Here is a 1,078,539-nt window from a genome sequence, read left to right as displayed (position 1 = left end):
CCTGTTCAATAAACAGGTACAATTAACGTTTAGTCACCAAAATATACATAGTCCATGGTTTCTTCGCCGTCTTCACTCTTCGGGTCTTCTTGACAATGCGTCAGCAACACAGTTCATTGACCCTCTGACCACCTTCACTTCAAAGTCATAGTCTTGCAGGTTTAAAGCCCACCTCATAAGTTTACTATTATGGGTTTTCATTGTCTTTAACCACTGCAGTGGTGAGTGGTCAGTGCACAGAACAAAATGCCTTCCCCAGATGTAAGGTTTGGCCTTCTGAATCGCGTATACTATGGCCAGGCACTCCTTTTCCACGGTTGCCAAATGTCTCTCACCTTTCTGGAGTTTCCTACTCAGGTAGGACACTGGATGCTGGTCACCATTTTCATCCTCCTGGCAAAGAACTGCTCCTACCCCGCTGTTAGACGCATCGGTGTATATGATGAACTCCCGGTCGAAGTCGGGAGCACGCAGCACTGGATAATTGATGAGCGCCTCCTTAAACCTCCGGAATGCCTCCTCACAGTCGCTGGTCCACGGGATGCGGTCATCAGTCTTCTTCCGCGTCAGATCAGTCAGCGGAGTCGCTATCTCGCTAAACCTTGGGGTGAACTTTCTGTAGTAGCCCACCAACCCAAGAAATGATTTGACTTTTTTCTTGGTGTTGGGTCTGGGCCAATCACGAACAGCTTCTATCTTGGCCTCTAGGGGTTTGATCACTCCTCCCCCTACTATGTGACCCAAGTATTTTATTTCTGGGCTACCCAGCTGCAGTTTGTTCTCTTTGCAGGGCCTAGGCCAAAGCACTTCCTCCCCTGGGTTAAAGTGCCTCTCCCTGGCTTTCTGGTCATACCAGGTCTTCTTTCTGACCTTCTGAGCTTGCAGGTTTTCTGCTGCTAGCTCTAGGTTTCTCTTCAGGTCAGTCATTAAAGTATCTATATACGTCACAACATCTTGTGGGTCATCCTGGGTGATCTGCTCCCAATTTTGTTTGATTAAATCAAGTGGACCTTTTACTTTTTTCCCAAACAAAAGTTCAAACGGACTGAACCCGGTACTGGCTTGTGGCACTGATCGATAAGCAAACAAAAGGGATTGCAGCTTCTGGTCCCAATTGTTTGGATTCTCTGCCAAGTAAGCCCTAATCATGCGCATCAGAGTCCCATTGAACTTCTCCGTTAACCCATTACTTTCGGGGTGATAGGCAGTGGTTTCCTTGTGTTTAATTCCACAGATTTGCCATAACCGTTTCATGAGCTTTGATGTAAACGATGTGCCCAAATCTGTGATTATTTCTGAGGCAAATCCCATCCTGGACATATACCCCACCAAGGCATCTGCCACTGTGTTAGTTTCGATGTTAGTCAAGGGAATGGCTTCAGGGTACCTCGTGGCATGGTCCACAATGGTGAGAATGAACCGGTTCCCCCTCTTTGTGGCCTTGGGCAAAGGTCCCACAATATCCACTCCTATACATTTGACCGGGGTGTCAATCACAGGCAAAGGGCACAACTTCGCTTTGGTCCTGTCACGGTTATTCCCCTGCCTCTGACACACATCACATTGTTTACAGAACTCCTTGATCTGCTTCCCTATTTCAGGGCAGTAAAAATTTTGTGTGATTCTCTGCTGTGTTTTGTTCACCCCTAAGTGCGCAGCAAACATGTCAGAGTGCCCCCTTTGTAAGATCATGGGGCGATACTTTTCAGGTACCACTAGCTGACTTCTGATCCCATCTCCCCCTTTTGAGATATTCATCAGGGTCTCTCTATATAAAATTCCCTTTTTCTCGTGAAATCTCGCTGGGGTTTCAGGTGTTAACTGGGTGTCTGTCACCTTTTCAAAACACTTTCGGAGAGTGGCGTCTGCCTTTTGCTCCTGGCCAAATTTGCTGTCTGTGGTTAAGGTTTCTACCACAGCTTCGGGACTACCCTCATCTGCTTCAGCCTTGGGCTCTCCAGTACCCCCCTGAACTGTCCCCGTGGTAGCTTGTGAGCGTGTAATCACTAGCACCCGTTTCACATGTTCAGCCAGGTCATTTCCCACGAGCACGGCTGCTGGCAGAGTCGATGAAATCGCTAGCCGCCAAACTCCCCTCCAGCCTTGAAAGCTCACAGGTACCTCAGCCACTGGCAGTGAGATCACTTGCCCCTCAATCCCTGCCACCTTCAGGCTCTCATTTGGGATTATATACTTCCCAGGAATAATGTCTGGATGGCACAGGGTCACCTGGGAACAAGTATCCCTTAGCCCCCTATACTGATGGTCAAGTATTCCTACGTCCACCCCTGCGGTCTCAAACAATTGCGAATCTGTCCTAACTAGTAAGCAGCGCTTGACCTCCACAAGAGGACCATTTTCCCCAGCCTGATCAGCAGATGTAACTGTTCCAGATTGAGTAGCCATGGCAACAGGCTCCCTCAGTGGCAAGGAGCTTTGCTCTGTCTGGACACAGAACACAGCTTTTGGCTTGGTTCCACTCAAATCATGAGGCAAATTTCCCTTTAGCTGCTTTAATTTCTCACACTTTGAGATTAGATGGCCCTTTCCTTGACAGAAATAACATTTTCTGCTGTACTTGGAGTCTTTCTCATCTGGTTTTGGTTTTCCCTCCAAAATCTGAGGTCTTGGTGGTTTCATGTCTGAGGGCTTCCCTTCAACATGGGCCCCTCCCCCTTGCTGGTTTTTCCCTGGTCCCTGAGAGTACCTGCTGTAGGTTTCTTTGGGTTTACCTACAGATTTCCCCTCAGCACCGAAGGGCTTTCTTATTTGGTAAATAAAATCTGCGATCTCTGCCGCTTCTGTCACTGATTTCGGTTTCCTCTCCCTCACCTGGAACTTCAGTTCCCCATGCAGGACTGAATAAAACTGTTCCAGCGCTATCAGGTCTTTGAGCTGCTGGAACGTCTCTGTCCCCTCCTGAGACAGCCATTTCTCTAGCAACCTCACCAGTTGGGCCCCCACTTGGGTAAAAGTCTGCTCTGGTTTTTTTGTGAGTGACCTGAATCTTTGCCTCAGCTGTTCCGCATTTATCCCATGTCGGGCAAACACCAGTTTTTTAAACTCAGCGAAGTCTTTCAGCAGTTCCACTGGCATCTCTGCATAGACTTCTGCCAGGCTGCCACTGATTAAAGATCGCATAATGGTCATCTTCTCAGTTTCCCTTACTGAGAAGTCCACAAACGCTCATTCCACGAGGGAAAAGAACACCTCAGGGCAATCTCCCTTGTTGTACACAGGGAATTTCTTCAAGTCAGTTTTAGACAATTGGCCCACCTCAGAATCTCTATTGTTATTATTGTTCTGGTTCATCATTTCCAATTTTCTTAACTCAAACGCCATCCTCTCTCTCTCCAATCTTTCTTCTCTTTCCATTCTCTCTCTCTCTAATTCAAATTGTCTTTGTTTCTCCCTTTCCCTTTCCTCCATTTCAAATTGTCTTTGCCTCTCCCTTTCCTTTTCCTCCATTTCCCTCACCCTCAGTTCATGCTGTTGGGCTAGGCGCATTTTTCTGAGTTCTGAGGTCAGCTCTCCCGTGCTCTCATCCTGCACTGAGCCAAATTCCTCCTCAGAACCTTGGTCTACCTGTGGATCTCTCACTTCCCCCATTTCCGCCATTTGACTTCGAGTCAAGGGCATAATCCCCCCAGAACAGGCTGCCTTCAAAAGTCAAGCCTCAAAATAAAGCGACGACTTTTTTCCTTTTGCCTCAGAAACAGCCTTCTATAGATTGCTGCTGTTCCTTCAGCACCAACTTGCAACTGTTGCCAGGCAGAATCCACCCCCTCTGCTAGGCCTCTCAGCAGACAGGCTAGATCACTGTTACTTCACACAGCTTTGCCTCAGCCCTTTCCCGCCAAAACGGGTTGCCTCAGAGCTCCCTAATCTAGTCTCCCCAATCTGAGTTGGCACGTTCTTCCACTAGCGTACCTCCCCGTGAGGTAAGCCTAGAAGATTACCTACGCGCCCTCAGATTGTCCCTGACTAGACCCCCCTTGCTCTGGGCACACTTGCCAAGGCTTTGCTGGACCACTGGACAACTGGATCAGTCGTATCCCACACGCTGGACACCAATCAATGTGACAACCCCAGACCTACTGGAGTATGCCACCTTATAGTTATGCTGCCACCAACCATTCCCTGTAAGGAGTCACACAGACCAGGAATGGATTTTACTAAATAAAAGAACAAGGTTTATTGAAATAACAAACAGGGTACATAAAAGAATCAGGTAAATAGGATAATGTAACGTGGCATAGCCCCAAACATACACATATAACAGATTGGTTCCCACAGAACCCTTTAAGGTAACGCACAGACCCTGAACCTATCAGTTCTGGCTACCTAAATAGAAACCTGAACCTATCAGGTAGGTACTAACTGACACACAGTTGTACCCAGTCTGACGCACAGACTCCCACTCCCCACTCTCCACACAAGCTCCAAATATATATACAGTACAGCTCCTCCCCCCTGATGTCCCGCCTTCCACTCCCCATAGGATGGAACTTTCCCTCCAAACCCATGACAGACAGGTACCATCAGTGCTGTATGTGACAACCATGTCAATTGAGAAGCTTTTGAGACTGAAATGTCTGGCAAAAGGTTTTCAAATAAGGAGCTGAATTTTTTGAAATAAAAATAATTAAAGATGCACAATACAAGAGACAGAAGAGAAAATAAAGTTGAAAAAGCCCAACAGTCCAATGAATCTTGGATCAGGTAACCTGCCTCCACTCATATTGGGCTAGTTAGTTACCAGAGATATTGACAGAGAAGAATATGAAAAGACTGTTCCTGTAGTCAAAAGTGCTCAAGTCAGTATTTTGTTTTTAAAAATTGAAAATATTTCAGGATGACTAGGGACAAATATTGTGGGAGTGGGTGTTCCTGCTGTCCAAAACATCAAGCCCAACTTAGTACATCGCTAGAACACCACTCACAGTCACACAGACACACATCCTTTTGGAGAATGAAATAACCGATCACACAAGGAAAAGTCCATTTGAATTATTCTGGCTTGAAAAAAGTAGAAGGCCCCAGTGGTAGAGGAAAACAAAACTTCGTTGGGAGCAAAAAGAGACAGGCTGACTTCAATTGGCCTTTGTGTCATATGATCAGTGGGAGGAAAAGCTAATTCATCTCTTTTACAGCCACAGCAAATCCTGTATTTGACCATGTAGCCACAGCTTTATAGTACAATGCTATACATTTACTCATTGGTAAACCTCAACTATGGTACACTACCATCCCACCAACACCACTATTTCTTGACCTTGACTTCTTTCCTCAGAATAGACAGGCTCCAGTGACAGAAGGTCAAAATTGACAGAATTCCATTTTCACATCCCTATTGGGATCTACATGTAGCAAATTCATATTCTATGCCCAAAGAGTATCCCTTTCCTGCCAACCTCTTTTCCTATCAATTAGTGTCTCTTTTTTTAAACTTTCTGTTTCCTCAGCCCTTTTGCGCATATCCCACCAGTCTCTCAGGTCCAATACTGTACTCCTAATCTCAGACTTTCCTGCTTTCTCCATTTGGCTACCTTACATCAAGCTTACATGTTCTTTACTGTATCTTATTTCTTGGAAAGTCCACTCCCCCCACCCCCAATTATTAGAATGCAAACAGAACATGCAGATTTCCTCTCCACATAGAAGTTGGATAGCAAATATCCTCACAGCTTTATTTTTAGAACAGATACCTGCATAGTAATTTCCGTTTTGGCTTCTACCCTATCCTTTTTGCATCACACAGTATGATGAGGTATGAGGAACTCCATTTTCCAGCATTTTACTTTGTTTTAATAAAGATGTCACACAGCGCAAGATTCCCCACATCCAAATTTAAGCCTGTATAGGTCTAATTTAAGTTACCCCTCCAATGCTAGCAAATGTATTTAATATTCAAAACTTATTTTATACTGTCAGTGGATCAACCTTGGAGTTCATAACTATGGATCATATAATATCAGTGGGCCTCTCCCAACATGTAAATGGTTCTACTTGTGGCAGGCCATGCACTTGACCTTCATGAGAGGCTGAGGCAACAATGATCTTGGGTTAAGGATTTAACATATATTGCCCTGTCATGGACAGATCATTATTTGCTAAAGGTTGGACTTCTGAAGTCAGTAAATTAATTGCACAGCTTGCTGGGAGGGGGAGAGTGACGCCTGAATAATTAAATTGTAAACTGCACAGAGAGTGCTTTAAGTGCTATGGAGCAGCTTTGCAAGCAGTATGCTTATTGCTTTGCTTTTCTAATAATGACCCTACCCTTGTACAGAGGCTGTGCTAATGATCTGTCTCCAGAGGCTTTGTTTTTGTTTAGTCGTTTAATCCTGTCCAACTCTTCATGACCCCATGGACCAGAACACGCCAGGCCCTCCTGTCTTCCACTGCCTCCTGGAGTTTGGTCAAATTCATGCTGGTAGCTTCGATGACACTATCCAACCATCTCACCCTCTGTCGTCCCCTTCTCCTGCCTTCACACTTTTCTAACATCATTGTCTTTTCCAGGGAGTCTTCTCTTCTTATGAGATGGCCAAAGTATTGGAGTCTCAGCTTCAGGATCTGTCCTTCCAGTGAGCACTCAGGGTTGATTTCCTTTAGAATGGATAGGTTTGTTTTCCTTGCAGTCCAGGGGACTCTCAAGAGTCTCCTCCAGCACCACAATTCAAAAGCATTAATTCTTCGGCGGTCAGCCTTCTTTATGGTCCAGCTCTCACTTCCATACATCACTACTGGAAAAACCATAGCTTCGTTATTAGGTAAAGGTAAAGGTTCCCCTTGACAATTTGTCAATTCATGTCGAACTCTAGGGGGCGGTGCTCATCTCCATTTCCAACCCATAGAGCTAGCCTTTGTCCGAAGACAATCTTCCGTGGTCACATGGCCAGAGCGACTAGACATGGAATGCCGTTATTACATCTTTACAAAAGGAGTATATACTCTCTGGTATGAGAGATATAAAACTAAATTAGACCCATTCTGAAAAAGACCAATTTAATTACAGATGATTTGAATAATTATAGGCCTGTTGCTAACATCCCACTCATGGGAAAACTGATGGAGAGAGTGTTGGCAGACCAACTGCAGGTATTCTTGGAAGATATTGATAGATTCATTTCAGTCAGGGCTCAGGGCTCACTATGGGACTAAAACTGCTATGACCAGAGCACTCACCTGAATGACCTGAAAAGGGAAGCCAGGCAGGGGGATGTGACCTTGTTGATTCTTCTTGATCTCTCTTCAGCCTTTGGCAGTGTCAACCATTATATCCTCTTGGATAGGCTATCAAGTTTGGTCTCTATGGAGAAGCAAGGTTCGTTGCTAGGTCTGCCTTTTTGTTGATCCTCAGCAGGTTGCACAGTTCCAGCCTGATCTGTGCAGGAGATTTCTGACCATTTGCTCATACATTGGTAATCTCAAGGATCAATTAGTGCAATGCTATCTTCATGGGTCTGCCTTTGAAGGTGATATGGAAATTGCAGCAGGTGCAAAATCATAAAATCATAGAATAATGAAGTTAAAAGGAACTTATGAGACCATCCAGTCCAAAATGCAAGTGCTAGGCTGATTTCAGGATTTTCTAGATATGCTCATATTTCCCCAATTCTGGCAAGCCTGCATTGGCTCTCTCTCTGCCAAATTCAAAGTGCTGATTTTAACTTATAAGGCACTAAACAATGTGGGCACTTAGTATTTGCCAGTGTGTCTCTCTTTAACATCTTCTACCCAGACTACCTGATCATCTCAGGCTTCATTGTTGTGGGTGGCTACCACAAGGGAGGCCTGGAAAATGACCACTAGGAACTGGGCCTTCTCAGTAATGGCTGTGACAGTATGGAACTTGCTGCCTGCTGATGTACACCAAGCTCTGTCCCTTCTGTCCTTCATGAAGCAGGCTAAAATGGAGCTTTTCAAAGAAGCATTCAGGATCTTCCTCCCCTGTGAGAAATTTCCCAAACCATCCAGTGTAATTTTTAATTGAGCTAGCTGTCGCCATCTGCAAGGATTGTTACATTATGTTTATGGTTGCTTTGTTATTATTCATATGTGTTATTTTTGGTCAGATGTTCTAAGTATATGTTGGACTTTTGTAAGAGTAATGCTTGCTACTAGATGGTCAGGATATTAACACAATAAACAAATAGACTCATGAAGTCAGGTAGCTCTTGTTAAGGCTCTTGTTAAGGCTTGTACAAAGTTCTTTTATGGCAGTGGTTATCAACCTTGGATCCTTAGATATTCTTGGATTATAACTTCCAGAAACCTTTGCCAGCACAGAAAGTGATGAAGGCTTCTGAGAGTTTTAGTCCAAGAACATCTGGGGACCAAAGGTTGGGAACCACTGTTTTGGGCTAGATCCAGCATGGAGAACATGTGGATCTCCAGATGTTGTGGGCTGCATCTATTATCACCCCCTGCTCTGTTCTAAAGACTTTCTTTCTGGCTTGAAAACCCATGTTCTCTCTGAGAACAATGCAACACGTGTCTCAAAGGAAACTCTTCGAAGTGGGGTTAGGTGTAAAATGCCTGGAACTCACTGTTGGCCTTGGGGAATTACTTTGACCAACAGGAGGTGTCAACAAGAAGTATACTGAGTTAACATTTCAGGAAGATGGTTCAATCTCCTTTGATCTGCCAAATGAGTTAGCCCTGCTTTCTTGTGGGAAAGCTACAGATTAATCCTTGGTTTCCAACAATAATTTATGGCAGAGCCATTCAGTGCCTATGCCCTTTTGGCACATCTCTTGACAAATGGTGCAATCAATGTTATCCTATATGAAATAGTTACTACACCTCTTATCAATCAGAAGATAAAATGGCTACATATGTGCAATCTTTTAACAGGATTGTTGTTGTCTGAACTTTTACAGGCGATTTTCCTTTAAATAATCAATGTTAGTAGAAATTTAACTTGAATAAATGATTAGCTGAGATATCATGAAGAGCTAGACAAACTGCTGTGGTAACTTCCTGCAGATGTGCAGGACCAGATCTACACAGACACCCCTCAAACAGGAATCTTCTCCCTGTTGCTGAAAATAAGAAACCAGACAACCCAGTGTTTTGGCCACTGGTAAGATCTCAGTTGGGATGTCTTTTTGGAGTTTGAGTCTCATGCCATCTGATAGTACTAATCCATGTTATAAAAGCAAAACCATGGACTTCCTAAAGAAACTGCAGTCCACTGATAATCTCTAGACAACACCATCCTAAAGGTAACACCCTTCATATCTCCCTTACAAAGGGGTTCTAGGCTACCATGAATTTAATCCCTGATGGTACTATAGCATAACTAGCCACCAGACTCTGCCAATTAGTATTTACTCACAAAACATAAGCTTGGGGAAAACATACATCTTCAAATTGATGCCATTATCACGCAAACTGATGACGAAGTATGCAAACTGGGCATGGGTGCTTCATATTCATATCCAGGGAATACAAATACAAAGTGCAGCACCACAGGTGCCACAGCAGTCCATTCCCACCCACCAGAACCAGCCCAGTCCACTCACTGTGGTCCCTGCAGCATGCACGTCCATTAGAATCATTGCAGCACCAATTGTGGAAGTTGTCCAGCCGGTGCTGGCCCACCTGTCCCCACAGCCAACCGCTCAGCAGCCAAGCAGGGAGACTCATCTTCCTGCCTCCTCGCTGGATTGTTTAGCTGTGGGGAGAGGCAGCGAAGACTGGCCAGTCCATTTTTATGATTGGCATGACAACAATGCTGATGGACATGCATGCTGTGCAGAGTCCGATGAGTAGCCTGGGCTGATTCCGGGGGGGGGGGGGTCAGGAATGGACCACTGTGGCAATAGAATGGTGACTTTTGTCACTTGAAGTTCCTAATGAAAACCACTCAGCATTTGTCTATACTGCATCCTGGACAACTCTGAGAATGCCCCTCACAGAAGGGCTATGGATAGGTTTGTACCTGCTTATAGACTGGCAGTCAGCCTTGAACAACTATTTACCAGCAACAGCAGTCTATATAACAGAAGTACAGATACAGGAACCAAGCTCTGTGGCATTCCCAGATGCCAACCCCAGCTCTTATGTACTCTGCCAACAACAGAACAAGACCTAGTAACATAATCCCCAATGTCAGGGAATTGTATGCCTTCTCATCTTTCAGTACATGTATATGAATTGTGGGCAGTGCCCGACTGTGGGCCTATCTTCACACAAAAGAGGTTTTCAGTTTAGGTAAATGTAAATTATTCAGATTGTGGGATGGGTGAGTTAATATCTTTATTCCAAATATATACTGATGGATTCTGAATTGACTATGGCTAGCCATAAAAAGATTTGAAGGTCATGAATGAGCTGTTTTTTCTTCTTCTTTATTAGCCCACTGAGATACAATATTGGACAGATGCTGCCTTTTTTGCTTCCTCAAATGTCTGTTTTGAACTTTTCTAATCCATGCCAGTCCTGCTGATCTTTTAAAATCATCCATCCATCTAATCTGTGGTTTTCCCCTAGACCTTCTTCTGACTGAAAGTGGCCACTGATGTATTTGTTTATTCCATCACTCATCTCATTGGCTCATGGAGCAGCCCATCCATCTCTATTTTAATGATGCATTTTTTTCCAGAAATATTATTTTTGTCTTTTATTGAATAACCTGTTTTCATACTTTATCTATTAGTCTAGTATTTAGCATTGGCCTTTCCATTGCTCTTTGTGTTGTTGCAAGGTTTTCTCCTATGAATTTTGTTAGAATCCATGAAGGATAACAATATGTCATCAAGTCATGTTATGGTAACCTTTTCCAGTCTTTTCTAAGTAGAGAAAAACCACATCTATTTTTAAAAATTAATACCAGGTGTCAGGAAAATTATTCTTATTGAGACCACAGCCTCCTTAGAGAGGAGGTTTAACCTTCCTTCCCTAGTTGTGATCCTTATAAAAACACACAACTGCAAGTAATTAGTGTTGATGGGAGTCTCTTTTTTCTTATCTGCAACTTGTGTGATTCTGACTTGGACTACAACTCAGAAAGAGAGTGTCAAATTTTTCCATTCCTACATATAGCACTGGGCTAACTAGTTTGAACCTCAGAATGCAACAGTATTGACCTACATTGACAGCATTGAATGTCCCCTCATACAAAGAATGTCCTATGTACATAGTGCAAAGCCAGAGAGAAAGATTAGAACTCTTGATTCCTGACACATTGTTTTAAAAATCTGTAACAGCCATTTACGTGTGGAGGAGAATTCATTCATATATTGCACACACTTCTAACTGCAGTTGAAAATTTTGTTGTAATTTATTTTATTTATTTTAAATATTTATATCCTACCTTTCTCCTCAAGAGGATTCACTGTTATCCCAGTGAGAAGTGTGTAGAGCAAATAGTACAAAAGGAAGAGGAAACATCAGTGTAGAGTTCTATTGACTGATGCCAATCCTTAGACTTTTGGCATGACACCAGAAGTATTATACCATCTGTATAGTTTCATGGTACAAGAACGTACTGATTCTTTCATGAACAATTTGAGAGTATATGCCAGTTTAGTAACTTTTCATTCTTCTGCTTGTGTTTTTTTTTTAAATTCTCTTTTCTTTGGGAAGCATAAGTCTATAAATAAAATCTTTAACAAAATTAATAGACATTGATTGTAGGTGCCAGCTCCCCTGTCTCAGTTAGTTTAAGCATATGCTTTTCCAAACTGGGGAATAGCACAGCACATGTAATTTGATGTTTGGGATTCTGGCATCAAGATAAAAGGTAAAGTTGTTCAAGTCAAGGGTGACACAGTGGCTGAAATCTTATTGCTTAGTGTAGGAGGTTGCAAGTAGAGTAGGTCCATTTAATCACTGGGGATTTGGTGAGTCAACCCTACTGTAAGCTCACTGATTCAATTGTCCTAATTGAGTTGTGACTTACTGCTATAAGACAGGATTTCAGCCTTTATCTTATCTCAATATGATAACCTATGTGTATTAATCATCTTCTGTCTTTCAACCTGACTAGCTTCCACAGCTCATTATGTTAAATGCAGATACTGTAGTTGTTTTACTTATAGAACAAACCATTAGCCCCTCACGTCAACAACCCTTAAGGGTGTTGTCCCTTAATGTCTTATGACTGCGACAGAGAAGGACATTGCCCTTGCCCTGCTCCATGAGTTGTCCTAGCTTTGACACATTTCCCCTTTCTTTATCTTCTTATTCCTCCTTAAAACTGTCAATGTAAAATGGTTTTCTTTTTCCATGCTTCTTCCATTTTTGGAGTCCATTCATGTTCTTTAAAAAATTGTAACAGTTCTGAAATAACTGCAGTCATCTTAAAAACACAGATAAGCTTGGTGGTCACTTTTTCATAGCAGAAGAAAAATGATTAGCAATTTCTGAACCAATAAGAGGCCCAGCACCCCCTGTAACATTGCACACAATCCTATAATGCACTTGACTTAGGTCATGCACTTTTGCTTGGGGTATCACAATATCATCGGCTGATCCATTTTCTGCTTTTTTCTGGGAGTGACTCCATCACCAGACATATGAATACAGTACAACCACTAGCATTAGCATTAATGCTAATCCTTGCTATATAGGCTTCAAAAGGAGCTTGATAACTGCATTAATTTGTTAATTTATCTGAATATGAGCACACTGATCACAGGATCATAAACAAACATATCTTATTGCTCTAATGTATAATCCAGTAAAGAAGAAGAGCCAGAGAGGAGAATATCATAATCAAGCACCTTTTGCTATCAGCAGAAGACAAGCACAAATAAATGAAAATAGAAACTCAAAATGTAGGCTTTATCTAGTACACAGAGGAACTTCCTTATTTTACAGTCATCAAGGTTAGTGGGAAAGTTAAAGTAAATAAGCAACCATCTGTGTTATGTTTTTGCATTAATGGACTTTTTCTTTTATTTCCATTTTAACTGTTTTCCTTTTATAATGTTATTGGCCCCTCCTTTCTTTTCCCTACCCATCATCTTGTATCTCTAGCTAACAAGGTGTGGCTAATGCCCGAGTTTTACAGCCCTAACACTCTCAACAGCAAACATGAAAACAACCTTTGGCCTCTTCCCATCTCACAAGTTGTGCTGCTGTTAATTGTTCACAAGCAGAAGTACCAGCTGGGGCAGATGGGTGTGAGGGTGGAAAGGCAGCCAAAGAAGAAGAGGGAAGGTCTCATTTGAGAAAGGGGACATTTAACCAAATGGTGGGCATATGACAGGCAAGTTTGCTTCATAACAGAAAAAAAATGGCCATGTAGCACCTGTAAGAAGCATTCTTGGCAAGGCATAATGTGGCGACAAAAGCAGGACCAAACCTTCTGGGGATTGATCCTCCTGAACCACCTGCTATGGCATGCAGCTGAGACCAAGTGTGGAAATAATAACTATGTGATCAACGTTATGATACTGAATGACTCTGACTTGCCAGTGGCCTCAGAGAATATAGAACCAGCTGTAGAACTGGGCTTGGAACTGGTAAAAGCCTCCTTGAACGGTAAGTTTACTATGCCTTGGCACTCTACAAATGTTTGAGGGATAACATTCAGACCTTGTGTCTACTCAGCTGAATGTGTATGTAGACTTTGTGCTTCTGTCCCCAGATTTGCTGTTTTTGTTTTAACATAACTGTCTACCAGATAAATGTCGCAAACTAGAATTGTTTTTGTTTCTCAAGCTTACTGGGTCTTGCAAGAAAAAATAATTATAGTGATTTGAACACAGATTGGTATAGTTTCAGTGTTTTCTGAACTTATTTGGTCAGTAGTATTAAAAACAGATAAACATCTAAACCAATGAAAAAACAGCTTCAGAACACATCCTTCTTGTTGCTTCTCCTCCTGTAAAGAACACCCCAGTGTTTTTGGTCTGAGGGAGAGTTTCTGCTTACTATTATCATGGCCTAATAAAATTTGCTGAACTGCAGTGCAGAGGAGGGCTGTCTTTCTCATGGCCCTCATCATGTGAAATTATCTCCCTTCTCCTCTGAGATTAGATGGAGCTCCAGCACCGAGAGTTTCCAAGATCAACAAAATAATGAGCCTCCCCCCCCCATTTTCCTAAATATTCAACAAATACTTGCAGTTACTGTTTTTTAATAAATTATTTTAAATTAATTATTTATTGTTTTGATGATGGCAATGACTTGCAGTGACTTTTTGTTGCATTTGCTTTTACTGTACACACCTGAGCCTTTTAAAATTAAAAACAACATAAAAATCTTTAAAAATAGATAACCATGGCTTATCTAATGTAATATATGTAATATTGAGCATGCATTATATTTTATGAAATGATAGTGATCCTTAATAATTATCCTAAAAATCCAATCTGATTATCAATTTGCAGTATAACAAATGTGCAGTTGTTCAATCTTTCCTCAGACTCACACTCGCAATGTGAATGCAATTCTTGCCCTTCTTCTCTCATGGAGAGCATATATTGATATTGCAGCTCTTCTGCAAAATGTTTTCGTAAAATAATAACCGGAGAAAAACAAAGCATTTAAACGTTGTCACGTAAATTTACTTGATACTTTATTTATCTCTAAAATGCTCTTCTATAAACATCTCACATGCAAGTAAGGCTACTTGAAGAACATGCCACTGTTCCATGAGTTTTAAGTTGCAAAGATTTCTAGGGAGAGTAGCTGTGTTAATCCATCACACTAAAAATAGAACAAGCTTTCATGCAGCCCAAATAAATCTTATTAGTTTTTGAATTGTCATAGAACTCTTCATCACAGGTTTAGATCATCTTTAGTAATTTGAAAAATACTTCCCTGTTGCAAAAGAAATAAATCTCTCTACTAAACAAAACAAAAAAGTCCTACCCTACAATATGTACTCAGAATGCCTTCTGTGCATGAAAATCAAAGGATATTATCCAAAGTTTAATTTTCCATATTCCATCAACAGTTCTTTTAAACACAAAAGATCAAAGTATATATAGTATTTGATTGGTTAGTTATACAATGAAAGGAAAATCAGGTACCTTATTATTACTTATTTTGTAATTTCTATGTTTTGCTTGCTTTTTTTGATCATTCTTGCAAGGTAGCTTAGAAGATTCAAATTCCGTGAAATGTCTTATAATCAGTAAAAGCAATGCAGTTGCAGGATGAAATCCTGTTGCTCAACACAGTAACTCACAACTAGAATAAGCTCATTGAAGATGGGGATTTGCTGAGTCAATTCCTCCATACAGTCCATTGATTCAAATGGGCCTACATTAGTTGCAACTTATTTTAATGTAGTGAGGGCCTGGTCCCACTGCTGGAATAAATCAGCAGAGGGATCTTATTTTTTTTGGATTTGGGCTAAAGTCATGTGGATTTTAGTCTGACTCCAAAATGTCTGAGGCGGTTTGCAAATCTTTACCCTTCCTCTTCCTCCTCCTCAGGCTCCCTCCTGCCTTCAAAATAAACAGACCTCTAGCAGGGAAGGAGAAAAACTTGGACCCCCCCCCAAAGCAGAGTGTTCCACATGTGCATGTACGTCGTGTGCATGGTCAAATTTAAATTATGTTTTTTAAAGGATAACCTAGTAAAACAGTGGGGTTTTTGGGCAGTGGGATTGAACCCTAAATCACAGCTAGAGGATTTGTCTCACCAAATCCCCACTGATTCAGTGCTACTCTAGTGTAATTTAGGCTGCAACTACATAGGTAAATAGTATGGGATTTGCTGTGGAAATAAAACTGACACATTTGAATTTTTGTTAAAAAATTGGCACTTGTGTCACTTGATTAGTTATCAGCCCAGACTTTTTTGCATCCGAAGAGGGGTTTTTATCCCTGCCCCTTCTACTTTTTTGAAGCTGGAGTGATTTGAATGGTGTTTTTTCTGTGTGATCAATTGTTTCATTCTCCAAAAGGCAGGAAGTATGACTGTGAGTGCTATTTTGTTGACATTAAGTTTTGGACAGCAGGAACATCCACCCCCCACAATCTTTCTCCCTAGTCACCCTGATATATCATTTCTAAACAAGCTACTGTACTGAGTTTAGTGCTTGATCATTGTATCACTGTACTGATATATTCATTTTTTGTTAGATCACCTCTGCACAGATTTAAAAAATATTAAACTGATATGAATTGGAAACAATTCCAACAAGCTGCAGTACACTACTATGGCTCTACAGGGTGTGTGTATGTGTTTGCACATTGTGGAGAACTTTGGCAAACTTCCTTTTCCCTAACACCATGCAACAGTTTAAGTAGCCCACTGGCTTTGCAAAGAACCATAAAAAGAGAACCAATAGTTGGCAGAGGGCAGAATCAAAAAGAAGGTAGACTGCAGCGTGTATTAAATTGGTGCCCCTCAAATAGTACTAAAACAAACCACTGTTTCTGTGTGATCACCTAATACAAGTTGAAGTGTAAAATAGGCTGTGAATCAAGCTGCAGCAAAGCCAAATTGGTCTGATACAGCTTGCCAGTGTAGTTGCAGCCTTATTACACTAACCAATAGCATTTCAGCAGCAGTGACTAAGAAGTGTTCTTAAGTAATTCCAGCAAATATTTTTTATTGTTCTTTTATTCTTTTATTTATTATCCCAAATATATTGCATTTTCATTACAGCCAACAATCTGACTGCCAAGGTCAGTGCCACATACAATGGTTTCAACACATCTCTTTATGTCTCACAAGGCTGTCGCACTAGCACTTGTGAAGGTGTGGAAGTCATCAGGAATCTTTTTGTGAGTATTAAAGCACTACTGTAGGAACCATTTCTTTAAGCTGGCTTCCAAGCTGCAGTCCTGTTAGTGGCTGAGAGCCAGAGGAGGCACACAACTCCATTCTGGATGGCGATAAGATTGCCATAGCTTTATTGGTTAAACTACAGTACCTTGCTGCTGCACAGGGGATAGAACCAGCCATCAAATGATGTACCTGTTGCCTCACAAGCCAACTGTCTCATTTCCCTTGCTGCACAAATCATTGAGTGATAGGATCCGAAGGCCACATGATTGTTGGCCACATTATGAAATGTAAACCCACATTATTTGGGGTGTAAGCCTGAGCTGTTCTCAGGCAGAACTTCCCTGAAACTTGTTATCCCATTATCTCTTAAAAGGACCTCAAATATGATATATAGTATGCAGGTCTCGTTCCGAACAAACAGTATCTGGACCAACACCCCTTATTAACACTGACTAATCAACCTCTCCAAGACCCCCCCAGCAATCCCCTCTGACCCCCAATATTGTGACCCCCAATACTGAGTGGACAAGCAAGAAAAAGCCAATGAATGAATGACGAATGTTGGCAGGGATTTTAAATTGGAACAAAACCTTCGCCTTTAAACATCATAATGTCATAACATAGTTCAAAACTGCTACGTTCTGGTATCGTGATATATCAGGGTATATAGCATGCCACTTATATATTGCCTCATAGTGTATAAAGCACACTCTGGGTGGTTTACAAGTTAATTATGCAGGCTCCACATCCCCCCCCCCCAGCAAGCTGGGTACTCATTTCACTGACCTCGGAAGGATAGAAGGCTGAGTCAACCTTGAGCTGGCTACCTGGGATTGAGCCGTTGGTCGTGAGCACAGTTTTGGCTGCAGTGCAGCATTTTAGTCACTGCGCCACGAGACTCCTAAGCAAATTTATCTTTGCTAATACAGTAGCTGGCTGGATAACTCAGTCAGTTTGGTAGCTGGGTTGAGAGTTCAGTTCCCCACTGTGGACCCCAGAAAAGCCAGCTTATGCAGCGTTGGGCAAGTCTCAGGGTTCCCCCAGAAGAAAATGGTTAACTACTTCTGAATACTCTTTACTTATAAAGCCATGAAAAGGGTCAAAACTGACTTGATAGCACACAGTTATTATTATCTTTACTAATACTTCTGATATGTGAATCCCCCCCAAATTTTTCTCAAACAGGCACCTACATAGCTTTGACCCATGTCTGTGCTACAATACCTTTTTCCCCTTGCTCTATCATTTTTATGTGTGAGTTCTCTTCCCTTTTCTAGTAATCATCTTCCAAACAGCAGTTTCATTACAATAGTGATTCTCTGCAGAGTAGCACTCCACATTTGGATGATTTCTTTCTGTCTGCTAGCATTCCTATCTCTTGCTGATTTTGGTCTTTATTTATTACAGACAACTAATAAGCTTGGATGTACTGTCCTGGGTCCCGCATGTACTTATGCCACATACCAGATGGTCTCGTAAGTATCTGTCAATAGTATTATCTATATAAATCAAAGTAATTTTCTTTTGGTCTCTTCATTTTGTTATGTCACCAAACACAAAAATTTCAGTTGAGCCCTCCCTCCCCAACTTGGATAACAAGCTTCCCATTTCTGCTGTGCCAGGTCATTGTTTATGTTCAGGCTTACAGGAGGATGTGTTTTGTTTTGTGCCTCCATACCTGAGCCCTCTGCCAAAAATCCTCCTGGAGCACCTTGCAAAAATAAATACAGTGGTGCCTTGACTTACAAACTTAATCTGTGCCAGAAGATGTTCTTAATTCGAAATGTTCATAAGTCGAATCAGCATTTCCCATAGGAATGTACTGAAAACCGATTAATCCATTCCGGCTGTTTTTTGTTTTTATGTAGAGGCGCCATTTGTAAGTTGAAGCATTAGTTCCCATAGGAACTAATGCAAAACTGGTTAATCCATCCTTTAACGCTAGGGGGAGAATTTTTCTTTTTTTTAAACTAAGATGACTTAGGTTAAAAAAAGGGCAGGAAAGAAGGGAGGGAGGGAACAATGAGGAAAAGAGGAAAGAAAGAAAGAAGGTCATCACTGGGGCACACAGACCTCTCAGACAAAGGTTTGTGCTTTTAAGCTTAAAAAAGAGAGAAGACAGAGAAAGGGGAGACAAGGGGGGGAGAGACTTGAGTCTAAACTGCATTTTAGAGCAAACCAGCCAGCACAACCCCTCACAGAATATTTTATGATTTTAAGAAAAAAAGACTTTGAAGTCTAAACTCCATTTTACAGCCTGCCTTCATCAACAGCCAGCACAGCCACTCACAGAATATTTTCTGATCTTAAAACAGAGAGACTTTGGAGCCACATTTTAAACCCACACATTTTAAAACAAAAGAGAGGTCACAGTACACAAACCCTAGAAGCCACAGAATGCAAAAATAAATAAATAAACTTTACATTTTAAAATTACTGTACAATTTAATTTTCACATTTAATTTTAATTTAATATTACAGTCTACTTTTCACATTTTAAATCCACACTGCAAGACCCATCAGAGCACAGAACATAACCCCCACCTAGCCCTACCCCCCCAAGCTGCAAAAAAACCTGTACAGTAAATACAGTGTACTCACCCAGAACAGGCACTCTGTTTTAAAAAAGAAAGCCAAAAAATCCAAAAATAAAAAAAAGCAAAAAAAAGTACCAGGCAGTCCAAAGTCTCTCTCTGCATCCACTCACTTAACTGCTGGGACGAGCAAAGTAGCAGACAAGCAGCCTCTTCGCTGGCCAACGGTTAACTGAAAGTTCAAATTTTGCGCTTTCCCTAACCCTCCCCCTGTGTTTTTCTGTTCGTAAGTCAAAGCTCCGTTCGCAAGTCGAAGCAAAATTTTACGAGCGGAGCTGTTCGTAAGTTGAAATGTTCATAAGTAGGGACGTTCGTAAGTCGAGGCACCACTGTATTATGAACAAGTCTGCTCTGAGGCTCACCATTGAAATTTAAGACATGACACACAAGGTGGGGAGAGGGAGGGGAAGGGCCGTGGCAGTTTTTCTGGCAACCAATTGAATGGAAGTAGTTCAAGCAGCCTGCTAGACTGTTGTGGATCAAAGCAGAATGGCCCTCCTTTTCTCCTCTCTTTTTGTTCCCACGGTTGGAATGGCAGTTGCTGGGTGACAATTGAGGAAGAGCCATCTCCTAAATTATCCCCTATGTTTCCAATGTTCAGGCATGAGTTACATTGCTTATGTAGTAAAAATGACATCAGCAGGATACAAGAGGGTAGGTATCTACATACTCAAGAGAACTGTAAAGTTTGTAAAAGCACCAACCCCGACCCTTGAGGATCCCAAACCAACCACCCCCAAACATCTGAAGACTCCAAATTTATCCCATTGTGGACTGAGCTTGCTGCATGTTGGAATGCTGTCTGACAATTGTGGAGGGAGAGGAGAATAATATACTAGATGGGGGTGGGGGGATGGAACCGAGTATTGTAGAAGGCTAACTGAAACCAACAGACAAATGCCACACTTCACTTTGTTACTCGAATGTGTTTTTCAGGTTCTCTACTGCAGTTCATCGATATGTTTCCTGAACAAACTGCCCAGCAGGACTTTTGGGCTTCATATTTATTTTCAAACCATATAAAAAGTGCATAGCATATGTGATATACACAGTAGCATGACCTTGATAAAACTTCTGTAATGGTAGAAACTAGACTGGAATAATTTGATTCTGTTTTTTTCTTAGGGTAGAGACCGTGATGGGTCTCCCTCTGATTTCTGCTGGGAGTTTTGGGTTGTCTTGTGACTTTAAAGAAAACCTGTCCAGGATGCTGACACCAGCCAGGAAATTGAGTTACTTCTTGGTGGATTTCTGGAGATATTCTAGATTGCCATTCAAAAACACACATTGGGACTCGTCTTACATCTATAAGAAGAATAACAATACAGAAGACTGCTTTTGGTAGGAAACTTCCTAGTGTAAGATTTTCATTCTTTTTGAAATGCATTGTGTTTGCGTATATGAGATTTAAATCACATGTTAGTAGTATCAGTGCAAGGGACTAGTTTAAATCTTACAAGTATAGTTCATTCGAGTAGATTTCACATAAGAGCTTTCTGGTGGAGATTTTTTTAAAAAAAGTCATTTTAATTAATTCCAGTTTAATTCCAGTTTTTGCCAGAATTGTTCATTCAAACAAATAGAAATGAAAGAGCATGTGTGTATACAAGGTAGGGGTTCTAATTTATTTTTGGTTTTGGTGCAACTTCTGTGCCTTAAACACAGAGCTGGGTCAGTGTCAACAGATCCAGAACAACCAACACTAATAGGTTTGACTATTGCTAATTGAAAAGTTTTCTCAATAGCCCACTCTGGCAACTAGCTATATAGTAATGAAGATTTTATATGTTGTGAATCTTGCACTAATGGGGTGGTGCAGAAGTTGAAGTAAGAAAAAGAAGAGTGAATAAGCAGGGATGTTTTGCATGATACTAGTGGAAAAGACATGAAAAAATGAGGCTACGTCTGTTGGCTTGAGGCTGATTGACCTGTTTGGAGACTTTTAAAAATTATTATTATATAACAGACAAACAACACATACAAAGCATGCACACATGGAAGTGTTTATCATACTACAATATCTAATATGTAATCTTGACTGCATAACTGCATTACAGTACTAAAATCTTTAACTTATGTTATATTCTCTACTCATGTTTATTTTTGGGCTCAATCAAAAAACATTTTTCAGTCCCCCCCCAAACAAGGCAGGTTCTTATATTAATTTTTGCAAAAACACATTAGGTCTTATTTTCAGAGGATGTCTTATTTTTTCATGTACGGCAATCTACATTTATTCAAATACAGTCCTGTCATCATCTTCTGGTTTCTGCACAGTAGTGGAGGGTGGGGGTTCACTCAACTGGGGCTTATTTTTGGGGTAGGGCTTATATTACGAGCATCCTGAAAAATCATACTAGGGCTTATTTTCAGGTTACATCTTATTTTCAGGGAAACAGGGTAAATTATAGCCAAGATTTTGTACCCCTTCTATCATCAAAAGAAACATGTTGACGAGAACAAGGGAAGCAATCTTTGCTTTGTCAAACTTCACCTGGAATACTGACTGCACCAAGGTTTAAAGAGAATATCCAGAGGAGAGTTAAGGTGGTAAAATGTCTGGAAAACAAACTCTTATAAGGAACAGTTGAGGAGATGAGAATTTTTAGCTTGGAAAATAGATGGCAAAGACATGATATTATGAACCATTTTAAGTATCTGATGGGCCGTCACATGGAAGATGGAGCAAGCCTGTTTTCTGCAACTCCAGAGGGTAGGACCTAAATAAAGGATTCAGGTTACAACAAAGATGATTTCAGCTAAACATCAGACAAGGAGGCAGGGCAGGGAAGCCTGCAGTGCTGCCTCTTAGTGGGGGGGGTGTGCTGGAGGAGGCAGAGGAGGGAAGTGTGTGCTGTGTTTGGTGAGTAGACAATTGCACTGAGGAGGTGAGGGAGGGAAGCATGCTCAGCTGAGGAATAGGCCAGTGTGCAAAGGAGGTGGGAGAGGGGAGTGTGTGGTGCTCATGGACTACCTGTGCGAACACTGCGGTGAACTGTGCTGAAATGCTGAACTGTGGTTAATGCCCACCTCTAATTATAAACATTAGAAAGAACTTACTAAGAGCTGCTTGACAATGAAATAGATTACTTCAGAAAATGGTAGACTCTCCTTCATTGGAGAATTTCAAATAGATGTTTGGTGGCCAGGTGTCAAGAATTATATGGCTGTGAATTTCCTGCTTCATTCAGGGACTGCTTTTGATTACCCTTTGACTTCTTCCAGATCTGCAATTCTGATTTTATGAAAACATTGTATTTTTTTTTTCATGGCAAACTACAGGGGCCCTGTGCCCTTTTTAAAAGGTGAATTGCTGTTCATAGAGGCTCTTGGGAGCTGGAATTCACTTTTTTATCTAGGAGGAAACCATTTTTGGGTGAGATGGATATGTCTGATGAAGTTGAGGGCCACACATACAGCTTTGCAGGGCTGTATGGGACCCCAGGGCTGCACTTTGCACATCCCTATTATAACACCTGCTCCATTTACAGAAATTTAACCACCACTCTCAAAAGCCTCATTAACTATATCTCTGCATGTCAGGCAGCTGCTAGAGATGTAGACCCTTGCCAATAAATTCAAGTAAAAACTGAAATGTCACTGTGAAGTAAAGATAGAGATGAACGACGGGAAAGGAGGAGAACCAGTAGTGGTTTGGGAGGAGGAGAAAAGAGATGAATGAGGATCACAGATTTTCCAGTTACCCTGGAAGGAGGAGATAGGAAAAGGAGAACGCACTTAGGTCAGACAAGGAAAGAGTGAATCAGAAATAAAGACAGAATCAAAGTTATTGCCATACTTTTTAGAATGGACAGTGGTGGTCTCTCCATGCAGCCAAGATCCCTGGAAGAAGGTGGTTTATCCAGAACCTATGCCCACCAGTTGCAAGGTAGAAGGAGAATGGGCTCGCCACCCATATTGTGGGACAATCTGTGCAGTTCGGAGCGCCCCGTTGAGAAAACCAACTGACCAGGAGCGATTTGGACCAGCCCCCCGGTAACAGAAGAAAAGTTAACCCACAAATTTATGTTATCTTGGACTGAGTCCCCATTTAATGTTGGCACTGTTGGCCCTATTGAAGTAGTTGTGGACTCTCCTGTTGTTAACATTAATAAAGCATTGAATGAGAGAAATGAGACTCCGTTGGTTATTTCTGCCAAAAAGGAGCAACTGCCTGATCTTTTCAGTGAACCCAATCGCAGTCACTTACTCTTAAGTTACTTTTTTTAAAAAATAGGGGTTTTATGACCTTAAATAGGCCATGGAGAACCACATTTAAGTGACAAATCATGCTCCAAGACCATTTTTTCCAGCAGTCGGTTTTTGGGGGCTTGAAGATGGCTTGCTGAGGTCCAAGAAAGGGAGAAACGGCACTGGATTGGCCACTTGTATTGCAACCTGAGAGACTTTTTGTGAGCCAGAATGCTAGCAGCCTCACCCAAGATCTCTTGAGTAACATGTCTGTCAGAAAAGCAGAATATACATTTAATAAAGAAACATGACATTTAGCTCAAATATAGCAGATCTGTAACAAGTACTTCCTGTACCAATTCCAGGTATATGAATGCCCTAGAGGCTCCAGTTACATACTTCTCAAACAGAATGAAATTCAAGGAGATCCTGAGGAGCCCAGAACAATTGCTGAATATTGTGAGGAATCCAAATAGGAAAAGTAATGGTAAGGAGGGATGGAAAAATGCTTTCCTCTGATATCCATGTAGCTAGGCTAGGTTTGCACAATATTAATAATGAAGATCTCTGGGAGAGAATTATATTAAAGGGAGAATAATGATTTGGGTACTTGGCTGTAAAGCCAGAGGTCAGGAGTTCATTCTTAACTTTGCCTCCTGGGGGAAGAGCCAGCCTGTATAGCCTTGGGCAGGCTGCACAATCCCAGTGTATCATCAGACGAAGACAATAGAAAACCACTTCTGAGTATTATCCAACTAGATAATTCTGGAAAGAGTTCCCATAAGTTGGAATCGAACTGATGGCATGTATTATTATAGTAAGGGAAGGAGTGGGTGAAATAATTCATATGATGGTGTTTTAAAATACATCTGAAGCTCAACAGTGTTAGTGGAAGTGTTGCCTGTTCCATACCCCATGAAATGGGTATTAATACTCAAGGCACCACCATCTAGGAAAAGTTAGGGACTCTCATACTAAAGACCCCCCCACGTGTCCCCCATTTTCACAGGTTCGGCCATGTGTTCTGATTTTCTGTACTAGATTTATTGTATGAATAGCAAAGTTATAGCAAATTTAAACTTCTGTCTTACTATAACAAGGATGTATTAATAGTGCTCTTCTTGCTTATATTGGGGCTTGGCCCAATATCAGAGCAATTCTACTAAGTAAAACATGGGCTGGTTTGGCAAAATACTACCAGAAGGTCAAGAAAACTATATGTCTTCTATGCTGTACCTCCATTACAAGGTTGTATAATTATCCTCTCAATTAATGCCTTCATCATTATTAGGACTGCTGTTGCAAAGAAGCAGGATCATAAGTGCCAATGCAGGCGAGTAAGATTTGAAAAGAGGGCATTGTAATGATGGAAAAAAGAACTAGAAGCCTGAGGAAAAGGTTTATATTTCTCCACTTAAAGCCTCAGATAGCTTTCAAAAAAGATAAGTCAGATGCCATTTTTACTTTCAGGGCAGTTCTGGATCTGCCTATCTAAAGCTGCATTCATGTAGAATAACTGATACATACAAATAAAAAAGTATGAAGACCACAACTTTCTTTATATTATTTTCTATGCTTCCCTGTTGGTGGTCATAATTGTGGACAATTGTCCCTTTCCTCTGTGCCTTTTAAAACAGTTTCCCTGTTTATTTTGTTTTTGCATGTTACAAAGCAGAGATGCTTTTCTCTGGTTTGAAAAATATTTTTAAAAATAAAATGGCAAACTAAAATAGACGACACAGTCCCCTAGTAATTCTCATGCCTCTGCATGATCCAACTTAAAGCCTTCATCTACTGACATTTTTTTATTCCTCCGTGCTGCTATTACTTCTTCTGATGTTCTAAAGCTAGTATTTTCATTATTTCCTGTATTGCTTTTGTTTACAGTGATCATTGTATGTGGTACCCCAAATGATATCTACACAGCCCTAGGAAATGAAAAGGTGGATGAGGATATAGTCTTTATCCTGATAGATCTTCACGGGTAAAAAATTTGCATGATACTAGGGGAAAATCAAATTATTAAAAAGATATGTCTTTTTCCTGGAGTTAGATGTAATGTTGTCAGCTTCTAACTATTTTAATATATGGTTAATGAAGTATAATTCAATAGTATGTTGTTGTTGTTGTTGTTGTTGTTGTTGTTGTTGTTGTTGTTGTTGTTGTTGTTGTTGTTGTTGTTGTTGTTGTTAGTAATAGTAGCAGGTTAAATATACTGTACATTCTTATTTTTGACCAGAGCCTTCCAGTCAACTGTCAAAAAATAGATTCAAAAATTAGATTGGATTATAGTCTGTTGCTTTCTGTAGAACAGTATCTAAGACTAATTCGATAATATTTTGAATGAAAAAGCAGCAATAACAGCTGTTTTTTATAAATAATTGAAAGTAATTTCTTTTTAAAAAGGAAACACAGCTTTCCTTGTCATTAGACAGAGTGACCTGATTTTAGATGAAATGGCAGCAGATTATAAGATATTTAATTGATTATTGTGTATTCCCTCCCCCCGCTACAATGGAGACATTTGTGGGATTTCTTTTCTTCTGATGCCAACATATATTATGAGGCATTGGTTGTTATAGCCAATAATTTGAGGATGAACTGCCATCTCTCCTTCAGGTAGAAAAATTATTTTGACTGGTTACGTAAAATGATAAATATCAACCAGTTTTCAGTAATAATGGGTGGAATCCAGTAATAGGTCACAACTAGAGTAGGCCCATTGAATAACTACAGCTTTGATGAGTCAACAGCCTCTGTAAATTCCATAATCTTAATGAGCCTACTACTGTAGATGCAATTTAGTACTGGATTAGGCAATATCAATAACATAAAAATACATTTCACGATATAATAGCAACTTTACAATAATATTTTAGTAATAATTCACTAAAAACAGGTCAGGTGAAAACCTCTTATAAATATCTAAAGACACAAAATACAGTAAGAATTCAGAAATTGGAGTTTTCAAAAATCCATCAAAGTGGTTTAGCAAAGTATCTCATCCCCATTCTGTCTCCCCCTCACATCATCTGGTAAAATCTTACAGGCCAAAATAGGGCATTCTTAGAATCATAACCAATTTCTTAGAGTATGAACCAATTTTCTAGAAATAAATGGGATGGTACAGTCAGCATTCATTTGATTTAATACCATAAAATACAATTGTTTCATTTAAAACCTTACAGCCTTAAAAACTTGCAACATAAAAAAAACCTTAAAGAAATTGATCTCTGAAGGAAGGTATTGAGAAGCAGGGTGGAGAAGAGGACACTCACAGGCTGAATTTGAAGTAATACATAAAAACAAAACAAAACAAAACAAAACAAAACCTCATAAATGGCAGTGTTCTATTTCCCTGAACATAACTCAGCACAATACTGTAAAAATCTGTAGTCAAAAGGCTGCCTGTTTAGGTACATTATTTTCAGTCCACAGGGGCACATTCAGAAAATATATTGCTCAGTAACTATAGAAGAGGTGTGGTGTTTATCTCACAGAAAGCATCTGTCTAAACTATCAACAGGCTTGTATTCGCGAAGGCTTCTCTGTTTACAAAGCAAAATACTATTAGATGTGGCAGGAGGATACTCACTTAGTAATACTCTTTAATATATTCACGGAGGCTTTCATGGCCAGGATCTAATGGTTGTTCTGGGTTTTTTGGGCTCTTTAGCTGTGTTCTGAAGGTTGTTCTTCCTGACGTTTCGCCAGTCTCTGTGACCGGCATCTTCAGAGGACAGCAACCTGTACTCTGGTGTAGTTGGCTTGGGAGTGCCAAAGCCAACTACTCCCAAGCCAACTACACCAGAGTACAGGTTACTGTCCTCTGAAGATGCCGGCCACAGTGACTGGCGAATCGTCAGGAAGAACAACCTTCAGAACACGGCCAAAGAGCCCGAAAAACCCAGAACAACCAATACTCTTTAACATGTTGGAAAAGAAGTTCTCCTAAGTTCCTGACTGCACTATTTACTATTTTGGCTGTGCAGTTAACCATCCAACTGGTGGTTAGGGAATCTATCTGTCTACATATTGTTGAGGCCATCTTTCACTGGATAACCACACAGAAAAGTTCATTTCTTATGCAAAAACTGGGCAAAATATATTTTATGCAATAACTGGGTAAAAGATATTTTAACTGCTTCTATAAGAGCTACAGACTTTTTTGTAAATAAAAGCTAGGGGTCAGGTATGAGGCAGCATGTCTAAAACTCAGTTTAGATATGCCAAAACTTGCCAAAACTCAGTCTACCAGTTATTATGGAACCCTGAACATGTCACAAGCAGGACTCTTTATATGATTAGTGAGGAAGAAAAAGCAGAGAAGAGACATTTGTAAAGCAGAGGAGTATTTTGACCAGTGTAGATTTTACATGTGCATTACAAAACTAGTGTAAACAAGAGTGCATGTGTGAAATGAAGCCTTATGCATGAAATTATCTTCAGATTCAACCACTGTCAAGGTTTATGAGCTAGGGTAAATAAATCAGATTGGCCAGTAGCCGGTTCAACATTTACCGGTACATGAAGCAAATATTGCAGAAGTTGCTGTGTCAATTTGAGAAGGTATAGTTATGTGCCTGGTTGCATATGACCAGCACCTCATCAGATTATAACAGCAGTTTCCACAGCTGGAGCTCCACACATGTACAAAAACTGATGCCAGCCAAATGAACCAGACAACCACTCTTGAGGAAGAATGCAGATTAATAGCTAGGAAGATACAAAAAGATTGTAGCCTATTTATTCAGAAAAAGTTCACTGAGTAAGATTTACTTCTGAGCAGATATTTTAGGATTGCTACTGAGGAGCTGTCATTTTGCCACTTGTAGTTCACACTCTCTGTGCCCAAATCATTGTCCTTTGATGGTTTTTAAGTGCCCCAGGTGCTGCCTCAGCCAACAAGTTATCTGAATCCCCTTTCACCTTTTTAATTCAAACTAAACATGTTATATGTTTAGGTCTAAATCTATTAGTCCAAAGCAGAGTAAACTCAATTGCTGAATAGTGTATGACTCAATATTTATGTAACTTCCATTGATTCAAAGGGTCTGCTCTAGTTGGGTTTACTAATTAAATTTAAATTTATGAAGCCAAAGGCTACAAAAAAATGGTGGGGGTTTTAATAAGAGAAATATCCTTCTTAGTAGTAGTCCCTTGACTAAGCAGAAGTCCAATTTGTGATTCTACTTTCAGAACATTTTAATCATAATTTATTTCTTGGCTAAATAACTTGCATTTATTGCTGATCTTACTTCTTGCTATGTTTAGGGAACTTGTGCTTTCCTTTCAGCAATATGTACTATGAAAATGCCATCTCATATGAATATATGCGACATGTCCTTGTTGTGACTCTGACTCCATCGAACTACAGCTCTGTTTCAAATTATACCGGGTTTCCTGTGGATCTTGAAAAACTCTATTTGGTAACTGTTTACTTGCTTATATGTCTTTTGCCACACTGCCCTGCTTACCAAAGTCTTTTTGGAATTATAATTAATGCAGGTATCTCAATACATTTACACATAATTCTTCTAATGCAGTGGTTCTAATAGTAAAATATCACTAAACAACAGTGAAGGAATAGGGTAAAGTAGCTTTTCGTTGGCTTTTTTGCCAGATCTTGCTGAAAGATGCTTTGTACGTTTTCCTTTACAAGTTAACAAAAATGCAGACTTACAGGACAAATCACAGAAGCCTATGGGTCGTCATGGCTGACATTAGCCCAGTAAAGGGTTAATTACAGAATGAAACCAGATGATCATTGACAATACTTTCTAAAGTAATTTGGGTATCTAACTAGGTTTTATTTGTTGCAATAATACCAGGCAACTCCAAAGCTTATTAGTTTTCTATAAGAAATTTTTATTCCTACATAGCTTCTGTGTTCCATATTTCAAAAATAGCAAGTTCAAAATATATTGAAGATGATAATAAAGTTGTGAGGAAAAATTGCAGGCACATATACTTGAAATCCAAAAGCCTTCCACTTATGTAAAACTGTAGGCACATAACTTAAAATATATAAAGATGGAATTTAAGTTGTAGGTATGCACTGAGAAACATAACATCTGTTAAGAGTAAAGACTGTTTTGAAGGTAAAAAGAACAATGGGAATGTTTCAATATATTATAAAATTCTAATACCTTATAGCCTAATAATAAGGCATATTAAAACAGCAAAAGACAGAATATATTTCTCTTACAGTACTGAAGTTTTAAATTGTAAAAATATATGAAATGAAAAGCATTTCTTAGCTTTAAGCATATTAAGACACATAGAAAAACATTTCTAAACAGAGCTCACCCATGCTAGCTATTCTAAAATCCATTGTTTACTCTCTGGAGCTGTTTCCTTATCTATTTCTTTGCATAAAATACGTATCTCTTGCAGATGCTTTTTCCTCACTGCTTCTTCTGATTACAAGCATAAAAAATCACTGTTTATTTACAGTATATTCTCAGTTTCATTTTTACCTAACTCACTATGAGGCAGTGGCTATGTCCATCTGTTAGCAACAGTTGTTTACTTTATCTGCTTCTCAGCAGATAAAGTTTAACAGTTTGGTGTCACTGAATTACTAGAACACCTGGACAGGGAAAAAGAAGGAAACAAAAAAGAAACAAGGAGGAAATTGGCAATCTCTGCTTGTTTACAGCTTAATTACAGTAGCTCTTCTGAGGTTGCATCATGTGCTGGCTACAAAAAAGCTGTGTTAACAAGCTGCAAACAAAGATTTTCTATGTGGCCCATTAATTTGAATTGACCAGTGGAAACCCAAACTCTTTGGTGTGACTTCGTGCTAGTGAACGCAAGTGAATTTGTATTTCCCTAGCTGTGTAATAGCATCCTCACATAGTGATTCATATTGTTTTCTGGAAGGTTCATAATGTGTGTGATGAAGTCATTTTAATCTGTTAAAACATTTCATTTACTCATGATTTTTTAAATGGGCACAGGCTGGGAGAAGATGGCTATCACGTACATAGCTAAGTGGAATGCCTCTTTCTGCTCAGCTTCTGCACCAAGGCGTGTACTTTTAAGGTTACTAATGGATCTCTGAAGTCAGGCTGTAAAGTCTCCCCAAGCCCATACTTTTGGCTCAGTGTTCCTCTATGATGTCAAAGCAGATCAATCAAATGAAAGCTGAAAGGATTAGGATCCCACAGTGAACGTAACTTTGCACACAAACAATTTGAGTATAATCTGTTGCACTGACAAGTCCTGGTTACTTCACTGGAAAAGGTAAATCTCTATCCATTGCATAGTGGGGATCAACTGTTGTTTGGCTTGTCTTTTCCCAGAACTGTTCTATGCAATAGACATGGCCTCTGAAACAAATCTTGTTCTGTTCTAATTCCTGTTTGTATTCTATCTATTAAATGGTAAGCCTTTAATTTGAACTGTGAACATATCACAGTCATTATCAGGCAGTATATGAATGTAGAGATGGATGGATATATGATATTTGAACTGTGGAGATATCAGAAATATGTGTGGTTTGATTATGAGATTGAGCATTATTTTGTGTTCAGTTTTTAGAAGCAGGTAGATCGACATTTCTTTGAGGGACATCAAAGAGACAATATATTGTTTATTTCTTATTTGAAATAAAAGAGCCTCATGGCGCAGTGGTTAAACTGCTGTATTGCAGCCAAAACTGTGCTCACGACCTGGGGTTCAATCCCAGGTAGCCGGCTCAAAAGTTGACTCAGCCTTCTATCCTTCCGAGGTTGGTAAAATGAGTACCCAGCTTGCGGGGGGGGGGGGGCAATGTGTAGCCTGCATAATTAACTTGTAAACCACCCAGAGAGTGCTTGAAGCACTATGGGGCGGTATGTAAGCAGCACGCTTTGCTTTTGCTTTGCTTTGCTTTATTTATTTTTATCCTGCATTTCTCCCCTAGTGGGGGCCTAAGGCAGCATACAAAAATGTTAAAATCAACAATTAAAACAAACCAATTAAAATTTAAAACAATAGCATACAAATATTTTTTAAAAAAATTTAAAACGTATTTTTAAAAGATTTTGAAAGCTCTCCCATTTCATTTACCTCTTGATTTCCCAAAAGCCTCTCTAAAAAGATGAGTTTTCAGCTGCTGGTGGAAGGAAAGATGCTATCTGCACCTCTTGAGGAAGTTCTATACTCTGGAGGCCATTGCTGAAAATATGTGGTTGTTTCTATCGCCTGGACCTGAGCTGTAAAGGGCTATGTAAAAGGTTATGACTGGCACTTTGAACAGGGCCTGGGAAAAAAACAAGTGGCCAGTAAAGCAGTTGTAACAGGGAGATCCCAGTAACTAGCTCCAGTCAAGTGTCTGGCTGCAGCACTTTTCACCAGTTAAAGCTTTTTAGCAGTCTTCAGAGGCAACCCCACGTAGAGCACCTGCCAGTTATCCTAATGGGAGGTAATCAAAATGTGTGGTGTCCCTCAAGGAAAATACTGGGTGCAGTCTCCTACCATCTTTTGTGAGAACAAAGGTTTAAGACCTTAAAGAACTAGTTGAAAGAAGCAGAAATTCTTCATTCATAAATTATGTGCTGCAGTTTATGTTATTTCGCCTTACCATCTCTTCTAGTTACAAGATGACTTCATTGTTGGGTACCTAGATGCTGTCTTGCTCTTTGGTCATGCCTTGAAAAAACTTCTCTTTGATAAACAAGAAATTGAACCTCCTATGTTCATTGAACACTTCCGGAATGTCACTTTTCAAGGTAATTACTTACATACATATTTTAAATTATTAATGGAGTATATTGTAGGGATTAAAACAGAGTCCAGAGAGACCCTCACAAATAATGCATACCAACTGTCCTAGGAGAGGATTTCTCTAACATTTCATATTTTCTCTGCAACCTACATTTGAGCCCCTAAGCAAGTTCAAACATGTTTATGAGCAATCTAGCCCTTTTTTTACCAGATTACTCATAAACATGTTCAAACCCACTCATAAACTCAAACATGAGCTGCAGGGGAAAAATGATATGTCACAGAAATCCTTCCCCTAATTGATGTTCTTCCCTCTCATTTTTCTAGGGTATTGCCACCAAATGCAAAACAACAACAACAAAATAACCCACTAAGCAGTAGCATATTTTCTTAGAGAACATATAATACAGTATCAATAGGTAATCCCAAATAACAGTAGATCCACAGTATCAATGTGAATTTGGAAGTCGATAAGTTAGAGAAATTCCAGTGATTCAGTGATCTGTTCTAGGTGGGACTAACATTAGATTTTGGACAATATGTTTGATACATTGAATAGCCATACTCTGGCTGAAATTCTCAGAATAGCAAACGAAAAGTTATAAATGACAAAGGACAAAGTCAGGCCAAATTCCTTGAAGAAAGAATTCCATTGGCAGAGTGCCACTATTTCTACCCATATTATCTCAGATCATGATTTATGGGAATGGGGGACTTTGACAAAGGCCTTTATGACAATAGGAGCGATTGCCAGCCATGTTTATGCAGTTGGCCATGGTTCTTTCCTATACTCACACACCAGGCTATTCAAAGCTTTGGTAACAATCCTGTACCCATGTACCTGGGAGTAAGCCTGTGAGGGAGTTGCCTCTGGTGCCCTGAATGGGCCATCTGATTTTGCCCAGTGCCCCCTGGAAGGCCTGTCAGATGGTCAGACCACTGGTCCTCACATGGGCACCTGGACCGGTTAGCTCATCCAGGGGAAGGAGGCAGTTGGAGAGAAGGAGGTCAAGTGCCTGGGAAAGGATAAAAGGGCTGGGCTCAGTGCGCAGTTGGGGGTCATAAAGTTGAAGGGGACAGAGGGGGAGATCGAGACTGAGTCAGGGTCAGAGGAGGCAGATGCTGGATCTGGGGCAGAAAAGGGTCCTGGAGCAATGCTGTGGAACAGCCTGTCCCAGCCTAACTGATGGAGGACTTCTTTGAATATATCCCCTGGAGGGACCCCAGGGGGAATAAACTTGACAGCACTTAATTAGTATGCTGGCTAGATAGCTCAATGACTTAGGTATCTGGCTCTGAGGCCATAGGTTGGGAGTCTGATTCTCCACTCGGTCTCCTAGGAGAAGAGCCAGCTTGTATGGACTTGGGCAAGCTGCAGAGTCCTAGGATGCCCCCCAGAAGAAGGGAACGGTAAACCATTTCTGAGCACCTGAAAAGGGTCACTGTAACTCAGAATTTACTTGACAGCCTCTTGTTGTTGTTCAAGAAACTCACTGCTGCCCCCAGACACATACTCAGTCTGAGCTTTCATGAAAATCATGATCCTCACTTCAGTGGTCTCTCCAACCAGAATATTCTAATTTATCAGCCACTTCCATGCTACCTTATGCAGATTATCATGCTTGCTGTTCATATTGCTTTATTGCAGTTTTAGGGAAATGATCAGTGTGCTACCTGTGTAACCTTCTATTTTTCTGACAGGTATTCTTGGTCCTGTAACCCTGGACGAATTTGGGGACATTGATGTTACTTTTACCATGCTGTACACATCAGCAGACAGTATACCGGAAGTAAGCACACTGATGAGGCCAAACTATGTGTCTAGCATTGAAGCAAATAACATTTTTTTCTCCCAAAGTACTATTTAAAGTTTATGGTATGGAGAAAATGGCTAGATACTGTAATAGGCAGCTATTGGGTAATGACTGACATCATGGCAAAAGCCCCTCTTCCATCTAACTACACAAGTGTATAACTACCAGACACTATTAATTTCTAAAAATCATATATCCCATACTCATATTTGAAAAAATTATTTGGAATCGGTGTTACTCATCTCCAGAGATCATATGTCCACCTCTGAAACTCTGAGTTGTGCAGTAAAACAGGGATCACGTAATTCATGTAATTACTAATAGTGTGAATGATTTTTCAGAAATTATAGGCAAATACAACTTCCCGAACACAGTGTGTGTGTCTGTGTAAGGGTTGTTGTACATCGCCCCTACCATGGTTCTGAACAAAAACTGAACCTTCTGCTATAGCTAGTGCATTGAAAGTGATGCTCTCATTGTCAACTACTACAGGAGAAGACATTGAAAAGGGCTGCTATTGTCCAGGTCTAGATCACACCCCATGGCTATGATCTGCTGCTAAAAACAAATCATGCAGCTAATAATAGTGTATAAAACATCACATCTGCGTTAGTCCACAAAGTGGGATATTGCTCTTATTAGCTCCCATGAGAAATGTTAACATCAGATGAAATAATGTACTTCAGATGAACAGAAACGATGTGATAAATACTCAGATGAAAAAATAATGGATTTTCCTGGTAACTGGAAAATTTTTAGAAGGCTAAAAAACTGGAGGATCTGTGTAAGCTTGGGGAAAGGACAATGACAGTTTTCTTTCCTTTCCTTAATTTTCTCATTCCAGTTTAGGACCCTCCTGCAATATGACACGCATCTCAACAAGACAATATGGACGGCAGAGAAGCCACACTTTATCTGGGAAAAAAACATGCTGCCTAATGATACACCTAGCACTGGTGAGATTGGTTTCTTGGAAAGGGGTTTCCACAGAGTCTAGTGAGCCCCTGGGGCAGGAGTGGCCATTCCTTAGTGGTCCAGGTGCTGAACATACTCATGCATGGATCTTGAAGGGCCACATCTGGTCCTGTAAGTCTAGTCTCCCGTCAAACAATTTTCTGTTTTTCAAATGTAGAAAGTCTCCTTTTGCCTTCCAGCAGCCAGTTTTTTTTTAAATTACTTAAAACGAGTTGAGAAGCCCAGGAGTCTTGCCCCCTCCAAAACATGACAAAGTTGCACCCTCCTAGAGGATTGTAATGAAACGTTTAAAATGTATTGTTTTTGTTTTAAATACATTTTGGGTGTGTGTGGTGCTGCAGAGGGCCCAGGAAGTCCTGGGGGGGCTACACTTGGGCCCAGAGAGGCTGCACGTTGCCCACTGGGTGATGATTATGTTTGCACTAGGGTCATAGTGAAAATCCATAATTTAGTTTTATCTTAACCAAATATCCCTCCCTCTCTACCTCCCTCCCCACTAGCCTGAATGAAAGAGAAAATGTGTGCGTTCAAAGAAAGGAAAGAGACACCACGTCTGCCCTCTGTCTTATTTGATCATGAGAAGGACCAGCTTAACCGTGGCGTGCACACTCTGTGCTCAATGGTCAAAAAGGAGCAGGCTGCAACAGTCACAGCATCTGGAGGTGGGGGGGGCAATCCCATCCCCACAATGAAGAGGAAGAGGGCCTGCAAGCAGTGCCTCTGTTTCCAAAACCCCTGATTCTGAGGGTTTTTAAAGTCAGGCCTCTAGGAGGAGTGATAAAATTTTATGCTCTAGCCTTTGATCATAATGCTACAAAACAGAGTCACTGAACGAAACAGATCAGGAAAAAACCCATCACTCTTGGAGGGCACACTCTTGGTGTGTGTCCTAAGCTTGTCTTCTCTAGCTGTCTCAGTCCTCTACAGCTTTCCCCTCCTCAGACCACCTCTCACCCTCTACTCCCTAGATCTAAGTCCCCCAAATTCAATAGGATCCCCGCATCCTAGCTGACTGTTCCCCCTCTAGCCATTCCTCCTCAACACTCTTCTAAACTACAGAGCCCATTTCCTCACCATGTCCTCTCTCTTTACTTAAACGGGCTCCCTGTAAAAGAAGGCCTGATCTTCCCTCCTTTTTTGTGTCCAGGGCAACTCCTATTTTAAAAAAGAGTGGCTGGGGGAAGCTCTGGCTTTGACAATTATCTGTGGTTAGGCATTTTGAAAATAAAGCTTGAGCTGCTGCTGGTGTTGCTCCGTTGCTGGTGCTAATGGTCAGTAGATCCTCCTCCACTTCTTTAGGGGCAGGGGCAGGGCTTCTCCAGGTGCTGCCACTGGCAGCATCTCCTCCGGGCACAACGTATACATGCCACGGCCATACCAGTCCTTCTCATTACTGGCGACAGAAGATAGGCATGAAGCAATATTGTCCTCTTTTCTTTCTTTAAAAGCGTAAACGTTATTTTTCTTTGGGATGAATGGTCTGGTATTCAGTAGAATACTGTGGGGAGAGGGCACTTTCTTTCCTGCCTCAAGCCGCAGGAAACCTTCTGCAGAGCATCCCTGAAAGTGAACAGGGCTCTGAGGGGTTGCCATTCATTTTCCTAACACTCACCAGTAGGATTTCGGCACCCTCTAAATTTTTGCACCGTGGATATAGCCCCAGTGACAATGCTGATGTTAAAGATTCCATGCTTTGAAAGAGTCTTAGCATCCCCAGACTCTATTATCAGGAACTTTATGCAGGTACTTTGTCATCCATTTATCCATTTTCACCAATTCCTTCTTTATCCTCCCAGGGTCAGCAAAAAAAGAGTATAGAGCACTTACTGTATGAACAGCTGTTGTTGTGGAAACATTGTAGTTGCCTGTAGGAAGCAACTTGAGAAATATTGTTTGGAACGTTAGAGTGTTCTTATGGCCAAATATTATCCTTCCTCATAATACAGAGTTCTTTAGTCTCATTATAAAATATTAGAGGTAAATAAAATGATCATATTATTATCTCTTGGTACTGTTCTTTGGGTTTAACCATAAAAATTTGAAATCCTCAAAATAATTAAAGATGTTTGGATGGAACTGTTAGGAAGTGGCTTTGAGTTCTCCCTTTGTATGTGTAACAGCTTTTCAGAGACTTGAAATCTGTATTGTACTGTACTATATTATACTATAATGACATGACTTCCTGTGCTATACAGGCACATTTTTAGTGTCTTCCCATGGTTTCGGTTCAGATCAGTTATGTCACTTACGTATACCTATTCTGGAGCGCTAGCTGACAGTGTTGACAAATGTTGCTGGACTACAGCATGTGTTTATGGTTTGGTATGAACTACTGGTATGCTCGTACCAAACATAGTAAAACACATTGGCTTTGTCATATCTGTATAACATTTTGAATTATTTTGCTAAAGGACTCCAGGAGAATAACAACAAAAGTGAATTATGATAGAACAAGGAGCAGAAATATGATCTGGGGATGTGTGATGTGAGGCACATATCCCTGTACTCAAATCTCCCCAAATTCTTTGCAAACTTTACTGCAAAAAGGGAGTTAAATCAACCCGCCCACCCCTTCTGTCATATACTACTCAGATTTGAAACAAGAGTATCTGTTTTCCATTCATCTAGCCTCAAATATTACTGATATTTCAGGCACCTGAATGATGGAATTAAGCTGTTAATATTCCAGTCTATTTCACTCCAGAGCAGGAAGTAATTACATTACACAATTGCTACCATACAAAATTTCACTTTCAGCATAGTCTTAGTTCTGTAATTTTAAAAATTCCCATTCCTTTTCAATGAATTTGAAAGGCACTATTCTTTAATTTACCTAGATAAATTTTAATCTGTATCCAAATTAAGTTAGGAATAAGGAAATATCTTGGTTCTCTGTGTGATTGCTCTGTTTCTCGTTAGAAAAATTGTTGCACTTATCTTTAAATTATCTCTGCAAATAAAATGAACTATAAAATATAATTTAAAAAACAAGAGCAAAAGCTGACACATATTGAGGAGACAGGGTCTTATATTTCAATACCATGTGTCAAGATTATGGCTATGTCAGAGAAGCTCACGCTAACCACTGAACCACACTGCCCAAACTTTCCTGGTGTTGGTAAATTCCAGGAGTGTCAGCTATGCTGATGGCTGGGGAAACTCTTCCTGTTCTGTACCCTTCCCAACACTTTAAGTCACTCTGACTTCTCAGTGCTCCAGAAAGTTAGTATAAAATTCACCCAGTTAAGTGTTTTAGGTTATACACCAACCCTGTCAGGTAGGAATAGCAAAATACCCATAACAATGTAAAAAGTCTAGTAGGTGATCAAGGTAAGGCCTTCTTTTCTACCATCTTTTTCTAAAATAACAAAACAGCTGTAATTTTCTAAATTTGAAACTGTTGCAAAAAAGGTAAAAAAGTATAAAGTTTCAAACAGTATCAAAAGATAGTTCCAAATGTGGTTTTAAAGTTGTGGAACAAATAAGCATTCAAAAGGATCTTGAAGCAATTCCAAAACAGTTACTATAAGAAATTAAGAACGCTGACTATGTAAAGCTAATACTCACATTCAAGCAGAATTCCAGCATGCTTCCAGAGTATGCGTAAAGTACAAAGCAGCAGGTTAGCATAGCATTCTCCCCAAAGAGACTAAATAACACTAAACAAACTCTCTTTCCATTTTTATAGTTATCATTCCACTTTTTAAACCTTTTCAGGGGATGCACCATTCAGGTATCAAATCATCTTGAACCTTCTCCATAGTAACTTCGCTATTTCCCCTTCCCTTCCCTGCAGCTGAAACCAGTTCTATTAATTGGCTTGTACCAGGAGTGAATTATAGCCCTAGAAATTCCTCTTGCTGGAGATAAGACACAGAGGGCAGAGCTTCTTAGTTAATGGGCAGTTTCTTCCCCCTCCCCTGGCCTGCTCCCCTGGGCATAAGCTAAGAGGCCTGTACTATATTTTAAAGGGCAAGTGAAACCATCATCTTCCTACTTCCCAGTTTCTTGACACATATGTAATTAATTCAAAATCTATGAAATGTGTTTTTATCCATTTTATATAAAATTTAGAAATGCAATATCATTATAAACATTTGTTTTACGCACTGTGCTGCCCAGGAAGCTGAAGATTCTCCTTTAGATACACAGCTGGAGTTATGAGCAATTAAATTAATTTTGGCCCCAACCAGGCACCTGGAAAAACGTGGGTGGAACGTAAAGCAAATTGTCACTTCACGCGATCCAAGTCTTATTGCGCTTTAAAATGGCAACCACCACACCCCATTTTAAACTGCAGTAAGGCCTCCTCTGTGGACACTTGTGGGAGCAAGAGAGTCCTCCTCCGCAGGGCTTCCTTGTCTGGCAGGCAGCTGGATGGTCCCCCTGCCATTGGAAATGGATGAAAATGTATAACAGCAGCAGCTTTGAAGGCTGGGGAAGACACAACCATGTTGCTGCCAACATGCTCCTCAGCTGCTTCAGCCACCACCATCATCCAATTTGAAACATATATATTTAAGGCATGTGGAAGCAGTTTTGCTCCAATTTGCAGATAGCCCACAGTGAGCGTTTTACTGTGGGTTATCTCTAAAGGTGCACTTCCGGCCATAGCCTCTGTCCTTCATGATAGATTTATTTGTGACCACAAGATGGCAGCAGCATATCAGGAATATAAAATATGCTGTATTGTTTCTGAATTCTGTTTCTGTCAGCATGTAATTTTGTTTAAAGTGTGCTTGGAGCCATTTAGTGTTCTGTCACTCAGCTTCAGGTGCAGGGCAGGAAAGCATCATGTAACTTGCCAAAGACATTTGCTGCTAACTGATTTATTTATTGTTGACCGAATGTCCTGCCTTCCTAGAAGATGAAGGACAAAAATAAAATAGGCTCTGGATGAAGTGGTAAATAGAGATTGTGGGCATATGCCAAAGAGAGCAAAATAAAGAATGAAAAACTTTCAAAATTGATGCAAATTATTTGAAAGTACTCAACAAGAATCATTAGGATTAGCTTATCGAGTGTTCAGTTTCTTTTCTCATTTCTCTTCACAATTTTGTGGGATTCTGAAACTTTACTAAGTGACAATGATATTTGATTTGTCTTTCTGCAATTATCACAGGCTTCTTCTCTATTATTGAATTCACTGACTTATTTTGAAGAAGTTTAGTATGACCACACTTGGGCCCTGGATACCTGAAGGACCGCCTCCTTTCAGTTAAGATCTAACCAGGGGCCCCTTTTGAAAGAGCCATCCCTTAAGGAGATAAGAGGGAGGGGTTGTAGACAAAGGGCCTTTTTGGCAGCTGCCCCCAGACTATGGAATGCCCTCCTGACTGAGATTCGTCTGGCGCCGACACTGATGACATTTCAGCGCCAGGTCAAAACCTTCCTGTTTCAGAAGGCTTTTAATTGAAATAATATCAGCTGTGGGTCTCATGGAAATTTTTAGAGTATATATTTTAAATTGCATTTTAATTATTTTGCCTTTTAATTGTATTTTAAATGTTGTAAGCCACCATAAGGCTTAGTCCCAGAAAATAGTGTACAGTATAAGATTGGAACCAAAGGCTGAAAACCTACGCACATTTCCTGAGAGAAAGTACAACTTAATTCAATGGGCTTACCTCTGAGTAGACATGTATAGGATTGGACTGAATAGCTCCCACCAGCCTTTTGCATATCAGGCAAAGTGCTTAAAATTCATATTGCTGCTGCTCTTGTAATTCAGAACAGGCTCTGAAACAATCTGAAAGGGAATCTGCATATGGATAGCAAATATCTTTCTCCTTATCTATTTTCTCAATCTATGAGTACTCAGACAGGCAAAACAGGTGAAGTATGAGGTGTTTTTCTATGTGGATTCCTCATCATATGATGCAGATGTGCATTAAATCTGATGAGGTACTCTCCACTACATGCTGACCTTGAGATGCTCATTGCTTAATGCCTGTCATTTTTGTATTGTGTACTGCATTCTCCTGAAATTCAGTGCTTCTTTTAAATATTCTTAAGAGTGATTGACTGCCAATTTCTTACTTTCACAGGCCCACACATTCTGACTATAGCTGTTTTCACCCTTACTGGGACAGTGGTACTGGTTCTGATCATCGCTCTGCTGGTGCTGAGGTACAAACCCCTTCCTCTCTCCTTTCTGGGCACAGGTCCACCATCTTTTATAAAATTTGCACTTTGAAGCCTTCCTTCTTCAAAGGCTACTCAGCACAAACTGGATTACATAAGCACCAACATTCTTTGCTCTGCCAGCTGATCAAGTCTCCAAAGTTAGATTTGCTGCCTAATCTTGCCTTATGTATTTCACCTACCTGGGAGTAAGGTTACTCCTTCTGTCTTTGCTTCCTTCTAGTCCTTTCCTCCCACCCCCAACACACACATTCTGACATGTAGATTTCAGTAATGGGGCCTTTTAAGGACAAAGGTGGGGTACAAACAAACAATTATTCTCCATAGGCTTCTTTGAGAAATGCCAATTGTCAATGTGAGTCTTCATATTAGTTTCACTGGGAGTATGATTAACATTCTTTCAGGTTAATGATAATGTTGAAATGACTCCCAACAGTTTGTTTTCAGCTTTAGTCAAACTGACATATTGAAACAAAGGTTCTCCTTGTTCATTGTGTGATAGCTAAATTCTTAAGTTCTTAATCTATCCAACAGTACTCTTCCAGATGCATGTGCTCCAAGAACTGCTAGAATAACTGCTAGAATGATACATAATTTTTATGATATGCAGGAAGTACCGACGAGCTAATGAACTCCGACAGAAAAGATGGTCTCATATCCCACCTGAAAAGATACTGCCTTTGGAGACTAACGAGACAAATCACATCAGTCTGAAGGTAGAGGCAAGAGCCATCTATGTGGCCATTTCATTTCACCATATCTCTGGTGCTGAAACTCTTCTGTATACCATTCCTTGGGCTAAGATGATGGCCCCGAAGATGCCATCCATAAAACCACTGAGACTAAAAAGGAACACAGGAAGCTGTCTTTTATTATTATTATTATTTATTTTATTTATATCCCGCCTATCTAGTTGATAGACCACTCTAGGCGGCTTACAACGAGGGATGCAACAATAAAAACAACAAAATTACATAAAAGAAAACTTTCGACAGTTGGGTTAAACCTTAGGAAAGAAAAGAGGAGGGAATCAGGAATTAACTAGGGGGAAAGGCCTGCCAAAACATCAATGTTTTTAATTGCTTTTTGAAAATACCCAGCGAGGGGGCCGCGCGAATATCAGGGGGAAGGTTGTTCCAGAGTCTTACACTGATTCAGACCATTGCTCTGTCTTGGTCAGTATTGTGAACTTTGACAAGCGCCATCACTTTAGAGGTTCAGGAAGGATTCTTTCCCAGCCCTAACTGGAGACCCCCTAGTATTACCTGGTGGTCTCCTATCCAAGTATGAAATAGACCCAATCCTACTTAACATCCAAAATCAGAAAGGACCTATTGCTTTTCAGGATGGTATAGTGGATTCCAGGTTAATATACGTACATTAACAATCTATCCATGACTGTGGTGGAGAAAGCAGTGGACTCTATTTCATTCTTTTCTTCTAGGCTTCTGCATTGTGATAGCATTACTCATCAAACACCCAGGCTTAGAACTGTGTGGGAAATGTACTTTCCAATGAAAAGTAGGCCCAGTCACACAGTCTGCGAAAGCTTGCCACAATCACATTTATTTGTTCTTGATACACCCACAAGTGTCTCTAAAGTGATGGCAGCAGCACAATTTTCTATCTGCACATTATAGATTATTAGAGGTGTAGAGTAGGAAAGGAGCCTTGCTGCTGTGGCTCTCTTTTGAAAGGTAAAATCTGGTGATATTTAAGTCTTCCACCAAAACTGTACAATAGGGGAAATCTCAAACTTTTTCCTTTAACCTCTTTGTGAGTACATGCCCACTGGAGAGCTGCTCCGTCTTCAAAAAAGGGAAAATGAAACTTCAACAGCTCTAAAATATGAGTTTGTTGCATCCCACCTATATTCATTCTACACACCCAAAAGAATGTCCAAAATTTTCTCTGTCCCTGTAGCAATGGCACTCATAACTGATGTGACATTTGGGGGAAGGTTTCAACTGATTTGCTTGGAAATACAACACTCTCCCTCACAATGAAAGGGCTACCTTGAGAGAGAGCTATGGCAGCTGAGTAACAAATATGAAATGAATATGCATTTATTGTTTACATTTTCATTTCATGCACAGAGGATTACAATGACATACAGTGGTGCCTCGCTAGACAGTTACCCTGCATGACAGTTTTTTCGCTAGACATTGGCTTTTTGTGATCGCTATGGCGATTCACAAAACAGTGATTCCTATGGGGGAATTTCACTGGACAATGTTTGGTCCCTGCTTCACAAACCGATTTTCGCTAGACAACGATTTTGACAGCTCCCTCTGCACTCACAAACAGGTGTTTTCAGGACCTAAGCTTCGCAAGGCAGCGATTTAAACAGCTGATCGGCGGTTCGCAAAGTGGCTTTCCTATGGCCAATCTTCGCTAGACAATGACGATTCTTCCCCATTGGAACACATTAAACAGGTTTCAATGCATTCCAATGGGGAAATGCTTTTCGCTAGACAATGATTTCGCTAAACAGCGATTTCAGTGGAACGGATTATCATTGTCTAGCGAGGCACCACTGTACATTATGGGAGCAGAACATTGTAGTCTGGCACCTCAATGAGCTATGGAATACGTAGGCATAACATTCTGCTTTCTGACATGCACTGGGTGGTTGGGCAGGATACAGAATTGAAGTCAGCTAATGCACTTTCATTGTTTATCAGATTGATGATGACAAAAGGCGTAACACTGCCCAGAGGCTGCGTCAAGGCAAATATGACAAGAAGGTATATTTTAATCCAACATCTCAGCTTTTTTCTCTAGAAGTGTTCTTGTGTAAGACAAATCTCTTAAGTGCCAGTCATAACTGTTACCACTTCTTTGAAAGCTTTGAGTAGATTAAGGGTGGGAAATTTTATTTTCCTCACAAGCATCTTCCTTTGACACCTTCTCAATATTGAGTAATGGATACCATGAAGCAACAGAAACAGTTTGGAAGGCCAGTAAGCTAGGTGTAGGATGAAGACTGCATGCAGCTGATTAAATAGATTTTTTTCCACATACATTTAGTTACTCCTATTCCACCTGCTCATATGTTTAGAGGATTGCATTTATTTATTTTTATTATGTAACTAATATCATTACATTAATTAAAAAACCAGCGCAATGTATTTTTTTCATTATTACCTGGGCTAAATATCAAGGAATTAATTTTTATTTCTAAAATGTAATATACTTACACAAATTTTGATGGTGTTGCATATGGACTCCTGTGGATCTGCTATTGTTTACCTCTAATTGTTCTCATTTTCTAGGTGGTCATCTTGAAGGATTTCAAATCTAGTGATGGGAATTTTTCAGAAAGACAGAAAATTGATCTAAACAAGGTAAATGCTGGACCTAAAACCTGCAGCCACTTTTAAAGGGGGGGGCAGTAAGTAATTACAGAGTGCTGGCTTGATAGCACAGTGAGTTGGAAATGAAGTGTTGGGTGTCTGGTTCTCCACTGTGCCTCTGTAGGAGGAAGGCACCCTGGGTGGCCTTAGGCAAGCTGCGCTGTCCCAGAAAAGTGAAAGGTAAACCACTTCTGAGTACTTTATGCTTAGAAAATCCTGAGAAGGATCACCATAAGTTGGAATTGACTTGGCAGTACAGTATTATTAAATTAATTACAGAGTACAGGATCCTTGTGTTCTTTCTTTTAGTCATCACCATATTGCAGATTTGATGCGAGAGGCAAGCTGGTAGCAAGTTAGTCTAGTTTTTAGGAATTATCCTGTTTAACAATGCAACATTTGCTATACATCACATATATTGTGAACACTCAGAATCTTCTAAAAGAACACCAGATGCTTGAACAGAGAGGTTCCAGGCGTAAGTGTACTCCTAAAACAGCTGAGTAGAGTCCAGGTAACCCAGCCAGGCAATACCACTTATCCTTTTCCCAAGTCTGTTCTAAAGAGCAATTAATTGAGAACAAACAAAACTCAGGCTAGTAATGGACTCAAGTAGCATCTCTGTGGCCTGTCACTTAATACTTGCAGATTTGCTGTTCAAGAGACCAAACTTAGGATTTTAAGAATTATTGTTTTATTATATATATAAAAAAGAATTTAGAGATATTCAGTTTGTTGCAAAAGCATAGCATCCCAGTACATTTCCGTTAATCAAAGCAGTTAGAATCTTAGCAAATTCCAGCTACAAAAATAAAATAAAAAACTCTAAAAATAGCTTAAAAGGTAGGCTAGGCATAGCCCCCCTTTCTCTAATCTTACTCTGAACTACATCCTTGCATAACAGTAAAAACTAGCTTTTGGAACTCAAAACTCCATCCTAAAATCCATACTAAAAATTATTCTAAAATCCAAGCTCTCTCTCTGTCTCCATTTTCTTTCATGCTGGGACCACCCTTCTTCTCTACTGTTCTGTGAAGTTAACCAATCAATATAAAGGGATGTCTCTTCACACTCCACCTCCATTTCCCACGGGATGTGCAGGTTGTGACAAACCCAGACCTACTGGGATCTATCACACAGTTACTAAGCTGCCACCAACCATTCCCTATAATAAGTCACACAGACCAGGGATGGATTTTTAAACAATAAAAGAATAAGGTTTATTTTAAATACAAACAGGGTAAATAAAACAATCAGGTGAATAAAATAAAGTAACGTGGCTTATTCTCACACACACAAGCATACAGTTTGGTTCACCTAGAACCTTTAACTTAAAGCACAGACCCTGAACCCATCAGTTCTGGCTAACCAACAGACCCCTGAACCTTTCAGGCTGGTACTCTGACACACAGTAGTACCCTGTCAGACACCCAGACTCCCACAACAGCTTCTTCTTCCCCAGCTGCTGCTTCGTCCCAACCCAGTGTCTCACAGTCTGTCTCAGCATCTCCTCTTCACCACACAGGCATCACATATTTATACAGTACAGCCCCTCCTCCTGATGTCCCGCCTTCCACTCCCCATAGGATGGAACTTTCCCTCCAAACCCATGACAGACAGGTAACATCAGTGCTGTTATGTAACACCTCCCCTCTTTAAAAGTTGTTTTGTAGGGGGAAAGCTAAAAGTGCTTTTCACCAAAAAACAACCTGCATAAAATACACAACAACATTTATACATACCATATAATACTTACATATACTTACACTCCAAGTTAACCATAGCAAATATGCATTTAAACATTTTACCATATACATTACATTAATTTACCTTTATTCATACCAACCAAATTCAAAACCAGGTACATTTTAACTTTTTGTTTTCATTATATACATATAGTCCATGTTCTTTCGCCGTCTTCAGTCTTCAGGTCTTCTTGATAAGGCGTCAGCAACACAGTTCACTGACCCTCTGACCACCTTCACTTCAAAGTCATAGTCCTGTAAGTTCAAAGCCCACCTCATAAGTTTGCTATTGTGGGTTTTCATCGTCTTTAACCATTGCAATGGTGAATGGTCAGTACACAGAACAAAATGTCTTCCCCAGATGTAAGGCTTGGCCTTCTGGATCGCGTAGACTATGGCCAAACACTCCTTCTCCACGGTTGCCAAATGTCTCTCACCTTTTTGAAGTTTCCTACTCAGGTAGGACACTGGATGCTGGTCACCATTCTCATCCTCCTGGCACAGAACTGCTCCTACCCCGCTGTTAGACGCATCGGTGTAGATGATGAACTCCCGGTCGAAGTCTGGAGCACGCAGGACAGGATAGTTGATCAACGCCTCCTTCAACCTCTGGAACGCCGCCTCACAGTCGCTGGTCCACGGGATGCGGTCATCAGTCTTCTTCCTCGTCCGATCGGTCAGCGGAGCCGCAATCTCGCTAAACCTCGGGATGAACTTTCTGTAGTAGCCCACCAACCCAAGAAATGATTTGACTTTTTTCTTGGTGTTGGGTCTAGGCCAATCACGAACAGCTTCTATTTTGGCCTCCAGGGGTTTTATCATTCCTCCCCCTACCATGTGACCTAAGTATTTTATTTCTGGGCTACCCAGCTGACACTTGCTGGCCTTTACTGTTAGCCCTGCTGCACTTAACCTCTGCAGCACTACCTCCAGGTGTATCAGGTGATCTTCCCAGGTATTACTGAAGATCCCTATGTCGTCAATGTAGGCCACTGTAAAGTCACTGAGCCCTGCCAAGGTCTGGTCCATCAGCCTTTGGAATGTGGCTGGTGCATTTCTGAGACCAAAGCTCAGGACTCGAAATTCATAGAGACCAAAAGGGCTGCAAAAGGCAGTCTTTTCTTGATCCCTGGGATCAATTCTTAATTGCCAATATCCCTTTACCAGGTCCAATGATGAGATGAACCGACAACCCCCTATGGTTTCAATCAGGTTGTCTAGCCTGGGCATTGGGTAGGCATCAGGAGTGGTTACACGGTTTAATTTCCTGTAATCAACACAAAACCTAATGCTCCCATCAGGCTTGTCCACAAGGACTATCGGAGAGGACCAAGGGCTAGAAGAGGGGACGATTATGTTCTCCCTAAGCATCTCGTCCAGCTCCTTCCGCACCTTGTCCCTATAGGGTCCCGTTACTCGGTATGGGGATACTGCCTGCGGGGGTGCATCCCCTGTGTGGATCCGATGCATCACTCCCTTCACTATCCCCGGCTTGTTGGAAAACACCTGTTGATATTTGCTAAGCAGCATTTTTAGTTCTTGCTGCTGGTCTTGGGTGAGTGCAGGACTGATATTGACCTCCTCTGGGTTGTATTTTACTTCCCCTCTACCCTCCCAGAAGGGTAATTCAGCTTCCTCACTCTCAGCTGCTTTTATCGCGAATAAAACCCTCTGTTCCCCTCTGTAGTAGGGTTTTAGGGCATTCACATGAACCACCCTCCTTGCTTGGTTCTCCTCCTGCTCTATTAGGTAGTTCAGGTCTGACATCTTGGAGATGACCCTATATGGTCCTGCCCATTTGAGCTGCAGTTTATTCTCTCTGCAGGGCCTAAGCCAAAGCACTTCCTCCCCTGGGTCAAAGTGCCTCTCTCTAGCTTTGTGGTCATACCATGTTTTCTGTCTGACCTTCTGAGCTTGCAGGTTTTCTGCTGCCAGCTCTAGATTTCTCCTTAGGTCATTCATCAAGGTGTCTATGTAAGTCACAACGTCTTGTGGGTCATCCTGGGTGATCTGCTCCCAATCTTGCTTGATCAAATCAAGGGGCCCTTTCACCCCTAAGTGTGCAGCAGACATGTCAGAGTGACCCCTTTGTAAGATCATGGGGCGATACTTTTCAGGTACCACCAGCTGACTTCTGATCCCATCTCCCCCTTTTGAGATATTCCTCAGGGTTTCTCTATATAAAATCCCCTTTTTCTCCAGAAATCTCACTGGGGTCTCAGGTGTTAGCTGGGCGTCAGTCACCTGTTCAAAACACTTTTGGAGAGTGGCGTCTGCCTTCTGCTCCTGTCCAAATCTGCTGTCTGTGGTTAAGGTTTCCACCACAGCTTCTGAACTCCCCTCTGCCTCCGTCTCTGGCTCATCATTACCCCCCTGAACTGTCCCTGTGGTGGCTTGTGAGCGTGTAATCACTAGCACCCGTTTCACATGTTCAGCCAGGTCATTTCCCACGAGCACGGCTGCTGGCAGAGTCGATGAAATCGCTATCCGCCAATCTCCCCTCCAGCCTTGAAAGTTGACAGGTACCTCTGCTACTGGCAGAGAGATTACCTGCCCCTCAATACCTGCTACCTTTATGCTCTCATTTGGGATTATAAACTCCCGGGGAATAATATCTGGATGGCACAGGGTTACCTGGGAACAAGTGTCCCGCAGCCCCCTATACTGACGGTCAAGTATTCCTACGTCCACCCCGGCTGTCTCAAACAACTGAGAATCTGTTTTTACCAGCAAGCAGCGCTTTACCTCCCCAAGAGGACCATTTTCCTCAGCCTGATCAGCATAGGTAGCTGTTCCAGACTGAGTAGTCATGGCAACAGGCTCCCTCTGTGACAATGAGCTTTGCTCTTTCTGGACACAGAACACAGCTTTTGGCTTGGTCCCACTAGAATTCTGAGGCACCATTCCTTTTAGCTGCTTCAATTTCTCACATTCTGAGATCAGATGACCCTTTCCCTGACAGAAATAGCATTTTCTAGGGTATTTGGATTCTCTCTCCTCTGGTTTCGGTTTTCCCTCCAAATTCTGAGGGCTTGGTTTCATGTCTGAGGGCTTCCCTTCACCATGGGCCCCTCCCCCTTGCTGGCTTTTTCCTTTTATTCTCAAATCCAGCTCCTTTTGCTTGGCCTCAAACTCAGCCCTGATCTGTAAAATTTCTTCCTCAGCCCTTGCTTTTATCTCTTTTACTTTTTCTTCAGTCTTATCTCTGATTTCTTTTAATTTAATGTCTTTTTGCTGAGTATATTTTTCAAGATCTTGCTCACTTTGTCTGACCTGAGCCTCATACTTTTCCTTCTTTGACATTTCTTCCACTGATAAATTGTTAATAAACTTATTTAGGAACTTCAATTCCAATTGTACCAGTCTAATTTGGTGTTTCAGTTCCATCTCTTTTATCCTCATGGCCATTCCCCTTTTCTTGGCATCTGCCTCTGCCTGACAGATTTCAGCTCTTTCTTTTCTTCTGATTTCCATTTCCCTCACCCTCAGTTCATGCTGTTGGGCTAGGAGCATTTTTCTAAGTTCTGGGTTCTGCTCTCCTGTGCTGTCACCCTGCACTGAGCCAAATTCATCCTCAGAACCTTGGTCAATCTGGGGGTCTTTCACTTCACTCATTTCGGCCATCTGGCTTCGAGTCAAGGGCATAATCCCCCCTCAGAACAGGCTGCTTTAAAAAGTCAAGCCTCAAAATAAAACGACCACTTTTTTTTTTTTTTTCCTTCTTGCCTCAGAACCAGCTCTCCCCAGAGATTGCTGCTGTTCTTCAGCACTAAATTTGCAACAGTATCGAGTCAGAGCCTACCCCCCTCTGCTGGGCCTCTCAGCTGGCAAGCTAGCTCACTGTTGCTACGCAGTTTTGCCTCAGCGTTTTCCCGCCAAAATCAGGCTGCCTCAGAGCACCTTAATCTAAGTCTCCCCAGTTGGCACGTTCTTCTACTAGTGCACCTCCCCGTGAGGTACACCTAGAAGATTACCTACGCGCCTCAGACTGTCCCTGACTAGACCCCCCTTGCTCTGGGCACACTTGCCAAGGCTTTGCTGGACCGCTGGACAACTGGACCAGTCGTATCCCACACGCTGGACACCAATCAATGTGACAAACCCAGACCTACTGGGACCTGCCACACTTAACTAAGCTGCCACCAACCATTCCCTATAATAAGTCACACAGACCAGGGATGGATTTTTAAACAATAAAAGAATAAGGTTTATTTTAAATACAAACAGGGTAAATAAAACAATCAGGTGAATAAAATAAAGTAACGTGGCTTATTCTCACACACACAAGCATACAGTTTGGTTCACCTAGAACCTTTAACTTAAAGCACAGACCCTGAACCCATCAGTTCTGGCTAACCAACAGACCCCTGAACCTTTCAGGCTGGTACTCTGACACACAGTAGTACCCTGTCAGACACCCAGACTCCCACAACAGCTTCTTCTTCCCCAGCTGCTGCTTCGTCCCAACCCAGTGTCTCACAGTCTGTCTCAGCATCTCCTCTTCACCACACAGGCATCACATATTTATACAGTACAGCCCCTCCTCCTGATGTCCCGCCTTCCACTCCCCATAGGATGGAACTTTCCCTCCAAACCCATGACAGACAGGTAACATCAGTGCTGTTATGTAACACAGGTGTTGTTGTCCTTTGTCAGGATGTTGTGTCTAGGCTCCTTATCGTCTCTGGCCAAGGCAGCTTCATGGAAAATTCCACTTCGCTCGAGGAGAAACAGCTTCTCGAAGCATCCAGTCATGCTAACACAGACCAATATGGATTCCTTCTACAACATTCCATGACTACAAATCCCATTCATAAATCACATTTTAGCCTTAATAACCTAAACCATGACATATATAGCTTTGTCTCATGGTTGAACTAGGAAGTAGTCGGAGACAGTGGCTGAGCAATGTTCCCCTATCTAGTGCAGGACATAGGAGGCCCATATGGGGTAGGGGATCAGGATTTAGTAAGATTTTCTGTACTGCTTAACCTTAGCATAATTTCAAACTTCACGCATTAATGCTTTTTCTAATATATACCTTATTTTCTACCCCAGCTTCTTCAGATTGACTATTACAACCTTACTAAGTTCTACGGAACAGTCAAGATGGATACTATGATCTACGGAGTAATTGAGTACTGTGAGAGAGGGTCACTGCGGGTAATTAGCTTTGTGACTCCCTAACTGACTGATACAGAAGAATGTCATAATAACCCATCAATGACTAGTTGGGATCAAAAGGGAAAGAAGGATAGAAAGCAATTAGCTCTTACTGAATGTAGCCAAATTCTCTGAACAAGATAATTATTTTATACATATGTCAGTTTTATTTAAGAACCATGCTAAGTGATCTTTTCTGGGGTCACTAGTAAAAATGCAAAGGGTTTACTTCCCTGTGATAAGAAGGATCAGGGCGGCTGAGTTCTCACACAACGCATAGTACACAATAGAGTACATACAGAGCCAGGTGTAAGACAAGAATGCTGGTGTTAGTTCAAACCATTAAAACAAAGACAAGCAAAGAAAAGCTTTGCCACATAAGGTACCCTAGATCAGAACTGAAAAAAGTTTTGCAGTATAACTCTGTGGCCATAGTGACTGGGAAATGCTGGGAACTGTAGTCTAAAAAGTGACTTTTCAAACCTGTGCCCTACACTAACAGCTAGAGGAGGATTCAGGAACATGTGGCCATCCCAGTGTTGGGCTGCACCTCCCAACAGCCATAGTCAACACAAACAATGCTGATGTTGGGCACTGAAGTCTAACAATACCTGGAAGGCGGAATGTTGCAACATATCTGAGTAGTGACTTTGCTTCATTGATGGTTAAAGCCAAACTAAGACACATTATACCAGTGTTTCCAAGGAGACTTGTTTTGGATCACAAGCAGTAAGCCTCTGAAATTTTTAAGAGGACAGAAATCTCACCTGGACCATAAGTGCTAGTGCTTCTGTCTTCTGTGTTGGGGAGATTGGTTTGTTTTGATTCTTAAGATCAGTCTGCCATATGATTGTTGAGGGCACTAAGGGACCTAAAGGGTCTGAAGGCTTTGCTTTTAATTTTCCGTATGTATGTATGTATGTATGTATGTATGTATGTATGTATGTATGTATGTATGTATGTATGTATGTATGTATGTATGTATGTATGTATGTATGTATGTATGTATGTATGTATGTATGTATGTATGTATGTATGTATGTAGTAAAATATTTTCCCAACAACAACAAAGTATCACCTCTGAGAACTGGGGAAAAGGGGTCTTGAGTGTTTCCCAAGAGAAGACATCTAGATCTCTACAACCTCAGAGAAAGAATTGTACTCAGCATTTTACAATGTGTGGACCTGGACAAGCACTAACTGTCCTTTGGCTGTTTTTTCATTGTCTTTTCAGTGAAATTTTTGTTTAAACCAAGGTGCTGTTTTCCAATTCAAAAGGCCAAACTAGGCAAGTTGTCCTTCGTACACCTAGCTATTGTATTAATTGCTTTTTCAAAGCAAATTTCCAAGCATTGTGGGGTAGGCTGCATGCATAAGATCATGAAAATGGCAGTAGAAGGTCATTAAGTGTTTGCCCCATCTTCATTTTTATTAGCCCCCAAGAATCCTTATTATTTGTATAGGGATTTTAAAAACTCCTACTTTCTCTTTTCCCCATATCCTGTTTTGCTTAATGTGCAGTCTAATTTGGATTTTCAGAGAACCTGCAAGCTCACTCACTGTTTTGTAATGTTTTTGTTCATGCCTGGCCCATGGATTTAAGTTTTTTTTCTTATGAAACAACATACCTACCTTTGGGTTTTCAATTACTTTAATAACAATTCTTACCAGAGTGTCTTTGTCTTCTTTTCATCTCAGGATGTTTTAAATGATAAAATTTCCTACCCTGATGGCACCTTCATGGACTGGGAATTTAAGATTTCTGTCATGTATGATATTGCCAAGGTATGTAGATGGATGACAGTGATAAATTAAGAGAGAATACTCTTGCATTATAGCTATCCATTCCACTAACTTAGAATCTGTAACAAACAAAGAGGTGCTTCTTCCTATCATGTTGTTTTCCTTACCAGGCATTTCCAGATTAAGTCTTTATTATGAAATGGCCATGCCTCATTCATGGAATTTTGAATATGTTCCAGATTTTTTTTTATTTTTAATCTCCTGTTCCGCCACCGTTTTTCTTTTCTTGAAAAAACTGTTAAGGAGGAAAAAAGACACACTATCTACATAATTATTTTTAACCAGCAGTGCTAGCAACCTTCCATTTGAAAGCTCCCCCACCTTGGGATTTTCTACATCTTTTCTTCATATAAAGTGCATAGGGTCAGTCCCAGATATTTTGCAGTGTGAGGCAGAGTAGCAAGTGACAGCATTCTCCTTAAAGTCATAATGGAACACCCAAAGCCATCCCAATTATCCCCACACCTCAGAAAATTAAAAAAATAATAATTTAAAAACCCTCAAGCAAACTCTCTTCCTGGCAGCAAAAATATGATAACAGTCAATTCATAATTAATGATTTGCTTCCTTCTCGTCATACTCAATGTGCTGCCTCATGTTGCCTAATGAATGGGGTAGGACCAGGACTTGATAGAGTAAAATACTAGTACAAGTGGTGCCCCACATAATGACGTTAATCCGTTCCAGATAAATCGTCACTATCCGGAAACGTCACTATACAGGGCAAAAAACCCCATAGGAACGCATTGAAACCCCTTCAATGCGTTCCTATGGGGGATAAACTCACTGTTATGCGAAGATCTTCCATCCGGCCGCCATTTTTGCTGCCTCAGTAAGCGAGGAATCAGCGCGAAAACACTGCGGGCAGCCATTTTGTTGACCCGGCGGCCATTTTGGAACTGCCGATTAGCTGTTTTAAAACATAGCAATGCGAAGATCGGTAAGCGGAACGCTTACTGATCATTGCAATGCGATGTTTTCCCTATTTAAACATCGCAATGCGATCGCTTTTGCGATCGAAAAATCCACATCGCTATGTGGATTCGTCGTTAAACGGAGCGCTCATTATGCGAGACACCACTATAATGGAATATTCTGCCTGATCTTGTGCTGCAAGGTCTCTGGCTCCTAGCAGTATGGAACAGCATCTGTTGCTAACCTCTCATGACTGTGAGTCAGGCCTTCCATTCATTGCCTGAATTTGAGCCAAAGGTTGGGCCTGGAAGAAGCAAGCATTTCTGCCTGCACTACCTTTATTTTAGTCTCTTTCAGCGCAGCTATTTGACATCTCAGTTTGAGGTCAACCACCTGGTCTCCCAAGTTTTGCTAAAGCTTGACTATGTTGGCTGAAACAAACATCGTGAGAAACATGGCAAAAGAAGAAGAAGAAGAAGAAGAAGAAGAAGAAGCAGAAGCAGCAGCAGCAGCAGCAGCAGCAGCAGCAGCAGCAGCAGCAGCACAAAGAAGGCTTTTATTTTCCTGCCTATGGCTGGAAATTGGCTTGGGACTTTTCTTGCAGAAGAGAAGCTTCTGTAATTCAAATAGCATTCTGACCTATGCAGGTCATACTATATTTGCATTATAGAGTGATGTAAGCAAAAAACTTTAAACTTCAGGGAGGTAGGATAATCTTACTGCTTGCTCTCAGCCTAGCAAATGAGCAAAGAATCCTCCATGCCTAATCTAGAAGATGGCTTTGTTTCAAATGAACTCTTATTTTAAATGTCTTCCTGTGTGGGTGGATGATTTAATCCATGCTGTTTAGCTTTCTCAGCATGTTTCAAGTGCCAGAAGAAAAGGTGTGTCAGGAAAAACAAGAGGGTGTGAGTAATAAGTCAAAGTATTCTGCCCCTAATTTACATTTCCAACTAAATAATAGGTCTTTTGCTTTATGTTCCTATTTTCTGATCCATTGGCCTAATTTTGTTTTTCCTCTTTCACTTCTATGAAATGGAGGCCTGATTTGCTTGAGAAGAATTGCACAGCTTCTAAATAGGGTTTAGAAACAAGAAGGGAAATAAATGGAAACACTACTGATTCTGTGGTGGCCTGACTGATCAGTTGCTTTAGGTATCTTCTCTTCCCCTTTAATTTGATGGAAATTGAGAGTACTAAGAATGTTAGGTGAATCTTGTACTTTTTGTTTAACCTTGCTGTCCACAGCCTTAAATCAAGGCATCTTTACCCCAGTCTTTACTTTGGAAGACTCCCGGAGGAGCTTGCAATTCCTGACAAGAGCATTAGGAAAGAAAAGGAATTACATAAAAGGAAAGGGTGAAGGCAAACACGTAAACTCAAGGAGATTAAATAGATAGATAGATAGATAGATAGATAGGTAGATAGGTAGATAGGTAGATAGGTAAATAAGTAAATAAGTAAATAAGTAAATAAATAAAATCAAATACATCGCGGCATAGATCAGCCATAAGATGTAATAGGATATCATTCTTAAACCTTGGTATTGATCCCGAGTTTTCACAGTCCCATGCCATAAATAACCACCAAACGTTACCTCCTTGTGTGAGGTAACGTTTGGTGGTAATCCAGTGATGGTATCAGACTTTATGGGCATCGTAGAAATGCATTTCCTTCCTGATAGGGTGATAAGACTGGAGGAGCAAACTGTGTAGTAGTCTGGTTCGCTGGTTAATTTATCGAATCTAAGCTGCGGTACAGCTTTTTTAGGATCAACAAGAGGGACTATGGAAGAAGGAGGTATAATTAGCAATATTTTGATGGGAATGACAGGGATGAGGGAGCAGAATGAAAGTGGCAAGACTGAGACATTTTGTTCCATTCTGCAGTTCTCCTGGGATTGCAGGACTCATGGACAAGCTGTTTCTATAAATTGCAAAAGCAACAAAGTGAACGGAAATGCTGTTCCTACTTGCCTTTGAAATCATTTGGTTGGTTGCTTATTGTTGCCTAAGCCAAATCAAATTTTTGTAAGTTCTTAATTATAAGAATGAGTCATCTCTTGTCCTCTGAACTAATGGCCATTCCTCTTCTGATTAAATTCAAAATTGCCCCCAGATATTGATTTAGTGTTGCATTATATCCAACCAGGCCTCTCTCTGTAAAAACTCCTACAAGTTTACTTCACTAAAACTGTTCCACACTTTATGTATTTTATCTTGTTTACTTCTTTGGCTTTATGAAAAATTTTATATAATTTTTAAATTAATTCATTAAAATCTTCATACTTAGCAAATATCTTAAATCTTGGTACCTCTTGGGTAATAACAGAACAAATTATGTAACTTTGTGAGTCACATAATATTTTGCACTCGATGTGCAATTGTAAAGTTGTATGAGACTTTGTCTGATTAACTCTGGGAAACTTCATAATAGGATAGGATAGGATGTCTCCATTCTCTTTCTCTTTCTTTATTAAAAACAGGCCCTACATGGTGAATGTGACAGTGGTAATCATTTTAAAATATAATATCAGTTTAAAAATGTGTGTACGTGGCATGTCTGAATTTTGATTACACCATGTCAAAGAGCAACTGTGCTTATACAACAAAAAGCTGCAGAAGAATTGTGATAAATATTCCAGCAATATTTTCCCATCAAAATTAAATTATGTAGATATACCCTTTGTCCAAAGGGGATGCGGGTGGTGTTGCAGGTTAAACTGCTGAGCCACTGGACTGTTGATTGAAAAGTTGGCAGTTCAAATCCACGTGATGGGGTGAGCTCCCATTGCTTGTCTCAGCTCCTGCCAACCTAGCAGTTCGAAAGCATCCAAACGTGAGTAGATGATTACGGACCACCTTGGTGGGAAGGTAACAGCGTTCTGTGTCTAGTCATGCCAGCCACATGACCACAAAAAGTGTGTACGGACAAATGCCAGCTCTTTGGCTTACAAATGGCAATGAGCACCGGCCTCTAGATTTGGCTATGACTGGAGTTAATTGTCAAGGGGAACCTTTTCCTTTACCCTTTGTTCATGACAATGTGTTACAGTATACATGTTTAGGCCTCTGAAAGTATGAGAACATCTTATTTGCTGTAGGAACCTGAGCTCACTGATCTTTTAAATTGTAGTAACACAAAATGCAAAGAATCCCAGTTCAGTTTCATAAGTCTGGGAATATGACTGCAACTCATGAAGATAAACTTTGGAGGAACTTTGATGTATGTGGCATGTTGAAACAGCCAACTCTTGCCAGTGATGTTAACAATGGAATTATGAAGGCTCTTTTTTGTCATTTTCTTCATGTCATAGGGAATGTCCTACCTACATTCAAGCAAAACAGAAGTCCATGGGCGTCTAAAATCTACCAATTGTGTTGTGGACAACCGCATGGTAGTAAAGATCACTGATTTTGGTTGCATTTCTATTCTGCCACCAAAGAAAGGTACATTATATTTAGAAATGAATCTGCTCTGGAATTTCCGATCTTACTATTTGTAGGTCATTGTTATGTACCATTAACTCAGAACCAACTTATAGTGACCCTAATAGGGCTTTCAAAGCAAGGGAGTTTAAGGAGTGAGTTTACCAGTTCCACACCTCCAGTGAGTTTCCATGGCTGAGTGGGAATTCGAATCCTGATCTCCAGAGTCCTTGTCCATCATTCTGTCTACTACACCACACTAGGTATTCCAATTGCAGGCTGACTGCATCTTGTAAAAGAATAGTCCTAAGTGCAAAACTAATATTCTGTCAAGCTTCAGTTCCTTCTAGTATGGCACCATATTTGTGACATGATTATAAATAATTTTTCCAACAAACTCCATCAAGCCACACAACATCCTTATTTGAAATCAGTACTGTACTAAAGGACTATATGGTAATTTAGTGGGATTCCTGATGCCACTTGCATGAGAACCAGAAATGTGTTGACAAGAAGATACTTCCATGCTGGTGTTCCTTCTTAATGAAATATAAAATATCTCTTGTCCACTTCATATTTTTGCTAGAATTAAGTGGTTGCAGATGTAGTCCATATAGAAGTGTTGTTAGTGTTTTGTTTAACAGCCACTGCTTTTCATAACATATGGAATGTTATCTTTGGGAGAGAGTTTACTTCTCAGAACAGGGCATGGAAGCACATAGTATCTAATACAATTTGTATATTCTGTTCAAGTATTTTCTAAAAGTCGCCTACATATATAAAGCATACAATATTGGCTAGGGAAGAAAAGAATAAGAAAAGCATGAAAAGTCAAGTGGCTGCAATTTCTACAGAAAAAGAACAACCAGTAAAAAGAGTCATAGTGTTGGAGAAGTGAAATCATGGGGTGAAAACTCTGGAGAAAGAATGCAATTGATCATACAATATACTAAAGACTAACCTTTGGCAGATATTGTACTAGCATTCTACCAGACAATCTATTATGCTTCCATTAATAACCATTGAATGCTGATCTGTTAATTAAATGAGATTTTGTACTTTAATTTCTTTACTATTAATTACATTTCTGTGTCCTTCAGTTTATTTTGACTAGCTTTTTTGCCATTTGTGCTAATTAATCAGGTCTGATTCTACTTATTGCCCTTAGCTACTACCGATCAATTGCTCTCGTGAACAATAAGTGATTCTGCTATGAACAATGGGCAACTATGCAGATAGCCCGGGGCTGGGCAGACTTCAGGCATGTAGGATCTCCTTTATTTTTAATAGAACCCAGTCCACCAGTTGGCATAATTAGGGATTGACTCACATGAAGAGAACTTAATTGCTTGTTGCCAAAAATAACTCTAGGAATGACTTCTATTGGGGATCCTGTTTCCTCCTGTTTCAAGCACCAAGTCCTTCCTTCCAGAGGTCATCTCTAAACTCCACTGTATATGTTCGAAGTGAAGAACAGTCTCTAAAGTTACTTATTTATTTAATTTATACATAATCTTTCTCCCTTGCAGAACTCAAGGTGGCACACATTTCAAAAACACAATTAAAAAAATAAAGGCCAAAATCTTATTGTGTTGATTCCCCTTGTGCAGAGTAAATGATTATTATCAGCAGAAGAATTCTGCTGATTTAAAACTTCATTTTTTATTTTCAAGGCGCACATCACTTTATTGCATTTCATGTGAGCTATGGGCACTCCAAAATTAAAAAGAAATGTCTAATTTAGACATCATGATTATCACATCATTCCCATTGCACCAGCAGAGCTGTGCAACAAGATTTTAGTATCAAAACAACATTTAACAAATTATCACATTAAAACACTAAATTGATATAATAATAATAATAATAATAATAATAATAATAATAATAATAATAATAATAATAATAATAATAATAATAATAATAATAATAATAATAATAATAATAATAATAATAATAATAATAATAATAATAATAATAATAATAATAATAATAATAATAATAATAATAATATCAAGGAATATATATATTCTTTGTCTCCTCTTGAAGGGCCAGTCAGGAAACTGCCTGCAGTTGAAGACACTACCATGTATTTGACTCTGGCTAGTTTCTTGCCCAGCCTTTTAGGATGGGGCAATTCAAACAACAACAACAACAACAACAACAACAACAACAACAACAACAACAACAACAACGATGTAGCACATGAGCAATAATCAGTAGTTTTTAAAAAATCCACTCTGTCCAGTAGGGGAAGTGACTAATTTGCCAATATCCTGAGGTGGCTCACTTATAAGCCCTTCACAATGTTGGCAAATTCAACCTGGAAGGCTTGCTTTGGATCAGTTCAAGAAATCACAAGGGCAGGAACTGATCCAATCCACACCAATCCTACCAGCACCAAAAATGAAGAAGCCCATTGACAGGAGTCAGAAAAGTGCAGATAGGAATGTTCTGGTAGCAAATCTGTCATCTCAGTGATGTCTTTAAAAGTGCACCAGCTCATCCTAATGGAGCTCTAAACAATGATTTAAATGACTATGCAGACTGCTTCATATTCATACAAACATGATTTCCTTTCTGTTCCTCAGATCTCTGGACTGCTCCTGAACACCTTCGCCATGGTGGTGTATCTCAGAAAGGTGATGTCTACAGCTATGGCATTGTAGCACAAGAGATAATCCTGCGTAGAGAGACCTTCTACACTAACAATTGTCGGGACCATAAAGGTAACCACTGTGCATCAGGACTACATGAAGCCATTTATTTATTTTTTTGAAGAGATTTCACACTCCGTCCTCCAAAAGATACCAAGGGTCATTTCCAAAAAAGGTTCTGAGCAAAGTGGTTGGCAGCCAAGGGACATGTTGTGGGTGACCTGACCAAGCTTGTACCACAGCATGAGGTCTATCGCTGACTCCCAGAGCTCCTTAAATGTTTCCGTTTTCTTCTCATTCACAAGCATGCAGACCATGTTGAGGAGGAGAAGAAGGAAAAACTGGTTCCACTTGCTTTGCTTTCTCGGTAAACTGGTGTACATTAGGCCTCAGAGGAAGAGGGGAAAGGAATGGGTATTCCAGTAACAAGGAGGAGAGAGCCTATCGATCTCATCTTAGCCAGGAACCTCTCAAAAGCTGAAACAGACTCTCCTGAGCAATTTAATAATGTTCACAGTACAAAGAGCAGTGTGTTCATGCTTAGTCCTTGCCATCTGGCATGGTTTCTCATCCAGATAAGCCTTCCACTGTAATATAATTTGCATGTTGAACTTTGAGCTATATAGCTTTTCATGTAATTTAGTGTGACAAAATGTTTTACATCTATCTTGCTAGACTTTGGAAAACATGTCTAATATATGTAAAATGTTTGAGAGCAACTATTACACAATGTGAGATTTTACCCTCCAATTCTAATATGAATTACAGATTACTGCATGTCAAGAGTATAATATTATTATATACTGTACCAAAGGTGAAACCAATTATTTCTTTTTATAATGTCCTGGATGAGGGAACAAGAAAATATTATTGGGTCTATACAATAATACTTCTAAAGTATTTTGTAAATTAACACCACAATCTGAACTCACCTTCTCAGTAGGGTTGGTATTAAGTTTGAGGGGTTCCAAGTAGGATCCTCCAGCCCCCCAATGCCTGCAGATAGAACTTTATCCAAATGTCTACCTGCCAGAAAAAGACCAGGGGACCTTCCCTTTCTCTGTGTTTATGTGCACACAAATATGTCTGTGTTTCTTCCCTGCACCCCCTGTGCTCCCTTTCTCTCCTCATTCCCATCCCCCTTGCCTCACATTCTCTCTGTCCACTTTCTCCTTCTCTGTTGTCAAATGTAGTGCTGCATCCATTCAGTGCTGTTTTCCACTCTCTTCCTTTGGCCCCTGATGACTCTGGGCTAAAAACAACAACAAAAAACCATATTCCTTCTTCCTCTTCTCCCGTCCCGCTGTCCCTGATGTCTGCTTCCTAATGCACCCAAAGCCAAAATGGCATTGTTTTGTTGTGTGTGTGTTTTTTGACCCAGAGATTTGGAGTGAAAAGTAAGAAGGATATGAAACATTTTGAAGATTAGAAATTATATCCTGAGAGGAGCCTATTTGGGGCAGGGGTGGGTACCAAAATATTTTTAGAGAAGCTGCGGAGCAATACTGTATTTAATCCTATGATGAGTGGCTTGATACAGGAGGAGGAGGAAGGGATTTTGTTACAATTTGTTACAAAGCACATGATTTGGAGAGAGAAGAAGAAATAAAGTAACAATTTATTTATTTTAACAGTTTACTTATTGCTCAGGCTCTTTAAAGAAAGGCCCTGAGCAACCAGTCATGTCGTATCTTCCATTTTGTTCCAACTGAAAGGGGAAAAAAAGAGGTGGGGAGGCTCTCTTAGATTTTCTCTCTGTATCTTCTTCCTTGACCTTCCCCCCTCCCGCTCTTGCCCAAGGTCACCTTATTAGGGCTTTGTCATCTCTCTCTCTCTCTCTCTCTCTCTCTGTACACGTGTGGCTTTTCTACTCCCCCCCCCCGCCCCAATCAGTGCAGAGCTTCCATTGGTCCTGCGTTGTTAAACCCAATCACTGCAGAGCTTCCATTGGGCCTGAGTTGTTAGACCCGGATGAAAAAATAAAAAATACGTGTTGTGAACTCTTTTAAGGAGATAATTAATCATTCCCAAGTGCATGACACCAGCCATTTCAGCAGCAGAAACTGCCAGAGGCATGGTACAGAAAAGTCAGAATCAACCTGGAACCACCTTCCTGTGTAGTCAAGCCCTTGGTCAGGTTCTTACATCCTGTGGATGCCACAAAATAGGAAGAAAAGTTAACCATTTCAAAAGAGTAAGTGGTTATATGTTAAATTGCTGTGTCATTGCTTAAAACATGTTTTTACCTTTTTTCAGTTATGAAAAGGATAGGATATTTTAGCTCCAAAAGGATGCTAAGTGCTTTGTACTTGTACAAGCCAAGATATATTTATCCTAAATACCCTATGAAATCTGTAATAAGATTTCCCAACTTTTTAATTTTTTTTAAGAAATGCATCAGAGAGGCTCCAGATTTGATCAGAGAGAACAGTAGTGCTATTTTCCCAATTTGAACCATCCTCTTTCCTTATCACCATCAATTGCTGTTAAATAAATTATATAAACACAAAACATAAATTAACATGTGAACTTTAGATAAGAAAAGGAGTATCAAATACTGATGGTTTTAGTGAAATACAGAAACCATTTTTGTTACACGCACTTGAGAAAGGCAAAGGTTTCACTCCCAATGAGGACTAATTTCTGGAGAAAAACAGGGTGATATAATATTAAAAATAAGCAAGTAATATAATAATGTAAATTGTTAAGGGAAAACAATAAATTGTTCTGAGGGGAGCACAAGGTTATACTGTGTGGGGGGTTATGTTTCTGTATGATATGTCAGTTATATTTTGTTGATTTTGTTTGAAAAAAACAAGAAACACAAAGAAGCACACAAAAAAGCAGAAAACTCTTAAACAATTTGCAACAGTTCTTCACAATGTCCTCACTGAAAATGCTCCAATGCAATGTTGCGATCAAGCATCCCAATGCCATACACAACAAATGCTAATGTCTTCTCCCATCTGTCAGTCTATTAGTCTACCCCAGTGGTGTGTCTCACAAATTAAAGACAAACTCACATTGTATAGATCTTTATCACAGAATGAGCAAGTTATTCAGATCTAAGACTTAAGTGGGAGCCCAAGCCTGCTTAGAATACATTGAAACATTTAGTTTGCTTAGGAAATAGTGCATCTTGTCTGCATGTGCTGAATTGTTTGAGTTCTACCTTTCTCTCTTGCTTTAGAGAAACTTTACAGAGTAGAAAGCAGCAAAGGAACCCGACCATTCCGGCCAGATCTCTTATTGGAGGAGACAGAGGGAGAGAAAGAACAAGAAGTAAGATCTTATTGGGGAAAAAATTCATTGTCAGCAGACAGAGGTAGTATTTATGCACAGACCCAGACTAACCAGTTTGACACAGACAAGTTGAATCTACATTTGCAGCATCTGCTCTCATTAGTGAGTTTAATGCAATAAAGTGAAATGTAGTAAAATGCACTTCTGTAGTTTGTAATCTACCTTCTAATTATTGCGACAGTTTTGGGTGGGTTGTCATTTGATATCTAAGGATGGGAGGGTGTAGGAAGAGCTTCAAATGATAAAACAGCATAGAAATTAGTATTTCATTTTAATAAATAGTTTAATAAATAGCATAACATCTGTATGATCAAAATCCTTTTGCACAGTTACGCAAAAGGTGCAATGTTTAGTGGCAAATTGTCATAAGTTAAAAAATCTCTGCAGGCATTATCTATTGCATACAGATAGTGCCTATGGAGATTTCTTTACTGCAATTTTCTGCTAAAGGCACACCTTTTATGTAACAGCACAACAGAATTTTGGCCAATAAGTTTTTACAGTCATAATAAAAAAGACACTAACTTTTTATGAACAAGGTAATGAAACTATATATATATAAATAAGACACTACAAATGGATAAGAAAATTCTGGGGAAATTACTGAGCTTTTAAACAGAATTTTGGGTTTTGATTCTATTCAAACAGCTATTTTGTTGAACTACCATATTTTTCTGTGTATAAAATGACACTTTTTCCTCAAATAATTAGACGAAAAATTGAGGGTGATTTTATACACGGAAGGCAGCAGCAGGAGACTGAAGCGGAGGAACAGCCATGCTGGGCCGCCTCTCGCAGCTGCCCATTGACTTCTCCTCCGCCTCCAGCAAGGGTAAAAATTAGGGGGTCATCTTATACATTGGGGAGGGATCCGTATACATGGAAATATACACTGATCTAAATTACCCCAGCTGTCCAGATGACACAAAGGTCAAAATTATATAATCTGTGATAAAGCATGGCCCACTCTCTACTTTTCAGAGTTTCTAAAACCATCTCTTGTATGTGTTTTTGTTCCCTCCACTTTTTATCAATACTGTATCAGAGTTAAGGCAGCAAGCGCTTCTCTGGTCAGAGGTTTTTAAGTTAGGGCTGTTCCACTCTTACAGAAACAACAAAAGTGTTTAAAGAGTTTTCTGCAAGAGTTGTAAAGGACTTGATTTCCAAAGTGAGTTGATTTCCAAAGTGGATTAACAGTGAATGTCTGCTGTTTCAGAAGATTCAGTTTTGCAGTATTTCACTTACACAATCCAAAACCCTACAAAAATCCAGCAGGCAATTTGTTTCCTCCACATTTTTAGAAGCACTATTTTTGAAGACAGATTATTTCTGAGGTGAATGAGCAGCAGATATCTGTCAGTGTCAGTTGCTTTAAATGTAGTGTAGATCTATTTAAAGCAAAGGGGCGAAAGTTCCAGGGACACTCTTGTGTCACAGGGTTTTAAAGGTTTTTACAAGCATTTTCCAAGGTTTAATAATATTTTGATCTGTTTCTTAAAGATACACTGACTTCTTAGAAAAGAAATGGGATTTTAAGAATAAAAATATAGACAGAAATGCAGTCAGTTGGCAGTAAGTTACAGCATTTGCTACTCAGTGAGGAGGAACAAATGCTCCAGCTGGATGAATCCACTGTTGAACTTTAAGACTAAGGCTCTGTGTCAGGGATGAGCACCTTGTAGCACTCCAGATGTTCTGGAGCTACATTCCTATCCTCCGGTATCATTTGCTATGGTGGCTGGGCTTGCTGGACATTGCAACCCAACAATATCTGAAAGACCACAACTTGCCAAATTGTGTTCTAAAGGTACATCACAGAGTATATGCAAAATGCAGGGTATACCAGGTTGCTATGAAGAATGTGGTGGTAGAAGTATACACTACTGGTTTAGATGGACATCTAGTTCTGTACTAGTGCATTTTCCTACGTGCCCACAACCAGCAGCAACCCATCACACGCCGATAGATGGGGGCATGTATTACTGTGGATTGCAGAACTAGATTGAAAGGTAAAACCAGAAGCCCCTGAGACAGTATGACAAAAAGTGGTTTTGATGGCTTGAGAATTCATGATTTAGGTTGGATGAGTGAGGAAAGAAGATTCTGAAAATCAGGGGGAGTGTTGTTTTAATATTCCATGATGGGAAGAAAAACAGTCTGCTTTGGGATCATGCATTCTTAGGTATCTCTTCTTGTGAGGAGCTGTTGGGAAGAAGATCCAGAGAAAAGACCAGATTTTAAGAAAATAGAAACGACTCTGGCAAAGATATTTTGGTAAGAACTTGAGCTGATTGATTTATATCAAGTACTTACGCATCTTTCTGTCAAAATGGTTCTGTAATCTTTCTGGAAATTAGATGTTTTATTATCATTTGATAGGAAGAACATGCATGTCTGAGAAGAGGAGAAAATAGATTAATATAGGAGATGGAGGATATACATTACTCTGAGTTCCCTGAAAGAAAGCATTTTTTAAAAAATCATTAAGTTTTGTGATAAAGGTGAAGCAATTAAGAAAGTGAAGACACCAAAGAGTAAAGATGTATTGATATGTGTTAAGGATTCAAAAATCTGGCTGACACATAAACACTACTCTACTCCAAATTATTTTGCAGAGTTTTGGATTTCTGGTAAATTTCCCTTTTTGCTACACAACAGAAGTACAGAGATCTATAGAGGAGATCACTTCAAGTTTTCCAGAGTACACCCCTTTTTCATTAATTTGCCTTTAAAGTTTCAATTACTGACTCAGACATTTGTAGGAGAAAGAATTTTAAATATTATTTACTTAACAGTTGCTTGAAATTATGGTCTTGTGGATACTGCTTTTTTTACTGCACACAAACCAACCAACCAAACAGATCAACAGCAACAAACAACTGTCACCAACTGATGAAAGAGAGGGATAGAACACTCAGCAGAGATGTGGGGCACTCTTTGAATTCAAAAGCTAGAAGGAATTATTGGTTAGTGCTGGACAGATAGATAATCCCCTCAGTCCAGAAAAGTCCCTCTGAGTCATTAAAACTACAGACTTGTATATATAAACTAATACAAAATTATAAATAAAAATAAAAACTCCAACAAATTGTTCCATACATTCATTTATTTTTAGAATTAAGAAATCTAATATAGCATTTTAAAAACTCAAGAGCTTTCCTGTAAGGCACAACCACAACTTTTAAAACTTCCTTAACGTGTTACAGTTCCGATCAAGAAGGGTAAGTGATTTCTATTTTGGCCCTATGGCACCCTGTGGGTGAAGTCCAGTAGTTTTATGCCATGTAAGCCCTGATTTTGTCATCTGCTGCATCTGCAGTTCCTTAATAAAAAGTTTCCTATCCCCTCTCTGAGGCTCCCAGAATCACTTAGGGCCCCTTTTGGTTCTGGGGATGCTTTGGGAGAGGCAGGAGTCTTAAAGGTCTGAAAATCACAGCCACTGGGACAGTACCTGCAATTTCAGACCTTTAAGATTCCCCCCCCACCTGCCCGCTGTCCCCAAAGGTTTTCCCAGAACCAAAGGAATCCTAAGGGACCCTGGGAACCCTGAGGGGTGTAACAGTAAGGAATTTTTAACAAAATATGGTCATGGCTGATTACAGTATCAGGCTTATATGGTGTAACTTTATATTAATGGATTTCAGTCTGTGTAGAAATAATTTTCACTCACTTATCATTTGTCCTGAAAATGCATCTTGATTGCTTCTGCTTTCACAATTATTCCAGCAACTACCATAGCCAAACTAATGAAAGCTACATGGATACCTTAATCCGACGTCTGCAGATGTATTCACGGAACCTGGAGCACTTAGTAGAAGAGAGGACGAAGCTGTACAAAGCTGAACGTGACAGAGCGGACAAGCTTAATTTCATGCTTCTCCCAGGGTGAGTGCTCTTCAGGAGGGACCACTTTGCAATTGCTGTGGAATTCATGTATGAGAATTTACTGAGGAAGAGTCTAAATAAAGTTATACATCAATTTGTGTTTGTCATTAACAATATTTGTCCCTTGAGAACCTCATTGGTGGCTACAAGCAAAAAAAATCATCCATTGTCCCAAGTAACAGAGGAGAAACTACTTTATCTAAGCAACCTGTAGAACTGGGACCTGCTTAAGATTACCTTGTCACACAAAACGAGATGTACAAGCTTCCTGTATTTCCATACATAGCATTTCTGTAAAGACAGACTGTGCTCTCTCCTGACAGCATAGACGCTAGGTTTGTATTTCTGAGGCAGAAAAAATAGGAAATATTGGTATTTTCAATACCTAGACTAGTAAGACGTATTGCCTTGACTTGTTGGTTTGGACTCTGGCACTTGCGACTTGTCCTGATGTTATTAGTTCATTTGTATTGAGAATAGATTTTTCTGGAGCAGCAAATGCACTTTAGTCTTTACAGGAACACTAGCATTAGTTCTAATCCAGAATCTGTTGTGCACTGAAGTAAAAATACCATGGAAGTGCAAGGAGGAGGGCCTTCTTATAGAAACACTTATTCCCTCAAGTTTTTTTTTAAATTTCAAATTGAAGCCATTAACCTTCGTCTTATATAAGTTAAAGAATGTTAAATTTACTTGATCAAAGTTCAAGTACCTTCTGGTCTATCTGTGTTCATTCCTAAAGGATGTGTTGTTGTTTTCAATAGAAGACCACAGGTGCACATATATAAATATACACATTTTCCCCTGTTCTCTAGCAACTGTTGATTAAAACCAAATCTTGAATAGTTATTACACATGCTTCCTGCATGTGGTGTGAAGTACTGATTGAAACATTTTGCTAATATGGAGCATAAATGTATACACTTTACATCTTTGCTGAATTAATAGCTCACGACATGATGATTTAGACTGGTGTTGCATATATAGATACTAGCACAATGTTGCTGACACCTCTGCACATTTCCACCTTTTGTGACAATATGCAGTTTCTTGACCAGTCCTTTAAGACACCGGAAACATTTTTAAAAAATCTTTATGATGCAGCATATCAGCAATGGTATACCAAAGTCTGGTGTGTGTGTGTGTGTGTGTGTGTGTGTAAATCACTTCCCCTGCCTTTGTCGAGGAAAAAAGTGTTCACCTTCTGATATCCTGAAGTGGCTCTTATTAAGACACTTTGTAATATCAGAAATTCAAAATGGAAGGAGCCTTGACAGCTGCAAAACTATCACACATGCTGGAAATGGACCAAACCAGAGTTATTTTTCCCACACCAAAAAAGTAGAAGCCCCAGACAAGGTACTTTCAGAAAGGTAGAAGAAGGGACATTCTGAGGACAGTTTGGTTCACTCCAGCAATTGCACCCTGTGATTGCCAGAAAAAAGAGGGAACCAAGTCACTGCAGCAGACCAAACAGTGGGACAAATGCCCATCTGATCACCTGGGAAGTGTTGCTGTCAGATCTTCCATAAATCTGTCAGAGGTGTGACGACGCCACTTTATTTACCATTTGCAGTCTGATGTCTGATGGATACATCTAATAATCCTGTCTGAACATGTGTACTTTAAAGTCTTGATTGCACAGAACTTGTGAAATCATACAGGTGTCCGCAAGTGAAGAGCACGTGGGTGTGCTACATAAAAGTTATTCAGATATGGCCAGTGGATATGCTGGCTGTAGAATTCAGGGAATTGTAGTTCAAACTGTAACTTTTCCAAGCTCTGAAACTATCTTATCCAATGGCCATCCAAATCTGCTTCAGGTGTAGTAGCCCATACCTCTGTTTTACCATTACAGTCGTCTTATCCAAATCGATGCCAAAATGTGCAGTGGCAAAGAGTTGTATATATTTTATTTATTTATTTATTGTATTTATACCCCGCCTATCTAGTCATTTCGACCACTCTAGGCGGCTATATATACACACTCTCTGTAAGGATGCCAAAGAAAGCACACTGACTAGTTTGTGCTGGGAGTTAAGAAGAGTATTTGTACAATCATTGCTTGCAATGGACTGGATGCTATCCCATACCTTTTCACATGGATATAATGGGTCCTGGTCTAACTGTTCTGCCTTGAGTGTGGCCATTGCTTCTTGGATTGCTCAGTATGGCACACATGTTGTAACATTACTGTTTTGTTTCTGTTTATTTTGTATGTTTGCTTATACTATTATTATTTGTAATATGCACTTACTAAGTTATTAATTTCTAGCTAGTCTCCTTTTACTTTTGTTAGGGGCCTTAAGTTGTACTGTGCAAATTAATTTATGTATTTTATCTTAAGGACCTTTTTCTTTGGTCAGGAGACTAAGAGGTTTTTTGCTCTCCTTTCTCTGCTGTGGAGGGCAGGGTAAGGCCTGTCTGTTGTTGCCAGGTAGGGGAGGTGTTATTATGGTGGGGTACAATATAATTTTGATGGTGACGGGTAGGGTAGGTGTATGGTAGGGGGAAATATGGTGCTGAGGGGGAATGTAGGCTTTTACTGGCGGAACCCGTTCTTGATGGTTTGTATTGATTCCGGGCTCTAATGTTCCCTCCCTTTGACAGGTGCAAGGTAACCAGTTCAGTCCATTGCCTCCTGCTCTGACCTTCTTGTTGTTGAATGTCAGGTCAGTCCAGAATCCCACTGACTGCTGATCTGATTGTGGATGAAAGGGCTGACCTGGCATGTATAACAAGAGACCTGGGTGGGCACTGATGAGGGGGTAGTCCTTTTCCAGATTTGCCCTCCAGGTTATTCCATCCAATATCATGGCAGACTGGAAGGGTTTAGCAACATTCTCCTCACAACCCAACACTGTCCCTGCTGCAGCTGATGGACTTTGTCTCTCTCTGCTGTGTTGTTGTGGTCCCCCAGGCTTGTACTCCTGAGGACATTAACATTTATGTGGAGGCTTTAGTCACTAGTCTGGCCTTAGACTTCATGGATGCCTTGAGATCCATGGGGCTGTCCCAAGGGGTGTATAGTCCTACACATTTGGCAAGTTATATGCTTGACTTGGTATTTCTGACTGGCCAGGCAAGAAAGATTTGAGGTTTACTAGGATAAATTCACTTGCCTTGTTACGGTTGGCTCACCACCTGCTGAAATTCAGCCTTGCAATGGCAATCCACCACCCTTGTGCGGAGATGGGACCCAGTAGGATGGTCTGCCCGTGTAGAGGGGTGGCATCCTGTGCCTCAACTATATATATATCTACACATGAGCGATTCACAGCCTATTTTTGATTGAGGCCATGGTGATATTTCTTACCGAGATGTCTAACACGCCTTCTTTTCTGATTATATTGGGTCAATTTCAGCCTATAATTCTTGATGGTGCAGACGAGATGCTTGCACGATCTAGGACTTCCTTGTTAGACCCATGCCCCTTCTGGCTTTTAAAAAAGAGGATACAGTTGAATGGCCCACCCAGATCATAAACTCCTGCTCCCTGAAAAAGACAATGATCTGGTCCATTCTTTAAAAAGCCAACTTGCCGACAGATTATCTAAACAATTATCGCCCTGTCACTAATATAAAATTCATGGGTAAATTGATTGAAGATGGTAGCTCACCAGTTTCAGGAATTCTTAGAGGATACTGATAGTCTTGATCCATTTAAACTGGGGTTCAGGCCATGCCAATTCTCATCACTCTGCTAGATGGCCTGTTACAGGAGGTGAACTAGGGGAGTGTGACTCTGTTGCTTCTCTTGGATCTCTCAGTGGTCTTTGATATAGTTGACCACAGCATCCTTGATTACTAGGGCAAGATGGTCCAGCTTGAGGGTGCTGTTTTGTCCCCATGGGTCTTACAATGTGGTGCCCCACAGAGGTCAATCATCTCCCCATTGCTGTTCAATATCTATATGAAGCCGCTGGGGGAGATCTTTCAGAGATTTGGAGTGTGCTGTCATCAGTATGCCGATGACATGCAATTACCTCTCCTTTTCATCTTTGGCAGGGGAAGCTGTGCAGACCCTGGAGTGCTGCCTGGTCATGGCCATGGACTAGACAAGGGCTAATAGACTGAAGTTGAATCCTGACAAGATGGAGATGCTGTTTTTAGAAGGGGCCCCTGAAGTCCCAGAAAGTGACTTTCTTCCTGGTCTTTTTAAGGGCAAATTTCCCCTGAAGGATTAGGTTCATAATTTGGGAATGCTCCTGGACCCGGCTCTCTTGATGGGCCTAACTTTCAAGGCAGTTTGGAGGCTACAGCAAGTGCAAAATGCAAAAGCAGGGTTGGTTTCAGGAACATCAAAATATGATAAAATCTCCTGTCCTTTCCTGGTCATACCAGCTACCAGTATGATTCTAAGCCAAGTTCAACTGCTGTTAATGTTGACATACAAAACCCTGAATTGTTTAGGACCTTGCTACCTGACAGAGTGCCTCTCACTCAGATCAACCTCCCATCCCACCCACACTTTCCAGTCTCTGGTGCTACAGATGGCCACCCCAAGAGAGGCCCAGGAATCTATACCTAGGAAATAGGCCTTCTCAGTGGTGTCCGCCTTGCTGAGGAACTCTCTTCTGGTGAAAGTGTGTTAGGCCCCCACCCTCCTTGACTTTAGAAAGCAAATTCAAACATGGGATTTCACTTTGGCCTTTGAAAGCCTTACCCCTATTTAATTTAACCAATTATTTAATTATTTGACAGCTCTATGTTTATTGTTTAATTGATGATGATGATGCCACCATCCTGGGTGTTATGTAGTGTTTCTTTAGATATACAGTAATTGAGGTTAGAGAGGGTTTTATTTTCTATATGCTGTTTTTAATTTACGTTCTTTTCTATAAACTGTTTAATTTTATGTTTATATCTGTTGTAAGCCAGCCAGAGTACTAGCTTTTCACTAGAAGGGTGGGGGTAGAAATTCAGTTAATAAATAACCATCCCACTTCCCTTTGCTGTGCTACTTTGAATACTATAATACTGTGCTGTTCATAAACATCTCTAAAAGTGGAATTAGGATGATAAGAAAAGGGAAAACAAGAGGAAAATGGAATCAGAAAGCTAGTATATCTAATAAATGGTAGGTACTGTGAGAAGCTGGATAGTTGAATGGCTTAGGTATCTGGCTCCAGAACCAGAGGTTGGGAGTTAAATTCCCCATTGTGCCTCCTCTAAGTAGAGACAGCCTATTTGGCCTTGGGCAAACTGTACAATCCCAGTGCACTCCCAGAAGAAGGGAATGGTAAGCCACTTCTGAGTAGTGTCTTCCTGGAAAACCCTGAAAAGGGTCACCATACGTCAGAATTGACTTGATGATACATGATTATTGTTGTTGTTTTGTGAGAAGGATTAAAAACAAGATAGCTGTAGTCTTAGCAATGTCTAGAAAGAGGTAGACAGACAGCAGACAAATATTTACCTTGTGAAATTCAACCTTTCTCTTTAACAGCCCCCATTTCTGTGCTTCCCACACCCTGTTTTCACTTTCTGATATCTCTCCCTGTGCTTCTATTCTTTCCCATTCTGCAGTCCCAGCAGTCTTCATCACTGCCCCCTTCCCATGCCTCTACCCCCTTCTCTTCCTCCCCCCCCGATGTTCCTCCCAATGTCCCTGTATCTGTTCCCTTACTTTTTCATCCTTCGATTTCTACTGTGCTGCAGATTCCTTTGCTTCTCTCCTTAGATCAAAAGGAGTAGGTGTTTGTGTTCTAGAGAAGACGGACTGATATTTAATTTTTTCAAATTTAAATCCCAGTTTTCTGCCAAAAATGGCACTCAAGGCTACTACTAATAACAAAATACAGACATAAACAATAAAGGTTCTACAGTATTAAAACATACAAATCAAGCAATTAAGTGCACATCAACTCCCAGAAATCCTGGCCATCACAGGTAGTGGTGGAAGTTTCTGGGAGTTTTAGTCCAAGAACATGTGGAAACCCATGACAGGGAACCATTGCCCTATGGGATTAGATCAGAAGTCCATCTACGCCAGCACTCCTCTAAATAACGGCCACATACAAGAGTGGAGGGGAGCTCATGAACATGGCAGAATTGTGATGGCCCTTCCCTCTTATTTGAAAAGATTTGCTTAGCTGCCTTTAACTGTTGCTAGATATAACCTGTCTTATAAGAATTTACTGAATACTTTTTAATTACACCAGTGCTCACAGCCATAATCATATATTGCGGCAATGAGCCTCACAGGGTCTTATATTAATTTTTGTTCCAAAAATGCATTAGGGCTCATTTTCAGGGGATATTTTATTTTTTTCATGTACAACAATCTACATTTATTCAAATATAGTCATGTCTTCTTCTACGTAGTTGCTGCACAATGCTGCACAACAGTGGAGGGGAAGGTTTCACTTAACTGGGGCTTATTTTTGGGTTAGGGCTTATATTACGAGCATCCTGAAAAATCATATTAGGGCTTATTTTCAGGTTAGGTCTTATTTTCGGGGAAAGGTAGTTTTGCATCCACACTATAGATTTTTGTCTCCTCCCCTATAAACATGATAGTATCTTTGAGATATGACATCCAGAACATCATTCATTGTTCTGTATGTGAAAGAGAAATTTTGAAGGATGATGCATTATTGAGAGACTTTTACTCAGTATTATTCACGAATATGAATCTACTCAAGCTGGTTCCAGGCTTTTCATGCATTTCTTGATCTGCCTTTGATTGTGGGACTTACTATTCATAGGAGGACTAAACCTGTGAGGAGGGCCTGGGCCTGGATGATATGGGTGCAGCCATCCACATGGCTTTGGATGAAATTTTACCTGCCCTTGGTGCCATGTTGCAGCAACAGCTACAGAAAAATGAAATGTGGCAGAATACAAATAACCAAGCTGGAATTTTAGTGGAAAATGGAAGATCGTTGGCATGATAAGGGAACTGTGTACAGTACTTAAGAATATGCAGATTAATATGCAGATAAGCATTACCGACATGGTGGTGCTGCGGGCTAAACCGCAGAAGCCTGTGCTGCAGGGTCAGAAGACCAAGCAGTCATAAGATCGAATCCACGCGACGGAGTGAGCTCCCGTCGCTTGTCCCAGATCCTGCCAACCTAGCAGTTCGAAAGCATGTAAAAATGTGAGTAGATAAATAGGTAGCACTCTGGTGGGAAGGTAAGAGCGTTCTGTGTCTAAGTTGCACTGGCCATGTGACCACGGAAGATTGTCTTCGGACAAACGCTGGCTCTATGGCTTGGAAACAGGGATGAGCACCGCCCCCTAGAGTCGAACACGACTGGACAAAAATTGTCAAGGGGAACCTTTACCTAAGCATTACTGAAACTAAGCTTTCAGATTTGATTAAACAGATCAGAGTAAAACAGAAGAAAATGTATATTTTAAACTTTTATTTGAGCACTAATACATCACATGTGTACAGATGAAAGGCACAAGGTCTTTTAAAGGGGTGCTATGGGCCAAAAGATAATCTTGTCCAGTCTGCTGCTGCATAATATAATGAACTCATCAGCTTCAGTATGTTTTGAAAGATTTCCTGCCTATACCATTACTACTGTCAAAGTTTAATTAGTGATCTTGTATTTTATCTTTACAGATATTAATTAAACTGCATTTATCCTGTGCTTCCTAAATACATTCTAACCAGCATGAAAGTCACAAAGCCTTTCAGAGTACATTTTAAAATTGCATATTTTCTTACATTTTTCTTTCCTCCTTTAACAGGCCTGTGGTAAAGTCCTTGAAAGAAACTGGGTTAGTAGAACCAGAATTTTTTGAAGAAGTCACCATCTACTTCAGTGACATTGTGGGCTTCACAACCATCTGTAAATACAGCACCCCTATGGAAGTTGTGGACATGCTAAATGATATGTACAAGAACTTTGATCATATTCTTGACCATCATGATGTCTACAAGGTGACTAGATTTGAGAAGACAGCATACAAAGCTAGATAGAATTACTGTGCTGAAAGAACTAGGGAGCAGAGTATTACTACCAATCTTTTAAGAATGCAAAAGAAGGGTAAGAAGTATTTTTCTCTGATGTGTTCTCTGTTAAAACTATTGTGCAAAATATGGGAATAAATTACAGTTGTTTCTCTTAACATTTTAAATGTGGATGGCTTTTGACCAGCCATGTAGGAGAGCTCCCCCCAAATGCTGGGATGACACACTCTGCCCATCCTAGATTTTAACAGAACAGTTCTTCCTCTGTGAGAAAATCATCTAAACACACAGTTGCAAATACCTGCATAAACATGTTTCTTAACTGAAAGGTGCTTAACATTCCTTCTTGCCTAAGGAGAAATAAAATCCCATGATTATCTGATAGATTAAAAAACAAAAACAAAATACCTGTTCTGACAGGTAAAGATAGTAACTTAGAGTCATATTGGTTGTTGTGGGTTTTCTGGGCTGTTTGGCCATGTTCTGGAGGTTTTTCTTCCTAACGTTTCGCCAGTGTCTGTGGCCGGCATCTTCAGAGGACAGGAGTCAGAACTCTGTCTGTGCTCTGGGTCATGTCTCAACAGGTGGAGACCATCGGAGATGCATACATGGTAGTGAGTGGTTTACCAAAGAGGAATGGCAACTGTCACGCAGTGGACATTTCCATGATGGCACTGGATATACTCAGCTTCATTGGCTCCTTTGAACTCCAACATCTTCCAGGCCTTCCTATATGGATTCGAATAGGAATTCACTCTGGTATGGAATAACATATCAAATATACAGCAAAGAATAATCATCCAATGGATGTAAATTTCATCTTGAATTTTTCAATAAACTGACAGTAGTAGTGGGTTATAGTATGGCATTATACATATTTTTTCCCAGCCATTTTGGGTGGTTTAAAAAAAATTAATTGGAAGGTATTTTTGGAGGAAGAATATAGCTGACAAAAATAAATTATCTAGTGTGTCTGTATAATCAATACATTATACAGGAGATGAATTTTATTTAATAACATGTGCTTGAGAAATACAGTGTACCTGCAAAGGAATGAAATCTCAAGGGACAAGGTCTGAACAATGTAATCAAACAGCTGTTTTGTTACACTAAAATGCATTTCTGTAAACTTGCTAGGGAATCTACTTTAAAATTAATTAAGACAGATTTCCAGCACCACAAAGTTAAGCACTTCAGGAAAATTGATATTTTCTCTGGCACTTGTTTTAATAATTGACTGATCTCAGAACAGCTCAACAGATGGGAAACCTTGACATCTGACCGTTCAGCCTGGAAGCAGGTGGTGCATCATGGCCTCTTCCATTTTGAAGAGACACTTATTCAGCAGGCCGAGGCAAAGAAGCAGTCCCGAAGCCAGCAAAGTCAGGGAGCTGGACAGGGGACAGATTGCATTTGTCTTCAATGTGGAAGGGATTGTCACTCTTGAATTGGCCTTCTCAGCCACACTATATGCTGTTCCAAGTCCTCCATGCTGGAGGAGGCAAAGGAGGGAAGCTAGGGCACCGGCGGAAGACCTGAGAGTGCAAAGAACAATGACAAACTGCCAAATTGGCACTTTGTTGTCTTTCCTGCAACAGACTGGCATGGCTATTCGTCTAGAAGACATATTTGCAAGAGAGGGATATGGAAGAATGAATGAAGTTGAAACAGGAGGTAGAGCTGAGAATGAAATCAAAACAGAAGTAGAGCTGAGCACCATATCTGGTGCAACTGGCCAGGTGACTTAGCAAATAAATTCCTTTGGTTTGTTGCTACACAGCATCCCCACTCCTTGTGAGGGCCTACATCTTCAGTTTTAAGTCTTTGAATTTAATAGCTACAAGCCTATGCTAGGGTACAGTAGGATACCAGGAAAATCTATGTCACCGGACCGTCTTTAGAGCACATTGCAGTAATCTGTATGAGATATTACCAGTACGTGCTTACTGGAAGGGCAGATCCTGAAGCTGAGGCTCCAGTACTTTGGCCATCTCATGAGAAGAGAAGACTCCTTGGAAAAAACCTTGATGTTGGGAAAGTGTGACGGCAAGAGGAGAAGGGGACGACCGAGGATGAGATGGCTGGACAGTGTCTGCGAAGCAACCAACATGAATTTGACACAACTCCGGGAGGCAGTGGAAGATAGGAGGGCCTGGCGTGCTCTGGTCCATGGGGTCACGAAGAGTCGGACACGACTAAACGACTAAACGATGACAACGATGTGTAACTGTCATGAGACTCCGCTTGTCTGGGTAGGGCCATAGCTGGTACAATTTCCGCAGCTGAAAGAGGGTGCCCCTGGCCACCAAGTCCACCTGGGCTTCCAGAGTTAGACTGGGGTCCAGGAGCACCTCCAGGCTGTGGACTCTGTCCCTGAGGGGGAGTGTAACCCCATTCAGGGCAGGGAAGTGGCCATCCAACCTGTCCGACTGAATTGTTCAAATTTTTCTTCCTCTTCGGGGGGGGGGCAGCGTTATGAAGCCTGTTGCAGCAAAAGCAACAGTCTTATGACATTAAGTATCAAATATATTGGGATAGGATATATGGACTGCAGTCTACTTCATCAGATGTATGAAATGCCATCCTGAGTTACAGACATAAAAGCACACATGATGAATGGGGGGACAGGACAGAGGGAATCTAAAAAATGGTGTCAGTTTCTAACATGTGCTTGAGATGCTGCAGAGCTGTCTGTCCACATATGAATTCCCCATCTTTGTCTTAATTCCTTCTCTGTGTGTCTTTTCAGGTCCATGTGCTGCTGGTGTAGTTGGGATTAAAATGCCTCGTTACTGCTTGTTTGGAGATACAGTGAACACAGCTTCAAGAATGGAGTCTACAGGTTTACGTAAGAATATAGATTCATTTCTACACACTGTGATGAAATCCAATGCTTATTTTCTAGATAAAAACTATTTCACCATCATGACCTAGATTGGGTAACATCAAACGAGTTACTGTACTTTTACTGCCTCTTCTTTTTCTTAGTCATACAGGTAACTTCCTTTTTGATTCTAGATACTCAGAATTACTTCAGAATAATCAAGCTAATTGAAATCAAAAGGTCCACTCCAAGATTATTTTAAGAAGTATATTAGTTCCTATCTGTAGTGTATTGCTCTGATGTTTGAAAGATAAAAGAAGCTGAATCATACCATTTTGATTAATAGGAACTCATGAATATGAGCTGAATAACAACTGTAAAGTAGACTGGCAACACAAAAGAAAAGATAAATGTATGTAAAAAACCTTTCAAATTTCTGTTGCTTGCCTGTCTGTAGCTCTAAGAATTCATGTAAGTGGTTCCACCATTGCTATCCTCAAGAGGACAGACTGCCAATTCCAGTATGAAGAGCGAGGAGAAACATATCTGAAGGTAATATACACTCACATCACACATTCATAATTTTAAAAGGTCTCTAGAACTATTGTTTATCTGAAGAGCTCATGTGTTTTAAATTACTAATTGAAGACAAAGGTACTTGCTAAGGCCACCCTCAAGTTTCACAACTGAGTAGCGATTAAAACATGGAGGTTTTAAATTCAGGTCCAACACTCTAACAACTGTACTGCATTGTCTTGTGAAGTTTTGTTGATTTCACTGGATTTATCTATGCACAACTGTACATAGTACTATTCTAATCTCCATTTGCTAATTCTATCTTCTGAAATATTTACAGCATGTACTACTTATTTCAGTTTAGAAAACTTACTATGAACAGACAATAAGTTACTTCACATTCCTGTTATATAAATAATAGAAAGACATTTTATTTAAATTTTGTATGTCTGGGCCTTGATAATGTCAGTGGAATAGCCATTTTATAAACTCTTGAATGGGTCAATGATATAAGACCTCACAATGCTGTGATTGTGAGTGACTGTATTCGGTTGTCAGCTCTCCAAGCCAGAGGACGTGGTTGTAAGAATGTGAAAATTAATGGGATCTGGTCTGTACATCCAGAACGTAGATAAATAGGCATAACCAGTTTTGTATTTGTGGGACCTAAGCCCCTATTAAAGGCAGCAAATTAGCTGGCTGGTTTACAAAACAAGTTTTTCTGCACCCTGTTACTGGTATATTTTTACCTTTGTCTCAAAGGGAAGTTAAATACTATCTCCAATGATAAATGAAGTATGGAAGGCAAGCCTGATGCGTATCTAGAGATATTGGATGTAGAGTGGGCTTTTTCTTCTTCATTTTGTCCTGAATTAGAGGGTTTTCAAATATGTAATCCTTATGGCTAAGTTTGACTGAGTCTTTTTTGAGAAGCAGTGCCATTTGATAATTGTGTTGCTCAAAGCAATCTTTTTGCCGTTGGCAGTATGGATCTTTGTGATGCTTGTGGGGTGCAGGAGACTTGATCATCTCCTTTGGGACTGTATGTGGCACTCAGGGCTAGAGTATTTATTTATTTATGTTTGTGCGTGTCTTTTCTGAGTAGCAGGGAGTTTTAGAAATTTGGGAACGAGTCTAAATCACGTTGTGGAATCCTACATTGCTTCATGTTCTTTGTGGGATTGTGATTTAGTTAGTCAGTTGTGTGATGGTTTTAAAAATTGTTCTTCAGACATTTTTAGATGTCTGTAGGTGGTAGTAATAGGGCTTTCTGATCTTGCTTTGGCATTAAATATCATAAGACACACTGTTTATATATTACAGCATTGCTCATTTTTGTACAGGGTCAATAACAGGTACATGGAAATAAGGTATATGCATAATGGGTTTTCTAGGTTTTAATATGTACTGTACAATGTAATGTAGTGATGATCACTAGAATGTAGTCTCTATTCTAACCTCAAATTTATTATTTTGTCATTTTATGTTAGGGCAAAGGAACTGAGATTACTTACTGGTTGACAGGAGTTAAGGACCGGCAATATAATCTTCCAACACCTCCTTCTGTGTAAGAGTCTCTTTGATTAAGGGCTGGGGATTAATGTCCACATCAGTGTACAATGTCTAGAATATCTTCCATGTTTCCTTTCTGTAATATGCATGTATGTTATAAGCATAAGCATGATTATAAGCACAACAAATACTGGGCGAGGGGGTATACGTGTGTGTGTGTGTGTGTGTGTGTGTGTGTGTGTGTGTGTGTGTGTGTGTGTGTGTGTGTGTGTGTGTGTGTGTGTGTGTGTGTGTGTGTGTGTGTGTGTGTGTGTGTGTGTGTGTGTGTGTGTAAACTTGCATTTGAAAGCTAACTAAAGTACAAAAAGAAGCATACATATATATTCTCAGCAAAGAAGAATGCCAATTTAAAGTATCACATATCTTCTGCTGTACATTGTGTCTATCAAGAAAGAGTTGACAAGAATAGCACTAATGTATGTAGGGATGGTGCCAGGAAGAGAGAGGCTCTTTCAGCTGAGACATAGGAATTGCAATCTCTCTAGCACAGCAGTTCCAAACCTTGTTTCCCCAGATGTTCTTGGACTAAAACTCCTAGAAGCCTTCACCACTAGCTATGGGGGCCAGTATTTCTGGAAGTTGTAGTCCAAGAACACCTGAGGACCCAAGGTTGGCAACCTCTGCTCTAGCAAGTAGGTAAGTGCTCTCTATCTTTTTTTTGTTGTTGTTGTTGCAAAAGATCCTCCACCACCCCACCCATACTTTTGTTGTTTAGTCATTTAGTCATGTCCGACTCTTCGTGTCCCCATGGACCAGAGAACGCCAGGCCCTCCTATCTTCCACTGCCTCCCAGAGTTGGGTCAAATTTATGTTCGTCACTTCGGTGACACTGTCCAACCATCTTGTCCTCTGTCACCTCCTTCTCCTCTTGCCTTCACTCTTTCCCAACATCAGGGTCTTTTCCAGCGAAGCTTCTCTTCACATGTGGTGGCCAAAGTATTGGAGCTTCAGCTTCAGGATCTGTCCTTGCAGTGAGCACTCAGGTTTGATTTCCTTTAGAATGGATAGGTTTGTCCTCTTTGCAGTCCAGCGGACTCTCAAGAGTCTCCTCCAGCACCACAGTTCAAAAGCATAAATTATTTGGCAGTCAGCCTTCTTTATGGTCCAGCTCTCACTTCCATACATAGCTACTGGAAAAACCATAGCTTTGACTATGCGGACTTTTGTTAGCAAGGTGATGTCTCTGCTTTTTAAGATGTTGTCTAGGTTTGTCATTACTTTCCTCCCAAGAAGCAGGTGTCTTTTAATTTCGTGGCTGCTGTCCCCATCTGCAGTGATCATGGACCCCAAAAAGGTAAAATCTGTCACTGCCTCCATATCTTCCCCTTCTATTTGCCAGGAGGTGATGGGACCAGTGGACATAACATTAGTTTTTTTGATGTCGAGCTTCAGACCATTTTTGGCGCTCTCCTCTTTCACCCTCATTAAGAGGTTCTTTAATTCCTCCTCACTTTCTGCCATCATAGTGGTATCATCATTCTGGTTCAGCATTCATCCAGTCCTGACTTTCACATGATGTATTCTGCATATAAGTTAAATAAGCAGGGAGACAATATACAGCCTTGTCGTACTCCTTTCCAAATTTTGAACCAACCAGTTGTTGGAACCACCCATACTACCACTCAGTGATCTTCTGGATCAAGTGAGAAATTTATGATCCACAGAGATAGAAAGAAATGGGGAAGAAGTGGTGGTCAGAAGTCATTTTGTAAAAATACCACAGTTGTATCTTTTCTTTCTTGCAAACTGGTATGCCATGGACAATGCTATTCCAAGTAATATATTACTTGCTACCTCTTCCTCATAGCCTCTGTGACCATCTAGACTGCACTGGAACATAGAGCAGCATAAGCTGCAGCCAACAGCTGTATATGTCTGATGAGCTATGGGATATATGTTCACCTATTCAGTTTATGAGGGCTTTGCTTTATACTCTTTTCTTACTGAATCACTGGGAGAAGTCATTTTAACTAACTTTTGTTGTTGTTTTAGTGTAGGGTACTCACATTAAGATACTTTTAATATTTGGTTTCAAGTGTTTTCCCCCTGTATTTACACTGTATTTCTTTATTATGTTTGTGAACTGTCTAGAACCTTTTCTTACAAAGTAGATGCATGCATGCATGCATACATACATGCATGCATGCATACATGCATGCATGCATACATACATACATACATAAACAGTCAAACTTTTCTCTTTAATACTTCTACTGATCAGTAAGAATTGTTGAATTGTGCCCTCTTGCTACCATCTTATATACAGGACATCTAATTTTTGTCTCTGCCAGAAAATTTTCTAAACATCTACAGTTAACACATTTCACCATAAGATTCTGATCATGCTTATTTGATGCCCTCAAATCATCCTCTCTACTGTCTATTTTGCCCTGCACCCAGCTTTTTGTAGTAAGTTGCCTGCTGAAGAAATCTGGAAATCCTGAAGGCTTGCAGGGTTTTTGTGACCTCTTAGTTGATCTAAAAATATGTTTACCCCAATATGGATTTAGGAAATTGCCTGTAATTGTTCTGTCTGCTGACAGATATCAAGGTAGTGTTTTGCCTCCTTCCCCTGCTGCAGAGTTGTCAAACCGCCATCTAAATGATGGACGTGACAATTTTAGCAACTTAACTCAGTCCCTCCCAGAAGTCTATCCTGACCAAGTTCATCAATTTGATTGGAGAACATTCCCCCTTCCCTGTCCAGATCCATAGAATTATTGAGTCCAAACACTGAAGTTTGCACACTTGGTGGCATTTTGTTTGGTGCTAATAAAAATACATTTCCCAGCTATGGATTTTTTTTAAAAAAGTCCAACAGTATGCATGGAAGTACTGCCATCTTTCAGACAGCCAAACTGACTGGATTAGAAAGAAACTACTGTTCTGAGCATTAGAGGAATCAAGATATTGTTTAGATTACTAAGTGTCTAGTAAGTTACTTAAAAAGTACACAGACACACACATTTGTTTTTGGTACCACTCTGCTTGCTATGCATGATCGTATTTGCTAAGACTGCTTTTTTTAAAATGCCAGAAATGTATAGTAAAGCTGAAGAAAACAAGAACAGATTATTTTTACCTTGTACTGTCAAAGAAACTGCAGTTGACGGATGCTCCTACCCTTGTAGCTCCTGGAAGCTTGGGGATCTTCCAGGCCAGACTAAAAGGTTTATGACTAAGAATCATAGTAGACATACCATTGTAATTTAAAACTTTTTCCCTTTGCAGGGAGAATCAGCAACGTTTGCAAGTTGATTTTGCAGAGATGATAACAGAGTCACTAAAGAAGAGGGAAACTGAAGAATTCCATGTGCGAGAGATTTCACGCATAGCTAGTTATCGCAGAGGCACTCTGGAATATTTGCAACTGGTTACTACAGAAAGCCCCAGCACCTACCTGTGAAACAGGATAAACAGCAAGATTCAAGAATCCTAAAATACTACATCTAAATATAAGATAGATATTTCATACATATATCACATATTTGCAGTATTGGGCAGAGCTCAGGTTGGTTGGCTAAGGAGAGAAATTTGACCCTCCTTTCAAATATTGCTTAAAGTTAATAATTTACAGAAAGGATATTCCTTCTGTCACAAGGCAAACTCAAATAGCCCAATACAAACGTGCATCTTGACTAACTGGAAACTTCACAGTGAACTAATTGCTGGAATGGGGGCACAAAGTAACTCCCATCACATCCAGTGTGTTGTTCGTGGGACAAAACAGGAAGATATGATGAGACCAATGGAGTCGTCTTCATGATGTGGGAGTTTTGTAGTTTTCTGCCCTACTTTAAAGCATTGTAGTTGAGAAATGCTGTGCCAATCCCTTGCTTGCAATGGCCTCCACATTGCAATGGATAGCCATAGCTAGAGGGAGATCTGATGCAGCTTAGAGGTATGTGCAGACTGCTTCCCACAGAAGCCATTTTGACCCTATAAAAAGTATTTCAATAAATGAGAAGGAACATAAGCAAGCACTGAGTGTACAGTAGTTTGAAACTTTTTCTATCTGAGGTTATTTGCCCATATTATTATACTTCTTAAAGTTAAAACCATATATGTCTTTAACTGAGCCTCTAATCTTTAGGTAGTTTCTTTCTCTTTTTTAATCACAAGCACCTGTCTTTTATTACAGAAACAACTTAAAATATTTTTTCTGTTATTTAAAATGTGTTCATCTGCTATCCATTTTCATGCTTATAATTTACCATGATTTATTTTACATTTGTTTGGAAACATGAATATCACTGTATTTGAGAATAAAATAAATGCTTTTGGATAAAGTCATGGATATTTTGTTGTGTCAACTCTCACACTGCTGCAGATTTCATTTAGAAGTGCTAATCAACAAATCTAAGTTAATTTGCTACAGATGAAATTTGCAAGCATGCTAGTCAACAAATCTAATTTATATTATTTCTCTTCCTGTGCTGCCAGGAGGAATATCTAATACACTATAACCTGCAGGGTCCATCTTGCCGCTAAGTGTTTTGGCATCTGTATGAAATTCTTGGGCAGAGCTGTCAATAGATTTGCATTAAGATACCAGCAATATAGAAATGGTTCTCTACCCCCTTCCCTTTTCATTTTATTCCAAGGAAATTATAGAGGCTCGGAATACTTGTGCAGGCCAAGCAGCTGGCTCTTCACATTACCTGATATGAATCCAAAGTCTCTGCCATGCCATCTACCACCAGACAACACTCACTGGTTTGATTGGCCAGACCTATTGATTATCACCCCAGAATACCTTATCTGTAGATCATTCTGACAAATGACTGCATTGTTCATCATAACAATACTAACTATGGGCCACATGCCTTAATCTTGCCATTGCTGAATTGTCCAAAGAGTGAAGTTGCAAAATGCCTTTTTAATGGACTTTCCTATCTAGAAGCACCCACAGTCTCTGGTCCTTGAAGCACAGTATGTGTTTACAATTTAGTGACTGAAAGAGAATGCTAACATTTAGGTGATCTTCCAGTAACCTCAACCAGTCCCCTTCCCTATCTTGGGAGTAAACACTGTAGTAACTGAGGCAGTATTTATCCAACCACTGTGAGGAATTTTGGGCATGGTGGTGCTTGTTCTGTTTAATGTGGCTGAAGTGTGACTTTGCAAGGTGAAAAGTAATTTGGTTGACCAGCAGTAGCACTGACAGGAAAGGAGAAGATGGCATTAAACTCTGCTTCCTTTTCGGCAGAATAAATGATTTCTCTCCTTTCTGTTGTGTGGGGACGTACTGGCGTGCTGTTAACACAGAAAGGATTAATTATATAGACAATACATTTAGCCAGTATATAGTTTTCATGTGCTACAAACACTGATGCAGGTGGTGAAAGATAAAGATACAGATGACACTTGTGGAATGATTTGTCTCTTACCTTGCTTGCTTGTGTTTTATTCTTGCATTGCTAGTCATTGAGCTCAGGGTTATGTTGGACATTTGCATGAGCAGAATACCTGCAAGGATTCAAAGAACATATGGGTTAGCAATCTCTTCTTTGTATTTGTTCTGAGCCCAAAATGTTTGTGCAAAATGATCTCTTGCCATCTCTTGCATGGACAAATTTTGTCCTTTTCTAAGTATATGACATACCTAGAGAGATGTAACTCACATCACATGCTTTAGAATCTTAAGTACTGAAAGTGTATTTAATACTACTGAGTGGGGCTCAATAGTATTAAACAGTATATGTAAGGCATGCTTGAATTCTACTTTCCTTTGCCATGGGGTAGATAATGTTTGTCCATCTACTCAGTAGACTCTTGTGGGTTCAGTGGGAGAAATCTGACTCATTAGTCTTCTTTATTGTTATGTGGTGTAGGAGCAGAAACAAGGCCTGATGTAGTTTAGGGTGTAGACAAGCTTACTCCTCCCCACAGCCACCTATTTTTCATTCTTTCACTTGCAGCATTGTGCTGGTGGTCAATATACAATATGCACCTGTAACATTATGCTGGAGTATCCTGGTATACTCAGTTCTCATTACTTCCTTATAATCTCTAACCTTAGACTGCACCCTTAAACAGTGGGCATGGTCAAGAGTCAACATTTTAAATTGTTATACGAGTTCAGAAGAATTCTCCTTGGATTAGAAAGAAACTATGTCTCAATTGTTTCAGTTGATATGGACTGTTGCTTCAGCTACTGGGATGAAATATTGCAGCAATGTTTAACTAAGACAGCAGACAAGCAGCCTTGCTTCTTGCAAAGTCCAGTGTTCATTCTTTGTCCCCAGATAATTTTTTTTACTTTTTCTAACAGGCAGGGTAATCCTGTGTAGGTCCATGCATAGAGTGATAAAACAAATACTTTTTTTTGGTGTGGATAGCCTTGCTCTGTGTTGGATCAGTTCCAGTGCATGTGATACCTGGAACCATCCAAAGCAAGCCTTCTGGTTTGAATTTACTAATACAAAGGATCTTTGTGGTGTGGTGGATAAGCTGCAGTACTGCAGTCAACACTGCTCAGAACCTGAGTTTGATCCTGATTGGGTTAAGTAGCCAGTTCAAGGCTGACTTAGCCTTCCATTCTTCCAATGCTGGTAAACTGAGTACCCAACTCACTGGGGTGGGGTGGGGTGGAGCAATCTGCAGCCTGCATAATTAAATTTCAAATTGCCCAGATAGTGCTTTAAGTGCTATGGAGTGGTATAAAAGCAACACACTTTAATACAGTATCATGAAGTGACTTCATATGCCAGTCACTTCAGGACACTGGCAAATTAATATTTTTCTTTGCTCCTCAGCAGAGGGGCAGGGAAAGTGATTTTTTTTAAAAAAAAACACTGTATAATGTAATATAGCTGATATCCTGCATCAGTTATAAAAAAATTAAATATTTTTTCATTGCCTTATCTTAAAGGGTAGCTTGAGAAACCACCAACTGTTGAATCTGTGGCTTTGTCTGTGGGTAGTTTCTCAACAAGTCCTTTAAGAGAAGGCAAGGAAAAGTTATAAAACATTTTCTTGTAATTGATGCAGTGTATTAGTGACAGTCCACAGAGTAAAAAAAAACCAAAAACCCCACCCACTTTCCCTGACCCTCTGCAGAGGAGCAGCGGAAGTGATTAATTTGCCAATATCCTGAAGTGGCTCTCTCACTAAGCCACTTCATGAAATTGAGAAGAATGATTTCCATGTGAACTGTTGGGTTTGATTAGATTGGAATAGCTTGTCTTGATTAAGGCAAAGTGGTCCATGCCAACTCACTCCCTGTCACTAATGTAGCTGCAGCCATATTTTTTTGGGTTAAGTTATTGAATAAAAACCCCTATACTTTAGGATTGTACAAAACCTTTCATTCTAATGGTTAAGTATCTTTCTTTACATGTAGGGAACAATAATTTATGTACTGAAAAATTATAGTTTATCATACTGTTTTGTCATCAATTCAAATACCTAACTTCATTTTATACATGACTGGAAATCAACAGGGCAGACGTCTCAGTTCAAAAATTAACTCTCAGAACCAACAAGTCTTTTTGGAGATTGTAAAACAAATTTTAAATAACTCAGAGAAGGGCAATCACTACTATCGTGTAGAATTATTATTATTCAAGCCACAAACATACATGTGTTGCATTTGCATTTCCTGCTTATTTGTATAACTATAACTTCGTAATCAAGTATTTAAGTCTGTAACATATTATTAAAGTATTTATAACATAATCCTAAACACTCTTTGATATTTAATCAATACCACGGCAATACACTCTTGACATGGACTATTTGCTTCAAGGTTTCTAATCGGTGTTAAGAAACACATATTGAGAAAACAAACAATCCCTGAATTCAGAAACATCTATTACTGAGGTGGATCATACCTTTTTGAAAAGACACCCACTCTTCATTTCTATACACCAAGAGGTGGACAAAAACCCATCTAAATAATGCATTTGGCAAGCCATTTGTTCACTTATTTGATGCATTTGAAATGTAGTAACTGATTGTGTGCTTGGTTTCTCACTTTCCAATACAGTACAACCTAAGATGAAACATATATTCTTTGTTCACTTCCTCTATTTTACTTCCACTTTCTTTTGACCACAAAACTGAAGCAAATCTGTCAAAACAGCATTAAATAGTTTTTAAAAAAGAATATATTCTTACATTAAAAATAATGTTTGATCCATTTCTTGCTTGTGTCATGTGATGGCTGATAAACATCTATAAGTCCAGTTGCTTCAAATGTGATGCGTATTTTTATTTGTATTATTCTTATCTAAGTCCTACACTAATATCACAATATAACAGCTCAACTAAAAAGCTATTTCATAGACAAGAACATAAAGTCAGAGAACCACAGTATATGAACATTAATCTGTCATTTAATAAAGCAATTTATTACAGTGCAAATATGTGTTTTGGTTCATTGGAAAACAGAACATTTGTCACTACATATTGATCTAAGGGATAATATGTAGTGTATATGCTATTATTTATCTGTGGCATTTGAGTAAGAGAACACCAATGCTTCCTATGCATAATATCTGCAGTATACAAGGTTCCTTGTCTCACACATTCCATGTAAATTCAGCTTGGGGCATGTCTTGGGTCGAATATGAGTCCTGAATTAACGATCATATGGCCATCATATGAAGTTGCCAGAGGGAAATTGCAATGACAACATTGGGTTTGTGGCCATAGTGTTGCACTCATTTGTTCATGTGGCAACTCCTACTTGATGAAAATAAAACACTCCCGTTCTCTTGAGAAAGCTTATTTATTGACTATACTTTGTACTTTGTTTTTTAACTGTGGGAAACTAGGAAACCAATATCAAATGCAACCTTGGGGACAAATGAACAGTCTTGCCTCTAGCTTTAAGCTAAATCACAAGACTGCATGACATCTTTATACTGGTTTTGGAGGCCAGGTGGATCTTTGAAAGAATACTTACTCTTTTTTTTTAATTTAACAAGGGGTGACAAAAAGGAAAAGGGGAATTGAGGTGAAATGGGAAGAGGAGAAACAATAACATACTAACGTGCATTCTATACATATTGCCATATCAAAATTCCAAATTACTCTTTTTACTATTTTGTGCCTTCCAGATTTAAGTTCTCATTTCAATATATGCTCTTCATACGCTGCCTGTTGACTCAGTCCATTTGTAGAATAAGTCCCATCTTTCTGTTGCCTTTTGTAAAGGACAGTCCTTCATCACTTCTGATAAAATGTCCATTTTCACTGTTTCCCGTATCTTCTCTATAAGATCTTTTTGTTTTGGTACCATCGGACTTTTCCAATTTTTGGCATAGAGAATTCTGGCTGCAGTAACTATGTATGAAAGAACACTTACTCTTTTCATATATGACTGGGCCATTTCTTCTAGTAAATGCCAATCTTTATGTTACTCAGGCCCTTCAACATGATGCATAACAATCACGAAAAATGAACAAGCCTTTCACAACTTTATGGCAAAAAAATGATAAAGTGGTTTATACACTTCATATGGCTAACAGAATGAACTTTTGAAGAATGGTTTAGTGTCCTTGAACCTAGGAGACTGGTTTCAGGTTGCTACATAGCCATGAACTCGCTCACCTTGGTGAAGTTTGACAACAGGGGCAGGAAACCTGTGACTTTCCAAATGTTTTCATGCTTCTTAGGCATCCTTCAGTCTTGAGAGACTATGGTAATGTGCTCTGTATGTAGGACTTGGAACAGCGTCTAATGTGGCTGAAAAGGCCAATTTGAGAGTGACAATTCCTTCCACACTGAAGACAAATACAATCTGTCCCCTGTCCAGCTCCCTGATTTTGCTGCTTCCAGGACTGCTTCTTTGCCTCGGCCTGCTGGATAAGGGTCTCTTCAAATTGGGAGAGGCCGTGCTGCACCACCTGCCTCCAGGCTGAACGGTCAGATGTCAAGGTTTCCCATCTGTTGAGGTCTATTCCTAAGGCCTTCAGATCCCGCTTGCAGATGTCCTTGTATCACAGCTGTGGTCCCCTCTGGGGCGATTTCCCTGCACTAATTCTCCATACAAGAGATCTTTTGGAATCTGACCATCAGCCATTCTCACAACATGCCCAAGCCAATGTAGATGTCACTGTTTCAGTAATGTATACATGCTGAAAATTCCAGCTTGATCTAGGACTACTCTATTTGTAACTTTGTCCTGCCAGGTGATACCATAAATGTGTCAGAGACAACGCATATGGAATGTGTTCAGCTTCCTCTCCTGCCGTACACAAAGGGTCCAGGACTCACTGCAGTACAGGAGTGTGCTCAGGAGACAGGCTCTATAGACTGGGTCTTGGTATATGCCGTCAGCTTCTTATTCAGCCATACTCTCTTTGTGAGTCTAGAGAACATGGTAGCTGCTTTTCCAATGCGTTTATCCAGCTCGACATCTAGGTAGGGAGTGTCAGAGATTGTTGAGCCAAGGTACACAAAGTCATGAACAACCTCCAATTCTTGTGTGGATATGATAATAGAGGGAGGTGAGTCCATGCCCTGGCCCATGACTTGTGTTTTCTTCAGGCTGATTGTTAGTCCAAAGTCTTGGCAGGCCTTGCTAAAACAATTCATGAGTTGTTGGAGGTCTTCAGCAGAGTGGGCAACAATGGCTGCATCATCGGCGAAGAGGACGTCCCGCATGCATTTCAGTTGGACTTTGGTCTTTGCTCTCAGTCTAGAGAGATTAAAGAGCTTTCCAGAGATAGATACCTTCTGTTGCAGTTCCAAAAACGTTCTTCAGCATGACAGCAAAAATGATCCCAAACAGGGTCAGCGCGAGGACACAGCCCTGTTTCACTCTGCTTCGGATGTCAAAGGGATCTGATGTTGAGCCATCAAAAACTACGGTGCCCTTCATTCCCTCATGAAAGGACCTGATGATGCTGAGGATTCGAGGTGGACATCCAATCTTGGGAAGTACTGTAGTTTTAAAAGGCCATCCCTGCTAACCAGATCAAAGGGCTTTGTGAGATCTATGAAGGCCACAAAGAGTGGCTGTTGTTGTTCCCTACTTTTCTCCTGCAACTGTCAGAGGGAGAATACCATGTCAGTGGTGAATCTATTAGCTCGGAATCCATACTGTGATTCTGGATAGACTCTATCTGCAAGCACATGGTACAACACAGGCAAGCAGTTTCCTACAATGGTGAGAAGAGAGATGCCAGGTAGGTGCCCATCTCTTTTGTTCTTATACAATGTGACAATGTTTGCATCTTTCATGTCCTGTGGTACTCACCTTCCCTCCAGCAAAGACGAAAGACTTCATACAGTTCGGTGGTGATGATCTCTTTACAGCACTTCAGCACTTCAATACAGATGTTATCCTTCCCAAGTGCCTTGCCGGAGGCAAGGGAATCCAAGGCCACTTTTATTTCTGCTGAAGTTGGTTCGCTGTCCAACTCTTCCAAGACAGGCAGACACTCAATGTTATTCAGTGCTTCTTGGGTTACTACATCCTCTCTGGAATATAGCTCATAGTAGTGCTGCACCAAGTGGTCCATCTGCTGTGCTCGGTCCTGGATGATCACACCTGTAGCAGACTTCAGGGGAGCAGATTTCTTCTGTATAGGACCTAAAGCCTGCTTGAGACCATCATACATTCCCTTGATGTTACCTGTGTCCGCTGCTATCTGTATGTGAGAGCAGAACTAAAGTCAATAGTCATTGGAACATCTCCAGGCTGCCTGTTGGACTCGTGCTACTATTCCTACATTTCCTGGTCATTAGCTGTGCTAGCTGAAGCTGATATAAACTGGAGCTCAATGACATCTGAAGAGCTATAGATTCTTACAGAACGTAAGAATAGCCCTGCTAGATCAGGCCAAAGGCCCATTTAGTCCAGCTTCCTGTATCTCACAGTGGCCCCACCAGATGCCTCTGGGAATACACAAGACAATTAGATATCTGTCTCCTGATATCTCTCCCCTGCATCTGGCGGTTGTTGTTGTTGTTTAGTCATTAAGTTGTATCTGACTCTTCATGACCTCGTGGACCAGAGCACACCAGGCCCTCCTGTCTTCCACTACCTCCCAGAGTTTGGTCAAGTTCATGTTGGTAGCTTCAATGACACTGTCCAACCATCTCGTTCCCTGTAGTCCCCTTCTCCTCTTGCCTTCACACTTTCCCAACATCAGGGTAATTTCTGGGGAGTCTTCTCTTCTCATGAGATGGCCAAAGTATTGGAGCCTCAGCTTCAGGATCTGTCCTTCCAACCCTTCCAGGGTTGATGTCCTTCAAAATGGATAGGTTTGTTCTCTTTGCAGTCCAGGGGATTTTCAAGAGTCTCCTCCAGCACCACAATTCAAAAGCATCAATTCTTCGGCAGTCAGCCTTCTTTATGGTCCAGCTCTCACTTCCATACATCGCTACTGGAAAAACCATAGCTTTGACTATGCGGACCTTTGTCAGTAAGGTGATGTATCTCCTGCTATCTAGGTTTGCCATCACTTTCCTCCCAAGAAGCAGGTGTCTTTTAATTTAGTGGCTGCTGTCACCATCTGCAGTGATCATGGAGCCCAAGAAAGTGAAATATGTCCCTGCCTCCATATTTTCCACTTCTGTTTGCTAGGAGGTGATGGGACCAGTGGCCATGATCTTAGTTTTTTTGATGTTGAGCTTCAGACCACTTTATTTTTCACTCTCTTCTTTCACCCTCACTAAGAGGTTCTTTAATTCCTCCTCACTTTCTGCCATCAGAGTAGTATCATCTGCATATCTGAGGTTGTTGATATTTCTTCTGGCAATCTTAATTCCAGTTTGGGGTTCATACAGTCTTGCCTTTCGCATTATGTATTCTGCATATAAATTAAATAAGCAGGGAGAAAATATACAGCCTTGTCGGACTCCTTTGCCAATTTTGAACCAATCAGTTATTACATATCCAGTTCTAACTGTTGCTTCCTGTCCCACATATGGATTTCTTAGTAGACAGATAAGGTGGTCAGGCACTCCCGTTTCTTTAAGAATCTGACATAGTTTGTTGTGGTCCACACAGTCAAAGGCTTTTGCGTAGTCAATGAAGCAAATGTTTTTCTGGAACTCTCTGGCTTTCTCCATAATCCAGTGCATGTTAGCAATTTGGTCTTTGCTTGCAGACAGAGTTCCTCTGCCCCTTCAAAATCCAGCTTGTACTTCTGGGAGTTCTCGGTCCACATACTGCTGAAGCCTACCTTGTAGGATTTTGAGCATAACCTTGCTAGTGTGTGAAATGAGTGCAATTGTACAGTAGTTGGAGCATTCTTTGGCACTGCCTTTCTTTGGGATTGGGATGTAGACTGATCTTTTCCAATCCTCTGGCCACTGCTGAGTTTTCCAAACTTGCTGGCATATTGAGTGTAGCACCTAACAGTGTCATCTTTTAAGATTTTAAATAGTTCAACTGGAATGCCATCACCTTCACTGGCCTTGTTGTTAGCCATGCTTTCTAAGGCCCACTTGACTTCACTCTACAGGATGTCTGGCTCAAGGTCAGCAACCACGCATTTGGAGGTACCTTCCTTTTAAGCTTGGAGATTATTCATCCTCATCATGGTTTGTAACCTGCCATGAATTTTTCCTCCAGGAATTTGCCCAATCCCCTTTTAAAGGCATCTAGGCCAGATGCCATCACCACATCCTATAGAAAGGAGCTCCACAACTAACAACACATTGAGTAAAGAAATGTTTTCTTTTGTCTATTCTCACTTTCCAACACTCAGTTTAAGTGGATGTCCCCTGATTCTGGTATTGCGTGAGGGGGAGAGAGCTTCCCTCTATCCACCTCATCCATCCCCTGTATAATTTTATACATCTCAATCATAACCCCCCTCAGGCACCTTTTCTCTAGAATAAAGAGCCCCAAACACTGTAGCCTTTCCTCATAAGGGAGGAGCCCCAGCCCAGTCATCATTTTAGTCATTCTCTTCTGCACCTTTTCTAGTTCCACTATGTCTTTTTAAAGGTGCAGCGACCAGAACTGTACACAATATTCGAGGTGCTTCAGTCCACTTCTACTTTTTATAGCTGTAAAATATTTACAAATGGAGCTTAAAATGGACAGTACACACTATCTGTACCCTGTTATGTTATGGAACAACATGGCTACCTGCAATTTTCTTTATTTTGGAAAATACTGAATTTAGCAGTTCAAAAAGAGAATCCTAGAACTTGAGTAAGACAATGTTCTGTTATCTAATGATGGCTACTTGGGACTAGGGGGTACACACAATATACCTCTAATCACTAGATAATACTATCTGTTTGGTTCTCATTGGCTCTTTGTCTATCACACCAGCTAAACTTTATTTCTGTTAATGTTAATATATTTGTGTGTTTTTTTACAACACCAAGCAGGAGGCAGCCTGGTTAAATCTGTACAAGACCTCCTGCATTCCATGTTCAGACGTTGGGGCTTTTTCGGTCATGCTCTGAAACATCTCTTTCTCTTTCCATGCTCTTTCAGATAGGGGGAGATTTCTTTCATCATGTTATATAATCCTGAAAACAAGCATTGCTGAAAAGTGGCATATAAATCTTTAAACAAAACTTTTTTTTGTTTTTGTTTTCTTTAGTGTAACTGAAGATCTAGCTTAAAACTGAGATCTGGAGAACTAAAAAAAAAAATAGTTTTTAAACCTCAGTTTAACAATACTAATTTGTACATGTACCTCAATATATTACTGCTGTCCCTGTTACATGATTTGAGTACAACTTAACAGGTAGGGGTTTGATCAGCAACGGAGAATGTCTGAACTTACAAATGTTGTTGGCCTGCAACTTTCATTAGCCCTGTCCAGCACAGCCAGAGATGAGGGATGATGGTTCTTGTAATGAAATACGATTTGGAGGGCTGCATTTCATCATCCTTCGTTCTGTTCTTAAAATACATTTTACCCTGATTTGCTGTTATCGAAGTGACCTTAGAAAGCATTCAGGACTACCTACTTTGTGGTTAACAGAAAGTTTCAGACGTTGGGAGGATCTTTATCCACGCTGATACTATGATGATGATGACAAGAGTAGAAATAATGAGGAGGAGGATATCCACCGTCGGGGCAGAGCTTTCCTGGTTTCTAATTCCAATTCGCCGAGGCTGGGGTGGGTGTGACGCTCGCGACTGCCCCGGGCCAGCTGGGCTGGGAAAGGGCGGGCCATGCGCTGAGCGAAGAGAGCAAAGTTCCCCAAATCGCCGGGCTGCCTCCGTCAGAAACCCAACACACAGGACTCAGCTAAGCATGGCCCGGTATGAAGACGACGGCGCCGGCGCCCCCTCCTCCTCTTCCAGATGCTGCCGGTGGCGGTACTGCTTGTGGGGGCTTTTCTTTCTCTGGGCCATACCGAGAACTGGAGCAGGTGAGGGGGATCCAGACGCTGGACTGGAGAGTTACGGGAAAGAGCTCTCCCGGCTCGTGTGCGCGCCCATCCGCCAAGAGACTCACCCTGAGGTACCCCCAGGAGGGTGGGGACAGGCAGGCTGCTTTGGAAGAAAAGCAGGGGCCTCACTTGGTAGCAGAGCGCGCGGAAGGCTCCGGCGAAGCAGGACGACGTCCTCTCCTGAGGGTGTGCGCGCGCGCGCGCTTGCAAACCCAGACAGATCCTCATCTCCTCAGGCGCTCTGCATTCCCTCACGTAGCCTTATCGACTTTCTCGCGTTTCCTTCCCCCTGAACTTCTTGGGGATAACGACGTTAAACCTCGGCTCCCACCTTCTTTTTTAGACTTGTCATGGCCAAGTAAGAGATCGCCTTTTAAAAAGAAGGCGTCTAATCTTTGTTCAGAAGAGATGCGACCCATTCATTGAACGTTGAAGAGTTCTATACTTCAAAAGCAAACAGTGTTCTAGAGCAATGGAGGCGGGTTCCATCTTTCCCCATTGCCCGGGAAGCATCACGTTATGACATTCAATAGGTTGTAGGAAGCTGTTTCGTTGCAAAAGGAGGGTCACTTTGTATATGAATGATTTTTTTTTTAAATCTTAAAGTGAAACACACACACCCATAGTAACCCTGTCATAGAGTGAAAGGAGAAGTTTCCTGGGGCACTACATTAATTGAAAAACACCACAGACAGAAGAAAGATACAACCAGGAGTTAGAGTGGCCTTTGGCTAGATGGGTGGTATTGAAATCGAATAAATAAATAAATGTAAGTTTTAGGATACAGCATGAAAGCATGTCTGTACCGAATGTTGAACAAATCTTACCATCCACATCTAAGTTTGCAAAAACAAATTAGGAGCTGTTGCCTTCTGGATCATCTTTTTCATGTACAGTACTTTTGCAAAATAGTGTGTATGGAGGAAGAGTCTCTTGGTTTCATGGTTATCACCTGCTTTGAATGGAAACTGGTTTCATAGCACATTGCTAACACATGGCTTTACAAAAGTGCTTGTAGGCTTATAATATAATTTATAATTACGTACATGGCATATGTATATGGCTGGAATCAGATGATTGCACAGTCTGCAGTTCATGAATCACATGACTGCATAATCTGCAACTATGGTGAATGCTGAAAGAGAGGCGATGGCAACCATTCAAAAAGCACTTGATCATGTAAGTGTGCTTCATGTACTCCCTCATTTGTAAACATACCACGTGAGTTGGTTTGTGTGCAGAATTAGCATGCGAGCAATCAGTGGCCCAAGCAGATGTACTGTTCATGCACTAATTGTATATGTCAATAGGACAATTTCCACAGTAATTTCATTTGTATGTGATTTATACACAACCTGTTTATACAGCCAGAAACTTATTTACTAACTCCATTACAGTATGTCTGCACAACCATTCTCAACCTTTTTTGGCCACAACCATAAACACAATATGAAAGAAATACAGGCCGAATTAGGACAGTGTAAGTTGCAAAATAAACCTTATAAAGTGGTGCATGAAGAATTGTTTCCAATCTGTGGACCCCTTCAAATGTGCCAGTTTCCTCCAGAGGGCCATATGTCACCTGTTGAGAATGAATACCTAGGGCACTTACCTTAGGCGTCAGTCTTATGTATACTTGTGAATATGCCTCATTGATCTTGGTAGGATTTTCTTCCACTAGATACCAAGATGATTTTATTACTATTTTTTGTGTTTGAACTTCATATACACTTGGGATGATTTTAAGAAATGTAGTAGAACCTTTTTGTTAAGACAGTTCCCAGTCTACAACTTGAAAGTATTATATACTGTCTTAACCATTGTTTGAGTGAAAAAGCAGAATGTCTTTATGTGACCTTAAGAGCTTCCGATTTATGCTGACCCTATGAATTAATTCTCTCTGGAAGATCATATAATTAACAAGTCTGCTCAGGCCTTGCAAGTTAGATGCCCTGGCTTCTTTTATTTAGTCAAACCATTTAGTCTAAGACTTTCCTATTTTCCTGTTGTCTTCTACTTTTCATAGCATTGTTGTCTTTTCCAGTGAGTTTTCTTCTTGTGGTACTGTATATCCAAAGCCTCGGTTTAGTCATTGGAGGTTACTTGGCCCCAAAGGATTAATACAATTAAAGGACAATTTTAGCACTTTGAAATGCACATGGAAGTGAATAAACTGCCAATGCAATTCCTGCAGAATAGGCGCAATGAAATATAGATGCTTAGGCTGTTTGAGCATCCAAGCTGCTGAATTTCGCATTGGATGAAGCTTCCAAAACATCTTCAAAGACAGCCACACAAAGTGCATTACAGTAGTGGCTTTACAACAGGTTGGCTCTGTTTAAATGGGCTAATTAAAAGTTAGAATTTGCAAGCAAAGCAGAACAATTCTGCAAGTCTGCTATTCTTCCTTTTGGTTACATATGCATAAGGCTACAATCTATGACTTAAAGATGAACGCAGTTCCTGGTCAGAATTGAAGGTATAGAATTTTAAAACTAGAGCTTGTAAAAATCGATTCTTTACTGGCCAGGTGATTTTGGAAGTTGTAGCTGAAGAGCTGTTACTTGTCTTTGCTTCTGTAGAAAGCAAAGGAGAGTAAACAGGAAGGCCTCACTTGTAGCCCTAATAAAAACAGAAATATAAGCAAAATGGGCAAGAGTGTAATCATTTAAAAAATCATTATTCATTTCTCAAGACAACTAAGATCTTGAGAAAAAGTGAATTAATGTCATATTTTAATTTGGGGCTGGTATTTTTGTGGCAGAAAATGAAACAGGTAGTTTTGTGCAAGTACTGTGGTTTTGGTTACTTACTGATTTAGATATTGTTTTCATTTTAATAATAGCGGATGTGAAACCATTTAGTTCCTTTATTATCATAGCTTTTGGCTAACTATACATATGCTCCAGTGCATCTTTAGTCCTTAAATGTCATTTCCCAATTGTGTACCATTCATGAATTCATTCAGTTCTTGTTTTGGCCTCCCCAAAGGATCCTATTGAATTAGAAGGCTCCAGGTCGTACCCCATCAATATAAATATATATATTTTGATGGGGTACGACCTGGAGCCTTCTAATTCATACTATTAAGCGTAAATAGACTATTAAGATCCTTTGGCCTCTATGCATCTCTTTACCCAATTTGAATAATTTCCCCCCCAAGCTATTTGCTGACTGCTTTAGTTAATCTCCCTAAATAATCTGATGTCATCAGCAAACATGGTCATCTCACTGTTTATTAAACTCCAGAGTGATTTGTAAACAGTTTTAGAAATAGGTCTTTGAGAAACCCAATTATTTACATCCCTGCAAGAACTGATTTTTCCTACTTTATGTTCCCTAGCTATTACTAAGCAGGAGCCTTTGGTAACAGACTTTTCAAAAACCTTTTGCAAGTACAGGTAAACAACATCTACTGTTCACATAGTTATCAACTGCGGATGGACAGTTATTACAGATTGATATTCAAGCCTTCTCTAAAATCTGTTGGAATGAATTTATGAGGAACAGCAATAAGACAATTCTTTATTACTTTCTTTTCCCGGGAGCACCATTTGAAGTACAGTAGGAGAAGCTTGTCTCTCTATATAAGCACCCTTGTGAAAAGTTCGCCCCCCCCCAGCCCATACACTTCATATTATCTATTCATATCTTCTTCTGTCTTCCTCGCCATGTATTATTTCTCAGACCTTGGTTGGTCATAGCCAGGAGACATGAACATGTCATATTTTTCTCATCAAAAGTACATTGAGAAGGCACAGTGTTGGTTTGTACACCTCATTGCTGGCAATTGAGGAACAAGAGTAAGCCAAGAGTGCTGACCTTAGAAAGTCTGGCATCTGAAATTAAAAGCCATAATTACACTTGTGTATGCTTGATTTTGAAACCATCATGTACAAAAATAGGAATGGGGTGAGCGAATTGGCACTAGTGCTAAAGCAACTGCTTTATGAGAAGGCTGATCTTCAAGGCATAAATGTATCATACCCCCTCCCCCAGCATCATATTCTATCCATTTAAAGAAACTTTTAAACATTCTTAAAATACAGTGCTAGTTTATGAACACACAACTCCAAATTCTTTTAGATGACTAAAGAAAATTTTCATTTTTGTTCTGCTAGCAATGAAAGACTGAGCAACCCAAGCTTTCCAAGAGAGGAATAAGTTCTTATATAAGCTTTTGAAATACTTTGGTGATTAGACTAAATTTGTTGTAACAAAAACATTCTAGGGATCTATATATACTATTAATAGAGAATCACATTAGAGCTGTTCCTAGATTTATAGCACCATCTGGTTTGGTTATATACCCGACCTTGGGTAACCAAGGTATAATTGGACTGCAGTTCCCAGAAGCCTTCACCACCAGCTGTGCTGGCCAATGTTTCTGGGACTTACAGTGCACAAACACCTGAGTTACCCAAGGTTACCCACTTTTACAGGGGATCAGTTTCACTTGATGCTGTCTTAGGATGTAGGTGAAAGTTCATGGAGCAGTTAGTCCTTGTTCATAACTATTTACACCAAGTCAGAGATGGGTTGAATGGATGAATCTAGGAGGTGGTTAATGCTTCTTGGCCCATGGTCTCTTGCCCCTTTGAAGGAGCTGTTGGTGCAGCCATTCCTTAAACCCATTTAAAGCCAATAAATTTATGACTTAAAGTCATTCATAGCTTTCAGAAGAATTGGAAGCTGGAGTTTGTGCAGTGTCTGGTCTGTTTAAATAATGTTTTGAAAGCAAAGATTACGCTATTGTTTCTTTGCTTAAGAACATCCTTCTTACTCTTTATTTGATAATAATTGTATGAACAGATTATCTCTTTCTTGATATCCTACTATGTAATTTTCATATGTAAACAGAAAGCTGCTTCCTCCTTCTCCAGTGGTATTGCAGCCTTCTGTCTTTGAGACGTATCACCTTGAATAAAATTCACTTATCTATGTAGTCATTTAGAAGTAAGCACACAGTGGCTTGTTCCCATATAAGTATGCATAGAATTGCATTTTTATTTGTATTCCTGAAATCTCCATGCAGCTATGTATCTTTTCATTAGAATGGACCTCTAGCAACAATGTAAAAAATCCTGCGTTGTGGGAATCACTCTTACTTACAATGATAATGTTTCTCTCAGCCACATAGTGATTTGTCAGCAGCCTTTAATTCAACAAAAAGTTACATGTAATTAAAAAATTAAGGTGAAAGACAGCTTTCCTGCAATATAGTTTCTGTTTACTGAATGTGTAAATGGAGAATAATGGGTGGTGTATCCTCCTATACCTCATGAAGAACTCAGGAGAGACCTCATATAACCTGGAACTACCGTCTATTTGATAAGACTTTTGAACAAAAGTCAAAATTGGGACAACAGCTCATGAGTGGATATTTTTACAGTACTGCCCATATAACTGTGGTACAGTACTTTTTTATTTTTGCCATGATTGTACTTGTTTTTTATACCAAAATTTTAAAAGGATGTCCATAACCTTGGTAATCATAGATTGAAAAGCTGTAGAAGAGGTAACCATGTTAGTCTGTGCAAGCATATCAGGTAAAACCCAAAGAAAAATTTTAAAAAAATTCCTTTGTTTTTTGTCTGACAGATTGAAAAGCCACTGACAAAGATAGTAGAACTTTGTCATTAAAGGGTCATGCATTGTTCATTTAATTCAGGGGGAAACTTGATGGGGTTTTACACTGGCTGGTGAAAAAGGAGGACATATTAATAGGTATTTTGTTATTTTAAAAACACACTCGTCAAGCTGACATAACATCCATGCAATTCCTTGAGTAAGTGGTGGTTTTACATGCTGCAACAACCAATTATATCTGCAGTTAGAGAGGAATGTGAGTTCTTTTTCAGCGTTTTTGGAACCCAGATATCAAGTCTTCGACTGTTGCAAGTTAGCAGTGGGCATGTTTTATTTTTGTGACCAATCAGGGTATGATTTGCAGGTCCCTTAATTCTGCTGTGATTGACTGTATTTCCACTTCAGTGTTTGTATTTGCATTTCTGAAGCCACAGTAGTTCATTAAGAAAAAGTGAAAAGCAATCAGTTGTAAAAGAAAAGAGTAACATCAACATTGTCAGGCCGAAAAAGGAAAGAAAAATAAAAAATAAAGACAACAACATTATGGCACCGTAAAAGACTAACTGCAATATTTTAATGTGAGCTTTTGTGGACAAGTCCACTTCCTCAGACCTGAGTGGGACTACATGGCAAATATTTATACATCAGAGTGTTAGTTCTCTATGTGTGGTTCAAGATGTGCAATGTAGGCATCCTTCAGTCTCAAGAGACTATGGTAAGGTGCTCTGAATAGAGGTCTTGGAACAGTGTCTAGTGTGGCTGAGAAAGCAAATTTGAGAGTGACAATCCCTTCCACACTGAAGAAAAATACAGTCTGTCCCCTGTCCAGTGATCTGATGTTGAGCCGTCAAAAACTACAGTGCCCTTCATTTCCTCATGAAAGGACCTGATGATGTTAAGGAGTCGAGGTGGACTTCCAGTCTTGGGAAGTATTTTAAATATGCCGTCCCTGCTAACCAAATCAAGTGCCTTTGTAAGATCTATGAAGGCCACAAAGAATGGCTGTCGTTGTTCCCTACATTTCTCCTGCAACTGTCTGAGAAATACCATGTCAGTGGTGGATCTATTAACTCAAAATCCACATTGGGATTCTGGATAGACTCTGTCTGCAAGCAGCTGGAGCCTCTTCTGTACACGGGCAAGCAACTTCGCTACAACGCTGAGAAGAGAGATGCCACGGTAGTTATTGCAGTCGCCCCTGTAACCTTTGTTCTTGTAAAATGGGACAATGTTTGCATCCTTCATGTCCTGTGGTATTCCACTTTTCCTCCAGCAAAAACAGAAGATTTCATGCAGCTCAGTGGTGATGATCTCTTTACAACACTTCGGCACATCAGCAGGGATGGTATCCTTCCCAGGTGCCTTGCCGAAGGCAAGGGAATCCAAGGCCACTTTTATTTCTGCTAAAGCTGGTTCACTGTCCAATTCTTCCAAGACAGGCAGGCACTCAATGTTCTTTAATGCCTCTTCGGTTACTACATTCCCTCTGGAATGTAGCTCAGAGTAGTGCTGCATCCAGTGTTCCATTTGCTGTGCTCAGTCCTGGATGATCATGCCTGTAGCAGACTTCAAAGGAGCAGATTTCTTCTGAATTGGACTTAAAGCCTGCTTGCTACCATCATACATTCCCTCGATGTTATCTGTGTCTGCTACTGTCTGTATCTAAGAGAAGAGCTGAAGCCAATAATCGTTGGAACATCTCTTGGCGGCCTTTTGGACTTTGCTATGAGCAACTCAAAGAACCTGCAAGTTGTACTCACTAGGACAGGCTTTGTATACTGCTAGAGCGCTCCTCTTTTCCTTGATGGCTGCATCAACTCCTCCGAATGGGCTTCAAACCAGTCTGCCGTCTTTTTGGTCTTCTTGCCAAATGTGGACAAAGAGGCATTATAAACAACATTCTTGAAATGCTCCCATCATTCAGGTGCATTTGCAACAGCCGGGTCTGGAAGAGTTTTCTCAAGCGCTTGGACAAATTCCTCCAATTTTCTCTGATCACGAGTCTTGCTGATGTCAATACATGGTCTTCCTTCCTTTTTCGTGTGATACAATCTCCTTATTCACAGTTTGACTCTACTACACACCAGGGAGTGATCATTATATCAATCAGCAAGAGTACTTCTCTTGCTTGTCATGTATTTGTGTAATTTATTTATTTAATGAATTCAAAATATTTTCAGTACAGTATTCTAACCCTCACATTTTCTCATTGTTATCATGCAGATATTCATTATGCAACTGTGTACTGGCTGACAGCAGAAAAGTCCTTCCAGATTAAAGACGTGTTGGACAAAAATGGTGATGCTTATGGCTACTACAATGACACTGTACAGTCTACAGGATGGGGAATTCTGGAGATCAAGGCAGGCTATGGTAGCCAGACCCTAAGCAATGAGAACCTCATGTATGCTGCCGGTTTCCTGGAGGGATATCTCACTGCTTCGTAAGTGCTTTTATAAATTTAATTGAGTGAATGATGATCCACTATTAAAAATCAGTATCCATATAATTATTTTCTTTTTAGATCTTGCTACTATACAAGAGGATTATAATACTATTCATTGTTGCCTGGAAATGTCTCTGAAATGTTTTAAAGACCTTTTTCATTACCTCTTAAATAAAGGTTGTGAAAAGCGGCCAACATTACAGAATATTTGCCAATATGCAACTAAAGTTAGTTCATTGTTCAAATTAGAAGCAAATTATTTATTTATTCCATTTAATTTATATCTCTCCTTACTTCTAGTTCAGGGAGCTAAGGCAGCTTGTATAATGGTCTGTTTCAGGAAGAGAATATTACATAAATTAAAATATTTAAAGTTTTGTGAAGTCTAGGATAATGTTAAAACACTATTAAACTTAAAACATTAAAAAAAAAAACAAGAAATGAACCATACATACATCAGAAACACTTTGAAAGGAAGGAAGAAAAGAACAGGATCCCTCATCCCTCTGTAGCTAAATCATTGGCTTAAAGATTGACTGAATAGGATAGTCTTTGCTGATGGTAGGACAGGATGGAGTGGACCAGCCTAGCCTTTTGAGAAAGAGAATTCCATTATTTGGAAGCAGTGCTTAAAATGGACTTTTCTCAAATCTTCATCAGATGTGCCTCTGAAGGTGTCAGGACTGAGAGAAGGACCTGCCTTGAAGAGCTTAAACTGAAGGGAAACACATATGGGATATGCAATTAGTTAACAGATATACAAGCCCAGTTATATTCTCTCCCTAACTGCACATGGTCAACAGCCTGGATGCAACATTTTGGACCAGCCAAAGTTTCCAAATGCTCTTTAAAGGCAGTCATATGGAGAACTTGTTACAGTAGACGTTGTCTAGAGGGGCGAGGTAATAAATAAATAAATAAATAAATAAATAAATAAATAAATAAATAAATAAATAAATAAATAAATAAATAAATAAATAAATAAATAAATAAATAAATAAATAAATAAATAAATAAATAAAATGTAAGCTCAGGGTTGTATCTAGGGAGACATTCATGCTCCAAACCTGAGTTTTCAGGGTAAGCATATGAACATCCTGCACAGGTTGAATCCTTCTTTCCTGACTTGCTTTTCAACAGATAAGTAGCACCTCTGTCTTGTCTGGACTAAGATTCAGTTTGTTCACTCTCATCTAGTACATTACTGACCTCGGATACTGGTTTGGAACCAAATAAGTCTCCTTGGAGTTAGATGGAAAGGAGATGTAGTTAGTGTTATTAAAATTCTGGTAGCATTAAACCATAAAACTCTGGACAACTTCTCATAGCAGGTTCACGTATAGATTTAATAGCATACTTCTAAATCCTAAGGGATCCCATAGACCAAGACATCAAACAGGCATTCTGAGATTGTCTCTTCAAGAAGGGGGAATTAAGGCAATCTTTTATCTTTGTCTTTCATTTGAATTTTACAAATGGACTTTCAGTTTTTGAAATGTGGCTATATGTGATTTTAAAAAATCTTAAAATGTAATCTAAAGTATTACTAATGTAACTTTGGTGGAACTTATATTCCATGATGGAATAAAGTTTCTGGCAATAAATCTAAGATTCCTTAATTGAAAAGAAGACACTTTAAATTGATTATATATATATATTTCTGCCATTTTTGTAAATACTGCATAGTTTAAGTTTAAAGAAAGTTGACAGGATGGTGTGTGTAGATATCTCTGGTAAGTACTTGTTACTAATATTGTGTTTATTTTAATTAAAAAGTTTAATTATTTTAATTAAACAACTCTTGTACTCAAGAGTTGAAAGATAACAGCTAAGGATGTATTGACATTAACTGACCATTAGTTATTATACTAGAGCACAAATGCTAATCTCATTTGATCATATTTAAGTAGCATGAGTCTCAGGAGATTGGGCAAAATCCTGTTGGTGTAACTTTGTGCTATGTTACTTTGATCAGGCACTGAAAATATTTAATGTGCACTAATTAAAATTTCCTATCCCCCTGTTTTCTGAGGCTTCCTAGGGCTCCCTTTTGTCCTAGGGAAGCCTCTGGAACCTTGAAAGATGGGTGGGAACAGCCTTTAAAAGTAAAAGGTTGCTGCTGGATTGCCACAGCAAAGAACAGAACCACAAATGGCAGTCAGATGATAGGAAGCCCATTTTTTGAAAATTATGTCAACAGGATTTTCCCTTTTGATGTCTTATAATTTTTATCCAATTTGCCCAATTGCTTTTAAGTTCATAATATATGAAAAGGAAATCTTTTCCTCAAACAGCACTAGGCACTGTCAAATACGTTAGCTTCAATTTTTGTAATGTTCACATTTTTGAAGAAGAGTTTTTTCCATCCTGTTTTCCACAACAGTTTAGGCTATTTTGCTTTAAAAATCTTCATGAACATTTCTATGGATTTTTTTGGTATAGATCTCTTCCAATATGCACAAATTTGCATATAATTTTCCCTAATTTATACATTTTTACAAATAGTTTATTCTAATATGTGTTTTCCGTGTGTATTCCCACATCTATACATATTTTTGACTAGACTACACATTGTGGACAGGCATGAAAACTGAAGGGTTTTGCTTCAGGATTGTTTCAGAAGTGTTAAATTAGTTTGGTTTTTAGTTAAACTGCATATCTTTAAGAAGTACAGACACATCAGCCAGAATTTCAAAAGTGTTAAATTACATTGATTTTAATTAAACTGCATATCTTTAAAAAGTAGAGACATCGACCAGAATTGTGTTGACATTTGTATAAATTTTGTGCACCATGCTGTGGTTAATTGCAGCTATTTTACAAGATGTCAGCAGTCACCTCAGTCACATGCCTGGTCATGTGCCCAACTGTACACCAAGAGGCACCTTGCCAATTAGCCACAAGTAGCCAAGGCAATTTATGAAAATGTCAATAGAATTCTGGGATGGTGCTGGTGTCTAGATATTTTCTACCATTCCTCACTGTATAGTTTATTTTCTTCATTAAAGGACAGTTTACAGTTACTGAACAAAGCAATTTAACTATTCTTTGTTCTTTTCCTTGCACCAGAATTGCACAACTATCTGTATAATAAATCAATGACTCTAGATGACTATGCTCTCTGCCTATATTTATGATACTGAGGAGGAACAGAAAGTGAGCAAAAAAGTAACATTTGCCTCTTTTCTTCAGACATATGTGTGACCATCTTGCAAACCTTTATCCGCAGATGATTAAAAATATCCTCATTGAAAGCGAAGTAAAAAATTTTATGAGGTATGTACTCTGTAATGAAAAATGTTTCCTTTTAATTAGTCCTGGATGAATAAGCACAATGGTAGCGTACCATTCAGATATATCCAAATATATTTGCATCTTTTTACTAAACCAGCTAATATATGAAAAGTTTATGGCATTATGCCATAGCCCCCTAGCCTCTGTGGCCACTGGCTTGCTAGCTTAAAGAGTTAGGAAGCTGTAGTCTTAAAACACAACTTTTTAACCTTTGAAAGTCATACAGAGTATTTACTGGTGGAAGCCCAAGTTCTGCAATGATGTGTATGAAAAACATCCTCTAAAGTGAAATGTGTTTCTATGCAGGAAACAAGATCAGTGGACAAGACAACAAATCAGAAACAACAAGGATGACCCCTTCTGGAGACATGCTGGATACATTATTGCCCAGCTGGATGGGTTGTACATGGGAACTCTGGAGTGGGCTAAACGAGAACAGAAAACAGTAAGATTCCTTACATTGTCTTTAAATCATTTAGAGTAGAAGAGTAAGAATTCCAACCAGGAAAGACCATATGTGAATGACTGCTGTGTCACCACAGAGAAGATCCATTTACCACTCACACTACCTTTGTGCTACCTGGTGTGGTTGCTTGCCAGGCGGGTCAGTGTACTAGTGATTGGGAAAGCTTCCTGTGAGTCTTTAGAAAACTTAAAACCTACAAAAATACCCAGCAGACTTCCAAGAACATTTAAAATAAGCCACACTTATGCCTCCAATTTTACTTCCAATCTTCTCAGAGAAGAAAGATGCTGAGACAATGGAGGAAGTAAAATACTTGAGAATTATTCAGAATCAGATATGTGATGCTGCTAAACACATTTATGGGACTTGTGCATTTCTGCTAGTACATTCAGTGGATAGGCATAACAGTTTCATCAACACTCAGTCTCCAGTGTTTGGATAATGGAAATGTACAAATGCCTCTTCTCTTTAAGTGTTGCTGTTGTATGTGTTTGTACTGTAAAGTTGTATAATTGTTACATTTAACTGGAGACAGATGATTCACCTCTCCAAGAAATGTTGCAATCCTTTGTCCTGCCTCCCAGTGGCTTTTTTTTTAGCATTCTACCATTTTAGTGAATGCTTTCCCCATAATTGTATGCATGATAGTACATGTAGAGTACCTCAGACTCTTGAAGAGATCAAGAAAAATCTAAGTAATTGTATTCCTGTGAAAAAAGGGTTAAATCCTAATTAGGGATACATTTAGGCACTTTGAAATCATTATGAAAAGCTACAATGCAGTCTGTATCTTTCTACTCTGAGATAAGTCTCTTTGAGTTCAGTTGGACTTACTTGTAGGTGAATGGATATAGGAATAGGAAGTAAATGCTAGCACCAATTCCATGTGCATCCAATCCATCTTCTGGAATGTGTTTTGAAATGGAGGGGGAGGGAAGAGAAACTTAAGAATAGTGGTGCTACTTGTGTATTGCCCCATAGTGCTTAAAGCATTATCTGGACAGTTTATAAGTTTACAATGTTTACAATGCAGTTTACAATGCAGGCTACACATTGCCCCCACCCTTCAGTGAGCTGGGTACTCAGTTTACCAACCTTGGATGGATGGAAGGCTGAGTCAATCTTGAACTGGCTACCTGGGATTGAACCCTGGGTTATCAGTACAGTTTTTGGCTGCAGTACAGCAGTTTGACCATTGCACCATGAGGCTCAAGAGGTACATTTTTAAACATACTGTATCTTTGCTGTTCAAACAGTCAGATTTCCCCCATCATCTCAGTCATAGCCATCTCTTTTCTCTCCTTCATTTTTTCATCTGACGTTAACTCTGCTTGCTTTGCATCAAAATCAGAAGTGGGTTTGCTGGTGACCAGTAGCAGCAACTGGCCAAACACAGACAACAATATTTTTTTCAGAACTTTTAGCTCTGTCAGTACTAATGTACTCTTATTTTCTGCACTTTGCTTGTCAATATAGTATTTTAAAGGACTGCATGAAATGGGTAATTCATTTAGTCTCTCTAGCATTCTAGGAAGACAGAGTAAAAAAACTAATTCCATATGACATAAAGCAGAATCACGCCCAGGAGTAATATCCAGTATGTTACTTTTCCTGCCATATTCTGGGTTACTTTATATGTGGAGTGTAAATTGTATACATGTTCTGAGCTCCATCTGGAACATGTGACAGAGTCCCATAAGCTGTTTTCAATTCATTCTTTGTTTGATGTCTCACAATGTAAGCTCTGGGCAATATCACCTTTACTTGTGTTTAGGGGACCATATGCCCATAGAAACAAATGTCTATCCAATCTGTGTATTTGCCAGGTCAATTTGTGTTGCAACAATTCATGCTTGACAGATCCTATAGCTACACACAGAATGCTGTTTAGTCAAGCGACTGTTCAGATACCTACCTTTGTCTTATAAATATATTTTAATCCTCTGACAATTTTGTAAGAATTTGAAACCTTTCTTGTACATTGTCAAGAATGTACTGCTGTGTGATGACGTATGTATTTTAGGGTTTTAGCAGAATTGGATATTGAAGGAATTATTTTTTATCTTCTTTCTATTTTTGTAAGGTAATTGATTTGAATAATTAGCACCTTTAAAGTATTATATATACATGAAAAGTTGAATGTACTTGGGTTTAAAGGTATTCCTAGCTAGAAGGGGTTAGGATCTGTGGTAAGAAGTGGTTACCTGTTCAAGTCTTGGTGAAGACTTAGTTTTGGGGCATCTGAACCCAGATTTAACTGCTCAAAACAGCAGCAGCAGCAGCAGCAGCAGCAGCAGCAACAGCAACAGCAACAACAACAACAACAACAACAACAACAACAACAACAACAATACTAATACTAATACTAATACTAATACTAATACTAATACTAATACTAATACTAATAAAAAGGTTCCCCTTGACAATTTTTGTCCAGTCGTGTCCGACTCTAGGGGGCGCCACTCATCCCGCTCTTCAAGCCATAGAGCCAGCGTTTTGTCCGAAGACAAACTATCCGTGGTCACATGGCCAGTGTGATTTAGACACGGAATGCTGTTTACCTTCCCACTGAGGTGGTCCCTATTTATCTACTCGCATTTGCATGCTTTCGAACCGCTAGGTTGGCGGGAGCTGGGACAAGCGACGGGTGCTCATTCCGTTGCGTGGATTCGATCTTACGACTGCCGGATCTTCTGACCCTGCAGCACAGGCTTCTGCGGTTTAGCCCACAGCGCCACCACGTCCACTACTACTACTACTACTACTACTACTACTACTACTACTACTACTACTACTACTACTACTACTACTACTACTACTACTACTAATAATAATAATAATAATAATAATAATACTAATACTACTACTACTACTACTACTACTACTACTACTACTAATACTACTACTAATACTAATAATACTAATAATACTAATACTAATACTAATACTAATACTAATACTAATACTAATACTAATAATACTAATACTAATAATAATAATAATAATAATAATAATAATAATAATAATAATAATAATAATAATAATAATAATAATAATAATAATTCCAGTGTGGGAAATCTCTCAAAAACCAACCTAAAAAAATTTCCCAATATCGGAAGGGGGATTGAGCTTTATTCACAGATGCCTCTGGAGCAAGATAGAGATTTTGAGGCTTATAGAAAGATGATGTATTCCTGATTTGGGATTAATTCAGAGTACCTCAGAAGGAAATTTAGATCAATTTCAAAGAAACCTGAGGAGTCTTTTCCCCAACTTGGGGCATGTTTGACGTAGCATCTCAATAAATGGCTGGAACAGGAACATGTCTTTATTTTAGACCATATGAAAAATGTGTTTGGGGTAGAACAATTTTATTCAATTTTGCCAGGGGAATTGCTTTATCTGGTCAAGGACAAAGATCCTAAAAATGTGCTACAGGGCTCTGAATATGCTGATTCTATTTGTAAGATCAGAGATCCTCGATTTTCTGAGGTAAAAATTGACAGAAAAGGATGGGACAACAGCAGGAGATCATCCCAATCCAGTGAAAATTACTTCAGACAGAATCAAGCTAAGGGATGCCATTTTAAAGTGAAACCCTCATTCCCGGAGCACAGTCCCCTGAAATCAAATAGTTCTGAGGGGAAAACTACTAAATCCCCTTTCCCAGAGCATAGGATGAATAAGAAATGTTTTTCCTGTGGAAAGAGGGACATTTTTTTTGCCTAGTGTGAAATGCGAAAGAATAAAAATTACATTCAGCCTAAAAAGGTTTTTGCTTGCAGCATAATTTTGCTTTTTTAAAAATTTTATTTATATCCCGCCTATCTAGCCACTTAATGGCACTCTAGGCGGCTTACAGCTTGCGTTATAATAAGTTGCAGCAATCGGGAGTTGAAGTACCAGCAGCCAGCACTATTGCTAAGGAAACGGACTTGGCAGAGAACCCAGGAATTCCTGAAGCCAGAGTGTTACAATGTTTTTATCCAGTGCAATCAAGATTTACTGGATAACTCTGGGGGAACTATTTTTATTGACAACATAAAATATTTAGGTTTAAAATATATATGTTCCCAGATTACTATTTGTTACTCAGACCTCATTCCTAAAGAAAAAATGTTAGAGGTTATCACCCTCAAAGGCATTAGCTTAGACCCTGTGGTTCTGCCAGTGGTTAGGGTAGCAGTGAAATACCATAGGTGGTCTGGTATATGAAAAGTAGCAGTGTCAGACCAAATCCCAACTATTTGTTTGAATGGTTTAGATCTAGCCCAGCATGTGCAGAGTGTTTTAATAGTAGCCCGGTCTCAGGGCAGGCAGATTGAAAAATCTGAGGGAAGTGCTGAAACTCTTGTTGAAAGACCCACTTTAGGTGAACATCTTGAAATGAGAGAGACAGCTGATTTAGTGCTAATGAAAAATCCTAATAGTTCTTCCCTCGATAAGGAGCAGAAGGAAGATATTACCTTAAATGATTGCTTTGGAATAGTTAATGAGAATCCTTGAACACCCAGAGAGATATTGTGTGGAAATTGTTTTTATTATATAAAGAGGTTTTAATAGTTCCTCATGGGGGGAGGACCCCACTGTGACAAACCCAGACCTACTGGGATATGTCACACAGTTACACTAAGCTGCCACCAACCATTCCCTTTAAGAAGTCACACAGACCAGGGATGGATTTTTAAACAATAAAAAGAATAAGGTTTATTTTAAATACAGACAGGGTAAATAAAACAATCAGGTGAATAAATAAAGTAACGTGGCTTATTCTCACTCATACACACACACAGTTTGGTTCACACAGAACCTTAACTTAAAGCACAGACCCTGAACCTATCAGTTCTGGCTAACCAACAGACACCTGAACCTATCAGGTTGGTACTCTGACACACAGTAGTACCCTGTCTGACACACAGACTCCCACAACAGCTTCTTCTTCCCAGCTGCTGCTTCGTCACATCCCAGTGTCTCACAGTGTCTCCCTCTCACCACACAGGTTTCACATTTATATACAGTACAGCCCCTCCTCCTGATGTCCCGCCTTCCACTCCCCATAGGATGGAACTTTCCCTCCAAACCCATGACAGACAGGTAACATCAGTGCTGTATGTAACACCTCCCCTCTTTATAAGTTGTTTTGTAGGGGGAAAGCTAAGGTGCTTTTCACCAAAAAACAACCTGAATAAAATACAGAAAACAGTTATACATACCATATTATACTTACTTATACTTACATTCTAAGTTAAACATTTCAATTAGGCATTTAAACATTTACCATATACATTACATCAATTTACCTTTATTCATACAAACCAAATTCAAAAAACCCAGGTACATTTAACTTTTTGTCATCATATATACACATAGTCCATGTTTCTTTCGCCGTCTTCATTCTTCAGGTCTTCTTGATAAGGCGTCAGCAACACAGTTCACTGACCCTCTGACCACCTTCACTTCAAAGTCATAGTCCTGTAAGTTTAAAGCCCACCTCATAAGTTTGCTATTGTGGGTTCTCATTGTCTTTAACCATTGCAATGGTGAATGGTCAGTACACAGAATAAAATGTCTTCCCCAGATGTAAGGCTTGGCCTTCTGGATCGCGTAGACTATGGCCAAACACTCCTTCTCCACGGTTGCCAAATGTCTCTCACCTTTTTGAAGTTTCCTACTCAGGTAGGATACTGGATGCTGGTCACCATTCTCATCCTCCTGGCACAGAACTGCTCCTACCCCGCTGTTAGACGCATCGGTGTAGATGATGAACTCCCGGTCGAAGTCTGGAGCACGCAGGACAGGATAGTTGATTAACGCCTCCTTCAACCTCTGGAACGCCGCCTCACAGTCGCTGGTCCACGGGATGCGGTCATCAGCCGTCTTCCTCGTCAGATCGGTCAGCGGAGCCGCAATCTCGCTAAACCTCGGGATGAACTTTCTGTAGTAGCCCACCAACCCAAGAAATGATTTGACCTTTTTCTTGGTGTTGGGTCTAGGCCAATCACGAACAGCTTCTATTTTGGCCTCCAGGGGTTTTATCATTCCTCCCCCTACCATGTGACCCAAGTATTTTATTTCTGGGCTACCCAGCTGACACTTGCTGGCCTTTACTGTTAGCCCTGCTGCACTTAACCTCTGCAGCACTACCTCCAGGTGTATCAGGTGATCTTCCCAGGTATTACTGAAGATCCCTATGTCGTCAATGTAGGCCACTGTAAAGTCACTGAGCCCTGCCAAGGTCTGGTCCATCAGCCTTTGGAATGTGGCTGGTGCATTTCTGAGACCAAAGCTCAGGACTCGAAACTCATAGAGACCAAAAGGGCTGCAAAAGGCAGTCTTTTCTTGATCCCTGGGATCAATTCTTAATTGCCAATATCCCTTTACCAGGTCCAATGATGAGATGAACCGACAACCCCCTATGGTTTCAATCAGGTTATCTAGCCTGGGCATTGGGTAGGCATCAGGAGTGGTTACACGGTTTAATTTCCTGTAATCGACACAAAACCTAATGCTCCCATCATGCTTGTCCACAAGGACTATCGGAGAGGACCAAGGACTAGAAGAGGGGACGATTATGTTCTCCCTCAGCATCTCGTCCAGCTCCTTCCGCACCTTGTCCCTATAGGGTCCCGTTACTCGGTATGGGGATACTGCCTGCGGGGGTGCATCCCCTGTGTGGATCCGATGCATCACTCCCTTCACTATCCCCGGCTTGTTGGAAAACACCTGTTGATATTTACTAAGCAGCATTTTTAGTTCTTGCTGCTGGTCTTGGGTGAGTGCAGGACTGATCTTTACCTCCTCTGGGTTGTATTTTACTTCCCCTCTACCCTCCCAGAAGGGTAATTCCGCTTCCTCACTCTCAGCTGCTTTTATCGCGAATAAAACCCTCTGTTCCCCTCTGTAGTAGGGTTTTAGGGCATTCACATGAACCACCCTCCTTGCTTGGTTCTCCTCCTGCTCTATAAGGTAGTTCAGGTCTGACATCTTGGAAATGACCCTATATGGTCCTGCCCATTTGAGCTGCAGTTTATTCTCTCTGCAGGGCCTAAGCCAAAGCACTTCCTCCCCTGGGTCAAAGTGCCTCTCTCTAGCTTTGTGGTCATACCATGTTTTCTGTCTGACCTTCTGAGCTTGCAGGTTTTCGGCTGCCAGCTCTAGATTTCGCTTTAGGTCATTCATCAAGGTGTCTATGTATGTCACAACGTCTTGTGGGTCATCCTGGGTGATCTGCTCCCAATTTTGTTTGATCAAATCAAGGGGCCCTTTCACCCCTAAGTGTGCAGCAAACATGTCAGAGTGACCCCTTTGTAAGATCATGGGGCGATACTTTTCAGGTACCACCAGCTGACTTCTGATCCCATCTCCCCCTTTTGAGATATTCCTCAGGGTTTCCCTATATAAAATCCCCTTTTTCTCCAGAAATCTCACTGGGGTTTCAGGTGTTAGCTGGGCGTCAGTCACCTGTTCAAAACACTTTTGGAGAGTGGCGTCTGCCTTTTGCTCCTGTCCAAATCTGCTGTCTGTGGTTAAGGTTTCCACCACAGCTTCTGAACTCCCCTCTGCTTCCGTCTCTGGCTCATCATTACCCCCCTGAACTGTCCCTGTGGTGGCTTGTGAGCGTGTAATCACTAGCACCCGTTTCACATGTTCAGCCAGGTCATTTCCCACGAGCACGGCTGCTGGCAGAGTCGATGAAATCGCTAGCCTCCAAACTCCCCTCCAGCCTTGAAAGCTGACAGGTACCTCTGCTACTGGCAGAGAGATTACCTGCCCCTCAATCCCTGCCACCTTCATACTCTCATTTGGGATTATAAACTCCCGAGGAATAATATCTGGATGGCACAGGGTTACCTGGGAACAAGTGTCCCGCAGCCCCCTATACTGACGGTCAAGTATTCCTACGTCCACCCCTGCTGTCTCAAACAACTGAGAATCTGTTCTCACGAGCAAGCAGCGCTTTACCTCTATACGAGGACCATTTTCCTCAGCCTGATCAGCAAAGGTAGCTGTTCCAGACTGAGTAGCCATGGCAACAGGCTCCCTCAGTGACACTGAGTCTTGCTCTTTCTGGACACAGAACACAGCTTTTGGCTTGGTCCCACTAGAATTCTGAGGCACCATTCCTTTTAGCTGCTTTAATTTCTCACACTCTGAGATTAGATGACCCTTTCCCTGACAGAAATAACATTTTCTGGTGTATTTTGATTCTCTCTCATCTTGTTTTGGTTTTCCCTCCAAAATCTGAGGTCTTAGTTTCATGTCTGAGGGCTTCCCTTCACCATGGGCCCCTCCCCCTTGCTGGCTTTTCCCTGGTCCCTGAGAGTACTTGCTGTAGGTTTCTTTGGGTTTACCCACAGATTTCCCCTCACCCAAGGGCTTTCTTATTTGGGAAATAAAATCTGCGACCTCCGCGGCTTCTGCCACAGATTTCGGTTTCCTTTCCCTCACCTGGAATTTCAATTCCCCATGCAGGACTGAATAGAACTGTTCCAGTGCTATCAAGTCTTTAAGCTGTTCATAGGTCTCTGTTCCCTCCTGCGATAGCCATTTCTCAAGCAGCCTCACCAATTGGGCCCCCACTTGGGTAAAAGTTTGTTCTGGTTTCTTGGTAAGGGACCTGAATCTTTGTCTCAGCTGCTCCGCATTTATCCCATGTCTGGCAAACACCAGTTTTTTAAACTCTGCAAAATCTTTCATCAGTTCCTCAGGCATCTCGGCATAAACCTCAGCCAGGCTACCACTGATTAAAGATCGCATGATGGTCATCTTCTCAGTTTCCCTCACTGAGAAGTCCACAAACGCTCTTTCCACTAAGGAAAAGAACACCTCAGGACAATCTCCCTTGTGGTACACAGGGAATTTCTTCAGGTCAGCCTTAGACAATTGGCCTCCCTCAGAATCCCTATTGTTATTATTGTTCTGATTCATCAGTTCCAGTTTTCTTAATTCAAACGCCATCCTTTCTTTTTCCAGAGCAATTTTCTCTCTCTCCATTCTTTCTTCTCTCTCCATTCTCTCTCTCTCTCTCTCTAATTCAAATGCCATTTTCTCTCTCTCTAGTCTTTCCTCCATTTCCCTCACCCTCAGTTCATGCTGTTGGGCTAGGAGTATTTTTCTGAGTTCTGGGTTCTGCTCTCCTGTGCTGTCACCCTGCACTGAGCCAAATTCATCCTCAGAACCTTGGTCAATCTGGGGGTCTTTCACTTCACTCATGTCTGCTATCTGGCTTCGAGTCAAGGGCATAATCCCCCCTCAGAACAGGCTGCTTTAAAAGTCAAGCCTCAAAATAAAACGACCACTTTTTTCCTTCTTGCCTCAGAACCAGCTTTCCCTAGAGATTGCTGCTGTTCTTCAGCACTACTGTAACTTGCAACAGTATCGAGTCAGAGCCTACCCCCCTCTGCTGGGCCTCTCAGCTGGCAAGCTAGATCACTGTTACTACGCAGTTTTGCCTCAGCTTTTTCCCGCCAAAACTAGGCTGCCTCAGAGCACCTTAATCTAAGTCTCCCCAGTTGGCACGTTCTTCTACTAGCGCACCTCCCCGTGAGGTACACCTAGAAGATTACCTACGCGCCTCAGACTGTCCCTGACTAGACCCCCCTTGCTCTGGGCACACCTGCCAAGGCTTTGCTGGACCACTGGACAACTGGACCAGTCGTATCCCACACGCTGGACGCCAACCAATGTGACAAACCCAGACCTACTGGGATATGTCACACAGTTACACTAAGCTGCCACCAACCATTCCCTTTAAGAAGTCACACAGACCAGGGATGGATTTTTAAACAATAAAAAGAATAAGGTTTATTTTAAATACAGACAGGGTAAATAAAACAATCAGGTGAATAAATAAAGTAACGTGGCTTATTCTCACTCATACACACACACAGTTTGGTTCACACAGAACCTTAACTTAAAGCACAGACCCTGAACCTATCAGTTCTGGCTAACCAACAGACACCTGAACCTATCAGGTTGGTACTCTGACACACAGTAGTACCCTGTCTGACACACAGACTCCCACAACAGCTTCTTCTTCCCAGCTGCTGCTTCGTCACATCCCAGTGTCTCACAGTGTCTCCCTCTCACCACACAGGTTTCACATTTATATACAGTACAGCCCCTCCTCCTGATGTCCCGCCTTCCACTCCCCATAGGATGGAACTTTCCCTCCAAACCCATGACAGACAGGTAACATCAGTGCTGTATGTAACACCCACAAACAGCTAATTGTCCCTGTTAAATACAGAGAAAAGATTATAGAAAAGGCACCCAGAGATATGTTTGGGGTATGCATGGGCATCTCTCACTCCAAGCAAAGAGTGGCACAGAACTTTTGTTGGCCAGGGATGGGGAAGCAAGTTGGGCAGTATTGTCAAAGCTGTGATACTTGCCAGAGACGAGGCACTGAAAATGACAAGACAAGGGCTAAGTTATGCCCATTGCCAGTGATCTCAACCCCTTTCCAACATGTGGCTCTGCAAAAGTCCTTAGAGATAGCAGAGCAGAGCTTGGAGGGTGCTCAAGAAAAGAAGAAAAGCTGGCATGATAAAGAGGCCTGGGAAAGAACATTCTGTCCTGAGGATGAGGTACTGATGCTGAGGTCCATAAAGGGGAGTGAATTGCAGTTGGCATGGTCAGGACCTGTGGATTTGTTGCATTGGTACTGGAGGGCTGAGGAGAGTAATATTGGGAAGGCGCACTGAAGCACTGACAATCCTGCAAGGCAAGCCCCTACCTGAGAAACCAGAGATTAATGAGAGAGAACCAGATGATGAAAATCTCAATGAGTCTGAAATCAACCAGGTGACTCAGGAAAGTGGTCCCCCTCATATGAATTGCTTTGTAATAAAAGTACCTGTGGTTGAGTTATGGATGAGGGTAAAGACAAGAGCAATAATTTTCAAAGACAAATGCAGCCATAGCTGTTCTGGGGGAGTGTAAGAAACTGCCTTCACTTCCCACAGTTGAGAAAATGAAGCCACTAATAAAAAAGAAAACAGGCTTCACCCGAAAGAGGCGAGCTGAGGACAGCCAATGGATGTCAGAGTGCCAGGTAGCCTTCAATAGTCTGATGAGAGCACAGACTTCAGGACCTGTCCTTGTTGCACCGGACTTCGTGAGTTCATCATCTGCATGGATGCGTTGAACATGGGACTGGGACCCATGCTGTGCCAAGCAGACGACAGCAGGAGTCTACACCCAGTGACTTTTATCAGCAGGAGACTCTAACCTGGTGAGAAACATTTGTCTGCCATTAAGAGGGCATGCCTAGCTATCGTATGGATGTTGCAAAAGCTGAAGGCCTACATTTAGGGGAGGAAATTTGTCCTCTGGGCCGACCATTCCCCTTTAGTGTGTCTACAAACTATGAAATCCAATAACGGCAAACATGCTAGATGGATACTGATTCTGCAAGACTTTGACTCTGAAAAACGCAGCATAAAAGGGACCCAGAATGTGGTTGCTGACACCCTGTCTCGAAGGCCAAATGACTAATGGGTGGATAAAAGTTTGTAATATTGTATTAAATGTTCTGTTTGTGTAATAGCTATGGAATATAATTAAAGTGCAGAGTTGGCTTGGATGTTGATGAGAGGTATATAGTGATGGTAAAAATAATGGTGATTATCTTTATTAATGTAAAAGTAATGCAATGTAATTTGTATTAATATAAGTAATGCAAGAGGTTAATAGGTCTTTATTGATGAAAGAGTAATGTAATGTATCCTTAGTGATGTAAATAATGTAAGAGGTTAGTGTTTAGATTCTTCCCTAAACCTTTGTTTGTTTATGAGGGCAAACAATTATGTTTCCCCTCCTAAAACAAACTTTTTAAGGAGGGAGGAATGTGGCATCTGCCCAGGTCATGAATATTCATATGCTATCTGCATAGACCAATGGGAATGCTGGAGGGGTGGAGTCATGAGATATAAGAGACTCAGCAGGAGAAGGGAAAGTTAGATAGAGAGATACAGAGGGAGTTTGAGATTAGTTGAGAAAGTTTTGGGAGTTTGGGCAGGAGAGTGGTGGATGAGAATGGATAAAGGAGAATGTTTGTTTAAGAGTTAACAACATTGTTCTGTCAACATCTGTAAAAAAACAATTTCTATTTGATTCTTTTAAAATGACTTATGGCTTGGCCCTTGATCATTAATAATAGATAATGTTGATGTACTAAACTGGTGGAAGCTAAATGACACGTAGCGGGAGCTCTTAGTTTGGTGAAACAAGCAGGGGCCACATGGAATTGTGACAATCGTTTAAATGATTTTTGGAGTATTTTACTTTGCATTTTTAAATTATAAAAATATATTTTGAATAAAGATTATGCTATGCTGACAGCATTCAGGTCATTAAACAAGCTGCAAAATGTTCATAATATGATAGTGATGAATTTTATTCATTTTAATTTGTAGAAAATTTAATTTAATCTAATTCAATCACTGTATTTCTGTATATCAAAATATATAATTGCCCAACAGCATTATCCTATGAATGTTTGCTCACTGGTTATGTGTAAGTACTGTCCCCCAAATTACAGTGCAGAATCTGCTAAAATAGCAACAATTATGTTCAAGTTTTTTATTCTTTATTCTCAGGTGACCATAATAACTTACTGCAGTCTTGATAAGCAAATAGAAATGTTTTTATTTCCTGTGATATCATTTTAAGTACTGAGAAAGTCATTATGAAAGTTTAGTCCAAAAATAATACTGTAAGAAAAATGGATGAAACAGACTGATTGACTGCTGAGAAGAAAATTCAAAATTTAGTCAACTACTATTATTTGCATACTGATAATAAATGTTTAAATGTGACAACACTTGTGATGAAGTAACAAGAAAGCAGATCATCATGTTGGTCATCTCATGGCAGCCATAATGTTAAAAGGGGTTCCCCTAGATCCCTTTCAAAAACTGCTATTACACAGGCTGCACTTGAGTTCCCCAGAAAAGTGATTAATTCTGGTGATGTATATTTTTTACAGGTTGATACATTGATACAAATCCTTTAAGAGTTGTCAAATTCATTTACCCAGAACTAGTTGAGTTTTAAAATATTTTTATTTTGACTTCAGAGCAAGAACATTGTCACTTGTCACTCCTATTTTTAATGAATTCGTTTAAAAACCTTTAACTGAAAAGCTGATGAGCCGTGGGTAACTCTTGCCTATTTGCGTAATGCTTTTACTGATAAACTTTAATGTAAAGTTGTATTCTCTTTGTGTCTCAATTTCTACTTCCAGCCTCTCACTCCCTTTCAAGTTGGTTTCCTGAATGCAGTTGGAGATTTGCTTGACCTCATTCCTGTCTTATTATCAGATTCAGCAAATGCAGACTGTAATGTTATGCCAGTAGGCTCTGGGCGATATCAGTGGGATATGGGTCACTGCTCAGCTCTGATAAAGGTAAGCAAAGAGTGTTCTTGTTTCACGATTAGGACTAAAGGATCAAAGTATTCTATTCCTCATTTGACTTGTAGATCTTCACATGTAATTGTGTTTTGAGATTTGCTAAACCCTACTATTAATGTTGTTGTTTCAACTCCTATATCACCCCATAGTGCGAGAGCACTCTCTGAACAGTTTGAAGGGTAATTATGCAAAGAACATTTTGTTCCTCAATGAACTGGATACTCTTTTTACCAATATTGGAAGGATGGAAGATTGAGTCAGCTTTGAGCCAGCCAGCCTCCTGAACCCATCAGGATCAAACTCAGGTTGTGAGCAGAGGCTTGACTGAAGTACTGCAGTTTAACTACTGTGCCACTGGGCTCAGTTACTATTACTATTAATACATAATATAACCTTGCTATTAATCTCATTCAGTTGGTTATAAAATACTTTATTAATATAACAAATAGCAATATCTTTCTCTTTCCTAGGTCCTTCCTGGATATGAGAATATCTACTTTGCTCATTCTAGCTGGTTCACATATGCTGCTACTTTGAGAATATATAAGCACTGGGATTTTAGAATCGATGATCCACAAACAAGCACAGGACGTGTCTCCTTCAGTAGTTACCCAGGTAGCCTAAGTAAATGAAAGAAATGCCACTTATGTTTACTATTGTTTTGTCTTTCAGCTGACCAGAAGCACTTCTCTCTTATCTGGATTAAGCTTCATTTCTTGTCTGGATTAAGCTTCAGTTTATTTGTCCTTATCCAGTCCATTACTGACACCAGTAACTATAGTGGACCCATTTGACTGAAAGGAACAGACTCACTAAATCCCATTTGATTCAATTGACTTGTTTGGTGCAATTTATTGTGCTAGGCAATAGGATTGTGGCCATTAAGATACAGGGCACTGTGACAAACCCAGACCTACTGGGATATGTCACACAGTTACACTAAGCTGCCACCAACCATTCCCTTTAAGAAGTCACACAGACCAGGGATGGATTTTTAAACAATAAAAAGAATAAGGTTTATTTTAAATACACACAGGGAAAAATAAACAATCAGGTGAATAACATAAAGTAACGTGGCTTATTCTCACTCATACAAGCATACAGTTTGGTTCACACAGAACCCTTAACTTGAAGCACAGACCCTGAACCTATCAGTTCTGGCTAACCAACAGACACCTGAACCTATCAGGTTGGTACTCTGACACACAGTAGTACCCTGTCTGACACACAGACTCCCACAACAGCTTCTTCTTCCCAGCTGCTGCTTCGTCACAACCCAGTGTCTCACTCAGTGTCTCAGCATCTCTCACCACACAGGCATCACATATTTATACAGTACAGCCCCTCCTCCTGATGTCCCGCCTTCCACTCCCCATAGGATGGAACTTTCCCTCCAAACCCATGACAGACAGGTAACATCAGTGCTGTATGTAACACCTCCCCTCTTTATAAGTTGTTTTGTAGGGGGAAAGCTAACGTGCTTTTCACCAAAAAACAACCTGTATAAAATACACAACAACAGTTATACATACCATATTATACTTACTCATACTTACATTCTAAGTTAAACCATAGCAAATAGGCATTTAAACATTTACCATATACATTACATCAATTTACCTTTATTCATACAAACCAAATTCAAAACCAGGTACATTTAACTTTTGTCATCATTATATACACATAGTCCATGTTCTTTCGCCGTCTTCATTCTTCAGGTCTTCTTGATAAGGCGTCAGCAACACAGTTCACTGACCCTCTGACCACCTTCACTTCAAAGTCATAGTCCTGTAGGTTTAAAGCCCACCTCATAAGTTTACTATTGTGGGTTTTCATTGTCTTTAACCATTGCAATGGTGAATGGTCAGTACACAGAATAAAATGTCTTCCCCAGATGTAAGGCTTGGCCTTCTGGATCGCGTAGACTATGGCCAAACACTCCTTCTCCACGGTTGCCAAATGTCTCTCACCTTTTTGAAGTTTCCTACTCAGGTAGGACACTGGATGCTGGTCACCATTCTCATCCTCCTGGCACAGAACTGCTCCTACCCCGCTGTTAGACGCATCGGTGTAGATGATGAACTCCCGGTCGAAGTCTGGAGCACGCAGGACAGGATAGTTGATTAACGCCTCCTTCAACCTCTGGAACGCCGCCTCACAGTCGCTGGTCCACGGGATGCGGTCATCAGCCTTCTTCCTCGTCAGATCGGTCAGCGGAGCCGCAATCTCGCTAAACCTCGGGATGAACTTTCTGTAGTAGCCCACCAACCCAAGAAATGATTTGACTTTTTTCTTGGTGTTGGGTCTAGGCCAATCACGAACTGCTTCTATTTTGGCCTCCAGGGGTTTTATCACTCCTCCCCCTACCATGTGACCCAAGTATTTTATTTCTGGGCTACCCAGCTGACACTTGCTGGCCTTTACTGTTAGCCCTGCTGCACTTAACCTCTGCAGCACTAACTCCAGGTGTATCAGGTGATCTTCCCAGGTATTACTGAAGATCCCTATGTCGTCAATGTAGGCCACTGTAAAGTCACTGAGCCCTGCCAAGGTCTGGTCCATCAGCCTTTGGAATGTGGCTGGTGCATTTCTGAGACCAAAGCTCAGGACTCGAAACTCATAGAGACCAAAAGGGCTGCAAAAGGCAGTCTTTTCTTGATCCCTGGGATCAATTCTTAATTGCCAATATCCCTTTACCAGGTCCAATGATGAGATGAACCGACAACCCCCTATGGTTTCAATCAGGTTGTCTAGCCTGGGCATTGGGTAGGCATCAGGAGTGGTTACACGGTTTAATTTCCTGTAATCAACACAAAACCTAATGCTCCCATCAGGCTTGTCCACAAGGACTATCGGAGAGGACCAAGGACTAGAAGAGGGGACGATTATGTTCTCCCTCAGCATCTTGTCCAGCTCCTTCCGCACCTTGTCCCTATAGGGTCCCGTTACTCGGTATGGGGATACTGCCTGCGGGGGTGCATCCCCTGTGTGGATCCGATGCATCACTCCCTTCACTATCCCCGGCTTGTTGGAAAACACCTGTTGATATTTGCTAAGCAGCATTTTTAGTTCTTGCTGCTGGTCTTGGGTGAGTGCAGGACTGATCTTTACCTCCTCTGGGTTGTATTTTACTTCCCCTCTACCCTCCCAGAAGGGTAATTCCGCTTCCTCACTCTCAGCTGCTTTTATCGCGAATAAAACCCTCTGTTCCCCTCTGTAGTAGGGTTTTAGGGCATTCACATGAACCACCCTCCTTGCTTGGTTCTCCTCCTGCTCTATTAGGTAGTTCAGGTCTGACATCTTGGAAATGACCCTATATGGTCCTGCCCATTTGAGCTGCAGTTTATTCTCTCTGCAGGGCCTAAGCCAAAGCACTTCCTCCCCTGGGTCAAAGTGCCTCTCTCTAGCTTTGTGGTCATACCATGTTTTCTGTCTGACCTTCTGAGCTTGCAGGTTTTCTGCTGCCAGCTCTAGATTTCTCTTTAGGTCATTCATCAAGGTGTCTATGTATGTCACAACGTCTTGTGGGTCATCCTGGGTGATCTGCTCCCAATTTTGTTTGATCAAATCAAGGGGCCCTTTCACCCCTAAGTGTGCAGCAAACATGTCAGAGTGACCCCTTTGTAAGATCATGGGGCGATACTTTTCAGGTACCACCAGCTGACTTCTGATCCCATCTCCCCCTTTTGAGATATTCCTCAGGGTTTCTCTATATAAAATCCCCTTTTTCTCCAGAAATCTCACTGGGGTTTCAGGTGTTAGCTGGGCGTCCGTCACCTGTTCAAAACACTTTTGGAGAGTGGCGTCTGCCTTTTGCTCCTGTCCAAATCGGCTGTCTGTGGTCAAGGTTTCCACCACAGCTTCTGAACTCCCCTCTGCTTCCGTCTCTGGCTCATCATTACCCCCCTGAACTGTCCCCGTGGTGGCTTGTGAGCGTGTAATCACTAGCACCCGTTTCACATGTTCAGCCAGGTCATTTCCCACGAGCACGGCTGCTGGCAGAGTCGATGAAATCGCTAGCCTCCAAACTCCCCTCCAGCCTTGAAAGTTGACAGGTACCTCTGCTACTGGCAGAGAGATTACCTGCCCCTCAATCCCTGCCACCTTCATGCTCTCATTTGGGATTATAAATTCCCTAGGAATAATATCTGGATGGCACAGGGTTACCTGGGAACAAGTGTCCCGCAGCCCCCTATACTGACGGTCAAGTATTCCTACGTCCACCCCTGCTGTCTCAAACAACTGAGAATCTGTTTTCACCAGCAAGCAGCGCTTTACCTCTATAAGAGGACCATTTTCCTCAGCCTGATCAGCAGAGGTAGCTGTTCCAGACTGAGTAGTCATGGCAACAGGCTCCCTCAGTGACACTGAGCCTTGCTCTTTCTGGACACAGAACACAGCTTTTGGCTTGGTTCCACTAGACTCCTGAGGCACCATTCCTTTTAGCTGCTTCAATTTCTCACACTCTGAGATTAGATGACCCTTTCCCTGACAGAAATAACATTTTCTGGTGTATTTTGATTCTCTCTCATCTTGTTTTGGTTTTCCCTCCAAAATCTGAGGTCTTAGTTTCATGTCTGAGGGCTTCCCTTCACCATGGGCCCCTCCCCCTTGCTGGCTTTTCCCTGGTCCCTGAGAGTACTTGCTGTAGGTTTCTTTGGGTTTACCTACAGATTTCCCCTCACCCAAGGGCTTTCTTATTTGGGAAATAAAATCTGCGATCTCTGCGGCGGCTGCCACAGATTTCGGTTTCCTTTCCCTCACCTGGAATTTCAATTCCCCTTGCAGGACTGAATAGAACTGTTCCAGTGCTATCAAATCTTTAAGCTGCTCATAGGTCTCTGTTCCCTCCTGCGATAGCCATTTCTCAAGCAGCCTCACCAATTGGGCCCCCACTTGGGTAAAAGTCTGTTCTGGCTTTTTGGTGAGGGACCTGAATCTTTGTCTCAGCTGCTCCGCATTTATCCCATGTCTGGCAAACACCAGTTTTTTAAACTCTGCAAAATCTTTCATCAGTTCCTCAGGCATCTCGGCATAAACCTCAGCCAGGCTACCACTGATTAAAGATCGCATGATGGTCATCTTCTCAGTTTCCCTCACTGAGAAGTCCACAAACGCTCTTTCCACTAAGGAAAAGAACACCTCAGGACAATCTCCCTTGTGGTACACAGGGAATTTCTTCAGGTCAGCTTTAGACAGTTGGCCTCCCTCAGAATCCCTATTATTATTATTGTTCTGATTCATCAGTTCCAATTTTTTTAATTCAAACGCCATTTTCTCTCTCTGCAATTCCAATTCAATTCTCTGTCTCTCTAATCTTTCTTCTCTTTCCCTTTCCTTCATTTCAAATTGCCTCATCCTCAGTTCATGCTGTTGGACTATGAGTATTTTTCTAAGTTCTGGGTTCTGCTCTCCTGTGCTGTCACCTTGCACTGAGCCAAATTCATCCTCAGAACCTTGGTCAATCTGGGGGTCTTTCACTTCACTCATTTCGGCCATTTGGCTTCGAGTCAAGGGCATAATCCCCCCTCAGAACAGGCTGCTTTAAAAGTCAAGCCTCAAAATAAAACGACCACTTTTTTCCTTCTTGCCTCAGAACCAGCTCTCCCTAGAGATTGCTGCTGTTCTTCAGCACTAACTTGCAACAGTATCGAGTCAGAGCCTACCCCCCTCTGCTGGGCCTCTCAGCTGGCAAGCTAGCTCACTGTTACTACGCAGTTTTGCCTCAGCTTTTTCCCGCCAAAACTAGGCTGCCTCAGAGCACCTTAATCTAAGTCTCCCCAGTTGGCACGTTCTTCTACTAGCGCACCTCCCCGTGAGGTACACCTAGAAGATTACCTACGCGCCTCAGACTGTCCCTGACTAGACCCCCCTTGCTCTGGGCACACTTGCCAAGGCTTTGCTGGACCGCTGGACAACTGGACCAGTCGTATCCCACACGCTGGACACCAATCAATGTGACAAACCCAGACCTACTGGGATATGTCACACAGTTACACTAAGCTGCCACCAACCATTCCCTTTAAGAAGTCACACAGACCAGGGATGGATTTTTAAACAATAAAAAGAATAAGGTTTATTTTAAATACACACAGGGAAAAATAAACAATCAGGTGAATAACATAAAGTAACGTGGCTTATTCTCACTCATACAAGCATACAGTTTGGTTCACACAGAACCCTTAACTTGAAGCACAGACCCTGAACCTATCAGTTCTGGCTAACCAACAGACACCTGAACCTATCAGGTTGGTACTCTGACACACAGTAGTACCCTGTCTGACACACAGACTCCCACAACAGCTTCTTCTTCCCAGCTGCTGCTTCGTCACAACCCAGTGTCTCACTCAGTGTCTCAGCATCTCTCACCACACAGGCATCACATATTTATACAGTACAGCCCCTCCTCCTGATGTCCCGCCTTCCACTCCCCATAGGATGGAACTTTCCCTCCAAACCCATGACAGACAGGTAACATCAGTGCTGTATGTAACAGGCACTTCCAACTGGACTGGAAGATTTCCTTCTCTCATTCCCCTCATTGGGTTGCACAGGAGCACGAGGCTTACTTGGATTCAGACTGCAGTTTTAGAAGTCACTTTTCTGGAAACAACTTCAGCCCAAAGAAAATTTCATAAAAGCTTTCCAATCCTTTTTAAATGATTCATAAATATTTTTAAAGACCAACTCACCATCAATGCTTCTCTTTTGGAGCTTTTGTTTGTTTTAATTTTATACCAAATTAAAAGCTTATGCAATGAATGCACCTACTTCCAGTCCATTAGTTCCAAATAACATCTTGAGGACAAGATGGTTGGACAGTGGCATCGAAGCGACCAACATGAATTTAACCAAACTCCGGGAGGCAGTGGAAGACTTGGTGTGCTCTGATTCATGGGGTCACGAAGAGTTGGACACGATTTAATGACTAAACAACAACAAACAACTTGAATTATTTTTTTTAAATTATGGGGAAAACAATTCCCAGTTGACAATTCCATACTAGGACTTCTCCTCTGGAGCTGTTTATTGTTTATTTTGTTTGCACTTTAATAAATACATTGAAACCACCTGACCAGTAAACTGCCATATTGCTAACCTCTGCTACTACAACAAGATGAGACAAAAAGAACTATTCCTTGCAAGAGGGCGAAACATCATAGTGAGTTGTGGGCACATTGTCAGGTTTTTCTAAATGCTGAAATGGAGATACACCTTGTCTCATCTGGAAAATGGCAGAGGGGGATGTATAATCCCGAAACAAATCTTCTGTCAGCCACATCTTGTAACTGACTTACTTCAGTTTAACGTGGGTCAGTGGGTGGGTAGGAGACATTTCATTAAGATTCCAGTCTGGAGCTGGATTTCAGAACGTAGACAAAGTAAACTCTAGTAACTTAAATTCAAGGGCATGCAAAGCAAAGAAAGTTATGTAATCCAAATAAACTGTTGCTTTTTACTAAGAAGAGCTTGAGGAAGATTATACAAATGGTTATAGATTTGGACTGCTAGAAAGTACATGGTTCTCCAGATGGTTAATTCTGTTCTTTGCCCACTGAACCAGTGCCAAGAAGTACTCTGTCCTCCTTCTCTGAGGAAGAAGAGGAACATGTCAACTTTTCCCTAGCCTACGTAGTGTTAGCATATGATCTTGATACCAACCCAAGTGATACTCGGTATCAGAAGAAGTATTTGAGTCACAAGAAATACTGGTTTCTGTATATACTAGCCTGTTTTTTTAAATTTGTTGCACAGGTTTCAGATGCAAACCACAGTAAATCATCCATAAAGTTAATAATATTTTTGTTGGGTTCTGCCTTGTTGAGAGACAAGAGAGGTTGGGCCTATGATGAGGAAGGAGTAGGTCTCTGAACTAATGTGATCCTTAACAATTGCCAGTTGGCAATGTGTTCTTATGGTGCAGCTTAAATATGCCGCAAAAGGGGGGACATCTATCACTAAAAAATAGAGGACAAAAGGCACACTGATTGGCATAAAATTCTATATGCAAATTTATATGTATAAGTGCAAAATTAGAGAATTTTGTGTAACCTATACAGAAATATAGTGCTTTACACTATAGTGGCAATATAGTGACCAGATAACCTGTGTGCCTTCTGAGCCTGCTGTCCAGGGGCTCACTTTGGATGGGTAAATTCAAGGTCTTTGATCTTCCTTCCTATAGTTCTTTACCTTTAAATTAGATTTGGATGGCAAAGCCATATCCTCTTCAAATAGAGGATACCTTCAAAAGTAGGATTATTCTGTGGCAGTTCTCATCTGGCAGTATGGAGGGCTGAGAGACCGATTTAAACTATACAGTAGTGTGGGAAGGTGGAGCTAGGCCTTCTACTCTCTGCAGGATCAACTCTTGTAGATGCACAGAAATACTGTACAAAGGTGAGGGGAAAATGTTGCAAAGTTTTAAATTTCTGGCAATGTTTTCTTTTTGTTACATAATAGAAGTACAGTACAGAGATCCATGGAGGAGAATAGCTACAGGCCCTCCCCTTTCTCATTAACTGTCACTCAAAGTCCAGTAATTTATTTTCATAGGTGTATAGGAGAAAGAATAGAAAACATTTCTTTACTTAGAGTTGCTTGAAATTACAGGCTTGTGTATTCTGCTTTCTTTATTGTGCATATACTTCGCAACCAAGTAACCAGATCAACAGCAATAACTGCCAGCAGCTGAGGAAAGAGAGAGAGAAAAACACTTAGCAGAGAGGAAGTGCTCTCTTTGAGTTCAAAGGCTGGAAGGAATATTGGTTAGTGCTGGATTGACAATCACTTCAGTCCAGAAAAGTCTCTCCCAGTCACACAAACTATAGACAGCATGTGAGGCTGCAAATAAAATTCCAATGGGAAACACTTTCGCCCTCTCACCTTAATTAAGCTTTCTTCTTCCTCACCTTCATAAGTGTTACATACATACAGGAGCTGAACACATTAGTTTTTCTTGAATAAAAGAAATATTGTAATCTAATCCTGGGACTCTCAGAGATTGAAAGCAAATCATTGCCCTTAAAAGCAAGTTGCTTGACTAATGTTTTTAAATCTATAATGTATTCTGTTTAATCAGTTAAATAGCATTTCCCCCCTTTTGATCAAGGAAGTTTGTAATACTAAGTCTTCCCGTGGAGGTTGTGAAATTTAGCCCCAGTGCTGGGATGCTCAGCGGAGCAGGTATTCCTTTCAAAGAGGGCATGCCACTTAATCCTACAAAAAGAACTGCATAAGAGAAGTGGACATCTAGGTGCTCTGTCTTCATATACTGCTCTATCATTCTGGTTCCTATAAATCTTGGCTAGGCATCACTGAAATGTGGTTACAGAAAAGAAAGAAAAGGGAGGGATGGGATGGCCTATGATGACTCCTGATAGTAAGTAAGACATTGGCAACATTTATTTGTGCACCAGGTTGCCATTGCTAGAATTAGAACTTGACTCTCCTTGTCTGCATTATATGCCCTTGGCTTTTATCTGCATACGTCTTGGGTTATAGATTCTCATATTTGAGAGACCCTTTGTAATCTGTGAAGCATATATAAATGCTTACCCACAGAAGCCAGCTATAGTTTGTTGTCAACCCTAGATTAACCATTAAGCAAGATCGGAACATGTTTAGGGCATCAACAAAGGAAGGGGGCACATAAGAGTTTTTTTTAGTGCCAGATTTACCATGGACCATGGTGCAAATGGTGCACCCTCCTTAACAAACCACATCTAGCCATCCAAATCCCTCAGCTCCCTCCCTCCCTTCCTCAAGAGCCCCAAGAAAACCACCTCCCTATATAAAGCAACTGAGTTCTGGAGGGGTGGAGTCACGAGGTATGAGAAACTCAGCAGGAGTAGTAGTAGTTTAGAGATAGGGTTTTGAGAGAGAGAGAGAGAGATTGAGAGAGAGTGTAGGAGTTTGGGCGGGAGAGTGGTGGTTGAGAAGGATAAAGGAGAATGTTTAAGAGTTAAATGTACAGTGGTGCCTTGCTTCACGAGCGCTTCATTTAACGATGAATTTGCTTAGCGATGACTTTTACGGAGCATTTTTGCGCTCCGTTTAACGATGGTCCCTATGGGCAATTTTTGCTTAGCGATGTTCGGACCATGCTTCGCATAACAGTTAAATTTTTGGGTCCCCTGTTTTGCTTAACGATGGTTTAAACAGCCTCATGTTTGCTGTTTTTTAAATGTTATAAAGTTAAAGTTTACTGTTTAAAATGTTTTAAATCATAAAGTGCACTTAATAAACCCGTTGTAAACCAAATTTGACTTTGTTCTGACTCTTTTTTAATTTGTTGTTGAATTTTTTTCCCCCATTGAGATGGATTGAATAGGTTTCAATGCATTTCAATTGGGGAACTGCGTTTCGCTTAGCGATTTTTCCTATGGCGATTTTCGCTTAAGGACGGCAATTCATTCCTATTGGAACGGATTATCCGGTTTTCAATGCATTTCAATGGGAAACCGCGTTTCGCTTAGCGATGTTTTCATTTAGCGACAAATTTTTTGGAGCCATTTAAAATCATTAAGAGAGGCACCACTGTATTTGCAAAGGCTTTCACGGCTGGGATCTAAAGGTTGTTGTGGGTTTTTTGGGTTCTTTGGCCGTGTTCTTCCTAACGTTTCGCCAGTCTCTGTGGCCGGCATCTTCAGAGGACAGGAGTAGCATGCTGTGCTCGGGAGTTAACATTGCTTATTCTGCCAACATCTGTAATAATGAACAATTTCTATTTGGTTCTTTAGAAAATTCATGTTTTAAGTTGAATGATTAATCATCATTAGGAATGGGCATGGCTTAAGTTGTGCTGCATCATACTGCTTGTGCCATACAGCACCACAGCTGCCGCACGTTCCCTCCGACCAAATCCCCTGTCCGGCTGCCTGACTCACAAGCCTCTATGCCACCTGGGTCATCCTTTGTTGCTAGCTGCTCAGTCCAGGAAGGAGCTTGGGCTGCCTTTTCCTGCCTCCTCTGGCAGCCAACCACTCAGGCAAGGAGGAGGGACAGGGAGCCTCCCTGCACAGCCATTGAGTGGTCAGCTTGTAAGTGGAGCAGCTGGCTTGGGGGGGATCGGAGGGAACGTGTGACAGCTGCTGCACTGCACTAGCATGAGTTGTATAATGTGGCATTACTTAAGTTGTGCTCATCTCTAATCATGATCATTGCTTGGTGGTTTTTTTAAAAAATTACTTCTGTATTTTTGGAGGCTGGGTGGAGATAAGGATAAAAAGAGCTGTGGGCCTTTTAGACCCATAGCCTCTGCACTATATGTGCAAGCCAAAGAAATAACAGACACAATTACAAATGCCTGAAAAGGTGTTTAAGCTCTTGTTTGAGCTTTTCAGTTTACAGATTCTGACAAAATCAAAGCATGAAAGTGCAAGATTTAGCTGGAAGCCAGTAATTTGATTGTACATATGATTTTGCATACAATATATGGTTCTTTTTTGCCACGTGCTATACAATGAAATTACTGTATTTTCATGCATATAATGTTCATATTATATATACGAACATTATATTTCAAGCCGTTGGACCTGCCACATGTTTTATTCATAGAGGCACCATAATCTTTTCAGTCCTAAAGGTCTTAATCTGGCCCTGTTTGTTGCAAAACAACAACAAATAGTCTTGTGACACCTTAAAAAACAAGTATTATTTGCTATAATATTTCATTAACGGTAGCCCAGTTTATCAGGTCAGACATACAAGTGTATATGTTTATATGGCAGTGAAAGCTTCTAAGTTACTTCTCAGTATAGTGTAGTGGATAGAGTGACAGACTAGGACTCTGAATAACAGGGTTTGAATCCTCACTTCCACTGGGGGAGTGGAAGTGGTACTGTATAAACCACTCCTTAAATATCTCACTTACAGTGAAATCCCTATGTTAGTTGGTTCTAACTTGACGGCACAGAACACACACATTCGTACACACACGCACGCACACACAAGGTTATACGTGCACAAAATGTATTGAGTTATGTGAGATAAATTAGAGGGAAGAGCTGGTTACAATAAGAAGGAAAAAGAAACAGAAAAGGAAGGGGGGAGAAAGAGGAGAGAGGAGGGGCAGCAAAAATGTGTGTAACAAGAGATTCTATTGTTGTAGGGTTCTAACAGGACATTTTTCGTGATATTCAACTGAAATGTGGCTTCCTGTAATTTAGACACATTGTTGTGTGCCCTGCACTCTGGAATAATTTACATAAATCTGACCTTGGTCTACAGCACTACATCCTTCTTAAGAATCTTTTTTTTTCTTTCAAGGCAGCCCTTCTGAGTTTCAGTCTTCTGATATTTTTAGCTGCAGTCTCCATTCTGGTTAATCACAGAAATAGGCCTCTTCCAACTCCAGTATTCTATCAGGCCATCAAGTCCAATCCCCTTCTCAGTGCAGGATTGAATGAAACAAGTACAGAAAGATATCCTAGTTCTTTCAGTAAAAATATTGGTTCCTTCAATTAGCTAATTCATTAATGGTAATTATTTTTTGTATTTTTGTAAATAAGAATTTTATTTTTAATGCTCAATTGTAGTGTATTTATGTTTGATCAGTAATCATTTCAGATTATTTATATTTTCTGCCATGTGGTATCATCTGTATATGTTAAATATTTCCCCCCTCCAATGATCACTATTCCTTCATCTGATTCTAATCTGATTTTCTTAAAGATAATGTTGTGCATGTAAATTGAACAGGTAGGGAGATGCAGTATGCCCTTGTCTAATATCTCTGCCATTTGGAAACTATTCTGTTTCTCCTTATTCTGTACTAAATGTAGCCTCTTGTTTAGAGTATGGGCTACATGTCATACGTTGTTATGTATGTTTCCAAAGGGAACCAGTGTGCTCAGTGTGTTCCCATGGGAAAAAATCATAGGCTAGGCAAAGCATTTCTGAGAACTTCATAGAGAGGCAAAGGGGAATCAATTAAGAAAATTAACTTCTTTATTAGGGTTACTGTCTCTGTCTGCTTGGCATGGTTTGCCTCCTCCATGCCATAAAGAGCCATCCTAAGTCATAGAATGTATGGATAATTTTATTTAATCACAACTGAGAAAATGAAACATCCTATAGGAATATCCTCCTACTTCTTATTTTAACAGTGAAATAAAATAAAGAACTAGAATAAATATTAAGTATCTATTTATGAATAATAAATGTTTTTATTTTGTATTCAGGTTTTTTAGTATCCCTGGATGATTTTTATATACTTGGGAGTGGCTTGATCATGTTGCAGACCACAAATAGTGTATACAACTATTCTCTTCTCAGACAAGTGGTTCCAGAGAGTCTCTTTGCATGGCAGAGAGTCCGCATCGCCAACATGATGGCAGACTCTGGAAAGACCTGGGCACAAATCTTTGAAAAGCAAAACTCTGGTTGGTATATTTGAAATGGAAGTCTCATTGCACATGTTTCTTCTCTCATTTTCCAATATTAATTGTCTTCAATACCCCCTTAGGTACCTATAATAACCAATATATGATCCTGGATACAAAGAAAGTCAAATTGCAAAGGAGTCTTGATAATGGAACCCTTTTTGTCATTGAGCAAATTCCTAGACTTGTGGAATATTCTGATCAGACAGATGTTCTCCGAAGAGGTAGGAATGTCTATAACAGTTCTTGAGTGGGAAGAATTAAAATTGGTTTAGTAAATATCCATAGCATAGTATGGATTCCAAATTTACATTTGTGTGAAGAAGAAAATAAGAATTTTAGTACAGGAGTTGAATGCCAGATATAAACCCATTTTGGCTTGTAGTGGTGAAATATGATACCTTAAGGTATGATGTACTAATAACTAGTTTCTTGTAATTATTTCCTTTACACAGAAACTAAGACATAACCAAGTTACTCTGCAGTTTTAACTTAGAGACAACTTCACTTCTTTAGCAGAATACATTTAAGGTTTTAGATACTGTTATAGTTACAGGTATGAGACTTCGCTAAATGGTAGAAGAGGAATTTCACATAGGTGTTGTCTCATACTCTGTTGAGGACATTGAGATAACAATGAACTATACAGAAGGAGAGTGAGCTTTATACCACAGATCAGCAGGGTGAATATTAAAAAGAAAAGTAATTGCTGCATAACTTTTAGTTAGGGAAGTGGAGAGGTGCTTTAAAAATGTAACTACAGTATAACTACTTTTCAGAATGTTAGAGCTAATTACAACTTTCCACATTTTGCACTTCTTCTGTTGAATGCTGGAACTCACTTGTACTTCAGGTTGTCCAAGTGAAACTTGCCTTTAAGACTGTTGGCCGTTGTATTCCTGCCAAGCTAAGTGCTATCACATTTCCTTCATTTCTATGTGAGTGAGAGTTCTAGAAACAGTATAGCATTTCTTTCATTTCAGCTTTTGTAATCCCCATCTTTAAGGACATTCAGGCAGGGTCCAAAATCTCTAGCTAATTTCGCTCAGTAGTATTTCCTCCTTCTGCAGGATATTGGCCTTCCTATAACATCCCTTTTCATCAAAACATCTATAATATGAGTGGATATGCTGAATATGTTCAAAAATATGGCTTAGACTTTTCCTATGAGATGGCTCCAAGAGCAAAAATCTTCCGACGGGACCAGGCGAAAGTTGTAGATGTGGAGACTATGAAGTACATCATGAGATACAACAGTATGTAACTTTTAAAACTTCCTGTATTTTTTTTTAACATATTGCCTCATCGTTTCCTCCTCCACATGAAAAAGCTTTCTGGCAATCTTTAGCACAGCTATAGGCAGTACTTGCTGACATTTTCAAGCAATATTGGAGAGATCATAAGAAGAGTTCACTGCTCATTAGTATTATATTTTTGAATATAACAGTAACAAGGGAAGGAAGTTGCTGAACTTTTAAATAACTGGGCAAAGTGTTCAGAATTCTCAGAGAGAAGAAGAAAACTTCAGCTAAAATTAGTTCTCCCTGAAGAGCTTCCTGTATCTTTAACCAAAAGGTTTAGTTCATTGTGCTTCCTGTGCCAGAAAAAAAACTGCTTTTGATGGCTTCTCTGAAATTTGCCGTTGTCAAAATACATTCACGTGAGACCCAAGCTGAATTGTTGTTGAATCCCTGTCTGGAAATATCTAATCCAGCCAAGGGTGTGTGCCTTTTGCACAACTGAGATTGCACTCTCTCCCACATTTAATACATGTCATAGAACAGCCACTTGCATTTAAACGAAGCACATGATTCATCTCTTATCCTGCCCTACAGTTCTTTAGCTTAAATGATTTCTCAACTCTGAGGGCTCACTGGGTGACCCTAGGTCTCCTCTCTGTCTCTCTCTCTCTCTCTCTCTCTCTCTCATATTCCTTCCCTCAGCCCAACCTACCACACGAAGTTCTTTTGAGGTTAAAAGGCACCTGCAGGGAGAGGAATGTCCCTGAACTTTTTGAAGGAAGAGCACAATGAAAATGTAAACCAATATACAGTATATAAAAGCAGAATTTGTCCAGTGCTGGCTATGACTATCATAACTTATTTAAATACTCCTCTGACCAATTTTTTTCTGCAGACTACAAGAAAGATCCCTATGCAAGGCACAACCCCTGCAATACCATCTGCTGTAGAGCAGATTTGAACTTGAAGACTCCTGTTCCTGCTGGCTGCTATGACTCTAAGGTAAAGATTTCCAGAGAACATGGCCCACAATAGATACTTGTGAAGAGGGAGAAACATTAATTTGTTCATTCATTTGATTAGTCTGTACGTTCTCAGATGCACACTGCCTTACTTACTGGTGTGTCATTATAGGTACTTGTGATTGCTTATGCATGTAATTTCATGTGTCAGCTGCTCATCAAACTCACCAACGTATATGACTTCTGTACTGAAAAAAGAAAAGAGCTCCTCAGAAATGGACAAGGGAGTGAGAGAATCAGCCAGCCCACAAGTTGGATGTGTAGCTAAAAGTAAAGCCAGAGTTGTCGGTGGCACTTGGTTTGTCTCCATGTTGTGAAGAATGTCCATTTCAGTAGCGACTTATAAAGTATTGCAGCTTCATGCTACAGTGATTACAAACTAGTGACAATTTTAGGCTTAGCTTTCACCCCAGGGAAATTAGTAGTGACCATTCAAGTGCCAGCACAATCTTATCTATTAAACTGGATGTGAATTGCCTGGTTTCCATGAATGAGGGTGGTTGCAGAAATTGTAAAACACCTTGCTTCTGTCTTGCAGCATGGGCATTGCCCTGCCGAAGCAGTAAGGTCAGCAGAAGCAGTAAAAATAAATTAAGAACGTGCCTGCCCATGTCAGCTAATCTGCTAGCTTTGCACTGTAGAAGTATATGTGCATTAGATATCGTCTCTACTATGCAAGAATAACAGTCTGTTAAGGGAAACGCTAGCAGCGCACCTCATGCTGTGGCTTTACTGTTTCTTTCATCACTGGATAATTTTGAAAAGTTCTTCCGCCTCCCTCTTATTGCACGGAAATGCTTGAATCATTTACACAACCCATTTCCATGTGGCCTAAAGTGGAAAATTTGGACCACATTCTCTCAAATACATATATCTAATTATGTGACAACCCTCCTGACATACCATACACTAAAATCTCAAATTTATATGTTAATACTTGAAAGGTGAGGATATCTAGGCATGCGTAGAATGCCTTTCTACAATTCATGCACTGCTATTGCCACCATGTTCTGACTTTTCAAGTACAGTGGTGCCTCGCTTAATGATGTTAATTGGTTCCCAAAAAAACATCGCTAAGCAAAACACCATTTCCCATAGGAATGCATTGAAAACCGGATAATCCATTCCAATGGGAACAGATTACCGTCCTTAAGCGAAAATCGCCATAGGTAACATCGCTAAGCGAAACAATGTTTCCCCCATTGGAATGCATTGAAGCCTATTCAATGCATTTCAATGGTTTTGACAGGTCTGTTTTCGCTATTTTTAAAGTGTCTTAAAATGTTCAAAAACTGTTTTAAATGCTTGGGATCGTTAGTGCACCTTGTAAAACCTTTGCAAACTTAATTTGGCTTTGTTCTGACTCTTCGTTAATTTTTGGTGAATTCCCCCCCCCCATTGGAATGCATTGAACTGTAGGTTTGACAGCTGTGGCAGCCTTGCTCATCCTTTCAGTCACTTCTGGAGTACCACTCTCTTCCCACTCAGCTAGCCACTCCAGGCAGGAGGAGGGAGGACAAGTGGCCAGCTGAGCGGGAAAAGAGTGGCACTCTGGGAGTGATTGGAAGGATGAGCGAGGCCGCTGCCTCTGCCGCCAAATGCTTGAGTGGATGGTCTGGCCCCAGGGGCCAGACCCTTGTTAAATCCAGCTGTGCGAGGATATTCATATATGAATACGAATATCCCCATCTCTAGTCACCACCAACCATATAGTAAAGTGACCACCTCACCATGCAGGTATTTCTGTGATTAGCATTTAGACTGCCCTGTGTAATTTCTAAATGCTGTTGATATAATACAAAAAGCACATGAGGGCCAACTATTCATCTGATTTAAATATTGGTAATGCATTGACTTGCTTTGAGAGAAAGTGTCTTGCTTGGAAACACCCACCAGTCCCTTTGTTTGCTATAATGTTTTCTCCCTTATTCCATTACAGATAGCGGACCTCAATATGGCTGCAAAGTTTACAGCCTATGCTATCAGTGGTCCCCCCGTGGAGGAGGGCCTGCCTGTCTTCAGCTGGACCCGTTTCAACCAGACAAAGCACCAGGGCTTGCCAGATTCATATAACTTTGATTTTATCACCATGAAGCCAGTGCTATGAAACTGCCATCAGGATTTTTCTTTGTACATGTTTATTTCCGACCAAATAAACCAGCCTGGAATTCTACCTTTAGTTTCCTAACTGGTGTCATGTTGATTTGGCAACGATCTAACGTCACAAACATTATTTAACATTTTATTTATTTTAAATATTTTTACCATTCCTTTTTGCTTAAAAGGACCCAAGAAGGCTTACTGTATTTTTCCGTTTATAAGACCCCCCCACCTACTTTTCTAATCCCAAAATTAAGAAAACCTAACTTTGAGGATTCAGCCTCTGGGTTCAGAACGTCAGACATTTTGAGTCTCTGTTGAATCTGAACCAGAAGGCTCCACCTCCAACGAGACGTGTGTGACATATCCCAGTAGGTCTGGGTTTGTCACATTTATCAATGTGACAAACCCAGACCTACTGGGATCTATCACACAGTTACTAAGCTGCCACCAACCATTCCCTATAATAAGTCACACAGACCAGGGATGGATTTTTAAACAACAAAAAGAATAAAGTTTATTTTAAATACACACAGGGAAAAATAAGCAATCAGGTGAATAAAATAAAGTAACGTGGCTTATTTTCACACACACCAGCATACAGTTTGGTTCACCTAGAACCTTTAACTTAAAGCACAGACCCTGAACCCATCAGTTCTGGCTAACCCACAGACACCTGAACTTATCAGGTTGGTACTCTGACACACAGTAGTACCCTGTCAGACACCCAGACTCCCACAACAGCTTCTTCTTCCCCAGCTGCTGCTTCGTCCCAACCCAGTGTCTCACAGTCTGTCTCAGCATCATCCTCTCACACACCGGCATCACATATTTATACAGTACAGCCCCTCCTCCTGATGTCCCGCCTTCCACTCCCCATAGGATGGAACTTTCCCTCCAAACCCATGACAGACAGGTAACATCAGTGCTGTTATGTAACACCTCCCCTCTTTAAAAGTTGTTTTGTAGGGGGAAAGCTAAAAGTGCTTTTCACCAAAAAAACAACCTGCATAAAATACACAACAACATTTATACATACCATATAATACTTACATATACTTACACTCCAAGTTAACCATAGCAAATATGCATTTAAACATTTTACCATATACAGTACATCAATTTACCTTTATTAATACCAACCAAATTCAAAACCAGGTACATTTTAACTTTTTGTTTTCATTATATACATATAGTCCATGTTCTTTCGCCGTCTTCAGTCTTCAGGTCTTCTTGATAAGGCGTCAGCAACACAGTTCACTGACCCTCTGACCACCTTCACTTCAAAGTCATAGTCCTGTAGATTTAAAGCCCACCTCATAAGTTTACTATTGTGGGTTTTCATTGTCTTTAACCATTGCAATGGTGAATGGTCAGTACACAGAATAAAATGTCTTCCCCAGATGTAAGGCTTGGCCTTCTGGATCGCGTAGACTATGGCCAAACACTCCTTCTCCACGGTTGCCAAATGTCTCTCACCTTTTTGAAGTTTCCTACTCAGGTAGGACACTGGATGCTGGTCACCATTCTCATCCTCCTGGCACAGAACTGCTCCTACCCCGCTGTTAGACGCATCGGTGTAGATGATGAACTCCCGGTCGAAGTCTGGAGCACGCAGGACAGGATAGTTGATTAGCGCCTCCTTCAACCTCTGGAACGCCGCCTCACAGTCGCTGGTCCACGGGATGCGGTCATCAGCCGTCTTCTTCGTCAGATCGGTCAGCGGAGCCGCAATCTCGCTAAACCTCGGGATGAACTTTCTGTAGTAGCCCACCAACCCAAGAAATGATTTGACTTTTCTCTTGGTGGTGGGTCTAGGCCAATCTCGAACAGCTTCTATTTTGGCCTCCAGGGGTTTTATCATTCCTCCCCCTACCATGTGACCCAAGTATTTTATTTCTGGGCTACCCAGCTGACACTTGCTGGCCTTTACTGTTAGCCCTGCTGCACTTAACCTCTGCAGCACTAACTCCAGGTGTATCAGGTGATCTTCCCAGGTATTACTGAAGATCCCTATGTCGTCAATGTAGGCCACTGTAAAGTCATTGAGCCCTGCCAAGGTCTGGTCCATCAGCCTTTGGAATGTGGCTGGTGCATTCCTGAGACCAAAGCTCAGGACTCGAAACTCATAGAGACCAAAAGGGCTGCAAAAGGCAGTCTTTTCTTGATCCCTGGGATCAATTCTTAATTGCCAATATCCCTTTACCAGGTCCAATGATGAGATGAACCGACAACCCCCTATGGTTTCAATCAGGTTGTCTAGCCTGGGCATTGGGTAGGCATCAGGAGTGGTTACACGGTTTAACTTCCTGTAATCAACACAAAACCTAATGCTCCCATCAGGCTTGTCCACAAGGACTATTGGAGAGGACCAAGGGCTAGAAGAGGGGACGATTATGTTCTCCCTCAGCATTTCGTCCAGCTCCTTCCGCACCTTGTCCCTATAGGGTCCCGTTACTCGGTATGGGGATACTGCCTGCGGGGGTGCATCCCCTGTGTGGATCCGATGCATCACTCCCTTCACTATCCCCGGCTTGTTGGAAAATACCTGTTGATATTTATTAAGCAGCATTTTTAATTCTTGCTGCTGGTCTTGGGTGAGTGCAGGACTGATCTTTACCTCCTCTGGGTTGTATTTTACTTCCCCTCTACCCTCCCAGAAGGGTAATTCAGCTTCCTCACTCTCAGCTGCTTTTATCGCGAATAAAACCCTCTGTTCCCCTCTGTAGTAGGGTTTTAGGGCATTCACGTGAACCACCCTCCTTGCTTGGTTCTCCTCTTGCTCTATTAGGTAGTTCAGGTCTGACATCTTGGAAATGACCCTATATGGTCCTGCCCATTTGAGCTGCAGCTTATTCTCTCTGCAGGGCCTAAGCCAAAGCACCTCCTCCCCTGGGTCAAAGTGCCTCTCTCTAGCTTTGCGGTCATACCATGTTTTCTGTTTGACCTTCTGCGCTTGCAGGTTTTCTGCTGCCAGCTCTAGATTTCGCTTTAGGTCATTCATCAAGGTGTCTATGTAAGTCACAACGTCTTGTGGGTCATCCTGGGTGATCTGCTCCCAATTTTGTTTTATCAAATCAAGGGGCCCTTTCACCCTTCTCCCAAATAAAAGTTCGAATGGACTGAACCCGGTACTGGCTTGTGGCACTGATCGATAAGCAAACAAAAGGGATTGCAGCTTCTGGTCCCAATTGTTTGGATTCTCTGCCAAGTAAGCCCTAATCATGCGCATTAGAGTCCCATTGAACTTCTCAGTTAACCCATTACTTTCCGGATGATAAGCAGTGGTTTCCTTGTGCTTTATACCACAGATTTGCCATAAGCGTTTCATGAGCTTTGACGTGAACGATGTGCCCAAATCTGTGATTATCTCTGAGGCAAATCCCATCCTGGACATGTACCCCACCAAAGCATCTGCCACTGTGTTAGTTTCAATATTAGTCAAGGGTATGGCTTCAGGATACCTTGTGGCATGGTCCACAATTGTTAGGATGAACCTGTTCCCCCTCTTTGTGGCCTTGGGCAAAGGTCCCACAATATCCACCCCTATGCATTTGAACGGAGTGTCAATCACAGGCAAAGGGCACAACTTTGCTTTGGTCCTATCGCGGTTATTCCCCTGCCTTTGACACACATCGCATTGTTTACAGAACTCCCTGATCTGCTTCCCTATGTCAGGCCAGTAGAAATTCTGTGTGATTCTCTGCTGTGTTTTGTTGACTCCTAAGTGTGCAGCAAACATGTCAGAGTGCCCCCTTTGTAAGATCATGGGGCGATACTTTTCAGGTACCACCAGCTGACTTCTGATCCCATCTCCCCCTTTTGAGATATTCCTCAGGGTTTCTCTATATAAAATCCCCTTTTTCTCCAGAAATCTCACTGGGGTCTCAGGTGTTAGCTGGGCGTCAGTCACCTGTTCAAAACACTTTTGGAGAGTGGCGTCTGCCTTTTGCTCCTGTCCAAATCTGCTGTCTGTGGTTAAGGTTTCCACCACAGCTTCTGAACTTCCCCCACCTGCTTCCGTCTCTGGCTCATCATTACCCCCCTGAACTGTCCCTGTGGTGGCTTGTGAGCGTGTAATCACTAGCACCCGTTTCACATGTTCAGCCAGGTCATTTCCCACGAGCACGGCTGCTGGCAGAGTCGATGAAATCGCTATCCGCCAATCTCCCCTCCAGCCTTGAAAGTTGACAGGTACCTCTGCTACTGGCAGAGAGATTATCTGCCCCTCAATCCCTGCCACCTTCATGCTCTCATTTGGGATTATAAACTCCCTAGGAATAATATCTGGATGGCACAGGGTTACCTGGGAACAAGTGTCCCGCAGCCCCCTATACTGACGGTCAAGTATTCCTACGTCCACCCCTGCTGTCTCAAACAACTGAGAATCTGTTTTTATCAGCAAGCAGCGCTTTACCTCCAGAAGAGGACCATTTTCCTCAGCCTGATCAGCATAGGTAGCTGTTCCAGACTGAGTAGTCATGGCAACCGGCTCCCTCTGTGACAATGAGCTTTGCTCTTTCTGGACACAGAACACAGCTTTTGGCTTGGTCCCACTAGAATTCTGAGGCACCATTCCTTTTAGCTGCTTTAATTTCTCACACTCTGAGATTAGATGACCCTTTCCCTGACAGAAATAGCATTTTCTGGTATATTTTGATTCTCTCTCATCTTGTTTTGGTTTTCCCTCCAAAATCTGAGGTCTTGGTTTCATGTCTGAGGGCTTCCCTTCACCATGGGCCCCTCCCCCTTGCTGGCTTTTCCCTGGTCCCTGAGAGTACTTGCTGTAGGTTTCTTTGGGTTTACCTACAGATTTCCCCTCACCCAAGGGCTTTCTTATTTGGGAGATAAAATCTGCGATCTCTGCGGCTGCTGCCACAGATTTCGGTTTCCTTTCCCTCACCTGGAATTTCAATTCCCCCTGCAGGACTGAATAGAACTGTTCCAGGGCTATCAAGTCTTTAAGCTGCTCATAGGTCTCTATTCCCTCCTGCGATAGCCATTTCTCAAGCAGCCTCACCAATTGGGCCCCCACTTGGGTAAAAGTCTGTTCTGGTTTTTTAGTGAGGGACCTGAACCTTTGTCTCAGCTGCTCTGCATTTATCCCATGTCTTGCAAACACCAGTTTTTTAAACTCTGCAAAATCTTTCATCAATTCCTCAGGCATCTCGGCATAAACCTCAGCCAGGCTACCACTGATTAAAGATCGCATGATGGTCATCTTCTCAGTTTCCCTCACTGAGAAGTCCACAAACGCTCTTTCCACTAAGGAAAAGAACACCTCAGGACAATCTCCCTTGTGGTACACAGGGAATTTCTTCAGGTCAGCCTTAGACAGTTGGCCTCCCTCAGAATCCCTATTATTATTATTGTTCTGGTTCATCAGTTCCAGTTTTCTTAATTCAAACGCCATTCTCTCTCTCTCCATTCTTTCTTCCCTCTCCATTCTCGCTCTCTCTAACCTTTCCTCCATTTCCCTCACCCTCAGTTCATGCTGTTGGGCTAGGAGTATTTTCCTGAGTTCTGGGTCCTGCTCTCCTGTGCTGTCACCCTGCACTGAGCCAAATTCATCCTCAGAACCTTGGTCAATCTGGGGGTCTTTCACTTCACTCATGTCTGCTACTTGGCTTCGAGTCAAGGGCATAACCCCCCTCAGAACAGGCTGCTTTAAAAAGTCAAGCCTCAAAATAAAACGACCACTTTTTTCCTTTTTGCCTCAGAACCAGCTCTCCCTAGTCTGCTGTTCTTCAGCACTAAATTTGTAACAGTATCGAGTCAGAGCCTACCCCCCTCTGCTGGGCCTCTCAGCTGGCAAGCTAGCTCGCTGTTGCTACGCAGTTTTGCCTCAGCGTTTTCCCGCCAAAACTAGGCTGCCTCAGAGCACCTTAATCTAAGTCTCCCCAGTTGGCACGTTCTTCCACTAGTGCACCTCCCCGTGAGGTACACCTAGAAGATTACCTACGCGCCTCAGACTGTCCCTGACTAGACCCCCCTTGCTCTGGGCACACTTGCCAAGGCTTTGCTGGACCGCTGGACAACTGGACCAGTCGTATCCCACACGCTGGACACCAATCAATGTGACAAACCCAGACCTACTGGGATCTATCACACAGTTACTAAGCTGCCACCAACCATTCCCTATAATAAGTCACACAGACCAGGGATGGATTTTTAAACAACAAAAAGAATAAAGTTTATTTTAAATACACACAGGGAAAAATAAGCAATCAGGTGAATAAAATAAAGTAACGTGGCTTATTTTCACACACACCAGCATACAGTTTGGTTCACCTAGAACCTTTAACTTAAAGCACAGACCCTGAACCCATCAGTTCTGGCTAACCCACAGACACCTGAACTTATCAGGTTGGTACTCTGACACACAGTAGTACCCTGTCAGACACCCAGACTCCCACAACAGCTTCTTCTTCCCCAGCTGCTGCTTCGTCCCAACCCAGTGTCTCACAGTCTGTCTCAGCATCATCCTCTCACACACCGGCATCACATATTTATACAGTACAGCCCCTCCTCCTGATGTCCCGCCTTCCACTCCCCATAGGATGGAACTTTCCCTCCAAACCCATGACAGACAGGTAACATCAGTGCTGTTATGTAACAACGTGTTCCAACTGGTTTGTTCAGGATCAGTTGGTGTCACTTCCCTAAGCCTCATGTTGGGAGGAAGCTAAGTCTCCTGACTATAGGAAGCTAAGCCTCGTGATTGAAGGAAACCTGTTTACAGAGGCAAGGTATGTGCCGTTTTGTTCTCTCCTCAGCTATCTCAGCTTACTTCCGTATAAAAGATTCCCCTCACTTTTTAGAGCAGTGATTTTAGGAAAAAATAAGCATCATATACACGGAAAAATACATGGCATCATTAAAAGATAATATGAAAGCTAACAATAGTAAGTATACAAATATGAAAAAGGATAAAATACCATACTAAAAAACAAGAAACACATTCAAAGCAGTGAGGTACAACAATCCATTTACAAACCCCAGTTAGGTAGCCAGTCACTCAGTGAAAGCTTGCCTGAAGAAAAAGATCTTCACCTGGTTGTGAAAGCAAAGCAAAAATGGAGCCAGCCTAGCCTCCTGTGGGAAGGAGTTCCAGTGTCTGGGAGTAGAAACAGAGAAGACCTTCTTCTGTGTACCCATCAAACGCACCTGTGAAGGCGATGTGACTGAGAGAAAGGCCTCTTCTGATGATCTTAGCACTCAAGCAGGCTCATAAAGGGACATGTGGTCCTTTGAGATAGCTTGGGCCCAAGCCATTTAGGGCTTTATAAACCAAAACGAACACCTTGAACAGCCCGGAAACAGATTAACAGACAGCGTTGCTGATGTAAGGAAGATTATGTGATCCCTGTAACCAGCCTAGACAGTAATCTGGCTGCTGCATTTTTGACCTGCCGAAGTTTCCAGAGGCAACCCCACAAAGAGGGCATTACAATAATCCACCTTGGATGTATCTGGATTAAGTATTTGTCACTGTGGCCAGATCAGACCTCTCCAGGAAGTGGTGTAGCTGGTGCATTTGTTTTAATTGTTCAAAGGCACTTCTGGCGACTCCCAAAAACCTGGGCATCCTGGCTCAGAGACAAATCCAGTAGCACCCCCAAGCTGTCCACCTCTGTTTTCAGATGGCGTGCAACCCCATTCAGCGCAGGCTGCATCTCTGTTCCTTGATCTGCCTGACAAACTGACCTTTGTCTTGTCTGGATTACATTTCCATTTATTCATCCTCATCCAGTTCATTACTGACATTAGATACTGATCTAGAGCTGAAACAGCCTAGTTGGATTAAGATGGCAAAGAGAAAGAGAGTTGGGTGTCATCCACATACTGTTGACACCGAACCCCAAAAGTTTGGGCAACCTCTCCCAGTGGTTTCATGTAAGTGTTAAATAACATAGGAGATAAAACAGAGCCTTGAGGGGCCCTGAAAGCCAGCGGCCCAGGTGTTGAACAGGATTCTCCAAGCATCACCTGAGTTCTCTCCAGGAAGGACTGGAGCCACCGTAGAATAATACAGTGGTGCCTCGCTTAACGAGTGCCTCGCTGAGCGATGAAATCGCTTAACGAGGCACTTTGGGCCATCGCTGGAGCATTCGCTCAGCGATGGCCCCTATGGGGTTTTTTCGCTTTGCGAAGATCGCTAAGCGATTCGCTTAGCGATCTTCGCATAACGAAGCCGGGGAGAACAGCTGATCGGCGGTTCCAAAATGGCCGCCGGAAGGTCCGCGCCGCATTTTCGCGCCCTGCCCTCGCTTAACGAGGGCGCGAAAATGGCGGCGCTATGAAGAAACATCGCTGAACGGTGAGTTTTCAAGCCATAGGAACACATTGAATGAAGTTCAATGCGTTTCTATGGCTTTTTTAATTCCGTTTAGCGATGTTTCGCTATAGCGAAGGTTAATCCGGAACGGATTAACCTCGCTATGCGAGGCACCACTGTACCTCCAAGTCCCATCTTAGAGAGATGGGCTAGAAGGATATCATGGTTGACTATATTGAAATCCACTGACAGCTCCAGCAGGAACAAGAGACACACTCTCCTTGTCCAGTACCCGGCGTAGGTCATCCACTAAGGCAAACAGAGCAGTCTCTGTCTCATGACCAGGCCTGAAACCAGATTGAAATGGACCTAGATAATCCATCTCATCCAGGAACCCCTGAAGTTGAAAAGCCACAACCTGTTCTAGCACATTGTCAAGAATGCAATATTAGAGACTTTGTTGTTGTTGTTTAGTCATTAAGTCGTGTCTGACTCTTCGTGACCCCATGGACCAGAGCATGCCAGGCCCTCCTGTCTTCCACTGCCTCCTGGAGTTTGGTCAAATTCATGTTGGTAGCTTCGATGACACTGTCCAACCATCTCGTCCTCTGTCGTCCCCTTCTCCTCTTGCCTTCACACTTTCCCAACATCAGGGTCTTTTCCAGGGAGTCTTCTCTTCTCATGAGATGGCCGAAGCATTGGAGCCGCAGCTTCAAGATCTGTCCTTCCAGAGAGCACTCAGGGTTTATTTCCTCCAGAATGGATATGTTTGATCTCCTTGCAGTCCAGGGGACTCTCAAGAGTCTCCTCCAGCACCACAATTCAAAAGCATCAATTTTTCAGCAGTCAGCCTTCTTTATGGTCCAGCTCTCGCTTCCATACATCGCTACTGGAAAAAACATAGCTTTGACTATTCGGACTTTTGTTGGCAAGGTGATGTCTCTGCTTTTTCAGATGCTGTCTAGGTTTGTCATCGCTTTCCTCCCAAGAAGCAAGTAATTTTGTGGCTGCTGTCACCATCTGCAGTGATCATGGAGCCCAAGAAAGTTAAATCCATTTATTTTAAATATTATATGTATGTATTTTAATGGGTCAGAGACCATAAAATAAAGATTGATTGATGGGATATAACATTAATATAAGAAAACAATATATGGGTACTGGTAATCTATCTTATCACTTTATACTGTTTTAACTGTCTTGAAATGTTTTAATTGCTTCCACTTATTTTAAATATTACATGTATGTATTTTAATGGGTCAGAGACCAAACATAAATAAAGATTGAAGAGTAAAATCTGTCACTGCCTCCATCTCTTCCCCTTCTACTTGCCAGGAGGTGATGGGGCCAGTGGCCATGATCTTAGTTTTTTTGATGTTGAGCTTCATTGCATAATGCAATATGCATACATTGCAAGGTGCATAGATTAATGTAATACCCATCCAGATTGTATTTCCTGATCTTCCTTGACAGGTGGATGGCAGGAGCATCTTCACTGTCCATGAAGGACAGACTTGATTCCTTCTTGGGAGGGCTGCTCATGATCCCACACACCCCAAGCCCCACCTGAAGTGTAGCACACACAACAAGAAAGACCTGGGAATTTGCTGCCTCTCTCCAATGGTCTCCTGACATGCCAAGCACATCTTCAGCTAAGGGGGACTCATCCAAAGTGCTATCCATCTTTGGTGACTTGGAATGTCTTCAGGAACCCTTTTTTTTTGCATTACTTTCACTTCCTCTGTTGTGAATTACACTCCATGCTGAGGATGCTGGTGAATCTGCAATGTTTCAGAAGTCAATGCTTACTGTAGTGACACTAGCTGCTCAGTGATGTGGACCAAGGACTGTGAGATGCTCTGGAAAATGAATTCCTGGCCCCCAGAGTCTGACATGGATGCCACCTGGTCCTGAGCCACCTCAGCCAGAGCCCATGAGGCAAGGCCCTACACTTGCACACAGATGGAGCCCAAGAATTCCTTTATTGGCCCTCCTGGCTCCTTGTCCAAGGAAGGGAGGTGAGCTCAGCCACAGCGGCCCCAAGAGCAGCCGCCTTCTTAGGGGACATGGGAGATTCTCTGTACTAAAACCCCACACAGCAAAGTCAGCTCAGCCCTTAGGCAGCAGCCGTGTATATAGGCAAATAGTCCTCTGTTTGGATATGTGCGTATATACACAGTAGTTATGTAGTAGGTTACTTTCAATATATAAAGGAAGAAATACATAATTTCATGTGCAACCTAAAGTACATGAAATTGTTTCAGTTTCTCCAGATTCACTATACAGTAAATGCTCTACTAAGAAAATATTACACTTAGGAAAATACTATAAAATTAACTAGATAATACTTTTATATTATCTTTCCCATCAACAGATGGGAAAACTTGACATCTGAGCATTCAGCCTGGAGGCAGGCGGTGCATCACGGTCTCTCCTAATTTGAAGAGACCCTTGTCCAGCAGGCCGAGACAAAGAGGCAGTCCTGAAAGCAGCAAAATCAGGGAGTTGGACAGGGGACAGATTGTATCTGTCTTCAGTGTGGAAGGGATTGTCATTCTCAAATTGGATGCCTTAGCCACACTAGATGCTGTTCCAAGTCCTCCATACAAAGCACGTTACCATAGTCTCTTGAGACTGAAGGATGCCTAACTAATACTTTTATAAGAAAAACATACACAACCCTAAAGAACCAAGGCTTCTTAAGGAAAATGGGAAAATCTAAAAGAAAAATCCCAATTGAAATTTAACAGTGGATGGGCAACACATTCACAACAAATTTGAAGCATAATTATTTCAAAAGTTCTCACTGATGATACTTCATCCCTTGTAAGATATTTTTAAAAATTACCACATCGATCAGTTTGAGGTGCAGTACATCAGATGCAGATTATAATCATATTTTTGGTAGTGTGTGAAATTGAAACTATTTTGAAAGCTGTTCCTCCAAATTTCACTAATTACTAGATATAAATTACCAACATACTCATTCAGAATTCTTCTGAAGTATGTAAAAGATCTAGAAAAAGACGTTCAATGTATTCGCGAAGGCTTTCATGGCCAGGATCCAATGGTTGTTGTGGGTTTATTGGGCTCTTTGGCCGTGTTCTGAAGGTTGTTCTTCCTAACATTTCGCCAGTCTCTGTGACCGGCATCTTCAGCCGGCATCTTCAGAGGACAGCACTCTGTGCTCTGGTGTAGTTAGCTTGGGAGTGCAGTATTTATGACTGTGAGATAGGCTTTTGTCTTTTTCTGTAGATGGGTGATTAGTGTGTCTGGTTGTGGGTGTATTGTTGTGCTAAGGAGAAGAGATCTGTGTTCTCCTTAGCACAACAATACACCCACAACCAGACACACTAATCACCCATCTAGAGAAAAAGACAAAAGCCTATCTCACAGCCATACAGGCATGCCCTGCTTAACGATTACCCCGCATTACGACAAATCTGCTTTATGACGATGTTTAAACGATAGTCTAAATGGGGGAATTTTGCTTAGCGATGATCGGTTCCCTGCTTCAGGAACCGATTTTCGCTTTACGATGATCAAAAACAGCTGATCGTCGGGTTTTCAAAATGGCCACTGGGTGCTTAAAATGGCTTCCCGCTGTGCTTAGGGATGGATTCCTCACTATACAGGCACCGAAAATGGCCACCACATGGAGGATCTTCGCTGGACGGTGAGTTTTTAGCCCATTGGAACGCATTGAACGGTTTTCAATGCATTTCAATTGGCTTTTTAATTTCGCTTTACGATGTTTTCGCTTAACAGCGATTTTCCTGGAATGGATTATCGTTGTTAAGCGAGGCACCACTGTACTGCACTCCCAAGCCAACTACAACAGAGCACAGAGTGCTGTCCTCTGAAGATGCCGGCCACAGAAACTGGCGAAACGTTAGGAAGAACAACCTTCAGAACACGGCCAAAGAGCCCGAAAAACCCACAACAACCTCTAGAAAAGGACTTGGAAATAATTAATTTATTAACAATAGTAAATGTTTCAATAGCTTCTTATGAGAGAAAAAAGTGTTGCTTCTACTTTCTTTCTGGTTTATCAGAATATAGAATTTTGTTTCTATGATAAAATTGACTCAGTGTCTAAGATAAATCAGAGATATCAATGTGTAACTATCCATACGCATTGCTCTTATGCATACCTTTCTACTTGTTCATGTGTATGTAGAATTTTTGTCCTAAATCTTATTAAAAATTAGTCGTCCCCCCTACCATGGGACTTCAGACTATACACTTTGCACAGCACCAAGGTAACCATGCCTTGCTGAATGTATCTAGTACCCTAGAAGTAATCGTGCAGAGGATCTGTCCTTCCTAGTGCTAATTGCAGTGGGGGCCTGACTCTGCAAGACAAAACAAGTGTGTCTCTTTCCTGGCTCATTCAGGACTTTTCTTCTCAAAAACCAAAACTGTCATGCACAGTTTGACAAAATAACTGTATCCCATTTTTTTCAACCTTGGGTTCTAAAAGTACGTTAGACTATAACTTCTGGAATTTCCAGCCAGCATGGCCAATTGTTAGAGGGCTGGTGTACACTCAGCCACTGGATCTCATACAGGTGGGTTATATCATCTATCTCTTCCCTGGCTAACATCAGCCAATCTGCTTCTGCTTGAGTCCCAGTAGGTGCTAAGTCTGATGGCCTTCCAGGGGGCATAGGGCAAGAGCAGATGGCCCATAAGGGGCAATAAAAGCAAACCCCTCACAGTATATTGAATATTTCTAGTTGTTGGCCATTGCCTTGTTTTCTATAATTGTTGGCATGTTCTTGTTAGGATTTTGACAGATTCAGTCTCTGTAGCTTGAAATACCATATTTTTCAGTCTATAAGATGCTAGGTAAAGTTAAAGGTAAAGGTTCCCCTTAACAGTTTGTCCGGTCATGTATGACTCTAGGGGGCGGTGCTCATCTCTGTTTCCAACCCATAGAGTTAGCATTTGTCTGAAGACAATCTTCCGTGGTCACGTGGCCAGTGTGACTAGACATGGAATGCCGTTACCTTGCCACTGTGGTGGTACCTATTTATCTACTCGCATTTTGAATTTTGCATGCTTTCAAACCGCTAGGTTGGCGGGAGCTAGGACAAGCAACGGGGGCTCACCCCGATGCATGGATTTGATCTTATGACTGCAGGACTTCTGACCTTGCAGCACAGAGGCTTCTGTGGTTTAACCCACAGCGCCACCACATTTCATCTATAAGATGCTACTTTTCCTAAAATCATTACCCTAAAAATTGAGGGGCAGTTCTATCTGTACCCCATCTACTCCTGGTGATTTATTTCTTCCAAGTGCATTGAGAACAACTTTCACTTTATACAATTGCAGCTTCTTCATCACAGGTTTCTTCTTCAAGGCAGTCTATCATTCTTTCATCTCTTCTATATAGAGCTTCAGTATATTGTTTCAATGCTCTCTTTATTTTATCCTGGTCAGATAATGTTTACATGTCGGGCTTTCAGCATTCCTAATCCAAGTTTGAATGTCTCTTTGATTTCTTGGAGTTCATGGAAGAGATTTCTTGTTTTTCCTCTTTGTTCTTTGCTATTTCTTAACACTGATCATTTATAATAGTTTTGTTTATCTCTAAGTGACAGTCACTGAAAAGTTGCATTCAGGATTCTTTCCCTATTCTTTTACTTTTGATTTTGACTAGTTATTAAAAATTTGAAGTGTTCCTTCTATCACCCATCTAGGCTTATGTGATGCTTAGCCCCAGGGGTACTCTACAGAAAGATAGAGGATGAGGCGGAAACCATTGTGGGAGAATTAAAACAATTAAAGATAGAGTCAGAAACGGCCAAGGGTGTTAATTGGGTGGGAAAAGAGGAAGAGATAAAAGGAGATGACAGGAAGGAACTGGGAGGAACAGAAAAGGAGGAGGAAGCTTGTTGGGCACAGGAGGAGAAAGGAAAGAGGAGGACTTAGTGGAAATAGTGCAAGAAGATCCATGGACAGGGGAGTGGGTAGAGCTTAAGAGTATGGGAGTATGCAGAAAAGAAGTGGAGAAGACAAGTACAGTATACAGAAAGCCACCTTATTGGGGAGAGACAGAGGAAAGGAAGCAGTGTAAAGAATACAAAGCTTGGCAACAAATAGAAGCCCAGGGCAAAGACCAGAGGAGATATGTAGAGAACCTTAGGAGACCTCAGGGTTCCAGTCCCTTCTGACCACCATGGAGACAGAACAAGGGCAAGAGGGTTTGGAAGCCACAGGTGGGCTGGGTTTACTACCCTCAGCAATGATGTTAATAGAACAGACACCTGAAGTTTCAGGCGCTGTACCGAAATGGAGTTAAGAAGTTGACAGTTCTTCACCTTGTTGTTCAGAAAGGATTTATCATGTTATTCAAAAGTTAAAACTTACCTTATTTGCCGGCGTACAAGATGACTTTTTTGGCCCAAAAACATCCCTCCAAGTGGGGGGGGTCATCTTGTACACCAGGTGCACTTCATTTGAGCCAGGAAGGAGCTGCTGCCGCCGCCACCACCACCGTTCAGTGGCGCGGGGCCATGCCGGCCGGAGAGGAAGGCAGGCGGGCAGGCAGGCGGGCAGTCCAGATGGAGGGAGGGAAGCAGAGCTGGCCATGCCTGAGCGGCCAGAGCCCACCGCCCCACGCAGCTGAGCCAGCTCGCCTGCTCGCCACCGGAGAGCTGCTTCTCCTTCCCCTCCTCCTCCTCCTCCTCCTCCTCCTCCTCTGCCCGCACGCCCGCTCACTTCCCTTTCCTTCTCGCCCTCCTCGTTGCCGGCCATGAACTTCCAGGGCGGGCCCGGGCAGAGCCTTGGGCAGCTGCCACCGGCGCCACAGCAGAGCCGTCCATTCTATATTTTGAGTGGAAATGTTGGGGGGGGGGTTTCATCTAATACGCCCAGTCGCCTTGTACGCCGGCAAATACGGTATTACTTGTTGGTTAAACCAGAAATGGAAGGTGTTGACATGAAAGAAGCAGACAATTTGTTAAATAATAAACATGTTTTATTGGAAGGCTTTGGCTTTCAGCAATTTTCTTCAGGAGCAACTAAGCATAAGGAGGTACAAGATATAGGACAGGATTACTGCTTATCTTTTATTTTTACTACCAAAATAGCCTTTCTGTATACTTTCCTAATAATATTTTTAGTTTCAATCCACTGTTCTTCTTGTTTGTGGTCAAGTGAGTTTAGTAATACCAATCTGTTATTTATGTGAACTATTTTTTAACATACCTGGCACAGGAAAACTGTGTACTGCTTTTTTCTATATAGTCCCAGCATAGAGACAAGCAAGAGTGGAGAAGAACACCATCAGTTGATTAGCTTAGAAACCATTTAGGCAGCTTGTCCAGAGCAAAACAACCAGAATCTCTAGTGCATTACTCTTATTTATAAAATTGAATTATTCAAATAATCCCACCATGTATTAATATTAAAAGCAAACATATGACTGGAATCAACAAAGACGTTGTGTGAATCCAAGTTATTTTTCCTATACAGTTACAGATTTTTAACTATGTGAACTTCTAGGCTCAAACAACATCTCTGAAAGGCTGGAATTGGTTCCACGCCAGAACAATAGTTCTGAAGCTGTAAAGTATGCTTTCTGGTATAATTAGACAGCACTTTGAGGTACACAGCTGGATCTACCTACCAATTGCCTCTTTGATTTCACTTTGTATTCTTGACTGTAGGAATCATTTCTCAACACAAAATGGGAATTATCTTTTTTGACATTTGGCAGCAGCTGCTGCTTAAATTGCACATGCACATTGTGACTGAGCACCTGCTGCTCGCTCTGAATGATTTTATTTGAACTAAGGCAAAGGACAGGATATCTTTTCATATATTTCAAGGACTACTATTAGCATTTATCCTTCTGTGAGGTTCCAGGTCTTCAAAATCGCCTGCAGGTTGTAAAATGGGGGGTGGGGGAGAGTGGCAGGCACCAGGAAAGACAAAGCTCATTTCATTCTCTACTTTCCTTGATTCTTGGATTTTCTATACATGCCACCAGGTGGCAGCAGCATCTTACTGGTGCATGTGTAGTGCCCTAACATCAAATTTTATTTGTTGTGATCTGTGCAGCAAATGAGCATCACATATAGAATTCAAATCTGACAGAGGAGCCCAAACATAACCTTCCAGTTTTCCCACCATACCATAGCTAATGTAGTTTCTTCCATTCTAAACATATGAATAGTAATTATTTTTGTGGGAAATAACATACATGCAAGAACAACAAAGAACCTTAAACACCATTATATCTATTTTTATGACATAGTTAACTAGAGGCCAGTGGTGACTGTGGCTTTTTGTTTTCATTTTATTTTCTGATAACAATTAGATTTGCCTAATAACAACTTGCCATTTAACTCAAACTGTTCACACAAATACCTAGTCAAAACCCAACTTCTCAAAATAGAAATCCCCATAGCATTTTACTAAAAAAATTATCTGCTGCATGACTTTTAGTACCAACTAGAGTAGGCTGAAGAAAATGAATTGTTGAAACAATAGTCAACATTCATGTAACCCCTGTTGTTTTATCAGCTGGATTTAGGTCTCAGTCTTTAAGAAGCTACAAGATTACTATTATGACAACGGATGAGTAAAGCTAGCTGCCTGGATGAAATCAAATCTGCACATTTATAATATAACATCATTATTAAATAACATATATGTCCTCAAGATATACTTCCACACACAACAGTAAATTATAATCTGCAACAATAAATTTTGATGAGACACTTATTCCCTTCCCCTCTGAATAATTAAACTTTGTCCATATGATTTGACTAAGGGGGATTTGCAAGAAAAAGATTGCACTGTAAAAGACATTGTGGAGAAAGGGACAAGCTTCCTTTTGATTGCCGTCACTGAACTTCTCATGGCAGAACTCATGCAAAGTAACTCTAGGGATTTCTCAGTGCATTATTTGGAAACAGCACATACATAGATTTCTGATACTTAAATGTATATTTTAAGATTATAAATAAACTATAACTACAAATATAAATATAAATGAACTAATGAAAGGCTCTTGTGTCTCTGTAAATTAATTACTGAGTAACTTTAGGCCCCCCTTCATGGATTGCTGCCTTGTTGTGGCAAAGGGGCTTGAGTAATTCAGAGAAGCTATGGGCTATGCTGTGCAGGGACACCCAAGACGAACAGGGAGCTGTCTGTCTTGGGTGAGAGCTGGACCATAAAGAAGGCTGACTGCCAAAGGATGTATGCTTTTGAATTGTGGTGCTGGAGGAGACTCTTGAGAGTCCCCTGGACTGCAAAGAGAACAAACCTATCCATTTTGAAGGAAATCAATCCTGAGTGCTCACTGGAATTACAGATCCTGAAGTTGAGGCTCCAATACTTTGGCCATGTCATGAGAAGAGAAGACTCCCTGGAAAAGACCCTGATGCTGGTAAAATGTGAAGGCAAGTGAAGAAGGGGACGACGAGGATGGTTGGACAATGTCACCGAAGCTACCAACAGGAATTTGACCAAGCTCTGGGAGACAGTGGAAAACAGGAGGGCCTGGTGTGCATGAGATCATGAAGAGTCGGACATGACTTAATGACTAAACAACAGCAAAGTTTAAGCCTACCTGGAGACTGAGCTAGCTGACATACTCTCAAAGTGGAATAATTGGGGGTGTGCACACAAGAAAATTACTCAGCTTCGAAGTTATGGACAAGCTGGGTTCAATTCCAAGGTTCGAAGCCTCATAGAAAACCAATATAAATCTACAAAAAGTGCAACATGCTTGGGTTCTAACAATATAATAAGTAATGAGAGTAGATTACTCTTCTAAGACTGAAACATGTCCATGCCATCATATTAGGAGTTGTAGTCTGAGAAGTTCACAACAGAGCCCATCATCTTTTTTTACTTGATTTTTCATTTCATTCAACATTTCATAATGACTCAATTAAAAAAAAGATTTGTTTGATATAACAGGTAATGTTCTCTTTCTCCTTTAATAAAACTCAAGTCCAATACATCATTTTTAGTGTTCCATAAGTCCCTTTACACATTCTTTTCCTAATTAACTGTACGTTCAAACAACCATGGTAACTAGTAACAACATATAATTAAGAGTGGTAGAGAGGTTTCGCAAGCTCATATGAGCTTAAGGGTGAAACACTCATCCCTCGTTGGGTTCCCATACCTTTTCCCTGGTATCTCTCTGGGCTTCGGGTGGGAACAGTTATTCCATGACTGCTTCGAGGGGAGTTGAGACATCTTCTAGCCTCCCTGTTCTTTGATTCTCTTTGAAATATTTCTCTCATGCCTCCCTTTCAGCTATCTTTGCCCAGTATAGAGGTTTTAGAACTTGTCTATTCCTCAGGTCTTTCAGACAGCTCACTTTTTTCCCCTCCCTCTTCCTCCTCCCCAAACCAGGACTCACCTAGGTCACACCTCAGTTCTTCCCCTCCCTCTATACCTCTCTCATTTCCCGCCAAAACAGCACCCCCTACCGGCCATTCCTTTCCCAGGTTTTCCACCTGCAGTTTTTAAAAAACCACTTCACTTTTTTGTCCATCTCACCCCCCTAACAGTTCCTTTTTGTCTTGTGAATTGGACGCCCACCTTCAGTTGCTACTTCTTTCTTACATAGTCCAAAAATGAACTTTTTTTCAAGCTCTGAAAGGAACGGCAGGAGCCTCAAGTGGCAATGGTGGAATTTTCTGTCAGCATTTAATGTGCTCATGGCTGATGGGAGGAAAAGATAGACCACTCGACAGCCTGTGAATAATTTGCATAGCACTTTGCAGATTAAAAAAATCACTTGAATCTGTTCCAATCTGGATGCTCCAATTGATACAGTTACATTGGAGGTAATTTTTGTCTCAGCTTGTGTGGCAATACGGAGGCTAGGTTTGTCCCCTTTCTTGCCCTTCTGCCAGCAGGCAAATGTGTTTTGATTTAGGAAGGCCTTCAGCAATTAATGCCTTCAAATAATAGGAATACAATTGCTCTACTGCTTATTTGTGAATAAACTAAAAATCAGAAATATACTTTCTAATGAAATACATAGGTTTAGCTAAAATATTATAAAGCACTGCACAACTTGAGGATTACTAATAAGGGACTGTAAACAGAACGATGCATTTGCTAGATGCAAATTTCTCACAAAGTCAATCACTGTCTCAATGGGATGTATGGAGAAACTGGTTCTTCTGGCTTCACCTGTATAACCACTTGAAACACATACACAGATAATATTTATACTCTTAAATCACAGGAGTCCTTAATCAGATAAAGTTCTACTGCCAACAATTGTTATGATTTCTTAGTAGGCTGACACTCTAGGTTTAGGTGTCAAATGGAAAACAATCAGCTAAGGTAACCTGAACTATGAATGAGAAGTACTTATTGAAGGCATACCATTTTAGGGAAGGCAACATAGTTTTTGTTTTCTTAAATAAAATTGTACTTCCAAAGACTTTCATAGAAACTATTGCTCCCACAAGCCTCAATGATGTTTTATTACCTCAGCCAAATGTTCTGGTTTTTGTTGGCCAGATTCAAATTTACCCATAACTGTCAATTCAGACTTACCCCTTTCTCCACAGCTTTTGAATTGTTCTTGCCCTCCACCCTTATAACTACCTCACCACACTTCTATCTTCTCAGTTCTGTAACTGAAATCTGTAACTGTCAACTGACTGAACAGAAGTGTACCTGCTCTGGTCAAGGAATATTAGGATAACAGTGTTCAGAAGATCACTCCAGAGAGGTGTAAGGCTGTCAAAAGGTCTCATTGCTCCTCTAAGGGCATATGAAATACTTTAAAAATATCAAAAGACAAGAAAGGAGGCTGGAACACCACTTGGCTATCTCCAATGCCTAATAAGGTAAGTGACCTGCCCAGATCATGCTCAAATCCATTAAAAATTATCTTCCTCCACACCACAGCAGCAATGTTAGGCCTCTTTCACAGGGAAATGAGAACAGTGTGAATTGTTCTGAGTAACAATGCTATTTTAAAACTAAAACTATTTTGGCGAGCACCTTCCCAATTTGTATTCTAATTAATCTGCAGATGAGAATTTCAAGAGATACCTGTGTTGACTTCACTGCAGTAAACAGAAGAATCTTGTAATGCTTTCAAGACTTGAAAATGTGCTATGGCATAAACATCCGTGGAGTAGAGTCTACTGCATGACATGCATCTATTTTTGTCTATTAAGGCATTTGCCATTATAAATGTGGAAATCTTCAAGAGACACATTTCTTTGCGTCTATTGATAGGGGAAATGCTATTTATTCAGCACCAGCCACATGTGGAAAAACTAACAATACAGAACTTTGCAGGGGACAGAGCTTGGAAATGACATTTCTGGTTTACACAGTTCTCAAAATCCATCAGGTAGCACATTGAGTGGCTATGGTGCCTGGTTGATTTTGGGGTAGCAGTTCTCAAACCTATTATTTCCAAGCTTTGTTATTAGCACAATCCTTTTCTGGTTCACTTTTCTACTTGTGTGACTTCTCACTAACCGATGTTGCAACAGGTTAGATGCACTCATGCACTTCTACAGATGCCACATTCAAGTGGTGTTGTTTTGCACCTGCATCCACAGTCGCCTATTATATTTTTAATGGCAAGATTTTGGCACTGACATGCTTGTAAAAACAAAATATTGATGCACATTTTAATAATAAAAAGTAAACTGCAAAGTGTTTTTAAATTAAGAATAAAAAGAAACCCTACTTATTTTATGCCTACATTAAAAAATAAGTTCATAGATTTAGGCTTAAAATTAGAGATACTCTATGCAAAAGGGTCTGTTTATGCAAAATCTAGTCAACCAAGATCAGAGGAAACCCTCCCCCCGCCTTCAACTGTACCACATCTTGTCTGATTTACAGGATTCTCCAAACTGCTGTCCAGATGATCTGCTATGTGGAATTGCAGAGAAACATCCTATAAACCCAAACTGCTTAAACTTAAAACCTGATCCAGTCCATTCATTTTCAGTCTATACATTTTCCCCAAAGCACTGTGTCACATCTATTCTTACACAAAATGACAAAGGTGAGGACAGGCATTAAGACATTAACTCACTTGTCATAAAGTCTTTAGTTAATAATTAATAATTAATAATTAATAATTAATAATTAATAATTAATAATAATAATAATAATAATAATAATAATAATAATAATAATAATAATAATAATAATAATAATAATAATAATAATAATAATAATAATAATAATAATGAGACAAGGAAGAATGTGTGGTTTTTTTAACCAAATACTTTTTTATGATTAGAACCAAACACAGGACTCCAAAGGTTAAAAACCCAGTAGTTTATTTCAAAGTATAAATCTCAGGCTTGTCAAGACAAAACCCCACTACAATTAACACGTATACAGACACTAATCTACAATGCATACAAAAGTTAGGGAGAACTTGCCATTGCCCTGCTTAATTCTGGACTTTTTGGTATGTCCCACATTATCGTTATTTACACATTTATCTGCAGAATTAAAATGAAATCAGAGTGCAAGTTTATGTAACTCTTTTTGTAGGAGTTTTGTCAGTGCCTGATAAACTGCTGAACAAATACTCCAAGTTTTAGCTGTCTGGTTACTATTTACAAATAAAATGTCTGTGTAAGACAGCATTTAAACTATGTTTCAGACAGGTAAAGCCAGAACAATAAGGTAAGAAATCTATCCATGTGCTTTAAAATATTATTTAAACCCAATGATGAAATAACACATTTTAATGTGTATTCGTATTCACTTGTACATTTTATTTGCAACATAAAACTGGTTACAGGAATGATGGGATAAGTTGCCTTTGGCAATACTAGAAGGCCCTCCTCTGTGTTGCAAAAACACTGGCACCCAGTTTCCAAACACAAAAAAATATTCTCAATATCTGAACATCTTTGCCTTTGATTGAATGGCAATACATTAAAGGATTCTAAAGTGGCATCACCCTAACCTGGTTCTGTTTTGTGATTACAGTTCTAGCTAATACTGTAACTGGCTGTTCAGGAAACCAGCTTTAAAGTTACTGACACACTGGTTCTGTATGTAATGTGGATTTCAAGGATCACAAATCTTTAGACAAAGAAACAATTGAAAATGTAAGCCTATGTGATTTATATACAATGCATGTTCTAGTTGCAGCAGCCTTCTTCTTGCTCCCACAGATGATAACCTTGTCCTGTTTCCCCCCGCCGAGTCTTTTGCATATAAGATAAACCTGTAAGAGAAACAGCCTTGTTCCAAAGATACTGAAAATTCAGCCTACAGCTACTCTTGATGCTTTAATAACCCTTGAGTCACATAGTTTACATCTTTCTATGTGCAAAGTTCTTACAACATTTACCAATGATTCGCAATGTCCAATCTTCTATTAGGTTGTCAACATAGAAAGTATGATGTGATATGCCCCTCACAAATTATACCTTCTATTGAGGTTCTACTTGAGAAGGCTACCTAATATTAGAAAAAGAATGGAAGATACAAGCAGATTAACTAAGAGCCTCAATAGGAATTTAGTAGCAACAGCAATTATCCTGCTATTTTCTCATTTTTGAACATCAATCAAATTTTCTGTTCTTTTTTCTGAAATTGAGTTTTCAACCAACTAAAAGATGGATTATCAAATTATTAAAGACAGAGAACAGAACATTGCTGAAATATAGATGATAAAACATACTGCAATTTCATTTCTAATAAAGTAGAGAACAGATTTTTCAAGCATGGCCTAGCCATACATTACAGTCTGGATTGGAAAAAAAATACTGACACAGCACAATATGGACACTTACATTTTCCTTGCTCTCTCTTTTGTAAGATCCTCAGAAAACATTTCCTTTGCCCAGCCACTAATGTATTCAAAGTGCCAAGTGAGCTGCATAATTATCACAGATGAAAAGTCTAACAACTCTCCGGTTTGTGTTGTGCAATCTAGTTTACCTTATATTACTCTGACAGAAAGAAAATATTATTTTAAAGTATCTGTTGCAACCAGATTCTCAGACCTATAACCTATTACCTCTTCTTTGGGGCAAAAACTCAGAAATACAGCACCAAATGAACTGTGATAATGCTCCCAACTGAGAGCAATTTCTGACATCACAGTTGAAGGTCTAATTTCTGCCTTACTCTGTGTTGCACTACATAATTTGCCAGGCACATCCAGCTGTGTCTGAAAGGGAAATGGCTCCATTTGACTTTACAAATCAGAAGACAACACTATCACTTGAAGAATCCTCATTGGACTTAAAAAAGTGCACCTGTCACTTGTTTCATAGAATTCCTTTTTGATAGAAAAGAGAACACTAAGCAAAAGCATAATCCTTCTTGCTGTTATCTGCTCTATCTTTCTGATAACGGGTAAGAGGAACAGAGAATGAAGGTATAATTTTCCCAACACAGGATCCCTCTGAATATATGGAGGCAGTGTGCATCTGTTTTTGTTTCATGACAAGTTCCTGAATGTTCTGTCTTTGTTTAAAATTTATGTCCCAGGTACCCCATCCAAAAAGGTGTGCTATATACCTAAAATGCACTTCCCTTCCACCTGCACTCAGGCTTGCCTTTATTGCCCAAGTTCGATAAAATACAAGAGGAAGGACCACTTTCCCCAGCAAGACCGAATGCAGATAATAAACTACATCTTTGGCTACATACAAATGGGATCACTGGGACTAACAGCAGACTGGTGGGCCCTTAGGTTTTCATTCTTATCCTTAACTTAAATACATCTTCTAAATGAAGTACTCCTTCCACAGTTTTTGGGCACTCTTCTAACGGCAGCCTATTTCTTAGTATCAACAATTATTAAAATTAAAGGTGATATAAATAAATACATGCTCCACAAACTGAGACAAAGATCACAATAGTGGGCACCCTAGAAAACTGATGATTGATTCAAATAGTGAGTTGCAAGCAAATGGGCAGACAAAACATTCCTGTTTTTGAAAATGGCATCACCACTGCTGTACCATGTCTGATGCTTGAAACACAGGAATTCCTCTACAACAGGAGTAAAATCTATACAACTCAAAAACAATTCTTAACTAGAGCCATTAGGGAGAGAAGCCAAAATATATGGAGGAAAGTTCTATGTCACTCAAAAGGAACACAAGGTAGACAAGGACACAAGATGTACCCTATGTAGAACAGCAAGAAATTTTACTCTACTTATGTTCCCACAAGAACAGTTTAAGACCCTGTCTTCCCAAAATACACAACATCAACAAGCTTCAGGTTTTTTCCACTTTTTAATCTTACATTTCACTTTCAACGTTACTGGCTTCAAAAAAAGAAGTTATAGAAGGTGCTGGCATCTTGGCCAGGCAATTAAGTGAGAAGACCTGCTACCCACTCCACAACTGGAGCTGATAAACCAGGAAGACAACAGATGTGTGGTGCTTTCCTCTGGAAGACGGCATGGTGCAGCTTTCTTCAATGTCCATGTCAGATGTGGCTTAGATGTCTGTTGTGGGTACTAGCTGTTGGTGGAGGAAGGAGGTGGAGGCACTATACTTTTGGCTTCACTCAGCCACTGAAAGGATGAAAGATCATATGAAAAAGTATATTTGATTGCTTTCATCAGGAGGCTTTATCAGATTGGCCTTACACAGTACCCCAAGTATTTGTGTCTATGTGAGAATAAGGCCTCTTACACCACACATGTCTTTTGTGACAAGTTTCTAGTACATATCAACTAAATCCTCCAGAAGAATGTGGTGAAGCCAAATAATGTAAATATTAACCCATCATCACAGATTATTCAGAATAAGAAATTGAAATATCTACTGGAATGATTTGGTAATTAACTCAGAAGCACTGAGTAATATACTTATTGGAGAGGCTATGATATTCTGGGACCTAGCAAGAAGAACTGAAAAATGATGAAGGGCAAAAGAAGAAAGAACTGCATTTATTTTTGAAATTATTGTTTAAGGCACAAATTAAACTTTCTTTAAAAAGGGGGGGGGGACCATAAAAGGAGGATTAGGAAGCTACTGGAAATGGAGATGAAGTTTTAAACAATCTTATTTTCAGTCCAGCTTCAAAATGTTCCCTGGTCCTGGAGGATGAGCACTTTATAAGCTAGCCTGACCACTGCTATCTCCTCGCCCTGATTCCCACTTGAATGAGCAGACCCACACACTTTCCTCAAGAACTGGCCACATGTTAAGTAGATGACATTCTTTAAGATAAAACTGGTCACCATTACAAAATGAAAGAAAGCAAGATCCTGAATCCTGGCTTCCTTCTAACCTGATTACTGAATTCTTCATCCTGCTCTTGAGCCATCATTTCATATTCTTGACCTTTGAAATATATCAGTATGAAGCCAAATTCCCGACTTGGTGTATCACTACTTAACAGGTAGAGGGAAGTGATTGTGAGGGAAGGAGGAGAGCACTTCGTACTCCCAATACTTCATAAGAAATGCAGGCTCTCTTACTGCAGGTTAAGAATTTATTTTGTTTTGGGCTGTAAATTCTGTAGTGTATGACATAACTGTCCAAAATAATCCTGAAGAGGGGATTTTACAGTGGATTTCATGCATGAGAATAGACCCAAAATCAGAATAATCCACCACTATAGGACGAGAATGGAAGCGTTTGAAGTCTAAAATTTAACTGCTCTGGGAAGCAATGACATCTGTTGACTGGGGATCACAGAAGGGTCCAAAGCGTCCAAAGATGTCTTTAGCGCGAACTGCAAAATAGTATTTGCTGCCAGACACAAACTGTGTAAGTGTGCAGGCCATTGGTAGGGGGAGGGCCTTTACTTCCCCTATCTTTTTCCACTGAGAGGGCACAGTGGCACTGGGGTCCTCATGGTATGCATACAGATGATAACTATCCACACTGGCACAGCTCCGGTCCACTTCCAAAACACTCCAGGAGAGCACAATGCCATTCTGACTTTGTACACGAGCCAACTTCAGGTGTGGCTTCTGAGGCAGAGAGGTATTGGCAGCTTCAGGAGGCAAGCGTGATGGCTGTGCGGCCTCTGGTAGTGGGGCTGGATGCACAGGCCGCTGCGGCTCCTGAGGAACAGACAAGAGAAGCAATGAGGGCGGCAGAAGAAACTGCTTTGTTATCCTAGCTTAAAAGATGCACTCTATCAGCCACTTTTAGTACCTCCAAGATTGGGACCAATTTCAAGCTCTCAACAACAACTTAAGTGAGAGACTAGCAAGTCCCAAGAAATGGCTGTGTACTCCTTTGTTTCAAGAAGAGAAGTTAGTAAGCCAGAGCCTTTTCTTTAACAATGGAGGAGTGGTCTGTCCTTTAAAACAATAGTCTTGGAATGCCAATACACAAACTATGTTCCTTCACCTGCATGAAAACCGTCTTAAGAGATATTCTCCTGTAAGTATCTTTTACTGCATACAGTATGTAATAAAAGGCAACATGAAATAGGGTGCTCAGAAGGAAGAGGGTAGAAATGTCAGTTAATCTTTATTAGATAAGGTTTTTAAAATATATTTTTTTCATTGGGTCTGACTTTATACCTTTTGTAAATATTGTTTAATATCACTAATATGCTACTATTTCTAAAATGCTGCAAAAGTTATTTTATTTTATTGACTGACTGATAAATTATACTAGTGGAAAGCCACTGCTCTGGGCAGCTATAAAAGTAATATAAATGTACAGATAAAAATTAAAATAATAAGCATTCAAAAAGCAAGAACTCATCTTAAATCCCCTCTGTCTAACAAGCATTATTAAATTTCAAAATCGCAATGCTAAAAAACAACTGATTCGAGCATTAGGCAATTGACTGTCACCCTCGGGTTGTCACAAAATAACCTCAGAATTATAATTAAGGAGCAAAATTTTCAAAGGACTGGGTGAAGAGCCAGTTTTTGATTTGCTTCCTGAAGCTTAGGAGGGTGGGAGCCAGTCATATCTCCACCTGAAGGGAGTTCCAAAGCAAGGTAGCTATTACCAAGAAGACTTGGTTTCTGGCTGATGACTTCTGGGCCTTCCTGCAACAACAAAGACTGGGAGGTGTGAGCAGAACAGGAAACTGACCTGTGGGAGAGGTGCTCTGATAGACAGCAAGGTCTGAAATGAAATGAAATGGCAAAGCTTCCTTTTGCAGTTTTGGGATGTGCCTTTGCCATGTCTGTTAAAACACATCATGGCAAAGGGACATGTACCCAAAATTGCAAACCAAAGTCTTCAATTAGCAGCAATCTGTCAATGAGAATAGTGTCATTTTCGTTGTGTAGGTGACCTTGCCCAACAGGATTTCAATTGCTATCTATAAGACTGCTTCTCTCTGAGGAACCTGCCTCAGGGTATCAGTGGAAATCTTTTGAGCTTTTATTAATATCTGAGGTATAAACTGGTACTGAAAACCCTCTGACTGAACTTTATCAAGGGAAGCCCTCCTGGTCCTTCTTTAATTGTGTTTCAGTATATGACAAGGCCTTTCCTTTTAGGAAGGACCTTGGGCCATTAGATATCTTAATGCTGTTAATTGCTTTAACCACATTGCTGTTCTGCCCTCTGTTTTAATATTTTAAAGCTAAAGTACCTGAGACTATATTGTGTTTTGGCATATTAGTAGTAGTAATAAGTTTAGCTGCTTCTTCTGTTCCTTTTCTTGGTCTTTTGATACTATTTTTTGCTCGGTGTCTCTTTGTGAATGGTAGCGAGCACAAGGGGGTATCCTGTACACCATCTTGACAGCTGACATTGCTGTTGTCACCACTGAGTCTGCCTTTTCCTACATAAACTTTGTCAACATTTTTCTTGCTGGCAACATGTGCATGATACTGCATCATTCCCTGAAGTTTTGAACCATGTACAGTGGGACCTCAACTTATGAACGTCCCTACATACAAACTTTTCAACTTATGAATGGCTCAGTTCGCAAACATTGGCATCAACTTGCGAATGGAGCCTCGACCTACAAATGAAAATAAAGCCGGGGAAAAGGGCGAGAAATTCAAACTCCCCCTGCCTTTTTGCTTTCAGAGGTCGAGGCTCCGTTCGCAAGTCAATGCCATGTTTTTCCAAATGGAGCTATCGGTGCCTTCGGAGGTCTCAAACGGCTTCCTCTGATGTTGGTGGGAAAGCCCTTTGAGACCTCCGAAGGCGCTGATCACGGCGGCAGGGATCCCCAGGGAAGTCTCCCATGGTGGCGGGCAAGCCCTGGGAAACCTCCCTGAGGGCCCCCGCTGCCACAATCGGCCCTTCGGAGGTCTCAAAGGGCTTTCCCCCTGACATTGGAGGAAGCCGTTTGAGACCTCCGAAGGCAAAAAGGCAGGGAGAAAGGGTGGGGATTTCGGTACTTTTATGAAATGCTAGAATGGATTAATTCCATTCCCATGTGTTTCAATGGGAAATTGTACTTCGACTTACAAACTTTTCGATGTATGACCGCCGTTCCAAAACGTATTAAGTTCATAAGTTGAAGTACCACTGTATAGAGAAGCACAATATCCACATTCATAAACCAGAGGTTTGAAGACTTGAACATACATAATAGTCAGATATATCCTTTGCTAAACTTGTATTATTATAACTTGGCAGAAATACTCACTGAATGCACTTGAGGTGGTCGATGATGAACTGTGAGCTGAGGTCCTCCAGTTCCCAAAGTTAAACCATTGTTAACAACATATGCAGTTGTTTGAGGCACCCGCACTGTCACACCTAAACAAAAACCCACAGGAAGACAAGAATGAGTGTGTTATTGGGCAGCTGACACAAACTGTATTGTCATATATAATATACTTATTTTTAGCTGAATTGATCTGTAATTTCATTTATAGTCAAAATGCACTAATGCACAGTGACCTGAAATGTGGGAGGAAAGGGAGAAGTAAACACCTTGAATAGAAAGCTGAATCTGGAAGTAAAACTGGTCTGACTCTGGATATTATGTGACAACTATCTTTAGATGAATAATATATATTTTCAATGCATTTGTTCAGACTGAATGATGTCACTAATCTCTAGTCTAATGTACCCAGGCTATAAAAGACCACCTTTCCCAAGATCAGAAATCATTGCATTAATTCATTTTTTGCTATACTAAAGTTTTTTGGAGAGCACAGAGTGCTGTCCTCTGAAGATGCCAGCAACAGAGACTGGCAAAACGTTAGGAAGAACATATTTTCCAATCCTCTGGCCACTGCTGAGTTTTCCAAACTTGCTGGCATATTGAGTGCTCTGGTCCATGGGGTCACAAAGAGTCGGACATGACTTAACAACTAAACAACAACAACACCTGTTCCTACAGTGCACAGGGGATTGTTTTTTTTCTCCTATTTCACTGACCCAAAGAAAAATGGAAGTTTGTGACTTATCCTTTGCTTGAGCAATGTAAACAGTTACATCGTTTAGTCATTTGGTCGTGTGCGACTCTTCGTGACCCCATGGACCAGAGCACGCCAGGCCCTCCTGTCTTCCACTGTCTCCCGTAGTTGTGTCAAAATCATGTTGGTTGTTTCGCAGACACTGTCCAGCCATCTCATCCTTTGTCATCCCCTTCTCCTCTTGCCATCACACTTTCCTAACGTCAAGGTCTTTTCCAAGGAGTCTTCTCTTGTCATGAGATGACCAAAGTATTGGAGCATCAACTTCAGGATCTGTCCTTCCAGTGAGCACTCAGGGTTGATTTCCTTTAGAATTGATAGGTTTGTTCTCCTTGCAGTCCAGGGGACTCTCAAGAGCCTCCTCCAGCACCACAATTCAAAGGTGTCAACTCTTCGGCGGTCTGCTTTCTTTATGGTCCAGCTCTCACTTCCATACATCACGACAGGAAAAACCATAGCTTTGACTATTCGGACTTTTGTTGGCAAGATGATGTCTCTGCTTTTTAAGATGCTGTCAAGGTTTTTCATCGCTTTCCTCCCAAGAAGCAGGCGTCTTTTAATTTCGTGGCTACTGTCTCCATCTACAGTGATCATGGAGCCCAAGAAAGTAAAATGTGTCACTGCCTCCATATCTTCCCCTTCTAGTTGCCAGGAGGTGATGGGACCAGTGGCCATGATCTTAGTTTTTTTTTGATGTTGAGTTTCAGGACGTTTTTTGCACTCTCCTCTTTCACCCTCATTACAAGGTTCTTTAATTCCTCCTCACTTTCTGCCATCAGAGTGGTATCATCTGCATATCGGAGGTTGTTGATATTTCTTCCAGCTTGAGATTCCTCCAGTCCAGCCTTCCACATGATGTATTCTGCATATAAGTTAAATAAGCCGGGGGACAATATACAGCCTTGTCGTACTCCTTTCCCAATTTTGAACCAATCAGTTGTTCCATATTCAGTTCTAACTGTTGCTTCCTGTCCCACATATAGGTTTCTCAGGAGATAGATAAGGTGGTCAGGCACTCTCATTTCTTTAAGGACTTGCCATGGTTTGCTGTGGTCCACACAGTCAAAGGCTTTTGCACAGTCAATGAAGCAGAAGTAGATATTTTTCTGGAACTCTCTGGCTTTCTCCATAATCCAGCGCATGTTAGCAATTTGGTATCGAGTTCCTCTGCCCCTTCGGAAGCCAGCTTGTACTTCTGGGAGTTCTCGGTCCACATACTGCTGAAGCCTACCTTGTAGGATTTTGAGCATAACCTCACCAGCGTGTAAAATGAGTGCAACTGTACGATAGTTAGAGCATTCTTTGGCACTGCCTTTCTTTGGGATTGGGATGTAGACTGATCTTTTCCAATCCTCTGGCCACTGTTGAGTTTTCCAAACTCGCTGGCATATTGAATGTAGCACCTTAACAGCATCATCTCTTAAGATTTTAAATAGTTCAACTGGAATGCCATCACCTCCACTGGCCTTCTTGTTAGCCAGGCTTTCTAAGGCCCACTTGACTTCACTCTCCAGGATGTCTGGCTCAAGGTCAGCAACTACATTGTCTGGGTTGTCCGGGATATCCAAATCTTTCTGATATAATTCCTCTGTGTATTCTTGCCACCTCTTCTTGATGTCTTCTGCTTCTGTGAGGTCCCTACCATTTTTGTCCTTTATCACGTCCATCTTTGCACAAAATGTTCCTCTAATATCTCCAATTTTCCTGAACAGATCTCTGGTTTTTCCTTTTCTGTTATTTTCCTCTATTTCTTTGCATTGTTCATTTAAGAAGGCCATCTTGTCTCTGCCTGTTATTCTTTGGAAGTCTGCATTCAATTTTCTGTAGCTTTCCCTATCTCCCTTGCATTTTGTTTCCCTTCTCCTCTCTGCTATTTCTAAGGCCTCGTTGGACAGCCACTTTGCTTTCTTGCATTTCCTTTTCTTTGGGATGGTTTATGTTGCTGCCTCCTGTACAATGTTACAAGCCTCTATCAAAGACACCATTTAAGGTCTGTATTGTCTACTTTTTAAATCTTGCTGTGCAACAGGCACCTTGGTTGTGCCATTTACACTGTTACCACTTTGTTTCTGAACGTGAAGTAATAATTGTTATCTTTAAACCTCAAATAGCCTGCAACCAAAATCCTAAAGGATTGCCTTCACCCACCCTATCTGTATGTTCAGGTCGCCTGCTATGTGTCTACAAGTTAAGAGCAACTGTAAAGTCATGGAATACAGCTTTCTTAAGAGTGAGCTCTTAGTTACAAGAATTGCTTTCTACAACTTTGTACCATGTTCTTTTGGTGAAAAGGCTTTTAAAATGTATTTGTCAAAACTATTCTTTCATGAATCAGTGTGTCATAAGGTTTGGTCTCCATTCCATTTTCCTTAATTCGGACAGGGCTATTTTTGTATATTTACATGTTTCTGTATCCAGTACAGCAGTTAATTGTTCAGGTATATCTCTGAATAGTAAGATAAAAACATATTGACAGACTAGTTGAAAAAACAGTACATTGAGGTTACATTCTCAGAATGAATCTAGCTACAATAAAAGTTACTTACCTGCACCCTGGGGGTTGACCTGCCTTAAGCTAGGGCTCTGCATGACAGTGGTCCGCACCGGATTCTGTCCTGATGGTGCAGGAAGAGTAGTATATACCACCTGGTGGTTACCCGGGGCTCTTGGTACTGGAAGCCTGGCAGTCGCTTGAGCCACTGGGCGATGGGATACATTCACAGTTGTCTGGGCTAGAAAAAAGAATAAAATTGTAATTAGGAGAGTAATTTCTAGTCTAGATCAGCCACTCAATTTTTTATTTTATTTTTTTGCTATGGCCCTATTAGGAGCTCCTCTTTGGTTCCAGGGCCCCGTGTCAAACAAGGATACAACATGAAAAGATGAATAGAAAAAATAAATAGAAAAATGTTCAGTCTGTGCCCCCCACTTCAAATGTGCCAGGGCTCCCCACAGGGCGATATGGCACCCATTGAGAATGGCTGGTCTAGATAGCATACATTGCATTAAACGAAAGCATATGAACCAAGTATTCTTTTGCTTTTCTGTAAAGGGATTTACTAACAAAAATTAAAAGTAAATGAAACAGATGATATTCAAATTATTTAATACTCACAGCAAATTCTTTATGGGACTCCACTATGTACATCATGTTATATATAAATATTCTAGCTGCAAAAAAAAGAGGTTACTTACCTGTAACCATAGTTCTTTGAGTGGTCCTCTGTGAATTCACACATACCTGTATGGGTATTGTCTGCGCCTGCGCTGACTCTCTCGGAAGATTCTAGAGCTAAAAGTAACAATTTTATGGTGTGATCCTCCACGAGGTATATGCTCCTCCCACCCACCATCTTCCCCAGTTCCTGAATTTTATCCGCCGAGCATGAAGGAAGAATTAATTAATTACATAATCAACCCGTGACTGATAGAAGGGAAGGATGGGCGGGTTGTGTGAATTCACAGAGGACCACTCAAAGAACTATGGTTACAGGTAAGTAACCTCTTTTTCTTTCTCGTGGCCTCTGTGAATTCACACATATGGGTGACTAGCAAGCTGCACTTATCGGTTGGTGGGTCGTCATGGTAAGAAGGATGACAGGACAGCTCTGCCAAATGCAGCATCTTGGCGTGCTCTGATGTCCAGGTGGTAGTGCTTGACAAACATGGACGGTGTGGACCACGTAGCGGCACGACAGATGTCAGGATCCTCGGTGCCACATTGAAAGGCAGCAGAGGTGGACAGCGCCCTGGTGGAATGAGGTGTCAAATGTTCTGGAGGGGATTTCCCCAACAAGCTGTAAGCAAGGGAGATAGTCTGTACAATCCAACGTGCTATAGATTGAGAGGAGGCTGGGGCCCCTTTGTTTGGGCCATGAAAGCAAAGAAAAAGTTTATTGGACTTTCTAAAAGTTTGTGTCCATTCGACGTAGAAAGCCAGGGCACGTCTGACATCGAGATTATGGAGCATATGTTCTAGGGGCGATGAAGGAGACTTGAAGAAGCAGGGTAGTATGATGGGGTGGTTGAGGTGGAAGTTGGAGACCACCTTCAGGAGAAAAGAAACGTCAAAATAAAGAGTCACTTTATCAGGGTGAAACTGGATAAAGGGAGGATTGGCTCAAAGAGCGGCGAGCTCACTAGCCTGTTTGGCTGATGTGATTGCAACAAGGAAGGCCGATTTAAGGGTCAGGAATTTGAGGTTGATGGATGCCATGGGCTCAAACGGAGGCCGCATCAAGGCATTAAGAACCAGCTGCAGTGACCACTGGGCGGTGATACGTTGTTGAGGAGGGCGAATGTTGTTGAGCCCTTTGAGGAACTTCTTGACAGCTGGGTGAGAAAACAACTTGGAGGAGGGAGAATCATCCGGCTGGTGAGCCATAATGGCTGAAAGACTGACCTTTAATGTGGACTGGGAAAGGCCGAAACTGAAGAGATGCAGGAGATAAGCGAGCAGAGTCTTCAAAGAGACAGGTATAGCAGGTAAGTTATGGTCATGAGTATATTTTAGAAAAGACTTCCATTTATTTTTGTATAGGAGGGTAGTGGAAGGTTTTCTGGCTCGAAGAAGAACCTGCATCACATCGGGAATATCCTCCATGCCGCAAGACAGAGAGGCGACATCTGGGTGAAGAACGAGGCCGTGGTCGAGTGAGAGATCTGGGCAGAGAGGAAGGCGAAGCATATCCGACAACATTGAGACCAGGTGAGTGAACCATGGCTGGCAGGGCCAGTACGGGGCTATCAGGATCATGTTGGCTCTGTCCTGTCGGAGACGGACGATTACCCTCTGGATTAGAGGCAGAGGGGTAAATACGTAAAGGAGATCTTGAGACCAGTCCATCAGAAATGTGTCTCCCAGAGAGTTGATGTCCCGTCCCGCTCTGGGGCAGAATCGGGGACATTTCTTGTTGGCATTGACTGCAAAGAGATCTATTGAGGGCATGCCCCATCATCAGCACAGCCGCTGAAATATGACATCGTTCAGAGTCCATTCATGTGTCCTCGTTGGTAGCCGACTGAGCCGTTGTCGTCGGTGGAGATCTGGACAGCAATAGGGAAAACATGGTAGGAATAGCACCACTCCCAGAGGTTGACAGCTACCGTATTTGCCGGTCTATAAGGTGACTGGGCGTATAAGACCACCCCAACATTCCTACTCAGAATGTAGAGTTTGTTATATACTTGCTGTATAAGACTACCCCCTCTTCTGCATGCGTGATTCTGCTTTGGCTGCATCATGGGGAGAGTTCCTTTTGCCCCTTTTGGTTCCTTTTCGGAGAGAGCCAGGGTTTGATGGAAGAAGGAACAGCAGAGAGGTGGCAGCCATTTTGGAGAGGTGGCAGCCATTTTGAGAGGCAGCAGCCATGTGGTCGCATCTCAAAACGGCTGCCGCCTCTCTGCTGTTCCCCACAGTCAGCTGTTCGGCGCTAGAGTCAGGCTGTTTCCAGGCTAGGAGCGGGGCTCTCCTCGGTCTTACTACCAGGTAAGTGACTTCGCTGGGAGAGAGGGAGGGTTTGCTGGACATGCACCTGGCGTACAAGACGACCTCCCCACTTGGAGGCATGTTTTTCAGGGCCAAAAACTCATCTTGTACGCCGGCAAATACGGTAGGTAGAGCAGAGAAGGGGAGTGGGTACCTCCTTGCTTGTTGACATAAAAGAGTGCATGGGGGAGTTCCGGCATCATTTGGGGCCGCTTAGCCTGTTCATGCTGGTACCTTTCGTACAGGGTTTGCCACATGAAGGGGTCAAAATGGTATGGTACCATTGGAAAGGGGTATAAATCGCCTTGCGATGGCACAGACCTTGGTGGGGAGAGGTGCTTTCGATTCTCCTTTCTCTTCCGTGGAGGTGAAGGGGGAACCTCCAGATCGGATGCCAAGCTTTCAGTTGACCGCCCTGAGACAGGGTTGGAGTGGGCCGAGGCTGGGCTGGACTGTGGCTGTGGCGCAGCCACATTGAGTCCAATGCTCAGGGTTTGGAGCGGCATCAGGGGGGCACGACATCATGGGCTTCATCTCCATCCGAGGCCAAGTCAGGGGCTTCTCTGGATGATTCCTCAAGGATGGGGGAAGGCAGAGAAGGCTGAGGGGCTCCACTCGGGGAAGTCTGTCCTTTCTAGTCCTCTTAGGGGTAGGTTTAGGTTTTTTCTTCGAGCTTGGATCGTGCGCTCGAGACTTCTGAGAGGAGGGCAACTTGTGCTTACCAGACGATTTTGCTTTCTCAGCAGTGTCTTAGCTGGTAGCACAGAGATAGAGTTAGAAGTAGACTGGCCCGCTGGAAGTCTATCGGCTGAAAGGGCAGGAGATCTAGCTGCTTCCGAAGACGTAGTAGTAGGATTCATGGCTGTTTGCCAAAAGTAAGACCGAAGTCTTTGGAACCTCTGTTTAAGTGCCGGCTTGGTTAGGTTTTTACAAGCAGGGCACAAATGGGTTGGATGTTCCTTGCCCAAACAAAAAAGGCACTGGCTATGACCGTCAGAAAGTGCGATTTTATTCGCGCAGGTCATACAACGTTTAAAAGGAGACGGCAAGGCCATAAGCAAAGGACTGGGGGGAGGGAAAAAGGAAGGGAATAAAAAGACCGTGGGAAGCCAATTAGGCAAACAAAAGACGTGGAGGATCACTAAGTAGGTAATTAGAGTAAGGATAAACAAACAAAAGCTCAAAAGAGCCTAGAAAAATAGCCAAAAGGCAAATAGCGAAGCGCTCAATCTTTCCCGAGAACCATTCAGCTCGGCGGAAAAAAGGAACTGGAGAAGATGGTGGGTGGGAGGAGCATATACCTTGTGGAGGATCACACCATAAAATTGTTACTTTTAGCTCTAGAATCTTCTGAGAGAGTCAGCGCCAGCGCAGACAATACCCATATGTGTGCATTCACAGAGGCCACGAAAAAGAATGTCTATTTCTTTGGCAGATCTTACATGGACTAAATAGATTCTAGCCATAATTTCTGAAAAATACATATATAGTTGTACTCAGGCATAATATCTCTGCCCCATTACTTTCATAACACTGAACTTGAATAGCTCCTACTTTGTCATTAATGGATGGAGGTTCTAGAAAACTAGATATGCAGATCTATAGTAATTTCTGTCAGCTCACCAAATAAAATATTCCTCCATTATCCACCTGACACCACTCAGTCGCAGAAAACAGTATTGTACTACAGTGCTTTGAACATTTCTTTATTTCTATTACTGCGCCCAAAAACTGCATCCAGAATGCACTCTGTCCTTCTGAAATCTCTGTTTCTGCTACAGAAGTATCAGTGTCCTGGTTTATGTAAACTTATTTCCACAACTATTTGAGAGGAGGCCTACCTGGCTGGAATATAAAAATAATATTTATTGTCCTATATTTCTATCCAAAAATATTAGAACAATTACTTAAATAATAAACTTTCTTCAGCAGTACAGCTTCATAGCAAGTATTAAAAAACTGACTTGCTTTAGAAACAAAAGTACTTTACCTGTTGGCAGAACATGTATAGTGGTCTGAGACAGGCCACTTGATGATGCACCTGCTTGTTGAAGAGGGGCTGTCTGTACTGGCTGCAGGGGACGAGCTGCAGGTTGGGTTGACTGGCCCACACCAGATACACTAGACTGGCTCTGCTTCTTGCTATCTGCCAGAATTCAAACAGTATATAATCATTATTATTTATTTTATTTATTTAATTTATATCCCGCCCATATAGACCAAAGTTTACTCTGGGCAGCTAACAATACTCAAGAATAATAAATTAAAATAAAACAACACATTAATACAATAGGTAAAGGTTCCCTTTGACAATTTGGCCAGTCGTGTCCGCCGCTAGGAGGCAGTGCTCATCCCCGTTTCCAAGCCATGGAGTCAGTCTGTAGACAGTTTCCGTGGTGACGTGGACAGCGTGACTAGACACAGAACGCCGTTACCTTCCTACCGTAGTGGTACCTATTTATCTACTTGCATTTTTACATGCTTTTGAACTGCTAGGTTGGCAGGAGCTGGGACAAGCGGTGGGAGCTCACTCTGTTGCGTGGATTTGATCTTACGACTGCTGGTCTTCTGACCTTGCAGCACAGAGGCTTCTGCGGTATTACCACCACGTCCCCATACAATAGAAGATAGCAATAAAATTAGGTAATGACAGGATGGAAGGCCTGCCTAAAGAGCCAGGTCTTGAGTTGGCTCTTAAAAATACCCAGCGAGGAAGCCAAACAAATTTCTGAGGGGGGGGAATTGTTCCACAGATGAGGGGCCACTGCCGTGAAGGCCCGCTTTCTTGTTCATTCTCTTCGGGCCTCCCTTGGCGTTAGGCCCCCTCAGCCGCCAATCTTGACTAAAGCGAGTGATTCAGGTAGATATAGGTGGGAGGAGGCGTTCCACCAGATAGGTCCTAAACCATTTGGAGCTTTATATGCCATCATTAGTACTCTGAAATGAATGCAGAAACGAACAGGCAGCCAATGCAGGGCAGCCAGAGTAGGAAGATATGCTGATGTTTTCTCACACCAGTAAGAGGTCTGGCTGCCGTGTTCTGCACCATTTGAAGCTTCCACTTCAATCTTAAAGGTAGCCCCACGTAGAGCGCATTACAATAGTCTAATCGTGAGACTACAAGCTTACAGTAGTCTAATTTTCAGACTACAAGACTACCAGAGTAGTGAGGGGCCCCACATCAAGATAGAAATGCAGCTGGGCAACCCGCTGAAGATGGAAATGGGTGGTACAGACCACTGATGCTATCTGGGTCTCCATGGTAAGCACCAGGTCAAGAAGGACCCCATGGTAAGTGCCGGGTCATGAGCAACAGAGAACAAATAGTTAAAAGAAATCATTTCAAATCGTTCTGCTATTCCACTTTAAACAATTGTGTTGAAAATGCTTGCTGAAGTAGCAATCTACTTCAATATAGGTCTCTTTTTATTCTCTCAAAAATAAGCAATCTTTCTCATTTCATTTTACAAAGAATTATAGAAGTCTTGCTGCTGTAGTCACAATTCAAGAATATTACACTATGCAGGAGGGGGGTGATTAAGATGGTCCGACCCAGGAAGCTGATGCATCCAAATGGTTTCCTGATGGCTCTCCCAGAGAGTTTCCTTTTGCCTTAGCATGCAATTCTGTTGAAGCCCTGGGGAAATGGCCAACACCATTAACATGACCACTCCTAAGTGTCTCCTCCCATGAAGTAGAGTTAAACTGCTCCCCTGATTTACCAGGAGCTGGCATAGATGAAACACGTGGGAAGGAGACTAGAGCAATGATGGCAGAAAACAGAGTGAGTCCGACCAAACACAGGCTAGGGCCCTTTGGAAAGCCTACTCCATTGAAGTGGTGGTGGTAAAGTCATTCTTCTCTGCCATCACTGCATCTGCACAGAATTGTCTGGTAGAGCTCTTCCAAGTGGTCAATGGCCTGAAAATAATGCAGACTACACTGTAGCTCACTGTGAAGAATGTGCATGACATTTCACAGGCAAAATTGCTGTTATCCACTCTGTTTGGATGCTCTAGTTCAGTGGTTCTTAACCTTTTTGAAAGAAACGCCCCCTTGAGCCATTGAGGAAGTTATCATCGTCCCCCTCCCCGCGGTGATGATATCTTATTTATTTATTTATTTATTTATTTATTTATTTATTTATTTATTTATTTATTTATTTATTTATTTATTTATCAATCACACTTAAATCCAATGACCTCTGAAAACAAAATTAAATTCCAAGAAAATGAAATGCCCCCCAAAAAGTAACATTTAATGATTTAGTTGGAAGTGAATTTTAAGACGCAAAAAGAAATATAAAAAGGGCATAAAAACAAATGCAGGAACTAAAAATTTCAAGACAAAAAGTCTGAAACTAAATTAAAATTGGAGGAAAATATATATTCATGCACACTGTAAAAAGGCTGCAGCCATCTTCACAGGTTTGGCTTGCTCCAGCGCCCCCCTACTGCCCCCTTCTGCTCCAGCGCTCCCACGCCGCCCCTTTTCGTTCTACCGCCCCCCTGAAAAATGAAATCGCCCCCTGGGGGGCATTATTGCCCACGTTAAGAACCACTGCTCTAGTTGATTCAAGCCATGCATATGTAACTACAGCGTTTTCTTGTCCGGAGTTAATAAACAGGTTTCAGTTCTTGCAGCCTGATGATGTGGACAGGACTCCTGGAGAGGTGAATGTTACCACATGTCGGCTGGACCTTTATCCTTCCAGTAGATGGCTTTCTTGATTCAGTGAGGGATCACTTCAGGTTTGGCAAATTCTCCAAGCTATCAGTCTCACTTGAGGCAAGTCTAGGTGACAAACTATGCCCCTGTCTTGTGTGATTAGTTACTGGGTCAGGACTGAAATGGCCACCAAGGGCATATGCATTTGTGCTGTCTTGGGTAAATTTTACTGTGACCTTCTGTAATAGGGTTTATTGAGAAGAAGAGATAGATTATTTTCTGCAATTACTGGGCAAGAAATGAATCCCCCTGTGACCCCATTTCATGGTCCACCTGTGAAAAGAATTGCAGTGATGCCTCGCTTAACGGGCGCTGCGTTTAACGGCGAAATCGCTTAGCGATGACTTTTCCGGAGCATTTTTACGCTTTGTTTAGCGATGGTCGCCATGGGTGATTTTCGCTTAGTGATGGTGGGACCATGCTTCGCATAGCGATTACATTTTAGGTCCCTTGTTTCGCTTAGCGATGATTTAAACAGCCCAGGGGTCGTGCTTAGCTTGAATGGCGTTTTAACGGTCGCTGTTTTGCAATGCGACTGCCTCCAGGGTGTTTTTCCCTGTTGTTGTTTTCTTTCAAATTTAAAGAGGCAATACCCAGGATGCATTGTGCCTTGTGGGGGGAAGGTTTAAAAACCCTTCCCCAATGCATCCTGTGCTCTTTTACATGTGGAGTTCCAGGGCTGACTTGGTGAGGAGCAACTTTGGTCTGTTCTGGAGCACTTGGCCAGCAGAAGGTAAGTTTGCATTTGTTCTCCTGTGTGGGTGGTGGGTTTTATTGCATAAGTCTTACAGGTATTTTTATTTTCTTATTTTTGGATACAGTACATTGCAGGGGGTTTTTTTGTGCATGCCTTTTCCTTAATTTTCCTGCTGTTCTGTGCATGCATGGTTCTTGGATTTGGAATTTTAGATTTAAAACCTGAATTTAAAAATTTTACTGGCTGTTTTTCTTCTGGGTGTGGGGGGGGATGTTCCATGAGTCTCATTTTAATTTTCCTGCTCTTCTAGCGGTTCGAAAGCATGCAAATGCGAGTAGATAAATAGGTACCATCTCGGTGGGAAGGTAAACAGCGTTCCGTGTCTAAATCACACTGGCCATGTGACCACGGAAAGATTGTCTTCGGACAAACGCTAGCTCTATGGCTTGAACAGCGGGATGAGCGCCGCCCCCTAGAGTCGGACACGACTGGACAAAAATTGTCAAGGGGAACCTTTACCTTTACCTTTATCTGTGCAGGCATGGTTCTTGGATTGGGGTTTTAAATTTAAAACCTGAATTTAAAATTTTTACTGGCTGTTTTTCTTCTGGGTTGGGGGGGAAATGTTCCATGAATCTCATTTTAAATGGTTTTTCCTGGGAGAATTTGGATCTGCTATTGCATTCGTTCTGTTTGGGAGAAGCGTGCAGAAATGTGATTTAAAATTTTGGGTACCCTGCAGGGGAAACTTAGGGGCTACAGTAGCTTCTGTTGTGGGGGTTTGAATGCAAAAGTCTGATGTCAAGTTTTTTTTTTTTTACTATAGTCATTCCTTTCTGTCATGTGGTGTGGCCTTTGGTGGACTTTTCCAGAACATCTGGGACAGCAAGAGATAGGTCTGCATTTCTTCTGTGTTTTTTTTCTTAGCTTGTGATGGGGGTGTAGCTATGCTAACTCTAATTTTTCTCAAAATTTCTTTGGTCAGGGATCCTCCTGTGGCGTGGTGTGGCCTGCAGTGGAGTTTGCTGCTTCAGGGACAGCAAGAGGTAATTTCTTCTCCTGTGTTTTTTTCTTCTTACCTTGTGCTAGGGGGTGTAGTTATGCTAACTCTAATTTTTCTCAAAATTTCTTTGATCAGGGATCCTCCTGTGGCGTGGTGTGGCCTGCAGTGGAGTTCTCCATAGCTTCTGGGACATCAAAAGGTAGGTCTGAATTTGTTCTCCTGTGGGTTTTTTTTTCTTAGCTTGTGCTAGGGGGGTGTTATGCCACTTGTTTGTCCAGGGCAGTTTTGGCCAGGTGTGAGAAGGTGTGTGGGAAGGTGAAGCGGATGTAAAGCACTGACTGTTTTTTTTTTTAACGTAGCAACAGATGACATGGGTCCCAAGAAGCCTGCTTCTGCCGAGGTTGGCAAGCCGATCAGGGAGAAGATTACCCTGGAGATGAAAAAGGACATCCTCCGGAAATACGATGGAGGCAAGCGCATCGTGGACATCGCCAGGGAGTACGGCAGGAATCCATCCACCTTCGGCACCATTGTAGCGATGAGGGAGAAGATCCTTGCCATGGATGCAGCGAAGGGTGTCACCAGGATTGCAAAGAACCGGCCAGCTGTCCTGGAGGAGGTGGAGAAGCTCCTTGTCCTCTGGATGCAGGAGAAGCAGCGTGCAGGGGACACAGTGACTGAGGCTGTCATCTGTGAGAAGGCCAGAGCCATGTATGCGGACCTTGTGGAGCAGCAGCCCGGAACCTCAGCTGAGCCAGAAGAGTTCAAGGCAAGCAGAGGGTGGTTTGAATGCTTCAAAACCAGATCTGGCATCCACAGTGTGGTGAGGCACGGAGAGGCTGCCAGCTCTGGTTACTGCAGCTGAGGACTTTGCTCTGGAGTTCCTGGAGGTTGTGATGACAGAGGGGTACCGTCCAGAGCAGGTCTTCAACTGTGATGAGACTGGCCTGTTTTGGAAGAGAATGCCCAAAGGGATCTTCCTGACACAAGAGGAGAGCAAGCTGCCTGGCCACAAGCCCATGAAGGACCGTCTCACCCTCCTCTTCTGCGCCAACGCCAGCGGGGACCTGAAGATTAAGCCTTGCTTGTGTACCACTCCGAGAATCCATGGGCTTTCAAGAAGCACAAGGTGGACCAAGCCCGGCTGAGGGTGATGTGGCGATCCAATGCCAAGGCTTGGGTCACACGCGTCCTCTTTGTGGACTGGGTCAATCACACTTTTGGCCCAGCTGTCAAGAGGTACCTGCTGGACAACGACCTGCCACTGAAGGCCCTGCTCCTGATGGACAATGCTCCTGCCCATCCTCCAGGCCTTGAGGACAACTTGTTGGAGGAGTTCAACTTCATCAAGATCATGTTCCTGCTGCCTAACACCACCCCGGTACCCCAGCCGGGGATCAGCAGGTCATCGCCAACTTTAAGGTACACAAAGGAGCTTTTCCGGCGCTGCTTTGAGGTGACCGATGCCACCAGCCTCACCCTGAGTGATTTCTGGAGGGAGGAGTTCGACATCGTCATCTGTCTGAAGTTGATTGCCACACCTGGGATGGGATCAGCCAGAGGAACTTGAACTCTGCGTGGCGCACGCTCTGGCCAGACTGTGTGGCTACTGATGTTTCTGCGCCTGCACCAGAGTCCACAGTGATGCAGGACATTGTGGCCTTGGGGAGGAACATGGGCCTCAAGGTCACAGAGGAGGGCATTACTGAACTGGTGGAGGGCCATGACCAGGATCTGTCCACCCACGAGCTGGTCGAAATCCAGGCACAGGCTATGGAGGAGCAGGAAGAAGACTCAGAGGAGGAACATCTGTCCACCAGCGACCTGAAGAAGTTCTTGCACTGCTGGCAGTTTGTGCAGACTGTAGTGCAGCAGCACCACCCGGACACGGCTGTGGCACATCAATGTTTCAACACCTGTGATGAAAGGGTCATATCCCCTTTCAGAGGGATGCTCAAAAGGAGGCAGAGGCAGCTGACTATGAAGAGGTTCCTTACGAAGAGGCGAAGACAGGAAGAGGAACCTTCTCCTTCCACCAGTGGTGCCCAGTTGCCTTCTTCCTCCCCCTCGTCCTCATAGAAGACTGCTGCTTGCTGTGATGTGGGGACAGTTCTGTGTGCCTCCAGGTTCCTGCATTGAACACTGGTCCTGGTGGTTTAGAGACGTCAGCCTCACTTGTTCAGTTTTAAAATGTTAAATGTAAAAGTTTCTGTACTGTTGGTTTCTGTATGTTTATGCAGTTCCTAAAAATTTTCTGTATGTTTCTGTATGTTTCTGCACTTTATGAAGAGTTTCTGTATGTTTCTGCACTTTATGAAGTTTTGTGCGATCCATTGTTCCTGCCTCATGTTTGCTGTTTTTAAAATGTTTTTCTGTTATTTATAAAGTAAAAGTTTATAAACTTAAAGTTCCTGTCTCATGTCTGCTGTTTTTTAAATGTTTTTCTGTTATTTATAGTTAAAGTTTACTGTTTAAAATGTTTGAAATCATAATAAAGTGCACTTAATAAACCCTTTGTAAACCAAATTTGACTTTGTTCTGAGTCTTTTTTAATTTGTTGTTATATTTTTCTCCCCATTGAGATGCACTGAATAGGTTTCAATGCATTTCAATTGGGGAACCGCGTTTCGTTTAGCGATGTTTCCTATGGCAATTTTCGCTTAAGGACAGCAATTCGTTCCTATTAGAACAGATTATCCGGTTTTCAATGTATTTCAATGGGAAACCGTGTTTCGCTTAGCGATGAAATCGCTTAGCAGCAATTTTTTTGAACGAATTAACATCGCTAAGCGAGGCATCACTGTATTTGAGTTTCTGTTGCTGTGGGTTGCAAAAAGGTCCACCTCTAGAGGGCTCCAATAAAGTAAAAATGTTGCGGAAGAACCCTTGAGATAATTCCTACTCATGGGTTAGGGTCTTCTGTCCACTAAGTCAGCCTCTTGGTTTTCTTCCTGTGGCGTGTATAGAAATGAGGTGGATATGTCTGTCCTACTTTTACTCTCAACACTGGACTATCAAACTAAAGGAATATCAAGTGTTTTCCTCCCTGTTTGTTTATTTAGTACATAGTGTACAAGTAGTACACTTATACTACTTTGCCTTTGACTGATTTTTCAAAGGCCTTGAAGGCTTTTATTGCGGCAAGTGACTCCAATTTGTTTATGTGAAATCTGCGTGCAGTTTTGGATCAGCATGCACAGACTGAACAATCCTAACAGTGTACTCCCCTAGATGTAAGGCTTGCATCCATCGTTACTTGGACATACGGTTGTGGTTGCTTGAATGGCTATCTGAATGAAAGCCTGGACAAGCACATCTACCACTGGGGCTGATCCACCAAATCTTCAGTGATACACAGTCTCTTTTTGTTGCTTTCCCTCTGTCAGGATGCTAAAGGAGGCCAGGTACCAAGCCTGAAGTGACAGCATTTTCAAATGAGCATGAGGCGACACTGGTGTTGTTGACATCATGAGACTGAGAAGTTTTTGGCTGTATGTACTATAATGTACTATAACTGAGCTTTAATTTTTCTGTTAGATTAATGAGTTTGTATATCCTTTCTCCAGGTAGGAAGGCCTTTGCCTTTGTGGAATTCAGCACAGCTATATACTGAGTATCTCAATCCAGTATCAGGTGCCACTTTTCTAGGTTGACACATCACTAGGCATAGGGCGAAAGTTATGTCTTTTTCTACTTTGCTCTTCAAATCTACCACAATCAGCCAGTTGTCTATGTAGGGAAAGACAACAATACACTGCAAATGGGTGTATACAAGAACTGAAAACATATACTTTATGAAAACTCTGGGTGCTGAAGATAGACCAAAAGGGAGTACTTTAAACCTGCAGATACTGTATTGCTCAGAGCAAAAGAGAGAAAATGGCAATGATCCAGGAAAATAATGATGGGAAAGTATGTGTCCTTTAGGTCTATAACAGCAAACTTGTTCCCCTGCTTGAGGAGAGGCAATATTGTCTCCAGTGTCATCATTCTGAACTTCTTGGTGTCTATGAATTTGTGTTTCCCAAGTCCAGGACAGATGTCAAACCGCCATCCTTTTTGGGGACAGTGAAACAGAAAGAATAGAAACCCTTCTCCCTAAAATTGGAAGGGGCTGTTAGAAATAACATCTCTTCCTGAAGTACTTGGGATGGTGACGTAGCTCAGAAGTATCCTATTTGAGGGAGGCAAGTGAACTCTATGGCACAGCCCTACTGGACTATGGTTAAGAACCAAATGCTGCTGGCACGTGCAAAGCAGGTGGTAGTGCAGTATTGAGGAATTCTGCATGTGCAGATCCCAATAGGAAAAAGGAAAATTTCTTATCAGAGCATTTGGAGGTGGTAATAGCTCTGACCTCTGGTAGTTGGCAACTCTGATTATTAGAGTGGCAGTGGAGTAGATTCTTCTTCAATAGTGTCTATTTTCCTTCCCTATCTGTTATTGGAGGTTGTGCTCTGGTGGCTCGTTAACGTTGTCTGTAAGGCCTCAACTCTGACAAAATTAGGCTGAGGGAGATTAAGGAGGAATGTGATTACTTTGTTATGAATCTTGTGGATATTTTCTGCATGTCTTGATTGTGCTTCAGGGTAATTACTTCTATCAAGACTCCAGTACAAGGTCCAAGAGGAAAGGGATGCTGAAGTGAACTGGAGAAGTACTGTATTTTTCCGTTTATAACCAATGTTTATAAGAAAACACACACACACCACTTTTCTAACCCCAAAATTAAGAAACTTAACTTTGAGGATCTAGCCTCTGGACGCAGAACAGTGGACATTTTGAGTCCCTGTTCAATCTGAGCCTACAGGCTCCACCTCCAATGAGGTGTGTTCCAATTGGTTTATTCAGGATCAGCTGACATCACTTCCATAAGGCTTGTAATTGGAGGAAGCTAAGCCTTCATGGATTGCTGCCTTGTCGTGGCGAAGGGGCTTGAGTAATTCAGAGAAACTATGGGCTATGTCGTGCAGGGACACCCAAGACGGACAGGTCACAGTGGAGAGTTCTGACTAAAAGCAATCCACCTGGAGCAGAAACTGGCAAGCCACTCCAGTATCTTTGCCAAGAAAACCCCATGATCAGAAACAAAAGGCTAAAAGATATGACGCTGGAAGATAGGACCCTCAGGTCGGAAGGCGTCCAACATGCTACTGAGGAAGAGCGGAGGACAAGTACAAGTAGCTCCAGAGCTAATGAAGTGGTTTGGCCAAAGCCGAAAGGACGCTCAGCTGTGGACGTGCCTGGAAGTGAAAGGAAAGTCCGATGCTGCAAAGAAGAATACTGCATAGGAACCTGGAATGTAAGATCTATGAACCTTGGGAAGCTGGAGGTGGTCAAACAGGAGATGGCAAGAATAAACATTGACATCCTGGGCGTCAGTGAATTAAAATGGACAGGAATGGGTGAATTCAATTCAGATGATTATCACATCTACTATTGTGGGCAAGAATCCCGTAGAAGGAATGGAGTAGCTCTCATAGTCAACAAAAGAGTGGGAAAAGCTGTAATGGGATATAATCTCAAAAATGATAGAATGATGTCAATACGAATCCAAGGCAGACCCTTCAACATCACAATAATCCAAGTTTATGCACCAACCACCAATGCTGAGGAGACTGAAATTGACCAATTCTATGAAGACTTACAACACCTTCTAGAACTGACACCAAAGAAAGATGTTCTTCTCATTCTAGGGGATTGGAATGCTAAAGTAGTGAGTCGAGAGATAAAAGGAACAACAGGTAAGTTTGGCCTTGGAGTTCAAAACAAAGCAGGGCAAAGGCAGAGTTTTGTCAAGAGAACAAGCTGGTCATCACAAACACTCTTTTCCAACAACACAAGAGGTGACTCTACACATGGAAATCACCAGATGGGCAATACCGTAATCAGATTGATTATATTCTCTGCAGCCAAAGATGGAGAAGCTCTATACAGTCAGCAAAAACAAGACCTGGAGCTGATTGTGGCTCTGATCATCAGCTTCTCATAGCAAAATTCAAGCTTAAACTGAAGAGAGTCGGAAAAACCACTGGGCTAGTCAGGTATAATCTAAACCAAATCCCTTATGAATACACAGTGGAAGTGAAGAACAGATTTAAGGAACCTGATTTGGTGGACAGAGTGCCTGAAGAACTTTGGATAGAGGCTCGTAACATTGTACAGGAGGCAGCAATAAAAACCATCCCAAAGAAAAGGAAATGCAAGAAAGCAAAGTGGCTGTCCAACGAGGCCTTAGAAATAGCAGAGAAGAGAAGGGAAACAGAATGCAAGGGAGACAGGGAAAGTTACAGAAAATTAAATGCAGACTTCCAAAGAATACCAAGGAGAGATAAGAGGGCCTTCTTAAACGAACAATGCAAAGAAATAGAGGAAAAGAATAGAAAAGGAAAAACCAGAGATCTGTTCAAGAAAATTGGAGATATTAAAGGAACATTTTGTGCAAAGATGAACATGATAAAGGACAAAAATGGGAGACACCTCACAGAAGCAGAAGACATCAAGAAGAGGTGGCAAGAATACACAGAGGAACTATACCAGAAAGATTTGGATTCCCGGACAACCCAGATAGTGTGGCTGCTGACCTTGAGCCAGACATCCTGGAGAGTGAAGTCAAATGGGCCTTAGAAAGCTTGTCTAACAACAAGGCCAGTGGAGGTGATGGCATTCCAGTGGAACTATTTAAAATCTTAAAGGATGACACTATTAAGGTGCTACATTCAATATGCCAGCAAGTTTGGAAAACTCAACAGTGGCCAGAGGACTGGAAAAGATCAGTCTACATCCCAATCCCAAAGAAGGGCAGTGCCAAAGAATGCTCCAACTACCGGACAATTGCACTCATTTCCCACGCTAGCAAGGTTATGCTCAAAATCCTCCAAGGTAGGCTTCAACAGTATGTGGACCGGGAACTCCCAGAAGTGCAAGCTGGATTTCGAAGGGTCAGAGGAACTCGAGACCAAATTGCTAACATGCGCTGGATTATGGAGAAAGGCAGAGAGTTCCAGAAAAACATCTACTTCTACTTCATTGACTATGCAAAAGCCTTTGACTGTGTGGACCACAGCAAACTATGGCAAGTCCTTAAAGAAATGGGAGTGCCTGACCACCTTATCTATCTACTGAGAAATCTATACGTGGGACAGGAAGCAACAGTTAGAACTGGATACGGAAACAGATTGGTTCAAAATTGGGAAAGGAGTACGACAAGGCTGTATATTGTCTCCCTGCTTATTTAACTTATATGCTGAATACATCATGCGAAAGGCCGGACTGGAGGAATCCCAAACTGGAATTAAGATTGCCGGAAGAAATATCAACAACCTCAGATATGCAGATGATACCATTCTGATGGCAGAAAGTGAGGAGGAATTAAGGTACCTTGTAATGAGGGTGAAAGAGGAGAGCGCAAAAAATGGTCTGAAGCTGAACATTAAAAAAAAAACAAAACAAAAAAAAAACAAAAACCCTAAGATCATGGCCACTGGTCCCATCACCTCCTGGCAACTAGAAGGGGAAGATATGGAGGCAGTGACACATTTTACTTTCTTGGGCTCCATGATCACTGCAGATGGTGACAACAGCCCCGAAATTAAAAGACGCCTTCTTCTTGGGAGGAAAGCAATGACAAACCTCGACAGCATCTTAAAAAGCAGAGACATCACCTTGCCAACAAAAGTCAGAATAGTCAAAGCTATGATTTTTCCTGTAGTGATGTACGGAAGTGAGAGCTGGACCATAAAGAAAGCTGACCGCCGAAGAATTGATGCTTTTGAATTGTGGTGCTGGAGGAGACTCTTGAGAGTCCCCTGGACTGCAAGGAAAACAAACCAATCCATTCTAAAGGAAATCAAGCCTGAGTGCTCACTGGAAGGACGGATCCTGAAGCTGAGGCTCCAATACTTTGGCCATCTCATGAGAAGAGAAGACTCCCTGGAAAAGACCCTGATGTTAGGAAAGTGTGGAGGCAAGAGGAGAAGGGGACGACAGAGGATATGGTTGGACAGTGTCATTGAAGCGACCAACATGAATTTGGCTCAGCTCCGGGAGGCAGTGGAAGACAGGAGGGCCTGGCATGCTCTGGTCCGTGGGGTCACGAAGAGTCGGACACGACTAAATGACTAAACAAACAACAAGCCTTGTGACTGAAGGAAGTCTGTTTTCAGAGGCAAGGTATGTGCTGTTTTGTTCTCTCATCAGCTATCTCAGCTTACTTCCATGTAAAAGATCACTCTCGATTTTCAGTGTAATGATTTTAGGAAAAAGTAGCATACACGGAAAAATACGGTAGTTTTTGCTGATCTGATCATATACCAGAGGTTGGAATCAACTGGCATAATGATAACTGAGTTTTTTTTTCTTGTACAGAAGAATGGTGTTTGCACCTGGAGAAAGATGCTGAGATAAGTGGATCTGGCAGTTGTTTCTTGGAAACTTGTGTCAGTATGTTCGCTTCAGAGACACAACAGCAATAGTTGGTGGTATATGATTTGGAGAATTGCAGTGGAACAGTGAGGTCCTGGCTAACAACAAGGACTGACCTTGATCTCTTCAGGTTTGAGTGCTTGGGTGATTGTGGGGTCAGAGAGCACTCTGATTTTGTCTTCTATTGTGATGTATGTATGTGGAGTTGGGGATCTTGAATCTGAGAAGGTGATTTCAATGCTGGGTTCAACAGCGAGTGCAGGTTTTCTATTTGTTTCCTGCTAAGTAGATTTTGTAGTGCCTGCAGGTTGAAATAAGAGACCTGGAATATGACTATGATGGGGAACTGACCTTGGATTCCTCATCAATGCTGATGAGGAACAGTCGTTATGATTGAGGGGTGGCAGCATACTTTCCTCAAGGGTGATATAGACATGGAGCAAGAGTAACATGAAAGACATCTCTTCTTCGGTGATTTAGGTATAGAAGTCCAGTGTCATGTTCATGCAGTCAATCCTGCCAATTTGGATTGTTCGACACCGAAACTGTAAAAGTGTGCCTGGAGTCAGGTGATGTGGAAGCACGGCCCTACATGAGTGTTTTAGTAAGGATGTCTTCAAAGGCAGAAGATCTTGAGATCAATGGGTGCAGGGAACCAGAACATGCATGAAACAGGACCTCAATATCATTCATAAGACTTATTGCTCGGCATCATGCGATAGTGGTAAAACGGTGGTGGGAAAGACTACTCCACGCAGGATAATAGTAGGGCACCAGATTAAGGTAGAATTGGGGGGGGGGATATGGATTCTGCCACTAGTGATGTCACTTGGCCATCCACCTCCCTGTTGAAGGAGACTTATCCTTAGCAGTTGAGCACAAAGCTGGACAGCATTCTCAGATAATATATGATTCCTCTGGTTCAATGGGTCCTGGGCTTTTGCGAGGCAATGATAACTTGTTTAAATGGGCAAGCTGATTCCACTCACGTGAGTGGCTGAAAGCGTGCGATAATGCCCTACTATAGGACAAGTCTGCTTCTAATGCCAATCCAAGGCAGATGGGATCGCTACAGTTGTTGTCCTGGTTGCCTGGGGCTTTGGCAGGAGGCAATAAGAGTGGTGTTTAGATTGAGGTGTCTGGTCTTTCAGTTTCTCAAGCTTAGGCTTCTTGGACTGAGCATAGGGATCAACTGATTTCTTTTTTTATCTGGGTGTCGGGATTGACCAACCTCTTCTTTCTCTTTGATGCTGATGGTGTCGTTTCAGCACTTTCAAAGTCAACAGTCTGACTTCAGCTCTGGAGTCAGGGTGGGAAACAAGTAGGTCTGACTCAGGAGCCTGTTCTCTGGTAGGTTTGACAGAAGGAGGGCTTGTCTGAAGAGTCTCTACAAGTGGGGTTTTTTTTGTTGGTGCTGGTGAAACTATGGATGCCAGAGTTGGGATCTTCTTGGTGATCTTCTACTGCTTGGGATCTTCTACTGCTTTCAGAGAATTTTCCCACAAGCAAAAGTTTAAGCGAGACTGGCAGTTTTGGATGGCAAAACTGGTGAATTTCTGGCAATGCTGTGGTTGATTCCCTTCACTGAGGCAACAGAGGCACTTTGAATGTCTATCGGTGAGAGGAATTTTAGTGTTAACAGTTGCACACCAACTGTTGCACACCAATGGGGCCATAAAAAGGTAGGAACAGCTGTTAACCACCAAGTGGCAAACTAGTGACAAACTACTAAAGCACAAAACTACTGTGTTGAAGGAAGGTAATAATAAAGAGGTAAATAACTACTGTATTTTTCTGTGTATAAGACAATACTTTTACCTAAAATCTTTAGACTAAAAATTGAGGGGCGTCTTATACATGGAAAAAAAGCTGAGGGGGGAACAAAATAGCCCATACCTTGCTTCTGCAAACAAGCTTCCTTCAATCAAATGGCTTAGCTTCCTACAGTCAGCAGACTTAGCGTCCTCCAATCATGAGCCTTATGGAACTGAGGTCAATTGATGCTGAACAAACCAATTAGAACACACCTCGTTGGAGGTGGAGCCTATAGGCAGTGCTCAGATTCATGTCCGAGCATTCTGAGCCCAGAGGCTGAATGCTCAAAGTTAAGTTTAAATTTTCTAATGTAGGGTTAGAAAAGTGGGGGGGCTTATACATGGGGGCATCTTATACACAGAAAAATACGGTATATACAAATGATTTGTTAAAATGACAACTGTTGGCTCAGAAGAATTTTGAGATGTTCTTTCTGGGGTGGTGTAAAGGAACTGAGGACTATCCTTGGGGTAGCAGGTATGTACTTTTTTAAGTTCTAGAAGGTTCTGAGGACTTCATGCAGGTATGGAACAAATCTGCATTTACGATTCCAGAGACCACAAAGAAAAAATGTAGGGTACGTCGTATTACAAATCAAGTATTTCTACCTCAAAACATTATTCCACAAAGAGAAAACTTACTCTCCATCCCATTTCTAGACAGCATTAAATGATTTAAATTACTATATTCTTTTTTTTCAACCTCACATAAGCTAGATCAATGTAACCAAGGAAGAGAAACAGAATAAGGGGCAATATTACTTCACCTCTCTGTTGAACAATTGATTTCAGAATGGCAATGCCCCTTAACATCATTCAGCTTCAAGTAGAAACACTGGATATGGCTTATCCACTTGGCAGTTTAGCTTTTCTCCATTACTGTCTTCTCCGTGTAAGGAGGGGCACAGAGGAGTAAAATCAAGCAGCCACCACAATACACACTGCTAGAAATTCCTTGGAGTGCTCACTAAGAGTGGAAAAGCCATTCCTCTTTTTATCTATGGTCAGTGACTAGAAATTAGAGATACCAAAGAGTCCCTTTTCTGGCTGGTGGAAGTGAAGCTTTTAGCAGGATCAAGGAACCAGACGTTGGATGGTCTGGTGAAGGCAATGTATCCTGTCCTCTTGCACATGGCATAGACCATGAGTTCTCTGTAAATTATTTTAAAGATTTTTCCTGATCTTTCACATAGCTCTTCTAGAGGGATAACCATGCTAGTCGGCTGTTGCTGAAACAAAGCACTGTAGCACTTTAAAGAGTTAAATGACAACAGAATGTGCTGGGGAACAGCTTTGCAGATATCTTTGACTGCCAGAAACGTAACAAATAAGTCCTAGAACAAATTAATCCTGGACTATCTCTAGAGGCAAAAATGCTGGGGAAGGCTGAAGGTAGAAGGCAAAGAGGAAAAAAATACAAGATTGACTGACTCCCTAAAGGAAGCCACAGGCTTGAGCTTACAAGAGTTGAGCAGGGCTATTGAGGACAGCACACTCTGGAGATCATTCATTCATAGGGTTCCGATGGGTCGGGGACAACTTCATGGCATGTAACAACAATATAGCAAAAGCATTTATGGACTAAAATAGTGTGTTCATGCATATATTAGACAGTGAGAGGGAGTAACAATTACAGTATTTTAAACTTTAAAATTGATGTTGTGATTTCTGAGAAATTATCTTACTCCACAAGTATTTACTTTAGCAAATATAGGCCATTCATCAACTCCAGGTAGCAAAATCCTATCATATCTGGGATATCTCTTCTTACTTACCTTGAGAAGCGCCATCCTCTTCATCATCTAGCGTGAGATCTATTACTCCTGCTCCAGCACTAGCTGTGGCTTTGCCATTCTGAAAGATTAAACAACAACAAAAAATCCAAACCCTATTTATTTTTTATTCAAAAATTTCATGTAACTTTGTAACAGCATGCTAAAAAATGTCATACAATATGATAGATCCAAACTAAGTCATACTAACATCTGCTGAAATCAATGCCGTTAGAATTAGCCACAACTAACTTTTCTTAAGTTTCAATCTGTCTAAAAACTACTAGTTTTTATCTGGATTCAATTTCATAAGAGCAAAAGAAGAGGTGTGGAACTTCAGGACCTGAAACCAAATCTACCCACCCAAGGTTCCATGTAAGGTCATACCCAATGTTCCCCTCTAATTTTCCACTGGTGCTGGACAGCCCCCACCCCCATGCAGGGTTCTGACTGTGACTGAAAGCAAATGGGCAGCAACACTGGCTTGGCTGAATTCTGGAAGATGCAGCTGAAAAATCAAAGTCCACAAAGCAGCTGTCCCTACCTTCATACTGTGTTTCCACCACCATTTTGTTCATTTCAGGATGAAACAAACTGCCTGGTGGTCCTTGGGAATCACAATTCTTCATGCAAATCACAAGGACTCATGAGAGGGGTAATCCTCCTGCCTAGTAAGCTCTATGCCAGGCCCCTCCAAAGAAATTCGGTTCCATGAGTCCTTGTAATTCCCAGGAAGCATTGTGACTCCCAAAGACCCAAGGCATTGGTGTAAAAGCTGGACAGTAAAGAATGCTGACAGGAAAAAAAATACGTTTTGAGAGAAGATATCTTTATAGATTCCAAGCACCAGGAAAAAGGTAAATAAGTGTATTCTAGATCAAAAGAAGCCTAAAGTAATCTCTAGAAGCAAACATGACTAAACTGAGGCCATTGTACCCTGGGCACATCATCAGAATATAAGACTCACTAGAAAAGGTAATAACAACATCATGTTTTATAAGTCATTAATTCATAAGGTTGCCATTCAAGACCTGATGGCACATAACAACAAAGCAACTTGTTACAATTAATTCTTGAAGGACAGGAGTAGAACTCTGTCTGTGTTCTAGTGTAGTATAGTTGAGTATTTGAAGCTGTGGGATCAGCTTTTTGTCCTTTTCAGGAGACTGGTTGATAATGGCGATCAGGGTGTTTTTTTGTTATGGATGTATCGTTGTGATAAGGGGGGGATAGAGAGGTTACTTACCTGTAACTGGTTCTTTGAGTGGTCCTCTGTGAATTCACACTAACGGGTTAAGCAGAGATCTCTGGAATATTCTAGAGCTTAATGCTTTTAGGCAATGCAACACCCCCTCAGCCCACCCGCCCTCAGAGTTACCTCAGTTCTGGTAACAGCCCGCCGCTGCATCAGTAGATACAGAAGTGATGAACAGAGGGGAGGACAGGTGGGAAATGTGAATTCGCAGAGGACCACTCGAAGAAACAGAGTTACAGTGGGGTCTCTACTTAAGAACGTCCCTACTTAAGAACAATCCAACTTAAGAACAGCTCCATTTGCTAAATTTTGCTTCTACTTGAGAACAGAAATCCAAGATAAGAACAGGAAAAAAAAACTTTCCTGCTCTTTTTTTAACCTTAGGTCATATTAGGTTTAAAAAAATTCTCCCCCTAGTGGTAGAGTACGTATTAACCAGCTTTGCATTAGTTCCTATGGGAACTAATGCTTCAATGTACGAACGCACCTCTACATAACAAAAAAACAGCCAGAATGGATTAATTGGTTTTCAGTCCATTCCTATGGGAAATTTTGCTTCAACTTAAGAACGTTTCAACTTAAGAACACCATTCCAAAACGGATTAAGTTCTTAAGTAGAGGTTCCACTGTAGTTTCTATGGACGGAAAAGAGCAGATACGGATTAAATGGTTTTCAATGCATTCCTATGGGAAATGCAGATTCAACATAAGAACTTTTCAACTTGAGAACCACCTTCCAATACAGATTAAGTTCTTACGTAGAGACCCCACTGTACAGTTAAGTAACCTCTCTTTCTTCTTCGTGGTCTCTGTGAATACACACTAATGGGTGACTAGCAAGCTTAACTAGAGAAGGAGGAATGTCACTGAAGGATAGATGAGAGAACTGCCCTCCCAAAGAATGCATCTGCCTTCACTCTCAGGTCCAATCTGTAGTGTGCAGCGAAGGTACATGGTGTAGACCACGTGGCGATCTTACAAAAATCAGGAATTGGAATGCCATGTAAGAAAGCTGCAGAGGTAGCAGGGGCTCTGGCTGAGTGTGCCTTGACGTTGACAGGCAAAGGTTTCCTGGCCAGTTGGTATGGCAACTTAATTGTCAATACCGTCCACTGTGATAAAGTCTGAGAGGAGATGTGGGATCCTCTGTGAGGTGGGTGGGGGTAGATGAAGAGCCTCCTGGACCTTCGGAAGGAGGCAATCCTGGACAAATAGAATGCCAAGGCTCTCTTACTGTCCAATGTGTGAAGAGACCTTTCTAGGTCTGATGAGGGTGACGGGAAGAAAGTGGGAAGTACGATGAAAGTTAGAAACTAGCTTAGGTAAGAAGGCAACTTTGTCTTGGTGAAACTGAAGAAATGGCTTGTCAGTTTTCAGGGCAGCAAGTTCAGAAGCTCTCCGTGCGGAAGTGATTGCCACAAGGAATACAGTTTTAAGGGAAAGTAGGTGTTTGGAAGCAGTGGTGAGAGGCTCAAAAGGTGGTCTCCACAGGTAGTGGAGGATGAGGGAGAACGACCATTGTGGAGTAGGTGGTGGGGCAGGAGAGTACATGTGAGCTACGCCCCTCAAAAATTGTTTGAGTGTAGGGCGCCTGAAAATCATGGCAGCGTTGCAGTCTTGAGGTTGGTATGCAGTGATGGCAGAGAGGTAGACTTTAATGGTTGATAAAGATAGTTGTTGACCAAACAGATGTGTGAGGAACTGGAGAACAGCATCTAGGGTAGTTGGCTTTGTGGGTAAATTATGGTGTTTAAGCAAAACGGAGGAAGGTAGCCTACTTGTATGAGTACAGTTTAGTAGTGGATGGTTTGCGGGAATGTGCCAGGATATTTTCTATCGAGACCTGATCCGCCACATGGTGAGTTGCAATGTTTGAAGGTCCGGGTGATAGGTCCGTCCCTGATGTTGAGTGATAAAATCTGGTATCAAGGGCAGGCAGATTTGGCTGGTGCTGATGGAACATAGGGTAGTGAACCATGGTTGTGTCAGCCACCATGGGGCAATGAGGATCACGTTTGCCTGTTCACGCATGATCTTGGATATGGTTCTGAGTATCAGGAGAATGGGCGGGAAGAGGTACAGGAGGTTGGTGGACCAGTCCATTATCTGACCGTCTCCCTGAGATCCTTGGCCGATGCCCGCTCTGGAGCAGAAGAGATTGCACTTGACGTTTTGAGGGGTGGCGAAGATGTCGATCTTAGGTTGTCCCCAGAGGTTGCAAAAGTGTAGAAAGGTTGGTTAGTGAAGGGACCTCTTGTGAGTTTGTGTCCGTTTGCGGCTGAACTGGTCCGCTATGACATTGTTGTGTGTGGCTATGTAGACCGTCACTGGGAAGATGTGCCGCTCCATACACCACACCCAAAAGTGTACTGCGAGATACAGGACCAGGGGGGAGCGGGTGCCTCCATGTTTGTTGATATAGAACAATGCTGTCGTGTTGTCCATCGTTATTCGGACAACGTTGCCTATGATGAGTGGTTTGAACACCCTGCACACCTTGAATATGGCCAGGAGTTTCCGGTTGTTTACGTGTAGAGAGGCTTCCGTGGTGGACCTGGTATCGTGAATGGAGTGCGTGTTGTAGTGTGCGCACAAGCTGGTGGTGCTCGCATCTACGGTTATCTGGGTTGATGATTGGAGAGGAGCAAAATGAGTAGATTGGCCGGGTTGTCCCACCAAAGGAGCTGAGCAGAAAGTACGGGGGAGACCTTGAGAAGTTTCCACTGAGGATCTACCATGGGGTAGAATAGTGTGTGATACCAGGAATGGAGAGAACGTAACTTCAGTCTGGCATGTGATTTGGCTGACATTGTCGAAGCCATGAGGCCCAGCAAGCACTGTGTGGAGTGAGCCGTGACATGGGAATATGGGTGGGAATGAGTGATGAGGGAGTGAAACTTTACTACCCTTTCTTGAGTGAGGAATATTCTTCCCTTGACAGAGTCGAGAATGGCTCCTATGTAAACAATGTGTTGGGTTGGACGGAGAACTGATTTGTGTTCATTGACCCGCATGCTGAGGTTCGTAAGAAGAAAGATGGTGGTACGAACATCTGTGACTGCCTACTGTGGGGACAGCGAGACGAAGAGCCAGTTGTCTATGTAAAGATATACCAAGATGCCCAGGGTGTGGAGGTGGGCTGCCACAGGCGTCATACATTTGAACACTCTTGGAGCCATGGAGAGGCTGAATGATAGGGCTGTGAATTCGTGGACTTGGTCTCTTACGGCAAACTGGAGGAACCTCTGATGATCCTGGCAAATGGTTATATGGAAGTATGCATCGATCGCTTAAGTCTATGGAGGTGAACCAGACACCTTGTTGGAGAATAGGTAGGATTCGCTCTAGTGTCACCATACGGAAATGTTTTGTGAAGATATAATAATTTAGATCTCAAAGATCTAGAATAGGTCTTAGTCCTCCATCCCGTTTCAGGACTGTGAAGTAATGGGAAAAAATCAGTTTTGTAGATCTGTAGGGGTGACCGGACTGATGCCGTACTTTGACAGAAGGGATTTTATTTCTAGAAGAAGGGCGGTGGATGGTGGTGTTAGAACGAATCGTGGAGGTGGTATGGAAATTAACTCGATGGCGTAGCCTGTGGCAATGATGGTAAGTTCCCAAGTGTCTGTGGTGATTGATGTCCATGATCGTAGGTGGGCAGAAGGTCGTGTGGAGGGTGGTACTGGAAGAGAGTAGAGATGTGAGTCAAAGATTCTGCTTCTGTTTCTTGTCCGGCTGGGGAAAGGACTGCTTGGGACGATGATGCTGGAAAGTGGTCTTGGGTTGGTAAGAAGGACGCTTGAGTGGAGTACCTGGTATTGTCAGAGTATGGTTTAGGTTGGTAGTATGAGTGAGGGAGGCGCCATTGGGGACACTGCGATTTATAATATGGCAAGGTATTACATGAATTTGACCCAACTCCGGGAGGCAGTAGAAGATAGGAGGGCCTGGCGTGCTCTGGTCCATGGGGTCATGAAGAGTCGGACATGACTAAACGACTAAACGAAATGAAACGATTATATGATCATGCAGTTTTCTTTAATTTCTGCAGGTTTTCCAGGATGCCGCCTGTTTTATCGTCAAAGAGACCCGACCCATTGAACCGTAAGTCTTCGATGCAGAGCCGGACATCATCAGGAATCTGGGCAGACCTGAGCCAGACATACCTTCAAAAGGCTATAGCTGATACCAATTGACTGGAAGAGGAGTCAATGATATGTCTGGCAGTGATTCTTTCCTACCGTACAAGCGCCGTGGCTTCCTGATGGAAAGCCAGTCCTTGAGTCTTATACTCCCCTGAGTCTGACTGGAGAGATTGCAGAGCCTTATTCCAAAGGTAGCGGTGGTATGCTCCCATTGCTGCTATGTAATTTGCGGTGCATAAATTAAATGATGCTAGGGAGTATGCTCTGTGCCCTGCAATGTCCAGTTTTCTACTCTCCTTGTTGTTGGGGGTAGTGGAGGACCTATTACATGTCCTTGTTTGGGTGGCGTCAACGATGAGAGAATTAGGTTGGAGATGTTTGAAGAGAAATGCAGTGGCATCTCTGTGTGTCCTGTAAAAATTCTCCACCTTGTGAGACATCTGTGGTATGGAAAAGGGTTTCATCCAAGTTTGTTTAGCCAATTCTAATAGAGAAGGATTGAAGCTCATGCTGAGAGGTAGACTGTTGAGTATTAATGTCCTCGTATACTTTGTCTGACTGAGACTGTGGAGGCTATTGCACATCAAGTTTCATGGCTTTAGCTATCCGGAGGATTAACTGTGAGTAAGCTGAGAAGTCATCGGACGGAGACAGAGGATGATGAGCATTGGAGTCAGAGTCAGGTGTAAGCAGGTTAGGAGACTCCTGTACCATCAAGGAATGGGAGGAACTAGACATGGATGAATAGATGGAGAGTGCTGGAGAGGCGGTACCGTACCGTGGAGGTGTTGGTACAGAGGTGGTATGTCTCGATTTTGAAGAAGTTTGTTAAGCTGGTACTGACACGAGTTGCAGTACTGGAGAGGCAGGTTGTGGTACCGAGGCAACATGTCGTGGGAGTTGACCTGAGTGTCTACTATCCAAAAGCTGGATGTGTTCTTGTACCGAGGGAGAATGGGAACGTTGGGATGGTACCGTGGCCTGAGGGTAGGTGAGTTGGGGTGCCGTTTGCGAGACTTGCGTTTTGGTACTGGGGATGATGGTACCGAGTCAGAGCCCGAAGAAGATGAACATCGGCGATTGTCCCATTACCGATGATGGTACTGTGGGGAGAAAGATGAATCTGAAGTGTCAGAGTTGTAGTAATAGTAATGTTTACGACGACGATGGTTACGATAGTACTCAAGCTCGGCCAGACGGTACCGATGTGCTTGGTATCTAGAGCGTCAAGAAACAGGTTCAGAACACTCCGGGGAGTCATAGAGTCTGACCCTCTTAGTATGTCTATTCTTTTTGATGGCTCTTGGGAGATAAACGACCCAGAAGGTATCATGGGTCTGTTATCCTCATCATCCCGTTCCATATGATGCCAGTCTTTCCTTAGCCTCTTCCTGGGGGAAAAGGGTGGAGGAAGCGGTACAGATTCATGCTCATTGGGTGAAGCAGAGCGAGCAGTAGAGACTGGGCTGGAACGGATCGAAGTCTGTACCAAGGTAGCCTCACCTGTACCAGGCGAAGTTGGGAAGTGAGCCAAAATGGGAGACTCAGGTTGACTGGAGGGAACAATGAGTGCATCCTCTGAGGAGTAGATTTGGATGGTAGGTTGGTCTTGCACTGGCAAATCCGCCGGTGGAGGAAGGTGCGAGTCAGAGGCTTTTTTTCTTCTTTTTTGGCTTAGAATGGGTTGAAGTCATGGCAGGTTTGGCTGCAGGGGCTGTTTTAGTTGAAAATGTTATGGTAGATTTATGATTGGACCCCTGATATGCCTTAGAAGGAGTTGGAGAGGCAACATGTGCAGGTGGAACAGGAGCCTCCGTGCTAGGAAAGGGCTCCATAGTTGGAGGGGGCTGGAGAGACTGTTGCCAGAGAAAGGATCACAGGCGTTGTTCTCCAAGTTTAAGTGCCTGTTTTCCAAAACTTTTACAGATCAAGCAGGAAGCGGTCTGGTGCGATTCCCCCAGGCAAAATAGGCAGGTCTTATGGCCATCTGTAGAGGCAATCTTGTTAGAGCACTTAGCACACTTTTTGAAAGGGGGGTGCCATAAATGGCCGGGAAGGGGAAGGAAGCGAGGGGGGCAGATAAAGTCTCTTACTGTTAGATGAAAGAAAAAAAATGAAGATTAAAGGAAAATGTGTTCTTTTTAGGAGTTGGAAGTGACAGAAGAGCAGCAGCTTGAAGAGGAGACCTCATGCGATGGCAGCAAAAAAGAACTGAGGTAACTCTGGGTCAGGCTGGGGAGGGGGTTCTGCCTCAGAGCTAGACGATTGAGAGGAAAAGGAAACATCATCCTCGGACGACGAGACATGCCCCCTCTTGCGCCGTGGTGATGAAACGACTGGCAGCATAGGGGCAGGACGCTGCGGTTGGATAGATGCGCTCGACGTCGAAGGTGGAAGTGGGACGTCAAGCGAGGGTTGCGGCAGCGACGGAGGTTGTTGAGCATTGCCCTCGGCGCCCCTGCGGTGTCGACGTCGACGCCTTCTGGGCGGAGTAGATGCAGAGGAGGAGGAGACGTAGACGTATCTAACTTTACGTCGACGTCGATGGTATTCAGGGGACGTCGACGTCGAAGAAAAGGTGGAGGAGCGGTGTCTGTGGCGATGCCTACGTCGTCTGTGACGATCGGTAGAAGAGGAAGAGTCATCCGACGTCGATCTATAGCGACGTCGGGAACGTCGATGTCTCCCAGCGCCATCCCTGTGAGGGGATCGATGGCGGTCTCGGGAGCAGTGTCTCGTCTTTCTCACCCGTTTCCTCGGTGGTGACGGATGGTGAGAAGACACTGGAGACACAGAGTGAGCCGGAGAAGCCCGCCCGCTAGATACGGGGCTGATAGGGGCAGAACCCAAGCTTGCGGTGGCTCGCACAAGCTGGCTTGGCGTTGGCGATGTAATGCCAAGGGGTAAAATCGGCTCAACTTGTCGAGGGGGAAGTGGTGCGAACACCTCAGGCACCGAATCCTTGTCCCTCGAAGAGTCCTCCAGAATGGGAGAGGGGAGGTTAGGAGGTACAGAGGACGCCTGAGGAGTCGGGTCCTTGGATTTAGCCGACCCCTTTGATTTTTCCTTCTTTCCAGGTTTTGCAGCGGCGGCTGTCTTAGGAGCAGACTTCTTCTTCGGAGCGGACGATTTTTTTAAAGGTTTCTGGACAGGTATGTCCGCCGCTCTAGATGTTGATGATGATGGCACGGACCCATCGGCCTGGGCAGCAGAAGAGGAAGCAGGGAGCTCCATGGAGGCTGGTGTGGGGGCTGAAAGGGCCGCGTCCCACAAGTGTAACTTCAGCCTCTGTTGTCTAGCCCGTAATGCTGCCCTGGTAAACGCTTGACAATGCCGACAATTTTGGGGAGAATGGGATTCCCCTAAACAGAAGAGGCAGGTATCGTGCCCGTCCTGGAACGGGATCTTTCCCGAGCAAACGATACACCTGCTGAAAGGGCCGGAGGGTGGGGGAGGCATATACACCCTAGGCAAAATGGCCGGTAAAAAGGGCGGGAAAAGGGGTAACGGCCGTGAGCGAGGCGAGAAAGCCGAGAAATACCAAAACTAAGTCCACAATACTAAGAGAGGGGTCCGTAACAATCCAAAGTCAAAGTCCGAGTTAGCAATCCAGAAAAACGACGGAAAATCAGCAAGACTGGAAGAGCTCAAAGCGAGAAGAACCACTTCGCACGGCGGAGAAATGGAACTGAGGCTAGGGCGGGCGGAGCATGCGCAGTACACATACTCCTAACTATGTTTCTTTTACAGAGCTCGAGAACGTTCCGAGGGACACGCGCAGGCGCTGACTTAACCCTTTGTTGTGTGCATTCACAGAAGACCACGCTGAAGAAATGAAGATTAAAGGAAAATGTGTTCTTTTTAGGAGTTGGAAGTGACAGAAGAGCAGCAGCTTGAAGAGGAGACCTCATGCGATGGCAGCAAAAAAGAACTGAGGTAACTCTGAGGGTGGGTGGACCTCGTGGGCTGAGGGGGTGTTGCACTGCCTAACAGCATTAAGCTCTAGAATATTCCGGAGATCTCTGCACAAGCGCAGACTTAACCCATTAGTGTGCATTCACAGAGACCATGAAGAAGAAATTACAGTTCAACTTGTTACAGTTCTATGTTGGAGATGAACCAGTACATGTTTATACAAGGAATCACAGGACATCTATTGTGCAACTTGTTTTTTTCTTAGCTGCTACAGATGACAGCTAAGCATATGAAGCAAAAAAGAATAAATAACATTCACATTTAAATAATCTCAGAAGAGCATGCATTACCAGGATTTTACAAACAACTCTGAAATTTAGATAGTAAATAAAAACATTAGAGCTAGCCAGTGTAGCCCTGGGCAAGCTACACAGTCCCAGAGTCCTGCCAGAAAAGGGAAAAGTCAACCTGAGCTCTCTATAGCTAGAAAACCCGAAAAAAGATCACTGCTGCAAGTTGAAATCAACTTGATGGCATACTACTACTACTACTACTACTACTACTACTACTACTACTACTACTACTACTACTACTACTACTAGAAATTGCAAGACACAATCTTTGACTGATTTTATACATAACAGATACAAATTTTAACCAAAAACCTAAGTATTAGTTAAATATCAGTGTAGTATTTATGTTGTTCCTAATATTGTTAGGGTTCTTTGTTTGTTTTTTGTTTTTAGCTTTGATGGTGTTATTTCAGAGATCTGCAGCTGGTTATAGCATTTTATAAAATTCTGCAGCACTGTTCCCAATGCTCCAATCATTATGGGGACCACTGAAATAAATGTGTTTCATCCACAAGTTACAGTGGTGCCTCACTTAGTGAGCGCACCGTACAACGACGAACCCGTATAGCGATCCCCTTTTTCGGGATCGCTATACGGAGCACCCAATCGCCGCACCTCGCTTTGCGACGATTGGGTGTCCCACGGCCATTTTGGAGCCGCCGATCAGCTGATCGGCGGCTCCAAAATGGGCGCTGGAGGACCCGAAATGGCCCCGCGCTGTGTTTTCGCGCCCTCGGCAAGCGAGGGGAGGGCGCGAAAACGCCGCGCGGGGCCATTTCGGGTCCATTTTGAAGCCGCAAAACAGCTGTTTTGCGGCTTCAAAACGGCCGCGGACGACCCGAAATGGCCCCGCGCCGCGTTTTCGCGCCCTCCCCTCGCTTGCCAAGGGCGCGAAAACGCCGCGCGGGGCCATTTCGGGTCCGTTTTCAAAACGACCCGAAATGGCCCCCCGTGGCGTTTTCGCGCCCTCGGCAAGCGATGGGAGGGCGCGAAAATGGCTGCCCGGGGCCAGGAAACTTCTCTAAGTGGGAAGTTTAGGGCCGATTTGGAACGCATTAAATGAAGTTTAATGCGTTCCAATGGCTTTTTACTTCCCGCTTAGCGAAGATTTCGTATAGCGAAGGTTAATCCGGAACGGATTAACCTCGCTATACGGGGCACCACTGTATTTCTATTGCCACATCTCTATTTTTCCCCCCAGTTCTTTATCTTCAATTCTGGCATACCCTGGAATGGCAATGCCAATTATCCAGACATTTCTTCATCCTTTTATAATGTCTATGCATTATGCTCAAGGTTTCTGTCTGTTTGAATATGAAAGACCCACAAGATTCTGAGCTGGTCATTTTCTGACACCTTCTCTAGCTGGTGTTCCCACAAATTCTTGGATGCTATCAATTATATTTTTTAAATCATGAATTAATATTTAATATTGAAATTCTATCATGTCTAGCTTTGAAGTCTGTCTGTGCAATCTCTGAGCATTCACAGATGAGGTGTGAGTTTCATTTTTTTCCCTTTCCAGAGTTGACATTTGCTGTGTACACTAATTCCATGAATTTTAGCTTTCATGTCATTAGTTTGGAGTGATTATTCTTGTGGAGCAAAAATTAAGTCTTTGGTTTTCTTTCTTTCTTCAGTTTATTTTTTCAGCTATTTAATTTTTCAAATTGCTGTTTCTTATATTCAACCTTCATTTCTGTTATTTTTCAATGTTTTCAGTTTACACTACTTTCAATATTTTTCTCTAATGTTATTACTATAATCATTTAAGCTTCTTTTTTCTTCCTCTGCTACCCATTATATTTGTAGTAATCCAAGAAAAACATGTGCCATCAATTCTGATTTAGAGTGGTCTGCTTCAGGGTTTACTATGTAGAGAATACACAAAAGAGGTTTACCATTCCCTTCTTCGGGGGTGGGGGAGCATTGTGGAACTTTGCAGCTTGTCCTGGGCAATACATACTGGATCTTCTTTGAGACAGCACAGTGGGGAAGTAATCCATAAACTCAAATGCATGGATTATAATCTGTCCACATCACTTTTTGGATGTAGTGCATGATGCATAGTTGCTAATTTCTGTGTTTTCTATCTAAATTTTCTAATTCACTTTGGGTCTAATTTATTATTTTAGCTAGGTATTTAATTACTGGAACTGAACTGAATTGCATTTCCATCATTTAATTTTGTTTTTGGAAATTTCCACAGTTTGATGTATTCCCTTTGTGTCAAATCTTTAACTTCTGTATGCAGGAGATTATCTTTTTCTAGTATTCCAAGAAATTTATACTTGTTACTTGCTAATGATTTTAAGATATTGCCATTTTTAAACACTATTCTATCTAGTTTTTGGAACTTAGCATGTTGTATAAGAAAAATGGACATTTGTGAAGTCCAAGTATCATCTGAATATCTTTGCTAAATATTCAGTATACAGTGGGGTCTTGACTTAAGAACGGCTTGAGTTAAGAACATTTTGACTTAAGAACCACTCTCATAGGAAAATATTGACTTGACTTACATACTTAGATTTGAGTTAAGAACTGAAAAAAACCCACATGGGAGGCAGGGAAAGTGCAAAATGTGAACTTTCAGTTAACTGTTGGCCAGTGAAAAGGGTGCCTGTCTGCTTCCTCACTCCTCCCAGCATTTAGAGAGTGGATTGGGAGAAAGTCTTCAGACTGCCTGGTACTGTACTGCCTGGACTGTATTTTCCCTGCCTTCCCTGAACCTTTCTTGACCTAAGAAAAAAAGAAACAATATATCCCCCTCCAGTGGTCGAAGGCGGAATAGCAGCTTCCCATTAGTTTCAATGGACGGAAAAGAGCAGATACGGATCAAATGGTTTTCAATGCATTCCTATGGGAAATGCAGATTTGACCTGAGAACTTTTTGACTTGAGAACCGCCTTCCAATACGGATTAAGTTCTCAAGTCAAGACCCCACTGTATTTAGTAGTGATTCTACCTTGGGAGGACGTTTTGCATATACTGCAGTTCAATGCTTTCCAATGGGGGAGAAAAAAATTCACCAAAAATTAACAAAGAGTCAGATCAAAGCCAAATTAATTTTGCAAGTTTTAGAAGGTGCACTAACGATCCCAAGCATTTAAAACCGTTTTTGAACCTTTTAAGACACACTTAAAATTGCAAAAACGGACATCGCAAAACCATTGGAATGCATTGAAAAGGTTTCAATGCATTCCAATGGGGGAAACATTGTATCGCTTAGCGATGTTTCCTATGGCGATTTTCGCTTAAGAATGGCAATCCGTTCCCATTGGAACGGATTAACCGTTTTTCAATGCATTCCTATGGGAAATGGTGTTTCGCTTAGCAATGTTTTCCCATAGCGATGGTTTTTTTTGAACCAATTAACATCGTTAAGCGAGGCACCACTGTAATTTTAGGTCAGCTATATATAACAGTTGGGTTGCTTTTTCAGTTATCTCTATTATTATTTAAAAATATCAAACACAATCTACCAAGTTGTTGTGGGTTTTTCAGGCTCTTTGGCCCTGTTCTGAAGGTTATTCTTCCGGACTGCAACCATGCTAATCTATCTGGGGATGCACCATTGCTACAGACGCAACATGAGGCAAAGTTATATGGAACCTCTACTTACGAACGTTCCTACCTACGAACAATCCAGCTTACGATCAGCTCTGTTCGCAAAATTTTGCTTCTACTTGTGAATGGAGCTTCAACATGACCTTTGGCCAGTGAAGAGGGTGCTTGTCTATAACATCACTTGTCCAAACAGTTAGGGAGTAGATAGGGAGAGTCTTCAGACTGCCTGGTACTGTTTGGTATTATACAGTACTGCCTGGTACTGTACTGTATGGACTGTATTTTTTGGCTTTTTTAATTTTTAATTTTTGGATTTTTGTAAACAGAGAGACTGCCTGTTCTCGGTGAGTACACTATATTTACTGAACCGTACAGGGTTTTTTGCAGCTGGGGGGGATTGGGCTAGGTGGGAGGGTTATTTTTCTGTGCTCTGATGGGTCTTGCAGTGTAGATTTTAGTTTTAAAATGTGTGTGGTTAAAATTTGGCTCTAAAGTCTTTTTTTTAAATCAGAAAATACAGTATTCTGTGAGGGGCCAGGCAGGCAGGCAGGCTTTAAAATGGAGTTTAGACTCAATTCTCTCCCCCCCATGTTCCTCAAATTCTCTGACTTTATCTCTGACCCTAATATGGCAAATGGGAAACCAATTAGCATTGCATACCCCTGGGAGGCAGGAAAGTTTTAAGGGACGGATCATACTTCCACACTATTAGAGAGCAGGCCGGGTAGGTGGGGCTTGTCAGCCATGGAAGGCAGCCCATCTAGGAGAAGGAAAACTCCAATTTTAAACCTCCACTGCCTTGTGGCTATATCCACTCATGGAAAAGGCTTCAGGAGTTAACCTAGAGGCAAAATCCGGAGCTGGAGTCCCAAAGACAATTCGTGTCATTCTGCCAACTCCTGCGACATTGCTGGAACCAGTTGTATTGGCTCTTGCCTTTCCATTCGACCATTTCAGCAACGTGGAGAGGGGGGATTTGCTGCTTGGGTAACAGCCTATCCTCCATACTACTTTACCCAGGCTTCATGCTCTGGAAAGGACACTTCTTGATACAGAGCATGTTACCATAGTCTCTTGAAACTGAAGGATGCCTATGATGATGATGGTGAGTACCCATTTGTCTCTGATGATGGTCACCCACGATGTGAAATGAGGTGCTAGGCAAGTCAAATAAGTACAAGGGGAGTGAAGAGTAGAGAACTGGGCTGGATAAGATTCCAAAATTTTGCTTTGGTTTCTTGTCAGGTATACGAAAGGACTGACGTGGACGTTGGCACTGATTGTTCTGGCAAGGCTGGAAGGCAGAGGCAGACTGAGCTAAGTATCTCAGTCAACAAATGGTTTGTATTGTTGGTAGGGATATGGTAGACGCCATTGATAGAGTTGTGGGTTGTAGTAGGATTGTGTATTATAAGATCTTGCAGTTTTTCTCATTTTTTGCTGTTGTCAAGAATTTCATCAGTTGATATCGAAGAGGCCGACCCCGTCAAGGGGTAAGTCCTCAATACACATGCGGGAATCATCTGAAATATGAGCAGAGCGTAACCAGGCATGCTAAGGGCAACAGCAGTGGCCATGTGTCTTGAGCCAGCCTCTACGATATGTCTAGCCGTGATGCGCTCTTGGCGAGCTAAAGCCATTGCTTCCCGATGAAAGGCCAGGCCCTCTCGGCTTACATTCACCCTGAGCTGATTGGAGTGAAGGGAGCGCCTTGTTCCATAAGAACCTGTGGTACGCTCCCATGGCTGCAAGGTAGTTTGCAGCACCAAGAGTGAAAGAAGCCAGAGAGTATACCCTGCATCAAATAATATCAAGTTTCTTTCCTTCTTTATTGTTCGGTGTTGCATTAGAGCGATTTCTAGCTTTATTCTGAGTTGTGTCTACTATAACTGAATTTAGGAGTGGATGTTTGGAAAGGAAGTCTGTATTGTTACCATCAGATTTATACAGGTTCTCGACTCATCTCGTGATCTGTTGGATAGAGGATGGCTTAGCCCATGTTTGCTTAATCAACTTAAGAAGAGATGGAATAAACCACATATAAAGTGGGGGGGGGGGTTTCTGGTCTTCGTTAATGTCCTCAGAGACTTTGTCAGAATCAGACTGCACTGGTTGTTGAACATCTAAGTCCATTGCCTTAGTAATGCGTAGAACCAGTTGTAAGATGAAAAATCCTCTGACGGAGAAGGTGGATTCCTATCCGCAACATCAGAGTCTGGAGTTGGCAAATTCAGCGGTGACTCAGGGGGTAGAAAGGAATCTGAGGTATCAGTATTAGAGGATCTAGACAATGAGGTTTGAGATGGAGAGGGTTCATCATCTAATGCAGCAGTTTGTACAGGTTTTGACTTGGTAATTTTCCGTTTGGTAAGTGAGGTTTGAAGAGTGGTATGTTGAACCTTTGCACGGAGAGAATGATGGGATAGTGTAATCTGGTGTGGTATCGGGGAAAGGCCAGTATAAGTGGTAGTAGCCTATAACGATGATGTGGCCTCCTGCAGTACCGCAGGCGTTGTAGATGGTTTAGTGCGCTTTGGTATCGGTGGTTGAGGCAGGTCCTTACCAAGACCTGTTTCCTTTTGCTGGATGATGTACGGTGCTTTGGTACCGGTGGGGGGACTGGGGAGTCATCAGAAGTGGAATGCTGATATCGAGGATGGTACTGAAGTGGGTCAGAATCAGACTTGGCAGTCAGAATCAGGCGATTGGCAGCCTAATGTACTTAGCAAACTGGACTAGGCCAGACATTGTAGCAGCAGTAAGTATGTTGAGTAGACATGTGTCTAAGCCCATGGTAAAGCACTGGCAAGGACTGAAAAGAGTATTTAGGTACTTGAAGGGAACGTGAAGATGCCTGGTCATAAAACCTTCAAAAGAATTAAAATTGATGGCTTATGTAGACAGTGATTGGGCAAACGACAAAACTGATAGAAAATCATGTCTGGATTCACAGTAATATTTGCAAATGTGCTGGTAGGGTAGAAATCCAGAAAACAAAGTTCCATTGCTACTTCAACAGCTGAGGCTGAGTTTGCTGCTTTGTCAGAGTTGTGCTCAGAAATAATTTGGTATAGACAAATGATCAAAGATTTAAGGGTTAAAGTATGTAATGCAATAAAAGTGTTTGAGGATAACACAAGTTGCATCCACATGGCACTGACAGAAAAGATGAAAAACAGAAGTAAACATGTAGACATCAAATACCATAATGTCAGAGAAACAATAAACAAAAAACTGATAGTTACAGTACTGTGAATCAGAGAGAAACATTGCTGACATTATGACAAAACCCTTAAGTGCACAAAGACATATAGAGATAACCAAGGAAATGGGTATGAGTTTTGCTCAGGTGTAAATTAGGGGTGTCAGAGTATAAAATGTCCTAATGAGCTGCCATGATGTTCAGGCATGTCAAAATGCTGAGTCACTGTGACTCAGGAGGGCTGGCTCAAAGATGATGCAACATCTGTGCTGATTGGACACAGCCAGATGCATAAGCGTATATATGTGGACTGTGCAGAGAATATATATTCCTGCTATTCTGATGAATTCCTGGTGTCGCTCTGTATACTTGTAAATATCCTATAAATACACGCCTGGGAGTGGAAGACGCTTATCGTGTCTGTGTGAGGCATTTTGCCACAAGGACCTTGAAGTTACTCTGCAAAAAAAAAAAAAAAAACTTCTGCGTGTTCATGCATTAACACACTCCACCTCAAGAAAGGCTGGTAACAACTATGCAATGTCACTGCTAGCTCTGGCTTCAACAAGTCTTTCAAAATCTGTGTCACATAGTAAATAATCCTACACCATAAGGAACATTCATTTCCAATTAACACTTCAAAATAAACATTAAATCAAGAATACAACATAAATGTAACACATAATATCACAGTTTATTTACTGAATGGGAAAAATTGTTTTCTAGATGAGATTTATACTTTAGTGTATAACACTGTGTATCTGTACAAACACCGATTTACCTGTGAAGCAACCTCTGATGTTTTCTTGTTTGCTGGATTATCTGTTGTTGTTGGAGTTGGTAGCAACCTGGACATCTGATTCTCTGAGGGGATCAAGAAACAACCTTACCACATTGTTTAACTAAACAATGAATTTTAACTACATGGGTAATTTTAACAGAAATTGGCACCAGATTTTTTTTAGCGTAATGTCAATATTTTACTATAATACAGTAGAACCCCCATATCAGCAAGACCAGTATCCCCTAAGTCACTTATCCAGTCTGAAAATATTAAAAGAAAAATCCTCCAAAATATATTTTAATGATAAAGTTACCAGAACTGGCCATAGGAAGGAGCCAGAGACCATGCTATGTATAGCATTCTTTTTTATTATAGTACTCAGTATAATCTGAGTATTCCAGGAAGTGCCCAGGGGGAGGGCTTGGCACCAATACCCCACAGATATGAGAATCCTACCGTATTTGAACTAGCCACAGCAAAGCAATTCCAAATCATGTATTTGAACAAAGTTCTAGTATGAATTACTCACATTTACATATCCTTGAAATCGGTGACCAAAATTCTATTGCAAAAACCTAGATGCATAAGGGCAATCACACAACTAGTTTTCCTGATTTGCCATCATGTTTCTGGTTACATAACTGATTATGCAACCAGGTACAAATGGCCAGTCAGCAGAATAGCTACCACTACTGCATTATTCCGCTTAAGTGCCAATGTAAGGCAAAAGGAAATAACTACAGGTAAAAAGCAGTAGATGTGTAAAACTTACCAACTCTAGGTGTTGCTACAATGCTTGTTTCAGAAGGAGCTGGACTGCTGAAGGAGGACAAAGGGATCTTCATCTGTATGGCGCTCCTATTGGCGGGAGGAGTATATACTCCTGAAGTAGTCACAGTAGCTAAAGTAGTCCTTGCAGCTTGTGCAACAGGGTGTGCTGTTGAAACAGCCTGCACTGCTAGAGTTGTCCCTATTGAGCAGCCAACACTGGCTGGAGAGTTCCTTTGAATGCTAGAACTAGGTAGAGAAGTATTATTGTTTGGTTTTGCTGAATTAGCTGGTGACAGAGCCAGTGGGGTTTTGGTCAGGTTACCAACACTAGATTGGCTTTGTACAGGAATAAATTCAACGCTGCCAGATTGCTGGTTAGTAACTAAGGTACCAGTATGGCCTTGCAGGAGCTGAGGCTGGGAGGACATTGCAACAGGTACGTGCAATATTACTGGCAAAGACTGCAGTGAAACAGACATTGGCTGTGTGTTGCCACCAGGCACTTGGCCAGGGCCAACAACGGTCGCGGTGTTAGCTGCAGGAATAACGGATGTTGTCAAGGATGCAGAAGTCAATGGTGCAGAGGTGACTGGTGTCTGTGGTTTGGAATGTCCACTGTTTGGTGTCTGAGTAGTAGTAACAGTAGCAGATACTGCAAAAAAATGAAAGAGAATGGTTTCAAAATTCTGTACTAAATGAACTATTCCCATTAAGTAGTATAAAAATGAGACAACACAGCATTAAATGATTATTTTGTCACAATAATGGATATATTTACTGACACAAAAACATTTATTTCCAAAATACAATGTGTCAAACCTGAATCAGGATATAGTTTTTGTTCTATCTCAATGCTGCTTCTGGAAAGCAGACGCACAAACATAATGTGAAAATTTGGCATAGGAAGCAGAAGCTATTTTAACACATGACACAAACCACAGTAGATAAACAGCTTGTTGTTATGTGCCATCAAGTTGCATCTAACCCATGGCAACTCTATGAATGAGAACTTCAATATGCCTTGTCCTCAACAGCCTTGCTCACTTCCTGTAAGTGCAAGTCTATAGCTTCTTTTACGGAGTTAATCCATCTTGTATTTGGTGTTCCTTTTTTCCTGCTGCCTTCAGCCTTTCCCAGCGTTATTATCTATTCCAGAGAAACTGCGTATTTCTTGACTTCTCATGATGTGCGTAAGGTTATGTTAGGACAGCCTCAGTTTTGTCATTTTTGCCTCCAGAGGTAGTTCAGACTCAATTTGCTACGTGACCCACCTGTTCAACTCTCTGGCAGTTCAGGGTAACATACAAAGCTCTCTTCCAGCATGATATTTCAAATGAAGAATTTTTTTTCCTTTACAGTTTCTTTACTATACAGCTTCCACATCCCTACACAGTGATCAGGAACTGAACAGTACAGATGATCATAGTGTTGGTCTCCACTGACACATCCTTTCTCTTGATAATTTTTTTTTCCTAATTCCTTCATTGTTGCCCTTCCAGGTCACAGTTCTTCTGATTTCTTGGCTGAAGTCTCCATTTGGATTGATGACTGAACCAAGGTATACAAAATAATTTCATTATTTCAATTTCTTCATTGCCAATATCAGAGTTGTGTAATTCTTCTGTAGTTATGCTTTAGGTTTTCTTGCTATTCAACTGCAGTACTTTCTTCTTTCCCTTTGTATCAGAGGTTCTTTAAAGTCATTGCTGCTTTTTGCCAGTAAATTGGTGTCATCTGAATAGCTTAAATTATTGATGTTTCCTCCATCAATGTTCACTCCTCCCTCTTTTGAATCTAATCTGGCTTTTTGTATGATGTCCTGCATACATATGGAAGAGATAAATGCACCACTGTCTGACACTTTTGCCTATAGGAAACCGTTCTGTCTCTCCATATTCTTGTCCATAATACAGGTTACTTATCAGGACAATCAAGTGCTGAGGCACACCAATTTTGTTCAGAACAACTCATAGTTTCTCATGATCCACACAGTCAAAGGCTTTGCTTGGCATCGACTGATCTTCTGAAATTATCTGCTGTGCTCCAGTAGCCAGTGGATATTTGCCATAAGACCTTGAGTGCCTCTTCCTTTTCGGAATCTAGCTTGAGCATCAGACATTTCTTCCTTCATAAAAGGTAAAAGCATTTGTTGCAACACCTTAAGCATCACTTTGCTTGCATGGGAAATTAGAGCAAAAGTCCTATAGTTACTGCACTTCTTGGCATCTCCTCTCTTGGGGACTGGAATATATATTGATCTTTTCCAGTTTGTGGCCCGTTGTTTTATTTTCCATATTTGTTGGCACATTCTTATTACAATTTTGGCAGTTCACTGTGGCTTGAAATAGTTCTATTGGTATCTCTTCAACCCTGGTGATTTCTTTCTTCCCAGTGCTTTCAGAGCACCTTCCACTTCATTTCTACAACTGCATGTTCTTTATCACAGGATTCCTCTTCAAAGAAGCCTGCCATCCCTTTATCTCTTCCATACATGTCTATCATATAATGTTTCCACCTTCTCTTTATTTTCTCCTGGTCCAATAACAAGCTTATCTCTTGGTCATTTAGCATTCCTAATCTAGATTTAAATTTCCCTTTTGATTTTTTTCCTGATCTTCTAGAAGATATCTCGTTTTTCCCTTTTGCTGTTCTCCTCTATTTCTTTGCACTAGTTATTATAATAGATGAACTGAACACATACAGAAAGATTTCTTCATTCTAGGTCAGGAATGGGAAAAACCCTTAGTCCAGTGTGTGATACACTCTCTTCTTTGTGAGTCAGGAACTAAACAGTAGGTCAGTTCTAATGAGAGGAGACTATCTGCTGTTTTGAAAAATACAGATTTTTCTGCTGCAATAAGTGAGTGGGAGCACACCTTGCCAAAGAGAGGAGAAATATTTTGAGGGGTCCAGGAGCAGCAATTATCATTTTTAAACTCTAAACATAAGGGCCAGAGTCACAAAAAGAGGTTTGGGGGCCGCATGATTCTCACCTGTTGATACTTAAAAATGGTGCCAGGCAAGAAACATTCAAAGTATAGCTATTATGGTGTGTTGCATGTACTATTCATCTATTACTTAAAGAATAGTGGAGTGTGTGGTTTTACATATACTCCACAATTTTAACACTGCCAGATTACTTACTACCTAATTGTAACAAATAACAATAAATAACTTTAACTTCTCCCAAAACATCATTGGCTGTTCACGCCTCTCTTTGGAAGAATTGTATAAGAACAGATGTAAGAGGAAGATATCTAACATACTGAAAGACTCCTCTCAGCTCTTTAAACTATTACCATCAGGAAGGAGATTCAGGGTATTGAAAGCAAGGACAAGCAGATTCAAGAACAGTTTTTACCCAAGTGCAATATTGAGTTTAAATGCGGGGCCATAGGTTTTTGGTGGAATTTTAATTGCTGAGAGAAAACGGGGTATCTATATTTGGATGGTGAAAGTTGTGTATATTTTAACTTTTTTTTGTAGTGTTGTCCAGTTTTACCTTGGGGAAGAGCACCACATTTCGTTGCACCCACTTGTGAGCGCAATGACAAATAAATTTCTTATGTCTTATGTCTTACATGCACTGTATATAATTTCTGACAGCACATTAATTTTTCTGAGCATAGGTTCTACAGACCTATTGAGAATCTACTTTACTGACTTTTATTACATGGAGGTAGCATACAGTTTAGTACAGTGGTCGGGGAACAAGAGTAAATTGCCTCAAATGGGGTAAAAGTGAAAATCCTGGGGGTAATTAACAGAGCACTACCCCCCATCCCCCACCCTGCAGCCAAACCTCAAATTGTAAGCCACCTCTCCCTGTTACTTCCTTGGTTGTGGCAGTAAATCCGTTCTTGTAAATCCGTTCTTTCAGAGATCGGACATAAGCCTGCTTGATTGGTTACAGGTGTAGAAGACCCCCGGGCAGTCAATCAATCCGGGGCTTGTGAATGACTGCTTCCACAGGAGATGACTGCAAGCAAGCAGGAGGAGGGAAAGGCTCCAGTTAACGTGGGAAGGAAGGTGTGAGAGACTGATGGCTTCATCAAGCTTGTTTAAATGTATGTAGAAAATGGATGGATGGAGGGTGTGTGTGTGTATGAGAGAGAGAGAGATTGACTCAAAACTATGAAAAAAGGAACAGGCAAGTAAAACAGAAGACTTGAATTAAGGCAGGGAAAAAAAGTGGCTTCATTGAGCTGGTTTAAATTAATGAGCAGAAATGGACATACTGAACTGAAGTGACTAATTGTTGAAAATTGAGGAAGGATTTGTGTGTGTGTATGTGTGTGTGTGTGTGTGTGTGAGTGAGAGAGAGAGAGAGAGAGAGACTATGAAAAAAAGAACAGGCAAGCAAAACAGAAGGCTTGAATTAAGGCGGGGAAAAGGGTGGCTTTTTAAGATGCTGTCTAGGTTTGTCATCGCTTTCTTCTCAAGAAGCAGGCGTCTTTTAATTTTGTGGCTGCTGTCACCATCTGCAGTGATCATTGAGCCCAAGAAAGTAAAATTTGTCACTGCCTCCATATCTTCCCCCTTTCTTTGTCAGGAGGTGATGGGACCAGTGGCCATGATCTTAGTGTTTTTTTTATGTTGAGCTTCCTATCATTTTTTGCACTCCCCTCTTTCAACCTCATTAAGAGGTTCTTTAATTCCTCATCACTTTCTGCCATGCTTTTGCATAGTCAATGAAACAGAAGTACAGTAGACGTTTTTCTGGAACTCTCTGGCTTTCTCCAGAATCCAGTGCATTTTAGCAATTTGGTCTCTAGTTCCTCTGCCCCTTCGAAATCCAGCTTGCACTTCTGGGAGTTCTCGGTCCACATACTGCTGAAGCATAACCTTGCTAGCATGTGAAATGAGTGCAATTGTACAATAGATGAAGCATTCTTTAGCACTGCCCTTCTTTGGGATTGGGATATGGACTGATCTTTTCCAATCCTCTGGCCACTGCTGAGTTTTCCATTGATGATGATAAAAAAATAGTGCACTGGTCCTTTGATATTGGGTGGTGGCACCAGGGTGGGTGACATGACCTTTGGTTTGTTCCTTTTTGCACACCACACACAGAATGATTAAAGTTGTAGGAAAAGCACCCCCCAACTCTGCCTTGGCTGTCTCTAGCAAGCACATCAATTGCTAGCACCACTCTGACAGCCATTGATGATGGTGAAATCCTCTGTGAGTTAGCAAAAATGTAATGCAACTTGCTAGGCATGTTGGACACCTTACTACTCCCTATACCACCCCATGGCTGGTGCGCAATGTGTTCCAGCAAAAATAGTGCACATCTTTATTAAATTGGGTGCATCCTGCTAGTTCGGTAGATAGCCTGGCAGCCATTGATACTGCTGATATATCCTGCTAGTTTGGTACACAGCCTGTGTAGATTCAATACGATTTTGAATTCAAATAATGTATGATTTCCTTCCTTTCAAATCAAGGGGGTAATGTCGGCGTAGACCATGTTGCAGCATGGCAGATGTGAGGTATCTCAATTCCATGCTGCGAAGTAGTAGATGTTGACAACGCTCTAGTGGAATGTACAGTTAAATGATAAGGAGGTGGTTTGCCTGACAATTCATATGCCGAAGAGATGGTCTGGACAATCCATCTTGAAATGGATTGTGAGGAGACCAGTGCTCCTTTGTGAGGACCATGGAAACACAGGAAAAATCTGTTAGTTTTTCTGAAAGCCTTGGTCCTGTCAATGTAGAAGGCAAGAGAGCATCTTATGTCTGACAGATGGAGCATGCGCTCTAGAGGAGTTGATGGTTATGGAAAAAATGATGGTAAGATAATTGGTTGATTTAGGTGAAAATCTGATAAAATCTAGTACAATGTGATCTTATCTGGATGGAATTGGATGAAGGGTGGATCAGAGCAGAGGGAAGCAAGTTCACTGGCTCTTTTAGCAGATGTTATTGCCACTAGGAAGGATGTCTTTAGAGAAAGTAATTTAACATCTGAAGAAGCCATCGGTTCAAAGGGTGGGCACATAAGAGCATTGAGGACAAGCGGTAATGACCATTCAGGGATGATATGTTGGCGTGGTGGACGAATGTTATTGAGTCCTTTGAGAAACTTTTTTATCATTGGGTGAGACAGAAGTTTAGCTGATTTAGAGTTAGCTCGTTGATGGGCAACAATGGCGGAAATATAGACTTTTAAAGTAGAATAGGAGAGTCCAAAATCAAACAGATGAAGTAGAAAGGTAAGTAGTGTCTCCAGAAATACAGGTATTATAGGCAGGTTATTTGATTCAGTAAAGGTAAGGAATACTTTCCATTTGTTCTTGTACAGGAGTTGGGTCGACTGCTTTCGAGCTCGATAGAGAATATGCTTCAAGATGGGAGTATCCTCCAAGCTGTCAGATTCTGTGATGGAGTATCTGGATGGTAGACCACCCCACCATCCTGTGTCAAAAGATTGGGAAGTAGAGGGAGTCGGAATGAGTCCGTCGACATTGACATTGACCTGAGGTGAGTGAACCATGGCTGGCTTGGCCACAAAGGAGCTAAGAGGATCATGTTCGACTGGAAGCGTCAAATTTGGATGATTATCCTTTGAATGAGTGTCATTGGTGGGAAGAGGTGGAGCATTCCCTTTTCCCAATCTGTCATGAATACGTCCCCAATGGAGTTCTTGTCTGCTCCAGCTCGAGAACAATAGACTCGGCACTTGGTGTTCATCCTCAATGCAAACATATCAACGGTTGGTGTTCCCCATCGACGGCAAAGGTGATAGAAGATGGAATCATTCAGTGACCACTCGTGCATTCTCAATGTCAGACGACTAAGGTGATCTGTGATGTACTTCTTGTCTGTGGAAATGTGTACTGCTATCAGGAAGATGTGATGTTGGTAACACCATTCCCATAGCTCAATAGCGAGGTAGAGGAGGGATAAAGAGTGAATATAAAGTTGTGGTATTGTCCGTGGCGAGCTGTACTACTCGACCCCTGAGGACTGGTTGGAAAGCACGGAAGGCTTTGATAATAGCTAGAAGCTCGACATGATTGATATGGAGCATTCTTTCTTGATTTGTCCACAGGCCATGAATGTTGTGTTGAAGGCAATGTGCTCCCCATCCAGACAGGCTGGCATCGGTGGTAACTTGCACTGTCTGCTGGAAGAGTTGAAATGGTTGTCCTACGAGTAGATTTGATAGCAAAGTCCACCAGGTGAGTTGTTGGGATAATTCTGGTGTTACTGTGAATCACATAGATGGGTGGTCTGTCATCGGTTGAATAGTGACAGGTACTGTGACTGGAGAGACTGCATTTTGAGTCAGCCATGCTGAATCAACAAGGTTGCAGATGCCATGAGCCTGAGGCGGTGTTGGATGGTAGCCGTTCTTCAATGTCCAATTGGACTGATTTAGCTTGTCTTAAAATCAATTGTGATTAAGAAGTGAAATCTTCAGAACGAGATGGGGGGTGATTTTCGTTGCTATCAGAAGTCGGTGTGGGGAAGTTGGAAGGGGATTCTTGTGAGGATTCCCAGTCTAATTCCTGGACAGAAGACGAAGAAGTGGATGGTGATAGGTCCCTGTATCTTGATAGAGAGGTCCTGGTAGATGGAGGCTGAGGCTGAAATGAAGAGCGGGAAAGGCATCTATCTGGTTCGGGTATGGGATGGGGATCTGTATATGTAGTGGCAACTTGGATGGATGGTTGATGTTTGGAAGACTGTTCAGATCACTTGGACTGAGATGGTTGAGATGTCGGGATCGAATGCTTAAGGTTAGATTTGGTTGGGGGAGGCGGAGCTTGACTGCAACGAAGCCAGCAGCTCCCGGCAACAGCTCCCGGGAAAAGTTGGAACCGCCTGGTCTGTTGTCCCTCTAGAAAAGAGGGACCGAAGGGGAGGCCAGGAGAGGTCACCCCGAAGCAGATGGTGAGCCCAGAAGGCAGAAGATTTGGCAGCAACCGGGTCGTTCTTCCCTCTGAAAATTCACCCAAGCACAGACCGGAGACGGAAGGCCATCTTATGGCAGAAAGCTGCATGAAACTCCACCACCAAATTTCTGAGGAAGGAGAACAGAAATGCAGCCGAAAATACACAACAGCAAAGTAAGGCTTTGATTTATGAATAACCTCATTAAGATGTAAAAGAAACTAAAGGGAAAATACCTGACTGAAAGGAGAAAGAGGAAGCAGCGAGCCGTGCCTGCTAGCTTGTTTTTTTTTTCAAAGCGAACTGACTGATTAACAGCAAGTTTATAATTAGCAAGCTGGCTCAAGGTCATTGAGATATACATTTAGATGGAAAAAAATTGTGTTTCTGGAAAAAAATCCCAGAGGAAATACTACTCAACAGGGACTGAAATCTTGTCAATGCTGTGTAATCTGGATTTTCCTCACTAGTTTGAGTGGTACTTTGAAAATAAAATCTTGTCTTTGGAGCAGGAGGTATAAGCTTTTGGGAATAAAAAACAGGCAATGAATCATCAGTGTGGCAACATAGATTGAAGAGTGGGAGAAGCCACTCAAATGGGACTTTGATAACAGAAGTGACTTGGGTTTTGGAAAGAAGAATAAATCCCTGGGAGCAACGGACAGTAAATTATCAGCTCATCAGAGAGAGGAACTTAACAGAATAGATGGAGGACCTACGAAAATCAGGTCTGAAGTTATTAAAGGACTATGACGGTTTTTCCTTTTTAGGAGAGACTGGCTCCCTGTTTGATGCTTACTTTGGACTCTCTTTTGGCTGGACTGTGTGGATTCAGAGAATATTGCTATAATATCTGGGCAAGGAGGGGGAGGAAATACCTACGGGAGGCTTTTGATGATGGGTGTGGTTTGTTGGTAAAATAGTGGAATCAAAAAATATTATTTATACAAACCATATGTATTGGAAAGATGGAAATGACCTTCGAAAATGTTAAATATCAATGGTTGGGAATGTTGCCAGACAAAGAATGGCTGGTTACTATGCAAATGACAATAATAACAGGATTTCAGCAGGTAAATTAGCACCTCAACCAGGTAGAAGACCTGATGAAAGGGAAACCATCAGAGGTTAAACAACAACTGAATGAAACTATAGTAACTCTAGTACAGTTTTTATTAAGAGAGATGCCAGGTAAGATAGATAGATGAGATTAAGAGTTACCATGTGATCTACCCAGCTATAATAGTTAGAAAAGGTGATGTTAAAAATCAGACTACTGTCCTGGATTTAATTTTATCTCCCCAAAACTGGAAGAAAATAGAGGCACAGAAACGAGAGAAGGGTACTGAGAAAATATGGGAAGTGCTAGAAATGGATATCTTTCCAAATAGGCTGAATGTACGTCCAAGACAGAAGGAAAATGAAAGAGGGGATGTATTTTATAATTGGTCTCGATTTCTTGATAGAGTTGGAATAACTTAGATTTAAATTAAAATATGAATATAAGCTGATATTTAGAGGATAACCAAATAGTATAGAGATATAAAAAAAGAATACAAAGTTGTTTTTTGCATTGAAAAATAGATAGATCAGAGGCATGTATACCTAATAGGAATAGAGTGGATGATTGTATATTCTGTGTTCTCCTATCCTCAAAACCCCTTTTCCCATCCCTTACACTTCCTTTTACCTTTTGTATTCCCTACCCTATTCCTAGTAGTTTAAAAATAAAAAATTAAAAAAAAAATAAAAAGGGTAGATTTGATTGGGACCTGAGATGTAGTGTAAGTTAGTAATAACTGCTGCGATCGATGCCAGCGTGGCAGTGGAGAAGGAGATGGTGATGGTCTGGACGTCTAGGTGCCCAGAGTAGATGTTTCCTAAATGGGCGGGGAATAAATAAATAAGGAAGGAAGGAAATAAATAAACAAATAAAGGTCGCTATGGAAGTATGTATCTGACCCTTTTCAGCTCATCATAATACAGATAGTCCTGGGATTCTTCCAGTAGGTAAGGATCATAGTATTGATGTCTCTCCCTCCTTTTATCACAGTGATAATATCATGGAGACTGGGGGTAGTGGTAATATTCCTGATGTACTTCCGAGGTGATCGCCTGACAGCTGTTTTTCAATTGCCTGCCCTGATGAAGGGCTAGAATGGGCCGAGGCCTGGCTGGATGGAACATCAGCCACAGAAAGGCCAGTATGAGGTGATAGGCTACCAGTCAATGCTGGAGCCTGTGCAGAAGGTAACTGTGGCTCTTCCCTTTCCGATGTGGAGCCTGGAGCATCTCTTGAAGACTCCTCCATAATAGGCGATGGTAAAGTCGGTTGGGGAGGGTCAATGTGCACAGATTTGACCAATATATTTTTTTAAGAGTTTGATTTATCTTTTTTCTTTTTAGGTAATTCCTGGGCTTGAGCCAAAGAGTTCGATATTGACGTCGATTTTGGTTTCTACATTGACTTGGACTTATCAGACTTCTCCTTAGATCATGGAGAAACAGTCACAGAGCTGGGAGCAGGCTGAAATTGAGCTTGCCGCTCTACCAGTGGATCTGGAGATCTTGTGGACTCCATCCAAGCCACGGTGGGATTAAGGGAGTTCTCCCACAGGTAAAAACAAAGAATCTGGAGCCTGAGTTTAAGGGCTGGCTTCGTCAATTTTTTGAAGGCCACACAAGAGTGGGTAGGATGTTGTTCCCCCAGACAAAATAGGCAGTGATTGTGGCCGTCTGTCAGCAGTATCTTATTAGAGCAAGCAACGCACCGCTTAAATGGCCCTGGTGAGGCCATAAAGAGCGGGAAAGTAGAGGGGAAAAATGGCTGAGAGCGGGGAAGCAAAAATGCGGCTAGAGGAAAATTGAGAAAAACTCATGGGGGAACACCGAATCACTAATTAGAAATAAAGGTAGATGTAAGGTGTTAATTAATTGATTTCAATGCAATAGAATCTCAAGGCAATAACTAATGCTCAATTCTTCCAGAGGACATCTGAACGACATGGCAGAAAAAAGGAACTGAGGAGAAACTAAGGTGGGTGGAGCATTGCTCCACGGGGGAACATCCCACTAATCATGTATCTTTAAGCTCAAGAATCTTCTGAGACGTTCAACGCAGGTGCAGAACAACCTATATGTGTGCACTCACAGAGACCACAAAGAAGAACGATTTGGAGCATTAGATTGTTGGTCAATATTTCTCTAAAATAAAAGGGGAATGGTGTAAATGAGTAAGAATATGAATAAGATATGGCACACAGTGCTGATGGAAAAAATGACTAATAAAATTAGATGATATAGAGAAGAAATCTAAGGCACAGTCAATTCACCAAAAGCTGGAAGCCTTTATTAAAATATGCCAATAAAATAAATGTAGAGACACGTGGTTCAGAAAACAATTCGGAGCATTAGATTGTTGGTCGATATTTTTCTAAGATTAAAAATGGGAATGGTGTAAATGTGACCTTGTGAAATGTGGGAATAGCAGGTGGTCAACAGTTAAATGTAATAAGTAAGATGATAGATTATTATGTTAAACCTTATATGTATTACTTGTAACATGATGGATTGTCATGATTTATATAAAAATTTAGAAATAAAAAAGAGAGCAAGAAAACAGGCAAAGAGAAATGCTGTTCCAAATTGAGATGAAGAAATTGGAAATAGCTGCCCATTATTATTATTATTATTATTATTATTATTATTATTATTATTATTATTATTATTATTATTATTACTACTACTACTACTACTACTACTACTACTACTACTACTACTACTATCATCATCATCATCATCATCATCATCATCATCATCATCCAGTGTGGCAAATCCCTCAAATATCGATCTAACGAAATTTCCCCAATATCGGAAAGGAGATTGTCCTGAATCTTTCCCAATTCCCTTTGAGAGAGATTATTGGGACTTCAGGGTTAAAGATAATGAGAGAATGATAATTTTAAGACCACATATAGGGGGAGTTTTATCTGAGATCTATTCACAGATGCCTCTTGAACAAGCTAGAGATTTTGAGGCTTACTGAAAGATGGTGTATTCCCAATGTGGGATTAATTCAGAGCATCTCAGGAGAAAATTTCAATCTATTCAAAGAAACCTGAGAAGTCTTTTGCTCAACCTGGAGCACATTTAACTCAGTATCTTAATAAGTTGCTAGAACAGGAACGGGTCACTTCCTTAGACCAGATGAGAAATATGTTTGGATTAGAACAATTTTACAGTGGTGCCTCACTTTACGATTGCCCCGCATTACGATGAAAACGCATTATGATGATCTTTTTGCGATCTATGGCAGGTCTGTGGAATTTCCCATGTGACATCGTCTCCTTATCACCCCCAAACAAACGGGTTAGTGGAAAAATTTAAGGGAACTTTAATGAGGATGAAAAGTGCATATGTGGCAGAGAACCCAAATGATTGGAATAATAAATTACAACCACTGCTATATGCTTATCGAGATATCCCGAGACAGCACAGGTTTTAGTCCTTTTGAACTTTTGTTTTGTCATTGTCACATGCCCGCCTGTCCCTTGGGTTGTTTTACCAATCAAAGGGCACAAGCTACATGTTGTGTTGCTGCCACCAGCTGATTACATCAACATTATTAATTATTAATCACAGAGGTCCAGGTAATGTATCATTTTAAGAAGAACCAAATAGAAGTTGTTACAGGTGATCAATGTTGTTAACTCTTAACAAATCATCCTACATCATCCACTCTCAACTGCCAACCCTCTCTCTCCACTCTAAATTCTAAATTCCCCAGTCCTCCAATCTTTAATCTTCTCTGTGGAGACTCTTAGATCTCATGACTCCGCCTCTCCGGCACTCTCACTGGCTCATGCAGATAGCACATTAATATTCATGACCTGGGCAGACACCACAGTTGTAAAGTAAGAGGGCCTTTAGATTTGTTACAACAGAACTGAGAAGTTTATAAACAAAGGGACCCTGAGTCAACTGTAGAATACATGGATAATTTAATGAACACTTTACAAAGATCAGAAAAGATGGTACGACAAAAAAGCCCGAGAAAGAACATACGGCCCTGGAGAAGTAGTAATAATGTTGAGACCCATAAAAGGAAATAAGTTGTAGTTAGCGTGAATCGGACCGTACTCAGTGGTCTCCAAAATGAATGATGTCAATTATATTCTCTAAAGGGAAGATGCAGGCCGTAAAGTACTCCATGTCAACATGTTAAAACCCCATCATAGGAAAGAAAACTGGGTTCTATATAGTGTCAAGGAAGACGCAGAAAGGTACACCCTCCTAAAACAAACTAATTAAGGGGGGAGGGATGCAGCGTTTACTCCGGTGATGAATATTTATATTGAGATTTGCATGAACCAATAGGAGTTGGTTGGGGCACAGTTAAAGGGAGGAGAAGAAAAGGAGAGTCGAGGAAGAAGGTTGCTTAGTTAAGAGTTAATGACACTGATACGTGGCCCGGACCTCTGTCATTAACAGTGGATAAAGTTGATGTAATCAACTGATGGCAGCTGAAAGACATGTAGCTTGTATCTTTGCTTGGTGAAACAACAAAGGGAAAGGCGGGAACATGACAGTGCGGAAAGGGGAACTGGTTATATATTGTCATTTAGCAGATGTCTTGTCCAACAGGACCTTTTTCTTGAAGGTTTATACCTTATGTTGGACTCTTGAGGAAGGATTAGGAATCCCATTGTTGTAATCAGTTTTCCATTTACCTCATTCTATGTTTACAGATTGAAATGTGGCTTTTGGCCCTCAAACATTTTGACATCCACAGCACCACTTGCTCATTTCATGTGGCCCAGGATATCTGGCTTCCAACAGGTTGTTGGGAGATATTGGTTAGTCATTTTGGTGGTTAGTGCAACTTTGTTAGAAGGCTTTAATGACCAGCTTAAAAGAGGTAGCTGTCAATTTCATAAAAAGGGGACTTCTTTCCATCTCGGTTATCTGGGTGACTAATCATCAGTTATTAGTTCATCTTCTGGGAGCAAGATACTTGATAGAAAAGATACTTGAAAGAGTGGTTGGGGGTAAGGGCATAGTCCCCTAATCTTTATCTGTTCATTCATTGTGCTAGGAGCCAGTTTCATCGGAAACAGTTTTTGTTGGATGAAGAAGGTCCATGTGCAGTGAAATTGCCCTGGCCTAATAGGCTGCAGAACCATTCTGCTGTTCTGCCCAAGAAATTAGGTTTGCTGTCCCCATGCACTGTGCAACTCGGGCTGCAGAACACATCTACAGCTGGCATCTCAGTCAGGATAGCCTTTCATGCCCCGAGCCTTTAAAGGAGATAGTGCAGTAAAAGCGGAGCTAAAGATGATCCCCACATGTTCTGATTGTATACAGATATTTCTACAGCATACAGTCTTCAGAAGACTGCAACTCTTCATTTTCAAGTTCCAACGTTCAGTATCAAGCCTGGCATACTTGCTGCCACCACTGTATTTAACATAATAGTAGCATCTGTTACTACAGTTGCCATCTGAGAGAAATATTAAGATACTTCTTTTAAAACCTGTGTAAGAAAGTAAATTAAATACATATCTGAGATGGGGAAAAAGTTTTACCTGTATTCACAGGGGACTGAAAAGTAGCTGATGTGCTGTCTCCTACATTTCTCTTGGACTCCAACATCTGCCTCACTGTGCCAGCATTTCTATGAGACAAAGATTCATGTTAGTTATGCTAAACAGTGCAGTTTGGCAATGAACACTACAGGAGCTGAGAGACAAATATTTTAAAAATCTAAGTATTCATAATTTGATCACAAATTCCAGAGTGTCTCATTCACAACAATACTGGGTTCCTCACACTTAGTAGTAGTTAAGTCCTTAAGCAGGACTTAAATTCAATTGCTGAAAATTAAGAAACAAAAAGATTCCTAGCTCTAAGAATTCATATACTACAGAAATGAGTTACCAATTTATTTTGAAAGCTTACCGATATGCCACATTGTTGATACCACCTGTGTCACTCACTGCTTTTCCTGGAGAATGGGGTGTGCTTTGTAGATTCTACAAAGTGACAATAGTTAATGTGAGACCAATGTCTTAAAACTCATATTTCAAACATAATTCTATTCATCTGGCAGACTGCTCTACCTTCAGAAACTCCTACAGTAGTTTGTAAGTGGCTAATATACAATATCACTTCCCATCTTCCTTGTTGCCTGGTATTCAGATTATACATACAAGCACTGGTGTATCTACCTGTATCATCATAACAATCCTGCATGTTTTCACACCATAGGGAGTAAATCTGCAGGTGCAAAAAGTATTAAAGTAAGGTATCTGAATTTTCCTTCATACTTCAAAAAAGAAAAGAGGGAAAAAGACAATCAAGGGCTGTTCACTGAAATAAGTTTTCTGCTCTGGTCTGAGAGTCACATGACCAGACTAATAAATATTGGCAAGTCTCAACTATCACAAAAATGTACAGCACACCTGAAATCTACTTCATATCATGTTATGTATGCTTCAAATTAATAAGCAAACAAACTTTTGTAAGAATACATTTTGTGCAGTTTCCAAGCGATGACTCATTTTAAAGTGCCTTAATATTAATAGAAGGATTCTGACCTCCCTTTTCTATTTTCTGGAAAACATAGCAGATAAGATTGTCCAACTCTAAAATATAAGGAATAAAGGGTTTCCAACAGCTTTACCAAATTAACAAATCCCCTTCTCCACATAAATAATGCATAGCCATCTAGCAGTTTGCCTAGGAGTGCTTTTTATGCCAGAGAGATAATGTCAGATAAGTCCAAGATGGTCACCATAAAAATAATTATTTTGTGCCAAACAGTAAACCAGCAAAATAATTCAAAACTCAATCTTTACTTCTATTTTCTTCTTGGAATCTTCTCTGGCAGCTCCAAAACGTTTTGTCAATCTTGCAATTTTAGCCTGAAAGTAACATACAGAAGGCAAGGAAATCAACTACATTTGCAGTATGCATTGCACTAAGAAGCCAAAACAGCAAGATCTTTAAAAAGTAGAACAAAATTTAAAAAGTTGATTAAATTAAATATATCTTTTTATTGTTATTATGGAAAATGATTTATAGAACAAATAAAAAGAGATTACTTACCTGTAGCTCTGGTTCTTTGAGTGGTTATCTGTGAATTCACACTAATGGGTTAACCTGCGCCCGCACAGAGCAGCCTCGGAACTTTCTAGCTCAAGCACATGGTGCCGGGACCTTCCACACGCTGGCTACAAGTTTGCCCCCTGCACCAAGTGCCTCAGTTCCTTAGAACCATGTAGCACATGTGATGTGCAGTGGGGAGGAAGGGCAGGAAGTGTGAATCCACAGACGACCACTCGAAGAGCCAGAGTTACAGGTAAGTAACCTCTTTTTCTTCTTTATGGTCTCTGTGAATACACACTAATGGGTTACTAGCAAGCTCACTTACCCGGAGAAGGGACGTCACAAGAGCACTGAAGACATGACAGCACAACCCACCGCTACCTCAGTCTTGGCCCGGACGTCAAGGCGGTGGTGACAGGCAGTTGATGCTCCTCACCAAGGCAAAACAAGCAGCAGGAGTGCCCGTCAGAAAGGGGAATCTTGTTGGAACAGACCTCGCACCTCTTGAAGAGGCCTGGCGAGGCCACAGACTCAGAGCCAGTAAACACAACAGGCCAATTTTATTCTTTTAGAGCAAACTCATTGTGAAGAAGAATGGCTGACGGCCCAAACAAAGCCAGGAAGGTCCAACGTAGATTAACTAGGCAAAGGCCTGCTGTTGGTTTTTTTTAGAACACATGAAGTTCCTAACGAAGCTGCTGTAGCAGCAGTAAAAAAGGAACTAAGGCACTCGGTGCTTGGGGCAGAGCTATAGCCAGTGTGTGGGAGGTCCCAGCACCATGTGCTCGAGCTAAAAAGTTCCAAGGCTGCTCTGCGCGGGCGCAGATTGGCCCATTAGTGGGCATGCACAGAGACCAGGAAGAAGAACAGTATATTTTTAATTCATGTAACCATCTAAACATAGATGCTTTAAAAGATATTACGCAGTCCACTATTGATAAGAAACTGAAGCTTTCCTTATATGAAGATTGCCTCAAAAGAATGGAATGCTACTTACTCTTGATTCAGTAAAATCTTAGTAAACTTGAAATAGACAAGTTACTTACCTGTAACCATGGGTCTTCAAGTGGACCTCTGTGAATTCACACACTTGGGTTAAACAGCGCATGCACTGGTCTTCTCGGAGTCTTCTAGAGCTTTTCTCAAAAAGTAACAAAGTTTAGAGTTGCCCCTATCACACATGCTCCAGCCACCTCAGGCTTCAGTTCCATTTATCCGCCACAAGAGCCTGAGCTCAGTATATACATAACCAGTGATGGATAGTGGGGAGGCTGCGTGGGATGTGTGAATTCACAGAGGTCTACTTGAAGAACCATGGTTACAATTAAGTAACCTGTCTTTCTTCTTCGTGGCCTCTGTGAATGCACGCACTTGGGTGACTGACAAGCTCACTTACCGGAAGGAGGGCCGTCACTGTAGAACAGATGTTAAAACAGACCTGCCAAAACTTGTCTCCTTTTTAGCATGAAGGTCAAATCTAGTGTGTCATGAACGTGGACACAGTAGACCAAATGGCCGCCCTGCAGATGTCAGGAATGTCCACACCACGCAGCAAAGCAGTAGATGTTGCCATGGCTCTCGTAATGACCTTTTAGACCTTCGTAGGACGAAGCAATTGTGGAGACAAGCCATCTAGATATGGTCGAAGACGAAGCAGGTGAAGCCTTGTGTAGTCCATGGAAACACAGAAAAAGCCTTGGGGCTGAACGAAAGTCCCTTGTTCTAGATATATAATAGGCCAAGGCTCTTCGGAGGTCCAGGGAGTGGAGCATGCGCTCGACGTCAGAGGATGGTTCAGGAAATAACGTTGGTAACGAGAGGGGTTTACTGAGATGGAAATCAGAAACAACTTCAGGCAAAAAGGAAACATCTGGATATAACAAAACCTTGTCTTTGAAGAATTGCAGGTAAGGAGCATCTTATCTTAGAGCTGCCAACTCACTTGCTCTTCTAGCAGACTTAACAGCAACTAGAAACGTTTTAAACGATAGTAAACATATATCACATGAAGCCATGGGTTCAAAGGGACGGCGAGTCAGTGCACGTAGTACAAGAGTGAGAGACCATTCTGGTACTGGGAGGATGAATATTAGAAAGTCCTTTCAAAAACAACTTTAGTGTTGGGTTAGAAAACAAACGAGCTGATTCAGAGTCTCTGGGTTGGAAGAAAACTATGGCTGAAACGTAAACCTTGAGCGTTGATAACACAAGTCCCAAATCAAGCAGGTTGTGTAAATACATCAGCAAAGTTTGGAAGGAGACAGGGGATGATTGTAAATGTCTTGATTCAGTAAATTTAAGGAAATTGTTCCACTTATATTTGTAAAGTAAATTAGTGGATGGCTTTCTAGTTTTATCTAGCACCTCTTTGATTAATGGGAAATCCTCCATGCTGTGAGGTGAAGAGACTGCAGGTCTGGGTGTAGAATGTTGCCCGAGTCCTGAGTCAGAAGATGTGGTGACATCGGCAGTCTGAGGACATCCACATCCATCTCCTTGAGGGTGGAGAACCAGGGCTGACGTGGCAACCATGGTGCAATGAAGATGGCCTGTGCTCGTACTGGCCTCATCCTGACCAAAGCCCTTTGGATTAGTGGAACAGGTGGGAACAGGTATAGCAGATTTGCTTGCCAGGGAATCATGAATGAGTCTCCTAGGGAGCGAGCACCCATGCCTGCACGAGATGCATACCTGTTGCACTTCTTGTTCGTGACTGATGCAAACATGTCTACGCATGGTAGGCCCCACCTGTTGCAGAGCCTCTGAAAGATGTCCTCATCTAGTTCCCATTCGTGGGACTGCCCTGTCAAATGACTCAGTTCGTCCGCGAGTTGGTTCTCGGTCGTTGATATGTGATTTGCTACTGGGAAAACATGGTGAAGGTAGCACCATTCCCATAGATGCACAGTCAGGTAGAGGAGTGACATGGATCTTGTCCCTCCCAGTTTGATGATATAAAACATGGCTGTGGTGTTGTTTGTGATCACCTGCACACCATGACCCTGTATCATTAGTAGGAATACTCTGAATCCCTTTATTACTGCTATCATCTCGAGGTGATTGATGTGCAGACTTCTGTCTCTTTGCGACCACAGGGCATGGATCCTATGATGCCCACAGTGTGCTCCCCACCCTGTGGAACTGGCATCTGTAGTGACCTGGACGGAAAACTGTAGAGGACGAAAGGGACGTCCGATAAGATGATGTGGTTTGAAGGCCCACCACTGCAGTTAATGTGCTATTTCTGGGGTAACTGGTAACTTTTTCCTGGAGTCGTCTCGAAGTGGGTCGAACAGGTTTAAGAGCCATGCCTGCAGAGAACGCATCTTTAGACAAGCATGTGGCAGTGCCGACGTCGTTGAAGCCATGAGGCCCAGCAGATGCTGAGCATGATGTGCTGAAATGTAAGAGTGAGGTTGGAACTTTTGAACAGCCTTCCTCAATTTTCATATGCATTCTGGTGGTAGAAAAATCCTTGCTTCTAGGGAATTCAGTCTCGCTCCTATGTAGTTGATGACTGGAGATGGAACCAAATTTACTTTTTAAAGATTTATTGTGAGACCCAAGCTTTGTAGAACATGTAGTGCGAAGCTGGTGTCTCGTAAGGCTCTCCCGTCTGGATTTGGATACTATCAACCAACCGATGTATGGAAAGACTTTGATGCCATGAAGACACAGGAACGCAGCCACTGTTGCCATGCACTTTGCGAAGGTGCGTGGAGCTGTGGAGATCCTGAATGGAAGGGCGCAGAATTGGAAAATCTTGCTTTGGAAGATGAACTGTAGAAACTTTCTGTGATGTTGCTGTATTGATATGTGAAAGTATGCGTGCTTTAGGTCTATCACCAGAAACCAGTCTTTCCTTTTTTGTAGGTGGACAATTGCCTCTAGCGTGACCATCCTGAACCGTCATGTGTACAGATAAGTGTTCAGATCCCTCAGATCCAGAATAGGTCATATCCCTCCGTCCTTTTCTGCACTGCGAAATACCAGGAGTACAGTAAAACCCGTTGGCTATGTCCCGGTGTGGTACTTGTTGTATGGCTTGTTTTTGGAGAAGAGTGAGAACTTCTTCCAGGACTGCATTGAAGGATGTAACTTTGATGTTTCCTAGAGGAGGGAGATCTACGAACTCTAATCTGTAGCCAAATTGGATTATATTTAGTACCCAACCATCCTTTGTGACGTTTGCCCATTTGGATAAAATGGAGCCAAGCGGGTGTTTGTAGAATTTGTAGTGTGTGGAACGTAGGAGTCAAAGATACTACTTTGATTTCTTGTTGGGAGGACGATAGGACTGACACTTTTGAGATGACTGCTGATGCATATAAGACGGGGCAGACGAAGAGAATTGGGAAGATGTGCCTTGTGAGTTTTTGAAGGAAAGGTAAGTGTGGGAGGAAGACTGCTGATATTGCTATTGAGGGTATTGTTTTTGCCACTGATTTCTTTGAAATTTGGGCTGCTGATGGATGGTACAGTGGTGCCCCACATGACAACGACCCCACATGACGACAAAATCGTTTGACGAGTTTTTTTGCGATCGCTATAGCGATCACAAAACGATGGTTCCTATGGGTTTTTTCGCTTTACATTGGTTAGGTGCTTGCTTCGCGAACCATTTGTTCACAAAACAATGATGCTTCCCTTTGCAAAATGGCTTCCCTCCCTTCACAAAATGGGTGTTTTCCGGACAGAGGCTTCACAACACAGGGATTTTAAACAGCTGATCGGCAGTTCTCTATGGGTGATCTTCGCTGGACGACGAGGTATTTCCCCATTGGAACACATGAACTGGTTTTCAATGCATTCCAATTGGGACTTTTTTTGCATGACGATTTCGCTGTACAGCAATTTTGACAGAATGGATTATCGTCGTCATGCAGGGCACCACTGTATATGACTTAGCTGTCTTTTTTATTTTATGCAGGTTTTCCAATGAATCATCTGTTTTCTCATTGAAGAGGCCTTTGGCATTGAATGGTTGATCTTCAATTTGTTTCTTCGCATCTTCTATGATGCCAGAAGCACGAAACCATGCATGGCGCCTCAGTGCCACTGCTGAAAAAATTGTCTTAGCAGAAACATCAGCAGAGTGTCTGGATGCCAAACGTTGGTGTCTGGAGACTGTTAGTGCCTCTGCATAGGTATTTAGAATATCTTGAGTCTCTTCTGGAGCTGACTCTAAAGCTGGGAGGACCCTGGACCATAGCTGTTTTTGGTATGCTCCCATAGCTGCCTCATATTTAGCTACACGAAGCATAAAACTGGCGAAGGAGTATATCTTTCTCACTAAGACGTCCAACTTCCTGCCTTCCCTGTTAGTGTTACATACCGACGTCCCGAAGCTCTAGAGGAGTTGGCTTGTGCTATGATGGAGTTCGGAGCTGGGCGCTTCGCAAGGAAATTTGTATCATCTCCATGAGTACGGTATAGATTCTCAGTTGTACGAGCAACTGGTGGAGGATTAGATGGCAGGGTCCATGCTTCTTTGATAAGATGTATAAGGGCCGGTATGAAGGTTAAGCTGAGTGGATGCGATCTTTCTTGGTCGATGTCACCCAAAATAAGGTCATCTGAGGCAGGAGGGGGTTGCTGCATCTCCATCTTAAGTGTCTTAGCCATTCTTGCAACAATTTGAACAGGAAAAATCCTCAGAAGGGGAAGACGGGTGAGGGTCCCCTGCATCGGATTCAAAGGACTCTGCCTCCACGGGTGATTCTGCTTGGGCTGGAGAGAGAATTTCCCCATCTTGCTCCGAAGAAACAGATGAAAGGATTTCTCCTTGCTTGGAAAGAGGTGGTTGCTGAGAGCCTTTCCTCTTTTGTTTAACATATGTAGTTGCTCTTTGTTGAGTTACTGAGTGACGCTCACTAGATGGGGTTCCTTTCTATGTTGACCTTGACATTGTGGCATGTTTAGAGTGAGCCTTAGAACTGCCCTTTGTTCACAAGTCTTCGTCGACATCGAGGTGGTGATGGAGAAGAGGACGTCGAAGTGGATGTAGTCATAGCGCACTTTCTTATGCCTGCGGTAGTCCTCTGACTTCGAGGATGAGTTGGAGTTGGAGTCATCGCATCGACGTCGGGAGTGCTTCCTATTGACCTTGACAGACTTTATCATCTTGCTTGGATTTCTTTCGATGTCAAGAAGATTTAGTCCAGACAACCACCTCTTTGTGGGAAGATCAACGCCGGTCCGGTGAAATATGTTTCCTCTTCGCTGTCTTTTTACGAGGTGGGGAGTCTTGCCTTGAAGAAGAGGAAGGCGAAAGAGGTGTAGGTGACACCTGCCTGGTAGAAACAGGGCTGTGATGGGCAGAAGTCAGGCTAAAAAGGATAGCCCCTTGAAGTTGACTCAGGCTCAATGAACGTTCGAGCACAATAGGTGATGTTCCTTGATGTCAAGAAGGCAAAAATGGAACAGCTTCCAACAACAACTCACGACCCCGAGATGAGTCCTTGAGGATCAGAGATGGTAACAAAACCGTGACTGGCGGAATAAACTTGTGATCCTTAGGCTTGTCCTTTTTGTCCTGCGAGTCGACTTTTTCTGCTTTGAGGTCTCTTTAGCATTCAGTATTTTCGATGTCGAGGCGGAAGTCTTTTTAGTGGTTGATGAGGAAGATTTTTTTCCGATGGTTTCTTGACTGATTTAGCTACTGACGCTGAGGGAGATGAAATGTTTCTTTCTGACCGAGGAGTAGCCGAGGGATTGGACGCTGTCTCCATGTCTGATGGTTTAGAGGCAGACAGGGTTTTATCCCAAAGGTAAAGCTTGAGACGTTGGTGGTGCGCTTTTAGGGCAGCCTTAGTAAAATTCTTGCAATGGTGGCAAGATTGAGGCTGATGTGAATCTCCCAAACAAAACAGGCAGAGGTCATGACTGTCTGAGAATGGAAGTTTGCGGGAACATGACTTACACCTGCTAAATGGCCCTGACGGGGACATAAAGCAGATAGGGATAAGGTTGAAAGACTCATGGTGGTAATTGGTGATTTCCAAAGGAAAACAAATACTGATGATATAATCAGCACCCCGCAGCGCCAATCAACAAACGAAGCTTCCTCAATCATCAAATAGCGGCAGTATAAAGCCAAAGTAATCAATACAGTCCACAAAACAGAGAGCAGTCAAAGATGGGCCGAATTCAGGGGGCAACAGAAGCGTTTCATGATCGAAAAGAACAGTCCGAGTCAAGCCGAATAAACAAGAAAAAATAATTTGACAAGAGCTCTATCCGAGAAGTTCCTAGCACAAAGGCGGTAAAATGGAACTGAAGGCTGAGATGGCTGGAGCATGTGTGATAGGGGCAACTCTAAACTTTGTTACTTTTTCAGAAAAGCTCTAGAAGATTCCGAGAAGACCAGCGCAGGCGCCGTTTAACCGAAGTGCGTGCATTTACAGAGGCCACGAAGAAGATCTCAAGAATTTTTCATTGCAGCTGCCTCTTCACATATGGTTCTTCCCTATAACAAACTTCCATTTATCTTTTCAGAAGTCTGGAACTAAAAAGCCAGCTTTTAAAAAAATTACCTTGCAACTTATCCAACAAGTAATTTTTAACACCTTGATTAAAATTACAATATTAAGGCAATCAACGATTTTAAAAGACTTTCTAATATACAAAGAAAAATATTACACCTTATTATTACCTTTATGGACCTCACACAATTGATGTTATATTCTTGTAGTACCTAATAGAATCTTTGTAGACACAGTTAGGTCCAGAAATGATTGGACACTGAAAATCGTTTCATAATTCTCACTCTATATGCCACCACAATGGATTTGAAATGAAGCAACTGGGATGCAATTGAAGTACAGCCTGTCATCTTTAATTCAAGGAGCTGAACAAAAATATTGTATGAAATGTTTAGGAACTGCAACTATTTTCATACACAGTCTCCTTATTTCAGGGGCTCAAATATACTGTAATTGGACAAATTTAACAAAATCATAAATAATATCATTTTTCATACTTTGTCAAGAATCCTTTTCAGGCAATGACTGCTTGAAGTCTGGAAAGCTTGGAATCACCTAGCGGTGGGTTCCCTCCTTTGTGATGCTTTACCTGGCCTTCCTTAAAGCTGTCTTCAGTTGTTCATGGGTCTTTCTGCCTTGTGTTTGTCTTCAGCAAGTGAAATGAAAGCTTAATTGGGTTGAGATCATGTGATTGACTCTGGCATTGCAGACTGACTCTGGCATTGCCGTAAAAATTCCTGGGCTGTTTTCGCAGTATGTTTTGGGTCATTCGCCACGTAAAGTGAAGTGCTGTCCAATCAACTTTGCAGAATTTGGACAATATATTCCTATACACTTCAAAATTCATCCAGCTGCTTCTGTCTTCTGTCACACCATCAATAAACACTAGTGACCCAGTGCCATTGTAAGCCATGCATGTCCATGTCATCATACTACCTCCACTGTATTTTACAGAAGATGTGGTATGCTTCAGATCATGAGCTGTTCCAAGCGTTCTCCATACTTTTTTCTTCCCATCATTCTGGTACAGGTTGATCTTAGTTTCATCTGCCCAAAGAATGCTGTTCCAGAACTAGACTGGCTTTTAAAGATATTTTTTGGCAAAATTTAATCTGGCCTTTCTATTTTTGAGGCTTATGAATGATTTGCATCTTGTGGTGAACCCTCTGTATTTGCTTTTTGTGAAGTCGTCTCATTATGGTAGACTTGGATAATGATATACCTACCTCCTAGAGAGTGTTCTTTACTTGGCTGGATGTTGTAAAGGGGTTTTTCTTTACTATGGAAAGGATCCTACAATCATCCACAACTGTTGTCTTCTGTGGCTGTCCAGGCGTTTTTTGTGCGGCAGAGCTCACCAGTGCATCCCTTTTTTCCCTCAGAATGTACTAAACTGTTAATTTGGCCACTCCTAATGTTCCTGCTATGGATGGATGGATTTATTTATTTTGCAGCCTAAGGATAACATGTTTCATGTACATTGAGAGCTGTTTTGAACGTATGTTGTAGGTTCATGGCAACAGCTTCCAAATGTGAATGCCACACCTGGAATTAACTCCAGACCTTTTAGCTGCTTAACTGATGATGAAATAATGAAGAAATAGTCCACACGTGTCAACTGACCATTTACTTTTGGTCCTTTGAAAAAGAGAGTACTACATATTAAAGACCTATAATTCCTAAACCATTCCTCCAATTTGGATGTGAATACCCTCAAATTAAATCTGAGAGATTGCACTTTAAGCCCATATTCATGATTTAGCTGTAACTTGAATTTATTTTGGTAAATGGCCAAAATAACAAAATTTGTGTCAGTGTCCAGTTATTTCTAAACCTAACTGTAGTTATCCATACACAGTGGAAGGCCTGTTTCTGTCTCTGTGCCTGCAAATGTGAAAGCCATCCATGACATAATCACGGAGGACCGCCGAATATCAGCCAAAAGTATTGCTATATATCTGAGAATATCATGTAAGAGAGTTGGTGCCATTATCCACAATGACTTGGAAATGAGAAAGCTGGCAGCAAAGTGGATCCCCAAACTTTTGACAACCAAACAAAAGAGGAAACGTGTGGAGTCACTGGTGGCTGTTTTGGAACATTTTGCAAGAAATGAGTCAGATTTCCTGGGCAAACTGGTAACTGGTGATGAGACATGGATCTACTGTTATGATCCTGAAACAAAGGAACAGTCTAAGGAATGGAGGCACAGTGGTTCCCCCAGGCCAAAGAAGTTCTGAGTGCAAAGGTCAGTGCAGAAGCAAATGGCAACAGTTTTTTTGGGGGGGATAAGGAGTTCTGCTGGTGGACTACCTCCAACAGGGTTCAACCATCAATGCAAAATATTACTGTGCTTTATTGACGAAGATGAGGCAAAACATCAAGGAAAAACGTCAAGGAAACTTTCCAAAGGTATCATCCTGTTGCATGACTATACCTCGTCACACACTGCAGGTGAAACAATGAAAAACTGACGTCCTTAGGCTTTCAAGTGATGCCCCATCCACCCTATTCTCCTGACCTGGCTCCTTCTGACTATTATCTGTTCCCTAAACTCAAAAAACACCTAAAGGGAAAATGATTTGGGAGTGTTCTGGAGGCAATTAATGCTGCAAATGAGTGGTTACACCAGCAGTCCGAAGAATTTTATTTTCTGGGACTTAAGAAGCTGCAAGACAGATGTCACAAGTGCATTGATTTCCTGGGAGAATATGTAGAATAGTGTGGCAGTTACAGCGTCCTAGCTCAATTTTTTCTGGGAAAGGCTCAGTACTTATCAGCACCCCCTCGTAGTTAGCTCTTTGGTGGATTTAACAGAAGAAAATCAACATGGCATTTCCTCCATAAACTTGAGATTGGTATGGCTGGATGAGTAAATATTTCTCTCTCTCTCTCTCTCTCTCTCTCTCTCTGTATGTGTGTAATAATGTGCTTAGAAGCTAAATAACGTATTTTACTTTAATATATTTTTACTTTTAACATCTCTGGTATTTTTAATATGCTTTTAAAATACTATTAATGAGTACTTAATGTTACAATGCTTTTACTTTTCATTGATATATTACAGTGATGTATACTCTGCCTTTATAGGCTAAAAGCTCCTGTATTTTTAGAATATAACTTAAAACATTCTTTTAACATTCAATCATATTTTTGTTCCTGCGTATTAAGTATTGCCTATAACTTATGTTTTAACACCTTTAACATTTCAAAAGTTGCAAGGATGTATTTTTAAGTATTTGCTCCTACTGTTTTCTTCATAGCTGTTAAGACTTTTGGATGTCAGAATGATTTCAAATTAATTTTGTACATACGGAACATAGAAGCAATGTAGATAAAAATAGTTTGTAGAAATAGATGAACTGAAGTTGCCTGTCATAATTACAACAGTGAAGAGACTTATATTTTAATGCCCAGATAAATTTAGGTATGATTGTCTGTGATTGTCTGATTTCATTCTGGAATTAACCCTTTATGGGATAAATGCCAGCTGTGAAAAACAGGCTTCTGATTTTTTCATGTATGTCTACAGAATTCCTGCAGGATTCCTGGGAGGGTCAGGCACCTAATTTTTGGGTCTGACACAACCAACTGAGAAGGTCCACTACTATTACAGGCCAAATGACTGCCTATAATTTCCCCTATTATGCAGGAATGTTACAGGCAGTAAGTGATTTACTTTTAAAAATGATGAACCACCTCTTTTTGAAAAATAGTGCTACAAAGTCTGAAAAGCACATGTTTACATACCTGTAATTCAGTAAGAACAGTTTTATGTCTCTTGCTACATTCAATCTTCTCTACTCTGGTTTTGAGATCTGCTAGAGTCTTATCAAACACCGCACATTGCAAGGCACTAAACTTCTCTTCGAGAAACCGATGTATGACCTGTACAAGTATAAAAAGATTGCTAATGTTACTACTTTATATAGAATCATGTAAGTATATATATATTGTTCTTGAATGCAACAAAACATCTCAATAAAACACAGGTATCGTCATACAGTAAAGTTGGCTTCCCCTAGCTATTTCTTCAGTATGTGGAGATGCTACTGATAAATGTTATGGCATGACACAGAATTTCAGCAGCATGGCAGTTTACCATGTTTTAGAGTGCAAACAAGGCATACAAGGGTCATACATTTAAGCAGCAATTCTTTTAATATATGTCCCAGATATTTCTCTGAAACTAACCTATAAACATAGCAGTCTGAAAACAAATGTGGAGAAATCAATGATCTTTTGAGTATCCAAATAAGCAAGTGTTAAGTTGCTTGAAAAACAATTAGGCATATAGTGGTGCCTCGACTTACGACCATTTCGAGTTACGGCCAGCTCCGGCCGCAAAATTTTCTTCGATTTGTGACCGGAGTTTCCAGATGCGAACAGAAAAAGGCAGGAAAAAAAGGAGGGAAATTCAAATTACTAACTGTTGGTAAGCGAAGAGGCTGCTTCTTTGTAACTCTTTCGCCTCAACGGTTAGAATGAGTGCGACTGGAGGAGGCTTTGGACTGCCTGATAAGATAGGGTGCTGCTTTCTGCTTTTTAAAACTTGTTCTGGGTGGGTTTTGCAGCGTGATTTTGTGCTGGAGGGATTATGTTTCTGTGCTGTGATGGGTCTTGGGGGGGTTTGTTTGGGTTTTTTTTCCCCATTTGCAATGGGTCTTGGGGGGGTTGTTTACTTTTTAGAGTCCCCCCCCCCATTTCCAATGTGTCTTGCAGCAGTTGTTTGCTTTTTTGGGATTCCCCCCACTTCCAATGTGTCTTGCATGCTTCGCTTGCTTTCTGCTTTTCCCCCATTTCCAATGTGTCTTACGTGCTTTGCTTGGTTTCTGGTTTGCTTTTTCCCCATTTCCAATGTGTCTTGCATGCTTCGCTTGCTTTCTGCTTTGCTTTTTCCCCATTTCTGATATGTCTTTCATGCTTCCCTTGCTTTCTGCTTTGCTTTCCCGCCATTTCCGATGTGTCTTGCACGCTTGGCTTGTTTTTCTTTTCCCCCCCCCTTTCGGCCAGAATGGATTAATCATGTTTCCGACCAGTCTTGAAGTGTTTTTCTTTCTTTCGTGAGAACAGATTAATTACATTTCAATGGGAAATAGTGCTTCGACTTATGACCATTTCGAGTTACTACCATCTTCCGGAACGGAGTAAGTTCGTAAGTTGAGGCACCACTGTAGACTGAAAATGATGTTATAAAGTTCTGCATTCAATTTATTTACATCCAGGTTAAGAGAGATGTTACTTGAAGAAAACAATAAACTAACAAGAGGAAAATCAAGATTATCTAGCTGGTTTAGTGTTGGTTAAGGATGGGCAACTTTGTTGGGTCTGGGACCCAGGTTCAGCCTCTGGATCCTGCCACATCTTGCTACTGGAAGCAACCCAAAGTGTTACCCACTTAACTTCTACTTTCTCAAACAGCAGACTGTCTAAGGACTTGTTACAATATACTGATGATTTACAATGGCTTTTAATACAGCAACATAGTCCTATCAATGGGAAACATTACAGCTGAACTCAATGAAACTTTTATCTTAGCATAAAAGGTTGTACTACAAATGACCTGCAGTGACAACTTACTGCAGTGTTCAAACAACTTCAGATGTAAGTTAGTAAAATACACAACTTCAGTACTTGCTAATCTTACCTAACAGTCACATAATGTCATGAACTGAAATGCAATACTCTGTATACAAATATCCTCTGGACTGAAACAGATCATCAATAAATGGTGTATGTGTTGAAATGTGCAAACCCTTGGAGGCCAAATGACTGGATTCTGGCATGCTTATGTGCTGAAATTGAGACCTGTCTTTTCTGGTGGAGTGAAATTATAGAGCAAGCAGCTATCAACCCAGGCTGAAAGTTGTATGGACAAGCCATCCAAAATGCTGTACCAACATGACAGTAGGTCAAATCAACATTCTACATCAATGTTGCATCACAAATACATTAGCCATTAATGATTATCAAAAGAAACATACTAGTAACTGAATGTCAGTCATCCATTTCTACATCTTTATGAAAATAAACATCTGCACAGACCACAGGTGAGTCTGAAAAACTACAAATAAGGATAAAATTTCAGGATCTTCTTAACAACATACAGCTAGACTTTGTAACATCATCTGAAGCTTCACATGAAGCACAACGGTAAGCACAGAATTAGGCAAGTTCCACTGTGCTTGTACCACTAGTTGTGAAATTATGACTGCAAGGTTAATCCTGTACAGTGGTGCCTCGCATAGCGAAGTTAATCCGTGCAGCAAAAATCGCTGCTAAGCGATTTCATCGCTATGCGATTTTAAAAAGCCCATAGAAAAGCATTAAAACCTGTTTGATGCGTTACTATGGGCTTAAAACTCACCTTAAAGCGAAGATCATCCATACGGCGGCCATTTTCGCTGCCTCTTATGTGAGGAATCCATCCCTAAACACAGCGGGCGGCCATTTTTTAAAACCCGGTGGCCATTTTTGAACCGCCGATCAGCTGTTTAAAAATCATCGCTTTGCAATGATCAGTAAGCGAAACAGGGAACTGATCATCGCAAAGCGAAAAAAACCGCATAGGAAACATCGCAATGCAATCGCTTTTGCGATCACAAAAAGTTCATCGCTATGCGGTTTCATCGCTAAACGGAGCGCCCGTTAAGCGAGGCACCACTGTATTTATTCTTTGCAACAATTCCAAAAATAGAGACACACTAGGAGGTACAAGACATTCACAGTAATTCAGAGAAGCTGAATTCCTGTTCTTTAACTTATTGTCATCCTGGTGACCGCAAGTTTTAGTAATCTCCCATCCCATGGCAGTTACAACTTCCCAATGACAAAAGGGCCATGGGACAGAACTAGATGTTTAATGTCCAAAAAACTCCACCCTTGCCAATGAAACATAATCAGTCTTACACAGGTGCAAGTCATAGGAAAGGACTTCAACTAGTGAATGCGATCGCAGGAGAAAATATAATCACTGGGTTTACAGTCACCATAGTGAACAATATGAAATATATGAGAAGCCCAGTATTATTCTTTGAACGAACAGTAGAAACAGAGAAAAATCTGCATACAATAATTTGCTTTTGCTCATTCAGCATAATCCTGTGTAATATTTTGATCTTTAGGATAAAATATTCTTAAAATCTGATGTAGGTGGAGGAGGGAAAAACAGAAGAGGCAAATAAATGCTACCTTTTCTAGCTTCTGGTGAACATCTCCTCTAGCTGTAATTTTTACTTCAAATTCTGTTTCATATTCTTCTGCCATATATCGCCGTCGTTTAGAATGAACATTGTCCATATCCTCTGACTTGGAACGCTTTCTTCTTGATACCTCACCTAAAATTTATATGTTTCATTTAAAATATTTCTTAGGTGCCCATTCAATATTTTGATATTCACAAGTTAACATACATTAATAAAAACAACTCAGTTTGACAGTATTTGAAAGAAACAGATCGACGTAATATATTCTTCAAATGCAGTGGGCAAGAAATGCTATGGACCAACAGCATAGAGTTCATTTATGACAAATAGCTTCATTCACAGCACAACAATGTCCAACCGTATCAGGACCGAAACAGAGCAGTTAAACCCATGTTAGCTCACCAAAAAGAGAAGTAGAGACAGAATGAAAGCAGCAGTACTTATGTCAGCATACTAGGCAAGCACCAGGGGCATGGTGGCGCTGCAGTTAAACCACAGAAGCCTCTGTGCTATAAGGGCAGAAGACCAGCAGTCGTAAGATTGAATCCACGCAATGGAGTGAGCTCCTGTTGCTTGTCCCAGCTCCTGCCAACCTAGCCGTTCGAAAGCATGTAAAAATGCAAGTAGATAAATAGGTACCACCTCGGTGAGAAGGTAACAGCATTCTGTGTCTAGTCACGCTGGCCACGTGACCACGGAAACTGTCTATGGACAAACGCTGGCTCTATGTCTTGGAAACGGGGATGAGCACCGCCCCCTAGAGTAGTACACGACTGGACTAAATGTCAAGGGGAACATTTACCTTACTAGGCAAGCTGGAGGTGGAATTTAGGAAAGACACTTATCACTAGGGAAGACATGGTACATATGGCTTTAAAGCAGTAGCAACAAGAAGGCCAAATGAGTAACTTCCTGAAGTACACTACTTTCAGGTACCCTAAAATAGTACGTGGAGGAAAGGAGTAATATTTTAAATATCTACTACATTTGTTGACTCAGCTTTCTCAGGTAGGCATGGGACATCCAGATTTTTTTTTTTCACTTTGGCTTCCAGAATTCACTAGGAATTCCCCCAGTCAGAATTCTGGTAGCTATGACCAAAAAATCCAAATCCTCCAAGAAGTTTCAGAACACAAACCAGAAAAGAAAACATACTTTCAATGAATTCAAGTGAATGCTTATCCATTTTGAAGAGGCCCAATTAAAAATTAGGATAGTGTTTTCCACATACTCAGATTACTTCTTAGGTATGCAAATATATTTACATTTCGAAGTTTACTGGAAACAAAATAGTGTCACAAGGCTCTATGGAGTTCAGAAAACACAGAAAACTGAGATATCAGTGCTGAAGAAGAGGGAAGTGGCCTGCTAACATCCCTTTATAGTCAGTGGTACTAGAGGTATAGGGTGACACATATTAGAAAGTTTAATAAATTCCCCTTCATTATACAAACGAATTTTAGAAAGAAATAATTTCCTTGCATTCTCATGAACTTCTACTAGAAACAGAGGTAAAACAATGTTCACAGCTTGGTACTGCAAACCAAACCTGGGCTTTTATTTTCCAGTGCTGTATAGCAAACAAAAAGAGGGTTACTATTCTATCAGCTTCTGGGCTGGCTAGAGTCCTGAACAGACACCCTACTTACTAGGGGTAGGGATACACTGCAACATTTTGTAAGAAGTCCTATTTACTTTACTTTAATTGGATTTATACCCCGCCCCTCTAGACAAGGTCTATTTACTTCCAAATGCAATATTTTTCTCATCTTTGCCATACATACTTTTTTCTGGACGTTTTTCTTCTTCATTATTTTCACTTTCTTCCAGTTTGTCCACACCTTTTTCTTTTTCCTCCTCTTTACCTTCTGTGAGAAAAATAAACCATTTTATTTTATACAGCAAAATGTTTTCAGTATGTGTTTAAAATCTTCTTACAATATTCTGAGTTATTTTTTCTGGATATATCAGTTTACTTTCTATCTGTACTGCAGCTAGTTGTGTGCCTTAAAGTAAGAACCAACTTATATAGTGACCCTAATAGGACTTCCAAGGTAAGTGAGATATCTAAGGTATGAGTTTCCATGGCCAAGTGGGGATTTGAACAATGCTCTCCAGAGTTCAAACCCACACTCTACCCACTACACCACACTGGCTGCATACACAGAATGAATGTTATGCACAAGCCTTAAAGACACTGAGCAATCACAACTTTAACTTCAGCTCTTTCAACTAACCTGTCACAGTTTCTGAACATTTAACATTCCATTCTGTTTCAATACAGTGGGGTCTTGACTTAAGAACGGCTCGAGTTAAGAACATTTTGACTTAAGAACCACTCTCATAGGAAAATATTGACTTGACTTACATACTTAGATTTGAGTTAAGAACTGAAAAAAACCCACGTGGGAGGCAGGGAAAGTGCAAAATGTGAACTTTCAGTTAACTGTTGGCCAGTGAAAAGGGTGCCTGTCTGCTTCCTCACTCCTCCCAGCGTTTAGAGAGTGGATTGGGAGAAAGTCTTCAGACTGCCTGGTACTGTACTGCCTGGACTGTATTTTCCCTGCCTTCCCTGAACCTTTCTTGACCTAAGAAAAAAAGAAACAATATATCCCCCTCCAGTGGTCGAAGGCGGAATAGCAGCTTCCCATTAGTTTCAATGGACGGAAAAGAGCAGATACGGATCAAATGGTTTTCAATGCATTCCTATGGGAAATGCAGATTTGACCTGAGAACTTTTTGACTTGAGAACCGCCTTCCAATACGGATTAAGTTCTCAAGTCAAGACCCCACTGTATTTCAAAACTAAAATACTGGATATGACATTGAAAACAGCACTGCTGATCACTGGATTAAGCCACAATTACTTTCCATGTCCTGCAGGATCTAGTGTGCAGGATCTGTTGCATTTGTAACACCTGTGGCATGTCTGTTTTCTTGCAAATGAGGTTCCTGGCAAGAAATGCTCTAAGGGTCAGCTGGTGGTTGTCTTGGAAGACAAGGTCCTGCAGCTAGAGGCCTGTGTTCTAATCTCCACACTATCAGGGAGCAGGCCAGGTAGGTGGGGCTCATCAGCCTTGGAAGGCAGCCCATCTAGGAGAAGGAAAACTCCGATTTCAAACCTCCACTGTCTTGTAGCTATATCCACTTATGGAAAAGGCTTCAGGAGTTAACCTTGAGGCAAAATCTGGAACCGGAGTCCTGGAGGCAGTTCGTGTTGTTCTGGCAACTCTTGCGATGTCGCTGGAACCAGTTGTATTGGTTCTTGCCTTTCCATTGGACTATTTCAGCGACGTGGAGAGGGGGGATTTGCTGCTTGGGTAACAGCCTATCCTCCACATTATTTTACCCAGACTTCATGCTCTGGAGAGGACACCAGCTTTGCATACAGTGTCGAAACAACACAGGAAGTAGCAGTTACTGGTTATAACTCTTCGCTCGATTGGTGCAGAGCATGATGCCAGGAGCCACTTCCGACAGTGGGAGAGGTCACTGCATCTCACTACCGCCCGCCTTAAGCTGGGCAGTCCTCAGCCAGTAAGGTGCTAATTCGCCACAGTGTGTTAGCCTCACGGGGTGCGTGGGGTTTAGGTTGGAAGACGACAAGCAGATCGATAACCCTACACCATGCAACAATCATAAGAAAACTTCTGCCCTAAAGCTGGACACCTGGAATGTTCGGACAATGACCCCTGGCTTTTCTGACAACCTGCAGGAAATAGACAAAGTGCGCAGGACAGCAGTCATCGACATGGAACTGAGTCGACTGCAAATGGACATTGTTGTCCTGCAAGAGATGAGATTGCCAGACATGGGATCTGTCAAAGAAAAAAACTTCTCATTCTTCCACAGGGAAAACCACTGAATGAGACCAGGGAATATGGTGTTGGCTTTGCGGTCAGAAATACTCTGCTGAGATCCATTGTTCCACCTACTGTGGGGAATGAAAGAATCCTGTCTCTGCAGATCAACTCATCAGCAGGACCAGTCACTCACATTAGTGCATATGCACAAACACTGTCATCCACAACAGAAGTCAAAGACAAATTCTATGATGATCTGGCAACTACTATAAAAAAATCTATCCACTACATCACACTGTAGGAGAGACAGCCACTGTTCATTCTTGGAGACTTCAACACGAGAGTTGCACTGATCACAATTCTTGATCCAATTGTCTAGGCCATTTTGGCATTGGGAAGATGAACGAAAATGGCCAACACTTGATGGAGTTTTGCTGTTATTATGGTCTTTGTGTCAACAACACATTCTTTAATATGAAGCTTCAACACAGAGTTTCCTGGAGATATCCAAGATGTAAGCATTGGCATAAGTTCTATTTGATCCTCACTAGACGTTTTAGCCTTCCTAGTATTACGATCACACACAGTTACCAGAGTGCTGATTGTGATACTGTGTGTAGTAGAGTAAAACTGCGAACAAAGAGATAGTATCACAAGAAAAAGGAAGGAAGACCACGTATTGGCATCAGCAAGACTCGTGATCAGAGAAAATTGGAGGAGTTTGTCCAAGTGCTTGAGGAAACCCTTCCAGGCCCAGCTGATGCTAATGCACCTGAACGATGGGAACATTTCAAGAATGCTGTTTATAACATTGCCTTGTCCACATTTGGCAAGAAGAACAAAAAGATGGCAGACTGGTTCAAAGCCCATTCAGAGGAGTTGATGCCAGCCATAAGAGGAGAGCTCTAGCAGAATACAAAGCCTGTCCTAGTGAGTACAACTTGCAGGTTCTTTGAGTTGCTCATAGCAAAGGCTGCCAGGAGATGTTCCAATGATTACTGGCTTCAGCTCTGCTCTCGGATACAGATAGCACCGGACACAGTATCAAGGAGGCCTTAGGTGTAATACAGAAAAAATCTGCTCCTTTTAAGTCTGCTACAGGCGTGATCATCCAGGACCGAGCACAGCAGATGGAACGCTGGGTGCAGCGCTACTCTGAGCTATATTTCAGAGAGAATGTAGTAACAAAAAAGGCACTAAATAGCATCAAGTACCTACCTGTCTTGGAAGAGTTGGACAGCGAACCAACTTTAGCAGAAATAAAAGCAGACGTGGATTTCCTCGCCTCCGGCAAGGCACTTGGCAAGGATAACATCCATGCTGAACTGCTGTAAAGAGATAATCACCACCGACCTGTCTTTTGTCTTTGCTGGAGGGAAGGTGGAGTACCACAGGACATGAAGGATGCAAACGTTGTCACATTGTATAAGAACAAAGGAGATGGGGCAACTGCAGTAACTAATGTAGCATCTCTCTTCTCAGCATTGTAGGGAAAGCTGCTTGCCCGTGTTGTGCTGAAGAGACTCCAAGGTGCTTGCAGACAGAGTCTATCCAGAATCACAGTGTAAATTTTGAGCTAATAGATCCACCACTGACATGGCATTCTCCCTCAGACAGTTGCAGGAGAAATGTAGGGAACAACACAGCCACTCTTTGTGGCCTTCATAGATCTCACAAAGGCCTTTGATTTGATTAGCAGGGATGGACTTTTTAAAATACTTGCCATGTTTGGATGCCCACCTCGACTCCTTAACATCATCAGGTCCTTTCATGAGGAAATGAAGGGCACTGTAGTTTTTGATGGCTTAACATCAGATCCCTTTGACATCCGAAGTGGAGTGAACAGGGCTGTGCCCTCGCAGAGACCCTTTTTGGGATCTTTTTTGCTGTCATGCTGAAGCACGCCTTTGGAACTGCAACAGAAGGTGCCTATCTCCAGACTAGATCAGAAGGAAAGCTCTTTAATCTCTCTAGATTGAGAGCGAAGATCAAAGTCCAGCTGAAATGCATGCAGGACTTCCTGTTCGCCAATGATGCAGCCATTGTTGCCCATTCTGCTGAAGAGTTCCAACAACTCATGAATCATTTTAGCAAGGCTTGCCAAGACTTTGGATTAACAATCAGCCTGAAGAAAACACAAGTCATGGGCCAGGGTGTGGACTAACTTCCCTCTATTACCATCTTGTCTCAACGATCTCTGATTCTGTCTCCCTAGATGTTGAGCTGGATAAACGCATTGGCAAAGCAGCTAACATGCTCTCTAGACTCACAAACAGAGAATAAGAAGCTGAAGGCATATACCAAGCTCCAGGTCGACAGAACCTATGTCCTGAGCACAGTCCTGTACTGCAGTGAGTCCTGGACCTTTTCTGCATGGCAGTAGAGGAAGCTGAACACGTTCCACGTGCGTTGTCTCCGACGCATTTTTGGTATCACCTGGCAGGACAAAGTTTCAAATAGAGTAGTCCTAGAACAAGGTTGAATTTTTAGCATGTATACATTACTGAAACAGTGATGTCTGTGTTGGCTTGGGCATGTCATGAGAATGGCTGATGGTCGGATTCCAAAAGATCTCTTGTATGGGGAATTAGTGCAGGGAAATCGCCTCAGAAGGAGACCTGCAAGCGGGATCTGAAGGCCTTAGGAATGGACCTCAACAGATGGGAAACCCCGACATCTGAGCGTTCAGCCTGGAGGCAGGTGGTGCATCATGGCCTCTCCCAATTTGAAGAGATCCTTGTCCAGCTGGCCGAGGCAAAGAGGCAGTCACGAAAGCAGCAAAATTAGGGAACTGGACAGCGTACAGATTGTATTTGTCTTCAGCGTGTGATTGTCACTCTCGAATTGATTTCTCAGCCACACTAGACGTTGTTCCAAGTCCTCCATACAGAGCACGTTACCATAGTCTCTTGAGACTGAAGGATGCCTAATCTAATACTTTCCATGTTTCAGGTCTCTACTAGAAACTTGCATGCTTTAATAAGATCAGATTCCAATTGAATTCAAACCATGATCAAACTAATAACTTATCTTTTTATCTAAAAGACATGACAAAGATTTGTAAAAGGTTTTAATTACAGTGGTGCCTCGACTTACAACCATTTCAAGTTACAACCAGTTCTGACCGCACATTTGGCTTCTACTTGTGACTGGAGCTTCCACTTACGAACAGAAAAAGGTAGGGGAAAAAGGCGAGAAAATCAAATTGCTAATTGTAGGTGGCGACGAGGCTGCTTCTTTGTAACTATTTCACCCCATCAATTAGAGAGTGTGTGATCGGAGGAGGCTGCCTGGTAAGGTAAGGTGCTGTTTTCTGCTTTTTAAAAACTTCTGGGTGTTTTTGCAGCACGATTTTGGGCTGGAGTGGGTTATGTTTCTGTGCTGTGATGGGGAGTTTGTTTTCTGGAGTCCCCCCCCATTTCCAATGGGTCTTGGGGGGGTTTGTTTGCTTTTTGGAGTTTTCCCCCCATTTCCAATGGGTCTTGGGGGGATTGGTTGCTTTTTGGAGTTTTCCCCCCACATTTTCAATGGGTCTTGGGGGTTTGTTTGTTTGTTGGTGCTTTGCTTTTTCCCCATTTCCGATCTGTCTTTTATGCTTCACTTGCTTTTTGCTTTGCTCTTTACCCATTTCTGATATGTCTTGCATGCTTCGCTTGCTTTTTTGCATTGCTCTTTCCCCATTTCCGATCTGTCTTGCATGGTCCCCTTGCTTTGCTTTGCTTTTTTCCCCATTTCCGATATGTCTTGCATGCTCCCCTTGCTTTCTGCTTTGCTTTTTCCCCATTTCCAACGTGTCCTGCATATTTCACTTGCTTTCTGCTTTGCTTTTCCCCCCATTTCCGATGTGGCTTGCACGCTTGGCTTGCTTTTCTCCCCCTCCCCTTTGGCCAGAACTGATTAATCCCATTTCCAATCAGTCTTGCAGAGGTTGGGGGCGTGGGTTGGTGATTTTTTTTTCTTCAGCCGGAATGGATTAATTGCATTTCAATGGGAAATGGTGCTTCGACTTACAACCATTTCAACTTATGACCATCTTCCGGAATGGATTAATTCCGTAAGTTGAGACACCACTGTATAGCATTCCAAATTCAATATAAATAAGCCTTTGAAAGAACCCAGTAAGGTGAGGCAACATATGCAAAATTAGTTTACATTCTCTAAGCCAGTGGTTCTTAACCTTTGTTACTCAGATGTTTTTGAACTGCAACTCCCAGAAACCCCAGCCAGCACAGCTGGTGGTGAAGGCTTCTGGGAGTTGCAGTCCAAAACTCCTGAATAACCCACGTTAAGAACCAGTGCTCTAAGCTGCTCCACCTTTGAGCTGTCCAGTGTCTGGAAAATGAATAACGTGGAAACAGTTAATTTTCCTACTCTAAAGGGAAAAGGAAACAAAGGAGGGGGAAAAGGGGGCCGTTCAATATAGTGGACGATTGTGTTTATGTAATATGAACTATCAGGAGCTTCAAGTTTGTTAATTTTATAACCAGCACTAATTTAGTGAATCCTCTGAATGGGACCAAAATTCTACTTGCTGCTTTATTCTACAGAAGAAACAACAGTGATAGCTGGAACTGCAATCCCACCTAATACCTTTTTCATCATGGTCACCAAGGGAAAGAATATTATGCTAAAAACAAAATAATAATAAAAAGAAGACAAAAATGTTGTGGCACCTAAAAGACTAACTGCTGTATTTTAATGTGGATTTTCATGGACAAATCCAGTTACTCAGAAATGGGGAAAGGGACTCAACATACTATACTAAGGGAATCCAATTTCATTACCCAGCCTAGGTGAGGACAGCTTCTGTCTTTGCATTACGGTTTCTAGTGGAAGCAGATGGATATTCTGTCTGGCATGGCTGACATTCCTGTCGAAGCTCTACTTCACTCTATGGGTAGAGTATCTGATATGATTATTCACAAGTTCCCCATTCTGCTATGAATCACCTGCTTGGTATACAAGACAGCAAATGAGAATAGAGGCATAAAAATCAGCTAGAAAGTAAAACTTGAAGAAATGTGTCTTGGAACAACTGATCATACATAACACATATTACAGACTCTGTTCTGTTGTTGTGATGGCAGCAAAGTGCCATTTTCTCCTATTTTGCACCTCTTCATCTTTAGAATGTCGTCCAAGATGTCTTTGGAATGGTTATGGCATTTTACAACTTGACCCACAAGGGAAAATGAATAGAGTTTTCTGACACCTTGAGTCTACAATTTTTACTGCTTATGTTTTGTGGATTTTAGCCCAATTCATCAGATATATGGAGGAACCTTCAGAGGTATGAATTTGAATTTTCTGTTTCTCTTGCACCTATCTACAGTCTTAGATTCCATTCTCAACAGACTCTCTATACTGGAGATTTAAGATATTGTACTGCAACAGTTCTAAGCATATCCATGGGTTGATTTCCAGCAGATGGCTTTGGAAGATTTCTAATACACTCCATGGCATTTGCTATGGAGTCCGACAAGATTTAATCTTATTTCACATACGTTTTAACAAGTAAAAAAGCCACTGGAAGAGTTTGTGCAGGGCAGGATTCCATAGTGATCTATAATCGATTTGCTGATAGGAAATCACTTTTATTTATAGGTTCTCAACACCTGAATTAGATTATGGAGTATAAAAATTTTGCCCCGTTTTAAGGGACCTCACCCCCAATTAGAAATGGCCACTAGGGGTAGATGGGATTATTTTAATTGAACAATTTTGTAAGAAAAAAATGGATGTGAAGGTTATGGCAGCAGTCTTCCAAGTTCAGAGATGTATGGATGTGACCCTCCAACCTCTGGGGATCACCTACCCATCTTAGCAGGGTAGAGCATGTACTGTCTTATAAAAATATTTCAACATGCTTGCTATTGGCTGACTGAAATATATCCTAGTAGGTCACAGTGAATCAGAAAAGAAAGCAACTCAGACTAGGGAAGAAGAAACATGGTCCTGGGCTATGGTTGTTTCCAAAGTATTTCCATCAGTACTGGTGAGCTGGATGTGATACTGCTGGTCTTCTTAATCCTTGGCTAACTACTCAACTGCAACATAATTTGTGGGGAACACTCCCAACTTGACTGAACACTGTAGAATGGACCAGTTTTGACCAACTTGCTCACGTAGCAGCCTAAGGAAGAAAGATGGGATGCTGCTGTAATGTGTAGATATTTCACTCTTTGCTCACAATCTTCTGTGAAACATGAACAACTGTGACTGAGTGTAATTTTTCCTGGATCCAAAAAAGATTAGGATCTTGGTAGTGCCTTGATACGTAGTAAAATGTATAGGTGTATGAGAAGTGGTATTAAAATTGATACAGAATCTCTCCTATATAGATAGTTCTGAAACACCTCAGCACTGATATGCACAACGTTTAGGTTTTTAGCTCAGTATTTCCAGTTGCCATGCCAACCATGGAACTTTTCCAATATTCTCATGATAAACAGTAGAAATATGGCTAGCTTTGATGTAATTGTTTAGCGCTGGGTCTAGAATAAGATGATTTGTTGTGGTTATAGAGATGATATTGTCATCATGGACAAATTTAGTAGAAGTTAAGAATTCAATAGCACAAGGCAGATTTTCCATCCTTGAAACAACAATGAGAGCTTGCAGGCAAATGATGCAGTAACACATCTCTTGAATCCAACTGAACTGACATATGACATAATAATGATGGAAATCCATGTGCTCTTTTGTGCCCTCAACTGTGTTCACGCCACTCAGCAGACCTCTTCCAGGTAAAGCAGGCTGTGTATACTATGCCACAGGCTTACTGTTAAAATCTTTCTTAGCTATCTATCAAACTCGCCTTCACTACCTTTGAAGAGAAGGAGAATGATGACCCAAGAAAGGACAACAGAAAAGGCCCTGGTTTTAAGAATTTTCTTTCAAAACCGCTTGTAGCCTTTTCAAAGCAAGAACAATGGTGTTTTCATTTCTCTTCAATTTGGCCTGGCACAGACTTTCTTTAGGTTCCCCGGTTTCTCAAATTTTACCTTTTATTTCTTTACTGTACTTTAAATCATTGTTAATAATTCAAGGAGTCTTCTGACTAAGGATGGATTTTTAATGAATAAAATTATCTGTATGACATACAACTTTTTGCAGACAAAATTATTTGTGACAAAGTTAATAATTTGAATTAAGCCCTATTCAGTTATTAATTTAAGTATACAGAGCCTCCAATTGACTACAGAAGTCAAAGTCCATGCCTTCTTTCATAATTTTCCTCACCCACAGTAGCTCCACCTGTGGAGACTCTCTGCTTGAAAGAGAGGTTTACTTACCTGTAACTGTGGTTCTTTGAGTGGTCCACTGTGAATTCACACTAATGGGGTTAAGTCTGCGCTCGCGCAGAGATCTCTGGAATATTCTAGAGCAGTGGTTGGGGAACAGGGGTAAATTACTCCAAATTGGGTAAAAGTTAAAATCCTGGGGGTAATGAGCAGAGTGCTACCCCCTCCCTCCCTCCCTCCCCCTCCACCTGCAGTCAAACCTCAAGTTGTAAGCCACCTCTCCCTGTTACTTCCTTGGTTGCAGCAGGGCACTTCTAAATCCTCCGTTCTTTCAGAGAGATCGGAGATAAGCCTGCTTGATTGGTTACAGCTGTGGATTAGCCCAGGGCAATCAATCAATCCGGGGCTTCTGAATGACTGATTCCTCTGGAAAGGACTGCAAGCAAGCAGGAGGCAGGAAAGGATCAGGTTAACAAGGGAAGGAGGGAAAGAAGGTGTGAGAGACCAAGGGCTTCATCAAGCTTATTTAAATGTATGTAGAAAATGTATGGAGAAAGGGAGGGTGGGTGGATGTGTGTGTGAGAGAGAGTGAGCGTGAGTGAGAGATACTGACTCAAAACTATGAAAAAGAAGAGGCAAGCAAAAGAGAAAACTTGAATTAAGACAGGGGGAAGGGTTGCTTTTTAAGGTGCTGTCTAGGTTCATCATTGCTTTCCTTCAAAGAAGCAGGCATCTTTGAATTTTGTGGCTGCTGTCATCCTTTGCACTGATCATGGAGCCCAAGAAAGTAAAATCTCTCACTGCCTCCATATCTTCCCCTTCTATTTGCCAGGAGGTAATGGGACCAGTGGCCATGATCTTAGCTGTTTTGATGTTGAGCTTCAGACCATTTTTTGTGCTCTCCTCTTTCACCCTCATTAAGAGATTCTTTAACTCCTCCTCACTTTCTGCCATGCTTCTGCACAGTCAATGAAGCAGAAGTAGATGTTGTTCTGGAACTCTCTGGCTTTCTCCATAATCTAGCGCATGTTACCAATTCGATCTCTAGTTCTTCTGCCCCTTCGAAATCCAGTTTGGACTTCTGGGAGTTCTTGGTCCACATACTGCTTGAGCCTACCTTGGAGGATTTTGAGCATAACCTTGCTAGCGTGTGAAATGAGTGCAATTGTACAGTAGTTGGAGCATTCTTTTGCACTTCCCTTCTTTGGGATTGGGATGTAGACTGATCTTTTCCAATCCTCTGGCCACTGCTGAGTTTTCCATTGATGATGATAAAAAAGCACACTGGTATTTTGATATTGGGCTATGGCACCAGGGTGGGTGAAATGACCTTTAGCCTAGTTTAACCTTTTTCACACCACACACAGAATGATTAAAGTGGTAGAGAAAGCCCCCCCCCCAATTCTGCGTTGGCTGTCTCTAGCAAGCATGTCATTGCTAGCACCACTATGGCAGCAACAGATGATGATTAAATCCTCTGCGAGCTTGCTAGGCACGTTGGACACCTTAATACTTCCGATACCACATAATGGCTGGAGTGCAATGTGTTCCAGCAAAAATAGTGCACATCTTTATCAAATTTGGTGCATCCTGCTAGTTCAGTAAACAGCCTGTGTAGATGCAATAATATTTTTAATTCAAATATGTATGATTTCCTTCCTTTCAAATCAAGGGGGTAATGTCGGTGTATAGAAATTTGGGAGGGGGACGGTAAAAAAGTTCCCTGACCCCTGTTCTAGAGCTTAATGCTGTTAAACAAAGTACCGCCCCCTGAGCCCACGAGGTCCACCCGCCCTCAGAGTTACCTCAGTTCTGGTAACAGCCCGCCGCTGCATTAGTAGATACAGAAGTGATGGACAGAGGGGAGGATGGGTGGGAAGTGTGAATTCACAGAGGACCACTCGAAGAAACAGAGTTACGGGTAAATAACCTTTCTTTCTTCTTCTTGGCTAACAACTCGGTGTGCATTCACAGAGACTACTCGTGGTGAATGCACACTAATGAGTGACTGACAAGCTTACCTCAGAGGAGGAGAAACGTCACTGAAGGATGGATGACAGAACTGCCCTCCCAAAAGATGCATCTGCCTTCACTCTCAGGACTAATCTGTAGCGTGTAGCGAAGGCACATGGTGTAGACCATGTGGCGGCCTTGCAAATATCAGGAATCTGAATGCCACATAAAAAGGCTGCAGAGGTAGCAGTAGCTCTGGCCGAGTGTGCCCTGACGTTGATGGGTAAAGGTTTCCTGGCTAGTTGGTATGCCAACTTAATCATTGATACTGTCCACCGTGATAAAGTCTGAGAGGAGACGTGGGATCCTCTGTGAGGTGGGTGAGGAGACATAAAAGGCCTCTTAGACCTTCGGAAGGAGGTGGTACTGGACAAGTAGAATGCCAAGGCTCTCTTAGTGTCCAATGTGTGAAGGGACCTTTCCAGGTCTAACATGGGTGACGGGAAGAAGGTGGGAAGCACGATCAGTTGTGAGAGATGGAAGTTAGAAACTATCTTAGGTAAGAAGGAAACGTCCGGAAATGAAGTAACTTTGTCCTGGTGAAACTGAAGAAATGGCTTGTCAATTTTTAGGGCCGTGAGTTCAGATGTTCTCCGTGCAGAAGTGATGGCCACAAGGAACAGAGTTTTGAGGGAGAGCAGGTGTTCCGAAGTAGTGGCGAGGGGCACAAAAGGAGGCCTCAAAAGGTAGTGGAGAACGAGGGACAGCGACCACTGTGGAGTAGGTGGTGGGACAGGAGGGAGCATGTGGACCACACCTTTCAAAAATTGTTTGAGCATAAGGTGCCTGAAGATCATGGTAGAGTCACAGTCCCGAGGTGGGTATGCAATGACAGCAAAGAGGTAGACTTTAATGGTTGATAAAGACAGTTGTTGGCCAAACAGATCTGTGAGTAACTGGAGAACAGCATATAGGGTAGTTGGCTTTGTGGGTAAACTGTGGTGTTTAGCAAAACGGAGGAAGGTAGCCCACTTGTATGAGTACAATTTAGTGGTGGATGGTTTGCGGGAATGTGCCAGGATATTTTCTATCGAGAGCTGATCCGCCACACGGTGAGTTGCAATGTTTGAAGGTCCGGGTGATAGGTCCGTCCCTGATGTTGAGTGATAAAATCTGGTATCAAGGGCAGGCAGATTCGGCTGGTGCTGATGGAACATAGGGTAGTGAACTATGGCTGTCTCGGCCACCATGGGGCAATGAGAATCACGTTCGCCTGTTCGCGCATGATCTTGGATATGGTTCTGAGTATCAGGAGAATGGGCGGGAAGAGGTACAGGAGGTTGGTGAACAAGTCCATCAACAGACCGTTTCCATGAGATCCTTGGCAGATGCCCGCTTTGGAGCAGAAGAGATCGCATTTGGCATTTTGAGGGGTGGCGAAGATGTTGATCTTGGGTTATCCCTAGAGGTTGCAAAGGTGTAGAAAGGTTGGTTTGTGAAGGGACCACTCGTGAGTTTGTGTCCGCATGTGGCTGAGCTGGTCCGCTATGACATTGTTGTGTGTGGCTATGTAGACCGCCACTGGGAAGATGTACCGCTCCATGAACCACTCCCAAAACTGCACTGCAAGATATAGAAGCTGGGGGGAGCGGGTGCCACCCTGTTTGTTGACATACAACAATGCTGTCGTGTTGTCCGTCGTTATTTGGACAACGTTGCCTATGATGAGTGGTTCGAACACCCTGCCTACCTTGAATATGGCCAGGAGTTTCAGGTTGTTTACGTGCAGGGAGGCTTCCGTGGCGGACCAGGTGTCGTGAATGGAGTGCGTGTTGCAGTGTGCGCCCCAGCCGGTGGTGCTCGCATCTGTGGTTATCTGGATTGATGGTTGAAGAAGAGCAAAAGGACAACCGATGAGTAGATTGGTCAGGTTGTCCCACCAACAGAGCTGAGCAGAAAGTTCGGGGGAGACCTTGAGAAGTTTCCACTGAGGATCTACCATGGGGTAGAATAGCATGTGATACCAGGAATAGAGGGAACGTAACTTCAGTCTGACATGCAATATGATTGACGTTGTCGAAGCCATGAGGCCCAGGAAGCGCTGTGTGGAGTAAGCCGTGACACGGGAATTTGGGTGGGAATGAGTGATGAGGGAGTGAAACTTTACTACCCTTTCTCATGGGAGGAATATTCTTGCCTTGACAGAGTCTAGAATGGCTCCTATGTTAGCGATGCATTGGGTTGGACGGAGAACCAATCTGTGTTCGTTCATCTGTAGGCCAACTGCTTGCTGTGGGGATGGTGATATGAGGAGCCAGTCGTCTATGTAAGGGTATACCAAAAATGCCCAGGGTGCGGAGGTGGGCTGCCAGAGGCACCATACATTTCATGAACACTCCTGGAGCTGTGGAGAGGCCGAACGGTAGCGCTGTGAATTCGTTGACTTGGTCTCCTATGGCAAAACGGAGGAATCTGTGATGATCCTGGCGAACGGCTATATGGAAATATGCATCACTTAAGTCCATGGAGGCGAACCAAACACCTTGTTGGAGGATTCGCTCTAGTGTCACCATAAGGAAATGTTTTGTGAAAATGTAATACATTTAGATCCCAAAGATCCAGAATAGGTCTTAGTCCAATGTCCTGTTTCGGGACCGTGAAGTAACTAGGGAAAAAAACATTTTTGTTGAACTGCAGGGGCAACTGGAGAGACTGCGTATTTTGACAGAAGGGATTCTACTTTTTAAAAAAGGACGGTGGATGGTTGTATTAGAACGAATCATGGAGGTGGTGTGGAAATGAACTTGATGGCGTAACCTGTGGCTATAATGGCAAGTACCCAGTTGTCAGTGGTGATAGATGTCCATGATGGTAGGTGGGCAGAAAGTTGTGTGAGGGGTACTGAAAGGGGATTGATATGTGAGTCCAAGACTCTATTTCTGCTTCTTATCCAGCCGGCGAAAGGACTGCTTGGGACGCTGATGCTGGAAAGTGGCCTTAGGTTGGTAAGATGAGGACGTTTAGGCAGAGTATCTGTTTTTGTCATACTATGTTTTAGGTTGGTAGTATCAATGAGGGCGGCACCACTGGGGGCACTGGGGTTTATAATATGGCAGGGTATTACATGAGTATGCCGTTTTCTTTAATTTCTGCAGATTCTCCAGGATGTCGTCTTTTTTATCATCAAAGAGGCCTCATCCATTGAACGGTAAGTCTTCTATTCGGAGTCTGACATCATTAGGAATTTGGGCAGACCTGAACCAGGCATACCTTCACAAGGTTATAGCCACTACAAGCTGTCGGGAAGAGGAGTCAATGATATGTTTGGCAATGATTCTTTCCTGCTGTGCTAATGCCATGGCTTCCCGATGGAAGGCCAGTCCTCATGTTTTATATTCCCCTGAGGCTGACTGGAGAGATGGTAGAGCTTTATTCCAAAGGTAGCAGTGGTATGCTCCCATTGCTGCAATGTAATTTGCAGCCTGTAGGTTAAAGGATGAAAGCGAGTATGCCCTGTGACCTGCTTGGTCCAGTTTCCTACCCTCCTTGTTGTTGGGCGTAGTGGAGGACCTGTAACGGGTCCTTGATTGGGTGGCATCAACAATGAGAGAATTAGTGGTGGGTGTTTGAAGAGAAAAGCAGTGTCATCTCCATGCATCCTGTAGAAATTCTCCACCTTGCGGGACATCTGTGGGATAGAGGAGGGCTTTGTCCAAGTTTGCTTAGCCAGTACTAGCAGAGAAGGAATGAAGCTCATGCTGAGAGGTAAAGATTGTTGGGTGTTAATGTCCTCGTATACCTTGTCAGACTGAGACTCTGAGGGTTATTGGACATCAAGTTCCATGGCTTTAGCTATTCTGAGAATTAATTGCAAGTAAGCCAAGAAGTTGTCGGATGGAGACGGTGGATGATGGGCCTTGGAGTCCGAGTCAGGCGTAGACAGGTTAGGAGGAGACTCCTGTACCATAGAGGAGTGGGAGGAATTAAACATGGAGGAGGAGAGGAAGGGTGCTGGAGAGGCAGGATAGTATGGTGGAGGTGTTGGTACAGAGGTGTTATGCCTCAATCTTGAGGAGGTTTGTTGAGCCGTTACCAACGTGGATTGTGGTACCGGAGGAGTAGGTTGTGGTACTGAAGTAGCATGCATTTGAAGTTGATCCGTGTGTTTGCTGTCCAAAGGCTGGACTTCAGCAGGTTGAGTTAGAGTTCGTCCCTGTACCGAGCGAGAACGGGAACACTGTGGTAGTACCGAGGTCCGAGATTTCTTAGATGGTACTGACTGGGTATGTGAGTCAGGTTGTCGTTTACGAGACTTGTGTTTCGGTACTGGGGATGATGGTACCGAATCAGAGCCTGAGAAGGACGAACATCGGGGGTTGTCCTGGTACCAATAATGGTATCATGGAAAGAAGGACGAATCCGAAATGTCATAGTCGTCATAGTAGTGTTTATGACGGCGATGGTTCCAATAATACTCGAGCTTGGCCAGATGGTACCGATGTGCTCAGTATCGAGAGTGTCTATAAACGGGTTCAGAACACTCTGGTGAATCATAGAGTCTGACTCTCTTGGCATGTCTATGCCAAGAGGGTCTATGACGGCTCTCGAGAGACAAAGGACCCAGAAGGTGTCATGGGTCTGTCATCCTCTTCATCCCGTTCCGTATGATGTCGTTCCTTCCTCAGCCTCTTCCTGGGAGGAGAGGGTGGAGGAAGTGGTACAGAGTCATGTTCACTGGGTAAGGCAGAGTGAGCAGTATAGACTGGGTTCGAACAGATAGATGTCTGTACCAAGGTAACTTCTGCAGTGCTGGGCGAATTTGGAAAATGAGCCAGAATGGGAGACTCGGGTTGGGCAGAGGGAACAGTGAGCGCATCCTCCAAGGAATAAATCTGGATGGTAAGTTGGTCCTCTACTGGCAAATCTGCTGGAGGTGGTAGGTGCAACTCAGAAGATTTTTTCTTCTTCTTCGGTTTACAATGGGTTGAAGCCAGAGGAGGTTTAGCTGCAGGGGCTGTTTTAGTCAAAAATTTTGCAATAGATTTATGTTTGGATATCCGAGACGCCTTAGTGCAGGTGGAACGGGAGTCTCCGCGCTAGGCAAGGGCTCCATAAGTGGAGGGGGCTGGTGAGACTGTTGTCAAAGAAAGAATTGCAGGCATTGTTCTCTAAATTTAAGTGCTTGTTTGCCAAAACTTTTGCAGATTGAGCAGGAAAAGGTCTGGTGCAATTTCCGCCAGGCAAAATAGGCAAGTTTTATGGCCGTCTGTAGCGGCGATCTTGTTGGGGCATTTGGCACGCTTTTTGAAGGGGGGGCCATAAATGGCCGGGGGGGGAGGAGGGAACGGGGGCAGCGGATAAAGTCTCTTACTATAGATGAAAGGAAATAACGAAGATTAAACAAAGAGGTGTTCTTTCTCAGGAGTCGGAAATGACAGAAGAGCAGCAGCTCGAAGAGGAGACCTCCTGTGGCGGCAGCAAAAAAGAACTGAGTTAACTCTGAGGGCGGGTGGACTTCGTGGGCTCAGGGGGCGGCACTTTGTTTAGCAGCATTAAGATCTAGAATATTCCAGAGATCTCTGCACAAGCGCAGACTTAACCCATTAGTGTGCATTCACAGAGATCACGAAGAAGAACCAGAAATTGAAGAGACAAAATCTGGTATTAGTTTGTTGGCCTCAGATGTGAGGAGCTTATTATAGATGCTCAGATGCTTGTACTTTTATTTCTTGAAGACAAATGGGGAGGTACAAGTATCTTCCCTCTTGTTCTTTATTAAGTGCATGAGACCCACTTTCAGAAATAGCAGTAATTACCAATACAACTCTTTGAAAGAAGCATGTTTTATAGCCCTTTAAAAATGGTAGCAATTATTACTGATAAAGACGAAGAATACTACAGCAATGTGTACACGCTCCCAAACGTATTTTGGGGCTACAGAAAATTTAGTATGCTGATAGTTTTAGCTTCAAGACTTCTAACGTTTAATTGTAGATGTGTTTCTTTATTTTGAAATAATTTTAAATAGTACTTTTTCCTGAAATTTCAACAGGGTGAAGCATGGTATAAAAATATTTTAAAGAAATACAATAAAAGCAGCAATTCAACTTGAAGCATAATTTCAAGAAGACTGCAAACAGAGACAATTTTACTGTACAGTGGTGTCTCGCTTAACGACGATAATCCGTTCTAGGAAAATCGCCATTAAGCGAAAACATCGTAAAGCGAAATAAAAAAGCCCATTGAAACGCATTGAAACCCGTTCAATGTATTCCAAGGGGGTAAAAACTCACCGTCCAGCGAGGATCCCCCATACGGCGGGCATTTTCGCTGCCTGTATAGCAAGGAATCCGTCCCTAAACACAGCAGGGAGCCATTTTAATTACCTGGTGGCCATTTTGAAACCACCGATCAGCTGTTAGAAAAACCTCATTTTGCGAAGTATCAGTTCCCGAAGCAGGGAACCGATCATCGCAAAGCAAAATTCCCCCATTTAGACCATCGTTTAGAAGATCGTCGTAAAGTGGATTTGTCGTAATGCGGGGCAATCATAAAGTGAGGCACCACTGTACTGACAGATTCGCAAAAAGGGCCAGGTTTGGCATTTCTTCCCAAATATTTCTCTACTTCAAATTGTTGGCAGATGGATTATCCAGTGTGGCCCTATATTAGAAAACACCTTTCCCAAAGCACCTAACATAATAGGTAAGGGTGGAAATAAAACAGATCTACTATCACCAAATGACTGCATTCAAATATTCCACTTAATTTCCAAAAATATGGAATTGTCTTGTTTAAAAATGAAATATCTATTGTCCATGTCATGTAGCTATGTCTTTCTTTTGAAATTTAATCTAAACAAATAGCATGTCAAAGAATCCCCAGATTATTCTTCTTCTTCAAACTCAAGAAAAATCTTTAGAATAAAACACTTGAGACGATTAATGTTTAAAACACTGACTCATTTGTCCACCTGTTAAGGAACCTGATTAAAACCTCTGCTAAAAGTAATGATATAAACATGTGCACAACTTTCTCCAATTAAAATACAACCGGCAGAGCAGATTTTATTTAAATAAACTCATTATTTAATTTTTTTAAATCAGACTTCTTGATGATTTAAATAAAAAACCACAATTTTTAAAATTTAAATTGTGATTTAAATCAATTTGATTTTTTTTAAAAAATCACTGATTTTATGCACTGCGACTTGATTTTGACCAGCTACTAGGGGAAAAAATGATTTTTTTAAACCCGAGTTTTGAGCAGAGACAAGTTTTAGCTGGAACTGTTAAAGAACCTGTTCTGCTTAAGTGACACTAAAAGTTCTGTTACCGTTTAAGAACATAAACAGTAAACTGGTTTCTAGTGACAACAGGAAAAAAGAGAACAATGTTTCCTGTTCTCATTTGCAAGTACTGTGTGAGATGATGCACTGGTGTATGTTTTGAAAATGTCAAATGTAGAAATGCACATTTCTAGTATCAAAACTACTTGGAGAAAAATATTTTCTATTTTCAATCTCTATTTTCTTGTATTTTTCTTGTCTTTTCTTACATATTCACTTTAATGCTTTAATGCCTGCCTTTTGTTACATATACACTTTCATGCTTAAATTTACATAGAGTATATTTATGCGTTCTCAGTTGCCTACATGACAAACTAATAAAGGCAGAAAATTTGTTTAGACTGATAATTTCTGAATAATGCATATCTGCCAGTACAAGCAGGATATCAGCTATTGTGAAATTGTGTTTTTCAAGCAGATAAGACTATTTTGATTAACAGCAAGTACTGTAGAAGATTTGTTTAGAACTACTGTTAAACAGGCACTTTAGTATGATAATACCATGATGCAAGAATTGAAAAACAGGTAAGTTTCAGGTTATTGATAGAAAATAGTCATTTAATTACAGCTCATTTAAGAGAGAGAACCGAGGAGAAAAGAAGCAACATGAACAGCAAAAGGCTGGCTCATTTATTTATTTGAGTAAGAAAACTTCAGTTTAGAATAATTTTTATGTGTGTCAGTGTTAATAACTGTTTCAGGCTATGATCTACAGTGGTGACTCGCTTAACAGGCGCCCCGTTTAACGACGAAATTGCATAGCGATTAACTTTTTGCGATCGCTTTGCGATGTTCCCTATGGGGAAAACTCGCTTTGTGATGATCGGCACCCTGTTTCGCTTACCGATCATCGCAAAGCGATGATTTTTAACAGCTGATCAGCGGTTCCAAAATGGCCACCGGGTAAAAAAATGGCCGCCCACTGTTTTCTGGGACGGATTCCTTGCTTACCGGGCAGCGAAAATGGCCACCGTAGGGAGGATTTTCGCTTAAAGCTGAGTCTAAAGCCCATAGGAATGCATTGAAGGGGTTTCAATACATTCCTATGGGCTTTTTAACATCGCATAGCGACGAAATTGCTTTGCAGCGATTTTTGCTGCACCGATTAGCATCACTATGCGAGGCACCACTGTATATTCTTTAGATTTTAGAATGTGGCTAAAATACCTTCTGTCTGTATTCTTTTTTAGAAATGTTTACACTTTTGAAGTGATAGTTCTCTTGTACATGAAACACAGACTAAACAAAAGCATATTAAAATAGTATCAGCTTGACTGATTCAATTTTCCAATAGAATAATAGAATAAAAATACAAAAATCTCTGAAGTGAGAACTTCATCACTATGAATCATATATAACTTCCCTTTCTGCTTAGAAGAGGGATGAAGCATTTCAGGGTGGATCAGATTTAATAATGGATTTCTACATAAAGGCTCATATTTGCTGGTTGCTGTAACTTTAATATTTACAATCCATAAGGGTTTAATTTTTAGAATAACTTTTCAGTTGAATTTTACAGTTATCTCAAAAAAACTGATTGTCTGATTCGCACTGTTTACATTTTACATGCATATAAGCCTTAGCCACAGGTAGAGGAACTTCCATTAAAATATTCTCAAACTGGGTCTCTTTTACGACTTATTCATTATAGGTTCTCTCTTCAAGGTAGATAACATGAGAAATCTCAGGTTACACCTACAAATATCTCAAGATTTATGGATTATTCTGCTCAAAAAATATTTCATTTTCATTTGTACTGCCTGCCCCTTTCTCCTTACACTTTGCTCTTAAGATCTTTCCTTATCCAGATCTATTCCACCCCAAACAACTTTCTATTAATATTCTTGACACTTATCACTTAACAGGTAAGGGATTAATTCAACATGCAAAAGTTTGCAGAGGAACAATAAGGCTGATGTCTAGTTCTCAATGCTATTTTTATTTAAAAACATTTTTGCTGTTAAGAAGAGGCATTCTATCTCTGCAGACAAAAATTCACAGCTTTCAGAACTGTAAAACCAAGCATCTGTAATTGTATCATCTAGACAGAAAAATTACGCTAAATAATCTTACAGAAAGCTCTGGGAAAGCATGGCATTGGGTTCTTAATTAATTTGTGGAATTCATTTATAATTTTTTTACAACACTGAATGAATACACAATCTCATACTACAAAATTCAAAATGCATCCTTATTTCACAGCAAAAAACTGGAATAATATATCTTAAAAATGCCTTTTACATGAGATTTCCCCCCTCAAAAAGCATTTTATCAAATAAAATCCAATTTAAATATTAAAAATGGTATGATTTGATTTTTAAAAAACCCACTGATTTTATCCACCATGAAGCATTTATACAAGTGAACTTTCATTTTTAAGTGCTCAGAGAGAACTTTCATTTTAAAGTGCTAAGAACTATCTGAGTTCCACACAAACAATAAAACTCTTCCCTGTAAAGGGAATTATCTGCCATGGGAAGAATTTATGGGCTTTCTTCTGATCTTTCAGAGTTCACGTATCAGCAGGCCATGGGGAAGAGCTGAATGGATTAAAGCATTGGGACCCTAATCCTGACAAACAAGAGTGCAGAATTTAAGAAGTCACCAAGAAAACAGATTTACAGATGTGGTTGGAGCAGCTTTCAAACTCACTGCACTAGCTGAAGAAAGGTGTTGTTTCATAGGGAGTGTTATCTGTAAAGCTCTCAAAAGAAATAAGTCTCTGGAGTTTTGTCCATTTGTATTCCAATCATTATTAATTTTTTACAATATCTATGCCATCCTTGGCATTCCAGCATATGAACACTGGGTACATTTAACATTTATCTTAAACCTTTTATTAAATTCCTTGTTTCATTATTTCACTATTATTTTTTCTATTAGTAATATTTGCATATTGAAATCACTATTCTAATAAATAACTGTATCTTACAATTTTATGAACAATAGAGTCATGTGAATTCTATCACACCAATATTCCCAAGCATTATCTGAATACTGGCAGACTTTATTCTAATTCTGATTGGTCCAATCAACAGATGTACCTACATTCAAACAGAGTTCTGAAAAAGAAACTTTTTTTAAAGGAGAGGGAGATATACCTACCAGAAAGATTTGATTCGTTTGGCATTACTGCATCAGCTTCTTTCTCACAACAGATCTCTTCTTCATCAGAAAGCACCAAGAAAGCTTCTCTAGGCAAATTTTCACTGCTTTCATGTTTGGATGGAGAATTTATTGAGTGTTCTGCTTTATCTTCTATATCTATATCTGGATTTTCCCCTGGAAGCAAGATGGACTTGGAAAAATTGTTTATTTCATCTGCTGGGGCAAGCTTTTCTAAAATTGGAATAATTTCATCTGTTTCCATGGTGCCTGCATTCCCCAAGATGCTTTCACTTGGTCCATCCTCTATCCCTTTTTGAGCGCTAGTCTCTAAAACATCTGCAGAGTGGACATCATCTTTGGGGCTTTCATCTGCATCTAAGCTGCTAGATATTGTTTCCTCACCAATGTTCTCTTTTACAACAGCTTCCTCTGCACTCTGTTCCTCTTCCATAGGCAAATGAGGTGCAAGAGCTAACTCTTTACTTTCTAATGACTTTGCTATGCAGTCATCAGGATTACAGATTTTTTTACTTTCCTCTTCAGGCTGGTTTGGTGTGGATTTCTGATCCAAATTATTTTTCACACAAATATCTTTACGGTCTAAATCATCCTGCGTATTAACTTCCTCCTGAGTCTCATTGTCTTTCTTACAATCAAGCAACTGGATTTCAGAGCCTGAAGCAATGTTAACATCCTCGTGATCATGCCCAGAAACAATGTTCTTAGGAGAAGGAGTTTCAAGTGCGGGGGTCAGATCACTAGCTTCATTATCTTTGATGTCAGAATTCTGGGCACAAGTGATTTCTTCAGACTCCATGCTTCCTTCTTCAGAGTCAACGCCTAAATCCTCTATCCCATTTACTTCTTTATCTTCAGGACAATCAGTAGTGAGTAAAGTGGAATTGAGATCTGAATCCCCATTTTCATGTTTCCCATTTAACAGTTTGACATCAGTGGTCTTCAAAAGCTCCTCCTTGACCTTATACACACTCTCAAGTTGTTGTCGGTCACTCGCTCTCATTGTTTTGCGGGCTTTAAATACTTTTTTTTGAGGTTCTTCATTGCTTTCCATCTTGAACCTGAAAAGATATTTTAATATATAAAAGAAATATGGTAATGCATCCCTATACATGTTTTTAAAACATTTTGAATTTCTTTTCAAGATAGCTTTGGCATTACAAATATCAAGTAAGCAATTGTGTGCAATGTACAATCAAGCACCTCGCTTCCACAATCGGAGGCATAAGTAATTTTCTAGTCCAGTGGTTCCCAAACCTGGATAACCCAGGTGTTCTTGGGCTGCAATTTCCAGAAGCTATCACCGCCAGCTGTATTGGCTGGTGTTTATGAGAGCTGCAGTCCAACAACACCTGGATTACCTAAGGTTGGGAGCCACTATTCTACTCAATATAAGCATAAATACGTATATTTGAGAGTATCTGCATTTCCATGTTAATAAACCCAACATAAAGTATTACACACATTTAAAGAGTCTGGAAAGAAATGTAATATGGTTAAATGAACAGAAAACTTGTTAACATTTCAGACAAATAAATCTCTACAGTTTGTGATAGCTTCCTTTAATGTACACTTTTTTTTCATTTTCGAATGACTGGTCACATCATAGGCTGGACTCTCCTGAAGACAGGGTTTGTAACAGCATCTGGTGGAGCACTCACTTTTATATCTAGCACTTATGCCATGCAATGGATATGATCTGCATAGGGATGTACACCATAAGCAAGTGAAAGAGCACTTTTGATAGTGTACCAAAGCAACAATATAGCATGTTGATCAAAGTTCCTGCTAAATTGGGCGCGCACGACTATGCTTCCCTCTGTGCAGCTCTCTTCCTTCTCTGCAGAGTGATCGCATTAAGCTCCAGTCGCAATGGAACCCAATGCGCAGGAGGGCAATCGTGCGCACAAACAGGGGCAAAGCCATGTGCATGACAGGCAGAGCCCTGCCCAGCCGTGTGTGTGTGTGTGTGTGTGTGTGTGAAAATTAAAGGGTATGTTGATGTTGATATGTGATTTGAGGATGAAGGTTACATGGAGCCATAGTTGCCTCCTTCATCCAAGGAGTGTGCTGGAAAAGCAGGATAGTTCAAGAGGAGACAAAGCCGGTGGACAAAATAAGATCACATGCAATGATTATAACACTCAAAGAAACAAAAAGTCAATGCCAGAAATGGAGCTTTCTCTGTCCTGGCCCCTTCCTCCTGGAACAAGCTTCCTACAGAGGTTTCCCAAGCACCATCTCTCTCTGTTTTACGCTAAGACTGAATTACATAATGCTGCCTTCTACTAGTGTGAATATTGTCTTGAGATGTTCAAATGGGTTTTAATGTGTGTATTTCTATTTAAAGGTAGTTCTAGCTGAATCTGAAGACTTTAAAATATAAAGAAAAAAATATTTAAATATCAGTTTTTTAAATACACAAAATGCAGTATACAATGCTGGCTAACTGCACCCAAAGCTTCGGTATGGAGGATACAATTATAGGACCGGATTATGTTCTGCAGAGAATAGATTATTAAACCGCCCAGAGTAGACTTTGGTCCAGATGGGCGGGGTATAAATCTAATAAATAAATAAAGTAATTTGGTGAAAGAAAAAACTCTGCTCAGAATTATTTTTTAAACATATTTTTGGTTTATTAAAAACCTTATTTAAGTGTTTAGGAATAAGAAATGTGCCGTATCTTAAATCTTTCATTTCACTGTTCTATCAACTTTTTTTTAAAAATCACATTCAACTGTGTCCAATAAACATTAAAGTAATTTAAAAATGTTATTTATCCATCACCCATTAATTAGTTCAAGATAGAAAACACTCTTCACTCTAATGAATTACCAGTTTTAACACTAATGAAAATGCACACACAAAGCCACCTGAGTATATGAGAAGTGTTATCTATATTATGCTGCATGAGTTAAAAGGTCACAATTTTGGGAACAGTTTTGGTAACCTACCTCAACTATATACAATACTGTACACTTTTAATTAACAGATTTTTAAAAACTAAATACTGCAAATGCTGAAGAAGAAGCAGACACAATTAGAAAAATCATGCAAAGCACTATCCCTGCTCCCACCATGGTTTCACTGTGGAGTCTCTTTTGAAAAGCCAGAGACATAAGCCATTGTGTTCTTAACTACCTTCTTCAGAAAAATGGAAAAACATGGCAGGTTTGGACATTGCAATAAACAAACCATGGGCAGGCAAAACATGGTATGTTTATCCACTTCCCCTGAAACTAGAATTCTGATTTTTTTGAAATGTCCAAATGGGCCTTTATATATTGCAAAGAATCTAAAAAAACTCAGTGGAATGCATACATAATTTCCCCCTGTTCCCAATGTAATTTTTTTTTACTTTCCCTAAACTATGCAAGCATACAGTAAGGACTGCCTTTAAAGTACAATTTCATTCTACTGCCACAAGAGTGCATACTGTAGCCACTTAACAGATTTCTGTTGGTAGTGAAAGAAGAAACACTGAACAGTAGGGATTTGATCACAATAGAGCAGTTTAGATAATTTAGTCATATCTGTGCAAGCCAATCAATGGCTTCTGTCTTCCAATTCTAGAAAAATGGAGAAAATGTAGAATTATTTACCTACCTAAAGATAGTTTTTTTCTCTCTTTTGGTTCTAGGAAACTTGTTTATACTCCTTAGCAGTTAATCATGTCCTAAAACTTCTCAAATTAAATTTGTGGTTCTTTAAGATCAAAATCGTAAGACAATACGGCTCTTTTGTATGTCTGATTTTCAGATTACAGTGGCAGTAACATGGAAAAAGCTGACATACTCATATTATGTCTCTGTTTTGAGACCCCACAGAATTCTGGAATTTCATTTAAAGTTGTGTTTATGCTGTTTAAATTCATTTGGTGCAAATAAACACTTCTGCCTAACTCTTCTATCGTCATGTTCTTTCTGGACAGTTGCCAAATGAAAAAATAGCATTTCTTGGAATTTAGCAGCTTTGTTTCATCATATGAAGTCTTTACCAGGGATTATTCACAACTCTGCTGATTTTTCTGAGTAAAAATAAGATTCACCAAAGCATTTAGTATCAGTTATTACATGGTGAAATGAGTACCAAAAGACACTGAATTTATACCCAGAAGGATCCTTGCTCTCCCAATCAGTTAATTTTCTTTTCTTCCCTTCCCCCATGTTTGTTCCCCTTAAGAGCAATCACTGCAGCATGGCAACTAAAGTATTAGCATAGCTGCTGTGGTTTAGCCTATAATCATCAACTTATGTGAGCAGCACTTGAGTTGCTGAAAATGTTAGCCAATCAACTAACAGTTCTTTGAGTTTTGCCCGGCAACAAGGAAGAAAGAAAATGATAAAAGCTTACCCCCTACACACAAAAAAAGCGATATAAGGTAGAATACAAAACTAGCATGCAATGGTTCTCTGGACAATAAAGGTACTCTGGAACAGTATTTTCTATTACATCCACAAAAACACAAATAGCTTTTGCCCAGTACACCAATATAATATGAAAAAAAATTATGCCATCACATAGTGCTAACTGAAATCCTGCCAGTAAATCTGAGTTACGCATACTGCTATCTGCCAAGTAATTAAGAACAGTCATTGGCCGTGCCATCTTGTTCTAGATTAAAAACAAGATTGAACCCCGGGTTCAAAGAATGCAAAAATAAAAAAGTGCAGATACAAAGAAATGAATGTCTTTTTTACAGAACCCCATTAGAACATTTCCAAACAGCCTAAAAATGCAACACTGTTATTTAATAAACTCTGCTTTTTTGCATCAAGTGTCACATGAGAGAATGTATATTATACACCGGTAGGAGTGTTCTAGTCTGGGCAGCTGGACAATTTCCATTTTAGTATTTTATTTCATCTCATTTTGTGTGAACCAGTTATGTTTTTTCCTCAAAACAAAATTTTAAAATATATTTTAAAACATTATTTTGGTGCTTGTAAAAAAAGGTTTTCTATTAAATAACTTTCATGACACGTTTATGTTCTCTTCAGCACTCATTTAGAATACGTCTTTAAAATAGATAAACATGCATGTTGTCCATAAAAGACAAATTAACCAAAATAGAATAGCGCTTACAGTGTTTATTTCACTTCCTTAGGATTTAATTTAAAAGATCTGGAATGTTTATAAAGCTGTTGTAGACAGAATGCTATTTTTGCTCCTTTATACAATACTTAACACATAGAAAAGTCATGATTAAAGAAGAAAAATAAAAAAATCATAGCACTCGTCCACCCCCTTATTTCTTGAGATCTTGTAATTTCTGAAACATACCCAAGAGGGAGCCAGCTGTACCACATTCTTATTTAGTGGTAATCGTCCTACAGGAAAAAAACAAATCGGCAGCTTTGCTTCATTGTTATGGAGCCACTTCCCTGTACTGTACATTTTTGCCTTCACTGATTTGCTCAAGGAAGCTGAAACCCAACTACCAATCAGAAGTAAGCATTCTCAGTTCTGCCCAGCAACAAGAAAAAGATCACCACTGCTCAGTTAGATAGGTCCTTTTCTGAAACTAACTAAATTAACTGGTGAATATTTAATAGGCTTTGAGGGCATAATCCTCTAAAATGTTCTGAGAAACTGGAGATTAAGCATGTTGTTGTTTAACTGACTAACTGTAAGCATAAATCTTAGGTGGTTGTTGAAACTGATGTGTTAAATTGCACTGGAAACTGTGGAACTGGAAGTGTTGGCAGCAACAAATTTGAAAAAAGTGAACAAAGCAGGCAGGCTAATCCAAGCCCAAACTCAAATATTTACAACATCAATGGTATTTTAAAACTATCTTGTCCATGGAAACTTGCACATTTCCATTTGATAGAGTCTGCTTAGGACAGCACATGCATACACAAACAAAATGTATCATTTTAGGTCAGAACCATTTATTTATTTATTTATTTATTTCCACTTCTATACCACCCCATTAGTGTTATTACCTTCTTAGTGGTTCACAATATACAATAAAATCATACAGCTGAAAACACCACATATTTTATTGTGTTGTTAATGTATTCATTATAACTTACTTATGAAAAATAAAAATAATAAAGTACAATAAATCCTGTCAGTAGCTAAAACAACAAACTTACCTTTAAATATAAATATACAAATTAAAATCCATTTGAGATCTCAGATCAGTATCCACACTAGCAGAAGACAGCTTTATATAATTCTGTCTTATTAGGTTCCTAAAGATTGCGAGATGGCACCTGGCAAACATCTGTATGAATCTCATTCCGGAGAGGAGGAGCCTGGAGCAAGAAAACTCGGTTCCTAGTATTGACCTTTTCGGCCTTCCAGAGTGTTACATTTTTAACATCAAGCCCTTCAAGGAGCAGCTGGGACAGGTAGCTGTTCTGTTCTGCCAAACTGAAGGACAGTTCGGTGGATTTTGGTGTCTGGCTGCGGAGCCAGAGGTTGGGAATTCGATTCTGCACTGTGTCTCTTTAACAGGGGCTGGACTCAATGATCCATAGAGTCCCTTCCAGCTCTGCAGTTCTAAGATTATTATAAAAACTGAGGTCCTAAACTGTTAAGGGCTTTATAGGTTATGACCAGCACTTTAAATTGAGCATGGAAACTAACAGGGAGCCAAAGGTGTGCCAAGACAGCGGATATGTGCTCATATCTACTGGCAGCTGTAATCAGTCTGGCTGGCACATTTTGGACTTGCTGAAGTTTCCATACTAACTTCCATACTAACTACATAAGAGTGTTACACTAGTTTATTTTCAAGATTATCATATGATTACCATGAACCACTGTTGTTAGACATTTCTTATCCAGGTAGAGGTGCAGTTGAGCAATAAAATGGCAAAAGGCACCTTTGGACACAGCAAATATTTCTGCCTCCATAGAAAGACCGGAGTCCAAAAGTACCTCCAGGCTGCAAAACCAATCCTTCTGGGTGAGCTTAACCCATCAAGGTCCAGGCAAATATCCCTCTATCCTGTCCAATGATCCTCCCAGCCATCCTGTCTTATCTGGATTCAACTTCAGTTTATTTGCCTTCATCCTGTCCATGAATGTTATCACAGCAATTTCTGAATGAGGCACTTACCTGCTGTTAATACTAATACTAGCAACAACTAAAGGCAAGCTAGTCTAAATCTCATGTAAAACATACAATTCCAGAAAGATAAATAGACTGATGACTTAGCAAGTCAACTGGGGAGATCACTTTTAAGTATGCGTTTAGGTTGCTGCTTTTTTAGTTTGCACTGTGAGGTCACATTTATAATAAGTAGCTCTCTGGATGAGTGGGACATGGTGGCGCTGCAGGTTAAACTGCAGAAACCTCTGTGCTGCAAGGTCAGAAGACCAGCAGTTGCAAGATTGAATCCACGCAACAGAGTGAGCTCCCATCACTTGTCCCAGCTCCTGCCAACCTAGCAGTTCGAAAGCATGTAAAAATGCAAGTAGATAAATAGGTACCACCTCGGTGAGAAGGTAACAGCATTCTGTGTCTAGTCACGCTGGCCACGTGACCACGGAAACTGCCTACGGACAAACACTGGATCTATGGCTTGGAAACGGGGATAAGCACCGCCCCCTAGAGTAGGACACGACTGGACTAAATGTCAAGGGGAATCTTTACCCTTACCTTAGCTCTCTAGAAGACTAGGCCTGAGTCAAGTCTCCACTGTGCATCAACATATGCCTCTTCCTGTCTTCCAAGGCACTTTTAAAAACGTAACGATGTTGACCTTTAAATAGTCTTGTTATGATAGGGCAGTCCTATGATGTTAGGATTGCTCTTGAGTTGTCATTCTCATCTCCTGCCTTTATTACACTCCTTCACCTACATTCAACAAGGCAGGGAATGAGGACTGCAATAGTTCACATTCAAATATGTTTTAAGCTGCTGTCTTGCTGTGCAATTTCTCAAGTGATAAGTCCTGGAAGAAAATTACTGTTGAGTTAAGAAATCTGTAGATATCATCTGCTCATACCAAGTCATGTGACCAAGTTGTGACACTCAATAAAGGAATCATCAGCCCATGCCTTTTTACTATATAAGGACCACATGACTTTTTTCTTTTAAATATGCAACAGGTAGTACCTGTGGAAATTTCTTAACTTATTGTAATTTGGATTTCAAAGTTAAATTGTTTGCAATACTGTGCAACAGGTTTCAGTCACTATCACATCTTGCATCACTGGAAGCAAGGATTACATCAAGAGAAATTAGCAATGTGGTGTTGGCTGTTTTAAATTAAAATAACTCAGTATACCAGAAAACAGAGCATGTCATCCCCCTCTCTGAGTCGTTAGCTACTATATCTGAAAAAAATTATGACATTTAATTTTTTTTAGCATTTCATTAAGACATCTATTTTGATGCAGCATTTTATAATTTATTTGATATAGAATACTTTACAATGATTAGCCTTCCCATGTTCTTGCCAAACTGGGCAATGTGTGAAAAAAAGAGAAAAAAATATGCTTGCTTCTACTTCTAGGCGCTTTCTTTTGTAAGAGTATGGGAACATGTCAGTTCCCAAATTCTTTAAGTCAAGATGGCACAATTATGGCCTTCCAACATTTGTAACTGTATTTGATATTCAATTTCACAATTAAGGTCATTAAGGATAGATCTTTAGATTAGGATAGCTGTCAGAACTGGATCACTTTAATAAAGAACATCAAAATATAATGATTCTGCATTAACAAACTAATTTATAAAATAATGCAAAACAATATTAGATTAAATATTCTATTACAAAGATTTTAATATTCATTATCAAAAGGACAATTTGAAAACATACCTAAGTTGTATCCAACTGGTATCTCATAAACAACATATGTTTGGCCTACTACTTCTTCTGTCCTCGTAGGAAAATTCCTTCAAGGAAATGAAAGACATCTGCTTGCACATGGCCAGCCAGAGACAGAGGTCACTGCCAACCTCGAAATGGATCAGGCAGGCAAATATGGGCACACTACTGAGTGGGTACAGCTTTTCTTTCTATCATACAACTGTTTTACATTTATAATAAAAGCAGCATGTCCTGTATACTCTAACATGGAGCTCCTTGAAGCTATGTTGCTTTCTTTTCTGTAAGTGGAGCAACAGAAAGTATATTTGACTAGTCTTGTGTCAGAAAGTGAGTGATGATTTGCATAGTCATGCTGGTTGGCTGCTGAAGATTGGCTTGTATAATCCCTTCAATACTAGAGGCTGAGAATCAGCCGGAAGCACAGACAGATCTGCCTGGCAACAAGGCTAAAAATAGAATAGGTTAACATGCACTAGAATCTGTGCAGCAGCAGAGTACAAATCCTGGTCTTCTGCCTCTTTATGTAAAACTATACAAATAGTCATGCTCTTCACTGAAGTTTAACCCTATAGTTCTCTCTATTTAGTACTGAGAGCAGACCAAATATTCTGCACAGAAATCAATTTTTATTTTGTAAGATGTTAACAATAAACAAATCTGTATTAAATAACTTTATCATGGCGTTTTCCTTATTACAGTTATTTTTGAACAGGAAACATAGTGAAATCTTCTGAAGTGGAGCTATTCAATTCTTTATTATTTCAGAACGTTGTGACAATGTTATTCTTTTCATTTCTTACAAACCCGTACTAGAATATTTCACTCACTCACTCACTCACTCACTCACTCACTCACTCTCTCTCTCTCTCTCTCACACACACACACACACACACACACACACAGAGAGAGAGAGAGAGAGAGAGAGAGAGAGAGAGAGAGAGAGAGAGAGAGAGAGACAGATTAGGTGACCACATGTATTTAAAAAAGGATGTGATGAGAAATTACAGGTCTTGTTCCCAAAATGATATGATACGTTTGATGACCTTTTCACTCAAGAGTTTGATTATAACATTTTACACGAGAAAACCAGACACAGGTGTGAGGGGAGCTGCACAATCATGTTGGATTGGGTCAAGTCCACAGAAATCTTTTCTTCTGTTGTCACAACCATTTGAAATATGGGTGCTGACTTTGGTTGGCAATGACTTGGTAACCTGCATGGTTATGGATATGATGAAGTCTGACCCCCAGCACCTCCTCTTATGTATAAAGGATCAAGGTATTAAAAACCAGCAATGTTCCTCCTAGTTTTTTTTAATTATCATTCTACTATAACAATTAACATACAGAAATGAGGAACCAGATGCTATATAGAGAGTAGGATAAAAGACTCTCACTGACTTCTAAATAGAACTTAATTCTTTAGTAGTGCCCAAATTTTAGAATTCAATAGATCACCGGGAACACCTGAATCAGCTTTTTATTTTGTCTGGTTCAATAAACAATAGTTAGAATCCTGTTGGCATAAGTTACACCATGGATCTCTGGCCATATTGACATGGCCATATTGGAAAATTAAAAACGCAAGATAGATTTCTGCATGTTCTGGGCTGCTTGGATTATGGAGCATCTATGGGCAGCCCAGAAAAGTTTATGGTGGAATTGTACTTTAGCTGTTTTACTTGCTCAATGCAAGAATCATTAATTATCCAATTTCTAGGTGCTATAGATTGAGCAAAAACCACAATTTTGGTTTTAACAAAGTTTATAACCAATTGGTTGTTCTTACAATAGTCCATAAATGTACGGATCAGCCGTTTAAGTCCTATTTTCGATAGGGACAGAAGAACTGCATCATCTGCGTAAAGCAGTAGGGGGCATTTGGTCTCTGCCAATATAGGAGGATGGAAGTCTCTTCCAAGACACCACCCAAGCAGGTAGTTTAAATACAGGTTAAATAACGTGGGGGCTAATATACAGCCCTGTCGAACCCCTTTATTAGCCTGAATAGGCTTTGTCAGGTTTCATTCTATAAAGCTTTGAATCCCCACCCCCAACAAACACCACCACTGGTACCAGCAATTTCCCAGTTTTAAATCATTCCCTACCTCATTCTACAGCTCCTGAAAGCTTCCTAGGACAAAGGAACTCTCTAGGGATCCCTGAAACCTGATGAGGTGGGGAAACTTTCAATTTCTAAAAATGACCATGGTATGCCCTGGCTGTTGATAGTACCAGAGATCTGTGCTGCAGGTTATGACAACAAGATTTAGGCCAATATTCATAGAGAGAATCAGGGCAAGTATCTCCCAAATTACTTCAAGGTCCAACAAGTAAAAACAAATCCGGCCTCCATGACATTTTGTTTATGAAAACAATGGCACACACCACTAGGGATGGTTTCCTTGCATTGTGCCTTTGCTCTTGCTTACTGGACTTACACTGGTGGACAGGAATTTGGCCACTGTTTCACTTTAAAAATAATTATTTTTAAAAAAATCTTAATAATCAATAGGCAAGTTTACATTTATCATTTCTTAAACTTGCATTTATAAGCCTCCATCAAATATCTGATTTGAAGCCAGAGATTTTAAATATTATTATCAGGCCCTATGCTGAATGATGATGGCAATTTGTAAATATTTACAACTGCACAAGCTAGCCCCAACCTTCATTCTGAAAAGCTTTAGTTTGGGATCTCAAAAAAAGCTGCCTTGATTTACAAAAAATATTCCACCATATATTTAGGCAGTATTTTTAACAACTGACACTCCACCAATTACAGGTGGATAATTACTTTTCAAAATATACATTCTGAAAATAATTAGCCATATAACATAATTGAGGAACCAGATTAAAACCAGTCCCAGAAGACTACAGGAATTGTCACTATAGCCCAGCGATGGTGAACCTATGGCAAGCGTGTCACAGCTGGCACGCGGAGCCCTTTCTGCCGGCATGCGAGCCATAAGTCGCCGGATTGCTGCTCCCCCTGGCAGCCAAACCTGAGCAGGCGGCTGCAACCATGGTGCTGCTGCCTGGACAGGTGGCAGATCAGGATTCAGAGCAGTTTGTGGTGGTGGCGGATCCGGAGTGGGGTCTTGAGGCACCTCTGTGCCCAGGATCCTCCCTTCTGATGCCACTTCCGGTTCCGGGTGGCACAGCGCCCCCATTCCCCCCCGCAGTTTGAGCATGCAAGCCCAAAAAGGTTTGCCACCACTGCTATAGCCAATGTCAGGGGCACAGCAACGCCCCCTGGTGTTAGCAGGTCCTTAGCTGAAGTGCATGGTGGAGTACTTTGGTCAGAAACCCAGCTACAGTCCTTTACATCTTCAGTTAAAAGATTCCCTGGATTGGGAATGATTTTTCTCTGCCTCAGACCATCAGCCAGCACAGACAAAAGTGGAATAGATGTGCGAACTGGCTGAACTGGCTTAAGGCATCTACATATTATTTTCCACTCAACGTCCTGCTGGTAACACTAAACACTAATGCCTCTGTTTTTAACCTAATTTGCCAAGACTGAGTGAAGGTTTTCTCCTGATCCACTAGCTGAAATCCAGTAATAAATTGCCAATAGTGTAGGCCCTTTGAATCAATGAAACCTACAGAGATGACCTGCCAACCCTCCATTGACCCAATGGGTCTACTTCAGGTGTTACATACTACTGAGTTTCTGCTACTATTTCATAGTTTATTGCTGAAGATTTAACTCATCAGTGCTCTTTTACGTTCTTTTCCCCCTTGTATTTTTCAACTTTTCTTCCTTCCTTAGCTATGTTCCGTCAATTTCAGTTCAAGCTCATGCCAGTAAGATGTATGAAAATTGATGAATAGCAGGAACAAATTGGGATAACTAGATAATAGCAAGTACTAAATGAACATCCTCAGACTGTTTGTCCCCTACTGGTTCATGTTGTGTGCACTGTTCTGTGCTGCCAAGTCAGATCCAATTTATAGTGACCTTAATAGGGCTTTCAAGGTAAATGAGATATTTAAGGAGTGTTTTTACCAGTCCCACTCTGCCAGTGAGTTTCCATGGCTGAGCAGAAATTTAAACCCCATTCTCCAGAGTCCTAGTCCATCTATCCACTACAGCAGTGGTTCTTAACGTGGGCGATAATGCCCCCCAGGGGGCGATTTCATTTTTCAGGGGGGCGGTAGAACGAAAAGGGGCGGTGTGGGGGCGCTGGAGCAGAAGGGGGGCGGAAGGGGGGCGCTGGAGCAATCCAAACCTGTGAAGATGGCTGCAGCCTTTTTACAGTGTGCATGAATGTATATATTTTCCTCCTATTTTAATTTTGTTTCAGACTTTATGTCTTGAAATTTTTAGTTTCTGCATTTGTTTTTATGCCCTTTTTATATTTCTTTTTGCGTCTTAAAATTTACTTGCAACTAAATCATTAAATGTTACTTTTTGGGGGGCATTTCATTTTCTTGGAATTGAATTTTGTTTTCAGGGGTCATTGGATTTAAGTGTCTTAAATAAATAAATAAATAAATAAATAAATAAATAAATAAATAAATAAATAAATAAATAAATAAATAAATAAATAAGATATCATCACCGCGGGGAGGGGGACGATGATAACTTCCTCAATGGCTCAAGGGGGCGTTTCTTTCAAAAAGGTTAAGAACCACTGCACTACAGCACACTGGGAATCTCACTGGGTTCATGTGTAGAGTATCTTTATCTGCCCCTTAAGAGAAGGACCAAATTATAAATTTCTTACCAGAAGAAGTGTTCAGAGCAAGACCTACTTATAAAGTTTTAGAAAAACATGTTTTTAAACTACGGTAGCAGCCTTTAATGTGATTCTCAAACAAATCATGACAGTGAATTTTGCCCAGAGATGAAATCGCACTACAATGGGCCAACAGTAGTCATCAGTTGATTTTAATTATCTATAGTTCTTGCAATATTTTCTTGTGACTCCTTTCATCACTCTAGGCTACTGTGGCAAAATATGTTTTATGATTTTAACATTAAAAAGATACTGTAAGAAGACACAAAAGCTATAAAACCAGACAAAACAAAAATCCTCATGTATTCATATAGAAAAGTCTAATGCAAATTTTGGAAGAATAACTAGAATTTTTGTAAGTCGGTCTTTATCCCATAAAGTCACAGAAGCAGTTGGGGCAGGCACTTTGTATAGCATGAAGGGTCAAAACACAAGCGTGGTACTGTAAAAAAGGAAGAATTAAACTTCTTATATTCTTTTCAGGCAATTTCTTTTATAAGAGACAGACAGTTACTGACAAGTATTTAAAAAGCAACTTAGTCCTTAAAAACCTTGAAATACTAATCTTAGTTTTTTTGTTTGCTTTCTGATTCTTTACACATTTTGTCACCACATTTTCAAAATCTCTACGTGCCATATTGAGAACTAGAAACTTTAAGGTAGCCTCTGAAATCATAATCATAACAACTGTGTGCATTTTTAATGGCTATGGATGGATCAAAACTGGCCCGTATATTTCACCCTGACTGGATTGACAACTCATGTTTCCTAGCATTTATTTTATCTTTTTAAATAACAAAGAAAACAAGCAAAAAATTCATCAACATGTTCTGTTACTGATTTTCAGTGATACTGCAGATTTCCCACTCTCTGATAGTAATATGAGTAAAAATAATAATTAAAATTGAAGCAGAATCCTTTTTATGACAGGACCTGTGAACCTGCTGAGGTATCTCACCTCAGACCCATTACTACCAAAATAATCTGCCCACAATTAAAAAAATTGTCTAAGGCTACTCCCAACCATTCTTTGGGATCACAAATATATCCTTCTACAACATAATAAAGTATACAACTTCTAAAATTCAAGAATGAACAAATATAAACATTCACATGATTTTTTAAAACTTTGCATAGTAATTCCTGCTAAGTAGTATCTTGGCAGGGCCTGTGCAAATTTTAGGAAGAAACTAGTTTTCTTACCTGGAGACAGCTTGACACACATCAAGTGAACCTCTTTTTCAGCTCAGCTGCTTACATATCAAAACAGTAGAACACTTCTAGGTCGGCCATCTTGAGAACAAACCTTATTTGTCTTCACACAAACAAATTATACTGCGTTTTAACTGAAAACCTGAGTACTGGGTGACCTTTCCTTTAGTCATTCTGTGGAATAGCACATGCCAAAATTTTTATTCATACAACAAATGCTCCTAGGAGAATCACATTAGCTCTTTTGAAGCACATAGTCTGCAAATGCCAGCTGCAATGGAAAGTCTTTAGAATGAGACTATTCGCACTGCTTGCTGCAGTGCTATCATTTGCCTGCACAGAAGTGTATGCAGTGTGAGACCTCCCTCATGCTATGCTGGAACAGACAAACACATATAAGAACATGATAGAAGCAGAGCATAAAACCAACTACTATTTCAGTATTTACATGCAAGTCTCACAGCTGCTTCTTGAGTGTCTTTCAACCACAGGGTAACTCTTTTAAAATTAATTTTAATTTGTATTATCAATTTCCTCTAGCACAGAAAACAAGTTCTTGAACATCCCATGCATGGTAGTGTCCAAAGCATAAGCCAAACACAGAATGCAGTAACAGCTAGCTGGCGCCAGTAGTAAACTACATAAAAGGGCCTTCATTTTATATATTATATGGCTATTTCACAATATTTCTGAGCGAAAACTGCTTTTTCTCCCATGTCTACAGTTTACTGATTCTGAATATACTCTTTTAAGAGATTTCTGATCAACAGCCCCAATAGGAAGTACATTCAACATTTGCATGTATTTATAAAAGTGGAAAAATTAAGCAAACATCACATATAAATATACTTTTTTGTAAAAGAGTAGTTAACTGGGTATCTTTATCATTTAATTGTTATATGCCTATATGATTTTCCACCATATACTATTATTTTATTTTTAAAATATTTTTACCCCCAGAAGACAGCACTCTTCAGAGGACAGCACTCTGAAGATGCCGGCCACAGAGACTGGCGAAATGTTAGGAAGAACAACAGAACACGGCCAAAGAGCCCGAAAAACCCACAACAACCACTAGATCCTAGCCTTCGCAAATACAGAATAGTCCTAAATCGAGCTCAAATTTTTAGCATGTATACATTACTGAAACAGTGACGTCTATGTTGGCTTGGGCATGTTGTGAGAATGGCTGATGGACAGATTCCAAAAGATCTCTTGTATGGAGAATTAGTGCAGGGAAATCGCCCCCAGAGGGAGACCACAGCAAGGACATATGCAAGTGGGATCTGAAGGCCTTAGGAATGGACCTCCACAGAGGGGAAACCTTGACATCTGAGCGTTCAGCCTGGAGGCAGGGGGTGCATCATGACCTCTCCCATTTTGAAGAGGCACTTGTCCAGCAGGCCGAGGCAAAGAGACAGTCCTGAAAGCAGCCAAATCAGGGAGGTGGTCAGGGGACAGATTGTATTTGTCTTCACTGTGGAAGGGATTGTCACTCGAATTGGCCTTCTCAGCCACACTAGATGCTGTTCGAAGTCCTCCATACAGAGCATGTTACCATAGTCTCTCGAGACTGAAGGATGCCTACACAAAGAAGCTGCTCACGTCATAATAGTTATTCTCAGCTTCAAATACTCCATTAAAGAAATTAGGTAGTGGCAGTCACAAACAGTTCTTGGAGAAATACACCAGTAGAATGTCAAGCGTGGCTACATGCATTTCGTTATTGGTTAAAGGTGGTCTATGAACCCAATATACCTTCATGGATTGCTGCCTTGTCATGGTGGAGGGGCGTGAGTAATTCAGAGAACCTATGGGCTACGGTGTGCAGGGACACCCAAGACGGACAGGTCATAGTGGAAAGTTCCGAATAATGCAATCCACCTGGAGTAGGAATTGGCAAGCCACTCCAGTATCTTTGCCAAGAATGCCCCATGAACATAAACAAAAGGGTAAAAGATATGACACTGGAAGATGGGACCCTCAGATCAGAAGGCATCCAACATGCTACTGAGGAAGAGCGGAGGAAAAGTAACTCCAGAGCTAATGAAATGGTTGGGCCAAAGCCAAAAGGACACTCAGCTGCAGACATGCCTGGAAGTGAAAGGAAAGTCTGATGCTACAAAGAAAAATACTGCATAGGAACCTGGAATGTAAGCTCTATGAACCTCGGGAAGCTGGATGAGGTCAAACAGGAGATGGCAAGAGTAAACATTGACACCCTGGGCATCAGTGAATTAAAATGGACAGGAATGGGCGAATTCAATTCAGATGACGATCATATCTACTATTGTGGGCAAGACAGCCGTAGAAGGAATAGAGTAGCCCTCATAGTCAACAAAAGACTGCAAAAAGTTGTAATGGGATATAATATCAAAAATGATAGAATGATGTCAATATGAATCCAAGGCAGACCTTTCAACATCACAATCATTCAAATTTATACACCAACCACCAATGCTGAGGAGACTGAAATTGACCAATTCTATGAAGACTTACAACACCTTCTAGAACTGACACCAAAGAAAGATGTTCTTCTCATTCTAGGGACGGGAATGCTAAAGTAGGGAGTCAAGAGATAAAAGGAACAACAGGTAAATTTGGCCTTAGAGTTCAAAAGGAAGCAGGGCAAAGGCTAACAAGAGTTTTGTCAAGAGAACAAGCTGGTCGTCGCAAACACTCTTTTCCAACAACACAAAAGGTGACTCTACACATGGCCATCACCAGATCGGCAATATCATAATCAGACTGATTATATTCTCTGCAGCCAAAGATGGAGAAGCTCTATACAGTCGGCAAAAACAAGACCTAGAGCTGATTTTTGGCTCTGATCATCAGCTTCTCATAGAAAAATTCAAGCTGAAACTGAAGAGAGTAGGAAAATGCACTGGGCTCATCAGGTATAATCTAAACCAAATCCCTTATGAATACACAGTGGAAGTGAAAAACAGATTTAAGGAACTCGATTTGGCGGACACAGTGCCAGAAGAACTTTGGATAGAGACTGGTAACATTGTTCAGGAGGCAGCAACAAAAACCATCCCAAAGAAAAGGAAATGCAAGAAAGCAAAGCGGCTGTCCAACAAGACCTTACAAATAGTAGAGAAGAGAAGGGAAACCAAATGCGAGGGAGATGGGGAAAGTTACAGAAAATTGAATGCTGACTTCCAAAGAATAGCAAGAAGAGATAAGAGGGCCTTCTTAAATGAACAATGCAAAGAAATAGAGGAAAATAGAAAGGGAAAAACCAGAGATGTGTTCAAGAAAACTGGAGATATTAAAGGAATATTTTGTGCAAAGATGGACATGATAAAGGACAAAAATGGTAGGGACCTCACAGAAGCAGAAGACATCAAGAAGAGGTGGCAAGAATACACAGAGGAATTATACCAGAAAGATCTGGATATCCCGGACAACCCGAATCGTATGGTTGCTGACCTTGAGCCAGACATCCTGGAGAGTGAAGTCAAGTGGGCCTTGGAAAGCCTGGCTAACAACAAGGCCAGTGGAGGTGATGGCATTCCAGTTGAACTATTTAAAATCTTGAAAGATGATGCTGTTAAGGTGCTACATTCAATATGCCAGCAAGTTTGGAAAACTCAACAGTGGCCAGAGGATTGGAAAAGATCAGTTTACATCCCAATCCCAAACAAAGGTAGTGCCAAAGAATGCTCCAACTACCGTACAATTGCACTCATTTCACACGCTAGCAAGGTTATGCTCAAAATCCTGCAAGGTAGGCTTCAGCAGTATGTGGACCGAGAACTCCCAGAAGTACAAGCTGGATTCCGAAGAGGCAGAGGAACTCGAGACCAAATTGCTAACATGCGCTGGATTATGGAGAAAGGCAGAGAGTTCCAGAAAAATATCTACTTCTGCTTCATTGACTATGCAAAAGCCTTTGACTGTGTGGACCACAGCAAACTATGGCAAGTTCTTAAAGAAATGGGAGTGCCTGATCACCTTATCAATGGCCTTAGAAATCTATATGTGGGATAGGAAACAACAGTAAGAACTGGATATAGAACAAATGATTGGTTCAAAATTGGGAAAGGAGTACAACGAGGCTGTATATTGTCTCCATTCTTATTTAACTTATACAGTGGGGTCTTGACTTGAGAACTTAATCTATATTGGAAGGCGGTTCTCAAGTCAAAACGTCTGTAGGTCAAGTCTCCATTGACCTACAGTGCATTGAAAACCGATTAATCCCGTAACAGGCCGTTTTTGTTCCATTTTTTTTTCCTGGTCTGTAAGTCAATTCTCAGGCTGCAAGTCAAACCTACATTTTGCGGCCAGAGAAGTCTGTAACTTAAAAAGTCTGTAAGTCAAGCCGTCTGTAAGTCAAGGGGCCACTGTATGCAGAATACATCATGCGAAAGACAGGACTGGATGAACCCCAAGCCAGAATTAAGATTGCCGGAAGAAGTATCAACAACCTCAGATATGCAGATGATACCACTCTGATGGCAGAAAGTGAGGAGGACTTAAAGAACCTTGTAATGAGGTTGAAAGAGGAGAGCACAAAAAATGGTGAAGTACTACCCTGGCCTTCTCTTCCTGTTGTTTTGCTGAGGTAATTTTTATTAAAGGACTTCGTATTGTTGTCACAGTTTGGTCTGTTAATTTTTAACTCTGAGAATCTGGGGTTCTCGTACTCATTAATAACATCTGCCTGTTCACCTGCTTCTAGTAGATTTTTAGGATTCTTGTCCCTAACTAAATAACGCAACTCCCCAGGTAATATGGAGTAAAATTATTCTAACCCAATTAAATTCATTTGTTCTAGAAAAGAGATCACCTCCCTTTCCATCCACTTCTCAAGACATTGCAGCAATTTAGCTTCCAAGTGTGAATAAGATTCCTCCTGCTTTTTAGTAAGAGAGTGTTCAGCATTAATACAAAACCTTGAATAAACCCTCTTTTTATATGCCTCAAAATCTCTGGTGTTCTCTAAGGGGCATCTGTGAATATATCTCAGCCAAATCTCCACTTATTTGAGCGCTCAAAACAATCATCCTTTCATCATCTCGAATTTCAAAGTCCCAGTAGGCACGCTCAAAAGCAATGAGAAAAGATTCAGGACAGTCCCCTCTTTTATATTGGGGAAACTTCTCAAGATCAATTTTTGAGAGAATTCCCCCTCCAACACTGTTGTTATTGTTAAGGTTACTGTTTGGAGCAGAAATTTCTAAATGTCTCATCTGTAATTGAAAGTCCATTTCCTTTTGTCATAATTCTATTTGTCTAGCCTCAGCCTCAGCTCTGAGCTGTAGTTCCTTTGCTCTTAGCTTGAATTCCTGTTCCAGCTTCCATTTTTCAAACTCCTGGGAACTTATATAAGCAGCACGCTTTAATTCTTTTTGTTCCTCTGAGGCACTCTCATCAATTTCCTCTTGTTCTATTTGAATTAAAGGGTTACCATTTCCCTCCATTTCTTGAGGTAAAACCTCAGCCTCAGGACTCCCCCTTTTGGTACGTTTGGGTGGAATATTTACTTCTGGGATGATTAGTACAGTGTTTACTGATTTTAAAAAGACCTGTCTTTCTTCTCTTACTTCCAATCACTAATATAATTCTTTTTCAGGTAAAGGCTTTCTCCCCTCTTCCCTTAGATCTACTCTGACCCCTGGCTTCTGCTTTTCTCACAAGTGCTCTCTAAACTCCTAGAGCCTTGAGCCTTAAAAGCTAGTCCTCCGGGTCTTCAAATCATGAGGTAAAATACAAGAATTTTCTTTCATAGTCGTTTCCAAACTTAGACACCCCCCCCCCCCCAGATCTGGGTTCAGAAGCCCCCACCACTAAGCTTTTCCCAAAAGCTCTAGTGAGGAACCAAACTTCTTTGCCACAGACCTCTGTCTAAAAGGTACCCTTGACTCAAGAAAAATTCTTTTTAAAATCACTCGACTGGATTTCTTCGAGTCCAAACTCAGGCTTCACTGGATTCCTTCACCCTTGTGCCCCCCTTGCTTGACCATCAAGACTCAGAGCACACAAAAGCAAACAATCTCCTCTTAAATACTGCTGCCACCAGGTGATCACTGAATCACCATTACTTCAGGAAGATGAAGATTCAGATCCACACTTCAAAGACTTAAATATAACTTTAGTTTATTGATTACCGATTTTGATAGTGATTCATGAATATCTTCTTTAGGTAAATTTATTATTAACAACAATCTTCTATTTGATAATACACTCCTAACTCTAATCACCTCTCACATTTCCCCAAACTCTATCTCGTTCTCCAGTCTCTCACGCTACTCATACTCCCTGACTCTGACTCAGGCTCTGCTTCTTATCACATCTCTCTCGGCTCTGCCTCTCAGCAACATGAATATGCATGAACAAATTACATAACAAAAATGAACCATTGACATAATAAAGGGGAACACTACAGATGTCTTTGCCAATTCATGGCATACAGGATTTACAGAAAAACTACACCTCTTAGGCTTCTCTATGGACTTCCTACTGAGACAGCCTCAAGGCAGCATTAAGCCAATACAGTGGTGCCCCGCTTGATGATGATAATCCGTTCTGTTAAAATCGCTGTTAAGCGATATCGTCGTCAAGTGAAAGTAAAAAACCCATTGGAATGCATTAAAAACCGGTTAATGCGTTTCAATGGGCGAAATAGTTCATCATAAAGCGAAGATCCTCCATAGGGGAAGCCATTTTCGATCGCTGTCTTCCAGAAATAGGTCTGGAAAACAGCAGGAAGACATTTTGAAACCCCAACGATCAGCTGTTTTTGATCATCGTGAAGCGAAAAATCTGTTCCCAAAGCAGGGACCGATTCAACGTAAAGCGAAAACCCCATTGAATTGTCGTTTTGCGATCGCAAAAAACTAATCGTAAAGCGATTTCGTCATCTAACGGGGTTGTTGTGAAGCGGGGCACCACCGTACTTATTCAACGTATCAAAGATATAGACCTTCAATAATCTCTAGCATGTGCAGACAAGACTTGTCCACCATTGTGTTTTGGCCTAAATTTTAACTTCCCCAAGCCAACTACTTACTTATAATTACAACACCAAGATATCACTTTGACTTTTCAAGGGCTAGATTTAACTGCTTTCCCTCCGCCCTTTTAAAAAGGCATTTTAATAACACCCCATACAGTGAAAGGATTTGTCCTTGCGGGAAATAAATTAATGAGATCTTGGTGCACATCATTTTAGAACGTTGACTATACAGGATCGAACATATTCGATATCTTGGTTCAATCATGAGTAAATGTACTGGTCTACCTCCCACAGGCTATCTGAAGTTTCTGTTGTCTGGGGAGAATCAAATAATAACACAGTTAGTGGTTATGTTTTTATTTTCAGCTATGAAAACTCACAAAAGGCTATAGCAAGATTTTATACTATACTACGTATTTATTTTATCTTTGTATAATCGGGTCTATGACCGCATAATAAAACTTTACGTCAGTCACCAGATTCAAAATGAATCAAATCTAAGGAAAAATTACATCTTTGCTTGATACGAAGATGTATTAGGAAAGATAAGACCTGTTGTTCACAACTATAAGATACAGACTTTAATAGATGAAACAAATGATGTAAATAGCAGACATGTATTTATTTATTTATTTTATATCCCGCCTATCTGGTCTGACGACACTCTAGGTGGCTTCCAAACACATAAAAACAACATATAATTATAACAAGAAATTTTTACATCAGTAAGCAAGTTCTTCAAGATGGAAAGGAAGTAGCAAAAAGTAAATAAAGAAGACAATATAGCTAATATTACTGGCACTCTGAAATATGAGAAGCCTTCTAATATTTTAATCATTTTATCTTTTGTTGTATTGAATTTTAATTGTTGTAAGCCGCCCAGAGACCTCTGGGTAGAGTGGGCGGCATATAAATTAATTAAATAAATAATATGTGAAACTCTACAAAAAGTAAGTAATGGCACTATCGCGATGCTCATTGATGATTCTATAACTACTCTAGCCGGATTATGTAAAAAGCGGAAACATCCTTCTCTTTCTTTGTAACAGATGCTGCTCCATTCATTAGTTAGGCAGGTAAGAGACTTAAACTTCTTTATCAAAAAATGATCCATATCACATGCCTTGCTCACGGTCTATACAGAGTAGCTGAAGAGACTCAAAGCAACTATCTTGTTGTAGATAAGATAATTTCAAATAGGGAAAAATGTTAATTAAAGCTCCACTCAGAATCCAAAAGTTCAAAGAAATTGCTCTTACTTTGGGTCTCCCTCCCCAACCTTTGTGACACTTTTGGGGACTTGGTTAGATGTGGCTACGCATTATTCCACAAATTATGACTCCTTGCAGCAGATACAGAACTTGACTGTTCTTAATCTTCCTCCATCAAGACTGTGCAAGATTTCTTTTCTGAAGCCTTGGTTTGAAATTTGGCATATTAAAAAATCTAACCTCAGTGCATTATCAGGAACAAACACCCACCTTGAAACTGTAGAAATGGAACTTAAGTGATGTACTGAGAACTGTGAAACAAACTACTGGTGATTTAAAGTGAACAAAGGAGAAAGTGGCTGGAAAAAATAGTGATAAACTTCTAAGAGTGCTGCAATCTAATCTGGTAATTCAACACTTTGCAAAATAAGTAACGTTGTAATTGGATTTGAAGCAAAATTTTATGACTTTGAGCCAAAATTTTCTCCAGAAGAGTTGGCTTTTTTTCTCCCAAATTTGTTCCTATAGCCTCTTGTGATATCTAATGGAGTTTCTCTGCATAGAAGAATACAATGGCAAACAACAGGAGTTTTGTCCTTGATAATCTCAAAATGCACATAACCATCCAATGCAATTTTTCTGTTGACAAATACTAATCCAGGTATGACCATTATTTTAGTCTCAAAATATTCATTTGATTCCTTCCAGCCTAGCACTTCTGCACTGAAAGTGAAGAATATACTTTTAATTTTTATGTATTTATACGCGTGGCTTTTTAAAAACTGGGTGCTAATTTCAGAAAAATTATGAAGTCATATTTTTGTTTAGTTGGCCATATTTAAAAAATTGTAAGGTTATTAATGATTCACATTTCTGACATTTTTAGGTCAAAGAAATCCTCACCTTAGTAATCACATAAAAAAACCTATACCTGTATGAACAAGTGTTAGACCAAATTTGGACCAAAGAATGAATCATTAGGATGGTGGGATCTAGGAAGTCCTTCTCTGTGAGAGCACCACACCCCTGGAATTCTTGCGCTAGGAAGAGACCCCACTGCCTGCTTAAAAAACAACACCGCAGATACACTAAGTGTCTCTGTTCTGTCCCTAAAAAAATTTTAGACACTGCCAGGTGCCTATTAATTCTAATTTTATGTTAATGTCATAATGGATTTGAATGGATTTAGTACATAAATGTAACAATATTGAAAGGCACCAGTGACTTAACACCAGTTCTGACAGGATAACAATGGAAAACTTTCAGTCTCAAAGCCTTAGATGTTGCTGCTTCTGTTGTAGCTGTGCCATAAAGCTTTCAACAGCAGTGAAAAAATATCATATGCTTAGAAAACATTTCTCACACCACTGGTCTGTGTTACTAAACATTACTAAAACTTTGATTTAACTGAAGAACTGGTTTAATACTTATTTTATTCATTTAAATGACTTATATTCTGCAATTCTACCACAATAATAGCTTAAGAAAAAGAAGAGACTGCTTGAAGCAGGTAACTGAATTTTCAAATAAAAAGAAATCATGTAATTAAATCTATGTCTGCCAAGATGAGAATGGCAAGCAAGTCTCCAGAAAAAAAGTGGTGGTAATGAGAGGCAAAACCTTCTTTAGGGTATGAAAACTAAAAGGCCTATACCCTCTATTAAGTTTCAGTTTTCATACTTTACACAATAATAAACAACACACTTCTTGGCTTATTGTTTATAGCAGCCAGCCTAAAAAGTATCACATTTCATTCTTTTATTAGAAAGGCAGGCCTTAGCTCAGTGTTACTATTATAGGACCAAATGTTCAATTGTAAGACACACTACTGTATACATAAATTTTCTATTCATTACCTTCAGGTATTTTATACAACATTTTAAAGTGATAAAAATTGGTTTTAAAAAGCAGTATTTTAAATCCTTATTTTATTTATCCTAATTTATAGAAGAACAATTTATAATGATTTTTGTGCTATAATGATTAGTGCTATTTTCTGTGTTGAAACAAAACTGAACTGAAATGCAATCTTGTAAATTAAGACTTTAGGTTGTTTCCAGCAATCTTTCACCTCCCTACAGGATTGCATGAGAAAGATTACTGTGGAGCAATGTTAAATATCAAAACGAAAAAATACTGATGAATTTTGCAGGAAGGATAATACAAGGATAATTTCCTGCTAACATTCTCAAAAAACTCATACCATGCAGATTTCAAATAAAATGAAGAATAAATTTTAACTATTAAAATTGAGATAACTTCATGTGAATGAAAATTACACAAAACAACATGTTTAAGCATATTTAGAGATTATTTAGCCCATCTTATTAAGGAACCACATGAAGAAGGAGTATTTTAGACTGAAAAAATGTATATTGCCATGCTAATGCTCTCAGTGCAGTTAAGTCTCCTGGGGAATAGAGGGAAATAATGCAACCACCAGAATCAACCAATGTACAGCTGAGAAGTGACCCCAAGCTGCAATTAACCTGTAAGTTTTTTCAGAGAAAATAGTCTGACTCTGGTCGATAAAAATGTCTGTACTGTAAACCTAGATAAACAACTGGGACAGTCAACTATCAAACTGGTTGTAAACTACCATAATATTAGAATAAACTGATTCAATAAACATGTTCTCCTTAACATTTTGTAATTATCATACCTACTTCCCCTGTATGTGTAAATTCAAGACATTATAAACCTTTTAAAATGTTTAAAACACGTTTTAAAAGGTTTATAACAATGGCACCACAACTAACACATTTGGCAAAGAGATGTCAAGTAATCATGAAAGGACGCAGAATTGTGGCTAAAGTCTAGTTAACTATATTGGCCATAATCTAACCAAAGTTAAACATAATTCAGCACCATTAATCCTGGTAGGAAAGTTAAGCATCCATTGAAATTTTTCACCACTATTAATGCGACTTGCATGTTTAGATTGGGTTAAATCTTAAACTATTACAAAACATACATAATTAATATTCTTATGAAATAAATATTTAATTTGATTAATACTTCTCATGTCTTTCAGGATTTAATACAGCACAGAATAAATTTGAAACAGTAAAAATGGAATCTAGTGGAAATACTACCAGACCTGTGCACTGTCTTCATTCACCTAGAATAAGACTGATAGGCAAAAGAAAATTTACAAGTATGACGTGGAGATATATAAAAACAAAACCATTCTGACATAATTCTGGATCATTATTATCATTGTTTCCAATAGCTAGCAGTAAGCTTGGTAGGTGAGAATACATACTACTATAAAAGTTCAGTGAATATTGTACTTGAAAAATAATGGGGTATACTTCCTCCCAACTATAGAGTTCAAAGTTTTTCTAAAGATACCATTGTGACAAAATATCCAGGGAATCATAAGGGTTCTTTTATTTCATGAATATTTTCTGGGTTTCACTTCTACTACAACTACTAAATTTGGCACAGTATACCACTATTTCATTTTTTTAAAAAAATGCAAAATATGAACTAAAATCACAGAGTAATATTATGCTGAGCTATCAGATTGAAATATAAACTGTACATTTATCAATGCAGCTCATTTTAATTCCTTGGAAATCTGCCTAGACTACAATGTGGAATTTCCAACTCTTGACTTCTGAGCTAACCTTTTAATTAGCCAAGTAACAATGAGCAATATAAGCAAAAAGGCCATCAGTTTTACTGGAGGAGGGAAAGGAGATACAGTTTAGTTCCTCTGAGGTGGCAGGAAATGCCTCTTGCCCTGGAATTGCCTCCTGAAAGGAAAAGGAAGGCCCTCCTCCATTATCACTGTACCTTCATTAGTGGAGGAAAATATTTCACTGTTCAGGATTTTAAAAAAGGGGGAAGATGTTGTCCAAAATTCGGTACTCCACTCTCCACTTCTATGAACAGCAAATATTAACTTGTAGAAACTTGATCTATCTAACATACAAAGAGTAAGAATGGGCTCTCCAGAATATGGAAGGTGTGGGGATTAATTAAACTACTTCTCCGTGACTCAAGATAATTCAAGATTAGGATTTGCTATTATCAGAGCTGTTTCTGGATTAGGTCAGTATTTGAGATGGTCTTTTCAGTAATTAATAGCAGGCACTTTGAAACTAAAATGTGAAACACTTTCCATACCAACGGCAGTATATTTCTGCTATGAACTATTACATTATTTCCATTACCTAAAGAAGATTTACTTAGAGAAGACAGACTTTTTAATAGGTCCAGCTACTTTTACATGAGGACATTTTGCTGTTTCCAATCTGACAGATAAAAATTAGATTATGTCCTGAGTTCGAGAACTGCAGTGACCTTCTGTTTTAAAAAGCTCATTATAAACAGAAAAAATTAAGAACATGATTTTTGAAAACAGAAGTACCAACATTTTCTTTGTGAAAGAAAATGTGTTGTCATTCACCTTTCCTGATGAAAGAACATACTAAGATAAGAACACAGGCCAAAATTATATGTACAACTGATCTCATTTTTAGGATGACACAGGCCAAGGAGTAGACATTTTACAGGGCTTGAGTCATTTTCAATAAAGCTAAATTTAAAATGTAATTTTTTTCTGACCAAAAATACATTGTTCAATGACCATTATGGTTAGGAAAATGCTATTAATCAATATTATGCCATTATATAATCTTCTGAGACCACATTAATGCAAATACTTGACAAATCTAAGGAAAAAATATATTGGAGAATATACTCCTGCTTCATATACCTTTGTGAATATAATCAAATTTAATGCAAAGTCTGACAAAAAATTCTTAAAATTATCTGATCCCAAATTAAAAATGGTGGTTAAATACAATCAGGACACTTTTTGAAGCATATAACCTTTAGCCCTAGCAGAATTCTTCCTGCAATCCTTATGAAATAGTTAAATGTTTAATACTTACCTTCAATGAGAGCGGAAAATTAAACAAAAATTAACATTTGTTTGTCATTTGTAAGTTTCACTTCATATTTACACATATACACATCCTGAATGATCTCTTGAAAAGAAAAAGATAAAAAGTTGTTTCTTACCTCTGAATCTGTACATGTGACTCCACAAGGTTTGCTCATTAGCATAGTCAAGCTAAACTGCTTCAGAGAACATTTCGTCAGCCATTTTGAGACTGCACTGTTTCAGCTGCACTGGTAGTGTGATTAAGATGGCTGCAATGTGCATTCAGCATCAGCCAGTAACAACGTAGCAAAGTGTGAAACATTTGCCATGAAGCACCTCCCTCCTTATGGAAACACAAACACAGAGGCCAGTAGTGCACATGCTGCAGAAACACTGCTGCTTCTTACAGCACAAGTGCTACAAACACAGAAAACGCACAAGGAACAAAAGCTGCCTCTGTAAATCAGTCTGTAACACTCCATTCCAGATCTGAATCCAAGCAGCTGCAAGTCCATGTCACATATTACCAACTACAGGAAGGAGGCCAAATATCACCGGCAGGCAGGGAATGCCACTCGGGAAGCTTCTTTTGAGTTCTTTTTTTCACTCTTTTAAAGCATTAGAAAATTTCATCCAAATCATTTATACAGTAAAATATTAAAAAATGTTCTCCTCTAAAAGCTACTGTACTAAGAATGGGTGTAAGGTAACCATCTACTTACTACAAGACAATACCTACATCTATTCCAACTGAAAAAGATCTACATAACCTTCTGACCACATAGTCTGTGAAGGTGAGAATCTGCTATAAAATAACCTATTATGCATGTGTTAAATCTTTGCAGTAACAGCTGATTAGTTAAAATAGCAGAATACAAATATGATAGAACATGCTAATCTAATGAAAATTATCCTCCTTCTCTATTCGTGCAGATCTGTCTTAACAGTGAATATTAAAGGTTATCACTGTTAACGAGCTTTATAATGTGCCATCAGGTCACATCTCAATTTGATGACCCTCACAGCATTTTCACAGTACGTGAAATATTTAAGGAGTGATTTATTTGTGCCACCCACTAGTGTGCTTCCATGAGTGAAGAGATTTGAACCCACATCTCCAGAGTCCTAGTCTGGCATTCTATCCACAACTACACCACCTGGGCTCTCTAGGTTTCAGAGGTCATATATTCTATAAAGATTGACTAAATATCATCATAAGAAAGATTTCCAAGGCTTATGCTTAAGCTTGGCAACTATTTTTAAAAAGCTTTCAGTGTTCAAAAACAGATTGATAATTTTTTGAGTGTACAAAGATGTAATGATGTAAAACGTAGAATTATTCCAAAATTCAGCACTTGCCCACTGTTCCAAAGTAATATCAAAATACTATTTTGGTGATATGAAGTTTTTGAACATACCAGGGACCTTGCATATATTATCCCAGTAATCCTAATCCTTCCTTAAAAAAATTAAGGGAGCTATCTATATCAATTTATTGCAGCAAAAACAACATCTGAAGCATTCAAAGAAGTGGGCTCCAGTCCATGGAAGTATATGCCAAATACAACTTCTTAGTTTTAAAGGTGCCATTGGGTTCTTTTCTGCTAATCCTTATTATCATCCTTGCACTGTAAAGAAAGTACAGTGCAGATGTATGGTAATTTTTCTGAAGTCACCTAGTGAACCTCTGGCAGATGTAACATTCAAATTGCAACTCTGAATTACTGTGACACTTCACATTAAGTATTTAAAACTAAAACAGTTAAGAATACTGAATATGTACTAGCAATATAAATATGCACAGCACAAGCAGCTATGATCTGACAAATAGTACACACAAAAGAGGTAGACAAAAACTGTACTGTATTAGAAGTCTCCTCAGGGAGTAAAATAGAACAAGAACACAGGAGGAATTTACAGTGTTTATTGCCATCAGCATTTTCTAAAAAGAAATTCAATTGGAGAGTCACTGGACCTATTAAAGCCTACAAAACTAAGGATGAGGAGCTCAGATTTATAATCCTACAATTCTATGCAATGCAGAAGCTTGGAGACAGAGTGGGAAGAGTGCTTAATCATCTCCCTGCTTGACATTATTCTCAGTAAAAATGTCCCACTAATGTTTAAGCCCCCCTGCTGTTTGCAGTTGGGATCCAACTGAAAGAGTAAGTCCAGGTGGGTGAAAACACAGCTTCCAGAGGAGATATAGTTGAAAATTGGGATGGCTTATAAAATATACCTATTTGATACTCTGCATTTTAGACACCATCCCCATACTTCTGTTGTTTTAGCAAACAAGACATTGTGGCCCATATATTTACAGAGTCCTGTATCTCCTGATATTTAATTATTCCTCCCTAATTCGGGGAGGTTCAGAAATTCAGCAAGATAATGTAGTAGGAATTGTCTTGACTAGCACTTCAAATTTATTTTTTAAAACAAATTCTTGTTGTGAATTTTCCATGACGCAGATTTTTTCCTTTATAAAACAGAGAAACATTCAAATATAAACATCTTGTCAAAATTACTTTTGAGCTGGTGATGGCAAAAACTGATTTCAAAAGCTATTACATCAGATGTACATGTTTCTGCCCAAAGAGTCTTTGGGTGCGGGGGGGGGTTGAGAAGGCTTATAACCTAGCCATTCTGTGTTGTGAGATTACTGTGCTGCTACACACTGCTTGCTTGCACATCACAGAAACTTGAAACCAGCCCTCCACTGCAGAAATGCCCATAAAAGGCAATTCTGAAGCAGACTGCAGATAATCCAGTCTGAGGGAGGGATATCCTCTCCTCTCCAATCAGCAAGAAGTAAAATAGTCTCACCTAAGGGCTCAGTAAGGTGGAATACAGTACAACCACAAAAATTGGCAAAGAATGTGCATAAAAACTGAAGTAGTATTTAATGATATACAGTATCAAACAACTAGTACTTTAATGTATCTGTTACAAGCATTGTACTTTTGAGATCTCAGTTACAATTTTCAATAATACACATACAAATAAGTTACATGTCCACCGCTTGAGCATACTGTATCCGTTGTTGAATATTAATACTTCAATCATTAAACAAATACTGTAATGTGCTATCTAAAAATGTACTAATCATAGCAAATATTTGTTTCAAAGCTTTCCTAAAATATGTTCCTTTAATATTCTATAAGAAATTCCATATAGGCGTAGGCAACTCTTTTTGGAATACAGTGGAGGCATCACAAGAAGAGCAAACGTTGTTAAATTGTTTGTTCAGAACAGGTTAAGAAGAACAAAGCAACACCTACAAATCATACAGTTCCATTCAACATGTAAATAGGTTCCTGAAAAAGCTGCTCCGGCAATACAAGCAGTGATTAAGTTGTTGCTCTCAATCAGATCTGAAGTGACTAGCATAAGGATAAAGATTTGCCCAGATCACACCAACCCTGAAGATATAACCAAGAATGTGAATTAAGTGAATTGTCAGATATTGCCAAACATATATGTTTGTTATACTCTTGTTTACCAATCCTGGTAACTACTGAGAATGCTACTTCTGCTTTTCCCAATTAAATGATTTTACATGGTATACAAAATGGCTACCCAGTCACAAAATGGCTGACTGCACACTTCTGCAAGGATCCTCAAACAACCTGCAGCTACATATCAGTACTGCTTTGCTATGCAAATAAATGTAATGAAAAGTGGTGGGTATCAACACAGCAATTATTGGAAGGAGGGACAGTCTTAAGAAACAAAAAAAACAAAAACAGCCATGTGCGTGTCATTCTAATATGAACTTGAGGGCTGTGGGGGTGTTACTTTTTAAACTTGCTGTCAAAACAGCAAAGGGAGATGTCTGATAACTATTTCTCCTTCCCCCTTGTACTGTATCTCAGTGTGCAAAACAATGTTCATTCCATGCTACCTCACTTCTAGTATCAGATCTACATTGGACACAAAGTGAGGTATGATGGAGAGGAGTTAAAGATTTCCATCGTTTCCCACATGTATCATTTTATGAAGAATTGTAGCCATTCCCAAGCCACAGTTTGGAAAATTAGGTTTGAAAATTAATTTGCTGCTGTTAAATGTTAGAAGTCAGAGACCTCAATGCTGTTAACATTTAAAATTGAAAAAGTGTGATCAATTGAATTACTATTATTTTGTTGACTAAACTGATAGTTTTAATAGTAACTGATAATAAATAGATAATTTTTAAAAAATTTCACGATTGACCACAAGCAGCATGTTTATCACTGGCACTTTCCAAAGTACTTTTTTTTTGTCATTTTGAAATTGTAATCCCCAATCTGGCAATCTGAATTCCCACTCAAATAAGACTGCAAATACTGTAAGATAGTTATTAGATATGAATGGTGGCTGCAACATGCAAGAAAACTACTAGGTTGTAGAGTGATGTGTGTCCTAACACCGAGGATGGGACTCGAGTCATGGGACTCATTGTTAAGTCAGACTTACGTTGCACTGGTGACTCAACTCAGACTTGATTCGGGTTTTCCCCCCAATAATTTGAACTTCTCATGACTCACCAACCTCTCCCTCCTTTTTTTCTGGGGAAAAATACTTATTTTTAATAGGGAGGGATTCAAGAAAGTTACATAGCCATCTGTCAGATATACTTTAACTTGGATTCCTGCATTGAGTAACGGGTTGGATTTGATGGCCTTGCAGGCCCCTTTCAACTCCATTATTCTATGATTCAATACACAAATGTTATCTTTTCTCATGGACTCCATTTGCTACATGGCTTAACACAGTTCACCAGTATAAACAAATTATAAGATTTGTATAAGCTTATGAAAAATAAGTAACAGGTGATGCCCTGTTTTTACAAGTTTGAGAATTCACTTGAATTATTGTTTCTGTTACTAAGTCATACATTATTTTAAAAAAATATTCAGCTGGACTGTAGCGGGCACACTGAAGCCTCTACCCACTCAGGCCTCCAGGAGTGCTCACTCTTCTTCTCAGGTAGCTGCCACCAGGTATTGCTGTTTCAATACCAATAAATCACTGAATCATGTGTTTCTTCAAAACTTAAACCTGTTTATTGGTTTAACAAAATAAAGTAAGTAAATCACAAAATGTTAATAAAGTCTCTCACTCACTGACACACACAGACTCTTCCCTCACTGACTGTTTGGCTCACAGGCCCATAGACACACTCATCACTAACTCTCTCAAAATCTCTCTCTCTCCTTTCTTTACATCATACACCCCTTTATATATTCCAGCTCCTCCCCCTTCTGCACCACCTTCCGTCCCCTCATTGGCTGATGTTCCACTGCCCAGCTGTGACGGACAGGTGAGGGCAGGGCTGAATGCTACATGGACTTCATCACATTTAGGGCTAGAAAGCTCACAATTCCCGAACAGATAAATAAAATTTAGCTAAGAGCACCTAATTCATTTCCCCAACATCCTGTTATGGTCCTCTGTTTACCACTTGCATTTTTCCTGTACTTCCTTTTCAGATGTACCAAACCTACGGCAGAACATATCATATGGAAAGCTGGACTAGACTCAGATGAAGAGTGAAAATTGATGGAAAAAATCTCGATAATCTAAGATATGCAGATAACACATCTTACCGATAAAAAACCTTTACCATTTGAAATGCCTTCTGGTGACATTGTTGACATTGAAGAAAACAAAATTGTTAAAAGATCTTCTATACCTTGGGTTAATCATCAATCCAAATGGAGACTTGCAGCCAGGAAAATAGAAGGTTGAGACTTGAAAGGGCAATGAAGAAGAACTAGGGGAAAAATTTTCAAGTGTAGGGATGGGAGCCAAGATGAAGATCATCAGCATCACAGTATTCCTGAATACTATGTATATGAAAGCTGAACCAAAAAAGAAAGAAAGAAGCTGACAGAATAAAAAATTGATTCCTTTGAAATGTGGTGTTGGAGGAGCTTTGCAAATCTCATGGCCTACCAGAAACACAAATAAATTGGTTCTGGGTCAAATCAAGACAGAACTCTTCCTATAAACAAAAGTGCCTAAATGTAGGCTCTCATACTTTGGGCGCATTTTGTGAAGACAAGACTCAATGGAATAGACAATAATGCTGGGAAAATGTGAAGGTAGCACAACTAAAGGAAGAACAAATAAGAGGTGAATTGACTCAAAGGAAGCCACAGCCTTGAGTTTGCAAGAGCTGAGTAGAGCTGTTGACAATAGGACTTTTTTAAGAGGTCATTAATTCAGCAGGAATGCTATAAACTGGTAAAGAACTGATGGCACATAACAAAACACACATAAAACAGCTGCCTAAAGAATCTAAGGTCAATCTACTGTGACCTAACATCAAAAATTATCTTTGAAGATTATACTCTTTTCTCAAGAAAATACGAAGATGGTAATGCAGAAATGCTCAAAAACATTTGTAGCCAATTTCCTCACAAGATACCCAGACATGATGTGCTTTCTGGAAGTATGTGCATCTGAATATTATTTGTGACACAGAGAAAAATACAATGGCTTTACTAAGAAGAGCTGGCTAAAATCAGTAATAGGCTGGATGGTGGCTAATAAACTAAAGCTCAAGGCTGTCAAGCTTCAGTTCCTATGAATAAATGGTTCATCTGTTCAGATATATGGTTTTCAGGCTGTTGTTCCAGCTGGTACACTTCAAATAGGTCAGGTTCATAGTCTGGGATTAGTTCTGGTTTTAGTTTTGCCACCAAACTCTCAAACATCTCTGCTGTAAAGAATGCCTTTTGTCACCTCAAGCCTGTGGTCCCCATAACCCAGGTGTTCTTGGACTGCAACTCCCAGAAACCCTGGCCAGCAATGGGCTTATGAGAATTACAGTCCAAGAACATCTGTGTTACCCAAGGTTTAGAACCACCGCCTTAAACTACAGCTACTCACTCCTACACAGATTTATACTGGTCATAATTCTGCATTCCCTTTTTACATCTATAAAAATATAAAAGTTAGTCTTTAAGGTGCCACCATGTTTTTTTTTACTTTGTTTTCACCTATAATGCTTGCACAGACTAACACGGCTACCCATTCTACAACTAGAAAATCAAGAGTATACTTACTATGATTTCTGTTAAAACGCCCTCCATAAAATCAAAGATTCTTTTATGAATTATTTTTACTGGAACATTTATGAATTATTTTTACTAGAACATTTATAGGATAATTAAATGGTGTGTTCCTCCCTTTCTTTAAATTTAAAGGATGAAATGATGAAACTGAAAATTCTGAATTTAGGCATATTGAAAAAGCTATGGCTACCTACAGCACTACAAATGTTATCTTCATTTGAAAAAGGTTGGTCATAGCTTTGAAACTACCCAATATGATTGGTATTGGATTATTATGGTACTAGTTTGTTTTATTAAGTAATATATCTTTATGTAAACAAAATGTGGATAATATTAAAATACTGTACTGAAGTGATGGACGCTGAATACATACTTTAAGACCAAGGATATATCTGGCTTGTCCCACAATATCAATTGTACTTAGATTACTGTATTTATTTGAAGAAGTATAAGAAGTATATTCCATTGTTCAATCTCAGTTAAAGACAGATTTACCACATAATTAATCCCTGTTATTTTATTTGGACTGACAACACGCACGCACGCACGCACACTCACACACAGAGACTGTATCAGGTCTTTAAAAATTGATACTTGGGATTAGAGATGGTCACAAATATTTCTACTCTTAGGCTTACAAATGGGGGATGAACACTGGCTCCTAAAGTCAGATACAATTGGACTTATTTGTCAAAGGGAACCTTTACCTTTACATACTCTATTGCATACAATGTGTTTCAAGTCTTTAAAGTGGTATAAAAATTGAGTTCACAAAACACCAGAACATGTATTTCATTATACCCAATTCATACACAACAGGAAAGAAGTTTTGAATAGTTTTGTCTTAACTTTTTAATGGATGAAGCCAACAAGCACTTAAAGCCTAAAATTTTATCTGAAGATGAATTAAGACAGTTTAAAAGAGAAATCAGATCATCTGCTCAGATACTGATAATTATATTGTGCAAATTTTGGAACAGGCCCAAGTAATTCATCATGTATGATTGCGTTCCTGAACATGGTTCTCATAGATGCAATGTCACATGTGAAAACTTCTGGTGTCCATAAACCATCTGCAGTCCCCTCCTCCATTTTCCAACTTCCTTCAAAAATGGAAAAGGAAAGATGTTGTCTTCAAAATTAAAAAATAAAATGTTAGTGAAGGTTAAGACAAAAGCTAGACTATGGTTTCTTCCTTCAATACTGCATAGTTCATACTGAACTGGCACCCAGGAAACTGAGCAAAACATCCCAAAGGAGATGGAGGATAAAGAGGGATTAAAACAAAATTAAACATTTCAAATAAAAAAAGAGAAAGGAAGATATAATAGATCAGATTTGGGTTAGGTTGGGAATGGGAAGTAATGGAACTGGGAGTTGACGTAAGATGGCAATATATGTCTGCTTCCTTTCCTGCTTAGGTTTCTCTTCTTTCCTCTAGATTTGTTTCTTACTATTTTCTTCCCCGTTATCCTCCTTTACTCTTCCTCCATTTTCCTCTCTTCCTCTGCATGTTTTCCTACTCCTTTCCTGACTGTTTTTCTTCTGAATTTATGTCTGTTTAAGTTATTGAAAAGGTATAGGAGTAGGTTAGCATGCAAAAAAGGAAATATTTTCCTTCTCTCAAACTGCTATTGTATTGGAGCAAGAGACTGAGGGTTCAAAATAGTGGTTTGGGTTTTAAAATTAAGATATTGTCCTCTATCTGTGGGCAAATCAACTGTGCCTTAGTGTCATCAGTTCATCTTCTGTGAAATCAGTATTTTGTGACCGCCTATTACAACAGTTTTTCAGTGGGACACCTTCAATACCCCAAATATAGGCACTATGTCAACTCACTGAATCAAATTAATTAAAGGCCGGACAAGGAATAATCCAAGCCCTGAAACATTTTTGCATTTGTATTACAAAATTACATATTACAGATATGTTTTAATCTTTGTTCAGAATGGCTGTATTTTATCGTGTCTATAATCCTTACTGTAAGTCCTTTCAAGATCAAAATGAATAGGGATAAAATTAAAAAAAACATAGGCCACAATCCAATGGTGTATTTCTACCAGGTTCCATTGTTACCACCAAGATCATCACTCCCCTCTCCTGCCTACAGCCCCCTGCACATCATAAAAAATTGCCCCAGAGGTTTGGGCAGCCTTCCAGATCAGGTTTCTAGCTCTTCTGCTGGCATTAGATACCAGACTAGTGCTAGATTTTGGCCATGGCAAATATAAGCAAATTTATGGTGATTAAGGATGGCCTGCTTAATTACACATAGTGGATTTTAAAAGAAAACACAAGCAAACAGAGGTATATAGCGGAAGGTTAAATACGGAGTCCAAAATGGTGTTGAATCCTGAGACCATTGCCACTGTAGGAAGTGGTCAGGTGACAGGACAATGAATGGTGCACAGACTTGTCACCTTCTCATTCCACTAAGGGAGGACAAGATACCCTTCCTTCAAGTTATACTATAACATTTAAGCACAATAACTGTACATAGAGGCCTGTTGAGTTTTCCACCATGCAATTTATCATAAAAGACTGACTGACAGAACATAACCAGCAACTAAGTGTAGCAGTCTGCTCTCTTTTGATAAAATTATCAAGTAGTCTGCCATATCCTTCAAGAGATTCCATTCCCTTCGCATTAACAATCACCCAGCATACTACAACCACTGAGCATACTCAGTCTCATTGGACTTTTTAAAGTTTTCTGCTTTCTTTTTTGCAAATCTGGAGGTCTCCCTAAGTCTGGCAATGTCATCCTTTTGTTTGCAGACGTGGAATGATATAGTGTAACAAATGTATATATGTGAGGATAGTAAAAATGCATTGCACCATGTTTGAGCTTTCACCATAGATCTGTTACGTCAGTGGTCCCCAACCTTGGGCCTCCAGATGTTCTTGAACTACACCTCCCAGAATCCTTCACCACCACCTCTGCTGGCCAGGATTTCTGGGAGTTGAAGTCCAAGAACATCTGGAGGCCCAAGGTTGGGGACCACTGTGTTACGTCATCTGTACTATGATGAAACAATTTTTAGTTGGCTTTCACATCTGACATTAAAGTGCTTATGAAGATATTAGATGTTAAAAAAAACAGCAAATCTTCAGAGCACTGTCTAACGTGTTTCACAATCCTGCATTTCTGTGTTTATTACTTGTCACAATCCTGCATTTCTGTGTTTATTACTCTGGTTGCAAAGCTTATTTTTTAACTTAATATAGAGATTTTACACATTTTTACACATGTCAATAAAAAGCAGGTGCCCACAAAGTTATGGCCAACCAATACAGTTATTGAACAAATCTGAGGAGGACATATGAAATAGAAAATAGCATTTCTCATTTAGCACTAGGGATTGGAAAAATTTAAGCAGAACTATCTCATACTGGTCAAACTACCCTATTCAAACTACCACTAAGAATAGTACTACCTCAGATTACAGATGCCTTGGTTAACATAATTTTCAGTTTACAAACGGAAATCCATTTAAAATAATGCCTCAGTTCACATTTTGTTTGTTTGTTTCCATTTACGAAGAAAGTTTCCCCAGGATGAATTGTGCCTGTAGATTTACAGCGCTGCCCCTGTTCCTATGGCAATCTTCGCTTCAGTTTACAATTTTTTCACTTTACATAATATCCCGTAGAACACATTAATTTCATAAACCAAGGTACTACTGTATTTGCTATCCTCTCTGTATCCCAGAGCATTATGGAAAGGGACATTGATGTTAACTACAAATAAAAGCTGATTTGTAACTTAAATTAAAATATGCATGTTCTTGAAGAGGACATGTGAGGCAATTTACAACTTTATAAGCAAATACTACAACCTGAATCTGTTTTTTCCAATTCTATTGACATAAGAATCAGGTTTTTGCAAGGCATATGTGGGAAACATCCCCTGTATGATACTCTGTACTTTTTCAAAGGGAAGAAAACATGTGTTGCAAATATAGGAAAGATCAGCAGTCCCTAACACCTGAAAATGCACATCTTGATTTTACCTTTCTTTTGCATTACATCTTCCTTATAACAGTCTAGGTATGAAATACATATATGTACATTGCACCCTTCCTGAAAACTGATGTACAGTGGTGCCTCGCTTAATAATTACCTTGATAAACAACGGAACCGCTATACGATGACTGTTTTGTGATCGCAAAACAATGTTTTAATAGGCAAAATTCGCTTCCTGACGATCGGTTCCCTGCTTCGGGAACCGATTTTTCGCTAGAAAATGTTTTTAAAACAGCTGATCAGTGGCTTCAAAATGGCCACCCGCTGTGTAAAAATGGCTGCCCGCTGTATTTTTGGACGGATTCCTTGCTTTACAGGCACTGAAAATGGCTGCCCCATGGAGGATCTTTGCTGGATGGTGAGTTATTCAGCCCACTGGAACGCATTGAACATGTTTTCAATGCGCTTCAATGGGATTTTTTAATTTGTTTAACGAAGATTTCGCTCTGCAGCGATTTCACTGGAACGGATTATCCTCAAGCGAGGCACCACTGTATACAGTTATTAACAATATGTTACCCACGTGACAATATATTAATAAAAAGAACTGTTATGAGTTATAGCAACCCTAACAGGGCTTTCAAACTAAGTAAAATGTTTAAGGAGCAGTACACCAATTCCATCTGCATAGCAAGTTTCCATGGTGGGGAAGGGATTCAAACCCGGGTCTTCTAAATCCTAGTCTCTACCCACCACACCACAGTGTGTATCGCAAGTAATAACTAATATAGAACGATCCTAAATAAAGCTTTCCCTCTAAACAACTCAGAGAACCTAGACTAAACATTTCCTGTTGTAATGATACAACTGAAAGCTGAACTGCCATATTTACTTGAAAATTTAATTTGTAAGGCAGAATCCTATTGTGTTTTTTTTTTTTACTGTACTTAGAAGTAAAATCATGGATGCTAAGAGGGAAATGCTGGTTGCATGACTGGTCCCATGACCTGTGAACCAACGCAACACCTTCTTCTCCAATAATGGTTACAATTTTCAAGTTTACAAGAGTACTTAGTATTCTCTGGGCTGCTACTACAGGATTCTGTTCTGATCTATGGAACTCAACATTCCTTAATAGGGCTGTTTTGTGTACTTTAGAGAATGAGCACACTTTCAATTCAGTGGACTTTTAATGTAAACCTTTTTTATTCTTGTTGCTTGCAGGTGTTTCTGCTATTGCATCTATGTGTTTAGTGTGGTCCCATCACTGCCAAAAAACTGATGACAGAGAAAGAACTTCACTAGAGGCCTAATCAGAATCACGCAATGAGTCATTTTTCCCCTGCTGCAAAGTTATGGTTATTTTCAACATACAGTACTTTAATCTTTGAATGGTTGTGCTTTATTTTGTTACTACTTTTATTGTAAATGCTTTCAAGTTCATATTGAGTGGACAAACAATTCAGAAACACAGGCCAGAATCCAATGTTGAACTTGGATATTCAGATATACTTTCATTTGGATTCCTGCACTTACCACGGTGTTGGACTCAATGCCCTTGCAGGCCCCTTCCATCCCCATTATTCTGATAAACTGGATCCAAGGTCCCCTCTAAGGTGCATGTGTGCAACTCCATCCCCCCACCGCACAAGGCTCCTCCTCCTTCACCCACCAGCAGCAATTGTTTCAGTCCTTTTGGCTCTGTTTGTGACGGAACCCCACGCACACAGGGCAGAGTTGCAAGGACAGAGTTGCAAGAGGAAGAGAGAGCTCTGCCTACCAGGGCTGAAAATTAGAGGGATCATTGGCTGGGTCCCACTGTTTTGATGACAAATGATGATTCACCCTCCTTCTTGCAGCCCTCAACGCCTCATTAATTACAAACAATATTTTTTGCTGTTTTTGCTCCTGCACAGTTGGATTTTGGCCACAGAAACTGGCTGGGTGCGTAATTACAGAATAGCTTTCCTATTTGAAATCACATATCTACATATCAACAGTCAGGATCTAACGGTGTATTTCTCCTTGATCCTGTTGCTTCAGCCAAATCAGTGATGTGGCCCTCCTTTCTGCAGTCCTCTGTGCAAGTAAGCAACCTGCTTTGGAAGGCTTGGAAACTACATGGAGAAGGCTGTTCATCTCACAAGAGGTTAAAAATTATAGATTCTGTTGAGGTCGGTTACCAAAGTACACTTCATCTAGATCATTAGTTTGGCGAAGATTTAGTGGTGGGTTCTTTCCTCATACAGTTACAAGTTCAAACATATTAAAGTATCCACATAGGGTTCAGACATACCCAATTTCCTGTTCCAAGCTGATGTGTACTTCAGGCACTAGGCCTTTATGTAGAAATAAAAGGCCTGTGTGCTCATCCCAGATTTCCATTTCCTCAGTCAAGGAATGAAAGAGGGCTCAGCACATACAATTCCTTCTGTTCAACCCTATAATAATCATTGTCTACAAAGGGAGTGCTCTGTTACAACCTGTGGAGAATTCTCAAATTAGTGATACTCCACTAACAAAACAAAGAATTATATCCATAGTCTGAAGCTTCATAAGATATGTATTTTAAGTTCAACATTATATCCTACTATACAGAAACTTGTACCTGGTAACCTTATATCCACAGCTTAACTTCACCTTTATAAATATGTTTTAAAAAATTACTATTAATATGCAGATCACTGCCAAAAATACAACATAGTGGGCTTCTTTAAAGCTACAGAAAAAGATCCTACAGAATATAAAAGACACCAGAAATAGAAAACCCAACTACTGTAAACAGATTCTGTCTCTAATAAATTACTGACTGACTTATAATGCTAACTAACAGTACACCTCTCTTACGTAAAGAAAAAAGTCATAAATATAAATATAATTTTTTAATTCCCCCTTCCCTTTAATTTTGGAGCTACAGTGCTATCTCCTACAGTGAGGACAGTGAATCACTCTTCTGTAATAAACTAACTCTAAATAACACTTTCCAATGTTTGTCACATTCTGCAGCACACATTAGAGTTGACATCTTTTGGTCCTGACTATCACTCACTGAAAAGCAACAAAAATATGGTAATATATATTTAACATGAAATGCAACATGCATTATACTGATGCTATTACATCCTGCAAAAGTCCCCCCCCAATACCTAAGTATTTCAGAGAGAAAACTATATTTTCCCCTGAGCTCTAAAATGGCATTTCTGTGAAGAGCAAGATTGGGATTTTGTTTACCTTCTTAATGAACCTGCAGACACTGGCACTTCTGCCTTGGATCAATAAAGTGTGCCAAGCAATCTACATGCCATTTACTGCAAACACATAAATGGGTGCACTAGCATGTGGATACAATGAAAGGAGCAGTTTGCATAAAAATTGCATTGACAGTGTAGTTTTTGTTGGTTTATAACTTCAAATCAAAACCAACTTATAGTGACCCTAATGCAGCTTCAAAATAAATAACAAGTGGTTTTACTAGTTCCATGCCCCTAGTGACGTTCCACTAGTGGCTGAGTGGGAATTCAAACTCAGGCCTCCTGGGTCTTAGTCTGTTACGCTATCCATTACACCACACAAGGTAACTCTACACAATGCAAGAACCATTCAAATCCCTAAGACAACCACTATCCTGGTGTGCCCTGCTATCAGTCTGTTATGCTTCAACAGGAAGGAAGCTTTTCCTACTGCATTTTAGGCTGCTAAAACTTACATATAAAAAATAAAAATGTAACAGCTCACACCAGCTGAGAATCCAGACCACTATAATGTACAAACTTCAGACAGAAGAGAGGTAGTAAAAGATAAATCTAATCCTTAAAAATGTGGCTCTTAACCATAGTGTTTTACTACTAGTTTATATCAACTACTCCATCAAGTTTAAAATATGTCACAGCATTTTTAAAACAAGCAAAAAATAACCTGTTTGAGTAAAAAAAACTAACTCCATGTTTTTCTTTATTTAAAACAAATCACAGTATGTAAACTATTTTTAAAAAATCCATAGGTTCCAAGATTCGCTAGAAGCATAGCTCCTTAAATAATCTGAAAAACAATATATTTTCAATTTTATATCCTCCTTTTTTCTTTAAAAAAACTGCTGATAGTAAGTCCTTCCAAATAACAACTATAACTGCATAATAATAAACTAAAACACAGCTCAACACTAACCAGAGGAGCTCCAGGGTCCAGCTTTATTGGTCCTCGTGTGCTCAAGAGCTAATCACAAGCACGCCTCCGCAAATAGACAACGCCTCGTGGCCAAAAACAGCTATTCCCCGCGCAACACAAACTAGGAAAGCACTGCGCATGCTCCTGCACAAGTATTTCCTGCGATGATAGAGGAGTCCGCCACCTGGCCAGACTGGCGAGAAAAGGGAAGAAGCAGAAGCAGCTGCCGTCACCAGGGAGCAGCACGGACCCCGTGTGCAACAGAGACTCGGAAAAACCTTCAGTGCAGCAGAAACTCGGAAAAAGCAAGTTGGAGCGATTCGAGAGTAAGAATAAAGAAAAGCAGTTTACTGTAAAGTGCCGCCTGAGACGAACTGCTGCGGTTGCGTTGCGACTGAGCACCCGCTGACTCCGACCATATCCGACACAAAGCCTGCCTACAGATAAGGCACTGCCGTCGCTCCCGTCCGCCTTCCCTCCAGTTGAGCAGTACCTGCGTTTACGACTTCTCGGTCGCCACTGTTTCAGAGCGTTGCCCACAAGCGCTTCCGTCTGCCTCCACTGCCGCCGCCGATTCAAAAAAAAAATATACAGCCTACAGCACGCGGGGCCGTTATGCAAATGAGCATCGAACTCTCCACCCACTCACTTTTGGCCACACCTCCGAAAGCGAAGCAGGAGGAGGAGCTGGCTGTGCGAACTGCGCTTTCGCCGGCCAATCCGCATTTCTTCCATTTCGACTGTTATGCAAATAAGTCACACTTGTTTAGCATATTTTGCTCGTGGCTCCTCCCCTTCTAGGATTAAGGAAATTATTGGTCAGACCGTGAGGCGTCGGTAAAACGCTTAAGGTGGATCGGGAGTTTTTGTGTCTTAGCTTGGTGATGAGAGCGGAGTCGGGTGCAGCTGGTAGGACCTCTTATAAAGCAGAGAGGCAAATCGAGACTTTCCCTCTCCGGGCTCAGCTAACGCCGCTGGGTTACAGCTCAGGCGCTGCACTTACTGAACAACAGATTCATGTGATATTCAGCTTTGTCCTAGATTCAGCGCTAGTCCTCAGTGTTAGTTTCCAACACTAGTTGCTAGACCAAATTTATTTGGAAGGGAACACGTATTCTGTGAAGGTATGGTATTGTACAACCCCTGTTAGTTCTCTGTCATTCACTAACGGACAGTCGTTTTCTTAAAGTACAAGTCTTACTCAGCAGTAACTGCACTTGAGTGCAGTTACTAATTTAAATAGGCAGTGCTTTATTTTTAGAATTAAAATACATTAAAATTATTTATATTGCATTTAGCATTGGGTGTATGTTAGGATTTCGGCTTTAACTGATTGAGTTTAATAGATCACTATTTCAATTTATACTCTGATATTTGTTTACAACTGACACATCATCTACTACAGAAACTTCTACAGCAGAATTATAAAATATCTGAAAATCAAGCGGGAATTAATACAGTAGGGTTAGGGAGCTGTGGAAGTACACAATTTAGGAGGTTAATTTTGTGCACAGTAATTATGGTCTTGAAATTCTTGAACAGAAACACTTGTCAGGTCAGTATCACTTTAGTATTCCCAGCTAGCATGCTGTACTGTATACAAAGGAATGCTACTGAAAATGCTTTATTTTGTCAGCCATTTCACCAGTTTATCAGGGACAGGAATTCATATGATGCCCACTCTGTAGTAAGCTGGAACCACAGCAGCTTACTACAGATGTATGCTTCCTTCTATATGTCTTTATGGAGAAGACTTCTCACACAAAAATTCACAGGTTGGGTTGTCTGAGCAACATGAAAAGGGTACTCCAACTGGATGCTGTCCTTCTGGCCTCTGTAACCAGGTTGGCCTTGGATGGGTTTTGATTATGTATAATAAGTTGCATTACGGTATCATTTGTTCATTGTTTTTAAATATGTACGTTTAGTTTGCATGTTGAGAGTTCTGTTTGATTATAAGCTACTACTTGGTAATGAAAAAAATAGCATCTTGAATTTCATTTGTAGAGGTAAGACATGTGGCTTGTAATGAAAAGCCACTTTTGGCATGGGGGAAGAATGTAGCACAATTGCCTGCTGGGAAGTGACAGTTGAGAATTAGGGGAGAGCGGGAAGAAAAGAAAGATTGCTGATTAGGGTCTTATTTTTGGGAAAACAGGGTATATACATTTCACACAGAAAGGCAGAAAGGCAGATTGCAAGAGTTACATCTGTCTGGCCTCATGTTGCATCATTATTTCAGTCATCTGCACACAGTCCAAAGAAAAAATACAGTGGTGCCTCGCTTAGCGACGTTAATCCGTTCCAGGAAAAACGTCGCTAAGCGATTTAATCGCTAAGCGATTTTTAAAAGCCCATAGAAACGCATTAAAACATGTTTAATGCGTTCCTATGGGCTTAAAACCTGCCCTTATGCAAAGATCCTCCATAGGGGCGGCCATTTTCGGTGCCTCTAAAGCGAGACAAAAGAGTGGGTGGCCATTTTGGAACCGCCGATCAGCTGTTTAAAAAGGGTCGCTTTGCCATGATCGCTTCCCCGCGATCATCGCAAAGCAATTTTTTCCCATAGGGGCCATCACTAAGTGATCGCTCTGGCGATGGCCAAAACCCCATCGCTAAGCGATTTCATCGCTCAACGGAGCAATCACTAAGCGAGGCACCACTGTACTGTCATGTCCAGAACTGCATCAATTTTTCTACATGTTTTAACTCTACAAAAATTTATTAAATCTAATTATTTAGAAATATTTAGTTTCTTATTTGTGTTTTGTGTATTATTATGCTAAAATACTCTTTGGGTGGCTTACAACATAACACGGATTCAGTCCTAGGTTTCCTGTTTCCTAGTCCATCATTTTATCCACTGCAGCACACTAGGTACCTCACAATTAAAGTTATCAGCTTTCATTCTAGCATCTTGTACCTTATGTCACAGTGGGTCCATCAAATCTGTTTTTATCAATTCTCAAATAAGACAAATCGTTTTCTTACAGCAAAGATTTATCAACTGGCTGCCACTGAGAGTGATGACATAATTAAGACAAATTATGTCAGATTTAGTGCAGAGAACATATTTTGGAGCTGCTTGGGAGTTTGTAGGTTCAGAGATGCAAGAATCAGCACCCAGCCAGGAGCTCCAAAACTAACAAAGCAGAGTGACTGTCTGATACAGCTGGTTCTGAATGAAATCATACTGCTGTGTGATCATGTGGGGCCTCTGTGGAAATCACAGGATCTGGAGGCAACAAGCAGAAGTTGCAATAGTATATGAAACTCTTAGGAAAGCTTGTGCCTCAGTATTTTTCTGAATTTGAAATGCTTGCATGGACACTTCTGTTTTCACGGCTGCTTTGCAGCGTGCTTTTATTGACTGACTGAATGGATGAATGACTTTATGTACCACCCCATTAGTGCATTGCACTATTCTGGGCAGTTTACAATAAGTTAAAAACATTATAATAATCATGTATTAAATCAAAACATATAAGCCACAAAAACTCCAAGAGGCATATATTGTAAAAATAAAATATTGAGTGTGAGGCATATAAAGAAGGAAAACATAACAGGAAAAATATGTCAGGCAGGGTTGCCAAAAAGGCCTTTCTGTAAAGCGGCGTTTTAAAATGCCTTTTAATTGTGGGGAGGGAAGGAGTCAGACATATCTCTACTGGAAGTTAGTTCCAAATGGTTGGTACCACAGCAAAGAAGACCCTACTTCTGGTGGATGATTTACAGTACTGGCCTTCTTTGGAGTGGCTACTCAGAGGAGCATTACATGGAATCTTGTGGAGGGGGTAGATCACCTTGGGAAAGATGGTTCTCTCTGACCTCTGCATGTTCTGTTGATCTGCTTTTTTAATACTCTTTTGCTGCTAGTTCTAGTTGCAGTCCATGCCTTTTGCCTGATTACAGCGTATTTAACATCTGTGACTGTTCCCTGTGATTGTGTGTACAAATCGCGTCATTTAGTCATTTAGTCGTGTCCGACTCTTCGTGACCCCATGGACCAGAGCACGCCAGGCCCTCCTATCTTCTACTGCCTCCCGGAGTTGTGTCAAATTCATGTTGGTTGCTTCGCAGACACTGTCCAGCCATTTCATCCTCGGTCGTCCCCTTCTCCTCTTGCCATCACACTTTCCCAACATCAGGGTCTTTTCCAGGGAGTCTTTTCTTCTCATTAGATGGCCAAAGTACTGGAGCCTCAGCTTCAGGATCTGTCCTTCCAGTGAGCACTCAGGGTTGATTTCCTTTAGAACAGATAGGTTTGTTCTCCTTGCAGTCCAGGGGATCCTCAAGAGTCTCCTCCAGCACCACAATTCAAAGGCATCAATTCTTCGGCGGTCTGCTTTCTTTATGGTCCAGCTCTCACTTCCATACATCACGACAGGGAAAACCATAGCTTTGACTATTCGGACTTTTGTTGGCAAGGTGATGTCTCTGCTTTTTAAGATGCTGTCAAGATTTGTCATCGCTTTCCTCCCAAGAAGTAGGCGTCTTTTAATTTCGTGGCTGCTGTCTCCATCTGCAGTGATCATGGAGCCCAAGAAGGTAAAATCTGTCACTGCCTCCATATCTTCCCCTTCTATTTCCCAGGAGGTGATGGGACCAGTGGCCATGATCTTAGTTTTTTTGATGTTGAGTTTCAGACCGTTTTTTGCACTCTCCACTTTCACTCTCATTACAAGGTTCTTTAATTCCTCCTCACTTTCTGCCATCAGAGTGCTGTCATCTGCATATCGGAGGTTGTTGATATTTCTTCCGGCAATCTTAATTCCGGCTTGGGATTCCTCCAGTCCAGCCTTCCGCATGATGTATTCTGCATATAAGTTGAATAAGCTGGGGGACAATATACAGCCTTGTCGTACTCCTTCCCCAATTTTGAACCAATCAGTTGTTCTATATCCAGTTCTAACTGTTGCTTCCTGTCCCACATATAGGTTTCTCAGATAGATAAGGTGGTCAGGCACTCCCATTTCTTTAAGAACTTGCCATAGTTTGCTGTGGTCCACACAGTCAGAGGCTTTTGCATAGTCAATGAAGCAGAAGTAGATATTTTTCTGGAACTCTCTGGCTTTCTCCATAATCCAGCGCAAGTTAGCAATTTGGTCTCGAGGGCCTCTGCCTCTTTGGAATCCAGCTTGTACTTCTGGGAGTTCTCGGTCCACATACTGCTGAAGCCTACCTTGGAGGATTTTGAGCATAACCTTGCTAGCGTGTGAAATGAGTGCAATTGTGCGGTAGTTGGAGCATTCTTTGGCACTGCCTTTCTTTGGGATTGGGATGTAGACTGATCTTTTCCAATCCTCTGGCCACTGTTGGGTTTTCCAAACTTGCTGGCATATTGAATGTAGAACCTTAACAGCATCATCTTTCAAGATTTTAAATAGTTCAACTGGAATGCCATCACCTCCACTGGCCTTGTTGTTAGCCAGGCTTTCTAAGGCCCACTTGACTTCGCTCTCCAGGATGTCTGGCTCAAGGTCAGCAACTACATTGTCTGGGTTGTCCGGGATATCGACATCTTTCTGATATAATCCCTTTGTGTATTCTTGCCACCTCTTCTTGACGTCTTCTGCTTCTGTTAGGTCCCTCCCATTTTTGTCCTTTATCATGTCCATCTTTGTACGAAATGTTCCTCTAATATCTCCAATTTTCCTGAACAGATCTCTGGTTTTTCCTTTTCTGTTATTTTCCTCTATTTCTTTTCATTGTTCATTTAAGAAGGCCCTCTTGTTTCTCCTTGCTATTCTTTGGAAGTCTGCATTCAACTTTCTGTAACTTTCCCTATCTCCCTTGCATTTTGCTTCCCTTCTCCTCTCTGCTATTTCTAAGGCCTCGTTGGACAGCCATTTTGCTTTCTTGCATTTCCTTTTCTTTGGGATGGTTTTTGTTGCTGCCTCCTGGAGAATGTTACGAGCCTCTATCCAAAGTTCTTCAGGCACTCTGTCCACCAAATCTAGTTCCCTGAATCTGTTCTTTACTTCCACTGTGTACTCATAGGGGATTTGGTTTAGATTATACCTGAGTGGCCCAGTGGTTTTTCCTACTCTCTTCAGTTTAAGCTTGAATTTTGCTATGAGAAGCTGATGATCAGAGCCACAGTCAGCTCCAGGTCTTGTTTTTGCTGACTATATAGAGCTTCTCCATCTTTGGCTGCAGAGAATATAATCAATCTGATTTCGATATTGCCCATCTGGTGATTTCCATGTATAGAGTCGCCTCTTGTGTTGTTGGAAAAGAGTGTTTGTAATGACCAGCTTATTCTCTTGACAAAACTCTATTAGCCTTTGTCCTGCTTCGTTCTGAACTCCAAGGCCAAACTTCCCTGTTGTTCCTTTTATCTCTTAGCTCCCTACTTTAGCATTCCAGTCCCCTAGAATGAGAAGAACATCTTTCTTTGGTATCAGTTCTAGAAGGTGTTGTAAATCTTCATAAAACTGTTCAATTTCAGTCTCCTCAGCAGTGGTGGTTGGTGCATAAACTTGGATTATTGTGATGTTGAATGGTCTGCCTTGGATTCGTATTGACATCATTCTATCATTTTTGAGATTGTATCCCATTACAGCTTTTCCCACTCTTTTGTTGACTATGAGGGCCACTCCATTCCTTCTACGGGATTCTTGCCCACAATAGTAGATATGATAATCATCTGAGCTGAATTCGCCCATTCCTGTCCATTTTAGTTCACTGATGCCCAGGATGTCGATGTTTATTCTTGCCATCTCCTCTTTGACCACCTCCAGCTTCCCAAGGTTCATAGATCTTACATTCCAGGTTCCTATGCAGTATTTTTCTTTGCAGCATTGGATTTTCCTTTCACTTCCAGGCGCGTCCACAGCTGAGCGTCCTTTCGGCTTTGGCCCAACCACTTCATTAACTCTGGAGCTACTTGTACTTGTCCTCCACTCTTCCTCAGTAGCATGTTGGACGCCTTCCGACCTGAGGGGTCCATCTTCCAGTGTCATATCTTTTAGCCTTTTTTTTCTGATCATGGGACATTCTTGGCAAAGATACTGGAGTGGCATTGCCAGTTCCTACTCCAGGTGGATTGCGTTTAGTCGGAACTCTCCACTATGTCCTGTCCGTCTTGGGTGTCCCTGCACGGCATAGCCCATAGCTTTTCTGAGTTACTCAAGCCCCTTCGCCACAACAAGGCAGCAATCCATGAAGGGTGTGTGTGTACAAATACTGTATATGAAAATGTACTTCAGATACCCAGCCTTGTAAGGACACATTTTGAAGTGTGTCTCCAAAAAGAACCCAACAAGTCTTGGTAGCTGTGTTGAGCACTGTCAGCAAACCATTTCTAGCCATTTGCATCCCTCTGAGAATAACTTTTATCAAACTAATGGGTGTTAACTGCCCATCCAGAACCAAGGGTATGGCTCACTCCATACTCTGCAATATGACAGGGACAGCTCATAACTATTCTGAGGATTCCAGATAAACCGAGTGAATAGGGAGTCAGATGACACTATCATCTCTGTTAATAAAAAGCTGTCAAAACCCTATAAGCTCTTGGTCCACAATATCACTTTACACATTTTTTTCACACAACTAATGACATTCGCTGTGTTTTCATTACATTTTGCATTATCTCCACCATTAATCACAAGTGATTTAAAAAACTGTTTCCATCTAACATACCTAGAAATGGGTGTGACGTATTGCTGTGATCCTCTTTTCCAGAGTTAGTCTAATTTTTATACTCCCAATCTGTTCTTTAATTATTGCGCTGTGAATCCTTGTAGTGTAAATAATGTTTCCACAGTACAATCGTATATGCGTCTGCTCAGAATTATCTGTCTCATTGAACTTATTTGAACTTAACCAGTAAAGAATTGTGTGCGCCCCGTTTAACGGAAAAATCGCATAGTGATGGCTTTTTTGCCATCGCTTTTCCAATCTCACTACGATCTTGCCTGTGGGGAAAAATCGCTTTGCGATTTTTCCCCATAGGCACCATATTCCCCCAGCTGAGCAGCGGGAGCATTGAAGCCCCGCCGCTCAGCTGGGGGAAAATGTCGGCAGTGGGCTACGGCCTCAGAAGGACCCCGAAGCGACCGTCCCTTGCCGACAATTCCCTTCTGAGTTCTCAAAGGGCCCCCTCCGATATTGGAGAAAGCCCTTTGAGAGCTCGGAAGGCTCTCAGTGGCGGCGGGGGAAGGGTACAGGGGTGTCAAAGGCTTCCAGGCCTTTTCCTGGAAGCCTTCCGGACAACCCCCCACCCTGTCCCCGCCGCCGGCAGCCTCCCCGCGCCGCCTATCCCAGCCGTTCTTGGACGCCTGGAAGTCCGAGAACGGCTGGGGAAAGCGGCATGGGGAGGCTTCAAGCATTGGGGACAGGGTGGGGGTGGATCGGGAAGCTTGAAGCCTACCTGCGCCGCTTACCCAGGCCGTTCTCGGACTTATGGAAGTCCGAGAATGGCCTGGGTAAGCGGCGCGGGTAGGCTTCAAGCCTTCCCGATCCACCCCCACCCTGTCCCCGCTGCCGGCAGCCTCCCCGCGCTGCCTACCCCGGCCATTCTGGGACGCCTGGAAGTCCGAGAATGGCTGGGGAAAGCAGCGCGGGGAGGCTTCAAGCATCGGGGACAGGGTGGGGGTGGATCGGGAAGCTTGAAGCCTACCCGCGCCGCTTACCCAGGCCGTTCTCGGACTTCCAGAAGTCCGAGAACGGCCTGGGTAAGCGGCGCAGGGAGGCTTCAAGCTTCCCGATCCACCCCCCACCCTGTCTCCGATGCCGGTAGCTTCCCCGTGCCGCCTACCCAGGCCGTTCTCGGACACCTAGGTGTCCGAGAACGGCCGGGCTAGGCAGCGCAAGGAGGCTTTAAGCGGCGGGGACAGGGTGGGGGGTGGATCGGGAAGATTGAAGCCTACCCGCGCCGCTTACCCAGGCCGTTCTCGGACTTCTGGAACGGCCTGGGTAAGCGGCGCGGGTAGGCTTCAAGCTTCCCGATCCCCCCCGTCCCCGCCGCTTAAAGGGTAACCAGCGGTTGGTGGGATCCAAGCCCGGGATGCCTGAAAGGCATCCCAATCCCACCACCCTCCCCCCGCGGCTTGGATCCGAGCCACGGCGGCTACCCCAGCCATGGCCGGACTCTAGGGAGTCCAGCCATGGCTGAGGTAGCCGCCGTGGGTCAGATCCAAGCCGCGGGGGGAGGGAGACAACCGGATAATCCGTTCCAATTGGAACGGATTAACCGGTTTTCAATGCATTCCTATGGGAAACGGTGCTTCACATAACAATGTTTTCACATAATGGTGTTTTTTTTCGGAACCAATTAACATCGTTATGCGAGGCACCACTGTATAAGTGTTTGTTTTCATTAGGGTGTTTACAGCTGGAGACATGAAAACATAGTGACCTTAAGCCTTTCTCCTTCCTGTGAGAGATGGGTCAGGTCAGCCACCCAACTTGCACAGAATTAGTACCTGCTAATTGAAAAGTCTCTACCTACTGTAGATGCTGGTAATGCTGCGGCAGGCAATGTAATTTCCCTTTTGCAAGCATATGCTAGGCAAAAGGATTTCAGCCAGATTTCAGCCACTACATTCTAAATTTCAGGAGTTAAAATGGAAGCTCTGGTATAATGTCTGAAATGTTGATTCTCACTAAATTATTTTCAAGAATCTTTTACAGAGTTATGAAAAACTGACAGAGTTACAAGACTCAATTTTTAAGTTTCTGGCATGTATTGATTTGATTGGATCTCATTCTTTAACATTTAAAGTATCAATTAACAAATTATAATAAACATTTCTTTAATGCTATTCTCAGAATGTGGGTAGTTGGATTTACTGGGATGACTACAGATCCACGATGTGCAAGCTTTGATGAAAGCCTACATTGACCATAAATAGACTTTTCTCAAGGGGAGAAGTCTAGTAGGAGGGCTCTGAAACTCACCTTTGGGGTGGCTAAGATAGGGACTGGCTCTGTGGAAACCATTTCTGGAGAGAGTTACCCAAAGCAGAATCTGTGGCAGGTTGGCTAGCTTGTCCTGAGTTCAAGGGAGAGCTCTGAGGGGACAAAGCGGAGGCGAAGGGCAGATAAGCTGAGGGGACTCAAAGTCAGCTAAATCTAGGATAGGGTGAAGCTGTGATTTTAAGTGGTTTTGGTGCCTGAGGCAGGGAAAGAAACTCTGTCTTTGGTGACAGGCCTAGCTGGTTGACAGAGGCCTAGACATTGTAGCTAGCTTACCAGTGGATGAGTGCTGGGGAAGCAGCAACTTTATAACACAGACTCTCACTGACAGGAAAGAAAAAAAAGAGTACTTTTAAATTGAGACTTGAAAGTTGAATCAGAAGCCTGAGTAAAGGATCATGCCTTTAACCAGGGGAAAGAAAGCGGAGCGAGTGCCTTATGAAATGGCTGTTGGGTCAGATAAAGAAAATGGGGATTCTGGGGAAGAAATTACCTCAGATCAATAAAGGGAGACTTCCAGGGAGGAGGACTCAATTGAATTCAGAAAGTGGAAATTGGAGCTAGAAATGAAGGCCAGATCTGAGGAAAGACAACTAGAAATGAGACAGAAACAAATGGAGATAGAAAGTAGACAGAGAGAAATTGAGCTAGAAATGAAAGCCAAATCTGAGGAAAGAGAACTAGAAAAGGAGAGAATGGAATTTGAAATTAGGAGGCTAGAGCTGGCAGCTCAGGCCAATAATAACAATAACAACGATGGCAGAGCCAACTCTGAGGAGAGACATTTATCAAAGGCAGACCTGAAAAGATTCCTAGTCTTTAGAAAAGGAGATTGCCCTGAATCATTTATGATGATGTTTGAGAGAGCATGTGAAGATTTTGAAGTAAGGGAATCTCAAAGAATGATAGTGCTGAGATCTCAAATTAGTGGAGGCCTGGCCGAGATCTATGCTGAGATGCCTTTAGAATTAATTAAAAATTATGATGAGTTCAAAAAGTTAGTTTTTGCCAGGTATGGCATCAATGCAGAGCATTTGAGACAGCAGTTCAGGTCTCTGAACAAGAAACCTGACGAGTCTTATTCGCAGTTTGGGGCGATAAATGAATAAATGGATCCAACAGGAGAGAGTTGAAACAGTACAAGATCTTAAAAACATCATTGGTCTTGAACAGTTTTATTCACACCTACCTAGTGAACTGAGGTATCTAGTCAGGGACAAGAAACCCAAAAATCTGCAACAGGCGGGACAGGCTGCTGATTTTATTTCCCAGATTAGAAAACCAAGTGGTTATGAGGGAAAAGTTGTGAGGAAAGTGTGGGAGGACACAAATATCCCAGAGGACAATTTAAGAACCAGCAGAAGGTTGGGGGCCATTTTGTGGGTAAGCCCTCAGATCAGAACCAGACCATAAACCAAAATTTGGAGGGAAAAGGAGTTAAGAGCTCTGGTAGTGATCAAATGAATTTTAGGACTTGTTTATGTTGTGGAGAAAAGGGCCATATTTCAACCCAGTGTGGTAAAAATAGAGAATTTGGGCCACAAAAAGGAAATTCACCTAAGCCTAAAGCTGTATACTGTGTGCAGCAGGAACAGGTTAATACTCAGAGGGAGGAGTTAGGCGGCATGGCAATACAAGCTGAGCTCCCTACACAAGCTGAAAATAGAGAACCTGATTTTCCTATGGCAGAAATTAGGCATTGTTATTTAATTAAAATGGACCAGGAATTATTTAAAATTTCTGGAGACAATATTTATGTCTTTAACAATAAATACATGGCTCTGAAGGACTCGTGCTCACAAGTAACCCTATGTCACCCTGATATAGTCCCTCAGAAATACATTTTGAAAGGGGAAAACATGTCTGTTAAGGGGATTGGAGAAGAAGCTGTCATTCTTCCAGTGGCTGATATGTGTGTGTGTTTAGTCGTTTAGTCGTGTCCGACTCTTCGTGACCCCATGGACCAGAGCAGGCCAGGCCCTCCTATCTTCTACTGCCTCCCAGAGTTGTGTCAGGTTCATGTTGGTTGCTTCGCAGACACTGTCCAGCCATTTCATCCTCGGTCGTCCCCTTCTCCTCTTCCCGTCACACCTTCCTAACATCAGGGTTTTTTCCAAGGACTCTTTTCTTCTCATGAGATGGCCAAAGTACTGGAGCCTCAGCTTCAGGATCTGTCCTTCCAGTGAGCACTCAGGGTTGATTTCCTTTAGAACAGATAGGTTTGTTCTCCTTGCTGTCCAGGGGATCCTCAAGAGCCTCCTCCAGCACCACAATTCAAAGGCATCAATTCTTCGGCGGTCTGCTTTCTTTATGGTCCAGCTCTCACTTCCATACATCACAAGAGGAAAAACCATAGCTTTGACTATTCGGACTTTTGTTGGCAAGGTGATGTCTCTGCTTTTCAAGATGCTGTCAAGATTTGTCATCGCTTTCCTCCCAAGAAGAAGGCGTCTTTTAATTTCAGGGCTGCTGTCTCCATCTGCAGTGATCATGGAGCCCAGGAAGATAAAATTTGACACTGCCTCCATATCTTCCCCTTCTATTTCCCAGGAGGTGATGGGACCAGTGGCCATGATCTTAGTTTTTTTGATGTTGAGTTTCAGACCATTTTTTGCACTCTCCTCTTTCACTCTCATTACAAGGTTTTTTAATTACTCCTCACTTTCTGCCATCAGAGTGGTATCATCTGCATATCGGAGGTTGTTGATATTTCTTCCGGCAATCTTAATTCCGGCTTGGGTTTCTTCCAGTCCAGCCTTCTGCATGATGTATTCTGCATATAAGTTAAATAAGCTGGGGGACAGTATACAGCCTTGCCCTACTCCTTTCCCAATTTTGAACCAATCAGTTGTTCCATGACCAGTTCTGACTGTTGCTTCCTGTCCCACATATAGGTTTCTCAGGAGACAGATAAAGTGGTCAGGCACTCCCATTTCTTTAAGAACTTGCCATAGTTTGCTGTGGTCCACACAGTCAAAGGCTTTTGCATAGTCAATGAAGCAGAAGTAGATATTTTTCTGGAACTCTCTGGCTTTCTCCATAATCCAGTGCAAGTTAGCAATTTGGTCTCGAGTTCCTCTGCCTCTTCGGAATCCAGCTTGTACTTCTGGGAGTTCTCGGCCCACATACTGCTGAAGCCTACCTTGGAGGATTTTGAGCATAACCTTGCTAGCGTGTGAAATGAGTGCAATTGTGCGGTAGTTGGAGCATTCTTTGGCACTGCCTTTCTTTGGGATTGGGATGTAGACTGATCTTTTCCAATCCTCTGGCCACGGTTGAGTTTTCCAAACTTGCTGGCATATTGAATGTAGCACCTTAACAGCATCATCTTTCAAGATTTTAAATAGTTCAACTGGAATGCCATCACCTCCACTGGCCTTGTTGTTAGCCAGGCTTTCTAAGGCCCACTTGACTTCGCTCTCCAGGATGTCTGGCTCAAGGTCAGCAACTACATTGTCTGGGTTGTCTGGGATATCCAAATCTTTCTGATATAATCCCTCTGTGTATTCTTGCCACCTCTTCTTGACGTCTTCTGTTTCTGTTAGGTCCCTCCCATTTTTGTCTTTTATCATGTTCATCTTTGTGCAAAATATTCCTCTAATATCTCCAGTTTTCCCGAACAGATCTCTGGTTTTTCCTTTTCTGTTATCTTCCTCTATTTCTTTGCATTGTTCATTTAAGAAGGCCCTCTTGTCTCTCCTTGCTATTCTTTGGAAGTCTGCATTCAATTTTCTGTAACTTTCCCCATCTCCCTTGCATTTTGCTTCCCTTCTCCTCTCTGCTATTTCTAAGGCCTCGTTGGACAGCCACTTTGCTTTCTTGCATTTCCGTTTCTTTGGGATGGTTTTTGTTGCTGCCTCCTGGAGAATGTTACGAGCCTCTATCCAAAGTTCTTCAGGCACTCTGTCCACCAAATCTAGTTCCTTAAATCTGTTCTTTACTTCCACTATGTATTCATAAGCATTTGGTTTAGATTATACCTGAGTGGCCCAGTGGTTTTTCCTACTCTCTTCAGTCTAAGCTTGAATTTTGCTATGAGAAGCTGATGATCAGAACCGCAGTCAGCTCCAGGTCTTGTTTTTGCTGACTGTATAGAGCTTCTCCATCTTTGGCTGCAGAGAATATAATCAATCTGATTTCGATATTGCCCATCTGGTGATTTCCATGTATAGAGTCGCCTCTTGTGTTGTTGGAAAAGAGTGTTTGTGATGACCAGCTTATTCTCTTGACAAAACTCTATTAGCCTTTGTCCTGCTTCGTTCTGAACTCCAAGGCCAAACTTCCCTGTTGTTCCTTTTATCTCTTGGCTCCCTACTTTAGCATTCCAGTCCCCTAGAATGAAAAGAACATCTTTCTTTGGTGTCAGTTCTAGAAGGTGTTGTAAATCTTCATAAAACTGTTCAATTTCAGTCTCCTCAGCAGTGGTGGTTGGTGCATAAACTTGGATTATTGTGATGTTGAATGGTCTGCCTTGGATTCGTATTGACATCATTCTATCATTTTTGAGATTGTATCCCATTACAGCTTTTCCCACTCTTTTGTTGACTATGAGGGCTACTCCATTCCTTCTACGGGATTCTTGCCCACAGTAGTAGATATGATAATCATCTGAGCTGAATTCGCCCATTCCTGTCCATTTTAGTTCACTGATGCCCAGGATGTCGATGTTTATTCTTGCTATCTCCTGTTTGACCACCTCCAGCTTCCCAAGGTTCATAGATCTTACATTCCAGGTTCCTATGCAGTATTTTTCTTTACAGCATTGGACTTTCCTTTCACTTCCAGGCGCGTCCACAGCTGAGCGTCCTTTCGGTTTTGGCCCAACCACTTCATTAGCTCTGGAGCTACTTGTACTTGTCCTCCACTCTTCCTCAGTAGCATGTTGGACACCTTCCGACCTGAGGGGCCCATCTTCCAGCGTCATATCTTTTAGCCTTTTGTTTCTGATCATGGGGCGTTCTTGGCAAAGATACTGGAGTGGCCTGCCATTTCCTACTCCAGGTGCATTGCGTTTAGTCGGAACTCTCCACTATGTCCTGTCCGTCTTGGGTGTCCCTGCATGGCATAGCCCATAGCTTCTCTGAGTTACTCAAGCCCCTTCGCCACGACAAGGCAGGAATCCATGAAGGAGAGTGGCTGATATACCTATCAGATATCAGGGATGCGGAGAAGGAAAACTCCGATTTCAAACCTCCACTGCCTTGTGGCTATATCCATCAATGGAAAAGGCTTCAGGAGTTAACCTCGAGGCAAAATCCGGAGCTGGAGTCCCGAAGGCAGCATGTGTCATTCTGCCAACTCCTGCGACATTACTGGAACCAGTTGTATTGGCTCTTGCCTTTCCATTGGACCATTTCAGCAATGTGGAGAGGGGGGATCTGCTGCTTGGGTAACAGCCTATCCTCCATATTACCTTACCCGGGCTTCATGCTCTGGAGAGGACACTCCTAGATTCAGAGCATGTTACCATAGCCTCTCAAGACTGAAGGATGCCTATGTTGATCAGGGATGGGAAGGACATTGGAGAATTGGGATTTCTTCACAATTGCCAGCAGCGGTTTTGATTGGAACTGACCTCTCTGAGCATGTAAAGAGGGTTTTAGTTCTGACTCGTTCCCAACAAGAGAATGCAGGGACAGCTGAGGAAGGAAATGAAAGTCATATGAAGGGAATGACTGACAGTAATGACTCAGCTGAGATAATTCAACTTAATAGTCCCCAAAGCAATACATTCACTCAGGAACAAAAAGCAGATTCCACGCTGAAACGCTGCTTTGAGAACATTTCTGAAGAACAGTTAACCCCTGAAAGACCTGAAAGGTTTCTTATTGAGAAGGACTTATTGTACAGGGAGTCTTTGGTGAACCCCAGGAAAAGAGGGGAAAATCTGCAAAAACAGTTAGTGGTTCCTTTGAAATATCGCCTGAAAATAATAGAAAGGGGACACTCAGATGTATTTTCTGCTCATCTAGGCATTTCCAAAACCAAACAAAGAATATCACAGAATTTCTACTGGCCTGAGATGGGAAAGCAGATAAAAGATTTCTGTCAAAGATGTGATGTTTGTCAAAGGCAGGGGGAAAGCAATGATAAAACTAAAGCCAAGCTATGCCCTTTACCAATTATTTCTTCCCCATTCCAACACATTGGTATGGATATTATAGGACCATTGCCTAGAGTCACCCAAAGGGGAAACAGATTTATTCTGACCATTATTGATCATGCCACACGATACCCAGAGGCCATTCCTCTAAGGAATATTGAGACTCATACTGTGGCTGATGCCTTGCTGAGTTATATGAGCCGTATGGGCTTCGCGTCTGAAATAGTAACTGACTTAGGATCATCCTTTACCTCAAAGCTTATGCAGAGACTGTGGCAAATATGTGGGATCAAACATTTAACTACTACCCCATATCATCCTCCAACTAACGGCCTTACAGAGAAATTTAATGGTACTCTTATGCGCATGATTAGGGCCTATTCTGCTGAGAATTCTTATAATTGGGATCAGAAATTACAACGTCTATTATATGCATATAGGTCTGTACCCCAAGAAAGTACAGGATTTAGTCCTTTTGAGTTGCTGTTTGGGAGAAAAGTGAGAGGACCCCTTGACTTACTCAGACAAAGTTGGGAGAAAATACAAGAATCTGATCCTGAGAATGTGATATCATATTTAGACAACCTGATGAACACTTTGAAAAGAAATTTAGAGCTGGCTGCTGAAAATTTACAAGGGCAGCAAAATAAGCAAAAAGTCTGGTATGATAAGAAAGCCAAAGAAAGAAATTTCAATCCTGGAGATGAGGTACTTGTGCTAAGACCTCTCAAAGGGAACAAATTACAACTAAATTGGGCAGGACCATTCAGAATAATTGCCAAAATGAACAAAATTAATTATATCATTAAGGAAGATGGAGAACCAGGCAGGAGGGTGGTCCATGTAAATATGATCAAACCCTATTATAGGGAGGAGAACAGAGTGCTGTTTGCCATGAAGGAAGCAGACAATGAGAAACATGACTTACCATATTGGGAAGGGAGGGGGAAAGCTAGATATAACCCTGAAGATATCAGAATTAGCCGTTTACTTTCCCATGAGCAACAAAGTGAATTGAGGGCCTTGGTTATGAAGTACCAACAGGTTTTCTCTAGCAAACCAGGGTTAGCCAAGGGAGTGGTGCACAAGATTGATACCAGAGATGCACCCCCACAAGCAGTTACTCCTTATAGAGTTACTGGGCCATATGTTGATAAGGTGCGCAAGGAGCTAGATGATATGTTGAAAGAAAACATCATTGTTCCTTCATCCAGCCCTTGGGCTGCTCCTATAGTTTTGGTTGATAAGCCAGATGGCAGCATTTGATTTTGTGTGGACTATAGGAAGCTGAACCACGTAACCAAGCCAGATGCATATCCGATGCCCAGATTAGACAACCTAATAGAGACCATAGGGGGATGTCAATACATATCCTGCCTAGATCTAACAAAAGGGTTTTGGCAAGTGAGAATTGACCCCAAAGATCAGGAGAAGACAGCCTTCTGTAGCCCTTTTGGTTTATACGAGTTCCGTGTCCTGAGTTTTGGATTAAGAAACTCACCAGCAATATTCCAGAGACTTATGGAGAGAACTTTACAAGGGTTTAGCAACTTCACAGTGGCTTACATTGATGATATAGGGATCTTTAGTCACTCCTGGAAAGATCACCTTTATCACTTAGAGACAGTGCTGCAAAGAGTGAAAGCAGCTGGGCTAACAGTGAAAGTGTGCAAATGCCAGCTGGGTAGCCCTGAGCTGAAGTATTTAGGTCATGTAGTAGGGGGAGGTGGAATCAACCCCCTAGCAGCCAAAGTGGAAGCTATTAGTAACTGGCCTAAACGCACCACCAAGAAAAAGGTCAGATCTTTTCTAGGGTTAGTTGGCTATTATAGACGGTTTATTCCCAGATTCAGCGAAATAGCCGCTCCCTTATCTGACTTAACATGCAAGAAAAGTGCTGATAAGATCCAGTGGACCTGCAGCTGTGAGGAGGCGTTCAGGAAGCTGAAGGAGGTGTTGATGACCAACCCAGTCTTAAGAGCTCTGGATTTCCAGCGTGAGTTTACCATCTTCACCAATGCATCCAACACCGGGTTAGGTGCCGTGCTGTGCCAGAGTGACGACAATGGAGAACTCCATCCAGTGGCGTACCTGAGCAAAAAGCTGCAGGCAGGCGAGAGACATCTTTCTACCATCGAAAAAGAGTGTCTTGCTATCGTGTACACTGTTCAGAAACTTAAGCCATATATTTGGGGAAGACATTTTGTCTTGTGTACTGACCATTCCCCATTATTATGGTTAAAAACTATCAAAGCTAACAACAGCAAGCTGATGAGATGGGCCTTGATCCTGCAGGACTTTGATTTTGAGGTTCGAGTAATTAAAGGGACTCAGAATGGTGCTGTGGATGCCCTCTCAAGAAGACCAGAAGACTAGAGAAGAAATGAATGGACTCATATAATGGTGAAAGTAATAAAGGTTAATGTACACATTAAGAAATGTTATATGTTGTGTATTCAAAAGAAATTAGATGTAAGTATTTTTAAATGTTATAGTTTGTTATTAAGTATGCGCCTGAATAAACATTTGAAGTGTTAATGTATGTAATGGAACTGGCAAATAGAGTGTAAGGTTGAAATATAACATGCAGGTAAGATGTGTAATTAATGTTTATGTAAATGTTTGGTAAGTGTGAAGGTATTGTTGGGATAATGTAATTTTGTCAAGCTCCTCGTTGTTCATGAGGGTAAAGCACTATAGCTTTTCCCCCATGAAACAACTTGTTAAGGGGGGAGGTATGTAGCATTTAGCCCTGCCCTCACCTGTCCGTCACAGCTGGGCAGTGGAACATCAGCCAATGAGGGGACGGAAGGTGGTGCAGAAGGGGGAGGAGCTGGAATATATAAAGGGGTGTATGATGAGGGAGAAGGGAGAGAGAGATTTTGAGAGAGTTAGTGATGAGTGTGTCTATGGGCCTGTGAGCCAAATAGTCAGTGAGGGAAGAGTCTGTGTGTGTCAGTGAGTGAGAGACCTTGATTAACATCTTGTGATTTACTTACTTTATTTTGTTAAACCAATAAACAAGTTTTTGTTTTGAAACAATGATTGTCTTTTTTAAATATTGGATAAAATTGGTGGCAGCAACTGAAGAAGAAGAGTGAGCACTCCTGGAAGCCTGAGTTGGTAGAGGCTTCAGCATGCCCGCAACAATAGCCTTGGCCCAATCATAATTCCCTGGTCTATGAAATGGGAACAAAAGTCACATCATTTCAAGACTTTATCTTGGAGGGATGTAATTTTTATTCCCTCCAAGACTTCATTTCCAGAGGGGAGGATGGGCGGGATGTGTGGATTCACAGAGGACTACTCAAAGAACCATGGTTACAGGTAAGGAACCTCTCTTTCTTCTTCATAGTCTCTGTGAATGCACACAATTAGGTGACTAACAAGCTCATTTACCAGTCGGTGAGATGTCACGTCAGAATGGAAGTCAAAACAGCTCTGCCGAAAGCTGCATCATTCTTTGCCCTGATGTCCAGTGGGACACGAATATCGAAGGAGTCAACCATGTGGTGGCATGACAAATGTGAGAAATGTCAATACCCTGCTGAAAAGCGGTAGAAGTGGAGACAGCCCTGGTAGAATGGGCCTTAAGAGACTCAGGAAGTGGTTTACCTGCTAGTTCATAGGCTAGAGAAATTGTTTGTACAGTCCATCTAGAGAGAGATTCCGGTGAGGCTAAAGAGCCCTTATGAGGGCCGTGATAGCAGATGAAGAGATTATTTCCAGAAGGACTTGGTCCTGTCAGTATAGAACACCAATGAACATCTGACATCAAGCATGTGAAGCATGGGATCAGTCATAAGAGAGGAAAACAAAGAAGGAAGTATTAGAGGTTGATTCAAGTGGAATTCAGAGATGACTTTGGGAAGAAATGAGACGTCTGGATAAAGGGTGACTTTGGATGAAACTGTATATAAGGTGGGTCCGATCTAAGGGACGAGAGTTCACTAGCCCTCTTGGCTGATGTGATGGCAACTAAGAACAAGCTCTTTAACAAAAGGAGTTAAAGGTTTTTCATAGCCGTTGGCTGGAAGGGGGGTCAAGTCAGCGCATTCAACACTGGAGGGACCATTGCTGGAGTAGTGGGCGCTGTCGGGGATGTATGTTCTGAAGGCCCTTGAGGAACTTTTTCAGCGTTGGGTGAGAGAAAGATCTAGCTGAATCTGACTGTGGTGGTTTATGGGCTATGATGGCAGCAATGTAGACCTTTAATATGGAGTGTGACAGTCTCTGATGGAAAAGATGCAACAGAAAGGTAAGTAATGTCTGCAAAGAAACCAGTGTTGTAGGGAGGTTTTAGGAAACAGCAAAGGAGGTAAATATTTTCAATTTATTATTGTAAAGGAGTTGTGTGGCAGGCTTCCTAGCCTTATCAAGAACAGCTCTTCTGTCGGGAAAATCCTCCATGCTGTGAGGTTGAGGGATTTGAGGTCTGGGTGGTGAATGGTGCCATTGTTCTGGGTTAGTAGAACATATGGGAGGTGAAAATGATCTATTGACATCCTCCTGTGACGGGTGAACCACAGCTGGCTGCCTGGGCCACCACGGGACAATGAGCATTGTGTTGGAACGGGACTGGTGAAGTCATATTACAGTTCATTGGATGAGTGGAATGGGAGGGAAAAGGTATAGTAGGTCCTGGGTCCATTCGATCATGATAATGTTGCCCAAGAGCAGTATCAGGCATATTTCGAGTTTTGCCGAGTAGCAAATATATTGATGGTCAGTGTACCCCATTGGCTGCAAAGATGGATGAACACAGTAGTGTCTAGAGTCCACTCGTGCAATGATGTGGTGAGGTGGCTGAGATTATCTGCCAGCGAATTGTCCTGTGTAGCTACGTGGACCGTTACTGGGAAAACATGATAGATGTAACACCATTCCCAGAGTTGGACTGCTAGGTACCATAAGGAAAGAGAGTGTGTGCCTCCCTGTTTGCTTACATAATATAGCGGTGTTGTATTTTCTGTCACAATCTGAACCACACACCCTGCTATTAGTGGTCGAAAGGCATGAAAAGCTTTGATTATTGCCACATCCAGATGGTTGATGTGGAGGGATCTCTCATTTTGTGTCCACAGAAAGTGAATCCTGTAACCTTAACAGTGGGCCCCCCATCCCACAGGACTGGTGTGTGTTGTGACCTGTACTGTCAGCTGGAGAGGAGCAAATGGTCAGCCAACGAGGAGGTTTGGAAGGGAGGTCTACCAGGTAAGCTGGCGAGAAAGTTCTCTGGATACCAAGAGGCGGTTGGAAGGAGGCTCAGTCATGGGATTGAAGAGAGAGAGGAACCAAGACTGGAGGGACCTCATCTTGAGTCTTGCATGCTGGACTACCACTGTGGTGGAGGCCATGAGACCGAGGAGATGCTGGGGATGGTGTGCTGAAACCAAGGCTAGAGGTTGAAAGGGTCAGATTGCTGACCTTATTTTATCTATCCTTTCTTGAGGTAGCAAGGCTCTTGCTTGAAGAGAGTCAATCTGGGCTCCTATGTAGGTTGTGGTCTGTGAAGGTTCGAGATGTGATTTTGAAAAATTGACCTTGAGCCCAAGGTCCAATAAGGTATCGAGAGTGATTCAGGTGTCTTTTAATGCATTTTGGTCTGAGTTGGGGACAACTAGCCAGTCATCGATGTATGATTTACATATATTGATGGCTTTTATTTGATTGTATTTTTAATGTTTTATTCTTCTTTTGAGCTGCTCCGAGTAGACTCTGTCTAGAGGGGTGGAGTACAAATCGAATAATAAATAAATAAAGATAAAATGGGAATATGATCATTCCCCGAAGGCACAGGTATGCAGCAACTGGGGCTAGACACTTGGTGAAAGTTCTTGGTGCTGTGGAGAGACCGAATGGGAGAGCGCAGAATTGGCAAGCAGTACCGTTGAAGTGGAACCGAAGGTATTTGTGATGTCGAGGGTGGATAGAGATATGAAAGTATGTGTCTTGAAGGTCTATGACTACGAACCAGTCTTGTTGTGAAAGCAGGGGAATGACGGTGTCGAGTGAGTCATCCAAAAACATCTAGGATGGATGATGTCGTTGAGGTTTCTGAGGTCGAGTATAGGACAGAAGCTTCCGTCCTTCTTCAGTATAGTAAAATAATGGGAGTAGAAACTGTTGTGGACGTCTTGAGGGTGGAACTGGAAGAATGGCTCCCTTCTGAAGGAGAAGGAGCACTTCTTCCTGCAAGGTTAGTGAGTACGGAGTGTGTTTGAGTCGACCGGTGGGTGGTAACTGGTCAAACTTTATGAGGTAGCCTTGGCGGATGATTGAAAGTGCCCATTGGTCGTTGCTAATTTGAGTCCATAATCTGAAGAAAGGAAAAAGCTGTGTGCGGAAAGTGTGGACCTTGGGCTGAAAGAAGTCAGGGATACTGCTTGGTCTTTTTTTGCTGGTGACGGAAAGGTTGACATTGCTGTATTTGTGATTGAGGTTAGAATGTAGTAGCTGATGAAGTGGATGGTCCAGAGTATGGTCTGTCAGAGTATGGTATGTTTGATGGCTATGGTTTAAATTGTATTGTTGTTGAAAAGGTTGAAAAACCTCATAAAGTTTGACCAGTTACAAAGCGACAGTGAAGCCAGCACCTCCTGGCAACAGCTCCCGGGGAAAGCTGGAACCACCCAGTCTGGTGTCCCTCTAGAAAGGGGGGACCGAAGGGGAAGACAGGAGAGGTCACCCCAAAGCAGATGTGAGGCCAGAAGGTAGAAGATTTGGCAGCAACCAGGTCTTTCTTCCCTCTGAAAATTCACCCAAGCACAGACCGGAGACGGGAGGCCATTCTATGGCAGAAAGCTGCGTGAAACTCCACCCCCAAATTCCCGAGAAAGGAGAACAGAAATACAGCCGAAAATATACAATAACAAAGTAAGCCTTTGATTTATGATTAACCTCATTAAGATGTACTGTAAAAGAAACTAAAGTGAAAATACTTGACCGAAAGGAGAAAGAGGAGGCGGCGAGCCGTGCCTGCCAGCTTGTTTTTTCAAAGTGAACTGACTGTTAAACAGCAAGTTTATAATTAGCAAGCTCGCTCAAGGTCATTGAGATACATAGTGAGACGGAAAAATTTTGTGTTTCTGGAAAAAAATCCCAGAGGAAATACTACTCAACAGACTTAAAGGGACTGAAATCTTGTCAATGCTGTGTAGTCTGGATTTTTCTCCCTAGTTTGAGTGGGACTTTGAAAATAAAATCTTGTCTTTGGAGCAGGAGGCATAAGCTTTTGGGAATAAATAACAGGTGATGAATCATCAGTGTGGCGACACAGATTGAAGAGCGGGAGAAGCCAGGACTAGAGTCGAATGGGACTCTGACAACAGAAGCGTCTTTGATTTTGGAAGGAAGAATAAATCTCTGGGAGCAACAGACAGTAAATTATCAGCTCATCAGTGAGAGGAACTTAACAGAATAAATGGAGGACCTAAGAAAATCAGGTCTGGCGTTATTAAAGGACTACGACAGTTTTTTTTTTTTTTTTTTTTTTTTTGAGAGAGAGACTGGCTCCCTGTTTGATGTTTAGTCTGGACTCACTTTTGGTTGGACTGTGTGGATTTTGATAATACTGCTATAATATCTGGGCAAGGAGGGGAGGACATACCTAGGGGAGTTTTATGATGATGGGTTTGGTTTGTTGGTAAAATAGTGGAATCAAAAAATAATATTTATACAAACCATATGTATTGGAAAGATGGAAATGACCTCCGAAAATGTTAAATATCAATGGTTGGGAATTTTGCCAGATAAAGAATGGCAGGTTACCATGCAAATGACAATAATAACAGGATTTCAGCAGGTAAATTAGCACCTCAACTAGGTAGAAAACCTGATGAAAGGGAAACCATCAGAGGTTAAACAACAGTTAAATGAAACTGTATTAACTCCAGAACAGTTTTTATGCGGAGCAATGCCAGGTAATATACAGTAGATGAGATTAAGAGTTACCATGTGAGCTACCCAGCTATAACAGTCAGAAAAGATGATGTTAAAAATCAGACTACTGTACTGTCCCAAAACTGGGACCATGCCGACTGGGCTCTGTCTCCCATCCCCACTGCCCTCTGCCTCCTGTCCCTGCTGCCTCCGCCACATGGCAGCAGGATGGGAGACAGAGGGCAGTGGGGACGGGAGGCAGAGGGCAGCGGGGACAGGAGGCAGAAGGCAGCAGGGACGGGAGGCGGAGGCAGAGGTTCGGCATGGTTCAGCAGCTCACCTCCCGCCGGTGGCGGAGGCAACGGGGTATGGTGCTGCTTTTTGCCTTTTAAATACTGTTCTGTTTTTACATTACAGTATTTTAAATAATTTTTGTATTTTTTTAAATGTAGGAACGGATTAATCGCGTTCCCATGCATTTCAATGGGAAATGGTGATTCAATTTACGAGCATTTCAATCTATGAACACCGTTCCATTACAGATTAAGTTCATAAATTGAGGCACCACTGTATTCCACTGGGGAGAGATGTCATTTTTTAGCCCTGTGCTTATGTGGGGGCAATTTTGGAGGAGACTTGGACCTGGAAAGTTGTATAGGTACCGCCCACCCTGATAACGCTGGGCTAGAATGGGCCAAGGCCAGGCTGGATGGTATGTCAGCCAGTGAGGGGCCAACACTCGGCGACAAGCTCTCAGCCAAAGCAAGCTGGTCTAAAGGTGGATATGGTAAATCGTCTGAATCTGAGATCATCTCGGGAGCCTCACAGGAAGATTCCTTTAGGATTGGTGATGGAAGGGCCACTTGAGGTGGGTCTAGATGGTCAGACTGTAGAGACCTTTTTGATTTTTTTGTCTTGTTCTTATCTTTCTTAGCTTTAGATGATTCTTTTGATTTGGAAGAGGGTTTTGATGTTGAGGTTGGTTTTGGTTTCAAAGACTTTGGATGGTCCTTCTGCTTGGGAGAAGGTGCTGCCGGACTTGATATCGAATGAGGCAGATCCTGCGTAGGGGCCAGTGGAGAGGCAGATTCCATCTGGGCAGCAGGAGGATGGAGAGATTTCTCCCGTGAGATTGGAGTAATTGCAGATGTAATTTGAGTGCTGGTTTGGTAATTTTTTTATAGGCAATTGTGTGTTTGGTGCTACTCTCCTAGACAGAAGAGGCAGCGATCGTGCCCGTTGGAAAGCGGGATTTTATTTGTGCAGAGCACACATTGCTTAAAGAACCTGGAGGAGCATAAAAGAAGGGAAGGGTGCGGTGGGATGGGGGGACAGACTTGGAAAGGAGTGAGGAGAACAACTTGGGGAGAAGCAAAAAGGAAAGATAAACTCAGGGGGAACGTCAAATAAACAAGGGAAAGCCAATAAGGCGTGATTGAAGCAAAAACTCAAAAGTGAAACTAGTTGCTCTAGCTCATCGAAAAGTCTAACCTGAGTGGCGGCTTAAAAAAACTGAGGGGATTTCAGGCAGGCAGAGCATGTGCTCCACAAGGGGACATACTACTCATCACATGTCTTTAAGCTCTAGAAACGTCCGAGAGGTCCTGTGCAGGCGCAGAACAACCCAATTGTGTGCATTCACAGAGACCCTGAAGAAGAACAGATGTATCATCAGAAGACAATGAATAGTTCAAATGGTGATAGGAGTGGAGAAATTTCTAGAGAGCAACTGCTGGGTCCCAGTGGTAGCTGAAGGTGATGCCGGCAGAAGATCAAAGCAGAACCAAATATTGGCATAAGTGTAAGAAATGAAACAGGAGAATAATCTGTAGAACTTTTTGAAGGCAACAATCTGTTTATCACGAATACATGCTTCAAGCAACTAAAACAGATGACTGTAAGTTTGAATGTCACCAGATGGGCAATATGGAAATCAAAAAGACTATTGTAATCGGAAGCAGGAGATGGAAAACCAGTATTCTTTCTGCCAAAACAAGATCAGGAGCAGATTGTGCTACTGATCATGAACTGTTAATATCAAACATTAGAGTAAAGCTGAAAAAGAACACAACAAGAATCCTAGTGGCACAATATAGTTTAGATTAAATTTCTCATGAATTTAAAGTCCACATAAGAATATATTTGCATTACTAGGCTCAGTTGACTGTGAACCAGAAGAACTATAGATTGAATCCAGAGATGTTAGGGAAGAATGCAAAAACACCACAAAAACCTGGATGGATGACAGAAGAAACACTTAATGTTGTCACGGACAGTCTAGAAGCAAAAGTAAAAGGTGACAGAAGTAGGGCCTGAATCCTGAATGTAACTTTTCAGTATCTGTCACATAGAGACAAAGAGAAATATTTGAAAAACCAGTGCAAAGAAATAGAGGAGATCAATAAAAGAGGAAAAACAAGTTATCTCTTTCAGAAGATCCAAAAAATCAATGGAAAATTTAAACCTAGATTAGGAATTCTGAAAACCAACAAGAAAGCACACTATCTGACCAGAATAAAATAAAGGGAAGGTGGAAAGAGTATACTGAAGACCTGTAGAGAAGAGATAAAAGGATGTCAGATTCCTTTGAAGAGGAATTCTATGATGAAGAACCAGTTCCAGAAGGTGAAGTGAAAGCTGCTTTGAGAGCACTGGGAAGAAATAAATTACCAGGGGTAGATGGAATATCAGTGCAATTATTTCAAGCCACAGAGATTGAATCTGTCAAAATTTGAATATGCCAACAAATATTTGGGGAGGGACGGACGACGACAAAGAGTCCACAGACAGGAAATATCCAATATACTTTCCAGTCCCCAAGAAATGAGATGCCAAGTGCAATAATTATAGGACCATTGCTCTAATTTTCCATGCAAACAAAGTGATGTTCAAGTGTTCAAACAAAGCTTTTTATCTTATATAGAGCAAGGAATGTCTGCTGTTCAGGATGGATTATGAAAAAGAAGAGGTACTAGAGATCACATTGCAAATATTCACTGATTAATGGAGCATACCAAATAATTTCAGAAGGACACAAAGCCTTTGACTGTGTGAATGAGAAGCTATGGATTATTTTGAAATAAATGGGTTGCCTCAGGACTTGATTGTCCTAATGTGTAATCTGTATTATGAAGAAAAAGCTATACTTAGGACAGAATTTGGAGAGACAGAATGGTTTCTTATAGGAAACAACTGTTCAGTCTGCATGCAGACTATATCATATGGAAAGATGAACTAAATTCAGATAAAGGAAGAGTAATTTAAGATAAGTAGATGACAGCATTTTACTGGCAGAAAGCAGGAATGACTTGAAACAACTTCTGAAAAAGTGAAAGAAGGAAATTCCAAAGCCAGTTGGACAGTAAGAAAATCAAAATCATTACTACAGAACTACACAAGTTTAAGGTTGACAATGAAAAAAATGAAATAATATAACATCTTGTGTACGTTGATGCAGTCATTAATTGAAACTGAGCGTACAGCCAAGAATCGGGAAAAGATTGAGGCTTGGAAGAGTAACAATGAAGGAACTAGAAAAAATTATCAAGGAAAAGGATGTATCACTGGAGACCATGTCCATGATAATCTGCACTATTAAATTCCTGATCACTATGTAGGGGTGTGAAAGCTGTACAGTAAACACAGCTGACAGAAAAAAAATCATTTGAAATATGGTGTTGGAGAAGAGCTTTGCAGGTACCCTGGACTGCCAGAAAGATAAACAAGTACTGTAGTTCCTAAAGCAAATCAAACCAGAACTATCTCTGGAGGCAAAAATGGCAAAACCTAGGCTGACTAATCTTGCTGAGCCCTTCTGCTATCCTCTCTTCTTCCATCCATCCATCTTCTGCTGCCTTCCCCCCCCCCCCCCATTGGCTGTCCTTTCTTCCTCCATCTGTCCTACATGGTTTTATTCCCTCTTTTCTCTGTCTCATTCCTCAGGCATAGTATTTTTAGGCAGCATCAGAAATGAAAGAGTATCTCTTTTGATAGCAGTTGAACCTTTTTTAAATACAGTATTGTAAAACGTCAGAGCAAGATGAACATGACAACACATGGTATGTTTGGCTGGTTGCTGCTGCAGAGGGTTGCATTGATGTGGTGGTGTAGCAGCAAACAGCTGAAAGAAAGGAAATGGAGAGATGTTGCCATGGAAGCTAGCTATATGGAGAAGTGAGAGATGTTGCTTAGCAACTGTGAGGGCTTCAAGGCATGAGCATTCCACAGAGAACTAGGCAAGCAACAACTGGAATGGTTGGGGGAGGGGAAGGAATGGAGTAGAAGGACATAGAAGCTGTGCTTGGTGTGGAGGCATGGAAAAACCTCACCAAAAATCAAAAGAGTGGGAGGGAATAAAGAAGGGAAAACTGATACTCAGGGAAAAGCTAGTACTACATGTAAATATAGTGGTTGTGCTCTATGTTGTGTGTAAGTAAAACTTTTATTTATTAAGAACAATTGGAAAATGATTTGTGGCAGTCAGTTGCACAATTTTTTCTTCTCTAAGAAATAATTAGGAAAAAAGGAATAGTACAATACCCACAAACAACATGAAGAGGTATTCGGCTTCTTCATAAGCTGCTTCTTAGGGCCTTCCTGTTTGATCAAAATGTGTCAAAATCTTTTCTCTCTTTGTTATGGTAACTATTCAGGTCATGGGACTAGATTGACTGTACAGTATATGTAACTCAAAAATTGCTAGAGGTAGACATATTTTCAGGCAGTATTTCCAGAGGAGTAGCCATATTAGTCTGCTATAGCAAATACAACATTGTAACATGAAATCATGTACATGTTGAAACAAACTCTACTTCACAAAATATATCCCATAAAATTGGTTGATCATTAGGTTGCTTATTTTTTTCAGCAGCTGTAGTGTTCAGCCCACAAAAATAGCTTCAGGGACACATGTAGTACATGGGATGCATGACTCCCATTTCTGCTCTAATGGACGAGTTACCCTGGAAAATTAAAAAGGGTTGCCACGCTCTCATAGGATTTCAGCACTATTAAGTTTGGCATCATATTGGACTGGGTAGATAGGTAGGGCTTGCAATCCTTCTTTGAGGATTTGTTTCAGAAGATAGCACAGGGTACTGTTACTCACTGGCCTTTGCACAACTGCTTTGTCAGATCTAAATTAAACCATTTAAATGTCATCAATATGCAGAACTGGTGTCTGTATGACTGCAGGCGGAAAACCTGAAATTAATCTAGTAAAAAAGGAAGTATTGTGGGTAGGGGAACCAATTATTCTGGATGGAATCTTCTATGACACTTTGAAATCTTTTTGGAGATCTTTGTTTTGTTACTAGGGCACATATATATAGCTCTTACCTTACCTTAATGGATAGAGACCTTTAATGTGTGCCTGTTTTTATGACTAATTTTTAAAAAAAGCTGGATATAATGTCTGCTAGTTTAATCCACTATTAATTCTATTTCTTTATTTGTAGTTTAGGGTGCCAAATTATGTAAATTCTGTCTTAAACAGGTAGATGACCTACTTAGAATGGCTTCTGTCTCCATTTTTGGAAGAAATAAAGTGCAAGGCTAAGTGAACAGTTGATTCTATACATGGACATCAGGATATGTCCAGTGTAGAAATCAAATTGACTATTTAATTGGGAAAAGGAGATGTAGAATCTCAGTTCTCTCTGCCAAAACCAGACCAGGAGCATACTGTAGAGCAGAGCATATTAGAATAGTTTAAAAAATCAGATTAAAGCTGAACACAAAAAGAACCATAGTTCTAAAAGATAATTTAAATAGCATTTTGATTAATTTAAAGTCCATATAAAGAACATATTTACTTTACTGAATTTGCTTTACTGAATGCGAATCAGTGTAAATTAGAACAATTTTGGATATTCAGCCAGACTTTGCTTTATAGCTCCTAACTGCCTGTGTAATATCTTGCCTCAGTATTACAGTCACTCCACTTCTTTTGAGTTTGTCATTTCCAGAGTAAAACACATTATAGTTGTCTGACAGAAAATACCACATTAGTTTACTATCACCAAGTACAGCAATGTTTAAATGCTCCATTTCTTGGTTTATGGTTTCAAGTTTACCTTGATTCATACTTCTTGCATTCCATGTTCCAATTATAGAGAATTTGTGTAAATTTGTGTAAATTCAAAAGAAAGTGAAAACAGACCAAAATATTTTTACTATTAAAACACAGATTATAACATTAAAAGACAATTAGGTTAAAAGAAACCTTTAAAAGTACAGAAAGTATCCATTAGAAGTTCCTTCGCCAGCAGCTAGTAAGATAATTGCTAAATGTCCATGTGAATAAAATGGCCTTTGCCAGTCAACAGAAGGAGAATGTAGAGAAAGCCAGTTATCCATACATGATTTGCTTCCCTGGTCAGCTTTCTTTCTAAGTATCTTGTTTCAAGTGATTAATAATTTTATTGAAGAACAGGTGGTAAGCATCTGAATATATGTCTGAATATCTGAGGAAGTGGACTTATCCACAAAAGCTCACATTAAAATTATACCAATTATTCTTTAGGAAGCTACAATGTTCTTGTCTTCTTTATTTTTTACTTCTTCTTTTGTTTTGGCCTGTTGTGCTAGCACAGAATAACATGGCTGTGTCCTTTAAAACTATCAAAATACAGTTATATTTTTAAAAATTTATTTAATAGTAATAATTTATCATCAAGTCAATTCTGACTTACGACAACCATTTTCAAGATTATTTTTGTACTTTATTTTGTATTAAGAGTGAGCTAATTGAGCTAAACTGACCTACTGAGGTTGTGTTATGAATCTCTGTAGTTCCAACAGAGCTGTGGCACTTGAAATATTTAAAGCTTTAAAGAGTTTGAATCCAAGAAATTAAAAGGGCCATTTCCCCCACATTATCTTGCCTGTTCATTCAAAGGAGGCCCTTGTCTGTGAGCAATAACAAACATACAAACATGTACATGGCTACACGAGATGTGACCTTTGAGACTGTAGCACATAGTCAGTGGAACTTTCTATCTTGGGAGGAAGGTCTGCCCTTGTTCTTTTGATGCTGCAGCCCTATACCTACACTCACCTGGGAATACATATCACTGAACTCAAGTCTAGGATTTGTCTTGTTAAGACTCTTGTTTCAACAGGGCTATCTTCAATGTTTCCTATATTTTGATTCTAGGTCTTTGATGCTGTATGTATTTTTTTAATGCTGTCAATATTCCTTTACTTTTTGTTTTTAATTCCCAGTAATTTGTTGTTTATACATAGCTGTGTTTAAAATGTTATATGTCTTAGAATTCTCACTATGTGGAATGGAAATAATATAAATATTTTAATAAATAAAAACCTACCTTACACAGACATTCAATGAAAGTATGTTAACCTTAGTTTCACATTTTTACTCATTCGGATACAATAGTTTAATGTCCAAGATAACAGAATAAAAGCTTTCACAATGTTTTGTGTTTAAATAAAGCAGTAGACACTGGCTGTTATTACTTAACTGTATCTTAAAGAACAGAAATGGTCTGTTGACATCTGATACTAATTATCTCTGGTGAATAGTATAATTTGGTAAAGAACCATGCAGTCACTGCTTTTACTATATCATTTGATTGCTCATATAGACTTTTATTTTTCTGGCTAACATGTAAGATGCATATATTATTAAATGTTTTGTTAAACACCACCCTTAAGAGCCAAGCCAAGAAACATGTTTGCTTGAAGTTAGGAGACAAAATAATATCCTCTCTATTTCACAGGCAAATAGACATTTATTTCATTGTGAGTGGTGATGGGACTGAATTTTTCATGACACCTGAGGTATGTTAGCTAAAGGAGTGAGCAGACATCAACCTTGCAGGATCCATTTTTTAAAATTAATCCTTTAAATGCCCCAGCCAGAACCAGCTGCAAATACAGTGGACCCTCGACTTACGGAATTAATCTGTATTGGAACGGTGGCTGCAGGTCGAAAAGTCTGTAGATCAAGGCTCCATTGACCTACATACAATGCATTGAAAACTGATTAATCTGTAACCAGCCGTTTTTGTTCCGTTTTTGTTCCATATTGGGGTTTTTTCTGGTCTGTAGGTTGATTCTCCGGCTGCCAGTCGAACCTACATTTTGCGGCCAGAGAAGTCTTTAACTCGAAAAGTCTGTAAGTGGAGCCATCTGTAAGTCGAGGGTCCACTGTAGCTGCTCAGGCAGGTGGATATGCACTAAGAAGGGAGGAACAAGGTACTGTATTTCTGCATACATACTAAGCCTGAACTGACCTTGTATAAAGAATTCTGGCAGTCCTAAGCATGAGCTTCCAAAAGCGTCATTAGCATGAGCTAGCCTCTAGTCCTTCAACTCCTGCATTTTTCTAGTTGCAAAGAACAGAGCAGGATTGTTCCTTGCTATGACTCATCACTCAAGAACTTGCTGATTCTTCTGTTTCCACTACTAATGCGAAGGGGAGGAGGGGAAGAAGTGAAGAAAAACAAGCTACAATCTGCCCTGAGATATTGTTCCTTTCACAAAAACAGATCAGCCCTGTGAGGGCACTGCTGTATTCCTTGACAATTCATGTAATAATGGTCACATGTTGTGTAGCCCAGCCCTGATGTCACATGCCACAATTTCACCATCCCCATTAAGTATAGCTAAGACTTTAGGAGTGGAGTAACATGGTGTGCACAATGCTGGGGAAGAAGATAACCTTGCACAGAGTCCAGTGGCAGGAATAAATGTATTCAGTAACAAATAAGCTTTACTCCAAAAGACTTGCTATTCTAATCCTATATTTTATTGATTTTCCACTCTAATCTACAGTACAAATGACATTGGGGTTTTTTTTTCTCATGACACAAACAGGAAAGGAGAAAGCCACGGCACCCTGTGTTCATACAAAATTGTAGCCAATCACAGCTTACAATTTTACGATGATGAGAAATTATGCCATTTTTTTCTGTTATGGGAAGCTGAGCCAAATGGGCAGTGTCTTGACAGTACTGTCCTTGCACATGACTATTCTGAAATAAAACCATTGCGTTTATAACCCTACTGAAGTGAAAGTGATTAAGGAACATGTTGCAACACTATAGCTTGTCTTCAATCAAAATTCTCTTGAATTTTGTATTGTTGTAGAATTGGAACATAGTCGTTAGGAAACTAGCTGGATAATGCAAAAGCAACTGTACATTATCCATATTAAAAAAATGTGATGGAGGAAGATATATCTCAGATTTCTGTCCATCAATCAATTCACATAGACCTATCTTAGTTGTTTTATTTATCTAGGTATAGTTATTGATAAGCAATTTAAATAGCTGCTTATTTGCTGTTAAAATAATAGAATAATAAATTTGGAAGGGTCCTATAAAGCCATTGAGTCCAACCCCCTGCTTAATGCAGGAATCCAAATCAAAGCAGATCTAACATGGTTGTCCAATTTTCTTTTGAATGCCTCCAGTGTTCATACCAAAGTGTGTTTCTACAAAACTAAATTAGTTCCTAAATAAATTGTTACGATTAAATAATTTGGTTGATGGTCCGTGATTTCTTTCTCTGTTCCAGACACAGCCAGACGTGAAGGTGATTACATGGCTGTTTAGCCCACTGTTTGGTCTGCTGCAGGGATGAGCTGGTTCACTCCTAAATGTGGTGATCAGATGACATATTTGCTGGAGCAAATGAGCTGCCCACTGAGTGTTCCTACCTGCATTTTTCCCACCTCTGTCTGGTATTTTACTTTTTTTGGTGTGGGTGGAATCACTCTCTTTTGGATTGTTCTCAGTTTGTGTGATTGCTGAAAATGAACAAAAATGAACTCTTCTTGTCAATTGTCAATATTATGAAATAGCTAAAGAGCCGCTTCAGGATATTGGCAAACATTTAATTGGCTTAATGAAGGGGGAAATAAAGTTATTTTTTAAAGGGAACTAGGATACCACATATGTACTGCATCACTTTTTTTACAAAGCGAAATGGAGAAACTTCCTATCAGAAGCAAGAGGGGGCAATGAGAGATTTGTGTTGGTTTTTCCAGTCGAGAGCCAGTCGAGAAAAGCAAACAAGACTACCTATACTTCTTATACATGTAATCTTTTTAATATACTGTAGAGACAGCTTTTATCTACTGGCTTTATGACTGATACCAGGAAAAGTTCTGACCTGGGCATGTTCTTTGTGAGTAGTTCATTGAATCATCTATGAAAAAGAATATAGGAAAAATAGAGAACAATCTAATTTCCTGGATACTTATTATAATGTTCTGCTTACGCCAGAAATTCTGTGTCCATCTGGTCATACTGAGCGCCACTTACAAATTTCCTTATACAGTACTGAAATTGAGAATATCCTGGTGTTATATCTCCACTATCATATTTTCTCAAGGGAAAACATGTCCAATTCTTCAGTTTTTCCTCAGAGGGCTTGATTTCCCGCCCCTTGATAATTTTTGTGCCTTTCTCTGAACCTGTTCTAACTTTACTACATCACTCTTGTAGTGTACAGAACTGCACCCAGTACTTAAGCTGAGGCCTAGCCCCAGTGCAAGTAAAGGGGAATTAGTAATTTATATGATTTGAAGATGAAGTTTTTCTTCATGATCTTGTGGAGATTCAGTAATTCCCTTTTTATAATTAGCAGAGCATAAAAAATACAAACATTGCTACAGCACAGAGGAAACGTGGAAAGAGTAGCAAAAATATCCCCTCCTCCACTTGACCCTTTATTTTCAGTAGCCCTTTATACATAAAGAAAAAAATTATAAGAAATTTAGATAGAAAAGGAAAACATTTATTTGCAGTTGATTTTCAGTTACAATTAGAGATAGGATATTCGTATTTGAGATGAATATGAATATCGCCACTACAGGTGGCCAGGCCAATTGGACCCTCCCCCGAGAACTAGGCAATCCACCTACCACTTGTGGCATGGCATGTAAGGCCATCATTTGCACCACACCAATTGCAGAAGTAGCCCAATTGGGGCTTCCGCATCTCTGCACTGCTGACCACGCAGCAGCTGGGTGGGGAGATTTGTCATCCTACTTCCTCACTGGAGTGGTCAGCATTGCAGGAAGTCAGGGAAGCCCTGGCTGAACTACTACCACTATTGGCACACAGTGAACAACAACAATCATGTGCACCATGCCACAAGCGGTAAGTGGATGGCCTGGTTCTAGGGGGAGGGTCCAATTGATCCAGCCACCTATGATGGTGATATAATATCCCATCTCTAGTTACAATCAGAAGAGAAGAGGTAGAGGAATGATATTGCAGCCTCAACAATGTGAGAAGCTCACACTGTTGGCAGGGGTCAGGAACAAAGAGAAATAATGTCTGCCCTCAGCAGTGGCCAGGGATGAAGAAAACAATCAACCAGAAGCAGGAACAAACAGGAAGAGAAGGGTCAATCCTCAAGCTTAGGGAAAAAGAAAGATGTCAATTGATCAGTGCTAAAAAGTAGACACCTTAGCCCAAGAAAAGTCCCTCGTACTTGCACCCACTAACAGCATGCAAGCTTGTTAAAATTCCAGTGAAGGCAGCCTAAAATAGTATTTACTTTCTTTGCAACTGCATTGCACTCTTGGTTCATATTCAACTTGTGATCTAGAACAGTTCCAAGATTTTTCTTGAAAAATGTGGCTAAATATGATATGGAGTTCCTGCCAACCCTCCCTTTAGAAAGTACTACTTGGCTGAAGACAAAGGTTAATTTAGTTAATTTGTCTCCATCAAACTCTCTCTCAAGCAAAATACTGTACTCTGTTGCATGCAGAAGCCTCATGATCTGTTGACTGGTATATACTCAAATCTCTTTAATATATTACCGTATGTTCCTGTTTCTTGCTCTGCTAACTAAAAGAGAACTACCAACATTCTCCAAGACATACAACAAATAAAAAGGCATTATGGGAGATACAGTTCAACATCTCAAGTGCCCAGTAGCCCATGACTTATTTAAAGGAAAAAGCAAAAACCAAGAATAGAAACATTATAGGAGAACCAAATTGTGATGTTCACCTCCTTGAGGCACCTACGTTTTGTGCCCTCACAAAGGTTCCAGTCATTTTCCTTTCACTGCCACCAGTGGATTACCTCAATCCACAAAATAAATGACATTTGATCAGACACTTGTATGGTTAATGCAAACAAAACTTATTTATTAAAGTGAAGTCAATTTAATAATCACAGAAGTTCTTCAGATGTATATACTAATCTCTTGTCATATAATTTCCACCGTCTCTATTTATCTTAACCAGTCTATAACTCAATCTCTTTCTTTTCTGCCTCTGACTAACTCACTGACTCTCCCTCTTGGCTGATTCTTGACTGACTAACTCCTCCTCTCAGGCTCCGCCTTTTAACCTCTCTCTCAGCTCCGTCTCTCAACAACATCAGCATACAACATAAATAATACATGACATACCTAACAAAGGGTGAATGCTACATACCTCTCCCCTTAAATATGTTTGTTTGGGAGGGGAAACACGTTTTACATCACAAACAAACATGCATCATTGCATAAAAACTACTTACCCTCAGGCACAATTTTGCAAACAATACAACATCATATATCTCTATAACACAATATCTTCTCACTTTACACATTCCAATACAATTCAATAATATACTTCACCTTTTGATGGACACTTACGACATTTAATTTTACAATCCTACAGAACCATAACATTTTCATGAAAATTGTACATCAATAATTAAACAGTTAATCAATAGTCCATTCTAGTTATAGAAGTCCTTGAATCATTCTCCATGTTTCAGTTCATCAATTTTCATTTTTTTTTCACACTATACACAAACAAAACATAACGTTACCAATTTTGTTTATTCCCCCCCCCCCATCAGTCATTTGGCTTTCGAAGCACTCTCTGAGTCTCTTTTACTCTGTGGTTTGCAAAGTCCCAGACCTTCACCTTCCAGTTGTAGTCACGTGTGCTGTGGACTGGTCTGGTCATTATCACCTCCTTCAGCTGATCACACGACTGCTGGCACTCGGGGGTCTCTCTGATGATCTCTGACTCCTTCTTTTCCGTCGACTGGCGGTCATCAGCCACTCAGTTGTCCACTGGATGTCCTCTGCTTGTTCTTTGTTAGTGACGTCTGCTTTAAGTCTGGCTTGGGGCTTCACTTTCTCAGTTGGGGAAAGGGTAGGCAGTTCCTTCTCCTCCTCCCGAACATCTCTGGATGCATCCCTCTTTAAGAAGCCAGGGCTTAGTCCTTTCTCCTCACTCACACATTCAGCAGCAGGTTCTTTCATTGAAACATTTTCCCTATGTGGGGGACCACTATCATGGTTCACTTTAACATTCTAATGCAAGTTTCTCTTTGGTTTGTTTTAGATGCACTAAGTATGTTAGCTGATTCTATTTCTTTATTCAGTGATATGCTAGATAGGGGGGTTGTCTTGCAAGGATTTAAGGACTACTTGTTCCGTCCCTGCCAAAAGCAATTTTCTCCCCTCTGTAGTTTTCGTTCTACTACTTGGTCCTCAAGACAGAATACTCTTTCCTGGGCCTCATACAAGCCTTTCTCTTTTTCAGGAGTACTTCCCAAGCTTGGCTCTGCCACTTCTAAGGATTTTTTCTATATAAAAGCTCCTTATCCAGGCAAGACCTTTCCGGGCATTCAGGAGATAATAAAGTGGCTGTACTGGTGGCTGCTTCAAAGGAACCTACCAAACTAATTTCCTCCTTCTGCTCCTGAGCCAAACTGTTTTTATTTGGATTCTTTAGAAACATAAGATCAGCTTCTGGGCGATAATTAGGCTGACTTCCAGAGAGACTTTTTTCCTCCAGGCTTCCCTTTGCTAATGTATCCATTTCTGCTGCAGTGGGTGATTCCTGGCCCCCTTGTGAGCGTGTAAGTACAAAAGCACTCTTAACATGCTCTATCAGATGTAAATCCTCTCTATATGTCAGATCTTTATCAGTCATAGACCTCTCTGGGTGTTCAGGGGTCAGTGGAATGGGATTCTCTCTAAGGTTTGTAGTATAATCATTCAAAGTACAGTGGTGCCTTGACTTACGAACTTAATCCGTATCGGAATGGCGTTCGTAAGTCAAAATGTTTGTAAATCAAAGCAGCATTTCCCAGTGAAATACATGGGAACGGGATTAATCCATTCCAGCATTTATAAATAAATAAATAAATGAATGAATGAATGAATGAATGAATGAATGAATGAATGAATAAATGAATAAATAAATAAATAAATAAATAAATAAATAAATAAATAAATAAATAAATAAATAAATAAATAAATAAATAAGACACTGAAAGCTCCTGGGGCTGCAAAAAAACAAAAATAAATTAAACATAAACATAACCCCACCAGCCCAATCCCACCCTGCAAAAGCCACCCAAAACAGTTTTTAAAAAGCAGCACCTTACCTCACCACAAAGCCTCCTCTGAAGCCTCCCAGCCTTCTCAGCCACCTGGGCTCCACCGCCACCAAAACCACTGTCAGCGGGAGCCCTCTGGGAGCCCACCCGGCCTTTCTCCTTCGCCGCTGAAACCACCATCGGTAAGCAGGCGGAAGGCGCACGTGGCTCTCGGGGAAGGCTGGCACTCCTCTTCCTGTGGATGGCACTCTCCCGCCCCAGCCGCTTTCCCTTCCTTCTTTCAGACGGACCCAGCACGGGGAGGCCATTTGAATTTCCCAGTGTCTGCCTCCCACCGCAGGGTCGGTCAGCACTGCCCGCTTTCCAGCAAGACTCCTGGGAGGGAGAGCCTGGATGGAAAGCAGGCAGTGCTGACCAACCCCCGCAGAGACCGGGAAATTCAAATGGCCTCACCGCCGATCTCTGCCTCCCCGTGCTGGGTCCATTTGAGAGAAGAAAGGGAAAGCAGCTGGGGCGGGAGGGGAAGGGAGCGTGATAGGAGCCTTCCTCCTGAGGCGAGGAAGAGGAGTGCCAGCATTCTTCCCCAAGACCCATGGGTACCTTCTGCCTGCCTGCCTGCTGGAGTGGAGGCGGGAGCTCCCTGCGCAGGGCAAGCTGAGGCAAGTAGGTGGGCCAGCTCTTTTTGGCCAGGAGCAGAGCGTGTCGCCCTCACTGGGCTTGAGAAGAGGCAAAGACAAAGGCCAAAGGGGACGCTCGGCTGCCCGGCTCGGCTCGCCTTCTCTGGTGGAGCGTGTCATGAGTGCTTCCGAAGACCTGGACCCAGAAGGGTTAACTGTGGCTGAAGAGAATGTGGAGAGATCAGAAACACCTGAACCGCCTCCAGATTCTCCCTCCACAGCAGACAGGCTTCGGGGCAGGCTTCGGGAAAGACTCAGGACAAGAAGAGCAGAGGATCGCTCAAAGGCTTTCCACAGAGACCTATGTTCATCTAGTCCTGAGTATTAGCAGGACAGAAAGCTTTCCAGGAGCTCAAGGAGCTGTTTCATTATAAAACAGCTTCCAGTGAAGCCAGAAACTTCGTGGAAGCAAGGAGTCAAAACCTTGGCTTGTATCGTGTTCCTGTCTCTGAACTCTGGACTTTGACCCTGGACTGCGCTGGTATTGGACTCTGGACTTTGGCCCTGGACTACACTGTGTGTTGGACCCTGGACTTTGACATTGGACTTCATTCTGTAAGTTGGTTTTGGACTTTGGCTTTGCATTCTTGATATCTCTGCCCCTGGACTGGTTTATCGGACTTCAGCTATTGTAACCCCCGGGAACGTGACAGAGCGCAAGGTAAGACGCTGGGATGGCTGGCGAAAGGAGGGAGGGAGACGGTGCAGCATAGAGGCTCCTTGCCAACCTGTCTGCCTGCCCTCAGTGGGCAGGGGAAGGCATCTTGCCTTGTTTGGCCTGGCTTGGCCTGGCCTGGTACAGCCCAGGAGATCGGGATTGCTGGGTTGGGGGGGGCTTTTGTGGGGAAAGTGCTGCTCATGAGGAGCTCGGATCCTGCTTGCAGGCTGCCTGGGCAAAGCCAACCTCTCAGTGGGGAAGCCCGGGAAGCCTCCTGTCGCGGTGGCGCTGGAAGCCCAGGAGGCTGAGCCCAACCGGGATGGTCCAGCAGCTTGCCTCCTGGGGGCAGTGGCAGCAGCAGTGGAAGCCCAGGAGGCTGAGCCTCCCTTTTCCTAACCGTTCGGGTGCAAGAGCTACAAAGAAGCAGCCTCTTTGCCACCAACGGTTAGTCTGTCTGAATTTCCTGCCCCTTTTCCCTGCCTTTTTCCATTCATAAGTCAAAGCTCTGGCCACAAGTCAAACCAAATTCTGTGCCTGGAGCTATTCATAAGTCAAAATGTTCGTAGGTCAGAGTGTTCGTAAATCAAGGCACCACTGTACTATCTTCCATCTGTTCCTCAATACAGGAAGGATCATTAGTGGTTTTCAAAATAACCTCATCAGCCATTTTGGTTACTTCATGGCTCTTTTCTAACTTGGGGCATCCCTGGATAGATTCAGAGGTTAGGGAATCCATTTTTTCTTCAGGGATTTTTAACTGCTCTCTCAGGGAACCCGTTACTTCACAAACACTCTGCACATGCTTAGTGAGATCTAGCCCAATTAAACAAGGTGCAGGAATTTGATCAGAAATGGCCACATCCCACTTTCCAATCCAATCTCTATAATTTATTTTCACTTTAGCCATGGGTAAAATAACTGGAGTAGAACTTATTCCCCTGATTGTAATAGTTTGGTTTGAGAGAAGTTGTTCTTAGGAATCACATCAGGACGACACAGGATTATGTTAGAACAAGTATCAACCACTTCAACATAAGACTTTTCGTTAATAAGAATCCTCTCACCAGGGTTATGTATTAAAATATTTTCTGCCTTTACTAGAAAACAATGAATGACCTGGGCTAGTGGCAGATCAGTTTTCTGTCGTGCCAGTTGCCATGGAGACAGAACCTTGGTTAGTGCTTCTCTCAGTGGCTTCAGATGGTTTTAAAGAGTAAAATCTTCTTGGGCTGATTATCATCCTTCTCATTTTCTTATTTTTATTCTTCATGCAATTGAATTGTAAGTGCCCAAACTCCCCACAGTTATAGCACTGTCTTCTTCGCTCACTCTGAGACGATCTGTTAAACTTTTCCTCAGGTTTCATTTGGGTCTGAGAACTAGGCCGTGCTAATTTACATGAGGCACCACTCTGGTCTTCTTTTCGTTGTTTTGCTGAGGAAATTTTTATTAAAGGGTTTCTTATGGTTGTCCCAGTTTTGCCTGTTAAAATTTACCTCATAGTTCCTGTGGTTTCAAATCTCCCCAATGTAATCAGCTGTTTCCCCTGCTTCTAATAGATTTTTAGGATTTCTTATCCTTAGCTAAATAACGCAATTCCCCAGGCAAAATAAAATAAAATTGTTCCAACCCAATCACATTTTTCATCTGCTCAAGAGAAATGACATTTTCATAGTCCATCCATTTCTCCAAACATTGCAGCAGTTTAGCCCCTGGCTGAGAATAAGATTCCTCAGGCTTTTTGGTCAGGGAACGAAATTTTCACCTCAGGTGTTCTGCATTGATACCAAATCTAGAAAATACCATTTTTCTATATCTTCAAAAATCTCTAGCCTGCTCCAGAGGCATCTGAGAATACAGCTCAGCTAAATCTCCACTTATTTGGGATCTCAACGCTATCATCCTTTACTTATCTTTAATCTCAAAGTCCCAGCATGCCCTTTCAAATGATATGAGGAAAGATTCAGGGCAGTCTCCTTTTCTATATTGAGGAAATTTCTTTAAGTCGATTTTTGAGAGATTTCCCTCACTAGAGTAGTTATTGTTATTACTATTATTGTTCTGAGCAGCCAATTCTAATCTTTTCAATTGTATTTGTTTTAACTCCAGCTCCATTTGTCTATTTTCATGCTCAGCTTTTTCTCTCATCTCTATTTGTCTTTTTTCCATTTCTAATTGATTTCTCATAGCTAGCTCCTTCAATTTTAATTCCTGTTCCAGCTTCCCTCATGAGTCTCCTCCTGTTCTACAGCTAGAGGGTCTCCATTTCCCTCCACTTCCTGAGGTAAACTTTGTGCCTCTTGAGGATCAGTTACCTCCATTCTTAGCTTTCTAATTCTTTTGGTTAGCAAGTATGTGTACTTCTTTGATAAGAGCTGGTTTCTATTGCAGAGTTAATAAGGCCTCTTTTTAAAACACTTTTTTACTGTGTTTTTTTCCCCCAGTATTTTTCTGAGATACTACAGTGGTGCCTCGACTTACGAAATCAATCCGTATTGGAACGGTGGCCACAACTCGAAATTTTCCTAAGTCGAAGCACCATTTCCCATAGGAATGTGTTGAAAACCGATTAATCTGTTCTGGCTGTTTTTAGTTCTTATGTCGCGGCGCCATTCTTAAGTCGAAGCATTAGTTCCCATAGGAACTAATGCAAAGCCAGGTAATCCATAATCTACTACTAGGGGGAAACTTTTCTTCTTTTTACCTAAGATGGACTTAGGTCAAAAAAAGGGCAGGAAAGGAGGGGGAGGGAACACCATTTAAACGGAACATCTTTTAACTCAAGCACCTTAAAAACAAAACCAACCACCTTTTAGGTTAAAAAAAGGCAGGAAAGGAGGGAGGAACACTTTTAAACAGAACACCTTTTAACCCAAGCACCTTTTAAACAAAACCAAGCACCTTTTAGTTTTAAAAAAGGGCAGGAAAAGAGGGAAGGGGGAGGGAGGGAAGGAAGGAAGGAAGGAAGGAAGGAAGGAAGGAAGGAGCCAATCAATTACACACATACCCCTCAGACAAAGGTTTGTGCTGTTAAGCACAAAAAGAAAGGAAAGAGAGAGAAGACAATAGGGGAAAGAGACTTCAGTGTACAGTAAATTCCATTTTAAAGCCTGCCTGCCTGCATCAACAAGCACCACAGCCGCTCACAAAATATTTTCTAATTTTAAAAGAGACAGACCTTGGAGCCACATTTTAAACACACACATTTTAAAACTAAAGAGAGGTCACAGTACACAAACTCTAGAAGCCACAGAATCCAGCAACCATTATTCCAGCACAGAACTCATCACAAAAAGGGAGCATAGAGAGAGAGAAAGAAGACAATGGAGGGAGAGACTTGAGTCTAAACTCTGTTTTAGAGCAAACCAGCCAGACAGACCCTCACAAAATATTTTCTAATTTTAAAACAGACTTTGGAGCCACATTTTAACATACATATTTTTTTAAAAAAGAGAGGTCACAGTACACAAACCCTAGGAGCCACGGAATGCAAAAATAAATTTACATTTTAAAATTACAGTCTAATTTTCACATTTAATTTAAATTTAATATTACAGTCTAGTTTTCACATTTTAAATCCACACTGCAAGGCCCATCAGAGCACAGAAACATAACCCCCCACCTAGCCCTACCCCCCACCAAGCTGCAAATACCCCTGTACAGTACAGTAAATACAGTGTACTCACCCAGAACAGGCAGTCTCTCTGTTTTAAAAAAGAAAGTAAAAAATCAAAAATTTAAAACCCCCCCCCAATACAGTCCATACTGTACACTACCAGGCAGTACCAGGCAGTACTGTACAGTACCAGGCAATAAGAATACTCTCTCCCTGTCCATTCTCTAACCGCTGGGACAAACGACGTAACAGAGAAGCAGCCTCTTCGCTAGTTAACAGAAAGGTTAACAGAAAGTTCAAATTTCAAGCTTTCCCCGCCTCTCCCGCTTTTTTAAAATCTGTAATTTGACTCTCTCAGCTGTTCGGCGCTCTGGTCACACAGAGTCCGGCTGCTCCAGGGCTACCAAGGCACCATGAGGAACGGGGCTCAGTCTACAGTACCTGGTACTGTAAGTGACTTTGTTCAGACTTTTTTTCCTGAGTTTTTTCGCCCATTGTCGTCGTTTAGTCGTGTCTGACTCTTCGTGACCCCATGGACCAGAGCACGCCAGGCCCTCCTATCGTCCACTGCCTCCCCTAGTTGTGTCAAATTCATGTTGGTTGCTTTGATGACACAGTCCAACCATCTCATCCTCTGTCGTCCCCTTCTCCTTTTGCCATCACACTTTCCCAACATCAAGGTCTTTTCTAAGGAGTCTTCTCTTCTCATGAGATGGCCAAAGTACTGTACTCTCAGCTTCAGGATCTGTCCTTCCAGTAAGCACTCAGGTTTGATTTCCTTTAGATTTGATAGGTTGTTTTTTTCGCCCATAGGAACGCACAAATTAAATTTCAATGCATTCCTATGGGAAACTCCACCTCGCAGGACAATTTTTTTTTTTTTGCCTTGCGAGTCACCAAAAAACTCGCAAGACGCTTTCGTCTTGCAAGTTTTTCATTGCACGAGGCACTCATCTTGCGAGGCACCACTGTAACTCACTGACTCTCCCTCCTGACTGACTCTTGACTGATTAACTCCTCCTCTCAGGCTCTGCCTTTTAACCTCTCTTGGCTCCGCCTCTCAACAACAGCCACCTAGAGTGGTCATTTTGACCAGATAGGCGGGGTATTAAATAAATAAATAAATAAATAAATAAATAAATAAATAAATAAATAAATAAATAAATAAATAAATAAATAAATAAATAACAAAGGGTGAACGGTACACAAACCCTTTATTTTAAACCTAAATTCTTTAAACTCTTGCATCTCAACCATTTTGTAACAGGTAGGTATGGTGTATGGCACTCAATATGTAGATATTATCTGCAAAATTTCAGAAAGTTGGAAGAGATCTTCTGGACTTTATTAATCTACAAGAGTGGTCTAGCCGCCTAGAGTGGTCTAAGCTGACTAGATAGGTGGGATATAAATAAAATAAAATAAAATAAATAAATAAATAAGATAATAGTAGAATACAATTCAACCTTTCTGGATTAACCAGATACTTTTGTCCTTGCTTAATTTGTGTTAACATATTTATTTTTTTTTTATATTTGCAAGAGAGGGCCCATTTTAGCAAAAAAGGAGATGAACTAAAGCAATGGTAAATACTGTGCCCCACAGTGAACCTGATAAGCTCCATAAACAGCTTTACAGTGGTGCCTCGCATAGCGATTGCTCCGTATAGCGGCGAAATTGCTTTGCGATGGACTTTTTGCCATCGCAAAAGCAATCGCTTTGCGATGGTCCCTATGGGGGAAATTCGCTTTGCGATGATCACAGGGAAGCGATCATCGCAAAGCCCCCATTTTTGGCCAGCTGATTGGCGGTTTCAAAATGGCCGTCGGGGAAAAAAAATGGCCGCCTGCTGTTTTCAGGCATGGATACCTCACTTTAGAGGCACCGAAAATGGCAGCGCTATGGAGGATCTTCGCTTAAAGGTGAGTTTTTAGTCCATAGGAACGCATTAATTGCGTTTTAATGCGTTTCTATGGGCTTTTTATTTTTGCTTAGTGATGTTATCGCTTAGCAGGAATTTTTTCTGCACGGATTAACAGCGCTAAGCGAGGCACCACTATTTAAAGAAAAAAGGCAAAAAGCATTAAAAACAGAAAATATATGCAATCATATTGTGCATGTGTGCAAAATTTGTTACAGATGACAATTTGAGTGACATTTATTTTGTACAGTACCTATGAGTGGTACATGGCCAATTTATCTTTGAGAAGAAAATTCCATTACTATAACTATCCATTATAGCCTTCTGTTTTTACATATCCACATGTAGCTCTGGTTTAAAGTATTCCACTGATGCAACTAACATTGCTCCCACAGTTATAGTTTTCCATTGTTAAAGCTAAAAAGTAATGAAAGGGGAGTTCATGGGATAGTAACAAAGAATTTGATAGGGGCAGGCTGGTTGTAGTAGTAGTTTTAATCACAGTTAAGAGATAAGGAAATGTACCGGCATCAGGCTGCTTTCTTTGCAGCTTGTTCAACTGTTCCTCTAAACCGGCTCAACTGCAGATCCTGTTCTGAATGTTACTAGTTCTACAATTTAGAAGTAGTAACAAACACGTGGAAGGCACTTTCCTCTCCAGTGAGTAACAAAACATTTCCTATTACATATCTTGGAATAGAGGGCAGGATTTAGGATGCAAAGGTCAGAAGATACGTCTCCTATGTAACTCCCCATATTCTCTGAAAGTGAAGAATGTTACACAAAATGTTCTATTCCACTCTGCATCTGATCACTGAGAACAGGACGAATGCACAAGCTTACACTTTAACAAAGCAAGTTAGCACAAAGAAAAGCAAATAATCCCTGTGCTCTTGTGCTGTATTCTAGCTTTTCACTGAAGCATGGATAGAAGAATACAAATGAGGAGCAACACATCAGGGAGAAGATAAACTTGTGGCTGCATCAAACAGTTTTGCACACAGCTTTAAAACCCTAGTTTTTGCACATGGGTCTAGTAATTCTGTCAAGTGAAAAAAGAAACAGGCTTGGGTGGTGTGTCTAATGACTTGTTGTGAAATTGTTGGAGATTATTTACATTACTGGGAGTGGGGAGGTTATGAGTTGTAATGTATAGATGGGGAAATTTGAACAGTCTGGTTTGTGCTTTAAAGGTTATCTTTAATGACATCTGCTTTATCTCTCACTTGAGGCATCCTTCCATTCAAGGTATTTTCTCCCATGAGAAGGGTCCAGACAAGTCTTTGGATCACTCCAATCTACCCCATTTCAATTAATGATCCTCCCCTTCCTGCCCTCCCATTGCCTGCCCTTTCCCACAGGCATCATTCAGCAAGCGGAGTGACTTTCCTTTTCTTTTGTAAAATAAAATAAACACAGCAAAACAGCAATGCATCTACCTAGCATGGTATTCAAAAGACTGCCAATGTATATCATTTATTTAAAATAATGCTGCATCAATAGAAATAAACGTTTGTGTGTTTGTTTGTGTGTGTGCATGCAAAAATGGTAGAATAGATGAAAACAGGAGAGGGGTTTTTGTCATCCCTTTCAAATATTTCTCAGTGTTGTTGCCTGTGATGACATTACCCAAAGTTCTATTTTGGTGTGAACTAACCATCCACGTGGGTTACACTATGGGATAATGAGGAATACTCCAAATCATGCCCCAAAAATGTTTCACTTGCTGTGTACCAAAAAGGGGAAGGGCAGAATGGATCACTCAAAATCCAAATACATGCAGGCACTGAAATCTGATTCAAATCAAACATCACCCAAAGCAATCCAAATAGGGAACAATATGCTTATCTGCATGTGCTGTATGCCAGTTTGGAGAGCTGTTCCACAAAGGCATAGTCACAAGTAGCTTCAGCTACTTTGGGGTAGGGGCTTAGACTCTTAAAGAAACTTAGTTTGTTTGCAGTGGGTGAAGGAAGAGCTGAAAAGCTTTATTTATTTATATCAGAGTGCTGCAATTTAAAATTATGGATGTATGTGAAATACAGTGGTGCCCCGCATAGCGACGTTAATCCGTTCCAGGATTAATGTCGCTATCCGGATTCTTCGCTGGGGGGGGGGAACCCATAGGAACGTATTAAGCTCCGTTTAATGCGTTCCTATTGGGGAAAAACTCACTGGTAAGCGAAGAATCCCCCATCCGGCCGCCATTTTCGCCACCTCGGTAAGCGAGGGCAGGGCGTGAAAACGCTGCGGCCAGCCATTTCCCCCAGCTGGGCGGCGCTGGCTTTGGAGCGGCCGCTGGGGAAGCCTCCACCGCGGTCGCACCGAAGCCTTTTCCCCCCCCACCTGGGCAGCGCTTGCTTCGGAACGGCTGCTGGGGAAGCCTCTGCCGCAGTCGCGCCGAAGCCTTTTTCCCCCAGCTGGGCGGCGCTGGCTTCGGAGCGGCTGCCGGGGAAGCCTCCACTGCAGTCACCCCAAAGCCTTTTCCCCCCAGCTGGGCGGCGCTGGCTTTGGAGCGGCCGCCGGGGAAGCCTCCACCGCGGTCGTGGCGAAGCCTTCCCCCCCCCCAGCTGGGTAGCGCTTGCTTCGGAGCAAGGGAACATCACTTTTGCGATCGCAAAATCCGCATCACTATGCGGATTCGTTGTTAAACAGGGCATTTGTTATACGAGGCACCACTGTATAGGTAAAATAAAAATATTAAAATCTCAAGATAATTAAACTTTTTTTTTACGAGAAGCAGCCTACTTCAATAGCATTATTTCAGCCATTTGCTAGATCTCCTTTTATACATGTGATGGGGTGTAAATTGCATGCACAGAAGTGCTGCACAGTCGCCATCAGTTTGTCCTGTATCCAAGTAACCCCGTTTTACTTGATTATTATTTCCTCTTTTTTGCTTTCAAATCTATTAAGTCGGGGGTCCCCAACCCCTAGTCTGCGGCCCAGTAGAGGACCATGGCCCTGGCAGGACCAGGCCATGGAGACAGATCTACTGCCCCACAAGTGTGCCCCACACCCCACGCACATGTGCGCAAGCACACCCCACCCACCCACAAGCGCAGGGGGGTGCCTCTTGCACGTACCCTGCCTCCCAACCAGTCAGCGGTTGGGAAAAGATTGGGGACCATTGTATTAAGTGACTTCCAGATGGTCCAGCTAGAGTCTTGTCCTGGTGGGAGACACTCTTCAGCATTCATTCATTTGGCAAGGTGTGAGTGTGTTTTTCTCCATAGGTTTAGTTAGCTCCTTCTGGTTTAATATTTAGAAAATATCCAAAAAAAACCCTTTCCTCAATTTTAACCATCATCTAGGGAAGTGACGGTGAACCTTTTTGAGCATGAGTGCCCAAACTGCAACTCAAAATCAACTTATTTCAAAGTGCCAGCACTGCAATTAAAACCCAAATACTGAGGTTTTAGTTTAGAAAAAAAAAACTGCTCCTGCACTGCAAGGGTTAAATGCTTGTGGTTCCCCCCCCCCCCATGGGCAGTATTAACAAAGAAATACTTACTGGTCCTACAATCCCCCATTGGGCTAGGCTGGTAATGGGTGCCATTGCACCCCTCCGCTGGACCACTGCTCCAGCAGAGGGGGGTGGCAAAATCTGGGATCAGAGGATGAGTAAGTATTTCTCGATGGCAACTTATGGCTTGCACGCCCACAGAGAGGACTCTGTGCCAGCTGTGGCACACGTGCCATAGATTCGCAATTTCTGATCTAGGGGTTGGTGTCCATGAAGTGGATGGGTTTGATGCTGTATTACCTTATTTCCTCCATTATTTTTAGCACGTCTTTATGTATTTCTGGACAGTAATGCTGGTCTAATAATAGACTTTTTCAGTGGGGATAGTTTCAGGAAGCCAGTAATAATCCAAATAATTATGATCAATTTGTAACTTCCATTTTGGAATGTTCTTGTGCCTCCATTCCAAGAGAGTGTCAGACCAACTACATCCCAGGTCTATGGAGACATATATCCAAAACCTACATTATATTTCACACTTTGAAAAAAATCCTTTTAGTGAACACAACAGTAAAAGCTAGTAGAAATTTTATCCTAACTCTTGCAGAAACAAGAACTCACTGGATAGACAGTGTAACAGAGCTTGACACTGTAAGAAGAACCCAGAAAGCTTGGAGACTACTAAAAAGTATGAAGAAAGATCCAGACAAAAGGACATTGTATGGAAATATAACCCCAACTTAATAGCACAGCAGCTGCTCCTGGCAGAGATCAACCAACAAAATTAAATACCGAAGTAATTCAGAGTGAATTAACTACTACTTTCATTTTGGCAGAACGAGAGGAAACCATAAGAAGATGTAGGAATGGCAATGTGTCAGGACTTGATTATATCTGACTCCAGCAAATTGAACATTTCAGGCAAATCACAAAGGAATGGCTCCTACAATTCTTTAATAACTACTGGATGAGAAAACAAATTTAAAAAATATGAAGGAAGGTGAAAATAATTGCTATACTGAAACCAGGCAAAGAACCGTCAGACCCCAAAAGCTACAGAACAATCTCTCTACTATGCCACTTATACAAAGTATTTGATTGAACTATATTAAATCATCTAAACCCTAAAACTGAACCTCTTCTAAATCCAGAACAGTCAGGCTTTAGACCTGGCAAGAGTTGTATGGCTCAGATCTTAAATCTAACCCAGCATATAGAAGATGGTTTTGAAACACATAAAATAACTGGAGCAGTATTTACCAAATTTTACAGTGGCATATGATACTGTCCACCATCAACTGCTCAAAAAAAGCTCTGACTCCTTATTAAAGATCATGGACTAACAGAAATAGCTGCTGTTCTACTTTATAACTGAAGAGTTTTTATTGAATTTCAAGGGAGGCACAGTTGCTGGAGAAGTCCAAAGGGCAATGTCCTGGCACACTTGTTACTATTTACACAAATGATCATTCAACATTCTCGCACTCCAGGAGTTTAATCTGTGCTAATGATCTTGCCTTGACAGTCCAGGGGGAAATCTTAGAGGCCATTGAGTACCAGCTAACCTCTGCATTAGAAGATCTTTGATTATAAAAAACAACCAGCTGAAACAAAACCCTTTAAAAACACATGTCTGTGCCTTCCACTTAAAAAGCAGAGAAGCATTGAGGAAGCTCTGAGTTAGCTCAGAAGGCAAGATTTTGGAATATTACCATATCCCAAAGTATTTGGGCATCACTCTGGACTGAACCCTGGCCTACAAAAAACATTGTCTAAACACCAAACAGAAAGTTGCTGCCAGAAGTAACATACTTTCAAAAACTGGCTGGGTGAGACTGGAATGCATACTGTACTCACAAACAATAAGAACAACAGCTTTGTCCCTGTGTTACTCAACAGAAGAATATGCTAGTGCCATATCGTACAAATCAGCATATGCCAAACAAGTGGCTGTAGCTCTTAATGAATCATGTAGGGTTATTACTGGCTGAAAAGCTAGTATTTTACTTTCTGTGGAACAGCTTTCACTCTCAGAAATACATTTTACCCATCTGAGGAGAGTTCAGTTGATAGTGCACCGTCTCCTCTCAATAAGACGAATGTAGGTGAGGGAACGGAATGGGGAGGTGAAGACACGGAAGACAGGAGACCGACAGGGGTTAAAGCTGAAGTCTGCCTCTTGACAGGAAAGGGAGGAACAATGGGTGGAGGTCTGGGAGGAGAATGTGGAGGAGGGAACTTTTACGCGGGAATTTAGAGCGGTGACAGGAGAGAAGAAGGGGAAGAAAGAAGAGGCGGTCGTGCGCGTGATAACGTCTTTGATTGATGACTTTCCCAACTTGTCGGTAGGGGGATTGCTACCGGATCCCCCTCAGAAGCCAGAAGGTATCATAGTCCAGGAAACTTTAGAATGGACCGTAGTGGTCTTCCCACGCGGGCGAGGTCGTTGGAGGAAGGTGGTGTGCCCTGATCCGAGCTTCAGCCACCCACCAATCGAGGGGGATTGGGCCCGCCACCCTTGTGGCGGGACTATATGTGCAGTGCGAAGCACCCCATTGCGGAAACCCACCGACAGGGAACGCTTTGGGCCGGCTCCCCCCTTTTGAGGCAACGTTATACTGTTAATCCCGTTGGACTTGTTGAAAAAGTGTTTCCTCAGCCGGATACGTTCATGCCGACTGAAGTGGTTATAGACACACCTATGTTAAGTGTTAATAAATCGTTGCATTTGCAAGATACAGTACAGACTCCTTTGCCTGTTTGTGGGAGCCAACCGCCTAACGAAACCCTAGGACCTTTTGACAGTGGCGCCCAACATGGGGCGGTTGGCTTGGCGGGAAATGAAGAAATGGTACAACTGAGACAGACAGTGGAACAACAAAGGAGGCTGATAGACAGTTTGACAGAGCAGATGGCGATTACACAGAGATTCTTAAAACCTGAAGAGAAAAAAGAAGTTAGGACAAGAAATCCTTGGGTGGCGGGCCCTGCGCCCATTCGTATGCAGAAGATGGGAGCTTCAGACGACCCCGAAGCTTATCTACATACATTTGAGAGGGTGGCCACAGCTGCGGGGTGGCCGAAGGACCAGTGGACCCTAGTGCTGATCCCATGTCTTACTGGAATTTTACAAGAAGTGGTGGATACATTATCCCCCGAAGAGGCCACGCGATATGAGGACGTAAAAACCGCCATTTTGCATACGCTAAATTTGACAGAAGAAGCGTATAGAAAAAGCTTCCGCGAATTAAAAATGAAGCCGGGAGTACACCCTAGACCCCTTGCCCAGAGGATGAAGGCTAATGTAATTCGCTGGTTAAAACCTGAAGAAAAGACAAAGGAGCAACTAATCGAAGCAATTGTTATGGAACAGATGATTACTACAATGAGTCACAATATGCGAAGCTGAGTTCAAAGAAACCATCCGAAGAAGTTGGAAGAGACGATCCTCCTAGTGGAGGACTTTTGCAATGCAGAAGAGTGAGGGAAAGAAGGCTCCTCCCACAACGAACGTGGGCAGATGAGCGAAAAGATGGCTACCAGCAGCAGTCCAGGAGCGTTTCCGTGTGGCGTTACTGGCGGTGGTTTCTCGGCTCGTGGACGGGGGCACGGGTTTACACCCATGGCACCAAAGCCCATTCGTCCGATCACGTTCGAGCCTGGCTTACAAGAATTGGCAGACAAGTGGAAACGAGGAAAAGAGGGGCGGCTTGTCTGCTTCGACTGTGGAATCGAGGGCCATATGCGTCGGGACTGCCCCGGGCTAGATTGCTCGTGGGTGAGCCAAACAGGAGAGACATTGTGTGTGCAGGGGTCAGAAAGGAGTGGATGGGAGGTACTAGCTAAAGTGAATGGACAAACGAAACGGGCTTTGGTGGACACTGGATGCGGCTGAACACTACTAAGAGAACTAGAAGGAGTGGAGGGGGAAGGATCTATGACTGTGAGTTGCATCCACGGAGACTCTAAGACTTATACAACGGCCTGGGCGAACATAGAAATAGGGAACACACAGAGACGGATGCGAATAGGAGTAGTATCTGGGCTCTCAAGGGAAATGTTGCTAGGGAGAGATTGGGTTGGCGCTAAGGGGTTATTAGATTTGAAAGAGAGCTTACAAGGAGAGTGCAACGAAAAGGAAAGAGAAAGTGACTTTTTACAAGAAACGTCGCACGCGCAAGCTAGACTGTGGCAGCAAGACGATCCTTCGTTGCAGGAATATTTACAAAGGGCGAAGGAAGAAGGGAGTGTGGCTGGTGGCGAAGTGAGTTTTGAACTGATTGATGGCTTGCTATATCGTATAAATGAGGAGTGGGTTTGACAATTAGCAGTAGCTGAAAAATGGAGAAGGAATGTAATGCAATTGGCTCATGATGTGCCTATGGCTGGGCATTTAGCCACAGGCAAGATGATTCCAAGAGTGACTAGCAGGTTTTGGTGGCCTAATGTTAAAAAGGAGATAGAATACTGTAAGACATGTGAGGCTTGCCAGAAGACACAAGCAAAATCCAGACCTGGCACCCATTTGATACCTATGCCATTAGTAGATAAACCATTTGAGAGGATAGGCATGGACATAGTAGGCCCGTTAACGAGGTCTGAAGGTGGACACACGCATATTTTAGTGATTATTGACTACGCCACTCGGTATCCAGAGGCTATTCCCTTAAGGTCTACAGCTGCAAAGGTGTTGGCTAGGGAGTTGATGTCAGTCTTTTCTAGGTTAGGATTCCCTAAGGAAGTATTAACCGACCAGGGAACCAACTTCATGAGCCAAACATTTAGGGAAATGTGGAAATTACTAGAAGTACAGCCTTCACATACTTCAGTTTATCACCCGCAAATGAACAGGTTAGTGGAGAGATTCAACAAGACTCTTAAAGGCATGTTACGTAAATTAGTCATAGATAAACCCCGCAGGTGGCATTTGTTAGTAGCCCCACTCATGTTCGCCATAAGGGAGGTTCCTCATGCCTCTACAGGGTTCTCTCCCTTTGAGATGTTATATGGGTGGAACCCTAGGGGTATCTTAGACCTTGTAAAGGATAAATGGGAAAGTGGACGCGATGAAGCACAAATTGTAGTACAACAAGTTGTGGAAATGAGAGAACATCTCAAAAAGGTGGCAGAAATGGCTAGGGAGAAATTAATTCGAGCTCAGGGAGAACAAAAACGGAGACATGACAAGAATGTAAAGAAAAGAACATTTGAGATAGGTCAAAAGGTTCTCTTTTGTTGTTACCAGCAGACAATGCTAAACTGTTTGCAAGATGGGAAGGACCTTATGAAGTAATTAGACGCTTAGAGGACGTGAATTATGAGATCAAGACGCCAGAGAGGAAAAAGAAAACAGGAATATATCATGTGAACTTGTTAAAACAGTGGCATGACAGAGAAGTATTTCTAGGAGAGATAGAAGAAGAAGACTTCGGTCCCGAAGTAGAGTGGTGTTTAGCAAAAACCCCAGAATTGGACTTAGATGAGGGATTCACTTTGGAGGAAAAGGAATCCCTCAGAGCTATAGAAAGACCGTTCAGTGATGTGTTTTCAAATAAACCTGGTTACACCCGATATGTTGAACATAAGATAAACACATTACCTGATAAGATTGTGAGGTCTGGTAGTAGGAATTGGCCGTATCATCTACGTGATGCTATTAATAGAGAAGTAGAAGACATGTTGATGCTTGGGATAATAGAACCATCAAACAGTCCCTGGAGGAGTTACCCAGTGGTAGTGTCAAAGTCAGATGGGAGTGTTAGGCTGTGCATTGATTATAGGAAATTGAATGAAGTGTCACAATTTGATGTCTATCCGATGCTTAAAGTAGAAGATCTATTGGATAGGCTAGGAGAGGCACAATATCTAACCTCCCTAGATCTAACGAAAGGCTATTGGCAAATTGCCTTGAGGGATGAAGATAGGGAGAAGACTGCGTTTGTCACCCCTAAAGGGCTGTACCAATTCGTCCGCATGCCATTTGGGTTGCACGGAGCAGCTGCGACCTTCCAGCGACTTATGGACCGAGTGTTAGAACTAGTACAGTTATTCGCGGGAGCCTATATAGATGACATTTTGATTTATAGTAAAACGTGGATAGATCATCTAGAACACATTCGTAAAGTATTGGGAGAATTAAGGAAAGCTGGTCTAAAAGTAACCCCCCAAAATGTAAAATTGCTAAGAAAGGTGTCAAGTTCTTAGGAGTTCAGGTGGAACAAGGTAAAATCCAGCCAGTACATGACAAGGTGGACAGAATCATTAAATGGGAAATACCTAAAGACAAGAAAGAAGTGCAAAGATTTTTAGGGCTGGCCGGTTATTACAGACAATTTGTGCCACATTATGCCGAGATAGCAGCCCCGTTGACAGATTTAACTAGGAAGAATAATAATAAGCGTTTAAAATGATCTGAGACGGAACAGAGGGCCTTTGATACTTTAAAAAATGTCCTTAATAATTTGCCATCCCGATACACGCCAGATTTTTCTAAACCATTTGTGCTACAAACGGATGCTTCAAATCAGGGGCTCGGGGCTGTTTTGAGTTAGGTCAGGGAAGGAGTAGAATGCCCTATCATGTATTTAAGTAAAAAATTGTCCCTGAGAGAACAGAAATATTCGACGATTGAGGAGGAGGCATTAGCTGTCAAGTGGGCGATTCATGCCTTGAAATACTACTTATTAGGATCACCATTTACTTTGGTGACAGATCATGCCCCACTACAATGGCTAAACCGTATGAAGGATACCAATCCTAGATTGACAGGATGGTATCTTAGCCTCCAACCTTTTGCCTTTACAGTGCATTACCGTAATGGACACAATTATACTAAAGCCGACTATTTTTCCGACAGGAAGATGTGGCCGGGAATACTTCAGAGAAGACGGCACACTTGGAGGGGGGGCGTGTGAGGAGAGTTCAGTCGATAGTGTGCCGTCTCCTCTCAATAAGACGAATGTAGGTGAGGGAGCGGAATGGGGAGGTGAAGACAGGGAAGACAGAAGACCGAGAGGTGAAGTCTGCCTCTTGGAGGAGGGGAGACAGGAAGGGGAGGAACAATGGGTGGAGGTCTGGGAGGAGAACGTGGAGGAGGGAACTTTTACACGGGAATTTAGAGCGGTGACAGGAGAGAAGAAGGGGAAGAAAGAAGAGGCGGTTGCGCACGAGATAAAGTCTTTGATTGTTGACTTTCCCAACTTGTCGGTAGGGGGATTGCTACCGGGTCCCCCTCAGAAGCCAGAAGGTATCATAATCCAGGAGACTTTAGAATGGACCGTAGTGGTCTTCCCACGCGGGCAAGGTCGTTGGAGGAAGGTGGTGCGCCCTGATCCGCGCTTCAGGCACCCATCAATCGAGGGGGATTGGACCAGCCACCCTTGTTGCGGGACTATATGTGCAGTTCGGAGCGCCCCATTGCGGAAATCCACTGACAGGGAACGCTTTGGGCCGGCTCCCCCCTTTTGAGGCAACGTTATACTGTTAATCCTGTTGGACTTGTTGAAAAAGTGTTTCCTCAGCCGGATACGTTCATGCCGACTGAAGTGGTTATAGACACACCTATGTTAAGTGTTAATAAATCGTTGAATTTGCAAGATACAGTACAGACTCCTTTGCCTGTTTGTGGGAGCCAACCGCCTAACGAAACCCTAGGACCTTTTGACAACCCTGTATTGTTAAGATACCATTTTGCTTTTTAAAAATTAAATAATTATATCATAAACTGATTCAGAAAATTCTATTTAACATGCCTTCTCAAAACATGACCACCAGTTGAAATTCCAAGTATATACTCTTCGCACACTTCAGGAGCACAGAAGAGCAAATTTTGGGGGGCAAAACTGAACATGGCACTAAACATATCCTTAACCATTTTAAAGTGTTGTTTTTTAAATTAAATACTGGTCATGCAATTGGAGAATTTTATTCAGTGCTACAGTATGCAGGGAGGTGAGATATACATAAACATTCCTTTCCCACCTACAATGCTGAAGGAAATCACTTCTGCTACTCCATACCATGTTGCTGTTAGCATAGCACAGACAAACACCTACTAGTGCCAGGAAGTTGGGGAGGCAGAATTCTTTTGGAATCACAGCTGAAGAGGAGATGAATAAATCTCTCCCCGCATAGTGTGATTTCAATTAAAATCAGAACTATGAAATAAATTATCTTTTAAAATTCCTTCATCTACTTTACATTTAAAATTTACCAGTTACATCGAGGCTGAAATACTATTTTTAAAAAGCTACTTTCCGTCATTTTATTGCGTACTTCAGTATAAGCACTGTAAATATACCACTTGTCTCTACTAATGAAAGCACCAAGAGTAAAATGCACTAGCAACAACTAAGCATCTTTCCCAAGTCTCACTAAGTTTTTTTCAATGTGATGTAAGAACGTGATGCAATTCTGCAATTTCTGTTTGCTTTAGCCAGGATTTTGTATAGAGATGCGCCTCTGGTGTTCTATGCCTTAAATGTCTCCATAGTGCAGAAATGGGTGGCAGCTCATGCCCATCTTCTAATTGGTCATAATCTATCCTGATCACTACACAACAGATATGTAGTGGAGTAAAACAAGCACTGTTTGTCTCAGTAGCTAGGTCACATGGCGGAAGAAAGCAGTGGATCAAGTGCTCTCTGACCTATTTATATAATCTTCCTCAGAGAAGCAGTATACTCACAAGGAAGCCATAAATACCTAAATGCTACACTGAAATATGGATATTTCTGTAAGCATTTCTGTAAGTAACTGATTTTACAGTTACTTCACTGTTGAAAAAGATGTGTCATAAAAGGGTGGAGTTGGTAGAGATTTTGTTTTACACAGCTTGTTTTATGAGCTCATGAATCCTTTTGAAGCTCCTGCACAGCCAGTCTCTGTGTGAGTTGTATTTTCCTTTCAGCTAATCGTGCATGGCAGATTAGAGTCACTGAATGACTCATTATTTAAACATGCACTGGGGGAGGAGAGGAAAGAAAGCCAGCATTGTGCACGAGGAGGGTTTTCACATGTTTGAGCAATGCACATTTTGAGCACTATTTCTGTCCACAAAAAAACTTTTCTGATGTAAGCTTCAGAATTATTATGTCACAAAGTTACATTTTGTTGTAATAAAATACAAATGTGCTCTCTGACCCTCTCATTCCTAAATAAATTTGTTCACATCTCCATATGTCATTTAACTACCTATGGTCCCTTTGTCTTCTTCAATATGTGATCAGAGACCACAGTTTTATTTGTAAAATGTGTTACCATCTTACTTGGCTTTTTGTGTTACCATATCTAGATTAGTTGCAAATTGTATCATAGCAAGAAAAATGGAATCATAAAAATGGGAGTTTTTAAAATTAGCATTGCATAATTTTATTTACCTATGTCTGTATGATATCAGAAATTAGCAGTGGCACAACCACAAAAACAGGGTTTTTTTGCAGCCAAAAAAAATCTTCCGATAGCTTGAAGACTAACTAGGTTATCTTTTAGGCAGAAACTTTTGCGGACTGCTGCCCACTTAATCAGATGATCATGAACTACAATCCATAAAAGCTAATACCAGATAAAACCCATAAATCTTTAATGTGTCATAAAACCTTTTGTTATTTTTGCTATAAATAATTAGGTGCTTAATGAACAAAGAATAAGGTAGCAAAAAGGCAAAATAAGGATCTATCTATCTATCTATCTATCTATCTATCTATCTATCTATCTATCTATCTATCTATCTATCTATCTATCTATCTATCTATCTATCTGTCTATCTGTCTGTCTGTCTGTCTGTCTGTCTGTCTATCTATCTATCTATCTATCTATCTATCTATCTATCTATCTATCTATCTATCTATCTATCTATCTATCTATCTATCTATCTATCTATCTATGCCATAATTCATTTTTACGTTGAAGATCTGACTGAAATTTTACTGCAAAACAAACCCAGAGGTTGAGAAAATAGCACAAAGCCAAAGCCTCTTCTGGCATTTCCTTCCCGTCAGGGCTTCTCCTCCCCCATCCTCCTGCTGCCCATCAAGCAGTGCGCTGCAGCAGGAGGCAGAGAAGATTAGCTCTGTCTCCTTCCTAGCAGACACAATGTAAGCAGCAGCTTAGTTCCTTTCCCTCCCCCTCTTCCCAGGAGAACAGGACTTAGAGCCCCGTGTATATTCTGCTGCCTGCCAGGGTTTTTGCCTTCAAAAGTCAACACTGGGAAAATGATGTAAATAAAACTCCATTTTTACATTTTAACATGGCAGATATGAGGACAGCCATTTTGGATCAAATAATATGCATTCTGTGTGGCCAGAATGTACCTGATAACTTACTTGAGGACGGTATCCATGTTGCCCTGGCGGGGTTCCTAATTTTTCTAAAGGGCTGAGCTGCACCAACGTAGCTGCACATGCTGGCCTAGGCTGGAGAACTGCCCAAGTATTTTCCATTTAAAAGTTATTTTTTATCTAGCTGGGAATTCAGAAACAAAAATGGCTTCCACATGTGACACTTCTAGTTTTACTAGTCACTCTGTTTTGTAACATACAGTGGTGCGCCGCATAGCGACGTTAATCCATTCCAGGATTAACGTCGCTATACGGAAACATCGCTAAACGGAACAAAAAACCCCATAAGAACGCATTAAACCCTGTTTAATGCATTCCTATGGGGAAAAAACTCACCGTTCAGCGAAGATCCTCCATAGGACCACCATTTTTGCCGCCTCGGTAAGCGAGGCGCGAAACAGGTGGCCATTTTGGAACCGCCGATCAGCTGGGTGGAAGGCTCTTCGGAAGGAGAGCGGGGACCTCCACCTCCCTCCTTCGCAAGCGCCGACCGGCGTTTCTCCCCAGCTGGGCGGCGGGCTCTTGCGAAGGAGAGTGGGGACCTCCATCTCCCTCCTTCGCAAGCGCCAGCCGGCGTTTCCCCCCAGCTGGGTAGCGGGCTCTTGCGAAGGAGAGTGGGGAGCAGGGTGGGAGGGATCTGGATGCCTTTCAGGCATCCCAGGCTTGGATCCACCCCGCGCTCGGCTGAGCGCGGGGCGGATCCAAGCGGCAGCGGCAGCAGGGGGGGTGGTCCGGATGGCTTCCAGTGCTTTGCCTGGAAGCCATCCGGATCCACCCCACCCTGCCCCCGCCACCGCTGAGAGCCTTCTGAGCTCTGAAAGGGCTTTCTCCAATGTCGGAGGGGGGCCCTTTGAGAGCTCGGAAGGCAAATGTCAGCGGTGGCTTCAGGGTCCTTCTGAGGCCGCCGTCCACCGCCGACATTTCCCCCCAGCTGAGCGGCAGGGTCCTGCTCAGCTCGGGGAAAATGCCCCCTCCGAAGGGGAATGCCTGCGGTGGCCTCGGAAGGACCCTTCCGAAGGGTCCTTCTGAGGCCACCGCTGGCATTTTCCCCCAGCTGAGTGGCGGGAGCGGTCCTTCGGAGGCTCCCGCCGCTCAGCTGGGGGAAAATGGGGCCTATGGGGAAAAATCTCAAAGCGATTTTTCCCCATAGGCAACATTGTAAAGCGATCACTATGCGGATTCATCATTAAACAGGGCGCTCGTTATACGAGGCACCAGTGTATTTTTTATTGACGCCAGTGCCAAGGTGTCTATACTCGTAGAAGACTAAGCATTTTATTTGTCTGCAGTAAGTGTTCCTTAAGATAGTACTGTATAAATAATATAACTGAAGGTGCAACTCTCAGCATATTTACTCAGTAGTCCCAATCTGTTTAATGAAGCTTAATCCCTAGAAAATGTGTTTAAGGCTGTAGTTTAGGAAAAGAATTTCTGTTCACACCAAAGCAAAGAAATAAAGCTTATGTTCTGTAATCAAATATGGATGATCTCTAATATTTAGATATTAGTATAGTGCTTTTGGCTTTTAACAAAAAGGCACAATCAGATGGACTGTACAAAATGTCATGAATAATAGTCCATGAGAATATGGAGTTCACAGAAGCACCAGCAGGAAATGGCAGTTTGAAGTGATAGGTCAGTATATAAACTTAACACTAGAAAGCTGAAGTATTTGGAATAATATTTTAAGCACTGCATCAGTTACACAGAGATATTCAGTAAATAACAAAGGAAAATATATGATTAAACTGTACATTTTATGAGACAATTTTCTCTTCAGGCAGTAACTCTGGAATTAACACCAAATATTTAATTGGTCAAGACATGAGCATAGCCTATTATCTACTGAGAGATAAATATTTAAATAATGCAAATATTTTAGTGACTTTAGATTAGCTGTTGCCTTATGACAAAGATTGCGTCACATTAAATGCACTGTGATACTAATCCAGGATCAAAGTCTATTTAGTTTTGTGTTGTCTTTTATTTCTAGGAATGAGCTACTCAGATTTTTTGGACTCAGATTACTGTAATTCTCCAATCATTCTCTAGGTAAAATTTGGGAGTTCCAGGCCACAGACCCATACCTACAGATACCTACATTTCACTCACCTGGTGCAGTGCTTTCTGAGAGTTGTAGTTCACTACTTGTTAGACACTCTGTAGAAGATGTCTCAATAATTACAATAACTAGGAAGCAGCATGGCAGGTTACCTTAAATTGTATAGTATTTTAAAAGAAATCTGTGTAAGATAGTATAAAGAGCTTTCTTTATTTCTTTATGTTATTTTCATGGTATATAGTAATTCTGATTTATGGTGACTCGTTTCAGAGTTTATAGGCGGTATTAATTATAGTTATGAGCTGTCTAGTTGAGTCTAACTTAGGATAGCCATTTTCCAGAATTCTCCAGAAGTGGTATACCATTATCTTCTAGGGCACTCGGGAACTGTGTAGCTTATACAAGGCTATACAAGCAGGCGCTTTTCCCAGGAAATACAGTGGACAGTCACGCTCCTAGTCTCTGGTTCTGCAACCAGGTACTCCAACTCACTGAGATATCTAACCAACTTATTTTTTTTAATTACTCATACATACAAAACATACAGAACGACAAAATAAGACCTGACAAAAATAACGCAAATAACAAAAGACAGCAAAGCTAAATATCAATACTACATATATAGATCAGAGATTTTGCCATTGTCTGGTCATCTAATATCAAAGAGTTCTTGTGAGCCATGACTATTTCTTCCCCTAAGTTGCTATCTGTTTCTGGAGCTATCTGTAGCTATCTAACCAACTTTTGAAGATGATTAGAGATGGGCACAAACTGGTTTGGCGGTTCAGCCCTGTTCGGCGCAACACCCACACAGGTATTCAATGGGTGTTGTGCGCTTTTCTCCCCACCATCTCTGTGTGAGCACCCACACACTGGCAGCAGCACACACTTCTTTCCTCCGCCTCTTCCTGCAGTTGACCTCTCAGACAAGGAGGCGGTGCAGGGAAGCCTGTAGCAGTCCTGTGAGCAGACGATTGCACAGAGGAGATAGGAGAGGGAGGTGCGCTGCTGATGATGAATGGGCAATTGTGTATGGGAGGAAAGTGTGCATAATCCATAGAACCCATATGTGGGTGCTGTGCTGAACCATGATTCATAGCCATCTCTATAGGATATACTGTCTTCTCCATAATAATCTAGTTGTTTCTCTACCAGATGACAAAACAACATAAGGCTTACAGAAGTTTTGTTGTCAGTAAAAATTCTTCCACTCTCCTGCAGCATGGCTTTTAGTTACTACTAGTTTATGAACAAAAACGAGTCATTGTAATTTGTGAACAGGGATACCAGTGTGGTATTGTGGATAAAGTGACAGATGAGGATGCTGAACTAGCTTTGAATATCTACTCAGCAATGAAAACTCAGAGTGGGAGGAGAATACAGATAAAACCACACCTTAAATCTCTCATTCACTTTGAAAGTCCTAGTAGGGTCACTGTAATTTGGTTTGAATTGACTGCACGTAACAGAACAAGGGGCAGAATAGAGACCAAATTGTTAACATGCAGTGGATTATGGAGAAAGCCAGAGAGTTCCAGAAAAACATCTACTTCTACTTAATTGATTACGCAAAAGCCTTTGATTGTGTGGACCATAGCAAACTATGGCAAGTTCTTAAAGAAATGGGAGTGCTTGATCACCTTATCTATCTCCTGAGAAATCTATATGTGGGACAGGAAGCAACAGTTAGAACTGGATATGGAACAACATATTGGTTCAAAATTGGGAAAGGAGTACGACAAGGCTGTATATTGTCCCCCAGCTTATTTAACTTATATGCAGAATACATCATGCGAAAGGCCGGACTGGAGGAATCCCAAACCGGAATTAAGATTGCCAGGAGAAATCTCAAAAACCTCAAATATGCAGATGATACCACTCTAATGGCAGAAAGGGAGGAGGAATTAAAGAACCTCTTAATGAGGGTGAAAGGGTAGAGTGGCAAAAATGGTCTGAAGCTCAACATCAAAAAAACTAAGATCATGGCCACTCTTCCGATCACCTCTTGGCAAATAGAAGGGGAAGATATGTACGCAGTGACAGATTTTACTTTTTTGGGCTCCATGATCACTGCAGATGGTGACAGCAGCCAAGAAATTAAAAGTTGCCTGCTTCATGGGAGGAAAGCAACAAGAAGCCTCGACAGCATCTTAAAAAGCAGAGACATCACCTTGCCGCTAAGGTCCGCAAAGTCAAAGCTATGTTTTTTCCAGTATTGATGTATGGAAGTGAAAGCTGGACCATAAAGAAGGTTGACCGCCGAAGTATTGATGCTTTTGAATTGTGGTGCTGGAGGAGACTCTTGAGAGTCCCCTGGACTGCAAAGAGAACAAACCTATCCATTTTGAAGGAAATCAACCTTGAGTGCTCATTAGAAGGACATATCCTGGAGCTGAGGCTCCAATACTTTGGCCATCTCATGAGAAGAGAAGACTCCATGGAAAAGATCCTGATGTTGGGAAAGCGTGAAAGCAAGAAGAGAATGGTATGACAGAGGACAAGATGGTTGGACAGTGGTCATCAAAGCTACCAACATGAATTTGACTCAACTCTGGGAGGCAGTGGAAGACAGGAGGGCTTGGGATGCTCTGGTCCATAGGGTCACTGAAGAGTGGGACACAACTAAACGACTAAACAACAGAACAAATGAGTGAATAATTGTGATTCCTGAGCAACAAAGATGCCCATAGTGATAGCATAGTTAAACTAGCATTAAGGGGTGGGAAAAACAAAATAAACCAGTAGAACCAACAATCTGTGTTACTGCATAACACTGCAGGGAAAAATTAGTGTGGGGGCTAGGTTAAGTATTTAATCCTTCCCTTTCCTGCCAGGTCTTCTTTACATATGCTGTTGTCTCAAGTCATTCCCCCTCCCCCACTGGTCTATGAGAACAGAGTAAGACAGTTTTAGAAAACAATTGGAGGAGGTATTTGTGGAACAGAATCTGTAGGTATAGGCTGAATTAAACTAATCATCCTGATTTTCCCCATCCCTCCATTCGTTTTGTCACCTCAAAGCTAGATTTTGGAGCATGTATTTCTCTAAGTAGTACGTACTTTCTCCCTCCCTCTGGTATTAGACAGATTCCATATTTTGTAGCGTCCTGGTATGCTGCATTGTAACATTTTATTAATTTACTGTGAAAATTCTAGTTTTAGTATATTATTACTATATATGCCTGGTTTTTTAAAAATTAAACATAATTTGACCCTTACCCTCTGGTATTTAAATTAGATGCAAGTATTTAAAGGATGAATCGAAATAATATTCCCATCTTAAATGTATAGCAATTTAAACTTTATTAATTTTTAAGTTAAATGGCTATTAAAAATGCTTAGCTCTAAGTACTACAGTGCACTGAAGCATATATATTTTGTTTGTTTTTTCTCCCAGTGGTCTTACATTGCTACATGTTTCTAGTCCTAGTATTGAACACACATTTATTTTGCCTGAGGTAATATGACCTTTGTTCTGCACATGGACATTTTGTCTCCCTCACTGCTTTAACAGTTCCACCCACTTACGCTTAATCTTGTTACTCTGGTTTTATGTTTAGATTCAAGCTGTGCAGCCTCTGTGCAGGTTTGCATATATATGTGTTTTGTTTCACAAGTGCACCTGGAGCTTTCTGTGGTAAGCTCTCTGATGTTAGTACAGCACATTTCTATTGTGAATGCGTGTGAGACAAAGGGAGTTTGTTTCCCCTCCCCCATGATCTTTCCCACATTCATTCCGCGCTCAGAGACAACTTCCTCCAGGGTGGTTCCCCTCCCCCACACGTTAGTTCCACACCAGCAGCGCTCACTGAAAACCGATACTTGAGAGGCCTCTTTTCCCCCTAAACCAGTTCTATCAGGCGAGTGGAAAGATGTAAAACCCAGATTGGATCTCTCTAGAGCAGCCCGGGCTCTTCTTCTGCAAACAGAAACTCCAGATCCACATACAGTACAAAGCCTTCCAGACCTTACATTTAACTCTGCTGCTCTTGGCATTTGCTTTGAGCTCTGGCTCTAGTAGCATATTTTCGCATGGACTACATCTCCTGAATGTTTTGGGAGCAATCCAGTCCAGAGATTCCAGTCAGCCCTGGTGCGGCAGAACCTCAGCCTAAACAACAGTTCACGTCTCATTCCAGCTCAGCAACCAGTCTCAACCGGCTCAAACCGGCCTTGGCCGGATAGGCTGGGAGCTGAGTCTGAGCTGCGTCCTCTCTTCCTCACATGAATGTTCACTGCCCCACCCATAAAGAAACAACACTGACAAGTAGCTTATTTCTATTTTTATGCAAGGATGCAGTGCTGGCCTTGAACTATTTTCACCAACCCTACTTTAATAACAGAGAAAAAACAATCCTGTTGTTTTCTGAACGAAGGAGTAAAATGAACCTCTCCCCCCCCCCCGTTCTTGTGAAAGGATGCTTTTCTGACCTTCCTCTTGATTTTTCCCCCTACAAATGGGTGTGCTTCCACTTCCACAATTCTTGACCATAGAGAGAATAATGATTCTCCCTCCACCTCTTAATTACATTGAGTTTGGGAGGTGAGGCTAAGGGTGTTTTTTGGCCCCTGTATTACAGTGGTCCTGTGTACATTGTATACTCTCACACCTCTAGAGCCCCCCCCCCTTCTCTTTGCATCACTCACCTCCTGTTTCATCAGAACTTCAGAACCTAACTATTTGTTTCTGGTAGGGTTTGCTGTGCCAGATGGCAGCCTGTTGTTGACAAAGACAGCGCTGCCTATCTTGGGAATAGCTAGCTAGCTATAATTGACAAACGGCAAGCCCTTCCTGCCTTTTGTAAAATATGCATAACAAGGCGGACTACAATCCACTTCCTTTCCTCTTTGAGGATGCCACCAAGTAAAAATACTTAAGTATTCCTGCTCAATACATCCAAGAAAGATTCGTTGCGGGTTCACTGTGAGAAACTGCTGTAGGTGCTTCATTTTTCAATTACAAGGTAATATAGTTGCTTTCAAGTAATCCACAGTCGTTGAGGTGTTTTACCCCTGCATAATCTTATTATCCTGGGAAAACACTGCTTAATTTCTTTTCATTTTAGATCTCTCTTACATTATTAAACATTTTTACCAGAAACGGAAATGGGTTTAAAAGCTAAAACAGCCCTGGGTATCTTGCCTCTCTTTGTCTTCATGAAAGCAGACCTCTCTGAACCTGGATACCAGTGGGAGATGGGTAGGTAGAATTCTAACCCCACCCCGAACTGTGTTGACCATGTGTTATACTCTCTTCTTTTGTTACATCAACATGTGAGACAGCAGTCTTAGAAGGCTCAGACATTTGTTGATACAGAGAAACACTCTTGAAGTAACACCACTTGTCACAATTCACCAGCACATATTAATACAAATGATCCTGAAGTCATACTGACAACCCCCAGAGAACAAATAGGTGTGTGGGGGAGAGATTTTACTGAGTTCTGCATGGTCCAAATCCTTCCTCACACTTGCAAACAATGTATACTCACAGCACCCCTCTGAGGTAGGAACAATTTACTACATTCTCGCACTGAAACAGTGTTAACACATAGGGAACTGAATGGCGGCATGAAGTGGTGAGTTTGCAGCAACATATAGCTCCTTAAGTACACTGTAGATAATTTATGTTATTACTTAATTAGTCAGGCAGCAAAATAATCTTGTGTTCCTGCACTGCTAACACTGAATTACCGCAGGTTTAGGAACCTTTAATTGCTCATAATAAAAGCTAGTGTGGTGTAGCAAACAGAATGACAGACTAAAACTCAGGAGATCTGGTTTCAAACTGGCAACTCTCTCTTTGTGTATGTGTATGAAGGGTAATATCAATCCTTTAATGCCTCAAACATCCTTGAAAAGCTATTAGGGTCATCATAAGTTGGAAGTGGTTGGATGGCCCATTACTACAATGGTTGCTCATTATAAGCCTTGGGCATTATAAGCCTTGGCAAAAATGAAAAATAAATAGACCTCCCAAAATCTAAGCCAGTGCTTTATAACTGTATCACTGATGTTTCCTGGGGAAACTGGAGAGCTGTGATGTTATAATGAAATCTGATAAATAAATTCAGAAAGCCAGATTTAGTTAATTCCTAACTTATTTGCTCACTAAATTAGTGAGTAGTCACTGAGGCTGCAGATATAAGAACAAATAATAAAACAGGGATCTTTTGTCATTATATAGTGAAATCATTAAGAAACATAGGATTCCCAGTCTCCTCCTTCCAAAAATACATTTTTCAGTAGATTCTGCCTTGCCTGAATTAAGCTGGAAATATACAGAGCACTGTAGTTTAGAAGCTAAATGAAGGAGCAAGTTGCCTTCTGACAATATAGTTCTTAACAGAGAACTCTTCTGAGCTAAAAAGTCACTTGGCAACATATTCTCTCTCCCTACTGCAATATCTTACTTTTGTAAGAGTACACTTTTATGCTCTGGTTTACACTCTTTGTCTCTATTCCTGGACTCTAAGGACATATGACCACCCTGCTTCTGAGTTCAAAAGCACATAGATATGGATGCACTTAGAAAAAATAAGTAAAGCTGATACAGTTCCATTGGCAAGTTTACTTTGCCATGTGAAGAATTTAACATTACTATCCCATTCCTTACTGAATCATGACTGTGACTTTAGCACATGGATATTTGGTAACACAAGAATAAATATACTATACTGAGATTGGTAAGGCAATTAAATTGGTGTTCAGTGACAACAGAGAAATGGGTAAGGTTTCCTGCCTCTTATGGTGAGAAAGTTCCTGATTTTAACCCCTACTATGCTAATCTTTAGTAATATTTAGCTTTTGGCAGTCTATAATAAAGTATAATACTGTAGTTTTATGTTGCCTCCACCACCACTGTAGACAATATATGTAAATATTCGTATATCCAGTGTGTTATTTTTATACAGTTGCTCAAATTGAAAAAATAAATAAATTACATGTGTGACAATTTTGACCATTATATTATGCATCAGTTTTAAATAAAGAAAAGCCTCATGATCTTTAGAAGCCTTGATGATGTTAACCTAATTCCAGATTAGAATTTGATGTATTAGTAGGGGAAATGACGTGACCTATTGTAAACTAATACCACAGCACACATAGCCCAGACTATTTAATTTAAGAGAGGCAGCCCCCCAGAAGGAAATGGGGAACATTTTTTCTCCACCATGTCTTTGATTTAATCCTTATGAAACATTGCATTTTTCAAAAATACTGAAAGATTACTCTTAGAGATAAGTGCAATTATCTTATTTTTCCTTTTGGGACAAGCATATTCTCACTAAAGAAGAGAGCTTTGTCCTTTTCTTTTATATACACTTCTTTTTAGGGACCTAAAGATGTAATTAGGCCAGAGATTTCCAACTTTCTTGTTTATTTCCATTTCTTCATCTGTCCCCCCTCCCTCTGTCTTCCACTGCTTTTCATCTAATGAAACAACCAGAGTTTCCTGTTACTGTGTATCTGCACAACAGTGGTGGCTCTATATCTGTATAAGCACTCACTAACATTTTGCATGTCCAATAAAAACATTTTCCCTGTACAGGCATACATCAGTCCAACCTATATTATTACCTCCTCTTCCCTTTTCTTCTCCTAGAGCAGCGATGGCGAACTTATGGCATGTGTGCCACAGATGGCCTGCAGAGCCCTCCCTGTGGGCATGTGAGCCATAAGTCACTGGATCGCTCCAATCTGAGGAGGTGGCTGCAGCTGTGGTGCTATCGCCCCGACAGGCAGTGGGCCAGGATTCGGAGCAGCTGGCGGAGGCGGGCAGGCCAAACTATAGGCAGTGGTGGGGTTGGGCATGACTGGAGGAGGATCCGGAGTGGGGTCCGTGCCCAGGATTCCCCCTTCCACCGCCAATTCCGCTTCCACCGCCACCGCTGCCGCCACCTGCCGCCCACTGGGTTGGATTTTTTTCCCTCCAGTTTGGGCATTCGGGATCAAAAAGGTTTGCCACCACTGTTCTAGAGTTTCCTCTGTCCTTGTAGGGTCATTGTCCAGAAGAACAAATAGAATACATTAATTATACTTTGCTAGGGAGCTTATACTTAGGGAAATTATACTTTGCTAGGGGACGACAGAGGACGAGATGGTTGGACAGTGTCATCGAAGCTACCAACATTAATTTGACCCAACTCCGGGAGGCAGTGGAAGACAGGAGGGCCTGGCGTGCTCTGGTCCATGGGGTCACGAAGAGTCGCACACGACTTAATGACTAAACAATAACAAAAAGGGAGCTTAGCCAAATACAGTGGTGCCTCGCTTAACGATTGCCTTGTTAAACGATGAAACCACTATACGATGACTGTTTGCAAACGCTTTTGCGATAGCAAACCAATGTTTTAATAAGCAAAATTCGCTTCCCAATGATCGGTTCCCTGCTTTGGGAACTGATTTTTCGCTAGACAATGTTTTTAAAACAGCTGATCGGCGGCTTCAAAATGGCCACCCACTGTGTAAAATGGCTCCCCGCTGTGTTTTTGGATGGATTCCTCGCTTTACAGGCACCGAAAATGGCCACTCCTATGGAGGATCTTCGCTGGACGGTGAGTTTTCAGCCCATTGGAATGCATTGAATGGGTTTTCAATGCATTTCAATGGTATTTTTTATTTCGCTTAACGAGGATTTCACTCTACAGCGATTTCGCTGGAACGGATTATCCTCGTTAAGCGAGGGACCACTGTATCTTCTTCCTTCTTCTTGGCAGCTCTCTGAAGGTGCTGCTTAAGCAATAGTAGCAGCAGCTATATTTTCTGCCTGAATCTGTCACATCTTGGCAACTAGTTTCATATTACAATGTGAGAGCCAGGCATCTGCAGTTTCTTGTGATCTAATCTCAATATATAAACCTTCCTGTAGGCTCCAATAGTCATTTGCTAGCAGGATTAAAGTGAATAGTTTTAGAAGAGTATCTAGGGAAAAGGCCAGGTTTTTGCTGTTGTATATGCAGTGAAAAATAAGCAACATATTTAGGAATAATAATATTGTTGCCTTTCTTTAGCATTTTGAGTATCCAGAGCTATTTACATACAGTATGATCATAATTTTTACAATATTCCTTTAAGGTAGGCAAAAACTGTTGTCTTCTTCTCATGGGTAACAAGGGAAACAGTAGCTAATCTATGGCCCTCTAGTGTGGTTATGGTGAAATGTGAACTAGTAATTTCATGGATTGTAGCTAATTCATTTAACTATTGTACTGTGTCAGCACCGTTTATTGGAAGAGAAGTGTCACATCAGAAGTTTATTATTTTGGGCCTGACATGTTCTGTTCTTTTGGAAAAGATACAGGGAGGGCCTGTGTTTATCCTATCACATCCCATATTAATTTAATTCATTTTTTGATGTTTTCATATGTCTCCCTCTGCTGGTCAAAGCGTTTCTTTCTTTTATACAAGTTCATCCTAATATTTTGCTAACACTGACATGACATGGAATCTTCCCATTTCCCCCAGTTCAAATATGTTTCAGTTTGCCATTGTGTAGGTACATGCTGTGTGAGTGAGTGAGTGAGTGAGTGAGAGAGAGAGATTGAGAGATATGTAATTAAATATTAACTGAGTAACATTCAGAATATTTCAGTGAGATTTAAAATTTGTCATATGTCAGAATGTAATCCACAGAAAATTGTTAACTACAGTGTTAAATTTCAGACATGTATGAAACACTGGAAAGATGCTAACTATAGTAGAGGGGAACGGTGAAAACACATATTGCCTTAGATGTTGAAGGAAGGCTAGATCCTGGCAAAGAAGTAAAGTTGTCAGCTTGCGGAAGAAATCAGAGGGAGTAGACTGCATCAGGGCAACCCATCATTTAGATATAAATGCTTGTGCAAATATTTAAATTTGTCAGTGTTCTGACAAGGTAAAATCTGACAGCACACAGTGTAAACTCAATGTCATTTAAATGGATCCAAGCATCACAGGAATTTTTTTGCGGGAATCTGGACAGGGATTTCTATTTAGTTTTATTTAAAATATATATGTTTAACCTGCCTTTCTCCATATAAAGGACCCAAGGTGGCTTACAACAATTAAAAGACAATATTTAAGTTAGTAACAATGAGTATACGATATTAAACGTATCAATGAATACAATACCAAAAAACACAGGCAACACCAAAATACATTCAGTGCAGCAATGTACAACAATTCAATTTTCAAACCCCTACATTTAAAGCCACTCACTCAGGAAAACTTTCCTCAAGAGAGAGGTCTTTTTCTTTTGCATGCAGAAGAACAGTAAAGATGGTCTAGCCTCCTGTGGGATGGAGTTCCAGACGCTGAGAGCACCAATGAAGGGCTTTCTTGCATGTCCCCACTAAACACACTTGTGAAGATGGTGGGCCTTTCCAGATGATCTTAACACTCGAACAGGCTCGTAAAGGGAGATGTGGTCCTTGAAATAGCTTTGGCCCGAGCCATCAATTGGTATGTATATGTTAATATAAGAACATTTCAAGGCAAAATAAAAGACTTGGAAGGGCTTAGAGTTAAAAGAAAATATACCAGGCATATTACAAACTCAGTGGGCCAGAGCGAATCAATGGAATACAAAATTGCACAAAATTGAATATTGTTGCTTTGGTATGTCCGGTTAATTAGAGAACTCAGGTAAAATGAAGTCAACTGTAGCCAGTGCACATGGATATACCAGATCTATTCCCCTGCCCCTCAGTAATTTTGCATTGGGGATACATTGTTGCCTAGTTAAAACTCTGAAGGCAATAGAGCAACTAGCCAGATCCTGGAGCAAAATTTCAAAGTCCAACAGACCACCCTGCTTATCACCATCATAAACCAACAGACTTTGATTTCTAAACACTTTTGAAAAAAAATTATTAAAAAAACAGTGTAAACTGGGCAATCACAGGAATAGAAGGTGGGCTGGTAATCAGTTAAAGAACAGAAGACAGAAATAAAGTATAAATATTTTTCACAACCTTTTTTTTCACACAGTGACTGAAATCTTTTGACTTACAGTGGACCCTCTACTTACGGAATTAATCCGTATTGGAACAGTGGCTGCAAGTCGAAAAGTCTGTAGGTCGAATCTCCATTGACCTACAATGCATTGAAAACCGATTAATCCCATAACTGGCAGTTTTTATTCTATTTTTGTTCCATTTTGGTTTTTTTCTGGTCTGTAAGTCGATTCTCCGGCTGCAAGTCGAATCTAAATTTTGCGGCCAGTGAAGTCTGTAACTCAAAAAGTCTGTAAGTCGAGCTGTCTGTAAGTCGAGGGTCCACTGTACTATGCTAAGCAGTAGGTTTTCAGTCACTATGTAATTTTCTGCCACATATTGTGATGAACACTGGCTTTTATGGCTTTAAAAAGGTTTTGAAATGTTGAGGGACTGTTAAAGTCAACAGGTATCAGTCATAATAACACCTAAACTGAACTTTCAGTATTCTGGCAATGAGATGGTAGATTTGGTCAATGCCATTTAATATGTTCTACTGAACAAAAATCCTGAATTTCATATTTTATGTTGCTTTTAACAAGTTCTGTGATGTTTTAATTTATTATAAAGTAGATGTTTTGCTATTTTGAAATAATTTCCCTTTGGAAGAGTGAATAGATTCATAATGTGATTGCCATAATGTGACATACAATTCATCTATAATTTTCTCTACTGCTTCCGTCCCCTACCCATTTGTTTTCAGTCAGCCCCATCACAGACCATATTTTGAATAAGTTTTTTTAAAGCAGAGGTGGAAGAGAAGCAAATAAATTACTAATGCCATCTGTACCAGTTGTTGCTACTGCATAAGCTGGGAGTACATAAACTAGGTAGAACCAATTGCAGGATCTGTTCCTGGAGGTGGAGCTGCTGGACATTTTGAGTGCAAGGATCAGTAAAAGGAGCACTATCCCACTAATCATCAGTTTCTCACTTTACATGGAGCACCTAAGGCAGTTACAATGGTGTGAGAAAATTATCTGTTTGTGACGTTGTCCTTCCTGCTTGAGGAGACCCAGCACATATCCTTCATCAGAGGTTTCCCAGAATTCTGGACCTGGTATTAACCAGTTGCTCTGTGAGCAGGAAAGGGAAACTGTAAAAATTGCTACTCCACTAAATTACTGTTTGCCCATCTTCTGGTATTGCTTCCATCTTTTGCACAGCAAGCTATTTCAGGACCTTATATGGTTTTTAAAAATGAGAATTTCTACGGTGTCTGCTATCTCACTAAGATAAATCTTTTTGTCAGAGAGTGTAATAGAAGTGTAAGAATGAAAGTAGAATGAAGTGTATGTTTTGAGAGGTTTGCATTTTTTGGAAAAGGAAATTCCAGAAAAAATGATACTTGGTTAAGAATAATTGCTTGTTATTAGTTTGCCTTAACACCCCACCCCACCCCCCATTATAAACTAATATTTAGAATGCGGGAATGGAAACAAATATGGCTAATACAGTGGGGTCTTGACTTGAGAACTTAATACGTATTGGAAGGCGGTTCTCAAGTCAAAAAGTCTGTAGGTCAAGTCTCCATTGACCTACAGTGCATTGAAAACTGATTAATCCCGTAACAGGCCATTTTTGTTCCATTTTGGTTTTTTTCTGGTCTGTAAGTCAATTCTCAGGCTGCAAGTCAAACCTAAATTTTGCGGCCAGAGGAGTCTGTAACTCAAAAAGTCTGTAAGTCAAGCCGTCTGTAAGTCAAGGGTCCACTGTAATCTTCATGTCACTCAATAGTGTGATGTGTAAATAAAACAAACTAAAATATAGCTGAGTGATTTAACAGCATAGCAAACTATAAACTGTACAGACCATCAGAGCTTCAAGAATCTCAATGAAACCAGTAATTACTAGTGATTTGTGTATGAATAACAAAGCTACTTTTATAAAGTTTTAGCAATTTTTCTGTGGGATGTTTAAAATTATATCCACTCTACACAGTCAACAGCCTTTTCTCACTGTAGAATGGATTTGCAGAGTACTGCTCCAAAATGGTTCCCTGATCTGACTGTACAGTTCTAAAGATTCAAAGAAGCCCCCCTACTGTGACCTTTTGGAAAGTCCCTTGAATTGGGGTGAACTGTTTGCCAGTGTATTCATGATGGCTTCCCAGTGCTGCATGTATGTGTGTGATATGTGTCATCAAGTTGGGACCCTAATAAAGTTTTTAAGGTTAGATATTTAAGCTGTGGTTTTAAGCAGTTACACACACTCACACTTTGAATTTCTATGGTCAAGTGAGGATTCAAATCCATGTCTCCTGAGTCCTGATCCATCATTCTATTCACTACACCACATTGGGACACTCCAGTGCTGCTCAGCATCATTTTCATGCTTTTCCTCATTGTCATATAGAAGGCAGGGATTATAACATCTAATAACATTGTTATAGCATCTAACATATGATGCATCTTCCTAAAGGTGTCATGTGATTGATAATTTTTCTGTATTGGTAGTATCTCAAACATAATACAGAACAAAGACATTGTTATCATTCTATTTTGAGTTTGAAATTCCCTAGAACAAATCTGATTTCAATATTTTTTAAATTTACTGTTTTTAATTTTGAAAATTCAATATTAATTTATTGCATTTGTACATGCTGCATAATAGCATATGTGTAAAATAGAGTGTGAAACAAGAAACGGTTAAATGTTGTCCTAGGCTTAAGTGAAAGCAAGGCATTGCACCCATAATCTGAATCAATATACTGTATGTTTACTGGATCTTAAACAGCAATAATGTTTTAAAGGTTAATCAATTTATTCTGATCAATAATAATCAATAATAACAGTTAATAATAAAATATTGTTAGTTCATTATATTATGTAATGGGGGTATATCCCTCATATTTGGAGGCACTGACTCCCAGCATTCTCAAAGAATTACACAGTTAGAAATCTGGGAGTTCCTGACCCCAGAAGCACACCTAAAAACACTTACACATGCCCACCCAAAAAAGAAAACTGTCCCACTGCTTCCTGGGAGGCTGAAGTCTTCATGGGAGGTATAGTCTCACTGCCCATTAGATTTTTTTAATTTTAATTTTTATTTTTAACAAGGGGTGGCAAAAAGGGAAAAGGGAATTGAGGTTAAGACGGAAGAGGAGAAACAATAACATACTAACACTCATTCTATACATATTGCCATATCAGAATCCCAAATTACTCTTTTTACTATTTTTTGCCTTCCAGATTTAAGTTCTCGTTTCAATGTATGCTCTTCATATGCTGTCTGTTAACTCAATCCATTTATAGAATAAGTCCCATCTTTCAGTTGCCTTTTGTAAAGGACAGTCCTTCATCACTTCTGATAAAATGTCCATTTCCGCTGTTTCCCGTATCTTCTCTATGAGATCTTCTTTTTTTTGGTACTCTGCCCATTAGATTCTGTAGAGGTGTAGTACCAAAGAACTTTCTGACTCATAAAGACCTAGGCCTCCCAGGAAGTACCAGAGTAGTTTTCTTTTTGATCCAATAGCAACAGGAGACAGGCCTCAGAGGTCTCCAGGGCAGTCCAGGTGACTGAAATGTAGGTGAGTGTCTAGGTGTGTTTCTGTAGGTCAAAACTTCCCGAATTTTGCCCATGGATTTCTTGGAAAATTCTGGCAGTTGAAATCTTCCCCCACAGATGCATAGCACACCTCGTTATAAGTATGCAAAGAAAACACTTCTTATACTAATTTCAAAGTAATGCCTTAACTTCCATGGAATATAAACAGTAAGGGAAATTCGTGGCTGGAACCATGTTGTCTGGCACCTAATACACAGAAACGCATTGCCTTGAGTACTAGATGATGTGTGTATATATATGTATATGTGTGTGTGTGTATCATGACTGGTAACTATTGCCAGATTATATGTTTTCATCTACTAGTCTAACCTTTCAGTAAGATTCAAAAGAAAAAAATGACCAGTTCCAGTGATACTTCACATTCTAAAATCTTTCCTATAATAAATTTAATTTCTAGTTGCTTGGACAGAAGTCAAAGGAATTTTAAAAAATCAAAATAATTTTTTTAAATCTTGATTTAAACAACAGGGAATTCGTTTTATTTGTTTGGTTTGGTTTTCAAAGGTTTTATTGCCTTGCTTTCATTCCTTAGCCTTATTTTAGTTCCCTTTCATTTCACGGCAAATGTGTCAGTCAAAAAATCAGGCCATCATGTGTGCAGTGGAGGTTGTATCAGAACCTGTCATGATGCCCTGATTGGGACCATCCTTTTCTCCTTGGTGGGTTGAAGCATGCATTAATTCCAGAAACAATGGAAAGGAAAGCCCAGTTCAGGTATTCTGTCAATGTGGATATGGAGGAGTAGCTTGCTATACCAATTCGCTCATCATATCTGAAGAGATTTTCCACAGTACTTTCTCATATGTAAACTTACAGGTAAGCCATAGCCTCTTATTGTGAAGGTATGGAATGGTCATTTTTAAAAAGAGGAATTAGCAGTTTGAGTCAGAAATAATCATAAAAAGTAAGGCATATTAATTTAATAGCAGCCATTGTGCACATCCAAGAAAGATTTTATTGCTTCAAGGGCTTAGTAGTTGGAATTCAGTAGTAAGTAACAACTAGAGTAGGCCCATTGAATCAGTGGAACATATGGAGGACTTAACTCACCAAATCTAAGTGGAAAGTTTAGTAAGAGAAAACAATAACATTCTTCCTTATCTTCTTTTTTTTCTTACTCTAACAGACGCATTGTATATTTACACAAAATCTTTAGCTGGGAGTTGCTGCAGTTCCAGATCAAATGGACTTTTACACTGGCTTCGCTGCCTTAGAAGAATGCATGGAATTGTATGGGACGTTTGTAATTGTCCACTGATGGACATTCAGTACATTACTGCTGAAATAGTTACTTCTCAATCACAACTCATTTTCAAGGTTTTCCTGAAGTAACCTCTATCAAGCAGTTCAGTGTTGTTCAGACCTCTGTGTTATAATCAGACTTCACATTTTCAGTGTTATATTTTTATTAATCATTTACTACTTTACTTTTACAAAACATCAAACTTTCACTGTTCCCCTCCCTAGTCACATTAGCGTGGAGAAGACCTGCTTATCTGCTTTTTCTTCATATTCTGTTCTCAATAGTCCCATTTTGCAATCTTGATAGGTGTTTATAGGATTTTTCATAACAGGTGACAAAAAGGCTTTGGGTATTAAGTGCTTTGATTTGGATGAGAGATGGCCACCAGTTGCTGCTATGCTTCCAGCAGCAAATGATTTCTGTGTGGAAGGTAGTTGGACTCTACAAAGTGAACATGTTTAAATTCTTTTTTTAATAGTGCTGAAGCAAGCAAGCAAAGACTGATAGATTTGTGCATACTTAAAACTACTTAAATCCAGCTGAACTCCCTGTGATTTAAGCAATTTAGTTGTATCTATGCTGGCTCAGAAATACTGGGAGTTATAGTTGAAAAAAAGTAATGTTTCCAGTCTCTGCCCGATAGATACAAATGTGGCTCTTGATGTACATGTGTGCATATGAACTGTGTTCCCCATATTTTAACTTTAAGAGTAGCTCGCAATACTTATACAATATACTTACAGAATATATCACAAGCCATTTAAAAAACGGCTAGCTACAGCAGAGACCTGGTGTTACTTGCTTATCTGAGAAGGTGTGTTCCCTAAATGATTTGGGAGTCACATTGCCATCACTGGTTTATGCACGTTAAAATATATGCATTAATAGATGACATTGCGTGATTCAGAAATTTGTCTTTAAAGGATTCAGACAAGTTTCTTTCCTAACTATATCTGCAGATGCCCGGGATCAACCCTGGAGCCTTCTGCATGTCAAGCATGTGCTCTGCCATTGAGCAAAGTGCCAGTGTCCTGTAATGGATAGTTTGAGCTGTAGAAACTCATTGAGGAGTGGCAGTGATAAACCATTTCTTGAATATTGAACATACTTTGAAAATCCATTGGGATCATTGAAAACAACTTAATGGAATACAATAACAACAATAACAACAGCAAGAACAAGTTACAGCTTAGGGTGGACATGTTAGATCCTAATGTAGCTGTTTTAATGTCCTCTCAGGCAGGAAATCAATTTAAGGTGTCACTTTCCCCTTTGTTCTTAACCAATACTAATTCCTTCTTTCTCAGCCAGCTTCTCAGACACTTACAAAGAAGTTTCTAAATGGATTTCACATTCCATATTACTCTAATTTCTCAGTTTCTTCTCACGGTGTATTCGTAAAACACCAAAGAGCCCCCATGTCCTTGGAAAAAAAATCTCTTTACTGTGATACAATGTTAGGTCATAAAGAATCTTGTGCAGTTAAAATCCACTTACTTCACTGAGCACTAAGAACCTCAAGGGCATTGCCCCTCAGGTTTCCTTTGGAGGACAAGATACTGTGGAGATTTTATAGTGTTTAAGCAATTTTGGTTTATTTATGAATATACAGATTCAGAATACTTAAATGGAAGCACACATATCCCTAGAAGGCATTAGTTTCACTACTTCATACCAAAAATCAAAAAGTTTTCTGCACAGGATACTTCCTCCATTCCACCAACTTTTGGTAACCTTTTTTATTCTGTTTCTGAAACATTTCCTGTTCTCTTTTACCTGGAAGGATGGAGTCTATTAGGGTGTAGTTTGGTGTATCAAGGTTTAGAATGTCATTTCCCTCAATTGATCCTGGTTCTTATATTTTAAAAACTGCTCCAGAGTGATTTTCCATGGTTCCTAATAACTAACACCCATTGGGAGAGCATCAGGCAGTGCCATTAGTCAAGCCATTAATCAGCATTCTGCTTAAGGAATCAGATTTACCAGCTCTGAGATCAATATTCTGGAAACAGCTATATAATCAAACTGATAAACCTGAAATGGTAATTTATCAGCTACTTTATGCATATGAATAGCATATTACTCAACCATTGTCCATTTTATCTAGCTAGAATGTGCTTTTAGTGGATGTATTAAATATATGAAGAACATTGGTCTGATGGGGATACAAGCAATTTATCTTTTAGTTGAGAAAATAAGATTAATTTAAACTATTTATTTGCAATTATCCGGAGTATGGTAATATGAGTGAGATTGTATATTTTTTCTAGGAAGCATTTTTGGAATGTTTAAAAACTAATTAGTAAGAATGTGGGCCACAAGAATAAGAATCTGGCAAGGAGTATTTCTGTTTTAAACAAAACTATCAATTAACTAATTTCTTTTTAACTATTTGAATGATTAAGCAGTTTGTGGTATTCAGATTTGCAGATAATGATGATTCAGTGAAAATTAGATGGAATTATGAAATTTTCTTTTCAATTTCAGTTTAAAATATCTTAACAAAATATGACCTTAAGTCTCACACCTACAAATATTTAGCAGTGACCTTGGGATAGCCTCTTAGCCTTGCTCACATACTCTATCTACATTCTACAACAAAGAGTCGTAATGAGAGGTAAAGACTGTAAAACATTTGCACATGATACTGTACAGCAGTGACTGAAGTCCTTGGTTCAATGTTCCTTCTGCTATGAATGAATCTGCAGGTTTTTTAGCAAAGCCTATGTCTTAGCTACAACCCTTCTTCTGCAAAATGGGCATAATAATATTGATCTGTCTTACACAGCTGTTGAAATGATCAAACCAAACCCTCCCATTTCAGGGCTATCTTCTGCTTGGGATCTGTTCTTTGAGAGCCAGAAACCTTCTAGATATGTTACCTCATCTATTTCTTTATCCCCAAAGAATCTTGAGTTCTTTAGGGTTGTCAACAGTTAGAACTCCTCTGACATTAGCACATCGGAGTGTTCTCAACAGGGAGCATGTCTGGGGTGGAGTAGGGGGGGTTTCTTCCCAGCATCTTTGTGTTGTCCTCTTTTTCATTTCTTGCAAGATCAATGTAACACACTCTTATACCAGAAACAGAAGAAGAGCTAATGGCTTTGATCTCTTCTTCAAACTCTGCAGACTTTTCTCCATGCTAGGAAACCAATATCCCCTTCCCTCACCAAGTGCAAGCTTCCGTTACCAAAGTGAGAACAGTTGACAGTCACGGTCAAGGGAGAGAATGGGGAGGGGAAGGAGAGGGAAGAGGTGGGCGGAGGAAGGATGCAGATCTGTTATGGTGTGAAAACTCTACTCTGAACAATGTGGATGACATTGAAGGAAAACTGACTACATATATGGATGCTTGGAGTGAATGGATCTGGTTTTATGGAGAAAAGGGACTACATTAATACAAGCCACATATATTTTGTGGATTACTTCTAGGAGAGGACACTAGAACATAAGAAGCATGAATAGGATTTTTCTTCTCACTGGTTCTGTCATTTCTATTTTACTTGCCCCTTTCTGAAATAGCCCTTACAATGTCTACCTGCCTCCTAGGTTTGCAAAAAAATGAAATGAAATAGTTATATGTTTTGTTATATTACATTAAAGTTATCTCTATACTTTATAAATGCTAAATATTAAAAGCTTATATAAATAATTATGAGTGTTAGTGAATATTTTCCAATCAAATAAGTTTTATCTATTCAGTTGTTATCCTAGAACAGAACTAGGAAACAGAACACTTGTGCTGGATATATTCTGAAACACTTTTATGCCAATGCTACCATCTGCTGGTCGTTTGCTGGTACTACAATTTCAAAAACATTCCTAGAAAGGAAAAAATATTTTAGTTTAAAAAAGTGAAACAGAGTAATAAAGGGGTCGGAGGAAAGAATCAAAGAAACAACCAGTAGGAAATTCATCACTAATATTCTGAACATGATCAAATCAGAGTATTTTAACACTGAAAAGGAACTTTATTTAATGGTAATGTAATTAAAGGTAAAGGTCCCCCTTGACATTTAGTCCAGCTGTGTCTGACTCTAGGGCGTGGTGCTTATCCCTGTCTCCAAGCCATAAAGCCAGCATTTGTCTGTAGACAGTTTCTGTGGTCACATGGCCAGCACGACTAGACACGGAATGCCGTTACCTTCCCACCGTGTTGGTACCTATTTATCTGCTCACATTTTTACATGCTTTCGAACTGCTAGGTTGGCAGGAGCTGGGACAAGTGACGGGAGCTCACTCTGTTGCTTCAGTCTTACGATTGCTAGTCTTCTGACCTTGCAGCACAGAGGCTTCTGCGGTTTAACCCGCAGTGCCACCATGTCCCTAGGATTTAATTATACATAAATGTAATTAAATTAAAAATATTTTTGTATAATTAGAAAACTGTACTAGCAACAAAAACTGCAATGAAAATTCAAGTTCAAATGAAGAGGCTATAGAGACACAAAGAGGAGAGCGACTACTATGTGTACTCTTTCTTCTTCATGGTCTCTGTGAATGCACACTAAGGGGTAGCATTCTGCGCATGCATGAATCCTTGGAACATTCTAGAGCTTGAAACATAAGGAGATTGTTAGAGGCTCTGTCCTCTTGCATTGCCTGTTCACACTTTTAACAGTCCTCCCTCAGTTCCTTTTTTGCTGCTGCTTTGGACGCATCTAAGAAGCATCCTGGAGCTTACTGCCTTCAGGCGTTTTTTCTTCTCTCTTGCTTACTTGCCTCCGTCTACTGCTCTTGGCGTCCTGTGAACTTACTTTACTTACTTAAAGGACAATAGATTTTTATACCTTTATGGTTTCTGCAATTTTATATAGCTTTTCCCCTCATAGGGACCCCCTCCCCTTGTCCCTTTATATCCTCTAAGGACCCCTTCAAGAAGTGCCATACCTGCATCAATAAACTTCCTCTATCAAATGGCCATTCCCTCTGCCTTTTATGCCTTAGGAAGCAACACAAAACCAATCCTGCCATCGCTGCTGCGGTTTCACTAAAGCTGCTCTTCGCCATCGTCTGGACTGGCTAAAGGTTCACCTTTTGGGAAACATCTCTTTGAACTTACTCCTCTATGGATGCACCTCAAGTTTTGGCCCTTCAGCCTAGTCCTTCTGTCTCCACCACCCAACTATCAGCCTCTAAATATTTGGTTTCAAAACCCTCAAAACTGAAGAATTTGGCTCTGAAGGCCTCTATCTCAAAATCTAAGTCCACTTCAAAGAAGAGATAGAAGCCCACTCTGGAGGCTGGTTCTTCACCCAAAAAGCATGTCAGGGATCAGAATCAGCGACTTATGCAACCCAACCCACCTGAGGTTGTTTCGGAGACAATTTATCTGCCATCTGACAGTGAGATCTTTGAACTCAGGGACCACTCACCTTCTCCTGCCTTCAGTCTGAAACTGATGATGTCTCCTGCCTTCAGTCCGAAACCCATGATGTCTCAGTGGGTCAAGCTCAAGCTCACCCCTCTCTGGGCTTCTCTGCTTCACCATCAGCATCTCCTCAACATACCATTCTTCTGCAGCCTCCACCTACCAGATTGCTGTCAGAGGCTCAAACTCCTCCTTGGGTCCTGAGACTAGCTGACTGGACTTCATCACCCAGCCTGCCATCCTTCGGACTTCCACCAAGACCAGGACTGGTTTGAACATGAAGTTGTCAATACCTATTATCATCCTCACTACCCTAGCGAGCACACTGGTTTCTACCAAAGGATGCCTTGTGCCTCTCCCAGATGGTGTTGCACCTCTGTTTCACAGTCAGTTGCCCAGCCCCAACCCCAGAATGTTTCCCAAGGCAACTACTATCGTAAGTGTCCTGTTCATTCAGATGCTGCGTATTGACACTGGTACCCACCTGCATCTGGGTAGGTAATGCCTCTCTCCTATGAGCTCAAACCCGCACTTCCTAGGCCTGTGACCCCTCCATTGGCCCCTTTGCCAAAGTATTGAGAATTTTATAGGCCTGAACAGGTCCAGACTGTAATATTAATGAACTGCCATGATGATCACCTGTGCAAATGCTGAGTCACAGTGACTATGAAGAAGATGATGCAACTTCTGTGGATGATGCAACACCCATGTAAAGGAAGATGATACAACACATGAAGTGATTGGACAGAAGCATCAGTTCAACTGTATACAGTGGTGCCTCGCATAACGATGTTAATTGGTTCCGAAAAAAAACGTTATGTGAAAACATCGTTATGTGAAGCACCATTTCCCATAGGAATGCATTGAAAACCGGTTAATCTGTTCCAATTGGAATGGATTATCCAGTTTTCTCCCTCCCCCCGCAGCTTGGATCTGACCCACGGCAGCTATCTCAGCCATGGCTGGACTCCCTAGAGTCCGGCCATGGCTGGGGTAGCCGCCGCGGCTCGGATTCAAGCTGCGGGGGGAGGGTGGTGGGATTGGGATGCCTTTCAGGCATCCCGGGCTTGGATCCCACCAACCGCCAGTTACCCTTTAAGCGGCGGGGACAGGGTGGGGGGGGATCGGGAAGCTTGAAGCCTACCCACGCCGCTTACCCAGGCCGTTCCAGAAGTCCGAGAACGGCCTGGGTAAGCGGTGCGGGTAGGCGTCAAGCTTCCCGATCCCCCCCACCCTGTCCCCGCCGCTTAAAGCCTCCTTGTGCTGCCTAGCCCGGCTGTTCTCGGACACCTAGGTGTCCGAGAACGGCCTGGGTAGGCGGCACGGGGAGGCTACCGGCATCGGAGACAGGGTGGGGGGTGGATCGGGAAGCTTGAAGCCTCCCCGCGCCGCTTTCCCCCGCCGTTCTCGGACTTCCAGGCATCCGAGAACGGCCGGGGTAGGCGGCGCGGGGAGGCTACCGGCATCGGGGACAGGGTGGGGGTGGAACGGGAAGGCTTGAAGCCTACCCGCGCCGCTTACCCAGGCCGTTCTCGGACTTCTGGAAGTCCGAGAACGGCCGGGGTAGGTGGCGCAGGGACAGGGTAGGGGGGTGTCCGCAAGGCTTCCAGGCAAAGGCCTGGAAGCCTTCAACACCCCCGTACCCTTTCCCCGCTGCCGCTGAGAGCCTTCTGAGCTCTCAAAGGGCTTTCTCCAATATCGGAGGGGGCCCTTTGAGAGCTTGGAAGGGAATTGTCGGCAGGGGACGGTGGCTTCAGGGTCCTTCCGAGGCCGCAGCCCGCTGCCAACATTTTCCCCCAGCTGAGCAGCGGGGCTTCAAAGCTCCCGCCGCTCAGCTGGGGGAAAATGGTGCCTGTGGGAAAAAATCGCAAAGCTGACACCCTGCAAGGCTTCCTATTAAATGGCACTACTATGAACCCGACACTGCCACTGCCCTGGAGCCTAAACAGCCTTGACACCACCATTTTCATTGGATGCTGCCCCCCCAGTTGCGATGCTCCTCTTTGACACCAGAACCCAGCTCCAAGCTTAAGTGTTTGTGCCACTCATACATCAAGATTGCCCAAACCCCATTCCTTGGTTCCACCTGACACTCAGATGGCCATTCAACCCTCTCACTCCATGGAGCTAGGCCAGCAAGATCAGAGTCAGCCCTTTGAATCTGGAGATTCACCTGATTCCAATGTGGTATCTGTGTCCTCAGAAGACATCCCTTGGGTACTAATAATCACTCTGAAATCAAAAATAGTGGACAACTACCTTTCTTTTCCCTCTCTGGACCTTCAATCTTATTCAGACCCCACACTCTGCCTTGCTAAATTGCAAAAACACCAAGCCCAGAAATCACCTCCAGAACACTTGGACCCACGCTATGACCAGATCGACAAGGACTCTACCACACCAGCCCAACTGGAGATGATGCCCTGCCCTGTTAATGTTGCTAAGGGCCTCTGGGACAAGCTCTCTACAGTTTGCCCCACCTCTAGATGGGTGGAAAGCTTTTACAGTGGGGTCTTGACTTGAGAACTTAATCCGTATTGAAAGGCGGTTCTCAAGTCAAAAAGTCTGTAAGTCAAGTCTCCATTGACCTACAGTGCATTGAAAACCGATTAATCCTGTAACAGGCCGTTTTTGTTCCATTTTGGTTTTTTTCTGGTCTGTCAGTCAAATCTCAGTCTGCAAGTCAAACCTAAATTTTGCGGCCAGAGAAGTCTGTAACTCAAAAAGTCTGTAAGTCAAGCCGTCTGTAAGTCAAGGGTCCACTGTACAAGATTTTTGGCACAGATGTAAATTTCTGGCCAAGCACCTATCCCTGAACTCAGTTGTGGCGGATACTGCTCAAGGCCACCAGCCCTCTGCTCTGAACAACAGGGAAGCGTGGAAAACCGATGCCACGGGCTGGAAAATTTACTCTACCACCTCCCTAACCTTGAGAATAGCCAATTACCAGGGAGTGATGGGAGCATATAGTAGACATCTGGGCAGCAAGCTTCAGCACCTGCTGGACAAACTGCCTGACAACTGTCGTCTTCACACCATCAAACTGCATCACGAGTCCTGGCAACTGTTGCACAACAAATGAGAACAGCTTGCCATGCCACAGAGTGTGCAGCTCATCAAGTTTCAACAGCTGTCTCCCTCCATCACCATGCGAGGTTTCACTTTGCTGGTCTTCCTGACAACATGAGGGCCCACATTGAGAACCTCCCATTTGAGGGCGAGTTCGAAAGCATGTAAAAATGTGAATAGATAAATAGGTACCACCTCAAGGGGAAGGTAATGGCATTCCATGTCTAGTCATGCTGGCCACGTGACCATGGAAACTGTCTTTGGACAAACGCTGGCTTTATGACTTGGAAACAGGGATGAGCACCGCCCCCTAGAGTTGGACACGACTGGACTAAATGTCAAGGGAAACCTTTACCTTTAAGGGGTTGGTGAGGCCACCGTGGGCCTATAGGATGGGTTCATAGATGCAGGGGTACCCCGTGACCAGAGCGGAGCCTCAGGATTGGCCCCAAAGTGACGTGTCACCCCCACGGCCCTGAAGACCAATGGGGAGAGGTTGGAGAGGGTTTACTAGAAAAGGGGTGTCCGTAGGGAATGCCTTGGGCTGAAACTCCACAGCGGTTGCTGAAATGCTACAGCGGTGATTTTGGGGGCCTTCTGTACATGCTTGCCGTTCTTTGCAGAGATTGGTGCAGTTTGGAGAAGATGGAGGACAAGGAAAATCAGCTCCCCGGGACAAGCCAAAAGGCCCCAATGAAAGCCAAAAGGTGTTTGCGCCCCCAAGGTTACTGCTATGGGGCTGTGGGTTTTTCCAAGCCCCTGTGCCCCTCAGGACCCCCTACAAGGCTCAGGGGAAGGCTGCCTGAAGAACCAGAAAATCTAAGAAGAAAATGCAGGTCTGCAGAAGACATATTCATATTTACCACAAAGCCAAAGCTGAAAAGCACAAGAAAGCCGGCCTGCACCCTGATGTGGGGTGATGATGAAGATGATGAGCTTGAGTGCAATTGTGGATAATGGTCAAAAAGAGATTTACAGAAGCCAACCGGTGATGCTCTGAAATCGGCAGAGAACATGGATGGCTGTGTGCTAGCAAAACCGGGGTTTACCAGGGATGCTGATGGTCTTGAAGATCTGACCATGGAAGGGGTTTCACATGATGGCTTTGAGAGTGATGCAGAGGACCAAGTCAGACATATAAGAGCAATTTTCTAAAAGGCATAGTTATGGGGTATGTTGGGGGGGTGGTACCTAGCCTTCATCAAAATCGCTTTTAACAGGTGTGCCACCCCTGCGAGGAGGAGGGCCCTGGGTTGATTTTTGACCCTTTGTTCCACCTCGCAGGGGCGGTGCACCTGTCAAAAGCAATTTTGATGAAGGCTAGGTATTCTTACTACTTATAGCTACCTCTGATCTGTGCTTACTAACACACAAAATGATGTCTTGTGGGGTCTTCTAAATAATTGCAGAGATGCACTTTCCTTCATTTTGCAGAATGATTGTAGGTATCCTTCAGTATCGAGAGACTATGGTAACATGTTCTGAAGAGAGGTCTTGGAACAGCGTCTAGTGTGGCTGAAAAGGCCAATTTGAGAGTGACAATCCCTTCCACACTGAAGACAAATACAGTGGTGCCTCGCAAGATGAACGCTTCATGGGATGAAAAACCCGCAAGAAGAATGGTTTTTGCGATCGCTGTGGTGCCTTGCAAGATTGCTTCTTCTGTGGCCATGCTTCGCAAAATGATTTTCCCCCCAAGACCAATGCCTCGCAAGACGAAAATAATTCATTCTTCTTGCGAGGTTCTCATAGGAATGCATTGCAGTGCATTCCTATGGGAAACTGCTTTTTGCAAGACGGAAATTTCGCAAGACAGTGCTACTTGCAGAGCAAATTACTTTCGTCTTGCGAGGCACCACTGTACAATCTGTCCTCTGTCCAGCTCCTTGATTTTGCTGGTTTTAGGACTGCCTCTTTGATTACACTGAGTAGAAACTGGTATGAAGTAATGCTCAGAATCCTCTAGAGGAATACCACATGAAAAATGGAAATTGTGCAAGTGGTTTTTCACAATTTTCTGGCTGTTTGTTGTATATCCAGGAATGCAAACAAGCATGCAACCAAATATGTCACCCAAATTTGTCTGAGTGTTTGTCAGGCAGCTGGAATGATCACATACACAGTTACAGTATATGGTTTTGGGTTTATGTTGTAGAAACCCAAGAGGATTCTGCCCATCTTTTCCTTGCTATGTTTAAATGATCACTATGTTCATCATGTTACTGTTATTTTCAAGTTTTAAAAGGTTATAATTTCACTTTATTGTATCCTAGTAAGATGTTCTCTGTTGTACTGGGTCTGTTTCTGGGTGTTTGCATTTTAATTTACCCCCCTGAACTTTTCCAGGAGTTTTTCTGGACGTTCCCATTACTTATCATAGACTTAAGCCATAGGAGGTCATATTTTGTGCACGCAGTGCTACAAAGAAAAATGGGACAATATAAGCTACAAGAAAAACCACAAAACTGATACTGGTTTCTTGCACTGTTTTAGTAACCTATGGGGAATAAATCTTGTTTTTTTTTCTTAAAAAGAGATCCCTCCAGACACAATTGATTTACCTCTCTATCTGTGCATTTACCTATCTGAACTAACAGCAACATTTAAAGATGCTTATCATTTGTAAATGATCCTCATAAAGCAATCCTATAGTAAAAAGTGAAGGATTAGTGCTACAGTAGCTCCTCCAGCATCTTTAACTGGTGAATACAAGAGGACATCATGATCTTATAAAATGCTACATCAGTATTGCTGACTGTAAACAATTAAGATGCTACAGAGCAAATGCAGTGTTCTTACATAATTACATATGATATTGCAATTATCAAGCTTTGTCCTAGTTCATACTTGGGGCACTCAGGTTCTGGGACCTGGGAAGAGGGAAGCTTGTTTGTCCAAACACTCCAGAAAAAGTACACTATGTGCTCAGAGGCAGGAATTCAATAACAAAGAAGTAGCTGAGGGTCAGGAGGGCCAGAAACAGGTTGTAGCCACACCCACCCAAAAACCTCAACGATCAAACAACCATACAACTAAACAAAGGCGAGGATATAATTTTAGGTTAGCAGTAATAGGCCAGGAGATTCAAAAGTAGGTGGATAATCAGAGCCAGCCAGGAGTTAGTATCCAAAGCCACAGGTGGGAACCAGGAGCATGCCCTCATACAGAAGTGGCTCAGACTGAAGACCAAAACAGATGACAGGTAGTTTTGAAATTAGAAGGCAGGTAACATAAAGGGTAATATATGTGATTTCCCCTCCTTAAAAATGTAACTGTGGATAGCTTGCTTTTGTGTGGAAGAAACAATGTGCTTTCTTTCACGGGCAAACATGGCAGCTGGGGACAATATGCCTTGGGGAAGGAAAATGTTGCATTGCTTCCTAATCCTTCTACTTAGGAAACCGCCCATGATGTGTATTTTGGTTCTAAGAAGTAAGCTCTGAGATTAGGGTTTTATTGGACTTGGTGGACAAGGAAAGGCCCATCAGGCCCTGCCTCTTTCACGTCCGCTGAAAGTGTGCAGCCAAGATGATACAGAAGCCTAAATGGCATCCTGGAAAGACTGAACTCAATCTGCCAAGTTTATAGGAAGTCCAGAACACTAGTGATGCAGAAGGCATGGTCAGTTCATGGTCAGGGCAGAGATGGCACACCCTACCACTGTCCAAAAACTGCCCCTGCCGGGTGGTAAAGAGTGTTGCAGAGAGGAGGTCTAGCTGATATGATCTGGGAACCAGAATTCAGTGATTTACTGCAGCATCTTTGTAATACTGTTATGTTATGTGCTGTCACATCAGAACTGACATACAGCAACTCTAATAGGGCTATGAAGGTAAATAAGACATTCAAGGTGTGATTTTACCAGTTCCACCCAGGCCCCAAAGAGTTTCCATGGCTGAGTAGGGATTTGAACCCAGGCATTCTGAGTCCTAGTTCATCACTCTGTCCACTACACCACTCAGATTATCTTCTGTAATGCTAGCTCAGTGTAAACACTGTATACAGTATATACAGAGTATTACAGACATAATAGTAGTCTCCAGTGCTTCTGCTCCAGAGACAACTGACAATGTAAATGAACTTCCAACAGTTTGCAAAATGGAGTGTGTAGGCAGATTAGACTTCTCCTGTGAATCATACTGAGATGTATTCTCCCTTTCTCTAGTGTACTATCTATATGGAACAAAGATAAGTATCAATTAAAGGTGAATCTTGAATTACTTGTTATTCTTGCTAAAAAGGGGATTGTTGTCATCTGTTTCTATTTGTGCTTTAATTTTGCATTAGGTGTGCAATTCACCCATCCTCCAGTCTTTGTCCTAGAGGTTTGCTGTTGCTACCATCTTCCCTGTACTTTGAGAGTCCATATCGACTGCTTTAGAGACCTGTTCTTTTTGCCTCCATACACTTGTCTATGCAAGACTTGCTTGCTTTATATTGTCTGTACAACGCTCTACAGGATGTTGCCTTTGACCCTCTATGGTAATATCTGATAATTGTTAATGGATAAGAGAAAGTGAGGGAGAAGCATTTTTAATGCCAGTCAACATCATGGGAAACTATCATTACAAGCATGCTTGAAAAAGGATTTGTTTCAGGCCTCCTGTTGTACTCAATTTAGCAGCAGTACCTCAAGTGAATAAAACCATGACTAGACATTTACAGAGTTCATGTCCTGAAAACTGACATTGCTTAGGTCCTAACATACATTTACTTTAATAATGCTTTGAGTCCAATCTGGAACACCTGCATTGTATTAAACACAGTGCAATCATGCTGTTTAATAGCATTAGCTTTACTGCTGGGAAATACATATATTGTCATGCAATGGTGGAAAGTGCTGTGTTGAAGTGTGTGTGGTGGTGGTGGTGGGCTGCTAATAGGTAGGGACAGAATAGATCAAAATAAATTATTCTTTTGCTTGTTCTCCTGGCCTGCTGACATGCCAAGACAAAGCAGACAGCAATGGCTTTGCTCACTTTGTAATTTTGTGAACAATAGGAATTTGTTGGTGGTGTTTCCACTTTTGTATCCTTATGAAAGTATTTAAAATGTGGATTATCCTTCCATCCAGGAACTTAGCTTTGCTTCTCAAGGCACACAAAGTCACACTGATACTTCTGTTGTCTCCATGACAGTGACTTGCTCTAGATGAGGCACAATATCCCCTATTCAGCCCTGCCATATTTGTGGAAAAAGGAACCTCTGATCAACTGCCTGGAAAGCAAGAGGTGTTCAGTTTCTGCAAGGTTATTTTCAGCACAGGAACACCTACTTAGAACAGTGTATTAATCAATCTGTTGAGTTACATTCTACCTGTTGAGGATGGAGCCCCATGTGCCCTTGTCACTGAGTAGTGTTCTTTGCTTTATGTAACTGTGAAGTTGCATGCAAATTCAGCAGGACTTCTTTTGTACTGGAGTGGAATTTTTTCAGTAGGAGGACTCCTTGCAGAGCTTTCCTCCCCCCCCACATGTGGGATTCAGATTGCAAAATGAATAAGAAAATACTTGTTTAATCCATCATGATTACCTGTGAACCCTTGGCTGGGGGCTGGAAGGGCTTGCTCTGAAGTCTTTCATTAGGTAACATATAATTTGGGCTAAGTGACTGCCATAGTATTAAGTTACAGGCTCTACTAAGTATATAAAAGTTTAAATTCTTGTAATTCAGGCCAGATTCAAAACTTTGAGCCCTGTTGCTCCCATATGAATAGTCAAAGTCTCAGACAGAATCCACGTACTTGGTGTCAGAATTGCAAAGACCTCCGGAGTGAGTAATGGTGAAGAAGGCAAGCATAATGTTATTGTAAAAGTTGAATCAAAAGGTGAATTTGTTAAGCCGAGTTCAGTTAATGGAATTACTCAACTACATGGAATAGTTGATTTTTCTGCACTATCCATAAAAGGATGTTGCACAGTCTAAAGAAATTGGATTTACCCATGACAGCTTGCAAATTGTGTATTTTATTAGTGGTTCAATAAAGATATCACCTAACTTTTACATTTGTGTAATCCTGAGCCACACAGCCTTTTCCTAATTCTTTCTTGATTTGTTGAGCAATACTTATTCATAAAGAGTCTATATCTGGGAAAAGGAATCACAAACTGCTGTGTTGGGATTAACATTGCTACATTTTTTTCCAAAAATTCCTTTCTATTGAGGAGAATTCTGCCATACCCAAGGGAGAAATTTGTTGTCATGACAACTCCTCACAGTTTGTGGGTGGTTTGTGGCTATGGCCTGTAGAATTATATCTCAGTTATTATTATTATTTTTAATTTTGACAAACACCTGACCTGTGGGCAATGTTTTTAAAAAGGATATTTGAGCAGGACCTGCTTTATAAACGTGTTTTCACTAAGCCATGGGCTAATATAACCAGCCAGATCTCTTAACCTGTTGTGCATATGTATAGAAATTCTTCTCTAGACTAAGTAAGTACTTCCTCTTGAAAAAATTGTTGATCTTTTTATCTCTCTTTGTAACATATTGCTTATATTGACTCTTTCTCTCATTTCATGTGTGTGTGTGTGTGTGTGTGTGTGTGTGTGTGTGTAGGAGCATCCCAACACACTAAACAACACTCAGAACGTATTTACTAAGGAAATGATGTCTAGAATCCTATTGGTATTCATTTAAGTCTTACATAACTTGCCAAAGTGAGCTGGGGATTATTGACAATGTGCTAATTGGCAACGTGCCCTTATGATTTTGGGACAAAACCTACACTGGGAAAAAATGGGAGGGGGCTTTACAGACTCATGTGATTGTCCTTTGCCATTAACAAGATTGGTAAAGTTCTTTTCCTACCTCCCTTCTTCCTGCTTGTTTGCTTGCTTCCATTGCTTACTTTTACAAAAAGGACAAAAAAGAAGAACCAGGGAACTACACACCAGTCAGCCTGACATCAATCCCAGGCAGAATTCTGGAACAGATCTTAAAGTGGTCATTGTGCAAGCACCTAGAAAACAATGTAGTAATAACTAGAAGCCAACACAGATTTGTCAAGAACAAATCCTGCCAAACTAATTTGATCTCATTTTTTGATTACGTTACTTCCCTGATAGACAGAGGGAATGATGCTGTAGACGTAATTTATCTTGACTTCAGCAAAGCTTTTGACATAGTGCCCCACGATATCCTGATTAGCAAGCTGACTAGGTGTGGGCTGGATAGACAATTGGCTACAGAATCATACTCAGAGGGTGATGATTAATGAATCCTTCTCTGACTGGGAGGAAGTAACTGGTGGGGTACCCCAAGGCTCAGTCCTGGGCCCGGTGCTCTTCAATATTTTTATTAATGACCTGGATGAGGGAGTGTAGGGAATGCTTGTCAGATTTGCAGATGATACAAAATTGGGCGGAATAGCTAATACCCTAGAAGACAGAAACAAAATTCAAAATGTGCAATTACAAGATGGGGGATACCTGGCTCAGCACAACGATGAGCAAGAAGGATCTTGGAATTGTCGTAAATCACAAGCTAAATATGAGCCAACAGTGTGATGTGGCTACTAAAAAAGGGAAATGCTATTTTACTCTGCATTAATAGAATTATAGTTTCCACATCCCATGAGGTGCTAGTCCCCCTCTATTCAACACTGGTTAGTCCTCACCTTGAGTACTGTATCCAGTTCTGGACACCACACTTCAAGAAGGATGCTACCAAATTGGAACAAGTTCAAAAGAGGGTGACAAGGAGGATCAGGGGACTGGAAACCAAGCCTTATGAGGAAAGACTAAAAGAGTTGGTCATGTTTAGCCTTGAGAAAAGAAGACTGAGGGGTGATATGGTAGCATTTTTCAAATATTCGAAAGGCTGTCATACAGAGGAGGGGAAAGATCTGTTCTCGATCATACCTGAGTGCAGGGCACAATGGGCTCAAATTAAATGAAGTCAGATTTTAGTTGAATATCAGAAAAAAACTTCCTAACTGATAGAGCAGTATGAAGTGGAACCAATTACCTTGGGAGTTAGTGAGTGGTCCAACACTGTAGGCATTGAAAAAAATTTAGATAATCACCTGGCAGATATATTTTGATTGTATGCCTGCGTTGAGCAGGATGTTGGACTTCATGGCCTTGTAGGTCCCTTCCAACTTCACTTTTCTATGATTCTATGATTGTCTTCCATGTTGACAGCTTCCCCTCCCCTCCAAGCAGCAAAAAATATGGAGGGTCTCCCACATGTGATAGATTTCATTTTTATTTCCTTCCCTTCTGACTGTAACTACAAATGGTAATTGTAAGCAAAAATATCTTTTTCCCCTACTTTCAGTGCTTCTAGAGTGTACCTACAAAATGGTAATTGTAAGCAAAGATACTTTTTTTTCTACTTTCAATGCTTCTAGTTATTTTATAAGGCAAAGTGCTAGTTTGTGTACAAAATCCCTAGGGAGGATGTTGATGAGACTGAGCTGATCTCTTCATATTTCTGAGTTGTTGTTGTACTTCACACTTTGCTAACTAAAAGGAAGATCAAAAATTCTCCAATATATGCAAATACCAGTAGGATTCTGGCAGTTGTGTCAAGAAATATATATATGACTTTCTCTAGGCTCTAGTATAGCATACTTATTAAATCACCTTAATGACTGGCAGTTGTTAGATGCAGAACACAGTACACTCACTGGAAGAGGAGAAAATAGGCCATTCTTGAATGCAGCTAGCAGAAGAAACAGAAGTAGGCAGCTGTCAAGCTAGAAATTGCCTTTAGGGTTCCAAGGGTATGTTGTTGCTTTGAGGGAACTAATAATCTACCTGGGGTGTTTGCCTTCCCCTATTTTGTCAATGTATGTTTCTAAAGATACAGATACTAGAGTAAAAGCAAAAGTTTCCTCACGCAAACACATACACAAAAATGCCCAATTTCATAAAGGGCTCAACTCAAACTCCATGTGAAAGACTTGTGTGTTTTAAGCCCAAATCTGTTCCAGTCAGATACAATGTGAGAGATGGAACTGTCTGATTTTAAGAGTAAAAGGGATACATGACTGTGGAATGCAGAACTCTCCTCTTGACTGCTACTTACCTCACTGCAGCAAGACTTCCTTTCAGTGTTGGAACCTGACAGAAGGGGAAAATGAATTTCAGCCTATTCATAATTCTATAAGAAAGAAGATAAGTACTTTCATGTAAATAGATTACATGTAATGTGAAGGACAAGCCAGGCAGAAAACTTTAAAATAAAGATTAATGTCTATAGCTGATGATGTCATCAGCCTTTACATGCAGAGTTATTCAAAAGGATTTCAGTTATTAACTAAAATCCTACTGGGATTTTACATCAGTATAATGCATATGGTGTAATGTTTGGAAGTAAATTGTTTCAAGTTGCACAGTCAGTGTAGACATTCTTTGTTGCATGCTGAGTTGTGCGAATCATGTTAATTTCTTAGTTTCAGGCAGATCACCTCTAAATGTTATGCCATTTTGGCCATTGAATGCTCCAGGTACTTTGCAAAATTACAAAATACAACCATTCAAACTGTCACCATCAATAACCCTAGAACAAAACTGATAATATACATACATTATAATAATGAAAATATGACACATCACCATATTCTTGCTGGAATATTATAAATTTCTCTAGTTGTCTAAAGATCAATAATAAAGAAGGCAGCAAAACTTTGCTGGGAATCTTCCACAACCAAAGTACTGGTCTATAGCAGTTCTTGTCTGGAGCACCTAACTTGACCTCACTGGGAAATGGGACTTGTAACAGGTGTTGTATGATGACTGCAGGTTCTAGGCAGATTCAGAGGAGATGGTTTTACAGATACTTGTGTCCCAAGCTGCTGAACTAAGATCCTGCACCTTGAATTCAAAACATCCATTAACATGTATTATGAAGAAGCTGATGATCAGAGCCACAATCAGCTCCAGGTCTTGTTTTTGCTGACTGTACAGAGCTTCTCCATCTTTGGCTGCAGAGAACATAATCAATCTGATTTCAGTATTGGCCATCTGGTGATTTCCATGTGTAGAGTCGCCTCTTGTGTTGTTGGAAAAGAGTGTTTGTGATGACCAACTTGTTCTCTTAACAAAACTCTATTAGCCTTTGCCCTGCTTCCTTTTGAACTCCAAGGCCAAACTTTCCTGTTTTTCCTTTTATCTCTTGATTCCCTACTTTAGCATTCGAGTCCCCTATAATGAGAAGAACAGCTTTCTTTGGTATCAGTTCTAGAAGGTGTTGTAAGTCTTCATAGAACTGGTCAGTTTTAGCCTCTTCAGCATTGGTGGTTGGTGTATAAACTTGGATGACTGTGATGTTGAAAGGTCTGCCTTGCATTCATATTGTAATCATTCTGTCATTTTGAGGTTGTATCCCAGTACAACTTTTCCCACTCTTTTGTTGATTATGAGGGCTACTCCATTTCTTCTACAGGATTCTTGCCCACAATAGTAGATATCATAATAGTCTGAATTGGAATTGCCCATTCCTGTCCGTTTTAACAGTTTTGTTAGTATTTATCCATGCTCTTGTTGGGAGTATATCATTTTATTCTTTGTTTATTTATGCAATTTTATTCTGTCCTTTATGAATCTCAGGGTGAAGTACATGATGAATCTTCCATTTTATCTTTCTAATAACTCAGCTGAGATAGGTTAGTTCAGGTGATGTTAGGGGATTAAGGGGTAAGAATTTGCCTGAGTGATTTCCTAGGTGAGCAGAGATTTAAACACCGATTTCCTTGGCTAAGGCCCACAGTTTTTCACTACTTCATTATTTATTTATGCCATTTTATTCTGTCCTTTATGAATTTCAGGGTGAAGCACATAAGTACAATTCATTTTCTGAAATTTAAAACTAGTCCAACTGGCTTTTAAGCTACAAAGATCCAGTAAGTTATCAAGAAACTCAGCAAATGCTCAATACACATATGGTAGAAAGGGAAGAGGGAGACAAGGAAGGCATGTAATCATCATGGTCGGATGCTATGGAAGGAGCCCCAGGAGTTTAGGTACTGGCAGCAGATCTATTTGAATTTCCTCTCTGATGCTGATGGAAAGTTTAAATATGATTCCTAGTGACCCTAAGCAGAAGCCAAAGCATCATTTGTACCAATAAGCAAACCAGTGGGCAGTTCTGTCCATATAGTGAGAGAGATGTTGATTTCAGAAGGCTTCAGTGTTGGACTGAACCTTGTTATTCGAATGGTCAGCTTGTAGTACGAACATCACTTAATTTTAATTGTTTAGATAACTAATGAAACAAGGCTTTCAATCCAGAGATTTCTGGAAATATCTACTTTGCATCTCAATCATGTCATTTGGGTATATGCCTTGTATTTGCAGTTTAGACTAAGATGTAAATTAACCATGTTTTTAAAATGTTCCTCTGAAGCTTTTATACCCAAACTATCGAGGTGAAGCCAGCACAGTCACATTCAAGCTTGTCCTTCCCATTTCTTTTATACAGTTACATTGGCTGTTTTCAGTATATTACATGCTTGTGTTTCTCCCCCAAACCCACTAGCTCATTAGTGATATTTCTGGAAGTCTAGTTTCCACAGTAACAAGCAATTACCATTGTTCCATGTACTGTAAAAGTTACCACAAGTAACACAGAGAGCGATGCATTACCTTTCTATATTGGGATAAAATGCTTGTACACTCCGTGCTAATCAGTATGTGCCAGTTCTGACACACATTCTTCGCTCTGAGTACATTGCTCACCTCCATCGGCATCCCTCATATCATTAAGGTGCATTAATGCTACCTGTTTAAATGCCAATGACTTTGAATTTCAGTGGGAAAAGTTGATATTCCTCAAATAAATCAGAGATGTTAGCATTGACAACACCGGCTGGAGTTGATAGGAACAAAATCTAGAGGGCCACACATTCTGCAACCTTATGTAGACTCTGCTTTATATTATAAAATGAACTACTGCAGGAAGTTTACTCCCCATTTCCCATCTGCCAGAAAGAACAGTCAGCTTCAGCTGTTGGTTCCTGCAGGAGTAATAAAAGGAAGGGCACACATAGCTTCTGCTACTAACTAAAGGATCAAAGGCTGCTAGATTTGAGTCCCCCCCCCAATAGATTTATTTAATTGAAATCTGAGACCTACTTATTTCAAATGCATATATAAATAAAATAGATGGATGTTACCAGTAATTCTCTTCCTTAAAATTACCTTTCTTTTGGTTTTTTTTTTAAAAAATAATGCTTTATAACTGGTTTGTTTTTTGGAAGTTTGTTTAACACAATCAGCTATTTCTAACCTGTGTTTCCTAGTAGGGTAGTTGGCTGTTTTTGTAACTGCCTGAAAAGAAGAAACAAACAAGGGAATAATTTGCATGTGGCTTTATAAGATGTAAGTAGTGACATAGTAACTTCAATTTTTTTGGACCTCCAAACTTTTGGAAGTCATAGATGAGTTGTTGTTTGTTTTTGCTGTTATGTACTGTCAAGTTGCCTCTGCCCTATGATGACATTATGAATGAGTGACTTCCAAAATGTCCTTGTGACAAACCCAGACCTACTGGGATCTATCACACAGTTACTAAGCTGCCACCAACCATTCCCTATAATAAGTCACACAGACCAGGGATGGATTTTTAAACAACAAAAGAATAAGGTTTATTTTAAATACAAACAGGGTAAATAAAACAATCAGGTGAATAAAATAAAGTAACGTGGCTTATTCTCACACACACAAGCATACAGTTTGGTTCACCTAGAACCTTTAACTTAAAGCACAGACCCTGAACCCATCAGTTCTGGCTAACCAACAGACCCCTGAACCTTTCAGGCTGGTACTCTGACACACAGTAGTACCCTGTCAGACACCCAGACTCCCACAACAGCTTCTTCTTCCCCAGCTGCTGCTTCGTCCCAACCCAGTGTCTCACAGTCTGTCTCAGCATCTCCTCTTCACCACACAGGCATCACATATTTATACAGTACAGCCCCTCCTCCTGATGTCCCGCCTTCCACTCCCCATAGGATGGAACTTTCCCTCCAAACCCATGACAGACAGGTAACATCAGTGCTGTTATGTAACACCTCCCCTCTTTAAAAGTTGTTTTGTAGGGGGAAAGCTAAGGTGCTTTTCACCAAAAAAACAACCTGTATAAAATACACAAAAACAGTTATACATACCATATTATACTTACTCATACTTACACTCCAAGTTAACCATAGCAAATATGCATTTAAACATTTTACCATATACAGTACATCAATTTACCTTTATTAATACAAACCAATTTAAAACCAGGTACATTTTAACTTTTTGTTTTCATTATATACATATAGTCCATGTTCTTTCGCCGTCTTCAGTCTTCAGGTCTTCTTGATAAGGCGTCAGCAACACAGTTCACTGACCCTCTGACCACCTTCACTTCAAAGTCATAGTCCTGTAAGTTCAAAGCCCACCTCATAAGTTTGCTATTGTGGGTTTTCATTGTCTTTAACCATTGCAATGGTGAATGGTCAGTACACAGAATAAAATGTCTTCCCCAGATGTAAGGCTTGGCCTTCTGGATCGCGTAGACTATGGCCAAACACTCCTTCTCCACGGTTGCCAAATGTCTCTCACCTTTTTGGAGTTTCCTACTCAGGTAGGACACTGGATGCTGGTCACCATTCTCATCCTCCTGGCACAGAACTGCTCCTACCCCGCTGTTAGACGCGTCGGTGTAGATGATAAACTCCCGGTCGAAGTCTGGAGCACGCAGGACAGGATAGTTGATTAACGCCTCCTTCAACCTCTGGAACGCCGCCTCACAGTCGCTGGTCCACGGGATGCGGTCATCAGCCTTCTTCTTCGTCAGATCGGTCAGCGGAGCCGCAATCTCGCTAAACCTCGGGATGAACTTTCTGTAGTAGCCCACCAACCCAAGAAATGATTTGACTTTTCTCTTGGTGGTGGGTCTAGGCCAATCTCGAACAGCTTCTATTTTGGCCTCCAGGGGTTTTATCATTCCTCCCCCTACCATGTGACCCAAGTATTTTATTTCTGGGCTACCCAGCTGACACTTGCTGGCCTTTACTGTTAGCCCTGCTGCACTTAACCTCTGCAGCACTAACTCCAGGTGTATCAGGTGATCTTCCCAGGTATTACTGAAGATCCCTATGTCATCAATGTAGGCCACTGTAAAGTCACTGAGCCCTGCCAAGGTCTGGTCCATCAGCCTTTGGAATGTGGCTGGTGCATTTCTGAGACCAAAGCTCAGGACTCGAAATTCATAGAGACCAAAAGGGCTGCAAAAGGCAGTTTTTTCTTGATCCCTGGGATCAATTCTTAATTGCCAATATCCCTTTACCAGGTCCAATGATGAGATGAACCGACAACCCCCTATGGTTTCAATCAGGTTGTCTAGCCTGGGCATTGGGTAGGCATCAGGAGTGGTTACACGGTTTAATTTCCTGTAATCGACACAAAACCTAATGCTCCCATCAGGCTTGTCCACAAGGACTATCGGAGAGGACCAAGGACTAGAAGAGGGGACGATTATGTTCTCCCTCAGCATTTCGTCCAACTCCTTCCGCACCTTGTCCCTATAGGGTCCCGTTACTCGGTATGGGGATACTGCCTGCGGGGGTGCATCCCCTGTGTGGATCCGATGCATCACTCCCTTCACTATCCCCGGCTTGTTGGAAAACACCTGTTGATATTTTCTAAGCAGCATTTTTAGTTCTTGCTGCTGGTCTTGGGTGAGTGCAGGACTGATCTTTACCTCCTCTGGGTTGTATTTTACTTCCCCTCTACCCTCCCAGAAGGGTAATTCAGCTTCCTCACTCTCAGCTGCTTTTATCGCGAATAAAACCCTCTGTTCCCCTCTGTAGTAGGGTTTTAGGGCATTCACATGAACCACCCTCCTTGCTTGGTTCTCCTCCTGCTCTATTAGGTAGTTCAGGTCTGACATCTTGGAAATGACCCTATATGGTCCTGCCCATTTGAGCTGCAGTTTATTCTCTCTGCAGGGCCTAAGCCAAAGCACTTCCTCCCCTGGGTCAAAGTGCCTCTCTCTAGCTTTGTGGTCATACCATGTTTTCTGTCTGACCTTCTGAGCTTGCAGGTTTTCTGCTGCCAGCTCTAGATTTCTCCTTAGGTCATTCATCAAGGTGTCTATGTAAGTCACAACGTCTTGTGGGTCATCCTGGGTGATCTGCTCCCAATTTTGTTTGATCAAATCAAGGGGCCCTTTCACCCGTCTCCCAAATAGAAGTTCAAATGGACTAAACCCGGTACTGGCTTGTGGCACTGATCGATAAGCAAACAAAAGGGGTTGCAGCTTCTGGTCCCAATTGTTTGGATTCTCTGCCAAGTAAGCCCTAATCATGCGCATTAGAGTCCCATTGAACTTCTCAGTTAACCCATTACTTTCAGGATGATAGGCAGTGGTTTCCTTGTGCTTAATTCCACAGATCTGCCATAAGCGTTTCATGAGCTTTGATGTGAACGATGCTCCCAAATCTGTGATTATCTCTGAGGCAAATCCCATCCTGGACATATACCCCACCAAAGCATCGGCCACTGTGTTAGTTTCAATGTTAGTCAGGGGTATGGCTTCAGGATACCTTGTGGCATGGTCCACAATTGTTAGGATGAACCTGTTCCCCCTCTTTGTGGCCTTGGGCAAAGGTCCCACTATATCCACCCCTATGCATTTGAACGGAGTGTCAATCACAGGCAAAGGGCACAACTTTGCTTTGGTCCTGTCGCGGTTATTCCCCTGCCTTTGACACACATCACATTGTTTACAGAACTCCCTGATCTGCTTCCCTATGTCAGGCCAGTAGAAATTCTGTGTTATTCTCTGCTGTGTTTTGTTCACTCCTAAGTGTGCAGCAAACATGTCAGAGTGCCCCCTTTGTAAGATCATGGGGCGATACTTTTCAGGTACCACCAGCTGACTTCTGATCCCATCTCCCCCTTTTGAGATATTCCTCAGGGTTTCTCTATATAAAATCCCCTTTTTCTCCAGAAATCTCACTGGGGTTTCAGGTGTCAGCTGGGCGTCAGTCACCTGTTCAAAACACTTTTGGAGAGTGGCGTCTGCCTTCTGCTCCTGTCCAAATCTGCTGTCTGTGGTTAAGGTTTCCACCACAGCTTCTGAACTTCCCCCACCTGCTTCCGTCTCTGGCTCATCATTACCCCCCTGAACTGTCCCTGTGGTGGCTTGTGAGCGTGTAATCACTAGCACCCGTTTCACATGTTCAGCCAGGTCATTTCCCACGAGCACGGCTGCTGGCAGAGTCGATGAAATCGCTATCCGCCAATCTCCCCTCCAGCCTTGAAAGTTGACAGGTACCTCTGCTACTGGCAGAGAGATTATCTGCCCCTCAATCCCTGCCACCTTCATGCTCTCATTTGGGATTATAAACTCCCTAGGGATGATATCTGGATGGCATAGGGTTACTTGGGAACAAGTGTCCCGCAGCCCCCTATACTGACGGTCAAGTATTCCTACGTCCACCCCTGCTGTCTCAAACAACTGAGAATCTGTTTTTATCAGCAAGCAGCGCTTTACCTCCAGAAGAGGACCATTTTCCTCAGCCTGATCAGCAGAGGCAGCTGTCCCAGACTGAGTAGCCATGGCAACAGGCTCCCTCTGTGACACTGAGCCTTGCTCTTTCTGGACACAGAACACAGCTTTTGGCTTGGTCCCACTAGAATTCTGAGGCACCATTCCTTTTAGCTGCTTTAATTTTTCACACTCTGAGATTAGATGACCCTTTCCCTGACAGAAATAACATTTTCTAGTGTATTTGGATTCTCTCTCCTCTTGTTTCGGTTTTCCCTCCAAATTCTGAGGGCTTGGTTTCATGCCTGAGGGCTTCCCTTCACCATGGGCCCCTCCCCCTTGCTGGCTTTTCCCTGGTCCCTGAGAGTACTTGCTGTAGGTTTCTTTGGGTTTACCTACAGATTTCCCCTCACCCAAGGGCTTTCTTATTTGGGAGATAAAATCCGCGATTTCTGCGGCTGCTGCCACAGATTTCGGTTTCCTTTCCCTCACCTGGAATTTCAATTCCCCCTGCAGGACTGAATAGAACTGTTCCAGGGCTATCAAGTCTTTAAGCTGCTCATAGGTCTCTATTCCCTCCTGCGATAGCCATTTCTCAAGCAGCCTCACCAATTGGGCCCCCACTTGGGTAAAAGTCTGTTCTGGTTTCTTGGTGAGGGACCTGAATCTTTGTCTCAGCTGCTCTGCATTTATCCCATGTCTGGCAAACACCAGTTTTTTAAACTCTGCAAAATCTTTCATCAATTCCTCAGGCATCTCGGCATAAACCTCAGCCAGGCTACCACTGATTAAAGACCGCATGATGGTCATCTTCTCAGTTTCCCTTACTGAGAAGTCCACAAACGCTCTTTCCACTAAGGAAAAGAACACCTCAGGACAATCTCCCTTGTGGTACACAGGGAATTTCTTCAGGTCAGCCTTAGACAATTGGCCTCCCTCAGAATCCCTATTATTATTATTGTTCTGGTGCATCAGTTCCAGTTTTCTTAATTCAAACGCCATTTTCTCTCTCTCCAATGCCAATTCAAATTGTCTCTGTTTCTCCCTTTCCTCTCTTCTTTCTCTCTCTAATCTTTCCTCCATTTCCCTCACCCTCAGTTCATGCTGTTGGGCTAGGAGTATTTTTCTGAGTTCTGGGTCCTGCTCTCCTGTGCTGTCACCTTGCACTGAGCCAAATTCATCCTCAGAACCTTGGTCAATCTGGGGGTCTTTCACCTCACTCATGTCTGCTACTTGGCTTCGAGTCAAGGGCATACCCCCCCTCAGAACAGGCTGCTTTAAAAAGTCTAGCCTCAAAATAAAACGACCACTTTTTTCCTTTTACCTCAGAACCAGCTCTCCCTAGAGATTGCTGCTGTTCTTCAGCACTAAAGTTGCAACAGTATCGAGTCAGAGCCTACCCCCCTCTGCTGGGCCTCTCAGCTGGCAAGCTAGCTCGCTGTTGCTACGCAGTTTTTCCTCAGCTTTTCCCGCCAAAACTAGGCTGCCTCAGAGCACCTTAATCTAAGTCTCCCCAGTTGGCACGTTCTTCTACTAGCGCACCTCCCCGTGAGGTACACCTAGAAGATTACCTACGCGCCTCAGACTGTCCCTGACTAGACCCCCCTTGCTCTGGGCACACCTGCCAAGGCTTTGCTGGACCACTGGACAACTGGACCAGTCGTATCCCACACGCTGGACACCAATCAATGTGACAAACCCAGACCTACTGGGATCTATCACACAGTTACTAAGCTGCCACCAACCATTCCCTATAATAAGTCACACAGACCAGGGATGGATTTTTAAACAACAAAAGAATAAGGTTTATTTTAAATACAAACAGGGTAAATAAAACAATCAGGTGAATAAAATAAAGTAACGTGGCTTATTCTCACACACACAAGCATACAGTTTGGTTCACCTAGAACCTTTAACTTAAAGCACAGACCCTGAACCCATCAGTTCTGGCTAACCAACAGACCCCTGAACCTTTCAGGCTGGTACTCTGACACACAGTAGTACCCTGTCAGACACCCAGACTCCCACAACAGCTTCTTCTTCCCCAGCTGCTGCTTCGTCCCAACCCAGTGTCTCACAGTCTGTCTCAGCATCTCGTCTTCACCACACAGGCATCACATATTTATACAGTACAGCCCCTCCTCCTGATGTCCCGCCTTCCACTCCCCATAGGATGGAACTTTCCCTCCAAACCCATGACAGACAGGTAACATCAGTGCTGTTATGTAACAGTCCTGTCCTCAACAACCCTGCTCAGCTCAATGCTGTGGCTTCCTTTATAGAGTCAATCCATATCATATTTGCTTTTTCTCTTTTTCCTTGAGCTTTTCCCAGCATTATTATCTTTTTCCAGAGAATCTTGCTTTCTCGTGATATGTCCAAAATATATAAGCCTCAGTTTCATTATTTTTGCTGCCAGAGATAGTTCAGGCTCGATCTGTTCTAAGACTCACATGTTTGTCTTACTGGCAATCCAGGTTTTCCACAAAGGTCTCCTCCAGCACCATATTTCAAACAAGTCAATTTTTTTCACAGTCGTACATAATAATTGGGAATACAAATGTGTGGATGGTCTTGGTCTCCAGTGACACCTCCTTATACTTGATGGTTTTCTCTAATTCCTTCATTGCTGTCCTTCCAAATTTCAGTCTTCTGGCATACAGGTTAGTACTCTTTACAAGCAAAAGTGTGCTGCTTATACAGTGGTGCCTCGCTTGATGATGTTAATTCGTTCCAGCGAAATCGCTGTAGAGTGAAAACGTCGTAAAGCGAAATAAAAAAGCCCATTGAAATGCATTGAAAACCGTTGGTTTTCCAATGGGCTGAATACCTGCTTGTCCAGCGAAGATTCTCCATATGGCGGCCATTTTCAGATGCCTGTCTTACGAAAAATGCTTCCTAAAAACAGCGGGGAGCCATTTTGAGCAGCCAGTGGCCATTTTGAAAACCCGACGATCAGCTGTTTTGATCGTTGTAATGCGAAGAATCGGTACCCGAAGCAGGGAACCGATTGTCGGGAAGCGAAAAAACTCCATTAAAACATTGTTTTTGGGATTGCTATTGCTATCGCAAAAACATCGTCATGAAGCGGATTCATTGTTATATGGGGTAATCGTTAAGTGAGGCACGACTGTATACTGCCCCATAGCACTTAAAACAGCCTTCGGGTGATTTACAATTTAATTAGGCAGGCTATACACTGTACTCAGTTTACCAACCTCAAAAGGATGGAAGGCTGAATGTACCTTGAGCTGGCTATCTGGAATAGAACCTGAGTTGTGAGGAGAGTTTGGGTTGCAGTACAGCAATGTAACCACTCTGCCATGAGGCTCACAGAAGGCTTTTCCCAATTACTAGTGTACTGACCCTCCTGGGAGTCACTCAAACCAGGTAGTACAAGGGTAGTGTGACTGAATGGTGAGTGGATCCCCTTTGTGATGCCCAAAATATTTTTATGATATGAGGCTTAAATGTTCCAGTCAACTTGCATTTTTGGCCTATGTGTCTTCATGAGGGGACTGGTATTTTTTTTTTAAATCTAGCAAGCTGTTAAGGTGCAACTAAATATTATTGGTAGTTTAAAATAATTAATTGCTTAGTTTAGGGTACCTGTTTACAATTAATGGGTACCTCCATTTATCTAAGTTTCCAACTCTTAATAATAATTGGTATCCCTTATTTTAGAAAGCTGTTATCAGTGAAGAATTTCAGACAGGCATCCTCAGTCCCAGGAGCTGACCAATTAAGGGCCAAACATGATATGTTGCTTGCCATGCACTGATGCACTTCATTTTTTAAAAAGAGCCTGTTGCTTGGGACTGACATATCTAAGGAGTGTAAGAAGAAAGCGGAGGGCTTATGTCATCGTTCTGTTCTGAATCCCCTCTTTCCCAATGTCTGCTATGCCTGATAGCAAATAGGAAGAGCGTTGGGCTGGGGATCTTGGATGAGAAACTCTTGGAGCAAAGGCTTAAAGCCCCTCCCTCCTATGCCAGGATAACCATCTAGGCTGAAATCTAGAGAGCACAGCAAAGTTCCAACTGTCAGTTCGACCCAGAGCCATTCATTCTTGGAAGTCATCTGTGTCAAAAAAGAGAGTGCAATTTCTCCTCCAATTTGCCTCACATAGTGCGAACCATAAGAGTTCTGGCCGGTTACTAGTGACCTGGCATAAAATAAAATCTTCCTGCTTTTTTTAGACTGAAAGAAAAGGCTCCTTGGCCTAGTTCTGAAGCTTGAAGCATGTACCTTCCAACTAGTGTTCCGAATCAACGTACCTCCAGCCTTCTGTTTCTTGCAGCTATTCTGCTCCCTTTAGGCCGAATGTCTGGGTATGACCTTGACAGTACAATTTCTGCTGTCATTAGTCATATTTTACTATTGTATATTATAGGAAACTGTGCTCTTTTGACTTTTGCTCTTAAACGTAGTTGAACCTGAGAGTAAGAACATATACAGAAGCACCGAGATCATTTCAAAAGAGCGAAGTCAATGAAGGAGGTTCACGGCAGCTCAAATAATATAAACAGTGATAGTGTGAATTAGCTTTTATGAGTAGATTAGCTCTAGTATGAAAGTTGTGCATGCTATGTTTTGGCATTCCAAAGCAGTACATGGCACAACACAGAACTCTGGCACAGAGCAAATGGAGATCTGCAAAATTGCTCTGCAAGGATTTAAAAACATGCACACAAAGGTTACAAACAGCAGAGAAGGATACAAACAGCAGGTTACAAACAGCAGAGAAACCAATGGCACTTAAAGATTAACACATATAATTCAGCATAGGCTTTCATGGGTTGGACTTCACTTCATCCTATTGATGCATGGTGCAATACCTTAGGTATAGAATGTATCTCATGTGGCTTGAATAAATAAAATGTCTCGATTAAAGTTCACTTACGTGTTTTAGCTTGTAGGAAAATCTATATCACAATGAAAGTTTTTCTTTTTTGTTTAATGACCACAGAGTAATATAGCTAATCTTCTGGAAGTTTTTTTTAATCTTTAGACTAAGCACCTGTTATATTGGTATTTGGATCACTATTGGAACAATCTGATTTGTGTCATCCACATGCGTTTCTACTTAGATTAATCCACCCTGTCCCTTTATGAGCTGCCCTGCTCCTTTTTGGCACAGCACTAGGGATTTCTGTTTTTTAACATGATTCGGTGCATCTTAATTATCCTGTTGTGTAACCTATGCGGATGGCTAGTTGGCACCCCAATTGGAGCTGTGGGTGGTGTTAACTGAGGTGACAACTCTGTGATGTATTAGGTCAACTGTGACATTAAAAGGGAGGACAGAGGAAACCTCTCCTCTGTTTTCATCTTCTTTTTAATATTTTTCTAACTGCTTTAATGCAATTCTAATTAAATTATTAAAAAAAAAAAGAACCCAAAACAAATAAAAAACAAAACCCTGATTTATGAATGTGGGATATTGTGCTTTTGTACCATGATTCAAAAAGCCAAGAAATGGACCAGTATTTCTGTACAATACAGTGGACCCTCGACTTACAGATGGCTCGACTTACAGACTTTTTGAGTTACAGATTTCTCTGGCTGCAAAATTTAGATTTGACTTGCAGCCAGAGAATCGACTTACAGACCAGAAAAAACCCAAAATGGAATAAAAATAGAATAAAAACCACTGGTTATGGGATTAATCGGTTTTCAGTGCATTGTAGGTCAATGGAGATTCGACTTACAGACTTTTCGACTTGCAGCCACCATTCCAATACGGATTAATTCCTTAAGTAGAGGGTCCACTGTATTGTACCTGTGTTGCTAGCAGGTTGAAAAAGGATGACAAGCTTAACATAGCAAAGGCATTCTGAAAATTGACAACACCAATGGGAGTAGTCAAGATGGTCTGCAGCCTAGTTCCCACCTTGGAATGTTCTTTGACCACAACTCCCAGAAGCCTTTACCACCGGCTGTACTGGCCAGAGTTTCTGGGAGTTGTAGTCCAAGAACACCTGGGTTGGCCAAGGCTGGTTACCCCTGGTCTACAGGATGGTCTCTTCTGCTCACAGCCATTCACAAGGTGACACCACACAAGGGAAAATCACAGAAGTTGACTCCTTTTTTCATCAGTTAACCACTTCTCACCCAAATACAAAGCAATTGTCAGGTCTTTTTTTTTTCAGTAAATGTGAATGGTAGTGAATTACCCAGTGCTAGAGGATTCCAGAAGATGAGCATACGATCTGTACTATGATTACTGGGAGAAGGCAGAAGTGAAAATAGCTTGGATGTGGCTGTAGTCCCTCTGTGCCAAAACATTTTGAAGGGATGGCTTGGGTTTAATGAAATGGTGAAGCAAAAGTGTAAGTAGGTACAACACATACAACAGAGAAACATATACCCTTTACCCTCTCATTTGGAACTAATGTTGCCATGCCCACTCTACCAAATGCAGAAGTGGAAAGCTGTGTTCCAGTTTCCCGTCCCTTACTTTGAGTTAGGCAAGCTGAGAAAGAAAAGCTAAATTGGAGCAAAAGCTTTACGGACATGTTGTGTGCATGTTTTCCAAAAGATGTCCCTTTACTTCTTGAAATTAAAAAAAAAGGAGTTAGCAGAGAATGTAACTTTAAACCCACAGCAAAATCATCCATACTGTGTGAAACTAAGACAGGGACAAAATTCAACTCATTTGAAATGTAATTGGTACAGATACTAAAACAGCTAGAAAAATGGGTGCTCAGTCAAGGCAAGCCTAAATTCACACTCAAGCAAAAATGAGTAACCTGAGCCTATCCTACCATGCACATATAATGGAAATACAGAAGTGACCAGAATAGACTATCTTTCTGGGGAAAGTGGGGTGGACCAGTAGACAAAGAGGAAGATCTAATACAAGATGGCTTGATTCAATAAAGGAAACCACAGCTGTTGGTTTACAAGACCTGAGCAGAACTGAATGCAAAAAGACAATATTGGTAGGAAGGGGCAGGGGCATCAGGAAGAGAGAACAATCTAACATAAGATGCTGTTGGCTTGCAATATTTGAACAGAGCTGTTAATGATGAGATATTTTGGAAGTCAGTAACTCATAAAAGTGAGACAGGTGCGAGAAAAGGGGGAATTTACTTCCCTTCTGCCTCTCTAACTCTCACCCAATGTTCTCCCCTCACATGGCAGCTGTCTGTGGCTGCTGTTACTACTGTCTCCTTACTTGCAAGTAAATTTACTTGTTAGTAAACCAGGTAAAACTTACTTTCAGATCATCCCCAGCCGCAAAGCAAAAAAGCAGTATTTTCACAGCTTAAATGAGTCAGCTTCTGAATATTATTCTCTATTTTTAAAATATATATTTTCAATATTTTCATATGAAGGATTTAACAATTTGCAAGGTTAAAATGTTTTCTTTAACAGTCATTGAATAGGGTTCTGAGTGACAGGGTCAAACGTTCAGTCCATTTAGAATTTTGCCAATTTATAAGGAAGCCCATAAACTCATAGTTTACCTTGCTTTACGATCACTACTTTCAAAGTGTGAATTAGAGCCATGAATGACTGAATTCCTTCAGAATAAAAAAGCAGCAATATTTACAAATTTGATCTTATCAATGTATTTGATCTGTTTAAAATCCACTGGAATCAAGGTCACTTGGTTCTGCACAAGTATAGAACAGTGTTTCATAAAAAACAAAGCAAACACAACTTGAAAACCCTTTGCTCAAATGTCACAAAATTGTGACCTTGGCCTGTTGCTATTATGCTCTTTATTTGTGAGTAAACCAGGTAAACTGGATAAATTTATGTAACCCTTTAAAGTTCTGTGGGGCTATTTGCTTACTGTTTATGAATCTTGCAAACACAATTTCACAAAATGAATCTCTTATTTGCATTTATATAATAGACAACATAAGCAATTATAACAATCACAAAATGCTACAATTTGTGCATCCAAATCCTAGGCAACAGCTTGTTGAATTTGCAAAATTGAAGTGTCTTTTTGATTTTAAAGTCAGATAAAAATCCAAGCTATCTTCCCGAACTGATTGGGTATCAGTGAGAATCTTCAAAATCCTAAAATAAAACATAAATACAATTGTATGCAATTCATGAATTCACAATGTAGATTCGCCCCTTCAAAACAAGCATATAGGAATTTTACCTAAACCAAGTTGGCAAGGACTTTAACAGTTCAAGAGACACCAGCAGTTCTCACGTCTTCAGTTTTCTCACTCTTTCTGATTCAAAAATCTGTTATGCACAGCCCTGCTCTTTTTTTAGTCCCATCACTTTAGGCTGAACCAGTATTTCATAGAGGCTACAATTACTCACGAGTAAATCAAGTACACTTACATGTGACTAAACTGGCGACTTATGTGAACCATCTCACAAGATTACCGCCATCTCCAGTGTGAACAGAAGGGATCGTTCAAGGGAGAGATCAAATAGATTGTGCTGAAGAGAAGAACCTTTTAAGTGTGAACCAGGCAGCTCCAAATTCCCCTGTCAGGACAGGCCCTAAATTTTTTTCCCCAGAACTTTCTTTGGTAGTTCCAAAATCTCTTATGTCTTAGTGCTCTTCTCACACTTTGTTACTGAGTCAGTCTAGTCTGCGTTCTTCAAGTCAAGCGAAGCCAAACCATTTCCCCCGTCATAATGGTCATCTTCATTTCTTCAAGGCCTTGAGGGACAAAATGCCATTCTTTGGTTCCCCGCCATGGCTATCACAGCCAACCCCAGAGGTCAGTGCTTCTGAAGCCAAGTGCTGATGATAGGACAGCATTGGCAGTTTCCATTTTATCTGAATGGGCATTTTTTCCCCCAAATGTATTTTTGGCAAGCTTCTGTCAAAAAGGTTCCTTATGAAGCCATGAATCAGCTACCTTCCACAAGGAAACTAGTACCTCACCCAGCTATCATAGTTATGAGCAGACTGAAAATGTATGCAGGATAATTAGTTTCTGTATAAGGCCAAAAACACATTTGAACTATAAATTTAAGTTTAAAGTCTTTAATGGCTCCCAACAGCCCCTATTGGTGCCTGAGATTGCTTCAGTGGTTGTCATGGTTTATTGTTGTGAAAACTAGCAGCCACTAGGTGGAACCATTGGGCCACAATTTTACATCTATCCTGAAAGGCTAAATTTTGCAGCTGAGGAGCAGAGCATGTCCTTTCAGTTTTTGAGGTGTGTATGCATTAATGGCCACTTAACATAGACCTGTATAGAAACAGGAATCAAAGCAATAGGGGAATAGAAAAATAATCTGTGTACGTTTTTCATACATGACAAGTGTTCTTTGATAGTTTAAAAGTAATTTCAGATAGTGATTATGAGAAGGGGACTGATTTGGCTTTAGTAATTATTTGAAAAAACAAAAACCCTGTTACACTTGCAAAGAATAATAAAATGCTGCATCTTTACTTCCAGGCTTTTAGAAAAGATATTTCAGAAGGGTTTGGAGAGCTGAATGTCTTTCAAAACCATGGTTTATTATGAGAAAGCAATAGCACATCCTTAAAAGGACTTTTCTCAGCGCTTTGGAAGTTTCCAGTTTCAAAGCAGAGATGGACCAATCCATATTAGTGCTTTAGACAGAAAGTCAAAATGTCTTCCCCACCTGCCAAGCTTAGATTCTAGCAACTCCATATTAACTTCTTTTTAAGTGCACCCCAAATAAGCTGCCTCAAGTAGCCTAATCTCAGTTTGCCTGATAGTAAGGGTGGCAGCCTTGCTTCAAATCTGTTCACAAAAAATACTGAGTGGGTGAGAGAAGAATGTATCACAAAATGTCATGATTCCTGTGAGTGAATTGACGTGGGCTGGGGCTAATAGCTAGTACTAACATAATGAGATAATGTAGACTTTGTCAAAAGTATAGTTTGTTGAAGAGATTTAGATTTCTGACCCATGCCATCAAAAAGGCTGAAACAAGATATGAAATAGGTAAGTAGTAAAGGCAGTAGAATACAGTCCTTGCTAAACAGAGCATGGTGTATGCACTCTTTAAGTAGTGAAATGAGACCCTGAAAAGACTGTACTGGCAGATGTGACTCTGGAAGCTGGAGAAGTCACTGTTTTGAAATAAAAAGAAAAAAGGATTGACATTAGAAATACTGTAAGTGATGAAATAGAAATAAATTAAAACATGGACTGCTTTTCCAACGTTCTATCAGTACATGAGTAGCAGCAGAAGGTTGCAGAGGCAATACTTTTAGTCAGAATGATCATTTTTGTGAGCATAAGAGATGAAACTTTTTACAGATTTTAGTTGTATCTAATTTGTTCCTCTTAATAATTAAAAAAACACACCAACAACCCTGAAATCTAACAAGTGGAGTTCATTCAGGATTAATAATTTTAATCATTTTCCATTTATATACAGTATTCTGCTGTGTATAGTGTTGCTCTTCCCTCACCTTTATTTGCCCTTTTTTATTTTTCATACTATTCTGACTGATTTTTTAAAAATTCTGCAAACATTAAAATAAATTAAAACGGTTGCTTTCTATCCTTTCTCTAGTGATACAGATGTTTAAAGTAAAAAAAAAAACAATTTGTGCTAAAGTCATGGGTATACTAATAATATTTTGGGCATTCTATGCTATATCTGAAAGCTCAGCTCTGAGCAATATGACATGAATGACTTCCTGCAGTGGTGTAGCTGTGCCTATGGCTGAAATTGAAACTCTGTAGCCAAACCTATGCTTAGATACAAGCAACTGTGGTTGGAACTGTGAGCAGTTCATTATTTCTCAAAGTCTGTTTATTGTCATCAACTGCGTATCTAATGCTCCAAAGTCTAAAATTTCAAGAATGACTCCATAATATTAGAGTATGGAAAAGCACACAGATTTTGTGAGATGTGCATATTATATATGTATTTCAAACAACTATGGCTATTTAAAGCTGTTGTCCGGATCACTTAGTCAAAAGTTGAAGGTCCAAAATTATCTAAACCCTATTCAGTGTTTAAGCCTGAAAGCATACAGGGGTAAATGTGTGGTGAAAATGTGAACATACAGATAAGCCATGCATTGGCCACCTGAAAGTCTGGCAGACCTTTGCATGTTTACCATGAAGGTCAGTAGAGTTTTGTAAGTATGTTCAGTCAAACATGCTTATAATGTTTCCATGAAAATGAGCTCTGATAAGGTGGAAGGTCCAGATCACAAAAATGTTGTAAGTACAGTCAGCTGAATGGGCTTGCAGATGCCTTTGCAGACACTGGAGTGAACACGTAACAGTTTGCCTGATTCTCAGAAGGGGTGGAGAGATGGGAGGGATGCTTATGTGCATACCCTCTCCTTCACCAAGTACTTTCAAGAATGATTCCTAAAAAGGCTCACCATTGGCCGTTCAGGCTGCCTGTCTTGCTAACTGGGTGGAATTCCACTCGGGGCGGTGGTATCTGGTAGACCACTGATGATAGGAGTGAAGAAAAGATGTTAACAGTATTTGTACAATTGATCACTAGGGGGCAATATAGGTAGAGATGGCTAGCTACATTTTTCTACATTTTTCTCTTTCTCTTGTGTGCTCTATTGCCTCTTTATCTCACAGACTGATATTTTAGGCTATCATTGTAAGATAAACATTTCTGCATGGATAAAACAGCAAGTTCATCCAAGCATTTAACAATGGATAGTAATTATTTATCTTTCCAGCCTTCAAGAATAAAGCCTGAATCCAATTGGTAGTCCCAACTAGAGCAGACTCAGGAAATCAGTGGGATTTATATAATTGTTGACTCATCATTTTTCATGTAATTCAGGGAGTCTACTCAAAGTGGAACTCTGGTTGGACTGAGGCTGAAGTCTTCTTGCTATAGTAAGGGCATGAAGAGTCCTAATTGTGCTGATCTATCAGTAATATTCCAAGTCACAGGACTATAATTAAAAGATAGATAAAGATCTACAAATCTCAATGATTTTTCTACAACAAAATTAACACTCTGCAATACATCCAGCCAAAAATTAGTCACTGCTGGACATGCCCATCTTATATCATAAATATTACCTGTGTTACAATACCAACTTTTAGCTGAACTGGGCAATATCTTTTAAAAGAGACATTGTGGTGTTCATTTTACCTAAATATCCATTTTTGCTGGACCAGGTAAAGATTTAAATTTAAAGGAACTTTAGATACTGAGGATAGGGCAGTTTTTAATTGATTAATGTATATAAAACATCATGTAATGTTCATGGTTGGCCTGAGACCCTTTTCTATGTATTTCCCATTTCTTATTTTTCTTCCTGCCATTTTTTTGTATTTGCAAAAAACCACATTTTTAAAGTTACCTTATCTTTGAAGCATGTCAGTATGTTCAAACCAGAATTAAATGATAGCAGTTGAAATTATCATATTACCTTTAAGCAGAACACCATGGAGATTTTTAAAAGACTGTGTGCAGTAGATTCTCAAGAAAAGTGTTGTGAATCTTTTCAAGCTGTACAGAAAAATGTACCAAAGAGGAGCAACTGCATGCTTTTGTAACAGAAGAAACAATCACAACAAAAAACAAAAGACACTTCTGCTATAATATGCATGATTTTATTTTAGACTGCATTTCACGGAAAAACACACACACACACCTTAAGCCATAATCATTTTACTTAAAGTGTTTAAGATGCCACAAGATTACAAATGGCTAAAACCAGTAGTGAGTCACAACTAGAGTAGACCCACTGAATTAGTGGGGATTTGGTGAGTCAACTCCTTTGTAATTTCTCTTGATTCAATGGACCTGCTCTCGTTGCAACTAAGTGCTGGATTTCAGCCAATGATGAACTTTACTGAAGTCCTATGGTGGTTTCAGAAGTGGTCTGTTTTTGCCGCAACAAACTAATATGGCCACCCCTCTGATAACTTTTGCCATGATTTGGTACACATTCAAAAGATTATCTGAACTCTCTTTAGGAATTTAATTCCTATTATTATCCCATTAAAAACTAAACTATCCTAGATTACGGTAGGTGGGGCTCGTCAGCCATGGAAGGCAGCCCATCTAGGAGAAGGAAAACTCCGATTTCAAACCTCCACTGCCTTGTGGCTATATCCATTCATGGAAAAGGCTTCAGGAGTTAACCTCGAGGCAAAATCCGGAGCTGGAGTCCCGAAGGCAGCTCGTGTCGTTCTGCCAACTCCTGCGACATTGCTGGAACCAGTTGTATTGGCTCTTGCCTTTCCATTGGATCATTTCAGCAATGTGGAGAGGGGGGATCTGCTGCTTGGGTAACAGCCTATCCTCCATATTACCTTACCCGGGCTTCATGCTCTGGAGAGGACACTCCTCGATTCAGAGCTTGTTACCATAGTCTCTTGAGACTGAAGGATGCCTATGCCTAGATTACTCCTAACTTGTTCCTTTGGAATACATCTTTGTCATATCAGAACAGACAACACCCTGTTTATGAAGGAAAAACTCTAGTTATGGTCCAACTTGCCCTGGGTGCTTTAAGAGCCTCAAGGGTGTTACCGTAAAGTTTCCAGCTAATTTAGAAATTACCAGTTATACTGACACAGAAAGCAATGCAGGTCACAGAAGAATGTAAGCAAGCCAGTCAAGGGACAAAGAGTAAGCAGTACTCTTCCTTACATTTAAACTTCCAGTCTCTCTTTGTTTGGCTTAGTTCCTGAACTACCAGAATAGCATGGGAAGTAAATAAAGGGTGATGGGTTACATTCTGTTAAAATAATGTACAAATCAGGTGCAAAAGATAAACACTCAGTGTGTTATTATTTGTTGTGTACCATCAAGTTGAAATTGGCTTATAGCAACAGTAACAGGGTGACATAATTGGCAACAGCAGATTGCCATGGGTTAAAGACTTTCTTTCCTAATTTTTGGATGCTTGTGATTTCATTGCATTGTGTATGAGCTCTGTATACCCCAAAAGGAAGTCTTCAGTCAGCGGATTGTGATGCTGACTTGGTATGTACAGGTACACATCTACAAATTGCTATGCGGGCTCTTTTTTACTGGCAAAAAATTGAGCCAAAGTTTAAAACTTTGTTGTTACAAAACAGGATTTCAGCCATAGAATTGCAAATAATGGCAATCTGAATTAGTTATCTCTTAGTTAGTTGAGTCACATTTTGGGTTCTGGAGTATATGCAGTGTACCTTGGGAACAGTTGGAGAGAGAACATCTTTGCCTTCACTTAAATGGTATTAAGAAGGGGCCCCAGAAAATCAAGTGAGTGAACTCCTAGTTTCATGAGAATTTGAATTCAGTCAAAGCTGGATCTTTTATGGAGAATGACAGTCATCTTGTCCAAGTATATGATATCCTCCTTTTCTGACGTCCTTGTTCAGTAGGTCCACATTTTTAATTACCTTAAATGTGCATCTCTAAATTGCTGACCAAGCTGAAACCAAAAGCCTATTTCAACAGAGTCCTTAGGTTGTGATGGGGCTGTATTCAGGGACAAAGCAAAGCATGAATGTTTATTTAGACTGACTATAGAGAGTTAAATGAACCAGATATTCAATGAGACACTATTGACCAGTGCACCACTACACTATGTGTCATGCACAGAGTCTTCAGAAATGAACTTTCCCAAAGTACACACAAAATCCACAGGTCTAGTTCTGTGAAATTCTTAAATCAATTAAAGAAACAATTTAGTTTATTGTAAGACAATTTACAAGTCTACTTTGGGAGATGATTTTTTTGGGTCTAATTTCCAATACTAGTGATTGCTATATGTTCTGCAGAATATCAGTTTATTTATTTATTTATTTATTTATTTATTTATTTATTTATTTATTTATTTATTTATTTATTTATTTATTTATTTATTTATTTATTTATTTATTTATATATATCCCACCCATCTGGTCTGGTCGACCACTCTGGGCGGCTTCCAATAAGGTGTATACGATAAAACATAAGAATTTTACAAACAGTCCATAACACATACAATAATAAAACAAATAATAAATGAAAGAAAAAATAAAGAAAGAATTAAATATTGACAGGAGGGAAGGCCTGAACATACAACCATGTTTTTAGTTGACTCTTAAAAGTGCCCAGTGTAGGGGCCGCACGAATAACCAGAGGAAGGTTATTCCAGAGGTGAGGAGCCACCGCCAAGAAGGCCTGGTTTCATGTCCTTTCCTTCCGGGCCTCCCTCGGCGTTAGGCTCCTCAGCCTCACCTCCTGGATCGTGCGGGTGATCCGAGTAGATCTAGGTGGGAGCAGGCGTTCCGCCAAGTATCGGGGTCCTAAACCGTTTAGGGCCTTATATGTAAGCATTAGCACTTTGAAGTCAATGCGGAAACGGATGGGCAGCCAGTGCAGCATGGCCAGAGTAGGAGAGATATGTTGGTATTTTCTAACTCCAGTAAGGAGTCTGGCCGCCACATTCTGCACCACCTGAAGTTTCCGCATCAGCTTCAAGGGGAGCCCCATGTAGAGCGCGTTACAGTAGTCTAATCTAGAGATTACGAGCGCATGTACTAAGGTAGTGAGCGCCCCCATGTCTAGGTAAGGTCGCAGCTGGGCAATCCACCAAATGTGGAAAAAGGCGGTGCAGACTACCGACGCCACCTGCGTTTCCATGGTGAGTGTCGGGTCCAGGTGTACCCCTAGGCTGCGGACCCCACTCTTCGTGGCCAGGGCCACCCCCCCAAACATGAGGGAGTTTCCCAAGCCACCATCCACAGGGCCACCCACCCTCAGAACTTCTGTCTTGTCCGGGTTCAGCCTCAGCCCGTTCCCTTGCACCCATTGCAGTACGGCCTCCAGGCAGCGCTGGAGGGACAGGATGGCATCACCTGCAGTTGGTGAAAAGGAGATGTAGAGTTGGGTGTCATCAGCATATTGATGACACGATGCTCCACACCCCCTGATGACCCCACCCAGCGGCCTCATATAGATGTTAAACAGCTTTGGGGAAATAGTCGACCCCTGTGGAACCCCACATTTGAGACTCCACGGGGCCGAAATACTCTCCCCAAGCTGCACTCTGTGGGGGCGGCCCTCCAAGAAGGAATGGAACCAGACCAGAGCCAAGCCACCGATACCCAACTCAGAGAGCCTCCCCAGGGGGATACCGTGGTCAATGGTATCGAAGGCTGCCGAGATGTCAAGGAGGACCAATAAAGATATTTTACCCCTGTCAGCCTCCTTCAGCAAGTCATCGTACAGGGCGACCAATGCCGTCTCTGTACCGTGGCGCGGCCTGAAGCCCGACTGAAATGGATCCAGGGCATCTGTTTCATCCAGATGTGCCTGAAGCTGGTCAGCCACCACCCTCTCGACCACTTTGCTCATGAAAGAAGCATTGGCGACGGGCCTATAATTGCCAATTTCGTCCACCGCCAAATTAGATTTCTTTCTTATGGGCCTAATGAGTGTCTCCTTGAGGGCAGAGGGAAACCTGCCCTCAAGGAAAGACCCATTTATTATTGGAGTGGCCCATTCTGTTGTTACCGGCCTGGCTGCTTTGATTAGCCAGGCCGGGCAAGGGTCCAAGGAGGAGGTGGTGGCTCGACAGCGGTCAAGCACTCTGGCCACAGAATCAGGCGTGACAGGCTGAAAGGAGTCAAGGGTTACTGGTCAAGACGGAGCTCTGGACATCTCTGCTTGACTCACAGTGTTCAAAAAAGGAGAGAGGTCCCGTCAGATGGCCTCCACTTTAGATTTTAAAAAGGCCGCAAACTGGTCAGGTGAAAAATTAGGGGGAGGCCTATCATTCAGACCAGTTCCGGATAGGTCGCACACTATATGGAATAACTCCGCCTGCTGGTTGGACGCTTCACTTATCCGGTTAGTGAAGTAAGTTCGACAAGCAGCCTTTACCTTAGACAGGTAAAGGTTAGTTGCAACCCTGACAGCTATCCTATTATAATCCGTCGGGTTCTTCCTCCACCTATGCTCTAGCCTTCTCCTATGTCGCTTCAGCGCTCAAAGCTCCTGGTTAAACCAGGGCAGTGGTCGAGCTCTACGACGGAGAGGGCGTTTAGGCACGATCGTGTCTGTAGCCCTGGTTGCGAAGGTGGACCAGCTATCAACCAGAGTGCCGACAGGAGCGCTAGCCAGTTCCGTTGTAACCCCTCTCATGATGTCCTGGAATCCAACTGGATCCAGTAGTCTTCGAGGGCGGACCATAGAAATAGGTCCCTGCTCCCTGCGAGGGGGGAGAGCCACTGTGAGGTTACATTTTATTAGGTGGTGATCTGACCATGACAAGGGGACTGACATGAGGTCCGTCACCACCAGATCACTCTCGCTCCAACTGGAGGAAAAGACCAGGTCCAGTGTGTGACCACCCATGTGGGTGGGGCCATTGACATGTCGGGACATGTTCAAGGAAGCCATGGTTTCCAAGAACTCAAGAGCTGACCCAGATGCCTCTGCCCCCGCATGCACGTTGAAATCACCCAAGACCAAAAGCCTCGGGGTCCAGGTCCAGGTTTCAAAATAAGATTGGAGTGGAAACACCATGAGCTTTGTCAGGAACAAAAACATTTATCAGCGGGGAGTATCAGCAGAGCATACAATCTGAGACTAAGGAGCTTGACCAACAGTGATACAGACATAATACAAAATGCAAAATATGTGAAGCCAAAGTTACGAATTACAGATATTAAGAATGACAGTAAAGGAAACCTTTATTAATGCATCTGCATGAAGGAAGTGCCTTTCAACAATAATTTGAAGAAAGTATAGAAAAGGAGTCCTTTAAATAGGCAGTGAATACAATAAGGAAATAAGTGTCATGCATTGTCCCTTTGGACAAGAAAATTATCATACGTGCTTTTTAACAAGCAGAATGCAAGGCATGCATGATAAACAAATCTGATAACAAACTTTGTTACAAGTAAGACCACAACTATCTGAAATATTCTAATTCAGCACCCTCCACTCAAATTCTTCAGTCGTTTTACCTAGTCATGCTTATAGTTAAGCTGAATTTTTCCATCATTTACTTCTGATTCCTTCTGGTACAATGAAATGTGTGCTGACATCACATGTACACTAATTATCAGACTAAAAAGTACAGAAAATATAAAATGTAATTAGCACGTGCTATTCTGTCCCTGAGAACTGTTTTAATTCTATACTGCATATAATAGTGTTGGCCCTATGTATGTCTCTGAAAATATATCACTTGTTTCCACTAGTAGTAAACGCATTTTTGTGCCAAATGTGAAGAGGATTTTGTTTCTGTTTTCAGTTGTTAGCATAAAAGGTTATTGATCTGTGTAGCTGTTTAATAATTCAAACCTTCCATTCTTGAACTCTGAGCTTCTTAGGTTAAGATAACGAGGAACAGGTCAACAAGCTCTATTCATAATGGGTCATAAGAAAAGTTATATACTATGTGAAATAACATACACTTTAAACATTATGTTTGCAGGGTTGGGGCTATCTGTGGAAATTCTTCACAAAACCAGCTATATTCACACACCCAGAACCAGAAGAGATTAATCTTAATTTTCCATTACTGTGAAGAGATCAAATCTAGATTTCTGTAAGGGTTTCTTTAATCCCCGTCTCTTAAAATGTTTATGTCAGAACACTTTCCACATAGCCTTTTCTGTGTTGAGCAACATAGGGTTGGTTACTTTAAAAGCCTTTTCTAAACCAGGAAAACTCAGTATTTCCTCCCATTCTCATGTATGTTTGACCCAGTGTCAGAAATAAAATGAAGAAGAGAAGAGTGCATGACTTTAAAAAGAGAAAAAAATTCTTCACAAAAAGAAAAGAATTCATGTATTTCCCCCCAATATGAAACCTGTTACTGTTCCCTGAGTGGCTATCTATACAGTTAAACTAGTATGGTGAGTGACAGAGTTAATCAAACCTAATTTCTGTGTGGGATGTGATTGTAATAAATATGTTTGCTTCGACACCTACTCAGCTTGCTGTTTAAGCCACCTGTACTGCCTCACCTCAAAGTTACCAAAATACATTTGGTGGCAAGCTAGGAATGAAACAATTGGGTGACAGTTCAGTTCACTGTAATTTTGTTAGCAGAGTAATCTGCAGCTAATGTAACTTGTGAATGTAGCCCTTGAAAATAGAAATGGTTAGCAGACATACTTTGCTCTTTGGAAAGAAAGCACATCTACTTTTAGTCTAGAGAAATAAGAAGCTAATATTTATCATATAAATGCATTGAGATAGGAAAGATCTTTATTTGTATCAGTGCATTGCACGGATCAGCAAGTTTACAGCGAATCCTTCTGGAAGTGAAGGATTAGCCAGATACACGTGGTTGCCCAGGGGACACCTAAGTGTACTTGTAATGCTTTTCCACTCTTTGAGGAGGTTCTTTCTATGCTCTCCAGTAGGAAAGATAATAAGAATCATGGTTCTAGATAAATTTATTTATTGTTTATTTAAAATATTTTACCCCACCTTTATCCTTAGAAGAGGAGGACCAAGGCAGCATACAATATTGAAAGACAGCATACTATACATTGAGTATAGAAAGCTAAAAACACAAGTATAGGAATATTATAAAGGAACAAACAAATACCACTCTGAGAAGGCATGTGCTACCATGGCCAGGTCTCTCAAGGAATGGTTGCAGTTGGTGCACTACATTTAATTCTGCAAATGTACTCCAGAGAATTGTGACCAGAGGATTGGAAAAGATCAGTCTACATCCCAATCCCAAAGAAGGGCAGAGCCAAATAATGCTCCAACTACCATACAATTGCGCTCATCTCATACACTAGCAAGGTTATGCTCAAAATCCTCCAAGGCAGACTTCAGCAGTACATGGACCGAGAACTCCCACAAGTACAAGCTGGATTTTGAAGGGGCAGAGGAACTAGAGACCAAATTGCTTACATGGGCAGGACTATGGAGAAAGCCAGAGAGTTCCAGAAAAACATCTACTTCTGCTTCATTGACTACGCAGAAGCCTTTGACTGTGTGGATTACAGCAAACTATGGCAAGTTCTTAAAGAAATGGGAGTGCCTAACAACCTTATCTATCTCCTGAGAAATCTATACATGGGACAGGAAGCAACAGTTAGAACTGGATATGGAACAACTGATTGGGGAAAGGAGTACGACAAGGCTGTACAAAGCAAAAAAAAAAAAAGAAAAAAAAAGCAAAGTGTGCTGCTTATATACCACCCCGTAGTGCTTCAAGCACTCTCTGGGCAGTTTACAAGTTAATTATGCAGGCTGCACATTGCCCCCCTCCAGCAAGCTGGGTACTCATTTTACCAACCTCGGAAGGATAGAAGGTTGAGTCAAGCTTGAGCCGGCCACCTGGGATTGAACCCCTGCTTATTTAACTTATATGCAGAATACATCATGCGAAAGGTAGGACTGGAGGAATCCCAAACTGGAATTAAGATTGCCGGAATAAATATCAACAACCTCAGATATGCAGATGATACCACTCTCATGGCAGAAAGTGAGGAGGAATTAAAGAACCTCTTAATGAGGGTGAAAGGAGAACGCAAAAAATGGTCTGAAGCTCAACATCAAAAAAACTAAGATCATGACGACTGGTCCCATCACCTCCTGGCAAATAGAAGGGGAAGATATGGAGGCAGTGACAGATTTTACTTTCTTGGGCTCCATGATCACTGTAGATGGTGACAACAGCCACGAAATTAAAAGACACCTGCTTCTTGGGAGGAAAGTGATGACAAACCTTGACAGCATCTTAAAAAGCAAAGACATCACCTTGCTGACAAAGGTCCGCATAGTCAAAGTTATGTTTTTTCCAGTAGCAATATATGGAAGTGGGAGCTGGACCATAAAGAAAGCTGACCGCCGAAGGATTGATGCATTTGAATTGTGGTGCTGGAGGAGACTCTTGACAGTCCCCTGGACTGCAAGGATCTCCATTCTATCCATTCTAAAGGAAATCAACCCTGAGTGCTCACTGGAAGGAGAGATCCTGAAGCTGAGGCTCCAATATTTTGGCCATCTCATGAGAAGAGAAGACTCCCTGGAAAAGACCCTGTTATTAGGAAAGTGTGAAGGAAAGAGAAGGGGACGACAGAGGATGAGATGGTTGGACAGTTTCATCGAAGCTACCAACATGAATTTGACCAAACTTTGGGAGGCAGTGGAAGACAGGAGGGCCTGGTGTGCTCTGGTCCATGGGGTCACAAAGAGTCAGACACAACTCCAGGCCACTGCTGAAGCCTGGGCATCTAGGCTTAGAGATGAAAGCACCCTAAAAACAAAGAAATGCTAGGGAAACCTTGCGTTATGAAACATTTTCCAATTTTGCCTTCTAAAGTTTTTCACATGAGTTTAGATGCTGCTTTAGCAGTATACCATTTAGGTATTTTTAAGAACAAAAAAGCAATTTTAGAGCAGGGTGCTCCTGAAACAGAACAGAAAATGAGTCAATTTTGTTGGGTAGGCACATGTAGCCTACAAAACCTTTTGAAGTTCAAGTAATGTATTGAAAGAAACGAGAGCTTTGTGAATATTCCCAGTGATTTATATACCATGTGACTATATGTAAATATATTTTGCTATAAATGAAGTAGGAAATTGAAACAATTCAAATAACCTGTGTGATTAGTCCCTAAGTTACATCCAGTCACTTCTATCAGATTTTGTGATTATATGATCATACCCTTTTTCGGGACTTGCAAAAGGCTTTTATTTGATGCAGAAATTTAAGTTTAAGCATATAAGAAAGTGAAGTGGGAAGGGTGAAGTTAACTGATAACTACATTTCTTACATTTTTGAGAAATGGTTTCTTCTTATGGCCTGTCCAACTCAAACTCTCCACTCTCACCACTTGGAGGACTAGCAGCTCACTCATTGTGGTGGAAATGTCGCTCGTTAAGCAAAAGCGCACATTTTGTTCTGGATCAGAAGCATCTCAGCAATGGCTTTACCACTGATTCTTAATTTGCCTCTTAAAAAGTAAGATTGCGTGCATCTTTTTTAAAAGTCCAATTCTTTCATTTCAAGCTAAAAATAGGGTGACAGAGGGACCGTGGGATAAGCAGCTGGAGCGGAGCGAGTTGGTTGCCATAGTAACCAATGAGCCATTTAGCAGCACTTGCCTTGGTTGTATAGTTGCTAGGGTTATTTTCTTCTCTCAAGCTATGGGGGGAGAGGGGGAAAGAGGGGGCTGCAGAGCACCATACATGTCCAGTTTCCTATTATACAGCTCTCTAACCAAGAGCACCCCTTTCATGATGTTGGGTTCCTTGCTCTATGGGATATATATGCAAGCATCTATTTATGTATATAAACTATGTATGTAGACTTCCTTTTACATTTCTTCTATTTAAAAAGTTTATTGTTTAATCAGAGGAGGAGATGACATGCTTTTATGTGACTGTGAAGACAAACAGCAGCTTTTGAACTGAAAATGTGCGGCACAGGTTCTCAGTTACCAAAAATGCAGTTATGCATTCTTCTTCATTATCCCTTTTCATTGTGTTCTCCCCACATCAAGTAGGTCTGGTGTGAAGAATAATTTGCGGTGGTCACTTGCTGAGGCCCATGCTCCAAGTAGGGGTGTAATGCTGAACCCTGGAACTGTGTTGCTTAGGCGGTATTCTTCTTTGCTGTTTGTTGTACTTTCCTCCCTAGGGCCTGGAATGTCTTAGTCCTACCACCGAGACATTCTAACTTGGTCAGAAGTTAGAAGGAGCCGTTGGGTCTACACGGACAGCTTGGGCAGTTCTGGTCATCTGTGGCCATGACAAGTTAACCCTTGCAGTTACGTTGTCTTGTTTATTTAAAGTCAGATGCTTCCCTGTGTTTCCAGGATATTCCAACAGATAACAGATAACACTATACAGAATACATCTCTGTTCAGTGCAGTTTTCCATGTCCAGAATTATTGTTCTCTTTTTACCTTAAAGCATACTACGGGAGGAATAAGAAGAAGAAAAAGGGAACGAGGAGGAGCAATAGCAGTCAAAGCACAAGCAAATTTCCCTCTTTTCTCTTAACAGTCATAAAAACTGCCAAGAGGAAGAGTTGTAATGAGAGAAGAGGTGGTAAGAGAAGGTGAATTTCTTCAATGGCAATTTTTGTCTCAGAGTTGGCACAGTTCAGGGAGCACCCTACTTTACCTCACTATTTGAACATTGTGGCTGCCCATTCCCCTTTTGCTGTAGCCATATGGATTAAGAAATTCCTACCACATTCCATACAATGTTTTGGCTAGCCATCTTCTCTCAGCCTAATGTTTCCAGAAAGAAACATTTACCAAATTTTTGGAACACTCATGGCATTGGAATTATTTCTGAGAAATCCAACGAAAGAGAGGCCTGTTGGAAATTAGAGGTGTGATCTTCAATTTACTTCCCAGAACAGACCCACTGAAGGCAGTAACAAACAAATCAAGGGGTCAGGTGGTAGAAAGTAATTTCCTTGAGTGATGTCTGGGTGATTTCATGCTGATTTGGAAATACAGAGAATTAGTAAAAAGTGTGTCAGCAAAAAATACAGATGCAAGTTGTAGTATGCATGAGCTAGTGTCCTGTGTAAGTGCTTGATTTCATGTTATGGTTGTATAGTTTGGTTGCAAGAACTCGGCTGATTCGGTGTTTTCCCATAAATTCTGATGTATATTACCTTATGCAAGCATTGGACCAGTATAGGAACGAGGGTTATAGATTCACACAAATCCTTAGTCTAACTCTGAGACATTTATCTAGATAGTTTGACCTGTAAGAAATGCAGTGATCCACCTGTTTACCTCTTAATGCTGGTTGGACTATGACATCACTCAAGAAAAATCTTCAGTTGCTAAGAATCTGAAGAAGACTTCCATAAAATGACCTTCATTTTAAAATGTTCCCCATCCTGAGTGGCCCTGGTTGATTTTACCAGGCTGCAAGTTCTTCATCAGATTTAATACAAACTGCTTAAATCAAATGAATAATTCCAAAGCAAATAAAATATACTCTCTGGTAATGCTTTATGGCATCACTTTCGTAAGATAATTTCATGGTAGGTAGGGGGACCAACTTAAATAAGGCAAGAATCAAAGTATTGACATAAAAATGCAGATATCTTCATTTTTCAAATTTGCATAAGTGTTAGATCAGTAGATAAAGTAGGGTTTTTGTTTTTATTTTTGGTAAATGTTTATTTGTTTTATTTTTATTGTATTCTTCCCTGTTGTAAGCCGCCTAGAGTAGTCCTTTGCGACTAGATAGGCGGGATATAAATAAAATAAATAAATAAATAAATAAATAAATATTGGTCTTATAGCCTCATGGCGCAGTGGTTAAACTGCTGTACTGCAGCCAAATACTGTGCTCACGACCTGGGGTTCAATCCCAGGTAGCGGCTCAAGGTTGACTCAGCCTTCTATCCTTCCGAGGTTGGTAAAATGAGTACCCAGCTTGCGGGGGGGGGCAATGTGTAGCCTGCATAATTAACTTGTAAACCGGCCAGAGAGTGCTTTGCTTTTTTTTTTTTTAGATCATGAACATCTCTCCAATTCTTAGAATTTAATTTTATTACATGGGGAAGAGCTTGTTTTTGAGGGAATATGTGGGAATTGTTTTTGAAACAGAATATTTATAAATGTGACATGGAAGATCCACAACTGTCAAATTCCAAGCCATTTTTTGCCAGTCCTTTTGACAACCTGATATTAAACTTGTTTACTAAGAAGAAGATGGCATTGATCCTAGTGGGTCATTTCATGGTAAAGGTGATTAAGATTTCAACACTAGAATACATCTGTCATGAATTCTAGTTAATCTCCTATATATAGGATTGCACTGCCAGCTACTCACAGGACAGCAGCTACAAGCAAGCTGTGGATAGTGGAGTGGTATTTCTGTAGACAGGGACAGCTACTCTACTACAATAAACATATGAACCTCATCTGCAGAGCAAATGGTTGTATCACATCCCAAGGTACTCCTGCAGCAACCATCATGGTAATTTTGGTGCAATTGTGTCCTTGGGCTGCACAGAAGTGTCCTGTGATTACAGGTTTTCTAAAATTAAATGTGCATATGCATTCTCTTCAAAGCTTAAGACTGCAAGGATATTGCATCATGTTTGCCCTGGAAATCTTTAAAATATATAATCTATCTATCTATCTATCTATCTATCTATCTATCTATCTATCTATCTATCTATCTATCTATCTATCTATCTATCTATCTATCTATCTATCTATCTATCTATCTATCTATCTATCTATCTATCTATCTATCTATCTATCTATCTATCTATCTATCTATCTATCTATCTATCTATCTATCTATCGTCATTATGATAGTATTGTGTCAGTACTTTGCCATCTGAATAGTTGCCACTTCATTTCTGGGCCAAATTCAATGTACTGGTTTTAACTTTTACAGCATGAAACAGTTTGGTGCCTCGTTACCTGAACGAGTGTCTCCTCCAATATCGACACATCTTAAAGTGTTTGCTCCTTCATTGAGTGCCCTGGCCTCATGTTACTGTTCTTTCAATGTCAGCTGAACACCTTTTACATTTACTCAGGAACTGTTTTTGGTACATTTAGACAATAGTGCTCTTCTGTGCTGCATCTGATTTTACCTTTACTTTGGTTTTATATGCCATGGTGTTTTTATTTTTTACTGCAGGCTTTATCTTGATTTTATGTACTGTCTCAAGTTACTGACTGATCTTTTATTTTATAGCTTTAAATGGTTCTTACACCACCAAGAGGACTTTTGTTATCAAATGATTTAAGTGTGCAATGAATGAATGAATGAATACATAAATAGTGTCATGATAGATTCTAAATGTTCAAATTGCTTCTATTTTTTGGCCTATTTGTTCTCTCCTTTCTTCTCTTCTCTTATGCATGCTTAGGTTGTAGCCATTTATTGTAGAGAGAGGCATGAAACTATCATTGTCATTGTCAAAGAGGAATAGGTAGCATCCCATGCCCAGGCAAAGTGCTTATACTCTATTTTTGGTTGTGACCAAAGGAGGGTTGTGTAGGATCTCCATTATGAGACTGGGTAGAAAGTGAAACTCTTACACCTACAGTAGGTCTATGATGTGGGACTAAATGATGAGGCTGAACCTGTTGTTACCTACCACACGCTGAACTAGTACAGCTGGTTTTTCCCTTTTCCCCTCATTTTTTGTATTCTGTAGCAATAGTAATTTAAAACAGTTTTAGAAATATTACACCACATCAGGAGATGTATATGCTTAAAAGATCAAGGACCCTAGGAGTAGAGGAGGTGTGCACATGACTCTTCATACCTTCTAGCATGTGTACATCTCAGAGAAGGAAATAAGCTTCAGAATGGAGAAAAATGATTCTTGCATCACCAGCTTGTAGCTATGATGAGGAAGAAAACGATGCTGAACACATTGAATATCAACAACAGATGGATGTTCTGCAGTGATGGTACAGGAAAATTGATGGCTTTCCTAGATAAACCACCCATCTAACTTGAAGGACAAATTTTGTATAATTTATTCCCTCCCATTTTCCACCAGTAGTAGCCATACTTGCCTTAACTATTTAATGAATATATTCTATTCTCTCCAATTTTCACTGGCCTGATGGCTATCCTCATGGATGATTGTGTGTCCCCTTAGCAGACTAGGAGGCTGGTAAACTTGTCCCTGGGTGACTTTCCTACTTTTTATGCAACTGCTTTCAGTTTGATGCCAGTTCAGATTTGGTGCTAACTTGATATTCTGACATGAGCCTGCTCCTCTATGTTATTTGCTGTCCAGAGGCAGTGGTCAAGATGATCCTTAGGATATGAATTGTGTTAGAAGTGCATCCTAAAAGACAAATACTTTGGAAAGAAATCATAGCTGCTAAATCAGTCACAAGGCCCCAGGAAATTACTGCTCACTGGATCTACAAATGACAAAAAGAAGTCCTTCTGGTTCTATGAAGGATCCACTTGGTCCAAGATAATTTTAGCAGCAAGTAATATGTTTTTGTAGTATGGTCAATTATGTAACATTTTATCTGAAGAACTCTCAGGTATATGCTGTCTAAACCTAGTATCTTGTTAATGCTTAATTTGAAAATTAACCTCCCAAATGACTATTATTACTTTTATTATTTTCTCCCTCAAAAAACAAAGAACTAATGAGGGCATAGTTGGAAGATGCTGGGAAGGGTTGCTTTAAGTTGAAATCAACTTCATGGCACATAATTAATTTTTATCTGCCCAGCGTCCTCAGTATTGAAGAGAAATGTAAAGAAGTAATTTTGTTTCTCTTCATTCTCTCTATTTCCTTCATTAATCCTTTCATAGTTTTGTTGTTTAATGACTCAAATGATATCCTGCATCTCATGTATTTATAGAGAGTGTTACTGTTTATTTTTATTTTGCATACATTCATCAAATCCTTTTTTAAAATTTCTTCTTGTTGGACTACATCTGTTTCATCATAGTTTGAGCCCTTTTAATTGCCCTCAATGGGGCAAGATTTCCACCTTTTAATGAAAGCCTTCTTGCATTCTTGAACTTCCTTGCTTATCTTCCTTTTAGACTTGTTTGTTCTTCTGATACAAGTATCAGTGTGATTGTCAGCTAGTGAGGTGGTTTGCTATAACAAAAAATGCCAGTGGTGAAACTATTAACTAACTGCTTTTCTGTCCCAACTTTCCACTAAAAAAAGATACTGAAAAAAGCACTAAACTAAAAAACAAACCTGTTAAAATCAATAATTAGCAAATCTCTAAGCAAATTAAACAAAGAAGCAAATGTTAAAGCAAAGTGCCCTTAACAGTCCAATCAGCTCCTCCAGACCTTAGTAGTCTACCTAAGGCTTTAAGTAGGTTTAGGTTTTATCTTTGCTTTTTGACCAGACTTTCACTGCCCTGATCTGACTTCTTCATAAACTAGTGACGTCTCTTAGGGCCTTGCATAATGGGAAAAATATGTACAAGTACAAAAGAAAGCATATTAGATTAAAATAAACTGCAGCCTGCTTAGCTGAAGAGACCAAATTCCAGCTAAAGTGTGTGTGTGTGTGTGTGTGTGTGGAGAAATAAAAATGGGAATAGGTAATGGATAATGCATTTGACTCCTCAAATGAAATTAATTTTCTACATGGATAAAGATTCCCTTGATTGAAAACTATGTGGAACTGTCATATGTTTGTGTGAACATGCTGTGTGCTGGAAGAATTTGTCCCCTGAATTTTTCAGTTTGTGGTTACTGTGATTGCAGTGAAGTAAGTGAGAAGGTGACTACATGGGCATCTAGTCCAATGTTTGGTTGGCTGCAGAGATGGGCTGAATTGTTCCTAAAGACAGCAATCAAATGATATCTTTACTGGAGTGAAGCCTGTCCCCAGAACTATCTTACCTGGGCCTTTCTGCCCCCCTGTCAAAGGCTTCTACTTTTTATTTTTGGTGTAGGTAGGATGGCTCTGTTTTGTTTTGTTTCCAGCATAATCGATCACTGGAAATGAACCAAAAGCAAGCCTTTCTCTTTGAATTGCCAATACATGCACTCCTCACAGAACAACGTACCTGTTTAATGACTGGTCAGACTTTCGACCCCTATGACCTGCTTGCATCTTACCATGCCTCTTCTTGATGGCACATGACTTATTACTTCTGTACTTCAGACATTTAAAAAAGTACAAAAGCCGAATAGAAAACTTCATTTGAGAGCAACGTGGGGGTGTGTGGGTTGTTTACTTTCTCAACCAGCTCTTCAAGCGAAAAACAAATATCTGCCCCCCCAAGGTTGAGCGTCTCGAAGGGTAGCAAATTCTTGATTATTTACTTGCATTTTATATGTTCACCATGGGGATGAAGGGAAGAGTTTCTATCCTGTATACAACTCTCCCAATCAAAAATAGAACTACTCCTTGGCTGGTTTTGAGCACTTCTTTATTTGTTTCAGAACATTGCATAATGTAAAATTATGAACATACTGTATATGAAATATAAAGTTAAAACCAATTTAAAATGTTAAAATGATAAGACTATTTTTGACCAGAGGTTTTGACCACTATGCACCATGATTTGCCTGCAATTTCTCCTTTAATTTTCTGTCCCGCTGTGAGGGAGTCTCATCCCATGCGCACAGGGACGGGCGGGGATTCATCCAAAATGGGAAGTAAACAAACCAGCTGCCAGCTGCAGCCCCGATGGAGCTCTTGACAAGCCCATACACACGTAGCTTAAAGGGAACGTTGCTTGCATGGGTACAAGCACCATTTTTTGGTTTCCTTCAGTTGCCAAATATGTATGGTGGGCCCTGGTCTCTGTCTCTGACCCTGTCATTCTCTCTCTGAGGCAGCCCTGTTGAGAATAGATAGGGGTATCCCCATGAGTTACTAACCCCCTTGTCCATTACATGAGGACAGGATAGTTTAATGCTTCATTACTGTTCTCACAAATTTTGTCTTTCCATCCCAGTTTCATTCCCAACAACCAGACACCATTTTATGTCTAGTGATGAGCATACTCACTTCATAGTAGAGATTTCTGTTGGAGTGTCCCTCAACCCCAGTTTTCCCCCAAAGATTATATTTTGTTTGTAAACTTCTGTAATTGCTTCGGTTCCCCCAGACCTGTAGATAACTTCCCTCTCATGCAGGACTAGTAGTGTTTTAGCTATGTAAAGGTCAGCATTTAGATAACTGGGATAATAATTGGTACTTTTAAATGAAATCAATTTTAAGTATTCATTGGCTCACAACAGTACTTTTGAACAACTCTTGCCCATTTCTGAGGTCCTTGGGGTTTTTCTAGTGGATCATAGCCATGAGTCAGATCAGTCAAATGCCTTCGCTTCTACTGCCCTCCGTGATGCCCTAGTTTCTGCCACCTGAAGCATTCATCAGGCCTTCCAGCTGAGTAGATTTGTCTGGGATCCCGGCGCTAAAATGTCAAGAGTTACCAGCCCCATCATTATTAGCTACTCTCTCTGTTCTCCAGGTGAACCAAACAGTTCCATCTCTTTCCCCATCGCACTGCCGCATGTGTATCTATGTATTCATATCTATGTAATTTATCTGTCACAGTGTAGTTTGTCATCTGCTTGAAAGAGGGAGGCAGCCAGAGTCTTTCTCTTATTGTTATCTCTGTCAGTGGGAGAGGAGTCCATTGCACAGGTTTATACACATGCACAAGTTAGTGATCGAGTTAATTTGTAGGGCTGCAGAAGTGCATGGGATTATAATGTGGTGTGTGTCTCACCACCTCCCTCCCTTTTGTTTCTTTCTCAGATTTTTTTCTGTTTCCTGATTTTAATGGCTACCCAGTGATGCCTAAATCCTCTCAAAATTTTACAAATGGAGACTGCACTCTCCCTGTTGTTTCTTGCCCCCCTCCTCCTTTTCCTTCTGCCGCCATCTCTGCCATCTGAAAGCTTGCTGCCAAGTTTATTTATTTATTTACAATATTTTTTAGCCGCACCAGTGCCAGTTGGCAAACAATGGTCTGGGAAAGGGAGAATGAGGCCAGCCACTGGGATGATTTTATGATATCTGCTGTGACAATATTTTACATTTTCTGGCTTTGGGGTCATCTTAAAGAAACCACAAATGCATCAGAGTAAATGGTGTGAATTATGTGTGTAACCTGCTTTTCCTGGTATTCATTCCACTGCATTTGCAAAGAGACCAAGGGAAGTGGCATGAGGTGTGACAAAGCAGCAGTTTGGCATGGTGAGTAAAGGACTCCAGACGGCTCTAGCTGGAAGCACAGCTGCCTAAGTAGCGCAGCAGGTATTAAAAGCCAGCACCCACTTTTAACCCGCAGTAGCCAGGAAGATATTGTCAGAAGACGCTATGGAGAAAACACTAGGGAAAAGGGATTCTAGTATACATCTAGTTAAGAATAATACCACTTTTTAATAAAAATGGACTAGAGAGCTATTTATATGAGCTTGGTATGCAGGGTTGGGAAAAGAAAAGTGTATAGCAGATTCTAGTGCCAGGCTCCAGTGACATGTTTCTGATGGACTCCATCGCTTTTGTCAGCAGAAGCAGAACTTTCTTTTCTATCTGCACCTCTCTCTGGCATCAAAACCCTCCTCTGGAGGATTTAATCAGCATTTTGGATCAGATATCTGGGGAGCTGAAGGGGCTCCTTCTTGATTCTTCTGGTACAAGTGACAGAATCCAGTGGACACACACTATTAAAATCAATAGGACTTAAGTTAGACATGAATAATGATTGATTTCAGTGGGCTTACGTAAAATATGCCCAAACTTATTTATATAATTTATGGTGGTGGCAACATACCTGGTAGAATGTATATTCAGGTTTTCTCACTTGATAAATTCATGTTTTCCTTTAATAGCATGAGGTGGAAAACCATTTTTTAGCTTCATTTGTGAAAACAGCTGAAGTGCTTCTCCATGTGCTTGATTTGCTGGATGAAACATGAGCATTTTTTCATCACAATTCACACAAAAATGTATGTTGTAGGAAAATTATAGTCCAGCTACAGTGTAAAAATCATGCTGCTTATATACCACCCCATAGCACTTAAAGCACTCTCTGTGCTGTTTACAAGTTAATTATGCAGGCTCCACATTCCCCCACCCCCCAGCGAGCTGGGTATTCATTTTACTGACCTTGGAAGGATAGAAGGCTGAGTCAGCCTTGAGCTGGCTACCTGGGATGGAACCCTGGGTCTCGAGCATAGTTTTGGCTGCAGTACAGCAGTTTAACCATTGTGCCACGAGGCTGCTTTAACCAAATTATCCTGACCCTGACTCATGTACTCTTTCTGTGATAGCATACTTTCTTTGCTCTGTTGATTTTTGTGTGGAATCCTATTGTGCAGATATGGGATATGGATTTGAACATCCATGGAAACATGGGGTGGGATGGGGATTGGAGCTGGAAATTGGTAATCAAATAGATGGTTAAATACCCCTTGAATTTGTTGTTTTTCTGATCCCAGTTGCTTTTCCTTGTGGTTTCCTAACTAAAATATACTATGTTGCATAGGAGTGTGAGATCCAACTAGTAATGCTCATACAATTTCACAAGAAACTAATACAATTAGATATATATTTTATAAAGGTAAAGGTTCCCCTTGACATTTTTAGTCCAGTCTTGTCTGACTCTAGGGGGTGGTGCTCATCCGGCTTTCAAGCCGTAGTGCCAGCGCTTGTCCGAAGACAGTTTCCGTTGTCACATGGCCAGTGTGACTAGGGAATGCCGAGGTGGTACCTATTTATCTACTCGCATTTACATGCTTTCAAACTGCTAGGTTGGCGAGGAGCTGGGACAAAGCAATGGGAGCTCACTCCATTGCGTGGATTTGATCTTACGACTGCTGGTCTTCTGACCCTGCAGCACAGGCTTCTGCGGTTTAGCCCGCAACAATACCATGCTTTAAAAAATTACTGGCTTTACTCTTGTGGTGAGTTCTTTATTTAGGGTTCCTTCACATTCACATACCCAACAGCATGTAGTAATTTTCAGACTTAATAATCTTAAACAGATTCCATTCATCCAGTGCATAAACATTCAGATTCATATATGTAGATTTTTTAAATGAAGTGCACATTGTTGTTGCTGTCATTTATTTCTTAAGGTCTGTTTCTGCATCCCTAAATGAATCCAAGTGAGAAATCTTTGTTGCTTTCATATCAGTTTATGCACAGGCAACTATTTCAACGATACAAGTGAAGGAATTGAATATAGTGCATTAGAAAGTTGGTGCTTTCTAAGAAACAAGTACACTGACAATTTGTGATAGGCTTTTTTTTTAAGGAATAACCAAGAGCTCTTCAGGTAATAATGTGAAGTAGCATAAACAAAAGAGTAAAATCAGTGGCTGAATCCCATGTTGCATCAGAAGTAAAGGGTAATTGTGAATAATACAACCAGGAGGATGTGGTTCTTTTCTTCTTTCTTTAGAGGAACGCCTTCTGGTGCAAGGCACCCAGTGTTTATAGTGATATTAGGCCTATAGTAACTTCCTGTGAGGTGGAGATTTTGCATTCAGTGCATACCATATTTATTAATTAAACAGATGAAAAGAGGCCAAATGTATGATGGGGCATTAAGACACCTCTTATGGAATTTGATTAGCTTTGGTTCTAAAAGCAATGAAGTGAGGTGCCACAAAAAAGGTTTGCCTTGCAAAAATAAAATTCCATATAGAGTGCATGCCTCTTTTTCTATATTCTAGTCTTCACCTGTAACTTCTTATGCACAAGGAAGCAGCAGAAAGGCCCATTTTCATTGTACGTATGTTCCAAAAGTGTATGCAAGACAAAGAGAACGAGATCCCCTTGAGACCCTGGCTTCTGCTTTGCTTCGCAGAGGGCTGAATGTGACCCATTCCCACCCCATAGCTGCCTCTCTCTGTTGAATATAAGCAGTAAAGCTTATCTATAATGGTCCTCTCTCGTAACTAAGCAACCCAGGAAGTCTCTGCATGGTAAAATATAAATAAATTCTTAATATGGAATGAAAACTGATGGCCATGTTAACAGTTCTCTGACACCTGCAACTACCATTTGAGATCCTAAAGTGCTTTAATAGATCTATTACATTAAAGAAAGCATACGGGGAAATGCCTACATACATACCTGTTACATTGTGGTAGAAATGTTACCCCTTCTTCATAGATCCCCAGTCAGAGTTTGAAAAAGTTACATTTTTAAACTACAGCTTGAATCCCTACCAAGTGTAGCCCTTGGGGGATTTTAGGAGCTATACTCTCAAAAATTAACTTTTCTATGATCGTGGCCTTTGGAAATCTCACCTTGCCCATGTGCTTGCAAGCCACTCTCCAAAGCAGAAAGAGTTGAACACGTTTTTTAAAAAACTCCTCTAAAATGAAAGTGAAGATTCTCAAGATTCTGTTACAGAAATCCATGCCTCTCCCCCTGCTTTGGCCCTGAACAGAATTGCAATAAGCATAAGTGGGAGGAAGATGTCCCTGTGATGTTTATTTCAGGGGGTGACTACGCCCATGCAATACACGCAATTCATAGTCCCCCCAGACACCAGTCTGCATCAGTTCCTAGGACAACTGGGGGCCAGAGGATGGTTCGAGCAACCTTATCCACTTACAGTCTTGCCATGGTGTGGTTACTCTGGAGGAAGGGGTGATGGTCTTTTGGTGGTCAAGGTGAAACCTTTGAGCACAGGAACCTGCTAGACAAGCAGCAGGACCTGACATATGTGAGCTTTTCTTGCAGCCATCACATGCCCAACGCCAACCCACCCCCAGTTAGCTATAATCTTTTCTACACTGTCTTGCTGCCCTTAAAACAGACTTTGACAGTCCAATTCAGAATGCCCTCAGCTTACCTTTTGTTTCGTGCCTCCTCGAAACACCCTGCCAATCTTGTTCTCTCATCTTTCCCTTCCCATTTTCCTCCCTCCTTCCCCCCACCTTTTGCTATTTTTCCATCTTCTCCTTTCTCAACCCACTGCCTTTTGCCTTCTCTTCTGTTCCTCCTCCTATAACCAGCACATACAGAAACTGGCAGAATTGCAAAAACCGGATAATTCCAAATGGAACAGCTGGTGTGTCCTCTACTTGGGAGTGAATACTGGAGAACATGAAAAGCACTTATTGAAAATGAGGTGAAGAGCGGGGGTGGCAACAAATCAGAAGAGAAGCACATGGATTGCTTTTAGAGAAGTAATGAAGAAGAAGAGAAAGAAGAAAGAAAACTGTTGGCATGTCATGTCTGTCAATCCTTTTTCTCTTCAAGTCATGGGAGACCCAAATGCATATGTTGTGCCAGGGGGTTAAGGGACATGTGCATCCCTGGCAAATGGGTGTGGCTGACAGCAACCACAGGCAGTCCTGCTTATGGTGCTTTGCATCGCTTGTTCTGCTCTCAAGCCTGGGTAACAGTCTTTTTTACTTCTACATCAGTCTTTCTCACTTTGGCAGTTTTCAGATGTGTTGGACTACAATGCCCATCCTTCTCAGGCAACTGGCAAGGGATGCCTGGAGTGGCCATTCTAAGACAACTAGGGGAAGCTGAGTTGGGAAGGGCTAATATACATGGCCTTATTTCAGTACTGAGGAGATAGAATGCGGTTTTATGATCAGACCCTTCTTCTAGTCATTGCTGCTTATGCCTGAGCAGAAACCATGAAGTTCCAGAGAGCTATTACTGTAATGTCTTTAGCATGGAATTTTCCGTTATTCCAAAATGGCTTTGCATAGGGTTGGCCCACATGTGATTCTAGCTGAGCTAATGGTTGGGTCAGTCCTACCATTAACAGAGTAAGCTGAGTGTCTCTGGCAAGTAGTATTGATGGGTCAGAGATAGGAAATGTTTGTTGCTTGTTTTGAACTACAACTCTCAGAATCTTACTGCTTGCATGGCAGATTCTGGGAGCTGCAGTATAATAATCAAAGATATCCCATCTGTGAGGAGAAAAGTGGCAGCAATGGGTTAGAGAGTAGAACTGTGTGTGCTACATAACCTGCCCCCAGGGACCACCTGTGGATGGGTGTGTGTGCCTAACTCAAACATTTCAAGGAGGCAGCCTCTGCCACAGTCACAGGCCACCAATGCCTGCTGCACATCCACTAAACTAGGTTGCTGCCACCAAATATGGCAGGAGACCCTGTCTCATTGCCAATGTTGATGTAACATTCATTTGCTAGTCTAGCTGACATCTGGGCGATAGGAATCATGCCCTTCACCTCAGACAGAAAATTGCTTTTGGGCTGGCTCCCACCAAGGAAAAGGAAGTGAGCACTATGACTTCCATGTAGGGCTGCTCTGTCCTTCAGGTGTAGTACACACACAGTGTGCCACCAAACAGCAGAGAATCTCTCAAGCCAAACTTTCCTGGCAGTCTGTTTGGGAAAGGTTTTCCATGCAATACAAAATATTCATAGTAGATGAACCAGCTCTACAGGTTGGCTTGGATCCTACATTGGTCTTCTACTCAAGCATGCAAGCACTGATGATTTCTCCCACTTGGAAAAAGAGACAGGAAGCTGCAAAGGGAAGAGGGCAGTGGGAATACTTTGGTTCATAGAAGCACATTTTTTTCTGTTAAAGAACTGAAAGTCAGTAGAATCCAGGTCATTATGTCTCATACTGTGCAGCAATTGCCTTGCAGGAACATCATCATAGTTTCAGCCACCTTACATGTTGTGTGTGCCTTAATGAGCACCCCTTTGTATTTTGCCAATATGAATATAATATTTTCGGAGAACACTGGGAAATTTCTGATCACCACTCTGGAATTAATATCCTTCTGGAGCTCTGCCACAAATGCTTGAGCACCTTCTAGATCAGTGAACTACAAAAATTCATGCCAATCACCAGACACCATTTCCTGCAGTGATTTGTCTTCTGAGTATATTTCTCCCACAATTTCCCCTACCTCCTTTGGATTCCCTACATATCGTCAAGAACTTAGAGTACATTCAAGGACAACTACATCAGACCTGTATCAGTCACATCAACGCTCTGAATAGATACTGCACTGTAGAACAGAAGTAATTCTCTCTTGCAGCTGTTGGCATGTCATGTCAAATAGTTAAGCTGTTTGTTTATTTATTTAGTCACACTATCAGGGCATCATTCTTCCAAGATGGTTTACAAAGTTTAAACCAGCATAAAATCATTAAGTGCACAATGACAACTCCAGCTCAAACCTAAAACAAATAGTTGTACACAGATACACCATACTAAATCCAAACAAAACTATCTTCAGGGTCCTTTTAATGGCCATACCTACCTTTCACAGATGAAACACCATCTCTGAAAAGGCCATGTCTCTATTACCTGCCAGGCTCTGGGTTTTTATTTGTGAGACAGAGAACAGGGTGTCTGAGAACTGTTTTAAGGCCCAGGGAAGCTCCGATGAGGGTAAGCAGCCCTTCAGTCAGCCAGTCCTTCTGAGATTAGTACCAGCACTTTATCAACTCTCACTGAAGAAGTCTTTGTCAAGTATCGCAGGAAACCAGGTTTCCCAGGAACAGAACTGCAAGACTTCTTAGCTTGCACAGAATGTTTTAGATTAGATTTCTTCAGAAACTCATATCTGCATTACATATTAAATTTCCTTTGGTATATTGCTGGTTCATACAGCTGAACAACAACTTTGAAAAATATGCTATTTATTCCCTTATTATATCAGTTCTTCTGGGGGTTTTGCTTCACCCTGATACGGGTTTTGGGTTCAGCTGTGCTTAACACTCTCTTCTGTACAAGTTCACAAAATGTCCATGTTACTGTGTAACTTGTGGTGCACAACAGTTGAAAAGCAGATATGGGGAAACGGGTGGGTGTTGTTGTTTTGTTTTTGGCCTTTCGGGCTACTACTCCTAGAAGACCAGATCCAGCCTGGCCATTCTGGCAGATGTAATCTGATAGTGTACCTTGAGCCAACTCAAGACCTGGCACTTTAGGCAGGCCTTCCCTCCTGTCAATATCTAATTTATTTGCTATTTTCAATTGTATTAATGTTGTTGTTTTATTTTTTTTATTATTCTTGAGTGTTGTTAGCCGCCCAGAGTAGACTTTGGTAAACAAACAAACAAACAAAATTTTCTGTGCTAATGACTTAGTTGCAAGGTAAACTAATCATTGCAATACTATGATGACTTAGATTGGTGCACATGTGAACTCGCAGCTACTCTGAAACTACCTCCCACAACAGGTTGTGTGAGTTGGCCCTAACATGTGAAGATAACATTTTATTGTTGCAGCACTTTGAAATCTGCTGTAGTTGCTGATGAGCTGTGAAATAACATTGCTAATAGATATAAATGGATATAATATAAAGAAGTCCATATTTTCACAGTGCACCTGTTATATAGATATGAAAGCTGGCAATTTCAGTGTGGGAAAGATGTCAAAATCCATCAAGGTTCTTCAGTTTCTCTTGGCTACAACTGGAGGTGTCGTGATTTTCTATATTTTCTATATCTTACTATAACTACAGAAAAAATATTTTTTTAATGCAGAGGGATTTGTAGACTTTTCAACACATGTGCTTTGTGCATAGATTTATTTCATTTTTTAATTTTTAAAAATTTGCTAGTTAATCCTGTTGCAGATTGCAGAGGAATAATATTTAATTTAAGGCATGCATCAATTTTTAATCTATAAGAAGAAATTAAGCAAGATATTTGAAACATTGCGGCACTATGGGCTTGTTTGGATATCTCTTTGATACCTGGATATATCTTAGGATGAGAAAGAATTTCATTTTACTTCATTTTTTTATAATAAATTACCCCAATTCACAGATGTCTTCATATCTGGGATAGAAAAATAGGGGGGGGGGGGAAGCAAATACAGAAGAAAAGGGAACTGACGATTTCATCCGTCCGTCCGTCTGTAATTCCTTCCTTCCTTCCTTCCTTCCTTCCTTCCTTCCTTCCTTCCTTCCTTCCTTCCTTCCTTCCTTCCTGCCTGCCTGCCTGCCTGCCTGCCTGCCTGCCTGCCTTCCTGCCAGCCTTCCTGCCAGCCTGCCTGCCTGCTTGCCCGCCAGCCCGCCCGCCCGCCCGCCCGCCATGTTACGTTACGTTACGTTACACAATTTCACATTATGGACTATTACATGTCTGGGCTTGAATCTCTGTGTATTCAACCATACTAGTGGTGAATTGTGGCTGCCAACTCTTTTCTTCTGAGAGTCTCCTTATCCTTAATACTTCTATGGTTGCCAGATACAACAAGGTCCTCTGTGTGCTGAAAAAAGCAGTGCCAATTGAATTAGACTGGCAGAGATTGGTAGCATTTTGTTTCAGTTTGTTTTGGAAGAATTTATCATAATCCACAAGCTCTACATGTTTGAGATGGAAAGAACCTGAAGTTTTTAAAATGTGAATGCATGAAGGAGGAAAATAAACTTGACCATTTCCCCTATCGATGTCAGTCTAGTGTAAAATCCTGGCAGGTGGTAAGGGGAACAATTTGCTTTGTCTAATACACAGTGATTAAGTTATACATTCATAATCCCAGGATCCACTGTTGATTGCTTCAATGACAATTATGTGTAAGATCAGTAAGAGGTCTTTCACACACAGTTATAACAGTGGTTGTGCTGTGCGAAGTGCACTTATAGCATATGGACATACCTAGAATAGTTTCTCACAGACAATGCCTGGAGGAGACCTGTACTTTCACTATAAGGAAAATAACCAAGTGTCTGAACACAACAGCACAAGATATGTATTCTACTGTTGGAGGTATTCTCATCCTCAGAGGTCATCTAGTCTCATCTCAGTTTGTGCAGGAATTGCAGTACAGCGTGCGACTACAGCATTCTTAACTATCACCATCCTCCAGGAAGACAGAGCCCAACACTTCCAGGGCAGTCTGCTCCACTGTCAAACAGCTCCTACAGTTAAGATGTTTCTCCTAGCACAGAAGGCACATGGAAAACAAGAACAACAAAAGATTGCTCACATGAAACATGTTGCAGATGAATAAACTGGACGGTGAATTTGATCTCAATGCTCTTCTTGCATTGTTGCAGAGGGCGGAGAAAGTGTGGCTACCTAAAAAACCCTATGCATTCCTGATTGAAGGTCTGTCTATGCACACAGCCTATGTTTGGCAAAGTTTGAGATGTTTTTGAGGCATAATCATATGTGGTCTGTAACACTGGGCAGAAAGGCTGCCTCTGTCCCACCGAAATGGCACCCCTGCTTGCTTGGATCAAAGGCGGGGCTCGAAGGCTACAAAAGTCACCCCCTCTTGTCAGCTTGAATTCACTTAAAACAATTCTGGAAACAGAAAAGGTAAAAGGCATTCTGGAAAGCAATTCTGTAATTTCAATCCTATTTATTACCCAGTGATGTTTTCCCCTGCTGTAGGAAACTTTACAAATAAATTGGCTATAGAAGCAACACCCTGTGCAAATTACGAGGGATAAAGGAAAGAGGAGGCACAGCTGCTGCAGGGCTGTACGAAGAAAGGTAGAAAGGAACATGGAAGTGATTCATTGTACAGGTATACAATAAAACAGGGTTCTTGTCTGCTTTGGGCTATAATCAGATTTTATTTAAAATACCAAACATAAAGAAGCTTCCACAATTCTCACCATGGTTTAGGTTGCAAAATTTCTTTACCTTAAACAGCACACTACTGCCTGCATGAGCTTATCTAGGAGATGCAGCCAAAGCATGCCTGGACTGCATTTTAGCCTCATGGTATACTTCTACAAGTCTCAAGTCAAGTAGTATAGTGGTCAGTTTTGAAGTGCAGGCACTCATTGTGACAGTCCACATTTCAAGGAGAGAAAGAGAGACAAAAAGTAGGCAGCTACTATGTTGGGCCTCATCAACAAATCAGCAGCAGCAGGTTTTATCTCCAGCAGGAGCAGGTCATTTTAAAGCTAATGAGTCTTAACTGACTGTTTAAAACAGGGTGGGTAATATGCATCTGTTCCTGGACCTCAGAGGACAGTGTCCACTTTTTCCACTTCACCTCAATCCCACATGTGCCCTCTAGTGCCCAAAACTTGTATACATGTTAAAATGACATGAAAGGGTGTTGGGGTGCTGGGAGACCACACTCCCTAGAGAGCGCAAAGGGAGTTTTGATTTGTTTTCCTATTATAAAGAAGTTGTGGGTGAGGGTGTTGGGGTTTTAGAGAGGCCTGAGAGAACTGCGTGTTACCCAACTCAATTTAAAACAAAACCATCAGAGAAAATGATTCCCAGTGCAGTAGGTAGAGTGACAGACGAGGACTCTGGAGGACAGGGTTTGAATCCCCAGTTGGCCATGGAAAGTCACTGGGGCAGTGGAACTGGTAAAATTACTCATTTAATTAGGTACCTCAAAAGCCCTATTAGGGTCACTTTAAGTCAATTCTGACTTGACAGCCCAAGAGCGCACACACATACAAAAAGATTTGGTATTATACATGAGATGGTTCATAAGATATATATACTGCTGCTTGAAAAGAATCCCTCTGCCCCAGCTAATGTGAGGATTGCAGCTAACTTTAGAGAGTAGAGTGGGCCCTGATGGTGTCATTGCCCCTTTTTGACAAAAGTACCCCAGACTCTGTGAGACTTGGCTCCATTGCATTTTAGCCAGATATCTTTATCAAAAATATTGGTACAGTTAACAATGTATTCCATATTTACTGGATGGGGACAAAATGTTTTATATCACAGCTGCTTTTTTTTAGAAATAATAATGATAATCATAAATAAGACTGCTGCTTTTTTTAGAAATAATCATGATAATCATAAACAAGAGTGTATGAAATTTATTCCCACATGTGACAGTGGTGGTGGTTAGCCTTCAAAGAAGAGGTCTTAAGACAATAATTTGGCCCTTAAAAAAACCAAACTCAGCAAAAGAGCGTCTCTGAGCATAGAACCCGGGGGAGCCCTCCTCTGCTGCCTCTTTGGAAAAGATGGAAGGAAGAAGAGATGTCAAGCTGCCTCAGCTACAGAGGCAAGATGATGATGTTTTCTTAAAGAAATGTGCTAACAAAAATGACAAAGTATTAATTGTGCCCTTCCTCTTTTCCTTTCTTGCGTTACAGGGGGAAAAAAGGCAGGACAGCTGGTGCTACAGCTCTATCTGCCACAAAATAAGGAAGCAAGAAAGGCTGTCAGTCACAGATGGCTTAATTAGTCCTCAGAGGTAGTGTAATTAGACCCTTCCTTCAGATTCAAGTTTTCCCCAGTAAAGATCATTCCAAAGCTAATAACACATAAAAGAGGAAAATGAAAAGGGAACTTAGAAGATGAAGAAGAGGAGAGGGAGAGTGGGGAAAAGTAAAAGGAGAAAGCAGTTGGACAAGGATTTAGCAGTATATAATTATCTCCTGTGTGTTTCTTCTTTCTCGCAGCTCTAAACTGATTCAGAAGAATTGGTGGAGGTTGGAAGCAGAAGAAATGCAAATTGGCTTGCTCGAAATAGCAGCAAGAAATAACTTGTTCGGCAAAGTCTGCTTCAGAGGAAGAGAAGCTTCAAGGCTCAGGTCTTTTGTCCAGCAGATGGAGAAGCCCCTCTCACAGTGTTTTCTAAGCAGCATGAAATGATGATCTTACTGCACATGGAAGGCACTGTTCCAAGTCATATGTGTTGCATATTTCTCCAAAGTCCCAGTCCAGTGTGGTCGTGTTCTGGGGTGGACTTGAATGCTAGGAAAAGCTTGAACAGAAAGTGAAATTGACTGAGATTCATTTCACAGACTATGCTGATGCAAAGGCAACTTTCCCACATTCAAATGACTAAACTAAAGCCATTGCAATTTAGGCACTTCATGAGATGACAAAATTCACTGGGAAAGATAATGATGCTTGGAAACGTTGATTCTTAAATGAGTTTTGAAAGGTTATAATAATAGCACATCTTTTTAGACTGGCGTATGATGCTTTACCTGCCCTGCTGTGTTGTTTTGAAGTGCACACTAAGTTGATTGTAATGGTTTAATGCATTCAATTGATTTTGATGTTTTTTACAGTGGGATTGCTTTTTCTTTATTTTTTTATGGTTAAATTTGGTTTTCCTTGTTTTTATTATTTTATGATTGAGAAGACTCCCTGGAAAAGACCCTGATGTTGGGAAAGTATGAAGTCAAGAGGAGAAGGAGACGACAGAGGACAAGATGGTTGGACAGTGTCATCGAAGCTACCAACATGAATTTGACCCAACTCCAGGAGGCAGTGGAAGACAGGAGAGCCTGGTGTGCTCTGGTCCATGGGATCTTGAAGAGTCAGACACAACTTAACGACTAAACAACAACAACATTATTTTATGAAGACTATAGACTGTCTTGGGTGCTACTTTCTATTGAAAATGGGGCTTAAACGTTAACAACAACAACAGTAATTGAAGGCAGCAGGCAAAGAGAAAGACTGAATATGAGACAGATTGACTCAGAGAAAGAAATCACAGCTTTGAATTTACAAGAGCTGAGCAGGGTTGTTAAAAACCTTTTGGAAGTAATTAATCAGGATACTGTAAGTTGAAGGTACATGACAGCGGAGAGCTGTACATGCATCACACGCATACTGCAAACAAGTGGCAGTTACACCTGTTCTTCAAGTGTTCAGATGTCCTGTTTAAAACACTGGACATATTCAACATAAATAAGAGAGAGGTCTTGAACATGTACTGGTTGTATTGGATTTGGCTGATAGATGAGGAATGCTTCACCAGTCTCTTTCTCAAACTTACTAAAGGTATGGGAAGAGCCCCATTTTTGCAAACTGGTCCCTAGGTTGAACATTACCATGTATTCCTGGCAGTGACTGGATTCCTGAGCTTCTGCTCCCTTTGTGAAACTCTGAATCTGTCTTAAATGAAGGTAGAGGCAAAGGACAGCCCTGTGCTCCTTCAGAACACAACTTTTTAATGACCAGCAGCAATTTGTCTATCAGGATTGGGACCAACAATGACATCTACATTGCCTGAGGTGAAACCATTACTGCTTGACTCTGCAGGGCTGCAACCTCCATTCTGGAGCTTGTGTTAAAGAAGAGAGTCTGATCCTTATGACTGCTCATGGTGATTTCAGGGACTATCCCACATCTTTTGTGTTCCTTTAGCTCTTTAATACCCAGCCTGATGAAGAGTCCTGTTAGATTTGAAAGTTAGCACCAACCACTCTTCCTTTCAAATTCTATAAAACGACTACACCACTTTTTTCTTTTTAAAAAATCTATCCTAAGACAGTCTAACTCTACAAAATCGACAGCCCAACCCTTGCCTATCATATCTGATCATATTTTGAAGTTACATTTCATTCAGAGTAGTAGTGCAGCCACCCACAGTAAGAAGGTATGTGTCTACAAAAAGTCTTGATCCACTGATGGCTGAAACAGCAGATACACTGCATTATGTGGTGTCTGGCCCATTGGAGTGTTGTGCATCCTTTTACACTGGTGCCTCCACTTATGACCATACTCTGTTCCAGAAGATAGACGCAATTCGAAATGGTTGTAAGTCGAAGCACCATTTTCCATAGGAATGCACTGAAATGCAATTAACCATCCCAGCCAAAGGAAAAAATTACACACACACACACACAAATCACTGCAAGACTCACTGCAAACACATTTAATCCCTTCTGGCCGAAGGGGGGGGGGGAAGAAAGAAAAGCAATCAAGTGTGCAAGACCCATTGGAAATGCACAGAAAACAAACGGAGCAGATCGGAAATGCACAGAGATCAAAGGGACCAGGTCAGAAATGCAAAGAAAACAAAGAAAAAAGCAAGATTTATTTAAAAAGGATTGTGAGTTAAGGTCTAAAGAAGAGTTAGAGTCACAAAACATATATATAGACTGGTGGTCCAGAGCACAAGTGGAATCTAGGTACAGAAAAGATAAAATAGAGGGTTATTACCCAGAACAAATGATATTTGATGAACTTCTGCTGGGCTCAAAAGATAAAGTAATTAAGAAAATGTATGATTATTTGTTAGAAATTAAAATGCAAGACGAGATGGTCAAAGAATGTATGATTAGGTGGGCACAAAATATAGGACATTATTGATATTGATCAATGGTTGCAAATATGGCAAAATAATTTAAAGCTCACAAATCGGTTAATTTCAAGGAGAATATATACAAGTTATTTTATAGGTGGCATATGACTCCAGAAAAATTGTCAAAGATTTATACAGATGTGTCAAATGATTGTTGGAAGTATGAAGCACATAAGGGAAGCTTTTACAATATGTGGTGGACTTGCAGAGTAGCAAAACAATATTGGATAGGAGTACATACACTGCTTTGCAAGGTTCCACTAGCCCCAGAACTTTTTCTACTGCGTATTATACCAGACAATATAGATAAGACAAAGAACTACTTAGTTTTATATATAGTCACTGCAGTCAGAATTCTTTATGCCAGGAATTGGAAGAAACTGGTGATACTAAAACAAGAGGAACTTATTGAGAAGATACGGGAAGCGGCAGAAATGGATATCTTATCAGAAGCGTTGAAAGACTGTCCAGTACAAAAGGCAACTGAATGATGGGATTTATTATATAAAAGGCTTGAGTCACCAGATAGTGCTTGAATAACATGGATTTAAACTAGATGTAAATGTAAGTTAAAACCTGGAGGGCAATCAAATAGAAGAAAAGCGGAAAGTCGATCTGATATTGCAACATGAATAGATTGGATGTCAGTACATTTTGTGTTTCTCCTCCCCCTTCTTTCCCCTCCCATATCCCCTTTCCCCTCTGTATCCCTGTATCCCTTACCTTATCCCAAGTTAATAATGATGTGGTGATTGGCTCACTGGAGTGTTGTTTTGTTTGTGTTTTTTTCAGCTTTTCTTCAACCAGGTAAGGGAGGCTTAAAACATGATGAAATTATCCTGCTTCTCCCCAATAGAGAGTGTTCTTGTTGTTTCCCCCTGCAACATATTTTCAGACTGGCTCTCACCTTGTCATTAGCAGAGTGAATTCCCTAAATATGGATTGCGTGCAGTAGTTAGAGCAAGACATTTTCTCCCTTCCCATCATTAGCATATTAGCTTCCTTTGTTCTATAATTGGTTTTTAGGACATAAGCATGTTCTTCCTATATAGGTCTGATTCCTCAGGGTCAGATCACATATTATGGGGCAAGTAAACCTTCTGGTGCACCACACCTGGGACATCAGATATATCGCCAGGTGTGATGCTACACCAGGCTATCCTCTACTGATTTGCCAAATGCAGGCTGAGGAACATCATTTCAACAATCTTTTCCTTTCTAGATAAGTAATCAGCGGATTGTTTAATGGGGCCCTCAAACAGGAATGACTGCTTGAATCATGTGTTTTGAACACTAAAGTACTGTAATTTCATTTCTAATCATGGGTTTTCTGTAATGTGTACATTGGCCCTGAATTCCTTGTACTGTGCTCTGGCTCTTGCACCTCTCTTTACTTTCTGCTGCTGCTGCTGCTGCTTTGTTGGAGTGTCTCCAAATTGTTTTTCTCAAATTCACTGTTAAAGGTGAACAAACCCTGAACAGAAATATATGGTGAACTATACACTGAGGGCAAATGTCCAGATGTTTTGTTACCACATTGTCTGTTTTCTGTATGATACCACTAATACGATTGTCACTTTTTGTACTTTCTGCACAAACACCCCACTTTGATCTCACTATTTACAGTGCTGCCCAACTATGAATGAATATGGTTACTTCAAAATAGCATTTAATGCATCTGATGAAATGGAGAATAGTCCACGAAAGCTTTTGCCAAAACAAATTGAAATTTAAAAACTCTTAGACTAGTATCCTATTGCTAGCCCCCAGGTAGAGTGGACCCATTAACTCAGTGGGATATGTACAACAGTGGACTTGCTATCAGCAATTCATTCACCAGTGTCCACTCTCTAACTGAGGCTAGCAGTGGGGTACAGGCCATAACACTGTTTTGTTTTTTTGCTACAACAACTGAACCTAACTATCCCCCTTGATATAATTATACATGGAACTGGAACCATTTCATTTTAGCAAAGGATTTGACATTTAGACGTCCAAAGCTCATGATATCTAAAGAAGAGTCACTATGCCATGGCACAAGCTTTAAGCTTGATTGTTTTCTGATGTTACTTTTAAGGCAAAGTATGACTCATATGATGTCACACAAAATTACACTTGAATAGCTGAATCAAGAGCTAAAATAATATTCAATTCACTGGGAATTGGTATGATATACTTCCTTGCAGAGAAATAATCTATGGTATACAGTAGGGTATTATGATTTATGATGTCTGGCACAATACAAATGTTAAGTATAGTAGCTGTGTTTAGCAGCAGCAGCAGCAGCTGTAGTGTTAGCTAAGCCAGTCTGCATCAAAATATGAGGAACTCTGTCTCTCTCTGAGGGAGGGAGCATGACTTACTATTAGGGTGAGCTGGTATTAAATTCCCATTCTCTGAATGAACTTGCTGATTTCTTTGTGTTCCAGCTGTTGGAGTATATGCATAGCAGTGCAAGAACTATTGCAGAGCCTTTTCACATCAGCAAGTTCTACAATGAGAAACAGTGGAAAAACCTATATAGGGAGGTTGTATGAGAGATGGATGTTTAGAAAATTTGCCACTGCATTGCAGAAACCACATCACATTAGGAGATAATAATATTCCAGGTTAAAGCCTCCAAAATAAAATAAGAAATAGTTTATTGTTATAAAGTTTTAAAAGGTTTGAGTGCAGCCCAATTTTCTATTGTCATCTGCTGCTTCTGGTTGGAGATGATGGGATATATAATCTGGAAGGCACCTAGGTAGAGAAGGCTGCTTAGAAGTCATCCTGCTCAGTGTAAACTTTGGTGTCCAATACAGTATTACAGATAGAGCTAGCCATTTCTATAATAGGTCTTCTGTACAATTCAGTTCTGTGGATAAAGGAATCTTGGCAGGTGCACCTTTTCAGTGTCCTGCAGTATTACAACATGACATGACTGAACCTCCTGGCATTCCCTCTTCTGCACTGCTATTAAAATACTCAGGCTCTGATCTTGAAAAGAGGGTTGTTCGTTCAGCATGATGATTTGTAATCATGGAAGTGCATTGTGATGGGTATGTCCCATTTGCCTTGTACAGGATGCAGTGGTAACGATACCATGTCCATCTAACTGCTGGAGAGCTCAGTGGTTCAGGTCTCTGGTTACAGAGGCAGAGATTGGGGGTTTGGTTCCCCAGTGTGCCTCCTTGACAGAGGCTGGACTTGGTGATGTATAGCAGGGGTCCCCAACGCCTGGTCCGCAGCCTAGTGCCAGTCTGTGGCTTGGCCTGAACCGCGGAAACAGATCTTCCCCCCCACAAGCACTCCCCCTGCACAGCCCCTTTGTGCATGCACGTGAGTGCGCACACGCGCCCTGCAAGTGCCCATGCCCCTTTGTGCATGTGCCCACGCGAACACCCCCAAGTGCCCTGCCCCTCCGCGCATATGTGCAAGTGCCTGTGTGAGAGTGTGTGTGCCTGTGCAAGTGCCCCCTTCCCCTTTGCGCATGCCCACAAGGTGCCTGACCTTCCCCACATATGGACCATGTCCTCCCCCAACCGGTCTGTGGTGTCAAAAAGTATAGGGTCCCTTCCAGCTTTGCAGTTCTATGATGGTGATGATGATGATGATATCTGATGGACTGGAGTACTAGTTCCATCATAGTGCTTTCATGATCCCAGACACACCACTAATGGCTTAGAAATAATAAGCAACCACAGCTCTATGAGCTCTCCTTTATTGGGAGAAAGGCAGCATATAAATGAAACAAAAAAAAAAATGATATCTCTGCAAGAACTGGGCACTTCATGAGGCTCTTGAAAACACAATCATAATCAGTAATGTTCACTAGTAAAACCCACAACTAGTGTTTGGATATAGATTTCATTCTGAATAACAGGAAATAATGTTATTATCATGTACTTAGTTGCATTTTTATCTTGTCTTTCTTACAGTAAGCTCAAGGCAGACAATCTGACTCTTCCCTCCCCCTCATCACTCTCCCAAAGGTGAGGTAGGTCAGGCTCAGCAAGCATGAATTATCTGGAATGGTTCACAAGCGGAAGCTAGAATTAAACCATGGTTAGATCTTAAGACAGGCTAACTTAAGAAAGTTGCAGAAGTTTCCTATTCTAGCCTCCAAGAAAGCCCCGTCCCACATTCTTCAGGAGGACCTTCTGACTCTCGAGGGAAGCTTCTGATAGAACACAGAAGAAGGCGACAAGTGTAACTTAATTTAGGAATCAGATCCATGTCTCTTTCTGAAGCAAAGACAAGCAGTTCTCACGCATAATCCATGTGTTGAGTGTTCATGATATATCCTATGTTCAAAATTATTCCAGCTGTCCCCAAACAGCAGCTGTTCAGATGCCTTGTGCTGCAACTCCGGCCATAGTGGGTCAGCATGGCCAATGTACCCAGAGAGCATCAGGTATGGAAGGCTTGTAATCCCATGAAAATGTAAAGGAAGAAATCCAGAAATGATACGAATCTTGGTGTGTAGCATAGAAACAGTTCATCTGAGACATCCATACGAAGACAATACCAAATATACTGAATGCAGGTGTTCAACCTGGGACTTCCTGCTTTAAAAGAGTGTGTCTCAGCACCCTGGACCCTTTCCCTAGGAAGCTGGGCTGAGGGCGAAGGCCAGGTCTGTTTGCATGGATGCCTTGCTGAGTTTTTTTTTCCTGGGCTTTCTTTTTGTCTCCTGACCACATGGCCTGGGGGTGGGGCCTAGGGGTGGGACTTCCTGCTTTAAAAGAGCGTGTCTCAGGACCCTGGACCCTTTTCCCTAGGAAGCTGGGCTGAGGGCGAAGGCCAGGTCTGTTTGCATGGATGCCTTGCTGAGTTTTTTTTTTCCTGGGCTTTCTTTTTGTCTCCTGACCACATGGCCTGGGGGTGGGGCCTAGGGGTGGGACTTCCTGCTTTAAAAGAGCGTGTCCCAGGACCGTGCGCCTAACGGCGTGCAAAATTCTCAAATTTTGTATCTGGCCTTAATATGGTAAATAGGAAAGTCAATTAGATTTGCATAAGCCGGGGAGTCAGGAAAGTTTTAAGGATCAGGTCATACTTTTGCACTATTAAAGAGCAGGCCGGGTAGGTGGGGCTCGTCAGCCATGGAAGGCAACCCATCTAGGAGAAGGAAAACTCCAATTTCAAACCTCCACTGCCTTGTGGCTATATCCACTCATGGAAAAGCCTTCAGGAGTTAACCTTGAGGCAAAATCCGGAGCTGGAGTCCCGAAGGTAGCATGTGTCGTTCTGCCAACTCCTGCGACGTTGCTGGAACCAGTTGTATTGGCTCTTGCCTTTCCATTGGACCATTTCAGCAATGTGGAGAGGGGGGATCTGCTGCTTGGGTAACAGCCTATCCTCCATATTACCTTACCCGGGCTTCATGCTCTGGAGAGGACACTCCTCGATTTAGAGCATGTTACTATAGTCTCTCGAGACTGAAGGATGCCTATGATGAGGTGTTCAACTTTTCTGTGCATATGCAGCTTCTTTTACATTCTAAAAATACCATTTTATAAGGAAGGATGGATGGATGGCTGAGCATATGTTTCTATAGATATCTAGGCTCACTAGAACTACAAAGGGGAATTAAATAGACACAATGAACCCAAATAAGCAAACAAAATTATATTTGATCGTACGTATTTCAAGCACATATATGTCATTCAGACTTGTAATGCAACCATCTACTGGTTACAATCTTGAACTGCTGATTTTCAGGCCACCATTGATAGAATTCTGAGGCTCTGCTAGCCACTCTTCTTTGTAAATGCTTCCCCTAGTTGTTTCAAAATCACAAGTGTACAGTTAATACAAATGCAATATTTTATAAAGCTTAGATAAGTGTGTCAGAGATTTTTTGCTGAATAACAGGCAATATGAAGAACATTTGGAATAGCTAATGTCAGATTTTCCACATGTTGAGGGGTATAAAGTGTGAAGTTGTCTGGTCTTCTCTGCAGTTAACAGAGGGTTGTTTCAGTGCCACCCCTCCCTCATTTTCTTAGGGTTGCCTTGGTTTTGCCAACTCCAATCTGAACTGTATTACATGACTTTCTAGTAACCTGGTTCTCCAGGAGCTAAATTTTCCTGACTTCAGATAAAGGAATAACATACAGTCGTTTATATGAGGCTTCCAACACAGTTTATATGAGGTCTTGGGATGTGGTGGCTTCTGCTGTGTCTGGAACGCTGGTTTGCCATAGCATTTTTTTTTAAATATAACGTAACAATTTTTATCCAAACTCCTCACTCTCATTATTGGTGCCATCATAATTATCATCTTATAAAGTGGGTATAACATCTTAAGTAGAACAAAATCAGAAATAGGATGTATGTTCCCCCGCTCATACAAAAAGGCACACAACTGAAAAAATCAGTTACCATCCCAATCTAAATGGGCTCCATTGAATGGAAACACATAGTTAAAATAAAATATATACATTACATATTCTTGGGTGTTTCTTTAAAGAGTATGCTCATTATAAATACATTAAATTCTTGAATTTGAAAGGATTACTGTTCCTTTTTAGATCATTCTGATGGCCTAATGATTGCTACATCCTAAAATACAAATAAACACTTGAGCTTGGCACAATGGTTCTAGAAGTTGCTGTATGTAAGGAGATAAATAATCACTGATTTCCCATTCATTCCTTTGAAGCCCCAGCTGGGAATGTGGTTTCCCCAAGTAGGGAGGAAGGGAGGCTCTGGTTCCAGATAAAGTTCTCCTATTGAATTTCTGTCATGCAGCTGTTAAAGCAGACCGTCCCACCTGCACAAGACTGTGATGGAAATAATTAAGTGGGATTCTGATGATAGTCCTTTATTCAGAATAAAAGGCATTTTTAGCAGCATCTAGAGATGACAACACTTAAATTAGAATTTTAATGGAGGTTGAAATCATAAACAAGCTTATTTAGTTGTAAATTCTGTTAGATCTGTATTGTTCATAGATAAGTATGCATGTTTAGGATCAGAGCATTAATGTAAAATGTGAAAATATTTCTGCTGGGTAGCATTTAACATGCATGATAGAGATTAGAATCATATAATCATAGATTTGGAAGGAGATGTGGAGGTTGTCTGGCCCAGCCTCTTGCTTAGTACAGAGTGGCTGTCCCCTCAGAATCAGAGTCTCACATTTTTTGTCCACTTCTTTATCTCATAAAATTTTCCTTTGCTGCTGCCACAATAAGTTGCATCTACGGAGCATTGCCATAATGTTTTCACCCAGAGAGGTTTTGGGCTGACTACCACATGTGGCTTGCTGCATTATCTATACAGTCAGAATGCTAGACCACAGACTTTCAGAAAGAAAATACATCTTGTTGCAAAAGAACTGGTCAAAATGCCTAGCTCTAATTGGTAATGATTGTACATGTAACTGATAGAGCCCTTGCTGGCCTGAGACAGAATAGCAAATACGTACCTCCCTCCCAACTTACGGTACTTAACTCAAGGTGTAGAATATTCAAAACCAGCTTTATTGTTTTGATACACAGAACAGATGCATCTTTCTCTACTCCAGGAGTAAGCATACAGCTATTTGCTGCCTTTCCACCACATTCCAGATCTGCTGCCTAAGACTCAAGCTAGAAGTTCAGTTCATTCCCCGAAATTGTCTTGTTTTCCCTCCAACAATGGGTTTTCCTCAAATTAATGTGCCTCCACATTCAGTCTTGTAAATTAAGCCCATAATTACCTTCTGAGGGCCAATTGTCAAACAAAGCATGCTGAATGTAAGATGCATTATTGTTGTCATGTGCTTTCAATTCACTTTTTATTTATCGAAACCCTAATAGGATTTTCAAAGTACTGTATGTGAACTGTTTGAGAACTAGTTTATTATTGACATTCCCTGCAGTGAGCTTCCATGGCTGAGTGGGGATTTTGAACCCAAGATTCCTCATACTTAGTCTGACATTCTGTGCATTATACCATGTAAGATATATTGATGAGGAGAATCACATATTTTACTACAAGAAGTACCTCTTCTAAAAAACATGTTAAATGTATTGTACTCAGAGGTGTGCCATTCTATGTTTGCCCTTCTTATTTTGTACAGGACTCCAATTGATGGTTCTTGGAGAAGAGAAAAATGAGCTTGGGAAATTACTTTTTGGATTATAAATCCTAGACTTCCCCCAACCAGCATATATCCTGGAACATACAGCCCCCTCCCCCAATAAGGAAAAATGAAATACTAAGTTTTCCAAACTTTGTGTGTTGGGTGAGAGAGGAATATTAGTAGATCCCACAAAGTTGATGTCATTCCCCCTCTAATTTGAGATGAGCTGTCCTCAGTCACAGGTTTGTATCTGGAGAACCTCGCTGCGGAAGGGTCCTGGAGGCTGAGAATTCAAATCCTGATTATGCCACCTGGGAGAGGGCCAGCTGAATCACCCAGAAAGCATGTTGCTAATGGTATTATGTGCCTTGCTGTCTGTATGGCATCAGGTGAGCAGTATAGTCCTAGAGCACCACCAGAAGAAGGACATGGGAAACCACTTCTGAGTACTTCATAGAAAAACCTGAAGGATCATTGTATGCCGGTATTGATTTGGCAGCACATTACTATACTATTCAGTTAGCTTTCAGTGCAAATGGCAGGCAAAAGGGATACTGGAGGAATTAGTGCTTCGGCTGGAAAGTCTACATGCTTCGAAGGGATGGAGTAAATGTTTTTCCTTTGCTCAAGACATCTTTACCCACCAGAATTACATTGCTATTTAACTCATAGCTTGGAGGAGCTGCTTCTGAAAGCAGCCTTGATTTTTAATTGCTTTATTTGTTTGTTTTTATGCTGTTGTTTGAACCAGTAGAACTTTTCAAGTGATGAGGTACAGACAAAATGGGGAAATAACTGATATAAGGATAAGGATTAAGCTCTTAGAGTTAACCTCTGTAGAGATTTGAACCCACAAAATCCTCTTTCTTGTGTATGGACAATAGTTTCCTTTACGAACAAGCACAGAAATAGAGCAACAGCATATAAATCATTGCAAAACGAAATGAACAATTATTGGTAAAAGTAAAACGGTGAAAGTGGAATTGGGAAGTCAATTCTGCCTGAGTGAATAGGGCTGTGTAATAACCATGTCTAAGTATGAATTGAATTCGTTGCATTAAAGAAATGACTGAGGAAAAATGAATAGATGGTTTCTCTCTCTGAGAAAAAAGGCGAATGCATGAAAAAGGAAATGCTGCCAGACACAGCTCTTTGGGGAGAAAAAAAGAGATACAAAATGTCTCCCAAATGCATGAATCAACCTTGGTTATGAACTGACTGTCCCCATGTTTAAACTCTATTAACACCACAGCTTAGAAGCAACAGGACTGGGGGTGATAAGAGATGCATTTTGATTCCCCTTCCCATCAGACACAGGGTGTACTTTTTCCAAGTGTGAGAGGTCTTCTGTGATTATCCTGCATTCCTAATCACTTCCGACCTGCAACTTCAAAATTATTCACATGCTACTTGGGTCTCCATTTCCCTGGTGCACTTCCTAATGGATTCCAGAGCTCAGGAATGAGTGATGGACCCTGGCTTGGCATTTCCATCACTGCTTGTTTTTGCATTCATTATCCTTGAGAAGCCAACCTGCCTCATTATGATGTGACGATTCTGCAGAGGGAGAAGGGAAACTGGCAGACTCCTTAAGAGCAAAGGAAGAGGCAGGAGGGCATCTGTTTCCCATGAGATAACATTATCTTTTTATTAAAAGAGTGAATTTAGTGCTGGCAAAAGGCTGGCAGACCCTAGAGGATGAAGTCCTTTATTTAGTCCCATAACTGAATCTGCCCAGGCAATAGCAGTGTTGTTCCTATCTTTTTACCTTAGCCAGAGGGCTCAAGTGGCTTTTCTGTACTAGCATTTCCAACACAGAGATTGATGTCCATGTAAGAAAATGTGTTTACTTTGCAATGTATGAATGAGTGTATGACAGCTCTGATTCTTTTCTTTCTTATTCTTTTTCTGCTTCATGCATACACACAGAAATGTCGTGTGTGTGGCACCTTCCTCATTTTTGTACCCAGTCAAAAAATACACAATTTTGCTTTTCATATGAAGCATGGCACATTGGTAACTGACAAAAGTAACATGTAATATGTCTATGTGAAAGACCTTATTTGCTGAAGATGCAGACAAGTCAGTCTTGATGGTTGCTCAGCATCACAAACTGCTGGAAGGAGGTGGGAACAAGGAGGCTCTGTGCTGCAGGAAGTATAAAGAAGCATGTAGATGTTTCAAGAACTGAGGTCTGGCCATGTATGAAATTGCTTAAATTCTGGAATGTTCACGTCTAGTGCAATGCAAGCTGTATGTATACCTGCCTCAGAGATCACCTCTAAATAGACTTCTGCAATACATTTTTATCCAGTTAGAGGTTGTTTAAAAAACAACTGGTAGCGGATTTTTTTCCATATAAGATTTCTTCCTGGTCAACTAAGTGTCCTTCAGATTCTTTGAGTTCTATGTTATATTTTATATAGTATTTGGCTCTTATGTGCGCTTCATGCTTTAAAGGTCAAGAGAAAAGTACCATGGTGCACCCTAACTGGGACCTCTTTCCAAAGCTTTGGGGCTGCTAGTGAGAAGACCCTGCTCCTTTCTAAAGTTGTCCTTGTTCTCGTCTGGTAAAGGAGTTTTGAATTATGCTTTACCAGACAATTTTAATGAAATTGTCCTTACCATCTTAACAATTATACAGCTTATGTGCTTATGTAGCTTATGTAGGGCTTATGTAGCTTTTTAATATCCTTGCATTAATATGACACATCTCTCTACCAATTTATTTATATTGAGACTCCTTTAGGAACACGGTTAGTTAGGGTACTAGAATCCTAGTATTGGGAAGCTAACTATTGCTGGTATAAAGAGTCCTAGTACTGAAAACCTAAGCATTCTTGGTATAAAGCGCTCTGATCAGGTGAAGTCTTTGCTAATGGGACAACTTCATCAGCAGTATCACATAGAAAAACAGATAAGTATAGAAGGTAGTACTGGCAAGTGTATTTATAAATCACCTTTGATGAGGAATAAAACTGAGATAAGCCCAGGAGGCGACTGAACAGGAATTTGATGGAGTAGTAGTAGTAAGTCTAGCAGAGGAAAAGACAAAAGGAAAGGGAGAGAAAGGCAGAGAGGTGAATGATTTAGATTAACACCAGGAAGTAACCCCAGGAAATAGCCTATTCAGAAGCACTTATGTGTTCAGCTTGAGAGAAAGGGGCATGGCCTGATAACTGCTGAGAGTAATAAGTAGCAGCTGTGTGTAGTGAGAGGGCCCTTCTGTTTGCTAACAGAGCAGAGGAACAAAACTGAGATGGAGCCCATGGAGTGAGCGACCAGGGGTTTGATGGGCAAGCAGTAGTAAGGTAAGGGTCTCATGAAATAAGAGATGAAAGAAAAGGGAGACCAAGGGGGAAAAAAGCAGAGTCATATATTAGTGGATTTTCCAGGTATTCTTCAAGACAAATCAAAGGGCAGGTATAGACAAAGAGAAAAAAACAAATCATGGAGAGAAAAGAAACTTATATGGTGTTAACCGGCAAAGTTTATGCAATGTTTGTTATTGTGCCTGAGAACAAAATGGCAAACACATGTACCAAGTGTTTGCAGTGTTGGAAGAGAAAGTGGGATAACAAAAACAGTCAGTGGCCATACAGTAGTTAAGAAAATAAGAGAAGATGATGAGTACAGTGGTACCTCGACTTATGAATGTCTCCACTTGTGAACGTTTTAAGTTACGAACAGCTCCAGTTGCAAAATGTTGCTTCAACTTGCGAACGGAGCCTCGAATTATGAACGAAAAACCCCTGAAAAACTTTTCCTGTCTTTTTTTGACCTGAGTTCATCTTACGAACAGCACCTTGACATATGAACGAAAAACAGCCTGAATGGATTAAATGGTTTTCAACGCATTCCTATGGGAAATCTTGCCTCGACTTATGAACTTTTTGATGTAGGAATGCCGTTCCAATATGGGTTTAAGTTTTTAAGTCGAGGTACCACTGTACATAGATAGAATCCTTGAACAAAAGCAGCCAAGAGAGGCACTGAAGGTGGAAGAACAGATGGACCACTGGCAGATGATGGATTGGGAAGAATGTGTTAACCACAATATGAACAACTTAATCAGGATGGCTTTAAACTGAATTGGAAGTGGGAGGGAGATGCAAATAATAAAGACAGATGAAAGCTTATGCAAAGTAAGAGGAACAGAGTAAGCAGCTCTAATGGGGCTCAATAATAGTCTTTGTAAAAGTGTACAAAGGAAAACAGCCCATGGAACTGCTGAGAGTTTCATGGGCTGCGATGCTCATATACAAATGCCAGAAGTATGAGAAACAAAGAATAACTGGAAATCTTACTCCAAGAAGATAAATATGACTTGATAAGGATAACTGAAACTTGGTGGGATGACTCCTGTGACTGGTGTAGAGTGATTGAAGGATTCAAATCATTAAAAAAGAACAGGAAAAAATAGAAAGGGAGGTGGAGTTGCAGTATATGTTTAAAATACATATTCCTGCATAGAAATACAGGAGGATGAGCTTGGTTGTCCCATTGAGAGCATTTGGAGTAATATAATTGTAATGAAAAATAAAAGGAATGTTATTGTGGAGTCTACTACCAGCTGCTCAATCAAGGAGAAAGGACTGATGAAACCTTTGAAAAACAAATAGCAAAAATTTCAGAGACACAATGTAATAGTAATGGAGATTTCAGTTATTCTGATATCTGTTGAGAGGCAAATTCTGCCAATTAAGGCCCTTCTAAGAAAATTTTGACTTGTGTGGCTGATAACTCCTACAAAAAGCAGAGGAAGAAACTAGAGGGGTATCTATCCTGGACTTGACTATGTTATACTGGTGTTCTTGATTTCAGAGGAAATAAAAGCAGAGTGTAGCTGGATTCTAGCCAATTTTAAGAAACAAGCCAATTTTAAGAAACTCAGAAGAAGGATAAGTAAGATCCCATGGTAGGAGATCCTAACAAGAAAAGGAGTCCAAAATACCTGGAAGTTTCTTAAAAAGGAAATTTGAAAGGCACAACTACAAACAAGTCCAAAAATGGGGAAAAAAAGATGAAAAGGCAGAAAATACCAATGTGGCTTCACAAAAAGTCTCAGATAGAACTTGAAAACAAAGGAAGAACACATATAGAAAGTGAAAGGAAGGGTACAGACAGTTGTTGTAGGCATCCTTCAGTCTCGAGAGACTGGTAACGTGCTCTGTATGGAGGACTTGGAATAGCGTCTACTGTTTTGATGCTGTACATGAAGCTGGAGTGTCCTCTCCAGGGCACAAAGCCTGGGTAAAATAACAAGTAGCAAAGAATTGCAGGGAGGGTGTTAAGATGGCAAAAAGCTGAGAACAAGCTGAGACTACCAAGTGATGCTAAAAGCAACAAAAAAGCATTCTTCAGGTATGTCCTTAGCAAAAGACAGAGAAAAAAAACAGTGGATCAGCTACTCAATAGAGATGGAAAAATGATAACAAACAATAAAGAAAAGGCAGAAGTGCTGAATTTCTACTTCAGCTTGGTCTTTTCCCAAAATATAGTCTATTACACTCCAGGCAAATGGGAAGCACAAAAGAGGGGGAGAGGATTGCAGCTTGAGGTTGATAAACCTCAAGGAATCCTTATAACTTTGAATGAGTTCAGATCCCCAGGGCCAGATTAACTGCACCCAAGAATATTGAAAGAACTGGTTGAAGAGTTCTCAGAATCAGTATCTATTATTTTCTTGAAATCATGAAAGGTGGGTGAAGTGCCAGATGATTTGAGGAGGGCTCATGTCCCTATATTTAAAAAGGGAAAAGGGAGGAACTTTGGAACTATAGCTCATCAGTAGAGATGGGGGCTTTGTAAATGAATACAAAGCCTGCTGGCACAAGTGGCTGTCCCAATTAACACCCACCCCCAGAACCCACTGCACCACTTACCACATGGTGTGTGGTGTGCATGGTCGACATCATCTTCAGTGCCCCAATTGTAGCAGTAGCCCAGTTGCCACAGCCCTGCCTCCCTGCTTGTCTGACTACTCCATGGCTGAGCAGGGAGACTTATCCTCCTGCTACCTTGCTGGAGTGGTCTACAAATATGAAGTCCCCATCTCTATTCATCAGTCTAACATCAATCCAAGGGAAAATTCTGGAGCAGATTATACAGTGGTCACTCTACACCTTGAAAATAATGCAATAATAATCAGAAGCCAAGGTGGATTTGTCAAGAACAAATCCTGCCAAACCTTAATCTTAATCTTACCTCATTTTTTTGATTGAGTAACCTCCCCGGTAGATGGTGGGAATGCTGTAGACGTAATATATGTTGACTTTAGTAAAGTGGCAAAGTGTTCCAAGATGTTCAGATTAGCAAAATACTAGGTGTGGGATGGATAGAAAAACTGTTGTTTACAGAATCATACTCAGAGAGTGATTACCAATGGTTCCTTCTCAAACTGAGAGAAGGTAACAAGTGGTGTACCACAAGGCTCAGTCCTGGGTCAGTGCTCTTCAACGTGTTTATGAATGACTTGGATGAGGGAGTGCAGGGAATGCTTATCAAATTTGTCCATGACACAAAATTGGGTGGAATAGTTAATACTCTGGAAGAAACAAAATTCAAAAAGATCTTGATATGCTTGAGCATTGGACTGAAAACAACAGGATGAATTTAACAGGAATAAGTGCAAAGTTCTACACCTAGAGAGAAAAAGTGTACAGTTATAAGATATGGAATATTTGGCTAAGTAATAGTAAGAGCAGGAAGTACAGTATCTTGGAATTGTTATAGATCACAAGCTGAATATGAGCCAACAGTGTGGTATGATTGGGGAAAAAAAAAGGCTAATGCTATTTTAAACTGCTTTAACAGAAGTAAAGTCTCAAAATCCCATGAAATACTAGTTCTCCTCCATTTGGCAATGGTTAGATCTCACCTTTAGTACTGTTCCCAGTTCTGGACACTGCGCTTTCAGAAGGATGCCAACAAACATGTTCAGAGGAGGGCAAGAAGGGCAATCAGGGAGGGGAAACCAACCCCTCTGAGGAAAGATTGAAAGAACTGGGCATGTTTTGAGAAAAGAAGACTGAGGGGAGATAGATATGATAGCACTCTTCAAATATCTCGAAGATTGTCATGTGGAGCAGAAGCAGAATCTTTTCTCCATCATTGTAGAGCACAGGACAAATAATAATGGGCTCAAATTACAGGAAGCTAGATTTCAATAGAATATTACAAAAAAACTTCCTAACTGTTAGAGCAGTATAACAATGGAAGTAATTATCTCAGGAGATGGTGTGCACTCCAACACTGGAGGCATTCAAGAAAAAAAATGAGACAACAATCTGTCAGATATACTTCAATCTGGAGTCCTGAATTGAGCAAGGGGATATTCCCAATGGTGTTAAAGGCCTCTTCTAACTCTATTATTCTATGATTCTGTGCATTTCAATTAGGAAACCAGGTAGCAAGCTTATATGAATATAGGGCAATGGGAAACTAACACAATCTTTGATGTTAAAATTGGATTTTTTGGGGTCCATTTTCCTTATTTGTGCGCTATTCTTAAGTTGACTGTGTTATTCCTTCTATTATATATCTAATGGCTCTGCAGCATATATGGAATAAAAATTTCAAGCAGAAAGATGTGTCTCTGTACTAGATCTTACCTCTGCAGCCATGCCAGCTGCATGCATTTATATGTCTTTCAGCTTACTGTTTTTTCTCTCTCAACAAATGCAATAGGAATTCATGTGCACAGATTTTTGCCATGTGCCTCTGTTTCATTTCTAATGCAGAGTAGATATTTATGATCTTATGGATCAAGTTTTATTTCAAAATGACTCTGACAGAATTTAACAGTAATGAACCACTTCCCATCCATCTGGGTTTTAGCTGGCAGAAACCAAAGTGAATCTCATTCTTCATTTTCTAAATTAGGCAATTGCCAGTTGAGTAAGTGGCTGTGATACTGAAAGCCATGTTTTGTTTTAAAAGGCTTACAAAATTTGGCTGTTTCTGATCTTTACCATAGCTCCAGGAAGAGATATACTACAGAAAGCAATTTTGGAGGTATGATTAAAGGACAGCAAACTGTCCATTATGCATTTTATTTCCATATTATCTTTACCACCATGGGTGACAGGAATGTAGGTTTTCTGCCTCAGGCACTGAAACATTTTGAGCCATTGCTTTTAGATTTTAATGTGAAATAGTGGTAACTTTGAGACAAACAACGGATTGGGAAATGGGTCACTTGAAGAACAAACCTCTCTCTTGCATTTTCCAGGTTAATGAAATTGCTTTGTGAAAATATATGCTTTCCACACATACTTCCTTTTACAAAGCCCTTAGAATGGATGAACAAAAATGAAACAAAATGAATTCCAAATAATATTACCTGTATTTCTGTAAAATGTTTAAGATGCCACTTTATATGAACTATAGCTAGAAACAAATACAATGATTTATTCCATCTAGAAAGGAAAGCGAGCTGGATACCTCAGTGGTTTAGGTCAGGGTGCAGAGCCAGAGGTTGGGAATTCAATTCCCCACTGTGCTTCCTGCGAGTAGAGCCTTGGGCAAGCTGCACAGTTCTAGGATGCCCCCAGAAGAAGGGACTGGTAAATTACTTCTGAGTATTCTCTACCTGGAACAGTGAAAAAGAGTTGCCATAAGTCAGAATTGATGTGGTGGCATATGATTATTATTATTAGGGAGAAAACAACTCTTAGGGCAAGGAGAACGCAGTATCCCTCCATGCAGTTCAAAGCACCAAACATGTTAAATATTTCACTGGTGCTGGAGCTGTCCAATGGAACAAGAGGGGGACTGCAGGAATTGGTGTTAGAGATACTTAAATACTTAAGAGCAGGATATAATATGAATAGAAGAATCATCTTCATTAGAAAGCTAATATTTATCTGAAACAAATGCACCAGCCACATAGAACCCTTTGAAAGTAGTGCACTAAAGTACTGCACAGGACTACTTTAGTCAGACTAATGTTCTAGATTTTAAGAGAGCTGACTTTAACAAACTAAGAGATGTAATAGGAAGGACTCCATTGATGGAAACCCTAAAGGAAAAAACAGTTCAGGATGCTTGGGAAACCCTGAAAGGAGAGATAATAAAAAAGCCCAAACCAAAACAATACCACAGAGAAAGAAAAACAAGAGACGTCTGACAAGACTGGAGTGGATGCACACAGAGCTCTCTGACAAACTAAGGGACCAAAAGGATAAGTATAAAAAACTGAGAAAGGGGCTCATAACTAGAACAGAATACCAGCAAATAGCTTGAATCTGCAAGGATGGAATTAGGAAGGCTAGGCTCAGAATGAGCTAAGACTTGCAACAAATGCCAAAAAAATAACAACAAAAAATTTTCTTTCAGCATGTAAGGAACAAGAGGAAAGTCAAGGAAATAGTTGGTCCACTACTGGGAGAAGATGACAAGAAGGTGGCAGGCAACAGGGAGAAAGCAGAACTACTTAATTCTTTTCCCCCCATCTGTATTTATGCAAAAGGAAAACTTGGTCCACCCTATCAAACGCAGCACTGTGGGAGACAGGAGAGGGAAGCAGGTCAAAATAGATAAGGAAGCAGTAAAAGAACACCTAGCTGCTTTGAATGAGTTCAGGTCTCCTGGACCGGATGGTTTATATCCCAGGGTACTAAAAGAAGTGGAAGATGTGATTTTGGAACCACTGAATGACATCTTTGAGAGGTCCTGGAGAATGGGCAAACTGCCAGAGGACTGGAAAAGAGCTATTGTGTTTCCAGTCTTCAAAAAGGGGAAAAAAGTGGATCCAAGAAACTAGAGACCAATCAGCTTGACATCAATACCTGGGAAAATCCTGGGAAAAATGATCAAGCAGCAGATTTGTGAGCACCTAGAAAATAACGAGGTGATTACTTGAAGCCAGCATGGGTTTGTTAAGAACAGGTCATGCCAAACAAATCTTATTGCTGTCTTTGATAAAGTGACTAAATTAGTGGACCAAGGAAACCACAGTGAATATAGTATATTTAGACTTCAGTAAGGCATTTGATAAGGTAGACCACAACCTACTTTTGCATAAGATAGAACAGAGTGGGATAGACAGTGCAACCACCAGATGATTTGCAGCTGGCTGACCAACTGCACTCAATGGAACCACATCTGTGTGGAGGGAAGTGTGCAGTGGAGTCCCTCAAGGTTCTGTCTTAGGCCCAGTGCTCTTCAACCTCTTCATAAATGACCTGGATGAGGGGATTGAAGGAGCACTCATCAAATTTGTTGATGACACAATGCTGAGGGGAATTGCTAATATTTGGAAGAGAGACTCAACACTCAGAAAGATCTAGACAGACTTGAACATTGGGCCCTATCGAATGACTCAGTTCAGTGGCAGGCAAAGTAAGGTCCTGCACATACCAGATGCACAGGTACAGGATAGGTGGTACCTGGCTTGACAGTAGTACCTGTGAGAGGTGGCATGGTGGACCACCACCTAAGTCAGCAGTATGGTGCAGCTGCCAAGAAAGCCAACACAGTCCTAGGCTGCATCAATATAGCATCAAGATCATGGAAAGTGTTAGTACCACTCTATAATATGCTGGTGAGGCTGTTCTTGGAGTGCTGTGTCCAGTTCTGGTCACCAGAATACAAAAAAGATGCTGAGACCCTGGAAGGGGTGCAGAGAAGAGCAACAAAGATGATAAGGGGACTGGAGGCTAAAGCCTGTGAAGAACAACTAAAAAAACTAGGTATGTTTAGCTTAATGAAGAGAAGACTGAGGGGATACATGATAGCAGTCTCCCAATATCTGAAGGGTTGCCACAAGGAAGAGGGCATCGATTTATTCTCCATTGCACCTGAGGGTAGGACAAGAACCAATGGGTGGAAACTCATCAGAGGGAAATCCAACCTGGAAATAAGGAGGAATTTCCTGATGGTGAGAGCTGTTAAGCAGTGGAACAGCTTGCCTACCGATGTTGTGGTTGCTCCATCGCTGGAGGTTTTCAAGAAAAGATTGGATAACCATCTGTCTGGGATAGTATAAGGATGGTATGAGGTCTCCTCCCTTGGGCAGGGGGTTGGACTAGAAGACCTCCAAGGTCCCTTCCAGCCCTACAATGATACTATGATTCTATGATATATAATTGTAATTATTTGGTACACAGTACCTTCATAACAGGGTCAAACTAATTAAGGGGAATGTGTAATTTATTTATTATTTTATGTATTTATTATAAAAAGTAAAAGTTCCCCTTGACAATTTTTGTCCAGTCGTGTTCGACTCCAGGGGGCGGTGCTCATCCCCGTTTCCAAGCCACTGAGCCAGCGTTTTGTCCGAAGACAATCTTCCGTGGTCACATGGCCAGTGCGACTTAGACACGGAACGCTGTTACCTTCCCACCGAGGTGGTCCCTATTGATCTACTTGCATTTCCATGCTTTCGAACCACTAGGTTGGCGGGAGATGGGACAAGCGACAGGAGCGCACTCCGTCGCGTGGATTTGATCTTACGACTGCTGGTCTTCTGACCCTGCAGCACAGGCTTCTGCGGTTTAGCCCACAGCGCCACCACATCCCTTAATTTGGATGTGAAGCAATGGGGATGTTTGCAATCAATCAATCAATCAAGCAAGCAAACAAACAAGCAAGCAAACAAAAATCTTTCCCATGCTACTTACTTTTGTGCCTTTTCCCTCTTGGCAGTAATGGGGACTGGGCTCAGAGGCTGGGTGCAAGCAAGAAGGCAACTGTATGAAAGACATGATGTGCTGTTGTTGATGTGTTTCCTTGAGGACTTCTCAAAATTTGGAGTTGGGTTGATCGTAAGCAATTTATCGTGCCTGAAATTGGAAGGATTGACTTGTGACACCGTGAGAGCTAAAATCTATACATCACGTCACCTATGGAACTATCTTGCAAAGACTGTGGCAAAGAATGCGGGAAATCAATATAAATGTAGGTAATCAATATAAAATTATATCAGCAATTGTCAGCTGATTATGATAAACTTTCACTCCTTCTGGTAAATCTGTCATATTAATATTTAATACAATGGGACTCAGTGTGATGTAGTAGTTAGACTGGGACTTAAGTGATTTAAGGCATAGATTCAAGACCCCACTGAGACATGGTACTCACTGAGTGACCAATAGCCAGTCTCTCTCGTGACCTGCCTCTTAGGGTTGTTGTGAGGATAAAGTGGGTAGCTATGCGTGTACCTTGGAATGCACTGGAGAAAGGCAGGATATATATGTGACAGAATGTGGGAGTGACTGACTGAATTAATGATTCCTACTGACATCCTATTATATTCTGCCTGGGCTTCACTGATTTATTCTCAGTTAATTTATATTGTTAGGTTTCTTTCACCATAAAATCTTTGGCTTGAGACCTATACCCAACAGATGCTTAATTTACCCATCTGCGCAGAGGAAACAGTTCACAAGGGAAGGATTTTATTGCACAATTAACATAGAAGTAAATCACTACTCATTCAAAATAGTGGTTGTGTGAACACAGTCTCATGGCCAGATTGAAGGCACCCCTGGACTGTGCAGTTTGTCTACACAAGCTGGCTCGTCTTCCATGAGGCATAGAGGAGAATCAAATTTCTAACCTCTGGCCCTGCAGCCAGAAATCTAATACTTAATGTTCATCGCAAATCAGAACTATTTTTGAAATTTAAAGAATTGTGGGATGGGGTGGAAGAGTGGGATCAAGACTATGGTTTAACCCTTCTGCAGTCCTGACAAAAATCTCCCTATAGTATTCCTGCTGTAACTAGTCCTAGAAAATAGAAACCTTTGCTTTCACCACTGTTATATTGAACAAAATATCTCTCTGCTTCCTACGTCTGAGATGCCACAGAAGCAGAGAAAATGGATATGAAGCCTATTAGCAGCTGTGAGATGAGCCAATGAACTACAGATTCTCATGAGTCAGCCGTCAGTGGAACTGCCTGTTTTCAAGCAGTAAGAGACAACAAACTGCCAGCCTCATTGGTGCTTGAGGGATTTCAGTGTTCTCAAAAATCTGAGGCAAAATAGTACTTTAACCATGAGATATTTTTAAACGCTTAATCAAGCAGTTAAGTAAAGATCACCCACAAGAGTCAAAATTCTATCATGGCCAAATAACAGGCAATCCAAGAAGGGTCAAAATTCTGTGTGAGGGGGGTTGCCGGGGCAACCAAAGAATTCTCTGAGGGCAGTTAAAACTGTCAGTTGGAAATAAGCTGCACTGGGCCAGATGAGGGCAGTCACAAGGGCTGTAGTTTGGTTCCTGACAAACAAATGACTTGGTTTGGGTGTTTTCTTGCTTCTTTACACCTGTCAATACATTTGTGGAAGGTGGGAATATCTTCAGAAATATCTGTAGTGGCTCAAAGAAGAGAAGAAGTCAACAAAAATGTCATGAACTGCTGGAAGAGGCTTGACCATTGAAGGAAAAATTAGTCTAAATGTTCCTTTGCCATCAGTGGAGTCCCTCAGTTGGACTCTGGTTAGAATGGCCTTGTATCACTTTGGGTTGGCATGCTTCCTTAGCAGCTTGTGTTAATGGGAAAGGCTTTTGAGCCAGGTGAAAAAGATAGCTGGAATTAGGAGAATTCCAAGATTTTTCAGCACCTGGAGTGGCGGTAAAACACATTCTGAGTGCATACAACATAGTCTCTCTTGAAGACATATGTAATAAAAGATCTGATGGACCATAAAAGTGCTTCTAAAAGAGTTGACACCTCAAGGAACCGTTGTATGTGCCTTCACATTTGCTCTGCCTGCAGTCTACTTGAATCATTTCCTAAAGTTAAGGTAGGGTTGAGAAATTAATCAGCTTTTATTACCTTTTTTTTGTTTGGTCTGCTTTATGAAAATGAAAACAAAATTAAAACTTAAAATGTTTTAAATAATTGCATGAAAAAGAAACATGCTAGAGTTTTCTGAAGATAGCTGGAAGGAGGAGGAATGGTATGAAAATTAGAAATGTCTTGGAAAAGCTGAGACATATGGTAACCTTAAAAACATACCTCAGAAATCCTAATTGTACTGTCAAAACAAGACTTGCAAGCCTTCTGCACTGATTAATTCTTGGCTTTCTGCATAAAATTGAACTTCTATCACTTAGGTGAAAAACAATCTGAAATTATCAAATATGTTTGCCTACTTTTAGAATATCTTAATCACTCTGATTCAGAACTAATGTGATTCTGGGCTATAATCTCAGAAGTAGTCATCACAGACCTGTTTTAAAGTACAGTTTTTTTCTTCATTGGTGGCATATAGCCAGGAAACTAAAGTGTTTTGGAATAAAGGTAAGTAATATTTTGTTCTTTTATTCAAGCCTGGTTAGGTAAGGCCTTTGTGTCAGGTCCCTCTGGGTGCAAGCAGCAGCCCTCAATAGCATGAGCAGCAAACTAGATAATTGCTTTGTTGGTTCCCATCCAATAATAATTTGTTTCCTGGGAGCAACTTCAAAGCTTAATCCTAAACTTAAATCCTCCTTTTCTTGTTGGAATTTTGATTTAGTTTTCAATGCTCTGATGAAGCCTTCACAGAAGAATTCAAGGCAGTTTTGAAAAGTGGAAAAATCATTTATTGCTGATGGCTAAGTGTTATGAAATAAGAGTAAGTGAAATACAACTATCTTAGCGAGTAATATAAATAAAAGAACGCAAATATTTATCTTTCTTGAAAGCCTTCTAGTCTAATTACTGTAGTTAAGGTTGTAACTGTACCTAAACTGTCCTTGGTAAAGTAGTTCATGGGGATTCAAATACTTAAGGTTTGTAATCACTTAGACAATTTGCAGGTGTGATAGACTCCTGGACTTAATTCAATTTACAGGAAATGCAGTGGCCTTGGTAGCCAGATGGATGGTATAAAAATCAATCAATCAATCAATCAATCAAACAAACAAACACACACACAAACTACAAAACACAAAACAAACAAACAAACACTCAGCTCATATTTAGAAGCTGACAGGATGTCAGCCTTGGAGCAACACCATTTCCTCTCAGAGTAAGAGCAGTATACCTGAGTAATCAGACCTGTTTATTATTATTTATTTTATTTTATTTATTTTATTTATACCCCGCCCATCTGGCCTAAAAGGCCATTCTAAATGAAGCTCAGTTTTACCTCTCCCTGAAACAAATGCAAGACAAAACATGCTAAATGGTAACACTCAAAAGTAGAAAAAGTTTGTACTGAGACAAATACACAGCCTTTGTCACTTAAAGGAGCATAATTTGTGAATGTAGAGCTAAGCATTTTGTTATGTGATCTTTCCAAGCCCTGAATTCATATCCCTATTAAGGCATGAATCTTATGGGACAGTCTTTAGAAAAACAGTTCTTATCTATCCACCTGTCAAGATCATCTTGAATCTGAACCTGGAGCCTATAACTCCCACCTGACACTGTGATGTGGGGAAGGATCAGTACATTCCTCCACAGGCTCCTGCACAATTACAGTATCATCATCACTTTACCAGGCAAACTGTAGATTAAGCCTTCCAGAATATACTGTAGATTAATCCTTTATTTGTTCTGGCTACTTATGCTTACAGGCCAGACCTACCATGCTTCCCCGAAAATAAGATAGGGTCTTATATTAATTTTTGCTCCAAAAACACATTAGGGCTTATTTTCAGGGGATGCTTTATTTTTTTCATGTACAATCTACGTTTATTCAAATACAGTCATGCCATCTTCTTCTGGTTGTTGCACAATGGTGGAAGGCGGGCTTCACTTAACTAGGGCTTATTTTTGGGGTAAGGCTTATATTACAAGCATCCTGAAAATTCATACTACGGCTTATTTTCAGGATAGGTCTCATTTTCAGGAAAACAGGGTAGGTCTCTAGCTTGGTAACAGTCAGGTTTTTTATCCTTTCTATGTGACTCTTTGAAGTCAGCCTGATAATTCTGTGGTCTGCCTGCCTGCTAGCTCTCATCTTTATTATTCACTTGCTTGCTTGCTGTTTCCTTATATCCCTGTTTCAGTCCACTTTTAAGGACTTGATTTTGGCCTCAACTTGAAATGAACTCTGTTTGCAATAATTTCCTTGTCTTATCTTTAGTTCTGTTTCTTAAGCTTTGATTAGCTCCAACTGAACTCTGATTCTACTCTTTCTGGCATCTACTTTTTCAGCCCTCTGCTTCTTTTTCTTTTGCAGGTTGATTGGCTGTTTATGGCCCAGCATTTACATCTGCCTCCCAGGGGATGTTTCAGGTTAAAAAGGAATAGCTATCTTGAACTTTTTAGATGTTTCCCATATTCTCTCTCTCTCTCTCTCTCTCCCTCCCCCTCAAGATCTTTTGTTTGATTAAAATTAAATCAACTGTAGGTGGCAGTAATAGCACCTCTGGCCCTGCTTCGACATTAAATTTATTTTATTTTTATTTATTTATTTATTTATTTATTCTATTTATACCCCACCTATCTAGTCATTTCGACCACTCTAGATGAAGTAATCTTTAAGATGATAGGTAGACTACAAATGTGAGATACATTCAATCTGAATGCCCCTTGGGTGTATACCCTCTTCTCAGAGATATTAAATTTTAAAAATGGTTTTACTTCACTTTGTTTATGCCAACATTTTTTTTCAAACAAGAAATCTTATATACCGCCTCAGTTACTTTCTTAAAATGAGTTTCCTTCTGCATTACATGCTAAGATTCTTCAGTGCAATCCCAAACACACCCATGTAGATGTAAATTATGGAGTTCAGTGGGGCCTGTTTTCAAGAGAGTATATGTGATGTAATGGGTTTTGACTTTGCAGTTTTTCCTTGAAGGTGGGCATTTTCCTTGAAAAGTGGGCATTGAGATCCATGTACTGAATTACACTGCATCCTTCCCTGATTCAGCAAGCTGAATCTTTGGTAGATGGTTCATGATCAAACACTGCAAAATAGAATAATTATTAGAATACTGGAGATGGACATCTAGATGGAATGTAGTGAGTAACAATAGGATGAAAGAGGAACCAGTACTGCAGCTCAAAGAAAATATAATTGACAAATACAAGATGCATAATAAGCTACTTCTAAATAATGAGCTATTAGAAAATATTCTCCATCTGAGTGTTAAGTATAAAAAAAGAAAACAAGATGCTCTTTCATTGGTATAATTTTCTGTTCCTTTAAAAAACAGACAAAAATCTGTTAAAGTATGCAGATTTCAAAACAGCCATAGGACTGTACCAAAGAAATGTGTTTTCCACATATCAGTGTTTTTATACAAAAAACAAAACAAAACAAAAAGTCTTGTGGAGTTTTAATGGCTAATAGATTTCATTTGGCATAGGTTTTCATGACTGCAGCCCACTGTAGCTATTCTTGGGAACACAGCAAGTAATGCAGTTTCTCACCTAATAACGGGATCTTCAGGCAGCTCTGTAAGTCTGAAGACACTTGGTGTGTTTACAAGTGTTTCTTCAAAAAACACAAACTGATAGCTTATATAGGTGTTACCCTCCCCCCATAAAGCATGATCTTTTCTATTACAAATGTATATACATGCAAGATTTGTATTGAGAATGTATATAGTAACTTAGAAGGCCTTCTGTTCTACCTGTTGGAAAATAAATGGCAAGATCATCTTTAAGAGACTGCAAAATTTCATGATACCCTTTAAAACAATTTTTGATATGCGTGTGTCGAGAAATAATAGTTTCATATCCCTTAAAGCTTAGTCTGAGAAAGCTGACCATGGATAACATTGACCTACTGAGTTTTAAGGTCATCATGGGAGATCTTTCTCTTAGTTCCACCACTCTTACAGGTACACTTGGTAGGCACACAGGAGAGGACCTTTTCTGTCACTGCTCCTAGACTCTGGAACACAGGAGTCCAGGTGCTGTCTTTGCTCTCCTTCCATAAGCCGGTGAAGACCCTTTTCTTCAGGCAGGTTTTCCCTTAAGTGACTGACTGTCTAGAAGAAAATAAATGGGATGGTTTATATTTTGTTGCTTCTAAATCTGTTTTTCATAATGTACTTACCTAACATTTTTAATATAATGTAATTAATTCTTCTTTAATATTTGATTAATTTTCTGTTTTTGGCTTTTAAAATTGTGTTTTTAGTGATGTAAGCCGCTGTGGGTCCTTTTTTAGGAGAAACGTGGGGCAAAATATTTTAAACAAACAAATAAACAGATTAAATATTTATCTGAGACTTGATTTGCATCATTTATAATTTTAGGCCATGGTGAGTAGCAGAAGGTTATGTGGTCTTTTAAAAACTTTTATAATTTTATGCTTTATTCAGAAACAGAAAAATACACAGATTTGTACTTGGTAGTGCTGAAAAATGAAAAGGAAGCGAAACACGAATGGATTAAGTCAGTCTTTAATATTAGAATTTGGAATATGCTCTAGCACTCTGGAAAATTATCTGTATAAACCTGCTCAAGGATTTTCAGTCAGTTTTCTTATGAAAAATGAATATCTCTTGTTAGCACAGAGATGTTTCAAGATATATCATAACTTTGATTCACTATGGCAACTCTTACATAGCTATGTTTAACTTGCTGTAGTTCATTCATTGTGGGTAGTTAAATGACAATATGTTCCTTTTTTTTAAAATTAACAAGATGCTTTTTATTGGGTTGTCATATAAATAGAAAACATGACGAACAAGTAGACTCTATTGGACCAATATCCCAAACTGCTCTGTTGGCAAGTACGGATTCACGTTGGAGCACCAGCAGCACACCATAGTACTCATTTCAACTGCTTTATGCTGGTATTGTAACTCTCCTGAGCCCTATCTAGGATCCACACCTTAATGTGGTAAGGGGGTTTGAGTGTATCAGGGAAGCCAAGAGTAATGCCATCAAGAGGCTAAATTCCATTATGAAATGGAAATGACAAACTCAGAAGAAATGGAATGGCTCCAATACTGAGGCAAGATGTAGCACAGGCAGTTGAGGTTATAATGCAAAGTCTGAATAATAATATTTGCTGAAACACCAGGAAAAGTTTATGGTACTCTTAATATCCAACATTAGAATAATGCTAAAGAAGAATGCTAAAATAATCCTAGTGCCAAAGTATAATTTAAACAACATTTCTGATGAATTTAAAGTACATTTAAGAACAGATTTCCATTTTTAAACTCAATTTATCAAGAACCAGAAGAACTGTGTATTAAAACCAAAGATATTATTTGGGAAGCATGCAAAAAGACGATTCTTGTAGCAAAAAGTAAAGAAAAATCTGGATGGTTGTTATGGAAGCAAGACTTTAAACTGTTAAGGACAAATGAAAAGCAAAAAGTAAAAGATAACAGAAGTAAAGTTAGAATCCAAATACAGCTGTTCAATGACTGTCACATTGAGACCAAAAACCCTATTATAATAACCAGTGCAAAGGAATAGAATAGAAGAACAAAAGAGGAACAATAAGAGATCTGTTTCAGAAGAGACAAAAAATCAAAAGGAATTTTAAACCTAGATTAGGAATGTGGGATGACCAACAGGGAAGCACATAATTTGACCAAGAGAAAATGAAGACAGGATACTGGAAGCAGTATCCTGAATATTTATGCAGAAGAGAGAAAAGGATGTCAGATTTCTTTGAAAAGGGCTATTTCTCTACTTTCCCATAGAAACAAAGTGATGTTCAAAGTGTTGCAACAAATGCTTTTACCTTTTATGGACTGAGAAATGCCTCATGTTCAAACTGGATTTTGAAAGAGAAGACGGACTTGAGATCATGTTGGTATTATCCACTGGTTACTGGAATGCACCAAAGAGTTTAAGAAGAAGGTTAGTCTATGCAGCGGTCTCCAAACTATGGACCACAGGCCACATCTGCGCTACCTTGCTGTTTTATCCAGTTCATTCCCTTCAGCCTGTGTGTGCGTGTGCGTGTGCGTGTGCGTGTGTGTGTGCATGGAGGGGTACACGGGCATGCATCCTGGGGCGTGTGCACATGCGTGCATGCGCACACATGTTCCTTTGGCCCTAAAAATGTGGAAAATATACATTGTGGCCCTCGTGCTCAAAAGTTTGGAGACCCCTGCTTTAGAGATCTCAGCAAAATGCATGACTATATAAATCATGAGATGTATTCACGAAGGCTTTCAAAGGCAGGATCTAATGGTTGTTGTGGGTTTTTCGGGCTCTTTGGCTGTGTTCTGAAGGTTGTTCTTCCTAACGTTTCGCCAGTCTCTGTGGCCGGCATCTTCAGAGGACAGCACTCTGTGCTATGGTGTAGTTGGCTTGGGAGTGGTATATTTATGGCTGTGAGATGGGCTTTTGTCTTTTTCTGTAGATGGGTGATTAGTGTGTCTTGTTGTGGGTGTATTGTTGTGATAAGGAGAGATTATCTGTCACTCTGATTGATGGGTGTCATTAGCTGGTCTTTTGTGTGTAGTGATCCCCGGTCCTTGTGGCTGGGTAGAGTTCGTTGACCTTTTGCATGCTATATTTTTCAGATCTGGGAGCCAAGTTTTGTTGAGTTTCAAACTTTCCTCTTTTTTGTTGAAGTTCTGCTGGTGCTTGTGGATTTCAGTGGCTTCCCTGTGCAGTCTGCCGTGATGATTGCTGGTATTATCCAGTATTTCAGTATTTTGAAATAGAACTTCATGTCCAGCTTGTTTTAGGGCATGTTCAGCTACTGCAGATTTTTCTGGTTGTTTTAGTCTGCAGTGTCTCTCATGTTCTTTGATTCTGGTGTGGATACTTCATTTTGTGGTTCCAATATATACCTGGCCACAACTGCAGGGTATCCGGTATACTCCTGCAGTGGTGAGGGGGACCCTTCTGTCCTTTGCTGACTGTAGCATTTGTTGTATTTTTGTAGTGGGCTTGAATACTATTTGTAGGTTGTGTTTTTTCAAAAGTTTCCCCATGCGGTCCGTGGCCCCTTTGATGTATGGCAGAAATACTTTATTTGTGGGTGGCTGTTTTTCTTCTTCAGTTCAGTGTTGTTTTCTTGGTTTGATGGCTCTTGTGATTTCATTTTTGGAGTAACCATTTGCCTGTAGGGCCCAATTCAGATGGTTAAGTTCAGTGCTGAGAAACTGAGCTTCACAATCATGAGAACTTATGAGTAATACTGGAAGAAATGGGTGTGCCTCAGCATTTGATTGTTATGATGTGTAACATGCATTTTGCACAAGAATACAAAGAGATAAAATGGTTTCCCGTAGGTAAAGGTGTCAGACAAGGGTGCATTTTACCCTCTTATTTGTTTAATCTGTATGTGGAACATACGTACATGAAAAGGTACACTAGCTTTGGATGAAGAGTGAAAATTAGTTGAAGACATATCAATAATTTAAGATAAGCAGATAACACTATCTTACTGGCAGAAAGCAGCAACGGTGTGAACAATATTCCGAAAGAAGAGAAAAAAGAAAGTGCCAAAGGAGGACTGCAGTTGAATATTAAGGAGATAAAAATTATTACTACAGAAGAACTACACAAGTTTAAGGTTGACAATGAAGAAACTGATATAGTGAAAGATTTTGTATGTAGATTTTGTTAAACCATCAGTACCAATAGAGACCGAAGCAAAGGAATGAGAAGATTGAGACTGGGAGGGGCAACAAAGAAGGAATTAGAAAAGATCATCAAGTGTAAATGGAGACCAAGATCAAGATCATCCACCCTCTTCTACTCCTGATCACTGTGTAGGGGTGTGAAAATCTATATTATGTTGTAAGCCGCCCAGAGTGGTACAATACACCAGATGGGAGGGATATAAATCGAATAAAATAAATAAATAAATAAATAAATAAATAAATAAATAAATAAATAAATAAATAAATAAATAAATAAATAAATAAATAAATAAATAAATAAATAAATAAATAAAAAAAATTAGACGGTGCTGAAGATTGATAGGAAAAATTTGACTCATTTGAAATATAGTGCTGGAGGGGAGCTTTGTGGATATCCTGGACTGCCAGAAAGATAACAAGTGGATCCTAGAGTAAATCAAGCCTGAACTATCTCTGCAGACAAAAATGACAAAACTGAAACAATCATATTTTGGGCGCATAATGAGAAGGCAAGATTCTCTGGAAAAGACGATAATGCTAGGAAAAGTTGAAGGCAGCAAGAAAAGAGGAAGACAAAATATGAGATGGATTGACTTCTTAAAAGACCCACAAGCTTGAATTGAAGACAGGACATTTTTTAAATCACTCATTCATAGGGTTGCCATAAGTTGCAGGTGACTTTATGGCATGTAACAACACCAAAGATGATGACGACAAAACAACAACAACTCACCCTAAATACTGTGCTATAGTAGTGGCTTGCAGGCCCTATCAAAGCCTGGAAGACTTTAAAAGGGGGGGAGGCGCTAAGGAATATTCATGTAGAATAACAGTATCAGAGGCTACTAGTCATGACCGTTGTGTATAAGCTTCGCTATGGGGAACAGAATGTTTCTCACAGCTTGTTGCTGGGGAAATGGACTAAGAGGTTGCTGAGACATGTATATCTTGTTTGTGGGCTTTTCACAGGCATCTAGACAGCCACTGTATGATCAGAATAGCAGACTCTTCTCTCTTCCATGCTGAGACCTACAAATAACTAAAAGGGACCTCTTAAGTCCTTAAACTCTGTGAGTTTTCCCAGCTGCTCTATAGCTTGCCTTTTTTCAATCCAAGCTGAACTGCTGGAATCTATTGAGAATATTCAGTTCACCCTGAAATGTGACATGCCTATAACACCCGGTTTTACAGCAGTATGGCCTTACTATTTAAGTCCATAATAATTCTAACTAAAACAATATCTAGCCCAGGGGTCAGGGAACTTTTTAACCTTTTACCCCCCCCCCAAAATTTATATACGCCAACATTACCCCTTTGATTTGAAAGGAAGGAAATCATACATTATTTGAATTTAAAATCTTATTGAATCTACACAGGCTGTGTACCGAACTAGCAGGATATATCATCAGTATCAATGGCTGCCAGGCTATGTACTGAACTAGCAGGATGCACCAAATTTAATAAAGATGTGCACTATTTTTGCAGGAACACATTGCACACCAGCCATGGGGTGGAATAGGGAGTAGTAAGGTGTCCGACATGCCTAACAAGTTGCATTAATTTTTTGCTAGCTCACAGAGGATTTCATCATCATCAATGGCTGCCAGAGTGGTGCTAGCAATTGACGTGTTTGCTAGAGACAGCCAAGGCAGAGTTGGAGGGGGGGGGGCTACCACTTTAATCATTCTGTGTGTGGTATGCAAAAAGGAACAAACTAGGTGAAAGGTCATGTCACCCACCCTGGTGCCACAGCCCAACATCAAAAGACTGGTGTACTATCTTTTTTTTATCATCATCAATGGAAAACTCAACAGTGGCCAGAGGATTGGAAACAATCAGTCTACATCCCAATCCCAAAGAAGGGCAGTGCCAAAGAATCCTCCAACTACCGTACAACTGCACTCATTTCACACGCTAGCAAGGTTATGCTCAAAATCCTACAAGGTAGGCTTCAGCAGTATGTGGACTGAGAACTCCCAGAAATACAAGCTGGATTCCGAAGGGGCAGAGGAACTAGAGACCAAATTGCTAACATGCGCTGGATTATGGAGAAAGCCAGAGAGTTCCACAAAAACATCTACTTCTGCTTCATTGACTACGCAAAAGCATGGCAGAAAGTGATGAGGAATTGAAGAACCTCTTAATGAGGGTGAAAGAGGAGAGTGCAAAAAATGGTCTGAAGCTGAACATCAAAAAAACTAAGATCATGGCCACTGGTCCCATCACCTCCTGGCAAACAGAAGGGGAAGATATGAAGGCAGTGACAGATTTTACCTTCTTGGGCTCCATGATCACTGCAGATGGTGACAGCAGCCACAAAATTAAAAGATGCCTGCTTCTTGAGAGGAAAGTGATGATGGACCTAGCATGACTTGTCAGAAAGATAAGTAAAGCAAATTAAGTGTGGACTTTCACTACAAGCTAAAATAACCAAATGAAGGGTACTTGACTATAGTGGCATCATAAGAAGATGAGCTCACTGGAAAAGGCAGCAATGCAGGAAAAAGTACAATGCAGTAGGAAAAGAGGAAGACTGCACTTGAGATGGATTGACTCAATAAAGAAACCCACAGTCTTTTGTTTGGTGCTGCAGTCAAAGTAGGACCAGGAGCAGAAAGACTGGGATTCAGATTTTGGGAATAAACTATGATACTCTTGTCTGCTTCAGGGATGAGAAAAAGAGAAATGTGATTGCTACAGAATCTGCAGAGCTAAATGCAGTGGAGATTAAATTTTGCAAGGTTTCTTTTTTCATGGGTTTATGAAAGTCAAGTCTCTCTGTCTCTCTCTCTCTATCTTTCTCTCTCTCTCTCACACACACAAATTCTTCTTCCCTCTGTTTTTAACAATTAGTTGCTTCAGTTCAGTATGTACATTTCCTCTCATTACATTTAAACAAGCTTGATGAAGCCACCCTTCCCCCCTTAATTCAAGCCTTCTGCTTGCCTCTGTTCCTTTTTTCAGTTTTGAGTGAATCTCTCTCTCTCTCTCTCATACACACATACACTCACCCACCCACCAACCCTCCCTCCCTCCATTTTCTACATACATTTAAACAAGCCTGATGAAGCCACCCTCTCCCCCTCAATTCAAGCCTTCTGTCCTGTTTGCCTATTCCTTTTTTCAGTTTTGAGCCAGTCTTTCTCATATACACACACTCCCTCCCTCCATTTTCTACATATATTTAAACAAGCTGATGAAGCCACCCGTCACTCTCTTGCACCTTCCTTCCCTCCTTAATTGCAGCTTTCCCTCATCCTGCTTGCAGTCAACTCTGGTGGAAGCAGTCATTCACAAGCCGAATTGACTGACTGGGGCTGTATTACAGCTGTAACCAGTCAAGCAGCCTTATCTCCGATCTCTGAAAGAACGGATGTACAAGTGCTGCAACCAAAGAAGGTAGCAGGGAGAGGTAGCTTCCAGTTTGAGGTTCGGCTGCAGGGGGTGGGATTGGGGGTGGGGGTAGCACTCTGCTCATTACCCCCAGGATTTTCATTTTTATCCCATTTGGGGTAATTTATCCCTGTTCTCTGACTGATCTAGCCATTCCTCAATGAATTCTATAGACCCTGCCAACCTTACTGGAGCAGTTTCTCTTTTTCTGGACAGGGCTGGACTGTTGGGATTTTCTGAATGGAGTATCCCACTCTGAAATAGTACAGACTGAAAACACTTTAGGAGATGAGTGGGGATCTTGTGGCCCTCCAGATGTTGTTGTAGCCTATCATCCTAGCATGACCAACCTATAATCATGGATTATGGGAATTGTAGTTGAGTAGCACAGGAAAGACTGCATGTTCCTCACCCCTGCTCTAGCTGGAGAAAATTGAAGGGTAGTTGTCAACACATTGTGTTGTTACAAATGGCATGCTGGACTTCTTTTCAGTACAGCCTATGATAACAGCATGGGTTACATCAGCAATTAGGAACCAATGAATCATAGAAATTCTCTATCTCTTCTGTTTGGATAGCAAAATGTCCAGATTGATAGCACAAACATCTGGATCTACCCATTTTGTTTTGGTTGTATGTACTCTGCCCTTGACCAATTGTAGTGACTGTTCACTACTGGAATGCGGTCCCAAAGATCCTTCTGAAACTGGAATTTAGCCCTAGGCCAGAAAGAGACATTCACAGCCCTAGAATGTCATATAACTATACCAACTGCTGGAGAGGGTTAAAATAGTCCCTGGTTAATTTTATGTTCAGTATTTTATTGAAATTGCTTTGGGGTTCCTTCTGGATCAAAAATCAGTATTGTAAGTACAATAAATAATACATACATTCCAAGTACCACAGGCAGGGCAAAGTTACCCTAGTGCAAATGATATGGTGAATTTGCATTAATAGCTTTAGGCACTTTCGAGGCATAGTATAACAATATTGCTGCTTTGCAGTGTGTTATCCTGTCCGCAAAGTGTCTTTCTGTGCTTTGTTTCATATGTGTAGGATTATATAGGATGTATAGCCCAATCTAATGACAACCCCCCCAAACAAAATAAAACAAAACAAAATAAAACAAAACTAGATGGGACATAAATTATTCTCATGATGTTTTAGGTTTATTCATTTTAGATGTCCAGTTCACATTATAACCTGACTTTTCTGAAGGTCACTGACCTTCTGAAACCCATTACATGAAGTGTTGCCTCATGAGAAGCTCCAGAAATTATAGGTAGCTTTAGATCTCTTGCCTTTCTGTTTCTGTTAGCTGTGAAAAGACGTTTCTGACTTATAAAATTTGCATATCCTATATATTTTGATAGGGAGAAGATAGTACAGATTTAGGTGATTTGATATATAGGGCTGTGAAGAGATTTACTCCATCTGTCTTCAGTGGGCCATCTGCCTTGGACCTATGACCTGTGGCAAACTTCATGGAGCCCCAGCAACAGGATAGTCTGAAGGTGCAGAAAGCAGGAATGAGGTTCCAGGTGGGAGGATGGAGGCAAAGGGCTAATCAGCCAAACCTGAAGGGTGTGGTGGAGGATGGGCTGAATTGCTGGGACCCAGAATTGAAGGAAGAGGAGAAGAAAGATGAAAGAGAAGGTTTATCATCTTTATGGACTCAGAGGGAGAATACTGTGTGGAGGCAATGGAAGAACCTGTACCCATCTTTTGTGCCTTGGGGAGGACCATCCACTGAGGATGTGGAATCCCTGGATGAGGGATTTGGTCTGGTTCTGCCTGACAAGAGGAATATGATGTGGGGGAGGAGTGCTGCTGTTCACTCCTCCAAGGCCAATCTCATGGAGGTCAAGACACCCTTCTGCAGCTTGGGCTAAACCTTGACCCAAGAAGGTAGTGGCAGAGGAAGCGGCAGAAGGAGTGTCCATGGCAGAGCCTTTGAAGACAGGATGAAATTAGTGGATCTGAAAGTCTGTATCAGCCTGCTATTACTGACCCTTCTTGAAGGTCATCGGCTGGTTGGAGCCAATGCAGAGGACTAGACTCCAATCATGGGCTGGAGAATTTACCAACCCAGTTCATGGGTAGTGTCCAGTGACAATCAGTAATTATGATATTCAGCAGGTGATTTGGCCCTAGTAGGCTTAGTAGTTGTTTAGCAGATCTTAGCCATCAAATAAAGGCAGAGGTGCATAATCCAGATTGAGATGATCTCAGGACAAAGGATGAAATCTGTGCATACATGGACTTGTTCCAGGTTTTTGTCCTGCTTCTTATAGGGGGACAAAAGATGAACAAACTGTAATTGAAGATAGAGATAATTGTCAAATCCATTAAGTTTCAAGTATCTTTACAGGTATCTTACGTCAGATAAACGCATATCAGAAACAGGTGCATTTAAATAAAAGACAGTGTGATGTAGTGGTTAGAAGACTAGACTACAATTCTGGACACTTGGGTTCAAATTTCCACTTGGCCATGAAACTCCTTGGGTGAATTTGGGCCTGTCATATGCTGAAATTCTGTTGTGCAGCTATTCAAATTACCTAAATTTTAGAGATCAGTTGTAAGAAATCTACATAGGCCTTACCTATTGTATGCCAATTTACACAAATCAGAGGCTGACTTCAACGGCCATTTTACTTTACAATCTGCAATGAATTAGGCACAGATGAATTTGGATTAAAAGACTGTGAGTACATGATGCAAACCTTAGTGCATGGAAGGCCATTGCAGAATAATCTCTTTTTAGTGGTGAATCATCTTTTTTTTTATTCAAGCAAAAGGGTGGTTTAAACTTGCTCTGATCAGGCTGAAATTACTTTTGTCCACTTTCTGCCCAGTGTGATCATCTGATCTGAAGGCAAGGGAGTCCTCAAAGAGTGTTAGTTCGCGACAATCAAGTTCTTGTTGTCTGCGAACAATTTTTTACAAAAGGCTTTCAAGGCAGCACTCAAATAGAGTTTTGCTAAGTCACTAGGACAACTAAATTTTAAAAAAGAGATGGAAATTGCCAATAGACACCTGGTCAAAGACAGCTTATGCTGTTGGATATCCATACCTCTGTCCCTCCTGACTACTCCACTGACTGCTTTGAATGGTTGCTGCCTGGATGGCTACAGCAATTTCACATGCAGAAACCTGATTTGAAAAACTGGATCACAGCAGATCCAAGCATATTTTCCCCCATATTAAAGCAATTTGGTTTCAAAAGTTACACTGTTTGTGTAATTATATAAAAGACGTCAGGTATAATTTTTTCAGTGTGACTTACCCCACAGGATTGTTATGAAGATAGAGTTTGGGGAGGAAAGCTATTGTGCCACACTGAGCACATTGGAGAAAAAGAGGCATCTTTGCTGTCCTTCCACAAGCAGCCAAAGACCTTTTTCTTCAGGCAGGCTTTTCCTTAATGACTGATGGTCTGAGAAGGATTTCTAAATGGATTGTTGTGCTCTGTTGTTTTAAACATGTTTTAATATTGATTCTTTAAAACCACTTTTAGTATAATACTTAATTCTTTTAAAAATATTCATATATTTACTGTTTTTAGATTTAATATTGTTATTTTTAATTATGTAAGCTGCCTTGGTCCCTTTTAGGGAAAAAGTTACGTAAAAATATTTTAAATAAGAATATATAAATAAATAATGCAACAGATAAATAGTAAACAAAATTTTCTGTGGGGAGATAGTCTCCACCCTTGGACTTTTAATTGTGGAGTCCCTCAGGGGGGGATCAACCTCCCTGTTGCTGTTTAATATCTATATGAGGCCGCTGGGGGAGGTCATTTTGAGGTTTGGAATGGTGTGTTATCAATATGCTGATGACACACAGTTCTATCTCTCCTTCCATCCTTCTGCAGTAGATGCCATCTTGTCCCTTGAGCACTGTCTGGCTGTGTTACTGGAGTGGATGAAGGCAAACAGATTGAGGCTGAAGCAGGCAAAGTGGAGGTCCTTCAGGTGAGTGCTCTGGCTGTCTGTGGATTGTGTGCCTCCCTTTCCTTTGGGGGTGATACTCTCTCTGCAAAGGATTAAATCTGTTGTTTGGGTGTCTTTCTGGACCCAGTGATGTCTATGGACACTCAAATAACGTCTGTGATCTAGTATGTCTATTTTCATCTCAGGCAGATAGCTCAGCTGCGTCCCTACCTTGACACTAGGCCCCTCACCATGCTGGTCCACACACTGGTAATCTCAAGATTAGACTATTGCAACACTCTACATGGGGTTGCCCATGAGGCTGTCATGAAAACTTCAACAGGTCCAGAACATGGTGGCCAGGTTGAGTGGAGTGAATAAATATGATAATATTGCCCTAGTTCTGGCCACTTTACACTGGTTATTTACGTATTTATTTAATTTATATCCCGCCTATCTGGTCGGGTCAGGACCACTCTAGGCGGCTAACAACATTAGTGATACAATAAAAGTGATATGTAAAACAATTATTAAATAAAAAACATTACACAAAGTGAACAATAAGAGAGGGAGAAAAAGGCGTCAGGGGGGCGTCAGGGATTATCTGATGGGAAGGCCTGCCGAAACAGCCATGTTTTTAATTGATTCTTAAAGATACCCAGCGAGGGGGCCACGCGAATCTCAGGAGGTAAGTTGTTCCAGAGGCGAGGTTATCTGCCCATTTCCATGCCAGCTTCAAGGTGATGGTTCTAACCTATAAAGCCCCAAACAATTTGGGACCTCAGTACCTGGCAGAACACCTGCTTCCAACAGGATCTGCCCATCCTATAAGAGCATGTCAAGCAGGCCAGCTGAGAATGCTTAACCCCAAGAGAGACCCAGAGGGAGAGGATGAGAAACTGGGCCTTCTCAGTGCTTGCTCCTTGGCTGTGGAATGACCCCCCACTACTCACTTGGCCCCTTTACTGGCTATTTATTTATTTATTTATTTATTTTCAATGCCGCCCAATCTACCCAGAGGTCTCTGGGAGGCTCACAACAATTATTTAGGCAGGCAAAATGTTATACCTGTGAATCCAGCTTAGCCCAGTTAGCCTTCTTGATCAAGTCTGGCATTTTAAATGTTCTAAATGTTTTTTTTTTGCAAGTGTGTTTTTATGCTTTGACTGCACTATTCATTTAAATTTTATTATTTTTATTTTCTGTTTGTCAAATTCCCAGATGGGCAGTATAAAAATCAATCAATCAATCAATCAATCAATCAATCAATCAATCAATCAATCAATCAATCAATCAATCAATCAATCAATCAATCAATCAATCAATCAATCAAATCCAATGTGGAAAAACACACACCAGTTATAAAAGTGACTAACCTTTAAAACAGCAGTGGGATTCTCTAAACTTGTCTCTCCTGAAGTGGTATTTTAGATTCCAGATATCTTAGGTTCAACTCATATCAGTCCAATCTGGCATATCAAAGGGGTGCGAAATCCAGGAGTTCTAATTCAAAACATAAACAGTGCATTAGGTTTGGGGAACCCTGCTTAAAACTTTACCCTCTTAGTTACCCTGCTCATATCAACTGAGTGTCATTTGTACCTTATCAATGCCATTCCATTTTTTTTACTAAGCTATTTTCTAGTCATTTTTGTCAATTAATTTCATACATAAATTATAGATTGTACAACTAAATTTTTCCTTTAGATTTCATCACATCCCCTTTCTTCTCAGCCTACTGATCTTTTTTCTGCCTTTTATAATTGTACATATCCTTCTAATCTCATTTTCCTTTTCATCCTAAATTTTCCTGTGGCGGAGCTTACAAGCCTTACTAATGCTTTATACACTAACTCAGGGGTCTAATATTTTCATGGTAATGACAAAGGTGCAGTTGATAATTAATTTTTTAAATAAAGAAATAGCCCACACTATTTTCTTCAACCATTTTCATTTAACATATACATACACTTACAGTATTATCCCTTCTAAAATGAATTCTGACCCTGTGTATAACTATAATGACTCCTGCCTTGGGAAAGGTAACAATCAAAATGTCTTTCTGCAATTTATTTTATACAATGGCTCTCCTGCACACATGAATAAACAATGTAAACGATTTTGATTTTCTTAACTACCTTATGTGTTGAATCCAGAATAGTAATCAGAGCAGATCTATGGGGTCTAATGGCATGGAATATGGATCATAATGTCCACCCTGTGCTTTGGAGTACAGAAAACTAAATCAATCAATCATGTGACAAATACACAAGCAGTGGGAATGTGAGGGGGAGGGAAGGAACCCACATTGGTTTACCCTACCTTGAGAAATAAAAGAATAGCTTTAGGTGTGATATAGTGGTAAGAATCAATAATTATATACCTTGCTGCCTAATAAATATACTATAACAAAATATATATATATAAAGAGAGAGAATGAGAGAGACAAAGAGAACTTCACGTCCACCAATATATATATATGGCACTGATCCCTGACAATGTAGATTCCACATGTACAACTTTTCTTTCTTCTCTATAAGAATGAAATCAAAGGACCAGGTAATTTTGATATTGTGCCTCAACTGACATTCCTGCAAGTGAGTTCCTAGTATAGCTTCTTACCTTTCCTTCTTCAGTCATGATGTAACCTTCATTCAAGAGCTGTCTAGTCCACTAGAACCAGGCTGTTAGATGCAGTTACTGCCCATGTAAAGTCCTGGAATGCTTTTGTAGGCTTTTCAGGTGAGCGAAGCCAATAGTGAGTCTCAGAGGTAAAGTCACTGTGGAGACTAGGAATATTTCAGCACACAGGAACATTTCGAATTATATACCTGATAGCTCACAACATGAGCCAGCAGGACACAGATGCATAATTCAGAGTTCTAGCCCCAACAATTGGTTTCTGGTTATAGCAGAAAGATATCTCCATGAAATCAGAAGTTGTAGCTCATCTGGCTTCTTTATGAGTGGTTCCTGTGCATTCTGCTTATTTGGCACTGTTTACAATTTCTGACCACTAGCTTTACATCCCTTTCCATGAATTCCAGGTCAAGCCATGGGTGCCTGGCTGACATACATTAATTACTGTACTTCTGGACATAGGACAACAGCTGCTGCTCCTTCATCTGCATAGTTCAGTTCTGGCTTGACTCCATCCATCTCTAGGTCATATCAAAGTGTAATAGACATGGAAACCTGATACGTACTTCTTATTTATGTAGAAAATCTTTGGATGCTATCAGAAATTCTTAAGAATTACCTTAGATATATGACTGGGAGCCTCTGTGTTTGAAGTACATGCTTCATCAGAGAGTTCTAAAGCAATATTTGAAATTTCAAACATTTGGAGGATGGGTTGAGGTGAAATGTTTATGTCTTTGATCACTTGGAGGGAAAAATCCACTCTGATAGTTAAATAATCTTTAACTGCATTGCTTTACAATTAATGTTTGGGTATATGTCTGCAAGAACCTAAGTGGCATCAGTCACAGTTTTATAAAGAACATACTTTACAGGGATGTTAGACAGACTGGAGCACCTGTACATATTTCAGTGAACATCATAATGTCTGAAAGACAGCTTCACAGAACATACCGTGCATATTTGTCTGGCTACCTGTGGTTCCCTGCCTCATGTCAATAGTCAAGGATTTTCTCATCATGTTCTGTGGATAAATGTTTTCTAGGGTGCCCATGGTAGCCAGTGGCAAATAAGTGTTCTTTGATTCTGAGGACACTTATCTTTTGAAAACTGCATGGGAAAGTTGTTTAGCTGTTATTTTAAAAATATGAAGAATTGTGGATCTTTTAGGTTACATCTACATCAATGAAGAGTCAGTACCTTTCTTTTCAACACAAAATACCTCTGAATTATTCCACCACTCTCTCTGTTCCTGGTGTAACTGTTCCACAGTATAACAGAGATTCTGTGAAGGGAATTCAACCAATATGAAATGAGCTCCTGCAATGAAATGAATTGTTATGAAGTGATTCTGTTCAAAACTCCCACTACTCCAGTCCCCTAGCCCCGCTATTTTGAGTGTAGTTTTGAATATTTGTATCCAACCCCAGCAACCTTAAAATATTTGAATTCTCCAGTGATGTCTTGTCTTCTGAGGATAAGTTTTGAATAGTGAGCATTGTACCCACTAGGGATAGGTTTGTGTTTAAATGAAAGGAGAAAAGCATAAAAGATACTCTTCTGTTCATTTTTGTGTTCTTTCTGTGCTTCCTGGGAGTGACAGTTCTTCAGAAGGCAGCTATATAGAGACTACCATTCCCAGGAAGCACTATGGCAGCTTTCTTTTTTGTACATTACTTCAAAAAAGGCAAGGTTGGAGCTAAGCCATGCAACCCTTGGAGATAGGTGTTTGCAGGTGTGAGTCTTCGGTCTAGAACTCCCAAAATTCGAACTGCAGAATTCCTAGATAATTCTGGGAGTTGGAATGATAAAAAAAGATGGCACATCTCTAGCTGCTTTTTCATGTGGAATATCATGAAATCATGTACTACAAGAGTGAAAGGACTCTTCACAGTCTGGAAAATAGGCCATGGAGATGGAGCATAAACAGATCCTTCTTTCCAAGTCTGACTACACATTCTGGATTTATTAACCTGTGAAAAAACTTAGTTGCTCTTGATTCATATAGAGGTCTAGTATGTAGGACTGTATCATATATGATTTGGGAAGCTATGTTGTGGTATTCCTTTTAGTTTCTTCCACCATCCACATCTGGCATGTGTTTTGAGATTCAAGACATATGTATTTATAGAGTCTACCTCTGTAACCTCTTCATGGATTGCTGCCTTGTTGTGGCGAAGGGGCTTGAGTAACCCAGAGAAGTTGTGGGCTATGCCGTGCAGGGACACCCAAGACGGAGAGGTCATAGTGGAGAGTTCCGACTAAACGCAATCCACCTGGAGTAGGAATTGGTAAGCCACTCCAGTATCTTTGCCAAGAAAACCCCATGAACAGAAACAAAAGGCTAAAAGATATGAGGCCAGAAGATGGGCCCCTCAGGTCGGAAGGCATCCAGCATATTACTGAGGAAGAGCAGAGGACAAGTACAAGTAGCTCCAGAGCTAATGAAGTGGTTGGGCCAAAGCTGAAAGGACACTCAGCTGCGGACGTGCCTGGAAGTGAAAGGAAAGTCCGATGCTGCAAAGAAAAATATTGCATAGGAACCCGAAATGTAAGATCTATGAACCTTGGTAAGCTGGATGTGGTCAAATAGAAGATGGTAAGAATAAACATTACATCCTGGGCGTCAGTGAACTAAAATGGACAGGGATGGGTGAATTCAATTCTGATGATTATCATATCTACTATCATGGGCAAGAGGTCCGTAGAAGGAATGGAGTAGCCCTCATAGTCAACAAAAGAGTGGGAAAAGCTGTAATGAGATATAATCTCAAAAATGAAAGAATGATTTCAATACGAATCCAAGGCAGAACTTTCAACATCACAATAATCCAAGTTTACTGTATAGAGCTTCTCCATCTTTGGCTGCAGAGAAACCAATGCCTCCTCCACCAATACTGAGGAGACTGAAATTGACCAATTTTATGAAGATTTACAACACCTTCTAGAACTGACACCAACGAAAGATGTTCTTGTCATTATAGGGGACTGGAATGCTAAAGTAGGAAGTCAAGAGATAAAAGGAATAACAGGAAAGTTTGGCCTTGGAGTTCAAAACGAAGCAGGGTAAAGGCTAATAGAGTATTGTCAAGAAAACAAGCTGGTCATCACAAACACTCTTTTCCAACAACACAAGAGGTGACTCTACACATGGAAATCACCAGATGGGCAATACTGAAATCAGATTGATTATATTCTCTGCAGCCAAAGATGGAGAAGCTCTATACAGTCAGCAAAAGCAGGACCTGGACCTGATTGTGACTCTGATCATCAGCTTCTCATAGCAAAATTCAAACTTAAACTGAAGACAGTAGGAAAAACCACTGGGCTAGTTAGATATAATTTAAACCAAATCCCTTATGAATACACAGTGGAAGTGAAGAACAGAATTAAGGAGCTAGATTTGGTGAACAGAGTGCCTGAAGAACTTTGAATAGAGGCATTGAACAGGAGGCAGCAACAAAAACCATCCCAAAGCAAAGGAAATGCAAGAAAGCAAAGTGGCTGTCCAACAAGGCCTTACAAATAGAAGAGAAGAGAAGGGAAACAAAATGCAAGGGAGATAGGGAAAGTTACAGAAAATTGAATGCAGACTTCCAAAGAATAGCAAGGAGGGACAAGTGGGCCTTCTTAAATGAACAATGCATAGAAATAGAGGAAAATAATAGAAAAGGACAAACCAGAGATCTGTTCAGGAGAACTGGAGATATTAGAGGAACATTTTGTGCAAAGATGGACATGATAAAGGACAAAAATGGTAGGGGCCTCACAGAAGCAGAAGACACCAAGAAGAGGTGGCAAGAGTACAAGGAGGAATTATACCAGAAAGATCTGGATGTCCCAGATAATCAAGATAGTGTGGTTGCTGACCTTGAGCCAGACATCCTGGAGAGTGAAGTCAAATGGGCCTTAGAAAGCTTGGCTAACAAAAAGGCCGGTGGAGGTGATGGCATTCCAGTTGAACTATTTAAAATCTTAAAAGATGATGGTGTTAAGGTGCTACATTCAATATGCTAGGAAGTTTGGAAAACTCAACAGTGGCCAGAGGACTGGAAAAGATCAGTCTACATCCCAATCCCAAAGAAGGGCAGTGCCAAAGAATGCTCCAAGAACCATACAATTGCACTCATTTCACACGTTAGCAAGGTTATGCTCAGAATCCTCCAAGGTAGGCTTCAGCAGTATGTGGACCAAGAACTCCCAGAAGTCCAAGCTGGATTTCGAAGGGACAGAGGAACTAGAGACCAAATTGCTAACATGCGCTGGATTATGGAGAAAGCCAGAGAGTTCCAGAAAAACATCTACTTCTGTTTTATTGACTATGCAAAAGCTTTTGACTGTGTGGACCACAGCAAACTATGGCAAGTCCTTAAAGAAATGGGAGTGCCTGACCACCTTATCTATCTCCTGAGAAACCTATACATGGGACAGGAAGCAACAGTTAGAACTGGATATGGAAACACTGATTGATTCAAAATTGGGAGAGAAGTACGACAAGGCTGTATATTGTCCCCCAGCTTATTTAATTTATATGCAGAATACATCATGCAAAAGGCTGGACTGGAAGAATCCCAAACTGGAATTAAGATTGCCGGAAGAAATATCAACAACCTCAGATATGCAGATAATACCACTCCGATGGCAGAAAGTGAGGAGGAATTAAAGAACCTCATAATAAGGGTGAAAGCGGAGAGTGCAAAAAACGGTCTGAAACTCAACATCAAAAAACCTAAGATCATAGCCACTGGTCCCATCACCTCCTGGCAAATCGAAGAGGAAGATATGGAGGCAGTGACAGATTTTACTTTCTTGGGTTCCATGATCATTGCATATGGTGACAGCAGCCACAAAAATAAAGATGCCTGCTTCTTGGTAGGAAAGCGATGACAAACCTTGACAGCATCTTGAAAAGCAGAGACATCACCTTGCCGACAAAGGCCTGCATAGTCAAAGCTATGGTTTTTCCAGTAGCAATGTATGGAAGCGAGAGCTGGACCATAAAGAAAGCTGACTGCTGAAGGATTGATGCTTTTCAATTGTGGTGCTGGAGGAGACTCTTGAGAGTCCCCTGGACTGCAAGGAGAACAAACCTATCAGTTCTAAAGGAAATCAACCCTGAGTGCTCACTGGAAGGACAGATCCTGAAGCTGAGGCTCCAGTACTTTGGCCATCTCGTGAGAAGAGGACTCCCTGGAAAAGACCCTGATGTTAGGAAAGTGTGAAGGAAAGAGAAGGGGACGACAGAGGATGAGATGGTTGGACAGTGTCACCAAAGCTACCAACTTGAATTTGACCCAACTTCGGGAGGCAGTGGAAGACAGGAGGGCCTGGTGTGCTCTGGTCCATGGGGTCACGAAGATCTGTCCTTCTAGTGAGCACTCAGGCTTGATTTGCTCTCTTGTAGCTGGCATCAAGAGTGAATTGTAGAAGCGTAAGGCAGAAGTTACCTACTGGTAGAGGAATGAGAATGGCAAATCGATCTCTCTACCGCGAAAGGCACAGCCCCGTTTGGCCGAATCTCAGCGCGCAGAAGGCAGAGAACGGCTTCTTCCTTGCTCTTGCTCGGCTTCCCGTCATTGAGGTGCAGCGCGGCTTGCAGGAAGGCAACGAAAGGGCTGGCTGGGGCTGAATTGTGGAGCAACCGGGTGGATCGTCGCCCCTTCTCCCCCGCCTATCCCCGCAACTGCGCGTCCTAAGCCTTGTCTCACCTTCCCATTGTCTTCCCGCCGCTTGCCTCTTTCTACTCTACCGCTTTTGGGGGCAATGGGTGGATTTTAACGTGGCCGCTCGAAAAGGTAGGACTGAGGGCTGGCCAAGGATCGCACGACTGTTTCCTTGCCAATGTGAGTCGGCCTTCCCTCCAGTTCCTGACGGAGCTGAGGTTCTCCCAGTATCGAGATGAGAATGGACTGGACCGGCCTCGATTCGGATGCTCCTTAGACCCCCCCCCCCATCCTTCCCTTTCTTGCTCATCACGTTGTTCGCCGTTCTCCACTGTCGCCAGTAGGAGGCGCTGAGAGGCTGGCCTAAACCCGAGTTTCTGCCCTCCGGCTACATGACGTTGGCAGCTGCCTCAGCCAGTGGCTCAGCAGTTGGCGAGCGGGGAGGTGGGGGAGCCAAGCATTGGAGGCATTACGCCTCGGCCCCCACTTTTAATGTGAACACATGCACACGTACAAGCACTCCTCCCGCTCAGATTCATTGCGTGGAAGGGCGTGAATGCCTGTGGAAAATCAGCTCACCCCCATCCCCACCCCCACCCTTGGGTAACAAAGTAGTGCTTTTCCTTGTGCCCTCCCCCCAAACTATCCTCTACGATTGGCTCCCGAAGAGCCCTTCTTGCTCCAGTTTGAGACGTGGCTGCTTTATTGTCCCTCCCTCTCTTTCTCGACGTGATCTTCACCTTCCTTTCCTTCGCCACCACCTCCAAGGAAAGCTGTGGGTTTGGGATTTATTTATTTCTCATTTATTTATTTATTACCACACAATGAATACGGATGCCTTCGAACTTACATTGAGCAAGTATGTTCTCCCACTCTCGTGGCTTTGTCAAAGGAGGTTCTGCGGGAGTAGAAGAACTTGAGAGTGCCTGAGGTGAATTGTTAGTCTGCAGTAGAGGGGGGGGGGAACACAAAACCCAAACGAACAAAACCACATCCCCCCCCCACACGACCCCAGAAGCTCGCCCGTTGCCAGAAGAGGGTCTTGTTGGTGAGGAATGGGGTCTTCGGTATGGCACAACCGCTTTGAAAGCCCCTTGCTTGCGTGCTCGGACTCCGATGCTCAATCAACAGCCAGCTCGGGTCTAGAGCCACCTTCTCCGCACCCAGCCACGTCTATCTAACAGGTAACGGCTCAGAAAGGAGCGCTGCGGCCGGGTGTGTATGTGTTTGGGGGTGGGGAGGACCTGTCATTTCTCCCATGGACCCGTTGCAGGTGAGGAGAGTAATAACCGATCGGCTGACGCGTGTGCACGCCGAGGGTGAGTGTGCGCGTCTCCTCCTCACCCCCCGCAGCTCCCCGTCCAGAGAAGCAAAAAATGTAGCTGGGTTGACGGGTCGAGCCCCCTCCCCACCGATCCACTTCATTCATTCATTCCCCGAGGGGGGGCGGTGGGATGAGGAGGGGGAGAAGCGGGTGGGGAAGAGGCCGCCGACATGTCAGCAGCAATGCAGATGGGGTTGGGAACGGCAGTCGCTCACCAGTGAACTGCTCCTTGCGAGTGGTGGGCTGGGTTTCGTGCGCACGCGCTCGTGTGTACGTGTATGTGTGTGTGCGCGCGTGTGCGTGTGTCTCGGTCCTGTTACGGGGTTCCTAGTCTCGGTGATTTCTAGCTCGCCCGTTTCTTCCGGTTCGCCTCCTTGCTGGTCCCAGCTATGGCACAGCCAGAGTATCTTTGAAATATTCACAGAACCGTGCCAGCTGTTTGCCATTCCTCTGGTGGGGGCCGATGTTGGGAAATGCGTTTTCCTTGCCATTCTTCGAAACGTGCTAGTGTCTCGATCGGGGAGCTACTCGGTCTCTGTCATCACACCCCTCTCAGACCGATCCTTTCCCCCTTTTTCCCTTCAGGAGGGGACGCTTGGGGAATAATCATGCTTCTCAGAGGACTAGAACCGACAGCCGCGACATCCCGACCCAGCCTCTTCTGCTAAGGACTCCCAGGAATATCTTTCTGTTATCTGCAGCATTAGAACCACCGCGGGTTTTTGTTTTAAAGCAAAGGAGGAAATGGAATGATCGCTCTGGATCCTGCACGTTACGACCCTCCTTTCCACACGGTCTGATTCATCTTCGAAGCCCATCTCTCCGCATCTCGCTTGCTCTCTTCTTTTTCATTTGAACCACTTCAGGATACGAAATTACCAAAGCCGAGGCTCCACTCAAGAAAAAGATTTTTGATTTTTTTGCATCACCCCCTCCCCATTTGCTTCCCAAACCTCGTTCATCTTATGTGGATATGCAAGCAAGAAGAGGAGACTGGATACTCCCAACATGCTCACTCCCTTAATCTGTCCGCCTAGAGGTTCTGCTTCTACAAATCAAGGTAGAAAGATATACACTTTCCCTTTCTTTTTCTTTTTGCAAAGGGGGGAGGGGAAAGAAAGGTTGTGGTTTGTATTGTAGAAAAGTCACCACTCGTTTTTAGTAGCTAATTGGTAATAATGGCACGAGCCATCCACCCAGTAGCTCATAAGAGCCAGCCATGCTGTTTGGAAAGCAGGTACAATTTTAAGATGGGGGAACCCTTCAGACATGTTGATTTCTTTCCTTTCCGGCTCATCAGATGAGATGGAGCGAAGAGAGGCAAGAAATTGCCCCCCTCCCCGCGCATAATACGGTGGAGATGGATGTGGGCGATTCAAAAGGGAGGTGGGGGTGGGGCAAGAGGCAGGTGTTCAAGGGAGGACCGTAACGGACCCAGTTATTTTTACCCCTGCCCGGCCAAATCCCCTTTGCTGAGGGGTCTTGGCTAGCAGCAGCCTCCCGGGGCTCTTGCTTCGGATTTCACCCTCGCGACTTGAGGATTGGCCCCAGCCTACAAGTAATATGGTAGTGGTCTGTGAAGATGGTGCATTCTAAGGGAAGCATACCAGGCCCTGGAGCTCTGGGGAGGCCTAATGCAGCGTTTGCCATACGGACTAGGAGCTCTGGCGAGCAGTGGCCAGCCAGTCCCAAGAGAAGGGACGGGAGCAGAGGAGTCTGCTATGTGTGGCTAGCGACTGGCTGCGTGCAGGTGCAGGGCTATTTTGAGTCCATGCACGTCAGAAGGCACACTATAAACCCGTTACATGCTTTATTTCGAAGCCCCCCCCTCACCCTGCATCTGGTTTTCTTTCCCCCTTTTTTGGCTGGCGCTGGTGCTTTTCAGCTACGATGCCTACCCTGCTTGCATGAGCCATGCAGTCTCTTCCTCCTCCCCCATTTTTTCTCTCTCTCTCCTTCCCTCCCTCCCTCCCCCGCCCCGCTCTCTCTCTCTCTCACACACACACATACACACACATACCGGCTCGTGCGCGCGCGCGCATTCCTAAGCAAACTGCTACTCCCTGGATGCAAAATGGCTATCGTGCTGCTCGGCTGTGCCTACGCGACACATACCGATAAATGCAGGGTGGAAATTTGACGTGCTTGTCTGTCTGTAAGATGGTGGCAAGACAAAAGAGAACGAGTTCTCTTGCGAGTGGGTGTGGGTGGTTCTGTGCTTCTGAAGCCTTATGAAAAATGGAAGGCATCGCGTTTATTTTTAGTCATAATCAATCCGATTGGCAACCGTTTCCCACAGTTAGATTGTCAGTACAGACCCTCTCGTGTGTGTGTGCGCGCGCGTGTGTGCGCGTGTGTCCCCACTCCCCACTCCCCGCGACATCCGTATTCCGATATGATGTTGGATCTGCTCCGGGTGGGTTTTTCTATGGCCGCTCGCAGGGTAGGACTGAACTTCCAGGCAACCACTGGATCCTCGATCAGATGGTCGTCCACAGTATCCAAGGAGATTTCCTCTGATTTGGCCCTCTTGCGCTCTCCCACGTTTCTCCAAGCAGGAGCGTGCCTTCCTCTCTCCCCAAATCGGGAGGGAAAACGCTGTGGGGCCACAGGAAGGGCAACGCCTGGCAGGGCACCGGCGGCCAAGACAGTGTGGCTCCCTCCCTCCCTACCACACCCCCTTAGGCTTTGGGTGCCGCCTTTTCCGAAACAGAGGGATCATGGAGGAGCAAACGGGAGGAGGTAGTGGGGCTGTCTCGGTTCTCTCGGCAGTCGAGATGCCATGCCGGCTGAAAATCCTCGGTCTCCCCGATCCAGCCTGCAGGGGCCCTCCGGCTAGCTAGTGCCAACCAAGAGAAGGGAGCGCACCGAATCCGAGCGCCCTGGTGTTCTCTCTCTCTCTCTCACACACACACACTCTCTCTCTTTCTCTCTCTCCCCCCCACCTCCACGCGCGCTTCCACTTCCACCTCTTCCTCCTCCTCCAGTTTTCACCGCGATTATAAGAAGCCGACGACGGCCCTTGCTGGCGAGGGAGGGGCAGGTGCGAGATAGGATCCCCCCACCTCCAGCCACGTTCGCCTGGCGCTTCCATAAATAGCCAGGATCTCGGTGACATCTGCCCGCGTCCCGCTCTCCGCCAGTGGGGGATCTAAAGTTTACCTGCGGGTTCGCGAGTGTCGCGGCTGCGAAGGGGCGGGGCAGCCTGCCAGGGCGAAGAGGGCGTGGCCCGCCGGCCCGCCGCTTTCCGAAGGTCTGGGAATTGCTCGCCGCTTGCCCGGCTCGGCTCCGGAGGCCCGGTGCGCTGCGTGCCCGGAGTTGCGTCGCGTTGGTTGCGCTACTGGCGTCGCTCCTCGGCTGCCTCGGGACCCTGGCTCTGGGCACGGGGGGGCGAGATTGGCCTCGCCTTCCGCCCCTTGGACTTTCCCCTTGGAAAACGGGGCAGGGCTGGGCGTGGAACGGGGTGGAGAAGAGGGAGAGATAGGATTTCGTTCAGACCCCTCTCCGCGTTGTCGGGCGGCTCACTCCAGCCGGCGCGATTGCCTTTGAAATCCGTGGACCGCGCTATGCAGGGCTTTCAGGCGGAAGGGTAGTTTGCTCTGGGCCCGTAGGGTGGTAGGCGCCACGCTGAATGGATGCCAGCCTTTGGCGGCCGGGTAGAAAAGCCTGGCGGAGCTGGATCGCGCTGCGGAGAGCCTGGCCTCTGGGCTTCCTTTCTCACTGAGGCCGGGTCGGCAGAGCCGTGGATGCCAGCGCGCCCAGTTTTAGCAGCGCGCTTGCCTTCCTCTCGGAGAACTTTCCTTGCGGCAGCTGGGTGTTCTCCCGTTCCTCGGTGAATAACTATTAAGTCGAGTTTTGCCTTTCACATTTTAAATGCAGAGACATTTTCACGAGAGTAAAGACCACTTTTTGAGCCTCTGACCCATGATTTGTTCCAGGGATGAACACTGTTTATGTGGTTTAAGATGTGAAAAAAGAAATTGGATGTGTGTCCTCGCAAATACAGATTTAATATGCATTTCAGATTATTTAAACATACATTGATCTAAAGTTCAAAACAACTATACAGTGGCTAGAATGTGCATTTGATTTATTTAGAGGACACCTGTATTTAGATGTACAGTACTTAGAGGACACCTGTAATCTAATCCTATATGAACTTTCTTTCTCATAGATATACATCTATGGGATTATATTGTTACTAGATTCTTCCCATGCCCACAATGGTTGGAATGGACATTTTCTTTTAAATGAGGCCCTTCTTGCTTTGTATCCCACATCAGTGGTTTTTGCATTCTCAAATAGCTAGAAGAAAGTTTTGATGCGTTATATCAATTAACATCCTTTAACTGCTCCTCTCCTGCTTTGTGTTAGCAACTTTTATAAGTAATGCATTGGAAGAAATTGGACTGAAAAATCTCCTGGAACTCTATTTGTGACAACATCATCCATCTGTGACTTCTTCAGATTTAAAGCAGTCATTTGAACGGGGTAAATGCAACACATCATAACCTTAGTCATAACAATATTCAGCAGTCATTATTGATGAACAACACATACTTGTGTTTGTGTGTGTGGCAATGTATGTCTTGATCATCTAGTAGGAAAAGTGGTATGATGGGAAGGAATTAGAGCTGGAGTACAGGAGTGAGTAGCTGGATTTCTAGGTCTTCTGTGTTTAGGTGAACCTCTTCAGCTTACTTTTAAAACACTTATTACGTATATTTTCACCATCTTGTTCTTTTGAAGATTTGACTTTTTCCTTCAAATAACCACCGCCATCTCTTTATTATTATTGTCACTGTAATTATTAAAATGGTTTTAATACTTGATCTTTAGTTTCAGCAAATAGATCTGGTTAGTGCCGGAAGAAAACGGTGAGCTGCCTTGTGAAAAGCCTGATAGGTGGCAGAAAATGGGCAGGGTAATTAGGAAATATGTGCGACAATAGGGGCAAAAATGTGTGGAAGGGGTTTAAACAATGGTGAACTACTGCACTAAAAATAATAGCACAATCACAAATTAATTCACTCAGAGATATAAGCACACGCGCATATAAAGACAAAAATTGAGATGTAGATATGGAGAATAAACATACTATTTGAATTGTGATAAGTATAGTGCAAATTACAGTAATACTTATAAAACACAGCTAAATGGGTACAACCATTCCAATAGACAGATACTGCACACAATAGTAGAAAATGATGGTAGCACAAATATATGCACCCAGGCACAATCCACTCACAGGCACGTACGTACATGTATTTAGTGAATACATACAAATACAAAGAGTTAAATACAGGAAGGATAAGCTCAGAGATATAGACATATCTAAACACATGTGGTATCCATGCATGAATACAGAGATATACAGTAAAAAAATTTCAAGGTTAATCTTGGATATATTCACTACGTGGATCAAGTGATATAAAATATACCATATATAGCTTAATCATAAATCCACTCCCATATGCATAAATGAATGCACAGAAACAAATATACATTGGTATATGCACACACAGCATATATGCAAGCAAAAATAAATACAGAGCTCAGAGTGAGATATGATCCCAAGGGTAGATCTGGAATGTGTGAAGGAAAAGTCAGTAGGATTGGAAGCCAGTAGGATGCAGTTTGATGTCCTTTGTCACTGAAAGCTGCTACACACATTGCATTTGTTGTATGTTCCAAATGTATAGTTACATATACACAGTTGTGTAATTGCACCTTTTTTTTGCCATGTCTCCACATATTTAGAAGCCAGAACACAAATAGTCCCATGGCTCAGAAGAACAGCAATTGATTCACATGTAGATGATACCAGGTTGAATACGTTAGAAGGACCAAATTTCTGAGCCTGTGTAAGGCAAATTCCTTTGCTCCATTTCCCCCCAAAAAATGTAATACTGTAATGGCAAAGCGAACACTTATAAAGCATCTCTCTGTGTACATAGTTTTGTCCAAGATAGAGATTATCAGCATGTGAGAAAGATCTTGTATGTGAAGAGGCCCTCAAACAAAAGTCCAGCAAGCATGGATTAGGAATAAAGCATTTGATTTAATGGGTGCAGCTATCAAGGAAGCTTGAATCGTAGAAACTTTCATTTTAAAATTGAGTGCTACACTGTTATGCACCTTTACTTGAGAGTAAGTCACAGTGGCTTATTCCCAAGTATATATACTTATTCCCACGTATATATGCTGAGGACAGTGCTGCATACAGTAACTATCAGAACAATATACGTAAGAAGGATCTGACAGTACTGACATTTGGCAAACCACAGTCTTTTAGTCTTCCTCATTCTTTTTTAACAGGTGTACTGCAGTTTCTGGATCTATCAGAAGAAAAGTATAATGCACTACCTTAGTGTAACCATGTACTTCTGTACTATTCAGCTGCCTTAGTGACTTAAGGTATTGTCAAAGCTGAAATCACAATAACCAAATTCATACTTTTTTCTGGAAGGAAAGAATTGCCATTTTTGTTTAAAAATTAAATGCAGATTGAAATATATGATACACATACAGACACGAAGTTTTTTACATCACAGATCACCAACCAGATGGAGCTGTATAATTTTGTTACAGGTAATCTCCACTAGCAAATCCCCAGTGCTTGTACTTTCTTTGACCTGGGTGTCTTCTAATCCCTATAAATGTGCCACTTTACATATTCCACCCACAACGGGAGATAATCTGTATTTATGGAAATTATGTTACACGTTTTATACGTATTGTTGTTTAGTCATTAGGTTGTGTCCAACTCTTCATGACCCCATGTACCAGAGCACGCCAGGCCCTCCTGTCTTCCACTGTCTCCCGAAGTTTGGTCAGACTCATGTTTGTCATGCCGATGACACTGTCCAACCATCTCGTCCCCAGTCATCCCCTTCTCCTCTTGCCTTCACACTTTCCCAACATCAGGGGCTTTTCCAGGGAGTCTTTTCATCACATGAGATCGCCAAAGTATTGGAGCCTCAGCTTCGGGATCTGTCCTTTCAGTGAGCAAAACCGTAGCTTTGACCTTTGTCGGCAAGGTGACGTCTCTGCTTTTTAAGACGCTGTATAGGTTTGTCATTGCTTTCCTCCCAAGACGTAGGCATCTTTTAATTTCGTGGCTGCTGTCATGTATATTTATACATATATTTACCTGAAAAGTAGACATGCACAGCTTTCGCATGTCCTGTGCTGTTTCCAAACTATATGCTTTTTCTTCCATGCTTTCATCATCCTTCTTACAGGCACTGCGATGCAATGGCTGGCAGGTTTTGTGTGGATGTGGTTTCATACCATAACGACAAAGTTCACTGGGGCATGTAAAGTAATAAAGTCTCAGAAATAATACCTGGAGAAGGTACTATTATATTTCTGAACATGGACTGCGGCTCGATGCCCACTACTAGTACTTCTGCTGGTACTTCTGGCAAAACCCACTGAAAGGAAGCTGTATTCTTCTCCTCCTCTTCCTGACTATGACTAATAATCATCCAAAGGAGGCATAGCTAACAAGGCCACTTTGCCTTTCGTCACATTCCTTTCTTTGTTCTAACAAAAGTTAAACAATTTCCTCCTCACTTTCATCTTCTGCTTGTACAGAAGGAGCTCATGAATCTGAAGGAGCACCCAACAGAGGCTGCCTGGGCTTCGTGAGCCACGTGCCTGCCACATCCGCTTGTTGCTACCATGAGCAATTATCTGAGGGACTCTCTTTCTCTCTCTCCCCTCCCTCCCCCTCTCTGCTTCTGTCAGGCAAGCTGTGGCTGTCCAGCTTTCAGAGATGCTTCAAGAGTTCTCTCATGCCATTTTATAGCTTTCTGTACAGACTCTACTGACCACAAATCCCAAGGCCCTCTTCAGGCCTTCTGCCTCTAGTTCTCCTCTCCCCTCAGGTGTTTGCTCCTTCACAGAACAAACATCCTATGTGAGCAGGCACGCGGTGTATTTTCCCCAATTCTTCACTCTCTTTACTCCCATCCATCCCTGGCACCACACATTGCATCACAGTGTCATACACAGAAGGCTTCACAAAACAGAACTAGGGCTCATAACACACATACGTGACAACCTGCTCCCTCAGTCATAATTTTGCTTATCCGCACAAACACTTGTGTACCCCCAAAACAGCTTCCTTATGCACACACATGCATGTGCGCATGCACGTACACACACACACGCACACACACACACACACACACACACACACACACACACACACACACACACATTAATCACTCACACTTTTTTCTCTGCCTGTGTCTCTGCATATAAGAACTTAATTCAAATTACGACAAAAATAATGGATAGCTCAGAGGTTTAGGTTTCTGATTGCAGAGCCAGAGGTTGGGAGTCCAATTCCTCACTGGGCCTCCTAGATAGGGGCTGGACTTGATGGACCATATAATTCCTTCCAGCTCTGAAGTTCTAAGATGATGATGGTGGTGGGGATTATATATTAACAGCTAACAAATGTTGAGTAGTCACTAAACCATCTCCTCCACTTGCAAGTTTGTGGCTGAGGTGTTTACAAATAGTTTTTAAAAAGCCACAAACAACTGAAATTTACTTCTGTGTGCTGGTCAGCACCATACACGAGGAGAGAAATCCAGTCCCCATTACTTGTGAGTAGGAGATATTTAGCCCGGACTAAGTAATCTTAACATCAAAAAACTAAGATCATGGCCACTGGCCTCATCACCTCCTGGCAAATAGAAGGGGAAGATATGGAAGCAGTGACAGATTTTACTTTCTTGGGCTCCATGATCATTGCAGATGATGACAGCAGCCACAAAATTAAAAGACACCTGCTTCTTGGGAGGAAAGCGATGACAAACCTTGACAGCATCTTAAAAAGCAGGGACATCACCTTGCCAACAAAGGTCCACATAGTCAAAGCTATGGTTTTTCCAGTATCAATGTATAAAAGTGAGAGCTGGGCCATAAAGAAAGCTGACCGCTGAAGGATTGATGCTTTTGAATTGTGGTGCTGGAGGAGACTCTTGAGGGTCCCCTGGATTGCAAAGAGAACTAACCTATCCATTTTGAAGGAAATCAAGCCTGAGTGCTCACTGCAAGGACAGATACTGAAGCTGAGGCTCCAATACTTTGGCCATCTCATGAGAAGAGAAGACTCCCTGGAAAAGACCCTGATGTTGGGAAAGTGTGAAGGCAAGAGGAGAACGGGACGACAGAGGACGAGATGGTTGGACTGTGTCATCGAAGCTACCAACTTGAATTTGACCCAGCTCCGGAAGGCAGTGGAAGACAGGAGGGCCTGGTGTGCTCTGGTCCATGGGGACATGAAGAGTTGGACAGGACTTAATGACTAGACAACAACAACAAAAATTAATCTGAAATAGAAGGGTAGAAAATGTGCACATCATCCCAGTCCATTATTCAGCTTTATATACTTAATCCACATTCTCCTTTTCCTTCTGACTTTATCTCTCATCTGCCTGTCCTTTGACGTATCACCACAAATTAAAAGCAAAATCTCTCCACTTGGATACTCCAAGGAAGCTGGATTGTACAAAATGAGAGATGAGTTCAGTATAATAATTTCTGACAATGTGAGGGATTCTAGTATATAATTTGCTGAGTACCTCTTGCTTGGTGCCTTTAAAAATAACTCTACCTCATTTGGGTGGCTCGTACAGGTAGATTTGCCTCTCCCAGCATCAAATAGCTGTCCCAACTGCCTCAGCTAGCAGGGAAAGTGTTACCCCTTGTGCTTGTCATTGCTGAATGCTTTGTTTAGAGCTGTAAAGAGGAGGGTATCTGCCAGCTAATCTGCCTTTGCTTGGTGAGTCCTAGTAAGCTGGCTGCAGCCCAGCCCAACTGCCTCACCTTCTAACCCAGCATGAACAAGGACACCAGACAGTTGTATTCAGAGTAACACGCTGGCTGATCTCTTTGCTTGCTTTCCAGGATAGTTAGGAAAATTTAAGATCAGCCAAAGGAAGGCTGTATCACTGGCTGTCTGATCATATAGGATCTCACTGGAAAAGAAATGGCCACTCTCCTCTCACTAGTAAGTCTGAGAGCTTTTTCTTCAACTTTAACTATTTCTTCTATGGTCCACTTTCTCTTTATCTTATAATACTGATTCTGAAGACTTCCTGAAGCAGCCCAACTTTGAGGAAGTCATTTCATTTGGGATGCAAGCTATGTAGTACCTTGGCTAGTTGCACATACTTAACCTGCAAGCTGTGTTAGGGAGGGACAGGCACACAACTGACACCTGACTTGCATTCCATTCCATTCCATTCCATTCCATTTTAAACAGCTACTTTGTATTGCCACATACTGCCACTGGGATTGTGGTAACAGGGCAGTGGGGAGATGGGAGAGTAGAGATTATACACATGTTGTGCTTTTGATTCATTGAGAGTCAGACTGCAGGGAAGCATGAAGATTAGAAAAACAGTGGGCTATTTAGTGAGAACATTGTCCTATAGCAATAACAAGTAAGTTGAAGGATGAGGGATATGTGGACACAACCTCCTGTTTTTTTTTGTGATTGAATGGGTAATGGAGAAAATATTTTTCACCATTCTTGGTCCAGTGAAAACAAGAGGTAATTGTGAAAGTGATGTTGGTGATACGGAGTTTCATACTTTCCGTGGGAGAGGGCGGTGCTTTTCTCATGGCACTAGAGAATTTATATTCACTGCATTAGTTCAGTTAGTACCATATGTGTTTTCCACCTTTCTTTTAGGAGGTGTCGGGTAGGTGGATATAAAAATCAAATATAAAAAACATTTTTAAAATGTTGGTAAAAGATACAATAAAATATTGTTATTTATTTATTTGTTATATTCTACCTTTCCTTCAGTGAGTTTAAGATGGTATACATGGCTCTCCTCCTCCACTTTATTCTCAAAACAAATCAGAGGGATAGGCTAGGATGAGACAGATTCATGAAAAACTTGTGTGTCACTGTTTTCACTGTTAGAGGTAAAAACAAAATAAAATTAAAAATATAATAAAATAATGAGTTTTTTTTAAAAAAAGACAAAACTGTGGTGGTACCTTAAAGACTAACTGTTATATATTAATTTGATACAGTATCTTGTGGACAAGTCCACTTCCTCAGACATAAGAGAGAGATATAACATGGCAAATATTATACAGTACATGGCATCAGAGTAAAGTGATCATGGTTGGCTGGTTGATAGGTATTTATACTGAGGAGCAGGAAATCACTGATGAGTTCGTTACATGTGTTTTTACTCCTCTGAGAAGCTGCAAGGGGAGACCGACCTAGCCCCATCCATTGGTTATAGGAGGAACTGTTACTCCAAGGCTCACCTTTCTTTTCCCCACCTACTCTTCTTTTAGACTGCAAGCCATTAGGCTTTCAATTTGAACAGTGACAATTTTGGTTTAGCTGCATTATAAATCTTGAATGACAATAAAATAACACCCAGCAGCAACACAATAGGCATTTAATTTTCTTTGGATGAGAGAACTCCAAAGACTTACGTTTTATTACGTATTTATTCTATTCACAGACATACAAGCAGAAACTATTGGAAGCAAAAACTCATGTAAAAGTGGACAGCACTTTCAGTATTCCTACATTAGATTTTCATAGGGGAGCTGTTGACCCAAAGTGTTGCACTTTGAATCAACTTGTAGCTCCTTTGTCTTCTCCTTTCTGAAATAATTGTGATTTTTCACCAAGCTATTCCAATGCCTGTTTACAGTAACTAGGTCTGTTAGTATCCTAAAATCTGATTGTCATCATGTTTCAAAAGCGAAAGGAAGATCCCTCGCTACCAGAAAACTACATAGGTCTTATTATGCATTCCCATTGATGAAGCATCTATTAATCATCCACACATCAGCAACTTACCAGCTCTCAAAGGATGGCTACTCTATATTTGTAATAGGTAGAATTACAAAACAGAGAGGGAAGTTGGATTCCGGGCCTGAAAAGAAAACTAAAAATAATAACAACTATGGCAATTTCCTACACTCTGGCCTCAACGTTCATTAAATCTCCATTTGCTTATAAGCTACCCATGCACCATCTATGACAGATCCTGATTTCATGTAACTTGGAAAACTGATGTAGTTCAGTAGTCATGTAGCTGTGTAAACAGTGTGTGTCCATAGTCTGTATTTTATATACATTCGAAGGTTATCAACAAATGATTAAATGCTCACTGAGAAATGAAAGAAAAAGACAATGTGAGAGTAGTACATAATATGTGGTGTAAACAATTATTTCTGAAGGATATCTTTAGTAGTGGTTCCAGCTTGTTTTACATCATCATCATAATTGTATTCATAATAATATTCCTTGGGGTTTCTACATGTTTATGGAAAAAGAAAAAAATGCACACCAAATCTTAGCTGTAGTGCAGTGGATACAACACTGTATCTGAATAGGAGATATTAGTTCAGATTCTTGATCAATTATTAAGTGGCTTTAGTTGTAGCAATCTGATTGCTGCGCGTCCACCCTCTAGGATCCAGGGATTTGTCATTTGGTGACTAAAAATTATTTGCTGCAATTCAAGAGATTAGAGAAGAACTCTCTGCCAGAAAATTCTTAGTACCTCACCAAACGACAAGTCTGAGAATTCCAAATAATGGAATCACGGCACTAAAGTGACATTGAACTGTTATAGCCGTGTAGGATAAATCTACTGCCCTGAGACATGACAATTATATTTATTGCTGTTATGTGCCATCAGGTCACTTCTGACTTATGGCATCCCTATTAGTGGCTGCCAAAGGTCTTATAGTAAACAGCCCTCCTCAGTCTTGCAAACAGAAGTCCCTGGCTTCTTTTAATGAGGCAGTCCAGCTCACATTTGGTCTTCCTCTTCTCTTGCTGCCTTCAGATTTTCCCAGCATTATTGTCTTTTTTGACAGTCCTGTCTTCCTATGATATGTTCAAAGTACAATAGATTCAGTTTAGTCATTTTTGCTTCTAGAGAAATTTGAGATTTTGAAATTTGAATTTGAGTTGGCTGGACATCCTCTTACTTGTCTTTCTGGCAGTCCATGGTACCTGTAAAGATGCCCTTTCAAGTCTTAGTCTTCTGAATTTTCAGGTTTCAAAAATGAAAACATACATACATTGCACCTAAATCTATGTTGAATTTATAAAATATTTACCTTGGTTCCTATTGCCAAATGGGAATTTTAACCTGGGTCACTTGAGCCCCAGTCTAACACTCTGTAAACCACATCACAGTGACTCTCAAGAGATATAATAGAAGTATACAAAATTATGCATGGTGTGGAAGAAATGGATAAAATGTTGTTTTCCTTGCAATAGTTACACTTTTTAAAACCTTTAAAAATCAGTGGCCAGAATCCTCTTGTAGATTTACAAAGTTGTGATAGCTTACATAATGAGAACATCTTGCCTCTAATTATTGAATTGCTGCTTGTATTTGTAGTCTTGCATCTGGCATATGACTAGGAATGCAAGTAGCAACTAATTAATGAGTGGCAATTCAGTGCTGTGATTTACATCTATAATAGGATTCTGGCACAAACAAAACAAAAACAAAAAATAAAGAAAACAAAATATTGTGGCTCCTTAAAAACATAGCTGCTATATTTTAATGTGAGCTTTTGTGGACAAGTCCACTTCCTCAGACAGAAGAGTGGGACTGTAGTATGATTCTAGTCAGTGTGATAAATCTGTGGAGGAAAATGAGCTATCAGTGGCTACTATTCATGATGGATATGTTTTACCTACATAGTAGTAAGTCTCTTTATTTCCATTGCTACGGAACATGAAAGTGCTATAATTGCTTGAGTAAGGGTGCAGTTATATGTTGAATTACTCCTGGGTTTGCATCGGGTTTAGCATGCATGATGCTACTTAAAAAACATCTGTTTATATGAGATATAGCCGAGCGAATGTTTTTGAGGCAGGAAGAGGGAATTTTTTTTGGTTCAGTATGTGCCATCAAGTCACTCCTGACTATGGGCTTGTTTATTTAAATTTGATTATGAATGTGAGTTATTTTGATTTATTTTTGTATGTGTGATCACCTGTGTTGGAGTAAATTTTGATGGCTTTGTCAAGTATTGGATTGGATGCCAGGATCACAGGTTTCCAGGCTGCAGCGTAACCTTGCAGTCCAATCTGTTATATATATATATATCTGTAACACTGATGTAGCACTATCCTAGTTTGAAATATATATATTATATTGTTTTATTTATATATATAAATAAAACAAATTTAAACTTTGACCCCTTCTGACTTGCTTGTTCTTTCTCTCTTATTCCAGGGAATGGCTGGGGCAATTGGCTAATGGTTGAGGAAGGGGGGAGGAGAAGGGGGGCAGAAGTTCGATCCGTTACATTTTTTTAAAAAAATCAGTAACACAGGTCTAGCCCTATCCCCATTTACCAAAAATAAAACAAATATTAAAAATCACACCATAGCAAAAGACCGTGCCTTTTGTCCCTGCCACCCATATCACCTCAATGCAGGGACTGAGTTGGAAGCAGTGCTGGTGCTGGTGAGTGGCTGTGAGAGGCAGACAGTGTGAAGATTGGCAAAAACTTCAAAAGTGGTTCCAGGATTATGTGCTAGCAACCAGAGCATCTTCTTATTGTTATGGTGGCAGCGGGGGTGGGGTGGGAGGAGGGGTTTTTAAAAAATCTTTTTTGGTGCAGACACTTCACTCTGGGAATGCATAGCCTTGGGAGGGCAAAACACAGGAAGCTGGAGCCCCTGCAATGCCAATTTTAATTTGTTTTTTAAAAAGCTCAAGCGCCGTCAACTGATACACCACATATTTTAGACCTGGATTAAAAGTTGTCCCAAGAAGATGCACACTCTGAGCGAAAAAACACATGACTACCATATGACTTTAAACCAATTTCAAATTTCCTGATCTAGGTCCTGATTTATTTCAATAGTACAACTATACCTTACGTCACAATGGTTTTAATGAGTTTACTTGGGCTGGAACCGTCTGACCCTTGGATTTAGTCCAATTGCACAAAATACATAGAATTTAACAAGTACTGAAAAGATTCTTGTGGCATGTGAGAGATGAATATATTACTATTGCAGAAGCTTCGTTTTCATAACTCTCTCTCTGTGTGTGTATGTGTGTGTGCATATACAGAGATGCAGGGGAAAAATTGTGCAAAGGCCATGACATTCAAGAGGTGAAATCTGAAATTTCTATGCAAAGCTCAGGTGTATCCAAGCATAACTGTCTGCAAAAGCAGTAATTGACAATAACAGAATCTTCCTGGATTTGCTATGCTAATTTTAACATCTGTAGTAAGACACAAAATCTTGGTGTTGACATTGGCCTAAATGAACAAAATCTAACTCATGGATACTTTCTCATTCAGTCATTTCACAAGGCAATCTCCTTTCAACAGTCTTTCGTTGTCAGCAACAGAGTGTTTCTGAACACTGTGATTCTTGATGTCAGATTTGTGTCCATTGACCTTTGCTATGGAGACTGACCTGTCTCTAAGCAGCAGAAGGCCATTGCTGGCAGACGAAAGGATAGACTGGATTGTTGGATGAGTGGGCAAAAGCCTCTGATGGTATGTCCTGAATAGTGCCGATTAAGCCACTGTTTTGGCAATCTGGATTTGTTACAGGACAAATAGTTTTTAGTTTTTAGTTTTTGTCTGTATTAGGCTACTTGTAACTGCTGCTGAATATTCAAGATTAGAGGGACCTCTGCATGTCTTAATCATTGGAATTTAAAATGTAGTCATGTTACAAACAGCACAGCTAAAAAGATCTCATGGAAGCCCTGGGTTGCAGCAACAATTAATCCAGTTAAATTACAGTATCTACTGTCCTCTCCGAAAGCCAGCACTCGCATCTGTGCTTAATTTATTTGCATTGACACATGGTATTAAATGGAGATTTTTGGATAAAACAAGAAACCTCAGTACGTATTACCTTGGCTTTTCGTCTTTATGATTAAAATAACCTTCTTCTCACTTGTAGCCTGATACTACATAGCTTATGCAAAACTAAATGTCACTGAATTCATTGTGGCTTTCTCCCCAGTAAGAGTGGCTAGGATTGTAGTTTTAGTTTAGAATGAGATTTAGAGTTTGAAAGCTAATTGTATACTACAGTGGGGAATCTAGAATCTATTTTCTGTCTGGACCTCTCTCGGATTGGATTGGCATCAAGACTTGGTGTCCAGGTGTTAGTGTGTATGCAGTGCCATATGGAAAGTCTGCATTTCAAACTCTCATCTGCCCTCTCTCCAGGGTGCAACAGACTAAGAATATTGTAAAATTGTGGTAAAGATTAGTGTGTTTTTGTGGTGAGCTTTATTTCCTTTTTTACTTATACACTTTGCAAGACTATAATTTTTGCAACATTTAACAAGTATAATTTAATACTGACCATTGGTATCTATAAATATTAATTGTTAAGAGTGGCAGTTAATCCCTGTAATATCAAAGTTAACAACCACTCGGTCAACCCCAATTCTGCTAATTCCCCCTTGGCTCCCCAATCATTAAAATATCACAATATATAATGCACAGAATCAACTTCTGAAAATAATAGAGCTCGTAAAATAGTGTGCAAACAAAAATTCTATGCCATCCAGCAGTTCTAAATAAGTGGCCCTTATCATGTGAATGAATCACTACTTGCAAATCTTCTCACAAAAAGTTAAGAAGGCAAAGACGGAGCTCTGCAGCATCTAATAGTTAGATATTGAGAAGTAATCCAGGTGGGTCATGCCCTCCCTGAAGAGCTCTTTAGTCTTTGCCTTAGCATGTCATTCTATAGAAATCTGGGAGTAAGCCCCATTGAGTTAAATAGAAATTACTTCCGTAAACACACACATAGGACTGCTCCGTACATTTATGTTCCATTGTTTATTTCTTTCAGTGCAGTAATATACATATTAAACCCACAGAGAACTTCTAAATTGTCAAGTCACTGAACTGCAGAGGTAAACTGAGTTACTCCCAATTTACTGAGTCCAAGTTTGCAGCCTCAGACGGTTACAAAATAGGAATGCAGTCCTTTGCTCACTTCCTTAAGAATGAATAACAGTGAACTGAATAAGGTTTACCTCTGAGTAACTATGTATAGGATTGTGCTGTAAGCGCCACAGAAATAGTGTGCTCTTTTCTTCAGTAACACTGCTGCTCTTCTAACATCTGAAGCTTAGAAGCATAGGACTTCAGAGGCAAGGGAAAAAAGGAGAGAAACTTGCCCTAACAAGTAGCATTTTATCTTGAAATTCATTAGGGCAAACTTAATACAGTATGCTATTCTTAATGCTGCTCTTGGAACATATGGAGTGGGGTGGGCAACCTGCAACCCAGGAGTACATGTGCCTCCAAGGATGCAAGTGCAGCTCCCTAGCCCACCAACCCTAAATAAAGTTTTATGTTTTATTTTTGACTTCTAAAGTTCCCTTCTTCCCTCTTGGGATGACGGGGAGGCAATTTTGCCATCTCTTGAGGACTTCCAACACCATTTAGTCCCCTTTGCCCCCCATTTTTTAATAATCTTCCCCTCACTCTCTATTAGCCAATCTAAAAACCCTAGTTTTGTTTGTAAAAGTTGGGTGTAGGAATGTGGGAGTAGGATTAGTCCCCAAGGGTCAGAGATGGACATATGCTTTCACTAGGACTCCGGAGATTACCCACCCTTGATATAAAGTAAGATACCAATAAATTTTCATTGTGTTGTTAAAAACATGATATTTCAATTCCTGTTGGTGCTACCTGTAAACATTAAGACGAGTGGACTGCTTGTAACAGGAAGTACACGTTTCTAAAAGATTGGGGTGAAGTAATTTCCTTGCTCAATCCATAAGCCTCCTCTGCTGGAGTGGTACATCATATGTATTTTCACTCCCCTTCACAAATTTTTTGTCAGAAGTCCTTCGTATTTAATTAAGAGCTGATACAATGGTTCAGTGTTGGCTTGAAAGCACGTTGAAATGTGCATTCCACTTAACACTAACTAATGTTAAGATTGGTGAAAATGCTTCTCTTAACTTTACCACTTAAGTGATAGGACAGAATTTCTTTCTAAAAGGATGAGGAGGGAGTATGTGTAGTTTTTTGTTTCACCGACTACCTGTAGTTAAAAGAGAACCTGCATTACACCTGTACTGGATTTCTGCAATTGTTCCATTCTGTACTTTGTATGCATTAATAATAAAATCATAGAATAATTGAGTTGGAATAGGCATATAAGGCCACTGAGTCTAACCCACTGCTCAATGAAGGAATCCAAATCAAAACAGATCTGATAGATGGTTGTCTAAATTTCTCTTGAATGTCTCCAGTGTTGGAACATTCACCATCTCTCGAGGTAAATGATTCCATTGCTGTACTGCTCTGACAGGAAGTTTTTTATGTCATTCAACCAAAATCTGGCTTCCTGTAATCCAGACCTGGGCAAAGTGCAGCCTGCGGGCCACATATGGACCGTGAGCTACTCTTGTCTGGTCCGCCCGTCGCTCGTCGTTGCTCTTGTCCGGCCCGCCCATCGCTGCTCCTGTCCGGCCCGCCTGTTGCCGCTTCTGTTCGCCCTGCCTGTCGCCACTGAGTGAGCTGGAGCTCCGGCTCCAGTCACCCAGTATGGCAGTAAGCAAAACTTGCGAGATCTGACGCTGGGATCTTGTGAGTTTTTACTGTTACTCTTGAGCCACAGGCCGGAAGCGATCCTTGCGCAGGCGATGTGATGATGCATCACGTCGCCTGTGTGGGATAGAAGACAGTTGGAGAGCAAGGCCATAGGGGAATGGAGGACAGGTGAGTTAGCTCAGTGTCAGTTTTTTTCTCCCCCCCCCCCCACGGTGAACGAATTGCAACACTCACATAGTTAACTCCCTAAAAAGTTTAGGGAGTTAATTATGTCAGGCTTGTAGTTCGTTCACTGCATAGCCTCACCCAATGGGGCCCTATTATTACCCACAAATTGGGGGCCTATTATTACCCACCTAATGGGGCCTATTTTTAAATAAAGTTGGTTTAGCCCCTGAACTCAGTTCATATTTTTCATTTGGCCCCCTATAATTACCCACCCCTGCTGTAACTTGAGCCCCATTGTCGTGTGACCTGCACTCTGGGATGATTTTAGAAGAGATCCTGCACCTACTCAGCATGACAGCTTTTTAAGTATTTTATAAAGTGATAACATATCTCCCCTCAGTCTTCTTTTCTCAAGGCTAAACATGCCCAGGTCTTTCAGTCTTTCTTCATGAGGCTTCGTTTCTAGTCCCCTGAGCCTCCTTGTTGCCCTCTTTTGAAATTGTTCCAGTTTGCTGGTATCCTTCTTAAAGTGCGGTATCCAGAACTGGACATAGAACTCTAGATGAGATCTAACCAGTGCTGAATAGAGGGTGACAGTACCTCACATGATTTGGAGACTATACTTCTGTAAATTCAGAAATATTGCAGTAGCAGCAAGATGTGATAAAGCTGTTGGCCGTGGTAGCCTGAGCCACCTATAATAGCCAGGGAGATATGATTGGCAGAAATGCCTGGCTGCCATTGGCTGAGCTGTTCTTATTGAAGTAACTAGTATAAAAAGGGGATGGGAGTCTTGTCACTTTGAGAGTTGTGCAGAGGAATTGCGCAGCTATTTCAAGTGCAGCTTTTCTGACACCAGCATAAAAATAGCATCAACCAAAACAATAGTAAGAGCAATTTTTTATTACACCTTTCCATTAAAAAAGTGCTCAAAGCAACTAACAAACATACTTAGAAGTCAAATAGTAAAACCTTTAGAATAATTGCACTAAACAATAAACATAAGCAAGAAGTTTTACAGATCAGTTTGATCTTTCATATTTCCTAAAAGGCTTGAGAATGGCAGCTAATTCTAAGCATCCATGCCACTATGTGGAAGCAACAGAGGAGAAAGACCTCTTCCATGTACCAGTTGAGCAGGCAGGCCTGCACAGACCATGGTGCTCTCAAGAGGACTTTCTTGAAGATCTTAAGAGCCAGAGAAGTTCATTATAAAGACAGACAATCCATTAGAAAGTCAGGCTTCAAGATATTTAAGTCTTCAAAGGTTAAAACCAACACTTTGAACTGGTCTTGGAAAGCAATTTATAACCGGTGCCCATCTTTCAGTTCAAGGTACTGTAATATAATCTTGATACTGTAAAACGGTTAGCTTCTTAGCTGATGCCACACATACCTCTTCTCTACACATACCTCTTCTCTACAAATATTAAGGGTAAAGGGATTCCTTCTCTTCTTTTGCCTATTTCTTTCTTTCACCATCCAGATTGATCTTGGAAAAAGATAAAGAAAAGGCTCTAGGGAGGGTGGGTAGGAAATAGTAGGGATGCCTGGAAGGTTCTCATATTACCAGATTTTAGAGCTGCCAGCAAGTGCCTATCTGGACCATCATCTGGCCTGGATCCCAATCTTACCTTTTCAAAGAAATAATTCTTCATTTATTTGTCTTAGTATGGCTCTTTGAACTGCTTATTTAGATATATGCCCTTCTAAATTAAATGGGTGTTACATCTCATGGTGCAATCAGATGTATGTATGTATGTATGTATGTATGTATGTATGTATGTATGTATGTATGTATGTATGTATGTATGTATGTATGTATGTATGTATGTATGTATGTATGTATGTATGTATTGCTTTTTGGAGAGTTGACATCATGGTTTGGTTTGCTTTATTTGCCAGTGACAGACAATATACATTAGACTGAGGAATGAACCTGCTCTTGCTCTGTGCCCAGTCAAACCTTTTTGGTCCAGTGGCAGAACTTTTCTCTTTTTTTGGAGCAAGCTGGAACAATCGAGCATTTGAATGGAAGGGTTGCTTTAAAGGATCTTTTTAAAGATTAGATTTTTATTTATTTATTTATTTATTTATTTATTTATTTATTTATTTATTTATTTATTTATACCCCACCCATCTAGACTGAAGTCTGCAACTATACTAGATAAAATAAAAACAATATAATAAAATAAAATAAAATAAAACAACAGTAATAATATAGGTGAAGATGGGAAGAATAATCAGGTGATGACAGGAGGGAAAACCTGCCTAAAGAGCCAGGTCTTAAGACCCTCAAAGCAAGCTTTTCTGGCACAACCAAATGTGACCTTTATGTTGTAGTCTGACTACATCTTCAGTAAATGTGTATGGGAAACTAATACCTGTATTCATTAGGAAGCAGGCATTTTCAAGTTACTTTTGCAGGTTACAGCTCCAAAAATCTCTCAGTGGACATGGTCAGCAACTGTTCTGGCTGAGAGGTTTTGGATGACATACCCCAAAAAATAAATTTCCAAGTTCTGTTATGATACAGCATACCAATGGTACATAACCATAGATAATGAGGGTGGTGGTGTAGCAACCTGAAGGAATACTGTATTGGGTCTTGCTTTTATGTGTGTATGAAAAGGGAAATATGGCAAAGACAGATAAGCCAGGATATTTATAATAAGATATTTGATGAGCATCTCTGAATAAAATGACATGTTGTCCCCACCCCCTCCAGCATTTCTGCATCTCATTTTCATTCCCTTGCAATTCATCCTGCAAACTGGGTGCTAGTGTTTCATATCTGGGAGGATTTGTCTGCTGTTCTCATGGATTTACAGGGGGCTTTGCCATTAGTAAAAACTGATGGCAAAAATCAATGGCCATTTCATGAGCAAACCATGAAAATATGTGGTAAATTGTCATTGTTTATTTATTTTTCTAGCAATGTACATGGCTGCTTTGGATGGTTCCCCTTTTTCAATTTTATCCTAAAAACAACCCTTTAAGGTAGATTTGGCTGTGAAGTATGGTACCAACTGCCCAACAAATAGTAAACTGTATGAGAAAGCAGGATTTGAACTTTCATCTCCCTGTTTCCAGTCCAACACTTGAACCATTACACTATAACAGGTCCATCAGATCAGTGATTATTGTATGAATGATTCCAAGGCTAAAATATATTAGTAGAAAAACAAGGCAACAATTAATGTACACAGTATATAAAACAGACTGTCTAATTTGCATTATATGCAGATTCAGCTGACCAGATTTGAAGAACTGGAATATAGCAACTGTAGATGCTTGGGAAGGGGAAAACAGCAGGGATACCCAGTGTGGTGTGTAGTGGATAGAGTGATGGACTAGGCCTAGGCCTGGGTTTGAATCCTTGCTCAGTGAGGGAAACTTATTAGGAGACTGGAACTGGTAAAGCCACTCCATAAATATCTCACTTACTTTGAAAACCCTTTTAGGGCTGCTACAAATTGGTTATGATTTGACAGCAGATAGCAACAACAGCAAAGATGCCTGGAAAAGGGGAAAGCAGCAGAAGTGGTTGGCAAGCGAAGCCCACAAACTTTCAAGATTAAACAAACAAACAAAACAGAAGAAAATATAATGTCATATGGAAAATGAGTCTCAGGCAAAGTTCTTACAGGGAAATGTGTTCTGGATATACTGATTCAGTAATTCGAGTATATCTTTGTATTCTAACTAAATTGTTTCTTATGAGCGTAGCATGTTAGTTGTTGTAGACATAACTTAAATTCATATTATGACTTTTGGTAATTTTGTTGCCTAATGCCTCTTGAGGAAGATTCTCTTGGTGTTTCAAAATGAGGAAATAATCTAATAAAGTCTTACATCTCCACATACTGGTTGAAGTAGACATTGTCACAATGCAGTGTTTGTATTGGTTTAATTTTCATAGATGGATATTCATATACCATTTTACTGAAATGCTCAGCTGAAAATCAGCATCTTACCTTCATTGTTTCCTGGATGAAGTTCTCCCTCCCTCTCTCTCTCTTTTGAGTTTGTAAGGGAAGCCATAAACATGCTTTTAGATTTTTGATGCTGCTGTGAAATTTTTCAAAGTTTTGTAGAAATTACCATATCTGTTGATTGCTGTTATTGGGATATAAATTTATGAAGACTGAAATGACTGTTTGGACTGATTATTCCTTAAACAGGCCACTCCATTCCATGCAAAGGATTTCAATAAGGGCATTTACCAAAAGTCTTTGTTTTCTGATGTGTGATTATCGCATTGTTCTAACTGATGCAACAACGATGTTTATGGATTTTAAATGTTCTGAATCATTGTATGAAATAGGAGAAAGCTTGTAATGAATACTTCTGCAATAGGTCAATCCTTAGTAACAGTACTATTTGAATTTGTTGGAAATCATTTCCCTTCTCCAACTTTTTTGTTTGTTTTAACAGATTTATTGTACTAATAATCCTCCGATAGCTTTGCTATACAAACACAGGATTCTCACCCTTATTGTACAATTATTAAATATTTCTTCTTGGGCATTGAGTTTTGAAGATAGAGGACCAAGTCATCAGGCATCCTTAAAAGTCTGGAGAACTAGTAATGTTTAGCCTCCAGAAACTGCATCTGTGGGTGGACACACAAATGTGTTTGAATGCATTAAAAAGGTTTTTTAAAATGGCTAAATAATTATTTGTATTAGTCATGAAGAACAAACCAGGAAGTAAAAGGGCTTCAGATGAAATGGGAAGCTCACAATATTGCACTGTTTGTATCATTTGACTAACTGAATAAGTTAGTTCCTTCACATCCATTTTTGAAGTGAGCTGTTATCCAATCCAAGCTGTCCAATGTGATACATGTTAGGAAGTCAACTAGTCACAGTAGTGCAAAAGAATGGCAGGATAAGTACCTGGTTCTTAATAGTATTTGAATTGTATTGGGAGATCTGTTCACTTCTAAAGCCAGCTGGGTGAATCTAGTGCATTTGTTAACTCTCAGGCTATGGGATGACTGTCAAGGATCTCCTAGTTTTTGGACTTCAGTGAATGATACACAAGCGAGTGGAAAATCGGTGAAGTTGCATTTTCTTCCATTGCTTCCCAACACAGGAACCCCTCCCCCTTTGGTTCAGATTAATTGTTTACAACATATATTTCATAGGAATCTAGTCACTGAACTTCATTTAGAAATGCCTTTATGATGTATTGTGATGAAGGAATACATAATAGCTGTATGCATGCATAAAAATATAAGAGCTGCTGACATGCATAAAATACATGGATATGTATCTTTATTTCTATGTTTTGCCCTGATTATGTGGTATTGTTGTTTACTGCTTTGAATGAGCTAGGGCTGCCAGGGCAAATTCCCCAGTGTTAGATGTGGTTAAATGTGTATATCTGAAGCATTTGAGAAGGATAATGTCCTCAAGGGAGAACCTAATGAAAGTGACAAGATGACGCATCTGTTCTTTGTGTCTTGTACTTCACTTGCTTGTATTCTGAAGCTGAAATTAATCTGCAATTCACAGTGGCTGAAATACTGTTGCAACAGTATTAGTGAAAAGCATGGCAGGGGCAAAAGGACTATTCACAAAGGACTTCCACATGTGTGCCATGAAATGGTTGCAACAGGACACATGTGGTTGATTGCTGTGACAATCTAAATTTGCAATGCTGATTGCCTGGATGTAATGCCTGGCATGCTTACACTGGTGTAATGTTTTATGTTATGCCAGAATGCACTGGATATCAGCTGTTGACTACCAAAACCAGAGTGTATCCTTGGAGTAAGTGCAACATATTGGAACTTGGAATACTAGTGTACTACTGTAGGTAGTGTGTAATGCACACTGCAAATTACAGAACAGCAATTTTCCCAGTCTGCTTTTGGAAATGATAGATAATTTGAAAGACAATCTTCTGAGGACATTTGAGAGGGGTAAAACAGACTGTCTAATTTGCATTATATGCAAATTCAGCTGCCCAGATTTGAAGAACTGGAATACAGCAACCGTAGATGCTTGGGAAGGGGGAAAACAGCAGGGATACCCAGTGTGGTGTAGTGGATAGAGTGATGGACTAGGACTCAGGAGGCCTGGGTTTGAATCCCTGCTACAATCTTTAGTTCACCTGGGGCTGTAATGATTAGAAGGGGATTTCACGACTAGCTGTCTGAAAAAGTGGCTTTCAGTGTGGAATTTTGGAAGTCACGATTGTCCATGCTGCTATGTCTAAACCAGACTGTTAGCTTCTGAAACAACCTTGTGCTTTTTAAAAATAAGGTAGCTGTGTCAAGAAGTACAGTGTATTTTTGAAAATGTATCAGATGGAGACAAGTGAGATTTTAGAAATGAATAAAGGAGGACAACCTTGTAAAAGATGTTTTTAAAACAGTTATTAGTGTTCAGGTAAAATAAGTAATGTTGGCTAGAATCCCACTTTAATAAAGCTTTTTTCTAAGTAGGATATGATGGAAACTTATACCATTTCTAGCTCATGCACGTCTCTATGTGGTAGATAACTTTTTCTTCGCTTCCAAGCCTACACAGTAGTAAGATCACTCATTCCAAATACCTGAACTTGGTATAGTTTGTCTTTACAGAATCAGTCATGGCTCCATGTATGTAACCTAATACTGTGTTATTTAGCTATCGGGACTGCTATTGCCTAGTCTTGAAGCAACCCTCTAGGGCAGTGGTTCCCAAACTTGGGTCCGCAAATATTTTTAGAAAACTCCCAGAAGCCTTCACCATTAGCTGTGCTGGCCAGGATTTCTGGGAATTGTAGTCCCAGAACATCCAGGGACCCAAGGTTGGGAATCACCACTCAGGTCTAGACCTGCTACTCACCAGAATCTTTAACCAAAATCTTGGTCAATCTCCATACAATGTATGAGCAGGACCAATGAGCAGTAGGCCTCATAACTATAGTTATAGTGCACATTGTTTGCTTCTTTCAGTTTCAGATATGAGTTTCCAAAAAAAATTCAAATTGCCATAGTGTGGGCTCATTTTAAGAAGTTGACGAAGTTTAGAATTATAGAATTCATACTTGTCACTCCCAAATATTCAATGCTTACATATTAAATGGAAGTAGCTGAAGTTACATTTTCTGGACAACTATTAAAAGGGCAGGAGTCGTCTCTTATGTTTGATCACTGAGAAATGTTTCATTTGGAATCCTCTGCATGTCTAAATAACTCTGATTGCCGCATTATATTGGGTTTAAATGAAAGAAAAATATGCATGACCGAAAACTACAGTTAGTGACAACTATTTCTTGAACATCTCACATAACTTGAAAACTCTCTTAGAGCTGCCATAAGTTGGAAACAAGTTGACGGGACATACCAACAAAACATAGCAGCAAATTTCCATCATTGTCATTATCATCGTCTTAGAACTGCAGACCTGGAAAGAACCTGTGGATCATCGAGTCCAGCACAGTGAGGAACTGAATTCTCAACCTATGGCTCCACAGTTAGATACCTAAACCATTAAGCTGTCCAGCAGTTCCAAAGATATTGAAATTTGAGTTAGGAACTTACCTGTGACCATAGGCTAAGGCTTACACAAACTACTGTCTGTTAGTATCCCCCTTCTGCATCTGCAATGTGAATGATAACATTAATTTAATTCAGAGAGTTGTTGAAAAAAATAACAACTACATAATTCATGTAAAATGCATGAATATTTGAAAGTGCTACACAGATGCTAAGTGATTATGTGTGTATCAGTCCACTTTCAATGTGTGGAAGCTCTAGGAAGAAGTACCTTAATGATGCTGAGACTTAAATATCTGGCACAGAGATTATGGTAGAGGATTTTGTATAGTATTGTATTGAAGAACATAACACCATGGAGTCCAATCCTGAAATGTAACTTTTGAAAATATGATTTTTGATAAGATGATGCTATCTCTGTCCTGCCATAGTGAGATAGCTGAACAGAGTTGCCCCAGTCCAGGAAGGGAGCAGGACAAGGTTTGCAAGACACTGCATCACCAAGCCCTGTGTTGGGAGCCAAGGCATTAAGGCAGGACCACAGTGCCAATGTCCTTCCTCCTGCATGTTCAGCCAGAGGGAGTTTCAGTGGTTGCTTGGCGGGCTTATTAATTTTTTTAAAAAAACCTGGATTCTCTAACTGGTGTATTGAACAAAGGGACCAGGGATGTTTTTGCCTTTTCCTGACTGACTTTCCATAGAGCACATGGGGAGATCTGAGGCTGTGTTGAATTAAATAGATCACGATTTGGTGGTTAATGCTTGGAGTAGGGGTGGTAATAGTAAACCTCCGAGAGTGAAGCAACTTGGATGGATTCTGCTAATCATAGGATTCAGGGGCATAACTATGGAACATTGTCTGAGGCTGGTTTAATCTACTACTAGCCTTCAGTCATGTGACTCGGGTTGGGGATTACCTGAGAAAACCTCCCGAAGATTGGTTGGTTGAGGAAAGACTGGCAAGGAACAACAGGGCCTCAGGAGGGCCTAGATGGATCACTTGCTCTGTTACTCTTGTAATGCACTACTTTCAGGCCCCACTGCACGACAGAGGATTTACATATTTTAATTAAGTTGTGGCAGTACTGATACAGCAGTATTGCCTTTGCACTGCACAACTCAGTCATATTGATACTTTCAATATAATGCTATATGAAGAAGTTTCATTTTAAACAGCATTCGCTGAAATCCATGTATAAGTGGCTCTCCTGATCAGGTGAGCGGTCATTCCCTCCAAATTTTAGGGTGAGGCACCTGAGCGTCCTGCGAATTCTTTCCTGCCATGTCTATGTTAGCAAATGTGTAAGACCTCTTTCATGCAGAGATTCCCTTTATTTTCTTGGATCTGACCTATTCTAGCTTCTTCTCCAACTCTGTGCTTCTACTTTGCCATAATTTATATTTCTATGATTTTGCTGTTTTCTTGTATGTATGTATGTATGTATGTATGTTTGTGTGTGTGTGTGTGTGTGTGTGTGTGTTTGTTTGTTTGTTTGTTTGTTTGTTTGTCTTTGCTCTTCTCATTACAACTGGAAAAATAATCCACATTTCACTGTTTTTGCCTTTTTTCACTGAACCAGTCATGTTTGCTTTCATAAGCCTTTGCCCAGCCCAGTTAGCTAGTTAAACTCTTTTCCGTCACCTCTCAACTAGTGCCAACTAAGCATAAAACACAGGTGCTTTAAATGCCATATGCTAAAAATTGCAGAGGGACAGCTGAGCTCACCCTTCAAAGCCCATTGACTGATTTCCCACTGACTTCCAAGTGATGCGGTTGTAATCCTGAGGGCCAGCAGCCAAAATGAGTAAAACCTGGCTTTGAAGTTCAAAGTGCACCATGAAAATAAGCAAGATAAGCGTGTTAACAGCAGAGAGAGGTTTTTATTCAGAACTAACAGTTTAATGAGTCTTGATGTGTATGCAGATGAGCTAAGCTGCAGATCATATATTTGCTTTACGCCTGTTGGCTTTACATTAGGTATGCTGGAGGGTGTTTTAAAATGTATTTCCACAATATTGCATCATCATAGCTATCTTTCCTTGCTTTGCCTAGTATTTACAGCTTTCTCTGTGTCTGAAGCAGTTTGTGTCCAAGATGTTTGTGATGCCAACAATTTCAAATCTTTGAAAGACTTCTTTTAAAGAAGCAAATATTTGCTAAGAAAGGTTCTTTATAATCTTTTCTTTTTATGACAGGATGACTTGAGGCTATTTTATTATTAACACAATCTGTGCTCTGGTTTCATTATGGAAAGCATACAAATTCTGCTTGATTTGCTACTCAAAGGATGCCTCATTATTGTGGTCAAGAAGATAACTTTGACTAATTTTGAGCATGAGATAATAGGTTCACGTCCCAGCTCAGACTTTAATCAGTGGGTGATTTTGGCTCAGTTCTCATCCATAAAACAAAGTATTTAACACCCCTAATTTAGGAATAAATGCTATTTAAACCAATGGGTAATAATTCTGTGTACACAAAGAATTATGCTGCATGGGCTCACCTCACAGTGCTGTTGTGAGGATGAATAACTTTGTAAAGTCTTTTGTAATAAGTAAACAACCTTTATTATTTATGAATAACATTGCCCTAGTACAAGAGAGGCTAGTGTTCTGCTGAAAACAGGTTTGTGCTACACACACATGCATATCAGGGTTTGATTAATTTAGTTTTTTGTGGCCCACTTTTCTTCAGAAACTGTAGTCCATGAGTGTGTCTTAAAAAAAAAAAAGCAAAAGGGCATATTCAGGACCAGAGCTTGGAAAGGTCCTTTTAAAAAGTAATTTGCAGCATTTAAAATAACAACCCAAAGTTAAAAGAAGCTAGTTACTGTTATAGTTAACAATTCTAAAAAACTAAACTTTTCCTTGTTTTACCAAAATAACTGTTATTTTGAGTTTTTTTTTAAACACATGTGAATACTTTCAACCTATTGTCCTGTGATAAGAGTATCCTTTCATCTACCTTGTCATCACCTCAGACTGCAACAGGGCACTGAGTAGCACCTGAAATGTGGTATTCTTCTACTAGCATGTAGTGAGGCCTTTCACCAGAATTAGAAAAGTAACTGAAGGTTATATCCCAGAATGATTTCTCATTAAGTTACAATTGCAGCATAATGTAGTTGTATCCTTGTTACTGGGGAAAGGAATCAATTACAAGTATTACTTTAATTTCAACCTCTGCTCAGGATCTTTTAACAATTAAGGCATAATTCGAGTGGACCAATGTTCACTTTCTGTGGGCTGAAATAATTAGGAGTCATGTCACTGTTAAGGGTAGTCTTATCCTCTGTCAAAAGCCTATACCATAAACACATCAGGTTTGCCCACATAATTCTACACCAGAGTGAAATGGGAAACCATCAATTTGCATCATAGCCCCACCAGGGCAAACAGTTCTAAATATTGACAAGTTAACTTGAAATTCTTCCTCTGACACAATCCTTCTTGCCTAGGTTGCTTCATGGAAGCCCTGCAAAGCAAATACAGAAATTAGGGGAAACTGTTCTATTTAAGTTGTTGTTATGTCCTGTCAAATCACCTCTGATATATGGTGATCCTGTGAATGAGTGACCTCCTATCATTAACAGCCCTGCTCAGGTCTTACAAATGGAAAGCTTTGGACTCCTTTATTGAGTTAACCTATCTAATATTTGATCTTCCTCTTTTCCTGCTGTCTTCAGTTCTTCCTAGCAGTAGTTCTATTTATAGCTTCACATGTATTTCCTTTTCATTTGATTAATGTTAGGTTCTTAATCCAAAATCTTGGACTATGGCATGCACCCCTCCCCGCATTTAAGCCTTTCAGTATCTTTTGAATTATTTGGGTGGTTATTATGTAAAATAGTCACCATCTCCTCTCATCCACCCATGTAATAAAAAGATGGACAATGTTAAATCTATAGATACATGTAAAATTTGTAGGACAGCTGTTAGAATGGAAATAGATTCTGTCCTGGACCCTGAGGTTTTGAATATTTACTCTAATATTTGTATATGACCCTAGACAATAGAGCATGGGTTCCAAGGGGGTCATGAAGTGCTTTCTACAGGGTCATCATTGTTATTTTTAGTTGCATTTATTTTTATATTTATTTTCTTAAATGCTGCTTTATTTTAATCCTCTTGGCCCACAGATAGATCATTTAATCTGAACCAGAACTGCAAGCAACCTAGAGTTTTTCAATATTTCTGTACCCCTTTGAGTGGATTTTCCCTTTATGCATGTGCATCACCCCCCCCCCCCCTTTTGAATGAGCTGTTCGTGCTCATGTTTCTCTATTACTCTGCATCCACCTTTGGAAGATTGACACCAGCCCTTGGGATTGGAGTGTTACCCTGGCTCAAAGAGGCTTGAATTAAGTGAGCATGCGGTGCACACTGGGAACTCTGATACCCAAGATAGTGGCAGAATTGTTGCCATTGTGGCATTGATGGCTTTCTTTCCACCTGTAAAAGGTAAAGGTTCCCTTGCCATTTTCAATCTAGTCGTGTCCGACTCTAGGGGGCGGTGCTCATGCCGCTTTTCAAGCTGTAGAACCAGTGCTTGTCTGAAGACAGTTTCCATTGTCACATGGCCAGAGTGACTAGGGAACGCCGTTTTACCTTCCCACCGAGGTGGTACCTATTTATCTACTTGCATTTGTATGCTTTCGAACCGCTAGGTTGGCGAGGAGCTGGGACAAAGCGACGGGAGCTCACTCCATTGCGTAGATTCAATCTTACGACTGCTGGTCTTCTGACCCTGCAGCACAGGCTTCTGCGGTTTAGCCCACAGCACCACCACATCTTTCCATCTGAGTGTGAAGCAAAAGGCATGGCTATTTTGCTTATCTAACCAAATCCCTGTAATTACATGTGTTGTCTTGGTTAGGGTGTGGCGATGGCAGAGCAGTGAAGAGAGAGGGGACCAGGGCAGGGAGATGCCTCTGTGCCCTGCCTGAGTCATAGAGGAGGAAGGCAGGAGGGGCCAAAAGGTGAGGGAGGAAAACCAGAGAGGGAATGGGGCAGAGGGTGTGGCTATATGGAAAGTATCTGGGTTTGAGGGGGAGGAAAATTTCACTGAGGGGCTTTTTGGGGGGGGGTGGAGACATGAAAGGAGGATAAATTAAACTCAAAGTGTATTGGCATTTTTTTCCTTCTCAGATTTTATTTGGTAGAGGCAGATTTACAGCCTCTCCCATATTTATGTATTATTACATTAATAGTAATACATATATTTGGGTAGAATCATATTCTGAAAAAAAATCTATTTTAATGTTTTCTTTACCCTCTTAAAATGTCTTTTTATGAAAATGGGGTGGTGGGGGTTGCAGCTTACTTGGCCGTTATAAAAGTGGGTTGCAACTCAAAAAAGATCGGATCACTGCTGTAGAGGCACTGAAATTATAACATGGAGTGGGTTATAATCATAATTGATGTTGACACCTAGTGACCTTTCTGGGAGTCTAAAAGTAGGAATATTAATTCAATAGTTTGACAGCTACTGGTAGTTTTGATTTCTAGACATGTCAAGGCAACAAAATTTTATTGATAATAGCCTAATCCTTAATTCCTATGAGTTCGATATGTTTGGGTATTCATAATAACTGATTGAGGAAAGCATATTTTGTTTCTGCTGAAATTGGCAAAATGAGTAATTTTTTTGTTTTTGTTTTAAATTTAAGAAGCAATGGACAAGAGAAAGAAAATAAAACAGGTGGGAGATTTCTTTTCTTCTTCAGCTTGGTTAACTTTCATAGACAGTAAATTTGTTTGATATCTTAGGAAAGCCAAGTGTATAATGGAATAAAGGAAATGCTCAATAAATCTCCATGCACAAGCAGTAGAAGTGCATGGGATATGGGTTTAAATGAATTAACAGTGATTTATCTTTGCTGGGGTGAGTAGAAGAATTATGAAAAATCTGTCATGTCTCAATAGACTTTGCCTTGGGCACTACTTTGGCTTCTCTACTACTTAGTGGGACAATATAGGAAAATATTTGGGAGGGAAAAGAGCACAATCCCTTGCATGTTAATCCAGAAGCAGGTCCCACAATGCTCAGTGGGGCATATTCCCTGATGTATCTGTCCTTATTTTCCTGAAATATTGGATGTATAACTAATTCCAAATTGCCGCTTATGTTGGTTGGTAAATGAGAAACTCTGCAAAAAAGAAAAAAAGCTGCAGTTCATATAATGGTGGTGGGCTATCTTCAAAGGCATGCGTAACCAATAATAATCTTGCCTGTCGTTCCTGATACATCTCCTCAATATTAAAGTAGACAGCAGCAGATTAATAATCTATGACAGTGGTCCCCAACCTTGGGCCTCCCGATTTTCTTGATCTACAACTCCCAGAAGACTTCACCACCACCTCTGCTGGCCAGGATTTCTGGGAGTTGAAGTCCAAGAACATCTGGAGGCCCAAGGTTGGGCACCACTGATCTATGATATTCTAGGTTTAAAGAAATATCCTTCCTCACATCCCTGACAACAGAGTTCATGTTTTAAGTTCAGTAATCTGGATAACATTACAATATTTATTATGTTTCCTGGCTTACTGGGGTAAATGGAGGAGCTCACATGGAATTAGAGTGAAACAGTTACCTTGAATTGCTCTGGGCAAGATCCTGCTGGCTCTAGCTGGTGGAGACTGGTCCATTAGGGCACAGACGGTGCTGCCCCATCTTGGTGTCAGACTGTCCCTGCCCAGCCCACTCACATCTACAACTTTACCACAGGTTGAAAGATCAGAACCTCACCTGCACTCTTCTCTTGCTATGGGTATATACTTTATGAATGCCTTTGTCTGTAGAATCACTTTTACCTCTGGCTCTATTTGTCGTATCTGTTTCTGCAGATCTATATGGTGCCTGCTGTCACCCTAACCATAATGGGCACCACTCACTACTGGTTCTAGGACTGATCCTATTGACTTTTCTTGTTTCTCAGTCAGTCACACACACTATATCCCAGGCATTATGTGGAAGGAACACAGACATAAATTGAAAAATTACTATACCAATCATGTTTATTTTAATAGCATCCCATTCAGGAGAAGGGATGGAGAAATGGAAAAAGGACTTGCTGCTGTATTACTACAAACATTTTTGCAATAATAGATGGCTACCATTGGGGACTGCCAGCTGGTGAGCCACATCTGGATTACCTGTACACATTGACCAAATTTTTATTCCACCTAGCTGAGTGTTGGAGCACTTAGGTGATGGCTCTGCCATGTGGTTGACTTGCCCATCAATACAAAGGAACATGCCATGAAAAATTTTGGAGGACTTTTTGTGTGCAAGCTAAGACTTTCTTGAATGATAGCTTCAGAGAATGCCATCAAATATTCAGCTTGTATCTGCCTGCATCTAGAGGGTTGTGTAACTCAGTCACATCTTTCTATTGCCAAGCTTTTATTAGAAGAGTCACATATGATTTCTCAGCTCTCATGACAGGATGGACTGCCTAGTGTAGCTTTCAAGGGTAACATTATATGGATCAAAACTCAGAATTGGATTCAGTATCAATATCACATGTACAATTTCTAAAGGTAATACTTTGACACTGACAGGCTATTTAAAAACAGTCGTGTGAATCTGAGATACAGAAACTAGGAGCACATGAGAAGTCCAATGGGCAACTGGTGTCCCAGCGTAGTCTTTTGAAAAAATTGTCGCACAATAGGAAGGACATTTCCTATTAGATATTTCTTTCCATGGGCTAGACTAGAGTTTTGATCAAAACAATCCATGGGAGAAACCCTAACCAAGATAACACATTCAATTACAGAGTTTTGGTTGGATAAACAAAACAATAATGCAATCAGAAAGCAAAAATATTAATCACAGAGAAGAAAATAAGGCATAGCACTATCCAGGATTCTCTTCCTTACAATGGATACCAAGGGAGTTTTGTCAGTGAGTCACTGTATTTGAATTGCCTCAAACTAGAGCTCACCAATATAGTTCCATAAAAGCATATGTGATGCTCATCAGAACATAAGGGATACCTCCGTATGTTTTTGGGTCAGTCAAGGTATAGTCAGCCTTTTTTTTGTGTATCTACGTATTTGATAAACACAGAAGGTGGCTTTCATCATGTATTTTTTAACAAATCACAATATTTTCCCGAGTGTCAAAGTATAAACTTGTTCATAGCCAGTCACACCTCAGTTTAACTGGAAGTCATTTCTTATGTACAAGTTCCATTTAACTAATTTAGACTTTAAACAAACCTTCTTAAAATTTTACACACACATCTACACCCACATTCTTAATTGTTAATTATTTCAGTAGTGTGGGAAACCTGGTAGGTCCTGAACATTACATTTAGATGATGTAATCTTCAGATCATCCATTAAGGTCTGGGAAAGCATTCAAATCCTAAGTTGAATAAGAAAGTGATCCTAAGCAGGTAACTAGCTCTCAGCCCTCCTTACCTCACAAGGTGATTGTGAGAACAAAAATGAAAGGGAGAGAGGACTATATGCTATAGATCAGTGTTTCCCAATATTGGGTCCCCAAATGTTCTTAGATTTGTAATATCTGGAGACCCAAAGTTGGGAACCACTCCTATATACTGCTGAGCTTGCTCAGGTGCAGAAGAGAGTGACTAAAATGATGACTGGGCTGGGGTACCTCCCTTATGAGGAAAAGCTATAGCGTTTGAGACTTTTTAGTCTAGAGAAAAGGCACCTGAGGGGGGACATGATCGGGATGTATAAAATAATGCAGGGGATGGATAAAGTGGATAGAGGGGAGCTCTTTCCCCTCTCACTCAATACCAGAACCACTCCAATTGAGTATTGGGAGAATGAGAACAGGCAAAAAAAATATTTATTTATCCAGTGTGTTGTTAGTCTGTGGAATTCTTTGCCACAGGATGTGGCGATGGCATCTGGCCTAGATGCCTTTAAAAGGGGGTTGGACAGATTCCTGGAGGAAAAGTCTGTCGTAGGTTACAAGCCATGATGGGGATATATCCAGGCTTAAAAGGAAGGTACCTCCAAATGCCAGATGCAGGGGAGGGGTATCAGGAGACAGGTATTGTTGAGAGTCGTGGGAACTCGCTTGAATTCCACAAAAACGCACAGCAGGAAGCGCCAGCCGGTTGGGCAGAAATAGCTAGAAGTTCCCTTTTACTACCCGCCCCTCACCAAAGCCTAGCACTTCAGAAAAATAACACTCAGGAGATGATTTTTCTGTTAAAGAAAGAATTCTATATTCTACTCACATGGATAAGCATTCAGAAGGTTTCAGGTCAATACAGAAAGGGAAAAATAGCAAAAAGACAATGTCTTTCTCCTTGGCCCATGTGGCTGGAGAGATCTCCAGGCCTCAGAGAGCCAGCCTGGAGGTGTTACATCTTTCCAGGTGAAGTGTGTGTGTGTGTGTGCTAACAACAACGGAGGTTTAAAAACACCTCATGGTGAGAAGGGCCGGAAACAGGTGTGGAGCTTCCCTAGCCCGGGAACAACAAACTCCCTCTAATTGGTTAGTATGCAAACAAACAGGTAAACAGGTTAGCCTGTGCTGAGGCCCTTCCCCCTTGAAATTTACATTCTAGATTGCTTGACCATCCAACAGGTATCTAGTTGTCTCGTGTGCTCCCAGAGGCATCTGGTGGGGCCACTGTGAGAGACAGGAAGCTGGACTAGGTGGACCATTGGCATCCACCAGGGCTCTTCTTATGTTCTTATAAAATCCTGAAAAAGAGCCCTTTCTTCTTTCCAATCGCCTTCACAAGCAAATTTAGGGAGAGCAACAGAGAGGGCATTTTTTGTGACCGCTCCAAACTATGGAACTCCCTTACATACAGTGTGTATGTGCATATACATATGCACACACAACCTGTGAGTAGTTGTGCAGTGCATAAAAAGACCTGTTTTTTCTTGGTTTCTGTAGGAATATGTATCACCAGCTTGGTGGTGCAGGCATCAGTGATTTTAGTGCTCCTGGATGTAAACTTTTGTGATCTTGTGCTTTGCTATACTGTATTGTAAATCCACTTCTGCAGTGAAGCTTATGTCTCTGATGATGAACTGTTGCCTATTGTGCATGATGTGATGTGATGTTGTAACTTTGTTCTTTTCCCTTGCCTTATGCACCCCAAATCACAATTGTCATTTTTCCACTGCGAGGGATAGACTCTGCATGAAAAGTTTAACAAACCTTTTCATCCTTTCTTAGCTTCCTTTGGGTCTCCTGTTTCAGTCCTTCATTTTCATCCTGCTACTTTTGCCTCTTTCAGCAGAGACTTGATTTTAACCCTGAGATCATAGTGGGATTCTCTTGGGTGCTGTTATCACCTCAGATGCCTTCAGAGATAAGCACTTAAGAGAACACCCATGAGACTGAGGAGATGAAAAGCAGAATTGATTGAAAGGATTTGAGGTCTATCTCAATAGTAACTTGATCCTGAAGCAACAGTGGAGGAAGTTAAACACTCTGGCTGGTTTGTCAATGTTAGAAGGATTACAGCTGGGCTTCATTTGGGAATGTGCCTGCTGTTTAGGTTTTTCCTGGCTTGTAGCCAAACAGTGCAAGGAGTCCGATGATACCGTTAATACATTGTTTGAAGCCAATCTGCTTTAAGAGGTAAAAGACTGCCTGTTTATTCTAACATGAAATTGGTGATTGGGTTTCATCTCCAAGTTATTAGCTTTGAAAGATTTGCATGCCTGGATAGAAAAAGTGGAAAAAGGAGGAAAGAGGCATTTCCTTTAAAGTTTGATCTGACCCTTTCTTCCCCCCTCTCAGCACTTAATATAAGCACTCTGTCTTTTTTTGCCTCTCCTGCTTTCCAGGCAGTGGCAGAGTTAACAACTCTTGCTTGCTTTCTTTTTTAAAGGACAAGAGAGTTTGGGTCTGTTACCGATTGAAGCAGTGTTGGTGCTTGGCATTGTTGATTTCTACAGACTACCTGAAGTACTAGAGGTCTTCCAGAGAAGCAAGGATGCTAAGCACAACTGTTGCTCTCCTCGGCAGCATGTGGATCACTTTCTGTAAATTAAAAACTAGACTAAACCACCATGTGGTCACTGCCTTTGGAGCACTTTGGGCTGCAAGCCCCAGGCCAGTGCTGAATGGTCTGGCACATGTAAGCCTCCTGGTGTCCTCTTTTGAACAAACCTTCTTGTAAACTCTGCAACAGTTACAGACATGTTTTAGAAGCCAGACTAGGATTTGTGGAGGAATAAAATATCAGGCTCTACTAATTTGTTACACAGCCCCCAGATGCATAGGATCCTTTCACATTTACAGCCAGAACGCTTTGTCCCTGGGAAAAATGTAGCCATGATATTGCTGTATCTAGGATATTGTGAACCTGGCACTCCATTTGGCAGACTCTTCTGGGCACTTGGCAGAATTTGTTGCATCATGCATAATAATAACACATGGCTATATGATTCTGTGAACTCTTACCACTTTTAAAATAATCATCTTGGAGTAGTGTGTGCTGATGCTCTGTTAATAGTTAAAATGATTTAATAATAAAATACAATAAATAAAAACACAGCATAAAGTCAGAACACAAAAGTTAATATTAATCACTTTCCACCTGGAAAGTCTTCTAGAGTTAAGAAAAAGAAAAGAGGGAATAAAAAGAAAGAGGTAGATTGATGAATTTTCATAGGAAATAATTCTACTATCTTGGGATCTCATTCTATTGGTTCTGGAATGCCATGTTGTTTTCTCAGCAGCAGCAGCAGCAACAATGTGTTTCTGCTTTGGCACTCATGTACCTTTAAAAGCTGTATGGATTAGAGAATGTTAGTGTATGTGGCTTCTGAAATTGCAAGGCATTTAGGTGAGATGCAAATGGCAACCTGAGATCCCCTCTTAGACCCAGTCATAGTGATATTAAGTGATTGTCTATCCATGAAAAAGATTAAAATATATACTTAAAATCTTCTGGAAGGCTACGTCCCGACATTTCCTTGCAACGAATGAGCATTAGGTTCTCTGTGTCTCATTGTGATCCCTGTTTCTTTTTCCAGAGTCCTGGAAAAAGGCATCACTTGACAAACTGTCTTGAAAAGCTGCGAATAGTGTGTTTGTTATTTTTAGACAAGTCATTTACTCAAGGGGTGGGGGGAGGGACCCACTGCAACTTTTTGCACTTTTCTCCCAATCTATTTATGTGGGAATAACTGCCATTTGAAGTATTTCCAGCTACGTTAACACATCTGTACTAAAGCTTCATAATACTGCAAACAATGTCAGAAATCTGATATCAAAATGGATTTCTGCATTGACTAACACTACAGCACTAATTTTCATGCCCCAAGTGTGAAACAGAGTGAGAAGTAATTAGAGAAATGGGGGGAAAGAAGGCAAGGAAGTTTCTCTTTAAATCTAAAAAGGGAAACCTCAAAAACTTCAAACTCATTCAGTGATATGCCCTTTCTGAGGCATCTACTCAGTGCTGCCTTTCGCAAGTGCTTATGCATAATTCGAGTCTGATTTTTACTGAAGTGGAAGAGCAAGAGGGGTGGTGGAATCCTCTCATTGAAAGCAGCCCATGGCACAGTCCTACTTGCTAGAAGTTAATATGAAGGATACTGGGAAAGGGAAAGAAAGTCAGCCTTTGTTTTCAATAATGTTGTGAATGAGGAAGAATAAGAAAAGTGCTTTTATTAAAAAGTAAAATATCATAGGGTTGAATTGGCTTTTAAAAATCTACTTAGCTGTAACCTTCACACTTAAAACTCATCCTATCATTTAGGGTTCAAAAGTCCTTTTATGTTTACCTGATAGTTATGCATTTGATTCAGGCATTTTGAATGTTTAATTTTTTTTTAACATATACTGTAGGATGAAAATCCCACAAACCTTTCTAAACGCATACAAAAGGAATTAAACATAAGTAATCAGTTAAGTAAACTCATCTGTGACCACCTGAATACAGACTGGTGATTTACCTTTTTAGACAGTTGCTAAGTTTATTGTTGAACCTCTGTTCTCATAAATGATGAAGTCACTTTAGGCATATAAGGGATGGATCCAATTATTAGTCCCAAATGGAGTAGATCCACCGAATGAATGAGACTTGTTAAATCATTGGTTGCATAAATCCCATTGATTCAGTGGGTCTTTTCTTGTTAGGACTAACAATCAGATTTGCCCTTAAGGATTTTATCTTTTTGATTGACTGTGTTCATTAAATCCAGAATAAGTGATTGGGAAGACATAAAGGCATAAGTGGTATAAAATGTAAAAAAATAAATTGGGTAGAAAGGGGGTAGAAAGATACAAGAAGCAAAGCACAGTTAATTATATTCTCTGGCCCAACAGCAATATTAGCAAAGCAAAGCAGAACACTCATCCTAATAAATTAAAAGTATGGAGGACATCTTTACATTTGCAGTGAGGTCCAGTGTAAAGTGCCATTTCACTAATAGTATCTTATATTTGTATTGCTTAATGAGCATGATTGAATCAAAGGCAGACTAACGAGGGGCCCATCAGTACAAGGTACATTCTAAGAATTTTAATATGGATTACGTAACTAGTATTACAGTCATTTACTACATGGGATGGATGAAGGCTATTGTAATATGGGCTTTGGAGAAATAACTCCAGTATGTTAGAGATGGTATAAGGAGCTATCCTGAGATGATATTGCACCAGAGATACATAAGCCTGAGGTCAGACATCCACATCAAGTGTGTCTTGAGGAATAAAGAAATCAGGCTTTTTACAATCTAGAAAGATGAAAATGTTTCACTAATAGGTACTACTGCTTTACTAATACATGCGCTCGTAATCTCAAGATTAGACCACTGTAATGCGCTCTACGTGGGGCTTCCTTTGAGGCTGCTGCGGAAACTACAGGTGGTGCAGAATGCGGCGGCCAGATTACTTAGTGGAGTGAGAAAATTCCAACATATCTCACCCACTCTGGTCGCATTGCATTGGCTGCCCATCTGATTCCGCATCGACTTCAAAGTGCTGTCGCTTACGTATAAAGCCCTAAACGGTTTAGGGCCTCGATATCTGGCGGAACGCCTACTCCCACCAAGTTCTACCCGTGTCACTTGTGCCAGCCAGGAGGTGAGGCTGAGGAGCCTAACGCCGAGGGAGGCCCGGAAGGAGAAGACAAGAAATCGGGCCTTCTCGGCGGTGGCTCCTCGCCTCTGGAACAATTTACCTCCTGGGATTCACGGGGCTCCCTCGCTGGGTATCTTTAAGAAGCAATTAAAGACATGGTTGTTTCGGCAGGCCTTCCCTCCAGACAATCCCTGATGCTCCTTTTCTCTTCCTTTCTATTTGGTTTCTATCTCTGTAAAGTTTTATTATTGGCTGTTTCATATATTTGAATTATTTGTTGATTGTTAGCCGCCTAGAGTGGTCCTGAGTTGGCTAGATAGGCAGGATATAAATTAAATAAATAAATAAATACTAATACATAGATAATAGATTGTTGCTCATAGACATTGGCTAGAATCCTGTTGGTGCAGTTCGTTTTGCATAAAATGGATGACAACATCAGTCATGGCATTTAATCAAAAACTTCCTGTTCCCTCTCATTTAAGTTCCGAGATTCCCTAGGGATCCATTTCAACCTGGGAAACCCTTTGGGATCCTCAGGATTGGGAAGGGAGCATTAAATGTCTGAAAATTGCCACCTGTCCCACTGTATATCAGTGTAGCACAAAATTTGTTTATGCTTTGAATCAGTCATTTCACTTAAAACCCACAGTTTTTATTCATCCTTTTTTGTTATTGCAGTATGTATATTTCATGCTTCCATTGCATATAGCTCTAGATTCAATGCCTTGAAAAAAAAAGTCCAGCAAAGCTGTACAGCTGAAATAGTAAGCAATATTGTGCAAAACCTTTAAAGTTACAAACAAAGGTCATTTCATTTCATAATTTCTCAAGACATGGTTCGCCCAAATATATTGTTGTATATGTATTTAATGCTTCTATTGCATACAGCAGCTGATTCAAAGCCCTTAAAAAAGAAAAAAAATCAGTATAGTGCTCAAAGGGTTTATCAGTGAAGCAGTATTAAACAACACAGTTGCTGTCAACTGTTCTAGTGCTAGAATTGTTGTGGATTCTTTTTTAAAAAGTAAAGTTACTGTTATTTTAGTGGCAGTGCAAACTAGCAGTAGGATAGAGGCAAGTGTCCATTCTTACACCACACTTCCCTGTATGAGTCTTGATCTATGTTCTCAACACACTCCCAACAGTGTTCTGGAAGGAATGAAAAAAAAATCACACAACATAATTTTTAGCCCCCCAAAAGTGAAAAGGATGCACAAGAAAAAAGAAGCACTGAAGACTGAACAATATACTGGATTACCACACAAGATCTACTTGGGATGAGTAGTGACATTGTTCATAAGAGAAAATATTGAAATGATCAGTAAGGAGCAAAGAAAGGACAGCAGAAGAAATGCCTGTCTGGTTGTACCGTAAACTGGGTTTTGAACTTGGCAGTTCCTGTCCAATGTGCTAGTCATTACCTATACTGTTTTTCTCAGATCAGGATTCCTTATATAAATAACAAGGCTGAAACAATAATAATGAAACAATAATGAAACAATGTTTGTATAACATGCTATTTGCATATTGTAGGTATTGTATAAATTAATTACAATTATACTATGCAAATTAGGCTGCCTGGCTTTGGAGAACTATAATATGGTTATGCTAACTATGTAGTATGCAAGTACTCAGAAAGTTCTGTTTGCCAAAGAAAGTTTTGGATTTCTGTTTCTCAGAAAGCCCTTTCTGGGCTGCTTTTAACAACAATGGAGGTATTAAAAGCAGTTTGTGGTATGTCAAGGGATTGTGGTATGTCAAGGGAGCTTGTTTTTCAAAGACAAACAGCATTATTGACAATATATATCCTTGGAAAAATTTGAAACAAATTTATGGATTCAGATATCCTGCCCAACAGCCCCTCACTTTATAGTATTTTTGCCCCACAGAAGAGAAAAACAAAACTTCCCCTATTTCAATGAGAAGCAACTTTACAGTGCAATTGTATGATATTTTCTCAGGAGTGAGAGCACAATCCTAACCAACTAAAATAGCTGCATGGAAGCTAAGATGACTCTAGGGTAGCTGAAGCTATACTGAATGCAAACGTCTCTCTTGGGATGTTTGACATTATTCAGGACTGCTCTCAGTTTGGCCTAACTTTTTGCTGACAGATTGGCTGTGACTCTGGAGTGGGGGTGGTTTGGATTTTGTAGCTGAAATCCGGTTCCACAGTTAAGCAAATAGCAAAACTATTAGATGTAAATTGCCTTAAGAAATTTCCATAATCATTCTGTGGCTGAAATCAAGTAACAGAAAGTTATGCTGCATAAGTCTGATGATGTCATCAGTGTGGCCATATTTTGGTAATTAAAAGTTTGCTCTCCCTGAAAACGTTTCTGGCTCCTTTGGGATCCTTGTTATCCTGGGGAAGACTTAACAGTCAGTGGAACAGTGGGACAAGGGAGGGGGGAGTCTTAAATCTCAGAAAATCACTACTACCAGTCCTGTTGCGCCATCAAGATCTGCAATGGCAATGTTTGGACATTTAAGCCTACCCACACCTGTCCTACTGTCCCCAAATGCTTTCTCAAAACCAGAAGGATCCCAAGGATGCCCATGACCTTTTTGATGGGAAGGAGAGGAGACTTTTGATTATCACAATGTGGCCATGGCTGATCACATCATCAGGCATACAGTATGCAACATAACTTTACATTACTGAATTTCAGCTTCTGTTGTACACCAGGTCATTCAAATCAGTATGCAACAGATAACATCTACAGAAATTTCTTAACTTGTAACAATCCACTCCTAAAAGCTGCACCATTTGCTTAACTAAGGACTTGTCAGAGTGGGCTAGATTGGGCTAAAGAGGGATGCTAGGAGGTTTGGTAGGCCATTTGGTGCAGTCCTCACATCCAAAAGGCATACAGATCTCAAGTAACCCTCTTTGGTCTACAGCAGCCAGCTTTTCCTCCCCCTTGACCAGACCTTTTAGAGAAAAGGAAACAAAATCTGGGAGGAAGCTTTCTATCTTTTTACCTTTTTTTCCAAACTGATGCCGCTCATATGCACTGGACCCATACACACTTTTTTTTCACTTTCTCTGCTCCTCCTCTGAGGGCAGCCACTTCACAATACTGGCAAATTAAAAGCCAGTTCATGATATTGAAAAATTATGAGAGGAAGGTTCACTTTTGTTTTTTCTCCCAGTGATCACACGTGCTGAAAACAGAACAAACCAGAGTGATCCTGTCTGCATTAAAAAAGTGGAAGTCCTGACAGGACCCAGAAATGTGCATGCAGGAATGCTCAAGGCATGAATTTGTTCACTCCACTGATTACATCATATGATTGCTTGCAAAAGGAGTGGACCAACCCATTCCCCAGCAATCCAAACAGCAGGCTAAATGACAGATTGTACCTTGAATAACAGAATTTCAGCCATTGTAACTCAGTTCCCCCCCTCACCCCCTTCTCTCCTATTGGTGAATCTTAGCTAGTACAGCAGTTGTGTTAGCAGTTGCATCAGCACAAGGAGTTTTTGCTGATTCCCAATCAGATATAGCCAGTGCAGCTTCAAATTACTACCATTGAATTTGAACGAAAATGTCAAAATGCATATAAGAACTGTAAGTTCATTTGCCTTTTATGATGGAGTTCATCCCCTATATTGTACTATGATGGTGTACTGTGAGAAACCATCCAATGACTATATATTCTTGTTTAAGAAGGAATGGTAGTATAGGACACTGCTGCTTATTCGCAGTAACATCAGAATCACACTGGCAACTATACAGTACAAATAATGCGACTATGCAAACGCTAATATTTGCACTACTTCAGATTCCATCATTTTCTGAATATTGATAGATGTATATGTGTGATTAGTAACAAAAGTTTGACTTTCATAGATAATTCCAAACAGAAGAATTTACATTAGGATATTTTGGGATCAAAATATTTTAAGAGTAATCTTCAGATTCAGACTTTTATCTGCCATAAGAACGGTCAAGCACTGATCCTGGTAGAAAATTCCATGACATCTGGGAAATTTCCTTCTACCTCATTGTCTTCCAGTTTCTTTCACAAGTTTTCACACCTTTTAGGCTTTTCAAAATATTTATTTTATTATTATTACAATTATTATTACAATTATTACAATTATTACAATTATTACAATTATTATTATTATTATTATTATTATTATTATTATTATTATTATTATTATTATTATTATTAGTAGTAGTAGTAGTAGTAGTAGTAGTAGTAGTAGTAGTAGTACCGCTCTGTGCCAGGAAAAGGAGTTTAGCACCATGATGCTTATTGAGCATTAGTGTTAATGCAACACACATAGAATCACATCCCCAAACACACTTCTCAGTAACATTTAGCTTCTCAGTAGAATAACGTAATCATATTGTATGTTAAAAATGTTCAAAATGCATAGTTTGAAGTACTACAGGCTCCATGTACCATTGAGAAGAGTCCTCTAAGCTGAGTTGTGCTGTGCTTCCTGGGCCAAGAAGAGGAAACGTGCCACAAGAGTGAGGTGCCAAGTTATTCTACGCAGGCATTCTAAAGCTGGAGGAAAGGAGTGTGTAGGCAGGGTCATTACTGTTGGAAAAATTAATTCTGGTCATTCTTTTTTAATTAGCAGAAAAAGAAACATGGAGGTGTCAGCCTAGTCTCATCACTACCCCCCTGCAGATTAATACTTCGTTCGTATAAAATCACTCTAGAAACATTTGAAGGAGAAAGAAGATATCTGTACTTCCAGTTGCAATCTATAGTTACAATCAGAAGAATAAAAATAAATAAATAAATCAATAAAAAACAGGGAGGGGTGAATCTCACCCTTGGGAGAAATTCCATGCTGGCCACATGGTTGGAGGTCAGAATGGAAAGAGACTAACTCAGAAAGAAAGGGAAAGAAACAATCAAGAAGAGGTGAAGGCAAGCCAGAGGTGAGGGGAAAAAACTTTAGTAATAGTTTAGTGGCAAAGGACAATTAAGATAAGTTGTAAAGAGTGCCTCCCACTGATGCCCAGTGTTAGGAAATGTTAGCACTGTCTCAGCGGCAACTGCCAGTGTCCCACCTACTTTCAATGTCTCTTTGTGTGTGTGCTTAAGTATATGAGGGCAGGGATGGTGGTAGCAGACAGCATTGGTAGGTGAATTTAAGGAATTTGTCATGCAGCTGGGGAGACACCAGGAGGCGGCTTGGTGGGAAGGGCCGATGTGAGAGTCAAAAGCTGTTTTTTTTAAACTGGTTGCAGTGGAAGAATGGAAGGTGTAACCCTGGGTGTAGAAGAACATAAATCAAAGACATTTTATACAAAGCAAGAAAAAAAGGAGGCAGAAGTACTTGTGCCATCTGAATATGCACCTATGTCTTATTCTTATGGCAATTAATGGGCTAGAGATTGGGATAGGAACTGGTGGAAAAGGAAGCAAGGAATCCATACAATATGGAATCACTTTGCAGGTAACAATGGGAATTAGAGGCAACAAGCAAAGACTGAACAGGGTTAATGTAAGAGTCCTACTCACTAATCAGTGGAAAACATAACAAGGTGTTTCTTGATTTTGTAAATCTTTTAGTAAATCTTTGCTCACATATTTCCAGAAATCTTCCACATGAGAACAAGAAAACAAAATCTACTGTGCATGCAACAATATTTTAAGAGAACAGCTCTCTATGCTTGTACTATGCATGAGGATAACTAGCAAATAGTAGAAACATTCTGCAAAACTTAGATCTTGCTTGATTAAGAAAATCTGGAGATCTTGAAACATTTGTGTCATTTTGGTTGCCTTGGTAAAGTTATTGCACTACTACGGATTTTTCCCCCTTAGATATTTGTAACTATAAAGATTAGACAATGGACAGTAGGTTCTTCTAGTTAGCATTTTAGGGCTAAAAGAAATTTGCCTGTTCATTAGACGTGAAAAATCTAAACTCTAGAAGACAACTACTTCTCAGATAATTTTAAGAATACATGAATGAACCCAGGATCTGCCATCAGTGTATAGTTTTTTTTTTAAATGGCAAGGGAAATCTCATAAATTCATGATTTTTGGTATTAAGAAAGCCAGTCCCCTGCGCTATAATATGATAATGTGGAATATAACTGCTCCCCTCCCAAGTTAAGTACTTTGCTATCCTGAATAAATATTTTGGGGGGCGCATTTCCTCCCTTTCACCCTAGAATTACTGTATAGGAGCTATATTCTCCTTACCTTTAATGCTCCTTTTGCATCTCCTAGTGTCATGTCCTAAAAGAAAGCGAGCTTTGCAATCAGTGGTCACAACAGCAACAAAGCTGCAGTAGTAATTTACGGGGAAACTGGTTACTATACATACATCTCTTTCTGTTTTTCGGTATGCCAGCTAAACCGAAAGAGGAGATGTCTGTAGATTGCTGTGCAAGAAGATGAACACTAATTCCGATAAGGGGTAAATGATTCTTCTTGGTGGGTGGTGGTGATGGTATTTTCTTGGGTCATCCCATGTTAACTATGGACTTAACAATCACAATTTTAAAATAATTTAAATCATTTGCTTCTAAATATAGGGCAAAAGTCTGTGTAAACAATCTTCAGATGAGTCTAGTTAGTTAATATAAAATGACAGCAATTTGAGAAGTAATCTCTTCCTAAGGCAAAGTATCATGCCCTCTTGTGACATAAAAAAAATTGGTCACCAAATTATACAACCATAAATGATGTAACAAATGCAACCATTTATATTCATAACAAGAACTGAACACAGTCTCACCTTGTACTTCGGATTTTAAAACGTTTGCCCTTTAAGCAATTTGGAAATATATGTGTGTGGGCTGTAATAAGTATACTGAATTGATTTCTGATTATTATTAGATTTCATAATCTCTGTAAAGATATATGTTAATCTCAACTGACTCAAAAATTAAAAGTATAAACAGAATACAAATGTTTGTGTTCCTAAAGCTAAGCAGTTCTTGGGATTTGGAAAGAATAGACACAGACATTATTTATAGATAAAAGAAGGTTACAGTGTTATTGTGATGTGCTTGAACTCACTCTAGAAATGAAAATGAGAAAACTGAGGCTATCATGCTGTGGCTTGAGAAGACAAGAATTTTATGGAAAAGAGTCATTGGAAAAGGAAATCAGGCTAGGAAGAGTTGAGGGTAGTTGGGGAAGAGGAAGACTGACAATGTGATAGATTGACTGAGTAATGTTTGCAAGACCTGACCAGTTGATAATTTATTATTGACCTGCATACAGGAAGAGCAGCAATATTGGCAACTTTTTAGTTAACCTTGGGGAAACAAAAATCCCAGAAGGAACAAAAGACTAATTCAAATCCCTTCAAAAGGAACAATGAGAGGGTAACATATATAATTCTTGCATATTTAGCTGGAGGGAAATAAAATTCCTGACCCACTGTTCATTTGTTTTTCTGCTTTCATGGGGAAGTGGTTGTAACTGAGTTGATTCTGTCAAGTGTATTCCACCTTTTTTGTTCTTTACTAATTAGAAAATGAAATCACAAACAAATTCTTCATTTAATCCTCTCTCAGAAAGGAAAATAATGTGACAGACCAATTTTATCAATTTTATCACTTCACTTTACTTTTTTTTTTTTTACTTTATTTGGACTTATACCCCACCCCTCTAGACAAAGTCTACTCGGGGTGGCTTACAGGAGTAATAAAATACAATAAAATAAAATACGATACTTGAACCCCAAGTGTCATGTAAACTCATGTAAGCGGTTAGGAAGTGGTTGGTTTCCATACTTAAACTTCCAAAGCCATTTTAAAACAACTTATTATTTGTGGCTTCAACCTCCTTTTCTTGATCTTCATCTTTGAGTTGGTAATGTTCAGCTTAAAGATTGATATTTGGGTTTTGGAAGGGGGGTGATCTGATATGTAATTTGTGCAGCTGAAAAATTTGCTTTTAAAAAACCTATAGTCCACTACTGGTAGAAATTAGTACTGTATGTTACTTCCTGTACAAAAAGCAAAAACAAACAAAACTCCTACAGATGGCTGAACAAAAACGAACCACAGAGACACAGAAAAAGTTCAGCAATGATTAAGTATAAGCAAAACATTGTCTGTATGTTGTAGAAATTGACAACATGATACATGCAATACCCTTAGCTTGAAGTGGGACAAACGCCTAATCTATATGAAACCTGTTTTTAACTCTTTGCTATCAGGCTGCTCCTATGACCAAAATCCAGACCCCTTCTCACAAATGCATCATTAGATGCATGGACTCCATATCTGTCCTGTTTGCTTAAAAAATGCTTTAACAATAAGTTTCATTAGGAAAATGGCCCAACACCCTTCCCCATTCCTTTGATCAAATTTGGAGTAATTCATAGTTACTCTACTTAAAAAGAAATGTTGGGAGACATTCCATCTGTCCCCCATGTTATATGTAGGTAAAGGAAAGGATTGTATAAAGTCTATTTTAAATAATTATACTGTTGTTTTTGTTTTGTATTTTAGTAATAGCTACTCATCTACAATACTGACAGGAAGATTTCAGTTTTCTACCATGTTTTCTTAGCTGGATGTATAAGCTTACTTAAAATCATTGGACAGTTCAAGTGTTATCTGTTTGCAATCAATATCAATGGTCTTATTTATTGAATCAGTAACTCAGTCATTGCTTTAATTGAATACCCTGAATGTTTAGTTCATTATTCTTCTCCAGTGTACCAGTGCAGATTGGGATTTCAGTTACATATGGTAAATATTTTAACATACCAAGTGTTGTTCTATATTATTTATTTATTAAAACAGGAACCTACATTTCTGCAAAAAATGGCACTTCGGGTGGCTAACAAATACAAATAAAACCCCCTAGTTCTGTAGTGTTTTAACAGCCATAACCAATTAGAATTGTGCCTGAAGACAAACTAGTAGTTTGTGAAGATGTTGCAAAAAAGGAATCCGCAAAGGCTTTCACGGCCGGGATCTAATGTGCTCTCAGAGTGCTGTCCTCTGAAGATGCTGGCCACAGAGACTGGCGAAACGTTAGGAAGAACAACCTTCAGAACATGGCCAAAGAGCCCAAAAAACCTACAACAACCAAAAAAGAAATCATTTGCTTTGTGTAACAGGCCTCTGTCAAGGATCTGGCCTTCTAAACCAGCTGAACTCACTGGGTTGGCTAGCCATATTGTTATATGTTTTGTCATCTTATGGCTACATATACAACCAGTTATATGAATGAAATATTTCAATTAAAATCAATTTGCATATAACTTTACCTTTAGTGTTGTCTCAGGATCACACTCACACTTTACATTTACATTTGCATACCTAATAATGTAAATTAGGAATGCAATAAATATGTAATTGCAAACCTATGGATCATATAGGTACACTCTTAAGGCAATGTGGGCACATTCAATATTTGATTCCTCCCTTAAAAAACAGATGGAGGTTGGACTGTAGCCATTATTAGGAATGGGTTTTAAATTGTCATGGAAATTTCTGCCGATCTGAATCACTCCTCTGGTCTGTGGGGTTGCTTTTCACCACCTGTATGTTTTGAAGAAAAAGGGTAAATATTTAATTGCTGACTTTTAAGAAAAAAAGGTAACTTCCCCAGAAAACAGTGGTGGAGCCACTGTGAGATACAGGAAGCTGGACTAGATGGGCCCTTGGCCTGACCCAGCAGGGATCTTCTTATGTTCTTATTTATGGAAATGCAGTGTTACATTAAGTAAATGAATGAAATAGCAAATAAACATAAAATAAGTCAAATTAGTCAAACAGAGTATTAATCAAAGTTCTAGTGTTTTTCAGGTGGCCCATTTGTGACAGTAGTGTTAATGGTGAGAAATAGAAGATATTTCTCTCTCAGGAAACCCATGTGGTGTAGTAGAAGAACTGATATGCTAGGACTCAGGAGACCTGGCTTCAAATTCCTGCTCAGCCAGTTGAACCGGGGGATTGGAACTTGTAAAACAAATCCTTAAAATACCTCACTTAGATTGAAATACCTATTAGGATTGCTGTAAGTCAGTTCTGACTTGATGGCACATAGCAACCATAATAACAACTCTTAGGTGATCTGCTGCTGTTGAATTGCAGCCGGATGTATCCATTCTTCTGGCTGGGAACAAAAAGGTGACAACCATTTATATTCCCATTATTGCAGAGGTGAAGTCCACCTGTGAATTTTGGAGTTTCTCTGTCATTTTGTAATTTTGAAGCTCATCACATCTTTTTAGGTGGGGATCAGGCATTCACTAGACAGATCCATATTAACAAGTGTGGCAATAGTTTAGTTTCATATACTGCACTAAACAGGAAAAAGTCAAAGGAACAAATTGGATGGCATTCCTTAGCAATTAAAGTCTCAGCTTCCAACAGATGGCAGTCTGTCTCTTGACTTGTCTCTTTCACATAAAACCTCCCTATTTCACTCTTTCTATGTTACAGTTCCAGATAGTTTGATAATTTTGTTGGTGTGTTTTGTGCTATCAAGTTGGAACTGACTTATAGTGACCCTAATAGGACTTTCAAGGTAAGTGAGATATTTAAGGAGTGGTTTTATCAGTTCCACTCCTCTACGGACTTTCCATGGCCAAGTGGGGATTTTAACCCTGTTTTCCAGAATCCTAGTCCTCTGTTCCATCCATTACGCCACACTGGAGTTTTGTAATCATCCAGGTGAGGTTATCTGGACGCTGAGTCATGGCAACTGGACTTCTTTCTTATTAGGTCGAAATTTTCTGCTACTTATCCAAGTAGCTTCTTCAGTCTGAGGAGAGTTGATAGGAGACCTCTGATACATCCTCCATGTTGGTTTCACTTCCCCCTGAATAGGCTTGTTAGATTGACAGAGGGAAAAGTTCCGGGGGGGGGGGAGGGAGAGTGATAATTCCACCTCTGTAGTTCTTCTCCACCAATTTTCAGGGGTCATCAACAGTGGTCTTCTGGTGTATGGTCTTGATCGTTCTGGGGATGGATGAAAGAAAAGCATGATAAATAGGAGACAAATTGTATCTAAGGCCTTCACCACTATTGAGTGAGGGATTTTCTATATGCACATGTATGGCCTCCCTGACCCCCCTCTCAAACCACCTATCTACTCAGTCCAAAATGAGTACAACAAATGAAGAACATAATTGGTGACATAAATAACCGAAAATGATGTATCTGTGAAGATTCTCAGTCATCCAGGCAAGCATATCTGGAAGTTGAGTCATGGCAACTGGACTTCTTTCTTATTAGACTGAAACATTTCATTACTCATCTAAGTAGCTTATTCAGTCTGAAGAGAGTTGGTAAGAGATCCCTAATATAATCTCCATGTTGCTTTCACTTCCCCTGGTCTGAATAGTCTCTTTAGAAGGACAAGATGAAACATTTCAACCTAATAAGAAAGAAGTCCAGTTGCCGTGACTCAACTTCGAGATAATCAAGAATGATAATTATAATGGTTGTTGTGGGCTTTCTGGGCTTTTTGGCTGTGTTCTGAAGGTTGTTCCTCCTAGCGTTTTGCCAGTCTCTGTGGCCGGCATCTTCAGAGGACAGCACTCTGGGAAGCTGTCCTCTGAAGATGCCGGCCACAGACTGGCGAAACGTTAGGAAGAACAACCTTCAGAACACAGCCAAAGAGCCCGAAAAAACACAAAACAACCATTAGATCCCGGCCGTGAAAGCCTTCGCGAATACAATGATAATTATACATTCTAAGACACATCAGACATTTTCCATTTGGTACTAACAAACTAATTTTTATTGTTCCTTTTTATTTAGGAAATACCACTTTAGAGCTGAGTGTAGTAAGCTGCTGAAGTTGATTTTAGGTCGAACAAAGGAACCATCACTTTTATGACACACTATTTTCATTGTTCAGGTGACTAACATGGTTTCAAGAGGTGGTAGGACATTTTTTGTAATACCTGTAGAATTTGTTTTGACATTAGATGTATAAATACCTTCATGTAAATAAAGCCTGGGCTCCATAGTAATATAAAGTAATCTGTCAAAGAGGACCGGGCTTGAGATGAGTTGAAGCTTCCCTCTAAAAAGAAATGTAGCAATCTCTCCCCCTTCTCTCTCTCTCTCTCTCTCTCTCTGTATGTGTGTGTATGTGAGAGAGAGAGAGAGAGAGAGACAGAAAGACAGACAGACAGAGACAGAATATGGATGCACATTTTTGTACGTGTTTGAAGGCAGGCAGAAGGGAGTGAATAAAGTAAATACATTATTGGGAGAGATGACTGGAGCAGAGAGTATAAATGTGCTTGACAGGCCACTCAATTTCTCTCTCTGGAGAAAAAGAAGAGTCAGGGTGCTTGGCAAAAAATAAAAAAAATATCAGTAAGAGAGCATTGAGCAGCTGTTATCTCCACTTTTATCTAAGTCCATGTGGTGTATTCTGCCTCTTATTTTATTAAACTGCTGTAGTTGTTGGCTGTTGTGACTTTGTGAAAAATAAATACCATGTAGGAATTAAGTCCCAACCAAAATCTAAGCAACACAATACAAAAGCTGGGATCCACAAAAACTGGATAAAGCAAAGTACAAAGAGAGACAGAGCACAAAAATCACACTACATAATGTCTCCTCTTCTTTCCAGAAAGGTAAATCGCAGTAATATGAAATGAAAACAATCTTAGTAAAAACCAGTGTGGTATTTTTTGATACTTGTTCTGATGCTTTATCGTATATTGTTGCATATTCAGATTTTTTATTAATAATTAATTATTGTAGATACACTTGCTTACATATTGTTTGCATGCACTTATGAGTTGTTTTTACTTATTTTTAAATTTTTTTTGTCAAAATACCGTGTTTTCCCGAAAATAAGACAGGGTCTTATATTAATTTTTGCTCCAAAAACACATTAGGGCCTATTTTCAAGGGATGTTTTATTTTACAGTCATGTCATCTTCTAGTTGCTGCACAATGGTGCACAATAGTGGAGGGTGGAGTTTCACTTAACTAGGGCTTATTTTTGGGGTAGGGCTTATATTACGAGCATTCTGAAAAATCATACTACGGCTTATTTTGAGGTTACATCTTATTTTCAGGGAAACAGGGCAGTATTGTGGCCGTGTGTTTGGAGCCAAAATATTACTTTGTAACACAAGAAGGGTCAGCAAATGCCACTCCATGGTTTTGAACTTGGCTGTGTGTTCCAGCTGCTAACAACAGAAAGTCTTGAAAAGAGAGGTGGGTCTTGACTTATACAACGGTTGAGTGCTACGGTTGAGTGCACAGCCCAACTGTGTTGTGGAAGTACTTTATATACAGCAGCTTGACAAGTTACTCCTCAAGGATCCTCACAACTGAGGGACCAAGGAATGGTGAAGGAAGGAACAGATGAAAGTAAAGTGATGAGACAGAACTGAAAGATGATGGCGTGGAAGATGGAAAAAAACAACAACTATGGAGGTTGTAGAGAGGAGCTGAACATTTCTTTAAATCATTCCTCCTCCCCAAACGCTATTGGGCAAATTGCATAAAAAGAATGGTATCATAAACCACACTTTTCATGTACAGTATTCTGAAGATCCAGATCTCTGATGCATAGGCAATCTCTCTCCTTTTGCTTGCACTCATGTAGGATCGCAGAAGTTGCATTAGCAGCAATGCAAAAACTATTCAGAGAAAGAGCACTTTTTAAATATCCCAGTATGCCCTCTCTACTAGGGCCAGAACATACAGAACATTATTAATCTAGGAAATAGTACCATTATTTTAGCATTCTACAACCAGCAGCAGGACTCCAGAAACAAAAACAGAAAAATAAATGCACACTTTCAGTTGTGTAGAACTAACACCTGCAAGTGATGTGAAGCTGAGGCTTCTCCCCCCTTCCAAGTGATGTGTAGCGTGCTTTATTGAACTATATATTATTTTCCTGCCTCATCTTATATAGTTGACTGGCAGTGGGGGAAAAACATACAGTGTGAGAGATTCATGGTACATGTTGTCTTATACTACACATTACTGAGAAGATGTTAGAAAGTGGTAAAGGTAAAGGTAAAGGTAAAGGTTCCCCTTGACAATTTTTTTTTTGTCCAGTCGTGTTCGACTCTAGGGGGTGGTGCTCATCCACGTTTCCAAGCCATAGAGCCAGCGTTTTTCTCTGAAGACAATCTTCCGTGGTCACATGGCCAGTGCGACTTAGACACGGAATGCTGTTACCTTCCCACCGAAGTGGTCCCTATTTATCTACTTGCATTTGCATGCTTTCGAAACACTAGGTTGGTGGGAGTAGAAAGTGTTAGCTTTCTGTTTTTTGTAGCAAAACAGAGTCCTGTTTTTGCTGCAACTGGCTAACATGGCTATCTCCTTGAAAAATGTTCCTTGTAAGGTCATGTTTTGTCTTTGGCTTACATAACTATGGAATAATAGCTACTTTAAATGACTGCTGGAGTTAGCTGGATTTTAACAACCCCTCACCACAATGTAGCAGTAGGGAGCAGTGTTACATGAGTTAATATTTATTAAGACAAGACCTGATATATAAATAATAGTTGGATTTGGTTAGACAAAGGGACGTGGTGGCACTGTGGGCTAAACTGCAGAAGCCTGTGCTGCAGGGTCAGAAGATCAAGCAGTCGTAAGATCGAATCCACATGACGGAATGAGCTCCCGTCGCTTGTCCCAGCTCCCGCCAACCTAGCGGTTCGAAAGCCTGTAAAAGTGCAAGTAGATAAATAGGGACCACCTTGGTGGGAAGGTAACAGCGTTCCGTGTCTAAGTCGCACTGGCCATGTGACCACGGAAGATTGTCTCCGGACAAAACGCTGGCTCTATGGCTTGGAAACGGGGATGAGCACCGCCCCCTAGAGTCGAACACGACTGGACAAAAAATTGTCAAGGGGAACCTTTTTGGTTACACAAAGAAGAGAAAGAACGGACTTTCCAAGTTATGATCTCTTCATATTTATGGTCTACTGCCAAGTTATGTTACTGTGACCTGCTGTTTCATTTACTGGCTCTTTTCTCTGTATGTGTCCAGCAGGTCATCTTAGATAAGCCAGTCCATACAACATAGGCAGGATTAACCCCACCTTTAATGGGATGGTATTTACCTTAATTTTCTTTGCCTTGTCATCTTACAGAAGGAATGGAGATGATTTAGGAGAAGAGGTTTCACAAACTAATTATCTTAGAAGTGGCCAGAAGAAGTTTGTATGTAGTTTCATATGTCAGCCATTAAGAATTGTTTTTTAACAGAAGCACTAATGATGAAAAGAATTGTGTAGGCTAATCTACAGGAGCATAATTAATATAATGGAATAAATCTGAAAGCCACAAAAATTTGTCTGTGCATCATGCAACAGTTCTTAAGAGTGTGCTTTATTAGAATGCGGGATAATCTTCTAATGGCAGAACTTTCACTGCTTGAGTCATTTCACACTGTATTACTAGTGAGGCAACACTCTATGAAAAACAATCCTGAAATGACCTGGGGAAAAATTAGATTATCAAATAGATGCACTTCATTTATAATTTCTGTGACACAAGCAATGCTGTTCTCTTCAAACCCCTGGAAGCTGCTGCCAAAGCATCTATCTCCCTATATGTAAATTATGAGCATAGGGAGGGTAAGTTTGAAAGAAAGGATTAGCTTTGGTACTATTTCTAAATTATCACAAAGAAAATTTATACTTGTGACATTTGGATGTGTGGGTGTTGGTAGGATAGCAGCAAAGGAAAGCAAAACAGCAAGCTAGACATGATATGGAAGCAATGTTTTTAGGGATCATATAGTATACTATTATTTAGAGATAAAATGTTCAATGAAGCAAACAGCCAAAGGTGTTTTACTGTCTAGGACTTATAGGAGCTCTGTATGGACTAGCCATGTTATTTATAGCATCACTGATATTGTGCAAGAGCCAGCTTTAGTGAAATGGTATTAATTTTTATTAATTATTTTACTTTATTTATTTATGCTATAATTTGTATGCCTTACTTAAGGGCTCTCCTTCATGGATTGCTGCCTTGTCGTGGCGAAGGGGCTTGAGTAACTCAGAGAAGCTATGGGCTATGCCGTGCAGGGACACTCAAGACGGACAGGACATAGTGGAGAGTTCCGACTGAACGCAATCCACCTGGAGTAGGAAATGGCAAGCCACTCCAGTATCTTTGCCAAGAACGCCCCATGATCAGAAACAAAAGGCTAAAAGATATGACGCTGGAAGATGGGCCCCTCAGGTCGGAAGGCGTCCAACATGCTACTGAGGAAGTGGAGGACAAGTACAAGTAGCTCCAGAGCTAATGAAGTGGTTGGGCCAAAGCCGAAAGGACGCTCAGCTGTGGACGTGCCTGGAAGTGAAAGGAAAGTCCGATGCTGCAAAGAAGAATACTGCATAGGAACCTGGAATGTAAGATCTATGAACGTTGGGAAGCTGGAGGTGGTCAAACAGGAGATGGCAAGAATAAACATCGACATCCTGGGCATCAGTGAACTAAAATGGACAGGAATGGGCGAATTCAGCTCAGATGATTATCATACCTACTATTGTGGGCAAGAATCCCGTAGAAGGAATGGAGTAGCCCTCATAGTCAACAAAAGAGTGGGGAAAGCTGTAATGGGATACAATCTCAAAAATGATAGAATGATGTCAATGCGAATCCAAGGCAGACCATTCAACATCACAATAATCCAAGTTTATGCACCAACCAGCATTGCTGAGGAGACTGAAATTGAACAATTCTATGAAGATTTACAACACCTTCTAGAACTGACACCAAAGAAAGATGTTCTTCTCATTCTAGGGGACTGGAATGCTAAAGTAGGGAGCCAAGAGATAAAAGGAACAACAGGGAAGTTTGGCCTTGGAGTTCAGAATGAAGCAGGACAAAGGCTAATAGAGTTTTGTCAAGAGAATAAGCTGGTCATCACAAACACTCTTTTCCAACAACACAAGAGGCGACTCTATACATGGAAATCACCAGATGGGCAACATCGAAATCAGATTGATTATATTCTCTGCAGCCAAAGATGGAGAAGCTCTATACAGTCAGCAAAAACAAGACCTGGAGCTGACTGCGGTTCTGATCATCAGCTTCTCATAGCAAAATTCAAGCTTAGACTGAAGAGATTAGGAAAAACCACTGGGCCACTCAGGTATAATCTAAACCAAATCCCTTATGAATACACAGTGGAAGTAAAGAACAGATTTAAGGAACTCGATTTGGTGGACAGAGTGCCTGAAGAACTCTGGATAGAGGCTCGTAACATTGTCCAGGAGGCAGCAACGAAAACCATCCCAAAGAAAAGGAAATGCAAGAAAGCAAAGTGGCTGTCCAACGAGGCCTTAGAAACAGCAGAGAGGAGAAGGGAAGCAAAATGCAAGGGAGATAGGGAAAGTTACAGAAACTTGAATGCAGACTTCCAAAGAATAGCAAGGAGAGACAAGAGGGCCTTCTTAAATGAACAATGCAAAGAAATAGAGGAAGATAACAGAAAAGGAAAGACCAGAGATCTGTTCAGGAAAATTGGACATATTAGAGGAACATTTTGCGCAAAGATGAACATGATAAAAGACAAAAATGGGAAGGACCTAACAGAAGCAGAAGACGTCAAGACGAGGTGGCAAGAATACACAGAGGAATTATATCAGAAAGATTTGGATATCCCGGACAACCCAGACAATGTAGTTGCTGACCTTGAGCCAGACATCCTGGAGAGTGAAGTCAAGTGGGCCTTAGAAAGCCTGGCTAACAACAAGGCCAGTGGAGGTGATGGCATTCCAGTTGAACTATTTAAAATCTTGAAAGATGATGCTGTTAAGGTGCTACATTCAATATGCCAGCAAGTTTGGAAAACTCAACAGTGGCCAGAGGATTGGAAAAGATCAGTCTACATCCCAATCCCAAAGAAAGGCAGTGCCAAAGAATGCTCCAACTACCGTACAATTGCACTCATTTCGCATGCTAGCAAGGTTATGCTCAAAATCCTCCAAGGTAGGCTTCAGCAGTATGTGGACCGAGAACTCCCAGAAGTACAAGCTGGATTCCGAAGAGGCAGAGGAACTCGAGACCAAATTGCTAACTTGCACTGGATTATGGAGAAAGCCAGAGAGTTCCAGAAAAATATCTACTTCTGCTTCATTGACTATGCGAAAGCCTTTGACTGTGTGGACCACAGCAAACTATGGCAAGTTCTTAAAGAAATGGGAGTGCCTGACCACTTTATCTGTCTCCTGAGAAACCTATATGTGGGACAGGAAGCAACAGTTAGAACTGGTCATGGAACAACTGAGTGGTTCAAAATTGGGAAAGGAGTACGACAAGGCTGTATATTGTCCCCCTGCTTATTTAACTTATATGCAGAATACATCATGCGGAAGGCTGGACTGGAAGAAACCCAAGCCGGAATTAAGATTGCCGGAAGAAATATCAACAACCTCCGATATGCAGATGATACCACTCTGATGGCAGAAAGTGAGGAGGAATTAAAGAACCTTGTAATGAGAGTGAAAGAGGAGAGTGCAAAAAACGGTCTGAAACTCAACATCAAAAAAACTAAGATCATGGCCACTGGTCCCATCACCTCCTGGGAAATAGAAGGGGAAGATATGGAGGCAGTGTCAAATTTTATCTTCCTGGGCTCCATGATCACTGCAGATGGAGACAGCAGCCCTGAAATTAAAAGGCACCTTCTTCTTGGGAGGAAAGCGATGACAAATCTTGACAGCATCTTGAAAAGCAGAGACATCACCTTGCCAACAAAAGTCCGAATAGTCAAAGCTATGGTTTTTCCTGTCATGATGTATGGAAGTGAGAGCTGGACCATAAAGAAAGCAGACCGCCGAAGAATTGATGCCTTTGAATTGTGGTGCTGGAGGAGGCTCTTGAGAATCCCCTGGACTGCAAGGAGAACAAACCTATCAGTTCTAAAGGAAATCAACCCTGAATGCTCACTTGAAGGACAGATCCTGAAGCTGAGGCTCCAGTACTTTGGCCATCTCATGAGAAGAAAAGAGTCCTTGGAAAAAACCTTGATGTTAGGAAGGTGTGATGGCAAGAGGAGAAGGGGACGACCGAGGATGAGATGGCTGGACAGTGTCTGCGAAGCAACCAACATGAACCTGACACAACTCCGGGAGGCAGTAGAAGACAGGAGGGCCTGGCGTGCTCTGGTCCATGGGGTCACGAAGAGTCGGACACGACTAAACGACTAAACACACACACACTTAAGGGCTAAGTCTTCCCAAGACGCTTCCTACAAAACAAATAAAATATAAGAATTATTTACAAAATATGCAAAAGCGTCCTCCATATATAAATGACAGTAGCAGGCCAAAACAATAAAGATGCTAAACCACTAATATGGAGCTTTAGAAATGTATAAATATTCTTTCTATGAAAGGAAGAGATTAACTGATATCTTTACACTGCTCTGCACACTGAATACACTTTTTTGTGATTGGGGTTTTGCTAGAAGCTGCACTAATGGTTCCTGTGAGCAGAAACTCGTGGACAAGGAAGTAAGTATGGCTGTGTTGTGTGGTACTGGTGAAAGAGACAAAAGGGAGGAAGTTGTGTCTTTGCCTTGAGATTTGTTGTTGTCTCAGCTGTTTAGAGGTTTGTTTATCCGCTTTGGGCTCTTTCTTTGCTTGAATCTGTATGCTCTGTTCCAACCACATGGTGATAGGTGGAGGGGCTACTGTTGAGAGAAAATGAATCATTGACATGGCTGGAGATGGAGAATATTCAGGGGAATGTTGTGAATATTATCTATTTGGATTTCAGCAAGGATTTTAGTATTACCCAATGATATTATTGTGGCCAACCTGGTAATATGTAGGCTATACAGTGCTACTGTTAGATGGATTTGTAGCTGGTTAGTGGGTTTATATACCCAAAGAATACTGTTGAATGGTTCCTTATCATCCTGAAGAGAAGTGACAAATAAGGTGCTACAGTATTTCATCCTGGTCACAATTTTCAGTGCTTTTATTAGTGAAGGAATAAAGTGAATGCTAATTAGATTTGCTGATAACACCAAATTGAAGGGATAGCTATACCTTCAGAAGACAGAATCACAATTCAATATGAGTTTAACAGACTGGAGAACAGGATGAAACCAAGCAATATATGTTTCAACAGGAAATAATATAAAATTATGTATTTAAACAGGAAAAATCATGTGTACAAATATGGGATGGGAACACCTGGTTTGGCAGTAGTTAATGTGAAAAAGATCTAGAACAGGGGTGTCCAACCTTTCACCTTCCCTGGGCCACGTTATATGATGAAAATCTGGTTTGGGCCACACATACATTTGGTTTGGGCCACATGGGGGGCAGGTCTAGTCGTCCTCCGCAGCCCCGCTCCAAGCGCGCTTACCGGCAGCTGCGATCTCAGACAGCAGAGGCTGCCAGCTTCGACTCCGGTGGCTTTATGGGGCCGGGAGGGGTCCACTTATTGATGGGGATGGTGCAATGCAGTTACGCAGCCCCCCTGTCCCCTCCTACTCCTTCCTTCCTTCCCTCTCTCCCCCTCTACTGTTGTGACATGCCCCGGCCACATTCCGGCCACAAGTGCCGGCAGTGTATCTTGAAACTTTGGAATTTCTTTAAAAATAAAAAAATTGCACTGCGCCGCATTACGAGCTGACCTGGGCCACATGCAGCCCTCAGGCAGCGGGTTGGACAAGCCTGATCTAGAATATTAGTCAGCCACAAACTAAACATGAATCAACAGTGCAATGCAAGAAGAAAAGAAAGCTAATGCAATAGTAGATTACATCAACAAAATTACAGTGTACTGTATTCTGCTTTAGTCAAACTTCACCTGCAATACTATGTCCAGTTCTGGCCACTAGAATTTAAAGAAGGTCAGCAAGATGGAATGTGTCCAGAGGAGGATGACCAATATGGCCAAGAGTCTGGAAACCAAGCCAGCTGATAATACAACTAGCCACTGCCTAACATTGGAAGGCTTGCCATGTGGAAGATGGAGCAAGGTTGTGGCTCCAGATAGCAAGTCAAAAAGCAGTGCTTTCAAATTATGAAAAGATTTCAGCTTAACAGTAGGAAGAGCTTCCTGACAGTAAGAGCTGTGCAATCATGGAATGCACTAGAGCTTTTGAACAGATGTTAGATAGCCATCAGGGATGTTTTGGCTGTGGATTTCCTGCTTTGGCAGAGGGTTGGACTTGATTACCCTTGGGGTTCCTGCAGCTGTACAGTTCCATTATCCCATGAGTATGATTTAACTTCTGTATCTTTTGTGGCACAGTGATGGATTTTAATTATGGCTGTGGAGAGAGGGAATGCAACACATAGGCATGGTGTTATCCTCTGTTGTAATTCAGAAACTTCAGATACATTGTGATTCTTGAGCAGTTCCTAGAAGAATGATCAGTTACCACGTAAGCAATGAAATAAAGAAACTGTGAACCAAAGAGTTTGGTATTATGGTCTTAGAACTCTGAGTTGGCAGCGGCAATACAGCCATACACTACAGCAGCTTGCTGCTGAAAGCAAAATGTGCAGTTGGAAAAAAACACACCCTGTAATTGAAACAGATGTGCAGTTAGAGAAATACAGGAAAAATACATATGTTATATTTATATGTTTATTATGAACCAAAATGACAGGCCATGTCATGTAATATAATTCACGTAAGGGTTTGGAAGTGTTTTGTTTCCATACTTAAACCAAACTGCCCAAACCACATCCAAACAACTTCTTTTTGGCCAGATTCTCCTCTGCTTCACCTTTATCAGTACTAAAAAGCCGCAGGTCCTGTTGACTGCAGCATAACAGATGCTAAAGCAACCAGTCAGCCTGAAGTCATGTGTTTGGCATTTGCGAGGTGGTGGCAATCTGACAGGGCATTTGTGAAGTTGGAAAATCTCCTTAAAAAAAACACTGCACCAGAGACCTACTTAGTCTTTGAGCAGTTTGTTTCTGACTGAAACATTGAGTCAGATTTTGTGATCTGATAAGTTTTATTTAGTTACAGGAACTAGAGAGATAAATTAATAAATGGTGAGTATAGGTTCCAATCAAGAGCTTGTTGGTGTCATCAGAATGATTATGTGCCTGAAGACTGAGTCTAAATTGGATTATAGAATAAAGGGGGAAAAAATCAAACAAATAAGCACATACTAAACAAACTGACTCAGAAGAGAAGAATCCAACTAGATTCAGATTACTTCAGCTGGTAGTTTCTACTAAGCTACTCTATAGATATATTAAGAGTCTCTAGACATCGAACAGCGAGAGCTGAAAAGCTTGCTACTCTACCAATAAATCTGATCTAATAAAAGTTTTTATATGATATGTTCTTGAATTCTGGTTCCTTTGAGATGTGTCAATATTTGCCAGGGTTTCATTCACAAAGAATGTCAAAATGAAGGGAGGCAAGAAAGAATGTGTGTGTGTTTTTTAAACGTTCGAATTAGCTAAATTATATCAATCTTTTCCAAAAACAGGAACAGCTTATGGGAGAATGCTCCTTCATCCTCCAGAATGAATCATTTAAAGTCTTGTTCTGAAGGGTTCTTGCCCTTGCCACACTGTGTGTCAGGTTTGCTTACTTGCTTTTAGATGTCAGTAGCCTCTGCTGCCCCGGCTCCTCACTGACTGAGCATATTGTTATTCTTTGTTATTATTAGTTTTGCTTAGTAGTGCCCAAAGTGAACATGGCATTTCACAGACAAATAAAATATGTCAGGAGCTTACCCTGAATAGCATTCTCTCTAAATGAAACATTACACTCTACATGGATGGCACTGTCTTCTTGCATCTTTCATTGTGCAGAACCCATTGGAGGAGGTAGAGATGGACAGGCTGATTCTGGGTGAGCCTATGGATGATGAAGAAAATGATAACAATAACATACTATTTTTAAATGGATTGTGTGGCAAAGGCCGAATTGCTAAGGGGTAAACAAATCTGAGAAGGCAAAAATGGTAATGATTTCAGATTGTAGCATTTGAATGGAAGAACAGCAGAACAACAAAGGAGAAGACGTACATGCAAGGTCCCCAGTCTGGTCCATGGCCAAATAAAGGGAACACAATGTATTTGTGAAGGCTTTCACAGCCGGGATATAATGGTTGTTGTGGGTTTTTCGGGCTCTTTGGCCGTGTTCTGAAGGTTATTCTTACTAACGTTTTGCCAGTCCTCTGAAGATGCTGGCCACAGAGACTGGTGAAACGTTAGGAAGAACAGCCTTCAGAACATGGCCAAAGATCCTGAAAAACCCACAAAAACCAAAGGGAACACAGATTGGGCCTATAGTGGGACATGTGTCTTCTCAGGCATAGGATCCACTCATCTTTAAAGTAATTGTGTTTGGACTAAGAAAAGAAGAATGAGCTATGTTGTACCTGCCTGGCTCCCACTGTCCCTGGATTCTACATAGGCAAACTTTACCTTCAAAGGTGAACTCAGCTCCTCTTACATCCTGGGTGCTCTGTCTCTGGATTTGTGGGTGGCAAGCATGCAGAAACACAATCATGATAGTGCAATATTCTAAATGAGCTGAGAACAACAACAGATAAGAGTATTTGAATGAAAAGGCTACATAGCAACAGATCTTGCTCATGAAATGACTGGTTGAGTGGTGCAAGGAGGTATCTACTACCTGGTGACCTCAGTCTGGGCTTTTCCTTGCATCTCAGTGATTGGCCTGTCTATGGGAGATTTGGGGCTTTGTCAAGGAATTCAGTTGTCACTTGCTTTCTCCTTTGGCATAAGCATCTCAGTATACCAGTACTGTGTATAATTCTGATTTTCCATTTGCTCATTTCAAATCCTTGAGCTTTCCAACCCAGGTGGAACTAGAGGCCCTTTGTTTTGGCTAGTAGTGACCCCAGACTGAACAAATGCCCTGGTCCCATTTGTGTTTATACATTTGTCTGAAGACAGTGCACATCCCAAATAAGGAGATAATGCAGCTTTTTTGTATGAATCTGTGAGGAAATTGTGTTGTAGGAGAAAAACAGGCTAATCACAGATGGTACACTCTTTAACATCTAGTTTGACTCTGTGACCTTCCCTGAACATAGATGCTGGTTAGCTAACGTCTGTCAGGCTGACTGGCACAAAACGTTTTAGTAGTTCTAACTGTTTTTTTTTAACCAATCATAGACTCACATGGTTAGAAGGGGGAATATGAAAAGGACATTCAAAAGCAACTTCCTAGCTTCCCACTGTATTAACATATTCCTGTTGACCCACAGGATCACAGCCATAACGCTTAAATGTCATATCTGGTTAACTATGTTACATAGATTTAAAAAGACAACATTTTCTACAGGAACAGATTGTCCAGTGTAGCATCCAAATCCAAGATCAAGAGCTGTATTAATCCAGAACTGTGTTTGCAGAAATGCTACACACAATCAGTAATATGCCTGTGGGTTTTACAGTTTTATTGATATTTGCCTTAGAAGTAACCTTTATAAAAATACAATGTTGAACAAAGTTCTTGTGGCATTTTGGTTTGTTAGTCCAGCTGTCCTGGCTAAATTCCAACCTCAGTAATTCTACTTACCTGATTTCCCTTGCAGGTTTAATAGACGTTGTTGCATGTTTTCTCCCTCCTCCTGGGATACAAGTTCACAGTCACTTTAGAATGTTTCATTGCTTGTTTGCACCAGACTGCCTTATCATATAGGAAGCTGCAGAGTAGAAGGGGTGTGGCATTATGGGAAAGGGATGGGAAATAATCAAATATGTATAGAACTATAAGTCTTCAAAGGTTGAAACTGTTGCCTTGAGCAGGGAAATTTATGGTGCATCCACATTTGGAATATTCAGTACAGTTTTGGGCAGCAGTTATTAAAAAGCTTGTTGTAGAAATAGAAAAAGTGCAGAAAAAGGGAATGAAAATGAACAAGGGGATGGGGCAGCTCTATTGTGTGAAAAGGTTGCAACATTAAGAGCTATTTAATTTCGGGAAAAAAAAGAAATAAAGAAATATTACAAAGGTATCTAAAATTAGGAATGTGGGGGAGAAGGAAGATATAGCACGTTGTTCTCCCTCTCTTATAATATTCAAATGAGGGGGGATCATTCACTAAAACTGGCCGATGGATGACTGAGGTCAGTGGAAAGGAAGCATTTCTTCACACAGAATTAAATTATGGAATACATCGTCACAACTACTAATGGCTACCAACATGGATAGCTTTAAAGAGGGAGGAAACAAGTTAATGGGGCTATCAATGACTGGTAGCCAAAATGCCTATATATTACTTTTAATATCAGAGCTAGTATGCCTTTGTGTAGCAGTTTTTATTGTACTGTGTTTGGTCTGTGGGCTCCCCACAGGCATCTGGTTTTCAGTCCGAACCAGCAGGACTGTTCTTAGGTTCTCGCATTTGTCTTTGTGCTCACCCTGAGTAAATTCTTTACCACTTGGGTGTTGTGCCTATACATAAGGGGCTTCATTAGTCTCATAGTGCTGTATTTGTTTCCTATCCTATATACATATACAGCAGAGTTACCATACTGTTAATCTTAGGTCCTTGCCTTAGGCTACAGTTAGTTGCATATCTGCTAAAAATTAAGTCCTATTGAACATAATGGATGTCTGAGTAAATGTTGTGCAATGGGGGAATGATCTCATCCCAAGCAGTAGTGACAGATGCCAAACACATCTAATGTAGTTGGTACAGAGTTTCCCCTTCTCTGCTCCTTCTCTCTATGTACTCTTCATCTTGCCAACAGAACAAAAGAAAAACCTGACCTTTTCTTCTCTGCTTTACTCCACTGTTTCAAAGTGCATTCAATCCACACAGATAAACTGTGAAGAAAGAATAAAGGAAACCCTCTCACTTCAACTCTGTTACTCACTCACTTTTAACAATCAACATACATGATGTTCTGGCCATGTTTATTCTCTTATACATACTCCATGATATTTTTGAACTAATTTTAATTAATTAATTAATTAGACTTCTACCCCGCCCACCTACTCTGGGCAGCATTACAAATTTAAAGACAGTTAAACCAATAAACATGCACTATAAATCCAAGATGGTAAAATGTGAATTTAAGACACAGCAGGAGGAAAAGCCTGACCAAATAGCCAGGTCTTGCATCTGAAGACACCCAGAGAGGGAGCCAGGCGGTCTCCACGGGCAAGTTGTTCCAGAGGCAAGGGACCACTGCCAAGAAGTCCTGGTTTCTCGTTCTTTCCTTCCAGACCGTCCTCAGCGTTAGGCCCCTCAGCCACCTGGCCTGGCTGGAATGAGTGACTCTGACAGAACTGGCTGGGAGGAGGCGCTCTGGCAGATATCGAGGTTCTAAATTGTTTAGGGCTTTGTATGTCATTGTTAGCTCTTTGAAATCAACATGGAAATGAATGGGCAGCCAATGCAAGGCGGCCAGCGTGGGAGAAATATGTTGGTACCTTTTCACCCATGTAAGAAGTCTGGCTGTTGTATTCTGCACCATATGGATTTTCTGTGTCAGTCTCAAAGGCAGCCCCATGTTGAGCGCATTACAGTGGTCTAATCCCGAGACTATGAGCTCATGTGGTCAGCGCCCGCACATCAAGATAGGGATGCAGCTGGGCAGTTCACCGAAGATGGAAATGTGTGGAATGGACCACTGATGCCACCTGGGTTTGCATGGAGAGCGCCGGGTCCACATGTACACCCAAACTGCGAACCTCACTCTTGGTGGTAAGAGTTAACCCGCCAAAAGAGAGGGAGTTTCCAAACCACTGATGTCTGGGGCATTCATCTTGTAATGAAACCACTATGTAATTTTGGTAAATGCAGGCTGTGGTTATGGTCAAATGGGCATTTGTCCCACTTTTTGGTCCGCTGTAGGAATAGGCTTGTTTACTCCTTTTGCTGCTGATGAGATGATGTAATTGCTAAAGTGAACCAAATCCCCAGAGTGTTTCTATCTGTAGGCTTTTTTTGGGCCTACTGGATGATGATGATGATGATGATGATGATGATGATGATGATGATGATGATTGGTGCAGGTAAAGTGGGGTGCTCATATACCATCTCATAGCACTTAAAGCATTCTCTAGGAGGTTTACAGTTTAATTATGCAGGCTACACATTGCCCCACTTCCCTACCCCCATGAGCTGGGTACCCAGTTTACCAAGCCACAGAAGGATTGAAGGCTGAGTCAGCCTTGTGCCAGATATCTGAGCCCATCAAACTCAGGTTGTGAGCAGAGTCTTGGCCCCAGAACTACAGTTTAACTATTGTGCCACGAGGCTGTCCATTTTGGTTAATTTTCAAAACAGGTCATTGCTGGAATCAAACCAAAGCAGACCTTGTGGCTTTAAATTTACCTTCTGCTTTCAATTTCCCCAACATTGTTAAGTGGTTTAGGAAGACAGCTTAGCTATTTCACGATATTTAGAAATTGAACAATTGAACACTTCCTCTGCTCCTCTGTGGAGGGAAAGAGGAAGGAATCAAAAGATGTTTTAATATCAGGTCAGTTCTTATGTACTATAACACTTAGTTATAGTAGCTATAGTATAGACTATGTCTAGATGGGTGGCATATAAATGCAATAAAATAAATAAATAAATAAATATTAGAAAAAATAAATAAAATAAATAAATAAAAATAAATAAAATAAATAAATATTAGAGGTTTTTTTTTAATTTGGGAACTTCCTCCCAGAAGGATAAGGAGAGATAAAGAGTAAAGGTGGGAAATTTGTTGTTTTGTTTGTCATTATGTGTTCAACACTTATAGTGACCTTAATATGGCTTTCAAGGAATGTGAGATATTTTAGGAGTGGTTTTACTAGTGAGCTTCCATGGCTCAGCAGGGATTCAAACCCAGGTGTTCTGAATCCTAATCCATCACTCTATCCACTACACCACACTGGGTATCTTTCTTAAGGAACGTGAAATAGGGTCACTTGAGGTGTACATGCAATTTGGACGCAAGGATCATACCAAACGACATACTGGATCTCTACCTAACCTTAACCAATACTAATTAGTCTGCCCCAGTCCACGCCAGTTGAGCTGTATAGACAAGCCTTGTGTTGGAATTACTTTTCTGTATTTTTTGAAGAGGTGGGATGTCTTAGACCTCCCCCCTCAAATCTCTCACACAGAAGCTAGCCTTCAGTGCATGAGTGTTTTTGCTATTTTAAGTTAACAAAAATACTGAAGTAAAGGAAGTGAAATAGTTGTTTTAGATTATTTTACATAAATCAGAATTAGAGATGGGCATGAACCACGCTTCAGTGCTTTGGCCCGCTCAGATACTGTCTGCATAGCTGTTCTGACAGTGCTGCATGCTTACCTCCCCTTCCTCCTTTGCACAATTGCCCCCTCAACGACTGCAGCATGCTTCCCTCCTTTGCCTTCTCTGTGCAATTTCCCACTTACTGGAAGTGTTGTGGGCCTCCTTGCTTCACCTCCTCATCTCAGTGATAATTGCGTGGAGAAGGCAGGGGAAGGAAATGCATGGCACCTGCAGAACACCTGTGCAGGTGCTGTGCTAAACCAGGCTGAACTGCCAAAGGGTGGTTTGTGCCCATCTCTGTTAAAAGACTTTGTGCTACACATGAAACAGAACAATGAAATGTGGCCATGCACATCCCATAACTATAAAAGTAATTAAAAACATTTTCCATTACTCTGGAAAAGGAATGCAGCTGTTTCTCATTAGGTTACATTAGTTTTTGTAACAAGATCAATTCCCCACTGTGCCTCTTTGACGGGCTAGACTTGACGATCCTTTCCAGCTCTGCAGTTCTATGATTATTCTAAGATTATTATTCTAATAACAACTACTTGCACTGAGTTATTTCCAAACACTGATTTGTGAATTTGAATGCAGTAGATCTTCTACTTCATAGATTTCTTTGATTGTCTTGTATGGGAACTGTGTCAAATCCTGTAGAATTTTATATAGACCTATCTAGTGTTTGGGACTCTGGGCTAGTGCAATCTTCCTTCCTGTCTTACAGAGTACTGTAGAGGAACTGTAGTGCAAAGATTGCAATTAGCTCTTAGTTAACCAAGTGTAATGCACTAAAAAGATTCAGGGAGGTTAAACAATGACAAATTTAACATTAATCTATAAATCAAAACTTTATTTATCCGATGATGGGTTCTGAGCTGTCCATGATGGATCCGGAAGAGATCTTGGTGTGCTGGTGGACACCTCGATGAAAGTGTCAACCCAGTGTCCGGTGGCAGTGAAGAAGGTCAGTTCCATGCTAGGTATCATCAAAAGGGGGACTGAAAAGAAAACAGCCAACATTATAATGCCATTGTACAAAACACTGGTAAGGCTGCACTGGGGTATTGTGCACAGTTCTGGTTGCCACACCTCAAAAAAGACACAGTGGAACTGTAAAAGGTGCAGAAGAGAGTGACTAAAATGATAACTGGGCTGAGGCACCTCCCTTATGAGGAAAGGCTACAGTGTTTAGGGCTCTTTAGTCTAGAGAAAAGGTGCCTGAGACATATGATGGGAATGCATGATCTCCAGGCTTAAAATGCCAGATGCAGGGGAGGGGTATCAGGAGACAGGTATCTAGTTGTCAGAGGTGTCTGGTGGGGCCACTGTGAGATACAGGAAGCTGGACTAGATGGGCCCTTGGCAGGGCTCTTCTTATGCTCTTATGTGTAGAGTGTATTTAACTTAATCAGTTGTCACAGTGGGGACTGCCTTTTAAAAATGAAAACTAATGACTTGAAATGAGAAGGTTACAAGCCTGTTACAAAAGGTAGTGACCTTTGTGACATATTCTCAAAAGTTTTCTTCTCCAGAACAGTTAAAATCACCAGATATTTCATACCTTTATTCCTTTCAGCTTGGATCCTATTATGATCTGGCATGTATTTGCTAGTTTTTTTTAATGTAAAAACAGAATGTGTTCATCATGATAGAACACATGCAGAACAATAGCTTATATGTTTATGTGTGATTTTGGTACTATTTACTACTCTTTAATTGGCATAAATGATAAATAGCACTATATAAGCAGTGAGGGAGTGTCAGCACTATGCATTTTCTTTCAGACAAATGCAACATACAAAGCTGTGTTTAGCTATTTACTGTTTAAGGTCTTTGTTTTGGCAGTTATTTTATTTGAAATTTCTATCCACGTATTCTATCATCTATTGCTATGGTTATTGATATTTATTTGGAATATGGCTGTGAGCTTTAAGAATGGATCATATAAAACAACAAATTATATAAAGTGATCCTGGGTTCTTTCAGATAATGTTTGGGATACTAGAAGAAAAAAAATGGGCTAGTATGGTCTGTTGGTAGTCCTTGTACCTGGAATATCTATATGCAAATAGGTCATAGAATCACAGACTATATCAGATCATAGATTTTAAAGGTATTTTGCAGTTATTTCAGATGTTCCCAGTAACTGAATTAGTAACATTGTACCAGTGATTTGAACATAACGCCAAATAACTGCTTACACCTATTTTTTTTCTGATACACATTGCCCCTGGGCCTGCCAGGTAAACCTCAGTGCCATGATTTTTCAGACTGGAAAAACAGTGATAGCAACATGAGCCTTACAGAGGTGTTACGTGGATTAATTAATTGCTACTTGTAAAGTGCTTAGCAGATGAAAAGAGCTCAGTGTTATTAAACCAAGACACTCTAAAGTATCCTGTGGGGAGTAATCTAGCACTAGCAGGGTTGCACTGATGATCTCATAGGTCTTCCTCATCATTTGAATGCTTGGAAAAAGAAGCCATCACTTTAAGGATATGAAATTAGAACTATACCAGGCATTCTATTAGCTGGAAGAATACTGGTCTTCAGCCTAAAAAGCAAAGGCAGCCACTTAAAGCTGGTAAGAAGGAAGATAAGATGCACAACTGACCATGCCCCCTCTTGCTTTAATAGCAACAGGGGATGATTGACCCTGAGGCACTCCACAGTTGAGGGTCCAAGAGGTTGACACCATCTCCCCCAGTTGCAGACTCTGAGGACAGTCCTTGAGGAAGGACTGGAGCCAGGACAAAGCCAGGCCACTGATTCCCAATCCCGAGAGCCTCCCCAGAGGATACCATGGTTGAAGATATCAAAGGCTGCTGAGAGGTCGATGTGAACCAGCAGGGACACTTTGCCCCTGTTGGTCTCCCTCAAAAGGTTGTCCTGCAGGAAGACCAGTGCTATCTCTGTGCCATGACATGGCCTGAACCTGGACTGGAATGGGTCAAGGGCATCGGTCTCCTCCAAAAGCACCTGTACTGATCGGCCACTGCCCTCTCCACTAGCTTGCTTTTAAAAAAAGGAACATTGGTGACAAATCTATAGTTGTTCATATAATCTGCCACCAAGTTAGGTTTTTTGCCAAATGTAAACTTACTTGAAACAGTGGAATCCAGCATGGCTCTGTTGTTGTGAATGCTGCAGCTGAAATAGTAACTTGTCCAGGTAATTAATGGAGAAGCAATGAGGTCTTCGGGCTATGTAAGCAGCATTTACTGTTAAGGAGACTGCTTGGACAATGTGGTGACTGCTGGAGCCTCCCGTCCCAGACCTAGGGTTCTTTTCAACCAATGAGTTGGCCTATTTACCTAGACAACTAATAGCAAACTGGCCGGCCCTGCCACAGCTCAAGCAAAGTCCTGACTGTCTTTCTTACTGTTTCCCAGCAGCATGGCCCAAGCTGTCCTACTGCTTGAAGTGGGAAGCAGCATGCTACCCTCCCAACAGTTGTGTGCCCTGAAAGGAGAAGGAGACATTTGTCTGCCCCTGAGACAGAAGCAGAAAGTCAGCTGTTCCCCATGCAGAGTGAAAGAGAAGGTAGCAGCATATTGGACATGGATGCAGAAGGGGAATGAAATGCAGCATATTGGGAGCAAAGAAGAGCAATAGTTTGTGCAAGTGATGACAAACTGTTTTTCCCTCCCCACCCCTTTGGGCAAAGTTGAAGAGAGGATTTCGAGAAAGCAGCTTCCTCTGTTTGGGAAAAAACCCAAAACAGATAACAAGTGGTCACAGGAATAATAATGGAAGATTGGCAGCAGTAGAGGCCAACGACATTGAAACACACCACCAGCTCCTTCTACTGGAGGAGAAGGAAGTGGTGAATATCTCCTTCTGGTCATTTTTTCTCCATCAGTCTTCAAAGGGGTGTCCTCGGAGCCAAGGGACTAAGGTAGGTAATGGAGTGGAAGATCATCTGTCTGAAGAAATAGCTTTCCATGTGGCTCTTTGTGATCCAGCTGTGTGAGTGGATATTACGCTCCAGTTTGATGTCCTTGGCCTCTGCCACTGTTTGCAGTTGGTCATGACTGCTGCAGCTTAAATGATCATCTTTCCAGCCACAAAATAAGCTGCTTTCTCCAGCTGTCCGCTAATCTTTATCCTAAGGTAGGGGCTGGGTAGATTGTCATTGTTTGTCATCATTGCTGTCATGGTTTGCCTTCTACCCCCACATAAGCTGCCTTCCACACCTTTTCTTCATCTTCATTGCAAGATAGGAGCACTGCTCCATTCCCTTCAAGCCATACCTACATGATCTTTTTGGTGAGTGGGTGGAGATGGTGTGGCACGTTTGCCATCCTCAGTATTTCACTGACTGAGAGGACTGCCTCACCACTCTCTCAGCCTAATGACAGGGCCAGCCCCATTTCTCACCTGCAGTCAACTGCTGTCAGCCTCTGCCCAATGATATTAGTTCTTCCAGAGGAGTTATAGGGACTAATGGGGCAGTCAGTGCCTGAGACTGAGTTAGCAACATATGTTCCAAAGGAAGCTGAAGTTGATTGTAACTGAAAGTTTTTTAACTGTACATCTGCCTGGAGGCATGGCTGAATCCGGGCTTAGAGGATTGTTGGCTGTTCAGTGTGTGCTAATTCATCCAAGAGATCATTGACTAGACCCTCCTGGAACTCATCAGTAACCGTGGCATCATTCCTATGGAAATTTTGGCTGTACAGTTGAAACTAGTTAATACAGGCAGCAACTAACCCTATCCCTTATCTTAGCTCCTGAATATAGGTGACTTCTGGGGGCTCTTCTCAAACAAAGTGTACTTGTTTTACAGCCCCCTCTGTAGTTATGTCAGAGTGGACTTGTGTATAACAGTAAAGAGTTGGCTCACTTTGCAACAGGGCTGATAAATGATTCCCACCTGGGGAGGTTCTTTGGTTATAGCTGCATACATAGCAAACACTAGGCCAGAAAGGAAAACTTGTCTGATGAGCCATCAGACATTTCAGGGGGAAATGGAAGCAAGTACTGGGCCCCAAACTGGGAAAGTTGGTTCTACAGACCATTTATCATGGGAGTCAGATTGACCATTTGATCACCAAGGGACTGGCTTACTTGTGTCAGCAGTGCTATGCAGAATGGATAGAGACAACCTGTCTTGTTGCAGAATGGATGAAGTCCTAACAGCAAGGGGCTTGAATCACAAATATAGGAGCCAAGCAAGAAAAACTGGGAGAACAAAGCCAACGTCAAAATCGAGGTTGCAAGTCTCACCAGAGAGTAACATAAGCAAAGTGGAAAGGAATCAAAGACAAAATCTAATAATGATTCAGGATCTAACCAATTCAAGTTGTAAACTATGTGAACACTATATTTGAGCTGGGGGGAACCCTAGCTAGAGCTCAGCCATAGGCAGTGGAACAGCTGGTCTCACTGCGAAGAGGAGCTCAGCTGCTGTTAGTCAGATAGCTAGCCTCCTTGGGAGGAGAAGCTTTCCTTGAAGAACACCACCTAATCTTGAGGAAGCTTCTATTCATGAAGATGAGCTCTTTGCCTGAAGGCCTCAATCTGAGGCTGGAGAAGAATTGCCTCTATCTGGGATTAAGCTTTTTTGTAACAATGAGGGCCCAGAGTCTGCAGAGACAGCACTTCACCATCTTCTGTTTCAAGGGGTACCAACTCATTTTTGATGGAAAAGTTCTCTGGGAAGCACACTACCATGTATGCAATTCATTAAATCTTGCATTATCTGCATAAGGAACATAGTAGTAGTAGTAGCACCAGTAACAGCAGCAGCAGCAGCAGCAGTAGTAGCAGCAGCAGCAGTAGTAGTAGCAGCAGCAGCAGTAGTAGCAGCAGCAGCAGCAGCAGTAGCAGCAGCAGCAGCAGTAGTAGTAATGATCCACCAAATCAATTCAGACTTAAGGCAACCCTTTTCCCAGGTTTTCTATTTATAGAATACTCTGAAGTGGTTTATCATTCCCTCCTGTGATACTCCCAGACTGTGCAACTTGCCCAATGCTACACAGGCTAGTTTTTTTTCCTACAAGGCACAGTGGGGAATCAAACTCCCAACCTCTACCTAACTCATTGAGGTATCCAGTCAGCTAAAGAATATGTTATCACTATATACATACTGGCAGGACAAGAATACAGTGGTGCCTCGCAAGACGAACGCCTCGCGGGATGAAAAACCTGCAAGACAAATGGTTTTTGGGATCTCTGTGGTGCCTCGCAGGACGGCTTCTTCTATAGCCGTGCTTTGCAAGACAATATTTTTTCCCAAGACTGATGCCTCGCAAGACGAAAATAATTCATTCGTCTTGCGAGGTTCCCATAGGAATGCATTGCAATGCATTCCTATGGGAAACCGCTTTTCGCAAGACGAAAATTTTGCAAGATGAAAATTTCGCAAGACAGCGCTACTCGTGGAAGGAATTATTTTCATCTTATGAGGCACCACTGTACGTCAATATGGCAGATGCTAGGAGGAAGTTCTGTCTCTGCAGGTATTGTCCTTTGGATTCCTGTGGAATGGCGGATCTGGTGGCAATTTTAAAAAAGTAGTGGAATGTGAACAATGGCCTAATCTCTTAAAATAGTCTCTCTCATGTTTTCTCAATGTGTTGGACAACTCTTGGGGAAGTTGGAAGTTGGAGTCAAGTAAAACTGAAGGTCACAAGGTGGAGGGGCTGTATGAAACTGCAATAAATTCATTTCAAAAGGACTAGAAGAGAAGAATGCTTAATCACTATTGAACCTTTTTCAAACAACTAACTTGTTAGACTAATCTTATAGAAACAGAAAAAAGTCCTGCAACACAAGACTAACACAGTTATTGTGACATGGCCTTGTATATGCTCTAGCTCACTTCAATTGCTAGTCTCTAAAGAGCCATAGGATTCATTTTTGTTGTACTACCAAGTGTGTAGTTTTGAAGGATAATGTCTATAATGTAATCAGTCCATGCATGGGTTTCCTCTTTCTTATAATTGCCATTTAATTTTTTTCCTCCTCTTATTAAGCTTCTAAGAACTACATTGATTGACTGGTTTCATTTACATACCAGTTCAAGGATCCAAACTAAAGAGCTTTTTCCAGTCAGCAAAAAAGAAGCAGCAAATCAAATTAATGATGTTTAGGCTGGAACTGAAACCATAGGGGCTGTAATTCCACTGCACATTGTGTGTGCAATGTCTTGGGTTCATTCCTAGGTATCTGCAGTTGAGAGAAGCTAAGGTAGGTCTGACAGAAATTGTAGATAATGCCTCCTCCTAAGAGTACACAAGACTCTTCTACATGGACTAATAATCTTCCAGCTTCATATTGCCAGTGCTGTGATGAAAAGGAGAAGCAAATTATCTCCTGATTTGATTAAAGGTGTTCCATGTTGTCTCTGGTGCCACTTATTTTATTCTGTCAAATGATTTAATTTGCTATTGTTTATTTGTAGGTTTATTACTATACATTTTATTTATTGTTATAAACTGCTCAGAATAGTTTATCACAGTAATGGAGTGGTCAGTCAATCAATCAATCAATCAATCAATCAATCAATCAATCAATCAATCAATCAATCAATCAATCAATCAATCAATCAATCAATCAATCAATCAATCAATGTTCATTTAGGACTTAACAGATATGTTACTGAATTCTTTTAATTGTTCTGTCTTTTCAGGGAGTGCAAGAGATGAAGATGAGGCCCAGAGCAGAGTGCTGTCCTTCAAAATTCTGGTTTATGCTGGCAGTCTTAGCAACAACAGGTGGTGGAGTCTGGGCCCAAAAGAACCATCCCAGCATTGGCATTGCTGTTATCTTGGTGGGTACCTCTGACGAAGTAGCTATCACAGATGCCCACAAGAAGGATGACTTCCACCACCTCTCTCTTACGCCTCGTGTGGAACTGGTGGCCATGAATGAGACAGATCCCAAAAGTATCATCACTCGCATCTGTGATATCATGTCTGACCGGAGAGTTCAAGGTGTGGTGTTTGCTGATGACACTGACCAGGAAGCCATTGCCCAGATCCTGGACTTTATTTCTGCCCAGACCCTCACACCCATTTTAGGTATCCATGGAGGCTCTTCCATGATCATGGCAGACAAGGTAAATTATAACTTATTTCCACAAAATCCCTGAGAATGGATCATGAAATAAAATTTCCTCACCACATGGCATTATCTGTTTACTAAAGTGCCTGTAGAATTGGATGAATCAGTCAATGAAAACAATACAATCAAACCCTAATTCTATAGGTACTTAAGAGATAATTTTGCAAGAAATAGCATCTTTTGCTTGGGGAGAGGGGGAAGATTTAGCCTACTCTATTTCTGATATTTACAATCCTGTTTTGAAAGATTGCTACCATATACCAGGCATGCAGAATGGCACCTGTGTGCTTGACTTAGTGGGAGTGTCTAGAAAGTCTGTAGGCGGTAGTCCATTGTGACATTTCACTCTACAAATTTTGCACAGCAGTTTCGCATGATAGGGGTGTGACATATGTGGTAATGGCAGCCTTTACCACTGTAGACACCATAGGACTGATACTGCATTGGTGCAAAGATTATTATGTCACATCAGCCAGAAAAGAATCTTCTGTTTCAGTATAGAGTAATCGGGTAGGACAACAATGAATGACTGGTAACATTCTGTCTAACAAGTTTGGGAGAAACATTCCAATAAATACCATTAGAGGTAGAATTTGAAACTTACACCTCTGATTTGAGTGTGCAGACTCCATTTTGAAACTTACTTTAGACAAACAAACTTGTCTAAAGTTTGACATGCACATCTGGCTATGGTTTTTAGAACCTTTATGTTTTCTCTGCAACATTCATAGCCCTGTGGTGCCCAGCCTGATGAAGACTTCTACTGGGTCAAAAGCTAGGTAATGTTTGTGATTTTTTAAAAGATGTCTAATAGAGTTATCACTAGAGATGGGCATGAATCAGAAAAATGGCGATTTGTTTTGATTTGTGATTCATCAAGGTCAATGAATCATGAATTACGAATTTACAAATTCTTTCTGATGAATTGATGAATCAATTTGTTGATTCATTTTTTTTTGTTAAAACCTATAAAATGGCCTCCCAAGCACCTAGAGACACCAAATTCACAGCAATGCTTCCCTTGGCTCTTCTCTACAAGTCCTCCCAGTCTGGTGAAGATTGAGTTTCAGACATCTATGTTATAGACCCACAAAGTGTGTCACCCCAGGAATGTCCCCTATAGCAGCTGGCTTGGGGAAATCCAATCTTCACCAAATTTGGAAGGATTCTAGAGGGGAGTTAGAGGAAGCTTCCCTGAACATTTGGTGTCTCTAGGAAAGAGGCTCTAGGGGGCCATTTGATCACTAAATGAATTAATGAATAAAAAATCTCTAATAATTCATTATTCATGATTTGTCAGGGGCATTGGTTTGTTTGATTAGGAATTGACAAATTAGCAAATTTTGAATGTATTTGGTGATTCATTTTTTAATTCATGCCCATCTCTAGTTATTAACCACTCTTGCCTTCAAAATGTATCATGTCATCAACTCTTACTTGCCAGTGCAGTGATTTTAAAAAAAATTAGATCATTAAATAACTAAATTAATGCAGCTGACATAGAGACACACAGAAAAGGTTACACTGATCCTGAAATGTTGAAAACAGAGCTCAGTCAAATACAGTGGTGCCTCAATTTATGAATGTCCTGACATACGACCATTTTGAGCTACGACCAGCTCCGGCTGCAAAATTTTTCTTTCACTTGCAGCCGTAGCTTCCAGTTACAAACAAAAAAAGGCAGGGGAAAAAGGCGGGAAATTCTAATTGCTAACTGTAGGTGGCGACGAGGCTGCTTCTTTGTAGCTGTTTTGCCCCAGCAGTTAGAGAGTATGCGATTGGAAGAGGCTGCCTTGTAAGGTAAGGTGCTGCTTTATGCTTTTAAAAAACTGTTCTGGGTGGGTTTTGCAGCGTGGTTTTAGGCTGGGGGGGTTATATTTCTGTGCTCCGATGGGTCTTGGGGGGTTTGATTGCTTTTTGGAGTGTTCTTTCCCATTTCTGATGGGTCTTGGGGAGGTTGGTTGCTTTTTGGTCCCCCCCATTTCCTATGGGTCTTGGGGGGTTTGGTTGCTTTTTGGGTCCCCCCATTTCCAATGGGTCTTGCATGCTTCCCTTGCTTTTTGCTTTGTTTTCTGTGCATTTCTGACGTGCTCCGTTTGTTTTCTGTGCATTTCTGATCTGCTCCTTTTGTTTTCTGTGCATTTCTGACGTGCTCCCTTTATTTTCTGTGTATTTCTGACGTGCTCCCTTTGTTTTCTGTGCATTTCCGACATGCTCCCTTTGTTTTCTGTGCATTTCCAATGGGTCTTGCATGCTTGATTGCTTTTCTTCCCCACCCTTTTCAGATGGAATGGATTAATCTCATTTCCAATGAGTCTTGCAGTGATTTTTTTTGGTGATTTTTTTCCCTTCGGCCAGAATGGATTAATTGCATTTCAATGCATTTCAATGGGAAATGGTGCTTCGACATATGACCATTTCAAGTTACAACCATCTTCTGGAACCAATTAAGTTCGTAAGTCGAGGCACCACTGTACAGGATAAGGTCACAGCATTCACATAAGGCCTGTAACTTACATTTTTTTCTTTGTGGTATCTGTGAATGCACACTAATGGGTTTAATCTGCGGTTGCGCAGAGGTTTCTGGAATATTCTAGAGCTTCATGATACGTTTGTCAAGGACTGCCCCCAGCTCACGTGGTCCACCTACCCCGGCAATTGCCTCAGTTCTTTTTTGCCGCCACTGAGGTCTCTCCTCTCGTTGAGCTACCATTCGTCTCTATCGATATCTGAAAGAAATAACAAATATTTTATTGATTCTAAACCTTCTATAATCAAGGAAACTGTAAGAGACTTTTACAATTTCCCTGACAGCTTCCCCTTCCCCCACCATTTATGGCCCCCCTTCCCCATTTCAAGAAGTGTACCTCATGCTCCAACAAGGTTCTCCTTTCAGACAGCCACAATCTCTGCCTTTTTTTGTCTGGGAGACTCTCACCAACCTTCCACTTGTCAGTTTTGCAAGAACTTTACTAAACAAGCCCTTAAATTAAGGTAACAGTGTCTTCGGTCATTTCTCTTGGAACGCTCCCTACAACCTACTCAGATTATGGAATCATCTCAAATACCTCAGCCCCCGAGAGAATCTCTGGGTCCACCTACCGTTTCTCCGACAGCTAAATTGATCTCTAAAATTACACAAAACCCGAAGTCCAAACCTCCCAGTTCGACCAAGCCCACCTTGGTGCCAAAGTCTCCTTTGGTATCAGAACATTCTAAATCAAATAAACAAAAGAAGTCTACCACTGACTCATCCCCCTAGACATAGACTGATACCAGACCGACCACCATTACAAGATGAACCTACTATATGCGTTGATTCATCGGAGTAGACCCTTCTCCTTCCTTCTGGTCAACCTCCATCTCTGCTTCTGGTACACTCTCCATTTTCTCTGCTTGATTCCACTGAGGTCACCACCCTGTCTACATCAGCACACTTGAGCCTAGTATCCACGGTTTGCACCATCTCAATGGGTGATTCTGAGTCAGTGTATCAAGCACCCAGCGTTTCACCTCCCTGCAAGAAGTTGAGGAAGGCCCACCACACGTTCCAGATGTGTCATTTTGGTGCCAATCCCGTACGACCCATGACTCCAACTGGGTCTCTAGCATCTTGAGTGCCTTCTAATAGATACCAACACTCCAAACTGGTCATGCTGTATGAGCCTCCACAGTACTATGACCCTATACTCAAACGCTCTCAACATCGAGCATATCAGTATTATCAACCTGAGCTCGACTTCTATTCTGACCGTCGACACCCTTGACGTTGATATTATTACGAATCCAACCTCTTAGACTCTTCTCACTCTCCTCGATATCGATCACGGTTTCTACAATTCTTCATCGGACAATGATTCGATACAGCCTGTCCCGGTACCGAAACACCACAAATTTCACAAGAGACAACATCCCGAGCCTCTTCAAGATCAACCTACGGTACCGAAATGATCTTGGACCACCGTTCCAACAGCGTCATGCATCCAAAAATCCATCCCTCAACCGTTGGTACAGGCGACCACCACTTATGCTAGTCCTCAGCCTCCACCCCCAGGACCAAATATTCTCATAAGAAGCACTCTGAACTTCAACCTGCCTCTGTACCATTCCAACAGGTTCCATCAAGATCTCAGATGATGTTTGTATGGGAATAGAAGACTTGTCTTTCAATGGCTCTGGACTTTTCGACCAGAAGACTGATGACATGTTAGAAAATTTGCAAAAATTAAAAAAGACAGCACGTTCATACAACACCCAACTATACTAAAAACCACAACGATTTCAGTGGCGCTGCCCTTACTCTTACCAGCAATCTAGATCATTCTTTGACAGAAATGTATCCCTCACAATCTACTAATTCCTTCCAACCTAGACATGCAATACACCACCAGTAACCCCGGACAGTCTTTCCGTCGCCCTGATAAAAAGCAAAACCAGAGTCTTTGACATCTTCGTCCCCCAGATCTGCACAACTTACTTCTCTCCTTCTGCAGCAACTCATCTTTCAGCCCATCTTCCATCCTGGGCTTCTGTCACCACCGATTCTTGGGTGCTCACCATCATCGCTACAGGTTATGTCATAGAACTTATTTATCCACCTCCACCAAGGATTGTTCTAACCTCAAACAAGAAATTCAATCTCTTCTCCTAAAGGATGCCATATCACCTGCCACTCATCGAGAAGACGATCCAGGGTTCTTCTCCTATTATTTTACTGTCCCAAAATGGGATGGGGCTCTACAACCTATCCTCGACCTTCAAGATCTCACCTACTACATCATTCAAAGAGGCTTCCGTATGGTCACTTTAGAACAAATCTTACCCATTCTCCAACAAAACGGCTGGTTCACAGTTATAGATTTAATCGATGCATACTTCCCTATTACAATTTGCCAAGATATTGCAATTTTCTCAGATTCACCATAGGAACCCATGCCTACGAATTCAAAGCCTTCCCTTTCGGCCTCTCTACAGCACCAAGAGGATTCACAAAATGCATGGCATCTGTAGCAGCTCACTTATGTACTCTGGGAATCTCCATCTTCCCATACATAGACGACTGGCTGATAGTCTCCCCTTCACGCTCTCAGGCCTTAAGAGATATCCAGTTGACTCTTTCTCTTCTCACGGATCTGGGCCTGCAAATCAATGAAGAAAAACCAATCCTTACTCCCACTCAATGGTTCGTCTACATAGGTGCAGTCCTCAACTCTAACAGGGCGAGAGTCTTTCTTCCCTTAGAAAGGGTGATCAAACTCCATTTCCTCATCACTCATTTCCTGCCTCACACCCTTGTTACGGTGCACTCGGCTCCACGTCTCTTAGGCCTTATGGCCTCGACCACATCAACAATTCAGCATGCCAGACTAAAGATGCGCTCCCTACAATCATGGTATCTTTCCCTCTTCGACCCTTTGACAGACCCACTGTCCAAACTGCTCCAGGTCACCTCCGAGCTCTCCTCTCAGCTTCCCTGGTGGCACACTCCAGCCAACCTGTTCATGGGACGATCCTTTGCTCCCTTTCAACTATCAGTAAAAGTCACCACCGATGTGAGCCCTACCAGATGGGGGTGTGTGCGTTACAACAATCTCCATATCCATGCTACCTGGTCCTGTACATAACAAGCCCTTCACATAAACAATCTAGAACTCTTAGCCATTTTCAAAGCCTTGCAAGCTTTCAAACCAATCATTCTCAGCAACGCCGTTCAGGTCACAACTGACAACACCACAGCATTGTTTTATATAAACAAACAAGGAGGCACACGTTCCCTTCCACTCCTATATCTCACCATGAAATTCTGGGAATGATGTCTCAAATGCCACATTTTCCCCATAGCAGTACATATTGCCACTCAAGACAATCTGGTGGCAGACACCCTTAGCAGACTGCATACCCAGATGCCCAAATGGTCTCTAGATCAGTCCATATTTCTCCACCTCTGTGAAATCTGGGGTCAACCACAAATGGACATGTTTGCCACATCCCAAAACTCCAAATGCGTCCATTTCTACTCAAGAACAGGCATGGGACACGAATCCCTCGGAGATGCACTTATGGCAGACTGGACTACACACCTCGTTTACCTCTTTCCCCTGCATCCTTCTCCTTCTCAGAACGACAGCCAAAATCCATCAGGATCCCTCCAATGCAATCCTTATTGCTCCTTGGTGGCCAAGACAATCATGGTTCACCATGCTCCGCTCCATCACCACAGATTTCTTCCCCTACCTTTCATTCCTCACCTCCTCTCAAAACATCAAGGCAAAACTCACCACCCTGACCTCCACACCCTCCATCTCACAGTGTAGAATTCACCCTCAGTAAGTGCCATCCTGGCCAATGCACGAAAACCTTCCACGGTTAAACTCTATTCATATAAATGGACTATCTTCATGAAATTTGCTCTTCAACATCACCTTCCTACTAACGCGACGATATTGCAAGCTGTTCTACAGTTCCTCTCCCATCTATTTCATAAACAACTTTCCCTCTCTACTCTTAAGGTTTGCCTTTCCACTATAATAGCTCATCAACCTCAAGATTCAGATGCTGCCATGCTTTTTCGTCATCCCACACTGAAACGCTTCCTGCATGGTGTTTATAATATGTGCCCTTCTGCTCCTGCACCTACCCACGATGGTCTCTATGTCTTGTTCTCCACTGGCTTTTCCGTGCTCCATTTGAACCACTTGCTACCATCTCAGAGCACCTCCTTTCCCTCAAGATGCTCTTCCTCGTCACCATTATTTCTGCCCATAGAGCCTCAGAGCTTGCTGCCCTCAGGATTGATCTGCCACGTCTTTAATTCCACCCCGATAAAGTCACCCTCTTTCCTGATGTCTCCTTCCTACCAAAGGTTGTGTCTCACTTTCACCTATCCCAACCTATTATTATACCTACTTTCCCCCCATCACTTACAAGTGATCTGGAACAATCTCTACACACGTTGAACACGAGACGTGCACTTGTTTTCTATGTATCACAGACTTCTTCCTTCCATAAATCAAAATGACTATTTATAATGCCACACCTCCCTCTCAGAGGTTCCCATATCTCTTCTCAAACTATTTCCCGTTGGATTGTTTCCACTATAAAACTGGTGTATCAACTTGCCAAACAGCTTCTACCTGTCGGTATTAAGGCTAATTCTACTAGAGCTACAGCTACTTCTGCAGCCTTTCTTCATGGAGTACCACTCCCAAATATTTGGAAAGCTGCCACATGGGCAACGCCGTCTACTTTTGCCACCCACTATCGCCTTGATCTCAGAGCCAAGAAGGATGCATCATTTGGCAGAGCTGTACTTCTGTCCCTCCTCTGGTAAGTCAGCTTGTTAATTACTCATTAGTGTGCATTCACAGAGTCCATGGAGAAGAAAGAGAGATTACTTACCTGTAACTCTCATTCTCCAAGTGGTAGTCTGTGAATTCATACTTCTCACCCATCCTCCCCTCTTTCCGTCACTCCTGTATCATTTGATGCAATGGTGGGCTATTCTTCGGAACTGAGGCAATTGCCAGGGCGGGCGGACCATGTGACCTAGGTGGGTGGTCCTAAAGCTCTAGAATATTCTGGAGACCTCTGTCCAAGCACAGATTAAACCCATTAGTGTGAATTCACAGATGACCACTCGAAGAACCAGAGTTATAGGTAAGTAACCTCTTTATACTGCACAATCATAATCCCATAAGAAAATTTGTTTATTTGCTGTACTTTATTGTAAGACTAAGAAACCAAGATGATGACATATGAAAATATCTGGAATTATTTCGATAGGCCATGAAAGATATTGTAAGTATTTTGAACCTCCACAGAAACAGTTAGGGAGCAGTTCATAAAAACTTCCCTGCAAAGTATTTATTAATTATACATAGTGTTAATAAAAGCTAACCAAAACAACAAAAATGTATTTTGGTTAGCTTTAATTAGTTTTCAATCCCTTTTCTGCAGGGGATTTTGATTATGTTAAAGACACCTTTAAAAAAGCTACAGTATATAACCCATACTATCTACCTAATTCAGGAGATGTGAGTGGACTCATTATAGGAGTGGTATCAGCCTGGAAGCAGTTGTGTAGATGAGCATTTTGAAACATGATTCAGAGAATCATAAACCTAATCTGTTTTAGAGGTAGGTAGAGTATTCTGTGCGATTAATGAGTGCTGCCCCCATAGCCCAAATGAAGCCCCTCAGCACCACTATGTCCTCAGCCTCTCCACACTACCTTGTTTTTAGAAATACTGTAGCTGCAAAAGTCTTCTCTGCCATGTTTTAGGTCCCACACCCCTCCCACATCTCTTTACATGATTTTTAAGTTTTTTTTAAAAAAGTAATAGAAAAGGGTTGGCCACTAGAGGGCACGAGGGGGGCATTTTCAGCAAGAAGGTGGTCTTGTTCCTTGATTTTGTCAATCATCTTCAGTTGTCTTCATTGAACTATACTTCTGAGAATTTGATTTCCTTCCTTCTTGGAGGCTGTTTTTATTACTAAATGTCTCTGGGTTTGGGAGCTGTTCATGAATCAGATAATGACTGAGCAGTAATTCTGTGATGCTGCAGCTTTTGCTGCTGCTTAGTGTTGTCTTATTAAACTAAGCATCAGTGTTCTAACAGTACTGTTGTTAAATATGATTTTAAATATAATTCAAAATTACTGCATCTATGTTATTTAATGGCTGAAATCCTGTTGCTGGGTTTCACAAATAGTGTAACTTTTAGATACAAGTTGCAATACGCTAAGGAATCTCCACAACCATTATCTGCTGCACATTGAGTCACATGGCCCACTATGCAACAGATACAGTAATGTATATAAAAATTCTTAACTCACAGCAAAAAAGGAGAAGTTTCTAAAAGTTACACTATTTACATAACTGGGCAAGAGGATTTCCGCCAGAATAACTCAGGTCTTTTCTCACCTCATCTCTTCCTTCCCCCACATTTTTGCCCTTCTGTTGGCTAATCTTACCCAGTACATCAATTGTGCCAAACTTAATGACAGCACCTTGAAGCTGCACTAGCTATAGTGGGTTTAGAATGAAAAGAAGTTTCTTGTGCCTGCACAGATGCTGGCACAACTACAGTGGACCCTTGACTTACAGACGGCTTGACTTACAGAGTTCTTGAGTTACAGACTTCTCTGGCCGCAAAATTTAGGTTTGACTTGCAGACTGAGATTTGACTTACAGACCAGAAAAAACCCAAAATGGAACAAAAACAGCCTGTTACGGGATTAATCGGTTTTCAATGCACTGTAGGTCAATGGAGACTTGACTTACAGACTTTTTGACTTGAGAACCACCTTCCAATACGGATTAAGTTCTCAAGTCAAGACCCCACTGTACTGTACTGCCTAAGATCAATAGAAGAGGAGAGGTGGGGTGAGGAAGGACCTGAATTACTCTGGCTGAAATCCAATTGGTGTAACTTTTAGACATGAATTGCTGTAAGTTAAGAAATTTGTGTAGATATTTGCTGTTGTATACTACATAGTATGACTTAGTGTGCAATAGAGAATGTCTACTTATATTTCTTAATTTACAGCACTTCATGTCTAAAAGTTACACCTTTTTGCTTTATTGTGAAACAGGATTTTAACCAATGAATTTCCTTGGAGGAACAAAATTGACTTTTAGAAAATAAGTAATATTTCATGGGTTTAAAATGTTTAAAAAGTAATATATTTTATTATGTCATAATTAAGTATGTGTAGCTATGTTTGGGGTAAGGTAAAGGTAAAGATTCCCCTTGACATTTAGTCCAGTTGTGTCCGACTCTAGGGCGCGGTGCTCATCCCCATTTCCAAGCCATAGAGCCAGCATTTGTCCATAAACAGTTTTTGTGGTCACGTGGCCAGTGTGACTAGACACAGAACGGCATTACCTTCCTGCCGTGGTGGTACCTATTTATCTATTTGCATTTTTACATGCTTTCAAACTGCTAGGTTGGCAGGAGCTGGGACAAGTGACGCGAGCTCACTCCGTCACATGGATTCAATCTTAGGACTGCTGGTCTTCCGACTGTGCAGCACAGAGACTTCTGTGGTTTAACTCACAGCACCACCACGTCCCACTATGCTTGGGATAGGAAGGTCCTAATTAAGATAATGGGGGGATTTTTCTTTTGGTTCCACCTCCCTCACAGTTCCATTTGGTGGGGACACAGGAGAAGGCCTTCTCTGTTGGTGCTCCCAGACTATGAAACTCCCTCCCACAGGAGTTTTCCCTAGTGACTGACTGGCTAGGAGAAGTTTTAAAATGGAATAGTTTGTATTTTGTTGCTTCTAAATCTATTTCAGTAATGCTTTTATCTAATATTTTAATGTAGTGTTATTAATTATTTTTAAATATTTGAATAGGTTTATTTATTTTCCAGTAACCACAAAATGTACATGCCAAAACAAACAACCAAATGAATGAATGAATGAATGAATGAATGAATGATTGGATGGATGGATGGATGGATGGATGGATGGATGGATGGATGGATGGATGGATGGATGGATGGATGGATGGATGGATGGATGGATGGATGGATGGATGGAATTCCTATTTTCTGATCTAGCAAGACAATTTTGTTAAGTTTCTCAAGAGTTAACTCTTCTACATATCTATCCCTATGAATATGAAATATTACTGTAGTAGTTAATGTAGCCTTTTGTTATTGTTTTTTTGATGGGGAATACTAATAAGAAATAACCTCTGAAAGAATACACAGGTGAAATTATATACCTAGCAACATTTACCAGAAAAAAAAGTATCTTATTTTCAACTGTGAGGCAGATGTGGTGTGTTTGGTGGGGACACAGCCTTCTATGCTGCTGCTCCCAAACTCTGGAACTCCCTCCTGCAGGAGGTTAGACTGGCCCCATCTTTATTGTCCTTTCACAAGCAGGGGAAGAACTTTCTCTTCAGGCAAGCTTTCCCTGAGTGACTGGCTGCCTGGATTATTGTACCTTACTGTATTGAATGTATTTTGGTGTTTCTTATATTTTTTGGTGTTGTATTCATCAATCCTTTTAGTACGTATTGTATGCTCATGACTGCTAACTTAAATACTGTTTTTGTAATTCTTGTAAGCCACCTTGGGTCCTTTTTAAGGAGGAAGCTGGTTTAAAAATATTTTGAATACATAAAAACAAATGTAGTGTAATATTAAAAATACCCCATCCATGACAATGTAGTGTACATCCAGCAAAATTATTGATAAAGTGTGATCATTCATAATAAGAAGCAGTTGAGTAGTACCATAAAGGCTAACTATATGCATCTGTTAGCCTTTGGGGTGTGGAGAAATCTTAGTCTAATATAAATAAATTAGACTAAGATTTCTCGACACCCCAAAGGCTAACAGATTTATATATTTAGCCTTAGCCTTAGCCTTAGCCTTAGTCCTATCTATCTATCTATCTATCTATCTATCTATCTATCTATCTATCTATCTATCTATCTATCTATCTATCTATCTATCTATCTATCTATCTATCTATCTATCTATCTATCTATCTATCTATCTATCTATCTATCTATCTATCAGCTTGTGCCATAGCACATTTGCCAGTTTTCAAAGTGCTACATAAGTCTTTGTTATCTTTGCTGCAACAGACTGTTCATGTCTGAAGCCTTAAGTCATGAAAATTATTATAATGGACAACAGATAATTGAATAAGTCCAAATTGCATTGCTAATTCCATTTAGAGTAGACCAGTTGAATTGATTGCTGAATAGTGAGTCAACACTTACACACATTAAATAATTCTACTCCAGTTGGAAGTAAAGCCATTTATTATTATCGAGAAAACACATTTTTGGATTTAGAATGTAATAAATGTGAATGTTTGGCACTGTCACTTGTCAGAACAGAAATGTCAGATGCTGAAGGAGGATGCTGGGTAAGAAATAATCAAAGATTTAAAAAGAAGAATGTAGGTGTTAAGGCAATGTACAAGGTGTGCTTATTACAAACAGGAAAGCAGACAGCACTCAAAACAACTGAATAGGAAGGGGGAGGGATAAATAAGGTTTGCCACAGGAAAGATTTCTAATTAGTTTTATGTAGGTTTAAGTTATAAAACAGTGATTTTATCTTCCTTCTGTGATGTTTCAATATTCCTTTAGGTCAAGTATAATATATGTATACATTGTGTTATGTTGGACAGTATATGTTGCATTCTTGGTTATTCAGACATTTCTCACATTTTTGTAGCCCTCCTCTTCAAGCTGCTTTAATTTTAGTATTCATAATGATGGAGGGTGGTTTATAAATTCTTAAATGAGTAAGTAATTATTGTAAGTGAGTGCTCCTGCACAGGAGTGCACTTCTGATGTTGCATGACCAATCTACACAGCATTCCACAGGCCATTATTGATGGGAGGCAGCCCCCCCCCAAAGGTTATAACTTTTGAATGAGTTCTTGAATCAACACCATCTTTGGCAGAGTAATAGTAGACTGTATGGGCTTTCTGTCTGATAAAGCCTGTGTAAACACGTTCAAAATTCTAATTTTTTTTAAACGTGTCCCTCCATGGTATGAACTTGTTTTTGTACTTTTTTTGCAGCACATAATCAATTTTTGCAGTGTTCATATCTCTACTACCACTTGGTGAAAAGAAAATGCTTCCAGCTACATGCATTTTTAAAATTTTAAGTTGATCCATCCTGTTGTTTAGATGTGTGCCATTAAAATGCTCATTTTACATAGGGAATCTTCCATAAACTCTGGCTATACATGTGAATTGAAGTATTTGGAAGGAATCGGCAAAGCATCTTGTCAGTACTTGAAGAAAATAAGTACTGGAGTCTCAATAAGGAAAATAAACTTCCTTCTGAGCAACAAGATAGATTAAGACTACAATCTTACCACAATAATAAGTGCAGTTGAGTGCACAGACAATATGTTGTGGGTGGGGGAGAGGAAGAAAGAGAGCATGGAACTCGGGAAAGAGAGAGCAATAGAGAGAAGTCACAAGAGGGAGAGAAGGGGTAGCTACAAAAAGAGAGAAAAGGAGGCAAAAAGAGAACCAGTTTAAGAAAAGGAGAAAGAAACCAGAGAGAGGGAGGATGAGGGAGAAACAGGTAACAGATAACAAATACAAATTTAAAAGAGGAGCACCTGGGAAAAATGTGTATATGTGTGTGTGTGTGAGAGAGAGGGCGGGGAAGGGACAAGGCAATGTTGGACCATTTTTGTTGTTTTGAGCTGTAGACTCAGAAACAATATCCTATATTTATAAATCAATGGGTGGGGTTTTTTTTGGGGGGAGGATTGAGTATTAAGAGCTATCAAATCTATGTGTAGCTATAAATAATACTACAAATACCCATGTGAAAAAGTGTGAAAAGGAAATGAAATATTAAATATACAAAAGAGTCTTTGATATTTTAATAAGGGATCAGCAGGTCAAAGAGTTGGGAGAGAGATTCAGAGTCACCTTCAGTAACTTAAGAACCAGAGAACAGCATTAGCCAATATGATTGCAATAAATGTTCCTCTGAATAGCAGTTGCTCGGGTCCCTGGTCAGAAGGAACTCTTTCACTTATGTCCACTTTGTAGGCTTTTTGAGGAGAATCAATTGGCCGGCGTGAGAATAGAACGCTGGACTATAGGTACCTTTTTCCATGTACATTGCCAGGATACTAGCACAGTTTAGGATTCCACTTCTAAAACAGCAAGCACCTTGATAATGGAGTACAACAAAGGCTTTCCTTGGACCAGGTTAGAAAAGTGTCATGGATATGTCTTTAAAGATTTTCTCGGATAAAGAGTGAATTGCAAAAGACCATGGTTCTGTGTTCCTTGCCCCTAATAAAGTTTCATTCCCAACATATTTTGATGCTAAGGACAACTTCTCCAGAACGCTGCTCTCCTCCAGCTCTAAGATCCTGTCTTTATCATCACAGCAGAAGTAGTGAGAGATACATCAGTTCTACTGAAGTGCACATCTTAAAAGAGGGCAGCTGATCCCTACCAAGGACATTGAGTTTAATTCTGCAAGAGCATTTCTGCTCCCAGAAGAGGCTAGATTGGTGCTGGAGCGAAATGCCTGGTTGCTTGCTTTCTGCCATAGGTGTTATTGGTTAGATACAATCTTGTCTCCAGCTCCCACAGTGCATTGTCCCAGTTTCTGACACTGGGCGTACTGTGTGCACTCTGCTCTAGTGCATGCCTACTTCCCTGCTAAGCTCTGCAATCTATCAATAGTCAGGACAGCAGGTACTGGGTCTGCAGCCTATACTGTACCCTGATATTCTCCACTAGGCAGTAGCTATTATGAATGGTCATGAACACGATAACTATAAAATGACACACTGGAAATAGGATGGAACCAACAGAGGGAGAAAAAAACAACTACATTATTTCCATCGTCCCAAAGACCTACCCATTAGATGGGCCCTGTGATACTGTAAACGGAGACAATGCTCATAAAACCAGGATGTCTGCTCAGTGAAGCCTTAAACTCACTTTTAGGTTTCCAGCGGGTGATAAGAAGCAAGGAAAAATATTCTGACATTCCCCACTTAAACTTCTTATATATTTATGAAGGAGGTGATAGTATCTTTCTCTGACTCTCTGTCCTTTTATATATCTAAGTACACCCACCATATCCTGAAAGCATGAGATGGCTCTACAAGAGAGTGCTCCCTTTTTCTCTCTCCAACTCTGTGATGGCTATAATTGACTCTGGTCTACAGTAGAAACCGGGGCAAATTTCTGGTGCATCTTCAGGTTGTACAAAAAGTTCCTTCCTTTCTTCCTTCCCCTGCCTTCCCACTCCGCCCCAGAGCTGTCCTCAGGGAAAATGTGTTGGGGAGTGTGGGGAAGATCTCCCCTTTGTGTCCCAGTCAGCAACCTGGCTTATCTAACTCTGCTGAATAACTATCTAGCCCAAATCAGAGCACTTATATATTTTGCACCCACCAATTCTGGAACATAGACAAGCACACACGGGGGGGGGGGGAAGAGATCATCCCCTTGGTGTCAGTAGCACAGGAAAAGCTGCCCCATAGCAAGGAGAGAAAAGAGCAGGTAGGTACATTTAGGAAAATGTTCTTTTGTTAGCAGTTGAGATGGGAAACTGTCAACTGTATCACTCCCATGGAAAAAAACTTAAAATCCAGCATATAGAAACTTTGCTGAAAGGCTTTCAACAATGCTGGTAAAAGAATTGGGCTGAAAAACATTTGGAAAAAAATCTCTCAAAATCCAGCAAATTGAATTTTTGTTGACAGGCTCTTCTAAATGTTTATGAAAGAATTGGGGTGAAAGACATGATTTATACCCTGTGAGTATTCTTTTCCTCTCTATTTAGTCTGGGAATGTAAGCTTATTTGTTTGCTGTTGATCTTTTTGGTTGGTTGCCAAGTGTGTGTGCAATAAAAAAAGCAGCGTATACAAATCTGTAATTTCAAGCAACTATAATTAAAGAAACATTTTTATTTTTTCTGCTACTAATGTTTCAGAATGAGTTATTGACACTTTAAGTGCCAGTTAATGAGGAAGGGGTGGACCCTGGGGAATCTGTGGCTATTCTCCTTGGTGGATCTCTGTACTTTTGCTGCATAGCTAAAGTAAATTTTTCCAGAAATTCAGAACTCAGCAACATTCCCAAGGATCTGCTCAAAGGAATTTGGTGCAGGAATAGATGTTATAATTTGCCACTGGATGTAAAAGTGTGTTGGAAAGACATAATTCTGACAGACATTTGTGTTTGGGAAATCAGACTTCAAAGGAATCTCATGATTGAGTCTGAAGATCGACTTCATGATATAGCAAGGTAATTTGCAAATTACATGAGAAAAGCTCCTACTCAACACTCTGCTTTCAGCAGACAAGGAGTACCCTTCTTTAACTGTGAATTATCTGTAATCTTATTTTTGGTCTCAGTTTTAGTAGTTTGATTTTCACTGTTCACTACCTGGGAACTCATAAAGCAGGTTGAATATGCATACAGATTATGTTTCAGTTATGATAATAATCAATGATCAGATTGATTAGTGAGTCAATCTTGAGCAGAGCATAGAGTAGAGAAGACATTGCCATCATACTCAGATTTTTACTGTACACAGAAAAAAATAGGATTCCATTTTCTTTCTAGAAAGGAAGAGAATGCAAAAGAGGTAAGTGGTAGTCTGATTGGTATGATTCTGGCTGTTTCCTGTCTGATTTAAGCTTAAATTAACCATTTGTTTTGATTGGTTCAGTTTATCTACAGCTGCATTGCAGCTATAAAAATTATCTGTCAAACTCAGATGTTCTTACCCATGCGCAGAGCAGCTTATCACTAAGGAATGTTGAGACTTCCTTGTCAGGCACTTGATTCTCTGTAGAAGTTTCTTCTTCCTTACATGGCCAAACTGCTCCTTTCAGGCTGCATTATTGAAGGTGCCTTCCCTGGCTCAAATAAAAAATAATAATACTAGGACTCTTTTACAGCAGTGGCACCCTAGCTGTGGAATAAACTTTTATCAGAAATGATGAAAGACCTTTCCGACAGGTCTTTAGAAAATTAGTAAAGACAGAGCTGTTTAAGGAGGACTTTGTCAACATCTTAAGCTAATTTCTGAGACCTGTATGCTATTAATTAAATTTATTGCACTAGTATATATTTTGTTTATTATGTTATGATTTATATAATTTGGTTTGATTTATGTTATTATGTGTCAATCCCAGGTTGCCTTTTCTGTTTTTTCTCCATTTTGATTTCTCTCATTATTTTTGTTGTGTTTTGCTTAATTATGTAAACTGCCTCAGGTAGTATACTCACTAAGTTGAGCAGTCTATAAGCTTTATAAATAAATTTTAAGCCATATATGTATTGTTTAGCCCAGTGGTTCTTAACCTTTGTTACTCAGATGTTTTTGAACTGCAACTCCCAGAAACCCCAGTCAGCACAGCTGGTGGTGAAGGCTTCTGGGAGCTGCAGTCCAAAACTCCTGAGTAACCCAAGGTTAAGAACCAGTGGTTTAGCCAATAGGGCTTGTGGTTTTTTTTCCCATGCACTTTATTTTATCTTGTTTTTGGCTTGTGTGAATGCCTGTATTAGTCATTTTAGGGCATGTCCAGATGACATCTCTGATGATGCATAGTATGGGGTGTGGTGTGGGACTGAACCCTATTCCTTTTGCCTTATCAGCTTGCACTGGTAAGGATTATAACTGTAGTGCAACTTGTAAATTGTATTTTTAAATTTGATACAGCATTAATGAAAATGCTTACATGTCATGTCAACTCAGCACTATTTCACTTGCTAAATATTAAAAACAAAAAAAGGGCTTTGAATTTCATTGAAAGAAGTAGGTGAAAGGGTGGTGATTATGGTGAAGGGTGAAGGAGAACAGGCCTGCTGTAACAAGGGAGGTTGTGTGCTCCTTGCAACCATTCCCAGACAGCAATCTGGCTAGCATTTTGGATCAGCTGATGTTTCCAACTACCCTTCAAAGGCATCCCTGTGGATAGTGCTATACATATTTGGAGGACACAGAACGTCTTGATGTAACCCTTGACATATTAAACTAGAAGGAAAAATGCAGTTAAGTGGGCGTAAAATTAAACCAATGAAGATAGCTAGTGCTTTACGGTCTTTACGAAGTCTCTCTTAATGACTATTTAATTTGCATTCTGTTAGCTGAGCCATTGGCTGAGCTGCATAATCTCAGAATTATCGAGGTATATCTTCCATAATGTCTTCTTATATATTTATTTGGACATATAAATCGTCATCATCACAACACTTTGGCATACTGTTTTGTAATTTTTTTTGTTTTTAAAACATTTGTTTTGATACATGTGACACTGTAAATCTATAATTATGGCATTTCAGTAATATACAGAGTTCAGGCATGAAGACTAAATGTATTTTTAATGTTAAAATGTATGGAGTATTTTTAATGTTAAACTTAATTAAAATATGAAATATTTAAATAAAGGGGTATTACTTTTGATTAAACATGATAAAGACAGTGCTGTAAAATAAAATATTAAGTACTGTCTCCCTCCCATCAATTTAACTGTAGATACCAAAAAAACTCACTATAGTCTGGACTAAGAGAGGTTTAATAGGACAAAGGATGCCACAATTCCAGAGCTGGTATATTTTAAGGGAAGAGATGTTTCACAGTCTTTCTGCCTTTTAAAGGACATCCCTCATCTGAGGACATATATTTAGCATGTGGACCTCTATATTAATAACAACTTCTTAAGGCAAAACTGGCAGTTAGAAAGCTATTGCGCTTCCACAATCTGTGCTAGCTTTAGCTTCTACACAATTTTCATAGTAGCATCTTGAATTGTACATTGACACATAGCTGTTCAGCCCTCCCTTTACAACATGAGTCCTTTGGAGATCCTTCAGTTTCATACTTCATCAGCTTAAAAAGTCATATCTCTTCTATTAAAGGATATTTTACTTGACTTCCTGTTGTTCTGGGAGTGAATTGCCAGTGATGTCAGTAAGTACTTGGTGACTCCCAGTACTTTTTATAGGAAACAACTAGTATTGACTGTGGTCTGGAAGGACGATTTGAATTATTAGTGTATTTCTACTGGATATGAGATAACAATAATGGAATCAAATTATTTGTCTTCAAAAAGAAACTTCTTCAGTGGACAAGCAATACTTTGGAAGGGTTTAAATGGTTAGGAAGTTCTGGAAAATTATTACTAAGGAAAGAGACAAGTTTAAACGAAATCAAAATATAGGAGAGTTATCAGAAAGTATTTCTTCATGGTAAACGCCATTATCTTGTAGAAAGAACATACAGTATTTTCATGTGGAACTTAAACCTCTTTCAAAATGTCAGAGGTCAGGGTATGAGAAGCTGCCTTGAAAAGATCAAATGAGCCACAACTTGGGTGGGTAAGATGTATAGAAGGAATAAAATGCAAGATGGGTAGGATATTGAAGTATGTGGAAAGGGCAAGCTATAAAGACAGTGTGCACGATCAAAGGGGAAGAGAACAAAACTTGAGAAGGGATAAAAAGCATAACTGTACCCCATTAAAATGTCTTTTTATGCAAATATGGCTGGAGGTTTTGCAGGTTACTTGGCTATTATAAAAGGAGGTTGTGACCCAAAAAAGGTTGGGAACTACTGCTCTAGACAGAGCTAGATGGACAGAGGAATCAGGATAAATTCAGGAAAAAAGTAAAGAGGGAAAAGCGGATATGAATAATTTCATAACTTTATATATCGTATAAAATTCTGGAAATCATGGTTCAAGGACTTCGTCTGTAGTTCCAGAAATGCCTTGTTGACTGCATCATCTTCAGCAGTGCATAGCTAGATATATCCCATTGCAGGTAAGTTTATTTATTTTATGCCAACAAGATACAGGCGAAAGAAATTAGGTGATGGAATTAATGGGTCTAGTTTCTGAAAGGCTAAAAGTAATGAAAATATATAAACTGGCTATATCATAGGTCATAAGATTCAACCATTCTATTATGAAATATGAAAGAATTTTATGTCATTTGACTTACGAATTGTTTACCCTGCACAGATGTACAATAGCATGTGGTTTACTTTATGAATTGACCAATATAAATTCTATAGTTATGAAAGCACAGCTTACAATTTGGAGGTCATAGCTTTTACCTCAATCTGGACTATTTTAGCTGCAGAATAAATTGTCAGTCACAGAACCCAAACTAGTGACTGTTTCTTTGTAAGCCTAGTCTTCTTCAGTAGGATGAATGTATATTGTGTCTCTAAATGCACTGAGGTTTGAAGAAGACATTCTGAAGACACATTATTCACAAGAGTGGTGTAGTATGCTCATAATATCCATAGCTGCAAGTCTTCTGGTTGGTTCACAAAAACAATTGGAACTTTTAAGTCCAGCCATTTATCCAAACAATGTTCCAAATGTTTTCATGTGACATGCAGGGACAACAATAGCCTGTTCCTGAACAGGGCTACAACTGCATTAAAAAGAAAAATCATAGTGGCTCTTTTTGCATGGGTTCTTCATTCACATTGAACATATTCCACTTGGCTGTATACCTAAGTGCATGCTTGCTTGTAGAAAATACGTACCACTCAGCAAACACCTCTGGGGCACTGTTATAGGTCTTACAATTGGGCAAAATTCAATTTCATTTGGCATCTGATTTGGCCATTCAGATTGGACCACAATTCAGTTTGGTCCAGTATGGACTGGATTCAACCCAGGTAAAAAACTTTGAATATTCATGCCTCCCACTGAGTTGTGAAGCAAGTTGGCCACAACTTTTTTGCTCTTTATTGCAACTCCATGAAATTTAAGATATAGTGGCACCTTCAAGGGGGCCAACCCTGCCAAGCTGTAGACAGGAATGACTAGAGTGTGTACTTACTAGTACAGTTTGCTTTAATACATTTCAGGTTCAATAAAATGTCTGGTTATTTTTGCACTGTGGTAATGTTTATGATATCTACACAGTGGACCCTCGACTTACAGATAGCGCCACTTACAGACTTTTCGAGTTTCAGACTTCTCTGGCCGCAAAATTCAGGTTCGATTTGCAGCTGGAGAATCGACCTACAGACTGGAAAAAACAAACAAACGAAATGGAACAAAAACGGCCGGTTACAGATTAATTGGTTTTCAATGCATTGTAGGTCAATGGAGCCTCGACCTACAGACTTTTCGACCTGCAGCCACCGTTCCAATATGGATTGATTCTGTAAGTAGAGGGCCCACTGTATGCAGTTTGTACACTAAGAATCTCTGTGTATGACTGACACAGACAGACGGAAGAAGAAAAGTAAAGAAGGAACAAACACACAAAAGAAACAAAACAAGTTGGAGTCAAGGGGTGATGAGATGATAAGAGAAGTACCGTTGCCCTTCTAAACCGACACTGAGACATATGCACAGATTCACTCAAATAAATAGTAAGTATATAGAGTAGAGAAGAATTATACTGGATTGGGAAAGAATTAGGAAAGGAGAACTGATAGGATACTGGTAGGATAAAAGAATTCAAACCCACAAGGTACATGAAACAGAGAAGTGCCACCAAGTTCAGCCAAAGGCCTTTTGTTAGTTTTCACTGCTTCTACCAAAAGAAGTGCCATGCAGAAGCATGGAATATATATTTTTCATGATCATTCACCCAAAGCACTGTGATTGAAATACTGGTGATATTCTTGGAAGCTAGAGCTACTGATGAGCAAAGACCAGCTCGTTTGCACCCCTCTCCTTCTCTTCATCCATCCTGACACTTTCCTTTTACGGAGCTAAGCCTTCCATTTACCTCTCTATTTTGAAATGAGATAAGGAAAAGAGGGATTTGCTGATTAAGAAGTGAGATTTTGTTGGTGTCCAAACTGCACTGATTAACAAATAGCTCCTGAGATTAAACCCCTAGATTCGTTGTCAAGTTTCTGATACAGTTGTTTGACATAAGAACATAAGAAGAGCCCTGTTGGATCAGGCCAAGGACCCATCTAGTCCAGCTTCCTGTATCTCACAGTGGCCCCACACGAGACAACTAGATACCTCTCTCCTGATATCCCTCTCCTGCGTCTGGCATTTTAAGCCTGGAGATTATACATCCCCATCATGGTTTCTAATCTGCCATGAACTCCAGAAATTGACCCAATCCACTTTTAGAGGCATCTAGGCTAGATGCCCACAGACTAACAACACGTTGGGTAAAGAAATATTTTATTTTGTCTGTTCTCACTCTCCCAACACTTAATTTGAGTGGATGTCCCCTGGTTCTTGTATTGCATAAGAAGGAAAAGAGCTTCCCTCTATCCACTTTATCCACCCACTGCATCATTTTATATGTCTCAATCATGTCTTCCCTCAGGCGCCATTTCTCTAGACTCGTCGTCGTTTAGTCATTTAGTCGTGTCCGACTCTTCGTGACCCCATGGACCAGAGCACGCCAGGCCCTCCTATTTTCCACTGCCACCCGGAGTTGTGTCAAATTCATGTTGGTTGCTTCGCAGACACCGTCCAGCCATCTCATCCATGGTCATCCCCTTCTCCTCTTGCCGTCACACTTTCCTAACATCAAGGTTTTTTCCAAGGAATCTTCTCTTCTCATGAGATGGCCAAAGTACTGGAGCCTCAGCTTCAGGATCTGTCCTTCCAGTGAGCACTCAGGGTTAATTTCCTTTAGAATTGATAGGTTTGTTCTCCTTGCAGTCCAGGGGATTCTCAAGAGCCTCCTCCAGCACCACAATTCAAAGGCATCAATTCTTTGGTGGGCAGCTTTCTTTATGGTCCAGCTCTCACTTCCATACATCACTACAGGAAAAACCATAGCTTTGACTATTCGGACTTTTGTTGGCAAGGTGATGTCTCTGCTTTTTAAGATGCTGTCAAGATTTGTCATCGCTTTCCTCCCAAGAAGCAGGTGTCTTTTAATTTCGTGGCTGCTGTCTCCATCTGCAGTGATCATGGAGCCCTGGAAAATAAAATATGTCACTGCCTCCATATCTTCCCCTTCTGTTTCCCAGGAGGTGATGGGACCAGTGGCCATGATCTTAGTTTTTTTGATGTTGAGTTTCAGACCATTTTTTTTTCACTCTCCTCTTTCACTCTCATTACAAGGTTCTTTAATTCCTCCTCACTTTCTGCCATCAGAATGGTATCATCTGCATATCGGAGGTTGTTGATATTTCTTCCAGCAATCTTAATTCCGGCTTGGGATTCCTCCAGTCCAGCCTTTCGCATGATGTATTCTGCATATAAGTTAAATAAGCTGGGGGACAATATACAGCCTTGTCATACTCCTTTCCCAATTTTGAACCAGTCAGTTTCTCTAGACTAAAGAGCCTCAAATGCTGTAGCCTTTCCTCATAAGGCCCCAGCCCAGTCATCATTTTAGTTGCTCTCTTCTTCACCATTTCCTGTTCCATTACATCTTTTTTGAGGTGCAGCAACCATAACTATATGCAATACTCCAGGTGTGGCCTTACCAGTGTTTTGTACAATGGCATTATAATGTTGGTTGCTTTAGTTTCAACCTCCTTTTTAATGATACCTAGCATGGAATTGGCCTTCTTCACTGCTGCCACACACTGGGTCGACACTTTCATCGAGCTGTCCACCAGCAAACCAGTATCTCTTTTCTGATCCATCATGGACAGCTCAGAACCCATTAACTGATAACTAAAGTTTTGATTTCTTGCCCCAATGTGCATTACTTTACATTTTCTTATACTGGAACACATTTGCCTTTTTGCCGCCCATTCTCCCAGTTTGGAGAGATCCTTCTGGAGCGCTGCACAATCTTTTCTGGTCTTCACCACCTGGAAAAGATTTGTGTCATCTGCAAACTTGGTCACCTCACTGCTCTATCCCTGTTTCCAGGTCATTTATGAACAGGTTGAGAATAGTTGAGCACTGGTCCCAGGACAGATCCCTGGGGCACACTGCTCTTCACCTCTCTCCATTGTGAAAATTGTCCATCGACACCTACTCTCTGTTTTCTGATTCTCAACCAATTCTCCATCCATAAGAGGGCCTGCCCTCTCATCCCCTGACTGTGGAGTTTTCTCAGCAGCCTTTGGTAAGGGACTGTGTCAAACACCTTCTGAAAATCCAGATAGACAATATCCACTGGTTCGCCCACATCCACATTCATGTTGACCTTTTCAAAGAATTCTAAAAGGTTTGTGAAGCAAGACTTACCCTTAGAGAAGCTGTGCTGATTTTCCCTTAGCAAGGCTTGATCTTCTATGTATTTTAAGATTTTATCTTGGACGAGCCTTTCCACCATCTTCCCTGGAACAGACATTAGGATAAATAGCCTGCACTTTCCTGGGTCCCCCCTCCTTCCTTTTTTAAAATATTGGCATGACATGTACTATCCTCCAATTCTCTGGCACTGTGGCCATTTTAAGGGACAAATTGTATATTTTACTTAAGAGATCAGCAACTTCATTTCTCAGTTCCTTAACCCTTGGGTGGATGCCATCTGGGCCTGGTGACTTATTGATCTTCAATTCATCAATTAGGTCTAAAATATCCTCTCTTTTAACCTGTATCTGATTTAATTCTTTAGTCAGGAGGGGCTGTTTGGGCAGCACAACCTGCCAAAAGTCTTCTGTTGTGAAGACAGATGCAAATAACTCATTTAATTTCTCTGCAATCTCCAAGTCCCTCTTTACCTCCCCTTTACCTCCCTCACCATCCAGAGGGCCAACCGCTTCTCTGGCAGGTTTCCTGCTTCTAACATATTTAAAGAAGCTATTATTATTCCCCTTTATATTGCTGGCCATACGTTCCTCAAAGTCTTTCTTTGATTTCTGTATCATTTTCTTACATTTCTTTTGCCAGTGTTTGTGTTCCTTTTTATTTTCCTAATTTAGGAAGAATTGAATAAAATATTTAACCAACAGATGTATGGAGTACATATTAAATAATAAACTCCAACTGAATTATAGCAAATCTAAAATTATGATTTTTGACAAAACATGGAAATTATTCACTTGGCACTTCAAGGGAAATAATACTGAACAGTTTAAAAAATTTAAATATTTAGGTTTTACTACAAACACACCTGGTTTCAGCATGGTGAAACAATATTCAATTCTGCTAGGTTGACAGCACAGGACATTGCCCGTTTCCATTTTAACAGAGGCAGTTCTTATGCATCAGTGGCTCTTGAAGTGTTTAATGCCAAAATTATACTGCAAATGTTATACAGCATTTCCATTTGGATGAGTGCTATGGACTGCTCAGTAGAATTGTTCCAAGCCTCATTCTTATGGTAAATCTTACAGATGTCAAGGTGTGTCTCTTACACCACTCAGTATGTACAAGCGGGTCAACCTTTGATAGAGATGAGGGCATGGTTGAGATCAATAGAATTTTGGCTAAGAGTCTACTATAATTCGGACCAGGACAGTCTGCTTTATTGACTGCTAGAGGACATGACTGGCCCCATAGTATCACCCAATTTGGTTAAGTAAATTACATCTATGGGCATTGCAATAGACTCCTTGGGTTTGATGTCCCAATTGGAAGCATATTGAATGATAAAATGTAGGCTATTAGACATAAAAACACAGGAACTGCAGAGTACTGTGAATAAGACCTGTTCATTGATGAGTCTGCAGATTCCTATTCAAGTTGGTCAGCCAGCACAGTATTTTTGCCTGCTAAAATGCCCCCAGGAATGCAGGGCCTTTACATCTGCTAGATGTAACACTATTCCATTGGCAGTTCCATCACAGGTTACCCACCTTCATTGGGATTCCATACAGCAAAAGGTGGTGCTGCTCTGAGTCAGGGGGATGGAGTTACTCTCTCACATGATTTTGTATTGTTCATTCTATATGGATATCTGCAGAAAGTATTTAGACCAATTTTTGTTAAAGAAGAAAGACTGTTCGAATATACACTGAGGTATATTCTATCAACAGAAGAGTCAGTTATAGCAGAGAATGTGGTGGCCTTTTGAACCAGATAGTGAGGAGCCACAAACTGAGCAACAACAAATTTGCAGATTCAGTTAATTAAGTTTGTTTGTTATCTTGTGTATTTGATTTTTTGTGTATGCCAATAAAGGCTCTGACTGACTGACTGGAACAAAAACATTCCTCACATTTGAAGATGTTTCTTATTCTCAGTATATATTCCACCAGTCTTACTATTCTCTTATTTTGTTATTTTGTGCAACTATGACTCTGATTTCAAAGGCATTTAGTAGCATGAACTGAATTAGGATTTCATACAGCTGTATTCCTTTCAATTGGTGACACACAGGGTAGAATTACTGCCAAAGTATTAGCTTTGCCAGGTGGCAGTTGTGTGCATGATCAAATTTTACTTCATGCTCTCTTATTATTCATCTTTATTCTGTTTTTGAAAAAAAAAAAAGAAAGTAGCTATTTCTACTCTTTGTCCTACCCAGTTTATATCTTTGCTCTCTGGCATTCTCTCCTTTTCTTAGGATGCAACTAGACATGGAGGCTTTCCTATGGCAGTTAAATTGCTATTGCCATTCACACTGACTTTAATTATTGCAGGCAATTTTGGGGGCAAAATCCACACTGTACTTCAAATCTCTACAATTCTCATTGGGATCACAGGTCACCCACCTTCCTCTGTAATTAACACTGTCCTCTTCCCTGCCTCTTTTTTTAAAGACATGTGACATGGGGCTGAACAGATATAATAGCTTGTGAAACTGCAGTGCTTACCTGACATAGTGCTGTACTTGAAAAGCGCAATTTAAAAATTTGTTTCGAAGAGAGACAAGAGGCACTTACTTGAGGGGTATATTCCTGCTCTACTGACAAACTCTTCAGCATGGCATAGATCAGAACAGTGGCAATATCCCCCTCAAGTGAGTGCTCTCTCCTCCAAACAGTTTTTTTTTCTAAAAGATAGCTGCTATCAATATAATGCTAGGACACACCTAGCAGGACCCTTTTTTCATTTCCCAGCATGTGTGATTGTCTTTAATTCAATTCAAATGGCAATACAAGTGGAATCACTACAAACAACAACGTAAGACTCTGGTGGATGGCTGAACAAAAAGCAACAAATGCCCATTAAAAATTACTAGGCTTTCTTGTGATCAATGGTATGTTATGTAGTTGACAGAAAATGAACTGAAATTAATTGTGCCAATCACCACACAAACTGTGGGTAAATTGTAGCATATTTGCACCCTTTCAAATTATTCTTTACTTAGTACTTTGAAAATACAAAGTGATATATAAATTCTAAGCATTTTTCTTTCTGTGTTTCTATATCTTTTTGTCTCATTTGTCTCTTTGTATTCACTTCCCTTTGTGATTTCTGTAGAGAGAATTGCAAGTCCAAATTATTTATACCCTTATAAAGTAATTACAGAAATGATTTAATTAGTTAACATAGTTCTTTGCCTCACTGGCTTAACCTTGGTGCCAGCCTGCTAGCTGCAGACTGTCAGATAAAGGATGAATAGAAGAAATGGGGAGAGGAATAAAGAGAAGGGAGAAAAGAGCAACTGGACCCTTTTCTCCATTAATCAGAATTGGTTTATCTAGAATTAAAGCATGTTTAAGTTTTGTCAACCTAATCAGCTATGGTGGGATTCATCAGTTCATATAGAAAATGGCTGCTCTGTTAAACTATAGAGATTCAAAGAGAAGGTGTTGTATTTGTTCTCTGTTAACTAGCCATTATTACACAATAAAGAACAGAACTGTGAAAAAATCTTGAGACTGAAGTCCTACTTAGTTGCTCAGTCTCCAAGTGTGCTCAGCATGCAAAGAAGTAAGCTATCTGAATCTGTTGTCATCATCTTGCTAAGGAAGGGAGACTCATGAAAAGGCTGTCTGTGTAAAGCCCAACCTTGATTTCTCCATGATCTAGATCCTAGGTTCCCAACCTTTGTTACTTGGATGTTTTTGAACTGCAACTCCCAGAAACCCCAGCCAGCACAGTTGGTGGTGAAGGCTTCTGGGAGCTGCAGTCCACAACTCCTGAGTAAGCCAAGGTTGAGAACCAGTGATCTAGATCACATGCAGAGCCTTCACAGATTGACAAATCTCCTCTCTTTCGACCTGTCACTTCATATGAACAAAGTAACAATGGAGGGTATTAGGGTTCACTTACTGGGAACCAAACAACTTAATAGGGCTAGGTTGCCTCAATTTGTTGAGACATTCTGTTGAGAATTTTAAAAACTGCCACAGTACTATGAGCTTGAGACTCCAAGTACAGTACTGTTTTCCATTGTGGTTTGTGTGTGATTTGAAAAAAAGTCTTTAGTCTCTTTTCCATTTCTGAGACTGCTCCTACATACAGTTCAAGCACAAAAGGGCATGCCGACTGCTCATAAAAATAAAAACAAACCACCTGCTTTTTAAAGGTCTTTGTTTCAACAAGGCAGCAGATATACTTCTTTTAAGCTTTGTGCAAGCACAAAAAAGTTTTTTAAAAACGACTTTCTTTCTGACAGCAATTTAAAAACATTGTCCTTCTCTTGCTGCAAGGAGGAAATTTGTGAATTTTTGTTTTAAGTATGTGAGGATGAAATAAAGCATAATATTCACTGCTGCTTAACAGAGTATGAAGGAAAGAAAAACAAATTCTCTATCTAACCTTGCAATGGCATGCTGATCCAATTTCCCCTTTGTTTGGAAGTGAAGGTGTTAGAAAAGTAGATGCTTCCGAGGCCTTGGCCATTCCTTTATATCAATGTAACCGTTCAGACCCTGAGATATTTCCTAAAATACTGTTTTTAATCAGGACCCTACTTTTTATAGTAGTAATGTGCTACTCTCAGTCAGAACAATAGTCAAATCTCTGCATGGTGTGTTCAAAGCATCCGCTTTTCTGTTGTTTGTACAGTTCTGTGATATTGCTCTGAAACTGAGAGAAAAAAACTTCTTGAATTTCAAAATAATGGATGGGCAACCAATTAGAGTTTGATAGATCTGATCTTCAGCTCAAAGAAATTAAAATAAGCTTACATTAAAATATAACTTTTTAATTTTTTCCTTTGATTTTGCTTGCACAGACTAACTTGGCTGCTTTTTCTAAAACTGCTCAAAGACAGTATATTCTGTTTCTAAAGCATCCCTGAATAGGTCAAAGATTCTAAAGTTCTCCTTTGTAGTCTCTATGAATCACACATATGGGTTGTTTCTGTGCCTGTGCAACACACCTTGGGACATTCTAGAGCTTAGACAAACAGATGTTTGATGAACCTTCCCCATGCAGGCCCGTGCACCCAAGGACCATCTCTGAGTTCCCTTTGATCACTGCCAAGGAAGACAGTGGGAACTTTACTAGAGCTTTTTTTATGGAAAATAACTTACCTTTGTCTTGGAAATACCTACCACTTTTGTTGTTTCTTTGCGTGGTTTTCATTTGCTTTTCTTCGTGAGTCTTTTAAAAAAAGTAAATAATTAGTTCTTCATCTCTCCTCACAATCTGTCTCTTCTGAGTTTTCTTCCCTGTTGACACCCTTCCTTTCCAGTCTGAGTTTTTGAGTTTCCTTCTCTTTATCTGTAGAGATTCCATACCTTTTGATGGCCCCCTACAAGCCCTTTCAAGAAGTGTATTTTATGTGGAAGTAGGGTAACCCTCAGTGACATACATTCAAGCTGCCTGTTATGCCTTGGTGGGGGGAAACAGATGCAATCTTGTCCACATTGCAGAATTAACTAAGACTGCAGTCAAAAATTGCCAATTTTGTTTAAAGTCCTATCTCTGAGAGAAATCCCTTCAAGAAGTGGATTCACTCTCTCAAGGCCTTTCCTTGAGACTGCATATGGAACCTGCCCATACTGAGCCCACCATAACAGCCTGGGTTGACCAGCCACCAAAAGACCAAGAGACACTACAACCATCTGCACTTGTAGGGTTACTGACAGTTTTGATAGAGCCCTCTGCTTCAAGGTCTGTGAAAGAGTCATCAGCTTTGATATTGAGGAACAGGACCAAATCTAAGCCTTCTTGTCTGAATGTTATTCCTGCTAAGAAAACTGAACATAAGGTTAGAGGGTTTTTTAAAAAAGCAATTTTAAAAAATTCTAAGGACTATTTGGAAGAGTCTCAGGCTTTGCAAGATACCCCTGCAATTCAAACTTAGGCTGATCCTGTCTGTCTTGGTTTGGCTTTGGAAGAGCACATAGCTTGAGGTAGAACCAATTCCCCAACTTTTAGCCAGTCACCAGAATGGAGCTATACTATTCAACTTTTGTTACAAGAGCTGTCTCCTTTACACAACAGCCCTCACCAGGATCAATCTTGTCCACAGCAATGCTCACATTCACATGCATTCATCTTCCTGTTCAGTTTCTAAGGTATGGGAAAGGTGCCCTCGTAAGAGTTCACATAGGATTTGGCACCAGCAGGATGAATTTTCTTCTGAATTTAGAAGCCTCCCACTGCACTACTATAGAGCGATGCTCCCCTTTCACCAGGGGCCATATGTGTTAACTGAATGGCACTTTCCATTTCTGTTCATATACTATCCTGCTTTCTACAAAGGAAAGCATACCAGCTTGGGGGGGGGGGAAAGGGCTTGGTTCTCCGCTATGCTGTACTGGTTTGGAAACTCTGCTTTGAAATCACAGGAGCATGTTCAGAGGCAAATGCCTACATCCCCAACTACTACAGTAAGGGATCCCATGGAACTGAGGTGTCCTGCTAGGAGTCATAGGCTTTTGGAACCAAAGAAGCACTCTCACTGATACTGTTAACAGCTGGTTTCAACATCTTCAGCCTATTCTCCACCCTTGCCTGCTTCAAGTTCCCTTGTGAAAATCAGCAAGGATACCAGAATATGATCTTCTGTTGCAGCACAGAAAGCCTCCTATTGAAGGGTTTCTGGCTCACCTAAGAGACAGCCTTCAGTCCCATTGGCTTCTCCACCTCCAAGCTCTTGTTTGAAATCAGCTACTCAGGTGCAACATCCCCATCGTTCTGAAAGTTTGTATCAGTCATCAAAGTGAGTTAAGGCATCCTTGTTTGACATTGATCCAGATTCAGCATCAGCCTGTACAATCAGTCTCAACATCAAATAGTAAACATATGGGGAAGACACCTAATGCTTCACCTTCCTCCTTTTCTATGTCAGATCAACATAATGATGCTTGATACCACAGCAGGCCTTATAGACCAATACTCATCCTCCTGCTGAGATGGATGCTACTTCTAGAACTACTTAAAAAAAATAATCGGACAAAACGTCTGGGAAATATCATCTTAGTGCCTGATCTTCTGAATTCAGAAAATACTCTGCATTCTCCCACCACTCTGTGGAAAAACATCATACAGTTACTGAAGATTCTCAGTCATCTGCCTCTGATTCTGACACTCGCTCATCACTGTCTATGCTCGTTACTGCACTGGAGTGTGATGTGGGTGATATCTGTCCCCCCTCACCTTCTGAAGATTTCCATTTTATTCTGATTTCATCCTCAAACTAGCAAAATATCTTAATCTAGAAATCAAAAAACCCTCCTGCTCCCAAATCTGACCCTCTCTATGACCAAATAAACAAGGACTCTCCTACTCTGGTTTCATCAGGATCCTGCCATCTCACCAAGACCTGGCTAAGGAGGCATGAAACAAGCCCTCCAGCTCACAACCCACCTCCTGAAGTGTCTAAAATCTCTACAGTATTTCTGATAAAGATGCTTATTACAGTATCTCCTCAAGCACCTCACAGCAGAATTCAGTTATAGTTGCAGCTGCACAACTGGAACAAGTGGAGGTCAAAGCACTACACCTCAAAACAGAGAGGGGCATAAAATGAACTCGCTGGGCAGGAAAATTTATTCTATCACATCCCTAGGCATCTGTATTGCTAACTACCAGGGTGCCATGGAAACATAACAGTTTCCTCTGGAAAAAAAAATCCAACCATTCCTGGATAGCCTGCCTGAGGAGAAAAAAAACTCTTGGGACTGATGGCTGCTGTTTATCCAACATGCAAGATTAAAGATGTGTTCTATGCAAGTGCAGTATCTGGCATCCTTCCATGTCCTGGTGGAGAACCCCACAAAAATTTTAACTGCAACTCCCAAATTAGGACTATAGCTTCAGTGGTAGGCTTTGGTCCAAAATCTGTCAATAGGAAGGTTGTTTAAAGCACTGGTCAAAGCAAAGTGGTACAAGTGGTCAACAACAACCTTGTTTGAACCATTGGTACAGTGGACCTGAGGCTTCTTACTGACAAGATTGCCTTTCTTTTGGGCGTCACTTCAGCCTAAAGAGTGAACAATGCACCTTTAGGCACAACCTACCCTTTCCACAATTCTATAAGGACAAAGTTGTTGCATTTCTTGATGTCTCTTTTCTACCTAAAATAGTTTCTGAGTTTCACTGCAGCCAGCCCTTTGTGTTCCCTACCTTTTTTCCACCTCCTTCCTCAGATCTAGAGAGAACTTTACACACTCTGGATGTTGATTAAGCCTTGACCCTTTACACTTCAAGGACTCAGCATGGAAGGAAAACCAACAGATTTTATGGCAGTTATCAATCTTCATGAACAGGGACTCAGATAACTTCTAAGTGGTTATTAAAGTGGCTTGTCAATACACTCAAAGTCTGTTATCAGCTAGTAAAGAAACCAGTTCCTATGTCTCTGAAAAGTCATTCCATCAGTACTGTTGCTTCTTCCATGCCTTTCTTTAAAGGAGTCCTGATCACAGATATTTGTCGGGCTGCAAACCTGTCTCAACCCTTTATGTTCGTTAAGTATTATAAATTGAACATCAGAGCTAAATTCAAAGTTTTCTTCAGCAGAACTGTGATTTCTTCTGTAGTAGTGTGACATCCAGCCAGTTGGTAAGCAAACTTGTTGGCTGCCCATATGTATGATTAACAGAGACCACAAAGAAGAAGAATGGGTTACTTACCTGTAATTGTAGTTCTTTGAATGATCATTTGTGAATTAACATGAATTGCCCAACTTCCTTTCAGTTTGCCATGCCGCACATTTGCCTTTTATACAGTGATGGACTGAGGAACTGCCGGATCGTTTTTGGGCACATGGGCATGTGCAATTGTCTCAATAATTCAGAAGAGGCCCTCCATATCTTAGATCAGAGGTGGCAACATGCAGAACCCATAGTCCTACATGCAATCTCCAGTGCCCCTGGGCCACCAGCACTGTGAGGCACCAGCATTAAAAAAAAAAAATAGGTGGCTCAGAAATTTCTCTTATGGCCCAAAGGAGGAAGGGGCAATTTTTCCATGTTTTGAGGGGCCCTGAGTACATAAGAAATGGACCTCTAAGATCAAGGAATGGGCAAATATGGCTCTTGACCTCTGCAGATTGACTACCTCTGCCTCATATATGTTTGATCTTGACAACATGACATCCTCTGCCTCTTCCAGTATCTGATATTGGCCGCTGGCTTCTCTGTGCTTCTTTGACTAGCTTTGGTCTGAGGTAGGCTGCACATTTGCCTCTGGCCTCCCCTATCAACTGCAGGCTGACCTTGCAGGCCCTGGCAAATTTAAAAACACTTTCCATTGTAATAAACTGATGATTATGCTAATGAGAAAGAGGGGGTAGTTCTATTCCATTTTTGTTTTAACAGAGATACTCAAAGTGGCATGCAGTATATAGATGGCAATGTTATTCAGCAGTAATTAGAAGTTCAGCTAACACAATATAACTATACAGGCATAAATAATACAAATTCTACACTGACAGTAAAAGGATCTTACTCTTTTCCCCGCCCCCTTGTTGTTCGCTTTGTGATATCAGTGTGTATCCAATTCTGATCAGCTATGTAATACAGTAACAATATCATGCCACAGTGTCGTGCCCAAATTGACTGGGAAACCGGTACTAGGAAAAAAGAAATCTAGTCTGAAAAATGTAAATACGGCTGAACCAGAAAACAGTTTGGAAATAAACAGATCTGGGCAAATAGGATGAGTCCCAGGCACAGATTTTTCTTGTTCCCTCTTAATGATTTATGTAGTTCCCGAAGTTTTTGTTTAAAAAAACTTAAATAATATATCAAATAAAGTTTTTATGTTTAAGAAACATTAACTTTGGGACTCAGTCTAGGAAAGTGAGTATGTGTTTCCTTTAGCATCTCAGAAGCTTCTCTTTGTCTGTAGTCATTAAGGTGTTTCCTAGATGTTGCAACAGTCTGCCTCTGCTACAAAGAAGAACAGGAATTTAAGGTGAGAAAAATGTTCCTTTCTTCCAGGGTGCTAGCAGGACTAATATCTTCAAGCGAGCTTTTCTGAGCAAATGGCTGCTGAGTGGGGTTTTTAAAATGGATTGTTGTACCTGACTGCATTGAATGTACAGTACTTTGATGTTGCTTATGCTTTTTAGTATTCACTGATCCTTTTCGTATTGAATACTGAAATACTGTATTTTCATTGTGGTAAGCCACCTTGGGTTTTTTTTTTTAAGAAGAAAGGCAGGTTAAATTAGTTTAAATAAATAAATAAAATTAATATAATTATGTATTATGGAACAAAGTATTCAGTTCCAAGTTGAAGAGAAATATCTAATTCTGCTGAAGTATAGGAAGAAAGAGGAGGAAAATGAGGACAATTTTCGACAGATTTACCTTGCGTATATTGATGTACATGTAGATAATCTTTTCAAAACTTCCAGTTTCCTCCCTCTTAAATATTGAATGTGATTTGTTTTTTGATTAGTCATTTATTATATTTCTGATAGGCAAGCCTTGCTCACATCTGGATAGGTTCAGGTCTTTGACACAGTCTTTGCCGAGATAGAAATGGGATTTTTTTCACCCATAGTCACAAACTGATGCTTGAATTTATATTTAACAAGGCAATTTATCATCTATTAATTAAGTCTTTGTGGAAAATGGTTTATGCCAAAGCATGCTTGAAAACTTCACCATTTAAAGAATAGATGGAGGTGGCATATGTTTGTGTCACTCAACACTGGTTTCAGTAAATTTGGTAGTGAACAGACTGTGTTGCCATACTAAATATTCTCACTATTTGTATTATGGTAAAAAAATCATATCCTACAGTGGCTCTTCCTCCCCCCCTTTTTAAACATATAGTAGATCCTTCTTTCTTTCCTTTGCTTCAAACAATTTGTATATATTAAATATGCAAGCTTATAATTTTTAATCTGTAGAAAGCAGTTTAGGCTAACAGATTCCAACTGTAGGGCAAAACAATTTGGAAACCATCTGGATGTAAGCAGAATAAAGTACTAGGACCTGACACAACATTGCTGATATCAACTTGTCTGCTCTCTGGCCCTCAGATTTGTACAACAGCATTCTTAACTATCTGTATCTGTTTGTATCCATGTCTGTTTGCCTAGAGGCAGCCACTGCCCTCAAGCAGCAGATTTTGCACTACCAGTGTATTTTTGCCATCTATCCATGGCATGGATCCACATGAATTTTAATGTACGCTCATCTCCAAATCATTGCCCATCTCCATTTCCTTGGTTGTGGCATTTTCGTGAGAGGTTGGACTGTAAGCTTCTTTGAAGTGGCAATTTTTCTCCCCACTTGTACTCTGCAAGGAGCTGTCCATGGAGTGCTCATGGTGTTGTTGATGATGACGCTTGCCAGGTCTCAGAGAATGAGCTGCTGTACCAGAAAATGGCTGGATTCCCCTGAATATCCAGGACAGGCAAACAAATGTGAGGACCCATGGTGGAAGGGAAGGAGGAGCGAGTCTCATTTATTGTTACAGGGTGGCCATAGTGTTTGGGTACCCAACTCCAACCCTCTCCAAATGGTACCAGGGCTTACTGGCTTCCTGTATCTGTCCAACAGGACACATAATATACTTGCTAAGGGGCTCAGACAGGGAACCCACAATGCCTAGCTCACTCCCTCACACATGCATGGAGAAATATTATGTTCCCAATTCCTGTGACATCACAGGGCCCCACAGCATGACTTCACAAAGACCCACCCCAGGTATTGGCCCCCAGATATAATGAGGGGATGGGGAAGATAATCCCATGACAGCCCCTGACAAACAAGACAACAATTCAAAACCATTCTGGAAAAATTCTTTTATTGGTTTTGGAAAAGAGTCTAAACGGGTATCCTCAGCAGAGACAAAGGCCTGGTTCATCTCCAGCAGGATTCCTGCCTTCTGCTCTCTCGCATCCCCTTGGGGAAGTGGAAGCTTCGGGCTCTGCAAGAGAAAGAGAGAGAAAAACAACTAAGGGGCAGGCTCATCCACTGCTGTCAACCGGCTTCAACACAGGTGTATCCACCGACCAATGTTCTGGCAACTTCATCCCAAAGTTCCGCCTGCCAACATCCACCAGCTTCCACCAGGAAGCTTCCACATCCACCGTTCATCTCTTCCACTCCACTTCTAAAGCCAGCTTCCGCCAGCTCCCAAATGCTTGGGTCACACTCACGCCCCGGTGACATCCCCACGGAACGCCATCCAGCCCATTCACACACACATTGATACATACACAGGCACAAACCAGCCACTCCCCCCCAACACACACACACCTTAACTCCACCAGCCATTCACACACGCACTGGGCTTCCATCCACTGATATCCACCAAGCTTCCCCAAGCTGGTTTGAGGAGGTTAACGTCCACCACCGGCTTCATCCGCCAACCTTTGCCAGCCTCCGCCTTGCGGCCTCAGCCAGCTTCTGCAGGAAGGTTCCACCAGCTTCTGTCTGCCAATGTCCACTGATTTCCCCCCAGTCCATCACCGACATCAGCCAGCTTCAAGCCACGGATCTCCACCCGCCTCGAGCTGTTAACTTGCAAGCCCACTTAGAAAGTTCCTCTGCTTTCGGGCGAGAACTTGCCTTGGGCAAAAGGGCTGGGTCCCCTCCAGCTGCTGCTGCTCCCTCTGTTGGACTGCCCTCTGGCCACTGGCCTCCTTCTGGTCCCCTGCCCTGCCCAGCAAGCCTTTTTTTATCTGCCAACAAAGAGGTGGGGCCCCTGTGAGGTGACAAAGACCCAGGAGAAAAGGGGTTGGGTTCCCATGGCAGCAGCAGTAGCATTGGTGGAGTCCTGAAGATGATGTCAACAGCCCTCTGATCATGTCATTCACCCATAAAAACTTGAATTTTGCATGATTTTTTAAAAAACGTTTTTATTAGTGGCCTATTATCTGCTGTCACCAATCCCTCTGATTGTTAAATCTCCCCGTGTTGGCCTTCTGACAGGACTCTAGGCTAGTGCTCCAAAATGTTATCTTCCAGCATTTGCACCAAAATGAACTTTTGTGGGATTGGAGAACCAGTAATTATTTATTTTTTAATACCAGTCATAGGAAAAACAAACAAACAAACAAGCATTTAACCCTTTCAGTGGAGGAGCAGTTGCTTTTTCTAAACTAAAACCTCAGCATTTGGGTTTTAATTGCAGTATTGGCACTCTGTAATAACTAAGTTGATTTTGTGTTGTAGTTTGGGCACTCGGGCTCAGAAAGGTTCACCATCACTGGCCTAGATGTATATCTGCAATGCTTAGAGGGCAGGAAGTTGTTCCAGTGTGTCTTATGTTACCAAAATGCCAGAGGCAAGCTGATGGCTCTCCTTGTGCAGTAGCTACAAAACACAGAGGCTTTCTTGAATAATACATTGCCATTTTATTAGCTAGCAGTAGCATGAGCTTTAGTTAGATATTCCCTTTTTCTGGTCTACTAGTTCATGCTAATAGGAAAAAGACATCTTAAATTATTACTAATCACAATGAGTATTATTCTTTACTGACATGTGCACTATTAGAAAGAATGTGAAGATACAGCTGAGCTATATTCCTGATATAGCATCACTAATTGCTACCATCTTGAATATATTGATTCTGTATTTTTAAAACATACATTGGGTGTAGATGTATTGTTTTTCTAACATTAAAAGTAACTCCTGAAGTATATCTAGTCCAGATGGCTTGATGAGTATGTGTAATATGAAAGCTAGCCATTCAGTCTCTCATTAAATATCTGTAAAACAAAGTACTGCCTGGAACACAAGTCATTTTTGTTTTCCTGGAACACAAGTTGTTTTTTTAGAAGTTAACATGGCAACATTTTCATTCTTACAGAATGGTGGCTTTACAGAACATCTAAACTTCTTCAAACTCTTGGAAAAGGTAGCCATGTCAGCCCATGAAAACTCACATTAAAAGATAACACTTAGTCTTTAAGGTGCCACAGTGTTTTTGTCTTCTTTATTTTTTATTTTTCTTTTATTTTGCCTAATATTTTTCAGTATTTGAATGTCTTTCTTTGGTTGGTCACATTTCCCTTTTATAAAATGAGGACATATCTTACAGTACTAATTCTCATAACTAGAACACTGTAGTCTGCATCAAAACAATATTTTTTAAAAAATGCTTTTTCAGGATAATCCAAAATCTTAAACTTGTACACACAACAAAATGCTTTTGTTCTCCTTTTTCACACCTGTTGGAATAAAAAGGATCCATTGCAAATGCAAGAGTAGGTGATACCTTTATAGACCACTAATCTCCCTCCACCCCAATAAACTGCTAGCTTCCATAGATCAGGACTGTCCACTTTGTCAGACTTGTACTGGTGTGAACTTGAAGTCCAAAAGTTTATGACAAGATGGATTTTGCCAGGTATTTGTATTTTAACATCTCCTATCACTGGAACTCTCTTTTCTTTGCTTTCTGTATTCGGTTTTTCTTGTCTTTCTTTTAAAATGTTAGTGTTTTCTCTTGTTTCTTCTTTCTAGTTTTTTCCAATTTATTTTTATAAGTTAAGAAAAAAGGAAATGTTTATCAACTCTGAGTGTTTTACAGATTATGTATTTGCACATTTTAATTCTTTTTGAGCTCCTTGCTCTATTGTATCTTGTCATTGTTTAATTTTTAAATCTATGGGCAGGGATAGCTCTCCTTTAAATTCCTTACAGCTATGGATCTAGTCATCATATGGGGCAAAGAGAATACAGTAGCCATTTCCTCTCTCAGGGGGAAAACTGTTTTACAAATCTAAAAACCAACCAACCCTAAAGCTCCACTGAAACTTATATCTTTCCACTAAAATAATATAAATGCCACCAACTTTTATTTATACCATCAAAAAGATAATAATTCTGCATTTCATAAAAAGCTAATTTTGGGTTTTGTTTGGGGAGAGAAGTCTATGGGGCCTACTATTTTCAACAACCCAGAGTAGTACTTGGCACTAATTAAGTGGTATAAAAATAACTTCAATCAATCAATCAATCAATCAATCAATCAATCAATCAATCAATCAATCAATCAATCAATCAATCAATCAATCAATCAATCAATCAATCAGGGCAAAGGCTAATAGAGTTTTGTCAAGAGAACAAGCTGGTCATCACAAACACTTTTTTCCAACAACACAAGAGGCAACTCCACACATGGATGTCACCAGATGGGCAATACCAAAATCAGATTGATTATATTCTCTACAGCCAAAGATGAAGAAGCTCTATACAGTCAGCAAAAGCAAGACTTGGAACTGATTGTGGCTCTGATTATCAGCTTCTTATAGCAAAACTCAAGCTTAAACTGAAGAAAGTAAGAAAAACCACTGGGCTAGTCAGGTATAATTTAAATCAAATCCCTTATGAATACGCAGTGGAAGTGAAGAACAGATTTAAGGAACTAGATTTGGTGGACAGAGTGCCTGAAGAACTATGGATGGAGGCTCGTAACATTGTACAGGAGGCAGCAACAAAAAACATGCCAAAGAAAAGGAAATATAAGAAAGCAAAGTGGCTGTCTAACGAGGCCTTACAAATAGCAGAGAAGAGAAGGGAAACAAAAAGGGAGATAGGGAAAGTTACAGAAAATTGAATGCTGATTTTTAAAGAATAACAAGGAGAGACAAGAGGGCCTTCTTAAATGAACAGTGCAAAGAAATAGAGGAAAATAATAGAAAGGGAAAAATCAGAGATCTGTTCAAAAAACTTGGAGACATTAAAGGAACTTTGTGCATAGATGGACATGATAAAGGACAAAATGGCAGAGATCTCACAGAAGCAAAAGATGTCAAGAAGAGATGGCAAGAATATACAGAGGAATTATACCAGAAATATCTGGATGTCCTGGACAACCCAGATATTATGGTTGCTGACCTTGAGCCTTAGAAAGCATGGCTAACAACAAGGCCAGTGGAGGTGATGGCATTCCAGTTGAACCATTTAAAATCTTAAAAGATGACGCTGTTAAGGTGCTACACTCAATATGCCAGCACGTTTGGAAAACTCAGCAGTGGCCAGAGGATTGAAAAAGATCAGTCTATATGCCAAACCCAAAGAAGGGCAGTCATTTCACATGTTAGCAAGGTTATCTTCAAAATCCTCCAAGATAGGCTTCAGCAGTATGTGGAGAGTGTAATTGAAGCTACCAACATGAATTTGACCCAACTCTGGGAAGCAGTGGAAGACAGGAGGGCCTGGCTTGCTCTGGGCCATGGGGGTCATGAAGAGTTGAACACGACCTAATGAATAAATAACAACAACAATCTTTATAACACAGTTTTATCGCAGTATAGGAATACATATTTTGAAACTATGTGTTACAAAATTTCCTTTAAAACACATCTTTCACAGTAGGAAACAGTATTTAAATTAAATTTCATAAATGATGAAGACTATCTGAAAAAGTATATAGCAGTTTAGGTGCCACATGAGGTTGATTTTGCTTGTTTGGTGCAAATTAATATGGCTACCCACTTAAAACAAAAGATGTAAACAACACTATTCCTTCTGGATAGGCTGGCTGGGTTAGGAGTTGGGGGCACTGTTTTACGGTGGTTCCGCTCCTTCCTAGCTGACCGTATCCAGAGGGTGGTGCTGGGGGACAGTTGCTCTGCCCAATGGCAGTTATGTCATGGGGTTCCTCAGGGCTCGATACTGTCCCCCATGCTGTTTAACATCTACATGAAACCGCTGGGAGAGGTCATCAGGAGGTTTGGGCTGAGGAGTCAGCAATATGCTGACGACACTCAGCTCTACCTCTCGTTTTCCACCAATCCAGGTGAGGCGGTTTCTGTGCTGAACTCGTGTCTGGACCTGATAATGGACTGGATGAGGGTTAATAAATTGAAACTCAATCCAGACAAGACGGAAGTGCTGTTAGTGGGTGCTTCGCCGGACAGGTTGGAGGGCCACTTCCCTGTCCTGAATGGGGTTACACTCCCCCTAAGGGACAGGGTCCGCAGCTTGGGGGTGCTCCTGGACCCCAGTCTAACACTGGAAGCCCAGGTGGACTCGGTGGCCAGGGGCGCCTTCCTCCAGCTGCGGAAACTATACCAGCTACGGCCCTACCTGGACGAGCGGAGTCTCATGACAGTTACACATGCACTGGTAACATCTCGTATTGATTATTGCAACGCGCTCTACGTGGGGCTGCCTTTGAAGACGGTCTGGCGACTGCAACTGGTCCAGAATCGAGCTGCGCGGCTGGTGAGTGGTGGGGCCGCCAGAGAGCACATCAAGCCGATTCTGTATAATTTACACTGGTTACCAGTTGCTGTCCGGGCCCAATTCAAAGTGCTTGTTTTGACATATAAAGCCCTAAACGGCTTGGGCCCTGGATACTTGAAGGACCGCCTCCTTCCATATGAGCCTACCAGGCTGTTAAGATCTAGCCAGGGGGCCCTTTTGAAAGAGCCATCCCTCAAGGAGGTAAGAGGGATGGCTTGTAGACAAAGGGCCTTCTCGGCAGCTGCCCCCAAACTATGGAACGCCCTCCCAACTGAAATTCGCCTGGCGCCGACACTGATGATATTTCGACGCCAGGTCAAAACCTTCCTGTTCCAGAAGGCTTTTAATTGAAATAACATTAACTGTGGGTCTTAATGATGGCAATTTTAATTGTATTTTTAATTGTATTTTAATTGTATTTTAACTGTATTTTAATTATTTTATTTTATTGCATTGAATTTTAATTGTTGTGAGCCGCCCAGGGACCTTTGGGTAGAGTGGGCGGCATATAAATTAAATAAATAAATAAATAAATAAATAAGAATATCATCAATTGCTTGCTATAGAAGAAGTCACCAGATTAGCAGAAACAGAACTATGTACAATCTTTGATAATTTACATGGCTAAACACTCTTGAAATGCCAACAAAGATTCTTGTAGCACTTTAAATACTAGCAAGTTTTATTTGACAGATGCTTTTCTGGACTGTAGCCTACTTCTTCAGATGCTTCTTAAGCAGTGGGCACCTGTCTGTGAATAATTATATAAAACTGTTTCAACTTTAAGGTGCCACAATACTATTTGCTGTTTTTGCTGTGACAGTCTAACTCAGGTATCTCCTTGGAAGTTATTGAAATAGCTGCAGGTTACTTTGGCCAGGAATGGAGGAACAATTGCTGATGGCCATATGTGGAAGAAAGAAGAAGTTTAAGTTGTTGAAGCAGAATAAATGAAATTGCTGCAGCATGAAGTGCCAGGTAGAGTTAAGAAAGATAACCTATGTGAATGTATCAAGAACGTGGCAAAATCTATGCATGGGAGAAAATTGTTTTCTTTGTAAGGGAAGGATGTACAAGAAACCAGAATTTTATCTATGTAAGGGAGTAATAACGAAGGAAAAGGAGCATCAGACTGAAGCCTATTACAACAGACATGTTGAGGCCAGCTATTTTTGTGTTAAATGGTGTTAAGTAAATTTTGTTAATGCCACACTTGAATTTCATTTAAAATAAATTTATAGAGTTTATTGAAGCAAGGATTACAGTTACAACCTCAGGCAGGTACAGGGTAAAACTTTCAGTGTAGAAGGGAGCAAGTAACATAGGTCTGAGAAGGGAGAGCAGTATTTAGAATCATTCATAGGCTGAAGCAAACATGGATTTTCAGGCAATATTTGAATAATTAATTAATAACTTCAGGGATGAATCTTTCTCACAGAGCAGTAAAATGTGTTCTTTGAGTTTTAGTGAATAAGCTGCTCTGCTTTTTTTTCTGTTTGTCTTGTGCTCCCACTCGGACAAGATGATTGATTTGAGCACCCACACGGCTTGCTTCTAACATTGGTGCAATTGTCTGTTATGTCACTAGAGGAATGTCTGATGCTAGAAATGACTGATGCTCCGTTCACTGCTGTAGTACTGTATACAATTCTGGTGGCCTTATCTCAAAGTGAATAATGTATAACTGGAAAATGTTTGGGAAAGAAATCATTAATAATTGTGGGTATGTAACATTTCATATACAGAGAGCAGGTGATTTTGGATTGAAAAGGGCAGCCACCAAGAAATATTTGTGTTGTTTTTGGCATTATAATTCAAAAATAATAGCTGCTTCTTAGAAAGACCCTATTGAAATGAAGCAAATGAAATTAAAAACAAAAGGGGGTATTTTCATTCTATGCACTACTCACCTATATAATTTACTGATTTAGGGCCTATGTAGAATATGTAGTGGAGTTGTTTAAAGCAGTTTAAAGTCATGGGGCAGTCACCTCAAACAGATCTGGAACAGACAAATTTGAGGAGTTTTATTTACATTTTTTCTGCACTATCCATAAATATTGGTGCATAAGTCTGAAGAAGTGGAATTTTAGCCACCAAAGTTTGTTCAGTTTTTTAATGGCTTAAATTTATCACCTACATTTGTATGATCCGAGGACCATATAGCCTTCTCCTTATATTTTCCCTTCTTGTTCTTCTTTGATTTTCATGCACAGGCTCAGAGACTTGTTAAGTTGTGACAGAAAATGTATAAGGAATTTCAAGGGTGGATCTGCATAAATATCACCCATGAAAACTGGTGATAAAATGGATTACAGAACCCCAAAGAAACCACAACTTATTACTATAGTATAATCTTTCATAGTTTCCCCCATTTCCCCCTTTCTCCTAACAGTTCAGCCATTGAACACCACAAATAGCCAGTTCTAGCAACTCTGGGGTGATTCAGAGTTACCATGGCAATGAGACCTGTCTCTCCAAATTAGGACATCTTCATGCTGCCTTTTTCTATATGAGGTTTTCTCTTCTCTCATCTTTTTCCTTAGCAGTATTCTTTTATTTTGATATTGAAGCTGAGAATACTGCCTACTTTTCCTCTTTCCTTAAAAAAGACAATATGTTATTAGCTCAATTAATTCCTGAGCCTAAATGGGGTAGTTTACTTACACTGTATTAAAGATAAGTGAAAGTGGTGAACTTTGTACTCTGGGACTGCAAGAACCAATGGTTTGTCTGTAAGTAAGACCTATTAGTGATTGTGTGCAAAGACTACATTTTTTTTGTCAACCCTCATATGCTTTGTTTGATACTGTATCTGCTGAAGACATCAGAATCTGAAATAGGACAATTTTTGTACCTCCAGGTAGCCAAAGGCTTGCCCATCCTTTTAGATATCTTCCCATAGTTCTGCATATCTAATGCTCCTTTTAATTGTTACATGAAGGCATGGGCATAAGTGACACATATTGTTATCAATCATAACAGCCAAGTGTACTGTACATGTTCATAAATTCTATAGCTCTCAGTATCAATTCCTTGGATTAAAAAAAAAAGTAATGCTTTGGTTTGCCAGGTCAGCAGCATCCATTCTTTGGGATTTCAGGGTAAAACATAAGAATGGAGTGGATCCTTATGATGACATAGAAACAGGTCTTTATAATGTCACAAGGATGAAGCACACAAAAATTGAATGGAACTGCCTTTGGGCCAGCTGACTGTGGATCTGGGCAGGAAGGCATTTGGGATAAATACCCCTACAATTTGGGTAAAATCCAGATAACTAGATAACATGGCAAGGCAAAGGAGAGGTGAGGAAAGAGATAGACAAGCAGGTGGCAAAATGCACTCAGTGGTTGCCAGCCATCACATCCCATTCATTATATAACAAGCCTACTCACGTTGCAGTATTCACACACCATTCCCTACATTCCTCAGTCTAGATGGTATGATGGGCTCAGGAGCATGTACACACAGGTCTCTACCAGTCCCTTCACTTTGGTTCTGACTTTTGTTGCAGCAACACATAAAAAAACCTGCGTCTTGCTAAGCCAGTGAGCCCTGGCACGGCTGAGAACTATTGGAGATAAGTATTTAAAACAATCTTACACATGCGATCATCCAACTTTCCTCTCCTCCATCACTGCTCACCTTGAGTTTCAGTTCCCTGTTTGGAGATCTGAGGAAGCATAACAGTTCCTTGAGATCCCAACAGATGCCTGAGACAGGCAGTTCAAATGATGCTGCTGTACTTCTGCCTTGCTTGTAAATATTCCAGAAGCTTTTGGCTATCCACCATTAAAAGAGGGCTGGAATAGAAGATTGTGGTATATTCCAAGTGGTATGTTCCAAGACCACATATGAGTACAAAGCAGAGTTAGGACTCCAAATGTTCATTTGTACCATTATACAAAAGACTAATAGGGATGAGATCTGGACTGAGAGCTCCACTTTTTCTACCTCTGTTCTATCTTTGCATTTCTGTCAGCATCTCCCCAGATTCTATAAGCATCTAATTCCACAGACATTATCCCAGGAAAGAAAAAAAATTGTAAACTAACCGTGGCCCAAGCAGTAGAGTAGTGCTACTGAAAGCAGGAGTACAACAATGGTTCATAGGGCAAGAACTTCAGGTAAGGTGTTCTGTAGAGCATCTGGATATCAACAAATGTGGAATTCCAATTAAATGTTTCAAAAGCATAAATCAAAATAAAAAATAATCCAAAGGTTTAGCAGAAGACATCCCAGACTAAGAATGTGTCTATACTACATAGCTATAGTGGGTTGATTCCATTCAAATACCATGACTGCATGCTAAGAAATCCTGAAATCTGTAATTTAATGAAGTGCTTGGAATTCTCTGCTGTAATTTGGTGGAGTGCACTACTGTAAAGCTGTTTGACAAATAGCTTACTGAACTGGAAACCCCATGATTCCATAGAATGGATTCATGACACTTAAATGAAATCAAACTATGCAGTGTAGATAAACTATAATAGTATTTATAAATCATCTAATATATATATTTTTGAGCAATGCCTTCATTCAGAGAAACTGTGGAACAGAATTAAATTGAAAAGTCACATACTTAATTTTTTTTCAAAATTGCTTCAAAATCCGGTACCTATGCAACAATTTTCTTTACATGTCATTGTTTAAAATTATCAGAACTCTCCTTTTTCTAATTGTGATAAACAGGTTAACTGCTTTGTATAAAATGTTTCCATACAGTGTTCAAGTTAGCTGGCAAAGATAATACTTTTCTTTCTTTCTGTTTATAAAAGCTGTAAAACAAAAATAGCTTACCCAACCTTTCAAAGCCTCGACAAAAGACTACTCAAAAAGAGCAATTTTTTAAAACTGGCAATTTGTTAGATTCAGGGAAAGGACTCTACTTTCCACCGTTCTTTGAATCTTTCTCATTTCCCTATAGTCTTGAATCCTGTGCCTTTGCTGTATTATTCAAGGCAGATTTATTGGCTCTGGAACAAATTTGAGCTGATTTTCACACAACACATTTATCTTAGAAAAGAAGCATAGCAACATCTATGTATTGGGAGTCTGTGTATTATCTTGGGTGCAGAACCTTAGTTTTCTCATCAAAGTACTGTATCTCATCAAAGTACTATGGGAAATACAGTGAAATATTTAGTTCTCTCATGCAGATTATTGTGGTGTCAGAATCAAGGGTAATGGCCCAGTACTGTGGTTCATACTGAACCTGGTCTGTTTATTTTAGGCCAGTTTGAGGTGGGTAAATTTTTTCTAAGTGCCTGAGTGTTTTCTTTATCCCGAAATAATTGATGCCTTTTTTGCCATTTTGTTAATGTGTGTCAGTCTAGTGGCATGCCATGGCTGCTCATCCAACTGTAGTAGAATATTTTACTCTACCACAACTTCAGAGGAGTGGGGAGCACATGGCATTGCTTGGAGCAGGGCTCTTTCAGCTAGATATGGAGAAACAGCTGTGTCACAGAACAAACTACAGCATTGACCTTGAAGAATGTAAGACTAACAAATGCTGCCTGAATCCTTTTCTGATTCCCTGTCTGTGGGACGTGTGATGAGAAGGAAAGACAGACACTGTGAACTGGGTGAAAAGACAAAATCTGAGACTTCTGGTGACCGCAACAGAGGTGGAAATTCATCTATGGGGATTATTTAGTCAAAATGCTCCTATTACTGTTTGCAGTGATTGGTTAATCTCTATAATTTTGGTGTACTAACTCCAAAAGTTTAGATGCTTTAGGGTATGACTACATAGCCAGGGAAATGAGAATTGCTTTGCTATGAAGTTGCCCTGGGGAATTCGGGTTTCCCCAAGTTTGTTCTTATTAACTAGCCAAACAAGGAGGTAGGAGGAAATTGACTGATAGCCTTGTTTGCAGCTTGTTAATATAGCATTCTTGTAGTCTGCAGTAGGTATAGTTACAGGGGAACCATATAAGAAACTGTAAACAAGCGTTTTGTGACAATTTCCTTCTCCCATTTCCTCCACTCTTTTTTTGGGGTGTGGGTGGTTGTCTAGATGTCCCTACACAATAGCACTGACACAAAATGATTTTTTAAAAAAGGCATTCTTTGCAAAAATCCAGCATCTTGAGTTGTCCCCCACCCTTTGCCTCCTCAGTCACTGTGCCATGCAAATAGATCTGTTTTTTTAAAAAAAGTAGAAGCCCTGGAGGGAAATACCACAGATTTCTGAGGGGGGGAACTTTAGGCTGATTTGCATATTTTTGCATCATGTGATAATGGAAAAAAAAAGTGAATCAGCCCATCCTGGTTTTTAGGTTGTTCCACTTTTTTTTTTTTTTTTACCAATGTAGTTGCATCCTTAGGGAGGCATTTCTGATTTGAAGAGTGGCTGGAAATCAGCCAGAAAGTAACTTTTCTTACATGACTCCCAGTGCTTCATCATTAAAGTTCTGCTTGAAGCATTCTGAAAATAGCTTTTCTTCCCAATGCAGTGCTACTTTGACTTTCTGTCCCAGCTGGCATGCAGAGATGACCACGGTAATGAAGTGGTCAGGGATTCAAGAGTGACTTCTGGTATTCATTCATTCTCGTTTAATCTCTTCCTCTTCTTTTAGAGATATTTTATTTCTGACTTAGCTATTTTGTCTTGTGATCCTGTTTTCTTCATTTTGTAAGCTGGTAAACTATATAGGGATGAACATGAATGGGAGAGGCAGTAAGAGGTTAGAAATGTGGGTTTAAAAATGCTCTGTAAGTAAGAGACAGGTACAAAAGATAGAGAGGAAATGCAACAAAGAGAAAAATGATATAGCAAAGCAAACTGTGGATAATGTTGGTTCCAAGAATTTGCAGAGGATTTGACAGAATATAAGATGTTTGTTAATACTGTATACTGATTAAAATGCCAGTGTTGAGTTCCAGCCTTTAAATTGGTTTAGGTTGCAGTCCTGTATTGTACAAGCTTACCTGAGACAAAACACCATTTAGCTTTCTGTTGCATCTAAATAGATAGATGTGCATAAAATTGTTCTATTAAGCTTTAAATACAATTATGACAATGAAGACTGACTTACCTGAAGCAAAAAATAAATTGTATTGATGGGATTTGAATAACAAAAATATTTACAAATCACCTTTTTAAAATTCCCTGTGTTTCATACACATAATGTTAGGGTTCTCCAAGATGACAGTATAGTTGTGTGTTGTTTCACTTCCTATTTTTGTGACAGGGGATTGTGGGCTACATTTAGACTCACATTCTAACAGCTAATACCTGTTGTGTCAAGGTTTTTTGTTGTGTCGAGGTTACTTGTTAGCTCTACCCCTATCCTGCATCCATATCTCCTCCTTCCCTGCTTTCCAAGCCTCACTCTGTTGTGTGCTGTATTGTCATTCCCCCTTCACTATTGTATTCTATCACTTTTTAAAAAAATAAATTGTTAATTATCTAGCTAGATAAAACACTTCATTGTTGTACTTGAATTTTGATGTATGGGCGCATAAACTTTTCAGTGTCAATGTATCAATGCAGCAAGATAGCATAGAGCAATACAGTATTATCATCCTCAGTATATTATATAGAGAAAAAGGAGTTGAGGGATAGAGGCTTGTCTAAGGCTACCAAATGGCTCTATGGCTGAATGGATATTCAGATCAAAGACTTTCTAGTTTCTAGATTTTTAATCACTCTACTATGCAGTTGTTTTTAACATTTGCCTTCATGTGGCAATGTTACATATGCATTAGGCAACAGTATAGTTATTTTCCAAAGCAAATGGAATAAAAATTAAGAGAAATTTAGAAGCACATTCATAAATGTATCACAGAAATATAACAGTTCCTGTGTGCCATTCCCAAATGGAAGTGACTTCCAAATGCTTTTCAAAATCATTCTCTGAGCACAGAACATTATGTTGGAAGAGCTTCAAGTTAATCTCTATCCATCTTTCTCATCAAGCTGGTGCTGATGCAACAGTTTCCGTCATGGGAATTCTTTATTAATCCAAACAAATTAGAATTGAAAATATATGTGAATTTTTGAAGGTAAAAACCTTGCTTTTTTATTTTTATTTTTTTAGACTGTGACCTTACTGACAGACTTGGCTCTTTTTATTTTGTTTGAAAGGTGGTAGTAGTGTTAATGTGTTCTCCTACTTGCAGATCTCTCCTGATTAATTTTGCGGTTTGGAAATCTGCTTTAACATGTTCCACATATATTTAGCCACAGGAATATTTGAATGGCTGGCTGGATAGCTCAGTGAATTAGGTATCTGGTTGCAGAACCAGAGATACTTGGGAGGTTAATTCCCTACTGTGCCTGTCAGGCTGTGTGGCCTTGGGCAAGCTGCATAGTCCCGAGATGTTTCCAGAAGAAGGGAATAGTAAACTACTTTTGATGACTTTCCATCTAAAAATTCCCCAAAAAGGGTTGGCATAAGTCAGAATTGACTTGATGGCAAACAATCATTTATTAATATTTAAATATCTGAAACGGAGTTAAAAGCAGATAGCTTCAACTAACAAAATCTCTTAGGACATAGAGCAATATCAAACTTTTAAAAAAGACAACTTAGCTGAGAAAATTCCCTTTTTGCAACTAGAGCCATGCAGGTCAAGGTTTGTTCTGGCTTCTGAGGAGATGCTGTAGCCCATATCAGTTGCCTTTACCTAATGGTGAAAGGAAAAGAGAAGGCATCAAAACTGAGAGATGGCACATTGTGCTGGCAGTGTGGCCTTATGGATTTTTTTAAATGACATAGTAGACAACCAGAACAAATATTTTGATGGTTTTTGTGGTATATGTATGACACATCTTAATCTGCCTGAGAGTTTCCGAACAGTCCATCTAGGGTTGGAGCTAGATAATACAGTAGAACCCCCTTATCCATGGGATCAGTATCCATGGTTTGCCACAGCCCATGTGCCACATAGAAGAGCACCTCCTTGTGGGCTTTGTCCTGCAGCTTGAATCTAATATAAGGGGTTAACTCATATCCATGTTTTCAGGCATCCATGGTAGATCCTGGAGCAAATCTCTAACAGATACAGTGGGTCCCCCCCTATTGAGCACATAATATTTCCTTACTTAGAAGTGGTGCCCACCAGTGGTGTAATATGTCTAACCTTACAGCACAGTGCCTTTCCTTACCTTTCTGTCAACTAAAGTGTAGTTTGGGTGGGAGTGAGAATTAAGGACTACATAGCTCCAAAAGCAATAAGAATTTACAATTCTCCAGACATGGAAAGAATGAAAACTGTAACTGTAAATCTAGACTGAAAAAGTGAATCACTAAGGGATGTGAACACCCTGAATGCCAATGTCCACCCTGGATGTTTCAATCTGCATTAAAGAGAGTCGTTTATAACAACCCTTCCCCTCAAGCCAGAACTGCCCCTTCCTCCAGCAGCTTTACTGGTTGATAGTTACTGTGCGCTTCTTGCAAGATATGGTTATAAAATTTAAGCCATTCAGAGGAAAAAAACCCACTGTTGGAAAGATGTATGTCTCCAGTACTATATTTTATCAGAAACAAAACACTGAAACAGCACTTACTTCTTGCTGGTCCTAATTGTCCTATAGAAAAATATTGAAAGTGAGACCTATAGATGCTTTAGTTATATCTAACGTGTTATCACATTTGTAGTACAAAATGCTTGCCCCTGTCTCATGTTGACAGACTTCATATAGGCTCTGATGAAGATCTATGAATTTTAGGATCAAAGCCCCAAGTGTATAAAGAGAAAAAGATAGAAGAAAATGAGTATTTAATTTAATTTAGCTTTTTCTAAAGGCTTATTACATTTGGAAAGAAAAGTGCATGCTGCCAGGTAGTTCTCAATAAATTCCATTGAAATAGATGGAATTTGAACAAGAGCAGCCCAAGTACTCTGTCAAAAATACTGGATTGTTCGAGTAGGGTTGTGCATCCTTGTGGAAGTTTGACAGTGGATCAGTTGTATTTCTAACATATGATGCAGTCCATGTTTATTACTATTGTCTCACATTGGTCCCTTGCATGAGCATAAATGGCAAGACCAGTTTTGTAGTGGCAGCAAAATAATATCCTCTTAAAATAGTTTCCTGTCTTTTCCAATGACTTTTTCTCTACTTGTTATTTAACACTAAAGGACTAGCCTGATTGTGAGAAGTGTTGTCTAGTTGCACCCTGACAGTTAATTTTTTTAAAAAATCACTAAAATTATTATACAACAAATAATACCTGCTATATTGCTGCAACAGTTAATTTAGTGGTTGTTGTGGGTTTTTCGGGCTCTTTGGCCGTGTTTCGAAGGTTGTTCTTCCTAATGTTTCGCCAGTCTCTGTGGCCGGCATCTTCAGAGGACAGCACTGGCCTCTGAAGATGCCAGCCACAGAGACTGGCGAAACGTTAGGAAGAACAACCTTCAGAACATGGCCAAAGAGCCCGAAAAACCCACAACAACCATTAAATCCCTGCCATGAAAGCTTTCGCGAATACAGTTAATTTAGTATTGTCACTATTTTTCACTGCTCCATGAGTCTACAAATGATGTGTTTTTCTTTTGCTGCTTTCTAGCTAGATGACCATTAATCTAAGGACAAAAAAGTGCTAACATTTTAGAGGCTATGAAATCTACATTTAACATGTGTTTATAACATATAACTATGTATACACAGTAGTTAAAAATAAAAGTGAAAACTTTGGAAAATCTGTAATGAAGTATGATAGGATCTCATGATTTTACCCTCTTACATGATACACTGTATATCTAAATATCTATGTCTGTACACACACACACACACACACACACACACACACAGAGAGAGAGAGAGAGAGAGAGAGAGAGAGAGTGTCATGTAAGAGGTTCATGTCATCCTTATATATTTCTCTTTCTCAAGAATGGAAGCAAAACAGGTAGTTCTCATAGAGAACATCAGCTTTTCTTACTACAACATGTGCAAAAAAGCCTTCTCTACACGCTGTTTACTGAGATCAATCAGCAGCTGTTAGCGAGGCTAAATCTTGGCAAATTCTATGTTCTGAGGCAATATAATGCTGGCTGGAAATGATGGGATGTGCAATCCAGCACACCTCAGAGGGCAGCATTTTGGAAAAAGCTAATCTGACTGAGCCAGCAGGACTCATTATATGCTCACATGATGCTGCTGGTTCGGAGGCATCAAATCTATTTTTTTCACCGGCATTTTGGTTTCCTTCCTTCATTTCCTTCCTTAGTAAGTCACATTAAAAGATACTTAGTCAAAAGTTTCAATATCTGATTTACTAGGTACTCTTGATCAGTACATGCTTAGAACACTTCATGGTACTATATTTTGTTTTGATTTTTGATATTAGTTACTTATTCTACTAGTTAACTTCCTTGCATGCTTAGATTATACATGAAGAAGAGATCTTAATTAGTTTTCTTCTTTAAATGAAGCTAATGTGTGGATTAAAGAGCCATAGGATGCTACACAAACAAAATAATAAGGGGGAGCTAATTCTACATCAAGGTACAGTAGGTCTCTCAGTGTTGCAGACATTATTTGACTGAAACACACACCAGTCCTAGCCAACGGTGATGGAGCATGGGACTTGCAATCCAAAAACAAATGGAGCCCACAGTTGCCCAGCACTGCTCTACACACTGTTAACTGATTTCTGCATGCCTGTGTTTCAAGAAAGAAAAGGCGTGTTAAAAGGGCCTGTGCAGAAGGTTACTGAATCTGACACAGTGCCTGGTAAAGAAAAAACTGGGTTCATTATCAAGGCTGGAACTGAATTAGGAAAGAGATCTGTTATCTTTGGAGGATAGCTTTATTAATAGTTGGGCAATAATTAGTCCAGCCCTTTTTTTCAGAGTATATACTTTTTGATTGTTTGGCAGGTAGGGGATACATCTCATATGGAAGTGGGTGTTGGGGAAGAACAATGCTTCAGTTGCAAAGGGGCCTGAAGGCACAGATTCACAATGAGCTGTTTCCATGGCAGTGCTATAGAAACCAAGTTCTGCTACTTGCTACTTTCCAGAATGGAATTTCAATGCTTCATATAGCTTTGGTAGATACAGTACAAAAAGAAGCATATCTTCTATGCATTGTCTCACCTTTCCTTCACCTCACTACTTTTACTAAAATGCTCTGTAACAAAACACAAAACATTTCTCATATGTAGGACCATATTGCTCCTTTGAATGAATGCTAAATCTGGTTGACAGAGTGGCTGGCTGAAATCCTGTTGTATAAATTACACCAATATAAGTCATCAGGGGGAGTGATTTTTCCAAAATAAAAAAATGTCCACCTCCACACACACCCTCCAATTCTGAAGCCCCTAACAACTTCCCAAGATGAAAAAAATTTCCATGGGAGCCACAGGACCAGGTCCTTAAGGTGCTGCAAGATTCTCTTGGTTTTGCTGTAACAGAAATATGAAGTAACATGTCAACTTCTCTAGAGATTACAGAGCAGAGGCACTGTTTTTTGTGAATTACCTTGTGTTAAAAGCTATATCTGCTGACATTTCCTCTTCTAAGCATCTATTAAATGTACAGGAACCCTGTCCTTTTTAAAATCTGGTCACTCTACTGAAAAAGGAAATGAGAGACTAGAAGGAAAACAATATTTAGAAAATCTCTTTTCAGTTAATATCTGTAACTGGTATTGCTATAATACATGCCTTCTTTCTGAAATCAGTTTGAACTGCGTGCATTTTTACAACGAATGATCTTTGGGGCAATTCCTCCATTTCTATTTGTCCTTAATGTCTGCTCTGGCTAAGGAATACACAGTAAAGTTTCAGGTGACATGGGGTTGTTGGCACTGGATAGGGAAAGAATTTTTTTCTTCTGGATGTGCCAATTGGGCCTTTTCTTTCAGCAGAGGTACCTAATTGGATCTACAATATTTCAAAGGAAACTGTGTTGTCTGATTATTTGGAGACTATGCTATCTATAAAAACGATCTAAACTTATCAATTTATCCAACTTTCCCAATAAAAAGCAAATGAGGCAAAATGTTTTTTTCCCTTCACACTTCCACTTTGCAGTCCTGAGGACAAGGACTATTTGTAAGCTGCTTTAGGAGTCTTTTTGGCAAAAAGTGAAGTAATAATAATTTAAACAAACAAATAAATAAAATATAAAAAACAAGCAAAGAAACATTAGCCTGACCATTCTTGAAAGAAGTATTGTATACTCAAAAAAATGTAGGACAAATTGTTCATCATAAGAAATAAAAAAATAATTATTTGTCATGCAATTTGTAACCTGTGGCAGGACATCGTGGAAACAGTCAAACAAATCTGAGTTTTACAGAACATCCATCCATAAACTTCAAATTTTCAGAATTTGAAGAGTACAAAAACAATATGAAAAAAGTGTGATAAATATTTAGCTATCGGCAATTGAAAATAATAATGCAAAACATTTATTTTAATGAAAATGGTAATGTAAAGCAGAAAAATCAGAATTTGTGTTCCCTTTTCCGGCATATTTTTAGAACTGCCGAATATGACAATTTTAATTGAATATATGTATTTTGTCTCTTAACTTGTCTTGACAGTTTCAAGAAAATAAACTGATTTACTTTCCAAATTTAGAATCTTATGTTAAAAATAAAGAGGACAGCAAACTTATTTAAATAAAAAGAAATTGATTATTTTCCATAGCTTTTTAAAATAAGTTATCTGTTTTACTTAAGGCATGCAGTTTGGTGATCCCATTTCTTTTGGGTCATTATCTCTTGGCTCCTAGAGATAACTTGGGGTCTCCCCTTCTGCTAATAAAAATGCTCAAGATAGGTAACAGGCATAATGAATACCAATTAGCCTTGGCAGGCAAGAAAGAAAAAGAGGCCAATTCAAGTTTGTACAAAAGGACTGGAAAGCCCTAGAATTCGAGAGCAAGAGATGAATTGAAGACTTCCTCATATTTTTCATCCTGTTGAGAGCAATCAAATGATTTTTCTTCATTACATTCAGAAGATAAAGAAGTTAAAAATCTACAGGGGCAAAAACTAAGGAGTTGGAGCTTGTCCCCACTGGAGGACCTATACATTTTTGTGTCTTTGCTTTTGCAGCCTCTCACATTTCTTTTATCAAATGTAATTGAACAATGACAAGGCATTAGACTAAAAATTGTAATCTTGAAGATGATGAGGTTTCCAGCCTCAGATTGCCTCAAGGATTGTATTGATTTCTTTGATTTATATACTGTCCCATTAATGCAACGCACTATTCTGGGTAGTTCACATCATCATACAATTAACAAAACATAAGACAATGAACATATAACAAAAAAGTGGGTTATCTAATATTATGACAGGCCAAGGTCAACTGGTAAGGCCTGCTAACAGAGAACTTTATTGCACTTAGTGCCATTGTGAGAATTTGCTCATATGAACTGCTGGGTAGTTCAGTGGTTTAGGCATCTGATTGCAGAGCCAGTGGTTGGAAGTTCAATTCTCCTTCTGCCTCCTTGGCAGCGGCTGGTCTTGAAAATTCATAGGATCCCTTCTAACTCTGCAGTTCTAAGATTATTATTATATTAGAGTTCTATAAAGTGGTGGCTTTTATAGCTTGTGGCTGGCTGCTGGGTTACATCTCTGCAATGGAGGATAATTTATTTAAAAACGGTGGAGCCAATTTGTTGATTTTTTTTCATTTTCTTACATGATATTTTTAAAATCTTGTTGGTTGGTTTTGTGTCCTCTGTGTGATTGATTTGCTATTCTGTGATGTCAAAGTTCCCATTGTGTAAGTATTGTTGTTGTTATGTGTTGTCAAGTTCCTTTTGATTTAGGACAACTCTGTGAATTAATGACATCACATAGCTCTTTGACCTTGTAAACTAAAGGTTATGATTCCCTAATTGAGTCAATTCATCGCATATTAGAATTTCTTCTTTTCCTTGTTCTTTAATTCTTTCCAATATTTTTGTCTTTTCAAGTAAGTCTTGTCTTCTCATAGAATGCCCAAAGTATGATGGCCTTAGTTTAGTAACTTTAGTTTCTTGGAAAAATTCAGGGCTGATTTAATCTACAACTCATTTATTGGTCTTTTTTGTGGACTGTGGTATCTGTAATATTCTCTTCCAACATCACATTATGAATGAGTCGTTTTTTTCTGGTCAGCTTTCTCCATTGTCCAGGTTTCCAGCGCTATGACATTACATTTAAGTTTTTTTCCTAATTCCTTCACAGCTTTCTTTTGAAGGCTCAATGTCTTTCTGATTTCTTGGTTTCAATCTTCATTTGGATTGATAATTGAACCAAGATGTAAAATATATTATTTTAATTTCTTCATTGCCAGTCTTAAAGTTATGTAATTCTTGTGAAGTCATGATTTTGTTATATTGATATTGAGTCATAATCCTACTTTTGCATTTTCTTCTTTGATGTTCCTGAATGTTTTCTTCAAGTCATTGCTATTTTCTGCCAGTAATATCATGCCATCTGCATATCTTTAATTACAGATATTTCCATTGCCAATTTTCACTCCTCCTTTATCTAAATCTATTTTAGCTTTTGTATGGTCTAAATACAAAATAATTGAACAGAAAGAGAGGTAGAATGTCAGACAGGTTTGCCCATTTCTTTTACATCAATCTATAGCTTTTCCTGATCCATACTACCAAAGAGTTCGTTGTGATATATAAAGCATAAACTGATTTCCTCCTGAAATTCTTTAGTACACTCCAGTAGTCAACATATATTTGCAATGTGCCATCTAGTACCTTTTCCTTTTCTGAAAGTAGCTGGAATATTTAGTATTTCTCACAACTTGCATAGTAAGATGATACAAGTATTTTATGTATGGTAAAGGTCTTTGATAAAAGTGTAGTTTAGGAAATCAGCTGCTTCCAATCTTCTCAGGAGCTTCTCTTAACCTGTCCAAGTGCAGCAAATAAAACAACTATAGAGAAGCTTGGGTGGGCAAAAAAGTCCTTCTCTCTTCCCTTACTCATTGGAGATTCATGTATGATGGATCACCAGAGAAGTGGGCAGAACAGGAAGGAGAAGACCAGATGTGGATCCAGGGTTTTCATGTTCAGCTGATAGTTAAGGCAATCAGAGTAAGTCTTCTGAGGCTTTTGTTTTTCAGCTCAAAGTATGAAAACCTCATTCAAAATAAGAGACTAATTGATACCACAGTTCAGTTATGTGCTGCAAAAACCAAAGAAACAAGTGGAAGCTATTCCTTTATTGTATAGAGCTGAGGAGAACTGACTGTCTTTCATTTCTCTTAGCTTTTCATTCTGAAGGATAGCATTGGAATTAAGCTGGCCGGCCTTGTCCCCTGAATACTTACCCTTTCTCCTCCATGTCTGGAAAACTGCTTTCTGCTTATATTATTCCAAAAGAAGGAGGCTAATCAAAGGGCCTGTTCTGTGGAACAGGGACACTAAATGACAAGATTAATTTCTGTAATCAAGCAGTTTAATTTGGACAACCTCCATTCCTGTGTTTGCTTGCGGAAAATAAAGCAAATCACATTCTGGCAAGAAGCTTTCCCTCTGCATGCAGGAACTCATTTTTCATTGAAAAAGGGTAGGGTAGTGATCCTTAGAACAGTGATGTTGCAAGGAAAAGGAGAGTGAAGAAAAGGCTAGGCATGGCAAGAGATGAAACTTCATAAAAAGGATGCTCTAGGGAGACAGGATTGGACCAAGTTGACTGATGCTTCTGTCACAAAGGATTCAAGATAGTTTTGCCCCCTTTCATCTGAAATACAGTTAATCCAAAGAGAGTAATAGTTGCAATAGTAGGAATAAATAGCACTAATATTGCACCTTTGAAAGTATTCAAATGCATGATCTCACTCAGGCTGCGCTAAAGGACACATCAGCATTATTGTTCATAAAAACCTTAAAGATTCAGATAGATAAAGATGTTTAATGTAGCATTTCAACTAATCTGACACTTTGTCCTATGAACAATAATTGCTTATCTTCCTTTGGATGAAGGAACACTGCAGGCTTAAGATGTCTTTGCAATATTTGAATATTTATAAATAAAGCAAATAGCTTAATGATGACAACATCATTCACTTCTAGGAGACCACCCGTTTCCACAAAGAAGCTGTGGCAACCAGTTTCAAAGTGATATTCCAGTTCAGCAAAAGGTGTGGCTACATTGGCAAACTGAATTGATATGATCTGGCTTTGCTGCACCTGTAATTAGATTTGCAGCCTATGTTACATTTGAAATTGCAAACAGTGCTTGCACAGAGGCTGTGGGTTGATTTGAGAGTTCACTGCTCAGGCTGTTTGCAATACAAGTTGCATTCTAGCTCACAGCCCCCCATTCCTTCCTTCATTAATGTTCCCACCTCCGCTGATCTTGTAATGGTTTGCAGCCCGGATGAGTCCTATACTCCAGGGCAAGAGTGAAAGGAGGGGGAGGAGATGCAGCTGAGAGCCGAGGAAAATATCGCCTCTGTAGGGATCCCTGTGCAGCATGGTGAGATTTTGCCTGCAGGTCAGGGTGAAGCATCCAAAACCCCAAATAAACTGTCTCAGAAATCCCTCAGATGGTGTAGGATTATATGTGTAGCCAGGAAAAAGCCATATGTAGTTTTAAATTAGTTTATGTCACCAGAGATAAGTGATTCCTGCATGCATTACTTGAAAGTAAGGGAGGGGGTCATGGGTGAGTGGTGGGAAGACAGTGATCCTGAATGGAATCATTCTGAGTTGTGAATTATTTTATTATTATTATTATTTATTTGATTTCTATACTGCCCATTTGGCTACCAAGGCCACTCCGGGTGATTCACAACAGAAAATAAGACAATAATCAACATCAACAAGACAAAATAACATAAAGTCAAATAGTAAAGAAAAATAAACATATCCTAAACATTATAAATCACTTATAAACATTAAAATAACCCACAAAAACAACAATTAATAAAAATGGTCAAGATGACAGGATCACTGACTTAAGCATTTGTAGATTCTCTTTGTTCTGTTGCTGGTATACTCTCAAAGGCTTATCTAACCAGGTTTTAGATGGTCTCTTAAAAATAGAGAGGGATATTAGGTGGGAGTTGATTCAACAAACATGGTGCAACAAATGCTGAGAAAGCCTGATTTCTGATATTTTCTCTCTCTGGGTCAAGTTCCTCAACCAACCCATCAGGTTCCTCAACTGCCCCATCATCATATATTTTGCAAAATTATTCTTCAAACTTTTGTTGTTTTGTATTCTGAATTTATGAAGTACTTTCCCCACATTATTTTTCTATTTCGATAGGGAAAAAAAAATCAGAAATGTAGTAGTGAGAAGTTTTAAATGAGAAAGCAGCTTCACAGCAGTTTGCTTTTGCATGCTCCTCTTGTCCGGCACATCATGTGTAACCAGGTGGGAAGCTGTTTTTTTAAAGAAGTTGTTTGAGGGACGAAAAGCTTTGTGGTGAGAGGTGAATGCTGGTGCCGCAGACATGCCACCCATCTTTACAACAATGTCTGCAGAAAAAAAAATGATTGAATTCTCCCAGCCCAAAAAAGTTAAAGCCCTCTAGAGACAGAGAAAAAAAGCTGCTCTGGCAGCAAAAAGGCTGGACCAGTTTGAATCAGCCTTGTACATCATGCAGACAGTAAAAAATACTTTGAATTCACCGATTGTATAAGCGGAACAAATCCAATACTGTAGTATTTAGTTCTTACTATTTATTTATTTGATTTATATACTGCCCATCCAGCTATGAAAGTCACTCTGGGTGGTTTACAACACACACACACACACACACACACACACACACACACACACACACACACACACACACACACACACACACACACACACACACACACACACACACACACACACACACACACACACACACACACACACACACACACACCAGAATAGTCAACATCATCAAATTAAATAAAGTACACATCAAGTTAATATAAAAAACTGAACATATGCTAAACATAAATTAAGAATATTATCAACGTAAAAATACAACACAATACAAAACAATGACATTAAATGAAAATTGTCAAGATGGCGGAATCATTGGCTTAGGAATTGGTAAGACTCTGCATTCTGTTGATGGAACAGGCCTGTTTGAACAACCATATATTGACCATGTAGTTCCCCTCTAGGTTAGCTCTGCTTTTTCCTCTGCTGACTCCTGTGTTCATTCAGATTCTAAGCTGCAGTCTCAGGCTAGAATTAGACTTGTAACTCTAATCTTGTATCTATAAAGTAATACTCCTTCATGTTCCAGAATGTTCCAGAATGTCTCATTATCAAAAGCATATTAGTTCTCCTAGCAATGCATCTTGCACTTCCCTAGCTTTGTTTCACTTATGTGAGCTCAGAATCCCCCATCTCAGTTCCTCAGTGTAGATATAAATGGCAGAGTGTCAGAAAGCATTAGTATACTTAAAAGTACCATCCCATGCCTGCATTCATTGTCTTATTTAAAAAGAAAAATTCCACCATTGCTGCCCAGAAAGGCTGAAAGTGTGTTTTGCAGACAATATTGGGAAGATAAGATAGGTAAACCCAGATTCTGTCTCTCCTCTATACATTCTTGGACATATTGTTCCATATAACACAAAACATTTCTTCCTGGTAGGCAGATGACTGCTACACAGGATTTATGTGATAGCAATAGATAGGGATACAGAGAGAGGCCAGGAACAATTGAATCATGGGATACTGGGGAACTTAAGTTATCAGTGAAATTTAAACACAGACTTGCTTTGCAGACCTGAATGCACATTTGTGCATCACAAAGAGGATAAGCTGCTGGAATTACAATGTCCCAACAGCAGGAAATACGGTTTCTATGAATGTCTGTTTCCAGCCTCAGATAGTCAGTCTGCATAGCAGAGGTCTAAGAACTCCATTTCTACAAATGAATTACGTCCATCCATAACTTTTAGAAGAGAATTTGATTTTATCAAAATTCTGGGCACAGTGATCAACCTAGGCAAATTCATGGCATTATCTTTATCTAAAGTTCCTGTGAAGCTTCCTATTCTAGTTTTTTGCCTCCTCCTTTTTAGTTTGTCCCTAATCTGTTTGTCGGGAAAGTTTTCTCTGCAGGTGGCATTTTTTAGTCAACTAGACCTCCTGCCATTTTTTTAAGCTGTCCATTTATTTGCTGAAACAATCTGTGACATTATCTGCCTCTCTCTCTCCATATCTTCTTCCTTTTAATTTACTGTGTACTGTAGTTGCATGGAGATTTTTCTATAATTCCTAAATCTCTTAACAGCTGCTTTGGGAAACTTAAATATATTCATTTTGTTTTGTATTGTGAAGTGACAGTAACACCTGGGGGAAAATGGTTAGAAAAAGCAGTTCTTTTGTTGTCTTGTTGTCTTCTAGTAGGGAGAGATACAGTCTTTTGGTATTGGGAAATCATTTGAGGTCTACCTATCTCTGTCTCTTATTACTGCAGGCTTTGGGAAAGGGGGAAAAAGGCTGGACAGAATCTTCAAATATGCCTCCATGTAATCCAATGTGTATTCAATCTTTTGACAGGGGACCTGTAATTTCATTGCTTTCCAAGTGTATTTTCTGCTGTAGAAAAGCCACCTCTGGCTGGCCAGTTGAAACCCAGACTACTGGTTTATAGCAATAGCTTCAAGTTTCATGTTCTGCAAAACAGCTGCCTTGAACCATTTATCTTCATATACCTTCAACATCAATCAGAGATGTAAAAGAAAATGTCAGACATCATACCACTTCATTTTGAAGTTTTTAAGCTGACATTTTCTTTTACATCACAGTAATTTGTAAGTTACATCCAGAATAATCAGCCCTCTATTAAAATTGTATTTCTAATTGCTTTTAATTGTTTATCAACCAAGGCTTAGTTGTTCTCATTGCTTGCTGATAATCAGTAGTGAATAATGTAATTAAGTTGCACCTCACAATGTTTTGGAAAAGCATATTTGGTAGGGGACTTGCAAATCTGGTCAGGAGGGCTTTAAATTGAATTCAGCTGATGTAAGGAGCAGGATGATATTCAATAGGACAAGAATACATGAAGTACTGGGGGCAGGAGTGTCATTGATGCATCAGAAATTAGGATGGGAACATTGGAATCTTCAAATGGAGGTGAAAGAACAACAAGGAAGCAGCTTGAGGAAATGATCCATAGGTTCAAATGTCTATACCAAGGCACAGAGCATAGGAAACAAATAAGGTGAGCTAGAACTTTTAACATAGGAAGACAACTATGCATTACTGAAAGCTGGTAGGATGTGACTCATGACAGCAACATCTCTTTTGAAGGAATAACTTATTGGAAAGGAACAGACTAAACAGGAAGGGTAGAAGAACAACATTGTAAGTAAAGGATGTGTGGAGCTGTGAGGTGACACATGTCAGAACACAGAAGGCTATGTGAGAGCATTTGGGTGAAAATCAAAGGAGATATACATAATAGCAGTGGTGTAGCATGGGTTTTCAGCATCCAGGGCAAGGTGGGTCACGTGCCAGCTCTGTGATGCAATGTGTGGGTGGGGAGGGGGCAGAGGTGAGTGGGAGAAGCCCCCAGAGTGGTGCCATAAGGCCTGGTGCCCCTGACAGCTCAAACTTGGACTGCTGGTAGGTGGAAGAGAGGCAGCTGTGGGAGCAAGCCAGGCAGGGTGGCCTGCACACCCCCAAGAATTTTGTGACCAGGGTGACTGCCCCTGCAGTGCCCCCATGCTATGCCATGGATAACAGTGTTGTCACTGTGGGAGTCTGCTACAGATCCTCAAGCCAGACTGAAGATTTATTTGATGCTGTCTTAGATCAGATTGCCAAACATTCAAAGAGGAGAGACACATTAATGAGAAACTTCAGTCTTTAAAGGGGCAAATGTCTAAAGAAGCTAGAGTGTCTGCAATAAGAATTATTTATTTATTTATTTATTTATTTATTTATTTATTTATTTTATATCCCGCCTATCTGGTTGGTTAAGACCACTCTAGGCGGCTATAAGATGAGCTACAGTTTAAAAGGGACATATATAGGCAGTGGAAGGAGGGACAAAACATCAAGGAAGAGTGCAGAGCAAATATTTGTAGAGAGAAGTTTAGGAAAGCTAAAGCTCAAAATGATCTGACTTTTAAGACAGGCAGAAAGTAACAAACATGAATTTTTCAGCAATGTTCAAAGCAAAAGCAAGAGCTAGAAAATGGTAGGTCTGCTGCACGGAGGGAATGGAGAATTATGAAGGGGCAATGGAGAGAAGGCAGAATTGTTGAACTCTTGCTTTGCCTCCATTTTCCTCACAAAATAAGAACAGTGCCCAGACAGGTACAAGCAGAATAAAGTAGAAAATGAGAGGGCCATTGCCCAAGATAAAGAGATGGTATGGGAGCACCTAGCTGCTTTAAATGAATTTAAACCTCTGGAGCTAGATGAACTCTATTGAAGGTCAATAAAGAATCTTGCAGATATAATCTCAGAGCCACTGTTTATAATCTTTAAGAATTTTTGGAGAGCAGGTGAGATCCTTGAGGACTGAAGGCAAGCAAATATCCTCTCCATCTTCAAAAAGGACAAAAGAGAAAAAAAGATCTGGGTGACTACCAACTGGTCAGCTTGACATTAATAAAAAGAAAGCCTCTAGAAAAGACAGTCAGTCTTTGAGCACTTAGAAAGGACACTGTGATTTCAAAGATTCAGCATGGGTTTGTGAAAAGCAAGTAATGCCAGATTAATTTTGTCTCTTCTTCTGACAGGGTCACAAGCTTAGTAGATGAGAATGCTGTGGATTTAGTGTATCTTGATTTCAGCAAAGCTTGTGACAAGATCCCTCATTATATTCTTGTGGCCATCTAGTATGGGCTCGATGATGCTACAGGTAGGCAGATTTTTAGCTGATTGAGAGGCTAGATGCAAAGAGTATCTATGACTCATCATCATCCAGGGGGAGATTGTCAGGTGGAGGGAGCCACAGAATTCTATCCTAGGCAATGTCTTTATAAATTACTTAGATGAGGGCATAGAGAGGATGCTCATTACATTTGCAGATCATACCAAACTTGGAGGGGTGGTTATTATCTCAGAAGACACAATCAGTACTCAAAATGGCCATAAGATCTTAGAGACCTGGGTCAAACAGAATGGGTTTCAGCTGGGAAAAATGTAAAGTTTTGTACTTAGGCAGGAAAAGTCAGAGGCACAAATATAGGATGGATGAAAGTTGGTTTTGAAGTTGTATGTGTGAAAAGGATCTAGGGGTTTTAGTCTAAAGTGTAATGCAGCAATAAAAAAGCAGGGCAACAAGGATGATCAGGGGGATTGGAAACCAAGTCCTATGAGGAAAGACTGAAGAAACTAGGCATGTTTAGCCTTGAGAAAAGAAAAATGAGAGGAGATATGGTAGTACTTTTCAAATATTTGAAAGGCTGTCATATAGAGTAGGGACAGGATTTCTTCACAATCATCACAGAGTGCAGGACACACAACAGTGCACTCTATTTACAGGAAGCCAGATCCTGGTTGAATACTGTATTAGGAATTTTTTTCTGTTAGAGCAATATAGCAATGGAATTAATTACTTTGAGAGGTAGTGAGTGCTCTAATACTGGAGGCATTCAAGAGAAATTTAGACAACTACCTGGCAAGTATCCTTTGATTTGTATCCCTGCACTGAGCCAGGTGGTTGGACTCTATGGTATTATAGGTTCCTTCCAACTGAATTATTTGATGATGATGTATTCAATTTATATGACTCTATGAAAAAAGTGAGTGCTATACTGGGGTGTATCAACAGAAGTGAGAGTTCAGATCAAAAGAAGCATAGTACCACTCTTTGGTCAGACCTTACCTAGAACAGTGGTTCTCAAATAGGGGTCCCCAGATGTTCTTGGATTGCAATTCCCAGAAACCTTCACCACTTGCTGTGGTGGCCAGGATTTCTGGGAGTTGCAGTCAAAGAACATCTAGGGACCTAAGTCTGAGAACCACTGCTCTAGGTAAGGTCTAACCAATTCCTTTGCAAAGCAAATAAATCGACCGCAACATCCACACAGGCTGAAATGGTAAGGAATGAAGTGATTCATCATCAGTATAAAATAAAACAGCTCTCCCAGTGAGGGGGAAATAAGCTTGTCAGGAAAATGAGTCAATCATGGCTGTGCTTTGTATGACTGGAAATTTATGAAATGCTCCAACTGGGGTAAAACGGGGGTATATTGGCTCATGTGATCAGGCCCTTATTCTGGTCACTGCAGTTTTAGAAGGATAGCAAGGAGTTAGAATATGTGAAGAGGAGGGCGAGCAGAACATTGTGCAATTTAGAAACAAGTGCTATGAGGAAATGTTGAGGGAACTTACTGGTTTCACAGAGAAAAGAGAAGGGTAAAAGGCAATATGATAGTCACCTTCAAATATTTGAAACGCTGTCATGTGGAAGATGAAGCATGGTTGGTTTTTTTTCAGCTTAAGAAAATAGGACCAGAACTAATGGAAAAATTGAGTAATGGCATTATCTGTAACACATTAATTTCGAGGGTAATGAACGCATAACAGTGGCTATTTTGTGAAATATTGTAACAGCTGGTAATATCATTTTTAAAGTGTAATAATTAACATGTATTCTTTGTTTTCAAAAAGCTATTTTTTATGGAGAGCGGGCATTTTGGGGATTTTGGAGAGCTATTTCACAATTTATCTCTGTTTAAAATTTTAAATAATATTAATTAAAAAGTGACCTATTAATATTACATTGCTAACCTATATTTGTAAATCCATGTTTGCTGAGTAATACATTGGAATATTAAAAGAAAAAATAATTCTAATGCTGAAGTAATGCTAATCTCTTTACTTCTCAAAATAATATTCCATACTCTAGTTTAAGTGACAGGCAGTGGGTCTGTCAAAGTTTAGGCCCACTGAGACTAAATACGTAACTAGTTTTGAGGAAATCAAAGTTCATTGCTTTTAATTTGTTAGGTGCTGTCAAGTTGCTTCCAGCTTATGGCAACCTTAAGAATGAGTGATGTCCCAAATATTTTGTATGCAACAACCCTGCTCAGCTTTTATAAACTGCCTGTGCTACATCTTGCCTCAGTATTAGAGTCACTCCATTTCTTCTGAGTTTATCCTTTTCAGAGAAAAACACTTTCTAGTTGACTCACTGAAGATGTTTTATTCCAGTCCATTTTAGTTTACTGCCATCAAGCACTACAATTTTAAATGTTCCGTTTCTTCCTTTAAGGTTTCTAGTTCACTTTGATTCACGGTTCTCATGTTCCATGTTCTAATTGTGTGTATTCTGCAGCATCAGGCTTTCCTTTCATCTTTGTATATGTCAGCCACAAGATGTCCTTTAGGCTCCAATCTATTTGCATCATTAGCAACAGCACTATTGGTACTTGGTCTTTGTTCTTCCTCAGTAGCTGATCGTGTGCTTTCTGACATGAGAGTCTCATCTTCCAGCACTATATTTTATTTCATTTCAGACTGTTACATCATAGGACTTTTAGCATAAAAAAGGTTCATCAGTGGTTTACCATTGCCTTCTTTTGTACATTACTAACAAAAGCTTGAGTGTCATTGCCATGTCTGTGAAAGATCCACTGCCAGTATCACTTTCAGCTACTGCTGCTGGCCAGTGGCTGCCCTCCAGAGGTTTTTCTGCCCCCATTACCATGGGAACTATCAGTTCTCTTCCGCTGATGTGGCTGTTACACCTGAAGAGGGTGAGTGCATTTTAGTTTGTTGCCTTAGCTGTGACCATTCCTCCTTGGGTGATCCTACTAGGGTTCCAGGCTTGCAATGGAGTCTGGTGGTCTGACAGCATTGCTCTTGGCTTCTCTGACACAGTCAAAACCCCTCACCATTTCAAGGTGTGGGTCCAAGAAGGGGGATGGGTTAAGACTTAACTGATTAATCAGTATCCAACCCAGATTGTTTACAAATTTGTGCCTCTGTTCTGTTTGTGACATTAAGTGACAGACTTATTCAGGCATTCACCACAGTGGAGATGGAGGTGGTTGTAAGCTCTGTCCCCAACACTGCCATAAATCAAATATTTACAGGCTGGAATCCTGTTGCACAACTGTGCTGATGTCATAAGCCACACCTGTTTGTGGATAGTTCACTTTCTTATTCCACTTTTGAGGCAAGGGCTTAGGTGCATCACTATGGCCTCACCACAGATATAACTCTATTGCTGTGATTAGTCAAATGTCTGAATAAAGTACAGTTATCTCCATTGCCTTCTGTTGATCTGATTTTGTGAATTTTTACCAACTGGATCATTCAGCAATATTTAAACTTTAGACCTAGCTCTTAGTTATGGTCGATTGGGCATTGTGCTAATTTTGTTTGTTTGAAATGAAAAAGTGAGATAATTTTGGCTTAAATACTTCAATGCATACATTTAATTTTTGAGAGTATTCATGCATATTGTATTGAAATTTGCTTTCTACGTGAGCTAGAAGTTAAAATGCAAAATGATAATGACATAGAGAGGCAAAAGTCTGTGCCGCTTCACCAGACCAGCACTACTAAATGTTTTCCATTCTCTTCCATTGATTGTGACTGCAGCTCTTACCACATTTCTTAGAAGTAAGTCACATTTGACAGCTCCTGATAGGACATTCTGGAGGTTACCGTAAGTTTCGAAGTCACTTGATGGTATATACCACCAATAAAGTGAGGCAGACTTTTGGCATACATAGGATGCACACTGCTACACAACTCTGTTTTTATCCATTTCAAACCTTTTTTCCAGCTTCCCACACAAGCATCTCCAGTGTACATTACAGGGGACTATCGTGCGAAGAGGCTGAAGTTAAGCATAAAAAGTTTCATCAAGTTCCTCCTGCAACATATTCTGCTTGTTCTGCATAATTCTGAGTTCAAGAATTTGAACTGTTAATGCCACAAGAACTAGCAGAAGATTACATATAGCTTGGCTGTTCATGGAACTCACTTCTCAGTAAATGTGTTGAAGGCTGCATTGTATCAGAGTATAAAAGTATTTATTTACAAGTAATGAATTAATAGTAATTATTACTTTTCTGCAATAGCATATACATTAAATTAGGTTTGCAACCAACTAAGGGATGCCATAATTCCTTAATGCTTGGTAACATCATTACCATTTATGTAGCAAGTATTGCATACTTGTTACTTTCTCTTGTTACTTTGCAGAGTAAAAATATTTTTGGAGAGAATTTAAGCAGATGCCCCTCACCTCAAATTTTAAGCTTTTTTTTTTTTTTTACTTTTTAGATGATTCCCCCGCCCCAAAAGAGCTAACAAGCAATGAAAAGGCAACAGTAACACAATGAGCAATGTTTTTCACTTCATAATGAATTACACAATAAATTTATTTTTTAAAAGTAACATTCCAAAGTCTGGTAAGAACAGTGCTTGCTATACTGAAGTACTGAACAACAACTAGATCCAAATTTTGAAGTGTCACCAATGAACTAGATATATAAAATTTCTAGAAATTTTAAGCTATATAAAACGGCTTGGGAAAAAAATGAGAAAAAAATTGTTCCTTTTACCCTTCATTTTCCTGTTTTTACCCCCAGGCCTTCCCATCTCTAGGCAAGATGCAGTCCCAGCTAGAGATGTAAAATTTCCCAAAATTTTGAAGCCTTATAAAATGGCTTTGGGAAAAAAAAACCAGAAAACCCTGTTTAATATGGCTTCAAAATTACCAGAAAGTTTACATCTCTTCAATGAACTAAAAGTATCTGAAAAACAGAATTAGTCTGTATATGAGCTATGTAAAGCCACACTTTTAAAAGCAAAAGGTGGTATTTTAAGTACATTTATTTTGAAAAAGATTCACCAAAATCATTAGGTCACAAAGCCAAATAATTTATGCACCAGCTAATAGTGTGCATATACATATAAATACGGTATGTGTGGTGGGACATGAAAGCAATTCTTAGGGCTTGCAAGGATGCTCCACTCCATCAAATTACAATGTGCTCTTGGGTTGGTTCATGTGAGCATACATGTGGAGCGACACATCTTTATGAGTGTATGTCCTTTCACCTGAAATCACTTCTCTCTCTCACTCACTCACTCACTCTCTCTCTGTGTGCATATATATGTATGGCATCTTGTATTTAGTAGAAGATTAGTAAAAGATCCAGCTTTCAGAAAAAAATGCCTCAGACTTTCTTTTCTATAGGATATAAGTGATATTCCTGTGAGATGGTGATCAGAGTCTTGCAGATGACACTGACTGCCAGCCATTTGTAACAGACTATTTCTAAAAATAAGTACAAATTTAGGTTAAGGAAATGTTTTGCCTGATAAATTGGGAACACCTTTCTGCCAGTCAAAAGGTTGTATTGTATCAGTCCAACGAATCAGCTAATCAATATTGTCCTTTTAAATATAGGCACACTTTTAAAATTCCAGATATACAGAAGTAATACTTGATCCAAAGTGATGAGACTACAATTCCCTTTTTAAAATGCCATATTTGATACTATGCTGATGTAGTATTCTACCCCAGTGTATGAATACCTTTTGCTGATCTCCTGTATGGCGAATTAGTGCAGGGAAAGCACCCCAGATGGAGACCACAGCTGCAATACAAAGATATCTACAAGTGGGATCTGAAGGCCTTAGGAATGGACCTCAACAGATGGGAAATGTTGACATCTGAGTGTTCAGCCTGGAGGCAGGCGGTGCATCATGGCCTCTCCCATTTTGAAGAGACACTTGTCCAGCAGGCTGAGGCAAAGAGGCAGTCCTGAAACCAGCCAAATTAGGGAGTTGGACAGGGAACAGGTTATATTTGTCTTCAGTGTGGAAGGGATTGTCAGTCTCAAATTGGTCTTCTCAGCCATACTAGACACTGTTCCATGTACTCCATTCAGCGCACGCTACCATAGTCTCTTGAAACTGAAGGATGCCTAATCTATAGGTGGCAGGACATTTTTATCTATAAGATTCTACAAATCATTTCCATGCTTTTAGGATCAAAATGCACAGACCTAGTATGGAATAATATGGAAAATTTACAGTTAAAAGGCTTATACATAACACAGATGACTGTTCTACTGTTAGTTTTCTCATCTCCAATAGTGAAAAGTATGACAATCCCAGCTTCCACTTAATCAGTTTTTTACCATATCTTCTACTACAGAAAGGCATAGACTGAAATTCTGTTCCCATTAGGGGAAAAAATGATACAGCCCTTGGTGGAGAAGGTATACATAAAAACAGTCTGTCCTGTAACTCGGAAATGGCAATGACAGCAACCTGACTGGTGGTATGTCACTGACTGGGAAAGCAAAAAACCTAAATACATTACATGCTGAAAGCTGCAAAACATACAAACAGGCAGAGAGACAAATAACAAATGAACCACAAAAAACCCCTTCATATATAGTTCCTATTTTTTTCCTTCTTTTATGGTTAGAATGAACTCCAGCAGATCATTAAAAGAAACTAGTGGGAATGAAAACTAGTATCTTTGCAATACTCTGAGAGAGAAATTTTTGAATTATTTGAATTATTTGTGTATTTTATTTGTATGCTTTATTATCCTGCATCTATTTATTACATATTTTTCTATACTGGTAATAGAAGATTTATGTGTCTAAGCCCTCAAAATTCTGGAAGGTGCATAAATAGAATTAGCTGGAAAATGTATACCTAATGGGTCACTGGTGTGTGCCTTGAGAATGGCTGATAGCAGTTAAAGAACTGGATGATGCACTGAGAGCCTTCCGTAACTGCCCTAGAATGGACTCTGCTGCTGCACCTACCGTTGTCATAGAAACAAAGCTGGGTACCTAAATCAGGATGCACGTTCTACAGTCTTCCTTGCTTCTTCTCCTCTCTATCACCCCACGTGGCAAGAAAACACAAAGGCTCTGAGAGCAGACAGGTGAGTGAAGAACATCTGTGTATATCAGGTAATGGAGATGAGGAAACCACAGTGAATATCATGCTGATGGTGCCATTTTTACTGTGAAGGTTATATTTCAGATGAAGTAAACGGCACAGGCATTTTCTAACTGGATTGACTTACATATTGCAGCTTGCAATTCTGACTATATACTAGATATTCCTCTAATAGTAACTATAGTATGATTTTTTCTGGTGATGTTCAAGCAACATGGAGTGAAAACCTCCAACATCTCATGAATCGTTTTAGCAAGGCCTGCCAAAACTTTGGATTAACAATCAGCCTGAAGAAAACACAACTCATGGGCCAGGGAGTGGTCTCACCTCCCTCTATTACCATCTCCAGACAAGAATTGGAAGTTTTTTCATGACTTTGTGTACCTTGGCTCAAAAATCTCTGACACTCTCTCCCTTGATGTTGAGCTGGACAAACGCATTGGCAAAGCAGCTTCCACGTTCTCTAGACTCACAAAGAAAGTATGGCTTAATATGAAGCTGATGGCATATACCAAGATCAGGGTCTATAGAGCCTGTGTCCTGAGCACACTCCTATACTGCAGTGAGTCCTGGACCTTTGTGCATGGCAGGAGAGGAAGCTGCACATGTTCCATATGTGTTGTCTCTGATGCATTTTTGGTATCACCTGGCAGGACAAAGTTCAAGTAGAGTAGTTCTAGAACAAGCTGGAATTTTTAGCATATATACATTACTGAAACAGTGATGTCTACGTTGACTCGGGCATGTCATGAGAATGGTCTTTTTCTTACTTTAATCTTATCTCCTTTTTAAAAAAAAAATCCTACCAACCTTGCTGCCTATCAATTTCTTTAGGGCTGAGCAAATAGTCTGGCCCAGTTCAGGTTATCCCACATATGCCAATTCCCAACTTCTATCATGTGCCCATGTAAATGACAATGTAAATGAACAGGACTGACTTATGTTCATTATCCTTGTAATTCTGTAAGGAAAGCCCAATGTCTACATTCTCCTCTATGCACTAAACTTTCAGTGAAAGATTGTTATCATTACTTCTTAAAGTAAGTTCAGGTAGTAAACACTGAGGGTACAATTATATAGCAGGGAAAATATGCTTCGATCCTCTTGATTTGCACCCATGGAAACCAGCTTTTCTGGGTGAAATCACTGTAGTTGTCCAGACAAATTTGCAGAGTCAGCAGAAGCAGAGAGATTGGTTGCAGTGAGCTCCAATAGCAGACGCTGCTTTGACAAGGTGCTAACAAGTGCTGTTTGGCAATTTCTGCCTTGTCTCTCCTTTTTAAAATTGTTCCCCTAAATGCTATATCGAAAATCTCTTCCAGTGCTAAGTTGAAGCCTTTTATTTTTTAAAGAACCAGGTTGGAGACAAGAGGTGCTTGGCTGAGGAGAACTGACATTCCCACAAGTGCTCCTTTGTATCATATTAGGCAGTCACACTAGTAGAAAGGAGACAAAAGCAATGTCAAACCTCTCAGAACAAATTTAATTTACCCTTGCTGGCTAAACTGTTGCTAGCTCAAAAATAAAATAAAAAAATAAAAAACCCACAACAGGCTTCCTGGTATTGAGCTTTACATCTTGTAGTCATGAATTGATCAATTAATTTGAATTGTGGGGTAAATGACCAATGTAACTGTGATCTGAGAAGACTATAAACAAAATGGGACCACTGAGAAATAAAAGGGAGATGTCCACATGCTCAGGAGAACCCCAATCTTTGCAAAGGTTTTTTTTAAAAAAATCTTTTTTCCGAAAACACCAAAGGCAACCCACATTAAAAAAACCAAACCCATCCCCAGAGACCAGTGAGTATGTCAGTGGTTCTTAACCTTTGTTACTCAGGTGTTTTTGAACTGCAACTCCCAGAAACCCCAGCCAGCACAGCTGATGGTGAAGGCTTCTGGGAGTTGCAGTCCAAAAACATCTGAGTAGCAAAGGTTAAGAACCACTGTGCTAGGTACTCATGAACCTAGTTAGAAAAGGGGGAGAAGGGGGGAATATTGCAGGAATGGATGAGGAGAGTTGAATGTTAGCTTGGAAAAAATATCTGTTTATAACTCTGAAAAAAGCCATGGAGAATACATGGCAAAATTTTATTGGAGGGCCCACTTATGACTCCTCCTGAGTATACCAATCATCCCTTTGCCTATGAGATTTTCTAGTGTTTTCCTGTCTTATATATCTTTTTGACATTTTGATCATTTTGTACCAAGCTCCTTCATGTAATCTCATTAAGAAACCTCTTGTAACTCATGATCTAATCGTGTATGCGCAAAAACATTTATGTAATAAAGGCTGCAACCCCTGAAGCTGTTCAATTTTGAATGGAACAAATTTGTGTCTTGAAGACTACAGCACAAACTCATAATCCAACAAACTGTTAGCAAAACACATATGCATCAAATCATTGGAGGGAGACTTTTCTAGATATATATATAAATTATTTAATATTTTGGAAAAAAAATGCAATAGATCTAGAATTTGCTGGGATTCAAATGGATAAAATGATTTCTTGTGGATTTTTTCTCATGCTGGAAAATTAGATTTCAACATGAAATCCTTCTGTGGCTTGTATGCATCTGTATGTATGTATGTATGTATGTATGTATGTATGTATGTATGTATGTATGTATGTATGTATGTATGTATGTATGTATGTATGTATGTATGTATGTATGTATGTGCGTGCGTGCGTGCGTGCGTGCGTGCGTGCGTGCGTATGTATGTATGTGCACAAAACACAGAAGGATCCCATGTTTCAGCATGGGATCTTCCAGTGTAAGAAAAACTCCACAAGAAATCATTTTATCCATTATATATTGCTTAGAAGTGATTAGGCGTCCTACTTCCTCAAACAGTTCAGTTCAAATCATATTAATTATCTTTCTCACGATAATATCTCTCCCATTCAGGATCAAAGTCATACTTCAGTGGGCCCAGAATGGGTATTGTCAGTAAACCTCCCAGTATCTTACACAAATCTCCAAAAACTACTTAGGTCAGCTATTCTCCTGCAAGCATTATTACTGTGGCCTGTCTTCAACCTAAGGTCCTCAGACATTGTGGGTAGGCTCAACAAATCTCAGGGCACTGGCTGGAGTTTCAGGGAACTCATTTGGGGAAAATGGCTTTCCAGACTGGAAGATAAATATCACGGCAGCACTGAGGTGGAGAAAGACAGAATTTAGATAAGTTTTTCTAATGTTTTGGTGCTCATTTCCTCTCTTTCTTAGCTGGGTCATTTCCTAGCCCTAGGGTAGTTTGGCCTCCTTTGCAAATATTGCCCACCCATGACATCGCAAGGACCATACCTCTAATTATAGTTTTGGAACCTAAAAACTCAGGGAATGAGATGCTGCCAACTTGGCCAGCCTAGTTGTAGGCGCTAGTATTTGTCCCAGGAGCACTGCAACTACAAATTCCCACCTCCTTAGATAGGCTTGCATGGTGGCTGGTGTGTGGTACAGTAATACAATGGGAGCCAAGCATTTGCCACAGCCTTTAGCACATACTATCATGTTCACTGCTGTGGAAAAGAAAACGTAACAGCTGCTGAGTGCATTTGGAAGGAGCAGAATGCCTTTCCAAGCAGGAGGATGCAAAAGATATCAGTAAATCTATCCAGGGTAGGGTTTCCTGATTAGTAGTATCACATTTCCAGAGATTTCAAGGCCAAAACTTGAAACTAAGGAGCAGGATATTGTGATGTCATATAGGCTAGACAGGCAAGAGATGGGAGGAGGCTGGAACACTTGTGATTCATAATTGTGGGATAGGATGCAGAGTTAAAATTACTATCCATATAACATAGTTAAAAACAAACACAGTCTTTGGAGGCTGGACAAGTAGCAAAACGGGCCTAGCAGCTGTCATGGCTGTCACCATGCCACTTAGGGATCATTTCCTGTGTGAATTTACCTGTAGCACACATAGTATATGGGGAGGTTTTTTTCCAGGCTCTCAGGAGCAGGCATTTATGGAAGGCTCACCACTATGCTGCAAGCAGATCTTTGTCAGGTTCTACACTGCTACTGCCAAGACTAGTGCAACAAGAACATTGCCAAGATGGACACTGATGCTCCACTTCCTGCCTTGCTCCAAATGATACATATAAATGCATTAATGCTACGTTGGTAAACCCTGGTGCCAGTTGTATGTAGGTGAATATTGAGACCCAGACTTCAAAGACATAACCTTTTTTTGGGGGGGGGGGGAATCCATAGTTCATTTTTTATTTTTGCTTTTCCTGAGATTTGTCTTCCTGCCTGGAAGGAAGTGAAGCATGGCAGTTCCCTAAGATTCCAGACTCAGGGGCTAGGATTGTCTCTGAGGGATCACTTAAAGCTGTGGTGCTACCAAAGTTAGTGACAACAACTGTGCTACTGGGAGCCTCAGGTGGCAACTGACACAGTAGGCAATACTAGATGAGACTATAGCAGGCTCTCTGAGTGTTTGGAACCATGGGTGGTCTGAGTAGGCCCAATGCCAGTGCAAAGGCTTGTTTTCTACTTCCTCCACCTTGAGTATTGACAGCGTAAGCTGAGACTTATTCACAATGTCTTTGAGGTCCCATTTAGCATTTAAAACACAGGTGCTGCCTCTGCTGTATACCACAACATTCTTATCTGGTGCGGGAATAGGTTGGTGTAGCATTCAAAATACAATTCACCTCTCCACTTTCTTAAACTTCTCTTCCTGTCTCATCATGTCTGTACCTTTGCATAATCTACTTTTCAGGCCTTCTTCTAAAAATGTTTGCTTGGCTGCTCTTCACTCTAATGAAACTCTGTTGGTTGACTGCCCAGCATACTTGAGCTTCCATTGTGCGAAACTCTGGTCTTCCCCTCTTGAGCATCTCCTTTGTGGCTAATCATTTAGACAGAGGTTTGAAGTATCTGATTAATTGTTTATAAACTAGAGATTTCCTTTTGTGTATGATATCTGGCAGGTCTCATCTCAGAGGCAGGGATGTGGTAGTAAACACTGAGGTTATAGGCAATAAATGGGAAACAAAAAATAAAGAGAATGAAAATAAATGCAACTTATCATGAATCAGTGCCATTCTAAGAAATGAAAATTCGAACATTAATGAATGTTTTAAAAAGAAGTAAAGTGTTGATATGACATTACATGGTGTGCAAAGTGGAGTGAATGAACAAACTTTTTGTGGGGGATGTAATGTGAATGGAGCCATGATGGGGCAAAGGAAGTTAAAAAAAATTAAGTGCATATTAGGGCAGTGAATAATCATCACATCACTTTAAGAAAATAAAAGACAAATGGAATCAGGCAAGTTTTTGACTGTATCTTTAAAATCAAAGCAAAGCTTCTGGGAAGAAGCTTTCCATTTGTCTTTTCTTGTTATTCATTGCTCTAATACACATTACATTTTTTTTTCACTTCCCCAGCCTCTCCACAGAATGGAGGAGGTAATTAATTTGCCAGCATCCTGAAGTGGCTGTCTTATTAAGCTACTTTACGATATTGGCAAATTTAAGGAAGGCTCGCTTTTAGTCCGTTTCTAGCAATCACACCGAGGAAAATTCTTTCCAAGCCTCATCAACCAATGATGAATACAGGGCTGTGGTAAATGAATTATTGCACGTGCAGAGTTACACAACAGAATTCCTGCCTTGGAAAATAACTAGAAAACATAACTCATTTTGTTTCCCATTTGTTATGTGAACTTTGAGATGTAACCTCTTATGCGTCCTTATCAGGGAAAAAAAGTTTAATGTCTAACATGTTATTTCCAAGCTGTGCCTTTATCCAGATCATTTATAAACATTTTGAGCAGTGCAGGACCTAGGGCAAAGCTCCGTAGCACTCCGGAGAGTTCTTCCAAGATAATGAAGAGCCGTTCATGAACACTTCTTGGGTTTGGTTGCTCATGTTCAACTACATGTGGAAATGCTGAAGAGCACTTGTTTCCAACACATATAGTACCATCTTGCCAACAGGAATGGTGGAAATAAGAAACAGTTATTATTACAGGAAAAAAACTATATAAGGAAAAGGAATAATATTGAAAAAGCAGCTGTCTATTGCCTTAGAAGATATGAAATGCCAAATGGCATTTCCTTTCCTTCTCATATCCTTGTTTATCCTTCTTTGTTGAGTGCTCTAACTGAGCAGGTATTCTGTCTGAATAGCCTGTTCCTTTCCTACTAGCCGTAGCTCCTGCTGTTGCTTCTGTCTACACCCCACTTTGCCATTGTGCCAGAGTATAGTTAAGAAGGAGAGCAGACAACAGGAGATGCAAGAAAACACGATGTTTTGGATTCTTTTTTTGAGCTTGGAAAAGAGCTCTTTCAAAACCTTACAAGCATCTTCCTGGTTTTTATTCTTGTATGTCCTTCTATTGTTAATACTATTATACCAGCACTTGGCAACGGAAGGCAAATGTTCCTGCTGTTCAATGCCTGTGTCAGAAATTTTGCTCCCCATGTGCCACTGATCTATTTTTCACCTATACACACATCATTTTAAATAAGACAGCTGCACCTCAGGCTGGACACTTATAATTGAAAGGGAACTTTCTAAATCTGGAAGATAGAGAATGAGGGAAAGGACAGGATTAAAAGAAAAATGCTTTATTTTCTTTGAATCTTATTTCAAATTTGACATACTTTAATAGGGTTTTCTGTGCACAAATTACTCAGTCCTTCCTCCTAGTGGTGCTTTGGGACCATGCAGTTTGCTTAAGGCCACACAGCTGAAAGGCACTGTAACTCAGCAGTCACACACATTCTGGATAATCTTGATTTGCCCCTCTCCCAGCTGTCTTAATGGGGAATTGAACTCCTGGCTCCTCAATCAGATGCTGCAGCCCACTAAGTTATACCAGCTTTTCACTTAGTATAGTATTGTTGAATTTCAGCTACTGTAGCCCACAAAGGCTTCAGTAATCATGAATATGATGAATGTATTTGTAGTAACATACTTTTGTTTCTAGAAATCAGAAATTCTGAACAGCTGGTGTTCTTCAAGAAATCATATGTACGAGAGGCTGAGTATTGCATTAAGCAAACAAGATACATGCATTACTGACTGGTGCATATCAGATGTCAGTTTCAACAACACATTGTAGTTCCGTTGTTTGGATATCATTCGGTTTGCGAGTGCAAATATTTTGACTTAGGCAGTATGCCTAAGACAGCATCCTTGCCTATAATCAGTGATGGTAAGGAACATAGTGGCTTATTCTGGCTTGGCAGATCCTAATCATGTGAGAAGTAGAATACGTGTGGTGGTGGAAACATGAAAATAGGTGTATGCATTAAAAAAGCAGAAGCTGCATCAAATGTTATTTGCCTCAAAAAGTTCAGAAGAACAATTTTTTTGATTAGCAGAAACAGGTGAAGTTATTGACCCTTTTAATATTCTTGCAAATGACTCAATACAGTCTTACAGTCCCTTTGGTAACTAGAGAGGGAGAGAATAAATGATTGTTTAAAATGTTAAAGATCAATGAGCTGAGCAGAGAAGGTGTAACAGTAATCTGATGCATCTATTGCTTTGCTGGTCAATTAGAAAAGAAATCTAAGTAGAACAGATGGACTTTTCACTTCATCTTTTTTGCTCCTTGACATCTTAGATCCCCAAATCCTCTCTATCTCCACCACAAAGGTTGGTAAGGCATGCTACTTATATACTGAACAGATACAAAGAAGCATAAATTGAAAATGATAGTTGTGAGAAAAATCTTTGCTAACACTGATGGTTCTTGTAAGGAACTTAAATAATCACGTCCACTTCATCCATTTCCTAGCACATAAAAATACTGCAGAGACCATCCTGTTTGATGGAGAAAGCTTGATGGTCATTCCTCATTCACCTTGAGACATTTGCCTAATCTTTGTGATTAAGAATTTATAAACACTTAAAGTGGTATTTTTGATTGTTTGGATTCTTTGGTCCCTTCAAATAGCCATATTCTATATCCTAGATGTTCTTGGATAGTTCCTCTCTTCTGAAGTTCTGTTCATCTAAAAGGCTACCTAGCCCTCTAATATGTAAGATAATTCCTTCAGTTTAAGGCAGCAGAATCTAATCAACGGTCTTCTCAAATCCAGAAGGGAAAAATGAGAAATAGTGTAAGTCATACTCATGTTTTTAGACTGCAGGAAATAATGCTGAATTGGAGTCTGCTGTTGCCAGTGCTAGCTGTAATGAGCTTATGGGCAGAGACACATAATTTGTGAGTCGTTGCTAGGGAAACCACAAGATTTCAGATGGAACTAGAACTATAGGGACCATTTTGCATCCAGCCTGCTCCAATGAGAACCCTAAAATATGCAGCAAATGCTGTGTAGCATGGAACAAAGGAAATCTATATGATTTGGCAATCATTCAGTAGGTAACTGTAACTTCTATAAAGAGGATATGCTCTGAGGAAATTGCAGTGGTGAAAGGTCTGATGCTTCTTTTATTGTGGACTGCCTCTAATCTAATATCTATTTTCCTTAGATATTAAGTGGTTGGCTAGATAGCTGAGTGAGAGCATGACTATACCATCAAATACTATAGGATTTATTCTGCTTAAAATTGGTGTATTCAAAATATTTTTTTACTGATCACAAGTAGAAATCTTCCTTAAAAATAACAACTGAACTAAACTAACATACTGAAACAGTCTGGTAGACTTTGGTACTCCTAAGAGTTTTGCAGCTGCACACAGATACTACAGGTTGTGATATCCGCATCAAGATGACAGAACCATTTGAATCCATGAGGTGGAGCTTTCAGTCTGATGTTGGGCCTCAGGATTGTTAGCTATGCACACCATATGAGCAGGAACTCTTTCCAGAACAGGACTGTTCCTCAGCCTGGGCTGATGGCTCCCGGACCTTAATCCTTCTTCCTGCCACTAATCAATTTCTCAATGAAAGTGTACATTGGCACTAAAAGAAGGTTCTCACCCACTGGGTACTTGTCATCATTCACCTGAAATGGACCCACATCATAAGGAAGGCTTCGCATTTTTGTGACCCTGATGTTCTCCTGATTACTTTCTCTGTTTTGCTTTTGTCTTATGAGACAAACCTTTGGCAAGCTGAACCTACACATAGTAGAAAATGTAATTTTCTTAGAGGACACAGATGTATTTTATATCATTGCTGAACTTTGGAGGACCTCCTGGGCTTGAAGCACTCAAACTTGTCTACTTCCTGATGTGAGTCATCTTAAAATAGATTGGATATCTATATAATCTTCTGTCATATCACCTTAGAAATTATCTGCCTTCCTGTCACATTTGGTTTCATTTAATGATAAACATTATTGGGCTTGTACAACTTAAGGGTGTAATGAATGCTAACAGATTTTCTCATCCCCAGTGAAAAATATTGTCCTGAAACATTGAGGCAATCCATTGTTGTTATCTGCTGTGAGGTTTGTTTGTTTTTACTTCTTCGTGAAAATAAAAAGACCAGTGGTTCCCTTCACCCCCAACTTCTGAATACTTTATACCTACAAAACCCTGGGAGGGCTGCCATATGTCAGAACTGACTTGCTAGTGTATAATTATTACTAATTATAAGTAAAAACTATTCAGTCATTTCAACACTTCTTCATTGGTTGCCCTCTTTCTGCCCACTTGATGAAATTATTTCAGATCTATTTCTATAACCTATTTCCATTGTTCTAAATATTTTATTTTCCTTCATGAGAAGCATTTTAATGTTTATTTCATCTCTGTGTACTTCTTTTTGTTTACAAGTGTCTATATAGTCTTACTTTTCTTCAGCATTCTGTTTTCTTAATTCTTAGAGCAGTTATCACCCTTTAGTAGATTAAAGTTGCCCTCTCATTCCTTGTCTGAGCTAATTTTTCTTCCTGAAAAGCTTTAGCTCTAAGGATTAGTGAGACACTAACTCCTTCTCTTGTTCACCACTGTTATTTTCACCTTTTGATATTCTCCTCTACCTTGTTTCTGACAAAAGAAAATGAGCATTTGGGTCAAACAAGTGTTTAGATCCCAAAATACACACAGACCCTCACACATTTTTGGATCCAAAATGTCACCACTTTTTGCTACATTCTGTTCCAAGGATGCATTTCAACTAATTTTCATATTAGCTAGTTGGACATTCCTCAGGCCATCACAGGAACCATTTTAATACCTTTTCCACCTTTTAAACCTGAAACCCTAGCCATTGCTCCTTAATTCCACTAAGAAAGGTGCTAAAGTACAAGAACAGCCACCTCTACAGCTCCCTTTCAAATATTTTGAAGTTATTCCTTTTGTTCTGTCCCATCCAGAGCCTCTTTTGCTCCAGGTTGTTTTCTTAGATAGTTCTGATGCTCTATGAAAGTGCTCGTTAATTTCAATAAGACGCCATGTTCTGATGGTTGTTGTGGGTTTTTCAGGCTCTTTGGCCATGTTCTGAAGGTTGTTCTTCCTAACATTTTGCCAGTCTCTGTGGCCGGCATCTTCAGAGGACAGGAGTCAGAACTCTGTCTGTGTTCTTTAGCAAAAAGAACTCCATGTTCTTTTTGCTGCAGCTTCATGTGATGTTTGCGTATTTTCATTTGTTAATCTGTGTTCCTTATTGTTTGTTACACATAAAATAAATCACATGAAGAGAAAAGATTGGTTTAAACAATCAAACAGGACCATAGGTAATTATTTAAAATATTTTTACCCCACCTTTCTTCTTAAAAGGACCCAAGGCAGCTATTTAGAATGCAGCCATTCAATATTTTTTACATAAAAATCTCATGTAGGTAGTGATACATAAATTTATACATAAAGGCTCAAAATGGGCAGAATATCATAGACAATCTCATCTAGAATCAGTTGAATACATTTCATTCAAATGGAGTAAGCTTCTATATTGTCTGGACAGAATCTTAATTCAGCCCATCACCACACCCATTTAATAATTGATTTGTGACAGTCTGTGTCCTCACCTGTGTCTGGTGAAAGTATTTTGTTGTCATCTAAATTTTGGTGACACCTCAGATGAAACCTCCACATGACCATTCATGTAGATGTTAAGCAACATGGGAAAAAGAACAGTGGTTAGTAAATGAGAAAAAGGAGCAGGTTTGTTGTCCTCACAGTAGTCACTTCTGAACAGATTTTTCAGCAAGGAAACATATTTGAGTTGGCGAATATGTTGTATAGATTGGATCCATGGCTTGCTCAACTCCTCAGAGCTACAGAATGATGATTGTGAATTCAGAATGAGGGAGCTCTGTGGACTCTGGAGGGAGAAAATCTGGCAGCAAGACCTGCTTCAGGCTTTTGAGAATTTTGTGAAATGTTTTGCTCTCTTCTGAAGTACCTAACAGTCAGATATATGTTGCCCACAGCAGGGAGGGACAGATGAGAGATCATTGTGGAATAATAATTGTTGTTTGGACTCCTGCAGACAATGATGACATTCTCGCACTTGAAATAATAAGCACTCAGCTCTAGCCATTCTTCTCCACCTGAATAAGCTCTAGGTATAAATGATGTTATGTTAAAACCAGAGTGCGTGTCTGATACTTTAAAATTGTAATGTTAAAATCTGGATTCCATAAAGCCCTAATTCTAATTATAATGATGTGCAGATCTGGAATCATACTGTAACATTTCGTTATTGTATCATATTATTTGCTTTTTCCTTATTGAAGTTGGAATCCTGTTCAGTACCAATGGTGTGGACAGCTCCACTGCCTTTCTATCACAGGCTCTCTTTGTTTAATTATTTGGAGGTTTCGTGGCCAGATACCTGATCTTACCAGTGGGGGAAAAATATCAAACTGCTCAGCAAAGTGACTGAATGTGATCCTGGTCTTAATTATCTAAGGAAAAAAAATAAAAGGAGGGAGAGAGAGAGAGAGAGAGAGCAGATTTTATTTTAAGAATACCAGTTTGTGCCAAATAGGATATAAGCTCATAGTTCTGTCAAGCTTCTGTTCCATCCTGCAGGTCATACAACTGTCTCATTATCCTGATGGAAGAAGCACCAGAAGGGAACTGCTGGTGCTTTCTTTTGATGGATCAATTAGGAGGGGGTAAAGCATCCTATGGCAGCCAGGGTGTGATTTAGCTCTGCATATAATTTGGCTGATAATGCTTCAAAGTGCAGGTTTGGTGTAGATCAGGAGAAAATGAGGAACAGGGTATATCAATGAGCACCTGTTGTAGTTATGCACTTTTGAGTAATTTCTAACATATGTAGGTCCTAATATGGTTTTCCAGGTGTGTAAGATATTCAAGGAGAGGTTCATGATTGCCATCATCCCCTTGCCTAAGAAAGAATTTGAACCTGGGTATCTTGAGTTCTAGTCGGAACCTGTCCACTATACCACACTAGCTGTCTAGATGCATCATAATCATGAAGCGTAAGTGTCCAAACAAGCTCTCATAGTCAGTATTATCCCAAAATATTCTGTGTCTGAAGCAGAGCAACCAAGGGCATCTCTTCACACTCCCAAAGTCTCACTGAAATATTTGGGCAAATGAAAGAAAATCCTACAAATACATCTCCTGCCAGTAAAAATATTAATTGTTTGGCCACCGCACTCTGCCTAATACTCACAGTGATCAGGTATGAGAGGCAAAGAAGCAAGGCTTGGACTATGGCAGCTTCCTTCTGTCTAAGGTTGCCTAGGTTAAGTGAAGTTATGGTAGGAACTTTCCTGATGCTTCTGTGGGATACCTTTAAGGTTAAACAGGAAAAGAAAAACATGGGGTGAGTTAATGAAAGGAACATATGTTTGGTCTGCCTTCACTTTAAGGAGTCTGTTCACAACCTGTCCTCATGTTTTGTACTTCTACTTTAACTGTTTTCTCTATTGGCCATATTAACTGGAGTTGATGAGTGATGTGGACGTCAGGAGGCCATAGGTTGAGGAAAGCTGCCACAAAGATTTCCCTCCATGATCACACAAAGGTATTGCACTGGTGAATTTAAGAAAAGCTATCAGAAATGGTTCCACAACTAAAATAAAAATGGTGATGGGGAAATACTCTACTATGTTTTCATGTTAATAAAATGGATCAGAAACATAAGAAGAATTCCTGTAACTTTATTTAGCTTTAGCTCTATGCATATGTATTTATGAATGGGCTCTGTTAAACATAGTGGAACTTGCTTCTGAGTAAACATGCTTAAGGGCAGTGTGGACCAATTCAACTAAGGCCTTCTCCTAGCCTCAAAGTATTTAGTATTTGTTTCAGGTAGTGCCATAGTTTTATGGTCAAATGCATTTTCAGTTTCTAAAACCTGAGACAAACTGAAACATTAAATACTTTTTCCATGATATCACTCTGGAAATTCCATGATAAATATTGGTTTGTTTCCATTTATTACAAAATATTTTATGTACGATGCATCTCTTATAGTGATCTTGGATGTATTTATAGATGTATGTATCTCATCTTTAACCAATCTTGTAGTCCATCTTTTAAAGCTAAATTGAGTGGTGATAGACTTACAGCAGTACCAAATCAAAATTTTAAAATAATACACTACCTTGATAGTCACCATTTTCTCAGTCTAGAAACAAAGCAGAAAGAAACAATAGTAACTTACTTATTTCTATGCAAGAGACAAGTTTAAACTGTACATTACTGCTGAATTGAATAGGAGATTAAAATATGCTTGTTTGAATCATATTTTATTTATTTATTTATTTATTACATTTATATGCCGCCCATCTAGACATAGTCTACTCTGGGCGGCTCACAACATACAAGATAAAAACAATTTAAAATATACACAGTCTCTCTCATATAGGAGAGTTGAGTATTACCATCATGGGGCCACCAAAATATAATAAAAAGGGTAAGTTTCAGGAATTTTCATTGGGCTGGGTGTTACAAAACCTAGGATAGGGGAAGGTGGAAAAGTTCAAAAATCTTATTGATAAATGTTGTAGTTTGAACTGTAGTTACTTAAGTACCAAAACTCAAGTCTGTAGGCTTCAAGTACAAAAACTCAGTCTGTAGGCTTCAAGAGTCAGTTTTTGGTGTGGAGCAGTCAGCTTACACCCTGAGAGATGTAGAATTAATAGCCTATTTCCATCTGAGTGACTTGCAGGCACTTAGTAAACTATTCATTGCCTTTCAGCTGAAGCACAGGACTTATGTTCTGGGTTCGCACAGAAGCACTGAATTAAATGGGAGTCCTGCAAAACTGGATATTAAATGTATGTGGCAGACTGGGGCAAAATAGTTAACTGCAGTGGAATAATGAATATTATCTAGCAGCAGGAGGAAATGGGAGACCTCAGTGTAACACCTTCTTTCTGCTCATCTTTTTCATCTACTACGGTGGGAACAACAATAAATTGCTGTTGGATCTTTCAACAATAATTTATAGTGAACAACCATTGTTCAAGTGTCAGCTATATAGCAGTAATATAGCATCACTTCTAGCAGAAAACCACTGGTAAAGTGCCATTGTATATGTAAAAGTAAAGGTAAAGGTTCCCCTTGACAATTTTTGTCCAGTCGTGTTTGACTCTAGGGGGTGGTGCTCATCCCCGTTTCCAAGCCATAGAGCCAGTGTTTGTCCGAAGACAATCTTCCATGGTCACATGGCCAGTGCAACTTATATACGGAAAGCTGTTACCTTCCCACCAAGGTGGTCCCTATTTATCTACTCGCATTTACATGCTTTCGAACTACTAGGTTGGCGGGAGCTGGGACAAGCAACAGGTGCTCACTTCGTCACGTGTATTCGATCTTACAGCTGAAGATATACAGACCTTACAGCACAGAGACTTCTGTGGTTTAACCCGCAGCACCACCACGTCCCTCTATTGTATATGTAGCCCTTTAAAAAAACCCACACATGTTGACCTATATCACCTGAGGTAGAAATATATTTGTGAAATAGTTGCAGTATTGTAAAACTTTATTACGTGTCCAAAATAGAACTGTCATGTCAGCACTATTCATTCTCTGAGATTTCAGGTCAGAAGGTGAGATTAGGTGTGAGTCTATGTGATGTCACAAAGACAGGGCAGACAAGTGTTGTGGGAGAGGCTTTCCAGGCTTCATGCAGTTGCTGCCAAAGCTTGTCCATTTAAAAGGTTCATAATTGTGATGCTGGCTTCAAATGTCATGATGGACCCAAAGTCAGCATGCCAAAAAGCCAGGGACAAGGGACAGTGACTAGAAACATTGCTGATACACTTCATTAAGCAACTCATGCACACACACATTCATGCATTATCTTTCAGAACCATAACTTCCAAATCTGGTCTTTCTTAAAAGCTAGATTTTTGTTTGGAATTTGCTCATTATCATATCAATCCTCTTTATAATTTCTCTTTTTTCTTATCTCTCTTCAGTGGCATCTATGTGCTATAAGTTAAATTGAGGAAAGTGAAGCAGGTATGTTGCTGTAATCATCTTATGAAGATGCATCAGCAATGAATTTTATAGAAAAACACTTGGCTTAGCAACCAACCAAGTTCTTTCTAGTGTTCCAAAACACAGACTTAATTCATAAATAATGCATTTCCTTCTCTTTAATTTTGGAATTCTTTCATATTTCCATGTTCTTTATTCAGCACTGTAGCCAAAAAATGTATGAAGAAAATAATAGGGATTATAAAACAGAGAAAAATTAATTGCTAAGTAGTAAATCATCACTTCCATAAACACCATGGATTCTATGGCAGAAATTCTGTTGCCTAGTATAGTAAATTGCAACTAGAGAATCAATGGAACTTATGGAAGAACTGAATCACAAACCTCCAATGATTCAATGGGTCTACTTTAGTTGAAACTTACTATGTTAAGCATCAGGATTTCAGCCACTGGATCTATTCTGTTTGAGACTAACAATTGAATGTAAGCACTTATCATTTATCATTGTAGTTTTTAATCTGATTTAATGATTTTGGTCTTCAGTGGCTTCCTTTATATTATTTTATCCCACTCTTGTGATTGCTGATTTTGCTAATGTTGTTAAAGTTCATTTGGACAGTTGAAGTGTTATGATACAGTAATTAGACAACAAACCTGTTGTCAAGGACCAAGATGGATAGGTTTGAACAATGCTAGCCCTTCTGCTTGAACTAAAGTAGTTCCTTGCTGATTTTATGATAACAGTCAGAATTGCAGTGATTCTAGAATAGCAGCTATATGCCCTGTGGACATGTGCCTGACATTTTGTGTGGGAAACGGTTGGAAGTTGATGTAAAGAACTGTAAATTCAAAGGAGACAAAAAATGGTAGATTCTTATTTTCTCCATTTTAATATATGGATAAAGTTACAAAGTAATGTAATCTCACACTAGAATTCAGAGAGATTTCTTCTTTGGAAAGGAAGTAATTTACACAACATGCTTCCTAAAATGTTTATAGCATTGATGGAAAGAAAGAAGAAAGGTTGGGCAGAGCCCATTGAAATCAAAACCCCTTCAACAAACTGTTAAACTTATTGGGACAATTAATTTCAATAGAATTTAACTTTCTCTACATTTCATAGATTTGGTAGATATATATGTGTTTGCAAACATGTATGCTTCTTTTGATCTAGAATGAATGTTGGATGCTCAATGCCTATTTCATGCCCCTGTATTTTTTTCTCCAGTTTCTGTTTCTTGAGTCTCCTGCCAGGTCACTGACCCATTTTTGAAAATCTTGTAGGAGTTTATAATTCGTTTGTCACTTTGGTGGCAGCAGAAGTGGTGCACCTACTGAAGCAGAAACTGATGAAATGGCATGGTGTGCATACACATCAATCTTGAAAATTACATATATTGAATCCTTCCTCCACAATCCACCCCTATCCCTGCCCCAATATTAAGACTTGTGCTAATGTGTAGTATTAGACTCACTCTGAATGAAAATGAAAATTATTCTGTCTGGACAATACACCTTCCTTAATCTTAGTTTTCTAGATTAAAATGTCAGTGGAATTTAGAAAAGCATGCACTTGTATCATCCTACCTATAAACCCTTAAAAAATATTCAGGTAACAACACCTTTCAACTATTTGTTGTCAATTGAAACTGTGTTGCATTCTAACTGCAGTGGCAACACAGGGCTCTTCAAGCTAGGGAAAAAAGTTTGGATTGGGCTGGGCACAAGTCTGTATCCTTTCATATAATAAATAATAAGCATTTGCTGGTTTCAATTTGGATAAAATATCCAGAGATCTGACCATTTCGAGCAATCAGTTTGGATAGGTTCATCCAATCTAAAGTAGCATGTTTGATTATTTATACTAATTATACATTAAGACAATTTTTGCACCATTATGCTCCTGTGAATGTATCACCATCTTCTGTAATTCTAGATTCTGTAGTTATGGAACGATTGAAAAATTTCTTGTTGTTTTATTGTGTTCATATACCAAGTCTGCATATCTCTTAATGCTAGAATCTTTGTAACAAGTGAATGCGCATGCAGGGCACTACAAGTATACTTTAGTGATAAAGCAATCTCAGTATCTCATATTTCTCTGGTGGCCTGCCGGATTTAGGTAAGAAGAGCATATTTCCCCACATATGCTTTTAGTGTCATTGTTTCTTGTTCTCCCCAAAATTAGGGACCACTAGATGTCCAGTAAATGCTTTAATATAGTGAAGATCAATGAATAAATATTGCTCTTGTTCAGGGATCCACCACACAACATAATTTTTTGTTTAATATCTATTAACATTGCATTTGGCTTATACAAGGCTTCCAAGGCAGAGAGGAAGGCATTTACACCTACATCAGAAAAGGCATCATTTTGTTACTGTTTGCATCTTTGCAATTGTATCACTTGTCTTTATTGCAGCTGGTACTTTTTTCCTATAGTACCTTTTCATAGTGCACATGCTTCCTACTTATGTGAAACTGTAGTGTAGATGGCATAAAAGTAACTGTCAACATAAGCATCTTTTGCTCCTTTCGCTTTTTTGCTGCATTGTGCATATATAATTGTACATAATTATTCAAGCAAGCCAGTGTTATATGATCCCCTACCCATCTCAGTCCAGATATTTTATCACTGCCTTCCTTTGACCTTGCATTTTCTTCTTTTTTACTCTTACAGGATGAATCATCCATGTTCTTCCAGTTTGGCCCGTCAATAGAACAGCAAGCTTCTGTCATGCTCAACATCATGGAAGAATATGACTGGTACATATTCTCCATTGTCACTACCTACTTTCCTGGCTATCAGGACTTTGTTAACAAGATCCGGAGCACTATTGAGAACAGCTTTGTGGGTTGGGAGCTAGAAGAGGTACTCTTGCTGGACATGTCTCTGGATGATGGTGACTCTAAGATCCAGAATCAACTCAAAAAACTCCAGAGTCCTGTCATCCTCCTTTACTGTACAAAGGAAGAGGCCACCTACATCTTTGAGGTGGCAAACTCTGTCGGTCTGACTGGGTATGATTACACATGGATTGTGCCTAGCTTGGTGGCTGGAGATACAGACACAGTACCCTCTGAATTCCCCACTGGACTTATCTCGGTGTCATATGATGAATGGGACTATGGTCTTCGGGACAGGGTGAAAGATGGAATAGCCATAATAACCACAGCCGCCTCTGACATGCTGGCTGAGCACAGCTTCATTCCTGAGCCCAAGAGTAGTTGCTACAATACACAGGACAAGAGGATCTACCAATCCAACATGTTAAATAGGTAAGGAAAATAAATATAATGAGCTGTTGCTCACCGTCATGTTCTAACCATTTTTATATGGCTTACAGAAGGTACAGGAAGAAAGCTTCTATGCAGATTAATTTCCTTTATATTTAACTTTTTAAAAATATTGTATGTTATCCTGTTGAGTACTTTCTCAAAATCCATACACATGTCTATTAAGTGATTAAGTTTCGTATCATCTGCAAATTTAACAAGCATTCCTTCAAAGAAGTATCTATAGACATTTCCAAGGATGCAAGTATTACTTTCCAAACCTCCTGAAAATAGCCTTGAATCCAAAGATATGAACTATGGGCCATTATTAGAGTCTGACAAAGAATGGGTGATATATCAATATGACATAGATAAGAAAAGTGAATGTTTAACAGGCAGAATTGTAAATGCCATGTTCCAAGGAACAACCATTGTATTGGTAAGATAGGAGGAGTACAGGATCATTTTCACCATGATCGAAAGCTGCTAGAGTGCTCTGGTAGAGGAGGGGAATATTATACCAGGGAAGGAAAGAGAAACATGCAATTAAGGAAAGCCAAAGTGAGAGTTTGGTTTTGAAACGAGGCACGAAGATGCCATTAGCGGAAAGCATCAGGAAAAGGGGAAGTAAGGTGGAAATGTCTTAGGACAAGTATTAGAAGGCAATTAATGCAGATTGATGATCAGAATGTGTGGGACAGGAACAGAGATATGATTGGAAAAAGAGCCAAAATCTGATTTCCCCCTGACTCTGAAGCTGTAAACAAGAATCCCATTGCTTGGATGAGAGATTTATGTTTACTATTGCTTGTGGCAGAAGGATTCTAGGAAAAGGTCAGCGCAGCTAACTGCAGCTTGTTATATGGGCACAGCCATTGGCTCTGTGACTGTGGGTTAATCTACATAAGGTATGTGGCTCAAATTAATCTGGGTTGGAAAAGTGATCCCTTTCCCTCACAGATTCAGAATCATTAACTCCAAGCTTCCATCAGTTTCCCCTTTTATGTAATCTGGATACTTCTGAGTTGAACATTCACACCAAAACACTTGCCTGCTTTCTTCTCCCACTATCCTCCTCTTCTCATATCCTTTTCATTACATACCCTGTCTCTACTTTTTGGAAGGGATATTTACAAGCTCTACTCTTTTATGGACAATGGCAGAGGGAGGAATCTGTTTCAGAGCCCAAAGGGAAGAAATGGAATGAAAGGCGCAGAAACAAAACCCCAAGAAGGATCTGTGGATGCTGTACAAGAAATGGCACCAGCATAAACTAATGCTCCCCTCTCCAGAAAGTTGCCAGTACAACTTTAAAACTGTCACCACTGCTACCAGGCCGAAGGAGAAAACACACTCCTTCATTTCCCAGAGAGATTCTGGGAGAACATTCTCACAGGAGCTCTAATTGTACTTGTCCCCACAGGATGCGGGATGAAGGAACATTTGGGGATGACACATCCAGACTGAACTGGGCTGCCAAAAGACCCCAGTTCCAAAGTAAGGAAAAATAATCCAGAAGGAGAAAGGAAAAGGAACGGATTGATTCACATGTCCAGGAATCTCATATAGATCAGTTAAGCTATTCTGACTCAATGGGCAATGGACCAATATTAAAACAGGAACAAATAAAACATGTGGATGACCCTACATGGTTACCTTTTCCAATCACTTTGGGCTTCATTAAGCTGGGTTAGGGCAGACTACTTTGTGACATTTCAGCCATAGAAGACCCATTGCTTCCAGATAGAAGATCATGTGGTGTAGTTCCATGTCAGTTATGGTTCAAGATTGTGGCTGGAAAGCATAACCTAGGAATGAGAGCCTGCCTTTCTTTGCTAATAGTCAAGAGATCTATATTGCGTTGTAGTAGGAACACAAACAGTTGTATCTTAGAACCAGGTTTTAAATGGCAACCTGTAAAAAGTATGTCCTTGCTGTGATTCAGAATTCAGTGATTCAGAACCCTTTATGTGCAGGAGCTTCCCCTTTGTTCTATGAGGGGGTACATTTCTTTTTGCATGCCATTTTTATCATGTGTACTTTTGTCTTTCACAGAAAAGCCTCTGCACATGGAGAATTCAGGGTTCAGTTAAAATTCCCACTGTTTTTATACTGGATTTTGAGGATTCTGCTGCTGCTGCTAGTGCCTTCCTGATGTAAAATTATCATATCTTAAAGTCCTGGGACAGTATCTAGATTAAATATAAAACACTGTGGAAACTGAGTGGATTTTCTGTAACATTTTAAATTGGAAAGTTTCCCGTGCCTTGAATGAAACACAATATTTTAAATAATATTTATTTGATTTATATTAAGCAAACAAAATGTTCCCAACAATCTGTAAGTATTTGAACTGGCATATCTGGCATGTGAAAGCCAAATATTAGAGTGTCAGACTCCAATCAGAATTGAGGAGACATAGGTTCAAATTGTCACTTGGCTATGAGATTCGTGATGTAACGTTGGGCCAGTTGCCTTAGCCTTACTTCCCTTGCATGGATACTGACAACGTCTGCATTCTTGCCCTGTAAATCTAAAATCATTGATAAATCACTCTGAATGTTGGCTGGAACACCAGTGTAGTGTAGTGGAGTCTAGAATTATCTGAAGCTTGAGAAGGGAAATGCTGTGTATGTTAAAAGAGAAGGGAAACATAACTGTTTTATTTCTCTTTTGAACTTCAAAATCCAAAAATGAATATATTGGTTTGGATTATTATCACATATATCTGTGATTTATTTTAAATTAGCTCTCCTTCACAAATCAGTGAAACATATATGCGCCCCTTTCACACATTTTAGAATGGTTACTTGAATACCCTTAATTGCATAAGAGCAAGAACACAATTAGTTGGAGTTCTGAAGTCTTGCTTAAAAGTATGAGAATGATTTTGCTGGCTCAGACAATTTTGAAATTGCCAGGCTTACTTAATACTGTATTGAAACCCATTAATCTGGCCTGTTCTATGGAACGTTTTTAAATAAATAGAATACAGTATGTCCATGGAAAAATGGCACATGTTGATATAACTGAGAGATGTGCCTCTAAATAAGTGGTGGACAGAGTGTAGCCCATGGACAAGGGCATTTTTGTGCCCCTCAGGAGATCTCCAAAGCCCTCCATAGGAAAGAAAATGAAGAAAAACTGTCTCTTTTGTCCAAAATAAAGCTCTGGGAACAGCAGCTTTTTGTTCCTGTGTCTGGGGTGGGCCAAAGACTTCCCCACTGCCAAACCCCTCCCCAGATGAACTGCCTGTTTGTTTATTTTTAAATTGCAGGTGTTCACCATTTGTGTGGCTTGTGGGTGGGGGAATGGAGGCTGGAATTTGGACTCCAGACTATCTGATTTTGCCCATCTCTGCTTTAGATCTCGTCTCCCGTAGTAACTTGTAGGAATTCAAAACATGTGATGTGACAACATTTCTCTACAAAATTCCCTGGCTCCAGAAGCACCAGTCAACAAAGTATATCAGCAGTAAAACACACTATGCTTTGCTTTGTTCCTCAAGGGTTTTCCTCAAGGGCAGATAGTGATGACTGGGTAGCTCAGTGGGTCAGAACATGGAGCCAAGGTATCAGAGTTTGATTTCTGCTCTGTGCCTCCCAGGAGAAAAGGCATCCTGTGTAGTCTCAGGCATGTATGATCCCAGGGTGCCACGAAAAAGAGGACTAGGTATTTTATATCAAGAAAAATCTAGGATGAGTAATAAGATATAATAATCTACCTGATGGCACATCGTCATCATCCCAGTGCTGTGAAAGAGGTAGGTAGGGCTGCTGTTTTTGGTATGCTTTTTCTTTCTAGAACTAACAATTCAAGGAGATTGCAGTCAGTGTTGTAAACTTAAGTGAAAATAGGTGTGCATGAGATTGTGCCTCTGCTGCAGATAAGTGATCACAGTTGAGAACAGAACATATAAGCAGGAGGTCTTGCAGTTATAAATGAAAGAGTTACTGGCAAGATATCTCTGTCAGGGGCCCTTGTTCTTGGAAGTTGTTTCTCCTGCCCATTTTTGATAATATTGGAGACATGCTGTTAAACTTGTCTTCTTCAAGTTTATGGGGAAGAAATGAGTGAAAGGGGCTATACTCATAACTTAGTTTATGTACACAGACTTTATGCTTGCCTGGGAACCTTATATTTCTTGCATTTAAAAAATGTCAAAATAATAGGACCAACTTCAGTGTTGTCCAAAGGTGAAGAGGATGACAGACTAAGACTCTGCAGATCAGAGTTCAAATCTCCACTTGGACACGGAAACTCATGCGATGTGTGGAACTGGTAAAACTATTCCTTAAATATTTCACTCACCTTGAAAGCCCTATTAATAATACTCACCATCTGCTGTTTAGTCAATTCTGACTTATGGTGACTTTTTTCAGAGTTTTCAGAGTTGTCTAGAGGGAGACTACTCAGAAGTGGTTTACCATTCCCTTCTTCTGGAGGCATTCCGGTACTGTGCAGCTTGCCCAAAGCCACACAGTTTGCTCTTCGGGATGCATAGCGGGACACTGAACTTCCAACTTCTGGCTCCACAGCTAGATAGATACCTAACTGACTGAACTATCCAACCAGCTGAAAGCCCTGTTTGGGTCACTATATTAGGGTCAGTTCTGACTTGATGGCACATAACTAGCTAATGATTTTGATGCACCTAGTAGGATCTTTTTCTGTTGAACAACAGACCACATTCTGGTTGCAAAGCCTGTTGAAAGGGATGGGGGAACCAGGGATGCTGTTCATGTAGCACATAAAATAAGGGTTATGTCTCTCATGATTAGACCAATGGTTTGGAGTTTGACGTGTGTCACTTAATGTGAGTGTCATTTCCAGGTAACATCAGATTTCAACTTTGTGTAGCTATTAAAAATACTGTATTCTAAATGTGTGCTCTTATTACAAAGTTGTGCATCAACTATGCTGCTGTTGGTCAAAAAATTCCTTCCGAATGAAGGTGAATATACATTATGTTTCTGATTCTTCCAGTTACTAATAAATTACTGATTGGATTTTAATTATCTTTGCTTAACCACAAGAGGTACACATGACTTTACAACATATCAGCAAATGCATTGAAACTACACAGATTTTGCAAAGATGTGTACTGGGTAGATATTCCTGTTGTATATCTTAAAAATCAAATGCTATAGTTTATTTTGATTGCTTGATATCATACCAGATGGCAGGGGCATGTGTGCACAATCTTCATTGCTTGTGTCATGGAGACGATTGAAGAGACACTGGTTAACATTTGCACAACCACAAGAGTAGATTATTGTCACTTGGGTGCAGAGAAATATGCAGTCCACCCCCCCCCCCAATGCTGTCCCAAGGAAACCTCTCTCAACACATGAGTAGCAACTATGGATTTATTATATTATGAACTGATTGTCTGGAGGGAAAGCCCTAAAACAGAGCCCATATCTTCTTTGCTAGAGCAGGGATGGGCAACACAGGACTCGTGGGCTGCATGTGGCACCCCCTGGCTGTTTTTGCAATGCAGCATGGCTCTCCATTCTCCTCTCAGCTCCCTGTTCCTAGTTTCCCCTTTTGTAGAAGATGGTATCACTTTCCAAGAAGCATGATTCCACTTACAAAGAAGGGACACACTTGAACAAGTGTGTGTGTGTGTGTGTGTGTGTGTGTGTGTGTGTGTGTGTGTGTGTGTGTGTGTGCATGGAGTAGTTTTGCAGCCATCACTGTTGCTGCCCACACCAAATTGGCAGTTGAGGCAGCAAGCAAACACACCCAACACACACATACATACACACCTGTTTTTTTTCTTTTTAAAACAAAGTGCAAGAGTAGTGGTGGGTTTAAGGGGTGCTGATGTGACCAACAGACTCTGATATTTGCCCTCTCCTGAGCTAGACACTCATCATCATTATCCCCCTTCCCTGGCCAACTGTATACTATTCACATCGCATAACATGCTTTTGAGGTTTCTGCTGTATGTAAGGATTACACTATTAATCACAGCTTGCAGAACCACCCAGCCAACATGGCCAGTGAATATTCTGGCTGTGGGATTCTGGGTGGTGTGGTCTAAAAAGTAAATAGTCCTAACTTTGCTATGAATCTCTACTGTAAAGAAGAGAATTAGAAAGCGGCAATTAGGGAAATGTCGCTTTGGATTCGGACTTACTTTGCTGTGTTTGTTTCAGCAGATCAGATCACATTGTGTTGTTCGTGGTGGATCGCTGTGGTATTCTCATGGCAGCCTGTAGTGTTGGGGCTTTGCTGACAGTAAAAACTGACAACAACAACAACAAAACCCCAGCAATTTCATGAGAATATCACCACAAGTTCTTATGCATGACAAAATGGCATTTATTTCTTTATACGACATAGAAGCCTAAACTACTCTTGACACTTTTCCAGAAACAATCTTGTAAGGTAGGTTTTGCTGAAAGGTACTGATTGAGCCAGATGTACCAAGGACGTATTGCATCTAATAAGAAATTTGTATTTGGTTTTCCCAAGTCTAATACTCTTTGACAGTACATTAGGCTAGTTATCTCAAGGTGGTTGATATATAAATTATGCCAAGACTAAAACATATTGGTAGGAAGAACTAGTGCAATAATTAATGTGCTCAGTGCACATAATTTGGAAATGTGGGTGTATGCAAATAAGTCTACTTAATTTGCATAATATTTTATAATATGGATTTGGAGAACTGGAAAATGGCGACCCTAGTCTTGGTCTGTTTCAGCTGAGCTTTCACTTAGGACTGAGGTTTCTTTCATTTGTCTATGCATTTCAAATTGATTGAGCCTTTGGTTTTCAATGCCACCGGCCACTGTATATTCTGACTAAGCAGGTGAAGGTTGGAATGCACTGGATTATGTTGGTATCTTCCTATATAGAAGGCAAATTCCAGAAGGTGGTGCTGTGGGACTGCTATTCTTCTTGGCCTTTGGGTTACTGATTCCTTCAGGGTTCATCTTGTTTCCTATGCTATTTAACATTTTTATTAAGCCACTGGCAGTGGCTATGGTAATCCAAAATACAGCATCACTACTAGGGTTCCACTGTTTTTCAGTGGAGGTTCTAAAATCATTGTCTAGAGACTGTGGTAGACTGAGTGTTATCTAAAATCTAAGACTTAATCTACATGTTGTAGGTAAGTAGGAAAGTTGATGTAAGATTTTTGATGCAGTCTGCTTTTAATGGGGTGATGGGGTGAGCTACCTTTGCAGGTTGGAGGTTGCCTCTGGTAGCCTCAGTCGGGATTGTGGTTTTCTGTGTCTGAAATTATCCTTTAAAAACCATACAAACTAGGGTTAACCATATGACATATTCAGCCTCTCATGATTAGAGGTTGCAGGTTGCAAAAGGGCAATGCTACCCCGAAGATTTCTGTTGATAATTTCGTTGATAACAAAATAGAATGCTACAGGCAGAAAGATAAGTAGCTGTATACATGGATTAGGATTATAAATGAAGATGTTATCTTCTAATATAGACTTTGAAAACCTGGTGCCCTCCATCTGTATAGGGGGCACAGCTCCCGGAGTCTGGCTGTTGCAATCCAGCACAAATGGTCAAAGTTTCCAAGAAGTTTACATGCAAATGAAATGTGACAAATATCCCCTTTGGAAGGCAAAGTGCTTATGAAATCCAGCTACCTTTAAACTATTTGCTGAAGATGGATAATTGCCCTGTGACAGAAGATATAATTAAATGAAAACTGTAAACATCATTGTTACTTAAGTAACTGACTGCTGATAATGTTCACCATGTCAAAGTCCTGTAAAAGAATTAGATTAATGAAATGACATGCATGCTTGTGTTCCATTTCTTTAATTGACATCTGTCCCCTCCCCCACAATGTTCATACTATATTTCAAGTTATAAAAATAGAAACTGCTATGTTGCCATGGCTCCCTGCACAACTCCAGAGCCTCTTACAATTTCCTTTAATGCATTTTCATGTAAAAACTGGTTTGACAAGAGACCAGCTCGATGTGGCCCCTAGTGAATGTGTTCTGAGGAGAGATCCTGGCAATATTGAGGATTATTAAAAGAGCCATGCAAACAGTAGAAGTGTTAACTGTAGTGTCCAGCCTTAATATCAATTTGGCTAATCACATCTTTCTAGTTTCAACAAATCCCTTGCAGGTTCACAGTTTGACTGCATTGTTTGCTTTAATTTTCAGGCCTAGGTTGCTGAGCAGTTCCAGTGTTCTGCTTAATAGGTGGTTACAATTTACAAATATAGTAAATGTATCCTGCCTTCTGGCCCAAATTCAGTGTGTACAAACAGATGCTTAATTTTTCTGGGAGTACTTAGGGATCATGTAGTTTGCTCAAGACCACACAGACTTCTGCAAGACACAGTGGGAAATTGAATTTCTGATACCTATTCTCCAAGTCACTGAGCTATCTAGTCATTTTAGTTCCTTTGCACATAATGTGCAATACAATCTGCCTTGTCAGTTGGCAGGAAAATACAAGTGTCTGAGCTTTGTATGGATTTGTAGGATGGTTTTTAATTTTTTTTAAAACTTTAAACATAAAACCAAAATCATCTCTCAACAGCAGTTTGTTAGGACAGCCTTCTCTTACCTGAAGCCATCCATGTGTGTGTGTGGATTGTAACTCTTACCATTTGCAGCCAGCAAGATTGCCATGCTGCTAGGGATGAGGAAAGTTGGGTCTGTGTTAGCTCCCACAAATGGATGGAACAGCTTAAATTAGATTCCAGACTGCTTGTAGAATACATGTATTTAATCAATGAGAACGTGGTAAATCAGCAATATAATAAGCTTCATAAATTCAGTGGGTCTTTCTCAGTGGGGCTAACACTGAAATTAGGCCAGTGTGCTTTTTCTGTGAAGCAGCACCCACAACATTAACCACCTTACAGGAGTTCAGGGTGTATTCACTGGCATGGTTAAAATGGATGCAGTCTCAGTGTAACCGTTCAGACATAACTTCACACAAACTGGCCCTTCTGATTTTCGGTAACCTTTACTTATGCCAACTTTTCATTTGCATTCTACATAGGACAAATGAGACAACCGCTACAGAAAAGAATGAATGAACACTAATCAGACTTCAGGAATGGCAACAAACATAAATCCATTTCACATCGTTTTAATTTGCCAGGACATTTTACACACAATCTGAAAATGGCCATTCTGGAAAAAGAAACTGTGGCGGACAGCTCACCTGTCACTCCTGTCAGTCACTTTAGAGCACCAGTGCAGGAGCCTATGATAGGACAGGAGGGGTGGAGTCAAGAAAACTGGGAGTGCCAGAGAGGAAGTTAGAAGGTGACAGAGAGAGTGAGGAAAAATATGGTGAAGCGTTTAGACAGTTAGAGAGAAGACTGAGAAGTATTTAGACAAGATATTGGACAGTTGGTTAGTTAGAGAATATTAAAGAGTAAAAAGGAACTAGAAGTACAGTACTAAGACTGGCTGAATAGATTGAGATCTTGATTAAAGCAAACAAGTACAAGCAAACTTATAAGTTATCAAATACACGTTTAATGAATGAATGATAATAGAACATCCATGATTTTCCTTCTGTGATTTGCTTATTTATCCTTAAATAAATCTTATTTTATTTGGCAGTAAGGGTGTGAGATTCTTAATTGATATATTGAGGATAATATCCTCTGGTGGCAGCGAAAAAGTGGAGAAGTACAAGTCGTGTCCAAAGGTGAACTTGTGTGAGAGGCAAAACACACAGGGGGCACTGGGGGTACGTGACAGAAACTACAGGAAAATAATCCAGAGACAGACAGCTGAGATAGAATATATATACATGCTAGGCACCCATCTCAATGGACTCAGTATAAGCCAAGACTTTTTAGGACACTACCAATTATGAACAATGCAATAATTGTACTGTACTGTATCTCCTAGATATATTTTCCTCCTTAACAGAACCATCTAGAAAACTTCACAGGTAAACTAGAGAGTCTTAACCATCTTGCTGTTGTGGTCAACCATTGCCTGGGGTAATTCACACATTATTGTGATGTGTGAATTACTCCAGACAACCTCCTATAAGGAAAAGGTCTTTAGCAACTGTAAAAGGCCAATTTCCAGAGGTTCTTACATCCTTTACAGCACAAGCTTCAAAGAAATATATCTGTATATCACTGTTAAATATCTATTGACTTATTTTGATACTATGTATAAATATTTGCAATGTCAAAGGAAGTGGACTTGTCTACGAAAGCTCACATTAAATATAACCATTAGTCTCTAAGGTTCCACCACATTTTTGTCTTTTTATTTGTTCTTTAATTTTTAAATTTTTTATTTCTACCTATAAAGTTAGTGGCAGAACCCCTGTTCCTTTTTGCAGCTTACATTTAACACCCACAATCAGAATTTAGATGCAAGAATCGAAGTGCATGTACAAGGGGCAAAAGGGTTTGTAGGTTAGGCCTATTCCTGTCTCTTTCCGAAAGTGAATAACTTTCTCAATTATTTTTGCTTTATTTGGCAGCTTTCCAGCTTCTCGTGTACTTATTCAACCAGAGGCAAATGTTTTGAAAAATCTGAACAAAAATAGTTTATCCAGTTTTGAGTTATGACAGTGTGAAATAAATGTATTAGTTCTGCTCTCAAATAATTATTCAGGTATGAGATTTTTTTGTGCATAATTGTCTAAGTTTTTAAGCATTCAAATTTGATGTATTGTATGAGAGAGTCAGAGCAAGAGTCTAGGAGTGAGCCGTCCAGTCAATCGTATGGAGAAAACCAAGTGGAAAGGAAAGAAGTGATGAGAGAGGATACAATGAAAGAAGTAGATACCGAAAGGGAAATAGGGAAAGAAACAGAGTCAGGTACGCACTCGGAAGGAGAAGAGGGAGATCAGGTGGGGGGAAAGGGGGACAGAACAAATTGGGCACGAGACAAGAGAAGCATTGGAGATGTTAGACTTAACCGATGGAGGGAGAAAGAGGGAGAAACTGAAAGAGAGAAACCAAGTAGATGTTTTCTTGACCACAGAGATAAATAATAAATCAACAGAGACAGAGAAAGTAACTGTATATGAAGTAAATCAGAAAGAGAGAGAATCTGAAGAACCTAGAGTATTTACCATACTGAGAAAAAGCCAAGTAGAGAATAGTAATGGGAACATAAACAAGAGACAAGTGAAAGAAGGAATTAGACTGATTATCAAAGGATTAATGCCGGAGGAATGGAGAGTACTGGTGTCTATCCAAAGAGTGCGGGACCGGTGAGGTATGTCCATCATCTAACCATCTCCAGTTCTAGACAAGAAACCTCTGGAAGGAGAGTTGTCCCATTACCCATGCTGCGGGACCATTGGTGTGGTCCACAGCGAGTGTCTGAGACTACCAACCAAACAAGAGATGTTCGGAAAGACTTATCAGTCAAGGATGAAAACACTGAGAAACCATTAATGTTGTTCTCCCCCTCAGTTATCGTTAAATGAGTCTGTTACTTTAAATAAAAAGACAACTTCAGTTATGTTAATAAAAGTTATTTTAATAATCATAATCATAATAATCATAATCATCACCATCATCACAATCATCATCATCATCATCATCATCATCATCATCATCATCATCATCATCATCACCATCATCATCATAATCCGGTGTTATCTTTTACATTGCCAGAAGAGGAACAGCTTAAAGGTTATAACGAACCCCATTACAGGTTTATAGAATATCTGGCAAAGAATGTTCTCCTTGTGAACTCTGAGAAAATGTTTTTGGAATAAATTAACTTTGGAAGATAACATACCTTGCCTTATCATGGCAATTCCCCCTACCTCTTTTTGCATTGTACACTCTGTACATGCAGTTTGTATGAAATATTTGGATGTATGATGCTTCCAAATTCTAAGACATATTTATTATTTCAAAAACGGGGATGACTTTCAAAAATTAAAAATATGGAGAGAAAATTTATTAGATTGTATATTTCATCTTTATTCCCTGTATGATTCATTTAGGGAAAGATTAGATTGCATAGTGTATTCTGACATGAATTATGATTCTGTTCACATAGTGGAACACTTTCAAAAGGCCCTGCATTTGCCTTGATCAGTCCAGTAAAGACCATCACCTAAAAGAGAGTAAAATTAATAATATGTAGTAAATAAAACTTTATCATGAATGCATAGAACTTCTTAGAAAAGAGACACAGCTTGCTGGAAATACACAGCACAATGTAAAATGAATAGTCTAGGTCAGACTGGAAGTGGCTTTTGCTCTTGATTCAGAATCATTAAAACCAGCCATATCAAAATAATTATATTTAATTGAAATAATCAGCTTCAGTCTCCAATGATAATGTTATATATATCATGTTAATGTCATGTTAAAAATGGCTTTATTTTCTTATCCTAGTTCTTTTTAAAGCAACACAAAACAAATAACTGTTTAGCAAGCTGCTACGTCTCAAACACGAAGATTATAATACAGTTTTGTTTTAGTCATATTCCATGTTTTTTTTTTGTTCGTTTGTTTTGAAAATCTGGAATAAATGGCAGATATAGCATTTCACATTTTGAAACTATAAACCAGGAATGGGTAAGTAGAGATAGTAATAATAATAATAATAATAATAATAATAATAATAATAATAATAATAATAATAATAATAATAATAATAATAATAATAATAATAATAATAATAATAATAATTTATTGTCATTGTTAAGTATATACATCATCCAGTTGTAGCTGAAACTCCCATTAACTTTCATTGTTAGGTATGCTGGGTAAGGTTGAGGGGAACATAGTATTCCCACCCAAACTGTAAATGAAAGATTTCATTGCTGAAACACAGTCATTTACACTGTTAAATACATCATTGTTTTAGACTTCCATCCTATTTAAATGGCAAGGGATTATATGTATGTTCACAAGGTATGAGGCCAGAGGTCTGTTTACTTCTTAACAAATTGTTTTCTTTAGGATCTTCTCTTTTAATGATTACATTGGTTTTTGTCTTTCCTTTTAAAGTGTTTAAGTAGTTTATCATACATATTCTTCCAGGAACCAGCTTCAGATTTGAAGATGAAGCTCCCTCCAATGGGACTGCCCTTGTCATCAGGACCTGGTGGGTTTAGTTGGTTGCATTACCAGCATTTCATGCACCACTATGTAGCTGTGTCTATATTAGCCATCCTTTTGCATTCCCCAAGAATGATGCCAGGTCAAAGGGCCTTGTGAGACATATAAAGGTGGCTAAATCCAGCCAAGTAGTGCTGCACAGATTGCTGGATTAGTAAAGAACAACTGAGAGGGTCCTGCCAGGGTGCTTTGATTCTGCCAGCTGGACAAAGATGACAGGTGTTGATGCTGCCTTGGACATTACATCAGGTGTTCAGAATTTTTGGACAATTACTGGGTTTCAGTGCAGCTTTGCTCCAGCTGTCTCACTAAGGAGTTGATATGGTGTCAGGAATTTAGCTATGTGAGTCACAGCGTGTCATCAGATTGTATTGGCAACAAACATGGCAAAGAAATGCAACACTAGCTGTATATCACATCTGGACAGGCGAATGCAATACATAGGTATTCAGCCATTAAAAAAAAATAACTCATCTGCATGGCTTAGCAAGGGTGGGTGAGAGGGTGTGCAAGCAAGGGGGGTCAACTGGGCAGGTGGGGGCAATGGGGAGAACAAAGGGAGGAGGAGTGGAAGGGGTGGGGAGTGAGGGTGGCAAGGGGTGATTGGGCAACTGGGCGGGCAAAGGGGTGACTGGTTTTGTGCTGGCTTTTTCAGTAACTCTGATATTTTGGGGTTTTTAAAAATTCCTGCTATCTGGTAGCAGGAATTTTTTTTAAAAAAAAGCAGATGGGGCATTCATATATGAGGAACTGATTCCAATGAATCAATTCCATATCCACTCCCAAATAAACACGCCTCTGACAGGGGAGCAGAAAAAATGCTCCCCTGGTACAGTGCTCCACAGGTGCACATATCTCACGTGTATACCAAAATTTAGACAATGTTTTTAAAGGCAAACTGGGTAGATGAGTAGGGCCTTTTTGTCAGTGGGACTGAGCCCAAGACTGTTTTTTATGACTGAGCAGATTGCATATTTCCTGCTTGACTTCTCCCTGTTTTCCTCATGTCTAGAGATGGGCACGACTCACTTCATGCCGCATCATTGCAAGTTGTTGTCCACGTATTCCCTTCCCCCATCCCCAATCCAGCTCCTCTACTCACTTGGAGGCATGCACTGCTCATCTCCTGCTCTTTGCATGACCATCTGGTCGCAGCAGCAGCATGGACTTCCCTTCTCCACCTCCTCCAGCAGCTGCCCACTCAGACGAGGAGGTGGGGCAGAGATTCTTGCATTGCAGCATTTGAGTGGGCAGCTGCTGGAAGAGGCAGAGAAGGAAAGTCTGTGGTCCTGCTGTGTTGGATGGTCATGCAAAGAGCAAGAAATAAGCCATACATGCTGGCTGGTGACTGGGGGAGCTGGCAAGTGCTGTGGCAATGACTTGTGACAATGTGGCATAAAGCAAGTTGGACGTATCTCTAATCATGACTCAATCCAGCAAAGGATCTCTTTTACCTAGTTTTATAGGATCATAAGGAGGGAAGGAATGAAGCTTAACCTTTCACAGAGCACTTCTTTAGTACCTACTTGGACAAAACTCCCTTTGAGTTAATACTTGCCAGTAAGTATGTGGTTGCATTTCTAGTTCCCAGCATTTTTGACCATCACTTTATCCTTGCAAAAACAATCCAGTGCAAACAAGAACATGATGTGTATCAGAAGAGCTGGCAAAGCAAATATCACCATGTAACTAAGGCAAGGGGCTAAGCTGGAAAACCACGAGAAAGACAGGATGAGTATGATGGCATGGATTTCCTTACTAACCACAGATATGACTATCAGGTAGACTGTAGAACTGAGCTAAATCCATTCATCAACTACATGCATTGCAACAAATCTCCTATTTTCTGAATGGTTCTCTTAGTGCACAAAGAGACTGTACTACTCCAATATGGGTGATATAAATGGGGGGGGGGTGTAAATTTGCTTTTATTTTGCAGAGATGCTGGATAGACTGGCCATTCACTGTAAAGTGAAACAGTGTGCTGTACTGCTCTTGATACATGATGTACATGCATTTTGTACATGCTTTTTTGTAATTTAGTGTTATTATAGGAAAAACAAAAAATAGAAAGTGTTGTTGTTGCAGTTTCAACTTATATACTGGCCCATAGTGCTTGGAGCACTCTCTGGGTGATTTACAACACAATTATGCAAGGAACATAATTATGGAGCTACTGTACTACAATCTGCAATGGAACTATCACTGAGGCTAGAAAGAAAACTAGATGCAGAAATGAAACTTTGGGTGAAATCCTATATTTTAGTCCAATGCTAAGTAAAATTTTAAAGGCAGGCATCAGTATTGGGCCTAGGAGCAAACAGTTAGTGTAGTTGTTTGGATGTTGCATATCTGTATCTTTGTAGATTTTATACTTACTTTCCTAGGGCATATGGCTAATGCAAATAAATGATTGATTGATTGATTGATTAATGTTGCATAAACCTGGCCCAATCAGCCAAACTTTTATCTCTTTAAAAGTCTATGCTTTCTTCAAGAGCAGTCCCACTGATTGATTTACCCAAGAATTCCTAGTAGCCTAGGCTGGAGGAAGCTATGCTTACTGTTTTAGTTTTCAAGGATGATGAGTATTGGGGAAAAATGCATAAGATTTGTAAATGGTGTTTTGCAGAACTAATTAAAGTCTTGTGCATGTTGAGAGATCACCATCATCATAATAATTTTAGAGCTGGAAGAGACCCTATGGATAATCAAGTCCAGCCCTGTCAAGGTTGCACAGTGGAGAATTGAGCTTCCAACCTTTGGCATAACAGCCAGATGCCTAAACCACTAAGCTATCCAACCATTAAGCTCATATTTATTTTATGTGTACATAAATGGTTAAGTATATAGATCCTCATACCTGAGACATACATGCATAGAAGAAGCATTCTGCATTTATTTGTACACATAAGTACTGTACTTTGAATAGTTGGAGATATTGTAGCAATTTATTAATAGATAAACATGTTACAGGCCATAGAGCCCCAACGCAGAGCATTACAGTTTGGCTGCCTAGCATGCCGTATGGGGTTTTTGTCTTCAGTGTTTCTATACTATTTCCTGCATTTTGTATCCTTTCTCATTGTGATTCCAGCAGAAACATCATTTGAGAACTTGCTTACCTAAGCATGCAGAGATAGATCAATTGACTGCATGGGAAAAAAAAGAATGCAGATATACTGAAGACTAAGAATCTTCCAATATGCATACAAGAAAATGAATATATGCACAGCGTAAACTGATCATATGTGTGATTAATGTAATGTCTGAATAGGGCTGCCAAAATCTGTTCAAAGTGGACTGCTATTAATTAAACCACTCTGCTGATCAGTCAGAAATTACTGTCTTTCCTTTTTCCTCTGTCTATTAACTGATCACTTTGTTATTGTGTTGTTTATTGCTTCTGCTCAATTCAGTAATGTGATTTTGTATATTTCATCAAAGGCTTTAAAACATTAAAAGAAAAGAAGCAACAGACAGTTAATACAAAAATGTAAAACAACAACAACTGGCATTACATGAGGTTCTGCAGTAATTTTCTTTTGTGTTGTTTTATTGTAAAGCCTATTTTAGCCTGGTCGGGTAGCAAGCTAAAGTAGATATATAATATCAATATTTTCCCTTCAGTAACTTTTCGACTTAGTCATCCTATTTAAACTTTTTTCACCCTGAAAAGGAGAAGTAAATTATTTCCATGTTTTCCCTAAAATGGAAAAAGTAGACTTGAAGGATTTATTTTATTTATTTATTTAAAATATTTTTGTCCCACTTTTCTTATTTAAAAGGATCCAATATAGCTTACATCATAACAGCATAACTAAAATAGGCATAGTAAACACATTAAAAAAGCTTATATTATATTCTGTGTTTTTAAGCTGAGTAATTGGAGAAATATACGGTGCAATAATTATAATTAAAGTAGTTGAAAACAAAAGGGAGGAAGAATGTTCAAATATCATAATTATAACACTGTATAGTTCTGTCTTATTATTTGTTTCTCAGTTTTTGCTTGTTGTAGTTGTTGTATGCAATTATATGATATACAAAAAGTTTTCAAGTATCAAAATTTCCATTTTCTTTTCTGTATTCCCTATTCTTCTTGAAAAACAACAACACAATATTTAAAAATTTAAAAAGAATTAAAATCTATTATATAAAAAACAGTTAATGAAACTGACACTAAAACATTTAAAAGCAACAAAGCCCAACAATTCTTTGAAAAAGATCTTCTCAAACAGCCAGTCACCCAGGGAAAACTTGCCTGAAAGAAGATGAATTTGATTTGATGAATGTGAGGATACAGTTAAATAGCCTCTCTGTGTTTGTTCTTCCTCTCTACCAACTGACAACTTGTCCACTGCAAACCTTTTGTTGCTTATACAAGCAGACACCCAAGAGAAGAACAGTAATGTTTGTCTGAACTATTAAAATACCTTTTCAAGGATTCTTCCTGTCAGGATTATGGGCAGGTCAGAGGCCTTAACTAACCACTTAGCCACACTGCCCAGTCTTTTCTGGTATATGTAAATTCCAGGAAGGCCATGTGTGCTGAAGGCTGGGGGAAATCTTCCTGCTTGGTACCTCTCCCAACACTTTAAGTCACTCTGACTTTTCATCGCTGCAGGGTGTTACCACAAGGTTAAGTATTTTATCCTATATGCCAGACCTAAACCTGCCAGATAGGAATACCAAAACACCTCCAAAATGCAGTGTCCAGTAGGTGGTCAATGCAAGGCCCTTCAAAGTACTAATAACCCTCTCCTCCCAAAATAATTGAATTGCTGTACAATTATTTTATTGAAGATGTTACAAAAAGGGACATGGTGTCTCTGCAAGCTAAACCGCAGAAGCCTCTGTGCAACAAGGTTGGAAGACCAGCAGTCGTAAGATCGAATCCACGCAGTGGAGTGAGATCCCATCGCTTGTTCCAGCTCCTGCCAACCTAGCAGTTCAAAAACATGAAAAAATGTGAGCAGATAAATAGGTACCGCCAGGGTGGGAAGGTCACAATGTTCCATGTCTAGTCACGCTGACCACATGACCACGGAAACTGTCTACAGACAAATGCTGGCTCTACGGCTTGGAAACAGGGATGATCACTGACCCCTTGAGTCGGACACGAGTGGACTAAATATCAAGGGGAACCTTTACCTTTACCTTTCAAAAAGAAGTTAAAAAATAACATTCTAAATAGTTTCAAAAGATAGTTCCAGACATTCCAAAAAGCAGTAAAAAAAAGTAGAGCAAATAAGCATTCAAAATAATCTTGAGGCAAAGAAAATTCCAGAATAGTTCCCACAAGAAAATAAGGAAGCTAACTATCTCAATCTAATATCTGCTCTTTCAGTTACTGCAGTTTCACTTAGCTTCAGTTGACTGTGGTCTGAAATGAAGGGCATTCCTTCATTGTCTCCGTGTCTGCCTCTTCAGGCCATGGTGTCACAGTGCATCCTCCTGGTGGCTGTTTTGAAGGAGGTAGCAGAGATCTCCTCTTCATGGATTGCTGCCTTGTCATGGCAAAGGGGCTTGAGTAACTCAGAGAAGCTATGGGCTATGCCGTGCAGGGACACCCAAGAAGAACAGGTCATAGTGGAGAGTTCTGACTAAACGCGATCCACCTGGAGCAAGCAGTAGCAAGCCACTCCAGTATTGTTGTCAAGAAAACCCCATGAACAGAAACAAAAGGCTAAAAGATATGACACTGGAAGATGGGCCCCTCAGGTCAGAAGGTGTCCAACAGGTAACTGAGGAAGAGTGGAGAACAAGTACAAGTAGCACCAGAGCTAATGAAGTGGTTGGGCCAAAGCTGAAAGGATGCACAGCTGTGGAAGTGCCTGGAAGTGAAAGGAAAGTCTGATGCTGCAAGGAAAAAATACTGCATAGGAACCTGGAATGTAAGATCTATGAACCTTGGGAAGCTGGAGGTGGTTGAACACAAGATGGCAAGAATAAACATTGACATCCGGGGCGTCAGTGAACTAAAATGGACAGGAATGGGCAAATTCAATTTAGATGATTATTGTATCTACTATTGTGGGCAAGAAGCCCATAGAAGGTATGGAGTAGCCCTTTTTTAATACTTATTTTTAACTACTAGGAATGGGGCAGGGAATACAAAAGGTAAAAGGGAGTGGGGGGGGGAAAGGGAAAAGATTAGAAGATAGGAGAACACAGAGTATACAATCATCCAAGCTATTCATATTTCAATAACAAATCAACTTTCTGCTTTTTTTGACTATTTGATTACCCTCCAGCTATCAACCTACAATTATATTTTAGTTCAAATCGAAGTTACTCCAACACTATGAAGAGACTGAGACCATTTGTAAAATAAAGCAAAAAAAAGCAAAGTGTGCTGCTTATATACTGCCCCATAGTGCTTCAAGCACTCTCTCGGCAGTTTACAAGTTAATTATGCAGGCTACACACTGCTCCCCCAGCAAGCTGGGTACTCATTTTACCAACCTTGGAAGGATAGAAGGCTGAGTCAAGCTTGATCCGGCTACCTGGGATTGAACCCCAGGTTGTGAGCACAGTTTTGGCTGCAGTACAGCGGCTTAACCACTGCGCCACGAGGTTCTTATGCTCAAAATCTTCCACATTAGGCTTCAGCAGTATGTGGACCGAGAACTCGCAGAAGCACAAGCTGGATTTTGAAGGGCCAGAGGAACTAGAGACCAAATTGCTAAAATGCGCTGGATTAAGGAGAAAGCCAGAGAGTTCCAGAATATATCCCATCGTTCAATTTCCATTTGATTTGGACAGTCATTCAGCATGCCTGAAAGAGTATCCCTTTCTGTTGCTTCCCCTGTTTTCTCAGTATGCTCCTTTTGTTTCCTGTTGCTTCGTTGGCTGTCCAATGAGGCCTTACAAATAGCAGAGAAGAGAAGGGAAACTAAATGCAAGGAAGATAGGGAAAGTTACAGAAAATTCAATGCTGACTTCCAAAGAATAGCAAGGAGAGACAAGAGGGCCTTCTTAAATGAACAGTGCAAAGAAATAGAGGAAAATAATAGAAAGGGAAAAAAAACAGAGATCTGTTCAAGAAAATTGGAAATATTAAAGGAACATTTTATGCAAAGATGGACATGATAAAGGACAAAAATGGGAGGAGCCTCACAGAAGCAGAAGACATGAAGAAGAGGTGGCAAGAATACACAGAGGAACTATACCAGAAAGATCTGCATGTTCCGGACAACACAGATAGTGTGGTTGCTGACCGTGAGCCAGACATCCTGGAGAGTGAAGTCAAGTGGGCCTTAGAAAGCATGGCTAACAACAAGGCCAGTGGAGGTGATGGCATTTCAGTGGAACTATTTAAAATTTTAAAAGATGATGCTGTTAAGGTGCTACATTCTATATGCCAGCAAGATTGGAAAACTCAACAGTGGCCAGAGGACTGGAAAAGATAAGTCTACATCCCAATCCCAAAGAAGGACAGTGCCAAAGAATGCTCCAACTACCGTACAATTGCACTCATTTCACAAGGTTATGCTCCAAATCCTCTACGGTAGGCTTCAGCAGTATGTGGACCAAGAACTCCCAGAAGCACAAGCTGGATTTCGAAGGGGCAGAGGAACTAGAGGCCAAATTGCTAAAATGTGCTGGATTATGGAAAAAGCCAGAGAGTTCCAGAAAAACATCTACTTCTGCTTCATTGCCTGTGCAAAAGCCTTTGACTGTGTGGACCACAGAAAACTATGGCAAGTTCTTAAAGAAATGGGAGTGCCTCACCACCTTATCTATCTCCTGAGACACCTATACGTGGGACAGGAAGCAACAGTTAGAACTGGATATGGAACAACTGATTGGTTCAAAATTGGGAAAGGAGTACGACAAGGCTGTATATTGCCTCCCTGCTTATTTAACATATGCAGAATACATCATGCGAAAGGCCGGACTGAAGGAATCTCAAACCGGAATTAAGATTGCTGGACGAAGTATCAACAACCTCCGATATGCAGATGATAGCACTCTGATGGCAGAAAGTGAGGAGGAATTAAAGAACCTCTTAATGAGGGTGAAAGAGGAGAGTGCAAAAAATGGTTTGAAGCTCAACATAAAAAAAACTAAGATCATGGCCACTGGTCCCATTACCTCCTGGCAAATAGAAGGGGAAGATATGGACGCAGTGACAGATTTTACTTTCTTGGGCTCCATGATCACCGCAGATGGTGACAACAGCCACGAAATTAAAAGACGCCTGCTTCTTGGGAGGAAAGCAATGACAAACTTAGACAGCATCTTAAAAAGCAGAGACATCACCTTGCCAACAAAAGTCCGCAAATTCAAACTATGGTTTTTCCTGTAGTGATGTATGGAAGTGAGAGCTGGACCATGAAGAAAATTGACCACCAAAGAATTGATGCTTTTGAATTGTGCTGGAGGAGGCTCTTGAGAGTCCCCTGGACTGCAAGGAGAACAAACCTATCCATTTTGAGGGAAATCAACCCTGAGTGCTCACTGGAAGGACAGATCCTGAAGCTGAGGCTCCAATACTTTGGCCATCTCATGAGAAGACAAGTCTCCCTGGAAAAGCCCCTGATGTTGGGAAGGGGTGAAGGCAGGAGGAGAAGGGGACGACAGAGGATGAGGTGGTTGGACAATGTCACCGAAGCTACCAACATGAACTTGACCCAATTCTGGGAGGCAGTGGAAGACAGGAGGGCCTGACATGCTCTGGTCCGTGGGGTCACAAAGAGTTGGACACAACTAAATGACTAAACAACAACAAAGCAGAGACCTGGTTTCCTCCAATGGGACAGGTTGCTAGCACCTCAAGCACTCCCCAGAGCCTTGCTGTTTGCCTTCTTCTTGCTTGTCACTTGCATTTGGAAGGCCATGTTTCAGGCATCTGGGGGGTAGGGCTTGGAAACCTATCCCGTGCAGATATGGGAATCCTACTCTACTCACATTCGAGCAGAACTTCATTATGGTTCCCAAGAATATGCAGAGAATAAATCAAGTAACAAAGCAGCATATGAGCATAGTGGTCTCATTAGAAAAAGTAGTTTTAAACTAAGCAAGCTCTCTTTTTATTTTTACATGAATCTGTCCCTTTCTAGACTTTATGAGGGGATGCACTAATCAGGCCTCAAATTCAGATGAATCCTGTCAAAGAAGAGAATAACATTAAAATTAACTTTGCTCTCTCCCCCTTCCTTCTCTTCATCTGAAAGCAGTTTTTGTTAATTAGCTCATACCAGGAGTGAGTTATGGCTTGGAGATTCTTTCTCATGGAGATAAGACACAGATGGCAAGACCTCCCAGTTGATGGGCACTTTATCCCCCTCTCCTGGCCTACTCATCCCAGGCACAAGCTAACAGCCCTGTATTCCAAAGAGCAACTGAAATAATCATTCCTCTTTTTTCCACTTCCTTAACTACTTATGCTTTGCGTGAAGTCTAAAGATTTTTGAAGGACAGGCTCTAATATTAGGAACTTTATAACTGTGGGCATTTGGTTCAGCAAACCTGTCCATTTGAATTTCTCAGATATATGTGGTTTTTTTCAACATCACAATATCTTAATCATATTTATATATAAAAATGTGTATTTTGGAAATTAGTAACAAAAACCATCCAAACATTTGTATTTCCTTACTTAGGGATTACATGGAGGTCTTGAAGTTTGAATCTTAAAACCAGGTGCCCAATTGCATTTACCAGAAGTCGCCAAAATGGAGTTGAAGAGTTTTGAGACAAATGTATATGAATTTCCAAACTCATTATGTGGTAATACAATCACATCTCCACTTTAGTCTTTTGTTAAACTCTACATGCATATCCATTCAGTTCACATTCTTAGCATACCAGTTTGATTCTGTCAGTTGGATCTAAGTGGAATGTAAATCTCAATTATATAAAAATATAAGAAGCTTGCATTCACGGCACAAAAATAATTGAATGGTAAGTACTTGTTATTAATATGATTAATTGGCACTTACATTAGCATAGCCTCAAATGTCAAGTTTAATTGAGGTATTGTGCTGAGGGAAAATGAATAATAATAAGCAATAAAATATGTAACTGTTTTTAAGTATATATAAAAATTGCAACGATTGGTATAAGTTTTCCTTTGTTTGTTTGTTTGTTCAGTCGTTTAGTCGTGTCCGACTCTTCGTGACCCCATGGACCAGAGCACGCCAGGCCCTCCTATCTTCCACCGCCTCCTGGAGTTGTGTCAAATTCATGTTGGTTGCTTCGATGACACTGTCCAACCATCTCATCCTCGGTCGTCCCCTTCTCCTCTTGCCTTCACATTTTCCCAACATCAAAGTCTTTTCCAAGGAGTCTTCTCTTCTCATGAGATGGCCAAAGTTTTCCTTAGTCTTCTAATATTACGAATTAAAAATATGGACCTGATGAAAAGCACATCAAATTGAAATTTAATAAGTACAGTGCTCTCAGATTCTAGAAAAGATAGTGAATTGTTCTGGAAGTGATCACAGATGAAGGGTGGCTCCTCGATCAAATCGGGAGGTCACAGTAAATTTTTTACTATGTTGTTGAAGGAAATGTGTGGCATAAATAGATACAGTAATTGTGCAGTAAAGACTTCAGACATTACAGAGTCCAGATTTTCAGTGAAACCAGGGAAATTTTACTCTGAAAGAACAATAAGCAGATTTCCCACCTCCACAAATGACTTTTTTGCCTGCCTAACTGAATGGATAGATAGGTGAGTTAGGTTTCTAACTATGGGACCAGAGGTTGAGAGTTCAATTCCTCACTGTTCATTCCAGGAGAAGAGTCAGCCTATGTAGACCTGGGGCGGTTGCATAGACCCAGGACATCTCCAGAAGAATGGGTAACCACTTCTGAAGACTATGCATAGAAACCCAAAGAAGGATTGACTTTTAGCATGAAATTCAATGATTACTTGAGAGAGTAGTTGGAGAGGCTTTGTTACTCAAGCTGTTTTCCCGAAGATTAAAAGAATATGATAAACCAACTGTTGCCAGAATATATAATCCAGTGATGCTAGTTCTGACTAGTTTTCAGAAGTCTCGGGAGCATAGATTCGGGAGGCACATTGTGTTCTTGCTCCCCTAATAGGTTACTGTTTTCAGAGAAAACTATGTCTTGTTGGGCCACAGAAAGTGAAAGCCTGTGCTACCCCCATTAGTGAGGTTTTAAATATTCTTACAGGCTCTTTACTCCTACACTGTTTTAAAGAAATCATTCTATAAAAAGACCTTTTTGGGGGGAAAATATAAAGTACATACTCATAAAGAATTATGCACAGTAGTGCTGATATTTTAGCTCTGGGGGTGGCTTTTATGCTTCCAACATGTTGCCTGCTGCATACTGTGATCTTCCTTTCTCCTGCTCTCTTCATCACAAACATGAGTCTTTCTTTCTTCCATATGTCTCTCTCCCACTCCTTCCTCCACGTCCTTCTCTTTTTCTTTAAAAGCATACAGGAAAAGTTTGTTTAAAAACCAGAAAGTTCCCCATACCCTTTCACCCCAAAGTTTTTCTGGTATCTTTCTCCCAAACCATTATTGTAACAGTCTGTGGTCTGCTAAGTGATGTATCTTTGCTTTATGCATTACTCATGCATTCCTTCTTAATGATTTGTTCTTTTTATTATCTTTAGCTGGGGAGGGGCTTTTCAGCTATTTCCCCTTTAATTTTCATTTTTTTCTGTAAGGTTTTCACTTCATTAATATGCTAATTCCTGCCTTAAGTATTTTTCTCTGTGATTTATTAGAATTAAATGTGTGAAAGGGAAAGAAATACTGAATAGAGTGAATCATTTAAGTTAGAGCCAAACTCCTTATAAAGAGACAGCCATATTCTGCCAGGATTCACTGTACTGTTTATCCAGATGAGGGGACCCCTGCCCCCTCTGGGTGTTCGCATCTTGTGTTACCCATGGTTAGTGCTCAGAAACCACTTCCAGGGTAGCAAAACTGTTTGCTTGTGGAGGGCTGGGAAAATATCTTTCTCCAGTAGCTTTTTCCTTCAAGATGTCCAAGAGCCAGGAGCTATTGATACCATATGCCCCTTGAACCCTACAAAATCTAAACATTTCAAAAGATGCTTTAAGATGTTTCAACTGTTGCCAGCTTTACTGTGAATAAATACATGTTCATGTGTTAGCCGCATTCATGTATAGAATAGGTTGATGTACTTTTTCTGTGTTGGAACAGCATGTGTACATGAGACCTGATACTTCCCCTGCCCTGTTCACTTCTGGTGCTGCAGTTGCCACTTGAAAGAAAATATCCTGACAGGAATGGAGGGATAGGAGATGAGGGAGGAATCAGATTCTCTCACCCACCATTCCCCTTCTTCTGTCTTAAAATTTAGCTACCCTGTTTCAATCACAGTAACATGAATAAAAAATGTGGCTGCCCTATCCACATCTAGTTTAGTCAGTTGCCCAGGTGGCCTGGGCACTGGATTTAATCTAAAAAACCCCATGTTTTGTACAGTTTATCTTCTTGACTACTTTGTAAAATAAAACTAAGCTCTGCTAACATACTATAAGCTGGGTATACAACCAACTAGAAGAAGAACTACCTTCTAAAACATTTACTTTCTGACTTCTTTTGCCATGTAATTGGTTTAGAAATTTAATAGATACACAATGGTAGGTCTGCTGATGAGCTTGCTTCATCAAGAAGAGCCTCTTTGTTCTCCCTCCTGGGATAATGAGATAATCACATTCAGCTACCTGGAAGGGGAGGGGGAAAGGCACAGGTTACTTATAGCTGCTCCTTCTCGACATCAGCCTCTTCTGAAGCTTGCAAGTGCAATAGAAGGGCTTGTCTCCTTCCCAACCAGCCTTGTAGCACATTCAACCCCCCCGGTTTGATATGGATTTCTTAATTTGAGAGAAAGAGAGATAGAGGAAGAGAGAGAAAAGAAAAAGAAAAGAAAATGAAAGAGAAACAGAGAAGGTGATCTCACCAGTAGTGGGGCTTAGTGGGACATAACTATGCTAGTTCCATTGCTGTGGCAGGAAGTGTGGAATGTAGATGAATTGGTGAGTTCCCCATGGCTGGTCAGGGCCGCACTGTCTTCAGGACCACGTGACCTTGGGGCATGGGACTTGCCCATTTTCATGAAGAAGGGATTGCTGAGACCTCCGTTACAAACTTGATTCCACGCTATGGCAGGCTCCTCTTTTGGTTGGATTCTGAAATTAATAATTTGGCTAATGTTAATAAAGTGTGGCCATAGCTTACCCCACCATGAGCGTCTTACCTCATTATTCTGGGATGGGAGGGTAATGGTAGGGTGCCTTCTATACTGTATTATTCTTTGTACTTTGAGGATTAGTTTATTTTTTAAACAACTTTGGGTGTTACTTGTTTTCAATTGAAGGAACACTCCATTTTGTGTGGGTTTATATTTTTAACATATTGTCCAAAATAAGAACATTTTAGGGGGGAAACTGTAAATAAAATTAATGCATGTCTGTATAGTCTTAAGTGTTTTCAGTCAAAGCCTGTTCTAGCTACCATGCTACTAAAAATAATTGAAGTATGGCTTTTCAACTGTAGGTTAAAATGGGAATTATGTGAGTCAAAATAAAATAAGGGAGAATGCAGATAGATTTCAACTGTAAGAATGGAAAGACCTGTCAATTTTGTTCTCTCCTACATTCAAATCCTTTTGCATTTTGAGTGGGAAGAAATCTGTAGAATTTGATAAAGGGCTTGTCCAGATGGAGAATTTGGTGCTTTGTGCTTTGTGCTGGTTGGGACCTTTTAGTGTCACTGAATTTCTTTCACACATATTCATAAACTCCTACTTCTCTTCCAAGAAGTCAGCATTTCCTTATGAAATTGAGTTTTTCAAAAATATTGAAGAAATATTTGAAGAGAACATTAAAGAAGTTCCTTTGGCACAATCTTGGCTGCTATATGTTTTTCCTCTTTGCTTTGGCAGTGCAATGCCAAATTGAATGCTTCTGATGGCAGTGGACACCAGCTGCTAATACACTGTGGAAATCAACTGTATTCAAAATCAGCTGTTCTAAAAATTTGGATTAAACCTTTTCAAAGTGATATTCTCTGATGAAGGTTTTTGTTTGTTTTTTTAATAGTGGAGCAGTGGTAAACTGAAAGCTTCCAACAAGAGGTCTTGCTACAGTATTTGAACTCTGCCCTGGTACAACGTGAAACAACAGTAGTAAAAATCACGTACAACAGATGATTTTTTAAAAGCACTTAAAAGCAGTTTTTTTGGTCAAACTTTGTCATAATTAAAAACAATTTAAGCATTGTGTCATCTGGTTGGTGGGGAAAATACTGGTGTAATCAATGCACAAAATGATGAACAAATGCTCCATCTTGACAAACCCAAACTCTTCAAAAACAAACTGAGAAATTCTTCTCCATTTGCATTAGCCATATGATGAGCAGTCTAACTCTCATCATACAGATTGGACTGTATTGTGCTTGCATGTAACATTAAAAATGAAGAGGCAATCACCACTGACATGGTTTAACACATGGGTTTTCAGAAACAAACTGTTAAATTACCAAGCACCCAATGTGGCCTGAACTGACAAATGTGTCATCTTATCCTGTGTTCATTTTTAAAAAACAAGATCAAATTCTTTCCACTCTGAACATTAAGAAGTTTAAGAATTTTAGTGAATTGTTTTCAGAATGAATTTAAACAAAAATTCTGACCCATCCCTAATATCATCTGGATGCTGTGAATCTTGTTTGCTTTCATACTTTCCTCTGCAATTGCCATAAAGCAGAATCTACACATCAGCCAGGTTTCTTATTTTTGTTTTGCCTTTATTTTTTACATTTAGTATTTTTTGTGATGGCTAGTCTTCCCTCTTAAAAAAAAAAGATCTGTGGCTGCAATGGATGGTGGTGCTGATTGATGGTGATGATGATGCCAACTTCAGTGTAGTGCATGCAATTTTAGTGTCAATGTAGACTGGCAAATCTGTATTCCTTTTTAACCATGATGTTTTCTCTCTGTGTGTGTGTGTTTTGAGAAGGGAGGTATTTTGCTTTACAAAGAAATAAAGAAAAAAATAATGCATGAACACTAGTATTTACCTTTCCTCAAGAAAATGGATGCTGAATAATAAGAAATGATTAAGGGCATAGGTCACCACCAATTCTCAGGCTACATCGAACAGGGAGAAAAACAAAGCAGGGCATGGAAACAATCTGCCTTTAGCTGAATGGCAGCTATTTGTAAGTTTTATATAATGGGTATGTACAGAACTTGTGTACTTATCAGAGAAGTTAGATACCAGATACAATGTGTATTCAAGACAGTTGGTCTAGGTCAATCTTTAAGCAACTCAGATATATGATCAAAAGTATGAGTATTAATTTGTTGTAACAATTGGTCTGATGTACAGTATTACTTTTTCAACATAATTTGGTGGATTTTTTCCAACCTAATTGCATCTGGATTTTTAAAAAAAAAATTCAAAAGGTGTGTAATATGAGGATGTCTGTCTTCTTATCAGTACATGTCTGGAAGTCTAGCACCTGCTTAATACATAATATTGAAGGAAAATTGCTGTTTTATCTAACATTGGATGAGGCTTTCCTGATTCAAGTGTATACGACACTTAATAGTACATAAATTGATTGTCATGCCTTAGTGCTTTGAATTTGTATTACTCTCATTTATCTTTTTTTAGTCTGGTATTTCTTTGCTCCGTTTGAGTATTTGTATACTTACTGTTTTTAGCTTTAAATATTGTCTTTTGATAATGTAAGCCACCTTGGGTCCTTTTTAAAGAGAAAGGTGGGGTACAATATTTCAAATAAAGAATTGAACATATACACACACAAGCAGAAATATACAGATGTGAGTGAATCATTAAATCATTATGAAATTGACTGAATCAGGTGGTTTGTCAAAGTGTTTGTTTTTAACCATTGTGTGAAGATCATGAAGCCTAAAACTTGTGATTTGCTTCATGTTGTGAGCTCAGCAGGGAATCTGAGGAAGCAACAGGAGGGCAGGCAGTGCTTTAACTTCTTCAGCTCTGTGCTTTTTGGGGGAGGGGCAGGGGAAAGGAATCCATCAACAATAAGTGGGGTTTAATAAGATTTGGGTAATGACAAAAAAAAGTGTCACCTTTTTATTTTTTTCATGTCACACACTGCCAGTTTTCCTGTTGTATTTTTGCTTTCACTTAGATTTGTAATGAGTGATTCTGTTGCAGCAAAATTTTTACTTTTAAACAGGGTTAGCACATTTTTTTTTCTTTCTAAAAGATAAATGTTATGAAGTTACTGTGTGATCACTCTGAAGGAAGATAAAAGAAAAAGAAATGATTTGTTATAAAAAAGAAATGCAATGAGCTAGAAAGAGAGTTTGGAAGATAAAGTCTGTATTTAAAGGAGTAAGTATTGAGAGCTGACAGTGAAAAAATAGCATAAGAAGGGATGAAAAATGCACCTATTAGTTTTTTACTAGTAGATAAAGAGACAGCAATTTACCTGTGACTAAAAATCAAGAAAAGAGGTACTTATTTTCATATATGGTGAGAATATATTGAAATTTTAGCAGTTGGTTTTCAAGGAAACAAATTAATAATTCAGCTAAGTGTAGAGGTATGTCCTAAAATAGCGGCTTTATCAAGATTTGACAAGGAGCAATGGATTTCAGTTTTATTAACAGTAGCAAGATTAATAGTATCAAGGAATTGAAAAATTAAGTACAAATTTCAATTAAATGAATGGGTGTTGGAATATAACTAATAATAATGTTAACATATAATAATGTAAAGAAGGGTTTGATAAATAACAATATTTTATAGATATCTGGGGATAATTTATTGACTTTATATTCATAAAGGGGAAGGGCTGTGCAACATCACAAGAATCAATGCAATTTTGGAAAGGGGCTGGTATTAGTTAATGTTCATGCCCAGCATACTTCATTCCTTTTCTTAATTAGGACAGTAAGTTAGAAACTTTCTATAAACACATTGTACAACTTTAAGGTGTTATAATCTTTCTTTCAGGCAATGCTGAACTCCTGCTACCAGTTAATTGGCAGTTAGTCTGTGAGAGGTGTTTGTGACTAGCTGCTATGACCATTAAGCAAAAATGTATTTTATAGTTCATTATCTTGTATTATTTATCTTGGATAACTTTTGTTTCAATATTTTTTATTTATACTTGGTTTTTAAGAATGATTTTGGTCACTGAATGCTTAAAATCTAATGCACTTCATGCCTTGAAAATATTTAAGTGTAGGATTTGTTTTCAAAATTCTATAAATTTTTAAAATTTATAATTATTTCCAAGCATGGCAAATTGGTTTTAAGTAATCTTGTGAAAGATTTTGATAGTCAGAATGTAGCAATGAAATCTTGTTAGATAGAAACAGTTTTTTGAAAACAGTAAAATTGCCATTTGTAAATATTCTGTTTGAAAACATTATGCTAAAAACCTGTTTCCTTCAAACCACTTGTACAGTATTCTAATTCATGCTGTGCATATCCAGTTGTCCAATGTATCTTCCATTAGCTTATTGAGTTTATTAGCTTAGATGTTCCACATACTATAGGATTTTGGGACAATAAATATTCAGTTGCTACTCTTTTGAATAGATGGAATCCAGATGTCTTCAACTGAGATTGTACATCTGTTGCGGGATTTTCATAGCACTGTATGTGCTGTGCTTTGAATCCTAGACCATGATTGTTTTGCAGAGTTTTGAATTTCTAGTTTAAATCCTCTAGCTGCACAAAAGTGCAGGGATTCGCAGAGCTGAATAGTTTAAAGATTAGTCCACTCCTTTCTCTCATTAACTGGCATTTACAGTCTCAGTAACTCACTCTGAGGCATTAGCAGGAAAAAGAATAAAATATGTTGTTACTTACAATTGAACAGATCAAACAGCAAACTGAGAAACATGACTGCTTTCAACAACAGACTTCAACAGACTCAAGAGAGGGGAAAGGCGCAGAGCAGAAAAGTGGAGCTGTCTTTGAATTTAGAGGCGGGGAAGGAACAACTGATTAGTGCTGGATAGATTGACAGTCACCCCAGCCCAGAAAGTTTCCTCCCAGCCAAACCTACTAGAGGCAGCATGAGGCTGCAAAACCTCCAACCAATTGTCTGCATGTCATAGGCACTATAGGGTTATTCTATGTGTGACAGGGTAGGGAACCTGTGACCCTGCAGATGATGTTGCTTAGTTTCCATAAGCTCTGGCCAGCATGGCCAATGGACAGGGTCAAGGGTGATTAGGGCTGTAGTCTAATAGTTTCCAGAGATAATGAGGTTTCCTGCTTTTTCTCTGTGCCATGATAGTGATGATAGTGACATACCACAGATATAGCTTCTCTAGATATAGCTTCTTTTCTGAGTTTTAAGCAGTGGATGTATTGTTATTTTATGATAAATTATTAACATTTACCACAGGAGCACTTCCCCCTCCCTTGTTTTTTTTGTTTTTGAAAGTGTGAATGACAAGGCAGAATTTTTGCTACAACCATGTTCTACCATTTCCTGAAGTAGTTGCTTTTCTTTTATTTATTAGTTTATGGGCGGTGTACTCTCCTTCCTCAGCGCAAGAGTCAACATTTACACGGTCCTTTTAAAAATGGGTGAACAGCAATGCAGGAGTCCCACTTTTGCCACAGTAAGGCTATCTCTCCCCATCCATTATGTATAAACAAGATGCCACATGGTTATAGTTGACTGGGAGCATATGGAACCATTGTTCAGAGGCTACAATGAGGTGAGCTAAGACACATATTCCCTTTTCCCTGGGCAGCACCTCAATTATCTCTCTTATGCAATCTAAAGACTTTGCTTTTCTTGTCATACATCCAACTTTTCAGGCTTCCTAGTTACCATAACAGGCACTCTCTTTCTTCTCCTTTGAGTAAAACTGCACATGGATCTTTGTTGGCGTTAATTGCTTGAACACTCCTTCATGGACCCTGTCATACTCTGTTCAGCTATCCAGCAACAATGGACTTGGTAGAATTAAGACAGCACATGTAAAATGGATGAAAGGAAGGAAACACAGTGTCTAATTAGACTATAGAAATTGCTGCTGTGGAATAATGAGAAAGCAAATAGCTTAGTAAGACCCAACAAGCTTTAGTAGGCATAGTAAGCAGGAACAACATGGTAATGAAAAAACAGGTTCCTAGGCTTGCAGCGCTGGCAAGACGAGTAGCACAATGTATTATACTGTGATAGCAAAAGAAAATTCACTACCTGAAACTAACAACTTACTAGTTTTGTTCTGGTATTGTATGGCTAATTTAAGAAGGTCAATGAACATGGGTTGCCTGGGTATAAGCTCAAAGCTGAGAAACTGTGTTGTGTTGTTGAATGTGGTTCAGTTGACACCAGAGATGCCTCAAGGGTGTGAGCCTTATTCTGGCATTCATGAAAAAAGAGTTAAAACCAGCATGTATGGAGAAGAGCCATCTAGTTCAGCCCCCTCTGTTGTTGCACTCATGTGATGAATTGCTGTCTATAGTACCTTCATACCTTTGCTATATATGAAGGGTTTCCACACTACAGGAAACTCTTGAAAAGTAGCTCTAACACACAGAGGATGTTGACCTCTTTGGACTGGCACTCTTCACCTATGAGCAAAGATGGGGGGGGGAATGATGATAGCTAGTTCACTCCTCTTTTCTTGATTTGAGCCCTTTTGTAGATATCTGAATAGTACTTTGGTCTTTGCAAATTCTGGTGCGAACTTATCTGGTTTGTGCTTCTGGGATTAAGTTCAAATTGCTTCTTAAATAATTATCTGGCTTGTGTGCTTCTCAAAATTGGGAAACAGTTCTCCATCTGAAAATTGTGTCAGTTGTAGTCAAATGCACCTTTCATTAAACCTTACATTTAGAAAAAGGAATATTAAAAGGAAATACACTTAGAAATGAATATTGTACATGAAGATATTTTGTACACAATAAAATGCAACATTTTACAGAGGTTTTTAAAGTATGAAGATTACTGCAGAAAATTAATAGAATAGACTTCTGCTTAAATGCATACGAAACTGAAAAATATTAGGAAGTGGACTAAGACTGGAATCATACTCACTTACCAGAGGTAAGCTCCATTAAACACAATAGTATTTATGTATGAGTACGTAGATCTGTACAGACTTGTATTGTCAGAAGCTCATTCCTGTTCCTACATTTTTTCGGGTGAGGCATTTTATATGGTTAAAGGGAAAGGGAAGAGAGCGAGAGAGGGGATGGAGAGAGCGAGCGAGCGAGAGAGTGCAGTAGTACAAGTCAAAGAGCAGATAAAGAGGCTTGTGTGTATAAGCTAAATGTATAAACTGAATAATGGTCTTTTATTATGATTTTTATAATTTTTCAAATATAACGTTTGTAATAATTACTTACTGAAAATATTTCAAAGCTCCATTGTATCCTTACTGAAACTAGGATGATATATGCAGGCAAACAATATGACTATCAATTATCACATAGCTGCAGCTTACAATAAAATCAAAGGTGGGAAATGTCACTTTTTGGACTCGAATTTCAAGAATACTCCCAGCCACAATGGCTGGTGGTCATGTTGCTGAGGGTATTCTGGGAGTTGTAGTTTTCCCATCTTTGAATAAAGTTCAATAAAACAAGCTGGAAGTAAACACACCAAAATAAACTAATACAACTTAAAATGTTAACATCACTGGAAATATTGCAATTTTCATACCCCTTTCACTTATAATGGAAGACCTCCCATGCACAGCTAAAGGCATGAAGAGGCTGGTGGAGGGAGAGATTCTCCTTTAAATATTTCATTTCCAACTCTTAACAGGGCTTAAAAGAGAAGCATTTGTACCTAGAAACAAATAGATAACCAGTGCATCTGCTTCAGAATCAGGTATGATGTGGTTTTTTCTCACTGTAATAATTCTTACAGCAACATTCTGTATTAATTAAAGCTTCTGGTTTGTCTTCAAGAGTAGAACTGTATATTGCTGTGATCCAACACAACACAACATATCGCTGTGATCCAACTGAGAAATTAGTGGATTCTGGACTACCATGGCTAGAATATCTCTGTGCCTAAATGGTATCAAAAGAAATGCGTAGAAGGGACTTCTAGTCCCCAAGAGCCAAGACCACCTGGACTTCCAAGTGAAAAGGCTGGATGAAGGAGTATCTAAACTGACATACCTATTTTTCCAAGGGGTTTGGAATCTCATCTAAAACCAGTTGCACAACCAACTCCCAAACATGAGTGTCACTTATCCACAATGACTCCATCTTGTCAAGATTAAGCTTCATTTTACTGGCTTTTCTTCAGCCTACTCCCCCATCTAGATGCTGGTTAATTACCAGCATGGCTTCACTTGACTCTAATAACAAAGAGTAGTGAAACAGAATGTTCTTTGCACAGTGATAGTACTCAGATACCTTAATTCTTCAGGGCAGGCCATTAAATTGGTCTTCCAGCCATGGAAAAATGAAATGACAGCTATTGATCTGAACTTATTCACTTCTAGGTTTAATGGAATATTGTTATTTGTTTAGAGTAAATAATCTTCTCTCTGTCTACCCCTCCTCAAACCTGTACAGTATTTTAAAATAATATTCAGCAAGTGGTTTGCTCTTCCTTTTGGTGGGGTAATATGTTTAGTGTCACTTTCTGTAATCAGTCAATTGTGTGATGCTATCTCTTCTTTCCTTTTATAAATAAGCCCCAATTTTGGCTGATGTGTCTGCATCTACATCAACTAACAGTATCTTGTTTTTCATATTTGAACTGAAAACATTGGTTGCAAAAAACAGACATGATGTTAAGTAATGTGTAGTGTTCTGCTGTTAGTCCATACTAAGGATTCACCTCTAATGGCCTTGAGGCTTAATTGCAAAAATATAACTAATACTATTTTGCTAGAGCTGGACCTTGTTGCTCAGTTACAACAGTAGCTACTACCGTTCCTTTTAATGGATGTTTCCCTTGATCTTAGTGTTGTGTAAAATTGTCACTAACATCCATTAGATGCTGGTGCTAGAACTGAATGTAATCCCTGAGTATCAACATTCCTTGGAAAGCATAGGCCCATTTCTGAGTGGGCTTGGGGAAGGGCAGTTGACTGAGAAGAATCTGGGAGTTGGGCAACAAAAAGTAAATATCTATTCATGGAGTTTGGACATAGTCATGTTTAGAGTAGAGCCACCGCAGTAAATGGGATCTTAGTTATGCCTTACTTTCAGATTGTCTGCTTTAAGCATGACCAGCAAAACTAGATCTAGTCCTGTGTTCTTGCCTTTAAGAGTGAAGTCTATCTTCAGCTGTATTCCAGGAAAATGGCCAGCATATCAAAAATTGGAGAAAGCTTGCTTTTATACCAATAAATGCCGTAATGAACTCCAGCACTGAGTATTTCCCCTCATGAAGCTTTATCCCAGATTTGGAACTCTTCGAAAACACAGACAGGAACATTTTCAATAGTATGAAGTACAGTAATTCAATTTTCTCTAAGACATCTTAGAAAAAAGAGCCCCAAATCATATTTTAAATGATTGGCTACTTGATGTATCATAGTAATTTATCTTTTAGTGTCATTTGAAGATTTGTCAGTCATCTGATGTCCCTTTTCTGCTACTTGTCAGAGCAAGTCCTCACTGCATAAGTCTGAAATGAAAGGACATTTAACAAATTTATGGGTTTAGAGGTTTATATGGCAAGGGTATATTTCAGAGACATCCCACATGAAACAGCTACTTGGTATCCCTTCTTCAGGGCACTAGTGTTCTTTCGAGTAGTTGTCTTTTGAATGCTTCCACAGAACTGTCCATCATGGCTGATTCTTAAAGAACTTTGAATATTAATGTAAGTAAATTTTCTGAGACCAACATAACTTGTAGACCTCTTGTAGTCAACAGAAGTGGTATCTTAGGGAGAAGATCAGCTTCTGTATTTATTAGAAGCTTTTGGAAGAGTTGACTGCAAACAGATTTTCACTGCTCCAGTGAGGACTTATATCAAGCTATGCCCAATGAGAGCTGACAAGCTGACAGACTAGATCTGTCACTAGACTAGAGAGAGAGGAGGATGTCTCTTATACCCATCTTAGGGACATGCCTACAAAGTGTGAGGCCATGGGTGTACTAGGGAATGTCTTGTAAATGATACATGTCTATATTTGGATAGTCTTCTGATGTGGTGCTAAACTATATGGAAATGGAAAATGGATTAATGCTGAAACCAGTACTAGATTTTAAATCTTTCTGTCAGAAGTAGGTAACATGAAACACATTTTTCAGAAGAATATTCATTTTGGTCTTGAATATGACTGGCAAGCTTTAATACCAAGCTTTAGTTTAAAAAGTTCAATATGAGATGGCAGCAGTGGGGATGGGCTGGAAAGAATTGTCTTCAGATCTGACAGTTCAGCACTGAGTAGCCCAGAATGGGACAGAGTCAGGAGGAAGTAGATCCTTTTTTTATATCTCCAGTAAAAAAGATTATTTTGTAAATTCTGGTTCCCTTCTTGCCCCCTCCTCAACAATTTCTTTCACTAATCCTATAAACAGATACCAAAAGAAGATCAAAATGCGACTGATGCATGAAAGAATAGTTAAAAGGAGGCAAAAAGAAATAGTTAGGAAGGTCAGATCCCATCAGAAAGCTTTGAGGCTGTTTTAAACAACCATAGTAGATGCTAAAATGTAATGTATACCACAGAGCAGAAAAAAGTAGGCAGTAATCCAAAAAGACATCAGCATGATTATCAGCACTTAAAAGATGCTGTAAAAAAGGGAGATGGTTTTTTAAAAATCCTGGATGAAGAAGTTGAAAAACAACTCAAATTCTGGCAAAAATGGCCTTGATTAGGTGTGTGAAACATTAGTAAAAATGCTTCAGAGACAGATTGCTCTTTATAATTGAACTAATGAAGTTAGTATTACATGTTAACATTTCCTGTTTGGTATCAGAAGTAAACCAGTACAGTATTTTGTCCAACAAATGTATAAAGCATGGAGATAAATATACACAAACATATATTTTAAAAAATCCGTAGGCATATTCCTGTGAATGTTACTTGGCCCAAATGTGAATATATGAATATCTGAAGTTTCTGCGCACTCATCTTTAGTATAGTCTTTAACCTATGGGGAGTTTTCACATAGTGTTCCTAGCAACAAGTAAGACTGTAGGGCTGCCCTAAATTTCTTCCTCTTGAATTGTTAGTTAAGGGTCATTTTAGATTATTCATTGTTGTCGGATCATGGCTCCATGGTGAAAGGTTAACATAAACTGGTTTCACTGTGTAAAGTTGGAGAGCAGGAGACAAAGTTCTCTGTGTTTAGTCACATGAGAGTCACACGAGCGACTCACAAGATAGATGGCTGTAGAGACTTAGAACTGAATAACTGTAGATGAGCTGCTAAAAGACTGCTGCAGAGAGCAGGTAACATGACCACAACTGGACGTTTGGGTGTACATGTGGCCATTACTCTGCTACAGCAAAAACAACAGCCTTGGGGAACCTTAAAGACCAACAAATTTTGTTTGACATAAACATTCATGAACTGTAGCCCACTTCATCATATGCAAAAGATTAGATGGGCATGACAGGGCCAAGCTGTCAAGTTGTTGCAATGACTTCCGGAACCAAACAGACATTTCAAAGATATGAGTACCACAGCTGTTGACAACTGAACTTTCTCTTTTTGCCTGTGGAGGAGGAATACCTTTAAAGAATCATAGTTTCACTTGGAGTCTCCCTTCTTTTCTGTGCCTTTTGTTTTGTTAACTGTACTTTGGCAGGTCTGACATCTCAGGTGGCTTGTGAACAATTCCAGAATAACTACAGAGTGGCTAGTATACAGATTAAGTCCTCAGATTTGGAGAACTGTGATATAGCAACCTTACCCTTAAACCCATAACTGCTCTAATCTGATCTTAAGGGCTGTCTCCTCTCAAAAAAGCTGACACACTGAATGAGGTCAAGTCAAGAAATGTCCATCCAACAAAGCATTGGGCCTTTCAGTTGCGACTTCAAAACTTGGAGATATATCAGAAACATTTCAGAGACTGTTTTATGTTATCTGTTCTTGATTTCTTTCTTTCTTTCCATTTTCAGTATTATATTCATTGTTGTAAATTTCTGTGAGGTTTCAGGAAAAAGAACAAAAAGGACTGGTACATCCACTGAAGCTGTCAAGCAAGGAGAGACGGTAGTCCCAGGTTGTAAAATGGTATCAATACTGTATTCAAAGATAAGCCCAACGTGTTTCGGCTATTGCACTTTTAGCCTTCTTCAGGGGTGCTGATGTTATGCTTATGTAGAATCTGTATCTAAGGATATTTTTGTGGACAATCTCTCACTCTTTTTCAGATAAATGGTTATGTTACATATAAATATATAACACATTATTCTGAACTGCAGTCCATCACCTGCTGGTAAGCAGATGGGGATAAAGGCTCCTTAATAGTGCATGAACCTTCTGGCCTTATATATGCCGTATGAGGATGGAGATGGCTACCTAGGCACAGGGGCATGGCAGAATCCTGCTATATGCCTGTTTCTGAGGTCACTGTTTGGAGCATGATTGCATTCAGCTCACAGGAACCTTTCCCATATAGTTACAGTACATACATATGCCACATAAATTAATTGAATAAATAGAACAAGTTCTTTCTTGAGAAAAGTGCAATGTATGGAGAAATATCTCTTATTGGACTACCTGTATTGTATAAAGATAGTGGTTGCTACTGTTGTATGTGTGTGTGTGTGTGTGTGTGTGTGTGTGTGTGTGTGTGTGTGTGTGTGTGTGTGTGCGCATGCGCACACACATCAGAAACTATGGGTGCTTTTGCATATGAAGCTTAAAATATCTCTTAGGTCAATGTAGAAAGGAACTTAAATCTCTATGGAAAAAGCTGTATGAGGTGCAATGTACTAATCTGGCCACTATCCATCAAAACTTAGTAAGAACTTATTTTAATGAGACATACTCATTTACTAACTTGCTGTGTTTTGCTCTTCCTTTTTATTGCATAAACATTTGTCACAGTAGAAGTAGGCGGTCTTTTCCTGCTGGCATTCATCTGAAATTTTCAGGACAAATAAATAATCGGAAACATGTTCACATTTTCATAATGCCCAGCAAAAGCAGATCATCCAAAAATGAGTAGAAGACCATTGGTTCTGTAATAATATCACAGTGTTTTACTGAGATTTCATGCTTTCTAAGCATTCCATTTTCTCCACTTTAAGTCCAGTCCTGAAGTTCTGTTGAAGCTGTACCATCATTCCTCATCATTATTACAATTAATTTTTTCTTCTCATGGAGAGAATTCTACTGTTTCCTTCCTAGGAAAAACAAAGTCCATTGAAATTTTCGTGAAAACATTTTTGAACAACAAAAAAACTACTATGAAATATCATTTTTGTGTCAATACATTTTCTCATGTATCTTTATCTTTTTAATTTGGTTTACCAAATACTGCACTAAAAGTTGGCTCTTAGTAAAGGTAAAGGTTCCCCTTGACAATTTGTCCAGTCGTGTCTGACTCTAGGGGGCGGTGCTCATCTCTGTTTCCAACCCATAGAGCTAGCGTTTGTCGGAAGACAATCTTCCGTGGTCACGTGGCCAACGTGACTAGACATGTAACGCCATTACCTTCCCACCGTGGTGGTACCTATTTATCTACTCACATTTTTGCATTTTGCATGCTTTCGAACCACTAGGTTGGCGGTAGCTGGGACAAGCGACGAGGGCTCACTCCGTTGCGTAGATTTGATCTTACGACTGCAGGTCTTCTGACCTTGCAGCACAAGTTGTACAAGTTGCAACATTAAAGCCAATACAACTACATCATTAAACATGGTCAAAATGTATTCTCGAAGGGTTTCATGGCTGAGATCTGATGGTTGTTATAGCTATTTCAGGCTGTCTGACCATGTTCTTGAGGCCGTTTTCTTGATGGTAAAAAATATTTACCACCACAAAATTTAAATCACGTCATTTTACTATACAGAGTTTTCAGAAGCATACACTCATTCATGGCAAACAAACATCAGGTTTTGAATGCATAATAATAGTGTCTTCCTTTACATGTTCAAATGGAAGGTTTTGATAATTTTATTAAAAGTTGGGTTGAATTAGTGATATAGAAGAGAAATTGATGTTAGGAAGGATCCCTCAGAAGATGACAAAATATGACTTTTAATCTGATTTTTACCAATACAGTGACTGGCTGTAATCTACACAGTTTCCAGGGAGAAAATCAGATTGAACTCAGTGAAACATAATTCTGTACAGACACAAATAGAATTGCATTGTTAATTATATGCATAGTTTGCAGTTATGATCATTGTTGATGATTTTACTTACATAGTGGAAGACTGCAATTTTAGAAGACAGCAAAGAGCTGGGCCAGATAGATAGATTCGATTGATTAATTGATTGATTGATTGACTGATAGATTGATAGATTGATAGATTGATACATAGATAGACAGATAGATAGATAGATAGATAGATAGATAGATAGATAGAGAGAGAGAGAGAGAGAGAGAGAGAGAGAGAGAGAGACTAATTATTTTTGTATTTTTGGTCTAATTTTTAGGAAGGATTATTGATGCATATTTTGGAAATATATGGTCCATGTAGATTGAAAATAGTACGTTGGTGCTTTTAAAGATGCTTCTGCAGATGGTGATTTTTGTAACCTGTTTACTAATGATAACAAAATTATATATTGATTCTCACTGAAAATCTCAGATGGCATTGCCTTTAATATAGACTGAGACAAATGAGTGCAGATTGCAACACTACTAGGAGAGCAAAGAAGAGTTGCAGTCAGACAGATTCACTGAAAAATGAACTTCATTTTAAAGCACGGGAACAGTAAATGTCCTGGTGATATACAGCCTTACACATTATTTTCTCATTTGTAATCAATAAGAACAATTGTTTCATATAAATGTGTTTATTCTTCTACTGATACAGCGAGAAAAAGTGCTTCCTTTTTAAGAACATAGCTTTAAATGAGCTCCTAAGAGTTTAGTGTTTCTTCATTCTTAAGGAAGTAGTCTTATGCTCTCTGAGAGGGTGGCTTAGGGCTGCAGCAGAGTTGCACTGTGCTGATCCCCCCCCCCTCGTTTTCTTTCATTTGATAGAAAATAAACTGAGAATCAGTGTTAGAGACTTGCCTTAGACTTCAGGTCTTTGCTCAGCTATAGAATGTACTAGGTGTTTTTCAGTCTGATCTCCACCAGTCTCAGAGGGCCTAAACACACCTACTGAAAGAACCCCAGTTATAGCAATTCTTTCTATACCTCTGTTGTACTAATACATTTATTCACGTGGTAATATACTGTCAGGAGCATTCACATTGTTTTTAACTGTATTGATTCATTTCTTTCTACAGTGGTGCCTCACTAGACGATGATAATCCGTTCCAATGAAATCGCTTTTTAGCGAAATCATTGTCTAGCGAAAAGCATTTCCCTATTGGAATGCATTGAAACCTGTTTAATGCGTTCCAATGGGGAAGAATCATTGTTGTCTAGCGAAGATCGGCCATAGGAAAGCCGCTTTGCAAACCGCCGATCAGCTGTTTAAATAACTGTCTTGCGAAGCTTAGGTCCCGAAAACACCCATTTTGTGAGCACGGAGGGAGCTGTCAAAATCGTTGTCTAGCGAAAATTGATTTGTGAAGCAGGGACCAAACACTGTCCAGCGAAATTCCCCCATAGGAATAATTATTTTGCGAATCGCTATAGCGATCGCAAAAAGTCAATGTCTAGCGAAAAAACGGTCATGCGGGGTAACTGTCTAGCAAGGCACCACTGTATTTGAATTGTTATAGCAGGGAACACTGCTCTTTGATTTTGTATCAGTTCATTTTCCCTTTTGTTTCTTGGGACAATCAGGCCCATCATTGTCTTTTTTTTGTTTTTATTTACCAAAACTGCTCTATTGATACAGAAATACAGCAGTATGCAAATTCTTTCTCCCCCCTCTTCTCACTTCCCTCCTCCCTGTATCTCTCTCTCAGTTCTTGTTGGGGCAATGATCCTTTACCATTCAAAGCAGGAAATCAGAAGCCCTCTTTCACCTGTGGTGGGGAGTGGCTGTTTTCTGAGCAATCTATTCATTGTGTGTGTGTATGTGCCAGCAGATCCTAATACTGATTTGTCCATATAACTTTTAAAACAAACAAACAAAAGGATACAAACACAGTGGTCATGAAGTGGCCACAGCACCCAGAAACCCACCACTTTTGCAAAGGAAATAACTAAATTGACAGCAGTTTTCAAACAGGCTTAAATGGTAAGGAATGAAGCGATTCATCATTGGTACAAAATAAAACAACCCTCCCGGTGATGAGGAAATAAACCACTGGCCAGGAAAATGAGTTGATCATGGCTATGCATTGTGTGGCCGGAAATTTATAAAACAATCTAAAGAATGGCAGAAGAAGTATGACTCGGGTTATTTTGGCACATGGGATCAGGTTCTCAGATGGTGGACTGCTGGGAGCGACACGTTTGCCACCTTCACCTTAGCAAGGACCCTGCTGCTCTGGAGAACTACTATTTCTCTTCATTTCATTTTGATTCTCATTTATTTTCACTCTGGGGCTCTTTTATCTTTGTCAGTTTGTCTCCTTTTTATAAAAAAAAAATATCCACCAAAATCAAACAAACACAAAAACATTCAATAACATAAAAAACCAAAACAAAAAACAAACAAAGAAACAAACACCAATCACATTGGGCTGTTCTCCCCCCTAGGATTATGTTGACTCCTGCAAAGGTGTATATCCATTCCTTTTAATTAATAGATAATCAATAAATTCTCCTCATACATTTATAAATATGTTCTTACTTATCAACCTCTTCTTAACTTTAATATTATATTTTACCATTAATAGCTATATCCCAGTCCTCTCTATACCAGTTTTTAATTGAAATGTATGCATTGTTTCCCAGTTTCTAGCTACAATTAATCTTGCTGCTGTTAATAAATTAGAAGTTAATTATTTAGTTGTCCAATTACGTTGCTTCTGATCAAATATTGATAAAAGCTCTATTTTAGAGTACACCTCTAAATTTTTAAATTTTTAAATTGTTCCAGAAGGCTTTTAACTGAAATAATATCAGCTGTGGGTCTGATGGCAATTTTTAGAATATATATTTTAATTGCATTTTAATTATTTTGCCCTTTTATTTTAACTTTTTATTGTATTTTAAATGCTGTAAGCCGCCCAGAGACCTTCGGGTAGTGTGGGTGGCATATAAGTTAGTTAGTTAGCAAATAAATAAATAAACAAACAAACAAACAAACAAACAAACAAATAAATAAATAAATAAATAAATTTAACTTAATTATATCATTTATTTCCTTAAAGAACAATTGCCAAAATTTCAATAAATTCTTGCATTCCTGCCACATATGAAAATGTACACACTTCTTGACAACCTCTCCAACATAACTTGGACTAATTAATGAATATTTGATATAATTTCACTGGAGTTAATTACTGTCTCCAAACTAGCTTGTAAAAGTTTTCCTTTATCCTTACAGACATTGATTTCAGTATTCTTACATCTCATATATTTTGCCAAACACCAGTACTGTATTTTTTTTTTCTCCCATATCATATTCCCATAATGTTTTAAGCAAATCCTGTTGGTCATTTGCTTCCAATAATATTTTATAAATTTTATTTACTATTTCTTTCAGTGCCTTATTTTATTTGTTTGTTTCTTTAGAATATTTTTACCCTACCTTTCTCCTTAAAAAAAAAACAACCAAGGTAGCTTACATCAGTAGAAGACAATGTTTAAAAGTTAAAAACAGTATGTATACAAATACCGTATGTAAAAAGGATCACACAGATACCATACTTAAAAATGATAAACAAAACCAACACCACAATGCATTCAAATCAATAAGGCATAACAGTCCGTTTAAAAACCCCTCTCAGGCAGCCAGTCACTAAGGGAAAGTCTTACTGAAGAGAAAGGTTTTCACCTGCTTGTGGAAAGACAGCAAAGATGGGGCCCATCTGGCCTCCCATGAGAGGGAACCCCAGAGTCTGGGAGCAGAGGCAGAGAAGGCCCTCTGCTGTGTCCCAATTGAATGCATCCGTGAAAGTAGTGGGACCAAGAGAAGGGCCTGCTTGATGATCTTAACATCTGGGAGGCTCAGAAAGGAAGACATTGTCCTTGAGATAGCTTGGACCTAGGCCGTTTAGAGCAACGGTCCTCAACCTTGGGCCTCCAGATGTTCTTGGACTTCAACTCCCAGAAATCCTGGCCAGCAGAGGTAGTGGTGAAGGCTTCTGGGAGTTGTAGTCCGAGAACATCTGGAGGCCCAAGGTTGGGGACCACTGGTTTAGAGCTTATAGGTTAAAAACAGCACTTGGAAGTGTGCCCAGAAACAAATCAGCAACCAGTGGAGCTGCTGTAAAGGATATGTGTATTATGTGATCTGTAATGTAATTTCTTCAAATTTTGTTAGTTCCCTACATTTACCATTTTGTTTTTCCCAATCTTTTGCATGCTGCTGTAATTGAATATGGTTATGCCAAGATAATGTATCCTTTTCTAATACAGTGGTACCTCGACTTATGAACATCCCTACTTATGAACAGCTCCGGTCCCAACTTTTTTGCTTCAACTTGCGAGTGGAGCTTCCACTTACAAACAGAAACAGGCAGGGAAAAAAGGTGGGCAATTCAACTTTCTAACTGGCAACGAGGCTGCTTCTTTGTGCTGTAGCTCTTTCGGCAGTCATAGGGTGTGTCGCAGTTGTAGACTTGGGAGAGCCTCCTGCTTCAGAGTGAGCCTGTGTGTGTGTCTGCAGGGAGGTAAGGTGCTGTTTCTCCTTTAAAAACTGTTTTGGTGGCTCTGCTCTGGAGTGTGTGTGTGTGTGTGTGTGTGTGTATTTTTGGAGTATTTTTTTCCTTCTTAAACCTCAGCAACAGAGGTGGTGGCTCTAGTGTCTGTTTTTTGAGTTTTTTTCTTAAAGCCTCAGCAACAGAGCACCTTCCGACTGGGCTTGCTGTGCTCTTTTTATTTTTGGGGGGGTTATTTCTTTCCTCTGGGCAGCAGGGGGGAGGAAGTTGTGGCTGCTGACTGGAGCGAGAGAAGCTCCGGAGGAATAGAAGGAGGTGGGCGGGCAGGCAGGCGAGCGCTTCCCGCCCAGGTCTCTGGCCCCAGCCCCGTTCACTTTGGCTAGCCTTTGAGGCTCCCTTTCTCTCCTGTTTGGTTTTTTTTTTTTTTTTGCAGCCCCAGCGAGTTCCTATTGGGCTTGCAGTGTTTTGTTTTTTTTAATTATTTTTAGGGTATTTTTTTTCCTTCAGCTGGAATTGATTAATTGGTTTTCAATGCATTCCTATGGGAAATGGTGCTTCGACTTACGAACATTTTGAGTTATGGACACTGTTCTAATACGGATTAAGTTCGTAAATCGAGGTACCACTATACTATTATTTGCTAATTATTCCTACTTTTTTCTACCCAATCTTTTATCCTAATAACTTTCTGTCTTAATAAATTCACAGTCCTTATTTTCAAGTTACCTGGGAATTGCTGTACATCAGCCACTGGATATAGTGGAGAAATTGATGGGATAAGTATTTTTCTACACTTATTCCAAATCAAATGCATATTTAATACTGCTGCAGTATTCTCTGAATATAATTGATCTATCATACCTTTACATAATTCGCCAAACTCTAATATTTTTATTATCATTTTTGCTTTGAATCTATTAAGTGACTTCCAGATGATTCAGCCAGAGTCTTGTTCTGGTGGTAGACACTCTTTGGCATTCATCCATTCACAAGTTGTGTTGTTTTTGCTTGCCATAGGTTTAGCCTAGCCTCTTCTGGTTTAATATTTAGAGCTTAAGTTGTGTGCAGAAAACTTTTCTTGATTTTATTGTCTAGGAGGTTGCTGTCCAAGAAGTGGGTGTGTTTGGTGCTATATTACCTTATTTCATTCATTAATTGCTAGCACTCTTTATATTCAAATAATATTCCATTTTATCTAGGCCTTTTCTTATTTTATCCCCTTGTAAAGGTAAAGGTTCCCCTTGTTAAATGTTCAGTCATGTCTGACTCTAGGGGCGGCGTAGAGTCAGCATTTGTCCGTACACATGGCCAGGGTGACTAAACACAGGACACTATTACCTTCCCACCATGGTGGTATCTATTTTTCTACTTGCACTTGCATGCTTTCAAACTGCTAGGTTGGCAGGAGCTGGGACAAGTAATGGGAGCGTACTCCGTTGCATGGATTTGATCTTACGACTGCTGGTCTTCTGACCTTGCAGCACAGAGGCTTCTGCGGTTTAACCTGCAGCACACCACGTCCCTTATCCCCTTGTACCACAATTTATTTAAGTTATATGTCTTTCATATTTAAACTTTATCATACCCATGTCTACAGATTTTAGCTACTAACAGCTAAATATGTAATTAATAATTCTCTTAGGATAATCTGTTAAAATCATAACTCATTCTAACTGCCATACACCTTCTCATCCTCTTAATTGCTTAAAAAGCTTTACCTTTAAAAATACCTTTCTCTTAATTTTGATACTTTTTAACAAAAACACTCCTTTCCATTTCACTTTTCTTCTTTATCTAGTTGCCTTTTCTTTCTCCTTCCCCACAGTTTATTACTATTACATACTTATTTGTTCACAATTGATTCCTCAGGTTAATAACGCAATCATACTTATCTATTCTAATTTATAAAACCTATCACCATATTAGTTATACTGTCTTTCTTAATTCTTCTTTGTACCTGTCTCCAAATAAACTCTATTGCCCAAACTGTACAATCTTATTCACAACCTATATTACAGTGGTGCCTCGCATAGCGAGGTTAATCCGTTCCGGATTAACCTTCGCTATGGAGAAACATCGCTGAACGGGACAGAAAAGCCCATAGAAACGCATTAAACATCGTTTAATGCATTCCAAATGGGCCGAAAACTCACCGTTCAGCGATGCTTCCCGGGTCCGGCAGCCATTTTCGCGCCCTCGTTAAGCGAGGGCAGGGCATGAAAACGCTGCACGCGGCCATTTCGGGGCTTTCAGCGGCCATTTCGGAGCCACTGAACAGCTGATTGTCGGGCTTTGTTTTGCGAAGATCGGTAAGCGAAACGCTTACCAATCTTCGCAAAGCGAGTTTTGCCCATAAGGGCCATCGGTATGTGATCACATTTGCGATTGCTGAGACCCCATCGCTATGCAATTTCGTCGTTATATGGTGCGCTTGTTAAGCGAGGCACCACTGTATATCTAAAGATAAATTTAGAAACAGAAAAAGGGAAAGAAAAAAAAACTCTTTTAAATAGTTCAAAAATTAATCTTCTTTATATTTTCTTAACTTCTTGAAAGATTTAAGAATCAAATACATATCTCCCTGGACTGGCAGACTGATCCCACAACCTTCCATCAACAGTTCCTTCTTGATTCTCTTTAATCTCTCCCTCAGAAGTGGTAGATATGTCTTGCTTCTTCTGCTCAACCAGTTTTGCTCTCTCTTGTTCCCATGCTGATCATTCATCAAACCCCACTCATGAAGCATCTAATGATGTTATCCTTTAATATTTCCCAGCAAATAAAATTCTCAGATATACTTGTTGCCCTCTATTTGAATCTTATTTTATTCTTCACAAGGACAGTAGTAACTGGCTTCAATATCTTTGTTGTGAAACTGTTTGATAGCAAAGATCCTGATACAATTAGATTGGTGCATCTTTTTATACAGCAACTGTCCAGACTCTTCTCTAGCTGTTTTCCTAAAGTAGAAATTTGTAAACCAAACAATAATGACTCTGGGAGTCATTTGACCCTCCATCCTCATTCCAACTCAATGCAATCTCTAAATCATCTTGAAACCAACCCAAATTGGTGCCACCCTCTTTATCCTTCCCAGTACCACATCTTCCATTACTCCATCTTCAGCACCTCCTTCTGGAAATCCATGTAGTTTCACATTTTTCCTCTGTCCTCTGTTTTCTGAATCAGTCATTTTTCAATCAATTTCAGTAAAGTTGGCTTCATGTCAGTATAACTTCCCAGCATTAGCATTAACCATTTTATCAATAGCCTTCACCTTTGTGCCCAGTGTTTTATCTGATCTTTAACCTCTGATATTGTTTTATGTAATTCTGCTTTAATTCCACTCATTGCCTTCTGTGATTGCATTTTTCTCCATTTAATTTTGCTCCATTTATGTTTTATTATGACTCTATCTTTTAAATTTTTTCCATTTCTGGTTTTCTTTTATCCAATTTACTTTTTAGCTCTTCTGTTAACTCCAAGGAATTTTTCCCCAATTATTTTCTTAAATTCTACTAGTAATTTATCCCCTTCTCCATTTATCTGTTACTGTGAGTCTCCTCCATATTTTTAGCTCTTTGTTTCAAGCTTCCTGTAGCTCAGACTTTTAGCTGAGTCTGCCAGCAGTGCAACTTTCTCCCCTTCAAAAGGTTCACCTCTTTTGTAATCTTGATAAACTGCAATCTGGGGGGTGGAATGTGTTGTGTTTCCCCCTTAGGTCATTCCTCCCTCTTTTTGTCTGATGCCTTTGTATTCAATCAGGCAGTAAATTTATTTCTCACTAAGGTGAGATCTCAAGAGAGCACTTCAGTTTGGACTTCAGAGACCAACGGCATTATTACATTTAACATGCAGATGAGAGGGAAAAAAGTAAATAGAACCAAGTGGGAAGACTGTTAGTAATCAGGACCTCAACTGTTGAAACGGGGAAATATAACCTTTTTCTTTCTGTGCTTCTGATGGAAATGCTCCTTTGACAGTTGCTACTTGCATTAAGAGAAGACCCCCTCCCACTGATGCCAACAGGGTTCCGTCCACAGCCCTAATACCCATTTTAAAAGAGTGATTTCTCTTAGGACCTAGTAGGAGAGGAAGGGTCACATACCTGCTGCTGATGCTTATCTAATTTTGCCCATGTCTAATATGACCCTAAGTGATGTCATGCAAAGATACAGGCATCAAAATTGCATCTGATGGGGTGGAGGAGTTCAATCCCCATTTATTACAACCCCATACAATATTATGAGTTATTAGATTTGCAAGCTATTTGATGGGCTCATGGTTATCCTTGGAACAGGCTTTTAAAAATGGGAAATATCCAAGGAAAAATTAATGACCGAAGGAGTAACTAATCAGTTAAAAACCCTCTTTTTAAAAGTAGTTGATTTATGAGGAAGTAACATTTTGATATTGCTTCCTGCAATTGCAAATGACATCTTTGTTCTTGAGCCATCTGGGGTGTGAAAGTAAATGTGTCTGTGAAGGCCAAACCTGATCCAGAAAGACAGAAAGGAAACTCATTGCTGTGGGAAAAATTATCTTCCCCAGCCTCCTCCACACCCTGCCTCTCCATCCTTAGTTTTGTTGTTGTTGTTTTTGCAGGTCTGTACATACATACAGCACACACACTACTTTAATCAAATCTCATTCAATATGGTCAGGTGTGTGTAACGGCAGAAAAATCACAGTGTTGGCGTTAGGTTTCTTTATGCTCTTTGGCTCTATGAATTTGCATCTACAACAATAAAAAACAAACCAGTCTTTTGGGGAAATTGGTGGGAAAAAATAGTTGAGCTGTCTTGCCTAAGCCAGGTCTCTCACTCTTTCCAGCTTCTTTACTCCTGCCTTCTATTTCCCTCCAACCCCTTTACTGGGATCTTGACTTACTTTGGCAGTTAAGTGCGTATGTAATAGGGTTGCCATAGAAACAGTATTCAGCACACTGTGCTCTATCTTTCTGTCTTTCCTATCCCACCCTGTTCTTCTCTTTCTGAAGCCTGTTGCCATGGAAAAAGTTATCATCTACCCAAATTTATAGATCTCCCCATCCTCCCTTTTTGTTTAGATTTGGCTTTGTACATTAAGATGGTGTGACTTCAGCAAGGTTAGGGTACTACACCTTTTGGAATTGGACATAAACTGCTTTTGTTCTTGAAATTGGAGGTCTTTGGGGTGGCATGGAGGATGCTGAGGAAGCAGGAATTACCCTGCTCTAACACACACCAAATCAAGTTGTTGAGAGTAGTGGTGGGAAGGATTGAATAAGCACATGATCTTACATTCCAAGTTGTCAGGCATTGGAGGCTGAGATGTAGTTTTCTGGTAACCTGCAGTATTAGCCTGCCCTACAGACTGAGATAGCTACTTAATGGAGCAGGTTGGAATGTGATGGAAAGGAAACAAAATATTTAATTAGTTATTATTATATTTTTAGTGCCACAGTTGAAGAGAGATGCTTCTAGGATTTTCTTTTCAGTGGGGTCTCGACCTACGGAATTAATCCGTATTGGAATGGAGTCCATAGTACGAAAATTACGCTGGTCGAAAATGCATTCCCCACAGGAATGCATTGAAAACCATTTAATCCGTAACCCGCCCAAGAACGCCCCCCAAAATTAAAATTAAAATTTAAAAATAAAACCTTACCTTTCTGAAGCCTTCCAGGGGTCCCCCACCGCCACCATTGCTGCTGCTGGAGGACTTCGAGGGCTTCAGCATGGCTGCCGGAGGCCTCTTGGAGCTCCCCCCCACCAACGCAGGCTTTCCCAGGGTGGACAGGCCTACCAGGGGAGGGCTTCCCCCGGTAGGCCCTGTCTACTGCCTGGGAAAGCTTGGTAGAATTTCCGGCCCTTTCTCCCTGCCTTTTTGCTTTTGGAGGCCTCAAACGGCTTCCTCCGATGTTGGGTGGAAAGTCCTTTTAGAGCTCCGAAGACTCCCAGCAGCAGCGGGGGACGTCCGTATGCCTTCCAAGGCTTCTCTGGAAGGCATCCGGAGGTCCCCCCGGCCACCGATAGTGGCTCTGAAGCACTACTGGCAGTGGGGGGGGGCCTCCGAGATGTCTCCCATGGTGGCGGAGCAGCCCTGGAAGGCATCCTGAGGCACGACCTAGGGCCTACGGACTGGAAGGGGGAGGCAGGGAAAGCGCCAAATTTGAATTTGGCGCTTTCCCCACCTCCCCCTTCTGGTCTGTAAGTCGATTCTCTGGCGGCAAGTCAAAGTTAAACTTTGTGGCCGGAAAAGTCTGTAGGTCAAAAAGTACATAAGTGGAGCCAACCGTAAGTCGAGACTAGACTGTATGTCCTAAAGTAACATGACTGACTTAAACAAAAATGAGTTTTCTTTGACATAAGCCTTTGGTAGATTCCAGCCCACTTCCTCACATGCAAAGCTGGATTTGGGTCACTTTCGTCGTCGTTTAGTCGTTCAGTCATGTCCGACTCTTTGTGACCCCATGGACCAGAGCACGCCAGGCCCTCCTATTTTCCACTGCCTCCCGTAGTTGTGTCAAGTTCATGTTGGTTGCTTCAATGACACTGTCCAACCATCTCATTGTCTGTCGTCCCCTTCTCCTCTTGCCTTCACACTTTCCCAACATCAAGGTCTTTTCCAAGGAGTCTTCTCTTCTCATGAGATGGCCAAAGTATTGGAGCCTCAGCTTCAGGATCTGTCCTTCCAGTGAGCACTCAGGGTTGATTTCCTTTAGAATGGATAGGTTTGTTCTCCTTGCAGTCCAGGGGACTCTCAAGAGTCTTCTCCAGCACCACAATTCAAAGGCATCAATTCTTCCGCAGTCAGCTTTCTTTATGGTCCAGCTCTCACTTCCATACATCACTACAGGAAAAACCATCGCTTTGACTTTGCGGACTTTTGTTGGCAAGGTGATGTCTCTGCTTTTTAAGATGCTGTCAAGGTTTGTCATCGCTTTCCTCCCAAGAAGCAGGAGTCTTTTAATTTCGTGGCTGCTGTCCCCATCTGCAGTGATCATGAAGCCCAAGAAAGTAAAATCTGTCACTGCCTCCATATCTTCCCCTTCTATTTCCCAGGAGGTGATGGGACCAGTGGCCATGATCTTAGTTTTTTTGATGTTGAATTTCAGACTGTTTTTTGCACTCTCCTCTTTCACCCTCATTACAAGGTTCTTTAATTCCTCCTCACTTTCTGCCATCAGAGTGGTATCATCTGCATATTGGAGGTTGTTGATATTTCTTCCGGAAATCTTAATTCTGGCTTGGGATTCCTCCAGTCCAGCCTGGGTCACTTTGCTAAGCGTCAATTGAAATTGATGTTGAAACAATGTGATGTCATGTGGCATTTAATTTGCTGTTTTCCTTTACTTGCATTAATTTTTTTTATGTGTTGCTTTTTAACCGGTGAGGGAAACACACACATGCATGCACCCAATGATCAGGCAGATCGACATCTGCATGCACACACACATGCTCAGAGGTGGAGAGACAGATTTAGAGTTACATTGAGGGAGCCATGAGGGTGATACCCCCCCCCGGGACTCAGGAAAACCAAACCAAACCAAAAAGAGGAGGAGGAGGAACCAGCCTTCCCTTTGGGTTGCAATTCTTGGAGAAATTCTCCCTGTGGGAGTTTTGCCTGAGCTCCCAACTTCTTCAGCACATGGAAGATGAAGAGGGGAGGAGCAACTGCAACACCTCCTCCGGTTGCTCTGTAGTTGTGCAAAAGCATGAATCCCCACAATATTTATATGTAGGATCATTACAAACCACAAAAATATGGGTCCCAAGCATGCCTTGGATTGGTGATCGGTGCACACAGATGGAATCTATGATTTGATGGTGGCTTGGTGAGAATCCCATAGAAAAATCATTTTTTCCTTCTTGTTTCCACCCCTCCTCCTCCTCTTCTACTTCTCTTCTCCTTCCCTTCCACAATCCCAAATAAATGACTCTCTACCAAGTTGAAGCCTTGTCTGCAGCTACTGACAGACAAAAGGGGGATTCCTCATACAGGCCTTTTCTCTTCCACCAGTGGAGCAGAGACCCAGCAATACACATGAAGAACTAGGACAGAGACATAGAAATGGGAACAGTTTTCCCCAGCAAAGGAGTGCATATTGAGCAAATTGATTCATAACATATCCGCCTCAAAATAAATGGACCTCTCTTGGAGCAACAGAAAAATACACTCCCCTGTTATTTTTCTCCACATGTGCACATTTCCTGTGTAAATACCAAAATTAAAATTGATGTAAAACATGCTAATCTTGATTTAAATTGAATTTTTGGAGTAGCAGGATTGGGCTCTTAGCCTGTCTTTGAAGCTCAGTTTCAATATGTTGTGAGTTCTCTGGGCAATTTTGTTTTCTAATCCTGCTAAATTCCCCATACTTTGGGGGCTGGAAAAAAGGCAGTAGCAGGATGATGTCCTAAACAGCATTGTTAGAGATGTAATGGATTTGTTGTCACTGAAACGGGTAGTGTTTTAGATCAAAGAAAGGAAACATAAAGTGCAGTTTTGGTGAAAATGATAGCAAGGTGGCAAAAGTTATAGTAGATGAAAAAATAGCAGACCTTTAGGAACTGTTAGCCATGGTCACTAACTGCTCAAGGGAGAACAACAGCTGTTGAAATAATAATGAACAGGAGAATGACAGTGACTTATTAGGGATGTGATTGAGATGGGGAAGCAGAACCTGTTGAAAGGAAAGATCTGAGATGGTTGTGCCTGTGATTCTTCAAGATGTTGCTGTTGGCTCTTGAGGTGTATGTGTTTTCTGTTGAGACATATCCTGAAATATTTTGTCTACATATGAGGACAGATTACTTTGTTTCTTTATCTTTCCATCATGCCTCTTTAACAGTGTTATTCTCTCTCTCTCTCTCTCATGCTTTACCCTTTAGTTTGTATTGTCAGTGCTATAAAAGTGATACAAAAATCTAAAATACACATAATGTTGAAATAAGCCATTGTGATATGCAATCTCAGTTTATTACCTTTTCTATATACTATGCCCTCTTGCAACGTAACTTATGAACTTGTTGTTTCAAGACACACAAAAAAATTTGAATGAAGTTTGAAGATGTGGTTTGGCTAGGAAAGGGTAAATAGATTAAATGCAAATAATTTCACAATATTAAAGAGCATGTTTCTATGGAAACACCAGCTCACAAAGAAGGAGAGCGAGAAAGAGAGAAAATTGGGCTTTTTTTGAGAAAGGAGGAACAGCCATGTTCATACCTCTACATAAGACTGACAAACAATTATTATCTGCTGATTTTATTCTACTTCTTGTTGGCAAAAGGGGATCAAGGGCGTACTACTGCCACTACGTATTTGACCGTATTAAAGAAGGGGTTGATCACCTCTGATGAACTGAGACAAAAGCTGAAGTGGCTTAATTTGTGGATGTTTTCAGATCTAAACCATGCTGACTTTTAAGGCTGTTTACATTCTTTATCCCACACTGTATAGATATTTTAGAAGCAGAAGGTGTAGATAACAATATTTTTTATTGCATTGCTATAGTTGGATTTAGAGTTTCTTTGCCATGTTAGGATTTGTGGTGTACTGAGAAAGACATGAGCAGAAATAACTTTTTACATGAAAATTTGAGGGCTTTCTAGAATGGCTCTAGGACAGCAATATTGGCATATTCTTTTGTCTTTGGTCTGTGACAATAAGGATTATTTCAGAAATTATGTATTAAGAGAGTGTACTGAGTATAGGTAGGTGTTCGCATCTGAAACATCTGTTTCATAGTGTGTTTGGCCCTGTGGGTTAAACCACAGAAGACTCTGTGCTGCAAGGTTGGAAGACCGGCAGTCGTAATATTGAATCCATGCAACGGAGTGAGCTCCTGTTGCTTGTCCCAGCTCCTGGCAACCTAGCAGTTTGAAAGCATGTAAAAATGCAAGTACTGTACATAAATAGGTACACCACAGTGCGAAGGTAACAGCATTCTATGTCTAGGCACACTGACCATGTGACCACAGAAGCTGTCTTTGGACAACTGCTGGCTCTACGGCTTGGAAACAGGGATGAGCACCACCCCCTCGAGTTGGACATGACTGGACGAAATGCCAAGGGGAACCTTTACCTTTAGCTTAAGCCATAACTGCCTATATTTTCTAATCTATGAGTATATTTGCTCAAACAGATTCTATGTAGCTGTTTTACTGATGATGCTCTATACCAGTGGTTGGGGAACAGGGGTAAACACGTCATTGCTAGGACCACTCTGGCAGCCACTGATGATGATTAAATCCTCTGTGAGCTACAAAAATTTAATGCAACTTGCTAGGCATGTTGGACATCTTACTACTCCCTATACCATCCCATGGCTGGTGTGCAATGTGTTCTAGCAAAAATAGTACACATCTTTAATAAATTTAGTGCATCCTGCTAGTTCGGTACACAGCCTGTGTAGATTCAATAAGATTTTGAATTCAAATAATGTATGATTTCCTTCCTTTCAAATCAAGGGGGTAATGTCGGCATATGTAAAAAAAATTTTTTTTGGGGGGGAAAGGTACAAAAGTTCCCAGACTCCTGCTCTATACTCAGTTTACTTACACATTTGTTCTCTTAATCTGTAATATGTGAACAGTCCTGATTTTCCCTTTAATGGAACAGAGCTTCAAGAGATGCCACTTAACTGTTGAAGCACCAACAGATGTTTGGTTCCTCAGAATGTCTGGTAAAGAGTTATGCTTTACAGATTTAACAAACCATTGTCTACACATGTACATCAAAATCTAAATACCTTGGTGGATCATAAAGACTAGAGGTGTACACCAACTGTAAGAGTCAGTTAGATCAGCGGTCCACAACCTTTTTAGCCCCGCAGACTGGCTGGGGAAGGTGGGGTACCCCCTGCGCTCGTGCGCATGCGCAAAGGAGTGTGCATGCTCCAGCACATGCACAAAGGGCGGTGCAGCACTCGTGTGCATGCACAAAGGGCGGCGTGGCATTCAGGTGTCACTTGTGCGCATGCACAAAGGAGTGGGGGAGCATTCATGTGGGTACAGGCATGTGCACACAGGTGCAAACGGATGTGCGGGGTGGAGTGTGTGCAGGGGTGGGGGGAGCTCTGTCTTTGTGGCCTGGTCCAGCTCAGGACATGGACCGGCACCAGGCCATGGACTGAGGGTTGGGGACCTCTGAGTTAGATTATAAATTGGTGCTTTGGAAAGCATTCTGCTTCAGCTTGAATTGCACACACAGGAAATCTAAAAGCAGATGTACTTTTTTTTTTCTCTTTCAGAAGTGGAAGAAATTTTTCAGACACAGTTGCCTCTTATTAGGGATTATATTTGCCAAACTGCAGGGAAATATGTACATTTGTTTTGTGCTATGTACCTTTAAATATTGGGTTTTTTTAAAGAACCAGTAACTTCATTTTCCGGTGGAATTGAAAGACATTTTCAAGCACAGTTTCCTCTTACTAGGGAGTGAAATCTGTCTAGTTTAGATGCACACGTATAGTATATTTTCTGAAGAGCAGCATTTTCATTTCAAACATATTTTAAAAGTATTTAATGTGTCTTCAAGTCAGAACCAACATGTATCAATCTTAACAAGGTTTTCAAGGTGAGATATTTAAGGAGTGGTTTTACAAATTCCATATGCCCAGTGAGTTTCCATGGTTGAGCGGAAATGGAACCCAGGCTTCCTCAGTCCTGCTCCTAATCTCTTACTGTATCCACTACACCACACCTGTTATTGAAAATAACAAAAGCAATATACACATGTTCCACTAGGCTGCTTGTTGCCCGTTGTTCTAAAAATAAAATTGAGATGTGTGTAAGTAAAAAAGTTTCAGAAAGATAGGCATATTTGTAAAGGGATTTCTAAAATATCTGTTTGTGGGCCTTCTGTGGTCTTTGGGCAGCTGGTTTACAGTAAAAAGGTCACACATCATGGTGATACCCCCAAGGAAGACAGCTAAAACATAGCCTAGAAGGTGAATTGTCAGGCATGTTGTTCAACACTAGGCATATCTGAGAAATGAAACCTCAAAATCCAGGGTTTTTCTTCTCCTGCACCTTACCAAAGCCTACATTCCTGAAATTTCTAAATCCTCTTTTGCTGTGATTCAGATTTTTCTTTTTGGAAGGAAGCTCATTTTGCCTGGGGAAGCAACAAAACTTATTGTAAAGTGATCCAGTTTTGTTTAGGCTTAATCTGAATCTACTGTGCATTCCAAATAAAAATCCTTCTAATTTTTTAAAATCTAATCACAGCTGACATCAGATGATTTAGAAAATATATTGTTGTTGTCTACAACTTCATCTGTGTATAATAGAGAGGTGACAGAATTAACTTGGTCCCTGATGATGAAATTCATCTGCGTGTCACATTCCTAGGGGTTTCAACAGGCAAAAGTCCAATAAGCCAGTCCAATATCAGAAGTCCAGAAGATGCAAAGCAGATGCCAAAATGCCAAAACCAAAACACAAACCATAGTCAGAAGTCAGAGTCCAAAGCCAAGGGTCCAGAGAACAAGGTCCAAGATAAGCAGGATCATGGATGTGAGCCAGAGTGTTGACTTGTTGCTTCCAGAAACTTCCAAACTTCTGGGTGCAGATTTTATAGCAGCAGCAGTAATCTAAACACTTCATCCTGCTAAATCTCAGGGCTGGTGGACCTGCTGTTCCTGTGGGAAGCATTCGTGCGAGCCTCTGATCTTCGTGTCATGAGTCCTTGCCGAAGCTTATCCCTCACTCTAGCTACTGGGGGAGGAGAATCTGGTGGTGATTCAGCTGTCTCTGATTCAGATTTCCCAGCATTTTCCTCAGCTGTAATTAACCCCTCAGATTCCAGATCTTCTTCGGCTGAACTCATGACACAGTGCAGCGCCACAGCTGCCACGCATCTACTCGTGCCACCTCCTAGAATGGCTGGGCCACTTACCTTGTGTCATGTGAAACTGGAGTCCATCTTCTCTGGCAGTGCTACAATCTGGGCAGGAGCTTAGGCTGCCTATCCTCACCTCCTTTGCAACCAACAGTTCTGACAGGGAGGTGGGATGGGGAGTCTCCCTGCACAGTCAATGAGTGGCCAGCTGCTGGGGAAGGCATGGACAGGCAGCCTGAGCTCCTGCCTGGATTGGAATGCTGCCAGAGAAGGACCCCAGTGCTGTGAGACACAAGGTAAGTGGCCCAATCAGTCTGCGGGGGGGCCATGAGTGGACTCGCAGCAGCTTGGTGCTGTGCCAATGAATTTCATAGGGAATGAATTAATTTGGTCCCATCTCTACTGTATAACTGTGTCTTCCTGGAAATCAACAAAAATTAGTTTTGTAGTCATTCCAGTTAGTCTGTTTATCCAATTCTCCTAGGGCCTGTTCACACATATAGATGTGGTATATGGATCACTGAGGGCGTGGTTTGAATCAGAAAAAAAAGAGAGACCACATCTGCAAGTATTTCTACGTAGAACTATCCATTTCGTCCTATTGAAAACTGTCAAACACCTTTCCGGCCCAGTAGTAGGACATGCATTCTTTTTCATATGCTCAGTTAAGCATGATAGCAGTTTCCAGCAGTTGTAGATTCTGAGGGAGAGTTTAAAAGAGGAACTTGAGGGAGAACAAAGGAAGAGAAGCAGGGAGAGGGAAAGGGAGGAAACAGAATGACACCAACAGAGGGAGAGAAGAGTGATGTAAAATAATTCTCCTAAACCCTCTGTAGTGGAACAAGGACAGTGCTTAATTGACAGCATATTCTAACAGGTTGCTGCTGTTTTTCCTCTTCTTTAGTTAGCTTCCTTTTACCCTGGGGCATTTTTTGTTTAAGCATTTCCCCTTCTATCATTCCTGCATTGTTATCTGTTGTTAAGCAACATAAGCTCAACTCATGGTGGTACTGGGGTGGGAAAGCTTTGCTCTCAGGGGATATTACTGAAAAATTCCTCTCCATAAAGTTTTGCTAGGCTGTTATAATCTGTCATACGAAATTAATGGGAGCAAGCAGACACAATTCAGAAAGATGATAGTTAGAATAATGGTCTGTTTAAACTTTTAGGGAGGTAGCTGTATTTGTTTATTGCATAACAAAACAAGTCTGAATTCATAGAGATACATGTTAACTTTGTAATTTACACAATTGTGCTTCCTCTCTCATCCCTGCTGTTCCAATGACAGAAGTATCACATTGAATAATAATGTCTCTTGGGCATTTTGTGTGAAATTGTTTTGCCATAAATTGTAACTGACACTTCCCAGATGTTCTTTTGAAACAACCAGATGTGCCTATATCTCTCAGCTGTACAAGCCATGGAGCAGCTGATCTGGCAAAAGAGTGCTGGTGGAGCATAGAGTAGGGGTAGGGGAGAGTGATACAAGGACTGGCAGTTCAACTCTGATAAGCACCAGAAAACTAGGAGGCTTATCTGGAACTTAAATTAATTCACCTGAATGTCTTCGGTCTCCCAGATTGTCTTTCCTATCTCATAAGAGCAGGCTGTTCTGAGAATTTTCAAAGTCTGGAGCTGGTAGCGACTTCTGTTTGGCCCTAAATGATGATTCAAAGAGAAAGCTAGATGCAGTTGGAAGGAACAGCATTAAATGAGATCAGGAAAGTGGGATCAGGAAGCTTAGCCATGAAATCAGTTCCTTCCTTCCTTCCTTCCTTCCTTCCTTCCTTCCTTCCTTCCTTCCTTCCTTCCTTCCTTTTCTTTTTTCTATCTCACTTTTCCTGCTGGCATTTCTAGTTAGGGTGCTTAAAAATGCAGCGGCCACCTTGGGAATTATGATCCAAGTGGGGCAGGAACAGGAAATTCCTATGCTGATATATATATTTCAAAACTAAAAGTATGTGAGTCTTAACACTCTAAGATTTCAGCTATCATCAAACATAGCTTTTCAGACTGCATCAGTTATTTATTATAATTCAGTACTGTCTCTCTCCAACAGCTTCTGTAGGCTGCCCACTTTCATTCTACAGTTGAAGCATGTACCATCAAACAATGGTTCCTTAACTACACTTGCTCCCAATTGCCCCATTTGCAATCCCTGCCACCAAGCTTGGCAGCCTAGATGTTACATGCAATGGGGAGAGGCAGCAGGGGAACTGGGGGAGGGCAGAGAAGCTGGTGAGTCTACCTCAAATACACAAGGAAGAATATGAACAGAAATCTGGTCCATTAAGGAATTATGATGGACAACTGAGGAAGATCATCTTTCAGCCATAAGGCATAAAATTGATTGCCTAGCAGTAGAAGCTGACCACTTTTTAAAAAAAGATGTAAGGACTGAAAATAGAGTAAGCAAAGCGGATTTAAGTTCCTTTAACCAAAAACTGAGAGAATGGATTATATTCAGCACTATTAATTTATCACTGCCGGGCAGTAGTTTTTTACTCATTCAAACAGATTATTGCATGAATCCACGAACCAGAAGCTGAGGAAGGGAGCTCTGCAGAAGGATCATAGATAGTTGATCCATAACAAAAGTAGAGAAGGGTGAACTTGGTTTTATTATATTAACAAGGAAATATCTGTGGAAGATATTGAAACCTTACTACTGTATACACTTTGGAAGAAGTGGTGGGTGAAGCACAATGATCATATGCTCACTGGGCCCACCTCAGAGTTACTTGCTTGTCAGGGACAGGCACACTGTTTTCTGCACTTGTTTGGTTATGATGTGGAATTGTGCAATATTGAAGGACCAGTACAGGGTAATGGCAAGTCATACCTGTATTTGTGGCCCCTATAATTCTGAGGGAGACTCTTTTCAAGCACAAGTGGATAAATAGAAATAAATTTCTATGGTGAGAAAGATGGCATATAAATAAAATAAAGTAGATAAATAAAGATTGACAGATGTAGAAGTCAAATTGGTGGACAGGATCATGGTTAAGTAGCCACTACGAACAATCAGCACTAAAACCATTATTTATTTATTTATTTATTTATTTATTTATTTATTTATTTATTTATTTATTTCCATCCATCCATCCATCCATCCATCCATCCCTCCCTCCCTCCCTCCCTCCCTGCCTCCATCCCGCAACATCTGGCAATCAGGCCACTTTGGGCAGTTAACAACAATATGAGCAACAATATTAAACACATGATAAAACAAATTAATATATAATTAGGGAAATTAAAACAGATGGCAATAAAGGTGGTAAAAAGGGTGATGGAGAGGATGGCAAAACAGATGGTAAAAAGGGAGTATCTGGAAATTCTTTGGCAACCTTTCTTACTGAGAACTACAGCTGTATTTATCTTAGTCTAGCCCTAACCCACTCACCTACCCACCCACCCCCATACCAAAGAAAGCAGGGTATGGAAATTTCAGAAACAGGAAACCTTAGAGGAAGACAGATATAGCTAGGGGATGAGCAGAACCTGGGACATTACTCAGCATGATTGCCTGGAGCTTGTCTGCACTTATTATCAGCTTATATTCTCTCACAAAAGTCATACAGGTTGGAGACAGACTCCATGTTATTAGGAACAGTACCATTCTTTGATGCAGGAGGCAACATAAAATGACCATCAGAGCATCATAAATCATTGAGGTCAAATCCCTCCAGAAACTATGTTGAAGGTACCATCTGGGAGCCAAAACTAAAATAGACAAAATCAGAACTTTCAGTGGTTGTGGAATCAATTAAATTAAGTTAAACTAAATTAAAAATTGTAAATTGGGCTTATTACACTCAATGAAATCAGAAAGATTAAAGAACATATAATTATGTTATCTTAACACTGATGACTATATATCTCGTTGTGATGATTACAAAGTAAGTAAGTGATTAGAACCTTCTTGCAACCCTTACAGCCAACAACCTTTGACTTCATCTAGTGAACATTATTTTCCTGACATTTCCCACCCATTGCACACATGCCTTCTGTTTCCTGATGCCTTCCGCCTGACCTCAGGAATTATGCTTCTTTCCCAGTTCCTTGTTGTCACACCCTTTCTGCCTGCTCCCTCCCATTTGTAAATTGGGGAACAGCAGTTGGGAGACATCTTGGCACATCACTGCTTGGGTTTAAAATTACTAGTTTTTCAGATATTGCTGTCATTAATGCAGAGGCTATTCAAGTTTTAATGCCTTGAAGTAAATTTTAATCTAGATCAGTTGTTCCCAGCCTTGGGTACCCAGATTGTATTGCACCACAACTCCCAGAAATCCTTGCCAGTATAGCTAGTGGTGAAGACTTCTGTGAGTTTTTAATCTAAAAACATCTGGGGACATATGGTTGGGAATCACTGATGTTTGTTATGGTTGTTGTTCAGGTTTCTTTACTGCCCCATATTTCCCAGCATTTGTATAATGTGTACAGTATTTCTGTGCTTTCACATCTCCTGCCCAAGACTGCTATTCAGAGCTGTGCTTTCAAAGCTATGTTGAACAGCTTGTGAGAAATTATCCTTCTCTTCACTGTTCACCAAGCAGCCCCATTGTGAATTATAAGTATGTCTATTCTTACACTCCCTGAAGCTGCACGTTACTCCTAAATTCTTTGTGTAGAGAAGAGCCATTGAGCCAGTAAAGCAGGCTTACAATAATGGAGACTGAACTTCTCATATAGAGTTAAATAAGAATTTTCTATAAATTAATCTTCTGTGGAAAAAAATATGTTTTATTGGTTTATAGCTATATTTTAACTCAGGCTCCAGTTTGTAATATAAATCAAAGATACAAGTATGTATGTATGGAGTGTACAGTTCTCTGTATAGCAAATTCTGTTGTCAAAAGATGTTGAAGAAAATAAGGCTGTTGATTATGATGTTGGAAAATCCCAGGTTCTGCTCTTTTCTGGGAGATTGGGAGAAGTGTTTGTTATTGATGGCTTGTTGCATTGTTTTTAAATATGTTTTATTTAAATACTGTTTCCTAGACACTGAAATGGACTTGCAAACATAGTTGTTGAAATGCAAAGACTTCCCAAGTCATGATAATAAAAAATTGATGCTGTCTCTTAAATGCTTCACAGTTTCTCAGCATCACAGCCGGAGGGTGCTTGGCAAATGGCACGTAATCTGCAGCTCTCAGTTCTCTACTACCTGGATAGGCAAACAGACCATTAGGGAAGTAAAACAAAGAGTTTGGAACCTGGTTTTAGAGAGGAATAAAGAAAAATAATTTGATAGATGAGACAGAACTACAAAAGGCACAAACCCAACTTTAAAAATGGGACAACCAGTTTTCTTCCTTTTTCAACACCTAGCAACATTATGCTCGCTAGAGTTGCAGAACAGAAGTTGATCAGTATTTTGTAAGTGCCTCTTGAGCTGCTTAATTTCCCTTGTAATGCTGTTTCGTGATATATCTGAAATAGGACAGCCTATTTGCAATAATTGATTTGTTTCATGTTAGATATGCTTTCACTAGGAAAGCTGGATTCCAAACAATGGCCCCCTGGTTGACAGGTGTTTTTTTTAGCCAGCCAGTCAACTGACATCTTTGGTATGGTAGAGGCCTTCTGAGGGTATGGGGTTTATTTCCACCCTCCCCAGGGCCTCAAATCATCCTCTGATACAGCTTCCTGAAATGAAAAATTGTGACCCCTAGAAGCCTTGGGACAGTACTGTACAATTTGCAAACAAAGAACTATTTGGGGCTTCTCTGGGCCTTTGTTACGAAAACAGGAAGTAACTGCATTATCATTTCCAGTTTCTAAAGAAGCCTAATTGTCTCAGGAACAGACACCTATTGTTTTTAAAAACAGCAACTCACAATGTAAGGCTTTTATGTGCACTGTTTGATGTGGGGGATAAAATTGCATTTTGTTATGGGGGAACTGGGTATCACACGATGGGTCCTAGGGGCTGCGTCTGGCCTTCTGATCACTTTTTGCTTGCCTCTGATGCAGGCAAGTCAGGACAGACCTGAAGACCCTACCCTGACTGCTGTGTTTTGCATTGCCCTTTTATACATGTCACCCAGGATTAAGTTTCTTTTATTTTTCAGAAAGTTTCAGCAAGCCAATGACAGTACTTCAATATGAAATGTCTGGTAACAAATGTAGATGACTTTGGCACTTATGACAAGGGATTATTTTTTTTTCAGTTTAAATGTATTGTTTTTAAAATTTTGGTTGAAAGAACTGTATGGCTTTTTAAAAATACTGTAATTGTTCCTCTTTATTCATTGATACATTGTAAGAAACTCTGGGTTGGTGTGGCCTCAATGTAACAACACTGGCTTGTGTTGCTGATAATTTTCTCCTGCAAAAAGTGGAGGAATAAACTAGAGTAGTAGCTATTTTTGACTTTATTCTAACCCAGAGAGATGACTTGGTGGAAGAAGTGGCGGTAAGGGGAACTCTGGAGGAAAGTGAGCATGTTCTACTTGAGGTCTTGGTTTCCAAGGAAATAAAAGCAAAGTAGCCATATGAGTACACTGGATTTTAGGTAAACCAATTTTAATAACCCCAGAACAATGGTAAGTAAGGTCCCATGACAGGAGAACCGAACAGGAAAAGGAATCCAAGATGGATCGGAGTTTCTTAAAAAGGAAATTCTAAAGGCACAACTGCAAAAAGGTGGAAGACAGTAAAAAAGACCTGAACTTTTTGGCTTCACAAAAAGTTCAGAGAGGACCTGAAAATGAAAAAGGATACTACTTATAGGAAGTGGAAGGAAGGCCTGGCTGCAAAAGAAAAGTACAGATAGCTAGCAAAGATTTGCAGGGATGGCGTTATGGAGGCAACAGCGGAGAATGAGTTGAGTTTAGCAAGAGAAGTTAAAAGCAACAAAAGAGCTTTCATCAAGTACATGCATAGTAAAAGACAGAGAAAAGAAATAGTGAATCTGCTGCTCATTGGGGAACGGGAAAATGATAACAGGTGACAGAAGTGCTCAATTCCTACTTTAACTCAGTCTTTTCCTAAAAGACTGTCTATAATCCTCCAGACAGATGTGAAGTACAAGTGAAGGGGACAGAATTGCAGCCTGAGACTGATAAACAAATAATAACAAACAAATAACTGATAAACAAAGAATAACTTATTACTTTAAGTGAGTTCAGCTCTCCAGCAGTGGATGAAGTGCATCAAAGAGTATTGAAGTAACTGGCTGAAGAAGACTCAATACCACTGTATGTTATTATTTTTTAAATCGTGGAGGATAGGAGGAGTGCCAGATGATTGGAGGAGGGCTAATGCTGTTCCTGTTTTCAAAAAGGGTAAAAGGGATGAAAATAAAAATTAGACATCTGATGTATATACTTTGACTTTGATTCATGCATCGAGCAGGGGGTTGGAGAGGATGACCTCATAGGCCTCTTCCAACCCCATTATTCTATGGTTCTATGATTCTAATGAGGGAGAGGGCAGTTCTTGGGCCAAATAATTCCAGTATCTTGAGTGTTACAACAGGTGTTTCTTTCAAATTAGCTGTAATTGTTTGGTGAATGGTCTTCAAGACTTAAGCATAGGATTCCTTGAAATTCTGATTTTACAGCCCAGAAAAGAATTTGTTACTCTGCAACATTAATGTGCTTCAGCTCTAATTATGAGCATCTCTGACATCTGTTTCTGGCATGACCACAGACAAAATAGAAAGGAAGCAGTCCAGGAGCAGTGAAAAACAATGTTTGTGGCCTGTCATTGAGCACTGGAGTACCTTTATATCGTACTATTTGGTGTAATCTGAAAAAAAGAGAATTCTGAGAACTGTAGTCCAAAAAGTAACTTTTATAAACTCTGTTTGTACATTTTGCAAAATATGCCCAAAATTTAAAATGGATGTGCCTGGATCTCTCTTTCCCTTTTGTAGTTAGCTCAGCAAGGGATAACAGTAGGCACATGCATGGGGCAGGGTTATGTTTGATATTTCCCAGGTGTACTTGTGTATGTATCTCATGTCGGTCTGCTTACGTACTAGTGTTAATCAAAGTAAGATACTATAATCTTATTTTATTAAAAACAAATGTAGAGTGAGAGTTTCTGGTTCAGTGGTGGGAGACAAAAAGTACAGATGGGGAAAATCAAAATGATTTCTCACAAGTCAATGAATTGTGAAGCAAATATTTTCTGACAATTTCCCATATAGTTTCAAATACAATGTTCCATTTTTATAACACAACAGTTTTGTTTAGCTGAATGCTTCTTCTGATATTTTGTTGTGGTAGATATTTGAGTTTCAATGGAACAGCATACCTGATAGACAAAATCAGATTTGCAAGAGAGCTATAGAATTGTAGGAGCTGATTTCCACAGATAGCTATACTATTAAAAGGACTGTCATAGCAGTGGAGTATTTCAACATCCTTCATTATAAGTAGAATTTAGTGTATCAACCATAAACCTGTTTGACGTATTGCCAGCATAATAAATTTATTGAATATAAACTTGTGCCTCAAACTGTTATTATTGTATTTTCAAAATGTCATAGTATCCAAGTAATAAAATTCTTACTGTCTAAAATGATAGCATGGGGCATTTCATTATCAATATATTATTTATGGTTCTTGCTGAGTTGTTTTTCATAGATTTTCTTTTGACAACACCTACGATTTTTATATATGTACTCATCTTTTTGTAAACACACACACAACCATTCCTGTTGTTTGCATATTGTTCATAGGAATGAATTGCTGAGCTTTACCTTTCAATCAACATATATACAGATATATGCCCAGCATTCATATTTACTCAGAAGAAAATTCAGTTGAAATTATTTGACTTCTGAATAAGCATCACTGTGAGTCTTTCAGGGGAAATAAAATTGGATTCTCAATATATTTTACTCTCCACCCCTCGCATTTTTGCTTGGTGTTTATATGGTATGTTATTTAGAATGCATATGTCAGATACAGAGTTGTTGTTGTTGTTGTTGTTAATCATCATCATCATCATCATTCTTATATCCCACCCATCTAGTTGTTTACTACTCTGGGCAGCTTACAAGTAGAATAAAACAGTTAAAATTTAATAACAGTTTAAAGCAATAAACAATCATTCAAGATGGAAGGGGGGGAAAGAAAAGATAGATCAAGTGGACCTCAGAATGAATGCCTGCCTAAATAGCCAGGTTTTCAGTTGACTTTTAGAAATATCCAGCGAAGGGGCCATGTTGATCTCTAAGGGGTGGTTATTCCAAAGACGAGGAGCCACTGCTGAGAAGGCCCGGTTTCTTGTTTTTTCTTTCTAGGCCTCTCTCGGCGTTAGGCTTCTCAGCCTCACCTCCTGGCTCAATCACGTGATATGGGCAGATCAAATAGGGAGGAGGCGTTCCACCAGATATCAATGTCCTAAACCATTTAGGGCTGTATATGTAATCATCAAAACTTTGAAATCAACATGGAAATGAACGGGCAGGCAAAGCAATGCGGCGAGTGTGGGAGAGATACTATGATGTTTTCTGACCCCACTAAGAAGTCTGGCCGCCGCATTCTACACTATTTCAAGCTTCTGCATCAATCTCAAAGGTGGCCCCGCGTAGAGCGCATTACAGTGGTCTAATCTCGAAATTACAAGCACATGGACCAGAGTGGTGAGTGCCCCAACATCAAGATAGGGATGCAGCTGGGCAATCCACCAAAGATGGAAGTAGGTGTAGTGGACCACTGACGCCACCTGGGTTTCCATGGTGAGTGCCGGGTCCAGATGGATCCCCAAGCTGTGAACCTCACTCTTCGCGGTGAGAGTCACCCCCCCCAAATGAGAGGGAGTTTCCCAAACCACTGATGGTGGGCCCACCCACCCTCAGGACCTCCGTCTTGTCCGGGTTCAGCCTCAGCTCATTTTCCTGCATCCATTGCAGTACAGTCCCCAGACAGTGCTGAAGGGACAGCCCTTATGAGAACTGGAGTGCTCTTTCATTACTAATGGGGTCCACAACGATGTTAGCTCCCAAATTTGTATCTGGTATTGCAAGTTGTGTGTGCGCACATGTGTGCATGCATGCATGCGTATGATACATGGAGAGGTTTTAACCTCAGCCTAATCCTAACTTTGCTTCCCATTATCACATGGATGCATGATGGGGCTGAGAAAGGCTTTGCCATTAGTGGTACAGAAGCAGTGATGCTAGCTTTAGCTCCCCCCCCCCCCAGTAACCTCATATCGATTGAGTTTTGGGCTTTGCAGCAGTAATACCAACTGCTTCTAGGTCACTGGAGTAGGTAAAATTTCTCCCCATTGTGGTACCTCTGGCCGTGATCACTGCCTTTGGTCACCATAAGTGGCAGCAAAGCAGTGATCTTGCCAGTGTTTTGAGGTGGAGGTGAAACCATATTTTTTCTGCAAGTAGAAAGTGAGGTTCTTGGGAGGCCACACAATAGTAGGGAGACATCTGATTCTGAAACTTCAGGGCCATAGGTTGTGCATTCTTGAATTAGTTGTAGGGGGTTAAATCTAACAGGGGCACCCTCAGTATGTCCATGGTAATTTCCCTTACTGTTCAGAGGACCACTGACTCTCCAGAGCAGCATTTCATGGGGTGCAGGGAGCTGGAGAACCAAGAACAACACAGTAAAAATGAACTCTCTTCCTCTAGCAGGGATATCCCATGGTTGCAGTTCCACTCATGGCAATTTTGTATCCAATCCATGATTAAAATTAATAAACACAGAAATCCTATCAAGACCTTAACCATTTATTGCTTTTTGCAGCAAAAACACTCTTTATTCCACTAATAAACATGTTTCCTTTCTTTTATTCTAATATAAAATTTAACACAGCATAATCATATATTATCATGTGGTGGGATATATGTTGTTTTCCAAACAGGGACCTATTCTAGGGAGATTCACCTAGCTCACTGGTTCTTAACCTTGGGTTACTCAGGAGTTTTGGACTGCAACTCCCAGAAGCCTTCACCACCAGCTTCCTGACTGGGGTTTCTGGGAGTTGCAGTTCAAAAGCATCCGAGTAACAAAGGTTAAGAACCACTGACCTAGCACTCCAATATTAGTCAGCCATTTATGTGAAAATTTCAGAAAGGAGACAGAAACAAAATAATTTCCATGTTCTGGCAAAGTGCATTTCTGCAAATTTAACATACTTACAGTGTAAACTTACATATGTGAACCTTACGTGTTCAATAAATATGAAGGATCAGCTGACAAATAACTGTTTTTGCTCAAAGATTTATGTGAATGGTGTCATGTATTCATGATGTAACACTTATAATAACCTAAAGATGCAACTTTAGGTTATTGTAAGTCTTACATCATGAATACATATCTGTGGTTTTAAAGCAGTGTTTGAATAATTCCTTCTTCTGGTTTATTTATTCATTTAAAATGGAAATCTAATTGGAAAATAGTGTTTGCCTAAAGTTATTTAAACTAAATAATAATCTCCACTGTATCAGAATTCACTGCCTCTGAGTTTTCCCCTATACCTCTGTTGCAGTCTTTATGCATATATCTTTTCCAGGGAGAAAATAGCTTTACAGCATCATTTTGATTGGAAAAATTGTGAAGAAACCCATTCTTCATTAATAAATGTAGTCCCCTGGGTGTCATTTCCATTGAAAAAACAGTTCTTAGGACATACATAATTCCCTTAGAAATAGTATTTTTCTTAGGGCATATGCAAAGCATACTAATTTTGTTCTCTTCTTCTCCTTCCCCATTTTCTTCTTTAGGTACCTGATTAATGTGACCTTTGAAGGAAGGAATTTGTCTTTTAGTGAGGATGGCTACCAGATGCACCCAAAATTGGTTATCATCCTTTTAACCAAGTCAAGGACATGGGATCGGGTAGGTTACACCTTGCGACTCTAAAACTAGGATGGCAAGAGTATTCTTTAAAGGGTTTGTTTTCAAAAAGTAGATATTGCAGGTTGTTTATGATCAAAAAAGTTTATTTGGACAATTGGTTGCAGGTTAATTTTCAGAGCACAGAAGGCTACATCAACAGTTTCAAACCCATCCCCCAGGTGCAGTTAGTTACTCTTCTAATAAACATTTTTAAAAGTTACTTATTTTTCAAAAGTGATTAAAATAGTTACACTTCTTTAAAAAATCAAAATGCAATAAACTTCTCTGCTATGATATAAAACACATTTATGTAGTGGTGTTACACACACCTGCAAGTTAAGTAATCTTTTGTTACATTATAATCATACTGTACTTAGTAACTTCAATTACAATCATAATGAAATTTAGAAGCTTTCATGTCTGAGAAGCAGATTTTGATTCACAAAAGCTCATGCTGGATCAATTCTCCTAGTTTTTAAGGTACCACAATATTTTGTCCTTGGCTGCTGCTGTTGCTTCTCCTCCTCCTCCTCCTCCTTCTATTGATCGGTGGATCTATCAATAAAAAAATTGTAAATATTGGTCCAAAAGGCCATGAAATGCATGTTTGTATATGCACACATTCATGTGCACAGATGCACCAGTGGGGAATAATACTTCACACAACTAAAGACGTGAGAACCTGTGACACATCATATCCATTAGTCTTTAAATTGTCACAAATCTCCTTGCATTTTTGATGCTGTTGGGCATTTGGTGCTGTTTGACAGAGCAATGTCATCACCCCTCTGCAATTTGTCACTATTGCTAGATAAGAAGTTAGAGAAAGACACATAGAGCTGAGTAATGCATCATCAGCATATTAGTGACAGCTTAGACCACTTTCTTTAGTCAGTTCCATCATTTTCATACTGTTATGTGTTATTTCAAAGGCAATGATTGACAGAAGAAATGACCCTCTATAGAAACACAATATGATGCATGGATAATGAATAGTCACTAGTCAACTAGAATATCCTTCTGTTAGAAGGAAGGAAGGAAGGAAGGAAGGAAGGAAGGAAGGAAGGAAGGAAGGAAGGAAGGAGGGAAGGAGGGAGGGAGGGAGGGAGGGAGGAAGGAAGGAAGGAAGGAAGGAAGGAAGGAAGGAAGGAAGGAAGGAAGGAAGGAAGGACGGACGGACGGACGGACGGACGGACGGACGGAAGGACGGAAGGAGCCAATCAATTAGACACTATTTCTTCCAACTCTCAATGTCATACAACCCATGTGAGCCAAAATATATGTTAGATGTAACTTTTCCTTAGAACTGAAATCATATTAATGTTTCAGGGGCATGATTTGGGCAGGCATATGTGTCTGAGACTTGCCCCATCACCTCCTGGCAAATAGAAGGGGAAGATATGGGGGAAGTGACAGATTTTACTTTCTTGGGCTCCATGATCACTGCAGATGGGGACAGCAGCCACAAAATTAAAAGACAACTGCTTCTTGGGAGGAAAGCCATGACAAACCTAGACAGCATCTTAAAAAGCAGAGACATCAGCTTGCTGACAAAGGTCCGCATAGTCAAAGCTCTGGTTTTTCCAGTAGCAATGTATGGAAGTGAGAGCTGGACCATAAAGAAAGCTGACTGCCGAAGAATTGATGCTTTTGAACTGTGGTGCTGGAGGAGACTCTTGAGAGTCCCCTGGACTGCAAGGAGATAAAACCTATCCCTTCTGAAGGAAATCAACCCTGAGTGCTCACTGGAAGGACAGATCCTGAAACCGAGGCTCCAATACTTTGGCCATCTCATGAGAAGAGAAGACTCCCTGAAAGACTTCCCTGGAAGACTTCCCTTATGTTGGGAAGGTGTGAAGGCAAGAGGAGAAGGGGACGACAGAGGACGAGATGGTTGGACAGTGTCACCGAAGCAACCAGCATGAATTTCACCCAACTCCAGGAGCAGTGGAAGACAGGCGGGCCTGGTGTGCTCTGGTCCATGGGGTGACGAAGAGTTGGATATGACTTAACGACTAAACAGCAACAAATGTTTCGGAGAAATCAAAATTGAAAATTGGGACTGTGTTTATATCTTGAAGACTAGTCACACAGCAAAGCAAGCTGATTTGCACAGCAGGCAATGACAGAAGCTCCTGCTGTGACAATCACACATAAGGAATTACCTATTCGAATGACAAGGTTACCTGTAACATGTCATTTGCCTCTTAGATATGGATGGATCTAGTTTTATCATATTAGTAGAACTAATCAATAGAACACTCCCATTCATATTTATCAAGGTTTAATCAGTTTGATGAAATTATTTGACCCCTTTATGATCCTATCTGATATCGTACAGTGGTGCCTCGCATAGCGATCGCTCCGTTTTACGACGAAATCGCTTTGTGATGGACTTTTTGCCATTGCAAGAGCGATCGCTTTGCGATGGCCCCTACGGGGAAAATTCGCTTTGTGATTATTGTGGGGGAGCCCTGTGATCATCCCAAAGGCCCCATTTTCGCACAGCTGATCGGCGGGGCCTTTGCGATGATCGCGGGGAGCGCTTCCCCGCGATCATCCCAAAGGCCCTATTTTCGTACAGCTGATCGGTGGTTCCAAAATGGCCACCTGCTGTTTTGCCTCGCTTTAGAGGCACCGAAAATGGCCGCCCCATGGAGGATTTTCGCATAAGGTGAGTTTTTAAGCCCATAGGAACGCATTAAACCCGTTTTAATGCATTTCTATGGGCTTTTAAAAATCGCTTAGCGATGAAATCGCGTAGCAGTGATTTTTGCTGCACAAATTAACATCGCTAAGCGAGGCACCACTGTATTTCTCTATATCAGTGGTTCTCAGTTTGGGTCCCCAGATGTTCTTGGACTGAAACTCCCAGAAGACTTTACCACTAATTATGCTGGCCAGGATTTCTGGGAGTTCTAGTCCAAGAACATCCGAGGACCCAAAATTGGGAAGCACTGCTTTATAGCTTCCTTTTGGTGTCAGCAAAACAAAATATCATCTGAAATTCTCCCTCATTTTCCTTTTTCCATATGTTTGCTGTCAATCACTATGAAATGGTGAAGGTTATGATAATTGAAGGCTGTGTTATTGCAGAAACAAGTAATCAGGAGGATGCCTTTGCATTCATCTTTGGTTAGTTTATTGGTTTCCAGCCAGAACCCTGGAACTTCCATATTCTGTAAAATAATGCTGGGTCCAGTGAGCAATTGCACTTAAAAAAATTGTCCCAGTTTGATTATAAGCTTAATAAACAAATCTGCTCAGAGTTAATATCATAAAAATCTTAATCCAGTTACATATGGCCCAGGAGATTCCTCTAAAAGGATGTGATTAGGTTTTACTAATGAAGTTGAATAAAGCAAGTCTTTTAAGCTTCCTAGACCAGTGGGCAAAATATGTACAGTAGTTAGCTTTGAGCTACACAAAGGAGGGACAGATATGTGATACTAACAATGAAATTAATTATATTATTGATATCATTTTACAGCTGGCTGGATAGCTCAGTGGTTTAAGTATCTGGCTGTGGTGCCAGAGGTTGGGTGTTCAATTCCCCACTGTGCTTCCAGGGAGTAGATCCAGGCTATGTGGCCTTGGGCAAGTTGCACAGTCCCAGGGTGTCACCAAAAGGGCATGGTAAATCACTTCTGAATACTCTCCACCTGGAAAAAATATGAAAAGGATAAGAGCAAGTCAGAATTGACTTGACATACATGATTATTATTATCCTTTTACAACCCAAACTGGTATCCCACTGGAGATTAAACATACTCATGGGGCTTGGAATGCTGACTAACTGCCAAGTGAGATGGTGAGTGGGTGGAATGGAGTGGAATAGCTAGGAAGAAGGTGCAAGGGACTGGCTAGAACCCTCAACAGGAAGACTCCAGTCTGCAACATTTTGTTGCTGATCCTGCATTTAAATAAGTAAATGCAGAGCCTGCTGTCTTTGCTCATATGGAAATGTGAATTCATATTTTCTTGACACAGTTGCTCATGCAGATCTTTTTTCCCAATTTCGCACATTGCGCCTGGGCACTCTTACTGATACCAGACCAAATGTCATGTAGAATAAATTTCCTTATGCAGAGCACTAGCTGTACATACCTCCAGGATAACAACATCAATAAGTTTAGAAATCTGTCATGATAATCTTCTTGCCTGGCTTTTTAAACGAGCTCATAATGTAGTGGACAGTCTCCCTAGACATCGATGTTGTTGGTTTGCAGAGTGATAATGAGAATTAAATCAGGGAGACATTCCGCCATCTTGGGTCCTTTTGAGCAGAAAGGGGAAATACAAGTATTTTAAATAAATAAATAAATAAATAAATAAATAAATAAATAAATAAATAAATACAAATACAAATACTACTACTACTACTACTACTACTACTACTACTACTACTACTACTACTACTACTACTAATAATAATAATAATAATAATAATAATAATAATAATAATAATAATAATAAAGTTCAATTTATTCACCCTAAATTTCAAAAGGAATTATGTGCTGAAGCACTCTACGTATACAGAGAAGGGGAGCATGCTAGCCCCCCTTTCTGTCACAGCTTCTCTTGCAGTTTTTGCAGCCTGATGATGTGGACAGGATCCTCGGAGAGGTGAAGGATACCACATGTCTGCTCGACCCTTGCCCTTCCTGGCTTATAAAAGTTGCTGGAGAGGGATGGGCCAAGTGGGTACAAGGAGTGGTGGATGCCTCCTTGCAGCAGGGTAGGATCACAGCATGCTTAAAGGAGGCAGTAGTAAGACCATTATTGAAAATCCATCCTTATATCCTATGACATTGGATAATTACCAGCCAGTCTATAATGTTCCATTCTTGAGCAAGGTGCTGGAGTGTGTTGTGCCTTCTCAGCTTCAGGGCTTCCTGGATGAGATAGATTATCTAGTCCCTTTCAGTCTGGCTTCAGGCCTGGTTTAAGGAGAGAGACTGCTTTAGTCACCTTGGTGGATGACATACACAGGGAACTAGATAGTGGGAGTGTATCCCTGTTGGTTCTGCTAGACCTCTCAGCTGCTTTTGTTACATCAACGATGGTATCCTTCTGATCCATCTCTTTGGGATGAGACTTGGAGGCACTGTTTTACAGTGGTTTTGGTGCTTCCTGGAGGAGAGAACTCAAGAGGGTGGAGCTGGGGGACTCCTATTCAACACCCTGGCCAATGTGTGTGGTGTCCCTCAGGGTTCTGTTTTCTCCCCTGTGCTATTTAACATCTACATGAAACTTGTGGAAGAAGTTGTCCAGAGTCTGGGTGTTTGGTGTCATTAGTATGCAGAAGACACCCAACTCTATCTCTCCTTGCCATCTAAATCCAAGGAAGCTGTTTCAGTTCTAGATCAGTGCTGGTGTCAGTAGTGGACTGGATAAGGGTGAATAAACTGAAACTTAATCCAGACAAGACAGAGGTGGTGTTTGACAGCAAAAAAGACAGATCAAGGAATAGTGATGCAGTTGTGCTGGATGGGGTTACACTCTCCCTGAAAACACAGGTGCACAGCTTGGGGGGTGTTCGTAGTTTTGTCTCTGAGCCTAGATGCCCAGGTTTTGTTGGTGAGTGCCTTTGCACAATTAAAACTAGTGTGCCAGCTGTGTCCATTATTGGAGAGATCTGGTCTGGAGGACCTTCTCTGTCACTGCTCCCAGACTCTGGAATTCTGCCCCATGGGAGATCAGGCTAGCCCCATCTTTGCTGTCCTTCCACAAGCAGACAAAGACTGTTCTCTTCAGGCAGGGCTTCCTTTAAATGACTTATCGAGGGGATTTTATTCAGTTATTTTAATTGAGTTTTTAATATTGCTCTTATCTGTGAGTTTTAATATATCAGCTTAATGCTTTTTTAAAATATTGTAGTGAGTTATTTAGCTTTTCATTTTGTTTCTTTTGAAAATAAACCACCTTGGCGCATTTAGGAGAAAGCCGGCACATATGGTACATATTTTAAATTAACCAAATCAGTAATGGAAGATGACTTTCTGAACAGCTGACTTTTGTCCGTCTGTGAAGACTTTCCATGCAGTTGTAAGTCCTAATTATCATAGAGTTCTGGATTGCCTAAGAAGCACTCTGTATTGATACAGGAGGTTTGGTTCTTTGAGAATCGTCCACATTGTGAAGGGTGACAGAGCTGGCAGTGGAGGCATAGAGCTAGCATGATTCCCCCTTGTCACATGTTTATGCTGTACATACAATATTTAGTAATGTCTGAATAGGAGTATACTATGTCTCCATACTAAGAATCCAAGGAGATGTACTTTCAGCATGCAGTATGACTTTGTGTGGGCTCCAGTTCAGTTTGGAGGGGAGCTGCAGCAGTGATGCATAACCTTTGATCCAACTGCTTATCTCTTGTCATTATAAGCCTGTTGTTTAAATCAGTAGGTCTAGTTTTAAAAGAAACCTGTATGAATGAATGGCATTATAGCTGTATGCATAGATAAGAGGTTACACTGAATACAATGTATGAAGAATAAAATGGATCAGATAGACAGAAATGCAAGGAGTGTGTTCCTAGGAGAGAGAAAAGTGGAAATGATGGAAACAAATTACAAAAGGTTATTTCATTTCTCTGCACTGGAGACAGTTTGGAAATGTGGCAGAAGACACCACAAACAAAAGTATGACGAGCAGATGGATTGTTATGCTAACATCACACCTTGTATTGTGCAAACAGCCTGTGAAGATCTGCTGTCATTCTTGAGTAGTGGAGCTCACATTTCCCAGTACTGCAGGCAAATGTGGCCCTTCAAATGTTGTTGGACCACCGTTCCCAACATTATTTCCCATTGGCAAAGCTGGCTAGTGCTAATAGGAATTACAGCTCAGAGGGCCAAACTTCTCCTTAGCCAGAGTGAGGTGATCACTTTTTGGGGGGGGGGGGGGTAGGGCAGAGGTAGTGGTGGAGCTGTCACTGTCTCTCAGTCTCCACTGCAAAGTCTGATGGTAGCCTCTTCCTCTTCCTCCCACTTCTACTGTGCACTGCTTCTTGAAGAAGACCCTGGCAGGGCTTTCTCTATAGTAACTGACCCTGCCAGGGTCTCCAAGTGAGGGGGAGGCATTCCAGCATGGCTGCCTGTGTGAATTTGGAGAAAGAGTTGTGTTCCAGAGATGTTCACACATCTGAAGCAGAAAGGGGGCATGAACTGAGGAGCAGTCACTACCCGTTTGCCTCCCTTCTCCATTTTAGCCAGCCTTTCCTTGCCTTGATCACCACTTTTTGGAGCACCGTCCCTTCCTGCTAGGGCGAAGAGGCTCTGAAGTCTGGTTGCACCTTAGCTTCCCATTTGTTTTCCTAGTAGAGAGCTGGCTGAAAAGCAGCCATGGTGTGGCGGTCTTTCTCTATTCATACCAGGAGCACCATGATATAATTAACAGAATGCAGTATATATCCCCAAACTCATTCTTAATTAATATTCATTTTCTTACTCTAATTTCATATGCTGATTTATCATTAATAGCTATATTCCACACTTCTTTATACCATTGTTACTAAATTTATATTAAATTATTTCTTTGTCAACTTCCATTGTTCCCTCTCAAATATCAGTAAAAGTGCTATTTTAGATTTAAATTTAATATTTCTCTTATTTCTTTGAAATCCAATTTCCAAATTTTAATTATGTATTCACATTCCCACCACATATGGAAGTAGGTTCCTACTTCTTGCTTAAATCTACAACATATTTTGGAGTAATTTTTATTCATATAATTCAATTTCAATAGTGTTAAGTACCATCTCCAAACCAATTTATAAAAATTTTCTTTTATCCTTACATATATTTTAAAATTCCTTTATTTCATATATTCTTTCACTTCTCAGTACATATTTCCTCTCCCAAATTTGTTTCTCACAGCATCTTTAAAACATTATCTTGATCATTGATTGTTGTAGCTTTTCCAGGCTGTTCGGTTGTGTTCTTAAGTTTTTTCTTCTAACGTTTCACCAATCTCTGTGGCTGGAATCTTCAGAGGGCAGGAGTCAGAACTCTGTCTGTGCTCTGTTGTAGTTTGTTAGATAGTATCTTGATCCTCTGCTTTTTTTAATATTTTATAAATTTTAATCATCCCCTTCATTCTTTTACACCCATTTTCCTTTTCAACCATTTTTAATTACCCGTTCTCTAGTCCTGCACTCCAAAAGGATAACATTAAGACATGACAGCTCTCCCCTTCCTACAACTTCTGTTATTTGCTCTTTAGTATCCATCCTCTCAATTCAATTTTTTAGTCTAGTAACTTGTTTCCTACTTAATGTATTTTCCAAACTTCCTTTCAAATTCCCTGGGGATTTCTCTAATTCTGTTGCAGTGTGTAGTGGGGAAGTTGATGAGAAATATTTTTCTATATCTATTCCAGATTTGTATCAGGTTTTTTAAAAAGGGGGTTTTCAATCTTCTTTACAAGATAAATACTATTTGGTAGAAAAAATTATTTTCTGGGTTGTTACCAATCTCTTGAAATTCCAGAAGTGACCATATTAATTTATTGGATTGTGTTAAAATATCCACCATATTTCTCATTTGATTAGCTATATAATATAATTTTATATCAGGTAAACCTAATCCTCCTAGTTTTTGGTGTGTATACCAGTACTTTTATTAATCCTTGCTTTTTTATCACCATTACAAAACTTGTTTATTATATTTTGCCAATCTTTCAAATCTTCCTCTAATATCTTTATTGGTATCATCCTGAATAAAAAAATAATTTTGGGTAGTATTTTCATTTTGCATATTGCTATCTTTCCAAACCATAATTCTATTCTTCTTAACTCCTTTAATTTATCTTTAACCTCTTGCTTTAATTTATAAAAATGTTCTTTTTTAAAAATATATATTTAATCATATTTATACCTAAGTACTTTATACTCTTACATATTTTAATCTCAAATTTCCCACTAATTCTTTCTTCCTCATCTTTAACATAATTAAATAATATCATCTCTGGCTTCTGCCAATTTATCTGTAGACCTGTCACCTGCTCAAATTCTTTCAGAAGTACTGTAGGTTAAACTGATCCATAACCCTCAATGTGTTCCCTATTGTTAATATTGTGTCATCTGCAGATTAACTGATCTTAATTTTATCTTGACTACCTATACATTTTATTGCTTTATCCTGTCTAACAGCATTCACCATTATCTCTATACCTAATGCAAATAATATTGGGGGAAAGGGACATCCCTGTCTAGTACCTAGGAATTTTTGATCTGTTAGTCCATCATTTACAGTGGGGTCTTGACTTGAGAACTTAATCCGTATTGGAAGGCGGTTCTCAAGTCAAAAAGTTTTCAAGTCAAATCTGCATTTCCCATAGGAATGCATTGAAAACCATTTGATCCGTATCTGCTCTTTTCCGTCCATAGAAACTAATGGGAAGCTGCTATTCTGCCTTCGACCACTAGAGGGGGACATTTTGTTTCTTTTTTTCTTAGGTCAAGAAAGGTTCAGGGAAGGCAGGGAAAATACAGTCCAGGCAGTACCAGGCAGTCTGAAGACTCCCAATCCACTCTCTAAACGCTGGGAGGCGTGAGGAAGCAGACAGGCACCCTTTTCACTGGCCAACAGTTAACTGAAAGTTCAAATTTTGCACTTTACCTGCCTCCCAGGTGGGTTTTTTTCAGTTCTTAACTCAAATCTAAGTATGTAAGTCAATTCAATATTTTCCTATGAGAGCGGTTCTTAAGTCAAAATGTTCTTAAGTCAAGTCGTTCTTAAGTCAAGACCCCACTGTAGTAGTACTGTAGCAGTATTCTCTGAATATAGTTATTACATTTCTAAATCTATTCCCAAATCCTAATATATCTAGCAGCATTTTTAATGATTCATAGATGTTCTAATGTGTGTTGGCACCAATGAAAGGCTGCGGAGGTGGGGTGATGGTTTGGGGAAAGAAAATATTGTTGCCCCATTATTGTTGTGGTTGTGAGGGTGGCACTGTGACACTCAGCGGAGATGGTGACAGCACTTCGCTTCCTGTGTCAGATGGAGGGAGGCCTTGTGCAGGACCTGACAATCCAACAACAGGTACTCTGCCCTCCCACGCAGTAGCATGAGGAGTAAGGGTACACTCTTTGAGTAGTAACTCACCTGTCAACTTTCTCCTTGCCCACCAAATAAAGAGTGAAAAGCAGATTCATGGATATTGCAGAATCGTGGGAAAATACAAATAGTAGTAATAGGTAACAGGTTTTTTCTCAGTAGCTGTGACACTGGAAAAAAATCCCTACAGCCTTGTTACTTGCATTTTGGGAATCACTATCTTTTAATCACACTTTTCTATTATGTCATTATGGGATCAGTATTCTCTGATCAGTAGAATGGCCTAATTATTAAATTTCCCAGAAAAGTTTATCCAGATTGGAACTAGAACCAAACTTAGACATTTCTCTTTAGGCAATATGTCTATGGGATTTGTTTTTTGTTCAAAATGTATATACATGCCTTTCAATCGCTAATTGGAAAGAATTTGTTCTTTTTAAAGGTATACCTACAATTTTTTTTATCTAGTATAATCAAACCTTCTTAAACAAACAATGAGGAAGTAGAACATTAAAACACTATAAAATCTATCAATTAATAATATAAATCCAGTGGTTGCTAGATAGTAGTAGAATAAAACTAATTGAAAATACTCTCAGAAATACCGTATTTGCCAGCGTACAAGATGACTTTTTGGGCCCAAAAACATGCCTCCAAGTGGGGAGGTCTTCTTGTATGCTGGGTGCACTGAATGATGCGGGGCCGCGCTGGCCGAGGAGGAAGGCAGGCGGGCAGGCAGGCAGGCAGGCGGTCTGGATGGATGAAGGGAAGCACAGCCTGCCATGCCTGAGTGGCCAGAGCCCGCTGCCAGGCTGCCTGCCGACCCCCCGCGCCGCTGAGCCAACCTCGCGCTCGCTTGCCCGCCACCTGCCTGTTTCCCTCTTCCTCCTCCTCCTCCTCCTCCTGCTGCCGCCGGCTCAGCCTCTTCCACTCTTCCTCGCCCTCTCGCTGCCATGCCTGAGCCACCACTGGGCTGCCCGCCGCCCTGCGCCGCTGAGCCAGCCGTGCGCTCGCTTGCCTGCCACCCACCCGTTTCCCCTCCTCCTCCTGTTGGGGGGGGTCGTCTTATACGGCTGGTTGCCTTGTGCGCTGGCAAATACGGTATATATGTTGTGAAAAACTATATGCATATGAATATGAATATATTACATACGAATGTCCATGTGGAATTGAAGAAGAATAACACACATGCATATTGATGGAGAAATGGGATGGACCAGATTTATCACCCAGCAAGTGTGAAACTGACAATGACCAGAAAGAGCTGTATGTGATCATCCAGTTTTCAGGCAAATTCAGAGAGGACAAAGTAGTATTCAAATATTTGAAGAGTGCGATTAGATGTATGGTGGGCACAGAAGAGAAGGAAGCACTGTTGATTTCTTTACAGTAATTTGTGGTAGAAGCAGCTAGCCTATTCTGCCCTAGATAAATATATAAATTCAACGTATGGGTTGAATTTCAGTGACAACAAGGATAATTTTAGTGCCTGTAAGTGCCTTCTCACCCCTTCCCCATTCTAATAAGAAAACCTGCTTTGGTTTACCAATTAGTGTTGGATGATAAATTCCAAAAGCCCTGGAAAATTGCTGCAGAGTACAATTTTCTACCTGGATCTAGAACCTGTGAGAACACAGAGTAACCTTCAAAAAATGGAGCAATATTTCAAACCGGCAAATCTGGGATTGTGCCAAGGGTTAATGCTTTTATTTAAAAACACCAACATTCATTTATATTTGGAAGGTTTTGTAAATGAGATGAATCAATTAATTGAAATGCAATATAATTCTGAAGAATTTGGGGAGGATAGGGTTTCCAATGCATATCTTAATTTTTGCGGTAGGAAAAGAGAGGGGAGCAAACTTCCTCAGGTGGATTCTGTACACCCTTGCTAGTCACCAGCAGTCTCTTCAATATTTCAATGGGTTAACATGGTGAAAGCCCTATTGGATTTGACAGAATATATTTATGAGAAACTCTGTGTAATGTTACACCCTTAGTTTCTTAAATGCCTATTTTAGGACAAAAGTCATCTGCTCCTCCACTCCACTTCTGTTGTATAGCTGCTACTCATAACCTCTTGTATCTTTGAGTAAGCCCCATTCCATTGTTAAATCATCTGTGAAAGGTGCAAGCAAAATCCACAGACTTTCAGATTTAGCCTGTAGATCATAAAAGAGTGTGTATATTGCATAGAGATTGCAAAAGCGTGCTGTTGATGCTTCTATGTATTTGCTTCTGGTAGTTGCCAAAATAGAAAATGGCTGTTTAGAGATATGAAATACATAATAAAAGTGTCAATTTTGAAATCTTTTGCTGAAATATAAGATAGATAACTTAAAAAATGAATAAAGAAATATTCACCATACAGATGGTGTAGCTACGTGGCATTGTGGAATGCTGATCCGACAGAGCTCATGGCCAACTCTAGCAAAAGTTGCCCAAGGCTGCAGTATTTTAACTATTGCTGATAGCTTTTAATGAAATCCTGTGATAAGCATACTGCAGAATGTTGTTCTGAGAGAGGCTTTTGTTTGGAATGGAGTAGTCCAAAAATAGCTCCCAAGGTATAATGTGTGGAAGCTGACTTGCTGGTCAAGAGATGGGAAGTAGTAAAGACATGCAAGTGTTGAGGCAACTCCTTATTCAATGAAGGGGCCTCTCATATCCTATAATCCATTAGCATGTAGGAAAAGGGAGAATAGGGTAGGTTGCTATAGTGATTTATATCACTCATAATGGAGTTACACTGACAGAAAGGAATCAATGGAGTAACATGTAATCATCATAGACTGTGCTGGGATATTTTCTTTTGTTCCATATCACTTCTGTTAAACATGGATTTTTCTTCTGAACATTTTTATGATGGATGTGGTAAATTCTGGTTCTGTTTGGCCCTTACTGTGCATTGGTGTCATGATTTTTCACAGTATTTGCAAAGAGCAACTAGAGAAACAGGGGCACATACGTTGCCTTACTATCTGGAAGCACACAAAAAATTGGGAGGAAGAAAATCCTACAAGCAATATTATATTTTAGAGAGAAAGAGCAGGCTTAGCTTCTGCTTAAGGGAACTTGCAGAGAATAAAAGTGCTTTCAAAGCCTGAGGATGTGTTTTCATCTGTTCTGTTCGATTCACTTGAGACGGTATCTCATTTCAACGTCTTTTCTTGGCTGGAGTGTCCCCTGCTCTGTTTTGTTTTGTTTTCTTGCTGTGTTTCACTAACAGGAGATGATTGTTTTCTCCTCTGGAGTTTTAGAAGAGTCAGAGGAGGAGGGTGTATGACTTATTGTATGTATTCTCTGTGTCATGGGGTTTCCTGCTCCAGCTTGTGTTTTTTGTGCTTGGTTTTGCATTCACTGGGGCAAATTAAACATATTAAGCAAAAGATACTTTTAATGCATCATATGCTTTTTAAAAAATGTCATCATAGATTTCATTTACCCTGCTGAATACCCTGCTTCCCCAAAATATATGTCTCTTTAGTCAGTCACCTAGTTTGCAACCTGGACTTCTGGCTCTTCTTTTTCTTTTGGAAAACAAAACACATTGTATCTCACATTTCTTTTATTATATACTCAAAACAAAGAAGCTGCTATCGTCCACGTGTTTGTTTACATGAAAACTGAAAATTAACATTCCAGGCATTAGTGCATTTTTCCTTCCTGCTCCCACCCTTACAAATGTTTGAAAAATCAAATCTTGTATCATTTTAAAGACTGCAATTTTGCAGAATGTATTTTTATTTGCTTTTCTACAGTTTCCTGCTCCCTGATACATAAGTGTGATTACCGGTCATCATACTGGTTGCATTCACAAGTAAACTTCACAAGTTAATCTTGTGAACTCATACATGTGCTTGTTGCCATTGATTTCCAATGTGCTATATAAGTTTCTTTGTTCTTTCTATATTCAGAAAATATTTTCCCTGAGTCTAAGATTTCTAGTCTGTTTTCAGTAATTACAGACCTTGGTGTACACCTGTGTATTTAGCATAGTTTTTCTTTAATTTCAGTTTTCTTACTATTTTCCAGGGCTGCACTATTTTTCAAAGTTAGGCTTTTTACAGGATTTTAGAATTTTAATACTTACAGATTTACTTCTGTGATATCTTCTTCCATACCCGGCATGGTGCATATTCCTGTCTGCTTCACTTCTACAAAAGTTTATGGAGCATATTTCATATCCAATATAGAGGACCATAATGTACTTTTTTATTACACCATTTATTTAGAAGACTTCTAAATGTTTCACAAAAATTTATGTACAGATTTTATTTCAATATTGCTTTCTCTTGGTGTTGGAGAGTTATTCGGTGTTGCAATCTGTGCAGATATTGAGAAGAGTAAGTGGGAAACAGTGCAGTATTCAATAGCCACAATGATTTTTGAGGCAGTTGAAAAAAATTAACTGAATTGCTGTTTTACTGGCAAGCACCAATTAGTGCCATCAGCATTACGTACAATAATTGTAAAAAGTCTGCAATGACAACACACCCAGCTTTGCACTGCTTGTGAAATGCAACATAATACCTTTAGTTTGTTTTGTAGTTAAGAATTTACAACTTAGTTCAGAGAGTATATGTTTGTACTCAAAGACAATTGACTAAAGCAGTGCCTGTATCATCAGTGTTACTTCCTGCATGACCTTGGAAGTGATGATGTCCCTCATCCCCAGTCCTTTGTCCTTCTAATGAGACTATTCAGACCAGAAGGAAGTAAAACCAACATGGAAGATACATCAGGGATCTCCTTCCAACTCTCCTCAGATTGAAGAAGCTACTTGGATGAGTAGCGAAATGTTTCAACCTAATAAGGAAGAAGTCCAGTTGCCATGACTCAACTTCCAGATAACCTCACCTGAATGACTGAGAATCTTCACAGATATACTATAAGATCCAAAATTGTTTATGTAATAAAAAACCGGGAATGATTGTGCTGTCTCTAGACTGATTTATCTTTAGACTATGCTAACCTAAATTCCATTGATTCAGCAGGCCTACTCTATGTCTTACTATGTTCAGACCATATCCCAGTCCTCTTTCCATCTCAGGGTTGTCTAGAGACTGCACAGCCATTCCTGCTTTTATTACCTTTTTTCTAAGAACAACTTACATCAAAGCACATTTATCTGGGTTGCCTCATGTCATTCCTGCTTACCATAATATTCCAGGCTGTACGCTGATTTCCTCTGGATACTGCACAGATTCCTCTTTTTTGTCCAATAAAATTGTCCGCATTTTGGGCCCTAAATCTTTAACTTGTACTTTAGTGACAGGCATCATGGTTATGTTGGGTCTTATTATTAAAGACAGCTAAGAGTACATGTTACGTTGTTGCATCTGTGTTCAAAAGGCCAAACTAGACATGGCATTAACGGCATGAATGGATTTCATATGCGTCTCCCTTTTTTTGTTATGTCAGTAGCAACTGTGATTGAATCAGGCATGACTGTGGGAGGGAACTGTATCCAGAAACACTGCCATATTTTATTGTGATATGCTAACTCTGGCGTCTGGTGTGGTCATCAGAATCTGGGCCAGTAGATGTTTCCCTTGTAATTCAAAAGTGATTTCTCTGTTTTCTAAGAGTCCCACCTACAGAGAGGAATGATACTTATCTTTAAGCAGTTGTGGCAGAGAGTGAAATAAGTGAACTTCCCTACTCCATCTTCCACAGCCCTAAGACTGTTGATGTTTCACTCTGGCTCCTACTTCCCTTTTAATGCAGTTATGTTATTCTTCAGACATGGTGTTGGGAACCATTTTATCTCTGTCTCGTTGCTTTGTACCACATCAAGATAAACCTTTTGCTTATTTCAGTGTGTATTCTGCCCCTAGGCAGAATGTTGTGGAGGCATTTAACATGTTTCTACCTCAGAAATGACTCTCACATCATCTCTTCATTTCTGCTCTTCATTTTTAGTATTTGCAGCAGTGTTTAGTTTATCCCATTGCATTATTATGAATTTGTGGTGAGGTGAGTGAAAAGTGGAGATTCAGAAAAAACTAAAGGCCAATGCAGGATAGTGAAATCTATTGAAAAGCCTGAACTATAATATAAACCTGAATATAAAAAGTCACTTGCCTTGAAGAATACCCCCAGCAAACTCATCCACCAATGCTACCAAAATCTTCTGAAGGATTATGCAGTCTAATGAATTTTTACATTTATTAGGCAGCTGAGGATTCTTGGAGGCTTACACTATTACAGAAAACAGCTTTTAGCATTTGTATTAATTACATTGTTTGGAAAACAAAGACTAGGCAGCATTTTTAAAGTAATCTGTAAATATTTGAAGGGAGGCTTGTAAAAGAGAGGCTTTAGAGGGGATGGTCCATGGAGGTGTATATTTGAATTGTGAGTTGGATTAAATATAACTGAGGAAAATGTAGTCTCTATGAAAGTTTTGTATCACAATGACTGCTGCTGAGCTGTGGAGCAACTTTCAAAGAAAAGTGGTGAATTCTTGGGAGTGCCAAGGGCAAGATCCAGTGGTAGACTGAATGGCAGGCTCAATGGCGCACAACAGAGATAGGTGTGGTGAGTTCTCTTCCCCGTTGCATGTGTCCCATATGCACTCAGGTCTAGGGTGTTAGAAATTCTGTCTTCCAGAACGAGTTTTCTGGCAGCATGTAAGACTGCAAAGGGAAGTGGAAGTGAGGAAAGTTCCATTCAGACTGCCCACACACAATTGAACGTAGCCTGAATTTAGTAATACTAGTCTGCTAATCTGAGCTGACAATGACTGCCAGATTTCCACCCTCTGATTTGCTAGCCTTCATTCCAAAGATTGTCATACAGACAACAAGCAGACAGAATTGTAGGGTCTTCAGATTCCTCTTGATTCAAATTTAATTTGCTGGAAACGAAAGGAGCAAATGGTGTGTCTCATTCAAAAATTTTGTTTAAAATTGTTCTTTGGATGTCTCACCTACTAGTGACCAGTTTGCTACTTTTCATGGCACAGTAGTTTAGTTTGGGTCTGGCTTGGGTTGAGACCTGTAATTTTGGAAGTTCTTTTTGATGTATAAAAGTTTGAGCTGGAAAATTAGTTTTGAAAGCAGGTGCCAACCTATATATGCGGGAGGCAATCAGTGTACTCCAGTTCCAGAGAGGAATATGGCTCTTCTGATGCATCATTTTGTTCTGACAACTGCAATGGATTCTTAAATGCAAGAAACTGATTTGAAGCAATTATTGGAGAAAAAGGCTAAAACTGTGTTTGCCATACATGAGTTCTGTTTTACGTGTTTTGATGGCCACTTAACACAGCCATTCTGCTTGTGATAGGAACCTTTTCCGTTACCTTGATTCAATCATGCTGATGTCAAAAGGTCATTTGAATTGTTCAGTACACATGTGAGCTGCAAATTCAATTTTGCACACCACTGCCCAGCTTGCATATGGAAGATTTGCAATGACATGCGGAATTGCAGCTAATGTATATGGTAAATAATTCAGTGATGACCTCTTTGCCATGGGAATAATGAATGAATTGATGCAAAGTAATACAATGTCCAGTCCATGAACAGAGTAGTCATGAGAATAAGATGAGTCAAAAAAATTGCAGGGCTCTTCAACCTATCTCTTAATCTGTACATTGCAGGTGGGTTTTCTACAAGCAGAGAGTAAACTGATGATTAATCTGTGATCACAGCAATTCACTATGAACCTTTTCTCTTTGAAAATAGCCTTTATAACAACTCATCTCACTCCTTCCCTTCTTAAGCCTTTTTTGAAAAACTGCTTTCCCCTTTCTACAGCAACATGAATTTTGATGTATGCCCTGTTGCTTTGGAGCAAGATGTTCACTGTTGCTGCAATTGTATACCAGTTTACGATCTGCGGAGGCATATAGCTAGGGATGTTATGAGTACTCCCAAAGTTCCCCATTCTCAGATATTTTACGAGTACCATGCTACTGAAACTCTGCATTGAGAAACCCCTACTCCTGTGAAATTTCCTAGTTGCCCAAGCCCCTGACCCTGTTTCCTCTCTTTCTTTTTTTAATCTCACTTGTTTTGCTCAATGAACAGCCAAATTGTGCACAGTTTAATGCCCTTTCTGGCGAATCCTGCACATGAGTTGTAATTATCTTGCATAGCTTGGTATTTCTTTAGCTTTTTTGAGGTGAATTCTGAGTAGGAAAGATTTTGATGTACACAGGAATTATAGACATCCTCTGTGGCTTGTCATTTGCTTTAGTTTCAAATGACCATAAAACTTCCCCAAAAATTGCACAAGATTTCTCAGGGGGGAAAATCTTGTACAAAGACATATTTTTCTTTGGAAGTGAGAGGTAGCAAGATACATATACCTCTAGCTGTTGCTGTTTCAAATTTTTATTTTCAATTGAAGGAGAAAAAGTTCCCAGAAAAAAAAAACATTTCAATATAAGCAGGGCATGGACAAGGGTATTTTGATACAACCCATATGTTTTGGGAACATACATGGGAGTGGCAGTTTCAACACTATTTTCTGATCATGCTCTCTCTTGCTATAGAACTTCATCAGGTGAATGCCATCCATACTTTCCTCTTTTTAAATCAAGGGATATTGAATTTATTTGTTAAATTCTTTCAATCTGATCTTCTCAAATATTGGCCTGAGCTGCTTTACTTCTTATTTTATTTATACAATGAATTTATATGAAAAATCATAATATAAATATAAACTCTGGAGAGATGGGTTCCAATCCTCACTTTGACAAGGAAACTTACAGGGAGATGGCAAGAGCAAGTCATGACTGATTCACTCATAAATCTTAAAAACCTACCAGGGTCATCAGAAGTTGGAAGTGACGTGATTGCACATAACAATAATGGATTTATATACCACTTAGCATCTCTAAAACACTTCTATGTTATCATTTTATAAAGAACACTAGAAGAAACCAAATTCAAATATTCAGAATCAAATTATTGGGGATAAGTATGAAGCACCAATATAAGTGTGGTGCCATTTAAATGTCTTAGGCCAGTGGTTCCCAACTTTGGGTAACCCAATTGCACTTGGACTGCAACTCCCAGAAACTCCAGCCGGTGCACCGCACCTGGTGGTGAAGGCTTCTGGAAACTGCAGTCTAAGAACACCTGGGTTTTCCAAGGTTGAGAACCACAGTTTTAGATTCTAATTCCCATGTACACAGCCAGAAATGATGGGAGGCTTGGCCTGAATTATCATGAAAATGTCGGCTTGGAAAAACTAGCATAGAAGCTAATGCAAATGTGACTGGGGCTAGAACGATGGCCTTTGGTTTTTGAATGCTATGTATGATCTTTGTTAGGTTGAGCTTTGTACACAATGGCAAGAAACATCAGCATCAGTAAATTTAAAAAGATGCCCTTAAGAGATGTAATTAAAATATGTATAGTGTGAATATGTGACAAACAGAATTTCCATGGGAAATTCATTGTGGAAGAGCTATCCTCCTATCATGCTCACAGTTTGTTAAAATCGTGAGACATATTAATATTGGCACATTAGTATATAGTGATAAGTAGAACATTTTCTCTCCAGAGGTTTGTGTGTGAACATTTGCAAAGCGTTATTGAAAAATCTCATCTAGTAGGTGTAGATGGATAGTCATGTAGATTTAATCAGCTAGAAGTAGTAAAATCATTAAGGTTTTTTAGAAGTCCTGCTTGTTTTCTTTTTATGTGCAAGTAATTTGGAAATGGGCCTCCATTTTAAAGGATGAAAATGTGACTGTACCCTAAAAAACACAGAAAACATATATGAGTATCCTCTTAAAACCTCATTAATTATTTTCAAATAGTTCTTAAGGGACCTGCCAAGTGATTTTTAAAAGGAAAGTACACTGTATGGCAGTGGTGTCGAACTGTGGCCCTCCAGATGTTCTTGGACTTCAACTCCCAGAAGCCTTCACCACCACCTCTGCTGGCCAGGATTTCTGGGAGTTGAAGGCCAAGAACATCTGGAGGGCCACAGTTCGACACCACTGCTGTATGGCATGTGATTTTCCCCCAGCCTCTGCTGATCCTGCCTAGCACAGAGAACTGGGGAACACAGAGTCTTGAATTCCATTTGGACCTCATAACCACTCTAAGTTAGCACTGCAGTTTAATGCACCTGCACTTGACCACTCTGAGAGCATGTGGTATTATGATAAGAGGATGATACCATACCCTGGTAGTCCCAGTTCTTCATGCTTTCATGAAGTTCTTCAAACTTTGGACAAATAAGACAAAGTGGTCGAAATGAAACCCTTGCTTTTATGGGACCAGCAAAGCTTCCTTTAAAGACAGTATGTGGGCATTTGCAAGGAAATTAGAAGAGGAACAAAGGACATAGTGTTCAATTTCTGGGCTCTGTTCTTTTCCCTGACTCATTGTTTGGAGTGGGGGTTAGACTCAGAGAATGCTTTCTTGTTGCCAAATTTGCCTATTCCCCTCATCTGTTGATTTTCTACATGGAGGCTCTCTCCCTTTGTTGCAGAATGAAGGCAGCTAGGAAATGGACTGTGAAAGAGCATGGCAAAGGGTGGAGAAGGACTGCGTCCTTCCACTGCTAAAACAACTACTGTACCTTTAAGAGAAAACATGGCAAATGATGGGGCCCTGAGGAAGAGCTTGGGCTTCCTTAGGGTTTACTTTTTGGGGTACCGGTCAGCAAGCAACAAGAGTATGAGGAGACACATCTTAAGATCTCTCAGGATTTTGTGACAACATGTCCTGAATCATTCCATCCAGCGGTTTCTTATTTTGGCTGCCTTCTACCACCTCTTCCAGCCCTGGAGTGATGGACTCTCTGCGTGTTATGCTCTGCTGCTAAGTTTTTGGTTCCTTGAAATTTTGATTCCTTAGCAACTCAAAGGAAATGTAAATATTTGTTTAAGATGATCTGAGGTTATTTTTATGCAAATACAGACACTTTCCTTCTCTGTTCCCCTCCTCCTTCCAAGCAAACATTTAAAAATGACTGGAGATGTATAGGTAGGTAGATGAGACAGACAGATAGAAGAATGGTCATCACTGTTTTCTCCAAATGATCAGTTTGGCACTGTGACTTCTCCCTGTCCCACAACATTTGACATAATATTAAAAACATATTCAGCAATGAAGTATATTAGAAGTGTATATCCTGTTTGCATTTCTTGATTATCTTCATTATATACCTGCAGGAAAATCAAATACCACAACCACCTCTTCTATGTTAGAGTAAAAATGCATGAACATGTACAGGTTTTCAGTACATGTTCAGAATATTAGTGGGAAGAAAATGTCCCAGCATAACATTAGTGGTTGTGATTGGGTTCATTTGAAAGTTGGGACAGTTCCTCAATTTTGGTGGGAAATAACGACTGAGTCTTTTTTGGAACGTTTGAAACTTCATTTTTATTAACTTTAGGTGTCTCCACTTTTACTTCAGCCGGATCGAAGAAAGACAAATCAGGTCAATGTCCATAACGAGACAAGGTTAATTCTTCTTGTAAATTTGGATAACTCATTGGGGGGCTGGCCCAAATCGCTCTTGATCCATAGGATTCTGCAGAGGGGCACGCCTTACCGTGCATATGGTGCTGCAGCAAGGGTGCCAAGCCCAGTTCCCTTCCTTTGGACGCTTGTTGTGTGTCTGATCCGGCCGGATCACTTTCCTCCCACGTCCTTGTTCCCGCAGGAAAACAATCACCGTCCATTCTTTAGTCTTGAACATATTTTCTCCTTCTCTTTTCATCTCTGGGTCCGGTAGCAAACCTCCAACCTGTACATTAGGGAAGTCCTTCAAAAGACTTTATGTTCTCTCATACATGGAATCTATTCCTCCTTTATCTTTCTCCCCCTTCTTTAGCATCCCTTCACTCTCTAATCTACTACCGAATCTTCTCTCCCTTGATCTTTTATACCTTCTTCCCATACTGACACTTTTAGCTCCTCCTCCTTTCCTCTTTCTCCTTCCTCCACCAGACAGACTTCTATCTTTCCTTTTTCCTCTTCTGTATCTTTTCTTTTCTCTATCAATATTTCTCTCTCCTCAGTCATCTCTCCCTCTCTGGTTCCCTTTTTCTCTTTACATGTCTCTATGGGTGAGGATGGCTCACTATCCTCCTTCTGTCCTTCACAGTGGTACACAATTATATGTTCATAATTTCACCAAAGTGCAGATGCAGATGTGTATGCAATTGAAAAACAGTGTGGCATAGGTAGATTTAATCCATCTGAATGTATACAGAAGTATAATACATGAAACGGATGTAATGAGTGCTCAGCAAATATTGATGCTTAGTCCCAGTGGGAATCCCTCCAGAATACTCATGAAGACTGAGAGATTTTCCATTGCGGGAGAGGGTAGAAATGCTGAGCACTGGTTTCCCCACTATATTGCTGATTTCCAGCACAGGATTAAAGGGGTGACTATATTTGCCATTTAACCCTCAATTCACATTGGGGCACAGATACATTCAAATTAAAACCAAGTGATTACACAATATGAAACTCAATACAGGGAAGTCTATTGTGGAATTGTATCGTCTGAGTGGGGAATTTTTTTTCAGCCATCAAGTATGGTTTAAATTTGTTATAATCAGGTTGGGATTGCTTTTGTCTACTTTCTACCCAGTGTTATCACTTGATCTGGTGCAAAAAAAATTCCACTCACCACTGAAACACAGTGTTACTGGGGCATTTACAAGAATCAAAGAAGACAGAAAGATAGAGAGGTGGAAATTGCCGATGAGCATCTTGTTAGTACCTTAAATCAGCTTCGGTTATTGGAACTCCAAGCAAACCAGCCTTCTGCACCAATAAACTGCAAATCACAGCAGATCCAACTGTATTTTCCCTTCTGTGTAGTCTCACCCTATTTCTGACAGTCCTGGGTTTCCTGTAACTGAAGTACAGTATTGTTCTCTGTAGGATTTTTGTATCCTCTTCTGCTTGTTGTAATTTTTTTAGCTACTACACTTATTATTTTCAAATGGTTGTTTTGGTCAGCTCTGCAGGGGATGTTGCTCTCCTCAGTTTCAAGTTCTTATGTTGGTAAGTTTCAGATGGTTGCCTTTGTCAGTGGAGGAGCCTGAAATTAACAAAGGTTGCTGATAAGGAGTTGAGCAGAGAATGGCATCAATTCCTATATAGCATCTAAGGAGCTAACTCCAAACATCATTGGGAAGAAACTGAGGATATTTTGCTGTCCAGAAAATCCTGGGAAAGGGTGGAAAAATAAAGCAGAAAACCCTGTAAAAAACTATGAAACTGAGAAACATCTACATTCACAATGCCAGTACGTGCTACACCTGCACAGACTTCCTTCTCTGCATGGAATGCTCTTACCTAGCTTGAGTTAGAAGCTGACCAACATAGTAATAAATAGGTTGGTTTTCAACCTGATGCTCAAAGGACTTGACATTAGAACACATTGAAAATATGTTGCTAATCAGTGAAAATGATGAAAGAAATCACAAGAAAGATAACTAGCACTAAACATCTAGAGGCTTCCCTCAAGAATCTTTTCGTGAAGGTCTGTGATGTTCAATAGATTAATTCATAATGGGAGATTTTCTTGCAAGTGCAGTTTGCTTGAACTGCTTGTTTCAATTGCAGAAATGCAGATTGTTGACTAATAGCTGTGTTATAGACAGACAACTGACGGGACAAATCTTGTTGCCATTGAAAATCAGTGTAATTAAAATCAGGGAAAGATTACAAGAATCTTAATATTTAGAGTGGTCCAGAGAGAACCATAGAAATCGAGGCACATGTTGAACCATATTTGGAAAGAATTGAAGAACATTTTAATATTTGGAGAGTGGGTCCATTTTGTATTGAGTGGCATTATCTAAGTGGGCTTACTGTGAAACAGAGATTTAAGCACAAAGCAAATAAACAAGAAAATATGGAAATTAGGCCTGGAAATAAAAAGGTAAAAGGTAAAGGTTCCCCTTGACAATTTGTCCAGTCGTATCCGACTCTAGGCGGCAGTGCTCATCTCTGTTTCCAACCCACAGAGCTAGTGTTTTGTCTGCAGACAATCCTCCATTGTCACATGGGCAGCATGACTAGACACGGAACACCGTTAAGCCGCCTAGGGTAATCTTAACTGATTAGATAGGCGGGATATAAATAAAATAAATAAATAAATAAACAAATTACCTTCCCACCGAGGTGGTACCTATTTATCTACTCGCATTTGTGCATTTTGCATGCTTTCGAACTGCTAGGTTGGTGGGAGTTGGGACAAGCGACGGGGGCTGACTGTCATGTGGATTCGATCTTACGACTGCAGGTCTTCTGACCATGCAGCACAGAGGATTCTGCGGTTTAACCCACAGCATCACCACGTCCCTACCGCCTGGAAATACCACCCCTCTATATACAAAGTATAAAAGAGGAAAAAAAATGATTTCTTGTGTTTAGGAAAAATTGGTAAGGTAAAAAACTTTCTGTTCAAATTATTTTAAAAGTATTCATTACTTATTATTGGATGCAGTGGTCATGTTCATTAGTTTCCTAAAAGAAGTGGCATATAGGGCACAAGTGGAAATAGGACTACAGTTATTCTTATTGATTCGCAAAACCCTTGATCATAAAATAGAGGCTGTATGAAGAGCTCCCCTTATTTAAGGATTAGCTGTCTGAAGTGTGGAACATATTAAGGGTTTTTATATTGATTTGCTATATTTATTCTTGTAAAAGAGGAAAATGGCACTATACTATTGCCAAAATGATCTAAACTGGTTCATTTTTACAATCAATATAGGGAAACTGAAAGTTTTGCTAACTCATTCCAAAGCTCTCTTAACTGGATAAAAATGAAAAGGCATTTTTGTTGCTGTAGTTATTTTCCTATCCTGTACCTCTCCTACCCAATCCATATTTCGGTATTTACTATCCTTTTGGTAAACTTGTGCTACACATAAATTACTAGTGTTCCTTTTTGAGTTGAAAAGTAAAAGTAGAAAGTATACTCTATTAGCAGTGAGAAGAACTTCTGTCATTTGGCACACTAATGGGGATCAATTCTGCATTTGGCATTACTGAACCCAGAACCTAGAACTGGAAATGCAATTTTAAAAAGGAAACTGGTTTTCGTTACAGGGCTAGGTTTCTATTATTATTATTATTATTATTATTATTATTATTATTATTATTATTATTATTATTATTATTATTATTATTATTATTATTATTATTATTATTATTATTGATGATGATGATGATGATGATGATGATGATGATGATAGTCATCATCGTCGTCATTGCTGTGAAAGTAATGTTTCAGTGCAGCTTATTTATGTGTTTCATTATTACAAGCAGACCAAAATATGTACAGAGAAAGACTACCTCTTTGAGACACTGCACTGTCAAAATGCCTCTTGAAACGCCCTAAAATAACATTTAAAAAACATTTGAAACTATGCTACTCAGTGAAAAGTGAAAGGAGCAAGCAGAAAATAGAACATGCAGGAAAAGCATTGCTCAGAGAGTCTCTTCTTTCAGTATATTTAACTGGGTTGACAGGGCATGGCATCACACTCACGTCCATTCCAGGTGACTTTTTCAAATTAGACCTTTAAAAACTTTTGTATAAATAAAGACTGGAGGGGTCTGAGCTTTGAACAAGATGAATAAAATGAATTATGTGGAATGTGAAATTATAAGATTCTGATGTAAAGGTTTAAACAGTTTTTAAAGATCTGGTTTTAAAAAGTCGCCTGGAATGGATATGAGTGTGATGCCATGCCCTATCAACCCAGTTAAATATACTGAAAGGGGAGGCTCTCTCAGCAATTCTTTTCCTGCATGTTCTGTTTCCTGCTTGCTACTTTCACTTTTCCCTTCTCACTGGCTATGAACTGTGCTCCCCTTTCTCAAAACAGCCCAGCTGGGACTGAGGTGGAATTGCAAATCTGCCTGCTGTGCACTTTCCTAAATGCCTTTTTAAACAACCTCAATAATTGATAACCACCTAGTTCCTTCTCTGTGTGAAAGAACACAGGAGATATTTGGAACACAGAAATGCCATTTGGTCCATCAGAGCTCATCCCAGAAACAACACAATTTCCCCAGGATACCATTTAATTGTTCATTTCATGAAATCTGGTGGTTTTGTGTTTGCCTCTATGGTCTCAGTTGCTTTCATCTTCTTTGATGTGATGCTCCTTGTGCATGTTATGTTTACTTGCTCTGCTTAGAAAACAGAGTTTTTCTGGACCAAGCCAGATGGGACAGTAGCTTTGCAATTAAAAGGTGATAGAATGTCTCCCATCCAAAAATATAGTCCTGTACCACTGCTATTTATGCACATTCAACAAGCAAATGAAATCAGTGTGCTTAGCTCATGATGAACTATAATCAAACAAATAATAATAATAATAATTGCAGCTTGAAGAACTGAAAAAACTCCTGCTAGAAAAAGCAAAGGGATTTTATTATTATTATTATTATTATTATTATTATTATTATTATTATTATTATTATTATTATTATTATTATTATTATTATTATTATTATTATTATTATTATTATTAATTTATTTACTTATTTACTTATTTACTTATTTACTTATTGATTTGATTTGATTTGATTTGATTTGATTTGATTTGATTTGATTTATATCCCGCTCATCTGGTCAAATCAACCAGTCTGAGCGGCTCTTAACTTCTTGGGTGGAGGAAACTCCTCCTATATGGAGGAGTTTAGTACTCTTGTATTCTCTTTATTTTAACTCATCTTGTACTTATTAAAATCTTAATTTAATAAGTGTATGTGTGTACTTTGTTCTTCTTCAATGAGTGTACTTTTTCCACATAGGTATCATTTTGTGATAAGCAGTCTGAATAGATAGATAAGTAAATACATAAATTATATGTATTTATTTAATATAATAATAGCCTTTCTTTCAGGGTAAAACTCTCACAAGACGGCTAATTCCATTGTTTAAAAAAGTTTTAAAATCCATTGTATCAAACAATAAAACATGGAAAAGAAACAACAGATACTGCTGTATGATAGTAGTGGGAGGAAAGGGAAAGAACATTAGTAGTTGTCATTGATCGGAGGAGTAAAGGTTCCTGGGAAGAAGCATCTCCCAAACAGTATACCATGGAAAGAGCAAGACAATCTGATTGGAACCATCACCTAGAGCAGGAGTCTCCAAACTTTTCAGTATGAGGGCCACATCATATATTTTACACATTTTTGAGGGACAAAGGAAAAAACACACACACATACCTCTCGGGTTCTGTATCTTTCCTGCATCCCATCACCACCCAATAAGAAACGTCCTTTCAAGCCAGAGAGAGAGAGAGAGAAGCCTGGGGAAGGGCGGGACCTTTGTTGTTTCCCCGTGGTGTATAGGCTGAGAGAGAGAGAGCACGAATGTTAGGACAGGGGATGAGCGGGAGGCCAATCCTGTTGCCAGGCGCTGTAAGGGAAGGTGGGGAGGCGGGGGCTGGTTGGGAAAGGTCCTAGATTTGCTACTATCCATTTTAGGCAGCTGCGGACCCCTAGCATATCGGACTGGACCATATAAAAAGGCAAGGCGGGCCGGATGTGGAGGCCCCTAACCTAGAGGATAATCCAGTATGCACAATAGTGGCTGGTGCTTGTGGTGGTTAGTGTGTCAGAAGGCACAGCTCAGGTAGGTGGTGTCAAGGTAGAGGTGGGTATTCAGATGTAAGCAGGCAAGCAAGCATTCCCACATTCCCACAGCAGGAGGGGAGCACAGGCAGTGGACTGTTTCTGCCTCTTCCTCTGAAAGAAAGCAGGCAGGAGTGGGCTGCTTTGCTAGCCTGGCTATTTACCCTAACAGATGAACCTCCAAACTAGATACAGTACTATACGATGTTACCATTAGCAACCAAACCAGGATTTATCAATTATATATTCTAGGCACATGAAGGAGATTTTCATCAGGATCACGCTATAAAGTACTTGTTATATATTAATTATTGTTTATTCACAATATTTATACCCATCCTCTCTGCTCAGTAGGACACAAGGTGACTTACAATGGTAAAGCAAACAATATTGATAACTTTTTTTTTAAAGGAGCCAGCTGTGATTCCAGTAAACACTGCCCTAGACACTAGTGGGAACTTTTCCTCACTAGAGCTAGCTGCAGTGTAGGGGTCAGTATATCTAGTGAAGGAAGGGTAAAAGTCTCTCCTTCCTCTGTTCTGTGATTCCAGTGAAAGCTTCCCTTCCTATTCCAACTTCATTAAAAAGTTTTTAAAAGACTAACTTGTGTGCTCATAGCTGATTAAGTATCACTCTCAGTTTGACCACAGAAAGCTTCTAACGTCCCTCCCTGCCAAAGGAAATCTTCTCTAACTTGCCTTGTGAGAGTAGTATATCAAGTAGAAGGATATGCTAGCCTTTTCCACCAGCCAGAGAACCAAGAATTGCTGGGTTAATGTGTTCACTTCCCAGCTCCAAGCCAGACCATGAGGGGAGGGAAGTTCTGTTCCATCCCAGGGCTGTAACTAGGGCAGGGTAACTGGAATTTTGCCCCAGGGCACCAAAATGCAGTTGAAATTGGTGTGACAGCTGTGTAAGTTCCTATAGAAGACAAATCTGGTCACAGAGCATCAGAAACAGCTGTGGAGGCGAAAGGGGAGAAAAGAAAGCAGCAGAAGGCGATCAGTTTCTTTACTAATATATTTTCAGATGTTCTCTTTCTTAAGAGAAATCTATATACAGTGGTGGCTCGCTTAGCGATGTTAATGCATCCTGAAAAAATCGCTGCTAAGCGATTTCATCGCTAAGCGAAACATGGTTTCCCATTGAAATGCATTGAAAACCGGATAATCCGTTCCAATAGGAACGAATTGCCGTCCTTAAGCGGAAATAGCCATAGGAAACATCGCTAAGCGAAACGTGGTTCCCCAATTGAAATGCACTGAAACCTATTCAATGCATCTCAATGGGGGGAAAATACAACAACAAATTCAAAAAAGTCAGAACAAAGTCAAATTTGGTTAACAAAGGGTTTATTAAGTGCACTTTATGATTTCAAACATTTTAAACAGTAAACTTTAACTTTAGAAATAACAGAAAAACATTGAAAAAACAGCAAACATGAGCTGTTTAAACCATTGTTAAGTGAAACAGAGGACCCAAAATTTAATCGCTATGCGAAGCATGGTCCCAACCATCGCTAAGCAAAAATCGCCCATAGGGACCATCGCTAAACGAAGTGGGAAAACGCTCCAAAAAAGTCATCGCTAAGCGATTTCGTCGCTAAATGGAGCGCCCGTTATGCGAGGCACCACTGTATAAAAAAAAGGAAAATGCACTTTCTAAAATAATACTAAATTACATACACTAAAAAGGCCCAAGAGCAATAAATTACCATGTTTCCCTGAAAATAAGACAGGGTCTTTATTAATTTTTGCTCCAAAAACGCATAAGGGCTCATTTTCAGGGGATTTTTTTTTCATGTATGACAATCTACATTTATTCAAATACAGTCATGTCATCTTCTTCTGGTTGCTGCACATGCTACACAATGGTGGAGGGTGGAGTTTCACTTAACTGGGTCTTATTTTGGGGGTAGGGCTTATGTTACAAGCATCCTGAAAAATTATACTAGGACTTCTTTTCAGATTAGGTCTTATTTTAGGGGAAACAGGGTATAACAAAATCTAAAAAGATACATTTTTTTTAAAAAAAGTAGGATAAATTCTTCCATGTCCTCCCCGGTTAAATGAAGTTTGTTGGGTAACTGGCTGAGGAGCCAGAGGTCAGGAGTTCGATTCCCCAGTGTGCCTAACAAGGGAAGAGCTAGCTTGTGTAGCCTTGGGTGAGTGGCATTCTAGAACACCCCAGAAGAAGGCAATGTTGAACCTGAGTATCCTATATCTAGAAAACCCTGAAAAGAGTCGCCTTAAATCAACATATCAAGTTGATAACGTGTAATTATTTTATATATGTTGTATTTGTACAGTAGTATTCATTATAGGCATCTGGCTGTGGAGTCAGAGGTTGGGAGTTTGATTCCCCACTGGACCTCTTTGAGGGGAGCTGGACTTGATGATCCATAGGGTCCCTTCCAGCTCTGCAGTTCTAACATGGTGATGGTATGATGATTATATTAAGCCACACTCAGTGATGTAATTCATAAAATTTCACATTCCTGAGATGTTGGATCTATCTATTTGTGAGTACCAGCAACTCAGGATAACCGGTAAAGATAAACGTGTTGTATGCTCCAGGTCAGAGTGGACCAGCCTCAGACAGGAACCAGGTTTCTTGGGATGAATTAAGTGTTCTCTTTTTTAAAAAAATCACCTGCATCTTATACCTCCTGCTGGAACATTTGGCCAGAGGTATTTTGCTGCCAGCCAAAGGGACTTCATTCCAAGGCATTAATTCTCACTGGTATGCCAAATGCTAATTTTTGAAATATTTACTGGAAGTTGTAATCATAAGGAATTGTTGCGTATTCAAGGGAGATTATAGTATGTTTAAAAAGGGCTTGCTCTCCCCCTTTTTTCACATCTCATGGATTTATTTCTGTGTGAGAAAAAAAAGAAAAACACTTCTGCAATGCAAATAAAATAAAATATAATCATAGTGTTTCTCAAGAGTATAAGGACACTGGATTTTGCAGCTGACTCAAGTGTCTTTCCTGAAATTAACCTGATTATCAGCCTTTCTGTGGGAGAACACTGTGTTCTCAGCATTTATTGATTTAAAGACTGTATGGCTGTTGTAGTACTAATCATAAGGTACAGGGTAGATATAAAATGTATACTGTTTAGTCAGCTTTAAGGGAAACTATTTGATTTCCCTTTGGTGGTTTTGTGTGCCTCCCTTGCTTTAATGGGAATATTCCCACTCCTACTTTTCATATGAGAATAATTCTTATTGGTGTACATGCACATAATGGGGGCTTATCTGTATCTTCTTCATGTCACAGTGGTTAAACTGCTGTAATGCAGCCAAACTGTGCTCACAACCCGGGTTCAATCCCAGGTACCCGGCTCAAGGTTGACTCAGCCTTCTATCCTTCCGAGGTCGGTAAAATGAGTACCCAGCTCACGGGGGGGGGGGCGGCAATGTGTAGCCTGCATAATTAACTTATAAACCGCCCAGAGAGTGTTGAATCACTATGGGGCGGTATATAAGCAGCACACTTTGCTTTGCTTTCTTCTGTTCCTCACTTGCCACTACCAGCAGCTCCATGCATTCTGCTAGGATCAGCTTTTGCATTTCAGTGGACTGTGGAAAGAGTCCAAGACTGAGAAGGTGCAATACTAAGGCACTAGTATTCATCTAAGTTCTGTGGATAGGCTTTTTTTACGGTATCTTGCAAAATCAATAAATCACACTTTTTTGCCTGAGCTTTGGAAATACCTACTGTTCCACATTGTATGATCCCAGATAACAAGTACTGTATATCTTTCTACCTGCTTTGCGAAGGTCAGCTGGGAAAAAGGCACTGTGGTTGTTTGCAGAAGAAGCAGCAGAGCACTCTCAAGAAGATACAAAATAGCAGCACAGCATTCTTGTGGATTAATGAGCTTTTATGCGGCAACTTCAAAAGGGTGAAAAATATATCGCTATTTCTACTGCTTAATCATTACATAGTGCATTAGGTCTCTTTTGTGTTCTGTGCTCTTTGCTGTCCAACAAATTGCATGGAAAATGGGATGCAAAATATGAATGTTTTGAACTGTGTGAACATAATGGGTCTTTCTTAGTCTTAGAGACGAGCTACCGTTCCAGTCTCTCTTCTTTTTTTGTCAGTTAATACCATCCTGATTGTTTAGAGGCTGTCACTACATAGAATAGTACTTCCTGCACAAAAACATTCAGCATGGTTGGCACTAAATAAACACTGGAAAAGTAAGGGTGATGTGAATATCTTCTACAGATCCTTATTCACTGTTGTCAGGAATAGATATTTACTTTCATCTCATCTCATCTCATCTCATCTCATCTCATCTCATCTCATCTCATCTATCTATCTATCTATCTATCTATCTATCTATCTATCTATCTATCTATCTATCTATCTATCTATCTATCTATCTATCTATCTATCTATCTATCTATCTATCTATCTATCTATCTATCTATCTATCTATCCATCCATCCATCCATCCATCCATCCATCCATCCATCCATCCATCCATCCATCCATCCATCCATCCATCCATCCATCCATCCATCCATCCATCCATCCATCCATCTATCCATCTATCTATCTATCTATCTATCTATCTATCTATCTATCTATCTATCTATCTATCTATCTATCTATCTATCTATCTATCTATCTATCTATCTATCTATCTATCTATCATCACCTCCCCACCCCACTAGTGCACCACACTATTCTGGGTGGTGTACATATAAAAACAGTGCATTAACACAAACAAACCAAAATATAAATACCCAACAACAGCAACAAAAACGACATTAAGCGTAAGGTAACCCAGCACATTAAATTTTGTTTAGATCAACATGTGAAAATCAATATCCTATGTCCTTAACATCTTCTGTCCACTGACCACATGCTTCCAGTTGCTTTCTACTTCCTATTCCTGTCAACAGCACGGAGACCATTGTGTCCGAAGGCTCTGTGTGATGCCTTCTGCAGTTCTGTTTTGCTACTGCCATATGGTGAAAACGATGATGTCCACTGGTCATATGGCAGAACAAATATGAGTAAGAAAAAAATATAAGACCCAATATTAACAGTAATCAATAGGCTTTGATTACTGTTTATATTGATATTTTTATTGAGTGTGAGTCTATGTGTGTGAGTCTACTGTATTTGTCTTGAGATAAAGTGACTGAAATCCTATTTGTAGCTTAAACAAAGTTGTAACTTTCCATCCATTCCTCCCTGGTAAACAAAACATCCTTCAACACACATACACACACTCTCCCCCCAAACTGCAATACGAGCAGTAATCAAAGCCAATTGCTCATATTGAGGTTTATTTTCCCCCTCCCATTTATTTGTTCTAACTTTAGGCTACTAGCTTGTTTAAGCCTGTCCCATTAGCCCTCTCTGAATTGGTCCATTCGCTTGCATTTTGTTGTTTCAACATTCCTTTCTATTCAAACAAAAACATGCTGTGCAATCCCACTTCTGTAACTTGTACTTCAGTTCATAAAAAAATAGATCCCATGTGCATTTTAGTTTTTACTAACAAAAAGATAACTTTGTGCAGTTAGGAGGAGAATTTACCCACAGAAATCCCAACAAAAAGTTTATCAGATTCTCTTTTTTGTTCAGAATTTGAATTTCCAGTTATCAAGCTCAACGTTTTATTTATTTCTTTTTGCATTTTCTTTTTGCACAATATTTGACATGCCTAATAGAACCTAACCTTATCTGAGGCATTACTTGTTGTGATATCTGGGACTAGACTTTGGGATGCATATGTTCTGTTATCCCTATTTTTAACAATCTGTTTAATTAAATAAAATATTAGGTTCTAAATATATATTGTATAGATTTTCTATTTTCAAAACAAATTATGGACATATTCAATGTAGAAGTCATGGGAATTCACTGGATTGTTATATGTATGGGCTGTAATCCATAGAATATTAATCAGCTACCTTTATATCAATCGGACATGATAGTTGTGACTAATCTAATCCAATGATACCAGTAGGCATTATGCATATCTGATTTCTGTCTGGATTGAGCAGCAGTGTATACATTTTAGTGTTATATCAGGTGATCATGGAGCAAAAGACCACTTTCCATTTGTGTATGTATGTGTCAGCAGCTCTCACTGCTGCTTGTGTCCTCTTATTAGCAGGACAGAATGAACAAAAGAGGTAAACCATCTGGAAATCTCCTTAATTAGCTTATGCAATCCACAAGTGTCTTCAACTGGACTTTGCTCAAGTTTGTAGCTGCCGTCTATTCTGGGTGCCTTGTAGCCCCTCCAATACCATGGACAAACCTAGTCAGCAATTGTCTAATGTGGGGACACTAGAAGTGATTTTGGCAGAGGCAGAATTGATTCAATGTTATTGGCAAAGAGTTATTTTTGGGACACAATGATAAGAACGCCCTGTACTTCTGTAATTTTGGCTCTGCCTTGCAAGGTTATTATCCAGGAGTTTAATCAGAGACTGTCAAATGCTTACAGAAAGTGGCTACCATGTTAAACAGTGTCTTTCATACAATGTAAACTTTTTGAAATACAAATGGTAGTAATAAGAAAGAAAAACGATCTGCTAAATGGGTTTCTCATTTTCTGACTTTCTTTTATGACAATATATACCTTTAAATCAAAAGTTATCTTTTATCTGATCCTTGTCCTTTTGTAAATCTACAACAATGGTGCACAGTGGCAATATTACATACATTTTTAAAAAGTTGCTCTAAGCCTGCTACACCTCTTTGTCCAAGAATAAATACTTCATATGTGCATCTGCTATAATACAATGATTTTTAAACGGAAATACAATAAGTAACAAGATTGCATGCAGTGTACTTAAGGTATAGAATGCTGTTCGCAGAGCCAGTGGGAGGTCAGATGTGACAAGGAAGGCTAGATTGCTAATGGTTCGCCTGGTGCAGAGTATTTGTGGTTTTTGGTTGTTGTTGGTTTTGGTCTCTCTGCAGCCCAATCGCCAATTAAGGAGAGCTGTTTGCTACCACATCTACCTTTTGAAGGGTGGAATATGTGGTAGAACTGGCATTGGAATAAGTCTGGCTCTGGAGGCTCAAACTGGATGTTAATAGGCATATGTATGCCTGTGACTAACATGTTTTCCTGCTGAATGTGGAATTTGCTTGGAGATGTGCCTCAGTGATCAGATTTGGAAAGTAAACTAGTGTTTACATTCTAATGACCTATTGCAAATCAAAGCACACTAAATACAAATAGGCAGATGGGGAAAAGGTGTTACTATCAACAGACATATTTTGCTATTTGAGTAAGCCGATAACAACTTCAGTGAGAGGTTCTAATGCAGACAGTTGTACACTTTCTTAGTAACATGGAGCCAGTGTTGAGACTGTGTCACCAAAAGCCTGAAACCAAGTGACAAAAAGAACGTAAGGTGCTCCTGCCTATATCAGCCTGGGTCAGGACTCCTATCCTTAACTGAGCACAAATACTGTAATTAGACAATAACTTGAGGAAATTAAGTACAATCTTTTGAAATCCCCAAAGGGGAGTTATATGAAGTATACTCAGCTTTGATTGATCATTTCCCGGACAAAAAGTGAGCAGGATAAAGGAAATAGAACAAAGTGTGAATTAAATAGTAATAGACTTTGTAAATGACTTAGGGTGCAACTGCATTGGACTTTTTGATGCAGACTGGTGCTGTTCTAAATAGGCTTGCTTGAGGTTGGGAGTGGATCAACATGCCATTGGATGTGATCCTCACATCCAAAAGGCATACCAACCTCAAGTGCCCCTATTTCTGGTGTTGCAAAGTGGCTAAATGAGTCACTTAAGGATACTGGGAAATTGAATGCATCCCCTACTCTGCTGCGGATGGGCAGGAAAAATGATTTTTTTTTTTTAACCAGTGTCAGACTATTGCTGGTGCACTGAATCAATTTGATTGAATTGAAAAAAAATTTTTTCTTTGTTTTGTGTGTAGTGTCAATCAAGAAACTGCCTGCAGCTATAGTTTCTTTTTTTTAATATTTTATTTTTAAACTACTAGAAATAGGGTAGGGAATACAAAAGGTAAAAGGAAGTGGAAGGGATGGGAAAGGGTTTTAAGGATAGGAGAGCACAGAGTAGACGAGCATCCAATCTATTCATTTATCAAGAAAAAACCAACTTTCTACTTTTTTTTAAACTGTTTGATTACCCTCTAACTATCAGCTTACATTTATGTTTTAGTTACTCCAACACTATCAGGAAACTGAGACCAATTGTAAAATACATCCCCTCTTTCAATTTCATTCTGTCTTGGATATATGTTCAACATGCCTGAAAAGGTAGCCATTTCTATCACTTCCCATATTTTCTCAGTACACTTCTCTTGTTTCCATGACTCTGTTTTCTTCTAGTTTTTGGGAGATAGGGTTGAATCCAGGACAGTAATCTGATTTTAGGGGCAATTATTATTGATCTGCTCTAGCGATTACTTTGTATGATTTATGAAAAAAAGAACAATCCATCCCCAAAGCACACCAACGAGCAGGACAAATGCCCGTTTGATTGAACTCTTAGAAGGCAAAATATAGTCCTGGTTTGCAACTCCACTTTCGTACTTCTAAATTATCTCCTATGCACTTAATCAAGGAAGTATTACTTACCATAACAGGCATTAGTTCAGTGCTACTGTATGGGTATTAATGAACCCACACATTTTATTTTTTTGGCTCTCACCATTTTCTTGTCAAAGGTGGCTACAGGGAAATACTTGGTGAAGTCCTGAATTTGTGCTGTAAATTTGTGTCAGAAAAAAAATCATTTTTGAACTATGGCCCCAGAATTTCCCGCCAGTTGCTGTTCTCTTACGAAGTTCTCAAAGTTGTAGCCCCCCAAAATGAAATTTCCAGGCTCTTGGCTGTGAATAAAACACAAATATGCCTAATTTACCAAGCCTTCATTAGTACAATTTATCCTTTCCTCCATGCTTCCTTGTATCTTTTACAGACTGATACATGGTATTCAAAGGCAACCACACTCAGTACTATGCCTGACTTAGTGTGTTTTGCTTTCTGTCAGCATTGTAACGGGATTTAGTAGTTGGGCTAATAGATGCAGGATGCACACCTTTTGTAGATTCTGTAGTTGGGCTTATGCATTCAGATGTTCACAGAGCATGCAGGCATACATTCACATACACTCAAATACATACAAATCTAACCAAAATTAGATTTTCAGCATTTGCTTAATGCTTTGTTTCCCTGCAGTGAGTCTTAAACATATTTAACTTTGCTTGGATAATACACCAAATAATTTACAGCTATGTAGAATGAAGTACCAACTATTCAATAACAATTTACATTCCAATAATTAATTAGACCAGCAACTTGATTTCCCCTTTGCGTATTAGTAACATTTTGCAAACTTGAGGAAAGACAGACTGAACACCTGTCTCTATATTTCCTGCATGGAAACACTAACACTTCAGTCATACATCGTATATGAGTCTTAATGCAAGCCTTGGGGATTTAATATTCCCTGCAGCCCATGCTTCTTAATTATGCTTTGTTGTGTCTATAAATTTCAGCTCTTGAAACTATGTATATTAAATACAGTACTGTACATGCATTCTGTACAATTACTTAGAGGGATAACATGTACTGTTGATGAAAATTTAAAAGAAAGTACAATTTTCACACTTTTGACTGCTGTAAATCTGTTACTTGCTCTTTCTCCAGTTATTTGGTTTTTTCCCTGGTATGTTTGTGTGCAGGCATACAATTGGCAGAACATTTTTGCATGTTGAAATCTGCTTCTTAAAAGAAGGCAACTGTCTCTTCTTGCCCCATAACAAAATGTTGCACTGAGCTGCAGCCTCCTGGGGAGAAGTCTGTTGTTTCTTTTGCTCCCGTTCACTACCAGAATTAACCTCCCAGGCCACCCCGAGGAAATGGTCCTGAGTAAATAACATGCATTAACTGTATTAAGTCTTCTGCTGGAACCATCGGCACTAGCCAAGAAAATCTTTCCTCCTGGGGAAGGATATGTGCTGACTAGCAAAGGGAAAGGATCACTTCATTGTACAGTACTTTAGATGTCCTTGTGAAACTTGATGTTTCCACAACAACCTTGTAGTGCTTCTTTAATATTATTTGATAGTTAATTCTTTTCCATAGCAATGTTCTTTTACAATCAGTGCCTGTGGCATTCATTCATTGTCATCTATCACTTTCTATCTGGAATTACCAATTAAACATGGCATATAAACTTTTGAGTCTCCAGTTCGGTGTCAGTAGTATTTCTGTATGCTTCATAAATGATGCCAAAAGATTACGTTTTGAATGCATTGAAGCTGAATCAATGCCAAATGTTAGAATTTGGATTTTCATTCTGAAATTCAACTTCAGTCTTTGATTTAAAACCTATTCAGTTGCCATCTAATAGTATACAGTATTCTTATTATGGCTAGAAGGGAACACAAATTACAAATGCTGGGTTTATGCTGCACAAACCCAATAGGATTCTGGGTAACAGACTATAATTCAAGTAATACAGAGCACAAAAAATTGTATTGCTAAAAACAGATAATATATGCAAAAATATATGAAGTAGCATGGAGGTACTATAAATATCTGCAATGATGTATAAAATACTATTTTTAAAGAAAAAAACACTACATGTTTTGACCTTTGCCTTCCTCAGTAGTATTTCAAGAAAATCATGAAATAAGTCATAAGCCCTAGAAGAAGAAAGTTGGATGCCAAATCTGTGAGGCATAAAAATGAATTTACCAGAAGTTAGGTAACAAAAACTATGTTCACACTTACACAACCTACTCAAATTTATAAACAACTACCCCAACCCTTTTCTCAGTCCATTCTTTTGCCAACAGATATTAGCCAGCAGGGCACATCTGCTGACACATTGCTCTGTCAGCAGATCTTTGAGACTAACCATCAAAAGAGGAGTCTGCTGGCAGAAGGACATTTCTACCAGCAGAAGAGAGAACTCCATCCCAGATACTTTTGAGTTACGATCGGACTGTTAAAAATCTTTTAAAAAGACTGTTCCTCTAAAAGATTTGTAACAGTTCTATCTTAAATCAAAAGTAAAACAAATCTTTTAACTGAACAGTCTTTTAAAAATATTTACAAACTGATATGTAGGTAAGATGAAATGGAACTCAACACATGAAACTGAGGTGAATAAAAATTAAAGTGATCTGTTAAACCCTATTAGACAACAACATTGCTTTAGATTTGTATAATATTGCATACTCTATTGCAATGTGATACTGGTGTGATGCTGTTATTGATTAAGGATGAGTGCTCTGTCCAGAGAGATAGGGGCACCCTGTCCTGCCCCGTTATAGCCCCAAAGTAATGGTGATAGTTAATGGTCTCTCTAAGGCACGTCTCAAAGGACAGACTACACAAAAATATGAAGCTGCTGCATAAGAGGCTGCAGTTTCTGTGGTAGAAGCATTCACTTAAAATTGGCTGTAAAATGCTTGATCACCAACACAGAGTGCCAAAAGAAGAATTTGGGTTTGACCACAAGTCTTGACACTATTCTGGCAGAAATTAAAATGTGTTAAGTCTCTCAAAAGCATGAAATGGACTTAAATAAAGTGACTGCTTAAATCAAAGAAAATAGACTTTAAATGCACACAAGCTGCTTTCTTGATTCTGATCTATTAAGACAGACTGTGGTCACTGTTTCAAGATATATTCTCTGCAAAAGAGAGAGAAGCTAAAATTTTTTTTTAAATTAATGCTGAGTTCTTTTGACTAATATAAATAAGCAGATCTCAGCTCATTGACTTGTAGAGTATACTGACATACTATTTTTAAAAATGTTCTTTAAATGCACAGTATTTTCTTAAACCGAAAGCATTGTTAATTAGGATGTTGTTATCTGTGACACCTATTTTCATCCTTTAACATTTATAAGATTAGCCTCAATGTACTGAGAATTATTATCATTCTCAGTTTACAGATGAGGCGAATGAGTGGCAGAGGGGTTAAATGGCTTATTCAAGGTCACATTACAGTCCACCTGCATGTTTCAACCTCTGACGGAAATCAGCAAACCTTAAAATGCTTATTTTTAGCTAGTTTATGTGTAGACTGTAGTAAAACTAAGGAAAAAATGACCAGTTTCTCTCCCCTCCATGCTTCAAGCATGTTTCTTCCATCCTATTTGACTGATTTGATGCCTTTGTTAATTGTTCATATTTCTCCTGGGGCTTTCTGCTTTCCTGCCTCTATTTCTACCTTGTTGATACCTCCTTTATCATGTCTTTGATGATGCCTCAGACTAATTAATTGTTTTGTACAACTTTAGTCCCATTTATAATGTTGTACTGTAATTAGTATGAGGTATGTAGGTTTATACACACACACAAACACACACACAAACACACACATACATTTACTGTGAGCCAGTTTAGTTGCAACTGATGATGCAGTCGGGTGGGGGGCTTTTTTAAACTATAATGAAATGGTAAGGATTGGAAAGTAGAACATAAAAATTTATCTCCTCCTTCTCACTTGCTTAACACAAATATCACTCGTTAACTGGAGCTAGCTTGTCATTTTACTTAGCTTACATTTACCAAGGTTTGAAATCGATCAGGAAATGCTGCTTAAGCAGGAGCCTTGCCAAGCTTAACTAGGATTTGCTTAAGAGAGCTCAACTGTGGCCAAGTCAACAAATTAATCCAAAAATGTTTGCAGAAATTTTTCTGAAGAGACCTGCATAGTGGTGTATAAATATAAATCTCAAACATAGGCTGAAATCTTGTTGCGTGGTGTAATATGTCACAACTAGAGTAAACCCATCAAATCAATGGAATTTATGGAGGAGCTGAGTCATCAAATCTCCATAGATTCAATGACTAATCCTAGTTGGAACTTATTACACTAAGCAACAAGAATTCAGTCATAGTCTGCACTACTACAGCACACCATATATCCCTATCTACATTAAAATAATAAATACATATACAGTAAGAGTTTTGAGGGCAAGCATCTCTTCTTAACACCCTGCATCACAGACACTTATAAGTTAGCCAGTTAGACTTGACAAAGTTTATAGAAGATATACGTAGTTTCCCCCTGCCAGGGATCACAGAACTATTTCAGATGTGGTGGAAATTTCCAACCCTCTTTGTCCCAGTTCTTCATGCATGAGTGCAAGACTTACCGGGACTCTTGCTCAAATTGTCCAAATAAGTAATCAAGAGATTAAGCATGATTTGTTCTCACTTTATCTTGGAGAGAGAGCAAAAGCACAAGGTTTCAGATTTAATTCAGGAACTTCCAGCTTGGAACAACCTTTGAAAACTTAGGAAGCTGCTGTCCGTCAGAGCAGTAACGACAGTACCAGCACCTTTGCCAGCTGACTCACACTGGCCTGCATGTTCTCAACACATTTGAACTGTGTGCCCGGGGAAAAATGGCAAAAGATGGGTTGAGCTAGCTGCTTGGACTCTGAGGTGTGTAGGGGTGGGGGTGGAGGAGGAGAAAAAGGAGGGAAAACTGACAGGTGACCTTAGAATATGTTTTTTAAAAAGCCTTGCCATAGTGCTAAACATCCCTGCCCTAGAACAAACCAGCACAAAAATAAACACCGTATGCAGGAGCAGACAAAAATAACACACACAGTGATGGCTTCTGTTACTGTTTGAACTGAGGCAACATATTTCAATAGGGAAAAAATTACCTACATCATCAGAGACTGATCAGGTACATTTTGGAGAGCCACCTGTGTATACATGCAATACTATGTATATAAAATAATGTACTGTAATTGAACTAAAGCTCATGGCTTTCAAAAAATGGTACCCCCCTGCTCAGGGTATTGGACATCCCCTGATGTAAGGCAAATATAAGATGGATATTCACATATTGCTCCTCACCAGACTGTATTGCCATGCCCAGTGTAAAATTACTGGGATTTTCTCAAGCTTGGAAAAGAAAGCACAAACTCCGCAGAATTACCTTCCTGCTATTTTGTCCCATTCACAAAGGCAGCAGGTGTACTAATACCCCTACTATATATGCAATAGATGGGCAAGATCTGGTGGCACCAATTTTAGCTTTTAAGAGTTCCTTGAGCTTTTATCAGGCTTATAAGGGATCCCTGAAAGGTCATTTAGACCAGTGGTTCTTAACCTTTGTTACGCAGGTGTTTTTGAACTGCAACTCCCAGAAACCTCAGCCAGCAGAGCTGATGGTGAAGGCTTCTGGGAGTTGCAGTCCAAAAACATCTGAGTAACAAAGGTTAAGAACCAGTGATTTAGACCAGTGGTTCTTAACCTTTGTTACTCGGATGCTTTTGAACTGCAACTCCCAGAAACCCCAGCCAGCACAGTTGGTGGTGAAGGCTTCTGGGAGTTGCAGTCCAAAACTCCTGAGTAAGCCAAGGTTAAGAACCAGTGATTTAGACAGTCCTTAAATATATTACAGTGCATCTACTTATCTCTTTTTCTATTCTCTGTCTGACATAAGGATTTGGGGCAAGACTAATCTGATGTACCTACAGAATTCAAAACTTTATTCACTTCCAGCTACAGATATTGAGTGATGTCAGTCAATGCTGATCACATGGACTAATACTGACTTTTGTGCATCAGGACAAAGAGGAAAGTCTTGCCTGCATCCATTTTCTCAGTTAAGTGTACAATTAGCTCTATTCGGCTGAATCCATGGATATTTGAGTTCAAGGGGAAGACAGTATGGGTCTGCTGCACCTTCACACATTTACTCAACTTCATGGCTTCACTTGAAAGTGAAGATAGTCATGCAGTAAAGACAGATTTTATGATCACTCATTTATTTATCACACATGGCTAAATTTTCAACATTAGTGTTTTGTATAAGAATAAAGGAGGGCATGTTTTATATACAGATGAGACCTTTGGCTTTGGCTGCATGATTAATTCATTCCTTAATATAGGGTTCTATTTTTAATTAATTTGAGTACTAATGCAACATTTAATGCAAATGAATAGTGGATTATTTCAGATCTGCTGACCCTGCTATCATTGTAGTGGAGTAAACAGGCCTCAACTGGGCGATGACCTGAACAGGGAGGATTATATTCTGCCTAGTCCCCTCCACTATTTTGTAATCCTATTTGTAATTCCTGTCTTAATAATTGCTAGCCCATTAGCCACCTTTCCCCCCCCCCTGTATCTTAGCTGAATTATTGTGAAAAGCAAAACAAACAAAAATCGAACAAAAACAAACACAACAAAAACTGAAGTAAACAAAATAAAACCCCAGGGGTCAGAATGAACCTGAGTATGCTCATTCAAACTACTGTCATTTGAGAAGCCAAAACAAGAACAACACAAAAATATGTTTTAGCTGGTGGAGGAGTAATTACTCACCTCCGGACATGATGTTAAGCAATACTTGTCAATCTTTGTTTGGTCCACACCTATGGAAATCTCACATGGTTAGTGAGGTGGGTGATTTTATTTTATTTTATTTTAAATGTAGGATAGTTGTGACAAATCTCCCTTGCATTTCAACTGCTTCCAGTGTATAGGGTGTCTAGAGACACCAGATAACTTAATCAAATGATTAAGTCTCCTGTTGTAAACTGTTTGAAATGTCAAAAGCAAAGTCTGGATTTGACGGAAAAATAGTTCCATTGTGAAAACCCATCAATATAAATTTCAGCAGCAAATAGTTACAAATTAAAAAGTCAGAGTGGGCAGTGGCTATCACACAACAAATGATGGGACTAGTGTGCAACAGCGAATCCTATGCTGACTTCTCAATTAAAAGCAATTCACTTCTGTAATTTACATCAATGGACTTAATGCTGGCAAGCAAAGGTAGCAGGACTGTGGGCAATGCAATTTAGTTGAGAGTATGAACTACATGTTCAGTCCTTTCAATCCATGTCAATTAGAGAAACTAACTGACTGAAGTAAACTTTTTTTTTTGGCTATGATTTATGCAATTTTTTCCTGCTTCTTCTCTACAGTAAAATATTTTATCTGCTGGTTTTAATGCATATATCCCATGTAAGAAGCTACTTAGCCTCATTGATTGCTTTCTTAATAAAGTCTTGTTCATTTATTTAGTGGAGGGTTGGAGTCAGCCAAGGGTCTGTTAATAGTAATAACTGAAATGGCGATATTTGAACCATGTCCTTATAATAAAACTGAACCAGTTCACCTTCAAGAGCAAGTAGCTGGTGTTTCTTTTGCCTCACAAGCTGGAATTTACCAATCCCACCTTGTTCCAGGAGTCTAGTGAAACTGTGTAAGACATCAGCAGTAACAGATGTTGATGAATTGTTCTTGTAATAGATTAAATTGTTTTACAGATTCAGACTGAGTACTGTATTATATTTCCATGCAAGCACACCCAGGAGTTTAAAATACCCCTTAAAAGGGAATAGAAGATGATAAATATTGTTTCATTAAGAAACATGACACTAACTAGCCCCATGTGCATTACTGCAGTTGAAGCATCAGAGGAGCCCTGAAGAATTGGACCAAAGGTCCATCTATTCCATCATCCTGCAGAATTCTACAAGCAGGACTTAAAAACAAGTCCTTCCCCCATTTAGTTCTCTGGTATTTAGTATTCAGTGGCATGTTAGCCTGGAGGCTCCATATAGTTAGATGACTAATCAGTACAGATACTCTTATTCTATTACAAATTTGTCTCCTCCTTGTTTAAATGCAGCTGAATTTACAAGTCATCATAGTATCTTGTGCTAAGGAATTTCATTCATTCATTTATATCTTTTGAAAATTCATTGTGTGAAGAAGCACTGAATCCACTGCCCCTAAATTTAATTGACTGACTCCAAAGTCTAGTATTCTGAGGGTCTTTAATATGCATATAATGGTCTTTAGGTTTTCGATCCAGAAGACCCTACTGCAATATTGTTACAGAAGCCACTATTGCAAAAGCCATGATTGTGTAGGAACTATTATTGCAACACATGCAATATTCAAATCCATTTCTGAGGGTTTTTTTTTTTAAACAGCATGTATATATGGTGGCAGTGTTTGATCTCCTTGATCTACTGGATCAAATAATAAGGGGTGGTTTCATACAACTACTCAACACAGCAGAGAAAAGCAGTCAACAAAGTCTTTTAACCTAAGACATTTAACCTTTGTGTCTGCCCTCAGAAGATATCCTGGACAGAAAACTGTGTGGCCTGTCTTCAGGAATATTTGTGAGGTTACTTGCCAAAAGGCATCAAGATTAATTTAAGGACACACACCTATGACCTCTATAGCTGTTATTCCTTCTGTACCACTGGATCTGGTCCTCTGTGCTAAACATAGAAGCTTTTAAAGTTTACCTTTTTAACCTCTTCAGCCTAATTAGGCCACAGGGCATGGTTTTAGCTTCTGCAGAAAACATGCAAATAGAGCAATAACGAAACCCGTAATTAATGACATCTGAACAAAAATGGCAAGAATTGCATAAGTGCCACTCTGTGGTACAATGAAGAAAGCATTTTAGGGAAGTGATTATTTTGCCTAAAGAGATGAAGCATTAAAATGGAGTTTGATTCTTCCACATTCACTTTGTTAGATGTGATGCACATAGAACCAGTTATATTTGGTGCCATAACTGTCCTATTTTTGCCAAATTTAAAGCCCATAATAGTAATTTTTTCTGAAGGTGTCATGCAAAAGGTCTGGCCAGGTGCTGTTGAAATGTGAACTAGGAGCTGTCTGAAGGAGCACTTTTCATGTTAACTAATTTTGTGCACCAATATTAATTGCCTTTACCACTATGGTTAATTATTTATCCTAATTCTTTGTAAACAAATTCTTAACCTGTTCCTTCTGCAGCTGATGCGTGCCCAGCTCTTTGATGATGTCCTTTGGCAGTAAATATAAAGGCATAAACTAGTAGAGATATTACCAAGAGGGCTTTCTGTCAGAAAAAATAGTTTTCAGTTAGGGATTATAAAACAGTACTTGAATGACTGAACAATATGCTTAATATGAGTCACATGATGAATCAAATTATTTAGGGTGCATTTTAATTTTATACATATTAAGATAAATACAAATAGATCATTTAGCAGATGAGATCATTTTTGATTCAACAGTGTCTTCATACTGTTCATGTCATGAATTTTTTTCAAGAGGTTCCAAATTGTCTGGAGATTGCTGAACCATCAGAGAGAGAGAGAGAGAGAGAGAGTCTTTTGCCACCTTTAAGAATAAGACATATATTTCCATGTGACCTTCCATGTATTACAAATGATTTCTTCAAGAATGTGCTTGAAGAAGTGAATTGTAACCTGACACTAAAATAAATCTGTTAGTCTTAAAGGTGCCACAAGAGTGTTTGTATGTGTGTGTTTGCTTGTTTATAACCTGAAATAGACTGTTATTAATGACTTAGACTTATGTTTCTAAAAATATTTGTGAGAATTTACTTCAGCCCCACCTGGAATCAAATTGATCTGTATACATCCGTTGTGCAGATGCCTTTAGTGCTCTAGCAATACTATTTCTCAAGTGCAATTTCTTGAGTGCCAGAGTCCTGATATGTGCCCCCTTCCCGGAGTTTCAGAGGCAATGGAACCTGCAAAACAGATAATGGGCTACATTTCACCCTGCTTTTTTTTTCTAAAGCAGGAATGGGCAATCTTCCCTCTGACATGGTCTGCAAGCTAACACTGGGCAAAGCTGAAACAAGCAGTGACAGAATAGAGGCAAAAAGAGACGTTATTAATTGCTTTGTGATTCCATGACTCTCCCTCCAAGATATTTCCTTATTTCTTTTTACTCCCTTCTCTTCTTTGATTCTTAATAGGATAGATTCCACATTGATAACTTGCAGACGGTTTGTCTGACAATATCTTTTTTTATGAAATACAGTAGTTCAGAATTAGGCTATGATAGGATGCTGCTGTGTACCTTGGTTTATCATGAGCTCATAAAATTAGACTGGAGCTATAGGTAACTACCCAATCTAGACTATGGTTAATTTAAAGTAGATTTGGAATGAACAAAATACTCTATCAAAGAGCTGTGATAGGATGAACCGGTTATTCATTGTAGTTCTGCGGCATGTTGGAAGTACAATCAATATATTTAGGATTTTCATTGTAATGTCTGTTTAATGAAAAAAATTAGGGTATGCTGCATTTAATGCTCCCTGTAATCATGTCAGATGATTACAAAAACACATGATTAAGTTTCTACATATGAGCTGTTCTGTGCCAGTCAGTGGTTTCAGGTTTCTGGGACATTCATTTAAAATTTTTCTGCACTGTCCACAAATTACTGGTGTATGCCTGAAGAAGGGATTTTTAATCAATGAAAGTTTGAATTTATTGTTTGATTTTTCAGTGGTTTAATAAAGGTGTCTTCTATGTATTATACACATGATTGTATGTCCATGTGGGAACATCTGTACTTTACTGAACAGCAGGATGTGTGGGGGTTAGAATGAGAAACCTCCTCAAACATAGCCAGCTCTCAGAAGTGACTGGTACAGCATGAAATAATGGTTATAATAATTTCTCTCAGTTAAAAAATGTAGAGAATATCAGAAATTCCTTATTTAACCTTGTGCAGCTTTCAGGGATGTTTTTTGGAATAAAATACACATCTGAAACTATAATGGTGTTGGCAAGATAAGTATGGCTTTAAATTTGGTTTAAATATAATAGCAATATATTATCATGCATTGTTGACTGTTCTCAAGATCTATATCAAACATACTAACATTATTTAGATATTTCCTTTTTCCTTTAAAAAATTCAGGTTGCTGTCATTCCCACTAATTTGTGTTCATGCTTGTGCAAATGCATAATCGCAAAAACAAAAAAGGGTACTCTCTTCTGATCTGATTTTCAAGGTGGATGTTTTAAATAGGATATCAAAAGCTGGCATTTATGAAGTCAAATCTGCACTTCTGGGATTGCTATAAGAGCTAAAAGTATTCCAGTCAGGGACAAGTAACTTTGGTGGGTCTGGACTACAGTGGCATTTTTTTCTGACTCAATATTTTTAATGCATCCCTCAAGGTCATGCAGCTCACCAAAAGTGGAAGCTAAATAAAGAAAAACACAGATGTCCACCACCCCTCCATGAAACTGGAAGTGACTAGGAGTTAATTTCTGGCTTTAAAAATCAAGTATTTGAGGGTGTTAAATGGTCCCCAGAGGCCTGCTGACCTATTTGAAAGATGAATCACCATTCCTAGAGGCTTCCAGGAGTTTGCCAGAAAAAGGGGGGCTGAGCAAGGCTGGGGGAAGAAAACATTCAAAAAATGTATCCCGCAGATTTAAGCATTTAGTAAACCTGTTTAAGTGTATTTATTAAATTAAATGTACATATGCATCTATATTTGTATGCATGGATTTAAGTGTTTTAATGTGTTTCTATGGCATGTTTAGTCCAACAACCTCATAACCATCCCCCTTTAATTATATCTAATGATTACAGGAATATTTACTGATCCCTTTAATAGGCAGTTAAACAGATTGTAGAATGTGAGTTTCCACTCTGAGTGCTATAGTGCACTTGCTGTTATTTTTCTACAACATCTGGTATATAGTAAGGAACAGAACACCTGGCATTTTATCGTGTTCTACTATAATCCCAAGTTTGTTTACTTATGAGTAACTGATACTGTGTTTCCCTGAAAATAAGACAGGGTCTTATATTAATTCTTGCTCCAAAAATGCATTAGGGCTTATTTTCAGGAGATGTTTTATTTTTTCATGTACAACGATCAACATATATTCAAATACAGTCATGTCATCTTCTTCTGGTTGCTGCACAATGGTGGAGGGTGGGGTTTCACTTAACTGCAGCTTATTTTGCGGGTAGGTCTTATTTTCGGGGAAACAGGGTACCAACTTAAAGGTACCCCCAAGTAACTGTCTGTATTAGGATAGTCATTCTGCAGTCAGGTTCTGTACATGTTTATTTTAAGTTCCATTGCTCAATCAAATTTATTTCTTGTTTAGGGTCTATATAAATAGTAAAATTTCATCTGTTGATAGAGGACATCTAGGCGATTGATTCTTGCTTGAAAACGTTTCTGGTTCTACATGCCAAAATTCTTAAGATTTCTAAGATAGCATCTTAAGATGTCTGAGATAACAGTCAAAACGACCAGATAGGTGGGGTATAAATAAAATAATTTTTTTTAAAAATGGTTTAAATGATCATTCAGCCATGTGGGAGCTGCTTATCCTTGAATACATTTTTGGTGATTAGAAAATAGCATAACTCCACATCCAGAGCCTGTTGAGCCAGGCTTTTGCATGGAAATATGATCTTTTCCTATGAAAGATCTATGTGATTGGCTGCAATCATGTGACAGGATTTGTAGACATAGGTGCCAACTGTATGGACTCCATTCAAACAGGGTATCTTAAAATAATGCAGAATATATCTTTAATGAATCATTATTCTGGTGTTAGTGAACAGTATCAGTAGGAATCTTGATTGGATCCAGATTGTGGAGGCAACAAGCAATATTAGGCCTCTTATTTTTTTGCCATTCTTGCTAACACAGAACTTCTCTTGTGAAATTTGAAAAACAAAACCAATGTGGAGCACTTATCAGTTGCTAAGTGCTAATAGTAGCTATATAAGGCAAGCATCTGACAGTCTCCTTCCATGTCACTTTCTATAATTTTGTTTTGCAAATTATGGTCTTCTTTCTTCCCTTCATCATTTCTGTCCTTTCTCTTATAGGTTCCCAAAGTGGTCTATATGGACCCCCAGGGGTTGATTTCAACTTGCAGGGGGGTCCACGTCAGAGAGAAAAAACCTGGGGGTGCAAGTTTAGGCTTGTATCAAAGCTTTGCAGGGGTGGAGGGTCTACGGAAAACAAATAAGTTGGCAAGTGGTCTACGGGGCAAAAAAGTTTGGGAACCTAGGGCAGATTTGCATAAAATGTGGATATATTAAACTGAACAGCTGGAAAGGACCGTATGGATCATCGAGTCCAGCCCCTGTCAAGGAAGCACAATGGGGAAGTGAACTCACAGCCTCTGGCATGGCATCTGTTAGTTAGGCATCCTTCAGTCTCGAGAGACTATGGTAATGTGCTCTATATGGAGGACTTGGAACAGCATCTAGTGTGGCTGAGAAGGCCAGTTTGAGAGTGACAATCCCTTCCACAGTGAAGACAAATACAATCTGTCCCCTGACCACCTCCCTGATTTGGCTGCTTTCATGAGTGCCTCTTTGCCTCAGCCTGCTGGACAAGGGTCTCTTCAAATTGGGAGAGGCCGTGATGCAATGCCTGCCTCCAGGCTGAATGCTCAGATGTCAGGGTTTCCCATCTGTTGAGATCCATTTCTAAGGCCTTCAGATCCCACTTGCAGATGTCCTTGTATTGCAGCTATGGTCTCCCTTTGGGGTGATTTCCCTGCACTAATTCTCCGTACAGGAGATCTTTTGGAATCCGGCCATCAGCCATTTTCATTACATGCCCAAGCCAACGTAGACGTCGCTGTTTCAGTAATGTATACATGCTAAAAAATTCCAGCTTGTTCTAGGACTACTCTATTTGGAACGTTGTCCTCCCTGGTGATACCAAATATGCGTCAGAGGCAACACATATGGAAGGTGTTCAGCTTCTTCTCCTGTCATGCACAAAGGGTCCAGGACTCACTGCAGTACAGGAGTGTGCTCAGGACACAGGCTCTATAGACCTGGATCTTGGTATATGTCGTCAGCTTCTTATTGACCCATACTCTCTTTGTGAGTCTAGAGAACATGGTAGCTGCTTTGCCAATGTGTTTATCCAGCTCGACATCTAGGGAGAGAATGTCAGAGATCGTTGAGCCAAGGTACACAAGTTCATGAACAACCTCCAATTCTTGTGTGGAGATGGTAGTAGAGGGAGGCGAGTCCATGCCCTGGCCCATGACTTGTATTTTATTCAGGCTGATTGTTAATCCAAAGTCTTGGCAGGCCTTGCTAAAACAATTCATGAGTTGTTGGAGGTTTTCAGCAGAGTGGGCAACATCGGCGAAGAGGAAGTCCCGCATGCATTTCAGTTGGACTTTGGTCCTCACTCTCGATCTAGAGAGATTAAAGAGCTTTCTGTCTGATCTAGTCTGGAGATAGACACCCTCTGTTGCATTTCCAAAAGTGTGCTTCAGCATGACAGCAAAAAAGATCCCAAAAAGGGTTGGTGCAAGGACACAGCCCTGTTGCACTCCACTTTGGATGTCAAAGGGATCTGATGTTGAACCATCAAAAACTACAGTGCCTTTTATTCCCTCATGAAAGGATCTGATGATGTTAAGGAGTCGAGGTGGACATCTAATCTTGGGAAGTATTTTAAAAAGGCCATCCCTGCTAACCAAATAAAGGCCTTTGTGAGATCTATGACGGCCACAAAGAGTGGCTGTTGTTGTTCCCTGCATTCCTCCTGCAACTGTCTGAGGGAGAATACCATGTCAGTGGTGGATCTGTTAGCTTGAAATCCACACTGTGATTTTGGATAGACTCTGTCTGCAAGCACCTGGAGCCTCTTCAGCACAACACAGCCAAGCAGCTTCCCTACAACGCTGAGAAGAGAGATGTCACGGTAGTTATCACAGTCGCCCCTGTCTCCCTTGTTCTTGTACAATGTGATGATGTTTGCATCCTTCATGTCCTGTGGTACTCCACCTTCCCTCCAGCAAAGACGAAAGACTTCATACAGTTCGGTGGTGATGATCTCTTTACAACACTTCAGCACTTCAACAGAGATGTTGTCCTTTCCAGCTGCCTTGCCGAAGGTGAGGAAATCCAAGACCGCTTTTATTTCTGCAAAGGTTGGTTCACTGTCCAACTCTCCCAAGACAGGCAGGCACTCAATGTTATTTAATGCTTCTTCATTTACTACATTCTGTCTGGAATACAGCTCAGAGTAGCACTGCACCCAGCAGTCCATCTGCTGTGCTCGGATGATCACGCCTGTAGCAGACTTCAAGGGAGCAGATTTCTTCCGTATTGGACCAAAAACCTGCTTGATACCGTCATACATTCCCTTGATGTTACCTGTGGCCACTGCTATCTGTATCTGAGAGCAGAGCTGAAGCCAATAATCATTGGAACATCTCCTGGCAGCCTGTTGGACTTGGCTATGAGCAGCTCGAATAGCTTGTAAATTGTACTTGCTAGGACAGGCTTTGTATGCTGCTAGAGTTCTCCTCTTCTCCTCAATGGCTGGCATCAACACCTCCGAATGGGCTTCGAACCAGTCGGCCATCTTTTTGGTCTTCTTGCCAAATGTGGACAAAGCGGTGTTGTACACAGCGTTCTTGAAATGTTCCCATCATTCAGGTGCATTTCCATCAGCCGGACCTGGAAGTGTTTCCTCAAATGCTTGGGCAAATTCCTCCACTTTTCTTTGATTGTGAGTCTTGCTGATGTCAGTAGGTGGTCTTCCTCCCGTTTTCGTGTGATACAATCTCTTTGTTTGCAGTTTTACTCTGCTACACACCAGGGAGTGATCAGTATAGCACTCAGCACTCTGGTAACTGCGTGTGATCGTAATACTAGGGAGGCTAGAATGTCTAGTGAGGATCAAACTGAGCTGATGCCAATGCTTGGATCTTGGATGTCTCCAAGAAACTCTGTGTTGAAGCTTCGTGTTGAAGAATGAATGTGTTGCTGACACAAAGACCATAATAACAGCAAAACTCCAGCAAGCGTTGGCCATTTTCATTCATCTTTCCAATGCCAAAACGGCCTAGACAAGTGGGCCAAGAATTGTGATCAGCACCAACTCTAGTGTTAAAGTCTCCGAGAATGAACAGTGGCTCTCTTTCAGGAACTATTTTGATAGTAGCTGCCCAATCGTTGTAGAATTTCTCTTCCACTCTGTAGTGGATGAAAGTGTTGGTGCATATGCACTAATGAGGGTGACCAGTCCTGCTGATGAGTAGAGCTGCAGAGACAGGATTCTTTCACTCCTCACAGTAGGTGGAACAATGGATCTCAGAAGAGTATTTCTGACTGCAAAGCTAACACCATACAGTATTCCCTGGTCTCATTCAATGGTTTTCCCTGCCAGAAAAATGAGAAGTTTTTTTTCTTTGACAGATCCCATGTTTGGCAGTCTCGTCTCTTGCAGGGCAACAATGTCCATCTGCAGTGTACGAAGTTCCGTGTCGATGACAGCTGTCTTGCGCACATCGTCTGTTTCCTGCAGGTCGTCAGAAATAGTCAGAAAAGCCAGGGGTCGTTGTCCTACATTCCAGGTGCCCAGCTTTAGGGCAGAAGTTTTCTTACGATTATTGCATGGTGCAGGGTTATAGATCTGCTTGTCAGCTTTCACCCAGATGCCTAAGCCAGTGAGCTATCATGCTGATTTATATATTTAGCCGATAATTTAGAAATAGTGACTTTAATTCAAATGGAATTTTAATGCCTCTCAGAAGACTTGTGACCTGTGGTTGCTGTGGTAGCTGTGCACCTTTTGGTGGACAACTTTAAGGAAAAAGGCATAATTCTCACCAGCATAGCTCAGTTCTGTGCGTATCTACTGAGATGTATAACCAGTGAAATAATTTTCAGGCATGCAACACACTTTACAATTCTGCATATGTCTGCTGATAAGTATACCCCAGTGCAACAGTTTCCCAGGCTGCAAAACACAATTGAGGTTTATATTAAAGCAATAATTTTGAATATGTGTCGGTGTAAATGAAAGCGGGTTAAATCAACTCCAAGTCATGTGACAGTCATGTGTTATTTGAATCACATGAACAAATGTTGGATACTGTGTTTTTGAAGGGACACCCTAGCCAGATGCATGTGCTATCTCTCTCTAATCCAAGGATGGAATTCAGAGAAATATGCATGCATAATTGTATGAGTGTATACCCTGGATGTGTGCACTTGGAGGAGGGAAGTGCAATAGGAACCAGCTGAACAAGCTGGATCTAGAAAAGCCTTCACATGCACAGTAATGCCTTGTGAGCACTGATCTGCATTAAAACAAATGGACCTCCGGTGCCACTCACTGCTGCTCCAAAAACATGATTCCCTGTCAAATTAATCTGTACTTACACATGTGTCGTGTATTTATCCATTTTTACAATGATTCAGAACAGGCTAAACCTGATTTAAATAGTTTTTTTAAAAAAGTAATACTACTGCCTTCTCAGTTCTGTGCAACAGTTTCCTAGGCTGTAAAGCAGATCTCAGTTCCAAATAACAGTTTTCTGCAACACTCTGGAGATCAGTTCCATTATTTAGACTATTTCTAAATAGTCTCTTATGTTGGGCCATCAATCAGAGGGAGGAGGTCAACAGAAAAACCTTGGCAGCCAGATGAGGAGTCTGGTAGAGAATGAATCCAGTCTACTGCCCCAGAGTTCTCTAGTTCTTCTGCAAATGCACGAGGCTGATGTGAAATTATTTTTGACTAAGAAGAAATGAGTAGAAGGAAGGGGCTGCTAATTAAGTACATTTCCTAAATTCAGCTCTAGCGAGGCTTTGGCAACCATTGGTTTATTTAAGAAAGGAATGCTGAGTTCGCTTTCTCTTCTGAGTATCATAACTTGTAATGGTTGTTCAAGTAAAACTCAGGGCCACCTACAGCATTTTTTGTAATACCCATGGCTTTGACCCAACTGCACTGAATGTTCAAGGCCTCTGCTGGAACACAATCACACACCCTTAGGGAATGTGTAAGAAGGTCACTGATGCCTGTAAGTTACTGTTTTGTTTCTTGAAATAACTTGTTCACTGAGCCCAGGGTAGATTTTTTCTTTAAAAAACCCCACCAACAACAAAAATGTAAATTAAGTTTTTAAAGGAGCAATAAATGTTTAATGATGGTGCTGGATGCTGTTAAATTCAGAACACCAGGAAGTCCTTGATTGTACTAAAGTAACCTCTGACACCTAAAGAGACTGTAATACAGTAAGTGCTTTTGTTTAGTAATTCTGAAACATCAAATATAGTTTAAATAAGAGGGTAAATTGACAGTCAGAGGAAATGAAGCCTAAAGAGCAGGCATGGAATGCAAAATCAAAGTTCATGCTACCATTCCACCTAAATAGACCCTGCTTGCAATTTGCCCTGGCTGATTGTGGGTGAAAGGTGGAGAAACCACATGCACAAAAATGAAGAGTATTTAGCTTGCATCCTCTGGATTTATATCTATTAAATCAAAGTGGAAGTTAGTGTCAATGGTGATGAGGAACAGTGAGTACAAAGGAGTCTAACACCTGAACATCTCCCTAGGAGCCCTAAAAAACTTTATACATGTCAAGGGAAAAATCAGAAACCTATGTTATTCACAGCTGATATTTATCCCATTTAAGGTTTAATTACAGAGTGAAATCATACAATTATTTCCAACTATGTCAAAATTCTTCAAATTATCAAGGTATATTCATTGCTGCAATGATTCCAGTCAACATCAGCTTGTCTAATTCTATAAGTACACAATTAAAATCCTAAGTATTCTAAAGTCTTATACCTATGGGAAATGGTAGGCATAACCGCCTGAAAATATATGAAAACTAAATTTAAATTGCAGGTAAATACTAAAGACAGAATTCAATCCAAAATACAGGGGCATAAAATGTAAAATAAAATATCTAAAATAATGTTTTAAATTACATCCTAAAAATAAAAGCGTTTATAATCTAAAAAGTCACATTTAAAAAGCAGAGAATACTTCTTGAAAACAGCTAAGTGCTTAAGAGAATTTTTTTTTACAGAAAATGACTGAGCTTCTAACTCATATTAAGCATATTAAGAACAAACATAAAATAATTCTAAGTGCTCAACAGACAAATCAGTTTGAATCTAGGGAGGTAAATCCATGTTGATTGTTGTGTTGTTATCTGGAAATGAAGGCTGCTGCTGCTAATCATTGTTGGTACCCAGTTATTGTGACATGGTGTGGTATGTGATGCTTCTTCCCTGGCTATCTTTTTGGCCATTATTTATAACCTTATATCTCCATTATCAACTTTCAGTACTCCTTTCTGCAGGGCCTTGAGGTTCAAGGGGCCTGGTATACCAACTAAAATTTTATAATAAACGTTTCTATTGTCCCTGCATCTTCTGTAACTACAAGAGCTTATAGCTCAGACTCTGGTAGGCTGTTGCTATGACAATAAACATAATAGTTATGACCAAAATTTTGCAAAACCTGAAGCTTGTAAAGCTGTTCAAAGAGCTGTAACTTCAAAGTACTGTAGCTACATACAGAGTATGTAAGTTATAGGACTTGCAAACTCCATCTCAGGTCATATTAACACATATTCACATTTTACCAATCACAAAAAATAATTTCAGTACACTTTCAATTCTCTCTTTTGTTTAGGTGTTACCATTTTTAAAACAGGTTCGAATGTCAGGAATGTTATGGTACAGTAACCTTGCTTGGCTGGAGAGATTATTCTTTTGCAGTAATTTTTAGTAAATTGCTGTTCAAGCTTTATTTTTTAAAAGTACTTTCATTGTCAGGGCTACTTTTTTTTTCATACACCCCTTAATTATTTTAACACTATACACACAACATTTCACAACTTGATCAAGGCAAGACTTTCAAAGTTACAAAGCATTGGTAGATGGTTATTCAGGACTTTCTGATAGCTCAGAGCCTACCTTGGGGAATATAAATTCTGCTTAAATCACCTCATAAACAGGTCAAAATCAATCTCAAATGACTTTTGTTGTAGAAATATATTTAGTGTGAATCAAATTATTTATCAGATTTTTAAGCCATCGTTCCTCCAAAATACAGCCACTAACAAGCACCATTAAATACAACCAATAAAATCAGTGTAATCATAAAAATAGTTTAAAATATCAGATTGAGAAAAAGAGATATGTTTTCAGATCCTAAAGACAGGGAGGGAAAGGCCTATGAGCAGTTTTCTTCAGTTTGTTTGCCAGCAGTGGCCTTTCCTGGAGTAACTGGATCACGCCTCAGTTGTCCTCGTGCTTGAGTCACTCCCAGATTATATGACTGTAATGCACTCTACATGTGGTCACCCTCAACAATGATTCAAAGCTTCCCATTACTTTAAAATGGGGCGGCTGGAATTCTAAGTGGAATATATACCATGGATCATATTATTCTGATCTCCTGCCATCTACATTGTTAGTATATGGGTTCAGTTCACAGTGTTCGTTTTGACCTTTAAAGATTTGAGGTCAGCCAAAGCACTGAGATTACCTTGTGTGGTCTTGTTTTAACTCCCCCTGGTGTCAGTTGTATGGTGTGTGTATGAACACAAGGAACAGTTGTTTCTGTTACTGCTGAAAGAAGTTTTTCTGACTCTACCATGGGTCCCTTTTTGGTAGACAGCCAATAATTTTTGGTTTCAGTGGGCTTTTTTTGGATGCTTTTTCATCCAGATAAAGCATTTGGTCCCCTCTATGTACTGTACTGTCTGTGTGCTGACAATATTGTTATTTCCCCCACTCTCCAAATGATGCAAGGCTTAAGTTGGTACTAACTGTGAGAAAGGATTTTCTTAAGATTTTAAAATCAGGTTATCTTTAAGAGATATCTGAAATAGATTAGCAGCAGATGTGTTCTGCCAAGGGTTCCCTTTGGAAGTGTTTAATTTACAGCTGTATATCAAAACAACTGAATGAAAAATCCAACACAGAAATGTTTCCCCAGTATTTTTTAAGAGATGCTTTTAAAGACAGCAGATTTCCAAAGTGGATTAGCAGCAAATGTCCACTGCCAAGGACTCACATCAGACAATTTCAATTTAGCAAATCCAGAAAATAATTTTTACATGTTTAAAGACTCTATTTCTTGAAGAGAAGAAATTTTTTTTAAGAACAAGAGGAGATTGAAACTGCAATAAGAGTCACGGCCAGCAGTACACATTGGCACAAAAGTAGGAGGAAAAATAATGTTCCATTAATCAAGTTGTTAGGCTATTGTTTTATTGCTGAATCAGGGACAATGTTTTTACAGTAATACTGTTATAGTTTTTGATTATCAGTGATATAAACTGAGAATGCAAAGGATAATAATAAATTAATTAATTAGTGAGTTGCATCATCCTCTGGTTTTAGACATTATTTTTCTACACTTCAGCAAGGCTCAGCTGTTCCTTTAGGTTGTAATTTGATCATTTTAGCGATGATATGTTTCTGTTTTTTGTATTCTTTCAGGTGGGGTGGTGGAAGGACAAGCGCCTTAAGATGAAGTATTATGTGTGGCCACGTTCGGAGCTGTACCCTAACTGTGAGGAACGTGAGGATGACCATCTTAGCATAGTGACCCTAGAAGAAGCACCATTTGTTATTGTGGAAAATGTGGACCCGCTAAGTGGTACCTGTATGAGGAACACAGTCCCATGCCAAAAACGAATCGTGTCAGAGTAGGTGCCAACAAGATCTTTCTCCAGCTGGTTCCTATTAACATGTTTTCCTTTTATGTTTCTCACTAGCAAAGCCAGCTGGATTGTTTCAGGCTAGCCATGTTGTTACTTGTTCAAATCACACTGTTCAAATCAGCTTGGCTCGCTGTGCTACACAGCATTAACTGCATCAAGTCATCTCTTTGATGAGGGGAATATTAAGGAAGGGAAGAAGGGATGGTCAGGAAAAGAAGCAGAGGCTTAAAAGGACAGTTTTTGCTTCATTCTGGCATAGATAAAAAAAATATCTCAAGCAGATTTTTAATGGAAATTAGTAATTTATCTTTAAAATAGTAGGGAGGTGTCTCTGCTTACAGTGTTTTGTTTCTCCTGAGGATGGTAGAAAATGTTTGAGGTTAGAAAAACAAAAATTGAAAATATTTTTAAATATTGCATGGCATATCGCTGTATTTTTAAAGCAACTTTTTTGAGTGTAGCATGATGAAAAATACAGGCATGTGTTTCTGTTTTAAATTTAAACTATTTGTACTAGTTGTTCCAAATTATGTTTTCTTCTGATTTTTAGAAACAAGACAGATGAGGAGACTGCCTATATCAAGAAATGTTGCAAAGGGTTTTGCATTGATATCCTCAAGAAAATCTCCAAGTTTGTGAAGTTTACCTATGACCTTTACTTGGTAACTAATGGTAAACACGGGAAGAAGGTCAATGGGACATGGAATGGAATGATAGGCGAGGTAAGCTATGAAAGCTTAAAACCTGTAACCAAAATCTCGTACTTTTAACTACAGGCTTACCATTGAAATGAAGTGATTCTGTTTCTGTTTCCATCCTTGGTTGATTCTTGTCCCTGAGACACTAGAAACAAATTAAATTGTATAACTGAAATCTACACACAAACTTTATTTATTTATTCATTTATTTATTTATCTCTCTCTCTCTTTATTTATTTACATGAATTTTTTAGCTGCATCATTACCAATGGTCTCTGAGTGGCGTACAACAATATTGAAACTTTAGAAAACATTAAAACCATTAAAAATAGACAATATTATAATAATACCCTATATCAAAATAGTCAATATATCATTAATAAATCCTGCAGCTCATATGGCCAGCTAAAGGATACTATTTAATTAAAATGCTGGCTAAACAGAAAGGTCTTTGCCTGGCGCTGAAAAGCCGAAAGTGTTGGAGCCAGGTGGATCTCTATAGGGAGGGTGTTCCAAAGTTGGGAGGCAACAGCTGAGAAGGCCCTATTTCGGCATGCCATCCCCCTCACCTCTTTCAGTGATGGCACCTTCAGAAGGGCAGGCTCATAGGGAAGAAGGCGGTCCTTTAGGTAAACAGGTCCTAAGCCTTTGAATTTTGTTACTTGAACAAATGTTCACAGTTGAATTTTCATTAAGCAAATTTGTGAGCTTGCATCATACTTTGCACAAAGGTAAAATGTGTGAAGTAGAAATTGACATGTGAAAATTGTGCTGTGGGTGATGGTGGTTGTGAATCAGTAATAGAAACAAGTTTGTCTTCTGTTACTTTTGGTACATTTATTCCCATGATATTTCTTATGCATTTGAAATCTTCACTGGCCATAACATTTGGTCTGGATCTTAAGCTGGCAGAGTGTAGAGCATCCCAACCTGACTTGACTCCTAACTTGGATCTCATTATGGAAATCTAAATCTTGGTGCCTAGCGGTAATTATATTTGGGAACCAATAAATGACTGTAAAGATTTTGTTTGGCAAAATGGATGGCATTTGCATCATAAAACCTATTATGAGGAGATTATGCATAGAAGATTACAGATTTCTAATATTCCTGCTACTGGAAAAGTATATGAGCAAAAAAGAAAAAATGGAATACTGGATCCAACCTATATTTTGTCAACTTCCCTTCTTTTAAAGCAGTGGAATTGGAGAGTCCTGGTTAAAGTTATTTGCTGTAATTAGTAATTGTAGCTGCCAGTGGTAAAATTATATTTTGCAATGGAAGGTGAGCATGAATTGAGGGGTTGATTAGAATCTGCATTAATCATTTTTCTTTTTCTTCATCCTAGGTGGTTGCTAAACGTGCCTATATGGCAGTGGGATCCCTCACCATAAATGCAGAACGTTCTGAAGTGGTTGACTTTTCTGTACCCTTCATTGAGACAGGCATCAGTGTAATGGTATCACGAAGCAATGGCACTGTTTCACCTTCTGCCTTCTTAGGTAATGCTTCAGCTGAGACACAGTGCAGGGGGAAATATTTCTTCAAATGTGCCCAGGATGTTTATAGTTCTTTTTCAAATTCACAAGCAAGTGATCAGCATCCACATACACTGCCAAGATCCTGTTCTGTACATTATACCACATAAGATGTCACTGGCAAGGGGAGATATTTTTTTTAGCAATTAAAGATTTTGTGCTTCTGCCCTATAGCTTCTGTAATTTGCATGCAACCAGTCTCTATGTGAATCATGTGATCCCTGGGATGGCAACTCTTTAACTGCGAAAAATCTCCCTCTCCCGTCAACACCACCTGGAAGGGGGAGATTGTACTTCAGAAGGGGGTGAAATACAGAGAAGCCTCCCCGCCCAAAAAAACCAACAACACATACTCAGCAGATTTCAAATGGCACACAGGATAATCCAGAAGCAGGTGGTCTTTTGGGTATCTGGGTTTCAGCACATTTGGAATGGTAAAGACTGTAATCAGCACTTGGAATACGGACTGTGAACAAATGAGGAACCATTGGAATACAGTAGAGGAAGTGGCCTTATACTGAGCCAGTCCATTGGACTATCTAGCCCAATATTGTTAACCCCGACTGGCAGCAACTCTCCAGGGTTCCAGGCAGGATTGTTTCTTAATCCTGTTTAGAGATTCTTGGTAATTTCTGGTAGTGTTCCATCTGAGGACAACCCAAACCCAACCCTATGTAGATTCTAAAACAAGACAATATTGGACATACCATAAAAACATAAGAAGAGCCCTGCTGGATCAGGCCAAGGGTCCATCTAGTCCAGCTCCCTGTTTGTCACAGTGGCCCCACCAGATGCCTCTGGGAGCACACGAGACAACTAGATACTGTGCCTGTCTCCTGATACCACTCCCCCGAGGTACCTTCCTTTGAAGCGTGGAGATTATACATCCCCATCATGGCTTGTAACCTGCAATGGACTTTTCCTCCAGAAATCTGCTCAATCCTCTTTTAAAGGCATCTAGGCCAGATTCCATCACCACATCCTGTGGCAAGGAGTTCCACAGACTAATAACATGCTGGGTAAAGAAAGATTTTCTTTTGTCCTCACTTTCCCAACACTCAATTTAAGTGTTTGTCCCCTGGTTCTGGTACTGCGTGAGAGAGAAAAGAGCTCCCCTCTATTCACTTTATCCATCCTCTACATAATTTTATATGTCTCAGTCATGTCCCCCTTCAGGTGCCTTTTCTCTAGAATAAAGAGCCTCAAGTACTGCAGCCTTTCCTCATAAGGGAGGTGCCCCAGCCCAGTCATCATTTTAGTCGCTCTCTTCTGCACCTTTTCCAGTTCCATTATGTCTTTTTTTTTTTAGGTGTGGCGACCAGAACTGTATGCAATACTCCAGGCGCAGCCTTACCAGCGTTTTGTACAATGGCATTATAATGTTGGCTGTTTGATTTTCAATCCCCCTTTTAATGATACCTAGCATGGAATTGGCCATCTTCATTGCCTCAGCACACCTTGCTAACTGAAAATTCCTGGTTCTCTAATCCCACATCTCTAGGCTCTAGTATGCTATTGCTTAGGAGGGAGTGCCATCTAGTTCAAAACAAGCTACAACGATCCTGAATTAGCTTTCCTACTGACCAGCAGCACTTTTAGATTAAATTCCAGTGTTCTGACCCATGTCCAGCCTAGACCTCAACTCAATTCAGAAACTTTGCTTCCTCACTAGAATCAGATGCAAAACAAAGTTAGAGGTGGTTGTGTCATTCATTTACTGGTGCACTACACCAGACATTTGTGGATACCCTCTGGCAGTACTTTGGTTTAGATGTTAACCAGCATGGGGGACAAAATGGAACCATCAGAATCTCTATAGATGAAAGAGAAGAATGGTAGTCCCTGTAGCATCACCCCCATGTCTTCAATCTGCTGTAGCTTTCTGAATAATCCTTTAGAATAAAGGCAGTTTGTTACCAGAAATTGTAGATTCCCTTTCCACAAGTACACTTACCTTCCCTCTGGAGTCAAATGTCTGTTTTTATAATTTGTAAAAGGCTTCATCAGCTGTGCATAATTCTGGAGTTACTAAAAATCAAAATAAAAAGGTAACAACCCCTTGATTCAGTCAGCCATCATGTCTAATATTATCTCTTCAGAAGGATGCTTTCTACTGCCATTTCCTAGAAAGGCAGAAGAAGAGCAATATACATGGTGCTAGATGCTGATCTCAGCCTCCCATAAATTTTAGTCTTCATCTTTACAAAAGCAAATTTCCAGTTCTCACGATAATGAAGACATACTTCATAACACATAAGAAATGCCAGCTGAAATTGTAGGAGCTAAAGGTGGTGAAGTAAGAGTCTCAAAAGCCTAGAATGGGTTTCCAGATCTTCTCACAAAACCCATGGAGACTTAGAATAAATTGGAAATACTAGTAAAATTCTACAATATCAGGAAGTGATGTACTAGTAGCTCCTTAGCGACATCCAAGATGTAGACATACTGTACACACACACACATACAAGGCATGCAGACACACACGTGTGTGTGTTGTGTGTGCATTTATTGTGCAGTAGATAGAATAAGACCCACTGTATTAGGACCAACTGCATGCCATAATGAGCTATTTAGAAAGGGCAGTGTAGTAGTTAGCCTGTTTCAGGCAGAAAGAGATTAATTCACATCCCTGAAACATGACCCTGAACCAGTTGCTCTCTTTTACCCTACCTCACAGAACTATTATGAGCATAAAGTTGTGTTTCTGTAAGGAAACTGACACTCATGTATGCTACCTTGACTTCAGTGAAAGAGTAGTGGGTTGTAAATGTGAAGAACATTCAAGTATCTGGTGGTACACCATCTGCCACTCAGGATGCTAATGAGACCTGTTTTGAATGGTTTATAGGACTACTATGTTACCTTAAAACATGTCTTTAGTGGCCATATCTGGCTCCACTGCAATGCTGAAAACAATATCAGAAAAATTTTAGAACAGCGAGAAAGTTCAAAGCATAGAGACGCAACTCACCCAATGTGCTCAGGTCACAGAGTCCAGCTATTCTATAGGTTGAAGCAGTATGTGCCTCTAGACTAGGCTTTCCTGGTCTACTTATTCTGGCTTTCATTTCAAGAGGCAAAGTGAGCTGTCCATGCCTCACAGGTGGTTTGCACTTGGGTTGAGGTTGGAAAAATTCCTGTGAAATAATTATGTCTTCTCCTTTCCAGAACCATTCAGTGCTGATGTGTGGGTGATGATGTTTGTTATGCTGCTTATCATATCTGCGGTGGCTGTCTTTGTCTTTGAGTACTTCAGCCCTGTGGGATACAATCGGTGTCTTGCAGATGGCAGAGGTAAAGAAATACACCTTTTACAGTACTGTCATAAGGTTTTTCTGTGTCTGTCTTGGTTGTTCTGGCAGTGATATGTTTATTTTCCTCATGGAGACATGCCAACCATTTACATATTAGTATATGCTCTGAGTAGACAAGGAATGAAGAAGATGAATAAAATGGTTTAAAATGGTATGAATTGTAAAGAATCTGAATGAATCTCTTTGGATGATAGAATAATTGCCTGCTCATAATACAGAGAATTTCATTTCTCATTGACCTGAAACTAGCAGCCCAATTCTATGCATGTTTTCTTGGAACATCTCCAAAGTAAATGTGCTACTGTCAAGCTGAAATATTAATTCATTTGGAGAAGTGCTCACTTTTGAATTAGTACTCAGCAAATATGCAACATTTTGCAAAATTTGTCATGCATATGAATTTTAGCTCTAATTTCTAGAAAGATTATTTGCAACTCCTTGATTAGTTTTTCTGCTTTGGTTCTGCTTCCCTTGAATTCCTTGGCTGGGTAACTGGAAAGTTGTATGATGATGGCGATATTACAATGCTATCAATGTAATATTGCAGTAATCTGTCTCTCATTATCCTAATTACTTTAATAGAATTATATCCTTTCATTGATTCCCTCAAAGTACCTAATAGAAAACCTCTGCACATTAACCCCTCAGAAATTAATTCATACCCAGATTACAGTGTGTGTGAGAGAGATATTGATGAAGGAAAGGAAAAAGATAGTTAGATAATCTAAAATGGCTAACAGACTAGTTTCTGGAACCAAAAACACGAAGCAGCTAAGGTGAGCCTTATCCCTGTCATACATATCCTTCTACTTCAATTGGTTTGAGAGATATTGTACATTAAATTAAATGAAAAAAAATCTCTGTTAGTCTGTTGCAATGAAAACAGCAAGGAACTTTGTGGCACCATGAAGATTAGTACTGTATGTTGTATTGAGCATTGTAGCCTACTTCTACAGAGGCATTTTCCCTCTGAAGAAGTGGGCTACAGCCGATGAAAGCTTCTGCTGAATAAAACTTGTAAATCTTCTAGATGCCACAAGACTCATGAATTTAAAAATGTATTTTTGTGCCAATGAAAGCTGAAGTTAACATTTAAGCATTGGCATTACTTTGGTGGGGGTAAATGGAGAGAAATTGGAAGTGTTGGAGGCAGGGAGAGCAGAGTTCTGTCACTAACCAAATAATTTATGAGCAGAGGGCCAAAGGCAGACACAGGAAATGTATTATATGAACAGATCGCTTGGATGCTGATATGTTACTGGTAGTGTCTCCTAAGCTTCATTAAGCTGTGAAATGGCCCCCTACCTAAGGGCCTTCTGGCTTACCTACAGGCTGACAATGGTAAAATGCTTGAATGGAGATAATTCTGCAGAACTTTTTATCTGTTTGCCAAATTTTCCTGAGTAGATTTATGCTGTCAGGTTTCAGAGCCCTGAAGAAAAGAGATCTGTAATGGAAATTTAGTCAGAGCCTTATATATAGTTATGCCAAAGAGAGTTGCTATCCATGAGCTGTAGACAGTGCACAAGGGCTAATGCACATGTCTGAGGAGATGTATGCAGAGTTGTAAATGTTAATGTAGGTATTAATATGTAGACTGTTTACATATACACAGTGAAGTAGACATTGTGAGTATAGGTGTGATGTGAGTAGTAAGCAGCTTGAAATGGTCTGTGTGGTAGAACTTGATCCTGTGTATGAAATGACTGAGATACATGTATAACACAAAGTCACCATGAGTAACAATAGTGTGGTTTTCTCGACAGTAAATGCTACATTCAAGATTGCTTTCATATTACTTTATTATTCAACAATATACTTTTTTCTTTAACTTTCAAGATGGGGTTTGGGAAACATGGCTCAAGTTTGTCAAAATCATCTTCATTGTGTTGCATGGGGTTAGTTTTAAAAAAATAATAATTACTTGGAGATCCCATAAAATATGGGTGAACAGAAAGTAGATGCTGACCTCCTTATTCTAAGGGTGCTTGAAGAGTTTTATCTTTTAGAATTCCTATAGCAAGTGACCTTAATGGCAGCTCCTGTACCATATGCTACCTGCCAAAGTTGCTCTGTAGCACACAATTGTCTTGCAGCCCCTGTTTCTGGCAAAACAAAAAAGAAAAAGAAGTCAAATGGTGGTTTCAGAAAGTCTTTAGGAAGTTGAGATGGTGGTGCATCTTTTAAATAGGTCTCAAAGCTATCATGGATTACCTAGTGCCATAAAAATACCACATTTTCGAAAGGAGATAGTTGGATGTAGCTTGATGGCACAGAACAGCAACAGGAACAATGGTGTTCTCAGCATTTCTGACATTTTTGGCTGTCTCTACTTAGGACAGAATTCTTATTTGAGGATCAAATAATTCTTAGTTCATTCATGACTTTTCCCCCCTACTTGATTATCCTGTTGATTATAGCTCTTCCTCAGATCAAGGTCTCTTCCTCCTTCTGACCCCACTGTGTAATATTTGTAAATGTAAAGTCTGTAATGCTGTAAAGTCCTAAAGGTAATTCTAGACTGTGCACATGTGTATCATAGAACCAAACATCACAGAATTAGAAACCTCATGCCATTCAAGAAGTTTTCCTTTCAGTAGACAGTCTTTCTCCAGTGCAAAATAATTTAATTTAATGTAACAATTTATGAACATCAGAGGACTGGAAATAATCAGTGAGAAAAGCCAAAACAGGCATCCATAAATTTTGAGAACTGAGAATGTTTTCTGTTTTTGTCTATTCCTGGCCTATACAACCCTAAGAGTGTCCCAAGAATAGAAAAATGGCCCCTTTGGACTTTCTAAACTTGCTCACCTCTGCCGGGTGATAAACCAGAGATGGATGGGTCAGGGATGATGTTTGTCGTACATGGTAAGGAACTACCCAAATAAGGCTCCTTTTCCACTACTTTGTGACCACTGGTCCACTTCCAGTGGATCATCAAATCTTGGAGACTGATGTGATTCTTGGCAAGGTGGACTTTCATCTCATTGGGCAGGGCACTTAGTGTGTTTGTGAGGGCATATTCAGCAGTCTTGATTTTAAGTTCCTAAAATATCATTGGTCCATGAGAATTCTAGTAAAATAAAAAGCAAGCCATACAAATCTGAGGTAGTGTGAAATACATTTGCAGTCTATGGCCGCCAGTCTTCTGGTCATTACCACATGAAGATGGCAGCTGGAGAAGTGGATGCAACCAAGTGATGAAGTGCCATCCCCATGCCATGCATATGCTTAGCCCTTTGACTGTTAGTTATATTTGCTTTCATGACTGCTGTTCTAGGTGCAGTAACTTAAATGGGATGCTGGTCTTTAATTTTACTTATCTATTTTTATTTCTCTTTTAAAGTTCCTTGTTTCCATGTACAAAATTTTAAAATGCAAATTACAAGCATCAATGCAGAGACAAATTAATTTGCATGCAAAAATAAATGTTGATGAAATGCTTCACTATTAAATATTCAAAAAAGCCAAGAAATGCAAAATGGATGTTTCTCATAATAACTTATCTCATCTGCATTGCGTATGTAGGAGCCAGATTTGCCATCAGATACATTCATTCAATTCTTATTGAAAGTCAGCTAGATTGTGGCACATAAGGCTGCATTAATAAGCATAACTAATAGAGCCTGTAAACCCAGCTCAAGGTAGTTCTCTGTAAAAGCAGAAGGGAAAAGAGAGACTGTGTGAAAGAACTTTCTGCACATTGTAATGTGCTGCAACAATGATTCTTGTTGTTCAGATAGCAGTGACTTTGTAGAATTTGAAGGGCATGCTTTCCCCCTACTTGTGCAGGAGATTATTTACTAGAAGGACAATAGGTATGGTACCACATGCCATAATTTGTTACAAGGTTAGAGCTATTGTGAAATCCGAGGTTCACTCATGGGAGTGCTCTTCAGTGTCTCAAAACTCTAATATGAGAAAGATCTAGGTACGGTATGTTTGTGAAGGGATGCTTAAGTATGCTGGGACTTGAAAGGCAACTCTGCATGCTCCTGCCTGTTTTATAAGCAGGTATGCAAATAAATCCTTCCCCTGCTTCTAGGGTTAGTCACTTTGGAGGTCTCCCCTTGCAGATTTACGGTTAGCTGCAGGTAAAGAAATGGTGGATTCGTAAATTGATGTAGTTATCCAGCCAGGGGATATTTTGGATACGTCTAATTTTAGCTTCTAATCTAGAAATTGAAGTAGGGTGAGAGAAAGGCTTTCTTCAGGATTACTCATAGCTAAGTGAGGATTCATGCCTGATTTTACTTCATCCAAACTCACCTCTAATGGAGATTTCTCCTTTTACGCTCATTTGGTTTTCAGAATCTAGGAATCTCTCTTCAAGACTGTTCTGCTGAAGAAGGATTGCTTTTTCCTTCACTCCAGCTACAATATTTTGTGGATGGAAAATTAAGTTTGTTTTCTTCTATGATTATGAATAGTGACTGCATGTTACTGCTATGTTCAGTAACAAGTGCACCAGTACTTCCCCTTGTATACTATTTATGTCTTTATCAAAATTTAGGGTGTTTTTTTTTTAAAAAAATCTTTAAACAAAATTAGTCTTTTTACTTTTCTTTTTGGGATTACTAAAGCAAAGGAAAACTCATGTAATCCTTAAAAGGCATTGGATGAACACTAGCAATACCCTCTGTATTGCTGAATGTTTGCTTTTTTAAAAAGTTGTAAAGTTCTGTAAAGGTGTGGTGTGCTTCCTGTCTTCTTTATGTCATTATATCTGAGCTAGCATAAATATAATTTCTGCTAAAGCTAGTTAGTTTCTAAACAAGATCTCTTAATCTGCATCTAACACAGTGGGGGCTCGACTTACGAACGGCTCGACATACGAACGTTTCGACTTACGAACCGCTCTCATAGGAATATATGGACTCGACTTACGAATTTAGATTCGAGTTACGAACTCTTTTCCCCCCCCCTTTTTTAATGCTAAGTCATCTTAGGTTAAAAGGAAAAAAGGAAAAAATATCCCCCTCTAGTGGCAGAAGGTGGAATAGCAGCTTCCCATTAGTTTCTATGGACGAAAAGAGCAGATACGGATTAAATGGTTTTCAATGCATTCCTATGGGAAATGCAGATTCGACTTAAGAACTTTTCGACCTGAGAACTGCCTTCCAATACGGATTAAGTTCGTAAGTCGAGACCCCACTGTACTGGTTTTAGAAGCTAACTGTGCTGATATTAACCTTGGTCTGAAATCCCATACTGACTAGGACGTAAATTTGAAAGTGCATATAGACTGTGCTATAAGACACAATTAATATTAAATGGGAAGACATGGGGGAAAGTTCTAATTCAGTAATCAGTTGGTGGTTTGGCAGTTGGATAGCATATCAGATATGAGAGAAATGTAGTATATGTTTGACGGTTGTGTATGTTCACTCATAGCATAGAATGATTGTTCCAGTCCTTTTACTACTTGTGTTTTAATTTTGTTCATTTCAGAGCCTGGTGGTCCATCTTTCACCATTGGCAAAGCAATCTGGCTACTGTGGGGTCTGGTATTCAACAACTCTGTGCCAGTGCAGAATCCTAAGGGAACCACTAGCAAGATCATGGTGTCTGTGTGGGCCTTCTTTGCTGTCATCTTTCTGGCGAGTTACACTGCCAATTTGGCTGCCTTCATGATCCAAGAAGAGTACGTGGACCAAGTGTCTGGACTGAGTGACAAAAAGGTAAATGTGGCCACAAATTGATAGTGTCATTTTCTTGCCACAAATGCATTTTCTTTTTAGTTGACACCTCTTGAGTCTCTTTAGAAATGTTACAACCATAATTCAGTTATTGGCTGATTGTATTAGTAATAACATGTATGCTTTTGGTGAGTTTTACAGCCTGTGAGCTCATGTATTAATGATAATTTATGCCTTGCTTTCTCCAAATGTAATGTGATTCTCCTCTGAAGTTGGTTTCCTATTGAGAAGTATTTCTAGTCACCAGGAGAATGGCAAGTGGCACGATGAGACTCTTTAACAAACTCAGATTGTGTGTGCGTAAGTGCATGTGTGTAAGTGGGGACGGAATGAGGCAACTGACTGAGCCTCTTCTCTTCCAAGGATGTTGAGATGGACACCAATAAGCATGCAAACTAGTTCCTTCCCAGACCTCGGAACTCTCAATTACTTAACTTGGGTTCATTTTAATTTATATTTGTTAAATACAGATTAAATAAAAATGTCATTAAATGAACACTGCTTTATTTGAGAGTTTAGATTTTTTGTTAACAATACCTGTTAAGAAATGGAAAAAGATGTGTGGGCAATGGGGGAGCCCTTAACTCCCATTCCTTTTCTTAATATCCCCCCCCCCCTTTGCTTTCATTTCCTAAATTGTTGTTAGTGTGTGAACAGATTTGCAAACAAGATAAATTATACATGAAGATGTTTCATGGTAGGCCAGACTGCTTAGCAGCATTAAACAGAGGTCACTGGGTTGTGGGTTGCAAAGATGATAGCAAACCATTGGCTTTTCATGCTACTGCATTGTAACTATTAATGAATGTACTGCTGGAAGATCTAATTCAATGTTAGAGCAGTTGTGCTTTCTTGAGCCTTTATTCTTTTTTGAATCATGATTATTAAATATTATAATTTATCCAAATCAGGTATGTCTAGTTTTCTGGAGCAGTGATACTGTCCTGCCCCACCTTAAATGCTTTCAAGATGGGTGTTGTGCCTGCATTCTTAATATTTGCATCTTTTCCAGCATATTTCATTGCTCATTCTGTCCCTAGTTTTGACTGAGCAAACCATGAATGCTAACAGATCATGGTTCAATGATTGCTGATGAATAAATTAACACATTGAAGAGGCATAGATTTATTGCCAATAAATTCAGAGCCTGAGGCCAATGAGCTTTCTTTCTTCTGTGTTCTTTTTCTTTGAAATCTTAGATGCACAATTTACTAAAACAATGCTCTGTAGCATAATGGACTATTCTGCCCCTTTCAGGTATATTTTCCTGATTTCCAAAGCCAAACTATAGATGGTATGGGAGTTCCACTTCTGTAATTCCTGCTATCCTACACAATTTTTAAAAGGTCATTGAGTGTCTATTTTGGATTTGGGCCATATTATGAGATATAGGGAAGAGAATGCTTTGAATCCCAGCATAAATGGCATGTGTCCTGAATGAGTTGAAGGAAGGGTTTTCCTCTCATAATCAGAAGTGAGTTGTTTCCTCTGCTTGGTCTGTGAACCACCTGTGGCATCTGTGATGTAGCCCAATCCAGATCCCCCCAATATGTTGTTTGCAATGGAGGAAGAGGATAACCTGTGGGTTTAATGTATAGGATTCTAAGTGTAAACATGAAACTGTCCTCCTCTGTACCTAGTAGCAGTTTAGAAGAATAGTTCAGATTGAGACTGTGGTGTAAGGCAAAGGATTTGACCTCCACTTCTCTATGACATAATCCCCTTAGGCTTCACAGCTACTTTTTGTAATAGAAAAGGGCATCAACATGCCCATTCTATGTGCTTTGACCTGCAGACTCTCAGATTTGGATTTGCCCCCTCAGTTTCTCATGTTTTTGATACCTTCTGCTTTGAGCAGAAATATACCTTTGAGATTTCTGCTGTACATAACACAGCTGATCCAGAATAAGGCAATATTTAATTTTGGAGATGCTACATTACCTAAGTCAGTGATGGTGAACCTTTTTGAGCCCGAGTGCCCAAACTGCAACACAAATTCAACTTATTTATTTCAAACTGCCAATACTGCAATTAAAACCCGAATGCTGAGGTTTTAGTTTAGAAAAAACAACTGCTCCTGCACTGCAAGTGTTAAATGCTTGGTTGTTGTTCTTTTTTCCTATGGGCGGTATTAACAAATAAATACTTACTGGTCCTCCAATCCACCATAGGATTAGACCGGTAATGGTCGCCATTGCACTCCTCCGCTGGACCACTGCACCAGCAGAGGGGAGTGCTGAAATCCGGGATTGGAGGACAGGTAAGTATTTCTTTATGGTGACTTACGACTTGTGTGCCCACAGAGAGGGCTCTGTGTACCAGCTGTGGCACACGTGCCATAGGTTCGCCATCACTGACCTAAGCCCTATTCAGGTGTTACTGGATTGAGTGTTGTCAACGCTGTTAGAGGGGAATGTTGGGTGTTGCTCGGACACACAGTTTAAATGGAGTTTGTGTGTGTTTGTGACCAGATGTTTTTCTCCTGTTACATTATGATCTGCAATATCAGCCACCTCACGATAATGAGAAGACCAAGGAATGCTGTTTACCAGGACTCCTACTGCTACTCCAAAATGAGAATGAATGCTTCCAGCCCCACCTGTCCTGTCAAATCATGACCAGAACAACTTGTTGTGACTGCATGTAATCTAGAATTCCTTCTGACTAGTCTGTTATTTCTGCTCAACCAAAAAATGGCCTTTCTATCAGCCATGTTAGCTCAATTAATCTTGCAGGGCCAGATGCAGCATGTTCAAATGCAGTATACATCTGAACACTGGATACTATGAACAAGCAAACTAGCAACGGCTTTTGGCTTTTCATGCTATTCTTACAATGTTTCAAGAGGCTTTTGACTGCCTTGTATTGCAAACAGATGCTTGCATTAGGTGGAACACGCCAGTGACTTGCACAGAGTGAATAAGAAAAGAAGAGTCTAGGCAGGATCCCTGTGTTACTCCTTTGATCACCATCACCCCCACTTGTTGCTGCTATGTAGTGAATCTGAGACTTAACACTGACTGAGAGCACAAACTGAAAACATGGCCCAAATGCATCTCCCGTAATTTTCCCTTCTCCAAATTATCATTCTTAAGTAATGGAAATTTCTACATAATTACCATTTGGCACAAGCTCTTAATTTTTTCTCCTCCTAATTCTTCCATGTTTGTGGAAGCGAAAGTGGAAAAAGCAAATGCTACTGGGCTCACAAAGCAAATACTGCAGATACAGATTCTTCATGCAGAACAGAGTTCCAGATCACAAGTGACTCCCAGGGAACCAAATCCAGTCCTCCCAACACTCTCACCACATGCCACACTTTTTGGGCTCAACCCCCCCCCCAACAAACCCTTTCTCACCTCAGGGCTCAGGGGAAATTTTAACAAGTTTGAGGGCCCTCAGAACTCCTGGGGCCCTCATGCTCTCACTTTTAAAAATCTATTTTAAAAATACCTTTGGTCGCTATAGGGTACAAAGCAGTTCAGTAGGGAGGAAACATACCATTTGTAAAAAAAAAAAAGGAAAAAGGTGTGTGTGTGTGTGTGTGTGTGTGTGTGTGAGAGAGAGAGAGAGAGAGAGAGAGAGAGAGAGAGAGAGAGACGAGCAGGTGCAGGTATGGCACTTCAAAGTTTTGGGGATGGGTGTTTCTGGGCCCTGGATATCTGGAGGTTGCCTATCCTAACCTATCATTGACATGTGGAATTTACTGCCAGGAGATATGGTGATGGTTGTGGGCTTGTTTGTTTGTTTGTTTTTTGTTTGTTTTAAAATTCATAGGAACTAAAAACAGAAAAACTATAATTCATTGTAGTAAAGAGGAACATCAGTCTTCATGGTCAGTATACCTCTGGATACCAAATAATTCTAGAGTTAAACAACACATGATAACTATCTGATCTTTGTGTCCTGGTTTTGAGCTTTCAGAGGTACCTGGCTGCTTGCCACTGACTGTGTAAAGACAGAATTCAGGACAGTGTAAAAGTAGATCTTCTGTAGTCACCAAATGGAGATCTTCTCATATTTTAATACTGTACCTAGTATGTTCTATTGAGTGTACCTTCTCTTTTCACAAGTTAATTTCTCAGAGAGATTTTTTTCCCCAAATTAATTTCCCCTACAATTAATTGTTTCCCAGACATTCATTCCTCCTCTCTACTACCACTATAAGCAGGACAAATCCCTAGGTTTAAGTTCTGTCTTTGGGGGTTTGTGCACAATACTGGAAGTGATTTCTTTTTCAGAGTTAGAGAAGAGGGATCAATACCTATCCACTATTAACAATGAAAAAAGACATTAAAATACTGCAATAAAAATTATTTCTCACAACAGAATATCCAGGTTTCTCTTCACTTTCTTTCTATCAACTGCTTTCAGGAATAAAGTTGATTTGTCCATGCTATTGGTTTTAAACATTGTTCTTTTCAAATTTTTAATCTTAAATCATATGGCATGTGAAATCTTATTATTCAACTAGGCCTCAAGATAGAAAGCATAATCTAGCAAAACACATCCTTACCTGTAAGCAGTTGAACAACCTAGTGTGAAAATCAGTAGGATTTTACTTAAAGATAAATACATGTTCAGAGGGACTGAGTTATAGGCTGTGATTCTACTTTCTGAAAAAGTAAGCTCCTTTCAAATTATTTGTCCTTGCTTTTAAGTAAATATTTCAGGGTTGAGGTTCCAGCAACATATGCAATTTCTCAGGTTCAGTTTAATATTTGGAGCAATACAGAACAAGATAATAATCTTATTTCATGTTATTTGTCTTGTAGTTCTTAGACTTCTTACCACAGCAGTTGGATTATGCAGCCTACAGCATATTCTTTTATGGGTGGATATTTCTACCACATATAAAAATAGGAAAAATAAAATTAATGCGATTTATTGATATTTGCAGATGGCACTTGTACCAGGACAAGGAGTTGCAACACAAGCTTTATCACAAAGATGTGGCCCTTTAAGATTTTAATTTTCTTGTGCTCTCTGATAAAAGCTGCTTTGTTGGGGAAAAATTGGCTGACTCTGTCTACAGTGATGAATTTTTAAAAGACATCAGTGTGTAAAATATTTCTGCCTTTTTTGGGTCTCCCCTTAAATCTCAGCTCAGAGTGGAGCAGCTTAACACACGGGTGTGACTGTGATGTACTCTAGCTTTGACTCATTCCTCACAGGATCCTCTCTATTCCTTAATGCTGCAGGGATTAATGGTGCTAAAAACGTGTAATGGAACTCTGTAAAATTAATGGAAGTACAACTGTGCCCCCTCCCCCTTAAGAAGTTAAGGCCTAACAACATGGAAAGTATAGATATGCTGACTTCCAGTCTTTTTTTTTTTTTTTTTTTAAGGTTCGCTGGAATAAGTGGGTTGAATAAATTGATCACTAGGCTCTGTTATGCTTGTGATGAGATGGAGTGGAATAGCCAGTTCATGATTTTAGGAATGCCATTTTGGAAAGGTCTTTGTTAGTAGTTTCCTTTTGTCCCTTGCATTCTTTAAAATTACAACGTTTGCAAGCCAATGTGCAAACAGATCCCAATGTTTCCATCTAAAGACAAACACCAAACAAAAGGAAGATAATTTGCAACTTGTGAAGCTGTGGCACAATGTTGATAAACAGATATCATTTACTCTTAATGGTGGTTTCTGATTGCAAAGTTGACCATTTTGTCTGTTTCTTTCTTAAGTGAATGACTGAAGCTGGATTGCATTGCTATTCCTGTTGGTTATTCTGTAGTTTCTGTCGCTTATACAGAGCTAGTTCTTAGGCCTAGTATCAAACTCTTCCATGCTTCTGGAATTCCATTCTGGTGTTCAAGAGATCATGTAGTGCAGTGGTTCTTAACCTTTGTTACTCGGATGCTTTTGAACTGCAACTCCCAGAAAACCCAGTCAGGACAGCTGGTGGTGAAGGCTTCTGGGAGTTGCAGTCCAAAACTCCTGAGTAACCCAAGGTTAAGAACCAGTGATGTAGTGTAGCAACAAGGGCAGTGCAAAGACTGTGTAATAACTTAGTGGTGAGAGGCAGCTCTCCTCAAAGATTTGGTACCACCAGAAAAGGTGTGTAGCCCTGAATTAGAAAAGAAGAGATCCCATGGATGGTAGAAAGGGACCAGACAAACAATGCCCTTTCGTGTGCTCTTCATGGTGAATACTACATATAATGGTAGAGTTATCTACCAGTTAAGTCATTGCTGAGGTTCTGACCATTTTGCAAGAGTGGTTAGCCTGCTATTTTTAGCACATTTAATCTCAGAACTGCATGCTTATTGTGCCTAACCCCAAACCATTTCTCATCTTAGTACATTTGCAAGTCAGTGTAGCCACTACTAGAATCATCTGGTTGCTTTCTTTGTGTCATGTCTCAGAACACCACTGTATCAGTATTAGTCAAACAGTTCACAGTGAGTAGAAAGCAAATGGAGGGATTAGGGTTTGTTTTGAGCTTATGATGTTTAATATTTACAGTCAATAGGTCCGAGTGTGTGGAGAGACAAATCTGTCCATTTCACTTTATTCTACAGTCATGTTTTAAAATTTTAAATTCATTTTATGCCATTAGGAAGAAATTTGATAGTTTGGGTCTGTTCTTACAAAAAATGAACCAAATGAAATTCTCATTCCCGGGCACCAACCAAATGTAACAAATGCAGCACTTCTTGGCATGGAATACACCATGTTGTACCTGCTTGCCATGGAGATGTTAAAAATGAAGGTCTTGTCAGTGAAATGAGGCAAGAATCATAACTCAGCATCACAAACATGGTTGAGTATATTGTATCCCAAGAATGTAAGGAGGTGATCTGTGGCTCAATGGTGGAGGTAGAGTACATGGTCTACATGCAGAAATTGAACCCTTGGCATCTCTAGGTAAGGCTAGGAAAGAATCCTGCCTGAAACCCTAGGGAATATGGCCCTCCCTTGCAATTCTGAAGATTGATCTGTTCTTGCTTTAAAGCTCCGTTGTGCACCAAAATCAGATCTTTTCCTCTTCCAGCACTGCTCACTCTATGGAATGTTTCTCTGCCTGGACACCTGGAAAAAGCTTACAAATTTCCTGGAAATCTGGCCAGCATCCTGAGATTCAGCAACCCAAGTTGAGATGGGAAAAAAATCAGAATTGCAAATTCAGACACAAGTAGACTCAGGACCAGTCTCTTGGATGCAAATATATCAGGCTATTCACCTAGCTTAACAACCTGTAGTCAAAGACCAAATAGGTTGCCCTCTATCGCCTTTTGAAAATCTTAGTATACAAATGAAAGAAGAGGGCAAACAGCTAACCTCTAAGATATATCTTTATTAATCAATGCCATATATAAAAAGCACTTTGGGTGCAAAATTGGTCTGAGAAAAAAATCTCAGCTTTTCAAATGCGGGAAAAACACCTCAGCTTTTCAAATGAAAAAGATCTCAGCTTTTCAGCCTGGGTGTTCAAAAAAGAAAAGAAAAGAAAAAGTACCTCCCAGGTTTCTGTCTCTTTAGCCATCAGAAAGCATAACTTTCCATTGGTTTTTCAGTATTTAACCCCCTTAGAATTAGTTACATCAGTACACTAAAAATTTAGAAGCAAAATGTTGGGGAGGTTGTAGCATGCCTGGCTCTTTCTTAAAAATGTGGTGGATTTGCTTGCTGATTTCCCAGTTCTGTGCAGAAGTCCTTAAGCAGAGGGGGGGAAATCACTGAAGACATGTCCATCTCAGCCCTTCTCTTGGTTTTTTATCTCTCTTTTTGTGTGGGGAGGGTGGGGGAGGATAATAGTCATTTAAGCATAAATAGTTGATTATGTACTTGGCATCATGTTTAGAAATAGCTCTCTGATGGAAGAATGGCAAAAAAGTGTCACTAAAAAAATTGAGAGGACAGCCCTGGACTATAGCACTGAAAAATTAATATGTACAATAAATTAAAAAGCCAAGAAATCCTCAAGTTTATGACTCCTTCTTTTCCATATGGTCCCTCTCAATATATTTTGCAAATACCCATAGATACTTATAATTCCCATCCTCCTCCCAGGTTCTTCTAAGGAAAAGCATGCTTCCCTAACACCTTTCCTTGTATTAAGCATCAGTTTTGATATAGATTGTGTCTCTTTTAAACATAATTCTTATGTATCTTTATATTTATCAACTTATTATTTTCATATTCATTGTATATTTTTAAACTGACATAAGTTTAAAATGCCTTGTTTTACCATCATGTATTTTACATTGCTTTGTTGTATATTTATAAAAAATTTAAAAGGTCAAAAGGAAAAAGGTTAAATAAGATCATGCTTTTTCCACTTCTTAAACTTCCAGTGCAGGGATATGGGCCTGGGGTGTTGATGCAGACATTAACCAGCGTGAGGCAGCATAGTGTAGGGGGCAGCGATGAAGCTGCCATCACTACCTACTCACCATCTCCTGAACTGGCTACTATGTTCTAGTCACTGCTTACCCACCTTCATAGTATGGCCGCTTCTTGGCTGGTTCTGTGAATAGTTCCTGGCTGTGAGGATTTTGGCCTTATTCAGAAGGGGCCATGATGTGCAGTCAGGCAGACAGTGACTATGAGGGGGGAAAAGGCACAACTGCTGCCTTGTGAGCCTTGGCTCCCCAACACGACTACTCCCAAGGCATAGATTCCTTGTTCTTTGGCTTGGTAGACTGTCACTAGCTGGATGGAGTACCCCTTAGCTACAACAGAGAAGCATGAAGATTTGTTCTCTGTAAAGAGTTCTCCCATGCCACCTCTTACCCTGCACCCTTCCTTTCTAGAATCCTCAGCTGCTGCTGAGATCCACTATCATCCCCAACCCAGAACTCTATTATTTGTTTACCTGTTACCAAGTAGTTGATGAATCTCATGGACACAAGAAGCCTTTATATGTCCCTTTCTAAGGACATGCAGATGACTTACCTGAACAGAGACAGAACAGGTTTTCCTTAAAAAGCCAATATTTACATTCACATAGACACTGTGCACTCTACAATACACTGAAATACTTTTTGTGTGTGTGTGCAGTATTTGACTGTGGTCACACCAGTAAAATGTTTACCAGTTTTTCCTCATTGATTTCAATATTTTTGGTCAGCTGATTCATGGCCATTATTGAATCATTTGGTCTGCCTCCGTACTATCTCTCCATGAAATCCTGCCTGCTGGGAGGCTTCTACTGTGTGTGGAGGATTTATCATGCAACAGTCTTAACAGCAGCATCCTGTGTGCACGGCTGTACTGATACTTTTTCTGCCAAGCTGCCTTGTGTTGCTTCCGCCAGTGATGTCATTTTGCCTGTATGTCCCTTTAACTTTTTAAAAAACCTTTTTAGTGAGTGGAATGTCAATGTGTTGAAAACTTATGTCATTGGCCACTGCCCTTTACCTATTTGTGGATCCTTCCATCAGGTGGTGGTCCTTCCCCTGAGCCCTTTTATCGTTTCCTCTGAGGGACCTTGTGGTAGAGCGGCAATGAGATCAAAGCCCAACTACGAGTTTCTCTGCTTCACAAGGCACAAAGGCAGCAGAGAAACTCATACCCATCAAGGAAATGTTGCCAAAACATTTATGTAACAAATATTAAAAAAAAAAAAAAAGGAAAAAAGTGGCCCCAGGGATACAAACAACCCTGAAGGAAATATTCCGGTACTGCAATGTAGCTGGTCACATCAAATGTTGAGAAATGTTGTGGTAATTAAAAAACACATACTGTAAGAATGGACACCCCAGTATATATATCATGTGACTGCTCAGGGAGTAAAAGAGGTGAGAAAAATGGGGACATTTCACTGTTGTGACAGTGGCCTTTGTTGTTGTTTGAAGTGTAGTAATACTTTGAAACTTATTGATACATGTTGTTTTTCCCCCTGAGATTAGGGAGCATACAATAGAAAGTTAAGAATCAGACTGCACAATATCTGCCTTTATTGTGTGTGTGTGTGGTTTTTTTTTGTGTCTTAAATTGAGCAGTGCCTTGTGTTAATCCTGAGATAAATACAGTATAAACTACCTGGTGGCAATGTAGAACTGCTACAAAATAATTCAGCAGTGAATTTCAGAAAATGTTTCTTGAAATTGATCTGCCTTTTTACATATTAGAACATGCTTCAGTGTAAATACAAGGCATTATATAATCTTTGATATTTTCATCATTTAAAGCAAAATGAACAGTTTTGCTAAAACTAGTTAAAAGAGGCAACAGGTTAAAGCATAACTGGATTTTTTCCATCTCTGGGGAGAGCCACACAGTGGCCTTTGGTTCACTGAGCAATGCAATCCACTGAACAGTTCAATAACTCTGGAAATTCAATACATCTTAGACTGTATGAATTATATATAACAACATTTGGAACACTGTATCTTTCTCACATAGACTTGCATATAAAGAGGGCTGCTACCAGATGTTCTTTGGATCTCAGTTGCCAGAAGAACACTGGATTCCTTCCTTGCTGCCCAACAGCTTGAAATAGCTTACAACAAATTGCATTTGAGATCCCCAAAATGGAAGATGAACTAAGGCATATGAAACTAAAATAAGAACTGGAGTTAGATTTAAATGGAATTTCATCCTTTTAAAAGTTCTTTTGCCTTTCAGAGCCCTGTGATAAGCAGAGAACGATAGGTGCTATATTTTACTGTACAGAAATGTGCTTGTGGGGGGTGGGCGATGTCTTGAACACTGAATTTCTTTGTGTCCTATTAAAGGCATAGCAGTTCTGTTAGAAAAAAAGGTGTCAACTGTAGTGACAACAGTAAAGCTTGATTGGACAGGCATTTACCCTGCTGTTTGTTGCATTGTTCAGGCAGATTGGTTTGTCCTTTTTTCCCAGCAATCACATGATGTAATTGCTAGAGTCAACCAGTTTGCCCCTAGAGTACCCCTATCTCCACTTTTTTGAGCCCCTGTAGGGGCTTCTACTTTTTTTTGGTGCAAGTTCATCCACTCTAATTTGGTCCATTCGCAACATGTGTGCTTGCTGAAAACGGACCAAAATCAAACCTTCCAGCTGTCAAAACTGCTAAAATGCCTTCCAGTGTCAATTTCCTGTACCATGAAGTGATTTGATAAGTGAGCTCCTTCAACAGATTGGCAAATTAAACACTTCCTCTGTTCCTCTGCAGAGGGGAAGGGGGACTGAAATAATTCCCTTTTGTTGTTGTTACCTCATCTAGACCACTGGTTCTTAACCTTGGGTTACTCAGGAGTTTTGGACTGCAACTCCCAGAAGCCTTCACCACCAACTGTGCTGGCTGGGGTTTCTGGGAGTTGCAGTTCAAAAGCATCTGAGTAACAAAGGTTAAGAACCACTGATCTAGACCATCACTGATGCACTGAATCATTTAGATTATTTTTTTTTAAAATATTTTTCTTTGCATTTGTGTGAAGTGCTGATCAAAATTATAGCTGTGGGCATTTTCTCAATTGGCTTCACTTAAAAAACAAAGAAAATATTTGTAAAAATGTAATCTAAGTAATTGAGCTTACCAGCAATGGTCCAGCAGAGGCGTCAATCAATCAATCAATCAATCAATCAATCAATCAATCAATCAATCAATCAATCAATCAATCAATCAATCAATCAATCAATCAATCAATCAATCAATCAATCAATCAATCAATCAATCAATCAATCAATTTGCTAATATCTAGAAGTGGCTTATTTAGTAACTTCACAGTACTGTAAATAGTCATTTGGGGTTGTTATGTCATTTGGATGTGAGGATCGCATCAAATGGCATGTTGTTTCTGCCTTCTGACCTCAAGTGACCCTATTTACACCACAGACTCCTGCACCAAAAGAGCCAGTGCAGTCACATCCTAAATTTCTATGACAATGAAGATGCAGAAGAAAGAAATGAGGGCCAGATCAAATAAGAAGCAAACTTTTCTCAGAGGCAATGGTGTTAAGGGAGAAATGGGTGAATTTCTAAGTTTTAATTTCTCCATAATCAATATTTTAAATCTCATTTATTTTCTACCCAATTTATGAAGAACTGGACACAGTTTTGGAACACTGTGGTAAAAAATGGACCAAATGAATGTGCTCCACTAAATTCGATAGCTGCAGGTGTTCCTATGGAGATGTGTCCACCCTATAGATGTTTAAGATGAGGGCCGTGTGAGAAACAAAGAGGTGGCAGCCTTGATTCTGTACCACCATGGCACAGAATTTTAAGGTCAGATCTTTAAGAGCCGCATGTGCTCAAAGGCTTTTGCCTGAAGGATCAGTTTGTGAATTTTGCCTTTTCCCTGCATTTGCCTTTTTTAACAATTGAAATTATTTCTGCTGATTTTACAGAAAAAAATTATAGATTGTGGAACGCTCTCTTAAAAAGAATGCAAATAAAATTCTCACTCTTTTTTGAATCTTAAAGCTCCAATCCCAGTTAGTGTCAGTTAGTGAGGAATAAAGTTCACTGAACATGCTTGGATATACTTCTGAGTAACCGTGTGGAACTACTGAAAGTACTCTACTAAAATAAGGACTAAACACATTATAAACTGATATGTAACAATGCTATCATAAGGCAGGAACAAGGCACCTATCATGTCTGCTGCTAACATGTCTAAAACAGTTGTTTTTCAATCAAAAAATGTTACAAAAATGTTGCTACTGTTGCTAGGGCTTTTCAGAGAGCAGATTAGGTCTTCTCTGGAAGACGCAAGTGGTTTCTTAAAGTGACCCATGCACTAAGGAAAATAAAATTATTCTGACAATCTAGGCCAGAAGAGTCCTTTCTTGGACTTTTATGGCCTCCCTTTTCTGTTCCCCAGACAATGTATGTACCTTCCTCCCTCACCTGCCAGTCAGAGAAAGTTTGAAAGAACTGCTGGATAGCTCAGTGGTGTAAAGCTATGGAGACAGAGGTTGGAGTTGAATTCCTGCCTGTATGCAGATACCAGGGACACCACAACAAAACAGGAACAAGATCAGAAGAATTACCGTATATGCCACTGTACAAGGCAACCAGCCGTATAAGACGACCCCCCAAAATGCGGGGCCGGAAATTCATGGCCAGCAGGGAGGAGGGTGAGGAAGAGGCTGGGGGGGGGCAGCGGCAGGAGGAGGAAGAGGGCAAGCGGTGGTGGTGGGCGAGCGCGTGCGCACGCCGCTTCCCTTCCTCCATCTGCCTGCCTGCCCGCCTGCCTTCCTCCCCTGCATCATTCAGTGCACCCAGCGTACAAGACGATCCCCCACTTGGAGGCATGTTTTTTGGGCCCCAGAAGTCGTCTTGTATGCCGGCATATACGGTAGTGCCGATCTTGATGGTGCTTGTTAATGCATTGCCAAACAGAGGCCAAAACAGGATATCAATCTGCATTAAAATGTATATGCTAATTTATAGATGTATAATAGATATTGTCACTTGCAAATTGGCCTTCTCAGCCACGCTAGATGCTGTTCCAAGTCCTCCATACAGAGCATATTACCATAGTCTCTCGAGACTGAAGGATGCCTATCATCATCCGTAGATATAAATTGATAGCCATTTTGTACACCACTAAAATCGAGAACTGATTACTATAATATAATAAAAATTCATTGCAACTCACCAAAGTGGGGAAAAGTGTAACCAAATGACATGTGTTTCTGCTCAGTCAGCTGTCTAGGTTTTTGTTGCCTTTTCAGGGTCCTTGTTTGGCCAACTACATCCCTTACTGTTTAAACTGGACTGAGATTGGGCAGTTGTTCAAATACAGGATGCCTTCAAACAGAGGTCTATTGATACCCCTTCACAGAGGGGTGTGTCCTCTTGAGAAGCAAGAATATGATTACACTGTTGACTATATCAGGTGTATGCAGAGATTTAAAAAGATACCCAATGTGGTGTAATATATATAATGATAGACTAAGGGTGGTGAAACTGGTAAAATTGTTCCTTAAATATCTATCTCACTTACCTTGAAAACTCTATTTGGGTTGCTCTAAGTTGATTCCAACTTAATGGCTCATAACACATACATGCATGTGTGTCTTAAAACAAGTTAAAAACACATCCACGAATGTGATACTCTCTGTCTTCCCTTTGTAACAAACAGATGCCAGTTCTGCATCTTGTTCCTTGATGAGCCATACAGCGCAAATGTGCATGCAAACAGTTTAAATGGCGAATACTAAAGATCAGCTGATAAATCTGCCAGATAAATTAAGAATCTCCTGAATGTTTTTTTGATTAACTTACTTTAGAAAAGCTCACAAGTGTTTACATAGAGCTTTATGAATATGAAATCCTTCATTGTTAATGCCTACTAACAATCTGTTTCTTCTCAGGGCTGATAAAAAAGTGGCTGAAGTAAACCAAATTCTAAATTTCTAATCTGATTGCAAGATTATAACATTGACAATTTCATCATAATAATGATTACTCAATGCCTATGAAATGTTTACAGTGCAATCAGTACATGTTTTAAATAGGCAAAAGTCTTGTTGATTTATTATTTGTCCCACTGAGTTACCATTAATTGAACTTGCATCTGGGTGGTTACAGGATTGTCGCTCTGGGTGTCTTTTGAGGAATTATATATTTAAAACCATCACAACATTTGTTTCTGCCCTCATCACAGTGTTGCCAGTTTGGCTGTATTTAGATGTTGTTCATGGCACTAACTATACAAACAAAATGAAATTATATTTAGCTTTTTAAATCAAGCATTGCCTATTTGAAGAGTTCAGATGAGTCCTTTGGGTCCCTGTGCTTGGTTTATCTTTTTTTTTGGAAAATAAGAGTACTAATCTTGAATATTTGCATCTTATGGGCTGAAATCCTGTTGCTTAGCACAGTAAGTTGCAACTAGAATAGGCCCCTTGAAGCAGTGGGGGCTTGGTGAATGAATGCCTGTACGTTCCCTTGATTTAATGAGCCTGGTAGTTGTGATTCATGACTTACTGTGCTAAGCAACAGGATTTCAGCCAATGTAAGGTTCTTGGGGTACTGGGATTGGTAGACTGTCACTAGCCTGATGGGATACTCCTGGGATTCTTTTGATGTACAGCCCACTCTGTTGACCATCAGAAATATGATCTTGGATTTAGAGTTAGCAGCGTTCAAATTGAGTGTTCTAGGGAACCTAACCAAAGCTGTCAGATCATGAGCAGCTGAAGACTTCATGGATGCTGTGGGAGCTGCTGGGTTGTGCTAATATATAATTGATTCATAACATCTGATATATTGTAATGGTTGGATTGTTGCTTCTGAGATTTAACTTTGTTAATCTTATCCTTCTACAAGAGGGAGGGAGATTAAAATTATCCATCCTCAGCGGTTAATAGAATCTGATAGATTCCAGAAGATTCTGTTGGCTTTTTATGTTGGCATGCTTGGCACTACATTAAAGCCCTTGTCACTCTTTGGCATATGGGAGATCCCACTGAGCAGACGATATGACTGTGTTCGTTCTCTTTGGAGAAAACCTTTGCACCTTCTTGCTGTATAATTTGAACTGAGGACAATGAAGCAATAATAAAAATGGGCTAACATATAGATGGAGGAGAGCTAGTGCAGCTCCAAGTCTGACTGACTGAACATGGGTCAGAACTCATTATTGAACCAATTATGTGGTGGCAAAGGTGACCAAAAAGAAAAAGAACACCCAACTTTCTTTCCACTAACATTCTGTCTTCTTGTGTTATCCAGTAGAATTTTTACAGTGACTTCACATCCCATTGTATTGTGACTCACAGAGACACATTGTGGAACCATTGGTAGCCCAGTGTAACATAATAGTGTGGTACTTTGAAGATAAAATTGCTCACATCTGCCATGAGTTAGACTTCACAGTTACTGTAATGGAGTCCGATTAGTGATGGTGTCCAGTTCGCCATCTGATACAGTTTTGTTGAATCATCTTCAGTTACTGAGGCCAGAGAATATGGACATGGTCTTTTGCCAACTCCATCTGAGCACTTACATGCTTGACCCTTGCTCTTCCTGGCTTATTACATTTAATAGGGACAAAACGTTCAGCTGGGCCCAGATGGCTTTCAGACTTTAACTTGAGAGAGGAGGCATTAAAAGTCTCTTTGAAAGAGGACAGTAGACCACTCTTGAAAGAAACTAAATGGATGCAGAAGGGATGTACTGTGCACAGTAGGCTTGGAAGGTTGTAGAAAAAGAAGCAAACACACTTATCTGCTTTATGGGAACCTAACTGCCCTGACATGTGAAAGTGCCATGCCCTGCTACCTGCTGAGGCTCTTCTGGGAGGAGGAGGTTATTTTTTCTGACCTCCTACTAATTGACCCAGTTACAGTCTCGAAATGCATTTGTTCAAATCTCTCGTTGTAGGGGCAGAAGTATGACTCTTCTCCAGAAAAATAATTGTTCTGATGCAGAGAATAATTTTTGTGTGAGAATAACACATTTCCTTCAGTCTCTTCCTTCACTCCTCCAGGGCCCATGGGTAGGTGAGTGACAGCTGGCCATCGATTCTCTTCAGTGTTACAAACACAAAGCCTGCAGAGTGGGAATGAATATTTATGTGTGTTCCTGTCAAGCTTACGGCCAAAGATCTTGGAGTGTGGCTATCATATAGATCCTTGCATTTCATTGTCAAGGTTTCTCTGCACTAGACTGCAGAAGCAACTCTGGAGCCTTGATGGGAGATGAGTGGTCACAAGCTGCGCAATACACGATCACCATTAATTGAACAAGAACAATTCTGGCTGAATTTTGGGATGGTGTTTTAAGATTCTTTCACTCCATTCTTTCTCATTTAGATTCCATAGCACTGAAGTAGAGAGCAGTCCCCTCCTTATGGAGGAATGTGTGGTGTACAGGCTCAAGGTATTAATAAATCAACATGGAGCTTTCATCTGCTGCTGGCTGTTTCTAATATGGCCCAGCAGCTAGTGGTGAAAGCATCTTTTGCACCATTGTGGCTATGGCTGGCAACTCTGTGGCACATAATTGTTATCTGTTTCCACCGATAAAACACACCTACATCTTACTACTTTCAAATGACTTTTGAGCAGGTAATAAAAAAAATCCCTTGTTGTAGGTTTTTATTTTGCCCCTTGGAAGTTGCCTTTGCTTCCCTTATGTGTATTATTAGTTTTTTTGTGCTTAGGAAAGTTTCTTTAAAAATATTGACCAATATTACAGTAAATAGCTTTTTCCTGCATTTATTAACATCATATATATGCTCACACCAAATGCCCCTTGATATATATTTTGGCATTTTCCTGCAAGGAGAGAGGGTAGATTTTACCTATTCTCCCAGCAGATGGTATGATTACAGACAATCTACTTGCCAGTAAAGATCAATATATGTGTATCTGTTGCAGAGAGTTCCAGTTTGTGGAGTATATGTACATATTGGCAGGCTGGTATTTCTGCAGTGAGTGGCAGTTATGTATATTCTTCATATATTTGCCGTACTCATGCACCAGTTAACTGTGTGTGCCCTGCTAGGTCTGTAGTTTATCTGTTTGCCACCATACTGAGTCAGTTTGACTGTTAAGCAAATTTCAGTTCCTGCTTCATGGTGCCTGTTATTATATTGGCAAAGGGTGCTACTAAGCCATGCAAAATGCCTCTCTGCAGCACCAAGGAGGGAATTTTCCATTTACTTGAAAGGCTTTGGCATAATTTCCACATCTTAATGCTGATTTTGGGTCCCTGCCTTACATCTCAGCCTGCCTTTTCTCTACCACCTCCCAATGTATGGATTTTAAAGAGCCTTGGTAATTGTCAACGTGAAGGTTTACTGCTCATAAAACCCCAGAAAGCATTGGATGTGACTTGAATAAACTAAATGACATTTAAAATCTTCTAGCAGTTTTGGCTGAAATGAGTTTTATGAGGGGTGTTTTTATCAGAGGCAGCCAAGGGTTTGCAGGATGGCTTCCAACCCATTTTCTGCCCTCTTCCACAAAGAAAGAACAAAAGAGCCATGCTGGATTAAGTCAAAAGACTTCTTTTTCACATGGATCTGTGCGACTAGGATATCGGGGCTGTAATGTTGTCTCAGGGCTTGTTTACATTAAGGCAGTAGATCAGAATATGTGTCAGTGTAAAAGGAAATTGAGTTAAATCAACTCCAAGTCACGTGGTGTCTGAACTGTAGTTTGCGTTCCCTTGGAACAATAATTTAATCCAGTGTTTTTGAAGGGTCACTCTTGCCAGATGTCTGCACTGCCTCTCTCCACCCCAAGACTGGAATTCAGAGATGCAGGCTAGTGTGTGTGTGTGTGTGCACACCCAGAGGAGGGAAGCCCTAAATAAATATAAAGCCCTAAATGGCTGGGTTCACGCTATCTCAAATATCATGTCTCCCATTATGAGCCTGCTCAGGTGTTAAGACCAGCAGGAGAGGCCTTTCTCTTCATCCCACCACCTTCACAGATGGGTTTGTGTTTGGTAGGGACATAGGAAAGAGCCTTCTATGTCACTTCTCCCATACTATGGAATTCCCTCCCACAGGAGTCCAGGCTGCCCTCATCTTTGCTGTCCTTCCACAAGCAGGCAAGCTTTTCTCTTCAGTGGTTGTTGTGGGTTTTTCGGGCTCTTCAGGCAAGTTTTCTCTTCAGGCAAGTTTTACCTCAGTGACTGGCTGCCTGAGTGAGATTTTTAAATGGATTGTTGTGCCTTACTGCTCTGAATGCGTTTTTAATATTGCTTCCGTTTATGATTTCTCAGAGTGGTATCTGCTTGTTACTTTCCAATATTTGCATACTTATTGTTTTTAGCTTTAAATATTTTCTTCTAATGATATAAGCTTCCTTGAGTCTTTTGAAAGGAGAAAGGTGGGGTAAAATATTTTACTAAATAATATATTTATTTTATTTTTTATCTTTGCTGTCCTTCCACAAGCAGACAAAGACCTTTCTCTTCAGGCAAGCTTTTCTTGAGTGATTGGCTGCCTGAGTGGAGTTTCTTAAAGTGATTGTTGTACATTTCCTGCTTTGAATATGTTTTGGTGTTGCTTATGTTTTTATATGTTTTTATTTGATCCTTTTTTAGTATTTGTATATTCACTGTTGTTAGCTTTTATATTGTCTTTTAATTATGTAAGCCACATTGGGTCCTTTTAAGAAGAAAAGTGGGGTATGTATAAACAAACAAACAAACAAATAGGCAATAGCTGAACAAGACAGTGCTTGAAAGGCCTTTGTGCATAGCGGTGCCTTCTGAGTGCTGATGTGTGCAGGAAAACCTGGCAACAACAGGCAGTTGACACATGCTGCAAATGTGCAAACAAAACACATGCAGACACAGCTGAGGTGAAGGAAGAGACATGGGCTGAAACTGGCTGACTAGAGTGTGGAAGAGAGATATTGTGGCAGCGTTTTCCCTGCCTTCCTGCCTTTCAGCCACTAGTTCCAGGTTTGCATGTCAGCTCAATAAAGAGACACTTTGTTGGGTTGCTCGTGCCTTATTAAGATCCTCCACCACAGGATGAGGCATGAGGGGGCTACTGCAGGCTGCTTGGTGTCCAGGCATGCCCCCCCCCATTTCCTGCTTTTAACACAACAACAGCAGGTACAAGTGGCTATGAGAGTCAGCCAGCGGGAGGGCTACTTAAAAATCAATGAGAACAGAGGTGTTCACATGGGGGTGGATGGGGTGGATTTAAATGAATTTATTCCACATCCTCATTAAAATAAACAGACCTCTGGCAGAGGAGTAAAAAATGTCACTTCCATTAAAAAAAACCCCCACAACCTTGATTCCTTGTCAGATTAATCCACCCTTACACGTACATCATGTATTCAGCTGTTTTTACAGCAACTCAGAACAGATGAAACCCAGTTTAGTTTTTTAAAAAACAGTGTAACTGCCTTCTCACTTGTGTTGTCCTAGAACTGATACTTAGAAAGTTGTCACAGCTTGTAACAGCTAAAGATGGGTAAACCCATAATATGGAACATCAATGATGTATCATATTATTTGAAAATTCTCTGCCTCACCTGTGTGAAACAAGGGAAGACAAATTTATTTGCTATTTTTAAAATCTCATTGTCAATATCAGGGGATTGGAAATTTGCATAATGTAAAATGGTTTGTATATGCGGCTGCCATTGATTCAGGTTTCCAGACTATACCAACTGAACTTTTAGGGAATCAGTCAATAAGATCAGGGAAGAACTGACTGATTGACTGATAGCATGTTCATCCCACTCCTCAGCCAACAGAGCTCTCAAAATGCTCCAACATGTAAGAATAATAATCTTAGAACTTATTGGTTTTTTAAAAGTCTGTGCCTTAGAGTCCAAAAGACATCTCTTTTTCTAATTTATGTAAATTATGTTATCTGTTATGTTATATATATACATTTGTTTTTTTGTGTGTGTTGTAAGCCGCCTAGAGTGGTCGTAATTGAACAGATAGGTGGGGTATAAATGGAATGAATGAATGAATGAATGAATGAATGAATGAATGAATGAATGAATGAATGAATGAATGAATGAATGAATGAATGAATAAATAAATAAATAAATAAATAAATAAATAAATAAATAAATAAATAAATAAATAAATAAATAAAATGTACGTAGGAGAAAATTCTAAGGTGGAGTGCAGTGTGGTGTGGTCTTGCACACGTGTGGCATTCCTTACATGGAACCTCTGAACAGGAACTGAGGAGGAGGATGTTTTATCCTTACCACAAAGGTGTGCTTCAATGTAGCATGTTACTTTTCTCCATCTGAAAAAAAGCAAAAGAATGCACAAATAGATACTATTATAGTAGCGCTACTTCCTGACACTGGTGGGTCAAGACTGCTTATATTTTCAGTCTGCCTGAACCACATACTTCCACTGTAGCTAAAAATGCTATTGTGTGCAGAAAAAAAGTGGTCCTTTGGAGAGGGGGGCAGTGCTAATCATATAAATAAGTACTAGAGATTTTGTTGTTTGTTTGGGGTCAGCTTTAGAGCAAGCACTGCAATTGAAAAAACTTCTATGAGTAGCTGATGTTACATTTCTCTTACTGTATCTTTCATAGCTCAAGACATATGCTGCTTTCTTGCGTCTTTGGAAATATAAAATGCTCTAGAAAACCTATCCAGGCATGGTTTTAATCTGTGAACATATAGAGCTTCCTCAGATTATGATCAATCAGGGGTCATTATTTGGAATGTGAAACCTGATTTTAATTTGTATGGTAAATAAGATACCTTCAAAACATTTCTCCTGCCAGTGAGCCACCACAAGATGTGATTTTCAGGTTCTCTGAAAATTAGTGCATTCTTGTGAATGGGTTTTTTTTGGGCTTCTGTACAACGGTTAGTACTGGAAAATGTGATAACTGTTCCCTGATAATAAAAATAGTAGCACTGAATGGTTATTTCTTTGTGATCAGTCAGTCTCTTGTGTGTTGCTGATTGTGTATGCTATCTTCACAAAGGGATAAATTCCTTTGTGGTATTCACATAGAAACAGGAGTATTATATAAATTATATTTTGTGCAAATTGCAGACATGATGTGAGGGAAAAAATCGATGCCTCAGTCTTCAAGATACCTCGAGTAGCTCTTTTGACAGCTAGACATAATTAGAATCTTGGCAATACAGTAATGAGATTTCTTCACATTTCTAATCATTGTCCATGGTGCCAATGTGCCATTAATGTTCTTACCTACCTGCCTGCCTTGCTAACTACATTTGTGACATTTTAGGAAATCTGATACTTTTGCAAACAACCACCAAGAAACAAATACCTGAGACCTTTTCTTTCTCTTTTTTCCCCCTAGTTCCAAAACCCACATGCTTTTTCCCCACCTTTCCGCTTCGGAACCGTTCCTAATGGCAGTACAGAGAGGAATATTCGCAACAATTATGAACTGATGCATGGCTACATGGTGAAGTTCAACCAAAAATCAGTGCAAGATGCACTTGCCTCACTGAAGACAGGGTGAGACTCCCCCCCCTAAAGATTATTGCTGGTAATAGAAACCCAAGTGTGTGGGGATATCTCTTGGGGTTTTGAAGAAACGTCTGAAAAATATTCCTGCTGCCATTGAATTCTACATACTAAGTGCCATAATATTTTCTAAAAAGTTGGTTTGTGGTTTTGTGAGACACTGTCTTAAACTAAGACAGTAATAGAAAAAATCCTTTCTCCAGTCATTGTGAAATAACTATATGATATTTATTCACCCTATTTAGTACAAAAAGATTAGTTAGTTAGGAATCTGAACCAATAATAAAGGAGGGAAGATCTGTTGCAGGGAATATATATTTTGTACTAGTGTTTCCTCCAATAAACACAAAGTGAATTTTATATGAGTTGATACTGCTTAGTGGAATGGAACACCTGGCTGCAGAATGAAGGGCTGAGAGTTCAAATCCTTGGAGAGTGGCCAGCTGACATCACCTGAAGCATGTATGACTGGTGGTATTATGCACAGGTATAATATATAAACATATGTGCATGCCTGTTCATATGCATACACACCCATACATTCACTTTACAATTAATGTGTGCAGGGAAATCATGGGAGAAAGAAATAAGTGCAATAGCATATGCAAATGCTTCCCTGTGTGACCCAGGCTCTTTAGGATAGTTTCACGCCACAATTTATCTTATCCTCCTGGTAAATCAATGATATACACTGTTAAATCTATTGTAGTCTATCAAAGCTGTCCATTCCTCCTCTTTCTCTCTTAATTAGTGAGTATTAACCTGTCTTACTAGTGATGCGACTATGATAGGAATTCCCATGGATTCAATGGACCTACTTTAGTATGACTTACTACATGAAGCAACAGGATTTTGGCTATTTCATAAAATGGTTTGGGAGTGTGTAAGTAATCAAGAGATCATAAGACACTACAATCTAAAGAAAACCAGCCACTTGTAGCAGTTTAGATGAAATGCAGCTTCTATGAGTGTGTTCTTAGAGCTGATACTGCAGGCATGGGGTAAAGACCTATGCCCAGTTTGGAGCCCAGAAATGGGGGACAGTTTCACTGAATTTTCTTAAGAGGAAAGGGAAAAGGTCCAAGAGTTTTTGGAGTTGGGCTCAGCATTCTTGGTGACAATTGCAAAGCTTTCTTTTCTCTTCTTTCCTTCCTTCTTTTCTCTCCCTCTCCCTGTCTTCTTTTTCTTTTCTTTTTTCTTCCTTCCTTTCAAAAGTCAGGGAGAGGGTTTTTTTTTAAGAAGGTTGTTGTTTCTGCCACTGGCAATAGCAGCAGTTGGTTTGATAGCCTGTCCACCATTTTGTGTCTTGCACAATACTCTATACCTAGAGTTGTTCTGGGGTTTTCTTTTTCTGGGATTGGGTGGTGTGAGAGAAAGAAAAATCTCAGAAAAATATTCACAAAAATATCTTCTGCTAAATATCAGTGCAGCTCTAAGTGGTCCTGGCCAGTTTTTTCTTTCTTTCTGATGCAGCACTGATTCTGTTTCTCAGTTTGAGGTTTGTGGGCCAATCTAAAGTTGAAGTTTCTGCCCTCTTAGAGAGACACAACTTGATCTATTAACCATCTTTAATGTCATATTTAATGGTGCCTCCAAGACTTTTACAAGAGTGGGGCCCAGGGCAAATCTAATTTGAGTAATTTCATTTTGCTAAGCCTTATCTTTGAGCTGTTTGGTTTGGAAATTATCTGCTTCACTTTATAGTCTACTTAGTATAGGTATGTTGCTTAATTGTTGCACCTTATTTTTATCTACAAAAGGAAGTGTTGTTCAGTAGTGAATGCAGATGCATGATTATAGTGACTATGAATATGTCTTTGATTTTTTAGTCCTATTAATGGTGCAGATACAGTGGGGTCTTGACTTGAGAACTTAATCCGTATTGGAAGGCGGTTCTCAAGTCAAAAAGTTCTCAGGTGAAATCTGCATTTCCCATAGGAATGCATTGAAAACCATTTGATCCGTATCTGCTCTTTTCCGTCCATAGAAACGAATGGGAAGCTGCTATTCTGCCTTCGACCACTAGAGGGGGATATATTGTTTCTTTTTTTCTTAGGTCAAGAAAGGTTCAGGGAAGGCAGGGAAAATACAGTCCAGGCAAGTACAAGTACCAGGCAGTCCGAAGACTGTCTCCCAATCCACTCTCTAAACACTGGGAGGAGTGAGGAAGCAGACAGGCACCCTTTTCACTGGCCAACGGTTAACTGAAAGTTCCAATTTTGCACTTTTCCTGCCTCCCACGTGGTTTTTTTTCAGTTCTTAACTCAAATCTAAGTATGTAAGTCAAGTCAGTATTTTCCTATGAGAGTGGTTCTTAAGTCAAAATGTTCTTAACTCAAGCCGTTCTTAAGTCAAGACCCCACTGTATGTATAACGAACCCTACAGCTAGTCTGCATCCCACTCAATCCAGAAGCTGCACAAAAAGCCTATGGTTTAGCCTCCTCTGTGTTCTCTCTCCGCCAGGGACAAACTTGAATTGTGCATTTCCTTCAGTAGGCCATGATATTTTAAAGTTTGCCAAGACCCTTCTCTTGACTGTTCTGTTTCTTGCTTCTTGACACCACAGGAAGTTGGATGCTTTTATCTATGATGCAGCTGTGCTAAACTACATGGCTGGCCGAGATGAAGGTTGCAAACTAGTAACAATTGGCAGCGGAAAAGTCTTTGCTTCCACAGGCTATGGCATTGCCATCCAGAAGAATTCAGGCTGGAAACGACAAGTTGATCTTGCAATCCTACAGCTTTTTGGTGATGGTAAGTAAACTGGGTAGGTTGTTGGAGTCTTGGATCAGGAGCCAGCATTCTGTTTCATATTTGCCCCCTGCCACTTTCTATCTGTTTCTTCCTCTTGTTAGAAATGCATATTCTATTTTCCAAACATACAGACCATTAGCATATGTTACAAAGTCATGATTTTGATTACAGTTTTATTTCAGTTCATTAAGTTTTTCAGTTTATACATGCATGATTATTTGAAGCAGCATGCTTTTTCAGGATATTGAAAGTTCCTAGGATTAAACAAAAACAAAAAAACAGCAACTCTGTAACATCCAGCAAAAATCACTTACATAACATGTATTATTTGTAAACGCATAAAGCTGAAAAACAAAGTCTGTTCATTGTTTCACTTATACAAGTAGGTTGTGTAAGCTTTGAAGCAGGCAATTTTACCATTACTGCTAGATCTTTAGATTAAGACCTGAAATCTTGAGTAAGTTATAATAATACTGAGTTGATAAAGGTAGGCATTCAACAGTAGAGCACAGTGTAAGAAGCAGCCGTAAACCGATGTGTCCAACATCTGCCAGTTCATGCATGGACCAAGTCATGTATTTCAAACTGTAGTGCTCTATGTCAAGATGCATTGCACCAAGATATCTAAAATGCAAAGTAGTTTTGATGACCTAAGAGGCGACTTGCATGTTAAATTAAATTATCTGACGCACAACTTGTCACCCATTGTACAAACAAAACTAATATAACATAATTCTAGACTCATTACATTACATTTACATATAAGTGATACTCTGTGGAGTAGTATTAATTGGCTGGATAGCTCAGTGAGCTGGGTACCTGAGTAAACAGCCAGGGACAGAGAATTTGATACATCCCTGTACCTTCTGGGAGAAGAGCCAGCCTGTATAGCCTTGCTGTAATCCTAGGGCACCCCCAGAGGAAGGGCACTTCTGAGTAGCCTGTAACAAGATCCTAAAATGGTTCCCTATAAGCTGGAACCAACTTAATGGTATGCAATAGAGTACTTTTTTGCCATGGTTTTCAAATGTGTAATAGACTATATATGACAATATAGTTAAAGTAAACAGGGCCTAGTTACACTACTGATTTATATCAGTCTCAACACCACAATATCAGTTCCCAGTCATGTGGTTTATATATCGGTGTGCACATTCACTCTGGAAATGGTTTGGAATAGTTCTGATTTATATTATGGACTTTAAACAGATTGGGAGGAGGAATTTTGGTATGCATGTGTTTTTTTGCTCTTACATATACACCCCACAAATATCCCATATGGTGGAATGCCCTTTTAAAACAAATCAAGAGATGCAGCACCAAACTTTTTAATAGATTTTTTTTTTTAAAAAATGGATAGATGATACTGTCACCATCTATGAAAATATCACATAGTGGATATAATCCTACTGGGATTTTACAGTGGATTAAATTTAATTACATATATTATGGTAATTAATTTCAGCTGATTAACAAGATGTTAATTGTATGTGTAGTTGTGTATCTGCTTGTGTTACACAACTGGAACCTCATTAATTAGCAGCAATTTGCCACCATGTGTTATGTGATTTCATTAATTCTAAAGTAAAATCACAGGAGAATTATGGTGAGTTAGCTTAGTTCTTGATTTGCATACATGAGTCTAAGATTTCCATTAGCTTTGTATTCACTTTGTGGCCTTTGGCAAGTTACTACACTTCACATTTTTTAGAAAACTAGAAATAATATCTGCTTATTGCAAAAGCATTTGTAAGAGCCAACAAGATGAAAACTATAAGGAGTAGGATCTTTGTTTACATTAGGAGTGCTTAACATAAGAATTCATAGAAGCAAAATGAATTGTTCTAATCATTGCAGTTAAGTTACATTCAGTTTTCTATTGTATTCCTTCCTGCTTGACCTTCTAGGGGAGATGGAGGAGCTAGAAGCTCTCTGGCTCACAGGCATTTGCCACAATGAGAAGAATGAGGTCATGAGTAGCCAGCTGGACATAGATAACATGGCGGGAGTTTTCTATATGTTAGGAGCAGCTATGGCCCTCAGCCTTATCACCTTCATCTGTGAACATCTCTTTTATTGGCAATTCCGCCACTGCTTTATGGGTGTCTGCTCTGGCAAGCCTGGGGTTGTCTTCTCCATCAGCAGGGTGAGTACATTCAGTCTAAAGGAAGGAAGAATTATTGTCCTGATTGTTCCTTGAAGCCAGCATGGGTAGTTCCAGTAGGCCTGGATAGCATTGTCTCCCCCTTTCCCCCCCACCAGACAACATTCTCTGTATCATTCATTCTCACAGTAGTAGGTGAGGCATGTCATTGAATAGAGAGGGTACATTAAAGTACAACAATTTGGGGTGCAACCAACTCTCTTTGCCAGAAATGCCTCAAGGAATAGCATTACATCAATATGTAGCATTATCCCAAGGACATATCAGCCCACATTTTGAGGCAGATGGCATCTGTCCTTCCAATCATAGCCAAACAAACTTATTTTTTCCCTAAATGAAGAAAAAGGAAGAAAATGAAAAAAAATGTGTCTTTTTCTGCCTTACAAAAATAGGTAATCCCAGCCCAAGTGTGACAAATTCCCCACTTACCACCCTGATGTATTTTAATCTTCTGGGAAGGGTTTTGTTTTACCCCAAATATACTTTTAGGAAGCTGGACTGAATTGTGAAGCCTAGCACTACTTTTAAATACCAGGAAGGTTTTCGTCACTTCTATGTTTGTTTTTGTCATTCTTCGGTTATCTGTAATGAAAAAGCTTTTGGACATAAGAAAAAAAAAACACCAAGAGGCTTGACCCTCCAGAATTCAGCAAGCCTAACTGTCTTAGAGTTTGGTTTTCAGAATCCCTGATCATTACCCATGTTTTCTAAGGCTTCTGCATCAGAAGTGCTAAACTTCTTTTCCCTTTTATTGTTTCTTTATTCTAATTCTTCTGTAATCTGTTGTTTTATTTTATTGTATTTTATATTTGTTGTTGGCCGCCTAGAGTAGTCCATTGGACTAGATAGGCGGGATATAAATTAAATAAATAAATAAAATAAATAAATAAATAAACATCCAGCTAAAGATTATCCTCAGTCACTTCTTTCACAAAGTGTCAACAGGTGTTTCTTCTTCATGGTCTCTGTGAATGCATATGAATGGGTTAAACTGCACCTGTGCAGGACTCTTCGGAATATTCTAGAGCTAAAATAATGACAAGTAAAATGTCTCCCTGTATCGTGTATCCTCCACCTGCCGGTACCCCAGTTACCTTTTGCCGCTGCTGCAATCGGACTACTTTGAATCACTCGAGCTAATTCATATTTTAAAAATTTCTGGTATTGACTTATGGATTGTGTATTATTATCTGGCTTACTGACCCGGACTGTCCTGACCTTCTGTTCTCTCTGATTATGTACTGTTATTACCGTGATTATCGGGCTTTGAACTCTGTTCATCATGTTGTTTTTGGATTACGATTTGGACTTGTATTATTGGATTTACTTGATTCTGTTTTTCAGACTGATATTTCGGCTTGACTATGAGTGCAGTAAAACTATCTGTTAATGTCTCCCATTAGTTCTTTCGATCATTACTATCTGTCAGGTTCCCACCAAATTTTATGGCCTCTTCAGGGTGCATTGTGTGCGAAGAAAATCCTGTTTACAGACGGCCACAACCGCTGCCTGTTTTGTTTGGGAAAAAGACATCAGCCCGGCTCCTGTCAAGAGTGTAAAAAGTTCACTAAACCAACCTTAAAGCTGTGTTGTGACGACTATGCTCTTATCTGTGGGAAAAGTCATTGAGACTGTCAGGTCCAACAACTATGAAGCCTACCTTTACATCTGCTCCTCTGACTCCTCGCCCCGACCCTGCTGCTTCACCTGGCACTGGCTACCCTGTCCTCCAAGACATCTTTGAAATTTTCAAAGTCAAAGAAATCTTCTGAGCTCGATGTCGGTATCGAAGGCATCTGTCAAGAACCCTAAAAAGAGGAAAGAAGTTGTCAAACAAAAGAAGTCTAAGCATCCCAAGTTGGTCCAGCATTCCGAACCTTCTCCGGTTCAAGTAACTCTGCCCTCACCTATACTAGAGAAGCCTTCTAGGGAGATACAGGACTCGACTTCAGAGGAAGAGGGTTTTCGTCCACAACCGCAAACACAGGCATCGGTATCAGTACTGAGCCTGTCTCTGGCACAAGGTCATTCTGAGGCTGAGATTATTTCCAGCCTGGCCTCAGCCCATTCAAGCCCTATAACTATCGGGTGGGCAGCAGTTGCTCAATTGTTGGAACCGGAAGAATTGCCACAACATGCTTCCCCTCGGAAACATCTGTCAAAGCGTCGGCACATCTCTCCTGACTGACAGCTCCTTCGACATTGGGAGGTTATTGTGCTCCTGCATCCATCACAATGTCATGCTTCGGCTGAATATGAAGAGCTGCTGTATGTTGAAATGGACCTGTGTGTTGGTCGACACCCATATCGACAATACGACATTGATCCCACATATGATACCGGGGACTATATTAGACAAAAGAGGGAGCAATATGTGTATGCATCATCGGAATCATCATCATCGCCTTCATCTCCTCGGCATCGGCATCAAGCTTAACCTCCTTCCAGGTGACAACATCAGGAACAGTGTGCTTTTCAACCAGAAAAGCACCCTAGAGACCCGTTAATACAGTTACCTCCAGTATTGCATCCTAAAGAACATACTGGGTCTCATGCACCCTCCAGCTCTGTACATCCACCTGAGGTAGAAATGGCTGCACCTCTTGCATGACCTACAGCCTCCACGTCAAGACCCCCCCCCACTCACCCTCACCCCCTCTATCCTTTGATAGAGAATCAAGACCTCCAATCAGAGGTGTCCAAGGAATTGCCCTCAGTTCTACCCACTCCTGACTCGGACACTGCTGATATGCATCCTCCCTCTCCTTCTGAGGATTTCACATCATATTTGCAATTAATCAGCCGTATGGCTAAATCATTGGAATTGAATATAGATCAGCCTCTACCCCCCAAACATGACCAAGTGTTTGAGGATATTAATCAAGAGAGATCACCTCCTCTGAGCTTAGCCTTCATACTGGTGATGCTAGACCTCATTAAAGAATCTTGGGTGCAATCTCCTCCTTCTCTGCAGATCTGCAGAAGAGTGGAGAACCATTATAAAACACACAGCACTGATACACTCTTCCTCAATAAACACCCTGCACCAAACTCAGTAGTTGTACAATCAAACTAGTCCAGAGCAGGAATTTGCTCTAAGGTCACCCCTACCAACAAGGAAGGCTGCAAGGTAGATGTGCAGGGCCATCGCCTATACTCCTTGGCATCATTCGTTATGCGACTTTCCAACTATCAAGCGGTGATGGGTGCTTATCAGAGGCAGCTGTGGAATAAAATTCTTCCAGTTCTCCAAGCTGCTCCTGTGGAGTCTAGAACTACAGCATAAACACTCACCTGGAAGCGATGATGCTAGCTAAATAACAACTGCTAGTGTCATGCCACACTGCTGATGCAGCTTCAAAGGCCATGACATTGGTCATCATTATGAGGAGGCATGCCTGGTTACGCTCATCGGGTATCAACGATGATGCCAAGTCCCGAATTGAAGAACTCCCTTTTGATGGTTTCAGACTGTTTAACAAAAAAAAGATGAGGTTATGGAAAATCTACACAAAATTAGGAAAACAGCTCGGTCTTATTATCTCCAACAACCTAAATTTCAACGATAGCAATGGCGCAGACCTTTCACTTCCCATTAGTCATACTATCGTACCAACAATCTTACCAACAAACCTACCATCGGTATAAACCTCAGGACAGATCAAATATTCCTCCTTCTTCTGCTGCCATGTCTTTCTGACCTCAGCCTTCTAATCAATGTCACCAAAATTTATTTATTTTATTTATTTATTTTATTTATTTATTGTATTTATACCCCGCCTATCTAGTCATTTCGACCACTCTATTTCCATCGCCCTGCCAAGAAGGGCAAACAATATCTTTGACTGTCCTCTACTGATTCATCCATCCAATCTATCTCACTTTCCCTGGCTAGCCCCCTTTTTCAACAAGTGGGCCAATGCCATCACAGGCACTTGGTTGCCCGCCATCATACATTTTGGTTACCTGCTAGAGTTCTTAGATCTTCCTCCACTCGGTCATCTCAAGATCACTTCCTACTCACCTGCTCTAGAGGAAGAAGTCTCTGTTCTTCTTCAGAAGCACGCCATTCACTGTATTTCTTTTCAAGAGGCACTGGACAGCTTCTACTCCCAATATTTTACGGTTCCCAAAAAGGATGGAGACACTTACCATTACAGGCGATTCCGCATGGTCACATTAGAATCCATAGTGCCACTTCTTGCGCCGGGCAATTGGTTTGTTGTTATAGACTTGCAGGACGCTTACTTCCACTGCCATCCATGAACGTCATTGCAAATATCTCAGATTGATTTTCATGGAATCAGTATACCAATTCTGCGCCCTCCCATTCGGACTTGCCACTGCCCCAAGGACTTTCACGAAGTGCCTAGCTCAGTCTTGGCACTTAAATTTCAGAGCCATTACAGCGACAGATATTTGGAACTGAGGCACTGGTGGGCGGAGCATGCGCGATACAGGGAGATGTTCCCCTCGTCGTCATTTTAGCTCCAGAATATTCCGAATAGCCCTGTGCAGGCACAGTTTAACCATTCATGTGTATTCACAGAGTACCACCCAAAGGACAACGGTTACAGGTAAGTAACCTCTCTTCTTCTGTCCCTAGTCATTTAAAGGAAAACTTGGGCTGTGAGAGGCAGCGAGGTGAAGCTGCCTGCTTTAAGTGACTCCATGAGAATCTTTAGCAGCAGTGGGTGTCTGAATGCTGCAACCAGCCTTTTTTCAGCACAAGACCTAATCGTGGTAGAAGGCTTAGCACTTGGACTTTGCTTTTGAGAGCAAAATGTCTTGGTGCAGCATGACAAAAGGCTCAAAAACCATAGTGACTTTTTATGGGCATATTTTAATTGAAGGGTAAAAAGAGAGAATTTCTGTATAAATGTTTATCTCCTCTCCAATAATTCATTTTCCTTACTAAATTATTTCCCAGTCTGTTCACTTCCTTAGCTTCAATCCTACATTGAATTTCAAAATATTCTTTTTTTTCTTTTCCATCATCTCACAGTCTGAATTTTAGACATGTTCTGCCTTGTATCATGTGTAGTTTTAAAATGTAACTCATACTAGCTCCATTGAATTTTCCACACTGAAATGGAATTGGGGACATTTATTCTTTTAGAAATACATGAATAAATACATCAGAGCATCACAAACTCTAGGGGAAATGAGTTCATTACTAAAGAAATATAATATTATCATTCTCTCCCGCCCCATCTCTCTCACACTCACTTGCACACGCATACACCTTCAGAAATGTAAAGGGAGATCCTCTTGTCAGCTGTGGTAAACATGCAAGAGAGCACAATTCTGTGTCCAAGGCTACAGTACTGTTGCTTTGTGTGGTGCTGCCTGAAGAGATTTAACAGGCAGGCTCTAATGCCTCATTGGGAAATACTTTTATCAGGCCTATTCCCATATCCTAAATAATATTTGCAAAGTGAAGTATTGGTCTGTTTTGGAACATTATTGGTAACAGATGAAAATGAAGGAATGATCGTGGTAGCAGCAGGACTGTACCATGCTTTAGCTATATCAAAAAATTGAAGAGCCAGATTTGCAAGGTTTTTAGCTCCACTTCTCCAAGCACTCCCTTTTCTGGATTTCCCTTCTACTAATCTCTCTTTGCATTTTTCATTCCAGGGTATTTACAGCTGCATTCATGGAGTGGCTATTGAAGACCACCATTCTTCAATGAACTCCCCTACTGCCACCATGAACAATACCCATTCTAACATTTTGCGCCTGCTCCGAACAGCAAAGAACATGGCAAACCTTTCAGGGGTCAATGGCTCACCACAAAGTGCCCTGGATTTCATCCGCCGCGAATCATCTGTCTACGATATCTCTGAGCATCGTCGCAGTTTCACTCATTCTGACTGCAAATCTTATAACAACCCACCCTGTGAAGAGAATCTTTTCAGTGATTATATTAGTGAGGTAGAAAGGACCTTTGGCAATCTACAGCTGAAAGAAAGTAATGTTTATCAAGACCATTATCACCACCACCACCGTCCGCATAGCATAGGTAGCGCCAGCTCCATCGATGGACTGTATGACTGTGATAACCCACCCTTCTCTGCCCAGCCTCGGCCTCTTGGTAAGAAGCCATTAGATATTGGTTTGCCACCGGCCAAACATAGCCAGTTAGGAGACCTCTATGGCAAATTGTCTTTCAAGAGTGACCGGTACAGTGGTGGAGGAGCACATGATGATTTGATCCGTTCAGATGTCTCAGACATATCTACTCATACAGTGACATATGGCAACATTGAAGGCAATGCTGCAAAACGACGAAAGCAGCAGTATAAGGATAGCCTAAAGAAACGCCCAGCCTCAGCTAAGTCACGGAGAGAGTTTGATGAGATAGAACTGGCTTATCGTCGACGTCCCCGTTCCCCTGACCACAAGCGCTACTTCAGGGACAAAGAAGGGCTAAGGGATTTCTACTTGGACCAGTTTCGAGCTAAGGAGAACTCACCACACTGGGAACATGTGGATCTGACTGACATCTATAAAGAGCGGGGAGATGACTTCAAGCGTGACACGATAGGGGGAGCAGGGACGTGCACGAATCGGACCCACCTGAAACATGGGTCGGGGGAATTTGGAGCAAACAATGAGCACAAGCACAGTGTTGTGAGTGGGGTACCAGCACCATGGGAGAAAAATCTCACCAATCTGGATTGGGAAGAACGACCAGGGACTAATTATTGCCGCAGTTGCCCATCTAAGCTGCATAACTACACTCCAACTGTGGTGGGACAGAACTCCACCCGTCAGCCATGTATCCGGTGTGAAGCCTGCAAGAAGGCAGGTAACCTCTATGATATTAGTGAGGATAACTCCCTCCAAGAGCTGGATCAGCCCTCTGCCCCTGTGCCAGTGGCCACCAGCTCCTCCACTACCAAGTATCCTCAGAGCCCTTCCAACTCTGCCTCCAAAGCGCAGAAGAAGAACCGCAACAAACTCCGCCGGCAGCACTCCTATGATACGTTTGTGGATCTGCAAAAGGAAGACGCAGCCCTGGCTCCCCGTAGTGTGAGCCTGAAGGACAAGGGACGCTTTTTGGAGGGAAGCCCCTACGCCCATATGTTTGAGATGCCAGCAAGCGAGTCCACTTTTGCCAACAACAAGTCCTCAGTGCCCGCTACCAGCCACCACCACCACAACAATCCCGGCATCAGTGGTGGCTATATGCTCAGCAAGTCTCTCTACCCCGACCGGGTCACTCAAAACCCTTTTATCCCCACTTTTGGGGATGACCAGTGCTTGCTCCACGGCAGCAAATCCTATTTCTTCAGGCAGCCTGTGGTAGCAGGAGGGCCCAAGGCCAGGCCAGACTTCCGAGCCATTGTCACCACCAACAAGCCGGTGGTCTCGGCCCTTCATGGGGCTGTGCCAGCCCGTTTCCAGAAGGACATCTGTATAGGGAACCAGTCCAACCCCTGTGTGCCTAACAACAAAAACCCCAGGGCTTTCAATGGCTCCAGCAACGGGCATGTTTATGAGAAACTTTCCAGTATTGAGTCTGATGTCTGAGTGATCGGGAAAAGCATGGGAGGGGATGGTGCAGGAAATGCAAAGTGTGGGAGGGGCAGGTGGTGGGTTCAGACCTAGTTCCCATTTGCTACTCTTCTGCTACTCTTTTTTTTCTTTGTGAAATATTGGAGTTCTGCTTAAGCACCGTTGATAAGAAGTGCCACCTATTTCTTTCCCCCCTCCCTCTCCTCCATTCCAATTAGCTCTTTTCATTTCCCCACTCTCAGTTCCATTCCTGGCCATCACATGTCAGAGCTTAGTAGCTTAGCTTGTGTTTTCACCACTGGAAAGGCAGGGCATGGATCAGGTTAGGTCAACACATGAGTGTGGGCAGTGGACACAGAGTTTGGGGGTTTCTTAGCACCAAACAGTGATGGTTAGTGCCAATATGAGAAAGTGCCATAAAGTGGAGAGTAGAGGAGATGGAATCAGCATGAAGAAGCTTCAGGTCTTCTTATGTTTGCACTTTTGAACGAAATTGAAGGGATATAAATGGTGTGAGATCAACTTCATATAGTATATGTTGATTATATGCAAAGATTCACTCAGTTGTTTTACGAAAACTCAGTGGGTTAAAGGCTAAAATATGGAGTTGCATATATAGATATATATAGATATAGATATATATAGATATACTGAAAACAACATGTACTGAAATCTTGGTATATTTATGATGGGGAGAGAAGGATTGATATGTGCAAGTCTGATCAGTAATCCAGTATAGTAACCCAGTGAGGTAGCTTCTGAAAGATACGCTGGTGTTATAGACACTAATGCCAGTTAGATCAGGAAGCTCCCAGTAAAAGACTTGGGAAAATTCAAAAGTCAGGTCCCATAAGAGGAGAGAATGGCAAATGGTGGCTTTTATCCTACTCATGAACAACTGGTTGTTAATTTTAAAATCATGAACTCTTTGATGTAGGTTGGTTTACACATGATAATTGCTTAAATAATAATTCTCACAAAACATCAATGATTAAAACAATGAATTTGGCATCACTAAAATATTTAGTTGACAAACCCAGCAGAGCAAGCCTTTGCAATAAAAGGGAGAAGTGAAAGAGGCAAAAGATGAGAAGGAAAACAGAGCTGCTGGATTCCAAGATTATTGTGATGGATTGTACATGGGAGGCCGATGTCCTGCCCACTGTTTCCTCCCCTTGCTTACAATACAAAGTGGGTTTATGAGAATGTCAAAAAGGCTTTCTTTGCTCTTTGGGTTGAAGTATTTCCTTGGAACGGAAAGTGCAAAAAGACGGTGCTGCTGCTAGTGGGAATAGGGCCAGCACAACTCAGACATGTGTATATGTGTATTTATTGAATATATACTTATATTTGATAATTATAATGTTGTGGAAATACATGGCTTGTCTTCCACAGGGCAGAAGGAGATGAAACCAGATCCCACAGATGCTGTGGTGGGGGCTGGCAGGCAGAGGTGAAAAGAGGTGGGGAAGAGAGTTAAAGAAGAGACCAGTAGGTGCTAAACTGAAAATGCAGTGGTTATTATTCACCAACTTCAGAGTTGTTCTGGCCCTCTTCACAGCACATATGGGACTGGTAACCACAGTTTTGTTGTGATGGAAGACTATTATAAATGCAAGTTAAACTACATATATACATGGTAGAAGTGAGACTGCTTCATTTACAGCAGGAACCCTCAGGTAAGGACAACAAGTCCATTGTTGTTTCCTAAATATGTGGCAAAGTTTCTCACTTTTTAATGGGTCTGCTCTTCCACTTTCCTAACAGGAAAGGATGGTGAAAAGTGCTCTTGTGATATATCAGGCATATAGTAGATGAACTGGATGCGTGGAGAGATACAGGCCCTGGACTTTGGAAGCAGCCATTCTTTACTCAAGCCACATTTCCTGCAGCTGTTTCTCTTTTCATGAGCCCACTTGGCTTTATCTTAATGTTTCTTGCATTTAAGTCAATAGAAAGCCTTGCTTTTTTGGTAGATGGGTTAAGGATGCACCTGAACATTTGGTGAAACAGGAGTTCCCCTCCCCCTTCTGATTTACTGTGCAGGTTTTGGAAGGAGCAGCACCCTCTCTATGGTTGGAGGAGCCGGACACCTTGTAGGTCCTCTCTTCTTTCTCCTCTGAGGAAAAATATACTTGCTAAGCAATCTGCTGGACATAAAGTGGTGATGCTGAATCCTCTGACAAGGGCAGTTGAGAAGGCATTCATTTCATTTGTAAATATGGGTTTTTTCTATCGCATTTTGTACAAACTAGTGCTTCTATTATTGTGAATATTCAGGTTTGGAGAGGAGATGGGTTTTAAGTTGTTTTTCCCTACAACTTTCAGACTGTATGTCTGGAAGCAACTTTATGTGGGCCCAGGCCATTGAAAAATGTGTAGAATGAAAGTAAACTGCATGCATTGAATACCTCTTTCTAATCCACACCTGCCATGTTTTTTTCTTCATAGTCAGAAAAAGGCATTGTAGCACCTCAAGCTTTCTTAGTAGGGCTTTTTATGTTTCAACAGAAGTACAATATCTTCCTTGCTTGATTATAAACTCCATGCCATAATCTTCCTGTAGAATCTTAGTCCTCCTGAAATGTTGTACTGTTTTTTTCTGGCTGATGGAATGAGTTGTCATTTTGAATGTTCAGTTTAGACCATCATCCAACACTACAGGGACTTCTCCAAAGTTATGTTGGCTTGGAAACCTTGGGATTGGAAAATCTCCTCAGTTTACTAATACTTCTTAAGGATTATTAGCAGCTGGGTTTGATGCTACTGATAAGCTTGCGTCCAGCAGCCATTTCAGTATTCCCATCCCTCAGCTGAAACCAAAAATACTAGAGAATGGTACTTCAGAGAAAATTGATCTAAAATCAAACCAAAAAGATGCTAACTGAACTCTCAGAATGATTCCAGATCTGTTTTGAGACGAAGGGTTCACTATTACAACTTTTTCTTTGATCCTAACCTAGTTTGAACATTGAACAACATGTTTACATTTATAGGTTTAGGTCTGACAGTATTCAAGTGTTTTACAAATTTTAATTTGTGTGCAGAGAACACAATAAGTATCTACTTTAACACCAACTAGAAATGTTGAGGGACTTTCAGTGTCAGTCCATCTACAGGTGTCTTGTGTATAGTCTTGACATATTATTATAAAACCTCCCTCTTTTTTCCAGTTAATTATTTTTCATTTGAAATATATAAACATATATCAAGAAAGATATATCTATATATTTATATCTATATCTATCTATCTATATCTCTATATAGAGATATAGAGATATATATAGATAAATAGATATTTCTGTTGAAATATGACCAATAAGGAAACATGTGTGTTGGACTACACACATAGGTGATACTTTGAACACTGATTATGATTTTGTAATATAAGAATCTGAATTTTATTTCATTGAAGAAGAAAAAATACTTAGTGAACATGATGAGAAATTTTAACAGCTGTTATTGTCTATGTCAGAATGGAAGCAGTACTGTTGGTTGCTTAACTTGCCAAAATACATAAGACATTGTAAAAGAGGTGAATAGAATTATATGTTTATCAGCTTGGAAACTCTGTTTCTTTTTCCCTCTTAGAAAAATGAAATGTATTCCTAACATTTTGGTTATTTCATAAGATTGATTTTCCCTATGAGCTAGCTAAAGTGTATTGTTTCCTGAATGGGTGAGTAGTTACATTCCTGACAATGGATAATGTGACTGGTATGTTTTCAATCTGACATCTCCTGCCACTCATGTTCTTTAGCAGAGTATGTTGGAATACCTTCTTAATGCTTCCTCTTTTAGAACGGGACAGTATGTCTATTATAAAGGCAAGGGCACAATGGAGGAAAAGATTAGGAGGGGTTATAATGGCAGAATTTACAAGCTGTTAATGTCTGGTGCTCTAAGAATATGATGAATAAGGTGTTATGCATGACACTAAAAACATTTTTTAAAGGCTTCCCCTTGTGTCAGCACTTTAGTTTTTTAAAAAATGTATCTCATCCCTTTATGTTCACCTTGGCAAATCTGTATGTATCTCTTCTAATTGCAGACATCCAACACAACCCCAGTTTAGATTTACATATTTCAGCCATTTTCTTACAAATTCTTCCCTCTCCCTAGGAATTTACCCTCTCAAGGACCTTCATTCAAGCGCATAGTTTCCTCCATAATATTAATGTGGTAGTAACAGACTTTGTTGTAACACTGAAGAACTAATTGCACAGAACAAATATTCTGTTGTTCTCCAGGAAATTGTTCCCATAATAGCCAAGCCAGCTTTGTGTGCCTCTTGAGTTTCTCAATATATTCTTTATGTCAGAAAGGGTTCGCATACTATTCATGATTGCAATTGGTTTTGCCCAACTGCTCCAAAATGGGACTTCTGTTGGTTGCATTCTAGTACACATCCATCAAAGAGAAACCGAGAGTTTCAGTTCCTAACAACAGAAGATGGACCTAAAACTCATCTAACATACTTTTATGTCCTCTCCTGTAAGTGCTTCCCAGCTATTGAATATTGAATATACTAGGTCTGTTGAAGTGGAATATGTCCACTATACTTTTGAACACTGCTCGAACATGAAGAAAGTAATTAGTGGGACATTAGTTTTGTCCCCAAAGGGCTTATTTCCAGTTTGTAGCCAAATAGGCTTTCAAGCCATAGTTCGTTCTTAATATTCCCTACACCCTCACCACTGAAAATGTTGGTTGGGGATTATAACCGCCAGTTACAGATCCAGGCATATAGTTTCATTTCCATTATAGATGGAATATAGTTTCATCAAAACAAACTTCAGATAAAAACCAGTCATCTCATTTTCAAAAGATTAGTTTTAAATAGTTTGACACACCTTTTCAGGGTTTGAATGTTCCCAAATCCCATTTGTTTTTGAGAATAAGATGAATATGCATATCATCCTATAGGTAGTGTAGATTGTATTTTGACCAAATAAGAATATTCAAGTCCAAGGAAACACAAAAATAAAAATAATAAAAATTGGATATCAAGCCACATAATAAAACTAGCATGGCAGTAGACCAGTCACCAAGGAGAGGCATTGACAGGGATTATATTTCCTACATTAAGATATATTACAGATTATTTTTAGTGAAATTCCTTTGCCTTGGAGGCAAAGACCAAGGGTGGCATGTTGTCATTACTTGACATGACTAGATCCCCAATTGGAGTGAGCTGGATCTGGTTAAATAGCATCACTTAAGGTTGAATAGAGGTGCTGTTAAGAGCAAATCTATGCCACTAAAACAATGGCCTCAGAGCACTATAAAAGTGTGTAACACTCTTTGGTAGTTTGAGTTTCTGGTCCCTCACAGCTGATATTTATCCCTGAAGTGCCACCTTTATGATGAATCTTTAACTCCTATCCTGGTGGTGACAATGTGATATGCCATTTGTTGCGATGTGGCAGTTTCAGGTCAAGAAACCACAGTGCACCTCCTATTTGGTCCTTCCTCCCTTAAGAGAGAAAGAAAAATAGCAAAACAAAAAGAGGTCTCTTTCCTTGTTCTCTCCTATCTTCTCCTTCTTCCATGACGAATCTTTTCATTAAAGAAAAAATCTAAAAGGCATAGAGCATCAGCACTTCCTTAAAAAAACACACCTTCACTTCCCCATCCATGGAATAGTGAGAGGAAACTTCAGTTTCCCAACATTCTCAAGTGATTTAATCAGACAGCTAAAGTCATCTATTTTGATTCAGTCCCAGTGATCACACATGCTGGAACTAAATCAAAAGGGAGCGATCCTATCTGCACCAAAGAAACAGTAGCCCTTGATAGGGACCAAGAAAGGTGCAGGTAAAAATACATCAGGGATGGGCTGGTTTGCAATGGCATGTATGTTGTGTGGTCACCAGGAAGAGGAACAAACCAGCCCATGCCCAGAGGAGACCAAAAAACAGGACAAATGGCCATTTACTTGTTCCTAAATTGCAGAGCAGAAAGGCAATCATATACCCTTCCCATTATGCTCTCCATTGTTAGCCCAATTGCATGAACAATCTTGCAGCTGGTATAGAAGAGGGAACCTGCTGTTGAGAGTGGGGGACATTTACAGAAATGCCTTTCTGCTCTGCATTTAAGCAGTGGGATACTGGCTTAGCAATTTAACAAAACTGAGGAACTTTGAAATAAATTATCTTGCTTTCCTCCTTGAGGAAGTGAGTGGATCTGACTGAGATTTGCATGTGACTTAAACCTAATTACTGTATATGCCCAGTTTACATCTTAACTCACATTTGTGATGCCATCAGAGCACTAATGGAAGTGGATTGTGGGGTGTGGAAGTTTTATCATGTGCCAATCTTAGTTTAGATCCACTCAGTCAACAAAGCCAACATGTCAATTGGATTATTTGAATTGGGTCTGTGATAAAAGCAAGTATGTATTGTCAGTGATTCATTACATGTCTTAATCTATTTAACTGATAGCATGGTTGAAATGAATGCCACCTTTAAATTCTTGGAGTGTCCATTCTATTCCATACCAATTTTATTGCATTTCTTTTATAAGCACTAATGTGGGTATGGGTATACACATTCTCTTTACACACCATCCACATAAACACTACTGAAAAGGTGAATAATATAGATGTAGGTATCATATAACCTCAGCCAAAAGCCTCTGTAAGGACACATCCTGAACACCATATATTTCACCCATCATTTTTACTCTTTAATATCAGAAATGCATTTTCTCAAAGCAGAAACAATGCAACATTTCCTAATATTGTTGTTAACATTATGTATTAATGTTGTGCCATATATAATATCATCCGCTTATTTGATTGCGGTTATATGTAAATATTAGTGTACATATGTATAGGCACCAACTACAGCAGTTATATTCAGGTTGGGGAAGAGGGTAATTTTTTAATATGTACAGTATTTCCATATTAAGCAAAGGCATGGGGTAGGGGAAGGGGAATTGATTTCTGAGTTGTGGTTTTCCTTGGTCTGTGGTGTTTGAAGTTGTTTCAGTGGTTGCTTTTGCCAGTTTGGGAAGTTTATCTGGATGTTCTATGTGTGCTAAGAAAGGGACATGCTGGGGGAGGTTTGTGGGCTGGTAGTGGGTGGGAAGGAAAGGGTGTTAATAGTTTTCTTAATTAGAACATGTACTGATTGCTAGAGAATATATCTTTGAGATTACATGTTTGAAATGCCATGCTATACTCTCCTTTAGGCTATTTTTTTCAAATGTTCCTGTTCCCTTTGAACACCATCATTGTTTCTGTCTTATTCATTCTGGACTGTCAGAATCATCCCCCGCTTCAAGACCCCTGTCTTTTCCTCTACTAAATTTAGGGGGTCACCATCTTTTCTATACGTTTTTTAAAAAAGGACGTCTGATCTTTTAATCTCTCCCCCCCCATCCAAACTGGATAGGCCATCTTTTACTTAGCATCCTTGTTAAGACCTTGTTCTCCATATTCATATCCATCCACAACTCCACTGACTGGAAGTGTTCAGGTCTCTTCAGATGTTTCCTACCTCATCTTTATTTTATTTTATTTTTACCTTGCCTTTCTCCTCAAAAGAACGCAAGGCGATCATCTTGTTCTTCTAGCTGTATTGCTAGCTTGATTGTTGTGTGAGCATGTTGGGCTTCTGAAGATGGCATAACTTTTCTAAGCAGCATACGTTCACATTTTGGATTCTAGCAAAGATTGCTACTACTACTGTGTAGTGAACTGTGTGTTGGAGTCGGACTAGGACTTTTCAGTCCCATTCAGCCATGAAAATTACCAGAAGACTTGATCCTGGGCAGTTTACTATCCCACAGTCTAGCCTATATTTAATTCCCCGCCCCCATTATGTCACTCTGTCCTTTTGCTGATTGCTACATTACTGGGATTTATCATGGCTGTGCCAACCACTTTTGCTAAAAGGTGATGGTATACTTCACCTAGTTAGACAGTAGCACTGTCAAACACCAACTTTGATATTTCCTTGGTGTGTAGAAAGATTTTGTGACTTTGATAAATAGTTGACATGACTGGAAAATGGAGGCATTGTCACATAACCAAAAACCTGTTGTGGTTTTCCCTCTTTTGTATAAACTGATAATCAAGCATTTTCAGTGATTCAAAAACAATTTGGATATTTGATGTCAAAATATTCAATGCTAAAATACATAAATTCTTCCCAATTTATAGTATAATAAAACTATATTTATAGCGTAGTGAGTGTGGCTAAAGGCTTCTTTCTAAAGACCCTAAAACGCTTGAGAGGTGAAGGAACAGAACTGACAGGAAAGTCACCATCTTGTTTCATAACCCCATGCAATTAACTAATAATCTCTTCATCATTTCATTTGAACATTTGCTTTCACCATTCACATTTACTTATTCTGTCTTTTATATTCAAGAGCCTTCTATTGTATCGTGTGATCTTTCTCTCATAAGGGTGCTTTCAAGTCACATCAAAATCACTTTGTTGGTTTTATAATAATAAAAAACAAAACAAAAACCTTAGTGTATTACATTAACTTTTCTGTTACATTCAAAAAATATTTAGAAGAATTTAAATTGTTAATTGTTCATTTCTATGACCTTTCCAATTTTATTAACATTGTTGTATAAAATGAACATTAATATTAAAAAATTATGTACCATCCTGGTGCATCATTTCCCTATTTTTACTTGCAACTATTAGCGCCAAACTCAGCCATGTGAGAACCAGTATGGTGTAATGGACAGAGTGGAGGATTCTTTGTTGAGCCACAGAAACCCATTGGAGGACGGCAATAGTAAACTATTCCTTGAATAAGTCCATACCTCAAAAACTCTGTTAGGTTCACCATAAGTTAGAAATGATTTGATGTCATCCTCCACAACCCCTGGTGAAATCAGTGTGAATTTGATACTCCCTTGGTGCAGTATACTATATTTTTTTGTCAACACATCACTTCCTCGCAAAGGCATTAGAAAATGTTTCTGTGTCCAAGTCTTACATGTTATTTTAGCATTTTAGTTTTGGGCATATGCAAACTTTCTCTGCAATGAGTTCATGTTTTTTTAAAAACTAAAGATAGTAATGTAGAAAAGCAATTTAGAATGTTATCCTTTAGAAAAGAAAATGGGGAGAAAGGGCTTATGATTGCTGATCAGCAGCAGCTGCATTCTACTGCGGAAATATCCAGATCTTTCCATCACACCGATAACAATGATACTCACATTTTGTTATGTCTGTTTTCTTACATTGGATATCTTCTGAAGTAAAGTGGGGTTAGTGTTGACATCCTGTTCCAAACATTTGCCTTTGTAGTTAAAAGCATCATAATGTTTATTGTATTGTGCCTTTTTTTGTCATTGCTGCTCTAGAAAAAAAAAGCCACTTCATTTAATAATAATTCGCTAAGGAAATCTGCAGATTTAAATCTATCGATTGATCACCTCACCATCCATAATTAATGTGCTTTATTATACTAATTCTACTGTAACATTGCTTGATGCTTATCAAAGGAGTATTGTTGGTGCCTTTCATTTACTTAGCAATGTGTAGGTCATTCCTATCTGTTTGTAGCAGCATTACAAACCATGGTTTGCATTTTCCCAGCTTGAATACAATCCTAGCAATCAAAAGATCCCTGAATGCTGCCTCAGGATGGAGTAATCTTGTCATTTGTCCTTTCCGCCATCACACATTTGTCCTTGGGTGATCTGGTTGTTCTACAGTAAAAGGAGGGGAAATTACCATTATAGTAGGTAGCATCACAACTCTTGCTGCAGCAGTGATGGGGTGGTTGCCATGCCTCACTATGTTGTGTGTCTTTGTTAACTCTGTGACCCACTTAATCCTAGGGCCCTTAGTATTGGTGCAAAAAGACACAACATTTCAGCAGGTCATGATAAACTCTAGAGTCTAATTTGGTCTTACCTGGTTGAGTCCCATGAAGCAGATCCAGATCATTAATCGAAGTGGAATTTGAGGTTAAGTGCTACTAGATCAGCCCATAGGTGAAACAACATTTGAATCCAGATCTCCTGCTTCTGTGCGTTATCAATGTGACAAACCCAGACCTACTGGGATATGCCACACGTTAACTAAGCTTACTTCAGAGACCAGAATGACCTCAAGTTTAAATATATTAAATAAAGTTTGTTTCAACTCAAGTCAGCATAAGTTATTCTCCCCAAATTATCTTGGACTGGGCCGAAAGCAAATTATTTCAAGCATTGCATGCACTGAAGTGTATGAATTAAATTTCCTCCAGGAATCAGTGATTACAATGAATAAATTTAATCATGAATGTTTTGTAATTGAGACAACTTTGAAGTTTAAAAAAAGTAGCTTGGTGCCTGTTTAGCAAGATTTTTATTTACTAATCAGGCTTGAGTTGTCTTGCTTATTTGAATTAAATGGTCTACCTTCAATTGCTATTCCCAAAGTAAGTAGAATTACATGTATGCAAGACTTTGATTCAATGGGACTTCTCTTATTTGGACTATCATTGGATTTAAACTGTAATGTTTGTTTTGTGAAATAAAAAATGTAACTTTTTCTAAGTTCTGATTGTAATATAGAATTGCAGAAGCTGGAAAGCTGTGAGAATTTGGCTCGTTTTTGACATTTGTTTTAGACACAGAGCAAGGATAAACACTCAGGAAGACAACTATCCTTGTGCCCAGCATAAAGTGTTTGACTCTGGACCTATTGACAAATTGATTTTATACTCTGTATTTTTGAGTATGATTGGAGTTTGCTTGCAGCCACACTGAAGTGGGGAATGATTTGTGGCATACATATAGTTAGATGATATTTGGGAAGAAATCGGCTGGGATCATGTGGCCACTCAAATTTGCAGCTCAGATTTTCACATAGGGGTGTAGTTAAAGAGCAGTTTGCTCAAATGTGGTGGTGTTAGTTTTGATAGCAGGTGTTATCTTCTTTGTTCTTTTTCATGGTTGATTTTCTTGTTGTTACATCCAGTGGCAGGAAAAATAAGTTGTAGAGAAGAAGCAAATAATCTGCTCCCCACCCTTTGCTAAAAATAATCATCACCATGACAGTGACTCTCACCTCCACAAAACAATACCAACGCCACCCCTCTGGCATTTCAATTTGTTTCCCTTTCCAATAGGGATTGCTCAGTTTGTATGTTTATCATACTTCTGAAAGTATTGTGTTTAGGAAAGATAAAGATATGAAATATGTACTCTGTAGATTAGGTAGTAGTTAGTGGCTGAAATCAGTAATAAATTGCAACTAGAATGGGCCACTGAGTGGAACATACATAAGTGCTGACTCAACAGATCTCCACTGATTCAATGGGCATACTCTAGTTGCAATTTAACTATTAGATTTTAGCCAGTGTTTGGCTCTCTCTCCTCCCAAGAAAGACGTACAACAGACATGATGTCAGAGTTATAGGATTCCTTCCCAAAACATCTTTTTTAAGAAGAGGAGGAGGTTTCCCATCTTCAGCTTGGGTGATATGATTCTCACAATCTAGTTTACTTTCTTATGTAGTTAAGAGTAGATGATCCTGTCAGATGTAGGACTGATTTTTCCAGAATGAGGCAGCATTTCACAGATCTCTCAGATCACCACTGCTACAGAAGGTGTAATCAACTGCATTCATGTTCCATGGCACACTACAACATTGTTCCTCTGGGCACATAACATGGTTTCAGATAGACTGCATTGCTGCTGTCATCATCATGCCATTACCTTCATTTTTGCCTTGTGTTGCCTGTGGCATGTTCTTCTCTAGATAGCCAAGAGCTGCTATGTCTCAAGCAGAGCACCATGTTGTTCTCTCATGTGTTACCCTCGCCTTCACAACCTGATGCCAGACATCTTTCTCTTTTCTTTGTATTCACTGGGGTGCATACAATATTGGAAAACCTGTTGTTTGCACCTTGGGGGGAAAGAGACAGTGAGTTTGAATGCTGTTTGATACTATGGAAAACCTGTCACTTAATGCTCATGTGCCATTTGTTCAAATGGCATAGTTAATATTATTATCGACTGGAGATGGAAATTTTTCCTCCCTGTTATCATCTTTTGAGAAAGATGAAATGTAAAACCAACTTTTGCTGGTATGTCAAGTCCTGCTGTAGCCTAAAATGTGATTAGGCTTTAGGTTAGTGTGTTTCCGCACTGAGTGGTATAATTCATAAAAGGAATTTCAGTATACAAGATGGAGCCTGTTAGTGAAATCCTGATCCTAGTGGTACCATTGGCAGAATTGGGCCTATTCCTCACCTGCATACCAAATAGCTTAGTCTGGAGATGTAGAAGAAATGAAATATGAGAGGAAAGCAGTGGAGAAGGAGAAAACAAGCGGGGAGGTGATGAAGGGAAAATGGAGGGCTAAAATGGACTAAAATGCCATAACCAAATATTTAGTTCTAGATGTTTCTTTAATGGTTTTGGAAACCTGAGCCCATTATAGCACTTAGTAAGACACAGACACCACTGTGAAGTATATGCTCTTATTTGTATGCCTTTTTAGGAATGTTAAGATATGTCTGGACTGGAGGGAAAGCATTTGGGCAGGGAAAAAGTTGCTATGTTCTGCATTATGATTCTAAGATCTCAGTTCTGGGCTACAGAGTGCAAATGAGAAGGTACATACTCTGCGTTTGTAATGTGTTTGGTGGTGGGGTCATTTCTGAGCTTCCTTTGCCACTGAACAAAACGTTCTGCAGTATATCCCTTTGTTCTTTTGTGCATAAGAATACTAATCACTTGGGATGTAATGTTCAGCCTCATGCCCTCCCCAATTTTTTTTTAAAAAATAATTATTTTCCAGATGATTAGAAAAACTGAATTGTATTCCAGTGCTATGGTTGTGCTGAATTCGGCATTTCAAACTAATTGAATGGGGAAAGTTCATACTGTGGCTGACAACAATGTTTTGGTTCATGGATTTTAAACCATAATGCTGTTGAGTGTTGCTGTGATGTTTTGCACAGCTTGGAGGACTCAGTTAGCAAAAGTTTTTTAAAAAATACTTTTATAAGAGGTGACATTTTTCAGGAATTAAAGACTTCCCTCTGTCCCAGGGCCCGAACAGCTTCCCCATAAGGAAAGAGATCCCAAAGGGTCCTCGGGACCTTTTTGGGGAGAACTGGGAAAAAAATTAATTTCTGAAAAATCTCTGCAGCTGCTGGCGTTATCAGCCTTATGTGGCATTAGTGATGCAACATAATTTCAGCCACTATGTGATTTCCTTGCTGCTTGCTGCATAATTAAATCTGTTTTCTCTGCTAGTATTAAATGATTGAACCACTACTGTGGCAACGCTTTCAAGGGGAACAAAGCAAACAAGGAATGAAACCTGTACATAAATATTGCAGGTGGCAGTGGTGGTAAGATGTCATTGATCACATGTTTAACTATGATTCTTATGCAACTCAATCCATGCTGCAGTCACACAAAAAGTGTCTTGAATGCTCAAAAAAGGTGATAGTAGTGTGATAAAAGTTGAGACTGAAAACCAACAAGTAAGAGTTGAACACTTATAGCCCAATTGTATTCACAGCTATGTGCATCTAAGCCCACAGAGTTCAACGGGTTTATGCATCCTTAACTCAACACTGAATTGAACTGCTAATAAGCTTTAAAATGATTGTTTGGAAAGTTCTCTCCTTTTAAAAAGCTAACTGGGAAAATTCTAACAAATCTTTCCTACCAGAAAAAGCACTTTGCCAACATTTGGCCACTTGTAAGTGGTAATATGATTTTTTCCCAACCTGAAGTGACACTATATGGATAATTTACGAGAGTGAAATGATTGTTTTGCATATGTGAACTGAACAGTGGGACCAAGTTTGCTTTGGAAGCAAATGAGATTCTGAAAATGAATGTTAACTAATGTTAGATTTCACTTCTGTTGTCTTTATTAGAAAAGGTATTTTTCAAAGGAAAGGAATATTATCTATATACAACACTTCCAAGAATGGCAAGGAATTACAACACAAAGTATATTATTGTTTGCGCTAGGATTATTTTTGGTTTTGTTTTAAACGCCAGTGTTCTGCTTCATCACATCTCTTTTAAGAGTTTTTTCAGGTTCTCCAGCTTCATTCATAAGGAATAAAACTTCATCCTTATGGATTAAGATAGGGATGGTGGAACACCCCCCCCCCCAAAAAAAAGACACAAGGAAGCAGAATACTGTTTTTTTAATCCACCACTTTAGTTCATTCCAAATTATTTCAGTAGATTTATTTCAACCACTGAATCCTTATAGTGTATATGTATATCTACATGTGTAGGCTGATACTTTAGAGTCTTAATGTCTGATTATGTAGAATAATGTTACTAATCAGGGATACATAGGTAAGATTGATTCCTGATTTTTTAAAGGTGAACTTGATCTCATAATGGACTATAGTGCAATAGAGATGACTAGAGAAAGCAATCACATAGCTATATTTGAACTCACATAGTCAAGTAAGGTTATATGTGCTAGCTTCTCTTTCCATTACATACATTATATCCCAGCCTTGCCCTCTTCTTCATTTTCAGTGGGGAGTTTTGGCCAGTGTTTCTGATGCTTACTATTATTTATTTCTCTGAAACCTACAGTGGTTAATGGCCACATCTTTCTAATAATATTTAAATTTTAATGTAATGAAATATTTGAACAGAAGGTTAATATACATGTCATGTGCATGTAATCATTTTGCAGGCTGGTCATTTGAAACATCTTCTGCAATGAGAAGGATTTTACCACATATATACCTTTATTCAATCAGAAATTGATGAAAACTTCAGGGGAATAAAATAATCCTTGTCGTTTGATAGAACATTTTGTATGGCTGGTTTCCTAAGCTATTACATAAACACCTTGTTAAGTTACCATTGGAAGATGGCTATCTATCAGTATTCCAAGAGAGTGTGTAAACTGTGTGAGAGATGAGATGATGAAGGAGACAAGAAAGGTAGTTTAGCCACTAGCCATGTCAGTCTATTGTAGCACAAGAGAAACCAGAAGTCTTTTAGCACCTTTGAGACTAATCAGTTTCATAGTTAGTTAGTCTTAAAGACACTGCAAGAATTCTGGATTCTCTTAGACAACAACAAAAAAAGATATCCTAGACATTAATTTACACTGCACACTGCATGTGCAGAGAAGCGCACAACTGGTGTCTTGGGGAGAATAAGACTAGGCTGTAAAGAAATCTGCTCTAATTTGGTTTGATGTATATGCTATGATATTTACTTCTTGATAGGTATCTCTAACACTCAGATCAAACAGTGCCTTCCTCATTGACCAGAAGCAACAGTCTCCGAAGCACTATCAACTCCACAGCACAACAGTTTTGAATATGGCTGTTTAGGGAAATCTTCAGTCAAGAATGGTATTATAGGTTGTTTGTTTGCTTGCTTAACAATCTAGTCAGTTGATCAAGAGATTACATTATGGATTAAATACTTTTTTCCCCAGATGTTAAATGTAAATATGAAAGAACTGAGACCATTCCATGTAATTCTCCTTTGAAGGATGGGAAGCAATGCTTGGTGTTAACACCATTGAGCCTGTTGTGTGTATTATATTTTTAAATAATGTAAATTTGACCAGATAAACTCAGTGCATAAGGAGAGAAATGAATATTCCCAAAGGGAGTGAAATTCTCTTGGCTCTCTGTGACAAGCTCTTCTGGGCATCTCATCTCTGGGAAAGCCCTGGATTTTCCTAGTACTTCGCTGAGAATCAATAAACTCCTATGCTGAATCTTTGTCATCTTTTCTACCAATTTTGTAACACTGCTTTTGTCCCTTCTATATTCAGAACAGAACCGTGGAATCATGCCTAGCAGACCACCACCCAGCCCCCGAAATATGTTTAATCACTTACATAGGCAATTGTGTAAAGGGAGGTAATAGTAAGATGCTAGGAGCAGCTGGACCATATGGGACAATTTGTAATCTTAGCTGCAGTAAAAACAAAGCAAAAATCACGTTATAAGCATTTAAATAACATCTGCAGAAGAAAACCTCTTGAAATATTTTGGGAAATATTGTGAACACTTTTTATAGAAAAATTAATTTTTATGTAGCATGAAAGTTACCAAAATAAAATGATTAAAAATGGAAGGTGTGCACAGGACTTTTGTTGTTGAAAAAAGAGCAGGGTTGAGGGAGGAATGTGCAGGGGTGAAAGGAAGAGGTGTCACAATACATGATGAGTGGGGTGAATAATTGTACTCATGTTGTATAGCCCACGTTGTTTCCTAGCAGTGAAAACAATCTCTTAATGAAGGTGTTGACATACATGCAGAACATTCCATGTGGTAGCTTAGACTGGCAGTTCAGTAGGAAATGAATGCTTATTTACAGAGTTATTACACAAGCTGATTCTTCTTTTGCAGCTCCTGAAACCTGCAATCGGTGGGGCCCTTAACACAGACTTGTGGGGTGAATATGGGTTAGATTGCAGGGGTTATGTATGTATGTGAGCTAAGTGCTATTTTTACATGCTGCATTAGATGAACAGTATTCAGCTGGACTTCATTTTCTTACTCCAAAGTAAGCACACAAGGGTCTGATGTCTTGGGACATTATGTTCGGCCAGAGACAGGATACAGCTCCCCTGCCAGTTCCAGTTTCACCTTATTTTCTTTCTTTCGGTGCTGCCTTCTCTTGCAGCACTGAAATAAAGAAAAAGAAAGAAAGAAAGAAAACTTTTGTTGGTGCAGATTGCTCCATCTTTCTAATCCCCTCATAGACAAGGAACAAAGACCAGGGTGCGATGTAAGTCTGTCCTACCCATCTCCAGTATTCCTGATGCAGATCAGGCTCACTTATTTTGCAGTAAGAGACTAAGTACACATCAGCCGCACTCTGTGTATTTAATGTGATGTAGTGTAGCCTGGGTCAGATCATATGCTATTTGCTGTATGCAAACATTTCACTTTTTAAGATCTTGGGTAGAGTGCTTCCCCAGTCCTGATCTCTAATACAGTCTAATACAAAATATCTGTCGCTATTTTTACTAGCTGTTTCTTCCAGATTTGACCCCTGGCTATAGTGGATAAGTGTGTGTATATGTTGAAAAGTCAAATGGCACATACTCCTTAAGAAATAACAGAAACAGGACTCTTACCTGCCCTTCTCAAAATTGTTGTGTAGTTGCACTCATTGCAGTTTCCTGAAGTGTTGTAACTTTGTCTGCCCATTGAATTTGTTCAGTGAGCAGTGGCAGGCTCTCATGCATTCTGCTGCCATCTTGAATACAGAAATACCCTGGAGGAATACAATTGCGGTTCAGAGAGTTTGCTCCCTGCTTGTTTGTACAGATTGCTTGAGAACAGGGATACCTGGTTGTTGGTTCTCTGGCATAAACTGAGGAGATTGGCTTACTGTTGCTGCCACTTGTTGGGTGTTTGTCTACTCCTTGGCCAGCAACTTTCCTCCACACCCGAACTACAGTGCCATTGTTCTCTAGCCACTGGGAAGCTGTCTCCAGACATGCCCAATCTGCTTTGGAGGAGGTACATTGAAGGGCAGAGAGAAGTGGTAGCTTTTCACCTGTTTGCCTTGGGCAAAGTTGTGATTGTTTTGAAGAAAAATGTAGGGTCAAAGGAACTGCTTTCTTTTAGGACTCAGTCCCAATTTCTGCCTTGGTTTTGGTTTGTCACCTTAGGCAAATTGATTATCTGGCAACCTGATCACCAACCATTTTGTAGAACTGAATGACTGGATCAGTTAAAATTCTGGCTAGCTAAATGGCTATGGGAAACTTTCATTTTCTAGCTTCTGGTATTCAGAGGGAGAGGGAGGGAGAGGCACTAAGTGTTCATTTAATAACCCTTCTTTCATGGCTCCATTCCATGAGTGTGTTTTCTAAATAGTTTGCTGCATTCTCAATTTCTTGACCTTTTGGGAGGTGCTCCATACCGTATCAATCTATAACATATACATCTCATTCTGTTATTTGTTGCATGGCCCTAATTTGTGGAAGCATATGCTCTGCACATATGATTTCTGGGTGTATTCAGGTTCTATCAATCTTTGGGAGCCAGAGATTTGTACAGTATATGAGTGCTGTTGTGTGAGGCAACAGACATTGATTGGCCAGTTCATGGACTAGTAGAGGCCTCTCCCCCCAGCATAGATTTCACTTCCATACCCTATACACATTATTGTGAAATGGGAATTTGGCCACCAAAGACTAGATTTTTAAGTTAGTATCACCAGATGAAATGAAGAAATTCTGTTGAGGAAAGCCACATCTATTTCTGGAGCTGTAGCATATATTCTTCATCTCAAAGTTGTCAACTCATTAAGTAATCTCTCTGGTTAATTTAATATGGAACACTGGTTTAAGTCTGCTCTTGTGACTATCCTGAATGTCAAACTATGCATTACAGAGAACATGTATTAAAAGGGAGAATTCCTTAAGTGCTAAAATCACTTGATTGTCATAGTAGGAGCTTTTGTTAATTAGCTTGCTATGTTTTATGATTGGTGTTTTGGACATAAGCATGGCTTTCACTAGCAAGTCTGATTTCTTGGGCATGAATATTAAGAATGCACTGGAATGCAAACATAATATCTGCTAGAATGATGAGTTCTCTATAACAGTGGTCCCCAACCTTGGGCCTCCATATGTTCTTGGACTTCAACTCCCAGAAATCCTGGCCAGCAGAGGTGGTGGTGAAGGTTTCTGGGAGTTGTAGTCCAAGAACATCTGGAGGCCCAAGGTTGGGGACCACTGCTCTATAACATACCCTTTGACTCTGATATCTGTTCTCTAGAAGTCACAGCCCACAGCAGATTACCTTCTAAGTAATAGTAAACTCAGTGCTCTTGTAGTTCTTCTAGGATAGCCCAGAGATGGCAATATGTGCTAGACTAATCTTCTCTAACCAGAGCTGTTGGACTATAGCCCACATCTTCTCCAGTTATCATGACCAACAGCCAACAGATATATATGGAATGGTTTCTTCTTAACTACCATGTCCAGAGAACAACCTTCACAGTGCTTCTGTCATTCTCATGCCAGTCCATTTCCCTCCATTTCCTGCCCTAGCTTTGCCATCAAGATATGGCATCCTCTCCCTCTCTCTCTCAAGTAAAGAATGGCTTTATTGGCTTCTTTCTTATCTGAACTGTTGGGCTGAATGTCACTAAGTGCCTTCTGGGGCTCTTTGATTAGCTAGTGTTCACAGAGGAGCTGTGGAACTGAGACTTGTGCATCTAATCCTCTGGCTCAAGGTTAAGCGCGGACTTCACAATTGCCCTTCAGCTGCTTGTTCTCTTTCTATTAACTGCGGGGGACATTGTAGAATTTTAAGTAAGTTTCTGTGTGTAAGTGGAAGTCTCTGAAGATAAGCAATGTAGGAGACTGAGTACGTGCACTTGCATGCAGAGGAACCTCTGATACTTTTAAGAATGCTTTCAAGGAGAAATTTTCTTTCCCTCACTAGAAACCTAAGCAAAATGTTCCCAACACTGTGCAAACCATGTGGCTTGCCATTTCGGGATGCTCTAAAAATTCATTTCCTCCATCCTCCATGCTGCTTTTAGATGTTCTGACATTTCTTCTCTAATATCAGTCACTCTTGCTATATGGGCACCCCAAGAGAAGGTAGCTGGATGCCTATTGTGATTGCCCTGGAGGAAGGCAGGTTAATGGGGGTCATGATCACAGTTTTTCCAAACATCTTCCAACATAGTTTGGGGGAGAGAGGACAACAGTTTGACAGAACCACTGAGGGGTAGATACAGTAGAAGGCAGTGAGTAGACATTATATCACAAAGTATCAGGGAGGAAAAGTTAGTATTCCTCTGGTTAAGTAGGTTTCATGCCACCTTTACACAGTGCTTGGAAAAGTTACTTTTTTGGACTGCAACTCTCAGAATCCTGTGCCATGGTCTGACTAAGAAATTAAGAGAGTTAAGAAAAATACCTTCTGAGAATTCTTGAGAAAGAGATATATATATATATATATATCATGAGGTCTGTTTTTACTGCTATGACTTTTCCCAAAGAATAATGAAGACATTTGTCGGAGATTCCTGTCTTTTACATCTCTACAACAGAACTGTTTTCCTAAGGTTTTGTTCTGAGGGGAAGGGAAATTGTGGATAGGCATACCTATATCAAGAGCCCAAAAGGACAGTGATGAAGTCTGATGCGAGTTGGTAATTCATACTCTTTGAATGAGCTGAGAAGCAAGTAAGAGGCAAGCTATCCTTTCACAGCAAAAAAGGTAAAGGTAAAGGTTCCCCTTGACATTTTCAGTCTAGTTGTGTCCGACTCTAGGGGGCAGTGTTCATCTGGTTTTCAAGCCGTAGACCCAGCGCTTGTCCAAAGACAGTTTCCGTTGTCACATGGCCAGCATGACTAGGGAATGCCATTTTTACCTTCCCACTGAGGCGGTACCTATTTATCTACTCGCTTTTACATGCTTTCGAACTGCTAGGTTGGCGAGGAGCTGGGACAAAGTGACGGGAGCTCACTCCGTCACGTGGATTCGATCTTACTACCGCTGGTCTTCTAACCCTGCAGCACAAGCTTCTGCGGTTTAGCCCACAGTGCCACCATGTCCCTGCTTTTCACAGCAAATGTGTGCTCTGTTTACTGGAAGGACCATGAAGACAGTCGTTTCAGGTTATTACGGTGGCAAAAACAAATTAAACCACAAACAGGGAAGCACAAAACAGATTTCAACAGAAAGAAAAAACATGCTAGATTTCATTACAGTCACTTGTGATTCAATTGATAAAGGCTTATTTAAACAATGTGGTAGATTTAAAATGATTCCTCCCCATATTATTTTAAATAGTGTTGTTTACTGCTGTAGAAAAGCCGCTGGTGGCCTTCTGTGGCACTTTGCAAAGTAGCTATGCCTCATCTTAGGGAAGGGTTCTTCAGAGTACATTATGGGTGAGGCGGTTGATGGCCTTTAGCAATCCTGTGATAGCCTATGTAATTCATACAGCTGCAAAAACATTAAAAGGTAAGCAGGGAGGAAAGGAGGAGGCCATACTAAAAATGTGTTTGTGGTCTATAACAACCAGAGTTCCCTAACTAGCACAGCCACTGGCTGTATTGACTGGAGGATTCTGACAGTTGTGGTCCAACAAGGAACTTTTCCAAGCTCTGCAAATGGATCTCTTTGCACAAGCCATGCAAAAGTAGGTCACCTTGATTCTGTGCCAAACAGTATTAAGTGATACACCTTTCACATCCATTCCACCCATGTGCAGGAGCAGGCCTGCCCATTAAGTCAGTCTTGTGCCATACACCCTTGAGTTTGAAGCAGATGGGCAGCACTCCAGTTAAATGAAACTCCCTCTGTAAACTGAAGCTCACATGAGATCTGGGTTGAAGATGTACATCTGGCTGAAACCCAGGCATAACTGCTATAGATCATTTCCAAATGAATCATATTGACCCATGTAAAGATGCAGCTTTTAACATCTAAGCAGTAGACCTAAATATGTTTAAGAATTTACATAAATAGGTAAATACATTGAATTTACACAAATATATATACACATTGTGCAAATTGTTTTGTGCAGTCTTTTTTCCATTACATAGTATTTGATCAATAAATTGAGTATGTACAGAAAGCAGTCAGTCGTGGTGGCAAATTTGGCCACAGCCAAGTTTGTGGCCCATTGAGTTCAGTGGGAGAGTGAAATGCATTTTCAAACTGAGCAGGACAATATTGTGTTGAGGCCCAATTGAAATGAATGAGAGTTATGAAGGACTGTTGTCTTCCTCTCAGTAACCCTGTTTTTAAAATCCCCTTACAAGGTGTTTAGCAAGCCTATAAAAAAGCCTGGAAGATTGCAGGGGCTCACACACTTGTTCTCTGCCATCTGTTGCAAATGTTGCATTCTTTTTATTAAGCTCTGCCTATATGTTTATAAATGCAAAAGTGTGAAGCATTGACCCAAACTTCCATACTGAAGTACAACTTGATTTTTGGCTCCAAAGAATAATTTTAAGCTCCCACAGAGTACTCTTATCTCAGTGCTGAATGACCAAGGCGATGTCCTTGGACATCTCAGGGTAGCAATACTGTATGGCTTTCTGTAGCCAAGAATGATACTCTTGGATAAATCTTGAGCCTCTGCCTCTTTCAGTTTACATATACCATCTGCATCAGATGACAACCATAGAATGTTCCCCTTCCCAGCTGACAGCTTGATTGTGCAAACCAATGATCACATCTCCACTTTCACTCTCTGCCCTCGATGGATGGTAGCCTTTCAAGTGATAAAGATTCGACATTATAAACACCACCTTAGTTCCATGTATGACCCTCAACCTACATTTAGCAATCTGATATTGCCTATCTGCTCTCCATGTAGTTTAGATGAAATAATCTGATGTGCTTGCATATGTAAAATATATGCCATCAAGAGTGAGTGTTACCAACATTAGCTCAGTTTATCTTGTTTTTGTTTATGTTTCTAACAGTAACATTTTATTGATATGTTAAAGTGGGAACACCTAATTAAATCCAGGGTCTCCCTCCAAGCTGTTTCCATTGTGAGTTGCTACTCTTGTATCTACACTTGAATTTTCCTTTTAATATCCTTTTGGACTTTACTGTCTTTGAATGCACATGGGATAAAAATTTTAAAAGCAATTTCTGTTCCATGGATGCACCATCTAACTTCTCTGTATCTGGACCACAAGTATCTTGTTCTTATTTTCCATTTGTTAGATCATCTTCTCTCTCTCTCTCTCTCTCTCTCTCTCTCTCTCTCTCTCTCTCTCTCTCTCACACACACACACACACACACACACACACACACACACACACACACACACAAAAACAGAGAGAGAGGGGGGTTGTTGTGTTCACTGAATTATAGGAGTGAGTTCTAACGACATTATCTTGTGATCCTCCTATATTTTCCTGCAGCATCTTCCCCCTTCTTCACTTTCTGTCAAATTAAAAAAAATTCTGATAGAGAAAGGAACAACAGAATATCTGCAGAATATCTTTTTAGACGTCCAGCCATAAGCCATCTGTCTGGGAGCACTCCTAGACAAACAAACCCTGTTGGTTCTCAGCTGTTGACTGTGATACTCCACCATCAAAGGAAACCCTTCATTCACAGATTTTCTCATCCATCCTCTCTTGGTTGCTCATCTATTAAGGCTTCTGGGTGGGACAAGTATTTTTACTCCTTGTAGCTGCTGATCTAGGAAGCCTGTTGATATGTGGCTTCCAGACTTTCCCTTCAGCCTTGCTTTAAGTTCTGTTGCTCCTGCTGCTCTCTCCTCCATTCTGACTCAGTTTACAGCAACTCACCATTTCCCTCCAAGGGAAAAACATCTCACTTTTCATTCCTGTGTTAAGTGTTCTCTAATTCCCTGAGCAGTCAGAAGTGCAGGGCAACATGAAATGGTTTAGATTTCTTTGGAGAAAGAGTCCTGAATATCATATGTTAGTAATCTGTTCATTTAAACACCTACACCTACACACCAAGCAACCCCTTAAAAATAGGCAGCAGAACTACTGAAACATTTTTTCAGATTTTCAAAGAGCAACTTTTGGCCTCTCCATGCCCAACTTCCCCTAACTCCTGAGCCGTCTCAGATTGAAGTGTATACATGCAAGTGCACACTTACTGTCTTAAATCTGCCCTTACAGGGAAATTGCCCATTTTAAAAACAAATGTTTTTCTAGCCATTAGCCTGCCATTGAAGAGCATCAGCCCCTTTCTGCTGCCAAGAAATTCAGCTAAATTACAGTTACCTAACAAAGGAATTCCAAGCTTGAAAACGGGTTTTTTTGTTGTTGCTGTTGTTGTTGTTTTGGACAGTAGTGGCTATGCTGATTCTTGGATCTCTAGTCCAGAAAACATTTCCCAAGCTCTGCAATACTTTGAGGTATTTATATATAAAAAAGAACCAGACTGTAGCATAGTTAGGCATCCTCAAGCCCCTTCAGTTCAATGGATGCCTGCCTGCCTATGCATTGGATAACATTCAGCGTGGGCAGTTTACACACCAGTTGTTCTTTGGGAGGCCTGTTTCAAGCCACAATATGTTGGCTGGCTGATTAGCTCTGAAATCTTGAGTATGGAAATCTCAAGCACCAATAGTTATCAAATAAGTAGATGACTGAAAACATTGTTTGCTGATGTTTTAGATCCTTTGTAAGCTCCAAACATCTCACAAAGAAAGAACCATTCTCAGGAGATATATGAATCTCATATTGAATAGTTTAGATCAGTTATATTTCAGGGCCCCCTGGGATCTTAAAAACCCAGGCAATTCAATTTTCTCAGGCCAGTGGCTTGTATTATGGTCTGCCACAAGGGTAAGAAGACTTCTCTCTGAATCTTACCCTGCTGAATGTATTTCTACCTCTGTCACAAGAGAAAAGAAACATCATTAATAAAGGTATGCTTGCGGTTAGGAGACTTCATTCAACTGAGTGACCATGTGCTTCACTCTTTCATTATATTTACAGAGCTTTGCACTTGAAAATGTAGGCCTTGATAAACAAGCGGGGGAGCACTCAATCAAGGATATTATGCTTGATTTTTACTATCTACTCAAATTGTGTTTATTATTATAAGAATTGTGTTTGTATGACTGAAGCAAAGTGAAGAGAACAGATTGCTGTCATCACCATTTTTGTTGGTGCTGTTAAATGGATTCTGATTCAGCTCTTATCACAATGAGATCACAATCTGTAGGGAGGCATGGAGTCAAATTATGTGAAGGCTGAATTGAATTCAAGGTGTAATTTGTAATTGGAAGATACGCTTTTACCACGATAATATGTCCTGTTTTTAAATGATCTGTTTGCATTGTTTAAAAGGTGTATACAATGGTACAGCTGTTGCATTGAAGAGGAAAGGTGTCATCAACACAATACTTTCAAAATAAATTTCTTTCTTCCAAATTAATTTCACCTACAAACATTCATCACAAGGAATTTGGAATTCTTAGTTCCTATTCTTCCATTTGAATTGGCTCACCAGCATGAGTGAGGTGGGACAATTTTAGGTTGATTGCTCAAGGATGGTTAGTTGAAATCTAGCAAATATCCTAAATGTTAGTTTAGCTGGTGAATGTAAGAAGTCATTCAGCTGGAATAATTTATTTAGTTTCTGAATCTGTTAGTATTTGCTGAGGGGAGGGGAGGGATTGTGGTTTCAAAGCCAACATACTGCAGTTACGGGTTAATACTTCAAAACCCTAAGAGGAAATATGTATTAATATTCTCATGTGTTTCTTTTGTTTCAAAATACCAGCATCATAGATGGTATTAAAATGACAAAGCAAAGGAAAAGAAAACTAAAAAGAAATTTTAAAAAATCTCCACAAAATTATTTTACTCGGTTTTTTAGATCTCTCCTCAGCTCCCCACCCCAAATTCTCTGACAATTTTATCTAGTTTTTAGACTGGAGAATTGAATGATGCCTTTTTGTTTTCAGTACATATCTCATGCTTTTACTGAAAAGCTAAATTTTGCCTCCTTTAGCAAACTGGCAAAGAGCTTGTAAAAGTTAATTTTTTGGACTACAACTCCCAGAATCTTCTGATTGACTCTGAGAATTACTCTTAAAAAACCTTTTCCAAGTTCTGCCTCTGGTTCTGTCAGGATCATGGCATTTATTTCCGAAAACATTAGTAGCATACAGAATGTCTTTAAAAATACATTGTATATTTAAAAAGGAACATACATCGTACATTGTAGTACAAGTGCGAAGAGAAGTACAGTAACTATCCCAACGGACAAACCATTTAATGGATATTTCCACGTTATGTTTTTAAAGCTGTGAGTATGATTCCAGAGAGACGGTCTTTTCCACCATCTGTTCCACAAATTTAGTGGTTAAAATGATGAAAGTTACTACTTACATTTCAATGTTTTCATGTGAATGGAAAGTACAGTGTACAACATGGGTGTGTGGTCTAGTTTTGTGGGGTCTACTTAGATTTTTTACAAAATCCCTAAGGCCTACCAAATATAAAGCCATGGTAAGAGTAGTGGGGAATGGCCAGGCACACACACACACACACACACACACACACACACACACACACACACACACACACACACACACACCAACCTAAGGATAGGGTGCCTAGGGCACATACCCAGGAATCTGTTTATAATTCCAGAATTAAGCTCAGTTTTTTTCATACAGAGATTGATCTGAACCCTCCTCCCTTTAGTTTAATACTTTAAAATAATTTCATTGTTACTGTTATTAAACAACTGGGAATCTTAACTTTCTCCACATGTACCATGAATCACTAGTGCCTTTTTGGGCCTAAATATGCACTTCATATAGCATGTCATTAGAAATGGGTGCTGAAAAACATCTGAACATCACTGCAGGAGCTTTTTACACCTCCCATGGTTTGCAAATTAGCTTGCTTTGTTCTGTGATTGGTCATCCATCAGGAGGTAAGCTAAGACTTTGTGAGTAAGATAACTCAGTCATAAAGGTCTGGTTGAATCATGGGACATTCTGAATTTCAGCTACTCAACATGGGCTCTCTGTCCCATTTAATTTAGCCTTTAATAATAATTGTATTCTGCCAAGACAATGCTCATTTGTGCTCACCTTTACATGGTTTTCTAGATAAAGAGTGCTCAGAAATGGTTTACTCTTCCCTTCTTCTGGGGGCATCCTGGGATTGTGCAGCTTGCCCAAGGCCACACAGGCTGGCTCTTCCTTAGTTGATCTCAGTTGACTTCTGCCTGCTCCTGGTGTATATGTGCTCTGTAAAATTGACTTTAAAAAACAACAACCCAACAATAATCATGTTTTTCCTTTGGTTCCATTTACCTTGTGTTTCCAGGTTAAGAAAGTGAAAGGCGTACATGGTCACAATCATCTGCACAGTTTAATCTTATATTTCACTACATCAGTTGTCTGATATGAAGGAAGAATATTTCTGTTAGAGGAGATTGGTGAAGAAAGAGAGAGAAACAGTGTCCAGCAGAGTTTCTTAAACTGGGCAGCAGGGAGGGAGGCGAACTACATTGTGTTGTACCTGCCACAGAATCAAAGCAAACTTTGCAGGTTGCTTCTGTGAAGTATTGGGGGAAAGTGAGACAATTGGAATGTAGGGGGGTTGACATGTTGTCAAGGCTTGGGCCTGATAGCTGTGCCCCAAATAAAATCATTTTTTTCTGTTGATGCTGGCACAAGGAATGTGTTTGGGGATCCCCAGTGCAAGAGACAGGTGCCTTTAGTGGAAAAGAGCACATTACATTTTCTTTCTTCATCTCTTGCTGTTTGCTGAGCTTTTAAAATCTCATTGGAGATAAAACCATCCACCCCAGGCTATGCCTTTCCCTTTGAAACAATAATGCACCAAAACTGGGTTGCAATAATAGCAGTACCTCTGCCCCATTATTTCTCCCATCCTTTCCTTCTGCCTCCTGTCTTTAATGTAGTAGGGCAGAATTGAAGTCAAGCTTGGTATAGGTGGCAGAAGATAAAAGTGGACAAGAGGATTTGAAGAATAGTGGTACAGATAATGTATGGGTGGCATCTTTTTCGGCATTTTGTTAAAGTGGAAGGTATGGTCTCTGAGTGAATGGGCAACAACTCCAAGTGGAATGCCTGTGCTGGAGGAGATAGTGCAGTATGAGTCCGGGGCAATTTTGATTTACCTTTTTATCTCCTGGTTGGTTGCTCTGAACAAGTCAGTCCAGGCTGTGCAATTATTTTGGGGCTGGGGTAGGGAGGTTTGAGAGTTGGAAAGGGAGAGTCGGGGTAAAGGGTTTATTAGCATGGTGTCCAATCACAGCTTTGTTACCAAACAGCCGCCTTGGCCCATATTATTTTTAAAATGGCTGCTGGTGCTATTTCAGCATATCATGGGAACAATGCTATGGAACCTGGTTGGGGTAGGCTGAGACAGAAGAACAAATCATTTTGAATGCAAGCTTGATGACACAAAGGTATCCAGTGTGGGGTGGAAGCAAAGAGTTAGAAATGCAGTTTCCTCACACACCTAAATGGGGGAAGGAGACATCATTGTTACTTTCCCAGTGTAGCGTCTTCCCAAGGGAAAGCGCAGTCGAACTCAGGCTTGCCTCGTCTCTCTGAGGCCCAAATCCCACTAACCCCACCAGTCACTACTCTTCTTTCTCCCAATCCTCCTTTTCCTAACCCCCCCTCTCTGATTCTTTTTTCTGTAAATAGCTATTTCTGATTTCGGATAAGCAGGGATTGATAGATTCTGGAGGGGGGAAGGACAATTGTTTTCTTTTTCCCTTTCTCTTAAGGCTTTTGGTGTTTGGACTTGAAAAACAGTATATATAAATGTGTGTGAGAGAGAGCAGGAGAGAGTGTAGACACACACACACGCCACACACACAGAGGGAAGATCAGAAAACACACACACATATTCTGGAAAGAAGAACGTCATTGATTTCCGCCCCCCATTGATTTATCTTGTTTCTCACCGGGAGTTGTTTGGGGAGCAGATGGTTTTTTGGGGGTGGGTGGGTGGGTGATATGTATAGATTTCCAGTACAGTATTGCTCCAATGATGCAGGGGAAAAAAGAAAAAAAAAGAAAAAAAAAGAAAAAAGAAAGGGGGAGGGAAAGGAGCAACAACAAATGAAACAAAATGAGAAAACTTTGTGATGTACAGAATCTGTAAATAGTCAAAGATTCTTTCTCTTTTCTAACAGCAAATTATTTCTGTCACTTTATATTCAAAAATAAAGAAACCTACCACAAAATATCAGGGTAAAAAAAATCCACAAAACCCCAGAATCAGAGTCTTTTCTTGGTCTTTTCGATACAGGTTGATGAGTGCAAATGTGTGTTGCTTGGGGATGTTACCATGAAGAGATGACTGGAATGGGTTTAACTTGAGGCATGGGAGGGTGTGTGAGAAGACAGGTTTGTGGAGTGACACAAATGTGGGGTATTAGTGAGACACAGCCTGTATTTTGAGTTGCCCAGTGACATAGCTGGGCCAAGCTATGAGAATGTCCTAGGCGCACACATGCACATGCAGACATACACACTTGTTCATGTACTGAAGCAAACTGCAATTAAATTTTATGTCAGTACCATGTTTCCCTGAAAATAAGACAGGGTCTTATATTAATTTTTGCTTCAAAAACACATTAGGGGTTCTTTTCAGGGGATGTTTTATTTTAATGTAATGTCATCATCTTCTGATTGCTGCACAATGCTACACAACGGTGGAGAGCAGGGTTTGACTTAATTGGGGCTTATTTTGGGACTCGGGCTTATATTACAAGCATCCTGAAAAATCATACTAGGGCTTATTTTCCGGTTAGGTTTTATTTTTGGGGAAACAGGGTAGTATTGACAGCAGAACAATATCTTCCATCTCAGGACAACAGACTAGTTTAGGGAGTGGAGCCCAAGCTATACAAAATACATGGTTTTGTTTTCCCTCAGAAGGGAATGACTGAAGGTCTGAGGAGAAATGGTTCGGGGGCTGATGTTGCTGCCTCCCCAGTGTTTGATGCCTGAGTCGATTACCTCAGTCTGCCTAAAGACAGAGGTGGCCCTGCTTCTTAAATAAATATGCAAAAAGGTGAAACATCTTTTCACTCCCAAGCCAACTGCACCAGAGCACAGGTTGCTGTCCTCTGAAGATGCCGGCCACAGAGACTGGCGAAACGTTAGGAAGAACAACCTTCAAAACACGGCCAAAGAGCCCAAAAAACCCAGAACAACCATCTTTTTCACTTTGTTTCCTTCAAGATATATATATGTGGTCTTGCAGAAGTTACAGGCAGTCAGAAGAAGATAGAGGGTGGAATATATAAAGATTGTACATATTATCTCCTCATCCAACTTTGATGGCTTTAATTGTATAATTAAGTAATGGGAAAAATATTTTCAAATTCAGTCTCTAGTCACAAGGCAGGCAATGCCATATGCCCTGAAAGAATTGACATTTCCCTATAATCTAGACTAGGGTGATTAATTTCCATATTCTTGGGGACAACTTTATCTATCAGAGAATAATCAGTGGGGGGTGGGCAGAAATGTCTGTGTCTTAACATGCACCAAATGCACCATGTAGCGCCAGGGGCTGCCTGAGCTGGGGAGCACATGCTGTCAAGCACAGCTAGAGCATCATATACTAAATCCAAGGGGAGGTGTAATATTCATTCATGTATAGATTCTACTATGTATCTAGAAAGTATCCTCCCTCCCTTCTGAGTCATAATATGGGCAATCGTTTAACACACCCTGATTCAACTTTGGCAAAATCTTCAGTTGTAGCCATATTAACTTAATAGGGTTATGATAGAGGAAGTGTGATTTAGCCTATAAACCTACAGATGCTTGTCCTTGATCTAGATCACAGCATGCCAAGAGCAGAAATTGGAGCAAACCAGATTAACTGCAGAATGAATGCTTCCACATTAATAAAGAAGTAAAACTAGAAACAAAAACAGAAAACAGAAAGCTCTCTCTACTAAATCATTTCTGGTGACTTTAAAAATAAAAATAGCAGTCCCTTTCTCCTTGAAAGACTCTAGATTATGTATTTTTCAATCATAAAAATTATAACAGATCATATCAGACACTGGCTGAAATCCACTAATACTGTGAATTGCAAATAGAGTAGGCTTACTGAATCAATGGGTATTCAATGAGTCAACACTTATATAAGTTCCACTGGTTCAATAGGCATACGCTAGTACTAGTACTGAAATCTCGTACTACTAGATTTCAGCCTGTGTTTGATACCTTCTCCATTTGACTGAAGTTGCTAATTTTCAATCACCTTTCACTTGGATTAAATATCTATTGGACAACATGACTGACAAGTTCAAGACTGGGAAGAAAGGAAACAGGGAGCCCCAGTGAGACAAAACATTTCACTGAAAATGATGGGAGCCTACTTTTGTTTCATGGGCCTCTCTTTCAATGTGTGTGTGAAGTGGGGTGTTGACTTGAGTGCATCTGTGAGAGTGTGTCTGTATTTTTAAGAATGAGATAAGGTTAGTAATATATTAGTGTGTGTCAGATTTGTTTGATTGTGAAGATGAGGTACAGAGATAGAAATGTTGGGGATTATGCTGTGTGTGTGTGAAAGGTTGGATGAGCTCAAAGGGGGTTAAACAACAAACAAACAAACAAACAGCAAAATGGCTGGTTTGCAATTAGTATTTTGCTGACTTCTGTACATCCTTCTTTTCTACAAGAAAGAGTTAATGTTTTTAAGGCAATAGGATGAGTTTGGGAGTCCACCATCACTTCCTTTTCCTGCTGCTTTGGCAGCCATTTTAAAGTCATTACCTTTGTGACTGTGAGCAGAGTTATCCTTTATCTCTGCTTTAACCCCTATCATGCTTGGAAAGCATAACAGAATTTTCCCCATTTTCTAAAGAAAAAGGAAGAGTCTTGTAATAACTTTAAAACTAATAGATTTATTTTAGTCTGAGTTCTTAAGGATTATGGTCCACTTGTGCTTGATGAAGTAGATGGCAATCTCTGGAAGCATATGCTAGAATAAATCTTAAATTGCCACTAGGCTCTTTTTACACCTCTGTTTGTCTATGCTGATTAACTTTGTTTTCTCCCAGAATTTTTAAAAAAGAAGTTTCACTACTCCCCCCAAATTGATGCTGGGACGCTGACCAGGATCAAATTGATCCTGTGTGACAATTGGGGTCTACTTTAGGCCAATCCAGAGTTTAATTCCTGATGTCCCGTTGAGAGCTCTTACATGATTGTATCCACTCTCTCTCCCTCACATAAACATGTTGTGCTGAGACAATACCATGAAAGTCCTGGATAGAAGGGAAAAGGTGAAAGTACTAAGAGAGATACAAGGTACAAGAGCAACACATGTCTCTCTAATTGTGTATATGTTACATCTTTGTTCTAGAGACTCTGGGTCCAGGCAGCTCTTTAAGATTTATTTCTTCCTGCTTGATCCAGCAAATCATAGAGATCAGAATATAAAAGGCAAAGAAAGGAGAAAATAATCTACCCTTGAATGGGAATAATGGCTGGTAATTTTTCTCCTACTTTTGTGATATTTGCCCAGCAATTGCCTTCTCTTGATAAATCATCCTTTGAGATATCCAGAGATTCTTCTTTGCTTGGGCTGTTCCTTTGCAGAACTTGGAAAAGTTGCCTCTTGGACTACAATCCCCAGAATCCTTCAGCATGCTGGCTGGGGGATTCTGGAGACTGTTGTTCAAAGAAGTAAATTTCCCAAGCTGTGTTCCTTTCTTTGTTTAATTCCTGCATACTGTCTGAAAGGTGATATAATTAGAGAGCCTTATGTAGGCAACCAATAAGCAACTGTAGGCATCACCTGAATATTACCCAGATACTGTATCCCCAGAAGTCATCCCCAATGAGAAGGAGAGTGGGCACTACATCAGCAGGTGCCCAGTGAGGAGTATAATTTCTCACACGTACAAAAGACAGCAGATTTGTGCACTCAGCTTGAATGTTTTATGCACATGATAGAAATAGCATATTCAGCTCCTTGGAAGTCCTTGGAAGGGGGACAGAATAATACATGCACCAATGAAACCCTGCCAAATGATCACTGAAAATCATGCTCAGATTCTGTCTGTAACTTCAGTTTCTGAAATGTCACTATGCAATATCTGTACCATTCCAAGTCTACCTGCATACGGATAAATGCATATGGTTTAAAGATGAAAGAAAAGATTATTAATGGCTGCACCCACTATCAAATTTTTCACTTACACGGGCTGATCAGAAAAACGTAGCATATGTGGAAGATACCCTGTCTTGGAACTGCAGATCAGGAGGAGGATATCTGAAATCAAATGTGATGTGGCAATCAGCAGTTGCAAGGCATCAGGAGATAAATCTACAAGCATCGCACCTTCTTTCAAAGTTTGGCATAAGCAGGAAAGGGAAGGGGAAACATTGTTGAATGAGGTTTTATGCATGCATTCACTGGGTGCATTATAACACACTGGTTCTGAGGACTCCCAGGTTGCTATGCGTGCTGCAAAGAGATCAGCAGCCTAGGTACCACCACTGGTATGCAGGGTATGACGTAGTGCCTCATCACCATCACCATCATCATTGACTGATGTGGGAGAGGGATCCAAATGATCATGTCCTAAATATCCAACAGAAGGATATTTCACAAAGGTGTAAGGATTGTGCCTAAACACAGATGCCTGTTTCCGTTCAGAAATGTAAGACAGGCTTTCCAACCCTACAGAGTGAACAAGAACACGTCGTCCAGAATTGCTATTCAGAGAACATCAGTAAACAGCATATCATCAGCAAAAATGCTGTGCAGCTTTCCTGAAGGGAAAAGAGAGTGTTGATAGAAATGTTTTCAAGGACATGAGGGACCCTCAGAAAAGGTGACGGCTCAATAGAAGAAAGCAAAAAGGAACATGAAAGGAAATTGAAGTGCTGGTAAGTGTCCCTCCTCATTTTTGGTAGAAGACACTGCTAAATGTCATATGTTCAGATTGTGCTACTGCGGGCTTTAGCTCAGTAAATTATTTCATAGGGCACCAGCAGGAGATCTGTCTAGAAGTGACAGTAGTAGCAAATCTGCAGTACCCCCAAAGATACAACCTGATGTGAAAAATGAGGGAACTTTCAAGCAGCTAAGAGCATTCTAGTACCTGGGCCTCACCATTTGTGTTCAGAAGCCTCCTGCACCCATGTGCCCTAGATAAAATTGTGAGCATGTCAGTGCCCCACAATTCTAGCAGTCTGATAGCACTTTGAATATCATGACTGCATCCTACAAAATCAGATATGTAGTTTGGTATGAGAATGTACTGTTCTGGTGTTCTCCCTTGAACTACAGCACAAAGTTCTAAGTATCTGACTGAACTAGAAATAGTAGGATTTCTTAGAGTGGAGCCATGACTATTAAAGTGGCACCAACCTGCTGGCCCTGTGCAGCGTAGATATAAACTGTGTGTCTGTAGATGCTCAACTTGCATTATGCCTTGTATGTCTGTGTGCATATATCCCAGCTTCTGCAAGAAACCACCTTAGGGCAACTACTATGACCCAAGTGAACCAATAGCACCCGTTGATGGTTAACAATCTGCCTGGGCTTTCTATGTCATATAGTCACCTATATCAGTGGTCCCCAACCTTGGGCCTCCAGATGTTCTTGGACTACAACTCCCAGAAACCTTCACCACCACCTCTGCTGGCCAGGATTTCTGAGAGTTGAAGTCCAAGAACATCTGGAGGCCCACGGTTGGGGACCACTGACCTATATGACCCACAATTCTTACTTTCCACAACACCGAACTCAACACAGGCAAGCTCAGGACAGCTCTCAGTCACCAACACAGTTTTGCTATCACTTACAAATAAGTCTGAGGGGGGTCCATCAATGTAAGACAGCCCCAAGACAAGAGACTGCTTTGCCTAGGGTTGCCCCAAACCTAGAAGCAGCCCTGAAGGAGCTCTAGAAGGAGCACTAGAGCCACTGCAGTACCATAGATTCCTAAAGATTTGAACATTTGAACCAGTTCTTTCAGAATCCCAGACCGAAGAGGAATTGAAGTTTCAACTAGGCTGTTTATCCAAATGGATAATTCTGGCCCACCAAACCATTTTTCAGAACGAAATCAGGTGGCTATCCCAGCCGCCTGGAGTAGACTTCGGTCTAGATGGGCGGGATATAAATAAAATAAATAAATAAATACCCACGTCTCTTGCTATTACGCAGTGATTATGTATTGTCTACAAAGAAAGGAAGTGCTGTGAACCCATGGCCGACATTAGTTCCTCCCAAAATTCTTATCATATTTATTTTAAAAGTTACTCTCTGCTTTCCTGTTTCTCAAAAGTTAGCTGAAAGAATGGTTTTTGTTTACTTTATAGTATCTGAATGCTATAAGCTGCTGGCCTGAGGCACAAACACACTCTTCTCCTCTCTGCCTTATCATCATCTCAACACATCCAAAGGAGCATGAGCCAGTACCACTTGAACCAGCTGACATTTGGCCTCCACAGTTTAAGGAGTATGAAAATAACTACAAATTGCTCTTATACACAAAAGGTATGAGATTATCCCTCTTCAAGTTATAATGTAAGGTAATTATACCTTCATTATCAGGAAGAAGAAGAGCTATTTGAAGGGCTATTCAGTCTAAGTTCAATTTAAGGATAAGAAACCATGAAACAAGAGACCTAGAAGAGTCTCGAACTTGCTACCCACAAAGAGCAAAGCTTGCGCTCTGTGGATAGCAAATTGAGCAAATGTACAAGTCACCCGGTCAGTCTTTCACACGATGATGAGAATGAGATAGATTCTGCTTCCGTATAAACTACAGCAAATATTTCTAAATATGCATCACACTGATCCCCATAAATCAGCATCTGCAGATTTCATGTAAATCTGTGCTCTCTTCTGTCTTCCTTTTTTGATGATGGATATGTGGACATCTTTCCATCACCTGAATATAATAGGAATTCCTGGTTGGTGCCCAGCTCAACAAAGCATCTGTACAGTCAGTAATGGAAATGGGTTTCAGAGGGCTGGCTTGCATTCTGGTCATTAGAAAGAACCTCTGCTTCACAAACAGGCCTTCCAGGTTTACTCCCTCAGACCTCCAGGGCAGAGTCAGGAAAGACGCTTCTCTGAAACTATGGTGTTGCTGTTGTTATGTGCCATCAAGTTGCCTCCAATGTCTGGTGACCCTATGAATGAGCAGTCTCCAAAATGTTCTGTCCTCCACTGCCCTGCTCTGCTCTTGTAAAATCAAGCCTGTGGCTTCCTTTAGGAAGTCAATCCATCTCACATTTGGTCTTCCTCTTTTCCTGATGCCTTCCACTTTTTCCAGGATGATTGTCTTTTCCAGAGAATCTTGTCTTTTCATGGTGTGCCCAAAGTAGGACAGCCTCAGTTTTAACATTTTTGCCTCTGGATATTGTTCAGGCTCTAGAACTCATTTGTTTGTGTTTTTGGCAGTCCAGGGTATGTGCAAAACTCTCCTTCATGGGAAATACAAGAGTGTGGATGATCTTGGTCTTGGTCTCCAGTGACACATCCTTACACCTGACAGTCTTTTCTAGTTCCTTCACTGCTGCCTTTCTTAAACTCAGTCTTCTTTTGATTTCTCGGCTGCAGTCTCCCATTGGATTGGTGACTGAACCAAGCTATACAAAATCTTTAACCATTTCAGTTTCTTCATTGTCACTGTTAAAGTTGTGTAGTTCTTCTGTAGTCATGACTTTTGTCTTCTGCAACTATGGATGCTGTCATTTAAGGTAAGCTAGATAAACAAATATTCCTGTGTTCCCTAAGCCTCTTTCACAAGTTATACTGTATATACATTTTTTTAAATGCACAGAAAAAAGAGATCAGCAAGCTAATCAGGGACAAACTGTGACAGGGGATGTGATAAAGTGCAGCTCCTTGCGATATTTCCACTGATACTTCGCACTACAGGCAATGCCATTCACTTTCTCAGTAGCTTTCAAGGCCAGTTTCCTGGCTACATTCCAGCAAGTATAATTAAAACTACGTTATCTCAAAATGCTATCCGCATGTCGAGGTACAGAGGGTTGGTTTTGTTTAACCTTTTTGCCAACTCTGACTCCACACTGACAAATCTGATTTTGGACTGTTCCAGCATTTAACACTAAAACGCATGTTAATTTGTTGGTCTATTATAATTTGCACGCTGGAAATATAGACATTAGCATTCCAGGCATATAAATGCTGTATAATAATTTAACATTCAGAAGAGCTATTGGAGAATAATTTATTCTCACATGTTTGAAGCAGGACTAAATGATACCTTTTCCAAAGCTCTGAGTGATTAATATGGCGCATAGTGCAATATGGCAATAGAAGTGCTTTGAAATATAGTACATATTCAATACGCAACAGAAATCACAGGAGGCATTTGTTATCCAAAAGAAATACCTTGGATTTTCTTGAGAACAACAGATCACTGCTAAGGTTTTGCCAGTCATTTGCCGGAAAAGGAGCGAGTTATTTCCCACACATTTTGGAGCATACTGTGTGTTTCTTTTATACAGTTCCCAGTCCAGCTCTAATTAGGACCTACTGGTGTTGTGTAAGAACCACTGGTCCAAGTTGAAAATGAACAAATCAACCCCATGCTTCCTAAAGGTTTAAGTTTAACACACCAGACTGAGTTTTGGGAATGAAGTATGAAGTGTGATTCCCCTTCTCGATCTTTCTATTAGTCAGGTGGCTAATACTGGTCTATGAAAAGTTTTCTATTTAGTCACAGTTCCAATAGGCATGTTAAACACATTTGTTCTTCTAGATTTTTTCTCTCTCAGCTTCTTAAATGAAAAATTATAGTGCTGAATCCAAAGTTTCCTCAGTGAAAGGGATTTCCTACAGCTGTATAAGTGTTTGTCTGACAGAGAAATTTCATTCTATACCTGAGCTGAAATTTCTCTGGGCACTTTTTTCTCCCGAAAAAAAAAATCTGAATGTCACAATTTTCAAGCCTGTAGAAAAAGAAAAAAATGCAGAATTTTCTCCCAACTTTATTACTTGTTAGTGTTGGCTGCCATTTTCCTTCCATTATTCCACAGAATGATGCTAGGTTTAAGACACTCTGGAAGATGCAAAAATGGTGGCCAGGCTGCTAAATGTTAGTTTCACTTATTGGAGAATTTCTCTTTCCCCTGTAGAAATATAATGAACTTGAACAAATGGAGTGGGAGACTTTTGAGCCAAACAGGTTATTTACTTTTCAGGCTACAACTCCCAGAATGCCACTGGCCATGCTAGCTATGGCTTTTTGGGAGCTGTAATTCAAAAAAGTAATTTATCCACTCTGCTTTCAGAAAGCCTTTGGCATATAGCTCTCCACAAGCTCTTAAGGGTCCCAGTAATGGCCAACAATGTCCCTAATTTGAAAAAAACAAAAGCAACCCCCGACACATACTATGAAATGTTCAGAAGCCCACTTCTGTTTTTGATTTTTGTTGTTGTTGTTTAGGAAGGCTTTTTTGGTGTGTGTGTGTGTTATGGATGTCCCTATCATGCATGGCCCACATTGCAAAAACTACCAGAAAAGTAGTATTTTTGTTAATACCTAAGTAATAGTGGGAATCATGAGGCCTGTGGGCATTCAGCCCTTCAGAAACAGCAGCACCAAATTTCAGCACCAAAGTCTGGTTGTAGTTGGCTACCTAAACTGTGTGGAGGACAGGTAAACCCTCGTTTAATGCAAGAAGAGCTTTAAAAACAACACAGCTTACTTTAAACAGCTTCTTGTGGCCCGCTGCTATGTTTCAGAGGTAAGCTACTAAAGTGTTTGCTTTCCTTGTCTTTTTCTGTTTGCCACCAAACTGTGGCAGCTGGTGACCTGTGTCATGCCCTGAGAAGACAAAACTACCCTTGGACACACCAAAGTTGCCTTCAGCTCCCAAGTTAGAGAAAGAGAGAGCGAGAGAGACAAAGGGAGTGAGAGAGCTTGTGGACTGAAACCCAGAAAGAGAGACAGGTACAGGCAGCAGTTTTTCCTTCCTCATTTTCCCCTGTTCTCTTTGTTTCTATGAGTACAAGCTTACCAGAAATCAATCACTACCCACTGCCCAGCCATTCATGATTTGTGTGGTCCTTGTCCAAGGTACTTTCTTCAATATGGGAAGAAAGTATTTTAGAATACAGTACTAGATTTGCTGTCCCAAGCCTGTTTATTTGAAGGTAAGCACCAATGAAATCAATGTAAACATCTCAGTATACCTGTTTCTTATTGGGATGACAGCTATCTGGTATTTGGGTTTATCCAGACAAACTCCCCAAAGGGTCCCATATGCTGCTTTCCTTTCTTCTGCACCCATCATCACATAAGCTCACAAATAATTATTGATGTGAAATCTGCTTCTCAAGGGGTTCTCCTTTAAAAGCATTTAGCCTTATAAACCCTAAGAAATTGAACAAAAAAAGGGTAGTAACAACACTGTCCTTCTAAACGGATTTTCCAGCGTAACTCTGCTCTTGCCCTTCTCCGTCTCGCAGTAAAATATCCCAAGCATGTGGGCATTATGGAATTTTTGAACGACACTGACCAGGCATTTCTAACCACATCACACCCGGAGCATGTGGGAGTAGACCATGGCAATCCAATCGAGAGCTCTTTTTCTCCCGGCCCCTTGAGCAAAGGTAATACGCTAATCGGCCTTTGTGCTCTTTGTGAAGGCTGGGTGTCTGAGTTAATTCCTCACTCAGCAGCACCTGCGTAACTAACATGGCATTTTGACAGCTATCTAGCCCTCACCAGCTAAGCTGTTGCTACACTCTGTCATCATGCGTTTCCAGGTGTTTGTAAAACAAGTGGAGGTGTAGGGATACCAACAGAAGGCTGAACACAGGGAAAGAAAACAGAATAGCCTAATTAGATGGGGAGGAGGAAGAGCTGCCAGATTGCAGATGATGAGAAGAGAAGGAAGTGGCTCCCGTACTGAATAGTGAGAAAGGCTGAAAGATTTAGTTGGCAATCCTACACTCGCAGACGTGACAACTCTGGGATGAAGCCTTGCTTTGCTCACTCAATGTGAACATAGCCAAAGGGGCACTAGGACAGGAAGACAGGACCAGAGGCGATTCAGTGCTGCCAAGCTGGCGCGCGCGCGCGCGCACACACACACACACACACACACACACACACACACACACACACACAGACACACACACACACACACACACACACACACACACACAAATGTTGCAATTTTTGCTGAATAGACATGGACACGAACCACCCTGTTAGCAGTTCATAATAGTTCATCCTTCAGATGCTCAGGTGTTCCATTGGCCTCCCAGCCTCCTCTGGCAGGTGCCTGCTCAGAGGCAGTATCCCGGGCTCCTCTGAGAGGGTGCCTGCTGGAGGCATTGGGAGAGGGAAGCCAAGGTGCCCATGGAACAACTGTACATCTGAAAAACAAACCATTACAAACCAACGAGCCAGCAGTTCATGCAGTTTATTGCTGAATGACCTGCCCTGAGATACCACATGGACTTCAGCCCTGAAAGCCCAGAAAATGGGATGATCCTGACTTAGAAATATCTGAAAGGGTGGACATTATGACCTAGTTAGCCATCAGTGTTCAAAGTCCTATTGCTTAACATAATAAATCACACTTGATCAATGGGAAATTGGTGAGTTAAATTCTCTTTAGGTTCCATTGATTCAAACAAACTACTCTAGTTGTGAATTATCAGGCTAAAGTAAGTTGCAGTTAGGGTAGGCCCACTGAATCACTGGAACGTATGGGGGAGTTGACTCAATCTCCACTGATTCAGTGGGCCTGCTTTGGTGTGACTTACAACTAAGCAACAGGACTGAATTTCACTACAGCCTGCCACGAGTATAGATAGCAAGTGAGCCTCCATATACCCTTGCAACATAGGATTGCCATATTACTGTGGCGATGAACAAGTAGAACAACATGAAACTACAAGTAATAAAAGCAACAAACAGCAATATATCGTAAAAAAACACAATGTAAGAGACAAAAAGGAAGACAAAAAGGAATCATCCAGCAAAGTTCGAAAGATAGGTCTAGAATTATTCTCTCAAGGGTAGAATGTTTTTGAAGGCTTTTTTTCTTTTTGTAAAGCTCTGCCTTAGTCAGTGTTCTGAAAATACCAAGGGAAGTGGCTTGATATCCCTCCAGTGGGCGAGCATTTCACAATAAGGGGGCCACCACTGAGAAGGCCTGATTTCTAGATATTGTTTTGGCCTCTCTCAGGGTGGCTGCTTTAAGAAGCGAGGGTTGAGAGGAACAGGCGAATTGGTTAGTGACTCTTTTTTAATGCTCCCCCCCCTGCACCATCCACAATTCTGTGGTGCTCAGCCTGCTGAAGACCTGTACAGGGTCGAAAGTTAGTTTATGTTTGTGCTTCTCCAAGGGTCTAAGAAAGATATCACCCACTCTTGCCTTTGGATTCAGAACAGAAACCTGCCTTTCTTTCTCTTTTCCTTCCTGTGAATTATCATTGTAGTCCAAGCTATTGGGAAGTTGTGTTCCTCTTCCATTATTTCTGCTCTATTGCAGCAGTGCGAGAGCAAAAGACAGAGCAAAGGGAACATCTGAGCAAAAGGGAGTGACAGCCCCACTCCTCCTGCCTGCCCACTTACTTTTCCATCTACCCATCACACACAGTCTAACACTGAACCTGTGTGAAAAATAATGTGTGCTTGTCAGGGGAGGAATTGTGAAAAGGAATGTTTATTTGTGTGTTGGAGGGAGCATTAACACTTACAAACTAACACCTCCAACATATAATGGGACATTTTTGGACAATTAATACAATTTGCTTCGGTTACATGGATGAATCGTAAACTGTGACCCTAATCTCCATTAAATCTAGGCAGCACTCAGTCCGCCTGCTCTGATGGGGAAAGTAGCTGGACAGAGACTGTAAGAACATTGACATAATGACAGTTCCTAAATGTGCTTAAGAGATTCCCCCCCCCCGTTCCCCCTCTTTTGCTGCAGTGTCACAATGGCTGGGAGCAGAGGTGTTGCATTTCATCATAGTAGTTCCACAGCATCACTATCTCTCCTTCCAAGATTTTATTCTGGAAGACGTCTTTGGATGTAACTTTATAGTTTCCTTGCCGAACATGTTGATGATGATCATTCAAAAGATGGGCATATGCATGGAGCAAAGGAAAAGCAATTTCTGAATTTTGAGTTATTTTCAATTTTGAAATTCAGTAATGCCCTGCTTGAACTAGTGGCTTAGGTATCTAAGATGATGATGATGATCATCATCATCCACACTCCCCTGTTTTACATGCTTTTCACGCTCACAAGAGTCAGTCAGGCAGGCCGTTATTCTCTGGCTGGAGCAAATTACTCCCCCTTCTGTTGTTTCTCCCTCTCAGTTCCCTTTCACACACATTCTCCCAACAGAAACATACACATGTGCGTGCAAGTAGGCATGTAAGTGAGTGGTTGGTTGGTAGGGAGTTCTCTTGCAGTCCCTTCTTCTTGCCAGCCTTGAAATCGGTCCAAACCTCCATTTGTATTTTCTTTTGTCCAATAAAGTATAATATTATAATGACACCAAGCTGTATGAAACCTTTTGTCTTTGCTGGAAGGAAGGTGGAGTACCAAAGGAGATGAAGGATGCAAACATCGTCTCATTGTACAAGAACAAAGGAGATGGGGCGACTGCAATAACTACTGTGGCATCTCTTGTCTCAGTGTTGTAGGGAAGTTGTTTGCCCATGTTGTGCTGAAGAGACTCCAGGTGCTTGCAGACAGAGTCTATCCAAAATCACAGGGTGGATTTTGAGCTAAGAGATCCATCACTGATAAGGTATTCTCCCTCAGACAATTGCAGGAGAAATGTAGGGAACAGCAACAGTCACTCTTTGTGGCCTTCATAGATCTTACAAAGGCCGTTGATTTGGTTAGCAGGGACAGGCTTTTTAAAATATGTCCCAAGATTGGATGTCCACCTCAACTCCTTAACATCATCAGGTCCTTTCATGAGGCTATGAAGGGCACTGTAGTTTTTGATGACTCAACATCATATCCCTTTGACATCCAAAGTGGACTGAAACAGGGCTGTGTCCTCGCACCGACCCTCTTTGGGATCTTTTTTGCTGTTGCGCTGAAGCACACTTTTAGAACTGCAACAGAAGGTGTCTATCTCTGGGCTAGATCAGAAGGAAAGCTCTTTAATCTCTCTAGATTGAGAGTGAAGACCAAAGTCCAACTGAAATGCATGTGGGACTTCCTCTTTGCCAATGATGCAGCTGCTGTTGCCCATTCTACTGAAGACCTACAACAACTCATGAATCATTTTAGCCAAGATTTTGAATTAACAATCAGCTTAAGAAAACACAAGTCATGGGCCAGGGCGTGGACTCACCTCCCTCTACTACAATCTCCACACAAAAATTGGAGATTGTTCATGACTTTGTGTGCCTTGGCTCAATGATCTCTGACCTTCTCTCCCTAGATGTCGAACTGGATAAATGCACTGGCAAAACAGCTACTATGTTCTCTAGACTCACAAAAAGAGTATGGATTAATAAGTGGAACCTTGATTTATGAACTTAATCCATATTGGAATGGTGTTCATACATCGAAACGTTCGTAAGTTGAAGCAAAATTCCCCATAGGAATGCATTTAAAACCGTTTAATTTGTTCTGGCTGTTTTTTGTTCTCATGTAGAGGCGCCGTTTGCAAGTAGAGGCATTAGTTCCCATAGGAACTAATGCAAAGCTGGTTAATTTGTATTCTACCACTAGGGGGAAATTTTTTTTCTTTTTTCTTCTTTTGACCTAAGATGAACTTAGGCTAAAAAAAAAAGGCAGGAAAGGAGGGAGGGGGGAGGGAACACCTTCTAAACATAAGACCTTTTAACCCAACCACCTTTTAAACAAAACCAAGCACCTTTTAATTTAAAAAAGGGCAGGAGAACACCTTTTAAACAGAACACGTTTTTCCGTTTGTAAGTCGAAGCTCCGTTCGCAAGTTGAAGCAAAATTTTGCGAATGGAGTGGTTTGTAAGTAGAAATGTTCGTAGGTAGGGACTTCGTAAGTTGAGGTTCCACTGTACTAAGATCTAGGTCTAGAGATCCTGTGTCCTGAGTACATTCCTGTACTGCAGTGAGTCCTGGACCCTTTGTGCACAGCATGAGAGGAAGCTGAACATGTTCCATATGTGTGGTCTCTGACACATTTTTGGTATCACCTGGCAGGACAAAGTTCCAAATGGATTAGTCCTAGAACAAGCTGGAATTTTTAGCATGTATCCATTACTGAAACAGCAACGTCTATGTTGGCTTGGGCATGTCGTGAGAATGGCTGATGGTCGGATTCCGAAAGATCTCCTGTATGGAGAATTAATTCAGAGAAAGCACCCCAGAGAGAGACCACAGCTGCGATACAAGGATATCTGCAAGCAGGATCTGAAGGCCTTAGGAATGGACCTCAACAGAAGGGAAACCTTGACATCTGAGCGTTCAGCCTGGAGGCAGGCGGTGCATCATGGCCTCTCCCACTTTGAAGAGACCCTTGTCCAGCAGGCCAAGGCAAAGAGGCAGTCCCGGAAGCAGCAAAATCAGGGAGCTGGACAGGGGACAGATTGTATTTGTCTTCAGTGTGGAAGGGATTGTCACTCTTGAATTGGCCTTCTCAGCCACACTAGATACTGTTCCAAGTCCCCCATACAGAGCATGTTACCATAGTCTCTCGAGACTGAAGGATGCCTAATGTAATCTAATCTATAATGACACCATTTAATCTGTTTCAACAAGAACTCTATGTTCTAAGAATGCACCCTGAGTGCCACAGGGTATTACTGTATTTGTAAGTCTTATAAGGCATTTCTATCTTTGTTGCACAATCTTAGGCATGCTTACTTGCATTGAAGTCCACTTATGTTCAATGAGACGTAAGCTCAGGCCCTGTTTTTTCTTTTCAATCATGGCTTCTCATCACCTCATCAGCCTGTACCACCTTCTCTTCTGCCACTGAATAGAAGAGAACAGAAGCCTTTGGGTCAGTATCCCACTGGGAAAGCTACAGTTACAACAGTAATGTCAGCAATCACATACTAAGGCCCAACACTGCCAATTGTTGGTAAATATGTCTACCTAAAAGGGACTTCAACCCAACTCCTTCTTTTAGGAATCAGTCTGGAATGACCCTTGAGGCTCCCTACAACCATTACACTGGTTTCCACCTTTGACCCAAATGGGACAATAATTTAAGCTTCTGGGAATAATGACTCCGGGAGCATCTAGCCTATTGACTTGTTGCAGGGAGCAGACCCATGAGCTTTGGATATTTTGTACAGAGCATGTCTCCGTCTCACTTACATTGTGACTCCCTTTTTTGTCCCTCAAAAAAGTTGGGCAATTTGGACAGCAGAGCGGTACTATCTGTACAGTTTTTCTTTTTCAGCTGCAGGATTTTCCCTTGAGATAAATCTGTAAGGAATACTTACTAAAGTCTTCATCCTTGTCAATTTAAGCTGTTTTGAGTTGATGAGACACCTTGACGTTTCATGCCCCACAAGTTTTCTTGAGTTCAGATGACAGTGGAACAAAGAGCACCCTTTTTTCCTCAAGGTCTCCGTGATGGCCACAAAATGTTTCTTGTCAAGAAGCAAATGGCAAACATGTGCACATGCACTTCCCACACGCTCAAGCCCAGAACACCTAAGTGTTAAAAAGATGGAAACCACCCTTCCAATGCTTCTGATTCTTAAAAGTCCATGTGGCAAAGCTGTAGCCTCCATGATTTTGCAAAGTTTGTGTTAATTGAATTAGTTGAATTCTTGCTTTATTTGTGCATTATTTCACCTAATTTGTGCAAACAATCTCTGTCATTCTGACTTTCCTGTGCCAATTGAGAGTACCACAAAATGCCTTGCCATCCTTCAGGTGAAGAATAATGTTACGGTTCATCATCCTCACACCTGAAACTGAGACAAACGATGATTTACACCTTTACACTCTGAGCACGGAAACAAAAGGAGAAGCTTCTTCTCTGGGGATGGGAAGAGATTTCTATGATAGTCCATAGCCATGCAGCTGGTGATTCAGTGCCATGCAATTTTCTTATCCAAATACCTGCTTTTCCCAAATTTTCAGTTTTGCAGGTTTCTCCCTTCACCCCCAATATTTCATCAAATTGCTTTGAACAAGATAGTTTTAAGGCTTCAGAGTGGAAGGTAACAATATGATGGGTCCTATAACTTTTAGAATTGGATGAAGGGATGAAGATGGATGCTGACCAAGTGAAGTTCCAAAGTATCACTGCAAAAACTTGTGAAAAAAAGGGGAGGACCTGCCACATTAATGATGGGAGATGAAAAAAAACAGTATCAAAGAGGTCATACAGACCATATCAAGTGGGCTGCCCCTTCTGCATTTCAGAAGAGCTTGTTTCTCTGACAGCCTGTACAATTGTACTCTAAATTATGACAATTTTTATGTTGCAAACTCCATTCCCGAATACTTCCAAAAAAAAACCAAAACCCTTGCTTGGCCTTTCTTATAAATGTACCCGTCTTGTTTGCCAATGAAAGTGCAAGGAAAAAGAATGATCAGGAATACATTTGTGTCTTTTCTTTGCATGAGCTAAAAAGGATTACTTCCTCTAGGACACTATATTAGAATAATAAGCCATTGAACCAGTTGCCATTGCATTGAACGTGGCACATAAAGTAAACTATGTCAGATAAGGGATTTTACTCCTATCACTGATGCTGAAACACACAGATGTTTTTCTGGCTGCTGAAGGATCCAAGTCTATAGAGCTCTCCAAATCCCCCTGAACGAAAATGAAAGGTACTAAATCCCCACCTATTCAGAAGTTGGCAAATGTCACAGGATATATTAGTTGGATAAATTGTAGGAAATTTCAAAGGCCAACGTTCATTTACTGAAGTTCCTTAGGGAAATGTGTCTCAGGGTAGTCTGGGGAAAAAGGAGAGAAAAAGAATGTGTGTGTGTGCATGCGTGTGTGCACACACATGCACATGTCTGCGTGTGTGCATGCACATGCACATGCTACGTGTGTGCATGCACATACACATGTGCGTGTGTGTGCACTTTTGGATCACAACTGCCAAAATTCTCTAGGCATGGAATTCTGGGAGTTTCAGTCCAAAAACACAAACATACATCTAGAAAGAAATCAGTGGTATTCTTGATTGCTGATTACATTTTGCAAATAAGTTGTGTTTCTCTCCCACGACAGTATTGCACTGTTGACCATATATTACCTTTTTTTTTAAAAAAAAGATGTCTTTCACAATGCTCTTTCTGCTTGCTGTTTTAAAACTAGCCAGTGTTCTTTAGAAGGAAAAAGCCATACAAGCACATAGGAGAGTTCCAGCAGAAAAAAAAAATCAGTGTAAGGAGATTTGTGATGTCCTCAACCAAGAGACTTACAAGATGTGATGCAAATCCTGTATCTAGAAGCAACGGTCACAATTGGAGAAAGATGTCTGATTGTAAAAGCATCATGGAAGCAGAAGTGGGGCGTATTAACACCAACTTCCGTAGTAGGTCTGATTGAAGAGATGCCAATGATAACGGGCACCATGGTAGTGGAGGAAAAAACTGCAAGAGCAGAAATTTGAATTTTTCCGAGGATGTATTTTTGGCCTAACAGAAACCAACTTGAAAGAGAATGTGGTTGTGTTACATATCTAGTACAGTACTGCTAAAACTTGTACTTCACTGTAGTAACATTGTATTTTTTTTCTTTTTTTTCTGAGAAAATACTTTTCAAAGCAAAGCACAAAATAATTAAAACAGCAGCAAAAAGGACTTCCTCCTCATTCCTGTTTTTCCCCCAGTGGTTGCGGACAGTGATGTTCTAAAGACTGTTAGTCCACAATTTTCAACTGCCTGCACATGGAGGGTATGCAGAACTGCATCATGTTATGGTTGTTGCCTTTTTAGTGACCCATTTATGCTCATCAGCTGGCATGAATTTTGTTCAGTTAGTAATTTAAAAAGAAATCACTAAAATCCTGTTTCCCAATTTAATACACAAACCAGAACACAGTGATACTTCAGTTTTTGCATTTTTTTGGAGTTTTTAAAATAAAATTAAAATCATTTTTGTATAAGGAAATGTACATAGAAAAGTGTGTACATAAGAGAAATGTGTGCACAAAATACATATATTTGTTAATTTAAAAATGCAAGCAAATAAAATGTATGTATTAGGAGACAAAAACCCTAAAAGCATTATATAAGACAAAGCTGCTTGTAAATTAAAATCTGAGTTAAACATTTCTGGGTTAAAAATGTGGATATTAGCTAGCATCTGCACAAAAATATATGCAAATAGTTGACCAGTCATAAATAGATGCATAAAAGTTAGGTTGGCATGCTTTTCTATGGTACAAAAAAGAGAGCAGAAAAATTTCAACTCGCATATGATAAGAAGAGCCCTACTACGGACTTGGAAAAAGATCATCCAGCAGATTTACCAAAACAACCTGTGTGATATATAGTGTGATTTCTTAATATTTGCATTTGTTTAATATTTGTGATTTTTAATCATTTGTAAGCCACCTTGAGTCCCTCTGCAGTGAGAAGGGTGGGGCTAGAAAATAAGCAAACAAGCAAACCAACCAACCAACCCTTCCTCAGCTTCCAGACCATCCTGCCGTCTAATTTGAATGTTTTTTTTTAAATGACATTTTTCTAGTCAAATTCATTGAGAATTTGTGCTCCTATGTGTTTTGGTAGCTTTTTGGAATGAAAAACAATTTGCTCTGTGTGTGTGTGTGTGTGTGTGTGTGTGTGTGTGTGTGTGTGAGAGAGAGAGAGAGAGAGAGAGAGAGAGAGAGAGAGAGAGAGAGGGTGTTATTGGATCATCCATGAGTATTAAACACTTTCCCGGTTCCTTAAAAACATTTGTTTTTGTGTCCTCTTCCCTAATAAATCATGAGATTATTTTTTCCCTTCCAGTTGTACAGTTTTCTTAGATCAAAGCGTATGCAGAATGCTGTGTTCCGGTGCAGCAAACAGTTCTACACAGCAGCTGTTATTAAGTAAACACACAGTCTGCCATTGCCGCTTGGGACCACTTTGTATATATCAAAGAGTCAAAAGCTCGATTTAGCTTTTTGAAGATACGTCTAAAGATTAGGCAGATTAAGCTAAGCAGTTTAGTGGAAACATTCTTTCCAAAGATCACCTTGTCCTTGCTACTACTGTCATTTTCAGGAGCACTGCCTTTGCCAGCCAGCTTTATACTGTAAAGTGTATTCCTCTTGGAATTTCGTTGAAAGTAACCCACCAGTAAGAAGTTTGGCTGAATTGCATATTGCACAACATTTTTTAAACGGGATGGTGGCATCAAGATGGTCTTCCACGTTTATTGCAAAACACTCCAATCTGCACTGTTTGTTTACTCTTATATTGTCTTTTTATGCCTTGATATGCATTTTTAATTAGATGCGCCTCAGTTCCTTCATTGCCTACATTTGGGAAACACACTTTTCACTAACTCTGCAAATATTTGCTATTCTTTTGAGGCCAAGTCTCTTTGTTTGCAAGGAGATTGCTTCGGCCTGGTTATCTGTTATATCACACATTTGCTCTTTTTGAATGCGTCTGTGTAACTGTTCAAATGCACATGAAATTCTTTTTTTCTTTCTTCCCTTCCCCTCCTTTCTGAAAGAAAGTCAGAGAGTATATATGTAGGCTTACTGAACCTATTTCTTAATGAGGTCTTCACTGCTTCCATCACAATCTGCTGGTGTCTGCGTTCCAGACCTGGGGCATGGTTAGACCCCGAAGTGGGCAGAATTTAGTATATAGAGAGCAATACTCCACTTACTGCCCTTTTTCATTATAACACACTTCTCACTACCCTCTCAACAGTCAGTCAGTGCGTTGAGCCAATTGTCCCCTCTTCATTTCTGTTTCTCTCTTAGTCCTCAGCTCGTTTTCATGCACATTCTCCCAGACAGAAATGCACATGTGATACACACACACACACACACACACACACACACACACACACACACACACACACACACACACACACACACACACAAACACACACACACACACACACACACACACACACACACACACACACACAGAGGGAGCTATCCCACAATTCCTCCTCACTCACTGCCTCAAAGGCCCTGAGTGCATGGGGCATCTTTTCTTTCTCTTTTCTTTCCTTTTTTTGAACCCCTTTCCCCTCTCATACATAATGCACACTCCCCCCCCTTCTGTGTTTCTTCTTCTTCTCTCCTCCTCCTCTTCCTCCTCCTTCTTTACAGCCACAGACTTGGAACCTGCTTAAACTTTTATTTGCATTTTCTCCTCTCCTATAACGTGTAATGTTATAATGATGCAATTTACCCCTGTTTCAATTAGCACTCCATGTTCTAGAAATGTATCCTGGGTACTAATCAGGGTATTCATGTAATTTTAAAAATATGAGGAGAGAGGGGACCACATCGAGCCTGTTGCAGCAAAAACAACAGTCTGAACTAACTGCGAGTTTAATTCAGCATTACATTTTCAAGCACCGCAGCCCACTTCATCTGCTGGCAATGATACACACCCTGTGTGTATGTTTCAGTGTGTCAGTTACACATACTCTTTGTATGTGTAAATGCATGTACACACATAGGTGTACATGTGTGGGTGGTAAAACCAGCTGAAATGGATGGAGTTCCAAAAGAAATGATTTTGTTGTTGCTTTTTTAATAGTTTTTGAATGCTGAAAAAGATAATCCAGGACAGAGAAGCAGATTAGCATATAATGATGACAAATAGTTTTTATTCCCATCCAGATATCAGAAATAAGGTGTAACCTTTCAGCAGAGCCAGATGCAATAGAAATGCAAAGTTTCTAGGCAAAATTACAGAAAGAATGGAAACTTGTCTAAACAGTGGTCATAAACATGCAAGAGTTGGGTAGTAAGGCAAACAAACCAGTATAGGTGAACTAGATAGCATGTATTGTGAGATAGGAAGTCTTTATCCCGGTTTCAAGTCACATGTGAAGTACTTAATAAATCCTTGTTTAGCTATTTCCTGCAGGACTCTTCTCAAATTCTTCTGTTTGGTTGTGGGTACCTGAAAATCTACAGCAGAGTATTCTGGAAGATCAAAGGCTTCCCTGATTGGCTTTTGTTGCATGTTGCAATTTCTGATGTCAGATTTGTGCTCATTTACCAGTATATATATATATTTTGCACAGAGATTGGCCTGATTGTGGTATGCCAGTGCAGTAAGAAATTGCTGACAGATGACTATACTTTTCACTGTGGAGGAAAACCAGTTGAATGATGTAATTATGTTGTAATATTAGGTCCTCTAAAAGTGTTGCCAAAATAGGCACGAGGACAGAGATGACTTCTGGGCCTGCTATAGGGTCCAGATCCTGTGCCTACATCTCTTTTGTGAGATTTGTTGCTGATGGACTATCTTTAGAAATTCAGTAATTATTTGTCAGCAAGTAGAGACATATCACCTGGTGCCTGTAAAAAGTGCCATAATCCTAGACAAGAGTGTCTAGGAATGATGATATATTTTGAAGTGGGTTTTTTTTTGGGGGGGGGGACTACAAGTCACAAGTATAGTTCATTCTATCATCATCTGTTCTGGCTCTTTCCTGCAGAAGATTGGTCCTGAGTATCTCCCTGGCCCTGCTGATCGGCCAGGAACCTCAACTCATCCAACTGGCTCAATCCATTTCTATTGCAGGTAAAATCTGATGTGAGGAAGGGAAGATGCCTGTACTCATTGTTTTGGAATGAACTCCCCTCCAGTTTCCCCATTTGCTCCTCAAACAGCCAGATATTCCATTAGTCTCATTTCACAAGTCCAGTCCTACAGAGGTGGGGATGGGGTTCTTTCAAAGATCATTCAGTCCCATCTCTCTCCAAATATCTTTATTTTACACTGTTCTCTTTTGGGTCTTTTAAGAATCAACCTCACTCTGTACTGCCTGTACAGAAAAACAATGGTAGCTGCCTTCACCCAACTCTTTAGAACAGCAAAGACAGTTGTTTGGTAAACGCTCAATTTTTTTGTTCTTTTTCCTGGCAAAGCATCAGTTCGTTCCTTATTTATCCCAGCGCTTGCTCATCCCTCATGCTTAGTTATAAGACAAATGCAGCCAACCAAGACAAATGAGAGGTGAGGCATCAGCAGAGCTATTTGCCTAGTTAATCATTGTCAGTCACTCCAGCCTCAGTCCTTCCCTCCTCCTCCAGCAACAGGAACTCCAGTTCTGCAGGATTCACTGATGGTGTGGGCCTGACAGGAATTTTCTTATGGCTGGCTGCTTAACGAGCCCATTGGCCTTGATCTCATTTCTCTCTGACACAGCAAGATCAAGACTGAAGCAATGAGGGACAATCTTGGACTGCAGGATCTGTTTCACACCCCACCAATTTGATAGCGACTGTACCTCTTTTGTCATTGCAGCCTAATGGCGGGATGTCGGCCAAGTGCAAGTGTTCTGGCTGGCACACAATACTTGGGAAACAGGTCCTTCCACCTTGTGGAAAGTGTGCCTTTTGAAATTTTGGACATTTGAGTAAGTAAGGACAAAGAAAAGAGAGGCGAGCTAACAATATAAATACATCTCATAAAGTGAGCCATGGAAGATAAGATCACACATTGTAGACCAGAAGGAAATGTGTATTTATTTAGAAATGAATATTGTAGTTCTGGGCAGGGTATGCCTTGAATAGCTATGAAAGTGATTCATTCCTTTATCTTCCTCCCAATTAAATATACTCTGTATAGACTGGAAATGAAAGAATCACACATTTTTAATCTTCTCCTATTATTTCCTGCCACCCAAGTTCTGTATGATGCTCAAGCAACAGGGACCACAACTCAGCAGGATTCACTAATGGTGTGGGCCTGATAGGAATTTTCTTATGGCTGGTTGCTTAATGAGCCCATTGGCCTTGATCTCATTTCTGTCTGACACAGCAAGACACAGCAATTCCAGAGCTGGCCCAAGACACTCTGCTACCTACAGCAAAGGACAAGGTGTCACCCTCTTCCATTTTATGTACAGAAGCTGAAGGGACTATCAGTTGAAACTCCCTAACATTGGCTAATTGGTCTGCAACCACATCTGAAGGCAGTGAGCCAGGATCTGAAGGGGAGGCTATATGGAACATACCATTTTGTTTCTCAAAAGGAATGAATGGCCTAGGATCTCAGGAGAAACAGCTGGAAGAGGGAGCTTCCACTGTTGCCCCTAGCCCCTGTCACCTGAAGCAGTTGCCTCACTCTGATCAGGCCAGCCTTGACAATCCAACTTGGAAACAGGCATGTGTGCTTATGACCAAAGCCTTAGGAGTGGCCTACAGACCACCTCTGCTACACATCTGATGGATACGTTGTCCCTAGGGCCCAACAGCAGCTGCCAACCAGTGGTTGGCTGGTGTCTTTACTAAGAGGAGAGCCTGTCATTTTGGCATGTGAGTGCAGGTCTCCCTCAGCATAGCTCTGAAGGTCTCAAAATTAAGCAGGTATGAGTTTTGTCTGCTTCTGGGTGAAAGACTATGGGAGACCTCTATGCACACCCAGCATCAGCATCAGCATCAGCATCATAAAACATCCCATAGAAACATAATAACTGACTAAATGATTGTTGAACAATGGTGTATACCATTTTAGCTCATGTTCATTCACCCTCCAGCCTTAGGAGTTGGAGACAGATTAAAAAAAGAGGGAATTATCACAAGCAAAGCTGAATGAACTGCACAGGTTAGAAGTCTGCTCCATTTACTCTGATACCATATTTTGCCAATCCATGCACACAATTAGAAATCAGAGCATCCCGAGGTTTTATTTATTACTCAGAACCCTTCAATAGGCCGGACAGGGCCTATCAGAGCATGAAAGAGTCTTCAAGGCTAATTATTCCCTGTTGCATTGGTCCCAACATGTTTCTGCAGAGGAGGTATACATTGGTGCTGATTATTGATCTCTGCAAAATGACTTGGATGCCGAAATGCAAGACACCCCTTTCCCACCCCTACCCATCTACAAGAAGCACCATCCATTCTGGGCTTGCTGCAGCTGCCAGCCTGTGTTTGAAAGACTGGCTGCTCTCTCTCTCTCTCTCTCTCTCTCTCTCTCTCTCTCTCTGTGCTTAAAATGCATGTTATAATTTCAAAGCTGCTCTGAGTGACTTCTTTTTTGGAGTTATTATTTTATTAATAACTTATGAAGAATGAATTGGCAGGCTGTTCCTTTGTGGGCTAAAGCAAACATTTTGCAAACCACTGGAGATCTCCTTGGTTTGTGACTGTGGTGTGCAAAATATTACCCTCTGTTCATTTAGCACAAGCAAATCACTTCCACAGATACAAGATATGCATTAGAGCTAAAAAAATGTAATCAGTTATGGTACTCTGCCTATTGAAGAATACTGGGGTTATAGTTTCCACTGTATAGGGTGGCCACATGCCCTATTTGAAGGGCTGTCCAGTCAAAATCAATTTGGAAGACAAAGAACTATTAAGTGTGGAGGTCGGAGCTTTTGACATTGCTTATCAACACCTAGTGACTGGACAGCAGGCTGAGTAACCACATAAAACTTACTTGGTCATCTTCTTCTTCCCTACAGTCATGAGATATAATGCATTTTCATTTAAATTACAAGTATTTCTAAATTTCACCTACTTGCATCAATTAGGAACTCTGAATTTTATGCAAATCAGTGTCTTTTTTGTTTTCTTTTAAAATGATGCAATTCTTTTTTTTTCTGTGTTAAGGGGGCATCCTGACACTGTTCTGACCTGATTTGGAACCAAAATGACTACAAGCAGACCCACAACATATTCTTTCAAATTATTTGCAGAGCCCCTCCCCACACCTTTGTCAGGGCTGGCCCATAGGAACTGCATCTCAGGAACAGACAGTGGGATGGTGCTTCCTATGCTGCAGCAGCTGCCCCGTGTGCCAAGAGGCTGGACAGGGTAGGAAAAGGCAGCTCTGCAGTTACTCAGGAAATCACTCAGCCATTCCCAGCAGCTCCGACTGGAGTTTCATCCATAATTGAAGAGCTCTGGGAGGTTTGCAGGCTAGTGGTTCTTCTTCAATTAAGGCTAAAAGGCTGCATTTATTAACAACTGGCTTGTTTAAATAACAGCACTTCAATGCTCTGTGTGGCTGAGGAAGGCTCAAGGAAACTGAGAGCTGCCAGAGGAAGGTTACACATGCAATCCCACTCTGAAGTTCCTTTCCATCCTGACAGGATCTCAATAGCTGCACACTTTCTGTGGGATATGAACGCTCATGGGATATGATCTTGTCTTGCACATAAGAGCTGGCACCAGGCCTCCATGATCCCCACTGCCATGGAGCCCTACAGTTTCCACTATGAAGGATAAGCAGTTTGGGTCTGTGGAGGAAACAACAATGAGGCGGGAGTGTGTGGTGTCCCCCCTCTGGGGTGGTCAGGTTGTGCTTGTACGTTTCTGACCCAACAAGCTTTCCAACTTTCCACCTTTCAAGGTGTTTATCCTTTTAAAATCTCAGCAACCTGTCTCCCTTTCTCTGTGCACAAAAATTTGGCTGAAGCTATTAACCCTTATCAGGCCAATTAGGTTTCATGTTTGCTTCTTTGTTTTTGAAATGCAGACTATTCTTTCCGGCTTGAATGTCCACACTCCAAACAGTCTATTCTTTAGTCACTGCATCCTGAGAGTATCTGCTATCTGTTCTTTAATCCCAATAACTCATAATTCCCCTCCTGAATATTTCACAACCAGCTTCTCTTCAAACAATTTCAAACTAATTCAGGAAGGATGGTACTCCTTTTCCCTGACCATGGATGAAAACATGCTGTGATCAATCACAGGCTGTTTGCTACACACACTAACACCTCAGAACAATGACAACATTTTACTTCATTTGACAACCCTATAGATTTAATAGTCATCCATATCCCATGGTTATGTCCTTGTGGGACCATGTGGGATGTTTTTTGTCAGTTCTTCATCCCTTTTCATTTAATTTACCAATTAATATAATTCAGAAATTCCTATGGGTATGCAGAGATTATGAACTTCTTTTGGGGTGGCCCTTTGCTGCTTCCACACAGACAAGGCTCAGCCACCCACATTCACTGCTAGAGTGGATAACTGACGATGGTGGTAGCTGTAGGTTTATGGACAGAGTCCCAGATCATTAGAATAATTCCCAGTAGTTCCTTTTCAGCTGCTTTGTTGATAATAATAGTGTTAAAATGTATTATTAAAGAGAAAAAGATTTCAAAGGAATGGCAAATGAGTAGACGAGATGGAGATTAGTGGCCAAAGTCTTGGGCATTCCAATGTGAAAAACCTTCACTCTCAGTTCTGTGGTTTATCTAGATTAAACCAGCATTCCTGTCCAACCTTTGGTTCAGAACAAGTTATAATACTTTGTGTTTTGTTGTTGCAAAAGAATTCTATGCATATTGTGGCTGAAATCCTGTTGTTTTGCATAGTAAATTGCATTAGAGTAGGCCCACTGAATTAGTGGGAATTTGGTGAGTCAGCTGCTCCATAAGTTCCATTGATTCAAATGGACTTATTTTAGGTGAAACTTACTTCACTACACCAAAGTAAGCAGCAATTGGAGTAGGCCCTTTTGAATCAATGGAATTTATGGAGGAGTTGACTCACAAAATCCCCACTCATTCAGTGGGCCTACTCTAATGTGACTTACTATGCTATGCAATAGCCAATGTACAGTAATTTCAGCCAATTTACACCTTTATTTACTCACTTTTCTTAATGTCCACATTTTTGTATACATTTTGTCTTCTGACTTTTGTTCAATTTTTATGCTTTGTAGTCATGTGTACTTTACAAAGATGTGCATGATTGTGAGCATGCAAAACATATCACCAGCCTTATAAATGTGTGGATTTCTGATGCATGTGGTCTGGAAGTTAGGTTTGTGTGGTACAAATGGTTAATTTTCAGTGAGAATCTTGAAATTACTGAAACTTGTTTACAGCCCTTCTTAAGTGAAGAGTATAAGTCCCAGCACCTGTTCCATTTGCTACAAGAGAAAAATGTGCACAACCTTCATGTTTCAAATACAGAATACCTTTCCTGTTGACTATATCAAAGAAACTGTCACATAATTGTAATTACTCTTTGAAACTGGGCTGAGTTCCCAGATAATTAATTCAGAGGCAGTGTGACAGAGTGGATAAAGTGATAGACTGGAACTCAGGAGACTTTGATTCAATCCCTGCTTACCTATGGAAACTCACTGGGGTGTTGGTGTTGGCAATGGTGAAACTCTTTAAATACCATAAATACCTTCAGAACCCTATTATTGTCACGATAAGTTGGATGCGACTTGAGAGCATATAACACACACAATTAATTTTATCAGGGGCAAAAAATGAAGAATACAAAGTAGCCATATTCACAATCAATGTATGCTTACACTACATTTTCCACAATGCGCCATGCTCAGAATAGATCACAGATAGAAAGAAAATGAATATCAATTATTGCAATTGTAACATACAACAGCAATATCCCATAATGCGTACAGCGCTTCATAACATTACAATTCATGTAAAATATTTCAAAACATTAACAAATATCAATATATACTAATAGTACATATTAGTAATACTAATCAATACTAACATTAGCCAAAGTACATTGACATTATAAAGTCTATTAAATAATTTGTATTAAGAGATCTTTTTAAGAAGAGCAACAAAGGACATCACAATGTCATAACATGTAGAAAGTAGGTACTTTCCCCCTTTATTTTTTACTCTATTTGTAACTGGTAGTGACATTTTGCCACATGTGCACACAGCAAAATAGATGCATATGGGTTTCTCACGTGGTATACAGATGACCTTTCTTCACAGAAGGGAAAATTGCCCTTTAGTTGGACAGCTAAGAGTGTCCTTCTGAGCACACAATAAAGCAGTCAGTTGTATCCAGTGAATTGGAGTTCAAAGGCTGCCACCAAGCTTGCATTGCAACATTCGGGAAGATGGGATGTGGTATTCATTTTAGGTTTTTTTCATCTTACTTTTAGTTATTGCCTTCTTTCTAGGTTTTATTTTCAAACTTTTTTAGCTTGGCCTTTTTGTATCTTGACAAAAACCTTCAGGATAAAAAGGGGCAAAGAGCCTCTTTCAGTGATAAAAGTCAGGATTGTAAGCCTGGCCAGGGCTGTTGGGTCCCAGTGTGAAGACCTTGGGATTAACAGGGGTGACAACGCTTCTACTCTTTATCTTCCCTGGCCTTTCTCAGCTTAGCAACAAAACTTGACTTTTCCCAACAACCTGTTGGGAGTTGTGCCTCTTGTAATGTAGGGATTATGAAATGGCCTTGTCAGTCCACTGTTTTATGACTGTAAACTGAATAAACTAAGGTTGTGTTCACACCAGAAAAATGTTTCAGAGTTACTTCTTGTGAATTTTTACCCTTTTTCGTTCAGATTATGCAAGGCCATTATCAGTTCTTTTGATCCCCCTCCGTGCTATCTCCACCTCAAATCCAGCCTGCTGGGAGGCTGCGACTATATTTGTTGCATGTTTCAACATGCAGTACAACTGACATCCCATTGAATGAGTAGAAAGTAGGAAACCAATTCATTTCCTTTGCATTTGGCATGCAGTCCCATGTCCCTCACCCTCTGTCATTTGAATCCATCAATTTTTAAAAAACTAATTTTCAAATGGGAATGTTGGCATGTTGGTTTACTTCTGTCAAAGTCTCCCTACTGTATTTTGACTACCACTGCAGTGCACTGTGGGTTCTCCTCCATAGAGGATAACAAAACATGGAAATAGAAAGAAATGGCTCAAATCAGTATGTGGCCAGCAAGAGCCTTTTGCCAGCACAGTGATGTACCCACATCTTTCTTCTTCTTTTTTTTAAAGGGGAAATGGGGCAGGGAAAGGCACAAGAAAAGGATGTCCTGCTCAAGGAGTGTAGATTAAGTACTGCATCTAATTTACCTCCCCCAAAGCGGAATGATTAAAAAATGTATGAAACACTATCACAGAATATATGTCATGTGACTACAATATGTGACCATGCAGGAAGCAGAAGATGCGAGAAAAAAGAGGGGCATTTCTCTTGTGTGACAGCAGCCTAAGAGGTATTCTATGTACTGCTGTGTGGGGGAGTGTTAGGTTGCTGGCATAACCAAAAAGGAAAAACAAGTCTTATAGTACTTTTATGACTTACAGATTTGAATTTTCATTGATAACAATCCATTTCCTGAGATGCAACATATTGTACTTGAGGAAGTTGATTGTAATCCATGAAAGTTCATCCTAAAATCAATTTGTTAATCCTACATTTATAAGCTTTCTTTTTTCTTTCTCTTTATTATATTGAAACAGACAGCTCTGAAAATTAATTGTAAGGGCATGTGTCTCTATGATGCATGTATATGTTTGTGTGTGTACATAGACACACTTACACAGATACAGTATCTGTATACAGTGGTGCCTCGCTTAGCGATTGCCTCGTTTAACGATGTATTCGCTTAGCGATGAGGTTTTAGGAGCAATCTTGCGCTCCGTTTAGCGATGTTTCCAATGGGGGAATTTCGCATAGCGATGTTCGGGACCTTGATTCGCTTAGCGATGACAGTTTAGGTCTCCCTGTTTCGCTTAGCAATGTTTTTGACAGCTCTGTTTTCGCTATTTTTAAAAGGTGTAAAATTGTTTTAAATGGGTTCAGAGTGCTTGAAATCGTTAGTGCACTTAATAAGCCCTTTGTTAACCGAATTTGGCTTCGTTCTGACTCTTTTTGAATTTTTGGTGATTTTTTTCTCCCCCATTGAAATGCATTGAAAAGGTTTCAATGCATTCCAATGGGGGAACAGCGTTTCGCTTAGTGATGTTTCCTATGGCGATTTTCACTTAAGGAAGGCAATCCGTTCCCATTGGAATGGATTATCCAGTTTTCAATGCATCTCTATGGGAAAACGCATTTCGCTTAGTGATGTTTTCCCATAGCGATGAATTTTTTGGAACCAATTAAAATCATTAAGCGAGGCACCACTGTATATTGATAAGGAAGAACATAACTACATGTGTTTTTGGATTCTTCTTGAAGGTATGGCTATGGTAACCATCATGAGAAGCATCCACCCTTTGAAATTAATTACTGCTCAATGGGATTAAATGCATACATTTAAATGCATTGGTTTATACAAAGGAACAAAGGCTATTTTCCCTGAAAGAGGAAAGCAAAACCACCAACCTTGAAGGGTATCCAGACATAAAAGGAAGGGCAAACCCGGTATTATATGCTTGCACCTTTGATGAACTACTCATCAAAATAAATACAAAATTTACCTTTCTGACCAGGAATGTGCAAAGTGCTCATTTGTTCAGCTATTCCATTCAATCTTGCTATTAAACCCTCATTCAGTTAATAAGTCATTTGTTAAAATCAAATTTGTTTTCCCTGCTCTTATCACCTTGCATCTCCCATTGCTTTCAACTTGAGAGATGGGTTTTTTATGATGCTTATAACTCCTGTATTTTCCAACTAGTTTAAATGAATTTTTCAGAAATCATGTTACTTTCCAAGGAATTATATTCACCAGATAAATAGAGAAGAGTCTCCTCCTAATAAAAAGTAGGCACACAAATGACTTATATATGTTAAAGAACATAGAATATGCCGTGCTAATTAATCTGTCTTTCTACAAAATACACTACAAATAAGTACATACATACAAGAGGATGAAGTAAGGGAGGGGGGGAAAAGCACATAATCATTAAAGGAATGATAAAAGGTGACTGAGTGAGAAATGTTTTTGCTTAGGACAAAAAAGGCATGTGTTATAGATTGTCAAGTCATGTCCCTTTTCTAGTGATCTAATAGGGTTTCCAAGGTCTGTAAGATATTTAAAGAGTGGTTTTACCAGTGTTACACCTCCCCTGTTAGTTTCTGATCTTAGTCAATCTGTTCTGCTCTTTTAGAGACTTTCACAGGTCCATCTCTTTATTGTTGTGAATGGAATGTTCTGTGCGGAATGAACATCTGCCAGAATTTGGGATACTTTTGCAAAAAATTGAGTTGAAGACTGGGCATTTTCAAGGAGAAATCTTCAACATATGACAGCATATGACATTCAAAATTTGTGATTTTTTTAAAAAAAGGTTTGTGTTTTTCACTAGTAAGAAATCATCATCTTAGAACTGCATAGCTGGAAGGGATCATCAAGTCTAGGAATCCACACATTCCACCACTTCATGTATGAACAAATCAATGTGCTATGTTCTATCCAATTTCTCTGTGTTCTATCCAATTTCTTTTGGGGAAGTATATAAAAAAGGGCAGTCCTTTGGAATAACTGGCCCTTGGATTTTAGGAGTAGATTTAAAAAACTGACAGACCTTAAAGTCCATTCTTATCACCTACCCATGCAAATGCAGAAGGTTCCATGACCATTCATCTCCATGACTTTTATCTGTAGAGAGTCCTTTCTGTTAACTCTTAATATTGTATACCTGTGTATCTCCTTCACTTTATAACTGATAACCCTTGGGGCTAGGACTTCCTTACTTGATGGCTGGTGTGGAGGGGGCAGTAATAATATCAGCTTCCCAAGTATTCCTCTCTGTTGGAGGAGAGAGCTGTGTATTCCAAGAGACTTGCCCTGAATGCTCCAAATTCACCTGTTGCCCTCAGGTGATACGGAAGAGTCTCACCAATCAACCTTGTCAAAGTAAGAGTACAGCTGGCTTCTGTAGAAAGAGGGGGGTGTCATCTTGTCCGTAGATCTTCCCACTCTTCTTGTAACATGCTGTACTGCATTTATTCTAAGCTGCTTCATTTCAAGGACCTAGGCAGCAGAAGAAAGCTGAAGTTTATCAATGATGCCCTTAAACCACTCGTTTTTCTTTGCCTTTCCTCCTTTTTTGAGATTCAGGAGAAGAGCTAAAAAAGACAGAAAGGTCAACTTTCTTCTGTGGTTACAAGCAGCAACACTGCATTCAAGCGTGAACAAGGGCAACCTATTTAGTTTACTACGTCAATCAGTTTCTTCCTCAGATGCCTTCAGCTCAGTGCTCCCTCCCTCCTGCTTCTTCTGAGACCTATGGGACATTGTGGTGCTGCTGCTGAAGCAGAAGGAGTTCTGAACAATTACAGGAATCATCCCCATCTCAGCTTCTTCCTCTTACCATCTCTACCCCAAGTGCCAGAGTAAATCGATGGCAGAGTTGTCCTCAAAATTCTTCTGAGAACCAGCTGAGCAGCACTATCTGGCTCTTGATGACCCATCACCTGCAGTCAGTCATTGATTATATTATATTCATGGTCATTAACTATACATCATCATCATCATCATCATCATCATCATCATCATCATCATCATCATCATCATCATCAACAACAACAACTATATTGCAGCTGAAATACAGCAATCAGAAATGCATATCCATCCTGTCCCTTAGAGGAATGTTTTGCATGCAGAAGGTCCCAGGCACAGTCCCTAGCATCTCCAGATAGGGTAGAGAAGAGTCCTGCCTGGAACCCCATCAGAAACCACTGTCAGTGAGGGTTGACCATATGGGGCTAGGGGGATCAAGAGTCTGATTCAAAGCAGCCTCCTATTAAGGTGGTGGAAGAAAAAAACAGGACCTTCTATTTTTGGTTCAAGGCTTAGAGCCAAGCCAGCTTTATTAAGCTACAAGCAAACATTTGTGGGGAGAAGACGTAATCAGCAGAGAGAAAAATCTTCTTACCTGGGCACTGTGTTCTGGCAAATGGTTACAAGCCAGGCATATTTATACCCTCTGTATGTTTTTACTAACAGGGCATACTTTGGTCAACTTACCAGTATGGCTAATGACAGGTCCATTGTTGTTAATCAGTATTCCTGGTGTGTCTTGCTTTGCTGAGCAATATTTAATTGGTTATACTCAGTACCAGGTTCCCATCTATTTTACTGTCATCTTTCTTATCTCTGGTATCCCCTCTCCATGCACATTTCCTTTCTCACCACAGAGGTGAGATGAGGTCCATGCAACAAGAAAAAAAAACCCATAAAGCCCATCACATAGAACTTCTGAATGCACACAGCACAAAATGAACTATAAAATAAATTTAAATGCAAACAATATATCTCCAGACGGCCATACATAGTATTTGTTGAATGCTGAAACACTAACTGAAGATGGCCTATTTGTATGCTTTCAGGGCAGAACAAAGAGCCCAGGGTGCTTGTGGGGCAGAGTGGCACTCCTCACATATCTCTCATGTGAAATCTAGCATTTCATAGGGTTGAAAATGTTAACATTAAAAAAATGCAGTTAAATGTAGGGAAAAAGAAACCAAAAATACCTGTGACCACAATTTTCTTGCTTACACTCACTGGTCTTAAATCCATTGGTGTAAATCTCAGCAGCATGTGACTTGGTGACAAGAAATAAAAGCTTCTATTTCTTAACTGGTAGTAATTTGCCACTGAAATTTATGCCATTGGACCTAATGCCTGCATAGGGAAGTAACAGAATTCTGTCCAATATCTTATAGGGAAGTCGATGGCAGTAGAGAAGAAGATGTACAGGTTCATCCTCCAATGAAGCTCTCGGTGTCTGGTGTGTGTTTACACGTTCATGCACACATATTTGTAGATGCATACCTGCATTCTTATATGTGTTTTAAATGGTTACATCAGAACTTCACTTTATGACTTCAGGGTCTGTTTCCCTCCCACACACATTTGGTTTCTCGTTTTGTGTTTGTGCAAGGTTGTCACCACCAAAATTCACAATCAATTTTTCCTACCTTTCTTTCTCTTGTGTTCCCTGGGCAGGAGGTGGGCAAGCACTTCTGTCGGTAATAATTCTGGTCGTGTTAGGTAATTTCCTGTACTCTCAGTTATAGCCATTTGCATTTCCTCATTCGCTGGAAAATGTTGTTTCCTCTAAGATTGGATAACACACAAATACTGGCACAGAGACAAATCGGATTGGGGCATCTTTAAAAGGGTACAGTCAGATCCAAATCTGTATGACCTCCTTGGAACATAGACTGAACTGAGGAGGCAGTATGTGGCCATATTGTTCCTGTGACAGCCTTCAGGCAGACTAAATCAGCACCAAGCCTAGTGCTCCAGATTAACTGGATGGTGGCTTGGATCTGCCTCAGAACAGCAAGAGTGCTGATAGCAACACAATCTTCCCAACAGTACTGGGAAGTCATCTGCCATCTCTGTATTGGCTGTGGCTCTTCTCTCCCTCCCCCCCCCCCACGGAATACATCACCAATTAAGCAGAGGAAACAAGCACTGACTTTAATTGCCCTTTCTTGGGGCTATATGCTCCCCAGAGACAAATTCTGTTGAGGCTTTTCTGGGTCAGGTCCAGCAGGCCTTGAGGAAAATGGAAAATAGAAGGCATCAGGCTTGGCGGGAGAAAGAAGGCAGCTGTGCCTTGGCTCGGCAGCTGTTCTCAGTGAAGCTGAGAAGGGACGATGCCAGTTTGCCCAAATCCCAATAAAATGTTGGCTGCCATGAAGCCTCGGAAGCCTTTGCCATCTTGGGCAGGTTTGTGTAGCTGGAAGGCTGAGCAGTAAATGTATCTTTTTATCCTATAGTAGTTGTGGTGCCTTACAACACCTTTTGTCATCCTGGCATTGATTCTATGCCGTTGTTGTTGTTGTTGTTGTTGTTGTTGTTGTTGTTGTTGTTGTTGTTGTTGTTGTTGTTGTTGTTGTTGTTGTTGTTGTTGTTGTTGTGTGCCCTCAAGTCGTAACTGTCTTATATAAAAGTAAGTGAGGTATATAAGGAGTGTTTTTACCAGTTTGATCCCTCAGTGAGTCTTCATGGCAGAGCTGAGGAATTGAACCAAGGTCTCCTGAGTCCTAGTCCATTACTCTATCCATTACACCACACTCGGTAATATTACTCATAAAGGTAAAGGTAAAGGTTCCCCTTGACAATTTTTGTCCAGTCGTGTTCGACTCTAGGGGGCGGTGCTCATCCCCGTTTCCAAGCCATAGAGCCAGCGTTTGTCCGAAGACAATCTTCCGTGGTCACATGGCCAGTGCAACTTAGACACAGAACGCTGTTACCTTCCCACCGAAGTGGTCCCTATTGATCTACTTGCATTTGCATGCTTTCGAACCGCTAGGTTGGCAGGAGCTGGGACAAGCGACGGGCGCTCACTCCGTCACGTGGATTCGATCTTACGACTGCTTGGTCTTCTGACCCTGCAGCACAGGCTTCTGCAGTTTAGCCCACAGCGCCACCATGTCCCACCAATATTACTCATAGAAATCTATAAATCCATCATGTGACTGCCGTAATGGTAGTGCATTAATCTGACCAGTTTATTTCTCTGATTGCTGGTTGGATAGCTTGGTGAGTTAGGTATCTGTCTGGGAGTTAGATCCCCCACTGTATAACTCAGGGCAAGAGCCAGCCTATGTGTCCTTGCATAGTAGCCTGTAGCCTGTGCAGTCCCAGGGTGCCTCCAGAAGAAGAGAATAATAAATGACTTCTGAGTACTCTATACAGAGAAACCCTGCAAAGGGTCACTGTAAGTCAGAATAGACTCGATGGAACACACTGGTCCAGCCTGATGTTCTGTTCTTTCATTAAATGCCCTGCCCCAATTTTTCTAGTAAGGGATTACTGAAGCTTTCCTCACTCAATCACTATCATTTTAGACACAGTCCTTCTATTACCTGAGCAAAAATGGGCAAGAGGTTTTTGGACCATGACTCCCAGACACCCACAGCCAGGCTGCCCATACCATTCTGAGAGCTGCAGTCCCAAAAACCAGTTCCCAAGATCTGTACTGATGTAATACCTTCATTAGGCCATGCAAAAAGAGATACAAAGTGTACAAGTTTTTAAAAATACCATCTCTTCATCAGGCATGATGTTGCAAGCAGGGGAGAGGTCTTGAAGTCTGCTCATTGCCTTGAGATATAATAAGGGAGGCAGGAAAGTCAAACAAATATAAGCTCAATAGATGGTATGGTGATGTTATTTTTCACCCGGGATAATTCATTGACTCCCAGGGACTGGAACCAGGGACTGGAAATTCAGAGAATGCCAGCCCTGCATTAGAGACAAAAAAGATTTTGTTGTTTAGTCATTAAGTCATGTCTGACTCTTCGTGACCCCATGGACCAGAGCACGCCAGGCCCTCCTGTCTTCCACTGCCTCCCAGAGTTGGCTCAAATTCATGTTGGTAGCTTTGGTGACCCTGTCCAACCATCTCATCCTCTGCCATCCCTTTCTCCTCTTGCCTTCACACTTTCCCAACATAAAAGTCTTTTCCAGGGAGTCTTCTCTTCCCATGAGATGGCCAAAGTATTGGAGCCCCAGCTTCAGGATCTGTCCTTCCAGTGAGCACTCAGGGTTGATTACCTTCAGAACGGATAGGTTTGATCTCCTTGTAGTCAAGGGGACTCTCAAGAATCTCCTTCAGCACCACAATTCGAAAGCATCAGTTCCTCGGCAGTCAGCCTTCTTTATGGTCCACCTCTCACTTCCATATATCGCTATTGGAAAACACCATAGCATTGACTATGTGGACCTTTGTTGGCAAGGTGATGTCTCTGCTTTTTAAGATGTTGTCTAGGTTTCTCATCGCTTTCCTCCCAAGAAGCATGCATCTTTTAATTTCGTGGCTGCTGTCACCATCTGCAGTGATCATGGAGCCCAAGAGAATAAAATCTGTCACTGCCTCAATATCTTCCCCTTCTATTTGCCAGGAGGAGATGGGACCAGTGGCCACGATCTTAGGTTTTATGATGTAGAGCTTCAGAGCATTTTTGCGCTCTCCTCTTCCACTCTCATTAAGTGGTTCTTTAATTCCTCCTCACTTTTTGCCATCAGAGTGGTATCATCTGCATATCTAAGGTTGTTGATATTTCTTCCGGCAATCTTAATTCCAGTTTGGGATTCCTCCAGTCCAGTCTTTCGCATGATGTATTCTGCATATAAGTTAAATAAGCAGGGAGACAATATACAGCCCTGTCATACTCCTCTCTCAATTTTCAATCAGTTGTTCCATATCCAGTTCTAACTGTTGCTTCCTCTCCCACATAGATTTCTCAGGAGGTACATAAGGTGGTTGGGCACTCCCATTTCTTTAAGGACCTGCCATAGTTTGCTGTGGTCCACACAGTCAAAGGCTTTTGCATAGTCCATGAAACAGAAATAGATATTTTTCTGGAACTCTCTGGCTTTCTCCATAATCCAGCGCATGTTAGCAATTTGGTCTCGAGTTCCTCTGCCTCTTTCAATCCACCTTGTACTTCTGGGAGTGCTTGGTCCACATACTCCTTGTAGGATTTTGAGCATAACCTTGCTAGCGTGTGAAATTAGTGCAATTGTACGGTAGTTGGAGCATTCTTTGGCTCTGCCCTTCTTTGGGATTGGGATGTAGACTGATCTTTTCCAATCCTCTGGCCACTGCTGAGTTTTCCAAACTTGCTGGCATATTGAATATAGTACATTACAGCGTCATCTTTAAAGATTTTAAACAGTTCAACTGGAATGCCATCACCTCCACTGGCCTTGTTTTTAGCCATGCTTTCTAAGGCTCACCTGACTTCACTCTCCAGGATGTCTGGCTCCAGGTCAGCAACCACACTATCTGGGTTGTCCTGGACATTCAGATCTTTCTGGTATAATTCCTCTATTGTTGGTTTTTTTGCACCTCTTTTTGATGTCTTCTGCTTCTGTTAGGTCCCTACCATTTTTATCATGTCCATCTTTGCACAAAATGTTCCTTTAACGTCTCCAATTTTCTTGAACGGTTCTCTGTTTTTTCCCCTTTCTATTATTTTCCTCTATATCTTTTAAGAAGGCCCTCTTGTCTCTCTTTGCTATTCTTTGGAAGTCTGCATTCAATTTTCTGTATATTTCCCTATCTCCTTTGCATTTTGTCTCCCTTCTCTTCTCTGCTATTTGTAAGGCCTCGTTGGACAGCCACTTTGCTTTCTTGCATTTCCTTTTCTTTGGGATGGTTTTTGTTGCTGCCTCCTGTACAATGTTATGAGCCTCCATCCATAGTTCTTCAGGCACTCTGTCCACCAAATCGAATTCCTTAAATCTGTGCTTCACTTCCACTGTGTATACAAAAGCGATTTGGTTTAGATTGTACCTGACTAGCCCAGTGGTTTTTCCTACTTTCTTCAGTTTAAGATGGAATTTTGTTATAAGAAGCTGATGATCAGAGCCACAATCAGCTCCAGGTCTTGTTTTTGCTGACTATATAGAGCTTCTCCATCTTTGGCTGCAGAGAATATAATCAATCTGATTTCGGTATAGCCCATCTGGTGATCTCCATGCCTAGAGTCATCTCTTGTGTTGTTGGAAAAGAGTGTTTGTGATGACCAGCTTGTTCTCTTGACAGAACTATATTAGCCTCAGCCCTGCTTCATTTTGAACTCCAAGGCCAAACGTACCTGTTGTACCTCTTGATTCTCTACTTTAGCATTCCAATCCCCTATAATGAGAAGAACATCTTTCTTTGGTGTCAGTTCTAGAAGTTGTTGTATTTCTTCATAGAATTGCTCAATTTTAGCCTCTTCAGCATCGGTGGTTGGTGCATAAACTTTGATTACTGTAATGCTGAAAGGTCTGCCTTGGATTCATATTGAAATCATTCTATAATTTTTGAGATCGTATCCCAGTACATGTTTTCCCACTCTTTTGTTGACTATGAGGGCTTATCTCATGGTTATTGTCTGAATTGAATTCGCCCATTCCCATCCATTTTAGTTCACTGACACCCAGGATGTCAATGTTTATTCTTGCCATCTCCTGTTTGACCACATCCAGCTTACCAAGATTCATAGATCTTACATTCCAGGTTCCTATGCAGTATTTTTCTTTGCAGCATTGGACTTTCCTTTCTCTACCAGACACGTCCACAGCTGAGCGTCCTTTCGGCTTTGGCTCAACCAATTCATTAGCTCTGGAGCTACTTGTCCTTGTCCTCTGCTCTTCCTCAACCTGGAGGTCTCATCTTCCAGTTTCATATCTTTTAGCCTTTTGTTTCTGTCCATGCAAAGATACTGGAGTGGCTTGCCAGTTCCTGCTCTAGGTCGATTGCATTTAGTCAGAACTCTCCACTATGACCTATCCGTCTATGCACATCATAGCTCATAGCTTCTCTGAATTACTCAAGCCCCTTCACCACGACAAGGCAGCAATCCATGAAGGGGACAAAAAAATCCCCGTGAACGGGACAAAAAAGAGAGAGAGGTTCTTATCTATGTATTTATGTGGAAAAACTGAGAAGGTGACAGCATTCTTATTAGAAAGTTATAAAATATTATCCCTCTGGAGAAACAGTCTGCAAAACTGCCATTTTGTACTATTAACATACAAACAAAACCTGTTGTTCATTTCCCAGTTAACAAATTACAAAACAAAATCATGCTGATTTGCTATTTGTAGAGTTACAAATCCTCACCGGAGAACAGAGATGAGCATGAACGTTAAGAACACAGCTAAACAGCCTGGAAAACCCACAACAACCATCAGATCCCGGCCATGAAAGCCTTCAAGAATACATTGAACGCATCTACGGGGAGGAAACGGTCAGACAGACCGGGAAACTGGAAACACTCCGAAGCAAAACAGCATGCCTACTATGTTCCTTAACATTTCTACTACACTGCAAAGACACAAAAAACATATCATCCTTCCTCAGGACAGAAAGGATTTTTGTTTCCACATGGGCTAGCTGCATCTATGACTGCCTGGAACACCTTAAGAACACATCCTAAGAGCCCAAAAAACCCACAACAACCATCAGATCCCGGCCATGAGAGCCTTCAAGAATACAATGAGCATGAACAGTTCATGCTGGTTTGGTGGGTAGCTGAATAGGTGTTACGTGTTTTGTCACCCTGCTCCCTCCAGCGGGCACCCAGCAGGCAGAGGCAATGCCTGGAGGATGTGGGGCAGGGAAGCCAGGATGTTGCTTCGAAGTGGGTGCCTGCTGGAGGGGTGGGATGCCGAATTGTGAAACACCATGCCCATCTCTCCTGGAGAATAATAATCAAACATTCTTTACTTTGTAAATCAGTTCTGGTTCTAACTGCAAAGCTGGTACTGTCAGCACTTAAGCTTAAAGATGACCAGTATATGAACCTACCGTTTGTTTCTGTTTGGCTTCTGTCCCTTCTGTCACAAACTAGTATGTGCAAATGCTCATCATTTCTTATTCTTCCCTGCAATGATACATAGTTCTCTCATACCGCAATTGCTTTAATTTTGTAATAAAGAAACTTCCTCTCATCTTTCTGCCTATTGGCATGATGATCTCATTCAGACCAAGATCCTTCATTTAAGTTCTCTCTCAGCCTGTAGTTTTGTTCCAGATATGTAAACTCTTTCTTTTGATGTCATAAAAGTGCAGAAAAAATAGGGCCATTTGATGAAATTGACTGTCCGCAGAGTCAGTACAAATAGCAGACAGGACTTATTCAAATAATGCCTTCATGTACTTGTTAATGCCGTGGACAATTCTGTAAATGTTACATCCTGCTCTACTCACACTTTTCTTCCAAATAAAAAGGAAAAAGACAAGGTGTTCAAGCCTTTCCTCACCAAGCAGGTGCTGCAACTCTTAGATCATTCTGGTTGCCCTTTCCTGCACTTTCCCCCTCAGATCTCTGACTCGAGCAATCCCATGGAAGCAGAGACAACTGGTGCTCCATGATCATATTCTGCAGCACTGGAACAAATGCCTTTCATCAGTGCATTCTATTTCTAGTGCAACCAAGCTGACAAATAGGATTTAAAGAGATGTTTCTAGGGGAAGGGTGGGTGAGATGCTGTGAACTGAGGAGGTTTGCAAGGAGCTATGATATGACTAAAGTTAAATAAGAACAAACGTTATTGTCCTTTATAGAAATCCATACAATGTTTCCCATTGTGAAGCCTTGAAGTCTTGCAATAATTCGGCTGTTGACATATTGAATGGCTTCGGGTAAGTCAAGTGAACTCTTCTTCATTCCCTTTCACCACCTTTAAAGTGCATGTAACAATATCTACCTTCCCATCTGAGCTCCCAAGGGCATTGTAGAGATTAATTAATACTTGGCAATAGCTTTGCATGCCTTTGGAAAAGAGCATTAAATACCAGCTGTTATCAGAATGTCAGTGTGCCAGATTCTGCTCATGGTTCATGCAGGCTGACATGCTGATCTATGACAATTTCATGTGGGTTTGTTTGCTACCCTTGATTATTACTGGTGTTACGCAGGATTTGGTGATTTCTCAACACAATGGCAGATTTTCTCCTTTTCAGTTATGTCCACAGATGATCAGACCTTTCCTGTATGTCCATCTTCTTTCAGAAATCCACATCCATACCGACAACACGAAAACAGTCAATGTAAATGTGCTTTTTTTAACTACTCAGATGAACATTTAAGCATAAAACTAGGGATGTGTAAATCTCTGTCTAAGACAAACATGACACTATCATACTTTGGACACACAATGAGAAGACGGAACTCATTGGAAAAGACAATAATGCTACGGAAAGTTGAAGCTAGAAGGAAAAAGAGGAAGACTAAAGATAAGATTTAGTTTCTTGAGTTTCCAAGAGCTGAGCTAGATTAAGAACTGGACATTTTGGAGGTCACTCATTCATAGAGTCACCATAAGTCTGAGGCAGTTTGAGAGCACATAACAATAACAAATTTCTCAGTCACATTTCATTACATTTCTCCAAATCCTGCTTGCATTCATGTCCTGATCTTGGTTCATGTCAGGTCACAACCTCCCTTTTTTTCCAAGAGAATTTGTACATTTTTTCCTGCATTAAAAATTGTTTAAGTTTGCATGCATCTATAAATGTACACATTTCTACCCATGACTAATGTGTGCTTGTGCATATTTTTTTCAATTGTTTTTATTTTTAGCCATCCATATTTTTAAAATCTTCAGTTTGGTATGTATTTTATTTTACCAAAATGCATCACCAATGTATATAGATTTTGGAATCAAGTTGCACTTTGTCTCCTAACAAGTTCTTGAAAATATAAAATGGAAACCTTTGTTCAGCATTTCAAAGCCAATGACATTTCTTATTATTATCCCCTAAGTCAATACAGTATCTTTCCTGCTTAAAGCCTAACATTTAGAACTTTTTTGTTCACCTTGGTGGTTATATCCCCCCCCTTTTTTTTGGAACTTATTTTTCTTGTCTTGGTGGAAGCAAAACCATCCTACTGCCAGTTACCACCCTACAACAATTCTAGAATGCCTTGGAATGAAGCTACATGGTAAGATGATTTTGGAGGGGTCTACTTTCCCCCCACCCCTGAACACATAGTTATCTAGTTGCTGAAATTCTGTTGCCCAGCTTTGCCTGTGCAATGGCAATGATGTCATCATCATTAGTAAATTGTCACTGATTAAAGACTTACCCTGGTAATTTTGGGGTGCATGCAACTTCACTGCATTTTGTCTGAGTCATATGCACTTTGGAATTGCCTTTAATCATATCAATTTGCCTTGAGTCTACAACAATTGGTTGCTGCTGCCATAAACTCCTTTACGCATGAGGAGCTATGCAACAGGATTTCATCCCCTATTACAAATTGCCATCATGTGTTCTACATATTGTATGCAAAAGTGCATTCTTGTTTTATGGCCATGCAATTGAATGTGTTGTGGGGTTATACCGTATCTTTGCCTCACCCTAACAGTGAATGGCTTCCCCTATCCTCAAGATTCACACATTAGCAGTAGACTGTTGTAGAAGTCTACATCCAATCAGGGTCCCAGCTTCTGGGAAGCCTGCACGTGTTAGGGTTTATGTGTGTAGGCTTTTCCTGTCCAAATGTCCATGCTGAACGTGTGGACTAGCCATGTACGAGAGAGTTTCATGCTCATTGTATAACTTAGAAAAATGAAAACTAAAGTATTGTGGTACCTTCTAAGACCAACAAATTTGTTTTGGTGTAAACCTTTGTGGACTGTGCCTAAAGTACAGTATTCTGTGAACCTCACACAGGGTCCGATCTACCACCAAGGCAGAGTGAAGCAGCCACTTAAGTGGCAGATACAAATGGGATTAATGGCAGATATTGTGGTGGAAAACTGTATCCTATTGCTAGTGTTGAAGCAAGTTTAACAGTCACTCCTACCAAAATTGGAGGAGAGTTTCCTTCCATCTTTTCCTCAAGCTTCAAAATGGTTTTGGCAGGTCCTCTGACAAAATGGATGAAATAACTTTCCTTCTTTTCACAGTTTGCCAATGGATTACTGAAGACTGGAAGGAGGGGAATCTCAGCCCAGCGCTAAAAACTAGCCTTCCAAATCATGGCTGGAAACAAACAGGAAGCTGGTTGTGTCACAATGTCAGTCTGGGGTTGGGCACAAAATCAACCCATTTCTCATTTCCATTCCCCCTTAATGAGCTTGCCTCAAATATAAATTATTTCTTTGCATGAATGAACTTCCACTGCTCTGAAAAGACAACCACAGCTGTTCTGAAGGACTTGGCAGGCACCCATTCTCGATAACATACTGGTTAGATCTCTCATAATTCAGATTGCGCCTCCCAATAAATTTAGCTTCAGAGACTTTCTTCATCATCTCACCATTCTCTTCTTCTGCATTCAGCAGAAATATTGCCAGAACTTTAGTATCTCTGTTACAGGCAGGAATGGCCTTTCTTGAAACCATCATATCTTCCCTCCTTGAGCACTGGAGCAGGCAGGACATGGCCAGCCTGTGATCAGATTTTCTGCCTGGGCTACTAACTTAAAAGCAGCTACAAAAGCAGCAGGGATTGTGGTGAGTGCTCCCATTCTGAACAAAGCAGTCATACTGGGAGAAGATGTTCTTCAGCGTTTTCCTCTCTGCAATGTTTCCTCGATTTGAATGGCTCAAATTGCTTTTATTACCCATTTTGGGGGGAAATACAGGCATGCTACAGGTACCCATAGTTTGTCCTTAGCATGGCTAATATTAGCTTTGGGGTGGATTGATAAATGGGGAAATAGTTTGGGAGCTCAGCGTGAAGTCTCTTGGGTTGGCTTCTCAGTGTAAAAATAACCTCCTTACTACTGTAGGTTTCTTATAGTTAAATCTCTTAGAACGTTTCTGCTGAGGGCTTGTTCAGACTCACTGGGATTCTCCACGTGCAGCATCTGCATTGGCACAGCAACAGAGAGGAAGCAAAGTCTTACCAGAGCTTCGAAATGTTTAAGGGACTCCAAGAATTCCCAGCCAGTTCATTGGCTATAGTGCCTTAGGGGTTCTGGTTGTTGTAAACCCCCAAATAGCACTTATCAACCCTCTGCATCATCCAACATGCCTATGGTCCTATTCCTGTGTCACATGTGTGCATGACACTCGTGTAGTAAAGGAAAGAGGAGTGGAATTATGGTTATATCGCCTGATGTCATATTCTGCAGGCTGTTACGTTTGGTGTTTTTGTCTGCTTGATACGGTATCTGGTCATGCACATAGGGGCTCCCTGTAGTCAGGAAACCTGAAGTGGCGCTATACATGGATAGCTAAGATGTAGTTGCTGGGAGATGGAACTAGCTTGGGGACACAATGTTGACCTGTTCTATAGCTGCCAGTAGCTAACTGGTTGGGAAGCACATCTGGCAGCAGCGCAGTCACTCAAAGTCAACCAGCAAGGAACACCTGTATAGCCTGACTAGTTTCATGCACAACAGAGATGGAAGAAAGGAGTTCAATGCTGCAGCCAACATAATGGTCAAAGTCCAAGCAAGGCTGTGGTCTAAATCACAGCTCCACTGGGGTGATGGTTCAAACAGCCTTGCTTACACGTAGATAATGTTCCTAGTAATTTCCTCAGACTTCAACTGAACCTCTTATCTGGAGCCCACCCAGGTCTCAAATACAGGAGTTCCAACAGGAGGAAGGCCCTCCTCTCAAGGTGATCTCATATTCAAAAGAAGGCCTCTACTCTCAAGGAGGCCTCCCATGAAAACAGGCACTATATGGCTTCATGCGTTTGTTTGGTACCATTTGCTTGAACTGAGGGGGGGGGGCTTTTCCTCCCTGGACTTCAAGCTTGGGCTGCCTGTCTGAACAGCAGCAGCTTATTTATCTCTGCCATCTGGCCTCAAAGGTTCAGGATCCTTAGCTGAGGAGGATTTCTCCAGAAGAGCCATGACAAACATCAAGTGAATACCCTGCATATGAGTGAGAGGTGAGTAAGACTCTCTCTCTCTCTCTCTCTCTCTGACTTGGAGTGGTTTGGGTTGTGACTTGTGTATAGAACTGGTTAAAGTTCTCCTGCTGTTTGAAGTGGGGAGATGAGCACTGCCCCAATATCACCGCTCCCTGCTATGCCATGTCACCCCACCCCACAGGAGTACAGTGGGGTCTTGACTTGAGAACTTAATATGTATTGGAAGGCGGTTCTCAAGTCAAAAAGTTCTCAAGTCAAATCTGCATTTCCCATAGGAATGCATTGACAACCATTTGATCCGTATCTGCTCTTTTCCATCCATAGAAACTAACAGGAAGCTGCTATTCCGCCTTCGACCACTAGAGGGGGAATATTGTGTTTCTTTTTTTCTTAGGTCAAGAAAGGTTCAGGGAAGGCAGGGAAAAGACAGTCCAGGCAGTACAGTACCAGGCAGTCCGAAGACTGTCTCCCAATCCACTCTCTAAACGCTGGGAGGAGTGAGGAAGCAGACAGGCACCCTTTTCACTGGCCAACAGTTAACTGAAAGTTCACATTTTGCACTTTCCCTGCCTCCCACGTGGGTTTTTTTCAGTTCTTAACTCAAATCTAAGTACTTAAGTCAAGTCAATATTTTCCTATGAGAGCGGTTCTTAAGTCAAAATGTTCTTAACTCGAGCTGTTCTTAAGTCAAGACCCCACTGTATGTAGAGGTCCTGATGGTACCTCAGCTTCCTTCCCCACCATAGCATATGAAGGGAAAAGAGCCATCAACAACTGCAGTGGTGGCCTGGAAGGGAACTCATGAGCAATGCCTGAAGAAAGGAAGGGGCAGCTTCTCTCTGGCCTCCACCTCCATCTCTGGGAATGCTTCATTCGGAGAGGTACTTAGAGTGAGAGCAAAACAGGAGGGGTGTCCAGGGACATCCCGTGAGCTGTGCCACAGGCAATTTTTCAGGCCACCCCTCTGCTTATGTCTTGATTCCAAGAATTCTTTTGAGTGAAACAATCCTATGGATAGACAATTCTGCAAAGCTGGCAGTAGCAGCATCTCTTGAAAGCAGCAGAGGCTGTGAGGGAACAGTGAATTTGCCACCTCTGCTTTGCTGCCTGAGATAGCTGCTTCACTGCACCTAACAGTAGGGCCAGCTCTACTCGTATGTGTAAAAACAAACAAAAGGGACATCTTCTGCCAGGAAGTAACTGCTGTTCCCATAGTCATATCATGCAAATGTTACTTCCTCTATGAAGCCACATCAACAAGACATTCTGTGCTAGGGTTGCACCAATCCCAAAATGAGAGCGGGTGATACCTTTCTTAGATCATTGGAATTTCACAATGTAGAGAATCTGGCCCCTGCATCGACCATGATTTCTGGGACTTTTCCATTGCTGCTGCGCTCACCAGCTTTGAAATGCCCAATCTGATGTAGAGTCCTCCAGGACAGTTGGTGAGATTCTGGTGGTCTAACAAAGATTTTACCCACCCTTGTTTTTGGGTTTAGTTTAATATAGTTTTCTTGCAGTTTGAGGCTAATGTGCAGGAGTCAGGATCAGATCTGGATGTAACACAGATTAGTATTTTCTTGCACCCAATAAGCCATCCTTGTGTTGGCTTATGCACAAGGGTCACAAAACCTTTTTTTTTAAAAAAATGAGCACCAAGTGGCCAAGATGAGGCAAAAAGTGGCCTCACTACTGGCAAAACCTCATCCCATATAATAGCTATTGCTGGTGCAGCAATATTGATGCTTTCCATAGTCTCTGCATAGCAAAATTGCTATGATAAGGTTTTAGTGCCTGTGCTGGGGGATGGACTGAGAAATCCCCCTCCCTGCATAGCATCCTGTGATCCCTTTAATTTTTTTTGTTGAAAAAAGTAGGAGCCATAATCCACTATCACTGATCCACAGGTAAAGGAGTGAGAGAAGGACCAGGCACTTCTGCCCTTCTTGCTGAACGTAGCTGTACTGGCACACATGCTGCATCAGAAAATTTGAAAAGCCTTTCTGGGGCCAGGCTGTCACTCACCGGCATCAGCTTTTGCAGCATCTGGTTTCAGCCTAACTATTAGAGCACCTGCTTCCTCTTAATGATTCCCCCTGCTAAGTTTTGCCTGCCTTGTGGATTTATTCTGCAACACTTCCCAGCATTTATTTTCTAGTACACTTTACTATTGGCTTCAAGTTTTGGAAAGCTCTTATCAAGGATTTATGCTATCTTTAAAAATATTCTCCATTTCCGTTGCAGCTTCTGGCCTCTTTCAACAGCAACATCCTCTTGTTTTCTTTTGCTTGCTACACTTCTATCCTCTGAAGAGTGTGCAGGAATGTTCAAGGCCTCTTGCCTCCAACCCTTCCTTGCTTTGGAGATTGTTTTTATCTGCAACCATCCGATCAGGCCCAGAAAAGGGCAATGGGAGGGAAAGGCATCATGCCATCCTTTCCAACCAGGTGCAATCCAAATGAGATCGACTGCAGTATCCTTCATTACTAGCCTTTATATGGGTAGTGAGGAAGGATGCCTTTTGTGAGCTACTTTAGCTTTTGCCTGAAACTTTTGCAACCTGGCTCTTTCCCCCCTCCTGTTTGTCCAGACAGGCAACCTGCATACTTTGTTGGATTTGAGAAGCAAAACACATTTCGATGTAGACTGGATTTGACTTGCTGACCTTCACGTAGAAATCCAGGTCAGTAAAAAATGGCAGTAGAAGAGGGGATGCTTGTTTATGACTCGCAATGTTTCAGGGGCCAATCAAAATTTTCTGAGAAACACTCATATGATTTTGTCTCCAATCACTTCCTTAAAAAATTATTTTATTTATTTATTTTATTTATATCCCGCCAATCTGGTCGGGTCAGGACCACTCTAGGCAGTTAATTCTTCTCTGCAGACTGTGATTCAAATATTCTTAGGCTATTATTTGCTGGATGTCGAGATATTAAGTTAATATTTGATGTTCGGTATCAGCATCTAATGATTTTGGAATAACTGTCAACATTAAGACAGTTTCTGACATGTAGCAATCACAATTTGACAGGACTGGAGAGCTGACATGCATCGACTGTCAACATCTGACAATATTGAAAAAGTGCAGTGATTATAAGATAGTGTCAGGCAGCTGGCATGCATTAGCAGTCAATATTTCATCATATCTGAAAGAGCCATTGCAAAAGAATTTCATGCATTGTACATCTGTTTGAACCATGCAACAAATCAAAAGAAGATTCCATTTTGCATGGAATAATTTGCCATATTTTGAAATGATGCAAAATTTTGTTTTTGTAGCCAGTTTGATCATGTGATCATTTCAAGCAAAACCAGGTGTGCTAATCCAGAAATTTTGGTCCAGGCAGAACCTCTTTGATTCCTGATAAAGGCAGCTACCAAGGCACTATGAATTTCATTGTATTAACAATTGACAGGGATGTAGCAGAATGCAATGCAGCCAAATGCACTATGCAGATGCCCTCACATGCTGGGGAGCCTCCCTGAATTCAGCTCCATGAGGGAATGTGCTGCACAGATGGTACATCTTTTCCTTCCCATAATAGTCAGAGGTACATTCTGGCCCGGGCAGTAGAAGGCTCTTTGTAGCCTAACCTCCCTGTGTTAAATCTAACAGAAAGGAATGGCAGACAATCACCCTGCACAATAGGGAAACTACTATGTACTGAGTGGCAGAAACTCCTTCTCTGACCAATATTATCACCTTGACAAGATAAGCTATTGATAGAACAGTAGATTTATAAGTTCAGGATATTATGCGTGGCTTCATTCTGTGCTCGTGGCTCCCACTAATTTGGTGACACGAGACCCATGACAGAGTATATAAATGTTATTTTATGCAGCAAATTTCCCATCCAATACACCAGGGCAGTGTATCTTGGAGCCTTAATGAACTACCGGTTCAGGCAAATATCTTACGGATGCAATATGCCTAAATTATATTTGCTGTAGGGATTGCCATGCCAACTGCCCACCTTTTCATTTCCTGCCTAGAATTTTGTGATATAATGGTATTAAGTAAGATTTGTTTTATTCCGTATGAGAACTTTCACTTGCAGGGCAAATGATCCCAACAGAATTATACATTCAGGCCTGTAAAAAAAAGGAGGGAAGGTTACTCTCTCCTTCATTCAGTGAGAACATTGGTTAACTTCTCCATTGGATCCTGTGCTGGATTCTAAGCATACAGTAATTTTGATAAATAAAAACAATAACACCAACAAACCACAAGTTTGATAATGGCCAAGATTTCTCCAGTAATGATCATTCCACAAGCAAACACCATGGTGTGGTGGTTAAACTACAGTACTGCAGTCAAGCCTCTGCTTATGACCTGATGGGTTCTGGTAGCTGGCTAAAAGGATGACTCGGTCTTCCATCCTTCCAAGGTTGATAAATCGACTATCCAGCTTGCTTGGGGTCGAGAGAAAGGGCAATGTGTTGCCTGCATGAGTGAATTGTAAACTGCCCAGATATTACGCTAGCACCATGGGGTGGTATGTGAGCCAAAACAACCACAATAAAAATATTGAATCTAAAAAGACTCTCAGAGCAAATGCAAGATTCAGTTGATACTCAGGTGCTTGATGGAAAGCTTGTATTTATTAGTTCATACTTAGCATCATAAAAGGTGAATCACTTTGCAATCTCAGGCTGAATGACAATCTGGGTTGGGTTGATGAAGAAGACTGTGCAAGAGGGGTTTGTTGATTTTTAAATGTGAGACACTCATAGGGGCTGATCGAGCTCTGCTGGATCCACTACACATTCTGATTAGGAGAGCATTGTTCAGTATAATAATCGGCCCCAATGCAAATGGTGCCTTGGGGAGTCACTTCAGCCTCGGCCAGTTGTGCTGTTCTAGGAAAGGGTCTACCCTGGAGTGCTCTTTTGTTTCTGATGTACTGCTGTGCCGGTATATTTTTGTCAAATGCAATTGCTGCTCTGTGGGTACACATAAAATGAACACACTGCAGAGTATCCGCTGTGATCGAGTGCCACACATGAATGCACAGGGCTGTAATTGGGGGAGAAGTCGAGGAGTTTGAAAGGTCACATGTGTTTTATCCGTCAGAGGGGGGGGCATATTGCTAATTCAGGTTCTTTCTCCTTCTCTTTCTCCTTCTTGCCCTGTGACAAATTGTGCATGCTGTCATAACAGTGGAGCCAAGTGTGCAGGAAATACAAGTTGAAAAATAAATTGTCTGATAATTTGCACCTATAGGTGTGCATTGCAAAATGTTGTAACCACACACACACACACATACACACACACACACAGAGAGAGAGAGAGAGAGAGAGAGAGAGAGAGAGAGAGAGAGAGAGAGAGAGAGAGAGAGATTTATCTGTGAATTCTTTCTTCCATCTCTTGCTCAGGTCAGCTCAGCTCAAATCAGAGGGCTTCGCTTCCTTAAAAATTAATGTTTTGCAGGCTCAGTTCTGCTGGACAAAGAGACTGTTATTTATTTCTTCTCATATGTCGCTCTCCCCCTTTGTCCCACCTATAATATTTCTGTGTTTCACCATATGTATGTGTATTATGTTGTTGTTTAGTTGTTAAGTCATGTCCAACTCCTCATGACCCCATGGACAAGAGCATGCCAGGCCCTCCTGTCTTCCACTGCCTCCCGGAGTTTGGTCAAATTCATGTTGGTTGCTTCGATGACACTGTCCAACCATCTCATCCTCTGTCATCCGCTTCTCCTCCTGCCTTCATACTTTCCCAACATCAGGATCTTTTCCAGGGAGTCTTTTCTTCTCATGAGATGGCCAAATTATTGGAGTCTCAGCTTCAGGACCAGTGAGCACTATGGTTTAATTTAATTTAATTTAAAAATATTTTTACCCTGCCTTTCTCCTATCACCCAAAGTGACTTATATAATTAAAAGACAATAATAAAGCTAACAAGAGTGAGTATACAGCTACTAAAAAGGATCAAACAAATACCATACAAAAATGTAAGCAACACTAAAACACATTCAATGCAGTAAGGTACAATAACCCATTAAAAAACCCCACTCAGACAACCAGTTACTCATGGAAAGCCAACCTGAAGAGAAAGGTCCGTCTTCTCACCGAGGGGCAGCAAAGATGGGGCCAGTCTAGCTTTTTGTAGGAGGGAGTTCCAAAATCTGGGAGTAGCAACAGAGAAGGCCCTCTCTAGTGAACCCACCAAATGCACCTGTGAAGGTGGCGGGACAGAGAAGAAGGCCTCTCCTGGTGATCTTAACCCTGGAACAGGTTCATAAGGGATATGTGGTCCTTGAGTTGGAACTAAGCCTTTTATGGCTTTATATGGCTGAACCAGCCTGGAAACAGACAGAAGAGCTGCTGTAAGGGGAAGGTTGTGGTGGTTAAGACCCACTGATATACCACAGGCTTCTCAGTTCCACCTTATTCTGTCTTCATAACATAATTAGAAGATAAATTGGGTTGAGAGACAATAACTGATCAGGTGAAATCACCCCACAAGTTTTATGGGTGAATAGGAATTTGCGTCTGCGGCCATCAGTAGTAGAAAGGGAGACTGCACAGAATATATAATTTATAATGTATGAGATTCATAATCTTACTTCCCCAACTCTATGAATCATTTCACCTTGGGGGAAAACTTACTTAAATGCTGGCCAGACCTGCTGGTTTTGCTTTCACACCATCTGAGAGGAACAGAGCAGAGACAACATGGCTGGTGCAGGAAGAACAATTATACCTTCTGTAGATTGTTTGGCTTCTCCCCAGACAACAGCCCTTGGATTTCTGCTTAATAACGAAACGTTTTCTCCCCTCCCCAGAGTCTTCACAACAAGAGCGTCACCCACATATAAGCCAACTCATCTTCTGCAAATAAGCTTCCTATGGTTCGCTCATTTCAAGACAGTGCTCATCATATTAAGAAGAAAATTAAAATGTGTATGTGTTTTGGGGGAGGAAACAGCTAGTTACACTTGTGCTCGAGAAATTCACTTTAAACATAGGATGAGAAGCTAGCTCTTGCAGATTTATTTAAATCTTTGAGACTGAAAATTGGCTTTCTAAAGCTTTTCCATCTCTCACCCAACCGAGTATTCTTCCCAACATTTCATGGTGACACGAGATGAGGCACTTGACTTGCTTTTAAAAACAAAGCTCAGTCAAATGATGAAACACATCTTTTCTTTGTCGCACATGCTTTCCTTCACCCCTGTAGTTTGCATTCCAGGCTGCTTTGTTCTGTGACTGACTTTTGGATGGAATGCATGAGACTGATTTGCAAATCCCTCTGGGGAAACAGCATTGTGTGAGGGGAAAAAAACAGGCAAATTCCATTCTGGTTGTTGTAGGTTTTTCGGGCTCTTTGGCTGTGTTCTGAGGGTTGTCCTTTCTAATGTTTTGCCAGTCTCTGTAGCCGGCATCTTCAGTGCTGTCCTCTGAAGATGCCAGCCACAGAGACTGGTGAAACGTTAAGAAGAACAACCCTCAGAACATGCCCAAAAAGCCCGAAAAACCCACAACAACCATTAGATCCCAGCCGTGAAAGCCTTCGCAAATAAATTCCATTTTCTTAATGTCTGGTTTGACCCTTACTTCTCAGTAAATCATACACAATAATCACATAGCCAACCTCCACGATTTTGGACTTGGTTCTTAACACTCAGAGTGGGTAATTGTGCTGGTGACAGAATCAGCACAATGTGTTTGTTTTTAAATGCAAAGGTCACTTAGGTCACCGTGTGGCAAATGAAATAAATCATTTGGTGAATAGGTTGGTGAAGTAAACCAAGAAGCCAGAGTGACATCTGCAGTGCATAGAATTGGAAAGGACTAGGGGAAGTATGTGGCTTTTAAGAATGTCAGGCCAAAACCAAAAGGAAAATAAAAAAAATTAAGATAACAAAAACATTGTGGTACCTTGAAGACAAGCTGCTATATTTTAATTAAGCTTTCATGGATAAGTCCACTTTCTCAGACCATTTTTAAGATAGTTAAATGGATTTTTAAAAAGATTTTAAAATGGAAGGAAGATTACTAATTATACTGATTTATTCCAGTGCAATATCTGGGTTCTACCAATTAATATATATTTTTAAGAAAATTAAGAGCTCTTTAAATAGTCTCTCTAGGACTTACAATTTACACAATAATTTTAAGTTTGGAAAAGTGTTGACTAATAAAAGAACATTCCTAAACAGTTCCTGGATTCTTAGATTGGCCATCATGGAGAGGATGCCAGGATCCAAATGACAGCAATATGTGCTGTCCTGCAAATAACATTAATGAGGCATAATGTAATATGTTATATTATCTTCTTAGGGAATTAAAAAATATTGATTAGCTACCCACAGTTATTGATCTAGAGAACTTTTATGAAGGCCACAGTAGAAAGGAAAACATATTTCTTCAAAGAAATGGCATTAAAAGGTGCATTGCAACGCAACGTTTGTTAAACTGGAGACAGCACAAGAAAGGAAAAGGCACAGAAGAGAATAACAGCCAGTTTGGGAAAATTTGCCAAAGAGTTACATAAATTCACACAAAAACAGGGTACGTGTATTGCTGTGAATCTTTTGCTTCTCTTTGTTTGATTTAATGTTATAACCTGAAATACAAAAAAATGGTCAAATCCTGGGTACTTCTCCAACAAGATAGTGAACTTAACTCTGGTGACATGATGAAATGGGAAGTGAAATATGAACCTTATCATAAAATTCATTTGGGTTTTGCAATTATAGAGGCTGTTCATTTGTTTGTTTGTTTTATTAAATGATTCCACAAGAACGGCCAACACAATTTGGATGTATCAAGGAAGGAGGTGTAGCTTCTGTTGAGTTAGTAGATACTATGCAAGATCCTGTGACAAGAACTTTATCATATTATCTGATATTCTCAGAGCAGCTGGAATGAATACGTCATCAGGTAAGATGGGTAACAATAGAGTATTCCATTTGAAGCTATGGAGGTTGTAAAAAGAGTTCCAACTTATAGCAACTCTGATCAGGGTTTTCTAGATATAAAGCACTCAAAGGTGGTTCACCATTCTCTTCTGGGAATGGTGTGGGGCTAAGCAGCATGCCCAAGGCTATGCAGGCTGGCTGTTCTCCCAGGAGGCACAGTGGGGAATCAGATTCCCAATCTCTGACTCCACAATCAAGAACTCTAACTCACTGAGCTATTCATCCAGCTTTTAAAAAAATATAATTAACAAGCTAGTATAAATATTAAAAGAATGTCATATTAAAACAAGATTCAGTTTACAACCTTTAAAAAATTATTCTCAGTTAAAATATATATATTTTTACAAGATAGAAAACTGCATGGCACCCCTAAAAACCCATCCTTAATACACTGCTGCCTGCCTAAAGAGAGTTTTTGTGTGTCCATGGAAAGGACACAGTCTGAGGGAAGCAACTGAAAAGACACTCTTTTAATTAAATTCAACATTTTTGTGGCACTTTAAGAAGTTTTATTCCATATAAGTTGTCATAGAGTACATCCCAGTTCATAAGATGCGGTGGCAGGGGCCTATTCATTACTATGAAACCTGGTGCCAAATAAAAATCGTTGGTATCTGAGATGCTGTAAGCCTATTTATTATCATTTAGCAGTAGACTAATGTGACTAGCTTCTTGGAAATAAATAAATGAACATAACGCCCAGGCTTCAGGAAAGGTTTATCTCACTCTTGCCAATGATGATGGCAAGACTTTCAGGAAGAAATTGCCCATTGATCTATAGCACAAAATATAAACAACATGGTGAGAGGCTACCTTGAAAGATCACGGGGAAGATGCACTAACTCTGATCTAGGTTCCAAAATGATTAGACAGGCAATGACTGAGCACGCCAGCAATTTTAATGGGCAATTGAACAGTTGTCAGATTAAATCTCTACCACGAGGACTACTTGCTGTTGTGAATATGATTGTTTATTGATCATGCATCAGCCATGATGAGGTAATCTCTCAACCAACAAGCACAATATGACAGTTTCTTGTGTTCATATGTGTGTTTGGCAAATAATGTAGCAATCTAACGGGAGACACCAGTTTGATAGATAATGTCCTTGTGTCTAGTATAAAGATAATAGCTCAGTATTTTAGCTGCAGTGTGAGGTTGGGAGTTCAATTCCCCACTGTGCCTCCCTGACAAAGGTGGGACTTGATCCGCAGGGTCCCTTCTAGCTCTGTAGTTCTAAGATGATGATGATGATGATGATGATGATGATGATGATGATGATGATGATGATGATGATGATAAATTAGGGAGTGGGAAGGGAAATAGTGGAGGTTTTGCTGTACCTTGTGTAGTTATGACATTATGTAACATCATACAAAAGACCTCTGCAAGTGTGGTATGATGTAACCAGATCCTTCAGACAATAAGCTTCCTCAGACTATTACTATCCACATGAGGAGAGCAATAGCAGAAGAGATTAGTCAGCCTTATATGAACCTTCTTTTCACATACAGAGAACATCATATGCTATGATTATTGTTTCTTATCTGTGCTGTTGGCTATTTTGAGTGTATCAGCATGGATGGGATACAATATATTTGTTGTTATTGTTTCAAATCATATCACTGTTTATTAGAAAAGAAAGAAATCATAAAAGAAGACAGAGATGGACATTGATCAGGGTATACTGTAACAGGATTTACATTGATTAAATGTCTTCAGAGTTTAATTAGCACTGACATTGTATCCATTCTTATTTATTTTTTTAACTTGTATGCCTTATATGCTGCCCATACTACCCAAAGGTCTCTGGGTGGATCTTGAGCAGTTCGTCATCCATTGGTACAGTTCCACAAACAGGGGTGACTCATGGAGTGGAGCATAGCAGACGTACCCCCAGGTTTTGAGGGCTGGGCATGCTTTTGCCAAGTCCCAGCCTGCCTAAATCCACAAATAACCTTGGCAAAGTGGATAAGGTCATATACAATTTATTAAAAGAGCCCTATTCTCTCCAAAGTCTGTCCATCTGTAATTGCAACACTGAGGCAATATCAAGTTGGCTGTGTTTTGGAATATTAATGCGGATAGTTTTCATGATAACTCTCTCAATGAAAAGCAATGGTATTTGGATGGCTGATCATGGCAACCAAAGTGGCCATAAATTCTGAGAAACGGGAAGGCTTGCCATAAGCTCTTAGAAAGTGCTTGCAAATTTTAAAGGAGGACAACAAAAACCTGTAATTGGAAACAATCAAGACTGCTTTGCAGTCTGCTATGGACCATGCTTGCAAAAAATGGTCACTTAAGATCTGCATGTCCTCTTCATTTGTAAACTGTAAATATATTGCAACTTATCTTCTTCAAAGGGTTTAGACCAAACAATAGCAGAACTTAGACTTAACAGCTGATATCCTGTTTGCACAGCTAGTCTGCATAAGGTTGATGATACTCCTTAACTGTGGTGATTTTTTTTAAATAAAAAGATTTCTGATTGCCACCAGCTTTGTCCCAAGGCTCCTGTGGAATCCCTTTCATTGTGGGGAAGCTGTAGGAGGCTTCAGGATGTGGGGGAAAGTTTTTAATTCCTGAAAATCATCACCAGATGACTTTACTTGTGGTGGTAAGTCCACTAAATTAAAACTGTCCCTCTGTCTTGCAGCTCCCAGCAGCTTCCCCAGAATGAAGCAGATCTCACAGGGAACCTTGGGACCATCATTTGGGTGGGGAGATCATACACATTCTATTTCTGAAAAAGTGATGTTGCTGATGATGTCATCCGCCTTAAGTGACACAGTTAAAGCATGAGGATTTCAGCCATTATCTTATAAGTAATGCTTTTTGTGATCTTATTGAGGGGAAGCTAACAAGGACTTTACAAGATTATCTACATCCAAATGCTCATCCCACCTGGAGTAGACCAATTGAATCACTGAAATTTACATAAATGTTGACTTACCATTCCACATTTGATTAAATGGATTTAATCTAGATGAGGCTGGCAAATCAATTTAGGCCATTGTTCTTTTTCAACATAATTCATGATTAGGATCCTGTTGCATAGTTCTACCTGTGCAATGGGAGTGGTGTCATCAACACCACAGATGGCCTCTAATTAAAAAGTTACTTTTCAGGATGTGTGTGGATTACAAACAACAATATAAAGTGGTACACACCCTGAAATTAAAGTTTTTAAAGGATCAAATTAATTAGTGACAATCTGTTGCCACTGATACCATGATTCCAACCATGTACATTGAGCTACACAACTTTATACTAGGTATTAACTGGTATTGGTACCCCTCCCCCAAATATATTGACTTTTTTTGTTATTCCTTAAACTGTGCTTTTTGAAGCAGTTTCTTTGGAAGGATACTTGGCCCTTTTTTTTGGCTGTTTCTTTTCAAATTGCCATTCCGTCCCTTCAGCACTGCCTGGAGGCTGTACTGCAATGGATGCAGGAGAATGGACTGAGACTGAACCCGGACAAGACTGAGGTCCTGAGGATGGGTAGCCCTTCCATTGGTGGTTTGAGAAACTCCCTCTCTTTTGGGGCAGTGACTCTCACCGTGAAGAGTGAGGTTCACAGCTTGGGGGTCCATCTGGATTCAGCGCTCACCATGGAAACCCAGGTGGCACATTTCTGTCTCTAGTGGATTCCCCAGCTGCGTCCTATCTTGATGTTGGGGCACTCACCACTCTGGTCCATGCGCTTGTAATCTCAAGATTAGACTACTCTAAGGCACTCTACATGGGGCTACCTTTGAGATTGATGCGGAAGCTTCAAATGGTGCAGAATGTGGCGGCCAGACTTCTCAGTGGGAAGAGAAAATATCAGTATATCCCCCCCCCAATTTGGCTGTCTTGCATTGGCTGCCCATTTGTTTCCGCATTGATTTCAAAGTGTTAATGATGACATAAAGCACTAAATGGTTTAGGACCTCAATATCTAGCGGAATGCCTCCTCCCACCTAAATCTAATTGAATCACTTGTTCTAGCCAGGAGGGGCGGCTGATGGGCCTGATGCCGAGGGAGGCCCGGAGAGAAAGAACAAGAAACCGGGCCTTCTCAACAGTGGCCCCTCGCCTTTGGAACAGTCTGCCCCCAGAGATCTGTCTGGCTCCCTTGCTGGGTGTTTTTAAGAGCAAACTTAAGAACTGGCTCTTTAGGCAGCCTTTCCCTCCTGTCATCACTTGAATATTTTCCCCGCATCTTGAACTATATTGCTATTTTTGTTTTTTATTTTATTTTATTGTTTTTTTAATTGTTAGCCGCCCTCAATAGACTTTGGTCTAGATGGGTGGGGTATAAATTTAATAAATAAATAAATAAATCATTGGTATCATCACAACCATCACTGAATCATTCTATTGTTTAAAAATAACCAAAAAGTAACACATTATTTATTTTTAAAGCAAGGAATAATGGGGCTGTGTATTATTTTGGAAAATAATGAGTAGAATCGAATATGATACTTTTAAAAAATTACAGTACAATCTGAGTCATAGCTTCCAAGTCAAATGAATAATTCCACTTTATTTTGTACTAGTCAGCTCTAGAGCCCTGTGCACCTAAGGAACAATATAGCTAAACTGCAGCAGATTTAGAGAGAGGCAACAAAGATGGCAGGGAAAAGAAGTCCTGTGAGGGAAGGATGAACGCAGCTTGATCTGTATAAGATATGACAGGATAGCAGTCTCCAAATGCTTGAACGCTAAATGGCAATGACCAAATTCTTGCTGGAACATAGGTGTGGGAGGCAGCAACGAGACAGAAATGTGTTTTCCCCCACTCTTCCACAAGAAAAAGGGCTTCATAATTGGATAGAGGAAAGAGAGAGAGAGAGAGAGAGAGAGAGAGAGAGAGAGAGAGACAAATATTCAAGGAGGGGCTTGGAATAACCCTAAAGGAGAGCACATTTTGTGGGTTGGGGTCTTGCCTGCCTGCCTGCCTGTGATAGGCAGCCAGGAAGACAGATAGATGGAGTGAGTTTTCCTCACGGAAAGTCCCTGTGCCCAGCTTGGCTGGGTGGATCTTCCTCTGCCTCTAAACCACATCTCACCTCACTTGACCCTGTTGTGCCACATTTTTAGGGGGCTGGAGGGGCTGCTATTGGAAAGAGAGGGTAATCTGTCTCACATCTGCCCCAGCACAGATGTGACTGCCTAAGTGTAGCCCCGTGTGTGCATATGCGTGCTGTTGCGTAACACTTTTGATTTTCTGCTGCGTTTTGGAAGCTACTTTGGTTTTTTTGCTTCATGACTATTATTCCCCCTCCCCACCTAGCTGGCATCAGAGGATGGCCTCGTGATTTTAAATGGGAAAATCATATGCGCTCAAGGCCTTTACACATGTTAGCAGAACTGGATTACATTTTCAAGGATGGAAGCCTGGGGGTGGCAGGGAGGAAGCCTGCCAAGTTTTGAACAAATTGGCCCACGTTTTTGCTCTTGCTTGTCTTTTGTCTTTGTCGTGTGTCTGCCTAGCAACTTTAAAGTTGAAGCATTTAAGGAAAGCTTCTGCCTCACTTTGTGGTGCTGTCATTTGCATGACAATCACAGGTAATGCAGCAGTGCCCTTGGCTAAAATCCTTGTGAAATCTTGCATGAATATGCGCAGGACCGGGTGCACGCTATGTCAGGTAGGATGAAAGTTTGGAATCTCTTGAAATAAATTAATTACCACACTAGCTATAAGCCACCCAGTTGTTAGTGGTTGTTATGGTTACAGTTCTTAAAAAGTAACTCTGCATTCTCAGATTTGCATTGTGGTGTAGGCTGGGTTGGTGGTGGTTTGATTTTTTTTTTTTTTTTGCAAGCTTTTCTTAGTTCATTAATGCCATAAGCTCTTGGCCTGTGGTGCAAAACACATTCTTCTCCCTTTCACCTTGTTGTTACTTCAGTGCTCGTAACAAAGCAAGGGGCAGCACCTGAAACATATGATTGATTTCCTTCTGTGCAATGAAATGAAGCCACGGCGATTATAACTATAAAAAGGGCTGTAAAACTGCAGTTACACTACCAAAGGAATAAAATTATCTTTTGTTAGGTTATAATCATAATATGATGAAGTAATGTCTTCATTATTGGGAAAGGAAATTAGTTAAATTTAACTTGTTACTTGTAACTTTGTTGTTATGTGCTGTCAAGTCACTTCTGACTTATGGTGAACCTATGAATAAGCAATCTCAAAAATATCCTGTCCTCAGCTGCCCTGCTCAGCTCTTGTACACTCAATCCTACAGCTTCTTTTAGAGAGTCAGACCATCTCATATCTGCTCTTCCTCTTTTCCTGCTTCCTTCCAACTTTCTTAGCATTATTGCCTTTTCTAAAGAATCTTTCTCATGATGTGCCCAAAGTAGGGCAGCCTTAGTTTGTAACTAGTTACTTTCAAACTGCAGGCATTATGCTATTTGCAAACAAACCAGCCAATTATAGTGTTTGCTCAGCTTTCCTGCCCTCCACCTGTGTCTTCCTTAGAAAGAAAAGGTTCCTGAAGCCGCTGGCAATGTTTGAAATGTGGCAGAAGTTGGGGTGTAAATCCTTGTTTTTTCTTGTTCTTGCAGGCAAGGGTAAGGAATTGCTACATTCCTCTTTTCCTCGGCAAGGATAGTAAGGAATTTCCTGTGTCTTTTGAGAGCAATCTCACACTAGAAATAATTGTATTTTGCTCACAAATTCCTGTTTTTGCCTCCAATTTTTGCACAAAACTGGCCAAACGCTCTGAATTAGGAGACTGACGCTTTATTCAAGCATTTGAAGCACTAGATGGGTTGCTGGCATCTTTTGTAACATTCAGTCCTTTTGTGGTTACTGTCTCCGCATGTGTTTCTCTGCATGTGTCAAGATAGCCAATTCAAAGAGAAAGAGGAATTTTACAAATATTCTTTCCATCTCTACGCAGAAGTAAGGCAAGACGGGAGATAAAAGGAGAAATGAAAAATGCAGACAAAGCTGTTAAGCAAACGAAACTCCATCTTCCTGCTACATTCTCTCTGCTCAGTTCACCTCTCTTTTGTTTGCCTCCTCTTTGAAACTGCTCATGAAGCACCTCTTTGCCAATCCAAAGCAATGACATGGCCTTAATTTCAGGGAGCAGCAGTTTCATGCATTATTCACATGCGTCGTAGATGCACCAGTGTAGCTCTTCCTTCCCAAACTCTTCTCTCTCTCTTGATGACAAGATAAGACTTGGACAAATTCTTCTTTTGGACTGCAGCTCCCAGAACCCTCCTCCCAGCCATGGGAGCTAGAGAGGACTCCAGGGTGTTTAGCCCTCCCAAAGTGAACTTGTCCAGTCTATGGACACTGGCAAATGCACGGTTTGTGTGTATTGTGCACACCTATGCTACAAGGACAGTAAGGTTTTCTCTGAGTATCTACCAGGGTCTACGTGGTGAAAGTGGAATCACCAAGATAGCTTGTATTGTTGTGTTTCTCCTGTTCCATTCACCAGCTTTGCCACCTAGAGGAAAGACACAAAGAATCCCACAGTCTCTATATGCAGGGTCACCCATATTGTTGTTCCGGGGCAAAAGTGTGTTGCTGGGGAGATAGGGGACCAAGAAGGAAGATATAGGAGGCTTGAGTGACCTTCCCTGACCTCAAGAGCTCGCCTCCCCATTCCTCACTGTAAAGTTTGTCCTGTTACGTAAATTGTGCACTTTGCTGTAGAAGAGGGTACAGGCAGGCTGATGCTTCAGCACCCCCCTCCACCACCAAACTCTTTTCCCGGCTGGCAGCCAAATAACATATCTTGTCTCTGAGCAACACTGATGGTGTATAATTTAGGAGCTATAAATAGGTGGATGTTATTAAGGAGGAAAAAAGAAATCGGTGCACACATATTCACACAGACCCTCCTCTCCTCTGGCCTTTCCAAGTATTTGCAGAATCACTTGGGAGGGGAGACACTGTTGAAATACAAGCCCTCTCCACCACCTGGATGGTGCCTTTTCTTTCCTTCCCAGGCTCTGTTTTTCTTCTCCTCAGTCTGGATGAGGCTGGTGTGACTTCAGCTTGTGCCTTCTATGTTCTCCCAGCCATCTGTAACTCCCACTTGTTTTTACTCCTCCCCACAGCTTCCTGTCTGCCTCTTTATCTCCCACCTTCTGTCTTTTGAGAGCTTTCCTAGTTGCATGTGAAGCCACCCTGAAAAGGGGGTGGGGAGCGAGAGAGATGAACGATAAATGTGTATAGCACAGATTTGCTTTGGCAGGCAAGGGAAAAGGAAGGACTAAAGAGAAAGCCACAATACCTGACAGGGTTTTGGAAGCAGTAGGAATCCTAAAGAGATGTTAAGGGACTAAATTCCTTTTAAGAATTCCTAGGCGTTCAGGCCAGATGAAAAGGATGTCAGAGCTTTTGTCCCTTTCCATAGATGCAGAACAAGAGAGAATTTCAGAAAGTGCAACTTTTCTTGCAGTTGATTGACAAGTTGTATCTTCCAGAAATGTTCCTCCCACAATCTGCACAACTCCTCAAGGCTCAGGTGCCTGCTCTTCCCCCTCTCCTCCTATGCGATTTGTTCTCTTGTCTTTCTCTGAACCAGCAAAACAGATGTGATGCTTCCTGCAGAGAGGTTTCTGACAAAGAAGAACGACTTAAAAGAAAAACAAGTTCTGTGTCACCTTAAAAGACTAACAAGTTTTATTTGGCAAACGCTTTCAGAAAAGGCATTCCATTAGTCTGGCAAGCTTATGCTAAGTCCTATGCCACAAGATTCTGTTGTTTTTTTGTTGCAACAGACTAAGTTACTAACACAGGTACCTCTCTGGAAATGTCTCATGTTGCTAATGTAACACAAATACATCAGGTTCAGCCTAAAAGCCTTACTTTTGCAAACCAAAAAAAAAAAAAAAATTTTTAAAAAGTCCAGATCCTCAAGTTACTTTTTTGGCTCACATCTCCAAGAATACTTCATTCAGCATGGCCAGTGACCATGTAGCAAACAGTAGCCCCTCCCCCAAAGTAGTATTTCTAATCTCTGCAAAGAATGGAATGCAATAAAAGGTGACAGCATTCATTTTTACTTCATTACATGTTTTCTTAACACATGTCCTGTCATCAAACAACCAAGACAAGCTACCTGCCAATAGACATCCTGTAATGTTTTCTGGGATGTAAATTTTTCTGAATTTGAGATGACTTGTCAGATGAAGAAAAATGTTTATTTAATATGACAAAAATCACAGGCAACTGCTATAAATAAAAAGATGGCTTTTGGGGGAAAAATCACTTAAGAGTAGAATAAGCACTTGCAAAAACATTGCTTAGGAGTAAAATAAGCCCTTTTTAAAATGAGGAACATAATTAATTGCCTTACTGTTGGTTCAGAAGCACATTTTACACAGGAGAGAAAGAAACGGCTTACGCTTCCCTTATGGGATATGATGTCTCTTTTGCATCTTAAAAGTGAATACTGCTTTTCTGGTTATTTTTTCCCCCCTGAGATGTGGCAAGCACAATTAAGAAGACGACAGACGACGGAAGATCTTCGGCTCAATCAGAGAGACCATTTTGTTCCTATGTCTACAATATCATTTGCACACCTTTTTCTCCCCTCCCTCTCTCTCCTCCCTTCCCTCCACCCTTTGCACTCATCCCCTCCTTTCAAAGAAGCGTGATTGTATTTTTGGGGACAGGAAAAGCAATTGTCCCATGCAATCAAGTGTACTGTGAAGGGAAATTGTATATGTGAATAAGTGAACAAGCGGAGTGGCGTTAGTGAGATGAGAAGGGAACAGCTCAAGGTTGTGGGCAATGGTGAGGCCTTCTGAATGTTCAATGAAGCCTGCAGTGGGCCCCAGGGACCTTTTCTAGGTGAGACAAGAACTGAGAAGAGTAACTGGACCAGAATGCATGATCAACACAGCTGGGAGATTGGAACAGAATAGATAATGAAAGCAGCCACGCCAGCTTGAGGGGGAAGCTGGATCTTAAGTCCACGATCCTCTTTGAAGGCTGCATTCCACCTCTGGAGCAGACCTGCGCATACACAGGCTGAACTCAGCCACAGATCCATAGCCTGCAGATTGCAGTTAAATGCATACAGTAGGTGCAGGGGATAATGAGAGGCAGAGAAATATCAATTCAGGGCAAGGTTTATCAGTCTTTGATTTTAAGAATTCTAGCACCCTAGGGAAAGTGCCTCTGAGCATGTTCAGAATACTGTTGCCTTGAGGGAAAAAAAGGTTTTAATTTAACGAAGCAGATTGAAGAATGGGACTGAAGACTGTCATGATAACACTCAAAGGTACTAACATCATGTGTACCTGATGTTCAAAATATACTTTACACATAACACCCATTATAAGAGGGATATACTCAACCGATGAAAATGGCTGTTTGTAACAGTAGAACCTCACATAGTTTGCAAATTACCACGCCTTGTTTTGTGGTTGGTCATCATGAGGTAAACAAGTGCTTCATTTGCAAGTATGTTCATTTGCAAGTAGACACAAAATTTTTCTAGAATCACACATCTGGAACACTGATGTGTTTTCAGTTCAGGTAATGTTATGCTGGTCCCTTAATGACTACTCACAGACTATTCTCATGATCATTTCTCACTTGCATACCTTCTAAGTCTGTAGAAATATTTGTCCACTGGGCCTACACTGGGCATAGCTGAAGAAACAGGTTACAGTCCTGGTATACCATACCAGATATGGTAGTCTTTATGGTGGCAGTCTTTATGGTGGCTCAAGAATCCTTATCACTTTAGTTTGATTTCAGTTTCAGATGATGTACTACCTGTTTGACTTTCACTGTGGAAAAATGCCAAATGCTGAACTGTGTCTTCTGAAAATGCCCTTTTCCCTCCAACCAGGTCCTGTTAGAGACAAATTCTGCACCTTTCACCATTTTAGCAAAGGGAAAATGTAATGGAGATGGTGCTGAGATTTCCACATCAGTGGCCAGTGCTGGACAGAAAATCAATATTAAAGGCAGGGGTTCTATGCATGTCTATAGCAGGAGGTAGTGGCCAATGCAGGCAAAAACAAACTAATGAGAAACACACACACACACACACACACACACACACACACACACACACACACACACACACACCACACACACACACACACACACACACACACACACACACACACACACACACACAGCTGCATTTTGAACAGGACACAGGGAAAATGAGTCTTCACACACAGATGGACAGCCAAAATCTTTCACCGAAACAATGTTCTCCTCTTGCTCTGCTTTCTGTTCAGGCTCATGAAATTTATAACTATCAGCTGTGATATCTGCTTTTGCCATAGTACACACTCCTGCATACACACATTCTTCAGTACAGTTAGTGCAGCATTGTATTTTATTGCCACCAAGGGAAAGGGTATGAAATATACATTTCCCTTCTGTTCCAGCACTATGGATAAACAATATACATTTTCTTGACTCCGGAAGTTCTTTATCAATAAGTACAGAGCACATCTGGGGCCTGGGCTTTGAGTAAAGTATATGGTTGGATTCAGGGGCAAAAAAGATATTCTTTACCTTAGGAAAGTCGTGTGTTCTGTGGGTGCATCCTTCCATCTTCTGGAAAACAGAGAGAAATGTTTAATAACATTTGTTACAAAAGTACAACATATATAAATAGATATTGTTGGCGTGTTCTGGAAAGAAAGCCCCCCCCCTTGAGAAATTTCACTCATCCAATTAGAATTTCTCTAGCACTTTTCTTTAAATCCCTGTAGATGTTTTACTATCTGAATTTATTTATTTATTTATTTATTTATTTATTTATTTAACTTATATGCTGTCCCCACTGCCCAAAGGTCTCTGGGTGGCTTACAACAATTAAAATACAGTAAAAAAGATAAAACAATTAGAATACAATTAAAATATATACTCTAAAAATTGCCATCAGGACCCACAGTTGATATTATTTCAATTAAAAGCCTTCTGGAACAGGAAGGTTTTGACCGGGCACCAAAATATCATCAGCGTCAGCGCCAGACAAATCTCAACTGGGATGGCGTTCCATGGTCTGGGGGCAGCTGCCGAAAAGGCCCTTTGTCTACAAGCCATCCCTCTTACCTCTTTGAGGGATGGCTCTTTCAGGAGGGCCCCGGCTAGATCTTAACTGTCGGGTAGGTTCATATGGAAGGAGGCAGTCCTTCAGGTATCCAGGGCCCAAACCTTTTAGGGCTTTATATGTCAAAACTAGCACTTTGAATTGGGCCCGGGCAGCGACTGGTAGCCAATGTAATTTGAACAATATTGGCTTGATGTGTCCCCTAGTGGCCCCACCACTCACCAGCCACGCAGCTCGATTCTGGACCAGTTGCAGTTGCCGGACCGTCTTCAAAGACATCCCCATGTAGAGCGCATTACAGTAATCTATACAAGAGGTTACCACTGCATGTGTAACTGTCATGAGACTCCGCTCGTCCAGGTAGGGCCGTAGCTGGCATAATTTTCGCAGCTGAAGGAAGGCGCCCCTGGCCACCGAGTCCACTTGGGCTTCCAGTGTTAGACTAGGGTCCAGGAGCACCCCCAGGCTGCGGACCCTGTCCCTTAGGGGGAGTGTAACCCCATTCAGGGCAGAGAAATGGCCCTCCAACCTGTTTGGCGAAGCCCCCACTAACAGCACTTCCATCTTGTCTGGATTGAGTCTCAATTTATTAACCCTCATCCAGTCCATTATCAGGTCCAGACATGAGTTCGGCACAGAAACCGCCTCGCCTGGACTGGTGGAAAATGAGAGGTAGAGCTGAGTATCATCGGCATATTGCTGACTCCTCAGTCCGAACCTCCTGATGACCTCTCCCAGCAGTTCCATGTAGATGTCAAACAGCATGGGGGACAGTATCAAGCCCTGAGGAACTCCATGACAGAGCAACACCATGGGGCAGAGCAACTGTCCCCCAGCATCACCTTCTGGACATGGTCAGCCAGGAAGGAGTGGAACCACCGTAAAGCAGTTCCCCTGACTCCCAACCCAACCAGCTTATCCAAAAGGACACCATGGCTGCTGAGAGGTCCAGGAGTATCAACAGGGTCACACTCCAAAACCCATCCTGAAACCCAATTGAAATGGATCCAGAAAATCCGTTTCATCCAGCAGCGCCTGGAGTTGCCCAGCCACAACCCGCTCCAACACTTTGACCAAATAAATGTACCTCAATGTCACTTAAGGTGAAATTTAATGGCAATTTTCACTCTAAACAGTTTAGATCCAAGCAGCCCTCATCTTTCTTGTTCTCTGAAGAGACAGCTAGAGAACACACATAATGGCTTTACTGCACTGCTTTTAATTGTCCTGACTTTCCCCAAAGAATCCTAGGAAATGTTGCTTGACGAAGTGCTGAAAATTCTGTTAGGGTTCATTTCATTAGTCTACCTTCAGCAGAATAACAATTCCCAGAGCTTCAGGTCTTAAGGTAGGTACTGTTTAAGACTACCCCACTATTTGGCCATTATGACTATGGCTTTCCTAACATGCCAGAGAAGCCATCATGCTACCCAATCTGTGTCCCCTCTCCACTGCCACTTCCATCACACATATGCATAGATGTCTGCCTCCCTCTCTTTGGAGGCTTTACATGCCATTTTAAACCTTGGCTTTCTAATGTTCTGTACCACATGGAAAAGGCTCTATGGCTAAAGGAGGAGATTATTTTCACAAAACTGCCCTCCAAACATACAGAACAAGATGAGTATTCACAGATGGAGCAGGTTTATGTGCTTCATCCCCTATATGTTAAATAAACCCAAACCATAGCACCCAAGCACCTAAGTGTCCCGGAAAAAAAAGTATCCCAGGCTGTAGACAGCCTCTTACCAAATAACTGAACAACCTCACTACCCTTAAAAAATTAATAAAACTCTTTTACCTGTGCTGTGAGAAAAGAGGAAGTCAATAGGAAAACTCAGGCCTGGGTAGTGCAGCCACGTTCCTTGTCTGGCAGTTATTTCACAAGCTCATTTTGATTTAATGAACTCTTAAAATGCATCTACACTGCTCAATAATATCTATTTGATACCATGTTAAGTGCCATGGTTCATTCTGTGGCATCCTAGGATCTATAATTTGCTGCAGGTTCCCTCAGAATAGAGCCACAGCATTCGAAATGACATCAGGCTGCTATAACTGCATAGTGGAGAAACATCCTAAGTCCAGAGCACAGAGTGCTGTCCTTTGAAGATGCCGGGCACAGAGACTGGTGAAACGTTAGGAAGAAGAACCTTCAGAACACGGCCAAAGAGCCCCCAAACCCCACAACAATCATCCTAAGTCTGCATCAGCTCCTGCTCTCATTTCACTGATGGCAGTGCAATGCATAGACGCCTCCTATTTTTTTCTCTTAGCTACATGATAGGATCCCCTCAGTATTTTCTGAGACAGATAGAATTCTGCACAGAAGAAAAGTCAGTGTAGTTGCAATGGTCAGCGCATGGACAAGTTACTTTTTCAATGGACAAGTTACTTTTTCAGACTGCTGTATGGGCCTTTTACTGTGATGACAGGGAGATTCTCAGGGCTGTACTCTGAAAAAGTAACATTTCCAAGTTTTGAACAGTGATCTCTTTTGTTAAGGAAATGACAGGCAGACAGTTCATGATGCGAGTGTGATGCTTTCTTGTAGTAACTTATTGATTCTCTGTTGTGATTATTCCTGAATATGGGAGCCATTGGAGGAAGGGGATTCTTTTCCCTAGCACCACCACTATCGCAGCTAATAGTTGTTTAAGCTTGTGTGTCATAGAAACAGAAAACTGAAGGAGGGGGTAGTGAGTTGATGGCTGCAAATGGCAAGACGATCCCCCTAAAGATGTGATGTATAACAGTGGAACTAGAGTAACACTGAAATAGTTAAGTCTTTGGCATAGACTCCTCCAGTGAGCTCACTGAGTGGTCATGATGCCTGGAAAATTCTTGTAATCTAATCAAGTAATGTTTCCAAACTATGAGTCAGTCTATTGGCTGCTGGAAGTTGTAGTAACTGACACTACCTATGCTGCACAGATCCCTCAAGGAGGTAAGAGGGACGGCTTGTAGACAAAGGGCCTTTTCGGCAGCTGCCCCCAGACTATGGAATGCCCTCCCAACTGAGATTCATCTGGCGCCGACACAGATGACATTTCGGCGCCAGGTCAAAACCTTCCTGTTCCAGAAGGCTTTTAATTGAAATAATATTAGCTGTGGGTCCGATGGCAATTTTAATATATATTTTAATTGTATTTTAATTGTTCTGAATATTTATTGTATTTTAAATGTTGTAAGCCGCCCAGAGACCTGTGGGAGGCATATAAATTAATGAATGAATGAATGAATTAAATATTTATAAATACATTATATACAGTAGGACCATAGTATCAGCTGGGGGATGGGTTTCAAACACCCTGTACTCTGTGGATGCTGGAAATAGTGGATAAGCGAACCCTATATACAGCATAGTCTCTTGTTCCCTCTAGTGGGCAGTGCTGGTAATACACTTTAGAAACACGTATTTCTGGGTTTTTTAATTTAATATTTTCAGGCAGCAGATAAGTGAAACTGTGGGTACTGATCCTGTGTGCACAATGTTCCTAGTGTTTTATAAAACTTAGCCAGTTTCTAGTATCGCATCTTTGAAAGGAAGCCACATTCTGGTAAGCCACACTTTTCCCTTCCTCTCAATTCTATTGCCAGTGCAGGCACGGTTAGTGGGACATGAGAGAAAGCCTTCTTTGTGGCTGCTCCCAGGTTATGGAATGTTCTCCCTTTGGAGGTCAGGTCGGCCCCCACTCCCTTTTATCCTTCTGACAAAAGTTGAAGACCCACCTTTTTTAGGCAGGCTTTTAACAATCATGACGGAGTCCTTGACCACCATTTTTTAAAAGTTAAGATAGGTTTTTAATATTTTATCAGTTTTTAATTGTTCAATGTATTTTATTCATTTTAATTGTTTAATTATTTTTTAATGTATATCTTATTGTGTTTTTATTTCTATTAGTTTTAATACAGTGAGCAGCCTTGAATCAGGAAAACGGTGGCCTATAACTGACTGACTGACTGACTGACTGACTGACTGACTGACTGAGTAAATGCTGACCTTGAAGCTTCTCACGACTCAAGGGAGTCGAGAGTGGGTGCATGACTGGCACTCCTTTGCTACAGACCTCTGCAATTGCAGCCCTATATTTTCCAGCTGCTGCCATCATGGAGATTGTTGCTGACTACCACAGACTGCATCCATGCATAGTTAATAATGATAGTGCTTCATTAAGAGATTTGGCACAAGGAACCGAAAACTCATAGGTTGGATCTAGCTCATTGCGTGGTTTCATCATTACTTGTCTTCTTACCCGGGACAATTCAGCCCTTCCTTCTACAAGTCAGGCTGTGTGGTCACACCTGCAAAATGTTTCCCACTTACTCCTCATGAACTTCAAGTTTGCTTTTTGTGTTCAGATTGCACACTTTCACTACCAATTTTTTTGCTTCCCCTCCATGCTAACTTGACATCAAATCCTGCCCGCTGGGAAGCTCCTAGTATATTTATTCCATGTTTCATTGTGCACTACAAATTCCATCGTGTGTGGACTACGAAACCATTTTTCTCATTAAATCTGGCGTGCCATTTGAGTCCCTTAATTTTTTTTTTAAAAAAATAATTTTTTGAACTGGAGTGTTGGCGCATTACTATGCTTCTGTCAAAAAGCAGCTTTAGTACTCAAGGTGCGGGCTTCCTAGCCTGCCCTCCTGCTTGCATCTGCCAGGTGGTGCTAATTTTGAGGTGTTCTCCTCCCATCCCCGTGGTGGCGCTGTACCACCAGCTCCTGGATAGACAGTCCTTTATGGCTAACCGGAACTTCTCGGATTCACTCTTCCCCTCCTTTGTCCAAGCAGCACTGTTAGGGATGAACACCATGTTTTCTTAAATTTATAAAAGGGATTGGTTTGTGGAATTACAGTGGCATGTTGGTGAGGGAAAACATTAAAAACTATATGTGGGCCTTTTATGAGATATTTATGCGTTAATACACATACATAGTGCTCTGAAGTAAAAGTCACCTTGTGCAATTTTGAATAAGTGCAGTACTTATTCCAGGGACGTGGTGGCGCTGTGGGCTAAACCGCAGAAGCCTGTGCTGCAGGGTCAGAAGACCAAGCAGTCGTAAGATCGAATCCACGCGACGGAGTGAGCTCCCGTCGCTTGTCCCAGCTCCCGCCAACCTAGCGGTTCGAAAGCATGCAAAATGCAAGTAGATAAATAGGGACCACTTTGGTGGGAAGGTAACAGCGTTCTGTGTCTAAGCCGCACTGGCCATGTGACCACGGAAGATTGTCTTCGGACAAACGCTGGCTCTATGGCTTGGAAACGGGGATGAGCACCGCCCCCTAGAGTCGAACACAACTGGACAAAAATTGTCAAGGGGAGCCTTTACCTTTACCTTTATTCCATTAAGAAAACCTCCCCTAATGCCTCTGCCTATTTTAATCCTGTTGAGGAGTAAGCCGGGAGCAGACCTAACCTGTGACTTTGGATTTCTGAAACAGGCTGTGGTCACACTTGCCATCTGAATTGATTTCTGTTCAGTCTTTTAAAAAATCAGGTTTGAGTCACGTGGTATTTAAACCGCTGGCTGCATTCACATGCACTGAAAGGAAATCCATTTATTTTTAGTGATTTATACTGGTTTTGGCATTCATCCTGCTGAAATGGACTCATTTCCACAAAGCCGCATTAAACTGAATCAACTTTAGAAGCAAAGTATTTTGAAAAGCCGATGCCAGCCTTAGACCCGCAGCCTTAGAAGGATTGCCTGAGCACACTTCCCCCTTTGTAAAAGACTCATGTTCATGCTTCTTTCTATGGAAATAAGCATGGCCATGTTTAGCAGAGAAATGCACTTCTAATAGAAGAGGAGATAGAAATACTACTTCTCTCTAACTAATTTGGAGATGCCTGGAGTCATGGCTGTCCCTTTCATCTCTTCAGGACAAGGAGAAAGTATCTTGGAAGGATAGGGGGAAGGTGTAGATGGGAAGGGAGTGGCATCGTTCATTTGATTGATTGATTGATTGATTGATTGATTGATTGATTGATTGATTGATTGATTGATTGATTGATTTCCCACTCCCATTAGTGTCGTAGCACTACTCTGGTCAGGTTACAATCTCATAAAATAGAAAACACAAATGAAAATAGAAATATTAAAACTGATAACAAAAACCCTAAAAGAAAAAAGAATTACCAAAACTAAGAATAGGATCTAAGACTTAATGAAAGGTCAGCAGAGGTCAGAGCATATAAATGGCAGTTTACAAACCTGAGAACATCCTCTGTGCACTCTTCTCCATGGAAACATGCATCTTCTTGAAAATAAGCTGAGTAGCACCCAGTCACTCCCAACAGATTCTTTGTACTGTATTTGGAAGGAAGGAGTGGGCATGAGGGTGAGCATTGTATACGTCTTATTTCCAGGCCAGTATAGGAACATTTCTGTCATCCCTACCCAATCTTTCCTTGTGTCAGCGACAGAACTGATCTCAGATTTTGGCCCAGAAATCTCAGGGAATGGGATGGTGCTGACCTGACAAACCTAATATGATTTGCAATCATGTTAGTGTTCCAGAGGCATGATTTGAACACACTTTGGTGCTTGTGAAATCAGACTGAGAAATGAAGCTCCAAGACTATTCACAAAACAATCAAACTAAACCCCTGGGAAGGGTGGCCATACGTATGCTTCACAGCATACAATTACAATTTTCACAAATATATACTCAGCTGGCATATACTGATACACTCATGATTCGAAACTGATTTTTCCCTATGGTAAATTTCCTCTTAATATGAGATGGGCTTATGCCAATTTACTCCCTATAGATGCTTTCCTATTACATTTATTTTTATCCATAAGTTTGATTTTTGAACTGTAGCACAGAATTCAGAAAAGTATGAATGTTACTGATGTGTTACTGATGTGTCAATATTACTAACCATTTGGATGTTGATAGGTGCAGGGTCTGTGTGGTCATGTTCTGCTCTGTCTCCCGGAAAAAAGACTTTGATCATCCCTGTCTTAAAGTGGATGGATAACTTACCCGTCACAGTATTTTCCCCTGGAGACGATATAAATGAGTTTGTGCCTACTGTATTAATTGTGTGTGTGGGGGGGGCAACACGCGCGCGCGCACACGCACACACACACACACATGCTCATCCGTGCGAAACTGAATGCGATAGCTCATTACTACCTGCTAGTGGTAAATTTCTAAAGGGCTCTTTTGCTAGTTGCTAGAATACACAGTGGAAGTGAAGAACATATTTAAGGAACTAGGTTTGGTGGACATAATGCCTGAAGAACTATGGATGGAGGCTCATAACATTGTACAGGAGGCAGCAACAAAAACCATCCCAAAGAAAAGGAAATGCAAAGTGGTTGTCCAATGCTTACAAATAGCAGAGAAGGGAAACAAAATGCAAGGGAGATAGGGAAAGTTACAGAAAATTGAATGCAGACTTTCAAAGAATAGCAAGGAGAGACAAGAGGGTACTCTTAAATGAACAGTGCAAAGAAATAGAGGAAAAAGGGGAAAAATAGAGATCCGTTCAAGAAAATCAGAGCTATTAAAGGAACATTTTGTGCAAAGATGGACATGATAATGGACAAAAAGGGTATGGACCTTACAGAAGCAGAAGACATCAAGAAGAGTTGGCAAGAATACAAGTCAAGGGGGCCTTAGAAAGCATGGCTAACAACAAGGCCAGTGGAGGTGATGGTATTCCAGTTTAACTATTTAAAATCTTAAAAGATGACGCTGTTGAGGTGCTACACTCAAATGCCAGCAAGTTTGGAAAACTCAACAGTGGCCAGAGGATTGGAAAAGATCAGTCTACATCCCAATCCCAAAGAAGGGCAGAGCCAAAGACTGCTCCAACTACCGTACAATTGCACTAATTTCACACGCTAGAAAGGTTATGCTCAAAATCCTCCAAGGCAGGCTTCAGCAGTATGTGGACCAAGAGAAAGCCAGAGAGTTCTAGAAAAGCATCTACTTCTGCTTCATTGACTATGCAAAAGCCTTTGACTGTGTGGACCACAGAAAACAATGGCAAGTTCTTAAAGAAATGGGAGTGCCTGACCATCTTATCTATCTCCTGAGAAATCTATATGTGGGAGAGGAAGCAACAGTAAGAACTGGCTATGGAACAACTGATTGGTTCAAAATTGGGAAAGGAATACAGCAAGGCTATATATTGTCTCCCTGCTTATTTAATTTATATGCAGAATACATCATGCAAAAGGCTGGATTGGAGGAATCCCAAATCGGAATTAAGATTGCTGGAAGAAATATCAATAACCTCAAATATGCAGACAATACCACTCTGATGCTAGAAAGTGATGAAGAAATTTGTAATGAGGGTGAAAGAGGAGAGCGCGCAAAAAATGGTCTGAAGCTCAACATCAAAAAACTAAGCTCATGGCCACTGGTCCCATCACCTCATGTCAAATAGAAGCGAAAGACAGTGACAGATTTTACTTTCCTGGGCTCCATGATCACTGCAGATGGTGACAGAAATTAAAAGACCCCTGCTTCATGGGAGGAAAGTGATGACAAACCTAGACAACATCTTAAAAAGCAGAGACATCACCTTGCCGAATAGTCAAAGCTATGGTTTTTCCAGTAGCGATGTATGGAAGTGAGAGCTGGATGATAAAGAAGGCTGACCGCCGAAGAATTGATGCTTTTGAATTGTGGTGCTGGAAGAGAATCTTGAGAGTCCCCTGGATTGCAAGGAGATCAAACCTATCCGTTCTGAAGGAAATCAACTCTGAGTGCTCACTGGAAGGACAGATCCTGAAGCTGAGGCTCCAATACTTTGGCCATCTCATGAGAAGAGAAGACTCCCTGGAAAAGACCTTGATGTTGGGAAAGTGTGAGGGCAAGAGGAGAAGGGGACAACAGAGGACGAGATGGTTGGACAATGTCATCGAAGCTACTAACATGAATTTGACCCAACTCTGGGACGCAGTGGAAGACAGGAGGTCCTGCCATGCTCTGGTGCATGGGGTCACAAAGAGTCGGACACTACTTAATGACTAAACAACAACAAGGATTCTTTGGAAAAGAGTTGCTCCCATGCAACAGACCAGTAGCACTCTTAAAGTTTTATGTTTTCCCCAAAAAGCTGGAACAGAATGAAAGCGCGGGTTCTGCACAGCACAGAGATAGCGTTGCCAAATCGGCAACATTCCATTTGCTGAGATTACATGCAAAGCTATAGCTAGCGTTTCTATTGCCAAGGCCTTTGCTGCTGTATTTTTAACGCCTCAGTTATGTGAGATTGCAAAAGATGGAGGAACTGAGGGATGCCTCTGGTCTGTGTGCCCAAGAGTCGCAATAATCCCACACTGGACCCACTTGTGCTGTGGTTCTTTCTGCCCAGGGAGGAGTGGCTGGAGGAAGGTTCCTGCTCTTTCAGCCGGAATTTTTGTATGTGCTCTAAATCTGGGCTCCCTGGGTCAAGTGATCTCGCCCTTGTTACAACCAAGATTTCAGGGGCCAAATCTGAGACCAGGGTGTTGCCCCTTGCAATCTTTCAAAGTATGGCAAAGTGGGGTTGGATAAAGGTGAGAACTCCTTCTTCTCGTAGACCACCTGATTGTAGGAACAGGCAGGAGGGGAATCTAGATAAATGGGCTAGGAGTCTGAGTAAAACTCAGTAACTCAGAGCAAGATGGGGAAGAAAAGTATTTTTAGTGGTCAGGTGGAGGTAGGTGCCTAGGCTTTAAAGCCACATTAGAGACAAAAAACATCTTTCTCCACTTCATGTGCCTCTCACCTTAAGATTTGTCTCTGTTCCCAGAGGCATACAGTATATGAATTCCCACAGCTCAGTAGCTGTAGCTGTGGTACCTGCTGCTTCGTGCTGAAAGAAGACGCTCCAGACATGCCGCAGACAAGCACTCCCTCACAAAGCCTCTGGGCTCACATTGTGCCTTTCTCCTGTAGTGCTTCGGGAGTCCCTAATGGAGTACTGTGGATTCAAAACACATCCGTATGGTGTTGGGAATTTAGTCAAAAAAGAAAGAAAGAAAGAAATTACAAAACTGAATACAGCTACTGAATACTGCATTAGAAGATGATAGTGCTTGCTTGCTTGCTTGCTTGCTTGCTTGCTTTATTCATTCATTCATTCATTCATTCATTCATTCATTCATTCATATACCCCACCTTTCTCCTAGAAAGGACCAAGGCAGTGTACATCATTAAAACACAATATTAAAGCTAAAATCAGTGAATTATTCAAATATTATACAAATGAGTACCATTATATTAAGAATGATAGTTAAGCATTACTAAAACAGATTCTGAAAACAAGAAACATCTTATTTAAAAACTTTTACTGGACAGTCTGTCACTAAAGGAAAGCCTGCTAGAAAAGAAAGGAACACAGAAAAGGTAATCATAATTTCAGCACAAATCAGGGAATAGCAAGGGGTGGCCATCCAAATAGGCTGCCGTTCCCATCAGTTGTAGCGAATCAGGTGATGGGGATGCAGTTCAACAACAGCAACTGCAGGGCCATGAGGTGCCCACCTGTACCATAAACCCTTATTGATACCAGAAGGGACATCATGGAAATAGGTTCAACATAAAAGCTCACTGCTGTTCAGTCAAGAAACCACACTGAACTGAAGACAAACTACATTGAACTGAATCATATTCTCTTCCAAATATAAATGTCCATATTTTTAAATAAAAGTGTAAAAATGCATAGGAACTGACTGTACGAGTTATAAGGAAGGCAAAGAACCCTTTTACTTATACTATTCCCACTACCATCAGTCACACTTCCAATGGCTAGAAAGATGTCCAATAGACAGCCCAATGAGGGCAGTAGAAAAAGCAGTCTGATGACAACCAGGTTCCTGCTGAAAAGATTTACAAGGACTTTTGTTGAAAGAGAAAGTCCTACAAGGCCAGAATCTGTCACTAGCATAGATCTTAGGCAGTTCTCTTGGTTTCAGTTATATTATTCCCAAATTATGCCAATGGGGAGGAATCTGCTGTTTCTTCCTATTTGCTATAGAGTACAGAATGATAGATATCAGGGCTCTCTCCAGAGATGATTCTGTGGAATATTTTTGAAAGAAACAGGGCCGAGTCTGCTTAGCCTTGTCTCTGTGCCTTTGACTAAGGATGAGATTTTATGTGACTTGGCAGCGGCAGCTATGGCAGCTACCTACTCTTCTTGTGTCTCCTAGGATTCCAGCATGTTTAGTTTCCACCACCTCTGAAGATGAACAGTTGCAACCTTCCACAACAACATCTGGGGAAGGTCTTTGTGGCAGATTCTGTCTATATTTTAGGGTAAAACAAAAGGAAGGAAGGAAGGAAGGAAGGAAGGAAGGAAGGAAGGAAGGAAGGAAGGAAGGAAGGAAGGAAGGAAGGAAGGAAGGAAGGAAGGAAGGAAGGAAGGAAGGAAGGAAGGAAGGAAGGAAGGAAGGAAGGAAGGAAGGAAGGACTAAGGTACCTCTACCCCATTCCATGTAAAGAAGCCAGCCAGGTTGGCAGCTGAATCTCAGAATTTGGTGGTATGATGGTCGATTTTAAAGTGCAGCCATGCCCTCAAGGAGAGTTCAGATTTACACAATTTTGTAGCAGTTGTAGCAGTTTGATATTTCTATAACTGCCATGGCTTCATCCTATGAAATCTTGGGATTTGTAGTTTGGTGAGACATTTAGACTTCTCTGCAACATTGTACTAGGGCTATGTTTCCCAACCTTTGGTCCCCAGATGTTTTTGAACTATAACTCCCAGAAATCCTGATAATCACAGCCAGTGGTGAAGCTTCTAGGAATTTTAGTCCAAGAACATCTGGAGTCCCAATGTTTGGAACCATTGCTCCAGTGCACTTCCTTAAACTTCAGCAGAGAATCCTGAGTAGCTCACAAAATGACAGATCCCATAGTAGAACAAAGGTATCAAGCTGTAATCAGTGTGTAGTGTAAATACACTCTTAATGGCCTGTTCGGGGTCAAGGCACTCCATAATACCTTACATTATAACAAGAACAGCCCCCAACAATGAATTGTTTCTAGGAAAACCCCATTTCTAACCACAAGCTATAGCGAAGATCACAGCTTTGTTCTTATTGTTGCTAGGGGACAATATCTTCCACAGTCCATGAAGGCAGTTGGCAAGGTTAAGCAAGTGGGCAACCATCAGAGGGGGTGGGGTGCCTAACTATGGAACACTTGTTTGACCATCTGCCAAACCAGCACAAACCGTCGTACCAGTGGTTTGTGCCCATCCCTAGTGCAGATTTGTTGTTTTGGACTACAACTCCCAGAATTCTGTCAACTGCAGTCCAGAAACACAAACCTGCACAACTCTATCTTGCATCCTGTGGGCAGAGATGCTCATGAAATGTGCATTAACGGACATGGCTGGGGCACTTCCCCTCATGAAATGTGTCTGAAAAAGTGGATTACTCCACAATCATTTATATCAGAATATAGAAGTCTTGTGCTTTGTTTTTTATTCTGTTTTGGCTTTGTCTCACTATGCCCTGTCACGTTGTTTTTCAGTCAGGGCAGAGATGAAAAAATGTCACTTTTCCAGACTAGAACTCCCAGAATGATCCAGCCAGCATCGTCACTGTGCTGGCTGAGGTGTTCTGGCAGTTGTAGTCCAACAAAGAAGCTCCACTCATCTTCAAATGGGGAACTGACATACTGGGAGAGAAAATTAGTCAAGACAGCCCATAATAAGCAGCCAGGCTACCTTTCTTAGCTAACAGGAAAGAAGGAAAGTTAGGCAGCAGATTCACTCATTTCTTTAATGGTAATCAGCACAAATGTCATTCGCCTACATACACCGGAACCGGAGAATTGTAGCCCTTCAAATGTTGTTGGACTACAGCTCCCATAATTCCTCAACAACATGGATAATGGTTAGGTTTGAGGGGCATTGAAATACAACATCTGGAGGGCAAAAGCTGCCCACCCAACCCTATACAATTAAAAGAATATGCAAAGGAAGAATGAGACATCTAGATGAGAACTTCTGCTATCTGTTCCCATTTTTGCTCTCTTATGGACTAATGGTATTTTTATGGAAATGAAAATCCATGAGTTATTAAAGAAACCATATTTAATCCCTTAGTTAATTTGGACACACCACCTCCATCAATATTTATATTACAGTTAAGCCAGTATGGAAATTTTGGATATGGGAGGAAATAGAAAGTGGTGCTTGGAAAAGTTACTTTTCTAGCCAGTAACTCTCCGAAGTCGCTCGGTCAGATTGCTGTAGCCATTCTGGCTGGGGGAAGTTTCAGGAAACGTCTTGTCCAAAAAAGACACAAGGCAGACAGTCAAAGGGATTTGAGGAGACACAGAAAAAGAAATCAATTGGGAAGAGAAAGCTGGGAGAGAGAGAGAGAATGAGCGAGCGAGCCTACACGTGGACTGTGGGGTGGGGTGGGAAATGGAGGGAGGAAGAATTTATTCAAGCAATAGGGTTTTTGTGTATGTGCACTAAAACCCCCGAGGCCCTTACTCAGCATAATATAGCCAGTCAAGTGAATGCAACGCTGTTAAAAGACTCTGGCAGCTCTTTCATTAAAAGCCTGACCGCGAGGCTGGGTTATAAATAATTTGATATTAAAACACACATTTTAAGAAAGGGGGGGTTTAAGGGGGATCATTTTCAAGTCATGGGATAATTATTTAGGTGCATGATTCTAGCTCCGAGCTTTTCCAGCTCAACCAAATGTCACAAGGCAGGGAAGAATAGAAATGAAAGGGATGGATGCCGTCCTCTTAGATGCGGCCTGAGTAGCAGAGGGCCTACAGGCTGGTGATGCCTCCCCCCCCCGCCTGATTCTTTGTGATGGGATCTCCTGGGAAAATTCCAAAGTACCCATTTTTGGTTACCTTTTTTCTATCATTATATGGAAATTCTTGTCTTATAAAATACTATTGGTATTGAAGCCACAAGGGCAGCTCAATATATTTTGCCACCTGAGGCAGAGCAGAAAATAATACTCCTTGTTAGGATTTCCAGGCTCCAGAGCAGTGGTTCTTAACCTTTTTGAAAGAAGCGCTCCCTTGAGCCATTGAGGAAGTTATCATCGCCCCCTCCCCGCGGTGATGATATCTTATTTATTTATTTATTTATTTATTTATTTATTTATTTATTTATTTATTTATTTATTTATTTATTTATTTAAGACACTTAAATGCAATGACCCCTGAAAACAAAATTCAATTGCAAGAAAATGAAATGCCCCCCAAAAGTAACATTTAATGATTTAGCTGCAAGCGAATTTTAAGATGCAAAAAGAAATATAAAAAGGGCATAAAAACAAACTGCAATGCAGGAACTAAAAATTTCAAGACGAAAACTCTGAAACTAAATTAAGATTGGAGGAAAATATATATTCATGCACATTGTAAAAAGGCTGCAGCCATCTTCACAGGTTTGGCTTGCTCCAGCGCCCCCCTTCCACCCCCCTTCTGCTCCAGCGCCCCCACACTGCCCCTTTTCGTTCTACCGCCCCCCTGAAAAATGAAATCGCCCCCTGGGGGGCATTATCGCCCACGTTAAGAACCACTGCTTCAGAGCACCAGCTCAGCTCTCAGGTATTACCTGGCTTCTTAAGATATCCAAGTGGGGGGGACAGATCTCCAGATGAGCTCTGCTGAAGGAGAAGAACATTTTTTGTTTGCAAAGTGGTTTTAAAGCCTGGGCATGCATCTGAATTCATTCCAAGTTTGTATCAGGAGTTATACAAAATATGTTTATACATGTACTTGCACAACCAGCCCATCAGAAAAGGCGGAAGAAAGGACAGGGATGAAAGCCAGTGGTTTCATGCAGTTGTGCCCATCCTTAAAGCAAGATAGCAAAACAACCTGTTTTTCTTGCACAAGGCCTGCTAGCAGTGGCACAAGGACTGGACAAAACAGCAGCAACAACACTCCATTTTGGCTAATGTTGAGTCTTCTATGGGTTCCACAAACAGAGGTTGTCATGAGATTGAAGGAGAGTGGGACTTGTAGTCAGAGATTAAAGGAGAGGGGAATTGTAGTCAATGAAGAGGAGTGAAAATGGAGTATGTTAGGCTTTAAAAATGAAAAGAAGACATGGGAATGTGAGAAAGGCAGAGAAGTTGTTTTTCTTAATTTACACCCAGCCTGGTACAGTGTGAATCCTGATAAGCGTACAAGGATGAGGAGCCTCAGAGAACGCGGAGACCCAACAAATTCTTTTCTGATTGGAATGGAGATAAATCACCTGCATCTTCATGATAACTGTGGGTGGAATGGACAGTTACGCCTCTTTGAGTTGATTGGTTTATGGTCATGAAGAAGGAGGTCCTAGGAATGTAGAAAATGGATGATGGGTTATGTGGGAGAGATTCAATTCCAGTTCATGATGATGGAGAGAGAGAACTTGATGGTTTGAGTATTTAGCTTGAAAGAAAGTGAATGTAAGTAAGAGAAAGAAGGAGGAGGAGCTAGCCCACCTCAGCCCAGTTTAGTGTTTATTATATTTAATGGGAATTAGTTGTTGTATTTAACTGTGGGAATCTTTTGAACATGTTCTTTATGCTAAGCTTGAGCAAAAACAAACTGTTTCTGTGAAACTATATATTTTCTTAATAAAAATTAATTATAAAAATCTTCATTAAGGATTGTCTCTTGGATGAGCAGGGTTTGGCTAAATCCAGAGGAGTGGTAACAGCTACTAACTAGCTACCAGATAAGTCCTAATTAACTGAGCTGTTGTGAGTTCTTAGGAATTACAAAGCCATGTGTCTGTACTTACAAAGTACTGAGTAAAAGTAAAGTGTTCTTTTAAGGTCAGGCTTATTCTAGGCGCAAAGGCTACACATTGCTGGAGGTTGAGGACTTGCCCCAGCATAAAGGCGGTAGATTTGTGACTGAGGAATTCCCTAACCAAAGGACCCATGCTCCTTAGGGAGATTCGGTCCTGAAAGAGGTAGTTAGGAAAAATTCCCTATGTGTAATATGTGCTGTAGTTAAGGCCGCATGGAATGCGAGCCATGGCAGAAATGGCAGTAGGATGCTGCTGATCTGGGAATAATATTTGGTGCATAATATCCAAAAGCCAAGCAAGTTATTTTGGCACATGAGGTATAAATCTCACAAGTTCCTCTGCTTATCTCCAGCAGTAACACAATAAAAATAAAAGTAAACAAATAACTTTAATGACTATGCCTGAGGTGTCTGCTTCACTTTGGCTGTTGGTAGGACTGGGCCTGGAAGTCACTGCAAGGCTCCTCCTTTCTTCATTACAGGGTAATGCAGGAAGCCCCAGGCCAAGACATTATATACTACAGATAAATCCTGCCAATGATAGAACTATTGTAAGGAACAACATAGGAAAGCACCGAACATGTATGTAAAGTCACCCAAGAGATAGGAGGCCAACCATCACAAACATGATGGTTGGCCTCCTAGGAATCCTTCAGTCTCGAGAGACTATTGTAACGTGCTCTGTATGGAGGACTTTGACACTGTATGCAAAGCTGGAGTGTCCTCTCCAGAGCACGAGGCCTGGGTAAAATAATATGGAGGATAGGCTGTTACCCAAGCAGCAGATCTCCCCTCTCCACATCGCTGAAATAGTCCAATGGAAAAGCAAGAGCCAATACAACTGCTCCCAGCGATGTCGCAGGAGTTGCCAGAATGACACGAACTGCCTCTGGGACTCTGGATCCGGATTTTGCCTTGAGGTTAACTCCTGAAGCCTTTTCCATCAGTGGATATAGCCACAAGGCAGTGGAGGTTTGGAATCAGAGTTTTCCTTCTCCTAGATGGGCTGCCTTCCCAGGCTGACCAGTCCCACCTACCCCGCCTGCTCTCACGCCACATGGCTGATGGTGGCGCCTCCTCCTTCTCCTCACGGCATGAGGGTTTGGGATCAGAGTTTTCTTTCTCCTAGATGGGCTGCCTTCCCAGGCTGACGAGTCCCACCTGCTCCGCTAAATGACATACATAGCTAAACATGGTAGGTGGAACGTTTAAGTAATGCACATACAGTGGTGCCTCGCTTGATGAAGATAATCCGTTCCAGCAAAATCACTGTAGAACGAAATTGTTGTCAAGTGAAAGTAAAAAGCCCATTGAAATGCATTGAAAATTGTTCAATGTGTTCCAATGGGTGAAATACCTCACCGTCCAGCGAAGATCCTCCATAGGGCAGCTATTTTCTGGTGCCTGTATAGCGAGGAATCCGTCCTTAACAGAGCGGGGAGTGATTTTGCACAGTGGGGAGCCATTTTGAGAGCTGCAGATCAGCTGTTTTTAGATAATCCTTTAACGAAAAATTGGTTCCTGAAGCAGGGAACCGATCATCGTCAAGCGGATTTTCCCCATTTAAACATCGTTTTGCGATTGCAAAAGCAATCACAAAAAACTCATCATTAAGCGGATTCATCGTGGAGCGGGGTAATCGTTAAGCAGGACACCACTGTAGATTTAATCCAGTGCTATTGGAACTGTGTAGCCAGAGTCCAGCTTCAGTTTCCTGTGGCTGTGACAGAAACACAACAGTACACAAATCTTCCCTGCCCCCACCAGAAATTTGCAGGGGGCTAATTCTGTTTTTACCCCATTCTGTAACAAAGGGTCAAAGTCTAGAAAATATTTTGAAGGATGTTAGTCTGTGCAGGCAGATCAGATTAAAAACAAAAAGCAAAAGAAAATCAAGAGATATAATTGTGGTACCTTAAAAACTAACTGCTGTATTTTAATGTGCTCCTTCATGAACCAAATATAGTGGACTGCTATCCTTCCCATACTCACATTAAAATATAGCAGTTAGTCTTTAAGATGCCACACTGTTTTCTTGTTTTATTTATTTATTTTTTTTGTCTGAAAAGTCTGGAAAATTCTTTTTTGGATTACTGCTCCCAGCCTTTCCCAGCCACCATGGTCATCAGCACCCATGCTAACTGACGAATTCTGAGAGCTGTAGTCCATAAAAGTAACTTTTCTAAATTCTGCATCTGGTATGCCCATTGCACTGGTTGCTATGACATTTACATGGCAGAGTGGCAAGTTTGTGTTTTTTTTACAAATACACTGAGTTTCCTTTGAAGGATGCCTTGTGATATGCTTGTGGAGGTTGTACAAAGCCACAATGACATCAAAAAGAAAGACAAAGGCTTTTGCTGAGGTTTGAATTTGCTGGCTCTGTGGTTTTTCCACTCATTTTCCTAGGTGCTACAAACATTTGTCTGTATTTGCATTTGCATTTTCCACAGAAGACGTACAGTTTGAACGGGGCCTCTGGTATCCTTAGCTCATTATTCTGGTGGCTGCCACAGCTGTCTCAATTTGGGCTGCAGTGCTTACAGTGTTTTCCAGTCTATATGAGATCGGATTCTAGAAACAAGTGTTCTCCTCCAGGAACCATCTTTGTTTCCCCAGTAAACTCATTTGTTAACAACTCAGTTACCATATTTCCAGTGCCACATTGGACAATCTGATCCCTCAGGGTAGCAATATATTGGAGTCATATATAATCCAGCCAAAGAAGAATGGAAAGTATTTCCTGTGTTTCTATGTGGTTTCCAATGGATGTAGCTTTCCATCTAGACAATATGTCGTCTTTGAAATGGACATGGCTAATAAAATGTGAGAAATAACAGCCTAATAAATGAGCATGGTCTGATGATTTTATGGTATGTTAAATATTCAGGAAAACGACACTGATTTCATTTTCAAGTAATCCTTTAACATCCTGGGTGATTTCCATTTTTTCTATCAACTTCAAGAACTGCTCTCTTCTGCCCTGGTCTCTTTCTTTCTATGCACATAAAAGAAGAACTCCTTGGTCCATGAAAGGAATAAGGGATAAACTAATTAATTCCAGGCCAGAGAAGTGGAAAAGAAAGCAAATACTCTGCAATTAATCAGGAGTGCCTGAGCCCGTCTCTTCTATCAGATAGGGGAGGAATTGCTAATTGCAAGAGATAAGCCACACAGTGGGGAGTGCTGCATTCACCTCTGTATGAGAGAATAATGATGATGCTTCACCACTCAAGAAGGTACACTATAAGGTAGAGGTAGGCAGATCCCTGTCTCAGTCATTCTCTCCGAAACCCTTCAAAGGTGAAATGGTGAAGAACGGGAGCTTGTGGGTATAAAATTATAAAGAGATGGAGAATTTTCCTTTTTTTTACTACACTACCCCAAATATTCCAGCCAGATTTTATATTTTGTTAGGTCCCATAGAAAGGTAGCTTCTACCATCTTTGATTATGGATTAACTCCATCCTGCAGCATACACGATACATCTCAGGAATAAAACGGTAGGAAACGTTTGCTTCACTTAAAAGTTATTAACCTAACATGTCCAGTACAATGTGTGAGATATGAACTTCAACCATGAAACTGATTGGCCGCACATTGTAGATAATCAGATTGTCTTCTGCCAGTGTATACTGTAAATTGTGATTGAGGGCATTTCCACATGTGGCATTTGTACTGCCTTGTTGCGCCCCTTTTCTATCAATTGCTACTGACATAGCTCAGGATTTACTGGAGTTTGTATCCAAACTGTTGTCTACAGGACTGGAAGTAGTGCAGCACTAATTTGTTATCCGGTAAAGGTTGGGAGCTTCCATCTGGCTGGTTTGCTGTCCTACTTCCATCAGTCCCATGCCAACATCAGTGATCTTTGCAAGATTCTGACAAAACATCCACAGACATAAACTAAAAAATGGGAAGTACCATAGTGCTAAAGTCCACCCTGGAAAAAGTGGTACACAAAATAAACAGCATGTCAAAAACCTGGAAACCCATGGAGAAAGGGAATGGTACAAAGCAAGGTATGAGGAAGAGGCCTGGATGTTGGAGGTATCTTTACTATTCATGTTTGATATAGAATTTAAACAGATTTATAAAAAAAAACTCCATCTAGAAGAGTCCCAAGATGGTTGGCTATACAGTTGAGATGAGAGGCTACTGGAGAACAGATCTGCTGAGAAGGTTATGAGAATGTGGCAAGCTGCTGGCATAAGCACACAAGCAGGAAACCAGGTTTTCAGGCTCTTGCTTTTCAGCAGATCCTAAAGATCATGGAATCATAGAATAACTGAGTTGGAAGGGGCCTACAAGGCCACTGAGTCCATGAAAGGATCCAAATCAAAATGTATCTAATAGATGTTGTTCAATATTCCCTTGAATGCCTCCAGCACTGGAGCACTGAACACCTCCTGAGGTAATTTGTTCTGTTGTTATACTTTTCTAACAGGAATTTTTTCCTGATAGTCAGCCAAAATCTGGCTTCCTGTAACCTGAGCCCATTATTACATGTCCTGAATTCTGGGATGATCGAGAACAGATCCTGCTCTTTCTCTGTATGATAATCCACCCAGAAAGAGCAGGTATAAAGTAGTCATTTGGGAAATCTGACATAGAGAGAAAAGGTGCCTCTGAATTCATGAATTAGTTCTCAGTGCCAAATCTGGAATTCCCAAAAACAATCTATTCCTATATTCTCCTGAGGTTTAGGCACCTAATTTAGCAAAGGATGGTGGCTTTTTGTTTGTGCTAGTATTACATCAGTTGGCTTCAGAAATTCCTGCAGAACTATTGCAGGTTATCCAGAGATTTAGCAATAGACTCTGATCTGTTTTCTTCTAATGTACAGTATTCCAATCACTGCATGAAAGGATCAAATGGGGGAAAGTCAATAGTCTAATTTTTTCCTAGATATGTTTTGTCTATTACGGTAATTGCTCATCTTCATCTTCTTCTTAACTAAAAAAATTTAAACTGTAGTTTTCCCAATTAATCTTTTGATGGCTACATACATATAACAACTTCTTGTGTAAGAGTTCTATGACAGAAAGGTGATTCATATATCCGTGAAATTAATAATTATATATACATATACATATATATATATATACATGTGTGTGTGTGTACAGAAAAAAACAAAAACAAAAGGACCATCACACATTTAAGAGTAACACATTTATTTCAGTATCAACTTTTGTGAATTATAATCCACTTGTTGACTTGATTTGTAATCCACAAATTTAATTCATTATGTGTCATGAAATCAATTTCAATTTATGGTGCCTCTCGCTAGGGTTTCCTGGGTATAACGTTCTCAGAAACGGTTTACCACTCCCTTCCACTGCTGTCACTGTAGGATTGTACAGTTTGCCCAAGGTAACATGGGCTGACTCTATTCCTGGGTGGCGAGATGGAGAATCAAACTCCCAAACCCTGGCTCCAAAGCCAGTTACTCCAACTCACTGAACTATCCAACCAGCTGATCCAAGTACACTTGCACTGAAACAAATATATTACTTTTTAAAGTGCCACATTCCTTTTCCTAAAATACTAAGATCAGTACCTTTTTAAAAAAAGTTCATATGCCTTCCTGCCAAAGGTGTTTTAAGTTCAGATGATTTTAGGCTGTGGATTTTGGCATGTTCTGCATACCTGATTCTTTTAATTTAAATGAAACACTACCTCTGCATTGCCCTCCCTTTAAAATTTTTTCATCTTCTTTGCTAAGACAGGCTCTTGTCAAGTCTCCCTCCTGCCTAGGATCCTGGAGAGCAGCTGTCGGTCACAGTTGCCAGTAACAAAGTCTCATCTGGTGCAAGATGGAATCTGTCAACAGGAAACTTTCCAGTGCAATGATACTGTTTGCATAAGGGTAAAAGCAGCTGCAGAGGCCTAACTTGTCCTCCGGGGGGGGGGGGGAGAGCCCTCCCACCTCCTTCAGGTTTCATCACAGTTCCCAAAACATATTGGCTTTATTTGGCCACGTTGGTTATTAATGATGCTTATGTACCCTAAGACTTCTCTAATTATTTTTTCTAAAGCACTCCCAGAGTAAATCAATAAAATAAATCATGCAGCAAACTTAAAGCATTACTTACTTGGGGTGATAATAAGACTCAGATGAGAAGAAGGGGGAGGCCTAGAAAAAACATCTCTCTTCCTTTTTTGCTTTCTCTCCCAACCCCCACTCCAACCTCCAGCTCCTTTTCTCATGACCTCCAGCTCTTCTTCTACATCACAGCCATCTTTGAGCTTGCAACACAGTCACTATGTCAACTGATTCTCTCTCTCTCTCTCTCTCTGGGTGCATTTGTGTTTATTGCTAGAAAAGCATGATAAGATTCAGCTTGCTTACAGGGTTCTTCTCAGAGATCGAGAGGCTTATGTCTCCAGTCCTCTCAGGAGAGGCCAGTTCCCCCCTCCAGGTCCCCTCAGGCCATGCCTGTCTCCCTCTGAGTAGGCACAATTTTAATTTCCATTGCAACATGCTAGGAGGGTTATATAGCTCGCTCCGCACTCAGTGCACCCTTGGCAGGGTGTGTGTGTTAAATCAGGCTCTTTCCACTCCTCTGCTGTACCATGCCAATCATTAAATCAGAGAGGCCTTAGTTTTTGTGCCTGTTCTGGCAGGTTTCTAACTCCACCCCACAACATGAAGGTTTGAGGTTCTAAATAGCACCCAAGATCATCTGCTAATCTATACAAAATACTTGGAGGGGTAGAGAAGGTCAGAAAGTGGTGGTGGTACTGTGCTATGTAGACTGTGATGTTTTGTTTCTAGGGACAAATGGGACAATAAAGGCCATGGCTGGCTCTACCGACTGATATGTGGCTCCTGTCAGTTTTCTAGAGAGGCAGTAAAGTCCTTAGATTCATGGCTCATAGACTAAAGGGGGACAAATCTAGTGGTTCCCCATTTGTCCCAGCAATGAGCCACCTCTGCTTTGCACTGATGGTTTTCTGTCCCTGGATTAGATATTAAACAAAAGTGCCTGTATACATGCACTGAAAATAGAATGGAGATGGTTAAGATAGCAAACAAAGAGGGATATATGAATGATGTCCTTGGACTAGAGACGAAATATAACTCATCATGGTGCAGCCACCAGAGACTCATCACAGGAACAAGGTGGTGGCAAATAGTGACTTGGATGAGGGAGTGCAAGGAATACTTCTCAAATTTGCAGATGAAACAAAATTGAGTGGAATAGCTAATACCTTGGAAGGCAGCAGCAAAACCTGAGCACTGGGCTGAAAAGAACAGAATTAAATTTAACAGGGATAAGTGTGAAGTTCTACACCTAGGGGGGAAAACCCAAATGCTCAGTTACAAGATGGGGGATACTTGGCTCAGTAATACTACAAGAGAGAAAGATCTTGGAAATGTTGTAGATCACAACCTAAATATGAGCCAACAGTGCTGTACAACTGCAAGAAAGGAAAATGCTATTTTAGGATGCATTAACGTATAGTTTCTAAGTCCTAGTTCCCCTTTATTTAGCATTGGTTAGGCCTAATCTTGAGTACTGTGTCTAATTCTGGACAGCACACTTTAAGAAGGATGCCAACAAACTGGAGAAGTTCAGAGGAGGGCAAAAAAGATGATCCTGGAACTGGAATCCAAGCCCTTTGAGGAAAAATTGAAAGAACTGGGCATGCTTAGCCTTAAAAAAAGAAGACTCAGGGGAGACAGGACAACACTTATCAAATACTTGAAAGGTTGTCATAAAGAGGAGGGGTAGGATCTGTTCTTGATCATGCCTGAATGCAGGAAACTTAATAATGAGCTCAAACTAGAGGAAGCCTTCTGTTAAATACATTTTGATTTGGATTCCTGCACTGAGCAGGGAGTTAGACTCGAAGGCCTTATAGGCCCCTTCCAACTCAATTATTCTTTGATTCTATATTTATTCACCATTCCATACTATTACAGCACAGTTCTTTTCTCACAGAAATCAATTGAAACCTCTAGTGTTTATTGAAATGTTTACAGGACTTTGGTCCAAAAGACTAGTGAGGAAGTGACTGCAATGTCAAAGGTAACAGAATTGTACACCCTCATTGTGATCTTCCTTATCAAGTTCCAGTAGCACAGCAGTGAACACCACTAGATGCTTCATCAACAGCACTGAACAAAGATGGAGAATGCTCTTAAACATCCATGGAATAATAGACAGGAGTGCCTAAAGGGGCCAGCATCATGGGCTAGTATTGACTGCCAAGCTCCGTACTCCCACTTGTGGATTTTTCATGGGCAATTAACTATTGGCCGCTGTGTGGGATGAGATGCTGGGTTAAGTAGGCCTTTGGTCTGATCCACCTCATCTCTTAGTATGTCCTTATATCCTCCAGGAGGCCAACTACATATGCCCAGAGTAGTCTTTGTCCTGATCCTTCTCCTTTTTGCTAATGCAAAGAGGTCGTGTAGCTTCTCCCACATGCCTTGCATTTCCTTGCCAGATGGTGGTGTGGACTGAGGCAAGAGAAAGAGTTTGAAAAAACTGGAGTGGCAAAGAGGAGGTGGTCCCACTCAGAGACTACCTGGGGGAGACACTGAGGACCTTCTCCTCAAGTACCTGGAGCTAGTGACAGATGCCTATAGATTTTCCTGATTAACTTGGCTCACAGCCATAAATGCTCCATTAAACCAAGTAATCTGGAAGCAAACCAGAATGAATTTCCCTAAAGCACTTATAGGACAAAGGATATTGTAAAGCCTATGGGTACCATCCATGTATTTCATGTCCTTGAGAAATGACAAGCCAGGATATACATAAAGTTCTAGATTAGACATAAAGTGAGGTGTTTGCCAACAGTGCATCCCTCAGGGTCTAATAAACTATCTAGAATTTAGTTCCTGAGATGCACAAATTCATCTCTTTGCAATTCAGCATCAGGAGAAATGCTTGCATTTTGCAGAGTTACAACCCAAATTCTCTTTGATAATGCAGTACTTCTCTACACCATTGTGGCAGGTTTAATGTTGCTTTAAAGCAGCTGCAAATTAGTCAGGGTATGAAATGCTTTAGTGCAAATGACATTTGAAGTTCATTTGCAAGTATGCAACGGCATGCACACAGACCTCTGCGTTTTGGCTTTCGGAAACAGCTGCAAATGAAACAAGACAAAATAATTGGGGTGAATTCTTCATTTCTGTAAAAAGTCCTAATCGCTCACTTCTTAAAAACCCTGCATACACTTTTGTACAAAGGTGAAACATTGAAGTTTGAGAATGAGCACACAATGTGGGCCAGGCCACTTAATAATAGCACTGACAAAGCTTAGCATGTATGTCATGTCTATCATATCATCTGTGTTTAATACTTTTCTCCTTATAACTTCAGGTATGGCTGTATTATTGTCTTAGCTGTGCCTCTTGTGAGTAGACCCAGCCTGTGTGGCCTTGGGCAAGCAGTACAGTCCCGAGATGCCCCCAGAGGTAAGGAATGATGAGCCAATTCTGAATATTTTCTTCCTGGAAAACCTTGAAAAGGGACGCCATAAGTCAGAATTGACTTGGCAGCACATGATGATGCTCATGAGAGACAGAGACTGAGACATCAGTGCATTCCCTAGTGCAGTTTTTCCTACCGAGATTTTGCTGGACACCATTTCACATCAGCCCAAGTCACCATGGACAGATGTCAAGGATGATAAGAGATCAGAATATCTGGAATTCTGCCCTGCACTATGTTAATTGTTATTTTGGAATCTCAGGTTGTTCAACATAATTCTTTCTTTTTTATGTTAATTTGTTAGAGGAGCCAATTGTAGGTGTTCAACAGAAAGCACACTTGCTAGTTATGAACTAGAGAAATAATTACCTTTCACATTTATTTCATGAGATACTTAGCATTATATTTTACAAGCTGCCCTTCCTTCATCTACTCCCATTTTGGGACTAGAACTAACTGCCCAAAAGGCAGAGAAGAAAGTATAGAAGCAAGATGACTGTTGAATATTAAGAAGACCAAACCAATTACTACAGAAGAATTACATGGTTTTAATGTCAACAGCTAAGAAACAGAAACTATTCAAGAGTTTCTATACCTTGGTTCAATCATGAATCGAAATGGGTACAGCAGTCAAGAAATCAGATTAATGAGACTTGGAAAGACACTTATGAAAAAACTAGAAAAGATCTTTAAGCATAAGGATGAGTTACAGGAGACTAATTCCATGATTTTCCACAGGCATTCCTGATTACAAATATGAAAACTGAACAGCAAAGAAAGGTGACAAGAAAAAAACTTGTTTAAAATTTTGTGTCAAAGGAGAGCTTTGTTTGTTGTTGTTTAGTTGTGTTCGACTCTTCATGACCCCATGGACCAGAGCACACCAGGTCCTCTTATCTTCCACTGCCTCCTTGGATCAAATTCATGTTGGTAGCTTCGATGACACTGTCCAACCATCTCATCCTCTGTCATCCCCTTCTCCTTTTGCTGTCACACTTTCCCAACATCAGGGTCTTTTCCAGGGAGTCTTCTCTTTGCATGAGATGGCCAAAGTATTGGAGCCTCAACTTCAGGATCTGTCCTTCCAGTGAACACTCGGAGTTGATTTCCTTTAGAATTGATAGGTTTGTTCTCCTTGCAGTCCAGGGGATTCTCAAGAATCTCCTCCAGCACCACAATTCAAAAGCATCAATTCTTCTGTGGTCAGTGTTCTTTATGGTCCAGCTATCACTTCCATACATCACTACAGGAAAAACCATAGCTTTGACTATTCGGACTTTAGTTGGCAAGGTGATGTCTCTACTTTTTAAGATGCTGTCTATGTTTGTCATCGCTTTCCTCCCAAGAAGCAAGCGTCTTTTAATTTCGTGGCTGCTGTCACCATCATGGAGTTCAAGAAAGTAAAATCTGTTGCTGCCTCCATATCTTCCCCTTCTATTTGTCAGGAGGTGATGGGACCAGTGGCCATGAATTTAGTTTTTTTGATGTTGAGCTTCAGACCATTTTTTGCACTCCCCTCTTTCACCAGCGTTAAGAGATTCTTTAATTCCTCCTCACTTTCTGCCACCAGAGTGGTATCATCTGCATATCTGAGGTTGTTGTTATTTCTTCTGGCAATCTTAATTCTGGTTTGGGATTCCTCCAGTCCGGCCTTTCGCATGATGCATTCTGCATATAGACATGAACATTGTTACCTTCCCACCATGGTGGGACCTATTTATCTACTCGCATTTTGCATTTTGCATGTTTTTGAATCACTAGGTTGGCAGGAGCTGGGACAAGCGATGGGGGCTCACTCCATCGCATGGATTCGATCTTACGACTGCAGGTCTTCTGACCTTGCAGCACAGAGGCTTCTGTGGTTTAACCCACAACGCCACCAGTTTGAAATGAGTGCAATTGTGCGGTAGTTGGAGCATTCCTTGGCACTGCCCTTCTTTGGGATTGGGATGTAGTCTGATCGTTTCCAATCCTCTGGCCACTGTTGAGTTTTCCAAACCTGCTGGCATATTGAGTGTAGCACCTTAACAGCGTCATCTTTTAAGATTTTAAATAGTTTCACTGGAATGCCATCACCTCCACTGGCCTTGTTGTCTGCCATGCTTTCTAAGGCCCACTTGACTTCACTCTCCAGGATGTCTGGCTCAAGGTCAGCAACTACATTGTCTGGGTTGTCCGGGATATCCAAACCTTTCTGGTATAATTCCTCTGTGTATTCTTGCCACCTCTTCTTGATGTCTTCTGCTTCTGTTAGGTCTCTCCCATTTTTGTCCTTTATCATGTCCATTTTTGCACAAAATGTTCCTTTAATAGCTCCAATTTTCTTGAAGAGCTTTCTGGTTTTCCCCCTTTGCATGGATTTGACCTTACGACTGCTGGTCTTCTGACCCTGCAGCACAGGCTTCTGCAGTTTAGCCCACAGATGAAGATGGCACATAGCAACAACAACTAGATGAAACAGCTATACCTTAGTGTTTCATATATGTAGCAGATTATATCAATCTATAGAGCAAAGCCCTGCCACTGATTTGTTCACAGTGCTGGTCTTGTCCTGTGAAGCCCAAAATGACTTGGGTTTGGGTTTCCTTAGAAACCTTACCTGTGTGGGCATGGGTATGTGGGTCCATGCACACATGTGTACATCCATCGCAACTGAATTTAATAGAGACATTCAGGTTAAAACTTGTCTATCCAGATTTAGACATATAAGTTTCAACTCTGTACTCCTTTATCTGAGAGGAAAAATCATTGACCTCAAAGAGGTTCACTTCTGAGTAGATGTGTATAGGATTTCATGGTTTAGGTTTGCCATAGGACATCCCTTGCCACTCCTACTTTTTCAAGAAATACCTAATCTTCCCCACCTGAATCAGCATTTATGGACTACTTTTCAAACAGAAAAACTTACATATTGAAGTAAAGGTAAAGGTTCCCCTTGACAATTTTTGTCCAGTCGTGTTCGACTCTAGGGGGCGGTGCTCATCCCCATTTCCAAGCCATAGAGCCAGTGTTTTGTCCGAAGACAATCTTCCGTGGTCACATGGCCAGTGTGACTTAGACACGGAACGCTGTTACCTTCCCACCGAGGTGGTCCCTATTTATCTACTTGCATTTCCATGCTTTCGAACCGCTAGGTTGGCGGGAGCTGGGACAAAGCAACGGGAGCTCACTCCATCACGTGGATTCGATCTTACGACTGCTTGGTCTTCTGACCCTGCAGCACAGGCTTCTGCGGTTTAGTCCACAGCACCACCACGTCCCTCCCTATTGAAGTAAATTGATTGTTTTATCCATCTCCTTTTCTCCTTAAAAAGGACCCAATGTGACTTACTTCATTAAAAGACAATATTTAAAGCTAAAAGCAGGAAGTATACAAATACTAGAAAGGATCAAACAATGCCACACTACAACACAGTAAACCAAACCAACCAAACAAAAAAACAAACAAAAAAACCCACCAAAAAAGTCATTCAAAGCAGTAGGGCACAACAATCCATTTAACAACCCCACTCAGGCAGCCAGTCACTCAGGGAAAGCTTGCCTGAAGAGAAAGGTCTTTTGGTTGTTCTGGGTTTTTCGGGCTCTTTGGCCGTGTTCTGAAGGTTGTTCTTCCTGACGTTTCGCCAGTCTCTGTGGCCGGCATCTTCAGAGTACAGCAACCTGACTGCTGGCCACAGAGACTGGTGAAACGTCAGGAAGAACAACCTTCAGAACACGGCCAAAGAGCCCAAAAAACCCAGAACAACCATTAGATCCCGGCCGTGAAAGCCTTTGCGAATATATAGAAAGGTCTTTGCTTGCTTGCAGAAGGACAGCAAAGGTGGGGCCAGCCTGACCTCATGTGGGAGGGAGTTCCAAAGTCTGGGAGCAGGAACAGAGAAGGCCCTCTCCTGTGTCCCCATTTAGACTGGGATTAAAAGAGTAGTTTACATATTTGTGCCAAATAATTTTAAGCAATGTTTTCCAATTATAATCATGACTATGCTAATACACAGGCCTTGAAATAGGAACTTCTCCCTCAACTTGAAACCACTGCAAAAAGTGGGAGCAATTGTGTTTTTTCAAACCATAACATTAGCTCCAGAAAGGCTACACCACATGGTTTTACACTACAATCATAAAACTGTTTTATCGGAAAAAGTGCTGTTCTTTTCTTCAGGCAGAGCTTCTGTTTTCCAAATATATTATAGTGATTACACCAAAGCACTTAAAACCAGAGGTTTTACATACAGGTGACATTTAAAAAAAAAGGGGGGGGAGTTTTGAAAAAACAAAACAGGTTTCCTGAAATTTCAGTAATTGTGTATATTGCATAATGCCACAAAGAAAAGCTGAGTTTGTTTTTAGGGATTTATAATGCCACCCTTCAACGTGTTCCCAGGGCAGTTTACAAAGGATGTAGAGAAGAAATGTTTCCAGTTTGCCCAGATCTGGATTTTTGTTCCTTTTTGCAAAGCATCACAGAGTAAATTGTGAGCTAACTTTTTTCAGCTTTATCATACTATTTATTTATATTTATTTATTTACAATATTTTTTAGCCGCACCATTGCCAGTGGCTTCTGGGCGGCGTACAACATTAAAACTTAAAAACATTAAAAACATTTTAAGAGACAGTATAAAATAGCATATATTAAAATATTTCTTAAAACATTAAAATTAATTAATTAAAATGCTGGGTGAACACAAAGGTCTTTGCCTGGCGCCGAAAGGCCAAGAGTGTCGGAGCCAGGCGGATCTCTCTAGGGAGGGTGTTCCAAAGTTGGGGGGCAACAACCGAGAAGGCCCTATTCCGACATGCCATCCCCTTCACCTCTTTCAGGGATGGCACCTTCAGAAGGGCCTCCTGGCCTGATCTTAGAGGACGGGCAGGCACATATGGAAGAAGGCGGTCCTTTAGGTAACCAGGTCCTAAGCCGTTTAGGGCTTTATATGTCAAAGTAAGCACTTTGAATTGGGCCCGAGCAGCAACCGGCAGCCAGTGTACATTTTTCAGAACCGGCGTGATATGAGTCCGTGCGGCGGCACCACTTACCAGCCGTGCAGCCCGGTTCTGTGCCAGTTGCAGTCGTCGGACCGTCTTCAAAGGCTGCCCCACGTATAGCGCATTGCAGTAATCCAGTCTGGTTGTTACCAGTGCATGAGTGACTGCTGCCAGGCTCCGCTCATCCAGGTAAGGGCAAAGTTGATATATTCTCTGCAGCTGTAAGAAGGCACCCCTGGACACTGAGTCCACCTGGACTTCCAAGGTCAGACTGGGGTCAAGGAGCACCCCCAAGCTGTGGACCCTATCCTTTAGGGGGAGTGTGATCCCATCTAAGGTAGGGAGATGGCCCTTTAACCTATCTGGCGGGGCACCTACCAGCAGCACTTCAGACTTGTCTGGATTGAGCCTCAGTTTATTGACCCTCATCCAGACCATTATCAAGTCCAGGCACGAGTTCAGAACAGTGACTGCCACACCTGGATTGGTAGAGAATGAGAGGTAGAGCTGGGTGTAGTCAGCATATTGCTGACTCCTCAGCCCAAACCTCCTAACGACCTCCCCCAGTGGTTTCATGTAGATATTGAACAGCATGGGGGACAGTATAGAGCCCTGAGGAACCCCATGACGCAACCTCCATGGGTCAGAGCTACTGCCCCCCAGCACCACCTTCTGGACTCGATCAGCCAGATAGGAACGGAACCACTGTAAAACAGTGCCTCCAATTCCCATCCCAGCCAGTCTGTCCAGAAGGACACCATGGTTGATGGTGTCGAAAGCCGCTGAGAGGTCCAGGAGAATTAACAGGGATGCATTACCCCTGTCTTTCTCCCGGCAAAGGTTGTCAAACAGGGCAACCAAGGCAGTTTCCGTCCCATAACCCGGCCTGAAACCCGATTGAAATGGATCTAGATAATCCGTTTCATCCAGGAGAGCCTGGAGCTGCTCAGCCACCACACATTCCAACACCTTGCCCAGAAAAGGGAGGTTTGCTATTGGACGATAGTTGTTCACTAGACCTGGATCCAGATTAGGTTTTTTTAGGAGTGGGTGAATCACTGCCTCCTTTAATGGGGCAGGAACCACTCCCTCTCTTAACGAGGAGTTGATGGATCCAGGTGCAAACTCCCCTGGCAGATTTCTTTATTAGCCATGATGGGCAAGGGTCGAGTTGTGTAGTGGTGGCACGAACCGATCCAAGCACCCTGTCCACATCCTCAGGTCGCAACAACTGAAACTCATCCAATAAATTATGACATAAGTCCGGAGCACTGGACACAACCATGGGCTCTGCATCAACAGAAGCAGTAGGGTGGATTTTGAACACTAAATAGAAAAACCGATGGTGATGCATCACTAAGTCCAATATATTTTGTAATCAACAACACAGTTTTAGGTCACCAGCATGAAATTAGGTCAAGGACATTGGACTGTAGGCTATCCAACCTTTTTCAAGATTTGAAAAATGCAGTTTTCCTTACTGCATTTCTAGAATCTGGGTTCATTTAGCCCAAGCTTGTGTCTTGCTATTCATTATGCTAAACACATACTCACACATGCATGCATGCATGCGTGCACGCTTGCATGCACACACACATTCTCTTGTTGGTTTATGCCCTGATGAATGTGTGAAATCTGCCATAATCTGCTGTTGCGGCATCACAGGCAATAATGTTTGCTAATACATTTGGAATCTCTATGACTGCTCAGAAAAAGCATATACAGTATTTGCCCATGTCACTGCCCCTGCTCCACCCCAACATACATCCTTATGGTTTGCTTTTGGGCAACCTTCACAGAAGTCTATTATCTTATCAATGGGAAGTTGTGCAATTGGAGTAAATACCAGTTCCAGAGTTGACTCACCAAATCCCCACTTTTTCAAAGGGCCTATTCTAGTTGTAACGTACTAGTGGATTTCAGACAAAAGTCTCCTCAGTAACAGAGTGACCTAATAAGGACCAGAGACTGGAAATAAGAGCGCAGGCAGGCAGGCAGGCAGGCATTTGTTCCACTGTTTGGTCCACTGCGGGGATGAGTTAGTCTGAATTTTTAAAAAGTGAACACACAATGGAATTCCACAAGTAAACCAAACTGTCCACAGAGCATCCCTTCCAGCATCTTTCTTATTCCCTGTCAGGGGCTTCTACTTTTTTTGATGTCAGAAGGATCAGTCTAGTTTGATCCATTTCCAGTGCATGAGCCTTCTGGCTGTTCATGCTCCCTCCATTTTGAGTTTCCAATATTGTGAAATAGGTTAGTAAGTAAGCCATTTTAGGATATGGGCCAATTGACACCTCCTCTTCTCCTTCATGGAGGGGCAGGGGAAGTCCATTTGTTTTCAGACACTGGCATACCATTGTTGATAGCTAGTTACTTTTGAGTACCAAGTTATGTAACTGGTGGATACCAATTTACATTTTAGTTGTAAGAAATCATTTTGTTTAGTCGTTTCGTCGTGTCCGACTCTTCATGAACCCATGGACCAGAACATGGCAAGCCCTCCTATCTTCCACTGCCTCCCGGAATTGTGTCAAATTCATGTTGGTTGCTTCGCAGACACTGTCCAGCCATCTCATTCTCTGTCGTCCCCTCTTGCCATCACACTTTCCTAACATCTTGCCATCACACTTTCCTAACATCAAGGTCTTTTCCAAGGAGTCTTCTCTTCTCATGAGATGGCCAAAGCACTGGAGCCACAGCTTCAGGATATGTCCTTCCAGTGAACACTCAGGGTTGATTTCCTTTAGAATGGATAGGTTTGTTCTCCTTGCAGTCCAGGGGACTCTCAAGAGCCTCCTCCAGCACCACAATTCAAAGGCATCAATTCTTTGGCGGTCTGCTTTCTTTATGATCCAGCTCTCACTTCCATACATCACGACAGGAAAAACCATAGCTTTGACTAGTCTGACTTTTGTTGGCAAGGTGATGTCTCTGCTTTTTAAGATGCTGACAAAGTTTGTCATCGCTTTCCTCCCAGGAAGCAGGCGTCTTTTAATTTCGGGGCTGCTGTCTCCCTCTGCAGTGATCATGGAGCCCAAGAAAGTAAAATTTGTCACTGCCTCCATGTCTTCCCCTTCTGTTTGCCAAGAGGTGATGGGACCTGTGGCCATGATCTTAGTTTTTCTGATGTTGAGTTTCAGGCAATTTTTTGCACTCTCCTCTTTCATCCTCATTACAAGGTTCTTTAATTCCTCCTCACTTTCTGCCATCAGAGTGGTATCATCTGCATATCAGAGGTTGTTGATATTTCTTCTGGTAATCTTAATTCTGGTTTGGGATTCCTCCAGTCCAGCCTTTCACATGATGTATTCTGCATATAAGTTAAATAAGCTGGGGGACAATATACAGCCTTGTTGTACTGCTTTCCCAATTTTGAACCAATCAGTTGTTCCATATCGAGTTCTAACTGTTGCTTCCTGACCCACATATAGGTTTCTCAGGAGATAGATAAGGTGGTCAGGCACTCCCATTTCTTTAAGGACTTGCCATAGTTTGCTGTGGTCCACACAGTCAAAGGGTTTTGCATAGTCAATGAAGGAGAAGTAGATATTTTTCTGGAACTCTCTGGCTTTCTCCATAATCCAGCGCATGTTAACAATTTGGTCTCTAGTTCCTCTGCCTCTTCGGAATCCAGCTTGTACTTCTGGGAGTTCTCGATCCGCATACTGCTGAAGCCTACCTTGGAGGATTTTGAGTATAACCTTACTAGCGTGTGAAATGAGTGCAATTGTACGGTAGTTGGAAACTTGTAAGAAATAGCACCTACTTAATATTCAAAAATCATTTCAGTATATTTCATTTTTTAAAGGAATTTTTCAGGATTTAAGTCATCCTCTGACCAATCCTACATGGTAAAATATTTGTTACTTAGGCTTGTCTTTTAATTTCTTTGAATACTTCCCAGATCAGAATTAGTCCCTAAGGGAAACCATGTAGTATATCTCTGTATTTTTCTAGTCTACTGGTAACAATGCATGTTTTAGGAATGTGCAACACATCTAATTACTTGAGTGATCAAAAGAACTGTAATCATAACTTGGTGGCTGAGAATAAATGAATAACACAACAAAGCATGGGATCAGTACCTGCTGATTCATTTAACCGTTGTCTGAAAATACTAAATAAAAAAATTCAAAAATATATATTTATACATATTTCCAGGAAGTATTTATCAGAATTAGCCACTAGGGGGAGCCAGAGACCATGCAGTGTACAGAATTCACTACTTTTTTAACATCTCTGGGGGGTGGGGCGTGGAACCAAACCCCATGAATGCCACAGTCCCACTGTGTAAAAATTTTGTACTAGCAACGTACCCTCAAACTTTCAGCTCCACTGGGCAGGATTCTGCCTCTCTCTCTCTCTCTCAACTTTGCTCCTGAGTGCACATATAACTCTGCCCCCCCCCCCCCCGCGTGCAGGGTTCTGTCTCAACTAGAACCTAATGTGATTGTGGCATGGAGGAGGAAGACAGCTGTGCACTTGGAGGCAGAGGCATGCCCATGCATGCACGCACCCAGTTTAGAGGGAAACTTGAGTAATAATGATCAAAGGAAGCTATATTCATACAATTAATTTTTTTTCCTACAACAAAACTATGTGTGTTTTTTTCCATTCAGCTTCTAGTGGGCCCGAGTCTTACTCTCTAAATTTATCAGCATATATACATACATCCTAGCTGTTGTTGTTTTTGTAGTTTTAGGTTCCCCAAATATGAATAATAATAAGAATCAATGACAAAGGTCCTTGCCTGCAGGCTCAGACAATGAACTGAAAGTAAGCTGGATCACTGATGAGATGTAATTCCAAGAGGATCTCACTGGAGTTGTGACTTTTGTCCTGTTTCCAAGGTAAACAGAGACCAATGTCTCTATTACAATGAAGCCTATCCTCAAACAGGCGAGCAAATATTGGATACAGTTCTTCAGGTGAGTAGGCCTTGGGATAAAAAAAATGGGATGGATACATTCTGGGTGCATTAATAATTTGATTTTAGCTGCGGTTGTTTATTTGTTTGGCTTTTTTTCAAGCCCCTTGAGCAGATTTCATGTTCTCTGCCTTGGCTCTGTGAAACTTCAATTATGCTGAGTGTTTCTGAGACTCAGCGTGCAGGGAGAGGCTCCGATTCACTGCTGAGAAATGTGTTTGATCTCATCTCAGCTTCCCATTTGAAATGGAAATAGCTGCATTTGTCAGTTTGTCAGGCCCCCAAGTAATCATCCCACCAGAATTACCCAACAGGCCTCCCTCCTCCTCTGCTACAGCTCTAGAAAGCTAATAATCAGCCTAGCAAGGTTCTCCTATTCTTGTGTGATTTTGTTCCAAAGAGTATTGCTTTTCATTTCTTTGGTGGCTCCTCTGGTTTTCATCTCAGAGGACTCTCTACAGCAGTGGTCCCCAACCTTGGGCCTCCAGATGTTCTTGGATTACAACTCCCAGAAGCCTTCACCACCACCTCTTCTGGCCAGGGTTTCTGGGAGTTGAAGTCCAAGAACATCTGGAGGCCCAAGATTGGGGACCACTGCTCTACAGTGCAGAAGGTTTCTCTCTCATCCTCTGAAACCATAGAGCTATTTGCATCTGGGCCTCTGTTAGTGGGTGCTGTGACTGGCGGCTAGTATCCATATGACTGAATGTGTGAATGTGATGGAGGAAGGGGACTGACAGTACTGCAAAGTGCACCGAGATTAAAATTACGAAGAAGGGATGTGGAAATTAAGCAAGCAAAGTAATGAAGTGTAAAATAAGATGAGAATGTGAAATAAGTTGAAATGAAAGAGATTAAGGAGATAAATGAAAAAGGGGAAACGATCATGCAGCTTGATTAGGAATATGAATAAACACCTCTTTTGGATTTGGTCCCATCTCTTTTGGTTTGCCTTTGGATGTGTAACACCCTCCCCCAGACCCAGCTGGTTGCTCAACATCAATTCAGAGGAAGTTGCCCATCACTCTTTCAGAGACAGAAACAGTATTAGATTAACTCCAAAATGGTTCACTTTCTTCCTGGTTGAGAGTTACCAAAATGCAATAACTGACCAAGTCTGTCATCAGAATCAGGTTGGTGGGGCTCTCAGCCTTGGAAGGCAGCATCTAGGAGAAGGAAAACTCTGATTTCAAATCTCCACTGCCTCATGGCTATATCCACTGATGGAAAAGGCTTCAGGAGTTAACTTCAACATCCAAAATCCAGAGCTGGAGTCCCGGAGACAGTTTGTGTCGTTCTGGCAACTCCTACAACGTCGCTGGAACCCGTTGTATTGGTTCTTGCCTTCATTGGACTATTTCAGCGATGCGGGGGGGGATTTGCTGCTTGGGTAACATCCTATCCATATTATTTTACCCTGGCTCCATGCTCTGGAGAGGACACTCCAGCTTCACATACAGCATTGAAATAACACAGGAAGTAGCAGTTACCTGTTACTGTATACGTCTTTGCTCGATTGGCATAGAGCATGATGCCAGGGGCTACTTCCGATGGTGGAAGAGGACATTGCACCTCACTAGGTAGCTACTGCCCGCCTTAAACTGGGCAGTCACTGGCCAGTAAGATGCTACCTCACCATGGTCTGTTAACTTCACGGTGTGTGTGGGGTTTAGGGTGAAAGCTGACAAGCAGACCGATAACCCTGCACCATGCCATAATCGTAAGAAAACCTCTGCACTAAAGTTAGGCACCTGGAATGTTCAGACAATGATCCGTGGCTTTTCTGATGACCTGCAGGAAATAGACAACATGCTCAAGACAGCTGTAATCAACATGGAACTGAGTAGGCTGCAGATGGACATTCTGCCCTGCCAGAGACAAGATTGCCAGACATGGGATCTGTCAAAGAAAAAAAATCTCATTCTTCTGGCAGGGAAACCACTGAATGAGACCCGGGAATATGGTGTTGGCTTTGCGGTCAGAAATGCTCTGCTGAGATCCATTGTTCCACCTACTGTGGGGACTGAAAGAATCCTGTCTCTACAGCTCCACTCATCGGTGGGACCAGTCACCCTCATTAGTGCATATGCACTAATGCTGTCATCTATAACAGAAGTCAAAGACAAATTCTATGATGATCTGGCAGATACTGTCAAAAAATCCCAGAGAGAGAGCTGCTGTTCATTCTTGGAGACTTTTAATGCTTAAATTGGTGCTGATCACAATTCTTGGCCCACTTGTCTAGGCCGTTCTGGCATTGGGAAGATGAACGAAAATGGCCAACACTTGCTGCGGTTTTGCTATTATTATGGTCTTTGTGTCAGCAACACGTTCTTTAATACGAAGTTTCAACACAGAGTTTCCTGGAGACATCCAAGATTGAAGCATTGGCATCAGCTCGATTTGATCCTCACTAGATGCTCTAAGCTTCCTAGTATTACGATCACACACAGTTACCAGGGAGCTGATTGCGACACTGATCACTCCCTGGTGTGTATTAGAGTAAAACTGCAAACAAAGAGATTGTATCACACGAAAAAGGAAGGAAGACCACGTATTGACATCAGCAAGATTCACAATCAAAGAAAAGTGGAGGAATTTGCCCAAGTACTTGAGGAAACCCTTCCAGGCCCAGCTGATGCAAATGCACCTGAACAATGGGAACATTTCAAAAATGCTGTTTATAACACTGCCTTGTCCACATTTGGCAAGAAGACCAAAATGATGTCAGACTGGTTTGAAGCCCATTCGGAGGAGTTGATGCCAATCATTGAGGATAAGAGAAGAGCTCTAGCAGCATACAAAGCCTGTCCTAGTGAGTACAGTACAACTTGCAGGCTCTTTGAGTTGCTCATAGCAGAGTCCAACAGGCTCCTAGGAGATGTTCCAACTATTATTAGCTTCAGCTTTGCTCTCAGATACAGATAGCAGTGGCCACAGGTAAATCTAAATCTGTCATCAGTAATTTCAGGATTCCGGTGCTTGTTAACGGTGGTTTAATGGCAGGCTATGCTGGTTATTAGTGGCCATGCCGTGGGACTTTGGGAATTGTAGTCCAAAGAACAACGCTTTCTCATCTCCACTTAGATTGTGGGCCATATGGGAAGTTGGAGCCCAACAGTCGGCAGGTCCAGAGCTTCTTCACCCCTGTAAAGTGGCCATAACTTATTGTAGCTTAATTGGCTGTCCTTGACGATGAGTCTACAGATTCTGGAAGATTTTTTTTCTGCTTTTGTTCACCAGCAGGCTCAGAATGTACTAACTAGCTGTTTCCCTGCAACTGTCATAATCTTTCCAGCTCTTTTTATCTATGCCGGCTTCAGAGGTCAGTCTTTTCAATGGAGCTTCTAGCTCTTGCTGATTGAAAGCTGAATATTAAACAGCCCTACTATGCTGAAACAGGATGGTCCAGTTATTGTATTTCACCAACTCTGGAGCAGTGGGAATTTGATTCATTTTGGAGTTAATCTATTACCCTTTGGCAAGCTTTCAAGATAGTCCCACACTGTAATTGCACAATATGAAGAGAATAAGGAGGGAGAGTTCAATTTATTCCATTAACATTTTAAAAATACTTTAATTATGCTAAAAATTGAAAATGTTTAATGTAAAAAGGACCTTGACTTTATCTGGTCTTCTCATTCAGTCTGTAGATTTCTACTGTTTTTCTGATTTATTCTGTATCATTCTTCATAGCTACCCTGTGGCAGAAGGAGAGAGAGAGAATTGTCTCCTTTCTTAGCCTAAGCTACTGTGGTTCTTGCTTTACCCTGGTCCTTTGTCTAGCACTTGATAGGATAATAGAGACAAGTATATTTGCTTACTTAATTACTTAACTTTCTTACTTATTTAAGGTCTAAAAGCACAAGTCTATTCATCAGAATACAAATCTGTCTTTATGGATAGCATGTAATACTACTCCATTTGGTCACCATCAATGCATTTGTTAAGTCACTAGCCGGTTAATAGCCTAGAAGAATCGTCAGTTGAAATTTCATCAATGAAAATTAATGGTTTAGACCTAAAGATTATCTGTTGGTCATTTCCCACTTCTCTGTGGGTCTGAATGGGATCCCCGTTCAGAGGTTAGAGGCAGTGACATCCTCCAGATGAAGAAGAGGGGCAGTGGAACAAGAACGAGGAGAGGCACTTTGCTCACCTTTGTCATGGGGCCTTGATCTAGTATGAATTGGTTTTCATGTGCCCAGCAAGTGGTTCTGGATCAGACTGTGCTCCTTGGCCCACAACAAATGCATCCATCAAGGTAATTTAGGGAGAGGGTTATCCCTGTGGTACAGTTATCATACCTGTCTGTATCTGCTAGTTCAGCACAATTCTGGATCGAGAGCTAGAAAACTAGAGCTGCTTATTTTGTTCTCAAATGTAAGAAGGAGAAAAATCCAGACGTTTTCTCCCTGCTGGATAAGAGTATGGCAGTTTTGGCAGATCTTTTTGATTTTAGGACTTTTTGCATGGGGAAAAAAGGGAATGTATTTTACTTTATTTTATTTTATATACTGCCCAGTTAGTGAATTAGCACTATTCTTGGTGGTGTACTACAAGCAAAACCCCACAACCATCACCCACTTCATTCCCATAATAACGTAATAAGATAATCAAAATGGCACTATACAGCAAACCTAAAATTCAAACATTAAAATTAACATAATTGGAGGGCATGATGTTCTTAAAGGCTACTTCATATAATTCTGTCTTTTCTTGAATATGGAGAGATGGAGCAATGTTTTTGTGCCAGCTGGAATGTTTTTCTTATGCAGCTGCTGGAAAAACAAAGAAACATCCACCTTGTTTTTCCCCTCTGAATAATCTTGCAACCATTGACAATTCTTTCAGCATGTTGAGACATCCTTTTTGTGGATCTTTGCAAATATTCGTTACCTTCTAAAACTCTACCTCTGAGGAGTTAACATTGTGACTATAGCTTTTGAAGCATTTCCACTATGGAGAGTAAAAGGAGAAAATTGTCTCAATGGATCATATTTTTAAAAAAGTCCTCATGTAAAAAAGGGCAAACAGAAATAATTTGTCTTTGAGTTGGGTCTGACAGAGCATTTCTCAGAAAACCAGAGAAATCAGTGTCAGAACAAGCATTCATTTGATATATGTAACCTGACAAATAACAACATTCTTAACACACATATTATGCTTGCTGCCAAATTCTTCCAGACATGGAGTTGGACATGAAACGAGAGTTCCTCTTGAAGCAGAAAATTGTTCTGATATCACAGTCAGTCTTGCTAGGGCCATCTTGGGTTGCTGGGTCTACACATTCCCAGGTCTCTAGATAAGGAGAAAAGGCACAGGATGAGCAGTCCTGCAGGGTGAGAGCGTTTGATTTTTGTACCTGAAGTGGCTTTACATTCTGGTGCCTGTCTCTGCCCACCTCCAGTTGATGCCACGGAGCTGAAAGTGGACACAGCACAAATGTGTGTCTTTTGGCTAACTCAACATTGGACATGGAAAAGCTATGAGTAATGGAAAGAGGACTGGACAGAGAGCTGGTGGGTCCATGCATTTGGACTCATCATGCAGTTTGCAGCCTAGGAGGGAGTGGAGGGCCTTCTGCCGAAATCAGCTAGCCCTTCTCTCAAATCTTTCCTGCCACACCTCTGTGATATCACACATGCTGTCTCTGGTCCTAGGTTTTGGCCCTGAAATCCCAGAGAATGGGATGTTGATGATGGTCTTTATTGGCCTAAGCCTAAGGAACAGTGTTAGCTTTGGTGGGCTTCATCTCTGTCCCTGATGAAACTGGAAGAGGAAGGACTGAGGCATTCAAAAGGAAAACTGAAGGAAAGCAAGCAAATCCACATCAGGTATTGGCTTATATTCATCTCACATAAAACGATAATTAATGCTGCCTGTATTTTCTTATCATGAATGCAGGATTAAAATGACTATCAGGAAGGAAAAGATGGAAGAAAAGCTTAATCTCATTTCAGAAAAAAAAGAAAGAATGAATTTGGAAGTATTGGCTTAAGGCGCTAGAATGGCCATCCATTTAAGGTGTTCTGTTTATTTGCAGTTTAGAAGAGGCATTTACAATTTATTGTCTGGGGAGGAAAAGGAGTTTCTGCCTCATTATAAGACATCAGAACTCTTCAGAAAGTGAGCACTGAGTGAGTTTCATTTTCCTTCATCATTTTATGGTGTGGTGAAATGCAATTAGGAGACCTGTTCCTGCTTCACCAGAGCTTGGAAACGTTACTTTTGGGGACCACAATTCCCAGAAATCCTGGTTGACATGGTCAGCAGATTTGTTGGCTAGAAGATTCTAGGGACTCTAAGCCAGCTCCCATCTGTATCTAATATCGAAGCATGAAATCTATCAATTTCCTGTCTGTCTTTTTGTTGTAAGGGTTCACCTATAAGTCTGTACATCACAGGGGCTCTTGCCTCTCCCGTCAAAATTTACATTTCTATACGTGTTTTTAAATGTAGGTTCTCAAAATAAAATATGCATAGTTAATGTATTTTATCTCCAAATGTATATTTTGAAATATATATAGTATTTCTGGTCCATTTTTGAGCCACATTTGGGTTGGAATATTGGAAGAGTGCAGAAAAAAAAAAAGTTCCTGAATAATTGGATTTTGACCTGCATATTAAAGTGAGAGAGGCCATTCAGATTATTTTCTATCACTGAAATTTTTGTCACAAAAGCAACCAACAGTCCTGTTGCACCTTAAATACGAATGCATTTATAATAGTTGGAGCTTTTGGACAATGCATTTATTAGAGCCCACTTCATCAGATGCATTAAAGTTATCTAGAATTTTAAGTACTGTACATAAACACATTTATGGGGGTGGGATTGTAGACAGCAAGGTAGAGGGAAATCCACTTGAAATATTTTGCGACATATTTTATTGTGCAGTCCTCATTTAATCTTTCCAGATGTGGTCCCTCAAGCATTTCAGTTGAAGTATCATTATGACGATCTTCCAGAGGAATCTTTTTATGGACTTGGGTCTGTCTGTATTTCAATCATCCCTCTTCCAAACAAGGAAAAATATTTTCTCAGAATACATGTTATTGTGGTCTACTCTGTCAAGTAGGAAATGACTTACCGTATAACAGCCCTAAAAATATGTTCAAAATAAGTGAGATATTTAAAGAATAGTTTTACCAGTGCCATCATCCTCCCATAAGTTCTCATGGCCAAGTGGAGATTCACATCCAGGTTTCCTGAGTCCTAGTCTACCAGTCTATCCACTATCCCACACTGTATATCCACTATATATGAAATATTGCAGCACTGATGCAAACAGGTCATGTAAGGACATACATTTTGAATACATTGATGCTTAATTTTCTTTTCTATTCTACTTGGTTTTCTGACTCCCTTTTAATATTTTGTTCCATACAATCTGATCTCTAGTCCTTTTATTATTTGAAATGCAAGACACGCGCACACATGTAGTTGCCATGGAGTTACTGAAGTGAGTTCATATGTATCCTAATATAACAACTTCAGGGATAATATGCAAAGGCTTTTCTTGTTTGACATGGATTTTTTCAGCCTGAACAACCATGTACATAAAGTCTGAGTGTTTGGGAGCAGGACAGAGACAGACTGCTGATAGATCTGCATAGTCTAAAGACAGCAACATAAAGTGACAATTGGTCGTATGTGTGAATGAGCTGTCTTAGTTCATCTGAGGTAGCTCCAAGTACTTCTTTTCAAAGGAAGACACTTCCAGTGTTCAACTGCCAGTCCTCTTTCTGAATGTTCCAAAATCAAGTGATATGTGTCTATGTGTGAACTAATGTTTTGGTGTGAAGAGAGAATTAATATGGTTAGGGAGAAAGCTTGAGAGAAACAGATGAATGCTGGGGTGGAAGAAACGCCCAAGGCTCTAGATACATAATCTGTCTGTCTAGTTCAGCCTTCCTTTACCCTGGACCACTATAAGTTTTGAACTTCCATCACCTCGACCATTGGGGGGCAATCTGAGGCTGATGAGAGTTGTGTTCCAAAACACCTGGAAGGTAACAGAACTGCGAAAGATGATCTAACAGCAGCCAAATTCTACAAGGAGAGTGTATGAACATGTTGAATGATGTGTCAATAACTCAGATGGAAATTATGACTTCCCATCAATAGGTTTCTGGATATGGGCCAGCGTGAATCCTATAGATTAATTGACTTAATGAGTGTAGAGGAACCTGTGCTCTTTGTTTAGACTCTAAATGGTAGAAAGAAGGAAAGCTGGGGGGGGAATGGAGTTACTCTGAATAAAAAAGCAGAAATTAGGTCCTAATCATATTGATTTAGGTAATGGTCTTTCAAATCATGTGTGAAGTGAGGAATTGAAGGCTAAATCATTTGTAATACCCATTATATATTGTTTTTGCATTTTATTAGAAGGTTGTAAGGTTTCCTTCCCTATTTGAATTACTGTCCTTTGCGATTTGGACTATATAAAATAAATTATGGGGATGAATTCCTTGACTTTGGAACTAAAGTGATTTTCCACTCATCCATAATGAGCATTTCTCCAACTTTCCTTGCACCCATGATACTGGTTCTGTGCCCAGGGGTCCACATAATGCAAACAAACAAACAAACGAATAAAGCCAGAACAATCTTAGAACAACTGGAGACAGCACCAGCGAGTGGTCAGCTCCTTTGGGCGACACATCTTTGAGAAATCCCTCTATTGGTGCTTTTTGGTGCCTTGGACTTGCTTATATGTATCATTTCGTTTACAATGCATAGGTTTTTGCACAGGTCTGTATTGTTGTGGTTTTTGAAATGCAAAATCTTTTAAAGTTAACTGTGTTTGTGATCATTGTCGTTGAGTCGTTTAGTCGTTTAGTCTTCTGTGTTTGCGATAGTCACTTTGAAAAGGTAGCCCTGCACTAGCAGACACAAAGAGGATGTGGGCAGTGTCTCGTTGGTCTTTCAGACGCAAGCACACAGACTGCTTCTGACAACAGACATAAAGAGAAGGGAAAGATGTCTTTCTCTAGTCTGCTGCCTTCTGGTGGCTGGACAACATCAGGCTTACTCTTCAGTATCCTTTCCCTTATGTTCTGATGCGTTTGATGCTGAGCGGATGTGTGTGAATGAGAGTACGTCTATCCACCACTGCGTGCTCTGTGTCTCACTTCTCCGTTGAATTCACCAGAGCCTGCTGCTGGCTGCCCCTACAGTCCCAACCAAACCTAATAATTGATGCAGTAATCCTCTGGATTCCCTCATTAGCAGCAGCTAATGGCTGGTGTGTTAGGCAGGAACACCCAGAGCAGGACCAATTCAATTAAGTCTCTAATAAAGCCATTGTAAACTACAGTAATGATGGAGTTCAAAGTAGGGATTACTGAAATGGTTTGCAATGGTTTGTGACAGCAGCCGAGCCATCCTTCTCTTTCCTGGTAATTGAGTGCTATGGGGCTGAATGACTTGCCTGGAAATTCTGTCACTGGTTGTCTGGGAGAGTAATTTGCTTGGCTCGTGTGTCAAGAAAGGTCAATGAGGTTGGAATTCTCATGTGGATCCTTCATAATTGTTGCTGTTTATTCTATGCTGTGATTCTCAAAATGTGTTTGGTGGCTCTGTTTCCCTGCCAGCAATTGGCTGAGCTGCAGAGTTACATCACAGAATGTTCATCTCCATTCCAGCTATTGAGGGACTGAAGCTGTCAGAGAGAGAATGAATGCATCCTGGCTTTCCAGAGAATAGCAGAGCCTGGCCTTTGGGCTCTGGGATTCCTGTTCCACAGGCCGCTAGCTATGCAAGACGTTCTGTGGGGCACGTTGAGGGCTCAAAGCTGAATAGAAAAATGGTAAAATATTACTACTGCTGCTGCTGCTGCTGCTGCTGCTGCTGCTGCTGCTGCTGCTGCTGCTGCTACTACTACTACTACTACTACTACTACTACTACTACTACTGATGATGACGATGACGACGATGACGACGATGATGACGATGACGATGACGATGATGATGATGATGATGATGATGATGATGATGATGATGATGATGACAGGAAATCTAGAGAGAGGATGATTAAAGGAAGGAGACAGATTAGGGAGCTGAAGGAAAAATAACAGAAACTCAAGGAAAATAATGAAATGAGGAAAATCAGATGTTATTATCATTATTATTATTTATTTGATTTGTACCCCGCCTATCTGGACCAATGGACCACTCTAGGCGGCTGTGAAGGAACAAAGTGGAGAAGGCACACCTTTGGAAAGCCCTGTATTTGAAAACATTTGTAGATGAACATTTGAAAATGTCTGTGCAGAAATGACTGTACAAAACTGGGAATCTATAATTTCAAAGGAAACACTGTCTTATAATTTTCTCCACAGAGAGAGAGAGAGAGAGAGACAGAGAGAGACAGAGAGAGACAGAGAGAGACAAATGGATATAGCTGATAACACATATGAGAGAGAAAGAATTTGTTAATATGATCCCCCAAATCAGTGCTACTGAAAAAAATTTGCTGGTCTCCATGTGTATTAATTGGCTTTGAAGAAAATGCCAGGAGAGAGAAGTAGTATAAGAAAGTGCTTCTACTAAATTACACCTCTGGAGACTGTCACTTGGAATCTAGACAACTGGGGACTGAGAGCACCAGTTCGCTCTTTCTAGGTGTCAGTCACCACCTCCAGTTTCTGTCTCCTTTTGGTTCTCCCCACTTCCTTTCTCCTTTGTTCATTTAATTCTTGCTTATAATAAAGACCGTAAGGGCATTCAAATGCAAATAACAGAGTGCTAGAGAGGGAGGGAACGAAGGATGATTCTTGAAGGGGAATATGTTAACACCCTCCTCCTTGCTTTCCAGATTTTATTCTAAAACCTACTTCTTGTGGGGAGGGGGGTGAGTGGAATAGAAAGATTGCATTGCTTTGCAGCATGAAGGTCTGTAAAACAGGCATCATCTACCATATTTGGAGGGTGAGAGGAGGTCATTGGAAATGAGTTTTGGCAATGGGCAAATATCATTTTAACAGAGCCTGAACAAATGGTACACTGGAGCAGACCAGTGTGTTGCTTGAGGCAAAGGACAAGACAGGAGCCATTCCATATACAGAAGAAAACTGGACAGAGAACTGCACGCCACCTCAACACCAGTAATAGCGAATTGCCTTCCACCACTCTTGAAGAGAGCAGCCTAAGTTGCAGGGTGCAGGACAGGTGACTGTGGGGCACAGAAAGCTCTGTCCATCAAGATGAAGAAATGGCCAGAGGCCTCGGGAGAAAAGGAGGATCTCCCCCTGCTACCCCCATTAACTGCCAGTTCTGCTTCCATTAGCGGCTAACTGAGGTGATTCCCTCCTTCTGCCTAGGAGTGGGGGAGGTCCTTCCGGACACTCTTTTGGGTGTGTGAGGGAACTGGAAGCCAGGTAGCAAAACAGGACTAAGGATCTGCTTTGAGATGTATTGTTGTGTTGAGCAGTGCCCAGTGTAGAGCAGTGGAGAGAGCGATGGACTAAGGAAGCCTAAATTCAAATCCCTGCTCTGGCATAGAAACTCATTGGGGGTGTGGAATTGGAGAAACCACTCTTTAAATATCTCACTTACCTTGAAAGCTCTATTAGGGTCACTATAAGTCGGTTCCAAATCGACAGCACAAAACAACAACAACAACAACTAGCCCTAATAGACCTTCATTAGAGATGGGTGGGAATTTTGTTTCAGGTTGTGTGTGTGAGGTTGAAAATTTTGGAAGGAATAATTCAACACACATGCTCACACAGAAAAATTCCCAGTCTTTTGGGGATGGAACAACTACTGGGTGATTTTTAAAGTCCTGTCAATTTTTGATGTTTTGACCACGTAGGGAATCTTCTGGGATCCCCATGAAAATAGAGAGACTTCCCAGAGCAGTAGCTGGAAGAAGTGTCATGGACTGATTTAATTTCCTCCCCCACCTCACTGATTTCCTGCACAAGACTGACAGTCCTGTGCAACCTATGTAGTATATTATCCTCCACAAGATTTTCTTCTGTTGCTCTTGACAATTTCAGGCTCCTATACTAGTCAGTTTCAAATAGTTGTGTTACCCTGCGGTATTGAGGAGAGGTGCTGAGGAGAGGACTAAGAATGGCATCAATTTATGTGCACTATCTAAGGAATACATGAAGATTTTGTGGATGGACTGTCTGGAACATCCCAGCGGGCAGAAGAAAACAGACAGAAAATCACACAGAAAGCTGTGGGGCTGAAAAACATCCGGATTCGCAACCCTGCCATCTCTGCCTGTTTTAATAGCTATGCCATGCTTATTTGTTCCATATTATCTCCATGTTCCCGTGCAATAGCACTTCTTTATTGTGCAATTTTTAGTCTCTTTTCCACAACTGTATATAATTGATAGGATTCTGGTGGAGCTGGATCATGGCTGTAAGCAAAGAGAAGGAAGGATAACATGCAATTGTTACGAATACAGATTAATAAAAGAGTGGGGGCACACTTGAAAGCATGACATTTATCCAAACGTGAAATAAAATATTGTGGCTGAACATCAGGAGGTGCCATTCAGAATCTGTGGATTACAAATCTGGGATTTCCACTGTAGTGGCAGCTTCCTTTCTGAACAAGAAGCTAGGATGAGAGTGAAGCCTCTGGCAGGCCACAATGCCTTCCCAGCTAGGCCTTTTCTCCAGCTGAGCAAAATTCAGGTGTTTTCAGGTATGGGGGCGTCAGATGAACTCCCAGAATGGAGACGTTTGGGTTTTGTATTCCAAAAAAATCAAGTGGCGCATCCAGGAAAGCTGAATGAATGGATCTTGGTAGGAAGAATCTTTTTTTGGACCAGAAAGAATAATCTCTGGCCATATAATTAGATTGTAGGAATTGCTGCCCTCCCACTACAACTCTTTCAAACTCTTGTAACAAAGAGATGTGTGTTGTGCTATCACTTGCTTCCAGATCAGAGCTGGGAAACAGCTAATAGAAAATAACTAATTACTTGCAATTACTTTCTTTCCTCAACAACAAAGATATAATGATGTTACATTATGATTTTAACATAACAAGAGATAGGCATCACTTTCTTTGGAGTATAGCTGTACTTTTCATTACTTTGATAGTTATGGGATGTGGTCCCACTAAAATGCAAAAGAGAAATAACACATGGTTGATGGACCAATTCTTGCTGTTTGTCATGGTACCATCTAGTCCTCTGTTGCAGGCATTTTGAGATGATGGGATGGATTAGAGGATAGTGTGCTGTAGCATTTAGATGCTGTTGTCTTTCAAAGGGACTGCTTTAGTTCTTGAAATAAATGAAAGCAAAATGTTGCTTCTAAGCAATTCAAAAGATAACAGTCAGCTTTATTGACTGTAAATTAATGTAAGGAGTTTTGAAGTGTAGTAGTAACTATTTGGGTGCATGGGGGCTGTCACTGTAACTGTAACTAATGGCTTGGTAGACTGGCCAAGCTCAGTACCAGACAGTTCTTAGTGATTACAATCAAAATATCTTGTGCAGCTATTATGTCTTGTTCACTTTCTCAAGCTTCTCTGTAAAAAGGAAAAAGCAACAGTTGGGACATGGGAAGGTTATAAGAGGAAGGTGACAACAGGACCCCTCCTAATTCCCCCCCCCCCCCAGTGTGGTAGGGTACCTGCTAAATCAGCAGGAAGGACCCATGTCATAGAATTATAGAAAAGTGAAGTTGGAAGGGGCCTACAAGGCCATCAAGTCCAACCCCCTGCTCAATGCAGGAATACAATCAAAGCATATCTGCCAGGTGCTTATCTATGTTTTTCTTGAATGCCTCCAGTGTTGGAGCAATCACCAGCTCCCGAGGTAACTGGTTCCACTGTCATACTGCTCTAACAGTTAGGAAGTTTTTCCTGATATTCAACCAATATCTGGCTTCCTTGTGCCCATTGTTGTGTGTCCTGCACTCTGGGATGATCAAGAACAGATCTTGCCCCTCCTCTGTATGACAGGCTTTCAAATATGTGAAAAGTGATGTCATATCACCCTGTCTTCTTTTCTCAAGGCCAAACATGCCCAATTCTTAGTGATCAACTCTAGTATCTGAGGCCAATTTTATTCCCCTCAGGTGGTGGTGGTGGTGGGCAGACATACCACAAAACATGCTAATCAGCACAAAACATTTAACCAGAAATGGCTTGATACCCACCTCCAGTTTTGGAAAAGGAGCATATGGAGGTGTTACACAGTACAGTGGAGTCATATGACCTATTTTAAACGTAACTGTCCATAAACTACTATTCCCATTTCTTTGCCCTAAAATAAGGGAACTGGGGAAAATTGGGGGATACAAAAGCAGCCCAGGATCAGCTCTGGCTGGTGAAGAGGCAGCTGCCACTGAACAGAAGGATTATGTGCAGCAGTTAGTTTGCGGCAGTGGGGCTTTAAAGATGGGAAATAGGTGCTCATGCTGCTATTCCCATTATCCTCTTGTCGACATTTATAGCTTGTCTGGATCTGATCCACAATACCCACCTACAGTATAGATAGGTTTACAGTGTACCTAGACTATAGATCAGTGCCTCTCAGCCTTGAGTCCCCCAATGTTTTTGGATTAAATCTCCCAGAAACCTTTACCACTAGTGGTGCTGGTCAGGATTTCTGGGAGCGGTAGTTCAAGAGCATCTGGTGAGCCAAGATTGGGAACCACTACTATACATGGCTGAAGAGGACAATGCATATCTGTGCTTTAGAGACAAAGCAGTTACAGTATACAACTTCTCGAACACACAGGGACTAAAATTTTTCTGAAGCTTGTGCCTGAGGTGCTTTTACAAGCCCAAATCCAAAAGTAAGTCAAGACACACAAGGGGGCTGGCAACTGGGATACCATGTTTTGCTGAAGTCTCATTCTGCTTGCATCTCATTTGGGAAAATCCTATTTATTTTGGCACACATTTGCTGGTATTCATGTCCCTCTGGCACTTCAGTTCATCTTTCCCCTTCCCTCTATCCGATACCTTTTGTTACTGCTGGGAGAAGCTGTGTGAGTGGAAGTGATTTCCGCAGTACTGTAGTTCTGACGGTAGCCATTTTGTTTCCCCTGTAAAACAGTGGTTGTTGAGTTATTTGTTTAGTTTATATAGTTTATGGTGGAAAAAAAAGAAAGTAGTGACTGAAACACAATAAAATGTAAACAAAAACAACAACCCACCAACAAACAAAAGCCAAACAGCTCCCATAGGTAGCTGTGCTTGTTTCAGGGATGCCCTTGAAAGATGCCCTGAAATTCTTGGAAAATGGCAGACTCCACAAGCAAAACCTACTTCCTCCATCTGCTGCTGCTGCCAGCAAAATACAGAATACAGCAAGCAAGCAATGATGGGAGGGAGGGAGGGAAAAGTCAAATGGAAGCTCCTTCTGCCTCTGAAGATATGTCCCCTCCCCAGAAATCAGCAGAAATGGGAGATGTATTCTCAAAGGCTTTCACGGCCAGGATCTGATGGATGTTGTGGGTTTTTTGGGCTCTTTGGCCATATTCTGAAGGTTGTTCTTCCTAACATTTCGCCAGTCTCTGTGGCCGGCATCTCCAGAGGACAGGGGTCAGACTAGAGCACAGGAGTTCTGACTCCTGTCCTCTGAAGATACCGGCCACAGTGACTGGCGAAACGTTAGGAAGAACAACCTTCAGAACATGGCCAAAGAGCCCAAAAAAACCACAACAACCATCAGGAATGGGAGACCTTAGTGGAACAATAGTCTAAGAGTACTCCAATATTCCTCCTTGGCAATAATTTTAAAGCAACAATTATACTGTTCTAAAAGTAAGTACTGAGATTCCCCCTCCCTCCTTTAGATATAAATTATTTCTATGAAAAATTATCTAGGGGGTTCATTCCACACCCCCATATTAGAAGCATGTATTTAATTTTGTGAAAAAAAGTTAGGGCTGTGATCCTAAATCCATTCACTAGGAAAAAAATATGCTTATTGAAGTTAGACTTACTCCTGAGTAAAGACATCATCATCATCATCATCGTCGTTGTCGTTGTTGTTGTCGTTGTTGTTGTTGTTGTCGTTGTCGTTGTTGTTGTTGTTGTTGTTGTTATTATTATTATTATTATTATTATTATTATTATTATTATTATTATTATTATTATTATTATTATTATTATTATTATTATTATTTAATGCTGATGAAAAGGGCCAGATAAGGCAACAGAACAGTCTAGACAGCTTAGAAACCTGCAGACGTCTTTGCCAACATCATGTTCTCAATACACTCCTGTCTCCTTAAATAAAGCAAGCAGAAGCCCATGTTGTCAGTTGTAACAATGGAATGATTTTTATTGTTCTCAGACTCTTTTGATTCTGCTGCTCAGTTAAAATGTAGCAATTTCAAGACTCCTCACATTAATCTAGAGTCAATTTCCAAGTTAATGTAAAAGCTTGCATCTGAATATAGGCAGCTGTGAACTATGAACCTGCTTTATATGAAGTCACATTGTTGGCCCATCAAGTCCTCAACCTGGCAGAGGTCTTGTCAGTTGTTCTGCCACAGATATTTCAAATGGAAAAGCCAGTAAGTGGACTCTGAGCATCACTCATGGAAGTCAACAGCAAGCAAAAATATGACTTTCTTTTAAATTAATTGTTAAAATTGTAAGTTCTTTGATTTTATATTTCTCTGTTTTATCTATGTAAATTGTGTATATTTTAAATTGTTTCTATTTGTATGTTGTGAGCCGCCCAGAGTAGACCATGTCTAGATGGGCGGCATATAAATGCAATAAAATAAATAAATAAATAAATAAATAAATAAATAAATAAATAAATAAATAAATAAATAAATAAATAAATAAATAAATAGACAGAGAAGCCCTGCTGCTTTTCCCCCCAGTTACTGATCAGAGATATTGAGGGAAAGAGACATGGCTGTAATTAGGGAATGGCAACTAGGGCTTTGCCTCAGGCCACCAAAATCTTGAGGGTGCTAAAATCTGGAGGTGAATCTACTGTACTGGTGAGTGGTGGGAAAACAGATAGCAATACCTCTCATTCCTATTAGCTTTTAAAAAATATAAAGCAGAACTTACTCTTTTGTGGTGCTATTTGCCTTGGGTGTCAAACTGTCTAGCTGCAACTGAGGGTTGCTTGGAAAAGTGCTTTTTGGATAGCCTTGTGAGACCAGATGAAGAACCTCTGAGGGCCTGATTAGACGTATGGGCTGGAGATTCCTCTACTCAGCTATCATGCCATTCCAGGAATTTCATAGCCCTGGAATGTCTGGACCAGACCGTTGTTCTCCTTCTTGATAGAAATGGTGGCAAACTGATGCTAGACTCACCTTCTGAGTATGTATTTGAAGACAAAGAAAATACTTAATCGTAAGAATTCCCAGTCAATAAAACAGATATGTATTTCTGTATTTCACTCAATCCTCTATAGCAGTGGTCCCCAACCTTGGGCCTCCAGATGTTCTGGGACTTCAACTCCCAGAAATCCCATCCAGCAGAAGTGGTAGTGAAGGCTTTTGGGAGTTGTAGTCCAAGAGCATCTGGAGGCCCAAGGTTGGGGACCACTGCTCTATAGCACACTGGCTTCTAGATAGTAGAAGTCACTTTGGGGGGGGCGGACTGGTACAATATGTAATGGGTACTGGGGTTTGAAGACTGGCCCGCAATGTTCTGATGCTGTCTATACTTGGAAGCATAGCTTCTTGGAACAGCAGAAGCTTGGTATGGAGAAGGTCTCAGGTTCAAACTATGGATCTCCATTTAAAGTATCCCAAAGATCATCACTGGGAAAGATCCCTGCCTAAGAGTTTGGAAAGCCACTCCCAAGCAGAGCAACTTGCCCTAGGCTAGATGGGCAATGGTCAGATGCAGAGTTTGTAAAAGTGACTTTGATGGATTACAAATTCCAGAATACTTCAGTTAGCATGGCCACTGAGCACACTGGGTTGGGGGCATCATGGAAGCTACACATCCCAAAGAAACATGTCTTAAGTTGTGGATTCAATGGACTCTGTCTAAGGACACACCAATTAAGTGCTCTTTGTGTAACAGGACTTTCCCACAGTCTCCTGCCCTCTCCTTCAAATTAGCTTTGCAACCATCTCCCCCTTACAGGGCTGTAGAGCAGATATGGAAGAGTATTGGTGGGGGGAGTATATGTTGTTGACAGACAAACACAACCAACAGAAAGGTACAAAAAGCAAAAGTGATGTAAGATTACTAATGTGCATATTTATTTTGAATAAGACTGAATTTCTTGGAATGAATTCCTCCACATGCTGCCTAAAATGAATAATGACACATTATAGTTTTATAAATGTACAAACAAGATATAAAGCACTAAAATACCATGAGTTAATTAACTGCTTACATTCACATATTCTGCTGCACAATTTTTCCTCACTAGAGGATTTATAAATACTAACTCTGCTGCATGTTATTTTAGAAACAATAGCAAATAAATTTATCCATTCGATATACCCTAATGCTTGGCATTCTGTTTGTCTGAATATTCTAATGCTGTGTTGGACTACACAGATCAGTGAGCGTGGAATCAATTGTCTACATTTACTTAAAAGAATAGAAAACATTTGTCAGCTGCAATTACTTGCAAGGCAGAAGCTTTGGGCCTTTGAACATCAGTAGCAGGTTTATTTGGAAAGTGTGAAGGCAAGAGGAGAAGGGGACAACAGAGGACGAGATGGTTGGACAGTGTCACCTAAGCTACCAACATGAATTTGACCCAATTCCAGGAGACAGTGGAAGACAGGAAGGCCTGGCATGCTCTGGTCCATGGGGGTCATGAAGAGTCGGACACGACTTAACAACTAAACAACAAAAGCAGGTTTATTATAGAGAGCAACCCAATAAAACAAGGAAACTCTTGATACTTCCAAGATGTCTGTTAGTGGGGGAAAATATTACAGCTCAAAGATTACAGCTGGAGTTTTCACATCACCTGATGCTTCAGTGGAAGCCATTTTGTACATTCACCTTGTATGAGGCATTCAGTGAAGGAATGCATATGAAAATAAATCAGGCCATTTTGTGGGGCAGGTTGTGAAGGAAAGGAGGAGATCCTTCAATGAACATTTAGCTTCAAGGATTCTTACAATGCTTGAGGAATATTTTTGCTCCATATTTCAAAATGAAACTGTTGGATGTGTACCTCTTAGGTTAATATGGGCACATAGTTATATACCAGATTCTACATCCTATCTGAACTTTAGCTATGTGGTATTTAAACACTTCCAATGTTGTGAGGTGGTGACTTTTCATTGTGACTTTTTAATAGGCTATAGCTGCTCTAAAGAGTTAGAAAGCAGCAGCTGTGACTGCCTATATGTGTTTTCAAAATGGGGCTATGTATATACTTGGGAAAGATAGGGGTAGGTGACATGCCAATAGGCTGTCTATATAGGTGGTTATGCCCATGGGGAGGCCATTTTTGCTTTCTCTTCATACTATGCTCCTGGATGGGACATGTTATCATCATGACCCATTACTCCCAGAAACAACCAGGGCCTGTTTTGAATGTCTGCATACACTGGGGTTAGTTGTTGAAGTGACTGGAGTTTGTAGCAGTTTAGAACAGTTCATTGCTTGCAATAATCTTCAACAGCCAAACATTATTTTCAGTTCATGTCCCAGGATGATTTCTAAGATCTTTAAAATAGGGCCTTCAGGCTAGCTTAAGTTTGCAAAGCAGGATTCTCGCCATGCCGAGAAGTCCATTCAAATTATATAACTATTTCCTTTAAGGCTATTAGAAAAAAAGTTGTCCGTAAGACCAGACGTGAACAAATTTTGCCCCCCATCATCTTAGATGGCTGACCTACAGGTGGTCCAAGATTGCCTAAAGCTTAATCTTCTTTATCAATATCGATTTTTGTAATGGAGATTTTAATGTTATAGTGTAAGTGTCCCATATATGAATTTTAATTATTTATTGAGGAAAATTAGACACTTGTGTAAATAACATTAAACTTAGAGCAAGCCAAAAGCAGGAGCGGTTCAGGAGGATCAAAAGAACCAGCAGGCCCTCTTTGCCTTGGAGTTTGGGGGCTGCTAAAAAAGGCAACAAGAAGTGCTTGTTTATCCAGAAAGTATAGCTCACACTTTTGGATTACAGTACTTCTATTTCATTACTGCTTTGCCATCATTCTTAATAGATTGCATTTATGACCCATGTCCTCTGACTGCCTTTTAGAGAAGCTCCAAGAGAGGACTTCCTCCATTACACAGGTGATCTGACATGGATGAACAGCACAAGAGCTATGGGGCTAGGAGGTGATAAGGATGGATGGAGTGGAGCAAAGCTGACGGTTTCACACAGAAGTGACATTGAACACTACAATGGAGGATGGATGGGGTAGATTAAGAGGATCAGCTGTGAAAAATAATTTGCCTTACTGTGAAACTGATACAGGTGAAGGGACAAGAGAGATTTTCGTGCTATAGATGGATGAATCAGCTGAGTCAGATATATTTATGAAGCAGGAGAACCAGAAATATTTATGCTTTTATATGAAAACCAGGAACCAAGCATTTTCAGGTGCCCGTCTTTCATCTGAATACTTATATGCTGCCTGTCAATTCAAAAACTTCAAATTCCATTTAAAAATTGCTATCCTGTTTTCACTTCACATTTCTATTTGGTCAGTCCTTTGTGGTGCTCTAAACAGAATCATAGGGCCATCCCATTGTATTCTTTACCATCAGCTCTATGAAGTGGCAATCCCATGGCCAACTGGGGATTCGAACACTGGTCTCCAGAGTCCTAGTATGCCACTCTGTCCACTATACCACACTTGGTACCACTTTGTGGGTAACAAGGCCAAACAGGAGCCTTGAGTTTCAAAAGAAGGCAATGAGAGAGGGGGAAATGTTGAATACCCAGCAGCCCTTTGTTTGAGGAATTGGGAGGGAGAAACCAACCTACAGCCACCACGGGTAGAATTTGAAACCCACCCTCCTGACTTGTGTTGGCAGCCTGCTTTTTTTGCAACTCACGTTTAAGCAACAAACCTGGCATGGTCATCTGCCATGACTTTGGGGGCTTTTTAATGTTTCTTTTCTTTTTTTCTGTACTATCCACAATATAGATGCACAGACTGATGAAAACTAGTATGTCAAAAATTAGCATTCTGTTAAAAAATAGTGCTCTAATAAAGCTAGCACCTGCCCTTGCTCAAGGACATAAAGAAGTTACATTTCAATAGTATAACAAATATTTCTGTTGGGATGAGTAGTGTTTCCAAATTACTTTCACATTTTTCTTTTGAAGGCCACTTATATGGTGTTCTTGGAGGGATTTTGATTAGGACCTTTTCGTTTTATGTCATTTTTTTAGTACTCTGTGGCAGAGGAATTATTGTTTTGTTTTATCTTTTGTATTTTTGTAAAGTATACTCAGGTTGCAATATCTGAACTGGTCATTGTAAGATCTGGAGAGCATTTCTCTCTATTTTTGGGGGGCTGCCGATCATAATGCAATGTGTTAATAACACACAATTCAAAAAAATTACTTTTGCAGAGGGAGCAGTGTTAATAAGAACCTGGCTGTTCACAATGACATGTAATGGAACAAATTCCTTCTGAAAAGTAACATCCAGCTTTCAGTAAATCAGCAAACATTCCATCAGGCTGCAGAACTTAGGCTGGGAAGTGAACTCACTTCTACCAAGGATGTCATGTAGTCAGCAACTGGATTATCTGCGCTCTTCCCATATCAGCTGGTAGCAATAAGGACCATCACTTTTAATTGGTACTGAATGCTGGTTTAAAAAGATGATTTAATTGCCAAGTAATGCATATTTGTAAAGCAAAGCATTGTAAGTAGCAGCCATGATAAAATTATAATACTAGTTGTTGTATTTAGGGACAAAGAAGCATATTCTAGAGCTTCCTTTGCAGAAGGCTGTTGAAATCAACAAAAGAATATAAGGCATTGACATTCAAAAACATTATCATTTCTGTAGAAATTATTCACAAGTAAACAGCAACATATTATATATTGGTTTAAATTTTTGTGTAATTTTGATCAATGTGCAGACAATCCCATAATATTGTATTTCATTCTGCTTCTCTTCATTTCTTAGTAGTTATTGTCAGCTGCCATACCACTGTTTCCCAATACAAGTGCCCTCCAGATGGGCTGGCCTACTCAGTTTGTTTTGTTGTTTGTTATTTCTCCTTCATCTAAATTGATAAATCTGTAGTTTGTTTGTTCAACTGCACCTACATGTCCGTGTCATGTAAGGGATCACTGGGGGCTTTTACAAAAGGAAACAAGGACTGCCATGGCAGCCAAAAAGATGTTTGTTGCACCAATATGTGGCCTGAATTCAACCCAAAGAGGAAAATTGCTCCTCATGTCACACCTCAGATCACTGTTACACAAAGTCCTGTGGGCATAGAGCTGAGCTGTCAGCTATGAAGTCCTAGGATTAAGGACATTGGAAGCATCAAAGTGGATGTGCATGTTTTACTAGCTAATTTTTTTTCTTCAGCTCCAGTTCTGTTCATGCGCATACTGGCTTACTAACATTAATTGGAGAGATGCTTAAGAATTCAGTCTGCATGACTCGCAGTATCAACATACTTGATTTACACCTTATGAACTGAACTATAGAATGGGAGTTTCAGGAGAAATCAGATTCTGGTATATGTGAAAAGCATGTGGGTGTGGTCTTTGCAGATGCAAACTAAATGTAAGTCGATAATGTGATGCTGCAGCAAAATGAAACAAAGCAAAATGAAACAAATATAATTTTAAGGTGCATCAGCAGAAAAAGGGTATCATGGAAATGAAGGGAAGTAACAGTATTAAGTAACACTCTATTCTGCTTTGGTTAAAACTCACTTGGAATACACTGCCCACTTCTGGACACCACAGTTGAAGAACACGGACAAGCTGGGATGGGTCCAGAGAAGTACAACCAACATGGTAAAAAGATCCAGGAACCAAGACTTACGAGGAACGATTGAGGGAGCTGAGTATGTCTCACCTGGAAAAAAGATGTAAGAGGTGAACAGATGGCCATTCAAAAATATTTCAAAGACTTTCACATGGAGGATGGAGTGAGTGTGTTTGTTTCCTCCACCTCTAGGATGGGATCTGAAGCAATGGTTTCAGATTACAAAGGAGATTTCGACTTAATATTAGGAAGAATGTCTGAACAGTAAGTGCTGATCAACTATAGAATAGAATAACCGCAGAATGTGGTGGACCCTTTTTCATTGGAGATTTTTAAATAGAGACCTGGTGATAGTCTATCAAGGATGTTTTAGCTGGTGATTTCCTGCCTCATTGTGAGCTTGAACACAATGACCCTTCGGGTCTCTTCCAGCTGTACAGTTCTATGATTCTATGTAATCATCTTTAAAATGTTAATAATTCTTCAATCTTGGCAGTGCAGTTCTTGGCTTAAAAATCCATTGGAGGATGCATTTGAAATGCATGTTTTGAGATACAATGTATTCAGAAATGCATACATTTAGCTTAAGTATTTTAATGACCATGTACTTTGTGACAAAATTCATTAAAATAAATGCATTTCTGTAAGAATTATTGGCCAGTATCCTCTTCATGCTGGCAGAATATAAAGAGACATTGATGCAAATGTGCCAGGTTTTACACTTGGCAACAAGGAATTTTATGAAAGAGAAATGTTGTGTGCAGTTGGTTATGCATCCCCAGCACAACCGCTTGCACAATACTTCACATAAGTGTTTCGAGGATAGCACTTTTGTTTCAGTATTACTGCAATGACCATGCACACAACCTCAAGTTATGCATGTGTAGTTGTGCAATAGAGTTTTGGCTATTGTTTGGATTTTTTAAAAAGCAAAGAAGGGACTTACGAATAAATATGTGCAAAACTGACACTGATGATGATGATGGTAATTACTACAACACAGGCTTCTGGCCATGCTGACTGGGAGAGGATGGGAGTTGTAGTCCACACCTGGAAGGCACGCATTTGAAGAAAGCCATCCTAAAAATATGTAGACAATTTTTAAAAAGCACCACAATGAATGCTTTCCCGCCCATTTTCTCTACTTTTTATATACTTCTCTTTTTTAATCTCTTTCCCAAAGGTTCCTTCCTGTGAAAGGTTTTCCATATGCTTGACCTGCAATTGGTTTATCGGTGACATGATGCTATATTCTGCATTTTCTGTCACTTTCTTACTCATCCTTAGCCCGTCTGCTTTGCCAGCTTTCTTCCTCCCTATGACTAAGAGCATTTCATACTCAAATTATTCATCACATTTAGTGCTGTTAATGTTTCAGCACTGACTATGCAACCCATTTAAAAAAGGTACAATGACAACAGCAACAACAAAAACCCCTTCTGGGATCTTGTTGGCATCACAGCAGGAGGATATTTCTCCCTCCAGCTCAAGGTACCTCAACCATGTGATTGCTTAAAACTTCTTATATCATGAACAACAAGTCTGATTTACAGGTGAGACAAATCCCTGTTGTCTCTTCTCTTCTCTGTGCTTTGGAAGCCTGGCAAATGGGATTGATTCGTTCCTGGTCTGGAGGCAGGAAATTTTAATTATTTCAGACAAGTGCCAATTGACTTTTGGTGCAAGGAGTAAGTGGATTCTGATCTGGTTGATGGGCTGATCTACATGTTCAGCACAATCACACAGGCAAGTCCTCCAACAGTATTTCTTTACATAACAGATCCTGTCTTTAATCCCAAAGAAACTCATTCTCTCTCTCTCTCTCTCTCTCTCTCAAACTAGACTTGCAAGTGGGAAGGTCAGGCTAGGATTGAACTGTCCTCTCAGGGGTGGGATGAGGGCTCTGGAAGATCGATATAAATCCACCTCTACCATGAACAAAGAATGATTTGCTTCAGGCCTTATATCTTTGCCTAACCTATCTATGCTTCTCTGTTAATAGCCATGAAAAGCCTAACAGTAGAGCTCTTTAAAGTATGTATTTAATAGCCTCATTGAGCTAGTCATCAGCGCTGTAGGCAGTTTGCCACCTCTGACTTTTCTTTTTATGACAGCGTTAAATCTGAAAAGTGGAGTTCATTTCTTTTATTTCTTTTGGGGGTTAAATGTTTTACTCAGCTACTGCAGGACCACCAAATTGAACGAGACCTGCACACACAGAACTTGAGTTCCCATAAATAGAATCACATGGGCTGCTGGCTGCATAGATGGCAGATGGCATCCTAGTGGCTTCTTAACACCCACTACTAATGAGCAGGAGGTCAGGGGCTATGGTTGCATTGGTGGCACAGCTCCGGGGCCACGTGGGAAGTACTGGGAGTTCAACATTACAGTAGAATATCTTCACATTTCACTCATGTGTTTGTTCTTTCCCTTCTCACCTCACCCCCGATTTACCCTTTCTTCCATGCTCAGCAACAGAGAGTTTAGAATGATATTCTGAAACTTGAGAAAGAGCTGACATAGACTTCTTTAGTGTAATACACAACTCTTTGCTCATAGACACTGGCTCTTAGCTCTCGGCTCTACCACATTTTGGTGCAGCTGGGCACCAAACAATTTAAAATGTAAATAATTCTCCAAATAGCCTCTTGTGTGGGCCCTCAAATTGGTCAAAGTTTCCTCCCTTCGGTTATAGTCTTGAGTTCTCTTAGTACGGCCTTCGGTGGGTTTATTTGTAAAACCAAATAATAATTGCATCTTCATTAGCTTCCTGAAGTGCAGGATGAGCTCCTCATATGAGACATAGCTCAGGTGCATGTTAATACAACATATTCTTGGTATTTTTTTAATTGCATGAATACCATATATGTGATAGTAGTGAATCACACCAGAACAGATGAACCCAAAGATTAATTTATTCTCAAAGTTTCAAAATAGGTGGGACATAATGCTAGTGGATACAGAGCTGATTAACAGGCCCAGGTGCAAACATAGATGAAAGCACATATGTTGCATCACAAATATATAAAGCTTTGGATTTTCTTTTTAACCTGCACCAGCTGGAAGTATCTTCATAGGATAAAGAACTAGAGCCTGCAGCTAGCAGCACTGCTCTGGAACCATAGAGGATTGAGGCAGAGCCCTGGTTCCCAGGAGAGATGATGACGAGTCTTTCCCCCTTTTCCATGGTGAGCAGAGCTCTGTAGCAGTGTCTAAGGCAGAGCTACCCTAAGCTCCAAGAAACCGTGTCATTTAAAAATACATGGCAAAATTGCTCTTCCTCAAAAAAGGCAAGATTGCAGTAGAGTCTCTGTAGGTGCTTATTTATCAGCTACAGAGGTGGTATGCATGGAACCTGATGTCAGTCTAAGAATACGGGCTGCAGCACCCATGGCTGCTCAAGACTACACATCAGTTCTCAGCTCCCTGGATTCCAGAATATTCCGGTACATTTGGCTCTCCTGTTCTCTACCCTTGCCTTGATTGAGGGCTGGCTCTCTGATTTTGCCATATTTGACTTACACCCGGGTACACTGCGGTTTGTTGTGATCTTGGCTTCTTTCTTCTGCACCACTTTCACCTAGTTTTTATGTGCCTTGTTTGTTGACTCAATCTGTGCCTTGATCCCAGCCTGGTTTCTGGTTATTCTCTGTTTGCCCTGACGCTCACATGTGGCTATAAGCCTGATTTGAGACCATCTGAGAAGCTGCTTGCTCGCTGGAATCAAGATGCCTTCTGTATAAAGGGGGGGGGGGGAGACATTTATGTTCTCTGTGTGTTTTTTTTCCTACCAAGTCAACTTTACTTTGCCAGGCCTTTCATTCTAAAATCAGTCATCCTGCCACTCTTGCTAACAACAGGCCTATTTTTGCACAATCATTTTTTTCCACAACAGTCCTTTAAAGCCAATTTATGCATGCAGGACCATCTTAGCCCTGTTGATATTAGGAGTGTGCCACTTCAGACTGAAGGTGGGGAATTAAGTGTTTGAATAGTTCTCATGTCAAGAAACATAAATCCCCCTTGTGTAGAAGACTAGAACACGGGAGGGGGGTGCCATGTGTTAAAATGTTTCTCCTTGATCTACCAATTATCTATGTCACTGATTCCTAAATATTTTGCCAGGCTATGCACCTATATTTTGTGGATAGCGCAGAAAGAAAAACACATAAAAGTTCCCAAAGGATGGCAGACGTCCATGTCAGGTCTGTTTCTTAAATGCGAGTCGCAAAAAAAGCAGGTTGCAAACACAAGCCAGGAAGGTAGGTTGCAAATTCCACCCCTGGTGGCTGCAGGTTGGTTTCTCTCTCCCAGCAATTCAAAGTGCTGCCACATATTCAGCATTTTACTCTCCACCATCACCTTCTTTTGAAATCCAAGGTTACTATTTGGCGGGGGAATGAGGTCACAGAAATGTGGCAAGCTCCCTATCAGAGAATTTGGAATAAAATTTAATATACCCACTAGGTGAAGCCAATTGTAGCCAAATTAATAGTATTATCGCATGGCTGGAAGCAGATGTGATCTAATAAAGGTATCGCCTGCCCTCGCTTTTGTACTGTGTAAAAAGACCCACGGCTTTCTGTCTTTGTTTTTCCCCAAATATTTTGGCCTCATATCCTATTCTGGTTTTCCGAGAAACCCTACACCTTGCCATCTTTGCATTGTTGGAGGGATTTGTAATATGATTATTCCCTTTTTGGTGCAAAAAAGTGAGGAGTGATCAGCCTGGTCTCACCCAACAAACCCTCGAAAAGGAAACAAAGATAAGTGTGGATGCTTCTTGGTTAAAGGAAACAAACAGCTTTCACCTATAGTACAAGCTTTTGTTCTTTCCTTTTATATAGTGTGGGGCCACATCCAGTGGTACAGACGTGCCACCCCATGGGGTGGTGGTTCAAAGCACCAGCAATTTTTTTGTAGCCAAGGTGCGTCCCAGCTCACTCCCCATTGGGTGTCTCAGATAACTCCTCCCACTCCCTCTCCTCAGTCAGCCACCAGCTCCTGTGTCTTCAGACCGGCCCCTCCTTCAAAACCACCCTCCCCTTGTGTTTGGTAGAGATGGAGATATATGCACTCACTGAGATGTTTAGAAAATTTCGCTGCTCTATTGTTAAGCCAGGACAAGGAGGAGGGGACAGGGTAGAAGCATGGGAGGGGGTAGTAGGCATTTCACAAGCCATGCAAGGAGAAGGGATGTGAGACCTGTCCTAGATGACAGCTTCTGTCTCCTCTCCCCAGAGATTCCTGCCTCCTCCCTACAGCTAAGTCATAATTTGGAGCATATTAATATCTCTGCACATGCATTCAGAAAGGAAACTCTCTCTCTCTCTCTCTCTCTCTCTCTCTCTCTCTCTCTCTCTGTGTGTGTGTGTGTGTGTGTGTGTGTGTGTGTGTAAGTCTTGTGGAAGGACCCTGTATTTCCGAATTTGTTACTACACTATTGGCCATAGGTCTACACAGCTTTGCACAGCAGAAAATGGAGGAGAGAGGTAAGGAAGTTAACAAAGGGACATCAGGAAAGAAGGGGTGATCTCAAGGACTGAGGCAGGGGAAAAACACTATAGTTAAATCAGTGGGAGATAATACATGTGAACTGGAAACAGGCATGCCCCGCACTGACACCCACTGTTAAAGGAGAACTATGCAAGCTTGTATTTTTCCCCAGCAACCTTTGCCATTACCCAACCTCCACAAACAAGTTCCCTTGTAACCTAAAATAAAAATAAGCACAGAAAGTAATAGAAATAACTTCAGATTAATATTGCATTATGAAATTCAAAGGGAAAAAGCTTGTTTTAGCAAATAATGATATCTCTCTCTATAAAAAACTCTCAGTTTTGTGCCTTCTTCTTTGGAATTTCAAGTGTGCCTCCTTGTTTTTAATCCTTAAAAAACCCACCTCTGAGGTGGGTTAGGATGAGAGACAAACCACGCAATGAACTTCACAGGCAAGTGGAATTTCGAACACTTCTTTCCCAAGTCTTAGCCCAATATTCTAACCATTCGACTCCACTGCCTCTTCACCATATAAGGCTGAAGGTCTTGGCTGCAAATTTAGGGTTCATCAAGGTAACAACACATTAAAGTTGGATTTTTAAGCAAGTGCTTGCTTGCCTTTATTTTTTAAAATGGGTTCATCACAAGGAGTTAGTTAATTTAACAATGAATGCCTGCAAGTAACATCTAGAAAAACAAGTTTGATTTTAAAACTGCCCCCCTGCTTATTCATCTCTCCGGGTCAATACATTAACATTTGTAAATAATATATTTAAATACAGTAGTATATGCAAATGTGAGGCTCAGATCCTTGGAAGAGATGGCAGTTGTAGCGAGAAGCAGTGATAGCTCTGTCTTAACAGGTACTGAGGCTTAGAAAACTCAGTAGAGGGAAGGGAGAGTGCTCTGTTTATTAAGAAAAGTTAGTAAATTATACTCTCAGCTGCAAACTCCCTTGGTTTCTAGCCTTGTCCAGTGCATCATTTCCTAAGAAGGAGAGAGAAAAATATTGCTCTACTCTATAATTTAATAGATGACTGCATACGTAACATTCTTTCCATGTAACCCACCAGGTAATCACAGATATTACATAGCCATCCTTGCCAGGTATCTGTTCTAATGTTGCCTGTGTTGCCTGATGGCCTCTGATCAAGGTGATGATCTGGAAGACTCTTGTGCCCTGCTGCATGCAGCAAGTTTTCATTCTCCTATGATATGTGTTATTTTTGCGAAGATGCACTAAAGTATTCAATGGCCTTTAATGCATGTGAATAGCAGTGAATGATGACAGCTGTCCAGTCAGGTCAAAAGGTTTGAAGTTAAACCAAATCTTTTTACTACTGGTTTCTTCACATTCAAAATCTCTCCAGATCTCTTTCTAGTAACTACAAGACCATGGGACTTGTAGTGCAGTGGTAGGTAAAGTGCAGATATCCATTATGTTACTGAACTGCAACTTGCATCAGTACTAGCCAAGATACCTGATGGCATGGATGCTAGCTAGTGGCTGTTCAGCAAGATCTGGAGGGTCGCACTTTACCAACTTCTGCTGTAGTCGATTCACAATGATGGACTGGGGTAGTTTACAGATAACATCCTGAAATATGGGTTCTACATTGTGGCTCAATCAGTGCTCAGTTTATTAATCCATCTTGGGGTGAAAATTGGCTCAGTCTATCCATTCACAATCTATTTCATTTTAGCACAATCTATCACATGGTCATGAGCACAATAAAATGTTCACATTAACTTTTAATTAGCTATCTGGTACTTCTAAATTACATTTCCATCCTGCCTTTCGTCACATGCTTTCAAGGCTCATTCAAGCCATTACTGATCTGATACACTGGGGCAGCCCTTCCCATTGTCTCATGTGAATGTAGCCATCCTTAAGTCTCAAGAGACTATGGTAATGTGCTCTGAATAGAAGTCTTGGAACAGCATCTATGTGGCTGAGAAGACCAATTCGAGAGTGACAATCCCTTCCACACTGAAGACAAACACAATCTGTCCCCTGTCCAGCTCCCTGATTTTGCGGGTTTTGGGACTGCCTCTTTGTCTCGGCCTGCTGGACAAGTGCCTCTTCAAAATGAGAGAGGCCATGATGCACCCCCTGCCTCCAGGCTGAATGCTCAGAGGTCAAGGTTTCCCATCTGTTGAGGTCCATTCCTAAGGCCTTCAGATCCCACTTGAAGATGTCCTTGTATCACAAGCTGTGACCTCCGTCTGGGGTGCTTTCCCTGCACTAATTCTCCATACATGAGATGTTTTGGAATCCGACCATCAGCCATTCTCATGACATGCCCAGGCCAATGTAGACATCACTGTTTCAGTAATGTATACATACTAATAATTCCAGCTCATTCCAGGACTAAACTATTTGGAACTTTGTCCTGCCAGGTGATGTCAAAAATGTGTTGGGGACAATGGATATGGAACGTGTTCAGCTTCCTCTCCTGCTGTGGAAAAGGGTCCAGGACTCACTGCAGTATAGGAGTGTGGTCAGGACACAGGCGCTATAGACCTGGATCTTTGAATATGCCATCAGCTTCTTATTAAGCCATACTCTCTTTGTGAGTCTAGAGAACACGGTAGCTGCTTTGCCAATGCGTTTATCCAGATCAACATCTAGAGAGAGTCAGAGATTGTTGAGCCAACATGTGAATCCACAAAAAATGTGAATCCACCAAAAGAAAAAGAAAAAAACAGTGATCAAGCTGAGTTTCCTTTCTCCACAGATAGTAAAATGATTGGGAGACTCCCATAAAGGGGCTAAGCAGGAATGCAGGGTCCCTCCTGCATACTTAACAGGGGCCCTGGTTGTGACATAGTGAGTCCCAAAGTGCATGGGGGCCGGCAGCGGTACCCCATAGTGAAGTGGGGATTCAATTAAAAATGCTATTTTTGATTTGTACCTTATCCTGTACTTCCTCTTTGGATTTCTTTTGTTAATTTTTAATTTTTGCTCTTTCTTTTGCTGTAAGATGGATTACGAAACTTTCAGCAAGAAGAATTGGGGACAAAGTGAGGAGGAAAAGTCTAGAGCAATTTTCAGCAGTGTAACATTTCTGGCTATACATATTGCAGACACTATAAGTGTGATACGCGTTAAATGCACATTAAGTAGGTTGCAGTGTGCACTAAGAGGCAGAAAAAGCAAAGAAAATATATTGCCCTGTTTTCTTCCCCCAGAAAGCTGCCTTTCCCTCTGTGACAATTTTTAGCAAAAGAAATAAGAGGCTGATTGTAGCTTGGACCTCCCCCTCTGCAATGCAGCCTTAGGCTGCAAAGTTCTCAAAGGGACTCAAATAGAGGTATTCCATGGTAGAGAATGCAAACTGCTGGCTGCCTCCTTAAACAGGATACATTTTTTTCCTTGCACAGATAAAGCAGAGAAGCCTGGACTGATACGGTGTTCAAGGCAAGACAGATTGCAGCCGCTTCGCTTGCTTTGATTACACCTACTATGCCATTTGCATACAGAAAAGTCTATAACTCTCCTTCAACTTCAGCTGTGACTTGTTTTTTTTTTCCTCTGCAATAAATAACTAATCAGCACTCAGGGTCACTGCACAACTGAAGCTGCAGTTTTTGAGGACCTAAGACACCTTCCCCCTTTACTTCCAGAAGCTGGATAAAGATCCCAAATCAAAAATGCTAGGCACATAAAGGGAAAGGGGAACTTGAGCTGTGAAACAGATTTTTAAGTTTTTTAAAAAGAAAAAAAATTAGAACTGCCTAGTGGTGTGTGTGTCTGTGTGTATAAAACACACCAAACGCATTACACCGGCGCCGTTTTCTCATTTATGCACACTTCCTTCCTTGCTCAGAGTCACGTTCTCAGTGACATTTAGAAGCCTACACAAAGTGGGAGAAAACATGCAGAACTGGGAATCTGACAGCACTAATGCAGAAGAGTGTTATATTTAAGCTTCACACAAGAGGCATCATGAACTCAAACAATGCTTTATTTGGAGTGATGGAGATATAAAAAAATAGAAACACTAAGAACAAGACAAGAAAGCCACTGAAGCACAAAACACAGTGCACTGTCTGCAAGTTTTAGCTCCCACTAGCCTTACTAAGCCAGTGGTTCATGATCGTTTCGGCACTATATCCTCTTCAGCGCCCTGATGAAACCATAATTACCCCCCTCCCTTGCCTTTTATAAATGGCAACGATGAAAAATTCAGCTCTGGAAAGAGTTATACTACATAACATTATATTTTTATTTTTATGCCCCCCCCAGCCAATTGGTTAATTTAAAAAAAAACACCGTAGCATAGTTAAATAATTGTTAAGATATAATACAGTAAAAGCAGGTGAAAGTATTGGGGAGCAGCTGGAATAGCTTCTTCTTTGTTTTGTCAACAGGTTACCTTTGAGGTTGAGAGTGAAGTCTGATTCTGATCTATTTCTTGCCTTAGTTTTAATGGTGACCATGGCAGAAAAGCACAACACTTAGCAAAACAGTGTGAGAAATGCAATGAGTGGTACTTCATCCAAACTACTTGACCCAAAATGTTTTCACTCATCTCAAAGATCTGGCTTCTCATGGTGTCATCAAAAATAGAAAATTGGATAAAATATTATCTTTTGTGGCCCCCTTAGGACAATTCTATTGTGTCTACTAGACATTGCTTGCTTAGCTCCTTCCAAATGTGGAGTTTCTTACTTTCAGCTAAGGAGGAAGCATTGCAATGTGAGATTTCAAGAATTACTTCATTTGCCCTAGCAAAGTGTCCATCTGAATCCACCAAAGAAGCTCTAAGAATGTGTTCCTTCTTTTTCAGAACCTCAGTTACTTTTCCCTGCAAAGTTTAAAATGACCTTTCAATTTTCTGGGTTCCCTGCTATCTACACTAAGGATTTAACTGCAAAGAGTGCACTGAAGCTTTTCCATGGTCTTGCCCACAAAGCTTGTAAAATTCAGCTTTGTATGACTTTTGCTTTTTTGCAGCCATTATTCACAGAACCAGAAATAAAAATATAGATAAGGGAAATAGGTTTGCTCAGTGATATAGTACACACAGGTTGGCTCCATTCTTATTGAGCTTGTAGCAGGAAGTCTAACTTACATTATTCCATATGGTTTTTGGCCTTTAAAAACACACCGTAACTCTGACTTTTAAAATTCTTTTAAATCTGTTTCAAAGGCAGTGATACTTATTCTATCAAAACTTTGGGAGCGTTGGTGGGCAAAAAAAGGATTTATAACAAACAAGCAAACAAACAAACAAACAAAATGTGTTGTGGGGAAATTATTCCAGGTTCTGTCCCTGATAGCTCCAGATAATGCTAACAGAGGACCCATCCTGAGTTCTAGAGAAGCTTGGCACAAGACTCCGTGGCATTTATCACAACAGGCGGTCAAGCAAGCAAGCAAACAAACAAATCAGCAGTGGTTGCTGTGGGTTTTTCGGGCACTTTGGCCATGTTCTGAAGGTTGTTCTTCCTAACATTTCACCAGTCTTTGTGGCCAGCATCTTCAGAGGACAGGAGTAGCACTCTGTGCTCTTGTGCAATTTGTTTGGTAGTTGAGTATTTATGGCTGTGAGATCAGCTTTTGTCCTTTTAGGAGAATAGTGATCCGTGTGTTTTTGTTGTGACTGTATTGTTGTGATAAGGAGGAGAGATTATCTGTCACTATGATTGATGGGTGTCATTAGCTGGTCTTTTGTGTATAGTGATCACCGGTCCTTGTGGCTGGGTAGAGTTCGTTGATGTTTTGCAGGCTGTATTTTTCAGTGCTGGGAGCCAAGTTTTGTTGAGCTTCAAATCTGCAGTGTTTAATTGAAGGGTGGTGGACATGGAAGAAGCTTCTGCAAAGAATGTGAGGATTAGGAACACATTCAAACATCCCCAAGGCATCAACTGCATCCTGTTGGCTGATCCTTCCATTCCATAAACACCATTGGATTATTTCTGACACAAGCAAAAGAGAAGAATCTGATGGATAATGAAATTAGGTCACATCCAGACTAGGTAGGGTTTCTGAGTGTTTGGGTGTTTCTCCAAGTATGCAGAAAAATATTACTAAAAATAGAATAAAGGGAGGACGAGAGAGGAAAAACCACAAATGAGCTTTATCAGAATAAGCAACAACAATTCAAAAATTAATTAAATGGAAAAATAAACTACATGGACAACATCTAAGAAATATTGACAGAAAACATGTTATATTTCAACATGGGCATCACTAAAAATTGAGACCATTAAGAAAAAAAAACTGAAGGTTTTTGCTGCACAAGAACAAGAGCACCAAACCAATATGATGAAAACTAAGATCCAAGGAATTAGTGCTAACAACAAATGTTGACTCTATAGAGAAAAAGATGAAACTGTCACACCTCATCTGCGAATGTCCAAAGATTGCACAAAAAGATTACAAAATTAGACATGATAGTGTGGCAAGATTAGTGCATTGGTCATTATACAAAAAAAAAAAAACTTGCCTGTTTCTAAAAACTCATGGGAACATCAGGAAGAGAAGGTGCCAGAAAATGACAAAGACAAGATCTCATGGGATTTCTTGATCCAAAATCATAGACACCTTGAACATACCACACACCAGACATAGTACTAATAGATGAAGAAATGGCTGGGTCATTGATGTTGCAATTTTAGGGGATACCAGAGTTGAAAATAAAGAATTGGAAAAACTAACAAAATGCAGAGATCTGACAACTGAAGCATCTCACTTGTGAAGGAAACACACTTCAGTGGTTCTCGTAGTCCTCAGGGCTTTGGGAACAATATCAAGAAAATTCACACAGTATTATAAGCAGTTGCGGATTTCAGAAATAATACCATCAGAGCTACAAAAAAATAGCATACATACTGTACCAATATTTAACAGAAACTTAGGATTTCGATTAAAATGTGTGTTGTTGTTGTTGTTTAGTCTCTAAGTTGTGTCCGACTCTTTGTGACCCCATGGACCAGAGCATGCCAGGCCCTCCTGTCTTCCACTGCCTCCATGAGTTGGGTCAAATTCATGTTGGTTGCTTCGCAGACACTGTTCTCCTTTCTCTTCTTGCCTGCACACTTTCCCAACATCAGGGTCTTTTCCAGGGAGTCTTCTCTTCTCATGAGATGGCCACAGTATTGGAGCCTCAGTTTCAGGATCTGCCCTTCCAAAATACACATTTTAAAATGTGTATCTATTATATAATACCAGTCAATGTTTTTATAATTTTGATTGACTGTGTCTGGTATTTTTGAATAATAAAGAAAGTACAGAAATTGTGGCCCTAGCCCCTCAAAATGGAGATCTGCACACTGAACTAATGAGCCACCAGTATGTAATGCAGGCATCAAAAATATTTTCAGAAATCAGGATCAGCCATTACTTCTCAGTTTAAGGGCCAAGCTACAGAACACAGTCACTTGACAATCAGAGAATAAAACATTTTTTCTCCATGGACAGAGTTCTTCAAAGTTGCCATGTCTGCACAATCAGCTTGCAAATGATTTCTGTGCTCTCTTCCTGATGATCAATTTACAAATCTAAGCAAGCTCATTTGCAACTCAGAGGGCTGAAAAACTTCTTAAGAGGGCTCTAATCTAAGGATGGGCTCATTGTGATGTCTGTCAAAGATGTCAGGTGTAATCTGATTCCTGCAATGCCTACTGACCAATACATTCATAACTGAAATCCACAGCAGACTTGAACTGCTGGACATTTGGGGGCTCTATGGACACTTAAAATCAGCTGCTCCTCAGATACCTACACAAGGCTGAGCCTTGAGGGACATTGAGGGTGTTATCAGCAGTTCCCTTGGGATATGCTGTGCTACCAAGTGATATTTAAAACCTTATTTCTTGGACTACAATTCCCAGAAACCACCAAATCTGGAAGATATATTTTAAAATTTTTCCCAAGGTCTAATTACCCCTTGTAAGAAAGGGTTAGTGCTAATTCCACATCCTTCAAAGTAGCCATGTTAGATTAATTGGTTAGAAATGATTGCCAGAGATGCTAATCTTGGATCTCCTACGCATCACACCGTCTAGTTTGATCTTAGAAGAACGGTTGCTATGAATCATTTCCTAGTTGCTTGGTAACTATTTCACAGTGTTCAACGAACACTGATCTACCGTATTTGTGTCTTCGAATTTTACTCTGGTACAACGGGAGCTAGACGCTTCCTTTTGCACAAATGACAAATGGGTCCTCAGCTGGAGTTGTAACAGCCAAGTCTCTAATAATGAGCTTTCGAGCAACCACTTATTCATTTCCAATGACAGTTCTTCAAACATCAGCTTGGCTTCAGTGATAAGAAGAAGCATCCTTCCTCTCCTATAGCTATAAGGGCCAAAGTCACACATACAACACAGAATGAAAAAGGCATCACACAAACACACAAAAAAAGCAAATTGGAGTTAAATCCAAAGATCCACCTGCAAGATTGGAAGGGGCTTCAGTGCCTGCAAGCAAGTTTTGCTCATCCTAATCCCTTCCTCCAAAGGGTTGGGAAGACCTTCTAGAGTATATTGTCAGGGACCAGAAGCTGCAGCTCAGGGGAGAAATTGGCAAGCCCTCTGCATGATTGGAAATGGCTTTCATTTATGCTGCAGGCACCTTGGATCTCAGCCATACCCTGTAAAAGAGAAAGCAGATTTTCGAATTGGGCCAGACAAGGCACAGTAGTGTAATAAATCACAAGCAGTCCTGTCGAGAACAGCCTCTATGTATTGTAATTATACTACCCACTGTCCAGAAAGGTTTGTACGGCTTTCCCACATCTTCTAAGCAGTGTGAAGCCCGCTGCAAACATGGCATTGCAACAATAAGCGCTTTTTTAAACAGAAAATTCTGACCATTATTTGAAAGGTTCAATGTCCAATGGCTAAGAGAAGGGAGGCATTCACTCCATTCTGAAATGAGGCAATAGATTTCATGGTTTTATTCTCCATTCATGCATGTCGTTCTAACCAGCTCTCCCTTCCACTAAATTATGTCTTCTGCTCTCTGCTAATGCTTTGAGATAAATATTGCTTGAACAGCGAAGCAAGAACACTGCTCTGGATTCATGGCCTCCAGGAAGACAGCCCTCCTTTACTCACATTTCTGTCATTTATTTCACCTCTGCTAGGAAATAAATTCACTGGAAATACTTCTCACCCTGACTATGGGACTACCCTATAAACACATGCAAAGTGAGCCAGCATAGAAACCGGCAGGTTAAACTGGGAATGGTTTGGTCGAATCTGATTCATGAATACACAGATATATGGTTATTCATCAAAATGTATGGATGTACTTTGTTTTACAATACTTTCTATACCTACACCTACTTTCTGATGCATTTATATCACTTACAAACACACATTACACCTCCCACACTATATTTCCTGTGCCCACAAACACCCACACTTAGGGCTCAAGTAGACCAGGCAATTCCTTAAGAGCTGATTGTGTTTGATAGTCACATCAGAACTTTTCTCACATTAGCAATTGAGCTTGCTTTGTGTTGCAATTGGCCCTCAGGCCATATGCATGTTCTTTCTTTGTAAGTCTGATCACTCAGATATGGTGACTCAGACCCTTATTTTGAGCAATTGTGTGATTTCAGCTATTATGATATGTTATTTCTAATGTATTGGCCCCTCAGACTAGCAACATATCCTACTTACACCATTCATGAATCTCTTTCATACCTAAAGCTTAGTAGTTGATCACCACAGTTCTGATTCTTGACCCTTCCTTTCCACCAAGGGCTAGTAGCTCCTTTTCTGATAGCATGTTGTTGTTTAGTCGTTTAGTCATGTCCGACTCTTTGTGACCCCATGGACCAGAACATGGCAAGCCCTCCTGTCTTCCACTGCCTCCCAGGGTTTGGTCAAATTCATGTTGGTAGCTTTGATGACACTGTTCAACCATCTCATCCTCTGTCGTCCCCTTCTCCTCCTGCCTTCACACTTTCCCAACATCAAGGTCTTTTCCAAGGAGTCTTCTCTTCTCATGAGATAGCCAAAGTATTGGAGCCTCAGCTTCAGTATCTGTCCTTCCAGTGAGCACTCAGGGTTGATTTCCTTCAAAATGGATAGGTTTGTTCTCCTTGCAGTCCAGGAGATTCTCAAGAGCCTCCTCCAGCACCACAATTCAAAGGCATCAATTCTTTGGTGGGCAGCTTTCTTTATGGTCTAGCTCTCACTTCCGTACATCACTATAGGACTGTAGACTCTGACTACATATAACTATGTAATGTACATACACTAAATAGTTATAACCACTTAATACCATTTTAGTTGTCATGGTTCCTTCTTAGGGAATCCTGGGATTTACAGGTTGATAAAGTATTTGGAATTTTCTGCTGTAGTTTGAGCTCTCTAAAAGATGGGTGGCTTTTGGCATATGCAATGCTCAATATTGATTCAAAGTAGCACTGCTGGATGTTTTCCTAAGGTAGCACTGCAAAGGGAACATCTGTACTCTTTTGTTGCCTCTGCTTTTAAAACCAATTCAGCACTATGTCAGATAAACTCTGTGCTTTATGGAGTAAATGTGTTGCTATGTCACTTGCATTTTTAAAAGGAGTAGTAATAGACTGCAAGAACGTGAGTTTTGTACTTCCCGCTATGTGTGTCCACTATATGTGTGTGTATATGTGTATATGGAATGACAAAAGCTACCAATGCCTTATAAAGAATTTGGACTAATTCATTCTTATCAACATAGCAGCTGATGGCTTGATAGCTGATGGCTTGATAGCTGACAGCAGAAGATGGAAAGGAGGATAGAAAAGAACTTGGAAAGAGGGTGATGATAGGACTTCGTGGTGCAGTGGTTAAATTGCTGTACTGCAGCCAAAACTGTGTTCACGACCTGGGGTTCAATCCCAGGTAGCCGGCTCAAGGTTGACTCTGCCTTCTATCCTTCCAAGGTTGGTAAAATGAGTACCCAGCTTGCTGGGGGGGGGGCAATGTGTAGCCTGCATAATTAACTTGTAAACCGCCCAGAGAGTGCTTGAAGCACTATGGGGTGGTATATAAGGACACGCTTTGCTTTGCTTTCAGTGAGAAAAGGGGGGGAGAGCAACCAGTGGGTCCCAGTGAGAACTGCAACAATCTGAGGTACGGTGTGGTTTCTTGTCCCATAACTACCTGGGATGAGTAAATGTTTGCATATGAAGGGAAAATTAATTTAAATGCCATAGGTGATTTCCATAGAATTATTCAGCACCCAATCTATTCCTCGGACAGCTTCCCTGTCTATTTGCACCCTCAGTCAAGATGCGCAATCACAGAAAAGTGGAGGAATTTACCCAAGCGCTTGAGGAAACCCTTCCAGGCCCGGCTGGTGCAAAGGCACCTGAACAATGGGAACATTTCAAGAACGCTGTTTATAACACCGCCTTGTCCACATTTGGCAAAAAGATGGCAGACTGGTTTGAAACCCATTTGGAGGAGTTGATGCCAGCCATCGAGGATAAGAGGAGAGATCTAGCAGCATATAAAGCCTGTCCTAGTGAGTACAACTTGCAAACTCTTTGAGCTGCTCGTAGCCAAGTCCAACAGGCTGCCAGGAGATGTTCTGATGATTATTGGCTCCAGCTCTGCTCTCAGATACAGATAGCAGCAGACACAGGTAACATCAAAAGAATGTATGACGGTATCAAGCAGGCTTTAGGTCCAATACAGGAGAAATCTGCTCCTATAAGCCAACATAACCACCTTGATTTGAAAGGAAGGAAATGATACAGTATTTGATGAAGCCACCCTTTTTCCCCACCTTAATTCAAGCTTTGCCTGTTCCTTTTTTCATAGTTTTGAGTCAGTCTCTCTCTCTCTCTCTCTCTCTCTCTCTCACACACACACACACACACACACACACACACACACATACACACACACACACATCCACCCACCCTCCCTCCATTTTTCTCTCCATTTTCTCCATACATTTAAATAAGCTTGATGAAGCCCTCGGTCTCTTGCACCTTACTTCCCTCGTTAACTTGATCCTTTCCCTCCTCTTGCTTGCTTGCAGTCATCTCTGGCAAAAGCAGTCATTCACAAGCCCCAATTGATTGCTCGGGGCTATTCCACAGCTGTAACCAATCAAGCAGGCTTATCTTCATTCTCTGAAAGAATGGAGTATTTACAAGTGCCCTGCTGCAACTAAGGAAGTAACAGGGAGAGGTGGCTTACAATTTGAGGTTTGGCTGCAGGGGTGGGGGTGGGAGGGGGGAAGCGCTCTGCTCATTACCCCCAGGATTTTCACTTTTACCCCATTTGGGGTAATTTACCCCTGTTCTCTGACTGCTGTTCTAGAGAGAATGTAGTAACCAAAGAGGCATTAAATAACTTTGAGTGCCTGACTATTTTGGAAGAGTTGGACAGCAAACCAACTTTAGCAGATATAAAAGTGGCCTTGGATTCCCTCACCTCCAACAAGGCACCTGGGAAGGATAACATCCCTGTTGAAGTGCTAAAGTGCTGTAAAGAGACCACCACCACTGAGCTGTATGAAATCTTTTGTAATTTCTGGAAGGAAGGTGGAGTACCACAGGACATGAAGGATGTAAACATCATCACATTGTACAAGAACAAAGACAACAGGGATGACTGCAATAACTACTGAGACATCTCTCTTCTCAGCATTGTAGGGAAGCTGCTTGCCTGTGTTGTGCTGAAGAGACTCCAGGTGCTTGCAGACAGAGTCTATCCAAAATCACAGTGTGGATTTCTGCTAATAGATCCACCATTGACATGGTATTTTTCCTCAGCCAGTTGCAGGAAAAATGTAGGGAACAACAACAGCCACTCTTTGTGGCCTTCATTTGTAGATCTTACAAAGGCCTTTGATTTGGTTAACAGGGACGGCCTTTTTAAAATACTTCCCAAGATTGGATGTCCACCTCGACTACTTAACATCATCAGGTCCTTTCATGAGGAAATGAAGGGCACTGTAATTTTTGGTGACTCAACATCAGATCCCTTTGACATCTGAAGCAGAGTAAAACAGGACTGTGTCGTCATGCTGACTCTGGGATTTTTTTTTTTTTTTTTGCTGTCATGGTGAAGCATGCTTTTGGAACTGCAACAAAAGATGTCTATCTCTGGACTAGATGAGGTGGAAAGCTTTTTAATCTTTCTAGATTGAGAGAGAAGACCAAAGTCCAGTTTAAATGCATGCGGGACTTCCTCTTTGCCGATGATGCAGCTGTTGTTGCCCATTCTGTTGAAGACCTACAACAACTCATGAATCACTTTAGCAAGGCCTGCCAAGATTTTGGATTAACAATCAGCCTTAAGAAAACACACGTCATGGGCCAGGGTGTGGACTCAACTCCTTCTATTACCATCTCTACGAAAGAATTGGAGGTTGTTCATGATTTTGTGTATCTTGGCTCAACGATCTCTAACAGTCTCTCTAGATGTCGAGCTGGATAAACACATTGGCAAAGCAGCTACCATGTTCTCTAGACTCACAAAGAGAATATGGCTTAATAAGAAGCTGATGGCATATACCAAGATCCAGGTCTATAGAACCTGTGTCCTGAGCACACCCCTGTACTGCAGTGAGCCCTGGACCCTTTGTGCACGGCAGGAGAGGAAGCTGAACATGTTCCATATGCATTGTCTCTGATGCATTTTTGGTATCACCTGGCAGGACAAAGTTCCAAACAGAGTAGTCCTAGAATGAGCTGGAATTTTTAGCATGCATGCATTATTAAAACAGTGATGTCTACATTGGCTTGGGCATGTCATGAGAATGGCTGATGGTCGGATTCCAAAAGATCTCAAGTATGGAGATTTAGTGCAGGGAAAGCACCGCAGAGGGAGACCACAGCTTGTGATACAACGACATCTGCAAGTGGGATCTGAAGGCCTTAGGAATGGACCTCAACGGATGGGAAACTTTGACATCTGAACCTTTAGCCTGGAGGCAGGTTGTGCAGCATGGCCTTCCCATTTTGAAGAGACCCTTGTCCAGCAGGCCGAGGCAAAGAGGCAGTCCCAAAATCAGCAAAATCAGGGAGCTGGACAGGGGACAGACTGTATTTGTCTTCAGTGTGGAAGGGATTGTCACTCTTGAATTGGTCTTCTCAGCCACATTAGATGCTGTTCCAAGACCTCTATTCAGAGCACGTTCCCATAGTGTCTTGAGACTGAAAGATGCCTACAGACAGAATCTCAGTTTCCTTTCATATGGAGGGGAGTGTATCACCATTTAGTCCTTGGTTCACATTCCTGAGACAGGAATGGCATACAGTACTGGCAAATTAATATTATTTAAATTATTTTGATTTGTTAAAATTGTCTTCTGATTGCTGCAAATTTGAAAACCTGAAAAATTCTTGAAAATGAAGTGTCCAAAGAGTGCTATCTTCCAATTAAACAAGTTTCTTATATACATTTGTTAAAACAGCGAAGGATTTCCACTCATCAGGTGCCATCATGAGCTCAAAACATTTTCAGTTAAAGGCTATCTTTCCTTCTGCTAGACACCTACTATTCTACGCTTACATATTATGATAGAATGAGGGCCTCACTTTTCACTCATCTTCCACAATGATTTCTTCAACTGTTGCTCTGCTGTCACTTGCAGAGTTTTGTATATACAACATTAAGGACTTTTCCTTCTTGTGAGTGAAAACTGCTAAAATTGATTTCAATGGAACAGAGAAGAATAGTGTGTGACTTTTGTCTGGAATTTCTAATACAGTTGAAGGCTTTTAAACTAAGGTAGCATTGCTGGCGCAGCTGTGTTGTCTCCAGTCAATGTAACACCTCTGAAGGGACGATTTACGAACTATATCATTATAGTCCCATCAATTTCAGTGGAACGAGGCCAATGTGGAAGATCATTGATTTGTCCTCCAAGGATCAAAAGCCTGTGTTTGCAATAGGCTAACCACACTCTCCCTTCACCCATCCTTCTGGTATTTACAGTATAGGCTATATACAATATGTATTTCTATTAATGAGCCAGAATGATAGGACTCAATAGAACTCACAAGTTCGATCTGTAAAACATGAAGAACGTCCTCTATGTTATGTATTGTTATAATGATATGGAGCAAAACCATCCCTCTAGAACTATAGAACTCTGTCTGCCGCCCTCAGCTCCACTATGCGACAGAAGCAAGAATTCTCTCCAAAGATGGATGAGTGGTTCTTTTTTCCCTGTGCTTTACTCCCACACAGCTTTCTGCTTGTAATGATGCAGTGATATCCGGAGGTATGTTACTGAAAATAGGTGCATTTAATTTATTTGGATTTGCACCTGCCTGTGTTCAAGCAGGATGGAGAGCACGACACAGAAGATGAATTGAAGCTGCAGACTCTACTTGAAAATCCACCTTTAAAACATAATACAAGTTTGTAATAAAATAACTGGTCACTTGAGGGAAATACATCTAAACATATTTAAGTCCTTTTAATTTTCGCATTCTTATGTATAGTACTTCCAGTTTCTATGAAGAATGTGCCACAGGTTTTTTTTACATTTTTTTATTATTTGTTTTTAGTCACGTCTTATGATGTAACTACACCTTTCAAGTCTCACTGGACAGGGACTCACAACTCAAGTATTTAAATTAGTTATTCTTGGAGTATAATAACCATGTTGGAGTGGAGCAGAGATCAACAAGGCCAAATTAGCATCCAGGAATAATCTATCCTGGGACATACCTGGAGGAGAAGACAAGAGGTCATCACTTGTTCCAAACAGGTTCAAAGTAAAATAACTGTAACATATCAACATTGATTTATTCAGCAGTGATATACAGCACATCCTGGACAATGATACTTTCTGCTCACAGGCCTTGGTGGTAGGCCTCTGCCAAATTACAGGCAATCCCAGTACAGTAATCTAAAACAATTTCTCATTAACATGAACCATCCACATAACAGAGGCAACAGTGACAGGATCCAGAGCTTGCAGCAGACAAAGATATCAAATATGTCCCCATGACAATTTGGGCAACATTTTTATATGACCTAGTAAGGCTGTTGATATCATTTGTGTGCACATCTGCTCATCTTGTGCTATCACTTGCACAATGTTCTCTGGCATTCTACAAAGGACAAACTGGCTGGTCTCTATGCAAAAGAATAACGGGGCACAAATTTCTACTGTTTCTATTTTGGCCTTGAGAGGGAGAAAAAAAGGGAAATCTATTGTATACTATATGTGCTGACCAGATCACCAATGGAAGGATATCTGTGTTTACACCCAAGTAAATGACCATTGTCGGTAAGGCAATTAATACTGGCTGTACTTTTAATTTAATTTATCTTTGATATCCTTGTTTATACCCACCATCCCCATGATGCAACATACACTACCTATGTGCATGTATGCCTGTAACTCAGGGTTTATGCATCTCACAAAATGTGCTACAGTCCATGAAAGTTTAGATGATCATGATCAATTATCATGCTGTTCTGTTCTGCCATTTATTTATTTGTATATTTGATTATGCATTTTAGCTGTCATTTTATAGTATTCTGTGTAAACAAAGGTTAGAGATTTTATTACCTCAAATTTGTTGTTTAGTCTTTAAGTTGTGTCTGACTCTTCGTGACCTGCATGGACCAAAGCACGCCAGGCCCTCCTGTCTTCCACTGCCTCCCGGAGTTTGGTCACTCCCGTAGTGTTGGTAGCTTCGGTGACACTGTCCAACCATCTCATCCTCTGTTGTCCCCTTCTCCTCTTGCCTTCACACTTTCCCAACATCAGAATCTTTTCCAGAGAGTCTTCTCTTCTCATGAGATGGGCAAAGTATTGGAGCCTCAGGATCTGTCTTTCCAGTGAGCGCTCAGGGCTGATTTCCTTCAGAATGGCTAGGTTTGATCTCCTTGCAGTCCCAGGGACTCTCAAGCGTCTCCTCCAACACCACAATTCAAAAGCATCAATTCTTCGGCAGTCAGCCTTCCTTATCGTCCAGCTCTCACTTCCATACATTGTTACTGGAAAAACCATAGCTTTGACTATGTGGACCTTTGTCGGCAAGGTGAAATCTCTGCTTTTAAAGATGCTGGCTAGGTTTGTCATCACTTTCCTCCCAAGAAGCACATGTCTTAATTTCGTGGCTGCTGTCACCATCTGCAGTGATTGTGGAGCCCAAGAAAGTAAAATCTGTCATTACCTCCATATCTTCCTCTTCTATTTGCCACCAGTGGCCATGATCTTAGTTTTTTTGATGTTGATCTTAAGACTATTTTTGTGCTCTCCTCTTTCACCCTAATTAAGAGGTTCTTTAATTCCTCCTCACTTTCTGCCATCAGAGTGCTATCATCTGCATATTGGAGGTTGTTGATATTTCTTCTGCCAATCTTAATTCCGGCTTCAGATTCATCCAGTCCTGCCTTTTGCATGATGTATTTTGCATATAAGTTAAATAAGCAGGGAGACAATATACAGCTTTGTTGGACTCCTTTCCCAATTTTGAGCTGATCAGTTGTTCCATATCCAGATCTAACTGTTGCTTCCTGTGCCACATATAGATTTCTCAGAAGATAGATAAGGTGGTCAGGCACTCCATTTTCTTTAAGGACTTGCCATAGTTTGCTGTGGCCCACACAGTCAAAGGCTTTTGTATAGTCAATGAAGCAGTATATGTTTTTCTGGAACTTTCTGGCTTTCTTCATAATCCAGTGCATGTTAGAAAATTGGTTTCTAGATCCTCTGGCCCTTCGCAATCCAGCTTGTACTTCTGGGAGTTCTCGGTCCACATACTGCTGAAGCCTACCTTAAAGTATTTTGGGCATAACCTTGCTAGCGTGTGAAATGAGTGCAATTGTACAGTAGCTTGAGCATTATTTGGCACTGCCCTTCTTTGGGATTGGGATGTAGACCGATCTTTTCCAATCCTCCGGCCACTGCTGAGTTTTCCAAACTTGCTGGCATATTGAGTGTAGTACATTAACAGCATCATCTTTTAAGATTTTAAATAGTTCAACTGGAATGCCATCATCTCCACTGGCCTTGTTGTTAGCCATGCTTTTTAAGGCCCACTTGACTTCACTTTCCAGGATGTCTGGCTCAAAGTCAGCAACCACACTATCTGGGTTGTCCGGGATATCCAAATCTTTCTGGTATAATTCCTCTGTGTATTTTTGCCACCTCTTCTTGATGTCTTCTGCTTCTTTTAGGCCTGTTTCCAACATCTTTCTTTGGTGTCAGTTCTAGAAGGCATTGTAAGTCTTCACAGAATTGGTCAGTTTCAGCCTCTTAAGCTTTGGTGGTTGGTGCATAAACTTGGATTACTGTGATGTTGAAAGGTCTGCCTTGGATTCGTATTCAAATCATTCTATCATTTTTGAGATCATATCCCAGTACAGCTTTTCCCACTCTTTTGTTAACTATGAAGGCTACTCCATTACTTTCACAGTATTCTTGCTCATAATAGTAGATATGATAATTGTCTGAACTGCATGCACCCATTCCTCTCCATTTTAGTTCACTGATGCCCAAGATGTCAAAGTTTATTCTTGCCATCTCCTGTTTTTCCACATCCAGCTTACCTAAGTTCATAGATCTTACAGTCCAGGTTCCTATGCAGTGTTTTTCTTTGCAGCATTGGACTTTCCTTTCACTTCCAGGCACGTCCATAGCTGAGCGTCCTTTCAGCTTTGGCCCAACCACTTTATTAGCTCTGAAGCTACTTGTACTTATCCTCTGCTTTTCCTCAGTAGCATGTTGGATGCCTTCTGACCTGAGAGGTTCATCTTCCAGCATGAGATCTTTTAGCCTTTTGTTCATGGGGTTTTCTTGGCAAAGATACTGGAGTGGCTTGCCAGTTCCTGGTCTAGGTGGATTGCATTTAGTCAGAACTCTTCACTATGACCTGTCCATCTTGGGTGTCCCTGCATGGCATAGCCCATAGGTTCTCTGAATCACTCAAGCCCCTTTGCCAGGACAAGGCAGCAAACCATGAAGGGGACAGCAAATAGTATATAGTTTTTTATATAGAATGCACCTAGGTTTGCCTGTATTAGAACTCCAGTAGTTCCATTCTCCCTGAACCAAATGCTTTGTTTTTCCTTTTTCTCACACAATTTTTTTTCCATGTTGTTCTTCTTTCTCTATCCTCTCAAGGATCCACTCAGTCCTTATAAAAATGCCTGGAGACTCACCTTCAGCACAATGTCCACTTTCTCGCTTTCCAGTTTCACATTTGTCCTTCTACACCTGTCTCCCCTTCTCTCTCAGTCTCTATCACACTACTATTCACTCTGTTTGTACCAGCTGATCAGAAGAGTCCTACAAATACTTTTGGTTAGGCACATCTAAATTTATCAGTGAGTCCAGCTGATGCCTTGGGTGATCTGATTTCACAATATAACCAACGTGGTTATTTAAATGAAGAAATCTGCATTGCTTATTCAAATGCTTGTATTTCTACATCTTACCATTTGTTTCAGGGCAACAAAAAGCCTTCAAGGAACTGATTTTGAGATACAAAAAAAAAATGAAATTATTTATGATAGGAAATGAGTTGTAGCCATTAAAAAATTTGAATTTCTAGCTCTTATTGTTTTTTGAGGGTTTTTTTTGGGGGGGGGCAAACAAAAGGCACTCGATTTTGAGATGTAACCATTCCAGATCTTTTAAGTCAAGAAATCAGTAGTATCTATGTTATATTTTGTGTTTCTAACTCTTAACATTTGGAGAGCTTTGTGGACAAACATTTTGAGATGTGATCAATGTAGTGCTTTAAACTGGGAAATCCATAAAATGTCTGTAAGCTCTTACCACTTTAGAGATCTTTCAGGACATACAAATGCACAAAAAACTTTCATAGACATTGAAAGTCTATATCTGCATACCCTATCTATATACCCTATCTACATGTAGATATAGACATACCCTATAACACACTGAAACTACCAACATGAATTTGACCAAACTCCGGGAAGCACTGGTAGAAAGGGGGGCCTGGCGTGCTCTGGTCCATGGGGTCACAAACAGTTGGACATGACTTAACGACTAACCAACAGGATATAGACATGTGGGACATGGTGGCACTGTGGGTTAAAGTGCAGAAGCCTCTGTGCTACAAGGTCAGAAGACAAGCAGTCGTAAGATCGAATCCACATGACAGAATGAGCTCCCGTCGCTTGTCCCAGCTCCTGCCAACCTAGCAGTTCGAAAGCATGGAAATGCGAGTAGATAAATAGGTATCGTCACGGTGGGAAGGTAACAGCATTCTGTGTCTAGTCGCACTGGCCACATGACCACAGAAACTGTCTATGGACAAACGCTGGCTCTATGGCTTGGAGACGGGGATGAGCACCATGCCCTAGAGTCAGACATGACTGGACTAAACCTCAAGGAGAACCTTTACCTTAGATATAGACATAGAAGTAGAGACATTAATTTGTTGTCCTTTAAGGTGCCATAAGGCTTTTGGGTCATAAATTATTTTGCTAATCCCAAATAGAGTAAACCCACTTAATCAGTTGTTGAATGGTGATACAACTTCTGTAGTTTATATTATTCATAGAGATGTGGATTGTTGTGTATGTGATTGTGAGGGTAAATAGGTTATCTTTTTTATTACAATCCCTTCTATTGTTTTTTTCCCAAGGATTGTCAATAAAATTAAGAGGGAAAAACTCTTATGAAAATCCTACTGATTCAATTGGTCTGCTCTAGTCAGGATTATTGATAGTAAACTTATTAAATCTTTACTAATGAATTCGATATGCAAAGCAAACTGGAGCACTGCTGATTCTATTTACCCCTAGAATGCTAATCCTTATGCAGAGAACTTAAGATGTTAAAGTTAATAAGGTCCTCTTCACGCAAAGCACTGAAATCTGAGTGCTTCATTCCTTTTTACAAGCAGTTTGCCTTCCAATGTAAATTATAAACAAGAATATGTAATGTTTTTTACTTTAAGCCTCTCAGCAGGGATAGTAAAACAATGGCAACCTTTCAACAAAGTCAGCCACAACTGCAAGAATGTTTTGACTAAAAGTTATATTACCTTTTAAGTATATTGGCGGAAAATGAAAACAAGTTCCTTACTAAGTAGCAGTAGAAAAAAATGGTTCTTTTTACTCCTTGTAAGCTCTATAATAGGATAATGCTTTTGCATATGTTTTGGAGATGGTCCTAGTAAGCTGTGTTTGATAACACATGTCAAGGGTCAACTTGATGAAGTTAACATGCATGTTTCTAGTCTTGAACCCAACTGGATATTTAGTGATTTAATTAGATGTTTTTAGATTAAGCATCCTTCAGTCTTGAGAAACTATGGTAATGTGCTCTTTATGGAGGACTTGGAACAGCATCTAGTGTGGCTGAGAAGGCCGATTCGAGAGTGACAATCCCTTCCACACTGAAGACAAATACAATATGTCCCCTGTCCACCTCCCTGATTTGGCTGCTTTCAGGACTGTCTCTTTGCCTCGGCCTGCTGGACAAGTGCCTCTTCAAAATGGGAGAGGCCATGATGCACCCCCTGCCTCCAGGCTGAACGCTCAGATATCAAGGTTTCCCATCCGTTGAGGTCCATTCCTAAGGCCTTCAGATCCTGCTTGCAGATGTTCTTGTATCACAAGCTGTGGTCTCCCTCTGGGGTGATTTTCCTGCACTAATTCTCCATACATGAGATCTTTTGGAATCCGACCATCAGCCATTCTCACGACATGCCCAAGCCAATGTAGATGTCACTGTTTCAGTAATGCATGCATGCTAAACATTCCAGCTCATTCTAGGACTACTCTGTTTGGAACTTTGTCCTGCCAGGTGATACCAAAAATGTGTCGGAGACAATGCATATGGAATGTGTTCAGCTTCCTTTCCTGCCATGCACAAAGGGTCCAGAGCTCACTGCAGTATAGGAGTGTGCTCAGGATACAGGCTCTATAGACCTGGATCTTTGTATATGGCGTCAGCTTCTTATTGAGCCATACTCTCTTGGTGAGTCTTGAGAACATGGTAGCCAATGTATTTATCCAGCTTGACATCTAGGTTGAGACAAGGTACACAAAGTCATGAACCGTCTCCAATTCTTGTGTGGAGATGATAATAGATGGAGGTGAGTCCATGCCCTGGCCCATGACTTCTGTTTTCTTCAGGCTTATTGTTAATCCAAACTCTTGGTAGGCCTTGCTAAAACAATTCATGAGTTGTAGGTCTTCAGCAGAGTGGGCAACAACAGCTGCATCATTGGCAAAGAGGAAGTCCTGCATGCATTTCAGCTGGACTTTGGTCTTCGCTCTCAATCTAGACAGATGTTTAGTACCTTGACAGTAGGTTGAAGATGCATGGATACAGTAGAATGTTTACTTTTTACAAATAGAAACTCAGTGATTGGTTAAAGAATAATACAAACAGAGACAAAGCAAGTAGAAGTTATGAAGCCTATTGGCTGAAGTGAAATGGCGTATAGTGATGGTACTACTGATAATAAAAGTATGTAAATGTAGTAAAATTAGATAGAGGGACAGATGTGGGAGAACAGAAAGGTAAAAAGTAACATGCATAAGAACTAAAGAATGTATGCTACATGGTTTAATTCTGCTGGATAAGAGAATTTCATTTCAGAATTTTCAGTGTGAGTCAATGTTAAAATTGCTTAAGGCTATTAATTATATATTCTTTTCATTTTAAAATGGGTGAAAACATCTTCTGACTATTTTTTTACAATGACTTTTTACATTTTTGGAATGATACGTTTCTTACATATGAAATATAGATTTATAAAAACACATGAAATAGTATTAGCTCAGCCAAGTCAACTTTCTATTCAGAAATGGAAGAAGAAAAAGACAATAAGTGAACAGAGAGAAGTACTTCAACTTTAGTGTTATATAACTTAAGATTTTGCACAGAAGGAGGCTGAAACATGTAAAGAAGGTTGTCCAGATGGATTTTCATGTTAAAGTGCTATGAAATATCTGAGTTTCACACAGACACTAAAGGCTGTCCCACATGAATAAGAATGTATGCTTTGGGAAGGATCTATGGTTTTTCTGATCCTTTAAGAATTCACATGTCAGCAGGCTGTGTGTGACAGCCGAGGTTGAGGTGCCATGTTAGAAGCTCTAATCTGACAACAAGAAAGGAAAAGTAATGCAGAAAGCATTAACAATTACATATTTTAAAAAAGAAAGCAAAATGCTAGGATTATTGGATTTTTTTTTAAACAAAGAAAATGGTGGTTGGTATGTTATGGCATTAACCTTCATGTATCTTCCAAAGACCAATTCTTCTTCAGTCCCTCACAAAAGCAAGGGGGCAAAGTCATGCAGAAATATAAACAGAAACACTTGCATGTGTACCATGCACCACTGCACTTCTTCACATAGTTTAATTAGCCGTTAAAAATGGTGCCAGAACCCGTTTTCACAAGCAGGACTCAGTAGAAGGATATGAAGTACCAGAGAGCATTTAAGCATATGCAAAGATGCTTTTCTACTCATTGAACAATCATAAGCAGTTTACAGTAAAAAGCTCTGCAAATAAACTGCATACAAAAGCTATTCCAGATTGTTGCCATGTCTTTCTCTTTTCAGATGTAAGCGGGAATCAGCAAATAATCACACAGACCTTTGCAGGCCTCAGTAAATAACTAGCAAAGAGAAATGCTGAGCTGAGACTGTGAATCACTGCTCAATGCCAAGGTTTGATTGGAAATAAAAGAGATACAAGGGGCAACACAAAGGAATGAGGCATCCTCCAGAGTCCAGTTGCATTTGCAAACTGGCACAGAAGCCTGACTTATTCCCTCTATGGGCCAGAGCTTTGAAACACTACTTCTTGGGTCTGCATCTACCAGAATCCTCCTAGTAAGCATGGCCATGGGGTAACTGTAGTCCAAAAAGACAAACCTCTGCCATAGACAAGGAAGGGGTACCCACGATGACCAGGGCACTGGTTGTTGGCCTCAGTAGGTCATTGTTTGGGCAAAAATGATTTCTTTGTGCTGAATATGCTTTTGCCAATGTTCCCAGTCACCCATTTTTATACAGATTGCTCTTTGGAAATAGAGGGAATTCAATAAAGCTCTAAGACAGTGGTTCCCAACCTTGGGTCCCCAGATGTTCTTGGACTACAGCTCTGAAAAATCCTGGCCAGCACAGCTAGTGGAGAAGGCCTCTGGGAGTTTTAGCCCAAGAACATCTGGGGACTGAAGGCTGGGAACCACTGCTCTAGCAGATCTTCATTCTCCATGGACTTCTGTGCTACTGCACAATTGGCTATGCGATTATTTAGAAAGGACCCTATCCTCTAAGGTAGCTAGAGAAGGAGGTGTGAAGGCAACTGTCCTTTGGGTTTCAGTGGTAGGGCTTTTGCTCATACTGTCTTTTCCTTTTTGTCTGGGTTGGTGTGACACCATCTTGATGACAGGAGAGAACTATCTTTGAGAAAGATAGCATCTACACTAAGCTCTCCTTTACGTTCTAGAGTTCATCCAAATGTTCTTTGTGTGCTGGTGGCATCTCAGTGGTTTAGCACTTAAGTTGGCAGTACATGCTACCAACAAAATGGCAATCCAGCAATGCCAACATAATTCCCTGAAACAATATAGCTTCTCATTGTAACATGTAGGTAATTTTAACAGCCATCCTAGCCATGTCTTCTTTGTATAGCCTGACATTATACACGGACATATCCGGGCACGTCTATGTTTTATTTCATTTATGATCTCCAGTAAGGGTAAAAAAAAAAGTCTCACTATACTTCTGTAGGGCTTTGACTGGTTCCAAACTGTGGTGGAAGAGCTTCATGTGGATGAAATCCTTCACACATTTCCGTGCCAGATGGATTATATGCCGGCATTCCTCAGAACGGAGTGGGAGGGAGGGTTTTTTTTTTTTTTTTTTTTTTTTTGGCATGATTCATCTTATGACAGGAACACAAACTGCCCTCATGTCCATAGAATGGAACAGATGGAAATGTCTGCCTGAGTCTGGACTGCATGTTCCACGGGGGAAAGACAACACAGCTTTTTAAAAATCCTCCTCCTTTCTTTTGGCCTTTCTTTTAGACTTATTCAGTCTATCTCTCCTCCTCTTTTTTTTTCCTTCCATACCATTTGTTACAGGATTAACGGCACTGTGTCAGAGTCTCTCAATAAGTCTCTTCAACCAGTTTGCCATTATTAGCTGAGCCAGCCCAGGCAACATGAGGGTGACATCTGCCTACTGTCACATAAAAGGCCACCAGCAGGGGATGGGAGATGGGGGTGGCATGGAAATCTTAAAGGTGGTAATTAGTTATTAAGCTTTATTAGACCTTCAGCTATACTATTCTGGAAGCCTTCTAAAAGCTTTGAAGCTGGTGGTTGAATTTTCTTCACACTTCGGGATGTGTTTAGCCTTGCAGAGTTTTGCCTCAGAAGTGCAAGAGCGCTAGAGAGTGGTTTGGAGTAATGATAACCGTGCTTTGATATGTTCCCATCTCTTGGAACCGGCATCTTCTCCAAAAGAATATTCTAAGGCAGCATTAAATGACCATCCTTTACTCTAAGGGATAGAAGAATTGGAGTGTCGCTACTTTTGCGAAAGGGAAACTGTGAACTATTTCAGGGATGGATATCCCTCCCTTTCACTACTTTTTCTCCTCTTCTAGTTTCTTTTGTTTGAACGTATGAGAAAGAACAAGAGTGAGTTGCTAGCTACAGTTATCATCCTTGTAAAAGGTCCTGTGATGCCAACCCCCAAATTTGCTACAGTAGTCCCCTCCTTTGGTGTAAGGCAGCTTCCTGTGCTTACTAATCAGATGTGGTTCTTTATCTTTAAAGTGAGTTTTGTTATGACGGCAATTCAAAAGAGGGTGATTTCAAATAGAGGGCTGACTTCAGATAGCCAGTCTCATAGAGGTCAGTCCCCAGCAATGGATGAGATAAGATCACCTTCACTTAGGATCTGGTTGCCAGGTGAGTAGCTGACTATTCTCTGAGACTGTAAGGTCAAAGACTGAAACTAGGATATGGATTGTGGTGGTTGTTATGTGTCATCAAGTCAGAACCAATTTATAGCACCCCTAATAGAGCTTTCAAGGTAAATGAGATATTTAAGGAGTGTTTTTTCCAGTTCTACTCCCCTGGTGAGTTTCCATGGCTGAGCAGGAATTCAAACTCTGGTCTCCAGAGTCCTAGTCCATCACTCCATCCATTACAAGACAGTGGGTATACCATACTGAGTATACTAAGGTAAAGACTGCAACATAATATGGGATTACTGTGCTTGTGTGAGAGAAATTAACATAATGGATTTCCTGTGCCACATCATAAACAAATATTATGTGCTCAACACCCCTGTGAAGGCTATTATACTACACCAGTGAGCCAGTTGGGTGCCAGAAGGGAGTGGGAAAGGCATTGGGGGGGGCAGACATTAATGCCACTACACACCAGAATGTTAAATGTGGAAGAATACGTTCTCCAGTATTGCCCTTCCTAAGATTTTTTTCCCCTCTTACCTGGAGATCTGGGTATATACAGCAGTCTAATTTTAACATTAAAGAGCTGTTGCTTCTATACACATCCCTTAGTTCTTTCTTGGTTGGCCAAGTATTTATGGTGGTCTTCAAGAGACCTGTATTTTCCTCAAGCATAATTACCAAAAGAGAGGGAACTCTTTGCTATAGTCGGTGAACTAATCCCACACATGCAGAGAAAAAAACCCAAAAAAACCCCACTGAGTTTTGCACAGTAGCTAAGCAACCTTCCTGCAGCTCTGGAAACTTCACAATAGGAAGTCAGGCCATATGTAGTAGTGCCTAAGAAGCAGTTGCTAGGGAACTTTCATGGTTGCTTAGCTAGCATTCTAACTAGTTCTGTGTTGTTATTTTTGTTAATTGATTCTCCAACCCCAATTCCTTTTTGAAGTTAATTTCAAATTCTTGCAGTAACTCTACTGATGTTATAGAGTTTGATATTAGGGTATTAGCATTATATATATCTAAGGCAGATCTGTTATGAGCCATTTCTTGTAGGGATGGACAGATTTGACCAATTTTGTTTTCTCCTACACTGCCCTTCAAACAAACAAACAACTCCCCCTTCAGATACTCAAACTCTTTCCATTCTGCCTATGAAGAAATGCCTAAATGTTGCTAATTTCTTATTTGCACACTGGCTAGATTACCTTGCAGAGAGAAGTCAGTGCCATATCGGTCTGCTATATAACAGTTAAAAGATGAGGAACCAGCCAGAAAAGAAGGGGGGTGTCCATTCTAATTGAGTTGCACAAGGCTGGCTAAATACACAAAAGTTGGAGGCCGGACTCTCAAGTACGAATAAGTAAAAGTCTTTTTCTTAGATAGACAAATCTGTCCTTTCTCCCCGACATTCACAGTTTTTTACAATCTCATGTCATTTCTGTCAAATGCATTTGGAAATCTGCAAATTTTATACACCCCTTTTTTAAATTAAAAACAAACAAAATTCCCATCTAACCATGTTTTCATGTGTGAAGATAGTTCTAATCTCTGAGTTTATTTTCGAAATAACTCTCTCTCTTCCCCGGCCACACCAAGATTTCAACTGATACGTTGGAACACTTTATTTTCATTTGTTATGTTTCTTTTGCACCTTTCCTGCGGGTTACACTGCAAAAGCCTTTGTGCTGCAAGGTCAGAACACCTGCAGTCGTAAGATTGAATCCACGCAATGGAATGAGCCCCTGTCACTTGTCCCAGCCCCCGCCAACCTAGCAGTTCGAAAGCATGCAAAATGCAAAGTGTGAGTAGATAAATAGGTGCCACCATGGGGGGGAGGTAACAGCGTTCCGTGTCTAAGTCGCACTGGCCATGTGACCACGGAAGATTGTCTTTGGACAAACACTAGCTCTATGGGTTGGAAACAAAGACGAGCACCACCCCCTAGAGTCGGACAGGACTGGACAAATTGTCAAGGGGAACCTTGACCTTTACCTTACTACAGCAGCACATCGTAATTCAAGCCTCTCTGACTTCCAAGACTGAACTCGATCAGATGCTTTCAAACCACTTCCTTGGTGGTACATTGTCATTTTGAACAGGCTGGGTGTAGTTTTCCCCCACAACATATTTTAAGTGGGGTTCTGCTCAGAACCATCCCCACTTTTCTGGACAGTCCCTTACCAAAGCATAGGACAAATACAAGGTGATGTTGCTTAGGTTTTTATTGATCTATATGTTGCTTTTTGGCAGAGATGGGAAAGGCATTGGCTGAAGAGCTGCTGGCCAATCTAATTAGGCAATACTATTGGGCATGATAGAGCAATGGTGTAGGGCAGTCTCAGAATGTAGAATTACAATTCCAGGACGTACCCCGTCAGCATAGCCACTGAAGGTTCTGATCTACAAAGAGATTTATGTACACAGAAAACTGGCCAGAGCTTGTAAAAGTTACTTTTTGGGGACTAGAACACCCAGTGTCCTATGTTCATAAATCAATCTTTCACATTAGTTAATGAGAAAATAATCTCTTTCTTTGTCCTGCAACAAAAGTGGACTTCCTTAATGCCTCACTATACAAATGAGACCTAGCAAAAGCACTGATCCACTATGACAGCACTCACAAAACTTCCTCCTCTGCCTATTTTATTCCTGGAGTGCCTGATTTACATGGCTCCTGTTTCTGGAGGATTGTTGACATGCTGGGTGCCACTTGTCAGTCTTCCCAGGCTCCACATATCAATCTGCAATTCCTTAACTGGCTCTGACCCTTGCTCACCTGAGAGCCAGGCTATAAATAACTGCATACGGAAATGAAAGTGCTGATTGGGATTTAAATAACATTTCCATAAAATGCTACCTTGAGTACTAATTAATTAAGCTATGATCAGTGCACCTTGATGGGGCTTTTCTGATCACACAGCAACTAGGAGAACAGGGGGGGTGGGGAGATGAAAGTTTTTACAGGCAACTTTAAGGCCTTTCTGTGGACAAACCATTTTCTGTGCACTCATGCCTGAAAACTAGGATAAATGGCCAGCATGTTCCAGATAATAAGCCTGCAGGAGGTCTTGTTCACTTCCATCTAATGCTTGCACAGTGCCTAAAGTTGGATATCTTTTATATTACATTATGTACCATCAGGTTGATTCTAACTTAAGATGGCCCTATAAAGGTTGCCAAGATATGTGACATGTTCAAGGATTGGCTCACCAGTGCCATCTCCCATAGTGAATTTCCATGACTGGAAAGAGAAAGGAAACCAGCCATTATGGTCCAGGGCATCATACTAATGAGATCTGGCATTGGATGTGAGTCCAACATCTGGATTTGGGTTTGTTCTCTGATCCTGAGTAAACATGTTCACCTGGATAAGTACAAGAATGGTGACCAACTTTAAGAGCTCTGCCACCAGGGCACAAGAGCATAAAGTTTACAAAGCGCTTTCCACATCAACAGTACTATACCCTTGAGACATAAAACAAAACAAAGCAAAGCAAAATGTGCTGTTTCCCAGAAGGCTACTGCATCTCTTGTTTGTTCTCTCCTTCATCCGCCGCTTTGATCTGGGCCTTCTTTGGTCCTCTGCCTCTGCTTTCATCCTCTTTGTGTCTGCTCTAGTCTCTTGCCTCTCCACACATTTCACATTCTTCTCCTTGCTTTCCCAAACTACCTCCCAGTCTCCATCTCTCATTGCCTCTTGTTTCCTTCTCTTTATACTGCTTACACAGCTGAGCTCCTGCAGTGGCCGGATAGTGGCATATACCAAGCCGGCAGCTCGACTGTTCAGCCACTCTGGCGTTTACTCTCTGCTTCCCCACAGCAGTGCAAGCTCTTCTGCCACTTAAGGTGAAAGGAGAACGGCTGCTGTTACCATCACTATCCTTGCCTCTCATCGCCACTGCCTATGTCCCATCATTGTCACAGGCCCTCTATCTCATTCTGGATTAAGGTTCATATCCATGAACATCCCAATGCTTCCTTTTTTTAATGCTTGATGCAGCTTTTTTTTTTTTTTTTGCCTACAAAGCTGTTGGCACATCCAGCTCAAGTTCTAAATTAGAAGATGTGATAAATTAATTATTAGGGCAAGATTTCAGAAATCTAGTTTTACTCCTAGGCCTATAACTCAAGCATCCCCAGGATGTCAACCACACACAGCATGCCAATGGGTAAATCAAGGCACCATAATGCCTTTACGAAGCAGTGAACATCCAAGAGATCAGGCTGCCTGACTGTGTTCGTATGGTGTAATTACTGTACTTCTTTATGTGCCCATTTTGCCAATCCTTTCCTGTATGTTAGGAGGTCTTGTGGATTTGGATAATCATAAGGGGAAGGGAGCCAAAGTAAATTCACAGCAAGGAAAAGAGGCCTGCTCTTGGATACAATTAATACTAAACTGCCAAAAGGGTAAGATTTATTTCTGCTGGTTGCTTTTTATAGGCACTTCTGTGGTCGGAAACATGGGGAGAGACCAGTCCACCCCCATCTCATTCAATGGTGTCCCAGCTTTTGTAGCTTGCTTTGAATTCCCGCTGTACATTCTTTCAATTTCACAGCGTATTCATCCCACGTTTGAAATAAAAAGGGTGGTTTTTACTAGTCACGATAAAATCACTGTATGATAACATGAGCCAGCATGTGTGAGGTGGCTGTGGGGCTGGAAGGGGCAGGAACGGGAAAGATACTGGCAGTCACATTATTTGCCAAGTCAGCAGGGCATCAAACCATCAGATTAGGGTTCTTCTATGTGTCAGCTTTCTGACTGGCACACTGATTTGGGTTGCTGGACCCCTCTAGCTTTAACTGCACTGATTACTGCCTGCCTCCTCCAAGCATATTTATACTTGTAAAATCAGCACCAGGAAAGAGAACCCATAGAACACAACCAGCATTATTAGCCTTCAGTCATTTGGCAGCAGTGGTTCAAAATTGGGAAAGGAGTACGACAAGGCTGTATATTGTCCCCCGGCCTATTTAACTTATATGCAGAATACATCATGCGGAAGGCTGGACGGGAGGAATCCCAAACTGGAATTAAGATTGCCAGAAGAAATATCAACAACCTCTAATATGCAGATACCACTCTGATGGCAGAAAGTGAGGAGGAACTAAAGAACCTTGTAATGAGGGTGAAAGAGGAGAGTGCAAAAAACAGTCTGAAACTCAACATCAAAAAAACTAAGATTCTGGCCACTGGTCCCATCACCTCCTGGGAAATAGAAGGGGAAGATATGGAGGCAGTGACAGATTTTACTTTCTTGGGCTCCAGGATCACCGCAGATGGTGGCAGCAGCCACGAAATTAAAAGACTCCTGCTTCTTGGGAGGAAAGCGATGACAAACTTTGACAGCATCTTAAAAAGCAGAGACATCACCTTGCCAACAAAAGTCTGACTAGTCAAAGCTATGGTTTTTCCTGTAGTGATGTATGGAAGTGAGAGCTGGACCCTAAAGAAAGCTGACCGCCGAAGATTTGATGCCTTTGAATTGTGGTGCTGGAGGAGGCTCTTAAGAGTCCCCTGGACAGCAAGGAGAACAAACCTATCCATTCTAAAGGAAATCAACCCTGAGTGCTCACTGGAAGGACAGATCCTGAAGCTGAGGCTCTAGTACTTTGGCCATCTCATGAGAAGAGAAGACTCCTTGGAAAAGACCTTGATGTTGGGAAAGTGTGAAGGCAAGAGGAGAAGGGGACGACCAAGGATGAGATGGTTGGACAGTGTCATCAAAGCAACCAACATGAATTTGACACAAATCCGGGAGGCAGTGGAAGACACGAGGGCCTGGCGTGCTCTGGTCCATGGGTTCACAAAGAGTCAGACACGACTGAACGACTAAACGACGATTTGGCAGCAGGATTAATGCCATTTTTTAAACAAGGCATTTGCTGTTCCTCTTCCCCTGCTTGTGCTGTTATGCCTGGTAGAGGAGCAACTCTATGACTGGGAGGATGTGCTTCTTTGCTGGAACAAAAAACAAAAAACAAAAAAAAAACGGGGAGGCAGCAATGGCTGTTCCTCCTAGGGCCTGTCTCATCATTAGACAGGTCTTGAGCTGTTCCACTTGGGCATGCCAGTTGTTGGAAGGTAGAGCAGTGATTTCTCCTGAGCCTTGTAAGCTCACCTGTTGCCTCAGATATGATAAAGGACGCTATAGTGAGCCTCGTGGTGCAGTGGTTAAATTGCAGTACTGTAGCCAAAACTCTGCTCGCAGTCCAGGTTCAATCCCAGGTAGCCTGCTTGAAGTTCACTTAGCCTAACATTTCCAAAACCTAACTTTTCCAAGCTTGGGTCAGATATAGCACCATATCCAGGGAGACATCCTGGAAATATTAATTAAAATCTAATTAAATGCTGGACCTGGGAAATTTCATTTCTATCAATGTAGCTGACAGACACTTTTGAGATGCTTCCTGTTTACTGCTAGTGAATATTTTACACGGGTTTTTATGTTTTTTATCTAAAAGTTTTGTTTGGCAAAACCCTGTACCAGTCCCCACCCTCCAAATGCTATCCCCAGTCTTACATTCTGCGAAAGGGCCCACAAATGTGCATGTGTGTGCGCGCATGCACGTGTGTGTGTGTGTGCGCGCACACACACACACACACACACACACACATTATCATGCCTCTGCTGACAATATTCCATTATTTTTTCTTTCTCTGATCTGTCTCCTTTTTCATTTGTTACTCTTTCATCTTGTCTTCTTGCTATTTGCTCATTCTTTGAAGTTAAATCCTTCAAAGACAGAATTTCTTTTATTTCCTTTTCTTGTCCCCCCTGTTTCTTTGACTTCTGCTGATGCTAAGCATTTTTTCTCCTGCAGCTAGAGAATTTGCTGTTGTTTTTTTAGCCTTCTCATTCCCTTTTTCATTCTGAGATTTCATCATTGGTTAAATCCTGTCATTTTCAGTTCTCAAATATTGCTAAAGTATATCGTATTCTTTCTATAGGTTCTGCTCAAATTATAGTTTGTTCTCTTATTTAGCTCTGATTGGATCATGCTGCTATTGTAGTTGGCCTTCTGTTTTTCCACCTGCTTATTCTTTGCCCTCTGCTTACCATCTTAGATTTTGTGATGCACATAAAACTGGAGTGCTGGTGGGGTGTACTGACAAAAAAAAAATATATTCAGACACTATCAAATTCAACTCTGGTCCAAATCTAGATCCAAATGTTTGTGTTTCTCACTACCTATAACTGGGAATTAACAAATGGGTGTAGCTTTCTCTCATTTGTCAAAACATGTTCAATTTGCTGGTACAATGCCCCTTTAGAATGCCATTTTCCCTGTCGAATCTCAGATGAACATGTCCAGACATTTCTGCGTAAAGAAGAACAGACTTCCTGCAATTGCCCTTTTATGAAGGAATCAACAAGGAATGTGCCATTGCCTATTTAACATCCTTTCTTCCTTCCCTCCCTTGTAACTACTTAAGGTGGATGGAGCAAAGCAAGAAGCAGAGAGGATAGGCAAAAGAGGAAGGCCATCTGTGTTGGGACTGAGACTTTAGGGATGCACGTGGATTGGCAGATGATCCAGTGATCCACAGCAAATCCAGCAACAAATACTCTCCCAATGCAAATACTGGGATGATCTATTCAAATGTGCAACAAAAAATGCCCCCACCACAATGAATAGAGTGTGTCTTTCAACTAAATACTTTCAATTAACTGTGTATATTTGTATCTGGCCTGCTCCAGGGTTAACTTCTGATATCTTTTTACCTCCTTAAATACAGGGAAAGGCCATCTGCCAAGTGCTGTCCTTCATTTTCTTTCTACCATGCTCCAAAGTGTAGGCACTAAACAAATGATTACTTATTTGTTTCATTTCTAGGGTGCTTTTCTCCCAGTGATTAATGATTACAGTGATTGAATGCCTCACAATGATTAAAGCAAGTTAGATTAAAAACACAATAAATTACAAAGTTAAAACAATTAGAGTATACTAGTGATTTAAAAGGTTATCTAAACATTTAAAACATTTAGAAACACACCCTAAAAGAGCATATGCCCAGTATTCAGAAGAGACTAGCGTGTTCCCCCGAAAATAAGACAGGGTCTTATATTAATTTTTGCTCCAAAAAACGCATTGGGGCTCATTTTCAGGGGATGTTTTATCTTACAGGCATGTCATCCTCTGGTTGCTGCACAATGGTGGAGGGTGAGGTTTCACTTAACTAGGGCTTATTTTGGGGGTAGGGCTTATATTTCGAGCATCCTGAAAAATCATACTAGGGCTTATTTTCAGGAAAGGTCTTATTTTTGGGGAAACAGTAATCTTGCAGAGTATAGTTATTAAAAGCCTGTTTAAAAACACCTGGTCATTAACTGTCTTTGAAAGGATAAAAAAAGGCAAGATCCAGCCTAGTCCAAGAGAAAGCATTCCACAGGCTGGGAACAGCCACAGAAAAGGACTTTTGCTGCCACTGTGATGGGAATGGGACCAAGAGAAGGGCTTTCTCCGAGGATCTTAGGAACCAGGAGGGTTCCTATGGAGAGATCCAGTCCTTCAGACAGCCTGGACCCAAGCTGTATAGGGCTTTTGTTTTTGTTTTTGGGTCATGCCAGTGCTTTGAATTGTGCCTGGAAATGGACTAGTGAAGTTGTTGCAGCAGGGGGTTTATACGCTCCCTGTAATTGGCCCCAGTCAGCAGTTTAGCTGCTGCATTTTGAACCAACTGAAGCTTCCTTTATCATCCAGCGTCTAGTACAGGAAATTATGTAACTAGGTCACATGCCACCGAGAGGGAGATAAAGCACCATTGTCCCTTAATAATTTGGATTTGTTTTTTGGAGGGGTGTGTGTAAAATATTTTGCCACAGTCTTCTGAAATGAATTGTGCCTGTCAAGTGTGCTCATACTAAAGACAGGAACAGTTAACTCTTGAGATTCATATAGAAGCCTTTGAACCACTGCCATTTTAAATTAAGATTCTTAATGATTGCAATACACCTATATTGTCAGAATGGTGAGGGCCAGGGTAAGGATTCGCATGGTGCCTCTGAACCTCTATAATTCACATCCTTGGGTCTTTTAAGTGGATTTTGAAAATGTTTTTATTCTGCCGAGGTTTTTTTTCATGGACTTATCTCACTTCATGTTTTAGTTGCTGCTACTTTAATTGTTAATTTACTGCTCTGGTTTTTTAAAATGCTTTATTGTGTGATATGTTGTATTTATTAATTGCTGCAAGACACCTTCTAGGAGTTTTGCCCTCACAAATGTGAGATCCAAATGCACTAAATAAATACTTTAAATAATCACAAATGATAAACACAATCTGTTCCATTCTAGCAGGTCTCCTTTATGTTTCTTCAGTTATGATATCAAATTGATCATAACTAAATGGTGCAGATAAACTAGGATATTAACTCCTCGAGCCTCGATAGGGACTCTGATTTTTCATAATTGCTAGCAAAACAGCCATTTGCCCTCTGAGTTAATATTTTTAGAAGGATATGCATGGGGTTTGTCATTGAACATAACTGCTTTTTATTCTTTTTGTTCTGCTTCAATTACTTCTGCTTTCCTGCTTTCTCTTGTATTACTTGTGAATGCTTTGACTGTTGGGACAAAATAACCTTATCAGAGAGAATGTGCCTTATTCTGAGCCCCTCATGTCACTGAACTTGAACACAAGGATGAGGCAGACTGTGGTTCTAGTGTGACTTTTAATCAGCCAACTGTGGTTACAATAGTCCATGCAGCTGGGTATTTTGGGCAAGCAAGCTTTTCAGTCACACTGGTGTGCTTTGTTTCCACATGGTTATTATTTCTTTTCAGATTGCCTAAACTGACATGAGGTCAAGGGTGGAAGTAAAAAACCAGAGTGTTGTATAACCATCTCATCTCCACAGAGGCTGAGAGTGAGCTAAATGGAGACAATGGAAAGAGATCTAGGCAAAAAAATGCACTCATTCCTCTGGAATGGGTGGGAGTTAAAACCAGAAGACATTAGAGGAGGAAGCAGAAGGAGTCCTAGCCATCCAGATGCTGCCATCTTTGCCCGGAGCAATGACAGAGGCTGAGGCCTACAGCTATAGCCAAGACCAGAGCTTCGCAAGGCACGTTTAAGAATTAAAACTGTGGTTTGTTCAATAACTGGATTCCATTTCTCCCTGTTTTTATGTTTAGTTGTTGCTCCTTTATTTGCCATCAGATTGTTTCCAACTTTTGCAACCCTATGAATTAATGTCCTCTAAAAGGTCTGTCATTAACAGTATGTTCAGGCATTACAAATTGAAGACCATCGTTTCTAGGGATGTGCATAGTGGAAATTTCTGTATTCCTTTTGTTTCAAGTTCTTTATGGGGGATTCCTCTTTTCATATTTTTTGTAGACCACTCCTTTCCTTTAACGCAAAAGCGAATGCCTCTTTCAGGCCTTTTCATTTCAAGTTTCCCTGTGCTGCTTCCTCCAAAAGTCTTTAGGAACTCTTAATAATTACCCCCTCAAAAAAAAAAAAGTAGAGGCAAGGCAACATAGAATCAATCTACTCCAATAGCAGACAACAGTACATGAGGAAGAAAAACTCGCTGGGAGGAAACGGCTACTTCTGAAGAGACCTCCTACTTTTTCTTAAAGCATTCTTCCCTATAGTCCAGCACTTGGCCTTGAAGTTTTAATCCAGCCTCGATTTTAACTTTATCCATCTCACTGAATTGGCTGGGGGGGGTGTGTCCCACCTTTTCCTTTGACACAGCCCCTGTACGCTTGTCATCCTCAGGCTTGGATTTCTTGGTCATTGAATGCCCAGGGAATGCAGGGCTGGGTAGTTCTATTTCCCTGTCAGGTTCTGGAATGTCAGATTTACTGTATTCTCACTGGGGACTTCTGTAATAGGGATATACACATGCAAAGATTTCTTCCCTCCTTTTTTGGGGGGGGGGCTCCTGTGTTTCTTTTTAAAGTTTGAAAGTAAAACTATGTATTTTTACTTTCCTACTTAGAATCTAATTAAGTTATAATTCTATGGTGGTGTGTACATGTGTTTAATTTGTTCTTCTTAATTTGATACATCATTCAGTTGAAAGGCAACAGAGAGAATGTGGAAATTAAAAGTTGCTGTTGTTTAGTCGTTTAGTTATGTCCGATTATTCATGACCCCATGGACCAGAGCACTCCAGGCCCTCCTGTCTTCCACTGCCTCCCGGAGTTCGGTTTGTTTCTGTTCATGGGGTATTCTTGGCAAAGATACTGGAGTGGCTTGCCAATTCCTACTCCAGGTAGATAGCGTTTAGTCAGAACTCTCCACCATGACCTGTCTGCCATCTTGGGTGTCCCTGCATGGCATAGCCCATAGCTTCTCTGAGTTACTCAAGCCCCTTCGCCATGACAAGGCAGCAATCCATGAAGCAAGTATCCACAATTAGGCATCTGAGTGGATACTGAAGTTTGTATTCACTGGGTTAGGTTAGGTCAAATAGAGGTGTTATAATAAATTAAAGATTTCCTGATTATGTAGTCCTTGTAGTTCAGGGGTGGGCAATTAATTTCTATAAGGGGGCCACATGAAAAATCTTAACTGTGTTTGGGGGCTGAACCAACTTTACTTATAAAATGAAACAGTGATGTTATGGTTGTTTTTATTTTAAACTTGTTTATCTTTACAAATACTAAAGAGGGTTTTTTTTTGCGGCATGTTAAAGATAAGCAACTGATCAACTTTAGACAAAAAGTTCTAAATGGTTTTGATGTTCAAAACTGTCCACGGGCCGGACAGGAGCGGGTCGCGGGCCGTATGTGGCCCTCAGGCCGCACTTTGCCCAGGTCTGTTGTAGTTGCTTTTCAATAGTTGTTTTTAGTTTATGCATTGTTGTGCATGATTGGTTGTTTATTTTCAAACTTTCCACTTAGAGCTATGAAAGAGTACTGTTTAATTGTTTGGTAAGACCCACTTTTCACATATCCTATGTGTTAGCAATTCTAACATTAGTTAGTTCATTTTATTCCCATCTGTTCAATTGTATGCAGAACATATAGTACAGAAAGCCAGACTGGATTCATATGAAGGAGGAGTGAAAATTAGTGAAACAAACATCAATAATTTAAGAGATGCGGGTGACATCATTTTATTGGCAGAAAGCAGCAGTGACTTAAAATGACTTTTACGGAAAATTAAAAAAGAAAGTGGCAAAGCAGGATTGCAGCTGAATGCTAAGAAGACAACAATCAAGACTGCAGAAGAACTACACAACCTTAACGTTGACAATGAAGAAATTGGAATAGTTTTTGTATACCTTGCTTCAATCATCAGTCCAAATGGAGACTGCAGCCAAGAAATCAGAAGATGACTGGAACTAGGAAAGGCAGCAATGAAGGAAATGGAAAAGATAATCAAGTGTAAGAATGTGTCACTGGGGACCAAGACCAAGATCATCCACACTTGCATTTCCTGTCATCATGTATGCATGTGAAAGCTGGACAGTAAAGAAAGCTGACCAAAAAATTGATTTGTTTGGAATGTTGATGCTGGAGGTGAGCTTTGAGGATACCATGGACTGCCAGAAAGATGAACACGTGGGTTCTAGATAAAATCAAGCCTGATCTATCTGTGGAGGCAAAAATGTTGAAACTGAGGCAGTCCTGCTTTGGGCATATCATGAGAAGACAGGGTTCTCCAGGAAAGACAAAAATGCTGGGAAAGGTGGAAGGCAGTAGGAAAAGAGGAAGACCAAATGTGTGATGGACTAACTCTCTAAAAAATGCCGCACGCTTGAGATTACAAGAGCTGAGCAGGGCAAATGAGGAGAGGACATTTTGGAGAGCACTTATTCATAGGGTCACTGAGAGTTGAAGGCGACTTGTTGGCACATAACAACAACTGTGATTCTCCACTTTTGAAAGCAACAGTTTTATTGGCTTATTACTAAGATTCACTCTGTGTTCTGTTGTTGTTTTTTTAACCTCCAGCAAGCAAACTCAAGCTAGGCTGAAAGGCTATCCGTCCCCAGAACAATCTCTGTCTAAAGAACTAATGGTTTGTTAGGCAAATTACACACATGCAAATGAGGGATATCTCATAATACTGGAGGCTATCCTAGCTGGCTCACACTTTGAAAAAAGAAGAGAAAATCTAACTCTCTGACAACTAAATGTTACAGCTTCCAAGCATTTAGTTACTACAACCAGTAGAGTAATTGTCACTGCATGTTCATTCCACATCACATCATCCCAGGTGGCCCACGGCAAATTTTTCTCTTTTAAGTGCATTACACTCTAGGAATTGTCTTCATGTTGATTTTAAGCTAAATCTTGCCACTAAGGTTTATATTTGTCTTATTCTGCCTCCTGTGGAATTTCTTTGTTGAGTGTTATCTGTTCTGCTTTACTTTTACCTTGGCACCTGTCTCGATTAACATTAGACATGTTTATTTCAGAGATCTGGCAACAAAGATTTTGGCTGTAGGGACTTTGCAATACCTTTATTTTATGACTTCTTCAATAGTAATTTTGGCTGTTTTGAGGAGGTGAGTGGAGAGTGGTTGATCCAGCAAAATGGTTTTCACATCCAGCAGAAAAGAAATATAAAATCTGAAAATGATGAAAAATAACAAGAGTTGGGCACTACTCACCACCTGACATCTGATGTTAAAGGCCAGTCTCTGTCTCTGAGCTTAAAAAAAAAATAATAATAAATGCAATATTATTGTCAACTAAAGTACCCCTTCATGGATTGCTGCCTTGTCGTGGTGAAGGGGCTTGAGTAATTCAGAGAAACTATAGGCTATGCCGTGCAGGGACATCCAAGACGGACAGGTCATAGTGGAGAGTTCTGACTGAAAGCGATTCCCCTAGACAAGCCATTCCAATATCTTTGCCAAGAAAACCCCATGAACAGAAATAAAAGGCTGAAATATATTATGCTGGAAGATGAGCCTGTCAGGTCGGAAGGCATCCAACATGCTACTGGGGAAGAGCAAAGGACAAGTAAAAGTAGTTCCAGAGCTAATGGAGTGGTTGGGCCAAAGCTGAAAGAACACTCAGCTGCAGACATGTGTGGAAGTGAAAGGAAAGTCCGATGCTGCAAAGAAAAATACTTCATAGGAACGTGGAATGTAAGATCTATGAACCTTGGTAAGCTGGATGTGGTAAAACAGGAAATGGCAAGAAAAAATGTTAACATCCTGGGCGTCAGTGAACTAAAATGGACGAGAATGGGTAAATTCAATTCAGATGATTATCATATCTACTATTGTGGACAAGAATCCCGTAGAAGGAATGGAGTAGCCCTCATAGTCTACAAAAGAGTAGAGAAAGCTCTACTGGTGTACAATCTCAAAAATCCTTTACATGCTTTCGAACTGCTAGGTTAGCAGGAGCTGGGACAAGCGATGGAAACTCACTCCATCGTGTGGATTCGATCTTACGACTGCTGCTCTTCTGACCTTGCAGCACAGAGGCTTCTACAGTTTAACCTGCAGCGCCACCATGTCTGTAACCAGATGAATGAGCAACCCCCAAAATGTCCTGTCCTCAACTGCCCTTCTCAGCTCTTGCAAACCCAAGTCTGTGGTTCCTGTAAGTAGTCAGTTCATCTTGATCTTTCCCTGCTGCCTTCTACATTTCCCAGCATTATTGTCTTTTCTGGAGAATCCTGTCTTCTCATGATGTGCCCAAAATAAGGCAGACTTAACTTCAGCATTTTTGCCTTCAGGGATAGTTCAGACTTGATTTGCTCTTGTGGTGGTATGGCTTTTGTATCCCCCTTTGCAACACAAATATGCTCCTCGAGACTTCCAAGAGTGAATATATTTTTTCATATACACACAATTTCAGCCAGTGGACATGGGGAGGTTGCAGGAGCCACAAGCCTCAAAGCATCCTTTGATGGGGACATGTATAGCACAACATGCTGCACCCCGCTCCTTTCCCTTCCCCCCAGTCAAAACTAACCAAGGGGTGCTACTGGTCACAGTTAAAAGCTACTGTGCAGCTACTCTATCTTTTTTCCTTGACATATTTTTATGGATAAGCAAAAAGATGAAAGAAAGAAATGAAAAACTTCAGAATGCTGCAAACTAAACATAATATTGTTTCACTCTCCCTGCAGACATCACTAAATGGGATAGTATTATTCATGTGGCCAAAAGATATACAAATGTCATACCAATGTGTTGTATTAAGGCTAAATTGCAGACAACACCAGGGATAACTCAAGCTCCAGATTAAGCCATCACTCATGCTTTTGACTTTTTCAAATATTGTTTGGTTCCGCTGAACTGATGTATACTTTCTCTGAAACTGGGCAATTTTTTTTGCCTTTCACAGGACAAGGTGTCCTCTTCGCCTACGCCTGTTGTTAATGCCGTGTGCAGTCCAGTTAGCTTACTGTCTTATAGCCTCTCTCTAGAGGCTGCAGCAGCTTTGTGATGCCATATGCATCATTTGCAATGCACTTTAGGATAAAACTGGCTCTGCTTCTGGCAACAGCCAGCATCTTCAAGCCGGTATATCTTTGAGGATATGGCTGCATATTCTTTGCTTTGTAAAACTTAGTAGATATGATTTAAGATGCCTGCAGCTGCAGGCAAGATGCCAGAGAATAAAGTGTTTTAAAATGTCCCTTGCTGCCTGGGCCCTTGGCAAGATGTATACAACTTAACAGTTCAGAAGTCTGAATATTTGTTATATGCACAAATGACAAATGCACAAATGACAAATCCACTGTTTACCAGTTATGGATGTTTGGACTGCTGACTTAAAGCTATTTCCGCTATATTAGTTCTGGATACCCCTATATTTTCTAGTTTAGTTATTTCATTTCAGAAATAACCATAACCTTTAAAATGTAAACATTGTTTTGGAGTGTAGTTTTAACACAGTAGCCCAGTAGATTAATGATACATAGCTGTGCTATATATATGTTTATACTCTCTAATTTCCATAGACATATATATATATATATATATATATATATATATATATATATATATATATATATATATATATATATATATATATATATATATATATATATATATATATATATATATATGTCTATGGAAATTAGAGAGTATAAACATATATATAGCACAAAACATATATATATATATATATGTCTATGGAAATTAGAGAGTATAAACATTCTCTTGTTCTTGAGCACAAAACATTGTTTAAGCCATTTCACAGTTTAGCAGTTACCCATTGCTTTTATGAAAGGTACAAGCTTTAGAGAGAGAGAACATCTAATTGTTTTGCCTTTGGACTGTTGGCACCCACCCTTCAGGCATTGAAAACATAATAGATTCAATTCTGTTCTTTTTTTTAAACATCTGACTTTTTTAAAACTCTGACTCTCCTATATGCTTCACAAGTGGGCAGAGGTTGAGGGGGATTGGTTCTTTTTTGTGCAGAGTATACCTCACCAGGTGAAAGGCAGCATGCAAATGAACTGATCACACACATACACACCTTGCTGTCTGTTCCAGAGGCCCCAGGTACAGCAGTCTAGAACTCTTAATAACCATTAAGTCCACTGTTAGTAGCATTCTATCTCAAAGACAGGTGGCAGCAGACCATCAAATAAGTGGTTCTGGGTGCTTTGGTTAGCTTTAGAGGGCTCCAGGCAAGCATGCAACTGAAGCAACAAATTTCTCCCCAGTGGAACCAGTTGAAGAAATGGGAATAAAAGATAAGAAAATGAAAGAGAACTGTAATGTTAAAAAAAAGGGCAAATCCCCTCCTGACACCCCTCTCTCTGGTAAGCACAAACCAGGAGGGTTTGGGAAGTATCACTGTCCCTTATAACCATGATTAGGATCACACTGTAAGGCCAGATAATTTTGTCCCCCATTTTTCAGATGTTACTGAAGAAATTGGGACCGAGTAAAGAAACATAAGAATAGACAGAAAATGCCATGGGTATATAAAAATCTAATAAGATGAACCTAAAATACTTTCACACAAGTTGTCTTTGTATGGGAAAAGGACCAATATATAGTTTAACATTTCTTTTAAAAAATATGGACTACCTTGCATTTTGGCAACCAGATGGATTTCTTTCTAATTATGCACTTGAAATAACAAATACGATGGTGATAGGCTGTTGCTTTGCTAACACAATTTAACCTATAAGTGTTCTTTATTTCATTTGTGTGTGCGCGTGAAATTCTCTCTTAATCATGTGTGACTTCCCTGTGAAGTGTCTGAATCGGGCATACTTCTGATTATACCTACGACAAGACCTGACCCTTTGATTATGAGAGTGAGGAGAAAGGAAGTCCTTGGCCTCTTCACTGTTATCTGCTTCCTGGAAGACAAGAGAAGTAGAGAAGGTCCTTAACAAACAGGAAGCACCCTGCACTTTGATTTATATGTTTCCTTCTTTTCTTTCTCCCATTCCCCCTCCTTAGAAATGAACATTGCTGGCACAGGCCAAAAACTCTTGGGGAGAGCTATAGCTTCAGGGTGGAGTCTGTGAAAGGTCCCAGGTTTTGTCCTTGGCATTTCAAAGAAGACTGGGTAAGATTCTCAACAGAAATCCTGGAAAGCTGGTGCAAGTCAGTGTAAACAGAACTGAACTAAATGGTCCAGTTGTCTAGTTCAGCATAAGAAACCTTTCTGTGCTCTCATTTTCAGTTCCTTGGCTTATAAGATTCAATGTAGACATTGCCTTTGACCACTTGTAGAGCGACTCTCCTGCTCAGATGAGTAATGCATCTATGATAAACTTGGAATTAGGATTAAGTTCAGTTCAGATACTGTAAGCATTGTTATCAGCCAAACACCATGTGAACTAATTTGCTGGGAAGGCCTGGGCCTGGCATTTTCCATTTTATGAAAAGAAACACAGTGGACTCTTAATGTTTGCACATAAAAAAATAAATAAATGCAAATATTATGCTCTTAAATGCCAGATCAATGAGGTTCACATGGAACACAGTGCTGGTGTGAGTTCAAGCAGAGAAGGGATATGGGCAATAAAGATCCAACCGTCTAACAGTGCTTCATTCCCTAAACGCCCAGGTGAGCTGCATGCTGTGTTTTTTTTCCTACCTGAGAGTAGAAAGTATTTATGCACACTGTGAGATTCTTGATAAAAGCAGCACTGAACATCGTTCTGAGTGGTACATGCACAACAGGCTCTGCTGTCCCAACCAATCCCACCCGTGGCTTGCTACTAAAGCAGAACAAAGCAGGAGAAGAAAATACAACATGGGAAACAAGGTGTGATGAAACTAGCAGAAATGGGGTTAATCATCCTCTCTGTCTTATGAAATCTTAAAACTGTTTGAACTGGGCTAAATAAGAAAGTATGTTTGGGTAACTGGGCCAAGACTTTCCAAGTCCTTATGAAATCTTCACTGTGGCCTTGACATGTTTTCTGAGAAGAAGCCCTTGCCTGGCTTCTCATGACATGTGGATGGTTTATACCTGCGGAAGTCCTAGGAGTGCTCATGCAGCAGACGCCAATTAACTGGCTTCATCCGATTGATGAGAAGTTTCAGCCAGCACACGTGGGGGATGATGGGATATAAGGTGTGATGAAACAATGAGTTAGAAGGTGAGTGTAGAGCAGCAGCTAGGTTGTAGCAATACACTTCTTCACAATTGCTGTAATATGTAACTATCATCATGCTGAACTTTGCTCATGCCTTAGAACTATGCTGCATTGTAAGTATAGCTCCGAACCAGATGGCTTTATTTTTTTCTGTGGAGATCAGTCCTAATTGCCTGAAACTGCTTTAATTTTTTCTGTAGTATGGAACTGCTTCATGTTATCTTGATTTTGCTTGAGTCATTAAGCCTTTTACTGAACCTGAATGTTTTACTAAGTTTATTCAATAAATTCATAAAATTTTACAGCTGCATGGTTATTTGGATAGCTGGAGGGAGCCAGAGGTATTAAATCTTGTGTCTTATACCCTCAGATGTTTTTGAGCATTTTTGTAGGCTTTCTAGTTTCTGCCTTGCAAGGTTGGTTTGCAACCAGGAGCAACAAGCTGCTTATTTTTTTCTCCCTGAAGCACCAAAGAGCAAGTGGCTCAGAGGATGTTGTGGAAAGGGGCTCACGGTAAGCTTTCTCCAATCACTACTGCACTTAACCTGTCTGGCAGACGCCTACACCAGATATCACAAGGGTGGTGTGACTGAGTGGTAAGTGGATCCTCTCTATGGTTACTCGGAGAACGTGATAAAAGGAAGGGGACAATCTTCTTGGAAGGAGGTGCCAAAAGAAAGGTGGTAACTCATCACAGATCAAATTGGTTATAAGCAGGATGCCAACCGCTGGCTTACACTCAGAGAGAAATTTCCTCTGCTCTCACAAAAACGCACAACTGGAACTTGCTTGATGTTTGACAAAGTCATCTTCCTTCCTGCCGTTCAGCCATGACCTCTCCTCTCCTTGTCAAGGTTATATTGGACAGGGAACCTTTCACAGTGGAGAGGAGTGAGTTAGAGAGAGAGCTTGCACATGCAAGACAAACTAGGCAAGGCTTATGTGAGAACAGTGGGAACAGGGAGAACTGTAGACTTTCAATACAGAAGACTCATAATCAAAGAAAAAATATGTTTTTGAACTGCAAGTGTTAAAATTCCCTAAAATTCTCTGGGAATAGTAGTACCAAAAACAAAATTACTTTCCAATGAATTGCTACCAACTCTTAGTTGGAAGAGACAGAAGAGGTATAATGGATAGTGTGTCAGGCTAGGACTTGGGAACGTGGTTTCAAATCCCCACTTGACCATGATGAATACATTTTAAGCCAGGTCTCCTAAGACCTAGTTGTGGCATGCTCTCCAGTACACCGTGCTGGCTCTTCCAACTAAGAGCAGACCCACTGAATCAGCTGCTAAATGGTAGGTAACCACCTATGTAAATGCCATTCAGTCAACCGACATGCTCTGTTTAGAACCAGCAATATCGACAAACAATGTGCATTTCTGTTGAAGTACATATTTTACCTGATATATCCATTTACTTACAAAACCTAATTTAATCATTCCGTCCCATTGCCTAAATTGTATTTATGCATATTTTTCAGTCTGTAGACCTTGCAAATCTGCAAATTCTCCAGGTGAGGTGTGTCTCTTTCCACAACAAATCAGCAGAGGTGTGAAAATATGACTTTTGAATCCAAGAGTGTCCCCTATCCATGCCTCCCAAAAATCTCATGGGGGAATGAATAGGTAGAGGACAGGGGAGGACAGATTGCTCACCCTAGTGAGGTGGCTGAAGAGAAAGAGAGCAGAATTTGAAATAGGAACTCCTTATAGGCTGTTATTAGTAGATTCTGAGAGTTACAGCACACAAAAGGAATTTTTCCAAGAATGGTGGTCAAAATGGAAGAGAGAGGGAAAAAAGGGAGTGTCAGAAAATAAAGTAAGGGTGGTCCTGCCCATTTTGGCCCTGATCCCTCCTTCCATGGCCCTGGGGATAGATGTTCATCAGAAATATGTGTCCCTCAAAATGCTCCATCACTTTTTGGAGAATGAGAAAAATAAGGGAGAGACATAACCTTTCCTTCCTGTAGTGATTTACTCCATACAAAAACAGTGCACCTGAAGTGTAACACAAAATGGCAGCAAATATTACTTCACTCTATTTCATAGAGAACTTTGGCTGAGACAGAGTGACATTTCCTGTCATTTAGCAGCCTTTGCCACTTGCTACAAGCAACATCAGTGGTTTAATATTCAGTATGAAGAGAGTAAAGAAACAAGCCAATACACATTTCTGACATTTGACTGCACATTGTTTTGGCCCTGTAGAAGGCTAAGCAAGGAGAAAGAAACAGAAGTTGTGATCCAAGACACACTGACCTGGAAGTAAATCTCATTGAAATCAATGGGATAACCAACACAAGTAGACATAATTGAGAATGGCAGTGGTGGGATGAGAGATCAAACATCTGTTGGCTCCAAATCGGAGCTTGGAAAAATTATCCTTTGGACTATAACCTTTGGTGACCATGTTTGTCCAGGAATTCTGGGAGCTATTGTTTTATTTAGTTTTTTTTAATATATATATAAAAAGCTAACTTCTCCAAGTTCTGCTTCAGATACTGACGGACAACCCCTCCTTCTTGTCTCTCTTCCAACAAGCAGTGTTTTGTCTTATACACAGGCTCTCTGTTGAAGACATAAGGAAAATTATTCTTGTGGTGCCTCTACAACAGCCCTGTCTTGCCTATCTCAGTTTGTAACACAAAACAAAAACATGCATGTTAATCCATTAGTAACCTAGTGAACCTAATCACTGTGTAAGCACTGCCCTGTAATAATTGGAGATCATATATTTGGTATTCAGTGGATCTTCTTTGTTTGTGTTACATGCTTTATTTGTGCTCTGTTTTTGTTATATGTGCTGTGAGATTTATGTGCACAATGTGCCAGAGTCATGACACAATAAAGACCATGTAAGCTTTCGTTGTCGTCGTTTAGTCGTTCAGTCATGTCCGACTCTTGGTGACCCCATGGACCAGAGCACGCCAGGCCCTCCTATCTTCCACTGCCTCCCGGAGTTGTGTCAAGTTCATGTTAGTAGCTTTGATGACATTGTCCAGCCATCTCATCCTCTGCCTTCACACTTTCCCAACATCAAGGTCTTTTCCAAGGAGTCTTCTCTTCTCATGAGATGGCCAAAGTACTGGAGCCTCAGCTTCAGGATCTGTCCTTCCAGTGAGCACTCAGGGTTGATTTCCTTTAGAATGGATAGGTTTGTTCTCCTTGCAGTCCAGGGGACCCCCAAGAGCCTTCTCCAGCACCACAATTCAAAGGCATCAATTCTTCGGCGGTCAGCTTTCTTTATGGTCCAGCTCTCACTTCCATACATCACTACAGGAAAAACCATAGCTTTGACTATTCGGACTTTTGTTGGCAAGGTGATGTCTCTGCTTTTTAAGATGCTGTCAAAGTTTGTCATCGCTTTCCTCCCAAGAAGCAGGCATCTTTTAATTTCATGGCTGCTGCCACCATCTGCAGTCATCATGGAGCCCAAAAAAGTAAAATATGTCACTGACTCCATATCTTCCCCTTCTATTTCCCAGGAGGTGATGGGACCAGTGGCCATGATCTTAGTTTTTTTGAGGTTGAGTTTCAGACTGTTTTTGGCACTCTCCTCTTTCACCCTCATTATAAGGTTCCTTAGTTCCTCCTCACTTTCTGCCATCAGAGTGGTATCATCTGCATATCGGAGGTTGTTGACATTTATTTATTTATTTATTTATTTATTTATTTATTTATTTGCTTGCTTGCTTGCTTGCTTGCTTGCTTGCTTGCTTGCATGCTTGCTTGCTTGCTTGCTTGATTGCTTGCTTGCTTGATTGATTGATTGATTGATTTATATCCCGCCCATCTGGTCTGGTCGACCACTCTTCGATATTTCTTCCGGCAATCTTAATTCCGGCTTGGGATTCCTCCAGTCCAGCCTTCCACATGTTGTATTCTGCATATAAGTTAAATAGGCCTGGGGACAATATACAGCCTTGTCGTACTCCTTTCCCAATTTTGAACCAATCAGTTGTTCCACATCCAGTTCTAACTGTTGCTTCCTGTCCCACATATAGGTTTCTCAGGAGATAGATAAGGTGATCAGGCACTCCCATTTCTTTAAGGACTTGCCATAGTTTGCTGTGGTCCACACAGTCAAAGGCTTTTGCATAGTCAATGAAGCAGAAGTAGATATTTTTCTGGAACTCTCTGACTTTCTCCATAATCCAGCGCATGTTAGCAATTTGGTCTCTAGTTCCTCTGCCCCTTCGGAATCCAGCTTGTACTTCTGGGAGTTCTCGGTCCACATACTGCTGAAGCCCACCTTGTAGGATTTTGAGCATAACCTTGCTAGCATGTGAAATGAGTTCAATTGTATGGTAGTTGGCGCTGACCTTCTTTGGTATTGGGATGTAGACTGATCTTTTCCAGTCCTCTGGCCACTGTTGAGTTTTCCAAACTTGCTGGCATATTGAATGTAGCACTTTAACAGCATCATATTTCAAGATTTTAAATAGTTCAACTGGAATGCCATCACCTCCACTGGCTTTGTTGTTAGCCAGGCTTTCTAAGGCCCACTTGACTTCACTCTCCAGGATGTCTGGCTCAAGGTCAGCAACTACATTGTCTGGGTTGTCCGGAATATCCAAATCTTTCTGGTATAATTCCTCTGTTTTCTTGCCACCTCTTCTTGATGTCCTCTACTTCTTTTAGGTCCCTTCCATTTTTGTCCTTTATCATGTCCATCTTTGCACAAAATGTTCCTCTAATATCTCCAGTTTTCCTGAACAGATCTCTGGTTTTTCCTTTTCTGATATTTTCCTCTATTTCTTTGCATTGTTCATTTAAGAAGGCCCTCTTGTCTCTCCTTGCTATTCTTTGGAAGTCTGCATTCATTTTTCTGTTACTTTCCCTATCACACTTGCATTTTGTTTCCCTTCTCTTCTCTGCTATTTCTAAGGCCTCGTTGGAGAGCCACTTTGCTTTTTTGCATTTCCTTTTCTTTGGGATGGAAGCTTTATCTCTTCATTAGTATGTGTCATAAGATCAGGGCCTTAAATGATCTCCCCAGAACTTCTACCCATTTCTCCTAGCCTTGGACCTCTTCTGCTTCCAGAGGTTCCACCTGTACCATGGCCAGCAAGTGCTGGTCTCCTTCCTCAAAGCCCATCCAATTCCACAAAGAACTATCATCTGTGTCCATGGGTCAAGCCAAAAAGTCTATTGTAAATAACTGGTCACCTTAAACTGCTGCAGCTGACAGAAGCAGGTTGTCAGACCGTCCATATCCTAAATAGTGTGCCTCCATTTGTTTCCAATTATTTATTAAGAGACTGACTTTGCTTGACTCTTCTTAGCCATCACTTTTCTATTAGGTAAATGGGACCTCACTTCTGTCAGGGTCTCCTTATCATCTGATGCCTCACAGGTGGAATTGGCATCAACTCTTTCCCCAATGGCTTCTCCATGGGTGCCATCAGCTGGACCACTGGATTATGCCAATCCAGTTGTAAGATACCATGATCAAGGTGAGGCATAACACATAGTGCTGTCCCTGCTGCAAACTCTAGCCTTTTTCTGTGTTGCCCCATAGTACTGCTCCTCCCCCTCAACCATTGTCTTGGAAGATCCACTAGATGGTGAGGCCAGGACAGGGAATAGGAGGAAAGGAATGAGAGGTGACCATAGACAAATATTGAGACCTGCAGAACACAGTGCCTCTGTTCAGATTTACTCAGCTTGTCTCTACAGCTTTACCTATACAGCCCTCCCCTTCTGATAGCTTCTGCCTTTCCTGGGCATGTACTGGGCAGACCTCTCACTCCCTACCATGTTACCAATGCACCCAATTCCTGTGTTTGTAACATGATGTTATTTCGTAACTCTTTTGTAGCCTCTTACGTTCTGGCCCTGGGAAAAGAGAAAGCATGCAGAAGTATATGGAAATTCCACTTTGTGATCAAAGAGTTGGGGGGGGTCATGTTTATTACAAGATGAACAGAATTCTCTTGAAGCCGTTACAGGGAAACTTCAGAGTGAAGCAAGCATTTTTCATTTGTTATGCCTAATAAGAATTTGATAGAGGATTTTGCCTCATGGTCTCTCCTCTCCAGTAAATTTGCATTTTCCCTTTATTTCCATTCACTGTCTGTCTGTCTGTTTCCCTCCCCCTTCCTCCCCCCTCTGTGTGTGTGTGTGTGTGTGTGTGTGTGTGTGTGAGAGAGAGAGAGAGAGAGAGAACACACATACACATAGCAACAGAGATTCTTATTTAACAAAGATATTTGCTGTTTGCAGAAAAGATGTAGCATTATGACTGAGAGTGATGATTAAATGGCATCTAGTTCTTTCTATAGTGAAGCAGTGCATGAAATAATGCTCTTATACATAACCTTCAATGTGTCTGACTCCAAGGCTGGCTGGAGGTACAGCTGAGGTTCACCTTGCTGCCTTAACAATGCGTAGTCTTCATATAGCTAAAGAAGACTCTAGAACGATCAGCTCCAATTTGCATTTCATGTAAACCAGCATTTCCTCCTGTACCTTTTGCAAAATGGAAAGCCTAGAGAAAAATAGCTGTGTTGTACTTACAAGCCCTTGAGCCATCCAACCCCAGCACACACTTGGAGATGGTGTGGGGAAGCAGAGGCCTAGTGACAGATTTCCATTACTGCATGCAGATTAACATGTATGCACATGCACACTCTTGTAGCCATTCTGCATTAAGAAGGCACACAGCACACCCTGTTGGTGCAGTAAAACTGTACACTTCCTTCAGAACAATGCCTTGCGGCTTAAACTAGTAGTGCAAATCTGTACATACAAATACATGCAAACAAAATGTGCATTGCTCCCACCCTTAAATTGCAACCCATGAACTATCAAGCACCACTCCGTACGACTCTTTGCAGTTCCACAGTAACATGCAAATATAGGCAAAGTACAGTCAGTTCTGTATCCTTCCTGAAATAAACAGAGACAGTTGCTAATGTTGGCATGTATGTATTCTAGCCAGAGAAAATCAAAACGGGATGCTTTTCAGAAAGCTGGCTGGACATTCCCAGCTTGAAATTCTTAAGAATTTGTTGTTGTTGTGTAAATGATGTATAGAGCCCACCCAATGGGAGTGGGTAGCCTCCTGGATGCAGACTGGGCGTCCAAAAGAGAAACCATGGTCCTGTATTAAGTTTCTGTGCCTCCTCTTGTTTCTCTGCATGTCCCTTCCTGCCCTTCCTTTTGAGCTTCTCAAGCAGCCTTACTGATATTAACATGTATGGAGCCTGTGCCTATGGAGAAGACAAGGCAGAGGGTAAACACTGAACTCTGACAGTAAGAGAGTTCAACAAATAAGGAACAAGGTGATCTGATCCCAGCCATTTTATAAATATCATGTGGAAAGTCTCTGCTTGCCAGGCACATTCCATAGCCCCTAATGAGGTTCACCAATGTCTGATGGAGGGTGGCAAAGAGAATCTTTGATGAACAATCAGAGACAGCAGCACAACAGTAATGGGACTACAGAGCTGCTTTGCATAAACGTGGCTAGGATGAAAGATCAGGAGGAGGAGGAGGAAAGAGCCTGGGGAGAGAAACAGACTGAAGGAAAGGAAGACGGCTACTGAGAAAGATCTCTAGTGGAGCTTGGAAAAGTTTCTTGTTTGAATTACAGCTCTAAGAAATCCTACATACTCTTATTATCCTGGCTCTATCAGGCTATTTGCTATATGGCCACTCCAAACACAATAAACTTTGCAAATATTTCAAATTTTAAACCAAACTAAACTAGCAACAACAATAATACAAACTGCGCCAAAACTGGGCCCTAAGACCACTACCCCCAAAATAAAAAAAAAACTATAATATATGTCTATGAGTTCCATGCACAAGATGGCAGAGTGGGAGTCATCCACAAAAAAAAAAAAAAAAAAAAAAAAGGTCTCCAAGTCTGAAATGCATCAAGAACCAAATCTCAAGAGAGCTCTGTCTTTCAAAGTCTTCGACGAGGATCCAAGGGTAAAAAGAAGGTAGTTCCAGAGAACAACTCTTGACAGTCCTAAAATAAATACAAGGAAAAGTACACTATATTATATCACTATAGTCATTAGCACTTTTGTTGCCCGTTCAGCATACACATGTTGATATTCTGTTACCTGAATCAAGGGGTTAAGGACCTAATTCCTGTGCCCAGGGAAAAGAAATTCCTCTCTCGCCCCTCTCTCTCTTTCTGCCAAAACTAAAGTTTCCTAAACGCTGTTCTTTTGAAAGGATTGCCCCACCCATTGGGCTAAACCAAACAGCCCATAGGAGATATAATAGCGGAAGGATTCTGGAAGTTGTTGTCCAAAAAAGTGCAAGTAGCCTTTCCGCACTCTGATCTTGAGTGTGCTACATGTATATTTGGCTCAAATAGTCTCAACTGAAGCATCCAGTCACCGGTCAGGTGCCTCAGTCCCTAATTTATGCCACACTCTGATGCTGTATCATGGGGTTATCTAAACTGGAGTAAGGCCCACCCTTGGCTTTACACATTCATTGTGGGATTTGATAACTAGAAACACGTGTGTCTGATCACACTGAAAAGGGTCACTTTGCAGTGAGTGATATCACTAAAATTGACCCTTCCATCTGCCAGGGAATCCTTCCAGCCCAGCCCCTATAAGTAGTAGCCTTATAGCTGGACCAAAATGGTCCAGCTTCAGCACAGATCAGGTTCAATTTGGTATTGAAAGGAAGCTTATCAGAGCTTCAGTCCAACATTTTTAGCATGCATCTGTGCTGCACATCGATCTTCCTTTATTCTTTCTTTTTGGCTGTGTATGTGTTTTATGCTGGCAAGTAAGAAATTGCTTATACAGCGCTAACAGGGCTTTCAAGGCAAGTAAGATATTTATGGAGTGGTTTTACTTATTCCATTCCTCATGAGATTCCATGGCCGAGCAGGAATTCAAACCCAGGTCTCCTGAGTCCTAGTCCATCACTGATGATGCACTAGACTGAGTACCCTTTCATTTTGGCTACATGGCTCATTATTTTCCTCCAAACATGGTTATTTGGGTAGCTGGGGCTGTAGGCTGATGCAGAAAAGCTGAAGAAGAGGGAGTGGTGTAGAATGTTGCTGCTGCAATTTTGAAAAGTACATTTGAATGTGTGTGTGAGAGAGCACACAGTCCTCAACTGATCTCATGAGTGGGAGAAGTTAATTAGTGTCTCTGAGGATGCTTTCAGACAACAGCTTCTTTCAAAATTGTAGCAGGAGTTGATATGCATGGGGACAAGCCTATCTCCTGTGGCTTGTGGGTGTCAGTTCCAAACATCTCCATCTGAAAGCACCCTAAGGAGAACATGGGCAGTGCTACAACATCCAGAGTCTGTGCTGTGTCATAGAATGTACAGCAGGCACAGAACAAGAATGGTGCCTGGATAGTAATAATTCTGTCCTGTTCTTAGGAAGTAAACAAAAAAATTCAGGAAGGAAAATGGGGAACAAGGAGGCTTGAAAACGGCATCTAGTCATTTTGCAGGCCTCTCTTAATACAGTAGCCTGTTATTCTTGTAAGAGATAAGGTATGACATTACCCGAAGTCACCCATTCCCATTTTAAGAACAGCTTGATCTAAAAGTGACACACAGTTATAAATTTGCTGCAGTTTAAATAGCAGAACACTTAGGAAAATGAAGAGTAATTACTTTTCTTCTCTCTTTCTTTCACATGAAGTGAAAAATACTAGGAACCTGAATCCTCATTGCTTTGCTCCTTGCTTTAAGATGGGACTTCTGTTTTCTTTTTGACCTCCCAAGGAGTTTTTGAAAATAAATATTAAGGATAAATATATTGCTCTTGCCCCCATTTAAATGTTTGACAGTGCTTGATTAGATTTTCTGCCATAGAATTCCATTTGTCATGAAATTTCCAGTTACTCTATGAGTGAAGTAGTGACTACCACCATATTTAATGGCTACTGAAAAGTGACTAACTGTTCAAGGTGAGCCAAGTTTTCATGAGTCGCTTTCTTTGTGCCCTTCACCACTAGGAAAATCATCAGCATCATCATTTTTATTACAAAATAGTTGCCATCGATTTACAGCTTTAGCATATTTCCCACAGATCCCAGCGTTCTTCTTTAATGCCTAATGTTCTCATTAGCAAGTTGTCCTCCCCTGTTTTCCTGCAACATTGGATCTTCTCCACATAACTAAAAGTTTCCATTGTGATTTCTTCACAGTGTTCTGCTTACAGCTTTCTTTATCTATCTGTCACTACTTTTTTCTGTCCCATCTTATCCCCAAGAAATTCAGTGAAAACCTACACAGTTATCCTGCCCCCTGAATTCTCACAAGAACCCTGTGAAGGTGGTTTAGCTGAAAAAAAGGTGACTCTTGTAAGGTCACCCAGCAAGCTTCATGACTACACAAGGCCTTGAATCCTGTTCTCCCAACAGTATAACCACAGCACCAGGTTGGCTGTTTAAAAAATATCACAGCACAAACTCAGCTTGTTGCAAAGGCAGATGTTTAAGCCAATATAGTGTCAGTGCAAAATTCTGTTTCCTCTCCCATGCTCTCATCCCATCTCAGCCAACCAACCTCTCAAATGTGAAATGCGTTACATTTCTGCAGCTAAAACAGTGAGATGAATGCTTGAAAGCTTTGCCTTTGTTAGAACAGAGTAGCAGATGTTGTAAATTATATACTGCAAAAGGAACTGTGGGAACAATTCTATGCATCACCTCAATAATTTGTTGGCTCTTTATCTTGGCATACTGAGCGGGGATGGGTCTCTCCTTTCATAAGGGAAAGGCCAGGGAGCTCTCCCAGCAAATCGTTATTCAACACTACTTCTTTTCCTGATTTGTGCTTTTGTGTCCTGGCAGCAATGACAGCCAGCCGACTGAGGAGGCTTTGCCACTCCTCCTCAGTTCCCAGTGTAAGGGAAACATAGTGGGAAAAGGGAAGGGCAGGCTTCTATTGCACCAGACGGAATTTTAAACTACCTTTTAAGCACCTGAGATACATTAAAGCAGAGCCATAACAAAGGAAGAGCAACCTGGGCTTTGATCCAGGGTGCTGACATTCAGAAAGTGCAAAGATTTGTTGCTTCAAGCACACGCACACACGCACGCACAGACACACAGAGACACACACACAGAGAGAGAGAGAGAGAGAGAGAGAGAGAATGGACCACCTCCGGCCACTTCTGCCAGGTGAACTTCATATATGGTGCTTTGAAAGTGGTGCTTTTAATGGGAAAAATTCCTTACACTCTCTAGTGGCTAAGTAGTATTTGTATGCATCTTTTTTTTCTGGGAAAAGTGGGGGTTTGGGGAACCTCTCCAAACATAGGCAAACTTGCCTCTGTGCCATGTGGTGTATGTAAAATAAAACCAAGCTTTTTAAAAAAAAAAAAACCCTTAAATTTGGTGAAAGTCCTGGAGCGTCGGAGCGCCGTAAAATCATAATGGGCCACATTTTACCAGTTTTTTTTTTCAATTTAACCATGGCACCTTTGACCATTGCCTCTGTTCAAAAGACACAATCTTGCGTGCTTCTCGTGTAACAATGAATGTCTCTGGGGAGCATGTTCTGTATCTGCTGCTAAACTTAACAGGTTTTTTCCCCCTTTTATGACTCAGAATCTCTGTGAATGCTACTTTCTCCCTGTTGCTCTCTCTGTTGCTCCACCTTTCCGTTCCTCTGTTCTTCTGCTCTCCAAAGGCAGTATGAAGATGTAGATCCATGCTCTATTTATAAAAGAACAAAATTGTGGACTGGAAGCAAAAGTTGTTTTGTCTCCTTCCATCAAAAACCACCCAGACTGATCATTCTTCTGTTCTCAAGAGAAGGGGAGAGTCTGGGCTGATCTCTCCGCACTTTTTCTCTGATTAAAAAGAGAATAATCAAATTCCAAGTCCTTCCAACAGCCTATGCCAATCTTCTGTGACCAACAGGACAAAGAAGCCCTGGTTGCCAAAATTTCTAATTACAGCTCTGCAGAGAGAGAGAGAGAGGGAGAGAGTCTCAGAGAAAACTTTATTACAGTTTTGCTATCAGTAAAATGATAGAAAATTCTAAAGAACTATGACACAATGTTTTAAACTAGCTGTCCCAAATTCTTATATATGTACTTATTGACCTGGTTGTTGCCTCTTCTGTGGCCTTCTGATGGCACAAATATGAAGCTTAACTACCTATTCTTTCAGGAATCAAGACAGAAGAAAACCTTCAGACCACTAGGAAAGAGCAACAGAATATTCACTAACAATATTCACAGGTGGAATTTCCCAGACTAAGGGATCATGTATACATTAAGAAAAAATTATGTGCCATTCATACTTCTTGGATGGTATCAGCACCAACCCAAGACATTTTGCTGCCTGAGATAGAAGATCAAATATCCTCCCACATTCTATATGTAGAAGTCAACTCAACTAGCAATTCAAACCAACACTGATAATGGAAGAGCATCTTCCACTTCCCTGAGGCCATACAACATATATGTTTCTGGACTCCGTTTCTGTGCCTCAACTCCTGTCTCATGCCATTTGCTGCTTAAAGTGGCTACCTCATTATGTCTAATGGTTGGGATGGCCCTCTTTGGCTCCTGAAATGGCAAGACCTCCTAGTGTATAGGAAATCAATACATTCGGAGAAATTAAGTTCTTCTCTTCTCTTGAACTTGCTAGAATTTTCTGACACTGTGTTTTTGCCACAGAGATGCATTCAGGTTTGATAGGATTGCCAAGTTAATAAAAATTCCTTTTCTTGAGATTTCAGTGTCAAAACCTGAGGCTAGGATCTGGGGCATTATGGTATCATGGGCAGGGGGATTCACCCTCCTCTACAAGGCCCACATCCTTCCTGCCAGGAAATGTGCAACAAGAAAGCATGTGGGAGTTACGCCAATAGTACTACATTCCTCACCCCAAATGATGTGATGGTGAAAAGTGCATGAACTTACCAGCTCTCCCCACAGTCCTCTACCCTTGTTCCTGATTTTCAGAGGGCACTGATGTTGTGCAGGCTCAACAAACATATATGCACCTTCATTCTGAACCTTTGGTTCATGTCATCAACTAGAAATGAGTGGCAGTGGGTGCCTAAGCTTTAGAGGACATGTACATAAAAAGAATTTTCCTCTCTGCCAGCACCACTTGCCCTGATATTTGTCTTGACACCTGGAGAAGCACTGTAATTCTTTGAGACTTCAGTCAGCAACCTGTGAACGGGCATCGCTAAACACAGAAGAATTGTACTTCAAGAGGTACCATAGCCTTTCCTCTGGACCTGCAGACTGGTTATCCAAAAACATTTTTAGCATAATTCATGGAAATATCCATGAATCACAGGGTTTTTTTCCCCCTCAGAGGAAGAAAACAGGGTAGAGATCATATCTTTTTTACTTGATGTTACTTCATACATGCATATCCATCAGAACTAGACAAGAGAGGACTAAGCTAGAAATACTGAGGCTGGGGAAGGGCTCACTCTAAATAATTCATTCATTTCTGTTGTTTCTTCTTAGATGTTTCTGAATGAGCACAGCTCATTCAGTACAGTACCCCTGACTTGTCTGTGCCCAAATAAGGGGGGCATGGAAAATGTTCATCCTGCTCTGTTCCCTTTTGGAGACACACTGACCTGCTCCTTATCTGTGCCCCTGCTGGTATTTGTCTTTTCCAGATCATTGGATAAAAACACATTCCTAGAAACATGGAAATGCACCATGGCTATAATTTGGTGTAACTGGCTGGAAAGTTTAGATATCCAGCTACAGAGCCAAAGGTTGGGAGTTTGATTCCCAACTGTGCCTCCTGGGAGAAGAGCAAGCCTGTGTGGCCTTGGGCAAGCTGTACAGCCCCAGGATGGCCTCAGAAGAAGGGAATAGTAAGGTACCTCTGAGCATTCTCCACTTAGAAAACCCTGAAAAAGGTAACCATAAATCAGGATTGACTTGATGGCATGTTGTTGTCATTATTTGGAGTTCATGGGGTTCACAGCGCCACCAGAGTTACCACTGGAAGAATTATTTTCCCATTTCCAGCCCAATGAACAAAAGAAAAAGAGAAGCAAGAGACATCTATTGTGGACTTTGAAAGTCAAAGGCAGTGGTGGACAGGAGAAAAATATACAGTCTAGTGACCTCTCTAGAGACCGTCCTCAGCATCTCTGCAAATTATGAATGGGCATTATGGCAGGAATAGGGAGGTGAAGGTGTCAGTCTCCTCCTTTGGCACTGCATTTTCCTTACAAAGTACTGAAACTTTCAATTCCTTTTTGCTTTCTTTTAACCATGTACAGTAATGACCCATAAAAAGCCCTGATTCAGCTCATGTCTCAGCATCTCATCAAACACAGTACAAAACCCCATCATATGGAAACAGGGCCTTGCTGATAACTTTTGAATAATCCTTACACTTAAGGTGACCACTTACACATAGGAAGGAAGGAAGGAAGGAAGGAAGGAAGGAAGGAAGGAAGGAAGGAAGGAAGGAAGGAAGGAAGGAAGGAAGGAAGGAAGGAAGGAAGGAAGGAAGGAAGGAAGGAAGGAAGGAAGGAAGGAAGGAGAGGCATGACTACATGGCCAATTGTCCTGCTATTTGGTCAACTGTAGGGAAAGGCTGGTTCACTCCATTTGCCAAGGACCGGATGATATAAATGCTTGCACAAACCAGTCCTTCCCCAAAGTGTCCCTACCCACACCTTTTTGGGTCCCTATCAGGAATTGTTTTATTTTTAAGGCATGGGTGGGATCACTCCATTTTGGTTCTTTTCCAGAATATGCAATCACTAGGATTAAATCAAAGTGGAACTTCCTGCTTTCAAATTCCCCTCCTGTTTCAGTTTCCCCGTGTCATTAAGCTGAGCCCCTTAATGATATTGCAAAATAAAAAAAACATTCTCTGCTCCTCAGAGGGAGAAAGCAAACTAGTTGTTTTCTAAAAAGATAGACTATTAAGGCAGCACTGTATCTTTTAGAAATAAAATTGGAAAGCTTCCTCCCAAAAGGAGAAAGAGACATGAAGGGTCAAGGAGGGAGATGGGGCGGGGGTTTGCTTTCCTTTCTTAAGGGAGGCAGGACAAATTAAGTTGCTTAAGGTGCTTATGCCACGTGGATAGAAGGATTGCACCTAATAGCATAATGGACTTCAATGCGACTGTAAACAACTCTATGTAGCCTGTCCAGCTTGTTCCAATTGAGTTGTCAAGGAAGGAAGGAAGGAAGGAAGGAAGGAAGGAAGGAAGGAAGGAAGGAAGGAAGGAAGGAAGGAAGGAAGGGAGGGAGGGAGGGAGGGAGGGAGGGAGGGAGGATATACATCAAATCGAGAGGGGACTCAGATTTCCAATTTTTTTCCATATAGATTCATTTTTAAAAATAACTGCTATAATTTAAATAAAACATGATATAGTATAGTTTGCCATATCAGGGAGTCTGTGACCAGGTGGCCTGTGTGTCTGTTCAGTTTGTTCTCAAGGTGCTTATTAATGACTGGCAAACTCAGCTTTCACCCTGTTCACAGTTTTCACAGCTCTTCATTTTTCAAAAAGTGCTTTTCAAAAATATGTAGACTGGACTACCATCCAAATGGAGCATTGTCCTCTGTGAAGTGGGATACATGACACAATACAAGCGCTGAACGATTTCCAATTGAATATATGAGCCACTTCCACTGAGAAGCATTGTTTCTGCTTGGTAATGATATGAGTGGCAGTTTCACAGGTTCAAGGCACTGCCTGACTTTATCTCCAGATGTCAGCTTGTATTTGCTGTTGCTACCAGATTCTGCCAGATTCTCCATTTAAGAACCCATTCCCTTCATCTTAGGAGATAGTACACTGTCATGTAAATTAACTGCCAGTCCCATTCATTTCTGTATATCAACATAACTTTAAACATCAGTTTATTTTCTTTAAATCTTGTCCTTCTTTACAAAAGGAAAGGACATTGAGGATGGCAGTCATATCCCCTCTGGCTATGGTTGCTGGGTTGCATCTTGAAGAACTGCCCTGTGTCTTTGGGCTAAACTTTAAAAGACAGATAATATGCCATTAAAAGCAGGAATAATGTTAGTATTTCAGAGATATCATTCCAGTAGATATTATGTCTGAAAACTCACACTGACAAATGAAGCTTGTGTCAAGGATCATTCAGAAAAGCAAACAAGCTAATTAGCAACCTACAGGAGATGTGAAAAGCTTCAGATACTCTCAGTATTTAAGGAATTCTCTCTTCTCATGGTGGGCTGTCTGCGATGTATAGTTTTACTTTTTATCAGGCCCAAAGTTGTGAATTAAGACACATTCAAACTGCTTTTCATTCCCTTTTACAGGTGCAAACAAAACTTTTGTGGTGGGGAAGCTGAGGTCAGATGTTAATGAACTTCAGCAAAGTTTGAGCTGCAAAATTAGCTGCACAAATAGTGGGAAATTTTCCCCAGAGAAATGAAGTGTGAATTTCTAATAAATTCAAAACATAGCTCTTTACATATTACACATTCTTAGGTGTACCCAGCATTTTATAAACATCTTCAAAATGTCCACATTTGAATATGAAGGTTAATTTTCAAATATGTATACCATAGAGGTCTGTGCCTGTTTTTAGATGACTTTAATTTTTTTACTGTGCAATGGCCATTCTTGGTGCATGGAAGTGTACAGGAGGTCCAATGCTGGTGTTTTTATTTTGCTCACCTCCTGTGCTTACCCATTGTTTCAGCTGTCTTTTTTCTTAGCACAGAAAATCAGTTAAGGAAAAAAGACAGGTAATGCAGAGGGCTTCTCAGATGTGAGCAGTAGGAGTCTTCTGACAGGAAACTTGGCTGAGCTATAAGTCCTCATGAAAGATCAGTATGTTTGCCACAACGGAATGAGTTTAGAGCAATCTTAGCATGATTATGAAGCTGGTCAGGAGAAGGCAATGTGTGTTCTTTGGCCACAGGTGTCCCCGCCGCAATCTTGCAAAGCCCCAATCTCCCTGGCTCCCACACCTGAATTTTAGAAAAGTATATTTTCCTCAGAAAGTCCAGTCACATCTCCATGAAAAGCATGAGGGAAATTTTGTTTTGGTACTCCAGAAGCTCTGTTTTTCCACCTCTCAAATTAAGACTTTTTTTAAAAAAAGATTGTCACTAGACGATACAAGATAAGTTTTAAATATTAAACATTAAGAAAATGCTTGGGGCTGAAGATGTGACATCAGTTCCCCATCCCTGAAGTGGGTGTTGGTAACCTCTAGAAATTAGTGTTTTTTCTGCTTGAAACTTGCACTTTGTGTCAAAGATCTGTGAATAAGACCAGGGTGGGTTATTATGATTATATATCACTATGATATATTTGGCTATAAGCCTATAACTAAATGATGATTTATTATGAAATTATGAAAACTTGACAGTTAGCACTCAAGTATGGGAAGCTGATGAAAGAAAAAATAATAGGGACTACAGATGGTGGTTAGTTCTTGCAGCTTATTTTCTTTCCAATATTTTGCCTTTTTTGGGGGGGGTCTCCTCCTCAACCACCCATGCCACCCCCTTGAAATAACTATGCATGTAAATCTCATCAGCCTCATTTACAGCTTGGAGGTTTCAGTTTTCCGAAAACGATTGCTTAGCCTGGGAGGCTGGCTGGTTGGAAATAACAATGATCCATCATACTACCAGAAATACCTCCTAACACAGAGCACATCCAGCAGGACGTATACCTTGCTATTTGGCTCACTTTGGTGCTCTTTGGTTGGAATCAAATTATGCTGTCCATACATGTTTCAACTTAGAATGATCCATCCCATCCCCTTTTACAGTGGTCCCACTCCATTTTGGCAATTTATGTATTTATTGAATTTGTATTCCATGCCCATTAGCATTGAGGATCTCCTCTGAGCAGGTACAACACATATAACAGAAAACAAAATAAAGGTAGAAATATTAAAAGTATCAACAATAACCCTAAAAGCAGATGGCACTGACTAATCATATAAACCCAGAGCAGATGGAGAAAAAGTGGGGGGAAGAAGAAAAGAGGGATTCAAAGGTGGTCAGCTAGGGTCAGTGCCTTCCTGAAAATAAATGTCTTTAATTGCTTCTTAAATGTCAACAGGGATGGGGCTATACATAGCTCCTCCAGAAGCTGGTTCTATAGAGTTGGAGCCTCTGTGTAGAAGGCCCTATCTCATGTAGAGGATTTATAGGCCTCCCTTGGGGTTGCTCCCTGGAAGAGCCTCAACTGGGATGATCTTGTGGGTCAGGCAGATGACATTAAGGAAAGATGCTCCAGCAAGTACCATGGACCAAAACCATAGAGGGCTTTGTATGTGAATGTCAACACCTTGAACCTGATCTAGGACGCCATGGGTAACCAGTGGAGGCAAGCAAATTTACTTGCACCCACCACCAGTCTGACTGCCACATTCTGGATCCATTGAAGTCTCCAGATCAGGCTCAAGGGAAACCCCACGTAGAGAGCATTGCAGAGCATTGCAGTAGTCAGTCTGAGAGATGACCAGGTGTGAGGGTTTGATTTTTGGCTCCATATTCGATTCAAACAAATCAGAAGATTTTTGTTGCTTCAAAACAGGTGAAAGATTTGTTGGTGCATTTAATATTAAACGAGTATCCATAACATGATCTTGAGATTTATCTCCTTCCGCCAACGGGTACCGAAGGTGTTTCCAATCTTTGAACATGAATGGATTTCCACAATTGGTGTTCCATGATCCCAGCAAATCTGAAGGAACTCAGTCTCTTATGGTCTGCCCCATCGACCCTTCCAACAGGGGCATGGTCTCATCATCTCAGGCATCAATCCACAGGGTTCGTCTCTCTGGGTCTTGATTCTCCCAGGGTCCTTCCTGTAACTCTTCCTACTCATCTCTCTTATCCTCCATTCTAATCTTTCCTTCCTTTCTCTCTCCACTCTCTCTTTCTCCTCTCTCAGTTTCCTTCTGCACTCTCTCAGTTTGGGTGCTGGCTGGGGTCTTGCCTCCTTATCCTCGTTGTGGAGGAGGGATGGCTCTCCAGTGAGTGGGGTATCCCTCTTGCCTTTTGTCTCACACCAGGGCCTGACCCAAAGTCCTGAGGGAGTTCTTGTCTAGGTAGGGACAAAGCTGGGTGATTAATCAAAGCTGGTTAAAGGTTGATTTGGACACAGCCCCAATCTGGGACTCCCAAGAAATTCCTGAATCCAGAACAGCACCCAAATTAGGCACTTCATCCCTTATCTGAAGGGGAATACCATCTAACTTAGAGATCATACCCTCTAACCAAGGTTCCCGCTAAGCTGGGCATGCCTGTGTGCATGACTCTGCTTCCTTCAATGCAGCTCTCTTTCTTCTCTGTGCAGTGATCGTGTTAGGTTCCGATCATGACAGAACACAGCATGTGGGGGGGGGGGGGAGTCACATGCATACAGGGGCCAAGTTCATACATGCACGATGTGTGCACGAGAGATGGAGCCACATCCAGCAGGGCTGAAATTTAGAGGGCATGTTGCCTCTAACCTATCAGCAGTCACCCCAGGAACAAAATCTCTGTGTTGTCCAGGTTCAGTTTGAGCTTGTTAGCCCTGGTCCATTCCAGTACTGAAACCAGGAAATGCTCAAGTGTCTGGACGGCATCCACTGCAGAGGTGGTAACAGAGAAATACAGTTGCATGTCATCAGCGTACTGATGACACTGTAACCCAAATATCCCGATGACCTCCCCCCATGTATGCATGTATGTGTATGTATGAGAAACAGGCTCTTTGGGGCAGAAAGAAGCCTCTACTTTCTGAGATGGGATGACTTTCGCCCATTAAAAATACCTTTTTATGCAAACGTGGTAGAGATGTGTGTTACAGGTTACTTGACTATTAGAAAAGTGGGTTGTGACTCGAAAAAGGCTCAGAACCACTGATTTTGTGGGTTCTGTCTTTGAAAAGGATGATGGAGAACCCCCTTTCCTCTATTTTCAGCTACTCTCCTATTTTATTTATTTAATTATATTTTCCTACTTGATGCAGCACTATTCTAGATAAACAAGACACGGCTGAACTATGCTCCCTTCCTTGCCAAGGAAAATCACTGTGACACACTGAATGATGGCCACAGGAAAAGGCAGGGAAAAGGTCAGCAACAGGAGTGTCGTTTACCAAAGGGGACAAATCTGAGTGATCTCAAGACCCTTCTGTTTTCTCAGAGAAGAAAAACATCAAGCAGGGTGTAGGGAAGAGAGATAAAATAGATCAAACTAAAGATAAGAACCTTTTAAGCACGAAGCAGATCACTCCACCCTGACTGACACTTTCCCATTGATGCCTTTTGGAGATCCAGGTGGGGTGGGTGGTAGTTTAGGCCCCCAATCTCGATTTATTTTGGCACATGTTTTGAAATTTTGAAGATCTTTATAAAGGGCTCTATTCATGAATGCACCTGACTAAGGGAGGAAGGGGAGAATGCTGTATAATTATTTTCCAATTCATTGGCTTTCCTAGCAGGGAAAAGGCCTCACTTTCTCTTGTAGCTTTCTCAAACAGAGGCACCATACGCCTGGTTACCACGGAAACTAAACTCTTTCTCCCCCACCCCCACCCATATGTTGAAGGTTTTTGAGGCTTTATCCCACCCTTTTGCCTCTGCTGGACTCTTTCAACATCCGCCCTACGTCATGCTTGAAGTGTGACATTTTATGCTTCAGATGGGTGGGGAAATGAAGCTCCTCTTCCCCCACTCCAGCTCCAAAACTGCCGCCTCCTCATCACCTGCCCCAATCATCTGGTGACTCTGACTGTTTTGTTTCCATTTTATTTAAAAAAAAGGATTTTGTATGGAACAAATCCCCCTTTCCTTAGCAAAACAGTAACAAAAATGATGTGCCTGAGAACGTGGGGAAAGCATCTCTGTGTGTTTTTGTGTTCAAAAAAAGCCACATGGTTGCCCAACTCTGGACTTACAGGACCCCCTCAAAACAAATTTGCTATGAGCAAGGAGAAGGGGAAGATGACAACCAGGATTCCTATTTAGAAGTAAAACAAGTCTAAAGAATAACTCACCAGACATAAAGAGATGGAGTTTTTGCAACCTTGCATGCTGCCCCTAGCGGGAGGGACCTTTCTAGGCTAGGATGACTGTCAATCTATCCAGCACTAACCAATTGTTCCTACCCACCTCTCTGCTCAAAGTCCCGTCCCCCCCCGTAATCTGTTAGATGTCAGTGAGCCTGTTGAGGCCTATTGCTGCAAGCAGTCATGTTTTATTAGAAGGAAACTGAAACTCAGCTTTTTTAGATAGCCTCCAGCTATCTGTGTTACTTGGCCTGAGGTGTAGATGTTTGTATTTTTAGTGGGGGACTTCTAGTGGGTGGGGAGTGTTTGGGGAATGTTATGTGTGTGCATGTGTCTGGTCTCTGGGTGTCTGTGAATTTCGTTATATGGTATACTGTGTATATACTTACAATGACAATAAATTATATTATTATTATTATTATTATTAAAAAAAACATAGACGAACCAGCGAATCGATTCATGGGGAGGAGATTTGTGCTTTGCCAACTTTGATGGCTCACAAAGCAGGACAAATCACCAAAATGGTGATTCGTCCTCATCTCTAATTATAGCATATTACTAGGGCAGTATGCTACTTATTTTGATGCCATTTTGCTCAATGAGCAAGGTTTGTGTAGGTTGCACATGAGACAATGCACTCAGAGAATATTTGAAATATCTGAAATTTAAAAATCCAATCTACTATAGCCTGTGGATTTCTGCTACTTTATAAGTAGGAAAAAAAAATTATTGAGGGACCTATGTAAACTCTCATCCAGGTATTTCTGGGAGCTGCAATGATTTAAAACATTTAAATATTTCTTAAGTTCAATAAAATATAAACAATTACGTTGCTTGCTCAAATGGTCACAATTTCCAGAGGAACCACGTCTTTGTCGCAACTGCTCACAATATCAATTTCCTGGATTATTTATTTATTTATTTATTTATTTATTTATTTATTTATTTATTTATTTATTTATTTATTTATTTATTTGATTTCTATCCTGCCTATCTAATCAATTAAGATTACTCTAGGCGGCTTACAACAATAGACCAACAACAATATGGATTAAAAACAATTTTACAAAAGAAAAGTTGCAACAGATTGGGAGAGAACTAGGGAGTAGAAAGAAAGGGGAATCAGGAACTGACAAAGGGGAAGGCCTGCCGATACATCAGTGTTTTTAGTTGTTTTTTGAAGGTAATTTTCCACAATATTCCAGGTTTTTTCCTCCGTAGTTTTTGGGAGTTTCTTGTTTCATTTGTTTATGTTTGTTTGTTCATTTGTTTCCTAAGGCTGCAGTGAAATGAGCCAAATGTTGCCTTCCCATCCCCCACTGAATTTGTATTTTAAATTTGCGGTCACATGACACACAACCATTTGCTAATCATTTACCTGGTGAGCGTCCGAACTGTGGATCATTTCTCACTCAGCTAGAAGCTTCTACTTTTCTTGCTGCAGATCTTTTTTTAAAAAAATTGTTCAATTTCTGAGTGCATGAACAGTCTTATCACAACTTTTATGAACTACTGTCACTGTGCATGTCCTTTTAAACTGTTTTCATTTTTAATTTTTCTGAGGCATTTGTGTTGATGTGTCAGTTCACTTCTATCAAATGGTGTCAACAAGAAGCTCTGTGTGCTTGTTGAATTGAAAGGAAACAACTCGGTAACCCGAAAACACATTGGGACGCACATCCTGGAATAAATACCCATTGGTATTTATTGGTATGACAAGAACACGATTAAAAGTTGCATAACCACAGGGGAACATTTTGCTGGTGTGATGTGGCCTAATCTTCACAAATGCCTTTTGATGATCTTGCTGTTATTTAGTGTTTCTGAGGGATTGTAACCAAGTGACTTTTCCACAAGATATAATGCTGTCTATTCAAATACAAAATGGCCAGAATCCAGTTCATCACCATGTAACATAAAGTTACACAGGCATAGCTTTCTGGCAACACAGATTAAGAAATTCTATTGCACTATGGATTTCACTGTCTCTGTCACCACGCATTGTACAACAGGCTGGTGGAAGTGGTTGATGGATCGCACTTCTGCCTTGGCACTATTATAGCTACTGTGGGTGTAATGACAAGTGTGTAGCTATGCAACAGGATATCAGCCAATGAATAATAAACCCTATTCCTCAGACTGATACCGCACCATACTGAAAAGTGCAGGTCACTGTTATTGCTAATCAAAATACAGTGACAGAAGGGGCTCAGAAACAGTGTATCTCTTGGAGAGTTGGTATCGTGCTGCAAAAAAAGTGAGGAAGGGCAACATTCTTATCACTGGTTTCCTACAATCTTGTTTTAAAACCAGAAAATTTACAAGCTTCTTTCTTTGCTAATTTGGGAGAACGTCTTGGCGTTTGGCAGTGCTTGAAATGGGTAATGCGTGTTCTTCTGAGGCAGATGCAGCATCCATCTTTTTGTGTGTGTGTGTTCCCACGGATCCTGTGTGATTGGAAGTAGGGAGAGAAAAGGAGAAACTCAGGAAGACAAAGAGCATCTCCTTTACCTTAGAAATGATACCACTTTGCCTTTTCTCCTGCAAAGCCCTTGAATAAATAATCAATGTCTTGTCTCTGCAGCACCACTAATTTCAGATTCATGGAATAGGAAAGGTGGCTACAGAACAAATAAACAGAAACACTGCACATGGGTGTTCAATGGGGATTATTCTCAGATATGTGGATATAGGGCTACAGACCATGAGTTGGCTAGGGCACTGTTCTAGACAAGGCTTGATCAGGCTAGAGGTCCACTGCTGGTGTTCATACTCCTACCCTGAGCCAAAATATACATTACAGGTATCTCATCATTAGAAGAGGGAATCCTTAACTGCTGATAATGTCTGATTGACACAGCAGAAGCTTTTCTGGGCTTCCAGATCTTCAGTGTGCCATTTCCTGAGATTTCTGCCCTGAACCTGAGATGGGGAGAGGTATGTGTGATATTCCAGCTGGTGGTGCAGGCAAGAGTTGTGAAGGGTGTGTGTGTCTTATTCTAGATAGCTGTTTGTGAAAACAGACACGAGGTAAATCTGGAGAACCAAGCTAAGCAGCTAATGCAACAACCCAGAATCAGAGAAGGGGTGGGGTGGGGGACATTTCTGAGTTGCCAGGCAGACAGCAAAATATGCCCCATGGTTGAGATAATTGTCATCATTTTCATCTACATGTTCTGCCCAGGCTTAAATTCTACCTCAGATACAAATATCAAAATTTCTTCTCCTCCATTTCTGCTTACCTTGAAATTTATTTCCCTGCAATCCTGTGAAACTTGCTCCACAGCCTCACAGGTAGAAGGAATAGGAAAGCTGTCATTTATATATGAATATTTTGTACCATGAGAGGATTTTATGGGTTTATTTATTGTTGTTGCACTTGAACTAACTTTGTTCAACACTGAGCCAAGAACAAGGCAGTGCTGTACTAAGCCTCTTTTACAACAGCAGTAGTAGGAAAAGAGGAAGGTCTAATGAGATGGATTGACTCAAAAAGGAGATCATGGCCTTCAGTTTGCAAAACCTGAGGTGGACTGTTAACAACAAGACCTTTTAGAGGTCACTAATTCATAGGGTTGCCATAAATTAGAAGTGACTTGACAGCACATAACAAGAACAAAAAAAATCAGAGGTTCATTTCATACTGAAAAGGCACAATGGTACTTTAGAACAGGAGCCAGATGAATATGTAATCTACATTTCTAGTGAAATGTGTCTCTTGGCAAGAAGAACGAGAAGAATGGAAACCAAAGTGACTAATTAAAAAAGTGGTGATCGTTTCAGTACTTTTTAAAGTACCACTGCTTCTGCACTGGTGATAGAAAGACAACTGGATCTGAATGACCAGTTGTACAGTTGGAATGCTTGCCTAAGAACACTGATTATGCTGCAGATGTTATGTGCAACGTGGTCAAGCCACTTTATTGCTTCATCCCATGTCTCTGTAAAATAATGATTGTAGTTTTCTTGTGCAGTGGGGTATTAATAGGAAATATTGAAGGTCATAATAACCAGGAGTTTAAATTAGGCACAGCCAGCAGAGTTGTTGTCACCAGCCCTGGTCAGCAATCCAGCTGCAGAATTATCACTCAAATGAAGTTTCTGATCACTTTTCAAAGACCGCTCCATGTACAGCACATTGAGTAAATCCAAGGGGAGAGCAACCAAGATACTGCTTTTTGGACTAGCACTGACAGAATTCCCCAGTGGGCGTGGCCACACGAGAGAGGTTTTATAAAGATTTTATAAAAGTAACGAAAGAGGTTGTGGAGAATAAAGTTTGAACCACAATTTTTATTTGGAGCAAGAATGAAATGAAGGCCTCATGTCTTAGAAAGGCCTTGTGGCCACTGTTTTTAGGAATGGTGTGGTGGGAGAAGGCTGTTTACGGACCTGATAGGAGGGGCTGGTGCTGACTTCAAGGTTAGTTTCCAAGTCATTAGTCTCAACATTCTGTCTATAGAAAACTATATGCCTTGTGACTATAGTTAGGAATGCAGCTATACCTTTTTATTTCAATAGTCTCACTGATTATCTTTCCCTTCCCTTCCCTCTCTCTCTCATGATCATATGCACACATGTACACACATTTTTGAACCTTTTTGGTCAGCTTTGGTAAATCCTACCTCACTACTTCTTTGGGTTCATCAGAACTAGCATTCCTTGTAGCTTTATGCAGGGAGCTGCCTTATACCAGGTCAGACAATTTATCTATCTAGGCCACTAAAGTCTCTACTGACCAGTAAGGAGCACGTCTCCAGTTTTTCAGACTGAGAAAAGTCTACTCTGCCTTTCCTGTCACCTGCTATTGGAGATTTGGAGATTCTTTCAACTCGAGCTGCAAGGAGTTGAACCTGGGGCTATATGCATGCAGAGCATATACGGCTGAACTTTGGTCCCTTCCTTGCTGAATTTCATTACCTTTCAGCATGCCCTTCATTAATATTAATATTCGTAGAGTACATATATGTTTCCTCTTGTCAGGATTGTTTCAGTTTCGGTTGAATCTCTCTCTCTCTCTCTCTCTCTCTCACACACACACACACACACACACATACACACACACACACACACAAATAGAATTTGCACAACTCCTTTCCTACACCTACTAACAATTTGATATGATCATACCCCTTAAAAAAAGTGGAAACCTTAAGATTAAATCATAAAATACTTTGGATTTGACATTGTGTTCAGAACAGGCCTTTCTAGAAATTAAAAAAAAAAACTGTACAGATGCACAGTCAATGTTTTAGCCGTTAAATTCTGAGTATAGTCTACCTGGTCAGCAATCCTGTGGGACAATTTCTCTCTCCGCCACCCCCATCTTGAAGTCAGGCTGTACCTTTCTCTCCCTCTTTTTCTCTCCCTGCCCTTGGCTATTTTCTTTCCTATGACTGCATAAGTTCTGCTATTGGCAGGTTGATAGCAGTGCTCAGCATGTAGCAGAGGAAGAAGTGTTAATTCTCAGCTTCACCATATAACTCACAAATGGTGCAAGCAGGCGATTCCACCCGTAGTAACATTGCACAGGTCCCCTGCATGCTATCTCTCCTTTCTCCCCTATGAAGAAGATAAATCATATCAGAGGTTTTCATTGTGAAGGAGCACGAAACCTGAACCCACTTGGAAGTTAAGAAGGAGGATATAGAACAACCGGAGTGGTAGACGTTGCCACCAACATATAAGCTGCTTTTTCTCTACTCACATCTTTTCTTGGTCCATTTTCCATGATAGATAACTTAATCTGTGGTCAGGCTTCTCTGTTTCAGCCACAATACAGCAAGCATTTAACAATATGTCTATGATGAAACGGTTCAAATTTACTGTTAAAGAAAAGAATCTGATAAAGAAGGAAAAAGTGAGATACCACAGTTAGGGCAAAAGACAAGCCTCCAGCCAGATTAACTGAACAAAAAACTTCTGCTTCTTTAATAAAGCACATCCTCTTGCACAAAAAAAAAGACACACCAGGAAATAGAGGAGAAAGAGTTGTAGTGAATGGTATATAGACAAACTATGCTAGTTCCATGTACACATTGCTTTAGTTAGATCACAATGTGAAACTGGTAGTGATGCACTGTTAGAGTCACCATTCCTATGTTCTTTACATCTACAAAGGATTTGGGGAGATCTTGTACAGGTAGCAGAGTCCTGAGTTGCTGCAGCTGTCTAGCCTTCCCACTATTTTGCTACACTGAGATAAAAATATTATCTGTGTGACTGCACTGTTACAATGGCATTTGCACAACCCTTTTTCTGTTAACTTTTTGCTGTGCTCACTGGATCATAGGATCAGTCAGTATGTTTTATACTAGGTGGTGCTGTTACACAGAGCTGTGCAGAATGGCATATTTAATCCGCTTTTCATCACCAGATACTAACTTACATGAGGTTATGGAAAGTGCAGACTCCCAGCTATTGCTGAACTACAACTTCTGTCATCCCTCATTGCTATCTATGCTGGCTAGACCTGATGAGCATTAAAAATAAAAATTAAAAAAAATCTAGACCACAAGTTGTTTGCTCCAGTATATCATAGGTAAAACAACGGAAGTTAATGATAGTTGGGGAACCATCACAACTAAGCAGCTCACTCTTGATATAACAGGGTTCTGTGTGAACTGACCCAGACAAATGTCTGCATTATACTGATTTTTAATGTTATCCATTCTAAAATAAGCAATGCTAACATATATGTAATATGTATGTTAACTTTTTGTATTATAATATCTGTTATGCTTTGACTTTTCAAGTGTACTTACATGTTAAGTGGAAGTTACATGCCAGGAGCAAAATCTAGGCATAGAATGTTGTATATTTTCTTACTGAAACATGTCCAATATTGTTGGAATCTGGGAACTGTTTTTGTGCATTTTTTTTTCTTTTGACTAGTTGCCCTAGACATTTGAAAAAGTTTTAAAATCTAGTATTTGCAGACAAAGAAGACTTGTTTAATTTCCTTTATTGGCATGCAGAAAAATATTTAAGTTATTAGCACAGACTAGATCTCTAGCATTTCTTTCTGAAGTGTGGAAAACAGAGCTGACATTTTAACCAACTGAACAATCTTCCAGAATATGAAAGTAATGTTCTGAAAGTCAATTATTTTCACATTTCACTTTTGAAAATTTTCTTCGATCAATTTTATTGCATTTTTCTGCATTTCCACAACCAATGTTTTGTAGGGACTATACATAAAAACTTATACAAACAATTAAAATGTAAATGTGGTATAAATATAGTGTCAAACACCTACAAAGGATTAAGCAATAAAGCTGAGTAAGTCTAAGTTTTAAAACTAACATATATCCTTTATTAGTTTACTGAACAATAATGTCAAGCATCTGCTTGTTACCTAACTCATATTTTTACATATTTTTCAATATGTAGTAGTTAGAAACATTACAAAATATACATTACCATTTTTGCAAACAAATTAAAAGTTAGGTCAGTTTGCTTACAACCTTCTTGTTTTAGTTCTGATCAAGAATCATACTGGGAGACATGAGATTGTGGGCCAGCACAATGAACTTGTGGATGAATTCTTGTCTCGATACATTGGCTTAAATTTGTTGAGTCCTTTTACTGATTCAAAAATGTATGCAGAATTCATCTTAATCGCCACCGGTCACTTTCAAAACATAACTCAACATTCCTTACCGTCTTTTGACACAAGCAGCACCAGAACAAGATCGTGGCTGCCATGTTAATTTGGCATAGCTCCTGCTCCTATATACCTGACTAATTTCAGATCTAGGTAAGAAAATTGACAATGCTATCTCGCCATCATTGAACTCTATGATTAATGCTGGTGTCTTCTTTTCCATAAATTTGCAGCTCTGTTCCAGTGTACTCTAATTTTAACATAGGGAAGGAATCATTCCAACAAGGTGACAAGGTGTACAAGCCAATCCTCATATAATAACTTAGATTTACTAGAGAACTAAATTACCCTTTACAGACACTTAGGACAGCACTGTCTTCTGCCTGTCTTCGATCTCAAGGAACTGGAAGGGAAATCTGAACGGTTTGCAAAGAGACTACAAAGCGTATGTGTGCATGTATGAAAGGCAGAATTCAAAGTGGTCACTGAATGACTTTCAGCAGGGATGCTGGAGAGAATGCAGTCGCTTTCAAGTCTGAAGCGATGTCACAGAAGCACCGAGATACGTTTAGCGGTGAAGAATGTGTGAGAGAAGGGAGATTTTAAAAAGATTTTCTTACTTTCAAGAACAGGAACAGGCTGATTCTGTCAACTAAGAATGAAATTCTTCTCATCTCTTCCCAGAACAATGTGTCTTCAGAAAAAAAAAGAAAAGAAAAGAGAAAGAAAGAAAAGCACCTCCAAAGCACAAAACCAGAAGATGGAAGGAAGAAGAAGATGGGCTGGAAATGTGGGGGAGAGAGAAAGAGAAATCAAGGGACTAAAAATAGTAAGTAGCGAAGGGGGCTTTTTGTGAGGCAAAAGGAAAAGGAGGTCAAATGGTAACGCAAAGGGGAAAAGATGGGAGTGGGGAATGGGGCTGAGCGGGGTGGGGGGAAGTTCCACCGATCCAGAAGTGACGGGGGCGAAAGACAGCGAGCGAGCAGGGGGATGGGATCCGCAAGGCCAGGGAGGGCTGCAGTTGAAGTGAACGGGAGGGAGGTTGGGGGGGGGGGGGGAGAGAGAGAGTCTGGGTCCTCGGCTGGTTTCATGGAGTTGCCTGGAGAGCCCTCTACCGCCCCTACGGAGAACGGCAGCAGCGGAGGCGCGACGCGCGGGCTGCCCAGGGTGAGCCAATGTCAGTTCCTTCACTCTCTAGCGCTGGGCACATACTGAACTTGTCACAGATTAGTAAGCGATGCCAGAGAGTGAGCTGAGCTGGAAACTGCCGGGCCAGCTGCGCAGAGTCGCCGGAGGGGGAGGCCATGGAGCGCGCTCCCGCTCCGCCGCCCCAGCCGGACCGGGCCGAGCCGAGCCGAGCTCCCCAGCCCTGCCCGGGACTCCGGAAGGCAGGACGTTGGGCTGGCCGCGGAGGGGCGGGGGGAGTGGGGCTGCTGCTGAGGGAGGGGCGCGTGTGGCTTAGCCCCCTCCCCGCCACACTTCGGGAGGCCTCGAGGACCAGAAGCGTCCTGGGAGCGGGCTTGGCACCTCGGATGCTCTGCTTTAGCCTGAGATGTGGAGTCAATGTTTTAGCGTGCGCAGGGGTGGAGTTGGGGGGGGGGGGGCTCGTAGGGCTGGGTATTGCCCGACTGACAACCACCCCCAGCGCAGCTCGCCTGTTCTGTGAGGATTTGCCCACTTGAACGCTCCCATCCACCCCACCTCACCCACCCCATCAGGGTTTGGGGTGGTGGTGGTTGTTTTTGCCTCCACAGGGTCCATTGCGGAGGCTTTGGACCGCAGCCCCTCCGCGAGTCCTTTCGTGAAGGTCGGGAGTCGGTCGGTCGCCGTCAGCTTTGCTTCCAGTCAGGCAAAATGGGGCCATGAGGCTCTCCAAAAAGGGTTTGTGGTCCCTGGTGTACCAAGCTGCCCTGCCCTGTCTCGCCCCCCCCTCCCCAAATGATTTTCCCTGGGAGGGGGAAAGGTGACTTGCTGCTCCTGGAAGCTCATTTAAAAGCAGGAGCCCTGCTTAAACAAGTGACGGAAGCCTCCTGCAGTTTTTCACACATTTTTTTTTAAAAGCACACCCTGTTTTTCAAAACCAGAAGCGGACTTCTGGCTACTTTCTGTTGTCTTTGTTTTTTTGTGTGTGTTTCTTATTTTGGGCAGTGTATGCAGCCCCTGGAGGATGGCTTAACAGTGATGATCAAGCATTGCAGCCACAATGTTATAGTTGTGTAGCTATTCCTATTTTATCTGATTTCAATCCCGCATTTCTCTCCCAAGGAGCCCTGCAAAAATTAAAACTCAACCGTTAGTTAAAAGCAAAGCAATTAACATTTAGAACTCTAATATAGTAACTTTTAAAAAATATGATTTAAATACTATGAATCAGATTTTAAACAGCCTACCCATTTCAGTTGTCCGCTGCCTCCCCCAAAACCTTTCTAAAGAGATAGGTTTTCTCTTCAGGAAGTTTCATAATCTGGCAGCAGCCACAGAAGAAACCCTGTCTCAAGTCCTCAGCTGGTGTGCTTTTGAGACCCAGAGAAGGCACTGCCACAAAGAACTGAATGCAGAAGGGGGCTCTGACATGGAGGCATAAACTTTCAGGTGGCTTGGACTTGAGACATGAAGGGGTTTAATAGTCATGACCAGCACCTCAAATAGGGCATGCAAATAAACTGGCAACTAATTAAAGTGTTGTAACGTGAAAGTCGCACAGTCCCCGTAACCAGCCCCAGGCAAGAGTCTGGCTGCATCATTTTGCACCACATGAAATTTCTGACCTGTCTTCAGAGACAGCCACATATAGAGTGCACTGCATTAATCTAAACAGGAGATTATCAAAGAGTGTGTCACAATAGCCAAGTCAGTCCTCTCTAGGAATGGCATTGCTGGCACATTGGCTTTAATCATGTGAACACATTTCTAGCCACTGCCAAGACCTGGGCATCCAGACTTAGAGAAGAGGAATCCAAAAATATGCCCAGGCTATGCGTCTGAGTATTCAGAGTGAATGTCACTCCATCCAATGAAGGTTGAATCCCTATTCCCTGATCTGCCTTTTGACTGACCACGAGTACACCCCTCTCTTGCCTTCATTAAGCTTCCTTTTCATTTATGCTAATAGTTCAATGGCCAAGAGAAATAACGTCAACCTTTCTTGAAGTAGCAGAAGCTCACGCCAGAAAATTGCACTGGTGGAACAATGAATGATTGTAAATAGCTTTCCCACATTGATGACAATGGTACTGTTTGAGAGACTGGAGTGGAACATTGTTCTTGTGGTCCTGTTATTAATTTAACCCTAATTTAGGCTGTTTGTTGGCTTTTTATTTTACTGCCTTTCTCTTCGCTCTGAAGTATTCTAGGAGCTTTGAAGTATTGAAAATCCACCTATTACAGCCAAGACAATTATGCCTTTTCCATATTCACCACTCCTTATCATTTCTCTGTGTTCTTTCAGTGCCATTTCATTTCTGTGTCAGATTTGGACTCCATAACTTCCCTGCATCTAATATTCTATCCTCCCAGATACTGACCCCCTCCAAACATAGCTTGGGCATACACACACATTTCCCCATTGGGTCCATTCTGCATTACCTTCCCATTCTCGGTTGCCTTTCCCTCTATCATTACAAAGATGTAACGGTCTTCCTGATACATGAAGCAGTAGCATTAATTTTCTTCTTCAGCTGCCTATTTTCAGCCCTCTTGTTCGCATAGCCTTCTTTTCCTGCATATGTTGCTTTCGAATCTGTGTCCAGTTTTCCTCCTCCTCCTTGAACATAATCATCACCATCATCGTAATCTGTTCTGACCTGTTTAGATGGCTGGGTCCTTGCATCAGCATCCGAGGCTACTGGGAGGTTGCATGGTACCTGCTTTGCCTGTGGACTGCTATGAGAGAGAAATAGCCAGTGCTAAGAGGAACTCTGCCGGCATTAAGGATGGAAGCCATAGCAGTTGTACTGGCCCCTTTGCAGTCCTGCTTTAAATGCTGTACACTTCTTGAGCATTGCTAAATGAGCATAGTGCTTTTTGACACTCCCGCAAAGCACTAGGAATTTCAGTTTCTTTACAGAATTGCCAAGAGTCTGGGCCATATTATCAAATAAAACTAGACTGTCTGCACCAGCCAGACCCATGTTTTCAGCTGCTGTCTCAGACATCCAGCCCTGCAATCCTGCAGCCCACCTGTCTGGCAGCCCAGTATGTTGTCCTTATTAATGTCTGCTTCACGCATCCACTCATCTTGCTTGTATGTTCCAGCAGTCCAAGATGTTTGCTATCACCAAGGGATCTTTTTTCAATCTGGTATGTATCAAACTAAATGAGGCATGGTTACAAATAATTATGGCATGACATGGTCCAGAAATGGGAGCAGATGGGGCTTCCCCTAGGATGTTCCAGGTCAGTTTTCTGGGGACTGGAGGGAAGGTATGGTGTTCCTAATGATTATTGACAAATCAGTCTAAAAGAGGCAACAAGGATGAGTGCAATGTCTGGGATCAGCAAATAATGAAGAAGACTCAGTGTTTGTAGTACAGCTGTCTTCTAGTTGCCAAGCCCAGTTGGCATGGTTCTGTAGGTATTTTTACTTTTAGGTTATGGAATTTGCATAGAAAAGATGCATGTGAAGGAAAATGGATTGACTGCTTTAAAATGGAATCTGAATGCAAGGCAGATGACTGCTTGGAATGAAAAGGCTCCATATCCAAAACTCCCCTTCTCACAAGACTTTGCTTTTTATCATTTAGTTGATGTAAGTTTCTTCGTATTGCATCTTGCCAGAGGGCATTAAATAAAGCCACCTTTTGGATGAAGCCTCAACTGATGTTGGGGACAGTTACTTTTTAAATTACACCTTCCAGAATCCTTACGCCAGCATGGCCACTAGCTGTAGTTCAAACTCTGGGCGTTAAAGTGAAGTATGGCATGGAAACAAATCTACCATGGCATGTAGATTTGTGAAAATACAGTCTAGATAAAGAACAAGCATTACGCAGGAGAAAATCTAATTTTTGTAAAAAAAAAAAAAAAAAAAAAAGGAAGAAAGAAAGAAAGAATAGATGATCCTTGTATTCTGGTGCAGTGGTGACAACAATAATTATGAACAGCAATGTGCAAAGAGACACTACCAGGCTCCAACAGGTGTGAACCCTTGGACAACATGCAGGACAAATTCAGAATGTTCTTGAGCTCCACCTTCTGGTACACAATCTGTTAACAGACAGATGCAAAGGCAGGCACCAGAGACGTATAATGTCATGCATTATGAAAAAAATTATATTATCATGGGTATGCTCGCTTCATGAGAGACATTCAAATCTTAAAGTGCTGCTTTCACTGGAGAAGGTTGTGGCCAATTGGTTAGCTTTTATCACACTTGCCTTTTCCTTTTTTAATTTGCCCATTTGCTCTGCATTAGCAGCAAACTAATAAAAATATAGACTCCACCAAGCAAAAACACCTTAACAAATCTCGAATAAGTACTCAAGACAGCTGATTTTTAAAATGGAATGATTTCTTCGGGATATTCAGGCATTGTATATTTCTGTGTAATGTTTTTTCTTTTCTTTTTTTTACTCTTGAACAACAATGCTAATAATCTGCCCCTTTACCAATCACAACAAACTTGTTTTTAGTTCAACAACCATATGCTTGTTTGCAATATTCTTTTAACATACATCTGAGCAGGTCCTCTATAAGATTCCTCATATAACATTTCATATAAACAGTTTCTAATTCACTAGCCTATATGCTATGGTCTGTGAGCAGCAGTGCAGTTGCCTCCGACAGCATGTGTTGGCAAATTGTAGCAAGACATTAAAGGAAAAAATCTGTGCCTCTATCCCCACCCTTTCCACATTGCTATATTAAGCCCCCCCCCCTCTGAAGCCTTGTGGAAAAACTGGGGGAAGAATCAGAGTTAGGGCAGGATCCAGCATGTGGTGAGGGCTTATCTGGGGCACCCCTGGGGAATACATTACACCAAATAAATTTAATCCCCAGATTTTCTGATGTGAAAATTGCCATTTTTTGGTGGTGCTTCTGTTCATAGCCAACACATGAGCATGCTTCAGTATATTAACACAAATATACTGAGTGAGAATTGCATGCCCTTGTCTTCAAAGATATGTAGACGGCCATATCCGTAAGGAATACATTCCAAGACCTTCCTCAGATGCTGGAAGGTGGTGATAATAGTGAATATATAGCTTGGCCTCTGGTTTCCCAGTGGCCTTTTCTGATAATACACCTTGTAAACACATCCCTCAGATATAATATATCACAGAAGTGAGTACACCCCGTCATATTTTGTAAATATTTTAGTATATCTTTTCATGTGACATCACTGTAGAAATGACACTTGGCTACAATGCAAAGCAGTGAGTATACAGCTTGTACAACAGTGTAAATATGCTGTCCCCTCAAAATGTCTAAACTGCTGGCCACAAAAGCGAGTACATCCACCAGCTCTGTGATGCCATCATGGAAGAGTGGAAGAGGACTCCAGTGGCAACCTGTAAAGCTCTGGTGAACTCTGTGCCCAAGAGGGTTAAGGCAGTGCTGGAAAATAATGGTGGCCACACAAAATATTGACACTTTGTGTCCAGTTTGGACATTGTCACTTAGGGGTTTTGTTGCCAGCGGTTTAGACATTAATGGCTGTGTGTTGTGTTATTTTGAGGGGACAGCACATTTACACTGTTATACAAGCTGTATACTCACTGCTTTACATTGTAGCCAAGTGTCATTTCTTCAGTGTTGTCACATGAAAAGATATATTAAAATATTTATGAAATATGAGCGGGGTGTACTCACTTCTGTGATATACTGCATATTGGTCCTACTGTAACTGACCATGCATCTCTTAAGGTGCAAACTGATAACACCACACTCAGACTCATTTTTAAAATTTGCAGTCTTTATCCCACAGCTTGACCATCAAGACAAGATTTACACTGTTTTTCTCAACCTACTCTAAATTCCTCAGTGCCCAGCCTAATGAAAAGTCATACTGGACCTGAAAGCTGGACTTTAAAGGGTATCAATAGCAATATTATGCACCATTTACACGTACTAGAGGTTCTCATAGAGGTCCTCATAGAACTGCAAAAGACTTTTTGCGGATACCCAGCTGAGTTTACTTTTTCAGTCATAGCATTCCATTCCTTTTCTACAGAGCAAGGCTCTCCGGAGATCTTTCTGAGCAGGATCCTGAAAACTATCTGTATAATATACATGTCACGCTTCCCTAATTCTTTTCCCTTAAAGTTACTATTTTAGAGAAAATGAGATTAGGGAGAGGATAATATGTTGGAAATTCTTATTCCTAATATGCAGAGTTTGTTCGTAATAGGCAGGAGCATCCAACATGTAAAATGCCATGTTCCCACAAGGATGTGGTTCTTCTGGATATGTACTTGTGCTTTGAGTCCAGAACTGCAAGGATATTTCTATTCTTTTTCTCTTCCTTCCAAAGTAGCATCCAACATGGGTTTTGTATCTCCAAAGGGTAAAATCTCTGACCCCCAGAACTGATTTATGTGTTAGGGTTATCTCCTCAAGAATGAGTGCTTTAACCTCTTTTTTAAAAAGGTGAATTGTTTCTTTACTGCCCTTTTATTTATGTACTGGCTCCCTGAATGCTTCTTTAGGCTAGAATGCCTCACCTGTGATGATTAAAAATTGGAAAATTTACATTCTAGTCAATAGTGTATGCACGTGAGTATTTTTTCTATTTTAAATTGCAGGTATGGGGAATGCAAAAACCAATTTGAAGGTCATTTGTTGCAACCATTCTTTGTTAATTGGACTGTAGATAGTTTGTACTTGCTCAGAAAAAAATGGTGGAAATGCTTTGAAAATGAAACAGTTCAATATTTCTTCATCTTTAGTGCCATTCTGGTCTCGCCTCACTGGAAGCTAGAAAACAGACATATCAAATAATATTGATAATTGGGAAAGAAAAGCTAGGAAAAGAAAACAGTAGGGAGGTGCAGCATGTAAAAAGCAGTCAACTCCATTCAAAGCTGGGATCATCCAGAGTTCAGAATATAT

General features: G+C 40.7%; 4 protein-coding genes and 5 long non-coding RNA genes across 29 annotated transcripts; 4 read left to right on the top strand and 5 right to left on the bottom strand.

Annotated features, from left to right (window-relative positions):
- The first annotated feature begins 4,565 nt into the window (after positions 1-4,565).
- GUCY2C (guanylate cyclase 2C) lies at positions 4,566-83,993 on the top strand. Its single transcript, XM_020787967.3, has 27 exons — positions 4,566-13,500; positions 16,585-16,703; positions 18,115-18,182; positions 20,427-20,642; positions 23,858-23,979; positions 25,380-25,476; positions 28,789-28,921; positions 32,074-32,209; positions 33,906-33,994; positions 34,863-34,974; positions 41,041-41,122; positions 41,748-41,853; positions 43,822-43,884; positions 44,413-44,484; positions 51,297-51,401; positions 53,100-53,186; positions 57,436-57,568; positions 60,139-60,276; positions 63,395-63,486; positions 65,690-65,781; positions 67,234-67,392; positions 75,100-75,292; positions 75,907-76,081; positions 78,072-78,170; positions 78,604-78,698; positions 80,153-80,229; positions 83,466-83,993. The coding sequence occupies exons 1-27, from the start codon at positions 13,296-13,298 to the stop codon at positions 83,638-83,640; spliced, it is 3,240 nt and encodes a 1,079-aa protein (XP_020643626.3). The 5' UTR covers positions 4,566-13,295; the 3' UTR covers positions 83,641-83,993.
- LOC144583084 (uncharacterized) lies at positions 63,762-95,250 on the bottom strand. 2 transcript variants are annotated; one of them, XR_013536675.1, is made up of 6 exons: positions 95,130-95,250; positions 85,625-85,703; positions 75,731-76,051; positions 67,273-67,427; positions 65,821-65,901; positions 63,762-65,709 (listed from the first exon to the last, which is right to left on the bottom strand). It is a non-coding gene; the product is annotated as an uncharacterized LOC144583084 (long non-coding RNA). The 2 variants fall into 2 exon arrangements; XR_013536674.1 differs by lacking the exon at positions 75,731-76,051.
- A 49-nt stretch (positions 95,251-95,299) lies between these two features.
- Positions 95,300-138,591, top strand: PLBD1 (phospholipase B domain containing 1). Its single transcript, XM_020787970.3, has 11 exons — positions 95,300-95,537; positions 103,371-103,590; positions 106,786-106,869; positions 107,194-107,332; positions 120,603-120,764; positions 121,241-121,385; positions 133,955-134,155; positions 134,239-134,379; positions 135,226-135,411; positions 136,292-136,398; positions 138,358-138,591. Exons 1-11 carry the CDS (start codon positions 95,420-95,422, stop codon positions 138,523-138,525), a joined length of 1,671 nt encoding a protein of 556 aa, XP_020643629.3. The 5' UTR covers positions 95,300-95,419; the 3' UTR covers positions 138,526-138,591.
- A 21,498-nt stretch (positions 138,592-160,089) lies between these two features.
- Positions 160,090-307,994, bottom strand: ATF7IP (activating transcription factor 7 interacting protein). 14 transcript variants are annotated; one of them, XM_078376099.1, is made up of 16 exons: positions 307,730-307,994; positions 264,192-265,273; positions 260,032-260,094; positions 242,523-242,606; positions 240,725-240,870; positions 237,284-237,421; positions 225,800-225,865; positions 224,901-224,974; positions 224,528-224,616; positions 210,044-210,694; positions 209,269-209,351; positions 192,048-192,126; positions 175,597-175,752; positions 170,665-170,850; positions 167,341-167,453; positions 160,090-164,827 (listed from the first exon to the last, which is right to left on the bottom strand). In XM_078376099.1, the coding sequence occupies exons 2-16, from the start codon at positions 265,264-265,266 to the stop codon at positions 164,411-164,413; spliced, it is 3,420 nt and encodes a 1,139-aa protein (XP_078232225.1). In that variant the 5' UTR covers positions 265,267-265,273; positions 307,730-307,994; the 3' UTR covers positions 160,090-164,410. The 14 variants fall into 14 exon arrangements, with proteins under 14 accessions (XP_078232225.1, XP_078232222.1, XP_078232227.1 ...); XM_078376096.1 differs by having other exon boundaries at positions 307,588-307,983; XM_078376101.1 differs by lacking the exon at positions 307,730-307,994 and adding an exon at positions 307,237-307,673.
- LOC144583083 (uncharacterized) lies at positions 292,694-297,909 on the top strand. The gene is made up of 2 exons (XR_013536673.1): positions 292,694-292,836; positions 297,517-297,909. It is a non-coding gene; the product is annotated as an uncharacterized LOC144583083 (long non-coding RNA).
- A 143,440-nt stretch (positions 307,995-451,434) lies between the features above and the next one.
- Positions 451,435-498,901, bottom strand: LOC140707337 (uncharacterized). 3 transcript variants are annotated; one of them, XR_012087300.2, is made up of 5 exons: positions 492,695-498,901; positions 491,449-491,575; positions 478,959-479,162; positions 472,904-473,065; positions 451,435-469,872 (listed from the first exon to the last, which is right to left on the bottom strand). It is a non-coding gene; the product is annotated as an uncharacterized LOC140707337 (long non-coding RNA). The 3 variants fall into 3 exon arrangements; XR_013536669.1 differs by lacking the exon at positions 492,695-498,901 and having other exon boundaries at positions 491,449-492,203; XR_013536670.1 differs by lacking the exons at positions 478,959-479,162; positions 492,695-498,901 and having other exon boundaries at positions 491,449-492,203.
- Positions 498,901-1,071,375, top strand: GRIN2B (glutamate ionotropic receptor NMDA type subunit 2B). Of its 5 annotated transcripts, XM_078376094.1 has the most exons (14): positions 498,901-499,559; positions 500,285-500,759; positions 575,778-576,206; positions 664,865-665,463; positions 734,860-734,974; positions 792,738-792,946; positions 793,512-793,683; positions 795,008-795,161; positions 798,366-798,491; positions 803,966-804,195; positions 825,890-826,050; positions 828,627-828,814; positions 830,722-830,960; positions 836,619-839,717. In XM_078376094.1, the coding sequence occupies exons 3-14, from the start codon at positions 575,790-575,792 to the stop codon at positions 838,515-838,517; spliced, it is 4,509 nt and encodes a 1,502-aa protein (XP_078232220.1). In that variant the 5' UTR covers positions 498,901-499,559; positions 500,285-500,759; positions 575,778-575,789; the 3' UTR covers positions 838,518-839,717. The 5 variants fall into 5 exon arrangements, 3 of the variants coding, with proteins under 3 accessions (XP_078232220.1, XP_072856292.1, XP_078232221.1); XM_073000191.2 differs by lacking the exon at positions 498,901-499,559 and having other exon boundaries at positions 499,910-500,759; positions 836,619-867,204; XR_012087293.2 differs by lacking the exons at positions 498,901-499,559; positions 500,285-500,759; positions 575,778-576,206; ... (9 more) ...; positions 830,722-830,960; positions 836,619-839,717 and adding exons at positions 907,736-911,696; positions 913,009-913,089; positions 915,665-915,757; positions 1,071,175-1,071,375.
- LOC144583082 (uncharacterized) lies at positions 761,606-794,993 on the bottom strand. Its single transcript, XR_013536672.1, has 2 exons — positions 793,744-794,993; positions 761,606-762,363 (listed from the first exon to the last, which is right to left on the bottom strand). It is a non-coding gene; the product is annotated as an uncharacterized LOC144583082 (long non-coding RNA).
- On the bottom strand, positions 986,734-1,011,120 carry LOC144583081 (uncharacterized). Its single transcript, XR_013536671.1, has 2 exons — positions 1,005,950-1,011,120; positions 986,734-1,003,582 (listed from the first exon to the last, which is right to left on the bottom strand). It is a non-coding gene; the product is annotated as an uncharacterized LOC144583081 (long non-coding RNA).
- Positions 1,071,376-1,078,539: the final 7,164 nt, after the last annotated feature.

The sequence above is a fragment of the Pogona vitticeps genome, chromosome 5 (genome assembly GCF_051106095.1).
Source record: "Pogona vitticeps strain Pit_001003342236 chromosome 5, PviZW2.1, whole genome shotgun sequence".
Taxonomy (NCBI): domain Eukaryota; kingdom Metazoa; phylum Chordata; class Lepidosauria; order Squamata; family Agamidae; genus Pogona; species Pogona vitticeps.
Note: the sequence above shows the minus strand (reverse complement) of the source record. Positions and strands in the feature narration are given on the sequence as shown.

What these genes read in the sequence shown, in the direction of transcription:
- PLBD1 (XM_020787970.3), top strand. Translation starts at nt 95,420, where the DNA reads ATGGCCCGGTATGAAGACGACGGCGCCGGCGCCCCCTCCTCCTCTTCC. An exon ending in ACTGCTCAGCTCTGATAAAG is followed by an intron (nt 120,765 to 121,240) that starts GTAAGCAAAGAG and finishes TCTCTTTCCTAG; the next exon opens with GTCCTTCCTGGATATGAGAA. An exon ending in CTGGCTGCTATGACTCTAAG is followed by an intron (nt 136,399 to 138,357) that starts GTAAAGATTTCC and finishes ATTCCATTACAG; the next exon opens with ATAGCGGACCTCAATATGGC.
- GRIN2B (XM_073000191.2), top strand. Translation starts at nt 575,790, where the DNA reads ATGAAGATGAGGCCCAGAGCAGAGTGCTGTCCTTCAAAATTCTGGTTT. An exon ending in TTCACCTTCTGCCTTCTTAG is followed by an intron (nt 795,162 to 798,365) that starts GTAATGCTTCAG and finishes TCTCCTTTCCAG; the next exon opens with AACCATTCAGTGCTGATGTG. An exon ending in CCTACAGCTTTTTGGTGATG is followed by an intron (nt 828,815 to 830,721) that starts GTAAGTAAACTG and finishes TTGACCTTCTAG; the next exon opens with GGGAGATGGAGGAGCTAGAA.
- ATF7IP (XM_078376096.1), bottom strand. Translation starts at nt 307,655, where the DNA reads ATGGTCGGAGTCAGCGGGTGCTCAGTCGCAACGCAACCGCAGCAGTTC. An exon ending in TGGGGGATCCTCGCTGGACG is followed by an intron (nt 242,607 to 260,031) that starts GTGAGTTTTTAC and finishes TTTTTCTCACAG; the next exon opens with AAGGTAAAGAGGAGGAAAAA. An exon ending in GGTCAACCCCCAGGGTGCAG is followed by an intron (nt 167,454 to 170,664) that starts GTAAGTAACTTT and finishes GTTTTTGTTTAG; the next exon opens with GTGTGACAGTGCGGGTGCCT.
- GUCY2C (XM_020787967.3), top strand. Translation starts at nt 13,296, where the DNA reads ATGTGGCGACAAAAGCAGGACCAAACCTTCTGGGGATTGATCCTCCTG. An exon ending in ACTCTGGCAAAGATATTTTG is followed by an intron (nt 65,782 to 67,233) that starts GTAAGAACTTGA and finishes CAATTATTCCAG; the next exon opens with CAACTACCATAGCCAAACTA. An exon ending in ACCATCATGATGTCTACAAG is followed by an intron (nt 75,293 to 75,906) that starts GTGACTAGATTT and finishes ATGTCTCAACAG; the next exon opens with GTGGAGACCATCGGAGATGC.